This window comes from Lepidochelys kempii, chromosome 27 (assembly GCF_965140265.1).
Source record: "Lepidochelys kempii isolate rLepKem1 chromosome 27, rLepKem1.hap2, whole genome shotgun sequence".
Classification (NCBI taxonomy): domain Eukaryota; kingdom Metazoa; phylum Chordata; order Testudines; family Cheloniidae; genus Lepidochelys; species Lepidochelys kempii.
The window spans coordinates 9,794,426-10,869,112 of record NC_133282.1 but is presented as its reverse complement, the minus strand read 5'-3'; the positions used below and the strand labels follow the sequence as shown (position 1 = coordinate 10,869,112).

Genomic DNA, 1,074,687 nt, shown 5'->3' with positions numbered 1-1,074,687 from the left:
GCAAAGGGGGGAATTGTCTTTGGAGTTGCGGGGCAGGTGATTTCAGATGCTTGGGGCAGGGCCCAGCTGCAGCACGCATCCCCTGGAGACAGGCCTGAGCGTTCTCTACAGGGGCCGTGCCTTGGCCCATGCAGGGGTGTTGAACGACTGCCTTTCGTTGCGCACAGCAGCCCTGTGTGTAATGCTGGCCCCCTGGCTGGGGCAGCAGCACTGATTAAACCTGGGCGCCTCGCCCTGTCTATGCCCAGCCGCCAGCCCTAGCAGGGGCCAGAGTGCCCCATCCAGCAGGCTCCGTTGCACCCCCATTCCTTGGGCTAGGGCCATGCCACACCCAGCCCGCTCTGCCTCAGGGGCCAGAACCTCCCCAAAGCGCCTTCGGTTGGGTTCAACTCTCCACAGAGCTGGGGCAGCTGCAGTATTCTGCTCTGCAGCTGGATGGCCCCGGAGGTCAGTGCAGGGCAGTATTGGCAGGAGGAAGGGAACACAGAACGGGAAAAGCAAATGAGTTGGCCAGAAGCAGGCCTATCCTTGTCATCCACAGCTCTCTGAGCCACAAGAAAGGTGTTTCTCTCGCCTCTCCCTGGAGGGCCCTTTGTGATCACTGTGCCCCCGCCCATGGAACTAGAAGATGATAGTGTAACTGTCAGGCTAGTGGGGGAATGTATGTCATTGTGCTTTAGTGGATGGAATTGGTGCAGTTGAGCTGCGTGTCATAGGTCCTATACTGCCACAGGAGAGTCCCCTTTAGCCCAAGGGGTCATTGACTGCAGCTGGAAATGAAGGCGTACAGCATCTCACAGGACTGGGCTCTGAGTCACGTATAGGAAAGTTGTTTCTTGCCCCTTCTCCACCCCTTTAGTGAGCCCCTTCTTCCCCGTACAACAGGCATGAGAAATTCGACACCAGCTTCTGGGATGGTGCTGCCCAGGGTTTGTGGTATGGGCACACGCTGACCACCCCAGCCTGGGCACAGAACGCCAATCCGGGGAGGGGGAGAGGGGTGGGATGCTGGCATGCACGTTGGCAGGGTGCCCCTTAGCCACTAACCACTTGGTGCAGATGCACCCCCTGGCCCGTGACTGAGAAAACATGGTGGCACTGAGGGGTTGCAGGGTCCATCTTCCCCAGCCCATGAGGCACCTCACAGACAGCTCTTGTTGCCGTGATTAGGATGCTAAGCTGGAGCGTAGGAGGCCCCAGTTCCATTCCCTCTGCCACACCCTGTGTGGGTCACCTTGGTCTTATCGCTGCTGGATCTCAGCGGCCCAGCTGTAAGGTCGGGCTGGTAACCCTGCCCTGCCTCAAAGGGGGGTAATAGAGCTAAGGAAGCGGAGGTGTACGGATACCACAGCGAGAGAGGGTCAGAGCCGTACCACAGGTAGCTTCACCTTTAGCCCACCTCATGAGAGACGTGCAAATCGAACTCAGCGCTCCCGAAGTCTCCAGCAGGGTCAGTCCCTGGCCAGTTGCCTTTCTGACTTTGCGGGCTCATGGGAATGCAGCTGACTCCCAGGAGCGTTCGGGGGCTGACTAAAGTCTTATTTGCGGTGACTTGCAGAGGTGATGGCAGACGAATCACAGCTTCTGGGCTGCCGCTGAGCTACAAAAGGCCCGTTCTGTATGGGAGCTACGCTTTTCTCCTAATTACCTCAGTGTGCTGGGAAGGCGTGGGATGCAGCTGTAAAATATACAAATGGGGGACAACTTCTTGCCAGTGGAAATTAACCGTCAGAGGTCAAGGCTACATGAATCATGTGGCAGTAATGCAGAGATTCAACAGGGAGACAGTGTGGCTCGGGTACGGCCCTGAAAGACCTGTGGCATGGCCCCGCTGGCCCAGGTCAGCTGGCCTTGATGTTCGGGCCAGGGCCCTGAAACTCTGGGAGGAGGGTCTCAGAGCCCAGGCTCCAGCCCAAATGTCTATATTGTAATTTTTAGCCCTGCAGCCAGAGCCTCGCAAGCCTGAACCAATTCACCCTGGCTCAGACTCCGTAGGGTGGGTTTTTTATTGTAATATAGCTGAGCACTGGCCTGAGATAAAACCCAGGGTCTCTTCCTGCATCTGCCACCGATTTGCTGGGTGACTTGGGGTAAATCATGTCCCAGCTCAGCGCTGTTCTTACCTCCCACCCTTTTCAGGCTGGTCTGTTTAGATTGTAAACTCTCCAGGCCGGGGCCTCTCTCTCGCTCTGTGGTTGAGAGCCCCGAGTCAAGTGGGGTCATGGGCTCGTCTGGAACAGATACATGCTACCAGAACCCAACTGCAAATAAACGCTGCCAAAGCTGGGTGGACGAAAGGTTCGTCTCTCATGGAACGTCTGCGTCTAGAAGAAAAATTTTAAAAATGCCCCAGGTGCCCGTGACCCCATTTCAGATGAATAAATAGGGGCGGAGGGAGAGGGGGGATTTTTTAAACGTGTTTTTCACTTTCCATGGAGCTCATTTACCTTTTCTCGGTTTGGATGATGAAAGCAGACGAGATAGTTTCACAAGCCTGTTTCACATCCTCCCATTTGGCACACACAGGGCACTGCTGGTGGGGTTTCTCAACACAGCCAAGGAGGATTTGAGAGAGAGCGAGCGAGCGCGTGTGCACATTTGTTACCATTCTGAAAAACTCCTAGTCATTTTAGATTTTGTAACAGCTCCAGGGGCGGGGCAGGGCAGGGAAGGAAGAAAGCATTGCAGAAATTGGGGCCTAAGTTGACCCCCCCCCCCCAAAAAAAGAATAATAATCAAGAACAGGGATAAAAAGGCCGAGCCCTCGTTCTTAACCACGGCAGTAAACCCCGCTCTCCCTTCATCCTGCCCGCAGTGCGGCGTCTGTCCACTCCCGTTCAGTGTGGGCAGGGAACTCCCATGGGGCACCGGGGGATGAGCAGCGCATGCACATGTCCGGGTGAGAAATAGGAGATTGGACCTACCCCGGCCCTGCTTCCACGAGCACGAGATCCTCAGCTTGTGGTTGGGGTGGGCGCAGCATCCAGCGATCAGCCCCAGACACTAGGACGGACGAAGAGGACAGCTACATGCTGAGTAGAAGCCTTATGCAGAGGAAGAGTTTGAAATCCCCACAGGCCCTGCTGCCCCTCAGGGGCACCGCCTGGGCTGGTGAGGGGAAAACCAAGGCCTTGGGGGTGGGAAGGGGGTAACTTCTGCCCCCCTGCTTGCATCATCTCCCCCACTGCATTTGTAACCTGGGGAGATGCAGAAACAGACTTTCCTTTAGAGGATCAGCAAGAACCAGGGAGCGAGGGATCAGTGGGGCCAGCCCTAAACCTGCCAACATCACCCATCACACCTCAGGATACATCAGGAGGGAATTTTTAAAACAGAGACTTAAAACAATGGTTCCCATTGGCCCAGAGCCAGAATTCGGGCCCCTGCAGGATTGCGTGCACACGGAGGAGAAGACAGCAGTAGGAGTCAGCTCTGGTCTCCCTGTAAATGGGTTTGCGTACGTGGTGTTGTAAATGAAGGCTCGTTTCGCTGAGCAGAGCAGAAACAGAAAGCAGGCCCTTTCCTGGCTCAGAAATCCCCACCTCTGCTACTCCAGCTACCTATGGGCTGGACTCGCCCTCCTCCCCTGGCACACTGGGCCTGCGCCCCAGATCCTAGCCCCTCCCTTGGCCAGCAGGGAAACCCCTCAGTGCCCCTGGCCCAGGAGACCTGCCCTGCGCCCCAGGGGCACGGCTCAGCTGTTTTTACTACCTCCAGGGGATCGATTGCTCCTTCTGCTGAGCCTGAAAGAGGGGCTAGGCCCACCCCATGGTGTCCAGCAATTCAAAAGGCAGAAGGGCCCCTTGTGATGATCGGTGCTGACGTCCTCAAGCACAGGCCCTAGGGTTGCCCTGCATTTCTTCCTGGGCAGCGCATGTAGGAAACACCCCCAGGATGATTTAAACATCTCTAGTGATGGAGAATCCACCCCTCACCCTGGTACATTGTTCCAATGGGTACAGATCCTCACTTTCAAACATTTGCACCTTATTCCTAGTCTGAATTTGTCTAGCTTCAACTTCCAGCCATTGCAGCTTGTTCGACCTTTGGCTGCTCCATGGAAGAACCCTCTGATTTAATTTCAGTACTCTCTATCGGAACTGATAGACAAGGGTCAAGTCACCTCTTAACCTGCTCTTTACTAGGCTAAATCGATTGAGCTCCTAGAGTCTAATCACTCGAAGGCAGGTTTTCCAATCCTTTAATCATTCTCTTGGCTCTTCTCTGAACCCTCTCCAATTTCTCAACCTCCTTCTTGACTTAGGGACCCCAGAACAACCTCCCTGCTCCTACTAGGTAGCTTGAATGAGGTCTGTGAAGGTCTTTAGATCCAAGGCCACCCTCTCTCTCTCATTGTCACCTTGCAACACAGTTACAAAGTGGGGCAGTGGTTAATTTGCCCTCTGATTGTGGAGATGTTAGGTCACCCTTGGGTCACATTTTCAAGTTCTTTTCTTCATGAGGACTAGAAACTTAGTTTATTCTACATTAAATGAAAGGCGACTCCAGGAGCAGGGGCTTTAAAAGAAGCCCTGACTATTACGAGACTTGTGATAATGTTTAGACAGGCCCAGACACAGTTGGCCCCAGTGAGAGCAGGCTCAGACCTCTCATCTGTTATCCCGCCGCTCTGCTCCTCCGGCTAACGGAGCACAAGGAGGCCTGGCCTCCGTCCCTGGCTCCCCCACTGGCACCTCCTTTGGGCTAGTCCCTCAGTCTGTAAAATGGGGACTACACTAATACAGGTGGCCCTATAGCGGGAGTCTTCTCCATGGCCAGATGTGGAAGATACGGCCTAGGCTCCTGCAGGCTTGTAACATAGCGCTAGCTGGCTGCTTAGAATTGGTGCCGGCCAAAGCCTGGAAGCAAAGAGTGTGGTCAGGATTTTGTGGGTCCCCAAATTTGGCCAACGTGTAAATGGCCAAGATCTACCATGAAAAGTGATCCTGCCTCTCAGGAGGGCAGCAGCTTGGCAGGGATTATTGCTGAAGGCTGCAACGCCTAAGCTGGGCTTTTCATTTTAAACTCCATGGCTGAGCTGGAAGCCAGCCAGCATATCCAGGAAGCACAGGAAAAGTGAGTTTTGTGCTCCCCTGGTGGATCTGCAGCCACTCTGCACTAAGGGGAGTCCCACTGCTGGGCTGGGAGAGAAACGCTCATTTCAGATCCACAGCGAGGAAAGCCACTGGCAGTATTTGCCGAGTAGAACAAGAGCTGGGGGAAGAGAAAGGCGGACCTGGCTCCTGACTCATGGTACTTGCAGAGAGTCCAGACCCCAATAGTGCTGCAAAGGTTACTTCAAGGGGAGCATCTGGAGCCAAATTCCAGCCCAACAGTGAAGGGGGGTGCAAGGGCACATACAGGAATGTCCCCAATGCAGCAGTGACGTATGCTACATTTCTGCACAGCCCCCAGTATAGAGGCTTGCCAGGGTGAAAGATGAGGAGCCAGGACACCATGAGCTCCAGCGTTTGGGGCTCCAGAGCAGTAGAGATGGAGCTTGCGTATGGCTGCTGTATGAGCAGCCCTGGGGCTGCTCTATCTTACACCTGGGGCTGTTGCAGCACCTAAAGTGGCCCAGAATCTGAGAGGCAGAAAAGGTGGCATAACACGACCTTGGCCTCCACTGCTCCTGGGCTGCGCCTTCTGTGTCTGTCGTGGGATCCAACTGCGAGCAACACACTAACCCTTTCATGGCAGCTCATTACATGCACAGGGTCTTTCTGTTGCAACTCCGCACAAGCCTCAAGCTTCCCCTCCCCTTTCCATGCCTTGGTTTTTGCCCGGCAGAGGGACTTTGACAGATCCGAAGCCAAGCCAAGCCATGAGACACTCTGGATAGAAACAGGAAAGTGCTCCAGTTCTCAGCCATGTCGAGTTCAGAGGGAAAAAATAATAAGAATCTGCTGAATGTTTATACTGTCAAGAGCTAACCCTGAGTCATGACAAGAGCCAGGCCCCTGGTGAAGATCACAGCCGCATGAGGGAGAACAGCGGTGCAGCTGGCAACAGCGCACGCACAATTCAGTGACTGCCACGGTCACTTCATATATCTGTATCTTAAAAAAATATCTAGCAATAGCCAAGAAAGCAGCTTTGGCTGTGATGTTTTCAGGCAGTTGAGTAGATCACTAGCGATAAGATTGGTCTCTGTCCAAAGATGCAAAGCCCCACATTCAGCACATGCAAACAATGACTTCTCCTCTCGAGATTTTTCCTAGTAATGAAAATGTGGTGTATGTTTTATTTCAACTTCCTCTTCCATAGCAGATGTACTGCATGCGATCCTCCAGATCTTACAAAGAATTAATTTCATATCACGTAGTTGAAGGCTGTTATCAAACCCCCCCCCCCACTCATCTCTTGGGCAGACTAAATAAGCCCGGTTCCCTCAGCCTCGCCTCGCACGTCACGTGCCCCAGTCGCCTAATCATTTTCGTTGCCCTCCGCTGGACTCTCTCCAATTTCATTCCATAATTATTTAATTTAAATGTATAATTCAAAATAACCAATTCTACATCTTATATTTAGGCTCACAATTTGTTTGACACCGGTGCTGTAACTACATCAGGCAACACCACAATTTACGTATAGTGGGTTCTTCTAATGTGTTATCAATAGGATCAAAAGTAGTGTCATAAACCTCAGCCACCCCTTTCCAGGGGGCCCATTGACTGTTCTGCCCTGGGGCCCGGAATTGCTGTCGATGGGCATGCATATATACACAAGCCCTATTAAAGCCAGAAAACAAGGGTTCCCAATTCAGGAGTTATTGTCCCACTAGAAACAATCATTAGGGTTCAGAGTAGCAGCCGTGTTAGTCTGTAGCCGCAAAAAGAACAGCAGGATTTGTGGCACCTTAGAGACTAACACATTTCTTTGCGCATTAGCTTTCGTGAGCTACAGTAGCACTTTAAAGATTTATAATATTTGCCTTAATCTCAGAGCAATTGAATGCTGTATTTAAAGGGAAAGTCACCTTAAAATCACCCACTTGCATAGTTGCATCACTGTTACTCGTACTATTTACCCATTACAAGAAACAAAAGGCAGAGAAGTTATTTCATGTATGAATCTATCAGCACGGTGTCCAGTCCCTTTCACTGTCCCCCCCCGTCAGTGATTTTCCCCTGTATCTTCACTTCCACACGTGGTAGTAGGAAAGGGGCAAATATTTAAGAAATAGGACAATGATGGTAAGGTCACCTACACTTTGGTAGAAGAATCAGATGACTCAGGGACCATAGTTGTGAAGTGTGCTCTAATACCTCAAAAAAGCTACCAGTAATGTTTACTGGACACCAAGTAGAATGAAGCTGCCAGTGTTATGGGAGGGACAGAAAGTGTCTATTGTTCAGACCTAAAATAAGATAAGAGGAAAGAGAAGAGGGTTCCTGATTTTAGTGACATCCCTAGAGGTTCCAGGTTCTTCATTCTGCAAGACCAGGAATTTAAGGATCAAAATTAGCCCCAGAACAGTATTTTGTCCAGAAGACCTGGAGGGGCTGACGAACACTCAGGAATGGGAAGTTCCCAGGGGACTAGCCCATGGTGGAGTGCTACAAAGATGTTATTTGGCCACATTGGAGACAGACACCCTACAATGAGACACACAACAGAGTTAGGAGATGTGGGGTGATTTCTCACACTGCATGAGAGCTCTGGCCTGGGACAGCCTGGAGAAAAGCAATCCTGGACGCATTTGGGTCCTGCTCAGGGAAGCCAAGGGGACTCAAGGGAAGAACCTGGCACCGTTGAAGTAACTAAGACAAGAGCAGAACATGACGAGCAGTTTGAAAAGGCACCAGAAAAAGCCAGTGACAATTTGAGCCGTGAGTTTCCCAGGGGATTAAGGGTTCTGTTTTCTCCTGGGGTACCGTAAATGAAAGTCAAGCCTGAAGACATTTAGACACATTGACAGCAGTGGGAACTGGCATCTAAATCCTGTAGGCAGCTTTAAAAGTCCCATTCCAATGGCTAGCAAGCTCCAACAAGACCGATGGATTCCTCCCTTTCGAGCCCAAAGCCCCTGTTGTACACACTCTCTAGTCTCCTTACTTGCTCCAAGTACAATGGGCTGGCTTCTCAGACTCTGTTTCCTGGAAGGACCAACTAGCAACCTTCAAGGAAAAGGTTTCAGAGTGCTAGCCCTGTTAGTCTGTATCTTGTCAACTGTTGGAAATGGGTGACATCCACCTTGATTGCATTGGCCTAGTTAGCAGTACAAAAGTAATTTTCCTCCTTTGATATTCACCCCTTCTTGTCAACTGTTGAGAATAGGCCACTTCCACCTTAATTGAATTGGCCTCATTAGCCCTGACCCCACACTTGGGAAGGCAACTCCCATCTTTTCATGTTCTCTAATATTTATACTGCTCACTGTATTTTTCACTCCATGCATCTGATGAAGTGGATTTTAGCCCACAAAAGCTTATGCCCAAATAAATTTGTGAGTCTCTAAGGTGCCACAAGGACTCCTCCTTGTTTTTGCTTCACTGGAAAGCAGGTCTGGAGATTGCCATTGTTGCTGGCTATTTAGGTCACGTGCACAGTGGGCAGCAGCATCTGACTTGAGGTGAGAACTGCCCTAGAAGCTCCACAGGCTTCTCTAGGTTACTTCCCCTGAGAGCTCCAGCTGGGACCAAACACAGCAGCCAATTAACCACCACAGGGTGCCATAAGCACATCACCCCAGGTCTCCGCATGGCCTCACCATGGATCAGAGTCCAGCTCAGTGCCTGTTCCGATATTCAGAGTCCTCCATGGGATTGACCTAAGCTCTCCAAGAGACCCCCTCTCCCTTCCCGACTATGACCTCCCCCCACAGCCATAACACTGTTAAATAGTGCAGGAGACAGCTCTCATAGGAGCCAGGCCTAGACTATGGAACTCCCTGTCACAGGGGATGGGAACATGGGGATCACCCCCTTCAGAGCTAAATGCAGAGCCTGTTGTCTGACTCTGCTTTCTCTCAATACACCTTTCAGTTAAAAGCCTGATAAACTAGTCAAGCTGTTCTCCTGCCAGCTGGAGAGGAAGGGAATGGTATTTCTATTTTCGATACTCGGACAGCACTCAAGATACCATTGTGATGGGGACCACAGAAGTACTTAGAGAGAGGTGCAGATACTCTTCTGTCCCATTCTGTCACCTCCCTTGGAGTTGCAGAAACAAGACGACAGGAAGGGCAGATGCTCACCACGCCTTGCAGTGGCAGGGATTTGGCCAGAGGAGACAGACCAACCAGGCTCCATTACTGGATCCTCGTTCAATGCTTCACAGTAAGGATCTCTCTCCCTCTATCCCCCAGGAGAGTCACTGGGGCAAAACACTTCCTCAGACCAAGCTTGGCCTTGTGGATGAAAGTACGTCAGCACGTGGAGCTGTTTGTAGTGTTGTTGTAGCCATGTTAGGCCTAAAATATGAGAGATACAAGGTGGCCGAGGCAATACCTTTCACTGGGACAAGCTCTGTTAATGCAAAGGACAAGCTGAGCTTCAAAGAGCTCTATGAAGCTCGACAGCTTGTCAATTCCATCAGCAGAAGTTGGTCCAGTAAGATATTATGTCACCCACCTTCTCGCTTCCGTTTATAAGAAACGCACATGAGCATTTACATCACCCGAGAAGCCAGCTTTCATATAAATGATAATTTTATTGTAAATAAATGATACATTGGCCTGGCTTTGCACTGCAAGCCCCCGGTCGGTATACATAATCAGATAAACTACTGATTCAAGGTCTTCTGCACAATCCAGGTTAAGACAGTAATATCTCCCTGCTACCCATATGTTGTGTCAAACACGTGGTTACAGACTCCAGAATCCTCTAAACTGCTTCCCAGGCACGTCTCCCTCCCAGCTGGGAAATTCAGACCCATTCAGTGAGATCAGCGCCTAATGGTGCTTGGGATAGACACAGGAGCCTCTGGGAGTTGGTGCCCAAATCCCACTGGGCATTTAGCTCCCTTAGGCCTCTGAAAAAAAACCCAGTCAATTCCCAATTGCAGGGACAGGGCCTGGGTGCTGTACACAGGTTTCAGTTCACATTCAGCCACTTAACTGCCCACAGCAGCTGCAGTGATTAGGCACCAATCACTGGGCATTCGTCCTATCTGCTGTATGGTGCTGGACACCTGGCCTTTGCATACCAGGAAGGAGTTACACAGTGGGGATATACATTTCCTGAGGCATCAACAATTATACAGGCCCTGCTGGCACCTCAGAAATAATGTGCGTCACCAAAGCAGGCACCAATTCCCCTATGGATCAGTTTGTTTTGCTTATTACCAGCAAAATAAAAGGGAACTGCTTTTGTGATCTGCAGCTTCACTGAATCCCTTTGGAATATTTTGTGTCATGCACAGAAGCCAAATTGCTGAAATTTACAGTGACTGGGAGAGAAATCAGATCTACTGGAGAGCAAGTGGATAACCTAGAATGCACAGAATCGTCACACCAAGACCAAAATGCCAATTTTTTGTTTCCTCAGAAGCTCAATGGGTATTAAATCCCCTCCACGCTTGGTTTGTTTCAATGCTAGTTGATTGCATGGAACATGCAGGTGAGGCATTCAGCAATCTCCTTTCTAATGGGGATTTTGCAGATATTTCACCTTAATGATTTGAGGTCTTAACTGTCCCAGGAGCAATGGTTTACTACAGGATTATCCTTCAGCGATTCTAATTCTCTTCATTACTGCAGGACCTTTCACTTGAGGATCCTAGAGCTCATAACAAGCATTGAGTCTCCCTCCCTTCCTGGGAGGAGCAGCTGAAGATGTAAAATGAGATTTGGGATAGTCATAACTGCTTAATTTTAGGCAGCCAAACCCCCTCAAATGGGCTCCACTGTGATTTACACAGCTCTGGCAATGCCAAGAGGCCTTAAAAGAGTGGATATAAATGCAATTGATGCCCACTCTAAGGCCCCTTTATGCTGACCAGGCTTAGTGTAAATGAGAGTCAGTCCTCAAGGTTGCTCCCCTTGGGACAGATTGAGGATCTGAGGTTTCAGTTTGCATGAATGGGGGTGAGTGCTTGACAGGCCCAGTGAGGAACCAAAGGCGGCATTTTGGGTTGGCAGTACTCGTTATAAACCATCAGCAAATTCTCTGCAAAACCAGCTGCTTTTTTTTCCCCTTTTTAAATTCATAAAGGTGTCAAATTTATTTCCCCCTGTAACAGTCGAGTCGATATATATAAAAATCACCAAATATGATCTTTTACGATATAAATAAAAGTATGAGGCATCAATGTTTACATGATGTAAAAAGAGCTAAAAAAGAGCGATATAAACTACATTCATAAAAGTGCATCTCCAAACATACAAGTAATGCTTTGGCTTGTGCCGAACGGGCGGCATTGGGTCAGGTACTGGAATACAAGAAGTCCAAGCTGGCTTACCATGTTCTCAAAGACCGAAGTCCTCTGTCACTGTTCAATTGCAATTTACTCTTCCATTAATAAAAACTGGAATACAAGTGTATACGCAGAGTAGGCACATTTCAGTGTGGGGGGGAGTTCCAGAGCTCTAGATAGGGTCAGAAGCTCTGGCAGGGTAAAGGACTTGGCACGTCAGTCCAGATGCTGTTTGCTCTGCTCCAGAACAGCGTTCCAGGGACACGTATGAGGTAAAAGCCACAACAGATCCTGAGGATTTAGTTGCTTTGAAACATTAAACAAGTTACACCATTTCCTCAGCCCCCTATTCTATTCTCCCAAAGAGTGATGTGCTGGATAATGAGTAAAGACCACCGAAGCAGGCCTTAGTCAGTTCTGTGAGGACAAGCTGGGTAAAGAGGGGCCAAGGCAGACAGGAATGCTGCATTGGTCCTCACAGCTGCTGTACACCTGCAAGTTAAATTCTGAAGCAGGAAAAGGCTCTGATCTTTGGTACATTTCAAAAGGTAAGAGAGCTGGCTGCGAGTGATAAAACCACAGGCTTGAATAATACTGACATTTGCACAATGGAAGGACTACTCAGTCCTACTTCTATTGAGGACATGAGTCCAATTTTTCATTGCCCTGCGCCTTATGTGGTCATTTGCACCAGTGCAAAGCATGTGTAAAATGGTCCCAAAGCAGAGTAGAGTGGAAGTGTTATACCCCCACCCTCCCCCCCACTTTGCACTGGTGCAAGTGATGACAATGCATACGGCAACTAAGAGTGAGGCAGTATGTTTTTAAAAGGGACACTGTCTGGAAAAGTTTGGCTCAAAATCCAGGCTTTTGTAAGGTCAACAGACGTATTTCCATATGAATTAAATAATTTCTGGAAAGACACTTGCAACCCAAACACTGCATCCTTGTGTTAGTGGCTGAGAGCCTGAAAGTGAAACTGACTAGAAACTGATCATAATCACTAGCCTGCTTTCATTGCTTATACATGTCTCTCAGTTGTGTCCATGAAAGACACTTTAGATGACGCCTTTTCAGTTTTATTAACCAGAGGTGTTATTTACTCCTAGGTGAGGAGCCTGTTTAATAAAAACATGACAACCTGCCACAAGTGTGCCTTTAAATGAGGTCTTATTGCCTTCAGTCCTCTATGTCACTAAGACCAGGACTACTAGTGTACCAATCAAAATGCAGCATTTGAGACTAGCAAGCCACCAGTGGCAGAGATATCAGAAGCTTGGTTCATATCCATGGCAAGATACAATCGAGCAGGGGATCTCAAATTTCACTGCACCACGAGCCCCTTCTGACAACAAAAACTACTACACAACCCCAGGAGGGGGCGGGGGCTGAAGCTTGAGCGCACCCAAGCCCCACCACCCCTGGCGGCTGAAGCCAAAGGACTTCAGCCCTGGGTGGGGGCCCTATAACCTGAGCCCCAACACCCAGGGCTGAAGCTGAAGCCTGAGCCATGCTGCCCATGACTCTGGCTTGGGCTTCGGCCACAGGTGGTGGGGCTTGGGCCCCAGCAAGTAGAAAGCCAGCCTGGGTGACCCCATTAAAACAGGGTCCCGACCCATTTTGGGGTCCCGACCCACAGTTTGAGAACCACTGCAATAGAACAAAACAGTCTGTGTATGTTATGCCTCTCTCTTGGGGACCGATCCCATTTTTCCAATCAATTTCAGACAGGCATAACAAATGCTCTTTACCTTTGCCTCACTGACTGACATGTCTCAGTTACAAAAGCTTCTCTACCATGGTTTTTATTTGTTCCGGGTTTTTTTTTTTTTTTTTAAAAAGATGGTGGAAACCTGAAACGAACATTTCCGCATATACCGAAACATGCGGGGAAAGATCACCTTTGGTTTCACCCTAGAACGGCCAGTGAATTAGTGTCCAGCAAACTCCTCCCTATGCAAGAAAGGGCAACTCATTTTCTTCATGTAGCTTTGCCAGTCTGGCCTAATGCAAGTATTTAACCTTTCCCTGAAGTAAGTTCTCTGGTAGCACTGAAATCATCTTTGGTTTAAGGGATTGGTATAAATAGTTTAACCCTTGGAAAGACAGATGCAGCAGAAAGCTGTCCTGCGAACTCTCCCTTCCAGAAGAGTTTTGTTTGGAACAAGAAGTCTTAGGGAGGTACAGTGAGGACACCTTGTCCTGACGCTAGGATAACATTGGCCTTGAAAGTCAAGTATGGACTCCCTACCCTCGCTGGGAGAGCCCTTTAGCATAGGCCCTATAAAGCATGTGTTCTGCTGGAACTTCCTAATTATCCTGACATTTGGATAGCAAAACAACTCCCCCTCCCACCCCGAACCCCAGGGTTCATTATAAAATAATACTATTCACATATTTTCTGAATCAATATTTTCTGAACACCTTCAGATGCTGAATACTTAAGAAGAAAAATATATCATTATATATGGAGCGCATGCTCAATGACACATGGCTTTGCTGGATTCTTGTACTGTAGAAGCCTGGAAAGACCTAGCAGTCTGGAAAACAGAGCGATCCACACTGTAAAGCCCCCTGTGGAGAGCTGGTTTGGGTGGCTGTCGTATGTTTCTACTCTGACCATAGCTCCTCCAGTTCCCACTTTGGTCCAGATTTCTGTTGCCTATGTACATTCAACAAGAAGCTTCCTAGAGCCCTCTGCTTGTGCCTGCAGAAAACATGCAGCCAGCTGCCACCCCACAACAAGATAACAAGGACAAAATGCAGCTCTGTGTTGCACAGCCATTGGCAGAATGAGCATCAGTCCAGCAAAACATACCAGGACCAAGGCCACACCCTGGGTTCCTCAGCATCAGTTGCCAGAGGACTAGGACAGCTGAGACAGCATTTTGAAGACGCAGCTCCACAACTGTCACTTGCATGGTTTCACCAGACAGGGGCATTGAAAGCCCAGAGTGAACGGCTGGCATGGGAGGTAATTCAGTACAGGAGCTGTGCAAAGTGATGTCTGAGCAGCTCTTCGGCTGAAGGTCTCTGCCGGGCTTCCACAAAGATTCGCTTTAGAAAGTCCCGGCAATGTTCCGATATGTGAGAAGGGAGCTGGGGGTTGGTTGGCTGGGTGGCAATTTTGAAAATGGCTGCCATGGCTTCATATTCTGCCCAGGGTGGTTTCTCGGTCAGCATCTCAACGACAGTGCAGCCAAGACTCCTGGAGAAGCAGACAGGAAAAAAATATGAGACAGCTTCATACAATAATGCTTAGCATTTACATAGGAATTCCTGGCAGCAAGTGGTCAGGTACAGCTTTGCTCTGAAAAGGGACTATAAAAATGGCCTCATACTCAGATCTATTCTCTGCATGGATTCCAAACCAGATCTGCTGACAACTGACATCACTACTTTTTACTACTGTGCTGAGAGTCGGCAGCTCTGGGAGAGGGAGCTGGGTTCCATTGTGGCTCACACAGCACCAACAATTTTTTAAGTTACACCTGTGCAGCCTTACGTCCTCAAACTCTGTCCTCAGTTAACACCTGTGCTACCCACTGAAGGCAACAGGTCCACACAGATGCCACTAACAGAATCATTTGACCTTCTGAACTTGTATCACGGGTGCCGGTGCAGAGTAGGATAACACCCAGCTGAACTCTCAGATCCCAGAGGAAGGTTTGCAGGGCTGCAAGATAGAAAAGACCTTTGTATCTGTAAACTGAGTAAATCAGAGATGTGTAATCCCACAAGGCCGTTTTGACAAAATCACTTTTCAGAGTAGAAAGACACTAAGAGCCTTGCTATCCTTGTGTGGAAGGAAAGCTCGTATTACCCCTCATTTTACAGAGAGTCAAATTCAGCAGTGATTTGAAGCATGCGTAGCTCCGGCGACTCCAATGGAAATGTGCTTGTGTATGATGGCAGTGAATTTTGCTCAAGAAGAATTAAGTGACCTGCTCAAGGCCAAGAGGGAATCACCAACAGAGCTGAGCAGTTCCTGGCTTCCAGATCACACTTCCCGCTATTAAATAGGGAAAAATTCCCCATTCATCTTTAAAACTAAACTCTTCTGATCTGTGCTACAAAGAATAAGATGTTTCATCAAAGGCAGATTCCCATCAACCACCAAAGCAGGGGAGGAAAGGAATTAAATCTGATGCATGCACAAGTACCAGTTTCTTGACAAGGTTTAAACCCAACAAAAAAAGTTAACACTGGCTTCCCCGCAGCCTAAGACTTAGTACGAGAGTACAGAAAATGCAAACCATGTGTGCTGATGTGCTGGGGTTTGCTCAAGACCAAGCAGGGATATTTTACTGTTTAGACTGATTTATACCATTTAAGCAGATCCAGTTTCTTTAAGATATTCAGCAAACAGCAGGAATGTTTTTCATGTCAAGTTTTTCCAGCAATAACAAATAACTCACATATTTCGCTATTTAAGAAAAAAACTGGAGAGGCCTGCAGCGATGGCTGACCGCCAAGTGGCTGGATCGGTTACGTTTCTGTGTCTCCTCCATACACATCTACTCAGAGACTAACATGGAACTGGAAAATTCTGACCCCAAAATAACCATCAGGATTGTAAAGCCTGGAGCTCAGCCAACAGCAGCGCCTCTCTGATGGGAATGGACCACTGTCAGCATCAAAAGGAAATTTACAACTGCATCAATCCCGAGAGGATGTACATGTGCTCCATTCTTTCCCAGAGATTCCTAGTTGGGAGAGATCACTGTATACTGGGAAAAATTTTCAGTTACAATTCTGTTAAGTAGTTGTATGAAAAATAATGCAGTCCTCATTTAATTAAGGAGACATAAGCACTGCTTTTACTGGTAACTCTTAAAGCTGCACAACTTAACTATAGCCCTGGCCAGCCCACTGTCTCTAAAAACTTATACTTCAGGGATTTGGGACTGTTAATTCCTCTATTGCGTGAGTACTGTTTCCTGACTTGTGCTAATCCTAATGTGTATACAATTTCCATGTGTCTGTCTGCCAGTTCACCTCAATCCCGACCTACAGCTCCCCTGCTATTCCAGTCTGAGGCATTCCCTCCCCACAGTTCTGTCAATGCACCAAAATCCTAACTTTTGTCTATAACATGCTATGCATGCTTATGGCACTGCAGACAAACTGAAAACAGGACTCTATCCTAAGTTTCTTTCTGTCTAACCTAGATGTGACACAGTTAAGGGATATGGGAAGATGGAAGTACAATAAGAGATAGTCTTGAACACAGACATCTTGATAGCATCTTCCCTCCTGCCTCCACGTGATGATGTAATAGATAGAGGGACCACAGCCTTGCAGAATGGATTTTTGAAGATGAAATTGCACAATACGGTCCACAGCAGCCCTGGGTCTCAAGCTGTGATCAGCTAGCCCAAATTGTGTCAAACTCATTTTCATTTTTGATTCAGGCTAAATTTGAATCCAAATCTACAGAGGCAGGGCTGATTCATTAACAACTGACCACATCACCTAGGTCTCAAGAAAAGCTGTGAATCTCTCTATGGAATATAGATAAAGCTCTGAGCAGTTCCTCACCATACATCCGCTTTCCTTCCATAACCCTCTCCGCTGATCACCTCTGGGCTCATCCAGTATGGCGTGCCGGTGACAGAGCGGATACCTGTTCCAGACATGCAGATGGTCTGCAGCCGTTTGCTGGCCCCAAAGTCCCCAAGCTTCACATTCCCAGCAGAGTCACGGAGAATATTGGCTCCTAGAGGGAAAAGAATTCAGGCAGCTGTTGTACAATCCTGCTGTCGGATTTGCAACCTGTAGAGTTTACATCTGATCCAGAGGTACCTGGGTCCAGGATAGGATCTTTCCCAATTAAGGCTCTGGTGACCTGGTATGCCACCATCTTTGTTCTCCAGGCTGCAATCAAGCCATTTGTCAACAACTGCCACTTCAGGGAAAAACACAAGGAAGTGAAGGGGGTGTGTGTGTGGGGTGTGTGTGTGGAAGTGCTGAGTCAGTGTCCTCATTGTTGCAGGGTCTGCAAACAGGTCTGGCAACCTATAAATGGCCCCTCTGGTGTACATAGGCTGAGGCTGTGCACAGTTCTGCTGAAAGGGTTCTTGTCCGAGTACAGGTTTGGTGTATTCCGCTTGCCAGAAAGCAAAGATTAGCAGATGGAACTAATTAGATAACTGAACTCCTGCAATGAACAAGTTAGCCCACGTTACCTGCTTGGAGGTCCTGTTTACCCTGGCCAAAGGGAACTGGCAGATGGTGGCTTGCTATATAGATGTATGCTAGAGGCTAAGGAGGGCCTTTTTCACTCCCTTCAAGCTCACAGTGGGATCTGGAGCCCCTCACTGTCGCTGTCTGATAAACCTTACATATACCTGCTCTGCCTTATGTCAAGTGCCCTCTGTAGGGCAGCCTTAGGTTTGCAGGGCCCTATGCAGAGTATTATAGGGGTCCACCCAGTTTCCTGGAGGAAAGTGTGTAAGTCTGGCATGGAGGATGGGGATGTACCAATGAGTAACCTGCCAGGGAGCACATGTGAATAGCTTTAAGATATGTACAAGACCCAGCATGAAGATGCTGTTTAGCACCAATGGCACACTCATCTTTATGAGCCTAGTAATGATGTGATGAGGCCTTACAGGCCTGTATAGGGTACTCCACCTTCACCAGGATGCTCCCTCACCAGCCCTCCACTGGATAACAGGAACCTGTGCTGACAACTATTGTTAACCCTTAGGAGACTGGCTGGCTCCTAAGAAGATAATACTCGGAACTGGCAGTTTAAGGATTTCGTGGGTCACACAGGACATTAGTGTAGGAGGCCAGAGAAGATGTTCTGCAAGGGGGAGGTAAGATAGGTCAGGACAGCAGCCTGAAGGAAACCCTGCTGTCAGAAGCTGTTGCTGGATCTAGACGTGGTGTTCTTAAGGCATCCTGCCTGTCCACCAATGAGGCGGTAGCAGTTTGGCTAGGCACAGGCTCATCTAGGAGGTAACCGAAAAAGAAGCAAAGTAGGTGACAGCAGGTGGGGAGAGAGGGGATCAGCCAGGAACAAAACCTTGCTTTGTTGGGATGAGAGAGAAAGGGATCAGCAGTTGCAGACGAGGGATTTTAAAGATTATATCTCCTCACAATACCATCCTTATTAGAACCACCAAATGTCAGCTCTTCCAGAAGCTGAAAAGCGGAGAACAGCGCTGTGACGTTGCACTCTGTATGATTTTATGAAAATATGTTAATGAGTGTGAATATAATGTAACTGCAATATGCTTCATGCAAAAGATCTCTTGTAAGGTATCATTACAAAGCTTATAATTTACTGAGCGTGGTCATCCTATTTGTATAAATGTAACACTCTTGTATCTGAAACTAGAAATATGAACTATAACTCTGAGGTCGTATTGTAATTATGCAAAGTGTGGGCCATTAATGGTGGTTTGGAATCTAGATGGCTCCCATCAGCTAGACAATTGACTGTAGATGGCTCTATTTACTTGTAAGTCTTCCTGTATACATGTGAGCTGACAAGTGTGTAAATTAAGTCTTACAGTGACATGTGACCATGTCATCTGAAATGGAATCCATCTTTAACCTGGTGCTTTTCCATTTAGAAGGAAGGGTGGGAACCCTGAGAAGGACAAAGGATTCCCGCCTTTTGCAAAAGATATATAAGGGGGTGGAACAGAACAAAGGGGGCTGCAGTCATGAGAAATCCCCTACCTACCACCTGAGCTGAAACAAGGACTATACCAGGGAAAGGATTGGGCCCAGACTAGGAAGGTGCCCAGTCTGTGAAAGAAGCTTATTGAAACATTTCTGAGGGTAAGATTTCATCTGTATTCAGCTTCTTACTGGATTGGGCTTAGACTTGCGTGTTTTATTTTATTTTGCTTGGTAATTTACTTTGTTCTGTCTGTTATTACTTGGAACCACTTAAATCCTACTTTTTGGGTTTAATAAAATCACTTTTTATTTATTAATTAACCCCAGAATATGTATTAATACCTTGGGAGAGGTGGGGGGCGGAAACAGCTGTGCATATCTGTCTATCAGTGTTATAGAGGGCGAACTATTTATGAGTTTACCCTGTATAAGCTTTATACAGGGTAAAATGGATTTATTTGGGGTTTGGACCCCCATTGGGAGTTGGGTATCTGAGTGTTGGAGACAGGAGCACTTCTTAAGCTGTTTTCAGTTAAGTCTGCAGCTTGTGGGGGACGTGGTTCAGACTTGGATCGGTGTTTGCAACAGGCAAGTGTGTCTGGCTCAAACCAGGCAAGGGACTGAATTCCTAAACTGGCAGGGAAAACAGGCTCAGAAGTAGTCTAGGCACATCAGGTGGCATTCTTAAGGGGGTTTCTGTGACCCAACCTGTCACAAGTGCGTACAGCTCTCCTCTTTCTATAGGTTGCTGATAAAGGTCCTTAACGTGTACTGCTGACTGATCTGGGCACTGAGAAGGCAATCATAAAGGAGACGTCACACCGACAGCTCAAGCTGGAGGCTTCCAAGAGTGTGTTTAGTTTTTAAACAGATCCCAAACATGACATGCAGTCTCCTATATAAACACTCAGCCCCCATCCGAGACCGGCCTGATGCTCTCACCCTTTATGTCCCTGTGCACGATCATGTTGCTGTGAAGGTAGGAGACGCCCTCAAGAATCTGGCGGGTGTACTTCCGGGTCACGTTTTCCGTCAGCGCACCGTAGGCCTTCAGCTGGTCTTTCACTGAACCCTATACCAAAAAGCAAATGGACAAGATTATCTTGGAAATGACAAGCCACAGGATCCGCAGAATCCATTCATTACCCAAGAGTTTGTGCTCACAGCATGGTCAGCTATTCTGAGCTGCAAACTAGCTAAAAAATATGTTTTTCTACCAAGAAGATCTAATCTCTTCAGCTCCTTGTCCTCTGGGGTAGAGGGATCAGACCATCTTGACTTCTCCTTGGTGGCTGATCACAAATAATGATCCTGGGGTAGGATGGAATGTAAAAATACTCTAATCCCTTCAAGGGGACCCAATATCTGGGGTCTGCTTGGATATTGCACAGATCAATGCAGAACTACCAGCTGACAAACTTTTTTTGCCAACAGGATATGAAAATTAAAAAAACAAGTACAGTAACAACTTTGGAATGAGAGAGACTTCAGTAGGACACAGGTTCCATCTCGCTGCCCCAGGCAGTGATAAGTAGGGCTCTATGTCGGTCACAGAGGTCGCAGAAGTCACGAATTCCATGACTTTCTGCAACCTCTGTGACTTCTGCAGCAGCCAGTGTGGCTGACCCTGGGGCCAGCTGCTTAGGTGGCCCTCAGGACAGCTACACCGGCCACTGCTGGAGCGGCCCCAGGCAGCTGGCCCCGGGGGCCGCCCGAGCAACAGCCAGTGCGCCTGGCCCCGGGGACCGCCCGAGCAACGACCCTGGGGGTGGCCAGAGCAGCTGCTGCTCAGCCACCCCCAGCAGCTGGTGCCTCTGGCACCGACCCCCCGCCACCAGCAGCCCTCCGGTCCCCTGCCCACCTGAGCAATGGCTTCCCCCTCCTGCCTCCCTGACTAAATCTGGGGTATTTTTAGTAAAAAAGTCATGGACAGGTCACGGGCCCATGATCTTTTATTTATTGCTCGTGACCTGTCCATGATTTTTTACTAAAAATGCCCATGACTAAATCATAGCCTTAGTGATAAAGAACTGAGTGGAGGTTGGGGTCACTCCACCCTTTCTGGCCTTGGGAGGAGGAGTATGAACATGCAGAGCACATGCATGATCCCACCAGACAATCACTGGTTAAGTGATCTCAATCTCCTGCGCATGGGGTGTATGCGCACCAAGAACGGGATCCACCTGTATAGAGACTTGAACACTGTGAGAACTCCAATTTCTCAAAACGTTATCTCACAGATAAAGATCAAGGCGGACCCCCAAGTTTCAATGGTCTCTGATCTGATAGCTTCCCAGATCCTCCAAAACAGTCTCCTTTAACCACCACATAATGTGCACGTTTGTTTCTGATGTTAGAGGCTAGAAGCTATTGTTTCAACACTGAAACTACAGGGGCCATCCCATGGCCCTGCATGTTTTCCAACCAGTGAACTTATCTGTATTCTGGAGGCACCCACAACATGGTATGCGCTGTCCAAACACACAGGAAGAAAGAATCTCTGCCCTCTGAAGAGCTTCCAATCAGATGCAGAGAAAGATTTAAAAATTCATGATCACATTTTTGTTGTATAATAAATCCTCAGTTCGCCCCAACTGTTTGTTTATTGGTTGTCTAATTTCTTGAGGGCTTTGTAGGAAGAGGCATTTAAAGGAAGAGAGATGCATGGCCTTAGAGAGGAGTTGAGGGGGAAGTGTTCCATGCACAAAATATAGGAAGAAGGTGTGGGAGAAATGGGCAAGTTGGTGGCTGAGACTGGAAGTAGGGAGGGGCAGAGCTGTGACAGGCCATCAAGGTTGAACTTAAAATGTTCAGGAGGAACCAGCTGAGAAGATTTGAAGCGTGGGGTGACCTGGTCAGAGTAACAGGCCAGGACAACAATTCTAACTGACGTGTTTGCTCTCTTACCCCAGGCATATACTCCATGAAAATGGTCAAGGTCTTCTCCGCTCGGTCCCGGAGGCAGCCATAATACTGAACAATGCGGTCATGCTGGAGATTCTTCAGCAGCTGGATCTCACACTCCAGAGCGCTCACTTCCTACAGATGTTGAGAGAGCAGGTTAGGTACAGTGCCTAAGGACCACCCCATTTCAACAACCCTTGCCCATGACACTGCCACAAAGCCACTAATTTGACCCCTTGTGTCTGTGGGCTCAGTGTAAATCTATCCTCTGGATGGCATTAGTTAAGGCAGACCCTGGAAAAAGCTAATGTTCTAGCCACTATCAGGTTAATGTTTATTGTGTGAAAAGTTTGTAAGTATGATTGCAGGTGCTTCACCTGTAATAAGGTCTAGCAGAGAGGCACTGCTGTCCAGTGGGCTGAGTACCAGGAACGCCTGGTTTCTAGTCTTGACTATCAACGTCTTACTGCATAGCTTTGGCCGAGCCATTCAAAAAATTAACTATTTCGCCAGCTGTAACATGGGACTAGTCCTTCCTCCCACACTGGAGGGCTGAGGTTTTTAGTTTGTTTGTAAAAACAGTAATTGAATATAAAGCCCTGCAGATGTGCTAGGAATGAGTGTGTAGTATCCCCAGCCCTTTAGATACCAAGATATTTCTTAGGCACCCTTAACCTAAGAATTTCAATCACTGGTTTCCTGACCAGATTTATGCTGGTGAGTTTTACTCAAATTCAAGATTAGGAAGGGATACTGATCTTGTAGGATCTAAAGCATCTGCAACCGCACACAAAGATGCTCTCCCTTATCCTCATCACAGATGTAACAGGGTTTCATAGTACAATGGCAGGAGGGCTATCCAGCAATTTCAGGCTGAATCAGAGATCCTGACTGCACAGGAGACACATCAGATTCTCCCAGAGAATGAACATGCTGATCATTAAAGGTATCAGAGCACAACTGGTCTGTAGAACAGCAGCATGTTCCTCCCCCAAAAGCATTCCCACTGATTCAGTCCTCCACACCCTGCAACAGTTTCCTCTGCCATAGGAAGCTGCCAGATTCCTCTCTCCTATTTATGAAGAAGGTGCATCTTTTCAAGAGGGAGGAACTAGGCACTACACATATAAATGGAATCAGGTTTGGGGTGCCAGCACCTCCAAGACACATTCCAGCCTGTTCTCCCTTGGCCCAGCATGACTGTCTGATTTACAGCAGAGATACGGTGTAAATGAGAGCCCACTATGGTCAGGGCCTCACTTAAATTGGGATCATAATCCCCATTGCTCAGTTAGAACAATTACATCTTCATGGATCAATTCTCCTGCCTCGCAGTGAACTCGCTAGATGTTGGGAAGGTGGCATGTTAAACTGGCAAGGAGTCCCCTGATGGCAATGCACACTACAGTCACGGTGCGGGCACCAGCAAGTTACTCCATTACTCCTGCAGGCCACGTACCCAATGGATTCCTGCTCCCATTTCAACAGGAATGCCGGTTAAAACTGGTCAGAGCCAAGTTCTCACCCTGGATGTACAGTCTTCCTTTTGGCCAAGAAGTTAGATATCCAAGTTCAGGTTGTTTAGAGAATAATAAATCTTTAGAAACTTCTTGAAATGGGTCAGCAAACCCAACACAAGATTTACCATTTTACCCTTAAGGGGGCTTTGTATGTCAAATTGTATGTCAAAATTGTATGTCAAACCCCCAAATGTCTCAGTGTTGGTTTTTCTCATGCACTTCTGTCTAACAAGGCCTAATGGCAGTCACTCGGCAACAAGCCAGTAGGGGATGGTGGGGCAAAAGTAGAGTGAGGAAATAGATTTCAGATTCAAGCTTAAGCTGTTCTCAACACTAACAGAAGAGTGATTTTTAAATGACACCTTGAAGCCTGGAACCCTAGCACAGGCCGCGGAAGATGTTAGCTTTCAGAGAGAGACATAGGCACATTACAAAATCTCAGTGTGCATGGTTAGGTTCGGCAGCTTTGAGGAGTTCTTTCAAATACCTTGCTTGTTTCAGGACTGTCTGGGTCAAACTGGACTTGTTTAGCTGCAAGCTCTCTGCCAGTGTCCACATCGTAGCACAAGTACACACGACCAAAGGCACCCTGTCCCAGAAGTTTCCCTCGTCGCCAGTTTATTGGGGCACTTGGAGCTGCAAACACAATAATAATTTGCCCTGTTACAGTGCTAGTTGAGGATCACAAGGTGCTTTACAAACATCAATTCCTACTACGAAGAGATTTCAATGTCCATTTTACAGATGGGAAGTGACTCTCCTGAGGTCAGTGAGTCAGTGGCAGAACTCTGACTAGAATTCAGGGCTCCAACATGCACTCCTAGACCCCCGCTCTAATCACTGAATCACACTCATGCTAAAATGAATACATGGAACGTAACGAAATGCTGTTGTGAAGTTCCACTTGGAGATTATGTCCAAGTTGTTTCACTGAACTTAGTGATGCTTCACTCCATCAGGGGTTCCACTGAGATAAATCCATTGGAATGCAGCAATCATTTCTGGCCAGGTAAGTGGTGTGTTGCTTTGAAATGCAGCAATTCCTCCCCCTCAGCATCCACTCAAGAGAAGTTGCTATTACCTTAGGGGGGAGAGAGGCGAGTATTAAACCCCTAATCTTGCCACAGTTGCTCCCTGTAGGGAATAAAAAGGAGCTGGGTGTCTTGCTAAGATCACTTCTTTCCTGCTGGAAATGACAAGAAGGATGACACCATTTCCAGGGGTCTTGTCAGAATTCTGGCTAGAGGAGTGTTTTGTGAGGGGACAAAGCCTTTGTTCTGTATAAATAGGAAACTCTGTGTCAGATTCTAATAACTGAGCTCAGTTTTCCACTGAACTACGTATTTTGCAGTTATTTACACCAGCACAGAGTGAGAAACAGGAGTAACACTAAATCAGGGAGGTCATGTTTTATCCCCACTTTGCATCTAATTACAAAGAAAAGCCTGTAAACAAAACATTTTCATTATAAAAACAAAAAAAGCAGAAAGCAACCAGCCGGACAATTTGAGGATGCAAAGAGGCATAAATAATTGACTTTGTTATTGGGAGTCAATGTTTTAAAGAGATACATTTGATCAAGTTAAATTTGCTTTAAACAGTTAAGTTTAGTGACTCAAATTTAGGGGTTAATTTTCAAAGTTACTGCACAAGATTATCTTTGATGCTCTCCACATTCTAACACTTTGTCCTTTCATACCTATTTTTATGAGGAAATAACTTGGATATTTTTATTCTTTACAAACTGAAACATTCCCAAACAAGTCTAGGGTTCTATTAACATGGAAATAAATCTTACCACCAGGAATCACAAAAACAAAAATAATTCTTAATTAGTAACATACTGTAGTCTGCAAGCATCATTCTACATTAGATAAACTGTACTAATAAAATAAACAGCTCTTTAAGAACTGCTTTAAAACCCTGGACATCACCTGGATTCAGCTGATTTCAGATTTTACCTTGTGGCAGAATTGCCAATCTCTGTAATAGGAAAGCCCATTCTTTCAGTGTGAGCTTGCAGCAAACAGCCCACTGCTGGTATGGATCATGGTGAGGGACAGTGCTGGCTATTTTAGGGACTGCTGTCAAAGTATTTTTAAATCCACATGTTCTTATTTAGTGACACTAGAGCTATTTCAGGCATAGCCAGCTATTGGAATTTCTCTTACACAGTCAGATCATAATGTACCAAAATGGGAATTGCTGAACAGTGTGACCAGAACACTAACTGGTAAGCAGAAAACAAGCCTGATATTCTAAGTCTGGACATGGTTTCCTAGTTGGACTCTCACTGGCTTCTCCCACCACAGGTGGGACCTAAAGGCTATCCAGCAGAAGGAGCACCAAGCTCTGAGACCATTTGTTTCTAAGCATCAGGACCAGTCTATCAGAGGAGCCAGAGTAGATGGCCATGTGCATGGCTTTGGAGCAGTTTGTCCTAGTGAAGCTCTTGGACAGATGGACACTAACTCCAGGTCCACTAAATTAAGAGCCTTCTCCCCACATCCATGCTGGCTCCCTTCAGCACCTATTGTCCCAGATTGGCTGCTTTGGCACCTGACACTTACATTTGGTTGGGATGTTCCTTTCCTGCACGGTAAGGGCATTCTCACTGTCAGCACTCCGCAGGCGCCCACGGGGGTCCAGGTACTGCAATGCCAGGCCCAGATTCTCCCCATTGGTGCTCAAGGAGCGGCTTGATGGCACTAGTGTGAATAGGTTCCCTTGGTGCCGCCGTATCCGGGGGAATGTCCTCCGGCCTGAAGATATTAACAACGGGGAAGAGGGAGAGAAGGAGAAAGAAAGTTAAGTGTGCCAAATAACCTAGGCACAAATAGGAAAGCATGGCCAGAGCCTGAGTCCTGGGGGGAAGGGGAAACCAGACATGTGAAATCCACCACAGTGCAGGTCACACACTGAAACATGCACATTCAGAGAGCATGCTACTTGAGCGCAGGACAACTTACCCTGGATCATAACCAAGAGAGATGGGAGGGGGAGTCACCTTACTGCCCTCACTCTGAGGCATACCTCCTCAGCAGCCTCACTAAGCTCCAAACAGGAACTTACTCTTAAATTCAAGCAAAGATTGAGGAGCCTTAGTGGGCAAGCTGCCATGCAAGCTCCGAGGCTTGCTAATGGCCACACAGGCTACAGCAAGAGGATTGAGAGACTGGCTTGCCAGATAACACCCCAGGCTTACAAACATAACACAGCACAAGGGGTAGTTAAGTAGGGTACACAGGCTAAGACCAACTTAATCTCTAAAATTACCCAAGCAGCCAGCAGGTCCTCTAACACACTTATTCCTTCAAATCCATTACTGTCTTACTAAAAGGAAGCTTTAAAGACTCTTTAAAGAGAGCACAGTGAGCCAGACGAGGTATAGCTGGTGCCAAGGATCCACGCTGGATAAAAATAGCAGAGGGGATCCCCAAGGTAGAAGCCTCTTTAGGTTATGGTCTCCAGCCTGTGGCCAAGGTGCTTATTCATCATCCCAGGCAAGGCACTGTTCAGCAGGGATGCCCTCAGAGAGGGAGAACAGAGAGGGAGTAAAGGATGGCCAGCCTGCATTGGTAGGGAAACCTGGAATCACACATGGCAGCAATCATCTTGAGCTACCACCATCATGCATGGCACCAACTGTGTACACAAGGAAGCTGTGTGTGGTGAGGCTCTCCAAACAGAGGAGTTACAGTTGTGCCCTAGTTGTTAAGAGTTTCCCACAGCCACCCAAAGGTGCTGGCTTACCTCTAGAGCTGCTGCCTCCTTCCCCTCCAATTTCAATCCAAGAGGCGAAGGGCTGCAACATACTCACCGTCACTGTAATCTTTGTGTTGCATGGAGACATGGTAGCGCCGAGGGTACGTCCCCCCTTTCCCTGCTTTGTCATAGATTTGATTCTCACGATCTGGTACCAGGTAAGAAGAAGCAGAGGAAGACTCCTTATGTAATGTACACAAGTTCTAATGGCAGCACATTCCACTATCAGCAGGCTTCATAGGAAAAGGTAGTAAATTCATAGCTAGATTGAAAAGTTCTCAAATGTACCCAGCAAACAAGGGGGGATAATCACCAAAAAAACAGAAAATATAAGGAGTGAGACTAATATCTGCACATAATAAATTAGCTACACTAAAGTCAGAACCTGTATTAATATCTATAACAGATGCTTTTTATACTGGGTGCTGATATACCTGAGAATTCCTGTCTGTTGTCGGGGAAGCTTTGCGCTCTGGACATCCGAGATTTCCGAAAAGAAGGGCTATTTAAAAAAAGAGCACAAGCCATTTTAGACAGATATTTACAGCAGTGGACACTGCAATGAATTCAAAGGAAGTTAATTCAGCTCCACATGGGTAAGTGCAGTTTTCAAACCTCTGGCCCAGAAGCAACAGAAAGACAAGATGCTACACAGCAATACGATTGCTGCTGCAGTGATTTATTTCCTGCTTTTGTGCTATGGAAGTGAAAAGTTAAAACCCGGCTAAACCCAAGTTAGCTCGGTTTAATCTCCCCTGCCATCACCCCTGGTGGTCCAGCTTGTGTGCCTAGACTGTTTGCTCTCTGAGATAGAAAGTCTGTTACGGGTTTGACACAGTTCCCCTACTATTCAGGTCAACATACACTTCTCTATACATGACCAAAAGCAACCACCTTGCCAAAGTATGAACATGGTTAGCAGCATCTTTTGAAAAAAGAAAAGGAGTACTTGTGGCACCTTAGAGACTAACAAATTTATCTGAGCATTATTGGTTAGTCTCTAAGGTACCACAAGTACTCCTTTTCTTTTTGCGGATACAGACTAACACAGCATCTTTTGAGTCTCTCTCTCCTGTTCCTCCCCAACACATGGAATTCTTTGACCATGCTGAAGAATAGCCCCTTCCTTGGCAGCAGTGGCAGGAGACTTTGACAAAGGTTTCCAAGAGGTTAAGGTGGGTGGTTACACAAATCTAGTTTTCGCCACAAAACGAGGCTTCTCACATCCATTTCTCCTAAATAGGTTTAGATGGAGTGAGACTGACCCACCTTTCAGATTCCCTAATAAGAGGTCTTACTTAGCCTTCCTAGATCCTGGACAACCCCCCCCCCCCAGGGAGCAGCCAAGTCCCCCTATTGCCAGCAGGGGGGAGTTTAACAACATGCAGGAGGAGGGAGAGAAATCCCTCATTTCCCTTTGGAATAAATGCTACATCATTTTATAAAACACATGGATCTAGTGTAATGATATACCCCGTAACATCACAATTTGTGTTGTTTTTTTTTTTAAAAGTAGTTTCTTGTCAAATTCCAGTGCCCTGTAGCCAGAGGTTCTCTGACAGTCTAACCCCACACAATCTGCATACACTGAAAGGCTGTATTTTAAACTAACAAGCTATTTAAGACCCATTTGATTCGTTTATTTTATCTTCTGGCAAAACCATAATCTTAAAATGCAATTAATTCTCTCTAGGAAGTATATTGGGAAATTATGTAGGACTATGATTCTATTGGTCTCTAAGTAAAATGATTTAAAGTGCAAAATAAGCTAACCTTTACATAATCTCATCACAATATAATCACATAAGAGCTCTTATCAGTCTGTCTGTACCTGTCTGCTGATCTGTCCAAGGACTGACAACTTCCTGATATGGAATTTTCAGCACTGCTTAGAGGGTCCAACATCTGTAAAACAAGGTAATAAAACTGCAGTAGTAAGCTGAGTTGATGTTACCACATAAGATGCTGCATAGAAGGACGCAGCAGTCACCATTGCTCATCCAGAGTGAGTGACTGGGATTAGTCCAGAAAGGGAGGGGAACTATTTAGAAAGTACATCCCAGCAAGTCCTCTGGGGGGGTGAAAGATGGGATTATGGTTGCAGCAGTTCGGAGCCACCATGTTATTTTAGATAATGGAGAGCTCTGACATGCATGATATGGTTGGAGTCATACAGTCTGTGTTTGTATATTTAAGGAAGGAAATATACATCATACTGGAGCACAGTTGGCCTCACAACGTAGAGAGCTGTCCCACCGCCCCAGCCTTGCCAATGAGTGTCACGCCCCAGCTCTCATCTGTGGGCCCCATTTGACTCCAGCAGCAGCAGCGATTCCGTTCCCTAACTGACCTCTCCACTCACAAGATGCACTGTGGCCTGGTTCCTGGTGTGTTTGAGTCGCTGCAGCCTCTGCTCAGACAGGGAAAGATCCCAGAGCCAGGGGGTGGTGACCCTGGGCATCTGTGTCAAGGGTACACAGAGCAGCTCATTGATAGGTGGTGAGCCTGCACAGGTTATGCCTGGGGATTGCTCCTGGCAGTACAGCAGAGGGTTTCAAGGGCTGCACTGGAGTGGTACATAAACTATGCACCTATAAATGTTGTGTAACTGAACGAGCAAGCAGCAGCTGTTTGCTGGTGAATATTCTAGGATGAAGGCAGGCACAGGAAAGACTGCCAGCAGTGCTGGTGCTTACTGGATTTATTCCCCACCCCTCACACGTTTATACTCACACACTGTTCACTGGTCTCTGGGATGAACTCGCCTTCACTGTTTATGCTGGTGTAAGACCCCTGGCGAGCAATTCGCTGTTGCCTCTCTGGAACATACCCAGGGGGAGGTGAACTTCGGCCTGTGTTCTGAGAACCTGGACCACAGATACAGAGGGAGGTTTATTATCCAGATGCTTAAGGAAGAGATTGTGTGCATGTACATAAAGACAAAAAAGAAAGTCAGGAACAGCCTGATTTCTGGAGCTCTCAAACATTCATGATGGTGAGAGCAATTCTGGAGCTATCGTAACAGGTATGTGCAGAGACTGAGCTCATAGGTGCTACTCAATACAATGGCTGCATTGCTGGCAAGTGAATAATTAGACAAAAGGACTGCTGTTTAAAATACCATGCAAGAGTCACCTGTGAAGCCCATGAGCCCCAACAGATCACAGCTATCTAACCTGCCCTCTTCTCCTTTTTGAAACCGACCTCATGACATTCCAGGTGCTGTCTCCCATATCTCAGTGCTGGCAGGAGAGTGCAGCATTCAAAGGCAGAGGGCCTCCTTGCTACCCTGACCACATAATGGAGACATTATCCCCTTGCTGCCTGATCAGCTTCTGCCTACACAAAATGCTCCTGTCAGGACTGCCATTATTAATTGCTACATGCAAAACACAGCACCATTTAGTTTGAGCAGCAGCATCACTGACACCTAACTAGCATCACGTGCGCTAGCCATTCCAACATTTAGTGTTTCATTAAATATACATTATGGGAGACCTGCAGCAGTACTGGGTTTCATTAGTAAGCACACCCAGCTATCTCCTCCTTGCCATGTGAGATTTGTACTGCATAAACAGCTTGAAGACTGCACTGCAAAGATTAATGGTTTAGTCTCAACCAGCCTGAATGAGTCAATGACTAGAGGACAGGAGAACAATTTCTATGGAAAAATTAAGAGCACATCACATTTTACTTGAACTTAGGGCACTGTGGTACTTACTGCAAGAGGTTTCTGGTCAAGCATCTGCTTCACTAGAGTGTACGCTATTTATTGAGGGTAGCCTAACCCCTAGCATTCTTCTTTCTGTGCATCTCAGAGTGCTTCATAAAAGGAGGGGATAAGGATACTGACACACTTCACAGAGGGGGAAAACAGGCAAAGCTAGGGTAAGATCCTGATTACCAGAAGGGCTAGGCTAAGCACTTACAGCTCCTCCTGACTCAAGGTGCGAGTGATCAGGACCTTTAGAAAAAAATATTAGGACCAAGGCGACTTGCCCAAGGTGACAGAGTGAGTCAGCAGCAGAACTGGGAAGATAAGACTCCCAGAGTTGTGCACTTATATGATGCTGTCTTTAACCTATGCAATATGCCCAGCTGCTACAGTAGGCACATGAAAACTGGTAAGCGCCTTCCTAATGACAATATTTCATACAGCTCTTCCCCCAGTTTATTATACTTGTGATAATGAACTGAAATCAGATCTACCTACATGCTGTGGGATAACTTGGAATGCGTCGGGCACCCGAGCATGTGCAAAAATTTACATCTGCTTTTAAAAAAATTACTGCCTGATTTTCCAAGCAAGTCTACAGGGGTCACATGACACTGGTAACCAATTAGAACCAAGATAAACAGGAGAGCATGCTGTATTGCTAGGCGGAGTCAAGAGAGCATACTTTCACTTTTTTCTGATACAATGCCATGGCTTGATGAAGGGAGCCCAAGTCCCGCTGGTTCCAGGCCAGCCACTATTGTGGAAAGGTCACCATCACTGGGCAGGAAAAGGAAGTCAGTTCTAAATCAATGTATATCAAAGGAAGTCAGTGAAAAAAAACCACAAGTGCTGCTAGACAGCACTTACCATTTTCAGTTTTGTTTTTTGTTTTTATAAAACTTATCTTTACTCCAGAAACCTCAATTGCAGAGCAGGCTTTAGGCAGACTGCCCGCTTTATATGATGGGTATCTACACAGGTGTATTCTGCACATCTAAACCATCACAACAGAACACTGCTCTGTATTAGTCTCCCATCTACATCTGGCATAAAAGCAGAGCTTGAAATCCTCCAGGAAATTGGGTTACATTCTTCATCCCAAATTAAAGGGGGGGGGGGGGGGAGAAAGAGCAGCCACCTTCCAGAGATCTAGATTGATCTATAGGCTAGAGTACAACCATATCAGTGACAGGAATGGAGGCTTATCAGTATTTATTTTTGGGCTACAAATGAGGTGCCTGCCTGTCACCTAATCTGTCCCCCAGCTTGCCAGGGGCTGAGTAAATCTGCTGTGAAAAGTGATATTTGTATGTCTGTTAATATCACTTTTCACAGCAGCAGACTTGTTAGCTAGCTCCCAGGCAGTGCAAAGTGATATTAACAAACATACAAATATCACTTTTCAGAGGTGAACTTACTAGCTAGCAATTCTATTAAAAAACGAACAAACAAACCAAAAAACCAAAAGGAACAACAACAAAAAAGACAAGAACATGCAAAACACCTTATTTGTATTTCTATTCTGTTTAGGTCCAGTAAATAGAGACAACTGTACATTGTTACTGAGTCTGAAAAAACAAACAAACCCTACATAAACAAATTACAATGACTTGGACAGGTATATGTGCATATTTATTTGTTTTTCCTAAAGCTAATTAAGTTTTTCAGAAAAATTGTCAGACTGGCAGCAAGAGGCCGCACTTCGAGGCCACCAAGAAATTTGTTGCGAAAACCCCTGAAAGGTATACTTGGTCCTGCCTCAGTAATGTGGGACGGACTCAAATGACCTCAAGGTTGCTTCTTGCCCTACATTTTTATGATTCTGTAATTACACATCAAGATTTAACACACAAAAGAAGCTTATTTATAAGTCACATTTGCGGATGGCATTTCTGCCCAAAGAGCTTTCAAGGGGTGTCTCAGAGTCTGTTTTCTCCTTTTTCACATTAAAAGTTTACAGCCTTTAAAAATAGTAACAGCTCTTAGCACTTCTCACCTACAGATCTCAAAAATACTTTACAGTTATGCAAGGGAATATTACAGATAAGCAGCTCAAACTAGTCAAAGCCATTGCAAGCAGGGGTCAAAAGATAAATGTATACATTCATGGTAGCTCTAGGTCAACATATTAAATAGGGTACTACAACTTGCCTTAATGAATGGTGTGCCAGGTCCTTCGCTATACACACAAAAGCTTCCTGGGAAGTACTGAACACCCAGAACTTCAAATGAAATGAAGGGGAGTTGATACTCAGCAGCTCACAAGAATTAGGTTTTCATTATGGAAGCGACCTTCAGTGCTCTGTTGTGGCTGCCCTACTGCTGAACGAAATGCAGCTGCTTTGGAACTCATTACTGAAAAGTGCATGTCTGCTACAGTCAGCAGCCCTGAAAGGATCTTTCAACTGGAACATGAATTAATTAGAATAGCAGCTGTGAATAGCTCAAGAAATGGAAGGAAGGTACATTTATTTACTCTGATTTTCTTATTCTGAATGGGGCAGGCCCCAGCTACCTACCGTATTCACCCTTTGTTTGATCATCTGATACTAGCCACTATCAGAGATATCAGAATATGTGGGTCTCTAGTCTGATCTGCTATGGCAACTCCTATGTTCCTAGTAAAGCTTTAATCAGGGTGGCTGATAGATGCCAGAACCCAAGATTTATTTCATTGTAGTTTTGTGGACTAAAATGCCAGTCTAAATAAAAAAAGCTTAATGGACTAAATATGGCCTTTCCAAACCTCTAACCTCAATGAATTTCTGGGACATCCCACTTAGTAACCCTTTAGCTGTTCAACAGATTACATCAATATTCCTTACTATTATATCACAAACGTATAAAGGGCTTTTGATAAGGAATTATATTGTCCTAGGAAAAAGAAAAGGAGTACTTGTGGCACCTTAGAGACTAACCAATTTATTTAAGCATAAGCTTTCGTGAGCTACAGCTCACTTCATCGGAGCTGTAGCTCACGAAAGCTTATGCTCAAATAAATTGGTTAGTCTCTAAGGTGCCACAAGTCCTCCTTTTCTTTTTGCGAATACAGACTAACACGGCTGTTACTCTGAAATTGTCCTAGGAATATTCCTACAATCCGTCAATAGATTTCTCACAACTGTCTCCTCTGACAGCATGAACACTAATGCCCAATGGATACACATGGCTAAGAATATGAAGATGGTTGGGAAGTGGTGAGAAATACTCACTGACAGACAGGAGCCTACTTCTGGGCTCTGGCGGCTGGTAGGCTGTGTTCACATCCCCCATAGATTGGGAAGTTTTGATCCTGACTTGTTTTGGCAGCCCCGAATGTGGTGAAGAACTAGTCTGGAGAGAAGAGAAAGCAGAAATTGAGCAGCCCGGACACATTTTCAGAAATATGAATTTTACTGCTAACAAGAAGGTGCATGAATGACAGCCCTGAAGACTGAAGTCCTTTTCATGCAGAGAGCAGGAACAATACAGGTAGCAGCAAGGCAAGCTTCCCAATTACAGGATGAAACAGGCGGAGAAGGTTCTGACCACTAGAAAACACTCCTCTTCACAATCTGGAATGGAACCCAAGGCTCACCATTCCTTTGGTGTCAGCAAAAGTCTGAAACCCACTGGCAAAATGTCTGAGGGCTGTAATACATTGATCTAGTTCTGGTTGATGAGCTTGGTGTGGGAGTGGTTGGGCGACCTTTAGTGGGGTGTGATATACAGGTGAGACTGGATGACCTGGAGATCCCTTAAACTAGGTTTTGTCCTCCTCCAGGAGCTACAGAGGATGACAACCTACTACTGTTATCAGTTACTCCATCAACTCAAGTGTCAGAGACTGAGTTATGGATTTAAAGGTCCCAATCACGCTGACAAGCCATTTGAGTGTCAATGTGATTCCACATGATGGAATTTATTTCTTCTGTTTTTTAACAAGCTAGGAAATTACACAATCTACACTAAAATTATATAGTCAAACACACAAATTAGGAAATCACAAAATTAAGATTGCCTGGGCAACCTTAATCCAGCCCCCCTGCACATATGAACTCTGACAGTCTTTAATTACATGATCATATTTCCATACGATCTCTAAGTGAGTCAAGGAATAGATGGAGTAATTCAATATTTTGTTTTATCCTCATTGTTCAGTGGTGTCACTCCAAGCCTTATTATAGCACACTATTCAAATGCTGCTGAGGGCAGAATTTTAATTTCCTTGTGGTCTTTTCTATGGTGCTTATCACACTAGTATCTGAGTGCTTCATAAATATTATCTTATTTTCACATCACCAATGTGAAGTTGGAGGATTATTCATGTTTAATAAATGGGAAACTGAGGCACAGAAAAATTAAGGTCAAAACTGTTCACTAATTTTGGGTGCTCATTTTGACACACCTAGGATCTGATTTTTCAGAGTATTTAGCATTACGTAGTAATTTACATGTCCATTGCCTTCGGTTGCAGCTGAGTGTAATCAGTACTTCTGGTGATTAGATCCCAGGGTCTGAAGTTGGGCATCTACAAAATGAGAACACAATGGAAGTGACCACCTAGGAGACGTTGGGTTAAAATGCCTTGTTTAGCATCATACAGGAATTCTTCTGGAGATGCAGGGATTGAATCCAGTTCTCCAAGGTAACGTTCAGCTTTCTTAAACCTGAGACCATTCTTTCTCTTCTTGCAATCCCCTGCCTCATATAAACCTTCCAGATTCTGCAACAAATGAGGAAGGGGTCCTACGAACAACCTTCTATCCTTTGACTGAGGCGGGGATTCTGTGTAAAAAACTAGTATGTGACCATGTAATTAAAGACTGTTTCGTACTGCATATGCACAAGGGAGCTGAATTACGTTTTCACAGGCAACCTTTTGAGTGCTTCATTTTACATTAGAAGACTATGAATGTTGCAGTGTGTAACTGGTATATAAAATCGGACGATATTACTATACAAAATCAAAGCCCCTGACCCAATGGCTTATTGGGCTGATAGGGTTAAGGCCCGTCCGTTTCACAGCCAATAGTACACAGGGGGTGATGAGGCCAATATCACATCTGACCACCTTAACCCAACAGATCACACACCCATTTTGCATCTGGGTGAATGGGACGTCAGTGAGAGACTGGAACTCACAACCTTCAGAATTGTAGTCAAGTGCCTTAACTACCCAGCCACTGCACCTTATATTACTATACACAGCATGCAAAATATTTAAAAAGTCATGGCTTGATTTTCAGGTGAACAAAAAGAAAGAGGGAACTAAGCTTACCCCCAAATCAGTTTTTTTCAGATCCTAAGGTGGTACAGCTGAACACAGCCTCACAGGGTCTGAAGGACATATGCAGGAGAACTGAGGTGATATAGAGCCCTGCTAGACACCATGAATAGGATTTCCAAAAGCATTCAGTGTTAGCCTAACTCTGCTCCCAGTGAAATAATGGTAAAACACACTATAACAATGGGAGCAGAGTTAGGCCAACCCCACCATGTATCTACCCAGCTATTAAAGGAACATGGAGAGCACTGTCTCTGTGGGCAGAAGGGGCAGCAAGAGTGAAGGGCATGGATGAATCTTCAACAGAAGCAGATAGCCCTACTAAGAATGTCATCAACACACCTGACTGTAGTTACATACAGACACAATGCCAGTTCTCTCAAATCTGGTGAAGGTGTTTTCTATGGAAGGGAAGCTAAGCCAGTAAGCAGATGCTAGTTGTGGCTACCGTTAAACTAACGCGGATTGTGTAATCCACTGTCCTCTGACTGCTTCATAAAGGTGCCTAAGCAACTAGAGATAAATTACCAACATTAATTCTTTCAGTGACAAAGGGACGCTCTATTTTAATGAAGGGTTTGGGATATTGTTTATCTAACCCAGTAGATAAGGACCTAGTCTTCCCTAAGACAGATGTTTACAACAAATTGGGTAGATATCTTTTATTTAAACCCCCCAACAGCTCTCCTCTTCACCCTGCCCCTCCCTGCAGCTGACCAGACACCGCAAATCACTAATCGCTGGCAACATACACATCAAATTCTCTCAGACATTGCCTTCTCACCGACAGCTGCGGCAGCAGCTGAGATTGGTTAGGCCAGCCTTACTAACTGCATGACTGTCTCTGTTGAGAGCCCTCGCCTGTCTGGCTGGACCCCCTGGTGGCACCCCAAAGCCAGAGCTTGCTGAACAGCAGGGTACAATGGAAGACTAGTTACGTTCATTTTTTTCCACCAAGGCAACACTTTTGAGGCAGGGGTTGGAGTGGGGGTAACTATTACAGTGTCTCAAGTTCTCTCTCTCAATTTTTTTATTTGAGATTTTTTTTCTATGGACCAGATCCTCAGCTATTCTATATTGATGTAACTCCACTGAAGTCAATGGTGTTACACCAAAATCCAATGAAGATCTAGCCCTACTACTCAATCTTCTCTACAAGCTCAGTTGATTGGCTATAGCAGTGCCTACCATCAGCATCTGTACTGTTAGAAAGGATCAAAGGCAGAGTTTCTTTTTACAAGGATAAGGTACATAGATGCCCTGGCAAGAGGCACAATATCAAAATTAACGTAAGTACTCTTGTAAACTCAGTCTCTCACCAGTAAAGTCAGGCAGTGCAGTAAAACTAGATTAGTTTTGCACACATATTTGTGCCAAAATCACTGCATTACCTTTCCATCCCCAAAAAAGAAAAAAGAGCCCAACCAAAACAAAATCTGCATCCTGTACTTCAGGAAAAAATGCTTCCCGCTGCCTCACTCGGATGAGATCATGCAGCCAAGAAGCCTCCTTCAGGCTCATGGGCTTTTGCTTTATCACATGCAGGGCTCTCTTGTCAAGCAGCTTGGAGATGAAGAGGAAGTCAGAGGAGAGGGGAAGTAGTGGCACTTGAAGCCCTTGCTGTGCAACAATTTGCTTCTGCTTCCAGCAGAAGAGGAAAAAACAACTAACAGAGGACATCATCACAGCACTGACTAATGGTTGGTGAGGGGAGGAGAATTCATTCTTTACTGCAGGTGGTCAGTGGTGGCTTGTGTAAAGTTTGGATAATCTCTTACACCGAGTAGTAGCCTGAAAACATTCAAGTTAACAGAAGGCAGTAAAAACATGATTGTTTCTTCTCCAATACCAAAAATTTAAGGCTCTCTTTTACAGAATATTTCCTGATCGCACAGTGGTGGTGTTAAACCATATCTGAAGGTCATTGTACTTTTATCTAACATGGATGATGATGTTTGAGAGATGCTGAAGTACCTTTAAGTCCTTAAATCTGACCTCTCCAAGAATTACAGGTGTGCTGAGCACTCATCCTTATGGAGAAGTCCTACAGAATTTAATAGAAATGAACTTTCAGGATTTGATCGCAGCTACATTTAGAGTAACTTTTTGTGCAGCTCCATGTACCATTCTCCGCACGTTATTAGCTATTTGCATTTAACCATAAACTTTAGCTTTAAAAAAGTTGTGTGGATCGAATGCTGATGGAAATAATTCACTAGGGCTGTTGACTCAGTGTGTGTCCTCTGTTTCTCTATAGCAGCAAGCAGCACAAGCCTCCATCCTGCCAGTATGACTTAGCCTTAACATGGAAAGTTCTGGGGGGGGAAACTCTCCTGGTGGAACAAGGGTAGCACAGTTTTCATGGTCTCTCAGTGCAAAGCACAGCAAGTTTCTGATGTGGGAGCTGGAACTGAGACCCTTCCAGCTCATCTCATACAGGCAGAAGTAAACATCCATCACATGGGAGCAGCTTTTGGCTGAATTAGGCTGGATTCAAACTAGCGACCTACAAGCTGAAAGGCTTTGTAGCTCATTAGGCAATATCATGAGGCATCCAGTCCCCCAAGAAGTGCAATATTATACCTTCAAAAATAAGGCTTGCTTTCTGGAATGGTGAGGTAAAATCAAGTTTTGACCTTTAAGGAGTTTACAGGGCAGGGCCTTCTGCTCTCTGGGCACGCAGGCAAAATGTCCCACATGTTGCACTCAGTTTCCTCCAAACACTCTACTAGCAAGTGTCCCACCTTGTTCTTATAGGGACACTGCCTACTCTAATTAAAATACTGTCAAAAACCCAGCCAAACAAATATTAAGTTATAAAATTCACATAGTACGTGCTATCTAATCAAAACCAAAAATCAACTTTCTATGAGCCAAATCCACTAAGATCACCTGGCCTAGTTTACCAGGGGATGCTCCTGATGCTCTATTTATACTAATTTTAACTCTTAAAAGTCTGCTGAACCAGGAAAAAAATTAAGCCAATACTTACTAGTAAAGTCCAAGCAAAGAGGTTATTTGAATGTGGAGCATAGCAGTCTTACTACTTTATATTGCTTCTCTTACTGGAGTACCACTGCAGTGCAAGGCTCTTTAACTAGGGGACATAAGGATCTCAAGGTGAAAAATCTCAAGCATTTCACTTAGTTGCAGTGTCACAAAATTGGTTACTTACATGGTTTCTCTCCTGGGACAGCAGTAATATTCTAAGGCTTTTCACATTTGAGCTTCGGTCCAAGATATCTACTGCTTTATCCAGGTCATCTTGATTTTTTAAGGGAATAGATAACTGCAAAATGTAGAACAAGGAAGAAACTTAATTAACAGAGCCATTAAACTTAACACTGCACATTGTCCAGTCAGATGTTTAAACAAACACTGGAAGATTTAGCGTACGAGATAGGATAACGAAGCATTTAGAGTCTCTCTCTGGACTTTCATGAAAACTGTTCACGATGCCATCTTTTTGCAATGGGACATTCCTCCCACCCCTTTCCCAATACTGGCTGACCTCACAGAAGATTCCCCATGGGAGTGAGCTGCAAAAAGGCTGAGATTTCTACTTGAATTTGCTCTGGGGATCAAAAAACAAACAAACCAAGGTCTGAGCAAGGTCCCTCACTCCACAATGCAGCAGCAGTGTCACAAGGGATACTTGTGAATCCAGAAATAAGGGGGCAGGTGGAAAGTGGACCTCAGGTAATAGACTAATGCAGGGAGGAGGAACACCACTGTTTTTAGCCACATTAGATAGAATTGAGCTCCTGTGGGAGATAATAAAAATGAGAATATGCACCTTGCTACAAAGCTAGGAGTTTAAATCCAGAGGCTCTCTGCAGTTTAGCTCAGGAGTACCTCACTAGGAGGAGAAATGACAGGCAGACAACTGGGGAAGTTCTGGAATGTACCCCACATGCATTTCCTTTATACATAAAGAGCAAAATAGTAACTGCAACCACCTCCTCTCTGGCATCCCCAGTGCCCTCATCAACCCCCTTCCATACATCCCAAAATCCGGCCAATAAATTATCTTCACCTGATAAGATCCACCTCCCTGGATCCTCACTGCTCAAACTTCTTGTCCTTGCCTCCAAGGCCTTACACCGCTCCATCCCAGCCTACATCTGATACCAACTTTTATCAGGTTGCTCTCTAATGCCCCATTTGTCTCCTTCTCTTACTACTGTCTTTTCCCCACAGCACCCCCTTTGTGGCATACTCGCCACCATGCTTCCTGCATTTAACTCCACCTAAAGTGTATGTATGATAAAAGGGAAAGTGAATGGCTCAGAGGAGACATGCAAGAAATGAATCAAGCTAACGAAAAACCCCTTATTCTTTCCTCTCTAGTGCATCTTGTCTACTGTGTCCATCAGACTGTAAACTCTTTGGGGACAGAGACTGTCTTCACTGGGTGTCTTGAACTGCACCAAAACACATTGGTGCTAATAAGCAATCACCATGCCCTGAATATTTACAGACTGTTGCACTTTCATATTTATAAAGAACAGCAACTTTGCCCCAACGAAGGTGCTGGAGAACTATTTGACTTCAAGAATGTCAGTTCATACGCCAGCACTGAGGATCCACTTATTCCTGTTAATTTTTGTGGCATTGTGTTGGTAAGGAACAGATCTAAATTATAAAAAAAATCCCATCCTTTAGGGTGTAGTATGGGAAAGGAAAAAGGGGGAGGGCAGTGACATATTCCAAGAGGTGGGAGACAACGAGGAATTTCAACAGCACCAGCATTTGGAATGGACAGCACAATGGTCACATGACTCCAAATTCCCTCTATTTCCCCTGAAACCCACATCCCCTCCAAAAAACACGTACAGGAGAAAGTAAGATGTCAATTTTTCCAAAGCAAACAGTTAGAAATCAGTGTGATTTTTGCTTATAGTGCCATTTTTCCTCAAGAGCTAACTCGTGCAGTAACTGTTAATTTCAAATGAAATTTGGGAAGTTAAATTCAAACGCAGTCTCTAGAGAAGCCCCTGTGTACTTTTCACACTGCCTGGAAAGTGTCTGTACCTCATTGTTCATGTAGTGGAGATCCAGTGGTTGGCCAAAGGCTGTTTTCACTTTCTGCTGTACATCTTCATATCGCACAGGTCGGACAAATGGAATAATTCTGGAGGGCAAAAAAGACAGTCACTGATTGTCCAAACTAAAACGATTCACTGGCTAACTGATGTGGTCAGAACCAAGTGAACAATTCAAAAACATCAACGCATTAATTCATTCAAATGTTGCACTTTTCTGTCACAAATTATCCTTAACAGGGAGTGATTTTCTCAAATTTATTAGTTGAAATTCATTTAATTGTTTTTGCAAGGGATTCTTGGCTCATAGCTTGCTTGCAAGCGGTTCATTCGGAGTACATATTATAAGTTAGAGCTGTTTGACAGGACACAGTATGTTTCTGTTCCCTGATTAGATAAATATGTAACTTATACTGGTGGAATATCTCCCTCTACAGGCTGCTCCACGTAAGAAGATGAGTCTACTATAGCTGCCAGCTAAATGAGTTATCTCCTTAGCTCAAGTAGAGACTCACATTTGGTTCTGAAGGTCACAAGTTCAAGTCCTGCTGAAGGCCAAGATTGATGCTAAAAGTGAAATGACTCAGTGTCTGGTGCAAATACTCAAGTTTATGAATTTCAGACCTACTTCCTGATATTTTCCAATATTTGCTTATAATTAGCCATTTCCACAAACATTCCCACAAGTAAGCTTGTTCCCTGGAAGTGTTTTCTTGCCTCTAACAGAGAAGGACACAAGCACACTTGATTCAAGTGAAAAACCCAGATTCACAGAAATTGCTTTTCACCCTGCTTTGGCCATCCAGAGCATCCAAGTCCCAAGATCTTGAATTGCAGCACCAGCAACTGCTGTGCAGTCTTTGCTGCCGCTACTCAAATACTTGCAATATTCCAAGTTTCTGTCAATGAATATAGCTGGATTTAACTGAGGCTGGACAACGTTGACCATTATTATTTGTATTGTTGTAGTGCCTAGGAGCCCTCATCATGAGCCAGGAAGCCATTATGCTAGGAGCTGTATAGAAAGAACAAAACATTTTCAGTTTTGTGCTAAACAAGCCTGATACTTCAAAGTTTAAAGGTGGCCAACCACACTGGACAGGAAGGACACCCCTCATTTCACTGTGTCAAATATTACACAACTGGCCAGGTACATGGTGGGGTTTTGTTCAGTTACCTCTGAACTGGCATGGGAAGTTTTATACTCCTATGTTCCAAATAAAATACTGTAAAATATATGACAGACTCATACTCCACGTACTGAAAACATCCTCTCAAATCTCCCAAGAGCCAATATAAATAATAAACATTTAAAAGGAGCACCACCAACACTTTCTTTGTGTACCTATAGGTAACGTGCCTCTGGACAGCTCTGTCAACATGGATATTAGGAGTCCAGTACCAAACTAGCTTTAGCCTGTCAGTAACCTACACAAATGACAAGAATATATATTAATCTGCTTAGTTTTCCCTGAATACAACCCTCTTGCCATACCAAGATCCTAGTTACAACATTCAGCCATTTCGCCCTCAGTCTCATTTGAAAAGGAATTTTAAAACCCAAAACTACGTAAACAGCCAGAAGCAATCCAAACCAGTCAATGGTGTGGCTACTTGTGGGGGACTGTGCATGACCCTGTGGCATAGTCGTGCTTCCAAGGACTGCAATACAGCTTTCCTTGTTGAGTATTATTGTTTCATTTGCTTTGAATAGGAACTAGAAAGGTTTCAGGCAGCAAGGTAACAGGTAACCTCAGTGCTGATTCTATAAAAGTGTTTCTTTTGTTGGAATGTTCTTGCTGTTGAAAGTTGTCAAGTACTCAGCAAGTCATATATCCCAACAACACTACATTAAGGGACTATTTTTCCTCTATCCAGTGGAAGGATCAATGTTGTGAAGCTCTGTGCTACATCAGGACTCTAGCTCTATTTACATCAACACTAAGCAACTGTGCATGTCAAGTGAAGGCCTAAAGAATGGCTCTCTCAACTCCCTTAAAACATTTAACCCCTTCACTGGCATTCTCAGGACATTCATGTGTCAACAGAACATCAACCCATTTTAATGCAATGTCAGGACACATGAGGCAAATGCGTTTCCCAGACATAACTTAGGAGTCATTCAGCACAAGAAGGCATAAAGACATACCTGCGGTGGGGAAGGAAGTGGAGAGTTCAACTGGCAAGAGTACAATTTACCGGCCCTTCTCTCTACCCAACCAGTCCACAGAGGATCCACCAGGGATGCTGGGTCCCCAGCAGCCTGCCCTCTCCATTCCACATGGGCCAGGCTGTATGTTTGCCCCTGTCTCTCCAACTACATCTGCTTCTGGGCCTTGCTACCCCTCCCACCAGATTCCTCTCCAACTTTTCTATTCCCTTTCCTTCCACCCATCACTCTCCACACTCTGTTTCCCCAAACCACTGATTCTCAACCTACTTACCATAGTGGGTCACATCCAATACCATCTGTATGGCCCTGAGGAGGTCAGCTGATCAACCCTCTTGATGGGCTGATGGGCCACAGATTGAGAACCACTACCCGAAACCCACTAGGGTCCTCCTCCATAAACACAGAACTAAACCCATGCCCTTAGCTTACATGTTGTACCCCTTCCCCCCACCCTTTGTTTAGATGATTTGCTCTTAGGTGCAGGGACTCTTGTATGTGTCTGGACAGCACCCAGCACATTCTGAGAGTTAGTCTAATACAAATCTGATGGCTGCTCAGCTTCCTGCTGTTACATGAAGCAAGTTAGTGTAGCTCCTAGAGGATGGAAGTCCACATCACAGCCACCACAACTATTAGCACTAATTGGCAACCCTGCTGTCAGCCTTCAAGGGAAAGTACTGAATAGGCCACTGAGCTCCTGTCCTATCCCTAGAGGCAATACCCTTCAGATGAGGGTAGAGACATGTTGCTTGGGAAGCTCCAGTTTTCACTGCTTGTGCTTACTTGCCCTGTGATACTGGTCTCCAACACTATCAATCCAGCAGATTTCACCACCACTAGATACCCTTTAAGTATATAGAGGTTTTGTTTTAATAATTCCTAACTTCAGTCTGCTTCCTCAGCCCCTTGCTACTAGACCTACAACGTTTAGCTATTTAGAAATAGCCCTTGTTAAAAAAGGCAGCCCACAATAACATTTTCTGCATATTACCAAGAAACCAATCCATGAAATTATAGTACTTTGGCACTGGGCAAATGTAACTTGGCTCCCAGCTGCAGTGAAGCCCCTTATAAAGGCTTCTATTCTACACACACGGCACGAAAAACACACAAGATTTGTGGCACCCGAAAACAGCTCTATTAGAGGAGTGCACAGTTTTTAAACTAACACAAAATCATGGAGTTCAGGGTTTCAGGAGTCCATTCCTGCCTGACCACCTTAAATATTTGTGGTTAGATCTGGCAGCTTCTCTGAAATGAAACACACACACTTACATTTTCAGCGCAAGCCTTCTGTCTGTAACTGCATGCCACTTTGGGAATGGGGAATTAGGGCAAGCGTAACTGCATAATTAGACTAACACACAATCAAGCTTTTCATTTCAAAGTTACTTAAAAAAAACACTTTCTGCTTCCCTGAGCTCTGTGCCACCTTAAATACAAGCGCTTGGGAAGGAGATGTGAAAGACAATAGCACTGTTGATGAGGTTCCACTTCCGAAGTTACCTTGTCACAACAATGTATATCGCAAAATATTGTGGCATGTCGGACAGTGGCTCTGTTGTACTCCACAGCATTCCTGTGTGACACCTGAAATCAACTCATGTCAGCTCTCTATTAGGAATGCAGTAGATCATGACTATGACTACTTTTGGATTTTCTCTTGGTGTACCAAAAAGATTAGTGTGTTGTCTGCAGGAATTCAGGCACACAGTGAATTTTGAGAGTCGTATGATCCAATGGCTTAAAAAAAAAGTTTATGAAATTGTTGACTCTTCTCTGCCATCTTCTCCACTGTGTGCATTGTCAAGGAATTAGATGTAGTGTTATCAATTGGGTGAAATCTTATTCTGAGTTATATTAAACCCCCACTGAGATTGGTAGGTTTAATTTACCCTTCAATTAACATAATTGTAAGCTTAAGCCAAATGTAAGACAACACCCAAAGGCTTTTGGCTGTGTACTGTTTTGGGTAGGGGTTTGGGAGGAACACAGAAACTGAGGTCAGATAGGAAGACAGACAGCCGGAAGGAGCATGGTGGCTGACCCTGGATGAAACCTGAGAAGAGGTTTTTGGGTCACGGGTGCACGCTAAAAGAGTGCTCTTGGTCCTGTGAACAAAAGAAGCTGTTTCTTACTATTTGATTCCTCCTGTGTTCAGAGACACAGGACTTTGCACACTTCTTGTAAATAAACAAGATTGCTCCAAAGAAAACACTAGACTATCAGCAAAAAGAAAAGGAGGACTTGTGGCACCTTAGAGACTCACAAATTTATTTGAGCATAAGCTTTTGTGAGCTCACAAAAGCTTATGCTCAAATAAATTTGTGAGTCTCTAAGGTGCCACAAGTCCTCCTTTTCTTTTTGCGGATACAGGCTAACACGGCTACTACTCTGAAACTAAACTATCAGTTTCTACTTCCAGCAGGAACATCCCCAGGGCCCTGAACTTTGACTAGCTGCTTGGATTGAAAAGGGGCAACAGTATTGTCTCTCCTGTACTCCTAGGACAAGAAAACTGAAACAATTTCAAGATTTACCAACAGCTTAAAAATGTTAGCACAATGTTCTTTAACTGCAATAACACTCCTCTCTCTCTCTCTATGGAATCAGACACATTTTAAAATGCTTAAGTTGTCTGTGTACAAGGTAATTTATCCCAACAAAACATTCTTGTGTCCCAAGAAAGTAGGAACTACAGGACTTCACTAAGTTTTAATTGCTGGAAGTTATACTGTACACATGGAAATGCCTTAAAGTATTAATTCTGGGGTTTTGTAAGTCTTGCAAAATCCAGCATTAGAATAAAAGTTAATGAAAACTTGTCAGTAAAGAGTATTTCCCCTGTGGTGTCTACCACTCACAAATTGCTGTGCAGTGATAATGGACATCAGAAAGTGAAGCACTGGAAAAAATGAAACTGACCAAGCTAGTTTCACTATCCTGAGCTAAGTCAAACAAGTAGTAACACAAACAAATGAAAAACTAGAGACTGCCAACTGGAAGTCACTTCAGGCTAGAATGACTTATTTTTTTCTTGTTACTATAATATGTAAATTGACTAGAACTAAAAGAATAGAGAAAAAAATCTCTATTTTAAGTTTCTTTTGTGCAATGGACAGTACTTTGTGTATAGACAATTTCACTGTTTGCCCTGAATAGTCAGTTTCTTTTTGTAAGAGTATTCATGCAGCAACAGGGAAGAGAAAAAAAAATTAAAAATAGAACTGCACAGCCATAAAATTCGGCAGGGAAACTCCAGGCAGGTATGAAACCTGAAACTACTCTAAACAGCTAGCCAATTGTTAAAAAGAGGTTCAAATATATATTTAAAGGATACATCAAATTAAGTTTTTAGTTTTTACTATAATGCAATAACTTTTAACTTGACATCGTAAGAATGATTTTTCTAGAGAAAGCAAAAGGGTCCAAATATGTGAGTAATGACATCCCCATGAAACCTAACTTTCTTAATCAGAATCCTGATTAAGGAGGTTTGAGAGTTCTCCTCCAAAATACTGCTACATACAAAGAACTCAGTCCTGCAACCTTTACTTAAGTCATCCTTACTTACTCAAAGGTCCCACTGAAGTTAATGAAACCAACCTACTTACACGAATAAAGGTTGCAAGACCATGACTGAAGAAAGTCACTTATGTGGCATTCCTTTGCTTCTTTATTATTTCCAAAGGCAAGCCACTTCATCAAAATAAGAGTGTTGGGGGTTACAGACAGGGGAGATGCATGCAATCTCCATTTTCTTTAACAGTGGTTATATAAATCACAACACATCACACGGGCCCAATTCAGTAAGGTACTTCAAAACATGTGTAACTAAGGGCATAAGTAATCCTATTGGCTTCAGTGGGACTGTGCATGTACTTAAGTACCTTACTGAATCAGAGCCTAGGAGAGGAGAGTTCCTCTCCATTTTTCAAGCTGAGCCACTGTACAACCCGGCTTGTCAGTCCCAAACACAGGGATGCCCAGCAGCACCCCAGTGAGGCATTCGCCTTAAGATTTTATTAACAAGTTTTTAATACAGGTTCACAGATTGAATTAACCTCTAAACATGTTTTCCAATTATGACCAAAACAAACTAGGAGAGGGTGAATCTAGAATATACACAGACAAGTTCCACTGGGGCAACTGGAACTTGGTTTTCACCCATGTCATCTACTGTAGGATTTGCCAATATTGTGCATCCATGGGTCCCTTTTCCCAGCCAATGATGCCGAAATAGAGGCACTGCAACCGTATTACAGCTGCTCTTCCAAAACATGGGACACTTGCAACACTGTATCCTGACTCTGGTTTGCCCAGGCAACCATTAATCAATCTAGTGATATCTAATTTAAGCTTCCCGAGTTACAAGTGTGTGTCGAGGGGCAGAGAGGATATCCATACCTTCTTCCAAAGGAGCCCCTCTGAGCAAGATAAACGCTACTGACAGAACCAGAAGGTACTAGGACTGTGGCTGCAAAAAGAGGACCTCAAGGAGGTGAAAGTGGAAAAAAAACAGGGGGTTGGGGGAGCACTGAGGAGAGAAAGGGAGAACTCAAGAATCCCAGCAGGAACCACCCTTTGCCCCACCCTGGGTAAAGCATTCTCTTTAGGTCAGAGTAAGCCATTTTAGACAGAAACCCATGTAAGATCAGAGTCATAACGGCATGCACCATGTGGAATTCCTGTGAAGTCCACATCCATTTAGTCTGACTAGCGTACTTTATCAGACACACTATATACGAGAACACTGAAGGTAAAAACTTACCGTCTTTCCCCATTATGTTCAAACTTTATCCTTACATCAATCTGCCCAAGAGAGACGAAACAGAAGATTAGTCCATCATCAAATTCTTTGGCTTATTTCATAAGTTATAACAATGTGTACAATGAGGATCTGTGAGACAAAATATGAATTTGTTCTCTGTTCTCACTCGTGTTTAATACGTTATGATTTTCAACCCTCTCCCCACTTTAGTCCCAGAAAAAGCCCTAATTTTCCAGTACTCAGGCCGCTTCTTATACCATAAGTTCTCACCTATTTGACGTCAAATTATGAAGCCTTGCTTCTGGCAGCATTCATCAGAAACCACCAGATTGTCCGTCTATTCTGCCCCACAATAGGTGTGGTCATTGAAGCACTATTTTTGTTGGCCCCTTCCTCCCAACTCATTCCACCCAAGCAGAAGCATTCTTCAGCTAGTGTCTTTCTCCCATTATTACCACCTGCAGACTAGGAAATTATAAGCAGCATTAATCTTGTAACATCTCAAACTTACTATCTGATGGCTTATGTAAAATGAGATGTGTATCTGATGCATACAAGCCAGTTAAGATGGATTTGACGCTGTTTTGTACCACCACAGCAACACAAAGTAGTCAGGAACATATCTGACTCTTAATTTTCAATTGACATAGTAGCTTGGTTTTCTTTTTTAAATATATAGGCAAATTTGCCAAGTAAACTTCTAGGACACAAAACTGATATGTGACTGGCATAGTTATCAGGATATATGTATTCTATTTTTTCCTCTTCTATCAACACTCACAGGAAGACTGGGCAGATAAGAGGAGGACTTCATAGGTGTAATATGAGCAGGTATGTGGGGAGAGCACAGAGGGGGGATGACAGGGGACTTGAGCACCAACAGGAGCTAAGGGAAGTGTGGGGAAGCAGCCACATGCAAAGAGAGCATGAGATGGTGACAAAGGATGTGAAAGGGTGGGGACTGTGGGGAGTGAAGGAGCAGAGAGATGGCCCCATGCACCAGAAGGGAAGAGTGTGTTCATTTTGTCTAGTTACCCACGGATGATGCATGGAGCTAGCATGTGGCCGTGGAACTTTTAAAGAGCAGCAACAGATGTAGGAGGTCACAGTAAATACTATAAGATGGGGGAGGATTTGCCATTTTATTTGTAAATAGACATGAAATCCCTGCTTTAAGATAAACATAGCCTCTATGATGAAGTCACAACCAATACTTTCATAATACAAGTATGTCATCATTTAAAGTGTAGAAGAAAAGGAGGACTTGTGGCACCTTAGAGACTAACCAATTTATTTGAGCATGAGCTTTCGTGAGCTACAGCTCACTTCATCGGATGCAACAGTGTAAAAGGTTTCCCATTCATGTTATCCAAGGTTTTATTAAAGTGCCCACCAATGTGGTAGCTGTGCACTAAGCTGTAAACTCAGAGGATGCTAGACAGCACAGGGAGTGAAAGTACAGCACATTTAACCACTAGAGAACAAAGTTCAAGTTTCAATTTAGATCACAAAGATAAAAACTAAAAAGGAAAAGAAATCTGCTCTCATAAGGTATTATAATTTCTCCTGCACAACCCTAAGTGATTAGAGTGGATGAAGCCAGCTGTGAAAGCCTTAAAGACAATAGGCAATCATATCTAGGAACTGAAAAAAAAAGTGGGTAGGAAATGCTCTTTAAGGTAGAGGAAATATCTGGCAGACCCAGTGGTCAAGAAGGCAGTTCAAAGAGACCCATACATTCACTGCCAGTACACAGTATTCTTGCAGAAGTCCTGTAGGTGCATAACTGTTCATGACAAATGGGCTTCCTGACCAGAGGAACAATGATCTTGCAGCCAAAGTAATTTACATATAACTTTCCTAAAGTCTGCTCAGGCATGGGAGGAGTGCAAGGGGTGTGCTCCCCACACTGGCCCTACAGGAGCTGAATTAGGCCAGGTGGGCCCAATCAGCTAATTAGACTGCAAACCAGGGAGCTTTATGCTGGAGGCAACTAATTAGAGAGAAGCTCACCTGGAAGGGACAGGTGGGGCTTTTACAAGACAGAGGAAACTGGAAGTAGAGCGGATGGCTAGGAAAGGCTGTAGTCACTCCTTGGGAACAGGGAGGAGTGTTTGAAGGTTGCGGGGAGAAGTTGCCTAAAGTTACTCTCTGGAGAAGGGAGTGAAGAGACTGGCAAACCCAGAGGAGTACGGAGGGATATAGGAGAGATGGAAGCAGCTCGGGAAAAAGCAGCAAGGTGCAGGGAACAGACCTTGGCTGCTGTGTAGAAGATCCCTTACCTGGAACCCAGAGTAGAGGGTGGGCCCAGGTTCACCTGCCAGCCATTGCGGGAGTGGCACTGTGAAGCAGAAGACTGCTTGAGACTGTTGGAGAGCAGGAACCTTGACGCACTCCCGCCCCCGAAGAGGACAGCTGTGGCTCCTGAAAGTGGCTACAGAGGAGAAACTGACCGGGTGTAACCACTGGAAGGAGTGTAGGCCTGACTGATCTAATCCCCAGGGCTGCCAGGAGGCGGTGCCATCCAATGGTAAGTAGACCAACCCATGGCTGGGAAGGATGAATTTTATGCACAGGGTCATCAAAAGGGGAACTTTGTGTATTTACTCCAGTTCAGCTGTCTAATCAAGGAAAAGGAGGGCAGAAACTGTGAAGGAATGATGGGTTATTAAAGATGTTTTCCAGCTGACTGGGTAAGAATACATAATATGTATTTTATAAAAGTCTTTTAATGGCATAATGTACAGAGGGATAACAAATAAGAATCCATTACACAACTAAGACATTGGGGTAACAAGAGAATGACAACAAAAAGAGGGTGGGCATGTAACCTCAGCCTTGGGCAGTGTGGCTTGGGCTTCAGACTTCCTGGGGGCAGTGCCAACACCAGCCTTGGTGACCCCATTAAAATGGGGTCCCAACCCACCATTTGAGAACCCCTGCTCTAAAGGATAGGTGTTTAAGAAAGCTAAATGTCCTAGGGTTTGATCCCCACTAATAACCCAGGGCGGGGAAAATTTTATGCTGGTTACTGAAATGTAGCCTCCCTGGGGTGAAAGGATGGTAGCTGTATAGACAGTCAACAGTAATGCTGCACAAAAGTGCATGAAAGTAAAGAACACCTCTAAAGGGCATTTAAGAATTGGATTGCTTTACTGGCTTCCCTTTTAAGTGTTCCTCAGACACACAGGCTGAACTAATCCTTTCTCAGCATGTCAGTATTATCCCTTCAATACCTTCCTGAGCACTGTGGGTTACTTAAGACTTCTCCAGACACACTTGACTCCTCATTAAGGTTGGGATGAAGATCTCAGAATTTATCTGTGTTTCAGTAGAACTACATGGAGCTGAAAGTCTGTTAGAGGCTAAACTTAGGAACTACAGATCCATGGACAATCAGTGACAGTACAGGAAATACTGGAAAAGGGAGCTGGATTCCTGGTAATTACCTACTATCCTTGGCAATATGACCCTAAAAGAGCAGTAGACTTCTGGATACGCAGGCAGAAAATCCATAGACTTATCACTCAAGACAACATTCACTGTGAAATACACATAGCTTGGACAGTAGCTTAGTTAAGAAACTTGTATCTACTGCTCATACAGGCAATGAACAAAGCCAATGTTTCTTCACCCTGTGGGCCTCCACAGAGATACTAGATTAAATTGTGGGAGGGAGGTGTGTGCCACAAGCAGAGGAGAGTCACAAGGTTGAGTGAAGCAGCATGACCCCAAATCTAGTCTGACTCTCTGCAAAAAATACACTGCTATGGGTGAAGCACTGGCTAGTTTCTTGAAATCTATCCTCCCTGTTCTAGTGACTATTCCACAGGGGAACAGGACTACAGGCTCAGGAAGCAACTCACTGGCTCACACCATCTATGCTCTCACAACAAAGAGCTTCCTATAGACTCCCCTATCCTATGCTGCATGTAACATTGTGATGAGTGAGCGAATGGGGGGGGGGAAATGAAAAGACAAAACAAAAATAGGATAATATGCACAGGGAGACAGAACGGAGACAAACGAGTGGAAAAAGGAAGAGACGGACATGGTCACCATTGTGATATGGCAAAGCACAATGGGATTCTGGGAAGGGTCACTCCATCTATCATAACGGAGGCTCAGACAAAAAGCTGAATGCCACTGGACTAAGCACTAGCTTAAGAGAGGCACAGTTCATTAAGACACTTCACAAAAAGTCTTGAGACTTACATCCCCAATCCTAAACCTCTTCTGAGCAGAGCACTAATTGTGCACAATGGGGTGAAGGTTTTGTATGATGGACAAATCAGGTGTAGGTCAAGAAACCACACCATGTTCATTCCCACTTCCTGAATAAGCCAGGATTTGATCCTTGGCCTCCATAGCAGAAATGACCACGAACTAACCCTTACCCACTGAGCATCCCTTGCTTGGGAAATACAATTACATGAAAAACAGACCAATGAATTTGCCAAGTATCAGAGACCCAAGTATGACAGCCAGTCTGACTGGGTCCGCCTAAGAAATAATGGGTGTTGACTACATTTTGGTAACTAGGTGTTGAACTCTGATCCCACACCAGCAGGACAACAGAGTTCAATGCTAATTGGGGAGGCTCACTAGCATTGTTCATCTCTAATTGTAGTAAACCACATCTGATTATACATTTCATCAGGGTCAACCACACTTAGCTATAATGAGTGTTGAACTCTTTTGACCTTCCCCACATTATTGAGGCAATATATCCAATACTGAGAGGTCAGGGGCAGGAAGGAACTTAACTAGATTTAAGTAACAGCCTCAAAGCTTAAACCAGATCCACTCCACTAAAGTCATTTGACCATCTGTCATTAAGCCCAGGTGACTTGAATTAATTCTCTGAAAGTGCTGGACAAATATTTGCACATTAAAAGCCTGGGGGGTATTGTGGAGTTTGCACTGAAATGGCGTTCACCCAAATAGCACACCATACAGGTGGAATTTCTAGGTTAATTTGTTCAAGACTCATGAATTCAACCTTATCAGAGACAGATAAGACCTATTTGGTTATCTTGTCCTCCTCTCCTTCTGCTAAGTCGCCAGTGCAGGATTCTTCCCCACAAAATCTCCAGAGCTTTGTCTAGATTAGTTCTTAAATGATTCAACTAATGGGACTTCCAGCACTCCCCTGGGGAAGGTACATTCTACAGCTACAAGACAAAGGCAATAGAAAAAAAAACTTCACCACCTTCCCATACCTGCTTAAATGAGCTCTGTAAAGGTCACTGAGCATGAACATGCTCTTAATTTATAATTGTTAATACTGAAATGGAAGCCAGTTTTCTTACCGGAATTTTTTTTTCTTCTACTGCACAGGCACACTGGTTTGTTATTGTAGGGTTGCTCAGGAGGGCTGGACTGCTGGCATTATGTTTTTTCTTAAAAGAAAAATTATTAACGTTGGTTTATAAAAAAAGAAATAAAAGATGGACGGTGCAAGCTAAAACAAGAAAGCCACTCGGTAGAATTTTCAGCCAATCTACCCAGATAATGTCTTTCCACATACACTTAAGGGAGGCAGATCATTGAGCTGCTCTGACCAATCATCAAAACATTGCCTGCTTTAGTCCAATAGAAGGAATAAAATAACCCAAAGTGAACCTAAACCAGTAACCTAATCCAAATTAGGAGAGTATAAAGCCCATGAAGTAGGCACATCCCTCTGCAATGCCAGGACTTGCATAAAATACTGGTGCCCTATTGCAGTTGAAGCAAATGGACCCACTTCCACTCTAGTCTAATCCCTTGTGTGAGGTCATAATTGTCAATCTCCATTAAACAATCCTTCACCTGTTTGTTGGAATGAGCAGTGTCTTTATTCTTCATGGTATCAAAGCCAGGCAGCCTGTGACGCCGGCCCATTTGGAGCGCAACCAAGTCCTTCATGATGGAGTGCAATGCCTCCTCCTCCTCATCTGCAATTGACAAGAAGGAAGTTATTTTGGTGAGTATCAGTTAGGGAACTTTCAGGAATTCAAACTAGTGTTCCTCTGGCTGAGAGACCAGATTTTTTTTCCCAAGTGCACAGAGTACATCTTCATTCACAACCACTAACCCCCATGACACCTGTATGAAGTAGACATGCATTAGCCTAACTTCAGAGGCAGGTAAATGGAAGGGTAGAGAGTTGTCTAATGTCATGAAGCAAGTCTGGTCAGAGCTAGAATTAGAATACGGGAGTTCCTGCCTCCCAGGACCATGTCCAGTTCACCCAGCAAAATCTGCTAAAGAGTGCTTTAGGTTACTTAGAAGAATCAGCTGTAGGTGTTTTGTTGCCCAGGAAAACTGGCAAGCATCCATCCCCTTCCAACCTTACATTCTGCTACCCCAGAGAGCCTTCACTGCTTGATGATGGAGCTAGCCCTGCACAACAGCAAGAAAGGAACCAGCCAACCAATTATTCTGAATTATTAGTAGGTCTCAAACATTTGTGCTGATTGTCAAGGGCATATCTCCCTATATCCCCAAAACAAGGTTCACAGAACAAAGGCATCAGAGTAGCAGCCGTGTTAGTCTGTATTTGCAAAAGGAAAAGCAGTACTTGTGGCACCTTAGAGACTAACAAATTTATTAGCGCATAAGTGTTCGTAAGCTATAGCCAAGTGAGCTGTAGCTCACGAAAGCTTATGCTCAAATAAATTGGTTAGTCTCTAAGGTGCCACAAATACTCCTTTTCTTTTTGCGAATACAGACTAACACGGCTGTTACTCTGAAACCTGTCTTTATAAACCATAACACCCTCCACCCAGGTACAGTCAAGCAAACAGTGAGGCTGCTAAACTATATCCGCTATATTCCATTTTCACGTAATTACAACTGTCAGGAAAAAAAATTGACCTTTTGGGTTAAAAGTTCTCATGTAACCAGTAAAATGTAGTCTTCCAGAGCCTGTCTGAATTTAGGACTGAGGTGAAATGGCAGAGCTGTGTGGAAAGCATAGAACTGGAATATAAGGAGGTACTGCAGGAGTTAGCTAGACACCTGCTTAGTCTATGCCAAATCATTCATTGAAATTAGTCCCTTGCTTTCAATATCAACTAAATATTGTAGAGAAAGAGTTGTATATGGCATGTGAACTTTTGCTCAAACTAGTTACTGGCTTATTGACTTCATTTCTGAAGCACTATGTATTCTGAGCAAAAAAGCATCGGATGTTATCAGTTACACAATCCTGTCATTGGCACATGTGTACATACTATATTCTTGGACTGTTGTATGTCTAGCTTATCAAAACTCTATGGTGTTTGTTTCTTTAGACACTGTATCCAGTTAAATCTCCTCTAATAGGAGTGTAACCTCATTATAAAATCTGAGCCAAATATAAACTCTACTTTGAACAAACTGAAAAGAATGTGTTGTCCTCTATGGAGTCTTGCAGAAAATTGGGGAGGGGATAGCGGGAGAGAGAGTTGGATGAAGAGAAACCTACTCATGTAGGTTTCACATTTGGCAGTGTTATAAGAAATACTAAATAAACTGACTAGTCTTTAAGGTGCCACAAGTACTCCTTTTCTTTTAACATAAACAGACAAGGTTATCAAGCTTTTCTATTTAATTTTAGGCTGTACTATTTTAAGATCTGTCATTAAACCTGAGATTAGTTACCTAGATATGCAGACCTTGATATGCAATTTCCCCTCCTTCCCAAAGTACGTAGAGCTATCAGTTTATAACATGGTTAAATTAAAATTTACAGCTCTCTGGGGCTAATTTAACAATTTTAACAAAACCAGAGTTAAAAATAAAAAACCCAGTTAAAGAAAGTCATGGTTTTTTTTGTTTTTTTTTAAATCCCACTCTGGATGCATGTTGTTGCTCTAGGATATTGATTTATATAAGTACAAGCCTAACAGTCTTAGAATCAATGGGAACATGAGACATTTCTGAACATTACAGTATAGATGTTTCTCAGGTATATACAGTTGTAAAAAAAACCAACTTATTTGATGAAGCAAGGGCGCACATTTATTCCTCATTTCATGTTACACACTTGATCACAGATATTTATTCCTGAATTTAGGTTACTTGTTATAAAAAGACAGGTCACTAATTGACTTACTAATAACAAAATGAACAAGTTAGATTATTATGCCCAAAGGAGGTGTATGTGGAGTGAATACATCAGACTTTTCCAAAATTTAATGTAAACCATTATGAGTTCAAAGCAAAAGAGGGAAATTTATGTATTTGTAACAAAGCATCATCCAAAAGCCCCAATCAGGGTCACACAGTTCCTGCCCTGGGATTTCCAACAGCACTCAGCATTGACCTAACTCTGCTCCAATTCATGTTACTGGTAAAGCTTCTACAGACTTCAGCAAGAACAGTTAAGCCAATGTTAGGAACCCCTAGGAAAGAGATAGCTAAGACAGAAAATATCATAATGCCACTATTTAAATTCATGGTACACCCACACCTTGAATAGTGTGTGCAGTTCTGATGGCCCCATCCCAAACAAGATATATTAGAATTGGAAAAAGTATAGAGGGGGCAACAAAAATGATTAGGGGGTATGGAGGACAGATTAAAGAGACTGGGACTGTTCATCTTAGAAGAGACGACTAAGGGGGAGTTATAATAGAGGTCTATAAAATCATAAATGGTATAGAGAAAGTGAACAGGGAAGAGTTTACCCCTTCATATAATATGAGATCTAGAGGTCAACCAATGAAAATAATAGGCAGCAGCAAGTTTAAAATAAACTAAAGGAAGTACTTGACACAAGGCAGTCAACCTATAGAACTCATTGCCAGGGGATGTTGTGAAGGCCAAAAGTATAACTGGGTTCAAAGAGAATTAGACAAGTTCATGGAGGATAAGACTATCAATGGTTATTAACCAAGATAGTCAGGGACAAAATCCCATGCTCTGGGTATCCCTAAACCTCCAACTGCCAGAAACTCAGACTGGACAACAGGTGTTGGATCACTCAAGCTGCTGTTCTATTTACTCCCTCTGAAGCATCTGGCACCAGCCACTGTAGGATGACAGGATACTGGGCTAGATGGACCACTGGTCTGACCCACTATGGCTACTCTTATGTTCTCCCCCACCAGAGTGCATTACTCCAGCCGCCACCATGTAGATTAGCCCATGGTGTATCTCAATATAGTCTAAGACTAAAACCTTACAGTCTATGCAATAATTTAAAATTAATGCACCCTGAAAGTTGAGAATCAAGTATCAAATGTAATGAAATTAAACCATAACTGTTCCCTCCTGCCTAAATGGATCTCCTTTCTTCCATATTGAAAAATAAGGATTTTCTGTAATCAAATTTGCTTACATTTTGCATTTGACAGCACTTTGTGTACAGTTAATTTTACTGCTTCCCTTATACAATCAATCACTTTACCCCTGTTAGCGCAGGTGTTTCACACACCAACAAAGAGGAGAAAGTTTAAAACTAGAAAAATGTGATTGTAAAACCACAAGGAAACCTATGGGACTGGGATACTACCTGAAAGTACAGCCAACTGCACAGAGGTGGCTAGGGCCCACAGGGATACAAACGCTAAGATCTAGTATCAGAGTTTGTGGTGCGTGCCCGCATAGTAATACTGTTATACCAACACTGACTGTGGATATCATGGTATCACCCATAAACACAGCCACATTAAATGATTTATGTTTCAAGTGGTCTCCAACCTGGTGGTCTTTTTAAAGAGTACTAGAGAACTGGGCTGGGAAAGGAAATTTCATGTCTTGGATTTGTCCATTGCCTTTATAACAAAAGTGTTAAATGTGATATAGTCAATATTCTGACACATTCAAGTCCAATCCTGCAAATTTGAAACCAGTCCAGAGCACTCAGCCCCTTTCAAGTTCAGATGCTGTACTGCAGTTTTAACAGTAGACTGTTTATTTTGATATCCTTCACAGACACATAATGACCCCAAAGTCAAATAAGTGAGACTGCTGAAAACATTCAGCCAAGTAGGCAATTTGGTTGGCTGAATGTTCCCTACTGCTATAATACATGATACTGTTTTTGTTTTTTTTAAGTTCATATTGGTGGCATCTGATCTTCATTTTTCACATCAATCTCCATTTTTACAGCAAACTGAATATCAAATATTTGATTTTAACTCATTTTATATCAAAGTGTGGCTTCAGTTAAGGTCTGTATGGCAATGGAAATACAAATTTGAAAGACTGTTTCTTTTATATAGGTCAACAGGTACTTTATGATCAAGATTTTACAGCCTCAGCTTTAAAAAAAAAGTAATATTTGCAGCACTATCAGTTTTATGGCACAATGCAGAAGTTAATACAAATGAAATCTAAGCAACTTTGGAAGAGCACTGAGACACCCTGTTTTGCTAGGTCTCCAGCAGGTCTGGGAAACACAGTTCTGCTTTGTACGGGAAAGATGTTGTCCAGGAAATGCTTTTCATGTTTTAAAAACTACACTCCAGGATGTTATAACATTGATAAAGGGGAATTACTACTTACAAGGAAAGTTATTCCTTGTGTAAAGCATTTATTTCAGTTAAAATTTACTCAGACCTGCGTAATAAACCAAGTCAGCGAATTTGCTATGACAGGGATGGAAATTGTTTAAAACAAAATCACAAAGTTCAACAAACAAAGCATAGAAGCATCTGCACATTGGTTAAAAACAGGAAGCCTGTAAACCCCTATAAACAAGTTTGCATGGTATGAGAACAGGAGGGATGGTGACAGAGTAGTGTCTGCTGTTTATTTGTAAGAAAGAAGCACACTTTTTAACACAGAGACACCTGGTTAGTTTGATCCAATGACTGGGAAACTCATGGCAATCAATGAATTTTACAAATTAGAAATACCAAAATACAGCCTAAAGCTTTTTTTCACTGAAGTGTAATTTGCAGTCCTTCAGTGCACATGGGTCAGTGTACCCTAGGGTATTTTGTAAAAGTAAAGTATTAATGATAAAAATTTCACTGCATGTTCAGGGTCTGTTTTTACAACATGTCTGTACAGCATGTAGCATAAAGGCCTCAATCCCCTGATTCAGACCTCTGGGCACTATTGTAATGCTACTAATAGCACAACACAGCATTAGAGAAGTTCTATGGTAATTCGTTAATCTCACTATCAGAGGCTTATGTCTTCACAGTTGCCAGTGTCTTCAAAATTTGCAACTCACTTGCCTTACAAATGTCAAAAGCCAGAGCTCCTCTATGTGACTGCAAGGCACAGAAAAAACTGGGACTCCCTATTTTAAATTCTAACAAAACGGTTAAGAATTGAAAACTGGTTGTAAATGGCAGACTTATTCCTTCCCCCTCCCCCATAATGCAACAGTGGCTGTCAATGCAGCAAAGCCTAAAAGCTCTGCTTACGGGTAAGTGTGTGAGCCAAGGGAAGGAAATGACACAGGCAGGAAAAAAGCAGATTGAGGGAAAGACTCAACTGCAGCTGGGCCTGCAATGAGTATTTCAGTCTTGGTCTAGCACAAGCCCTTCAATCTCAACACAGCTCTCCCCACTGCTTCTCAAATATATGCACATGTTTCTCTTTAACAAAAGCATTATCAGCTTCTCCCACACTGCTGAAAAGCCCTGTACAGAAATTAAATTTAGTGGTAACCTCCTATAAAGTGCAAAAGAATCAACTTTAATGCACTTCAGTACTGTTAATGGAGTTACCTCAAATTGCAACACTAATATCCCTTTAACTACTCAGTATATTAACTAAGTTTTTTGGGGTAATTTATGAAGAAAAGTAGAAAGCTAAATGAAACAATGTAAAGAATAATACGGTATAACCTAGACTATCCAAACATCTATCCAAAACTGGGTCATTGTCTCCTAAGGTCTATCAGGTTGAAAATTCCCTCCATTATCTAAATAAACTATCCAATCTAATTTTCTATCATCAAAGACCTCTAAATAATCATGGCTATACAATGATTATTTAATTTAAGAGCAATTGTACAAAGCAGGATGGCATTCATTAGTTTAACAGCTAGTGAAATCATCCCTTTTCATTTTGCAACTCATGAGCGCACACACAAATACTAGCTATATGATTGTGATTAGTAAGCATTTTAGTGGAAGGTAGACTTTCATTTTCTCAAGTATTGTGTGTTTAAAGACCTTCAGGTCTGTTGCTACAGAGCAACCATCTGACTATTCTGCCTGTATTTCTAAGCATGACCTAGTCATGAAGCTTAATGCATCAACATCTGAATTTACACTTAAACCAAATTTTATATATATATATTATATATACACACACACATATATTTTTTGTTTTAAGCATTGTTAGCGATGCTGCATGGATTTATATTTTAACATAAGAACTAATTATATGCAGGAGACTAAACAACAAAGCAGAGTTTTAGCAAACCAGGTAACTTCAGAAAAAAAATCAAAGTTTCAACTCCCAAAACAGAGCAACTACACAACTCTGCAGTTAGGTTAATAACAGTACTTACTTTGCCAGCATACAAATATGGCCAAGTGTAAGCTCTATTTTACATAAATTAAACTTTTCTCTTGGTTTATAATAGACTGAATTTTGGACTAAACAAGAAACCAGGTAAACTCAGAAAACCTTGCAAGGCACTTCCCTCTACAGTTCATGTCTTCCGAAAACATTAACTCCAATAGTGCAGATTGAATTATGACAGCCTGTGGTGGCAACTTATAACTTATAACTCTTCAGCTCCATAACTTGTCTAAAAATGCTATTGTCTGAATTTAGTAAAACAAATGAGGATCGAATGGAAGCTTCATACTGGAGACTGAAGATTTTGATAGAATTCCAAGTCACAAATAGTGCTATGGCCAAAATTTTCACATTTGGGGTGCTACAGGGAAGCACCTACATCCATATTTCAAAATACGTGGCCTGAATCTTACAGGTGCTAAACTTCACAATTTCAGTCAAAGTCAGAGGAGATGTGGATGCTCATTCACCTTCCAAAAGTGTCTAACTTTAAACATCAGAGTTTGAAAATGTTGCCCTATATTTTTAGAATTTTACTGAAATACCCTCCAAGCTCCTGATCAAACTTATAGTAAAAGTATTTTACATTACCAATCAAAAATCAATATTGGTTTTAAAAAAATTTACAAAATGTTTACATTCCTCATTTATCACTAATTGTCACATACCATCAGGCAATAACAGAACCACCATAAGTTCTTCAAAATATGAGCCCCCCTGACACTGGAGCAAGAAACTATGTTAGTTCCAGCCATGTTCAAGAATGGTTTTCAAGCAGGATTTAGTTTCAGGGTGAGGTAAAAAGGGCATGTGACAAAGGAATAATAATACATAATACCAGGGGTGCTGGTATTTAGGTTCTCATAATACAAGAATGAAACTGAAAGTCACAAAATATTAAAATGAGCACAGGGAATACTTTTTCACACAACTCCTAATTAACCAATGGAACTCACTGCCACAAGACAAAGAAAGATTATTCCTAGAAGTCTCTAACGATAACATCCACTGTTACAGCAGACAAGAAAAAAAAAAGATTATAAGGGACACAACCTCACATTTAAAGGCGTAAGACAACTACTACCTAGTGGGGGTGGAGAAAGTTACTACATATCTAACCCTGGCAGAGTTTTTACCTCTGCCCTCATTGTTGGATTCAGCACAGCACTTATGCCCTAAACTGATCGGGAGTCAACACCTCCCTAGGGGGGCTCTGCACACCACGGCGGACAGGGCTTTAGCCCAGGCTGCGCCCAGCAGCCCACCAGAGGCCTTCGTGTCAAGGGCTCATGCGAGGAAAGAGAGAAGTCTCCCCGAGGCGCGTGGGGGCAACCCCTGCTCGGACCCCCCTAGGCACACCGCAGGGTAAAGCACGGCCGGCGCCCCTGGCCCGGGCGAGCCCCAGCCGTCGCCGCACCCCGGGGTGCGGGTGGCACCCCAGTGGCAGGAGAGTGGGGGGAGTCCAGCCTGCAATCCCGGGGGCAGGCACGTGGACCTGGGGGGGGGGGGAAGTGCTCTGAGCTGGGCCCCGACTGGGGAGACCAAAAGGCAGCCGAACCCCACAGACCGGGCGGCCCCAGATGCTCCCATGTCCCCCTCACAGGGGGGCCCGGGCGCGCGCAGTTCCCCTCTTCACACTCCCCCCCCCCCCCCCGCCAACGGCCGCAACCGGCCCCTCCCCCCCACCGGAGCCGACAGTCCCACCTCAGACTCGCCCCCCCCAGCCGGACCCCTACCCATCTCGGCGGCGGCCGGGCCCGCGCCCAGGCGGGGCGAGCGGCTTGGCTGCTCTCCGGCGCGCTGTCTCCGGCCCCAGGCTGTCACGGCCGCGGCTCCATGGCGGCCGGGATCCGGGGGGGAGGGCTCAGAGCCGCCGCCGCCGCATTCCCAGGCCCGGGCCACTGCCGCCAACGTCTCCTTGCAGCGGCCCCTCTCCGGCTCCTCCCCGCGGCGGGACCGGGACGGGGCGGGGGGGGCCCGGTCTCTCCCCTTCACCGCCTCCGCGGGGCGCACGGACCGTCAGCAAAACAAACCGCTCAGCAGCCGCCGCGCGCGCACGCACGCACCCACCCGCCGCCGGCGCCGCCGCCTGCCAATCACAGGGGCCGACCCGTCGATGGTCTGCCAATCACACGGGCCGAGCCACCCACCCGACGTTGCCGCCTGCCAATCAGAGGCGGCGAGCCCGCCCCGCCCCTCCCTCCCTCCCAATCACGGGGGTCGACCCCTTCCATGCCAATCACAGGGGAAGAACGGCTGCACCGCCCCCCGTCAATCAGACGTATGGCCCCGCCCCTCTCTCTTCACGGGGCGGTATCCCCTCAGCCCCACCCCTGAACCTGCCAATCACCTTGATGGATGTCTGTCTAGGTGCTGGGACCCGCCCCCCAGAGTCTATTTGCTTAGGTTGCAGAGCCAGCTGCTGAGGTTACAGCTGGGGCTGGATGAGTGGGAGCCTGTACCTTGCCCTGCATTGTGGGTGTGCCCAGGTTTGCCCAGGGAACAATGATGGGCAGGGCTGTTTATTTAAATGTAATTGAAGTAATGGGGCAAAGAGGAGTTCAGATAGTTCCCTCCAGTATCCATTACTTGGCTGCAGTCATCCTTGTGCTTCAGCGGCCCTTCTGCAGCCCATGCACCTATTTGGGTTAGATTCTTTAGCTAACCTCTCTAAATTGTGGGTCATCTGCATTTGCTAGATCATTAAATGCCAGACCTAGGGCACCTCACTGTTACAGGAGTGTCAGGCCCCTGCCTTAGAAAAGTCAGGTTAACTTAAAAAATCTGGAGACAAACTCAGCTTTTTTGCTATGTTTGTTGTTGAGCTCTTAGAATTCACATTTTCTGAACCACCAGGAAGGCCAGAAACACTTCATTTAAAAAAAAATACAATAAACGAAGACTACGATTCTCACATGACTCCAAGATTTGGGACTTCGAGAACCACCCCAAGAGTTGGCAACCTTATAGCTAATTTTTGTGCCATGATAAAAATAGACCATTTATTCCTAATGTGGTTTTAGTCTTAGGTAATGGCACTCCTTTACCACCCACCTCCTGACTGTGTTTCCTTAACAACTTTATGTGAAAGACTCTGAATTTCTTTTGAAAATCCAAAAATACGTGAACCTGTTCTCTTTTATCCGCTACTTTTTTGAGATGCTCAAAAAATTCTAGCAGAGGCATGATTTTCCTTTACACAAGCCAGGTAGCTGTGGATTCCCTTCTCCTCTAGAGCTGATTATCAATAGTTCTGCAGTCTGTGCCACCCCAGGCCTAAACCAAAAGTGAAGGAGACCTAGATAAAATGGATATAAAACTGACTGAATACTGGCAGTAGAACCACATAGGGCAATGATCAATAGCTAAGAATCCAATTGCAGGGCAGTGTCCAGTGTGGCAGGATGGGTGGAGCCTGGCCTCATTCCTACCAAAAGGCACCAGACACTCCTCTGAAGCAAAAGAGAATCACCCCCACACCAACCCACCCTTAGAGATACACTGGGGGCTGCCTCCTTCCCCAGGGAGCCATTAGGACACCTGCCCCCTTCTCTGCTGGTTCCACATGGGGCCAAGCTCTGCTCTGATGGCACCTATCAGCAATGATGTTGGCCAATAACACAAATACCAGAGTTGCTCAATAGGTGAAAGAGGGACCATCTGCAAATGTGATAAGCAGTTCTCTATCAGCCCAGTAGAGGGGACTCTTAGCCAGTTTATTTAAAGAAGTAGGAGCTGTACCCTCCTATTTAGGAAGGCTCAAGTAGGCAAAAGGGATGGCACTGTCAAAAATGGCATTACCTCTTTCAGAGACACTGACAATTCAGAAGCAAATGATCTAGAATGCTTATGGATCAACCCTGATATATATAGTACAAGATGGGGTACTAGTTGGTATCTGCTATAGATGACCAAATCATGCTACAGAACAGGATGAACACTTATCTATGTGTAGAATATAACTGATCACCGAGGACTTCACTCTGGATGCCATATGGTGGAGGTCTCATGCTGACAGTAGGAAAATCTCCTTGGAATTTCTAAAAACGATAGTTGACAATTTCCCAACACAAAGAGCATTTAAATTTATATTCAACATGGAACTCTGGCTCAGGCCTCATCTTGACAGATACAAACTGATCTTTGAACTGAAAATTGGTGGTTGCTTAAACACAAGTGACCATGACTTGATTACGTGTGTTAGACATGAAGAGAACTGAGGCCCCAACCAGTAATATATACTTGGGACCTTAAAAGGGCCAATTTCACAAAGCTGAAAATAAGAGTTAGCTAAATCACCTGGGAGGAAAAATTGAAACAAAAGAAATATGAATGATAATTGGGAACTGTTTAAGGATATTTTACTAGATGCCCAAAACCCACATTGCCACAGTTACAAAAGTCAGCTACTTTGGTTAAAAACAGCAGGACAGATGGGAAGTGAAAGCAGCAATAAAAACCCAGTATATAGCAAATGGAAAAAAAAGGGAAGTTGATAGTTTCTAATTTATATTTATTAGTAGGTATTGTCTCTTTGCTTCCCTTATCAATTTTCTACAAGGAGAAACCTCTGGCCAGGAGAGTTAAGGATGATAAGGAGGTGGTTGTCAATAGTAATGCAGAAAGGCAGAAATGTTCTATAAATATTTGTTTTGTATTTGGGAAAAAGCCGGATTATATATTTCACATCATATGATGAAATGTTTTCCATTCCAATAGTAACTAAGTAGAACGTTAAACAGAAGTTGCCAAGCTCCACACAGAAGACACTGGGAAAAAGAAGGATGATACTCTGTCTCAACTTTTAGCCCCGTGGTTAGGTACTTACCTGGGATGTAGAAGGCCCCGGGGTTCAAGTCCCCCTCTGCTTTAACCACTGGGCTATAGGATACTCTGATACGGGGCTCTCGCAATCTCCTCTTAAAACTATTCTACCTTGGCTAAACAAACAGTCATCAGCACGGGGGGCCAGATCCTGTATCTTCTACCTCCCCGAGTGCCCTATCTCCGAGGCTATAGAGTCCTTCTCACACTCTCTGGTCCAATGACTAATTATTTATCCACAGTTTAAACAGGAGATATTCAGGGCACCCCATATCAGACTATCCCATAGACCAGAAGTTAGGGCACTCATCTGATATGTGGCAGATCCACTTTCAAATCCCTTCTCCTCAGGCAAAGGGGGAACTTCAACTGGGGGGTCTTCCACATCCCAGGTGAGTACCAGAGCCAGTGGGCTACAAGTCTGAGGGGTGTCCTCTTTTCTTCCCTTGCAAGAACTGCCTTAGACACCTGACTCCACCGGGGGGTTCACAGCCGAGAATCCCATGCAGAGAGAGCCCCAAACCCTGGGATGGGACTTCGGACACACTCGTCTCTTCAGCATCTCCCATTGGCTAATTAGGCAGCTCCCGACCCAGGATGCTGGCTTTCAAGAATTCCATTCTCATGTGCTGCTCTCTCCTCATTCATTGGATAGGGAGCCTAAGCACCTGAACACAGACTGTGTGAGGCTCCTAGAATATCACTAGGATTAAGAGTTAGGCACAGTGACTAAGGCTGTGGCTACACTTGAGCTGTAGAGCGCTTTGGGTTAAACCAGCCTTCGTAGATTGCACTAGGGAAAGCGCCAGTCTGTCCACACTGGCCTGGCCACATTTGCAGAGGTGCATGATGGGCAGCTATCCCAGCGTTCAAGTGGCTGCAATGTGCTTTTCAAATGAGGGGGGTGGGGCAGAGTGTGTTGTGTGTATGTAGGGGGGAAGAGAGAGAGAGAGAATGGGGTTTTGGAGTGCTGAGAGCGTTCAGGCACTCCTGCAGCGATTTCACAACAAAGGGAAGAGTGACCACTTGGTTTAAGGGGATTATTGGATGTTTCCAAGGTCAATCAGAGCCCAGTAACTTAACTCCTCATTCACACTGACCCTGGAGTGTCTCAGCCGTTATCCCTCTAGTGGAGTACCAGGAACGCTCCAGCCAGGGAGTCAGAGCGCTCTACGTGCCTTGCCAGTGTGGAGGGGTAGTAAGGTAGACCGCTCTGGGTGGCTTTATTGCAGTATAAAGTGCAAGTGTAGCCAAGGCCTAACACAACCAGCCAGCTCTCCACAGTTGGGATTCAGTGTGCCAGACAACACACCTTCTCCATCATGTTCAAACAACTACTGGCCTAAATAAGAGGAAGGCAGGCAAACCACATGCAAAGTTTCCAATCAATAGATCAATTTGAATTAGAAAAAGGATGAAACATTCCATCTGGATAGATTTCTACAGCACCTCTCACTGGAGTATGTATGTGCCAAGAAGTGAATTCTGCTCATGGAAAGCAAAGGCAGCAGTGGGAGTTGTGTGCTGATGTCAAGTGTGGAAATAGGCCCATAATGAGTGCCCACTGAAACCTAACGTTGGGGCTCACAGGGAACGGGAAAGGCGATCGAGGTGACAAATACTTCTCTCACCAGCTACCTGAATGCACAAGCCAGTCCTCTGAGAACAGCCATTTATCCAGACTTTGCTGGATTTCACATACCCCAGAGCATGAAGCTATACAAGGCAAGTGAGGATGAGTTAAAAATGTCAGACAAGTGTATTTGTCCTAAGCGGAAAATGGCTTACTTGCTATACCCTGGCATACCGACCAATAGGGCACTCCATCAGAGACAGCAGCAAGGAGAAATCAGTAGAGACAGCAATAACTAAGTGGATGGCAATTGGGAAAGGGTTCTTTGGAGAACAGTGAAGATCCTGGAAGCAGCTCCATGGTCATGTAAAAAACCTTTCTAGGGCAAATCACATTTCAGAATGATATTATGACAAATAGACACAAAAGGCCAATGTCACTATTTTCCTCTAAACCTTGATTACTGGAACAAGAAGTCTATGTTTTGCTACGAGTATGCTAAGCGTCTTCAGAGGTAACTCCTTTCTTCAGGGCCAAAATTCTAAGAACGAGAGGCAGACAGAGATCCAGAAACCAGATTATTTTCATGGACAATAGACTGTGATAGTTTATAGAATTGCAACCAATGCATTTAATTTGCATATGAGAGCTAATTATTTCGTGTCAGGTTTCAGAGTAGCAGCCATGTTAATCTGTATCCGCAAAAAGAAAAGGAGAACTTGTGGCACCTTAGAGACTAACCAATTTATTTGAGCATAAGCTTTCGTGAGCTACAGCTCACTTCATCGGATGCATGCAGTGGAAAATACAGTGGGGAGATTTATATACATAGAGAACATGAAACAATGAGTGTTACCATACACACTGTAACGAGAGTGATCAGGCAAGGTGAATGCATCCGATGAAGTGAGCTGTAGCTCACAAAAGCTTATGCTCAAATAAATTGGTTAGTCTCTAAGGTGCCACAAGTCCTCCTGTTCTTTTATTTAATGTCAGTACATAACTTTTACTGAGCTCTTATGAAGTAAAGTGGCACTTCCAATTCAGACATCAACTGACCTCTCCATCAGTATTATAGAAAAATGGTTCAATCTGAGAAGGCAGGATGCCTCTCAGAAGCCAATAAAACTGGAGGAACTGAGTAGTTAATGAACAGAGCTTTCCACAATTAGATTGAAGGATGATTTTGTTCTAAAATTTACAACAGATCAAAACCTCAGGGATCAAGTCACCATTTGAACTAAAAATAATCCAACTGCCACCCTTTATTTTGATCACTATAGACAGGTACTGGTGAATTATTATTGTGCATTGAAAGTGCCATTTAATGAAGGCCAAAATCGTGAATGAAGAGAGAATCCAAAGAAGCAGGGTAATAAGTGTTTGGGTTTTTTTTTTTTTTTAATTTTAAGAATAATTACCTGAAAAAGTATTAAACTTTTATCTATGTTACCTTAACTGATCATTGAAGTGCTTTTCAAATTTAGCTCTGTGAACTGATCTGTTGGTATGTAGTTTTTGTAACGTGTTACTCGCAATCTTTGAGCTGGTAAAGTTCTGTCTGGGACTAGGCACATGAGAACAAAGATGATCATTGAACTTTACTAGCCTAGGAAGCCCATGGAAAATATAAACCTATAACCCCTTTCTCTGCACATCAGTGAACCTGCAACAAGACACAAGACAAAAAAAAAAAATCAACATTTTTAAGCAGTTTTCTTATTCACTCGCAATCCGTTTTAACTCACCACACAGCAAACTGCAGTCAATCTATAAATGTTCCATTTTTATTACAAAGTATGAAAGGCAGAAAATACTGTACCTAATACACAGGAGGCTGAAACTTAAAAAGGTTAAAAAAATTGAATAAAGCTACATAGAAAGCAAGAAATAGCATAAAAGGATGCAACATTCCACTTTCAAGCGGTTTCATAAAAGACTGACTTATTTTACAAAGTTTCAATAATATGGTTCCAAGGTTCGGGTGTTAAAATCCACTGTAACAAAACCTTTTATATTATTTTTCCATAAAAATAATTAAAAAAGGAATACCAGGACACTGCAGTTACTTGTGGCAACAACATGTCCGAGTCTGCCTGATAATGGGATGCTAGGATTCCTTTAGTACAGTATAGTAGCAAAGTTGCAAATCTCAAGCAATACGAAAGAGGGAGGGAAAAAGTGTGCAAACACCTTAAGCTATGCATGACAGCAGTAAAATTGCTATTGCTTTAACATATTTTAGTGAGAACAAGAAATCTGGAATTTCATATGTATGTTTGTACAATCATGCTACAAAGATCACACCTTCAGGAAGTTATCACAATGGGACTTTAAATGGGAACAGCAAAAGGGAATACACATAACAAAATGAACATCTCCTACTTCATTACTAGTAGTAAAAAACCAAAAAACGCTTCGGCTCGACAGATTTAATCATTACATTGTATGCTGCTGGCAACCCAAGTAAAAAAAAAAGTTCCTTTTAAATAGCAGATGCCACAAATTCACATTCACCAGGTTGTCAAAAACAACACACTGCTTCATAGCAGTACTATTTACTGCCGGAGTCTTTTCCGCCTTTGTTTAGCAAGTTCTTTGTGCCTTCATTCGGATTTGCCTGACCAATTACTGTCTCTCACATAGAAGGAAACTTGCATACTTTACAAACAGGAAAACTGAAATTCTAAGAGCTGCTGACTAGTGTGTATGAACGAGAGATGGAACCAGGGCCTGTAGTTTGTTGCGGCTGCAGAACCTTGCAAGAATCAAAAAAAAAAAAAACCCCTCAGCATTGTCCTTTATTAGCTTATCTGAAAAGGAAGCCAAGCAGGTCATTTTCCTCACTAGCAAGGAAATTCTAGATTGATGCTTGATATCTGTGAGCCAGAAGAGGCGTTTATCGGGCAGACTAACGGCTGTCCAGAATTCTAACACAGCAGTGTCTAACTTCCTCTTAGAACTGCTCTTGCCTCTATGCTCGGTCTCCAATTGCCAGACAAGCACCCTGGTGGCTGGTGTCTAGTCACATTTGTTACGATTTCACTGCTGGTGAAAGGTTCTGGATCAAAACCAGAGAAAGTGAGATCCTCCGGGCAGTGCAAGTTTCTTCACTCACCGTACCTTTGCCAATGTACCTCAGCTATGAGCTAGAGGGACCGTCTCTAGAGAAATTTGGTTGCCAAGCAAGCATGGAAGTGTGCTGTTTAAGTGCCACCTACTATTAGGTCCGCGGGCTTCCCTGCAGACATTAATAAGGGGGCCCATCTAGAGCCAAATGTACTCCTGCCCATTAGGAATCAGATCTGGAAACAACCTCATTTCATACTGGCCACGGATCAAAGCAATCTCTAGATTGGGATTTGAACCAGTGGCCTTGGAGTGAAAGGCAACTGAAGTAATTCAGAGCTACCTTAACTGTCCCCTGATTGGATAATACTCCCCTTGGGTTTGAAGTGGCAGAACCATTTTGTCTGGCAGTAGTGGGATGACTAACTCTTTCAATACGCTGAGGGAGGTATAAACAATTGTACAGCGCAACTGTGCACCGAGCTGCACCTTGTGATTGATCCATTTCTGCCTGTGCTGCATATACTGAAAGGGTTAAGATAGTCCACACCCAGGAATTTTGACAAGTCAAAGATCTTTGAATTCTGCATCTTAAGTCGCAGAAAGCTGCATCCATTTTCCTGAGTTTATGGAATTGACAAAGCAGACTGCAGAATTCACCTACATCCCATGATTACCATCTACCCAAACCACCTATCATTTCTGCCATATGTTTGAAAGGGCACCTAATTCCAGGCCCCCCCCCCCCCACAACTAGGCAATAATAAAAGTACCCAAATGAAGCAAAAAAAAAAAAGTTCTGTTTGGGCAAGAGGCAAAGTCAAGTGCTTGAGAGGCCCCTACTGGATCATACTGTCATCTGAATATAAAGCCTCACAGTTTGCAGAGTTAACAGCATTTTCAAGTGCTCGCATTTTTCATGTTGCTTTTCAGGTGGTTCTGGCGTGAGAGAGGTCACCATGTGCTGCCAGCCAGAGCCACTTTGGAACTGTAACAGTCAGGAAACTCTCATGCTGTATTTAACATTTTATTAATCAGACACAGGGTTCAGAGTCAAACACCAGCCCTAAAGGATTGAGGTAGGAAGGTTATTCCATTCCTAACCCTAACAAAAATATACCTGCTAAAGTTCCATCTAAAGCATGAAAACTAGCGTGCTCAGCTTCCTGAACTTATATTTTAAAACAAAAGTCCAAAAAATGTATGTATATGCCAATACATTAGCATAGACAGTTTCTTAACTGGGATTCGGTTGGAGAAGTGTAGCTTCAGATCAAGCAGATGTGGATTTATCTCATGAATGAATCTATTCTGGTTGCTGACCTTTATTATCCAGTGTTCAAAAAAAGTAATTAGAAGCAATGCAGATGTGTGATCACAACTAAATTTTGAAGGGATCATGAATTTTGACTCTTATGGGAAGCAAGGCTTTAGATAGATACACAAGGCTTTGCTTCCCATAAGTACCCAGGGGGGCTTAAAGTAAGAAACAACCTGCAGTGTCAACCTCTTCTCTTTCTGTACTTTTAGACCACTGAATTTCTTACTCAGATTGTCAAAAAAACCTTGCCTATTAAATCCTAGCACATGGGAAGGACACGTTTAGTTGCAGCAACCTACCACAGTGATTTAATTCAGCAATATACAGATTTAACATACTAAATGCACTGGCTCATCCTCCAGCTAGCTTTTAGAGTCTTGCCTCATCTTTGGGCTGGGAGCAAAAACATGTTACCAACTATCACATGGGCAGCTATCCAGGGCAGTTGAGTTTTTAAAATGCAGCCCAAAGGCTGGAATTAGTTAGCCAGAGAAAGGATACAAAACTAGTGAAGTTGGAGGAGAACCATTGCATTCAAGGAAATTTAGATCAGGAGCTTAATCGCTATAGACAAAGCCACAAATGTTCTGCAAGAAATCTTATAGAGGAAGGCCCCAAGATGAGGTCTCCTCAGTGTACATAACAGAACCACTTCTGCTGGTAACGGAAGCTATGAAGTTGTGTACTCATTTAGTCTCATTTTCACATGCTCTTAATGCTCAATTCTCATTGGTCTAAACTCTGTTCTTAGTCTAGGTGGGATTATATTTTTGGAAAGTTTGAGGAAAATCCCTTTGGCTGTTTCAACTGGATGTTTATTCCCTTTCCTTAACGCAAAAGAACTCTTACTATATCAACTAAAACTTCTCCAAGTGAACTGTCCTCCATGACCATCACTCAGCTGGGTGGGAGGAAGAGTGTGATTTAAAGGTGTTCAGATACCACAGTAATGAGCATAGTATAAGAATCTACAGAGAAGAGTCAATGAGCATGTTCAATACCATTCTGCCTAATACAGCCTATAATGGGGCAGAGAAACCACATAAGCTCAGTGTCTGGCCTGACCATAAACAGTTTGCAGGAAACTATGTTTCTCATTGAAACATGAGCCTGTCAAGATCAGAGAGACCAGAGAAAATGGTGGACAAGAAACAATTAAGATCATGGGATCCACCGTTTTTGATACATTCTTTGTAGTTCTGCAAATACTAAGCTTTCAGCTTGAACATTACGTTGCTATCATTTTTTCCTTCTGAAGACCACAGCTAGAAACAGATATACAGCTACACTGTTAACTCAGCCTTGCAGAAATCGGTCAGCAGCAACTCAACCTTTACCCACGCAATTTACATCAACAGAATAAAACTTCAAAAGCCTAACTGGGACTATTTAAATACTAACATTCTGAAAGTAGTCCCCCCCCGCCCATCTCCCTCAAAACCCTACTTTCCCAAAACATGAAACACAAAACTTATTGCAACGTTATGTGAACACATTTAGTTTGCAGAGTCAGGAAGCAAAAGGTTTACGCTTCTCTCACTGACATTAGCTTGTTTACACTGTGCCTAGTACTTGTATTTAGATACACATGCAAGACTTTCATGTAATATTGTTACAAGTATATCTAAACAAAAGCAATTTACACAATATAAATAAACGTTGCTATGAGAAATGCAACTTTCATTTTCTAACATGCTTGCATATTTAAGTTTAACTTTAAAGGCGCAGCTCTACTTTGAAGAGTGATCAAGTTTAATGTAAAAAGAAAAGGAGTACTTGTGGCACCTTAGAGACTAACAAATTTATTTGAGAAATTTGTTAGTCTCTAAGGTGCCACAAGTACTCCTTTTCTTTTTGTGGATACAGACTAACACGGCTGCTACTCTGAAACAAGTTTAATGTGTAGTTCCACACTTGTGTATCAATGATTTCTGGAGCAAATTCGCTTAAAATACCAGAGATGCATGTGTAAGCTACCTGGCAACCATGCCAGAATCTGAACACCAGTCAGTTCTTTATGGCTCACCCATGAATAAAAATTTTGCAATTTGAACGTAATGAATTTTATTGACAATGCGTGAGACTGAACAGAACGCACCTCATTCTCCCAGAGACACGTTGGCTCTGCTCTGTTAACTGGAGTAAATATCCGTCACTAATGAAAGGTAATCAGATGAATAAGATGTTTTTGTATACTCTGTTTTCTATTTTTTTTTTTTTTTTAAAAAGTCACCTGTAGGATAATTTTTGCCTGTTACCACAAACAGGTAAGATTATAATTGAAAAAGGAGACATCTCCATTTTTCAATTTTAATCTGCATTTGACAGCAAGCTGAACATTTAGTTTCATTGACTCCATGTAGCCAGTCTTCCCTGTTTGTCTGGGTCTCAGAACAAGAGGGACAGAGCATTTAAAATAGAAACCTATGGTTGCAAGGACTCTGGAGAGAAGGTGTATGTAACTGAAGCTACTTTAAATTGAAAGCCTAATATTTTTAAAAAAAATAATTTTTGTCTTTTTATGTATGCCGCCGCCTTTGGTTTTCACTCAATATCAAGATTGTCTCTCAAGGTAATGAGTCAGGGTCAGCTGATCTGGATCTTGACCTCATCAGCTCAGTCTGTTACCGTACAAGGTGATGGTTAGACCTCACCACAGTGCTGTGTTCAGTTAGTCACCTTCTCATTTGAAGGGTATTGCAGATAGCTGATCAAAACAAGAAAATGACAATATTCAAACTACCCGCCATGTTAAGACAACAAAAGAATTTTGCTAACCCTCCGCAGCTCTAATCATAAAGCATCATGGTGACAGAGGGCTCGCAGCGCCCACTCTTACCTTTCCACTTCAGAAAGGGAACTTGGATGAAAATAGAAGGCTCCCCCCTCACCATACCTATCCTGGTCCTCTTACAAGAGTTGCAGTACCCAAGAATGACAATTGGAGACCTTGTTTTGGCTCTATTTGAGACACTGGGCAACTTCTTTTAATTTAGACCCAACCCTGTATGTTACTTTAGGACACTTTCCCTTACGGGACATGATTTGCCTTTGGACAGCAGACCAGCTGTTCTAACTGTTTCTATCACATTCATCCAACAAGATCTGACAGTACAATGCTAATGCTTCTCTCCTTGCTCTTAGGAACAAAAAGCGAGCTCTTCACTTGTTCACTTTGTAGAACTCCCAGGAAGAGGAGCCAAATGCAAAAGAAACTCTAAGGTATAGGTTAGATACAGAATTTTGCTTAGAATTACAGTTGCCCATCAAGTAAGCTAGAAAGTGTGAAACCATTTTATTTGGGTTCAGACAGGAAGCTTTCTAGAGGAATCATTTGACTGGACGTGTCTATCCAAATGCATTACAAGTGACATTTTTTACTAAATGTTTTCAAAAATAGCTCTAGTCATGCTCATAGCATCTTCTCTCTGTGAATCGTATCACCAGTTAAATAATACACCTGTGGGAGACTCAATAATTCACTTACGATCTAACATAAGGCCCACCACAGTAACAACTGCCTCTAGCATCGGTTAAAATGGAAGTACTGTGCGACAAGTAGTGGTACTTCACAGCACCAGGCGATTCTGACCAAATGGTCAGGGGCACATAGCCAAGGCAATAGCTACAGCAACAGGTTTACTGCTAGGAAATCTACAATGATGCTTATGACCCATCATTATCAACAGATCCTGCTTGGGGCTCATGGAAGTGGATCACATCAAAAATAAGAACTGGGGTGAAGAGCCGACTTAATAGAAAACTTAGTCCAATATATAAAAACATACAAATGTTCAAACAGTTTAGGGACAGTAACAGGAATGATTAAAAATTCCTGCAAAGGTGGTGGTTAATATTAATGTCTTTTCTTTCCACCTAGTTTTGCACTTACATCTATCAAACTAATTGGATGTGCTGCCTCTGCTGACTGACAAACACATGGACATATGCAGCAACTTAAAACAGTCATTTAAAGCCTGTAATGCTCATTAACACAGTCAACAAACAGATATACAGAACTTTTTAATTGAGAAAAATATTAAAATCAAAACCCAGAAGGTCCAAGAGGCTGGGTGCATCCCTTTGTTTTCTGAGTCTTGCAGGGACAGCCGACACCTGCCATTAACTCCTGTAACAGTTTCTTGGAACAGTAGATGCAAAGCAACAAAAGATACTGGCCACTTGAAACATGTTTGTTCTTACTTTAGAGGAGAGGGGAAGTTATAAAGCCCTGCCTCAGTTTGGCACAGACCAATAGTGTTACACTCTCAAGATCTCCAGACAGTTGTTGTAGCAGATAGCTATCCAGTCCGGCTGAGTCGATGCCCACTGTACATTGTTGATTTCCCCTTCTGCTGTGTAGGCCAAGATTGGGTCCTCAATGGCACGAGGCATTTGCTGGATATCCCAGATGAGAGCCTGATGGTCATCCGCTACAAACAGGTAAGAAAGAATTAGACTCAATCATCTCGGAAATAGGTACAGGCATATTTACATGGCTAGTTGGAGGGATATAGTCTCAAAAGCAAGCTAAAATACAGAGTGAGAAGTCCAAATGAAAAAAAAAAAAAAAACCCAATAAAGCTGGGCAATTCCCAAATATGGAGGAAACAAAGATCACATAAAATGAAACAACTCCACTCCACCATAACCCTGCTCATATATATCTTTAGATCACTACACACCTGTGATACAGTCTCAAGGGAAATGGTGGAAGCACCATCAATAGGCACATTTAAGAACCAGCACTTGGAGAAAGCATTGAATATACAATGGCGGGAACAATCTTGTATTGGCCAAGGGGATGGACTAGATGGAATCTAAGAGACCTTTCCTATCTTTAACTTACATGGTTTTAAGCTTTGTGTCCAAGGAGATCTGCCCAATTTTCTCAGAAAATTAATACCTTTTCTGACCACAGACATAGGTGCCCAGCTCCCACTGACTTAAATGGGAGCCCACACACAGCCAAAACCAAAAGTATGGTCTAATGGATGTTAAGAAGCCATATATTGAACCTCTCTACTGTGGGTACAAATATATTACTCCTTCAGCCAAAAAAGGGCCTGCCACAAAATATTCAGCCAGTAGCAATGCTTAATTCATCAAACGAAAAATGCAGAACTTGAGCACTGTAAGCAACTCTAGCTTTATTACAAGGAGAGAAAACAGCCCTTTGAATAAAGCGGTTAGCTGTTAGCTTTACGTGCATTCCCTAGTGAATTACTCCAACATTCATGACTTAAGACAGGCGTTGCCCACTTCACAGTTCAGACATTGGGACACAGTCCCTCGTTTTCAAGGTGAGACAGCCCAATGCCCAAACTGCTTAAGAGGCAGCAGCTTCTCCGTTTCCCTGGAGAATTTTGGGAAATGGTGGGGGCAATAAAATGAGCACCTATGACACCAGATATATCTAGGACCCGAGCCTTATTTTTTTGCTCCAAGAGCTGGAGAGATTTGAGGTAGTGGAAATGATTGCAGGAGTCCCAGGATAGACATTCATACATTTAGAAAGCTCCTGGGGAACAGGACCAAACAGGGAGGAGCGGAGAAGGAGAACAGATCTCTCCCCATGCTCACCTGCCGTACAGATATGGCAGGAAGAGTGAGGCGCCCAAGCAATGCCATTCACACATGCTCTGTGGTTGTTTAACCTGGCAACAGGTGTGCAGGGAACTCTGACGTCTAAAATCACCACCTTCAGAAGGAAAAGTAAAAATGTTTATTCATTTGTTTCCTGAAGAAAAAAAAAAACCAAAGACATTTTGGCAGAATGTTATAGACACACTGTCTCTAAAGACACACACGACTGACCAAAAGCGGTTTTACAATATCTGCTTGCCAAGGAATTTTGAAAGCAGCTAGAGAATCACTCTGTACATCTTGTGTAACATGTAACACAGGCAGAGGGAATCATGAAGTTACAATTTCATGGAGAAGTACTGGTGATGTTGAACTAAAGAAAAATCTACAGTGCCTTTTGAAGTCACTGGAGCAAGATGGAACTTAAGAGTATCCTCTTAGAGGCATAAGGACCAGTCTCAAAATCAGCTACAGGTTAAAAGGAGCCTTTCAAGACCTACAGCTGCATATTACAGATGCAAATAAGTATGCAGACATATGAAATCAAGTCAGCTTTTATAAAAGTGTTAATATTGAAATTCAGCAAGTATGAACTTCAATACATTTGGAAAATGAACAGTGTACAATGCAGTGAACAACTCCATAGAATAACTCATTACAATATTTTTCTCAGAAACTGGGCTTCTTGCAATCCATATCTATAGCCCTCTCCCAGATACCAAATATTAAGCACTTATGTAGTGCTCTTCTCCTTCAAAGTGCTTTACAAGCACTGACTAATCAGTAAGCTCATCTAAAAAGTCCAACTGCTGAAGCTTATAGGGCAAACGGTCAGTGCCTCACCTCCATACCATCCATGGCCATTGTTGCAAGATAGTTGGGATCCTGCTTGTTCCAGCAGAGACGCAGCAATGGATGGTGCTGTGGATCCTCATAGATAATGGTGCTGTGCTCCAGATGACGAAGGTCAAACATCCGCACCGAGCCATCTGCGCCAACTGACGCAAACATGTCTCTCCCGCCACCCGCGCGGCTAAATGCAATGTCATACACCTGCTCAGTGATAGGGGAGATAAGAACATGGCATTATTTTAACATTCATTTTGGCTCCCATTTCTTCACTTTCAAGGAATGTGCCCTATTCATTCCTCCTCCTCCTCCTCCCAGTTAGTGTTTGCAAACACAAGAACAGCACACATCCATGTCAAACTAGTGACAGCACTGCTCTCTAGGCAGTTTGGGATGGGAGCATGCTAGGAGTGCTCATCACACAGCTACAGCAGCTGTGCCAGCTTCTTCAGTATCTACATCTGGGCCTTTCCCTCTCCAATAAAAATATCACCATTACATGGCTGGACTGCACGTGCTATATATACTTATTCACGGAGAAACATACAAAAAGTCTTAAGATTCAGTGTGGCACCAGTTTATTACCAGATATGTTCTCTGTCTGGGGAATGCACTAAGAGGGCTTTTCCATCTAAATAGTGTGTCATCACTAACTATTTAGTCTGTCAGGCATTTGATTTTACTAGGGAATTGCAATGATTATATAGCAAATACCACAGATATCTTGGTGTAGAATATAAAATTGCGCCTACTGGCCAATGATGCAGTTAGAGATGGAAGCGATATAGCCTCTTCCCTAGCTCAGAATATAGTCCCCCTGAGAAATGACAATTTAGATGTACATACATTTTTAAAGACCTCTAAAAAAAAAATGATCAGTTCTAATTTCTATCCTCCAAGGCCTCTGCAGTAGGAGTCTAGATACTAATGCAACTTAACTTTAATAGTGGAGAGAAGAGAAAGCTTTACTACTAAAATCAGCTTTTTTGGGAAGTGTCGCAGAAACAAAGGTGTATTATGGGACAAAGGGTCGTACAGGTTTTGTCTAGAGTCTAGAAAGACCTTCATCCCAAATACATGCCAAGATGACTTTGGAACATGCATATTTTAAATAAAAAACCAAACATTTTTTACGGTATGACATGTCATTCAGTTTTTGGGAACGCTTGGGGAAGAAAGTTGTGGGGGTGGGGAAAAGAGGTTGGTAGGAACTTTGTTGGGGAACATAGGCTTCAAGTCTAAATAAAACTACTACAGACTCTAGTAATGCTCCCTGAAGTAAAGGGGCAGAAAGTCCCAGGGGATGCAGAAGCCTTTCCTTTCTCCTGCACCCTACCAAAATGCTCATAGAGGCTTTCTCAGAAAGGGATAGGTAGTAAAGAATCCCTGCTCCACTCCCTCATAAATGGAGCCAGGGAGCAAAATTTATTTTATTTAAACTAGGCAGTTATAAACATTTTTCTAAGAGTAACAGCCGTGTTAGTCTGTATTCGCAAAAAGAAAAGGAGTACTTGTGGCACCTTAGAGACTAACCAATTTATTTGAGCATGAGCTTTCGTGAGCTACAGCTCACTTCATCGTACTGAAGTGAGCTGTAGCTCACGAAAGCTCATGCTCAAATAAATTGGTTAGTCTCTAAGGTGCCACAAGTACTCCTTTTCATTTTTCTAAGACTTATTCTATTATACAGGCCTGATCCTACAAACCCTTAATTGAATGAGAAAGAGTCTGATATGACTGTCCTAAGTATAAAAGGAACAAAGAAGGAAAGTCTAGAGGCTGCTGTCACTACAGGGTGATTTGGGTGCCTTAACTGTATGTTTCCATGTTTTGCTATCTTTAGATTTCTGAAAGACAGAAAGACAGACAGAAAGAAAGAAATTATTAAAAAAGTTTTCCCACCCGTCAATTACTAATTAGCCTCTCAACTTTAAACTGGAGTTAAATTTATAAAATATTGCCAGACAAAACTTAATACAAATTAGAACAAAACAGCAAGCATATGCTGCAGGTCCACCGTCTAAAATGAGTAAAAGCGAGTATGTAGAATTTTCAGACTACAAGCAACTTAATTTTAGACATATGTAATATAGAATCCAGGTCTTTTCTAAATCCTCAGATTTTTCTGGAGAAAATGGGAGTTATGTTCATTCTATAGGCCTTTAACAGGTGTAATGCAGACAACCGTATGAATTAGAAAAAGAAAGAGCAATATCATCACCTCTTTGTCATGTGCAATAAGCTGGGTCTTGACATGGCCCGATACCAGATTTACTCTTCCCAATACCTGCCCAGTCTCCAGACCCCAGATGGTACAGGTTGTGTCAATGCTAGAGGTACCTGAAACAAAGAGTGTCTGTTAATGGTGGTATTAACATAGATCTGCAGAAATGTCATCTTATCACTTATGAGACTAGTCTCAGATGTGCTTTGAGATCTCTGGGTGAAGAGAACTCTGCATGAGCAAAGTATTAGGATTAAAATGTTTGACATGCCTGAATTAAACTATGGATCACAGGCTGGATCTGGCCAACACAATGTGTGTGTGGCCCACATGACTCAGGTTGTGCAGAAATTTTTAAGCCAAGTCTCTAGCCCTCATAGCTGTAGAGAAAGCCTTCCAAAGATGAACCAAGCATAAAGTGATAACATGTCTGCCTGAGTGTCCAGACAGCCTGACTCAGTGGGGTGAACTCCCCTGCCCTATACAAAACTAACTGGAACATCAGCTCTAAAACCCAACAAGGGTGGTAGTGAGGCCCTTCATGGGTAGGAATTCCTGCAAAAGAGGAAACACAGGAATAAATGTTACACTACTGAAAGGATGTATTGCCCCCTTGATCTCTGTTCAAACTTCACCCTGATGTTAGTGGAGGTCTTGACTATGGATCAAGGGGAGTACATACCATTCTGGATTCATACCACACCCGACAGATTATAATTAAACAATGCTCCAAATGAGAGTGACGCCTGGTTTAACTCCTGCGGCTGCAGAGGTATTTCACTGTAACAAACGTGGTGCAATGGTACCTGTGGGGCAATGTTCTGTCCAACATCTTCAGCTACAGTCAAATGGCTGAACTCAGCCAGAAGAGTCTGTGTATAAATTTAACACTAACAAAACGTGTCAATCCGACAGACCTGAAGACTGAAACCCTCTATTCAACATATAGGCCGAGCACAAGCAGGAGCAGGGGAACATCACCAACCCACGTGCACAACCCTGACCTGAAGACACCTCCTCCAAGAGGAGAGAAAGAGTTCAGTCTCCACGGGCTACGCTTTTGTGACATTTACGGCTGCAGGTTTTTTGTGATGTAGAAATCTGGCCTCTGAACACCCATGAGCTGGTAGTAAGTTCTAGTCACTACTCACCTGGGCTAGATTCAAAATGGTCAATTTTATATTGAGTATTTAATGTGTCAGCAGTCTTACCAAGAAGATAAGGATCCACTTCATTCCAATCAAACGACGTTAACGGGGCACAAAAATCAGAATTCTTATTATTGTTCAACAAGCACTCCAGTCGGGTCTCAGTTTCACCCACCTTCAGGAAGAAATTAAATACACAATAACTGCCTTATTGAATGGCCTGGCTGCAAAATCCAAGATGTGTCCCATAGAGCATAGGCTTTCAGAACTTCAAGTCTTAACTGCGTTTGACATTGGTTTCTTCCATAAATATCTTATCTATTGTGAAGAGCTTTCAAACTGTTTGAACTACAACTGAGAAAGCTACATATGCTCTCCCCTAACAAGTTTCTGTAACAACAGCAACTACTGAGCCTTGCCATCACATTTAATAAGCTACTTTCATAATTCTGACACTCCTAGAATTCTCAAGATACCTCACAGCCATTGTATTGTTATTCAGAGAGGGTTCTACGTTACTTTGAGAATGTAGGTAAAAGAACAAATTACTGCATTGGCTTTTAATTATGGGTCCTCCCCCTGGACAATATTGGTGAGCATAATGCTAGAGATAAATGTGCCTCAAAAGAAATGGGACTGGGAGAGAAGGGGATCAAAATGCAATGCAGTTAACGGCACATACGTAGCCCTTTTCGAGAGGCTATTTACTTACTCTCCACACACGCAGGTAATCACCGCTGGTTGCCAACAGGTCTGGATATACTCCCTTGGTGTCAGGAATCCACATGAGCTTTGTAGTAGGATATGGGTGATCAAAGGTGTTTCTGCAAATGAACTCTGAGCTCTCCTCATCTAAACCAACAAGCTGGACCTGTAAGAAAATGTCTATCCATTAAAAACGAGCTTTTCTGCTTAGCAAAATAACCATGTATATAACAGTATTAAGAAAACATGTACAGAGTGTTGCATTTTAAATGCTATATTAGCAGTTAAGAGTCTATTAATGATATACCAAAACAAACTCCAGTGTTCATCCTGACAAGCTGCAAGATACCTCCCTCTTTCACCTTCTCAAAATTTTAAGGAATACAATCTGTGGTAGGACATGAAAGATCTACTGTTAAACACTACAAAAAGAAAAGGAGGACTTGTGGCACCTTAGAGACTAACAAATTTATTGGTCTCTAAGGTGCCACAAGTCCTCCTTTTCTTTTTGCGGATACAGACTAACACGGCTGCTATTCTGAAACCTGCTAAATACTAGTCATTGATCTACACCACCACTATATTTTGCACTTCTCTAGTACTTGCCAACCAAGTATCTCAAAAATGCTTTTAGAGGAGTTAAAACCAAACCACTCAGCTCCTTCCGAGGTACAAAAGTATTAACTAATTTCATTTTATAGAAGGAGAAATTGGGGCACAGACGTGAAGTGAGTTACAAAGTCATAACCAGAACACAGATCTGTCCCCCAAAAGATGGAAGCTATTTCTTCTCTTCCACCTATGCTGCTTTCAGATATACATTTTTTAGTCTGTTAACTTAAAAAAAAAAAAAGGAAACATGCCCAGTTTTCCCACATATAAACCTCGCAGACTGCTTCATGGTTTCAGTAGATGCATATGCATTACAGAAGCCTCTTTTCTAAGCATATGGTTTTAGCAAGATAAGTGAATGAAAGTGGCATGCTAGGGTGCCATATTTCTTCTCTTTAAATGACTTTAAATCAGTTTCCAATTCAAAAGATCCACCCCAGGTCTCCAACAGCAAAGTGCTTAAAAATCATAGCAGACGGTGCAACACAAGTGACAAAGTAAGAGTGACAGTTTTACAAATGGGTTAAGACCTGGAAGAAGTAGTCAAACTCTGATTTTTCTGCTCCTTTATATCAAAGATTTGTAGCATGGTGGCATATGAAATTTAGTATTAACAAGCACAAAATAAGGCACAAAGTGTGGAATAATTTGAACTTCTCAAACACTTCACTGCATTCTAAATTAGACTCTGTCTACACTGCACACCTTGCAGCCGCACTGTTGTAAGGTGCACAGTGTAGCCGTTCTATCGCCGGGAAAGCTCTCTCCTGGCAACAAAATAAAACCACCTCCAACAAGGGGCAGTAGCTTCGTCGCCAGGAGGTGGCTCCCGCTGACAAAGCCCTGTCCACACCAGCTCTTTTTGTTGTTCAAACTTATGTCCTTCAGGGGGGTGTTTTTTCACACCCCGAGCCACAAAAGCTTTAACAATGGAAGTCCCAGGGTAGACAAAGACTTAGATATAACACGGGGGGAAATCCTGGGTATTTTTGTGGCCTGCTCAATTAAAGTCTCTGCTCGGGCCTCATCCTCCATGGGCCAGAGGGGAATGCCACAGCTAATCAGGGCCCTGCTGGCTTAGATGAAAGGAGCTGCCTGGCCTTAGCCATTCAGCTCCTGGCTGGGACCAGAGGGGGCAAGAAAGGGTGCTGCTCTCTGGAAAAAGGAGCTTGAGGGTATATCCAGAGTTTGTTTTCTGGCTGCACTTTGCACAGCTCATTTTGCAGAGAGAATCTAAGAACCTTAACCCTGAGATTAGGGTGAACCTAAAGGGGCCAGGTAGCAAGAGGCCCAAGGAAGAGACAGCAATGAATTGAAAAAAGCCATATATTGCTGTTTATAGGGTCCATCAGCTGGAACCTGGAGTAGTGAGTGGGCCAGAGTTCCCCTACCAGCCACAGGTAAAGTATAAACCCCAAGAAGTGATGGGGCTTATTTGGGAGCCTGAACAAAGGGCCGAATTAAAGGCCGCAGAGCCAGGACTGAAGACCCTACTGAGGGCAAATAGACTGTTTATTGGACTCTAATACCCCAGAAGGGGTTTGTGACGGGGTGTTTGCCCTACAACTAGCCCATAACCCTAGGGAGGCTGTGCAACAGGCAGCCAAGTGGAGAAGGGCTGCGAGGAGCAGCCAATCAAGGCCAGGCAGGCCCAAATAAGAAGGGCCACAGGGCAGAGCAGGTCAGTCACTCCCTGGAGCTGGGAGGACTGGCTGCCTTGCAGGCAGAGGGCAGCTAGCACCTTGGACAGAGCAGTGCTGGGCAGGATTAGGGGAGCAAGAGTGAGCTCCCAGCTGACTGCTGGCATGCTGAGACCCCGAGACAAGGGCGGAGAAGGTGCTGGGGCTGCGTGAAAGTGGCCCAGAGAAGTAGACTGTGAGGTTAGAGGGGATGCAGCATGCAGATGCCATCTACAGAGTCCCTGGGCTGAGAACTGGAGTAGTGGGTGGGCCTGGGTCCCCTTCTTACCCCAATTGCCACTGAGGAAGTGGCTAGACAGTGGACTGCTGTTCCCTGGAAGGGGAGAGAACCGAGTGAGACACAGACAGAGGGCTGTGTCCTGAAGAGGACACCACAGTCGTTGTGGTGACATGGGTCCAGGAGCAGAGGTGACAGTGGGTGAGACACCACCAGAAGAGGAGGCACTGGCTAGCAGAGCTGATCCCCTGGACATCCAGCAGGAGGCACTGCAGTGATGAGTTGCACCCTGTTGCAGGGTTTATTTGGACTTTGTGCCTTGGCTGGAGTGTCAAGCCACAGAAGGCCCATCAAGGTCAGTCAGCAATCTGCTGGAGGCATCCGGGTGAGAGGACTGTAACACCATGCTCAGCCACAAATAGGCACTCAAACAGGAGCGTCCCCCTTCAGTTCCTCTCAGTTCTTTCCCATTTCCTTCCAGCTCTCAGGCAGCGAGAAGGCTTACTACAATAACTTTTCTCCGGAGAGCATTCTGTGCCAAAAAAGTAAAAATTCTGCAAATTTTATTTGTCAAATAAATGTGGAGGCTCCAGCATAGCATTGGGGAGCAGAGGCCACTGGCTGCACAGAGGTGGGAGATCACTCTACAGTTTCCCCCGGGACATGGACTCAGTGAAAAGGCTGCATCCAACTCTGATACAGCACAAGCACCCTCCGTGTCAGGTGCACCAGGTGTGGGCAGGCAGGCTCAGCCCAGCAGGATCCAAGCATGGAGAGGCTTAGTGAGGGGGATCCAGGTGTGGGTTGAGAGGGTTCTGTGTGGGACCATCTGGGTGTGGGCTGCTCAGCAGGATACGGGTGCAGAGGAGATCTGGATGTAAAGGGGCTTGTTAGGGGGTTCTGGATGCAACAGTAATTGGACGTTGCAGGGGGTTCCAGGTGAAGATGGTTAGGGCTCAGCAGAGGGTGGGGGTCCTGGGAGTGAGGAGGGAGGGATAGAGCTCGGCAGTGGTGTCTGCGTGTGTGTGTGTGTGGGGGAGGGGGGGTGGTAGGATGCTGGAGGAGTAGGACTCAGTGGGGTGGTGATCCAGGTGCAGCTGGTTGGGGCACAGCAGGGTGGGGATCTGGGTGTGGGTGACTCATTGGGGTGGTCTGGGGGAGTGGGGCTTGTCAGGGGTTCTGTGTGTGGGGTGGGGGGTGAGGCTCTGCAGGAGGGTCTGGATGGATAGTGGATTGGGGAACAGCTCCCTATACAGTGATCCCTCCCCTTGCAGCTGAGTGATGGGTGCAGGAAGTGGGGGGCAAGGGAGAGTTTGCAGAGCTTCCTGCAGCTGGGGGAGAAATACGCGGGTGGGTCTGACCTACCCCTGGATGCCATGCAGGGGAAGAGGAAGTCCTGTCCTCCCCAGCCCAGCCAGGACTAGTGCTGAGCCCAGTACAGCGTAGGAGCCACCAGCCAGGTCTTCCCCAGTCCCGCCCCCTGCCCTTCAGTTATTTACCTTTCTGCGGCTGCCCTGGGCACCCAAAACATACTGCTGGGGAAGGCTGCATGACTGCTCTTGTGGCTTCCCTTTGCTTCCCCGTCAGTCATTTTTCTTCGGGGAAGCAAAGAAATCTATGTGGGACGTAAATTCTGCACATGCACAGTGGTGCAGAATTCCCCCAGGAGTAATAGTTGTATATTTGCCATGGCAGCCTATGCTCTCAAACACAGTTACTGAACACAAAAACTTTCTTAATGCAACATTAAGCTTGCACTGCTAAAAATGAAGTAATCACGAAATAAGAGCTAAGATTCTTACAGCACAGCTAGCTTGGCCACACTGCACCTATTCGCTATAACACCACTGACTTAGACTCTGAATACGTTCTACGGATGGCATACCAGAGATCACTTATTCACTGACGCTTCAAAAACTCCCACACCCCAATCTGGGTCTATGCTGGTTATGTGCTATGTATGCATCTTGTGAACCTTGTAACTGATACTTGTAACTTCTCATAACTTAAGTCTGACCCCAGATGTAAAATACCTTCCTCCTTAATTTGTATAAATTTGATTTTAAACATTAGCTTTAATAAAAATTGTATGTGAAATATATTAAAGTTTCACATGCTATGGACAAGTTCCTGTTCAAATCTAAAATTAGCTTCAGAAATGAAACTGACTTAACATGTAAAGAAGAAGAAAATTTTATTTTTCTCCATCCCAGGAGTAAGTGTCCCCCCTCTAAGCTGGTTTAAGACCTTCAAGTGCTTGAACTACTTAGATCAGTGAGCACTTTAGATGCAATGCATGGATATACAGTGCAAAGTTTTTTATTGCATATAAGCAAAAAGCCAACTTCTATTTGTAACTTAATATCCACTTTTTTCAAACTTGATTATAGACAGTTCTCAATCAATACTATTTACCTGCCAAAGGTAACTATTCAGCTATTTGAGTTGTGAGAGAGAGTGTCATTACTTTTGTTTTACCATTGTTTAATTGAGCAACTGTAGGGATTTTGCCCAAGCTCCCACATCTTAACCCTCCCAACCCCCAGATGTCACACACTGAAAAACTTCTGCCTCAAAATATGAATTTTCCAAAGAAAGTTATGAGTAAAGGAAGATAAAATGGCAAGACAACTTGTCCCTAACTGAATGAATCATTGCCAAATTAATTCAAAGGGATTTACACAGACATATGACAAAGTTATTTCTGGCTTAGAACTAATCTGAAACAGACAAACATTGTTACAATAAAAAGAGCATCTTGCTACTCCAGAAGGCAGACTCCTATCGAAGTATTCAGACCCTCCCTCTTCTGAATGCTTCCAGGTCTCTCACCTGATTAGTTATACCAAGGTCTTGTTTGCCAGACACGCACAATGGTCTTAACAGAATAGAAAGATACTTTTTTAATCTTTTAAAGTATAAACACAGTAGAACCTCAGAGTTATGAAGACCTTGGGAATGGAGGTTGTATATAACTCTGAAATGTTCGTAACTCTGAACAAAACATTATGGTTCTTTCAAAAGTTTACAACTGAACATTGACTTAATACAGGTTTGAAACTTTACTATGAAGAAAAATGCTGCTTTACTTTTTTTAATAGTTTACATTTAACAGAGAACTGTACTTGCTTTTTTGGGGGGTCTGCTGCCTGATTGTGTACTTCTGGTTCCAAATGACATGTGGGGTGAACTGGTAAGTTCGTAACTGTGGTGATCATAACTCTGAGGTTCTACTGTACATGCTGCAGGGAGAGTATGAATTGATGCGGACAATCTGGCTTAGGTTACTGACCAGTATTTCAGTTTTAGCCTTTGGTTTAGATTTCAAAGAAGATTGTGATAAGACAACTCAGCAGATCTATTGCTTCAAATCAGCATTTCCTAGACTTGAAAACTGAGCTTCCCCTTCAAGAAAATGTAAACAATCCATCCCTCTTCAACCCTGCCAAGTGCTGTTAAAGGCTTAGCCCCAGATGACTGGAGACAGATTGTGCCATTTTCACAGCAGTGCTTCCTTTCTTATAAGCAGTGCTGCCTAGTGGCTAGAGCACTAGACTAACTCAGGAGACTGGAGTTCTATTCCTGGCTCAGCCACTGGGCTTGCCCAAGGTCACCCAGCAGGCATTTCACCTATGCCTCAGTTTCCCCATCTGTAAAATGGGGATGATATTAACTGCTTTGAGATCTGATGAAAAGTGTTCTAAAATGTAGGTATTATATGCTTTGAGTAATAAGAGTTTACAGTGGGGACATTTGCATCTGAGTCTGTACCCACTGAAACAAATGGGGCAATTCACAACTTGATTATTGTATCAAACCCCCTGCAAACTCAGATGGCTAGGACTACAGTTAACCTTGAAAGTGTGACTGAAATGTCTCTTTACAACTTTGACAGCTAAAAATCTTGTTTTTAAAAAAAGTGAAAGCTGAGACTGTGGAGAAAAATTAAGAGTCCTATCTGCCCCCCTGGTTAATCATTCATGCCTCTCATTTGTAAACAGTGCCTTAAACGAATCCAGAAATATATTGGGTTAAGAATGTGGCAGTCTACCAGAGTGGAGGAACACCACTAAGTAACCAAGTGACAGCTCACACCACTGCTTCCTACTGGTTTCCAGTCTGAACCTGAATTGTTCACCTACAAAGCCCTAAATGATTTGGGACATTGCAATAAGCTAAGCTCCCTGGGTCCAAAATAGCTCATGTCTGTTGGCCTTCACAGCCTGCTACAAGAAGTGCACCTATTCCTGTGAACTGCTACAGATGGTGGGGCTTGAACCGCCTCAGGTAGGGACATTATGAATTAGGTTTTATAGGGGGTTATATTATGTTGTCTGTCAAGGTTGGGGGGAAAACTGCAGTTGTATTATTGGTTTTGTATCTTGCATCAGGAATGCCCTTTTGGAAGAAATCCAAACCAATACATATCAGATAAGAATCTGTCCTGCTTTCATCCACTGCACTACCCTCACAGTAGGCAGTTCTGCTGTAATGAATGTGAGGAGCATTGAATCTTTTTAAAAGCACGACTTATTTTTCTTGGAAATAAGGAAGAGACAGGAATACCAGCGTGATTTTAGGAAATCTACCTTCCTAAAAATAGTAACAAAATGGATGATATTCATTACAATGTTGATTTGTAATGCATTAGAAACACAGGGGAAGCAGAGACGTCAATGTTCTCCAAAACAAGGGGAATACAATTGAGAAAAATATTGTTTTGAAACTTCTAAGAAGCTTTAAAGTTTATGTATATGAAATGTCACATTAGTTTTAATTTTTTCTTTAAATGCTGCTGACTGTACCTCTTTTTTTTTTTTTAAAGTTATTAGGCTCCCTTATGTGATTGACATGTAAGTTTGCCAGCTGAGATAAGGCACATGTAGGATGACAGTTTTCATACCTGCCCTATAAAGCTATCCTCCTCCTGTCCCTGAAACTAATCAGTTATCAAACCAAGAGCTGTCATGTACTTTACAGCTTTACTTTACTTTATTAGAAAGCTCCATTTAATACACTTAAATAAGTTCTCTCATAATACCCATAAATAGATATGGACTAGATCTGAAAGAGCCACTTTTCAACTAGCATGGCCCCAATATAGTTAGCTAGCATCTGCATCACTGGAGGACAAACGTCCCTCCATTTTCCTAAATGTTTCCTTGCCACATTCAGCAAACTGGATTATATCATCATCACAAGAGTCTCAGTGGGGTAGCAACCACCACATCCCAGTGCTGGTAGGTTTTGTTTGCAATCAAGAGTGCAGAGGTGCGTATCTTTGCTGTGCATGGTCTCCAAGTACAGCAGACACTACCAACACTCTAATCAATAGAGCCACCAATACGCTTAGCAATAGCTACAATTTTATTTAATGAAATCTACAATCTCCCTGCCTCCATTAGGTATCTTTTTACATGGGTGACTATCGATATTCGTTAGCACCATGCGACTGAAAACCTATACGTGATGTAAACAAGTCTGGCAGTGTTTGATCAAGATCCCTTTTGAGGAACAGCCAAATGTGAAATCTGAAGGTCTTGTTTCAATTTTTACAAGACTGAAGAAAATATATATTTTATTTCTACAGCAATATCGGGCAAACAAATTTGCACCCCACTCATCATGCCTATTTTCAGTTCTACAGGTAAGTCTCGCACTCTCCAGTACTCAGAGGGAATGGAAAACAATGGGACAGATCCGGGGCCACAATAGCCCACTTGGGAATATCCCCAGGACAAAGGTAAGGCTACCAAATGTTAGAGCTGCTTTAGAAGTGGCCCAGACAGCAAAAGCCTGGGCTGCACTGGGGGTGGGGTGGGGTGTGTTCAACGAAGATACACAATTTCAGCTACGCTGTTCGCGTAGCTGAAGTTGAAGTATCTTAGTTCAACTTACCTGGCCGTCCTCACGGCGGCGAGTTGACCGCGGCGGCTCCCCTGTCAGCTCCGCTTACTCCTCTTGCCAGTGGAGTACAGGCATCGATTCAGGGATCGATTTATCACGTCTCGACGAGACACGATAAATCAATCTCTGATAGATAGATCACTATCCGGTGGGTAGTGAATATGTACCCAAAGACAACTTCGTATCCCCCCAACCCCCAGTCACAGCACAGAACCTTGCCCATGGTCTTTGAACTCATCCTACCACTTCTAGTCCAATCCCTGTTTCAGTTTCTTATTTTAGGTCCTTTGCATATGTAGTGCTAGAACATCATATTTACAATAGATTGTTACCTTACATCATGCATACAGCTAGAGGGTGCAGCTGCCTTTTTTAATCAAATGCTTTGGATTTAATTAGGAGACCATTGTTCTTTTAGCCGATCTCAGATTTTGGTCAGTTTGATGGTATTGAGAGGGTTGTGTCCGATCACTGACGGAGTATCAGAAGATAAGCATATTGAGACAGTTCTGGTAAAGCAGAAGCCATTGAAAACTCACCCTTTGCCAACCACAAATACAAAATTACCTTAGAATCATACTAAAGTACTGGGTTAACACTGGTATCTCAGATACCTCACCATGGAAAATTGTTGGCAAATGCTGACAATGGCTGTCGTATTTTTCAGGGAGTGTTTTCCCCTTTGTCATATAAAGCTTTAACTTTCAGATGTTTCTGAATTAGCCACCATAAGGGGCTTCCAAAGAGTGTTAGTGTTTCCCTTCACCCCCCCACCCCCCACCCAAAGAACTCAAACCAGATAACTGGAGCTGTAGCTCACGAAAGCTCATGCTCAAATAAAGTGGTTAGTCTCTAAGGTGCCACAAGTACTCCTTTTCTTTTTGGATTTAAATAGTCTTTCAAAAAAAAAAAAATCTTTGGGTTGAAACCAAGCTGGAAAGTTTCAGGCCAAGAGAATTTTTGGAGGAAATTGCAATTGTCATTACATTCATTCATTCTCTGCCACTATGACAAACAGCAAGTCTCTCTCGACCCAAAAATGAGCATTAACCCAACACAACTTAGTTTGTTTTCCCTACTACCACCCCACAAGAGATGCAAGTTTCTCTTATCACCTGCTATTACAACACCTATTATTGTAACTGAAACACACTTTTCAGTCCATTCAACAGCACTCCGTATAGTCAGTTTTCTCCCATTTGTATGGGTCTTTCACACAGAAATGGGAGATTTAAATGGGAAAATACAATTGTAAAATGACAAAAGTTGGCATGGGAATGCACGGGAGAGCATAGTGCCATAAGATATTTTTAACAAATGAATGATTTTCAAGTTGACAGTCCCAGTGCCATTTGCGCTCCCATGGCCCCCACATAACTCACCAACTGTGAGTGAGACACACATACAGCCTGCTGGTTAAAACGACTACACATCACAATGGGATAGCACTTTAGATGACCAGAGCACTACGGAGGCAAGAATTTAGCCACAGCAGACAACGCCAGCCCAGCCCCAAAATTGCCCACACCTTGTTACATTTCTCCACAAAGTTGTAAGCCATCCCACTCCCTCCACCAACTCTGTTGTAGTCTTCCCTGCTTGGAGGCTTCCCATTATACAGCTCCACAAAAGGACTATGCACCCTGACCCCCCAGGCTGGCTTATCTAAGAGGGATATTCATACAAAACAGCGGAAGTTATAGCACTTATAAGCTTGTTGCCTAGTAATAAAACACAGTGCCGGTAAGAGTGATTACATGGGCTGCTCCTGGAAGTGAGGTCTCTTATTTAAATCTGGAGAGGGCATACAGCAGCTATAGCACACCTTATGAGGAAGAGAGAAAGGAGATTCCTCTCCTAAAGGTCCACCAGAGAAGAGTCGGAGAAAGAGATTGCAGGGGGGAAACCTTCATGCATCCTGCAAAACCCTTCCCACAGCAATGAAACCTTCAGAAGCAAGGCCCCACCAGGCATTTTTAACATGAAGCCATCAGTGTTTCATACCACTGAAAGCTGACCCCAGCCCAAACATCCCAGTGCTGGGGAAAGAGGAGGGGTTTCCACCTACTACCCTAGGAAATGCCTCACAAAAAACTCTGTGACCAGAGTGTGACGGCCGCCCTTAACCCTGCCCCCCCCGGGGCCTCCCCGCCATCCCCTTGCCCTGCCCTTAACCCTGCCCCCCGGGGCCTCCCCGCCATCCCCTTGCCCTGCCCTTAACCCTGCCCCCCGGGGCCTCCCCGCCATCCCCTTGCCCTGCCCTTAACCCTGCCCCCCGGGGCCTCCCCGCCATCCCCTTGCCCTGCCCTTAACCCTGCCCCCCGGGGCCTCCCCGCCATCCCCTTGCCCTGCCCTTAACCCTGCCCCCCGGGGCCTCCCCGCCATCCCCTTGCCCTGCCCTACCCTTAACTCTGCCTCTAGGGCCTCCCCGCCATCCCCTTGCCCTGCCCTGCCCTACCCTTAACTCTGCCCCTAGGGCCTCCCCGCCATCCCCTTGCCCTGCCCTGCCCTACCCTTAACTCTGCCCTCGGGGCCTCCCCGCCATCCCCTTGCCCTACCCTACCCTACCCTCTGCTCCCCGGGCCTCCCCGCCATCCCCTTGCCCTACCCTACCCTACCCTCTGCTCCCCGGGCCTCCCCGCCATCCCCTTGCCCTACCCTACCCTACCCTACACTCTGCCCCCAGGGCCTCCCCGCCATCCCCTTGCCCTACCCTACCCTACACTCTGCCCCCAGGGCCTCCCCGCCATCCCCTTGCCCTACCCTACCCTACACTCTGCCCCCAGGGCCTCCCCGCCATCCCCTTGCCCTACCCTACCCTACACTCTGCCCCCAGGGCCTCCCCGCCATCCCCTTGCCCTACCCTACCCTTAACTCTGCCCTCGGGGCCTCCCCGCCACCCCCCGCCCTACCCTTAACTCTGCCCCCGGGGCCCCGCGATCCCCCCACCCTTCTGCGTCCCGTCCCCGGCGGCGAGCCCGCCCCCCACGCACCTTGTTGTTGTACTCCTCCACGAAGCTGCCGAGCGCCAGGCGGAAGCGCTTGTCGGGCCGGACGCTCCAGTTCATGGCGTACACGGTCCAGGGCGCCTCGTACTTGTAGATCTCCTTCCGCTTCCCGTGCAGCGACATGGCGGGGCCGGGGGGCGCGCGCCGGGGCCGCGGGGGGCAAGGGCCCAGCCGAGGCGGCGCGCGGGCGGCGGGGGGGGGGGTGTCTCGGTCCGAGCGAGGCCTACGGAAACCGGGGGCTGCGGGCACAGAGGGGCCGGGCGGGGGAAGCGGGTGGAGGGCGCAGCCGGCTCCCGGCCCCGAGTCCCGGCTCCCAAACCCGGAGACGCTGCGCGCCGCGGCGGAGGCCGTTTGGGATTCGGCCCCTCACACAACAGGAGCGGAAACCACGCGGGCCGGCCCGCCCGCTGCGCGTCCGTTGGCTGAGTCGACTGCCACTCAGGGCGTCCCGGACCGCCGTTGGGTGGGAAACCTGCCAGTCAGAAGCGTTCCGGTCTCTTATTGGTCACTGTACCGCTCATTCTAAGCAGTCGCGTCCCGCATTAGTAGAGTCACCTGCCACTCCGTTCAATCCCGCCCGCGAAGGATGGGATGCTCTTTCTCAACATCTCATTGGCTGCGATGGGTCGCAGTGGCTTCGCCCCTTCATGAGGCGGGACCATCTATCTTTCTCTCATCCTAGTGGCTGGAAAAAGTGTCAGTCAGGGGTGAGATGTTGGGCGGCAGGTGGGACTTGGAGCCGAATAGGGGTTCGCGGAGCAATTTGAGCCTTCGATTTAGACGTATCCTTCACGGAGAGGGGTTCGAATCCCAGCTCTGACAACTAGCTGTGCTGTAAAAACCCTGGGTCAGAGCAGGCGCCTTTAAGGAGATCAGCTCCCATTTAAGCAGTAATATAGGGGCCAGATTTTTAGCTGTGCCAAGCAGTCCATATGCTGAGCAGTTTTAAAAACCGTGCCCCAGGTCAACCCTTGTAGGTTAATTCAAAGGGCAGGAGAGGCAGAATGTCACTGCTGGGCTGTGCCAGGAAAGAGTCCGTGCTGCTTCGAGTCAAGGAGTGTATCCCATACACGGCTGGAAACACATAAAGGCCTTGTCTTACGCTAGGAACATTTTTCGAAAGCTTTGCACTACTGCTGACAGTTCTCCTGCAGACAAGGCATTGGAGGAGGAGCAGAGAAAAGTCTAATTTTTATGGGCCCAGATTCTCAAAAGATGGCAGCACCTGTTTAGGCAGGTACCCAGGGCTGGCCTTACCATGAGGCGAGCCTCAGCTGCCCGACTTGGGGGGCACCACTAGGACCCAGAGTGTAGAGAATTGTGTCTGCTGCTGGTGCATCTGGATTCTCTCTGCTTGAGATGCACAGAGAGGGGGGAGCGCTGGGCTGGAGGAAGGAGGGCACAAGAGACAGAACAGGCAGGCAGGAGAAAAGGGGAGAGGGAATAACAGAAAGCAGCAGGAACTGCAGGGAGAGAGAGGAGAAGGAGCCTCTTATGAACCTCTCAGCACCCCCAGGAGCCTGGACTGATTTACACCAGCTTCTCAGGGAGCTTCCTGTTTCCTGCTGCTTCCCTGAACCCACTTGAGGAGAACAGACCGTCAACTGAAGTAGCAGGAGCCAGTTAGGCCCTTAAGATGTTGATATCTTCCCTCACTCAGGCCCTGCTTATTTGTCCCCTTCAACTGAGTGTTGAGAGCCACTATAGCTGACACAGAACAGCAGCCATGAGTGAAAGAAGAAAACGCCCATCTGGGGCAGCATTCAGAAAAAGAAAGAAAGCAAAGGAAGCTTTTCTATGTAAGCAGGAAGGAGCTCTCCTGAGATACATAGACACAAATGTTCATGGTGAGCCTTCCAGCCCCAGGGAGGATGTGAGTGGTGAGGAGATGCCTGATCTCCCAGTTAGTCAAAGTGCAGGTGACTTTCCAGCTACTGCAGCATCCATATCTCCATTTCAAATGGATGCAACCGTGTACATTCCTGAAGAAAAGTGTAGATCAGAGAAGGGTGGGGTGGAGGCGCAAGAAACAGCTGCTGCTGAGTTTAGTTCCTTAAGTCTAGAGGATCCGGGACTGTGGACCCACTTAAGCAATAGCCTGAGGGACTTCCTTGTACTGCATAGGCCACAGCAAGTGAAAAACTTCATGTTCCCCAAAGACAATGAATATAGAAGTTTCCATCCAACACATTACTGGTGTGAAATCCCCAAATGGTGACAAAGTGGAGAGGCCATGGCTTATGTACTCAAAAACCCAGAATGCTGCATACTGGTTTTGTTGCAAACTCTTCCAGTCTAATGTTCCAGCCACACTGGGTACTACAGGAACAAAGGACTGTAAAAATCTGGCATGCCATGAGAAGGCAGCAAATCACCAGAGAGCATTCCATAGGTGGAAAGAGTTTGAGATGAGACTAAGGTTAAAGGCCACCATAGATAATCAGCATCAAGAGAAGATTGCATCAGAGTCTCTTTACTGGCAAAATGTTCTGAAAAGGCTCATTGCCATTGTGAGAATGCTCATGACCCAAAACCTAGCACTGCGTGGCACTTCAGATCAACTGTATGTGTCGAACAATGGAAACCTCCTTAAAATTGTGGAGCTGATGGCTGAGTTTGATGCTGGACTCCAGGAGTATCTAAGAAGAGTCACCACCCAAGAAATGTACACACATCACTACCTTGGAAAAACAATTCCAAATGAGATCATACAGTTATTGGCAACAAAAGTCAAACAGAAGATTGTGGCAGATCTGAAGTCAGCAAGATATTACTCTGTTATTCTGGACTGCACACCTCACATCAGCCATACGGAACAAATGACTTTAATGGTGCGTTTTGTAACAACAACAGAACCTAGTGAAAATGTCCCTGCAGTGGTGACTGTCAGAGCATTTTCTAGACTTTATTGACATTGATGATACTACAGGAGCTGGTATGACAAATGTGCTTCTTAAAAAGCTGGAAGATGCGGGAATTGCGATAGCTGACATGAGAGGTCAGGGCTACGATAATGGTGCCAACATGAGAGGCAAGAACAGAGCAGAGCAGACACGGATCCGAGAGTTAAACCCTGGAGCTTTTTTTGTCCCATGCAGTTCTCATTCATTGAACTTGGTGGCCAGTGATGCAGCATCAGCGTCTAGTGAGGCTGCTGAATTTTTGAATGTAATTCAAAGCATCGATGTATTTTTCTCTGCATCAACTCATCGATGGCAAATTTTGAAGCAACATCTGGGAACATCCTCTCTGACACTGAAACCACTGAGTGCCACACAATGGGAAAGTCAAGTGGAGGCGATAAAGCCTATCAAACACCAGCTTGGGAAGATAGATGATGCCATAGTTGCCATTACGGAGGATAATGCTATGACAGGAACTGTTCATGGGAGAACAGTGGCAGAGGGAAATGGAATCACCAGAAACATACATAACTTCAAATTTCTGTGTGGCTTAGTGTTGTGGCAGGACATACTGTTTGAAATAAATGTTGTAAGCAAGAGACTCTTGTTATATCTGGAGCAATGGAACAACTGGACAAAGCAAAGTCATACCTACAGTCTTACCTGTCAGATGAGGGATTTCAGAACGTTCTGAGGAGTGCACAGAAGTTGGCAGAGGAACTTCACACTGAAGCTATTTTCCCACCCATTCAAGAATACAAAAGTCACCGAAGAAGACGACGTTTTGATTACGAGGCACGGGATAATCCCGTAAGAGACCCCAAACAACAATTCAAAGTTGAATTCTTTAACCGGGTGCTAGATTGTGCAATACAGTCAGCTGAAGAACGTTTCATGCAGCTCAAGGAACACAGCAGTACATTTGGGATGTTGTAGGATATTCCAAAACTCCTCACTATACCTGAAGAAGACCTACACCAGCAATGCAGGGCACTAGAGACAGCGCTGATGTGACATGATGACATGCGCGATATTGATGCCAGTGATTTAGGTGATGAACTGAGAGCCCTTTCAAAATACATTTCAGCAGGATCAATTTCAAAGGCTGTTCTGGAATATATGTGCACAAATAAGATGACCACCCTCTTTCCAAATGCTTTTGTTGCTCTGCGCATACTTCTAACACTTCCTGTAACAGTTGCCAGTGAAGAACGCAGCTTGTCCAAGCTGAAGTTAATAAAAACACATCTACGCTCCACAATGACACAGGAGAGGCTGGTCGGCCTTGCAATCATCTCAATAAAGCATGAGCTGGCCCAGACTGTGGGCCTTCAGCAGGAAGCAGTTCAGATCTTTGCAGCCAAGAAGGCAAAGAACAGTTTTCAGAGTAGCAGCCGTGTTAGTCTTTATTTGCAAAAAGAAAAGGAGGACTTGTGGCACCTTAGAGACTAACAAATTTATTTGAGCATAAGCTTTCGTGAGCTACAGCTCACTTCATAAACCTGTCTTTATTGGGGTAGGTAGCAGAGCAGTACCATGAGAGGAGTAGAACAGGAAGAAGAAGGCAGAATTGAGACCTTTCAAGGTTTTGGCCCACGCAAGAGGGCATGGGGGTGTCATTTGAGCCCCCTGCCTCAGGTGCCAAAATGTTGTGGGCCGGCCCTGCAGGTACCAATGTCCTAGTGGCCAGATTTTTGCATTGGAAATAACCTCAGTGCCTTGGCCAAAATTTCTCATTCTCCCACTGTTGTAGTGTGGAAGGTAGCTACTGCTCTCCACGTCACAAAGGCCCAGAGAGAGGTCTGAACAGTTGTCATAGGCCAGCTGGTGAGGGGCCAGTTCAACATCAGTAGTGAGATTTGTTGCGATCTTTGTTAGCCAAAAAGGAGCAATTTGGATGATAGAGGGAGAATGGTGCTGCTGATAAGCAGGGCCAGGATACAGAAGCCTGTTTCAAAGTTCTTCTGAAAAGTGGCTAAAATGGCCCATCATGTTCTGATCAAGCTCGTTCACTCTTGTTACATCCAAGAAAAGGGACTCGGGCTTCTGCAGCTGCCTTCATTCAAGTGCTGGGTTAGCCTTTATTCTCATTACTTTTCTAAACAATAGGACTGGGAGTTGGCACACCTGTGCTCTGTTCCCAGCTTTGCTATGGGATCCCTGTGTGACCCTGGGAAAGTCACTTCCCCATTCTGTGCCTCAGTTTCCCATCTGTAAAATGGGGATAAGCTAGCATGGAATAAGATAGTGGTGTCCTGTCTGTCATGTAGATCCTCTGGGGCAGGGAACATCTTTGTTTCTTGTCTGTACAGTGCTAAGAACAAAGCAGCCATAAGTCTTGACTGGGATTCCTAGGTGCATAATATAAATAATAATAATAATTAAAGTATTTGCAACTTACATAAGGCTTTTCCTGTTCTAAGTGCTTTACAAACTGCTCATTACTGTAGTCCTCATAACTGCCCATGAGAAGGGGGTAGCACCATTTTCCTTATCTTGCAGATAAGGAAACCGAGGCACAGATTGAGGTAAGTGACTGGGACAGGATCTTGCAGCAGGCCTGGGACAGAGCTGGCATTTCCAATTCCACCTAAGTGACTTCCCTGTGGGTTTCTGAAGTGGCACATGGAGGAAGGATTTGGGCATGTCACTTGACAAGAGTCTGGAGCCATTTACGGGCACTATGAATCCACAGAAGTGAGGCTCTGGGACCCACTGTCTGTATCTAGTAGCCTGCATCTCATCACCATCCATGGAGTAGGTGCCCCAAGCAGGCAGAGCTCTTCCTCAGGCTTTGGTCACTTTTCTTGGCCTGGGACTAAAATTCACTTCAGTTCTGCGAGATCTACTGCTGACAGGTGCTGAATGGACAAAGCAGGATTTTCTTTGTGTACCTCAGAGTCATTGAAATACAAGCATCCCCGTTGTAGGCATTTCTCATCCCTTCAAAGAGACACTGAGGAAGAGAGGAATTGTCAAGTCCATCTCGTCCAGCATCCTGTCCCTGACGGTGCCCAGAACCAGCTGCTTCAGAGGAAGGCGCAAGGAACTCTGAAGTGGCTCATTATGGGATAACCTGCCCATAGGGGCAGTTTCTTCCCAAACTCATGGGGGGTTGGTTATCTTGCTGTCTGTGGGGAGGACGGGTCAGATGTTAACACTGCTGTGCGGTTTAAAGACCCGGCCACGTGCCAGCCCCCAGAGATCCTATGGGAGCTCAGTTGCCTTTTGCCCCTCCAGGAAGAGGCAGGAGCCTTGTGGGAGAAAAATGCCTTTGGCTGCAATGTCCCTGCTGCAGAAAGATGAAACCAAAGTTGTCCTGAAATAGAAATAGCTGCATGGTTGGAGCGTGCGTGCAGCCGGGGCCAGGGACACGGGGCTGGGGTGAGAGACACAACAGCGACAGGTGCTGCAGCATGGTGGAGAAGCTGGCTCAGCGAGCGCTGCCCAGGGTTGGCAGGTGGAAGGGTATGTTCACACTGCAAAGGAAGGTGGGATTGCAGCGGGGGCAGGCGTCCCGCCACTGGCTTTAATCTGGCTGGTGCGGGTGGCAGGGGAAGCGAGGAAGTGGCAGATGGGGGCTCCTGTGCAGGCTAGCCACCCCAGCACATGCCTGCCCCACTCAGGGTGCTGCCCTGCGCCAGGATCCATGCCACAGCATCTGCAAACACCCCTAGGCCATAGATCCCCTCTGTCCTGCCGTGGCCCTCCCCTGTACACACACCTCGACCACAGAACCTCCCATGTACACTCCCCCCGGCACATGCCCCCTGCCCAGCCCCTTCTCCCCACAGTGTTTTATGGCCCTGAGTTGGCACCATTCCCTTCACAGCCCAAGCCCCACTCAAGCAGCAACAGTGTGAGCTTCCCAGACCCATACACCTTCCTTCAGAAGGGCTCTCCCCACCCTCCTTCGAGCGGCTGTGGAGAAACCAGATCTGGGGCAGGGGATGGTGCACAAACTCCCCTTCCCTTTCGCGCGGCTCTGCAGCTGCCCTCTGCCTTCTCCTGCTACGGGAGAGCCCCGGGTACCTGCTGAGACCTCCGGTGCAGTTTCCATAGCGACGTTGCTCAGGTAAGCAAGGACATCAGTCATGGGGGTGCTGGCTGTGAGGGCACAGGCCAGATGTCTCCTGGCTGCAGCTTAGCTAATTCTCTTCTCCGATCCCCACCACGTCCTTTAATGAAAGAGCTGCCTTTGCTCCAGCTAGCAGTTCACGGGCATACTCTGTCGGGCCCGAGTGCCGGGGTAGGCTAGTGACTGTGGTGGCTCTGATTGAATAGCCCTGAGTCAGCGTTGAGCCAGTGCCCAGCATGGGGCTGCTGGAGGAGCTGCAGAACCCAAAGTGTTGCCATGGGTAAGAGGAGGGCCGATTGGCTCGAGTTTCTGGCCAAATCCCCATCTCCGCAGCTGTCTCTCCCCTGCCCTGCGCCTGCGCTGGTCATTGGTGCCTGCACGAGCAGGTGCGGGCAGCCGTGCAGAACCAGACGGGTGCCACGGACACCCACGCAGCACATGTGTGGATGCCAACAAATGGCCCAAGGAAGGGCGAATCAGAGCGTGTTTTCACACCACATTCCTCCCCATGGTAGCTGACCCACCAGGGTGCCAATTCCGGTGATATCCTGCCCCACTGCTGTTCAACCTGCCATTTCAGTTGGAGATGAGGGTTTTCACTTCCTGTCCTAAACTCTTGAAGGGTGTTAAACAGCGGCCATGTTCCGCCCAAGTGGTGGCTGCATTTCATTGGTGGGGGAAATAATTCTGGTGCATATATGCAGTTTGTAAAGTCCTTTGGGATGAAAGGCAGTATATCTCATTGCCCAGTCCCACAGGGTAGCCCATCGACTGTACCATGTTATTGTACATACATTTTCCCCTACTTACTGATACCTACGGCTGGCTCATCCACGGGGTTTGAACCGGGGAACCTTTAGATCTAGAAGCATGAGTCTCTATCGCATGAACTAAAGGAGAAAACGTCTTGGTACGAAGGCCACAGCAAATTCACTCTCCTCATAGAATCATAGAATCATAGAATATCAGGGTTGGAAGGGACCTCAGGAGGTCATCTAGTCCAACCCCCTGCTCGAAAGCAGGACCAATCCCCAATTAAATCATCCCAGCCAGGGCTTTGTCAAGCCTGACCTTAAAAACTTCTAAGGAAGGAGATTCCACCACCTCCCTAGGCAACACATTCCAGTGTTTCACCACCCTCCTAGTGAAAAAGTTTTTCCTAATATCCAACCTAAACCTCCCCCACTGCAACTTGAGACCATTACTCCTTGTCCTGTCCTCTTCCACCACTGAGAATAGTCTAGAACCATCCTCTCTGGAACCACCTCTCAGGTAGTTGAAAGCAGCTATCAAATCCCCCCTCATTCTTCTCCTCTGTGTGTTATCCAGCCTCTATGGAGTGACAAAGTCCCAACTACCTGTGCTGGGCTGCGTCACCGCTTCTCACACACACACTCAGATTAGGATTAGCATTGTGCCGGTTTTACATCATTTTGTTGTGCATTGCGAGTGCAGCTATTACAGGCATTTGCTTTGGAAATGTCCTGCCTTTATACCCCATTACTGAAAGAGATGAAAACCATCTTTCACTGCTTACGCCTGTGGGTTGTTTTGCCCTCTCTGGAAATTGCCATTGTGCATTTGAAAGTCTCCCTGCCACCTCTGCTTCCAATGCAGGTGTTTTTCAGCCCCGGAAATTCAGTAGGACGCTTAATGTTTATAACCCGTTAAACGCTGCAGCCTCTGGAGCCGTGAGCTCCGAAGCCTTGAAGAGTCAGCAGAGTTCAGGCAGCTGCACGTCTAATCAGAGGCCGCGGGGTCCTAGACGAAAGCCTCCAACTCATTGCTTTACCCGGAGCTGTCCTTCCTGAGGGTGTCGCCATCCTTGGAATGGCTGTTGAGACCATCTGTGTTAAGGTCAGCCAGGTAAATGGCCCAAATTAGGACATTCATCCGAAAGTGCAAAGAAGACCAATTAAAGGCATGGAGCATTGAAGCTGGGAATTTTCAAAGGGAGGTGTTGGGTGCGTAATCCCCTTAGGCCCGCTGGGAGATCGAGCTCTGAAGCCGGCTCGAATATGGAGCCAACATCTCCTGAGCCCACTGCTACACAGAGGTGGGGAAAGCCTGCCATGTGCATGCCTAAGGGAAGCGCTGTGCCCTGGGGCCTCACGCATTTCCGAGGGTTTACAGCACAGCTTCCATGTGGCTGCTCCCCGGTGGTGGCAGGGTGGGAAGACTGAGGCACAAGGCAGGAGAAAGCAGGGGGGTCCCCCCATCAGGACTTTGTTATCTGAGTGCCCCCAAAGCTCATTTTCTCTCTGGACAAAGGGGAGAACAAGCAGATCAGGTGCCTCTGTCATGGTCTCTGGGCACCAAACCATTGGCTTGGAGTCAGACTTGTTCCCTGCGGTGGCTGTTCTAATCTCCGCCCTCTCAGATGTCTGCCCGGCTGTGAGCGTGGAGCACGTGTTGGATTGTTCCAGGGGCTGGGCCCTAGGCAGGCCAGGCTGTCCTTGCAGAACGGCCTTTGCAAAGAGCGGGGTCAGATGAAGGGCTGAAATCCAGCTGTGTTCTCATTTCTGCAGAAGGGGAATTCCACAGACGAAGGCCCTGTCCGGCATCTGCGAGAGCTGCGCTCTGAGCGCCACTGGCCCTGGAGTCCCTGACAAGGGCAGCTGAGAGAGAGCGTCCCAGAGATCTGTGTAGATCAGGACCCGGGCTCTGAAGCAGCTCCAGTATCGGACGGGGTCAGGGTAGCGCTCAGAGCTCAACCGCCATGAGCTCGCTCCAGCCACTCTCCCGGCCCCTCGACAAAACACAGCCTCGAGCCACGTTAGGTGCCAAAACCATTTATTAGCAAAGTGGACACTAAGAAACGCTCACAGTCTCGCTACTCTCCCAGGGAGCTCAACACTGCATGAGCCGGCACCCAAGACTACCTCTACAGCATCTAAGCAACTGGCAAGGCAGCAACGCTAGGCGGGTTTTCTCCTGCAGGGGAGCAATGGGGTCCCTCGGTTGGGTGGGAGGGAGCATCTATGAAACCATTATCAAAAGAGACAATCTCCAGTGAGGGCTGAAAAGAACATGTCTGGGGGTTGGTTTTGCTTTTCTGCTTTCCAGGATTGTGCTTATGAGTTTTGTGCTTTCCACTCACAGTTGAGTTTGTCTGGGAAGCTACTGGGGCTTTGCAAGAGTCGGATGTGGGCTGGAGGAAAGATTCTCGGGCCTGGCTGAAGCTTACAGTCAGCCTTGCTCTGGGCTGCCGGCCAGGGACCTGTGCTGAAGCATGATAGAGTGGTGGAAACTACCACCCTCGTTGTTTCTTAATGACAGCCAGGTAGGACAGGGATGACTTCTCTCCTCTGCCCGTCCCCTGGATGTTAGACCTCCAGCTCCTTCATTCTCCCACTATCCGATGCCTCCTTCCCGCTCCTCCTCCAGACAACATCGTCTCCAGGATGAACAGCCCCAGTACGGTAGTGCGCAAAGGTCCCGTGGTGCTAGGCGCGGTACAAACATAGATGGCGAGGTGATCCCCGCCCCAGAGAACTGCCAGCAAGGTGGCCTCACAGCCGTGCACTCACTCTCCTCCTGCAGTAGTGGCCCATTTTGGTGGCACCAACACAGAAGGAAGCCTTGGCGAGGAAGAGGAGGCTGGTGCCATCTGGCTCCTCTGGCTCGTTGGCTTCTTGGTGGCCATCAAAAAGCGCCGTGTTGGGTGCACTCTGTAATGTGCAACTTGAATCTACTCTACATAAGCCTTTGGAGAACAATGATCTCTGAACTCCCTCCACTCTCCACTCCCCTCCTCCGGGACAGACGACAGCTACAGAGTGTACCCCTGAGCCCATAACCTTGTCCTCCCCCTCTCGCCCCCACAGTCAAAACTGAAATCAACGAAACCAGTTCTCAGTTGCGGTTCCTCTTGGCTTGGTTTGAAGTGTGCGCGTCTCTAACTGCCAGGAAGCACCGGGTCGGAGAGATGTCTCTGAATGTCTAGGTGCTCGGAAGAGGCTTCAAGATGCTCGGGGAGGGAAGGGAAACGAGCGCCGCAGAAGCGTCCCCGTGTGTTTGTTGCCCTCTGGTGGGGCTCTGGGTTGGGGAAGGTCTGGGAATGACACTCCGGCTGGGAGTAGACGGTCATGGTTTTCTCCGAGGCCGTCATCAGGTGTACCCCGCTGGACAAGGAGTCCCTGGATTTCAGCTGGAACTTTTCTATCTCTGTGTATCTTGGGCTCTGGCGGAGAAGGGGAAGAGAAGGAGAAATGAGGGTGTGTTGTTATGAGATTAAACTCAGCAATAAGGGGCTTCTGGCCAAGAGGCCATAGCGTCCCATAGAGAGAGAGAAGCCCATTGAGCAGGTGATGCCAGCCCATACAGTGGGGGAGCTTCTTGCTTTTTCTTGGGGACACCTTGGAGCAGAGACACCCCTGCCCCGTTATTGGGGAACCCCTTACAGCTCACACGCACTCCCATTGGTCAAATCCTGCTGCCCAAGTGACGGTGCAACCCCCTGTGTTGGAGCCACGTCTTGAGGGATTCAGAGGCCTGGTCTACACCTGAACATTAAGTTGGCTGGAGAAGTGCAGTTAAGCTGACCTGAGTCCCTGGGTAGACAGCGTTAGCTACCATCGACCCGGCTACCGCCTCGCGGGGAGGTGGATTACCTGGGCCGACGGGAGAATCCTTCCCATCAGTGCAGGTCGTGGCTACACTGAAGCGCTGCAGAGGGGCAGCTCTCAAGTGTAGACAAGCCCCTGAGCTCTCAAAGCAGCAGCAGCTCCCCCAGCAACAGTGGTGGCTTCAGGCTAGCTAGGACAGATCAGCTGATTCATGCCGGAAAGGGGACTCTACTCTGTTTTCCTCTAGCACCCTAAAAGAATGGCGTTGGGTGCGTGGAGTTCTCATTCCAGGCCTCTGCTGGGCTTCATCCCCTCTCCAGCCCCAAGGGCTTAGCCCAGAGGGGATGACCTGGGGTATGACGGGTTTCAAAATGGCCCTGGTTTAGTCGGGGCCCCCACTGCCAAAGAGAGGAGAAGCAGGAGCAGGGGGACCTCCCCCAGAGAGAAGCAGTGGGTGAGCTGGCAACATCTCCGGGGTCTCTCCATCCCCCACATTGGTGAGAGGAAGCTGCGTCCCTCATGGCCAGACCCTTCTCCACACTGTGAGGAGAAGAGGGAGGGGAGCAGCCCCTAGCCTGGACCCTCAGCCGAGCCCTCTCTGCACCTGGAAGGCAGGGGCAGCCTTGGAGAGCCAAGTCTCCTTCCTTCACCCCAGGGTAACTCGTGCTATGACCTGCCAGGGGACCCCCTTGGCCTGCTCCTCTAGAGGAGGAAGCTGCTCTCCGTTGTGAGGAGACGGAGACGTCTCCCCTAGAGCCCCCTCAGTCTCGGTTTGGGCTCAGCACTTGTACTGGTCTTTGCTGTGAAGCGGGATGAGGTCAGGAAATTCTGGAACTAGATCTGCTGGGCTGCTCGAGGCGGAAGGACACTGCTCCCAGACAAAGCGCTCAGTCTCAGTGATTAGCCAGCACAGGAGTCTGTGAGTTACCTGCCCAGGAGGAGTCAGGTCCTTCTCCTGCAGCGGCATGCATGGTGGAGCGGGCTCCGTGCCCCTCAGGCCCATGCTGTACATGGCCAGGCTGTGGGAGGACGGCGAGATGGGGCTGTACGCGGGCGGCACTTGGGACACCTGGCGTTGCAGGAGCTGGAGGATTATATTAATGTCTGAAGACATCCTGGACTCCAGCCTGTGGGACAGATCAGCCAGCGTTAGCACGGTGCATCCCACGGCCACCCTCTTTCATCGGGGGCTTTGCCTGGGCAGTGGGCTTTGTTTGGGCCGCACTGAGCAGGCAAAGTGTCTGGGACCCCAGTGTTAGGATGGCTAATGCTAACCAAGAGTCTCGGAAGAGAGACAAACTCAGATCTTAAACCAATCACTATTGGGATCACGCTGGGCAGATGAGCTGGCTATTTCTTCCACATTCCTCTGAAGTGTCTGCTGCTGGCCACTGTCTGAGCCAGGATGCTGGGCTAGACTCTAGATGGAGCCCTCAGCTGATTGGATCCGGTCTGGCAATTCCCACGTTTTGTGGATTTACGTTGTTATTTATGCATAAGGTTTCGTGAGCGACAGCTCACTTCATCGAATGAAGTGAGCTGTCGCTCACGAAAGCTTATGCTCAAATCAATTGGTTAGTCTCTAAGGTGCCACAAGTCCTCCTGTTCTTTTTTGCAGATACAGACTAACACGGCTGCTACTCTGAAACCTGTAATTTATATTACAGTAGCAATTAGAGGCAACTAGAGTGGCGATCAGGCCCCATTGTGCAGCCACAGAGTCAGAGACTGTCCCTGCCCCAAAAAGCATACAGTCTAAATAGACATAACAAAAGGAGGGAGGAGGAAACAGAGGCCCGAGGGAGGTCAAGTAATGGCCTCAAGGAAGAGAACCCAGGTGTCCTGATCCTAATCCACAATGCCTCTTCAAGAGCCAGGCCCAAACCAAGAAGCCAAACTCCCAGGAGGGCTGGGGAAGGCTGGCTGCAGATTTAGCTCTGGACTTTGGGGCTCTCCCTATCTCCACGTGGGTCTGGCAGGGTGGAGTTCTGGGACCCCTCTCTGGATAAGAATGTCTGAGAATATTCCTACGTTCATATCACAACTCAAAGGGACCATTTTTTTAGAGAAGTAAATGAAAATGAAAAGACAAGCTAGGCCCTTTTTCCGATCTCAACGGAGCCTGGTGCTATCACTGCGTGGCCAGCAGGGGGTGTATCAGACTTCCTTGGCATAGCACTGGGTCGTTTTTATTAAGTCAGTGAAAAAACGGCTGAGTGACACAGGGCACATACTCCTTGGACCCAAAGTGAGACACCTAAATCTACACTTAGGCACCTAGATAAAAGTGGCCTGATTCCTAGAGGCTCTGAGCACACACAACTCCCACTGCACCGAATGGGGGCTGCAGGCAGCCGCTGAAAATCACGTCTTTATCGAGTTGCTTTCACATGGGTGTAACTTTCGGTTCCCAGCGGTGGAAATTCCAGCTTCACTATTGAAGCAGCAGATCTCACCGATCTGGGCTCCTTTCCCTTTTCATTCGAACGCTGGCCCCTTCCTTACATTTACATGGCAACTGTCTGTCGCCAGTGACTGACTTCGCGAACACTTCACCTGCCCAGGATGGTCGAGCAGGGGGAAGGCGGCAGCTTTTCATGTAAGCAAACGGCGGCAAATGTTCATGCAAAGCCTTCAGTTCCTGACCCTGTGACTGAAATCGGTGGGAGCCGCTGTAACTAAATCCAGTCTGGGCCCTGCTGGGGAAATACTTTAGCCGCTGCTCCCAGATGTCACCATTAATCACAGTAGGGCAGGAGCTCTAAGGTTGAGACTTGCTTGCTGTTTAATGGCAGGGTGCCCCATGGCCACGCAATACCCAAAGTAGCCAGCAGGGAGAGCCCATGTCACATCACAGAGCTTTGTTAAAGGGCCCTGGTCCATGTGGGTCTTTCAAAGGGGGCGGGGTGGGGGCAGATGCCACTCACATGGGAGCTGGCCCAGAAGGGGCAGCACCCTGAGAAACTCAAGTGCTGCAGGAACCCAGGCTCCGGCCTCGGAGGAGCTGCACCCACCTGCTGAGCTGAGCCTGCAGGAGCTCCAGTCGGGATTCGATCTGACCCTGCCCGTAGTCCAAGCGCAGAGGGTTGGCCTGGGAGTTGTGGACCAGGGACGCGTGTGGCAGGGGCTCTGGGTGGAGATTTGGCTGTCTGTCCTCCCAGAAGGCGAACATGTTTGGAATGTCCCTGGGGGAGGCTGCAAAGAGGCGAGTTCAGAGCTGCTGTCGGAGCAGACCCGATACAACCCCCCGACCCCGGCATCAGGAATTCCCAGTCAGCAGCCCCCACCCTGCAGTCCCAAACAAGCTCTCCATGCTGCAGCACCTCTCCCGCCCTCCATCACACACCAGCCCGGCAGGGCCTGGCAGCAGAAGGGCTGCATCAGCACCGTACCCGTGGGGGCAGCTGGGGAGGGCCCAGGTACTCCCTGCAGCCCGAATGGGACACAGAATCCAGCCCCAGAGGCTGCCTGCGCTCTGCAGGGGGGCCGGGGCAGGCATGCTACGGGGAGAGAGAGCGAGGGGCAATGGCAAAGCCCTGTGTGTAGGAGGGGCAGAGCAGCTGCGGGCGCTGCCGGGCTGGGGTATGAATTACCCCAAGGTAAGGGGGAAGCAGGCTCCGTGACCCCTCCCGCTCCAAAGAACCGGAGCTCGGCTCCTGACCCAGCCCCGAAGCAGGGTTAGACGGACAGTGGCAGGCTTACCAGGGCAGGTGCAGATTAACTCCACCAGGACGTGGCCGGGGGAGCCAGGGCCAGCGCCAACCTGGTCCTGCAGGAGGCCCTAGGAGCCGCCAGGCTGGGGTCAGCTTAGGCTGAGGTTGGTGATGTGATACCATCATGCTCTGGATTCCCCACAGCGCTAGACCCTAGGCAGGGCCATGTGGCCTCACACAGAGAATGCAGGTTTTGTCTGGAGCGGGGTTGCTCCTCCCAAGGGTCCTGACTTGCCTCCATCTCCCGAAGACCAGACACTCTCCCTTCTCCCTCCCACGGCGCCCCCCAGGGGTCACACTCGAACCCTGGATGCTGGTCAGCCCCCGAGGGGATGAGGGTTAATGGGGCCCAAGAGGATCTCAGCCATCTCCCCTTGCTGATAGCCAGCACTGGGGCCCCCCCGGCTCCCGGCAGTGCCCCAAGACACAATCACCGCTACCCGCGTAGGACAGGCTGTCGTCCGCCCCCTGCTTGCCGACACCGGTGCCACTGGCATTGGGGGTGACCTGGCTGAGCACGGCTGGAGCAAAGTCGTCCTTGTCGGAGTCAGGGGAGGGCTCGGCCTGGGTGGGGCTGGGGGCCTTGGCCTCCTCGTCGCTGGTCTGCGAGCAAGGCGTGGGGCTGCTGCACAGGTCGTCCCACTGGTCCTTGCTGAGGGGGCCCTGCAGGTTGGTGAGCTCCGAGTAGGTGTGGTACTGATCCGCGTCCGAGATGCCCGTGTCCAGCCCGTCCAGGTCTGTGGGGCGGGAGTGGGAGGGGGGCGCAGACAGGTTAGTTCAGACACACCGGGGCAGCCCCTTCAGACCCCATCCCCACTGTGATGCCAAGGGCCTTCAGGAGCCCACGAGAGAACCATGGGGAGCTTTGCCCAGCTTCATGGGGATGAGGGGGAGGAAAGGGCTGGCGGGCCCCTGCCTTGTGGGGGCTGGATGGTGCCTAGCACCGGTGAACAGGAGAGGCCGGCTGGTGCCCATGGCTGCCTCACGGAGGCGGCCAGGCCAGCCAACACCATGTCTCAGGGCGGGCATGACGTGATCCAGTCAGTGCCCTGCTCTGCCTCATGGGCAGCGGCCCGGGCCCTGCTGTGCCAGCAGCAGAGAAGCTGGTAAAAGCCCCCTGCGAGGCACCGCTCAACCCCCCGCCCTCCCACTGGTGCTCCTGCTGCAGCACTGCCCGGGGTGGAGAGCGGGCTCCCCCGGGCGCTCAGCTGTCAGGACCCTGCCCTGGCAGGGCGCAGGCCAGCTACCTCCCCTCGCCACAGCCCTCCACAGGCGCCAGACACCCAGACCCACCCTGGCAGACCCACCCCAGGCCCTGGCAGGGGAGTCTGGGCGGGGGAGAGACCATCGCTCTCTGAGTCAGGGGCCCAGATTGGCTTGAACCAGCTCTGGCGTAGCTGCGACCAGTCCCTCCCGTAGTGCCAGGACCAAGGGACAGGGGGCGCTGCGGAGAGGGGGCCCGGGAGAGAAGCAGATGGCAGGAGAAGGCGCTGGGGGCAGAGACGGCTGTTCACACCCTCCCCGTCCTGCCCAGCAGCTGGCACAGAGTGGGCACAGCGCGAAGGGGAACGCGGAGACCGAGCCTGGCCGGCTACGACTCACCGGTCTTGGGGGGCCTGCCGAGGGAATGCTTATGCCGGCGCACGCGGCGGTAGGTGCAGTCGTACTCCTCGCTGAGCGGCGAGCGGGGGATGCTGTCTGCCTGAGAGAGAAGAGGGCACCGAGTGCGGGAGGGGACTGTTAGTGCAACTCAAAGAAACCTTGGTCGTATGGTGAGCCCCTGGGGTGCCTCTCTGCAGGCCTTGCTCCCAGTCCCCTCTCCCCAAGCCCACCGGCGGGAGATATGGGACTGGACCCTCCTGAGCCCGGTTCAGTCTGAGGCTCTGTGCCCTGGGAGGATGGTACAGTGTGAAGGAGGGCAGATGCGAGTGCCCCGGGACATTAGTGGAGCTAGGGGGCTCTCTCATACACTCATCAGCTAATGTCTCTGAAAAAAAACAAACAAACGGTGGCAGCCAATCAGATCGCTGAGCAGGATTTAACGATAAAATACTCCAGAGCCTTCAGCCAATCACAACTCTGATTGTTCATAAAAGCAAGGACTTCTCTGAATAAGCTCGTTTGAGATTGGCTGAAGGCTTTGGAATCCCTTTTTTTTTCTTAGCAATCTGACCCACCGTCTGATACCCAAAGTCAATTGGACGTAAGCATGTGGTTAAAAGTTCACAGTACTCTTCTGGATTGGTGCCAAAGTCATGACGTTTACATGGTGACATCATCACATGACATAATCAGCATGCAATGGCATCACCATGGCAATGCCATCTATATGGGACAGTGCCCTTAGTCACAGTGTTGTAACAATGTGACCCAAATCACATTATGTCAAGACGAGAGAATCACGTCATGACAAGACCATCACTGCACATTGCAATAATGTGACGTGACAATGAAATCATGTCCTCACTCAAACCATTGTGTCACATCACAGTGTAACACTGTGACACGACATGGTGTCATGTTGAAACAATGCCCTCACGTTACATCACAATGTGAAACAATACCCTCACATTGTGAGAGCAGCATCATATCAAAACACGGGACAGCGGCACCACGTCATGAGGCAACATGTCATAGCAAAACATCATCATGTGACACATCATGATGCCACCATGTTGACATGTGGCCACATTGCACCAAGTCATCACGACACCACTCTGTCATGACACAACGCTGTCTTGTCACAACAAAATGGCATAGTTTTATGACTCTGAATGTCTCCCATACTCCTTCTCCATGCTCCATACTCATCACAACCCAACATCAACACATCTTGCTGTCATAGTATTGCAACATGATGACCTTGCATCAGCCTGAAATAACCTTTGAGATATTTTAATAGTGCTGTGGTCCTGCAAAACTGTGGTCGACGGGGGTTAGCTGCAGGACTCATGGATCCAAATTTCCAAAAGAGCTCAGGGCCAGATTTCCAAGCTCTCAGCCCCTACAACCAAGGCCAGATTTTCAGGAGGTCTCAGCACCCAACATGCTCTCATGGGCTGGGCTCTTGTGAAAATTTAGGGCCAAAATCATGATGTTCACAATCCCCATAGGGAGTGCTGAGCTTTTCTCAAAATCTGGCTCTTATTGACTCGAAAGCAATTAAAAACTCAGACAAGGCTTTGAAAATGCAGCCCTTGGTGCCTAGCAAACTTGTGAATGACCTGAGCTAGGAGCACAGAGCGCTTGTCAATCTATGCTCCCCAACACCATTCCCTCTGGCGGCCCTCGGCCCCTTTCCTCCCCAGCGATTTGGATGGGGACAATTTGCAGCAGCTGTCTCTGTTCTCCTAACTCTCCACACTTACACCTGAGACTCACATCTCTCAGGTTGAAGGTTATCTCTAAGTTGCTCCAGAAGTTGTCGGAAAAGGCCGGGTACATATCCAAGACCTCCAGGAGGTCCTCCCGCTGGATCTTATGCAAATCGCAGTAGGTCAGTGCCCGGACATCCGCATTGGATTTCCCAGGCCGGGCGTAAAGGCTGATGGGCTCCCCAAAGATGTCGTTCTTCCCTGTGCAATGGAGAGAGGCTCATGAGGGCACTGGTGGTGGAGTCGTCCCCAGCGGCTCTAAGGCTTTTAGACAGATTGCTCTGCTGGTGTCCTGATTCACTAGGCAGTCTACATCTGTGTCCTCCTCTCCTCCCGCTTCCCACCTTTCTCTGTGTCCTCTCCCCTGACCAACTCACTAGACACCTCTTGCTCGCTGCTTTGCACCTCCTGCCATGCCTCCCTTCTTCAGATCCACCCCACCCCAAGCTTCCTGTGCCAATCCCTTTGCTACTTGCGCTGTGGCTGATCTTTGTAAGCTCCGTAGGGCAGGGGCCTTGTCCATTTAGCTGCTCTGTGACATGCCTTGCATGGGCCTCTCAAGGGCTCTAACACTGAATTAGAAGACTGTCCCCCATTAGGCCAGGAGTGCTGAAATTCACCAGCACTCGCTGAGGTCACAACATGCGAACCTCACGAAACTGATAGTCAAGTCAGCTTTGTAGCATAGTCCTCAGTGCTCCTTTCCGCGGCGGCTGAGTCCAGGCCAGGACGTTGGGTAGACCCTATGTTAAGACATGGGGCAGCATGGACTGGGAGCTAGAGAGAACCCAAAGGGTCTGTCTGTGTCCAGCAGCCTTAAGAAAAACCCCCTTGGAATTTGTGCCAGCTGAGTCTTGGCTTTCCTCAGCCCACAAGGACAGGACAGGATGAAACCTCGGCAGATGTGAGTGCTCCTCCCAACTCCCAGAGCCTTTTGGGTTTGGAGGGCCGGGAGAACAGGCCTCCTCTTTCACGATCTCTGATGCTTCCTGCTTTAGGCTGCGCCAGAGGTGCCACAAGATCAGCTGTCTTGTGCGGGATTGCTGTGCTTCTGGCCCTTGCCTGCAGGGGGTAGCCTTCTGGGAAAGAACAGGGTAGGGGGTGGAGGAGTTGGGACCCGCCAGTTTCTTCCCAAACCTAGAAAGAGGCGGAGTCCAGGGGTCTGAGCTGGGTTCGCTTCGATTCCGATTTGATCTGAGCTGGTTCCTCCACTGCTTGTCACAGCCAGGGGTGGACTGAGACTAAACCGGGCACGGATCCACCCGGCTGCTGGCATCTTCCAGACACACCCTCCCAGCCTCCTGCCTTCTCCCAGCCCTGGTGGATGCTTCTTCCCAGCCCCTCTGCAGCAGAGAGAGGATCTGGTCTTTCCTCCCTGGCCTTGGCTCATTCTCCCAAGTGAGGCAACATTGGATGCTAGTGGAAGCCTAGAGTTGGGGAATGGGAACCAGCTCCCTCCTCTTTGTCCCCAGACCTTGTTGGGGAGAGTCTCACACCACCAGCTGAGACTCATTGCCCGAAGCAGGGAGTTATCAGGGGAGTGGGATGGTTCTCTGCTTTCTTCTGGCAGAGCCCCTTCCCTCTCCCCACCTCCCCCCGCCCCCTCCCTGCCCCTGGCCCCTGGAAGGAAGGACTCTTCCACCTAGGATGGCCACCACAATGTCCTCCCGGAGAATCTCGATGGAGCCGCGGGAGATGAAGTAGAGGGTGGTGAGGACATCCCCATAATGCACCAGGGTGTCTCCGGGAGGCGCGTGGGTCGTCTTGAACTTCATGGCCAGGGCTCTGAGGCAGCCCTTGCTGGCCCCCCGGAAGGCCTTGCAGTTCTGGAGGAGGGTGCGGTTCAGGTGGAGGCAGATGTCAGCCTGCAGGCATTCGGGGAAGCCTTTCAGCACCTGCACGGGGAGGAAGGAGCAGCCAGTCACACAGCAGGCCCAGAGGGAGAACCCCACATCCCCCACCCCCTGCTGTCCTATAGGCAAGCACAGACTGGGCTTCCCGTATTGCAGTTACATCAAGAAAGGGATCCAAGCCACAGCCTCTGCGCTGGACACGGCCAATGACTATGGACTCTGTCTGTAATGGGACAATCCAACCCGTCGCTCGCGGCACAACCCCCAGGCATGGGCAGGAGACTTCAGCTCTCTCCAGCTCTCTGGGACGCAGGCTCTAATGGGATGTGCGGAGAGGCGGTGGGGCTGGGAGTCACGACAATTAGGTTTTGTTCCCAGCTGTGGAAGGTGGCGAGTGTGTGGGTGGGTGGGTCAGGAGAACTCTGAATGGCCTGTGGCAGCCCCAGGATAAGGGGACCAGAAGCCCTCTCCCCCTTCAGTCCCCATGCTGGGCCCTGCACTGCGAATCCAGCCCTCTGGGAGCGAGTGAGTCTGGTACCTTCCGTAGAAACAATACAAAGGGAACTGGCCTGATTTTAGGTGAGGTCACTTTATAATAATCTAGTGACTCACCCAGCTGGTGCCTTCATGATTTTAGAAGCTGCCTCCTCACTGACTCCCAAAAAACAAATAAAGACACTTGGGAAATTCCAAGCCCCAACATGTTGTTTAAAAAAATAGTAAAAGTGACAGTCGCTTGCAGTTACCCTCCCTTCCTTTACAGACCCCACGCCCTGAAAAGAAAGGACATGAATAGCGAGGAGCATCCAAAATCTCACCAACCACACGACAGACACCTTATCGTGGATAACTGATCACCAACCGAGTATGAGTCAACACTGTGATGCAGGTGCGAAAAAGACTAATATCGTTCTGGGCTGTAGTAACAGGAGGGTCGTATGTAAGACATGGGAGGTCATTGTCCCCATCTACAGAACAAGGAGTAATGGTCTCAAGTGGCAGTGGGGGAGGTCTAGGTTGGATATTAGGAAACACTATTTCACTAGGAGGGTGGTGAAGCACTGGAATGGCTTACCTAGGGAGGTGGTGGAATCTCCATCCTTAGGGGTTTTTAAGATCAGGCTTGACAAAGCCCTGGCTGGGATGATTTAGTTGTGGTTGGTCCGGCTTTGAGCAGGGGGTTGGACTAGATGACCTCCTGAGGTCTCTTCCCACCCTGATATTCTAAGATTCTATGATACTCGGCACTGGTGAGGCCTCAGCTGGAGCACTGCGTTCCAGTTCTGGGCACCGCTCTTTAGGAAAGATGTGGACAAACTGGAGAGAGTCCAGAGCAGAGGAACAAAAATGATCAAAGGTTTAGAAAACCTGACCTCTGAGAAAAGGGTAAAAAAACAGGGCATGTTCAGACTGTAAAAAAGAAGCAGATAACAGTCTGCAAATATGTTTAGGGCTGTCAGAAAGAGGACGGTGATCAATTGTTCTCCATGTCCACAGAAGTTAGGACAAGAAGTGATGGGCTTGATCTGCTGCAAGGGAGATTTAGGTTAGACATTAGGGAAAGTTTTCAAACTGGTCGGTAAGCTCTGGAATAGGCTTCCAAGGGAGGTTGGGGAATCCCCATCTCTGGAGGTTTGTTGGACAAACGCCTGTCAGGGATGGTCTAGGTTTACTTGATCCTGCCTCAGTGCAGGGGTCTGGACTTGATGACTTCTCAAGATCCCTTTGAGCCACAGGCCGACTCCATGGGTGCTTCGGGGCTCAGGCACCCATGGAAAAAAAAACCCAGGGGTTGCTCAGCACCCACCAGCCACTGCTGTTCGGCGGCACCGACAATCAGCTGTTGGGGAGGCACCTCGATCAGCTGTTTGGTGGCAGGGGGAGGTGCCTCGATCAGCTGTTTGGTGGCAGGGGGAGGCGCGTGGGGGAGGGCAGAGAGCAGCAAGCGGTGGGAGGGCGCCTTGGGGGAGGGATTAGAGTGAGGGCAGGGCCTTGGGGGAGGGCTGGAGTAGGGGCGGGTCCTTGGGGAGAGCAAGGGTGGAGCAAATCCAGGGAAAAATAAAAGTCATTTTAAATTCTCCTTTGCCAGGATGCCGGCCAACAAACTTGACAACAATGAGGTAGCTGGCATGGTGAGACCAGTGCCAGTCATGCCAACCAGTATGGCCTCACAAATTCCCTTGTGTTCCCGTCTGGCTGTATCCACCAGTTGTCTCTTGTCCTGTGCTTTGATTGGAAGCTTTTGGGGGAGAGCACCATCCTTTTGTTCTGTGTTTCTACAGCACCTAGGGCCACGGGGTTCTGGCTCACGACGGGGGCTGCAGGCGGCTGCAGTTTGGAGCAGTAAGGTGCACATTAGTGACAACATTCATCACGCCAAAAGCCAGCCCCCAGATCTATACCGAATTATGCCATCCGTTGGTAAGGAGACACGCCATCCTAATTAAACTCTACAGTGTTATTCTCAAGAAGCCAAATGACAAGTGGGTTGCCATTATGATCAGACTGCCAACTGATCAGTAGAGAAGATAATATTTCCCATGTAATGGTATTTTCTTAAAGGTAAATATAGAGGAACTGGACTCTGGATAACAAAGAGCAGTAACACAAAACGCTCCTCCAGCGATTGCTGGGTCAGAGTTAGACCCACATTTATGGAACTGTGCAGCTGCGTCTACGCCGCCCGTGGCAGCAACCTAGGGAGAGGTGGGCTTCAGAGCCCGGCTTTGTTAGTGCTGTAGCATGAGCCCTGCTAGCCCAAGTCTCTCTGCCATGGGCCGCCGCTGGCCATGTAGCTGTGGCCCATAAGAGCCATGGGGTTTTGTGCTATGTGGGCAGTGGGAGAGTTAGCACGGCCTTAACTTGTCTTGTCTTTGCTCTTGAACGAGTGGGTTGTGTGCGCCAGGTGGAAGGTGAGCACGTTGCTGTCCTGTAGCAGGCTCCGAAGCGCTTTCCGGGCCCGGTGTAGGGGTACAGCTCCATGGGGACTGGGTTAGAGGTGGGAGGCGGGGCTGGGGGAAAACAGGGCTTCCCTCCCATGGCTCCAGCTAGTCCTAGCGATTGTGGGACTCTGACCTTTCTTCTCAGCCAGTGGGCGTGGTGCAACCCAGGGCGTTCCCCCTAGTAACTGGCCCAAGAGTCCCCTGGTCTTGGGCTAATGACTGAACAGCAGGCTAGGAGTCAGGAACTCCTGGGTTCTATTCTTGGCTTTGACACTAACTCACTGTGTGGCCTTGGGCTGGTCACCCACCCCCTGGCTCTGTGCCTCAGTTTCCCCATATTGAAAATGGGGGTAGGGATACTGACCTCTCTCACAGAGCAGCAGGGTGAACAATTAGTTAATATTTGTATAGCACCTTGAAAATATAAAGCACTCAGGATGAGAAACAGATCCCAGCTACAAAGTTTGGTGTGCTCGGACTTGGGGTTTGGTTTGGCTCATTATAATGCAGATGGACCAGAAGCAAATTTTGAATCAGGATCTGAATTCTTCCAAAGCTGGGGTGTGTCCGTACCTAGCATTCTGACTTGGGCCCATCCCTAATTATTAGTATCAATGTCTAATCTAAACTATTTTCTTCAGTAATATCATGTGGCTGTGAGTTCCTCTGGTTAATTACATATTGTGTTGCTTAGCTTCCATTTTGCCTTGACCTGGTGCTTGTCAGGGTGAAATTCTGCAAGCTGACCCGATGATGTCCCCAGCGAGGGGAATACATTCCTCTCCCGAGAGGCGGGATGGACTCTTTTTTATTAATTGACTGTCCTCTCTTCTCCTCAGGTTCACAGCACCACGTTCTGGGTGCCTAGTGTCTAAGGTGGACGGCTTCTCCTGATGGCCAAGGCTCATTCTTCCTCAAAGGCGTCTGAGTGAAGGCCCTTCTCTCATAATGCTGCTCTCCCATTGATCCCCTTCGCTCCCTCATCGCGACCTTTCCAGATGCTAATTAAACTGGACTGAAGTTTATTTAAATGCCGTCCTTTCCCTGTCACCCAAAGCACAGCCTGCTTTGCTTAGCAACCAGCGGTGCAGAGAGGAGGCTGGATCGATATGAGCTCCAGAGCCTACCCCCAGCACCCAACGGAAACTGACGCTGGAGCCCCCGGCGCATAGCCGTGGCCTTTCAGTTCAGCTCCAAACCACAGGCTGCTCGGCACGCAGCCTGCCATCCAGCCAGGGAAAGCCTAGGATAGCACACCCTACCCTCCTCCCTTCTCCTGACCTCCCCAGCCACCAAGCTAAGTAGTAGGTATCTAGCTAGCTAGCTAAATAATGGGTCTGCCTGGAGACAGATGGACCCAGTGCTCATTCACACATGGCTTCAATCCCAAACCCAAGCGATACTGATGCGATCTCATCTTGCCCTGCTTTCTTCCAGCCCGAACTGAAAGCACTGGTCCTGGGACAGAGGGAAGTGGAGATGGGCTCGGGATTCTTCAGGGGGCCCACCACGGAGCTGGGAGCCATCCCAAGGCAAGGAGTACCATAAGTTGCCTTCCCGTTTCCCCCCCATGGATGCCTCAGGGTTATTGGCAGGACCCGGGACCCAGATCCCTGCCTGGCTGCAGCTCAGCCCCGTGGGGGAGGCAGTTCCCCTCTCATTAGCCAAGCACTCACCGCGTTCATGTCGATACCGTTGGTGTAGGACCAGGCGTGCTGGAAGTATTCCTCCAGGCGCTGACGCAGGGGGTTGGGGATCTGGTGGAAGCGGATGAACTCCTTCACCCTCAGCATCTGGGTGTGGTAGCGGGCCGTGCCCGAGTACAGGCGCTGGATGATGGCAGAGACATTGCCGAAGATGCTGGCGTACATCAGAGCTGCAAGGAGAGGGCCAGGGTCAGGGATCCCGCAGAAGGGATCGAACTTTGGGGAAGCCAGGGTTGGAGCTGCTCCTGGGTGCCGTGGAGGAGATTCCCTCGCTCATCCCTCACCCCACTGGCAGCAGCTCCAACCCCCTCCCGGCTGCCTTCTCACCAAGACGCCTGATCCCCTCCCGCGGCCCCTACGCGTCGTGGCTGCTTCCCTTGCTGAGCCAGGTGGATTTGTGCTACTGCAGGTTCCCAGCCGCAGGGGGTCATGGATGGCGAGGGGGACTCACGCTGGGGATCGGGGGCATGTCTGGCAGCGGGATGGGGGGGCTGGAGGGCCAAAGCCCACCGGGGATTGGAGGTGTCTCTTGCAGGGGGTCAGGCTGGGGCGGGGGGGTCAATCCACGCAAAAGTCCCTTACCCTGTTTCTTAGCTGCCAGAAACCGTCTCTCTCTCAGGTCTAGTGCCCCTGCCTGACCCCTCCAAATGCTTAGTACTGGCAGTCTCTGGTTGTCATGGATCTGGGAGCGTCCACAGGATGCGTCCGATGAAGGGAGCTTTAGCTCACGAAAGCTCATGCTCAAATAAATTGGTTAGTCTCTAAGGTGCCCCAAGTCCTCCTGTTCTTTTTCCTACACTTGACTCTCGGGAGCCTCCCCCAGCAAAGCTGGGTTCTCAGGGCAGAGAATACCTGCTCCAGGCAGCTTTCTGTACCCAGGTGCTAAGCCGGGCAAGCTCTCCTCACCCTTCTCAATGTGAGCTAACCCATTCCTCTCCCCAGGGCAGCCCCTGTGGCCTCCGGCCACCGCTGCACCCCAGGAGGGCGAGTGGGAACAGGCAGGAGTGGGGAGGTCCCACAGCTGAGGGTCATGTGGCCCAGGAGGACGAGTGGGGACCAGGCTGGGAGGCCCGGCCAGGCACTCACAGCCAATCAGCATGACGCAGATGGAGAAGATCTTCTCGGAGTTGGTGTTGGGGGAGACGTTGCCAAAGCCCACGCTGGTCAGGCTGCTGAAGGTGAAGTAGAGCGCCGTGACGTACTTGTCCTTGATGGAGGGGCCGGACGAGAGGTCGCTGTCATTGTAGCGCTTGCCGATCTGGTCGCCCAGGTTGTCTAGCCAGCCGATCTTGTGCTCCATGTAGGGCCGCTCCACGTTGCCGATGGCGTACCAGATGCAGGCCAGCCAGTGGGCGATGAGGGCAAAGGTGCACATGAGAAGGAAGAGCACGGCCGCCCCGTACTCGGAGTAGCGGTCCAGCTTGCGGGCCACACGCACCAGGCGGAGCAGCCGGGCCGTCTTCAGCAGCCCAATCAGCGTGGTGGTCTGCAGGCAGGGGAAGGGGGGAAGGGAAATCCTCAGTGGAGGTGACAATTAGAACTGGGGACGAGGAGCCAGGACTCCTGGGTTCCGTTCATGCCTCTGGGATACGGTGTGGTCTAGTGGTTAGAACAGAGGACTGGAAGTCAGGATTCCTGGGTCCTCGTCCTAGTTCTGGACAGGAAGGGCCATTTGGTGGTTAAAGCAGAAGCCAAGACTCTTTGGTTGTAGTCCTGGCTCTGAGAAGGGAGGTCTCTATTAGTGCGAGCAGACGATTGGGCATCAGGACTCCTGGGTCCTTTCCCAGCCTTGCCACTCATTTGGCCAAGTCCCTAATCTCTCTGTACTCAGTTAAAGGGGGATAATAACCCTTATGGAGGGAAACATAACTGAGCGTTTGTAACTTGCTTTTGAGATCCTTGGGGCTAACGGTGCGCGAAATACCAGTACCAGTGGTCCTGATTAAAAAAAGCAATCCCCCAGCGATGAACTGAAATGCCCATCAATTCCTGCTGAGCTTCTCCCTTGCTGATGGGGCCTGCGACAGGCCAGAGCAACAAGGCTCCTGGCCCCAGAGGCTACCACAACTAACAAGCTACAAAATTCCAGTCGGAATCACAGAGGCACAACCATGTGGCCCGCACCATCCTCAGCACCTTTCACCCAAGCTTACATGGGGGGAAATGGAGGCAGAGGGGGCAGGAACTTGGCTGAGGCAACACCAGGATTTGGCGGCACAGTCAGGGGACTATGCCAGCCCATCGAGAGGCTTAGAGAACCCCCTAAACACCTGAGACTAGAGACTGAGTTATCAGGCCCCACATGCAGTAAGCCATCCTGGCCCTCAGGAGCTGCTATTTCTGGCACAATCTCTGGCCTAGAGCAGCATTTCTCAAACTGGGGTCCACGAACACCTGGGGGTCCGAGAGGGTACTCCAGGGGGTCCGCCAGTCCCATTAATCAACTCCTCCCCCTCCCTCCCAAGGGCTCCTGCACGCCACAGAACAGCTGTTCCCCGGCATGCAGGAGGCACTGGGAGGGGGGGGGGAGGAGTTAAGGGAGGGAGAGGAGGGAGAGGCTGGCGGACCCCCTGGAGTACCCTCGGTTCCCTGGTGTGCAGGACGTGCTGGGGGAGGGGAGAAGAAAATCCCCTTTAAAATCAAAATGGGGGTCCTTGGGTTGCTAAAGTTTGAGAACTGCTGACTTAGAGCAAGTCACTTCCCCTCCTGCCCGTTGTCTGTTGAGACCGGGACAGGGACTGTCTCTTGCTATGTGTCTGTGCAGCGCTGAACCCTGATCTCTGTTAGTGCCTCTGGGTGCTACCAAAACACGAGTAAATAACAGTAAAATCATCCCCCATGTTCCCCAAAACATCTTCCTAGGCTTAGAACGGCCCGACCAGATCCAGCTAGTCCAGCGGCCTCCTTGATGTCTGGGGCAGATCACTGGACTAACCCAGGACCCTGCCGTACTAAATCACAATCTCTGGTTGATCTACTCCAGTCTCCCTTCTCCTCCAGGGAGCAGGGGAGCCACTCCTCGATGTGGAAGCCCCCACAGTCGAACAATGCTGTGTGGACAGTGGCTTGTTACTGGGGGTGGTCAGTCAGAATCCGCACCCCCTGGCTAATCTGAAGTGCAGCTCTATTGTCATTGGGTTATTAGCCAACAGCAACCTCAGATCAGAGCTGCTTGGTGTATACCAGGAAAAAGATGTTTCTTCTGCTGCCCTCTTATCAATCTGCCCCCCCTTCTTTATCTCTTCCCCCCTCTATCCCATCTCTCTCCTTATCCATCTCTTCCTATATACACCCCTTCTCTCTATCTAGGACAGCCCGCTCAGAGCAAGGCGACTCCTGCAGTGTCTCCATGCCAGTCCGTTAGCGGCTGCTTACGGCTGGACTCAGACTTTGGCTATCTGCTATTTTAAAGTCGCAGATAAACCCAAACCAAAGTAACCTCTTGGCCACATCACCTCCTTAACCCAGCTCCTGGGTTAGGCCTGAAGTGCTCCTCTCCTATCCCAGCTTCACCCAACACTCCCCAGGAGAGGGCACAGCAAGCCTTCTTAACTTGCCTGCTGGCTGCTGATTGGTTAGTGTCTCTTCCCAGCCCTTCTAGGCCCTTGGAAGACTAAGTCTTGTTGGTACCTTGTCCTGAGTGGGTTTCTCCTACGTAGGAGATTGTCAGGGTGTCAATGTCTCAGGCAGGGGGCAGAGCAGGCTAGATAGATCTATCTAGATGGATCTATCCATCCATCCACCCACCCCTCTATCCATCTATCCATGTCTCTCTCTCCCCCATCTGTAATTCCATCGTCAACATGGTGTTTGGGCACCAGAAACCCCAGGCAGACTGGTCTCTACTCTACCCTCTAAGGGCTCAGTCCAGGTCTCCGGGTTCTGTGTCGTACCACTGCTCACCTCATCGGAGCCGGAGCGGAAGATGAGCAGGTCGAAGGGAATGGCAGCCACCATGTCGATAAGGAACCAGCCCTTGAAGTAATGGATGGCGATCTTGCCAGGGTGGCTCACCACTTCGTCGTTGATGTTGACGTAGGTGGTGCGGAAGTTGATGATGATGTCCACAATGAACATGATGTCCACGATGAGGTCGATGATGTTGAGCGGGTTGCAGGAGTAGCCGCAGTTCCAGCGCTTCTCCTCCTGCTCCTCGTTGAGCAAGAAGGCGGCTGAGTAGGGCGTGAAGACGGCCGTGTAGATGACCAGCAGCAGGATCAGCCAGTCCCACACTGCCTTGAAGGGGCTGTAGTGCAGGATGGTCCATCGGTGGATCCGCGGCGCCTGCAGCTTGTACTCCGGGAGGACGTCTGCGCCCAGCGACAGGACCTGCCAGGGAGATGGGCATGGGAGAGGCAGAGGGGATACAAGAACCAGGCGGGAGGTGGGCTTAGAAGGTCCTGGAGCCCGACTTTGCCTGATGGCACCAAGTGTCCTCAACAACTCTTTGCTCTGCCCTTCCCCAATCAGCCCTCCCACCTGCTGATCCCTCCCCCTGGCACCCACTCAGGAAAATGGCCTGAGCTCGCCTGGGCAGCTCAAAGCTAACCACAGCTCAGCGCACAGCAGCCGGCAACATGTTAGGAATGGAATGAAGAATCCTGAACGGCTACCCCAGCCCCGGGCTCCCCACACCCAGTTCTGCCGGTGCCCCTCACTCCCGACCCGCAGCCCCCCGTTACCCCAGCCCCGGGCTCCCCACACCCAGCTCTGCCGCTGCCCCTCACTCCCGACCCGCAGCCCCCTGCTACCCCAGCCCCGGGCTCCCCACACCCAGCTCTGCCGCTGCCCCTCACTCCCGACCCGCAGCCTCCTGCTACTCCAGCCCCGGGCTCCCCACACCCAGCTCTGCCGCTGCCCCTCACTCCCGACCCGCAGCCCCCTGCTACCCCAGCCCCAGGCTCCCCACACCGAGCTCTGCTGGTGCCCCTCACTCCCGACCCGCAGCCCCCTGCTACCCCAGCCCCGGGCTCCCCACACCCAGCTCTGCCGCTGCCCCTCACTCCCGACCCGCAGCCCCCTGCTACTCCAGCCCCGGGCTCCCCACACCCATCTCTGCCAGTGCCCCTCACTCCCGACCCGCAGCCCCCTGCTAGCCCAGCCCCGGGCTCCCCACACCCAGCTCTGCCGGTGCCCCTCACTCCCGACCCGCAGCCCCCTGCTACTCCAGCCCCGGGCTCCCCACACCCAGCTCTGCCGCTGCCCCTCACTCCCGACCCGCAGCCCCCTGCTACCCCAGCCCCGGGCTCCCCACACCCAGCTCTGCTGGTGCCCCTCACTCCCGACCCGCAGCCCCCTGCTACTCCAGCCCCGGGCTCCCCACACCCAGCTCTGCCGCTGCCCCTCACTCCCGACCCGCAGCCCCCCGTTACCCCAGCCCCGGGCTCCCCACACCCAGCTCTGCCGGTGCCCCTCACTCCCGACCCGCAGCCCCCCGTTACCCCAGCCCCGGGCTCCCCACACCCAGCTCTGCCGGTGCCCCTCACTCCCGACCCGCAGCCCCCTGCTACTCCAGCCCCGGGCTCCCCACACCCAGCTCTGCCGCTGCCCCTCACTCCCGACCCGCAGCCCCCCGTTACCCCAGCCCCGGGCTCCCCACACCCAGCTCTGCTGGTGCCCCTCAGTTCTGCCCCTTTGAGCTGAAGGCCAGTAGCCGCCAAACTGTGATACTCATGACACTTGTGAGATCTGAAGCAGATTTGAACCCAGATCTGCAGCATGAGCCTTCTCCAGCCCCCATCCTGCAAACCTCCCTGCTCCTCTCCTCACGCTCCCTGGTGACTGCAGCATTCCCTCATCTTCCTTCCTCGCTAATGACTCTTGGGCTAATCTGCTCATGGGCTATTTTCCGTACACAGCTCCCAGGCACTGGCCCATAGGGGCTGTCGGCTCATCTCCCCTGAGACTCCTGGATTCGAGCCAGGATTAGGCAGTGCCGTGTTCCTTCCCAGAAGGGAAGGATTCCTGCAGACGTGCCTGCAGGAAAGTTAAAGTGCCCGGGAACTGGGAGTGAGGGCAGGAGCTGGTATGGGCTGCAGCCAACAGAACCGTGCTGGGGTCCGCTACAGAGCAGGATCCTTAGCACTACACAGAGGGGGTGAAGGAGACATGAACAGGGCATGGCGTAGGGCACCAGGGCTAGTGGGGTGCCCGGCAGCTTCACACAGGGCAATAGTTTAGGGGAACCAGAGTTTGGAGGTCAGAGATGGGACTCTTATCTAATGGCCTGTGCGTCTGGGATCCCATCTGCTCATCTATCTATATCTCCAGTTGTCTATCGTATGCCCCTATCAATCCAGCGATCTCTCCAGAACCCTCTCAGTCTGGGGCCCTCAGTAGCTCTTCAGCCTTGCTACACAGCTGCCATTGGCCTGGGTCCCTGGACCCTGGGCAGTGGAGAGAAAGGCTGGAAGCATCTGGAGCTGTAGGAATCGACAAGGACAGCCAAGGCCAAGCCGGCCCTGCTCAGACTGAGTGGGAGAGCACACGCTGTTCTCGCTGTTCCCCAGCAATCCCCACTGTGTACAGGGTCACCCCAGCCATGGCCTGCCCACCACACATCCTCACGCACCTGGCAATCTTTGCCCAGGCGAGGCACAAGGCTGCAGTAGCAGGGGGAGCAGGGAGCTGGCATGGAGATCCACTGGCCAAGCTGGGACGGGGAGGGGGCAGGACCGGACTAGCAGGGGCTGCAGGTCAGGCAGGAGGTGAGTTAACAGGGCGCGAGGGTGAGTTCACAGGCCCCGCACATGCTTTGCCTGACTCATAGAAATGCCCCTGATTTTAGGTCTGCTTTCCTGGAGCTCACTTTATTTTGGAGATGCTAGCGCAGCCCAGCCAGTGACTCACAGGCTGCTGTAGAGGAGGTTAGAGAGCGTTTGGTTTTCTTTGTCTATTTAGCGGACAAGGTTTCTTTCTGTGTTTATCTGCTGAGATGACTTTGGAAGAAACCCCCAGCTGCTCTGCTGCCCACATTGCCAGCCGGGCCTGGCAGCCCATTGGCTGCCCACTGTTGTCACTCGCGCCCACAGAAGGCAGCGGGGAAGCCCCTCCTCTATCCACTCTGTCCAAACTCTACAAGAAGGATTCCCCTTCCGGTAAACGCCCCCTGACAACGTGCATACGATGAACAGTCTAGCATCCTCCGCTGCTCCCAGCTGTGTGTCACAAGCCCTCTACTGCTAACAGATAATGGAGATTCCCTGTTAGAGTATCTGGCAGGGATGTTGGGGATCCAGGATCTGTAGCTGCTGCCACTGCAGGAGGGAATGCCGTGACCGCCATGAGATTCCAGAGAGGCCTAGCTTGGTAACACCTAGATGCTGGACATTGTTTGCACCCCGGGGGAACGTTTCCCTCAACATATTCCGGTCTCACACCACGGCAGCCACGCTCAGATCGGTGGGGTGGCACAAGCGTAATCGGGGGCAATGGCACTAGCTAAAACAATCAAGGAAGGACATCAAACCTCATGCTTCAGGGCACCAGCTGGAGGTGTGATCAGGAACAAATTTCCTCTCTACCCACTGTTGTACACAGGCCTGTTCTGTTAAGCTGTCCAAGGTAACAAACGTCCAACTTGGCCTGTTACATCAAATTGCTTGTAGAAGCCAGCAAAAGTTAAAGACAGAAAGCCTGAATCAGCCCAAGTAAAGGTTTGCTGATACCACCCAAGGACTGGGTTAAGATCCTGACGGGTAAACCAAGGAGAATGGAATCAGATTAGGCCCTGCCCCTTCCCTCAGCCTCATGCTTCTCACCACATTTGGTCGTCTGCCCATCAGCTTTCAGCGCAAGGGGGAGACCGCAGGGCTCAGCTCCTGGTGGCCCTGGCTGCAGCTTGCCCAGGTATGTTTCTGCACGTGGTGTCTGGCTGCAGTCAAGCTTTCCCACCGCTGGATGCCTGGAGCGACCATTCCCCACTCCAGGACCCATCACACAGAGACAATGGGGACAAAATGACCACGGCAAGACACTGTGTGACAAGAGGGGTGTGATGAGGCAGTCGCAGCAGTAGGGCCCTGGCATGGTGATGGGGAGGGAAGGAAACATCAAGGAAGGACCAAGGGGACATATGGTGGTATATCGTGCACCGGAGCCCTGCCTCGCTCTGGAGCCCAGGAGAAACAACTTCATCAACTTTAAGGTCAGAAGGGACCATTATGATGGTCTAGTCTGACCTCCTGCAGAATTCAGGCCACGGAATCTCACCCACCCACTCCTGTAACAAACCCCTAACTTATGTCTGAGCTACTGAAGTCCTCAACTCGTGGTTTAAAGATGTCAAGGTGCAGAGAATCCTCCAGCAAGTGACCTGTGCTCCACGCTGCAGAGGAAGGCGAAAAACCCCCAGGGCCGCTGCCAGTCTGCCCTGGGGGAAAAGTCTTTCCTGACCCCAAATATGGCAATCAGCTAAACCCTGAGCATGTGGGCAAGACTCACCAGCCAGACGCCCAGGAAATAATTCTCTGTAGTAACTCAGATCCCACCTCATCTAACATCCCATCACAGGCCATTGGGCATATCCACTGCTAATAGTCAAAGATCAATTAATTGCCAAAATTAGGCTATCCCATCATATCATCTCCTTCATAAACTTATCAAGCTTAGTCTTGAAGCCAGTTATGTCTTTTGCCCCTTTCTCTCCCTTGCTGTAGTTTCAGTGAGTTTCAGGCCAGACGGGACCATTAGCTCATCTCGTCTGACCTCCTAACACAGGCCAGTGCTCGTCACCCCCCTATGGTGAGCTTACTAGCTCCAGACCCCCTAGGGTCCATCTGACCAGGACACTGCGGGGAGATGCCAGGGGAGGTCTCAGACTCCCCAGTGACCTGACAGAGGAGGGAGTTCATCGGCATGAAACAGAGGGACAGTTCAGGGTCTTTCCAAATCTGAGGGGAGCCGGAACCCATCTGGTCGGCCCCTGCTGCCGAGGGTGGGGGGAGGGATGTCCAGTCCTCAGGGTCCCAAACACTCGGTGAGCCAGCAGCTCTAGGCTTCCTGGGCCCCGAAGGGAGAGGCCAGATGCCTGCTCTGCTCCAGTAGACCCTGCACCGTGCCCCAGCAGGACGGAGGAGGGAGCCACCCAAAGGTGCCGTGGAGAAAAGCCAGCCCAGCAGGGTGGCTCTTGCTCACACGCAGAGCCGGGCCGCGCTGCACAGCGAGAGCCCTGGCCTGGCATCCCCCATTTCCCCTTTCATGAATAACACGGGGCGTCGATTTGGCTACACCCGCGGCTGAGCCAGGAGGTTGCCCACCAGCCAGGGTTGAGTGTAAGGCCCCAGCCTGGTTGGTGCCCTGGCTCGTTGGCTGGAGGGTAAAGGTCCCATAGCCCAGCGAGGCGTCTGAGGGGGGCCTCCTTTCCCTCCCCCCTCTCACTAGGCTCCCCTGCCATTGCTCTGTGTTTGGGGTTCTCTGCCCTCTGAGCCGCCAACCCATAATGCTTAGCTACCATGGTGATGGCTGCTACGGAAACTCCCACACTGGACCAGCAGGGCCCAATTCTCCTCCCACTGACACCCGGTTTACACCACTGGTGTCCACGGAGTTACTGCTGATTTGTGCCAGTGAGCGAAGAGGACAAGGCTCTTAATCCCTCCAGCCCGAGGCTCCATTGCCAAGACGGATAGCGCGCCCCCAGGGCAGGATGGGCGTGTTTCACCCTCGCTTGGCACCGGGGTACCTGACGACGTGAGGGCAGCAGGCGGCCTGGTCCCATGGGCGTGGCAGGAACCGAGCCACCCCAGCTGTGCCTTTGCCTCTAGATCCTCCTCCTCCCCCCGGCGAACTTCTGGGGCTGAGCTTTGCCGGAGCCTCCAATGGGCTCCCTGGGCTTCCTCCTACCTCGCTGGCCGCTCCATGCCCCACTGCCCCTAGTGTGGGTGTCCCTCCAGATACTGTCCACAGTCCCCTCTGTGCGCTCTCCCCTCATCCGCCCCAGCATTAACAAACCCAGCTGTCTAGGGGGAGTCCCGATCAGTGAGACTCCATTCAGATTGACCCCCCCCAACCACCATACGTGCGTCTCAGCCCCACAATCCCCACTAGCCAGCCCTGCAAACCAGGGACTCTCCCCCGGCCAATGCCTCTCGAGCGCCAGCCCCTTGCCCACTGCCCCACCCTTAGGGTCACTCCTGCCTGTCCACGTCCCGCCCTGAAACTTAACAGCTGCTGGACCATGGCGTGGTTCGGATTCCCCACACCCAGGTAGCGAGATGGCGTCTCACACACACGCGTACACGCATGCACAGACCCACACGCACACGCGCCGGCAAAGGACATTCAGGAGCCTGCCGCAGATTAATCAAAATCAATCAATGGCCAGGCCCCGGGTGGGGAGGAAGCCACCAATCAAGAGCCAGGAAGGCCAAAGACGTGGCTGGCAAGGGAGGGAGAGGGAGTGGAAAAAGTGACCGAAATCCAATCGTTCCGAAGGGGGATGTGCGGAAGCAGCGTTGGCGGGGTCAGGGCACCGACCTCATCATCCCAACAGGAGCAAGTCGGGGCAAGGGGAGGGGAACTGGGACACCCCCCGCCCCTGAGCAATGCAAAGGAGGTAGGGGGCAGGATCAAGCTACCTTTAAGCCTGGCAGCAATGCCAAGGCATGATCCAAAGTCCTTTGGAGCCAGCAGGAAGAACTCCCGTGGATTGTAATAGGCTTTGGATCAGACCCGAGTAACAATCACAGCAGAGCAGGAAAGCCCATATGATACATCCCAACAGGGGCCTGATCCTGAGCGAGTCCTCACGGCCCACCCATGGCAGTAGGAGTCAGTGGTTTCAGCCCCTCCGTGGGTCTAGCCTTTGGGGGGTGGCTAACACTAGCTCCCCTGCCCTGCTCTCTGAGCCGCCCATACGCTGCTCATGTGCCAAGGTCCGCGTTATCTTTCTCTGCCGGCTTTTGGCAAACACCGCCGGCCCCAGCTTCGGCCTTTTGGTGTCAAGGCTAAAACGAGCCATTTCAACATTAGCCGTGGGAGCCGGGGAAGGAGAAAGGGAGGTTGGCTTGTGGAATTAAAAAGGCTTCTCACTTGGCCAACCCTTCCAAAGGGGATGAATTTGGGGACCCTTCGAACGGAGAACAAAACGTGAGAGAGAAAAACAATCCCCGGACTTACAGCCCAGAGCCAAGCGCCAAGTCCCAGCTAGACTGTGTATCCGTCCAGCCCCTCCAGCTATCCTACCCAGCCAATGCATCTGTCTAGGGAAGGAATCCGGATCATTTACCATCCAGTCATCTGTGGAGCCGATGCACCCATTCACCCTTGCCATTGCTCTATGGGATTTCGAAGGCATCTGCTGCCTTCGTATCCAAGAACCACTGGGTGTGACTCATAAATCTGGAGTAACTTCTCTGACCTTAGTGGGTTGGAGTAACCAAGAGAAGGATGCAGCCAGTGTCTCCTGTTCGCCGGGGGGCCTTGTTTGCTTTTAGCAGCTGTGAGACCCAGACTCCCAGAACCCACAGAACGTCTGGCTGCAGTGTCCCAGAACAGGAGGGGAGAACAATCATGTCTTTCCCCTTCGCCCCTTCAGTCCTGCCTCACTGTATCAAACCAAACCCAGCTCACTCTCCCCGCAGCAGGTCTCTGACTAGCCTGATGCACCCCATGCAGGAGGGGATGCTGAGGCTGCAGTAAGGGGCCCCAGGCAGGGCCAGGAGCTCAAGGCTCGTTCCCAGTTAGAGATTGGTACATTCATCGCAGAAGTGTGTGACTGAACCCTCTGTGGGTTTAAAAGTCCAGGGCACAAGGGAGGCTGGGCTGCTCCATGCCAGCTCCTCACCCTCCCACCTCTGGCCCCGCTTGCAGAGAAAGTTTCTGCCTCTCCAGAGAGCAGGGCTGGCTAGGTCAAGAGGGAGTTGTTTCCAGGGGAAAGGACGGCTCCCCCCCATGCAAAGAAAAGAGCCAGCTGCAAGGAGGCAGCCCCATCCCACCAATGTATCCTGGCTCCCCCCTGGGGGTTTAATTCACTCTAGGGACAAACATCCCCTGGATCCGCTCTCCCCATGGCAATAGCAGGGACTCACTTAACAACCCCCCCATCTCAGCCATCCCCCATCCCGTCCGTTTGTCTCAGTGCTTACCGGCTTCAGCTTCAGTTTCAGACTCATGGTGTGTTGGAAGTAAGGCGGTGTGCGAGCAGGGAGCGAGGCCCAGGCGGGGAGGGAGCTGGGGGGAGAGGAGCCGTGTTCCCCAGCACAGACCTCTGGTGCTTACATCACTCCCCAGGGCAGAGCTGTGATCACACGCGACCCAGCCTCCTCCCCACCCCGGCCCTACTACCAGTGTCTGCTGCCTGCCAGACAGCGCGGCTTCAACCTGCTAGACAGGGCACTTACCACCCCTGCCTGGCGCCTCTGTGAGGGAATCAGACCCTCCCCTGCACACACGGCGGCTGCCTGGGAACCACCCTGCCCACGGTCAACGCTGCCCTGGTCTCCCTCCGTCCCCATCAGGGCGCGGAAAGGGAGTGGGTGGAACTGACGTGCTGAGGTGCCACTCAGAGCCCCCCCAGTTTAGCTGATGGTCCTCAGGCCTGGCTGGCAGCCCCCCCTTGCTAGCTCAGGATTGGGGAGCAGGCAGTGTGGATCCCAACACCTGACGATGCACCTCAATCCTGACTTCCAGGGTCCCCACACCCAGCTCTGCCAGGGCCTCTCAATCTCGACCTGCAGCCCCCTGCTACCCCAGCCCTGGGCTCCCCACACCCAGCTCTGCAGGTGCCCCTCATTCCCGACCCGCAGCCCCCTGCTACCCCAGCCCTGGGCTCCCCACACCCAGCTCTGCCAGGGCCTCTCAATCTCGACCCGCAGCCCCCTGCTATCCCAGCCCTGGGCTCCCCACACCCATCTCTGCCGGTGCCCCTCATTCCCGACCCACAGCCCCCTGCTACCCCAGCCCTGGGCTCCCCACACCCATCTCTGCAGGTGCCCCTCATTCCCGACCCACAGCCCCCTGCTACCCCAGCCCCGGGCTCCCCATACCCAGCTCTGCCAGTGCCCCTCAATCCCGACCCACAGCCCCATTGTCCCAGTCCTGGGCTCCCCACACCCAGCTCTGCCGCTGCCCCTCAACCCCGACCCGCAGCCCCCTGATATTCCAGTCCCGGGCTCCCCACACCCAGCTCTGCCAGTGCCCCTCAATCCCGACCCACAGCCCCGTTGTCCCAGTCCTGGGCTCCTCACACCCAGCTCTGCCACTGCACCTCAGCCCTGATTTGGTGGTGGCTTGGTGATGGGATCAGAGTCTGCTGAAAGCTAGGACGAGAGTACCCAGAATTCCTGTCTCCCTGTTCAATGAGCCAGTATTTGGACCCAGGTCTCCTGTGGTGAAGGCCAGACCAGGGCACCAATAACCCCTTGGCACCTTGTGCTAGGAAGAGGCATTTGGGGCACAGAACAGGCCCCAGGGGACTGAGGATGCTGGAATGCTCTCAGTCTGCTCACGAGCTGGTGCTGGCCAGACCTCGGTGGAGCTGCTGGTGTCCGTGCCTGGAGAAACACCATAGCTGGGGCCCTGGTCTGAGCTCTGTCCCTCTGCACCCCAAGACCCACAATACCCAGGAGTTAAGAGCCTAAATGCCTTTGAGGATCTGGCCCCGAGCCACTGCATCCTCTCCCTGCTGCAGAGGGCAGCCCCCCTGTACCTGCCTCTTCTCCAGGCTGTGCCCCGGCCCCTGCTCACACTGCTGCAGGGCAGTGCCCCGGCGTGGTGGTATACGCGTCGGGGACGGGGTCCTCGGAGACCTGGAGGGAGGCCCACAAGCCACCACAGCTCACAAGAACATGAGAACGGCCACACTGGGCCAAATCAACGGTCCACGGAGCCCAGTATCCTGTCTTCCGACAGTGGCCGGTGACAGATGCTTCAGCTCACAGACCTGGAGCCTGGCCCCTGGGTACTTGGCTCTCCTGAGACTGAGCTCTGCGGGACGGGGGCTTTTCTTACCCCATGTGTCTGTACAGCCTCCAGCAGGATGGGCCCTGATCCTGACCGGGGCCTCCAGTATACACAGGGCCTGATGAGGACCAGCTCCTCCAATGCCTACAACTCCGCCTCCCTGCCTGCCTTGGCCAGGGGGCTTTGTGGCTTCATCTCAGCCAACGGCTCCCAGGAGGAACCCCCTCCAGCGCAGCTCCTACGTCCACCTCCCCCTTCTGCACTCCCATCACCACCTCTGCAACATCATCCTGCCACTCCCCCGCCTTCACCTCTCCTGGCATCCTCTCGCCTTGACTCCTGAAGCTCCCTTCCCTGGGGCCACTCATTGCCACCCTGCCAGTCTCCTGCTGCTGCCAGGCAGGGTCCGGGGAGGGGGGTCTGGTTTGGTCGGGGACAGTCAGGGGGATCAGCTGTGTAAGGACCCCAGTACTGGCATTGGATCACTAGCGCATTTCACACACACCGCCCAACAGCCATCAGAGGGAGACAACTCTTGGCAGGTGCCCTGGAGGCGAAAGACTCTGTCCGATCCCCAGTTCCCTGTGCACACCCACCCTGGCTCCCCATTTCATGCACAGATTAGTGGCTCCTGCTGTCCCGGGCTCAGGCCACAGGAGCGACCACGGGATGAGGCCAATGTGCTCAGTGCACTTGTAGCCGAAGCAAGCAGTGAGCCCAGATGGGATGAGGTCACGGCTGTCAGGCTGGCCCCTCGCCCGCAATCACATGCTCTGCAGGAGTTGGCCTCTGGCTCACGCAGCTGCTGAGCTGTTACTTACACAGAGGACTAATGGGATTTCACCACCGGCTTTGCCTTGCCCGTGAATTATTTATCGGCCGTAAGTCATGAGCGGGGACTCGGCCAGGGGCATCTCTCCTGGTCCTGAGCGGATGCCCAGGCTGGCCCATGGGAGGCACACGGGGCCCGATTCTCTCTTCCCTTGCACGTGCAGCAGTGCCATGGGGGGGGCAGGGGGGACGTCGCCACCGTTGGGGTTTAGCAGCACTTCGTGCTCCCTTTGCACGGGGGGTGGGGGACGAGGCAGCGTGCCGGGCAGCAGGGATGTCCTCAGCACGCTTGCTCGTGAGCAGCTGCTGCGAGCATTTGCGGGTCTGGGCCTGGGTCTAGGGGACACCCTGGGACCCGAGCCAATGGCAGAGCCCCTGGAGCTGGCCAGCGGCAGGCATTAGAGCAGGGCTCGTCGGAGCAGGGTCCGGCGGCTCTGAGGGGGCCCACGGGACCCCGCACGCGTGTTCCCTGTGCTGGGAGGCATGGCCGCCACAGCACCAAAGGAGCCACCAGAACAATTCCCCCGGGAGCCCAGCCCAGCTGGGGAAGGGGCTTAGCCCTGGACTGCTCAGCTCTGCTTCCTTTGGATCGCTCCGAGCTTCTTTTCCTGCCTGACCGCTGCCTTCTCTTCCCCATCTCCCACTTTCCGTCTCGTGGCCTGTCAATCTCATGGCCCTCCCCCTGGAATCCACCCCCAGGTCTTTCTCTCCCCTCCGTCCCCTGGCAGGCAGGATCCGGGCACCCCGAATCCCCTATGACCGAGTCACCCTTCGCGCTGACCCAGCCCAGGCTGCAGGAGCTGGGCTGACATTTCAGTGCCTGCCAGCCAAAGGGGTGTGAAAAGCAGCTCCAGAGAAAACAGGAGCTGGTAACCAGGCCTCCCGCAGCCTCTCGCCTGGGCCAGGGGCCTGCAGTGCCAGGTGGACATGGGGAGTGACCGCCACTGGTCTACCTGGGCCTGGCCCCTGTGAAATGGGACAGAGAAAGGGCTGCACCTCAGTGGGCACAAGGCCCCCCAAGCTCTGCTGAACCCCCTCAGTGCTGACCTGCTGCTCCCCTGAGCTCCCCCCAGCCAACTTTGCCAATGTCCCTCTATCCTGGTCTGCCACCCCCCATTATTCCAGCCCCAGGAAGCCCCCATGTGCATCTTGCCACTTGTGCCTAATTAGACAACGGCTCCTATGTGCGAATATGCGTCCCGGGGGGACCCAGACTGAGAGGAGGAGGAGGCTCATCTCACCTGGGATCCAGGCTCACACTAGGAAGTGGGGGGCTCTGCAGAGAAGCAGGCCAAAGCCACGGTCCAGCGCTGCCATTACCCCCATGGACGCTGGGTGTGTGGGGCTGGGGCTAGCCTGAGCGCGCACAGCCAAACCAGGCCCCAAGTCCGGGCCAGTGGTTAGAACAGGAGGCTGGAAGTCAGGACTTCTGGGTTCTTTTCTCCCTTCTGAGAGGAAAGTAGGATTTTGAGGTTGCAGCAGGCGGGCTGGGGGCTAGGATTCCTGGGTTCCTTGCCCAGCTCTGGGGGGTGGAACGGTGTCTAGTGGTTAAATACGGTGCTCAGGGGGGTCGAGATCCACCCAGAACCCAGCCAGCATGGAGATTTAAGGGGAGGGGGGAACGGACGTGGATCCATGCCAGGGACTGGGGGGAGTGCACAGGCTCGATGCTGGCCATCCCGCCTGCAGCAGGGACCTGTCAGCTTCAATCCCATCACCTCCCGCTGCCTAATGACCCAGTATCGACAGGCAGCGGGTCCTGTGCGCACACAGCTTCCAAAGTCAATGCACTGCTTGGGGTGGAGGCTTTTAGGGGAAGCAGGAAAGGGGAGAACTGTGCCCCTTGAGACATTCCTAGAGGCTTGGTGGGGGAAGGGGGTGCCAGGAGAGGCTCCTCTCCCAAATGCCAGCATTTGTCAGCTAGTTTAAGGGCACATTACCAACCCCTCTGGGGCCTAGTGGATTGAACACCCGGCTGGGAATCAGCATGGTGGGTTTTTTTTAAACCAACTCCAGGAGGGGAGTGGGGTCTAGTGGTTACAACATGGGACTAGAAGGAAGGAGGCCTGGGCTCCGTTCCTGCTTCTGAGAGTGGGAATGGGATTGGGTGGTTAAAGCTGGAGTCTGCAAGTCAGGATTCCTTTCCCAGCTCAGAGAGAGAACGTTGTCTAGTGGTTAAAGCAGGCGACCTGGGGGCCTTGGCTGCTGGTGTCCTTTTCTAGGTTTGTGAGGCAGGTTTGCATAGTAGATGGAGCCTGGGCCCATGGAGTCAGGATTCCTGGATGTTGTTCCTGGCTCTGCCAGAGACTTCCTGCATTACTTTTGGACAAGGCACTTGTGCTCCCTGTGCCTCAGTTTCCCCATCTGTAAAAGGGTGATAATGAGACTGACCCTTTGGGAGCACCTTCCAGACACTCAAGAAGAGACAGGCCCTAACCCAAGGAGCTCACAGGCTAAGGAGCCTTGCAAGATCCTTGGATGCAATGTGCTCTCTAGGTGCAAAGTATAACAAACAGTAATGCTGCTATACAGTTATTAATAATAATTATTACTCCCACACTACCCCCTGGGTAATATCTGCTTTCACTCCCACTGTCCCGTCTGCACTCCACATCAGAGCAATTCTTAGCGACTTTTAGTTCATTCAGTTAAACTCAAATAACATCCTGTGTGATTCTTTAAAACCATTGTCTTTTATTTGCTTAGGAGGCAGACCCTAGCCTGGCAGCCAGTCCTGCACTCGTCCCCCGGTTCCCTGTCTCTCTTACGGTGGGTCCTGAATCCTGGGGATTGACAGCCCTTGTATAATTTGCACCCTAGTTAGTGATTCTGCGATGGTTATTCTCAGTGTCTAATCCCTTCTTGGCACCTACTGAGCTATTAGCCTCAATCACATCCTGCAGCAGAGAGTTCCACAGGTGACCCAAAGACCTTCCAGAATAAAAAATGTGGGGCAAAATCCTACCTTGCTTTGCACAGGTGATCTGGGGGGCAGGGAAAGGCTGCAGGGAGCCCCTCTGCATGAGCAGGGCACAAGTGGGACCTACAGCAACATTCAGGGGCTCTGGCTGACACCCACCAGTTCCACACCCCCAGAGATGCGGCTTGTTTTGTGTGTTCTGCCATGAGGTGGCATTGCCCCTGAGCCCATCCCTCCCAAGCCATCCAGGAACATAAGAACGGCCAGACTGGGTCAGACCAAAGGTCCATCGAGCCCAGTGTCCTGTCTTCCGACAGTGGCCAGTGCCAGGTGCCCCAGAGGGAATGAACAGAACAGGTCATCATCAAGTGATCCATCCCCTATCGCTCATTCCCAGCTTCTGGCAAACAGAGGCTAGGGACACTATCCCTGTCCATCCTGGCTAATAGCCATTGATGGACCTACATTCCATGAATTTACCTAGTTCCTTTTTGAACCCTGTTATAGTCTTGGCCTTCACAACATCCTCTGGCAAAGAGTTCCACAGGTTGACTGTGTGTAGTGTGAAGAAATACTTCCTTTTGGTTTGTTTTAAACCTGCTGTCTATTAATTTCATTTGGTGACTCCTAGTTCGTGTGTTATGAGGAGGAGTAAATAACACTTCCTTATCTACTTTCTCCACCCAGTCATGATTTTATAGACCTCTATCATATCCCCCCCTCAGTCGTCTCTTTTCCAAGCTGAAAAGCCCCAGTTGTATTAAACTCTCCTCATAAAGGCAGCCATTCCAGACCCCTAATCATTTTTGTTGCCCTTTTCCGAAACTTTTCCAATTCCAATAGATCTTTTTTGAGATAAGGCGACCACATCTGCACGCGGTATTCAAGATGGGAGTGTACCATGGATTTATACAGAGGCAACATGATATTTTCTGGCCTATTATCTATCCCTTTCTTGATGATGCCCAACATTCTGTTCGCCTTTTTGATGGCCGCTGCACATTGAGTGGATGTTTTCAGAGAACTGTCCACAATGACTCCAAGATCTCTCTCTTGAGTGGTCACAGCTAATTTAGACCCCATCGTTTTATACGTATGGTTGGGATTATGTTTTCCAATGTCCATTACTTTGCATTTATCAACATTGAATTTCATCTGCCATTTTGTTGCCCAGTCCCCCAGTTTTGAGAGATGCGTTTGTAGCTCTTCCCAGTCTGCCTGGGACTTAACTATCTTGAGTAGTTTTGTATCATCTGCAAATTTTGCCACCTCACTGTTCACCAGTTTTTCCAGATCGTTTATGAAAATGTTGAATAGGTCTGGGCCCAGTACAGACCCCTGGGGGACACCACTATTTACCTCTCTCCATTCTGAAGACCTTCTGCTCTTCCACTAGTGCCTTTCTGCAGGTCTCATTCCCTGAGCCATTTACTTCTGCGGGTGGAAGCGGGAATCCCTGCAGTTCGGCATCTTAAGGCCACGGCGGATACCAGGGATGTGCGATCTCAGTCTATGCATTAGAGGCTCCCTGGAGCCAGGCTCTCTGCTGTCTGACAGATCTACCCCTAGGCGGGAAGGAGGCAGCTGGGTATTTCCCAGTTAATGTAACCCCCCCACCCCTCTGCGCCCCCTTCCCTTCCAAGGAGCCTGGAAGATGGAAACACCATCACCTTGCGCAGCGTCCCATGTGGTGAAGGGACACTGCCACCTGGTGACTGCCGGAGCAACCACCAGCCCCTGTGCTTGCAGGTGTCCCCTCCACCAATTCCTGCAGTCAGCGCGCAGAAAGGAGACCTCCACAGCCCACGCAAAGACGTCGGCTGGGGCGGATCTCCCGAAGAGTGGGGGTAAGGGACAGCCTTGCCGAAGGCAGGTACATCCCTTTCCCCCTGCAGCTGGGTAGAAAAACCTGCCAGACCTTGGGCCTATTCCACAGGAAGAAAAAAGAAAGTTAATCTGACTTATTTCAGGGGTGCACGAATGACGATGCAGACTTCACTCACACACGCACCATGTGGGTCTGCCCCCCCCCCCCCCGCACTCCCATTGCTGCTGAGACACAAAGAATTTTCACCCAGGAAAAACGACACTCTTGTCGGGGAGGTTTGCTACCGAGACGAACAGCTTTTTGGCTCCAGGGAAGAACGATGGTGTCGTGCCAGCCAACAGCAAGGGAGAGCCCCGCAGCTGGCATCAATCCACAAAGGGTTCCCCGGAGCGACGCTGCTTTATGCCAGCTAGGATCTGGCCCACTCCCTTCGCCAAAGCTCTGCTGATTTCCACCAGTGGAGGGCCGGGCCCACAGGCTCGGGCTGAGCTGTTCTGTACCTAGCCTGAGCCCAAACACCTCCCAGCCAGCCACCGAGCAGAAGGAAGAGAGGGAGGGTGGGGGAGGTGGTGATTACTATGGGCTAGATCATAACTGCCAACTGCCCCAGCGAGTCCCCATTGCATCCCTGCTTCCCCCTTGCTCTGGGGGAGGAGGAATTACTTCAACCCTTTGGTCAAGCAGCTCCCGCCTTTCATATGCCCACCAGCTATGGGCCAGGGCTCCTCCTAGTCCCTGCCCCTCTCTGCCCTACGGCCCCACGCCTCAGATGCTTGTAGCGGAGGGTGAAAGGCAAGTAGTAGCCACAATCCGAGCAGAGGAGTAAGGGAGAATCGACCACCCTGTGATTCCCCTGCATGGCGGAGGAGGGCAATGACAATCTAGCCCTGTGTGAACCCTAGTGACTATGCCCCCAAACAGTGACAGCAACCCCACAGCACAACCTCCCCTGCACGGTGGCTCCTAGTCACGATGGGGATTGCCCTACAGCAGCCCCTCTAGGCTGGACAGACAGACAGTGTCATGGCCAGCATCCTGCAGACGCTGGTTTTCTGGGGTTAAAAACACGTCAGAATGTGTTTGGAGCCCATCTGGGCCACAATCTCTTGTTCTCTGCCATGAGCGAGGGAAGCCCTCTGGAGAGCCACACGCATGCACTGGGAACAGCTTTCAGTGGGGCTGCCCTGGGGGAGCCCAGGTGCAAAGAGAGAAGCATGGACAAACAGAGTGAAATGCTGCCAGCTGGGTGTGTCCGTCCCCAGCCCCGGCTGTGCCGGAGGGGAGATGAGGAACTGAATACCAAGCATGCAGGGACCCTGCCCTGTCCCCACTCAGCTGCTCCTTCAAATGCGTGAATCTCCCCCTACCCCGCGGCTGTTCCACAAACGATCGCGAGTGTCCCCACTACACTATGGACAATGGGGAACGGCCTCCAGGATCCCGACTTCTCCCCACAGGAGACGTAGTCTGGCCAGGGAGGCCAGCCCACAAGGGAGAAAGGGGACCTGAGACACAGCTCCCAGGAGGCAATGTGGCCCTGCAGAGAAATGCAGTTTAACATTGAATTGACCCCAAGGCGACACATTTTGCCATTTCCAACTCGAAACTTTTCGTTCAGTGAAAAATCTCAAGATTTCAACATTTGGACCCGCAAAAGAAAAAAAAAGTCATCAAAACATTGCAATTTGTTGTGGGACAGAAATTCCCATTTTCGCTCTGCTCTGCAAAGTAATCTGCCCCTCCCCTCCAAATCTGCTCCAGAAACTAGTGGGATCTGCCCCTCCCCTCCAAATCTGCTCCACGAATTAGCATGCACACCCACCCTCACCCCATGCCTGCTCCACGAATTAGCACAATCATTCCCTCCACCTCCCAGGAGTGCCCCTGGCTTGGGGAGAATGCCCCTCTGCCCCCTGTACCTGTGTGACTTTCTCGGTGACGTTCTGCGTGCGCTCTGTCACCTTGTGGGGTGCGATGATCTCGATCTCAGTGGTGGAGCCCGAGCGGTGCTTCTCCAGGTTGAACTCCACAAAGTTGAGGGTGAACTGCGGGATCTGGCTGATGGTGCGGTACCTCATGAGGTCGGAGTCCGAGGTGGAGTTCTGGGGGTTGGGCTTGGCTTGGGAGGCCTCTGGAACAAATTCAGGAAGGAGAGAAACGCTCAGGAGAGCGACAAAAACAACAATTAACCATCAGCGTTCTAGTCTCTGTGGACAAGGGAGCCCAGGATAAGCCATCTGAGAGAACCTGTCTGGAGAGACAACGCTATTGCAAAGGGCCCATTTTGCCTTGGTACCCAAACACAAAGGTCAAAATTCTCCAAAGCCACTCGTGATCTCGGGTGCCCAACTTGAGGCACCTGAAAGGGGCTTGCTTTTCAGAAAGAGCTGAGAACCCACCCCCTAAAAACAAAGCCCCTTTCAGGTGTCTCAAGCTTGGTGCCGAAAAATGGTGGATCCCTAGTCACTGCTAAGGCCCAGGCCAATTGGCCTGGATTCTGATAGCCATTGGTGGGGGCCGACGCTGCAGTGGCAGGATACGAATGTAAACAGAATCCAGAAAACTGTCAAAGCCTAAAATTACAGATGGGGCCCATCAGGCCGCGGGCCTCCACCGGCAAGACTCTTGAGGCTTTTACCTCAGCTTCTCCTGCCCTCTGAGCTGGGTTGGCTGTTCGTCCTGGCTCCTCAAACTAACATCTCCTTGAGGGACGCGGAATTGAGTGCTGCTTTGGCAGGGCAAAGAGAGCACAGATGGAGTCCTACGATCTGCCCCCAAAGCCGTACCACATCCCATCCAATCCATCCCCATGGGCCAGGGCAGGATTGTTCCCTGTGGGGTATTTTCCTAGCATTCTTCCAGTCTAGTTTAATGTTCTAGGCATTAAGGCTTCTACCCCTTTCCCTGGGACATGATTCTCCAGCCCAGTGGATCTCACCAGCAGGTCATTTTTCCTAAAACACCCTCAATTTTTCAAATACAAACAGCTTACGTGTCAACCTTCCTTCATTCCATCCCCTGTTCTCCCCAGCCTTATTTGTCTCCTTCGGGTTTACAACCTTTCAGTATTTGTGGACTCTCATGTTCCCTTCCCTGACCGTGGCTTAGCCAAGCGGCACATATTCAGCTCATTCCAGTTTTCCTCCTCAATAGATCCCTCCAGCCTGCTGACCGTTTTAGTTTCTCTTCTCTGGTCCCCAACCTATTGGCCAGTATCTTTCTTATGAGAACGAGGAGCCCAGAAACGAACACAAAACTGCAGCTGCATTTGTCCCAGAGCCTTACAGAGAAGGACTAATTCTTCCCTGCCTCAATGCCTGATATCTCTGCACCCGCAGCCCCAAAGTGCACTGGCCTTCTTTGAGACATAGCAAACTCCTGTCTATTTTATTGTCCACTCTCACCTCAAGGGGCCAGAGGGTCGAAAGAACAAAACAAGGGTGGGACTGCCCTACCCTTAGTCCCAGTGAAGTCAATGGGAAAGCTCCCACTGACATCAATGGGAACAGAGGTAGGCCAATGCTGACAGCTTAGAAAAATCCCACCTGAAGTGGGGAAGATTTTCACACATGCTCAGCACACTGAGCACCTGTTGGGTGTTGAGCTCTTCTGAAAGTCTAGATACAGGGATCACACTGGGGGCTGTTGAGCAAATCTGGCCTCATTTAGGAGGCTAAAGCTCTTCAGAAAATCCAGCTCCGATTGTGGGTGCTGGGCACTTAAAAATGTGTCTCTGAGCTATTGAAAACCTAGGCCTGAGGCCTGTCTCAGCTTTACTTCTCCCCAGCTCTCTATCTCCCATCACGTGACTATATGATGAATTCTTTCTGCCCCAGTGTATCCACTTTGCTTTTTTTCTTTAATTCAGGCTCTTTCAGCCACCTTTCTAGGTCTCTCCGGATTATTGCTCTGTCCTCTCTGCATGTCTCCAGTAGAGCCGGTTGGACATTTTTCGTGAAACGTCTTTTTGTTTTTTAAAGTCAGAAAATGCCGATTTGCCAAACCCAAAACTCACTGCAGAGAAGTGCCAGCTTCGAGGACGTTTTGGTCCAGGCTGGCATTTCTGGTACGATGGAGAGGGACCCATACCAGTGGTCAGGGCACACGCCTGGCATGCGGGGGATCCAGTGTCAAGGCCCTGCTCCGAATCAGCTGCCCGCTGAGTGCCCGAACCATGGAGCTCTTGGCTCTGCCGGCATGGCTCTCTCTCATGTTTGGTTCCAATGCCGAGCGAAACACATTTCAAAACCTTGATATTTTTCATGAAATCTGCAATGCCTCCCGATTCAGTATCCTCTGCAAAGGTCAATGACACGCCGTGACCATGGTGATGGGATTTCCGGATTAAATACTTGGGCCCTCATCCTCAGAACATGAAGATTATATGTATTACATCTACCGTATTCACTCATCTAAACTCACTCCTCCCCCTTTGGGAGCAGTGGGACCGGAGTCAGGAAAGAGCCTGGAAGGGTTTGGACATGGCGGATTTACAGTGCAGATCGGTTCACTCAGAGACTGTCACACACAGACCTAGATCATCAAAGGTATACAGGCGCCTAACTCCCATTGGTTTCAATGATTTCAACTCCCATTGGTGTCAGTGGGACTTAGGTGCCTAAATCCATTTCGGGAATGGCTGTAGACACACAGCCAGATCTACAGGCCAAGACACATCCAGAGATCCCCGCACTTGGAAACATACTGGAGTCAGTTTATGCTCTGGGAGACACCCCCCTTACCGCTGCTTCTTTAAGGCAACGTAGGGAAAAACTCCCCCAGGGACCCTCAGAGCAGATGAGAGGAAGGCCCGTCTGCTGGAAGAGTTTTGCACCACCTCCCCATTGGTAGCGACACATCTGCTTGTGCTTTTCCCCTACCTGAGTTTGCCCTCCTCTCCCTGAATTTTCTCTGGAACTCAGACCTGGTGACCTCAAAGTTGTCCAAGGAGGAGACCCTGCGGAGGCTGCCCCCAGGGTGAAGCCGAACCAAGCCCCAAGCAGCTTCGGACCCCAGTGGGCCCAGGAAGGGAGGCTCTCGTTTCGGGGACGAGTGATGCACGGTGGGGATGGCCTCCAGGCTCGGCCTGCTCTCCTTTTCCAGGAGGGACTCGGTCTCTGACTGGACACAGTTCTCCTTGGGAGGAGTCTTCAAGTCCCTCAGAATCAGGGAGTCGCCCCTGGGCTTGAAGACAGCCAGGAGAGAGCGTTTGGTTAGGAGGAGCCCTGGAATGCTGAGGCGGGAGGGGAGTAGGGTCAGGAAAGAGGAAAGACAGAGGGCTGGGTAGCGCTGCCGTGTCGTGGGTTAAGCTCCCACTGGGACCGGAACTGAGCACACCTTGTTACATGACTAATGGAATCCCACTAGCCTTAAGAGCCTACGAGCCCCGACTCCATGTACGACTGCGGGACCCACCAACAACATCCTGTTCCGTTAAGCCTGGCTGAGCATGGAGTAGCTTGCAAGGTATTGCTGAGCCACTAGCAGATAGGAAACAGGCTGGAGCAAGAGAAAAAGAGGAAACCCCAGAAGTGGATTTACCTGGCATTCGGTGGCTTCGATTCACAGTGTTTCTAGGACCTAAGGCATGAGAGTGAAAAGCTAAACACGCCCTTTTCTCTCCCCACTGCCTGCTGAGGGAGTTTAAAGAACCAAGGGTGGTTCAATGTACAAAGTCCTTCACCTGTGGTTGACAGCGGCTGCCTAATCCACACCAGAGACAAGATCCTGCCACTGGGGAAACTGCTGGACATGCAGATTCAGTTATTCGCAGGCTTTCCTGTCCCACCCTCTCCTCGGTGCCTGCTAAACTCCGTTTTTTGGACACTGAGGCAAGGTCTCCTGACTTAAGAGACGCCTATAATGACAAGCCTGAAAAACAACCAACCCCCAGCTCGGAACGCACGTGGCATGAAATCTCAGCACCCCAGAAGTGTCGCGTTTCTGTCAATGTGCCCAACAGAGACCAGGTCCCAAGGATTTAAGGACTTTCCCGCAGTCAGCCAGGGTAAAAAGCCCAAATTGCACATTTCAGGCTCTCGCAGGGCTTGGCTACCAGGAATGCGGTGATGTCCGTGACTCTTCTGAGGGAAACCAACCTAACCCCACCTCACCCCAAACACCCTGCCAAAGTACTGGCAGTAGCTCAACCCTGCTTTGTCCGCAGAGATTCTGCACAGGCCCCGCCAGGCCCTTCGCCAGGCTGCTGGCCTCTCTCACCACGCTGGTCCTCAAAAACCTTCACTGAGCTTCTGATTGAGCTGCACGTTTATTCTGAAGCTCACAGCCTGTTCTGGCTTAGCAAAATGGATCACAGCGATCTGAATTTTATTACCTCCAACTCTTTTGCTGATGGCCCCTTTGCTCTTGCTCGGCAACTGTCACTCAGGGAAGGCTCCACTCAAGGCAACAGAAAGTCAACTTGTCCCAGGGGCACTTGGCAACACTCCAGATGTCTTCTACGTGGACATACTTAGAGCTTTTGACAGCCCAGCAGGAATTGTCTACCTGTATGTACCTACGACCTTTGACAGCCCACCAGGTGCATTTTACCCAAAACGTACCTACAACAACAACTAATAGAGCCGCTGTATTCTCTCTTGACAGACCAAGTACACTTGACAGCACACCGAGCACCTTGTACCAGGAGATACGTAAAGCATTTGGCAGCCCAGCAGGTGCCTTCTACCTAGACGTATCTAGAACGTTTGGCTGCACATGTGCTTGCTACTTGTACATACCTGGAACATTTGCAGCAGTCAAGAGGATAATGAGAATGGCAATCTCTTAAAAAGTTCTAATACTAACAGACCAAGAACTTTTTCCCTACCCCATTAAGTCGATGCAGTCATGATTGTTGCTGTCCCTAATGCATAGGGACAACATAATCTTTGCTGGTACAATAGTGGGGAAGAGCTGGACAAGATGACTCGATAGAATGTATTTGAAACTCCGGGCTCATGATAATGCATGGGGGTGACACAAGGATTGGCAGGAAAATTTTACGAGATGTGTAATTTCAAGGAATATTTGCACCAAAATTCTGGAGTTTTGCCCATTGATTTCTACCAGATCCATGCAGGTCCCAGTGCCACCATCTCAAGCCAGTGCTATGTCCTATCTTAAGAGCAGTGTATCTGTGCAATCTTTCCGGGCTTTCTTTCCTACCCAAAGGGTTCTAGAATCTGTTAACACTTCGACAAAGAAAGTCCTAACGAGCTAGCCCCTACCCCTAATCCAAACGCTGGGGGTTCCAAAAGCCATTCCTCACTGCTGCACTAAACTCTGTTGCCAGCTGAGGGCAGTGGTATGAAGGCGTGGGTGTGAATGCACAACATGTGCGGTTGTACGTATGTACGTACCGCTTCTTTCTCCTGGCTGGAAACAGAGCTGTTCAACTGTGCATCACAGGCTACATACTGCCAGCAGCTAATGGAGATTCTCCTTTAGTTCTAGTGGTCAGGGCTGGAGCTCTGAACGCAGAAGGTTCTCGGGTCTGTCCCCACTGAAGTTCCGAGCCTCAAAGGCAACAACCACAAAGTCCCTTTGGCTCTGCGTTTAACCATTAAGAGACAGAGCCACTAAATTCAGATACTGCACCAGCCACAGCAGCTACTGATGGGGGCAGGGTGGGGAGAGCCAAGGAAGAGCGCTGGGTCCTGTCCTAATGTATCAGCTTATATCGTACAAAGTCTATGGTTACCTTTCCATAGTCAATGGCTACTCCATCAAACTCACTGGTGGGCAGAGATTTCCGCTGGATTTTGAGTCGCCGCAGGGACGGGAGACTAAACTTCAACCTCTTACCTTGACCTTGTTAAAAAGAAAAACACAAACAAAACACAAGAGACACAGATGTAACCTAGCTGCACATGAAGCCAGGTGCCCTGAGCAAAGCAGGTGGGGGCCTGGGGGGCCAGGGCCAGGGATACAGCCGAGCTGTGCTCAGCCACAGGGAGGCGCCCATGTGGTTGGCCTGATAGGACTGCTGCCTATGGCTGTGATGAACACTCAACTGCTCTGGATTCAGCTGTCCATTCTAGTGTCTGGCTAGCAGGGGCAGAATCGACAGGCGGCGAGGCTGGGCCATCCCCGTGCCTGCCAATGGTAACATTAGGTCGCTACCAGTCCAGGATTGCCTTGGATGGGTGTCCTAGAGAGGAACGGTTCTGTAGCCCAGCCCCCCGGCTGCCTGGACCCAGCCGTCACCCAGTCCAGTGCTTAATTTGTGCCAGGGCTTAGCCCCGGCACCTCTGTGGCAGTTCTTAGCCCCGGCACCTCTGGGCTTGCTGCATCAGTTCTGAAAGTAAATAATTGCTTGAGCCTCTACACCTCTTTCATTACAAATTAAGCACGGACCCAGTCCCTACACTATGCCACAGAGACCAACTCCTGGACATTCACCATGATCAGCTGGGATCCCACAGTGAAATCCAAGTTTCTTAGTGCCATGCAAGGCCACACGGAGAATTTCACTGGTGACAGGACCCAGAGCTCTGAGCACTGGCTCCATCCCACCTCTGTGTCCAGCTTATAAACCCAAATGCCTCTCCTTAGCAGGGTGGGCACATCAGGTCACCCTTTCTCCTGGTGCAGTCAGACCTCATGGGACCTTCTCCCAACCCCTGCCAGTTAGAGGAGAATCCTAGTGTGGATTCTCTCCCCCAGGGAAGTGCTAACACTTGCCCTGATTTATTTGTTCTATGTTTGACTACTGTGTCCCGCCCAAGCTGGGAAATATACAGCTGAGATTTCCAATACCATCTAAGGGATTTGGACAGAATGGGAGTGGAGCGTCTAAATCTCCCAGGTGGGCTTTGGAAATCAGCCTCTAAAGTTACCACACCCCAAAACGACATTAGAAGAACATCAGTCAGATTGCAAAGCCAAGCGTGCCAAAGCTGGGGATTGCTAGAGTTAAGGTTGCCCGGACCCATGCCTGAGCTCCCTGCTATTAATGCCCAGGCAATGAGGAGGAGGAAGCTGCTGGATCGGAGTGCGGAGGGGATACAAGCCGTCTCTGGGAAAGGAGCAGGGGGGAGTAGATTGGGGCAAGGGGTGTGGGAAGGCAGGAGGACTGGCAGTGGAGGCTGGCAGTAGGGAGAGGCAAACTGGGAGTAGGAGTTGGGATGGGTGTAAACTGGGATTGGCTGGGCAAAGAGATTGGGGAAAGGACCTGGGGGGACCCTGAGATTGGAGGAGCTCAGGGAGGGCAACTGGGAGGCAGTAGGCCTGGGGGATGTGGGTACGGGCAGGAAAAGGTGACTAGAGGCCAGCGGGGAAAGAGAGAAATAGCTTAGATTAGGAGCTGGGAGAGGGAAAATGGGACTGGCTCAGCCAGGAGACTGGGTTGGGAAGCAGAGGGGAAGAGGGGGACTGGGAATCTGGAGCAGGAGACTAGGCCTAGCTAGGTAAGAAGAATGGGGCTGGGATAAAGATCCCAGGGTGGGGAAGAGACTGGACTGGGATAGGTTCGGGGTGGAGGGGAAGAGGCAGAAGGCTGAAGCCAGTAGAGCCCACTCCCCTCCAGAGCCTGGAACGGAACCCAATATTTCTGAGGGGGGGAGTGATAGCTCAGTGGTTTGAGCATTGGTCTGCTAAACCCAGGGTTGTGAGTTCAATCCTTGAGGGGGCCATTTAGGGATCTGGGGCAAAAATTGGGGATTGGTCCTGCTTTGAGCAGGGGGTTGGACTAGATGACCTCCTGAGGTCCCTTCCAGCCCTGATCTTCTATGAGTCTCACCATTGCTCCACTGTCAGCAAATATCTGTGATACCCCCTGGCAAAGTGTCCCATCCTCCCTCTAGTGCTGGCCCGAACAGGAGGACTTGTGGCACTTTAGAGACTAACCAATTTATTTGAGCATAAGCTTTCGTGAGCTACAGCTCACTTCATTGGATGCATTCAGTGAAAAATACAGTGAGGAGATTTATATACACACAGAACATGAAAAAATGGGTGTTTATCATGCACTGTGTAAGGAGAGTGATCACTTAAGATGAGCTCTTACCAGCAGGAGGGCGGGGGTGGGGTGGGGAAGAAAACCTTTTGTAGTGATAATCAAGGTGGGCCATTTCCAGCAGTTAACAGGAACGTCTGAGGAACAGTGGGGGATGGGGATGGGGGGAAATAAACATGGGGAAATAGTTTTACTTTGTGTAATGGCACATCCACTCCCAGTCTCTATTCAAGCCTAAATTAATTGTATCCAGTTTGCAAATTATGCTTATGCTCAAATAAATTGGTTAGTCTCTAAGGTGCCACAAGTCCTCCTGTTCTTTTTGCGAATACAGACTAACACAGCTGCTACTCTGAGGCCCACACAGAGGAGAACAAGCTACTATTGTCTGAATGCATCCGATGAAGTGAGCTGTAGCTCATGAAAGCTTATGCTCAAATAAATTTGTTAGCCTCTAAGGTGCCACAAGTCCTCCTTTTCTTATTGTTATCAGTTACTCCCTAAACTCCTATGACAGAGGTCTGTGCAGAAAATCTAGAGGTTCCAACCCTGCTGATGACCCATGTGGGTGCCAGGATGATGTCACAGGATGGAATTTCTGTTTTTTCAGTTTGCTCTTTTAAAAACATAGGAAATTACACACAAAAATTATGTTAATAGAGCTTGATTATGGTTGCAAAGCCCTCGAAAGTTAAGAAATGCCAGAGTTAAGGTTGTCTGTGTAACCTTAATTCAGCCCCATTATGCAAATGCATTACGATACAGCCTCTAATTACATGATCACATACACTATTTCTTCCAGTGGACCCCTGCCTCATTCAACACGCAGTATGGACCTGCTCAGGGGATGAATCAGGGTTGTGTAATAAAGAAGGCAGTTGTCTGTAGGACCTTTGCTGCTGAAGTTGGAAGGTGTGGTGGATACGATAGGTGATTGCAGGCACAGAAAGGATGGCTTCATGGTTAAGTCAATTTAAGGGTGTTCTGGAGACCTGGAGTCTACCTCTGCCCACATCACAAAGTTCCTGTATGATGCTAGGCAAGTCATGTAAACCAAACTTTTCACAGGTGGTCACTAAAGGCATGTTCCTCATTTCCTGGCTATCTGACTTGAGACTCTGGATTTGCAGAAGTGCTGAGCACTCTGAGATGCAAGTGAAGGCAAGGGGAGCTGTGCTTTGAATATAAGGTGCTGTATAATGTTAAGTACCTAAATAAGGACCACATTCTCAAAAGAGCCCAGCATCCAATGTGGAGGGGTGTGTGTGTGACAGGGCTAAGTACTGCTATGCAGAAAGGTGCTAATGACTCCCAGGGATGGTCTTGAATCCAAAGACTACCACAGACCTCCTTAAGCCAATGGGGGTGCCAAGTACCCTTTTTTTAGGCTCAACAGAAGTAATCAAGTCCCTTTATGTAGTAAAGACAACTGCACACAATGGGGGCTACTACTCAAGGACTAGGCTGCAAGACAGTCAAGGAATTATGATGTGATTGGAATAACAGAGACTTGGTGGGATAACTCACATGACTGGAGTACTGTCATGGATGGATATAAGCTGTTCAGGAAGGACAGGCAGGGCGGAAAAGGTGGGGGAGTTGCACTGTATGTAAGACAGCAGTCGGACTGCTCAGAGCTCCGGTATGAAACTGCAGAAAAACCTGAGAGTCTCTGGATTAAGTTTAGAAGTGTGAGTAACAAGGGTGATGTCGTGGTGGGAGTCTGCTATAGACCACCGGAGGAGGGGGATGAGGTGGACGAGGCTTTCTTCCGGCAACTCACGTTAGTTACTAGATCGCAGGCCCTGGTTCTCATGGGAGACTTCAATCACCCTGATATCTGCTGGGAGAGCAATACAGCAGTGCACAGACAATCCAGGAAGCTTTTGGAAAGCATAGGGGACAATTTCCTGGTGCAAGTGCTGGAGGAACCAACTAGGGGCAGAGCTCTTCTTGACCTGCTGCTCACAAACCGGGAAGAATTAGTAGAGGAAGCAAAAGTGGATGGGAACCTGAGAGGCAGTGACCATGAGATGGTCGAGTTCAGGATCCTGACACAGGGAAGAAAGGAGAGCAGCAGAATACAGACCCTGGACTTCAGAAAAGCAGACTTTGACTCCCTCAGGAAACTGATGGGCAGGATCCCCTGGGAGAATAACATGAGGGGGAAAGGAGTCCAGGAGATCTGGCTGTATTTTAAAGAATCCTAATTGAGGTTACAGGGACAAATCATCCTGATGTGTAGAAAGAATAGTAAATATGGCAGGCAACCAGCTTGGCTTCACAGTGAAATCCTTGCTGATCTTAAACACAAAAACGAAGCTTACAAGAAGTGGAAGATTGGACAAATGACCAGGGAAGAATATAAAAATATTACTCGGGCATGAAGGAGTGAAATCAGGAAGGCCAAATCACACCTGGAGTTGCAGCTAGCAAGAGATGTTAAGAGTAACAAGAAGGGTTTCTTCAGGCATGTTAGCAACAAGAAGAAAGTCAAGGAAAGTGTGGGCCCCTTCCTGAATGAGAGAGGCAACCTAGTGACAGAGGATGTGGAAAAAGCTAATGTACTCAATGCTTTTTTTGCCTCTGTCTTCACGAACAAGGTCAGCTCCCAGACTACTGAACTGGGCAGCTCAGCATGGGGAGGAGGTGACCAGCCCGCTGTGGAGAAAGAAGTGGTTCAGGACTATTTAGAAAAGCTGGATGAGCACAAGTCCATGGGGCCGGATGCGCTGCATCCGAGAGTGCTAAAGGAGTTAGCGGATGGGATTGCAGAGCCATTGGCCATTATCTTTGAAAACCTATGGTGATCGGGGGAAGTCCTGGACAACTGGAAAAAGGCTAATGTAGTGCCCATCTTTAAAAAAGGGAAGAAGGAGGATCCTGGGAACTACAGGCCAGTCAGCCTCACCTCAGTCCCTGGAAAAATCATGGAGCAGGTATTCAAGGAATCAATTCTGAAGCACTTAGAGGAGAGAAAAGTGATCAGGAACAGTCAGCATGGATTCACCAAGGGCAAGTCATGCCTGACTAATCTAATTGCCTTCTATGACGAGATAACTGGCTCTGTGGATGAGGGGAAAGCAGTGGACGTGTTGTTCCTTGACTTTAGCAAAGCTTTTGACAAGGTCTCCCACAGTATTCTTGCCAGCAAGTTAAAGAAGTATGGGCTGGATGAATGGACTATAAGGTGGATAGAAAGCTGGCTAGATTGTCGGGCTCAACGGGTAGTGATCAATGGCTCCATGTCTAGTTGGCAGCCGGCATCAAGTGGAGTGCCCCAAGGGTCGGTCCTTGGGCTGGTTTTGTTCAATATCTTCATAAATGATCTGGAGGATGGTGTGGATTGCACCCTCAGCAAGTTTGCAGATGACACTAAACTGGGAGGAGAGGTAGATACGCTGGAGGGTAGGGATAGGATACAGAGGGCCCTAAACAAATTAGAGGATTGGGCCAAAAGAAATCTGATGAGGTTCAACAAGGACAAGGGCAGAGTCCTGCACTTAGGATGGAAGAATCCCATGCACTGCTACAGACTAGGGACTGAATGACTCGGCAGCAGTTCTGCAGAAAAGGACCTAGGGGTTACAGTGGACGAGAAGCTGGATATGAGTCAACAGTGTGGCCTTGTTGCCAAGAAGGCCAATGGCATTTTGGGCTGTATAAGTAGGGGCGTTGCCAGCAGATCGAGGGACGTGATCATTCCCCTCTATTCGACATTGGTGAGGTCTCATCTGGAGTACTGTGTCCAGTTTTGGGCCCCACACTACAAGAAGGATGTGGAAAAATTGGAAAGAGTCCAGTGGAGGGCAACAAAAATGATTAGGGGACTGGAACACATGACTTATGAGGAGAGGCTGAGGGAAATGGGATTGTTTAGTCTGCAGAAGAGAAGAATGAGGGAGAATTTGAACTTTCAACTACCTGAAAGGGGGGTCCAAAGACGATGGAGCTCGGCTGTTCTCAGTGGTAGCAGATGACAGAACAAGGAGTAATGGTCTCAAGTTGCAGTGGGGGAGGTTTAGGTTGGATATTAGGAAAAACTTTTTCACTAGGAGGGTGGTGAAACACTGGAATGCGTTACCTAGGGAGGTGGTAGAATCTCCTTCCTTAGAGGTTTTTAAGGTCAGGCTTGACAAAGCCCTGGCTGGGATGATTTAGTTGGGGATTGGTCCTGCTTTGAGCAGGGTGTTGGACTGGATGGCCTCCTGGGCTCCCTTCCAGCCCTGATATTCTATGACAGGTCAGAGCTAAGCCAGGTAGATTAACAGGGTTTTCCCTTGTTGCAAACACAGTGGCTAAGATATCAATTGCACGGTGGTGTTTGAGAGGAACTAAGCCAGCAGAAAAAACAGTTGTGAGCATAACCCTGAAAAGAAGCAGAGAGACAGAGCTCCTTGGGCACAGAGTAGACAGCTGGAGTGGCAGACATGGGAATTTCTGAGCACGGAAACTGCATGCTGTTCTTTGTTTCCACTGTGTTCAGGGGAACAGGACTTTGTGGACATTTCTTTGCGAACAAACAAGTTTACCCCAGGAATAGACCTGACTCACCTCTCAGATTTTTCATCCAAATGTAAACAACCATGCAAGGCCCTGAATTTTGGCTAACTGCTCAGGCCAAAAGGGACAACAGTCCTGGGCTAACCAAACCGTGTTAACTGACCTGGGCTAACCATTGATCAACCACAATGAACTAGTTACGGTAGCAAAGCAGTTTCAGTTATAACCTCTTCCTCACCGTGCTCTGTAACTTTGACACATTCATTTTTAGGGGCCAAACTTTCCATGCTTGGCCTGAGCAGAAAGGGTGAATCTGCAATGCAAACTTGGAGGAGAATCTGATTGGTCAAAATCTGACACCCAAAACCAAAATTTTCTGTCTGTAAAAAATAGTATTTCCCCACACCACACACAACTCCAACACAGGAGGAGTCTGAATCTTGCAGTGCAGAAAATGATCATGCTGGAGAATGTCTGAGACCAGGCTGATAATAGTCAGATGAGATTGAAAAATTCCTTCTGATTATGTGCATCTTGAACTCGGTTACTCTGTCACCTCTGTGGTATGTCCAGGGTGGACGATGGTATTTGTGATGACCTGCAAAACTCGTGACTTCACCGCTCCTAAAAAGTCAAGCTGAGACGTGTCGATACTGTCATGTGACAATGGTAAAGAATCTTGGAAAGAGTCACTTTCTTCCAACACTGAACAAGGAACTTTACTGGAATCAGGAAAGTGCTCTCGCAACTTCACTGGAAAGCTTCTGTCAAGATAAGTGGCTCTGCACTTTTTCAGATTACTGTACCTCTCTCAGGAGTCTGATTTGTCTTGAGTACCCCCAAGTTTCACCTCACTTAAAAACTACTTGCTTATAAAATCAGACATAGAAATACGAATGTCACTGTGCGCTGTTACTGAATAATTGCTGACTTTCTTGTTTTTACCATATAATTATAAAATAAACCAATTGGAATATAACTATTGTCTTTACATTTCAGTGTATAGTCTATAGAGCAGTATCAACAAGTCATTGTCTGGATGAAATTTTAGTTTGTACTGACTTCGCTCGTGCTTTTTACGTAGCCTGTTGCAAAGCTAGGCAAATATCTAGCTGAGTTAATGTACCCCCTGAAAGACCTCTGCGTACCCCCAGGGGTACACATACCGTTGGTTGAGAATCACTGGTCTAGAAGCTTTCTCTACCCCCTCTTGCCTGGCTTCCAGCTACCCATTTAAAGAAACTGGGCACATATCCTTCCCCAAAACGCTGTACAGCATCAAGAATATCGAGGAGACACCGGGCTGGATTCTCCACTGTCCTGCATGGGGTCTTGCCATTTGCACCAGTGAGAAGTGCGTGCAAATGTTTCCACTCTGGCATGGTAGCGTTGTACACCCATTTTGCACTGGGGTAAATAACTACCCAAGGTGCAGGGCCGTGGAGAAGCAGGCCCTCAAAGGACAGCACCCAGCCTTTCCCAGCATGTCACAATCTAAATCCCCTTCCTGATGGGACTCCAATGACCCCAATGGAGTGGCTCCTGCTCACATCAGCGGGAATCCTGGCCCGTTGTCATCGGCTCACGCTGCGGGTACTCCCCTGGCTCCTGGGTAGCTGCTGTAACTCGGCACACAGGCACAGGTGTTGTCCCTGCTCCCCACAGCTCACATGCCAAAGGCCAAGAGCAGAAACCGCAAGCACGGCATATTTTACGTATGTATATGCCCTGCCACAGATGCTTTGCTTGCTGGCCGGATCTACCCTGCCTGCCCCATAAACATCTGCAGTTATGCGGCCACAAGCTTCCATGTGCCTGGTTTTTTTAACTCATAATTGCTTCAGTGACCTTAAGTCTGAGGCACTCACTGTAGGCAAGGGCTCACAGCAGCCACTCACTGAAATGCAGCCCCCTCTGGGGTGGAACACAGCTCACAGCATCCTCGACCAACCTCTTAAGGCAGGAAATGGAGAAGAATCCCATCTCCCAGAGAGGCTAGTGGAAGGAGTGCAATTACCCAGGCTGGAATCTTTGCAGGATGCCAGCCTCACGTGGAAAGCACCATAGGATCTTGAACAACTGTAGCAGGCCAGGTGTATTTCTCGGCTGGAAAAGAAGCCCCTTGGTGGCTCCTAACCCCCTGCTGGAAGCGTTTGTGCTGGCTCCGTGGGCAGGTACGTATAAAGCAGCCCCGTGGCACTCCCGGGGTGTCTCCCATCCTAGCACTGAACGTGTTTAGTTGGTAAGACGGGCGTGACTGCAGCAAAGAGCAGCAGGGCTGCACTGGAAAGAGAGACAGACCGTTGTTGGGCTGTCAGTTTCTTAGGAAACTAACATGCTCTGAAAACCAATCCCTGATCTTGGCCTTCCAAAGGGCAGCTGTGACACATGAGTTCTGGAGTACAGCGGACGATGGCTGGGCCTAGGAGAGCAGCGTGAGAGTGTCTAGCCAGGAGCCAGCCAAAAGGAGTTTGTGACGTGGCCCCGGTGTCTCCCGCTGTGGGTCCAAGGACACTGGGGCTAACGTACAGCTGGGGGAAGCAGGTGAGTACAACTTTTCAGGAGGCTGCAGCAGGCAGGCAGATCCTGTGTTCTCTCTGGCTCTCAGACTAGCACAGACCCTGCTACCTAGCATCAATGCACCTGCTCTTCCTAAAGCCGCCCTGGAATCAGCCCTCCTGGAAGGGATCGGCTGGCTACCTTACACTGTCCCCTCTGAATGACAGGATCTGTGCATACTATCTCCACCTGCTGGGGTGGCCCCGTATTACATTTGTATTGGACAAAAATGTTTCTCGCTCCCACCTTCTGAGGATATGTTTCAGAGACTCACTTAAGCTGATCCTATTGAGATGAAAACAAATCCAGAACCCGCTCACCATGTGCTGCCATACGAATTCACACTGATTCCACATACATGTGAGCATCTGCAACAATCCAGCAAACATGCCTGCAGAACTGGCTGGATGTTTAACACACATGGCTGGGACACACGATATAGTGAAATACCTCCAATCCAAACATATGTAAAGGGCAGCATCCCGCCTCCTAATCCCAGGGGAACTTGACCAGCTCTGCTGGATTTGACATATATATTCTCTCCAAGGGGTGACGGAATTCACAGAGATGCACAAGCCACCAGATTGGAAACAGTTTAGACTAGAGAGAAGATGGAAACTACTTTGGAGATCTGGGTTCTGTTCCCGGCGCTGCCAGTGGGCTGCTGTGTAACCACCAGCAAATCACTTCATCTCTCCAGGCCCTTACTGACCGTCCCACTCTTTGGGACAAGAGCGGGCTGTTATTCTGTGTCTGTACAGCACCAAGCCCTGTGGGGCTCTGCTGTCAGATGGGACAGCTAAGAGCTGCTGTAAGAATAAAATATCAGCCACAGAATTCAGCCCCCTGGGGTCTGGCTCCCAGAGAACTTCACCTCCTACCGCCCCTGAAGGGTGGAGAGAAGGAAAACACCCCTACAATGTGAAACGCACAGCTGTGCTGTCCCAGCATCTCAAAGGGCTCTTGCTTCCAGACTCCCAGCCCCAGCCTGGAAGCAATGGGGATGCAGTGACTCACGAGACAACATCAGACCTCACACATCAGCGCCAAGGGAAACAGGGCAAGAAAGGGACATTATCCACTGTTGCTCCAGCCAAGCAAGGGGTGAGCTGGGGAAACAGGACTCAGCCTCCAAAATCTTCCTTGCCCCTAACAATGAGGTCTCAGATCAGCATGATACTCCGAGTTCACGAACACCCCTAGATCCCAGTGATGGAACAGACTGCCCTTCGCCCCAGTCCACTGGGGTGGCCACTGCCTGACACTTCAAACCCCCTTTCCCCAGCTCCCCATGGCTCACTGGGGCCATGCTGCAGCATGTGGGGAAGGGAATCCTTCATGAGCCCTCAGGAGACCAGCTGATAGTCTGAAGCATGAGAGCTGCTTCCCTCCCCGGCGCCCCCTCCCCCCCATAGCATCAAGACGAGTGTCATCACAGGTCATTGACAGTAGTGTCTGTTTCCTGAGACTGAGGCTGGCATGCCAGGGTGCATATCTCTAAACCAGACAACATTAAACCCGAGAGCGCGTTAGGACGATGGCCGAGCCAGTTGGGGGTGGGGCACTGACTCAGCTTTCGTTGGGAATCCTCACCTCGGTGGGATCTCCCTCCAAGCTTCCCAGCGACATGTATGAACACAAGCCGGCAGCAGGCTCCGCACGAGGGCGCTGCAAAGGGACCTGATGGGGCAGGCAGCAGATGTGCAAATGGGTGGAAGAGCAATAGCGAGCCCGGTCAGGAGGCTGTCTCCAGGCAGCGTGCCGGAAGGAAAGGGCTGAGACGGGTCCTGAGCACCAGGCAATCCATGGAAGGCAAGAGGACAGGGGGGTTGGTGGTACAGGTAAAGCGTAGATACTGTACTTTCATAGCGGTACCTTGCTAGAAGCAGAGTATGTACAGAGTGTATATAGGGCACGGGGTAGCTGGGGGTATGTACAGAGGTAGAGGACGGTGAGGTGTAGATATAGGAAAATACAGCTATAAGCAATGTATGGGCAAGCTACACAGAAAGCTAGCTTGAGAGGAGGTGCGGCTGTATGCGAGGCATAAGGCAGTTACAGATGTGCGTGCAGTAAGGTCACAGGCAACGGATGGGAGGGACGGGGGTGCAGGAGAGGCATGGGCATGCTAGCAGTACATGGTTAGGTGGGAGGGGTGGGGGTGGGCGACAGGCAAGGGGGGGTACAGGTACTATGTGGGAAGGTACAGTTCCCTCCGAGGGGAGCTGGGGCATTCGGACACATCTAGGCGAGGTGTAACCGTGTGTGTGCGGGCAGAGGTGGATGCAAAGGGACAGGGAGGTCCGAGGGGAGGGCTTCCCCCGGAGGATGGGTTCTGCTTCAGGATCCCCAGGACTCAGCTTCCTCTCGGCCAGGGAGATTAGGTTCCATCCGCCTCCCTTTGCAGAGCTGCCTCCTTGTCTCGCTGTATCACTGCTGGGGAGTCGCTCTCCATGGCTCCAGGCTCAGCGGCAGGACAGTCTTCAAGATCTTCCTTTGGCAACACGCTGCCTCCCAGAGCCAATTGGCAACGAGGCCACTGCTTGGTCAGGAGCTCGGGCCCCGAACCAGGCCACCGGGCCACCAGCCCCCTGGCGAAGGCACCTCTGAGTTCCAGAGAAAATTCCAGGGTCGGATTCACCAAGCGGAACCTACCCAATCCCCCGCCCTCCTCCCCAATCCCTGCCTGGGGACCCCGGCTCTCGCTCACCTTGGCGCCAGCCCTGGGACAGTCGCTGGTGGAGACTCCGGCTGGCGCTCTTAGCAATGAGCTTGGCCAGGTCCTCGAAGTTCAGGATGAACATGATGACAGCTGCTTCCTCGTTCTTCACCGGGACCACGTCCACCAGGCACCGGAGGCATGACACTGCCATGGGAAAGGGAGCAGGGGTCAGATCATAGCTGGGGGAGGGGGGCCTAGAGCATCCACCACCACTGCAAACTCCCCCCCCCCCGCCCCCCAGGTACAGCTCATGCCCTAAAACTTGGGACTTCCAAGGAGGAGAGAACACCAGAGCAGGGTCCTCTCTGGTATTAACAGGGCCATCCCATGTTACAGCAGGCCAGTCCCATTCGACAGCTAAGCCCAACCAGCTGACCTCTGAAATATTCCCAGAGCCCCAGGCAGGCAACGGGCTCCCAGCCGGCCACAAGCCAAACCCACCTCCCAGGAGGCTGCTGCAAGTGTCAGCCTGCTGCTGACCCACGGCGCCGTCCCAACAGCCGGAAGGGGCAGCAGATTCTCTGGGGGTGCAGCAGGAAGCTCCGTGGCACAGCAATGGCTGGGTCAGATAAATGGCAGGACGGGCCGGTGGGGGCTGCTCGAGGCATTTGCCAGTGCAGCAGCTGTGCTCGTGACGGCCACCATGTCGGCCGACAGTGGGGCAGGTACCGGGGACCTCCGGAGCTACGACGCCCGGCTCCCCGGCCAAAGCTTTAACAGCCTGTGGAATGGACGTGGAGGGGGACCAGCAATGCACAATCCCCCGTGGGTCACCTGCTCCCCTGGACAGTGATGTCTTTTGGTATCAACGTCCCGCCCCTCCTGCTCTAAGGACACAACGTGAGCAGCTGCCGTGTGCAGCACTGGCTGGCTGTGGCTGGGTGAGCCGCTCGGTGGCGGCATCACGTCCCCAGGGGCGGTGGATTCTTCCCAAGGCCCTAGGAGATCAGGCTCTTCATCCCCGAGGCTTGTTCCTTTGTGTGATTAAACCTGCCCAGATGGGAATAGACTCAGGACAGGTGGGATTGAGGTGGGACTGCCTCCAAGGAGACCAGGCTCTCCACCCATGGGCTCTCCCCTCCTCACAGGGCTCCCACAGAGAACAACAGCGCCCAAGCCAACTGGAGCCCAACGCAGCTGACCGTGAAGGGTGAGGGGACGTGCATGCAGGATGCAGGGTGATGCACTGGGGGGGCAGCACATGTTAATTAGGATCAGCTGCCACCTGTAGCTTCCTCCCACCCATGCATTCCACAACATCCCCTCCTTCCCTCTCAGTGGGCTCCCCAGCTCCATCCATAGACCACCCTCAGACGCACCCTGCCTTCTCTCCCCATCCCATATCACCCGCCACTTCCCCAAAGTTCCCCCAGCACCTTCCCCTCTTCCCAATCATTATCTGTCCCCTTTGCTGCCCTCCAGCCAATGAAAACCAGGAATCAAGATAATCTGAGACCAAGCCCCTTCTTCCCCAGCCAGGCCCTCACCACTCCCACTCCACAGCAGCCTCCAGGCCTCCCCCGCCCCGTCTAGAGCCCCTTCACCCCTGCCATGGCTGGCCCAGCCCATGTAAGGGGCTAGCCACCTGATGTTTATTGCTAGAGGCCAAGCAGTTAGAAGCACTGATGTCCAGAAATGGCACTGATGTCCAGTGGGAGCAGAGGGAAAAACACACCCTATCAGCAGACCAAGAGACACCAGCTACCTCGGTGGGGGGGGAGTGTTTTCTAAGGAGCTCAAAGTGCTGCATGCTCACCGGGAACTGAGCTCTTGAGTATCTGGCTCCAGCTGTTGGTGCGGAGGACTTGGGACTCTGGCCCTGAGTTCTTGAAAACCGTGGGCCCACAGGGAGTGTCTTAGCCAGTCCAGATTTGACGTATGTGTTTCATTTCCAGGACAGTTATTTATGTTCATTAGTTTTTAATTAGCACTTAAAGCATTGGTAACTAAAAATTCAGAACAAAATATGAAGCTTATCTGTAATCATTTAGCCTCCTGAGATCTGCTGTTCATAATCAATAAATAGCTAATTGCCATGCAATACCGATGGCAACTCTAAATATTGATTTAATTTAAACAGCTCAATTAAAAACAACCCATTTCTAAGCCTTGTGCATCATTTATCTACTTGTTCACTCCTCTCCAAGGGCTCAGTCGGGAGCTGCCTCTCACACCTGTGCAGGGCAGCAAGGTGGGGCGGGGCGGTTAGAAATGTCCTGCCCAGTCTGGGCTACCCGCATCGCCAGTCTGGGGGTGTGGGGAGGGGAAGAACACCAGCGGTGTGCAGATGGAGGAGGAGTGGACAGAGCCTGGCTCCACCCCCTCTAATGCAGTGGCCATGCAGCTGAGCCAGAGCAGAAGGGGAAGTAAGGCGTGCCAGGTATAGGGCTGGCTGGTGCAGCCTTTTTCCTGCCTGGAGCAAGCGGGGACCAAACAGTGGCTCTCAAGGCTCAGTTGGGGTCCCCGTCTGCTACGGGGGAAGTGCAACCACACAATGTCCCCCCTCCTGAGGAACGTCAGCCCGGAAGCGGGGATAGTTTAGAACTCGGATCCTCCTGCCCCTGAAGCCCAGGTCCTTGCCTGCTGTCCAGTTGTCAGCCTGTGAGCTGTTCAGATTCCACCCAGGAGCGGGGCACACACATGTTTGCCAGTTCATTACACTACCACATTACAAAGAGTGGCACAGAGCCCTGATTTACTCAGCGTCTCAAGAGACTCTGGGTCAGAGCCTGGCTTGAGCCACTAGATAAGACTAAAAGAAAAGGAGGACTTGTGCCACCTTAGAGACTAACCAATTGATTTGAGCATAAGCTTTCGTGAGCTACAGCTCCCTTCATCGGATGCATGCAGTGGAAAATACAGCGGGGAGATTTTATATACACAGAGAACATGAAACAATGGGTGTTACCATATACACTGTAACCAGAGTGATCACTTACGGTGAGCTATTACCGGGGGGAGGGGGGGGGGATAATATCAACCTTGATTATCACTACAAAAGGTTCCCCCCCTCCCACCTCTGCTCTCCTGCTGGTAACAGCTCACCTTAAGTGATCACTCTGGTTACAGTGTGTATGGTAACACCCATTGTTTCATGTTCTCTATGTACATAAATCTCCCCACTGTATTTTCCACTGAATGCATCCGATGAAGTGAGCCGTAGCTCACGAAAGCTTATGCTCAAATAAATTGGTTAGTCTCTAAGGTGCCACAAGTCGCCCTTTTCTTTTTGCGAATACAGACTAACACGGCTGCTACTCTGAAACCTAGATAAGACTAATAACTGTTCTACTGCATCTGAGTTTAATGAGCATTTAAACACTTTTATCCTGAAGGCTCACAAATATTTGAATCTGTAACTCCGCAGGCAGCTTTTCAAACACAGGCTAATAAAGATCTGTGTGGTGCCCATGGCTCCCTCTTTATCTAACCAAGCGGGGGCTGCCTTGTCAGCATGAATAAGCCAGTGACTCTGGGGAGAGAAGTTTCCTTCAGTGAGGCAAGATGTACAGCTTTAATAACAATGGCATTTGACGAGCTGTATTCATCTGGCACGGAGATTGGATAACTACATCTTGGGAGAGCAGAACACAGACAAATGGGATGCTGGAGTCAGACATCATCCATGTAACGAGGTGACCCAGATCTGTATGATTTCAACGTCCCATTCTTCACGGTCTGCTATTTAGCCAACCACCCCTGATCAGAGATGGAAGCAGGGCCTGGAGTCGGGTCATGTCATTAACTCTGCTTCTAAGCGGCAGGCAGCCTCACAAAAATGCACTGGAAAGGATTTTCATATCACAGCTTGCAAATGCAGGTATGCCATGCCGTGATCTAGAGAGCCAGTCAGAGAATGATGAGCTAGGATAGCCATACACACCGAGAATCATGTTTGGTACCTTTCTAGTTACTTCCTACTTTCCCATTAAAATACATACTAATCCCATGCTAAGCCCCATTAAGTGGCATGGTCATTGCTTGTCAATCCCTTACATGCTAAACACCCTTGTAATAACATGCCAAGACATCATAAAGCTGCGTTGTATATACCTGCTAACCATCATTGCAGTAACATGCTAAGACACCATGAAACTACGTTGTGATTCCATGCCGTGGCATCATGAATGCCCATTGCAATTCCATACTAGGCCTCTATGAAATGGCACCGTTCTCCTGCCAATTATACCAGATGCATTTAAAGCAACTACAAAGCTAATTGCAATTGACCTAGACTAGAGTATACAGTTAAAATCTTATGGTAGCCCTTTCCTAAAGCAGTATGTGATCATCCCTGGTACTGGGTGACCTTTGACAGATTTCAAGTTTAGTAGGTTTCATCTGGCAATGGGCAAGAACAGGCTTTCTCGGAAGATTCCCAGCCTGGAAGGAAGTGTTGGGAGAAGGGACTCAGTTTGTAATCAGTGTCAGAGCTAAATCAGTGCCCCATAATGGTTCTAGGAGGCGCTGTGCTGCTAGAAGGGCAGTTTTTTGGATAAGCGACAACCACCAGGGCCTGTGCACTAGTCGTTATTAAAAATCCCACAGCACTTTCCACAAGATCTGGGGTGTTAAACGTGACATCCTGGCCAAATTCCACTCTGAGGAATTACATTCGGCTTCCCTAAACTCTGTTGGATGCAGGAGTCTTCTTCACTTCCTGGGTGTCCTATAGCTGCTGCGTTAAACCGCTGCCCTGCCCTAGAAGCAGCTGCATTTCTACTTGTGCGCTGTGGGCGTGCAATCCATAAAATGCCTCGGGATCCTTTGGGATGAAAGCTGCTGTGTTTGCACACGCTATTATTATCCTGAGAGGGGGGTGTACCCACACAATGCGGCACCGCACGGGCATTTTCCATCCTCACGTGCCTAGGCGCATTTGGGCATCAGGAAACCCCACTGGCACGCTCGCCCCGATGGGACGGCTTTCCTCCTTGGATCACTTGGGGGTCTTAAGCTCTTGCACTTGCTAGCGGAGTCTGAGAAAATCTGCAGCCATCTCTTCCCATGCTTGAGATAGGACGGTGGCGGTGGGCAATGTGGGAAAGTGAGAGAGAAAGAATATACTCCTGTTCTTCAAACCCTTGCCTCGGCAGGGTTCTGCAGAAAGCAGCACAGCCCAGTGGCAATTAGTTTCTGTTTCGTACAGTGCTGATTCCTTATCTCCCTCATTCTGCTCTGTGATTAACAGGCAAGAGTTGACAAGCAAGGGGGATTAGCACATCAACAGGCACCGTGTTGCGCTGATGTTCCTATCGGGAGCTTCATTCCCCCGCATAGCCAGCATTCCCCAAGCCCTTTCTCTCAGCCATTGCGGGGAAGGAGAGGGAACAATCTCCTCTGTGCATGCAATTTTACAGAGCTCAGGCTTCTATAATCAGGAGCAGATGGCTGGCTTCTCGGAACTTTAAAATCTGCCCTGACATCAGTTACGCACATACACAAAAGAACGGGAAAGCAAAGGACAGAGTTAAATCCCTTTAAAGGGCCAGACAGCCAGGATTATTTTTTCAATCGATATCGGATAAATCCATTTAGAGAGTGAGGTGGGCAGGGAGACAGGGCTGGTATTGTCAAGAGCAAAATCCATTTCAAAGGATGGGCTGGTCATGTAAGAATCAGAGCTGATGAAATAGTAAATAAAAAATCCCAAACCATCCACCCTAATTTGCAAATATTTGTATGAATGAAAAAGTGGTGCTGGGTTTGCTGGGCTGTTAAATCTACACTCAAAAGTTAAGTTGACTCAGCTGCAATGTGAAATGGGTGAAAAATCCACACTCCTGAGCAACATAGTTAAGCCGACTTAACCCCAGTGTAGACAGTGCTAGGCTGATGGAAGAATTCTTCCATCCACTCAGGGTATGTCTACAATGCTACGGCTGTGACGCTGTAGCACTTCAGTGTAGACGCTACTGCTCCGATGAGAGGGGCTCTCCCGTCAGCAAAGGTAATCCACCTCCCTGAGAGGCAGGACCTACATCAGCGGAGGAATTCTCCGGTCGATCTAGCGCTGTCTACAGTCGGTATAGTGATGCCTGGCTGTTTCACACCCTTGAGGGAGGTAGATATGCTGATGTAAGTTCCCAATATAGACCAGCCCTTAGTTACCACCTCTTGGGGAAGTGGATTAAATACAGGGACGGGAGAACCCCCCTTCTGTCACTGTAGTGAGCGTCTTTGCTGAAGCACAGTGCTGAAGTGGTTTACGTGCAGTCATAGCCAGAATCCAGGAGTACAGCTGCCGGGTATGCATGGCAATGTCTGCGAAATCCCAACCGTTTCCCAAAGATTTGCCTGAATGCAGATGCATGGGAAGATTCCAACCCGCAAGGGATCATATTCAGTAGCCACCTTTCTTCTTTTAAAATGTTTCTAGCCATCCAATGAGAACAAAAGCCACCTGACAGAGCCACTGATCACACGCCATGAGAAACAAACCAACACTGTTCACTAGTACCCCGTACATGAAAATGACCAGCCCGTGGTGAATGCTAACGAATAACAAGCACCGATGAAGAGAATTGGGATCAGGTCCCTGTGTAAAGAAAGGGATCACCCATAATGAAGATTATTCCTCCCAAAAACGTCAACCAGCAGTGACAACAATACTTTGCAATCAAACAGCATCTTTTGCCCAGGGGGCTTGAGGCACTTTACAAAGTGAGGGAAATATTATTATCCCCATCAGGAGTGAGAGCGAGAGAGAGACAGGGTCTGTGGTCACAAGAGAATTAGGGGCAGAGTCAGGGACAGAACCCAGGAGCCCTGACTCCATCTCCTCCCTCCACTCCACTGAGCTGAGTCAAGAGGGAGGGCGCCTGTCATTTCAGACCGAGGTGGACCAGCTCTTTGCTGGGGGTCCAGCGAGGAGTCGGATGCCACCCCTGGAAGTGTCTCTGGGATCTCAGGAGAAGACCGGGACTAGTGAGAGGAAAGCTGCTTTCAGGGGGAACAACTGCTGAGCAGGGACAGAGGCCGGGTCCCTTTGTTTCTCCTCCTCTCTTTTTCTCCCTCTTTTTCTTCCCCCCCTCCCCATGACAAGCCATTTTGATTAGGGCGGCACTTTCCAAAAGCACCTAGATCTGCCCCTTCATTAATCCAAGGCCCATATCCCCAGCGGTATTGAGGCACCTAACTCCCTGCGCCGGATTTTCTTTGGCAGTTTGGAAGTCCCAGCTTGGACACTAACCCTGATGGCCTTTGCTCCTCCAGCATTGACCTTGGTGAAGCAGGCCAGAGCCTGGGCCCTGACCCCCATGGGCTGGACAGACTAGACCGCAGGGGGCTGCGCTTTCGGCAAACACTCCAGCCTCTGTCCTCGCCCGGGACCCACAGCTGATCTGACCACCCTTGCCCAGGGGCACCCCGTTCTCTGCTGAATTGCCCGATTGTCCGCCTCCCTCTGCCTCTGGCTCTGGGTGCTCACTGGTTCAGAGCCACGCGGACGAGACAGATGATACAGCTGCGCATGGCAGGAGCTGGCTGCTCCTCACAGGTTCTCCCTGGCAGCTGCACCATCTGGGCCCCAGGCTGGCAGGGACTGCCGGAGAAAGTCTCTCCTGGCTTCCAGCAGCAAGGGGGAAGGGAAATGGCCGAGGAGATGAGAAAGTGGGGGGAGGGCAGCACCCAGCCCCTGGAGCCAGGGCTCGCCTTCTCTCCCCAGCACAGAGGGCTGGTTGGGGGTGGGGGGTGCTGCAAGCCACCTTTGTGCGGCCCAGATTCTACCTGTACTAGGGGCCAGGGTAAGTTAGGTCAGACTCCCGCCAGCTACCTCTGGGCTGCAGCACCAGCTGGAATTCCTGGGGAGCCAAGTGCCACCCCCCCTTTTTGACACCACATGCCCCGGCTCTCCCCCCATGCCAGGGCCTGTGAGGACGGCAGCACAGAGCCGCTTACGCCAGAGCAACAGAGCTTCCATGCTGGGGAAATCCTCCCCCAGGCTGCTGTAGCCCATTACGGCCCCTATACGCAGCTGGTGCCGCCTAGGTGATCCAGGGGAGAATTCTGAATCCATCCAGTCCCCCATCTTCGGTGCCTGTCCCTACCCCAATCCTCCCGCCTGGGCCGAGATTGCTGGGCACAGGTTGGACCAGGCCACCCAGGCTAGGCCAGACGTTGCCCCCGGTTACCCCGCTGCACATCTGGAGGGGCTCCGGCAGAATCTCATTATACGAGGAGGATGGCGTTGAAACAACCCAGTCTGTGTGACACGCAGCAGGGCAGACACAGCTGCTACCAGCTGCATCGTCTCGGGGGCCCAGAGCTTTTAACGAAGCAGGAAGACAACCAGAGAGTCAACAGAAAAGGACCCTCCAGCGTGTGATCCCCCCAATCCTAGGGCCCTGGGTGTGACACACAGCCTTCCCCATGGCATCTTTCCCCTCTGCCACCTTTCAGGCCCTCTGCTTAGCACATGGAAGAAGAGAGCAAGACCCCTTGCTCCTCGGGGGGCTGCCCCCATCACAGTGAGTTTGAGGGCTCACATGGACCATTCCCAAGGAACAAGTCTCCTGGTTTGCGGGCTAGATGGAGCTGCCTGGGCAGCAGATGATTTCAACCCCTCCTGCTGCTCTAGCCCAGATCAAAGATTAGAGGCGGTTGTTTGGGGACAGGATGTGTCGCGCTGGGTCAGAGGGTAGCTGCAATGTCCCCCTGGTTACAGGCCTCAGCTAGTCCTTGCAAAATGCTGAGACCCTTCAAGTAAAAGCCAGCCCTGCTGTAAAGCAGTGGGAGTTGCATCTGCTCACATCAAGCCTGAATTTGGCGTAACAGCTCAGATCCGGGCATTGGGCTAAAATCCATCCCTGCCGTCCCACCACTGACTTCAGCAGCCTTTGGCCCCGTGTCCCCTTTCACGGGCAGGGCGCAGAGCAGTGCCAGGGCGTAGGTGTGTCCCGGGATGCTCTCAATCTCACAGGCAGGCCGCTGGAGGGGGACCACCTGTGAGAGCAGAGCTGCTGAACGTTCTCTAAGACACAGAGCAATCCCTGAGCAGGACCCTCCCCTCCCGGGGTCCCAGCTTCACTTCGGCTGAGAAGCAGCTGGACCCGTCTCAGGCCTCCCCCCCCCCGTCCCCATCGCCACTGTTCCAGAGCCAGGAATGTAGCACTCTCTGCAGGGGAGGTGGGGATGGCAGGGCTGCTGGGCTCTCTTCTCAGCACTTACCCGTTTGCCAAAGAGCTCAGGGCTGGATTTACATGGGCTCAGCAGCTGCATCCAGGGGCCAGGTTTTTGCAAAGCCCCTAATATTGCACGCCCCATTCTGGGTTCTAGGGAAAAGCCGGTCACTTGGGGGCTGAGCACTTGGAAAGTTCGCCTTAGTGCCCCAGCGGGGCTGAGCGGACAGACCTCCTTGATGTCAGTGAGACACTGACCACTGAAAACCAGGCTTTTAACCTCTGCCTGTGCCTCAATTTCCCTGCCTGTAAAACAGATGATTCTTCCCCCCACCCCCATGAGCCTCATGGATATTTATAAAGAGCTTGGAGATCCGTGAATCAGAGGTGCAGGCAAACTGCAGATCTGCAGAAGGGGCGGGGAGAAGGGCTTTACAGTGCCGCAGGAAGCCAAGGAAGCCTGTAACAGAATAATCAATACAGGCTTTCAAAGGTCACACTCACATCTGGGCCCATTTTAATGAGCAGATTCCTTTGCTGAAGACCCATGTTTGCTGTATGCTCTTTTTTCTGCATTACCAGAGTTGGGATCAGGGATCAGGGCCTTAGGGCCAAACGCCTACCAGTGAAACCCCCCCAAAGAAATCCCCCCATCCTAAGCAGCATTTTGACCCTTGAAAAGGGGCCAAAGATTCCAAGAGACGCATTCGGGACTTGTGTTTTTGCTAGTGATTTGATGTGGAGGGTGCTAGATACCACGGCGATGGACGGCAGGAGAAAACCCGAAGACGGCCAGCCATTTTTCATGCCACCAGAACGTCGCCTCTGTGGCCAATCTCACAAAAATGGAAGCTGGCTGCAAACATTGAGTCACATTGTGCCTCGCCCCCACTGCCGGGAGGGTGCTGGCCTAATTGGGGGTGGTTCTGAATTTCCCAGCCGGCAGGGGTCCCGCTCAGCGTGTGGCATGAGGCCAGCCTTTTGCTGCCCCTCATGCCCGACAGCAACAAGGGGAGGGGAAAGGCAAACGGGAGTTTCCAAAAAGCTTTGCCTGAAATATCATTAGCCAGCTTTGACAGCGACTGAGGCTCTAAGTCACACAGCGCAAGATGATACTAATGGGCTTTGGCAGAGAACTGCAGACGGATGCTTGAACGTGCCCGGTTCCTCTCTGCCTGCGGGGGAGTTACAGCTTGGAGGGATCTGGCCCATGCCAGACCCTGTGCTGCTATCCCCAGGCATGAGCAGACTGCACTATGAGCGCTATGAAATACTTCAAGCCACGTTATTCCAGGTCCCAGGGGCCCCTGGGAAACGCACCGCCCCAGCATGGGTGGATGTGTGTGCTCCCCCCAGCAATCCCAGGGTCTGAAGCAGCTGCCCCAGGCTGAGCAGGACACACCTGCTTGGGCACCACTGGGTGTGCCGGAGGGGTCACGGGGCGACCCGAGCTCTCAAACCTGGCAATGTACTAACAGTCCCGGATCTCGCTCTCACGCGTCTCTATCCCAAATCAGCAGCAAGCTCGCCCAGCCATTACCCGCCCTAGATGGGCTTGCGGGGAGATGGCAAGGGGCCCCCGCTCCCAGAATGCACGGTGCTGGAAAGGGATGCCTTGTGCTTCTGCTGGCCTTCCCTCCATCAGTGGTGGGGGGGCCGATTATACTTTGCCCTGCGTTCGGTCAGGGACCGCAAAGCCCCTCGCAGGTATGAGCTCATGCTGTCCCTCAGCTCTGGCAGACAGGTGAGCATCAGCCACACTTTACAGATGGAGAAACGGAGGCACCCAGAGGATATATGAGAATAGAACCTAGGAGTCCCGGGCTCCAGCTCAAAGCACCAAACACCACAGCCGCCCAGAGCTAGAATCAGAACCCAGGCGTCCGGACCCCCAGTAACTAGATCACATTCCTTTCCCTAAAGACAGGCAAGAAGAATCTCCCTCACCTGAGCTCTGGAGCCAACCCCACCAGGCCACAGTTCGATCCGTTAATAACTAGCTGGCTGCTTGCTGCTTTCCTCCTGGCTACGTCTTGGCCAGGGTGGCCCTGCCACTTGGTGGTGGCAGCTGGGGTGGGAGCTTCCCCTCCGTCAAGTCCCAGCCCAGGATTTAGGCCTAGGGAGGTGTGGCATTGTCAGAGGGGAGGCTAGCTAAGGCCAGCTCCCTTCGCTCGGCCCCTGGGGCCTTGTTTCCCCCAAGGGGTGCTCGGGCTGCGAGAATCCTCAGGCCAGCTGATGTAAATCAGCCTCGCTCCCTCTAATGTCCTTCTGAGAATCTGCCCTCTGGTCTTGGCGGCTGAGTTGGTTGCTCCGTTTTTAAGTTGTGCCCAGCCCAAACGCTGGCTCTGCACCCACCAGGTGGAGAGGCCAGTGGGCAGAGCTGCCGTTGGGATGCTGCTGGCTGAGATCGCTCAGAATAGGGGCATGCAGCACTGTGTAACCCGCTGGCGAGTGGGTGCTACAGGCCCCCATACCCGCTCTGCAGAGGATTAGAGTCTGTTACAGCCCCAGCAAGCATGAGCCGTGACTCTTGCTTTTAGCTCTTTTAGCCGTGACTCTTGCTTTTAGCTGCGATCTTGGCGGACACAGCAGGGCCCCAAGTCACGCCCTGCTGTGTCCGCCAAGATCGCAGCTGTCACAATAGCACCCCCAGTATTGCAGCAAGTAAGGGCGTACATGGAGACCCCGGAGCACCTCTCCAAAGCTAGCATGGGGGCAGGCGGCATGGGGAGCGGGCGCTGAGCTGCTGTGGGAATAAGCTGAATGGAAAAATCCACTGTCACGTCTACAGAATGTCAATGACTCTGTGTCTGGGCCCGGATCGGCGCGACTCAAGGTAGAGCGGCATAATCAGTGCAAGATGGGGGTGCCCGCAGGTGATTTATGGTGGTACAGGCAGATGTCCCAGAGATTAATCTGTGCATTTAAGAATTCAGCTCTCGGAGACTTAATGGAGCAGGGCACAGAGTGAGCTGAGCTCCCTGAGGGAGGGAGATTTCCAGTCAGTTAAGTCTGAGCAGGGACTTCCTGAGCCGGGGGTGGCGCAAGGATGGAGAAGGAAATGAGGAGGGCAGAGACAGGGCGCAGGGGAATGAAACAGAAAGGGGGAATGGAGGAGAGATGTGGGGATGGGCTGGAGGGGGAAAATAAATCAGGAAGTGAGGAGAGGGGGAAGCACAGGGCTGTCCTTTGAAGAGTAGGAAGGAGCAGTGGGAAAAGGGGCAACACCCCCATGTTTGCAAATTCATTCAAGTCTGATCCAAAGGTGCTATCGTAGGGGTCTGTGACTCCGGGGACCTGGGTATTCAGGCAGCCACAGAATCTCTGACTCCCCCTGCTTTCCCCTGGGCTTGAAATAACACAGGGGAAGACTCCCCTGAGGTACTTGGCATCTGCCCTGCCAGCTGGAGCCTGGAGCTTGTTCCCTCTGAACCAACACTTGCATCCCTGTCTCCCAAAGGCCCAGCCAGGGATGCTGCCACAGAGGAGACCACAGGGTTCTGCTTCTTTCCTGTGGAGATAGTTTCCTATAACTTTAGCATCACCCTCTCTGGAAAGTGAGCTGATGCCAAGCTAGTGGTTATGGGGACAGGGGCCTTCGGCCTTGAGATCACTGGCTTAAATCCAGCCCAGGCTGGAGTGAACCAAGAGTCATTCCTATACGATGGCTCTTCCAGGCAGTGGGTCCAAGTTCAATTCCTAGGTGGACTTCCAGGAGGTGGGTCCAAGTCCAATTACAAACCACCGTGCATGAACGGCAGCATTGCTGGCAGGCTCAGTGGAGCAGCCAAGGACTGACTGGGCATGGGGGCTGAATTTCCTTCTCATCCCTAGCCTTGCTTCTCTTCTTGGCCAAGTTGGTGGAGCAGCATGTGCAAGGAAACCTAGCCCAGCACTGCTCCTTCTCTACCTGTTCTGGGGACAGAGGGCTACAGCCACTACTGGTTTGTGTGGGATGGAAAGAGAACAAGGAAGCGGTGGTCTCTTCCCCCTTAGAGAGAGAGGCTCCTCTATAGTCATGTCCTGAGGCTGCACTCCTGGCTTCACATACAGTTTCCTCCCCACTCTTAGAATAAGTTGCTCCGCCCTTATTTGAACTTTCATTCTCCACCAAGTCTGACTGTTCCCCTGCTCTGCCTGCCCATTCCCTGCCGGGCTCCGTCTGCTCTATGTAATGTCTCATGAGCACTTCAGAGCAATCGCCACCAGCTGCAGTTAGCGTCCCCTTACCTCCGGGGGGGCCTGTGTTTGGGGACCTGCTGGGGTGCTCTGGGTGACAATGAGAACTGACTAATGAAGGGAACCATCAGCAAGATCTGTCTTCTCTATCCGCCAACCAGCGCTCTCCTTTCACCTACCCATTTATTGTCTGCCTATCCAGCTATATATCTTTGCTACCCTATTCATCTAACTTCTCTAGCCACCCAATCTCTGTCCATCCAATCTACTCAAGCTAAGCATTTATGAGCTGGTGGATACCTGATCCTTATTTAGGTGCCTAACTGGGATCAGAGCTCCTTTGAAAATTTGGTCCCAAGAGTGGGTGCTGAGCCCTTGAATATCTGGGCCTAAAAAGAGTTGCTTGATGCAGGGCCCTGTTCTTAAGTCGTGAGCGGAGAAACTGGACATCAGGCCCTTGCTGCTGAGGCTAATAGCACTCTGGGGTGTTATGAGGTGCTCAGACGGGGGAGGTGTGGCAAGAGCTATATGTAACAGAGAGAGGCCATTGTATTTTCTACATAATGCAGCTTTAAACCATAGAGGTGGCTCTTTGCTTGGTTCAGGACAGCTGCCAGTTTGGGTTTCAGTTCAGATGCAGAATATTAGCCTCAGACACTGGACTCTCATCTCTCTCATGGACCCTTTACGTTTTGTCTTTCCTTGGCAACCAATTTCCTGGCCCTCAGCCCCAGTTCAGTTTTGGCAGCTTTCTTGGTGTGGACATATTATTTGGACAGAAGAGCACTGAATTATGAAGCATGTTTACCAGGGAGCGCTGCTACCTGGTCAGCGATCATGTGGACCGCAAAAAGCTTCAGTGGCATGATAAGATTCCAATGATGCATATAGACTGAACATCCCGCCAGATTCTCTTAAGGACCTGGAGAGAGATCAACCCAGGTAGCGTTCAATCTGCAAGGAGGCCACAGCCCCTTAGGATGTGCTCAGAACTGGGTGACTGGGCCACAAAATAGATGAAATGCAAAGTAATGCACATTGGGAAAACATTCCAATTATACATATAAAATGATGGGGTCTAAATTAGCTGTCACCACTCAAGAAAGATCTTGGAGTCATTGTGGACAGTTCTTTGAAAACACCCACTCAATGTGCAGCGGCAGTCAAAAAAGCGAACAGAATGTTGGGCATCATTAAGAAAGGGATAGATAAGACAGAAAATATCATGTTGCCTCTATATAAATCCGTGGTACGCCCACATCTTGAATACTGCATGCAGATGTGGTCTCTCCATCTCAAAAAGATCTATTGGATTTGGAAAAGGTTCAGAAAAGGGCAACAAAAATGATTAGGGGTATGGAACAGCTGCCGTATGAGGAGAGATTAATAAGACTAGGACTTTTCAGCTTGGAAGAGAGATGACTAAGGGGGATATAAAATCACAACTGGTGTGGAGAAAGTAAATAAGGAAGTGTTATTTACTTCTCCTCATAACACAAGGACTAGGGGCCACCAAATGAAATTAATAGGCAGCAGGTTTAAAACCAAGCAAAAGGAAATATTTCTTCACACAACACACAGCCAACCTGTGGAACTCCTTGCCGGAGGATGTTGTGAAGGCCAAGACTATAACAGGGTTCAAAAAAGAACTAGATAAATTCATGGAGGATAGGTCCATCAATGGCTATTAGCCAGGATGGGCAGGGATGGTATCCCTAGCCTTTGTTTGCCAGAAGGTGGTAATGGGCAACAGGGGATGGATCACTTGATTATCTGTTCTGTTCATTCCCCCCGGGGTAACCAACAGTGGCCACTGTCAGAAGACAGGACACTGGGCTAGATGGACCTTTTGTCTGACCGAGTATGGTCATTCTTATGTTAGGATTTGCTGTAATGATGATGTCAGTTGATTCATTTCAGATGAAGGCAGTCACCTAGAGTAAAGGGTGCCTGGATGTGAAGTGAGCTGCACCTTCATACATACATGGTGGCCAGCGGGGGATTGAACTGATGACATTTAGCACCAAAGGCCTTGCTCCCTGCCACTTGAGCAAACGAGAGGCTCTGCTAGGTCTGTAGGGGTAGTAGACTGTTACAGTAACTAGGGTGGCCACTGAGGGGTGGGGGCGACAAGATGACATGCTGTAAGAGCTTGTTGTAATTGCCCTTCATGAATGAGCAGAAGGCACAGAAAGGAAAAGGATATGAACCAGAAGCAAATTAGGGAAAGGATGAGTAGCAGAGAGAGGTGCAACGTTTCTGTTCCACTGGGTTAAAGCAGCTGATAGTTCCCTTAAGCTTAGCCCCATGATTTAGAAACCAGGCTGCAAACATGCCATCCTCAGGAAGCCCCAAGTGCTTCCTGATTCAGGTCATGTTAGAAACACCACAGTGCTTCAGTTCTTCCATTTCCCATCCCAATGGAAAGCAGGATGTACAGGGGCAGTGGGAATATGGAACACACATGAATAATTATATCCATGGCAGCCTGACATCGATCCAGGCAAGATAATGAAGCAGCTGATATGGGATTCAATTAAAAACAAGAATGAAAGGAGGGTAATGTAATTAATGCAAATCAACATAGGTTCATGGAAAATAGATCCGGTCAAACTAACTTGATTTTTTTTTAAACGAGATTACGTTTGGTTGATCTGATATACTTAGCGTTCTCTAAGATGTTTGAGTTGGTACCACACAACATCTTGATTAAAACACTACAATGATCTAAAATTAACATGGCACACATTAAATGGATTAAAAACTGGCTAACTGATAGGTCTCAAAAATGTAACTGTATATGGAGAATCATCCTCCAGTGGGTATGTTTCCAGTGGGGTCCTTTAGGGATTGGTACTTGGCCATATGCTATTAACATTTTTATCAATGACCTGGAAGAAAACAAAATCACTGAAAGTTTGCAGATGACAAAAATCAGGGGCGTGGTAAATAATGAAGAGGACAGATCATTAATTCAGAGCGATCTGGATTGCTTAGTAAACTGTGGGCATGCAAAAAAAATAGGCATTTTAATAGGCTAAATGTAAATGCATACATCTAGGAGCAAAGAATGTAGGCCATACTTTTACACTGGGGGCGCTCTATCGTGGGAAGCAGTGGCTCTGAAAGAGATTTGAGGGTCCTGGTGGATAATATCAGCTGAACATGAAATCCCAGTGCGACACGGTGGCCAAGAGCGAATGCAATCCTGGGATGCGTGAACAGCGAAATCTTGAGTAGGAGTAGTGTGGTTATTTTACTTCTGTATTGACTCTGGTATGACCAATGCTAGAAAACTGTCCAGGTCTGTGACCACAATTCAAAAAGGATGTTGATAAATTAGAGAGGGCTCAAAAAAGAGCCACAAAAATGGATTAAAGGATTAGAAAACCTGCCTTATAGTGACAGACTGAAGGAGCTCCATCTATTTAGCTTAACAAAGAGAAGGTTAAGGGGTAACTTGATTACAGTCTAAGTATCTACATGGGGAACAAATATTTAATAATGGGCTCAATCTAGCAGACAAAGGTAGAACGTAATCCAATGGCTGGAAGTTGAAGCTAGACAAATTCAGCCTGGAAATAAGGTGTAAATATTTAATGATGATTGTAATTAACCACTGGAACAATTTACCAAGGGTTGTGGTAGATTCTCCATCACTGACACTTTTTAAATCAAGATTGGCTGTTTTGCTGAAAGATAGAACTTCCCCCAAATAATTCCTAGAGTCTATGATCTAGTCTGACTTCCTGAATAACACAGATGATCACAGTGGTCCTTTCAGGCCTTTGAATCTATGAATCCACCCAGCTTCTCCTCAGAGATGAAAGGATGCAAGTTCTAGGAGGTGGTTTGGATCAGTCCTTATTTTTATCCCAAACAAGTTGGCTCAGTCCTAGGACAAAACCCAGCAGAAAGCAGATTTGCTCCTACTTGCGCATGTTGTAAATGCATTTCCACAGCTTTTCTAACAGTAGTGTAATCACAGCTTTCCATGCGACACCCACCCCGCTGTCTAACACATGTGGTGTGTATAAAGGTGTTAAATTTCTCCTTGATTGTGAATTTTCCTTCCTGTTTTGATCATTGAGAAGCGTGAGCAGCTACAATGTAGAATTATAATGTCGGCCTGATAGACACGTGGGAAACTGCAAAACAAAGGCCGATTCTGCTCTCGCACTTTGGAGGGGGTTACGCCAATTTTACCGGGGTGAGTCAGAATCAGCTCCAGAGGCTTTGGTGTTGGGAGCAAACAATTCACCATGTTTTATCATTCCCTCTCCACATAGATCCAGAGTCCCACTCCTGCTTCAGGCATAACACAACCTCCACCAGCAACATCCTCTGTAAGCTGGTTACACCACAGTTGTCCATTACTTGGATTCTTGCACCTTCCTCTAAAACTTCTGGACTTTTTCCAGTGTGGAAATCCCTCTGGGCAGTATAGTCCAACGGGCATTTCCACTAAGAAATACTATAATTTTAATGACCACTAGAGGGCATCCTATACACTGAGCCTTTACCAAACCGATCGGAAGTGCTCTGCTGACTCATGGACTGGGTTGGATTGTGCCAACCCTACAGGAAGACCCGTCCCTCTCCCAGGAGCGTTTCGTCCATAGCAAACACACAAGACATTTGATTAGATCCCAGCATCTGGCTCTTGGAAACACACAGCACCACAATCCACATGGCAGTGCAGGGAGCGCTCACCCTCCTGCCGTTCGGGGCGGACAGGTGCAAAGGCCTCTCTCAGTTGAAGAGAAGCCAACCTGCTTCTGTGCAGCCAGCGGCAGGGGAGTGCTCCGGCAGCTCCGTGGGAACAAGCTGGGCTGTCAGGAGGGGCGTGAGAAGTGGGTGAAAGCTGGCAGGAGTGCGGCCCACCTGCCGCTCCCAAAGAGAGCACAGCCCATGGGAGCAGAAGGAAAGCTGCACAGAGTGGGCTCGGCCACCTCAACTCCATTGTCAAACCACCCCATGGACCTTCCCGCTCCTCAGGCCGGGCCACGGAGACCAGAGCCCTGATTTTATCCACAGGGTGGGCACGGGAGCAGCACAAGCTCCCCCACATGCAGGGTCCCTTCCTAACCCGCCTCAGTCCCAACCTGATGGGGCCACACCAGGAGTTCAGTCCCCACGGCTCACTGAGTCTCTGGCCAATGTCAGGGGCCCCACTGCAGCGGGAAGGGCTTGGATGTGGTCTCCTGTCCATTAGGGACTGCATAGAGATCCACTAGCTCCTTTCAGAGGCCACCAAATGGCTGAGAGAGAAGAGCCCCTTTCAGTTGCGATTGACCTGGGCAGGCTTTGAACCACTGACCAAGGGCCAAAGGCACCTGGATCACAGTTAACCCCCGCCCTGCCCCGTCCCTGCCAGCTAGAAGCCTGTCCTGGGCCTTGTTACTATAGATAAATAGGGGGCTTGAGTTTCCCAGCCCCTCCTGTCCCTTGACCTTGATAATGGCAAACATTTAATAACATAAAAATATTATCGTAATAGGAGCTGTCCTCCTTCCCCTCCGCCAGCTTATCCCCTGCAGCAGCGAGAGTGGTTAATGTATTTGGCCGTATCATCAGTATTAAACTAATCAACAGGACATGGGGTTTTCCTGGAGCTGGAGACAAAAGCAGCATTATTATGAATATTAAAAAAAAAAGCAAGCTATTAATCTTCCCCCGGGAGTTATCACTGAGTCCCCCCTCCCCGGCCTGGCCTGGTTTTAATCCGCAGGGTCTCATGGCAGAGTAGCTAAGTCTACATCTGGGTTATATAACAGAGCCCAGGAGCTGGCAAGGGCATGGAGGTGAAAGGGATCCCAACCTGCGCTGTGGGACCAAACGGGCAGAAGGATTCAGGGCCAGTCAGCACCCACCAGCAGGGCTAGGGTTTCCCAGCCGCTCAGCGCCTGCCATGCAGACAGCTTCTGAAAATCTGACCTCCCATTTCAGTGCCCTCGAGTCCCACTGCAGCGGGCCCACCCCAAGATCTCTCCCAACAAGAGAGCATTTGCAGATGGTGAAGGCTAGATTGATGGATTGAGTCTTTCACTGATCCCTCTTGCCGCCTCGATTTTCCATCTCATCGTGGCAACTAATGGACATTCACAATGTTAAATGCCAGATGAGCTCCCTGTCTGACGATCAGGTATCTTCTGTGTAAGCGTGTTCAGACTGAGAAATGAGCAAGACCGACAAGCGGAGTTTAGCTTAGTACCTAAATAGCATTCTAGCAATTTTACTGAAATGATGGTTCATGTGCTTACTCCCCAGTGGAGATAAATAACCATTAGTGGCCACCAATCACTCACAGAATAAGCATAAACAGCCACTGCGGTCATAAATCAGGTCCATGCTATTAATGCACCACATAATATATAATAATTATATATTCTGCACATATGGATCCATATTATCACCTTGGTACAGATGTGGAAAGAAAGGCACAGAGAAGTTAAGTGAAATAGCCACGCTCACCTAGCCAGTCACTATCAGAGCCAGGAATCAAGGTTCTCAGGTGGGCCCCTGTTCACTCAATCCATACATTTGAATGGCCTAGGGAGGAATCTTTGACTCCTAATCGTCTAGGAGGCGTTCAGTGCCAACCATTCGAGAGCACACATCAAAGGCCAGGAGGTCAAAGCTGAGACCTGAATGTGACTCTAGGGGCAATGACCTTTCTGCTGACACATGGCACAACCTCTAAGTCCTAACTGGCTCGGAGGAATTTGGGTGGGACTGTTTGTACATTCAAACTCCCTCCATTAGACCATAGAGATGAAGAGACTTATTTCTTGCAAAGCAAGTGGGATTCATCTAATCAATGGGCAGACTGCACAGACTGGCCAACAACCCTATACAAATTGCCCCTGGTATGGGCTGGGGCAGGACCAGGACGAGAGGAATTCGGATTCTCAACCCCCCACCCCAGCCCCGTTCTCTTCCCTCGGCATGAGCGGTTCTCCAGGGTTCACCTGAGTCTGAGGTTCCTGAGGCAACACAAGCCTCTCTCCCCCAAAGTTGCCCCCTCCCTGTGATCGCACCCAGCTCGCTTGCCGGGGGTCTGATGGAGTGAGATGAGGAGAGAAAGGGCCGGGGGGCAGAGACTGAGTGACCCCTAGTTTGGCAACACGAGGGAGGGGCTCAGAAAGGGTGAAGGTAGAAACAGCCTCCCTTCAGTGGCCGTGTACACACACACACACACACACACAGAGACAGACAGTTTCCCCGACACAAAGGCTTAAAGTGGTTTGAAAAAAGCAGCGGGGAAGGGGGCGGTCTCACCACCCCCACATCTGCCCATCCCCCTGCCCAGTAATTAATTCTGCCTCCCACCCCCCACCAAATCAGTCGTCCCTTCCCCCCCCCGCCCCAAATCAATTCTGCCCCTGCCCTCAGCCATCCTGCCTCCACATCTGTTCTGCCACTCCAGCCCCCTCTGCAGCTCTCCGGGCTCTTCACCCCCGTCCCCCGGCCCAGGCCAGGCCTTGCAGGGAGGGGAGGAGCAGAGCAACCTCCTGTCCTGGCTGCTCACATTAGGGGAGAGGCAGGATGGAGCGGAGCCGCCCTGAGCTGCTGGGGTCTTCCTCCTCCCCACCCTCCTGTGAAAATAGCTTCAGGTGCATGGGTGGAGGGGGTGGGGGGGTCTGCCTGCAGCCTGTAGCAGCTTTGATTTGTTGCTCTGCCCCAGGAGGCGGGCGCATGGGGTGGGCAGCCAATCAAGGGCTCAGATTCACTAGGGAGCTGGAGCTTCTTCATCGTGATGAAACTGGCTCCAGCCCAGCCAAAGTAGCAAGAGGTGGCAAGGCTGACTCCCCACTTCCTCCTCCCTCATCGTCCTTTCCCCTTCCTCCCCTCCACGGTCAGCTACTCTGTGCTTGAGGGCGCCGACAGGCCGGCTAATGAGCCCAGCCGGGCTGCAGCAGAACCGTCCAAACGGCTGCAAGGAGCCAACAGGGCTGCAGTTAAGCTCAGCAACAGGTCACTGGCTGCTCTGTGTCTACACAGGTTTCTCCTGTCCTGGCCTTGTTCCTAGCCCTGCTCCTATCCTACTCCGGTCTGCTCCAGCTCTGCTCCCATGCCCTGCTTCCGTCTCCAGCTCTGACTCTTCGCTTGCCTTCTGGGCCCTGCAGTAACTCCTGGGTCAGACTGCCCAATCCCTGACATCTATCCCCCCCCCTAATATCATGTGTCTGGTAAGAGGGTGAATAAATTTGCCTAACAAATTTGCCTAGATCCAGGCTAGGCTTCGTCTCCCTACTGCATCTGCTTATGAACTCTGACCCAGACTAACAGCTCCCCCTACTAGAAATGAGGGGTGGGGCACAAGTCCCCATCCAGGACCAAGCTATAGGTGGGAGGGATAGCTCAGTGGTTTGAGCATTGGCCTGCTAAACCCAGGGTTGTGAGTTCAATCCTTGAAGGGGCCATTTAGGGATCTGGGGCAAAAATTGGGGATTGGTCCTGCTTCAAGCAGGGGGTTGGACTAGATGACCTCCTGAGGTCCCTTCCAACCCTAACCTTCTATGACTGAATTTCCATTCCATGGGATCATCTGACATTTTAATAACTTCCTTTCACATCCCGAACTGGAGCAAAAAGTCAAAATTTTGACATTTACTCCCACACCAAAATTCGGAACGGTTTGTTTCAGAAACATCAAAAGGTTTCGTTTCAACTTGATTGCTTCATTCGGGTACTTTCCCACTGAAATTTTGACGAAATCGATACGTTCCCATGAAACATTTCAATTTCAATCATTTTTCAATGGGAAAAACTCTTCAGTCACAAAATGTTTGACCAGCCTGAGACCAGGTCATGGGTACCAGCACCACCCATGCCCACCGGAGCATCTGCCAGCAGTTAAAGCCGGGAACCATTTGAAACACTTGCAAGTCTCCTCTTGCCTTTCTCTCCTGAGACAGCAGTGCAGTCAGCTGGCTTTGGATGTGAGAGGCTGGTGGTTTTATGCAGCTCTGTGTCTTCTGGAGCCCAGGTGCAATTGCAGCTTCACACCATTTAAAAATATCCCAGTAACATGAAACCAGAGACAAAGCCGGAACTGTTCTCCCCCTACTCAGCGCCGACACCCCATCAAATCCCACGCCCACTGCTCACCAAGAGCCCAGCCATAACAGAAAGCTGTGCTCCAGCCCAGGATTTCATCGCAGTGAGATGGACGTCACGTGGACGCGGGGAGGTGGGGGGGGGACCTTAAAGGGTGAGGAGGAAGCTTGCTCACACGCGTGTGCGCACGCATGCACGCACACTGGGTGCAATATTCCTATGGAAACGTGTGTGCGACACCTTCCCACTGGATGTCTTGCCTAGAGTGGCTCAAACGAGCACGGGCCATGGGATGAAATTAAGCAGAGGAGAATGGACCCAATCAAGGAAACATCGGATAGCGGTGGCTGGAATCTGGAAGTGCCAGAGATCTATTGGGAGCGGACATCATTGACGATTAGGCTGTCCGGACTCTTGAGGAATCCCTAGGGGACAGGTCTGTGTTGGCCAGGGAGCTGGAGCAGAAGGACGAGGGCCTGGATGCACAAAAGGAGTAAGGTGCCTAAGTCCCTGTTTTAGGCTCCACTGCAAGGCACAAAACTCCCACTGAGTCTGGTAGTTGCTTAAAAACTCACTTGACACCTAAGTTTTTGCAGTAAAAATTCCCTAGGTGCCTATTTTTCTGCCTCTGTGCATGTGCACGGCTGCCCCCCACTCTAGGCCCCCCCTACACTCACCTCCCAACTAAGCCCCAGCACAAGTCACAAACCAGGGAGGATAGGTGCAGAGCTGCCTAAATCACATAGAGGGCTTGATCCAGTAGGGGTGCTCAGAGGCCACCTACCAGATCAGACCACACAAACCAGCCAGGGGAGGGGGAGAAGGAGAAGGAGGAGAAAATCCCTCAACTTTTAGCCCAGTGGTTATGGTACTGACCTGGGATGGGAAACCCCCGGTTCAAGTCCCCCAGTTCAGCCCCCTCCCCCTAAGGAGGAGAAGGGATTTGAGCAGTTAGTTAAGTCATAGAAGAATAGGGGGAGGGACAGCTCAGTAGTTCGAGCATTGGCCTGCTTAAACTCAGGGTTGTGAGTTCAATCCTTGAGGGGGCCATTTAGGGATCTGGGGCAAAAATTGAGGACTGGTTCTGCTTTGAGCAGGGGTTGGACTAGATGAGGTCCCTTCCAACTCTGATATTCTATGATTAAGTCCAAGGCAGACTGCAAAGAGTTACAAATGGATTCCACAGAGCTGCGTGACTGGGCAACAAAGTGGCAGATGAAATTCAGTGTTGACAAATGCAAAGTAATGCACCTTGGGAAAACAATCCCAGCTATACGTATAAAATGATGGAATCTAAATTAGCTGGTACCACTCCAGACAGATCTTGGAGTCATTATTTATAGTTCTCTGAAAACATCAGCTCAATGTGGAGTGACAGTCCAAAAAACAAAGACAATGTTAGGAACCACTAGGAAAGAGATCAATAAGAAGACAGAAAAATATTATAATGACACTCTATAAATCCAAGGTACGCCCACACCTTGAATACTGCATGAAGTTCTGCTCACCCCATCTCGAAAAAGATCAATTAGAATTGGAAAAGGTACTGAGGACTGCAAAAATGATTAAGAGTCTGGAACAGCTTCCGTATGAGGAGAGATTAATAGGACTGGGAATGTTCAGCTTGGAGAAGAGAAGACTCATATCCCCTCTTAGAGAGGTCTACACAGTCATTACTGGGGTGGAGACAGTGAATTGGGAAGTGTTATTTACTCCTTCACATAACACTAGAACCAGAGGTCACCCAATGAAATTAATAGGCAGCAGCTTTAAAACAAACAGTACTTCCTCACACAATGCACAGTCAACCTGTGGAACTCACTGCCAAGGGAAGTTGTGAAGGCCAAAAGTATAACGGGGTTCAAAAAAGAATTAGATAAGTTCCTGGAGGATAGGTCCATCAATGGCTATTAGCCAAGATAGTCAGAGATGCAACCTCATGCTCTGGGTGTCCATAGCCAATGATTGCCAGAAGCTGGGAGTGGATGATGGGATGGATCACTTGATGATTCCCTGTTCTGTTCATTCCCCCTGGGGCACCTGGCATTGGCCACTGTCGGAAGACAGGACATTGGGCTAGATGGACCATTGGTCTGACCCAGTGTGGCTGTTCTTGTGTTCTGATAGGGATCTGCCACCTCTCAGGTCAGTCCTCTAACTGTTGCACACTGGGGGATTCTGACCTGGGGTTCCCCCACAATCTCTCCTCTCGAAGCTGTTGCACTCCGGCTCACTAATTAAAGAGTCATTAGAGGACTGGTTAATGTGGACTCCTGGGTTTCCCACATTAGGGGCAAGAGCTGTAACCACCAGGCTGTAGGGCAGAGGTGGGCAAACTATGGCCCGCGGGCCACATCCAGCCCACGGACCATCCTGCCCGGTCCCTGAGCTCCCGGCCGGGGAGGCTAGTCCCCGGATGCCTCCCGCGCTGTACCCCCTCCCCTGCAGCCATGCCGCCGAGCCGCCAGCACTCTGGGCAGCAGCGTGTCTAGCTCTGGCAGGGCGGCGCGGCTGCCAGACATGCTGCTTTGAGCAGCAATGGTAAGGGGGCCGGAGGTCCTGGGGGACAGTCAGGGGACAGGGAGCAGTGGGCGGGTGGATGGGGCGGAGGTTCGGGGGGAGGGCGGTCAGGGGATGGGGAACAGGGGCAGTTGGATAGGGCAGAGGTTCTGTGGGGTGGGGGCAGGGGACGGGAGGGTTAGATAGGGGGTGGTGTCCCGGGGGGCGGTTTGGGGTGGGGGGTCCCAGGAGGGGGCAGTCAGGGGACAAGGAGCAGGGGGGTTGGATGGGTCGGGAGTTCTGAGGGGGGCAGTCAGGGGGCGGGAAGTGGGAGGGGGAGGATAGGGGGCAGGGGTCAGGCTGTTTGGGGAGGCACAACCTTCCCTACCCGGCCCTCCGTACAGTTTTGCACCCCGATGTGGCCCTCAGGCCAAAAAGTTTGCCCACCCCTGCTGTAGGGTCATTCTCCTGCTTCTCTGACCCAGATGACTCAGAGGGAGAAGAATTGGGGCTGGGGAAGACAGAGAGCCCAAGCATGACAATGACGATTACGTGGTGGTTAGAGCCCTTACCCAGGATCCAGTCCCCTGCTCCAAAGACTTGCACCCTGCTAACAGGAGTCTGCCCACCTGCTCAGGTAGGCGTGTTTCCAGCTACAGTGCAGACACACCCAACGGCACCCCTCTCTCCACATTCATGGGAGAGGAGCATCAGCACCTAACAGGCTTTGGGAATCTCAGTGATTTCCAAGGCGCTTAACCATCCGGCATGGTGCTGGTCGGCATCACAACACCTGCCTGCTTTTGAGTACCCAGGCCTTGGTAATCTAGTCTGGGAGTCTTCCTCATCCCTCAGCGGCTTCCCATTGACCTCACGCTTCAGCCCTGAGGGCAGAGCCTCCCTCAGCCTGGCAGTCGTATGTCTCCGAGGCTGCCCATGTCCCTTCGATGCTGTGTATTGCCGATGGGGCGGTCGGGTGGCTTTGGCCGCAGGAGAAGGGCGAGAGAACCGATCCCCCATCAACCCTAGGGAGGTGGTAAAATCTCCTTCCTTAGAAGTTTTTAAGGTCAGGCTTGACAAAGCCCTGGCTGGGATGATTTAATTGGGGATTGGTCCTGCTTTGAGCAGGGGGTTGGACTAGATGACCTCCTGAGGTCCCTTCCAACCCTGATATTCTATGATTCTAACCCCTGGGATCCCAGCCAACTTCCAGCCAGACCCAAGGGTGCGGCTCCAAGACAGGGAATGACGCTGGATAACACGGGGCCTTGTGGCCTTCGCGCTAAACCCCTGCAGCCTCAGGCATTAGTGCGGCTTAGCTGAAAGCAGTTAAACTGAAATCGGCAGCAATTAAACTGAGTGTCGTGACGCTGCGACACTCCCGAAAGCCCAGCCAATGCACCTCTTTCCCATGCCTCAAAGGGGACCGGGGGGGGGGGTCACTTCATCGGAAAGAGCCTTAGCCCGCACACCACACAGCCAGCTTCACACGCCCCTGCACAGAGCTTGGGGGCCCAAGCCAGGAATTCCCAGGGCCAAGCGCCACCGAGAAGCCTTGAGTCAGCGAGTGATTTGGGGAGGAGCCGGGGTGCTGAGCTGGTTTCATGAAACAGAGGCTCTTAGGATCCCTGGATTTGGCCCTCTCAGCCAAATCTCCCACTGATCTTTGCAAGCATTTGGGGGCGCTCTGCCCCGGTCAGGATCAGGGGAAACCGAGTGAGGCCCTGAGGATGCATCTTGCAGAGGCTAGAAATGGGAAAAGACTGCACCCTCTTCCAGCGCTTTCCACCCCTAGGTCCCAAAGGAGGCGAGTACCACAATCCCCATGTTACAGCAGCAAACTGAGATGGAGTGAAAATGACTCGCCCAAGGTCACCCAGCAAAGCAGATTTAAGGCTGAAATGCTGCTGCCAAAAGTCCGAGGCAGATTAGTACTGTAATGAACCAGCTAGTGTATATGTGCAGTGCCCTCTGCAGGACTATATTGGAACAGCTCACCTGTGGGTCAGACACCCTACACTGCTAACAGCGAAGGGATATTCTCCATTCAAGTGATAGGCGCCAGGGCTGTTTGAACTAGCAGGATCAGAGTTCTGTCCCAGTGAAGTTCCTAGTGGCCACTGTATGTAGCCCAGCAACAAACATCACAGCTAGATAGCCTTAGAATAGTTTTGGTAAGCTAATCCTTGTTTCACAAAAGGGAAACTGAGGCACAGAGCGGGACATGGTGCCATGCCAAGGTGAGAGGCAGTGACAGAGCCAAGAGCAGAACCCTGCTCTCCCAACACAGCTAGACCTGATTCATATATCACAGCACGCCTGCCTCTCCTGTTATTAAGGAAAGAGGAACTTCACTGCATTTATATTGCATTAATCTAGCCCCATATGGCTGGAACTGAGGGGCTTTGTTACTCAGCAGGTCACTGTCAGCTGCACCTGATGGGCAGATTCTGCTCCCAGCAGCAGGAACGTGTCATTCTTTGAGTCCTGTTTTGCGTCGGATGCTGGAGTCAGACACTGTCTCAGTAACAGCGTACGTGCAGCATGGGAAGAGAGATGAAGGCAGCTGCAGCCCTGAGTGAAGTCACTTCAGGTGGGGACCAGCCCCAGGGACATAAGTGGGTGTCTCTCCGTGACAGAATCTGCCTGTGGAAGCGTTAATAGGATAAAGATGCTGAGTTATAGAATTCATCCCACGTTGATGGATGGGTCAACGCGAGGACTGCTCCCATGGGCTGCCGCCCCTTGAAGCTCAGAGCCGTCTCTCTGCTTAATGACTATCCTGCCAGGCAGGGAAAGAGAAATAGCAAGGGGCCCCCTTTACACAGGCCTCTGGCAATGCTGGGGCCTCCCAAATTTTGCTCAACAAAGGGCCCCAAAGGCAATGCACCAGCTGCACTCAGCATACAAGCAGAGTGCAGCCTCCCTCGACCTTCCCATGGGAGGAGCAATTCTCAGATGCCAAGCTTCAGCGTGCATCATGGCCTGATCGCTGACTGAGCTGCAGAGCTTCATACTGGGAGCTGTCGTGTCTCCGGGGTTTATATACTGGAGAAGGGGCTGCCTCGGAGCTAGCAATGTAGTAGCTACAATTGACACCGCGCCTGTTCCCCCCTAGCGTGGTCATGAGCGATGTGATCGATTGGCTACAATTATTTATATTGCAGTGGCCCCTTGGGGACCCGGTCACAAACCAGGACCCCGCTGTGCATGGTGCTGTACAAGACCTGCCTTCCCCAGAATGCTCGCAGCCTACAATATTCCCATGCCTTAAAAGAGCATGAGTGAGACCACCCCAAAACAACAAGATTGGCTTAACAATCCTGAGATTACAAATAAAAAAAACTGCACAGTAAATGCTGGGTTCTTTTTATTTGCCTTCTGGCTTTTGAGGTTGGGCTCAGGCCAAGTTTTCCCGTTTTTCTCTGCAGCTAGAAACCTTATTTTTTAAAATGAAAGCTGAGCTGCTCTTATATTCACATGACTCCAGGCACTGGGGCTTTAAGGAAAGCACCGAATATCACAAGACTTGTAATAAAATTGAGAGAGTTCAGCTGGCAACACTGAGATGGCCGAGCTCTGTGGACACAGCAGCTCGCCCCTATGCCAGCGACCACTGCAAAGCTTGTAGAAGAGACACCTGAATTGGTCTGGCCTTGGGCTCTGTGCTGTCACTTACAGTGTGCCAGGTGGGCGTGAAGTGCTCCCCAGCGGTGTGAGCGGCCTGGGAAGGCAGAATTTTAACTCACTTTGCATGGTGTCAATGACAACACATGGTGCCAGGCAGAGGAGACGCAGGCCCCGGGGAAGAGTTAGAGACGGAAGCATTCGGGCTGGGGACTTAGGTACAGCTGCTTCCAGGAGCCCTGGGAGCGGTTGGACGTGCCCAGCTTTAACGGCCTAACGCCCCAATTCAAAGACATGTAAACACCGTGGATCAAGCATCACTTCGGTCTCCCTTCACTGATCCTGCCTGGATCTCCACTGCCTGTCATATGGACATTTACACCTGTGCTGGCCAGCTGTAAAATGCTACCAAACCAGAGTCACCTGGTGCGGACAAAACCAGCTGCAATGGAGAGTCAGGTCTATTTTCTCTCCCAGAGTAAATTCAACCCCCCTGCTGGAATCCAACGTCCCCTGGCTGCTCAGGGGCTCTAGCAACATGTTGGAAAAGGTATCATCTATTCAACAGGGAAACCACCAGCACAGCTCCACCTGGAGACAGCAGGGCCAGCAGGAAGGATTTCTCTTCCGTCTACATCAGATCTCTGGGCTCAGTGCAAGCAACCTAGGCAGGAGAGCTCCTTGCTTTGGTCTTGTGCCATGGGATACCCCAGCGCAAAGTGGGTGTGCAATACTGCCACCTGCTGGCTGCGCTGGTTAGGTGGGATTTTGCATTGGGGCAAGTTACAACACCAGGGTGCAGGGCAACCTTCCGGCCCCTACCGCAGCAGTGTGGCACGGTAGCATTTTGCACGTGCTTTGCACCAATGCAGATGATTGCACAAGGTGCAAGACAATGGAGAATCAGGCCCTAGGGCCCAGTGCATCAAAAGCAGTTAGGTGCCTAACTCAGCGGGACACAAATGAAGTGAGTTTGCTGGGCTGATTGCAATCCCTAATTCACAGCCCCATTTGGCCACACCACTGATTGTCTCTGGCCAGTGAAGACTAGACCTGGGATAGCAGAAGGTGCTGCAGGTCAAGGCTGAGAAACATCCATAGAGCTGGGGTAGGGTGAAGGGCCAGGACTGGGATAGCTGGCTGTGCCGCAAATTATAACCGCTTTAAAAAATGGCACAAAGGAGGCTGACACACCAGCTGCCAGTGGCTCACCAGTTTCATGTTCATACGCATGCAGATTAAAAAGAAAACCACTCCACGCTAATAGAGGCTGCCAGCTGCTGCTGCTCCCTGGGCTATGGCAATATTTCATCAGTGCCCTGCATCCCCCACCAACAAAGGGAAAATATTCCTGTTCACGGGCCTCCCCATTCCCTGCCTTTGGGCCTGATTCTCCATTGGCCCAGCCCTTGTGCAGCATTTGCGTCAGTGCAAACTGAGCGTGAGCTGGGTGCCAAATGCGGATTTCTACCCACTTTGCACTGCTGCAAGAGACAATGCAATGTTCAGGGCAATGGAAAACTAGGTCCGGTTTCTTCGATGCAGAGCTGGCCCCACATAGCCTAGAGGTGCATCTGAATTAGGAAGTGCCCCTCAGCAGACATCACCACCAGGGTCTGGGGGATTCCACTCTCATGACTGATTTTTGGGACCCCAGATTCCCTCCCTCCAGCTTGCGGACCAAAGCCAGCAGTGCAGCATCTCCGCTCAGCATGGACCCATGATCCGTTTCTGTAAGCCCAGCGTGAGGGCTGCCTCAATAGAGGGGAGATGACTGGGAAGTGGCAGAGTTTGGGCCCCACCAAGGTTCAGAAGGGAAAGCAAGTGCCAGTCTGCATCCTAGAGCACGAATTGTAGCAACAGCTGCTTCTATTTGCACTAAAGCAAGGTCTCAGGCTGCCTTCATCATCTCCTTGGACTCTCCTGGTGGGGCCCATTAGAGCGGGGCTACTCCCCACGGCCCAGGAAGGGAAGAGCCCCAGGAAACAACACGGTGTGCGCAGGGATGGATGAGACTGTCGCCCTTGGCAGCTCCCTCCCTGCCGTGGGAGCTGGTTAAAGCAAATGATCTTGTAATTAACCTCCTGGCTCTCCTGCTCCGTCACTGTCAGGCATCTTGTAAGGAAATTAACTTTTGACTGATCGCTTGGATTTGAACAGGGTGGATTAGGGATGCTGAATCAGCCACGTCCAGGCTTCAGCTGCTTTCCACAGTGTTTCCCCCCGCACCCCCAGGACCCGCTGCGGGGCAGAGAGGGAAGGACCCACTCCCCATATACACACACTTCTCTTTTTACCCCACCATGTGCTGCCTGATAAGGGACTTAGACGGTAGCACTGAGCAGCTCACTCCTCTGGCTGCAGCATCCCCCCTCCACCCGCTGGCTACTAGCACTGCTCAACAGGTCTACACTAGCTCGCTGGCTCCTGGGGGGCCGAGATCCCTTTTAAAGCACCATGCACAAATGAAACTCACGGGTCTGAGGAAACCAATTCAAGCCACTCTAGTGAGTTTGCAGATGGAACTAAACAGCCTCAAGAGCAGTGTATACTCCCACACCCCCACGCGGCCCAGGAGGGTGTCGACTCCAAAGCCCAATGACAATGGACTTGTCAACACCACTCATTTATTTCACTGCTGACCCATTCAGCTACCCTCTGCCATTCCATCTAGAGATTCTAGAGGAGCATCTCCATTAACAGACACTAGGATCAGTATTGTAGTACCATCCTAAAGGCCCCCGTTCCAGGCCCCATGGTGGTGAACAGTCACAGTGAGAGAGAGTCCTTGCCCCAAAGGATTTGCACTCTAAATAGACAAGCAGAGGGAAAGATGCAGCATCTTGTCCAGAGGCAGCTGCAGGGTGGGGAAATAGAACACAGATCCTGGACCAATGCCTTTACCCACTGGACCACACTGCCTCTCGAGCAGCAAAGCTTGTATCTTGTAGGCCTCTAGGTACCAGTAGTCAGGGATGCACGTAACCGCTAGGATTCCACAAGGCTTTGACCGTGGACGGGCAGACCCGTTACAAGAGGCGAAGTGACAGATGCTAAAGTCAGCAGAGCCAAGTCCTCCCAAAGCGAGAATGCAGAGGGAAGAGGTTATAAGCACTGTCTCTTCACATTGTCCCCTTGCCCTCCAAAAGCGCCTTTCATCTGAGGACATCAAAATGATTTTCCCAGCAACCAATCCTGAAGCAACCCCCCGTGATGCGATGACGGGCAGGAGAGGAGGAAACTGTGACACAGCATGTCAGTGGTGAAGCTGGGAATAGAACACTGTAGTCCAAAGGCTTGTCTACACAGGGACACTCAGGAAAATTAATCCAAATTAAGTAAAGATGTGAATTTAATTCCAAATGTGAGCATCCACACAGGGGTTTAATGTAGTTTAACTAATCCACTTTAAATTCATACCTTTAGTTAATTCAGATTAAACGTTCCATGTAGACAAGCCCCTAGTCTAGCCAACATGCCCTTCCACATGTTCTCTGCCTCACTCAATGATGTTGAAAGTGATGGAAAATGACTGAAAAAGTATCCCCTTATCCACTGACTTTAGGGACTGAAATAAGGGTCTTGTGCTTTTTACTCCCATTAGCCCTATGGAGCCAGCATAGCGAGAGAACGGGAGTTGGGGTTTATTCTTTCTTGTGCATCTACACAATTGCTTATTAAGTCCCAATCAGTTACACCACTGCAAATTCCTTGGAATCCATTGAGGGCAGCGCTGAAGACAGCAGAGTCGGCACTGCTGTGACTGCAGGAAGGGAAGACCCTCGCTTGACTCTCAGATCCCAGGCAGATTTGGCAGGGCTGGCAGCTAGAAAAAACGTTTTAACTTTAAGTGGGCAGGTTTGATCTGGCCAAAAGGCAGGCAAGTATGAGACCCTGCTATTTTTGCTGTGCAGAGCAGACCCGCACCTTTAAGAACTCATGATCCACCAACTTACAAAGAGATGGCGCCACCCCGGAGAACTCAGTAAACACGGTTGAGAAGGGTGTTGACAGTTAGAGGTCCCAGTGGAATGGGAACAGGAGCAGCTTGGCCAGCAGTTCCTGCAATAGCTGCCATTAGCCGTCAGCATCCTGCCCGGAATAGGAGTCATGGGAAGGATCCAGAGGTGAGATGAATTCTGCGGTCCTGCCCTCCCATGTTCATGGCAGGGGAAGCCCTCGAACTCTTAGCCAGGGAACAGCTCCAGGAGGAAGAGCCCTGCCTTTCAGAGCACCGGGGAGCAGGTGAGGTGGCTTTTCTTGCCACACCCATCCTAATCAGCTCCCCTCTTGCAGCAGACCATGGGTCTGGAGCCAGCTGTAAGGAGTGCAAGTGGGAGGAAGCAGAGCTTGTGAAGAGGGATCATGCGTGTCTGCATAAAGGATGCAATGCAAGACTACTGAGGGTCTGAGATAGAAGCAACAGGCTTGGATGAGAAGTTCTGAGACCAAGCAGCCACCCATCACAAAGCCCATGTGTGGATCTCAATTCGCCAACCCAGGGCTGATGGGACTCAGGGGGTCAGTTTGGACCTGCAGCTGCTTTCCTCTGATGCAGCCTGTGTTAGGAGGGGGATCTCTCACCCTTTCAGGAAGTTGCACCGATGGAGCTGGGAAAGACCTATTAGATTACATGTCCCCGAGATGACTAAGCAACCAGCCTCCTGTCCACGGCATCCTTCCTCTGCTGGGCCATTACCCTCTACTGAGCCACCTCGTCCAAAGGACATGTGAGTCACACACACGTATATGTCAATGAGCACATACAGAAACACACAAATATTTATTGCTTCTGGACCCAGTGCAAATCCCACACCCCTCCCTCGCAGTTCCGACGCTCACTGTGGTTTCCTCGGTGGGTAAATGCCAGCAAGCACCATAGCACCTAGCAGCGGCTTCTTTCTAGTCAAAGGAGCGGACATCTCTCCACCAGGCATAACTGTGTCTCTGGCAGGCCGCAAAAGCCAGACAAGAAGCCTGCGACCTGCCGGGCTGGCTGCACTGCAGTCAGAAACGGCAGAGCCTGGAGATTGGTGGCGACGTTATAAAAGAGGATTATCGGGTTTGGAGCCTCCGCTGTGTCATTAAGCGGCAGGTCCCTTGAACGCAGGCCCTTTCCTTCCCGATAAGCCCCATCTATAATGGTCTGAACACTCACAGGCGGAGCGCTGCGGGGAGACAATGCTCCCCTTGAAAAGCCTCGTGCCAGTGGGGCAGGGTTTTAAAAATAGACGTGAATGGCTCTCTTCACGGCATGAGAAAAGCAGCAGCAGCTCTCCCAGGTTAAGTGCTGAACTTATTAAGCTTCTCCGGTGGCCAGCAGAACACTGCACAGAGGAGAGGGAGGAGGTTATGGGTGGCTCAGGGCACCCCAGGGTGGGGGGAAACCCCTGGGGAGAATTTTCAACATTCTTGTTGCACGGTGGGAACACCGGGGAGCCCTGCTCATGGACCGCAGCCCCCTGGTATCAGGTGCTGTAAAAACACTGCACAAAAAGGCTAAGCTCTTTGGGGAACAAACTAAATGCTCCCATTTAGGCCCGAAATAAGGGCCAGATTTCCCCCTCCCCAAGAGTTCTGCATGTTGGGTGCTGAGCTCCTGGGAGAACCTGGCCCCCGATGGTGGGTGCTGGGCACTTGAAAATCTGGCCCTCTTCTCTTCTAGCTCGCAGGGGCCAACACAGGTGGCTGCTGAACACCCATCGCTGCTGAGAGAGGTTTGGTGGTGCCTCTCTGAGGCAAGTCAGCATAGCGGGTTCCCAGCCACTTCCTAGTGGACAGGGGTCCCTGTTGCCCAGAACCTGTGGGACTGACCCAAGCCAAGGGGCCAGTTAGTGCAACTCAGCAGATGCCGCAAGGACTGAACAGCCTCTGGAGGCTGAGCTCAGGATCAGCCTGGCAACAAGGTGCGGAATAGGGGGAGTTTCTGTCTGGATAAACAGAGGGCACTATTCAGCAGGGCTGCCAATCTGTCACCTTCCCCTAGGAAGGGGCACGCTGGGACCCATGGAACATCAGGGGCCAGAGTTTCAGGGCTGGACTCTTTCCGAGCCGCCTTCCCCCCTCCCCCCAAACTTAACTGGGAATGCAAATCTGACTGCCTAGACATCCGAGCACGCAGCTGTGCCTACAGAAACAGGGTCAAGGCTCCATTAAAACTCAAGCCCTGTGGCCCAGCCAATGCAGTGGCTCGGCTGGGCATTTTGCACCAGTCTGGCCTCGCCCGTGTATCTGGGCTGCCTGCAGCTGGAATGTCCCTGTAGCCCTAATTCAGCCGTGGCTTGTCAGTTTAATAGGCACACCAGGATGCTCGCTCCCCCGATGGTTACAACAATCAGTCTCTGAGCAGGGCTGGTGGAGGCGACTGTCCCTCTTTAAGGAGCCCTGGCGAACACTGAAGGCAGGAGGAAAATCACGATCTGCAGCCCCTGAGCAACCCCCAGCCACCCCCCTGTAATGTCAGTGCCCTGGCTCTCCTCCTGATCACACCGCGCGTACACAGGCTGTCTCCCCAGGGGGGCACATTGCCTGTCTAGACAAGATGCTGAAGGAGCCCAGCACTTGGCAGGATCAGGCCCTTAAGACACACCCATTCTTGGCTCCTCATAGCCAGTAGGCACTGTCTCTTTAATGTGAAGACCCCCCCCACACACACACACACACCAGCACAGAAGGACACAGTAGATCCTTCTGAGAAGGCAAGTCCGCTGTGCCCCAGTTCCCTGGCTCTTAAAGGGAAAATGCAGGGTGATACAGATGCTACCCGGGTCCCTACAGCTGCTTAGCGAGAGGGGCAAGTCACCAAACCCCAGATTTTAAAGTCGCTTAACTAGAATAAGAGCAATTTACAACCCTGCCGCAAGAGAGACTCTGATGGGGTCTTTGTTACTGATGCGTGCGGCAAGTCATTAGAAATGGGAGGACTCCAGGAATGCAGAGGGAGCAGAATCCAAAGCTGCGGGAGGGTAAGTCTTATTTTCCCCTCAGTAGGAGAGTTGTGAAAGTCACCTGCATTCAAATGGGGACAGCATTCGCCGAGTCCTAATCTGGGCCATCAGCCTCCTGGTGCACAGCAGCTCTCGTTGCCTGCAGTGCTGTGCCGAGTCACCCAGGCAACGAAACAGGGGCAGGTGAGATGAGAGGTGCTGTTGCTAATAGGTAGGGCACTGGGATGGCAGGCAGGACCCCTGGGCCCTAGTCTAGATATCTAAAGCACTTATACCTGCCCCCCTCACTTCAGTCTTTAAGGCATTTATCCTCACACACGCCGGCGAGGCAGGGCAGTGCTATTATCCTCATTTTACAGATGGGAAACTGAGGCACAGAGGCTGACTGTCTTGCCCAATGTCACACAGACCAATGCCCTTCCTGTCCATTCTGAGCCTCTCCTGCTGCATGACCTTGAGCAAGTCACTCAAGGTTGGCTTTCCTCTCCCCCCTCCTCCACACCCTTCCTCTGTCCAGCCTTCAGTTGTAAGGCCTTCAGGGCAGAAACTGTATGTGGCCTGGTGTTTGTACCGAGAACAATACTCCCCACCCCCACACCTCCATTGGGGTTTCAAGGATAAAACACAACTAATAAGGTGCCTCAGGCTGTTTACAAAACAATATTTGCATATCTAGCGAGTACCTGGTGTTCTAAGCTCTCTCCCAGCGGAGCACCTGTTGGCTGGGGCTCTGTATGCTGCCTGTTTGCGGCATCGAGCCCTCACTGTTTAACTAACTCCCTGCAGCTTTAGAATTAATCACCGGCATTTCCCAGCAAAGCTTCATTTTCATCTTAACGTAATTCCATCTGCGCCCGCCCAAGCCACCTTCTGCTGGATGGAGGCAGAGCTTGGATCCCGCCGGCAGAATGCCACGTGGGTATGGCGGGACCGCGGGGAAGCAGAGCCTTGAATTAATAGTGGAGTTTCTGCTCAGTCGCACTGCTTGGGTTTGTTAAGGAGGAAGCCGTGTTTGCCACAGCTGGCATCAGAAGACTGGCAGTGCAGCAAACCCGAGCCCCATCTTCCCCACCAGAGGCAGCGGTCTCAAAGAGTCAGCAGGACACAGTCAGAGCCCTCCCTGACCCCAAGGAGCCCAGCTTTGGACACTGCACCCATGGGCGTATTCTAAAGGAGGGAGGGGGATGCAGTGGTTAGGGTGCGAGCCTATGACCCAGCTTCTACTCCCACCTCTTCCCCAGACCTCCAGTGGGTAACCTCGGTATCTCTGTGCCTGTGGAATAGCGGATTCCCCCTAAGTGCACACCCTCAAGGCGGGGCGTGGTGTAGCAGACTCCCCTCGTCTAGGGCTGACAACCGTTCTGGCCCTGTAGTGGTCTCCTTCTTGGGACTCGGCCATCTGGCCAGGTCGCTTTTAGCCCCAGCCTTTCTGGAATAACAAAGTCTGACCCACAAGAGTCCAGTATCCTCTTCCTCAGGTTTCAGCCCCTGGCGCTGGGCCTCATGGGCCTTCAAAAGTTTTTATCCCCTTATGTTAGGGAACTTTGCACCACCTTCCCCATGGGCTGGTGGGGTAACCCCGACCCTCCCTCTCCTCTGGGTTCCAGCCCAGAGACCCTGTAGTGAGCAGGCAAGGTCTGTCTGGTTAGAGCCACCCCTACAACCTCCCTGGGCTTCTTCCTCCCTCAGCCTGTCAGCTGGCCTTTCCCATAGCCCCTTCCTAGGCCCACCGTGTATTTGCATTCTCCTCAGGTGCTAGGATGTCTCTGTCTTCTCAGGCTCCATAACCCCTCTAGGTTCTTTCAGAGCTAGGTTTGCAGGACTCTCCCCTGGAGTCCTCCAACAAGTCCCCAATGAAATACAGACTTCAGCCACTTTAGGCTCAAGCTTTTATCCCTGTCAGGCTCCCCTTTGTGTTGCTCCTCACCCAAACATCTCCCTGGAGGTCTAAGTGCTGCCAGAATGAGCCACTAGCCTAGCAGCTTCTCCCCATTTCCTGCCCCCTCGAGAGAAAGTTCTCTACTCTAGATTCCCCCCAGCATCCTCCTCACCTCTCTGCTACCCAGAGAGGAACTGCTATATTCCCTACTTCAGCCTGGGCCTCCTCTTTTTGTACGAACCACTGGGCTCCTCCTCCAGCTAGGACTCATCTTTAATTGGGCCTGGCCCACCCATCAGGTGCCACCACTAATTAAGCTCCCCAGCTCCCCTTAACCCTTCCAGAGCCAGTGTGAGGCATACACCCCTTCACAGTGCCTCAGGTCCCATCCCACCCCGCCCTCCCCCCCCAGGAACATGGCAGTAATTGCATTTCACTACCTCCCGGAGGGTTATGAGTATAAAGGCAGCCGTGACCGTGAGCTGCTCAGATACTATGGGACGGGGTCCAGACAAGTACCTAAGGGAGATAAGTTGGGAGGTTCGAGGGCTGGACTCTGAGGTTTGAATCATTGGCAAAAGGGTCTGGGTCTGAACCTGGGATCCCAACACCCCCAAACACAAGGGGAGTTGAATGCAGAAGACTTCTCAAGACCTTCTATCACTTTAGAAATAGACAACGCTTCAGGGGACCTTTCCCCAGCCCAGACTCACGTGGGACAGCCAGACTAAGGATCCCGTCCACAAACTCACTTGGGGAGGCCTCTTTAAAATGGGCCCATCAGGTCTGATCCTGCCACTTGTGCAGTATGAGACTGATCCTGCCAGAGGGGGAAATGCTACAAATTGGAAAGGTGGCACGCGCTTTGCGTGGGCGTAAATAACACCACAAGGCGCAGGGCGATGGAGGACCAGGCCCATTGGATTTGCTTGTGTTTGCTGGATGCTCAGAATGGGTGTAACCTGCTCACAGAAATCCCCCTCCCCAACCCTTCCCTCCAAGCTTGGGCTGCTCTCAGATCTGTGCATCCGCACTGAAACCCAAGCTGCCATGAAGGCAGAACTGGGGCTAGCTGGTTACAAGGTGTCACTTTTGGAAAAAGAAGGAGACAGGGCCCTTATCGCAATGAACGGGAAAAATCAAGGGTGAGCAAAGGAGCCCCATAAAGACGTTCTCTGTGCTCCCCATGGCAGTGGCCCCTTTCAGGGCATATTGCTGTCACCTCCCCCGCCCATACGGCTCCCCTTCGCCACCCCCAGTCCTGGGATCTGTAATCATTTCTGTCATGTTTTCAGTCCAGTTCAAGGCCAGATCCTGTGCAGCTTGCTCCCCTCGACACCCCACTGGTGAGGGCAAAAGGTAGCCCTCCACATTTTAAGCCTCTCAAGGCAGGGTCCTGGGGGCTGATTCTGCTCTCATTCACCCTAGTGTAAATCAGGAGTAGCTATGGGGAAATCAGGAGAAGTACATTAGTGGGAGAGGAGAATCAGGCCCAACTGTACAGACGGAGGCCAGTCCACGGTGCTGTACACATAGAAATCATCTCCCACTAGCAAACAACTCTTAGAAGGGCTACCCCATGCGCATCCCCCACCTATCTACACACAAGGCCCAGCAATCCAGGGATCGCCCACGTGGCTATTTCAATGAGGGGCTCTTACTGTCTTTCCTGTAGTAGAGGATCTCTAGCTTGCACTCCTCGGACCCCAGCAAGGCTTGAGTCAGCTGCGCGATGGAGTTTTTGGTGGTCTCAGGCCCGGTGAGGAAGTCACAGGTGCAGGGGCGCTGCATGACCTCCACCCGGGAGTAGCCGAACATCTCACAGAAGCCATCATTGCAGTAGATGATGGCGCAATTCTCCATCTGGGCGTTGGCGATGAGGAACTTGCGGTCTGCAAAGATGTATGGGAAGCAAAGGGTTAAAATAAAGGTGACTGTCTCCAAGTGAACTTCTTAGTGGAGGACGTGCGGGTGGGAGTGACAGGAGCTTCTCCACTGGCAGAGTTGAGCACAAAGATTTGCCAGGGCACCGTCCTTGTCACCTTCATGCAAATAGGGTGTCTGAGGGCAAGGTACTGAGAGAGGCAGCCTGGGGCAGTAGCCAAATCACAGGCTTGTTACTCAGAAAAGCTGGGGTCTGTTCCTGCCTCCACCAGCGACCTCTGATGAGTCAGTTCCTTCTCTTGCCTCGCCTGTTTAGATAGTAAGCTCCTTGGGGCAGAGACCGTCTCTCCCTACTTGTTTGTATAGTGCCTAGCACAGTGGGGTCCTGATCTCAGTTGGATGCTACTGGAATATACACCATTGGATTTCCCCAGCACCACATGGGATGTCTCCTTAGCTGGAACAGGACTCAGCCAGGGTGTCAAGGGGCTTTAATAACCATCTCCCATCTGGGGGATGTCAAAGTGCTTGACAGATATTAAACATTGCAGAATCCCTATGTATATAATCTCCATTTTACAGAAGGGGAAACTGAGGCACAGACAGGCCTGGTGACTTGCCCAATGTAGCAGCAGCAGGACTAGGAATAGAAGCCAAAGCAGCCTGACTCCCAGTCTGCTGTGCCACTGGCAGCCCTAAAGCAATTCCCCAAACTGCCTCCTGCTTTCTCTGTATTTCCCTTCCCATGATTGCGGATGAGTGAGACAGCTGTGAAGAAAGGGGGGCTGTGACGGGATGCGCCAGCCCTGTGACAGGAGCTTTCTCCTTTCCTTGCAGGTGGAGACAGTGAGACGCAATTCATTGCCATCGTCATTCCGGAGCGAGGGAGCCTGGTCCACGACCGGTGTCCCTGCCAAGGATCAGCCTGGCAACAAGGTGCGGAATAGGTTAGCTATTCATTAACATAGTATTTAATAGTGCCGAGAGGACCCAGCCAGGACCAGGGCCCCAGTGCGAGGTGCTGAACAAATATACAGCAAGAGATTGTCCCAGCTTTTACAGTCCAAATGGACAAGACAAAGTACGGGAGGGGAAACAGGTGCCTGAAAGGGTGAAATAATTTGCTCAAGGTCATGGGCGCGGACTGCCAGCTAAGGGCCCTCAACACTAGACGACGCTGTCTCCTGGGATTGTTGCCAACAGCCCATTGTTTGATATTTTGCCCACTTTACGCATCCTACATGATGTGGGTTCCAGCCCTTCCCCTTGGGAGACTTTTCCACCGTCTAAGAGCTGTCGGTGTCAGTGAGCTTCTCCCGATGTTCAGCCTAATAGGAGGGAACTAGGAAAGAGGAGATTTCGGTGGAAAAGCATCAGGTGCTTCCTGGCTGTGAGATCAGCTCCCCGTGGGATTGTTTCCCAAGGGGAGCAGCAGCTGTGACCTTTGAAGCTAGACAGGACCAAATACAAGCACACGTGCAACAGGGAATAATCTGGCATTTGCCAGGGGAAGGACTAAATGAGCTGATGGGTCTTTACCATCCCCAGTCTCTGATTCTCCCGATGCTGGTGTAAATCAGGAGTGTCTCTTTGAAGCCAATGTGTACAAAGGGCATAAGTGAGTCAATAATTCATTGATACCTTTCCCTTTTCTCAGTTTCATCCCTTTGCTCTTTTTTCCCTCCCATGACCTTCATAGCTCCCTCTGTAATTCCTCCTCCTCGGGGTTCTACCCTGCACACACCAGTGGGCGGCTAGTTTGTGGGCCAGATTATCCAGCTGCAGGGGTCCAGCCGGGCCAGGATGACTCACACACTGAGGTTGCTGCAGGCTCGGTGAAGGTGACCGTACTGTGTGCGCCTGTTAACTTCCCTCTGCACCGCCGCAGGTGCAGACAGATGTGGGCAGGGGAAGCATATGCCTGTGCTGAGCAGCTGGAGCAGGGAACTGAGAGACAGAAGCCTAGAAGTGTAGGACTGGGAGGGACCTCGACAGGCCACCGAGCCCAGGCCCTTGCACTGAGGCAGGACTCAGTATGAGCTAGACCAGTGGTTTTCAAACTTTTTTCCCGGCGACCCAGTTGAAGAAAACTGTTGATGCCCGTGACCCAATGGAGCTGGGGATGAGGGGTTTGGGGTATGGAAGGGGCTCAGGCTGGGGCAGAGGGTTGGGGTGCAGGGGTGAGGGCAGTGGGGTGGGGCTGGGAATGAGGGGTTCAGGGTGTAGAAGGGGGCTCTGGGCTGGGGTGCAGGAGGGGGTCAGGACTCTGGGCTGGGGATGCAGGCTCTGGGGTGAGGCTGGGGAGGATGGGTTTGGAGTGCAGGAAGGGGCTCTGGGTTTGGGGGGCTCAGGGCTGGGGCAGGGGATTGGGGCATGGGGTTGGGGCACGGGTTTACTTCGGGCAGCTCCCAGGCAGCGGTGCAGTGGGGGTGCAGAGGCAGGTTTCCTGCCTGTCCTGGCACCGTGAACTGCACTGCGCCCTGGAAGCAGCCTGCAGCAGGTCCGGCTCCTAGGCAGAGGCACGCAAGTGACTCCAAGCGGCTTTTGCCTGCTCCCACTGGCCAGGAACTGGCCAATGGGAGTGCGGAGCCAGTGCTCAGGGTGGGGGCAGTGTGCGCAGCCCCATGGCCCCCAGTCTAGGAGCCGGACCTGCTGCTGGCTGCTTCCGGGGTGCAGCGCGGCGTCAGAACAGGTAGGGACTAGCCTCCCTGAGCTGGGCAGCACCGCCAGCGGGACTTGTAACGTCCTGGTCGGCAGTGCTGATCAGAGCCGCCCCCACCCAGTGCCTTACCTTCTGCGACCCAGTACTGGGTCGCGACCCACAGTTTGAAAACCACTGAGCTAGACTGCCCCGACAAGTGTTTGTCTAACCTGTTCTTAAAAACCTCCAACAACGGAGATTCCACAGCCTCCCTCGGCAATTTGTTCCAGAGCTCAACTTCCCTGACATCCGGACAACAGACATGGACGTCGTGGGCTCGGGGAAGCATTTGGCTGATTCCACAGAAGGCAGCAGGGAAGGGAAGGGGTTGGCCTGCTCCATCCATGAAGGTTCCTCTGTCTGTTGCCGTTGCTGTAGCTCTCCTGGGAGGCTGCCCTGTAAAGCTCAGGCCGATGGTACGAGCGGATTAGAGCGCGCATCTCATCTCCTGTCCTTAATGTAATCCAGCAACGCAGAGGCCACGGGGTGTGGCTGCCGTGAAGCGCAGCTGCTCAGACCTGCGGCGAGTGGGCAGTTCATGGCCAAATTCAGCTCCTGATTCCGCCCCACTGAAATCAGTGGGGATCTAGGGGCCGGGGTGTACTCAGGTGGGACGTGCCCTTCGCAGACATGTGAGAACATGGCTCTCCCGAGCATTGGCATCTCTTTTGGCTGGAGCTGGAGCCAGTTCTTAAATTCAGAGGGTGCATTTGGGGGATAGCTATTAGTGCACTCCCTAATTAATCGCGCTGATTACACAGGAGTGGCATCTGCAGCGTGTTTATTCCAGTTCTGCTGTTTGCCTCCTTTCCCACCTGCCCCGGGGAAAGTGCATTGGCAAAGGATCTGTAGAAGCCTCCTGCTATCCTCAATGGACCCACAAGCAACTCCCGGGCCCCTACTTGCAGTCCTGCGGTGGCAGAGAGCTGGGGATGAGCCGTTCTCACTTCCCTTTCAGCAGAGGATGAGAAAGCACTTGGCAAACATTCCCAAATGGCGCTCCAGCACTGTCACTGAGCTGGTGAAGTGTTTCTATTGTTACCCATTTTAAAGCTGGCTAAACTGAGGAGAAGGGGCATGAATAAGTGAGTGAGACTCAGAACCCAGGATCCCAGTGGAGTTTCCTGCTCTACTCACTAAATGACTCTGACCCCACTGGCAAATCCAGATGCTTGCTTGGTGGATGCCATCACTCCGTATCGCCCAGGGCACCGGCCTGCCACTCTCTCTGAAGCTGCCAGTTAGAAACAGCGCCGAGGAGTGGCGGCCAGCTCGACAGAAGCCCTGGGAGAGGATTAGTTTCAGTGAGTCAAGGCTTAGAGCCGAGCTCCGGAGGGGAGTGGGCAGCTGGGAGGGTGGGCCAAGGGAAAAGAGGCTGTTGATTTTAACTAGGCAGTGCAACTCTGCTTACAGGGAAATGAAATTAAACTCCCGGGTGGTTTCATTGAGTCACAACAGGCTGTCGGGCAAATACAAGCCAGGTCAGAGTGACGCGCGACTGGCCTTCACTAAAGGAGAATCTGGTACAGTGTGTGTGTAGAGGGTGGCAGAATCCCTGGAGGAGACCTCAGCTAGGGAGAAGAGGCGGGATGTGATTAGCTCATAGCTTTCAGGCCTGGGCCTCCTCCCACCCCCCCAGCAGTTATCAGAGGCAGCTGGCATCAAACTGGGACGAGGGAGAAGTAATCCATGCCCACAGGTTAAACTACATGCCCACGGCACCGCAGAGCTGAGCCATTAGCACCCAGGAGCTCCTGGCACTCAGCCCCTTGCTCTGCTCAATCCACCACACTGTGCTACCGCGGGGGGATCCTGGTTAGAATGAGATGAAAGCCTGCCTCCGAAATGGGGATCAGGGTGGGCTCCTGCAGCTGGAAGGACCCGTGTGTGGGGGGGGGGGGGTGTGAAAGAGAGAGGCAGAGAGAGCAGGCCTTTATTTTTTGTGCACCCGTCCCTTTAAGAGGTAGACACAAGGAAAGGCTATGGGGCACTGTTTCAAGAGTGGCAGCAGGCAGATTTGTCTCAGCAGCAAGTTATCAAGTTCAGTCCCGCCTGGCCAGGGGCGAGGGAGGCTTGTCTGTTTGTTGACGAGCTAGTTCCCCAGTGCCCCCCTCCCCCGCCCCACTCAGCTGGCACGAGGGATGCCGCTTGCCAATTTAGATGGATAGACAAGGCAAGTTACATGAACTCCCCATTCACAGGATCACGTTCCTCACCGCAGGGGCCCTTCTCTTCTTTTGGCAACTACAGATCAGCTGGGTAGGGAGGAAAGCCAGCAAGTTTGTCCTCCCAGCAAATGCTGCAATGGGAGACAGGCTGAATTAGGCTGCTGGAGGGACCCAGAGGTCCTGATTCTCTGGGGCCTTGCAGCCGGCGAGCAAAGTGATCTCTGTATATTCTGCTCTGGTAGCATTGGGCGCCCACTGTGCACTCACTTGGCATTGTGGTAAGTTACCCCACAGGGAGAATCAGACCCCACAAGTCTAAGAAAGATAACGCCCCTTGAATCAGTTACCTCCAGAGAATGGCCCTCCCCCAAACCATGACAAATGCCTTAGAAGCAGAAATCTCCACAGTCCAGTCATTGTGTTAGAGGTGAAAAAATAAACCCCAGCTAAAATTCATTTAAAGGGATTATTTCTAGCAACAGCAAATGGCAGCATTTCGTCAGGGGAGGTGGCCTGGGAGCATCCTATAATTTAAGGCAAATGGCCAGACAGCCCATTTTGCACTAAAATAAGCACTTCTACCTGGCCATTTTCTAGCTGAACATTCTGCCCCCCAAAATAAAAAAGGTTTTATCCTCTCTCCTCTCCTCCCCCACCAGTAGTTACATTTTAATCAGCTCCTGATCTTGGCTATGTTAGTAAATCCAAGGCTGACTTCAGTGGAATCACTCCAGAGTTATGCTGGTGTAACTAAGATCAGAGTCCACCCCATTTTTAGTCTTGATTGATGGCATCTGGCCAGCAATATCTATCCATCCCCATACACACCCAGCTAGCTAATCAATCAACCTGTCCCCATATTCTATCCCCATACACTCCATCTACCTACCTACCTATCTATCCCCATACACCCCCAAGATCTATCTAGCCCCATACACACCCACCTAGCTAATCAATCTATCTATCCACATACTCTATCCCCATACACTCTATCAACCTACCTACCTATCTATCCCCATACACCCCCAGATCTATCTAGCCCCATACACACCCAGCTATCTAATCAATCAACCTGTCCCCATAGTCTATCCCCATACACTCCATCTACCTACCTACCTACCTATCCCCATACACCCCCAAGATCTATCTAGCCCCATACACACCCACCTAGCTAATCAATCTATCTATCCACATACTCTATCCCCATACACTCTATCTATCTACCTACCTACCTATCCCCATACACACCCACCTATCTAATCAATCTCTCTCTATCCCCATACACTCTACCTATCTATCGATCCCCAAACACACCCCTCTATCTATCCATCCCCATACACCCCCACCTATCTCATCTATTTATCTATCCCCATACACTCTACCTACCTATCCATCCCCATACACCCCCAATATCTATCCCCCTGCACACTCACCCCGAGCTAACCAAGCCACCTCTATCCCCACACACTCCACCCGGCTATCTCGCACCCTACTATCTCCCCCACCTACACTGACTGTCCCTCCATCTATCTGCCCATCTCTGGTACTGGCGCACAGTTGCCTCGCTGCCCCCAGCCTGGCCATGGCCGGGTCTCAGCAAGTCTTTAACGCGGCTGACGCCTAGGCAGGAAGTTTTGCCGGTCCCCCGGAGATCCCCCGCTGGGGAGGAGAGCCCGCCTCTCCCGGCCGGCGCGGCTGCGGGCAGGGAGCGAGGGAGCGGCCCTGGCCCGGGCCGGGGAGCGCGGCTGCCCGCCAGGGAAGGGACCGGCCCGCGGTACTCACTCTGCCCCTCGAACTTGCGGATGATGGTGTCCAGGTAGGTGTTTTGCGGGGCCACGTGGCCCCTCCGCACGGGCATGCTGGAGTCCCGCCGAGGCGTCCCACCGCCGGGAAGTGGCTCCTCGCTCTCCGGGGGCGCTGCCGGGCTCTCCCCCGGGCCGCCCCGAGCGCTCGCTCCGGCTTCCCGGGGGGGCCCCGGCGCCGCTAGCCTGCCGCGGGGAAGCCCCTTCCCCGGCTGGGGGGGCAATGCGGTCCCGTGCAGGGGGCCGGGTTGCTTTGGGGGCTGGAGGGCGGAGGAAAAGGGAGGGGGCGGGGAGGGGAAGGCCCCGGTGGAAATAAATAAACGCCCCAGGGATTCTCGATGTGCTTCGTCACCGCCGCCCGGCCAGGGGCTCGGGAACAGACTTGTCAACAGCAACAGCTGGTGAGCCTGAGGCTCTCCAGCCGCCTCCCGCCCAGCCCTGCTCCCGGAGCCCGCCCGAGCCCGAGCCCCGCCCGGAGCGGCTCTGCGGGGAGGCTGCGGCCGCGGAAGGCTGCTGGGGGGAGCTGCGGGCGGGGAGGGGATCCGAGGGGCGGTCTCTCCCCCACCCCACCTTCCCCCGCCTGCTGCGGCGCCCTGGCCCCGGGGAGGTGCCCGGGATGGCTGGGGCGCTGTCCCCCGGCCGCGGTGCTGAAGCGCCGCCCGCCTGGGAGAGCCGCCGGGGGCCCGCCGCTAACCTGGGGGGGGGAGGGGCGGAAGAAGCCAGGGGGCTCTGGACCGGGATGGGAGGAGGGAGCCCCTGACCATCCAAGCTGGGGGCTCCTGCCCTGTCCCCCCTACTTTTCCCTGCGCCCGCGGGGACACCTTGGCTCAGGCGCGCCGGGAGCGGGGCTGCAGCTCCAAGCACCTAAGCCCTGTGCAGCGCCGGATCCCCCAGCTCGCGCCCCCGCCGCCCCACTGTCCGCTCCCCCCAGTGCCGTGGGACTGAGGGTCCCTTCTGAGCTCGCCACCCAGCCCCCCCTCCTCCCATTTCTCTCCCCCCCCCCCAGCACCTCTGCACGGTGCCCTGCTGCTGGGGGGCAGTGTCCCTCCCGCTCGGCGCCTCCTCCCCCACAGACAGTCATTGGGGGCGAGAGTTTATTTCTATGGCACCGATCAAGGAGCCCTGGTGCCAGGCCGTGGCTGCTTAAGCTGGAGGTTACAGGGAGAAAGGTCAAGGGGTGGGTGGTGACCACTGCGCCCTTCCCCTATTGCTAAATGGAGGGGGGGGTTAGATGGGTCCCTGGAGGGCGGGGTGGGTTCTGGTGTGGGAAAGGGGGCCCTGTATGGGAAAGGTGAAGAACCACTGCACTAGGCACCATCCAGCTGTGACCCGCTTTACCTGCCCTACCCCATCATCACAGTCCCCGCTCCCCATCAGTGTTTTTCTAGGAGGGGGGAAGGGGCGGCTGGCTGGGCATGGCACAGGGATGCTTTCACTGCCGATCAGCCAGTCTCAGCAGAGAAATACCCCCCCCCGCCCCCAGGTTTTCCAAGTAACTCCAGGGCTCAGGGCTCCCCAGAGCAGCCCCCGGTACTTAATCACTGATCTCCTTCCCGGAGAAACCCCCCATGACTATGATCATCCCCCCCCCATGATCGGAGGACCATGGCCGCTGAGGGCATTTTGATGTGATTATGCACGACTGTCCATGCATTAAATTGGTGGCAGAGGATTACAGGCTGGGGTTTGGCAGGGGGATGCCAACGAATATTCCAGCAGCACCTCACCCACGCCGTCCGAGGGAGAGACACAAAGCACGTCCCTCGCCAGCCCCGGCTGACAGCTCGTGATACAAAGCAGTGCCCGGGGAGCTGGGCCTGCTCATTGTCCCGTGGGAACCTGAGCCAGAGGAAAGGAAGGAGGTTTCAAAGCCCCTTGCAGAATGTGGCTGCTGCTTTCATCTATGGCGCTCATGAAATCCGACCTTCCCCCCGCAGAGAAAACTCATTCCATTGTTGAAAACTCATTTTCTCCAGTCCAATTTCCACAGCGGTCTGGGTCATAATTCGCTGTGATTTGTTGAGGAGGCATTGTTCTGTATCGCAGGGCTGCAGCTTCATAGTCTGGGAAGAATGGGGGGGTGGGGGGAGGTCAGGGCTTCCGGGGTCTGTTTTCTCACTGATGGGCTGGGAGACTTTAGGGGAAATCTCACCGTGCCTCGGTTTCCCCATCTGTAAAATAGGGATAATACTCACCACGGTTCACAAAGGCACTTTGAGATTCTTGGATGAAAGGTGCTGTATGAGAAGGCAAAGTATTATTATGTATTAATAGGGTCACTAGACAATAGAATGAAGTTTGTTGTCTCCCAGATTTTTCTTTTAGGGCTTTCTTCTTTTTTTGCAAGCCAATACTGGATGTTTAAAAAATGAACCCAATTAACACATGTATTAATATTAATACAATTATTATGTTAGCAGCTAGTGGGCACAGTCAAACATCAGGGCCCCATTAGATTCTTAGATTCCAAGACCAGAAGGGACCATTGTGATCCCCTAGTCTAATCACCTGTATAACACAGGCCAGAGGATTTCCCTTAGTTAATTCCTGCATCAAGTCAAATAGTTGGTGGATGAACAAGAATGGATCTTTTAGAAAACCTTCCAGCCACAATTTAAAGATTTCCAGGGATGGAGAATCCACCACAACCCTGGTAAATTGTTCCATGGTTAATGACCCTTCATACTGAGAATGCATGCCTTATTTCTAGTCTGAATTTGTCTACCTTCAACTTGTGGCCATTGGCTCTTGTTCTGCCTCTGCTAGACTAAAAGCCCTCTTTCAAATTTATGTTCCCCATGTAGGTACTTTCAGACAGATCAACTCACCCCTTAACTTTCTCGGTGATAAGCTAAATGGATTGAGTTCCTTGAGCCTCTCATGGTAAGGCAGGCTTTTCAATCCTTTCAACATTCTTGTGGCTCTTCTCTGAGCCTGCTCTAATTCTCCAACATCCTTCTTAAGGTGTGAACACCAGAACTGGACAGCTGCAAACACTAGGAAATGTACACACTTTATAAACAGTCCCTGTCCCAAAGGGACTAAGGCTCTGATTCAATCAAACCCATGTTTAATTCCATCCCTAGTCAGGACAGCTCTTAAACACATGCTTAAATAAGTTCCATGGACTCAGTGGGACTTAAACATGTACGTAAAGTTAAACTCACTCTTAAGAGCTGTCCAAAATAGGGATGCTTACTCAAATTGGGGCTAAAGGACTTGGTCCTGCTCCCATTCAGGTCAATGGAAAAAAATCCCATTAACTTTGATTGTGCAGGATCAGACTGTAAGTAACCTCCTTTCCCTACCGTCTGTTCTCTTTCCCTTCTCTCTCTCTGACGTCTTTCTTCTCTTCCTGTCTTCTCCTCATCTTTCTGGAGAGGGAAAGCATAAGTAGAAACCAGTCTGATTTCCTGTGTAAACAAAATCCTCCAGCTTATCAGTGATCTCTTCCTCTCACTAAAGTAAATAAATAAAAAGCCATGAGTGGGGCTGTGAAAGCCAGTGAAGCCAAGCACTGTTTAGTTTGGGTGGGAAGAGAACAAAGAGGGTCTCAGGATTCCAAATAATACAGGCAGGGTGTAAAATATTTGCCTATTGCAGGGAGTTATAGTCCACGCTGAATATGGAATACGCGTTGCCATATTTACGGTAGCTGAGATAGTCACGGAACAAGGAAACATGGGGGAGGCATATTTAGCTGTGATTACACGTATTTAAATAATAAGACCTAGATTTTTAAAGGCACTTAGGTGTTGCTCTGCTCAGCCTTGCAACTGCTGACTGATTTAGGAGCCTAAGGCCCATTTTCAAAGGTGACATGACAATGTATTTGCTATCGCCCAGATCCTCAAAGGTATTTAGGCACCCAACTCCCCTCGATTTCGATAGATGTTAGGAGCCTGAATATCTTTGAGGATCTGAGCCTATGCCCCTTTTAACCCTTGGCCACTAAGGCCAGGATAACTATGCCGATTGGGGTGTGATTTTTTACTGACATAGTTGTGAAGGTCCAATCCCAAGGGTGGGTGTAGTTATACTGGTATAAAGGTGCCTTGAACTAATACAGCCTATTGCCCTTCCTGTACTGGAATGGCTTCCCAGGATAACCAAGTCCACACTGAGCAGATTGTACCCCGTTAACTGTATGGGGCTAGTTAATGCCGTACAGCTTTTAGAAGCCCTAAGGGTGTCCCCCAGATTCTCAGTCATTGCACACCGGGGTGCTGCTTTGAGATGTGCCCACTTGTCCAACAGGAACTAGATTTTCCCCTCCCCCAAATGCTCTCCAGGATCTGGGATGCGCTGTTTCCATGATCGCTCAGCACACATGTGGGGGAATCAGCCAAGTGCTTGATGCCAACTCTCTGAGCTCCGATTTCACACCCTCACCTTCCCCAGTCTCAGAGCTGACAAGTTTCGAGTGCGGGCTTCGCTCCAGTGGGCTGGGGCCTTTGAGATGAACGCAGCTCCACAGAGGCAGTCAGCAGGAAAACAACATCCCCTAGTAGTCTTTTTTTAACAAATCAGCTGTCTCTCCATTAGAGTGGAGTTTGGATGCTTGCCTGGCTCACAGACCCAGCTGGCTAACATGGTTTTTCCAGCCTTTTCCCGCCACCCGCTGTATTTTGTAAACCACGTGCCCATGAATTCAGCTGTGGATTGACGGCCCTAAGGGCTGCAGGCCCCGCACCCCCACAAAATGCACTCAGCCCGTGTAGTTTCCCGTCACAATTCCCAGCCAACAGACCTCACTCCTGTGCTGGAGAAGCGAGTTCAGGTTCCACGGCCCATCCAGTCACTGGCCTCTCTGCTGAGGCTTCTCGTGAGGGCACCCATCAGTAACACACATGGGGTTACTTGGGCTGTGGACCTACGCGACAGCCACAAGCAGCTAATGGAGGAAGGCAACCAACTCCCATCGAAAGTCAGTGGGAACTGGACACTTAGTTAAGTGCTTTTGAATGTTCAGCCCCTTCCTCAGTCTAGAGGGGTAGTCAGGGCCTGCTTGCCCTCTGACAGTCCTCTGCTCCAACCCCGGGTAAATAGACTCCCAGCCCTCACTAGTGAATCATCAGCCCCCATCACTGGATGCTGATCAGCTGCAGCCAGTGATCTCCAGGACCCATCTGCCAGGCTGTTCCTCTGAACAGGGCTGCATGCGGCTCAGCCTTGCTCGGCCTTGAAAGGCCAGACTGCCCTATGACATTCTCCAGTGCTTTTGAAGTCTACTCAGAGTCAGGCTGAGACCTACCCACCCATTTCACATTAGCCACCAACCAGCTGCCAGAAGCCTGTAGCTTTTGGTCACCACTCACCGAGCTCTAGTTTTGAAATGGCATTTTCTGTTCTTCACACTGTTAAGGAAATTCAGCTTTCTCAGACCAAAGCTGATTTTGCCTTCAAAGGACTTTTTTAAAATTGGGTCCTTGGCCCTTTTAAAAAAATCTCCTTTATGACAAAGTCGTGCCAGTCGATGTGTTATTGTTTTAAAGAGGGATTTTTTTTCTTAGCTTTAAAACACCAGGTATATTAACCCTGGTCTCCCCTGGCTTTGCTGGAGCACTGGTGGGAGGTCTCACAGATGTTTATGATAGGCACTTGCTCTCAGCTGGTGCTGAGCTTTCAACAAAGATACCCTTTCTCCAAACCGTTCAAGAATGTAGTGGTTAAATAGGGACGGTTGGATTTTTCTGTCACAGGCTTTTTGGGATGAAACATTGGTTTTTTTTAACCATATAAAAATTTTCATAGGAAATTTTCATATTTTCTATCAAAGTGAAATGAGAGAAAACATTCATTTCAATTGTGTATGAAACAAAAATACCTTTTATTACTTTGTCCCCTTTTCTCCTCTTTTTTCACTGCCAAAAAAACAATAATGAACTCCTAGCTCTCATACAGATCTTTTTATTAGTAGATCTCAAATCACTTTACAAAGAGGCCAGTATAATTATCCTCATTTTACAGATGGGGAAACTGAGGCACAGAGAGGCCAAATGACTTGTCTAAGGTCATCGAGCAGGCCTATGGCAGAGCCTGGAGTCGAATCAAGTGCAGCCAGCCACAAGGTTAACAAATAAACAAACAAAAGCCACCCCCCTTCTCCTCCTCCTCCTCTCAATTGCTCATCTTTCACTCTCTTGCCTCTTACGAGATCGTTGTTTCATTAGGTCTCCAGTCACTATAGAATTTTCGAGGGCAGACGAAACCTGAAATTTCTAATGTAAAAAATAAGCAGGAACAAAAACCTTTAAAAACAAACAAACAAACAAACCACCCCCTTCTCAGGGCTTCTGTCTCCATCCTAGAGATGTGAAAAAAGTCACAAGCTTCTTTCTTTCTTTCTTTCTTTCTTTCTTTCTTTCTTTCTTTCTTTCTTTCTTTCTTTCTTTCTTTCTTTCTTTCTCTTTCCGAGCTGCCTTTAAAGGAACCCTCTAATTGCCCTGGGGTGCTTTTAGTGCATTGTATGGAGGTAAATGACTCAGGAGACTAAACCCAGTGGATCGCACTCTCAGCCTGATTCTCCTGTCACCTACACCTGTGCCAGGCAGGAGTAACTCCGTCAAAGTCAGGAGAGTCAATCTGGTAGAACAGGGGCATGGGGGATTAAGAAGCCAGCGATTTAGGCAAGCCCCTCACTTGTTTGTGTCTATTTCTGCTGGAATCTGTGGCCTGTCAGGCTGCATGATTGAGGATGTCATCTCCCTGGAATAGTCTCCCAGCAGATTAACTCATCCTTCCAAGACAGGAGCCCATTCATCAGAGGGAAGTTGTGCTGGAGGGGATGACATTGGACTGGAGTGCTGAAGATGAGAGCAAGAAAAGAGCATCATTAACCCTACTGGATACCGTCCCATAAAGAATCCTGGCTGGTACATTATGTAAGGGGGAAGCATGGACCCATTGCTAGAGCAGGAGACTTGGACCAGGACTCCTGGGTTCTCCTCCCATCGCTAGGAGCAGAATATAGTCCAATAGTGCAGTGCCAACTGGGAGTCAGGACTCCTGGCTTCTAGTCTCTGCTCTGGGAAGTATGATCTAGTGGTTAGAGGACAGGACTGGGAGGCAGAAGTCCTGGGTTCACTTTCTACCTCTCAAGGGAATGAGGCCTATGGGTTAGAGCAGAGGGGGCCCCAGCACTCAAGACTCCTGGGTTCTCTGCCATGGGCTTCTTTTTAGCCTGCTGCTGCAACACTTCCTCAGCGGAATGACCACACTGCACTGAATGATGCGAGCCACGAAGGGCCATGCACAAGAGCTGTAGCACCAGACCCCAGGCACGTCCGTTCACCTCTCTGCTTCCCCATCTGTACCGGGGGATGAGGCTAGAGACCCGCCTTTGTAAAGCACATGGCTATCGGTAGCTGGACAGCTCCACAGCTGGAACCCTGCAAAGTCTCACGTGGATCTGGAGTTATTACCTAGGGGATGGGGGAGGCTGGTTTCTAGCCCAAACACATGAACCCTTTATATCAGTCACCGCTCCTAGAAAGCTATTGAATGTGAAGGGGGGAAATAACTAGCTCGAGTCAATAACAAACCTGCTAGGGCCGGGTTCAAGGGGGCAGTGGCATGTCTGGCACCATCGCTCCCCATAGGTCTCTCTTGCCGTCTGGCGCTGGCTTGGCCCACCTAACCCTTGGGTGCTGCTGTTGCTCAGTCCATGCAGAGGAGAATGTCGGCCTCTCCCTCCAGGGTCACTAGAGCAGCTGCTTGTGGGTGTGTGTGGGCGGGGGGGGACAGCCCCACCCAACCAGGCCCACCCATCCCCTCTCTCTCCAGCTGTGCCATCCCAGATTGCACCCCCTTGTGGCACAGCTTGGTGCTGCACTGGGCCCCGCTTCTGCTCCCTCAGGCTTCTCAAAATCACTTGCTCACACTCCAGGTTGCGTAAGTCAAACGCCCTTGTGGTGCCTTAGTTATTAACTCCTTGCCCCGCTCTGTCTCAAACCCTTCCTCTCCTTGGGTCAGGGCCCCCCCCCCAGCCTCCTTCTTGGGGCCAGGGCTGCAGGTGGGGAACAGCTTCCCCCACCCCAGCAGTCATTTTCCAGTCCTGTTTCCCAGGGCGCCTCTTCCTCGGTTCAGGAGACCCACCATCCCCCTTCAGCAGGCCAGCTCTCTGAGGGGCCCAGGCCCGTGCCCGGGCCCACCCCTCTTGTCTCCTCCCCAGCCCAGGGGGAAGCTTCTCTTTTATCTCCCCCCGCCCCGGCATTATTGAGCCACATGACCTGCATGTGAGCTGCTCATTCTCCCCACCTGGGGAAGAGAGTGGAGTGCCTCACAGGTGGGGCTGGAGCCGTTACCCCTCAAAGGATCCAACTACCCTGTGACCCCCCTCCATCCTTGGGGGCCATGGAAGGCAGCCCCCCCTTTCCTGGAGCTGTCTCTTGCTGCCTACAAGGAAGGCCACAGCCCTCACATAAGTCCCCTGTAGTCTGATCCGGAATCACAGGTTCCAATGCTTTGTGTGGGTTAGGCCAGATGCTTTGGCCCTCAGCACTGGGTCCTCAAGCCCTTCGTAGGCTAGTACCCACGTCTCAGGGAGATCAGCTGCCTCTTAGGCCACGTTTCTGACCTGGGGCCATGCCCATCTGGCTTCTGCTCCTGTCGCTCAGGCAGGACCTGGCCCGAGGCAGGTATTTCCTGGGCACAGGACCTCAGCTGTGGCCCTCCCTGGTGGAGTCTTGTTCAGATCAGCTGGCCTGTCTGGGGCCCTTTCCCCCTATGGAATGCTGTCCCTACAGGGCAGTTTGGCTTGTGCCGTGTGGGGCGAAACAACTGAGAGATCCCAGCTGGGGGTAGATGGCTTTTAACCTATGCCATGCCGGTATTTTCCAGCCCAATCAGTGCCAAGGAGGAGGTTTCGCCGATCTTTTCATTTTACATGAGTGAGAGACCCCCCTCTTAAACCCCATCACCTGGCCCAGTTCTCCACGGCGCGGGTCACAAATATCTCGTTCTCTGCACACCCAGGAAAAGCTTGGTGGAGAAGGGAATCCATAGAGCCCAGTCTGAGACCTGCTGCTGCCCATCTTGTCAGCCTCCTGGTGGCTAACACGGACCAGTCGAGTGGCAAGAAGATCCGCTGGAGGGTGTGACTTCCGGATCCAGGTCAGGTCCTGGCTCTCTGAGGGGGAGGAGCACACGCCCAGCCTTGCAGGGAGGGAGAGTCATTTGAAGTGGTCCCTTCCAGATGGTCCCAGGCCTAATGGTCTCCAGTAGCTTCCACGTGAAGCCTTCCATGGTTGGACAGATAGGCTAGTAACAAGCAGATTCTCTGAAGGGGAAATATGCCTGAAGAGTAGGATGTAACCCTGAACATAACTCTACTTTGAACCCTCTGGCTCCTTCCATCAGAGGCTCTCAGGCTTCAAAGCACTTTACAATCACCCATGAATTAAGTGCTCAACATCCCTGCGAAGCATAATTATCCCCATTTTGCTGGTGGAGAAACTGAAGCACGGATAAGTTCTATGGCATCCCAAGGTCACACAGCGAGTCTGTGTCAGGGCTGGGAAGAGAGGCCACAAGTCCTGCCTCCTGCTCTAACCATCTTCCTGCAAAATCCCATGAAATGATCCATTCTGTTGAATGAAACACAAGCATCATTATTGTCTTTAATTAGTGGTGGTGTTGTTACTTCCCATCAATACTGCAGTAATGCCTAGAGGCCAAGCAGGTCGTTGTCAAAGAATGCAGCCTCCAAAGGGAGGGGCCTTTCCAGGTGACAGCAGAGGTGTGTGGGGGTTTGTATATTGGGGGGGCATCCCATCTCATTCCACAAATTAATCCCAAGCAGACTCCAGCATCTTCAATGTCCCCAGATGTTGTGTTTGTAACAAGGACAATAGCCCAGATTCTGATCCCATGTTGTGTCAGTGTGAATTCATGTTGTTAATAATGATGGTCCTCTGGATTTTCTGGATTTACAATGGTGGAGCTGAGATCAGAATCTGCCTGTTTACACTCTCTCTCTCTCCTGGTTGTTCAGTCAAATGTCTGCTAATAAGCACCATTATCCCTCGAATAGCGAGCGCAGATCCTGGGAGTACCTTGCAAGCGATACTTCCTTGTTCTCCGCTTTTCCACCCAAGCTCCACTCTGCGCAGGAATGATAGCGTGGGAAGCACATGGCTCATTGGGCCCCTTGTATCCCAAGGCTGGTGGGGGGGAGGGGGCTTAATGCAGCACATTGACATTGGAGGGTTGCACTACTGCAAATGTCCTAATGTAGAACAGACCTAAGATCTTCCCACCCCACCTCTTCTCCACAACCCCACAATGTCCACATGCCAACCCCAGCATTTGGTCACATGACAGAGACAGTGACAAGGAGCCGGCTTGAAAGCAATGCACTAGGGACCTTTGCTACCTGGCCTGTTTAGCTCCTCTTGCCCGGTGCAGGATTTGAAAGTCATTAGGATCAAACCTGCCCCCATTGCTCTGAGCTCTCCGGTTCGCTTTGCTTCTGGCCTCCCATGTTTGCTGTCCACCAGGAGATCAGTGTCAATCAGGAATTTGATCACAAATGAACTCACACCAGGGAAAGGGCTGATGAGAAAGGACATGAAGCAGCCACTCAGGGCAGCTAAGGAGTTGCCTGGAGAAGCTGCAGGGCATGCAGCGTGGCATTTCTCCATGCGCTGTGCGGTTGCATTTCATGCTGCCTTGTGTTGCATGGTTGCTCTGCACTATATTGCACTACACAGTTGCAGCATTGCATGTACCTTTGCGCTGGAATACTGCCCTGTGATGCCTGGTTTAGACCCCAGCTTCCCTTCTGTTCCTCTGCTAAGTGAAATCAGGGGGTCCTCCTGGAGCCATCAAGCATTCCAGGCAACCTCAGCCCAGGCAGCTGGAAGAGATGAGTGGGGACATCTGCTGGCCATGCGGAGAGTTACAGCCCATAGCTCACCTGACTACTCCCAAACAGCTGGGAGCCCTGCACCCGCTCCCCTGTCTCCACATACCTGAGCTTTCCCTGTGGGGCAAGGCACTTTGCACAGAGCCATGGGGGTGGATCCTGCCCCTGACACAACACATGGCCCCAGCACTGGCGCCTGAATCTCCTCTCGCTCCTAGCGGTTGGCCAGGAGCGTAGTTCCCCTGGGGCAGGTCCCACCCCTCTGTGGGGGTCTGAGACAGAAAGGGACCTTGCAAGGGGTTGAAACAGCCCCCAGAGAATAGCCCAGCCCAGGGCCCTAAGCCTCTCAGCATGGGGTGATCCCTGGGGTGCCAGGCGACCCGCGCTGGGGCTGTACAGCAGCCTCCCCCTCCTCTGTTGAGAGCCGCTGGGCTCCTCCCATGAGGCAGTCGCCCCTCCTGGCTCCCTGTGTGAGCAACCCGGAAAAGTGACTCTTTCTGCCCATGCCAGCAGTAGTTTTCCATGAGCTCCTTGTCCCTGTGGGTGAGAGAATGTGAGGAATGTGGCACCACTCATCCCTGTGCCCCCTCCCATTCCTGCCTTAGCCGGGGAGGGGGGCCCTGAGCCAGTGACTCACCACAGCCTAATAATAGAACATCCAAACTGGGCAAATAGGCCAGGCCCTGGTGGCCCCCGGTCTGGGAAGGCAATGGACTCAGCAGGACCGTTGCTCTCCGCCACACGTGGAGGGCAGATGGGCCTGGATTAGGGGTAGCAGGTCTGGGGCTGGGATTTCTGTAGCCCTCCCCCAGCCTAAACCGTCTCCTCAGTAGCCAGTGGCTGCACCATGGTGGCCAGTGGCCATCGCCAGCTCCAGGAACACAGGAGAAGGGGGAATCTCGCCTGCAGCGTTCGAACTTGTGCACCACATTCTCCTCTGGGTCCAGAGGCCAAAAGTAATAGAAATCAGAGAAGTGTCAGGCTCGAAGGGACCTCAAGGAGTCATCCTAGTCCAGGCCCCTGCGCTGAGGCAGGACCAAGTAAACCTAGACCATCGCTGACAGGGCATTTGTCCGACCAGTTCTTAAAATCTTCCAGGGCTGGGGACTCTACCACCTGCCTGGGAAGCCTGTTCCAGAGCTCAGCTACCCTGAGAGTTAGAAAGCTTTTCCTAACATCTAACTGAAATCTCCCTTGCTGGAGATTAAGCCCATTGCTTTCAGAGGACATGGAGATTAATCGATCAGTCCTTTTTCTAACAGCCCTTAACAGATTTGCAGACTTATCAGCCCCCCTCATTCTTCTTTTCTCCAGAGATCAGGTTCTCTAAAACTTTGATCATTTTTGTTGCTCTCCTCTGGCTTCTGTCCAATTTGTCCACATCTTCCCGAATGTTCAGTGCCCAGAACTGGACGCAATGCTCCAGCTGAGGCCTCACCAGTGCCGAGCAGAGCGGGACAACGACCTCCCGTGTCTTACATCACCACTCCTGCCCAGGCCAGAACGATATTCGCCTTTTTTGCACCTGCACCAGTGTTGACTCATGCTCAATTTGTGATCCATGATAACCCCCGGATCCTTTTCAGCAGCGCGCCCGCCTCGCTGGTCAGTCCCCAGTTTGGAGCTGCTCCTCTGACTTTTCCTTCCTAAGTGAAGGACTTTGCACTTGTCTGTATTGATTTTCCTCTTGGGCTTTCTGAAGGAGCCGTCACCCTGGGGTCGAGTAGGACAAATCCCGCCCCAGCCACATGGAGCCAGGCCGGGAGGTGCCTGTGAAGCAGCTCTGCAGCCTGAGGGTTTGGAGTAGTGGCTTTTCTCACTGAAACCTCCCCAGAACCTGGCCACGCTCCGGTCACTGCCTGTGTGAACAGGGCTGTGCTCAGTGGAACCCTGCAGATCCTCTGAAGGCTCTTTGCGGCCAGCTGGAATCTGCCCTAAGCCAGACATAACAACAGGCCCATGGGTGCTACTTGATGGGCCCTGCTCTTGGGAGGCAACATCAGGATGCCCCGGAAATACCCAGCCTTTCCTACCCCTTCTTCCTTTAACCCTGCCTGCGCATTCCTCCCCCCGAGAGACAACACCCCAGAGGATACTGGGGGGAGGAGAAATCACTCCCCCCCGCCCACCAACAGAGAAGGAGAAGTGAGCCACGCCCATGATCCCTTAGGGGCATCATTTCAGCCTGTCCCCGAGCCAGCACCCCCTTGATCCAGGCCGTGATCCAAGCAACCACTGTTCCCAGCTCAGCTAGATCCGGGACCTTCTGCATCAAAGCCCTTTTCCGAGCTGAGTGCTCTGCAGGTTTAATCCTAGAATCCTAGGGTTGGAAGGGACCTCAGGAGGTCATCTAGTCCAACCCCCTGCTCAAAGCAGGGCCAACCTCAACTAAATCATCCCAGCCAGGGCTTTGTCAAGCCTGACCTTAAAAACTTCTAAGGAAGGAGATTCCACCACCTCCCTAGGTAACGCATTCCAGTGTTTCACCACCCTCCTAGTGAAAATGTTTTTCCTAATATCCAACCTAAACCTCCCCCACTGCAACTTGAGACCATTACTCCTTGTCCTGTCATCTGCCACCACTGAGAACAGCCGAGTTCCAACCTCTTTGGAACCCCCTTTCAGGTAGTTGAAAGCAGCTATCAAATCCCCCCTCATTCTTCTCTTCCGCAGACTAAACAATCCCAGTTCCCTCAGCCTCTCCTCATAAGTCATGTGTTCCAGTCCCCTAATCATTTTTGTTGCCCTCCGCTGGATGTTTTCCAATATTTCCACATCCTTCTTGTAGTGTGGGGCCCAAAACTGGACACAGTACTCCAGATGAGGCCTCACCAATGTCGAATAGAAGGGAATGATCACGTCCCTTGATCTGCTGGCAATGCCCCTACTTATACATCCCCAAATGCCATTGGCCTTCTTGGCAACAAGGGCACACTGTTGACTCATATCCAGCTTCTCGTCCACTGTAACCCCTAGGTCCTTTTCTGCCGAACTGCTGCTGAGCCATTCGGTCCCTAGTCTGTAGCAGTGCATGGGATTCTTCCGTCCGAAGTGCAGGACTCTGCGCTTGTCCTTGTTGAACGTCATCAGATTTCTTTTGGCCCAATCCTCTAATTTGTCTAGGGCCCTCTGTATCCTATCCCTACCCTCCAGCGTATCTACCTCTGCTCCCAGTTTAGTGTCATCTGCAAACTTGCTGAGGGTGCAATCCACACCAGCCTCCAGATCATTAATGAAGATATTGAACAAAACCGGCTCCAGGACCGACCCTTGGGGCACTCCGCTAGATACCAGCTGCCAGCTAGACATGGAGCCATTAATCACTACCCGTTGAGCTCGACAATCTAGCCAACTTTCTATCCACCTTATAGTCCATTCATCCACTATAACCCACGGTGAACACCGCGGTTTTCCCGCTCCCTCTGTGGGGATTCAGGCTGTTAGCTGTATCCTCTTTATCCAGGGAGCTGACCTTGTCCTCCCAGGGATTGTGAATTTCATGGGGGAACGTAGCTGCGGTACAGAGCAGAGCGAGGCTGCAAGTTTCCCAGACACCGTTCCTCCACTGGCCCCCTCTCACTCATGATCTGCCACCTCCACCCCTGAACCTGCATCAATACCAGACCTCCCAGGTATACGTGTGAAGTGCACAAGGTGGACACCTGGCTCAGGCCACGAGATCCATCCTCGCAGAGATGGACTCTGCCGGTTTTGTTCAATATCTTCATAAATGATCTGGAGGATGGTGTGGATTGCACTCTCAGCAAATTTGCGGATGATACTAAACTGGGAGGAGTGGTAGATACGCTGGAGGGGAGGGATAGGATACAGAAGGACCTAGACAAATTGGAGGATTGGGCCAAAAGAAATCTGATGAGGTTCAATAAGGATAAGTGCAGGGTCCTGCACTTAGGACGGAAGAACCCAATGCACAGCTACAGACTAGGGACCAAATGGCTAGGCAGCAGTTCTGCGGAAAAGGACCTAGGGGTGACAGTGGACGAGAAGCTGGATATGAGTCAACAGTGTGCCCTTGTTGCCAAGAAGGCCAATGGCATTTTGGGATGTATAAGTAGGGGCATAGCGAGCAGATCGAGGGACGTGATCGTTCCCCTCTATTCGACATTGGTGAGGCCTCATCTGGAGTACTGTGTCCAGTTTTGGGCCCCACACTACAAGAAGGATGTGGATAAATTGGAGAGAGTCCAGCGAAGGGCAACAAAAATGATTAGGGGTCTGGAACACATGAGTTATGAGGAGAGGCTGAGGGAGCTGGGATTGTTTAGCCTGCAGAAGAGAAGAATGAGGGGGGATTTGATAGCTGCTTTCAACTACCTGAAAGGGGGTTCCAAAGAGGATGGCTCTAGACTGTTCTCAATGGTAGCAGATGACAGAACGAGGAGTAATGGTCTCAAGTTGCAGTGGGGGAGGTTTAGATTGGATATTAGGAAAAACTTTTTCACTAAGAGGGTGGTGAAACACTGGAATGCGTTACCTAGGGAGGTGGTAGAATCTCCTTCCTTAGAGGTTTTTAAGGTCAGGCTTGACAAAGCCCTGGCTGGGATGATTTAACTGGGAATTGGTCCTGCTTCGAGCAGGGGGTTGGACTAGATGACCTTCTGGGGTCCCTTCCAACCCTGATATTCTATGATTCTATGATTCTCCCCTGGTGAGAGGTGGATTTAACTAACTGTGGAGAGTCACCCTCCTTCCCAATAATTCTGCTTCGGCCCCACAGGCGCCTCCCCCGCCTGCCAGAAAGGAAACCCGCCACAGCCCAGCTGCGGTTCAGCTGGAAATAAAACGAGAACTGTGGCTCTGGGCAGCCGGCATTGCACTGCGATTGTAAAGGGACATGCTGGAGAGCTGGCTGCAGCGTGGCATTGCTCCGTGCACTGGGCTGTCGCAGTGTGTTGCACGGTGGTGTCGCACCACACCGTTGTACTTTTGCACGGGGTGCCTGGCTGCATTGCATGGCATGTGACTTTGCCCGGGAATGCTGTCCTGTGATGTAACACTGAGGGCATCGCGGTGCTGCAGTCATCAGTCTGGCATTAAAATGGCCATATGGTGGCACCCCTGTGGCACTGTTAATCAGCAGACTCCTGAAAATAATTAATCCCCAGGCTTCCCAGACATTTCAGCAGCATTTCATCAGACTCACTTTCTTACAAGAGACACGACACAGAGGCTGGAGGGCTGTGGCGTGTCCCCATCAGAAAAGGGCTTGGAGTTGTTGGGGTGCAGTAAGCTGGGGGTGGGATGTAGGTAATTTCCTGCCTTGCTGTTGTCAGATTCTCTGCTTCCATTTCCCCTCTGAGATTGTGGACCACAGCCTGTCTCCTGACCTAGATCAGGCAGAGGGCTGACATTTCCAAGAGCAATGTCTTCAATCGAGCTGTGAGATTAACAATTGCTTTTTGGTTCACTGGCACTTGGAGAAAAAAAATTGGTTTGGGTTGAACCAAAAACTAAATTTTTAGCAAATCAAACAATCATTTTAGGTCAAACAAAACGGGTTGCTTTGATTTCAAGCTAACCACACCTTTTGGGGTTTTATTTTTTAATACAAAAAAAATGGAAGGAAATTTTTAAACAAAATGTCATTTTGGAAAAACAGACAAACACACCCCAAACTATTTAGACTTACAGATTTGGGGGGGGGGCACATGGGGGAAGAAGCAGAGGGTTTCACTGAATTGTTCGTGTCAAACCAAACACAAATTCACAACACTTTTTTTGCCCCCCCTCCCCAAAATCCACCTGTCCCAGTTGCCAACTCTTGTGATTTCATTGTGAATCTTGCTGTATTTGGTGTTTTCCATAAAGCTGCAGTTCCCGGAGTCCCATGATTTTATGAGAATCTCAGCAGAAAAGAGGAAGATTCTAGCCCATGTGGTTGCTAAGAAAAAGCTCACAAATGTGACCCAAGTGCTTAACGGCCAGAAAGCAAATAAAAAGAACCCACAATTTATTGTTAAATTCATGATTTTTAAGCCAATCTTGTAACACTGGGGGTTGGCCATTCAGCAAGAAACCTGTTCACAAGCTAAATACAGTGGAAGGACAGAACAAGACCACACAGCCCACTCTGCAACCGTGCCAGCTCTCATGATTTTATTACAAGTCGTGTGGTATTTCGTGGTCCTCTTAAAGTCCCAGCTCCTGGAGTCCTGTGATTATGGCAGAAACTGAGCTTTCCTTTAAAAAAAAAATTAAACCTTCAGCATGTGACTGGTGTGTAACTGTTGCAGTGACATCTGCTCAAGGCTGCAGCTGTGAGCAGTGCCAGCTGCCCTGGCTGGTTTCATCAGTGTGATGGGTTCTATTCCTTCATTTTTTAAAGCTCCCCCCCTTTCAACTTTTATCTACTTAAATTTTCACAGTAGCTGGAAATTATGGGGGGGGAGGGCACAAGGCATTAACAATATAATGACAGCAAAGGTTGAGAGTCAAAGAGTTAAAGCTTTATAGCTGTTAAAATACAAGTTGCCAACATCACGTTAAAATACAGAGTAAACATCCTTAGCTCAAACTAACGGATTCTCAAGCAGCAGTTCTCTTACTTGCCTTGCTGTGAATTTTGACGGTCAGTGGAAATATTTTTCCACTGTTTGTGCCTGTACAGTGAGATTGATGTTTCCCCAACACTAACCAATAAAAGCAAACACTTATAAGCCTCATCCCGCTTCTCTAGTGCCTCCTTGTGGCAAGGATAGGCAGGTCTCTCATCCCAGTCCTCCTCCTCTGGACAGCAGCATTACCTTAGATGGGTTTCAGAGCCCAGGGCACAGCCTTCCAGCTGTGTCTCTTAGGGAGTTTGCCCCCTTCCAGGCATTCACAGTAGTCCCAATGAATAATAATAATAAAAAAAAAAGAGCAAAATACTTTTACAGCCCACAAGAGGCAGGGTTCCTGCAGGCCCACCGAGTGTGAGGAAGAAGCAGCCCCTGGGAGCAGAGCCAGACGCCTACCCCCAAGCATCCAAATAACTGGGCTTCCAGGGCTCCAAAGCCAGCCACTCCCCTTACTGACAGGGCTTCTGAGGCCAAAGCGCTCTCCCCAGTAAGTAGGAGAATGGGGAAGCCCTGTGTTCCAATCCTGCTTGCCACCTCTCACTGAGCTGGGATCCTCCCTTTTAAAGGGCCGCCCTCCCCAGGCTTGATAAGCCTCACAGGTGCGGCAGGCTGGGTCTAAATGTAATCAGAGGCACTCTTTAACCCCTTCTTGGCCAATGCAGGGAACTGCCCCAACACAATTTGGGTTGTTAACTCTGAACCCTAATGATGACCAATCCTTTTATACCCAGCTACAGTCACCCAGCAAGCTGTTTAGAGCTGTAGATCCCACTGTGACATCCCCTTGTAACAGTTTTTCCTTTGGTTTTCCTATTTTTGTAAGAAAGAAATCCTCCTAGAAGGAGAGCAAGGGGCACTTATTCATGTTTTGATTTCCATACAATTGGTTGCTCTTTGCTTTGGCTAATGCCACATGTTTTACCAAAACCTATCAGAGACAGCTAAGCGTTTGCAGCCCTCTGCCGGAAAAGCCAGACTGTCTGGGTGCCAGGATTCCAACTGCTCAGGCCTCAGAAGGGGGAAAATAATAAATCCAACTTGAACATCTGGAAAATAAATTATCAAAACTCAGTTCCCTTTAAATCCGCGTTTAAGAGCTGAGATCTCACGAACTACCCAGGCTACCAACAAGTGCTGCACCTGTTGGGATGGGGAAATTCCAAAGTCCACAACAGGAGGAAGCAAACACGTCTAGCACTTGAGGGTTCCAGCCCTTAAACTTGTCCCCTGCCTAAGGTGAAATGACGTCCATCCTGCACTTCGCCTGGGGGGCTGGGGGAGGAACATTTCTGGTGGCAGCGTGGTTGGGATGTCGGAAGTCGTTTCAGTGGAGTGCATCAGTGGGCAGAGTGCCGTGCAGTGTATGATAAAAGCCCCTTGTCAGACAGTCCGCCCACATCCTATCACTGTTACATAAAGTATGTGGTGTATAGCGCTGTGTCTGGCAGAGAGGCAGGATTCCTCAGTTCTATTCTCGACTCTGCCACAGACTTGCTGTGGGTGAGTTACTGCATATCTGTGCCTCAGTTTCCCCATCTGGAAGGTGTTGGAGATCCTGGGAAGGAAGATGGGGTGGGAACTCAGCTCTCCATCCTCTGGCACTGGGGGCTGTTTGAGGTCTTGGCTGTTTAAGGCTGCAATAAATCCCTGGCCTGGGATTAGTCTTGTACCTAATCACCACAGAGTAAATACTGGTCTTGTTTACAGATGCAGGAGAAAAAAGGTGGGGGGGGGGGAAGGAAGCGGAGGGGGGAGAGGAGATCAGGAGGCATGCGACTCCAGTGCCCTCCCTGCTCTTACATAAACACATGGCCGAGCACAGGGCACTGAGCAGCCAACCGGGGTACCGCTCCCCCCAGTCTGCCCCTGGCAAGCGGAATTTTCCACTGTCTTCACCTGACTAATGAGCCCAAGGCCCTCACTGCAGCCCATCCCCCCATAATTAGAGCTGATCAGATCATTTCCGACAGACCAGACTTCTATCGGCCAGCACCGGTGAGTTGATGTTGAACCATCTTGCAAGAATGTAGCAATTTCTCTGACATTTTCTTCAGAAAAGTGTCCGAATGGATCGTGGTGATTTTCTTGTCTTGATAAGGAAATATGTTTCCTTGCTTTATTTGGTTTTGACTTGTATATAGTCTATCTGGATGATTCAAAACCAAATAAAGCAAGGAAACATGTTTCCTCATCAAGACAAGAAAATCACCACGATCCATTCGGACACTTTTCTGAAGAAAACGTCAGTGAAATCAACATTATATTATTACAGTGGTCTTCAGCCTGTGGTCCCTGGGGGTCTGCAGATTATGTCTAAGGGGGCCCCAAAAGGTGGTTGTTACCACAGAACAGCAGCTTTCAATCTGTGCTCCACAAGGCCCTTGGGGGTCTGCAGAATATGTCTAAGATTTCCCAGGACACCTCCATTGGAAATGTTTAAAGAGTCTGCAAATGAAAAACGTTGAAAACCACTGGATTATTATATTACGCATTGAATATTATATATACTTAGGGCTTCTGATATTAGGTTTTAACCAATAAACACCAATAAAACACTCCTGATACAACTAAAATAAAATAAAAAGAAATCAGTGTTTCTTGGGGGGGAGGGACAGCTCAGTGGTTTGAGCACTGGCCTGCTAAACCCAGGGTTGTGAGTTCAATCCTTGAGGGGGCCCTTTAGGGATCTGGGGCAAAAATTGGGGGGTTGGTCCTGCTTTGAGCAGGGGGTGGGACTAGACTCCTGAGGTCCCTTCCAACCCTGAGATTCTGTGATTCTAAGCACCAGAAATGGTTACTTATATCTAAGGCAGGGGTGGCCCACATGCGGCTCCTGGTACAGGCACCCTCTCCAGGGCTGGAGATACAGGCGCCAACTTTCCCATGTGCCAGGGGGTGCTCACTGCTCCACCCCTGGCTCTGCCACAGGCCCTGCCCCCACTCCACCCCTTCCCACCCCCTCCCCTGAGCCTGCCCTCCTCCCCCTCCCTCTCTGAGCCTCCTGCACACCACAAAACAGGTGGGAGGTGCTGGGAGCGGGGTGGAGGAGCGGATGGGGGGCTGCTGACCTGACGTATCACTGTGGCTCTTTGGCAACGTACACTGGTAAATTCTGGCTCCTTCTCCGGCTCAGGTTGGCCACCCCGATCTAAGGGCTTGTCTGCACTGAGCAGCGGTGCGCACTACGGGGTTGTGATTTCTAAAGCGCACTCAGGTGCTTTCATTGGTCTGTGTAGACCCTGTTGGTGCACACTGAAGTTTCCTTACTGAGCTTTAACGCAGCACTGTGTGACACAGAATTACATTAATGCACTCTAGGGAACAGTACAAAGAGATTAATGATTACCACAGAAAGCGAGAAATTCCCAACACACCCCTCCATTCTTGGAAATCTACATACAACTCAAAAATTGCTAAAAATAACCCCTACAAAATAACCCCCCCCCAAACAGAAGCCCTCCATAGAGTCAACGCTTTATACTATATTGTAATGTTCCAACATTATTAAAATGAAACGCTGCAGTGGTTCCAAATGGACTTCTTTTGGCATTTCTAGTCTGCGGGAAATACCGACAGTCTGACCTTTGTTTTTGTGCCAAATCAAAACAAAGCGTCAAAATTGCCCACAGACTGGAAAGTCCAAAACAAGTCGGAAATTTCTACCTCTCATTCAAATTCAGAATAAAACCAATTCAAACGGTCAGAATTTCCCACAGACTGGAAATCCCATTTCCTGATCAGCTTGTACCTAATAGCAGTGGAGGTGCTAAGTCCCCCCTGCGGGAGCAAGTCCACACCTATCTAGCCAGTGTCTCAGAGGTGACGGAAGTCAAACGGACTCCTTGAAACATCACTGCTAGGTTGATCATGCTGGATTGGCCTAGGATTGGCCTCTTCTGGGCAGGTTCAACAGGCCTGATACACAGCTGCCTAATAACTTGTGGGGTCACTGACATCAGCACAGAATGGGTGTAAGGACTCCTGTGACTGCTAGAGTTGGCCACCCGTTCTTGCCCTGGAGTAAATGACTGCCCAGGGCCACGGGAACGGGGCCCTATTCATGCTGTGTAAGCAGAACACTAGCAAAGAAGAAATTTTCCCTCATTTAAATTTGATGGAAGCCTTCTGCACTCACTCCCAAGGGGCAACGCTGTGGGGAGGAATCAGGCCCAGGTCTTTTCTAGGCCCTGTAAGGCGCCATGGGAAATTGACAATGGTTTATAAATTCCCAATAAGCAGCGTGAAGCAGATTCTGGGGCCATATGCCCAGGTTATGCTGCTGTTCATCAAGCCAGCCCTTCTCACACCACTTAGCAACCAAAACACGCTTTTCAAACAAAGGTTTTTGTTTTGTTTCTGGAATTTCCCAGGTGTTGCTCTCAGACAACGGAATTGGGCGTATGCCGGTGTAGTCCCCAGGGGTTTCTGTGCACAGTCGGACACACGTGTATGCTTGGGAGGAGCTACACAGTCTGAAGGCACAGCTCTAGATCACAAGCAAGCAAGAATCCAAGGCTCCAATTCAGCAAAGCACAAAGGCGCATGCTTCTCTTTACACACACGGCGTCCCACTGACTTCAGCGGGAACTACTCCTGTAAAATTAAGCACATGCTCAAGCATGCTGCTGAATCCATCCATGCTGAAATCTTTAATTTCTGAGGCAGTGTGGCAGCAAAAAAAAAATCATCACAGGGAAGGTTTGATGTGGCATCTCCCAGAGGTGAGCTTGGTCCTCAGGGTAAAGGGGATTGTTTGGTGGGGAAGGGGAGGTTGACTTTGTTTCCTCATTCCTCACTTTTCTAACCATCTTTTTGGCCCTGGAGCATCTAGAGATAGAGGGTGTTGTGTATGGAAAACTATTAAAATTCTAAGCTATCACTTGCTTACAGTGCTCAAGGGTTTCCTGGTCCCGCTCACAGGCTAGGGGGCTCTGTAGGGAAGCATGTGATTAGAAGCAGCTTGCAGCAAGCCAGTCCAGAGTAAAGTAGGGTAAATTGTGCCTCTCTGCTTTAGGGAGCAGCCTGCTTTGTCTCACTCTGGTTTTGGTTGTTGCGTGTTAGGGTTCTGGATTCTAAGAAATAAAGCTGTATTACTTTGCAACCTTCCAGGAAGAGGATTTATGTTATTATCTATATCTGCACATGCTGTGAGTGTAACAGAAGGCTGCTCCTTGCCGCTTCCTGAAGAAACAGAAACACATTTTACTGGGGGAAAACATGACACTTTATTTTTCATCCATGCATGTAAACAGCCTGGTGGGTGGGCACGCCCGAGGGAGGGACCCTGTTGGGAACCAAACAGCCCCTTTCCCGCAAAACGCTTCCCACTGCTAACATGAGCCCTTTTGGTGTTCCCAACCGCACAGCGGAGCTGCAAAAATGACTTCCAGGCACTCTGGATGGGATTCAAACCTAACCCCCTGCTTAATTAATAAAACCATTTCCAATCACTAAGGAATTCATCAATGCAACTTTGATTCCAACTGGCCAATGAGCCCCAGGGTGTATAAGAAACAAACCACATGATCCCACTCCTCGTCTTGGGATTCTTTTTTCCGGGAATCCAAACATTGACAAATAAATTATCTTCTGCTTTGGCTCTTGCATAGTCAAAAAGTTTTGACCTGATTGGAAGGAAGAGTCCTATGCATCTGATTGCACTCCTGCCTCAGCGCCACATGAGGCTGACACACACAGGCCGTATGTGTACACACACACACACACACACACACACAAGGCTCATGTGCATACATTCATAGGTTTGTGTGTGCACACACCTTGCACGCACCACACAGCCCATCCATGCACACACACCTTGCACGCACACACACTAGGCCCATGTGGGCACACATGGCAAAGGAAAGGAGTGAGGTTCGACCTTATTTCAGTTCCATTTCCGAGCTGGATTTGTGGGCCCTTCTCCTTGAGGAGCAGAATTTGACTCCCAGGACAACAGTGGCAATCAAGAGGAGCAGTCCGAGGACAAGCAGGACCCACTGTCCTGCGGCGGCTTGATTCCTATCCAGTGACATCCCCAGGAAACTGACTCTGGCACTAGACTGTGCTTGACCTGATTGAGAAGCAAGAAGAAAACGGGGGGTTGCAGCGATTTGCTGGGCGGGTGCGCGCCAAACGGGCAGATCTGCCGAAGGCCCCATTCCTCTGCGCAAGTGGAGCCATGTAGCCCCAGGGGATCTTGGCAGATAAGGACCCACCCGCGACTCGGGGGCATTTAACCAAGCTTGCCCAGTGCAGGCAGCGAGTGTTTGAAAACAAGCCCCGGCTCGTGGGGAAGCATCTGTTGCTGCCGGTTTGCCAGGGCTGGGTCTACCAGCAAAGGAGCCTAAGCACCAAGCTGTCTTGGCAGCGACAGAGCTAAGCACCTTGTGATGCATCGTGCAGGGTGTGACTGACAGCAAGCTGCATGCACTCCCCCACTCCAGTCTAACAGACATTTCTAGGCAGAGGTGAAAGTAAGACGGTACAGCGTACTGGCAAGAGCTGGTACACAGCCGACCATACCGGCAGGGGGCAGCTTCCCCAGGCCAGCGATTTAAAGGGCCTGGGGCTCCCAGCTCCTGCTACTGCAGCCGGAGCCCCAGGCCCTTTAAATCTCAAAGGCCCCACCCCATTCCAGTTGAGGCCCCGCCCCCTGCTCAGGACTCCGGCGTACCGGTATGTCCTTTAAATTACTTTCACCCCTGTTTCCAGGCCCCCCTCTTCCCAAACAGAGCAGCCTCATTTAGATCCCTTCCAGCCCCACCCACAAATGGACCTGGTCCTCGGGTGTGAACATCATGCCAGCGACGACTGACAGCCCTGGGGACTGAATTGCACAGAGCAGCAGGACAAGCTCCTCCCCCAGCCCTGCAGCCCCTCCCCCTTGCACGTGGGGGGAGAGAAGAGGGGGAGAAATGCCGTCTCAGTGACGTGTTCACTTCGTGGTCTCTCCCCAGAGCCTGCCAGCAAGTGGGGCCAGCTGGGAACAATGGTGCTGGTGGGAGTCAGAGCACCAAGCCAAGCTTCCCACATCATGCGCCGCGTTTCCAGCGGGGCAGAACTCTCTCACACCCTCTGCTGGAAGTACCTGCATACGGCGTCCAGTTGTACTCGGGCCAGCCCAGGGTCTCCCCGTTCTTGGTGTTCTCCTGGATCAGCCAGTCCGTCAGCGGCTTGAAGTAGGTCATCAGGGCATCAGCCGACATGGTGGGCTGCCCCGTGATGAGCTGCATGGCCTCCGGCCAGGGCTTGCTGTAGCCCAGCTTCATGGCGTTCCTGCCGACGAGAGCGAGCTGCTCCAGGCACTGCTGCGGCAGACGCGGGTGCCAAAGCTGCACTTGCAAACAGCCCCAGCCTCCCGCCCCGTCCCCGTCCCCCTGAGGGGCTGGCGACGCGGCGGTCAGGGGGGTGACTGCAGCACATGGAGGCATGCCCCGGCTAGCTCTGAGCTAGCTCGCACGGGTGGCTTTGCTGCTTTTGGTGCCCGAGTACGTCCCCTGGGACCTGTGCTGTCCGCCTCCAAGCTAGCTCAGGGGCGTCACCACACAGCTGTGCGGCCAGACCCTTAGGCAGCCCCTGGGGGTTGTGCCAAAGGCCTCCTCTAGGGGGCAACAATCGCACGCAGGCAAGGCCAAGCCGTTACTAACGCCGAGAGCTGAGGCTCAGCCGGGGGCTTTAATGGGGCGCGAGCCAGGAGGCAGATGCACTGGAGAGGGAGGCCATTTAACCGGCCGGACTGGGCTGGGCAGACACAGGGCACCGTCGCTCAGATGAAGACCCGCTGCTCCGGCATACAGCAGTCTCGCTGCAGATCTATACAGCAGTGAAAGGGTTATGTCTGCTTTTCCTGGGGGATGGGGCGGGGCGGGGGCTCTTCCTTAAAACCAGACTTCATCCTTGCAGAAATCAAGGTGCCACCTAGTAGTGGCCTCTGATATTGCACCATATCTCCCTTGTGTAGTGGTCCCCAAACTTTTTCTGTCAGGCGCCCTCTTACCAGTAATGGAATCTATCCACGCCCCCCCACCCCCACCCCCCGGGAGCTGCAGTTGGGAGCCAGGCCAGGGCTGGGAGTGGAGCTGCAGTCGGAAGCCGGGCTGGGAGCCGGGGGCTGGGAGTTGGGGGCCAAGCTGCAGCCAGGTGCCAAGCCGCAGCCAGGTGCCAAGCCATGGTCGGGACCCCAGGCTGGAAACGGAGCTGCGGTCAAGGCCGGAAGCTGGGGGCCGAGCGGAACTGGGGACAGAGTGGGGCTGAGTGGCGCTCCCTCCCTGCCCTCCCCATGGGGGCTGGCCCAGGCTCTACCGCACCCCCTGGAAGATTTCTCAACCCCCACCCTCACTGGAGGGCGTGCCCCACAGTTTGGCGACCTCTGCCCTAGCGGAAGATGAGTCCGTTCCCACAAGTGCGGCCAACGCCGTTCAAATAGTGGCTGCTCCTGACTGGCTCAGATGCATCCATGGAGATAACTGGGGGGATTCAGCTGCTCCTCCTGACTTCACCACCTTGCCGGGAAGGGCACAGACCCCAGCATTTGTACCTGGAGCCAGCCAGGACTCCACAGGGGCCTTAGAGCCAACCACGTCACCGGCAGGGTGGGGCGGAGGAGAACGCAGAGGTACTGGAGACCAGCATGTCCACCGCTTGGCTGTAAGCCTTTGTCCTCGTGCGGCACAAGGATCTCAAAGCACCTGGCAAACAGTCACTACTGCAGTGCTCTGGGAAGCTGCTGGGGCTGCAGATGGAGAACAGGAGGCTTAAGTGACTTTCCTGTCGAGTCAGCTGGGGAGCTGGGAATAGAACCCAGGAGTCCTGGCCCTCAGTCACTTGCCCTACACATTCTCTCCCATCACACAGGCGAACGTCCCCAGTGTTAAAGGAGAGATTTAAAACTGGGGCTCGGGAACCAGAAAAGGCCATCAGGAGACATCCAAGAGGGCAGGCTCTGTGCTGGCCTCCTGGCATTCTTACTCCTGGCACGCAGGCTCTGGAGGACCCCCTGGGTCTCTCCCGGCTGCTATACTCACGCCAGCAGGGTTCCAGCTTCCTTGGACTGGTAGATGTCACACTTGTGCAGGGGCCCTGTGTCACCGGCGGCTTTGCAGAGGGCTTGGTGGAACTGGAACTGGATCACAAAACTGACAAAGTACCTGGATTGGGGGATTGGAGGGAACGTGAGCAGGGCTGGCCAACAACTCTGGGGCCTCGTCAGGCCACATCAAATATTTCCAGGCCAGGTGGAACCTGGACACGCAAGTGCTTTGTCTGAGAGTCCGTGGAGCAGCAGGCCTCAGAGCCAGCCCTGCACTGTGCTATACAGCATGCTATACAGATTCAAAATGCAAAAACAGGACACATGCAGGATCCCCGCCCCACTCCATGGCCCTGCCCCATGCTCCTCCTCTTCTCCCAGAGGCTCCATGCCCTGGCCAGGCTGGAAGCCGGAGCTGGGTAGTGGCAAGAGGTGTCCAGGGAAGCCGGGTTGCTGTGGGGAGCCCCGGACCCTCCACCAGCCCTGGGTGTGGGGCCAAGGTGCCTGAGAGCAGCCCCTGCCCCTTGTCCCCACTTCCCAGGGCATGCCTCCCAGGGCAGATGGAGAGTCTGGGGCTCCTCACAGCAGCCCAGGCTCCCTGGGTGGCTCTTCCTACTGCCCAGCTCCGGCTTCCAGCCTGGCCAGGGCCAGGGCTTCGGGGGGATGGGGGGGAGAGGAGAAGCAGGGGGTGCCTCACAGCAAGGGGGGGGACTTAAGCCCACCTCAGCCCCCCCCATCCCACCAGAAAGAGACTGGCACCACCTGAGCCTCGGGCAGGCACAGAGCAGTGCCCCGGGGAATCCGGGACAAATGCTGTCCTGGAGTCATCCAGCCTAGAACCGGGACTTGAAATGTGCATTCGGGACGGTCCTGCCCAGTCAGGGACGGGCGGTCACCCACATGGGGCTATATTCAAGTGCTTGTTTGGACATACAGATGTCAATAGTCCTAGGTGCCGCTGTATTCCCAATCGACCTCAGGGGGAGTTTAGGGCCCAGGAGTGTAATGGCTACAGTTGGGAGTGGCCCAGAACATTGGGGTTAGCCTCCCCAGGCTGACAAAAAGCCCTTGAATCATTCAAAGACCTCAAGACGGCAGTTTAGCTCCAACATGAATGACAGAACGGCTAGCATCACCACTGCTGCCCACAACACCCCAGCCTTTCCGGAGGGCTCGCCCCCAAGCCGTGACCACGTCCGGCCCTGCTCCCGAGGGCACCCTGGCTCCTTGTGCACATGGCTGACAGACAGGTGACCCCCAGGCTGCAGTTCTTGTCATTGCTGGACGGGTCTGGTATCGACAGACCGGATCATCCACGCCCACCCACTGCCCACCCCGTCATCCCCCCTCTCGCTGCGGCCCTTCCGCCCAGGTCAGATGAGTGGCTACGGGCTGAGTCGGGCTCGTTGCCAAGCAAAGGCGAAGGGAGTCAGTAGGAGAGGCATGCCTGTGTACCTGACATAGGGAACGTTGGCCGGGATGTGAAACTTCGCGCCAGGATCAAAGTCATCCTCCGACCTGGGCACAGGCGGGCACAACCCCTGGTACTTCAACCTGCACGGTGGGGTGAGGAGAAAGCAGCGGTTAGAGACCTCCAGCCAGCACAGCTCCACAAGACGGGAGGGAGACTGCGTGTGAGCAGGGGAGGGGGCACACAGCAAGAGAGGGACTGGTGAGAGCAGAGACCTCGTCAAGGTCGGGGAGGGGAGAAGCTGTGGAACCTGACAGGACTGCCAGGTGAGCATCCTACATTGCAATGAGATGGGTAGATGCCCCAGACCGGACCTCACGCGGCAGAGAACTGCTCGGAGCCCTTTGCTGCCCAGGGGTGCAGTTGGATGTGTCCCCAGTGCCAGGCCGGCACCTCCGACTGACCTGAGGTTCCACCACTGCTGGTTATATTCGTCCTCCTGAATGCGCCCGTCAAACACCTTCCAGCGCCACTGGTCCATCAGGTACCCGAAGGGCAGGAAGGCGATCTTATCCAGGGCAATGCTCATCAGGTAGTTAATGTCACTCTCTGCAAAGGATGGGGAGCGGATGGGAGGTCAGCGAGGCAGCGCGTCCAGCAGATCCCTCGCCACCCCCACTGGCCAGCAGCCCATCGACATCAGCAGCCTCTGATGGGCCTTGGAAAGTTCTAAGCCGAGAGCTGGATAAGCAGCCAACAGCCCTCAGTACCAACAGCTGACAGCCTGCCCCCAGCCCCCTCCCAGGCTCGCTGACTTCTGGGGAGCGAGCCCCGGGCCCTGGCCAGCTCACCGTTGTTGTCCTCTACTCGATCCAGTAGATTGATGCTGTGCAGGTGCTTGGGCGTGGAGACCGACAGGGCCATGACGTCGCCGATGGCCTCGTGGAAGCCGGGGTTGGCCCCGTCGCGGAAGGAGATGGGTTGGTCCTTGTACTGCAGGAAGTATTGGACGTGCCCCATCTCGTGGTGGACGGTGATCAGGTCGTCCATGTTCACCACCGTGCACTGCTTAATCCTGGAACGTGGGGCGAGAGAGAGAGAGCGCGCACACGAGTTAATGTGGGGACGGGGGCGGGAGAGAAAGGGAGAAAGCAAGCAAGAAACTACTATGATGGAAGCTACAGAAATACCCGATGTGCCCAGACAGATAGCACAGACAGATAGCACAGACAGCGAGCTGCAGCTCTCCTTAGCTACATCTGCAGCAAACAAGCCCCATGGCAGCGAGTCTCAGAGCCCTGGTCAACTGACTTTGGCTCACACCGCCAGGCTAAAAATAGCCATGTAGACACTGGGGCTTGGGCTGGAGCCTGGGCTCTGAAACCCAGCAAGGCTGGAGGGTCTTGGAGCCTCAACGGCTATTTTCAGCCCCACAGCGCTAGTCCCTGGACCTGGGCTCCGAGACTCCCTGCCGTGGGCTGTTTTAGCTGGGTGGACGTACCCACCAACAAGCAGTTCCCAGGGCTGGAGCAGGCTTCCTGCAGGGATGCAGGCCTGAAGTGGGGCTGGACTGCCACCCCGGTGCAGAGTGTGGCTCCGTGTTGCTGTCCCCAGCCACTGACAGAGTCAATCTGCCTGCGGCCCTAGGCCAGGGCTCAAAATCCTGCTCCAACTAGGGGCAGGAACAGCCTGCCCTGCCGCGAGGATTGGCAAACAGACAAGACATCAAAGCAGGGGGCAGGGAGCTGCCAGGATTGGCGATCGCTCTGCTAAGACCCCTCTGCTCTGTTCAAGTGCCAGCCTGGGGCACTGCCCAGCCCCGTCCCTGGAGGCACCTGAAGTCCTTGCGGTTGTAGAAGTCCCAAGCAGAGGCGTGGCACACCACTTCCCGGCCAGCTGGCTTCTCAATCATGGACTTGGCCCAGAACTCTGGCGGCATGGGGATCAGGCCCAGGGAAGTAAAGAACTTATCCGACTCTTGAAACATCCTCTCCGGGGTCCAGCCCTGTGCAGCCAGCAGAGAGAGCACATGGGAGCCAGAAGCAGGAACGGTCCAGGGCAGACAGGCAGGAAGCCAGGGCCAGTAACACGGCAGCACTTCTCGCCTCCGAATCTCAGGCCATCAGGAAGGAGGGACTCAGGGCGGTTCCACACTGGGAACTGGCAGAGCTACATTGCTCAGAGGGGTGAAAATCCACCCCTGTGCGATGTAGTTTAGCTGACCAAACCCCCAGCGTAGACAGCGCTAGGTCAAAGTTTCAGGGATTATCTCTTGGGGCAGGGGACTGCAGTCTAGGACGTGCTCAGTAACAGGAGGCTCTGGGACAGCTCTAAGGAGTGGCTCCAGTTTGTACCTAACACAGCACTGACTTCCTGGCCCATACAGCCCCCCCTTGCCATTAGCAACACGAAATATAAACCTCAGTCTGTTTATTCCTGAGCTTAGCAGGTCCCTGTAGGACCCTCTGTGCCTATACCTACCTCCATCTGCCTCACAGACAGCAAGAGCCTGCTTATGTTGCTTTGCACCTTATATAGTTATTTTACACCGGTGCATGGGTGGGGGGTGCTGACATACTGAGCTGGGAGCGATTTTCACCCACTTAGCACAGCTGGGAATGCTGGAACAAGGTGCAAGGCAAAGGAGATTCAGCCCCTTTTCAACCCAGGGTGGAGCTAATAGGACCCACCTGGTCTGGTTACCAGGTGGAGCCAGCAGAAGAACTCTGAATTTCTCTGCAAGGTGCTATCTTGATTCTCTCCAATTTTACAACAGAGTATCCTACTGGTTCCTGAGCTGCATAAGTGTGAGGAGAATCAGGCCCAGTTATTCAGGCTGGTTATTCTGAGACCTGAACTGTTTCCCGGGGGAAGGGAAGTCAGCATCACCTAGACAGAAGAAGGGGTTCCCAAGAGCAGAGTCTCAAAGAGTTTGAACGCACTGACCTGTTTTTGCATGGCCGGGGTGGCATCCACTTTCGTGGCACTAGGGTAGGGCATCACCAAGTCAAAAATGTTGGACCACGACTGGGCCCACATATTCCCTAGAGACCCGCAAGCGGATTTGGGGGCAGGAAGCAGGGGAGAAAGGGAGAAAAGAACAAAGCAAAGTTACTCCCAGCCCCGGAGCCAGAAGGGACGTCACTCCCTTAGGCTATTTTCAAAGATGCCTAAGGGCTTTGGATGCCTGTAAAGGGAATCCCAGGGGTGGCTCTGAAAGCCTCAGCCCTGGCTTGCAAAGAGGGGAAGGGAGCTGGTCAGCCTCCCTGCTCTTCCCGTCCTCCTCCCAGCCAGAAATCCTCCTCCTGTTCTCAAATGCAACCCTGTTCTCGGGGTAACACATGACTCCATGAGTCCCTTTTCTGTACTAAAAGGTCCTGGCTGAGAGACCTGGCGAAAGCCAATGTAACTCCACTGCCATCAGTGAAAGGAAGGACAGTTCAGTGGTTAGCGTGCAAGCCTAGGATTTAGCAGACCTGGCTTCAATTCTCTGTTCTGCCACAGACTTCCTGGGTCACCTTGGACAAGTGTCTTAGGCTCAGGTCCTCACAGGTACTTAGGCTCCTGCCTTCTCTTGAGTTCTATGGACATTAGGAATTTGCATACCTTTGAGGATCTGGGCCTTAGCCACTCTGGGGATCATGCCCTGCCCTCCCTCACATATAAGCTTGTGAGATGCTCTGATAGTGCAGTGATGGGGCCAGAGAGACAGAAATGGAGCTGGCCTGGCTTTGATACCCAGTTTCAGCTTGGGGCCAAGAGCCCAGAGAGGCGGGAAAACATCACCCAGTATGTAGCGCAGCGGACTGCAAAGCAGGACTCCTGCCTTGGCAGCCGGCTCGCTGGGACTCGCGGTAGATCAGACAGTTCCCACGGTTAGATGCCCCGAGTTTGATACCCGGGGCCAGACTTCGCAGAGAGCTCTGGGCGATTTTGTCAGGTGCAGCACTCTGTGTGCTGGGCTCTTTGCAAAGCCGGGCCCCACCGGTGAGCACCGGGCCTGTGGGGAAGTCTGGGCCCTAACAATGGGCCCTGATTTCCAGAGGATGGGGGCCCTTTCGTTCCAATGGGCCCTTACCCACTAGCACCATCACCCCCACATTAACAGGGTGATTCACTGCCCCACGGAAAACTGGCCACTGGAGCCAGCTGGGAGGATGGGGTGTTAGGTCTCCGGGGTGGGGGCAAAGGAGAAGGAGGTCCATCTCAGACGTCAGTGGCCCCTGGCCATCCCAGCGCCCAGACAATAATGTCCCAAGAGATGCAACGGCCCCGGGCGTGCCCCGGGGGGGGTCTTACCAAGCAGGTGAGCTGGGATGGGGCCCTTCAGGTTGATGTGCTCCTGCCCGTATTTGTTGAGGAGGGCGCGGCGCACGTAGGCATGCAGGTTGAGGTACAGGGGTTGCAGCTGCTGGTACAGCTGCTCCAGGTCCGCTTCGAAGGTGGGCGTCTCGTAGAGGGATCTCCAGAAGGCCCCATTGTCCGTGTGACCTGCCCGGATGCAGAAGGAGAGCGGAGATCGTGAGCACCCTGCCATGTCCGCATTGGTGCCCTGCTGCTGATCTCCACAGGCTGCACCAGCCCTGGCCCGGGGACAGCCCTGCCCCCTCGCTCCGGGGCTGGAAGTGTGGGCGGAGGGCAGCTGACTGAGCCATTGTAGTTGGCTCCAAGTGGCCTTCCTCATCTCCCTCATCTAGCTCCCATCACGCTGGGCTTTCAGAGACCCCAGGCCACACCCAGGACCTTGCTGGGGGCTGCTGCTTTTTAGTCCACTTCCCTTCAGCCAAGCCCGTGAAGCCCTGCGAGGCGTTCGCCTGGGGCCATAGTGAGATTGTCCAGGGGGCCTAAGGAAAGTTGAGGCCCGGTTCCCATTGAATCCCAGTGGAACTGGGCACTGAGGAAAAGGATTGTGTCTGAGTAAGGAGCTCAGGGTTGGGCGCAGGGAGCTGGAGGCCTCTGATAAATCTTCTGCGGTGGGGTGGGGATGGGAGCGCAGTGGGGCGGCTATAGAGGGGCGGGGACGGGAGCGAATTGGGGTAGGCATGGGAGCAGAGTGGGGCAGGGAGGGGGGTGTGGTGGGACAGGCACAGGGGATGGGGACGGGAGTGCAGTGGGGCGGCTATAGAGGGGATGGAAGTGTAGTGGGACGGAGATAGGGGATGGGTCAGGAGCACAGTGCAGTGGGGATGGGAGCTGAGTGGTGCAGGGATGGGGATGCATTGGGGCAGGGATGGGGAGTGTGGTGGGATGGGCACAGGGGGTGGGGACGGAAGTGCAGTGGGGCAGGGATAGGGGAGGGGATGGGAGTGCAGTGGGGTAGACATGGGAGCGCAGAGAGGAGGCTATAGAGGGGCGGGATGGGAGCGCAGTGGGACAGAGATAGGAGTGGGGACAGGAGCACAGTGGGGCAGGGATGGGAGTGCACTGGGGGCAGGGATAGGAGTGTGGTGGGACGGGCACAGGGGGTGGGGATTGGAGTGCAGTGGGGCGGCTATAGAGGGGTGGGGATGGAAGTGTAGTGGGGCGGAGATAGGGGATGGGTCAGGAGCACAGTGCAGTGGGGATGGGAGCTGAGTGGGGCAGGGATGGGGATACATTGGGGCAGGGACAGGAGTGTGGTGGGACGGGCACAAGGGGTGGGGATGGGAGTGCAGTGGGGCAGGGATAGGGGAGGGGATGGGAGTGCAGTGGGGTAGACATGGGAGTGCAGAGAGGAGGCTATAGAGGGGCGGGATGGGAGCGCAGTGGGGCAGAGATAGGAGTGGGGACAGGAGCACAGTGGGGCAGGGATGGGAGTGCACTGGGGGCAGGGACAGGAGTGTGGTGGGACGGGCACAGGGGGTGGGGACGGGAGTGCAGTGGGGCAGGGATAGGGGAGGGGATGGGAGTGCAGTGGGGTAGACATGGGAGCGCAGAGAGGAGGCTATAGAGGGGCGGGATGGGAGCGCAGTGGGGGCAGGGACAGGAGTGGGGACAGGAGCACAGTGGGGCAGGGATGGGAGTGCACTGGGGGCAGGGATAGGAGTGGGGACAGGAGCACAGTGGGGCAGGGATGGGAGTGCACTGGGGGCAGGGACAGGAGTGTGGTGGGACGGGCACAGGGGGTGGGGACGGGAGTGCAGTGGGGCAGGGATAGGGGAGGGGATGGGAGTGCAGTGGGGTAGACATGGGAGCACAGAGAGGCTATAGAGGGGCGGGATGGGAGCGCAGTGGGGCAGAGATAGGAGTGGGGACAGGAGCACAGTGGGGCAGGGATGGGAGTGCACTGGGGGCAGGGATAGGAGTGTGGTGGGACGGGCACAGGGGGTGGGGACAGGAGCGCAGTGGGGTGGGGACGGGAGCAGGCTGTGTCGTTAGGGAGTGGTGGACCCTCTCCCTTTGGGAAGGCACCTCCACAGCAGGAAGCTGACCATTAAGCCTGGCTGCCTTGTTGCTCAGCTCCACATATCTCTTGTATTTGCTTTTGATCTCCTTCCCGGAGGCATCCCGCCAGCCCTTCCAGGAGAAGAGGAGCTCGTCATAATCCCGCGACTTGGCTAGGATGTCGGTGAGGTCTACAAAGAGAGGAAATGACCATGGTGTGCCTCGTAACATCGCAGAACCTGGGCACCGCTGGAGTTCCCGGCTGACCCCACATCCCCAGCCACAGCCTCTTCTACCCGTAGACCAGCCACCACAGAACGGTTCCCATTGCCCAGTCCTCCTTCACCTTCCCAGGCTCCCCTCCTCGACTCTACTGCAAACGTCCCCATGAGCTCACCTGGCGGGATCGTCTCCCACTCCCCGCTAGACTCACCCCACGGGACCGCTGCTCCCTGCCATCATTCGAACTCTGCTTTTCCCTCTAAGTCACCCTCTCCCAAAGCCCTCCTGAGAGAACCCTTGCTGGTCACAGTTTTCTCTGTTGTCCATATGAATGTAACCAGTCCTCTATATTTCACATGCTCTGTAGTGGAAACTCATCCAGAGCAATCAAGTAGGGTTTGCTAACACACTGATACTAGACCAGATTTGATACTGGGCTCCGTTGGGTTGTAGCCATCGCAGCTGAGATCAGACACGATTGGAATTCCCCGGGCATTTGGGAACCGTCACACACTTTCCTCCCAGTTTGCTGCACACACATATGGAGATCCTAGCTTTAATTTCTGGAGCACCTTCAAAGAACTTCAGGTGCTGGGCGGTGATAGTGGGCGCCTCCCATTCCCTGGAGTCCTTGCTACCTCTTACCAGGATCCAATGGATAGCACTTGTCCTGTCCCTTGCAGACCTTGGCTATGCTGTATGTGGTCTCCATGTCCGAGAGGATGTTGTTGTACTGAAAAAGAAATTGTATCCACTTAGATGCCTGTTTATTGCTCTTCACTCAGAGACAATCCAACAGCATTCCCTGTCTCCAGCCACCCTTCTCTGGCCCTTCCATCCAGAGATCTCAAAACACTTTACAGAGATGAATGAATTCAGCCTCACCACTGCCGGGAAGGTAGGGAATGAACATCCACGTTTCACAGGGCACGTGTATGGCGGGGGGAAATGGAGGCACAGAGAGACGAGACTTCCCCAAGCTCAATCTATGAGCCAGTGGAAGTCCCAGGGGCCTGAATCTTCAACCCACAGGATGCAAATCTCCCTCATTTACCTCAGTGGGAGTTTTGTCTCTCCTGTGACAAGGAGGGAGGCTGGAGCCTGGGAATCCTGAGTCCCGCTACCGTGCTCTGGGCACTAGCTGATACTCCTCCCTGCCCTCACACACAAACACTCTCTGTCTCTTTCAACGAGAGAGAGAACATGGGAAGCCAAGTGGTTTAATGGTGGCAGTCCACGCCTGGCATAACTGTACTAATAGAACCGTTGAAAAATGAGCCATAGGTCAGTCGCCTCATGCCCTCATTCTCTGTATAGGCTGAGCTCCTGTGTCAGACTACATCTCCCATGATGCACCAGGGTCTGGGGATGGGAGGCAGTGCATCATGGGAAATTGAGTCCAATTGCGGAATCCAAACAATAAACAAGAACGGGGGCGCGAGGCAACCAAACTCCAACTCCAACAAGGGTCCATGGCAGCATGTCCACATTGAAATATTTTGACTCTCACACATTCAGTTTTTGAACAAAATAAATCATTTTTTTCCCATGGAAAGCAGATCCTTTCTGCAAAGCAATTAAGTTGAAAAAACACTTTTCTGTCAAAAAAACAGTTTTGATTGAAAAATGTTGATCAGACCTAATTACTAATCAGCTGGCCAGCTCAGACACTGTACCAAATCCATGGCCTCAGACCTTCCCGGCTGGGCTTCATGACAAGGGTCAGAACTCAGCCTCCCCCTAGGACACAGACCCCACCACATGGAACTAAAGGAGAATCTCCAAGAGTTGTTAGGAGGAGCAGGGCCCATGACTAGCGCTTCTGCTTTGGGGGATTTATTAATTTCATTGGGGGAGGTATTTTTAGCAATTTTTGAGTTTTATGCAGCTGTCCAAAAATCAGGGGAGTTTCAGGACTTTCTCTTTGTATAGACTGGAATGATTCATGAGCTACATGACTCATTCCAGCCTATACTTCCGTAAGGGTAATCGCTTTGTCATGGTCCCTTGTGTACTTGAACATAGTATTTTTTCAAACAGCATTGTGTTGAAGTGCACTCAGGAACCTTCATGGCGCACTAGCAGGGTATACATCAGTGTTCTCCAACCTTTTTACACCCAAGATCAATTTTTGAATTTAAGGGTAACCCAGGATCTACCCTGCCCCTTCCCCGAGGCCCCACTCCACTCACTCCATCCCCCCGCTTGCTCTCCCCCACCCTCACCCTGGGGCCAAGGGGTTCGCAGTGTGGGAGGGGGCTCCAGGCTGAGGTGCAGGAGGGCATGTGGGGTGTTGGCAGGGGCTTGGGGTGCAGGAGGGGATTTGGGGTGCAGGAGGGGGCATGAGGTGCTGGCTCTGGGAGGGAGGTCAGGGCTGGGGCAGGGGGTTGGGGTACATGAGGGGGCTCACGGTGCTGGCTTGGGAGGACGGTCAGGGCTGGGGCTTGGGGTGCAGGAGGGGGTATGGGGAGCTGGCTCTGGGAGGGGGGTCAGGGCTGGGTCAGGGGGTTGGGGTGCAGCCTCCTGCCTGGCGGCACTTACCGCAGGCAGCCCCTGGTTGGCAGCATAGTGAGGCTAAGGCAGGCTTCCTGCCTGCCCTGGCCCTACACCGCTCCTGGAAGGGGCCAACATGCTGCCCCTCTCTGCTGGCACCGAGACCCCTTCCCCCACCACGGGGCCGCACTGGCCACTTCTGGGAGTGGCGTGGGGCCGTGGCAGGCAAGGACCCTGCCTTAGCGGCAGCCCCGCTACACCACCAGAGATGGCAATCGACTGGGAGAGTCGCCAGGTTCGACCAGTCGATCACGATCGGTGACCACTCGTCTACATGGACCAATTAACGTACAACACATTACTGCACTTTAGAATTCACCCCCCTCCCCCCAGTGTGCATTACAACTCCGTGTAGACAAGCCCTTAGATACAAGTAACTCTTTCCAATAAACACCGATTTCATTTGTTGTGTATCGGGGGTGAGGGTGGAGGGGGGGGTTAATCAGTGTACTGATTCCATCCAGGAGAGGGCAGTGGTGTACACACACCCCCACACCCACCCCTGCCCCTTGGTCTGCCCCAATAGCACAGAACACAAAGGGTCTCTTTTAAAATGGGCTTGTCACACTGGAGTATCTGGGAGTCGGGCGGACGCATTTCTGACCTGCTCAGTAAACTCTCTTTATTGTGGTTGGGAATAATCCGTGTTTTAAAGGGGGCGTCGGGCCTCCTGCCCAAGCCTGCTGGGAACCCACCATCCCATCCTCATGTGATGTTGTGGCAACGGCGGGGGCTGCGCTTGGACTGTGCTGCCGGATGAGACAGGAGGAGGCGGATGGGCAGGGAAGGAGGGCGCATGAAGGCACACTTTGGGGTACTCTGGCCAGATCATGAAAAACACAGGAGTTCGGCTCCCCTTTTGGGTGGAATTTCGGGCCTGTTACTTTTATCTAACTGGATCTCCCAGACCTACTCGTAACTCACCCACCAGGAACCTGGGATCAGCCCTGTACTGCATCTCGTCCTTCTCCATTTCCAGGATCAGTGCCGGCCCAGGTGCAGCCCTCCAGCTAAGGGCAACACAGAGTTATGCAAAGCAGCCCACAGCTGCCCTCGCCTTTCATAGGAGATTACAGACCCCAGCATGCAATACTCCCGCTGCATCTGAAGAGCCAAGCCGCGCTGCATGCTGGGACACGAAGTCTTTGCTTGGTGAACCCCGTGGGGCAGGGATTGGGCCTTCTCTGCTTGGGAAGCGCCCAGCATGCTGTCTCAGCTCCGCATGGAAGACGTGGGAGGCCGCAATCCACTCCATGTTAAGCGGGGCCTTCTGGGTGCTGCCACAGAACACCCTGCCTCCCCCTCCTCTCACCTCCTTCAGCTCCAGGTCAGGCAGGGCGGCCCTCTCAATGTCGCTCAGTTTCTTCAGGATGCGCTTGACGCTCTGGTCCTGGAAGTCAGAGTAGTCGAACTGCCGGGCCTGCATGCCGTGCTTCAGGGTGTGGGCTGACATCTCCAGGTTCTTCTCCAGCTGCAGGACCAAGGGGGGACAGGAAAGGAATCATCTGATTGGGGTGATGAGACGCAGCCCCCGCTAAGAATACTGGCAGCTATGGCATGCTCTCACTGCGGGCTGGCCAGAGACCTAGGTCTAGGTCTAATCTACAAATGAGGCCCAACTCATTTAGGGATGACGGGAGAAAGGCACCTCCCAGCGTATGAATGCTACTCTTTGGCTACCCCCTGGCAGCAGCAGGAGCTGCCCCGGTTTTCTGTGCTTGTCTGCAATGGACTTTGGGGACAACCTGCCTGCCTCTGCTCAGCGTCACACTCTGTGGCCTGCAGCCCGGTCTCATACCATGACCTGCTTGTTGTAGTCCGTGATGTTGGTGTTGTAAGCCCAGGACGCCTCGCTGTAGGCGTTCCACACCACTTCGGCCGTGCTGTTGTACTCCCCCAAGAAGTCTTTGGCTTGTGCTTCGTCCGCTACTTTATCTAGAAGTGGGGAAAATCCAATGGATAAAGTAGGAAAATGAGCTCTTCCCCTTGTGTGAGCAGAACCTCCTTGGAGAAACCATGAATCCAGTGCCACAGGCTCTCCACGCATCTGAGCGGGCACCACTTCCTGCCCCCTTAGAGGGACGTGACAGGAGAAGCCAACAGAAGAGTAGCAGGTCGACGCTAGTGAGGCATCTGCCTTTGTTCATTTGGACAGGAGTAGCCAGGCTGAGCCCAGCAGTCTAGACCGTACCGGTCAGCCAATCAGAATGCAGCCCAGAATGCTACCTCATGGATGATCTGTTACATCGGGAGAGCAGGAATTACTCTAACAGAAGAGACCCTTGGCCCATCTCGTTGTGGATCAGGTGTCCAGCCAATGGCGCATGTTTCAAAGGAAGGTGCAGTGCCCCACGAAGCACATGACTGTGTGATGCTATCCGGAGCCCAGCCGGAGCACGGTGCTATTTCGGACTAGCCCATCTCACCACGCTCTAGCAGAGACATTGCCCACCTCCCACGTGTATTCTGAGTAGCAATGCCATGCTCTGTCCATCTGGGGACACCTCCCAACACCCCTGGACCCAGCGCTGAGGATTTACCGATGCCATCAGGGTAGCCCTCAGGGACAGGCGGGCGCCACTCGAAGTCCGGCCAGCCCAGTGTTTCGTTCCTTTTGTTGTTCTGATTCTGAAGCCACGCTGTCACAGGGCTGAAGTACTCCAGGAGGGCCCCAGCGTCCATCTTCTCCATGCCAGTCATATTGAAGAGGATCTCTTGCCAGGGCTTGGAAGAGCCAGCTTTCAACACCTCACTGCAGAGAACCGGGAAAGCAAATGCCAGCAAGAGACAATGAGATGGACATGTCAAGCAAAGCATGTATAGTTTTGCACATCAAGAGACGGGTGTGATGCTGGGAGAGCAGGTGCCAGCTCATGCCAAAGTCCCCATGTCTCAATTGAACGCTGACACACACAGAGCTGGAATAAGTCTGCCTCACCTGTGTGTTAGTGTTATTAAAATAGGTATTAGAATGATAAAAATGTGTCTAGAATGCTTGTGAGTTGCTGCATGCATTAATCTCACTGATAGCATTTGTACCCCCTAGTGTAATATTTGAGCAGTTGTATTGTGAGCCTCTGTGACTGTGTAACTCTCCAGACAGGAGAGAGACATTAATTACTGTGAAGTGCTGATCATCAACACAATGTGTTACGTCCTCCCCAACAGGAAAAGTCCATTGACACCAGACAAACTATTGTGGGACATTAAAGAGGACAAAATACTTCATTGTTCTGTCCTCCTTCCCATGAAGATGAGTCCTGTAAGTGGATTCCTCTGATCAGCTGAGTTCGCAGCTCAGAGCACATGGCAGGAAGGGGATAAAAACCCAAAACAAAAGGAACCTGGTATCTCTATGCTGCTTGGATGCTGGGGCGCAAGGGTTTTCTAGACATAAGCAAGAGTTTCCCAGCTGCTTACCCTGGGTTAGCTCTAAAGGACATATACAGCTTGCTGATTATAGAACTTCTATTACCTTTTGAAACTTGATTGTAACTGATTTGTTTATATATATTTACCTGCTTTAACCTTGTAAATAACTCTCTAATTTCCTTTTCCAACTTAATAAATCTTTATATAGTTTATTATAATATTGGCTACAAGTGTTGTCTTTAGTGTGAGAGCTAAGGTGCAATTGACCTGGGGTAAGTGACTGGTCCTTTGAGACTGAGACTAACCTGAATATTGCTGTGATTCTTGGCATAAGGGACCATCTGTCACAAAAGTATCTTCACCTGGGTGGTGAGGTGGGTGGGGGTGTCGAAGGGGACTGTCTGTGACTCCATGCATATGTTGTTATTAGTGCCTGAGGAGTTCACACTTGGTAATTGGTTGATGAGCTTTAAGTGTAGAACTCACAGTCAGTTTGGGGTTTGTGCCCGGCTTCCTAACAGTCTGTCCTGAGTCACTGCAGCCAGTGTTATGGGCAATCGATTCTCAGGCTTCAGGGGATCAACTGGCCACCCCAGGCTCAGAGGAGCATCTCTTCTCACCATGTGCTTAAGTCACTTTGGAAAATGACACCCAGGCCCCTAAATCACTTAGGTGTCTTTAAAAATTGGACAGCTGGACCTTCTGTTTTTGGGCTTCGTTCAGGCCTGGAGTTGCATCAACTTACATTAGTGCTGGCTTTGCAGAAAGTAAAGTCTTTACACACATCCCTGCCACTTTCACAGAGGGCACCCATCCCTGTATGGAGAACGTGCCCTTAGCTGGGACTTGAACAGGGATTCAGGCGTTTAAAACAGCCACACTACCACTTGAGCTAAAGGCTAATCTCCAGCTAGTCCTAGTGTAGGGACTGACAGCCTCCTGGACCTCCAGCCTGTAGGGAGCAAGGCCATCATATATCCCCCAGATGAACCGATGCACTGATCCCATAAGAACAGCCATTCTGGCTCAGACCAACGGTCCCTCTAGCCCAATCTCATGTCTTCTGACAGTGGCCAGTGCCAGATGCTTCAGAGGGAACCAATGAGAGAGGCTAGTGGAGAATGAAGACACCCCGCCCGCCATGCCTTTTGTGACCTCTTGTGGTCCTTTCTAACCACCCTGCTAGGGTTGGGGCTCCGGGCTGAGCAGCTCACCCCCTTCTTTCCCAAAACCTCCCTCGGCTCTCACCCGAGTTTCGCTCCTGCCTCTTTAGATGTGTAGATGTCACAGGTGTGCAAGGGGCCGGTGTGATTGGCAGCTTGGCACAGGGCCTTGTGAAACTGGAACTGCAGAATAAAGCTCACAAAATACCTGTGAAGAAAGCAAGTGCCATAATAACATAAGAACGGCCATACTGGGTCAGACCAAAGGTCCATCTAGCCCAGTATCCTGTCTTCCAACAGTGGCCAGTGCCAGGTGCCCCAGAGGGAATGAACAGAACAGGTCATCATCGAGTGATCCATCCACTGTTGCCCATTCCCAGCTTCTGGCAAACAGAGGCTAGGGCCACCATTCCTGTCCATCCTGGCTAATAGCCATTGATGGACCTATCCCCCATGAATTTATCTAGTTCTTTTTTGAACCCTGTTATAGTCTTGGCCTTCACAACATCCTCTGGCAAGGAGTTCCACAGGTTGACTGCGTTGTGTGAAGAAATACTTCCTTTCGTTTGTTTTAAACTGGCTGCATGGGAATGGGGGAGAGAGACCAGCCCCAGTACTTTTGCCTCCTGCCATTTACATTCTTCACATCTTTGGAATCATTCTAGGCCCTGAACAATAAAGGGCCCCGATGGTGACTGGTGCGATTAGGCTGTTTCAGAGTCCGACCAGGGGTTTTTGTGCTGACAAAGGGGAGGAGACGAGAGACAGCACTGGGATCAGACAGAAGCACTGTGTACATTTCACCGTCACTGCCCTGTACTCTGGTCTCCTGACGCTGCAGAGCTGGGTTCCCCACACTGTGCTGTACCCCAGTCCTGACCCACAGCACCCCCTGTCATTGCAAACCTGGGCTCCCCACACTGCTCTGCCGATGGTGATTCTATGTGTTGTGCCATTACAAACATTGTGAGTATCAGGGGCAATAGCATCGAATAACTTTAGGTTACCCAGGCTGTATATGAGAGTCTCCAGGAACTGTCACTAATTTTAAGGCTCACTGGGGCCCTGCCACGCATCAGCTTAGCTAGTACATGGCATAGTTCACCCCTTATTATTCCAGTGCAGGGTCCCACGCAGCTTTGCCAGTGGGCCACTATCCTGGCCTACAGAACTCCCAGCCGGAGAGACAGATAGGTATGACCTGTAGGTGCCCCTCGCTGCGGGTCTGGAGGACGCTGCCTGATCCACACAGCAAGCTGCAGCCACTTCCTGTGGCTTTTGTGATACAGATAAACGTGCCACAAAGGACTAGAGTGCAGCCTCGTCAAATTCAGGCTGGTGGATTGGCCCAGCGCACCCGCACATGCCAGTGGTCCGAGAAGCAAGTCACGAAGTACCTGATGTAGGGGGTGTTGCCAGGGATGTGATACTTTGCACCAGGGTCAAAGTTGGTTTCGTTCCTTGCAATGGGAGGACAGATGCCCTGATATTTAGTTCTGTAAAACAAAGGGGTTGGGGGACAAAATGAACGGCATTAGCAGGGGCCTGAAAGAATCGGACACATGAGCCCCTCCCCCCCCCCCGGTGTGTGCATAGTAAAGAGGAAACAAGAAGAAGGAAGAGGGGAAGCTATAGTGATGAACAGCCCTGAACGTGTCTGGGGCTTAATTTCAGATATTTCTATCCATCCACCCCCCAAACATCCGTCCCTCTGTCCACATATACACCCATGCACCACTCACATATTCATCTATCCATCCATCCACATATATACCCATCCATCCATCCATCCATCCATCCATCCACCCACCCACATACCCATCCATCTATCCACATATACACCCCCCCATCCATCCAGACACCCACTCACCCACATATCCATCCATGAATCTATCTTCGCACAAACATACCCATACATCTATCCACATATCCACCCATCCACCCGTCCATCTATCCACATATACACCTGTCCATCCATCCACATACTCTTCCATCCATCCACCCACCCACCCACATGCCCATCCATCTATCCACATATACACTCCCCCACCCATCCACCCACCCACATACCCATCCATCCACTCACCAACACACCCATCCATCTTCGCACAAACATACCCATCCATCTATCCACATATACACGTATCCATCCACCCGCCCACATACCCATCTATCTATCCACATATACACCCACCCACCTACTCATCCATCCATCCACCCACCCACCCACATGCCCATCCATCTATCCACATATACACTCCCCCACCTATCCACCCACCCACATACCCATCCATCCACTCACCAACACACCCATCCATCTTCGCACAAACATACCCATCCATCTATCCACATATACACGTATCCATCCACCCACCCACATACCCATCTATCTATCCACCTACTCACCCACATACATACCTATCCATTCACCCACCTACCCACATATACACCCACCCATCCACCCACCCACATACATACCTATCCATCCATCCATTCATTTACCAGAGTATTGGCCTGGTCCCAAAGCTAAGAACATGTTCTCTTGTTAGATTTCTGGTATTCCCCGTTGGTCACAAGGTTCCTCCCCTTCCGATCCCAACCAGGATGCACGAGTGCAAAGGTGGCCACAATGGCTGCCCAAAGGCACCTGACCTAGCCACATCAATGAAAGGTTCGGGACTGACATTTGGGTCAGTTTCTTCTTTTCTCCAGCCACATTTGTCCCAGCCCATTCTCAAGGGTAAAATTGCAACTACACTGTCTCTATTCATTTCAGCCCATGCTGGGGCCGAGGGTGAACTAATCCGGTCAACTCACAAGCAATCACCATCTGTTTGCACGGTGCATCTTTCAAACCAGAAACAGCACAAAACTATTCACGCTTCACACATGCATGTTCACTTATGCTCACACCCATGGGCGCACAGGTGCACACCCACACACACCTGTGTGGGAAGAAACACGCATGCACACACATGTTCATCAACCACATGTGTGTGTGCATTCACACCAGCGTGCCCTTTACCTCAGATACCACCAGTCATAGTTGTAGCGGCTAGGGGGGGTGCGGCCACTGAAGACATTCCAGCGCCACTGGTCGATGAGGTAACCGAAGGGGAGAAAGGCAATCTTCTCCAAGGCCATTTTCAGCAAGTAGTTGATGTCACTCTCTGCAAGAAACAGAGCCGGAGTGAAGCAGGGAAGGGACCTGGGGGGATGCAGACATTAGTCCAGGCTTCCTGGAAAGAGCCCCCGGACCCCTGCAGTGGGAATTGTGCCCAGGCAGCTTCCTTAGTTGGCCAGAGGAGCAGGAAGGTCTGCGGGGGCAAGCTAAAATGGCATTGTGACACAATGTGCCCCTTTCCTTCAGCAGTCACCTCACTAGACGCTCCTCCCCGGCTCTCCTGACTAGAATGGGGTGATATTTTTTTGACAAAACTTTTATTTTTTCCCCAACGAAAACACCCAACGCATTGTCGGGTCCCCCAAAGCATTGTGGCAATTCACGCCAAATCTGCCAAATTGTTTCAGCCGGAAAAAGAGAAAACCGAAAAACGCTGCTTTTTCCAGTCAAAACGACTTTTGGTTTCAAATTTTACGTCCATTTTATTTGATTTTTTCCCCAACCCCTTCAAAATAAAAGTTTGTTCGACCCGAAACGATTTTTGTCCCGACGTTTCAGGCCAGGATGGAGGTGCGCTGACAGGGCTCCAGACCGGATTCATAATCATCAGCATAAATACGATCCCAAGAACACTTTGTCCCCTGCGAAGCAGCCGCTGGCTTGCAGCAGCAGTTTCCAAAATGCGTTTGGCTCAACCTGGTGCCATCTGGCTCAACACGTGGGCCGGTTAAAGCCCAGCTCCAGGACAGAGCCTTTCCAGCCTTGCCTTTCTCCAGCAGAAACTAGTCACTTTCACTCAGACAGCTGGCCCGGGCCTAAGAGGAATTCACTGAGCATGAAACCCAGCCCAGAGAGCTGACTTCTCCTTGGAAATAGGCTTGCTTGGCTGCAAGATCCAGATTCCAGAAAGAAACCAGGAACAGCTCTGCAAGGGGAGCTCTGTTCTGTTGGCAGGGAGAAGGGTTTGCTTCAAAGCAAACGAGGCACAGAGCCCCGGTTCCCAAGCCAGCCTGCGATTCAGCACCCAGGGGTGTTGCCGTGGGAGTCCTTCAGGGGTGAAGACAATGGCATCTCGGTGTCTGGGCACCAGCCTGCTCCTGCAATCGGATCCATGCAATTACACTCCAAAGCTGGAGGCTAGTTTGAGGCCCCTTTCAAAACCTCTGCACTTGCACTGGTTTGAAACTCCCAAGGCTCTTCCGGCCGCGTGATGACTCTTGCTTTGCATCCGAATAAGCGAGATCAGACTCGGACCCGTGGTCATTCAAATCTTAAGGACAAATAATCCACAAGTCCCTATTCTGTTTTTGCTCAGGCAAAATGTCCATTGACGTTCATGGGCCTGAACCCGAGAAGTGCTGAGCACCCACAACCCCCAGGGAGCCAGCGGGCTCAGGCCCAGGGTCAGTTTTCCCTGAGTAAGAGCTTCCTGGGTCCCAGCGTTTGACGCCTTGCTCCCCTTGCTGACCCAGTGCACAGGGTGGGTGCTAGCCTCGGAGATCCCAGCCTAGCAATAGGATCAGCCGCAGCAGCCACCCGTGTAGCCCCGGCTACCCTCCCCCTGAGTGGCAAATCGTCCGCTCTCATCAGAAGAAGCTAATTGCAGGTGACCTTTGCTGCGGCTTCCCGTCATCACATTAGCTCACGCACTTCTCCTCCGCCCCACAAAGACGCTCGCCTCACCGAAAAGCCTGGACCTGCCGGTGCAGCCTTTGGCTGGGTTATTTAAAGGAGCCTGCCCCTCAGCGAGCAGTTCCCAGGGCTGCAGGGTGGGCAAGTGCCCATGGCTTCAGAACCAGGCGAGCCCCAAATCTCAGCCCAAACAGGTCTTTGGCTGGAGCAGGATTGCGGGACGGGGGAAGGTTCATTCTTTGGAAGGGGAAGTGAACAACTGCCCTGCTGTTGGTCAGGAGGATGCTGGCTGGGTTCCTTAGACTCATGGCCCCTCTCCGCTGCCCGCGTCTCTGGACACCTGGGTCCAGAGCCTCATCTGGTGTAAGCTGGTATAGCTCCACTGAAGTCAATGGAGTTAGGCCAATTTTACAGCAGCTGAGGACCTAGGGCCATTACTTTCAGGTGCTGCCATGGGAGGTTAGCACGAAGGGCCTGTAAGCCACAGCTGCCAGGGTCTTGTCCAAGCTCTGCCACAGACGTGCCATATAACCCTGATCACGTCACTTAACCTCGCTGTTCCTTAGTTTCTCCATTCGTCAAACAGTGATAATGATACTCACGCCCTTTGGGAAGTGCTCTGAGATCTCTCGATTTAAGAATGCCCCACAAGTGCTAGGTGTGAGTAAAAATAAATGCACCAGTCTGGGATGTATGAGCTGCACCAGCACGGAGAGCAGCCCCCAGGCAAGGAGTGACGATGGCTAGAAGCACTCAGAAAATCCCCTCAGAGCTAACTCTGGACTCAGATGCTCTCCTGGACCAGCCAACGTGCAACACAAGAGCTGGAGGGACTGGGCAGCTGGGGGTGTGATGACAGTGGGGAGCCCAAACCACTCCAGCCTAAAGACACACTTGGGCATGAATGGCAGAGTTAGCAACTTGCATGCCGGAGGCAGGGGAGAGTGTGTGGAAGGTGCCCTGGTTCAGAGCAGCCATACCAGGGCCCTGGCGCTTTCCTCCCTGCAGATCTCAGCTCATGCTGCAGCCCCCTACCCACCCCACCCCCTGTCCAGAGGAGGTATCTGGTTCCCGGTGCCTTGGGGGCATGTCCCCGCTGGTACCTGCATCCTGGGTGACTTGGCTGAGGAGCCCAAGCTTCTGGAGATGCCCGGGGGTGGAGACCGACAGGCTCATGACGTCGCCGATGGCCTCGTGGAAGCCAGGGTTGGCCCCGCTGCGGAAGGTGACCGGCTGGTCCTTGTACTGCAGGTAATACTCGACGTGCCCCATCTCGTGGTGCACCGTGAAGAGCTGCTCCATGGTGACTGTGGTGCACTGCTTGATCCTGCAGGGCGAGGGGCAGAGTCCTGTCCACACGCGCCCTTTGCACTGAGGAGGGCTTGACCTGCCTGCTCCCCCTGCTGGGATACACACAGCCCCGGGAGGGAGGGAGGGAGCCTGCTAGCCCCTGGCAGGTGGGAAGCAACATACTCCGTGGGGCAGGGACAGTCAGCAGCCCGCACAACCCCCCACCCCTGCTGGGAACACTGGGGGGATGGAGAACACCCTCCTATTGCTCCCTCCTTGCTCCCCCCAGTAACGGATGCTCACAGCAGCACAGAAGAGACCCTAGGGTGCTGGCGAGGGTCAGTGCAAAGGGGGACTCCGGCAGGTGGTGTCGGTGGAGAGGGGAGAACATGGGCTGCTAAGCTGGATGGGAGAAGGAGTTCTGCCGGGATGGGAACACGTTAGCTATGCAGAGAGAACCCCCCCCACCCCACATTGCTGCATCTCTACTGAGGGCGGGGGGAGGGTTGCTGGCATGGTTACATGGCTAGGAGGCGTGGGGGGGATGTGTCACCCTCGGGGGCTTGCCAGCATGGTTATGTGGCTAGGAGATGTGGGGGGGGTGGGTGGGTGGCGGTTTCTGCTGGCATGGTTACATGGCTAGGAGGTGTGGGGGGGATGTGTCACCCTCGGGAGCTTGCCGGCATGGTTCTGTGGCTAGGAGATGTGGGGGGGGTGGGTGGCGGTTTCTGCTGGCATGGTTACATGGCTAGGAGGCGTGGGGGGGATGTGTCACCCTCGGGGGCTTGCCAGCATGGTTATGTGGCTAGGAGATGTGGGGGGGGGGCAGTTTCTGCTGGCATGGTTACATGGCTAGGAGGCGTGGGGGGGATGTGTCACCCTCGGGGGCTTGCTGGCATGGTTCTGTGGCTAGGAGATGGGGGGGCAGTTTCTGCTGGCATGGTTACATGGCTAGGAGGCGTGGGGGGGATGTGTCACCCTCGGGGGCTTGCCGGCATGGTTATGTGGCTAGGAGATGTGGGGGGGCAGTTTCTGCTGGCATGGTTCTGTGGCTAGGAGATGTGGGGGGGGCAGTTTCTGCTGGCATGGTTCTGTGGCTAAGAGGTGCAGGAGGGGGTCACACTGGGGGGTTTCTGGCATGGTTACGTGGCTAGGAGGTGCAGGGAGGTCACCTTTGGGGGGCTGCCGGCATAGTTACATGGCTAAAAGGTGCGGGCGGGGGGGCTCATGCTCCTGACCGACATAGCTATGCCAGTATGTGTTGACCAGGCCTAACTCCTATCTCAGGAGCTGCTAGGAAGAAAGCAGAGGTGGGGCTGGGCTGGGAAACTGAGGTAAAGGGACGTGTCCCCTGGCAGGTGGCACACTCAGCTCCCTCCCACCCGCCAGATTCCTTGCAGCGCTCTCGTGGCCCTCGTCCCCAGGCTGTGCGTGGAGTCAAGAGGCTCCCCAGCCTCTCTCTCCAGTGGGGCCTGGCCTCCCGCCCCCACACACCTGAAGTCCTTGCGGTTGTAGAAGTCCCAGGCGGAGGCGTGGCACACCACCTCCCGCCCGTCCGCCGGCTTCTCCAGCATGGACTTCTCCCAGAACTCCGGCGGCATCCCCAGCAGCCCCAGCGAGGTGAAGAACTCCTCGGAGACCCGGAACATGTGCGTAGCGTTCCAGTTCTGGACAAGCAGAGCCGAGGGAAGCCATCGTTACACGAGCCAGGAGGAGGCCGCCTGGGGCCGGGACGCTCCCGGGCCAGTCATGCAGCGCAAGCCTCAGCCGTGGGAGGGTCAGGTCTTCTCCCAAGGAGTGGCGAAGGGGGCCAGGTTCACAGCCCTGGAGAACAGGGCGTTCTGCCGATCCCCAGGAGAGATACAGTGGGGCAGCTCCCCTGCGCTACCCCACCAGTGCCCCCCCCACCATAGGCGCCGACCTCCCCTCTTTCCCGTGGGTGCTCGACCCCCACCCCCACCCCTTCAATGAGGCCATGCCCCTGCCCCGCCCCCATTCCAACTCCTTCCCCAAATCCCCGCCCCAGCCCTGCCTCTTCCCTGCCTCCTCCCCTGAGCGTGCCATGTTCCCGCTCCTCCCCCTCCCTCCCGGAGCTTGCTAATGCTGCCAAACAGCTGTTTGGCAGCGGCCGGGCGGGAAACACTGGAGGGTAGGTGGAGGCGCGCTCAGGGGAGGAGAAGGAGGTGGGGCAGGGGTTGAGGGGAGCTTGGCTGCCAGTGGATGGAGCACCCACAGAGTCTGCGCCTATGCCCCCCGCTCTGAGAGATGGCTCTTAAGGGAGGCGCAATACCTGCGTGAGGCTGCTGAGATACACCAAGGCAGGGCAGCCCGAGAGATGCTGGTAGCTAAGAGGATGCCAGCAGCAGGACACTAAACAAATCAGGCTCCTCTCCCTGCAGCCCGGAGCCTCGGGCAGCCATTTGCATTAGTGCAAACCGGACTGGTGGTTTTTCCCCCCACACTGGTGCAAATGATGACAGGACGTGCAGGGCATTGACAAATCAGGCCCACTGGGTGGATTGTTAACCCTCTACCCCTGGGGTGGCCAATCTGAGCCTGAGAAGGAGCGAGAATTTACCAATCTACATCGCCAAAGAGCCACAGTAATACGTCAGCAGCCCCCCATCAGCTCCCCCCACTCCCAGCACCTCCCACCCACCAGCAGCCCCGCCGATCAGCGCCTCCTCTTCCCTCCCCATCAGCTGTTTCATGGCGTGCAGGAGGCTCTCAGGGGGAGGAGGGAGGAGCGAGGGCATGGCAGGCTCAGGGGATGGGGTGGGAAGGGGTGGGGCAGGGGCAGGGCCTGTGGCAGAGCCAGAGGTTGAGCAGAGCCAGAGGTTCCCCGGGGAGCCGGAGACACAAGCCGTGCAGAAGAATCTCCCATTAACTGCTCCCGACTGGGCTGAGAGCATGTGAGTGGCCCATGGTGATGCAAGCTGGGGACCCTGGAGCTTTCCTTTGGGACACCAGCAAGGCTCAGTGGGTCCAGCTGCCAGGAGTCTCTCTGTCTGCCCAAGAAGAAATCTCTCACTCACACCCTGCTGCTTACCTTCCCCGTCTTCCCTCCCTTTTCCATTTCCTCTCAGCCCTTCCCTCGCTTTTTTCTCTTTCTTGGGTCAAATTCCTCCCGGGGTCCAGTCTCCTGGACTGCAACACAGCTGCTGCACCCAGGAGGAATTGGACCCATTCTGTTCCCTCGCTGTGCGCACCGAGTAACGTTCCTTCACTGGATCTTGCCTAAGAGATTCTGGAAGGGCGGTCAAAGCAGATTTGTCCAAGTTGGCAGCCTTTTTATCAGCCCTTCCCCAGAAAATTAGTTTCGCCCTGGGCTCAGACCTGGAGGCTGTTGCCACTTGAAAATGGTTTGCGGTCGTGAGTTTCCCCTGGGAGCAGTGACCACAGAAGGGAAGCCCCCCCTCTCTTTCTCCCTCTGCTGTTGGCCTTGGGCTGATGGTGCTAAGATCACTCCCATGAGCCCTGCACCCCGCATCACTGGGAATTTGAATATCCAAGCTGGATGTTTTACTAAAAGATCTGCTCTCGTTCAAGCAGGAACCAATGCAGGGAAGTCCCCTGGTCTGTGCTGTGCAGGCAGTCAGATGAGGTGACCACTGTGGTCCCTTCTGGCCTCAGAGTGTCTCCTCCTATGCCTCCGGCCAGGCGGTGAGGGGGATGCAGTTTGGATGAGAGATGTTCTATGGGGTAAAACATGCCAGGCTCAGCACGGCCCCTCCAGGAGCGACGCGGCTCATCGCTACGGGCAGCGCTCTGCAAACCGCCCCATGGGCAGCAGGCAGGCGTCCTCGTCTCTTGCGGGGTGATTTACCTGCCTCTACCCACAATCCCCAGCACTCAAGCCCTATGTTAGGCTTCGAGGCAAGAGGCTAAACACCCGCAGCGAATGGCCACCAGGTTCTTACTTGCTCCACCATGGCGCTGGTGACGTCCAGGTTGGGTTTGCCCGGGAAGGGGACCATCATATCATAGATATTGTTCCACTGCTGGGCCCACATGTTGCCTGGAGAGAGAACAGCACAGCTCAGGGGTTTGCTACAGCAGGCAGCTGTTCCTGTGAACCACCTCTGGCTGCCTCTAGACGTAGCAGAGAGCTCAGGGCCCATCAGCACACTTTCCTCCAAGGAGCAGGACAGATGGCCACCTACAAGCCTACTGGAGCATCCCTGGAGAAAGGGAGCTTTGGAGCACAGCAGGGGCTCGTCTGGGAGAAGGTATGTGACGGCTCCTTGACTTTCCTCCCTCGTTTCAGCACCTTTTGGAGCTGGAGACACGGAGAGGTCTCCTTTCCTTGTCTCTAGCTGCAATAAGAGGAAGCGCTGTCCAACAGTCAGAGCACTCCCAGGCTCCGTTGCCTGCCCCGCCATTGACTCATTGGGTGATCCCCAGGCAAATCACTGCCCGGCTCCGTGACTCCTTTTCACACCTCTGTACAGCAGGGAGGACGCTTGCCTGGCGACGGGGCTGGGAAAAGTGCGGGAAGCTCTTCGGATGATGGGCACTACGGAAGTGCGAGTTACTGATGCCAGCAGGTGAGGGAGGAGATGGGGCCATGGCGGTGGGGTGGGATCAGATGCCCTCTACCAGGATCTTTGCAACTATCTGATTTCCTAACCATTTGCCAGCCCTTGGGAAGGCGCTGTGGTGCCCTGCCATAGCTACTGCATGCAGGGTGGTTCGTGACAGTCTATGCAACCTCGTGCACAGAGCTTGGCTCCAAGCATTTCCCATTCCCTCGTGCTCCCCCCCAACCCCCGCCAATCAATCGCCTGGCATAAATTCAACTTCAAAGCCATGTAATTAGCGCGCACGGGTGCGTGGAGGAATCTGTTGCAGGGATAAATATCTGGGAATTCCTCCCAGCGCTGACTGGTCAGACCTGATCCTGGGGTTTGTTTGGGTTGTTCCCTCTGCTGTTTTCCTCCCTTTGGGGAGATCTGGAACTGCCTTGAGCAGCTGCTCTGGGCTGATAACAGACTGAGAACAATATGCTTCCAGCTCGAGCAGCTGTGCTGCTCACATGGCCTGATTGTCAGGGGCCACCAGCATGAGTGAGCGTCACGCAGTGATGGGCTAATCTGAGAACACGTTACGGCTCAAAGCACTCTGCAAACCCTGGGCAGGCAGCACTGTGGAAATGCAGCCACCGCTGGAGTCGAGGATGGCAGCTCAAGAGCACGCAGAAGTGGCAGGCGCTGGGAAGTCTCCTCTCTTAGAGAAAGTGCCCTGGAGATCTTTAATGCCAAGGCAGAACCTCAGTGTGTAGGATCTGCCACAGCCCCACGTGTGATGGGGGCCCATCAATCCCACAGGAGCCCTTGGGCCTCATTCTGCGTTGATGGGGAGCTCAGTGCAGAGCGGCCCCTGCTACGCCCAGCATCTCCCGAGCTCTGCTGGGGCAGGGAAGGAGCTGGTGTGGACCGTGTGCAGGGCGTGTATGTAACCCCCTCGGCAGGGTGCGCTGTCCTGCTCTGGGGGCAGCTGGGACACAGGCAGAGCTTGATTGTTTAGATCAGGCAGGGGAGGCTTGTGTCTTTAGATTCAGAGGCCCTGGGTTCGATCCCGGCTGCCAACAACTCCCCCCGGAGTACAGCGTTCCTTGCACATGTGGTATCCAGAGCTGGGCACATAGGGCTGCAGCTGCCTGCCCCGAATCCAGCCTCCCACTGCTACCCAAACGCTCCACAATTCCCCCTCCCTGTTGCTGACCTCATGTCCATTCCCCCCACCTCCCTCAATTTCCTTAGCACACGTCAGCTTGCACTGCTGCCAGATCTGCATGGGCACCCCATCCTCCTGAGGCAGCTACTGCCTTCGCACCCAGGAGTGGGAGAGGCGGGCGTCCCTTCCCAGCGGGCACAGGCCCTGCCTTATGCCCACTTACCCAGTAAATGAGCAGGGATGGGGCCCTGGAGGTTGATGTACTTGGGGCCGTAGTGTTCGTACAGCTTCCTCCTGACAAAGGCGTGGAGGTTCAGGTAGAGGGGCTCCAGCTGGTGGTAGAGTTCCTCCAGATCGTCCTCAAAAGTGGGCGAGTCGTACCAGGAGCGCCAGTAAGCGCCAGTATCCTTGAAACCTGGCAACAGAGAGCACAGGGCCAACAGCAGTGAACTCCAGCGTCTTGGCAGGGACAGCAGTTCGGGGACCGCCCCTCCTTGCCTTTCTGCACAAAATCATCCCTGGGGGAGCAAGGATGCCTGCTGGAGGGATGCATGAAAGGCTGAGAGAGGCCCTGTGCCCAGTGGGTAGGGACGCCTGCTCCTCCAGGTGAGCTGCCAGCTGGGGACAGGGGGGAATCCCCAGCTGGTACAGAGCCAGCACGACATCCCCGCTCATTCTCCAGGCCTTACTGATCAGGGGCGTGGCCAGAGGAAAGGGGGTGTGGTCAGAGGAAAGGGGGCATGTCCAGAACTCTGCTAGGCCCAGGCTAGAGCAGCCCCGAGGTTTCCTTTGTTGCACACTCTCAGGCCCTGCTCCGAGCAGAGCTTGGCCAGACCCAGGGACCTTGCGCTGTGGACCAAAGTCTGATCTCACTTACATTTCACTGTGGGAACCCTACTGATGTGTAGCTGAGCAAGAATGCACCAGCAATGAGGAAACTGAGGCCCAGCTACTGCCCCCAGTGCACAGGGGCTGCCATGCTGAAATGGACCCATGGCCGTCAAGGCTGGCATCCTGTCTCCTGCGTTGCCCAGCATCAGATGTGGCACGAGAAGGTGCAGAACTTGCAGGGCTCGACTTTCCTCTCACTTCCACCAGCGGGGTTCCATCGGCTCCTCATTTACACCCGGGCAAGAGGCGACTAACTCCTTGAATGCACTCCTCATGCAATGCTGTGCCGTGGGCGTGGGACAGACATGCCTCCTGACCAAGGTTCCCTCTAATGTTTGACAGGCCGTGTGCGCAAAAAATTTCTTCTGTGCAAATTGTTGTGCGTGCATTGTTTTGTCGTGTGCACGGGGTTTAGGATCTGTGTGCGCACGCAAATGCGCACAGCTTAGAGGGAACAGTGCTCCTGACCCCAGGAGGAGCGATTGTCCTTCATCAGGTGTTTCTGAGCTTGGGGCTGGTTTGTGAGGCTCCCCCGTCCCCCACCCCCTGCTTGGTGACAGAGATGCCTGCAATAGCAGGAGACCGGACTCAATGTCTCACCGTCCATCCTGTAGGCCTCATTGCTCAGCGTCACAAACTCCTCGTACTTGGGCCTCAGGGGGTTTCCAGCTGAGCTGTGCCAGCCCTCCCAGGCATAGAGCAGCTCCTTGTAGCTGCGGGAGTTGGCCATGGTGTTGGTTATCTCTGAGGCATGAAAGAGAAAAACACGACAGAGTCACGCCAGCTTTCGCGGCATGCAGGGGGAGTTTCTTTCCACCCACAATAGGTCTCCCCAATTTCCTAGGGCTGCGCAGATCCCCAGCTGCACGGACACAGGCTGGGGCAGAGGGAGGGGTGTGAACCCCCATCAGGTTCTCTATCGCTCGCGGATCAAGCAGAGACGGGCCTGAGCTTGGAGCCAAACGCTCACAAACATCGGGGTGCCAGACAGTGCCCTGGCTTCACAATGGGCCAAAGCCACGGGAATGGTGGGGTGTCTGCAGCCCCGGTGCCTGTAACATGCTGAACAAACACCCCAGATCCAAACAGCACCCCCCCTTCTCCGGGGCGCTGGACATCTGAAACTGGAGCAGGATTGTGTGGCTCCGGAGGGAGCAGAGGTTGTGATGCAGGAAGGCTTGTCGGCTCTAACGCCCGCCAGGAGCAGCCTAACACCCCTTTTCTCCTGCCCTTGTCCCATCTCCAGTTCAGTGTCGCCTTCCAGTCCCCCCTGAGCTGGAGCTGGCAACCCTGGGTTTGGGGCATGGAGGACTCTCTCGTGTCGGAGCTGCCTGCCACTGGACCCCCTCACCCTGTCACCTGCCTGTGGTGAGTGGTCAGCGCCTGAGACTTCAGAGAAAGTGTCGACAGGCCCATCACATACCCGGCCGTTTGTGCAATATTGCAGGGAAGGGGAGAGGATTCCTCCCTGCCCAGCTGAACCGAGGAGTCTGATTTCCTTCCCCTCAACCACCAACACTGGCTTAGAGCTTCCAAATTCCACTGATGTCAGTGACCAAACTCCCAGGGACTTTAGTGCCACTAGGATCGGGGCTACTGAGCAAGCCAGAGGCTTTGGGCTGCTTTCTTGCCTCCTCGAGAAGGGGCCCAAATCTGGACGGTGCTGATCACGCTCGGCTCCCATTGTCTCCGGCAGAGGCTGAGGGCGCTCAGCACCTTGCAGGCTCAGGCCCACCTCCTGAGCAAGGAGCTTCGAAGTTCAGAAAGCGACGGAGTACGAGTCATTGGGCTCAGGGCTCCCACCCAGCTGGGACGGGAAGGCACCGTACCTGGCTCCAAAGCCCAGCAGTTGGTGGTCTGGTTTGGAGGACACACCTTGGCAGTGGAATAGATATTGTCCATCTCGCTCAGGATGGTGTTGTACTGGGGGAGGAGGCAAAAGCAGATGTTAGGGGTTGAAGAACGTGGAATCAGGGCTTCCTTCAGCACATGGGCACTACAGTCAGAGTTCAGGCACAGGGAGAGAACGGAGGAAACCCTGCCTATGGACTGGCAGCACCTCTGAGGCTCCTGTCACTTTGGTACGTGGTTCTGTGTGCATGTCATTTTGTGTGTGAGCTTGTGAGGGTGAATGGGAATGCAGGTGGGGGTGGCTGTGTGTGCCGTTGGGCTTGTGCAGTTTAATGTGTGTGGAGGAAGAAGGCTGGGCCTGCATATGGTTTGGGGGGGAGTGTATGGGAGCATGTGGCTTGGCAGAAGGGGGGCTGTAAATTCATGAAGGTGGAGGGTGCTTTTCTGTGGGAGTGCATTGTTAGTTGCTCATTAAAATAAGGGGCAAACAGGGGAGCCGATCTGACTGGTTAGACGGAGCCAGGCCATGCATCTCCCAAAGACGGCTCAGCGACCCAAGGTGAGGAATGGTGATGCGGTGTAACGAGCACCGTCAGTGATCCTGGCTTCGTGAGTCAGCCCTCCTGCCACACACAATCTGCAGCCTTAGCGAGACCATGGCAGGCTCATATGGGATCTATCGAAAACAAGGGACGCCCATCCCCAGGGCCAGACAAATAATGTGGCTGGCAGAGGGCCGACAGATGCTGTGCAAAGGCTCCCTTCCCGCCCCACAATCTACCGATACCACTCGATCCTGACCTAGAGCAACCCTGCTATTCATCACTCTGCCAGTACACCCCCAGCTCGACCTGCACCCCCTGCTATTCCAGTCCTGCTCTACACCCCCACCCCTGCGCACAGCTCTTTGCTAAGACACCCGAGTTCTCTGCCAGTTTTCACACCCACTCCCCATCTTTACCAGCCTGATCTGCAGCACCCTGCCGATCCACCCCTGCCATCCACCTACGTCCCAGCGTGGCCACCTCGCCTTATGCCACGTAAAGCTGCCTCACTCACGGTCTAGGTCTCTTTTTGATCAGGGAACCATTTTGTAGGCTGGGAGCTTCCTAACATAGCCCACATAGCCAGGGGCCAGGGACCCACCTACCCTTCCACCCCATAGGACTGACTTCGGCAGCATTCAGATCTCCAGAGAATACAGTTCCTCGGGTTGACCAGGAAGCCCGCAAAGTGCTCCTGGAATTGTATTCAGCCAGCAGGAGGTCCGGCTGGATAGGATGCTGAGTTAGGAGAGTTGGTCTCTATTCCTGGTTCTGCCACTGGCTGGCTGTGTGACCTCCAGCAAGTTGTTTCCCTTCCTGTCTATTTAGGTGGTTGGCTCGTTGCAGCAGGGACTGACTCTCATGATGCGGGTATGCAGTACGCAGCACAAGGATGGGACCCTGATCCTGGCTGAGGCCTCTAGGCTCTGCTGGTGCTCTTTCTGTGAAGCCAGAGGGGCATTCTTGAGGCTGCTGAAAGTGTGGCTTGGATGATGAGATGGGGGCCTGAGGCCCTGACCACTTGTGACCACTAAAGATCCCCCAATGGTTTTCAGATAAGTAGAATTGTTAGCCCCATTGTTCCGGCCAAATTGCAGTTTGGGAAATCACATCCTGCTCCCTAATAGTCCCCTTAAGCTTTCAATGGAATGGTCATTCGCGCTTCTTGTCCTAAATTGCTATGTGGCATCAGCTTTTAAACAGCTGCCACATTGCACCTCAGAAGGGGCTGCATTGCAGTGGTGGGTAAAATGATTCTCACTGATATAGCGCTTTGGGAGGAAAGGCAGGCTCTGGGAGAATACACTCACCGAAAGCCCTTTTAAAAGAAGGAGTAGCTCTTCAGATACCCTCGGGTGCCGCTGCTTATAATGTCCTTTCCCTCTATTGCTGCGGCTGGCTCAGTTTAGTTACGAGGGAAGATCAAAGTTTGGGTCGACAGTTGCACTGGTTACGCTCACTGCCAGCAGCAGGACAATAGCAACAGGGCATTTCCTGCATCCTGAACGCAACAACAATCTCTGGGAGAGGAAACTCCACAGCGTTGTCCCTTCCTCTGGCTGAACTCGCACTGCTGAAGGCGGGAGGGGGCTGGGTGGGAAGCCTTTCTTCTGGAGAAGGAAGGTATTCGCATTCACTCCAAGCCTTACCAGCTGGGAAGGAATAAATACAGCTAATCGTCAGGAAGGAGATTTCAAAACTTGCTGCTTCTGTTCTAGCAGCTAAGAGTGGCAAAGGCTCAGGCTTCTCCCGGCGGGAGGGAGACACTTCCGACACTGCTCGCAGGAAGCCTGGCCTAGTGATGGAGTATGGCTGTGGGTCTAGCACCAGCATGTGGGGTCCCAGTGGCACAGCTTACACTTCTACGTGGTATTTCATCCCGGAGCTTCCCAATGCCCTTCGCAAACCAGACCCAGGTTCCTTGGGAGAGTTCAGCTCCCAGTTAGGCACCTAACCAAGTGGGCAGATTTTCCAAAGAATCCAGCTCACCGGGCACACATTGAGCTCTCCTATTAGCCTGGCACCCATCGTGGGCACGGAGCCCTTGAGAAGCAGGCCCTGAGCTTTTGGGAAAATGTTGCCCCTCTTGCAGAGAAAAACATCTTTGGCCATCACCCAAATGCGACTGTCTCTGGGGAGGAGGCACAGCATGGCGTTACAGCAGCAGCACACTGCAGAGCATTTAAGAAGGGGTCATTTTGCAAGTGTGAAATGCTCACTCACTATGCCCAGAGTGAGTGTGTAATGTTCTCACCAGTCCCAGTGGGTGCAGACTTCGGCTTTGGTAGCACTTTGCACCTGATTAAATGACAACACAAGCTGTTGGACAGAGGCCCTCCCAATTCCTACCTGACAAGCCCCATACGCCACCCCTGTCTGCCTCCTATTCAGCTGCATGGAGCTTTGATGCTCCACGGTGAGGTTTGCTTTGCTGGGAGGAAGGGGTGCTGATGGGCACTGGTTGGCACAGACAGAATGAGTCTGGTTAAACTTGCACAGGGTTAGGTGGAGGTGGTGCCCCGGAGGGTTGGATCAGCAGAGCTCAGGGTCTCTGGAGTCGCCCCTTGCTTTTAAATCAGACTCCACTTGCCCGCCTGGGAGCCAGGCAAAAGGCTTTTATTCCCCACCTTCCTCCTTGGAACCGTTCAGAAGAGCAGCAGTAAATTAACTGCTGCAGGCAGAGTGACAGGATTAGCTGGGTAACTTTGAGCCAGCCCCTCCTATTCAACGCTTTAGCCATCGCTTCCCTTCGCTGCACGGATTTGCGGAGAGCAGCAACTTGCCCGGTCTCCAGCGTTCAGAGTGGGGCCAGCCTGACTCCCCGGAGCAACACGCGGCCCACCTTCCCAGGGTCACACCGGCACCGCTAACCCCGGGGGCTCTGCAGATTTGGGCCGGGTCTGCACACGGATGGGAGACAGCCACGGAGCACCCAGGAGCTGTGGTCAGTCACGAGGCAGTGCTCCTCCCGCTGGCTCATTCCTGACGAATTGCCCCTCCTTCCCTGCAGCATGCTGACTTCTGGAGCAGGTGACAAGCACGACCCGCTTGCTGGTGAGCATCACAGATCCCGTGGGGCTTCTCCTGACCACAGGAGCGGCCTGGAAAAATTCTAGCCTGGACAGTGATTTCCTGCCAAAGCTGCTGCTGTTTTCATTTCCACTCTCTCTCCTTTGGCCTCGGTGCCTTTCCTTTGCTGCCTGTGTGTTTCTTAGCACCCTGTCCTGCTCCATTGTTCATTTTTTTGACAGTCTGTCAACTGGCCTGGCAGCAGCGGCCGCCCTCCCTGTTCCCTTCACACCTCAATGATGTTTCCTCCTCGGTCAAAGAAAAAAATACACTGTCTTTGCTTCTCTGACCCATTGATCTGAGGCCATTACCCCAGCGCTCCCCTGGTGTGCCCCTTGGCATAGTGTAGCAGATGTGATGCCAGTTTGTGCCTCCAGGACTCCTGCCCTTTGTACCCTCACTGCTCCTGAGAGTCTGATTCCCCCGTGCCCCGGGCAGTTGTTTACACCAGTGCAAAGTGCTATCAGATCAGCATCGCAGGCTTTTACAGCTTTGCCCAAGCTGCAGGGCAAATCAGCTCAGGCCGGCATTTTTGCCAGGAAAGAGCAGTAGCCACTGAGGAAACAGGGTGGATGTTGCAGCTGTTCCAGCCGGGGCTCCCACACCTTGCTGGCCGCACACCTGACCAGCAAGTTACAGAAAAAGTTATTTCGATTAAAGCCCTGAGGCTTGGAAACATTGATGCCCTGGTAATCATGCCATCCTAGGAAAGGTGAAAGCCATGGTAGGGGCCCCTTTTGGTTTGGCAGCCAGGGTGTCATTTCAGAAAAAATCTTGGGGGTTGGGGAGAGTTGTGTCAACATCTAGACTAGACCATGAACATTTGATACCCTGCAAAGCTGGGGGCGGGGGCCAAAAGGGGTGCGCATGAAAAGTCTGGGAGAGTGGAACTGCCCTCCTTGTCCCATAGCAAATTACAGCCTGTCCAGTGTCCTGACACAGCGACTTTGTAAGCGAGGCAGGATGGTCCTGACAGCCCCTGCTCTGCCACAGCCCTGGGTGACCTCAGGCAAGTCGCTTAACCTCTCTGGGCCTCAGTTTCCCACCTGTACAATGGGGAGGCTGCACTCACTCACGATTGGGGTTGGCTCAGATGCTGTGGGGATGGGGGGCAGAGAAGTACCTACGTAGACAGTGGGGACCCCAGCCTTCCTTTGCAGGAGGATTTGGGACCGGTTCTCAGGATGGGATAGCATCTCCATGCCTTTCCGCACCATCTGAGCTGATTTTAGAGAGGGGCCCACGCTGACCTCGGTGACAGCCCAGGGTGAGAAGGTGACTGAAAGCCGCCTTTGCCCCCCAGCGCCGTGGGCTGGGAGGTTGGGCCTGCACCTTCTGGGGGCGCAGAATTTCAGACTCTAAATCAAGCTGCTGGGAACCACTCCCCTCCTGCCCCCTCTTTTTACTCCTCAATCTGAAGCCTGGGGCAGAGCCTCTCTACCACTGGGGCTACATATACCAAAGTGACGAGTGATTTTATTTTTGGGGTGCCCAATTTGAGAGGCCTTAAAGGGGCCTGACTCCCAGACTGTGCCAAGCACCTGCCCTCTGCAAACCAGGCCCCTTTAAGACCCATCTTGCCAGGGGCCCCCAGAATCACTAGAGACTTTGAAAATCACTAGAGACTTAGGCCCTGGAGCCTGGCCTCCCTCTGGTCTTCCTACAGCGTCTCACGCCTCCGCGGGCCCATTGGTTTATTTCTGGCTCCCCTGGTTCTTCTCCTTCCCACGGCACCCGCTGGGTTTCAATTCGTTTGCAATGTTTACTTCTTCCAAGATAAGCCCTCTCAAGCTGCTTCCCAGCCACACACCCTCCCAGGGGGTTCCTTAGGCGCTGGACACACTGCCCAATTCAGTCTTGTCTCCCTCCGCTCTCTACCTTTGCTGGTCCGCTCGCGTGTCTCCTGGCCCGAGAGTTGGAGGGTCAGTTCCCATCCATTCAACGTCAGCCTCCCTTCGGCCGCTGTGAAAACTCCCGCCCTCGCTTCTACAAGGCGTCCCCTCTGCCTGCTACCTCACACGCCTCTCTGACGACACTGATTGCTTTCCGATCTTCCCTCCACATCTGCCTTGGCCTTATCCTAACTTGTGGCATCACACGGGACATGAGCACGCACTGACTTACCTTTAAAGGACAACCATGGTAACTAATGGGGGGGGGCTGCTCTTTTAAGGGTCAGGGGCTTGAGCCGGCCAGCCAGCCCTGTTTGATTATCACACCCAGCTGGAATGGGAGCTCCAAGTTGGCTGACTCCTGAGACTGGCCCTGGAGCAGAGAGAAAGAGCTCTGGCCCCTGCAGCCTTTTCTGGCCAGGAGACCAGCTTTGTTCTGGGTCACTTTGCCAGTTCATTCTTGGAATGAACAAACTATATACTGAGGAAAGGGCCTGCCAATGACCTGGGCGTAGAATGTAATCCTTCCTGGTCTGGGGAAACAGTCCTACTGCTGGTTATAAATAGTGACTCTATATTTACTAGATCCACGTAGGCCATGCGCAGAAGTGGATAGCTGGCTAAGAGACCTAGTCGGAACGCTCACACTGCCGTGGTATGACCAGTCAGGCATGGAATCGGAGACCCGGCTCTCCTGCCTGTCTGATCTGTGCCTATGGGGCCATGCGGGACACAGAATCTCTGCAGCACAAGTCCAGCACAGCCACGCCTCCTTCCCCCGCAGCTTTGCCCCGGAACACGCTCAGCTCCGGGGCTCCTGTGCTGACAGTGCAGATCTGGATCTGCGCATGGCAGGGCCCCCTGCTGCACGGAGTTACTATCGGGGGGGAGGGGGAGACAGTGGGAAGCAGGCCCACACTGTCTGGGTTGGTGCTTCCCACCTTTTGCCTGCAGTGGCCCATCATCCCAGTCAGAGGAGCTGCACCCACCCACAGCAGGCCCGCAGTAGGGCCAACAGGGCAGAAAAGCAGCTGGGAAAATCCTAAAGCTCCATATTTTAGCCTGAGCTGGTGACTCCCCATCAACACGGCTCCATTCACAAACCAAAAGATGGATTTTCTGATGGCCTCCTATGTCTCAAGAGCCTACCGGAGACCCAGCTGAGCCCTGAAGACTCCCCCCGCCCCTCCCATGCATGCACACACACCCCTGATCAATCTCTTGCTCTCTTCCCCAACCGCTCAGTGACTTGGGGGTATGTCTACATGCAGTTAGACACCCATGGCCAGCTCATGCCAGCTGACTTGAGCTCGCGAGGCTCAGGCTGAGGGGCTGTTGAACTGCAGTGTAGACTTCAGGCTCAGGCTGCAGCCCAAGCTCTGGGACCCTCTGACCGCGCAGGGTCCTAGAGCCCAGGATCCAGCCCAAACATCTATACTGAAATTAAAAAAGCCCCTTCGCCCGAGCCCATGTCAGCTGGTACAGGCCAGCCACAGGTGTCTAACTGCAGTGTAGACGTGCCCTTAGCTTCCCTGGGTGTCACTTCCCCACCCGCTCTCAGAGCAACCCGGCACGACGCCTACCTGCTGACGCTTGTCCAGGGGCAGGTTGGAAGGCCCCAGGGTCTGGATGGAGCCAATGATACTCTTCAGCTGAGTGTCTGAGAAATTCTTCCAGATGGAGCCATAGAGTTCCTTGGCTTTCTTCCCCCAGGCCTCTGTGAAGTTCTGCTCCTCCAGGGACGCCAAGATCTGGAAGGCAGGAGGAAAAGACTCTTCTGTGACAGATATTCCCCTTTCCTGGGAGAACCATTTAGCCATCGCTCCCAGGGGACCATCTACCCTGCAGCACCTGTGCCCCACTCTGTGTGGGGCTCTAGGGAGCGGGAACCAGCCCCAGCGTGGGCCACAGACTGGCAGACCTACGCATCTCCAACCAGCAGGGACCACAAGACGGCCAGCCCAACCAAGAGGGAGGCACAACATGGTCCCCTGCCTCGCTGCTACACCTGTAAAATGGAGACAACGAGAATCACCTTTGTAACATACGTGGGAGCTGTGGTACAGCAGCATGGTCTAGTGGACAGGGCACCGGGCTGGGACTCAGGAGATACCTGCCACCCACCTGCTGTGTGACCTCCGGGGTGCTACTTCACCTGCCATTGTCTGTTTCCTCTGCTGAGTTTTGTCTGTGGAGACAGTCAGCTCTTTGGGGCAGGGACTGTAACTCACTAGGGGTGTGTCTATACTGTAGCTGGAAGGGTGCTTTCCAGCATGGGTAGACAGATGCTCTAGCTCATAGGCGCCAACTCCATGAGCCCTGGAGCACCCACGGGGAAAAATTAGCGGGTGTGCCACACCCACCGGCAGCCAAGCTCCCCCCTCCTCGCCTCTTTCTCTCTCCCCTGAGCATGCCGCGTCCCCACTCCTCCCCCTCCCTCCCAGTACTTCCTGGCCTCCCCGCCACCGCCTAACAGCTGTTTGGTGGCGCTTAGAACCTTCCAGGAGAGGGGGAGGAGTGGGGAGGTGGCGGGGAAGGGGGTGGGATGGGGGCAGGGCTGGGGTGGGAAAAGGTGGGGTGCTAATAGGAGTCCTAGGTATTCTTATGAGACAATGTGCCCATCTGGTCAAGTATCCCATCTCTGGCACAGGGCAAGAATTGATATTTGACAGAAAGGCAGATCCTTCCTTCCTGCAGTGCTTGGCAATGCTGGATGGGATGATGAATCCCCCAGGTTTGAGGCAGGCTTGGTTGGGGGTGAGGAGGGAGTGCCCACTGGAGCGCGGGCAGGGGGTCTGGGGAGAGATTGTCCCAGCTTTGATGCAGTGGCTCATTTGTCAGTATTTTTGTCATTCCTTTTCCTAAATCTGGTGCAGCCACAAAACAAGGCTGGGTGGGAAGATAGCATGCACAGTACAGGACCCACTTCCCCACTGCCCTGCACTGTGGTCATTCACACTGGCACAAGGGGAAGGCCGGGGGGAAGGGGGGGAATTGTTACCATTCTGATTGGATGGCATTTTATACCCACTTTGCACTCAGGGGGCCTGATTCTCACTTACACTAAGGCCCCTTTACACCATGCTGGCAGCGTGAAGGGGCCTTGAAGTGAGGACTCCCACTTTACAGACTGCTAGAGCTATGTAAAAGGGCCCTAGAATGAGAATCAGGCCCACTTTGCACTGGTGTATATGGGTACGTCTACACTGGAGGGGGCGGGGGAGGCAGCAGCGACTCTCAGAGCTCAGATCAATGAACTCGGGCTGAAATAGCAGTGTAGACATTCTCGCTCAGGCTGCCCCCCAGGCTCTGAAGCCCTCCGCGCTGGCCTGCATGTGGGATGGGCCAGATTTGAATTCCCCAACATTAAGTTTGGGAATGTCTGAATGCAGGATTTTGGTCCGGCCAGTTATATAGACAGATAAAGGGGGAACCATAACATTTGGATCCAGGTTCAGATTCCCGATTCCTATGGTATTAAGATCCAGGGTTTGTTCATACGATGGGTATGAACGTGTAACCATTCGTGCCCAGCAAGGCCATCGGTCCGTTGGGTGGCAGGACTCCTTTCAGTCATGATTGCTTTGATCCCAATCAGCAGCAATTCCCCCATCTGTTGAAATGACCTCCCGCATTATCCTGCACTCCACTGGCTTCTGGCAACTGACATCAAGGGCTCATTGCACAGATCTGCATAGATAACCCTCGCACTGCAGCTGTGCAGATGAAAACCATGTGGCTCAGTGGCTCACGAGGAAGTTGCTGTGTAAGGACCGTGCCTTACAGGAGAATTGGCTAGGAAAGGGGAAATAATCAGAGGAGATGCACAGGGTGGCACTGATCTCTGACATTTATAAGAGGAGACACCGATTTCCAGCCAAAGTGGAAATCGCTCCAAGCCCCACTCCCTGCCTGGAGCTTCTCCAGCGGGCAAACAAGCGCCAGAAAAAGTGTTATGCACGGTCCCGCTTTTGAACTGAACAGAAGCAGCAGGTGGATTCTAGGTGGCTGGCGGGTAAATGTGCGTCTATTGCAGCCCTGCTGGCATCTTCAACAGGCAAGGTTGAATAACCCGCACTGTTTGCAGGGGAAAAAACTACCAGTCATAGAATCATAGAATATCAGGGTTGGAAGGGACCGCAGGAGGTCATCTAGTCCAATCCCCTGCTCAGAGCAGGACCAATCCCCAACTAAATCAACCCAGCCAGGGCTTTGTCAAGCCTGACCTTGCAAGGGTGAGGCTCCATTTCTAAGTGGGCTATAAATGATTAACAGGAAATTATGTGGTGTTTTCACACACGGTTAGAGAATCCAACAAGTCAATCACAGACTATCAGGGTTGGAAGGGACCTCAAGTGGTCATCTGGTCCAACCCCTCAAAGCAGGACCAATCCCCAGTTTTTGCCCCAGATCCCTAAATGGTCCCCTCAGGGATTGAGCTCACAGTATTTGCCAATACTGAGACTTTTGCTTTAAACTACGGAAACAAACCAACCAACAAGTGGCGAGAGTGTAGCGTGTGCATTTCACTCGGGAACAGGCTGCAGTAAATGTCTCTACACACAAGCGGAGTTCTGGGAAGTTGAAAGGCACAGTGGACGGAAAACAGAAAGCAGCAGCCGTTTCATAGTTACATACACATCACTCTATCTATTTGTCTACCTAAAGTATTTCCAGCATGCCCCTCACTCTTCTGTCTAGGCACCAGCAGCATCTAGATGTATCAGACAAAAATCTATGGCATATAAAGAGATACACTGAATTCAGCTATATATTAAGTTTACAGTGTGTGTTGTGAGCACACAATCCAGCCAACTAACTCCCATTTGTATTCAAGAGCCAGCATGGTTTAGTCTAGTGACTAGCAAGGGGGCCTGGGAGACCTAGGTTCTATTCCCATCTCTACCGCTGACCTGCTAGGGGACTTTGGGCAAGTCGCTTTGCCATCTTGTGCCTCAGTTTCCCCAGCTGTAAAATGGGAACAACGACACTGGCCTCCTTGGTAAAGTGTGATGGAAAGTGCTAGCTAAGAGCTACGTATTAATTATAACATTATTAATAAGTGAGTGAGCTGGAGGGTTATTTAGTGATGTGGGCACCAGGCTGCTGGGCAATTGCACTGTCTGATGTCACACAGCCCCTCTCAGGTGGCAATGGCCTCAGGGTAGCTGGCTTCGAATTGGGAAGAGACCCATAGATCTAGCTTTGTGCCCTGCAAGATCTGAATGACCCTAGGAGTAATTAGGGTTCCTGTAAATGCTACTGTTGTGTTCATTTGTTACAGACGCAGGGCTCCCTCCAATGAACAAAACGAGACCCTTTTAACCCTCCTGAGCCTGGCTCCCAGTGCAGATGCTTGGAGCAGGCATCAAACCCAAGCGCCAAGCAAGGCAGCCACCAGCCCCACCCATTGTCACTTAGCTGGCTCCATTCACAGACAGCTGGCACTTGAGTAGCTGTCAGGTGACAATACAGAGCAATGTTAAATACCCAGTTTGCAGCGGTGGGGGACGGAAAGGTGGCTCTGGAATGGGCCCTAAGAGCCCGGGAAAAGGGCTGAGTCGGCTCTTTTGCTTGGGAGCGTCTGGTGGGCAGATATGATGATGAGCCCAGAGACGCTCCATCGTCCGCTGCTCAGCCCGGGGCCCACTCTGCACTCTCTTTAACGCTCCAGGAAGTTCAGAGGCAACTCCACATCCCTTCCGTTTCTCACACTCCACCTGGTGCAGAGGGGTCACACCAGGCTCCCCCTGCCAACCAAGCCCTGCAGTGAGGGGCAGGAAAGGCAGGCACACAGGGAGGTCTCCACACCCCTCCATGCCACAGAGGAGGTCTCCTCACTGGCATGGAGGGAGCCCAGCGGGACGGTGGATGGGACAGAGAATCCAGGCATAGATGGAGCCATTAGTCCACAACCCCCTGTGGCAGGGTCAGCCTCCACGATGCCCCCTTGTGGCCTGCTATGGCACTACTCACCCTACCTCAGTTTCCCTGGAGGTAAAACTCTGTTTCAGGGATCTGCACCTTGTAATAGGGCTTCCTGCCAGACCCTCTCTGCACCTGCTGGCTCCTCCCCACTGCTGGTTGGGCTTGAGACCCAGCTCAGTTCCGGTCCTCAGCCTTTCTTCTCAGAGTGTGTGTTCTCTCACATTAATCCCTGTCCACACCCCGGCCTACCCGCCCCAGGGAAGCTCTTTCAGGCAGTTGCTTCTCTCAGCACCCCCAGGCACAGTGCTGATAACTAGCGTTGCCAATGGGCCGGTTTTTGCCTTGCCCGTTGCAGTGCAAGAGATGTAAGGAGCTGGGGGGGGGGGTGAGGGTTGCCATGCGCACCCGCAGCCGTGCGAGCAGCAATCTTGTAACTACCAGCCATGCACATCACAGCTGGAAGCAACTGGCACCCAGGTCCCACGCTGCATCCTGGGCCCGCCCCTGCCAAAACCATGGCCGCTCCTCCTGGGGCTGGGGACCTGAAAGCAGGACAGACCTGAGGCTCGCCAGCAGAGAGGGGTAAGGAGACCCCTGCCTCCCTCACCCCACTCTTTACCCATCCCTGCTGGTGAGGCTTAGGTCTTTCCCGCTTCCCTGAGCCCTCGTGGGAGCCCTCCCCTGCCAACACCATCATCCCCGCAGGGGGCACCAGGAAGTGAGACAGACCCACTGGTTCACCACCAGGGAGGGGTAAGGACCCTCTTTGTCGGCAGGGGGGTTGGCCCGTGCCCAGTTTTTCTGCATCTCAGAAGTGGCAACCCTACGGATCACAAACCAACAACAGTCCCAAAAGAAAACCTAAAGGGCCCTCCACCCTCCTGGGCTCCCTCTCCATCCTGCTCTCTCGTACACTACTGACCTTCCCACCTCTCTTCCTGGAGATCCAGCTTTTACCTGAGCCACTAACCCTCAGAGTTTCCTCCCCGGCAGGGGTGCTGGAACTAGGGGTGCTGCAGCACCCCCGGCTTGAAGTGGTTTCCATCCTATACAGGCTTTGCAGTTTGATTCAATGGCTCTCAGCGCCCCCACTGTACAAATTGTTCCAACTTCACTGCTCCCTGGAGTCCTTCCCACAGGCTGGGATCCTTGTTTCCAGTCTACCTACAGGCCACAGATTCATAGATTCATAGATAGTAAGGTCAGAAGGGACCATTATGATCATCTAGTCTGACCTCCTGCACAATGCAGGCCACAGAATCTCACCCACCCACTCCTGCAATAAACCTCTCACCTATTTCTGAGCTATTGAAGTCCTCAAATCATGGTTTGAGGTTTGACCTTCCCCCCCAAGCCTGCCCCAGGAGCCTCCTTCTCCCCTCTCAGCCCCTCTCAGGGGACAACTTTCCTTCGGCAGCTCTGCTCCCTCACTGGGCTCTCCCAGGCCTCTATGGAAGCCACCTGTCTCTTTCCTAGCTACAGCTGATAACTGACTGAAGCCACCTGATTCCCAGCCAATCAGGATCAGCTTGGGGGGGGCTCATTTCACCCTCTTCCATCCCTGCACAAAGCCCACCTAGGCAGAGTTTCAGCAGGGAGAGATGAATGCCGTCCTAAAGAACCCAAGCCCTGCAAAGCTCAGAGTAGTTCTGGGCCCCGGGTGCAGGATCCAGAGCCTTTCGCATGGGGGACCGTAGAGCACATCCAGCCAGTGACACTAGCCCTAGTGACAGAGAGTTATTGCCATGTCTCTGGTGAGCCAGGGATGGGCAGCTCGCACTGTTAGTGTACTCACTGCAGGAGAAAGAGAGGACCTCTGACGTCCACGGCTGCCAGCCTGACACCTTGCCCCGGTGCTATGCCCACCTCAACACCTACTGTCCCCGCCCCCGTTTTTTAGCCTGAACTGGGTTTCACGTGCCAGGAACAGCAGATTCACCCTACTTTCGTTTCTGGGGCGCGCCCCTTTCTTAGGCTGTGTTACAAGCAGACTGGACCTGCTCAGCAACACTGGGAACGGATGCAACCTGTAGAGTTCACGGCAAAAAACCAAGATCTCAGAAACAAACTGCAGTGACGCAGGGTCGTTTGTAGGGGCTGAACCTGGCACCCCATGCTCTAAAAATCCTGGCCTGGCTGAGCTAAAGAAGCACGTTTGTTAATGCAAAGCCTGTAACAGACTCATAAAACCTCTCCTGGGGCCCAGCCACTCGAGAGCAAGAAAGAGCAACCAACGGGTTATGGGGAGTTGTTTAAACATGGGTGGAGAATTTTGGATGACTTATTTTTCTTCATAGATTCCAAGCCCAGAAGGGACCACTGCGATCAGCTCGTCTGGCCTCCTGTACGACACAGGCCTAGAACTGCCCCCCACAAACTCATGTTTGAACTAGAGCAGATCTTTTAAACAACATCCAGTGATGGAGAATCCGCTGTGACCCGTGGTCAATTGTTCCAATGGTTATTTGCTAGGAATTCGCCATCACCTCTAGCAGACCTCTCATTACACAGGATCTGGGTGAGGGCCTCAGCGCCTGATCCATTGACTTCTATGAGAGTTTTGTCTGAGTAAGGAGCCCAGGGTTTGGCTCAGTCCAAGCCAGATGAGCTTGACCCCAAATGTAACGGAGTAAAGCGCGCATGGCCGCGGGGACTGGCTGTCAGTCTGCAGGGTCAAAAGGCAAAGCAGCTTCCTGGTAGCTGTTCTTGCTTGTGGCATGTTGTGACGAAGCGGGAGTGTTCTTAATGTTTCCTCTGAATATTGTGGGGGTGCCTCAGTTTCCCCTCTGCAGTTCTTAAGTATCTAGATGGTGGGATAAGGGTGTATGATCATTGCAGAGCCCTAGAGGGCAGGTGTGTGCAGGGGTCTGGACACAGAGAATGGCCGACACCCTGTTTCCTGGCAACTGATGGCCTGGGCCCTTCCCCCCTGCAAGGTGAGAGCTAAAGGGTTGGAGAACAAAGGAATCCGGTGACCTCCTGGCCTGGGAAAGGGACAAAGCCCAGAGGAGGAGGAGCTGGAGAGAGTTTCAGTTTGGGGCTGGCTGGGGACAAGGAGTGAAGTGCAGACGTGGTTGTCTGGCTCGCTGCCCCCCAAAATGGACCCAGCTGAGGGGTCCTGTTCTCTGCACCGACAAGCTCTGTGTTAGACCATGTTCCTGTCATCTAATAAACCTTCTGTTTTACTGGCTGGCTGAGAGTCACATCTGACTGCGGAGTTGGGGGGCAGGACCCTCTGGCTTCCCCAGGAGCCCGCCTGAGCGGACTGGCGGTGGGAAGCGCACGGTGGGGCAGAGGATGCTGAATGCTCCAAGGTCAGACCCAGGAGGGTGGAAGCTATGTGAGCTGGGTGTCCTGAAGACAGTCTGCTCCCAGAAAGGAGACTTCCCCAGAATCCTGCCTGGCTTTGTAGGGAGCAGTTCCAGACCATCGCCCGGGGACTCCGTGACACATGTGTTAATATTTTGTTGGCTGGAAATGCTGACGTTACAAGATGGGCCTGGTCCAGATCTGACAGCCTAGCAGCAGGGGAAGGAAAACATGCGAAGTGCCTGTTCTTGGGGCAGTCTCTGAGAGTTTATTTGGTAGCTCATTAGCTGCCATTTAAGCCTTTTCAGCCAGTCTCCAGCTAGGCTGGGTTGTTTCATTTCATTCTCTTCCTCATTACTCAGGCCTCACTTCCTGGGCAGCGGATGTGGGTGGATACAGCCGAAGGGGGCATGCAGCCGTGCCTGGGCGTAGGGTGACCAGACAGCAAGTGTGAAAAATCGGGACGGGGGATGGGGGTAATAGGTGCCTATATAAGACAAAGCCCTCAATAGCAGGACTGTCCCTATCAAATCAGGACATCTGGTCACCCTAGCTGGGTGTGTGGAACAGCTCATCGCTTCGACCCTCTTTGGAGTCGCACAGATCAGGGTTTGATCACACAGCCATTTGAAGAAACCTTCGCACAGGTACCCAGATTTGCTCTTCTCCTTCCAGACGGCAAATCACCAAGCAGAAAGGAGACCAGGCGGCTCAGGAGAACCCGCCCACATAGCAAGTAGCTGGCGGCCAGCTCCTGAGGCTGAAAACCGGTTGCCCCGAGCTGCTGGGCAGATGCTCAGAGAGGCACGGTGCAGGTGGGAGTTGAGTCAGTGCCCGAGCCATTCACCAGGAGACAGAAGGGCTCCATTCCCCAGAGCCTGCGCTCCCAGAGCTCTGCCTGGCAGCTCAGCATGGCTCCCCTCCCTTTAGAACAGCCACCTTTGAAAATGGACAGTTACTAATCTTTGATCCAGTTCAAAGGTCCACTGTCCCAGCCCCCACACCTCACCGCTCTGCCTGCTGCCTCTCTTATGGCTAATGAAGCAAGGAGGGTAAAGGGGAGAACGCCCCGGTAGGGCACCTAGCTTTGCAGATCAATGAGATCTATTGACGGCCTGCAATTTTCAAAGCTGAGTTTCAGATATGCAGGGTGAGGGGGAATGGTCTCTGCTACCCCCGCTCTGCTCAAAGCACACTTACACTTACACCCCATCAAAATCCCTTCAGCATGTGATTCCCGGGCCTTTTCAGCCTGTCAGTCACACTCCTTTAATCACCAGAGGCCTCGTGCATGAGGCACAGGGTGGTCCCTCTGCTGCTCCCTGCCTTCCTCCCTCCCCCATGCTGACCCCACGGTCTCTCCAGGACTCTCTGCCCAGGAAGTTAACCAGGAGATTACTGCACTGCCTCAAGCCCACTGGGGTGTCCCTTCTGTGGGGTTCTGCGATTGCTGAGGATTGGATTCTACAGCCGTGAGTTTCCAAGAGTCTCTTGCACGGCACCCAAGCAAGTGTAACACTAACGCACGCCTTGCACGGAGGAGCAATGGCAAGATCCCAGTGCAACTCTGAAGATTTTCTGATAGTTGTGTTTCCCGGGGGAATGAGGGGCAAGTGCTGTATCTGAGGAAACACTGGAGAAGAGGCACACAATTTAGATAGACAGATAGATATGTATGGGGATGGAATGATCATCAGATAGATAGATAGATTTTTTGGGGGTCCTGGATCTTGCAAATATACTATATGAAATAAAATGTTTTGTCAGGCTAGATCTTATCAGCCTTCTCACCGCCTTCCCTTTAAACAGCGGATTGTTTCGGTAAATGTCACTGATTGCTAATTACCAGGAAGAAAGCTAGAGAACATTCGAAACTCTCTCTTCCCCAGGCCCAGACAGCTATCGGGAATACCAGTGCAACACAAGGTAGCCACTGGACTCAGATTCTCCGCTGCCCTGTTGTCAGTGAGACCTTTGCAGGGGGGGTGTCAAGTGCTCACAGAGGAGAATGGCAGCGTTCTACACCTGCCAGACAGTCACTTCGCACTGGTGCAAACAAAGACTCCAGGTGCAGACCAACAGGGAATCAGGCCCATGATCCATATATCAAAGCAGAAGGCATCGTCCTCCCCACAGGGCTTTATTTCCATCCTGCTCCATATGGTGAATCACTCCTCTATCATTGCCGCTGGGGTTTCTCTGGTGTCTTAGCTTTCTGCACTGAGAGAGGTGGGCCCCTGGGTCTCAGCATGCTTTGTGAGGGGAGGGACATGAAAAATCCAACCAATATACATTTATGAAGCTCTCTCGGCTCTAGATTAGTATTTCTGTGGCTCTGATTGCTGGTTTGGGACAGCACATAGGTTTTAGGCACCCTCAACTGGGATGACCTGCATAACTCACTCGTGGATTTGGGCTAGAGGATGGGGCACTCGACTGACACCCTGGAAACTTTGCTTCCATTTCCAGCTCTGCCACTGCCTGCTGGGTGACCTTGGGCAAAGCACTTACCCTCCCAGCCTTTGTCTCTGTTAGACTGTAAGCTCTTTGGGGCAGGGGCTGCCTCTTGCTTTTAGCACAGCGCCACGGGGCCCTGGCCTCAGTCATAGCCTGTAGGTGATACTGTAATACCAGTGACGAATAGCCCCCATGGCTAATGTGGCCATCTCACACTCAGGCCGGTAGCTTTCATACCACAGCAGTCTCTCTCAGTCTCATCCTTCCCCACTGGAGAGTCTGCATCCTCCCCCATGGCCCCGTTACACTCCTGTTTGGTGCACACCTCGCTCCCCCTGCCCCATGCCGGCTACAAGCTCCTCCTGCCCGCCCCCGGACTGCATGAGGAGGTCGACCTAGGCTCAGATTCATTCACACAGACCTGAGCCAGCTTCCCTCCCCCCGCCCTGCAGTGGAAGCAGCTTTAAACCCCAAGCAGCTCCATGGCAGCCTCACGGCTAGAAGTGGCTGAAACTGCTGTCCTGGCCAACCCCTTCCCTAGCCACAGCAGCCCACACTTTAGGCTATATTAGGTGTGGCTCCTCCCCCCGCAGCCCCAGGGCCCTTCCAGTCTCAGGGGCTCCCCGCATGCAGGGGTAGACCCGAGGGCAAAATCAGTCTCCTCTGGACCTTTGGAGCATTGGCCTCTGGAGACAGGGAGGGGGTTGGCCAGGACACGCCGCGGGCCCTACACTTCTCTGCTGAAGCATCGACGAGCTAACGTTTACTGGGCCTGATCCCCGGCTGGTGTAAATCAGCAGCTCCACTGAAGTTAATGGCGCTCTGGCAATTTACGCCGCGAAGGATCCGGCCTGTTCTCTTTATTCCTGTTGAGGTGTAGGCATGCGTCAGTCATGCAGAAACCTGCCGGGCTGGTGCAAACGCCACTCGCTGAGGGCTGGGATAATGGAAGAGACGTGTCATTCTGGTGCTTTCTCGTCTGCTAGGCCATTCAGACCCCATGGAAGAGCCTCCGGCTCGGGCAGGCTGGGGAGAGCCCCAGTAGATTCACCCCTCCCTTCTGCCTGGCTTGGCTGATAAGGAAAGTCACCTGTGGAGGCTTGCTAGACTCAGCCTTGCCCAAAAAATAGAGCTTGCTCACAGCTCTATTCCCCAAACGAGGGCTTTGGGGAGGAGCCCCAGCTGCACTATGAGAGAGCTGTCACCCTTTGCCACCGTGCCAACTGCCAATCCCCTGTGCTAACCACTAGCCCCCACTCCCGTCCTAAGCTGAAAGTGGACGAGATAGCACAGTTCCTGTTTTCTGTCCCTGCTCCTGTTCTCCTTTTAAAATGTACGAACCTCCAAAGTCATATGGTGCATGTGTCGTTAAACAGACACTACAAAACACACAGGCTCAGCTCTCACGCAGGGGTGGATCAGCACAGTCCATGCTGCTGAAGTTCTGACCCAAGGAACATGAGATAACACTGAAACCTTGGGCCAGAGCCTTGGCTTTGAGTCTTGTCCCCTTGTGCCATAGACTCAAAAAGGGCCTTGCGTTCCAGGGAGCCTGAGCCAATAGGACAGCCCTAGGGATTGCCGCACCTGGCACAGGTTAAAGCAGCCCTGAGGCAGTTCTAATATATGCTGTGGGGCATAGCAAGTGCTCAGCTGCCCCCAGGAGTGGGGGAGAGATAAAGATAACTTAGGGCCACCGTTGACCTCCCAGCTGGTCCAGGCTGCGCATGATTTGGCTGGACCCAAGGTTTCTGACCTTTTTCCTTTCGTCAGCTTGATTTCTCCACCTTAATTGTGCACGAACATCGGTGTTCATTGGTGAGCAGGACATTTGTCCTGCAGAAGCAGTGATGCCCAGCGGCTAGAGCAGGGGCTTGGGGTTCCCTGCTGCTTGCTCTTGAGTAAGTCACTTTCCCTTTCCTGCGCCATTAAAAGGGGCACGGTGAGATTTAATTCAGGTGGCAGAGGTGTTTGTGAGCCTGGCATTACGGGGGGCTACATAGCTGCCCAGGGCTCTTCTTGTAAGCACTGAAGTGAGATCATTTCACAGCTACCGCTCTCCAGCAATCCAGCAGCAGAATGTTGCCTTGTATTGCCCCCAACCTTGCCAGGCTAGGAGAATGCACACGGGGCGCAGATGCCTCTGAGTGAAGAACTCCCTGTGATTTCTTGATTGCCCTTGCAGGGCTGTAAATGGCCAAGCAACACCCCCTTCAGGGGGCTGCTCTGTTGAATGTGGTGAATCTGGACCATCCCCTCTGAGAAAGAGACAGCTGGCCCTCCAGACATGCATGAGGGGCCATGGTGGAGTCTCCTCCAGGCATGGAGAGGAGACATTGGCTGCTTTGGCGGAGACGCAGCTATCTCCGGGTGAGAAAGGATTGTCTCACGGTACCAGCAACTGAGTGCTGCAGACTGAAGAAGTCCTTCAAGCAGATTATTGGAATGGGAATCCGTCTGCTGGTGCCAAAATGGGTCTGGAAACACCCAGATGCAGGCACACATTGCCATTCGTAAGATGGATGCTTAGCACACACACACTCACGCACATTTGAAATGCACACATCACACACACATTCTTATAAATACAGGCACATATGCATATGCATGTCGTTGTTGGCATCCTTCAGTCTTGAGAGAGCCTGGGTATGCACACCCTTGAGGGGTAAAGAATTTACTCAGTTGGTTTTATGGCAGCTGTGAACCTGGCTGAAGAGACCCACTGGAGAGAGACATTCGCTGCCGCATCTGTCACATTTAAAGGTGATGTTTCCACCCTTTGGGCTCTGTCTTCTGCGAGCTCTTTTCTCCTCTGCTAAACTGGACACCTTCCTCTTGGAACTCGGGAGACCTCTGTTAAGCTCTTGTTTCCAAAGGCTGCGGTCTTGAGGGCGATCTTCCCAGTTGTCCACATCCATGTCCATTTCTTTGAGGTCTCGCTTGCACACATCCTTGAAACGCAATGTTGGGCGTCCTTTGAGTCTTTTTCCAGATGCCAGTTCACCACGGAGGATGAACTTTGGGATGTGCCCATCATCCCTGCAGCACACATGCCCAAGCCAGCGGAGGCGTCTCTGTCGGAGGAGCGTTTGCATGCTGGGTATGCTGGCCCGTTTGAGCACCTCAGTGTTGGTGACTCTGTCCCTCCGGGAGATTCCAGAGATTCGACGAAGGCAACGCATATGAAAGCTGTTGAGCCTCTTTTCCTGGTGAGAGAATAAGGTCCATGTCTTGCTCCCGTACAAAAGTGTGCTGATAACACATGCATGATACACACAGATCTGTGTGTGTTCTCTCGGGCTGTTGTTTTGCCAGACCCTTTTGTTCAGTCTAGACAGTGTTGTGGCAGCTTTTCCAGTGCGGATGTTGAGTTCCGTTTCAAGTGAGAGGTTGATCGCAAGAGTGGATCCCAGGTACATGAACTCGTTCACCACTTCAAGTTCATAGTTGTTGATCTTGATGGACGGTGCTTCCTCAACTCCTTGGCTCATTATGTTAATCTTTTTTAGGCTTATAGTAAGCCTGAAGTCTTGGCAGGCTTTGGAAAAACTGTCCGTTAGGTTTTGAAGATAAGTTTCTGTGTGGGTTGTCACTGCTGCATATTCAGCAAAGAGGAAGTGTTGGATAAGGGCCTCCCGAGTCCTGGCTTTAGATCTGAATCTTGCATGTGCACATATACATAAACGCCCCACCCCTCAATCATAGAATCGTAGGACTGGAAGGGACCTCAAGAGGTATCTAGTCCAGTCCCCTCCACTCGTGGCCAGACTAAGGATTATCTAGACCAGTGGTTCCTAGACTCATTCCGCTGCTTGTGCAGGGAAAGCCCCTGGTGAGCCAGGCCGGTTTGTTTACCTGCCGCGTCCGCAGGTTCGGCTGATCGCGGCTCCCAGTGGCCGCGTTTGGCTGCTGCAGGCCAATGGGAGCTGCTGGAAGCGGCGGCCGGTATGTCCCTCGGCCCGCGCCGAGGCCAGGGATGAGGGGTTTGGGGTGCAGGCTGCCCCAGGGCTGCGGAGGGGAGAGAGGACTCCCCCGAGCCCTTTTTCATCGCAGCAGCCTGGGACCTGGGGAGAGGCACCTCTCCCCGCCGCGGCAGCTCCAGGGCTGGGGAAGAGGCACCTCTCTCCTCTCCAGTCCAAGGCCCTGCATCTGCGCGCCTGCACGGCCCTTGATAGCCTGCTGCACAGCCACGCAGCTTAGAGGGAATTTAGGTCTAGACGGTCCCTAACAGGTGTTTGTCTAACCTGCTTTTTAAAATCTCCGATGATGGAGATTCCACAACCTCCGTAGGCAATTTATTCCAGTGCTTGACCACCCTGATAGTTAGAAAGCTTTTCCTAATGTCCAACTTAAGTTGTAGCAAGGATGGTTTAAGCCCATGGCTTCTTGTCCTACCCTCAGAGGTTAAATAATTTTTCTCCCTCCACCTTGTAACAACCTTTTATGTATTGAAAACTGTTATCATGTCCCCTCTCAGTCTTCTCTTCTCCAGATTAAACAACCCCATTTTTTTCAATCTTCCCTCAGAGGTCATGTTTTCGAGACCTTTAGTCATTTTTGTTGCTTTTCTCTGGACTTTCTCCAATTTGTCCACATCTTTCCTGAAATGTAGCACCCAGAACAGGACACAATACTCCAGTTCAGGGCTAATCAGTGTGGAGTACAGCAGAAGAATTACGTCTTGTGTCTTGGTTACAACACATCTGATATTACAGCCCAGAATAATGTTCGCTTTTTTTGCAACAGCGTTACACTTAAGCTTGTGCTCCACTATGACCCCCAGATTCCTATCTACAATACTCCTTCCTAGGCAGTCATTTGCCTTTTTGTATGTGTGCCACTGATTATTCCTTCCTGAGTGGAGTACTTTGCATTCGTCCTTATTGAATTTCATCCTATTTACTTCAGACCATTTCTCCAGTTTGTCCAGATCATTTTGAATTTTAATCCTATCCTCCAAAACACTCACAACCCTCCCAGCTTGGTACCATCCGCAAACTTTATAAGTGTGCTCTCTATGCCATTATCCAAATCATGGATAAAGATAATGAACAGAACCGGACCCAGAACATCCCTCCAGAACCCCACTCGATATGCCCTTCCGGCTTGACTGTGAACCACTGATAACAACTCTCTGGGAATGTTTTTTCCAACCAGTTATGCACCCACCTTATAGTAGCTCCATCTAGGCTGTATTTCCCTAGTTTGCTCACGAGAAGGTCTTGCAAGACAGTATCAAAAGTCAAGATTTACCATGTCTACCGCTTCCCACATCCACAAGGCTTGTTACCCTGTCAAAGAATATACATATGTATGGCTACGTGTGCACATATGTATATTCTTTGAGAGAGTAACAGAGTAATGTGGGGGGGAGGGATAGCTCAGTGGTTTGAGCTTTGGCCTGCTAAACCCAGGGTTGTGAGTTCAATCCTTGAGGGGGCCATTTAGGGATCTGGGGCAAAAATTGGGGATTGGTCCTGCTTTGAGCAGGGGGTTGGACTAGATGACCTCCTGAGGTCCCTTCCAGCCCTGATATTCTATGATTCTAATGTATATATACAGGTCTAACCACATGCACACACATACACTTAGATACTCCCCTGCGGCCAGACCTATACACTGTACACACACTTCCACGTATACATGTACATTTGCACACACCTATGTATATAGACATTTATTACCCCCACACACACACTTACAGACACATCTAGTGTCACCTCGTCACTGACATGCCAGGTCCAGCCCAATGGAAGTCAGTGGGGTTACCGAAGGTTGGCATCATCGCCTAGACCAAAGTTGTACGCATACAGATAGGTCCCAGCACACAACACACACCCATTCAGCCAGGCCCACGGTGCGCACATAGACACACGCAGACTCTACAAAATCACCAGTGGGCCAGATCCTCAGCTGCCCGACACAACCCTCCCCTGATCCTGGCGCCTCTGGGCAACGGGCCGTCCCCCTGGTGCAGCAAGGGTCTTGGCACACAGGGGAACTGGCACCGAAATGAAACTTTAATTCGTGGCCCGGGGCCAAAGGCAGGTGCCAGGGGCTGTATCCACTCAGTCCCTTGCCTCCGGTTCAAGCTAGAGCAGCCTCCTGTGGCTCCTGTACCCCACAGCTCCCAGGGCTCTTACAGCAACCGGGAATCCCCAGGCCAGGGGACCCCATCCACCCTCCCTCCCCTCCCCAGCACGGGCAGGCAGGGGAAGCAGAGATCCCACTGCAGGAAGGAGACGCCCCGGAGCTAGGACAAGTCTCCAGAGCGGAGCCAGGCAGGGACACGCGTCGCCCCAGCACCTCCAGCCAGCAGCCAGGGCACCGACACGCGGCATCCCAGCGCCGCGGGGACACGGGCAGGGAGCTCCGGGCCCCAGGCTCGCCGCCGCCCCGGGGAAAGGGCCGCACCTGAGCCGCTCTCCAGCATCCCCGCGGCTTCCCGGCCGGGCTCCCTCCAGCCGCTCGCCCCGTCTAGTTCGCAGGGTCCCGAGCGATGGCGCGTCCGTGTCCCGTCCCCCGTCCCCCCGCAGCTCCCAGCCGGTCCGAGTCAGCTCCTCAATCCCCCCCCCCAGCCCCTTCCTCCCCGGCAGCCCCCCGGGCACCTCCCCAGGGGGGGTCCTCCCCGTGCCAGCCCCCAGGCAGGAGCGGCACAGAGTCAGCCCGGGGACCCCGGGGCCAGGCGGAGGGGAGGGGTCCTCTGCTTCCCCCCGTGCTCGATGCCCCTAGGCAGGGGCGGGGGGATGGCACCGACCCTAAATGGCACCTGCTCCCCCCGGGAGGGGCTGGGCGGCCCTGGGGGGGTGCTCTGTGCTGCAGCCCCCCTCCCCACACCAGCCAGCGGCGTGGCCCCAAAGACACCCCCCTTGGAGACCCCGCCCGGGGCTCCTACCTGGCGCTGGGCGTTGGGCTCGGTGAGGTTGGTGTTGTAATCCCAGCTGGCGGACACGCTCCGGAACAGGACCACCTCGGCGGAGCTGTTGTACCCCTGCGCGAAGACGGCAGCCCCCGGCTCGCTGGCGCTGGTGTCGGGGGGCAGGAGCCCGGCTTCCAGGGCCACCGCCCCGCCGAGCCAGAGCAGCAGCAGCCGCAGAGCTGGGGGCATCCTGGCACCCGAGCGCGCCTCCCGTCCAGGGGTCTCCCCGGAGCGCCTGGCCAGGGAGCCTCCCGCAGCGGCCGGCGGTTTATAAGCTCTGCCCAGACCCTGCCCACCGAGCCGGCCTCTCCCAGCAGATAAGAGGGAACATGTTACTCTCCCTTCCGCGGCGCGCAGCGGGAGCCCGAGCAAAGAGCGACTCGCGGTGCCAAAGTCCTTCCATGCAGCGCGGGGAGGGGAGGGGAGAGGGAATTGGGGAGGGGGGGAGAAGGGGAGTGGGGAGGAAGAGGAGGAAGGGCGAAGGGGAGAGAGAGTGGGAAGGGGGAAGGAGGATAGAGAAGGAGGAGGGAGAGAAAAGAGAAATGGGGGGGACAGAGGAAGGGGGAAGATGGAGAAAGAGAGGACCCGGTGGGAAGGAAAAGAGCAGAAGGAGGGAGAAGGGAAGATGGGGGGGGGGGCACTGGGACCTGGCTCCTTAGAGCTCCATGAAAGCAGGATCCCTGCTTCCCTGGGCACTGGGCCCCTTGCCCCCCAATTCCATCTCCAAAGGAATGCCAGGCGCTCCCCCTCTGGGCAGCCAGCTGCCTCCCCATGCAGCCCCCTGTGCCCACCCGGAGCCCAGCTTCTCCCCTGCGCCGTCCGCCAGCTGAGGGTGCACAGAGGTTGGAGGGCAGGGAGCCACACCGGCCTGGGCTGAGCTGGGATAGGCTCATCCTCGCTTTGGGGTTTCTTTCCTGTCCCCCTCCCCCAGTCTCCCAGCTGAGCTCAGGCAGACACTTAGGGTGGCTTTGGCAAGTCCCCAGCGGCAGGCTGCAGGCCAGAGCCTGCTGGTGCTTGGAGAGGTGCAAACTGCAGTCCGTGGAATCCCACTGCTGTGAGCAAGGGGAGCAACAGGCCCCAGGAAGAGCCTTTGCTGAGCCCTTGATCCCACCAGGCCAGGGGTGCATGGATTTGTTCTGCCCTTTTCCTGTGGATAGGATCCTCGAGGGGGTCGCCAGCCCCCTTTTCCTTCTCCTAGTGCTAAATGGGAGGGGGTTCCTGGCTGGATCCCAAAGAGGGATCTGGGGGAATATGGGAAAGGGTGAGAAGCACTGGCCTATTCTGCATCTGGTCAGGTGGAGATCAGGGCTTGCGTGAGTGTCACAAGCCAGGTAAGGCGGGGGTGGTGCTGGAAGGATGGGGCTCACATGCAGGAGAAGGGTAGATTATTCCACCCCCTTGGCTTGGCTGAGCCGCCTTTGACCCAGGCTGCAAGTTCTGCTGGGTTTCTATCAGTGGCTGGCCCATTCCTTTCCCCTGCAGCCTTCGCTTCAGCATAGACAGATCGCGGTGCCGTTCCACCCCGGCAGCTCTTTTGTTCCCGAGCTCCATGAGCTGACAGCTGGCCAAGGTCACCTTGGCCAGGGCTTGCACTGGGCTACTGACCACCAGTCTCATCACACGTCCTGAAGTCGTCACTTTCCTTCCGCCACTGAACTGAGGGTGTAAAGCTTGTACCTACCCACCCAGGAGCAGGCATGTAGCTAGCTCACCCAGTCTTGCTGCAGCGGCAGGGGACATGGCCAGCACCCATCTACACAGCCACCCTGAAATGGGAGATACCTGCACAGGCGGCTGGCCCCTTTAATGGGAGACAGCCCAGCCTCAGACACACACACACACACCGGCCCCCCAACACAATTAGCTCATCTCCCAGAGGGGGGAGATGAAGAGGGTCATCGTGGCACTCAAGGGGTCAGACGTTAGCCTGATGAATAGCTAGGCCAGACCTCCTGGGAGCAGGTTCGGCAAACCCGTGAGAGTCCCTGAGGTAGGGTCCGCAGGGAGATCCCTAGGAGGGGAGACAGCGCTGAGCTAAAAGAGAGTCCAAGAGCAGACCATGAGAAGGATTCGGGGGCAAGCAGCCTGGCCACTACCAGGTTTACAACAGCGCCACACTCGGAAGGGGCCCATAACGACTACATGGGGGCCCACAAAAGGTCAATCCGACCCGGAGCCTGGGAGTCTGCGCCTTATAACAGATCTGGAAAGGACTTAAAGGTAGCCCAGAAGTGGCTGAGAACTGAGCCGGGAGGTGGGCAGAAGACTAGCCCAGGAGGAGCAGAAGCATCTTCGTTAGCTTGGACTTTTGTTGTCATGCAAGGGGTTGAATTTGTTTAGTGACGAGTCCGAGTGGTCACGCTGCATCACCAACACTGCTCCATGTAGAGAAGCTCAGGGGCGGGAGGAGGAAACTGAGGCAGAGACGATTCAGGGCCACCCCATTCCCTGAGGCAGCGCTCAGGAGGCAGTGCCCCTGTACAATGCCATCCTCCCCACCCCCTCAATGGGGTCCAGGATGTAGCTGCCCCATCATTTTCTATTCATTTCGTTTTGCTGGGGTTTCCCCACCCAGCAGCCCTGGCACTGACATCAGCTGTCCCTGCCTCCTAGGGAATGCCTCCCTGCTGGGCCTGGGAGCACTCTCCCAGGACAAGAAAGCCAAATAAAATCACATCTGTGTCTCTGGTTGCCTGTGAAAGGAGGATAAAACTATGCAGCAAGGGGTTCCTGATGAGCTGATGAAAAGAAGAGAGACCACCCCTGTGGGAGCTGGTCGGCAACACACAGGCTCTTTACACAGCCGATCCTCTGCTGTCGGAGCACGGGGCTGGGAGCCAGGAGACATGGGTTTTATTCCTGGCTCTGCCACTGTTTCACTCAGTGACCCTAGGCAGCCCACTTTCCTGCTCCCTGCCTCAGTTTCCCCATCTGGAAAATGAAGGTCATAATGCTGACCCGCCTTTGTAAAGATCTAGGGAAGAAATGCACAAGGACTAAGCATTACTATTGAGGGCTTCTGCAAAGAAAACCTTCTGGATAGAAGGATCTTTGTAAAGAGAATCCCATGTCCCTGGGTCCCCCTGTGAAATAAACCATTGAGAGGACTCCGTAATTGAGCATCTGGTTAAAAGACACCTCTCCCCCGCACCTGAAAGAAATGTCATCTGATTGGAAGATGGCCTGTGAAAACAAGAATCCTTGGATATTTAGGTCGTCAGCTCCTTGCGGCGGGGACTCTCTGTGCTGTTTGTACAGCGCCTTGCACGATGGGGTCCTGCTCCAGGACAGGGGCCGTGAGACACTTCTGCAACCCAAGTAAAAGTCAGACTACTTGTGGGTTAAAGCTGGTTAGTTCTCATCTGCTCTACGTGCAGGAGATCTGTGCTCTCAGCGGTCTTGCTGAGAGCAGCAAAGCCCCACGGCTGTGGGCTGTCGGCCTTCAAAGGGCTGCGCCCAGATGTTCTTGCTGAAATTCTGTGCGGCTCTAGGCACCAGCCTGCAGAGTGCAGGGATCCAAACCCAGCCCATGCCGAGCACTGCAGCTCCCACTGACTTTCATTGGAAGTTCAACATGTGCTTGCCCTAGGGGGCGTAGCTATGGGCGGGGGCGCTGTTGAGCCAAGCTGCTCCAATGGGAGCTTGAGCAGCACACTCCCGAGGGTGCAGGGGGAGAGGGCACAAGATGCACCATGGTGCAGCCTGCTCTCCTCCCTCACTGGGGCGCTGGCCCAGCCCTGGGGTGCCCCTGAGCACAGCGGCTGTGCTCTCCTAGCACCCTGGGAGGCATAAACCACCTCAAAAGGAGGCAGGGCCTTGGCTCACCCCTGCTTGGCCATCCGCGCTGACTAGACACTCAAGGTCAGCAGGAGGTGCCCTCCGAAGGGATGGCACAGCAGACGTGTCCCCCCATACGTGCCTGGGCTCTCAACCCGTGTGCCTCCTGAAACCCAAACCCTTCTGCCACCTGCAACACGGGCTGGCGCCCATCAGGCACAACTGAGCCCTGAGCAGGTATGCTGTGAAACCCCCACCCCTTAGCAACATGAGGATGGTCTAAAGCTTGTAACCAAATTCGACAGGAGACCCTGGCCCCAAACACAGCCCCGAGTCCTTCTCCTGCAAGGACGGCTGTCATAAATCCATTCCCTTCCCTTCGATGTAGTGGTATCGTGCCTGATATCCCTGCACCACTGAGCACCCTCAGCGCCCATTGACAGCAGCTGGAGACGTGGGGTATTGACCCCTCAGAAGATGAGCCCCACAGACCCTTTGATCCAAAGGGAAATGTTTCCCAGCCCCAGGCTGAGATTTAGGGGGCCCAGGACAGAACATGCAGTCTGCTTGGAAGGAGGAGTGGGGCAAACTTGGCTGAGGGAGGGGTTCAAAGGTGAAGCCTCCAGATTCAGAGCTGCTCTAGGGGCAGAACAGCACCTGCTGTAAATCAGAGCAGCCCCAAAGGTGCTCTAATTTACTGCAGCCTCCCAAGTGCTGCCTCTGGGTTGCTCTGCATTCCAGAACATCTGAAGCCGCATACAATGAGGACACAACCCCCCCTGACCCTGACACCCCCCAAATGGCCCCGGGGCCCAGCTTTGCTGTGTAGGGGCACGACTGGTGGCTGTGTGCTGTGCTTACTGAATGATTCTTTCCTAGCCCCCTGCCACACAGCTCCAGCTCCTGTTCCCTGCTGAGCAGCATACAGGGGCCAGGGCTGGAGCCAGAATCAGTCCATAACACAATCGGGGCCCAGTCCTGCCTCCCAGAAACACCCGTCCAGCCCTACAGACTGCAGTGAGGGGCTGCATGGAGAACAGGAGCTAGTTGGAAATGAGTGACGTTTGCACATGAATGAGTTAGTAGAAGAATAAACAATGAAAAGAGCAAATACAAGTCATCACAGGATCCTTTCCTTCCTGCGGAGAACTGGCTCCACGCTGGGATCCCGGTCACTCCTGGCAGGCTAGTAAATACACCGGCCTGTGTTTCACCTACGGGAAGCGTTAGGCATGTGGAATCTGACTCCATGCCTTAGGTCTGAGATCTCAGCTAATGGGGTGGGAGAGAGGATCAGTTCCAGGGGCAGGTTAGCAGCTTATCGCCCTGTACAGAGCATTCACAATGACAAAGAAAAACCACACTGAGCCAACTGTTTGGAACTTGCGACAGCGCGGCTCTAGCTATCTTAGGGGGCCTCTATTGCCAGAGTATCTGAGTGCCTCACAAACTTGAAAATATTTATCCCCTGTAACGAAGGGCAGCGCAGTTATTCCTATTTGACGGATGAAGACTGAGGTACAGAGAGATTAAGTGACTTGCCTAAGGGCACATAAGCAATTAGTGACAGCATGAACAGAACCCAGGTCTCCCAAGTCCTATGCACAGGCCCTAACTATTGGCTGATCATCTGTCTACTGGGCTAACAGAATGATCAGTTCTAGCTTGCTCTCCCAAGCTGGCTATTAAAGGGTTAACTGGACCTGGACTTCCTACTTCCTCTTGATTAAATAGCTTTCCCTGAATAGGGCTCCCAGTTTCCCCTGTGGATCACACCCAGGAAGGCTGCGTCCATGGGTATCCACAGGCTATCCACAGAGCTGTTAAACGACCTTTGGCGGCAGACTGAGCTCTCTGTGTGGGAGAGTCATGCTAGGATGGGATGATGGAAGCTGCTCATAGGCTAATGGCACTCCCTGGTTGATGGGGCACTAAGCAAAGGGGAGGGCAGTGATTTGCTGAGGGAGTTAGGTGCCTACCGCCCACAGATTTTTTCAATGCAAGTTGGAAGCCTTAATCAATCAAATCTGACCAGTTGGCTCAATCTCGGGAAGTCTAAGTGGGCAGCTAGCAGAGCCAACGAGACCTCCTCTGTGATGCGGCAGGCCACCCATGACAAACCTCCTGCTGCTTGCGCCCATGTGACAGAGGTCATCTCCTGCATAGCATCACCCACTGCTTCCTGCACCAAACCCATAACTTCTCTTTAAGCTCTTGGACCTAAAGCCTGCAATCCACCAGGCTCCTCTGTAGTGTCACATCCCTAGAGTTAGGTCTTCAGCTTGCACAGGGACTTGTGCTTACCTTGTCAATAAGCAGGGGGTTATTGGTTATCTGTGGGGCTGTGCGTCATGGCAGAAACCAAGGACTTGGCTTGGGAGAGAGTGTGTCGTTGTAGTTAGAATAGGAAAGAGGGACCTTGGCTGAGATCGGACACTGAACCACGCTGGGCCTCTCTGAAATGGGGACAGTCTTTTCCCTGCCTCATGGGGATTATTTTGAAGCTTCAAGGAATAATGTTGCCTTGAACTCCTCCAATAACTGGTGCTCTAGAAGTTTAGTGCAGCTCCCGCTGCAGTCTCTGGTGGGAACTAGTACTTAGCCATGCTCTTGACATGGCTGGTGCTCCTGGGGAAGGAAGCCGGCAGATCCCTGGGGCAGCTACAAAGTTCTGCTTTGCCTCACATAGCTGGTCCATTCAGTTAAATCGGGGTCAGGGGGAATCTTCCCTGCAAGGCTTTCACATCTGATCAGCTTCTCCTCACTGTCGGTGGCTCCCTTCAGACCTGTGGGTGCTGCTCGTTTGCTGGCTGGAGGAGATGACATAATCATGCAAAGTGCTCCCGTGTTTCGGAGGGGGCTGAAGGTGTTGTCCCAGCCCCAGGATGGTGCTAGAGGAGATGGCAGCAGGAAGCAGAGCCGGCAATTCAGTAGGGGGCGCTCTTCCTTCTGAGTCAGTACAAAACCGGCGTCAATGCTGTGCTTCCAGAGATGCCACTTTTGGCATGAGACTCGCAACTGAAGTCCAGACCATTTGTGGGCAGCAAAGTTCCTGTGAAGCCGTTCCCAAGAGTGAAGGTGTGAATCCTGATGTCCCAGCCAAATTCTACACCAGGCAGTTATACCCTGCCTCCCTAAGCTCTGCAGTTTCAGTGGACGGGGGGCAATATTCGACGCTGCCACTCCTAAACTGTTGTGAAGGGTTGCTGTGCGCTGTTAAAAAGTGGCCAGGTTCTATCCCAGAGGCAGTTACATGGCAGCAGTGGTTGCAACAATATGTGTGGAGATCATGGGACCTGAAATATGCTGAAGAAATGGAGGAGTTTCATTAAGATCTTAAGGAAGGACGTGAAACGCTTTCCTCCAGAGCCACAGGCGTGACTGTGGTGCCAGTGGAAGGAGAAAGCAGAAAGGCAAGGGAGCTTCATGAGTCACTGTCTGGGTCTAAGGAGTTTGTGGATTTGCTGTTAGGAATCAAGCTTGGAGACCCTGCCATGCCCAGCAGATTGCAACACTGAGACCAGGCTCCGAAATCCCAGCTGTGACACTATAAACAACTGGGAAAGCGGAAGCTCTCCGAGAAATTCTGTTCCCAAATGGGTTCAATGGTGGGAGACGTAGGAGACGCCTTTGGAAGCTTTAATTAATGAGGTAGGATTTGGGAGAGCTTGGGAGTGTTATGGAAGGAGAATTCACTTAGGAAACTTGGGGCCTTGAAAGCCGGCTTGAGAAGGGCCAGCTGATTGATGAGTTATACTAATCATTGTTTCCATTCATGTCATGCTGCGGGAAGACGTCAAAAGGACAGGCCTAAATTCAGCTTCCGTTCTCAGCTACACTGGGGTAAATACAGAATAATTCCATGGACCCCAGTGAAGATATTCCAGATGAGTGCGGTCTGAATACATCCATGGATGGTTAAGTATCTTGTAGGCTGATAGCCCAGTGTAGCCCCTGGAGAAATCAATGGGAGTTAGACACCTAAACCCCTGTGAGGGTCTGGGCCCAAAGCTCTCTCTCATTCAATACAACAATAGCTTTCCCACAATGCATTGCCAGTGAATTGACAGAGCCACTTCCAGGGGTGAAAAGACAACCTGAGCCTCAAGGGTCTCTCTGCTAGCAAGGTGCCAGCCAGTGTGGAGATTTCAGGGGTGGGGCCTCTCTGGCCAGGATCATCTTCTGTTGGGGAATAATTCTCCCACCCTAGTCAGAAACAAGGAGCAGGCAAAATCTCTGAAGGAAGCTAGTTCTCGTTAGGTGTCCAGCCCAACGAAAACAGGAGGACAGGTCCATCCGTGACTATTAGCCGGGCAGGGCAGGGAGGCAAAACCAGGCTCTGAAGTTTTCCTAGCCCCTGTTTGCCAGAAGCTGGGAATGGGCGACAGATCACTGGATGATGACCTGTTCTGGTTACTCCCTCTGGGGCACCTGGCATTGGCCACTGTCGGAGGACAGGACACTGGGCTGGATAGACTTTTGGTCTGACCCAGTCTGGCCGTTCTTATGTTCTTAAGCCATCAGAGATACATTTGGAGAAACTTGCAAGGATGGAGATATTTATCCAACCCCCTGAGCAGTCTGAGGTTTGCCTATCGTGGGTTTTAAGGCTCAGACCGATACTGAAGGCCTCTAGGCTTATTTTTATTGCTTGTTGCTCTCTTAAAATGTCTGTTCATGCAGCAGGCAGAGAGCGTGACACACATCGAAGTATAATGAATCCACATGGGGCAGACAACAGAGTAGATACAAATCATTGACACACATGGGATACCAGGGCTTGAAGTGCTGTCTGAAGAGCTCTAAGCCGCACTAGCATGTGAGCTGAAGGGAGCTGCACCTTAGCAGCACTGGTAATGGATCTTCTATACTCTGTCGCCAGCTGGGAAATCAGGAATTACTTATTCATCCACGCAAAGCCAGGAGGTTATAATAGGTTGTCTGGTTCTTATGCTCGTGCTGAATGTATCTCAAGGAGAGAAGAAGGTGAGACTGTTCTGGAATTCCACTGCCACTGCTCCCAAGCCGACCCAGTTGCCAATTTTAGGTTGGATGTATTCCTGGAGGATTCATCACATGATATAATCATTAATTAAATATTAATCTTTAATTCCTGGAGACTCCAGGATAATCCTGGAGAGTTGGCAGCCCAGCTTCCTCTCACCTTCCATCTGAGATTCTCAAAGTGCTTTGCAGACATTAAGGAATTACTCCTCAACAGAAGACGATCCTGGCCTGTGACTGGCCGAAAACAGTCACATGACTGGTCAGGATGTATCTGCTGTTCGGTTCCTCAATAATTCCAAGACCTGGGGCAATGTCATGCAAGAATGTGTGTGTGAAGAGCTGGAGGTATCTGAGCTGTACCGGAGAGGAAAGGATGGTCCAGTGGTTAGGATGTGAAGCAGGGACTTAGGAGAGCCTAGTTCAATTCCCTCTTCTGTTATAGGCTTCCTGGAGGTAAGTCCCCTAAGGCGCATCTACACTGCATTGTAAGCCCAGGCTGTGGGCCCGGTGCTTGTGGACTCGATGGTTCCAAGCCTGTGCTTGAGCTTCCACCCTGCGTCGTAAACCCGGGTTGACAACTGCTAGGCCTGAGTTTCACAGCTGTGCTAACGGGCCTGTAACTGCACCTCACAGACCTTCTGACTCAAGACTGCAACTTGACCTGTGTCCACACTGCAAAATGACAGGGTGGACACGAGCCAGGGTGGGACTCGAGTTCTGACCCACTCCACCAGCAGGGTCCTAGGACCTGGGTCCTGAGTGCTGGCTGATCTGAGTCACACTGATATGCGTGTGGCCGGAAGGGGGCCTTGAGCTCACCCCTGAGTCAGAGCCCGAGCTTCGTGTGCAGTGTCGACAGATCCCCTGGGCATAGCTACACAGCAGCTGGAAGGTTAAGTCCCAGGGTGGGTAGACATATCTACGTTAGCTCTCCTTGCTCCAACACCTAAAAATAGCCATGTGGCCACACCAGCTGGCCGAGTACATATCCGTTGTACTTGGGCAGCTAGCCTGAGCCCCAGCCCTACTGCGACTTCTAGGTGTCGTACACGTATGTCTGCCCGCCCTGGGAATTACACCTCCCCTCTGTGCAGACAAACCCTTCACTTCCCTGCCTCAGTTCTCCACCCACAAAATGGAGACAGTTGGACTTCACTAGCCTGTATCATGAAGGTAAATGCATTAAAGATTGTCAGATGCTGTGATAATAGGGGCCGTATCAGTACCTTTGATCTCTGCTTCCCACTAAGCTAGCCGAGATAAATTGCAGTGTTCTCTGGACTTCTCATTTCATGACCTAAAAAAACCCTGTTTCACTACAGAAACAGCAGGCTCTAATGAAAGAGAATTCCCTGGATGACCGCTAGGCATGTTTGGATGTAACAGTGATTGATTTTGGATGCTGGGGTGAGAGATGGTCCAGATCTGTTGGATCACTGAATTAATCCCTTCCCTGTAAGAGAGGCATTGAACTGCGGCTGCAAAAGGACACAAAGAAGCTGCTTCATATTACAGGGAATGTCAGATCAAGACCCTATTGAGATAAATGCACAGGTGATGTCAGTGCATGGCCAGATTTTTAAGGGTATTTATATCCTCAGTGGACTTTAATACCCTTTAATACTCTCAGTGTCCCCCATTATGTTAAACGAGGAGGTGAGCATAGCAAGGGGAAGGGAGTTGACACAGGTCATGCGGTGAGTCGGTTGCAGAGGCAGAAATAGAACCCAGGTGTCCTGACCCTAGTGCCACACTCTAACCACTAGACACCGCTTCCCCAATATCAAGTTAAAGAACATACATGGGCTCCCCCTAATGGTAGGCTCAGTGGCTTTACAGACAGTTCCTTGCAAGGACCTGTTCAGAGCAGTTTATCCAGAGGGGAGCTATTGACACTGATTCTCCTCTGCTTTACTCTTCACTGCTACCAGAAACCCCAACCAGGAAGCCTCACTCCAGCTGCCTGGCCCCTGAGCCACCAGAGGGGGCTGTGGGTGGGGCAAGCACTCACTCCCCGCCAGGCTAAGCGTGTCATCTCCCCCCGCAGCCGGAGCCGCAGGCCCGAGACGGCCTGTGTTCTGCTTCATTGGAACTCCAGGCAAAGCAGACAAGAGGGTCTGGAGGCAGTAAAGGATGTGGAAAATGTGTTGCCATGGAGACAGATGCGAAGACGCCCCTCGGAGAGAGAGCGTGAGAGAGCCGGCAAGCGAGACAGAGCGAGAGAGCTCCGAGGCCAGTCTGTGCACCCACACACAGGCCTGCTTACGCTCCACGCCGGCGGTCACATGGCACACACACAGCTTCACACACGTGCAAACAGATCCACATGCAGACCCACAGAGGTTTACACAGATGTGCAAGTACCCGTTGTGACAAAGTTCCTCCTCGACCTTGGTGGGTCTTGTGCTTATTGGCGGATTTGCTGGCCTTGGAGCTTCACAGCAGTTCTGAGCTTGGCCGTTTTTCTGAACCCACAGTCCAGGTCGACTCCTCCTGTGTCTGACCAGGAATTGGGAGGATTTGGGGGAAACCCGGGCCTGCCCTCTACTCCGGGTTCCAGCCCAGGGCCCTGTGGAATGCAGCTGTCTAGAGTGCCTCCTGGAACAGCTGTGTGACAGCTACAACTCCCTGGGCTACTTCCCCATGGCCTCCTCCCAACACCTTCTTTAGCCTCACCACAGGACCTTCCTCCTGGCGTCTGATAATGCTTGTACACCTCAGTCCTCCAACAGTTCTCACTCTCAGCTCCTAGTGCCTCTTGCTCCCAGCTCCTCACACGCACACCACAAACTGAAGTGAGCGCCTTTTAAAACCCAGGTGACCTGATTAGCCTGCCTTAATTGATTCTAGCAGCTTCTTGATTGGCTACACGTGTTCTAATCGGCCTGTCTGTCTTAATTGTCTCCAGAAGGTTCCTGATTGTTCTGGACCCTTCCTGGTTACCTTACCCAGGGAAAAGGGACCTACTTAACCTGGGGCTAATATATCTGCCTTCTATTATTCTCCTGTAGCCATCTGGCCTGACCCTGTCACAACTGTTTTCTTTTTGAGTGCAGTTATGTAAACAAATAATAATAATTCTACATTTGTAAGCTGCACTTTCACGATAAAGAGATTGCACTACAGAATTTGTATGAGGTGAATTGAAAAATACTCTTTATTTTATCTTTTTTACAGTTCCACTGTTTGTAATAAAAATGATAATGTAAAGTGTGTACTCAAAAAAAAAAAAAAAAACCTTCCTGGTTACCTTACCCAGGGAAAAGGGACCTACTTAACCTGGGGCTAATATATCTGCCTTCTATTATTCTCCTGTAGCCATCTGGCCCAACCCTGTCACACCGCCCACACACAGGTTCACCTGTATGCAAATAAACACACATCTACATACACAGGTGCGTAACGCATGCAGCTTTACACTCCAACCCCTCCACTGACACATGACCACGCAGACCTAAACTCAGATAGAAGCTCACGCGCACAGATTGCATACACACGCGGCACCGGTCGTGGCACATTTGGTGGCTATGGTAGCTATTTACTGGGCCAAGTGGCATTGTGCAGCTTGCTTCTGTTCTGCAGTGAAGCAGGGACGGAATTCGTTATTTCACTCCATTATCATTCTTATTCTGCTTTTAATTAATATAAAAATGCATCCCTGGTGCAGCCAATTTAGCCTGGCCACCCGGGAAGAGGGATAAGATCTCTCACTCCCAAATATAATGGGAAACTTACAGGAATAACACACACATCCTCACACACCCATATACCCTCCCTCTCTCTCTCTTTTTCACACACACACACACACACACAAACTCATTCCAAGCCCTTCTCTTGAAACACATGAACAGTCTAGAACCAGATCATGCCTGGCCCCTGAGCTGTTCATCATCATCTAGGGTGTCCAGGTGCCCGGTTTTCAACCAGAAAGTCTGGTCGAAAAGGGGACTGGACAGATCTCCTGACCGGACACCTAATGTACAGCTACTGCGGGCGGGGGAGGCATGGAGGCAAGTCCCTCCTGACCCAGATGGGAATAGGGAGTGGGAGGGGAAAAGCAGTGAGCGATGAGGAGAGTGGGGAAGAGGAGTGGATGGGGGCAGGACCTTGGGGGGAAGAGGTGGGGCAGGGGAGGTTCCAGCACTCCTGCTGGAGTGTCCAGTTTTTAAATATTACCCCGTTGATCATCATCATGTTTATTACGATCGTGCCTAAGAGCCAGTTAAGCACAGTGTGGCTCCATTGGACAGGCACAGTACAAACATAGCATACCAGATGGTGCCTGCCCCGAAGGAGGGTGGGCTGACAAATCCACAGCCTCTGTGGGTGGGGAGAGGGGCGAATCCCAGGGCAGGATGACGGGTTTGTGTGCTGGTGTGCCTAGGGTGTACTCCCTCCCTGCTCATAGCCGCGGTTCTGAATGCACGGGACATCAGGTGTGGACGCAAACCACAGGTGGCTGTTGCCATGTTTGAGATGCGCCAAAGCTGGAGTGTGGAGAAGGCTCACGTGCCAGGGGGTCTAGCGAGGAGACTCAGTGGCTCCTAGCCTGTGATCATGGGAACTTGGGTGTTGTTTAGATTAACCTGTGTTTAGATCGCAACAAGCCTCAGTCAAACACCAGGCCCTGGGAAAAAAAGGGGGGGGTGTTGTTCTGCCAGGGAATTACTACGGCAACCGCAGGAAACGTGACGCTCTGCACACCCTGAGGCCCATTGTTTTCCAGAGGGGACTGTTCGTACGGGAGGGGGAGGGATGCTGCCAGCTCTTTTTGAACAGAAGAACATTTCACGCTCTCTCCAACTTGAAATCCTTGGGCCCAGCGAAGTGACGGGGAGTTTGGCCATTAACACCAATAAGGCCAGAATTTCACCCTTGGTATCTGTTCCCTTTGGGGGTCCCTCCCCCAGTTCCCATAACCTGAAGCAACAGTCACTGAGACTGGGAAATCCATTATTGCTTTTTGTGTCTGTGAAGAATCTGGTGACCAGGAGGGGGACTGGAAAACAACCAGACCTGGCACGGGATATGCATCACAGGGCTGAACACATGCCAGGTCACCGAGCTGGGGAAGACAACTTCCAAAGTGCCAGCTGAGTCGTTGAGGGGGCACGTTTTTAGTACTGCCAGGGGGACAACCCTCTCTGATTGGCTGCTTTCCCCACTGGCTTGCCCACCCCCTAGGGAAAAGCTGCCAATCACAGCTGCTGCAGAATTCTCTCCCCTCCCATCAGGAGCTGGCACCGTTTTCCCAGGAGGGGAGATGAGACGAGAGAAGAAAGGGTCCAGCTGCTCAGTGGGGCTCTGCTCCATCCTCCCCTGTGATGTGAACACTGGGGTGGCTTTTATTTGCCCCCCCCTTTTCCTTCCCTCCATGCAACACCTGGCCTGCGAAAAAGGGAAGGGGACCACACTGCAACCCCACCATCCAGGCCTGGAAAAGTGGGAGGAGACCATGCTACATTCCCACCACCCAGGCCTGGGAAGCACCCACGGAGTCAGTGCCTAAGCACCCTGGGGCACAAGGGGGCACTTGGGAAAGTTCTTTATGATGAAGTTTATGGCTATATGCAAATAATTTGCAAATATGCAAATCAGTCCATTAATTAACTGTCATAAAATATCTCACACACAGCTACACAACCTTTACCAGCTACGAACAACAAAGAAAGAACAAATATCAAGTCCATAGGGGAGGAGTGGGTGTGTGCGCGTGAGAGAGAATGTCTCATTCTGTAACATTCTGCACCCCAGTGGAAACACAAATGCAACAGGTGGGGGATATCCCCTGCATTTAAAGGAACACTACACAAAAAAAACAACCAGAAATACCACCCCTGCATCTCTTTTTGGTTACCTATATCACAATTACCCGTATAAATGTCAGCCCTGAAGCCCCAGGGAGCTCACTATTGACACCTGTTGGTGATTAGGAAGAAGAGCAGCCCAGAGCTCCTGGAGAACTCCAGATGGACAGGTTTCAGAGTAGCAGCCGTGTTAGTCTGTATCCGCAAAAAGAAAAGGAGGACTTGTGGCACCTTAGAGACTAACAAATTCATCATGCATCCGATGAAGTGAGCTGTAGCTCACGAAAGCTCATGCTCAAATAAATTTGTTAGTCTCTAAGGTGCCACAAGTCCTCCTGTTCTTTTTCCAGATGGACAGGGGCTGCATGGGGAAGTGACTGAATGGGCCAGGCCTCATTTAGATTTCAGATATGTGACAGTTTGGGTCATTTCGGTTAAAGTACAGTGAGGTTTTGAGTTGTGGGACAGTAAAATGCTATTATCCCTAGTGGGAAATGAAAGGACCAGGGAACTGCACCAGATGTGCCTGGGTAAGGGAGGTCATCCTGACCAAGCTCACAGTCAAGCACAGTTGTGTAAGGGAGCCTGGAGCGAGCTGAAGGAGAGAGAAAAGCGCTCTGTTTTTGTGCTGTGAGTTCCTTTCTGGCAGTGAGGGTTCTGACACGGGTCCCTATCACTGATCCCTTTCTGAAGATGCAGCATTGAATCATAGAATCTCAGGGGTGGAAGGGACCTCAGGAGGTCATCTAGTCCGACCCCCTGCTCCAAGCAGGACCCATCCCCAATTAAATCACCTTTGAGGTAGTAGATGGCTCTGAGGTGTTCGAGGGGTCCGAGAGAGCCGATGGCGCTGAGGTTGGAATAGCCTGGGGTGCTGTAGGTTAGCGGGGAGGTGCGCTGGTAAAGCGGATGGGGAAGAAAGGCAGGCTTGGAAGAGTAGGCAGGCTACAGCTGAGGAGAGAGGTGCAATGCCACAGCAGAAGTTTGCAATATGCATTCTGGGCTCCAGCCAGCAGTTTGCTCCTCTGTGACTGGGGTCCTCGTGGGGAGCCAACCGTGGTCACTCAATTAGGGTGAACGGCAAAGAATGGGGCAGACAGTCCCCATAAAGCTGGGGGATATCCCAATACTTAGATTTACAAAGCCAGCGTAAAACAGCTTCTTTATTACCTCACGGGTTACTCAGAAGTCCAAACACCACAGTTCCCTTAAAGTGATCCAGCCTCAGGCCTCCATCCAGGTACCCACGTCAAATATGGTGAAAATTTCTGTAACTCTCATTTCATCATATAAAGGAAAAGGTTCTCCCAATCCCAAGGGATCGGATACATTATCTCCCGGGTTAACGAATGTTTCAGATCTTACCCAAATACACGCTACAGTCAATGCTTATTAACCAAACTAAAATTTATTAAAAAAACAAGAGAGAGAGAGAGTCTGGTTAAAAGGTCAATACACATACAGACATGAGTTCAATTCATTGAGGTCCAGATTCATAGCAGAGATGGTGAGCTTTGTAGTCACAAAGAATTCTTTTAGAAATATTTCATAGGTTATAGTCCAATGTGCAAATCTCATATTCAGGGCATCCCAGCATAACTGGGACCTCAGTCTTGCGACTCAAACTTCCCATGATGAAGCCTAAGCAGATCTGAGATGACAGAATCAGGACCCAAGGATCTTTTATACAATTTCATGTCTTTTGACAAGTTGGAGTTTCTCAGGGAACAAAAGGTCATTAGGATGACTTGGAAGCAGGTCCGTCACCAGTACTTAGCTATACGAATGAACATAAGGCCGTTTGCTTGTTCCTCCACCATTCACAGGACATTTCAAAGAGAGATGAATCCCATATCCTGTGTTTACAATTCATTTAAAGGATAGGATGTTCTTTTGACTTCTGAATTATCAGAATACAGCATAGACAGAGACTGTTGATTACATCGGTTGACCCTACTCATACATATGTAAATACACAAAACCACAAACATTCTCTCCCCACTTTTCTTATGAGGGTTATTTATTTTGCATGCGTCACATCCTCTCACTTTCCTCTTGCACTTTGTATTCATTGCTTTGCAAGGAACTCCCTGGGCTGGATTCTCCGCTGCCCTGCGCCATGCCTTTGTGTTCACCCAAGCAAAGTGAGTGTAAAACATGAGCAGGCTGACTTGGCACTGGTGTAAGTGACGACACCAGCTGCAGGAGAATGGAGAAGCAGGGGCCCCCCGCGTTTACACCCACCTGCCTCCCTGCTCCAGTTGGGACTCATGGCGCCAACTCTTCCCTGCATCAGAAGCTGGGGCTTTGCTCTCCCTGCCCTGCCCAGGCACCTCATGGAAAAGAGCTAGTATCTGCTGCTCCCTGACATGACATTCATTGGGTGCAACAACCAGAAAACAGAGGACAAGCTGCTCTACGCAAGTCCAGGGGGCAGGAGGCTGCCCAGACTCCTTCCGCAGGGCTAAGCAGAGGAGGCGGCCACGCTGGCTGTGGGTCCATCCCCCTCACCATGGAGAGCCCCTGCAAAACGAGGATTAGAAGAAAGGGGCCGGGGTGGGTGGGAGAGAGCATGTCAGAGGGAACTGAGTTGATGCCTCTTATCGACTCGCCCCTAGCGAGGCAACAGCACCGGAGGCGGGGGGGAGAGAGAGGTTGGGGCTTGGCTGAGCGCTGGGCAAGGAGGTGACTCAAGTGGCAGGATGTGCCGTCACGTGCAGTCTCCGAACTGCACCTCGCAGGGTTGCTCCGGTAGCCTGGTTTGGAATGTTACAGCCCTGGCAACCACAAGAGGTCCAAGGCAATGCCCCCACTGATTGCCCCTCCACTCCTTGGCACACTCAATACAGTGGCTCAAGACCAGATGGGCCACGCAGACTGAACTCCCCTCGTCCTCCGGGGGGGGGGGCACCCCTGCAAGCCAGGCCGGGGGGCAGCATGGGCAAAGCTGGCATTGCCACTACCCCATGCAGTATTTGTGTTGTGGATAGAGAGCATTCAGGATCCAGGGATGCTGCTCCGGGACCCTCCAGCAGCTCCAGGGTCACTAAGCAATTAGACAAGGAGGAGAAAACCTGTTTCTGGAGGGGAATTGCCACCATAGTAGCAAACAGCTGTGTGGGTGGAGAGGTGTGTTTGCAGAAGGGTAGCCTGGTGGTTGGATTGCTAGTGGGGGACTGAGGAGACCCAGGTTCAATTATTTGGTCTGCCACAGGCTGCCTCTGTGACCTTGGGCATGTCACTTCGGGGCAGACCTTTCACGGTATTTAAGTGCCTAGTAGTATTTTCAAAAGTGCCTAAGCCAGTTACCTGCCTAACCCCTGCAATGGGAGTTAGGTGCCCAGGCACCTTGGCAAATCCCACCAGGTGCCTATCTGTATCTCTTGGTGCCTAAATACCTTTAACTATCTACCCCTTAGGCGCTCTGGCCCAGAACCTCAAAGGTCACAAGGCTCCTAACTTCCACTAGTTTTAATGGATGTTGAAATCAGTGGAAGTGAGGGGTCTCAGCCTCAGTAAATGGGGCTAATGGCACTTCCCTGGTCGATGCGGGTGTTGGGAGAGATGGCATTCAGCTACTGTGGGGACAGGGGCCCATATTAGCACCAGCCAGAAGGGGCTGCGTGCAAACCAAAGTGCCCAGCCACAGAAGGGCCCTGCTAGCTGGAACAGCTCATTGAAGCTGGCCCCGAGGATGAGTCACTTCCCCCTCGGTGCCTCCGTTTCCCCCACCTGTGAAATGGGGACGATGATCCAGACCTCCTTTGAAGAGTGCCGTGAGTGGGACAGATGGGAAAACACTAGATCAGAGCTGTGGGCTGTGGTTTTCGCACTGAAATGCCCTTTTCCCATTCATTTTAATAGGAAGCAGGTGTTCAAATCCCCAGCGAGCTGTACACAGTCCACCCTACACACTTCACTGTTTTAGCAACTCACCTGCTAGTAGTGACCCAGGTAAGAGATTGGGTTAAGGACTTTATTTTACCTGGACTTGTTCCCACTGACTCGGATCCTTTCCAGGGACACAAGCTCCGTTGCATGAATCCTCCTGACTGCAGTGGTTTCACTATCCTGTGGTCACAATGCCCCCCTCAGGAACTGGTAAAACCACTGAAGCCAGGAGAATTTTCCTCTCCCCGGACCCTGGTTTTAAATGATCCCGGTTTATTTACTTATGAATGCAATCAATTATCATCCCGCCTAATGCGCTAAGCTGCTTTCCCAGATGCTGGGATGTTGCAGGAAGGGAAAAAAAAAAAAAAAAAAAAAAAAAAGAGTCTCGATTCCTAGTTTTTCATAAAAACAGCCCTTTCGTGAGTCTTTTTAAACAGCCCTGTTTTGCAGTTAGTTTTCGGCCTGGGATCACTAAAATAATTATGGAACATTCGACCGAAGTGCGGTGTCCCAGGCAAGCAGCACCAAGAAATTAATTTAAATTAATCTGAGCATTATGGCCAAAGCTTAGAATGAAAATCCGAATATAAAATCCAGCTACTGCTGTGCTGTCTTCCTAGAGCCACGTGACTGCAAAGTTCAAAGCTCTTCCTTCCTCCGCCTCTCTGCTTTTACAGCTCCAGCATGGCTTCTTGAGAGGTGTGAGTGTAACATGGGGAACAATGACCGCAGGAACTCTGAGCGTGTCTGCATGGGGGTAAGAGCTCCCTGGCCCGGCCACGGCTGGCCTGGGTCAGCTCACTCAAGCTCGTGGGGCTTGGGCTGGGTAGCCATTCAGGCTCAGGCTGGAGCCCGAGCTCTGGGACCCTCCACCTGCAGAGTGTCCCAGAACTTGTGTTTCAGCCCGAGCCCGAACGTCTCCACAGCAATCCTTTAGCCCTGGAGCCCAAGTCCCACAAGCCCAAGTCAGCTGACCCAGGCCAGCTGTGGGTTTTTTATCCCCATGTGGACGTACCCCAAGAGGCCAAAAGGCACCTGACCTGGAATCAGAGCTAGTGCAGTGAAAAGCTTCCTAAGTGCCCAGACTTATCTTCACAGGCACTGGGGGTGAAGCCCATGGAAACCCATTGGATGGCTACCTAGCAGCTTCCTAGCAGGCCCTACGGTACAGGCCACAGCCACTCAGCAGAGCAACAGCTAGAAGAGAACTCTAATCCCACTGCTCCAAAGGCACTGGCCTCAGCACGTGAGCTAGAAGAGAATCTCCCTTAACTTTCAGCAGTACCGGGCTTGTGATGCATAGGTGAACACTTCTGATTCTAGCCAGTAGAGGGCAGTAACATACATAGACACACACGTTCCCTACAATATACTTGCACAAGAACCTTTCCTCTTTAGGTCTTTGGGTGCTACCATAATACAAATAATAACAGTGTCGCCCCCCTGCCCAGTGGTAGCAGATGCTGGGACTCTGTGGGTTGGATTCCCATGGGAGGAAAAATCTGTGACACAGAGCTGCATATATTCTTAGTCCTTCCTGCTCTGGCATGTGGTCCCAGCACCCTACACAATACCCAGGGCCCTGTCCAGAAGCTACCAAACAGCCATGTGATGGGGGCCTATATACAGCCACACCCCGTGATCTGGATCGGAGCGGCAATCCTAGATGAGAAATGCTCTTCCCCAAGCTACGTGACCCCCCTGACACACAAGGTCTGGAACAGTGCAGCTGAGGAGCCCAGACCAAGGTACTGCCATACATCTACACGGCAAGCAACCCCCGCGACAGCAAGTCCCAGAGCCCAGATCAACTGGGGCTTGTGCGGCGGGGCTAAAAATAGCAGTGTAAACGTTCCCGCTTTGAGCCACATGCCTCTCACTAGGCTCCAGCCTGAGCAGGAATGTCTACACTGCTGTTTTTAGTCCCGGCGTGCCAGGCCTGTGAACCTGAATCGGTTGACCAGAGCTCTGAGACTTGCTACCACAGGGGTTTTTTGCTGTGTAGATGTATCCTAAGGGTCCAAGAGCACTCAGAGGGGGTTTGTGGGGGGTGAGACAGGAAATATTTGGGGTCAACAGGTGGCATCCACTCTCATTGAGTGCCAGGCAGCGATGTCAGCTGGCATGGGGCAGGGAGGCCAGTATCATGTATAGCTCATCAGCCATTAGATGATTCTTGACTCTAAGGATGATTCTTGCTGCTGATTGAGCCTGAATGCCGGTAACATTTGTTATTGGCCACCAGCAAATGTCTCCTTTGAGCCACTGGCTGCTAAGCCCAGGCCACAAGGGCGTACCTGGGTCGACACATGCAAAACCAGACCCAGGAGCGAGAGGCAGTGCTGGGGCTGGTTGGCAAGTGAAGCAGAGTCCTGACAGACCGAGTACAGGGATGGGTTTTCCCTCTTCTCACAGCTGCTGAGACCACCGCCACTCTTTGCAGAGCTTACAGGCTTGGCTGCAAACCCACAGGGCCCAATGGCTCCCTGCTATGTCCCCGAGGGGGCAGGGAGTAGCAAGGATCCTGGTAGGGAAGGCACCAGCCCCCGAGGGCCTCTAGGCTGGAGCTTGTGCTGTTACATGGCCCGGGGTCAGGACACTTGTACCAGATCCATGGCCAGCTAGCCCCTTTGGTTGGGTTGCCCCAACTGGAAAGCTGGCAGTGTGTGATATGGACAGCCCTGGGCCAGGAATCTAGTCCCAGTGGCTTTCTAGTTCCTATCCTCCTCACTGCTCTGGTCATCATCTCTTGGTCTATCGTTGGTTTTTCAATAGCCCCTGCCATTGTGCTGGCAAGAGTGCTGCAGAGCAGGGCTGAAAAGTCACTGTCAACACATCCTAACTTTAAACAGTGGGCCATGAAGTTGCAAACCCGTTCCACACACCAGGGTCTCCAGAAGGCCCCAGTTAGTTAAACTGGCTTTATGGGGCTTTCCAAAAATATCTTTGAAGGTAATTTGGTGCCAGCTTCTCTCCACTGGGGGAGAAATAAAGTCTCATTAAAATATAGATTGAATTCCTGCTTTAAAAGCTACAGACCAAACCAGCCAGCTGCTTCCTGTCTGCAGCTTAATGGGACAAGATAGGCTCCAGCCAGGGTGTTAGTGGGCATAGGAGCAGACCTATTTCACTGGTGGCATGAACTCCAGTCTAAAAATGTCTCCTCTTTGGCTGTGAGAGGGCCTGGGCCTTGTGTGAGTAAGGGCTCAGTGCCCAAGAACTGACACATGGTTTGTCTTTGTCAAGGTTCCTTCCCCACTCTGAACTCTAGGGTACAGATGCGGGGACCTGCATGAATCCCCGCCCCCAAGCTTATTTTACCAGCTTAGGTTAAAACTTCCCCAAGGTACAAACTATTTTACCTTTTGCCCTTGGACTTTCGCTGCCACCACCAAACGTCTAACTGGAATATAATTGGGAAAGAGCCCATTTGGAAACATCTTTCCCCCGAGAATCCTCCCAAATCTTATACCCCCTTTCCTGGGGAAGGTTTGATAAAAATCCTCACCAATTTGCATAGGTGAGCACAGACCCAAACCCTTGGATCTTAAGAACAATGAAAAAAGCTTTCAGATTCCTAAAAAGAGTTTTAATAGAAGTAAAAAGAATCACCTCTGTAAAATCAGGATGGTAAATACCTTACAGGGTAATCAGATTCAAAACATAGAGAATCCCTCTAGGCAAAACCTTAAGTTACAAAAAGACACAAAAACAGGAATCTACATTCCGTTCAGCACAGCTTATTTTCTCAGCCATTTAAAGAAATCAGAATCTAACACATATCTAGCTAGATTACTTACTAAGTTCTAAGGCTCCATTCCTGTTCTTTCCCCGGCAAAAGCATCACACAGACAGAGAGAGAGGCTTTGTTTCTCCCTCCCCCCAGCTTTTGAAAGTATCTTGTCTCCTCATTGGTCATTTTGGTCAGGTGCCAGCAAGGTTATCCTAGCTTCTTAACCTTTTACAGGTGAAAGGGTTTTTCCTCTGGCCAGGAGGGATTTTTAAAGGTGTTTACCCTTCCCTTTATATTTATGATAGTCTTGATTCAGTTCTATTCTACTCAGGTTCTTCTGCTACCTGGGCACCCCTCCCCAGTCTCAATCCAGGAAACCTTCTGCCAAGGGGAAGAGGAACGTGAGCTGGGCACAGACCTCCAGCGCAGGTGGGTGGTGTGTCCTTGGTGCTCGGTGTTCATTCTGCAGATGTTCAGGAGCAAGATGATGCATGTGCAAAGTTATTCTTCCGTTTGCTAACCAGCTGGTGGATTATTTGACTAGTACCGGGAAAGGAGCATTCAGCTACGCTGCCCCCTGAAGACCCACTCACTCTAGTCCCACTGAGAATCTCTGCCAGCTTTCCAGGAGCTGGAGAGGCCCCAGCACTCCTGGGTGTGGTGCAGTTTCAGGACTCTGCAGGGGAGCCCTTCACAGTTGTAATGTATAAAGTAAATGGGGCACATGAGGGTGTCCCATTAGAGAGGACACGGGAAAACCAAGACTCTGCTCCTGTCCAAAACACAGTCAGATCAGCTGGGCTCTTCCCACCTTTGGGGCCGTTTTACTTGTGAACGTGAGAGGCCACAGTCCGTGGCAGGGCCGTGCAGACAGCTGGAGTTTGCATGTGTGCAGTGCTGGCTTTGCACCGAGTGAGGAAGGTGAGTCATTCTACCTTCCCTCCTATGGCTTTAGGCAGATTTCCCTGTAACCCCCCGGGTCCATGTGTGTTTTGGGTCTCCCTCGGGGCTCGATCCATGGAGGCTGTGAGACTGGCTCGTTAGCTCATTACTATGGCTCTGGGATCCCTGGTTCAGTCCTCAGGGTCAGTCCCGCTCGAGTGACTGCCAAAGCACCATTCCAGAAAGCTGGTGGCAAAGCCACATGCCGAGCCACTGAAGGCAGGGTCCTTGCCTTTCCGATACCCTCAATCCAGAGGCAGACATGAGTGGGAGGCAGAGCCGCAAATGCTGGTGCATACACATCTGATTGTGCCCTAGCTGCGGAGGAAGGTCGGGGACTTGAAAGGCCTGCCTGGCATCTTGTGTTATTGACACCTGTGCAAAACTGGGGTAAAATACTGCCCTTCTGATGAGCTCAGCAGTGGGGAGTCTGGCCCCCAAGTCAGAGAGAGATGGAATCTGTCTTGGGGACCCTGAAATGGTGATGGATCCAGTCCCATATGGCCTTATTCCACCCACTCCTGGCTGTTTCTGGAGCATGTCAGGTCAGCCTGCATGCAGTGAGGGAGGTGTTGGTAACTGGCTGAGGGGAGGAGCGGGTGTGGGTGGGAAGGGAGGGGGATTTGGGACAGCAAGCGTTGTCAGGCAGGCACAGGGGATAACCTGCTGCATGGAGGTCAGTCTGCCCTATGTAGGCTGTGTATTACCCTTTGCTTTTCCATACACCCTCTTCCGTAGTGCGGTAAATCAATGTAATCCCCAAAGTCCCCTGGGGTCAGTGCCAGAGTAGGAATAGAACCCAGGTGTCCTGACACCCAGTCCCCTGCACTAACCAACCTCCTGCCTGCCAGTCAAGGCAATTTCAATACAATGCTTACTGGTGTCCACAGCCACCTCTGCGTGTGTTACAGTCTCTGGGAAGCCCCAAGGTCTGGCTGACTGCTGGGTTCTCTGCAGGCCCCCAGATCTTCGGGTACGTCTACACTGCAATTAACCACCCATCCCATCCCATCCCTGGTTGGCCCAGGCCAGCTAACTCAGACTGGAGGGACTGTTTAAGTCCGCATGGGGCTGCAGCCCAAGCTCTGGGACCCACCCACCTTGCAGGGTCCTAGAGCCTGGGCTCCAGCTGCAATTGAACAGCCCCTTAGCCCAAGCCCCGGGAGCCCAAGTCAGCTGGCACAGTGGGCCAGCCATGCCTTTTGAATTGCAGTGAGAGGCCAGGGTCATGGACTGTCTCTGTCTCTTTCCTCTAAAGCCCACGCGCTTTCCCAGCGCCGAAAGCGGGAGAGGAGGACGTGCTGCCAAGCAGCGAACTGGCAGAAGGAACCTCTTGCTGGGGGGGGGATGGAGAGAGAGACCTTTCTGCTGAGTCTGCGATTACTAATCTTCTGCTTATTGCTGCCCCTTGCTACTCCCTTCCCGAGGGGAGACCTCGCAGTAATGAGCGTCAGCCACCTCCAGCTGGGGATGTGATTAAAATTCCCCACCTCCACCCATGCCACCAGTGGCTCTGTCTGCGAGGACGCTTCCTCCTCCAGTCTCTCTAGCTGCTTTCCAGCCCAGCCAGCTTGGAGCAGTCTGGAGAAGAGAGAGTCTGCAGCCCACATCTGCTCCGGTGTTCGGCCTCTGCCACAGAGGCTCAGGAGGTATTAGAAGCGGGGGGTTGAGACTCCCTCTTCCCGTTAGCTGGGGCCCTCTTGGCACCTGCGATTTCAAACAGGAAGGTTAGGCCCCCCCCGCTGCAGACTCCAGTCTCCCAGGATCTTCCAGGGAAATGGGCAGTTTAAGGGTTAAGATTCGGTACTGCATGGTGAGCAGAAGGTGCCACCTGGGAGGAAGGGGGTTATGCTGTGAGTTCTCCCTTGGCCTCTTGTGTTAGTTCCAGCCCCTATATCTGAGATACCTGAGCCCAAGAGCAAGGTCAGAGCCCAAGTCTGGAAGGTGGGAATGTGTTTTCCCAGCTCAGCCTTGGTAGCCCCTCTGCTGATGTTGGGTGCGGCTGAACCTAGCTCTGCAATGAGGAGGGGCAAGGCTGAGCTGTGGTCCAAGCAGTTTCAGAATCTGTGGCTCCCACTTGGCTGTGACGAGGGGCCTAGAGAAGAGCTGAGAGTCGTAATATTATGAAACGAAGCCATTCAAATCTGGGGGCCTAGGCCCGTTCTGAGGCTCTGTCCCCCCAGGGCACGTATTCGCACTAGACCGCCCACCGCCAGCCCGCTGAGCATCTACTGCACCTTCTGCCTTAGCTGTTCTTTAGTCAGGATACAACATGCCACGTGTAGGCCACCTGCTCCATGCTCATGTCTTTCCCTACACAGAGAGCAACTTCACGGTCCCAGACAGAGAAACCTTTGTGTTCGATGACGAGAATAGCCACCCAAGAAAGCACCAGAATGGCATCTCCTCTGCAACATGCCCCATGTCTCGGAATGCCATGTAGCAGCTGAGAGGACTCCTCCTTTTAAAGGTACAGTACTCGGAACCCAAGTCCAAACAGATCCAGGCTGCATCACCACTGGACCTAGGGGAACTGCTCCATGCCATGCAGGAGCGATAGTCCAGCTCTTTAATAAGATTCCAGGATTCTTGCTATGTGTGTCACTCTGAAGCATAAAATGTCTGTCAGGGTGATGAGAGGGAAGTAGCTATAAGTGTGGCTGGGAACTCTTTTGGGTTTAGAATACCACCAGGTTGAACCATCATGGGCTCTTGCGGTTTGTTATCAGCCAGTGTGTACATTCGCAGCAATTCTGACTTTATGAATTACACCCGTGTGGTGCACAGCTGTAGTAAGGCATGTATCTAGGCCATGCTATGAATCCTAGGCTATTGTATTATCGAAGAAAACTCCATGGATCGCCACCCTTACTGTACTGCTAATTCGCCTGCAGCAGACTCATTGCTTGTCTGGGTTACTTGGCCCAGATGCCACCCACATAAACCAACACAACTCTCCTAGACTAACACCCTCTCGACACACATCTACACAACACTCAACGCACAAACTAAACCCAAACCCACGTACCCCTCATTCACCACCCGCACGATTCAACACAAATCTCCCTGGACAAAACAGCCCCCACACAAATCAGCGCGACTCTCCCAGCCCTGCACACATGGTCACCCACCTTTGCAAAATCCCAGCAATGACCGAGCCTGGCGATGAGCCAGGGCTAAGGTTTTATGCTGAGTATGAGCAATCGGCTACTCTCCCTTTTCGGCATTTTTACATGACTTTACAAATTTTACCCATGTGCCAGTAGGGGCTTTCAGCTACTACTTGGTTATAACATGAATGGTGGCAAGAAACCCCACCCTGTCCCCCAAATGACCTTATCTTCGGGGGGGGCGGGGGATGTAGTGAAGTGGCTATCAAGGGGTTAACTGGGTTACTCTGAGTATTAGGGTTTGGATCCATGCTCCACTCCTTCTATACTTCCAGGTTTGTCAGTGGGGGTTCCTCCCCCTCCCCATGCTGTGACGCACTTCGAGACAGCAATGAGTTCCCAGCCTGCACTCCTGTGAGTAAATTAATTTTCCCTTGCACTGAGTGGTCCCTTTACACAAGGGAGATTTCCCTGTGACAGGGAAACACTGAACAGTCCCCTGCCTTCTCTGCTCCCCTGGGAATCCTGGTGGGTGGGAGCAGCCGGGGAGGTAGAAGTAGCCGTCTGGCATGGCTGCCAGACAGTGACTGGGCACCTTTCCCTGCGCCGGCTGCTCATTTGGCTGGCTCTGTGAGTGGCAGGCAGCCTGTGGCGGGGTGGTGCTGTGTGTTTTGGCATCTCGTTGTTGTGTTGCGGCAAACTTGCAGATGGCTTTTGCTCTGTCTGTTGGCAACAGAAGGCCCCATTTTTAACAGCGAGGAAGCCGGGGTGGCTTTCCTAGGCTTTCGCAGAGACGGGCGATACAGTGAGTTGTGCCTGGAACTGTGGCCTTAAAAAACACTCATGCACCCCAAGGACACACCGAGACTGATTGACTCTTTCTTTCTGGGAGCCGACCCTGGCCCCTACATGTCACTCTAGTGATGTACAGGGGCAGTCAGGGTCAAATCCCCCCAGAGCAGACGCAGTATAGGATTGACAACCATGGCCCTGCCCTGCCCCTCTCACCGTTCCCGCGTAGCGGGTGTACTGGGGGCATGTGGGGATGAGAGGGGAGTTCCCATAGTGTTGCGCAGGAGAATTTCTGAGCTGTAGCCCAGATGAGAGTTGGTTGATCCAGTAGTGAGAGCACTAGCCATCGGATTCGTGATAGACACTCGGTCTGTGCTTTTCCAGTGCAGGCTGGTTTTATGCACACAGGGATTACAAAAGTGCACGGTATATCATAAACAGTGCCCGGTGAATTCTGCGATCAGGGTCGTGCCTGAGAGAAACAAGCAGCAGATCCGATCTGTGAATTGTCTCATTGCGTGAATAGGCCCCCAATTAATAACAGTAATTGCTGACTTATCATCTGAACTGCACACTCAGCTGTTGCTGTGGGCTGAATGCAGCAGAAATGCTCCTTATCTTAGTAATTGTTTCCTCTCCTGGCAACTCCTTTGTATAAGCACCTGTCAGAAGGCGGCTATTTTCCTAATTCTCATGGGAGGGTCCATTGTCCAGGGGAAGTAGAGGGTGAGTCCAGATCCTGATACCGAGATTGCAGTGCTGTGAAAGGTGCACCTTGCCCTTGCATTCATGACCTGTATTGCACTCTGTAGTGAGACTGCCATGCTTCATACAAAATGTCTCTCTGGGGCCCTTTTTGCTGGCGTTGATGGGCCATGCTGGGTGTCAAAGATGCCACTTTGCATTTCTCCAGCGCCTCATAGTGAACACACCTCCCACGCGGGGGTGAGATAATTAACCCCGTTGGGAGACCCAGGAGCCTGATTCTGATACTAGAGTGTCTTTTTTTTTCTTTCTTTCTTTTCTTTTTTTTTTTGGCGAGTCTGTGGCTGTCTTCTGAAAAGGGCAGTGGGTGATGCAGTGTTCCTAATAAATCCATTCCTCCTCTCCAAGGCTGCATGCACTGATGGCCAAGTGTGGATACATATAAATAGATCCAAATGACACACCATTAGGGAGACAGTGTTTGGGGCCTTAAAAACCCTCCAGATCCATTTTTTGTAGGTGCTGGCCAAGTGTAAGCCACACACAAAAATCTGAATGTCAGACACCTGAATCCAAGCCCAAAGGGCAGCAGCTGAGTGTGATGGTTGCTGAGTTTGCCCGTGGAGTCTCTGAGCTGTCAGTATTAAACTTCTTTTTTCCCTCTTCTTGTGTTTTTCCTGCTGCCCGTCAGTATGGTACCTGAGCACCTGCCCCGGAAAAATCACTAGTAACAGTGAAGTCCCTTTGGGTGTGGTGCAGTTAAATGCCCGTGGCTGGCCCAAGTCAGCTGACTCGGGCTCACAGGGCTTGGGCTACGGGGCTGTTTAATTGTGATGTAGATGCTCGGGCTGGAGCCAGGACTCTAGGGCCATCCCAGGGTCCCAGAACGTGAACATCTACACTACAGATAAACAGCCCTGTAGCTCGAGCCTGAGTCAGCTGACATGGGCCTGCTGTGGGTGTTTAACTGCAGTGTAGACAGATCTGTTGTTTCTTTGCTTCAAGATGCTGGGGTCTGGACGATTTCCTGTGAACCCCATTCTGTTAGGTACCATTGAATTAGAGAGGGAATATGATGCCAGTGCCCTCTGAGGCTTGGGGAAGGCATCCAGACCAAGCCATGGAAAGCCTTCCTACCCGAACTAGTGAGTTGCTGATAATGAGAGGGCTTGAGTTGCAAAATTCAGGGCCCAACTGGTGTACAGTTCAGAAGCGTCAGATCCAGCCAGTGGGATTGACCCCTTAGAAAGCTGGCTCTATTTGCTAAATTTGAATCAGGGTTTGGGGGTTCCTGGCTCTCCCCACCCCACAGCCAAAAGTTGGCGGTCCCTAATTGTGTCTCAGTGCAATGCTGACCTGCCTGTGAGCAGGTGCCGTGCATTCCAAGCAGAGAGGTAGATTCCTTTGATCCAGGGCAATGGTTTTTTTCACCAGTGGGTCACAACCCCTAGGGGAGTCACAGAGGCAATCGGGAGTGGGGTGGAGCGCAAGGCACTGAAAATTTTATTACAATCGAAAGCAAAGAAAACCCCACTCTCTCGCTCCCTGCACACCCTGACGCTTGGAGGTCAAGTCTTCTCTGTCAACCTCTTGAACCACACCTGCAGATCCGTTAATATTGGCTCGGTGCTGTTGGCACTGAGATGTCATTTTACTTGTGTCGTTAATGTGAGGCGGTTGCGAATATTTTTGACTTTGAATAAGGGGGTCACCCATGTAACCCTGGCCGGGGCGATCTAGGTCATCTGGAGTGGGCAGAGTTCCCCCTGATAAGTCCTATGCCAGGGCTTAAGCAGCTCTTGGGCAGAACAGTTGCCCAAGAAGATGTGGATCCCCAGCTGCTACTTAATCCAGGGTGATGTGGCAGCAGATGGGTGCAGCATCAGCAGAGCTCCAAAAGAGTCAGGCTTCACGACAGATAAAGGTGGGAGCCGCGCAATGGAAACAAACTCCATCAGATCGTGTCATGCAGCTGGGTCTGTTTTGCTGCTACCTGGAATCCCAGCTGCGTGGAGCTGGCTGCTGGCCACGCGGGCGGCTGGATTGCATTGGCCTTCTGGCCTGAAACATGCCACGTAGATTTGCAATTTTTCTGCTCACTCCCCCGCGGCCTGCTCCCCCACTGGTTAATTAAAGTCAAGGACCAAGGCAATGGTATGGGAGTCAAGCAGCTGGCATGGGGATTTTGCACTGTGCTGGGAGTTAGGCTGAGCGTTCGTTGACACTGGTCCGTTGGGTGGGGTGATGGTTTAACGCGTAGGGGGTCTGCACGTGGGCGTGGCGAATTCCGGCCGGAGTCTCTGCTAAATACAAAACCATCAGTGGTTGGAGGGAGCTGAAGGGGACTGCTGAGGTTGGAGACACGCAGAGGGCCACATGGAGATCACTATCAGCCTGGAATAAAGAGGAGCAAAACTTGGCCCCCCCAATTCCCCAGTGGGGCAGCAGCGCTAGCGGTGATGGGAGCAGCAGAGGATGGAAAGTGCAGGAGTTTTTACCGCTGTGTCATCACAGGGTGCGTCTACACTGGAGCTGGCAGGTGTCATTCCCAACTGGAGCAGCCGAACCCGCGCTCGCATGCTAAAATTGCAGTGTCACTGTGGCGGTGTGAGCGGCAGATGGGGCCGGCCCCCGAGTATGATCCCGTCTGAGACCCTTGCTACAGACTCGCTGCTCTTTGTAGCACGCAAGCTCCCCCAGAGCTACTCAAGCTGGGACTTAGCCCTCCAGTGCCAGTGGGAACAAACCCCAAGGCACCTCCAGCCTGTCAACATTACAGCTCCCATCAGCGCCTCGGGTGAGCCACGGCTCCCATGGCTGCCAGCAGAGACAAGGCCGCAGCTGCTCTTCCACCACCAGGAATAAAATCCTGGTCAGCGAGTCTCTGGAATCCTTCTCCCGCCACTGACTTCAGCTCAAATCAGGGTGACCAGATGTCCCGATTTTATAGGGACAGTCCTGATATTTGGGGCTTTTTCTTATATAGGCTCCTATTACACCCCCATCCTGTTTTTTCACACTTGCTATCTGGTCACCGTAGCTAAAATGTTAGTTTGTTCTGAGAGGCCCAAAGCACTGAACTTCCCTGCTGGTGCGGCAAGGGAGGGTCATCTCCATGTGCCGTGCCAGCCTCCTCCTTTTAGGGTTTCACCATCTTTTCTCTTTCGCTCAGAGTTAGACGCTAGCATCATCTCCCCAGCCGCTCTCTGGGGCCGTAGCGCTCCAGGGAGGGCAGATCAGGACAGGTGCATTAGAGTGGGGAGCCCTGGACTGGAATAGCAGGGGACAGCGGATCAGGACTGAGGTGCATCAGCAGAGGTCTACAGGAGACATTTGCACCATGCCTGGCTACATTCAAGCTGGGTCTGTTAATCCCTCCATTTTGTGAGCACTGAACTCACTGATGAGGTGGGATTAAAACAACCCGAGTGCCCCCTCTCTCCTCACAAAGTGCTGGAATTGGTGGATTCACCCGGACTGAATTGCCTCATGCCTTCTGGAGCAGGAGAGCAGGGAGCACCCCAGAGCTACTGGAGTGCCCCGCCTTGGGAATGCTCTCCCAGTTGGAAGGCCTGCGGGTGTAAAAGTGACTCCTCAGCTCTGCAGACGTTCTCTAGTCATATCCTGAGTCCCGCACCATGCCATGCTTAGCAGCCTGCAGCCCTGAGATCCCCATACGCCCATCCCAGTCTCTGAAGTCTCCCCGCGCATTCAGGCTTCTTGCACCAACCGACTTCCAGATCTCCGCAATCCGGGCAGGGTCTCTTCTTTCACTACCAGCCCCATCCTTCCTCCCATCCTTTCACATCGCTGTCCAGCTCTGCATCTGCCTCTCGGCCGCTGGCCGCTTGCCAGAAGCAGGCTGTAAAATCTTATCAACTCACTGCTGAGGAGAAACTGCTGAAACTGCATCATCAGGCTGTTGTTGCAAGTAGATTTACGGTGCCCGAGTGGAGGTCAGGGCCATGTTAAGCCAGGCATTGTACAATTCCCAGCTCCTGCCACCAATTGCTAAGGCCCAGACTTTCAAAGGTATTTAGGCACCTAACTCTCTAAATAGAGAATGGGTTGGAAAGGAAGCGGGGTTACAGAGAGGTGAAGTGATTAACCAAAGATTGGTAGCCGGACTCAGACTCCGGATCTCTTGCATCCTAATCTAGTGTTCTACCCACTGCCTCTCTGAGCCCTGCAGTGATGGCGACCTTCTGTGATGACTAAATTGACAGGTTTCAGAGTAGCAGCCGTGGTAGTCTGTATTCGCAGAAAGAACAGGAGGACTTGTGGCACCTTAGAGACGAACCAATTTATTTGAGCATGAGCTTTCGTGAGCTACGGCTCACTTCATAGGATGCATACTGTGGAAAGTGTAGAAGATCTTTTATACACACAAAGCATGAAAAAATACCTCCCCCCCACCCCACTCTCCTGCTGGTAATAGCTTATCTAAAGTGATCACTCTCCTTACAATGTGTATGATCATCAAGGTGGGCCATTTCCAGCACAAATCCAGGTTTTCTCACCCCTCCCCCCCCCCCACACGAACCCACTCTCCTGCTGGTAATAGCTCATCTAAAGTAACCACTAGCTCAGTGGTTTGAGCATTAGCCTACTAAACCCAGGGTTGAGAGTTCAATCCTTGAGGGGGCCATTTAGGGATCTGGGGCAAAAATTGGGGTTTGGTCCTGCTTTGAGCAGGGGGTTGGACTAGATGACCTCCTAAGATCTCTTCCAACCCTATGATTCTATGATCTCTTGGAAGACTGAAACGAGACAGTGCTCTCCTTACAATGTGTATGATAATCAAGGTGGGCCATTTCCAGCACAAATCCAGGGTTTAACAAGAACATCTGGGGGCGGGGGGGGGGGTGTTAGGAAAAAACAAGGGGAAATAGGTTACCTTGCATAGTGACTTAGCCACTCCCAGTCTCTATTCAAGCCTAAGTTAATTGTATCCAATTTGCAAATGAATTCCAATTCAACAGTTTCTCTCTGGAGTCTGGATTTGAAGTTTTTTTGTTGAAGAATTGCAACTTTCATGTCTGTAATCGCGTGACCAGAGAGATTGAAGTGTTCTCCGACTGGTTTATGAATGTTATAATTCTTGACATCTGATTTGTGTCCATTTATTCTTTTATGTAGAGACTGTCCAGTTTGACCAATGTACATGGCAGAGGGGCATTGCTGGCACATGATGGATACTCTCATAAAAAACCAACCTTCCACACAAACTTCCTCGTGGCTGGACTTTACTAAAACTAGACAAGCCATTTACAACACACACTTTGCTTCTCTACAAAAGAAAAAGGACACTAAACTTTCTAAACTACTACATGCCACAAAGGGCCACAGCAATGGTTCCCTCAACCCACCCAGCAATATTGTTAACCTATCCAACTATACTCTCAGCCCAGCAGAAGCAGCTGTCCTATCTTGGGGCCTCTCCTTCTGCCCCTCCACCCCGACGAACATGATACAGTTCTGTGGTGACCTAGAATCCTATTTTCGACGTCTCCAACTCAAGGAATACTTCCAACACACCTCTGAACAACATACTAATCCACAGAGGCCTTCCTACCAACACTACAAAAAGAAGGCTTCTAGGTGGACTCCTCCTGAAGGTCGAAACAGCAGACTAGACTTCCACATAGAGTGCTTCCGCCGACATGCACGGGCTGAAATTGTGGAAAAGCAGCATCACTTGCCCCATAACCTCAGCCGGGCAAAACACAATGCCATCCACAGCCTCAGAAACAACTCTGACATCATAATCAAAAAGGCTGACAAAGGAGGTGCTGTTATTCATATTCTGACCTATTCATGATGACAAGACGCTGCTCGGCAGCTCTCCAACACCACTTTCTACAAGCCATTACCCTCTGAGGGTTACCAAAAGAAACTACAGCATTTGCTCAAGAAACTGCCTGAAAAAGCACAAGAACAAATCCGCACAGACACACCCCTGGAACTCCGATCTGGGGTATTCTATCTGCTACCTAAGATCCATAAACCTGGAAATCCTGGACACCCTATCATCTCAGGCATTGGCACCCTGACAGCAGGATTGTCTGGCTATGTAGACTCCCTCCTCAGGCCCTACGCTACCAGCACTCCCAGCTATCTTCGAGACACCATTGACTTCCTGAGGAAACTACAATCCATCGGTGATCTTCCTGAAAACACCATCCTGGCCGCTATGAATGTGGAAGCCCTCTACACCAACATTCCACACAAAGCTGGACTACAAGCCACCAGGAACACTATCCCCGACAATGTCACGGCAAACCTGGTGGCTGAACTTTGCGACTTTGTCCTCACCCATAACTATTTCACGTTTGGGGACAAGGTATACCTTCAAATCAGCGGTACTGCTGTCGGTACCCGCATGGCCCCACAGTATGCCAACATTTTTATGGCTGACTTAGAACAACACTTCCTCAACTCTCGTCCCCTAACGCCCCTACTTGCGCTATATTGATGACATCTTCATCATCTGGACCCATGGAAAAGAAGCCCTTGAGGAATTCCACCATGATTTCAACAATTTCCATCCCACCATCAACCTCAGCCTGGTCCGGTCCACACAAGAGAGACACTTCCTGGACACTACAGTGCTAATAAGCAGAAGGAGAGAATCCTAGATTTACACAGTTGGAAGGGACCTCAGGAGGTCATCTAGTCCAACCCCCTGCTCAAAAGCAGGACCAATCCCCAATTAAATCATCCCAGCCAGGGCTTTGTCAAGCCTGACCTTAAAAACTTCTAAGGAAGGAGATTCCACCACCTCCCTAGGCAACGCATTCCAGTGTTTCACCACCCTCCTAGTGAAAACGTTTTTCCTAATATCCAATCTAAACCTCCCCCACTGCAACTTGAGACCATTACTCCTTGTCCTGTCATCTTCTACCACTGAGAATAGTCTAGAACCATCCTCTCTGGAACCACCTCTCAGGTAGTTGAAAGCAGCTATCAAATCCCGCCTCATTCCTCTCTTCTGCAGACTAAACAATCCCAGTTCCCTCAGCCTCTCCTCATAACTCATGTGTTCCAGACCCCTAATCATTTTTGTTGCCCTTTGCTGGACTCTTTCCAATTTATCCACATCCTTCTTGTAGTGTGGGGCCCAAAACTGGACACAGTACTCCAGATGAGGCCTCACCAATGTCGAATAGAGGGGGATGATCACATTCCTCGATCTGCTCGCTATGCCCCTACTTATACATCCCAAAATGCCATTGGCCTTCTTGGCAACAAGGGCACACTGCTGACTCATATCCAGCTTCTCGTCCACTGTCACCCCTAGGTCCTTTTCTGCAGAACTGCTGCCTAGCCATTCGGTCCCTAGTCTGTAGCTGTGCATTGGATTCTTCTGTCCTAAGTGCAGGACCCTGCACTTATCCTTATTGAACCTCATCAGATTTCTTTTGGCCCAATCTTCCAATTTGTCTAGGTCCCTCTGTATCCTATCCCTCCCCTCCAGCGTATCTACCACTCCTCCCAGTTTAGTATCATCCGCAAATTTGCTGAGAGTGCAATCCACACCATCCTCCAGATCATTTATGAAGATATTGAACAAAACCGACCCCAGGACCGACCCCTGGGGCACTCCACTTGACACCGGCTGCCAACTAGACATGGAGCCATTGATCACTACCCGTTGAGCCCGACAATCTAGCCAACTTTCTACCCACCTTATAGTGCATTCATCCAGCCCGTACTTCTTTAACTTGCTGACAAGAATACTGTGGGAGACAGTGTCAAAAGCTTTGCTAAAGTCAAGAAACAATACATCCACTGCTTTCCCTTCATCCACAGAACCAGTAATCTCATCATAGAAGGCGATTAGATTAGTCAGGCATGACCTTCCCTTGGTGAATCTATGCTGACTGTTCCTGATCACTTTCCTCTCATGTAAGTACTTCAGGATTGATTCTTTGAGGACCTGCTCCATGATTTTTCCAGGGACTGAGATGAGGCTGACTGGCCTGTAGTTCCCAGGATCCTCCTTCTTCCCTTTTTTAAAGATTGGCACTACATTAGCCTTTTTCCAGTCATCCGGGACTTCCCCCGTTCGCCACGAGTTTTCAAAGATAATGGCCAATGGCTCTGCAATCACAGCCGCCAGTTCCTTTAGCACTCTCGGATGCACCTCGTCCAGCCCCATGGACTTGTGCACGTCCAGCTTTTCTAAATAGTCCCTAACCACCTCTTTCTCCACAGAGGGCTGGCCATCTATTCCCCATGTTGTGATGCCCAGCGCAGCAGTCTGGGAGCTGACCTTGTTCGTGAAGACAGAGGCAAAAAAAGCATTGAGTACATTAGCTTTTTCCACATCCTCTGTCACTAGGTTGCCTCCCTCATTCAGTAAGGGGCCCACACTTTCCTTGGCCCCAAGGAGGCCCCAAGATAGGACAGATTCTTCTGCTGGGTTAAGAGTATAGTTGGATAGATTAACAATATTGCTGGGTGGGTTAAGGGAACCATTGCTGTGGCCCCTTGTGGCATGTAGTAGTTTAGATAATTTAGTGTCCTTTTTCTTTTGTAGAGAAGCAAAGTGTGTGTTGTAAATAGCTTGTGTATATGTATTTTTTCATGGTCTGTGTGTATATAAAATCTCCTCACTGTACTTCCCACTTTATGCATCCGATGAAGTGAGCTGTAGCTCACGAAAGCTTATGCTCAAATAAATGGGTTAGTCTCTAAGGTGCCACAAGTCCTCCTTTTCTTTTTGTGATGACTAAAGAAAGCTTAGCCAGTGGAAAAGTTCAGGCAAAGCTGAGTGGGTGTGGGGGTAGTCAGTGGAGCTCTTCCCAAAGCTATCAGCTTTATGAGCCTATAAAATGTAACAAAGTTCGTTATATTTTATTTTTTTAAAACATAACCAGCCCTGATGCTAGCAAGCACGACTGCTGCTAAAGCAATAATCATCTGCTTGAAACCCAGTGCACACGGATGCGGTTGTTTATCCGCGAAGCGGTTAAAACCTCTGTGAATGGTACTTTGGCCCTGTTTTGAAAAAGATGAAATATGTGCATTAGTTGCATGAATCTTATCTCTGAACCTTCCCATGGAGTTTGTGTTCCTGGCTAAGACAAATGCTGGATAATTGCCAACAATGTTAAAAACCAAATACTTTCTAGTCATTTAAACGTAGCCTCCTGGACAAAGCAGAGAATTTAGTTGGTTTCCCCAGTTCCCTTTACGTGTACGTGAGACTACACAGTGGTTATACAGTAATATTGTCAGGACAGCTGTGTTCTAAATGGGGCGAGTTGCATTCCCCTGTGAAGTTAGAGTTGACAGGTCCCGGTGAAGGGGAGGTTAATTCAACATGTCCCCAAAGGTACCCAGATGATATCTATTGTGAGCCAATCTAACCATGAGAGGGAGCAGGCTCTAGTGATGAAGTCACAGCTTTAGGACTCTTGGTTCCTGGTTCCTATTAATGGCTCTGCCATCTACTCCCTGCATGGCCTTGGTGGAGTCACTTCTCCTCCCTGAGAAATAGGGAGGAAATACCTGCTGGGAGATTTGAGAGGATTCATAAAGCGCTGGCGGATCCTAGCCTGAAAAGCAAGTTATCGCTCACAGAAGGCCCTTCAAGAGAACAGCTGGGCTAGTGTCTAACCTGAGCTCTTTGGCCATATGACTGGCTGCAGCCTCTGGGGTGCTCTACTTGCCAGAAACGGGCAAGGCTTTTTCTACCTTCAGAAGACAGGATACTGGGCTAGATGGGCCTTTAGTCTGGCCCAGTACAGCCATTCCTATGTTATACTGCTCCTAGTCACTGCACCTGTCTTATATTTGCCTGATTGCACCTAGTTCTTACATAAGACTTTCCTTCCATCGATCTCAAAGCACTGTAGTATCAGTATTCCTATTTGACAGATAGAGAAACAGCGGGGGCCAGGGTCACCCCAGCAGCAGAGCTGGGACTAGAATCCAAGTCTCCTGAGCCCTAGCCCAGTATCCTATAACCGGGGCCACCTCCCCTTCCACCAGAACATGGGAGGTACGAATCGTTAACGGGACTGGGCCATGTTGAGTCACCTCAGCGTGGCCTGTTTGCATCGTGACACCGCTGTACAGTCATGGATTTTTAGAAGAATACAGACTTTCAACTTTGCGCTGCCTGAGAGCATGTGGGGGGACCCTCAGTCCCACCGCTGGGCCCACAACCATTGACTGTCCCTCCTGCCCCTCAGTAGAAGAATATAAGCCAGTAGGGCTGACCCACCACAGGGCAAGACTAGTCAGTGCTGGCTGTCTAAGGGCATGGGGCTGACTTATGGGGAGACATGGGTTGCTGTGTTCAGTCTGGATTTCTGACACAGGACTCTGACTTCTGTGGCAAACACCAAATATTCCTGACCTGTCGTGTGAAATCAGGGACACATGGCACTTCTGCACTGCGGCACGTGATGGGGAGAGGGGTCAGTCCTGCACAGGGGTGCATTCGGATGTAGTCCACGCGGCTGGTGGGGATATCTGGAGCCGAGACCGGGCGTCCTACAGGCTCTCATGGCCATGTGTTTTGCATTAGGACTCAGACTCCGAGGCCAAGCTCCTCAAAGGTATTTAGTTTCCTAACTTCCTCAATCCATTTGAGGACCTGGGCCCGCGTGTTTAATGGCATCCGTCCTGTCTTGGCATGTGCTGCTCGGTAGCCATCCAAAGAGCTGATGGGCATCGTGTCGGCTCTGCTGCGTCTGCCGCTCTCGGTGCCTGGCTGACCATCAGCTCTCTGCCTGGCTGGCACACCTGTCTCTGGGTGCTGATGCTGTCACCCTCATTCCCAAGTGAGCAGGAGCAGAGAGTCTGGACGGATGGTTTATAACCTGGCAATAAACATGGGGTTTGATAAGGGATTTTTCTCACGGTTCCAGACTCCACACCTGTTGATTTCAGAGGCAGCTCAGCACCACACAGTTCAGGGCCACAAGCGAGTGTAGTCCACGTCCCCATGCAGTAGGAAGGTGGATAAGCTGCCCCTTGGACTAAGGAACCAGACCACTGGAGAGCACAGTTTTCCAATAATAGCCCAGGACTTGGGAAACTTGTGTTCCATTCCCTGCTCTGCCACAGACTTCCTGCATGACCTTGGGAAAGTCACTTAGCTTCTCTGCACCTCCTTCCTAGAGGACACTGGGAATTTTTCAATGCAAGGATTTTTTCATTGGAAAATGCCAATCGTTTTGTTTTGATAACTGAGAAATGTTTCATTTTGTTCTTCCAACATTTGATAGCTTTTCATATTGTCACAGTAGCAGTTATCCAGCTGCTCGGCCAAGTGACAGGAAACTATCACAGCTTCTGGGAGCAAATCTCTGATGTGATCCAGGTCTGTTCTCATACACTGTGTGAGGTGTGCACCTGGATAAGGCTCAGATCATTTCCACCCGAGTGAATCGCCACAATATCCGGTAGGTCACGACCTCTTAAGTCACTGGTTAGATGCTACAGAGCGGGCAACAGGTGAGGCCAACGCTGGGCACCTCTCTCTACCCAAATCAGCAATCCCCACCTCATGGGGCACTCCTTGCTCTCCCCTGAACTTCTGCAACCTTGTGAGCCAGGAATCGCTTAAAATCCACAAGCTGGCAGCACACATTTTTCTTCCCTCCAGAGTCAAGGAACCTGCGCTGTCAGTTTCACAGTTCCACACTATGTCTTTGGGAATAGAATCATAGAATACCAGGGTTGGAAGGGACCTCAGGAGGTCATCTGGTCCAGCCCCCTGCTCAAAGCGGAACCAATACCCAATTTTTGCCCCAGATCCCTAAATGATCCCTCAAGGATTGAATTTACAACCCTGGGTTTAGCAGGCCAATGCTCAAACCACTGAGCAATCCCTCCCGCCCCCCTAATAATAATAATAATGAATAATTAATAATACCACATTAAACTGCCCCGAGACCAGGAAATAGCCACTGCCCCCGCACTCCAGGGGTTAATAAAATACAGATTTTCTCAAAACAGTCCAAGGCTTGCCTGCCTGCCACCCCTCCCTCTGGCCCCCATCCCCTCCCACCCCAAGTCCTCTGTCTCCTTCCCCCCTGATATATTCTTCTGTATTCACAGTAAACATTTCCACTGAATAAAAACCTGTTCTATTGCAACAGAGGTAATTTGTAGCAAGCCACATGAGCTATTAAATCTTTACTGAACAGGTACAGTACAGGGGATTGGACTAGAAATGTCAGCGGTGGGGTGTTCACTAGGGCAATGGCATTGACACTTTCCCTCAAACTACCCAGACAAGCACCTATCGCAGCATCCTGTTCCAGCTGTGATCAGGGCACTTTCCGGCTGAGGTTGCTGGTTCAGAAATCCAATACTCTGCCAGTTCCATTCAGGGACCGAGGGCCCACCTTTGGCTTCACAATGATTATGAAGCACGCAGCAAGCCACAATAATGCAGATAGCACTGATGATACTGGAATCCAAACAAGTCTGTAGCTAGCACCAGCAGGATTTCAATCTGCCAAACGCACATTCGTCCAGCACTCTACCCCTGCTGAGAGGGTAATTGAACTTTCTTGTGCCAGGCCCGCTGCAAGCAGGATATGGTTTCGTAAGCCAAGGCAAAATTGGGTCCACAGGAATCCCTGGGAACAACAGTGGGGACAGTAACTCCACTTTTCACAATGTCATTTGGTGAGAATTGTGTCCCAGCCTGTCCGTGAATGTAGACTCCCCAACCGTGGAAAATCCTGGCACCATGAACCTTTCCAGTGCAGCCCACACTGGCGTCCATAAATTGCCCTCTGTGGTTCACAGGATCCAGCATAACAATGGAGTAGTACCCTTTGCAGTTCATTTGCTCCCTGAGGAAGGTAAATTATGAGCATGAGAGTCCCATCAAAGTGGTGTTTAGAAACCCCGTTCTCTCAGAACCAGCAGTCACTTCAGGGGTATTGCTTATGCAGCACTGCTGGGTAAACCACACACCTGATAGTCTCAAAAACTTCTGCCACCACTTTACCCACAGTTGACTTTCCAACCCCAAACTGGTCAGTAATGGACCTGTAGCAGTCTGGGGTAGCTAGTTTCAAGATGGTTATAGAAACCCGCTTCTGGATCGATACGGCTGCCCTCAGGTGTGTTGCGATGCTGGAGAGTCAGCGCAAACTGCTCACAGAGCTCCAGAAACGTAGGGGGTTTTTATGTGAAATTCTGGACCCACTGCTGGTCATCCCAGGTCTGCATGACAATGTGGTCCCACCAGCCTATACTTGTGGCCCTGCTCCAGAAGTGCCAGTCTACATGAAAGGCATCAGTGGCTATCCTGAGACTCACAAGCAGCATCAGCCAGTTCAAGTCCTCCATGTCTGTATTCTCCTCTTCCTCCTTCTTCCCTGCCCCACACTGCCTGTTTCCTGAAACAGAAGCCAAAGAGCCAAGCAAGAGAAACTCTTCAAATGGTGACTCCTCCAAGTTGCTGGCTCTGGTTGCTGGGAGTGTGGAGACCCACGAGATAGCTCGGCAGGATCTGCTGGAAACTTGGTGGATAGTGACAACTTCCTCTAATGTGTGGTGTGGACAGTCGAGTTTCCCCATACTGCACCTCAAACAAAGGGCGGGAGCAGCCATGTTTTGGGAACACTCTAAGAAATCTGAGATATGGATGCTTGGACTCAGGTCTGGAGCCATGGTGTGAGGCCTAGGGTCAATGTGCAGTGTGGACGCTCAGGCCCTGGAATTTCAAACCCAGGGTCTGTGGACTCGAGTCCCACTAACCCTGGGCTTATATTGTACTGTAGATATACCTGTAGTCTGTCCACTAGGTATCGAGTCTCTCCTGCAAAATAGACCCTCTGATCCCAAGCGACGGTTACAACCATGGATGGCATTCCCAGAACAAAATAGAATTCATGATTTGACCCAGACTATCCCCTAAATGGCCGCAATTACCCCTATTTCACAAATGGAGGAACAGAGAAATCAAGTGACTTGCCCAAGGTCAATCACTGAGTCAGTGCCAGAGCCAGGAGTAGAACCTAGGGGTATGTCCACACTGCAATAAAAGACCCATGGCATGACCACGGCTGGCCCAGGTCAGATGACTTGGGCTCAAGCTGCGGGGCTTTTAAATTGCAATGTAGACAGTCAGGCTCAGGCTGGAACCTGGGCCCTAGAGTCGGCTGAGATTGGGTGCCATGGGTTTTTTATTGCAGTATAGATGTACCCTAGTCTCCTAAAACCCTCGCCAGAGCTCGGTCTCCTGAACTGCACTGCCTTGGCAAGGTCCTGCTCCAATATACTAGATCTCCTCTGTCTTTTCATCTGACCTTGCTCCTGCTTTTCCCTTCTGAAGGCCTCTAACCAGCTGATGTTCTTGAAGATGGTTTGCCTGGGACAGTGTTGCAGTGAATTGGACTCCCAGCTGTGCTTGAGTTTTCATGAACTTTCTGTCACCGTTTACTGGACCCAGGTCAAGAAGAGGGGTTTTCCTTTTCTTCCTCCACCCAGTTTAAACTTCTCAAACAGGATCAGCCCAGCTACTGCAATAGTACAGCCTAAAGCATCTCCTTCCATGGCGTGAGATGCTCTGAATTGACTCATCACCAGTCGGAGGATGTGCAGGGAGAATTTCATTACTGCTTGGTGGCGATTCATCAAAAGCCAAGGCAGATTTAATAAAATCATTACGCCAACGGCAGCCGCTTTAGTGAAAGAGCTATTTGCAATCACTCTTTATTCCTAGGTCTGAAGAGATTGCTAGACAAGACTCACCGTGCTGCAGGATCTGTTACTAACAAGTAACAATTCTGAGTTAGTTTGAGTCATCAAGGTATAGGTAAGCTATGTATCGTTCTAGGGCTCCAGTCCTGCAAACACTGGTACTACCAAATTCTGCCCTCGGATACAAACACGGCTCCAAGGACCGGCCCTAAAAACACATTGTCGAGAGCATGGAGGGCCACATTGCATTCGATACTTTGTTTACCTTTGAAGCCAGATTTTTAAAAGGCTCAGTTTCCATTTATGTTCCCAAACACAAGCCAGATTTTGAAAAGTGCTCAGTACCCAATGTGCACAAGTCTTTGGAAAGTCCATGGACTTATTTTCATGCCTAAATGGGAACTGCTGTCTTTTGAAAATCTGCAGTGAGAGCCATCCCCTGGGCCAAACAGCTTATCAGCTAAGTACACCAGGAGGTATTAATTTTGCCATTTTGCAGATGGGGAAAACTGAGGCATGGAGGAATGACGTCACTTGTCCAGAAACACACACACAGTGCATGGCAGAGCCAGGAACTAAATCTAGATCTCCAGGTCAAGTGTCTAAACCTCTAGACCCTCCTTCCTCTTCTCCTACCTAACCCTGGCTGCTCAAAGGTGACTTTGTGTTTGTTTCCTATTGTTTTTAAATGTTGCAGAAAATTGTAAGGGTTGTGTCAGAGTTCTTGGCACATGGACAAAATATGTCAAGCTTTGAAATAAAATCTCTCCTGCTGGTGCTTTTCTATGTGGCTAATTCCACTGGTTTTGTGTTCAACCTTGCACCTGCCATGAAACAGACCAGCGAGTGAGGAAATGCTCTTGGTTTCTCAGTTGAGATCTTGTGCCTTGCGTAGTTGGAAGAAGATATGATGAAACAGACATCATCAAATGCTTTCAAATGGCAACGGATGCTGCACAGTGAATTCATTTCCCTCAATGAAATATGGATGCGGCCTGTGTTGTCTGCCAAGTCCAAGCAGATGCCAGGAAACACATCCTTGCACATGCTGAGATAAATTAACTCGTGTCGGTTTCAGTAATTTATATTCACGCGCCTGCATAAAGGCACTTTCTCGCTTTGATTATCTAGCCGCATGGCTGTTCTCTTGCTGCTGTGTGTGTAATTTAGGGTTGTGATGTGTGAAAGGTGGTTATTATTTATATTGCAGTATTGTGTTGAGGGTCCAAACAAATCAGGGCCCCAGTGTGCTGGATGCTGAACAAACATGTGGTAAGAGCTGGTCCCTGCCCCAAAGCACTTAGAATCTAAACGGACAAGACAGATACATGGTCGGAGGGGAAAGAGGCAAAGTGACTTTCCCAAGTTTCAGCAATTGCACAGCTAGAAATAGAAGGGAGGTCTCCAGAGAACCAGTGCAGCCCCTGTCCACTAGACTACCCTGCCTCTCCAAAGCCTCTGGATTGACATCTCTTCACACTCAAGTCCAACCGGTAGGTACACTAGCAATCAGAGCAGCAGCTGTGAAAGGGCCTCAGCCAGGCCCTGGACCCTCCTTCTGCTTGGACTGACACCCAGGGATTGAGGTTTGTCATCACAGTAACACGTCATCTGCATGGGATGAAAACCAGCAGCTCATTCAGCCCAGAACAACCAAACGATGGCTCTAGCTTTCGAAGAACCTGCTCTGAATTTGAGACAAGCACTCCAAGGAGGAGGATTTTGATACAGAGCCAGAATTCATGTTGTGCAATTCTGGCCCATCTCTTATTTGAACCAGCCAAGCTAACCTCTCCTTATCCCATTACCTGAGCCAAAAAGAGCTGGCCCTTCGTACAAAGCTGGATCTGCCACAGGTTTGCCTCGCACTTGAGTTAACTAGTTGCTAATCCATGAGCGTGAGCCTCTTCTGGAATGTTTCCGGTGATCTATCAGCGGCGACAGATGGCAAACGCTGAGGGGCAGAAGCAGCGTCTGAACGTAGCGTTCCTCATGCTGGTATCTTGTGATCAAACATTGCTGGCATAAACAAGGTACAGATGTTTGGTGCTGTCAGGCCTCTTGCATTTGACAATCTGATCTCTCGCAGTGCTATTCAAAATGTGCAGTGACTGAGCCCCCTCCACCATCAGGTGCATGCAGTGCCCCAGAGTGTGGGAGACCATCCTTTCCTCCCCAGTCACTGGTAGAAGTATACTGATCTGCCAGTGTGTAAATACCAAGAAGAGAAGAATTTACTATGGGCAAGGGGGTAGAAGTAGGGGCAAGGGTGTGAAACTCAAAGGGAAATGTAGTGTCCGTATTAGCAAAAGCTTCCAGTCTGTGAGATCTCTTGGGCTGTGGAATAGGGGAAGGGTTGGAAGACTAGACTTAAGCAAAGCACTGGAGGATAGCACTGTAGGGGACAGGCCTGTATGGACCCAAGTGGGGACGCACCTACTAGGTATTTTCTGTTTCTTTGATCATTTTTACTTCATTGCAGACGGTCAATTCAGCAAACAGGTATGGAGCCATCTCTCCAGACATGGTCAGCTGGCCCCATCTAATTGCAAACACTATAGACCAGGCAGGCTGAGGATGACTACTAATGGCGTGTGCCTCTGTGGCTCTCCTGACCCAAGTGCTGGGGGAAGGTGCAAAGTCTGGGAGAGGCTAATGAATAAGAGCTTCCCGTAAGCTAAAAGTACACAATGGAATAAACTCAGAGAGAGAGAGAAATCCATTCATTGTACATGCTGTTATAGTATCCATGCCTGTCCCGTGCAATGAAAAGCCTTGTTGATTAGACATGCTACCACCTGAGTCTACACTCTGATTTAGCCACGGGCAAATCTCTCCAGCCGGCATCATGTGCTAGCGAGTAGGAGGGTAACTATTTTGGGTCATTGCTGACCTGGGCTGATTGACCTAGAGGGCTGGGGGCGGGGGGAACTTTGGGCCCATTTCTGCCCTGACTCTTACACTGAAATCAGTGGGATTGCACAGGACAGAATGCAGTGTCCTCTATCCTGCTGAAGATCCCCTGAGTCATTTCCAGTTCAGAGTGCTGGTGCGATGCCAAGGCCTTGGACAGGTTGCAAATGAAAAGCATTGACGGGTGCTTAAGTCTAAAGGGGCAACTGCCCTGAATGTTGAGCTGCTGTAAAAAGCCCATGGTGCAACTGCTCAGCTGTGTGGCCACCTCAGGGCTGGTGCAGAGAACCTTCTGCTCCAAAAGCCCCGTGAGGAAGGAAGGTTTTGTAGTGAAGGCAGGGGATTGGCCTCAGGAGAGCTGGATCTACTAGACTCCATGTGTGACACTGGACCAGCCTCTAGCGCCCAGATCCTCAAAGCTGGTTAGACACCCAACTCCCTCTGAAATTAAGGGGGGTTGGGCACCTAAATAACTTTGAGGATCTGAGCCTAAGTGTCTCCAGACCTCAGTTCCCCACCCCTAAAATGGGGATTGCATTCTTTCCCACAGCCTTTGTTTGTCATCTATTTAGACCAGGGGTGGGCAAACTTTTTGGCCCGAGGGCCACATCAGGGTTGTGCAACTGTATGGAGGCCCGGGTAGGGAAGGCTAATCTAGGGGAAAAGAGGGATTAGAATGATTTACTGATTGACAGACTTGCTGTTGGTTTAGGGCACTGAAACTCATGATAAAGGAATAAACTCTGGCTCCTGCCTATTGATAAAGTTCAGTTGGGGGCAATTTTCAACCAGGGTTTGTCTGCCTATAGGGTTGGTCCCGCTACAGCTAGATTGGTTTAGCAACAGGTATAGTTAAAGTGATGCAACCCTCTTGTGTGGATGTATTTATATCCGAATAAAGGTGCTTATATCGGTATAGCTTATCGCAATGAATTTAACACTTGGGTAGAACCCTGCAAATCTGCGCATATCTGCTTTATATCCATGGACCATGTTTGCGGATCGGATGCGGATGCATATTTTGTATCCGTGCAGGGCTCTACACTCGGGGGTCTGTATTGCTTAAACTATATAGGTATAATGATACAAAATCTGTATAGAGCAGCGCCCACGCCCCCCCCAAAAAAAACAACAATGAAAACCCCAGAAACGTGCCAGCCATTCGCTTAGTGAAAAAGGAATTTAGTGCCCAGTTTTGTCACGCCATGGGTTAAAGTATCACCAAGTGAACTTTGCTACTATTTGGATCAGCAATTATGGAAAAAAAACATACAGTAATCTTGGGCAGATTATTGTCCTGCACCTTGCCCGTCAGTCATGTGCATAGGGCAAAGTGGCCGTAAAACGCTGCCCTTTCGGTTGGGTAGCATCTTACATCCATGTTGCACTCAGTTTTCCCTAGTGTAAATGACTGTAGACAGTGCAGGGCAGTGGAGAATCGGGTCCTGAACTGGCTTCTGTCTGTAGTTTTGGCTGGCTCTGTGGGAGCCGTCTTTGAAAACTTTGTAACAAGTCTGGAAAAGTGTAAAAACCGAGAGTTGTTTTGAATGTGATTCCAGATTATTTAAAGGGCTCTCATGGGAGGAAGGAGGGTCCAGTGGTCATGGTGCTAGCCAGGTCTGTGCTCTGACACAGCCTCTCTGGAAAACCTTGGGCAAATCACCCGGGCCCAGATTCTCCAAGGAATTTAGGTGCCTAACTCCCATCTGTTTCATGGAGGATTTTGATGTTTCTAAATTTGATTTCATTAAGATTTGGGAGCTCTGGGGTTCCTGATCCAAGGCAGGCTGCCAAGGGTTTAATCCAAGGGTGTGACCCCTGGGAGCCCTGGCTGCCAAGGAGCCAAGCAGGTGAGCTGGAGGAAACAAGGCAGGTTTTTAGCAGTTTCCCACGGAAACCATCCTGCATTTTGTTGGGACTTCACTGAAACGTTCCCGCAACGTTTTGTGGAGGGTGGGGAAAGGGTTTGTTCCTTTAGCCCAGCACTAATCTTAATGCTGGATCTCGGTCTGTTGTGCAGCGGGGGAGAGGGGAGGGTCCTGTTTTGGCAAGTGGTCATTGCACAACAGTTTAGGACAGGAAGTTAAGATTACCCCTGTGTCAGATTGAACTGCTTGGGGAATGCAGGTTGTTGGGCCCTAATCCTGCTTGGTGATCCATGCGAGTGGGCGGCTGCCCCTGTGTGAAGTCCCAGTGAACTCACTGGGGCTCCATGGGGATCAGCCTGCATAGATCACCACAGATGGGAGCGGGGGGACATTGCTTTAGGAGGGGATGGTGGAACACGCAAAAGAGCTTCCTATCCCACCCAAACTACCTAGAAGAGTTATTCCTATGGGGTATGTTTAGATGCAAAGCACTGGAGGAGGTGATCAGCCCTCTGTGGAGAAAGAAGTGGTTCAGGACTATTTAGAAAAGCTGGACGAGCACAAGTCCATGGGGCCGGATGCGCTGCATCCGAGAGTGCTAAAGGACTTGGCAGATGTGATTGCAGAGCCATTGGCCATTATCTTTGAAAACTCATGGCGATCTGGGGAAGTCCCGGACGACTGGAAAAAGGCTAATGTAGTGCCCATCTTTAAAAAAGGGAAGAAGGAGGATCCTGGGAACTACAGGCCAGTCAGCCTCACCTCAGTCCCTGGAAAAATCATGGAGCAGGTCCTGAAGGAATCAATTCTGAAGCACTTAGAGGAGAGGAAAGTGATCAGGAACAGTCAGCATGGATTCACCAAGGGCAAGTCATGCCTGACTAATCTAATTGCCTTCTATGACGAGATAACTGGCTCTGTGGATGAGGGGAAAGCAGTGGACGTGTTGTTCCTTGACTTTAGCAAAGCTTTTGACATGGTCTCCCACAGTATTCTTGCCAGCAAGTTAAAGAAGTATGGGCTGGATGAATGGACTATAAGATGGATAGAAAGTTGGCTAGATTGTCGGGCTCAACGGGTAGTGATCAATGGCTCCATGTCTAGTTGGCAGCCGGTATCAAGTGGAGTGCCCCAAGGGTCGGTTCTCAGGCTGGTTTTGTTCAATATCTTCATAAATGATCCGGAGGATGGTGTGGATTGCACCCTCAGCAAGTTTGCAGATGACACTAAACTGGGAGAAGAGGTAGATACGCTGAAGGGTAGGGATAGGATACAGAGGGCCCTAGACAAATTAGAGGATTGGGCCAAAAGAAATCTGATGAGGTTCAACAAGGACAAGTGCAGAGTTCTGCACTTAGGACGGAAGAACCCCATGCACTGCTACAGACTAGGGACCGAATGGCTCGGCAGCAGTTCTGCAGAAAAGGACCTAGGGGTTACAGTGGACGAGAAACTGGATATTAGTCAACAGTGTGCCCTTGTTGCCAAGAAGTCCAATGGCATTTTAGGATGTATACGTAGGGGCATTGCCAGCAGATCGAGGGACGTGATCGTCCCCCTCTATTCAACATTGGTGAGGCCTCATCTGGAGTACTGTGTCCAGTTTTGGGCCCCACACTACAAGAAGGATGTGGAAAAATTGGAAAATGTCCAGCGGAGGGCAACAAAAATGATTACGGGACTGGAATACATGACTTATGAGGAGAGGCTGAGGGAACTGGGATTATTTAGTCTGTGGAAGAGAAGAATGAGTGGGGATTTGACAGCTGCTTTCAACTACCTGAAAGTTGGTTCCAAAGAGGATGGCTCTAGACTGTTCTCCATGGTAGCTAATGACAGAACAAGGAGTAATGGTCTCAAGTTGCAGTGGGGGAGGTTTAGATTGGATATTAGGAAAAACTTTTTCACTAGGAGAGTGGTGAAACACTGGAATGCGTTACCTAGGGAGGTGGTGGAATCTCCTTCCTTAGATATTTTTAAGGTCAGGCTTGACAAAGCCCTGGCGGGGATGATTCAGTTGGGGATTGGTCCTGCTTTGAGCAGGGGGTTGGACTAGATGACCTCCTGAGGTCCCTTCCAACCCTGATAGTCTATGATTCTATGACATTCTCTCTTGGAACCCATCCCCTGTGTAGTACGTTCCTGGGTGTTGAGGGGGATTTAAATGCCTGTCCATGCAATTTCATTACATAGCACATGAAATTGGCTGGTAGGTTGAGGAGGAGACTGGACATAAAGGCACCTGGGGGGTATTCCTGAGCTTAACGGGACCGTAAATGAAGGCTAGTCATGCTTCATCCTTCCAACAGCCCCTTTAAAGCACTTTACAGATACCCACTGATCAAGCCCCACAGCTTGCTGTGAGTTACGATTCCCATGTTAGAGATGGAGACGCTAATGCACAGAACAGGCTGCCACAAGTAAGAATGGAGGATAGAAGGCAGGTCTCCTTGCCCCGTCGACTGTACCTCTGTTACGCATTACAGACACGGACAGTGCTTCCTACGATGTTAAGTGCTGTGGTTGCCTTGAATGGCAAGGTCTAGAAAGCCAAAGGGAGTCTAGAAAGCCAAAGTTACTGGCACCTCCTCGTGACAGCAGGGGTGAATCTAGCTCTTGCTTTTTATCCCCTTCTCTTCATGGATCCTGGAGTGAATACAGCCTGCTGGTTCAACACAGTGGGGACTGTGGATTTCTGGGTTCTTTCTGCCACCTCGTGGCCTGCAGCCCTAAGGATACCTGAACATGGTATTTTTCATAGAGGAAACGGATAGTAGGCACCAATGTGAGTGGCTGGATTTTTCACAACAACCCAGTATTTTGGGTGCATGTCGGAGGCTGAACTCTTGTGAAAATCTGGCTCCAATTGTGGATGTTAAGGGGTAGATTTCCAGGAGTCCTATCCCAATTCTATACTGCTCCTGTGCTACCGGAGGGTGCTATCTTGGGCCACTGTGTTGCCTCTTCCATTCCCATGCACCAAAACAGAGGTGGAAAGGAGCTGGGAAAGGGGGAGTGTCTCCCCCTGTACCTTCAAAGAGAGGTGAAATTTGGAGTTTGCTTGGCGTGCAGGTGCTTTGTATCCTGGAATTCAGGGAAAGGCCCTTTGCTGTGTATTGTTGCAGAAAGATTTGGAGCTCTGCATGCCTGACCTCCCAGGTTATCTCTGGATACCTGGAGACTTTGGTAAATGTTGCACAGTGAGTCCATTCTAGTTTTCTTGAAGGATAGCGTAGTGGACTAGAATCCAGACCTGGATTTGTTCCTGCCACTGCCTTGCTGCATGAGCGCTCAAAACCACTAATCCAGGCTGACCAATGTCCTTGTTTATCTCCCACTCCTCCAATTTCCTACTTTCTCTCCTTTTTTCCCTGGTTCTTCGTTGCTGTAAGCCCAAATACACACCTACTCTCACAATTCCTCTTCCCCGTGGTACCCGCAGCCAGAGATATTACTGCAACTAAAGACCATTTCAGCCATAAAGCTGCACAGATCCATTTCAAACTACTCCTAGAATAGCCTGAATTTTTGTCACCCTATTTAGGAATCGGGCCCACGTTTGGACGTTTTTGGATTTCAGTACAAAATCACCCACCTCTGTTGTGGGCCCAAGGGATGGCTTATTCAAAGGGAATGTTTAAATTCCAGGCAGCAGGGAGGTCTTCACGACAGTTTTGGCTTTATTAGTTATATTCTGAGGACAGACGAGTGTCAGAATTGAGAGGTGCAGTTGTCCATTTTGGTCACGAGGGGGCACTCGGTTCTCCAGAACCTCCCTCGTGAAATAGCAGCTGGTCCCGCCCTTAGGTCATGAGCCTCAACTTCTAGAAACCACCAAGTGAAGTATCAAAAGTGAGGCTCGCAATTAGCCAGCCCCAGCCCTGGTGTAAATGATTCCACCAGGGCTGGATTGGGCATAGTGACTCTTTCAGCAGAGCTGTTCATTGCACTGTGGTCATTCGTAGAGGCCCCAACAGAGATCAGGGCACAGAGACGGTCCTTTCCCCAAAGCGCTTACAGTCTAAACAGGCAAAGGGTGGGAGGGGAAGAGAGGTGACGGGATTTGAGCAAGGTCACACAGCAGGTCAGTAGCGAAGCAGGAATCTCCTGAGTCATAGCCCAATGCACTATCTGTGGGTGCACACAGCAGTTGACCTATTCCTCAAATACTGGACTCAGGAGTGTGGTTGCCAAGATGAGTAGGTCCTGACTAAGGAAATCAATCCAATAACACTTTCCTGTCCCTTCTCTGTGTTCCTTTGGGGCAGAAGCACCGGCTGTCACTCGCTGGGAGATTTGGAGTTGATTTGGTGGTAGTGAGGTTTTCCAATTCTCTTTGTGCTCTGGTGCAAGCCCACCATGATGCGGCGCCATTCCCCATTGCCTCGGTACCACTCCCTGGCACCGTTAGGGTCCACCCCTCCCTGGTTGGGCTCGGACTATTCCTCTGAGTCAAAGGCGGACTTATTCGTGTCCTGACACAGCCAGTACTGCTCAAGATCCCGGCACCGGTCTTGGCACTGTAGGGTGGAGGACCCCTCTGTACCGATGGAGTCCTGGCAGGGCCCGGTACAACGGCCCTTTTGGACACCTTGGGCCTATCACCAGGCCCAAGGGCATAGTTCCGGGCAGCATCAGTAGTTTCTGTTGCCCATGCCCCACCCCGCGACGTCGGTCACCCCTGACACATCCAGGGCTCCCGAGGACCAACACGGAGTTCAGACCCCGAGCCTCCCAGATCGGGGGCGTTGTCAGAGCCGCCAACGCCTGCGGCTCCCCCACCACCAATTGCAGTGGTGGATGTCCCTGAGCACATCACCAGGGAACCGGAGAGGCAGGAAGACCCTGTTCCACCTCGCGCCTCATCTTCTTCCTCGCCAGACGAGGCAGTAGTGGGCACTGCTACGGCCCTTCTGGCAATGGACATAAAAGCCCACCAGGACCTCCTTAGGAGGGTGGCCCAGAACCTCAATATGCAGGACTCGGACCCGATGCTCGACATACTCGCCCCGGAGGGCACCTCAAACGTGGCTGCTTATAAAAACTATACAAAACACCACGAAGGTGGTCTGACAGACCCCGGCCGCTATACCACTTATGGCCAGGGGTGTAGAGAGGTGTTACTTAGTCCCACAAAAAGGGTATGAGCACCTCTTCACCCACCCCCAACCAGGGACCCTGGTGGTGGATGCAGCAAACCACAGGGCGCATCGGGGCAACTGGGGCCCGCCCCTAAAAATAGGGACGCCAAGAAGCTGGACCTCTTCTGTCGAAAGGTATACTCGACCAGGGGGCTCCAGCTTCGAATTTCCAACTAGCAGGCGATACTTAGCCACTATGCATACAACTCTTGGAACGCCCTCTCCGTGTTTCAGGAACTGCTCCTGTCGGAGTCAGGACAGGAATTTGCTGCAGTCCTAGAGGAGGGCAGAGTGGTGGCTAGAATCTCCCTCCAAGCTGCTTTGGACTCTGCTGACTCAGTGGCCATTACAATGAGGCATAGCTCATGGCTACAGGTCTCGGGACTCCCAGCGGAGGTCCAGAATACAATACAGAGCTGGTGTGGTGATCTGTTCGCTGACAAGACAGACTTAAGACTGCACAGTCTCGAGGACTCACAAGCAACTCTCAAGTCTCTGGGAATTCACATGCCAGCACCCCAGAGAAAGCCCTTCAAGCCCCAGCCCACTTCCTGCTTCTATCCAGGCGCCTAAGTATGGTTGTGGCTCCCACCCTCAGTGCTCCTGGCCTGGCTGAAAGCCAGCAGTGCTTTCAAAGTTCCTCCTTGCTGTCCCTCCCGAGAGCTGCTTAATAGCTGTGAGGGTGGGTGTTCAGCCCCTGGGGGAACCAGGAGGCGGGGGGCACAGTGGAGGGCTGGGGGTACAGTGGGGGCAGACAGGAGGTGGGGGGCACAGTGGGGGTGGGCTGGGGGTACAGTGGGGGCAGACAGGAGGCGGGGGGCACAGTGGGGGGAACTAAGGAGGGGCGGACAGTAGGCAGAGGGCACAGTGGGGGCGGACAGGAGGCAGGGGGCACAGTGGGGGGAGGCTGGGGACAGTGGAGGGCTGGGGGTATAGTGGGGGCGGTCAGGAGGCAGGGGCACAGTGGGGCGGGCTGGGGGCACAGTGGGGGCGGACAGGAGGCAGGGGGCACAGTGGGGGGAACTAAGGAGGGGCGGACAGGAGGCAGGGGCACAGTGGGGGCAGGCTGGGGGTACAGTGGGGGCAGACAGGAGGCGGGGGCACAGTGGGGGCAGGCTGGGGACGGGGGAGCGGACAGGAGGCGGGGGCACAGTGGGGGAGGCTGCGTGCACAGTGGAGGGCTTGGGTACAGTGGGGGCGGGCTGGGGACAGTGGGGGCGGACAGGAGGCGGGGGGCACAGTGGGGGCGGGCTGGGGGTACAGTGGGGGCGGACAGGAGGCGGGGGCACAGTGGGGGCGGGCTGGGGGTACAGTGGGGGCGGACAGGAGCTCAACATAATTTGCATGACATCACAGACGGAGTTGCACAGAACTGGCACCAGCAGGGTCTGGATAGAGGGTTGGGGCACAGGCAGTTGTGTGGGGGTGGGCTAGGAATGCAGTGGGAGGGCTGGAGGCAAAGGGGGAGCTGAGTGAGGGCTGGGGCTGCAGTGGGGGCAGACAGGAGGCTGGGTATAGGGAGGGAGGGAGGCTGGGGGCACAGTGGAGGGCTGGAGCACAGTGGGGGCGGACACGAGGCTGGGGGGTACAGTGGGGGCAGGCAGGAGGCTGGAGATAGGGGAGGGAGGCTGGGGGCACAGTGTGGGGTTGGGGACACAGTGCGGGGAACTAAGGAGTGGCAGACAGGAGGCTGGGGGCAAAGTGGGGGGAACTAAGGAGGGGCGGACAGGAGACAGGGGTCACAGTGGAGGGAGGCTGGGGCACAGTGGAGGACTGGGGGTACAGTGGGGCAGACAGGAGGCGGGGGGCACAGTAGGGCGGGCTGGGGACAGTGGGGGCGGACAGGAGGCAGGGGGCACAGTGGGGGGCTGGGGGCACAGTGGGGGGAACTAAGGAGGGGCAGACAGGAGGCGGGGGGCACTGTGGGGGCGGGCTGGGGGACAGTGGGGGCAGACAGGAGGCAGGGGCACAGTGGAGGGCTGGGGGACAGGGGGACGGACAGGAGGCGGGGGGCACAGTGGGGGCGGGCTGGGGGACGGGGGAGCGGACAGGAGGCGGGGGGCACAGTGGAGGGCTGGGGGTACAGTGGGGGCGGACGGGAGGCGGGGGCACAGTGGGGGCGGGCTGGGGGACGGGAGGGGGGGCACAGTGGGGGGCTAGGGCTGAGGGGGAGCACGGCCGCCTGCTGCAGGCTCCCCGGAGCTGAGGCTGGGGTCCGGGGAGGAGAAGCCGCGACCCCTGCGGGATTGCGGGGGCGCACGGGAGCCCCCCCGTTACACACGCTGCACACTCCAGCCCCTCCCCCTACAGGTGCACACTCACCTGCCCCGCCCCCTCCACGTTTGCACGATTCCCCCCGCCCCGGGCGTCAGGAGCCGCAGCCAGTCAGCGAGCCCGTTGCCGTGGCAACGCCGCGGCCCCGGCCCCTCCCGGGAGCAGGAAGCGGCGGCCCGGTCCAGCGGCGCTGACACCGGCCGCGGCCCGAGCCCGACGCCGCAGGTAGGAGCCGAGGCCCGGAGCCCGGGTCGGGCGGGGGGCGACAAGCGGGAGCCCGCTCTGTGAGAGGACGGCGGGGCCCTTGTTCTGCGCCCACCGCCGTAGCGTCTGGGCGTGCGGGGAGGGGTGCGTGTGCTCCGAAAGCTGAGACGACCCCCCCCCGCCCCGGGGTCGGTGCCTCCGAGCCCCACCGGTGGAGACACCCCCGCTCCCCCCCCCCCCCGCCCCGGGGTCGGTGCCTCCGAGCCCCACCGGTGGAGACACCCCCGCTCCCCCCCCCCCCCGCCCCGGGGTCGGTGCCTCCGAGCCCCACCGGTGGAGACACCCCCGCTCCCCCCCCCCCCCGCCCCGGGGTCGGTGCCTCCGAGCCCCACCGTGGAGACACCCCCGCTCCCCCCCCCCCCCCCCGCCCCGGGGTCGGTGCCTCCGAGCCCCACCGGTGGAGACACCCCCGCTCCCCCCCCCCCCCGCCCCGGGGTCGGTGCCTCCGAGCCCACCGGTGGAGACACCCCCGCTCCCCCCCCCCCGCCCCGGGTCGGTGCCTCCGAGCCCCACCGGTGGAGACACCCCCGCTCCCCCCCCCCCCGCCCCGGGGTCGGTGCCTCCGAGCCCCACCGGTGGAGACACCCCCGCTCCCCCCACCCCCCGCCCCGGGGTCGGTGCCTCCGAGCCCCACCGGTGGAGACACCCCCGCTCCCCCCCCCCCCGCCCCGGGGTCGGTGCCTCCGAGCCCCACCGGTGGAGACACCCCCGCTCCCCCCCCCCCGCCCCGGGGTCGGTGCCTCCGAGCCCCACCGGTGGAGACACCCCCGCTCCCCCCCCCCCCCCCGCCCCGGGGTCGGTGCCTCCGAGCCCCACCGGTGGAGACACCCCCGCTCCCCCCCCCCCCCCGCCCCGGGGTCGGTGCCTCCGAGCCCCACCGGTGGAGACACCCCCGCTCCCCCCCCCCCCCCGCCCCGGGGTCGGTGCCTCCGAGCCCCACCGGTGGAGACACCCCCGCTCCCCCCCCCCCCCCGCCCCGGGGTCGGTGCCTCCGAGCCCCACCGGTGGAGACACCCCCGCTCCCCCCCCCCCCCCCCCCGCCCCGGGTCGGTGCCTCCGAGCCCCACCGGTGGAGACACCCCCGCTCCCCCCCCCCCCCCCGCCCCGGGGTCGGTGCCTCCGAGCCCCACCGGTGGAGACACCCCCGCTCCCCCCCCCCCCCCCGCCCGGGGTCGGTGCCTCCGAGCCCCACCGGTGGAGACACCCCCGCTCCCCCCCCCCCCCCCCGCCCCGGGGTCGGTGCCTCCGAGCCCCACCGGTGGAGACACCCCGCTCCCCCCCCCCCCCCGCCCCGGGGTCGGTGCCTCCGAGCCCCACCGGTGGAGACACCCCCGCTCCCCCCCCCCCCCCGCCCCGGGGTCGGTGCCTCCGAGCCCCACCGGTGGAGACACCCCCGCTCCCCCCCCCCCCCCGCCCCGGGGTCGGTGCCTCCGAGCCCCACCGGTGGAGACACCCCCGCTCCCCCCCCCGCCCCGGGGTCGGTGCCTCCGAGCCCCACCGGTGGAGACACCCCCGCTCCCCCCCCCCCCCCCCCGCCCCGGGGTCGGTGCCTCCGAGCCCCACCGGTGGAGACACCCCCGCTCCCCCCCCCCCCCCCCGCCCCGGGGTCGGTGCCTCCGAGCCCCACCGGTGGAGACACCCCCGCTCCCCCCCCCCCCCCCGCCCCGGGGTCGGTGCCTCCGAGCCCCACCGGTGGAGACACCCCCGCTCCCCCCCCCCTCCCCGCCCCGGGGTCGGTGCCTCCGAGCCCCACCGGTGGAGACACCCCCGCTCCCCCCCCCCCCCCCGCCCCGGGGTCGGTGCCTCCGAGCCCCACCGGTGGAGACACCCCCGCTCCCCCCCCCCCCGCCCCGGGGTCGGTGCCTCCGAGCCCCACCGGTGGAGACACCCCCGCTCCCCCCCCCCCCCGCCCCGGGTCGGTGCCTCCGAGCCCCACAGGTGGAGGCTCCCCCCCCCCCCGCCCCGGGGTCGGTGCCTCCGAGCCCCACAGGTGGAGGCTCCCCCCCCCCCGCCCCGGGGTCGGTGCCTCCGAGCCCCACAGGTGGAGGCTCCCCCCCCCCCCGCCCCGGGGTCGGTGCCTCCGAGCCCCACAGGTGGAGGCTCCCCCCCCCCCCGCCCCGGGGTCGGTGCCTCCGAGCCCCACAGGTGGAGGCTCCCCCCCCCCCGCCCCGGGGTCGGTGCCTCCGAGCCCCACAGGTGGAGACACCCCCGCTCCCCCCCCCACCGCCCCGGGGTCGGTGCCTCCGAGCCCCAAGGGATGAGTTCCTCACTCACTCACACACACACACCCTGGGTCAGTGTCTTTGAGCCCCAGACCCCCTCCTCCAGCCCCATGTCTCTGAGCCCCCCCGCAGAGCTCTCCGGGCGTTCTCTGGTCCCAAGAGCTACGCCCCACACAGGAGTCTGGCTGCCCAGGCCCCTGTCTCCTGGGCCAGGCTGGGGGTGTCTTGGCGCTCAGGGATGGCCTTGCTCTGACGCTGGTCTCCTGGCATGGGGGAGGCTGGCTACACTGGCCGAGGGCTGAGCCAGGCTGGGCGCGTACAGAGCTCACAAGTATCCAGCGGTTCCTGCACTAAACCCTGAGTGACCCACATAAACTCTCCGTGGTGGGCACCATCCCATGCAGGCAGCCAGGGTGAGGGGCAGTTTGGTTCTGGGAAGAGCAAATACCTGGATCATCTGTTTGACCCGTGGGGTTTTTTGAGCTCCTAGCACTAAGCATGGGGGAAAGCGAACGCTTAATAGTGGCAAGACTTTGGGGTAGGGGCTGGAGGCCCCAGCATGCAAGGTGTAATTGGGCACAGGATGGGGGCTACTGTATAGGGGGGTAGCTGGAATGCAAGTGCTTAGGCTTCTAATGGGTCAGGGTTGGTTCCTCAGTTAACTGAGGACAGGCCTTTTCTCTCAGCTGTGTTTCCTGCTCAGCAGGTGGACCCTTTCGTCAGTCAGTGCTGAAGCTGTGTGATATCTGAGAGCTGCATTTAGTGATGGGACAAGAGGGCAGGGGCCTTCAGGCAGGACCATAAGCAGGTGCCACCCACCTGTCCTTTGTATTCTCTTATCTAGCTGCCTTATGCTTCAGTTTGTTGGCAATAATTTCATTGTTACATCACAAGCACTTGAAGAAATTGAAGAGCGGAGAATGTTTCCCCAGGGGGACTGGATTGTTTCTCTCTCTCCTGCAAAGTTTCTACAAGCCTATAACAATTGCCCCAAAACTGTTTATTTAGCAAACTTTAAATAGCCTTCTTTTCTCTTAACCTCCCTTTCCTTCCCTTGGGTTTGGTTGGGGAATTATTGACACTTGGTTCTTGAAAAGATTCACATTCCCATATAGATTTCTTATTTCCCTAAAATATGCTAGGCAGACCTCACTTCCTGGTGGGGGTGCCCAAGTAACTGTACTTTTCCATCAGTCAGCACTCACAGGATTCTATCAGATCAAACCAAATGACTTCAGAAATGATCTGAAACACATGTGTTCAATGTGAGAGAAATATCCAGGCAGCTGTAATGATGAACTAGACCTAGGGGCAAGAGTGGGCAGCAAGTTAGACAGGAGTTTGCAATGGGCTGTGTAATCCTGGATTGCAGAGAGAAAGGATGGCACAGTGGTTAGGGCACTAGCCCAGGACCCTGCTCTGTCACATACTTCTGGTGTGATCTTGGGCATGTCATTTAGTGCCTCTGTGCTTCAGTTCCCCATCTGTAAGCAGAGGGTAAGAGCACTTCCCTACCTCCTAGGGATGTGTGAGGATTAACTGCATTAAAGATCGTAGGCACTCATATGCTGTGGAAATGGGGGGTGCAGATAAATTCCTAAAAAAGACACCATTCACAGAGCAGGGAGGAAAGAGTGCTTCTCTGCAAGGTGAACCCCCACCTAGAATATTGCATTCTGCTTTGGGCACTGAGTTACCAGAACACTATTGACACTGGAGAGTGTTCAGAGAATAACAACTGACCTGACCTGGAGGGTTTGATTTATAAGGAAATTTTAAGCCAAGGGCTAGAATTCCCAGGACTCAGCATCCACAATCAGGACTGAATTTCCAGAAGAGCTAATCCCATATTTGCTTACTTAGTTGTCAGATCTGTAAAAGTGCCCAGCACCCAGCAGCTCCACTGTGCCACATACAGCTAGGTTTTCCCAGCAACTCAGCACCCAACTTGCATCTGATGTATGGGCTCTTGTGAAAATGTAGCTGTAACAATTTTAGCTGGGTGTTGTATAGCTTGGTTAGCGCTGACTAAGGAAGGGTCTAACACTCTGCAAATATTTGCAGACTGTTAAGGCCAAAGAAGGAGGGAATTGCTTTATGTAGTAACCTGAGGTTTAGCTAGAAGTAATAGGATGAAATCAAGGAAAAGTGTAGGCTGAATATTGGGATATAACAAGCTCCAGGGTGTGAGCTGTATTTGAAGGAGGATTGAAAAGGATGAAGCCCCATTATTCGGGACTTTAAAAATCGGATTGGACAAGGGACTAGAAGATGCCCAGAGAGACAGACTGGACAGCCAGATAAGGTTTTTCCACCTCTAACTTTCTGATTCTGTTAAATGACCAGCTGTAAAAACTCTCTTTAGGGTGGTTGCATTCGTTTATTTTTTGTCAGATGCTTTATTTCAAGGCTCCGACAGGACATGTCTCACTTGTTTCCTGTGCCCATGAGGGGATCATGTCAGTGGCTAAATGATTGGGAGCTGAGAATTGGCACTAATGTGTTGTGCTCCTGTTTGTAAGTGTCCACAAGAACACAGACCTCTACCAGCGATGGTCGCTTTACCATTTCATACAACTGCAAAGCAACTGCCTTGTGAAGCGGAATGGGTTAACTGCTTCTGGGTGTCTGTTTCGCAGCATGCAGAGCTTAATTGGGGATCTTGCTTCAGGTGTTACCAGTTTAGCTGAGGCAGATTGTCAGGAGGTGATTAACCTAGCCTGAAACATCCAGCACAGCTGAGAGCATTGGGTAAGCAGCTGTCATTTGGCAGATGATACTGAATCACAGAGGGGCTGTTCTTGCTGTTGTTCGAGACTGAAGTGTGGTGTGGACTGACTGTCTAGGAGTCCATGTGAGTCTTCTTCTGACTAGTTTAGCACTGACTCTGTAGGCTTTAATTTTGGGAGTGTGGGGTGGGGCTCTGACCAGCAGCACTGACCAGCCCCAGTAGCAGGGCTAACTGTGTGGGATCTTGATACTGAGATTTAGTGACTTGAGACTAATCTCTGTATTTTCCAGTAGAAGTGTATTTATTTTTTTTGGGTGGAGTCTATCCACCCATTGGGGAGAGGGGGGGGAGGTAGCAACTCCAGATGCATGTCTTGTTTTTCTTTTAAGTTATGGTCCCCTCCTAGTTTCTGTCATTGGGAGCTGCTTGAGATGTTCAATGGAAGCAAGCAAAGGGATGGGGGAACTGGGGTGAGGGGACTGTGGCTTGGACTGCACAGCTCGCAAAGAGGGGTGAGGCAAGCTGGTGTTTAAGTCCTTAGTGCTGCAGCGGCAGAGGGTCTGTCCTGCACTGGGTGTTTCCATTGCTGGTTAGGTGGGTGGGAATGGAGAGAGACTCTCTTATTGCTTATGGTATCCATTAAGGATAAGATTGTCACAGATTCTGTGACTTTCAGAGACCTCCTTGACATTTTCTGCTTCAGCCCCAAGGTGGCAGGGCCGGTTAGCTGGCAGGGGCCCCGGGGACCTCAGCTGCCTGCAGCGGGGCTCATGCTTCTCCCGCACCCCGCGGGGTTTGGGCTTCAGTCCCTCCCCCCATAATTTTCATAAAAGTCAGACAGGTCACGGGCTTCCATGAATTTTTGTTTATTGCCTGCGACCTGTCCGTGACTTTTACTAAAAATAATGGTGACAAAATCTTAACCTTTGCAATAATATTTGAGAAGGGGTTTTTCCTCCTCAATAGAAAATGTCCCCTGTGGTACCGGTTCGAGGGGACCCTGAAGAGAACACATCTCCATTATCCCCTCATGCTATCAAGTTAATCTTCGTCTGTATTTCGCTCCATTTCAGGGTTACTGCTCTGATGCCCTGGCCCTACAGCATGTTATGTTTCTCCAGGCACAAAGAGTAGTCATGTAGTTAAGTCAGAGTGACCTTTATTTTAGATTTAGAGAACAAAAGCAATGTCTACACCAGAGCAGCTTGATGAGTGTGTTTCCTTCCTTTGTAACGGTCTTTCCTGCTATTGTGTGTTCAGCTGTTCTCTGCAGACCAGGAATCTCTTAGATGGTAAGGGCCAGATTTCCAAGTGCGCAGAACCCACAACAAGGGCCATGTTCTGAAAGGGCTAAGCCCCCATTGACACCGATGGCCTGTTTGCTCCACAGCCAGCATGCTGAGCAATCCCATAAATCTGGACGCTTATAATCATACCTAGATAGGAGCTAAGGCCTTTGGAATATCTGGTTGTTAAGGGGCAGAGCATCAAGTCAAAACACTTATAGCCAGATCCACCTCCAGGCTGACTCATGTAAACAGCATTGCCCTGTGGATAGCTCCTAAGTCAGCCGCACATGAGGCTTCTGAAGGCCATTTTACGATTATAGCAATGCACAGCTAAGTTCTAGTAGAATTAGTTCCCCTTGCACCTGTAAGGGGTTAATATCTCAGGTCCCATGTTGTGTGTGCTTTGCTGTCCGTAATATTTCCTAGTGACTTTTTTTGTCTGCACCCATCTTTTTTACCTGCCATGAACCTTTCTCTGGTTTGGTGCCCAGCCCCTGGGAGAAGGTCTGTTACAGCCACATGCACTGCCAGGGCCATCTAAGTTCTGTCATGGTGGTGGCAATTTCTCCTGCTGCTACCACAACCGTGTTGTGCTCTTTCCCAGCCTGGTAACAACCCTTGCGGTGAACTCCCCCGGTACCTGGGTTGAAAAGTGAGCTCTGCAGGAGGCACCTGGATTCTGTGCCCTAAAAATAGCTGGTGATGCCAGTTCTGGTGTCTGATTGTCTCCAGGACTCCATCCTGGTGCAGCGGACTGCCTTGGATGGTGTGGGGACTGGAGGGAGGAAAATGACAAGTGGTATTTGTACACAGCTTTCCAAGGCTCTTTGATTCCCCTTGTAGGACGGTGGGGGCTGACTAACTCCCAGCCATCTTGTACTGTGGATGGACAAATGGCCATTTGTCCACTGGTGGCTTAATTTAGGGCTAGGAATTTTGGGGCTGCCTCTGAGGTTATGGGGTTAGATAAGGGGGCTGCATCTCTTCCTTCTCCTTCCCCTTCCCTCTTGGCTAGGGGCAGGATTTCCCTTGGCGAAGAGTTCTTGTCCCAACATTGGTGGGTGCCTTGATGTCCCCACTCCATGTTCAGGAGGAAAGTGCTGTTAGCTGGTTTGCAAGTGTGTCGTGTGTCCCCATCCCCGCCCCGGGAGATATGTGGGAATAGAGGTGCCTGCCTTTGGCTGAGAGAGAGGAGCCCTATGACCCAGTTCCTTAATATTCCCAAAGGGACCGTGCCTGCTGCTTGCCTTAAGACTCCTCTGCTTTTTGATTCCTAATGACCCTTCCAGAGCCCCTTCTGCCCGCAGGCTGCAAGTGTCACATGCACACAGCTGGCATTTTCAATGCAATCTAATAGAATAAGCCAGTTGTCTTAATCCACTTATCGGGTATGATCCAATAAAGCCTGCAGCTCTGGCTAGGAGTGAAGTGTGTGTGTGTTCTTAATAAATCTCCCCTGGTTCAACTGGCATCTTTAATCTGCCTCTGTCACTTACACAGAAACTTCAAGGTGGAATTAACGATGCTGCCTGCTGCTCCTGTACCCTTCCAGATTGAGAGGCTTCAAAACCCTGCACCCCGGCGCTGGGAGCTAGCACATAGTTACCTTTTCTCCAAAAGAACGTTTGTGTGACATGAAAAGAGACCACTAATGTTGAGACACCAACACCTTGTCCTGTCCTCCTTCAGTGGTGGGAAACTCTTCCCTAACCTGCGAGGAGAAAATTGCTTAGTGCATCTTTAGCTCTTGCATTGTGCTTGTGAAACCGGCCACACGAAGGAAAGGCAGCTCGGTGTGATCTATCAACCAGTAGCAGCTCCCCTCTCCCCCAACCAGGTCAGTGCTGCTGCTCAGACCACACTGAAGGTCCTGTTGGACTGTGTGAGTAGAGGTCCTGATCTGGAATTGTGGTGGGCACATAGAAAGTAGCTTTTTGTGTCTTGGGGAGGAGTAAGGTACTGTGATGTTCTGTTGGCACCCTTGCTAGGGCAGAGTTAGAGCTGGGTGTGCAGCTGCACTGTAACTGCATGTCCTGCTTTATGTAAGTTTGTGTTGTGGTCTTCCCCCCCCACCCCCCGTAACATTTAATTGTTTTTTTTTCGGGGGTATAGAGTGGGGTTATTATCTGTATTATGGGAGCACCTACGAGCCCCCATCATGGACAGGTCTCCATTGTTCTAGGTGCTGTACAAACGCAGCACGAAAAGATCAATCCTGAAAAGATTCAATCCTGATTCAAAGAATCAATCCTGAAGCACTTGCATGAGAGGAAAGTGATCAGGAACAGCCAGCATGGATTCACCAAGGGAAGGTCATGCCTGACTAATCTAATCGCCTTTTATGATGAGATTACTGGTTCTGTGGATGAAGGGAAAGCAGTGGATGTATTGTTTCTTGACTTTAGCAAAGCTTTTGACACGGTCTCCCATAGTATTCTTGTCAGCAAGTTAAGGAAGTATGGGCTGGATGAATGCACTATAAGGTGGGTAGAAAGCTGGCTAGATTGTCGGGCTCAACGGGTAGTGATCAATGGCTCCATGTCTAGTTGGCAGCCGGTGTCAAGTGGAGTGCCCCAAGGGTCGGTCCTGGGGCCGGTTTTATTCAATATCTTCATAAATGATCTGGAGGATGATGTGGATTGCACTCTCAGCAAATTTGCGGATGATACTAAACTGGGAGGAGTGGTAGATACGCTGGAGGGGAGGGATAGGATACAGAAGGACCTAGACCAATTGGAAGATTGGGCCAAAAGGAATCTGATGAGGTTCAATAAGGATAAGTGCAGGGTCCTGCACTTAGGACGGAAGAACCCAATGCACAGCTACAGACTAGGGACCGAATGGCTAGGCAGCAGTTCTGCGGAAAAGGACCTAGGGGTGACAGTGGACGAGAAGCTGGATATGAGTCAGCAGTGTGCCCTTGTTGCCAAGAAGGCCAATGGCATTTTGGGATGTATAAGTAGGGGCATAGCGAGCAGATCGAGGGACGTGATCGTTCCCCTCTATTCGACATTGGTGAGGCCTCATCTGGAGTACTGTGTCCAGTTTTGGGCCCCACACTTCAAGAAGGATGTGGATAAATTGGAGAGAGTCCAGCGAAGGGCAACAAAAATGATTAGGGGACTGGAACACATGAGTTATGAGGAGAGGCTGAGGGAGCTGGGATTGTTTAGCCTGCAGAAGAGAAGAATGAGGGGGGATTTGATAGCTGCTTTCAACTACCTGAAAGGGGGTTCCAAAGAGGATGGCTCTAGACTGTTCTCAATGGTAGCAGATGACAGAACGAGGAGTAATGGTCTCAAGTTGCAGTGGGGGAGGTTTAGATTGGATATTAGGAAAAACTTTTTCACTAAGAGGGTGGTGAAACACTGGAATGCGTTACCTAGGGAGGTGGTAGAATCTCCTTCCTTAGAGGTTTTTAAGGTCAGGCTTGACAAAGCCCTGGCTGGGATGATTTAACTGGGAATTGGTCCTGCTTTGAGCAGGGGGTTGGACTAGATGACCTTCTGGGGTCCCTTCCAACCCTGATATTCTATGATTCTATGGTTCCTGCCCCAAAGAGTTTACAATCTAGGTATAAGACAAGAGACAACAGATGGATATAGAGAGACAGGGGAGCACAAGGAAACAATGAAACAGTACATAAGGTTTGAAGTCCCACCTCTGGGAAGGCTATGGGGAATGAAGGCCCTGCTGGTGCACGGTGCCTGGTGGAGAGGCAGCATGACAGGCTCACGTTGGTTCTGTTCTTGGCTGTCCCAGATGTGACATATGGAACCTTTGCCAAGCCTCTCCCCTATCAGTCTTATCTGTCTTATCAGCCTTGCTTGATTTTTTTTAAAATGGATTTTAGAGAGGAGACAACAACTAGGTTTTAAACAGACTTCACTGCAGCCTTAGCTGTTCTGGTGGAACAGAAATTCCATTTGTGGAAGCAAAATGCCTCTCCCATGAATCTGCAGCAGGTGTGAATGGGGACCTTCCTGTTTATCTCTTGAATCAAGACACTTTGCAAGTGGTTTGCACAGTCAATAGGATTCCTGGTTTCAGCAAAGAGATGTGGTAAAGCAGCTGTTACAGAGGCAAACATGTAGCCTTCACAGGCTTGTCCATTTGTTTGCATAGCCTTTAGCAATTTGCGTCTGCAATATTGGAGTCTAATTAAAGTGACCTTGTGCAGTCTCCGTTATCTTCTCTGTAACACAGGGAGATTGATAGCTGCCAGTCCCTGAGGCCAGCCTGGGTCAATAAAAACTGGTGTAAAGTGCGCAGAAACATTAATAACAGCTGGGGGAGGACTGAATTCATGATCTCCTCACTCCCAACCCACTGCTCCTTCCCTCAGGGCTCAGGATATGTGGTGGTGGAGTAAGCATCCAACAGAGCCATTCCAGTGGGATAAGGTCCATATGGATACCGCCAGTGGGCTCATCCCCCTATTTCTGTGCCCCTCCAAGTTGAAAATTTAAAATTGGGTTGGGGGGGGGGCGGGAATGCTGCTGTTTCAGGAACCACTTGACTAAATGACTTCCAGTTTGCATGACTTGCTCTGCCTTGGACTCTGAACTGGCATACCAGTTTCCAAGCTGAACTTATTTATGCAACAGAAATGGTGTTGCAACCCTACCTAGCCCTTGCCACTGCCTAACAGAAGTTAATTTGTAGCCCTAATGCGGGTTTAGGGAATAGATAAAGGGCCAGGTGGACAATTCATTGTGTTTGCTCTGGTGCCTGGGCAGAATTGAAAGTCAACATGGCTTTCCAGTTGCTGGATAAACATGGAAGGGAGGGCGTCACCTGGCCTAGGCTTTGCCCGGTCACCTGGCTCTGCCAACCTGCTTCATTCCTTTTGTGCAGCGTCTCTGCTCTGCCTGCCCTGGTCCCCTCTTGAGTACCCACAGCTCATGCCAAATTGTGTGTGGTAGAGGATGAGAGCATCAGAGGGAGTTGGCCTCCTCTCCTGTGGTGGATGCTGGGGACGAGGAAGTCCGATACTAGAGCCTTTGAACGCCCTGCTTCATAAATGAAGGCCCTGTCAATACAGATATGTGCTTACTAGCCTTAGGTTAAAAAATTCCATGTACCAGGAGTATTCACACTCTCCCCGGACCTATTGCTATTCAAGCTTTGGGTTTCTCCACTTTCTCTATCCCTGTTTCTATTACCTCCCAAGAAAGGCTGCGGCATGTCAGACTTTTGTTTCAGTAGGTCTCTATTAGCAATTACTGAGGCTTGGTCTACACTGAAAACCTGTACATCTGCGCAGCACCCTGACCGACACCGACAAACCCCTCAGTGTAGACACAGTTCGGTCGACAGAGGATGCTTCCATCGACCTAGCTGCTACCGTTTGGGGAGATGGTGTTACTACGCTGATGGAAAAACTCCTCCTGTCGGCGTAGGCTGCGTCTACACTAGGGGCTGTGCAGGTGTAGCTATGCTGCTGTCATCTGCACCCATTTTCCCTTCTTTGGTGGAGAGAGAGTGAGAATCTTCCCCTGCAACAGCTCCCAGCACTCCAGATGCCGAGCAGTTGACAGTTCTGTTATGGGGACCAACACCAGACACAAATCCAATCTAGCATTATATTTCATCCCCAGAGCACTTCTATGTCCATCTCATCTCGCTCACTTATTCTAAGTAGGTCTTAAAAATCCTGCCTGCTTGGTTTTCTTGCTTCCCAATTGCGAAGTGTTGCCTCTTTAAGTTTAATGAAGATCTAGGCACTCCATCATGAATACCAGCAGAGACTAGGTGTTGAGGGTTTCACTTAGGAGCCCAGTGCTGGAAAAAGACCATTTGCTCTATGCAGAGAGCAAAACAATCAAGATCTTGGGCTCCTTCTGGGAGCCCTCCCTTCAACAATGCATTGTATGAGCAAAGGTTTTGCCGTTTAATGCTGACTCACTCTGTCCCTGAATCGCCAACTACTAGCGATTCAAAATCATGAGTCCAGCCCCCAAAATCATGCACTTAGCTCAGGGTGGATTGATTTAAATCACCAAATGGAACACCTCGATTTAAATCAGTGACTTTAATCAATTTTTCTGTTTGTTCTTCAGTTATATCCTAAAGAAAAGTGCATTCTCACTGGTTGAGTAACCATTAAAACACATTGATTTTAAAGTTAAATAGAGGCTTTACACTAGAATTGGTGTATCTGTTTGCTACCTAGGAGGGTACACTAGAATTGTGTACTTTTATTTAAGCAATTATATAGCTTAATATTTTCAGATTCTTAGTGACTATACATTTTTAGTATGTTATAAAATAGTAAATCAGTATATCATTTACTATATAATTTACTTTTTGCTCATGATTTGTGTCAAGTTGGGATGGTAACTGGAATTAAACACACACAACATATAACATTTATTTTTATTAAACAAAACAACTTTACATGTGTTAGATGCAAATTTATCTTATCAAAACATGTTTCACATTTACAGTGGAATGACTTATTAAACAGAGGGATTAACTGCAGTCAGTGAATTAATTGATTATTTCAGATCAGCCTGTGAAAATTTTCAGTTTGCCTAAGTGAAAGTGACTGGAAGTTAAGTTTGTATTCACCTATGTTTCTTGAAAATGAGGCAACTGTCCCCGAAGTTACTTAGGGTGTCCTGCAAACTTTTTAAACTGGTAGATCTCATCCCCTCCCTCCTCCATTTTTATTCATAGACTGGAAGAGAGAAGTTTTCTTGCATTTTCAACTCCCAATCGATTTCTCAACTTTGACTGAATTAGTTCAAATGAAGAAAATATTGTTTCTTCTGTAGGCATAGAAGCTACTGCTGTCAGAAGCTGGTTTAGCTCTTCAACAAACTCTGGTTCCAGATGCTTAGCTAGTGACTTCCAGTTTAGTGGTGTTGACTTTCTTTAAAGCAACATCAGCACACATGCACTGCTTGAATGCTCACCTCCAGCTCTGATCTCTGTTATGGTTGGCAACATCTTCAGCAGTTAGGTATCTACTCTGACACTTTGGGTTGAGAATAACGGCAAGAAAATGAGGTGGAGTAAGTGCTTAATCCATTCGCTTGTTTACTGCCTGCATCTTAACTTTGTTCTGGGGCACCTGGCCTTGGCCACTGTCGGAAGACAGGATACTGGGCCAGATGGACCTTTGGTCTGACCAAGTGTGGCCATTCCTATGTTCTTATGTTGCCGGGTCTCTTTCTTTCATGTCTTCTGAAGTTCTCTCCAAATTTCAACAGCATCAGCAATACCTGCAGCAGTCTTTCTGCAGTTTGTCCAAGGCTATGGAAATAGGTTTCAGTACATTCAGCATATCTTCAACATTTCTCCTTAGTCCAATGTTGATTACTTTGGCTGTGATGGTTCCATCATTTTTTGTCATTGTCTTCACAGTGCTATCAGAATAGGCCAATTCTTAATAAATAGCTCAAAACTGTCAACCACTGAATTCCATCATACATCTAGGGGAAGAATTAGTTTGGATCCTTCTGTATTTCTCTTTGATGCTGACGCAGAGTGGCTGTTATGGAAGTATTTTGCCATTTCAGCTGTATTTTCCTTTATTCCTGGAGTTGTACTTAAGTCTTTGACTAAAAGAGGCCTCAAATGAGAATTGCGCCCACATGTTATAAGTTTCAGCTTCCTTTCATTATGTTCTTCTAGATTTCTTCTCATCCTTGCTGCATTTGCAGTATTATGACACAGCTACATACTTGACGCTTGAATTCTTGTTCAGTATGTTATAGCTGTTTCTGTTACTACTTTTAAGGATTCTGCTGTATGGGCATTTCCTGATGTATTGTTCCTGTTAGATAACACAATAGGGGATGTCTGTCACACAAGCACTGTGTACGCTGCTCCACCCATCAAGACTCAGACTAATGAATTTCCTGTCAGTGTTTTTTGCATGCTGTTCAATTTCCTTCTCAGACATTGTATCCAGGATCCTTCCAGCAACCTGTGCTCGGCCTGTAATGATTGAACCATTCAATGAAATGTTTGTTCTGAACAAAACGAAAGGGAGAATATGTTGTATAAGTGAACTGAGCAATCTTTTAATCTCTTGCTGAAATTTTCTGGTCCTGATGACAAACTCAGCCATGGATTTATTGGATGAGAAGATTTTTTTTTTTTTTTAACTAGAAGTAAATTACTGTCCAACATGTAGCTGCAGCACTGATGACTCTGAAGTTGTATGTTTTGCAGATGGCGGCGTATGTTCAGGACCCCCAATGTCTGAGGTGGACGCTGAACAAAATGGAAAAAAAAGTCACTTATTCACTGAGTGTTATTCAGTGCGCTACTTAAATAGAGATTGCAAATTAAATATTCCTCCTATTGCAGCTGTTTGTACCACTGTTTAAATGAATAAAATTATTCTAACCCCATTGTTATAAGGAAAGCAATGGTTACAGTCAGGCCTCGATTTACAGGATGTGTGGGTGTTTTTGTTTGTTTGCACAGTTTGTTATGCATGGTCAATAAATTGTGACCCTTTATTTTTGTACAAAGTATGGATTCACTTTTACACGGTGCCCCATGGTTGCCAAGATGTGCAGATCAGTGGCGTAGCCAGGATGGGACACTTGGGTGGGTCCTGACTTCGGGTGGGTGGGCAATGGCAGAGGAGGGGGGCAGGAGGTGGGGAGGGATAGCTCAGTGGTTTGAGCATTGGCTTGCTAAACCCAGGGTTGTGAGTTCAATGCTTGAGGGGGCCATTTACGATCTGGGGCAAAAATTGGGGATTGGTCCTGCTTTGAGCAGGGGGTTGGACTAGATGACCTCCTCAGGTCCCTTCCAACCCTGGTATTCTATGACCCCCTCTAGTTGGCCTTGCGGGGGGCAATGGACACTCGGCCAGGGCCCCCACCCCACCCCACCCCAGGCGTGGACCCGGGGGCTTGCCCCACTCTGCCAGCCTGCCTGCCCGGCGCTCCAGCTGGGGACCAGGGTCAGGGGCTTGTCCCGCTCTGCCCACCCGGTGTTCCAGCCAGGGAGTGGGGCAAGGGGCTTGCTCCACTCCGCCTGCCTGCCCAGCACTCCAGCTGGCTCATGGGGGCTTGCCCGCTCCCCAGCTGGAATGCCGGGCAGATGGAGCAGGGCGAGCCCCTGTGCCACGACCCTATTCCCTGATGGAGCGCCGGGCGGAGTGGGGCAAGCCACCGCGCCCCGACGCTACTCCTCGGGAGCGTGCCTGGGGCCAGGGGGCCTCTAGTCAGATTATCCGTTGCCCCCTGTAAGGCCTGCTGGAGGGGGAGGGGGAGGTGGCCCTGATTCCTCCTGCCCCATACTTCCTGCCTCCATGCTCCCCGGCCTCCCCAGACAAACCCTCAGAGTTCTGACTTCAACATCAGCAATATCACGTCAAGTTCATTCTCAACATCAGTAAAGGTTAGTAGCAAGTTTAAATTTCATTAATTTTTTAAAATAAAACCTGTACAGTATGGGATAAATTAGGGAGGTCGTCTTGTGAGCCTGGAACCTAAACCCTTATTTTCCATAGACCCTTGGTGTCTTTTTACGTGATTTCTATTTGCACGGTGTTTGTTCAAGAACATAACCACCGTGTAAATGGAGGCCTGACTGTATCTAAATCTATTAAAACCCTTATCTCTAGTAACATTCCAAGCGGCTTGGGGAAAAAAAACACTTTTAAGTGTTAAAATTAATAAATGCCTAATAAAGTTTTACTTTTTTACATAAGAAAACTTCATCTAAGGTGTTTTGATTATATGAGCAACAAAGTCATTTCCGAAATGCAGCGTTAACAGTAAAAATGTAATTGATAAGTACTCCCACAACAAACTAACATACCCTTTATAGTTTGAAATTCATAAGTAAATTTTCCACTCAGAACATACATTTATGACGGTCTCAGTTAGCAAGATACGGGACCAACCTGGCTACAACAACACTGCCCACAATAATCTAAGCTAATGTACTCAATGCTTTTTTTGCCTCTGTGTTCACGAACAAGGTCAGCTCCCAGATTGCTGCCCTGGGCAGCACAGCATGGGGAGGAGGTGACCAGCCCTCTGTGGAGAAAGAAGTGGTTTGGGACTATTTAGAAAAGCTGGATGAGCACAAGCCCATGAGGCCGGATGCGCTGCATCCGAGAGTGCTAAAGGAGTTGGCAGATGGGATTGCAGAGCCATTGGCCATTATCTTTGAAAACTCATGGCTATTGAGGGAGGTCCCCAATTTTTATTTTAAAGTTTGCTTTATCTGCTGTCTGGTTTTTGAGCCTTTAGGATTCACGGTTTCAAGCTTTTCTCTGCAATGATGTGTGCTGCAAACTTGCTTTGTAAAAGAAAGCGGCAATTCTCTCACGCCTGACTCCAAGAGCTGGCCTTTAAGAAAATCACCAAATTGCAAGACTCGTGATAATATCTCAAGAGCTGGCTACCCTGGTCAGACCCATTGATACAATGCTTTACAAACCCAGAGTTATGTTAATATCTTTCACTGCAGTAGTATATAGGAGCCCAGTCACGGACCAGCATCACTTTGTGCCAGCTGCTTTCTAAACAGAACAAAAAGGCTGTTTCCTGCCCCCAAAGAATTTATAATATAAATAAGACCCACATGAGGCATCAGCTGGAGGAGAAGGTGAGAGTGTTCCCAGTGAGGATAAAATGGAGATTTTTTTTTTTTTTTTTTGAGAGGGGAGGCTCTAGGAAGGACCCCTTGGTGGGTAAGGAAAGGGAAGTCTGTTCACCTTATTCATTCTTAGCCGTGAGTGTGGCCACTACCTATGCTAAAAGAACGAGGAGTACAGACAGGACCTCTGAATACTGAACACACACACACACACACACACCCCCGGGGCTGATAATAGCTCACCTGAACTGATCACTCTCATTATAGTGAGTATGGCAACACCCATGTTCTCTGTGTGTGTAAAATAAAAAAAATCTTCCTACTGAATTTTCCACTCCATGCATCCGATGCAGTGAGTTTTAGCCTGTGGAAGTTTATGCTCAAAGCAATTGGTTAGTCTCTAAGGTGCCACAAGTTTCAGAGTAGCAGCCGTGTTAGTCTGTATTCGCAAAAAGAAAAGGAGGATTTGTGGCACCTTAGAGACTAACCAATTGATTTGAGCATGAGCTTTCGTGAGCTACAGCTCATCCCATCGGATGCATACCGTGGAAACTGCAGCAGACTTTATATACACACAGAGAATATGAAACAATACCTCCTCCCACCCCACTGTCCTGCTGGTAATAGCTTATCTAAAGTGATCATCAGGTTGGGCCATTTCCAGCACAAATCCAGGTTCTCACCCTCCACCCCCCCACACAAATTCACTCTCCTGCTGGTGATAGCCCATCCAAAGTGACAACTCTCTACACAATGTGCATGATAATCAAGTTGGGCCATTTCCTGCACAAATCCAGGTTCTCTCACCCCCCTCCCAAAAACCACACACACAAACTCACTATCCTGCTGGTGATAGCTCATCCAAGTGAGCTGTAGCTCACGAAAGCTCATGCTCAAATAAATTGGTTAGTCTCTAAGGTGCCACAAGTACTCCTTTTCTTCTAGTGGCGTTCTGTTATTTTCTTTGTTGGGCCTGTCCTGTAGTAGGTGACTTCTGGGTACTCTTCTGGCTCTGTCAATCTCTTTCTTCACTTCAGCAGGTGGGTATTGTAGTTGTAAGAATGCTTGATAGAGATCTTGTAGGTGTTTGTCTGTGTCTGAGGGGTTGGAGCAAATGCGGTTGTATCGCAGAGCTTGGCTGTAGACGATGGATCGTGTGGTGTGGTCAGGGTGAAAGCTGGAGGCATGTAGGTAGGAATAGCGGTCAGTAGGTTTCTGGTATAGGGTGGTGTTTATGTGACCATCATTTATTAGCACTGTAGTGTCCAGGAAGTGGATCTCTTGTGTGGACTGGACCAAGCTGAGGTTGATGGTGGGATGGAAATTGTTGAAATCATGGTGGAATTCCTCAAGGGCTTCTTTTCCGTGGGTCCAGATGATGAAGATGTCATCAATATAGCGCAAGTAGAGTAGGGGCGTTAGGGGACGAGAGCTGAGGAAGCATTGTTCTAAGTCCGCCTTAAAAATGTTGGCATACTGTGGGGCCATGCGGGTACCCAGAGCAGTGGCACTGATTTGAAGATATACATTGTCCCCAAATGCAAAATAGTTATGGGTGAGGACAAAGTCACAAAGTTCAGCCACCAGGTTAGCCGTGACATTATCGGGGATAGTGTTCCTGACGGCTTGTAGTCCATCTTTGTGTGGAATCTTGGTGTAGAGGGCTTCTACATCCATAGTGGCCAGGATGGTGTTATCAGGAAGATCACCAATGGATTGTAGTTTCCTCAGGAAGTCAGTAGTGTCTCGAAGATAGCTGGGAGTGCTGGTAGCGTAGGGCCTGAGGAGGGAGTCTACATAGCCAGACAATCCTGCTGTCAGGGTGCCAATGCCTGAGATGATAGGGCGCCCAGGATTTCCAGGTTTATGGATCTTGGGTAGTAGATAGAATACCCCAGGCTGGGGTTCCAGGGGTGTGTCTGTGCGGATTTGATCTTGTGCTTTTTCAGGCAGTTTCTTGAGCAAATGCTTTAGTTTCTTTTGGTAACTCTCAGTGGGATCAGAGGGTAATGGCTTGTAGAAAGTGGTGTTGGAGAGCTGCCGAGCAGCCTCTTGTTCATATTCCGACCTAATTCATGATGACAACAGCACCTCCTTTGTCAGCCTTTTTGATTATGATGTCACAGTTGTTTCTGAGGCTGTGGATGGCATTGTGTTCCGCACGGCTGAGGTTATGGGGCAAGTGATGCTGCTTTTCCACAATTTCAGCCCGTGTACGTCGGTGGAAGCACTCTATGTAGAAGTCCAGTCTGCTGTCTCGACCTTCAGGAGGAGTCCACCTAGAATCCTTCTTTTTGTAGTGTTGGTAGGGAGGTCTCTGTGGATTAGTATGTTGTTCAGAGGTATGTTGGAAATATTCCTTGAGTCGGAGACGTCGAAAATAGGATTCTAGGTCACCACAGAACTGTATCATGTTCGTGGGGGTGGAGGGGCAGAAGATGCCACAAATCCTCCTTGTTCTTTCTGCTGATACAGACTCACAGGGCTGCCCCTCTGAAACGTGTCGTTTGTGCTAAGTCGTCCAGCCAAACCTCTTGCAGCAGGTGAGCATTTGAGAGATCGTTATAACACCGCAAGCTAACCCTGTCCCGTGATTGTCCCCTGACTGGCTCTAGGCAAACCAGGAAGCTTCTGTCTGTATGGAGGCAGGTCAGGGCTAGAGCAGTGTTGGCCAATGAGGGGAGACACTGAAAGCTGCCACTAAGCTCAGTGGAAAAAAAACTTGACTGGCCAGTTTGGCAGAACTGTTTCCGGCCCTCTCCCTTCTAGTTCTTTAAAATGAAATCCACCCCCAGGGGAATCCTAGCCCAGGCATGTGTCTACACTGCAATCAAACCCCATGGCCCTGAGTCGCTGAGCCTGGAATAATGGACTCAGGCTTGTGGGGCTGGGGCTGCGGGGCTAAAAATAGCAGTGCAGATGTTCCAGTTTAAGCTCACCTGCTATTTGTAGCCCAGCAGCCCCAGCTCTGTGAGCCGGAGTCCACTGACCTGTGCCGTGGGTTTGTCTCTGTGGCGTAGACACAGTACCCAGCCTGCCTCCCTCTGGGTGCGTCTCCCTCCAGATAAATATTGAATAAGACAATTAAATTCAACAGCCGAGTGCTGCCTGTCTACATGCCAGCAACGCAGTGTCAGAGCTGCACTTCTCTACGTCCAGCACAGTAGTATCTGGGCTGGTTTTACAGAGCAGTGAGTGCGAGGAATGGAGCAAGGTGCTGTGGGCTGGCCAGCTCCATAGGCTCTCTTAGAGCTGGGAGTGGGTGGATTAGGGTTCACAGGTCCTGTCTGAAGCTGAGTAGCAAGCTGCTCTGGGGAGACTTGGTTCTGAGTCAGGATGGGCGGAAAACTAGGGATGGGTCTTGATAGCAGGTTTCTAATCCCTGAGATTGATCTCAGTAGAAGTTGAGCAGAGTTCACAGCCCTGGTGAAGAGGAGTGAGAAATACATCTGGTCCCTATGGGCAGCCCAGTGTCCCCAGCATGCTGTTGGGTTGCCGTGCTGATCACTTTTCTCCTTGTTCTTGCAGTCTGAGATTTTGTCCCAGGAGTGTCCCTGGCCTCGCCTGGCATGGAGGACAGTCTCACAAGGCCTTCGAGCCCAGCAGGACTCTCCTGTTACATGGCAGTCTCTCAGCTGTTAGGTTTGACTGTGATTGCCATGACCGGAGCCTGGATGGGCCAATACCGGGGTGGTATTGCTTGGGAAAGTGCGCTGCAGTTCAACGTCCACCCTCTCTGCATGATCATTGGCATGGTCTTCCTCCAAGGGGATGGTAAGTTGGGATCCTGATGTTGAATTGCTGAAGGGCTAAGAGCATTCAAAACGCTACCTACCTCTCAGCCAGGCTTCTGAGCTCTGCTGGAAATGACCCCTTCACTGCCACAATCACACAGATGCCTCCGGCTGCTTCGCTGGAAAGTCTAGGTGTGTCAGTGCAGCCTTAAAAATGGAGTGACTCCTGATTTCCATGTGAGTAATTGGCTTGGGATCGTGGCCTTCATACCTTTCATTGCATGGCTGCAGTTCAGCAGTATTAGGGCTTTGACACTACGAAGGTAAATCGGTCCAGGTAACCAACCTGGCCAAGGACAAAGCTGCCCCCCCGGTGTTAGCAATGGGGACTGGAGCTGGGGTAATACGTAGGGTGACCAGATGTCCTGATTTTTATAGGGACGGTCCTGATATTTGGGGCTGTCTTACATAGGCGCCTATTACCCCCCCACCTCCTGTCCCGATTTTTCACACCTCCTGTCTGGTCACCCTAGTAATAGGTGCACTGACCCTGTCTGCACTGGGTTACTTCAGTACGAGGCACGTACCTGTTCAGCCTTGGTGCTGAAGTAGGATGTTACCAGATCCCTCATCTGTCTCTGGTGACAGTGCAGTGAAACCCTATGAAAAGCAGCCGCGTGCGGGTAGTGAGATTCCTGCTCTCACTACCCACACAGAACCCGCATCAGGCAGAGCACTTAGCAGGGCTGCCTGGAGGTCGGCGTTGGGCCCTGCTCCGTTTCACACTAATGTGATTCTGGAGAGCTGGAGGCAGTAATCTTCTCCCAGACGGCCACTTAGGCAGAGAACCAGTTGCCGCTGAACAGAGTCGTGATGGGGAAAGTGCATCAGCAGGTGCCCCCCAGACAGTCCCTGGGGCTTAAAAGATTAATTGTAGCAAATTAAATTTGGAAAAGGCAGTTGGGAGAACAAAAGTGCTTTATGCTCCCGTCAGCATGAGTCATCCTCTGCCTCCCTCCAGCGGCTCTGATGCATTCATTTTAGTGCTGATTCTTCCCTCCTCAGGGCCCCGGGACCCCACCGCTCCCAGGCTTCGTTTGCTGCGCTTAGCCCACCTGGCCTGGGGAAGGCTCCCTTTGCTCTGGGCTGCAGAGCTGAGGAGGCTGTTCCCTGCCCACCCCCACTGCCTGTCTCTCACACGTTTCTCTCTCCCAGCTCTTCTGGTTTACCGGGTCTTCAGGAACGAGACCAAACGCTCGGTCAAAATCCTCCATGGGCTCCTCCACGCCTTTGCGCTGGTCATCGCCCTTGTGGGTGAGTCTCGGATGCCACAGTGGAAAGGTGACTGGAAGGACCCACATGGCAACCCCCTGCCCCTAAGGCCACTGTGTTGGCTGGAGGCTTCCAAGAGCAGCGGGTCAGCGGCGCCCTGCTCAGGAGGCTTTTAAATCCACCCTCTTCTGTCACAACAACAAGATCATCCCAGAAAGGTTCCCAGAGCAGAGCCTTTGCTCCCCAGGCTCAGCGCCTGCGGTTTGAGGCTCTTCTCCCCATGCCAGGTTGGGGGGCGGGTCCAGCTGGCCTTGCTGTTTACAGGCTGGACCCCCAAGTGAGGGGGGTGTGCACCTGGGCTAACGAATGGGACTCCAGTGCTGATGAGAGCCCTGCTTTAACCGGCCGCTTCCTGCCGTCCCTGCAGGTGTGATAGCCGTGTTCGATTACCACAGGAAGAAAGGCTTTGCCGACATGTACAGCCTGCATAGCTGGTGTGGAATAACAGCCTTCAGCCTCTACTTCATCCAGGTGAGGAGGAGGAGGGTGCCCTTCAGGAGAGCTATGTATGTGCCCGACAGGCAGAGTTCTCCAGTGGTTAGAGCAGGGGCTGGGGGTCAGGACTGCTGGGTTGTATCCCCAGCTTGTTTTGAATCTCCAGGCTCTGTTCCTTGGCTGCAGGCCGGAGCTTGCGGCTGTGCCAGCATCTAAGCAGGGCTTGGCTGGACTAGCCCACACTCGCCATCCTTGGTTAGCTGGACCAGGACCTAATTTGCTCCAATTTCTGAGGCCTGTTGTAATAACACTAAATTCCAGTGGGAAACCTGGGCTCTGCAGGGAAAGGTCCTTTAAGCCCCTCTGCACTTTCTTCTTCTCCTCCAGTGGCTCATGGGCTTCAGCTTCTTCCTGTTTCCTGGAACGTCCTTCTCACTCCGCAGCAGATACAAACCACAGCACGTCTTCTTCGGTGTCTTCCTCCTCGTTCTCTCCATTGCCACCTGTTTGCTAGGCATCAAGGAGCTGCTCCTCTTCAATATCCAGTAAGTGATTGAAGCATCTGGGTTGCGGCTTCTGCCCTTTGAAATTCACAGCGTCCCCCGTGAGTTTAGAAAAAGACACCCTTGCCACAGGCCGGCACCTCCCCGGGAAATTGAGTGAATGGGTCGTACGGACCCAGATTTCAATCCTATCACTGAACCTCCCTCAGTGTGAGGGCCCTCACATCTCATAAACATGGGGCGTTCAGTTTAATAGATTTTTGTTAGCAATTCTCCACCAAAACTGTGACAGATTTCTGTTCCCAATCTGCCGGAGGCGTCAGGTGATCAGGCTCAGGCCACAGGATCGTCGGAGGGGGAGATGATGGAGCACATCAAGCAACTGAGTTTTAAAGCTTTATTGATAAAATAACAGCGGAGAGTGATGGGTGCTCCCCACGTCACTCAAAGGAAGGACGAAAACGTTGGTGCCCCAAGCCCTAACCCACTTTCATACTCATACCCGCACTACCTGAGGCTGGCCAGGCCTGGGTGTAATGTAAGAAGAAGAGGGGGAGGGGTGGACGGGAGTACTGTCCTGTGTGCACGGGTTGTCCAGGGTCCGCTGCCAATTTGCTTCAGCTCTTGGGAGGGTTTTAAACCTTAGGGTCCTCTGGGGGCATCTTGGTCCGGGACTTTTGCCCCCCTGTGCTCTTTGTACTGGGTCCAAGCCAGCCTTTTGTGGCTTCTTTGGTTTTTCCCAAAACATCCTGGCTTTAGGGATGCGACATCAGTTGTTTTCCCCCTCGTTGGCCCTGCAAAGGAACCTTTCACCCACACTCTCACCTTTAACCCTTCCCAGAATACTTTGCAATGCCTACAACAGCATTAGCAACATAAGTGCTGATCTGCCTTCCCTTGGGGGGTGTGGGGGTGTGACGACAGCCCCTGGCTGGTTCAGGCCCTCAGTGGGCAAATCGGACTTTTCTCAAAGACAATGGCCCCTGTGGCAAAAATATACAGAAGAATCCCTGGCCAGTGCCAGCAAAACTTTCCCTGGTGAGCTGGGGGAACCGCCCCTCCAGGGACGTAGCAGGGTTACCCACGGCCCCCTAATGATTGGAGCTGCTGGAAATCTTTCACCTGAAGAATTTGCCAGTAGAAAACGTAGATTGAAACGTTTTACAGGATTGTTTCTGAGGGGGAGAATTGACGTGGGTTAGTGTAAATTACACTACCAATGGCAAACCCCCTTCTTTGATTGATCCCTCCAGCATGTGCAGGCGGGGCGGTGTCAGCTGTCGGTTAACCCCAGACCCAAAATGGCTGGGAGATGCAATAGCACTTCAAAGCCCTTCTCACTGCAGGCAAGACTCCCAGTCTCCCCTGCCCCCAAACCACCTCGAACACAGCTCTAGGAAACCCTGCTGCAGATTTGGCTCCATATGGCTCTGCAGCTCACTTGCCATGCTGCTGCTGTGATGGGGAGCGTGACACCCCCCCTGTTTTAGAACAGGCAATTGCCTGAGGCAGCAAAGTAGCTGGAGAGCATTTCTTGCAGCTGTAGTGTTTGCCATCTCGAACCAGACCATTAGCATGTGTTCTTGCCTCTGGCCATGGCCACGAACAGGTGCCTCAGAGGAGAGGAAATGCTCCCACTGCAGCCTCAGGAAGGTTGGGTGTGATTTCCTGGGCCGTGGGTGGGAGAAGCTGTTAGAGAGGTCTGGGCTGAACCCCAGGGAGCCACTTGTGTGGCAGGGCAGACGTTTTCCTCCTCTGGGTGTTCCCTGCTGGAGGGAGCTTTGTTCTCAGCACAGCCCCTCTCTGCTCCTGCAGGGCCACCTACAGCTCATTCGTGCCTGAAGGGATCCTGGCCAACGTCCTGGGCCTGCTTCTCATCGTCTTTGGGCTGGTGATCGGCTACATCCTGACGCGGGACGAGTGGAAGCGGCCGCCCCTGGCTGAGGAGCTGGCCCTGTCCATGGATTTTAAAACCCTCACTAAGGGGGAGAGCCCCAGCGGCAGCCAGTGATGGCTCCCTGTGCTGGGGAGCTCCCGCAAAGGCAGGGCTGGGGTGGACTTTGTGGTCGTTGCTCACTCCTGCATGTACCAGGGTCTGTTGCTGGTGTGTTGGTGTTGCTGTTACCTCTCTGCCACCTGCTGGTGGTTACGCGTACAGCTGGTGTGAGGGGGAGCATTTGCTTTAAGCCCCCGTCTGCAGGGGTGCTGTGTGCCAATGTAGCAGCTCTCCCAGCCCCAACCTGGCATCATGGTGCTCTGAGACCCTGGGTTGAGCCACGTTCTCCCACTGAGGCCTTATGCCATCCATGGCCACTCCCCTGCCACCCAAATCACAGGGGATGGGAACTGCTCTTTGTATGTGCCAGGCTCAGGGGCGTTCCCAGCTGGCTGAGCTGCTGGTGGGGGTTTGGTTCCTTCTCCAAACCACTGGGGGCTGGATCCCTTGCCCCTCAAACAGCAGGACTGCAGCATTTCCATTTCCCAGCCTGCCTGGCACAGCAGCTTGAGGACCACTAACTCCAGGGTGGCCGAAGGTCAGGGCCTGGCTCGCTCCTTCAGTTGCCTGCACTGACTTCTTATCCCTTCTTGAGTTCACTGAGAAGGCTGAGTGGTACGGTTAATACCAACCCCAGTTCTCCAGCACCCTGGTGTTAAACCCTCCCTCACTTGCACACAGTGAGCCCCTTTCCCCATGTTGAATGCCAAAGCTTTCTGTGCCTCTCTGGCTGTGGCATTTGTCTAGCCCTGACCGTTCTGCAGCCATGTCCTGAGCGTAGTGCCTCTCCAGGTCCCTGCTGGCAGCAGAACCGGCGGCGGGGACGTGTGCTGTTGTCTGCCCTGAGGAAGATAACACCCCTGGCACTTAAGCCCAGCCCAAACATCAGTGTTTTTAGAAATCCTTGTCCCTGGTACCTCTCGTTCCTGACAGGGCCCCCAGGGCTCTCGCTGGCAGCTCCAGCCAGCTGATGTTGGGCAGAGCAGACGTGCTGGTTGGTGAGGGCTAGTGACTGGGTGGGCAGTGAATTTTTTTAAAAATTATGTTCAAGTAAAGGCCTGGTTTCCCCCAGCTGTCACTGCAGGGAGCACGGCCCCTGTCTGGCAGCTGGCCATGGGTCACTCGTGCAGTGGCTTTTCTTTACATCTAAAATGCAGAACTTTCCCATCTATCCCTTTGTTTGCTCTTCTTGGTAACTAGATGCCGGACTTCAGGCATTGCTGGTGCCTGGTGATACTGCAGCAAAGACCTCGCCTGTCCTGCAGGGTCTTTGTACTGATCACCTGTTAAATATTCCCTTCTTGCACGCCCCACACCAGCTTTGTTAGCAGGATGAGGCAGGGATCTAGGTTTGAAGTATCCCGCAGACTAGAAACAGCCTGTTTAGAGCCTTCTAGTCATCCTAGGGCCTTTCCCCAAAGGGTGGGCGGAGCACCCCCCCCCCCCCCCGGCTTACAGTTAATAGACTCAGCTTTGTGGTGTGTGGCCCCGGGCGCTTGCCAGCCCTGGCTTTTACAGGCAGAGAAGCAGTTGCTGTGGAGTTTTTATCGCCTGTTGAGGGGAGGGGCTCTGGAAGGAACAGGTGGAGAGCCCCTGCGCTGGGAGATAATGGTGGGGCGAGGCGCTTTGACAGCAGGGTCCTGGCTGTTACTTAGCAGATACTGCTCGTAAACCCAGAAAAACTTCACCACGTGGCTGTTGATTTTCTTTGTAAACATTTCCCCAGCCTCTGTTCAGTGCAGGCCCCTAAAGTGTCCTGAGCCCAATAAAGAGCTGTGGGTTTGCCTGCCCATCCTAACCCCGCTCCCACCACAGTCTCCCTTTCAGACCCCCCCTCCCCCCCCGCTGAGCAGGGGCCTCTGGAGTGATGCTGGCTCTGTTTAACTCCACATTCAAGCTGGGCACCCAAAAATCACTAGTCCCCTGTGAAAACCTCAGCTCAGATTTTACTTCCACTGCCAGAGACACACTTAAGTAAAGGTCCGTTTGGAACTTCTGTAGGGAGAGAGATCTGGCTAGAGCGTTTTCTAACAATGGCAGGGGGGCCTGGCTGGTTTTTGAAAGACTTGTTCTATGGCTGTTTTCCCTTATCCTGACTATGGGAAGAGGAGCGAATGAAGGGTGTGCGCAGAAAAATTTGTGCAAAACTATTACAGCCAGTGTCTGAAATCCTCTCTCCCCAGACTTGAGTGGAGCCAGGATTTCACCCACTCTTCAGGCTGATCTTGTCTCTCAGGAGGACCAAGGCAAGTCCCTTTAGCCTGAAAAACAAATGGCCAACTCTGTAAGGTTTGCTCAGAGAAGTAACACCCTGTTAGAGATGAGTGCACTGCTGGGAAGGGGAACACGGCCCTAACTGCCAATAACCAAAAAAAAAAACCCAACAAACTTGTATCAAACAGAGGGTGTAAAGTCCCCTGAGAAAACGCCTGCCAGCAATGTGTATTCGCAGCAGATTCTTGTACTATGCCAAATGCATATTCCTGAACTGACCCCAAATATTGCAGCTAATGTTTACATGGATGACTATTGTATAGGCTTTGTTTTAAAACAAAATATCTTTAAAGCCATGTCGAAGGAGCCGCAATCAGTGCACGGGGCTGGTGGCTCATAACTGCTAGTAAGGAAAAAACCTGTTAATGAAATGCCGAGCTAGACAGTCTGTTTGAACTCTAGTTGTGGCACCTTAGAGACTAACCAATTTATTTGAGCATGAGCTTTCCTGAGCTACAGCTCACTTCATCGGATGCATTCACGAAAGCTCATGCTCAAATAAATTGGTTAGTCTCTAAGGTGCCAAGTCCTCCTGTTCTTGTTGCGAATACAGACTAAGACGGCTGCTACTCTGAAACCTGTTTGAATTCTGTTTGCCTGTACTGTACTGCACCTGAGTCAATCAATAAATCCTGGTAACGAGCATGTGCCACTCTTTGTATTCTTTCTAGCTGGCCAAAGGAAGCACAACTCCTCGGGTAGTCCTGGGGCCAACAGATTGAGCAGCCTGATTACTTCACAGTCATTGCCTGCTTTCAATAAAGGATATATCCATCACCTCTGAGAAGCTGTAGCAAATACGTAAATTAAGGCCCCCATAGCTTGGGTGTGTGAGTTGGGGCCTGGTCCTGAGGGGCTCAGACTTAGTTTAAGGGCCAGATTTGTAAAGGCATCTAGATGCCTAAACATGCATCTAACCCACCCACCTACCTTTCAGTAATCTGGCCCCATACAACTTGTGCCCAGCGTCACAGCATGATGGAGCACTGAGTGCAGTGCTTAAGCGCGGGATTGCCCCTGTGCAGCTACTGCCCTTGTCTTCAAGGGTGCCGCAGCCAGTGTGGCTCAGAGGAGAGTGGGATATAATACCTCTCGTGCCTAGCTAGACAGCGAGCCACTCACATGCTGGGGTGTGTGAGCGGCGTGCTGCCGCATGGCAGTACCAGCAGGGCAAGGCCAGCGTGGCACTGGGCCGTCTCTTTGGGAAGGTGGGTTGCTAAAGTGCAGTCACGCAATGCTTCCCCACGAGCAGCCAGCCCAAGAGACCGCAGGGGCCTTGAGGCAGCCGGTCTCCAACTGGGGTAAGCATCGTGCTCGCCATGCTCAGGTGCTCTGCAGGGCTGCTGGAAGCAGGCTAGTCCAACAAAAATCTGTTCTAACTACGCAGCTGCCAATCACGAGGAGTGGCTAACAGGCTCTTCCGTATTTTAGCTGAGGCTCATAAGGACTGTTGGGTTAGGTGGTCACCTAAATTCCCTTGCAATACCAGCTGTCTATTAGTCCAGGTCATGTTATTTATCAACAGCTCAGGGTGCTGGAATGAACCTTTTCCTCTTGGGGGAATAGTGGAACTGGTACAAGAAGATGGAGGCAGCCTGTGGGATCCACATACAAGCTGCTCTGCTGGGGAGAGGAAGAGACTGGTTCATTCTCCTGCATCCAGCAGGAATGACGAGGGGGCAGACTCTCCCCCACCCCCATACAATAACACAGGCTCCCGCAGTGGAGCATGCCATCCTGTTTCGTTGCATCTCTGTGTGGCTGTGCTAAGACACAACTGAATTCTCTTAATTTCAGGCTGCAGCAATGAGGAAAGCACCAGGCCAGACTCTTTTCAAGTGTTAACCATTTATAAATAAGTACATTTTTTTCATACGTACAGGTCATTGTACAGAGTACAATCTGTATACATGGGGGCAAATGCATTCGTTTGAACTTTTCACATCTATCTCACAGCTCACATGTACAGACAAGAAAACGCTGCTCAAGCAAATACAGCAAAGGAAAAAATAGTTTTTCTTTCCTTGTACGTCAGAGGCTGAGGGCCTCAGTTGAGTGCAGGAGTTGCCTTCCCCCTGCACAATATCACAACTGTGTCGTGTTCAATATATCCGTAGAGAGAACAGAACATGCATTGAGTAATATACTGTACAGAGAAAGTCCTTTACATCAGAATTATAGAAAAGCTAAAGGAAAATTAAGTGTCTTAAAGATCTTCCCAGCAAGTGTCTTGAAGGATGGCAACCAGTACTATTTATTTAGTACAGATCATCCAAGGGTATATCCTGTACATCTTTGTACTAATTCAAATCCTCTTGAAAGTGGAGCGGACGGAACAGAGACAAAAATGCTGTAATACTACGGACAGTAAAATGCTGGACAGACATGACACCGTCACCGCTGGAAGCGACCACATTGGAATCTCTAGGTTATTGATGTATTGGCAAAATGGACCTAAGCACAGAGCGACTCCCCTAGTTTGTCTCTATGTCAGGGCCCACCAAGGCATAGTGCAGCTAGTGACCTACCTCTGAGGCTTTCCCACCAACCCCTAACAAGACTCTGTGTTCTAGCAGTGGCCAAGCCCCATCTCCTTCGTAACTGAGCAGTAAGCGTAAAAGCTCCAGCTCAGGTTGCTAAGTGGCATGAGTGCAGCCGAATGGCTGGTAGAATATAAAGGAAACAGTGTATTGATCTGGTGTCCATTCCCTTTAATAGCGCTGATTGGGTTAGTTTTGTTTTCTCCTGGGTGTCGTGTATACATCAGGAAAAGGTTCCAGTGTGATTCAGCTGTTGTCAGGCGTTGCACACAAATGAATCTTGCTAAATAATTCAGCCCTTAGTGGTTTGTATTAGAAAAAGAGTTTGATTGAATAAAAGTCCATCAATTATTCAAGTAATTCTGAAAAAGCAGATCCACCTTCACCATTGTGCTTGTGTCCACATGCATCCCCACCAAATTTTCCTTTGAGCAACCAGAAGTGAGTAAAGGCATTTTGCTATGGAGGTCTCTGCAACACTGCACAGTAGATACAGTAGCTATTACCCTAAGCCCTTGTTTAAAGATCAGTAATTGTGGTAGATGAATTGTCTGGAATGTCCAAAGGAAAAATAACAACAACCAAAGAGCTTGCAACAGATCAGCAAGGACACACCTTAGCAATTAAGGTTAAAAAACTCGCAGGCGTGCTTGGTGCTCTAAGTAAGGCGTAGCTGGCACTTCGGTTTTAGCTAGACTTCTTCTGGGTAACCCTGAATATACAATAATCTTTGTACTTGGGTACTGAGTTACTGCTACTTAGCAGCCACCCTCGCCAGGACTTACCTAAACCATCATTTGAATTAAGTATGTGCACAAAAACTTCTAAAGAAACAAAATTCTAGGCCCAGTCTTCCACTAAAACGACCCTAAGTTACCATGCATGTGATTCCAACAGGCCAGGTCAGCCAAAACTGGCACAGTCCTCACCTACACAACAGCATTTCTCTGCACCCAGTAATATAAGGAAGAAGGGGGTACAGCTCAGGCTGTCCAACTCTGTTCTCCCTCTGAGATGGGTCCAAGGGCCTCACTCCTTGAACCCTTCCCTCCTCTAACCCTGTCTTCAAAACTCGCCAGTACCATTCCTAAGCTGGCTTGTAGTGATCACCTTGGAGCCACACACAAAGCTGGTGCCCTCTCCCCTGGGGTTGAGTGTAGTCTTTCCAGCTGGGGAATCCCGATCCGCTCAGCTGGGATAGAAATTCTAGCTCAGTCCAATGCCCAGTGCCCTCTCAAGGTGACTCTGTGTGGAGTCACAGTGACATCTAGTGGCTAGTTTGGTTACAACAAGTATTTGTTTAGGAATACCCCTCAGACTACATTCCAAGGAAAACATTCTTGGGGTCCTGACATAGGCATCAAGAAACTGTTTTACCTGGTAAACCTGAAGAATCCCACTTTCGATGGCAGTCTCAAATTACGTAGCTCCTGCTGGGGTGCTGGTTGGGGGGGCCATGGTGGTAGTCTTAATTATGCCAACAGGAGAAATGTACAGGATCTAAGTACAGCCTGTCTGGAAATCCTGACACCAGCCAGGGGTACGGTACAGGATTTTCCTACTTTCCTCAGCAGACAAGCTTACAAGATACACATCTAACCTGAAGGGGGAGGGGAAATCTGAGTGAAATTTCAATCTTGTGCTCTATTGAGTTGCCTTTAGCTAGTGTACTCTACAACCAAGACAAAATATGACAGCAGATACAAACTAACGGCCATGCCAGATACTAATTATGACTTTGAAGATACAAACGGGTGTTTAAATAAATATTGATTTTTCAATTGAGAATTGTGTTCCTTACCGATCCAGTAACTAAAGAAACAAATAGACCTCAGGTGTCCTAAGAAAATTGCTGGGGAAGCGCTTTAAAAATCACTGCAATTAGTTTTGTACTTAAAAATGACTCAATCTTTTGCTGCTTATATACAACAGTTAGTTCTTGTGCTATAAATGTTATGATTCATTGCTTCATTTCTTTTTTCTTTTTGAAAAATACACGGAGACAAGAGGTGTTATGCTATTTTCTAATGAAGACACTACTCACGCTTAAATAGCCAGTATTTATCATCGTAACAAATTCAAACAGTAAAGTGCACCATTTACAGAGAGAACAGATGGTAAACCATTAGTGCAAGAATCCTGTGAAAATGTAACACACGATATTGTGGAAAAAAAACCCTGCACGCTACAGTATTTAAGCGTTGTTTCATTTTTGTATTAGTGTTAAAGTGTGAGCTGTTTTTTTGCTCCTTAAAACATCTTCATAAACCCACAGTTGTACATGTAAGTGCTTTTAGGGGACATTTCTAAAGTACAGTACTGGAATCACATGGCAGTGAATAGCAAAGCAAAGCACAGTCAGAGATATTACAATGGCATTATCTTCGACAAGGATCATTCAGTTTGGATTCTCTTAACAATAAGATTAGAGATGACTGGCTTATGGCAGCAGCATGTCTCACTTAACTGTATATAAAAAAGGGACGGGGTAAAATTTGATTACTTTGTCCTTTCAGAAGAAACTACTGAAGCTAAAAAGCCATTCCATTTGTTCAGGAAAGATAGGGCTTTGAACAAAAACATGATGTTATTAAAAAAAATCAGTGGACACAATCTAGCTAGCTTGGTGCACTGTAGGGAAGATTCAAACAATCAGTTGCTCCTTATACGATAAAACACACTTAAAAAAAGAGAGAAACAATACTGGTCAGTATCCTTTTCAATGACAGAAATAGTGCATGCAGCTTCCTTTCTTCGTGGCCCAGTCTAAGGGTGTTGGGAAGGCGACATAGGTAACTGGGAAGGCTCCCACTTTTATAACCTGCTTAGAGATCCCTGTAATAAAGCAAAGGGAGAAAATTCTTCTTGCCCCTTGGGGAAAAAAATAACCCTCCAATACAAAAGCTGTCTTGGAGAAATATAAATGTGTCCCACAAATATCCGAGTGGAAGAAATGTAATCCCCGAAAGAACACAGAGGCAGAACCAAGAGTACTTTCCATCTGTCAGTGAGAGACATGCCTGGCCTGTCCCCAGGGTGGCGCCTCTCAGTTTGGTCTAAGCAGTGAAATTACAACAAATGGTGCTGAGCCACTTTAATCAAAGCCAGGGGTTACTAAGAGTTTTAGGGCCGGATCCTCAACTGGTTTAAAACATCGTAGCTGTGCTGCAGTCACAACGGAGTGACGCCGATTTACACTAGCTGAGGATCTACCCTTAATTGGGTTCAATGCATGTTTCCTTTTACGACTAGATCCACGTAGCCCTTTGGAAACAAACCACGTGAACTCTTTCCAAGGACCAATTCCCTTCGTAAGAGTTGATATGAGATGCAATACTGGGCAACAGGCACTGGTTTGCTTTAAAACAAGCTACAATATTACTGCTCTTCCCATCCACCTGGCTGTTTGCTCTCAGTTACTGAAAAGGCAGATTAAAAACGTAACCAACAATAAATCAAGCAAAGAAAGCTCCCTCTATGCAAACAAAACTCCAGAAAATTCTTGGAAAGTTCTGTAAAAATGGTTTTTGGAAATGTCCCCTGCTTTTCACACTGACTCAATACTAGTTGCATCTGATTGAAAAGAAAAAGAAAGAAAGAAACCAGAACAAAACAAAAACATTTTCCTGAAATAGAGCACATAAATTAATTATAAATATCTCTCTTAACTACAGGTTCTTAAAGAGCAAAACATCGTCTCTAACATTTACAGGTATGGAACACAGCAACCGCTTTCCAAAATTCCAGGAACAAACCTTGCAGCTCTAAGAAACACACATTTTACTCATTAATCCCTTGGAGGAGTGCAGCCCTGCACTACAGCACACAGCTTCCAAAGAGTAGGTGCAAACACAAAGGAAATGGCAAGGCAAGGCTGTGTGTTCAGAAGGACTTTACTAAAGTGACTCCTTGGACACTTTCTGGCTTGGAAACCTCCATGTCACGTTATGCAGCATGATAAAAAAAAAATCTAAGATTCCTTCCTCCATTGAGGGTTTCCTATTCAAATTTTCCTCGCAAGCAAAACGAAAACCCATTAAACTGTCCTGGTGAAAATGTGGTGATGTGTGTGAGATGCAATCATCTGCTGGAGGTGTGAAGAAAAGGTTGCAGTTAATTCTGCTTACAAAATGCACAAGAGGTTTCTAGCCAATTCCTTTGGCTGATTAAAATTCACAAAAGGGGCAGAGTTTGATTGCTCTCTAAATATTTTTAAAATGCCTCAGAGTAAATCAATACTGTGGCATTTGGAATGTAGCTGTCGAAGTAGCAAAGCATCTTATGGCCCCCACTCATTCCAACAGGCTACGGTATTAAAAACAACAAACAAATCCAATTCAGATTAAAATGCTATAAATCCAGCTCAAGCAGGTTGGTTATTATGCATAGCTACTTGTTATTAAAAGCAAATAAAGCCCCATTCGGTGCAGATAACGAGCTCTTTGTGGGCAAGAGACAAGTGGGAAGATGAAGACCCTGGTTGTCTAGAGGAATACCGGACAATGCAAATTTTGAAAAGGCTGCCAATTTTTAGCCAGCTTCCACTAGGAATTTTCATAAGCATTTTCATGAGAGCTCCTTAAAACCAAAGAAACCAATTAGATTTGAACATGAACTCTTGCAAAGAGCTGGTTACCTCCCACTGTATAGGGGGACTTATCTGGGTTAACCCACTCCATGTACTAACATATCCTTATTGACAGCTGAAACCTGGGAGGGAACTCAGTCTGAATTGGACAAACAATACTGGCTTGTTTGATGTTGGCTTCACCGTCAGCTGGGTACCAAAGGATTCTGAGCACGGGCATGGCTGTCTGATCACCACACAGAAATTACCGGAGAAACTTGCTCATGTAGCTACCAAATAGAAATAATAGTAATAATAAAAATATAGGTGGGAATCAAGCCTGGAAACGTGTGCTGAAAACATAAGGGTCTTACTCCAACAAGTGTCTTTTACACATTAGACTCCACAAACGGTCTCTTTGGTTTGATAGGGGATGTCTGCCCTTGTCTAGAGTCCCTGGAGAGCTGCCTGTACAGGTTGTCCTGGTAGGCCTGTGCAACGGGCAGTGTCCTAGCCACCTTAACATCTGGATATGAGGAGGCTTGGCTGACTCTCTCCAGGAGGTCTCCCCGGGACCCATTGGCTAGCATCCCATGGGGGCTGTAATAGTCTTCCTCTAGCAAATGGCCATTCTGTGCATTGTTGGTTTTGTTATAAAAGGCAATGTTGCTGATTGAAGAAGGTGGGCTAAACGATTCTGGCTGGGGGAGGTTTCCAGGAGATGTCGGACTAATAACAGTATCCACTGAAGACACAGCCCAGGTCCGGGTCTGTTGGTGGAGATGGGGGTACTGCTGAGTCCGAGCGGTTTTATCTATAATTCCCATGAACGGCGTGGTCCTGGAACGGGCTGGTTCACTGGGGTAACTCCCCTGAGGTGGAGAGACTGGAGAAAGTTCATCACATGATCTGTCATAGGCTGGCTTGAGAGGGATCTCCATTTGCTGAATAGAAGCAGAAGGGCGGAAGGTAGGAGTCAGGTTGGAGGTGGATGAGATGCTATTGCTAGAAGGGGAGAATCTGAGGCCAACACTTTGAGAATGAAGCAGCGGTCTTGGAGTTGGTGGGTGAGGTTTTATTTCGTTGGGGTTGATAGTAATGGGCCTTCTGATTAGGTGAGACACATCAGGAGAACCAAGCTGGCTGGAGGGAAGGGAAGAACGTTCCAGATCAAGCTTTGAATGACAGACCGGATAATAGGAAGCGGACTGACTGCGCCCAATCTGCGGGGTCTGACTGTATCTCATTCCACCCCTGTATGCTGAAGAAGGCCTCTGTGGAAGATCTTCTTTAGTTAGCCCTCCATGCTGGCAGATAGCTCCGGCGCTAAGGCTGGCTTGAACATGTTGCACTGGTCTACCATCACCCACTATTCCACTAATTGAACCTTGGTAGACCAACCTACTCTGACCAACTCCCATTTCCCCGGATGCAGACTGGTATTTGCTGGCCATAGAGTGGGCAACTTGGCTGTAAACACCGGTTGGAATCACAGTACTAGAATGCACGGCAGAGCTCGGCTGGTTGCTTCTTACAATCTGTGCCTTGGCTGGCTGTAGCCTGTGCCCTTGCTGTGGGACTGCAACTGGAATCTGGGGAATCTGGAAGGACCTCTGTGTCATTTTGGATAATGGAGACTTTGGTCTACCAGGGAGTTGGTTAACACTAGGTTCTTGCTGGTAACGTACTGGGGAGCCAGACTGGGCCCTATAGACACTTATACTTTCTGCAGGAGGGCTGGCTCGATACTGAGGACCTCTACGGAGGGGTGAAGGTGGTGGACTTTGATATTCTTTCCCTTGACCTCCAACTGGAGGTGGACTGAAGCGGTAAGAGGAACCTTGGTGAGCAGGGGAAGTATGTGGCGGACTAGGTCTGTAATGATTGTTCTGATGTGTTGGAGACAGAGCAGGAGAGGTGGACTGATACCCTTGTCTTGTTGGTGAACCCACAGAACTATTGGATCTGAAGTCAAAAACTTGATGTGACCCAAGAGGTGAGCCCGAAATATAGGCTGAATCCCGGTGAGCGGGGGATGGGGGTGGGCTCTGGATGATGGGAAGCCCTTGACTGGGCCTCGACTCTGTCTGTAAGCCAATGGAAACATTTTCTACATCCTGCTCAAGATACTCCTCTTCAAAGAGATCTTGCACAGAGTACAGTTCTTCATGCTGGGCTTCAGCTTCCGGCTCCGCTGGGGGTTGCTGCTGCTGTTGCATCTGTCTACATTCTTCCTCCACTCTCATCAGCAGCCGCTGGATCTCACGATTGTTCGGACACAGCTTGATGGCCTCGTTCAGATCCTCCAGGGCTGCTGAAAACTGCCTGCTTGACAAGGGGACAGACATGAGAATTGAAGTTACTCTGGATTTGAATGAAGCCTTTTGGGGATTCTACTGAGCTTGAGCAGCTTGTCTTTACTTAGGGAGAGACTGTGATCTCTACAGCGGCTTTCTCGAGCTCTGCCTTATGTGCCTCCATTTGGTTACTTTACACCAACCAAAGAAAAACATTGTTAGTCATTCTGGGGAGGAGGGAGACACATTACTGGGACAGCACAACCCAGCCCAGTAATTATCCTTTCACTTGGAGAGTGCTTTACATATTAATTACCCCTCAAAGCACCCCATAAGCTTTGTCAGCAGATTGTCCCCAGTTTACAGAAGGGGAAAATGAAGCACAAGACGTTGTGCCAAGCTCACCACTGGAGTGAGCAAGAGCAACTCTGTCCACTTCGACGGAGCTGCAGCTGCTCATGCCAGTGGCCCCTTTAGCTTCTTCTGACTTGCCCAAGGCCACATAATGGCAGGGGTGGCTCTAGAACTCCGGGGTTCCTGCAGCCAATGCATAAGACCAGGCTGCCTCTTGGACTTTGCTGGGTACTGGGTTTGTCTCCTCAGGATGAAGGGAACAAGGCAGGGAGAGGTCCCAACAGTCACAAGCTCGCAAGGCCCCCGTGGAAGATGCTCTTTGAGACTGACACTGTGAAGGCTAGTCTATGAGGAGTAAGGGGATGGGGTATTCAGGGGAGGTGGGTTGTCATTTACAGGGACACTGTTAGCTTTTGAACAAAATTGAATCTATTTGAACACGATTGTGATCTGGTGGTGAACAGCCTCCAGATTCAACATGTGACTTTGTATAAAATGCTCCCGTTCACTGCTCCATCATAGAGAAAGAAAAACCACAAATGCCTCCCACCACTTTGGTAAGACCCACTCCAAACCAGGGGAGAGCAGGTAAGGTAACTGCATTCCCCAGACCTACGCTGATCTCAATGGTGATGCTGGCGCACAAACAAGGAAGGAACCAAAAAGAGCCATGCTGAGCCTGTTTCATTAGAGAGATGGGGAAACAATGCTGCCTGTATGTAGGAAAGGACCAAATTATCTGGAAAAGGCATTTGAGGGTTAAACGTCTGTAAATGTTTTGCAGCCAGTAGAGAAGGAAAACATTCAAGGAAAGCTACAAAATGTCAGTCTGGTTCAACTAGCCGGGCTTGTCTCTGGAAGAGAAGGTCATGGGTTTGCTCCCACATAAGACTTGAGCTCCCTGCAGTGATAGCTAGGGTAGACGCACAGTTAAAAGTGTTGTCTTTGGGATGAGAAGTTAAACTGCGGGGTCTTCTCCTCAGCTCTGATGTTTACACAAATGGACATTAAATATCCTCTGACTAATGGTGAGGCTCTGCACTGCCATGCAGGCAAAAGTGGTGTCTCACTCCACTGACTGAGCAGAGATTAGCAGCCATGCAGTGACAGTGTGCTCAGCCCCTGAGGGAGAGACTCAAAAGCAAACCCTCCTGCCAGTCCAGGAATAGCATTGACAGGTTCTGCAGGGATCTCGTCTCCCTGGGCCTTCAGGGAGATTTAATGAGGGAATCCTCCTGGCTGCATCTGAAACGTAGCGAGATCTCACTATCACATTGTCCTAGTGCCCAGTATGATGCATGAGCTATTGCTGAAAGCACACTGGCTGGCATTTGCCCACAAAGTCACTGCACTACTAGTAGCCAAAATTTTGCCTTGAAGAAGAACGCTTTAGAATGGACCGATTCATAGATTCCTAGGCCAGAAGGGACCATTGTGACCATCTCAGTGTCGTATCTCCTGTAGAACACAGGCCATAGCAATTCTATGAATGAATCCTTGCTTCCAGTCCAATAGCTGCGGGTGAACTAGAGTGTGTCTTTTAGAGAAGTCATTCAGTTGTGATTTGAAGCTGCCCAGTGATGTAAGGTGCTGAGAATATTCCAACAAACTCAACTACAACCAGCTTCTCAAAAGTTCACATGAACATGCTCCACAGGGATTACTAAATAAGGGAGGATGTTGGTTTTGGGGTCTTTTACAGCCGCCCTAGTCAATGTTCCTTTGCAATTTGTTCTTACGGGGATACTCATGTAGTTTTGCATGGTCAATTCCTACACCACTGTGCCCATACTTGCAGAGAACAGCCCCTCTCACTTCTCTCTCTCTCTCGCCTCACCTGCTGCTGCGTTTGGCCCTTGCTCTTGCATAGTAAGCTTCATAAGATTTCGGTTTCAGCTCCAGTGCTTTAGTGGCAAATTCCTCCGCCATTCCAAAATCCTGTCATTACAATAGGTGTGTAGATAAGTAATTGAATATATATATATATATATAAATAAAAATATATACAACTTGGGAACAAAACAAAATTATATGGACAAAGTTTTTGCATGTAGAGTTGGAAAACCTGATGGTACTTTTAACATGGATCAGACATCATTGATAGCAAGAGAGCTACAACGGTGTCCAGAAGAGGCAAACCCATTTCATAATGTTAGACACTGTACGGCACCCACACTAACCCAAGGTGAAAATTTCTCTCAGATTTGCTCCTTTCTCTACCTCTTGGATCCCAATAAGGGCATGCAGTCCCTGTACAGTAACCTACATCCTCCAGTGAACATCTGCTCTCACAGAGACTAGAAGGTCATCTCAGGAAGGATTTTCCACTGTTGAAACCATTAGGAAACCCTTCCCCCCACCCCTCCACTCCCCCCGGTGACTGTGTCTGGCACACACACTAACACTAGGGGTCGTGAATAACACTCCTCCGGGAGGAAAGGGATATCGGTGCCTATATAGCTAAGTGCACCAATGAACAGGTACAACTGTAGGACCCGTTCGCAGTGCACTCTCTCTCACTTCCCTCTGTTCCTCCCTTTTAGGGACTACTTAGAAAACACTGACTTGGGGGTGAAGGGGAAGGTGGTGGAACAGAATGCAGATTGGTTAAAATGCTCGTGTGTGGCATTGCCATGAATGGTACATTATCGGCTAAGGTATAACTCTTCCTGATTGCCCGTCCCTTGACCTTGTCTTCCCTAGTGCCCATGTGCCTCGCCACAGAGCTCATGTGAGCACTCAATAGGGTGCCCACTTGCCAGTTGGGTGGCTTTGGTACAGCACCCGCTTGCCCATCATGTCTAGCAATGGCTTTGGGCTGTAACAGTCAGCAGTTCTAGGATACGGTGTTTAATACAATTCCTTTTTGCTTAAAAAATAAGCAAGGCAAACTCCACTGGGCTACAAATGGAGTTTATCAGGCACACTGGCTGCAGTCACTCACGAGTGTAACTTGGAAAAGCTTTTGGCATCTTATATACTGAAAAGGACTTCTGTGAACCACAGCTGTGTGCTACTTTACCAGTTAATACAACGTTCCCAGGCAAGTATGCACTGTCAATATGACTTTGATTTTGACTGTATTTGGCTCATGCAATACTAATCATAATGCACCAACCAGGTCATTTGTATCTTAAGAAAACCATGTCTTCAGAACAGAAACCCACGGAGGAAAGCTCGCTTAGTTTCAGTTCTATTTCCAGACACTTGCCTTTTATTCAAATATCTTTTCTGCTTGGTTTAAAATTGATTAACTGTTTCTTGAACATTTCAAGGCTTCTTATGAAATAAATTTCTGCACCCAAATACACAAAAAATGATAAGAGTGGGTCTACAGGGACTGATTTTAGTTTGCATCTGCAATTCCAGTCACTCAGCTATTGAAATCACTTATCAGAGGATGCAATCTGTGGTTTAGATGTCCATGTGAGCTAAATTATGGGTGCAATGATATGCCCCTGCAATTTTGCACCAAAAAAAAAAAAGAAAAGAAAAGGAAAAAAGAGGAAGTTTTAAGGCTTGGCTGAAAATTTGGCCCTGAAAGTGCAGGCTTAGCAGAAAGTTGGCTTGTTTAAAGGTGAGTTTAACATCTCTGTAGTGTTCTCTGATTGTTGTGTTGTTTGCTAGCCAGCATTAAGATCACTACACATGTCACTTTCATCTATCTCCTTCAACAGCTTAAAAAAATGAAGGCATCACAAAGTCCCCTCCCTTGCAATATAATCCTGGCCAGCACCTGGGTCTGATGAAGACTTTCACTTCTCAAATCTATGGAGACTGGTCAGGTTGTGGAGATGTGATGCTCTCAGAATCCAGAGAAGGGGAGAGGTGGCATGTGTCTCTTTTGGAGGAACAGAGAGACTCCAGAAGATTATCCCTATGTGCAGCTAAATTAGAGCAGGGGGAAGAACAGGGACATGGTGTTCTGGGAGGAGGGAGGGAGAGTGTTTCTGGATGAGTCATTGCCCTGGGGAAGTGAGAGCTCTCTAAGCTCCCTGATTTCAAATTCATTGGTATTCAAATGATCACATCTACTGACTCCACCCCTCACCACTGCCCTCGATATCAGAGAAATACTAACCTCTCCACCCTCAAATTCATATTGTCATCGGAAATGAGTAATAAAAAATTCAGAAAGCTCTAAACATGGAAATGAATTTTTAATCATTTGAAATGAGTATTAAATCACTACTTTACTTCTTCCGAATTGTAAATACCAGTGCTCTGTGAAGGACAACCAGGTTACAAAGAGGAGAGATTTCAGAGGCCATAGCAGAACTGTGGGAGAGACACACTCTGTTATGCGCAGGCAGGAAGCTGGCAGCTTGCTCTAAAGGGACTTGAAGAGTGTGTGGAACTTACGTTCATTTTCCTTCGACATCGGGAGAGGTTGAGGAGGAGTGACACCTTCAGCTCACGGAAGGTTTTCAGGTCTTCTCCAAATCCTTCTCTGGGGAATTTCTTCAACGCATACTGGTAGCGCTGTGCAGCTTCCTTCACTTTACCTTTCTAATAGAAGGGTAAGATGTCAAAATACATCACTTGGTTGACTGAAGAGTGGCAGCAGCTTGTTAATTGCTGAAAAGTAGCCCATTAATCAGCTGCCGTGACTGTATGGGCCAGGTAACACCGCTTAGGTGCTGTTCTCCTTTTCAGAAAGAACAGCCAGAACATTTGATCAAGGGAACGGTTTCTAAACTGGAGATGCATTCTGCAAGAACTGCTCCCCCAGTTCATGCAGAGATCTCAAGCTACAGTAGAAAACAGAGCAGGAACTTCATAGCAACAAGAATATATTTTATAGCTAGATTTGTTTGAGTTTGGCTGCCACTGCCCTGTCTACAGCAACAGTCTTGGGTGCGTTCCTCCAATCCTGCAGCACAATACAGAAACATTAATGACACTGCTTTACAAAAGCATTATGGACAGTTTCTTTAAAGATTCTCCTTCTTCACTGCTAGAAATTGGCTTTAGAGCAAACTTCTCATTGCCCTCCTTGGTCCTATCTTTTAGCTGGATGGCAATTGTATCTATTTCTGGATTTATTGATATAAGCAAACAAATTCCCTCTTTTAAGAACTCCTTGGAACTGCTGGAATTGAGGCATATTTTGTAGGTAAAGTGCTGTGCTCCTTGTGGGAGATGCAGGGCCAGATTAACCCATCATTGGCCTCTAGGCAAACATACACCTCTGGGCTCTTACCTTCTAACACCAATAACAACAAACTGACTACATGACATTAATACCACAGTACGTTGACATAATTCCACTCAAATGGCAGGGGATGCAGAAATAAGTTAAGGTCCCCATAGTAATATTACCTCACCCATACTGCACATAGGGCCAAGTCCTTAGCCCAATGCTCAGTCAGGCACATCTGGCGTACTGGCGTCTGCACCACTCAGGTTTGGGCTGGCCATCCCTCCGTCATGATGAAAGGACAGCTAGGCCAAACCCACGTGGCGCTGTGAACCCACATGTAGAGGAGGTCCATTCTGGTTCTCCCCCCCAAATTGGGCCCTAGGCACATGCCTAGTTCGCTTATGCATTAATCCATCCCTGGGGAAGTGATAAGTGCTTTAGAAATATCACAGAGAGATCAGATAGAATTCCTTCACCCACTACTGAAATGCAGCTACCTCTGGCATGTAACATGGCAGCACTATTACATAACTGTTGGGCAAGGGCACCTGAAGGTGGACACTTTCTAGATGTCATATACTGGTTACTGTAATTTCCAACACTGATGTAACGAACAGTTAATCTAATAACAAGCACCCTGATGAAGCGAAAGATTTTTTAGAGTAAATTCCATACGCTGAAGGGCTACAAGGTTGAAAGTTGTAGAAAATCAGACTGAACGTTGCCCTTTCTTCTCACATGGATGGAAAAGGGCATGGCATGTAAAAACAGTATCATTCTTCAAAAGGATCCGGTAAAATCTGTTCTATACTGGGTATGTTTCCCTCCCCATGTGATGTGCTGCCCTGCAAGCTATGCCAGGCACTCAGGCTGGAGTGAACAATTATGCGTAGTGACCTCTCCCTGGGCAAATGGCAGTATTGAAAGCTGCTCTATGGCTTGACTGTGCAGGGGACATCCGTGTGAGGAGAACCTGGAGACGCTTACTATGTGACCTCATGGAAATGAGGCACAGTCAAAGAGGGTGCCCTTTGAGCGTGTTGGCTCACAGGTGATTCAGGCGCATTTCCTCTTGTTCCAGACAAGACTGTGACATCTGGGCCTTTGCTGTGCATTGGAGGTGGGGCGGAGCTGCTCTGCCTCAGGAGCAGCACTGGAGATGCTGTGTCTCTGGCAGGTCCAATGTCTTCTGGGCTGCTCCGTGTGCAACTGGGGAGCAATTTGTTTCACCCATTAGAAGGGAGCAGCTTGCTCCTATCGGCCAGTGTATGAGGGGGACAAAGCCATGATCCCACCTCTTTCCCAACTGCTTTTAGGCACCCTGACTTTCTTGAGGAGGAACAAGTAGTCTTCACATTCCCTACAGACTGAGCAGCCCAAGGATTGCTACGGTGGGAGGCCCACGAACAGACATGTACGGGAAGAGGGATGCATGCCCCTTTCTTTCACCCTGAGCTAGTCCCTCTGGGCAAGCAGGGACTGTGTGTGGCATAGAAGCAGACATTCAATCCCTATGAATGAGTGTTCTGTGTTGCTCAGCAGAAGCCTAAAGATTAATGAGATCCACTGGCAGACCTCCTCAGCTTGAAGGATGGTAGCTATTGCCTTTGTTCCGGATGGAGGATTTGAGTCTGGTGGAATCCTTAGGGCTTAGACATGGGAGTGAAGGGGAGGCCTCTCTGAGGGGGAGGATAAACCTGGTCGTATTATTGTATCTTAGATATATTTTTTTTTAAATGCACAAATTTGACACATGGGCAGCAATGGGGGAATAAAAAGAGGGAGGGGAAAAACAGGAATTAGGACACATGCAATTCATGATTATCCAGACATTAATTTTGCAGCTGCAAATATTAAGCTTTAAAATCCTTGAGACTCAAGTTCCTCAGTTGTGTCATATATCCCTGGCAGATGAGTTCAGTTATGGTGCCAGCTTTGCATATTTTCTACTTCACTCTCAGACTCACTTTGAATCATCATTGGACTTACAGCTTCTTGTGTGTGTGTGCGAATCTCCAGGCATGGAAGACCAGCTACAAATAAATGCAGAGCAAAGGGCCTCTATTACTGTCATTGTGAAATGTCACCCTAATGGTAATGACAGGCTAAAAAAACCATGTCCTGAGAATTTGCTTTCATTACATGGACATTTTTTCCTGTGACACTCGTATTGTGTTTTCTCCTTGTTGTATAGGAATGACTCTGCTACATAACAATGACACTGCCAAGCTACATCATCAGTGCTATAAAATCCTTGTAAAACGCTTTGGTTCTGGAGTTTTCAAGGAGGAAAACCAGTGAAGTCTCACCTCGCATCCTAACCATGCAGACATACTTTGCTTTGTTTCAGCCCTGTTTAAATTTAGCAATCAGAAGGTAAAACTCCTCTGCACTGCAAGAAACGCAGTAAGTGTTGTTTTACTTATAGAAATGTGGCTCTCTCTTGGCTTGGATTAAGGGGGCAAGTGTCGCCGAGCAAACGGACACCTGGAGAACAAGACATCACACCAAGTAACTCCGTAGCCCTCTCACTGTCATCCCTTGGAAAAATCTCTGCTCTCCCTCTCACCTTATAGAACATGTCCCCCTCCTCCATCAGCTTGCTCAAGAGGATGATCATGATGTCTGGTTTGGAGGTGGCCATCGCCCAGGTTGCTGGACCTGTAGTGTACAGGATGCATGATGGGTAAAAAACTCATACAATGCAAGGGTGGTAGGAAGCTAGGTGGAAAAAATATCCTGGGGTGGGAATTTCTGCTGGAGAGAACAACTTGGCATGGTCAAGGAGCAGACTGCTTCAAATTAAAGAGCTGGCCGTTCATCTTGCATTTCTTAAATGAACACCATCTTCGACACAATGTCTTTCCTTTGTATTCGTTTAAAAAAAGAACCAGGTCTTTCAATGATCACAAGAGGGCAGCACATGTTGTAGAACAAGCTTTGGGGGAAATGGTTTGGTTTAAAAAAAATGTTTAAAGAGGAAATCAAAGTGATTACATAAAAAAGCATGTTACGTAAATATATATAAATTTAACAGAGCTAATCAATAATTCAGCCACCTAGATATTAGGCCTAGGTTTTGATTTGAAACTTCATATGATGTGAAATACTAAAATGGAAAATTCAGTAAGCTGGAGAATATAACAACAAAATCTTTTAGGCAGAGCCCGCGCTGCAGCAGGTTATTCTAAGGTCTTGTTCCCACAATTGACTCCCCACAGGCAGAGATCTGCACCAATGCAGGGTCTCACTGACTTCAGTGAGTGCAGGCATCCACCCATACGGAGTCAACTGAGGTCTAATACAGTGAGGGAGCAGCAGTAAAAATTTTAGCAGAGTTCATTAGTCTGGGTGAAGAATGAGTCAACCATATTTTAAAAGTGGATCCAATGTGTTTTTCAGGGTTAGTTTTTGAGTTCAAGTTATTCTCTGCAACAGTCATAAACAAAATATTTTAAGGTGAGGTAAATTAAAAGATTAGGGGTAGAGGGGAATGCATGCAGGCTAAATCAAACAGAAGAAGGCAAAGCTGACAAAGTCATCAGATCAAGCCTGATGCTGACAGCGATGAAATATACCTCGAGGGCGACTCGGTAACGTCTGACAACCTTCAAAGAAAGGAGAAAACAAAAGTTGTAGGAGGGGGGGGGAAATGGATGAAGGTGAAAAAAAACAAAAACAAAGAAAGGAAAAAGCAGCAGTGAGAGGCAGGCAGCAAAGAAGCCAATGCACCAGCAAAATCCCCTCCAAGGGCAAGGTAACGGGAGTGGCTGTGTGGAGCAGCGCAGTTAACGCTAGGATCTGAAAGCATATACAGAGCATGTGAAAGCAGCAGCTCACAGCAATGCATGAACAGAGTACTGTTGATAGACCGGGACTAGTAAAGGTAGAAAAGCATTACCATAGGAAAGGCCTCGCCAAAGAAACCGCTGCTTATTGGTTACGTTTGCTAAGTAGTACAGCAGCAAAAAATCACAGTTTAACAAACAGAACATGACAGTAAGAACTCTCGTGCTGCACTCTGGGTAGGAAACAGCAGCTCCGCTTTAACATTCACACAAATGTTACATTTACACTGCAGAAAGCAGACCCTCTCCCCAGATGTCTTGCTTTAGTAAACAGCTGAAAGAGGGGTTCCCCCTTAGCCCTACCTATCTTTGCTCCTTTTTTCAGAAGAGTGACCACGACGGAAGTGTTGCGGCACCCCACGGCCCTGTCGAGTGGGCGCATCCCGCTGTAGTCAACATGCTCAATCATGGCACCATGGTCCACCAGAAACTGAACCTGGAATGATGAATGCCAAAGTCACCACTGCCCTATGCAAGACCAACCGGGCATAATTCCATGCCACGTGTATGGAGCTCCTGGGACTTATCCTGGGCCCATCACTACAATATCTGAGATAAAGTTACTCTTGCGTTGCTCTAGTCTGCAGGTCTGGGTGCTACGTGAATGCAGGCAACGTGCTCATGATTAACAATAACATGGGTGAGACATTTGAGCACTAATATTTTATGGTATTTCAGCTGATTGCTTCCTTGTTCTGCAATTATTAACATGGCACTTACCACCTCTGCATCACCATAGAAAGCTGCCAGGTCCAGGGGAGTGCGTCCATTCTTGTCAGCGTGGTCTGTGGCAGCTCCATTCTCCACCAGGGAACGCACCACAGAAAGATGGCCCTTCAGACAGGCCCAGCTAAGGGCAGTCAGTCCTTCTTTGTCCATTAGCGAAATGGACCCACCTGAAAGAGCAAGTGCAAGTCCACGTAGGAGCTCTCTCTTGTACAGGGCTTGGTACTATTCAACAACAACAGTAATCACACTTAGCACTGCTACACAGTAGCACTTTCTATTTGCAGAGCGATGTACAAGTGTTAACTACTTTCCCAGGGTTCCCAGTCTGACTATCCCTGTTTTTCTGATGGAGCCGTTAATTGACTTGCTCAAGGCCACATAAACAGTCAGTTACAGAGTCAGGATAAGGACTCAGGAGAGTTCTTCCTTTAATCACTGGACTATGATGATCAGTCCATCAACCTGCCTTTCTGTTGCTTTATGTTCCGGTAAGTATAATTAAAGGGAAACCTAATGGCATTATTAAAGAAATGAACAACATCAAACTTCTTGAGATCCCAAGTCATTATGGACCAAATCCTGAGCAGCTGGGCTGGGCACTGGGCAGGTGTGTGCATGGAAGAGATGGGAGTGAATCAGCTCCTCGAGGATGCAGAGCAGCTGGAAGCTGCTTCAGCACCACAGTTCCCATAGCCACTGCAGCTCTCATGCCATCTCTGCAGCAGTTCTGCTATCAGGGCCCCGGCTATGTCTCGAAGAGAATGTGGCGCTAACCTCAAAAACCTGCGTATAAACAGCTTCTAAAACAACATACAGGACAATCAGATCCTGTTCTACTGACTTGGCAAGGCCTGAGCTCAGGGGTTTTGCATTTCCACAGCTGCAGGAGGTAACAATACTAATAAGTGACGCAGAATTCAGGGAATGCAGCTACCTGCTCTCTCACCAGGTGCTGCAGGGAGGTAATGAACCCTAAAATCATCACCTAAAGGTGAGCGAAAAGCCAGACTCTAATATGAGACGAACACTACCTGAGCATCAGCAGTGCTGCACACGCAGTGTTGGACAGTCCCTGCCTCAAAGAAGTTCAAAATCTAAATCAGTCAGAGGATTAATGGTACCTTGAGGTTGGATAAACACTTGGGAAACCGCTTTGTTTTTAAAGCGGAAGACTCAGCTCCTGCTCCACTGTAATATTACAGCGATTTGGGGCTAGACTCACCAAGCATTTACAGCGCCTTGAACCCTAGTGGAAGGCCATGGCAACGGAAATCTACCAGAGAGGAGACTGCGACTAACTGGAGTTGGTTCACACCAAAATGCACTTTGTCCCCACTTAGATCTGTAGGCTTTTCTGCCAAACTCCTTATGAATAGCTAGTTGGATTTGAGATCCCTCCCCACAGACATCAAGAAGCCCACTCTTCTCTGTCAGGAACCCTGCCGATATGGACAGAGTCTGGAAAGAGATGCAAAGGCATCCTGGAGTAATCAGTCGTAGTGGCTCTGTCTACACAGGACAAAAAGGTGCTTTTTCAGATGAGTTAGCTTAATTTTATCAACCCCACCTCTCACCCTCCACAGCACTCCTGTAATCACAGTTTAAACATCTTTGAGATCAGTTGAGCTGGTGGTGTTGTAGTTATCAAGTTACATTAACTCAACTGAGCTAACTTGATGGGATCCCTTGTGGGATCAGACACTGTCGACTGAGAGCCAACAGGAGAGGGACCCAAAGTTTTCTTGGACAGTCGGGAGCTACTGAAGGATCATCCAACTTCTGTCTCTCATGATCTAGGTCAGAATCTTTGGCATGAGGGAGGGACATGACAGAACATAAATAACTAGAGTATGTGAACACTGCTCTTCACGGAAAGGGAAGGGTTCTGTTGCTAGAACAATGGCAATGTTTTCATTCCAAAGTGTGATGAAGGGACCTAAATCAGCTGCATCCCTCTGAAGAAAGTGCTTTTCCACCACCCACAATCATGACTCTATTACCAACAGGTTGAAACACTGTGGTATTGAGGTCTTCTTCTCCACTAGGTAAAATGACAATCTCCTGCAAATTCTATCACATCCACTGTGGGTTCTTGACTGGTTCCAAATGCAAAGGGATGACTTACAGCCATCCTCTCAGCAAAAGCAGGGGAGCCAGAAGAATGTATTTTCCAATCCTCTTCATCCATCTAGGTCAATGTGTTCACTGGATAGACCACAAACCCATTTAGATTATCCAGACAACATACCTCGGATATCCACAGCCTTATTCCTTGCATGTTGGCTTCAAATTTCCCTTTGGAGAGGAGCAAGAGCCTAACATGCTGACACAGGCAAGTTCACTTGGGATACAACCAAGAAAGTCTCCACTGAGAGCTCTAAACACATTCATGGCGCCATGCTTGGGCACAACCTCCAAATTGGAGTGTAGAATGCCAAAAGGATGTGTGGCAACCTCACGGGACAACAGAACCAGATGTCTCATTCAGAAACAGATGGTACATTGGTTCACCAAGAGGCATATACCAAACATAGCTTGGATATACACATGTAAGCCCAGTTTTAAGTACCATCAATAGCAGCTCTTCTTAATCTGACAACCTTCTCCTACACTGCCCCTCACTCTGTCCTGAACAGCTTTTAAAGCTGCATGAAAGGGTCAGCTAGCCTGTAGTCAGCCAATCAGAGAGCAGCATGCTCATGAAAGTGGTTACAGAGGCATTCTCTTTTCCTAGCTGCACTCTGGGGATCAAGCAGCCAAAGGTTTCTGCTCTATTTTCTTCCAGAATCTTCCTGCATAGGTAAGTACAAATCCCATGAGAACTGGGAAAGGCTAGAAGCCACAACAACCACCAGCCTTTTTAATCCTTTCCAGAGATCAGGACATGCCCTATTCTAGGGTGACACATGAAGACCCCAGGGTATTGATGCACCAGTGCAGCTTTAAGTGCACAACTCAGACTGCTTCAAGGATGTCAAAATGCTGCTCCTAGGCCTATCATGCCTGACCGCTACACAAGTGCTAAATCCATGAGGCAGTCATTGCTCTCAGTAGGATCTACATTGGACTCTGCTCACCGTGAGGAGTGACTTTCCTTAAGGTCCTTCAGACCCACTTAGCACTGGGGGAAGCCAAACATGACACAAGCCACTAGCCCTCAACTCTGTCAGGTTAGGGTGACACCCTGGAACTGCTCCCCTATGTAGGTGAGTTGTGATTACTGCTGTGGCAGGAAAGGCCCTTTGTGTGAGTGCATCCAGAGCATGTAAAACTGCAGGGCTGCTTCTCCTTGTCCAAAAACGAATCAGGCTAAAAACAAGATTCAAAGTGTGACCCAGTCAACAATCAAACAGTAAAAGATTTACCTGACAAAGAGACACAGACAAGAGAAAAAGGGATTGCATCAAACGCACGAGTGATGCACTGAAGCCTCAACAAACTAGAGAACCTTTTACATTTATATTTGAAAATAAGTCAGTGAATGAGATTGTAAGAGGGGCTCCACTTCAATTCTCAGTCAAAAGGGCCAAGGATCTGCTCTAGGATCACCACGCCTGGCAGAGTGACACACAGCAACAGATGATGGACGGTGCAGATTGTATCTGTACAGAGAAAGGAACCCAAGGGCAGCTACAGATCAAAATGCCCAGGTAGGTGTGTGCCTCCGCTGGGGAAGGAGTGGTGGGTGATTTCAATAGCTTAGGACTCAGTGCTATGAAACAGAGGCACACAATCTAGAGAGGGCGGAACAAATACAACTTGGACCCTTGGAAAAGCAAATATATTTTCAGTTGTTATGAGGGATAGATTTTTGCAAACTGCTTTTAAACTAGTCCCTCCCGATGTGTGGTATAAGAGCTGACTCCGCATTGTCAGACAGAGAGATCATGCCATTGCCTGGTTTACAAGTTAAATTGGAACGCACAACCTCTCCACACTAATCCAAGCTGTCGTTTACCAAGTGAACTCAAAGTCCTTGCCTCTGTAATCTTGGCACCACTGGAACATATGGATCTAAGCCAAGATTTTTCACAACTGGGTCTGCCAGCACTTCAGAACTGAGGGATTGAGGGAGAAAGTTTATTCTGTTGGCTGGAAACTGTCCACACCATCCTGAAACTTCACTGCTCCCCAGAAGAGATGGGAAAGCGAAAGCTGGTCTACAAGCAAAAGATACATTGATGATCCAGTGTCTGGACCAGGAAGACACAATATTTAGAGCTCTCTTGTGCCTGTTGAGTCTGTTTAAACAGCTGTTTTGTATATAAAGAAAGCTTCTTCACTTCCATGCTAAAGGTCCTTCACTTTACTGATGTTGGAAAGCAGAGCTTGCCAGTAGTATAGGAATATTTCGGAAGGATGATGGATATCACCACCTGATTCACTTAAAACAAACATCTGCTGATGTTGTGGTACACCCAAAACCATCCCGAACCACTGACCTCTTCCTTCCCTCCCACTGTCTTTTGCACCAAGTAGTATAAGATTGGTGACTGTATGAGGCAAGATGCGCTGTGTCTGCTGAAAAGCATAATCAATATCCAATGTTTCAGATATAATCCAAAACCGAAGAGATCTCAAAATTCATGTAGAGTTCTCATGCCTCTGTGTACTGCAATTCCAGCTCAACATATGACAGAATTCCATCCAGCTGCAGCCCAAAAATGTCCATGTAATGTCCACATGCCCAGCAATTCTGGATACTACCAAGAACAGCAGGTAATTCTGCAAATGTGAATTTCAAATTGATTGATGACAGTAACTCTGTTAATAAAACGTGTTTACAAATGCTGCCTCTGCTAATCAAGTACAGTTAAATAAGATTTGTGTTGCAACTTACTAATTAACACTGATGGTTATGGTTTCTGATTCACACTTTGATTTTAATGAAACGCCGAACAGGATTTCAAAGCCATTGTAATTAAAATGCATCATCTAGTGCTATATTCTACCTGAGCTTGGTTTAAGTTTTCAGCTGTATGTTTTATGCTAGTGGATGCTAATTAAGCTATTGTATTGCAGAGCATCTCTTATGAAAGGTGATTTTCATATTCTTGACCTCTCTACCCCTCTAGGGTCATGAAGCTCAGAGGGAGATTACACATGAACCGGACTTTTCTGACTTTTTTATATCCAGGACCAGATTAGCTGATTCTGCTCTTTCATGTTTGCTCTGCTACGTAAAGTTTTCCATCCAGTGGAAAGTTTTCCATCCATTCACCCAGGTTTAAAGAGTGCGCATCTCTCTCATGTCTGTTAAATAATACTCATTTTAAGATAGATGGAGAGATGCAAAGGTCAGAATTTTAATAGGGGCAAAAAGAATAAGGATGATTAATGAGAACAATCTCAAGAGCGGGCCCATCTCGCTCTACAAGTCACAGCACTAAACAGTGGGGATCGCTGGGGCATATACTCCCAGAATGGCCAGGGTGAGCAATGGGAATAATATTTTAAATAGCTACGTAAATAATTCTATGTAAGAGTCTTACAATTAATATTTTAGCCAGCAAGAATACTAGATAGACACAGCTACTTATGACAATAAGGAAAATATCCCTCCCCACAGTGGTTTGAGTTTAGGGAGCATATCTGAAAAGAAAAAATATGAGGACAAACTGGAGCAAAATATTAAAAGAAAGAGAAGCTTCTGGGGCCTTTCCCCGCTGCCTCCCCTCTGCCGTGTGTAGCTACACACCACGAGTGGGGACGCAGCCTGCCTTTCACTATGGCATACGGCTATGCCCCCACCCTAGACAGCACCGCAAGGACACGAAAGCGTAGACAAGGTTTAATTACAAGTGTTAAACTGTGTCCCAAACTGTGTTCAATACTGTTTCATAAGCCACGATTGAGTCTTGGGATTTGGTCTTGTTGACGCATGCATTTAAACGGTTTCCATCATGACGCTCGTTATCACCAAGAAGTATGTTTCCTAGTTTTGATGTGGTTTTTGGATTATATCCGAAACATTGGATATAGATTATGCTTTTGATGTGGCACTGCAACAGATATGGCAATTTCTTGCAATATCATTGAAAACCCTTATTGAATTAAGTTTAAGTATCTTTGGGGTCCATTGTATTAAATGCAAAGTTTATGTATTATTGTGGACTGGGGTTGTATGCAACATCTCTAGGCGGGAGATGTGATGTGAGGCCTGGGAGTTCAGAGGACTATATTGCAAATGTGCCAAAAAAGAATGGAATTTTAGGACAACAAGTGCTAAGTGGATTTCTTGGAGAATACCCTAGGGAGAGCCTAATGCAAATTCTCCACCTCTGGTTATGCAAAAACCCTATCTTTTGAAGCTACGCCCTGAGGAAAGGGTATTTGTCTGCTGATAACCTATTCCCAGAGACTAGACATCAAAAGCCCAAACTGTGTAAAGAAACCAGCTGGTGGTTCTGATTCTGAGGTGAGACAGATATGAACTTGTTACCATGGGGAAAACCCAGTTGTGAGTTTTGAAGGACTGATACCTGCGAGAGCTCTAGGCTGGAGCTGGGATGACCTCTGGTAATCTTTTTAGCACACATGTGGTTCTTTTATTGTTTTTAATACATTTTCTCTGTAAAACTTGATGGCAGAAGCTTTCACCATGTGTTATTCAATAAGGCTCTCAAATGAGCACATGGCATTGAGGCGATACACACCCAAGACAGAAAACAAATGAACAGCCAAGACTAAGGCCATGACTATTTCAGTCCTATTTCCCTAAAATTACAAATCATGGCTTCCAACAATGAAGATCCACTGGTGGTAGCAACTCTGGGAGCCTTAGTGTAGACAAAGTGCCAGCAGCCACCAGTGTCACCTAGCCTTGCCTTCAGCAGGGTTAGATGACATGGTGGGTAAAATTCCAGCACCCGATCTGCATTAGCTCTCCAACCATTGCAACCAAAGGGTGTGTGTATGTGAACTGTTGGTAACAACAAGGAAGAATTTTAGGAACAACAGTCCAGTGCAGAAACCCTCCAATTAAATTTGGCAGGACAATATTGTCAAACCCGGAAGCATGCTGTTTGATGTAAGAATAGCGTCACTCTAGAATAGCATGCATCCGACAAAGTGGGGATTCACCCACGAAAGCTCATGCTCCAATATACCTGTTAGTCTATAAGGTTCCACAGGACTCTTTGCCACTTTTACAGATCCCGACTAACATGGGCTACCCTTCTGATTCTAGAATCGCTGCAATAGCTCATGCTTTTTTATTTTTAAATTTGAGTTTCAATGTTTTCAACGTATGCATTCCACAAGGTAGGAGGAGGAAACTGTTCAAGGTGCTGAGGGGCCTTGAGACTACCAAATAGTGTAATGCACTTACATGCGATCTAACCTTCACCACCAGACAACAGACTGTCCGTGTCCCAGTGATTTGATCTTTTGGTTTACCCTGGCCTGTCTCAAACACCAGTAGCCTAGTGCTGGGCTCCAACTAAGATCTAACCTTGTGCAAGTAAGAATTCCACGGTGCCTAGATGTCCCTCAGAAGCAGCCATCATCAAAGGAGTCCGACCCTGCTTATCTGCCATGTTTACATCAGCGCCATGGGTGAGTAAGAGCTCTACAATCTGAAACACATAAAACAAGGATACAATTTATACAAAGAGGTTCTGCTGGGATGAAATGAGAGCTGAGATACAGCATAGGAGTCCACCTGCCTTGAAACCTCACCCAAACCTCAGACACAGAGAAAGAAATTACTTCTTTATCTGTATTTTTTCTCCCTGCTAACTGCAGACTTTGGAGTGCCTGACACCTAACCTGTTGCCCAGGCTTTATCTGCCACTGTGTTTTAAAGTGAGGTGTGGCTGGGGGTTGTAGTGGATTAGTTCACGTAGAAAATATTATTGTTCTTAATCTAAACGAACTAAAGTGTACCAAAATAGCATGGTCCTGGCTGCATTACAAAGGCTGTAATAATAATAACCACAATAATCCTAATGATAATAGCTAAATTTACACCAGCACTTTCTATCTTTTAGATAGTTAATAGAGAATGCACCAGGACAGCCACTGGTTCTTTTAAGACAGCCATTAATTCTAACTCAGGTTACATTTCAAGGCTTAAAGCCTTTTCTATTTAACCACAATAATAAGAGTATCGTATTTAGGAGAAACCACTCACATAGCACTAGAAGTAAAGACCTACATCTTCTAAAATGACTGGTGATTTTGTGATGCCCGAACTAAGACACCTTAAAGGGGCTTCATTTTATACGCCTTCTCCAAATGAAACATTGTGGAACATTTAGGCCAAAGCATTTAGCTGGGCATGTCAGAAGCCTGATGGCTGAACATTTCCTCTGTGAAATACTAGTATAAGGGATTATCTCAATGCATAACTCTATAATTACCAAAGACACGCACACCTGCCACCCTAGTCAAATGAGAAATAACTTTTGGAGGATGCTGCAGTGACCTCATTTACCTGCCAGTGGCCTTGTCTCACTGCACTGAACAACGGCACCACTCCACGTCGATTTGGCTGGGCCACCGCTGCTCCTTGCTCTAGAAGCAGACGACATACTTCCAGCTTGCCCCGTCCTGCAGCAGCTGTCAGAGCTGAAAGGGGGAAGAGGGGAGAGAGAGAGGTCTTTTAGAACTGCGTATTTCCAGCAGTAAGAAAACGGTCTGCTTTTCTACTTTCAGTGATCAGAAAATAAAATGTGCTTTATGTTAAACAGATTTTCTTTCAATTTCACCAAGCAAAAGGAGCGGCTCAGCTGGCTTGTACTTGAGCATTACAGTGAACTAAATAATACTAATAAAAAAATTCCAGTGAAAACAAATAAAAAAAAAACAGTAATAAAAAAGCCTAGTTCACCCCAAAAATTGATACCAGAGAAAGAAAGCCTGTTCTGCTCTTTCATGGCAATTTGTGAGTAGCTTTCACTAGGGCTGTAATTTCTGCAAGTAATTTCAAATCTCTCTTCCCTCCAAACATCTGCATTCCCTCCACCCATTTCCCCCTGCTTTACCAGCCCTTCTTTAAAGTCTCACGACTGGCAGAGCTGAGAACAGTCCTGCCAGGATGACCCTGAAGGTTACAGTTCTTATATTCAGGGCCTAGATACTACCCTCATAGGTAGGATTAAAAAAGACAAAGAATGCATAGATAGAGACTATGATATTTTGCTAGTTGTAATTTTCACTAATCACTTATATTTTATTGTCAAAGGTCAGTCCTTTCTGTAAAGAGACTTCATAAGATCCTGGAAAAAGAGTACTGTATGACAAACACCTTTTTCCTTTCCCCCAAGTTGCAATAGACCAGGAAAACCACCCCCAGCTATGATAATCACCAAATAATCTACTGGTATATTTAACTATGAAGTTCAAGGCAGTGTAATTTGAAACTTTAAACATTTCCCCTTGTGCCTCCTGCAGCTTCTCTGCTGCACAGTACAGCATACAATCCAGGGATTCTACAACCCAGTACATCATTGCTTGGGTATGATTTCAATAGAATACACAAACTTCTGGGTACATGCTTTCTTCACAAACACTTTAAAGCCCTTCCACAAAATGTAAGTTGTATTTGTCTGGTTTCACTAGGGAACCTGACTATGTGGGTTTCTTGAAGGAAGGGAGAGAGAGAGATGGAGTTATTGTAAAATTATTGCCAGCCAGCTGGAAATTAGAGTTTGTGGTTTTCTTTTTCAGAACTAGTGCAGAGCCGTGCTATCCAAATGGAAGATTTTTTTTTTTTTACTATCCCATTTTAGCCTGTAAGATTTTGAAATCCCATCAGGGAAACAATTGGAACACAATGCATATCATCAAGCATTTTTCAATTTAAATGGTAATTCTGCCCTTTGTTTCTGGGCCAGGACAGATCCCACCTGCAAATGCCTTTTCATGCAAAACCAAAATGATCTTTAATTTTCAATATTTCAAGTGCCCTGGTAACATGAAAGTTCCCCTCCCTGGCAAAACGTGCATTGTAAACTCTGACAACATGGCTGGGTTAGAAAAGACACATTGAATCTGAAAATAGATTTAAGTGTAGGACTTGTCTTTTACTTGTCTTCAGTATTAATTTTAGACTTTTCAGCTCCTCCCTCTCCTCCTCAACTTCATGTGTATTTCAGCACAGCTCCTCTGCCTCAGTGTTTTGCTCCTTTTAGTAGGAGTCTGAGCAGAAGGTGGGAGTCTATTTCTAACTGATGGAGCATGTCTCTTCTTCTTTGAAGTTCATTTCTGTGGGATGGCTGATTTAGAGGTGTTGATGGGCTTCCAGCGGCAACCCTGTTAATTGTGGGTGATATATTCAACTTCTCTGTTCCAAATTGTAGTTTATTTTTTTCTCTTGGGTTTGGGGGACATCAAGAGTTAAAAAAGAAAAACCTCTAAATGCTACAAACAGAAGTGACTATGAAACCCATAATCATATCCATGTGGCTTTGAATGTAAGCTACAAAAGTAGAAGACAGGGACCATGTCTAGTGGTCACAGACAAGGGAGGAATCAAGGCTTCTGGGTTCTGATCTTGGGCTTTGCCATTGATTCACTGTGTGATGTCTCTAACACAAAATATTGTCAACTATGTAATGTGCATTTATTTTACATTCCTAGTGGGCTCAATAACAATCTATTTTTAAATGCAATTGCACTGTTTGTAAGGAAAAAGGCAACTTCTCTACTGGGAAAAAGAACCACCTTTTTAATGTGCTTTCAGTCTCCTGTCTTGTACAATCATCTCTTTCATACTCAGAGCAGGACGACACATTTTGATGCATTTATCACTGTTGTATTTGCACCTCCACCTCTGACTGTATTATTACTGGTGACACAGACACTTTCTGCTGGCTTCTGATATTAGTCTTGTATCAGCGCTAAATATTCCATCTGGAACTGACTTTATTGTGCTGTCAGCAGTTCCTCGGTTATCATGTAACTTGGCACTGCAATTCGGTTGACAGTAGGATGATATCATTAAGCCAGGCAGTCAGTTTTACTCCAGACAAGATCAGAGAGACAAGCAACAGGTATCAAAACAGAACAGGAACCAATACGGATTTTCAAAGTTGATTAGCATTTTTAGCTTGAGACATTTCATTGCTGCATTTCTCTTTATTTTTATCAAGAATTGTTAAGTACTTTTTGGAAAATAAAACCAAAACAAAGTAAAATGGAGTCTCGTGAGCCACAGGACGCTCAAATTACCTATGCAATATGTGTAAAAACTAGAGACTGAGATTTTGACAATTTCCAATATTCCTGGCTGCTCATTTTACCATCTTGCACAAGGGCAATTTTAATCAGATATTGGGCATTCCTTAGAGATGACTCTTCTATTTGAGTGCAATTAGCATGTGAATCAATGCCATTACAAGATAACCAGATGGACTCCAAGAGCTCTCCACAAACAGAAAGAAATATCTAATAGTCATGCCACGAAAAAGCTTTTCCTTTAAAGGGAGCTCTTTGCCAGGGGCAGTAACACACAGAGGGAACAAGGCAAATGCTGGAAGTGTCCTTCAGGGAATAGTCAGGCAAGGAAAGTTGCATGGGATGTATGGAAATGGGAGATGTCTGAGCAGAATATGAAGCTGCTGGAACTGGTCAGGCAGAGGTGCATGGATGAGAAGCCTCCAGGCAGACATCTGTACAGAGATGATCATGGATATGGGAGAGCTGTCTGAATGTGAAGGAAGACTGCACTGCAAACGGGGAGAGAGTTAGACACTAGTCCAGAAAATCTGTGTGGCTTAATATCAGACTTTGTCAAGTTTAACTAGAGTCATGGGCTATCTTAACTCATGTCCAATGATATCATAGAATCATAGAAGATTAGGGTTGGAAGAGACCTCCGGAGGTCATCTAGTCCAACCCCCTGCTCAAAGCCAGAGAAACCCCAACTAAATCATCCCAGCCAGGGCTTTGTCAAGCTGGGCCTTAAAAACCTCTAAGGATGGAGATTCCACCACCTCCCTAGGTAACCTATTCCAGTGCATCAGAATCCTCCTAGAGAAATAGTGTTTCCTAATATCCAACCTAGACCTCCCGCACTGCAACTTGAGACCACTGCTCCTTGTTTTGTCATCTGCCACCATGAAGAACAGTTAACTCCATCCTCTTTAGAACTCCCCTTCAGGTAGTTGAAGGCTGCTATCAAATCTCCCCCCCCTCCTTCTTTTCTGGAGACTAAATAAGCGCAGTTCCCTCAGCCTCTCCTTGTAAGTCAGGTGCCCCAGTCCCCTAATCATTTTCGTTGCCCTCCACTGGACTCTCTCCAATTTGTCCACATCCTTTCTGTAGTGGGAGCCACAAAACTGGACGCAATATCCAGATGTGGCCTCACCGGTGCCAAATAGAGGGAGATAATCACTTCCCTCAATCTGCTGTCAATGCTCCCACTAATGCAGCCCAATATGCCATTAGTCTTCTTGGCAATAAGGGCACACTGCTGACTCATATCCAGCATCTCGTCAACTGTAATTCCCAGGTCCTTTTTGCATAACTGCCGCTTAGGCAGTCGGTCCCCAGCCTGTAGCATGGGATTCTTCCATCCTAAGTGCAGGACTCTGCACTTGTCCTTGTTGAACTTCATCAGATTTCTTTTGGCCCAATCCTCCAATTTGTCCAGGTCACTCTGGACCCTATCTCTACCCTCCAGCGTATCTACCTCTCCCCCCAGTTTAGTGTCATCTGCAAACTGGCAAGGGTGCAATCCATCCCATCATCCAGATCATTAATGAAGATGTTGAAGAAAACCGCATCTGCAGTATCTGATGCTGCTAACCAAGGTAAACGCAACAGAGGGATATTTTAGTGGTTTTTTGACCAAACCTTAAAAATATTTTGGATTACCATCCTCAATTTCAGAGTCTGTTTTCCAATTAATAGCATAACTTGATATTTTGGCATTATTTTTAAAGTAAAAGAGAATACATTTTAGATAACAGTACCTCTGCACTGGTCAGCATATTGACAACAACTCATCTGTAAAAACGTTGATATCATTATATGATTGCAATGAATACCTTATCAGTATTCAGGGATCATATCTAGATAACTATACGCTCTATTCCCTTTCCTTCTCCTTCTCTGACTCTCTAAAGTAACATTTATTTGTAAAATAAATTTAGTTAATATTATCATGACATATTTATTCTGTATTTCGGTCTCCTCTGCTGATTCTGGAGGCTTCATCCTTTCACACTTTCTTGCTGTTAGCCCACACCAATCTTGTTATTGTTCAGGCTGCCTGCTGTGCCAATTCTCATCTACACTTTTGTCCTTCACAAGCCCCATTTATCCAGAGGAGGTTCTTCCTGGTAGGCTCAAATTTTGGTGTTGCCATGAACATGAAAACATTCAGAGGTTTGGTTACATGAGTACATTTTCCAAACGACAAAGTCTGAACCAATTCAAGATGTACCCAACTGTGTGTTCTGTTTACCAAAAACAATTTAACCACACAAAAAACTACACGTCACCCAGTGTTTGCACCCTTGGTTCAGGTCATTTCTGACTAAAGCTGGCAGGATCAAAATCATTGTGTGGCTACCCAGACAGGAATATCACTGTGATCATATCAGTGGTTTAAGCTGATTAGTGAGTAGAGCACAAACCCTGTAGCTAACATTTAACTAGCTCATCCAAGTTAAAAGCCAATGGCTCCATATTACAGATCTCTCTTTGGCAGAGCACAAGCTGTACCTGTAAAGGGTGTGGATTGAAATGCTGCCTTTTTTCTAGTAGACACTGGGAAGATGACACTTCAAGATTTGCATCCAGGATTATCAACTGGACTACCCTCCATTAAAGTACATTTGTTTAATTGCCAGGTGTGTTTTCAATGTTACAATAAAGCACTTACAAACTTGCAGAAAACTAAATGCTAATTTAACATTCAGGAGTTTAAGCTGCAGGTTACTTTGGTGTGGGCAAACATTCCTTTCATAGCTGTGCCAAACATCAAAGTAGAAAAAGAGAGTTCTGAGCTCATCTAGCTGAATACAGTGGAACATGTCCCAGAAAAGATTGTTGGCCTGATTTTCAGAGGTCTTGCACACCTGAATCTTCCAGGTACTCAATAACCCCAAAAATCAAGCCATGCACTTTTTGGAAAAATAATAAAGCAGGTTACAGAGCCTATTTTGGCATCTACAGGGACGTTCAAATCGAAGAAACTGATCCCCCTCAGTAAGTCATGACACACGCAGGTCTAAAATGTGTATTTGATATTAGTGGAATCCACAAACACAACCATGAAAGATAGAAACTGCAGCATCTATAGAAATTACCTGTCTCTCCCCACAGGCTGTCAAAGCTGTTGATCTGTGCTCGCTCCACCTCCTCCTCATCTTTTTCTGGAAGATCGAGCAGGTAGGAGACGATCTAAAACAAAGAGACATGTCAGCTCATGAACTTCAGCATGTTATATATAAACTGCTGACATCTTAACGTAAGCTGTTCTGAATAAACAAAAGAAAATGAACAAAGTCTCTGCCTGGCACCTCAGCGTAGGTAAATATTCTTCCCGAGATCAGCAAGTGAGCCTGCTGCCCTGTACAAGGGAAAAAACAAGTCTCTTGAGACAACTGCACATGACGAGCCTTTATAGTGGTGCTACCTAACAACTCAGAGGCTGTGTGTGTTTTGTATACAGATTATACTGTGCATGCAGTGACTGCTCCATAGCTCCTGGGTTACCCAGAGCGACCAGTGAAGAAACAGTGCTTTAGTGACTTTCATCTTTGGATCTTGAAGTGCTTTAGCAAGGTGGGTGAATACTAACATCCCTGTTTTATTGATGGGGAAATTTAGGCACAGACAGGTGATGTGAGTTTCCTAAGGTTAAAAAGTGAGTCAAGTGAGTGTAGACCAGAACTCCAGTCTCCTGACTGTCTTGAGTTTCAGTCACTAGATTGGGCTGCCTTTAGAAAGAATTAGCTCCTTCCTAGCATGAATCAGGTTTCAGAGTAGCAACCGTGTTAGTCTGTATCTGCAAAAAGAACAGGAGTCCTTGTGGCACCTTAGAGACTAACAAATTTATTTGAGCATGAGCTTTCGTGGGCTACAGCCCACTTCATCGGATTCATGCTCAAATAAATTTGTTAGTCTCAAAGGTGCCACAAGGACTCCTGTTCGCCTAGCATGAATGACATTTACGCAGATCGCTTAAAGGTACCAACATAGTTTCCCTGGCCATTGTAGACTGGGTTTCAAAGAAATGAATTAATCTCCTCCAAGGGTAAATTTTTGAAATTGGCTAAAATCTCCCTAGTGCTTGGTAAGATATGAGAAAGCAAGAGATTAAGGAGAGAACAGAGTTTATAGACAGACAAAGGTACATTTTTCTCATCCAAGAAGGGACACACAAGGCAAGAGTGGGGCAACAGTGCCTGTTGTACTCAGCATAGCACCCTGACGGCAGAGAAGGGCAAGAACATCTCTCATGAACACAGTGTGCAAGGGGCTATGAAAAGAAAGGGTTTCAGTTACAACTGCCATTTCTAAGCTGCCTGCCTGGGCTGTCCATTACTGAAAAGCAACGGCACGTACAACACGGGCCCTGGGGAGCCTGAAGTCACAGACTAAACCAGTGGTCAATCAGCTTTAATACATGCTTTACCGCTAGAAGAAAAATGGTCATGCTTGTTATGTCAGCAAACTGCTTAATCAGCTGAAGTAACATTCCACCTTAACTTTATTATAATTATAAATTATATACATTTTAATTATAGTATGATTATTATATTATATAATTACTAATTATAACACTGGCTTTCCAGCTCCCTGGGCTGTCAGCGTTTCAGAACATGGGCTACACATCTTCATTTGTCTGCGAAGTGCCAGGTCCATTTATAGCCCTGCATACACAGTAAACTATTCTGAAACCACTTTTTAAAAAAATTACAAATATCTCCAGTAAAATTCTGGGGAAGTTTCCCATTAAAATAATCCTGCGTGCTGTTAGGAGTCATGTGACCAGGTTGCAGAGAAGCTCTGTTGCTTCAAAGGCACATCTGTTCCTAAGCAATTCAACTTGTGTTCCCTTCGACAGTGTGATTTACCCAGCTCCCTTTGATTAGCTCCTCTCATCTGATCATGTTACTTATGTTTTCATGGATTGAAGTTTCATGATTAATGAAATTAATGAGAGGGGTTTTATTTAAACAGAAACCATTTTTTAGCCAAATAGTACTTCCCAACAGGAAAATAAACAGTATTTTACATATCATCATCTCTGTGCACATAACCAACAACTGCCTCATCTCAGAGTCCCCTACCCTCACTGGGGAAGTGGGGTGAGCAGTACATGGTTTTACCTTTGCCTACTTAAAGGTATATTCAAATAAATTAGGGGCTTTTTACTCTCCCTCTGGATGGAAGCCTGCATAGATTTTGCCCAGGCCACCAAGGTTGCCAAGAAATTAGTGGATCCCACTGACTTGGGAGGAAGTTACTGACTCCACCTCCTAGACCCTCTGTGCTCAGCCTTGTGACCAGGGAACACAGCTAGCCTATTATTTCTGTATGTCACAGAGATCCCGAACAGTGTAGTTACATCTTACCTCAGTGTAGCCCATGCTGGCTGCTGCAATCAGTGCCTGTTGTATGGCATGGCTCTTCTTAAAGACCCCCTGCTGTTGCCCAGCCATTGTCCAGTCACACTGAATCAAGAACTTCACTACCTCCAGGTGACCTCTGAGAGCCGCATGAACCAGGGCACACTGACCGTTTTTGTCCAAGTGATCCACCTTTCAGGGGAACAGAAAGACAAAATAAAATTAAACCAAACTCATGTTTGAAAAACTATGGCTTTCGCAGCGTCTCCAGCCCTGGTTTTGTAATAATGCCACGTGTGCAGGATGCTCATTTTCTGCATTCTTCTAGTTAACCACCCCATCCATAACCAGTCAAAGTTCACTCCCAAAGAATCGCTGCCCTGAGGACAGACATCCTCTTGGCCACAGCTGTTTTCTTGGGGTAGGTCACCGCTTTACAGCTTTGGTTGTCGTCACACTAAAAGCATACTGGCTTCATTCCTGCAAAAGCACGTTTCCGCTGTGTTCTCAAGTATGCCAACTGTAGTTCCTGTTGCACTGAAATTCTACTCATTGACTTTGTCTGCCTCAGGACACAAAGAGCCACTGAGTCAAAAGAGAATGTTCTAAACCCGCCATTTCACAAGTCTTCAAAATGAGCAAAAATACCTCATAATGAGTCCACTGTTAGAATGATTAGCCAGCCTGTTTTATTCAGCTGCACCTTAGTCAGCCTCACTAGAAGGGGGCAGCACAGAAACATTAATTAAAACAGAAATTTCAGGTGGTGATATTATAATCTGATATCCTACTAGGAAGCTGAGGGCTGCTTTCTAGGGGTTTGACCACAATGTGACCTTTGGCTTCTAGATCCTACCATAATACAAAGAGTATTGTATCACAGCAAAGCATTTCAGCTAGATTCTTTCTACTCATTAACCACTTCACTGCTGAACAACTTATCAGTTTGTTCAGGAAATGCACATGACCATTGTTGTTTAATTTATCCACGATACAACCCAACATCTCTGAACCAAAAATACCGGCTACCAGAACACTGTGTATATTCGCTCAGTACCGAAGGGTGATACTCATGAAAGCTAGCTTCTTTTTTTCCATTTGGGATGGGGATTTTTAAAATCACATTCATGCCCTGGGTTTCTCTCCCATTTCCCCCGACTGAGGATACAACGGAACTCCATTGGAAGTTTATTAAAACTGCTTCTTATCAGTGAGTGTTAGGGAGTCACCCAGCTTATTTTTTTTTTAAAGTCTATTTTTTCCTTTACATTGTCCTGACAACTCAGCAAGACCTGACATCCTGACATTCGTATTAAAACCACACAAGCCTTTAGTTTGCTTTCAGAACTAAGGCAAAACATTTACAGAAACCACAAATTGTTTCCAGGAGGCTGCCATTCCAGTTCTGGGCAAAAATTTTCTGTTCAACAAAATGTTTGAAACCTGACTCATTACACACTATTAACCGTTGAAATGCTCACCACAAAGCTAAACAAAGGGTATTCTTACTGGACGAGTTTGACAGAAGTGTTCAGAGAATATTTCCAACTGGTGTGTTGCAGTGGTTCTCAAACTTTTGCATTGCTGACCCATTTCACACAGCAAGCCTCTGAGTGTGACCCCTCCCTTATAAATTAAAAACACATTTTTTATATTAAACCCTATTATAAATGCTGGAGTAGAAGTGGGGTTTGGGGGTGGAGGCTGATGGCTTGCGACCCCCCACATAATAACCTTGTGACCCCCTAAGGGGTCACGACCCCCAGTTTGAGAACCCCTGGTGTATTGGATGTTGCAAAACAATGTTGCTGTTTAACACTGTGGTCAAGGACTTGTAGAGAAATGACTTCAGCGAGCCATTAGCAAGGCAGGATTCCTCAGTTCCAGTATCAGGCCTGCATCCCCGAATGCTAATTACAGACCCTGCAGAACTGCTATGCCTTTTGTGCTAGTGACATGTTTCAAAGTAGCACATTCTCATAGAAAAGCAAACCTAGCCAGCATTGTGGCTTCACCTGTGAGCAACTACAAACAGGATTCTAATCTTTTCTATCACAAGAACAAAAAACTGCAATAATTAAAAAAACCCTCACTCACACATGCACACCAGGAACAATGGAAAATGTAAGACCTGCCAATTAGGGTGCACACAGTGCTATTTTTAGTACAATGCTTGGATACCATGGGAATAGGTGCCTTAGAGAAAAAGAAATGGGACAGAGAGAGATTAAGGCAAGGTCCCAAATCCCATTGAATTCAATGGAATCTGGGCACCTAACTCTCTTACACTCTTGAAAATCTCAGCCTAACTAGACAGGTAAGATAGACATTAGACAGCTAGCAACTGTGTGTGTTGGCTGGGGCGGAATCTTCATGGGCGCAAATGGGAGTTAAGTGCCTTCCTCCCATTGACTTCCAATGGAGCTGACTATCTGACTGCCTTCTTGTGCCTTTGAAATGCTCCCTCTAGACAGAAACACAAGAGGGCAGAGTTGGCATCTCTTCAGATATTTTTTAATTGCTGATGCTGCACTTGGGGCTTATAAGAACACAGGCTTTCCATACCAGATCAGATCACTGAAGCTACCCATGTTCAGGCAGTAACCAGTCCCTCCTGAAGAAGGAGAATCCTCACCATGATCCTCACAACTAATGCCCAATACTATGTGTGGTCCAGCAAACTCACACGAGATGTCCAGCCCCTTGCAGGATTAAGCATTTAATAATGAAGGGTAACTATGGCTTTGTAAGCAAGAAGGTAGGATGCTGAAGCTTCTGAAGATGCCAGCACTTGGTAATTGTAGGAATTTGGTTTAGACTGTATAGAAAATGTTCCAAGAGAGTAGGCAGTCTGTTTTTATCATTTAGCCTGTCTTCATGTGCAAAAACCAGAGGAAAGGGTGCTGTTAAGAAACGTTACTTGGCAAAGGAAAAAGCAAACAGTGGCTCAATTTCTTTCCTGAGGTTTGATATGTACTTCACATGCTACCTGCTTTCTCCTCCATGTAAATATGGAATTCCTGGGAAGTCAGAGTGTCATCAGATAAATACAGTCTCATTACCTGGGCCCGTTTCTTGCACAGTAGCATAACAATGCTCAGATATCCAGCCGCAGCAGCATATCCAAGAGGAGTCAGGCCACTTTCAGAAGAGGCATCTACGTTGGCCCCAAACTCCAGCAACAAAGCCACCATCTCTGTGTAACCAAGGTGAGACTGGACACATAAAATTGGGGCATTGTTTAGAACTTCGGTCCGGTAGTTAACATTTGCACCTCCCAAAATTAACAACCGACTGACCTGAAGGGAAAAAGAGAAACTCATCACCACAAGGTTTCAACAAAAAGACAAGCCCAAAACATGGCTTTATTTTAGGTAGAGGGAGCGCTGTCTAATCTTTAACATTTTCAGAATGAACTTTGTTCTGTAATTTGCGTGGTGTTGGAGCAGGTTGGCCTTAGACAGACTGCCAGACATAGGGCCACAGGGAGCCTCACATGGGGAAAGACAGTGGGTGGTTCTGTAACCGCTTGATCATCCATCCAACAGGGGCCTTGTGATGCTTACTGGTCACCCAATTGCTGCTTCCCCTCCTGCTGCCTTCCTTGCTCTGGGCTGCAGAGCGAAAGAGACAGCTTGTGAAGCTGAGATGAGAGAGGGCCCCTGATAGGGAAGGGATAGACAGGAGGATGAAGGGCCCCCTCTCCTTACGAGGAGGCTCTCTCAGGTTGGCCCCACCCTCATGTAGGGAAAGGGCTGCAAGCCCAGAAGGTTCTCTAAAGCTATGTCTGCACTTGATTTATTTTCCACTCTAGCTAACATATTTGTACATGCTAATCTGGACACTTCACAAATGTTTGCAGAGTGTCCTTGCTAGCATGTACAAATGTGCCAGCTAACTCAACTTAATTGGCAATTAACTCAAGTTAAAGAACTCTGTTTCTACCACAAGTGAACTTAGGATGCAATGGCTTCTTAGACCAATCCACCCTATCCAGCTCATGGGAATGCCATGTCTCATAGCCTGATAGCAATAGGTACCAGGGTTCCACGCTAGCTTGGTCTGCTCAGATTTATAATTAGAGTTTTCCTTCTAAATAGACAGACTTGCCTGAAGAGGCTAAGTGAGCTCTGTCTGTGGGTCTTAAATCAAGAGTTTTCCTTCATCTAGATATACTTGGTTCACGGCAAATGCAACCCTTTTGGGTTTCCCCAAGATGGGCTACCTCCACCCACCACCTGGGGGACACAGCTCTACACTGTTTTATCCCAGCAAATACAAGCAAGGTAAGTCCAACCACCGACTAGATGGTGGGACATCATATGCAGGGACATGACCAGGCTGGGCTTAATGGAGGAACAAGCTATGCACAGGAATGAATGGTGACATTATACTGCTTTCCATAGCTGCAAAAACGCCCTGAGATGAAAAGAAGAAAAGAACTCTAGAACAGACAAACCCCCAAGGCACTGTCAGGTTTACAACACCCAAGGGGGCTTTCTGTATATTTCGGAGAGATCAGTGGCAATGAAGGATGATCATCAGGAACAGATATGACACTGCTCTTTTATGCCACTGGGAGTGGCTGGGTCATTACACAAATTGAATCTATTTCCCCATGTTATGTATCCTCACACCTTCTTGTCAACTGTCTGAAATAGGCCATCTTGATTATCACTAAAAAAGTTCCCCCTCCCTTCCTCCTCCTGGGGGGAGGGATAGCTCAGTGGTTTGAGCATTGGTCTGCTAAGCCCAGGGTTGTAAGTTCACTTCTTGAGGGGACCATTTAGGGATCTGGGGCAAAAATGGGGGATTGGGCCTGCTTTGAGCAGGGGGTTGGACTAGATTACCTCCTAAGGTCCCTTCCAACCCTTATATTCTATGCTAATAGCTCATTTTAATTAATTAGCCTCTTAGAGTTGGTATGGCAACTTCTACCTTTTCATGTTCTCTGTATGTATATATATCTTCTTACTGTATGTTCCATTCTATGCATCTGATGAAGTAGGCTGCAGCCCATGAAAGCTTATGCTCAAATAAATCTGTTAGTCTCTAAGATGCCACAAGTACTCCTGTTCTTTTTGCTCTTTTATAGGAATTAACAGAAAATCCCTGCTAAACGTAGAAGAGTTGGGGAGTCGCTACTCATTGGTATCAAATCTTAACTGGACACTTAAAGACCAAGGTCCTGGTTCAACAAGTTACTTACATACCTGTGTAACTAAGTTTCTGAGGAGTTCCATGGAGTTCAATGAGACTACTCACATGCTTAACATTACACATGTGCTAAGGACCTTGCTAAACTGGAGCCTTGGAGAATCTTTTGTACTTGGACCACTGGAGGCTGAAAGCACTAAACCAGCTCGTCAATTGTCTGTTCTGTACAGTACCTTTATGTTAGGGGTGTAGAGGTTTCGCAGAGATGCCAATGCCATTGAAAGACCTTCTGTGCTGTAGGAGATCCAAAGCCCTTGCAAGATAGACGAGGACACCCCTACTTTTTTACTCAGCCCCTAAAGAGAGAGATTCATCCAGTTAGTTCTAGTACCCAACATATTTGCTTTATGTTATGCAGAAGGAATTACTACATGTAATAGAAAATATTAATTAACAAAAGAATTTCACAGATCTCAGGCTGTAGAATTAGATTCCTGCTAACAACAAAAAGCCAGTTAGCTGAGAATAACTTTAAGCATTTATAATAACCACACTCACTTAAAATTCAACCTTTATCAACAAAGTGCTGGCAATACAAAACCCTTATTTAAAAAAAATACTAGATGCAGTGGGGCAGATCCTCCATTAATATACAATGCCACAGTAATGAGCTGCCGGCGACACAGAAACGTGCAGTTGTGGCTTACTGTTAAAGGCTCGTATTCTCGTCCCAGTGCATCTTTCTTTAATGGAGAATGAGAATGCTAACCAAAATACTCTTCCCCGCCAGTTAAGAATAGTCTCTACAGACTAAGGTTGCCACAGAAGCCATTTATCACATTAGACCCCCTGCTGTGAACAAATAACTTGTAGCCCCAAGAAAGAATCCCCAAGTTAATGCTGAAGTGATATCTTTAAACCAGCCCTGTCACTCTGAGGTTACAGGGTCCCGCTGAGCTCTCTTTCAGAGAGTCCCATTACACTGGGTAATGTGGCACATTCTTTGTTTGTTTATAAAGTACCTAATACCGTGGCAGAAACTGATTCGCAAAATATTCTTCTTATTCACAGAGCTGACTCAACTTGTCCTACATACTCCATCATAGAAAGATAAATTAAGGAACTTTTACCAAAAGAGAGTAGACATTTTCATATCTAATATTAGATTATCTCCAAATATCTTCTTATTTGGTAAACATAGTTATTTTATGCTTACTAGATACCAAGTACTAAAGTCTTTTGGAACAGCACTAAATTATAGGTCATGTAATAGTCAAGGGAACTTGCTTTCCTGCTATAAGAATGATAATTTATTCATAACAAACAGATATTAATCAGTGGCCTGATGACAGGCAAAAGAAAAGGGGAGCCTATTTTTGGATCAGGTTTTAAAAGGATAGCTTTACTTCTATAGTGCTTTAACATTATTTCTACTGTAGTCTCCATGGAATTGTACAGATGTCTTTGGCTACTATTTTGACACGCAAGACCTGATTTCCCACTGCCTTGAACCTTGTGTGGTCATTTACACTTGTGCAAAGAGAGTGTAACTGCTACCAGTTCAAGTTGGTAGTGTTTTACACCCATTTTGCAATAATGTAAACAACCATACTAGGCCTAGGACAATGAAATAATTATGCATAAAATCTCTATAGATTTTTACTGCCATTGTTTGATCATCATCATTTGTTGGCATTAAACAGCAATGACTGTTTTGCCGTTGTAATCTGACATGTTCCTCTATATACTTGCATTAGTAACCTTTTGTCTTAACATCATGATACCACAGACTTGAACATTTTTTTATCTCGAGACCATCATAGAGCATGTCAGTCGAGTGGCTGGACTGTACTACCTAAGTAACAAATAGTAACTACTGTGAATACTTAAAGGCATTTTTTCAGTTAAATATACTTACCATTTAAAACAATTTTATTTAAGAAAAACAATAGAAGGTACTTGTCCTCATGAAGAACTAACAGTTTTCTAAATTTATTATTTTCAAGTCCTGCAGCTTTTAGCTAAACATTTGTCAAATAAAGACCATAAGAACGGCCATACTGGTTCATCAATGGTTCATTTAGCCCAGTATCCTGTCTTCAAACAATGGCCAGGGCTAGCACCTAGCCCTGGCCATTGTTTGAAGACAGGATACTGGCAGTTGGAGATTTAGGGACACCTGGAGCATGGGGTTGCATCCCTGACTATCTTGGCTAATTGCCATTGACGGACCTATCTTCCATGAATTTATCTTATTCTTTTTTTAACCCAGTGATATGTTTGGCCATCGCAACATCCCATGGCAGCAAGCTCCACAGGCTGACTGTGCATTGTGTGAAGAAGTACTTCCTTACGTTTGTTCTAAGCCCTTTTGCCTATTAATCTCATTGTGTGACCCCTAGCTCTTGTGTTATGTGAAGGGGTAACTAAATACTTCCCTATTCACTTTTTCCACACCCTTCATGATTTTATAGACCTCTATCATATCCCCCCTTAGTTGTCTCTTTTCCAAGATGAACAGTCCCAGTCTTATTAATCTCCCCTTGTAAGGAAGCTGTTCCATACCCCTAATCATTTTAACTACCCTTCTCTGCACCTTTTCCAATTCTAACATATCTTTCTTGAGATGGTATTCAAGTGTGTATTCAAGGTGTGGGCGTACTGTGGATTTTTATAGTGGCATTATGATATTTTCTGTTTTATTAACTATCCCTCTCCCAATGGCTCCTAGCATTCTGTTAGTTTTTTTGACTGCCGCTGCACATTGAGCAGATATTTGCAGAGAACTATCCACAATGACTCCAAGATCTCTTTCTTGAGTGGTAACTGCTAATTTTGACCCTACCCTTTGCATGTATAGTTGAGATTATTTTTTCCAATGTGTGTTACTTTGCATTATTATCAAGAGTGAATTTCATCTGCCATTTTGTCACCTTATTGCTCACTTTTGTGAGATATCTTTGTAACTCTTCAGTCAGTTTTGTATTTAACTATTTTAGTAATTTTGTATCATCTGTAAATTTTGCAGCCTGTTTATCCCCTCTTCCAGATTATTTATGAACATGCTGAACAGCATAGGTCCCAGCAGAGATCTTTAGGGGACCCTATTTACCTCTCTCCATTGTGAAAACTGACCATTTATTCTTACCCTGTTTCCTGTCTTCTAACCAGTTACGGATCATGAGATGACCTTTCCTCTTATCCCATGACTGCTTACTTTTCTTAAGAGCTTTTGGTGAGGGACCTTGTCAAAGGGTTTCTGAAAGTCCAAGTTCACTATATCCACTGGTTTCAGAGTAGCAGCCGTGTTAGTCTGTATTTGCAAAAAGAAAAGGAGTACTAGTGGCACCTTAGAGACTAACCAATTTATTTGAGCATGAGCTTTCGTGAGCTACAGCTCACTTCATTGGATGAAGTGAGCTATAGCTCATGAACGCGTATGCTCAAATAAATTGGTTAGTCTCTAAGGTGCCACTAGTACTCCTTTTCTTTTTATATCCACTGGATCACCCTTGTCCACATCCTTGTTGACTCCCTCAAAGAATTCTAATAGATTAGTACTGCATGAGTTCCCTTTCCAAAAGCTATGTTAACTCTTCCTCAAAATATCGTGTTTATATACATGTCTGATAATTTTGTTCTTTACTACAGTTTCAACCAATTTGCCTCATACTGAAGTTAGGATTACCGGCCTGTAATTGGCAGGATCACTTTTGGAGCCTTTTTTAAAAACAGGTATTATATTAACTACCCTCCAGTCATCTGGTACAGAAGCTGATTTAAGCACTAAGTTACCTGCCACGGTGAATAGTTCTTCCATTTCATATTTGAGTTCCTTCAGAACTCTTTAGTGAATACCATCTGGCCCTGGTGACTTATTACTGTTTAATTAGTCAGTTTGTCTCCAAACCTCCTTTATTGACACCTCAGTCTGGAACAGTTCCTCAGACTTCTAACCTAAAAGAATGGCTTGGGTGTGGGGATCTCCCCCATGTCCTCTGCAGTGAAGACTGAAGCAAAGAATTCATTTAGCTTCTCTGCAATTGCTTTGTCTTCGAGTGCTCCTTTAGCACTTTGATTGTGCAGTGGCACTTATAATTGTTTGACAGACTTCCTGCTTTCACATGTACTGAATTTTTTTTTTTGCTGTTATTTTTTTGTTCTTGGCTAGCTGCTCTTCAAATTCTTACTTGGCCTTATTATAGTTTTATAGTTGACTTGCCAGAGTTTATGCTCCTTTCTATCACAATCAGTAAGATCAGACTTCCAATTTTTAAAGGATGCCTTTTTGTTTCTAACTGTCTCGTTTACTCTGCTGTTTAGCTGTGATAGCATTTAATAGAATCATAGAAGATCAGGGTTAGAAGAGACCTCAGGAGGTCATCTAGTCCAACCCCCTGCTCAAAGCTGGATCAATCCCAGCTAAATCATCCCAGCCAGGGCTTTGTCAAGCCAGGCCTTAAAAACCAATAAGAATGGAGATTCCACCACCTCCCTAGGTAACCCATTCCAGTGCTTCACCACCCTCCTAGTGAAATAGTTTTTCCTAATATCCAACCTAGACCTCCCCCACTGCAACTTGAGACTATTATTCCTTGTTCTGTCATCTGCCACCATGGAGAACATGGTGGCTCCATCCTCTTTGGAACCCCCCTTCAGGCAGTTGAAGGCTGCTATCAAATCCCCCCCCCTTCTTTTCTGCAGACTAAATAAGCCCAGTTCCCTCAGCCTCTCCTCATAAATCATGTGCCTCAGCCCCCTAATAATTTTTGTTGCCTTCTGCTGGACTCTCTTCAATTTGTCCACATCCCTTCTATAGTGGGGGGCCCAAAACTGGATGTAATACTCCAGATGTGGCCTCACCAGTGCCGAATAGAGGGGAATAATCACTTCCCTCAATCTGCTGGCAATACTCCTACTAATATGCCATTAGCCTTCTTGGCAACAAGGGCATACCGTTGACTCATATCCAGCTTCTTGTCAACTGTAATCCTCAGGTCCTTTTCTGCAGAAGTGTCGCTTAGCCAGTTGGTCCCCAGCCTGTAGCAGTGCATAGCATTCTTCCATCCTAAGTGCAGGACTCTGCACTTGTCCTTGTTGAACATCATCAGATTTCTTTTGGCCCAATCCTCCAATTTGTCTAGGGCCCTCTGTATCCTATCCCTACCCTCCAGCGTATCTACCTCTCCTCCCAGTTTAGTGTCATCCGTGAACTTGCTGTGGGTGCAATCCATCCCATCATCCAGATCATTAATGAAGATGTTGAACAAAACTGGCCCCAAGACTGACCTCTGGGACACTCCGCTTGATACCGGCTGCCAACTAGACATCGAGCCGTTGATCACTACCTTTTGAGCCTGATAATCTAGCCAGTCCTTAACCTGTTCTTTCATCACTGAGGGCTGCTCACCTCCTCCCCATACTGTGCTGCCCAGTGAAGCAGTCTGGGAGCTGACCTTGCCTGGGAAGACTGAGGCAAAAAAAGCATTGAGTACTTCAGCTAGACATCGAGACTAGACATTGAGACGTTGATCAGTAGCCGTTGAGTCTGAGGATCTAGCCAGCTTTCTATCCATATTATGGTCCATTCATCCAATCCATACTTCTTTAACTTGCTGGCAAGAATACTGTGGGAGACCGTATCAAAAGCTTTGCTGAGGTCAAGGTATATCACGTCCACCGCTTTCCCCATATCCACAGAGCCAGTTATATCATCATAGAAGGCAATCAGGTTGGTCAGGCATGACTTGCCCTTGGTGAATCCATGCTGTCTGTTCCTGACCACTTTCCTCTCCTCCAAGTGCTTCAAAATAGACTTCTTGAGGACCTGCTCCATGCTTTTTTCGGCCCTCTTACTATTTTTTTTATTTGGGGAATATATTTAATTTGAGAATCTATTATGTATTTTTAAATAGTCTCCATGCAGTTTGTAGGCATTTCACCCTTGTGACTGTTTTTTCTAATTTCCATTTAACTAGCTTCATCATTATTGTGTAGTTCCCCTTTTGAAGTTATATCCTACTGTGTTGGGTTTTTTTGGTGCTTTCCCCCCCCCCATAAGGATGTTAAATTTAATTACATTATTGTCACTATTACCAAGCAGTTCGTCTACATTCACTTCCTGGACCAAATGCTGTAACTCCACTTAGGACTAAATCAAGACTTGCCTCTCCCCATGTGGGTTCCAGGACAAGCTGAGGTGACATGTATGAAGTCAATATGGGGATATTTGAAATCCCCCATTATTATTGGGTTTTCTGTTTTTGTAGCCTCTCTAATCTCCCTGAGCGTTTCACAACCACCATCCTGGTCAGGTGATCGGTAGTATATTCCTATTGCTATACTCTTATTATTCAAGCATGGAATTTCTATCCATAGAGATTCTATGGTACAGTTTGATTCATTTAAGATTTTTACTTTATTTGACACTATGCGTGTAGAGGAAAAATTTGTGTGTACTTGGGGGCAGGAAGCAAAGACCTCGGGAATTCTGGCAATTATTACTCCCTGCTTTTTATATCACACACTATAAAACAATGACATAGCAACATTTATTTCAGTTACTTAAGTGAGCGTTGTATAATTTGGACAAATTAGAAGCAGAAATTTAAAAGAAATACTAAACATGATTAGTGTATTATTACATTAATAAATAAGCTTCTATAATCTCTATCAGGTGTGACACGAGAAGGCATATCTGCACCTTTCAAAATAGCCATCTGAAGATAAAATATTGTAGCAAACGGTTAGTAAACTGTACTGAAACAAACAGACTTGGATTATGCAGGACACTCTGATCAACAGAAGAGGGCACTTGTTTTCTAGGAAATAAACACATTCAATACAAAAAGAGTTCAGCAGCAGAAACCAATGTTTATTTCTCCTCAATTCATAGCTAGTGTCTGATTCTTCCCTTTTCTTTTTAAGTCCTGAGTTATAAAGTCAGGCTCTATCTGTCAGCAACAATGAATCCAACTTTAATACAAGATTAAACTGCTGAAATAAGAGGAATGGGTTTAATCTCATTAATATGTTCATACACAGGAACAGTAGACTAGTAAAGACTGTCTTTGTGCAAGTTTCCCCTCAAGCAATGCCAATGAACTGAAATTCTGGTTTATGGACCTCAGCGCTATTTCAGTTCTAAATCCTTCCAAAGCAGTTCTGCCAATGTACCTGAGTCCTCACCTACTATATAACCCTAGCTGTTTCAGTCCAGGATCCTCCCAGTACTTTGTCAAAGCATCTCAGTCCTAACCTCTTACATCCCCAGGGTATTTAAAAACCTTTGTCCAAATCATACTAGATTGTATCATGATTTTGTGATGCAGAAAAATATCCACGAGGGACTAGATGTACACAAAATTAATTTTTGTTTGTGACCCATGAAAAGATTAGAACTGAAATGCAGTAGTGAAGGGCCTCTGGTTTAAGACAATTTGCCAGCTAAACTCAATGTAATGATCTTTTGCAATACTGTTTCAAGGAATATTGGACATCTTTTCATTCCATTAGCCTGTTTTCATTGCCTGTAATTTTAATCAGTCTCTTAATCGAGGGACAAGGGAAGTTCATTTCTGGATCACTAACATTTTAGGCAGGACAGTTATGATTGAAATGAAGGACTTCTCATTGCTTGATGTTTAAAACAATGTTACCTTGAAGTTTAGATTTGCTGGTGTAATTTTTGTAAGTTTCTCTTGATGCCCTTTCATTGCATGCCATTTTTTCCAAGCTGGTTCCCATCTGTTAAGATCCCTTCTTAATCTTTTAAATCAGTTACTGAAGACATTTATACTTTGTTATTTTTAAAAAAATGACATGAGGGTATTTACGCTCATAAAAGTGAGGGGGCTAAAAGACACTTGCTTGAGCCACAATGCAAACAGACAGTGTGCAAGTTTCCCTACACAGATCTGTCAAAACACCTCTTTGTGATTGTTATTCAGTGATTTTGCATATCACTGATTTATCACACATTCAAATTCCACACCTGGGTCTGTCCTTAACAGAGACTCAAATGATACAATCCTTTCGGGATGTGACAGGACAAACACATGTATTAGGACAAATACGGATTTTAAATTGTATTTTATTAGCCAAAATAACATCTGTGTATAACCCACACCTCCACCTAGTCCTACCAAATGTTTTGCACATGGGTAGTGCACAATGGAGGCTAAGCTTCCCCAAACCTCATGTCACCAGGGTGGGGGGGGGGGGAGAGGGGGATGGAGGAGTGGCAGATTACCACAAGAGCCCATGGGGCCCCGGCCAATTTGAGGCCCCCGGAAAAACCTCCCCCAGCCATGTCCCCGGGGCTGCTTTTCTGGTCTCGAGGCTACAGTGGGAAAGGGTAGGGGGAAGGGAGTGAGAAGGGGATGCGATATTGGGGGAAGAGGCAGAGTGGGGGAGGGGCTGTGGGAAAGGGGTAGAATGGGGTGCGGCCATGAGTGTGGCCGGGGGTGGAACAGGGGATGGGCTTCAGGCTCAGGGCTCTGGCAAGGGACAAGAGTTCCGCCATGGTCGGGCCGAGCTCTCAGTCCTCCATGCCGCCCTGGCTGGGGCCATGGGGGAGGCTGAGAGAAGTGAGCGGGGGTGTGGACTCAACCAGAAGAGGGCCAGGCTTCAGCTGGAAGAGGTGAGGCAGGGGCTAGACTCCCCAAGAGGAAGCTTCACCCACCACCCACGGTTTAGCATCTGATTCTCCTTTCACAGCAGTGTAAAAGGTAACTGCAATGGGGTTATGCTGGTGTAAAACCAGTGTAAATTTAGGATCAGGACCTTTGTGTTTAGACAAGGCTGCTCTTCCAACACAATACCGCAGAAAAAAGTTAAGTTGACTTTATGACCTGACATGCATCTCACTTGGCAGAAGGCTCATGTCATAGCTACAAGATAATAATTTTACTAGACGACCAGGCAGAGTGAGATGCTGTGAAGGAGAAATCCCTTCCTCATAAACAAAAAGTATCTGCAATAATAGGAATGGGAATACAGACACAAGATACTTATATTTCTCCTTGAAATGTTCCAGTTTGAAAGTGTCTCTTTCAAGAAACAGGGCTGCTATGGTTCAGTTTGGTACAAAATACAAGCAGATCCTCTTAAACAAACAACTACTATAAATAAAGGAATAAAAATAAATCTGTTTAAGAAACACCAAAGGCCTAATCTTTACAGTGCTTTTCTCATGTAAACCATCTAACCCAAACCCCTTTCAAAACTCTGTAGGACTTCTGTACAACCTGATGTTACACTTATCTGTCACCAAGGCAAATTATTCTCACTAAAAGGATTTTGCCAAGTAATTAGAAACAGAAAGCTATATGGACGTCTTCCGTATGTTCACTTTCCAGGATGGTAAATATTTTTCAATTAAAGTTGGAATCTATTGCCAACTCATTCACTTAATGAAACGTAAGGTTTATTTAGATTTTGAAATACTGCCATTTTCTCCATTATAAAGTGTAAAATGATAAAGACTAGGATCCAAATTCAGCTTTGGCACTGATGTTAATAGGAACTGACCCCATTAATGTCAGGGCTAAATCTGAAGCTACTTATGTATGTTAAAATCTGAAAATTATACGCTGATTGGGATTCCTCACTTTACCTCAAACTTACCTATAATCTCCCAAAATGCTACAGACCTGCCATTACACATGATTATTAATAATAGCGGGCGCAATGAAATAAAGAGATCTAGCAGGATGTTCATAAGGCCTGTTGCTCTAAAAAATATTGGCAAAGTGGGTGCCTAAGTTTAAGCACCTGAATAAGTGCCCTGATTTTCAGAAGTGCTGCGTACCCACAGCTTCCATTAATTTTAAGAAATGATTTATTCCCTCTGTAGTAGTTACAGTGGGCTAATCAATTCATATGCTGATTGGTGAACGTTCTTTGGGCCTGAAGATCCGACGCAAGTTGTGGGTCAAACTTGAATCTTAACTAGTGACCCCTGGGCCACTCTTTGTGTGGAGGGTATAAATGGACCATTAAGGAGCAGTAACCAGACATTATTTTTAATAAGCTCAGCTCTGCAGGAACATGCAGTGTCTCAGCTTTGCCCTCACTGGTAGATCATAAACAAACTATACTTGACTCTTATACATTGAGATGTACAGATTAAGAACAAAGCATTTTACAAAGGAGGGAACTCATCCTTATATTACACACAAGGAGACTGAGTCAGACAGAAGAAGAAATTTGACCAAGGGTAGTGGCAGAGGCAGGAATAAAATAAAATCCAGGTCTCTTGACACCCTGTCTAGTGCCCTATCCACTAATGGTTCTGTCACTTTTAACATTAAGAAAGTTTCAGAAGAGCTGTGGGGGTATGAAATGAAAACCTGGGTAACAAGGACGGCATTGCATACAGTGACCAGAATTCCAACCTTTGTCTCTGGCAACATTTTAAGGCCAGTCAAATTTGTAATGCCATTTATTCATAAGTCGGGTGCAGAAGTACTTGGCAAGGAGCATTTTAAGCAGTGTGCAGTAATTTAACGAAACAAGACATGTTGTCAGATTTTAATCCCCCCCTCCCCCTTAGAATCAAATCAGATCTCCCCAAATTTCTGGCCTTTAGAATTCCTCATGTCCTCACCAGTTCTCAAAAGCTAAACTTCCTTCATGTGTTTTGGAAGCCTGAAGCAATAACACTTCTTAAGGCCATACTGCAACAAGAACAGACCTTATATAGTGGGTACTGCAGCGGGGCTGTAGCCACGTTGGTCCCAGGAAAGTTTGACTCTCTCACCAACAGAAGTTGGGCCAATAAAAGATACCACCTTACCCACCATGTCTCTCTAATAGACAGACTCTGTGCACCAGGGAAGAGGATGGTGTGAACCTTGCCTTGAATTCTTGTTACCTTAAAAATGTGTGCTTTGAGAATGTGATGTCCCAGCTCAATAGTCTGTTGTCGGTTTAGCTTCCCCTCCTGACGAGAAAACCAGAAGGCAAGCAGTGTGTGGCCACTCCTAGGAACAAGAATTTTAAAAAGTTAGTATTTGAAGAATCGCATTTCATTTTTAAATCCCAGGGGTCTTCCTTGGGGGTCGGTGTCATTCAGCATCACCGATCTTACGTGCTGCCTTACAAGGAAGACCTAGGCTATCAGTCTCACTCAAACTACTTCCCCAGAGAATGACTTCTCAGATCCACATGCCTGTAGGGTGCAAGCTGAAGAACTTGCTTTTAATTGGTTGTAAACTATGACCAAACAACTGCTGAAATAGAGCCTGGACATTTGGTTGAGTCCCTCTAATGAGGATGTATCTCTGCATACTTCTTAATGGTACCTCACTATTTTAGACCCAATTGCTTTATGTTTTCTTACTCTAATTCCTTGACATAAGTAGTGTTGGGTCATGAAGTTGAGACTAGAAAAATGTTTTTGTTAAAGAAGAGAAGCGTGGATCTCATTTCAAGTTTCCTCTGTACACACAGCATCTGGTGTTCTCTCTTTCTTTTTGGGTCTCTGTCAACTCATTTTAAATTGTGGGGATGGTTAGAAAAGTGACTACGTATAAATGGTACCTTCTCAGGGCTTGTCTACATTGAGAAATCAACCAGAACTGCTATTCATACCCTACCTAAAATAACTTTCAAGTGTAGACAAGCCCTTATTCTTCAGATCTGCTGTGTGTGTGTGTGTGTTCTGAGTCATATTTGCTGGCTTTATGGACAAAGTAATATTTTACAACAGTACTTTTTTACTCCTGTTAGCCTTGCAGAGCCAACCCAGCTTGGGAGAATGAACTGGACTAATTCTGATTTGAATACCATGACATAAACTAATCACAGGACTTTTATTACTGCTGAGTGTGTATGACTTAAGAACTATGCTTGATTTACAGATTCTGGGGGAATTACCAGTACTGGAAATTAGGAAATACGTAGTTTTACTTGTAATGTAAACAGGTATGAACTGTAATCAGTGCGATACAGCAATCATAGAACCCAGTGTTGCCATTTTAAAATCACTTTACAGAGAAAACCTGTGCTTTGAGGGAACACCATCAGCTTAACTTTTTGAAAGTGAAACATTTTAATAAAATCCAGTTTCAGAAAAAAGAAAAGGAGTACTTGTGGCACCTTAGAGACTAACCAATTTATCTGAGCATAAGTTTTCGTGAGCTACAGCTCACTTCATCGGATGCGTAAAAGTGGAAAATGCAGTGAGGATATTTTTATACACACAGACCATGAAAAAATGGGCATTTATCCCTTCAAAAGGTTTTCTCTTCCCCCACCCCACTCTCCTGCTGGTAATAGCTTATCTAAAGTGATCACTCTCCTTACAATGTGTATGATAATCAAGGTGGGAAAGAAGCCCTTGAGGAATTCCACCATGATTTCAACAATTTCCATCCCACCATCAACCTCAGCCTGGACCAGTCCACACAAGAGATCCACTTCCTGGACACTACGGTGCTAATAAGCGATGGTCACATAAACACCACCCTATACTGGAAACCTACTGACTGCTATTCCTACCTACATGCCTCCAGCTTTCACCCAGACCACACCACACGGTCCATTGTCTACAGCCAAGCTCTACGATACAACCGTATTTGCTCCAACCCCTCAGACAGAGACAAACACCTACAAGATCTCTATCAAGCATTCTTACAACTACAATACCCACCTGCTGAAGTGAAGAAACAGACTGACAGAGCCAGAAGAGTTCCCAGAAGTCACCTAGTACAGGACAGTCCTAACAAAGAAAATAACAGAACGCCACTAGCCATCACCTTCAGCCCCCAACTAAAACCTCTCCAAAGCATTATCAAGGATCTACAACCTATCCTGAAGGATGACCCATCACTCTCACAAGTCTTGGAAGACAGGCCAGTCCTTGCCTACAGACAGCCCCCCAACCTGAAGCAAATACTCACCAGCAACTACATATCACACAACAGAACCACTAACCCAGGAACCTATCCTTGCAACAAAGCCCGTTGCCAACTGTGTCCACATATCTATTCAGGGGACACCATCATAGGACCTAATCACATCAGCCACACTATCAAAGGCTCGTTCACCTGCACATCTACCAATGTGATATATGCCATCATGTGCCAGCGATGCCCCTCTGCCATGTACATTGGTCAAACTGGACAGTCTCTACGTAAAAGAATAAATGGACACAAATCAGATGTCAAGAATTATAACATTCATAAACCAGTCGGAGAACACTTCAATATCTCTGGTCACACAATTACAGACATGAAAGTTGCGATATTACAACAGAAAAACTTCAAAACCAGACTCCAGCGAGAGACTGCTGAATTGGAATTCATTTGCAAATTGGATACAATTAACTTAGGCTTGAATAGAGACTGGGAGTGGCTAAGTCATTATGCAAGGTAACCTATTTCCCCTTCTTTTTTCCTACCCCCCTCCCTGTTCCTCAGACGTTTTTGTTAAACCCTGGATTTATGCTGGAAATGGCCCACCTTGATTATCATACACATTGTAAGGAGAGTGATCACTTTAGATAAGCTATTGCCAGCAGGAGAGTGGGGTGGGGGAAGAGAAAACCTTTTGAAGTAATAAACACCCATTTGTTCATGGTCTGAGTGTATAAAAATATCCTCACTGCATTTTCCACTTTTATGCATCCGATGAAGTGAACTGTAGCTCACGAAAGCTTATGCTCAAATAAATTGGTTAGTCTCTAAGGTGCCACAAGTACTCCTGTTCTTTTTGCGAATACAGACTAAGACGGCTGCTACTCTGAAACCTGTCAGTTTCAGAAAGAAATTTTTATATAATCAGCCAGATGCTTCATTCTGTTATATCTCCCTAACACTGTTGTAATTCCTCTCTGATGTAAAACAATATTACAAGGGTTTCTAAACTTTCCTGTTGATATTTACAAAGATGGTTTCAGCAAGGGAGAAGCTAATTAACTGACAGGAAAGTGAAATTGGACTGTATATATTGAGTGCTGGCAAATGCATAAAGTAAACTGGAAAAAAAGAGAGGAAAATGTATTTCATTAACTTCTTTCAGTTCTAGTGATCTTAGGTGTCCTTTAAAGATTAAGGACCTGATTCTCTTCTGCTTTGGGCCCTCTATAGTCATTTAACACCAGTGAAAAGCAGGTATAAAACATAACCAGATCAGAAATTAATTTAGAATTGTACATCCACTTTGCACTGGTGAAAGTGGCAGCACAAGATGTAAAGCAGAGAAGGATCAGGCCCCAAAGAATGTTCCGTACTTGGACTTGTGTGGCCTGGAAACAGTATCTCCTGGTAAAAAAATCTCTTGTTTTAGTTAGAAGTGCTTCTCCTGACAGCAACACTCCTTTCTCATTTTACATTTAAATATACTGTACTTTGAAAAGGAAAAAAACAAAACAACAAAGAGATTCACGTGAAGGAACACTTTGAGAAGCAGAGTTACAAAAAGCAGTGTCCGGATTAATGTATAAGCAGCCCAGATACAGTGACCTCCCGGTCTTTTTGAGTGCCAGCTCGGCAATCTTCTACATGGTCCACATATATCAGAAACATAAATAAGCACTGTTAGAACTGCCTTCTTTGTTGTACTCCACAGTGAAAAACGTGTGAGAAGAGAGAGAATTGTCTGTAACTTCCCCTTGACACTACAGATAAGGAACAAAGGCATGTGTATTGCATTATTTTGCTTTTCTGAGACCTTGGAAGCCTCAGGGACTTTTTTAACCAATTTCTTTTCTGGAACCAATGTAGCGGTACATTTAAAAAACAACAACCCTCCCCACCCCACAAAGCTAACACGATGTGACTTGTAGCTTTAATAGGGTTTTTAAGGACAGAGCATGCCACTATCCCATTAGTACCTTATCAAATGAAAAAACTAATATACCAGTGCTTAGAATGATCTAAATGCAACTGAGTAATCTAGACTAGAAGATCAACGTTTCCACAATGCTAGGGCTTATCAGCATGTCTAAATCCAAAGAACGATAATCCTTAGAGACAGTACTTTCTAAAAGGGAAACTGTTTTGTTTTAAGCATAGCACGGAAGTGAAGGATTTGTAAACCAGGGCCAGGTGTTCAGCAAGCTTCTCATACGCAGCCCTGCCAATGAATCTTAATTCTGACAGGTAATACAGAGACTGATGATTATTTGCCAGATGGTAGGATGGTTTTAAAATATGGACACTTGACCATTAGCAGAGGGGTGCAGGAACAATTTTTATGGTGGGGGGTTGAGAGCCATTGAACCAAAGTGCAAAGCCTGATGGAAACCACTTCAAGCCAGGGAGTGCGGCAGCACCCCTAGGTCCAGCACCAATGCATTAGCAGAATAGGATGAACAACAAAACACATTTTCAATGGTTTTCCTTAAAAGGCAGGACTTGAACCCTTTTCTTCATGAGTCAAAGGCCAGAGCATTAAACTTATACATAATTCTATTGTACCTCTCCCCAAAATGCAATAAATGTAAAAGTACAACATCAACTTAAATATCAGTCTGCCATCTGAAACTTTTGTACCTACTATTGTTACAAGTAACGCTTAAGATGAGTAGAACTGAAAAGGATTCCAGAGAAAATATATTTATTTCTGTTTATTCAGTTTATGTATTTTGTTTATTTGGCAGCATTTTGCGTATAGTCAGTTTCACCGCTGTCCATGTGCACGTGTGTAGCTTACTTAATCAGTAACTTCCCTGTTTGTGCGAGTCTTTCACACAGCAGTGACGGACAGAAAACCGTGTGCCAGATGGGAACGGGACTGGAAAACCATGGAAATGGCAGGGGGAGTTTGAAGTGGTTGTAGCACCTGAAGCCTCTTTAGGAGTTTTTTTTTTTGTGTGCGTGTGAAATTGACTAGATTTGCAGTCAGTGGTGCCCCTTTACAGAAGATAATCTCGCAAACACCATGTTTACAGTAGCAGCGGTTTTCTGAAATACACTGACCACAACTGCAACGGGTGATCATGACCTAGGATTAGCCTCCAGAAGTGCCCTTAAAGAGGAAAGAAACTGGATGAAAAGGAAACAGACACTGTGATGTACTGCTCGAGTTCTGTGGGATGCAGCTGCAACTCAAGCACTACAGCAAACCTCATTACTACTGTTAGTTTAATACACCAAGTGCATCTAGTGGCTAACCTGACTTATCTGCTGGGCAATGTCCCATACATTTACCTCAGCCAAAAGGATGGCGGTTTGAGCCCACCCAGAGAACTCAGCTCCTGGCCTTCCTTGGGAGAGAAGGCAGTCTTATGCACTGGACTGGAAATCAGGAGCTCTGAACCTTTACTCTGGGCTCTGATACTGTCTCCATACATGGGCCTGTCAGCCTCAGTTTTCTCATCTGTGAAACAAAGCTAATAGCGCTCACACTTGCCTACTGCACAGAGGTGACTGAAGAATAGTCCGAAAAGGTTTGGAAAGAGCTTCGAACACAAAGCTCTCTATGTTAATGGTAGGTATTCATGGCATATCCAGGCACCTCTAATGTGGCTGGGTCCATGTACCAAAAGATAAGGTGCAATTCTCAACCCATGCAGCCCCAGGCAGCAGGTAGTTCCAGTTGTTTCCCAGCTGCGGCTGGTAGAATGCATGTGTATGTATAATATATCTGTATGTATGGTTTGGGCTGTTGTTATGAATAAGGCATGCACCACCTATTTCAGAATAAAGGACAGGATTCATGAGCAGCATGTTACCTCTGCAATACTTCTCCTACCTAAAAGCAGTGGCTTTGGACTTGCTGATAAATACCTGCAGTGACTTGCTCTGTCAATGGTAATTGCACACTGAAACGGATTCTAACAGCAGTGTCTTTTTTAAAAACACAGCAGAGAATGACAGAAGTGATTTCTACATCAAGGAGCCACGTGAAATGATTTGCTTTGAATTTCACCACAGCAGAGGCTTATCCTCAGCAGGTTTCTATTTTTAATGTAAGTTTTTGTGTGTGAAAAATTGTTAGTGCTGCCAGCTCTGTTATCAAAGCTTTTGTTCACTCTCCTAGGTGGCATGTGTCACTGCGTGCTAACGCTGCACAGTACATCACAGACTATTCCCAGACAGACATATACATACTCGAGAGACTATGGTCTTGATCCTGCAAGTTCTGGCACAATATGAGATATGCACAAGACTGTTGTTGCCAGGCCTAATACAAGTGAGGGTTACATGTGGACACTGGAAAAGCTGAGTATGAGGCATAGTCCCCTGGACTGAGTAGGGTAGCCCCTGTGTGCCTGCTCCCCAACCAACCAGAATGCAGGGTATAAAAGGGCTGGAGCACAGGCAGAAAAAGGGAAGTTACTTCCCTTACTGTAACTGGATTTCTTTGAGACATGCAGTCCCCATCTGTATTCCACTGCAGGTATGCATGGGCTCCAAGAGCCTGAGACTGGAGAATTCTTGCAATTGGCGTCTGTCCATCTGTGTCTGCACCCTGCTCTTCTCATGCTCAGCTCTGACGGTATATGCTTTGAACAGGGGGTTGGACTAAATGACCTCCTGAGGTCTCTTCCAACCCTAATCTTCTATGATTCTATAAGGGGTGGTGTGGACCGACCGCCTCTCCCCTTCCTTCTTTACTGTTAATCCAGACATGATCGAAGCAGAGGGGAAAGCATAGCTGAATTCTGATAGGAACCACACATCTGGAAGAACTCAAGGTACAATAAGGTAAGTAACTTCCCTTTCTTCTTTGAGTGCTCGTCCCTATATGTATTCCTCTATGGGTGAGTTACAAGGGCACTGTGACAAGAGGAGGGCGTGAAGATGTAGGTAGTATGGCTGCTTGTAGAACTTGTATCCCAAAAGATATGTCAGCGGAGGAGGCTTGGACCAAGGTGTAAAGTCTTCTGGATGCGTGGATGGAGCTCCACACTGCTCCCTTGCAAATAAGAAGCAGGGATACTTTGTGCAGTGAGGTTACTGAGGCTCCTTGTAGAGTGATCCTGTAGCCTGTGTGGGAGAGCAGATGTGAAATGAAGTAGGATATAGCCAGAGATCCACTTGGAGAGTTTCTGGGAGGAAAAAGCTTGCCCTCAGGCTCATTCAGCTACGGCAACAAACAATCTACATTACTTTCTGATCTGTTTTGTTCTCTTCAGGTAAAATATCAATGCTTATCACACGTTGCGGGCACACTGCTCATCACATGTCGTGGGCATGAGCCTCCACTCCTCGCTGGAAGCAAGGAGCTTTGGGAAGAACGCAGGCAAGTGAATTTCAGGTGCAGTTGTAGAGAGACTCTCTCTTTATGGAATATTGTGTATGGTGGGTATGCCATTAGGGCAGAGGCGGGCAAACTATGGCCCGGGGGCCACATCTGGCCTGCGGGACCATCCTGCCAAGCCCCTGAGCTGTCCCCCATCCCCCACAGCCACGCCGCCAGGCAGGCAGTCTTCTGGCCCACCGCTCCTGTCAGGCAGCACGCCAGCACGCCAGTGCGGCTGGCTCCTGCATGGTAAGGGGGCGGGGAGCACGGGGGGTAGGATAAGGGGCAGGGGGTCCTGAGGGGCAGTCAGGGGACAGGGAGCAGGGGGTGGTTCGATGGGGCGGAGGTTCTGGGGGGGGGCAGTCAGGGAACGGAGAGCAGGGGGAGTTGGACAGGGGGTGGGGTATCAGGGGACCGTTAGGGGCGGGGGTGTGGATGGGGTCGTGGCAGTCAGGGGACAGGGAGCGCGGGGGGGGGGTCCTGGGGAGCGGTTGGGGTGGTAGGTCCTGGTGGGAGGGGGTGTTCAGGGGTCAAGAAGTAGAGGGGGGTTGGATGGGTTGGGAGTTCTGAGGGGGGCGGGAAGTGGGAGGGGGTGGATAGGGGGCAGATAGGGGGCAGGGGCCAGGCTGTGTGGGGAGGCACAGCCTTCCCTACCCAGCCCTCCATACAGCTGCGCAACCCCGATGTGGCCCTCGGGCCAAAAAGTTTGCCCACCCCTGCATTAGGGCCTCAAGTTCACCTACCCTTTTAGTCAAGGAAATGGCGACGAGGAAGGTATCCTTCATTGACATCAAACATCTAGCTAGGATTTGGAAGGACGGCTTAGTGGGTTTTTTGCTCATGCAGTAGAGGCTGATGCACTAAGCTTCAGAGGTCCCAGGTTCGACCTTGCACACTGACGACCGGGGTCTGTCGCTGTTACACTTCCCTTCAGCAAGATAATGTTATCCGGTGGAGTCCTTGCTGCTATCAATAACGGCTTGCACAGTTCCAGGACAGGAATGTTCTAGATGTGACGAGCATTCCAGCAGTGATATGAAGAGCATCCAGGTTGGGATGACTGACCTTGCTGTTCTCCTGAGCCAAGAGATCTGTCAAGGACTGAATGTTGATGGGCAATGGGGTTGACATTCACAAAAGACTCAGGAACCAGAACTGTCTGGGCCATTTGGATGCAATGATGATGGCTTGTGCTCTGTCTTGTCAAATTTTCCAAAGAACCCCAGGATAGCTGCAGGATGGGAGGAAAGGCACAGTTCAAGTGGCCTATCCAAGGGAGTAGGAGAGCATTGATGTCGGAGAGAAGGCTTTGAATTCTTTGACCATAGGATGGTGTTCCAAGAAGGAGGAGTGCTAGGCAGAGATGGGCTCCACCTAACGAAGAGAGGGAAGAGCATCTTCGCATCGCAAGCAGGCTGGCTAACCTAGTGAGGAGGGATTTAAACTAGGTTCACCAGGGAAAGGAGACCAAAGCCCTGAGGTAAATGGGGACGTGGGATACCGGGAGGAAGCACGAGCAGGAGAGCGTGAGAGGGGAGGGCTCCTGCCTCATACTGAGAAAGAGGGACTATCAGTGAATTATCTCAAGTGTCTATACACAAATGCAAGAAGCCTGGGAAACAAGCAGGGAGAACTGGAAGTCCTGGCAAAGTCAAGGAATAATGATGTGATTGGAATAACAGAGACTTGGTGGGATAACTCACATGACTGGAGTACTGTCATGGATGGATATAAACTGTTCAGGAAGGACAGGCAGGGCAGAAAAGGTGGGGGAGTTGCATTGTATGTAAGAGATCAGTATGACTGCTCAGAGCTCCGGTATGAAACTGCAGAAAAACCTGAGTGTCTCTGGATTAAGTTTAGAAGTGTGAGTAACAAGGGTGATGTCGTGGTGGGAGTCTGCTATAGACCACCGGACCAGGGGGATGAGGTGGACGAGGCTTTCTTCTGGCAACTCATGGAAGTTACTAGATTGCAGGCCCTGGTTCTCATGGGAGACTTCAATCACCCTGATACCTGCTGCGAGAGCAATACATCGGTGCACAGACAATCCAGGAAGTTTTTGGAAAGCGTAGGGGACAATTTCCTGGTGCAAGTGCTGGAGGAACCAACTAGGGGCAGAGCTCTTCTTGACCTGCTGCTCACAGACCGGGAAGAATTAGTAGGGGAAGTTAAAGTGGATGGGAACCTGGGAGGCAGTGACCATGAGATGGTTGAGTTCAGGATCCTGACACAGGGAAGAAAGGAGAGCAGCAGAATACGGACCCTGGACTTCAGAAAGGCAGACTTTGACTCCCTCAGGGAACTGATGGGCAGGATCCCCTAGGAGAATAACATGAGGGGGAAAGGAGTCCAGGAGAGCTGGCTGTATTTTAAAGAATCCTTATTGAGGTTACAGGGACAAACCATTCCGATGTGTAGAAAGAATAGTAAATATGGCAGGCAACCAGCTTGGCTTAACAGTGAAATCCTTGCTGATCTTAAACACAAAAAAGAAGCTTACAAGAAGTGGAAGACTGGACAAATGACCAGGGAAGAATATAAAGATATTGCTTAGGCATGAAGGAGTGAAATCAGGAAGGCTAAATCACGCTTGGAGTTGCAGCTAGGAAGAGATGTTAAGAGTAACAAGAAGGGTTTCTTCAGGCATGTTAGCAACAAGAAGAAAGTCAAGGAAAGTGTGGGCCCCTTCCTGAATGAGAGAGGCAACCTAGTGACAGAGGATGTGGAAAAAGCTAATGTACTCAATGCTTTTTTTGCCTCTGTCTTCACGAACAAGGTCAGCTCCCAGACTACTGAACTGGGCAGCACAGCATGGGGAGGAGGTGACCAGCCCTCTGTGCAGAAAGAAGTGGTTTGGGGCTATTTAGAAAAGCTGGACGAGCACAAGTCCATGGGGCCAGATGCGCTGCATCCGAGAGTGCTAAAGGAGTTGGCGGATGGGACTGCAGAGCCACTAGCAATTATCTTTGAAAACTCATGGCGATCGGGGGAGGTCCCGGACGACTGGAAAAAGGCTAATGTAGTGCCCATCTTTAAAAAAGGGAAGAAGGAGGATCCTGGGAACTACAGGCCAGTCAGCCTCACCTCAGTCCCTGGAAAAATCATGGATCAGGTTCTCAAGGAATCAATTCTGAAGCACTTAGAGGAGAGGAAAGTGATCAGGAACAGTCAGCATGGACTCTCCAAGAGCAAGTCATGCCTGACTAATCTAATTGCCTTCTATGACGAGATAACTGGCTCTGTGGATGAGGGGAAAGAAGTGGACGTGTTATTCCTTAACTTTAGCAAAGCTTTTGACATGGTCTCCCACAGTATTCTTGCCAGCAAGTTAAAGAAGTATGGGCTGGATGAATGCACTATAAGGTGGATAGAATGCTGGCTAGATTGTCAGGCTCAACGGGTAGTGATCAATGGCTCCATGTCTAGTTGGCAGCCGGTGTCAAGTGGAGTGCCCCAGGGGTCGGTCCTGGGGCCGGTTTTGTTCAATATCTTCATAAATGATCTGGAGGATGGTGTGGATTGCACTCTCAGCAAATTTGCGGATGATACTAAACTGGGAGGAGTGGTAGATACGCTGGAGGGGAGGGATAGGATACAGAAGGACCTACACAAATTGGAGGATTGGGCCAAAAGAAATCTGATGAGGTTCAATAAGGATAAGTGCAGGGTCCTGCACTTAGGACGGAAGAATCCAATGCACAGCTACAGACTAGGGGCCGAATGGCTAGGCAGCAGTTCTGCGGAAAAGGACCTAGGGGTGACAGTGGATGAGAAGCTGGATATGAGTCAGCAGTGTGCCCTTGTTGCCAAGAAGGCCAATGGCATTTTGGGATGTATAAGTAGGGGCAAAGCAAGCAGATCGAGGGACGTGATCGTTCCCCTCTATTCAACATTAATGAGGCCTCATCTGGAGTACTGTGTCCAGTTTTGGGCCCCACACTACAAGGAGGATGTGGATAAATTGGAGAGAGTCCAGCGAAGGGCAACAAAAATGATTAGGGGTCTAGAACACATGACTTATGAGAAGAGGCTGAGGGAGCTGGGATTGTTTAGCCTGCAGAAGAGAAGAATGAGGGGGGATTTGATAGCTGCTTTCAACTACCTGAAAGGGGGTTCCAAAGAGGATGGCTCTAGACTGTTCTCAATGGTAGCAGATGACAGAACGAGGAGTAATGGTCTCAAGTTGCAGTGGGGGAGGTTTAGATTGGATATTAGGAAAAACTTTTTCACTATGAGGGTGGTAAAACACTGGAACGCGTTACCTAGGGAGGTGGTAGAATCTCCTTCCTTAGAGGTTTTTAAGGTCAGGCTTGACGAAGCCCTGACTGGGATGATTTAACTGGGAATTGGTCCTGCTTCGAGCAGGGGGTTGGACTAGATGACCTTCTGGAGTCCCTTCCAACCCTGATATTCTATGGTTCTATGACTTAGATAGGGATCTGCTCTTGTGTTTATGACAGTGCAGGTGTATCCACAGTGGAATACACATAGAGACCAGGACTTGAAGAACTGGCAAGTCCAAGGATATATGAGGAATGTGCTTGAGCTCATCAGGCCACTAAGGTTCTTAACTACATGCTCCCCACTCAAGCCTCCCTCCTGCCAGAAGGCAGGAGTGACTTGGTGGTTGTGTAGCAGCATTCTTATTAATTCAGGATTGGGTTCCCCCAGGCTTCCCATCCTGCTCATAATTTTTTACCATGTACAACACTCCACACCTGCTCTGGACAGGATCAAATTCTGTATGTGTGAAAAGTGCAAGAGAGCACCCCTTTGCTCGGTTCATTTCAGGTTCCAAGATTATGCCACCAGCAAGCAGCACTGAATGGACACGGTCACATTTAACTCTCTCAGGACACCATGGCTCCATGTGTAATCAGGGGAAGAGTAAACATAGTGCTCCCAGGGTTGGGGGGATGGAAAGTGGCAAAGGAGAAAGAAAAGTAGATCAGAGACAGATAAAACAGATACTGGCAAGGGGCAACTGCAGGGATGAATCATTTGGCCCAAAGAAAGGAAACAAAATTAAATCAAATGAGCGGAATAAGTCTTCCTAATCACTCTGCTTATGGTCCCCTTGATGGCACTCTATCGATGCTCTGATGGTCCACTTCAATCACAACGAAAACTCACCATCTTGTACTGGGAATAATATGTGTGGTGTATTTTGCCCAATGTACTTGGGATATTATTGCTATATATACATTTGAATGCCCATTTATATCTGTCTTTCTGATATGTCTCCTTTGAATTCTTGATATTATATCAATGCTGTATAAGGTATGGCACGACTTCTGTATGGGAATGCTACAACAAACTAATCACATTTTATCCTTTTGTTTCACGTCTCATCTTCTGTTTTCAGCAGTAGGTTAAGCTGGTCCTGAAGAGTTCACAAACACTGGAATTTCTCAAAAAGAAAAGGAGTACTACTGGCATCTTAGAGATTAACAAATTTATTTGAGCATAAGCTTTCGTGAGCTACAGCTCACTTCATCTGCATGCCTTAGAATTCTTGAATCTGTTTAACAGTGACACCTGCTGGCTGAGAAGAAACAATATCAGCAGAAGTGGAAAGGCAAATTATTTCTATGTTATATCGGTCACACAGCTGGAGAGATTACAGAAATTGCCAGGGCAGCATAAAGGGGCCTTACTTTAAATGAGAATGCGGTCCACGGTTTGTATACACAGATCAGAATGTTAATTAAGGGGAAAGAAAAGAATTAGACTCCTCTAGAAATGCTAAAATAAACACATTTACAAATTTAATTAAAAAAATTAATAAGGATCAATCATACAAAAATTACTGGGCCTAAATGAGTAACTGATCTTGTTTGGTGCTTTGAAGAGTTTACAAATCAGTATTAGGATTGCCCAATGCCATGTTGTCGTATTAGTGCCATCAGATAGGGGTGAGCTGTGACGGTGTCAAACTTTTCTCTTCACAGTTCCATTTTAAGAGGAAAAAAACTTGGGCTTCCCATTACAGTATTTCACCATAAGAGAAAACTACATCACCACATAAACAAATCAGCTTGGGGTAGGTTTCTTCTCTGGGCTTTCACCATTGGAGACCAGGGTTCAAATGCAGATCGAGGGCACCAATGAACATGAACTGGGTGGTTCTATCTTAGTCCCTAGTGATCATGGATTCTAATCACAAAAGCATCACATAATTCACCCTGGGTGAGGCCCAAAAGTGAAAAGCAAGGGGCATTGACAGAGAACTGAATATCACTATTCACATGCTGTTAGTAATTTGATATTCAAGCACATCCCTACATTCCATCATTCATTATCCACAGCACATTCAAAAAGCAAACCAAGGTGTTAATTTTAACCTACAAAGCCCTGCATGGGTTGTGCCCTGACTTCTTCACAGAGATCCACTTCTGTTATTCACATTCCCGGCAGTTAAACTTAACTAGCAGATTCCAGTTAACACTCTGAATGCTGCCAGGCTGGTCAGTGTTTTCAGGATGAGGGAGGAACTCACTTAATCTGCTTGTCCAAAAAAGCCTAGGATTTGGGCGTGGGGTTGTTTTTTTTGTTTTTACTCTTTCAAGGCATGCAACAAACCCGGTTTATTCAGCTATTTCCTGAGCACCTTGTCTGGAGAGGATGAGTCTCTCTTGTGGGTTGGGGGAACACCCCCAGTTGATTTGTCAACTTCATTACATCATGTAGCAATACAAAAGAATTACAGGAAGAACATCACTAGATTAAGGAAAGCTGTATTATCCCTAAAACTACTCCTCCATCTCTTCCTTCCTGCTTTAGTAGGTATCTTCTGCCGACTACATTCTTTGCCCACAGACATATCCTCACATTCAGAATTCCAGTTTTGTGATTTGAGAAAAATTCTCAATGTGCCCAAAGATTACAATGGATGATGAAGATAAAGAGCTAACGGGCCTGATTCTCTTTTACACGAAGATAACTTTCTATCACTCCAGCAAAGTAAAGGGGATTTAAAATAGGTGTAAATTACACTAACTCCCAATTTAAGGCACTGTTACACTAAGGCCCCTTTATACGACTCTGGCAGTGTCAGTGAGCATCAGCCACAATAGATTTGCTTTGTGCTCTGTAAATTCCAAGCTCCCTGATTTACATCCAAGTTGCCTTTCTTGAAGCTAATTTGATGAAAACCCTCCGACATACAGACAGTTGACACTGGGCCCAGTGAATTCGCTTTTCCAGGAGACTCATGTTCATATTTTATTCAGAGCTCCACAGTGCACTTCTATTAGAACTGCAGTGCACACAGTACTTCCTATCCCAGCAAAGACAAGTGTCTCCTTTTCTACTAGACATCTCGGAAACGTCTCTCTTAAAAGGAAGCCAGTTTGCAAAAATGTCTCCTGAAAAAACAAAAATGCTCTAAGCCAATGTCCTGCCCAGCACACACACAGAGCACAAAGATTCACCATTCATGGTGGGCATTTTTGAAAGATCATTAGATCACTGAAGTTAACTGATTGAATTTTGCACCAATGATTTATTTCATGTACCAGTCAGGAAATGCAGCTTTGCTGCTCAAGTTTATGGTAAATTTGAGTGAGGGTGGGCAAGTATGCGTCTAGTGCTGGGAGATTTTGTACTGATTTGTGTGTGTGGCGAATGAGGGATGTTTGCTGTGGTGAGGAGCTATCTGTGTTTGGGGTTATTGTGTGTTCTGTTTGTGTTGTTGTGTCTAGGAGGTCGTGCTATCGAGTTGTGTTGGTGATGAACGAAGGGCGGTTGTGTTGACTTGTGTTTGGGGAGGTTGTGCTTTGGGATTTTGTGTTGTATAATTTATAAAGTCAAAATGGCTGAGAACTTAAAAGTCCATGTTCCCCACAGTTTGTACAGAGGGCTGTCCCCCTGGCTGGAGACACAACCGCCTCTTTGTTACCCTGTACAGCTGTTACTCCTACCTTCTGATCAGCTGTCACATTCCAACTACCACAGAACCTTTGGACTCCAACACTCCATCTGGTTCTCGCAGACAGTAAGAAGGAAGGTGGGCAAATGTGTGTGAAGGGCTGGGAGAGTTGTTGATTTGTGTGGGGGTTGTTCTGTGCTGGGAGATTTGTGCTGATTCGTGCAGGTGGCGAATGATGGGTGGATGCTGCAGTGAGGCGCTGTGTGTGTTTGGGGATATTGTGTGTGCTGGTTGTGTTGTTGTGTGGGTGGTTTTGAAGAACTGTGGCAGCTGGGCCAAGTAATCCACCATCTGTGCAGTCTCCCTCATATAACCAATGAAATTGCTGTATGTAAATTAGCTGCAGAATAAGGGTGTGGGTTGACTGAGTTACTCGGACAGCATAATTATGTAGGACTTTTGGCATGGCATGCCTTTCTGCTGCACCACATGGGTGTGATTAAAATGACTGAGAATTTAAAAATTGTACAGCAACAGATCACACAACCCTGTGATGATTCAACCTGGTGATATTAGGAACCAAAAGAGCTTTCAGCCATGCCTGTGGCTGTCTCTATCACTTCACACTGACTCAGCAGACATTCTAGGCTTCAGAACGACAATCCTGGAGTTTTATTATAGAGATTAACTGTGAACGGATATAGAGTTCGTTAAATGCTATGCAAGAAATAACACAGGCAAAATAGGAAATGCACCTATATGTGCAATATCAGACCCTATGGGATAAAACACTGATCAGCTTAGGTTGTAAAGCAGGAGAATTCAAAATCTTTGTAATTTTACAACAGTACAGGTGCTATTCTTATTTGTATGAATATCCCACTCTTTCCAAGCTAGTTGATTCAATAATACCTTGGAGCAGTAAAGTCTGCAGTAAAGAAGAATGGTTTAATTGATTTTGCCATGGAGAGATGAACAACTGTACACTGAACCACAGAAGTCACCTGGAAATCTAAAAGTAATTGAAGATCCAGAAGAAGTGTGACAAGGACAGGTGCATTCCCTAATTCTGGGGCAAGATCCCTACCCTTTGATGTTCTTTGGTTGCTTTCCTCTGCCAACTAAAATCAAATCACCTTATCTCAGGGGTGGGCAAACTTTTTGGCCAGAGGGCCACATCGAGGTTGCAAAACGGTATGGAGGGCCAGGTAGGAAAGGCTGTGCCTCCCCAAACAGCCTGGCCCCAACCCCCATCTGCTCCCTCCCACTTCCCGCCCTCTGACTGCCCCCCTCAGAACCTCCCAGCTCCTTGTCCCCTGACCACCCCCTCTCGGGACCCCACCCCCTACCTAAGCCCCCCTGCTCCTTGTCCCCTGACTGCCCTGCCCCTATCCACACCCCTGCCCCCGACAGACCCCCCGGGACCTCTGATCCCCCCACCCTCCCACACTTCTTGTCCCCTGACCCCCCCTCCTGGGACCCCATCCCTAACTGCCCCCACAGGACCCCACCCACTAGCCAACCCCCCCTGCTCCCTGTCTCCCGACAGCCCCACTCTCCGAACCTCCACCCCATCCGACTGCCCCCTGTCCCTTGACTGCCCCCCAAGAACTCCTTCCCACCTCCGCCCCCTTATTAAGCTGCTCAAATCGGCAAGACAGGCTTGTTGGAAAGCCTGGTAGGTGGGTGGGTGCTGCTTGCGCGGCGGTGTGACTGCGGGGGAGGGAGGACAGTGGGGGAAGGGCCGGGGGCAAGCCTTCCCGGCCGGGAGCTCAGGGGCCAGGCAGGACGGTCCTGTGGGCCGGATATGGCCCGCGGGCCGTAGTTTGCCCACCTCTTCCTTATCTAGACGAAGTCATTCATATTATAATTATTACAATGATTTTGTTATATTACAGTAGAGACTAGGGACTCCAATCATAGACAGGACCACATTGTCCTAGGTACTAAACACACAACCAAAAGTCAGTCCCTGAGACTACGGATACATGGGACCATTATGATCATCTTGTCTGATCATCTGCATAACACAGGCTAGAGAATTTCACACAGTGATTTCTGTATCAAGTTTAATTTGTGGTTTAACTGGAGAATGTCTTTTAGAAAGACGTCCAATCTTAACTGAAAGCCTTAACAAAGACCCTATCTCAGTCAAACAGATATGTGATGCACTTAATTTTTGATGAATATAAGACACAGGATTGTACATAGGATCTGTATATTGGTGCTAGCATAGCCCAGTCTGCTTCACTATCACCCAATGGCTTGACATGTATACTCATCAGGAGAAATGGCAAAACAGAAAACTGTGGAATCCCATAGAAGAGAGCCCAAGGGGTAATTGCCCAGTGCCACACTCTGGGACGTCTTTAAAAGGCAGGCATGGAATCATTCTGATGCAGACTGGTCTACCCTGCAAGGGTCTGCAGTCAAATCAACAAAATCCTGTGACCAAAGTTTTTTGATGGACGTAATAAAATCAGCAAGGTCATTTGACCTTTGTCTCTTGTTAGGAGGTGAACAGCTACCAATAAAACCACCACAGACATATCCACATGGAGGCTAAAATCTAGGTCAAGGACTGAGACAGGATCAAAGAAATCTGACTCTCAAATTTTCTTGGAACCACATTCTCAATCTTCTCCAGAAAGGGCAGGGCAGAAAAAGGATGGTAGCTAGCAAGGTCTTCAGACGTCGAGAGACCGTTTACTGTGCATGTGCCTAACAACCCCCTCATTTGGCGAAAGTTGGCACTCTAACCTCCTTTAACAGGGCATTAACAATCTCTACCAACATTATGATTCATGATAGAAAGTTACCAAGTTTCCTCCCATCTCTTTGATCAGCAGTCATCTCAGTGTTGCAAATCAGCTGAAACTCTGAAATTCTGCTAATGATCCTGATGTAATATTAATATTTCTCAAGGTTTATTTTTTGTTTAATATTCTATTTGCACTGGTGACATTGTGCCTGTATTTTATTATGTACAGGAGAGTACATGCCTCAGACTACAGTAAACACTTGGCTGTCCCAGAGAAGCAAAACGTCTCTAGTTTATCCAGGATTATGTAGATGAATTCTCACCAAGAACTCTTTCAGGGGAACATCTGCACTGAACTGCCTGAAATAATGGCAGATAACAGAAGCAGCCCAGGGAAGCATCATGGATGGAATTGGAAAATCTATGGCCACCCTTTAGATTTAAAGGCAACAAAAGATATTAACTATTTAAAAAAAAAAAGGATTTAAAGCCACTGTTTTAATATGAGTTTGACAAGGTGAATCTCTGTTAGCAAAGAAGAAATCCTTATGTCTTAGATTAGTTTATAAGCATTTCAGCTGACTCACTGGCTGTTACGAATGGATTACTTTGTATTTTAAGTAAACAGGTGTGGCCTTAAGACTGTGACAAGAAATCTCAGGAATACTTAAGAAATATATGTAATAGATAGAGTAACTAAGCCTTCTCTAAATTAAGCACTCCCATGATCCTGGATTTAAAATATATTTAGCACCTTAACCTGCTGGATATGTTGGGCCTGATTCTCCACTGCACCACCTGTTCTTGTTTGATCCTGCTTTTGAAGTTTTTTACACCCCCTTTCCATAAGGGTAAATTACTGCACAAGGTTCAAGGAGAATCAGGCCCTCTATTAAAGATTATTTTGGTCATTGTAGATCTTTAAATTTGAGGCCTGGTCTGTGACGGTGCCCCCCATAAGGCTTTATGGAAATATGCTTATGAATATATATGACATAACTGGAATATGTTCTATGCTACATATGCCATCTAACATATCTATGTAAAGGTTATGATCTACTGAATCTATTAATCCTATTGGTTTGCATGTATCATTTTTGTATTCGAAGTTATAAATATTGGCCACATCCTGGCTTGATTTCTAAATAACCTTAGTAGAGCATTTGGTCAGTTCCAGGAGAAAGGAATTTGCGAAGTTAAGTGCCCAGTCAAGAAGCACTTAGGGAACAGTGCATCTTAGAAGGCTCCAATCCACATAAGATGTCTTCCGGAGACATTCAAGATGCCAGGTGGGCAGTGGCTTCTGCCTGTAAAAACTGTGAGTCTTGCATGGACACGTGACTGGCACAGGTGACTCCAGAACTCCATCTTGGAGCTGGACTTTGCATTGGCGAGAGGAGGGGGTCTCCACCCACAAGAGAAAGTCTATTTAAGCCCGTGGGAGACCCCTCCATTTTGTCTTCAGCTGGCTAAAGAGAGAGCCTCTGCACCCCCAAGAAAGAAACTGGAACAAAGGACAATACCTATAGGGGGTATGAATGATTGCTGGACCCGGACTAGAAGGAGATTAGTCTGTAAAAGGAAGCTTACTGGAACAGGTGAGGTTTTGTCTGTATTCAGTTTTATTAGACGTAGACTTGCGGGTTTTATTTTATTTTGCTTGGTAATTCACTTGTTCGGTCTGTTACTACTTGGAACCACTTAAATCTTACTTTCTGTACTTAATAAAATCACTTTTTACTTATTAATTAAACCAGAGTATGTATTAATAGTTGGGGGGGGTTATAGAGGGTTAACAATTTATCAATTTAATAATCAGTGTTATAGAGGGTGAACAATTTATCAGTTTACCCTGTATAAGCTTTATACAGGGTAAAATAGATTTATTTAGGGTTTGGACCCCATTGGGAGTTGGGCATCTGAGTGTTAATGACAGGCACACGTCTGTAAGCTGCTTTCAGTTAAGCCTTCTGCTGTTAGGTGACATGGTTCAGACGTGGGTCTGGGTTTGCAGCAGGCTAGTGGGTCTGGCTCAAACCAGGCAGGGCACTGAAGTCCTAAGTTGACTGGGCAGGAAAGCAGGGGCAGAAGTAGTCCTGGCACATCAGGTGGGAGCTCCCAGGGGGTTTCTGATCCAACCCATCATATGGTCATAACAAGGATGCTTTAAGAGGCATTTTTAATGTAGCAAACATTCTTGTTTTCTTTGATAAATTTCTGTTCAAGGTGCATCTTTTTCCTGCGGACAGTGATACAGAATGGATTATTTCAATGTGCGTTTTCAGTGTTCAGATATGAAAATTGTACAGCATACAGTGGTTTTTAGTCCAGAGTCTAAAGAATTATTGGATGGTACATCAACTCAAGATAGAGTGACATACAGTTATATTTTTACTTTCAATGGTTTCGGAGAGCAGTCACCTAAAAATTCCTTAGAGTAATCACTATAAAGTGCTACCATTTGGGAGAGGGCAGTGGACTAATTAGATTGGGTTGAGCAGCAGGGTTATTGTAAATGAGTTGGTCTGAGTGCCCTCTTGTTGCCGGGGTGCCCTTTATTCTCCCTCTACAGAGACTCCACACACTTGTTCCTTCAAATGTTGCTTGTCCCTTATTGGGGTAAGGGTTTATTCAGACATATAAACTCAAAAGCAAAACACAAAGTCCCCAAAATCTGTCCTGAGGCCTGGCTCTTACCTCACAGCCTGGGTGTGACAAGGGGTTCATTCATAGTCCTCTTTCTATATTAGTTCTTAGGGTGTACCCACCCTGGTGTTTGGCTTGCAGCTGTCCTGCTCTGAGCTGACTCCCCTCTCAAACAACTGCTTCAGCTTTCTTACAAGGAACCAGTTACTTGAGGTTCCCTACCTGTGCCTGGTGTCTCTGGTTAGCTCATTTAGCAAGTCTGCTCCAGGCTTCAAGTCTTCTGCAAACAGCTCCCTCACTTCCTCTGCTCTTTCACAATCATCCACAGTGCAAGTTGTTTTACTGCAGTCCAATTGTCTGATCAATAAAACTAGCTGGAGTCAAAATACTTTGATGGCAGACCACAATGAAAGGCCATTTGAAAAAAGTGTGGCCCCGAACAGTTTTAGAACCACCAGAACATCTTGCAGATCCACTGGCAGAGAACCTGGGTCAGGATACAGCCAGTTCTAACCACAGTGGAGTGCAAAGGATGTACGAAAGCCCTGGTGCATCAAAGCAGCAAGCAGATGCTTTGATGTCAATGGAACTTCTTGTGTACTTAAAGTTACGCACAGGCTTAAGTATTTTGCTGGACCAGGGCCTGAGGGAGGAGGCTTGGAGGGAAATGAGGGTGGTGGCAAAATGAGAAGCAGCAAACTAGATGTACGTTTTAGCTGATTAAAATGGGACCTTTACCGTATACAAAACACACACACAGCATTGTCTCTGTTAGTGTTTGGGCTATGTCTATCACAAGCTGGTAACCGTGAGCTACTCTATTCATGGTAAAGTCTTTTTTGGGTGGCCACAATTATTTTGGATCTCCATGTCATTAATCACGGTTTAGAATCTGCCTGGGTGGCAAAAAGAATAGGAGGACTTGTGCCACCTTAGAGACTAACAAATTTATTTGAGCATAAGCTTTCGTGGGCCGGGCAGCTTTTCCCATCTTCTGTGCAGACTGACACTGGGACTGCAACCCTGCCCAACTCTTTCAGTTCAAAAATGCATTTCAGCACTTCATTAAAAGAGCAGACCCACCACCTGAGACCAAGTTAAACCATCACTTTTCTTCTTTCACATTTTCCACCAATGCCACAGCTGTATTTAGTCCAATGCTTTCACTCTGATTATTATTACAACGCTAGCTTATACTGCCCTCAACAGTCCCTGCTACATTTCCCACCCTGGTTAGCAGCATGTTTTTTTATCATATCTTGAATCTGTACTTCTGAATGTGACTAAACAGAGTCACTCAAGGAACAGCGGCATTTCTTTATGACGGTCTACAGGGTTACTTACACAAGGTAATGGGTCTCCTATGCTCGTTTCGTCAAGCTGTGATAAATTCCCTCGCTATTTTATAGCGATTACACTGAACGTAGTGGAGTAAGACGGCCCTATTCATTCCAGGCAGGCTTCTGGGATGCCGAACAGTACTATTCCCAATGATGGCAGCACAGCAAACTTACTATGCTTTGGTACAGGCAGCGTTTGCCAGTTTAATTAACTGAAGGACTTATGATGACCCAACGTCTGGAACCCAAGCTTGTTCCCAGTTTATCCTGATAAAGAAATGGGATATTGCAATGAAAATACCCACATCTTATTACATTTATTATACCAGGAGCACAACGGTGCCCCAAACTACCACTCCTGCCCACTTGTACCAACATTTCACCTGTGTGAAGTTTGTGCACAATGCTAGCATTCTGACTGGATAGCATTTTGTACCCACCCTACATTGGCTGCGTGCAGGTGAAAATGACTGCACAGAGTGCAAGCTAGGGGAGAATCTGGCCTCATGTCTTTTTATCTGTGATGTACAGCACCCAGCACCCCTCTGGGCACCGTAAAATAACTAACCACAACACCATATCCCTGGTGTCTGTGTCCCAGTGAGCTGAGTGCCTTGGCGTATATACGTGATTGGGGGCATGCAGAGCACACTAGCGCTGAAAGTGTTGGCGAAAATAAGACAGAACCAAGAGATTTGATTTCTTGAGCTAAATCTGTGATTAATGTATTTGATTTCTTGTGTGAATGTGCCTTAACAAACGAGTCTGCAGCCACTAAAACATAAAAAGAATAATAATGACAGGGAGTGGTACATTTTATCTGTATTGATCAAAAATAATTGGGGTATCAAACAGAATGGGATATTGAGCCTGGAGAGAGGTACTATATGGGAGAACTAATTTTCTTACTAGCAAATAGATAATTGGGGTGTAAAACAGAAATGGGGGTATTGAGCTATGAAGGAAAGAGACAGAGTTTCATTGATGAAAACAGAAAATGGCACAGTACTGGAGTCCAGTAAGGACCAGATTTTCAGAAGCGCTCAGCTCCCATTTCAGCTCCTAAAGAAGTGGGGCTTAGCACCCAGCAGCTCCCTTTGGAAACAATGGCTGCTTCTGAAATATGGCCACTTCATTTCAGTACCTAAATGGGAGCTGCTGGGTGTGAGCGTTTTGAAATTTGGACTTGAGAGAGAGAGAGTGTGTGTATATGTGTATATATGTATAGTATATACACAATGTGTGGTTTTTTATACACACACACACACACACGCATGTGCACAAGGGATTAAAAAAATTCTTGTTAAAACTGTAATTTTTCTTTTCCTCAAACTGAAATGGCAGTTTCACCTCCCTGAATAAAATCCATTAAACACACAAACAAAACCACCCTCAGGTTTGTCCCCATCTTTTCTGAGAACCCTTTACCACACCAGCTACTTATAAAGAAGAATGTATTGCTTAGAGACTTCAGGGAGTCTCAGGTTACTGAAAATAGACGAATGAATGCATTCAACAATTAAACGTATCTCCACAATGACAAACCAAGATATGCAATTTGAAGCGAAATTTAGACTATTAAAAAAAGCCAATGTGTGACACAAGAAAGCAGCAGCGTTTTAAGAAGTTTGCAGTACTGAGGTGTAAATGAATTTTTATACGAGTCATCTACACTATCTCCTGCTTGTTGTCTCCAAACTTTCTACATCCGTTCCTTTTCATTTCGGCATTATTATTTCCCAGAGAGACTAGGCTATATATCAAAAATACAAACGTCATATTTTTGCTAATTTGCACAAACACATAAGTTTGCTGGGTAATATATAGAAATAGTCGCTTCCGGAACTGTGATTAACTAAGAGCTCCATCTGCAGCATGATTTTGTGGAGACGTAGGGAGAGAAAAAAGAATGTAAAATACCTACGCTGGATGATGATATAAGGTAATTCCACTGGAAACCATGGCAACTCAAGATACTGGTTTACAGCTTCATACATTCGGTTTAGATTGCTACTGCACCCTAATTCCTACAAGATGTTATTACCAAGCTACCTTTACTTAAGAGTTTTGAAGACTGATATGAACTGACTTGATTCTGCAAAGGTGAAACAAAGAGGACTAGTAGCTCTCATTAATTTTTATAGAGCTTTCCTGGGGTATTAGCAAGAAGTCTCCTATTAATATTAATAGACAGCGGCTGTATGCCTAATTCTCTGTGTACTGAAAGGAAATTTACTGCAAAAGATTTATTCCTCTGCATTGTGCTCTCAACAAGACTCCAGTGGCCTGATTTTCAAAGATACTGAGTGCCTGCAGCTCCTTTTATCTTCAAGTGCTCAGCACCTCTGAAACTCTTGCTGCAGCTGTCCAAGGCCTCCGCAATAAAGCCGTAAGCCAGGGTCTTAGGAGGATAGAACTGCACCCTCATTTAGTAAAAATGCACAGTGCACAGCAGGCCATTTTTCCTAAGACATTTTTAATGAATGACATTCTGCTCCCTCAGATTAGTACCTCTCTTTTGCATTTCTTATTTAGGAGGGTGAAAAGAGGGTGACTGTCCCCCTAAAAGACACAACCACACATTTAAAAGTTTCAATTTTAAAACAGAAATGTGCCTAGCTAAAATCGACTCCATGCAGAATAAATCCTTCTTGAGACAGCGAGGGAGAAAAAGTGGCATTGCCTCATTTCTGTAGATATAGAGCATTTCTCATTACATGTATTCATAGGCCAAGCTTAATAAATACAAATGCAGCTGAGATTTCCTAGCTCTGCTTTGCCTATACAACCTGGTAGGTACTGGAAGGAGGTAACACTTTTGATCATACAGCAATTCACTCCCTCCTGGGGATCTCACTGTACAGGAGCAAAGCTGTGACCTCTGTAATTTTCATTATTTTAAATCTGAACAGATATACCATGAGAGCATTTTATTATGAGAGGAAAGCAGAGCCAGGCTGATGAATATACAAACTAGGTATGTGCATAGGGTCTAAATATGTGTGGGGGGGGAGTGGATTTTTATTTTATTTTAACCGATTCATGAACTTAAAGAGCTTCACTCACTTGAGTAAGTGGCATTGTGACCCAGCACGTGTCATGACGGAGGGGCGGCTGGGACAAATTTGAGTTCTGTGGCAACCCCATGTGCCAGGTTGCAACACTGCTCGTTCAGGTGAGTGAAGTTTCCTGCATCAGCGGATGAGTGGGCAGAGACAGTCTTCACACACAGCTGAAACTCTCTTTGCTGTTCCCAGCGGGGCCACTGGTTAAAGAAACCACTTCCTTCCCTAACAGCAGCACGTGAACAGGCTGGGATGGGAATTTACTGCCAGGGCATGTATGAGAGGGAACATCACCGAAGTGTATTTTTTCCCCTTCTCTCCATGTATCAGCTGTCTGTCGTTATTCATATTCGAAGGTAGAGGCCCAAACGTATATGTTTGCTTAGGGCCCAGTTATGGGTTAATCCCGCCCTGGTTGAAGGCCCAAATGCTCCCTTACCCTAAACACCTTTTTACACAGTGGTGTAACTGTGTGTGGGAGCGTTCTCTGACCAGCACAGAGGTGTCAGGAGAAGAAGGGAATGTCGCCAGCTATTCTACACTGGAGCAATGGCCCATAGAGAGAGATGACAAGATTGGGAAATTTAGTGCAGCCCCGGGGGCCAGAGCCAGAATTAAGGGGATGCAAAGGAAGCTACCAGCCTACCTTGTCCCTTCCTTACCTTTGCTGAGATCAACACAGGCAAAGAGAAAAGGAGACTCTAGCTGAAAGATTCTGAACATGTTTGATGTGGTTAAGAGGCAGACAAGGAGTAAGGAGACCTGGGATCTACATTTGACTCCCAGTGCTTTGCTTACTTCAACTCTCTGTGCCTCATTTTCCCCCCATCTATAACAGAGATAACAACACCTTCCTTCCTAAGTCTGTGAATCGCTTTGAAATCATTGCATGAAAGGTTCTAAAATAAAAGTCTATGCAAAAAATGCCTTAGCATTATAGCAACATTTAGGTCCAGAAGTGCAGAGTGAACGATAAATGCACAATGATAAGTTTGCCCCCTTATGCATAAACCTTAAAAAATGGTCTCCCAGTATATAGTTTTATATTATATATCACATAATACAACTGGCTAACAGTACTACACTGATGGTCTGCAGAAGTCATTACTGGTTACAATGCTGGTTAAAAAATCAGGCAAGAGCTTTTCTTGTGTCCTATTATTAAACAGTCAGCGCTGAGGGGCTCCCTTGTGGGATAATCTAGAATGATAGTGTTTCCCTTCAATGCCAATTAGCCTTTGCTTTGGTTAGAAAACTCACGCTGAGCATTCAGGGAAGAAGAAAGCTAGAAGCACAACAGGCTAAAAGAAAAATCTGGAGGGCAGGAGGTTTGTTGCTTAATTGTATGTAGCTAGAAGAGCATGTGTTAAATTTGAGTACGATACTTAGCCGTTTTGTTTGTTTGTTTTTCCTTTTCTGTTCTGCTGAGAGGATGGGACAATGGATGTTCCAGTCTTATTAATGGAAGGAAAAAGACCATCCCAGCTGCAGTGCTGCTGACCCAGGTCCCATTATCTCAGTTTCCTCCATAACATCCTCCAAATCTGTTCACTTCTGTCAGGGAAAGTCAATTAAGAGCTGTTTCACATGGTCACACTTCAGTTTCAAAGCTATTCTCATGAGAGAATCAGCCTCAGCAACCACTATCTCTACAGTAGCTCTCTGCAAAGTCAACAAGCCTAGGTTTAGCTGCTTGTTTCTGAAATTCAGCACAAGGGAACTAAACTGTGCTTCACATAGCTACCACACCTTGTCAATTCCCATTTTACTGGGGAAAAAAAATCAAGCTCACCATGAGCAAACAAAATGCAAGCAAGTCTTCACACACTTGTCCTATTATTAGTCAAATCAGTGGCAAGCTGTGCCCCAATTAATGTAGTGAAAATACACAGTGATTTTTCATCTTAATTGTTGATGAGGGCTTACCACGCTCTGAGCTCAACATCAGCTTTACCTTGAGAGTGGGACAAGAAGCCTTACACAACACAATAGCTAACTCTCCGGGGCGCTATCGATGACTGATATGTACCGCATTTTATTTATAAGTACCTTTCTCAGACCTGAAGAAGAGTGCTGTGTAGCTCAAAAGCTTGTCTGTTTCACCAACAGAAGTGGGTCCCATAAAGCATATTACCCCACCCAACTTCTCTCTCTATCAGGATATGATACAATTAGCACACATAACGCATTAGAGGTTTTTAATAGTCCTTCCGTAGGTATGGACGTGCCCTCTGGGCACAGGAAGCAGTACTAGTTATTGTTTCTGTTGCAGTCCATCAGAGTGCTTCATCTTTGCCTCTGGCAAAAATTACTGTGAGTGAGTGAAGCCTGGCTAGCTCTGGTCTAGGATTTCATATTTACAAAAGGTTTTTTCCTCCCCTTTTACAGCGATTTATGGTTTCATCTGGTTAAGATGGTAAATTTGGGACTAAACTGATGCCTGAAAGCCCACAGAAATGACTCTCTCAGTTTTACAGGTTGTCTGAGCTCTGAATGGCAAGTTCTGTGGTGCGGGAACGTTGGAACAACGGAGGAATTGGTTTCCCCTCACTATACTAGTAAGAATGAACTTCATGACACTGCACCTGTCAGGCATGTATACTCAAGGTCAGGGAAAGTTCAATAACTGAGATGATCAGTGACAGAGGATGTGGAAAAAGCTAATGTACTCAATGCTTTTTTTGCCTCTGTTTTCACTAACAAGGTCAGCTCCCAGACTGCTGCGCTGGGCATCACAAAATGGGGAAGAGATGGCCAGCCCTCTGTGGAGATAGAGGTGGTTAGGGACTATTTAGAAAAGCTGGACGTGCACAAGTCCATGGGGCCGGACGAGTTGCATCCGAGAATGCTGAAGGAATTGGCGGCTGTGATTGCAGAGCCATTGGCCATTATCTTTGAAAACTCGTGGCGAACCGGGGAAGTCCCGGATGACTGGAAAAAGGCTATTGTAGTGCCAATCTTTAAAAAAGGGAAGGAGGAGGATCCTGGGAACTACAGGCCAGTCAGCCTCACCTCAGTCCCTGGAAAAATCATGGAGCAGGTCCTCAAAGAATCAATCCTGAAGCACTTGCATGAGAGGAAAGTGATCAGGAACAGCCAGCATGGATTCACCAAGGGAAGGTCATGCCTGACGAATCTAATCGCCTTTTATGATGAGATTACTGGTTCTGTGGATGAAGGGAAAGCAGTGGATGTATTGTTTCTTGACTTTAGCAAAGCTTTTGACACTGTCTCCCACAGTATTCTTGTCAGCAAGTTAAGGAAGTATGGGCTGGATGAATGCACTATAAGGTGGGTAGAAAGCTGGCTAGAGTGTCGGGCTCAACGGGTAGTGATCAATGGCTCCATGTCTAGTTGGCAGCCGGTATCAAGTGGAGTGCCCCAAGGGTCGGTCCTGGGGCCGGTTTGTTCAATATCTTCATAAATGATCTGGAGGATGGTGTGGATTGCACTCTCAGCAAATTTGCGGATGATACTAAACTGGGAGGAGTGGTAGATACGCTGGAGGGGAGGGATAGGATACAGAAGGACCTAGACCAATTGGAAGATTGGGCCAAAAGGAATCTGATGAGGTTCAATAAGGATAAGTGCAGGGTCCTGCACTTAGGACGGAAGAACCCAATGCACAGCTACAGACTAGGGACCGAATGGCTAGGCAGCAGTTCTGCGGAAAAGGACCTAGGGGTGACAGTGGACGAGAAGCTGGATATGAGTCAGCAGTGTGCCCTTGTTGCCAAGAAGGCCAATGGCATTTTGGGATGTATAAGTAGGGGCATAGCGAGCAGATCGAGGGACGTGATTGTTCCCCTCTATTCGACATTGGTGAGGCCTCATCTGGAGTACTGTGTCCAGTTTTGGGCCCCACACTTCAAGAAGGATGTGGATAAATTGGAGAGAGTCCAGCAAAGGGCAACAAAAATGATTAGGGGTCTGGAACACATGAGTTATGAGGAGAGGCTGAGGAAGCTGGGATTGTTTAGCCTGCAGAAGAGAAGAATGAGGGGGGACTTGATAGCTGCTTTCAACTACCTGAAAGGGGGTTCCAAAGAGGATGGCTCTAGACTGTTCTCAGTGGTAGCAGATGACAGAACGAGGAGTAATGGTCTCAAGTTGCAGTGGGGGAGGTTTAGATTGGATATTAGGAAAAACTTTTTCACTAAGAGGGTGGTGAAACACTGGAATGCGTTACCTAGGGAGGTGGTAGAATCTCCTTCCTTAGAGGTTTGTAAGGTCAGGCTTGACAAAGCCCTGGCTGGGATGATTTAACTGGGAATTGGTCCTGCTTCGAGCAGGGGGTTGGACTAGATGACCTTCTGGGGTCCCTTCCAACCCTGATATTCTATGATCAGCATCATTACAGTACAGGGATTCAAAGCTCCAGGTGACGTGTGTTAGTTGGGAAGCCTGTGCAAAACATTCACACTGTGCATAAAGGTTACAAAACTGCATGAAACCTGAAGCTCAGCCCAAACTGTTTGTTACCTTCAGAGTGAACCATGGCTGATTTATGATTTCATGCTAAAACCATGTGAAATTTCTGGCTGTGCATGGTTTCAGTGCAGAGCCTGGTGAAACAGCAGTTTTGCCTGAGTTTTGCTTTGAGTTTGTGAGTTCATTCAAACTTGGAGCTCAAAGGCACATTCAGAAGGCATAAACCCATGTAGACGAAAACTAAGGAGAAGGACATTCTTGGAATCCTGAGAATCAGAACTGTACACATTTGCACAGCTTTACAAATTTGCCTAATTATTACAGCACATACACCGTGTAAAAAAAATTGATGCCTAATCCATCAGATGTGCTCTGGTTAACTTTACTGTATTTGGTAGAGAAGGAAGAAAATGTTTTTTATTTTCATGTAAAATGTATGCCATGACTAATTATCAACAGCAAGTGTCAAAGCTTGCACCTAAACCCACAGTTTTGTCCCATCTGTGATAAAACAGTAAAGTAATTAGTAGCTAGTGCATTAGAGATTCACATCTTAGTTGATGAAATTGTGTACATCCAGTCAAAAATTACTATGGTCAGAAAGCATCTGGGCTAAGCACAAGTGGATATTAGGGAGAATGTTTTCAGTACAATAGGCTCGGATTAAAAATAAATGAGAGACATGCATTTAAATGGCTTTGCAAATAGCAGATAACTCTGGTGAAAGCTCTGGTGGGAAAAGCATTGCATGGTGAGAAGTATCTAATGACTCTGAGGAAAGCTATAACGTAAATAATTAACACTGATATAAAGATAACTGCGGAGAGGTCGAAGACGCATTGCAAGGGTTAAATAACAGGAGAGCTGTGCAGAAATCTACTAAAGCAGCCAGGATTTCCACTGGGAGCAGCTGTATGTTATTTTTTCTACTAAATCCTGTTTACCAAGAAGCTCCATACCGGAGATGGTAAATATATTCTTTACCCTGGCACTGATAACAGCCGCAACTTGCTTTAATGAGGTGAGTGGCTGTCACCTTGGCTGAATGCTCAGTTTCAGCAGATACTATCACTATGTACCGACTACCGGTTCAAGGAGATGCATTGGAGGGGCTCAGAATATGAATGACTTTCCCAATTTTAATATATCTGTTTCAGGGAATGGGCTAATATAAGTGAAACTAGAACTGTTGGGATGTACAACTAAAATGATGAAGACAACACCTGTACCCAATCTGAGGTTGAAAGATAGAAGATACATTTTTAATAGTGTAGTAATATTCTCATGCTATCAGTGCATTTAAACAGACTATAAAGTCTAGTAGTGACTTGATATAACTTATGTTCACAGCTATGCCAGGAACACAATAATAATTTATCAGATGGTCATTGTGTCCTTTAAACATGAATTCACACTCCAAAAACACAATGGGGCCTGATTCTGCATTCAGAAAACATTCAGTGGGAGTTCCATGTACAGAATGGCTTTTGAATCGAGCTCATTGTATATATATGTCCGTATGTTGTTTGATTTTCATCTCTTTATCATCTATCCCAGACCGATTATATGCCTTTGCAGATGTGATGGACTAAGAATCTCCCATTTAGTCTGTACTGTATTTATCCATATTCAAAGATTATTAGGTTTCAGAGTGATAGCTGTGTTAGTCTGTATCAACAAAAAGGAGGAGGAGTACTTGTGGCACCTTTGAGACTAACAAATTTATTTGGGCAAAAGCTTTCATGGGCTAAAACCCACTTCATCAGATGCATGTGTAAGGGGACTGTTGCCCCCTTATTAACAGTCAGTGGGGTGTTTTGGTGGCTAGCTCCCAGTACTAAAAGGGGAAGGGTCGATGGGGAATCAGGACCCTGAGACTGACAGTCCCCAGGAACAATGGGGAGAGGCCAATGCTCCAGGTCAGCCTGAATGACAGGGTGGGCAGGCTAATCAGGGAGTCAGGAGGCCAGGGAGGTCCCGTCTTCGTGTGAGCTGGATTTGCCTGGGTCAGACAGAGTGGGGCCGAGCTAAGGAGAAAGCAGGGGCCCAACCTCAGCTGGGGAGCAGAGCTGGGCCAGATCCAGAGGGACCAGAAAAGCAGCCCAGAGAGAGCAGACCCTGTCCTGGGAGCAGAGCTGCAGCTCCAAAGCCAGAGGCACAGCCCAGATCGAGCAGACTTGCCCTGGGAGGAGAGCTGCAGCGACCAGAGCCAGAGGGGCCAGAAAAGCAGCCCAGGAAGCAGGTCAGTGCTGGGAGCAGAGTCACAGAAGCAGCCTGCAGAGCAGACCTGTCCTGGGAGCAGAGCTGCAGCAACCAGAGCCAGAGGGGCCAGAGAAGCAGCCCAGGGAGCTGGAGGCAGAGCAGCAGCAGCCGTGCAGAGACCGAGTGGTGGAGCTGGGGCTGGAGCAGTCTGGAGCCGGGTATCGCGAGCAGCTGGGGAGACCGAGGGGGACCCTGGGCAGCGGGCCCAGCACAGGGAGATGCCTCAGCCAAGAGGCTCTGCAGGCCAGGCTTGGATCGTAACCCTGACAGGGCGGGGGTGACACAGGGCAGAAGGGTCCTACCACTTAGAGCCTGAGAGCCTGTGGCCACCACCAGAGCAATCCGACCCACAGCATCCCTGCAGCACAGCCAGGGCCTGAGAAGGGGCCTGGGACTTACAAGGAGCAGACTGTGAACTGCCCTGACGTTCCAGAGACACTGTCTGTGATGTTCCCTGCCACCGAGCGGGTTGATGTGTTTCCTTTAACCTTTCCCATTTTCCTTATTCTTTTTAAAATTAATTGTTGATTAAATAACTTGCATTTGCTTTAACTTGTATGTAATTGTCAGTGGGTCAGAGAAGTGCCCGGTGCAGAGAGAGTACCCCAGAATGGGGACACCCTAACCCCTGTCCTAGGTGACCACAGCAGGGTTGGGGGTCGAGCCCCCCAGGAATCCTGGGCCCAGCCTTGTTGGGGTTACAAGGACTCTGCCAGACAGGAGAGTGGAAGGGGAGTCCTCAAGGGCAGGGAGGCCACTGGGTAAAGGAAGTGGGAGCGAGGACTCAGATCCTTTCGCTAGCCCACTTCACCGCGGCAGTGCAGAAGCCAGGAAAGTTCCCCACAAGAGCGGAACTATTCCTCCGCTTACACATGGAGTGGAAAATACAGTAGCAAGATTATTAGGATGAGCGAGAGTGAAATACTGCAGATATTTTTATTGCAATTACTTACCGAGGGTCACAGAGAAACTTGGTCTTTTCTCCTTCCTCTCTCCAGATAAGCCATTCTCGAAAAGACGGATGAACAAACATTCGTGTCATGTCTCTACGCTTGATAAGAAACATGGAGAGGTTCTCCATCCTCTGCTGAAAGTCATCCCATTCCAGTGTGCCCTCAATGCTACCGGCATTAATGGCCTGAAATATATGTTCATCCGTTAATGGATGCAGAGATGCCACGGCCACATTCAAGAGAGGCATAACCCGATCAAAGGAAGACTGTGTTGGGAACTTCATATTGCACTGCAACAGGTAAACCTCAGAGAGAGAGACTGGGACTACTTTATAGCTGGAGCTCTTTAGTACCAGGTAGCCCTTCTCTATGAGATCAAAAGTGAGCTTTAGGTATAGATAGGACCCTTGGCTCAAGGTCTTGAGGTGAGAACTGAGTTTGCCAAATGTAGTGTTGTCCATTTTGCCATTAAGGGAGATGTTGTTCTGGATCTCAGAGCTGCTGTGTATTCGATGAAGGATATATGCCTGGAGGTCCTGATCTATGGCTTCGTTCTCTTCCAGTCTATCCAAAAAAATCCTATGGAAGGGCAACAACTTAATTATTTCCTGGAAGAAAAGAAAAGAAATTATTCATGTTGGAAGGGCTTATTATTAATAAAAATAAACAATCTGTATTCCATCAGCACCTAGAGAGGTGTTGGGCAAATACCTAAGATGACATGGTCCAATCTAAAACGCACTGGAGTGGGTTTCTTTGTGAAACTAGGTAGCTGAAATAAAACTGAGGAAAGTTTTTCCTAACACACTTGCCAAGGAAAGGGGTTGGAGTATTCACAAAGAGCAGTGCCCTTTAAAATTATAGTCCCATCCCAACCAGCTATTGGACCTGCCATCAGCTTTCTTCTGTGTCATGCAGATGCCCAGATTAGGGCATCACCTGTGGGCAGCCAAAGCTGGTGGGGTCCAGGATTCTAGGCCTCTCATTGAAACAGACAGCTTAGTATATCTCAAGGAGTGCTGAGTGCAGTAGTCTTCAGCATCATACAGCAGTTGATTAAATGGAAGGTTATTCGTAGATATTTCCTACTGCACAGTGAATGCCATAAGGAAATACTATATATGCCGTTGATTTGCTCAGAGTCAACAGTGGGTTCTCTTTTCTCAGCCAAAGGGCTGTTTCTGAAAGTGTATAGTGTGGGATTGCACATCTGCTGTATATCACCAAGATATTGTGGGCTGGCATGTCTGATCTGGTAAGTTCAGTTTACACTGCTCATGCCGCACAAAGTCAGTGTAAATCAGATGGAAGTTTCCCCTAGAGAATTTTACTCTCTGCCGATATAAAGCTAGGAGAGGCAATTCTGCTGCCCCTGCTGGAAACCCCACCCCATGCAAGGGGAATGAGGGGATACATTAGGTGTGTTGTGGTGGGGTGGGTAAATGGAGGTGAATTTAGATTAGCATAAGGTCTCAGAGATATTATGCCAGTGTTGTAAGTTAAAGCTGCCCCTTGAAGCTTTGACTTGCACTGGTGCTGGATGACTGAGAATCAGGGAGCTGCAACCAGCTCCCTGAAAGTAAAGTTTGGGCACAGAGGAGAATCAAATCTTACAATTTAAAAAAATTGAGGGCTACAAAAGCTCTGACCAATTAAATAACTGAGAGCTTAAAATACCAGGAATGCAATTTAAAATCTGTCATTGAAACAAACATTACAAAATCCCTTTTTTCCAGAATGAAATATTTAAACTACCTTAAAATAAAGGGGAAGTAAGAAAGAGTGGCACTGAAATAGGAAGACTGTGCAACCTGCCACTGTAACAAATACAAAAATTGCTAGTGAGAATTGCTAGCAAGTCCCTGCAGTTCTTGATTTACAATAATGGTGAATTACTTCTGGGGTCTGGCTGGGAGAATTACAGCTAAATAGATCGATTGGTATTTTCTTGTCTATTGCCACTACACTAGAGGAAAGTACAGTACAGGTTCTGAGCAAAGAGGATGTTCATTAAAGCCTTAGACACTAGCATTATAATGTATGTTAGCAACAGAAATTGAGCGGAAGTTGACATAACCTAAGACAAAAACACTTAGAACAGTGTCAGCTACATTCACTCTAAAACCTCAGAAACTGCCGAAGATCAAGCGTTCTAATAGAGTTAAATAGCTTCTTGGACCCATGTTATGACTCCTTCAGACTGTACCAAATAAACACACAGACCCTGAATCAGTCTATCATGGTTATATTCTCATACTGATGGGCAGGAAGTTATGCATGAAATCCCTTCTCCTAGCTTCTTCTCATTTAAGAGAGAATACACAGCTAAGCTCCCATTTCGTAATAGTCCAGTCTCAGAGACTTTGGGCCTGGTCTTGCAAACAGTCTGATGGTGAGTGGTCCTCTTTCATGTGAATAGTCCTGCTGAAATTAATGGAACTAGTTGCTGAGCAAGGATTATTGACACGGGTAAAGGGTGCAGGACCAGACTCTTGTCCTGTAACAGTATCCAGAGAAAGAGTCTAGGGGATATAAATCAATCTGAATGCATTACAAAAAGACTGGCGCAAAGGAGAGATAAAATGATATAACTTCAAAAAAATTAATAATTAAATCTATATGACACTGGTTAAGATTTTCAATAAGAAAACCCATCATGACAAAAATCCAGTGTTTGTGTGTTTAATAGGAAACATGGTCTTAGTATACCTGTAGACTTGTCCTGACCGTCACTATCAACTTCAGCCAGGATGGGAATTTTCCGATCATTTTGCTCAAGAATGATACTATGGTGTCCCCATAATCTGGCTTGTGAAATTCAGCTTCATTTAAACCATCAATTAATATGATGTAGTCTTCATCTGGGATCTTCCTCTCTGAGATGATATGAAAGAGAAAAAGCTTCAGTCCATCGGCTAGCAGCATGGCTACAATGAGCACTCACCACATTGTTTGAAATCAGACATTGCTATAGACGAAAAGAGATAAAATAACTGTACTTCTCAGGTTGCATAAAATATGTATTTGATTTACAATATCTATACAATTGTGACAACCACTTCATTAAAACGATTAAGGCTATTAAACAAGTCACCTTCTCCCCAAACTCAAATATATTTGAGAAATGTGAATCAGCAACTCTCAGCACATTTTGACAAGAACATTATTACATGTACTTTCACTGGTGACATTAAACATCAACAGCGTCCTGATGTAAACCTGTTGCAACATTTACAATTGCTATGAATACGTATGCATAGAAGTATATGCCACTAGCACCTTTAGATAATCTAGATTGGGATGTTGTGTAGGCACACAGTAGACTTTCTAACCAACTAATGCTCATGCTGGGCTAGATTTTCGAACGTGCATGCAAATACTAATAAACATGTGCAAACCATGGTTCACGGGCAGTGCAGGTGTTTGAGCACAAATCAGTTTGCATGCACAGGAGCTGGTCAGATGAACTTTTCAAAATTCTGCCCTCTGTTCAGTAAAGATGGGTCCAGAACAAACCCCTGCCTCATGAACTTCAGAGAAGTTTGGATCTGAATTCTATGGCTCAGACCATCTCGACGATTACGTTTGCTGACAGTTGTACATGAACATTTTTAAGCGTAGGACCCTGGGCACTTTTCATGCTGCTAACAACATAATTACTGAGGAAAAACGGTGTGGTTTTCATGCAATAAAGTTACATTTCTCAAGCAGATTTTGAAGGCTGAACTTTAAGTTTAGCATTAATTGATGCCAATAAGAGGAACTACGTCTCACTGACACTGCAGTCCATTAAATAAAAATAGCGGTGTCACAAATCTGTCCTTGGCAGAAACCCCCTTTAGGAGTATGTAGGGAGTGCAAGTGTGTGGGTCCAATTGCACCCATCCCAGTCAGTGCTGCAGGGATGTATCCCTCTTGTGGGTTGGTGCTTGATCCTCCGGCCAAGACCTCCTTGCTGTTTCTTCCCCTCTCAGGGTCCCATGTGAAGTAAACCAAACTGTCCACAGTCAGCAAAGAAGGTTAAATAAAAGTATGAAGAAAAAGGAAGAAAGGAAAACCTATCTGGAGCTTCAGTTGGGGCATTGGCCTCTCTTACTTCAGAGGGCCATGGCAGTATCACAGTCCCCTTCAGAGTTCCCTGGGTCTCCAGTACAAACCTCAGTCTCATTCCCCTTCTTAGCTCAAGGGATCCACGTCCTCCTCCTGCACGGGCAGGGGCTCTGTTGGCTGTCAGCCTCTCTCTCTGGGAGCTGAAAAGCACAACAGCCCTTTCCCTTCCCGGGTTGTCCCTAGCTGAGCAGAGTCCCCTCTTTTTAACCCCTCCTCCAGACCTGGTCTGGTCTGGAGGGGAGGGGTCCACTGCAGCCCAGAGCAGCTCCTTAATCTGCTTCTATGCTGGTGCGGCATCACAAGGGGTTTTCTGGGTCAACTGGTTCTCTGTACCAGCCAAGTTGACTTATGGAATCAGAAGTTGGAGACTTAGGCCTTGTCTACACTTAACATTTAGATTGACATAACTATAGCACTCAGGGGTGTGAACTCACAGCCCTGAGCCCCATATCTATGTCAACGTAACCTCTGCTGTAGACATGGCCAGGTCGAGAGAAGAATGCTTCCATTGACCTAGCTACTGCCCATCAGGGTGATGGGCTACCTACAGTGATGGAAAAAATCCTTCCGCTGCTGTACAAAATGTCTACACTACGGCACTACAGTAGTGCCCATAGTGTAGACACGGCCTCATACAGTTATTCTCTCCATCTCTCACCCATGAAGGACTATCCCACTCAGCGCTTTTTAGTGGGGATGTCACATCTATGAATTTCGCAATTTTTGTTTACTCCCACTGTCTGGGATGTTCACAGCGGTCAGAGGAAGTTAGGTGTCCAAATTTCACAGACTTTCAAAATGGGGGCCTTACTATTATCTGGCTTTGACAATCCCACCCATTACAACTCACTCTCTCTGAGAGAGATGCAGCCTTCCTAGCACCAAAGACCTCCTTTTAGAGAAAGGCAACTGTTGGTTTTCCCTTTGGCGGCTGCTTAAGACAAGTTTCGCTGTACAATATTGTCTAGTAATACATTAAAAAATTCTAGCCAGGGACATATTTAGTGCACTATTGTACACGTACAAAAGATAGTTGCATTCTTTCTTCAAAAGTAGACCCTGACTGCAGGACAAGACATTTTCAAACCATCAGCACATCAGATAACAGCAGCAGAATTTTAACTGCTCAGATTGCTTTTTGTACTATGTTGCATTAAAGACAACCAATTTTTGTGGTCATCTTGCCACAGCTGAAATCTGTAGAAAAAAGAAACAGGCAGGCTGTCAAGGTTCCTCCCCCACTCTGAACTCTAGGGTACAGATGTGGGGACCTGCATGAAAAACCTCCTAAGCTTATCTTTACCAGCTTAGGTCAAAACTTCCCCAAGGTACAAAATATTACCCCCGTTATCCTTGGAATGGCCGCTACCACCACCAAACTAATACTGGTTACTGGGGAAGAGCTGTTTGGACGCGTCCTTCCCCCCAAAATACTTCCCAAAACCTTGCACCCCACTTCCTGGACAAGGTTTGGTAAAAAGCCTCACCAATTTGCCTAGGTGACTACAGACCCAGACCCTTGGATCTTAAGAACAATGAACAATCCTCCCAACACTTGTACCCCCCCTTTCCTGGGAAATGTTGGATAAAAAGCCTCACCAATTTGCATAGGTGACCACAAACCCAAACCCTTGGATCTGAGAACAATGAAAAAGCATTCAGTGTTTTACAAGAAGACTTTTAATAAAAAATAGAAGTAAATAGAAATAAAGAAATCCCCCTGTAAAATCAGGATGGTATATATCTTACAGGGTAATTAGATTCAAAAACATAGAGAACCCCTCTAGGCAAAACCTTAAGTTACAAAAAAGATACACAGACAGAAATAGTTATTCTATTCAGCACAATTCTTTTCTCAGCCATTTAAAGAAATCATAATCTAACACATACCTAGCTAGATTACTTACTAAAAGTTCTAAGACTCCATTCCTGTTCTGTCCCTGGCCAAGACGACTACAGACAGACCCACAAACCCTTTGTTTCTCTCCCTCCTCCCAGCTTTTGAAAGTATCTTGTCTCCTCATTGGTCATTTTGGTCAGGTGCCAGCGAGGTTACCTTTAGCTTCTTAACCCTTTACAGGTGAGAGGAGCTTTCCCCTGGCCAGGAGGGATTTCAAAGGGGTTTACCCTTCCCTTTATATTTATGACACGCCCCCCAAATCTCAGCTAGGGTGAAACACTGGCTGGGATTTCTTCCTGGAGCTCTAGGAAAACAGAGTTAATAAGACACATGCATCTCTAAATATACTACCAAGTACATAAAGACTAACAATATTTTCCACATCTCAAGGACGATTTTAACCAGTTGATTCTGGGAAACTTTCACGGGAGAGTGCATCAGCCACTTTGTTAGAAGCTCCTGAGATGTGTTGGATGTCGAAATCAAAATCTTGGAGAGCTAAACTCCACCGAAGAAGTTTTTTGTTAGTTTCTTTGACGGTGTGAAGCCACTTTAGTGCAGCATGGTCGGTTTGCAGGTGGAAACGCCGTCCCCAAACATATGGGCGTAGCTTTTCCAGAGCGTAGACAATGGCATAACATTCTTTTTCAGTGACTGACCAGTTGCTTTCCCTCTCAGACAGTTTTTTGCTGAGAAACACTACAGGGTGGAATTCTTGATCAGGTCCTTTCTGCATTAAAACTGCTCCCACACCACGCTCGGATGCATCTGTGGTTACTAGGAACGGTTTGTCAAAGTCTGGGGCCCTTAGTACAGGGTCAGACATGAGTGTCGCTTTAAGCTTGTTAAAGGCCTTCTGACACTTTCCGGTCCACTGAACAGCATTTGGCTGTTTCTTTTTGGTTAGGTCTGTCAGTGGGGCAGCGATTTGGCTGTAGTGCGGTACAAATCGTCTGTAATAACCGGCCAAGCCTAAGAAGGATTGAACCTGTTTCTTTGACTTTGGGACAGGCCACTTTTGGATAGCATCCACTTTGGCCTGTAGGGGGCTGATAGTTCCTTGACCCACCTGGTGTCCAAGGTAAGTCACTCTGTTTAGGCCTATTTGACACTTCTTAGCCTTAACAGTTAGTCCTGCCTCCCTTATGCGCTCAAGGACTTTTTGTAGATGTTCCAGGTGGTCTGCCCAGGAATCCGAAAATATGGCCACATCGTCAAGGTAGGCGACTGCATATTCTCCTAATCCCGCTAGGAGACCATCTACAAGTCTTTGGAAAGTGGCGGGTGCATTTCGCAGCCCGAAAGGGAGTACATTAAATTCATACAGCCCGAGATGTGTGATGAAGGCTGACCTTTCCTTGGCAGATTCATCTAGCGGTACCTGCCAGTACCCCTTGGTTAAGTCCAAGGTAGAGATGAACTGGGCCCTTCCCAGTTTCTCTAATAGTTCATCTGTGCGTGGCATGGGATAGTTGTCTGGGCGAGTTACAGCATTTAGCTTACGGTAGTCCACGCAAAAACGTATTTCCCCATCTGGTTTGGGAACTAGAACCACTGGAGATGCCCATGCACTTTCAGAGGGGCGGATTACACCCATCTGTAACATATCCTGGATCTCCCGTTCTATAGCAGTTTTAGCTTGAGGAGACACCCGGTAAGGTTGGACCCTAATTGGGTGAGCATTACCTGTGTCAATGGAGTGGTATGCCCGTTCAGTCAGTCCTGGGGTGGCTGAGAACGTTGGCGCGTAGCTAGTGCACAGCTCCTGGATCTGCTGTCGCTGCATACGCCCAAGGGTCATGGAGAGGTTCACCTCTTCCACACCACCAGCACATTTCCCTTCGTAATAGACACCTTCAGGCCACTCAGCGTCGTCTCCTCCCTGGGCTGTAAACTGACAAACCTTTAATTCTCTGGAATAAAAGGGCTTTAGAGAATTAATATGATACACCTTAGGCTTTCGGTTGGAGGTGGGGAATGCTATGAGATAATTAACAGCTCCCAGGCGCTCCTGGACCACGAATGGCCCTTCCCACGATGCTTCCATTTTATGGGCCTGGAGCGCCTTTAAGACCATGACCTGGTCTCCTACTTTGAAGGAACGCTCTCTGGCATGTTTATCATACCAGGCTTTTTGCTCTTTTTGAGCATCCTGTAAGTTTTCTCTAGCAAGGGCTAAAGAGGTTCGGAGGGTGTTTTGTAGGTTGGTTACAAAGTCCAGAATGTTAGTTCCTGGAGAAGGTGTAAATCCCTCCCATTGCTGCTTCACCAACTGCAATGGCCCCTTAACCTCACGGCCATATACAAGTTCAAATGGGGAAAACCCTAAACTGGGATGTGGTACAGCTCTGTAGGCAAAAAGCAACTGCTGCAATACTAGGTCCCAATCATTGGAGTGCTCATTTACGAATTTACGTATCATGGCCCCCAAAGTTCCATTAAACTTCTCCACCATGCCATTTGTTTGATGATGGTAAGGAGTGGTAACCAAGTGATTTACCCCATGAGCTTCCCAAAGGTTTTTCATAGTTCCTGCCAGGAAATTAGTCCCTGCATCTGTGAGGATGTCGGAGGGCCAACCTACCCTGGCAAAAATGTCTGCTAGTGCCTGGCACACACTTTTAGCCCTGGTGTTGCTTAGAGCTACTGCTTCCGGCCATCGGGTGGCAAAATCCATGAAAGTCAGTATGTACTGCTTTCCTCTGGGTGTCTTTTTCGGAAAAGGACCCAGAATATCCACAGCTACTCGCTGAAATGGAACTTCAATGATGGGGAGTGGCTGGAGAGGAGCTTTGACCTGGTCTTGGGGTTTTCCCACTCTTTGGCACACCTCACAAGACTGGACATAGGTAGAAACATCCTTGCCCATTCCCTCCCAGTGGAATGACCCCCCCAAACGGTCTTTGGTCCTGTTCACCCCAGCATGGCCACTAGGGTGATCATGGGCTAAGCTCAAGAGCTTGGCCCGGTATTTAGTTGGAACTACCAACTGTCTCTGAGGATGCCAGTCTTCCTGGTGTCCCCCAGAAAGAGTTTCCTTGTATAAAAGTCCTCTTTCTACAACAAACCTGGATTGATTAGAAGAGCTGAGAGGCGGTGGGTTGCTCCGTGCCGCCGTCCAAGCTCTCTGGAGGCTTTCATCTGCTTCCTGTTCGGTCTGGAACTGTTCCCTTGATGCTGGAGACATCAGTTCCTCATGGGATTGTGGACCTAGGCTTGGTCCCTCTGGAAGCGATATAGGGGATGGAGCTGTTTCTGTTGACTGTGAACCGCTCTCCGCTGGTGTACTATGTTGGGATTCAGGCTCCGGCTGAGCCTCTTTTGTAGGGTTATCGGCTGCTGCCAGTTCAGGTTCGGTGGGGCCCTCTGGTGTTGAGGTTGCAAGTACTGGATTCAGTGCTGACACGGGGTCTGGTGTTGGTTGTTCGGCTGGTTCCGGTTCTGGGACTGGTTCCGTCTGGGTCTCTGGGACTGGATCCACTACTGCTGTTGCAGACATTGGCCTGGGGTCCAGGTCCATCACCTCTGACTGGGTCCTGATAGAAGTTTCCGGAACAGAGCTAGGCCTCACGGCTTGTTTAGCCTGGCTGCGGGTGACCATTCCCACCCTCTTGGCCTGCTTCACATGATTGGCCAAGTCTTCCCCCAACAGCATGGGGATGGGATAATCATCATAGACTGCAAAAGTCCACATTCCTGACCAGCCCTTGTACTGGACAGGCAACTTGGCTGTAGGCAAATTGAAAGAGTTGGACTTGAAGGGTTGAATCATCACTTGGATCTCTGGGTTGATTAAATTGGGGTCCACTAAGGAAGCATGGATAGCTGACACTTGTGCTCCGGTGTCCCTCCACGCGGTGACCTTCTTCCCACCCACACTCACAGTTTCCCTCCGCTCCAAGGGTATCTGGGAGGTATCTGGGCCTGTGGACCTCTGGTGTGATTCCGGTGCAATGAACTGTAATCTGTTGGGGTTCTTGGGGCAGTTGGCCTTTACATGCCCCAGCTCGTTACACTTAAAACATCGTCCAGCTGACGGGTCACTGGGGCGAGGAGGGTTGCTGGAGAACGGGGTGGTGGGACGATAAGGGGTCTGGAGGGTTCTTTGGGAGGTAGGTGGGGCTTTGGGCGGCCCCCGGTAATAGGGTGTGGTCTGGGGTGGTCCCTTCTGGTCTCCGCTCCAACTGCGACCAGTTTTCTTCTTCTCTGCCACCTCCACCCATCTGGCTCCAATCTCTCCTGCCTCAATTACAGTTTTGGGTTTCCCATCTAGGATGTATCTTTCTATTTCCTCAGGAACACCCTCTAAGAATTGTTCCATTTGCATTAGGAAGGGCAAATTTACTGGAGATTCAACACTTGCTCCTGATATCCAGGCATCCCAATGTTTTACAATGTGGTAGGCATGTCGGGTAAATGACATGTCTGGTTTCCACCTTAGGGCTCTGAACCTCCGACGAGACTGCTCGGGTGTTATCCCCATTCTGACTCTCGCCTTGGATTTAAACAGTTCATACTTGTTCATGTGTTCTTTAGGCATTTCAGCTGCCACCTCAGCTAAGGGTCCACTGAGCTGCGGCCTCAGCTCTACCATGTATTGGTCAGTAGAGATGTTGTACCCAAGGCAGGCCCTTTCGAAGTTTTCTAAGAAGGCCTCAGTATCATCACCTGCCTTGTAGGTGGGGAACTTTCTGGGATGGGAAGTGGTACCTGGAGAAGGATTGCTAGGGTTTGTTGGTATATTCTGCTGGGCCTTTATCCTCTCCATCTCCTCCACATGCTTCCTCTCTTTTTCCCTCTCCTCCTCCACATGCTTCCTTGCCTCCATTTCCCTCTTGTGGGCAGCCTCTTGGTGTTGTTCTGCCTCCCTTTCTTGTTCCTTCTTCAGCTGCATGAGTTCTATCTGTCTTTCATGTTCCCTTTGTTTTTCCTCAGCCTGAAATTTGGCTAATTCCAGCTGTAGTCGAGCTGAGGATTTGGCCATTCTAACCTCTCTGTTTTTAACTAACTTTACACCCGAGGTTTAGAAATAAACAAACAAAACTTGTCTGTAAAATTTTGCTGTGCTGGAATAGAATACCTATTCTCTGATAGTGATTGTCAGCCTACAGAAAAAGACAATTCCCTTGTCTCTGCTCTGGGCCCAAATTAAAGCAAAAAACCTCCAACTACTTGGAAACCTGCTTACCCAGCCCAAAGAAGAAAAAAAATTTCTTTTCAAACCTGTGCTCCTTGTAAAACAAAAAAAAAAAAATCAAAATCCTAAAAAAAAACCCCTGCCACTTTTGTCTCCAGGCAAATGGGTAGAGCACACACCCCCTATTTACTTTTAGGAAGAAAAGAAAAAAAAAAAACCTCTGGGTTGGAAGACTGTGAATTTCCCTGCAGGAGTTAAGTACCCTGCCTCCAGGCAAAGAAAATCTGCAATTCACAAGATAATCCCCTTTTGTCTCTGCTTGGCCACAAAGCAGAGAGAAACCAAGCTGCTTTCAGTTTCAAAGCTGCCTTCTGGACTTCCTAAAAATTCCTTTTTAAAATCTGTATTTCTAGTTCAAAAAATCTCAACTGGATCTCAAAATGATTTCAGGTTAATCCCACCGCTGTGCCACCATGTCAAGGTTCCTCCCCCACTCTGAACTCTAGGGTACAGATGTGGGGACCTGCATGAAAAACCTCCTAAGCTTATCTTTACCAGCTTAGGTCAAAACTTCCCCAAGGTACAAAATATTACCCCCGTTATCCTTGGAATGGCCGCTACCACCACCAAACTAATACTGGTTACTGGGGAAGAGCTGTTTGGACGCGTCCTTCCCCCCAAAATACTTCCCAAAACCTTGCACCCCACTTCCTGGACAAGGTTTGGTAAAAAGCCTCACCAATTTGCCTAGGTGACTACAGACCCAGACCCTTGGATCTTAAGAACAATGAACAATCCTCCCAACACTTGTACCCCCCCTTTCCTGGGAAATGTTGGATAAAAAGCCTCACCAATTTGCATAGGTGACCACAAACCCAAACCCTTGGATCTGAGAACAATGAAAAAGCATTCAGTGTTTTACAAGAAGACTTTTAATAAAAAATAGAAGTAAATAGAAATAAAGAAATCCCCCTGTAAAATCAGGATGGTATATATCTTACAGGGTAATTAGATTCAAAAACATAGAGAACCCCTCTAGGCAAAACCTTAAGTTACAAAAAAGATACACAGACAGAAATAGTTATTCTATTCAGCACAATTCTTTTCTCAGCCATTTAAAGAAATCATAATCTAACACATACCTAGCTAGATTACTTACTAAAAGTTCTAAGACTCCATTCCTGTTCTGTCCCTGGCCAAGACGACTACAGACAGACCCACAAACCCTTTGTTTCTCTCCCTCCTCCCAGCTTTTGAAAGTATCTTGTCTCCTCATTGGTCATTTTGGTCAGGTGCCAGCGAGGTTACCTTTAGCTTCTTAACCCTTTACAGGTGAGAGGAGCTTTCCCCTGGCCAGGAGGGATTTCAAAGGGGTTTACCCTTCCCTTTATATTTATGACACAGGCAAAGAAGGTGTAATAGAGGTGGAACACAAGAAACAGGTCTATTTCCTGGCCCCAGTTTTCTAACCTGGTTCAGAGCCACAAAAGTTTAATAATAACCATGTCACAAGACAGTATCCAGTGACTATTACAGGGGCTATAAACGGAAAGTATGGGTCACGAACACGAATCAGTTCTGTATGGGGACCACTTCAGTGAGACATCTCATGTATCAGCTTGGAAAATGGAAAGACACCTTAATTTTCTCTCCTCCCAAAGGGAACGGACCGTTTTGTAGAACACAAAAGAACAGGTGCATTTAATTTCTAATACAGTTGAGATTTTCCTTGCGTCAGCTCCCTATAAATTACCCTCTTTTCTCTTAGCAGTAAATTAAATCGTATTTTATATTTAATGAGCAGTTAAAAAATTATTGCTCCTTTTAATTAGATTATTTGCTATTTTTAACACCTGATCACCCATCTGAAGGTTGTATTATGGCAGTTAAAACTAAATGGCCAAAGACCTGTTTATTTCAGAGGGAACTCCATATATGCTCTGTCATGGCAGCTACAAGGGACTACAATGCTTTTGCTGTGTCCCCCTCAGGGCAAAGAGCAGGGCATTCTCAGTAAAGGGTCCTCACGGGAACGTCTGCAATAAAAGACCCATGGCATGGCCATGGCTGGCCCATGTCAGCTGATTCAGGCTCGGGGGGCTTGAGTTGAGAGGCTATAAAATTGCAGTGTAGACATTCAAGAGGGCTGATGATGGGGGAGGGTCCCAGAACTCAGGCTCCAGTCTGCAACTTTATAGCCCCACAGCCTGAGCCCAAGTCAGCTGACCCCAGCTTTGAGACTTGGTGCTGCAGGTTTTTTATTGTAATGTAGCCATACCCGATATCTTGAATTTGTTTTCTCTGGCAAGTCCATCAGAGCCCTTGTCTAGCCACCTTTAGGGTGTGCTGCAAGCCGCACCTTTCTGGAAGTTAGTGCTGCTTAATGAATGTGGGTTTGGACTGGGAGTTAGGAGACCTGGTTCTATTCCTGAGGAGTGCTGTTGATTTATATTTGCAATACTCTCACGACCCCCATCTATACAGTGTTAACCTTCCTTTGTAAAGCACTACAGATGGACTGTGCTATGAAAGTTAGGCATTACAGTTCGCGGGTTAGCTTTTTCTTTTCCCCTTTAATCACTTAAGGAAATATTTAATTAAATTTAAAATAAACAGTACGGTGGTGAAAAGCATTACCCCTATAATAAATACCTTCAGAATAGCTATACATTAAATCTCATTGTCCGATTATCTCTTCATCCCAAGCTTTTTGTATTTCTCTATTTACTGTTCATATGTGTACAGAAAAGGTGTTTATTTTGCATTAAAATCATTACATACATTTTTTCACGTAACTTTTAAGCAGGATGACAGGGCACACTAGGAAATAGCCCTTACGACTCTCTCACCTTGGAGCAAATACGATGGAAGCCTGATTTTTACATCCACATCTCCTGGTTCTCATAAAGCTTATATGGGGGATGGGGAGGAGAAGGAAATACGGTCATGGTTCCCCTACAAGTTGTTTCTATTACTCAAATATATACATAAATACATTTGAAAAATGTGAATCTCAGTTTGTCAGCAATATTCAGCATTAATAATTGATAATAAATAGATAAATAAATTGATAATAAATTCATAAATAAAATTACTGTTTAAAGCTTCAACAGCACCTTGTAAAGGGTCTGTTGCCATATTAACAAATTCTTGTATATTACATATTTTCTTCAACCAATTTCCATATGATGTTCATTTTGTTACAAAACACTTGGTACAAATTAGTTTGCCAACAATCTTAATCAGCAACACTGAAAGACTGGGGTCTTGATCCCTGGATCCAGCTGAGCAATGCTCAGGGAAAGGCACAAGAGGGAAAACCTAGCTTCACAAGAACAGCTTGATTTTCCCTGATCTTAGGTGCCTGATGGGGATGAGTTTGGCTGCCAGCATAATTTAAAGCATCCTCAGAACTGCTCTAAGTTACGTCATCTGGAATGGCCCCCCAGGTGACATTGTAACAGCTGTAGATTACTTCTCTGCCTGCCAGCCACATCTTCAACAAACCCCTAATGCAAAGTGGTGGTTGCAAAGGGTGGAGAGAATGCTGATCTGATGACACTCAGAGATTTCCCCAAGCCAGGGGAATCCACAGCTGGACAGCTGAGCCAGCTTTATAGTCCCTTTGCACCCGTACTGAAGTCAGTATTTAGAATCTAGACACTCAGCTTCAAAATAGCGACTTTATTTGAACAACAAAGCTGCTAAATATGACTGGAGTGGTGTTTATATCACTTTGATCCATCTATTGCATTGGGATGAAACGTACAATCGTGTTGAACAATTTCCACAGCCAATATTACACATTGCAGTATTTGTATAAACATGGTTTTGAGAGGGACAGAGCTCTGCACTCTACCCACACCTGAATAGTGTCTATGGCTATGAAGGTCAAAGGTTTTACCGTTAGCCACTCTATTAAGAAAAACTAACTGCATCTTTCTTGTATACAAAAGAAAGAGGAGCAGGTACAGCTGACACTGCATGTGGGAAAATGGAAATGTCCTGAAGGGTTTTTGCTATATCTCCGGAGTCAGTAATTAGGATATGGTCTGTTACCCAGTTCCCCAAAGCAGCATTACGTAAGTCATCGACAGACTTGTATATTGTCAGCATTTTTGTTTGGAGGCTGAGAATTCCCAAGAGCTGATTAAATAATGAATTTTGGAGGGGTAACTGAGTGGAGGAAAAAGTTAGTGACCTAACAAATGAATGCAAAGATGCTATTCTAAGAACAGCTGTGCAAGGCAAATGTTGTTAGCATTCATTTTCAGATCTTTTGGTCCAAATTTTGGATGTGAATGAAACCAAATGTGCTCAAAGTCAAGTGTTCACTCCACCACCTTGGAAAACACAACTGAAGGACTGGGTTGGAAGAGGAGTTACAAACCAAACAAGAGTCTGTTTTCTCAGCCTCCCTAAGTCCTACCTTCTCTTCTACAACTCTTGAATTTTCCTGGTGCACTAGGGGCTCACACATGGAATCCATCCGCTCCTTGGTTTGGAGGCTCACACTCAAAGAAAAGCTAAGTTAAAAATTCTCAGGCTGATAAGAGTTAAAAACAGTCTTAACCACAGTACCTTTATGAAGATTTTCCAAGGGCTCTAGGACTCCCCTCCGGAAGGAGGCCATGGGATCCTGAACACAGGATCTCAAGCTGAGCATACTCTGTAAATGTGGTTCCCGCAGTAGCTGCTCCCTGTAGGCGACAAACTGTGGTGAGCGGCAGAGCAGTGCTGCCACGTTGTGTACAAACTCTGGCACAAGACAGGTGTAGGCATTATCGGCCTGGCAGTAATGGTAAGCGACAACCTACCAAAGGGAAAAGAACAAAAATATATCTACATCAGACACCAGTCAGACAGATGTTAAAGCAGCATCTTTTTTGTAAATTTCACTTACTCCGGCAGGCCAAGTCTTTAGAGGGACCCCTGTTAACTGCCTTTGACATTGATCCAGATGAATCAGCTGGTAAAAACAGGTACTGATCCTTAAAAATTATTAGATGTGCCACTTGTGGAACAAGTGAATTAAAGTGCAGCCATTCACAAAAGTAGACAGTGACAACAACAAATTGATCTGTCTGAAGTACTGCATGATAGACTTGTGCTCCACTGTTTCAGATCTCCCCTGTCAGTCATAAGCTGCGATTGGTTTTTAAACTTACATTTTATTTGGTGTTTTTAAAATATCAAGCTAAGCATGGAAACGGATGTACGGTATACAGCAATATGTTAAAAAGAGGACCTTTCAGCACTGCAAAACCTGCAAATTACAGATTCTCCTGAACAAAGGGGCTGCCAGATTTACTCTACATTCCATACCCTCTCTCACAAAGGTTCTCCTGCAGAGAACTAACTAAAGAAAAATCTCCCCTTCCCCATCGCATCCCTAAGTCCCAGCTCTTTGGTCTCACTGCTGCCAACCTTCTCAAATAAACAGAAGTGCAACCAGATCCTCCTTCCCCTTTCCATTTTTCCACTGGTTCCAGGATCAGATTAAAAACTCCTCCCTCCATGGACTGTGTTATGCTGTATAGAATTGTGAGACACTTTATATTATTATTAATACCAATATTATAAAATTGCAATGGATTGTGCCAGATATGCCGTGTAAGGTGTCAGTGAAAATGTTATGATTTGCCAAGTATGGTAATCTTGTTTATATGTTGGTATCACCTTTGTATTGTAAGTTATATATGGTATATCTGTATTTCCAAACTTGTGCTGTTTTTATGGGTGACACCCCCAAACAGATTGGCATCAGCACTGCCTAGCCTGTTCGATGGCCCATCAGCTGTACAATGAACCCACTGAAAGGAGCCAAGGGATACACCTTACGAGTCAGCAAGGCATGTAGGGACAGGCTGGTGGACAGAGAACTCTAAGGTTTCTCCACGCCATGTGCTGTGAAGCTTGTGTTTGGGACACAGAAAGTACAAACCACATGGCAAAAGGAATATAAAGGGCAGCTGCATCATCTCCATTTACCTTCAATCCTGCTTCTTACCTCTGGTTTTCTACAAACTGAAGCTCTGAACAAATGACTGAATGGCCCATCCAAGCTTTGGGTGTGTTCCGGAGGGACTTTCAAGCCAACAAACTCACCAATACTGCTAAGAATCTGATATATGGACACTGAAGTCTCTGTATGTATCTGATTGCTTTATCATTTAACAACTCTCTTCTTGTTCTTTTCTTTTATAATAAACCTTTAGTTTTAGATGCAATAGGATTGTCTGGCAGTGTGGTATTTTGGGTGAGATCCAGACTGATGCTGACCTGGTAAGGTGGCTGGCCCTTTGGGGTCAGAAGAACATTTTGTATAAGTGAGCAGAGTTTTTAAGTAACTTCTCACTTTACTGGACCTCTGTGCTAACTGGGAGGCTGAGAACTGGAATGGGGGCTGTGTGATTTTTTTTTCCAGCTTCTTGGTAACCAGGGAGGGGGGTCAGGAGCACAGTTTGCGACTGGTTGGTGAGTCTAACTTCAGTGTTAGCCACCAGTTTTGGGAGAATCTGCGCTCCTTTTTTTCAGCCTGCCCTGATCTTGGCATTTTCAGTGAGAGCTGCCCTAGGCACTTGAGGTCACAAACTGCTTCAGTCTGTAGAGGACAACTCTCCCTGTTCCCTCTGCTGTTCTCTCTTTCTCCACCACACCTGGCCACTTGGAGGCAAGTGTCCTCTTCCTTTCAGTTTCGGTCATCTTGGTCAGCCTTTCCATAGCACGCTTCCCCATCCACTTTCCACCTCTTTTAAAATCTCATTGACAATATCATTCTTCTATAGTTCTTCATTTTAACTCTATTTATTTTATTCTGCAATGCATTTGGGGGTCCATTTTGTATGAAAGACATGATATAGTGAGGTGAAATCCCACTGAAATTCAGAAAACAATATATAGTGTTTGAACATGGGGGTGAGGAGAGAGAAGCAGATAGAGATTTAAAAAGCTAATTTTTCCCCTATTCATAATGTAATGACATTGGCCCCAATTATGGGCCGTGCTTCTGCACTAGTGCAAAGTGTTCTTAATCCCAAAGGATCTAGTCCTTTGAGGAGCCACAGATGGATCCTTGGTGATATAAGCCGCTACTCAACATTGCTCATGGCTGCTGGTATAGGGTGGCATGCCTTGGGCTTTAATGCCTCTGAACTGCCATAACGAACCCTTGGTTGGCAACAGCCTCTAGAACATCCAAAGATGTGCTCGTTCTGAGATGCTGTCAGGAGTGAACATTTATTTTTATCTGAACCAAGCAGATATGACTTTGTAAGGCATCATTTTTCTCATCCTAACTGCATTTTAAGCCTTGGCATCAAAAAGTGCAAAGGAGGTTATAAATAATAAAAGAGACTTTTCACTTTACTCCCATTTTTGGTTTTTGGTAAATGTCACCACCGAAGCTGAAGGCAGCACTGAGAGTTCTTTGCTGAAGTATTTGGTAAAGTTCAATTTAGCCAGTCTCAAATGCTTTCTATCCAACACCTTTTACACATTGTGCTAATTCTCTAAATATAGATTACACTGAAAAGAAGAAAACAATACGCATGCAATGGAAGTGAACTGAGAATAAAAGATTACATTTAAAATGTATATTTCCATTATTTTCCTGATGATTGAGCAAGTAATTTCCATGTGATCTTTTGTAAGTGCAAGTCAAGCCATTCCAGGTAAAATATTAAGGAGTCAAGACATTATATTCTTTACATTAAACAGCAAATATCAGTGGTCACACTTGTGTATTTTCTTTTTAAAGACAGCTTCAAAGGAATTTATTCTTGTTTTATGCATATTTTCCCTCAAGTGATTCCCCATGCTGGTGCATGGGATCATGAAACCAATCAACCATGGCAAACCATCTGCACAGTTTCTGCATACAGTGGAGTTAGTGCTCTTAAGCAATTTACACGTTTCTGTTTTGAAACTTGAAAAAACAGAAAATACTTCCAAGTGACTCAGTTCAAAATGTTGTGGGTCCTGAAGGCAGAGAATTCTCTCTCTCTCTCAGCAGAAGTATGAACTCAGATCTTTTGCTTCTACCTCGGATAGTGCTAAAACAATTCCTTGGCAACTTAGCTTGCGCACCCCTTGAAAAGAGATAAAATAATGCAGAGCAGTACATTTTGGAAAGGTTAATTTCCTAGAACCACCTGGATCTCCAACTTTCTTGTATAACAAAGTGTCATAAATATAAAGGGAAGGGTAACCACCTTTCTGTATACAGTTTTATAAAATCCCTCCTGGCCAGAGGCAATACCCTTTCACCTGTAAAGAGTTAAGAAGCTAAGGTAACCTAGCTGGCACCTGACTCAAAATGACCAATGAGGGGACAAGATACTTTCAAATCTGGGGGGGAGGGAGGGGGACACAAAGGGTTTGTCTGTCTGTGTGACGCTTCTGCTGGGAACAGATCAGGAATGCAGCCTTCCAACTCCTGTTAAGTTAGTAAGTAATCTAGCTAGAAAATCCGTGAGATTTTCTTTTGTTTAATGGCTGGTAAAATAAGCTGTGCTGGAGGGAATGTATGTTCCTGTTTTTGTGTCTTTTTGTAACTTAAGGCTTTGCCTAGAGGGATTCTTTATGTTTTGAATCTGATTACCTTGTGAGGTATTTACCATCCTGATTTTACAGAGGTGATTCTTTTACCTTTCCTTTAATTAAAATTCTTCTTTTAAGAACCTGATTGATATTTCATTGTTCTTAAGATCCAAGGGTTTGGGTCTGTGTTCACCTGTACCAATTGGTGAGGATTATTATCAAGCCTTCCCCAGGAAAGGGGGTGTAGGGCTTGGGGGGATATTTTGGGAGAAGACATCTCCAAGTGGGCTCTTTCCCTGTTCTTTGTTTAAAATGCTTAGTGGTGGCAGCATTCTGTTCAAGGACAAGGCAAAGTTTGTACCTTGGGGAAGTTTTTAACCTAAGCTGGTAAAAATAAGCTTAGGGGGTCTTTCATGCAGGTCTCCACATCTGTACTCTAGAGTTCAGAGTGCGGAAGGAATCTTGACACAAAGAAATATGATTATCACAATTTTTGTAGCCTTTTTTGTTTTTAACACATTACAGGGCTTAAAAAAATACCCGATAAGTAGAAACTAGAATACTGACTCTAGTAGCCAAATGCCAATAGGAAAGGTGCTGCCACTCCTGAAGTGAGGTGAAGGAGCAATTAATTTCTCCATTAGTGAGAAATGCTTTGTGCATCACCCTCCTGGCTACCAAGAGTGCGTGTTTTGGGGCTCCTACTATGATACTGACATTAAATCTTACCCAGACTAGTCACATTGCTCTTGGCTAGTAAGTGTCACAAAAACTGAGATCTTCCTTTGCTCATTTTTTCTATTCTTGCCTCTCCAATCTCTCTGCTTCCCTCCCTCCCCCTCCGCAACCTCTCTCTCCATTGTGGCCCAACCTTTACCAGTCACTTTTTCCATTCAGCCTCAAACAACCGTCACCACTCACTCTTTCTCTCCTTCACCACTCCATTCTGTTCCCTCTTCAGTCACCCTTTTCTGGATGTGGGGATCAGCAGGAACATTCAATCCTGATCGTTAGAGAAAACACACAGATCTGCATTTCTCCCAGCGAAGAATGGGTTTTCCACACTCTGTGTATGTGTGTTATATGCACTATACCTTCAAGGTCAAGCCACTGATTTGATCTGACCTGTACAGCACAGTACAATAATTAAATTTTACTTGACTTGAATTGGGTTTTGGTTCAGATTAAAAATGGTGGCGGGATTACAGAAGATTAGAGGGAGGAAGGAAGATTTCCTGGTATAGGTGGGATTTAAGGAGGCATCTGAAGAAGGAAAGAGACAGTGGTTGGTAGATAAAAACAGGAAGATATTTCCAAGAATATGGAGCAACCTCAGTAAAGGAACAAAGCTGAGAGAGGAAGGAGAGGAATGCAGCAGTAAGGAGAGAAAGGTTTGGAAGGTGAATACGGAGCAGGAAAAATGAGATCAGTGATGTATGTAAGGGAAGATTATGTAGCACATGGGAGGTGAAGACAAATGAAAAAGGAGGATGGGGAGTTAGGAGTGGCAGTAAATAATGGCCAGTAAGAGAAAAAGAAGAAAGAAAGGCTAGACAGAATGAACCTCAAAGGAGAAGGAGTACGAAGGGGAGAAAGGAAGGGTTAGGAAATGTCACTTTTGAAAGATATTTTATTTAATAGGATGGGCCATTTTAAGCAGTTCTCGGGCACTTCATGTGACATGTAACATCTTCCACTCAAGACAGCATTCCTTTGACATCATGCCTATAGACATGATTTGTCTGTTCAATTTTGTAACGTGCCATCATTGACATGAGGAGTCTGTTCTGTCTTAGGTCTTCTTATACAGCCAAAGTATCTCAATATTGAGGGCCTGTCACCTCTGACACACTTAGAAAAATGTTCAAATCCCTACAGTGCATCCCTGCTTTTAGTACAAGGCTACCAACTTGTGTTTTAATCAAATTTTAGTATCTAACAGGATTTATCTCTTTTTCAATCACACAAAATGGTTTGGAAGTAAATACAGCATAATCCATTTACCTGCCAAAAGGCCATTCGCCAAGTAATATTTTAGTTTTAATAATGGAAATGGAAATCAGCATCACTGTATTTTATTATTTCGTGACTGTGTATATATGTGGGGACCCTGTTTATAGGGAAGGTTCTTTCATTATTTCTACGTAGCTGAGGATGTTAGTACACGCCTGCTGAAACACATTAGTGTTACAAGGCATCAGGTCTCAGCTGCAGTGGATTTTATTTCTTCTTCTACCTCTCCATCAGAGGAGAGTATTCCCATTCTTTTCAGGTGCCCCAGCAATCATAAATGATTCTTCCTTTTGGCTAGGAGAGCGTGGGGAAGGACCTCCCAAGTCAGCAGCAATGCTGTGGGTCACGTGTATTAACACTATGGGGAACGGAGCTACTGAGTTACAGTTATGTATGGTGCCCCCTTGGGACCATGTGAAGGGCTAGCATGTGGGGGGGCAGAAGATGTATAAATAAGATGGGTTGGCCTTTGCAAGGGGGACATGATTGGTTTCATTTTCCTGAGCTAGGGGATCAACTTTCAAAAACTACGGTAACAGCTGGCTGTATTTCAAGGAATCCCTGTTGAGGTTACAGGGACAAACCATCCCGATGAGTCGAAAGAATAGTAAATATGGCAGGCGACCAGCTTGGCTTAATAGTGAAATCCTAGCGGATCTTAAACATAAAAAAGAAGCTTACAAGAAGTGGAAGGTTGGACATATGACCAGGGAAGAGTATAAAAATATTGCTCGGGCATGTAGGAATGAAATCAGGAGGGCCAAATCTCACCTGGAGCTGCAGCTAGCGAGAGATGTCAAGAGTAACAAGAAGAGTTTCTTCAGGTATGTTGGCAACAAGAAGAAAGCCAAGGAAAGTGTGGGCCCCTTACTGAATGAGGGAGGCAACCTAGTGACAGAGGATGTGGAAAAAGCTAATGTACTCAATGCTTTTTTTGCCTCTGTCTTCACTAACAAGATCAGCTCCCAGACTGCTGCGCTGGGCATCACAAAATGGGGAAGAGATGGCCAGCCCTCTGTGGAGATAGAGGTGGTTAGGGACTATTTAGAAAAGCTGGACGTGCACAAGTCCATGGGGCCGGACGAGTTGCATCCGAGAGTGCTGAAGGAATTGGCGGCAGTGATTGCAGAGCCATTGGCCATTATCTTTGAAAACTCGTGGCGAACCGGGGAAGTCCCGGATGACTGGAAAAAGGCTATTGTAGTGCCAATCTTTAAAAAAGGGAAGAAGGAGGATCCTGGGAACTACAGGCCAGTCAGCCTCACCTCAGTCCCCGGAAAAATCATGGAGCAGGTCCTCAAAGAATCAATCTTGAAGCACTTGCATGAGAGGAAAGTGATCAGGAACAGCCAGCATGGATTCACCAAGGGAAGGTCATGCCTGACTAATTTAATTGCCTTTTATGATGAGATTACTGGTTCTGTGGATGAAGGGAAAGCAGTGGATGTATTGTTTCTTGACTTTAGCAAAGCTTTTGGCTCCCACAGTATTCTTGTCAGCAAGTTAAGGAAGTATGGGCTGGATGAATGCACTATAAGGTGGGTAGAAAGCTGGCTAGATTGTCGGGCTCAACGGGTAGTGATCAATGGCTCCATGTCTAGTTGGCAGCCGGTATCAAGTGGAGTGCCCCAAGGGTCGGTCCTGGGGCCGGTTTTGTTCAATATCTTCATAAATGATCTGGAGGATGATGTGGATTGCACTCTCAGCAAATTTGCGGATGATACTAAACTGGGAGGAGTGGTAGATACGCTGGAGGGGAGGGATAGGATACAGAAGGACTTAGACAAATTGGAGGATTGGGCCAAAAGAAATCTGATGAGGTTCACTAAGGATAAGTGCAGGGTCCTGCACTTAGGATGGAAGAATCCAATGCACCGCTACAGACTAGGGACCGAATGGCTAGGCAGCAGTTCTGCGGAAAAGGACCTAGGGGTGACAGTGGACGAGAAGCTGGATATGAGTCAGCAGTGTGCCCTTGTTGCCAAGAAGGCCAATGGCATTTTGGGATATATAAGTAGGGGCATAGCGAGCAGATCGAGGGACGTGATCGTTCCCCTCTATTCGACATTGGTGAGGCCTCATCTGGAGTACTGTGTCCAGTTTTGGGCCCCACACTTCAAGAAGGATGTGGATAAATTGGAGAGAGTCCAGCGAAGGGCAACAAAAATGATTAGGGGTCTAGAACACATGACTTATGAGGAGAGGCTGAGGGAGCTGGGATTGTTTAGCCTGCAGAAGAGAAGAATGAGGGGGGATTTGATAGCTGCTTTCAACTACCTGAAAGCGGGTTCCAAAGAGGATGGCTCTAGACTGTTCTCAATGGTAGCAGATGACAGAACGAGGAGTAATGGTCTCAAGTTGCAGTGGGGGAGGTTTAGATTGGATATTAGGAAAAACTTTTGCACTAAGAGGGTGGTGAAACACTGGAATGCGTTACCTAGGGAGGTGGTAGAATCTCCTTCCTTAGAGGTTTTTAAGGTCAGGCTTGACAAAGCCCTGGCTGGGATGATTTGGCTGGGAATTGGTCCTGCTTCGAGCAGGGGGTTGGACTAGATGACCTCCAGGGGTCCCTTCCAACCCTGATATTCTATGATTCTATGATCACTATGGGGCAGTGATTTTCAACCTTTTTTTCCTTTTCGAATGGAGGTGCGGTCTCCTTTGGAAATTCAACCTGTGCTCTGCGGACCCCTCCCATAGAAGTCTTACACAGAAAACTGACTGAACAGAATTCAACTATAAATGTTGCATGTGCTCGGCACTGCATTTGACGCAACGTGAGAAAGGGTGCTCCGGGCTGGCTCCAGGCACCAGCTTTGCAAGCAGGTGCTTGGAGCGGCATTCAGAACGGGCGGCAGTCCGTGTACCACGGCGGCAATTTGGCGGCAGCTCCACGGCTCTTCCCGCCGCAGTGGCTTTTGGGTGGCAGCTCCGCGGCTCTTCCGGGCGCGGCGGCCATTTGGCAGCAGCTCTGCTACTATTGTGGCAGCAGCAATTCGGTGGTGACTGCTTGGGGTGGCAAAATTGGTAGAGCCGCCCCGAGGGCGCTAAACTGCGGACTTCTATGGTAACAACAACCCTTACGGGTTTTGACCTGTACGTGGGGTATTCACGTACTTCTGATTGATCAGAAAAACAGAATGCCTTTTCTGGGATCTGAAACTTTATTTTCATAGTCACCTTTCTCTAGCCGCTTAGACATAGTCTGGGGGAGCCCCAGGGGTCTGCAGACCACATGTTGAAAACCACTGCAGGCATGCAAATCCTATTTATACCTTTACACAGCACCACCTGGTGCTAGGAAAGCAACACTGCAACTTCTCACTGAATTTTGGAAAACAGCTAAATATTAGTGTGATGGTTTGGTTTTTGGGTGATTGTTGGTGGAGGCCCCTCCTGGCTAGAGGAAGTTAGGTAGAAAAGTGTTTCAATGGAGAAAGAAGTACACACACAAAGCAAGGGGGAAAAAAAGAAAAAAATCTGTCTAAGACCAATAGATGGTGCAGACAAAGGATTATAAACCTGGACTCCAAACATAGACAGGATTTAGGGCTGGTTAGACCACAACATGAGGGTGTTAGACAGATGTCTTCATGCCCTAAAAAGTAGATGTTATGGTCACTATTTCATCTAACTGTTAAAACTGGAACTTCATAAAGAAATTCATGCTAAACATAAGTCATATTAGTGTGCTTTTTATGGGATCTTAGATTTTATTTTTATAATGGACTCCAGGCCTTTCTGCCCTTCCTCTCTACTCTTTTTCCATGAGTTCACAACCCCTATCTCCCATGCTGTAACTGTAGTGTGACACCTAGGGCTCAACTATACAGCGCGACATTGCACACTACATAGGTGTGATTGCTAAAGCGCATCCATATGTTGTGCATTAATTGGTCCACGTAGACCCTGTAGGTGTGCACTAAAAGTTCCCTAGTGCACATTAAACGTTTGAAACACACTAGTCAAAGCACACTAGGGAACAATTAGTGTGCAGCATGTCAGTGCAGTTTAGAAGTCCCATCGCTGCAATGAGCGTTGCTACACCACGTAGACAAGACCTTAGATAGTGGGGGGGGGGGTATTATCCAGCAGACAGATTCAGCAGGTACGTGCCCCTCGATTTTCACATATAGTGGGCTAGCTTCTCAGCTGGCGTAACCTGCTGTAGCTCCACTGCTGTCAACTTCCACCAACTGAAGATCTGGCCCACTACATGTAGCCTCAACACTGTGGACCTGCCAGCAGATGCTCATCCTTACTAGGCAGAACCTTAAATAACTCGGAAATTCGCTTTGTTACAAACCTATTTTCATATTAAATATGTATTATAAAAACCCAAACCCACATAATTTACCAGGGAAGGGGGAGCCCTCCCCGCCGTCAGAAGGCAGCACTGGGGTGTGTGTTCAGGGTGGAGACTGAGGAGGAAGCGGACAGATGGAAGGAAGAACGTGAAGAGAAAGGGATTGGGGAGGTGGAGGACACGTGGAAGACAAGACGCTATGGAGGAGCCCAAAGGGGAACAGGACTGACCCAGAAGACAGGGTGGGGAAGCAAGGCCCAGAAAGGAGAAAGACAGTGAGAGGGGCAGGGGGTGGAGAGGGATAGAGTTCCTTTGTCCTCCAGGGGCTTGGGGCAAGTGAGTGGAATCTTTCACCTGGCAGCCACTGGGGCAGCTCCCATTTTTGTTCGTGCATACAAGGTTGAGTTCTGAGCCCGAAACAATCGTGTACAAATTGGGAGTGGGTAGCATCCACCCAAAAGCTCAAAAATCAGAAGGCAGATGAAGACATGTGTCTTTTTGAAAGGTTAAGATTTTTCCAAGCCAGTCTCATGATTCTGAGCAGTCTGTTCCAGGGTTTTTGAATGCCTGTATTTGTCAATACAGCTTCCCTTGCTCTCTTTCTCTGCAATCTTCACCTGTCTCTTCTCCCCATATCTCAACACTTAAAAACTGCGGGGTATCGGGGAGGGGGGGTGGAGGAATGAGGCAGGCAATCTCCCCTGACAAGCAGTGCTCTGAGCTTCATTACTGAGCCAGGCCTTGGGGTCTGACAAACTTCTCATGGTTCATCTCGGGAAAGCCCCTCTGCAAAGAATCATGGGAAGTTCACTGGCCTGAGACTGCTAATGCCATTGGCTGTTATTCCCAGGCTAGGGAAGCCGGGGGAGGGGAGGCGGAAGAGAAGTAGGGATTGTTCTGATTTCCATGTAGGTGAGCCATTTAATGCTACATTTAAAGAAAACTAGGAAATTAATTCACAAAAATCTTTGTTGGGAAAATTAAGGTTGCTATACACATAACAAGCTTCAGTAAACCACAAAAAGCAAGGTAATGAATAGTTAAGCCATTTAACCCTCTACTTGTTCAGCGGCAGGGAGATGCCTTACCACTTCCAAAATTACTAACACCACAGACCAAACACCCCAATCTTAACCATTGTGCAAGGGATGTCAGCCTTCCAGCACTCTCTTTACTACAATATCACCTTCCAAACACAAACGTCTATAACTGATGCTGTTTGGAGGGTAACATAATGCAATACTCCTAGTGAGGGTGTAACACTGATACACAGTGGCATTACATTTTCAATATTTCTGTTCGTGAATCTTACAGAGTGGTAATCTCAGTGTTTCCTCTTGCAAAGGCGTAGATGGATTCAGTGAGCCTGTTTCAGAGAAAAATTCCAAAAAAGATCACAGCAATTCAGGGTTTTTAGAGCCAAACAAATACCTTGATAGTTTGATATTTCTAACACACTTTACATTTGGTGTAAGATATCGGTTTTCCTTAATTACTTCAGGGAATCACTGAAATCCCCAAAAAGAAGCAACCTTTCCTTCCATGGTAGTTATTCCTGTGCCAAAGTTTCAATTTTATGATCAAAGTACGGGATTGATGAATCAGAGACCCCAGTGGGAGTCTTGCCAGAGCTCAATGGGAACAGGACAATGCCCATTGTTTCTGATAATTTTTGCTTTTGATAACAGCTTTGTTATGGGGGGGGGTTAATTTCAGGTAACTTCTGTGCAGTGCTGAGGGGAAGGAAGTGCTTTCAGAACGCAATAACTCATTTTCTTCGGTAGTTTTCCATGGGAAATAGATCTGCTTGCTAGTTGTCTAAATTGGCTTATTTCTAAGGATATTTCTTCTCCCTGATGGCTAAGGGACTATAAATCATGAAAGACTTCAAACTGCTCCCTCAGAGAACAGTGAAAAGCTTCTCCCTAATAGTATGGCAAAGAAACTTAAAATAAATGATAGGCTCACATGGAGCTCTCTCTGATACTTTTTATTAGTAATTTAACGCTACCAATGTGATCAAAATTGGTACAAAGCCAAAGATAAAGGCTGCTCCTGCCGCCAAGAGCTCACAGTCTGAAAACAGCCATAGAGAAGACAGTACACACTGGAAAATCCAGAGGAGGGAATCACAGGCCTTTTGCCTCTATTATTATAAACTCAAAACCTATGAGCTCCAGGGGAGAAGTCAATTTGAAGGAGAGATTTGGAAGAGTTGATGCTGATGGCATGTTTTCACCCCTGATTTCTGTAGCCTATGTCAACAAGGCTCTTTACTCTTTTATTCATGGACTTCCATAATGGGCAGGTTATTTTTCTTTATTGTTTTGTACACTGTATACTGACAACGTCCTTCACACCTGCCACCGGCAAAGAGCTGGAATATCAGTACTTAGGGCTATTTAATGTCTCAGCTCTTTTCTGTATTTCTTTAAAAATTACTCAGGATAGTGACATGCACACAGGATATCTTGATGCTGGTTGCCCTGCTACTCCAAATAAGCAGCTCTTAATAACTGCTATCTAACATGAGATCTTGTTTTTGATAAGGCCTGCAGATGATCATACCTCTGATGTCTGTGACATTCTCCACGACCGGCTGTGGAAGTTATTGTAATGTACCAAAAAGAGGATTTTTCTGAATTAGGGCCTAATGGAAGAAAGAAATTAAATCTTTGATATGTCACCAGAATTGTTTCATAAAAGACTTTTTCAAAGTTTTCCATGAAGTATCAGCTGTTTTTTTTTTTTTTAATGGATGCTGCCAAAGACGTAAAGGTCAACTAATCAACTTAAGCACTGGTCACCTCTGAGAGGACACAGTATGCTCTGGAACCCAGTTAGTTAGTTAGTTTTGGAATCAGTCCATGTTTACAATAGGCAAGATAAGATTTACTGTCAGATTAACAACTGAACAAACTAACAGATGCAAAGCTGATACAATAGGAGGTCACGTAGGTCCCTTGCCTTTTAGTTAGTCTGATGGTACATAGCACATCAGCTTTTCCATTTTTCTTTTTTTTGTGGGGGTTAAATTTTCAGCGGAGGATGGATTCGGTGTTAAAAGTCCTTCCAAATGGGGCCATAGCCAAGGTACAGCAGGTCAGATTTTTTGGCCTAAAAACCGTGACTTGTTTCTCTTTTCTCCCTAATTGATCTAAAATGCCAAAAGTAAAGCCACAGTCTTTGGATGTGAAGTGGAATGTGCCACACTAGTTGAAACAAAGGGGTTGTCTACTCTGGCACTTTACAGCGCTGCAACTTTCTCGCTCAGGGGTGTGAAACCCCTCCCCGCCCCGAGCACTGCAAGTTTCAGTGTAGACAGTGCACCAGCGCTGGTAGCTACACCCCTCGTGGAGGTGGTTTAACGTTGCCAGTGTAGACTAGCCCCAACTCGCACACTTTGGCTTTGTAAAGTTATCTTCTTTTTAAGGAAAGGAGCAGATTGGAGCTAAAAATATATCCATTTGTCAGATACCTACCCAGCAGGATTATTTGAGAACTCAGTGAAAAAAGTCTTTCGATAAATGAGATATTTTAGGGAGAGATAACACTCTCTTACTGGCCGTTCTGACAGTGTGCGACGTGTACAACATACAAGGAACATAATGACTAATGTATGCTGAACAATGCAGAGCTGGCAGTTGCATTCCCTTCCAAGAGCCATATGTGGAAGAGGAGAACACTTGTGAAAGTTCTAATATTTATTTATATAGACATTCATCACACACTCTTTGCCTTGCCATCTGGGTGCTATGTGAAACAAATATCGGGCAACAATATACCTGGTACAAAAGCCAAGCAAAGTAAGTGCTGGCAATCATTTAGCACTAAGAGTTTGCTGGACATTTTCCTCCCCAGCGCAGGAGCAGGGAATTGGAAAGCACAAACTACATGCACCCTTTATAAAAGTTCCCCAGCAAAGCTCCCCAGAGTTCTTAGCAATATTTTGCCACTTTCACACCATCAGCAAAGCAGGGCTGTATCTTAAAGGTACCATATAACCCAGGATGTAAATGTCAGCCTATGGTAACATGATATATAATCCTTTCCAGTCAATACAGCAACTGATTTGCAAATCACTTTTTAAAGCGTTCTGATCTATGTATGTGGACGTTACCCAAAAAGGTGCAAGTATCCCACAAAGCACAACAATTCACATTCTACAGCTTCGTCCAAGAAGTCATGCAACCCAAGCAATTATCTCTTACAAAAGCGAGCTCTGGACACTTACTCAGCAATTTCATCTGGAATTCACTCCATTCTTCAAGAAAGAGGAATAATTACTATGGTAACCCTGTTCTACAGACTTTAATATGCCGTCTGGTGGCTGTGAAAGATTAACCCTCAGAGTACGAGATGAACTCTTGATGTTTTGAGAATTTCATTGTAAAGAGAAATAGCTTTTCTCAGGTAATAAAACTGCTCTGGAAGGTCTTCCCCATACTCTCTCTTGTAAGCATTTGCATACTCACTGTCCTCTGTCAATATCCACATTTTTGTGTGATGTATACAAAGACAACTTCAGTGATTAAACAGTACACATTCCCAGAAAAGGTCGTCAAGAAACTCTTTCAATACCTGTGCAGCAAGTCTCCGCATGGCCTCTTCTTGGCGTCTGCGCATTTCAGGCGTTCCAGGGCAGCTTCCACTCGTGATTGACGAGTGAGCAGAAGGTGGCTGTGTAAGGGGTAGCTCTCTATTTGCATCCACATCTGTACCAAACAAAGAGGGTAACAGATTTCTACAGGCCAACCATGACTGAGACAATTACAAAGCACACGATAAGGTATTTTCTAACAATCCATTAAAGCGGTTAATATATTTTCTGTAAGCAGTCTAAGACTCTGAGCAGTATAGGGGTGCACTCAGGGGAAACTCTCCTGAACAAATTTCTGCCAGAACTAACAGGGGAAGGACAGCAGAGATAAAGGATTAACCTCATCTTACTCATTTTCTTCATGTTAATCTTAGTCATTAAATACATACAATATTTAGTGAATTTAATACTCATGATAATGTGGCCCCTCTCCATAGAGTCAAATATATTGTTGGGCAATGCTCTACTACTTCTGCCCATAGGCCTCCCATCTAAATGCTTCTTCTAATTTAGTCCTGAGCCTTTCTTGAGCACATGTATAAATGGGGACCGTTTAACCCGGTAACTAACATCCCAATTCACAACCAAGTAAAGTAACCAGAAAGAGAGAAGTACGAGATGATACCCAGAGGAGCATTAGGATGTTGGGATGGATCTGCATGAAAGTAATGATTTGTGGGGGGAGGGATAACTCAGTGGTTTGAGCATTGGCCTGCTAAACCCAGGGTTGAGAGTTCAATCTTTGAGGGGGCCATTTAGGGATCTGGGACAAAAACTGGGGCTTGGTCCTGCTTTGAGCAGGGGGTTGGACTAGATGACCTCCTGAGGTCCCTTCCAACTATGATATTCTTTGATATTGGAATCATCTCTAAAGCATAACTGATTCTAAATCTCATTTAATCCGATTTGCTTGTCTGGGTAGAGTGATGTGGCACAAACTAGAGGCCCTCTGTAAATGTCAAGATATATGGCATGTTTTTACTGTTAACTCTTTCAAACTACATTATTTTGCAACCAGAAGTTATTGATTTCAAATTTTTTTGATTAAAAAAATTGTACTTTAAGAGTATTCTAATAGCAACAGGTTTCAGAGTAGCAGCCGTGTTAGTCTGTATTCGCAAAAAGAAAAGGAGGACTTGTGGCATCTTAGAGACTAACAAATTTATTTGAGCATAAGCTTTTGTGAGCTACAGATGAAGTGAGTTGTAGCTCACGAAAGCTCATGCTCAAATAAATTTGTTAGTCTCTAAGGTGCCACAAGTCCTCCTGTTCTTTTTGCTAATAGCAACAGTCTCTTCAAACACAGACCCTACTAGCACAGAATTTTCCTGAATGCTATAATGTACCCTTGACTTTGACTTGAAATAATAATTTAAACTATGATCCATTTATCTGCTGGTAGAAACAATAAGGGTGGCGTCCACTGTCTAAATACTTAATTCGTATGTTTAATTAACAAATTCATGTTTTGCACATGTGAACATATCAGCAGCTCTATCTGCCTGTCTGAGTTATGAAGAAACTGTAGTGGGATTTTGCTTATTTCTAGCTCACTAACACCAATAATATACTTCTTATAGGACTTTTGGGTCACCTGATCAATACTTAAGTTATTAAACATATTAACAGAGTTTGTTTTTGAATGTGTATAAATGAAGATAGATACATCTGCTGGGAGAGCAAAACAGCAGTGCACAGACAATCCAGGAAGTTTCTAGAGAGCGTTGGGGACAACTTCCTGTGCAAGTGCTGGAGGAACCAACTAGGGGCCGTGCTCCCAAACAGGGAAGAATTGGTAGGGGAAACAGAAGTGGGTGGCAACTTGGGCAGCAGTGACCATGAGATGGTCGAGTTCAGCATCCTGACAAAAGGAGGAAAGGAGAGCACCAGAATATGGATGCTGGATTTCAGAAAAGCAGACTTTGACTCCCTCAGGGAACTGATGGACAGCATCCCCGGGAGGCTAATATGTGGGGGAAAGGAGTCCAGGAGAGCTGGCTGTATTTTAAAGAAGCCTTATTGAGAGATCAGGAACAAACCATCCCGATGTGCAGAAAGAATAGCAAATATGGCAGGCGACCAGCTTGACTTAACAGCGAAATCTTCAGTGAGCTTAAACACAAAAACTAAGCTTACAAGAAGTGGAAACTTGGACAGATGAATAGGGAGCAGTATAAAAATATTGCTAGAGCACGCAGGGATGTAAGGCCAAAGCACAATTGGAGCTGCAGCTAGCAAGGGATGTGAAGAGTAATGAGAAGGGTTTCTACAGGTATGTTAGCAACAAGAAGAAGGTCAGGGAAAGTGTGGGACCCTTACTGAATGGGGGACGCAACCTAGTGACAGATGATGTGGAAAAAGCTGAAGTACTCAATGCTTTTTTTGCCACAGTCTTCCCAGGCAAGGTCAGCTCCCAGACTGCTTCACTGGGCAGCACAGTATGGGGAGGAGGTAAGCAGCCCTCAGCGATGAAAGAACAGGTTAAGGACTGGCTAGATTGTCAGGCTCAAAGGGTAATGATCAACGGCTCGATGTCTAGTTGGCAGCCGGTATCAAGCGGAGTGTCCCACAGGTCAGTCCTGGGGCCAGTTTTGTTCAACATCTTCATCAATGATCTGGATGATGGGATGGATTGCACCCACAGCAAGTTCACGGATGACACTAAACTGGGAGGAGAGGTAGATATGGTGGAGGGTAGGGATAGGATACAGAGGGCCCTAGACAAAGGAGGATTGGGCCAAAAGAAATCTGATGAGGTTCAACAAGGACAAGTGCAGAGTCCTGCACTTAGGATGGAAGAATCCCATGCACCGCTACAGGCTGGGGACCGACTGGGTAAGCGGCAGTTCTGCAGAAAAGGACCTGGGGATTACAGTTGACGAGAAGCTGGATATGAGTCAGCAGTGTGCCCTTGTTGCCAAGAAGGCTAACGGCATACTGGACTGCATTAGTAGGAGCATTGCCAGCAGATTGAGGGAAGTGATTATTCCCCTCCATTCGGCACCAGTGAGGCCACATCTGGAGTACTGCGTCCAGTTTTGTGGCCCCCCACTACAGAAAGGATGTGGACAAATTAGAGAGAGTTCAGTGGAGGGCAACAAAAATTATTAGGGGACTGAGGCACATGACTTATGAGGAGAGGCTAAGGGAACTGGGTTTATTTAGTCTGCAGAAAAGAAGAGGGGGGATTTGATAGCAGCCTTCAACTACCTGAAGGGGGGTTCCAAAGAAGATGGAGCTAGGCTGTTCTCAGTGGTGGCAGATGACAGAACAAGGAACAAAAATCTCAAGTTGCAGTGCAGGAAGTCTAGGTTGGATATTAGGAAACACTATTTCACTAGGAGGGTGGTGACGCACTGGAATGGGTTACCTAGGGAGGCAGTGGAATCTCCATCCTTAGAGGTTTTTAAGGCCTGGCTTGACAAAGCCCTGGCTGGGATGATTTAGTTGGGGTTCGTCCTCCTTTGAGCAAGGGGCTGGACTAGATGACCTTCTGAGGTCTCTTCCAGCCCTAATCTTCTATGATTCTATATATGGCTTTTTCCAGAATAAATGTGTTATTTCTCATTCTGAGGAGCTCAGAGCTCCTTATTAAACAAATAACCCCAGCCACAATTTGTGATTCACTTATTTCCCAGAATTTAGAGCTGGGGCTCTATCCAATTTACTGCTACTTCAAGGAAGTGCTGGAGTAAGAACTGAAAGCCTGTATGTGTTTGGTTTGTACAAGGATCTCTTTTCTGTGCTTTGCATGTGAGGACTGTAGAACATTTTCCTATTCAAAGCCTCCAGGTCTCAACTGTGTGTGTGGTTTTTAGTTTGAAAACATTTAAACTATAGCCTCTGTAATCTCCCTCACAATCTCTCTAAATAGACTGAGAGAATCATCCAGCAGGTGCATTGCAGGCTTTAGTTAAAATACATAAACAAACCCTGCCTTTCATTACACATTGTCCATTTTGCTCTAGAAGGTGACATTCAATATTTCAGAAAACCAACAATTTGTCTCATTTCAGATGCTTATATATGGATGAGAATATTTCATTCTAGCAAACAGCATTTGTCCAACAAGGGATTTAACTATAATTTCAGTAGGATAGAGTATTCCTTCATTCCTGTTTTACCCTTATAATTGTCCTGTGTGTGGTATTAAGCTATTGTTGCTTTCTACCTGCAAGGTGGCTGCATTTCAGTGGAGGGCTAAGTGATTTATGCTGGTGTGAAGGAGGAAAAGCAGTTGCCAGGCTCAAGATGCGGTGTGTGACCCACCCCAAGCTGCTCTACCAGAATGGAGGGGGATAGACCAATTGTACAGGAAGGAATAGGTGATGTATCCAACATAAATGTGTGTTGCAGTAACAAGTTAGGAAATAACAGATGGAGGTTTCCCATTAAGCATGCCAGTGGGAGAACCCATGATGTGCCCAAGCCAGTGGCCAACAGCAGAAAAGGCAGCCTGATTCCTCAGGGAGCCTCAGCTGGCAGGAACCAGGTCATGCTCCACATTGTCCAGGTCTGGCACATGAACAGTAAACCATGACAGGTGGCCCCAAGATGGCAGGTTTGGCAACAATCTCTGAACTGGTCTATTGGGGGAGGGGAAGAAGTGGTAATGGGATCCTTGTGGGTGAAAAGTGCTAAACACATAAACGTATGAGATTCATGCATTTCAGAGCTCTTTCTATATAGCAGTACTTACGTTTTGGGGAGGCATGTGGGCTATCAGAGGCAATCTGTCTCATTCGTGTGCCATGGCAGCTGAGAGCAACCAGTCTGGAGATAATGGCAGTTTTACCAAAGCCAATGTTCCCAACAATCACCACACCTCTGTTCACACTGGCATTGGCACTCTGCAACTGTGCATCTATCTCATGGAACACCCAGTCCCGTCCGACAAACACAGACTCTGTGGTGATGCTTGGCACCTCAAAGAGCAGTGGTTTCAGGGAGATGTCTGGAGGTCTATAAGGTGCAAAGCGTACTGTAAAGAAGAAACACAGGGAAAGAACATACAATTTAGGGCTAGATGGCAATACAACTATGGTTATGACATCACTTATAATGAATTCGAAGGCTAGAGTGCTCACACAGAAAAAAGAGAGTTTATATGACCATTGGGCTTGCATTTATATCTCAGAGACTTATTACAAATAAAGGCCGTGTCAACAAGAGCAAAAAGGTGTGTTTTTCAACTGTTAGCTCAGCTCCACTGAACTCCATTGAAAACCCCCTTAACCACCATGTAGACATAGCCAGATAATCTGAGCTTGTCCTCTTGTACAATGCAACCAAAACAAAACTATCTTAAAGCTGTTAAACTTTGTTCACACTGATAGCAAAAGGGGGTTTTAACTGAGCTAAACTAAATAGTTTGAGCCATTTCAAATGGCCAAACCAAACCAAAATGTTTTGTTCTTCATGAAGGAAAATTCTGCTGAAATCTGTCTTTTCATGCAGAAAATGTTAATTCAACTAACTGCATTTTCCCCTGTGAAAATGTTTTGATCAGCTCTAGTATAAACGGGAGGAGCAACAGCTCAGTTGTTTGAGCATTGGCCTGTTAAACCCAGGGTTGTGAGTTCAATCCTTGAGGGGGCCATTTGGGATCTGGGGCAAAAATTGGGGCTTGGTCCTGCTTTGAGCAGGGGGTTGGACTAGATGACCTCCTGAGGTCCCTTCCAACCCTGATATTCTATGAAAGGTGTTATCAGCAGGCATTTGGAATGGCTGTAATACTTCTTACTGGTGAAGCCAAAAGTGAGTAAAGCAATTCATTGCTAGTGAAGGCCAACAAAGCCATTCTACCTCAACACTCTTCATGTATTTTGCATGTGGCACATCTTACTGCAGAAGAAGCATTTTTAACTAGTACTGTTTTTTGGATCCATCCTCCTCTACAGCTAGGCAATCTTTACAACAATTTTTGGAGAAAAATTATAACCAAGAAACCACAAACTAATGTTTTTATGTCTAAGAAAGTTGCTATTTTAGTATCAAATAATCCATGAAGTAAGAGGCATAAATCCTCGTGTCTTACATTAACAGAAAAGAGTAAACCTTCTACCCCATTGTATCAATCAACAGATCAGCACATCTGACTGTCACACATGCCCTGAATTTGGGAAATTAATCCGCTCTAACATTGCCAAGGTTGCTGTGAAGGTTTTATTTGAGAGGATAGGTTTGATGAAGTTGGGATACATATTACTTTTTCAATGTCTTGGAGATGGAAGTGAAAGTCTTATGGAATAGTGGAGCATGTCACCAACACTGTTGGATGCAATATAAAGCGGCAAGGAATGCCGGAGACATTTCCCTTAACTTCTGATTTAAGTAGACAAGGTTGGTTGTGATGCAATCTTCTCTGTCATGAAACCTAGTATGTGCTTGTGTTAATTTCCTAGTTTTTATCCAGGGTTGGTGTTCCTCAGCACAGGTACCCACGGTCAGGGAGGGGGAGACAGGGAGAAGTGGAAGTGCACCTGCCTGACAATCAGAGGGAGAAACAGTGCAGCTGAAGCCACTCCTGACTGTGTCGACTTTACTAAAGAGAATGAGAGGCTGCAACTTCATTAAGTTTTTTAGTCTACAACATTTCATCTCCATGTAAAGGTTACTGAAAGTAAGTAGTCAAACAGCAAACCACCATATTTTGCATTAACCACAAAACCTGTCAGCTGGAGATAACCTCCAAGAAGGACTCTGTGTAGTCACTCATTTCCTGAAACACACAACAGCTTCTCAGGGGCTTCTGAAAATGGAGACAGCAAGGAGCAGCAGCAGGTCTGTTTACCATACTCTCCTTTCCTCTGGATCCCCTGTCCCTGCCTGTGTGAAACCTACCTCTTCACCTTCAAACCTACCAATATGTAACATCAGCAAAGCAAAACAAGTGACACATTGATATTTCATTCAATACCAGTTATCTGGTGATTCATACTATGATTTACAGATTGTCATAGTTTTTAAAGTACAAAACCAGTTTTAAAGATATCTTCTTACTGTGAAAACTACATAAAACATGATGTCCCCCTACCTAGGTCATCAGCAACAGGGTTTTAACCTAGGTCTTCTCAGTGCTGGTTCAGAACACTCCCACCTGTGCTACAGGATCAATTGCTGGCCTCTATGTAGAGAAGCCATTGCAGAAGGGCTTGATGCATACTTTCTAATTTTTTAAAAACAAACTACCCCTCCTCCATTCAGATAGATGCCAAGGAATGTTTGCTCATTCATTTAATTCTGAGCATTTAAATGTTTGCTTGACGGCAATATTTCATAAAGGCTTATGGGGGAAGGAGCAGCATAAACCATTATCTGCAGATTTACTGTATAACTCCCTTGCAGCAGTCCAATGTTATAGCAGGATTCTGAAAGCCGATTTTTTTTTCACAAAGGGAATAATTTATCACAGGTTGCTTTTAAATGCACAAGATGCTCAATTCAGCTCTCCAGGGGAAAAAATTAAAGCACTTTAGCGCAGACATAGGGCCAAGGGTGTTTTTCTTCATTCTAAAGGGCTAACATCAAAATCATTAGGCTTTACAATTAACCTGCCTTGACAATTTTCCCATTTACTGTCTATTACCCTAATGATCTCAGAGAGATCCTCCTTTCAAACAAGCCCTGCTGACCTTGAAAATACATGATCTATACTGCAAATCTTGCTGCTGGAGTGAAAGGCGTGGAATGTACCTTAACTGATGCAAAGCGCACAATGACAGGTTTCAGAGTAGCAGCCGTGTTAGCCTGTATTCGCAAAAAGAAAAGGAGTACTTGTGGCATCTTAGAGACTAACCAATTTATTTGAGCATAAGCTTTCGTGAGCTACAGCTCACTTTGCTCATGAAAGCTTATGCTCAAATAAATTTGTTAGTCTCTAAGGTGCCTCAAGTACTCCTTTTCAAAGAGCATAATGCAGCTTTAAGCCCCCTCTCCAAGGGGCTCTTTCTGCACTTCTGTGGAGAGCATTCTTGGCCAAGGGTGGAGAGAGGGCAACCAATCCTCAAACACCAAGAATCTGTCGGCCATTGTTTTTGTTTTGTTGCTTCACATCAGTGCAAGCAATGAATACAGAAATGTGAATATCCACAATACAGTGTAAATATATGGCTTTAATAAATTGGTACAATAAAACATAAAATGCTGTTCCTTGTCTATTATGTCATTTCTATTAATAGAAAAGATGTTATAATAGAGATGGTTTTTTTCCATTCTTGCCAAAAAATCTTTAAAAATCAGAATTGTAAAAGATTTAACTCATCTCTCTGATTCCCCTGCCTGACACTCAGCAAAAAAATCCTAAACTTTATGTGCTTTGTACCTCTAACATTTTAGATCATATTTTTGCAACCATGGAATAGTCTAAGCCTGGTGTATGATTAGATTTAGAATAATACAGTTGAAAGGCAGAAGATTAAAAAATAAACACTGCCTTTTCAAAGAGCACACAACACACAGAATAAAACTGAATCCAGCCAGTCAATAAGATTTATGTTTCGCGTTTACACAAACCTTAGCAGACTGTAAATAGCAAACTGATGGGACTAAATGTAAGTAGCTCACTGCTGAGCTACTACAGGTAGGAGAAAAAGGAATGCAATGTCTGATCTAATTAATTCAAGAAATGAAGTTTACTCTCCTGTAATTGGGGTTCTTCAAAATGACCTCCGCACACACATTACACCCACCTTCCTCTGAGCCCTTTTTTCAATTATAGACTCGGGGAGGCAATGAAAGGTAAATAGGGGGTTAGCAAGTCATGCCATACCTCCACTGTATTGCCCCACCCCTGAACATTCAGAGTCTGGAGGGGAGGGGCAGGGGGCGCAAAAGTGCTCCAATGGACGCTGCTACCAAGCAGATTCCACTAGTCTAAGCAGCAGCCAGTGCACCCCAAAAGTGGGACTATGCAGAGGCAATTCAAAGAAGAAAATCCACTTATAATATGCAGAAACATAACCTTTCTAAATAGATCCCCCCCCCCCTCATTTACACTCAGAATTCCTCAGAATATTTAGGACCTTTGCTTTAAGACAAACAACAAGATTTATAATTTTACGCAGTGAAATGTAACAATAGTTAAATTGCCATTGTCTCCACAAGTTACTGTTGAAACCTCTGCAGTGTGCAGAGGTATGGAGACCGACATCTGCTAGATCCCCTCCTATAGGCTGCTCTGCATGGTGACCAGCATTTGCTGTGCACTTTGCTCTGCACTGCTCAGTGCCTGGGAGGTCCTGGCTTTGTCTAGAATCACTCCCCTCTCAGACATTACCTTCCATGTCTGGATTCAGCTCATATTTACATATTATTCAAATCTGTAAATCAAGATATAAACCATTCCTGATACTTGTTTCCAGAATGCTTAGAGGCATAATCCAAATTTGGCCTTATTTGTATGTAGGAAGCACAGACCTAGAATGCACAATAATTGTGTTCAGACTTTATTTTAAAAAAATTCAACCAGTGTAGTTAATACCATGTATACCAGATCTGTAGTTTGGAATGCTTCAGATAATCCTGCAAACATTTAGATCGAAGCATACCCTGGCATGCACCTCAGCTGCATCTTCACAGTTTATTGCTAAAATGATCTTTTAATTAAAACATTTCATAATGTGGCCAAAAAAGGCAGCAGGTGATTCCCACACACAGAGAGGTTAATCATACAGCGTGACTCACGCTGCTGTAATCTTCATCTTCACACTACAGAATTATATCTACAATGGGGGAGGTTTTTAAAGATATATATGGAAAGCCTCTAACTCCCATTGAAAGTGAATGGGAGTTAGATGCCTAACCACCAGTTGTGTCTTTGAAAATATCCCCATGTGTGTTAAAATAAAGCAGCATAAAAACTTTGTAATTATTTAAGATTACGCAAATTAAATTCCAGAGTTGAGACTGCCTCTATTATATCATGGACAGTATATTTATTAACACATATTTAAAACTGATTTAACTTTGCTTTTTAAATTTTGGTATCAATTTAAAACAAACATTTAAATCTTCCCTTGATGCTGTAATGCAGTGGTTCCCAACCTAGGGGCGCTGCTTGTTCAGGGAAAGCCCCTAGTGGGCCGGGCCCGTTTGTTTACTGGCCGTGTCCACAGGTTCAGCCGATCACAGCTCCCAGTGGCCGCGCTTCGCCGTTCTCAGCCAATGGGGGCTCCAGGAAGCATTGTGGGCAGAAGAACCTTCCCGCAGCCCCCATTGGCCTGGAGCGGCGAACCACGGCCAGTGGGAGCCGTGATCGGCTGAACCTGCGGACGCAGCAGGTAAACAAACCGGCCCGGCCCGCCAGGGACTTTCCCTGAACAAGCGGCACCCCTAGTTTGAGAATCACTGCTGTAATGCCACTCACAGGACACTTAACGCTGCCAAAATTAGCAAATTAGACCCTCCCACTAAAAATTTCCCCAGTGACATTGTATTAGGTTAATGACACCTTGATCCCCAACAATACCTCTTTAAACCACCACTACATAGGAACGGCCATACTGGGTCAGATCAAAGGTCCATCTAGCCCAGTATCCTGTTTTCTGACAGCGGCCAATGCCAGGTGTCCCAGAGGGAATGAACAGAACAGGCAATCATCAAGTGATACATTCCCTGTCGCCCATTCCCAGCTTCTGGCAAATAGAGGCTAGGGACACCATCCCTGTCCATCCTGGCTAATAGCCATTGATGGTCCTATCTTCCATGAATTCAACTAGTTCTTTTTTGAAACTTGTTATTGTCTTGGCCTTCACAACATCCTCTGGCAAGGAGTTCCACAGGTTGACTGTGCGTTGCATGAAAAAATACTTCCTTTTGTTTGTTCTAAACCTGCTGCCTATTAATTTCATTTGGTGGCCCCTAGTTCTTGTGTTATGAGAAGGAGTAAATAACACTTCCTTATTTACTTTCTCCATACCTGTCATGATTTTATAGACCTCTATCATATCCCCCCTTAGTCGTCTCTTTTCCAAGCTGAAAAGTCCCAGTCTTATTAATCTCTCCTCATATGGCAGCTGTTCCATACCCCAATCATTTTTATTGCTCTTTTCTGAACCTTTTCCAATTCCAGTATATCTTTTTTTTAAGATGGGGTGACCACATCTGCAAGCAGTATTCAAGATGTGGGCGTATCATCAATTTATATAGAGGCAATATGATATTTTCAGTCTTATTATCTACCCCTTTTTTAATGATTCCTAACATTCTGTTTGCTTTTTTGACTGTCGCTGTACATTGAGTGGATGTTTTCAGAGAACTATCCACAATGACTCCAAGATCTTTCTTGAGTGGTAACAGCTAATTTAGACCCTATCATTTCATATGTATAGTTGGGATTATGTTTTCCAATGTGCATTACTTTGCATTTATCTACATTTGTATTGAATTTGAGTAGATTGGTGAGGTATGATTTCCCTTTACAAAAACCATGTTGACTATTTCCCAACAAATTATGTTAATGTATGTGTCTGACAATTTTATTCTTTCCTATAGTTTCAACCACTTTGCCCAGTACTGAAGTCAGGGTTACAGGCCTGTAATTGCCGGGGTCTCCTCTGGAGCCCTTTTTAAAAACTGACGTCATGTTAGCTATCCTCCAGTCATTTGGTACAGAAGCTGATTTAAATGACAGGTTAGAGACGACAGTCAGTAGTCCTGCAATTTCACATCTGAGTTTCTTCAGAACTCTTGGGTGAATACCATCTGGTCCTGGTGACTTATTACTGCTTAGTTTATCTATTTGTTCCAAAATACTCCTCTAATGACACTTCAATTTGGGACAAGTATCGGGGGTAGCCATGTTAGTCTGTATCCACAAAAACAACAAGGAGTCCGGTGGCACCTTTAAGACTAACAGATTTATTTGGGCATAAGCTTTCATGGGTAAAAAACCCACTTCTTCAGATGCACGGAGTGAAAATTACAGATGCAGGCATTATATACTGACACATGAAGAGAAGGGAGTTACCTGACAAGTGGAGAACCAGTGTTGACAGGGCCAGTTCGATCAGGGTGGATGTAGTCCACTCCCAATAACTGATTAGGAGGTGTCAGTTCCAGGTGAGGCAAAGCAGTTTTTGTAATGAGCCAGCCACTCCCAGTCCCTATCTGGGACTTGAATAGGGACTGGAAGTGGCTGGCTCATTACAGAAGCAGCTTTGCCTCGCCTGAAATTGACACCCTCTCATCAATTATTGGGAGTGGACTACATCCACCCTGATCTAATTGGCCCAGTCAACACTGGCTCTCCACTTGTCAGGTAACTCCCTTCTCTTCATGTGTCAATATATAATGCCTGCATCTGTAATTTTCACTCCATACATCTGAAGAAGGGGGGTTTTTACCCACGAAAGCTTATGCCCAAATAAATCTGTTAGTCTTTAAAGTGTCACTGACTCCTTGTTCAATCTGGGACAGTTCCTCAGATTTGTCACCAAAAAAGAATGCATCAGGTTTGGGAATCTCCCTCACATCCTCAGCCGTGAAGACCGATGCAAAGAGTTCATTTAGTTTCTCCACAATGGCCTTATCGTCCTTGAGTGCTCCTTTAGCATCTCGATTGTCCAGTGGCCCCACTGGTTGTTTAGCAGGCTTCCTGATTCTGATGTATTGTACTTAAAATTTTCTTTGCTATTACTTTTTGAGTTTTTGGCTAGCTGTTCTTCAAATTCTTTTTTGGCCTTTGTAATGATATTTTACACTTCATTTGCCAGAGTTTATGTTCCTTTCTATTTTCCTCATTAGGATTTAATTTCCACTTTTTAAAGGATGCCTTTTTGCTGCTCACTGATTCTTTTACTTCGTTGTTTATCCATGGTGGCTCTTTTTTGGTTCTCTTACTATGTTTTTTTAATTTGGGGTATACATTTAAGTTGAGCCTCTATTAGGATGTCTTTAAAAAGTTTCCATGCAGCTTGCAGGGATTTTACTTTTGGTGCTGAACCTTTTAACTTCTGTTTAACTAACTTCCTCATTTTTGTGTCGTTCCCATTTCTGAAATTAAATGCTGCAGTGTTGGGCTGCGGTGGTGTTTTCCCCGCCACAGGGATGTTAAATTTAATTATACTATGACAGGTTTCAGAGTAGCAGCCGTGTTAGTCTGTATTCACAAAAAGAAAAGGAGTACTAGTGGCACCTTAGATTAGAAAAAATTGGTACAATGTCCATCTGTTTGCATTTGGAAAGGAAGATGATGTCTGTCTGTATCTGTAAGAGTTTTTTCATGAAGTTGATAGATTTCCACTAAGGTGCCAGTAGTACTCCTTTTCTTTTCAATTATATTATGGTCACTATTACCAAGCGGTCCAGCTATAGTCACCTCTTGGACCTGATCCTGTGCTCCATTTAGGAATAAATCAAGATTTGCCTCTCCTCTTGTGGGTTCCAAGATTAGCTGCTCCAAGAAGCAGTAATTTAAGGTGTCAAGAAACTTTATCTCTGCATCCCTTCCTGAGGTGATATGAACCCAGTCAATATGGGGATAATTGAAATCCCCCTTTATTATTGAGTTTTTTTATTTTAATAGCTTCTCTAATCTCCCTGAGCATTTCACAGTCACTATCACCATCCTGGTCAGGTGGCCTATAATATATCCCTACTGCTATATTCTTATCATTCAAGCAAGGAATTACAATCCATAGAGATTCTGTGGTACAGTTTGATTCATTTAAGGTTTTTACTTTATTTGATTCTATGCTTTCTTTCACATATAGTGCCACTTCCCCACCAGCACAACCAGTTCTGTCCTTCCGATATATTTTGTACCCTGGTATTACTGTGTCCCATTGATTATCCTCATTCCACCAAGTTTCTGTGATGTCTATTATATCAATATCCTCATTTAATACGAGGCTCTCTAGTTCACCCATCTTATTATTTGGACTTCTAGCACTGGTATATAAGCACTTTAAAAACTTGTCACTTTTTAGCTGTCTGCCATTATATGATGTAATTGAATGGGGCTTTTTTTTTTTTTTTTTTGACTTTCTCATCATTTCCTACAATATACAACATAATGATGCAAATGGACTCTGTGGTCCAATCAGAACAGGGGAACGGGCCCCATATTCAGTGTGCCTACAGTAAAACAAGTAGTGTAACATCAGTTTTCTGGACGTTGCTGGAAACTTCATCTGTCAGACACAAAATCTTGCTTCCTTGGAAAATGCTTTTCTGACCTTTAGGGGAGGGATATTATCACTTTATTATTATCATCACTTAGTAATGAATAATATTATTAGCCAAAGGGAATTATATTATTACTTAATTAAGCATGTATTATTATAGGAGTAATAGCAAGGCCCCTCTGCTTTCTTCTGCAATAATCTGAATAGTTCCATCAGAGGCTAATCCTGGACAGGGATATCACTACTTAATTACTCTATCAAACATTTACATTCTCTTTCCAAGTTCAATTACAGTATTTTAAAATTTACAGTGGAACCTGATTACATGGCAACCACGTTGCACTAAAATTGTATAAAAAATCATGACTATGATTTAAGCAGGTCTGTATTCCAAAGGACTGTACTATTTTATGGAACACTGCAAGGCCAAATTCTCCCTTTGTGTACACCCACCTAACTCCCATGTTAGCATTTATGCTATAAATGATGGGATAATTTGTCTTTTATTTATTACTCTTTACAGTATATACAAAGAAAAAGCCCTGAAAAACCTTGATTTTTTTGACTTCTACATGAAACTTAAAAATTGCTAAAATAAATCCTGAAAAAAATGAAATTAATAAACCCTGACAAATAGAAGCCTTATGTATAATTAAGTCAAACAGAAAGCTGTAAAAGATTTGAGCCATGGCTTAGGAATTTCAAATTGCACTCAGTTTGATAATTTGTATGTCCTAGGACCTAGGGGTGACAGTGGACGAGAAGCTGGATATGAGTCAGCAGTGTGCCCTTGTTGCCAAGAAGGCCAATGGCATTTTGGGATGTATAAGTAGGGGCATAGCGAGCAGATCGAGGAACGTGATCGTCCCCCTCTATTCAACATTGGTGAGGCCTCATCTGGAGTACTGTGTCCAGTTTTGGGCCCCACACTACAAGAAGGATGTGGATAAATTGGAAAGAGTCCAGCGAAGGGCAACAAAAATGATTAGGGGTCTAGAACACATGACTGATGAGGAGAGGCTGAGGGAACTGGGATTGTTTAATCTGCAGAAGAGAAGAATGAGGGGGGATTTGATAGCTGCTTTCAACTACCTGAGAGGTGGTTCCAGAGAGGATGGTTCTAGAGTATTCTCAATGGTGGAAGAGGACAGGACAAGGAGTAATGGTCTGAAGTTGCAGTGGGGGAGGTTTAGATTGGATATTAGGAAAATTTTTTTCACTAGGAGGGTGGTGAAACACTGGAATGCGTTGCCTAGGGAGGTGGTGGAATCTCCTTCCTTAGAAGTTTTTAAGGTCAGGCTTGACAAAGCCCTGGCTGGGATGATTTAATTGGGGATTGGTCCTGCTTTTGAGCAGGGGGTTGGACTAGATGACCTCCTGAGGTCCCTTCCAACCCTGATATTCTATGATAGGTTTATAACATATATAAAAAAGGTACACATTAATGTTACGTTCCTCTTCCCCATCTTTCACATGCTGTTGGTCATAGAATCATAGAAGTGTAGGACTGGAAGGGATCTCAAGAGGTCAAATAGTCTAATCCTCTGCATTGAAGGCAGGACGACATAACAATTAGACCATTCCTGACACGGGTCTGTCTAACCTGTTCTTAAAAATCGCCAATGACAGGGATTCCACAACCTTCCTAGGCAATTTATTCCAGTGCTTAACTACCCTGACACTTACAAAGTTTTTCCTAATGTCCAGCCTAAACCTCCCTTACTGCAATTTAAGCCCATTGCTTCTTGTCCTATCCTCAGAGATTAATAAGAACAATTTTTCACCCTCCTCCTTGTAACAACCTTTTGTGTACTTGAAAGCTGTTATCAGGTCCACTCTCAGTCTTCTCCAGACTAAACAAACCCCATTTTTTCAATCTTTCCTCATAGATCATGTTTTCTAGACCTTGAATCATTTTTTGTTGCTCTTCTCTGAATTTTCTCCAATTTGTCCATATCTTTCCAGAAATGTGGCACCCAGAACTGGACATAATACTCCAATTGAGGCCTAATTAGCGCGGAGTAGAGCAGAATTACTTCTCATGTCTTGCTTACATCACCCCTGCTAATACATCACAGAATGATGTTTGCTTTTTTTGCATCAGTGTTACGGTGTTGACTGATATTTAACTGGTGGTCAACTATAACCCTCAGATCCCTTTCCACAGTACTCCTTCCTAGGCAGTCATTTTCCATTTTATATGAGCGCAACTGATTGTTCTTCCTAAGTGGAGTATGGTGCATTTATCCTTATTGAATTTTATCCTATTTATTTCAGAGCATTTCTCCAGTTTGTCCAGATCATTTTGAATTATAATCTTATCCTCCAAAGCACTTGCAACCCCTTCCACCTTGCTGTCATCCACAAACTTTATAAGTGTACTCTCTAATGCCATTATCTAATTAATTTATGAAGATATTGAACAGAACTGGGAAGGTGCAGACTCTATGGGTGCTCTAGGGCTTGAGCACCCCTGGAGAAAAATTAGCAGGTGCTTAGCACCCACCGGCAGTGAAGCTTCCCTCCCTCCCACCCCACTCACGCCTACCAGCAGCCCCTACAGATCAACTCCTCCCCCTCCCTCTCAGTGCCTTCTGCATGCTCCAGAACAGCTGTTCCGCAGCATGTAGGAGGTGCTGGGAGGGAGGGGGAGGAGTGGGGATGGGGTGCACTCAGGGGAGGGGGAAGGAAGAAGCAGGGTGGGGGTAGAGTGGGGTGGGAAGGAGTCTTGGGGGAAGGGGTGGAGTCGGGGTGGGGCTGGGGGTGGAGTGGGGGTGGGGCCTGGGCTGAGCAGGGGTTGAGCACCCTCAGGGAAAATTAGAAGTCAGCGCCTGTGCTGGGGACCCCACTCACTATGCCCTTCCAGCTTGACTGTGAACCACTGATAACTATTCACTGGGAATGGTTTTCCAACCAGTTATGCACCCACCTTATAGTAGCTCCATCTAAGTTGTATTTCCCTAGTTTGTTTATGTGACGGTCATGCGAGACAATATCAAAAGCCCCACTAAAGTCAAGATTTACCACATCTACCGCTTCGCCCCATCCACAAGACTCGTTACCCTGCCAAAGAAAGCTATTAGGTTGGTTTGCCATGATTTATTCTTGACAAATCCATGCTAACTGTTGCTTATCACCTTATCTTCAAGGTGTTTGTAAATTAATTGCTTGATTATTTGCTCCATTATCTTTCTTGGTACTGAAGTTAAGCTGACTGGTCTGTTATTCACTGGGTTGTACTTATTCCCTTTTGTGTAGATTGGCACTATATCTGCCCTCTTCCAGTCCTCTGGAATCTCTCCCATCTTCCATTAGTCTTTGAAGATAATTGCTAATAGCACTGATACCGCCTCAATCAGCTCCTTGAGTACTTTAGGATGTATTTCATCAGACTTTGGCAACTTGAAGACATCTAACTTGTTTATGTAATTTTTTAACTTGTTTTTTCTCTGTTTGAGCCTCAGATCCTACCTCATTTTCAGTGGTGTTCACTATGTTACACATCCAATCACTACTAACCTTTTTGGTGAAAACCGAAACAAAAACGTCAGCACATCTCCCATTTCTACATTTACTGTTATTCTCTTTCCCCGCTCATTGAGTAATGGGCCCACCCTGTCCTAGGTCTTCCTCTTGCTTCTAATGTATTTGTAGAACATTTTCTTGTTACCCTTTATGTCTCTAGCTAGTTTAATCTCATTTTGTGCCTTGGCCTTTCTAATTTTGTCCCTACATACTTATGTTATTTGTTTATATTCATCATTTGTAACTTGACCTAGTTTCCAATTTTTGTAGGACCCTTTTTTGAGTTTCAGATTATTGAAGATCTCCTGGTTAACCCAAGGTAGTCTCTTGCTTAACTTCCTATCTTTCCTATGCAGTGCAATAGTTTGCTCTTGTGCCCTAATAAAAATTTCTCTGAAAAACTGCCAACTCTGTTTTTCCCCTTAGACTTGCTTCCCATGGAATCTTACCTACCACCTCTCTAAGTCTGCTGAAATCTGCCTTCTTGAAATCCATTATCTTCATTGTGCTGTTTTCCCTCCTACTATTCCTTAGAATCATGAACTCTCTCATTTCATGATCACTTTCACCCAAGCTGCCTTACACTTTCAAATTTTCAACCAGTTCCTCCCTATTTGTCAAAATCAAATCTAGAACAATCTTCTTACATTGGGAACAAGTTATGAGCATGAACAGTGCCTACCACAGTTATGGGTGCTAGTATTAGGATAGCACCCATAACTGTGGTAGGCACTGTTCATGCTCATAACTTGTTCCCAATGTAAGAAGATTGTTCTAGATTTATAGTCTTTAGTATAGATTTAGTCTAGATTTAGATTTAGTCTAGATTGTTCTAGATTTATAATCTATAGTAAAACATATTTCTATATTAAATTAATGTTAAAGAGCAAAACTTCCTTCTAGAGGTTGATCCTGAAACAGGAATTTTCAACAGAGCATGCAGCAATAGGCTTCTGGGAGCTCTCTGAACTGCTCACTTCCTTAGAAGAAAACTTTCACTTAAACTGCTTCAGGAATATGACACTTTTTAACCCCCTTCATGCCTTTGAAGAATCTCTTGTCACAGTGGGAACACTGGTATGCCACTAAATATGGACTTTGTGTCCACCAGTTCTCTTGAAAACGATGAACATATCTTTTCAAGATTACAACCATAAACACATATGGAGGTTTGTTATATTAGGGGTTAAGTGGCAGATAAAGTTGCTGAGTAACACTGCAGGCCTTTGACTGAGTTAACTGGCTGAGCTGGTAAGACTGACAAATGCAAAGTCAATATATATAAATAAAATATTCTAGAGAAATATCTGATGAGACAAATTTTCTTTGCATTCAGGCAGCAATACTGTTATAAAATAAAAGTTTACATTTGGAAAATATTAGGCCAAGAGCTAAACTTTGCCAAGTTGCAGAGATTTACTTTTGCCCTGTATACACACAGAGAGAAAGACAGAGAAACACGCATGCACGCAATGTTAAGGAATAAAAACACACTGTAACGCTCTTTCCAAAGGCTGCAATGGGGCCCTTCCAAGTAGCAAACCAGAAATCTAACAGAGACAGTGAATGGTCACAAGTGTCTAGTGTAATAAAGACAAAGAATGACTAAATATAGACATTCTGTTGATTTACGAAGTGGTCCATTAAGCTACTGCAATAACTTTAGCCTTCAGGGACCTAGGCTCAAATTCTGACTTCCTATCACAAGTAGGCAGGTGATCTCAGGGTGAGTAGCGATGAGCATTTGTCTTCATCACCAAGCAACCCTGCATGTCAGCACAGGACTGGACAGGTGTAGCAAGGCGGATCCCTCTGGACTGGAGAGCAAGGGATCACTACGCTCCCCCTGGTGGGCGAAGCAAAGCCTGCCCTGCCCCCCTCACCAGAAGTACCGGGGCTGGACAGGAAGTATAAAGGGAGGGCTCTGCAGCTCAGTTGAGCAAGAGCTTGGGAAGGAGACGGATGCCTCCGTACTGTGCAGCACCCAGGAGCTGAATCTGCACCCTGCAGCACCCTGCCTCTGGAGGAGATGGACCCAGATGGGGAGTTGCTGGGACTACCGTCCACAGTGTACCCAGAGGAGCCAGAGGACCTGTGGATTCCAGAGGTACCAAACCCCAGGGAGGTAGGAAGTAGCTCAGGAGCAGCCAACGCTAGTCTGGCTATGTGGCTGACTGCTTCTAGGTCAGCGTGTTGTGGCTGAATCCCCGTTGACTCAGTGGCAGATCACTCCAGCACTGTTAGGGCCCTGGGCTGAGAGGCGGTGAAGTTGGGTAGGCCCGCGACCCCCTACCCCTGCCAACCCACCCCCGGGGTGGTTGACTCCCCGCCATAGGCCGGGAGGTGCTGTCGTCATCATGAATAAGTTGGAATATGAACAACAGGCTGCTAGGCAGCTCTCTAACTCCACATTTTAGAGGCCATTATCCTCTGATCCCACTGAGGATTACCAAAAGAAACTACACCATCTGCTCAAGAAACTCCCGGAAAAAGCACAGGAACAGATCTGTGCAGTCACATGCCTAGAACCCCGACCAGGGTATTCTATTTGCTACCCAAGATCCATAAACCTGGAAATCCTGGGCGTCCCATCATCTCAGGCATTGGTACCCTAACAGCAGGACTGTCTAGCTATGTGGACTCTCTCCTCAGGCCCTACGCTACCAGCACTCCCAGCTACCTTCGAGACACCATTGACTTCCTGAGGAAACTACAATCCATTGGTGATCTTCCAGAAAACACCATCCTGGCCACTATGGATGTAGAAAGCCTCTACACCAACATTCCACCCAAAGATGGACTACAAGCTATCAGGAACAGTATCCCCGATAATGTCACGTCAAACCTGGTGGCTGACCTTTGTGACTTTATCCTCACCCATAAATATTTCACATTTGGGGACAATATATACCTTCAAATCAACGGCACGGGCTATGGGTACCTGCATGGCCCCACAGTATGCCAACATTTTTATGGCTGACTTAGAACAATGCTTCCTTAGCTTTCGTCCCCTAACGCCCCTACTCTACTTGTGCTACATTGATGACATCATCATCATCTGGACCCATGGAAAAGAAGCCCTCAAGGAATTCCACCATGATTTCAACAATTTCCATCCCACCATCAACCTCAGCCTGGACTAATCCACACAAGCAGTCCATTTCCTGGACACGACTGTGCTAATAAGCGATGGTCACATAAACACCACCCTATACTGGAAACCTACTGACCGCTATACTTTCCTACATGCCTCCAGCTTCCATCCAGGACACCCCACACAATCCATTGTCTACAGTCAAGCTCTAAGATACAACCACATTTGCTCCAATCCCTCAGACAGAGACTAACACCTACAAGATCTCTATCAAGCATTCTTAAAACTATAATACCCACCTGCTGAAGTGAAAAAACGGATTGACAGAGCCAGAAGAGTACCCAGAAGTCACCTACTACAGGACAGGCCCAACAAAGAAAATAACAGAATGCCACTAGCTGTCACCTTCAGCCCCCAACTAAAACCTCTCCAGCACATCATCAAAGAACTACAACCTATCCTGAAGGATGACCCATCACTCTCACAAACCTTGGGACACAGACCAGTCCTCACTTACAGACAGCCCCCCAACTTGAAGCAAGTACTCTCCAGCAACACACACCAAAAACACTAACCCAGGAACCTATTCTTGCAACAAAGCCTGATGCCAACTCTGTCCACATATTTATTCAAGTGACACAATCAAAGGACCTAATCACATTAGTCACGCCATCAGGGGCTCGTTCACCTGCACATCTACCAATGTGATATATACCAGTATGATATCATATGCCAGCAATGCTACTCTGCCATGTACATTAGGCAAACCGGACAGTCTCTACGCAAAAGAATAAATGGACACAAATCTGACATCAGGAATCATAACATTCAAAAACCAGTACGAGAACACTTCAACCTCTCTGGCCACTCAGTAAAAGACTTAAGGGTGGCAATTCTGCAACAGAAAAGCTTCAGAAACAGACTCCACCGAGAAACTGCAGAGCTTGAATTAATATGCAAACTAGATACCATTAACTTGGGTTTGAATAGAGACTGGGAGTGGCTGGGTCATTACACATATTGAATCTATTTCCCCATGTTAAGTATCCTCACACCTTCTTGTCAACTGTCTAAATGGGCCATCTTGAGTATCACTACAAAAGTTTTTTTTTCCTGCTGATAACAGCTCATCTTAATTAATTAGCCTCTTACAGTTTGTATGGAAACTTCCACCTTCTCTGTACATATATATATATATATATATATATATATATCTTCTTACTATATTTTCCATTCTATGCATCCAATGAAGTGGGCTGTAGCCCACGAAAGCTTATGCTCTAATAAATTTGTTAGTCTCTAAGGTGCCACAAGTACTCCTGTTCTTTTTGTGGATCTACTGTCCATCACGCTAGGAAGCTAGACTCAGTGGGGGCTTCCCCCTTCCGGAGCCCTTAGACTGTGTATGTGCTCACACCTTCTGGAGCCCCTAGACTGTGTCTGCTCATTCCTGCTCATCCCTGCCTGAACCCCGAGACTGTGTGTTTGCTGGCTGCCTTGCCAGGAGGCTTAGGCTACAGCCTGCTCCCAGCTCGGCCCCGCCCAAAGGACTAGAGCTCCAGACTGTTAATTACTGTCAGCCCCAGCTGCGGGGCTGTACTCTTAAGACTACTCAGTGCACTGCCCTGCTCAAGGGTGGGAACAAGAGCAGCAGACTAATTAGATGGGCCCAGAACTATAGACTACTTATGGCTTGGCCTCGCCAGTGTGACCCGAACCCAATGGTTACTGCCCAATACAATGAGGAAGAGGGGCCCCACTCCCCACAGGAGAGAGAGGGATCACTGCAACAGGAAATGGAATAATAGAGAGCACTGTAAATCATCACTGAGGTTTACTGGGAAGCTCCTGGAGGTAGGAATCGAATGCATTTCTTTCTTGACCTCTTCCCATAAAAGTAAAACATCCCAGATTATTTGAAAAGATGGTTCCAAAACTAAGGGCCCCTCATGTTTAATTCTCTACCACGAGCCTCATGTCTTTCAAATCAAGGAGACACTAATTTGAGCATCTCCAATGATCACAGCTACAATGACATGTCATGAGGAGAGGTGGGCTCTCATGCAGGCAGATGCCAAAGCATTAAGGCTTCATAGGTGAAAACCAACATCCTCAATTCTACTTGGAAGAAACCAATCGGCAGCCAGTTCAGCTCCTGGAGTACTGAGAACCACTACTTGTTCAGAAGGTGTTTTAAACTAGCATCAGTTTTCATATTGACTTGAGGTGTAGCCCCATGGAACAGAACTCACTGCGGTAAAATCCAATCCTGTGGTGACAAAGTCATCAGTCAAAACAAATGCTACAACCTCCTAATATTGTGGATGGTCAAATGTGTTTCTGGCCTCTGCTGTCTATATGACTGTGTAACAGCAGCTAGGATACAACTCAACCACCAGATTTGCAAACACAAATCACAAATGAGAGCTACTATTGTTCTCCCCAGCCTTCCAACATCACCTCAAGTTTTATATGTTCTAGCTCTCATGCATGACCCAATCTCTTCCAAACACTGCTGTGTTCAACAACAGTGGCGGGATCAGGTGAGATAGAGGTGAATAGAAGATTAGGGTTGGAAGAGACCTCAGAAGGTCATCTAGTCCAACCCCTTGCTCAAAGGAGGACGAACCCCAACTAAACCATCCCAGCCAGGGCTTTGTCAAGCCGGGCCTTAAAAACCTCTAAGGATGGAGATTCCACTGCCTCCCTAAGAAGCCATTCCAGTGCTTCACCACTCTCCTAGTGAAATAGTGTTTCCTAATATCCAACCTAGACCTCCCGCACTGCAACTTGAGATCATTGTTCCTTGTTCTGTCATCTGCCACCACTGAGAACAGCCTAGCTCCATCTTCTTTGGAACGCCCCTTCAGGTAGTTGAAGGCTGCTATCAAATCCCCCTTCACTCTTCTCTTCAGCAAACTAAATAAGCCCAGTTCCCTCAGCCAGGAATCATCAGCATGCTGAAAAACTGAAACCTATACCGCCTCACAACCTCATATATATGTTGAACAGAAGGGAAAACAAGATGGGACCACACAGAAGGAGATAATTTTCCAGCTTTACCAGTGAGATTTGCGTCTCATATCCACATCTGTACTCAGATGGCTAAGGGTCAAGAAGATCTGAAACATCTAAGTACTCAAACAGTTGTCTCTCCATAACTTTGTCTATTATCTTCATGTCACAGTGATGCCAAATAAATATATCATTTAGTCCTGAGCAATCATAATGCGAAAGGTATTTTACATCTAATTATACTTGTTCACGAGAGCACTAGATTCAAGCTCAACCTTGAAACAGCCAAAGCTCAAAGACAAAACCAACACATCCAAAAGGATACAACAATTTCCATGGGATAAAATACCACTGGACTGACTAGCATAATGTCATTAGTAACAGGCACTGCAATCTGTAGCTAGGTTTCTATCATCTCAGACAAATTTAGGTACTACAATACAACCCAGCTAGTGAAAGGAGGTTGGAGAAATGATGTCAAAGTGGCCAAAGATAAAAGAGATGGGCATATGGGCAGCGGGTATTTGCCGGACCCCCGGTTGCGTGGTTTGGCGGGGGAAGTTTTTGTTTTATTATGCCCCATGCAGGTTCCGGGGTGGCTGAGGAGGTGGTATGTGCTTTCAGCTTCCTGAGTTCATCAGTAATCTCCCTGGACTCCAGATAGAATACTGATGGACCCAGGAAGCTGAGTAGAAAATACTGCCTCCTCAGCCACCCCAGAACCTACATGGGATTAGCTAAGGCCCTGCCAATTTCACAGCTGTGAAAAACATGTCATGGACTGTGAAATCTGCCCTTCCCCATGAAATCTGGTCTCCCCATGCTGCTGGGAGCCTGGGGCTCCTAGCTGCTAGTCTGGCCAGGCTGGGGAAGGACAGGAGTTGTCCTTCCCCTGCACGGCCACTCTTGGTAGGGAGATCAGACCCACCTCAAGAGGCACTACAGAAATGAAGGTGGTACACACTCACTTCTGCGCTGGAGCAGCCCAGGAGCTGGGCTCCCGGCTTCTTCCCTCCACAGCTCTTCCCCCGGCAGCTCCTGTTGGAGCTGGGGGCTTTTGCTCTTGGCAGCTGCAGCTGGGGAAGCCCGGGCTCCGGGCTTCTGCCCCCCGCCGCTCCAGCTGAGGCTTGGGGCAGCCTGGGCTCAAGGTTTCCACCCCCTGTGTCTCCAGCCAGGGCTCAGGGCTTCAGCCCCTGCAGCTGGGCTCAGTGCACCCGGGATTGGGGCTTCTTCCCCCACAGCTCCTGCTGGGACTCAGGGTGACCGGGTAGGGGCTACCGCCCCTAAGGTTTCTTCTGGGGATGGGGCACCCATTTTTCTAAGGGGACCACAAATTAGCTGGAGGTCTCTGCTTTAATTTTCCACTGGCCTGGACTAGCAGCTAAGAACCCCTAGCACCTACCCACCTTAGTCTCCAGGAACCTTCTTTAGCCCAGCCCTGAAGGCAGCACAGAAGTGAGGGTGGCAATCTTGGGACCCCCTCTCTACAACAACTTTGCAAACCTCCCCCTCCCCCATGATCCCATTTTGGATCTGGACCCCCACGCTTAGAACATCCTGAAATTTCAGATGTAAACATCTGAAATCATTAAATTGACCAATTTAAAAAAAAACATTGGCTATTAAATTGACCAGAATGGACCATGAATTTGGTAGAGCCCAAGGCCAGTGTTTCTTAAATGCGGCCACCATGCAGCTATCAGTGGCTTTTCTTGTGGCCACAGCCTCCTGGGCTGTGACTGGGGGCAGGGGGGACAAAGCAGTGGTCCCTCCCCCTCCCTGTTACTCCTGGATGCACCGCCTAGGTATTGTCTGCTAGGACTGCAAGCAGTGGTTGGGCCCTGCCCACCTCTGGAGACAGCTGGGGCACAACGCTAGAGGAGCCAGCAGCTGGTGAGTTCCCCACCTTCCCAGGGGTGGTGGGGCTCAGGCTTTGGGCTTTCAGGCTTTGGGCTTCACCCACTCACTGTCTCCCCCAGCCCTCGCAACTCCATCGCACCTGGCCCCTACTGCCTATCCCGACCCCCCATCCAGGGCTTAATTTGTCCACAGGCTTGCCAGGGCTGAGTAAGTCTTCTGTGAAAAGTGATACTTTACAGTTTGTTAATATCACTTTTCACAATGGACTTACTAGCGAACAATACATAAATTACAATTTGGACGTGTATATGTGCATATTTATTTGTTTTTCCTAAAGCTGATTAAGTATTAGTTCGACCATTAAAATGCATGCAGCTTACTGTTACTTGTTTGTTGATGTAAATAGGAATGCTCAGATGCCCCCTAGGGAATTTAACGGTCCAAATACAGCTAATTAAAGCAGCAACATCTGGTCAAAAGGAGACAACTTTCCTGCACTCACATACTAAATCTAAAAATAAAGACTTTTTTCTGTGAAGTGATGATAAATTTACACACAATGGCTAATCCTGACACATGCCCCAAACTCTCTTGTCTGCATTACTATACACACAGCTATACTATATACTATACACAATATGGTAGTGCTCACAGACTACATTTGTAAGCCACATGAAAGCTGTGGTCTTTGGGAAAGAGATAGATGGACACATTTATGTCTCAACAGAATACAGAATAAAGGTCTTTCTACATAGGTAAATACATTTTCACTTTGAGCATGCAACTATTACATTATTGTTTTAGAGTAGCAGCCATGTTAGTCTGTATCCGCAAAAAGAAAAGGAGTACTGAATTGGAATTAATTTGCAAACTGGACACCATTACATTAGGCTTGAATAAAGACTGGGAGTGGATGTGTCATTACACAAAGTAAAACTATTTCCTCATGTTTATTCCCTCCCTCCCCCCATACTGTTCCTCACACGTTCTTGTCAACTGCTGGACATGGCCCACCTTGATTATCACTACAAAAGGTTTTTTTTCTCTCCAGCTGGTAATAGCTCACCTTACCTGATCACTCTGGTTACAGTGTGTATGGTAACACCCATTGTTTCATGTTCTCTGTGTATATAAAATCTCCCTGCTGTATTTTCCACTGCATGCATCCGATGAAGTGAGCTGTAGCTCACAAAAGCTTATGGTCAAATAAATTTGTTAGTCTCTAAGGTGCCACAAGTCCTCCTTTTCTTATTATTGTTTTAATTAATCTCATGCATTACCTTGTTTGGAAGGGAAACTAGCAGCTCCTTAAAGTGCTAGTGCATTTTTTATATTTATATCTGATTATTCCCCATATCCAAATGGTTGTCAAATTCCAAATTCCAAACAGTTTGGATTTGAGGTTCCAGTTTTGGCCCATCTCTAATTATTATTATTAAATACAACTGGCAGCATTAATGTAATATTAAGGTTGAAATATCCAGTACTCAATGTCAAGAAATTCTAAAAATTAAAGATGGAGTTACAACATTAACTTAGTATGTAATTTTCAAAGGAGTTAGGGGAATTGGACACCTTATGGGAATAGACTATGCTGTATAAGGTACAATGTGTCCAAATTAACATTGTGGGAAGAACCTTAATCTTTTAAATTTCCTAACTATTGACTGTTTGACATTTGAAATAAATGCTGCATTGACACAAAGTTGTTTTTTTCTTTCATTTAAAAATATTAGGTATAATGACAATAGTAGTTTATTGGTCTTCTGTGGCCACAAAAATGAAAGTCATGGAAAGGAATTAGGGGACATCTTTTCCACCAAATATCTTTCAGTGAGCTAGGCAGCTTCACTGCTCTGTGTCTGAGGCTATTTCTACACTACTGCAGTAAGTCGACATACGCTACGCATCTCCAGCTATATTAATAACGTACCTTAGGTCAAGTTACCGCAGGGTCTACACTGCGGGGGGTTGACCCGTCAACTTACCTTACTTTTCCCATCGGCGTAGAGTACAGGGATAGATATTGGAGAGCAATCTGCTGTCGATTTGGCGGGTCTTCACTAGACTCGCTAAATCGACCGCCAGTGGATCGATCTCAGAGTGTCAATCCGGGCTGTAGTGTAGACCTGCCCTTCAATGCCTAATTCTGATGGATAAGCCAGAATTGCATTAATGACATATATTGCCTTCCATTCAAGACTATACTCTCACTTTCCAATAGTCAGAAATAATACATAGTCAATGCTGATAACCACAGATGATCTCTACTGAGAATTCCTCGGTTCACCCCAGGGACTAATAAGGAGTGGGGCTCATACCTAGGCATTATGGATTTCAAAAAATAACATTAAAAAAGCAAGGAAGGAGAAATCTGATTAAAGGAGCTGACAATTGACAACCATCCACGAGACTACAAATTATCTGCTTCTGATTTTTAGTTGATTTTTTAAATTAAAACGGTTTTTGATTTAGAGTTTTATTTTCTTAACAGAACAGGTTGCTATTTGCTCCCCCCCGCATTTTGGGAAGTTTTTCTTTCCTTCCCCTTCCAGCTTTTTTACTAATCAGACCCGAATTCCAAAGTTTTGCCCCAAATCCCTCCTCAGTACCTAGTAGGAAGCTTGTACCTGAGACCTCTCTATGAACCCGATGCCTGTCAGACACGTATGAAGAGAAGAACAAACTACATGAAACTTTCCCCCTGTAATTGGCTGTAGTCTCAGCACTCCATTTAAAGTATGCAACGTTGGTAAGTACCTTGCCAGAAAGAAAATGTTTAGTGCCACAACCATTTGGACATCAGTGCTGAGGATATGTTCCGTATTTCACTAGCCACCAAAGTTATATTTGTACCAAATGCTAGAATATTAATTCCACATGGTCCATAGGAAAAGTATTTCGTTTTATTATGCTGACTAAATTGAATCCTGCAGTGTACTCACACCATTCCTAATCACTGGTTTGTCCATTCTGTTAAACTGATGCCTGGCCAATACCTATTTTAAACTACACCATCAAGCCAAGACTGCATATTTTTAGAGAAGAAAAGAGCACAGAGATGTTGCTAACTGGGTTTTCTAAAACATTTAAAAATAATTTTCAAGTGTCACTGATTAGTCAAATGATACATGCCAGATACTTATTTAACCTCCTCAATTCCTGATCTTGTCTGATGAACATCTTAAGAATCCCTGTTAACATTTATTTGATAATCCTCAGCAGACAGCACTCCCCAGGCATAGCCAAGCAAGTCACAGAACTATGGGAGCTACCAAGAGTCAGACCCATAATAAGGCCCCATTCAGCTGGGTCTCTATCAACGTCATAGAAGATAATTAACTATGGGGCCCTAATGAATTCCCAACCCACAACCTTTGCATTCTAACTTTTGCAATAGGGCAATGATCCTTCATCTTCAAAGCCTACTTAGTAACAAAGGAGAAGAATGGAGAATGAGAAAGTAGGTAAAACCAAATTAGGGCAAGAGAAGAAATAGAGATCAGGGAGACTGTAACACGGCCCTTACATGTTACAGACTAATTCATTGCAGGACAGATGATTGGAAAGAGCTCAGATGGAGAGGGACAAAAATGTGAATAATTAGCAGGCCAGAGTATGTAGGACTGGAGGATCCTGGTTAATTGCTTGGCTTTAGTATTTGTTACAAATAACAACAAAATAACCACAAAATAAATTAACAATTGCATTTTTATATCTGACAATTTGTCAATCCCTCACTGGATTTACTATTCGCTTTTAATGAAGAATTTTACAGAATTGAGGCTGGAGTCCCATGGTAATATCCTGAACTTGAGATAACCTGTTGAAGTAAATTAAATCTATATTTCTTTGGAAAGAATTAGGGGGGCAGGTAGAGAGTGAATTTTTAGTGCTAAATGAGAGACTGACAACGTATAAGCTTTGCAAACCTCTTCAGTAGAGCCCTAAAAACACATTTCAATCCTGATATGAAACATGCCTGCTATTCCAGTCCTGCGTCCCTCCATAGCAGAAAATGCCAATCATACCAAAGTAAGGCTGATTGAATAATATGAAAAAATGCACAAAATCCGCACAGCTGAGATCCAATAATTTATTTCACTTCTGATCCTAACCTTCAGATTTAAACAGAGGCCTTCAGGAGACACGCTTCTGTACCATCTAGATCAGTCTCCCCTATACAAACTGAATTCTTAGCTGTAATTTGATTTTGTTAAAGTGCCTGTTAGGAAATTAGTTGGCTTGCAGACTCCTTTCTCTTCCTTCTGAGCTATGCTGGCAGTAAGCATCCACAGTTCATTATTAGTATTAAGCTGTGTGGTGTACTTGCCAGTTTCCATTTTAGGACCAGCAGCTGGAACACACAGATATCTTGCTGTCCAATACAAAGCCCATACAGTACTAAGCCACATAGCAAGAGTATTGCAACTATCTAGAGAGCAACGCCCGGACACGAGTGACTTTAAACTTATTAGAATTGAAACGTAGATCTGAGGAACCCAGTACTGTCAACTGTCTTCTCCTTCTATCCTATGTTAAACAGCAGCATGCAAACGTGGGTATATTAAATGCTTGAGAATCTTGATCCTATCTTCCTTTTATTCCATTTAGATTGCAAGCTTTTCAGAGAATCCTACTATTTTTCTGTAAAGAGCCTAGCATACATTTAGCAGGATATAAATATCTATTTTTTATTGAGCACCTCCTTGGAGATGGCTGAACTATTTTTATCAAGTTTTCAGAAAACTCAGTGAAGTATGGAAAACTTCAGCCCACAAGGTTAACGTGTAGAACAGCTACAAGCAAGTGGAAACAGGGGATTATAACGGAAAGTGTTAGGCACTACTGCACTGCCTATATTAATAACAGCAGCAGTGCTTTAGCACTCTAATGCAAGAGTTGTAGCACTCAGGAATTCGCCATCCAATCCACTGTCCCCAAAATATTTCCTATTGAGGACAAGAAGAATGTTTTACATAGTAAATTACCACTGACTTCCCCTTTTCTGGGAAGGGAACAGGATGAAAACACTGGAGAATGTTTTAATATCCAGTACTTAGTTCTACAATAGACTTCTACTTTAGGGTACCTTGCAACTATTATCTTGCAGGTTAAGCTATATTAACCTAAACTAGCCTTAAATTCCCCTGGCTCACAGCAGAAAAATGAAAAGTGCACTCAGTATTCTGTTTAAAACCTGCCACTTGTACAAAATATTTTCCCTGCTCTGAGCCTTTAGTATTAAGCTGGGGAAGGAATGCAATTCCCGTTTTCAAACAGGTGGGTTTAACATGGGAAGTGTCCCTTGTTTAATGTCTACCCACTGAACCTCTCCATGAAAAATTAAATTTTGGGCATGAGGGGGATTGGTGGGTTAAACAATAGTCCTAATTCTTGGCCCTCAGATTGGAAGCCACTACTTGCTCCACTAAAGACTGGGAACCATCTCTGCAAATCTCCAAGACGTGATGTACTGAGCCTGAGCCCAAGTGTAGGGTTTCCAATTGGCACAACAGCTCAAAGACCTGGTCACTACAACAGGCCAGTTCTATGCAGTTTCAGGGAAACATTTGGAACTTTTTAACACTCAGAAAATATCACATATCCTGTGAAAAGAAGAGACTTCCAAATAGTGGTATTATCTATAGTTCTTTCCCTCCCTCCCCTTTGTTAAGATAGTGTGTCACTACAACAAGAACCAGAACCAGACATAAAATATGAAACACTGCTGCTATTCCCATGCAGGCTTAACCAAAAAAGAAAAACTATATGGTGCTGCATGTTTTTTTTAAAGTGTGTCTGGAAAACAATTTGATTCTGTTCCTACAATAAAGTTTAATGTTTTGGATGCAATCACTGCAAATTATGAAGGCTTGGAAAGCTGCTCAGTTAGAACATATGGAAATTCTGTCTGTCAAAGTTTGCTTTCTTCGCTTACTGCCTGCCAATACATTTTTATAACTGTATCACCAGCCAATATGATTTCATTACAAACCGTGATCCAAGACGACACAAAATCACTTTTCTCTTTCAGTCAAGGGTTGTGTATTTTGTACAAATCCCCATCAGAATTAAAACCGGCCAAGCTTGCAGTGCCATTGGATTGCTACATTAGAAATCAGTCTAGCATGGACTGATGGACACATTCCAGACTGCCTTACTTGGTCAGCTCCTCAAGGTAAAAATAAGCACATCACCCAGAGAAGAGGAGAGCCTTACGGACTCTTAACAAGCACTTGCAGACACGCAAACCAACAGCAGGAAGCTGTCCCACAGAACTGGAACACAACTCAAGACTCAAGCATCTTTTCAGTGTATGCTCAGTCAGATACTGTAGTTACCAAAAAACCCCAAACAAACAAACCCCCAAACCCAAACCTTTAACCATGATGCATCTTTTGCAAGCAGTAACTGCTGAAATACAAACAAACCAAAGTCCAATAAAAGGAAAAATTAGGGTGCAACAGGCTGTAATGTTGAACACGTACGTAAAACCTGCCAGCACACAATTCTGTATACAGCAAACTAAACAGACATCAAAGTTTGACACATTTGCTTTCTAAGCAAACATCACAGCAAGAGCAACCCAGAAAGAGTACTTTAACAACACTCCATGTAGCTCCCTTTGCAGTGTTCCTCACAGAAACATGGCTCAGACACTGGCTAACTACCACCATCTAATGCGATCAGTACTTGAGTCGATTGCTACACCTTCTCAAGTTTTCTTTCCCTTCTTATTTGACAATGCTAGGAAGAAACACACTGCAAGACAAGAGGCTACCTCATCTTTCAGTAGCGAGGCAGCACTTCACGTATATAATATGGGAAACTTTACATGAATCAGATGTTTCCACCAAAATAATAGATAACTGCAGGAAGCACCATATAAAGTCATATCCTTGTGGCCACTACCTATGGCATGTGGCCGCACAAAAGTCCTTCAGCTGGTCCTTACCTCTTAGGTCTTGTTGTATGCGGGCACCTGCCAGGCTCTGCCGAGGCATTCGGAGGGATGTACGTAGGGGAGTATGTCTCTGCTCATCCAGGTAAGCTAGATCCTCTAAGTGGGCTGAGCTGGTGGCTGCCAAGGGAAAGCAAACAACTGTCAGACCTGTCTCCAAGTCCTGGTATTTTTATTCATCTAGTATTCTTTTTCACACGAAACACTCATACATTTATAACTATATTAAATCAACACAACTGAGATGAAGTAAGTCTGCATGTGATATGATAGATTATGACTTTCGACCTTGAAGGGTCATAAATCCTATGGTGGACAAAAATGCAAATGTAAAGTATTATTTGAGAAGCTGTATTCATATTGCTAAGGCCTATAAGAACAATGTATGTTTCCTTCCAGCTCTTTGGTTTCTTAAAGGTAGAAATTACTAGAAATTTGCATAGATCATGCATGAAATGAAAGTTTTGAAAACATAGGGCACAGTAATTTCACACAACTAGGAATAATGCGGTGTTTTGGTAACACTTCTCTCATGCCCCCAAGACATTTGTACTGGTTTGGTTTCCTGCTGATGCTCAGAAACGACAAGACAAATAGAAATGGAGGTGCTTATAGCTGCCCAGACTTTCCTATTGAAAGGATTATTTAATTGCTTGTGCAAAAAGTTTAACAGATAAAGTCAAAGACTCCAGCTATATAACTGGGAATTTAACAATGCATTTTAAGTGAATGTCAACAAATCTCTTTTTCAATTATTTTAGACTTGCCTAATTTGGACATTAACATCCATCTATTCAGACTGTTAGAACTGCTGATAGAAAATTTAAACCTCCAGGCGAAAAGGGACTTGCACAGATGATAAAGAGAAGTACATCTCAGTTCTAAAGAAGACAGCTTTACTATACCAACATTATTTGTTCATGGTAGAACTTCATTTGCCTTATAACAATAGATTAAATACGAGTAATTTATTGCACTCACTTGAAGGCAACTCCACTGTGTGTATATATGTGGGTGCAATGACAGCTGCTAGAAAATGTATCCCTTACCTTGTGGAAAGTGACATATAATGCAGCACAGATCATTTTATTTTTCCAATCTCAAATTAAGAACTAAAATAGACTGACACACCACCAGCTGGGAATACACCTCCAGGTGGTTGGGCTACTTCTGCAAGTACTCAGATATAAGCGAAACTTCCATGATGCATCATATTAAATACACTGAAGCAATAAACTGTTTAAAGAGTACTTTCGTCCTGATATGAAAATATTTATTTTTAGATAAGATGGCCTCCTGCACTATCATGCTTACAGCTGGCATTTTTTATCAAAATTGTGACATGTACAATGGTTATTTCAATGGTCAGTTCTTTAAGTGACCTTCTTCTTCTTCTTCTTCTTTTTTTTTTTTTTTAATTAAGACACCCATTGGTTGAAAAGATTTATAGAAAGGAGTTTTGTTATCAGAGAAGAAGGGAAGCAGGCTTCCACTCCAACTGGACTGTAAATGAGCAACACACTGCAATTTTTTCAAAGAGAGACAAGAGATTCGGTTAGCCAAGAGTTTAGAGCAGATCAGGAAGGAAAGAGAGCAACCAACATACTTTTAAAAATATAAACTTCACTGAGATTTTGTATTCATAATGAACAGGGCACCCAAGAATGGAGTTGGGGGAAGGACAGAAAACCAGAGAGGCAGGGGGAGAACCAGTAGACAGTCCCATCAGTAAACATTCACACATATAAATCTGGAATAAACAACTCCCAGTTTTCACTGAAGGGAAACAACCAGACTTCTTATTCTCAGCAAGACTGCATAAATCAGTACATGAAAGAGTATTTGTGTGTACAAGGAAAGCTGACAATGGGAAGACTGGGGTAAAAGAGAGGTTGTTAAAAATTATAACATCTTAAGAAAAGGATGAATGAGAACTGGCTTATCAGTCATCAGGTATTCAGATCACATTTTAATATGCCTTTGCCTTTTTATAACACCTTTCATCCAAGTAGCTCAAAGCACACTACAAACAATAATTTAAAAAGCCTCACCACTGCTCTGAACCAGTATCCCCCTTTTAGGGATAGAAAGCTCAGGTACAGATCAGTTATGTGATTCACTCAGGGTCACACACCGAATTAGTCATTTGTGCTAGTCCTGACTCCCATTGCCCTGCTCTAACTACTGCAGATAATGTCTCTCTAGGCACTGCAACCAAGTGTACTCAGCCGTGAATCCAAGATCTCACGTGACGCTAGAATCCAAGTACGAGCCATTAAGGGATTTACTTATTTTTCTTTTCTTGTCTTCTAATTTAGAGTAAATAAATGGTGCCCACACACAGGCTCTGAATGGCCCTGTCAATTGTCTCAACTTACAAAACCAAAATGCCTTGTGGGTTGGTAGGAATTGACCACGCTTGCCTGGCCTTCCCCCTTTTCACCTGATTGACCATTCTGAATGCCACAGGGCCTCCCACTGGCCAATGTCCCTGATCCATTGTGGGTATGGCCTTCAAAGATTCCTCTCAGGCATGAGGCCACGCAGACATTTCCTTCCTGCACACATCACCCATTCTTCCCTTGCCTCTCCTGGTTTGTTTGTTTTTTAGTTAATTGCCACAATTTGTTGTTTGCTGCAGGACTGCCTGTTTTGCTGGAGGTTCCACCAGCAATCTTTTCAGGACTAGGAAAGATTTTCCCCTCATCACAAAATTGGCACTAAGTAAATATCGGGTTTTCACTTTCTTCAGAGCACACAGGTGGTCTGGTTTAAGGAAGGAATCTGTTTATACTTGTTCAATTGTCACACGTTGCTGTAGATGAATACAGCAGGATAACTGAGGTAAGGGTGCCGGAATGCCTTCACAGTCACTTGCACGACAAGGAGGCTTCTCAGTGGCTTCTGGCTGCAGTCACTGCTCTGCATTGCACGACAAGGAGCAGGCTTCAGTATCTCACCCAAAAAGTGGAAGCTGTCATCTAGACCCACATCCCTCACCCGAGGAAAAGTCTGGGGATTCTGGGGGCTACCTCAGTCCTAATGTCTGCTTGATTTGACAAAAGTGGGTTAGCCTCCTCCTTAGGATTAGACCCTGTTTCCATGGCAATTTGATAATGTAACATGCTGGGCTTGCCCTTCTGGCAGAATGGGGACTATGCTGTAGCTCTGTTCTGGTTATGTTAGAATGAATATAATTTTTAATCATATACACACATGGTGTCTTCTTTCCTGCATTGGGAAGAGCAATGTATCTATGGTAACTTTAAAGCACATTGGCTTTTCCATTGTACTGTGAGCACCATTCTTTCAAATGCAGTATTTATCAGTGTTTCGGTTCCATTTTTTAACGTAATTTACTCATTATTGTTTAATATGAAGCACTTTCTGCAGAGATGGTTACCTGCAAACCAACTGAAAAGTAGGACAAATAGAAAAATGTATGCAATAAACAATGAGACTGGATCACACTGCTATGAAGAAATTAGCACATTTTGCCCGGCAACCAGTTAAGCAGGGCCATTAAAAGCTTGATGTGATTACAAGACACTGAAAACACATACAGTACATTTCATCTGGCCATTGAATAAATGGAGTACCACTGCATTTTCCTGGAAAATACCAGACCCCAAAATGATTCTGTTCTGGTGACATCGGAAACCATAGCACTCTTAGTTTTATGATTACCAAGAAAAGTACTGGAATGGATTATATTTACAAATAATCCTGTTTGTTGCAGATTTCATTTGTTTCTCATTGTTAACCAATGTGTATGATTTGAAACTCATTTTTATATACACAAAAACAAGAGCTGACGTTTTACATAGTTAAAAGCTGTTTGAAACAAGACTTCTGAGAAAAACAATTGTGGGATGACATCCAGGAAAAAGAGCTCTCATTTTTGATTATCGTGTGCCCAGTACAGCATCCAAACACTCAACATGTTTTTTTCCCTAGAGTCATTTCCTGGCTTTTCACACAGAGATGCTATATTAGGGGAAGAAGAGTGATACTGGAATTGATGCCTTTTGCTGAAGGTTTACTTGAAGAAAATACTGCAGACCAATCGAAAGGGTTACGGACTCTCACTTAAATGGTATTATTGGGCAGTTGCTTGATATCATCGCACACTTTAAGACTGCTGAAGCACATGGGTGGCATTTCAGCAAGAGGAGGAGCTGTGTGAGATCATCCATTGTGTGGATTCCAAACTAGAGAGTCAGTTTTGAATAGGGTTGCCAATTTTGGTTGGACATATTCCTAGAGGTTTCATCACATGACATAATCTTTAATTAAAGATGAGTCTTTAATTCCTGGAGACTCCAGGACAACCCTGTAGGGTTGGCAACCCTAGTTTTGAACCATTTAGGACTAGCCTGCACTACAAAGGCTTTGGTGGTAAAGCTATATCAGCAGAGCCCGCTACCAGAGATGCAGTACAAATCAGGAATAAGAGTTCTTTTGCTGGTATAGTTAAAACACCTCCCTGATCATCATCACCTATACTGACAAAAGGGTCTTTTGCTGGTATAAGCTACATCTACACAAGGGGTTTACACCCCTAACCAGCATGCCTATATGAGCAAAACTTTGTAGTGCAGATCTGGCCTCAGTTGTGGTGGCATATCCTCCCAAGCACAGCACTAAGGTGGTTCTCTAGCCCCAAAAGGTTTTCATGCCACTGCTTTATACAGGGACAAAATCCTTTCTCACCTGAACCACAATCATCCTACTGACTCTACTCTTGTTCAGATAATCATTTCCATACTTCCTATTAATTACACAGGAATGGAAATCACACTGCTTGCTATTCAGAATTTTGAATATTTTGTTTGACTTATTTAATGTGTTCATTATTATTGTAATTGTTTAGCATCATGATGGTCTCAGCTGGAGAAGTTTCAGAGTAGCAGCCATGTTAAGACTAGCACGGCTGCTACTCTGAAACCTGCCATTATGCAAGGCACTGCATTTAGCTGTATGGAGTGGAAATCTATCAACTTCATGAAAAAACTCATACAGATACAGACAGACATCATCAGTTGGAGAAGTAGACGATAAACAAAATTATTACAGTTGAGAATATTTTATTCAATTACTTAATATTAAGTAAATAAAATTACTATTTTAAATTTAATTAAGTAAGTAAATGTCTCCTCCAGAGTTCCTGTATGGGCTTGAGCAAGTTATTTCTGTGAAATGGGGAAGTACTTGCACCCAGCTCTCTCAAGTCCAAGTCCAGTGCCTTGAACACAGGAGAACATGCTTTTTCCTCATCTCAGAACACAAAAAAAGGGACATTCAATTAAATTGAAAGGTGGCAAATTCCAAATTGAGAAAGAAATACTTTTTCATACAATGCATAGTTAGAATGTGGACCTCATTACCAAAGGCTGTCATTGTGATCAAGAATTTAGCAGAGTTCAAAGACTGGATGCTATAGCTAATGATGACAAAAATGTTGGACGGGACGTCAAACCTCATGCTTCGGGGCTTAAACTCATGTCTAACTATTAGGCATAAGGGTGAGACTTTCATGGGGGGCAGATTATTCCATATCTGCCTACTGTGGTGTTTCTTGCATTTTTCCCCTGAGGCATTTGGTGATGGCCAATGTCAGAGACAGGAACTTGGTTAGATGGACCATGCTAGAGATGCTTCTATTCTATGGCTGTTCTTCAAATAAACAATTGGCGAGGGGGAAATGAACACTAACAAACTTACCTATTTTTCTTTAACCTCATTCTTGCAAGTGGCTGAATCATTTTCACTGACACTTTCCAAAACATTTCAGCTTGAGGCAGAGAGCTAGCATGTAAATTTTCAGTCTGAATGATTAGAATTTGACAAAGTTATAAGCAACTCAAAAAAGGGACTTTCTAATGGAAAGTGTTAGACAACATTAACTATAGTTTTCACAACCAATGCAAAATTTAGACAACAGATAAAGTGGGGTGAGAAAAGAGATGAAACAATAAGAAAATGTGGTTTTGAAAAAGTTTTTCTTATATTCTGAAATATGCTCTTCACCCTTCATGCTCCTCTCCTCTTACAGAGTTGACCAAAACCAAACTTCTATTGCAATGAAAGAGAGTAACAGTTGTTGAGATACTGTGATTAGAAAGAACTGGATTTACAATGGCTGAAAGTTATTAATTCCTCATATTAAAAACCAATGCAAACTTAAAGACTTGGGGTCTGATTCTCATTTACCCCACGGCCACTTTACACCACAGTGCCAGTGCAAAGTGGCCTTTATATGTGAGTATATATGTAATTTATGCTCACTTTATGGCCATGTAAATGAGCCTGAGTACTAAAAAGGGGCCTCAGTACAAATGAGAACAGGCCCTTAATTTGCAAATAAAATATTTTTTCAATTTGTTTGTTCTGCAAGAGAAAAAACAGACAAAACTTACTAGAATTTACTAGTCTTTAAAATATGCTATATGACCAAACCAGAAACTCTTCCTTCAGCGCTCTTTAGAAAGTTTAATAAAGAAATTTTCAAGCAAAGGAGACTGGTTATTTCAAAGTTTGAACACTTCCTCCTTTCAAGATTTGTAAATTACACTTCAGTACTGTAGTTTATGCAGATCGCAAAATTAGGATAAGGATGATCTTCCTTTCCAGGCATATCTTTTACTTGAAAGGGAGCTATTAATATATTACACACACACAGCTCAGCAGTTCTGCTGCACTGAAGGCTTCAAAAAATACAGTACACAAACTTATTAGCTAAAAGAACTACTGTTTTTGTGACATCATCATAGCAGATTTCTTGCTGAATTCTGTTAAATCCTTTAGCACACTCATCTTTTTGTTACCTGGTTTAAGCAGCTCCTGTTTCTTAAGAAAATGGGCAGCCCTGAACATTATACAAGCAGAAGTGGAGACCCATATTATAGTAGAGTTGTAGCAATGTGCTTCATTGCTAGAACTCTTATACTCTCACGTATCTGACTGACAACAGCTGCTGCATAGCAAACATTTCCTTCATCCAATCTCCCAGTCTAACTCTGCACAAATCTCATTTTAATTCTTCCAAGCACACACGTAGCCATCAAGGATGACCACAAACATTATTCTCCTTGGCAATTTAATTTGTTTATATAACCCTTTCACTGCTACTGCAAATTGAATGAAGTTTCTTTTCAGTTTTATATACTCTCAGTTAAAAAACAAAACTGAACAAGTTTCTTTAGATTACTCGTCAACCAAAACCAATGGGAAAAAAATTGTTATGAAAACTCACATTAGTGCTCAAATAGACATCAGTAAAATCTTTTTATCCTGCAGTCTAAGGGAAAACATGCTTATACAAGCCAAATTTGCAATCTACACACTAGGGGATAATGAATTACTGCAGTGTAAATTTGTTGTATGCCTGGCTGTTTGGCCACACAATCCCTGAGGATTAACAATTTTATTTTTTAAGGTTTTATTTTATTAAGTATATTGATATCAATTATGTGGGATTTTAGGTGTTAAATTGGTATTATTAAGAGGCTCATCTTTCACATGCCATGCACAACTTGTATCCCTCAGGCCCTGTTCACAATTTCTGCCAGATCTCAAAACAGTTTTCTCGATTTGTTTTTGTCAGCCGTTCAGGTAAAATGGTTTTGCCAGTGAGTCGCAGTCAGCGTGAAAGGGTAGAAACATTTCTTTAAAATGGTGGCTGAAAACACTTCTTCGTTAATTGTGTCTTAATATTTAGAACTGTTTCCCTTTTTCTTCTAAAGAGAAGAATAATTTTGTTCATCTACAATAATCTTTTTTGGATTAATTTCAATGGACTGGAGTGATGCTTTATGTGATCTCTTATACAAGGGCCATAGTTACCAGATAAAGGAGAATGTCTCAGCCACTTCACACCCACCTCTTAACCAAAACCCATAAATTACAATGAATGGGAAGGATTTTGAGGAGGAAGCTAAATTCACAGGCCCAAGTAAAAAACTTCTTGTTTGTCACTCAGGTAAGTGCAATGCATAATTCTGACAGGACATCTTGCATAATGGCCTTTAGGCTCTGTCCACACTACAATGGTTACTAGCTGCTGAGATGTTTTCCAAGATGGATTCTTGTAAACTATTACATGTCAACTAATTTTGCCAGTTCATGCTGACCTGTGTTATGGGAAGAAACTTTTTAAATGTAGCTATTGAAAACCTTTAAAATAGCCCTAATCCTGAAGGATGAACTGTAATTTGTGGGTTTCGCTTACATGACATGTACGAAGTCTGAGAGACACTATTCACACTCTTTCAGTACTGGTGGCTCTTATAAAAGGGATAATATAAGGCATCATATTTAGTAATTTACTATGAAAATAGAAAAATGCATCAATTCAATCTATTCCAAAAGAGTGACTGAAAAGGGACAAAGAAGATCTGATTGTGATGATGTCACTGAGAGCATGTCTACATTGCAACTAGACACCTGTGGCCAGCCCATGCCAGCTGACTCGGGCTTGGGCTAAGGTACTGCTTAATTGCAGTATGGATGCAGGGTCCTAGAGCCCAGGCCTGAACATCTGTAGCGCAATTAAACAGTCCCTTAGCCTGAGCCCCACAAGTCTCAGTCAGCTGGTATGGGCCATCCAGGGTTTTTAGCTGCAGTATACCATACCCTTAGTGTGCTGACAACAGGGACTGAACAGAGTTTATGAAGCAAAACACACAGGTATTCTGCTGGTCACTGCCGTGGACAGCTGGGTTCCTCATGTGGCAATCATCATTGTGCTGGCAGATTGCTTTAAGAATCAGTATTTTATATTGTATCATGCTTCTGTGATGGCTATTGACAGACCAATGTTACAACCAAGCCTGCTGCAGATCTGGGTTTCTGAGTGGGGACAGGCCCTGAACGCTGCCCAGAAAGCAGCACTATGCTGGTCAACTGGGGGCTACTTTGATTCAGACACTGAAGTTAGTCACCCTTACCCGATATCTGCCTACGCATAGCTACCAGAAAGGGTGGGCATGCCTTACCTGCTTAAAGCAGGCTCTATTCCATCTGCACTTCCCTCTAAAGCCCTCTCTACGTGGATTTAGCACACAGTTACACTGGCGATACACTGAACCCAGCACGCAAATGACATACCTATCTCACATGCCCCAGGGGATTATTTTGCCAATGTCAATAAAATTACACTTTCCCCCATTATACACCAATGAACTGAGCCAATTATTCTTCATTTCTAAATCAGAAAGATAAAACATATCTAAGAACAAAGAAACTAAGGCGTTTGACACTGGAAATGTGTTCCAGTTCTTAAGAAACTATTCAAAATCAGTTTAACTTATACAGTATTAAACTGTAGAAAGCATCCCTTTCAACTGCAAACCTTATTCCACCCAACAGGACACAGTGACTGTGCAATAAAACACTAACACTACAAGATCCCTTCCCGATAATAGTAATATCTGTATATGGCAAACGTTATCCTTGCTCTGAAATTGCAGATAAAAGATGGAAGGCACTTCAGTTTCAATATGGTGTTTGAACAGCCACCATCACCAACCCTCCATAGCCTACATTTTCCTTTCCATCCAAATCAACAAAGAGCAGGAAATAAAAGAGGGGCATTAAAATTGCATAAGATATGGGGGGAAAGCAGGACACCCAAGCGTATAAGTCCCTCAAATTCTTTTCAACTGAGTACGCTTATGTATACATATTTCATTAAAGTACAACTGAACTCAAATAATATATGCAACTGCTTTCATTCTAGCATACCGCCTGTACAAACAAGTTCAGTCCTTTTAAACTGACGTACAATCCAAAACCTTTTTTTCAAAATGGATCACAAACATCGTATTTTTGTTTGAATTTAATCCAATTTTGCACAAAACAGAAATGTAAATTTAAATCAAGCACATGATTATTTCACATAAAACACATTTATGTTAAAGCAAAACATGCCACTTACATGGCCAAGAGTCTGTTATGCATAAATCCAAGGTAGTACGGTATTACTATTAATAAGATGCTGGTTGACATTGGAAAATAACTGGAAGAGCTGGCTAAAAGACAGAGAGATGTCAATGTTCATTCCATTGAGGGGATCCATCCGTTGTTTATCACAAACATCTGCACACTTAGGGTCCTTTAGGATCCCTTGCTGTTCCGGGATTCTCAGACATCTGTAGTGACACACAGTGCCTTTTTTTCTTCTATGATTTTTTCTCTTTCCAATGTTAGGTCTCTTTTTGTTATTAATCTAAACTGCCCATTCATGGATGAAAAATAGCCAAGAGTCTATGTATGACAGGTAAAAAAATATTCTAAAAATGGAGACTAGTGTAAACAACTGCACCTCCGAAAACAAATTGTTTTCTATGGGAGATCAATTTAATACTCACATGAACTTCACTGTGGGGTGATGAGTTAATATGTAACTGTGACACAAATGGATTACTAAATTACTACTGTTTGATGCACAGTGTATCCACTTAAAACATCTCTCTATAGGTAGTTTGGGAAGAAGGTGGTATCAGGGGAAGGCTGAAGAGAAAGTTTTTACAATGTATAACTGGATATTAACATGCTTGAGATTTAAAACAGAACCCAGTTCCTAGCTGTGTTACTCCTTTACTTCCAAAGTTCTCTTCAGCATACAGTGCTTAAAAACAAGCCTTTGGAAATGTTCTTGCTTCATTGTTTTGTCATTCCTAAATGATCCAAGTGGCTGATTAATTTTGTTTATTGGTCCATTGTAATATAAGCCAGAACACCAACATAAATTGCCAATCTGTCTCAAAGAAGTAACACATGAAACGTGTCTTCTTTGTTACTTGTCAAATCTGCGAATGCAGTGTTCACTAATCAAAACAATTATACTATAACCGTATCTGTTTCCAGTGATGGTAACAAGAGTGAATCCCTCCTCTAGCAACCTCATTCCCAAACTGTGCTGAATGCTATTCTGTTGTATGGGTTTCATCTTTGAGCATACTACTCTGGCTTGTTCCATAAACTCATTTTTCTGTTAACTACCACAATAATGCTGTTCATAATTATTCACAGTATGTTTTGGACACCAATGTATCATAAAATATGCAGATTAAGTGACCACTGAATGCTGTAGATATGATGGGAAGATATTTAGGCACTTATTCTCAGGTCATCTTCTAGAATGAGAGATTGGGAGAGGGTAATAGGGAATACTGTCAAAATATTGGCTTTTAAAATGCCACACAGGTTGATGAGCCAAGCTGGGTGAATAGTAAAGCAAAATTATTTGTGAACTTGTTTGGCTAATCCAGATCTTATTTCAGTCCATGTCTGCAAACTTTATTATTATTACTATAATTATTATTATTTTGCCACTGGGAGGGGGTGTTAGGTGTTACGCAAGTGTATATGGGAGGCAAGGCCAGGGTTGGTACAGTCTGTACTCTTGTCTTTAGCCTCCTGAGGGCAGTAATACCTTGCTGATTTCAGTTGTTGGGTTTAGTGTGCAGGTAACTGGGTGGTGCTGGTGACTTACAACATATGTGAGGTCAGACTAGATGACCTGGTGGTCCATTCTGACTTTACATTCTATGACTCTTCCCAGCACCAAGGAGTTTGAACTGCACCCTAGTCAGGGTAGTGTCTAGATGGCAAAACTTAGCCCTTAGATTTCAAATTGCCAAAGGAAAAGGAAAAGGCTGCTTTTTCAAACTGCATCTGCACTCACTGTGCCCACAAGAAAGCCATGTGTATGTGTTTATGCAACCCCGGCCTCACCTTTGAAAATGCGTCTTTTCCTGTTTAAGGAATTCAGCATGAACACTTGCTGCAGATTTTCATTTGTGCTTATTTTATCCTTTACAAAGGAGGAGAATGGATGAGGTCTAGTATTTGTATGAGTGTTTTTATTTTTATTATGTATTTATGATGTGGCCAAAATAATGTAAGATCTGGTATTTCATCTCATGCATGGCAGAGAAAAGCTCAGTTGTCAGATTGTTTTCAAACGCCAATGCAAGGTACCTGAGGCAACTAGAATGGAAAATATTATAGAATATAAAATAACATGGATTATGTGCATAACTGGATGGGATGTAATTAGAAGAAAACATACTTGAATGCACAGTTTTCAATTCTTTGGAACAATAAAACAGCAAACCAAATGGATTTATATGGTTCTGAATTGTAAATCTAAGTGCAAAGTATTTTTCAGAGGCTGAGGGATCATTTTAATAGTGGTTGCTCTTGGATCATAACCTTTTCTTTGGTCAAAAATTGTAAGCCCTTTCATTTAGTACAATACAATACATAATCTTTCCAAACAGCTGAAATGGTCTGCATGGTGAGGGAAGAAAGGTGGCATATTTTTAATAGTCAGCCCAAATTGTAATTTGATTGCCTGGGGACAGGTAAGTAGAAGAAAAATGGAAACTACAGTAAGCCACCTTAATATAGGAAGTGCCATAGTCCAATAGGACTCCTGGATTAGCTTTGTGACCTCCTCAAACATCTTGGTCATCAGGGCCCTTTATACTATATCAGAGGATTAGGTCTAGTCCACACACAGATTTTGCACCAGTATAAATAGGGGTGTGATTTTTTTTCTTTTACCCATCCAGAGTGCCTCAGTCAGCCAGCGCCCTCTCCCGGCTATGCATGATGTCAGGATGACTCTGCCTCAATTTCTCTCACTCTGCTAACAATCATTTGGCCTGTACCAGATCTTCCTCTTCTGACTCCAATTGGGTCATTTATCATGTCTCCCCTTTCAGGCCAATAAAAAGTCTGACAGAGCAGGAGTCCAGTGACCCTAGAGAAGGATCAATAACCCCAGGCCCCCCCAGAGTCCTGACCCCTTTGCGCCAAGGGGTTTTACTATTCCTTTTCCTGGGGATGGCAGGGGAACCAAGGCCCACCCACTCTCTTGGATTCCAGCCCAGTGACCCTGTGTTAAGCAGCTCCTCACAGTCCCTTGCTGCTTCCTACCTCACCTCTCTTGTGGGCCTTTTCCAGATTGAAGTTCTCTGATTCTCCCTCACTGGAAGTCTGATGTCCTGGGCAGCTTCCTGCCAGCCTGCTGCTGCAGGAGTATCTTCTGGGCAATCCCTCAGTCTGTCTGGCAGTCACCCCTCTCCTTTGATCTGCAATTGCTTATCCCCCAGGTTTTGCTGACCCAGCAGTTAGCCCCTGAGGATGCAGATGGCCCACCTGTTTGTGCCTTGGTGGCCATGGTAGGATGGGGTCTGTACACCCTATGGCATTATCAATATAGTTATACTTGTACATCCCTAGTGAGGACACAGTTATACCAGTATAGCTTATTCCCCTTCCCACATGGAAACAAGCTCTACCGGTATAAACATATTTATAGCAGTATAATTGCATCCACACTAGGGGGGTTGTATTGTTCTAACATAGTTGCAGCTAGGGTTGCTTTCTAATCACACAAAACGAACACCCTTGCCCCACCCCCTGCCCCATCCCTTCCCTGAGGCCCTGCTCCGCCCTTTCTCTGAGGCCTCACCCCTCCCCTCCCTCCTCCCTCCCTCTGTCGCTTGCTCTCCCCCATCCTCACTCACTTTCAGTGGGCTGGAGCAGGGGCTTGGGGTGCAGGAGGGGGTGAGGGCTCCAGGGTGGGACCAGAAATGAGGAGTTCAGGGTGCAGGAGGGGGCTCCTGTCTGGGGCTTGGAATGCAGAAGTGGGTGAGGGCTCCAGCTAGGGGTGTAGGCTCTGGGTGGGTCTGGAGACGAGTGGTTTGGAGTGCAGGAAGGGACTCCTGGCTGGAGCCAAGGGGTTCGGACAGTGGGAGTGGGCTCAGGACTGGGGCAGGGGGCTGAGGTATGGGAGGGGGTGTGGGCTCCAGCTGGAAGTGTGGGCTCGGGGTGGGGATGAGGGGTTTGGGGTGCTGGAGGAGGCTCAGGGATGGGGCAGATGGTTGGCATGTAGGAGGGGTTGCGGGCTCCAGGAGGGAGTTTGGGGGTGGGACAGGGCTCAGGTGCGGGACACGGTGTGGGCTCCAGGAGGGAATTCCGACCAAGGGCATGGGGTTGGGGTGCGGGCTCCAGCTGGACGGTGCTTACCTCAAACGGCTCCCAGTCCGCAGCCCAGCGGGGCTAAGGAAGGCTCTTTGCCTGCCCTGGCTCCATGCGGCTCCTGGAAGCAGTCGGCATGTCTGGCTCCTAGACTCAGGGGTGGCCAGGCAGCTCAGCCCAATGCATGCTGTCCACGCCCACAGGTGCCGCCCCCGCAGCTCCCATTGGCCATAGTTCCCAGCCAATGGGAGCTGCGGAGCCAGCACTCAGGGTGGAGGCATCGTGTGGAGCTTTGGAGAGTTGCAGGGAGCCTGCCTCAGCCCCGCTGTGCCGCCGACCAGACTTTTAATGGCCTGGTCAGTGGCGCTGATCGGAGCTGCCAGGGTCCCTTTTCAACCGGGCATTCCGGTCAAAAGCTGGACACCTGGCAACCCTAGTTACAACAGTATAATTTATGTGCAGGCAAGGCCTTATGTTGTTTAACAGAGGTGGGATCCTTTGAAAATAAAGAGAGGCACACAGTAAGGAGCATGAAAACAGCTGCTCTTTGTGGATGTGGAATGTTTTTGGCAGGATGCTGAGTTCACAGCTCTGGTTGGTTACTTTCTGGATGCGGGGAGGCTGTTTGCTTATATCCCTGTATTTTTAAAATTATATCAAAATCAACAAAAGGCCAGGATATAATTTTTTCCCTTTTGATATAAATCTAAATAAATACATAAAAAGAGTATCCTTTCTGATTAGCATATTGATAATTCACATACTGTATTCACTCATTTCCCAAACAGCTGATTGTTGTTATACACAGATGTAACTGATAACAGGCTGCTCTGACATTTTCTTTTCTTTTTCTGTAATGTGGATAGTATTTCACTGACCACAAAGAGTATGGTTCTATACACTAACTGTCCCATTCCACTTTCTTCTTTTTTTCCCCTGGCTTGTTTATTTAAATAAAAGGACTTTTCTCTGCAATCAAGCAATGTGCACTATGGAGGTGTGATTTCTAATGCGCTCTGTCTACGTAGACCCTGTTGGTGCACACTAAAAGTTCCCTAGTGTGTTATAACATAATGCTGTTTGAAACAATATTATGTTAGCAAAAAATGCTGTAGGGAATTTTTAGTGTGCACCAGCAGGGTCTACATGGACCATTTACTGTACAGTACATTAGTGGGCTGGAGAAATCACTTCCCTGTAGTGCACATTGCCAAACCATCCAGGTAAGCCCTAAAGATTCCAGGTTGTGGATTCTGATTAGAAGTAGAGATTGCGGAATGCCTTTCTGTGAAGACTGCACAGTGAGAAAGACTGCTATTAATTTTAAAAAATTTAAAATTTAGATATTTCCTCGTGCAGTAAAGACCAGATCCCTGAGAGTTGATGTATACCTGCTAATACTCCTTACTTGATTGAGTGGGTTATCTCTATGATTATCTACATGGGAGGGATACTTCTTGATTAAAAGTGGGAGAACTCGGTTTTCTTGTTTAAATTAATTCAGTTTACACAATACAAACATATCACACAGCATTAGATAAACAGAAGAAAAAACAACTTTTAACATGCTATTTTATTACTATCCAGGATGTGAGAAGTCTGTTTGTACAAAAAATGGCCACCTCCCAATCTCCACATACAAGCAATTTAAAACTTTACTATCTGGAGTACTAATCAGAGTCAATCTATAACCAATATTGGCCCTCATAGGATCATCTTTTACATTTTACACAACTACATCTTGAACCTGCAGTCATGGAGCAGACAAACGTCCCACTGAATGAAATGGAAGTTTTACACGAATAAGGATAGCAGGGTTGAAGCTAGACGGATTCAGACATGAAATAAGGCACACATTTTTAACAGTGAGGGTTATCAATCAGGGAAACAATTTACCAATGGTTGTAGTGAATTCTCCATCACTGGCAATTTTTTGTATCAAGACTGAATTTTTTTGCTAAAAGATATGCTCTGGGAATTATTTTGGGGACATTCTATGACCTGTGATATACCAGAGGTCAGATTACATGATCACAATGGTCCCTTCTGGCCTTGGAAACTATGAATTGATCAGTCTTGACTTCCACAAGACTTGACTTAATAAGATGCCTAGGATATAGATAATATTGCCTCAGATCACTACAGTCAGTGTGAGTTGGTGGCACTGTATCATAATGTATACCCATGGGGACACCAAGGTGACTCCCCAGGCAAATTTTAAGTCCCTTCTCCAAGCATGGAGACACTGAAATTCCTTCATAAAATGGCTATAAGAATTAAACAGAGGCAAAATGATGCCTTTTCCCTAATTTTATTCTCAGGAATGCATGAACCAATTCTACTGACGCCTTCAAAAAAATTCATCCTGAGGCAGGCATCTAGCATGGAAAAATTTAATTAAAACAATTAAAGTATGGCAAAGTTATAAGCAATTTGCCATCACCAGCTTTACCTGTACTTATTAGGGCTGTCAATTAATCACAGTTAACTCATGCGATTAAATAAAAAAAATTAACTGTGATTAAAAAAATTAATCGTGATTAATCACACTGTTAAACAACAGAATACCAATTGAAATTTATTAAATATTTTTTGGTGTTTTTCTACATTTTCAAATATATTGATTTCTGCTACAACACAGAATACAAAGTGTATAGTGCTCACTTTATATTATTTATTATTACAAATATTTGCACTGTAAAAATGATAAACAAAATAAATAGTATTTTTCAATTCATCTCATACAAGAACTGTAGTGCAATCTCTATTGTGAAAGTGTAACTTACAAATGTAGCTTTCAGAGTAGCAGCCCAATGTAGATTTTTTTTGTTACATAACTGCACTCAAAAACAAAACAATGTAAAACTTTAGAGCCTACAAGTCCACTCAGTCCTACTTCTTGTTCAGCCAATTGCTAAGACAAACAAGTTTGTTTACATTTACGGGAGATACTGCCGTCTGCTTCTTATTTACAAAATGTCACCTGATAGTGAGAACAGGTGTTCACATGGCACTTTTGTAGCTGGCGTTGCAAGGTATTTAATTGCCACATATGCTAAATATTCGTATGCCCCTTCATGCTTCAGCCACCGTTCCGGAGGACATATTTCCATGCTGATGATGTTTGTTAAAAAAACAGTGTGTTAATTAAATTTGTGACTGATCTCCCTGGGGGAGAACTGTATGTCCCCTGCTATTTTACCCACATTCTGCCATGTATTTCATGTTATAGCAGTCTCGGATGATGACCCAGAACACTTTGTTTGATTTACTAATACTGTCACTGCAGATTTGACAAAACACAAAGAAGGTACCAATGTGAGATGTCTAAAGATAGCTACAGCACTTGACCCAAAGTTTAAGAATCTGCAGTGCTGTCCAAAATCTGAGAGGGATGAGGTGTGGAGCATGCTTCCAGAATTCTTAAAACAGCAATACTCAGATGCAGAAACTACAGATCCCGAACCACCAAAAAAGAAAATCAACCTTCTGCTGGTGGCATCAGACTCAGATGATGCAAATGAACATGCATCGGTCTGCTCTGCTTTGGATCGTTATCGAGCAGAAACCATTATTAGCACGGATGCATATCCTCTGGAATGGTGGTTGAAGCATGAAGGGACATATGAATCTTTAGTGCCTCTGACATGTAAATATATTGCGATGCCAGTTACAACAGTGCCATGCGAACGCCTGTTCTCACATTCAGGTGACATTGTAAACAAGAAGCGGGCAGTATAATCTCCTGCAAATGTAACCAAACTTGTTTGTCTGAGCAATTGGCTGAAGTAGGACTGAGTGCACTTGTAGGCTCTAAAATTTTACATTGTTTTATTTTTGAATGCAGTTTTTTTTTGTACGTAACTCGACATTTGTAAGTCATAGAATATAGAATATCAGGGTTGGAAGGGACCTCAGGAGGTCATCTAGTCCAACCCCCTGCTCAAAGCAGGACCAATCCCCAATTTTTGTCCCAGATCCCTAAATGGCCCCTCAAGGATTGAACTCACAACTCTAGGTTGAGCAGGCCAATGCTCAAACCACTGAGCTATCCCAGCCCCCACAAAAGTCCAACTTTCATGATAAAGAGATTGCACTACAGTACTTATATTAGGTGAATTGAAAATACTATTTCTTTTGTTTTTTAGAGTGCAAATATCTGTAATAAAATAAATATAAAGTGAGCACTGTACACTTTGTATTCTGTGTTGTAATTGAAATCACTATATTTGTAAAAACATCCAAAATATTTAAATAAATGGTATTCTATTATTAACAGTGTGATTAATAGCGATTAATTTTTTTAATCACTTGACAACCCTAGTACTTATTAATAAAAACAACTATAATGAGATAGACAAACAAATGTTCCATGGACACTAAAATCCATTCTTAGAATAGACATCTGTAGCGCATCTGTTTATCCCAAGGGGAGCTACTGGGCCAGTTTCATTCCAAGTCCTGTTTAGGGAGTAAGAGGAACTGAAAAGATTATCCAAGGAGGCCCACTGTTCTTTATCTGCCAAAATATGATTGGGTTTATGATCTCGTCTAAACTTAGCTCTCTATTTATAAAGTAGCTTAGCTGATGAAATACTGGATTTCTCATAATTTATTATACATTTAAACATTCTCTCAGAAGATAAAAGAAATACATCTAGAGATCTACTGATATTTTTGAAGCAACAGAAGTACCCCAAATCAGCCACCACATCAGAGGAAACCTGCTAGAAAAACACTGTAAGGGCCTTTTAGAGTTTTTTTTAAGTACAACAGCAGGATTGGGAAAATTGAAAAATATCCAGAAGGCTTCAGAAAACTATAAAGAGACTGGGAGTTCTGCAGAGGGAAGAGGAGCCTGTCATCATGAGTCAAAAAGGGTGAAAGGATGTTTAGCTCCACCAACTTGGAAGAAAGAAATTGGATGAGGAGACAAAGGCTAATAACTTAATAAGGACATCTCAAAAAGCTTCCCGAAGAAGTTTGACGATTAGAAATATCTTCTCCCATATCAAAAAGAGAAAGACAATACTGAGACATTAGTTACACGAATAGGCTGGGTTTCTTTCTGCATTTATAAAGGCAGCTTGAGAATGGTCTTGTGAACTAATTTCAGGCACGAAATTGGATTTTTTGCAGACTTGATGAAATTCTGAGCTGGAATGGTTTGACTGGCTAGCATGATGAATTGCTCTAATTCACCTCAAAGGACGTTAGATCTGAAGCATAATCTGTCATTATAAATGTTCAATGCTGTTTTTAAGAAGAAAAATTCAGCTAATCTGGTGGCAAAATTTGGATATTTTACGTTTTTTAAAGCTAAGTGTTAATATACAAATACTACATTCACCTTTTGCATTGTTTTTTCAAACTCAGAAAAACTATCCTAAGGAAGGGAAGACAGTGGCACATATCAGTCACTGGAATAGCACCGAAGGATCACAGCTCAACAATAATAAATCAATACCAAAATTGTCCCATAGGACATTCCAGGGTATCTCAATACTGGGGAAAAAAAAAAAGAAGAACAATCCCCCCAAAAGCCCCACAGCAACAAGTCTCAGAGCCCAGGTCTCCAGACACAGATTCATGCTACGGTGCTAAAAATAGTGCTGGTATTCCACTCAGGCTGAAGCCCGGGCTCTGAGACCCACCTCCTTTGCCAGGTTTCACAGCCCAAGCTCCAGCTGGAGCAGGAATGTCTACACTGCTATTTTTAGTGCCGTAGCATGAGCTCCATATACCCAAGCCTCTAGACCCAGCTCTGATACTTGCTGCCGCGCGGGTTCTTTTGCAGTGTAGACATATCCCCAGATGCTTTCCAATGCATTCTGGTTTCAGTTATTTCTTGTTTACCTTTCCTTATTTTTTATTTGCTTATCATTTTCCCTTGTGAAGTAAACATTGTCCCTTAGGTTTAAAGCTATTTCCATTTGGATTGGAGATGTTATTTTTATTAGTAGTATTTTAACCAACAGCAGATGAAGTAACAATTTTTGTCCATAAATTAAATCAAACCCCAAGAGCTTTAGGCTCCTTGGCCCAGTGAGATGACAAACATTTCTTCCTTTCCTTTCGCTGCGCAATCTCTCTTGTTCTGACTGTTAATTATTTCTTAATGGTTACTGCATAGCAAAGCAGCAGTGCCCTTCACAGCTGGTTCTGCCTTAGTACCATAAAATTGCTTATCAATTTTTATACTCCATGCAGTGAGTCACCAATAATTGGTCACCATATGTGCTCCTTGTGAGCTCCTGTGAAAGAAGCCATCTAAGTATTCCCACAACTAGACCTTTGAAAAAAATGTGTATCACATGTACAGTAACCCATTAATTTGAGTGATCTGCTAAAACACTGAATGTACAGCTCCACTGAATATAACATTTTGTGCTGTAAATTATCATACACATGTCCCTTCAGTGGTCCAGGAGACCATTTTTAATTAAAGTTTCCCTTCAATAATATTTGTGAATAAGTAGCATTTCTGACCAAGAACAAAGATGCAGCACACAAAGTACTGAAATACTAGGATGATGTTTTACTACAAGAATTACTTCGCTTTACTGAGTTATTCCTCTTCATCTTGTGCTTTTCTGATAGTGTGAAGGGATTCATTACATAGTAATAAACACTGCTTGTAGATGAGTGAGATTAGAGAATGCTTTCATGCAGATTTTTGTAGACATGCAAAGGGAACTTTTTGAAAAGATATTGTAAAACCTTCTGGCACAAGCTGTCATAAATATAAAGGGAAGGGTAAACACCTTTAAAATCCCTCCTGGCCAGAGGAAAAAGCCTTTCACCTGTAAAGGGTTAAGAAGCTAGGATAACCTTGCAGGCACCTGACCAAAATGACCAATGAGGAGACAAGATACCAAAAGCTGGAGGGGGGGGACGGGGACAAAGGTTCTCTCTGTCTGGGTGATGCTTTTGCCGTGAACAGAAAAGGAATGGAGTCTTAGAACTTAGTAAGTAATCTAGCTAGATATGCGTTAGATTCTGTTTTCTTTAAATGGCTGAGAAAATACGCTGTGCTGAATGGAATGGATATTCCTGTTTTTGTGTCTTTTTGTAACTTAAGGTTTTGCCTAGAGGGATTCTCTATGTTTTCAATCTGATTACCCTGTAAGGTATTTACCATCCTGATTTTACAGAGGTGATTCTTTTACTTTTTCTTCTATTAAAATTCTTCTTTTAAGAACCTGATGGCTTTTTCATTGTTCTTAAGATCCAAGGGTTTGGGTCTGTGTTCACCTATGCAAATTGGTGAGGATTTTTATCAAGCCTTCCCCAGGAAAGGGGGTGTAGGGTTTGGGAGGATTTTGGGGGGAAAGACGTTTCCAAGCAGGCTCTTTCCCTGTTATATATTTGTTAGATGCTTGGTGGTGGCAGCAATAAAGTCCAAGGGCAAAAAGTAAAATAGTTTGTACCTTGGGGAAGTTTTAACCTAAGCTGGTAAAAATAAGCTTAGGGGGTTTTCATGCAGGTCCCCACATCTGTACCCTAGAGTTCAGAGTGGGGAAGGAACCTTGACAGCATCTCTCTTTTTGAAGAATAAGAAGGCAGCATTGATGAGGTGTCAGAGCGGTGGGATTAACTTGAAATCATTTTGAGATCAATTTGAGATTTTTTGAAGAAGAAGCACAGATTTTAAAAAGGGAAATTTTTTTTTCCTTTGGGCTGCTGGAAAGCAGGTTTTCAGCTGAAAGCAGTTAAGGGGTTTTTTGGTCTCTGCTTGGGGGCCAAAGCAGAGACAAAAGGGAATTGTCTTTTGTGAGCTGGAGTTTTCTCTACCTAAAGGCAGGGTAGTTAACCTCCTGCAGGGAAATTCACAAGTCTTCACAGACCTGAAGAAGTTTTTTTTTTTTTACCTAAGAGCAACTAGAGGGGTTTTCTGCCTATTTGCCTGGAGAAAAAGGTGTTAGGGGGTTTTTTAAAGGATTTTTCTGTAGGCTGACAATCACTATCAGAGAACATAGGTATCCGGTTACAGCACAGCAAAATTTTACAAGCCAAGTTTTTTTGTTTGTTTTATTTCTAACTCTCGGGTGTAAAGTTAATTAAAAACAGAGAGGCAAACATGACAGAGCCCAAAACAGAAACAGCCCAAGAGGCTGCCCACAGGAGAGCTATGGAGACAAGGGAAAAAGAATGGAAGCATGCTGAGGAGGAAAGGGAGGCTGCCCACAGGAGAGCTATGGAGGCAAGGGAAAAAGAAATTAAGCATACACTGGAGATGGAGAAGGCAAAGGCTCAGCAGAATAGCAATCCTTCTCCAGGTACCGCTTCGCATCTCAGGAACTTCCCCACCTACAAGGCAGGCGATGATACCGAGGCCTTCTTAGAAAACTTCGAAAGGGCCTGCCTTGGGTACAGCATCTCTACAGACCAATACGTGGTAGAGCTGAGGCCGCAGCTCAGTGGACCCTGAACTGAGGTGGCGGTTGAAATGCCTAAGGAACACATGAACAAATATGAATTGTTTAAAACCAAGGTGAGAGTCAGAATGGGGCTAACACCCGAGCATTCCCATCGGCGGTTAAGAACCCTTAGGTGGAAACCAGACGTGTCATTTACCCGACATGCCTACCACATTGTGAAACATTGGGATGCCTGGATATCAGGAGCAAGTGTTAAATCTCCGGAAGATTTGCCCTTCCTAGTGCAAATGGAGCAGTTCTTAGAGGGTGTTCCTGAGGAAATAGAAAGATACATCCTAGATGGGAAGCCCAAAACTGTAATCGAGGCGGGGGAGGTTGGAGCCAAATGAGTGGAGGTGGCAGAAAAGAAAAAAACTGGTTGCAGTTGGAGCGAATACCAGAAGGGACAACCTCAGACCACACCCTACTATCGGGGGCAGCCCAAAACCCCAACTACACACCAAGGAACCCTCCAGACACCTTATTGTCCCGCCACCCCGTTCTCCAGCAACCCACCTCGCCCCAGTGATCAACGGATAGCTGGATGATGTTTTAAATGTAATGAGCTGGGGCATGTGAAGGCCAACTGCCCCAAGAACCCCAACAGATTACAGTTCATTGCACTGGAATCACCCCAGAGGTCCTCAGGCCCAGATACCTCCCAGATACCCTTGGAGCGGAGGGAAACTGTGAGTGTGGGCGGGAAGAAGGTCACCGCGTGGAGGGACACTGGAGCACAAGTGTCAGCTATCCATGCTTCCTTAGTGGACCCAGATTTAATCGACCCAGAGAGCCAAGTGACAATTCAACCCTTCAAGTTCAACTCTTTCAATTTGCCTACAGCCAAGTTGCCTGTCCAGTACAAGGGCTGGTCAGGATCGTGGACTTTTGCAGTGTATGATGATTATCCCATCCCAATGCTGTTGGGGGAAGACTTGGCCAATCATGTGAAGCTAGCCAAGAGGGTGGGAATGGTCACCCGCAGACAGGCTAAACAAGCCGTCACGCCTAGCTCTGTTCCGGAAACTTCTACCAGGACCCAGTCAGAGGTGATGGACCCGGACCCCAGGCCAATGTCTGCAACAGCAGTAGTGGATCCAGTCCCAGAGACCCAGACAGAGCCAGTCCCAGAACCGGGATCGGCGGAACAACCAGCACCAGACCCATTGCCAACACTGAATCCAGTACTTGCAACCCCAACACCAGAGGGCCCCACCAAACCTGAACCGGCAGCAGCCAATAACCCTATACAAGAGGCTCAGCCGGAGCCTGAACTCCAACATAGTGCACCAGTGGAGAGCGGTTCACAGTCAACAGAAACAGCCCCATCCCCTACATCGCTTCCAGAGAGACCAAGCATAGGTCCACAATCCAATGAGGAACTGATGTCTCCAGCATCAATGGAACAGTTCCAGACCAAACAGGAAGCAGATGAAAGCCTCCAGAGAGCTTGGACGGCAGCACAGAGCAACCCACCGCCTCTCAGCTCTTCTAATCGATCCAGGTTTGTTGTGGAACGAGGACTTTTATACAAGGAAACTCTTTCTGGGGGACACCAGGAAGACTGGCATCCTCAGAGACAGTTGGTAGTTCCAACTAAGTACCGGGTCAAGCTCTCGAGCTTAGCCCATGGTCATCCTAGTGGTCATGCTGGGGTGAACAGGACCAAAGACCATTTGGGGAGGTCATTCCACTGGGAGGGAATGGGCAAGGATGTTTCTGCCTATGTCCAGTCTTGTGAGTTATGCCAAAGAGTGGGAAAACCCCAAGACCAGGTCAAAGCCCCTCTCCATCATTGAAGTTCCATTTCAGCGAGTAACTGTGGATATTCTGGGTCCTTTTCCGAAAAAGACACCCAGAGGGAAGTAGTACATACTGACTTTCATGGATTTTGCCACCCGATGGCCGGAAGCAGTAGCTCTAAGCAACACCAGGGCTAAAAGTGTGTGCAGGCATGAGCAGACATTTTTGCCAGGGTACGTTGGCCCTCCGACATCCTTACAGATGCAAGAACTAATTTCCTGGCAGGAACTATGTAAAACCTTTGGGAAGCTCATGGGGTAAATAACTTGGTTGCCACCCCTTACCACCATCAAACAAATGGCATGGTGGAGAAATTTAATGGAACTTTGAGGGCCATGATATGTAAATTCGTAAATAAGCACTCCAATGATTGGGACCTAGTGTTGCAGCAGTTGCTCTTTGCCTACAGAGCTGTACCACATCCCAGCTTAGAGTTTTCACCATTTAAACTTGTATATGGCCGCGACGTTAAGGGGCCATTACAGTTGGTGAAGCAGCAATGGGAGGGGTTTATACCTTCTCCAGGAACTAACATTCTGGACTTTGTAACCAACCTAAAAAACACCCTCCGAACCTCTCTAGCCCTTCCTGAAGAAAACCTACAGGATGCTCAAAAAGAGCAAAAAGCCTGGTATGATAAAGCGAGCGTTCCTTCAAAGTAGGGGACCAGGTCATGGTCTTAAAGGCGCTCCAGGCCCATAAAATGGAAGCGTCGTGGGAAGGGCCATTCATGGTCCAGGAGCGCCTGGGAGCTGTTAATTATATCATAGCATTCCCCATCTCCAACCGAAAGCCTAAGGTGTACCATATTAATTCTCTAAAGCCCTTTTATTCCAGAGAATTAAAGGTTTGTCAGTTTACAGCCCCGGGAGGAGATGATGCTGAGTGGCCTGAAGGTGTCTACTACGAAGGAAAAGTGCTGGTGGTGTGGAAGAGGTGAACCTCTCCATGACCCTTGGGCGTATGCAGCAACAGCAGATCAAGGAGCTGTGCACTAGCTACGTGCCGATGTTCTCAGCCACCCCAGGACTGACTGAACGGGCATACCACTCCACTGACACAGGTAATGCTCACCCAATTAGAGCCCAACCTTACCGGGTATCTCCTCAAGCTAAAGCTGCTATAGAACGGGAGATCCAGGATATGCTACAGATGGGTATAATCCACCCGTCTGGCAGTGCATGGGCATCTCCAGTGGTTCTAGTTCCCAAACCAGATGGGGGGATACGTTTTTGCATGGACTACCGTAAGCTAAATGCTGTAACTCGCCCAGACAACTATCCAATGCCATGCACAGATGAACTATTAGAGAAACTGGGACGGGCCCAGTTCATCTCTACCTTGGACTTAACCAAGGGGTACTGGCAGGTACCGCTAGATGAATCCGCCAGGGAAAGGTCAGCCTTCACCACACAGGTCAGGCTGTATGAATTTAATGTACTCCCTTTCGGGCTGCTGAATGCACCCGCCACCTTCCAAAGATTTGTAGATGGTCTCCTAGCGGGATTAGGAGAATATGCAGTCACCTACCTTGATGATGTGGCCATATTTTCGGATTCCTGGGCAGAACATCTGGAACATCTACAAAAAGTCTTTGAGCGCATAAGGGAGGCAGGACTAACTGTTAAGGCTAAGAAGTGTCAAATAGGCCTAAACAGAGTGACTTACCTTGGACACCAGGTGGGTCAAGGAACTATCAACCCCCTACAGGCCAAAGTGGATGCTATCCAAAAGTGGCCTGTCCCAAAGTCAAAGAAACAGGTCCAATCCTTCTTAGGCTTGGCCAGTTATTACAGGTGATTTGTACCGCAATACAGCCAAATCGCCGCCGCACAGACAGACCTAACCAAAAAGAAACAGCCAAATGCCGTTCAGTGGACCGAAGACTGTCAGAAGGCCTTTAACCCTCTTAAAGTGACAATCATGTCTGACCCAGTGTTAAGGGCTGAAGACTTTGACAAACCTTTCCTACTAACCACAGATGCGTCCGAGTGTGGTGTGGGAGCACTTTTAATGAAGGAAGGACCGGATCAAGAATTCCACCCTGTAGTTTCTCTCAGCAAGAAGCTGTCTGAGAGGGAAAGCAACTGGTCAGTCAGTGAAAAAGAATGTTATGCCATTGTCTACGCTCTCGAAAAGCTACGCCCATATGTTTGGGGATGGCGTTTCCACCTGCAAACCGACCGTGCTGTGCTACAGTGGCTTCATACCACCACGGGAAATAACGAAAAACGTATTCGGTGGAGTTCAGCTCTCCAAGATTTTGATTTCGACATCCAACACATCTCAGGAGCTTCTAACAAAGTGGCTGAGGCACTCTCCTGTGAAAGCTTCCCAGAATCAACTGGTTAAAACTGTCCTTGAGATGTGGAAAATAGTGTTAGTCTTTACATACTTGGTAGTATATTTAGAGGTGCATGTGTCTTATTAACTTTGTTTTCTCCTAGAGCTCCAGGAAGAAATCACAGCCAGCGTTTCACCCTATCTGTGATTTGGGGGGCGTATCATAAATATAAAGGGAAGGATAAACACCTTTAAAATCCCTCCTGGCCAGAGGAAAAAGCCTTTCACCTGTAAAGGGTTAAGAACCTAGGATAATCTCGCTGGCATCTGACCAAAATGACCAATGAGGAGACAAGATACTAAAAGCTGGAGTGGGGGAGAAACAAAGGTTCTTTCTGTCTGGGTGATGCTTTTGCCGGGAACAGAAAAGGAATGGAGTCTCAGAACTTAGTAAGTAATCTAGCTAGATATGCGTTAGATTCTGTTTTCTTTAAATGGCTGAGAAAATAAGCTGTGGTGAATGGAATGGATATTCCTGTTTTTGTGTCTTTTTGTAACTTAAGGTTTTGCCTAGAGGGATTCTCTGTGTTTTCATAGAATCATAGAATATCAGGGTTGGAAGGGACCTCAGGAGGTCATCTAGTCCAACCCCCTGCTCAAAGAAGGACCAATCCCCAACTAAATCATCCCAGCCAGGGCTTTGTCAAGCCTGACCTTAAAAACTTCTAAGGAAGGAGATTCCACCACCTCTCTCAGTAACTCATTCCAGTGTTTCACCACCCTCCTAGTGAAAAAGTTTTTCCTAATATCCAACCTAAACCTCCCCCACTGCAACTTGAGACCATTACTCCTTGTTCTGTCATCCACTACCACTGAGAACAGCCTAGATCCATCCTCTTTGGAGCCCCCTTTCAGGTAGTTGAAAGCAGTTATCAAATCCCCCCTCACTCTTCTCTTCCGCAGACTAAACAATCCCAGTTCCCTCAGCCTCTCCTCATAAGTCATGTGTTCCAGTCCCCTAATAATTTTCGTTGCCCTCTGCTGGACTCTTTCCAATTTTTCCACATCCTTCTTGTAGTGTGGGGCCCAAAACTGGACACAGTACTCCAGATGAGGCCTCACCAATATTGAATAGAGGGGAACGATCATGTCCTTCGATCTGCTGGCAATGCCCCTACATATACATCCCAAAATGCCATTGGCGTTCTTGGCAACAAGGGCACACTTTTGACTCATATCCAGCTTCTCGTCCACTGTCACCCCTAGGTCCTTTTCTGCAGAACTGCTGCCTAGCCATTCGGTCCCTAGTTTGTAGCGGTGCATGGGATTCTTCCGTCCTAAGTGCAGGACTCTGCACTTGTCCTTGTTCAACCTCATCCAATTTCTTTTGGCCCAATCCTCTAATTTGTCTAATTTGTTTTGAATCTGATTACCCTGTAAGGTATTTACCATCCTGATTTTACAGAGGTGATTCTTTTACTTTTTCTTCTATTAAAATTCTTCTTTTAAGAACCTGATGGCTTTTTCATTGTTCTTAAGATCTAAAGGTTTGGGTCTGTGTTCACCTATGCAAATTGGTGAGGATTTTTATCAAGCCTTCCCCAGGAAAGGGGGTGTAGGGTTTGGGAGGATTTTGGTGGAAAGACGTTTCCAAGAGGGCTCTTTCCCTGTTATATATTTGTTAGATGCTTGGTGGTGGCAGCAATAAAGTCCAAGGGCAAAAAGTAAAATAGTTTGTACCTTGGGGAAGTTTTAACCTAAGCTGGTAAAAATAAGCTTAGGGGGTTTTCATGCAGGTCCCCACATCTGTACCCTAGAGTTCAGAGTGGGGAAGGAACCTCGACACGAGTACTGCCACACATTAGTTCCTAGAACTATAGTAAAATGCTTCCTTACAAAGTAAATCCAAAGCTTGTTTAAAGAAGACAAAACTTGTCTGCTTTATTTAGGAAGATTAGCACTGAAACTGTGTATTAGACCCAGCCTGGCTAACCTCTGGTACCACCCAAATACACACAAATAAGCAGGTCGGTCAACCTGGAAAAAATATTTGGTCAGATTTGTTGCCTGAAAACTTTATTATAATTTTACAGTAAATTATTTATAATAATTACATCTAGTACTGGATCATCAGCATTCTGCGCAACTATTAGTTGTAGTACTGTGGAACCAATCATGGATCAAGGACCCATTTTGCGAGGCACTGTATGTACAAACAATGACAGCATGGTGGAGGAGCTCAAGGAAGCAACGGGAGAAGAACAAAGGTGAGGTTTCACATGGAAGAGTTTAAACTTCTCCATAACAAACTTAGTTGTTCAACCAGTCTCTAGTCATATTCTTGCCACCCTGACTTACTCTGATTCCCAACTCTTATTCCCAACTGGGTGGCAGGCTCTTTTAGTTGTAAGTAAATGGTGCGAGGTGGTTCCACAATAGTCAGTGCCTCCAGGTGTTAGCAGCTATAAATTCTTATCTCTACAGCTGCTTTTAGTCGATAGCATCCATTGAATTCCCCTATGAAGGAGCGTTAGGCCATAAATATTATTCAGTTGTACAGTACAGCCTACATTGGCAAGACACACTGTTCTGATGCACAGTATCCCAGGTTCTTTGCACTACGTGAATCCGTCACTGATATTTTGTAAGCCAGTTAAAGAATCCTGCAGGGACCAGGATTGACAAAATGTATATGTTTGCCAGTGCAACACAAAATTTAACCTGTATTTATTGCATTGCAGATGGGCTTCCAACTCCAACATTATGGATGATGGCGGATACTCACCCATCATCCTTACACTATAATATGGTACAAAATCCAGAAGAAAGGGCAGAGGAGAACAGCAAGTGAGGAGGAATACTTATAAAAAGCCTTTAAATTAGGTTAATATATTTTAAATATTATCTTTCTTTCCTCCATGTTTGCCAGTGAAGAGAATTCTAAGGAAGGGGCTGAGAGATTGTTAAATGCCATTACAAGATATTGCAACATCATATAGAAATCTTTCAAACACCAGACCTTCAAGGAAATAGAGATGACTTTGGCCTCTAATTTTCAAAATTAAAGGCTCAGACATGCTTCAGTAGCACCTACAGGAAACATTAACAGGCAAAATAAATATCTGTGTATTGTTTAATAGTGTTTCATAGATTTTAAGGCTAAAGAGGCCACCATCTTCACCTAATCTGACCTCTCCTGCAGAACACAGTTCATAGCATTTCGCCCAGTAATTATTTTTTATATATATAAAATATATTCAGGGAAAAATCCCACCAGGAAAGCTCGGATGCCAAGTATAGCTATTTGTAGATGGAAAGTCTTATGAAAAGATGCTTGTTTCCCAAAATAGGACTATAATTCACACGTTTAGTAAATGCATAAAGTTATGAAAGTTGAAATTAGAAAAATAATACACAACTTTTTGTTGTTTTTAATGAGGGAATTAACCACTAAGGCAGCTTGATAAGTAATGTGGTAAATTCACCCTCACTTGGAGACGTCAAGCTGCAGTTGGATGTTTTCTCAAAAGTTATGTTCTGTTCAACCAGAAGTTATTGGACTTGATGGAATTCACTTATGTAGTAGGGGAAAATCACTACGGACTGTGTTGTACAGGAGAGGTCAGACTAGATGACAATGGTTGTCCCTTTAGCTTTGAAGTCTACAGAAAACTGTTAATACATGCAATCATCGTCATAATTCTAATTTCTACTGGATTCTTACGTATCTTGTTTAACTGAAATCTGCGAGAGAAACTTTACTGGATGCTCTCTCCCACGACAGCCAATATGGAAGAGAGACTAACGTTTTCTAAAATGTATTCTTATATTGTGATGCTTTGCTTTTAAAGTGCCAGCACATATCTTTCCCCATCCTCCTAAGTTTTAATTATTAATTGCAGAAAAGGCTCTTGATATTATTACTGATGATTAATTTGGAGTTGAAAATTTTATGCCTGGAAATTATGCATTATTTTAGAACTAAGGCTGCGGTTAATATTGGGATGGCATTTAATCAAAAAATAATAACTAGACTTTTTTTAAAGCAGATTTTTTTTAAACACTCTCAAATGATCTGAAGGCCACAAACTTTTAAAAAGTCCAGATTTTGGGAGCCTAGATAATTGAGCTAACTGGGTGGAAAATGTACTCCTCCTTCAGTGGTTTTCACTTTATAAATGATATTTCAGACGGAAATGGAACGTTATCACACCCAATGGCAGTTTCCTGAGGAGATGAGAACTTCTCTTTGCATAAAGACACTGTATGAAAACAGTAAATGAGAAGTCTGTATTGATGGCTTGTTTTGGTCTGATCTAACAGCAAATAAATTATTTCTTACCTGCTACTGAATTTGGCCGTGGCATAAGGTAAAGTGGAATAGACTGCACAGACTGGGATAAAACCGTCTCTAGGTTCCTTTCTGGGATCTTGTTTAAACTGTAGGTGGAGGCGGTCATATTTTCATCTACACGATATAAACAGGAGTCCATGCTGGATTTCTGAGACTGCCAAGGTTTCAGGTTTCCTCCAGATCCTAGTTCTTTGCTGCTCTCCCCTCCATATTTAGTGCGCTCCATGTTTTCAGAATAGCTTGTCAAAGTAGCTTGAAGGAACAAATAAAAAAGATATGAATAATAAAGAAAGAAGTAGCTGCGTACATAACAATATAAGATATGGGCAATGAAAATAACAAAAATAAAGCTGATCATATTTTCCAGCATTCTCACATAAATCAGAGATTATAGAACCTAGTGAAGCTGTCCTACTTACTGCTTTGAAAAGTTTTGCTTGACATTACTAAAAGGCATTTGCAGTTATCACGAGTATTAAAATGCTACATATAACTGTAATTGTTCAAACACACAAACTCACAGACTTATAATAAAGGCGATTAAGAACAAATACAAAGTCTGTTTTGCTCAATGTCTCAATTTTCTTCTAATATGCAGTGAGTCATAAACCATATCAGTTTAAAGTTTATAAACATGCTTGTGATAATCAACTACAGAGTATAATAAATGACAGTAGTATATTCGTTTTAGAAAAATCAACTTGGTATAAATGTTAACCCATAAGGTCACATCTGATTTCTAACAGAGCTTATGAAGCTTCAAAGGGAATCCATAAATTCACCTTTTTACTGTGTGATTACATTGTTGGTGCTACATTGTTGGGGTTTGTTTCATGGTCTCCTCCTTCTTCTTCTTTTTGACTTCAACTTGAGGTATTACTTCCACCACGATAACATTGCCAAAGCAAAAGCCTTTCAATTTTTTTTAACTTGCTCAATATCTTTCAAGTGAATGGGACAAATTCAGATCTGCTGTAAGTGCATGCTACTCCACTTAAACCAATGGGGAGGGAGGCATCTGCTTATACCAGTCTAAACTGGCCCCAGGTATCCAAATTTCTATCCTACTAATTGATAGGCAGAGAATTCTCAGCCCAAACTCATCACCCTGTTCAACTCACCCTCCACCCCTCCTGTGCTGTCAGGAAACCAAATGTCCAACTTGATCTTGAACTTTCCTATGCCTCAAATGTCTATAAATATAACTTTCTAAACCATTCCTCCATTGAAACTGTAACACTTTTATTTCCATTTAACCACTGTAATTACCTCTCCAAACCAAAGTTCTATGTTAATGTGTTTAAAATGCAACAAACGATTGCCACATGCCCCTGGACAACACAACATGATTTAAGCACTTTCTATTTACAGTACAAAAATCACATTTCTGTTTTACAAAATATTCTATTATAATGCTCTGTATTCTGAAAGAGGCTTTTCTCCTTGCATTCACACAAAAGATCATTTCTGAAGGAAGAGATATGTAAAGCCATAATGGCTTGTATCTGTGTGGGCTCATTAACAACAGCCAGAGTGGTTTAATTTCTTTTATATTGGTAAAATCAAATACAAAATTACTCCAAAGAAGCATATGCTTAAGCTCTTTCTATGCCAAATTTCAAATTAAAGCAAAATTCGTAAAGAGAACAGTTCCATCTCGCGAAATAGGATTTTAATGGATTTTCTTAGACAATTTGAACCACAGCATCCCAAATAATAGCATTTTGAATATCCATTAGCTTCAGTGGAAGTACTCAGGGATTAATTTGTCCCATTGTGTCTGATAATGACATTTAATATTTGTAGTGAGATAATATAATGAGAATCAGGGCTAAATATTTATAAATAAAGTCACAAGCATCACAACAAGGGGGAAAAAGATAACTGAAGGAATTAATAGTGAAGCTATTGTATTCTGAACAAGACAAAAGAGATGCCATCCCAGAAGTTACTGTGCTTGTTAGTGTCACAAGAGCTGTCACTTGATTTTAGATATTTCTCTGACTTTTGAGAGTTTCAAGTGTTTAAAAACAAAAAGGATACTTGCAAGGAGATCTAATACTCCTACAAGTGCAAAGGGCAATTCAGTGCACCATGACATAGTGAAACGTCACCATTCTGCAGATCCCACTTGTCTTTGAACTGTTCAGAAAAAGGACAGAAGGGCTGATCTTACCTTTAACAAGAACAGATTGAAGTCCTTTTAGAAAAGTAAACACTGTAAAATGAGTGTAAAATACTCAAGAAAAATGCCTGGCTGGATTAAAGATCCACCAGATTATTTCAAAAAGAAGGTGGAACCTCTAACAAGGTGTGGCCAAGTGGTTTAAGCACAGGACAGAGTCAGAAACAGTTGAGTTCTAATCACAGGTCTGGCTCTAACTTAATTGGGGACCTTGGACAAATGACTTTACCACTCTGTACCTTAGTTTTTCCCTCTGTAAAATGGGGTCAATACTTCCTTATTTCAGAGGTGCTGCAAGGATTAGTTAATGTTTGTAAAGCATTTTTACATTCAAAACAACTACAGGAGTGCTAAATATTTTATATATTCTTGCTGGCATTTAAATATAAATTTTCTGTCAGGAAAACAATTTTATATGTTAAAATGGGAAAATGAGATACAACAAGAAACAGATGTTGTTAGCAGATCCCCACCTCCAGTCACTGTTTAATTATTGGATAATATGTTTTCAGATGCCTTTTCTAGAATCTGTCTTTCATAGTCTCAGTTTGTGTTGCTGTACCATGTATTTATGTAAAAATTAATTTGTGCCAAAGGTATATATCCACATATTTCCAATCATCTTTGCAGAAACATATCATCAACTGAAGGAAATAATCTCCAAATAGCGCAAACTGTGGAAAACAAAATATCTTTACAGATAGGAACTTTAGCAATAATCTTGCTTTAAATGAACCAGCAACAGAAAATGGAAGAATAAACCCTGACGGTCGCCTTCCTAACTGCTAATTTGTGTTTACCTGAAATGTAGTTTTCACTGGTTTAAAATCAAGCTGTTTTTATGTGCAAATTCTTCACTGACTCAGGTATTTGAGATTGTTCCCTGTGGGTTAATTTACCTTCTGAATGGTCTTGGATGATCTAAGTACTACTATGGAGGCTAGAATCAGTTGCTCTATGGCTTTAATCTGTTCTGTGAGCTATTTTAAACCAAAACTGTTTTCATTTTATTAAAAAGGACAAAAAAAAAAAGACTGCTAAAACTCAGCATCCTGAATTAGTATGCAGTGCATGTCGCTGAGGAGAACTAAAACATAAGTAATGGTGCAGCAAACAGGCTGTGCCTACCATAGGCAATCAGAGCTATGAAATTACCACTTCTCAATCACTGTTTTAGAGAACACAGTTCTATTTCAGACAAGTCACACTGTCTACGTCAAATGAGTCTGTCTCAATGTAATACTACATGGAGAAAAGTTAATAAGACTTGTATATACAGGAAGCTATTTAGGCTTCAGGATGTGTTTAGCCAGTAGTGGAATACCTGCAACCAAAAAGAGAAGCATATGAGGCAATTCTTCCCCTAAAACTGCCGAATTCACAGTCTAAAGTCTCCTATGGAGAGGGCTGCAACAAGGGCGCTCCAGGACAGGTTCTTGATTCAGATGATGAGTGTGTTTAAGCACGTATCCCCATGATCTCTTACACTCACCCCTGCTGTGGATTAATTATGCTTTGCAGGAGTAATCTCCATATGCAGTTGCATGGGGACTGGGTATGCACTCTTGGAACAGATATAATGCAGATCCACAACAGGACTGCCTTTGCATCATTAAAGTGCAAACATATCCGTGCCTAAAAACACTGGGCCTGAATTTGGCCCAAGGTATTTGTTTTCCTGTTTTGGGGAGAAGATACCTCTGGAAACAGTTTGAAGAGGAACTGTTTTACAGCAAACACGAATGACATAATGACATCATTGTAGATAACTATCTGTCTGCCAGATATTTTATATATAATTATACATGCAGAGAGACAGACAAATCCTATAATCAAAGCATCAGATTATAGTTAAAATGACCCTCCAAATTATGCAAACAATTTCCCCTGATAACACAACTTTGTTAGATTAAAGAAATCATAAACAAAGTATTTAGTTTCAGAGTAGCAGCCGTGTTAGTCTGTATTCGCAAAAAGAAAAGGAGTACTTGTGGCACCTTAGAGACTAACAAATTTATTTGAGCATAAGTTTTTGTGAGCTACAGCTCATATTTAGGGTAAATCCCCAGAGATTTATTTGCTGTGTAACTCTGAACTGTGATTCTATAACTTTCACAGCTGCTATAGCCAATGAATAGGAAGTCCTAATAATGAGGAATCTGCTTCCGAGAGGGACAGATTTTTATATTAAATTGCTTAACTGTGTTAATCATGTGATGGCTGCAGGAACAGGCATGTGTTCTAGGACCATTTCCCCTACAGCGCATTAGTTTAAACAAATTGTGCAAGAGGCAACCATGGAGCAGTGAATTTCACAAATATAACCAGATTATTTACACTGTAAACTCCTTAGGACAGGAATCTCATATTCAGAAATGTCTGTAAAGTGTCAAGCAAACTGTTGCTTTCTGCAAAATGATGTGCTTTGCTATACTACCTGTAACCACTGCTCTAGTCACTAGATGACACTTCCCTTCAAGAGCCAGGAATAGAACTCAGGATTCCTCAGTTCTAGCATTCTACTGCTGGGATTAGCAAGGGGATTAGCGCTTAAAATGGCCTTGTCGGGTCGAATTTGGGTTACTGTGGACGCAATTAGACGGTATTGGCCTCCGGGAGCTATCCCAGAGTGCTCTATTGTGACCGCTCTGGACAGCACTCTCAACTCAGATGCACTGGCCAGGTAGACAGGAAAAGGCCGCAAACTTTTGAATGTCAATTTCTTGTTTGGCCAGCGTGGCAAGCTGCACGTGACCATGCAGAGCTCATTAGCAGAGGTGACCATGATGGAGTCCCAGAATTGCAAAAGAGCTCCAGCATGGACCGAACGGGAGGTACGGGATCTGATCGCTGTATGGGGAGAGGAATCCGTGCTATCAGAACTCCGTTCCAGTTTTCGAAATGCCAAAACATTTGTCAAAATCTCCCAGGGCATGAAGGACAGAGGCCATAACAGGGACCCGGAGCAGTGCCGCGTGAAACTTAAGGAGCTGAGGCAAACCTACCAGAAAACCAGAGAGGCAAACGGCCGCTTCGGGTCAGAGCCCAAAACATGCCGCTTCTATGATGAGCTGCATGCCATTTTAGGGGATTCAGCCACCACTACCCCAGCCGTGTTGTTTGACTCCTTCAATGGAGATGGAGGCAACACGGAAGCAGGTTTTGGGGATGAGGAAGATAATGATGATGAGGTTGTAGATAGCTCACAGTAAGTAAGTGGAGAAACCGGTTTTCCCGACAGCCAGGAACTGTTTCTCACCCTGGACCTGGAGCTAGTACTCCCCGAACCCATCCAAGGCTGCCTCCCGGACCCGCCAGGCAGAGAAGGGACCTCTGGTGAGTGTACCTTTTAAAATACTATACATGGTTTAAAAGCAGCATGTTTAATGATTAATTTGCCCTGGCATTTGCGGCTCTCCTGGACGTACTCCCAAAGCCTTTGCAAAAGGTTTCTGGGGAGGGCAGCCTTATTCCATCCACCATGGTAGGACACTTTACCACTCCAGGCCAGTAGCACGTACTCAGGAATCATTGTAGAACAAAGCATTGCAGTGTATGTTTGCTGGCGTTCAAACAACATCCGTTCTTTATCTCTCTGTGTTATCCTCAGGAGAGTGATATCATTCATGGTCACCTGGTTGAAATAGGGTGCTTTTCTTAAGGGGACATTCAGAGGTGCCTGGTCCTGCTGGGCTGTTTGCCTGTGGCTGACCAGAAATGTTCCCACTGTTAGCCATGGGGAGGGTGGAGGGGTTATTCACGTGCTGCGGGGAGGCAAAATGCGACCTTGGAACAAAAGCACATGTGCTATGTATGTAATGTTAACAGCAAGGTTTACCGTGAAAGAGTGTACCCATTGTTCTATAAAATGTGCCTTTTTAAGTACCACTGTCCCTTTATTTTCTCCACCAGCTGCATGTGTTTCAAGGATCACAGGATCTTCTCCTTCCCAGAGGCTAGCGAAGATCAGAAGGCGAAAAAAACACACTCACGATGAAATGTTCTCTGAGCTCATGCTGTCCTTCCACACTGACAGAGCACAGACGAATGCGTGGAGGCAGACAATGTCAGAGTGCAGGAAAGCACAAAACGACCGGGAGGAAAGGTGGCGGGCTGAAGAGAGTAAGTGGTGGCCTGAAGAGAGGGCTGAAGCTGAAAGGTAGCAGCAGCGTGATGAGAGGAGGCAGGACTCAATGCTGAGGCTGCTGGAGGATCAAACTAATGCGCTCCAGCGTATGGTTGAGCTCCAGGAAAGGCAGCAGGAGCACAGACTGCCGCTACAGCCCCTGTGTGACCAACTGTTCCCCTCCCCAAGTTCCATAGCCTCCTCACCCAGACGCCCAAGAATGCGGTGAGGGGGCCTCTGGCCACCCAGCCACTCCACCCCAGAGGATTGCCCAAGCAACAGAAGGCTGGCATTCAATAAGTTTTAAAGTTTTAAACTTTTAAAGTGCTGAGTGGCCTTGTCCTTCCCTCCTCCACCACCCCTCCTGGTGCTTCTCTCCTCCACCACCCCTCCTGGGCTACCTTGGCAGTTATCCCCCTATTTTTGTGATGCCTTAATAAAGAATGAATGAATGTGAAGCAACAATGACTTTACTGCCTCTGCAAGCGGTGATTGAAGGGAGGAGGGGAGGGTGGTTAGCTTACAGGGAAGTAGAGTGAACCCAGGGAAGATGGGGGGGGGGTTCATCAAGGAGAAACAAACAGAACTTTCACACCGTAGCCTGGCCAGTCATGAAACTGGTTTTCAAAGCTTCTCTGATGCGCACCTCACCCTCCTGTGCTCTTCTAACTGCCCTGGTGTCTGGCTGTGTGTTCCAGCAGCCAGGCGACTGACTGGTAGCTGTCTGGCGTTGCAAGCTTTCACAGGGCTATTGAAACTCGCTTCTCAACTGTGAGGGCTGCTCTCATCTTGATATTCATGTGCTTCAGGGCAGGGGAAAGCAAGTCACAAAGTTCCAGGAAAGTGCCCTTACGCATGCGAAAGTTTCGCAGCCACTGGGAATCTTCTCAGACCTGCAACACTATGCCGTCCCACCAGTCTGTGCTTGTTTCCCGAGCCCAGAATCGGCGTTCCATCGCATGAACCTGCCCCATTAGCACCATGATGCCCACATTGCCAGGGCCCCTGCTTTGAGAGAAATCTGTGTCCATGTCCTCATCACTCTCATCACCGTGCTGACGTCGCCTACTCGCCCGGTTTCACTTTGTCAGGTTCTGGTGCTGCATATATTGCTGGATAATGCGTGTGGTGTTTAATGTGCTCCTAATTGCCAAAGTGATCTGAGCGGGCTCCATGCTTGCCGTGGTATGGCGTCTGCACAGAAAAAAGGCGCGGAACGATTGTCGGCCGTTGCTCTGGCGGAGGGAGGGGCGACTGATGACATGGCTTACAGGGTTGGCTTAAAGGGAATTAAAATCAACAAAGGGGGTGGCTTTGCGAGAAACTGAATGGCCCCCTCAAGGATAGAACTCAAAACCTCAAGAAGAGAACTCAAAACTGTGTTTAGCAGGCCGATGATTTCACGGAGGGAGGGAGGAGAAAATGAATACAACACAAATCTGGTCTATTTCTTGTTTTGAGCCACTTCATCTATCTTTATATATCTTGCTGGCAGCAGACTGTGCAGCACGACCGCTAGCCATCGTCATCTCCTGGGTGCTCGGCAGAAGACGGTGCCGTATGACGGCTGGCCATCATCTTCTGCTGGCTGCTGATTAAAAGACAGTGCACTGCTGGTAGGACTCAATAGCCATGAGATGAAACTTAAAAGGGAAATGACCTGGCTGAGTCACTCCCATGTTTGCCAGGGTGCCCCTTACCTCATCGAGGTTGGTTAAAAGAGCACCCAGGACTATGTCGACGACGGCTACCAGTCATACTGCACTGTCTGCTGCCAAAAGGCAATTAACTGCTGCTGTGTAGCAATGCAGTACCACGTCTGCCAGCACCCAGGAGACATACGGTGACAGTTAACTGAGCGGGCTCCATCCTTGCCGTGGTATGGCGTCTGCACAGGTAACTCAAGAAAAAAAGGCACAAAACGATTGTCTGCCCTTGCTTTCATGGAAGGAGAGAGGGAAGGGGGGCCTTACGATATGTACCCAGAACCACCCGTGACAATGTTTTAGCCCCATCAGGCACTGGGATTTCTACCCAGAATTCCAATGGGCGGTGGAGACTGCGGGAACTGTGGGATAGCTACCCACAGTGCAACGCTCTGGAAGTCGACGGTTGCCTCGGTACTGTGGACACACTCCTCCGACTACGTGCACTTAGCGCATTTGTGTGGGGGGACACACAATAGAATGTATGAAAACACTTTCTACAAAACTGACTTCTATAAATTCGACCTAATTTCGTAGCATAGACATACCCAAAAATCAGCCCAAATCTGATAAAGAGGAAGGAAGTGGCAGGGGTAGGAGGGAACAGGGTTCTTGAGTCCATTCACACAAAGGCCTCAGAGAAGGGAGACCTCTGTTTCCCTCAGGTCCTGATTAGAAGGCCAAAAGCACAGAAGATACTGTAAACAGACTGTTGCAAGGGACTGTGGTGGTATTGGTGGAGGGAACTCAAAATAAAAGGCACTGTGAATGCACAACTAGTGGAGTCTGCACGATTTCTGCAGGGCAAGAAGACAGCAGTGAAGATGCGCCCTCTTACAGGCTCAATCAAGAAAAGTTAAATATCCTATAAAATATTATTTAAACATGTCCTTAATAAAAAAAAATCGAATCCAAGGGCTGTTTCAGAGTTAAAATCTTCAGTACAGTGATTCACCATCAGATTATCCAGGACACAGAGTTTGTTGCCTTTGCAGAGGTGCGTAAGGGCCATGTGCTATTTTTCTACTCTCTCTACCTGACTCCACACCCTATGTTTATTACAGAGAATTTGGGGTTTTAGAAGGATGACCACAGCTACTGGGGTCATTTAGACAAATATCGTTTTCTCTCTGTGACTTAACCACACCACTCTCCTGATTTATTCCCTTCATAAAAGGCCCATCAATAGTTCTGCTAACTTCTTCCCCCTTCAGAAATGTCAAACCCAAAATCATGAGTCATGTCCACTAAAATAATGAGATTGTCTAAAAAACCCACAAGATTTTAAAAAATAAATGTGACTGATTTTTAGTTGCCTGTTGGTTTTATGGTTTTTAGAATGGGTCATGATATCATGTGTTTCTCTGCAACCAGGAAGGCTAGAAATTGACCTTTTTAAAATGAAAGCTGAGATTCTCATCTAATCACATCCCCAACAGCTGGGATTTTAAGGAAAACATCAAACATTGCAACATTCAGGATAAAATCACGTGCTGGCATCACCGCTTCTCCCTCTTGCAATGTTCTGCCCAGTCCACTCAATTTACTGCTTCGTTCAGTTTCTTTTCCCACTCATCTTTGCTCCTTCTCTCATGCTGTACACCTGGAATAATCTCCCCATCCTCATATGCCACATGCCCTTCCCCTCTTCCTTCAACCCTGCTCTTCAAGAGTTCCTTCTTCCCTTCTCCATATTAATAATCCCCTCACTCAATTTCTCTATTCTGATCTGTTGACCTATTTGTTTTATTAAGGACCAGATATTGCCACCCTTACTCATGTTGAGTAATATCTCCCTCCATAAGCAGTCCCATTACATGTGGAGTAGGGCATTACTCAAAGTTAGGAAGAGACAGAAACTGGCCCGTGGACTAACAAACTCTTCGTGGGAGGAATGGTGTCTTAATCTATGTTTGGAAAGCCTTTTGTAACTGTACAGTACTATACACATATTTTATGAATAATCATTTTTGTTTTAGGGTAGATTAATTGTTTAGACCTCTCAATCCTGACAGTTCCCACAAATGATGCCATAAATACACACAAATTAAATTCAGTTTTCTTTCCACTCAATTTGTACTTTTTACTTTAGTACCACAAGAAATGAGTCAGAATCCTCAAGTGATATGTGTTGTATTTAACTTGACAGCAAATCCATGACCCACTGATTTTTTCCCCTCATGCCTGATTATACCTGATAGATATTGACCTTTCTTATCTAACTACCAACACTGCCATCACTTTCAACATTCAGCTGCAGTAATGTACGAAAGCCCAGCATTCTTCAAAATTAGATCCTTCACATTTACCTGTTTCCTTTATTGAGGTGCTTTATCGATGTCCTTTATCGAGGTGCTCAAAAGGATTTAGATCAGAGGCTCTCAACCTTTTACCGGTGACCCCTTTCACACAGCAAGTCTCTGAGTGCGACCCCCCCTTACAAATTAAAAACACTTTTTTATATATTTAACACCATTATAAATGCTGGAGGCAAAGCGGGGTTTGGGGTGGAGGTTGACAGCTCGCGACCCCCCCATGTAATAACCTTGCGACCCCCTGAGGGGTCCCGACCCCCATTTTGAGAACCCCTGATTTAGATTCTGCAGTTCTAGGAAATTTATTGACCATTAACAAACACTGATCATAAAGCTAAAATTATTCAAGTTTTTTTTTAGTTCTAAAACAACAAAAATATTTAATCTGGCTTTATGCTGAAGTGTCATTTTAGTGTCTCTTTAGTCCTTAAGGTATTTAGTTATTTCCAAACAGACCCAGCTTGTTATATTGTCAGCATCATCTATCCTCTTTAGCACACACTCTTGATGAATTTATTATCAAAGCTATTTTTATCTGTAGCAACATGCAACTAGATATAAAGGAGTCTAGAGGACAAAACGGAGAACATCAAGCATGAAAGCTGCTGCAACAGAGTAACTTTTGGAATGAGGGCCCTTTGCTTCGTGTTCGAGCTCTTCATTTAAAATCTTGCAAAATTTAAGAGAAGACAACTGCCTATGTGGTATTAGACAGATCCACCCTATTGAGGCCGCATTGCAAAAGGATGTGCATAGTTCATGGGTTTTTGTTCAAGCTATTTTAGTGTCATATGCTTTTCTTCTACTTGATTTACCAAAAATCTCACTCAAGAAAACTGAATAACTAAACTGGGAATAAACTGTACATCACCACAGAGCCGTACACTAAGGAAGAAACACACACACAACAGCTGATTGTTTAGACAGCACAGCCACAAATGTCACTTTTCCCAGAAAGAGACAAAACACAAAAGGGTAGTTTTAAAAAATATTTAGGGAAACACTGACTTGAACAATGCTGTGTCCCTAGCAGACTGCTACCAATTTGATACGCTTTGTATTCCATTAGAGAAGATTTATATTTTATTTTGTAGTCTTGCATAAGAGAGTTGGGAAATCTTTCTGTGTTTTATCGTAGTTAAGGTGTTAGTAGCTGAGCCTTAAAAGTCTGTTTCTTGTTGGACTGTGATGTACAAGATTTCAAAAGCACACGATTCTGTTACCACATTTTTTTCAGTAGCAGTCTTTGAACATTAACATTTGGCTGCTTTTATATTGTGAGAGCCAAAAAACCCTGGAAACTAGTCAGGGGTTAAAATTAGGTTAACATTTTCACCAGCTACTCTGTCGCTTCACGAAAAGGGTTTAGTGGCTCACAGGAGAAAAAGATTACCTGCTCCTCTGTCTTGTTTTGGCATCCCCTCTCTCCCTCCTGCCCCTAATCCCCCCTTTCCTTTACAACTTCATTTTTGTGTTTACTGGGGTTTTGGTGCGACTATAAGAAAAGCAATTGAAATAAAATTGGGCATCCTATGATAGCAGAAAAAATAAATCTTTCTCCAGCATTTTTCCTACAACTGCAGGACACAGTTCCTTCTCTCAATTGTGGCTGCACTTCACGATGCTGAAAGATACAAGCTTTTTTGTGCTCGATCACCAACGGAAGTTGGTCCAATAACACGTCACCTTGCCCACTTCGTCTCTCTAATATCCTAGGACCACCACACCTACAACAACACTGCTGTACTTAACTGTCCATCATAGAACACACTCAAGGTATTTTTAAATAAAAATTCTGAAAGTCGTTAACATACAATATAGACCAGTGACACTGAGGCTTTTAGAAGAAAAGAATCAAGTTGCTATTTAGAAAAAATGGCTACATCATAGGTTGTACTTCTGTAGTAAAATGATGAGAAAGTTTAGTACACAGGCTTAACAGCTATGAAAGACCGATGCATAATTGTTATGGTCTATCAGCGTCTAAATCTGTTGCGGTTTTTTAAGAGACTCCAAACGTCCATTCATATAAGAAACTATAACAACTCAGAAAGAAAGGAAAAACAGCTCTGGAAAATAACTATGTACAAACATTAATGAGCTAATTTAAACTGACAAAAGCCAGGAAAATTCAAAATTCAAATTGAAATTTTGTCCATACCCAGATACGCTCAATATTTTAGCTAATTAAAAGTTGTTTATGCCATCATCCTAATTAAGAGTTGTGGTAAAAATCTAAGCTGGGATACAGCAATAAAGGACATAATACAATTTTGAGGTACAGTAGAACCTCAGAGTTACGAAAACCAGAGTTATGAACTGACTATTCAACCACACGCCTCCTTTGGAACTGGAAATACTAAATCAGGCAGCAACAGAGACCAAAAACAAAAAGAAAACCCACACAAATACAGTACTGTGTTAAATGTAAACTACTAAAAAAATGAAGGGAAAGTTACAAAAAAGATTTGGAAAGGTAAGGAAACTGTTTCTGTGCTGGTTTCATTTAAATTAAGATCAGCATTTTTCTTCTGCACAGTAAAGTTTCAAAGGTGTATCAAGTCAATGTTCAGTTGTAAACTTTTGAAAGAACCGTAACATTTTGTTCGGCGTTACGAACATTTCAGAGTTACGAACAACCTCCATTCCCGAGGTCTTCGTAACTCTGAGGTTCTACTGTGTGAACCTACATCTCTTACTTAGATAAACTGCCCACTGAACGGGAGGAGGTAGGTTGAAAATCAATAGGCTGTTTCCCTTCATATGAAGTGCGGGACTGGACCCTTTCCCAGTAACTGTGATATTATTACCACACAAGGCTGGTCACCAATACTCATCTACATGAAAAGATTAGGGATTTCCATTTTCGAAACAGATATTTAGAGGAACAGATGGACAGATATGTCCTGAAAAAGGTGCAGAGGGCTGGAACTGGGAGGATTCTGAGTTTAAAGAACATTGAGTGATGTACTGGTGGGAGTCTGCTATAGATCACGGACCGGGGGATGAGGTAGATGAGGCTTTCTTCCGGCAGCTCGCGGAAGCTACTAGATCGCACGCCCTGGTTCTCATGGGTGACTTTAATTTTCCTGATATCTGCTGGGAGAGCAATACAGCGGTGCATAGACAATACAGGAAGTTTCTGGAAAGCATAGGGGACAATTTCCTGGTGCAAGTACTAGAGGAGCCAACTAGGGGGGGGAGCTCTTCTTGACCTGCTGCTCGCAAACCGGGAAGAATTAGTAGGGGAAGCAAAAGTGGATGGGAATCTGGGAGGCAGTGACCATGAGTTGGTTGAGTTCAGGATCCTGACACAGGGAAGAAAGGTAAGCAGCAGGATATGGACCCTGGACTTCAGGAAAGCAGACTTCGACTCCCTCAGGGAACGGATGGGTAGGATCCCCTGGGGGACTAACATGAAGGGGAAAGGAGTCCAGGAGAGCTGGCTATATTTCAAGGAATCCCTGTTGAGGTTACAGGGACAAACCATCCCAATGTGTCGAAAGAATAGTAAATATGGCAGGCGACCAGCTTGGCTTAACGGTGAAATCCTAGCGGATCTTAAGCATAAAAAAGAAGCTTACAAGAAGTGGAAGGTTGGACATATGACCAGGGAGGAGTATAAAAATATTGCTCGGGCATGTAGGAATGAAATTAGGAGGGCCAAATCGCACCTGGAGCTGCAGCTAGCGAGAGATGTTAAGAGTAACAAGAAGGGTTTCTTCAGGTATGTTGGCAACAAGAAGAAAGCCAAGGAAAGCGTGGGCCCCTTAATGAATGAGGGAGGCAACCTAGTGACAGAGGATGTGGAAAAAGCTAATGTACTCAATGCTTTTTTTGCCTCTGTCTTCACGAACAAGGTCAGCTCCCAGACTGCTGCGCTGGGCATCACAACATGGGGAATAGATGGCCAGCCCTCTGTGGAGAAAGAGGTGGTTAGGGACTATTTAGAAAAGCTGGACGTGCACAAGTCCATGCCTGACTAATCTAATCGCCTTCTATGATGAGATTACTGGTTCTGTGGATGAAGGGAAAGCAGTGGATGTATTGTATCTTGACTTTAGCAAAGCTTTTGACACTGTCTCCCACAGTATTCTTGTCAGCAAGTTAAAGAAGTATGGGCTGGATGAATGCACTATAAGGTGGGTAGAAAGTTGGCTAGATTGTCGGGCTCAACGGGTAGTGATCAATGGCTCCATGTCTAGTTGGCAGCCGGTGTCAAGTGGAGTGCCCCAGGGGTTGGTCCTGGGGCCAGTTTTGTTCAATATCTTCATAAATGATCTGGAGGATGGTGTGGATTGCACTCTCAGCAAATTTGCGGATGATACTAAACTGGGAGGAGTGGTAGATACGCTGGAGGGCAGGGATAGGATACAGAGGGACCTAGACAAATTGGAGGATTGGGCCAAAAGAAATCTGATGAGGTTCAATAAGGATAAGTGCAGGGTCCTGCACTTAGGACGGAAGAACCCAATGCACAGCTACAGACTAGGGACCGAATGGCTAGGCAGCAGTTCTGCGGAAAAGGACCTAGGGGTGACAGTGGACGAGAAGCTGGATATGAGTCAGCAGTGTGCCCTTGTTGCCAAGAAGGCCAATGGCATTTTGGGATGTATAAGTAGGGGCATAGTGAGCAGATCGAGGGACGTAATCGTCCCCCTCTATTCGACATTGGTGAGGCCTCATCTGGAGTACTGTGTCCAGTTTTGGACCCCACACTACAAGAAGGATATGGATAAATTGGAAAGAGTCCAGCGAAGGGCAACAAAAATGATTAGGGGTCTGGAACACATGACTTATGAGGAGAGGCTGAGGGAACTGGGATTGTTTAGTCTGCAGAAGAGAAGAATGAGGGGGGATTTGATAGCTGCTTTCAACTATCTGAGAGGTGGTTCCAGAGAGATTGGTTCTAGACTATTCTCAGTGGTGGAAGAGGACAGGACAAGGAGTAATGGTCTCAAGTTGCAGTAGAGGAGGTTTAGGTTGGATATTAGGAAAATCTTTTTCACTAGGAGGGTGGTGAAACACTGGAATGCGTTGCCTAGGGAGGTGGTGGAATCTCCTTCCTTAGAAGTTTTTAAGGTCAGGCTTGACAAAGCCCTGGCTGGGATGATTTAATTGGGGATGGGTCCTGCTTTTGAGCAGGGGGTTGGACTAGATGACCTCCTGAGGTCCCTTCCAACCCTGATATTCTATGATTCTATGATTCTATGAAATTAAACTCAGGTTTCCTGACCAGTCGTGCAAAACACCAATGACTAGGAAAACTAACTTTCTTAAATTATGAACCTGTTTTTTAATACACAGATGGTTGAAGGGGAAAAGAATTCCCTTAGCAGAAAGAATATACAATATTTGAAACCTGACAAAAGAGCTACTGAGCTAGAAACATCATATCTGATTTTACATAGAAATTCTTTTTCCTCCAACTGCGTCTTTGCAGGTATTGAGTTGAAATAAAATATACACATTTGTATTCTAAGTTCTCCCACCTAAACATGTATTGTAACATGTAGAGGGCACTGATGAAATAGGCACTAAAAATCTGCTAGACAGATACACGCAAGTGACGCAACCTTGCAATTCTGTGTTAAATTCGTCCTGGTTCTTCATTGAAGCAAGTCTTCTATAGACTATCAGGGCTGGAAGGGACCTCAGGAAATCATCTAGTCCAACCCCCTGCTCAAAGCAGGACCAATCCCCAATTTTTGCCCCAGATCCCTAAAAGGCCCCCTTAAGGATTGAACTCACAACCCTGGGTTTAGCAGGCCAATGCTCAAACCACTGAGCTATCCCTCCTCCCAAATGGTCTTGCCAATGGTTGAGCTGAAGAAAACTAGACAGACTTTTGGGAGCACAACTGGAAGCTTGCTCTCTTAAAGGTTCAGAAAAGTCAGAGGTATACACTACAGAGAATCAGCCATGGGGCATGCAAACTCTGCAGTCCAAGGTACTGTCCCCTTGCTAATACTGTCCTTGCAGTGGCCAAACACTGGGGCTGGACGCACTGAATATAAACTATTTCCTTTTAAAACAGAAAGAGGATTTAAGGTGAGAGAAGCAGTTGTCGCATAGGAAGGCTCAGACTGTTGTTGGGAGGAAAAGAGGTGGGCTTATGAAACCAGAACACCTCTGCCCCAAGGCAATTCTCATAATTCCTCTAAAATATGAGACACAACACTGCTAGGCTAGGAAGGTTAATGCAACTATGATGATTTGAGGAAGCTCTGTACAACTTATGAATTCTGGTTGATAAATGAAGTTATTATGCAGTTATTACTATGGCAGTTGCTGAATCACAAATGTCTGTCTCTGTATTCACTGTTGCTGAGAAGTCTTTAAGCATTTAGTACCAGGGACAGTGGTCGGTTGTTAGAACTCAACCACTGTCTATTAAGGTGGAAACACCTGAATGACAATGGATAGGTTACTGTCTAGGAGAAGATACTTCCTCCTCCTCCAGGTAGGAGGAAGTAGAGAGTGGAAAGTTACCAATAGGACAAAGAGACAAACGTAATGGTGGTGGGAGATATAAACTAGAGAGGCTCACAGATAGTTTACTTTCATAGTGGAGACAGAGGTGAGTATCCTGTTTAACTGCAGACAGGTCACAACCAGAGAAGGCAAGCTGGGGGAGAAGGTACCATGTTTCAGAACATAAGCGATACGCTACAGCAGGACTCAGGACAGTCCCAGATAACTCTGACCCCAGCCCAAAGAGTGCTCTGGAGTGATGAGGAAATGGAGGCAAGGAAATGCATGTAGGGTTTATTATTTTTGTGTTGGTCTGTGTCTTTCTTCTGCAACTAAGTAAATAGCAGTGGTTTCAGAATCCTGTGCAAAGTCTGTGTGTTATCTGTATTACACTATTCATTGTGCCCCTTGAGGAGACAAACTGTGGGTTCAAAAACCACAAAGCTGGAGTTCTGGGAGATGGTGTGCTTAAGCTATTGGGCAGACAGGGGGCAGGTGTCTGAGGAGTCAGCACTAGTTCTAAGGAATGGGCAGGTGGCTGCACCTCTGAGGAGGGGATGCCAAATAGAAAAACTGCACCTTGGAAATGTGCCCGGGGTCCTAAGACAGTGACAGGGCGCTTGTAATGATGGCCATAGATCAACTGCCAGAGAGAGAAGAAAGGGGCAGAAAAACAGGATTTGTTTTTTGTTCACTTATCTAAACTTACTCATGTTAACTAGGAGGACCTGGACCTGCCTCCTAAGTGGGAGGCTACTGTCTGGCACCAAGACCTACCATCTTTACCTTATTCACATCCTTATTGGACCACCAAACCTACTATGCAACCAAATTAGCACAATGACTCACATGCTCTGTGTGTACCAGAGACTGGAAAAATCTTACAAGTAGTGTTCGCTTATCTACGCCTGCTCCCTGGATCTTGTGTTCAGCACTGAGAGTATACGGGAGGTCCTGGACTGTCTTCCAGTTGCTTCTCTACAGTGAATCCAGTCTTGATCTGAAGCTGAGGGAAAGGACGGCACGTAGTGGAATAAATGTAGGGACCACACATCTTAAAGAACTTCCAGTTACAGGTAAGCAATCTCCATTTCTTCTTCAAGGGCTTATCTCAGTGTGTATTACACATATGGATGACAGGCAAGCAGTACTGAAATCGGAGCTAGGTACGAGAATGCAGATGGTATGGATGTCTGTAATACTACAATTCCAAGGGCTGTGCCACCAGAAGAGGCTTGGACCAAAGCAAAATGCTTCAGGACGGTGTGGATGGAATTCTAGGTTGCTGCCTTACAAATGTCCAGCATAGGTACAACCCAAAGAGATGCTTCTGAGCTCACCTGTGCTCTAGTGGAATAGGTCTTCACCCCATTTGGGGGAGAGAAATTCCCCAACTGATTGGAAAGGAGGATACAGCTAGAAATCCACTTAGAGAGTCTCTGAGAAGATGTCACTTGTCCCCCTGCTCACTCTGCTATAGCAACTTTTTCTTTATGAAACGTAGTGTGTGATGGAACAGCCAAGAGGGCCAAAAGATCATCCACACTCCTGGCTGACATAATGGCAGCCAGGATGGCCACCTTCATAGACAGGTGGAACATCGAGTAAGTGGCCAACATTTGTTACTGGGGAAGAAAAAATAGAATAGCCATCTATTGAGAATGGAATGCACTAATTGCTGCTAGGCAGACCCACAGCAAGCCAAGAGAAAGACCCAACGTCTTGAGAATGAGGCGGTAGTCTGTATCAGCAAAAATACCTACTGGTCCTGATTTCTACATTCATAAATTCCAAGGGCAGAATGGACCATTGTGATCATAACACAGGCCATAGAACTTCCTCAAAATAATTCCAAGAACAGATCTTTTAGCAAAATATTCAATTTTGATTTAAAAATGGTCAGTGACGGAGAACCCATGACAATCCTTGGTAAAGTGTTCCAATGGTTAATTACCCTCACTGTCAAAAATGTACGTTTTATTTCCAGTCTCAATTTGTCTAGCTTCTATTTCCAACCATTGAAATGTGTTATATCTTTCTCTGCTACACTGAAGAACGCACTATTAAATATTTGTTCCCCATGTAGATATAGATTATAATCAAGTCACCCCTTATCCTTCTTTTTGTTAAATTAAATCGATTGAGCTCTTTGAGTCTCTCTCTACAACTACCAACACGCTTCTTGATGACACTGGTTCTGTTGTGCCCAGGTAGAGAACTGCCTCTATTTGGCTAGATAACGGTTTTAGAGCCCTCCAAATCTGTGGATATCCACGGACCATGTTTGCAGATAGTGGAGCGGATGCAGATACAACTGCACAGGACTGTACTCACCAGTGGTGGCAGCCCAGGGGGCACAAGCACTTGGAGCTGGTGGCCAGCAGCCAGTGGCTGGGGGTGGCGGGGGTAGGTCGGACTCAGGACTGTCCTGCACCCCCTTGCCGTGCCACTCCCTGTTCAGCGGCTCGGGCCCCTCAGGCAGTGCCAGCACTCCCACCAAGGCCCGGCTCAGCAGCACTGTCCATGCTCTCAGCCTGCCGGCTCCTGGGCAGCAGGTCCCGGCCACGGGGATTGGAGCAGGCGGGGCACCAGCACCCCACCCCTCTGCCCCACTGTGATGCATCACGCACTGCTGATGCCGTGTGCCATTGCTCGTGAGCCTCCAGGAGCAGCACGTGATGTGATATACCTTTCCCCTACTCCCTCGAGAACCCGCCCCCACACTGCCCCTTACCCCCAGTCCCCACCCTCATGCTGCCTCTTCCCTGCAAGACCTCGCTCCCCACTCACTCCCTTCCCTCCCATCCCCATTGCTAGCCCTTGTGAGACGACTTGCTGCTATGGGTGCGGATACAGGTAAAAGATGGCTAGCGGATCACAAGTTGGATCATGGGTTGATTCTGGCAGATGAGGATCCACATTTTTGTATCCGTGCCAGGCTCTAAACATTTTCTGGTAGACTCTTTCCTGCTGTGATTATGAGTAGTTTGAACTATTAAGTCTCCAAACATGAACACTCTAGGTCTGATGCCCATCCAAATGCCAAGCCATGAGATGAAGAGAGTCCAGGTTGGGATTTCTGATCCTGCAGTTCTCGTGAGCCAACAAATCTGGGAAGGACTGAGTGCTGATGGATTGACATTCATAGGTGGTCTGGAAACCAGAAATCTCTGGGCCAACTGGGTGCGATGAGAATGACTCATGCTTTGTTGTGACAAATGTTCCGTAGAACCTGGGGTAGTAGAGGGATGGGAGGGAACCCATACCTTAAGTTGCCTGTCCAGGACAGTTGCACCAACTTCCCTGGAGTACAAACCTTAAGCTGCTTTGAATCAATATACCTTGAACTCCTTATCCATCTGGGAGGCAAACAGGTCCCAAGATGCATTCCCCACTGCATGAAGATGTTCATCACTGAACTGTGTAATTTCTGCTCATGATCAGTGGCAAAATGCCTACTGAGGTTGTCTGCCAATGAGTTCTGAGGCCCCGGAAAGTACTTCTCAGAAACTGTGATGTGGTTCCTGACACACCAGTTCTGTAAGTCAACTTCCTCTATGCACAGTGTAAGGGATTTTGCCCCTCATTTGTTTCTGCAGAAGATGGGCCAGACCAGTGCTGTCAGAGACAGTGTCCCATCTAGAGCTTGTTTGATATTGGCCATTTGCCTTGCTAGAGGCCACGGTTGGCACGAATGTCGGTACCAGAGCTCGTACTGTTGGAGCTTTGCTCCTGTGTGCTTTCCATTGCTGGTTGGGAGTCTTGAGCAGACCTAAGTCCTTCAGACCTGCATGTGAAGACTCACCTGACTTGGAAGGAATTGGGGAGGGATCCCTTTTCCTGGAAGCAAGCTTAGACGATTGTATATCTCTGAGAGTGTCCCTTACACTCACGGGGAAGCCTGAAACAACGGGTCTTTAAAGTCATCTGCTCTAGCCTCTGCTCCACAGCTCTTGCTGCTTGAGAACTGAAACCAGTGCATGGGGGATCTCTGCAGCCTGGATCTGATTGGGGTCTCAAGGCTTTCTCTGTGAGGTGCTTCCTTGGTCAGAGCTTTCATCCCTCTCAGGTCCAGGTTGGGAAAGAGTGACACATACAGCACTTGGTGGAGATATGCGCCTTGCCAAGGCAGTAAAGGAGGTGCTGGTGATGTTGCTGATTGAGAAGGAGTGAGGATAACAGATACAGTTTTTAAATCCTGGAATTCTAGACACAGTCCTATTCCCGAAAGGGGGGGATGAGTCCCCAGGGTGGGGAAAACTAAGCTACACTAATTGAATAAATATTATAAAACACTATTAACACCAATAAGCTATATACACTTATACTGACAGAGATGAAGACAATGCAAGGCTAGCTTCTGAGAATTCTGACTCAGGCCATTTAGTAGTAAGAAGGAACTGGAGAGCACATCCCCAGATACCAGTGGTGCTGAACATAAGGAGGCATAGCTCAGTGGTTTGAGCATTGGCCTGCTAAACCCAGGGTTGTGAGCTCAATCCTTGAGGGGGCCATTTAGGGATCTGGGACAAAAAAATTGCAGATTGGTCCTGCGTTGAGCAGGGGTTGGACTAGATGACCTCCTGAGGTCCCTTCCAACCCTGATACTCTATGATTCTATCCAGGGCACGGGCACAGAACAATGGACACTACTTGCAAGATTTTCTATTCTTAGGTGCATGCATAGCTACGTGTGGAATACAAAGAGGGACCAGCACTCGAAAAAGAAACAATCCTTCCCACCCACTTAAATGGCATAAATCTGAATAATGCTAACATGGCCTGTTTCATAGCATAAAGACAGACCCAAAAACTTACTCTCAAGCAGCACCTGCTAAACAAATAAACAGAATCATTGCATTTGGGAGTGGGCGGGGGAATAGAGAAGAGGGGAAATAGAGAGAGAGAGAGAGAACACTACTCACCTATGATACCACTATCTCTGCTTTCCAGAGTAGATGTAGGGCTGGTAACAGCCCCATAGTTGCAATCCTTGGCTGTAACATTTGTACTGACTGGAGGGAGGGTGGAGCAAGGACTGCTGGCTGGTGGTGAGGCAGTGCTGCTGGTCAGCGTGGAGCAGGGACTTATCCGCTGTGTTACTGCTGAGGTCTGAAAAATTGAAACCAGGAACACATCACTCATCACGATCAATCACTGTGAAAAAATTTATCTATAGCTCACACTAGAGAATTTACCCTGTAGAATAAAGAACAACATATGTTTTACTGCTAAAAACGAGAATACCACAATGCTCAGCCTCTGTGAAGAATGTAAAAATATTGATAATTTGGTTTTAATTTCTTTTACGGCCTGTAAAAATGAAAGATCCTCAGTTCTGAATTCAACAGGAAACCTGGTGAAGTTATGTCAAAGTCTGTCAGGAAATTTTAGCATTTTGTTCCCTATTAGTATAAAGCTGTGATAAAAACAAAACAAAATAATATTACCTGGCTAGAATGATGAGGTAAAACTTTTACTTTCCATACAAGCAAAGAAAACTCCTGGTGACAATTAAACTGCACGATCGGACCTTTACTTAATGCTTATGGCATGAAATAACACAAACAGGAAATCTGTGCCATTTCCATCTGGTCAGAAATCTCAGTTGGCTTGCAAGTTTTGTTTTGTGAATGTTTCTTCCATTCAAGAAAAATAACAATGCTTTTACACTGAAAGAGGAAGTGCCAAGTCCCACATCTAAATGAAAGAAATTCTTTCCCCCAGAAGAAATCCTTTCCACACCAGAGGCAGACTTTTCAGAATTTACAGTAGTGAAATATCGACTTTGCAAGGCAAAACAAGGCGAAAATGTGGCAGCATGAAAAAGATTGTGTTTTAAAAGTTATTTCTGAAAGAATCTATAAGAAATTGTTCAAATGAATCCCACCAGAAACAAACCTGATAGTCTCTAAGGTGCCACAAGTCCTCCTTTTCTTTTTGCTGATATACTTAGTATCCCTAAAGGAAGGCTTCATATTTCAAGTGCTAGTGGTGCTCATGGGCATTGCAGTAGTTATGGGGAGGCTAGAATTTCTGTAAAAGGAGCTAATTCTGCCCTCAGACTCACATATCTCCCATCAACCTCGCTGTGAATTGTGTGTGTACCAATGGGTAGATTTTCATCCATAAACTTCTATTTACTGTCTCTATAAAATTTGCCTGTTCAAATTTGTTGGTCACCGGGGACGACAGCAGCAAACCCCTGTCATGTGGGTTGTAGATTAGCCTTCAATCACAGTACTCAAGGTAAAGTTCCTGTATTTTATCCACTAAGTCCCTGAGCTCTCGATTAGCTTTTAGACACAAAAGAACATTTAGTTCCAGCTCAGAATATGCCAGTTGCACTCAGTAGTTCAGCGCCATTGATAGCCTCTGAACAGACTGATTCTCTCAAACCATGTCATTACAATAAGGGAAAGTGACTTCATTTCCTAACAGCTTACTAAGCACTGCAGTAAATGGTTACTTCTCTTTGCAATTGTCCCCGCTTTCCGATTGAAACATTTAGTCCCCTTGTACAGTAATGTCTTGCTTTTAGTAAAATGCTATTGGTGTGGAGGAAATCTCAATAGGAATTAACTTTAATGAACACTTGCTTATTTTACAAGGGATATTTTTATAATAGTTATAGAAAACTGTACCTAACTTTTTAAAAATATCATTTGATCCTGGAATCACAGGGAAAAACTAAACACTGAAGCACAGTGCTTGCAAACTACAGAAGGCCTTTGAAGTCTAACTTTTTCTTTTCAAGCATTATATACTTGATGCTTGAAAAATGATTGAGACTGACTTTTATAAGTAGGACATGTGAAAGATTCATTGTCTTCTAAATTAGAAGGCAGATCCCATGTGTAGCTAGAGGGGAGCTATCCAATTTGTCACAGAAATCCCACTGTGGCTTGTGAAAATGCTCGCTTACTCAGACGGCAATCACCAGACATTTGAGGGAAAATGGAGCATCAAGCACAATAGGTGGGATTGCATAACTCTAAAAAACATGAGGACTGATTCACCACTGTATTACTCGAATTCTATGCTAGTGTAACTCTAATGATTGTATCATAACCATATACCATCACAGAATTGGAGTAACACGGTGGTGAATCAGGTATATGGTGTTCACCCGGACAGACCACCATGAACATGCTTTTATAATAATTCCTAGAGATTGTGGAAAGGAGGCCTATCCAGGCACTTCCAACCAGCTTATATTTAGAGCTGATGGGGAGGCTTTTTGTTAGAAAATGTTCTTTCAGCAAAACAGAAACTTTTTGTGGGAACATACCAGTTTTGATGAAACTTTCATCACAAAAAGTTTCTCAGGTCCAGAATGGAATTTCTGATCAAAACCACAGAGACCCCCAACCCTAGAAAAGCCAACAGCCTGCCCAGGATGACACTCATCTGGGAGATGGGAGACTGGCAGAGCACAGATATGAACTTGGATCCCCCCACATCAGAGGTGACTTCCCCAACCACCAGGCTATTGGATATTCTGGTGTCTTTCTTGCTAGATTTTCATGAAAAACTTCAAAAGGGCTTGGTTTCATCCCAATGTGAAACCGGAACATTTTTGAAATCTTGAAAAGTTTTGCAGAATGGGAAAGCCATCTCCCATACAGCTCTAGTTAAAATTCCCCTTATGATCTGATTCCTTATAAAAGTAGTTGTCACGTATGAACATTTGCTAAATTTTTGCATTCTCTTTATTCCTTTATCTTTTTAGGTGGCTACCATCAGATCATGTTTTGAAGCATTAGGAACAAACCAACATGGTTCCCCTACTCTCCCTGCAAAAGGAACACACAGCAATACGAGTAATGGATAAATATAACACTACAAATGTTGCAAACTGAATACTTCACACTCTAGAAATAACAGTACTTGACTAATGTGTCAATTTTCCCTACATCTAAGAGCACTGGTCTTGAAATATTTCGTCTCCTAGAAACTACAGATTTAAATCTCAGCAAGGTTGACCTAGCTCTTAATAAGCACATACACTTCATACCATAGTTTCCTGTTTTGGTTCCTTCTGGATTACATTTTAAAAAATGAAGTCTATTTATTTTATGTGGCTATAAGAAGACAGGCATTGCCAGTAGTCCATTTAAACAAACAGCCAATCTCTGACAGTGATAAATAAAAGATGCTTCTAAGGAAGGTGTAAAATCACCTTAATGGACAATTATGTAACAACATGCTCACACAGAGAAATTTTTTTTCTAACCAATACAGCTAGTGGCTGAGCACAAAGACTTTTATTCCTTTTATAAAAATCCTAGTAAGTTTAATGTAAATATTCTTATTATTCATATAAATGTTAACTCTTCTTTGAGATCTATGGATTTCTTTGCCTTAATAATATCTTGTGATAATGAGTGTCACATGTTAAATTATACATTGTGAAGAAACATATTTTCTTGTACTATCTTTTATTGGACCAACTTCTGTTGTTGAAAAAACAAGCTTTCAAGCTTACACAGAGCTCTTCTTCAGGTCTGGAAAACATATTCAGTGTCACAGCTAAATATAAGGTGGAACAGATTGTTTAGCACAAGTAGTTAACACATATTTCAAGGGACCATTCAACGTGAAGTGGCTGGTTAGCACCCCTCCAATCTTAGGGGGACAGGAAGGGAGAGGAAGGGAGCTGGGAGGGTGTGTTATTGGGTTATAGATTGCTGTAATAAACCATAAATCCAGTGTCTCTATTCAGTCCATGATTATTAGTGTCTAGAAAAGTTATGAATTTAAGCTCCCAGGTTCATCTTTTGAAAGCGCTCTATACATTTCCTTTGAGCATGAGGACTGATAGGTCAGATATAGAGTGATCACTTTGTGTTCACCAACAGGTGATACGGTGTTTTTGTCTTTTATCATTTTCCTGTATGAGTTCATTCAAGACCATAGTGATTGTCTGGTTTCACCCACATATTTGTTATTAGGGCATTTAGAGCACTAGGTGAGGTACTGTTTCTCACCTCTTATTTGTCTCCCCTCTAAAATTTACATTTCTATCTTTTTAACCTTTTCCCAAAAGGAAATATTTCCCGCCTCAAAATATTTTCATTGCTCTTTTCAGGATCTTTTTTGTTTCTGTCAAATCCTTTTTGAGCTGAATGAACAGAACCAAATAATTTAATTTACTTAGATACTTCTATTGCCCCTAGCAACACGGTACCTATATGCCAGTATTCAAGGTCAGGGTATACCATGATTTTATATAGTAACACTATAACATTTCTATTCCTTTCCTAGTGCAACCTAACATCTGGCTCACTTTTTGGATCACTGTTGCATGTCATACAGATATTTTCTTTGAGCTGTCCTGGATGCCAAAGGTCTTTTTCCTGAGTTGCTATAATTACTTAGAATCCATCAATACATATGAGCACTATAAATGGTTCCTTCCAATGTGCAATACCTTGCACTTACCTACAGTACATGAATTGCATTTGACACCATGTTTCTCAAGTGCACAGTTCTGTTAGGGCCTTTCAGAGTTCCAAATGGTTTTCTCTGTCCCTAACTAGCCTAAATAATACTGTGTCATCCATAAATTTTATGTCATCTTTGGGATCTTGCAGAGTGAAAGGAGATATACAAATGTAAAGTGTGTGACGGGGCAAGGCCAGATGGCTATAGAAAAGTAGTGGGAGATAGATATATTAGCTCCAGGCTAAACTAATCCCTGGTACCAGGATAAGTGAAATGGCAGCTGCTCCAGATCAGTTAAGACACCTGGGTCCAATTAAGAACTTTCCAGAAGACAGGGAGAACGCTAGATTGATTGGGGTACCTGAAGACAATCAGGGGCTGGCTGAAACTAGTTAAAAGCCTCCCAGTTAGTCAGGTGGGGATGGATGTCAGGAGCTGTGGGAGGAAGTTGTGCTGTTGGAGAGACTGAGCAGTACACACCATATCAGGTACAAGGAAGGAGGTCCCTGAGGAAGGGTGAAGTGGAGCTTGAGGAAGTGGGGGGCTGCTGTGGGGAAGTAGCCCAGGGAATTGTACATGTCCTGTTTCTAAAAGGTCAGTTGCCATAGCTGATACTATTAGGGTCCCTGGGCTGGAGCCTGGAGTAGAGGGTGGGCCTGGGCTCCCCCGTTTGCCCCCTCCCCCCTGATTAATCACTGAGACTGGGAGGCAAAGAGACTGTGCAAGGGAGGATAGCTTCTGCTCACCTCCCTTGCTGGCTTATGATGAAAATGGCTCAGTAGACCGTGACCCTTGTCTCTAGAGAGAGAAGGGTTACGTGGAGGGCCACAGTGAGCCTCTGAGGCTAGCGAAATCCGCCAGGAAATGCGGGACCCATGGAGACAAGGACAGAGCTTTGTCACAAGTGTTGTTATTAATCTGGTGTTGTGTTTTCTCCAAAGCAGAGGGTTTCCATGCCACTTTTAAAACTGTTATTTCAAGCAAATATTTGCTGCAATTCTAACACTATGACTAATAAAATCCTACTCAAACACCTTGATATATAGGACCTCAGTTATATTTAAAAACAAATTAAAATGCAGCAAAACAATGGTACATCCAGCTTTCCCCATCTGATTACCACACCAACTTCCATGAAGTGCCATAGCTATTACCAAATGATATTCTTATCACCTCTTTGATTTGTAATGTTACTATTGCAGCCAGTTAGCAACAAGATGCTAATGGAAATATTCAAACTTATATTACTCTGCACGGACATATATGAGATTTTTGTACTGATACAGAAATATACTCATCATATATTCCTCTATGCCAAATTTAAATATACATTTCCATTTATAAGACAATTCTGTATTTTCAACATTGTTGCTACATTTATTGTTATATTTCTACTAAAGCGTTTGAAAAAGTACACTTTACTATACTGCTCTCATATTCCTTTGCTTTACTAGTAGCCAATAAAGCAAAAGAAAGTTTGTGAAGAGGAGAAAAATATTTTACTCTTTGACATATGTGATCTCTCATTAAGGAAAACGTGCTCAAGTAAGAAATAGTATATAAAAAGTTGTAACTTCTAAGCAATTTGGATAAGAAAATGTCCCCCCTGCTATAATCAAAATAAAGCACTTGAGTGGAAATACAAAGTGTTGGATTTATAGATTGGGACAGTTTTAGTTAAAAAACAGCTCTATTCCTTATCTTCATTTCACCTCAACATTGGAGAGATTGCAAATAATTATATTCTCACTTCAGAGGGCAGAGCATGGTCAGAATAGCAAGCAGTCCTCTAATTCTAGCTTTTTACACAGAGACTGCTTTCACAGCTCAAGCCACATAAACTAATGAATTAAAATCTAGAAAGAGCTTTTCTTTTTTAAAGTTCAAGTGCATAATGGCAGCCAAAGTTGCAATCAGATGTCAGCATCTTTGCAAACCTCCCTCACCAACACCCCTGCATCATGATTTATGCTGAAGAATTAACTCTTGGAGGGCTAGTTTAGTAGGATTGCAGCAGAGCTGTGACATGTGCTGCAGTACAGAAGGGTCTTTACTTTGGGAAATACTTAGGAGGACTCCCACTCTTCAGCCAGGTCTATACTACAGACTTGTATAAACCCATACTCCTGCACAACACAGTTATACCAACTAAGCCCCAGTGTAGACAGCGCTATGTCAGTGGGAGAACTTCTCCCAGTGACATAGCTATTGGGGGAGGTGGATTAACTATGCCAATGGGAGCTCTCCCATCGGCGTAGGAGCGTCTTCTCTGAAACACGAGAGAGGCGCAGCTGCATCAATGCAGTGTTTTAAGTGTAGACCTGCCTTCAGAGGGATGTGGTTAGGAGTAAGAGAATCACAAATGCCAGTGGATTCATACAGTAAGACTGACATCAAACTTGGCCAAGGCTGTTTGACAGTTCTCCTGTCCGGAAGAGGATTGCTGCAATCACACCTTCAGAACAGAGGGGAGAGAAATTAAAAGGGCTGAATTAAATTCCCCAGGACTCCATTTAGACTGGCCATCAGCAGCTTAGATGTGGACTTTAGGGAAATATGCAGCACTGACAGAGGAGGCACTGCTCACAAAAAACAACCCCCACAACAAATTTAACTTGGTAAATTAAGAACTTGGCTCTTCTCTATCTTCACTAAGCACATGAATGGTGTTCAAAGGGCCTCTAAAACTTTTTCATGCAAAAATTGGTGCAGAGCCCAAGATATCAATCTACTTCAGAGTGCAACTGTCACTGCTGTCTCTGTAAAGATATTTTCTTTTACTTACTCTTAAAAGGAATATTTTCAGAAAAGATGGTTTTTTTAATTAAAAAAAAGCCAACAAAAGGAACCATTTATAGTAGAAATTTCTATTCTGCTTTGAAGTATTCAGTTCAAATAAGTGCCTGTTAAAAATACACTTTCTAACACAATGTACTCTACAGTGCATTTCAAAGATAGCCAACAAAACTTACACAAAAAACTATGTGAAATCATGAAAAACTTAATAAATGTGTTAAAGAATAAACATTTCACAAAAATCCATTTTCTTTGCTCCAAAGAGAAAAGCATGTTAACTCTTCGTCCCACTTGTGCCATGGACTGCTCAAAACCACTCATGGAAATCTATGTCACCACAGAGCCAGCCCTCTCCTCCCACACCAAATTCTCCAGTCTCCCTGCGGGACAACCTCTTCACTCCTGCTGCTGAAGGAATACAGCTTCCTTCCTCTCTAGGTTAGCTGATCTACAGCTGCCACTCTGCTTTGGACATCCATAACTCCAGCTACCAACTCTACCCCATCTACTTGCCTCCTCCCATTGCTCCAGCTTTTGCACTCACCTGATCCAGCTTACCTCTCTTGCTCTGGCACCTGTGCTACTCACCTATCTGCAAGTAATAGCTTCCTTTTACTCCTTAAAACAATTCAGGAGGGGTTAAATTCAATAGTGATTTGCACTGCTAAAAACGATAGAATTTATTTTGAAAAATTCTGTTCAGTGGCAGTGTAAAATCAAAGAGCAAAGGGTGCTGAAAACTTCAGCCTGAAGAAGAGGAGCTTTCCCGAATCACCAGAAAAATATAAAATGGCCAATCACACTTCAGAGATGCAGACAAATTTATTATTCCAGTATCAAGTCAAGTCCAGAGAGGAACCAAAAACTACATGAGAACTTTTATTTTATCACAAAGACAAGCTAGACAGTCATTGCTTTGTCAGCCTACCAAAGCAGATGTAATAAAGGGAACTTCAGACAATGGGTAAGAAAAATAAGCCTGTTAACAACAATACACACTTCCATCTATGGTACTAATATGGCCTTCGTTATCATCGTATCTGAGCACCTCACAATCTTTATTTATTTTTCACAATAGCCCCAATTTTCACAAAAGGAGCCAAGGCACATAGAGACTAAGTGACTTGTCCAAGGTCACACAGTACGTCTTTGTCAGAGAGCAGGAAATTAACCTTGGATCTCCCAAGTCCCGGGCTAGAATCCTAACCCTTGGACCATCCTTCTTCAATTAACAGACTCTCTCTTTTTGGTTTTCACTCTCACCCCATCACTTCTCAGTTTGGTAGAAATAAGTCCTTAGCTTATTCACTACCATGTGTGGGGAGTGAGTCTACTGTCCAGAGCAGAAGACTGGGAGTGATTACTACAGAACTAGGATCCAAAGTCCTTACTCAGGCAAAACTCCTATCAAATTTAGTGTTCAACCGGTGCTTGGCTGCCACTCTGTTCTTGAGACATCCAGAAAGATGAGTTAAGTTCAATGAGAATTTGACAAGAATAAGTTGGTATTTGTATATATTTTCAGTTTTGAGCCATCTCAATATGTGTATATGAGCAAGTCATATAAGCAGCTGTAAAATTAGGATAATAATACTTACCTACCATTCCAGGGGATTTATGAAGCTTATTTAATGTTTCTAAAGTACTTTAAAGGCCTCACAGGAAAGGTGCATAGAATACAAATTATTTTGATCACTATTATCTAATACGGTAAGAGAGGCTATTGTCCCTGACGAAGCTTGCAGCTCAAACAGGAAAATGACAGAAACTACCACAAATGGTATCAGCTGATCCCATAAACATATATTGCTACTGTGTAATTATGACCCACAGTTTTATAATGTGGTATTATTACCTTTGTCCTTTTGTGAAAATCATTCCACCTCTATCACACACACAACCATGAGATAATTACAAAAACTCATGTGCTACATCACAACCAACCAATTATTGCTGTACATTTGTAATGCCGAAGGAGATCTCATACCTGATTCTCATCCTGCACCTCCATGCTGTACTGGGGCCCCGGCTGTACCTCTGTGACTTTCTCTCCAAGGAGGAAGCCCAGGCGAGTCATGAGTGTGTTTGCTGCCTCATCTACGGATGGAGGGGGTCCCAGCTCCTGCTCAGCTTCACCTGAACAACAAGAAAAACATAATTTATGATGGAAACTGTTTAACTTTACTATTGTTCACCCACTGTTTTAACGGACTAAGTATAGCCAACTTTTCACACAGCAACTCCACTATAGAGGTTTTCAGCTCAAACACATCTTCTCTGTCTCACTCAACACTATTTGCTGGACATTCATTGATTTAAATTGTCACTTTACATTTCTTTTAATAGTACCCTTTATTCCTTCTCTCTCTGTTTATTAGCTGCTGTTCTCAACACCTCATTTTAGGCAAGATGCAGACTGTCATCCCTTTCCCCCTGAAGTTCATGACAAAGCCCTCTAGGCTCAACCAAGAGATGGGACTTTGCTAAAAGGCAATGCTGAAGCCAAGGAAGCTCCTCTCTCATGTACACAACCAAATGAGTCACCTCTGTGTCACTTGCAAAGAACTCATGACTGTATGTGAATCGTTTGATCTTCTGTTAGCAATGCACTCAAGTGGCATCCATACCAGTAGGCCCACAGTTTTAAGCAGCTGAAATTCATTATTTCATAATATGAAAGGACATGTTTAAAGACTGTTCTATTGTTCATTAGGAAAGGTAGAGTAAGATAATAGTCCCATTTTCAGCCTGTCCCAGGGCCAGATAAGTCAGTTCAATTCACATATGTTCGTAGTCCAAAACTCACAATTTGAGTGCACACCTACAGCCCGTTGGTAAATTAACCAAAGTCTTTCATACTCTCAAAAAGTTTTAAAAGCAGAGGGTTTTTTCTTAAATCTACTGAGAGATCCAACTTCTTTCGTGCAGCCATTCTACAAAAAAAATAAATTGAGAAGGATTTTTATCACACCTGCTGTCTCTGGGAAAATATTGCACAAGAAGCTGTAATAGTTCCTAGGATGATATTATGATCTATCAAGTCAAATACTCACTTTTTGTTTTTTCAGAATTTCCAATTATGAATTTACTCATGAATGCAAAATCTTGGAATGCGTGCTGTCTGCTAGGTAAAATACATTTAAACTCTCAATACCTATTTGCAACGTAGACTATAGTGATTTTGAAGGAGGCTACTGGGTACAGGAAAAGTAGACAAAAATGTGGATGCTTTGGACTATTTTATCAATTCCCATTTACTTCCCACAAGAGCCCTTCTTTTTAACTGCCCTAAAAAGCTCCACAGACATTACTGCTAAGGGTCTCTCAAACTGATAAAAACCTAAGATTCAGAAAGTTGAAACGTCACTCAACACATTCTGTTGTGCCAAGGAATATACTGTATATGGCACATAGAATCCCCTAATATTTCAAAGCAGCATGAACACTTGTACCCAACCGTGTTGATTAAGCTAGCAGTTCAGACTTTAATCTGAATCTACGGATTTTTATCAGTTTCATTCAGACCCTTATTGTAATTCTGACATAGCAGGTTGTGTGCTTCAGGTCAGACATTAGAGCCTTGCTCGTCAGTCCAGCATGAGGAGAAAAAGGAATACTGTCCAGTGATTCCTCTGAAACAGGGATCAAGCCAGTCAAAACTGGAAAGAACAATATATGCAACCATCATCTGCCAGCCTTCATCTGCTGTTGATACTGTATACCATGTCAGAGGGAATGCACTCTAATCCACAAGACCATGCCCTTTTGTACAGTTGTTGCATGGACAGCGAAGTCCACATCCCAGAGCAAGTGCTGGTGTACACAGGCATGACATGGCAGTAAGACACTCAGCCACTGGCACCTTAGCTGCACTAGGGCTCCCACCATTATTACTACCATCAGTAGAATTGAACTGGAGTTAATGTAGGTGGAAAACTGTTCCTAGGAAATGCTAGAGTAATCAAAGCCATAATGAGAAGAGAATAAGTGCTGGAAAGGAAAATGTTTAGCGTCTTGACTGTAAATAATCAAAAGCTATAGGTGTGTCTATATATTTTTATGCACATTTTTAAAAACCTAATATCCAACTAACCGTACTGTGTTTCTAACAATACTGAGCACCTGTCTCTTTTTAGGACAGAAATATGGTGCAAAATAACAGGCATATTTCAATTTCAGGCTGAGACTTGAAAACCGCAAAGTATCATCTTAATTAGAAAAAAAACCTTCAAAGAATCAAAGAAACATCAGGAAATGCAAAGATATATGGGAGACAGGAGAAAGGACATAGTGCTGGGGTAAACGTAGGCTCCATTGAAATGCTGAACATTGAAAACAGACACTGTGAATTATCCTGACCATGGGGCTGTTCTATAGAGAGGAGCAGACAGAAAGCTGAGAGAGAGAGAATCATAGAATCATAGAATATTAGGGTTGGAAGGGACCTCAGAAGGTCATCTAGTCCAACCCCCTGCTCAAAGCAGGACCGATCCCCAATTAAATCATCCCAGCCAGGGCTTTGTCAAGCCTGACCTTAAAAACTTCTAAGGAAGGAGATTCTACCACCTCCCTAGGTAACGCATTCCAGTGTTTCACCACCCTCCTAGTGAAAAAGTTTTTCCTAATATCCAACCTAAATCTCTCTCACTGCAGCTTGAGACCATTACTCCTTGTCCTGTCATCCGCTACCACTGAGAATAGTCTAGATCCATCCTCTTTGGAACCACCTTTCAGGTAGCTGAAAGCAGCTATCAAATCTCCCCTCATTCTTCTCTTCTGTAGACTAAACAATCCCAGTTCCCTCAGCCTCTCCTCATAAGTCATGTGTTCCAGTCCCCTAATCATTTTTGTTGCCCTCTGCCCTCTTTCTCTCTTTGAGAGAAAGAAACTACTCAAAAAGTAAGAGTTAAAAGAGGAGCAAGAACTCTGGATCCTGGGTCTAACTTGAGTTAAGATCACTGCATGGCCAGGTTATTAATTAGTTTTAATTAGTTAGCATATTTACAATATGTTGGTTGATAATGTGTATTAGGTTAGTACTGCATTTATAGTGAGAATTACAATGTGCTTTTACTCTGAAAAGTGAGTAAAGGGGGTTGGACTAGATGACCTCCTGAGGTCCCTTCCAACCCTGATCTTCTATTCTATAATAAAAAAGCATCATTGGTTTCTGAGTTTATTGCCTCTCCATGTCTACAGATACAGGACTCTCAGTGCAGACTAAAAATGGTTTTATTTTTCTGATCACCAGTGTCCTAAAGGTAATCCAGGACCTGAAAATTAAGTTCTTTCCTGTTCAGATCAGCATCAGTAACAAAGATCCTGTAGGCCAAGTTCTACACCTGTGCAACTGGAGTTCCAAGGAGTTGCAGAGAAGGAACTAAGGGCAGGATGTGGGCCTGCAATTAGAATGTAGGTAATTATTTTTGTCATAACGTTCAATCCAGAATAAAAGCCAACTCTGTTTCCCAAGGCTGGTCTAGTGCTGCAGTGCCAGAGGCAGTAAAACCTTATCCTAGTCAGAACAGTCAGCAGATATGACTGATTCACAGCAAAAAGATTTGTTGAATAAGACGATGGCATTTTTATATAGTCACTTTTCTCAGTAGAACCCCATTTTAAAGAGTCCTTTAATGAAATGTATCTTACTCTATATCTTATCTTTCCCTTCTTGAATATAAATTAGTCAACATTCTCAGAAGGTGCTGAAGAACTTAGTCTACAGCTAGGGTAGAGGGAGGGTTTTTTTTACATGTCACTCATAACTATTGCTGAAAGGTACAAGTCAGTTGAAGCTATAACCTTGCATGAAAGCTCAATACATAGATTAGTCTGCTGCTCCTAGGGAGCCCAGTTCAAGGTCATAATTTCAATGTACAGAAGCATAATCCAACTTTTCATTGTCTCAATCATATTAATGCAGACTAAAAAAGCTTTTAAAAGGATATAGACAATGTTGATTAATGAGGATGATTAAACAAATACTTAATGGGGGGTGCACCTTAGTTCACAGCTGCAGCATCTCATACAAAACAAAGACTCCACATTCATAACAACCATCAACATTGTGAAATACACACCCTGAATTGTCTTACACGGAGGCTTCACTGCTATGAAAATGAATGAATTCTTCACCCAGAGACCTCCCTTCCAGTAATCAAGGTGCAAATACTATCACATCCTTCATGAGAATGGAGGGCTGTGTCTGAAGCAGAACCAGTGTGATTCTGCTCCATGGGTGACTGCTTGCAGAGTGTGTGAACCCAGCTCCCTGTGTGGGTAGAGGCTCTCGTTACCTCCTTTTACCATCATCACCTTCTGAAACCTTCTGTCCAACCCCAACCTTCCCAAGGCTCCTGGTGTCCACCCCCCACCCCTAAACAAAGTTGTAGCCTAGATGCTTGTCAAACTGGACTCCAGTGGTGAGCTATTGGTCCATCACCATTCTGTTGTTTATGTGATATTGTATTCTAGAGGTATATCCCTGATTCTGTGGGAGGAATGCAGGATGGTGAGATGACTCAAGGAAGACAAAAAGAAAAGGAGGACTTGTGGCACCTTAGAGACTAACCGATTTATTAGAGCATAAGCTTTCGTGAGCTACAGCTCACTTCCTCAGATGCATATCGTGGAAGGAAAGCCTGCTGCAGTTTCCACGATATGCATCTGAGGAAGTGAGCTGTAGCTCACGAAAGCTTATGCTCTAATAAATCGGTTAGTCTCTAAGGTGCCACAAGTCCTCCTTTTCTTTTTGCGAATACAGACTAACACAGCTGCTACTCTGAAACCTGTCAAGGAAGACAGGAAGTCCATCTTTTCCCTTGAGCGCTATGGATGAAATTCTTGGATTCACAACAACACAAAACTCACAGCCTTGGGAGATGCAGAGCTATGGTGACTGTAAGCCACTTTTGCAGCCCCTCAAATCTTGGGCTATCCCAGGAGTGAGAGAGACCCATGAAATGACTGAGGTAGAGCCCTGAGAATTACTTCCATTTTGACAGCCTATCACCAGCTGCCTAGGAGCAGCCTTTCTGCCCAGAATTTCTACAGTACTGTATGGTAGTCCCACCCCGACATACCTGATCTGTTAGAGTCTTTTGTATAAATAATTCCTTTTGCATAGGGTACACACTCCAAACGCATACTGTATCTGTTGCAAAAACCCTTATGAAATTTCTCTGAAAAGTAAATTACAGTGCAGCAGCAAACCACAATGTTAAGTTAAATACCATGTAAATTATTTACAAATGAGGTACATATTTTCGGGAGGGGGGGGCTGTATGCAGAACATCAATCTCAGAGTAAATATTCAGGGCAGAGTTTGCAAATATATTGGTTAGTGTGCATCATAAATGCCATTAAAGATGGATTTTTATAATGATACAGTATTTACCTTTTCCAAGATATCTACAAGATTTCCTACATTCAAAGACTGCAGAGCTCATGGTAGAGTTAACTTCAGTTAATGATAAACATCCAGTTTTTAATGGCGATCACTGTTTGATCACCACTGCTCTGAATAGAATGTTAGACCTGCTCTGGTGTTTGTGACAATGACCCCGATTCAGCAAAAACTTCAGCACGTGCATAACATTCAGCAAGTGTGTAGTCCCATTGACCTAGCAGGACTCAAATTACACATGTGCTTAAGTGCTCTGCTGGATCAGGGCTGATGTCATTCTCTGGTTACTTGGAGGCAAGAGTATACAACTTGTCATTCTACTACAGCTAACAGAAACAATGAGGAGTCTGGTGGCACCTTATAAGACTAATAGATTTATTTGGGCATAAGCTTTCGTGGGTAAAAAACCCCACTTCTTTGCATCTGAAAAAGTGGGGGGGTTTTACCCACAAAAGCTTATGCCCAAATAAATCTGTTAGTCTTTAAGGTGCCACTGGACTCCTCGTTGTTTTTGTGGATACAGACTAACATGGCTACCCCTCTGATACTTTACAGCTAACAGAGATTTATTTCCTTAGTTTAAGTGACAGGGCCTGGTTTTTGGAATAGGAGGCCCTTAGTTATAATTCCTGAATTGAAGTAGTCAGGAATCAATACGAGATAGAACTCCGTGAAAATGTGATTTACTATTTATACGCCAGTAATGTGCTTGGTGCTGTACAAGTTACAAATGCAATTACAGTTCCTGCCCCAAGGATCTTATTTATATGCAGCATTAACTTGAATGGTTGATCAACTTAACAATACATATTAAAGTGACACATTCTCTTGCCAGTGACACATCACTGCCCACAGTAATAATGGGGTGCTGAGGTCTATCACAGTGGTTCTCAACCTTTTTCTTTCTCAGGCCCCCTCAACGTGCTATAAACATTCCAGGGACCAGTGTGTAAGGGGGTGTGGGGGGCGCGGATAAGGGCTCCCGGCTTCAGCAGCTGGGGAGTGGGAGGGTCACAACCATGGGACTTTAGTCTGTGGAGCACCAGGGTGAGGCACCAGGGCTCCACCCGTTGGCTGGGGGGAGTGAGGGAGAGATGTGCCTGGGGCATAGGCACAGTTTAACTTCTATTTTTGGGAGGCGGGAGCTGGCAGGGCCCAGAAAGGCTTGGGCAAACTCTGCACACCAGGGCCCGGAGAGGGATTGCCACATCCACCCCGACTCACCTCAGCAGGCAACTCAGCCGTCTGGTTGGGGTGGGGGGCACAATCAAAAATTATAACTCAAAGGGGGAGACTCAACTCACGTTTGAAAACCGCTTAGGGTGCAGACAAGGCGGGGGATAGCTAGGGGCTGTGTGCAGGCAGGGTGTAGCTCAAGGTGCAAGGAGGGGGTAGCTAGGGACAGTGTGCAGATAGGGGAGTAGCTCAGGGTGCAGGGAGAGATGCAGTTAGGGGCTGTGTGTGGGCTGGGGGTAGCTCAGGGTGCAGAGCGAGGGATAGCTAGGGACTGTGTGCCAGGAGGGTTGTGGTTGCTGCTCCCCGAGGGCTCTGCCAGCCCCGGAACTGGGTCCACCCACCAGGGCGGCTCTTACTGGTTACATGAGCAGTCAAAAGGGACTGGGAGTTGAGGAGCAGCCACAGTCCCAGGCACCAGCAGCAGGAGGAGACAGGGGAGCGCCGTGACTGCCTGCTCCATGGCACCACACCAGCCAGAGAAGCAGTCACCCCACACTGCGCGGCTCCAGCTTCCTGCCTCTGATCTGGCCAGGGGGGTGGAGCCTTGGGGCGGGTGGGGGAGGTGGTGTGGAGCTGCCCCTGGGACTGTCCTGCGCTGGCACTGCAGTTTGGGGAGACCACCCCCTTGTGCCCGACCATCTCTGCCAATGGGCTCAAAAGAACAGCCATACGGGGTCAGACCAAAGGTCCATCTTGCCCAGTATCCTGTCTTCTGACAGTAGCCAATGCCAGGTGTGCCAGAGGGACTGAATAAAACAGGTAATCATTAAGTGATCCATCCCCTGTTGCCCATTCCCAGCTTCCTTGCCAATATCCATTCATGGACCTATCCTCCATGAAGTTATCTAGTTCTTTTTTGAACCTTCTGATAGTCTTGGCCTTCACAACATCCCTTGGCATCCAGGTTGACTGTGCGTTGTGTGAAAAAATATTTCCTTTTGTTTGTTTTAAACCTGCTGCCACGGACCCCCAGTTGAGAACCGCTTCTCTATCAAATCACATAACAAGAAAAGATAAATTACCTTTGTTATAGTTGTCCACATTCTTAACTGCGGTGCAGCTATAAGAAATATATGTATTGATTTCACAAAACCTTTCTAGTGTAATGATAAAAATAACTGAATTTATTGTTTCCCTCACCCAAAGAAAAAAGGCAAAACTGGGTTGTGATAGCGTTATGATTCAATAATTCAAAAATAACTAAGATTTTTTGTGCTCAATTGCCAATTCTGAGGAAAGCAGTTACTATTTAATATATAAAAATATAACCAAAAAATTATCTTTCAGGCATAAAGTGCATTTATCTCAAAACAATGGGAAAATTATATATAGTACAAGCATAAAAATAAATACACACACACACACACACATACATATATACTCTCCAGCTTTAGAATGGTAGCTCTTCATAAAGTGACGAAAAATGCCGTCTGCCATTACTTTTTTAAAAAGCAAGATTAGCTAATCATTTAGTACAGTACTGTGATTAACAATGATCTATCCAGCTTTAGAAGAATTTGAGCTTCTGAAGAATGTCTCCAAACACCACCACTGGTACGTATACCGTAGTGTTCCTGTATGGTGGAAGTAGAGCTCAGTAGGTTGTGGTTCAGCTCAAGGGTTGCGCATCTGACTGCAGATCAAGAGGCCACTGTTTCAAATCTGGGTGCTTACTTCCTTGTTTTTATATTTTGACTTTAGTAAAGCTTTTGATACTGTCTCGCGTGACCATCTCATAAACAAACTAGGGAAATGCAACCTAGATGGAGCTATGATAAGGTGGGTGCAAAACTGGTTGGATAACCGTTCCCAGAGAGTAGTTATCAGTGGTTCACAGTCATGCTGGAAGGACATAATGAGTGGAGTCCCTCAGGGATCAGTTCTGGGTCCGGTTCTGTTCAGTATCTTCATCAATGATTTAGATAATAGCATAGAGAGTACACTTATAAAGTCTGCAGATGATACCAAGCTGGAAGGGGTTGCAAGTGCTTTGGAGGATAGGATTAAAATTCAAAATGATCTGGACAAACTGGAGAACTGGTCTGAAGTAGATAGGATGAAATTCAATAAGGACAAATGCAAAGTACTCCATTTAGGGAGGAACAATCAGTTGCACACATACAAAAAAAGGAAACGACTGCCTAAGAAGGAGTACTGAGGAAAGGGATCTGGGGGTCATAGTGGACCAAAAGCTAAATATGAGTCAACAGTGTTGCAAAAAAAGCAAACATCATTCTGGATGTATTAGCAGGAGTGTTGTAAGAAAGACACGAAGTAATTCTTCTGCTCTACTCTGCACTGATTAGGCCTCAGCTGGAGTATTGTGTCCAGTTCTGGGTGCCATATTTCAGGAAGGATGTGGACAAATTTGAGAGAGTCCAGAGAAGAGCAACATAAATGATTAAAGGTCTCGAAAACATGATCTCTGAGGGAAGACTGAAAAAATTGGGTTTCTTTAGTCTGGAGAAGAGAAGACTGAGAGGGGACATGATACCAGTTTTCAAGTATGTAAAAGATTGTTACAAGGAAGACGGAGAAAAATTGTTCTTCTTAACTTCTGAGGATAGGACAAGAAGCAATGGGCTTAAATTGCAGCACAGGAGGTTTAGGTTTGGACATTAGGAAAAACTTCCTGTCAGGGTGGTGAAGCACTGGAATAAATTGCCTAGGGAGGTTGTGGAATCTCCATCACTGGAGATTTTTAAGAGCAGGTTAGAAAAACACCTGTCAGGAATGGTCTAGATAATACTTAGTCCTGCCATGAGTGCAGGGGACTGGACTAGATGACCTCTCAAGGAAGCACTGGAATGGGTTACCTAGGGAGGTGGTGGAATCTCCTTCCTTAGAGGTTTTTAAGGCCCGGCTTGACAAAGCCCTGGCTGGGATGATTAGTTGGGGTTGGTCCTGCTTTGAGCAGGGTTGGACTAGATGATCTTCTGTGATTCTATGTATACTACAGTGTCCACATAGTGAATTTGAAGCTACTTTTCTACTATGGAAGAAGATTTTACCCTGAAACATGATAGGTATGACAAATGGCAGGTTTACTGAGTGGTTAGGGTTCAACCACTGGACCCAGAGACGTAGCCTGAAATCTTCTTGTGTGGAATTGGGCAAATCAGTTAGCTTCTCTGTGCCTCAATTCCCCATATAAGTTTTTAAATAGAAAGTTTCTGCATCTCTATAGAAGTAGGAGAACATTTTTTTTTCCCCCTTAAAAAGTCACAGACTGACGCAAAAGTAAAAAGGCTGGGGTTTGAGCAACAGCATAAGAGCTTAGGAATTCCCATGCCCAAAGAGACAAAAGATTCATCTAGTCTACTACCCCATCTCTGACAAGAGCCAACTGTAGATGCTTCAAAGAAAGGAGTAACAACATCCACATGTACATAAAGTCTCTTACTGTGCAATGCTTATTAAACTCTGGGATGACTTTTCTTATTTCAGCTAGTTATTAGTTTACGCTCTGAAGTAGGGGGGGCTGATATCCTGCTAGTGTTGTCCTAGCTTACATTGCTGCAGTTTCTATTCTTATTCACACTAAAACTATTCTTTTTAAAAATATTACTAAATTATTTGTCTTCAAAATATCTTGTAGTAATGACTTGCATAGATTAACTAAAAATGGCATAAACACCTTTCCTTTTATCCATTTTGAATTTTTTTTCCTTTTAATTTCAAAAATGAAAATGACTCAGACTTGGAGTTTTCCAGCTAGTGGATATGGGGTCAGAACGGAGAGACCAACATTCATGTTTGCTGTCAGCCCAAAGGCTTTGTTATAGATGTGGGTGGGAGACTAACCATATGAAGCCTGCGCTGCTGAGAGCCCTATCTCTCACTGACATCAGTCAGAGTCATTAAGAGTCCTCACCAACTTGCAATCCGTCCCTCAAAGGGGAGGGCTGGGGTTAGACAGAGAAGAAAATTGTGCTAACAAGTATTGCCCCCCCACACACTTTTTTTTTTTTTTAGAACAAAAATGAAAAGTAGTATCCCTGCTTTTGCACTGTAAGAACTTGACAACCTTTGGGATTCTTTGATACTGAACATTCCATTGTTACTGCAATATTTTAGTAAATTAGATGAGACCAACAGTATTCAAGAAGTTACAAAAGAAACTTAATCCAACTCTTACACAATTGATGAACAGGAACACTAATAGTTTCTGGCTTTTGTCCTTAATCTCCAGAAGTGACAGGTAGCTGTGCTCTGTATGACTCACACTGCTTTATGTAAGAGAAATAAATAACAGCTTTTACACAGATGTGAAACAGGTTGTCCCTCTGTAGATACCACTCATGTTTAGACTATCTGGTGTTTTACTGGACAAGTCAGAAGAATCTTGGAAGGACTAAATCAGAGCACTGAAGTCTTAACTTTGCTGAATCCACAGACGGAATTCAGGAGCAGAAAAAATAAAGTAATTTCAGAAAACAGCATGGTACCAACATCCAGTGTTTTAGCACGGAAATTTTAAAAGTGAGGGCCTGAGTGAGAGCCAGGGGAAAGCACAGCCAAGCAGTACTAGCTACTCAGACCTCTGTAGTCACAAGTGTCAAATTCTACCTTGCGGCTACTCTTCCACAAACCCAATGAAGTCTTTGGGGATGCACAGCTGCAACTGAGGGTGCAACAGCACCCAAGAAACCTCTTGAATTAAAAAGAGACCAGCCTCCCTAAGCCTCTGCAGCTGGTTGCTCTCCCTACCTTGTTGCAGCAACATAGCAGTACCCCTGCTAGCCACCTGACAAACAAGATCCACAACCCAGGGTTGTGGATAAAGAGGAGAGTGCAATACTCTGGCTGATCCTCTCTGGCTGGTTCTGAAAGCTTCAGAGAGCCTATGTGTTGCCAACCCCCATAGCAGGGGTGGCCAACCTGAGCCTGAGAAGGAGCCAGAATTTACCAATATACATTGCCAAAGAGCCACAATAATACGTCAGTACCCCCCATCAGCTCCCCGCCTGCTCCCAGCGCTCCCACCCACCAGCAGCCCTGCCAATCAGCGCCTCCCCTTCCCTCCCCATCAGCTGTTTCATGGCGTGCAGGAGGCTCGGGGGAGGAGCAAGGGCATGGCAGGCTCAGGCTCAGGCAGGGGTGGAGTGGAGGCAGGGCCTGTGGCAGAGCCAAGGGTTCAGCAGCTAGCACCCCCCGGCACACTGGAAAGCTGGTGCCTGTAACTCCAGCCCCGGAGTCGGTGCCTAGACAAGGAGCCGCATAGTAACTTCTGAAGAGCCGTAAGTGGCTCTAGAGCCACAGGTTGGCCACCCCTGCTCTAGATTTTACAGAGAGTCTCATGATATTTGAGGCATTTCTTAAAGCCCCTGATCCTGAAGTCAAGTAATTATGTGGGAACCTCAGCTTTCATTTAAAAAAAAAAAAAGTAAGATTCTAGCCTTCATAGTGTTGGAGAAAAGCTTGAAAAGGTGACCCAGTCACCTCCCCATCTGGCCATTAATCTGGGAGGAAAAGGAAAGGAACTGCTGGAAACTTGGCAAAAAGTCTTCTAAGAAGTAAGAAGGCTGCTGGGGTAGGAGTGAAGGCAGAGGACAAGAAGTAGATCAATTGTCCAGGGAGTAAGAGAAGGTTAATTGGCTCAGGCATCTGGAAAACCTGAAAGTCAATTAGTTGGGGAGGGTCTGGGTTGCCTGTGTAAGGAAAAGGTCAATTGGATGGGATGGATGTTGCAGCAGAGGATGAACTGCTGGGTTTAGAGAAGCAATTTATTGATTGGGGGTACCTACGGGGCAGATGGATTGAATAGCAATTGGGCAGCAAGGTCACTCTGCGGGAGGCAGGCCAGGAGGAGGAGAGGAGAAGGGAGCAGAAGAAGAATGGGGGAGGGAGGCAAAGAGTTTATTTATTTAGGGCAGACATTTCAAAAGTAGCTAAGAAATTTAGGAAACCAAGTCCCATTTACTTAGAAGCCTAAGTCATTCCTGAAAATGGGTTAGGCTCCTTAGAAATGTAAGTGCTTTTGAAGATTTTACCCTTTGAATTTATACAAATACTAAAAAGGGTACCTATCCTTACACACTCACCAACTTTCCCAACTTTTAAAATACAGAAGAAACACCACACACTAAAGTGCAGCAGTACAATCCAGTATAACTCACCATCAGCAAGCCAAGCAACTTGAAAGCTCAGATCCCCCTCTCCCTCCCCTTCCAGCAATTCATCCTACTTAAAGTGTCTGGGGAAAAAAGATGAGCTTAGCAGAGTGTCCTGAAGGTCACCAGATTCAGGCTCTTTTAAAGTGAATTTCACAGCCACATGGAAAATGTCATGCCTGCAGTACTTATGTGTTTGTAATGGCATGACTTCAGATTAAGTGCCTTTGCTGATTTCAACCGTGGTAGTATGACACAGGTAGAGAGGCGGTCTCTCAGATAGGCAGGTTAAGACACTTCAAAACCACAATCTTTATCCAGAAACCCACAGGTCAGTGGGGATCATGGAATACTGACTGATTATGAATGTGGCAAGATACCCTACTTTACTCAGCAGGGGATGCTACTTTCTGCAAAGGGGTCAGTTGCTGGATAGCTGCAAAGTCAGAATTTTGAAAATGCCAGAAATAAGGATGCCTGTGAAAACTTACATCAGCCTTCTTGTGCATATGTATTATGACAGTGCCTTTAATTACGTGATCACATACTACTTTTATTTAAGATACACTAGGATCCAACAAGCAGAAAGCCCTGTGGAGCACCTCAGCGAGATTCTTAGTCAACTTTCCCTATTCCAGTGGTTTTCAAACTTGTGGGTCAGGACTCCAAAGTGGATCTCGACCCCATTTTAATGGGGTCGCCAGGGCCAGCATTAGACTTGCTGGGACCCCTAGCAGAAGCTGAAGCCTGAGCTCCACCCCCACCCGGGGCGGTGGGACTCAGGCTCTGGTCCCCTCTCCACCCACCTGGGGCATGAAGGCTTGGGCTCCACCCAATCCGGGGTCATGCAGTAACTGTTATCAGAAGGGGGTCGTGGCGCAATGAAATTTGAGAACCCCTTCAATTCCATATCTTGATTTCTGTTCCTATCAGCTTTGTCTCAATACAGATCTTTAAAGTCCACAAGACTTGCTGTCAACCGTAGCAGGTCAGGAGATACAGAGTCAACACAGGGATTTTAGTGACTTATCAAGGTCCACAAAAGCTCATGCAGACTTTAGAAAGTCTGGCAAACCTTGGATAGGGAGCAGAAGTCAAGGTACCATCAGTAAAATGGGGAAGCAGAGGAGACTGGAGAATAAGTGGAAATGAGTTGGAGAAACCAGTTTTGCAGGCCCTCTTGTTATTGGATGCGGACCTTGCCAAGCCAATTTGCAGCAGCCTCATCAGCGAAGTGCAGAGCCCTCAGACAACCATCAAATCTGGTCAAAGGGCAGTCGTTAAGTGATGTGTGACCTTGTCTGTCTTTGGCCACAGCTGCAGGTAGGGTGACCAGATGTCCCAATTTTATAGGGACAGTCCGGATATTTGGGGCTTTGTCTTATATAGGTGCCTATTATCCCCCACCCACGTCCCGATTTTTCACACTTGCTGTCTGGCCACCCTAGCTGCATGTAGCTGCATACATATGGGTTGTTTAGCCTGCAGAAGAGAAGAATGAGGGGGGATTTGATAGCTGCTTTCAACTACCTGAAAGGGGGTTCCAAAGAGGATGGCTCTAGACTGTTCTCAATGGTAGCAGATGACAGAACGAGGAGTAATGGTCTCAAGTTGCAGTGGGGGAGGTTTAGATTGGATATTAGGAAAAACTTTTTCACTAAGAGGGTGGTGAAACACTGGAATGCGTTACCTAGGGAGGTGGTAGAATCTCCTTCCTTAGAGGTTTTTAAGGTCAGGCTTGACAAAGCCCTGGCTGGGATGATTTAACTGGGAATTGGTCCTGCTTCGAGCAGGGGGTTGGACTAGATGACCTTCTGGGGTCCCTTCCAACCCTGATATTCTATGATTCTATGTGGGATCCTCCCATTGGCCTCAGGTGTGAAGGCTGTCTGCATATGGACCCTGGCCCATTCAAAATCAATTCACAAAGGCCCCCTCACCAGCCGGCCCGGGTGGGGAGTGGAAGGGGTGGGGCCAGAGCCGGAGTCGAAGGGGCGAGGCCAGAACCTCTTCCGACCATGCTGGGATGCTGCCCAGTGCAATGCAGCAGCCGCCTGACAGAGCGCCTGGCAGCAGAGGGGACCTGCCTCCCGCCCAGGCTTGGCTTCTGGGGACAGCGGCCAAGTGAGCCAAAGCCCTCCCTCCTCCCAGGCATTTTTGGCCTCTGCCCCTCTCCAGCCAGGCTCTCTCCCAGGCAGCTGGCTACACTGCACAGAGCTGCGACTGGGAGTGGCTCTGTCCCACTCCCTGCCCGGGCCTGGCGACCAGGGAGAACAGCCCAATATGCCAGGGGGAAGCAGCCACAGCAGGATGACAGAGTCCTTACCACCTGCAGGTAATGTAGAGCGGGGAGAGTGCAGGGGCCCTAGCCTGGGGTCAGGGAGGAGACACATGGGGAGGTCATGTGTCCTCCCCTTTAGTTGGTGCCATCCCAGTAAGGGGAGGCACCATTTGTCTATGCAAGGGCCATTGAGTGGTGTGGCAAGTGAAAGCCAGGTACACACGTGGTCGGATCAGTTATAAGAGACTGGTTTCTGACATCATCTCTGCAGACCATTCTTCAGGCCCTCTAAGCTGGGGTCAAAGGGAAGCCCCAGAGAGCTCAGTTGCTCTGTAGATGATGCCAAGGGATGCTGAATTTCAGGTGTGGTGAGCTCTACTGATGGTGCTTGCCCACCATTCACTTTTATACACTAGCACATTATAAGTCCCAGATCACCCTACAAATGCCAAGAAGAAAGTAACACCGCCACTTAAACTAGGAACGGCTGACACTCACCAAGTTTAGGCATTTACTGATGTTACACAGGGGTGGGTATAAACGGTGTTGGGTCTTCGTTACATTAAAAACAAAATAGATTTTTATTTGTAACTTACACTTTGTACAACAGATTCTTTCAAAAGAAGTCACCATTAATGGAACTTTATCCAACATAACTAGTGGCATTTAGGTGGCATTGCAGCTCATCCTTCAACAGCATATAAACCGAAATGATGGAATGGAATAGTCAACCAGAAGCAGCATGGCTCCAAAAGCACAAAAACAGGGCATCCGCTCTACCAAATGGAAAAATGTCAGAAGAGAATTACTAACAGAAAAAGGGATCTAATTTCCCAAAGCCCTCCATTTACCGTTTGCTGCAAGAGGGAGGGACAACTGCAGAGAGAAAATAAAAGGATCCTGACTCACTCAAGGTAAGAGAGAAAGGAGAAGTTTGATCAGAGCACTGCAGTCCCTGAGGGGAGGGAGCCAGCTAACATATCCTGTCCCAAGAGGCGATTGCTAGGCTGCGTCAGAGAATTAAAAATTTTATTGAAGCTAATGTTAAAATTATATAATACACAGGTTAAGGAAGGAGTGTCTGTACATCTGGATTTAGTACATAAATTATCCCAAAGTACAAAGTTTGGTTTAAAAGTCACACAATACATATAGTACATGATCAGCAATAACCCAAATTTAGAATAATAAATTTAATGATACAGTTTAGATATTAGCATCCAAGTATTCAGGTGCATCACTCATGAAAAGTTATACAGAGAGTCGGTTGTCAAAAGCAAATATGGCAATGAGTGTATATTGTCCATTGATAATTGGCCATTTAGAATAGGTTGTCTGTATCCTATTATAATCCATCAGAGAAGCATTCCAATTACTTTCCCAACTTTGCTTCTCAGCAGCACTCCAGCTCATCTCTCCTAGTATTGCCTATGTCTGGTGATGTTTTCTAGATAGATGTCCCTTGATACCTGCTGGCATCCGATACCATGAGTTACCGCATCAGCCAAGTGTAGCGCTGACCGATTCGGCATTCCCGCAACACTCGCTCATTACTGGTCGCATGTGCCCAGGGCTCAGATGATCAGCATGTGTGTTTGAACCTTGTAACCCCTAGCTCTCAAGGCGTTGGCTAGAGGGGATATTTCTCCATCTTTCGAGCTTGGGCGCCGTGGAAGGCACTTCTCAAAGGGCACAGTGACGTCCACCATGATGATCTTTTTCTGTTCCTCGTTGTTGATGACAATGTTTGGTCTCAGTTGGCTGTCCATTCTGGGGATGGCAGAGTTCACAGCAACCTTCCCCACAGGTGACGGGATGGCTCTGATTAGGCAATCTTGGATGGCACTGTGGCAGAGCTGTCAGGCTCTGGAATGGGGCTTGCAGCTACACAAGACATGGGGTAGCATCTTGTTGGCATAGCTGCACCTTCTGCATCACTTGTCCCAATTTTCATGGTGAATGGCTCCAATCAGTGGGACGCAGTTGAGCCTGGCCCTGTGGATGAACCTCCAGTCAGCAAATCAGGTGAAACTACCCCTTGGGGAGGAAGTAGTTGATAGCATCCCCCTTGCACATCACCTTGAAGGCCTTGCCTTGGTCCAGTTTCTGTCTCAGGTTTTCCACGTACTGCTAGCGGATAGCATCCTTCAGGGTTCTCACCAGCATGGTTTTAGCTCTTGGAGTGATGACTGCGTGCTCTGTATTCTTCACCTGTGGCACCAGGACTCCCAGCTCCCAACATTCCTCACACCACATCCAGTGGCAAGCGATGCGCTTCTCTAGCTGTCGTGAAGCATTGCAGGCACAAGTCCAGAGTGAAGCAGTCTCCCCATCTCTTGCAAATTTGTCTTCCAGAAAGCCGCTCAGGTAAGTGGGTCACATCTTGGTTGGAGGGGGTCCTGGCGATTCGCTTCCTGATGACATTATGCATAGCACTTTCCACAATGTTCCTCACCATGGTGTCCAGGCACGTCAGAAGATGGAATGCTCGAGTGATCACTACAACTTTGCACGGATCACACATTTGAGGGATGTTGGCGCCGCCCAGCCTGTATGAAATGTACAGCAGTTCATTGCTGGCCCTCTGGGGAAGAAATATCCACTTCTTCACTAGCTGCCTTACGGTGCTGTCCACCTTGTTAAGAGGTACCTTCGCCATGGCAGATCCCCTCAGGACAAATGAAATATGGGGATCAGGAAGGTGTTCAAGGTGTTGATCTTCTGCCACGGTGCCAGTACGGAGGAGTCAATCTTGGCCACGTCTTGTAGGAGCTCTGCAATGGTATCCTCAGACATCTGCTGGACGTGGAAACCTGTGGGCATGCCGAGATGTTGGTCTGCTTGCCCATCCTCAAGGAAGATCATGGGATAGAACCCTTATTTTAAAAACCGCAGAAAGAAAATCTTTTGCCTGTGTCATACTCGTAGCTGTTACAGGCTCTCAGTTTACAGTGGATAGGTGGCTTTATCTCTTGGGTTTACTCCTGTCATTCCTTCCACAGACTGGACCTCATCCTGTGACTCTTGACCTCATCCTGTGAGGACTCTTCTGTGGGTTGCAGTAAACTTTATTAGCTTCTGTTTAACCTCCTTAGAGCTACTAGTGGAATGGAAAGTTTGTTATAATCATATGATGAGACTATATCATCTGTTTCCCGCCCCAAAAGAGAACCAAAATACTCACTGAACACTCTTGCCTTTTTTGCATTACTATTGATAGTACTACCATTTCTATTTGGTAATGGACCAGTATCACTGTCAGAATTATTTTTGTTCCTAACATACAGTATTTTAAAAACTCCTTATTATCCTTAACTCTGCTGGCCACAGAGTTGTCTTTGTGTTCCTTTGCTTCCCTTTTCGATTTTCTACAACTCCTATCATCTGATTTATGTTCATTACTAACAATTTCCCTTTTTGCCCTGGGTACTCACGGGGGAGCGGCTAACTGGCACTCTGGGCAGGAGCTACAATAGTTCCTCACCTCCTGGTGAACACCGGGCCAGAAGAACCACGTCAAAATCCGGGCGAGGTTCTTTTCATGGCCTAAGTGCCCGGCAGTGGGGATGTTGTGCACAATCTTAATCACAGCCCATTGGTGACACCGCGGTACCAGCAGCTGCGTTTGTGGTTCCTTTGTGCAGGGGTCGTGGTCGATCCGGTAAAGACGGTCCCGGTGTAGCTCCAAGCGGGGCCACTGGATTGCGGACTGGGGGTCGACCATAGTCCCATCAACCGCTGTTAGATGTTCATAGGCCCGGCTCAGGGTGGGGTCAGCTTTTTGGTCTTGGCAAAAATCAGTATGGAGTTGGGGTTCGGCAGAGGGCCCCGGCAGGGGGCCGTCTGTTTTCTCGGTCCCTCCTCCGGGTTCTGGGGTCCCATCCTCCTCCTCCAGTAGGGCCTCAGGACACTCTCCTTCCAGCGCCGGGGTCGAGTGGAGGATCTCCTCGAAGGCAAGCCAATCCCGCCCCAGGATCACTGGGTATGCAAGTCGAGGGGCCAGGCCGACAATGATTCATCAGGTGACCCTGGCCACTGTCAACAGGATCCAGGCCCTGGGGTAGGGCCGCACATCGGTGTGGATGCATTGCAGACAAATTGTTCCCAAGTGGGGGTCCACCCGGGGTCCCAAGCCTGGCGAATCAGTGTCTGCCCGCAGCTGGAGTCTATCAGGACCTGGGTGGGATGGTCCCTGACAACTACCGGAACCGTGATCTTGGGAGCCTGTAGTAGCCGGGCCCTGGTTTCCCCTGCACAGACATGGCCAAAGCTGCAGTCCATTTCCATGCAGTCCCTCTGCAAATGTCCATACTTCCCATATAGAAAGCAGGGCCAGAGTTCAGGGTGACCGCCTCAGGTGGGGGCTCCCGGCGGGCTCCTGGGTGCACTCCGACTGGTTCCCAGAACATTCAGCACGGTGGTTGCAGACCCTTGTCGAGGTGGGAGCTCAGGGTGTCTGGCCTAAGGTCCTGAGCAAGCCTCTTGCCCACGGGGGAGGTTCCATCACTCGGTCGGGGTGCCCCCTTTTCTTTTGGTGTTAGTGCATTCTGGCCCGGGGTGTTGGGCTCGGATGGCGGGTCCCATCAGTGTTTTGGCCGCGAGGAAGTCTTCCATCAGCATGATGGCAGCTGCTAACATCACTGGCCGATGGCAGAGCACCCAGGCCCGTCCTCGGGCCAGGAGGATGTGCACAAACTGTTCTAGAATGACTTGTTTCGTGACCTCCTCTGCCATCCTCCTCTCTGACTGTAGTTACTGCTTGCACGTTTCCTTCAGGGCTTGGGCCACCAGCCGGGGTTGGGTGCCTGTGGGGTATGTCTGAGTTCAGAACCTCTGCGAAAGGTGTCTGGGCTGACATCCAAGGCATCCAGGATCGCTGCTTTTAACTGGTTATAATCCCTTGCCTCATCCGTAGCCAGCCCCCGGTATGCCGTTTGGGCAGTCTCGGTCAAGTATGGGGCCAAAAGAGTGGCCCATTGGTCAGGGGCCCACCCAGCAACCAGCGCCACCCATTCAAACGTCACCAAGAAAGCCTCGGGGTCATCGTCAGGTCTCATCTTGGTTAGCTGGACCGGCTCGGTGGTGTATGATGACCTGGCCGCATCTCCCGGTAAAGCCGTCACTAACTGCTGCAGCCGGGCTCCTAGCTGCTGAATGAGCTGCTGCTGGAGCTGAGCCGTTTGCTGCTGCTGGAGCTGGGCAGCCTGCTGTCGCTCCTCGGTCTCCGTCAGGAGCTTAAATATTCGATCCATCTCCATGGCTCTCTCGGGGTGGCTCTCCCCCTCAGACCCCTTCTCACAGGGGCCGAGGGATCATGCCCACATTCTCCACCATGTGTAAAGGGGCTAGGACAGGACTCAACGCTCTCCGGGGCAGCGGGGAGCCACATCGGCTCGCTACACACAGTTGACTCTGGGGGAATTTGTCCGGCCACCGGAGTCTCCCTTGGCAGCCCTTGCGGTAACTGGAACGAGCACTGGAGGCCTGGGCCCTGAGTCAGGGTGGGGCACCAAATAGTCAGTAGCTCAGGCCCTCAGGCAGGGGCTGAGCAAATAGCCCAATGTTAGCAGGCCAGGCCCTGGGTCAGGGCGGGGCACCAAATAGTCAGTAGCTCAGGAATTTCCCCTTTCTTCCACTAATTATACATTATTTTGATAACTGCCTTCACTTCCCCTTTAAACCAGGTCAGCCTTTTTCCTTGATTGTGACTTTTTAGGCAGCTAGTAATGCCTCCTTAAATGATTCCCAATTATCAGAGATTCCCACAGACAACTGCAGCAGCACAGGAGCCAGCAAACAGAGCTGTAAACAGGGGAGTTTGAGTGGGAGTTTGTAAGGGGAGTTTGGGGGGAAGACTAAGAGCCAGGCAAAGGAACAGACAGGCTAGTGAAGGGAGTGTGTGGTGGTCTGGCAGTGTTTTGGTGCTGGTTGGGAGTTTGTTTTGCTGTGGGTGGTGATGTTTCAGTTACTACAAGGGCTGCCGAGGGAGACTCCGGTGGCCAGACAAATTCCCCCAAAGTCAATTGTGCGTAGTGAGCCGGCGTGGCCCCAGCCTAGCCCCTTTACAGGGAAGAAACCTACTAGAGCAGTGGTTCTCAAACTAGGGCCACCGCTTTTCAGGGAAAGCCCCTGGCGGGCCAGGCCGGTTTGTTTACCTGCTGCGTCAGGAGATTTGGCCGATCGCGGCTCCCACTGGCCACGGTTCGCCGCTCCAGGCCAATGGGGGCTGCAGGAAGGGCGGCCAGCACATCCCCGGCCAGTGGGAGTCATAATTGGCCGAACCTGTGGACGCGGCAGGTAAACAAACGAGCCCGGCCCACCAGGGGCTTTCCCTGAACAAGCGGCGGCCCTAGTTTGAGAACCACTGTACTAGAGCCTCCCCTGGGATAGTGCTTGGGATGTGATATAGATTGCCGGGATCCGATCTGGATATGGATAGAGACCTCTTTAATGTTTTTAATGAAGTAAATACTAATGGGAATTGTGTGATCATGGAAGACTTTAACTTCCCAGATATAGACTGGGGGAGAAGTGCTAGTTATAATAATAGAGCTCAGATTTTCCTGGATGCGATAGCTGATGGATTCCTTCACCAAGTAGTTGCTGAACCAACAAGAGGGGATGCCATTTTAAATTTGGCTTTGGTGACTAGTGAAGACCTCATAGAAGAAATGGTTGTAGGGGACTACATTGGTTTGAGCGATCATGAGCTAATTCAGTTCAAACTAAATGGAAGGATAAACAAAAACAGATCTGTGACTAGGGTTTCTGATTTCAAAAGAGCTAACTTTAAAAAATTAAGGAAATTAGTTACGGAAGTGGATTGGACTGAAGAACTTGTGGATCTAAAGGTGGAGGAGGCCTGGAATTACTTCAAGTCAAAGTTGCAGAAACTATCAGAAGCCTGCATCCCAAGAAAGGGGGAAAAATTAATAGGCAGGAGTTGTAGACCAAGCTGGATTAGCAAGTACCTTAGAGAGGTGATTAAGAAAAAGCAGAAAGCCTACAAGGAGTGGAAGATGGGAGGGATTAGCAAGGAAAGCTACCTTATTGAGGTCAGAACATGTAGGAATAAAGTGAGAAAGGCCAAAAGCCATGTGGATTTGGACCTTGCAAAGGGAATTAAAACCAATAGTAAAAGATTCTATAGCCACTTAAATAAGAAGAAAACAAAGAAAGAAGTGGGACTGCTAAAATAGAGTGGAGGTTAAGGATAATCCAGGCATGGCCCAATATCTAAACAAAGACTTTGCCTCAGTGTTTAATGAAGCTATTGAGGAGCTTAGGGACAATGGTAGGATGACAAATGGGAAGGAGGATATGGAGGTAGATATTACCACATCCGAGGTAGAAACCAAACTTGAATAGCTTAATGGGACTAAATCGGGGAGCCCAGATAATCTTCATCCAAGAATACTAAAGGAACTGGTACATGAAAGTACAAGCCCATTAGCAAAAATGTTTAATGAATTTGTAAACTCAGGGGTTGTACCGTATGACTGGAGAATTGCTATCATAGTTCCTATTTTTAAGAAAGGAAAAAAAAGTGATCCGGGTAACTACAGGCCTGTTAGTTTGACATCTGTAGTATGCAAGGTCTTGGGAAAATTTTTGAAGGAGAAAGTAGTTAAGGACATTGAGGTCAATGGTAATTGGGACAAAATACAACATGGTTTTACAAAAGGTAGATCGTGTCAAACCAACCTGATCTCCTTCTTTGAGAAGGTAACAGATTTTTTAGACAAAGGAAATGCAGTGGATCTAATTTACCTCAATTTCAGTAAGGCATTTGATACGGTTCCACATGGGGAATTATTAGCTAAATTGGAAAAGATGGGGATCAATATGAAAATTGAAAGGTGGATAAGGAATTGGTTAAAGGGGAGACTACAACGGGTCACACTGAAATGTGAACTGTCAGGCTGGAAGGAGATTACTAGTGGAGTTCCTTAGGGATTGGTTTTGGGACCAATCTTATTTAATCTTTTTATTACTTTTTATTTTTATGTCCTTGGCACAAAAAGCAGGAATGTGCTTATAAAGTTTGCGGATGACACGAAGCTGGGAGGTATTGCCAATACAGAGAAGGACTGGGATATCATACAGGAAGATCTGGATGACCTTGTAAACTGGAGTAATAGTAATAGGATGAAATTTAAAAGTGAAAAGTGCAAGGTCATGCATTTAGGGATTAATATGAATTTTCGTTATACACTGGGGACGCTTCACTTGGAAGTAACAGAGGAGGAGAAGGACCTCGGAGTATTGGTTGATCACAGGATGACTTTGAGCCGCCAATGGGATATGGCCGTGAAAAAAGCTAATGCAGTCTTGGGATGCATCAGGCAAGGTATTTCCAGTAGATATAAGGAGATGTTAGTACCGTTATACAAGGCACTGGTGAGACCTCATCTGGAATAGTGTGTGCAGTTCTGGTCTCCCATGTTTAAGAAAGATGAATTCAAACTGGAACAGGTACAGAGAAGGGCTACTAGGATGATCCGAGGAATGGAAAACTTGTCTTATGAAAGGAGACTCAAAGAGCTTGGCTTATTTAGCCTAACCAAAAGAAGGCTGAAGGGAGATATGATTGCTCTCTATAAATATATCAGAGGGATAAATACCACAGAGGGAGAAGAATTATTTAAGCTCAGTACCAATATGGACACAAGAACAAATGGATATAAACTGGCCATCAGGAAGTTTAGACTTGAAATTAGACGAAGGTTTCTAACCATCAGAGGAGTGAAGTTCTGGAACAGCCTTCCAAGGGAAGCAGTGGGGGCAAAAGACATATCTGGCTTCAAGACTAAACTTGATAAATTTATGGAAGGGATAATTTGATGAGACAGCCTAATTTTGGCAATTAATTGATCTTCAACTATTAGCGGTAGATATGCCCAGTGGCCTCTGATGGGATGTTAGATGGGGTGGGATCTGAGTTACTACAGAGAATTCTTTCCTGGGTGGCTGGCTGGCGAGTCTTGCCCACATGCTCAGGGTTTAGCTGATCGCCATATTTGGGGTCGGGAAGGAATTTTCCTCGAGGGCACATTGGCAGAGGCCCTGGGGGGGTTTCACCTTCCTCCGCAGCGTGGGGCACGGATCACTTGCTGGAGGATTCTCTGCACCTCAAACTCTTTAAACCACGATTTGAGGACTTCAATAGCTCAGACATGGGTTGGAGGTTTGTTACAGGGTGGATGGGTGAGATTCTGTGGCCTGTGTTGTGCAGGAGGTCAGACTAGACTATCATAATGGTCCCTTCTGACTTTAAAGTCTATGATTCTATCACTCACATTTTTCTCAATAAATTCTTCCTCCTAGCTGATTTGGCTTCATAGCCAGCCTGAACGTGAGAAGACTGGTTCACCTTCTACTGAGGTGGATGGCCTCCAAACTATACAACTCTCTCTCCCTATAGAAGATGGACCGATGTTCCACAAAACCAAAACCCTCCATCCTACACCACTTACCTAGCTAGCGGTTCACTTGCAGAATCTTCTACCTTCTGTTGCTCATGGGACAGGAAGGATCTCAGAGAAGATTACTTAGACATTCTTCTTCTTCAGCATTCTCCTGGGTTCCTTTAAGTCATCTATTATCTATGCAATATCCTGCAATGCAGCATCATTAGTGCTGATATGAACCATTACCAGTGGATCCTTGCCCGTTGACTTCAGAAGCCTATCCAATCTTAATGTCTCATGTCCTGGCTCCAGGAAGGCAGCATACCATCTTTTTGTCTGCCTGTCCCTCGCATAATGTTCTTTCTATTCTTATCTCCAACAACAATCTTCTGTCTTCCTTGGATGGTTGAGAACTCTTTGTGGGCAAGCTTGATTTTCTTACAGGTTGGGCCAAGCTGCCATCTCTCCATTCCCTGGGATCTGCTGGATCTTGAGAAGTATCTTCCAAGTTTTCATGTTGAGAACCTGGTATTAATTTGAAAGTTCTAACTGTGTGGACTTCCTCCTTTTTCTCTTCTTTCTGGTGACTACTACCTGCCTAGCCTCATCTGTCTCAAGTGGCCATGTAGAATCCCACCTGGACCTCTTGGCTCTGGTGGTTACAAAGCTGCAGGACTCCTTTCTGAATTCCTCTCTCTCTCTGATTCCTTGGTGCCAAGCTCCATTCTTCCTTGAATCTGAGGTACTGGTATTTCCTGAATCTTGCTGTCTAGGAACTCCTCAGCTTCTCTGATTCTTATAGCGGTTATTCAAATTCAAGGAGGCAGCATTTAAGTGTCTGCTATCCTACATTTGTGACCCATGCAGAATGCAGATTCTACTAATATTTCCCGAGAAACTCTTAGAATATGAAAATAAATACAAACACTAGTATTTAGAAAAAATCTTTTCTTCCAATAGAGACTGTGGCCCCAGTCCTATAAACCTCATGCACATGCCCTGACTTTATGACAATGAATAGTCTCATTGACTTTCATCAGGGCCAATTCTAGGACAATTAGAGGAAACAGTCTTGACAACTATTTTTTTTTCTTTCTTTCAAGATGAAATACCCTATTTATCCCATTTCATAATTTAATGTATGTTACATACAGCTCTGGCAAATTCATTATTTCAACACAACCATTTCCTCATGAAATTGTATCCAACCCAATACTGTCACTGCAAACTAATCATAGAATATCAAAGTTGGAAGGGACCTCAGGAGGTCATCTAGTCCAACCCCCTGCTCAAAGCAGGACCATTCCCCAATTTTTGCCCCAGATCCCTAAATGGCCCCCTCAGGGATTGAACTCACAACCCTGGGTTTAGCAGGCTAATGCTCAAACCACTGAGCTATCCCTCCCCCCAACTAATCTAATGATTAGTTAGAGCTGGTTGAAATTTTTGTTATGAAAAGTTTTTGGTTTTGGGTGGAAAATGGCTTATGGCTTTTTACAAATAACATTTTTTCTGTAAAAAATTTCATATTTTTGAAATTGTTTGTTTTTCATAAAAAAGGCAAGTCTTTTTTAATACTTTTATTGAAAACATTATTGATTTTTTTCTTTGTTTATCAGGACATAGCTTTTTAGTAAGTGAAAAAAAATTAAAATGATTAAAAAATATCATAGAATGCATGTTCTTTAAAAAGTGCATGTTTTTTAAAAAGTAAAATAGGGTTTCATTTTTCAGCCAGCTCTGCTAATCCCATAGGAGGAATACCCCACTAACTGAAGATACATTTTAACAACATTAAGAAGAACCACAAACCAGGAAAAGGGCTTTAATAGACAAATATTTGGGGATGGGAGGGACGGAGTTAGTATACCTGCCATCCAAATATTTTCATTTAGGGTTTGTCTACACCAGGGGTCTCAAACTCAATTTACCTTAGGGCTAGTGCCAGTCCTCATATCCTCCCAGCGGGCCAATAATGTCACCTCGCTCCCTTGGCATCATGCCACCCTGGCTGACTCTGTCCGGCGACTAGTGATGCTCCCTCCATGGCTGACTCTGCCCGGTGACTAGTGATGGTATCTCTGTCCCCGGAGCGATGCCTGCAGCAGACAGAGCCAGCAGCATGGGTCTCTCCTCCGGGGGAGGAGCATGTGAATCTCTCCCTCCCACTCCCCTCCCGCCCCCCGTCCTTGGCCGGCAGCCATGAGGGCCGGATGAAATAACGTTTTTAAAAGTTTCCATGGGCCGCAGTGGGGAGGTTCTCGGGCTGCAGATGGCTCACGGGCCAGGACTTTGAGACCCCTGGTCTACACTGTAAATGAAAGTGTGATTGCAGCATGGGTAGGCATAGCAGTACTATCTTTAATCTAGTTACCACAGGTTGTAACAGAAGTATGACACAGCAACACCGACCCTGACACAGGCAGCAACCAGAATATATACCAAGAGTTTCTGTGGTGCTTGTACCGGCTAAGCTAGCCCACATTGCCATGTTCTCACTACCACAGTTACCAACATCAGGTAGTTTAAAGCCAGCATGGGTATGCCATGCTGCAAGCATACCTTCATTTGTGATGACTGAGTACCTTTACAGATGAAGGAGATTCTATTTTGGGAAGATGGGAGAATTCACATCAGAACTAATGAATATTCTACGTAAACCACATATATTAGGAGTATCTTTCACGAAAACTAACCTCACTTGAAATGGCTTACACTTTATAGCATTGCACAAAAGTACCTCACACTTAGGAAGAATTGAGCCATCAACAGAACCCTCCCAAGAAATGTCTAACACTCAGCAAATGTTCAAAATCCAAAACATTCACTAAGTAAAATGCTACAAGCAACATGCAGAATGTTGAGATTGCATCTCATGCGCTGCTCTGAAGTAAACACAGAATCGTTGTTTCAGCCTCAACACACCTTCAGATAAAAAGTTCCTTAAAGCCATTTACATTATTGACTGGCTTAATAATGAACTACCTGTTTTCATCTATTTTAAGACTTTCTAGTCTGGTACCATATATGAAATCAAATAAACCAATCCTGATTCCCACAAATGACATGAATAACCCCATACTATTCCCTAAATAACACGCATGTATTAAGTTTCTCTTTACAAAAAAAGCACATAAAATGTTCAGTGTTTCTAACCCATAGTACAGTCTAAAAAAAAAAAAAATTTCTCTTAGCCTTGTGAATTCCTATATTGACATTTGCCTTACATATTACAGCAGTATTTGCTTTAAAACCAAATGAAGATAATGATTTCTTATTGAGTTTTATGACTTTGTAGCCTTCGCACTATCAGTGTATCATTTTTAGATGCATAATAATGGCTAAAAAAAAAAGTAATGGTTACAGTGCAACCTTATACCAGAGAGCAATTATCATTCCTTTAATGGTCAGTCTTTTTCCTTCTGAAGAATGACTCCTAATATTACTTAAGTTAAATTTAAAATCTGAATCAATTAAGGTCTAACCTTGATGAATCAAGATATTGGTTCATGTAGTGAAACTCATCATACACTTTACTTTTAAAACACCGAACATTTAATTGAGTTATTATCTTGAATGGAAAAATTCTGGTTATGTTGGAAAAGCCAGAATAGCTATTTCCTAAGAGTGAACACACAAAATGACAGAAATAAATCTGAAAATTACATTGTCAGTAGTTTTGATTTCAGATTATGTTATTTGCTGGATTGCTCCCCCAAGAATTTTCTCCCACTAGGTGGCATGAACCTGCGGCTACGTCTACATTTGCCAAGTTTTTGCGCTGTCAGTTTCAATGGTGATAGTGAACCGTTAAAGAAATGTGCTGGTTTGTGTACTCACTTACTTCCACAGGCATCAGAGAGTGTTTACATTGGCAGCACTTCCATCGTGGATGAGAGCAGTGCACTGAGGGCAGCTATCCCACAGTGCAGCTCTCTACATTTTGACTATAGGTCTTGTGGGAAAGGGTGGGGTCAGTGCAGGATTCAAGCACAAGATCACTTGCTCCGTGGAGCAGCCATGGTCACTGGGCCAGATGAGCACTTGCAAACAAAACAGGAAGGGGAGTTTCAAAGTTCCCGAGGCTTTACAGGGGGAGGGGCGGACATCTGTTTACCTGGCATCAGAGCAGCAGAGCTCCTGGCCAGATTGGTCACCCTAGCGACTGTGGGACATCGTCTGGAGGCTAAAAGCTGTTTATATAGGAAGAACGTGTCTCCACTTGCAGAAGGATCAGTGGTAAGAACTGTACGCCTCTCGTGGAAGTGGTTTTCTGTTTGCAGTGAAACTTCTGAGTTTCACCGCAAAAAGTCACTGGCAAGTGTAGATGCTCCCGTGGTTTTTGCGCAAAAAAGGGACTTTTTGTGCTTTAAATGGCAAGTGTAGACATGCCCTGCATTGTTAATACATAAATCTGCTTTGCACTATTCTGTATGCATTTGAGATATTACATCAAACAACATCCAATTCTGTTTCCAGTCCTGCTCTCTGGAATATGTTCTTTGGTTGTTTATTATTCCCTATAAAAACAATATATCAACCTCATACTAGTGTAAATTGTGTGTAAAATGCTTTAAGTGTCTACACATGATACAGGGCAATGGAGAATCACACCCATGAACCTAAATTTTACATAATTTTACACAAACAGACCAGAAAAACAACAAGGAGTCTGGTGGCACTTTAAAGACTAACAGATTAAAGACTAATCTATTAGTCTTTAAGGTGCCACCGGACTCCTTGTTGTTTTTGTGGATACAGACTAACATGGCTACCCCCTGATACTTGTCACAAACAGATCAGGTACATTTCTAGAGCATACCAATATCAATGCTCTGAAGATAAGACAAACATTTATCTGATTTTTGGTATGGGTTATGGGAGAGTTCTAAAACTGGCAAGAGGACCTAATAGCCGTCTGCAACTTCAGTAAATGATTTAAAAGCATAAAGGCACAAATCCTGATTCCAGCACTTAGTTCAAGAAGCAAAGTATCTGTAGGGAGTTCTATAGAGCAGAAGGGAAGGAATTCTGCCTGACAGAACATGGAACTACTTTGCTACCCATGACTCATAGACATGCCTATCTCAAAGGGAGAATAGCCAATGGATTCACCGGCCCGACCCTCTCTGCCCTCACCTAAATCCCCTCTATGGCAGTGCTGAAGGGGTCCTGGCACCCTGCCCTACTTTCTAACCCCAAATCCCATACAGTATACATACCAATTCCACTGCAATCAGCGCTGTTTCTGGTTGTGTGCTCTTATGCCCTACAAGACCATATAGAAGTTAGTCTAATAATAGATATTACCTCACACTCCTTTTCTCTCTCATAGCCTCGTATCAACATAGCTACAGCAACGCTGCAAAAAAACCCAAAAGCGCACACAGAGCAGACAGATGACCTAAATCTTAACTGGAATAGGCAACCCTCTGTAATGATAAATAAATTTCTGTGCTGTGTTTTGACTATGAGCTTCACTAAGTTATATAGCTAGCTAATTTAAACATAAAAGTGACTAACCTTTCAACTCTCAGTCCTCATATTCTATGTATTGCTGCTTGCTGGAACGAAACTCTGGTCTCAAAAGTGACAAGACTGTCTACTAAACCACTCAACCATTTCCCCAACAAACTGGCTTCTCTTCCTTGCAGTGAGCCTCATCATTAATTCCAAATCATTAAGACATTCTCTTACATGAATTCCACAGACACTCATTATAAAATAAAATTAAGGACTATGCCCACCACCACATATAAAATCATATCAATACCACTTCTTCCAGATGCCACTAGGCTGATGTTCCCCTCTAGTGTTCTTTCACACATACCTCCAGAAAGACAGTGAAGAAGTTTTTAAAAGATGCTGAATTTAAATGGAAAACAGATTAACATAATTTTGATGCTATCACAAAAATCAATATCCACTGTGCTTTATACTCTGTATTCAAATTTTTTAAAAGCTCTGGACTCACATTTGGGCCTAGATTATCAAGAAAAATCAGCTACCAATTAGGCACCAACTATCACAAATGGGAGCTGCTGGGGGCTGTGCACTTTTGAAAAAACAGTCCTTTATTTAGGTTCCTAAAACGGTAGCTGAACTCTTTGGAAAATCGTCTCCATTTTGGTGGAAGGCAGATGTGGAGGAAGCAAAAGGACCTATTGGGATAGACTTTTAGCTGATGTAAATCAGAGCTACAGTAATTAATACCAACTAAAATTGTGGGGCCTATATTGTTTTCAAATTATCACACTGAAGATTCAATTTGGGTCTCTTCACCCATCTTTGAATACACAACCTCCCATCAATGTTAATCAGAGTTACACACTCACATGGATGGAAAAACTGACCATACATCATTTGAGACAGGTTGGAGGATGTTATATCAAATTGCTTTCAATGCTGAGTGCTTTATAAGACTCCCAATCAAAGAAAGAACCCTTCTTTTAAAATTAATCTGTTTGCTAAAAACCAAGCAGTAAGATTATCTTAAACAGTGTTTCATATATTCATTGTGCTATATTAGGCTTGTCTCACGTAATCCACTCCAAACATTTTTTTAAATTTCAACAATTGTTCTGCAAAATCTCTCCCACTCCCTCCTCTTTAAAGTTTCTCACATGTCAGGAATCTGATGTAAGTCTCACGAATGCATATTTTATAGCTCAGTTATGCATCACTATTACTGAGAACTGGGAACAAAATAAACCCAGTAATACCTGATTTATCTCAGTGCTCTCGCAGCTCTAGTGGGAAGTTACAGCTGCTGACCAAATTTAACTTTTATAGTGCATTCTGCCACATGAAATAGAAATAAAGATAGAGAAAAGTCAGCAGGATGTAGAATTGGGAGGGGAATAACTGCTCACCGGATCACTATGCTAAGTATCCTGAAAATATGTACAACACATTATTAGACCTACATTCTCAACTAAAACATTTGAGGATAATAGATCCTTCACTTTGTTTACTTCTTAATATGTCATTTAGGGCTTAGCAAAACTAGCTTAACAGAACCCAGGTCAATAAAAGAGTGTAAAAGCGTATCTTAAACAGTTGGGGTTATATAGCTATATATAAGTAATGTTGTCTGGGGGATAGGAAACTGAGCCAAACCTGGGTTCTACTTTCAGCTCTGCAACTGACTTACTGTGTGAGACTATGGACAAATAACTACCATTGTACTTCATTTTTTCCACATATATAATGATTCTTTGTAAAGAACTTTGAGATCTATGCTTTGGCTAGTTGAGCTTGACGGTGACCTTGGCTAGCTTCTCTATGAACTTGTATCGGGGTATGGAAGGTTTGAGAGCAGGTGATAATTAGGTTTGATGCCTCTAGGACGAGTTCACTTTCATACTGGCTGGACTGCTGCATGTTAAAAAGGGAAAGGGAAGATTTCTTCACAAGATAGGCACCAGTTGCTCGTTACTCTCTTTTACTAACCAGAAAGGGCAGGGATCAGAATCACAAATTTTGCATTGAGTTTTGTTAAGGATGTATAAATATTTCCTTTGGTGTGAATGGGCTAAACTCAAGGAATGATGGCAGGCTGATGGTTTGCTGGCATGAGATCAGATTTATACAGCCTGAGTATCCTTCCTAAATGCAGATGATCTTTTCATTGAAGGAAGAGGATCGTTCATTGCATCTGTTGCTGGGTTCTGTTGTGGACTGCAGGCAGTCAGGGTTGATGAAGTAGATTACCACACAGAACAGTTCCTTTGGGCATGATTCAATGGCTTCTATGGAGACAGAGAGGAAAGTTATCTTGATCTGTAATACAACTTCAGTATTGGCTTGGAGAAATTCTTTATGTTTCACCCTAAGTCTTGGGTAACTTAGCCAGATTTCCACCTGCAACTTTGGGGGACCTCAAATTGCAGCAGGAATTTTGCATTCCTTTTGCCAGATACAAAATGTACTCCCTACTGGGGACAAGGTGTGCATAGGATCAGAAGAGTGGGCTAGTCATGATCCTCCCTGCCTTCATTTTATTCCCAATGGGAAACCAAACTCTCTTCATTAGGTTACCCTATCAGAATATCTGCACTTCCCAGCCACACTCTGTGGCCCTACACAGGTGAACAAAGGTTGGTGCAGGCTTCTGTTCATGAGCCTTCTTTGATCACTGGCAACACAAATCCATGAATGAATCTGGCTTGTATTCAGTTCAGACCATCTACTAGTATGTATAATATACACTTTTACACTAGTAACAGTTAAAGGCCAGATTTTGCACAGCCCTGAGTTGGTGAAAGAGGTGGCAGAGATGCTACAGGGAATCCTTCCTCCTTGTACATCTGTGTTGCAGTCAGCCAGAATCCCAGTGTGTGAACTCTCTAAGCGAAAGATGCAGCAAATGATTGGGCAGCCAAAGGTGACAGACACCCCTAAGGGAGAATGACCAAGTGGAAGCAAGGGCAGACATGTTGGGCCAGATCCTCAGCTAGTGAACAACAGGCATAACTCCTGTGATAAAAATGGAACTGTGTCACTTTACACCAGCTGTGGGTATGGCCCATACAGTTATGTGAGTTAATTATGAAAGGCATTGAATTGCATAGAGAAGACAAATAGGCTGAATTTTTTACTCCACCTGATAATATGTAGACAAGCCTACAGATCTAGTGAAATTACAAATCAACAAACTGAATAGATTCCTAATACAGAAATATTTACACCTTGGATAATCAACCCTTAAAACTTGCTGCTATTGAAATGTTTCAGAGTAGCAGCCGTGATAATCTGTATTCGCAAAAAGAAAAGGAGTACTAGTGGTACCTTAGAGACTAACCAATTTATTTGAGCATAAGCTTTCGTGAGCTGTAGCTGTAGCTCACGAAAGCTTATGCTCAAATAAATTGGTTAGTCTCTAAGGTGCCACTAGTACTCCTTTTCTTTTTGCTATTGAAATACACACCTTAGTACGAGACAAAACCATTTATATACATATATGCATATCATCCCCATCTATAGTTACACTTGCTAGACTATTATAAGAGTCATTATTCTTCATGTTTCAGATCATAAGATTGGAGTTGAGAAAAAAAAATCTTCCATGGAATAGTTCACAATTGTTCAGGTGCATGGTGGGTTATTTTGCCTTCCGTTAAAACAGTGGCTCTCAAACTTCTGTACTGGTGACCCCTTTCATAAAATATCAGGATTGGAAGGGACCTCAGGAGGTCATCTAGTCCAACCCCCTGCTCAAAGCAGGGCCAATCCCCAATTTTTTTTGCCCCAGATCTCTAAATGGCCCCCTCAAGGATTGAACTCACAACCCTGGGTTTAGCAGGCCAATGCTCAAACCACTGAGCTATCCCTCCACCCCAACACATAGCAAGCCTCTGAGTGTGGACTCCCCTTATCAATTAAACACTTTAATATATTTAACACCATTATAAATGCTGGAGGCAAAGCGGTGTTTGGGGTGGAGGCTGAACCTCGCGACCCCCTGAGGGGTCCCGACCCCCAGTTTGAGAATCCCTGCTTTAAAGCATCTAGCCTAGGTCACTGTCAAAAACTGTCTATTGGTCTAGATGAACTATAACAAAATTTCATTTTAAAACACTAAAGCATCTGATGTACAAGAATGTAACAAAGTAAAGCTCCTGAAACCAGCAAATCTCTATTTTTAATCTCGAAAATATGGTCTATACACAGCCTGAAGTGTAATGATGCAAGCAGTGCCTCTGTTGTAAAGTCGTTCAGATTTTTATTCAATAACGCCAGATTCGTTTAATCACAAGCATCATACTTCAAGAAGTGGAACACTGCAGACATATTGTAATTGCTCAATATGGTACTCTCTACAGTCTCTCCTTTTTTTCTAATATTGCCTATGTCTCCCAAACACTTTCTTCCTACCACTTCAGCAAACATGAATGAATAAATTCACAGCCATACACTTCATGGTATGCATATACATTACAGCATTCATTGGGACTTTATCTGAACTTTAAGTACAAGCTGAAGCATACCCTTCCTGAACAGAGATGCTTTCCTTAACTGGGGCAATAGACTGCGTGTCTAACTGCAGTAAATATGTGACTTACCATGTACTTACAATGGTTTTCCCTGGAGCTGCTGTGTAATTATTACACAGTTGCTACAGAATACTGCAATATTTTACCATAACTATGTGAATAACTCATGCTTTTATAGCATTTCATTTACTTATCAGAGGTAATTTTAAGAGTTACTGAAGGCTGTCATTTATTAACCATTTAGATTACTACAACTTTAAGGATATAGCTGTAGATTGACAAAAGGTGCCCATCATGTAGTATCTGACCATGTATTCAATAACTTTAAAATGTATAATTCAGTGAACAATGCCAACATTAACGAGCTCCCATGACAGGATTAAGCTGTACTGGCCACCAACCATCACCCTTCTCAGGTGAAAGCCTCAGTAGACAGACGGACCCTACCACATATCCTGAAGGTCAACAGACTCTGAGATCTGTGTGAGAAGCAAATTCCTGTGCAAAGAAAGCCTGCAACTATGCTCCAGATACTGAAATATTTAAGACTTCTGTAAGAACACCCCAGAAAATTTTAATTGTCAAAGTATTGAAAATATTTCATCTCAACCACCCTGATTTTTAATCAGACCCAACATTTGAGGCTATAGCTAAGTAGTGTCCCTTAAATATTTCAAGGGAGTGTTTTTACCAATAATCACAGAAGTAAGGATTGCACATGTATGATGTGCTGTCCACTCTGACAAAAGAGAATTACATAATTCATGTATTTTTTTTCAAAATGCAAACCCGATTCACAAGAACTTAACATCATTCAAATAAAACCAATCTGACTCCAGAATATTTTTCTTAAGGTCCAAGGGTGCACAGCATATGATCTGCAGTCTCAAGAGTATACTTAAGGTAGAAGTATAGTAGCATGAAGTCCACTAATATTCCTTTGATAGGGTCAAGTCTACCACTGTAAAGCCCACTTTGAATGCAGTATATTATGATGCTTTCTTTTGACCAGAGACACAATGTAATGATATGAGACTTTTCATAGCGTAGCATTGATGTTTCCTGAGCTCAATGAAAATCTTTTTCCTGGTTTTCCACCTTTTTTCACTTCCACTGTTACTTGTACCTCCCCTTTGTCTTAGACATCTACTTCTCTTTCACCTTTCTCTTCCTGTCACAAAGTCAGCCAAGCAGCTTCCTTTGAGATGAATGTTAACTTTGTATGTTACCCACAAGATCCTGGTAGCTAATGCTGAGCATTTGTGATGACCTCAGTCTTCTCCAGCTCAGAATCTGATATGGTAAAATAATCAGATTAAATCACCTGAGGTTAATTTGAAATTTTATTGTACTGTCTGGTGATTGCAGATTACACAAATTTAATACTTATTATATAGGTCCACAGATACTTTTAAAAGGAATATAAATGGAAAAAATGGGAATTAAGATGGAAAAAATACTAACAATCCCTGAAACTTAGTCTTGTTAAAAAACTTAAATTGTATTGCTGGGAAAGAATCTTGCTTTCAAGTAAGATTTAGTCTAAAAAGCTCTAGATTTGGCAAAGGCCAACCACATAGCAGACATAATGTACTATACTTAGTATTTGGAAGAGAGAGACAGCTGCTTGAAAACTCCATGCTGACTTGTCAGGGAAGTGCACAGGTGATGGCTATGTAGGTAACCATACACATTGTCACTTCTCCTCATCAGGGAGCAAAATGTTTGCCAAGAACAGAAAAGAATACAATGGGAACACACACAAAAATATACAATACATGTCTTCAGACTGGATCTGCAAAGATGGACAGTCAACAAAATAGAGAGAGATACAGGAAAGCTGTTTCAGACACCAACAGCTGCAGAAGAGAGAACTGTTGTATTACCAGGATGGGACTGTGAAGATGGATAAAAGGTCAGAGGCCAAATGAGTGAAGACAGTAAAGAAAAAAGCAGAGAGAGAGACAGGGAAGAATTTGTGTGGTAATTTGTTGCAAGCCCATTGAGTGTTTTAAGAACAAGAGGACAATTTTGAAACTGAACCCTGAAACTAATAAGGGGGCAATGGAGGGTTTTGAAGATGGGGTGATATAGTCATGCTTCCTAGCAGGCTGCAACAAAATTCAGCTTCAAACAGGTATTCAGCCAAAATTCTGGTATTTGGCCTCAGAGGAATTATTTTTCAAATGGCTATTCTTCAAAGCTGACTTGGTAGGAGGACACATGCCTCCTTTCCCCTGGAACATGGCTAAGCTTGGCTGCTTCATCGCCTCCATTCTGATGGTCAATTCTGATAGTAGCTCAGTGTGGTTTAAAGGAAGAGGGAGTGATTATGCTGAAGCTCTGTTCTCTTCCCAACCCTCTTCTGATACTGGCCACCTCTGCCTTGTAGCTAAGTCCAATCTTTCTTCTCCTAAGAAAGCTGCTGGCCTCATTCCTCACTCACTTCTGCAGTGTTTTTAAACTAGTATTTTGTCATTAACAACAAGGTTTGCTTAAGAGAGGCAGTGATGAATCTATCCATCTAGACTTAATTATAGCCATAACCTTCTAGCTCAATAGTTCTGCAAAAGATCATTAAGAGCAAAGGTCTTTATGATTTCCAGAGTGCTAAGTCTGCATCATACTTTAAGACACACATCATCTTTTTCAGAAGAGATTTAATTGCCAATACGTCTTTATAGAAAATGGGAGAATAACCTTTAATTATTAGTAGGATCTTGTTACAGAAATTTCAGGACAGCTGCTTAATAAAAAGTAGTTGGTCTCTCCGCAGGAATCTGCCACCATGTATTATGATGACATAAGTAAGATATTAACAAAACAAAATAGGGAAGGTGGCATCTAATTAATCATATGCTTTGTGAGGTTATGAGTCTAACTTGTTTATGATTACTAATATATTCTTGCAATAAATGATCAGATATGTTACGTGTAACTTTGACTAATTTCTATTTAACTTTTCTGATATTTCACCATCCCAGAAATTAGATATTCAGTACACCCCACTTGTTTAATGCATGTAAGAATGTGTGGGCTGCTGTATTTTGAAGTTTGGAGACTTGGACTTTGGACTAAATGAGGAATGAGATGCACGTTTAAAAGCAGGAGAAGAGGAAGACATGGATGAGTGTGAAGGGGTGTACGAGGTCCATTGAGGCCCCCTGCTGGAGGCCTCAAAGTCCTACTACACCCCTCCCCAGAAAGGGAGCAGTGAAGGTGGGTCCTCCAGGCCTCCCTAGAGAGGCTGCAGGGAAGTAGCCAATCAGAGCACAGTAGGCCAAGTTAAAAGGAGTTGCAGGACCTGAGCAAATCAGTTCCTGGCTGGGACCAAAGGGTGAGGAAGACTTGAAAGGCTGTGAAATGCTCCAGGGGAGGAGGCCTGGGAGAGACCCTCTTCAAACAGGGAACAGACTGAGAACTTCAGCCCTGAGGTAAGGGTGAAGTGGAAGGGGCTACATAGGAAGTGGCCCAGGAACACCAGTAACTATTATAGAAAGCAGCAAGTGACTGCTATTTATAAGGTTGCTTGGTCAGGACCTAGAATATAGTGGGCAGGTCAGGGTCCCCTTACTGCACATTGGCTTAGTGGCCACAGCGCTGAGAAGGGGACAAGTTTCATTTAGAAGTCCAAGTGAAGGGAAGGACTTAGGGAGGAAGTCCTGGGGGCACTGCTGTATAACAAGGCAGGGACGGACTTAAAGCTAGCCCAGGAAGTGCTGAGAACTGAGCCCAGAGACAGGGCTGCAGACATTACCAAGGGCATAGGGACAAGCCCTGTTGGACCCTTTACCCCAGAAGGGGTTTGTTCGTACATGTGTTGGACTGTGCGACTTAGTCAGAGGTCGGAGACACTGAAGATCTGCCTGACAAGGACAACAGCCAACAGGGGGCACCGCAAGCAAAGAGAGTACATTTGCATCAGGCTGACAGAAGATGCTCACGAGAGGTGAGTGCACACCGTCACAATAAGGATACTAGACGTATATTGTGTTGATCCAGTGGGCACATGGATAATATTCTGAAAGTGGTGACAGGTTTACAGACAGGTATGTGGGAGAATGAAAATTTAAGAGTGACACTCACCTGATGTTCAGAATAAGCAAATAGGAGACCTGAACTAAAGAGAAAGTTGCACCAGAGTAGTCTCCTCTTGCCCAAGAGCAGTCTTTTAGACCTAAGAATGAATAGTGCTATAATAAGAGCTAAATATTTATTATTATTATTTATTATTAGGAAAGCAGTGTGACTAGATGACTAAGGCACGAGACTGGAAGTCAAGAGACTTCAGTTCAATTCCTCGGCTCCTAACCTATTGTATGCTGTTGAGCCAAGTTACATCCCCTATCTGTTCCTTGGTTTTCCCACCTGTAAAATGGGGATTATTACACAGTGTGGGTGAAGCACGTTGAGATCTCTCTATGAAAAGTACTATGTAACAGCTATTCTATTTATATTCGAGACATTTAGCTGAAGAAATTTAGATAGTGTCAAATTCATTTGGATAGAACAGGCACTAAGAGAAATCAAGAAGAAGTAGTGGAGTAATTAAAAAGTGTCAAAAGACGTATCAATTATCACTGTTTTTTCTTCTTCAAGTGCTTGCTCATGTCAATTCCATTCTAGGTGACTCACAAGCAGTATCAATGGAGGTGGGCTCAGAGTTCACGGTATTGCAGCTTGCAGCACTGCTCCGCCAAAGCCAGCTTGTCTCGAGCTTCCTGGGTAAGTGTATAATGAGACGCGAATATGTGGACAGATGACCAGGCCTTATAGATCTCTTGGATTTGTACCTGTGCCAAGAAGGCCGCTGAAAACGCTTGTGCCCTAGTCGAGTGTGCTGTCACAACTGCTGGTGGAGGCCTTCACCAGCTCATAGCAGTAGCAGATGCAGGCCGTGATCCTGGACGAAATCCTCTGAGCAGACACTGGGCCACCTTTCATTCTGTCTGCCACCACAACGAAGAACTGTGTTGACTTACAGAACGGCTTTGTTCTATCTACGTAGAAGGCCAACGTCCTCCTGACGTCCAGGGTGTGTAGCCTGTGCTCCTCATATGTCACATGAGGCTTTGGAAAGAAGACGGGTAAGCATGAACTGAAGTATGAAACTGGGAAACGACCTTGGGCAGAAACGCGGGGTGCGGTCGCAGCTGGACCTTATCCTGGTAGAAGACTGTATAGGGCAGCTCCGAAGTAAGCGCCCTGTTCTCGGATACCCAGTGGACCAACTTCGCAACCAGGAACGAAACCTTCCAGGAGAGAAGCAGGAGAGAGCAGGAAGCCAGAGCCTCAAACGGAGGCCCCATGAGCCTCGACAGCACGAGATTCAGGTCCCAGGTTGGGGGACGGGATCCCAGAAGTGCGGGTAGAGATGCTCCAGACCTTTCAAAAACCATGCCCCGTCCAGATTGAGGTGGCAATTTAAGGTGCTGACTTTGATCTACAAAGACCTAAATTAGCTGGGACCTTGCTGCTTTAGAGGCCACTTCTCTCCCTCAGGCCATATTGGCAGAGGCATTCAAGTTGGCTCCCCTCAATTTAAGAGAGGGGGCTTGAATTAGAGCATTCTGTGTAAGGAGCCCTCGCTCTGGAACAAGCTTTCACCCTTTGAATGAAATAGCCACGGTCCCTTGAGAGCACACTGCACCGGATATCAAATTACAAAGGCTGCTGTGAAGATAGGTCTTTGAGAGAAACCAGGTGTTGAGGGACAGGGAAATTTTGTTGTTCTGAAGCTGATCTAATTCTGTTTTTATAAGTTACACTAAAGGCATTTAGATGCCCCATTTTTATTTTTTTTTTAATAAATCTACAAATAATAGAAGATCCTGGAGATCTGTATACCAGCATTGCCTGGCCCAACGTGGAGTGATCAGAAAGATTGGACAAGGCAAGGCCAGAGTCATTCTTATCACCAATGAAAAGAAGAGTGAAAAGAGATACAGATGTCCGCTCCAAACCAACAAAATCAGATTTGTTACTGAGTTCCCTATTCAACTCTGCTGTGAAGCAAAAACAAGGTGAGTTTCCACTGCTGCTTGTGGCAGAGAAGACAGGTCTACCATGGACAGCTTCAAAAACCACTAGCGCTGTAACAATTTGTCTGTCTACATACATGTTTAGTGGCAAGTTAGAAGGCCACAGGAAATATCCAGTCAGCCAAACACCAGTCTCAGAAGACTGCCACTTTCCAAGACAGGTACTGGGAACAAACATCCCTACTTGTTGAAGCAGAACACTGTTGCTGAGTTGTCTGGAATCTATCCAGAATGGCAGGTAAGGGTGTAATGTTGCAGGAAATTCTGTTGCTAAAAGAGCTTACACATATCATTCCGGTGTAGGCTTCTAAGAACGTCTAAGCCATGATACATTTTTAGTTATTTAAAATGGTTCTGAATCTGTATGTATAAAGAAAATAGCTTCTTTAGAGTTATGTTGGTGACACCGAGTCCCAAGTTACACAGAGCATTGGCTATTATTAGATCATAAGATGAAGCTGGAAGAACACTAGAATTATTTGAAGCTGTTTAAGAATCCATTTAATAAGTACACTGTGTAACAGCAGGGTATAAAAGTTATAGAGCTAAAGATAGCACATGAACAATAAACTGCACATACAATGTTATTTCCAGAAATCCTTGTCCAGAGCCTTTTCCCTTTAGATAAGAAGGCTCAACAGACTAGTCTGAGTTGTTTATCCACTTCAGGTACTCATAAATGCAGCTTTCTAAGTCCTCTCTCTGCTCAAGTTGTATCAGGTTAGAGGCTAAGTTTACAAAATGGCAGCTCGTCTATGGATCAGTCTAAACTGAGACACAATTTTGAAACTCATAATATATGGTAATAGTCCTATCACATTCAATTATTTCAGCTTTCTACACTAGCTTTCAGGATTTATTTCTATTATTACCTACAATTGTTGATCTAGCTATTATTACCTCAAGATACAATGAAAGAAAACAGCATTGTCCTCCCAATGGAATCCTCAAAAGTGGCAAAGGTTTCCAGGGGAACCAACACACTACATTGCCGTAACTTCTTTTTGCAATTAGGGCAGATCTCTCTGATGTCACATTCCCTCCAAGTCAGTAAATTAGGTAACACGGGGACAACCAAAAGGTCAAACAGTCAAATCCTTTGGCAGCACTAAATTTTGTCTTTTCCCATTTTCTACTATTCTTGAGTAAGTTTAGTTCTCCAGTTGCAGGTAGTGGCAGAGATTCCATCATTAAGGCACAAGACAAAACCACAATAATTTTGAAATGTTTAAAGTATTTTTCTTTTCACTCCCTGTTTATACCACTACTTCACAAAGGCAGGCCAGAAACCTATTTCTTCACTAAAGTTATTTTCTTTCATCACATGATGCACATATTGGTCTATTGTAGGGTTTCTTGAGAGAGCTGCGTTGCTTGCATTTATTTTATTTTTAAAGAAAAAGAGCAGAGTTTCTTTTGAAAACCTAAACCATGATCCAGATATGAAGAATTATATGGACTTTATATATTGAAAATTAAGAGGTAGAGCATGCAGAAATCTCAGTCCTCATGTTTCTTTAAATCAAAGAGAAGAAAAATGCATGGTTAAACATAAACAAAACGGAGGTGGTGAACTGCCTTTCACTGTTAATGGAAGAGATACCCATATGATATCTAATTCAGTTATTAATCGGAACAGATTACTTTGATCTTACTGTGAGGCAAGCAAAACATCCACTGACCAAGCATTTAAGATTTGTGTCCCAAAATTTCTGAAGGAGAATTGAATCAAATTAAAAGATAATGCTGTAACATGGTTAGCCTTTGAAATGCAATGACAAGGTAATAAATCAGGCAAAATGCAACTGAAAACACTGATCTAACACAAAAGGCAATTACTTGAAAGCACTATCCATCTCAGACATGTCTAATAGGTTTCCTGAGCATTTATAAATAAAAATGTGGGCATGTTTTAGATGCAAAGTTGAAAACAAAAAGTAATCTAGAGTCTAAAGTCCTTAGAGTAAAACACCAGGTGGAACAAAGTGAATAGTACACCACACATCATATAAACAAAGCTACTTCTAAATGTCAGCATTAGGGAGACACTATTGGCTATCATTAGATATTAAATCACAAATGCCAAAGTCAATACCAAAATAATTAACAGTTGAACAACAGAGGCCTAAAGATAAAATCTTGCTCTTCCATGCGATGGCCATGCAAGGCGGGGAAGAGGAAAAATGCTGGCTGTGCACTTCGTGATCCTGCCAGTGCAACTCAGGATGGCTTAGGAAGGTTGAGGCAACACACTTTCTGGTTCACTGCTGCTTTGACCGAGATTAGAACATAAACCCATCTATCAAATGGCGAGTGCACCATATAGAATCCAGGGAGGTGGAGGACTGGTTACACTCCTTCATGACAGCACTAAGTGTATCCTGCCCATGGAGGTACTGGCAAGAAGGTAAAGTTGAATCCTCTTTTTCCAAAAAATGCACTCCAAAACAAAACAGGGCAAGATAGAGCTCAAAATTAATAGCTATCACAATTACAAAATGAAATCTGGCACTACAGCTCGGAGGAATATTTGCTGTCCAAAAATTCTAAACAACTTATTCATTGTCATCTCTGATTGGATCATTTTGAAATATTGTGATAACACTTTATACAACTGGACCAAATTCTGCTCTCACTTTTGTTTGCTACTTCTTAAAGAATTTAATTCATATTCTTCATTTTGCAGAAGAACGTAAGCATATTGGACAGAATGCTCAGATTATAAAAAATATTTAAATAGAGAGTGAACATTTTTGCTTCAATAGCCCCAATTCCTCCCCTACTAACAGAAATATACCTTCTCTCAGGAATCCCTTTCTCTCCCCTTGCTCCTCCCTAAAATGTAACATTCTACAATGATCCATAATGTAACATATCAAAAGAAATACTGCATGATACAAGCACAAAAGGCAAACCACAGGACAACAGTTACTCAGGAAACCACCTCCTAGTAGTGTGCTGAAACATGCCTGACATTTAAAAATAAACATTTTAGCACTGAGCAAAATTCCATCCCGAGGCACCACAAACCAAGATGACTATTTCTACATGCAGAGTAGGTAATGTTCTCCTCTCATCACTATTTACTGTATTAAATGGCCTTTAAGTGTATTACTAATTAGACTACCCATCACAGATGGCATTACAAATTATTGCTACCCCTACTCAAATGTATCTTTATCCTTGTATTTTTTTCTTCTTTTCTTTAACTTTACACTTCAAGGATACCTATGTTTTGACAGTACTTGATAAAGTCCTTCAGAGAACACAGGCATTTTAGAAGAGGGTTTAAACAGGTCAAATATTAAAGAAATTATTTCAAATTCCTTTGAAAATATTTTGTGCATAAAAACTGCTTGTATTCTTATGGGGACCGATCTCTCTCTTTAATGTACCTTTCTGTACCACCCCGTATAAGTCAGGCTAGGATCAATCATTTTCTCTATATATTCTAACCATCCTCGAGATGATGCACCAAGTTTGGTCTTTTTAGGCATATTAATACAAAACTGTTTTATTTTGTTTAAACTGCATTCAGATTGCAAAGTTCAGATCTCAAAAGTGAGGACATGCCAAAATTAAGGTTGCCACGGCAACCTTAATTTGGTATTCTTGTGTATATGCACTATGATAGAAAAGTCCCATATGATGTTGGGCAAGACTCACAACAGTCTCCAAACTGCCTATGGACTTCTGCTGCCCAGAGTACACTCCAACCCCTCTCATGCTTGTATGTCAGGGTCAGGTCTCTCTATGACCAGCTCCCAGCCCTGTCTGTCTTTGTGTAGACTTCCACCTCTCCAGAGCTCCTTACCCTTCCTCTTATGAGTTTTAGAAAGCTCTTTCTCCAGCCATCAACTCCTTCCCAAGGTTTTTCTCCTGGACCCTCTACCCTAGCCAAGCCTTTTCCAGAATCAATGAAGGTCCTGCCCCCTTCCTGATCTGTCTCTGTTATGAGTAGTGACCTCATCTGCCTTCTTTCCCAGTATTCCTTGCTACAGCCTTTAATCTCAGCTTCCCCAGAAATGCAAGCCCAGAATGCCTTGCTGCTTCAACAGAGTCAGAGTTGAACTGAGCCATAAGCTAGCCTTAAAGGGCCCAAAACACTGACTTACAGGTCCAAGGATCCTCTTGTGGTTTTGTGAGGGGCAGAACTAATAAGGAGGAATAAAATACCCAACACTAACCTTACCCTGTGTCTGCCTGGGATGGGGGCAGGATGAGGTTTAGCTAGTTGAAGCTCAGTCCACAGAAGAACTGAGGTGATCCTGGTTGACAAAGGCATGTGGATAACACCTGTCCCTTAACTTGAGGTGTGTGTCCATCTCTTGTTGTACAGGTTTGAACTATATGGAACCTAGTTGGAAGATCAGGTTTCAGCCATATTCAGGATGTTTTTTTATCATTTATGCACCATCAGGAGGCTGTGACTGTTTCTTATAACTGCAGATATTGTAACAGTCTTCCATACCTTTGTCAGCTCAAGATTACATTGCTTGATGTACAGCAACATCTTATAACCAACTGAAACTGAACTTGGTGCAGGGTTCAGGTGTCTGTTTCTCATATGGGAGTATCATGCAGTGAGTCTATTATACCGGTATTCCAGGATCTGCACTAGTTGCAGACTATTAGTTTTCAGGTGAAATTTAAAAAGGTGTTTTTGATTTCTAAATCTCTACATGCCTGTTGACCTTCATACCTGTGGGACAACCACTCTGCGCTGACAAAGCTTGAGCTGAAGCACTTGTAGTATAATAGAGGGTGAGCTGCTGGCAAGGTGTTCTCTGTGAGGACATTTCAGCTTTTGGTGTTTCTCAGCCCTATTTAAAGAAGTCCAAATTTTATGATCTTTAGGGCCTGTTTCAAAGCTCAACTTTTCCCCCTAGCATTTGTGAAGGTGGAGAATTTTGAGATGGTTAGTGGCAGAAAAGGGGGGGTGTTTCAATATTTCATTTGCCTGTCAATTGCCAAAGTTAAGTCATAGTGATTAGATTTTAGATATTTTAAGTTCTATCAAGGGCACCGAGAATGAAGAAATTGGTGCTCTTTTTCCTTTGTATAAATCTAACAGACAAAATAAAACACACCAATCCACCCTGTTATCACATATGCATACCTAGATGGCAATACGAGTTCTGTGCATTTTATGTTCCTAACTGCAAACTAATATCTACTTTAATACAGATATTTTCTAACAGTCTGTACTTGAGATTTTCTACCATGAATTCCTGCACTCCCAGCAATTTCACTAGAGCACGGGACAGAACAGAATCAGAACGTTTACAGTCAAATGCTTTAGAAGCCTTTTCAGTGCCCCCAACAGTATTTATTAGGCATTTAATAAAGTGGGCTAGTTACAACACCTCCATGTAAGCAAGGGTTATATGCTATCAAGCAGAAACTCACAGAGGAATAAGGGTTTTTAAAAATTTATTAGTAGAAAGCAAGAGCTCCAGCCTTCAGGTTACCACTGTTTTCACAGCAGGGACTCTGGATCCAGATAGTTAAAGCATAACCCAATTCTACCACAAAAGAAAAGAGTAAATACCCACGAAGTATTGATTGCATGTACATACCTCATTTTAATGTTCCAAGGCATGAGGGGGGAAGGAGGAAGAAAACAGCGAATCGCACACTATACAAATTCCCTTTTCTGTGCAAATGGCTGCCTCAGTTTCAGAAGTTCTTCCTCAATAGATTGTTCTAGTCCTATTCAGTAGAACTTCTCATATTGATTGCAAACAAATAAATAACTACACATTTCAAGTCTGCATAGCCATTCAGACTCTGCAGTCTCTGGGATCCAATAAACTGCAGTTCTCCTGCTAAAAGAGCTGCTGGATGCCAAATGTGCAACCAGGCAGCAGGGGGTCAGGCGCCCCCGACAGATATCTTGACATGTGGATCTACACACAAAAAATGTCCTCTGGGCCTCCCATAATCTACTGGCTCTGTCTTTACTTCAATCCAGTGCTTCTCATTGACATCCACAGAGGCATGCCTTTTTTGTTTTGTTTTTTTTGTTAAGTACACTTTACGGTTGTTGAGGTGCTGAGAGTCCTCACACATTTTTAACATGTTCATCCGCACTATCAACAAGCTATAGAAGCAAAACAGAGGGCAAAATTCAAGACTCCTCTGTCAAAGCAGCGCTTCTTGACTGTCTCCTGCTAGGCCTTTAAGCGTCTGCATCCTCCAAAAGTTGTGTCATATTAAATTTGAGAGAGTAGTTCTTAATTCCTTTTAAGCAAACTATGCAGTTCAATTACAGTTCTTTATAAATACACAGCCATGATAGTATTTTTTTCCAATTGTGATCATCACAGTAGAAGGTTTTTAATTACATAGAAAGGGCAAAAGTTATATCAGTAAAATTCTGTTTGTAATACTGACTGATACATTTAGAAAGAATGATCACTTTTCACAGTAAATATGGTCTCAAAGAAAGCACTCTCTGAGCATAGTGATCCAGTATCAACAACTTTCCCGTAAGAATTTTATTCTGTTTCAAACATATTGCATTAAAGAAAGCTGTTCTCTCTGAATATCTGTGCAATATAGCTTTTCTCCAAATCATTCATTTTCTTTAAACACATCTCTGACAAAAGTGATATTGTCCTTTGACACTGACTCAAGTACTGGCACATTCTCTACCTGGACATGATTCTAAAGGCAAGATTCCACATGGCCACAGAATATTTGGAAGCAATTGGTACCATTTTACTCTGTCATAGGAATATGCTGATCATGTGATCCTGTAGCTCATCATCCAGAAGAGGAAATTACAGAATTCAGCAAAGATCTGAAAACGAACATTTCCTGCTCCTTTAAGCCCTGATCTGCAGCCGACTGTAACTGTAACATCTCTGACACAGCTCCATAAACTATCTTCTCAACCTTAATGAGGTTGCCAAGCAACTAGTCCAAGTTCAGAAGAATCTGGGAAAAGATACTGAGTTCTCAGCAAGATGCAGCTATATAAAAATGTAATGGCATTCACACATCTGTGTGCAGCCTGTGAGTGCTTGAAAATATTTACCAAATAAACTGACCAAAAAGTCGGAAAAATATAAGGTTAATTCAGGGAAATAAAATACTTCAGTTCCAACTATGTTTTTAACCAGATTACGACAGAGGCCTCTAACAAGATGCATACATTTTGAGAGTTCCTAAATTCTGCAGGGTACATAAATTAATGGCTTCCTCTGAAATAAATGTGATGTTCTTAATAGCAAATATACAAGAATTTATGCTTATGTATGAAATGATTTAATGATGGAATACACCAGAAGTATGTGTTTTATTCCAGTATTTCTGAAGATATGTCAGTAACAAAAATCAGCCTTAAGAGAGTATGCCTGTTTGATCAGCTTTTATTCACTTAAAATCAACTCTGTAGTAACTTCTTCATACTTTAGGGGGGAATGTGTCGCATGAACACACAACCACAAGTGACAAATAAAGTACAGATATCAATTAGAGACTGCCACCCAGCCAAGTGGGTCAGTCCATAAACCTAGGTTGGGGGAAGGGCCAAACAAATATTTAGAAAAAGGGGGCACAATGCATATGAAACTGTGCTGTGCTGGAAGGGCCCGTCCTAAACGCTTTGCATGCATGCTTACCAGGGCAGTATGCATCAACGTCCAGTTTCTGTGCTGAAGTGAGCGTTGGTGAGCCAAGCTCAGACTCTGGGATTCGAGGGCTCTCAACAAACTTTGCCTTCCTCAGGGGGGCTAAGGAGAAGGAGGGGGAAGAAAGAAAGAGAGGTCAAGAGTAAGGGAAACAGCAGGCAACAGATGGAAGCACTTAACTAAATGACACACTGTGTCGGACTCATATTAAGTTACCCTTTATTTTGTGCATGCCAGAAAAAAAATGATCTGCATTCTTCACAAAGGAGATGGGCTTGTTCAAAAGCTACAACAAACTGCAAAGTCTTACTTTAAAGTGTGCAAGCACTGAAGCACAGTTCTTGGTTGTCTAAACACTGGCTTTTTTCCCAGCCCCTCTCTAAAATTAATCTTTTATGAGGAACAAATGAACCTGGATTCAACAACTATAGAAAGGCTAAGATCATAGAGAGGAAAACAGAGCCTGCTAAGTTTTAAGGCATTTTGAATTGTTAAATAATTAAAATGATTCCTTTGAACAGAAACTTCAACTTCAAAATATCAGTGGCACTCAGTATCTTCTGCTCTAGGAAATTCAGTTTTAAATATGAGTTATCTGACTACACAGCTTAAGAAGGAAATTGATCATGTCGCTTCTTAGCCTTGCAAGCGCTAAGTATAAGAGAGTTAAAAGAAAGAAGCAAAAATGTATTTTTTTCTTTGGCCAAGATATTGCCTGAGCTGATACTGTAAGGAAACATTGACTTTTACAGCAACGTGATTTTAGCAACAAATTTGAGCTGCGAGCACTGTGAAAGGCATTAGGCTTTAGGATGTTTGTGTGTAATGAAATACAATTTATAAAAACACTTTCAATGCTGAGGTTTTAAACAAAAATTCTTGCTAGCCACTAGAAACAAATCTAGGAAAATAGTTAATATATGCAGAAATTATTGGATAAAGTTATACAATATTCAAAGTGGAATTATTATGAAAATTACAACTGAATGGAACTCTCACAAATCCACTGACGTCCGAGTGTAATCTGAAAAGTTACTTGGTCACCAGGTTTAATGTCTCAGCAACTCAAATATCCTCAATTTACAATTAAAAAGATTCTTTTATACCTGCCAGTCCTGCAAGTTTTAAATCTGGGAATTGAAAGTCAAGCTGGGTTCTTTCCTTCTCATGTACTATCACGTGTAATAAAGGCTCTACAGGTCAAATAATACCCGTAATGGCAGCTATGAATCTCATTGTTGCTACTGCATGTAACTGCAGGGTTAACTGACCTCCTGCGTGACTGGAAATTAAGTAATGGTTCTGCGGATGCAAAAGAAGGAATACAATCCAGCTCACTTTCTCTAACTGCATTGTTTCTACAGTACTAACAGAAAGAAAAAGAGGAAAAAATTACATTAAGCACAAAAGCAGAGAGAGCTATGAGACAGAATACATGCAGGGGACCAAATTCTGCTCTCTGTTACATTGCTATAAATGCTGAGCAACTCCAATGACTTCAGTACAATTACTCAGAATTTACACTGGTGTAACTGAGAACAGAATGTGTTCCAGGGGAGTTGAGCTGATGACTAAGAAGGTGCCATTTCTATACTGTCACTTTTCTGAATACAACCACACATTGGGTGATACTGAATATATGTACTACAATCACTCTGGGCTCCTAGCATATGCTGTGCAACACAGCCCACACCATGCAATATGATAAGTTTAAAATTCCAAGTCATCAGTATGGAAATGATAAAAATTCCATCAGTTAGCTGAGAGTTTGTAAAAACAGCCAGCAACACAAAAATGGTTCCCAGAATTCTACTATGGTGATAGAAGAGGAGACTTTGATGAAAACAGGTAACTTTGAGGAGAATACTATTGTAACATTTAGAACCAACCCAGATAATCATCCCACACAGATCATTTTACTAATATTGCAGCTGTAATTGTTCTTTCACAAACGCATGCACTGAAATTTAGGTTTCATTCCACTGAGGAGAGTCCAGTAACATTATTCTTCCTATTTACTAAGATTTTGTATGGCATACAACACATCCTTAGATGAAATAAAGAATACAAGCATCATTTTGACACTGTTTAAGTAAACACTGGAAGGATTTTAATACAGCTTATAAAGAAGTAAAGCTTGTCTTTCTCTCCATAATAGTTTCTGGCTAACCAATTTTAGAGCCAGGAGTTATGTAAAGCTACATTTACCTGACACTAAATAAAAAGGAGTTATTGCAGCACAGCACATATAGCAACCTCACATAAAAAGAAATGATGTGCCCCAACTGCACATTCATCAAGGAATTCAGGTAGCATCATAAATCATAAGATTGAGGCTTACGTGGTTACTTTGTGTCATGAGGACCGCAAGACGGAATCACTGATTTAATTCTTGTACATTTGTGGGGAGAGGAAGTAAAATACACAAATCAAAGCATTCTTTTCCATCATTCATTGTGTGTCCCTTACCCTACTTACATCTGCTTTCTAGATCTCAGAGGTCTCTTTCTTTTATTAATATATTTATTTAGAGTTCAATCTTATATAAATTCCATAAAAACAGATGCACATGTAAAGTGTGTTATGACCATGACATGCATTTAAAAATGTTTTTTAAAATTTTGCCCTTCTTCACAACTCTGACACTCTGCGTCTTGTCAAATTTTCATCTTCCCCTCTTCCTCATTTAGGGCCAACTCAGGAAAATATATAAGTACATGTATTAGTCCATTCCTGTTCTGAACATTTATGCATAGGATTATGTCCCATTGACTTCAACGGGATTTAAGCATGTACTTAAGTGGTGTCATGAACAGGGATGCTTTCCTGAATCAGGGCCCAAGGAAGTACATTTTAAAATATGTTCCATACAACATATAAAACAGGTTTCAGAGTAGCAGCCGTGTTAGTCTGTATTCGCAAAAAGAAAAGGAGGACTTGTGGCACCTTAGAGACTAACCAATTTATTTGAATATAAGCTTTCGTGAGCTACAGCTCACTTCATCGAATGCATCCGATGAAGTGAGCTGTAGCTCACAAAAGCTTATGCTCAAATAAATTGGTTAGTCTCTAAGGTGCCACAAGTCTTCCTGTTCTTTTAACATATAGAACAGTTAGTATTACATCCTTTTCTTGATGTCATATCTTTATTTCACAGAGTACAACTCCCTACATTGCTAACAGCAGCGGTGTGCCTATCCTGGATTAAATATAAATCAAATCTTGTTAACCCAACAAAGGGGTAAAAGTGAATCATCAAAATGACTAAATCTCTCCTGCTTATATTGAAATGAACTTGGTGAAAAGTGCTGGACTGAAAACAAGGCAGCCTGCAGTCCTCTATTCATCTGAACAAAAAAAAAAGAAAAAGAAAAAAAAAAAGCAGTACAACAGCACTGCATGCTACTCCCCATCCCGACTCAGGAGCACGCTGCCACTGTACCTCAGCCTTGGCCTGGAGATACGACTAACTAACGGAGGCCGGAGGGTAATACTGTCTCTATGGCCCATTCAATGCTGATTTTACTGAAGTGGATCTCAGTCTGGAAATAGACTGGGAACATGAAGTGCTGTCAGATTACTTAGGTCACTGCTACCCTGGATTGGATTGGATTCAGTGAAAAGAAATGAAAGGCTTTGTACCCCATTCCCAGTTCCCTGAGCCATCTGGTTTCTGTGATTCACTTTTTGTGGGGAAAAAAATATTAGTCATAACTATTGCATAATGTCCACATCAAATATCATTCTGAGACAGAGAAACTGTACCATGTACGAACGGGGCAGCCATAGTCAGCCAGATAAATATGAAAGTCCTGGAGCCATTTTAAATTCAATTTCTTCAACTAAAAATCTTGAAACTTTCTTGATTGTAAAACCACATGTAACTGCTCATCCCTGCCTATCCCTCAGTGTACTGAACTCGCCCTTCTTTACATTGAACAGAGGAAAAGAAAAAGAAAAGGGAAAAGAAGGGGACCTGGGAGGATGAAAGGTTGTCACAGATGGGAGACTAACTGAATTTTACTCTTTCACTACAAAACTATAAAATTCCTTAACAGACCAAACTTGAACAAGGTATCCCCAGAGGGGTTGCAGTAAAATTCTCTCTGACATTCAGACAACATAACTTGAACCAGGACAGAAGAGTTTGGTCAAGCACCTGTGCCATGTCTTACGTGCCTTTCTATTATTCATAGTGTAGTTTCGACATCTGCTAAGTTGAGGCTTTGGTCACAAGTATGTTGCTTCATGTACAATTTAACAGAGATGTGTTTGCACCCTTTATTGGAAAAGTTAGTGCCCTTTATGTAGATATAGCTATAGCTGTAAAGACACTGATAGATGTTTTTAAAACCACTGCCCAAAATGAAGTAGCCAATTGTAAAGCGATTTCTTTAATAACTTTCAGTGACTTAACCAAGTTTGAAAAATTGCTTCTGAAAGATATGTCCTCGTCTAGAAAATCCTTGCTAAATTCATTCAGCTCTAAGGAACATTACAAGGGATTCTTTTCTCTAAAACAGTCACATGGTCTTCAATCTACATGTCTTCCTCTTTTCCTCCTCCTTTCTTAACTAATTTTACAAACTTGTGATATTGATTTCTGTTCTTTTCCATTTCATATTGTATCTATGATTTGATATGTTATTGGTATGTATTGTAATGTTGGGCAAAAGAAAAATGCAATATCGCTAATTAAAATAATATCTATTGTTTATTCTATTGTTAATATAGCATGAATAAAAAGTCACACTTATGTCAGTGATCACATACAATTGCTGAAAGGCTATATATCATATAATTAAAAGCAATTCTTTGATGCCTGCCTATGATTTTAGATTAAGAAATAGAATGTGTACAAAGGGTAAAAAATAAAAGATTTCAAATACTTAAAGAGAACATCAAATCTTCAGTGAAATCTGAACTGAGCACTTCTGCTTAAAAAGTGTCAATAAAAGCCTGAAGTACATATTCATAATTGCTTTAGAAAGCATACAAATATTTCAGATTAAAAATTAAATCCGGTAAGAAAAACAGAACACAACAAAAGAACAATTTGTTCACAAAGAGAAGGAACCATTTGCTATTGTAAATTCCTACCAGAGAACAATCCTAACACAGTTGCAAATGTGAGCCACCAAACACAAAATTAATTCTTTTAAGAACCAGTTATTAGAGTGGATACAGTACAGCCAGTGTTTTTATGACAGTTCCCAAAAATTTCATTTTAAAACCTGATATCAATTATAGCCTGTGACACCTACTAAAATGAGTAAGCTGAAGTAACCAGTTCTAAGCAAAATCCTACAATCAAGTACTAGTAGTTGTTACTGGGTTTTGTTTGTTTTGTCTCTATTGTTAGTTTTTATGTATAGCCATAAATATTAACTTTTGAGACTCATCCACAATATTGCTACGTATAAAGTCATAGCAGAAGTATGTCAATACCCTTAAATGAACTCCATGCGGTTCTGATGATTGACCAGCTGAACCAAACCACAAAAGTACTGTTTTTTAAAAAAAATCTACCGAAGAACCATGTATTGAGGACAACATGAAAACAGCAATCCCTAGACTTCTGATGGGGTTTTTCAGTGAACCTTATCATTACTTAAACTCTATTAAAACAATATAATTTGTTTATTTGAAAGATGTACTCTGCATAACTACTCCATCAAACACTGAATGTTGTTTTTAAATCATGTCTATTGATAGTATTACTTGCTGCCATGTTAGTTACTGTCAGTTTTTGACACCTTTGGTCAGGAATCAGAGTGATACAGTGATTTAATTCCGACATTACAAAGGTGAAATATCCTGCTTTCTTATAAATTTACAGAACCTTATAAGGCATGTTTTATATTTTTTTGTTCAGAATCTCTGGGATCATCCCATTAACACTATCAGGAATAGCAGGAGAGCAGAAATAATTCTAGGACTGTTTCTGGTATCAGTACAGATAAAAAACCTTTTGTACAAACAAACAGCAATGAGGTAGTTTCAGATTCACAATTCTGTTGTTATTACAAAGGAGTTGAATAAATCAACAGTTCTATTACGCACCTTTAGTTGGTGAAAATCCAGTGTTTAAATGAAGCGCTATGAGGAAAGGGGCTTCATATAAAATGTTCAGTGTGAAGAAAAGGAAATACAAACTTAGTGACCTCTTGAAACAACTTGTCTCTAAACGCTTTAACAGTCCAGACAATAGCTTTGCAAAGCTTAACATTTTCCCAGTACACGTGTATCCAAATTGGAAGATCTACATGAAAGAGAAGAATTGGATTTGAAGACCTAAAACTCTCATTTCCTTTAGTACTAACTTGGAAATCAAAACATTTTTAACAACTTGTTGCTTCAAGGATTTAGTTTGGATACTCAAAAAATCTTTTACCCACAATGTTCCTCTTCTATACTTTGTTTATTACTAACCATTGTTCAATAAGATGTAATCTAAATTTCTGAGTGCATCTCTTATGGCCAACTCCTGCTTCCCCAGAAGTGAATGGAAGTTTTTGCCAATAACTTCAATACGAGCAGCCAGCAGCTTACAAAAGGTATTCAGTGAAATAACATTTTAATACGTTTTAGCACTTCTAGCTCTCTGATGTTTCAGTAGATGGTGCTTCACACTTTGAAATTATTTCCATAACAATGGGTTGTTCCACTGCAATTATACATCAAAGAAAGATTTCTGCTCTGGTGTTTTAATTTGAAATCATATGACTGGACAAATGACCAGGGAACAGTATAAAAATATTGCTCGGGGATGCAGGAGTGAAATCAGGAAGGCCAAATCACACCTGGAGTTGCAGCTAGCAAGAGATGTTAAGAGTAACAAGAAGGGTTTCTTCAGGTATGTTAGCAACGAGAAGAAAGTCAAGGAAAGTGTGGGCCCCTTCCTGAATGAGGAAGGCAACCTAGTGACAGAGGATGTGGAAAAAGCTAATGTACTCAATGCTTTTTTTGCCTCTGTCTTCATGAACAAGGTCAGCTCCCAGACTACTGCACTGGGCAGCACAGCATGCGGAGGAGGTGACCAGCCCTCTGTGCAGAAAGAAGTGGTTCGGGACTATTTAGAAAAGCTGGACGAGCACAAGTCCATGGGGCCGGATGCGCTGCATCCGAGAGTGCTAAAGGAGTTGGCGGATGTGATTGCAGAGCCATTGGCCATTATCTTTGAAAACTCATGGCGATCTGGGGAAGTCCCGGATGACTGGAAAAAGGCTAATGTAGTGCCCATCTTTAAAAAAGGGAAGAAGGAGGATCCTGGGAACTACAGGCCAGTCAGCCTCACCTCAGTCCCTGGAAAAATCATGGATCAGGTCCTCAAGGAATTAATTCTGAAGCACTTAGAGGAGAGGAAAGTGATCAGGAACAGTCAGCATGGATTCACCAAGGGCAAATCATGCCTGACTAAGCTAATTGCCTTCTATGACGAGATAATTGGCTCTGTGGATGAGGGGAAAGCGGTGGATGTGTTATTCCTTGACTTTAGCAAAGCTTTTGACACAGTCTCCTACAGTATTCTTGCCAGCAAGTTAAAGAAATATGGGCTGGATGAATGGACTATAAGGTGGGTAGAAAGTTGGCTAGATTGTCGGGCTCAACAAGTAGTGATCAATGGCTCCATGTCCAGTTGGCAGCCGGTATCAAGTGGAGTGCCCCAAGGGTCGGTCCTCGGGCCGGTTTTGTTCAATATCTTCATAAATGATCTGGAGGATGGGATGGATTGCACTCTCAGCAAGTTTGCAGATGACACTAAACTGGGAGGAGAGGTAGATACGCTGGAGGGTAGGGATAGGATACAGAGGGACCTAGACAAATTGGAGGATTGGGCCAAAAGAAATCTGATGAGGTTTAACAAGGACAAGGACAGAGTCTTGCAATTAGGATGGAAGAATCCCATGCACCGCTACAGACTAGGGACCGAATGGCTCGGCAGCAGTTCTGCAGAAAAGGACCTAGGGGTGACAGTGGATGAGAAGCTGGATATGAGTCAACAGTGTGCCCTTGTTGCCAAGAAGGCCAATGGCATTTTGGGATGTATAAGTAGGGGCATAGCCAGCAGATCGAGGGACGTGATCGTTCCCCTCTTTTCGACATTGGTGAGGCCTCATCTGGAGTACTGTGTGCAGTTTTGGGCCCCACACTAGAAGAAGGATGTGGAAAAATTGGAGAGAGTCCAGCGAAGGGCAACAAAAATGATTAGGGGTCTGGAACACATGACTTATGAGGAGAGGCTGAGGGAACTGGGATTGTTTAGTCTGCAGAAGAGAAGAATGAGGGGGGATTTGATAGCTGCTTTCAACTACCTGAGAGGTGGTTCCAAAGAGAATGGTTCTAGACTATTCTCAGTGGTAGAAGAGGACAGGACAAGGAGTAATGGTCTCAAGTTGCAGTGGCGGAGGTTTAGGTTGGATATTAGGAAAAACTTTTTCACTAGGAGGGTGGTGAAACACTGGAATGCGTTACCTAGGGAGGTGGTGGAATCTCCCTCCCTAGAAGTTTTTAAGGTCAGGCTTGACAAAGCCCTGGCTGGGGTGATTTAATTGGGGATTGGTCCTGCTTTGAGCAGGGGGTTGGACTAGATGACCTCCTGAGGTCCCTTCCAACCCTTGACTTTAGCAAAGCTTTTGACATGGTCTCCCACAGTATTCTTGCCAGCAAGTTAAAGAAGTATGGGCTGGATGAATGGACTATAAGGTGGATAGAAAGCTGGTAGATTGTCGGGCTCAATGGGTAGTGATCAATGGCTTCATGTCTAGTTGGCAGCCGGTATCAAGCGGAGTGCCCCAAGAGTCAGTCCTTGGGCCGGTTTTGTTCAATATCTTCATAAATGATCTGGAGGATGGTGTGGATTGCACCCTCTGCAAGTTTGCAGATGACACTAAACTGGGAGGAGAGGTAGATACGCTGGAGGGTAGGGATGCGATACACAGGGCCCTGGAGAAATTAGAGGATTGGGCCAAAAGAAATCTAATGAGGTTCAACAAGGACAAGTGCAGAGTCCTGCACTTAGGATGGAAGAATCCCATGCTCCGCTACAGACTAGGGACCAAATGGCTAGGCAGGAGTTCTGCAGAAAAGGACCTAGGGGTTACAATGGACGAGAAGCTGGATATGAGTCAACAGTGTGCCCTTGTTGCCAAGAAGGCCAATGGCATTTTGGGATGTATAAGTAGGGGCACTGCCAGCAAATTGAGGGACGTGATCATTCCCCTCTATTCGACATTGGTGAGGCCTCATCTGGAGTACTGTGTCCAGTTTTGGACCCCACACTACAAGAAGGATGTGGAAAAATTGGAAAACGTCCAGCGGAGGGCAACAAAAATTATTAGGGGACTGGAACACATGACTTATGAGGAGAGGCTGAGGGAACTGGGATTGTTTAGTCTGCTTGAAAGGGGGTTCCAAAGAGGTTGGATCTAGACTGTTCTCAGTGGTAGCTGATGACAGAACGAGGAGTAATGGTCTCAAGTTGTAGTGGGGGAGGTTTAGGTTGGATATTAGGAAAAACTTTTTCACTAGGAGGGTGGTGAAACACTGGAATGCGTTACCTAGGGAGGTGGTGGAATCTCCTTCCTTAGAAGTTTTTAAGGTCAGGCTTGACAAAGCCCTGGCTGGAATGATTTAATTGGGGATTGGTCCTGCTTTGAGCAGGGGGTTGGACTAGATGACCTCCTGAGGTCCCTTCCTACCCTGATATTCTATGATTCTACTGAAGATAGTTAAGTCCCAGGCAGACTGCGAAGAGCTACAAAAAGGATCTCTCAAAATTGGGTGACTGGGCAATAAATTGGAAGATGAAATTCAATATTGATAAATGCAAAGTAACACACTGGAAAACATAATCCCAACTGATAATATATCTCAAATGATGGGGGTCTAGAGCTCTATAAAATCATGACTGGTGTGGGGAAGTAAATAAGGAAGTGTTTACTCCTTCTCATAACAAAAGAACTAGGGGTCACCAAATGAAATTAATAGGCAGTAGGTTTAAAACAAACAAAAGGAAGTATTTTTTCACACAATGCACAGTCAACCTGTGGAACTCCTTGCCAGAGGATGTTGTGAAGGCCAAGACTATAACAGGGTTCAAAAAAGAACTAGATAAACTCATGGAGGATAGGTCCACCAATGGCTATTAGCCAGGATGGGCAGAGATGGTGTCCCTAGTGTCTGCTTGCCAGAAGCTGGGAATTGGCAACAGGGGATGGATCACTTGATGATTATCTGTTCTGTTCATTCCCTTTGGGGCACCTGGCATTCACCACTGTCAAAAGACAGGATTCTGAGCTAGAAGGACCTTTGGTCTGACCCAATATGGCCATTCGTATGTTCTTAGCACTGGCCTAAAAATTATAAGGTGGGCAACACCTCCTCTTCAAATGGGCCTGATTCGGTAGGCAGCCTCTGAGCATGCCTACCAGATTGGGCCTTGCACGCAGGATAGGTGGGCGAATGCCTATCTTCTCCCAGTTCATGGCTCACTCTGGGTCTTAGGTGGGAGATAGGCATCCAGACGCCTACAATGAGGCAGCAGGGCATATGCCCAGAGGCAGAAACTTAGGCACCCAGGGAACTTTTACCCTGAAAATTTAGGTGCTGGGTGAGTTTAGGCAGCTACAGAGTTCAGTGGGAGTTTTGTGGTTTGCAGTGGAGCCAAAAATTGCAACTTAAGTGCCTTGTGAATCTGGGCCTTAGCCTCTCTGGAGTCAAGATGACTCCCAAGGTCAATGGTGTTAAATGCTCAGTATCTGACTCAGCTGACTGGTCCTGAAGAGTCCCTTTCCACCCCAGATCAGTAAGTTTGAGATATCCCTCCCAATTTTCAAATGTTCAATTTGAGAGAGAAAGCAGACTGAACACCTAGGTTGTAACCATCTCCTAGGCACCAAACTTGGACACTTGTAAGACACATCATGACCATGCAGAAAAGACCGGATTTAAAGCCTGATTTTTTAGCTGTTTTAGCCCTTCTATCTGTGAGATCAACAGACAAATCCCTACAAGGAAATATCAGCCAAACAGTTCAGTAGAAATGAAGCAGTCCACAATGACTGCAATGGGTGTCACAAAAAAGTTGTTGGGAATGTTTCTGGATAAATAAAATTGACTGACTGACCAGTTTACCAATTATATGCTGGGTTTCAGAGTAGCAGCCGTGTTAGTCTGTATTCACAAAAAGAAAAGGAGTACTTGTGGCACCTTAGAGACTAACAAATTTATTTGAGCATAAGCTTTCGTGAGCTACAGATTCCCCCCCCCCACCCCCCCCCGCTCTCCTGCTGGTAATAGCTCACCTTAAGTGATCACTCTGGTTACTTGAATTCCCTTGACCTACTAACCCCATTAACAGCTCCCAAGGAAGCTTAGCTCAAAGTGCCCTTGAGTGGTCTGTCCACTTTCTGCCTGCATCCTGTATAAAAGAACTGCTGAATTTCCACTGAGTTTTGGCCCTTCCACAGTTACAAGAGGGAGAACTGGACCATAAAATCTGTAACTTTCTGAATGATGTAAAGGTATTGTTATTTTCCATCAGAGTGAAATACCACCACTGTACATGCTGGAAATATCCCTCAAAAGCTGTTTTGAATTGCCCACTAACTTTTTATATAAATCTCTCAGATGTGCTTGAGCTGTACTGCAAAACTGCTAACAATTAGCCTGAAATGGGAAAAGCCAGAGTACGAGTTTAAAAGGGAAACTTGGTAAATCCACTTTTTAAAGATAGCAACAGCGGCAATTCTGCGTTGGCTTTTTGCATATCATATATTCCCCATCTTTTGTTAACAATAGAACTGGCCCTGCTAGAGGCTCATTCCTGTGTTGGAAACTGCCCAATGACTATATAATGCGCTCCCTGATGGTAAAATGTTTTAAGTGCTGCAGTGTTATTGATCCACAGAAGACCTGAAACAAATAACTATCAGTTTCCAAGTAGTTGGACCACACCCACTAAATCTATGGCTATAGCCTTCAGTCCTCTCTGAAGTCCCAAATGAGTCTTGGCTCTGCTGAAGCCAGAGCCATATAAATACTAGAATATAGAACACATGGTTGTGTCTTCCATGGCACTAATATGTGAAATATTTATAGAAAGGATATTTTTGTATGAGATTAAAACCAAAATTAAAATGGACAAAAATATTTGTAAATGTGAATAAATATTAATAAATACTAGAATACTAGGATTTTTTTATTAGATCACCTATTATAACAAAGAGACATGTCAATGCTTCTTTTTTAAGAAAGACTGTCTTGTGCAATGGCAATGGATTGTTACTAGTGAACATGAAAGCTTTCTTCAGTTATGTTTGTAAATGCAAAATGTCAATGGGTACCTAAAGATTTATAAAGTGAACCTGCCTCCTTTCATAACACAGGTATCACAATGTCATCACATTCTCAATCCTGACAAGACAAAAATCTTTGCATGTCATTCTGACCTCAACCAAAATGATACGTCTTAAAGTACAGATATCAATATACAGAAGAAATTAATACTTCCAACGTTGCTCATTCTAGTATCATACTAGTTCAATACACAAAGAACTATAATATTATGTGTGTGTCTCTGGCTGTAACTCACTCCCTTCAACCACTGTACCTCTAAGATATCCCCTACAAAACACTGCAGAGGGAGGCAAAAAATATAACCATAAGCCACAACAGTGACATGTTATATAAAGATGTTGAATGACAGAGAAAAGAAAAAGCAATGTGTCTCCTAGAAAAACATTTTATTCAATCAAATTATAATTATCCCACTTAGAGACATGATTACAATCTCCTTCAAATCATAACAAACAAACTGATCAAAATCTCTTCTTGTATAAAAAGGCAGCACTAATTAATTTCCAAAGCAGAAAATGAGTCAGTCAAGTTGAACAGGTTTACATGAATAAGAACAGATAACTAAACAAGAAAAAAGTTAACTAAGTACCCCAAAACCTATACAGAACACGTGTAAAACAAGTGTTTAATAATGACTATTTCAACCTTTTTCAAAAGTTATTTACATTAAATGTGTGTTCAGGAAGAAAAGAACTCTTCCTAAAATAACAAGTCTGTATCTTCCTGTACTTCCAATAGGAATAATAGCTCAATTCCAATTTTGTTTACAACTATAAGGCTATTTACAGTTAATTATAGCGAATTTAATAACGAGTTTGATGCACAATTACTACTATTGGAAACAACAGGCAAAAAAACGATCTTCCTCTTGGTCAAGATAACTGCCTTTAATATAGATTATACCAGCTGTTTTCAAGAATACTTCTGGCAAACCTTTGAGAAGAAAGGTGCTCTAACAAGGGCTCCAGGAAAAACTCCTGGTTTCTCTGCACACAAGTTCATTTTTCATGTGGGCTGCCAGAAAGTCTCCAGTATACCTGCTTGATGAAACAGATTTTGGGAGGTGAAGCTAATTAAAATAAATGCATGCAGGTGAAGATACGCTGCTTTGATCTTCCCTTCAAAAATATTACATTTCTTTTAACTCTTGACGGCCAATAAGTATGTATGGTGAAAAGTCTTCAGAATAAGAAGTCACAGCAGTAGAGATTTCCAAGACCTTCCATTCTAAAATCCATGTTTTCGGCTTCTAATAAAACTTTTCAAAAATCACCTTTTTTGGCAGACATTTCTCATATTTGGTTTCATCCCAGAAGGAATTGTGTGTGGGGAGGACAGAGGGCAGGAAGAGAGAAAAGTCGTCAATAAAAATATCTTTTCAGCTGTTTGAGTGATCTAATTTTGAAATTAAGTAATTCATCGGTTGATATTTTTCAGAAAGTTATGCCCTTGTCAGATTGCGTTTAAAGCTTCAGAGTTGGCAGATACTATAGGCTCTGCTGAATGAGGACCTGTGTCACACAGGGCATACGGTACCATCAAATATTAAGCAAAACTCTCTTAAAATGAAAGAGCACCCTCCTAACACCAAAGGCCAGTGCTGAGGTGGGGAGCACTTCCACTTCCCTTCCCCCAACAGTTTTACTGGCATTACTTCATTTGATGTTAAATTTAAATTGGATGAGAGGGAGATGTCACATGATATGAGTGCTGAGCATCTTGCTCCAGCTCCATTTCCCACTATCCAAAAAGCCCTTTTTTCAGCAGTTCAAGGAGTTACAAATGCTGCATGGACACTGAACATGAGCAGAAACCTGCATGGAAGATTAGGACATACTTTAAATTATATTTATTCTAAAAAGGAGAAGCAGGGTGCTTTGGCCACCTTAAGTAAATTTAAGTAAACCTGCAAACACACCATTTTTTGAAATTGAACCAGCCCATCATTTTGAGACCTGAGTCTAAAGAGAACAAACCTGAGCAACCCTTAATCATCAAATGCTAAACCAAGGTATCAACATAAAACATAAAGCAACCACATTTTCTTCTACCCTGATCTATATGTGGAAACTCTCAGAAGACAACCATAGAGTTTAAGATCCCCTTGCCAAAAGGAATATTCATTCAGTCATTGTTACCTGGCAAAGTTCATCTTTCTTTCTGAAGGAAAATGTTGCTTCTCTAAAAACCCACAGGATCTTAAGGAATTTCTTGAAGTGTACCACAGTCGCAGCTCCAACCTTCCCTTTCCAAAGCTCACTCAAAAAAAATCTTGAAAAATTCTGGAAGCAAAGTTTATTTTTGTATTTGTTATATTCAGTTATAGAATTCGGTTCACTGTCCCTTCTTAAATGTTAATGTATGAGAGTACTCCTTGGTTTTTTGATTTGATAAAGTAAGAAAAAAATGCTCTATGATTTTATGATAGTTGGGAATTGATAATGGGATTATTTTAGGAATTTGCCCCATTATGTTATGCTTACTAGTTTAGCTTTTAAAACATATCCTATATAATTGAAAAATTATATTCTATTTTTATTATATTTAATTATTAATTATATTATTAGTGTTATATCATTTTATTTATGCTTTAGTAACACCCAGTTGGTTGTATATTTATCTGTAATGTTTTCATTTCTACCTCTGTTAAAGGTGGCAGGCACTTACTGATCTCAGGACAAATAGATGGGGTGAACATTACAACTATGAAAGCCCATGCTTGATATTAATATTTTTGTGCTTTCTTCAATAACATTTTTAATAATATTTCTTTTTGCTCTCAGGATTTACTCTACTTATTGTGGGTGATTTCAATTGTGTTCTCAAACTACATGATAAGACATGCATGCCAAAACCAATATGCTTCCTCGTCTAAAACATAAATAAACATTAATTTGACTGACTCTTGGGAGTTACTTCAAACAAACAAACAAACAAAACAAAAAGAATGATACTTTTTTATCCCTCATTCTACTTATTCTCCAACTGTTTAAATTTTACTGATAAAACCCTTATAACAACTCCTTACAGTTACTGGACATTGGTCCAATTTCTTTATCTGATCATGGTCATTTAGACCCTGAGTCTGCAATAAGTTCCATGCAGGCAGACTTGTGACAATTCTAGTCTTGCAGGAATTGAGGACAGTCTACACTTACAATGCTGCACTGGCGCTGCTATATGCTTCAGTGAAGATGCTTCTACGCTGATGGGAGAGCTTCTCCCATTGGTGAAGTTAATCCACCTCCCCAAAAGGCAGTAGCTATGTCGACAGGAGAAGCTCTCCCCTTGACATAGAGCTGTCTACAGTGTGGGAGGCGGGGGGTAGGGGAGGGGAAGAGGTCGGTAGAACTGCGTGGCTCATGGGGTCTGGATTTTTCACACCCTGAGCGACATAGTTATACCGATCTAAAGTTTATAGTGTAGACTTGGCCAGAGAGAAGAAACAGAAGTATCCAAATTTAAGTATATCATGCTGTTACTGTGTGTACTAATTAAACATACCACAGCAAACCACAACTCCTAGGATTCCTCCTTTGGATTCCATGGCTGAATCCACAGGAAGAGAAAGAACTAACTGTGGGAGTGCCAAATAGAACCCTAATCTATTTTCAGTATAGTTCCTAAATTCCATACCTAAAAAATGTAACAATTTAAAAAGCCCAAACTAAGCAGTAAAATACATCCAAAGTCCAAACTAAACCAGGCAGATGAAGTATATGTACACACACAGACATACGCACACACAGAGAAAGAACAGATTCTATCCACCCTAGCTTTAAATGGCTGATTGTCTCAAAGTAAGGCCAAGTCATTTCACAGAGGAAGATGTTAGTTGTATAGGACTGCTAGGGAAAAATATAGTTTAGGCTACTGAATTTGTTTACCTAGCTACTTCCATCTTATATCATCAGTGAAATAAATGATATTGTCTGTTTAGGGTATCTTACAAAGCTCCAGGATTGGTTATAACTCTCAGAGGGTGAATAGCATTAGAATACTCAGTGGTACCCTCTTGCATATACAGCCCACTGGAACACTAGTTTTAAATAGTTAAAAAAACAGAATCCAGAGGACTTTTCAATCTAAGAATGTACTAGAATGCAAATAATTGGGTGGCGAGCCAAAAAGTACAAAGGGTTTGAAAGCACAGAGGGAAGAGAACAAAGGAACATAACTAGGTGAAGAGAACATGCCACATATATTTTAAATATAAATTATGTCTCTGAGATTAAACAGAGGAGAAATTAGCATAAATAGTTGATGAGGAGAGATTACTCTGTCCACAGGTCAGGGCTAGCCTTCATATCCCTAGTCTTCAGCTATGCATTAGCTTTAATGCCAAAGTGAGAAGAGTTCCCTATGTTTCATATTAGAAGTGCAGCCAGATACTAGCCAAAAAGGGAGACTGCATATACCATTATCCTCTAAATCCTATAGCACATGGACTTTCTCAAGTGAAACATTTATTATTTGAAGAGGTAGTAGCACAAACACATATATCCCTTCTCATCATCTTCCAGAATTAAAAACAAGCAAGATAAAACAAAACACCCCAAACACTTCAACAGTGAGTGTCCAGTTTACAGTGTTCATTACTAGTTAAAAGGGCTCTTGCTCTAATAGTGCTTCATTGGTTTGTTTGCACTGAAGAAAACCTAAAATCTGTTAGTCTCTTAGCTATGATTAGGGGACTGGAACACATGACTTATGAGGAGAGGCTGAGGGAACTGGGGATGTTTAGTCTGCGGAAGAGAAGAATGAGGGGGGATTTGATAGCTGCTTTCAACTACCTGAAAGGGGGTTCCAAAGAGGATGGCTCTAGACTGTTCTCAGTGGTAGCAGATGACAGAACGAGGAGTAATGGTCTCAAGTTGCAGTGGGGGAGATTTAGGTTGGATATTAGGAAAAACTTTTTCACTACGAGGGTGGGGACACACTGGAATGCGTTACCTAGGGAGGTGGTGGAATCTCCCTCCCTAGAAGTTTTTAAGGTCAGGCTTGACAAAGCCCTGGCTGGGATGATTTAGTTGGGGATCGGTCCTGCTTTGAGCAGGGGGTTGGACTAGATGACCTCCTGAGGTCCCTTCCAACCCTGATATTCTATGATTCTATGAATGTCTCTCATAAGGCATGGTATGCCTTTGAGGTGACAGGTTCATCAACATTAGCCTACTAAGTGCTATTAAGTAAGTAGAAACTTTAAACATTAAACCACACTCGTTTTAGTAGCCTAGACAAGTGGTTCTCAACCAGGGGTCCAGGGCCCCCTGGGGAACCACGAGGTTTCAGGGGGGTCCACCAAGCATGGCCAGTGTTAGACTCACTGGGGCCCATGGCAGAAAGCCGAAGCCCCACTGCATGGGGCTGAAGCCTAGGGCCCTGATCCCTGTCATCCGGGGCTGAAGCCGAAGCTGAGCAACTTAGCTTCACAGGGGCCCTTGTGCATGGGGCCTCAGTTTATTGCCCTGCTTGTTACCCCCTAACGCTGGCCCTGGCTTTTATATGCAGAAAACCAGTTGTTGTGACACAGGTGGGCCGTGGAGTTTTTACAGCGTGTTTGGGGGGCCTCAGAAAGAAAAACGTTGAGAACCCCTGGCCTAGACATCTCCACAAAGTATTTATTTACGGTCAAATGATGATAAAAATTCAGGAACAATAATTAACTATTGATAGGGACAGCAAAAAATGCAGTGAGACAGAAGTGAGCAAAACCAGTGGTGGTATCATGCTCTCTCTCTCTCTCTTATCAGGAACAAAATGGCCAGGAAGAGCATTGTCAAGTGAAAAAATGGTGGAGCATATTATTTCCAATAATGAAGAGGTACCCCAAATATACTTAGCTTGGATTGTGCAGAGCAGCTACCCAGCAAACTGAGAAGTGAAAACAATGAATAATGAGGTTAGCAACCAACCTTGACCTTTGTCTATCTCCTACACAGACTGGATAATGTCTCTACAACCAGAACCTACATTTCTATTCAGTCTGTATTTCTGAAATACAAGTCTCCATTATGATGATTAATTCAGCCTGCACTCTGATGCAGCACTAATTGCATTTCGGTTGCTATTAGGCTGTCTCACAGTTACAGGGAAATATATTAATCAGTATGGTGGCAACTGACCAAGTAAACTGTCCTGCAGACTGAAAGCAAAATTTATACCAGCAAAAAGATTAAGATAGGACTCACTCCGCATAATTATGTGGCAAAATAAATGTCACAGGACTGTTCAGTCGGCCATGAAGAAACGATAGGTTGTACCTGTGTGAATTCTTTTTATGGTAATTTCCCTTCCTAGCTCTGTAAATCTGCTCCCACTGAAGTGAATGGGAATTTAACCCCTGACTTCAGCAGAAGCAGAGTTAGGCCAATGTGGAATGCTTTAGAAAATCCTACCGAGAATGTACAATATACAAGTTTATATGTATTTATTCCCAGACAAAACCTAAGTGAAAGTGGAGTTATAGTGAGACTACATATAAGTAATTTAGGATAAAAAATATTATGGGGATGTCATTATCTCAAAAACGAGCATTACAAAGCCAGGAACGATATAGTGATGCTATCCAATAAAGACAAACTCTTTGGGGCATGGATTATTTTGTTAAGTGTGCATAATACCTAGCACAATTAATTTGTTGACAATTTACAAGAAAATCTAAGAGCGCTGCGATTGGAAGAACTCGTTACATTAAGCCTCATATTATTTGTAACAGGAAAAATGGCCACTCTCAGAACATGGAGCATGTGAGCATTTTAAAGCAATCAATCAGAGAAGTGTTGCACCTTTTTTAGTCACAAGAAACTGACAACTCCTCAAATGAGAAAGAAAGAGAAGTTAGAACTGATTGGAAAGCTAAGGATTTCTGTCACTGTTGAATATTTGGTTAAAATGTTTTAAGAGCCTACAGGAATCGTGAAACCCCAGAAAAATTAGAATAGCTTTAAAATGATTAATCTGCATAGTACGTATGGGGTTTATGGTGTGATGATATAACATGTGTAAAGGGGAAAAAAAGCTTGTCTAGGAATTTCACCTATATATATACATTTTTGTGTAAGCAGTCGGTTAGTAAATATGACTGAAATAATTTCAAAAGTTGTTTTTTCTTTTTAATGCTGGTTGTTTGTAAGTGACAGATTAGCAGTCAGATTGAAAGTGAGGTGGTCAAAGGTGTTCGGTAAATACAGTCTATCACATGGCTCTGCAATAGATAATTAATAATATATATCCATGTATTCTCCTGCTTTTTAAAAAACTGATTTTATTTTTACAATAAATTAAATATTATATTACTTAAATATGCACAGTATACATATGGTACTTCACAACATTATTTCCAAGCAGTATCAAAATATTTTTGTTTTTCTTGTAAAAGAGGACATTAACACTTTGTTACTAATTAGACAAACACTTGAGCAATTTCTACTAAGCAGGAGTTCTCTGCTCTGGAAAATTCACTCTTGTAGCAAAATCACTGGTATTTCTCAGGTGAGAAAAGCCATCATCTATTGTGGCATTAATGGCAGACACTGGGGAAACTCATTCTTCTACAGAAAGAAACTAGCCAGTCTGGCCTCTTTCCTTAGGCTATGTCTATACTACAGCCTATGTCAGCAAAACGTACGTCGTTCAGGGGTGTGAATATTCCACCCCTTTGAGTGACATAAGTGCTCATGTGCCCAGTGCTATGTCGGTAGGAGAGCTTCTTTTGCCAACATAGCTTCTGCTGATCGTGGGGGTTGTTTTTTTTTATGTCAGCGCCGCTCTCTCCTGTTGGCATTGAGCATCTTCACCAGATGTGCTGCAGCAGCGCAGCTGTATGGGCTGACCCGTTGCAGCGCTGTACATACAGATATACCCTTAAAGAAATGTACACTCCTGCTGTATAGCAATTAGCAATCATGAGGATGGGGGGGGGGGGAAGAGGGAGGAAAGGAGGGAGGATTTAAAATAAAAAGTGGGGGGAAAACAGCTTCTTCCTAAACCTAAACTTTCCAAAAGATAATTCTGCTGCAAACCCTGTTAAATTTCATAAAATCTTTCATGCAACATTTCAGTTTTCCACACTCTGCAAAAGCAGGAAGCTTAGCGCCCCAATTTTGATCTCAGATATACAGGGACTATCTCTTTCTGTGCTAGATAATCAGTTACTGTGTTTAAAGATGCAAGCAGGACGGCTGGTTTTACAAAACACACAGCCATATGTGCCACTTATGTGCCTGAAATAAGTATCAAGCTCCATTAAGCCAAACAGTTTTTCAAAGGGGGAGGGCAGTTACTGGATGAGCCATTCATTGCATAGTTTTGACAACTGAGGGGCAACTGACTGTAATGGCGAAGAGTTCATGCTCCTTCTTCCTCTGCAAACCAACTTTCCTACTGTGCTGCAAATGCTCTCTGCCTTAGCTATAGTTGCCAACCCTCCAGGATTCTCCTAGAGTCTCCAAGAAATAAAGATTAATCTTTAATTAAAGATTATGTTCATGTGATGAAACCTCCAGGAATACATCCAAGCAAAACTGGCCACCCTTAGTCCACAAGCTGTGGCCGCCCGCTCAGAACAGAGTGGCTTGTGCTGTGAGCTTGGTTTCAGTCTCTAAACAGTTAACCAAAGATAACAAAACCCAAAATCTGGCTGTCTGTGCCTTTGAACAAATGAACAAAACTCAAATCCAGCAATTGAGGGAAAGGCCCTGACCTGGCCCTGGGGTTCTTGGTTAGCACTGAGAAGTTCTTCTTCTTTCCCAGTCTGCCCTGGGCTCTGAGAAGAAACAGGCAAGCCTTCTTAACTAGCCTCTCTGGCTCCCAATTGGTAAATGTCATCTCCTTGCCCTTCTAGGCATCTAGAAGATTATGTAGGTAGCCTGGTCTGAATGGGATTTGCTGAATCGGGGGGTGTGAGGGCGTTGGCACTTGCAGCTTGGGGCAGACAAGACCTCATAGACTCCATCACTACTATCCATCAGAGAAATTTAAAAATGGGACCTTGCCATACAAGGGCAAGAGAAAGTTATAACTGATGTGTATGTTTAAAATTACCAAGAATTTTAGCTGCAGAAATGCTTGGCTCACTAAACCAGAGACACTCATCAACAGAAGTTTGTTCAATAAAAGATATTACCTCACTCACTTTGTTGCTCTGAAACGGAGAGACATACTAGTTCATTCTCTCTCTCTCACACACACACACACTATAGGACCCTAGCATTAAAAAAATTGATTCAGCTAAAAAAAGGGGCAGAATTCTGTGTAAAACAACATCTACTGATTTTGTTTGACAATAATCACAAAAGAAATAAAAAAGGCAAAAGATGTAAAAGAACAAACATTCCAGATCTTTCACCACTGTCCAAACTAACGTGATACTTGTAAATATATGCAACCAAAAATGGGCAGTACATAAATAAGTCTCGGTTTTCTTGAGAGGTGAAAGGTTGACATACAGGAAAACAATAAGGTTAAGTTTAAATTACTATCTACGAACCCAGCTCAGCAAAAGAATACATTTCCCCAGATTAATTTAATGAGATGTGATGGTTTAAAACAAAATAAATGGCAAAATAAAAAAATAACCCACAGGTAAAACAACGACGTTATAAAGAGTCATTAACATCATCTGATGAAATAAAGACTTATAGTGCAGAAACACTTAAATTGGGACATACTAAGAGTCAAACTGTAATGTTTTAAATAAACATTATTTTAATCTAAGGAGTATGAAAGGGGAATGTTAATCTATAGTTTACCAATGCATTATAGGGACACTATTCACATGATTCTCACTTCAAAGAAGTGTTGCATATTTGATAATCAGAAAGATGATCTTGGTGCAATAATGAATGCAATGAAACCTAAACTTCTGTCAAGTGGTGGTATAAGGTAAGATTGGGGCTACTTGTACCCCATGGCAAAACAGGACCAAATTTCAGAGCAACAACTCCTTAACTCCATGACCATGTTAATTTAGTCTATTACTATGAAATACCCTTAACTCCCATGCCCTTAAGCAACTTCTTAGTTATTATATCTGTTAAGTGGGGAGAATGAAACTTTCTTGCCTCCTAAAATAGGGGCCTGTGGTTTCCCTCAAAAATCAGGGGTATGAAGTGCACAAATTTATTAACACTTGTCAGCTAAAGAGTTGAGAATACAACTCATGGTCTCCTTTACACTCCTAGCCCACCATGCCTTCCCCAAGACCAAAGTTGGGGGCTGCTGTTGCACCTGCAATCTCTGTTCTATCTGGAGTTTAAGCTCTCTGGAGCTTGTGTGTTTGCTCAATGCAGATAGGATGTTTAGAGATTTCCTCAGCAAGGCTTTAACAAACTCTACTGTGCATATGCAAATGACAATTTCCAAAGGATTAAAACACAGCCAAATGTGGGATTTTCAAGGGGAGACAAAGAACCTCTCTAACCCAAATGCTATTCTTCCGTTAAAAGTCAAATCCCTACACCGTACCAGAGACATCAGAGCTCATAAAAATAAAAGTAACAATAGCAAAATTACCTATTTTTCACCTAATCCCATTTTCAGAAATGGATGAACTATTCAAAATATTTTAGCCTCAGACAGCAACCACGTATGGAAATTTTCAGACCAAAACTAGTAAAAATTTGGCAAAGTTAAAAACAACTGAAAACAGGGGGCTTCTAATGGAAAGTGACAGGCAACCTTAATTATAAGTATCACTACTAGCTCTAGCTAAAACAATACATGATGGTATAATAGAAAGATTTTGAAGCCATTGGGGTGACCTCATTACTCCTGAATGGTGAAAACATGAGTGACTCATGCAGGTAATCCTAAACAAGAGCAAGTAAAACCTATGTTCCACACCACTCTCTTCCACCATGTATTACAGAAAAACTAATTTAGAAACGTTCTAGAGTTTGACAAAACATTGTTGATACAAATTGTCACACTTTTCTGCCCACACAACTAGACTGACTTCGTAACATGAATCCAATTGTACAGGCTGTAGAAAGTGTGTGAGAATTTAAAATTAATACATTTTAGAAACCTCTAAAATTACTCAGTCAACAATAATTATAATTTAATCAATAACTGCAACTAATTTAGAAAACCTTGAAAATGAGTGAATTTTTTTCAGTAAATCATAAGGTCATCATGCTAGTATACTGTGGCCCACCGGAGATAAAAACAAATGCTGTGTTTAATTTGAAAGGGAGATGATTCCCCACTGCTCAGTGGAATAAAGCACGTGTTTTTTACTTGGATTGTTCATCAATTTACTGGACCCCAAAACTGTCAGAAGTAAGATTAAGTACTGTCCATCTTATACTTCCAACCAGTGTAATTTTGGTGGGGAAATTCCACATTTGATGAGGAAAAGTGAAAAACCTGAAACATTCAAGTTTTTTTTTTCTTTTTAATGATGGTTGTTTGTAAGTGACAGATTAGTAGTCAGATTGAAAGTGAGGTGTTCAGAGGTGTTTGGTAAATAGAGTGTATCACATGGCTCTGCAATAGATAATTAATAAAATGTTTTGCCACAAGAACTATCCCAGACTCACACCTATAAAACCTTTATACTTTATTTATGGTAGCTCCCACAATGTGGGGTACTTACCAGACAGCTAAAAAGGCACAGTCCCTGCCACCAGGAGTTCACAACTTCAGACAAACAGGGGTTAGGGAAATGGGTTCAACATATACACAGAGCAGCAAAGTAAGTTTTCAGCTTGGTTTTTTTTTACAATATATATGTCCACAAGATGTTCCACAGGGAGCATGGCAGAAGTAAAATATGCAGTGATCTTGTACTGTATATCATTTATTATATTTAGATGTGTCTGGTCAGTTACTGTAAGCTCAGAGGACAATGCTCCCAATTAAATTAATAAAAGGCAATTTTTTTCCATGTGTACATCCCCTATTTGGAAGATGCTGCATTTCATAGTAACAATAATTCTACCATAGTAATGATCAATCTTTTAAATGATATAATACTTTAATGGTGTGTTTCTAGTTTATCAAGTACAACACAAAGAAAAATAGATGTATGTTAGTGGTGGTGAGACAACAGACCACCACAACAAAGGGCATTTCTACACTGTAATTAAAAACCCACAGCTGGCCCATGCCAGCTGACTCAGAATTGTGGGGCTGTTTTATTGCAGTGTAGACTTCTGGGCTCACACTGAAGCTCAAGCTCTCAGACTCTCCCACCTTGCAGGGTCGGAGAGCCTGGGCTTCAGCCCAAGCCCGAGAGTCTATGCTGCAATGAAACAGCCCCATAACCCGAGCCCTACAAGCCCAATTCACGGGTCAGCGAGGGGTCTACAGTATACAGTGTAGACATACCCGAAGTGTCTAATCTGCTACATGATGATCAAACTCATGCACAAAAATGGAATAAAAAAGAGAGAACAAAGCAGTAGTGGTCCTTTGCAGAGAACTTTGTGCAACCTGCAACAGCTGCTAGAGACAGGTACAAACTGTTAGGAAACTGACTGTCCACTTCAAAATGCCTGGTGAAATTAGGAAGTCATTAGAAAGACATTCATTTGACAATGCTGAGCTAGATTGCTGTCCACTTCTAATCGGATGTTTCAGTTTCTGTAAGGCACAACATGCTAGATATAATATGTGAAATGGCACTCAGGCAGACATCACAAGCTTCTGCCAATCTCACACAGCGATTGACGGGAACCACTGTCCACAAATCACATCAGAAGCAATGAAGGAGCTCAAAGGAGAACATCAGCATATTGTTATAAGGGGCATTCCTTATGCTGTGTCACATTTCATCTTTCTGAAATTAGCTGCTTTTTTTAACAACAAATTACTTCACGAAATAAGATGTAAAGTGGCAAATATTGTGTTACACTGGATACAGGACACAATGCTGGTGTTGGGGGAATACTGGTGTTAATATTATTTAGCTGGGATTACATACTTCTTATTACTCAGTAAAATATCTTTACTTGGAGACAGGAAAGGTTTCGCTCTTTACTCTCTCATTTCATCCAGTTGTGTGATGTCTACCCTATGCTAACTCACAGAAATGCAAAATGCAGTATATGTGGATATAAATATTTTAAGACAATAAGAAATAACAGAATTTCCACAATAATGCACCACTAAATATCCAGTTTATTAAACCATTAATGTTAATGCTGAAATAAGGAAGCATCTGGTAAAGAAACATGTGCGTGTACAGGGATTGCCATGAAAAATTCAGCATTTACCACATCTTGGTACCAGATAATGCAGGGGTGGCCAACCTGAGCCTGGGAAGGAGCCAGAATTTACCAATGGACATTGCCAAAGAGCCACAGTGATATGTCAGCAGCCCCCATCGGTTCCCCCACCTCCCCGCGCCTCCCACCCACCAGCAGCCCCACTGATCAGCGCCTCCCCTTCCCTCCCCACACCTCCCAATCAGCTGTTTTGTGACATGCAGGAGGCTGGGGGGGGGAGGAGCGAGAGCACGGCAGGCTCAGGGGAGGGGGTGGGAAGGGGTGGAGTGGGGGCAGGGCCTGTGGCAGAGCCAGGGGTGGAGCAGTGAGCACCCCCTGGCACATGGGAAAGTTGGCGCCTGTATCTCCAGCCCTGGAGTAGGTGCCTGTACCAGGAGCCGCATACTAACTTCTGAAGAGCTACATGTGGCTCCGGAGCCCCAGGTTGGCCACCTCTGAGGTAATGTATTATTTTCTTAGACCATATATAGAATATGAATTAAATGTGGTATCTCAGATTCTATGGTGTGAGGACTACTGGCAAATTTCAGTGTTATGACAACATGTGTGTGCATACATGCAAACAAGTCATATCCTGGGCCAAATATATCTTTGATATAATTCCATTCACATTAGTGAGATTATATCAGGGTTAAATCTGACCCACTGTATGTATTACACACCAAAAAAAAAAAAAAAAAAAAAGATGTTCAGAGAAAGTTATGTAGCTTGCAAAGTCAAGCACTCAAAAGACAGGAGACAGCAGAATAATGGTTGCCAGAATAAGCTTTATTCTACCCCCTTGTGTGTTCATCCTATGCACTGAATGAGGCAGTAGTCCTATAAAAACAACATGTGATCATGTAATTTAAAACTGAATCATGATAGATTAGCACAAAGGGCAAAAGTTGCACAAGAAACAGTAAACCTGACATTTCCTAACTTCTGAGTGCTTGTCTTTGAAACTGTAACATTCTTTTAATGAAATTTTTTAAATTTAATTTTCCAAGGGATATTTTTTTTAAAGGAAAAACAAATTCTATTGTGTGAGACTAACTCCCCCCACCTCCAAAATCATGCATCTTCATCCGAGTTTTAAATTCTGAATATTCAGCACAGTAGTACAGACTTCTACCATTTGAGCTACAGGACCATCTACATTAGCTAGTAGCAGGAGAACGCTATCCCAGAAGAAGTGTGCTGAGTCCACGGGATGTGTTTTGTGGGAAGCCTGTCTTGGCTGCATTCTCCCCACATGGGAAGTGCGGTGTTCTTCCCCCATGCAGTTTTCCTGAGGGGCTGGGAGAGGGGAGTGGAATGCTGGGGCCATGTAGTTGGGGGAAGCCCAGCCTGACTCTCGCCTCACTCTCTGACTCTATAGCTGGCCCTGGCAGCTCCAAGACATTGCCAATACAGTGTGTGTTGCAGCTATGGCAGTAGTGGTATAAACCGTACTCTTTAGAATGTTTGCATTCAGTTATTTTGGCATGCTGCCAACATTTTCCTGAAGAATACAAACTACAAGAGGAAAATGACCAGTTCTAGCAGTTTATCACTCAGCTAAACCTGAGCAGACTTACATGGGACAAAGGAAAGGCACTTCTGTAGCCCTAAGAAAGGGATAGTCAATTATTTTTTGGCAAAGTCCCAATTTCTTAGTCAAGATATAGTCAAGGTCCAAACTGCAAAATTTTTTAAAAAAACAACAAAAATGATAAGTAAATAAAAAGATTTCAGGGTCAGTTCAAAAGCATCTGGCAGTCTGGATTTGGCCCGCGGTCCACCTATGGACTACCCCTACCCTAGGACTTTCGCCCCCCAAATTTCAAAGCCCTATTCCAAACAACAGAGGTATTACAGCTTCTCAGAAAAAGGCACAAAAATCTTTTATAATGGAAAGTGCTAGGCAACCTTTAAATAATACAAAAATCAAATGCACAACTACAAAACGGGGAATAATTGTCTAGGTGGCAGCACTGCTGAAAAGGATCTGGGGGTTATAGTTGATCACAAACTGAATATGAGTCATCAGTGCAATGCAGCTGGAAATAGGCCAATATGATTCTGGGGTGTATTAATAGGAGTGTTGTATGTAAGATACAGAAGGTAATTGTCCCACTCTGTTCAGCACTAGTGAGGTCCCAGAAGGAGTATTGTGTCCAGTTCTGGGCACCACAATTCAGGAAAGATGTGGACAGATGTGGACAATTCAGGAAAGATGTGGACAAACTGGAAAGAGTCGCAACAGTTCTCTGTGCTGTAGCTCTGTGCTGACTGGAGTACAAGCGCCCCACGGGCCACAGACCGAGAACTACTGGTCCAGAGGATAGCAGCAAAAATGATGAAAGAATTAGAAAACCTGACCTGTGAAAAAAGATTGAAAAAACTGAGCACGTTTTGCCTTGAAAAAAGAAGACCGAGGAAGGACCTGATAACAATCTTCCAACATTATTTACTCCTGAGGGAATTGTGTGCCAAAAAAATAAAAATTCTGCACAAAGCATTTTAAAATTCTACACATTTTCTTTGTCAATAAATACACGTGGAGGCTCCAGCATGGCAGTCGGGAACACAGGCCACTGGCTGCACGGAGGTGGGAGATCACACTTCCGGGACAGGGACTTGGCAGTGAGGCTGCACCTGACCCTGACACAGTGCTAGGTCCGGGCCTGCTCAGAAACACCCCGGCGCCCTGCCCCTCCAGGCCAGGTGCACCAGGAGTGGGCAGGCAGGCTCAGCCCAGCAGGATCCAAGTGTGGAAGGGCTTAGTGTGGGGGGATCTGGGTGTGGGGTGAGAGGGTTCTGTGTGGGCAACTCAGTGGGGGGTCCAAGTGCAGGGGAGATCTGGATGGATAGGGGCTCATTGGGGGGTTCTGGGTGCAGGGACAATGGGACTCTGTGGGGGGTCCAGGTGAAGGTGGCGGGCTCACTGAGGGGGGCTGGGTTTGGGGGACTTAGTAGGGAGGTCTGGGTGCTGGGGGAGTAGGGCTTGGTGGGGTGGGGGGCTGTGTGCAGCTGGTTGGGACTCAGTGGGGTTTGGGTGTGGGGTGGTTGTCAAGGTGGACGTTTGACTTGTGGAGCAGGGGTGATCTCGGTGCAGGGGTGGGGGGGTCAGCAGGGACATCCAGAAGTAGGAGGATGGGACTTGGGGGAGGGAGGGAGTCAGGTGCAGGGGTAGGTGTGGCTCAGCGGAGGTGAGGTCTGGAAGCAGGTGGGGTGGGGCTCAGCAGGGAGGGTCAGGTGCAGGGCTCAGCGGGGTGGGGGTTTGGCTGTGGGAGGCTTGGTGGGGGGATTCTGGCTATGGAGGGATCTGGATGTACATAGGCTGAGCAGCCAGGGGAGCAGCTCCTTGTACAGTGACCCCCTTCCCCTGTGGCTGAGGAACTATGGGGGAAGAAAGCTGGGAAGGGAGGGTGCGGCGCCGGGGGAGGTTTCTGGGGGTGGGTCTCACCTGGCCCCAGCTGCTCCATGTAGGGAAAATGTGCTCCTTCCCCAGCCCAGCTTGGACTAGCAGCTGAGCCTAGCACAGGGTAGGAGCCACCAGGCAGGGCGTCCCCAGCCCCAAGTGGGGTTGGGGAGAGCTGGGTGCCCGGGGTTGGGGTTCTGGGTGACACTTGGCAGGGTGGGGGTTCAGGTGTGTGTGGGGGGTCTGGGCATGGGGGGAGTCTGGGGATGGATGCACAAAGACTGGACTGACCCGACACCAGCTGAGGTGGCCCCAGCCCCGGTCCCTCACAGTGATTTACCTCTCTGCCGGCTGCTCTGGGTGCTCGAAACAACGCGCCCATACTGCTGGGGAGGTTCATGTGGCCGTTCTTGCAGCTTCCCTTTGCTTCCCCATCAGAAAGTCATTTTTCTGTGGGGAAGCAAAGAAATCTGCGGGGCACATGAATTCTGCATGTGTGCAATGGCACACAATTTCTTCAGGAGTACAATATGTTAAGGGCTGTTATAAAGAGGATGGTGATCAACTGTTCTCCATGTCCACTGAAGGTAGGACAAGAAATAATGGCTTAACCTGCAGCCAGGGAGATTTAGGTTAGATATTAGGGAAAATTTTCAACTATAAGGGTTAGTTAAGCTCTGGAATAGGCTTCCAAGGGAGATCATAGAGTCCCCATCATTGGAAGCATTTAAAAACAAGTTGAACAAACACTTGTCATGATGGTCTAGGTTTACTTGGTCCTGCCACAGCATGGGGGCTTGACTTGATGGATTCTTGAGGTCCCTACCAGCCCTACATTTTTATGATTCTAAGTTGCTACCATTTCCCACTATAATTTATATTATTGAACAGGAAAAGGGTGAACACATCCCTGAAAATGTTAAGTCTCTAGCCCCAAAAAGGAAAGTGGCGGGAGGGAGGAAATGTCTGTTAACATTTTGTATGAAGCAGACACAAACCAAGGTATATTATCCCTTTTAGTGTCTTTGGGCCTACAATACCACCCAAGGCCTACATCATACAAGGCCTACATCATACATCTGTAGAAAAAGTGATTATAATCCTATGGGTGCCTGGTTTCAGAGTAACAGCCGTGTTAGTTTGTATTCGCAAAAAGAAAAGGAGTACTTCTGGCACCTTAGAGACTAACCAATTTATTTGAGCATAAGCTTTCGTGAGCTACAGCTCACTTCATCGGATGCATACTGTGGAAAGTGTAGAAGATCTTTTTATACACATAAAGCATGAAAAAATACCTCCTCCCACCCTACTCTCCTGCTGGTAATAGCTTATCTAAAGTGATCACTCTCCTTACAATGACAGGTTTCAGAGTAACAGCCGTGTTAGTCTATATTCGCAAAAAGAAAAGGAGTACTTGTGGCACCCTAGAGACCAACCAATCTACTTGAGCACAAGCCTTCGTGAGCCACAGCTCATCCCATCGGATGCATCCGATGAAGTGAGCTGTAGCCCACGAAAGTCCATGCCCAAATAAATTGGCTAGTCTCCAAGGTGCCACAAGTACTCCTTCTCTTTTTTCTATGGGTGCCTGCTGCACATAAGGATATAGTTAGACACTTCTAGGAACCTCAACAATGTGTGTCCTTGAAGGAAATGCATTGATATGCCTCTGAAACACAAGCATATGTAATAAGGTGTGGAAAACCACATCAGGGTTATACTGTAAGCTAGAGAAAAAAGGCTGTACACTACAAGAACATTTAGCACATTGCATATTCAAAAAATGGTGGCAACACCATGAGTTTTAATATGTGTGACCGAAGTTTCCTAAGTGACTTGAGGCAAATGGATATTAATCATAGTGGAAATTAAACACATAGTTGCAATGGTAATTGTCATGTCATGGGGAAAATATAACTCCCAGTATTTGGGTATAGGTTTCAGAGTAGCAGCCGTGCTAGTCTGTATCCGCCAAAAGAGAAGGAGTACTTGTGGCGCCTTAGAGACTAACCAATTTATTTGAGTATAAGCTTTCGTGCGCTACAGCTCACTTCATCGGATGCATTCAGTGGAAAATACAGTGGGGAGATTTATATACACAGAGAACATGAAACAATGGGTGTTACCATACACACTGTAAGGAGAGTGATCAGGTAAGGTGACCTGTTACCAGCAGGAGAGCGGGGGGTGGGCGGGGGTAGAAAAACCTTTTGTAATGATAATCGAGGTGGGCCATTTCCAGCAGTTGACAAGAACGTCTGAGGAACAGTTGGGGGGGGGGGAGAATAAACATGGGGAAATAGTTTTACTTTGTGTAATGACCCATCCACTCCCAGTCTTTATTCAAGTCTAAGTTAATTGTATCCAGTTTGCAATTAATTCCAATTCAGCAGTCTCTCGTTGGAGTCTATTTTTGAAGTTTTTTGTTGAAGAATTGCCACTTTTAGACCTGATACATTCGTTAGTCTCGAAGGTGCCACAAGTTCTCCTGTTCTTATTTGGGTATAGACAGACAAGAAAAATCAGGAGCAAAGGACTAAAATCAGGGATAGTCTCTAATATGGAGGAAGAGGAGATGAAGAAAACAACTGAAGTAGTCTGAATTGAAACAAGCATTTAAAAACACATAGCTGTTTTATGAAATCCTCCTCCCCTGACTAAGGAATAGAGCAGGGGTTCTCAAACTGGGGGTCGGGACTCCACAGGGAGTCGCAAGGTTATTACATGGGGAGTCGTGAGCTGTCAGCCTCCACCCCAAACCCCGCTTTGCCTCCAGCATTTATAATGGTGTTAAATATATTAAAAATGTGTTTTTAATTTATAAGGGGGGTCACACTCAGAGGCTTGCTATGTGAAAGGGGTCACCAGTACAAAAGTTTGAGAACCACTGGAATAGAGCAATGAAGTATTTTTCAGGGGTCACTCCAGGAGAACGAGGAGGAGTAATGTATCAGAGGAGAGAACTGATGGCTTGGTACAACAACATTCCATGTTAAGGCTCCCACCTCAACTTTCTTATATTTGAGAAATTACTTCAATTGTGTCTCGGAATTATAATAGTCTCACAACACAAGTGGTAATCTACACAATATTCCATATTATGCATCAATACCTTGGTACAACAGAGTAAATAAAGACACATTTTCAGTCTTAAACCACTGAAAACTAAGGAAGTCAAATATATACTTGTTACCTGAATTACAGATTTAGTATCTTTGGGATTTTTCCTCCTCTTAATACTATTTAAAAAAAAGAGAGAGAGAGAACTGAAAAGAAAATCTGGTATCAACTTTTTCCAGGGATTTGCAGGTAGTGACATGTTATTGCATTTGCTGGGATTTTGAACGCTACACAGTATATAAGCAAAATCCTGGCAAAGAGTTGATTCTGTGAAGGCTGTAAAGGGCCTGACAGGCAGTTAATCTTATGATGCAAACGCCCATAGAAATCATGAGGGATTTTGTACTAATCTCTATTATGGGGCCCTATTCTGTCAATATGCTGGGTAGCTATGAGTCAAAAATGATGCCCACATATTGAGAGAAGAGTCTTTAGATTGTAAACAGCACTTTGGAATAACATGTATTAAAAATTGTTAAATATTTCAAATCACTAATTTGCCATTTCCATTTTTCCTTTTTTTTTAAAATTCATAAAGCTTCATTCACATTATGGTTTACTGGCTTGCTGTATAAAACAGCACTTCTAAAATAATCTGAAATGTTATGGGTTTGGTACGTCTTTAATTAAAGAAAAACTGAGTTGACTTAAGTAATTCGTTCCAAAAATGTATATATAACATTTAGTTTTAGAAATGGTGTGGCCAATTTCAGAATGCCGAAAATTTAGACAAGTAATTTATGAACCCCTTCAAAATGGAGAAGAATGCAAGCATGCATGTGTGTATACACGCACACTTACATCTGCTGTATTTTTAAAAACTCTCGAAGTCTATCTGTCGATTTACACATTTGGCAAATCAAATCAGGAGATACACAAAAATGAATGAAACATCAGAAATCACCCAGTAAAAAATTGCACAATACAAAAAAATTCCAATAGAATTATGTAAATGAACGATCATGCTACATCTCAGCAGCCTAATTTCATATTGTTTCCAAGAATGCAAACAACAGCAGTTCAAGTCAGGAATAGAGGCTACTGGTAAAGTGCTGATGCCAAAGCCCAGACAAAATGATTTTTTTTTTAAAGGGAGATCATAGCTCAAGTCTCAAGTTTGTCACATGGCTTACAACCTAACAGAAAAATTAAATGGAAAATATGTATTTTTAGAAAATTCAATCTGAGATACTTTTCAGAAAATTCAATCCTTGTAATTGCTGTGTAGTTTAGAAATGTAAGAGAGGGTGGGCTTCTAATCCTACCTCTACTCCCACATAAAAATTAAAATTTTAAGTCAATGTCACTGGCAAAAATGGGAATATTTAAATAATAATTTAAAAAAGAAAAATAATTCAAAATGTTGAGTGGGACAAATGTCTAAAATGACATTACATATTTTAATCAAGACCCCCTCATAAATTGTATGTCACATGGATACCATGTCCCAGAATGACACTTCTTTGTATTTTTATCTTTTAAACATATTATGTAAATGCTCCTATTTTTGCCAGTGGCACTGACTTAAAATTCCCATTTTATTTGTCAGGATCATATATATTGTCTTTTTACTCAAATATATGTGGTTGAAGGTTCCCTAATCCACTCATAAATAACATCTGGTTTCAAAGGGTTTTGCATACATAGCAAAAACACTATTTTGGTATCACAGTCTGACTACGATAACTGCTATGACCTTCAATGGTCGTACTATTTAAACAAAAAAAAAACAAAAACGGTTACTTGTAACACCTCTACATAATAAAGATACATAATAAAACACTGGATTTTTTCCATTGCAATACATATTATGTAAGAAATACTGCAATTTTTTGCAAGGGAAGAGAACACATTATGTAAGTTTTGTAACAGGTAGCCAAAGGAATAATAATTAAAACACATCTGATTCATGTGAGAGCAGTCTCCTAAAGGCTTCCTTGTATACTACAAGTGTCAGAAACCCTTACTGTGCATTGATTTTTCTACAGAGTTTAAATTAGGCCTAAAAAGGCTTATATCATTTTAAATCAGAGTCCATGCAAGACACAAAATTGTCCACTGCACATACTCACAAGGTTTTGTTTTTCCTCCCCATCAGTCGGTAGCATGAATTCTTTTCACCATTAAGTCGAAATGCCTGTTAGTTCATAGGTAATGTTGTCATGAGAGCAGTACTTCAGTAAAAATCCTCCTCTGGTCCACACCTCACACTGTCCCTAGAGCTAGCTCCACATTGCTACTCAGAGCGTCAGTGTGATGTTACAGGTGACATCTCCTGCAGCTGATGTCAAAGCTTGGTCGCAAAAGCACAACAGCAATCTCCCTAAGGCACTTGCTGTCCCTAATGAGCATCACTTTTGCATCTTCTGGGTCCCCAAAGGAGCAGATTCAAGGATGATTTCAGGAAAGCTTACACAGACACTAAGCTCTCTCTTCATTAAGTCTCTCTCAGCATTAAACAGCTTTTCTTTCCAGAATGCCGCAGCATATGTAGACCGTATGCCTCCTTTGGGGAAAAATGAAGTATTTTTACACACTCTCTCTCTATGGCGCAGTTAAATTTGCCTTTTTGTTATAGCACATTGCTGAAGGAACAGGTAAATAATGGCGCAGTATATCAGAGTGAATGATTCACTGATGTTCTCCTTAACATTCAGGAGTAACACGAAAGGCTAGCAATGCAGCCCAGGTCCGGAGCTGATGAATGGTGCAGTGCTGCTGTTGTCATGGCGACTAAGAGGAAAAAAGCAGCACCATATAAGGAGTTGTGACATGGATTCCGGGAACAATTTCTACTAAAACACTGTAAGCCTTCAATGCTTTAAAGCTGTAGCATCCTCTCTCATAGGCTTGTGTACAGTTTTCATTGTTTAGATTTGAGCAGTCATAACAAATAGTCACATACACAATCACATCAACTGAGGAAACATTTGTATTGGGAATACTGCACCAAAACACAATGTAAGTGAATGTGCTTTTGTTCTTATTTCAAAGATTCCGCTTGGAATGGTTAAGCAAAAAGAGTGACAACATGTTTGGCTATAACCTGGGGAACCTGTCAATCAAGAACTGCAGAAAAGAACAAGACCTCAGATGCTATGTAGCTTCGTGCAGGTAGCCTTTATGAAAGTAGGCACTGGATTAACCAAACTGCAGCACCATCAGCTGGCTGACTGACAGAGCAACAGTGGCAATGGTTAGAGATACAGCCACTCCTTCCACAGGCAGAAAAGGTCCTCAGGACAACCTGTAAATCAGCCACTGTTGTGCAATGAAGGCTGGCAGCACTGTAAAGCATCCAGGTTCCAATAAGACACAGACACTGCAGCAAAAACCAACCATATGTATAGTTACATAATAAACTGTACACCAGAAAAAGGGTTACATTCCATACTGTCACAATCAGGGGGAAATTTCTAAAAAACTGTTAATGTATGAAATTTCTTTCACACTTGTACATGTCTCCAAATACGTAAATACCATAACCACAAAGAAAATAACAATTATTAAAACTGTACATCTTTAAGCACTATTCTGTTTGTGTGTGGGTGGGGAGAGTGGGTGGAACAGTGCCTCTATCATTAAAAAATCTTCAAGTGTTTCTATTATTAACCCTATTGTACCTTATTGGCCACTAATTTGTGAGCTCACATTTTCTCAAAGTATGGCTTGAGATGAGAGACTAGCCTATTAGGAATCAGCATTATTGATTGTCTTTATTAAGTAGTTTAGGCCTACATCCCAAATTAAAAAAAAAAAGCAGCTTAAAATTCTTCTAGCATGTTAGGGGAATTTCTGCTTCCTTGTTCCACACACAAAAGACCCTCTCATTACACCCTTCTCCCCTGCCCCCGAGGAATTATCAGGGTTTTTTTTCCAAACAACACACTCAAGAGTGTTTATGGTCCCAGTTTAGATTAAACTGATTTTTAAAATCATTATTTTTTTTTAAAGTTTTCTCCTTCATGGTGTCACTACAAAGCAAAGTTAATGCTTGGTTTTGGAACAATAAGAACATAAGAACGGCCATACTGGGTCAGACCAAAGGTCCATCAAGCCCAGTATCCTGTCCTCTGACAGTGGCCAATGGCAGGTGCCCCAAAGAGAATGAACAGACAGGTAATCATCAAGTGATCCAGGCCCTGTCACTCAATCCCAGTTTCTGGCAAACAGAGGCTAGGGATACCATCCCTGTCCATCTTGGCTAATAGCCATTGATGGACCTATCTTTCATGAATCTATCTAGCTCCCTTTTGAACCCAGTTATAGTATTGGCCTTCACAACACCCTCTGACAAGGAGTTCCAAAAGTTGACCGTGCGTTGTGTGAAAAAATACTTTCTTGTGTTTGTTTTAAACCTGCTACCTATTAATTTCACTTGGTGGCCCCTTGTTCTTGTATTATGAGGAGTAAATAACACTTCCTTATTTACTTTCTCTATACCATTCATGATTTTATAGACCTCTATCATATCCCCCTCCCCCCCGTCCCCGTCATCTCTTTTCGAAGCTGAATAGTCCCAGTCTTATTAATCTCTCCTCATACGGAAGCCATTCTATACCCCTAATCATTTTTGTTGCCCTTTTCTGAACCTTTTCCAATTCCAATATATAATTTTTGAGATGGGGCATCACATCTGCGTGCAGTATTCAAGGTGTGGGCGTACCATGGATTTATGTAGAGACAATATGATATTTTGCCTCTATATAATATTATATTATAATATAATATTATAATCATAATATATCTCTTAAGCACTTTACTCAAAATATGATACACACTCATTGTTAACTCCATCTTAATGTTGTTTGTACCTGAGAATTCTTTGTCTTTCTTTCTTTAATTAGAAACATTCCACAAATGAACACTAAACAAGAAACTCATAGAATTCTACTGTATAATATTTCTAATGATTTTAAGAGAGAAAATTTTAAAAATTACTTAAGATGGATATTATAACTCAGACGGCCAGATTCACTAGTACGCTTTGGCTACTTTGTTCTTCTCCAGAGTGGTATAATACAAAACATACTGAACAGTTAAACGGAGTTTAGATTAATGGTCATTTTTTCAGTTATTTTTCACAACTGAACATTTACCTGTTAGTAGTGGCTGGTGCATAAAATCTTCATCAGAGAAATAAAGAGTTCTGCCCTCTTTCAAAATGGCCACCATCTGCTATTGTTCTCAAAGACACTGAGGCTACACATAGTCCTTAGTTAAGGTGCCCTCTTTCAAAATGGCCTATTGTGCCCAGAGAGACTAGGGTTGCCTACCCTCTAGGATTGCCCTGGAGTCTCCAGGAATTCAAGATTAATCTTTAATTAGAGATTATGTCATGTGATGAAACCTCCAGGAATTCATCCAACCAAAACTGGCAACCCTAAGAGGAACTAAAGTCAAACTGTCCTCAGGAAAGATGCCTATAGTGCCAGGAAGTGAAGAGGAATACTGCAAGGAACAGCTAAGGGCAGCCCATGGCCTCACTCCCATTGGGAGATATCAGCCATTTTGAAAGAGGGTAGGTCTTCATGAAATTCTGTATACAAGAACATTATTTATCTGCTGGGATACCATCTCTGAAATGCAAAAAAACTGGCATCCACCCCCCACACAAGGCAAGCCCACTGCAAACCCAACCTCCAACCACAAGGCAACTCCACAAACCCTCCCCATTCAACAGCCGCTTTAAGATTGTGGGAAATTCTTGGTCAGGATTTGAGAGAATTCATATAGAGCTATTTCATTCAAAGTGGTGAATATATGGAATTATTTGTGTGTTGAATTCCTCCATAAATGAAATTTAGTTCCTTATCTGTAAATATGTGGCTACCTGGAAGATTTACAACCCTGAAGGTGATCCTATCTCAGCCAAGAAATTGCCAAGCCTAAGGGTAACTGAGCTCTGGTCCCTAAAGGACACAGAAACCCTGCAGCAAGATATGCCTCTTTACTACACGCATAGATCCACTTAGCCAGGTTACCTGCAAAAATATGTCACTGGCAACAGCAACAACTACCATTATAAGAACTCTGAAGATGACTCAAAGCACCAAAAAAAGACATCAGGGCAAAGATGAATAATGGTCATAATTTGGTTCCAGTAAAGAGTTCAGGTATGTTTTCTTTAAAGGTGTTTAGAGAGAGCCATCTCATCTTTAACATCAGCCACTCACAAGAAAGCCATCTGCTTCCCCCCCTGCTATGATGCTTCTTATGATTTCCCACTTGAATTCCGTGCAGGCTATGAAAGCCTTCAGTCATTTGGGCATTCTCCTAATCTTTACGAGACAGAAGACTGGTATTTTGGTGTTTTTCTGTATCAGGGAGTGGCTTCATTGTTGGAATATATCACAGGTGCTACAGAGCTGCCATTAACTCCTTGTTTTTTCTTGGGTCTGATATGATGAAGAAAGGGAAGAAATACTTTCTGGACAGAGGTAGTTTGAATTTTTTGTGATACTTGCTTTAGTAAACAGTCAGCACCTATTGATGGTTTGTGATTTCCTTGGCTAAACTGTTTAATTCTGTCCCCATTTGAGCAGAGGGCTCATTTGTCTCTCAACAGCTCTAATAACCAGAACTAGGTGAAACAGATCTGAACTTGGACCAGGTGCTAGAAAAATGACATCTATCACATGAAAAGCCACAGACCCGCTATTTCTGCAGCTTCTCCTATTATAGTGAAGTATGAAGGGAGAAGTATCCCTGACCAACGCCCAATCTCACCAGGCATCTTAGTAAAGGACCTCTCCGCAAATAATCCAAAAATCCCACACTGGCAAAAATTCCCATTGTTCCTTGTTTGACGGTCGAGAACCTGGAGAAGAAAGGACAAAATATTCCAGACTGGGAAAGATCAGCACCATTTTGTCAGCACAATGTTCCTGCTTTCCTATGCTCTGAGGAGGACCTGTGATCCTCAGGCAGCACAGAAGGAATATCTGGCCTACTAGTATGGAGAAAATTTGGAGCTCTAAGAGACAGTGAGCTCTGAGGGTGGTTCCAGGTAGTAAAATCATCATCTCTAGAAGAATATCTGCAATTACCCATGCAGGAGAGGACAAGGGAGAGAGCAATAATTCTGATCAGGGAAGTGTAAAGCAAATGCAGAATTCATGTCCCCTGTAGATTTCTTTGGTTGCCCACAGAAAAATGACTTTCTGATGGGGAAGCAAGGGACAGCTGTAAGAGCACGTCATTTTGGGAGCCCAGAACTGCTGGAGGAGAAATAAATGACTGTACAATGCCCCAGGCAGTGGCTTCTACCCTGAGCCAGGCTCAGCTACTAGTAGAGGACTTTTTTTGTTTCACTGGGTCATTTTGAAGTGTTCTCTACTGAAAAACAAAATTTTTCATTTTTGTTCTTCAAACATATAGTAAACAAATATTAAAACGTGGAAATATTCTAATAGACTGTCACAGGATGAGCTTGGCTTTTATGGGGAGTCAGTTCCCAGGTTTGGCCTGTGACTGGTTTTCTATCAGATCAATGGAATTGTGGAACCTGTCGTTCAGGCACCCTTGGTGTTACAGAAGTGAGAACAAGGCCTTCTGGGAAACAAAGTTGTATAAAGGCAAGCTACTTTTTTCAGTAAGCGGAGAGAAAAGCTACTACCGATGGGCCTCTGCTGTCACCAAAGTTTGGGCATGATCTTTGGGAAGTTTCCAACCCAGAAACAGCTGGAGAAGGAGACTGAAAGGGGCTGTGCTGAAGAAGGGCTGGAGTGGAAGGCTTAGGGGTAAGCCAATCTGGGAAGCAGCACTGAGGAAATGGTGAAGAGAATGTGTGAGACCGGAGTGGGTAGCTGCTTCACACTCAAGGGCCCAAAATCCGGGCTGAAGCGGCTGGGCAAGTGAGAGCACAGACTTCACTATGTCTCCGCAGTGCCACCTTGAGGTGGTGTGCTGCAACTCCTTCAACCAAGGGGCAAAGAGCTATTTGTGGATGGACCCCTGAAAGCAAGAAGAGTAAGAGTATCTTTAACACAAGGAGAAAAGTTCATGGTCACACAGAGTAACTGGAGAGAGGGCTGTGCCCAAAGAAGGGCAAAAGACTTTGTGGAGCTCCCAGTACCAAGAGATGAAGATTTGGATTTGTGTTCTTTGAAGATCCCTTTATTCTATTAAATCAGTATTTCTTTTTTTGCTGATCTAATTATCCTTTCAATTTGCCTGTTTGTATTATAATCTTCCAAATATTCCTTTGTACCAGACTGGTTATATAAATGTAAGCAGAGTCAGGATGAGCTCTACCCTGACATCTGGTGGCAAGCCATGGTGGGCTGTGGAAAAGAACTTCAGGGGCTGATCTCATTTGCATAGGCATACCCACCCACCTAGATGGTCACTTTGGCTGCTGTAGGAGCCCCAGTTTCTCTGTTATCGGGGCAGGAATAAACTGTTATTATCCTGATTATGTGAATCAAGGACAATGGAACTGTACTTGGCCTTTTGTTATGATATAGGGACTCACCACCAATTAAGCAGCACTCGCTAGGCAAGGGTCATGGGTTCCAAAATCCAGTGAATGGAGAGAGGCTGAGGACAGGTATTAATACTGGTGGCATGGGCCCCCTGGTGAGGGCCTTACATGCTAATTACACTTCCGCCTCTCTCCACTGTGGAATATCAGAGCTAATTTTGATTCCATTAGGAGTCTAGTTACAGGCTGCTGAGGTGAATTCACTTTGGGCTAATGGTGCACCAGCATTGAGGCTCCCCTACTACAAACTGAAATCACAAGAGAGCTAAAATCACTGAGTGTTGTGTTAAATAGTGGGGGAGCCTGAAGATATATGGTGGATCAGTTTGCAGGATGGCTAGTGGAACAGAGTGGCTGGTGGAGCAGAGCAGTTTGCGGGACGGCTGGAGCAGCTCATGGAGGTGGCTGGTGGAGCAGAGCCCCATGGAGAGGTGGGGCAATCAGCTTTGGAGCACATAAGGTGCCCCTCATAGAATCATAGAATCATAGAATATCAGGGTTGGAAGGGACCCCAGAGGGTCATCTAGTCCAACCCCCTGCTCGAAGCAGGACCAATTCCCAGTTAAATCATCCCAGCCAGGGCTTTGTCAAGCCTGACCTTAAAAACCTCCAAGGAAGGAGATTCTACCACCTCCCTAGGTAACGCATTCCAGTGTTTCACCACCCTCTTAGTGAAAAAGTTTTTCCGAATATCCAATCTAAACCTCCCCCACTGCAACTTGAGACTATTACTCCTCGTTCTGTCATCTGCTACCATTGAGAACAGTCTAGAGCCATCCTCTTTGGAACCCCCTTTCAGGTAGTTGAAAGCAGCTATCAAATCCCCCCTCATTCTTCTCTTCTGCAGGCTAAACAATCCCAGCTCCCTCAGCCTCTCCTCATAACTCATGTGTTCCAGACCCCTAATCATTTTTGTTGCCCTTCGCTGGACTCTCTCCAATTTATCCACATCCTTCTTGAAGTGTGGGGCCCAAAACTGGACACAGTACTCCAGATGAGGCCTCACTAGTGTCAAATAGAGGGGAACGATCACGTCCCTCGATCTGCTCGCTATGCCCCTACTTATACATCCCAAAATGCCATTGGCCTTCTTGGCAACAAGGGCACACTGCTGACTCATATCCAGCTTCTCGTCCACTGTCACCCCTAGGTCCTTTTCCGCAGAACTGCTGCCTAGCCATTCGGTCCCTAGTCTGTAGCTGTGCATTGGGTTCTTCCGTCCTAAGTGCAGGACCCTGCACTTATCCTTATTGAACCTCATCAGATTTCTTTTGGCCCAATCCTCCAATTTGTCTAGGTCCTTCTGTATCCTATCCCTCCCCTCCAGCGTATCTACCACTCCTCCCAGTTTAGTATCATCCGCAAATTTGCTGAGAGTGCAATCCACACCATCCTCCAGATCATTTATGAAGATATTGAACAAAACCGGCCCCAGGACCGACCCTTGGGGCACTCCACTTGATACTGGCTGCCAACTAGACATGGAGCCATTGATCACTACCCGTTGAGCCCGACAATCTAGCCAGCTTTCTACCCACCTTATAGTGCATTCATCCAGCCCATACTTCCTTAACTTGCTGACAAGAATACTGTGGGAGACCATGTCAAAAGCTTTGCTAAAGTCAAGAAACAATACATCCACCGCTTTCCCTTCATCCACAGAACCAGTAATCTCATCATAGAAGGCGATTAGATTAGTCAGGCATGACCTTCCCTTGGTGAATCCATGCTGGCTGTTCCTGATCACTTTCCTCTCATGCAAGTGCTTCAGGATTGATTCTTTGAGGACCTGCTCCATGATTTTTCCAGGGACTGAGGTGAGGCTGACTGGCCTGTAGTTCCCAGGATCCTCCTTCTTCCCTTTTTTAAAGATTGGCACTACATTAGCCTTTTTCCAGTCATCCGGGACTTCCCCCGTTCGCCACGAGTTTTCAAAGATAATGGCCAATGGCTCTGCAATCACAGCCGCCAATTCCTTCAGCACTCTCGGATGCAACTCGTCCGGCCCCATGGACTTGTGCACATCCAGCTTTTCTAAATAGTCCCTAACCACCTCTATCTCCACAGAGGGCTGGCCATCTCTTCCCCATTTTGTGATGCCCAGCGCAGCAGTCTGGGAGCTGACCTTGTTAGTGAAGACAGAGGCAAAAAAAGCATTGAGTACATTAGCTTTTTCCACATCCTCTGTCACTAGGTTGCCTCCCTCATTCAGTAAGGGGCCCACACATTCCTTGGCTTTCTTCTTGTTGCCAACATACCTGAAGAAACCCTTCTTGTTACTCTTAACATCTCTGGCTAGCTGCAGCTCCAGGTGCGATTTGGCCCTCCTGATATCATTCCTACATGCCCGAGCAATATTTTTATACTCTTCCCTGGTCATAAGTCCAACCTTCCACTTCTTGTAAGCTTCTTTTTTATGTTTAAGATCCGCTAGGATTTCACCATTAAGCCAAGCTGGTCGCCTGCCATATTTACTATTCTTTCGACTTATCGGGATGGTTTGTCCCTGTAACCCCTTAACCCTCCCCCCCCCCACATCTCCACCCAGGTTGGGAGGTAAAACTCTGCAGATAAACTTTTGAACTCTGGGGCTGCCCTGACCAAGGAGAGAGACTTTTGGGTCATGGGACTTTGGGTTGCTGGACTCAAGAACCAAAGGGAAAGGACACACCCCAATTTGCTTGGGGTGGGTTTTTTGCTCATTGTGTTATGAATCCTGTTGGTGGTGTTTCCCCAACATAATGCCACATTGTTTCTCTCTGTTATTAAAAGGCTTTTTGCTACACTCAGACTCTGTGCTTGCGAGAGGGGAAGTATTGCCTCTTGGAGGCATTCAGCGGGGGTGGTATATATTTGTCCCAGGTCACTGGGTGTGGGCTTGAGCCGGTTTTGCATTGTGTTATTGGAATGGAACCCCTAGATACTGAACGCGGCCCTTGTTGCTGCCAACTCTCACGGGCAGAAGGGTTACATAAATATTTAAGTCTTTTTTGATTATTATTATTATATTAGTCTTTACATCCTGACATTAGTCACATTTGTTTCTCTTATGGTTTTCTCTGAATTTTTATGGTAGCATAGTCAGTAATTTCTAAGATATCTTTGGTTTTCCTATACTAATTTCCTCCATACATAATAATATTCAAATTACTTAAGGTATTTTTCATTTCCTCAGTTTTGTATTGTTTCCTCAATAACTGTACGTTTAAATACTTTCTATGGGGTACCTCAAATACAGTGTATAATGACTACATCTTGTCAGACTATATTCTTAGCAGTTTCAATCTTACTTAATGCATCTATCTTGACTCTCCCTAGGATTAAATACAAAATAATTTCTGAAAGGGCACATATTCTAAAAAATGCATAAGAAAATAGTGTGCAATTGCATACTACTATTTAGACCCAGCACTACTCTTTAGAAATATGTTCCCCTCCTTATTTTTGGTATATATGTTATTCCCAATCAACAAAGTATCTTCAAGGATCAAACTCCAGATGTCTGGCTCTGTTATAGTTCATATATATTAACAGCAACAAGCGGGATTCATCTGACCACCTCTCTTGCCCTTAACATCTATTCAAACTGCTCCTGCCACATCAAGGAGAATATTTGTATCACTGTTATTACATGCTGAGTGCCATCAATATTGTTGCTGTTGAACAAAACATGGAGCAAGAAATGGCCTCTTCCACAAGTAGCTTATAATTTAAAATTAACTATCAATAAAAATGGGACACAAAATGCACTACGGGCCGAGGACTAACTACAGAATCATGCCAATTATTTTAAAAAAATAAAAATATGGCAATCCTTCTCTGTCTGCAGTATTTTATATAATCTGTCTCTGTCAAGTATCATTATTCACCAATATTTGCCCATTATCCAATATACTTTTTTCAAATACTTTCAACTAATTAAGTACCCAGGTCAAGTATTTTAAAGTTCCTGACTTTTTTTGTGGTCCCATCATAACTATGTCAGTTTAACTATTTTTATCCAAGCTATTTTTAAACCAAACTCAGTTATATTATTATATGGTACCCTCCTTCATTTTGTGACAGGCAGTTTTTCGCTTGTTAGCCTCACCTTTCTTTACAACAGCTTCCAAAAGATTCTAAGGCCTTGTCTGAACTACACAGTTTTGTCAGCAAAAAGGAGCTTTTGCCAACAAAACAGTGGAGATGTACACACTACAGTGCTACTTTTGTTGGGAAAACTCTCCTGTTTTGCTGACAAAATAAAACCATCTTGACAAGAGGCATAAAGCTTTTTGCGGAAAAGTTAAAGCAACAAAGCGTCAGTGTAGAATTAGATGTTGCCGTTCGTTATGTCACCATAACTGGCCTCCCCCAGTATCCCACAATGCCTACCATCACCGCTCTGCTCACTGTTTTGAACTCAGCTGCACTGCATACAGCTACGCAGGCATGCACCCCTCCCCTTTCAAAGCTCGGGGAAGTTCTGACAGCTGAGCATGCCGCTCTGTTCCAGCAGCAAATCGTTAACTCAGAATCCTACTCTTCCCCCACACTAGGAACACAGTGGCAGGCAGGCTGCTGCTGTGTGGAGTGGGGGTAGGAGGAAGAACTGCTGTACTGTGCAGAGCCAGGGATGGAGGCGGTGGCTGATGGGGGAGGGGATCCCCCACCCCCAGGACTGGTTGCTTCCAGCCACTGTCTTAACTTAAAGAGACAGCATGCCAACACACTCTCTCTCCCCCAACACACACACTGTCTTTCTCACTTACACACTCCCCCCCACTCTCTCATACACTCCCCCAACACATACTAGTCTTTGTCTCTCCCCCCTACACACACACACTCCCTGTCACACACTCTCCCCCCTTCCCTTCCCATTTCAGCTGAAAAACATCTGATAATCTAGTAGGATGCTCATGGAAAGATGGGATTAAGAAACTTGCATCATGTGATGCTCTACCTGTCTCATGAGTAAGGCCCTACCAAATTCACAGCTGTGAAAAACATGGCCCAGGCTATGAAATCTGGTCTCTCCCGTGAAATGTGGTCTGCCCTGTGAAAAGTGGCTATTGTAGGAGGGTCGCGATATTGCCACCCTTACTTCTGTGCTGCCTTCAGAGCTGAAGGTCTTGGGGCTCTTACTGTGCACCAGGCTCCAGCTGCTACTCCTGGCTGGGCTGGGGAGGAATGGGACTTCCTCTTCCCAGTATAGGCTGCTCCTGGGACCAGGTCAGACCCATCTCAGTGAACCTCTCCCAGCTGCAGGAAGCTCTGCGGCTGCTTGCTGGGACACCAGCTCTGAAGGGAGCATCGCCACCAGCAGCAGCGCAGAAGTAAGGGTGGCAATATTGCAACCCCCCTACAATAGCCTTACAGCCCTCCCACAGCTCTCTTTTGGGTCAGGACCCCCACAATTACAATACCATGATTTAAATATCTGAAACCGTGAAATTTAAGATTTTAAAAATCCTATGACCAAGGAATTTACCAAAATGTACTGTGCATTTGGTAGGGTCCTACCCATAAGTCACTGCAAACCTTTCCCAAAGCACCCTGCAGCCAGTTGCACAGTGGGATAGCTGCCCACAGTGCACTGCTCTCTGTGTCATTGCAAGAGCTGCTAGTGTGGATGCACTCTGCTGACACAAGGAGCATAGTGTGGACATGCAACAGCAGTTTAATTAAAGCGGTTTAGTTAAAGCAGCATCACTTTAGTCGATAAAACACTGTAGTGTATACATACCCTAAGTTTTTGCAGGTTTTAGCACCACACAAAAGTTTAAGGTCAGGACAGTTAAAACATGTAATGATATACTGTATGTATGTGTATACATATATGTAAACACATGCAAACTACAAAAAAGCCTATTAAAACATGAGTAAGGCTGTAAAGTGAACCAATCTCAAATTAGGAAACTCAAGAATTAAGCTAGCCCCTGTGTAAGCTCAGTTCTATCTCCTGGTGCACATACATTATCAGTCTTTAATTATACAATTGCATACTATTTTTTCCAAAAGACCCCAGCCTTACTATAAGGCAAAGATCAAATGTTAACAATTCTAGCCTGAAGGGCTACATTTTAGCAAAGTTATAAGCAAATGGCAATAGAGTTTAATGAAAAGTGTTAGCAACCTTAACACATATTGCTAATATATTGTAGCTGGTGTATATTAGACTAGGGAAACTTCACTGAAATCAAGGAATTTACATAATTGTAACTGAGATCACAATCCAGCCAATTAGCCCTTTTTAAAAAAGATTTTCTTTTTCATTGTTGACAGTATGGCTGAACAGGGCAAATCACATCATAGCAATGTCTATATAAAAATAAATAAATGTAAACAGCTTTGTGTCACACACTGCTAGATAAGAATAGCTACACAAACCATCATTCAAAAAACAAGAGAATGGAATACTGAATTCTATAGAAGAAGGCACTAATATCTTCTGTAATAAAAGAATGAATGGGCAATGTACAAACAAAAGAAGTAAACTGCAATTGGCTTCAGTGACATGTGACACTAGATAGGTCAAACCAACCAACTTCATGTTTCAAGCCTTGTTCTTACAATTATGATTTCTTTATCCTCCCATATTCTGCATCACCCATACAGGAAAATGTATAATTACCCTATGGAAAAAGCCCTTTTCAGAACACAACTGATATTCCCATCAGTACTATCTCAGTTTCATAGGACAGCCTCCTGTCATTTATTTTAGTAGTTATATCTATGTCTGATTAGAAAATATAACATTCTTTAGAAAAAGGGGTGCATTACTAATTGCCTATATATTCATGCTTCTTATGACACACAAAAATGCCAGAAACTTGAAAGTGTCAATATAAATGGTTGTGTTTTTTATGAGTCCTTGTGAAATGCATCTATAGAGACAATGCATATATTCCCAGAACACAGAGTAAAAATTTCAAAAGCACATTGACTTGCAGTCAGACTTAGTATTCTAAGTGCTTACATCACTTTTGAAAAAGGGACTTAGCTCCTAAGTCACTTGGATATTTCTGAAAATTTTACCTATATACTTTCAACAAACTGATTTATAAGTTTGTAGTCTCTGAATTGAATTAAAACATTAAAATAACAAAAATTTAACAGCTGCCCTATATTTGTTATGCAGATTCTAGCAGCTAATGTTCAGCCACATTCACCAGGCTATTTGTCTCATGTGTTTTCTCAAGGAAGTCAAAGAACTTTAGAAATCAGAGTTGGAAAAGACCTACTAAGCCACTTAAGTTATTCACTCTGCCAGTGTAGGTACTGTCCCTACATTACATTTAGTAGCACCGTCTCCAGTCTCATATTTATTCATTGAAGCACACATTTCAAAATACAGAGTAGAGACAGTTAAGACTAAAACTGATCTACCTTAAGAGAGGTCCCATCTCGAAAATCTGACTAATCTTTCAGAGTCCAAAGATGTTCTTTTCCCCCATCTAATCTACTCTCACCTATACATTTAATTTTTTTTTGGGAGGGGGGGAATATGGGGGGATGAACTAACAATATACAGTCGAGCATGGCTACAAGGAGTCAAAATTCCCTGACCTAACTCCATTCTTACTCATTCTTTTACCCAGGCAAATGTTCTTTGAATTCCTCAGTAATTTGCATGAGTAACTAACTAATAAGTAAAATCCTAGAATCACAGACTCTCAGGGTTGAAAGGGACCTCAGGAGGTCATCTAGTCCAACCCCTGCTCAAAGCAGGACCCATCCCCAACTAAATCATCCCACCCAGGGCTTTATCAAGCCTGACCTTAAAAACTTCTAAGGAAGGAGATTCCACCACCGCCCTAGGTAACGCATTCCAGTGCTTCACCACCCTCCTAGTGAAAAAGTTTTTCCTAATATCCAACCTAAACCTCTCCCACTGCAACTTGAGACCATTACTCCTCATTCTGTCATCAGCTATCACTGAGAACAGTCTAGATCCATCCTCTTTGGAACCCCCTTTCAGGAAGTTGAAAGCAGTTTCAACCCCCCTCCCCCCACCACCTTCTTCTGTTCTGCAGACTAAACCCTACTTACACATCCCAAAATGCCATCGGCCTTCTTGGCAACAAGGGCACACTGTTGACTCATATTCAGCTTCTCATCCACTGTAACCCCTAGATCCTTTTCTGCAGAACTGCTGCCAACCTATTCGGTCCCTAGTCTGTAGTGGTGCATGGGATTCTTCCATCCTAAGTGCAGGACTCTGCACTTGTCCTTTTTGAACCTCATCAGATTTCTTTTGGCCCAATCCTCTAATTTGTCTAGGTCCCTCTATATCCTATCCCTACCCTCAAGCATACCTACCATTCCTCCCAGTTTAGCGCCATCTGCAAACTTACTGAGGGTGAAATCCACACCATCCTCCAGATCATTTATGAAGATATTGAACAAAACTGGCCCTACGACCAACCCTTGGGGCACTCCACTTGATACCGGCTGCCAACTAGACATGGAGCCATTGATCACTACCCGTTGAGCCCAACGATTTAGCCAGCTTTCTATCCACCTTATAGTCCATTCATCCAGCGCATACTTCTTTAACTTGCTGGCAAGAATACTGTGGGAGACCATATCAAAAGCTTTGCTAAAGTCAAGGAATAACACGTCCACTGCTTTTCCCTCATCCACAGAGCTGGTTGTCTCATCATAGAAGGCAATTAGATTAGTCAGGCATGACTTGCCCTTGGTGAATCCATGCTGACTGTTCCTGATCACTTTCCTCTCCTCTAAGTGCTTCAGAATTGATTCCTTGAGAACCTGCTCCATGATTTTTCCAGGGAATGAGGTGAGGCTGACTAGCCTGTAGTTCCCCGGATACTCCTCCTTCCCTTTTTTAAAGATGGGCACTACATTAGCCTTTTTCCAGTCGTCCGGGACCTCCCCCTAAGCAATCACATCAGCCAACTCCTTTAGCACTCTTGGATGCAGCGCTTCCGGCCCCATGGACTTGTGCTCATCCAGCTTTTCTAAATAGTCCCGAACCATTTCTTTCTCCACAGAGGGCTGGTCACCTCCTCCCCATGCTGTGCTGCCCAGTGCAGTAGTCTGGGAGCTGACCTTGTTCATGAAGTCAGAGGCAAAAAAAGCATTGAGTACACTAGCTTTTTCCATATCCTCTGTCACTAGGTTGCCTCCCTCATTCAGGAAGGGGCCCAAGCTTTCCTTGACTTTCTTCTCGTTGCTAACATACCTGAAGAAACCCTTCTTCTTACTCTTAACATCTCTTGCCTGCTGCAACTCCAAATGTGATTTGGCCTTCCTGATTTCACTCCTGCATACCTGAGCAATATTTTTATACTCCTCCCTGGTCATTTGTCCAATCTTCCACTTCTTGTAAGCTTCTTTTTTGTATTTAAGATCAGCAAGGATTTCACTGTTAAGCCAAGCTGGTCGCCTGCCATATTTACTATTCTTTCTACACATCGGGATGGTTTGTCTCTATAACCTCAATAAGGATTCTTTAAAATACAGCCAGCTCTCCTGGACTCCTTTCCCCCTCATGTTATTCTCCCAGGGGATCTTGCCCATTAGTTCCCTGAGGGAATCAAAGTCTGCTTTTCTGAAGTCCAGGGTCCGTATTCTGCTGCTCTCCTTTCTTCCTTGTGTCAGGATCCTGAACTCGACCATCTCATGGTCACTGCCTCTCAGGTTCCCATCCACTTTTGCTTCCCCTACTAATTCTTCCCGGTTTGTGAGCAGCAGGTCAAGAAGAGCTCTGCTCCTAGTTGGTTATTCCAGCACTTGCACCAGGAAATTGTCCCCTACACTTTCCAAAAACTTCTTGGATTGTCTGCACATCACTGTATTGCTCTCCCAGGGGATATCAGGGTGACTGAAGTCTTCCATGAGAACCAGCGTCTGCGATCTAGTAACCCTGATCTATCTAGTAACCCTGGTCCGGTGGTCTATAGCAGACTCCCACCATGACACCACCCTTGTTGCTCACACTTCTAAACTTAATCCAGAGACGCTCAGGTTTTTCTGTAATTTCATACCGGAGCTCTGAGCAGTCATACTGCTCCCTTACATACGATGCAACTCCCCCACCTTTTCTGCTCTGCCTGTCCTTCCGGAACAGTTTATATCCATCCATGACAGTACTCCAGTCATGTGAGTTATCCCACCAAGTTATCTCTGTTATTCCAGTCACATCATAATTCCTTGACTGTATGGACCTCACAGTTTAGCCTCATGGTAAAAGAGAGAGCATACTGGGTTGTTTATTGTTAAGCTGAGAGTCATGCATTGGATTTTTGTTTAAAATTATAGATAGGGCAAAATAGATTAGAAATAAAAGTGCATCTTTAGACTCCAGACTATAAGACCTTCTAAATAGGTATATAATGAAAGCATGTGTGTTTACCGGGGGTTAGGGCAGAGGATCAGGAGTCAGAACTCTTAGGCTCTATTTCTGGCTATGGTTTGCTACAACAACTTGGGCAAGGCACAAATTCTGACTCAGTTTACCTGTCTCTAAAATAGGAACATCATCAACTTCACACAGTGGCTGTAAGTCTTAGTAAAATCATTCAGGTAAAACTATTTGAGATACTTGTATGGAAGATCTCTGACCCACCATTTTTGGAATCACAAATTCTTCTTTTTAAAAACAAATCATTTCTAATTATTTTTCCATATAGAGTCCCAAAAAGATGTAAAATTGCATGACAGTAATGGATGCTTAAAAATTCAACTACCATTTTGTAAACCCATTTTTATAAAATGGTCAGGCCTTCTGCACAGGTTTATTTTAGACATGCAATTCTGAAGGACTTCTTGGAAATTAACTAAACATTCTCAATACTGTACTGTTGTAAGCAAAACATAATAAAGTCATTGTTTTCTTTTCAACACAGACACACTTCAACTTTTTTAGCAATTTCAGGATTCACTTGCACATTGACTGCAATAACTTATGTATTCAAAACACAGCTATACAGCATACATAATAAAAACAACAGCAATTGTATTTCCTGAAGATGTCTCAAGCTCTTTCCTAAATAAAAGCCATTTCATGTACATTCTTATACAACCATTAGTCTGCATAATCAAAGCTCAGAAAAACCACACTGATGAGTGCAGTATAAGAATCTAGACCGATTAGTTAGATTAGATTTTGGAGGGCAAACAATCCCTGTTGAATTTTGCCATGAAAAGAATGAAACAAGGGGAAAACCCTACACAGATGAATTTGGGATGGGAGGAATTACTGTTGAGCCCGAGAGCCATCACATCACCTCCTCTCTCCAACTCCTAGGAAGCTCCCCAGCATAAGCTCTGAATGTTTTCTACATATCCTTGCTTGGTAATCCTAAAGGGAAAGACATACAAAAATTCATATGGATTCTGCCGCTGTCCCACATCCGCGAAATCCCTGGAGATTCTGTCATCTGACCCACAAACAGGCACAGAGACCATAGTCATGAGGGTTTAGATGGATGGATTGGAAACTGTCGACATTAATACTGTTACTTAATTTTAATCGCTAACATAATACATACAAAGAATTTACCCTTTTCCAAGGCTTAGCTTGAGTCTTTCACTTTGACTTCAGTGGGGTTTGTATCAGGCCCTAATGGAGACTTTTTGAGAACAGACTGACTAAAACAGGTAACTCCTGAGGTCTCATCCTGCACTAATTACCATGAAGTGAACTGAAAAGGAGTACTTGTGGCACCTTAGAGACTAACCAATTTATTTGAGCATAAGCTTTCGTGAACTACAGCTCACGAAAGCTTATGCTCAAATAAATTGGTTAGTCTCTAAGGTGCCACAAGTACTCCTTTTCTTTTTGCGAATATAGACTAACACGGCTGTTACTCTGAAACCTGTCATGAAGTGAACTGTAGCTCACGAAAGCTCATGCTCAAATAAATTGGTTTGTCTCTAAGGTGCCACAAGTCCTCCTTTTCTTCATGCAACCTATGTAGCTTCTACATTATAACTGAATGTATTCCTATTAAAACAGTAACTTAAATACTGTTAAATTGGAAAGCTCTATGGTTCCATGATGGGAAACAGTGTTTCAGATTCCAGAGACACAACTTAAATAATTTGCAATACAACAACTAAGAAGTTAATACATATAGCCCAGTAACTGCCTAAAAATTACAACCTACTTTTTAACTACACAATACTTAGTGTACTTACCAACATCTAACATAAAATTTTTTCCTAGAATTTAAAATGTCAAACAACTTTCTAACAGTACTTAAAAATACAGTACATAGATAAAAAGACTGATTTTTTTGTGTCTCCTAACTGTTCGGAATTACATAATCTTGTTTTCATCTACATGTAGCTAATGGTTAGTATAATGAATCAAGATTCGTATCAGACTTTACCAAGCTTCTTATAAAATATTTTCCCCAACACTGATATCCCTCTCTATACTTAGACCAGTTGTGTTATTCCTAACCTCACATTCCTGCGGCACTTTCTGGTGCCTGTCCATTCAACTTGTAGAGTCCCTTAGCATATATGCACTAACCCTTTATGCTAAACTCTCAGTTTGATCTTGCATTTAGTGGTGACACACTTAGGGCATGTCTTCACTGGCAATGTTGCGGAGCTTTAATGTGGCACGTGTAGTTGTGGCATAGCGCTGGGACAGCTCTCTCAGTACTCTAAAACAACCACCTCCACGAGGGGCGCAGCCCCCAATGCTGGTACACTGTCTACAGTGGCACTTTACAGCGCTGAAACTTGCAGCAGTTGGGGAGGCGGTGTTTTTTCACACCCCGAGCGAGAAAGTTGCAGCTCAGTCAAGTGCCAGTGTAGACAAGCCCTTATTACCTTTCTCAGACCTGAAGAAGAGCTCTTTGTAGCTCAAATTGTCTCTCACCAACAGAAGTTGGTCCAATAAAAGATATTACCTCACCCATTTTGTCTCTCTAATATCCTGGGACAGACACGGCTACAACAACATTGCATGTATGTTTCTATGGCAGTTGTTCTCTGTCTGCTAAATGTATTTTCATATATTTCCTTTATAGATATGGGAAAAGAATTTCAGGTACAGTCAAGGTGTATGTAGAGAAGTAAGCATTAACAATTATTCCTGTATATTCAACCCATGTTATAGCCTTTTTCTCACAACCCCCTTCATAAAACATTGTCCTTATATGGATACTGCTCACCTATCCGTACTCCACCCACAGCAGACTATTTTTGTGATTTACGTCTTCCTCTTCTCCCACCCTCACCAATCTTCTGCAACTCTGAGTTACTTGGCGAAGGAATTGGCTACAATCCATTATTTTACAGAAACAGCAAAAACACCCCGAAGTGTTTTTCTTAAGGACAGTTTTGAACTTTGAGGACTCTTCTTTACCAATAAGAAAGTCTCCAGTCCATCTCCAGTGTAAATATGAGTATTAGACCTCCTAGTGTTAATCTGCTAACCTTCTAATCTACCCATCACAAAATATGTAACTATAAAATGTAAAGCAATCTAAGGGCTAGATGGGATATTGGACTAAAACATTGCTTTTTCAATTTGAGTAACATGGGTTATAAATCCTGTTTTAGAAGTGAAAATAAATTTGGTGGTCTCATTCCTAACCACACTAGGCATTAATCTATATCACACTAAACACACGTTTTTTCACAGACACCATTCTATTTAGTCAGGGCCCAAACCTGGAATCACAACAGGGTGATCCCAGTCAGAATTGCAGTCCAATGGTTAGGTTGTTTGATGAAGCCTGGAAAATATATATTAGCACAAATACTGTACTTTGTTGTAGCATTAGGAATGCTCCACTTTCATCACTCCCAAATTCACATAATTAAAACACAGAAAAGAGCAAGAAGTTGCCTGCTATAGTAACTAAAACCCATACTATATATATATTTTGTGTTTTAATTATACATACACACACACATACATATATATATGTGCTTATACAAAGCTCCGTGTGTGTACGTTGGGTGGTTGTGTTTGTGGTGTTTGCTACTGTCATTCCCCTTCCCCCTAATCTCCATCTACTTGTCTCTGTCCTTAGGTTTGCTTTGTCTACATCAGAAAGTTTTACTGGTTATATCAGTATATCAATATATTTATACCACTGTAACCTGTGTGATGATTCTCGAGGTACCCAGGACTGTGAGTCACCTTGTCAACCCCTGCCTCCAGCGTGAGGGAGTCTTGCTTGTGGTAACTGGGTGTTACCCCAGCCTTTTAGCCACTCAAGCACTGTCCTTCGGTCTATGGCAGCCCTGTCTTTGCCTTGCAGGTAACATTATAGATGCATCCCAGTCACTGAGTCCATTTGAATCGTTCCTGTGTGATATCCAACCCCTGTCACTGGCTACTCACAGAAACTCAGCTGATCTGCTCCCTGTGGAGCAGTGTATTCCAGTTTACCAGTTTTACCTTAAATCTCCTCTCCTGTAAAATAGCATAGCACTTGTAAGCACCTATAATAAAATTAAGGTAAGTTTATTTAAGACAGAATGGAGAGTTAACTAGCAACAAGAGAGTGTGGCAGAAACAAATGGTTACAATAAAGAACAAAATCATAAAATGTGAACTTGGATCTATACGTATTAACAGTTACCCTTTCCTATACAATAAAATAGGTTTCCCCCCAAAGTTCAGTCTGTTACAGAGCTGGCTGGCTTCACAGGAACAAGGATCCAATTTTTTATGAGAACATCTCTGCTCCCCAAGATGTCTTCTCAATGAAAGGATGCAGAGAGTCTTTCTCCCCCCTCTCATATACTGAATCAGTTTTTTGTCTTTACTCACAGACAAGGTGAACATCTGTCTTTTGTAATGTTTCTTTTTTACCTCCAAGTGGTTTAGAATGTTTGCAGTTGTCTTTGATGGTTTTCTATTAATAGTCTTGGGATGGAGGAAGGATAGACAATTGAGCCTTGCATTACATCACCAGTTAACCTGGACAAGGTGAAATCCCCTCATGCTTGAATTGGGAATCATCAAAAGATATTGTCCCTTGGTGACTAACTTTTACTTCAAGTCCATAAAGCATACTTACAATATAAATACATTATTCTTAAAATATTACTGGTACATACATCTTGATATGATTATGAATCTTAACAAGTTACAACCTTTTTGTAGATACCTTACAGTATGCTGTTTATGGGTAAATATTGTACAAGACGTGCTTGATGTAATAAGTTTGTCTGGTCAGAGATGAGAGTTGTTTGCAAAGAACAGGGCCTTTGCCAAGGATCTTTTTCACAACCTGCCATGTGGACACTTAGTCTGGAATAGGAATAGTTTTAGTTTAGTTTAAAACCCTTCCCAAGTGACATAAACTACATTTAAAAATGCCCTGAGACCTGGCAATCATCATAATAAGGTCGAGAAGCAGTAAGTGGGTATTAATGCTTATTTATTTTTTCCAGCTTGAGAGCTACAGATGGGGTAATGGAATTAAGACCCCTCGATTCTTTCCCCTCAGCCTCCCAACCTCTCTGGCATCAAGCATGTTAATAACTCCTGGGTCATGTCCCCTGGGATTTGCTAGCACAGGCAGAAGTTTGTGGGGAAACTGGCAGGATCAACATTAATTCCCATGAATATTTCCCCACAGTTTGAAGGAGGATGACTCCCCAAATACACACACACAACAAACAAACAAAAACAATCCCAAAGAGCCTCATCATATAGAGTTCATGCCAAGGGATTTTTGCAGGGTCAGAGGAAACAAGGGTGGTGCCACTTAAACTCAATTCCCATCCCCTACTCAGATTTTGAGCCCTTTCAATAAGAATTGTTCTGCTACTTTCTTTCCCTTCATGGCACAAATAGGAGGAGATGCTCTTGCCCCAGACTCACACTGTACTTGTAGGCTAACACACACTCCATTTAATAAATTGTTTAAACACCATTATATTTACCATAGGCGAGCTCCTCCTCCCACTCCCCCCAGTATCTCCCACTGGTGGCAGGCCCTGCCGTTCAGCTCCTCCCCCTCCCATCCAGCACCTCCCGCCCACCATGATCAGCTATTTGGCGACATGCAGGAGGCACTGGGGGGAGAGGGAGGAGCGAGCGAGGGAAGGAAGAGGCAGGGAGGGGGCAGGGCCGGGAGAGGGCAGGGCTGGGCAATGCAGGCCCTAGATGCCAGGGAGTAGAAGGGATGGGCCAGGGAGGCTGGAGCGGAAAGGGTGGGAGTAGCCCCTTCCGGTCACTGGGACGCTGCTCTGCAGCATGGCGGGCCGGTGGCTGACTGAGAGAGCCTGGCTGGGAAGGCGGCTTCCGTTCCCTGCCTGGGCTTGGGTGCCAGGGATTGGAGGCGAGTGAGCCAGAGCTCCCCTCCCTCCCGACATGTTTCCGGCTCACTCAGCCACGGTGCCCAGAAGCCGCCTCCTCAGCCAGTCTCTCTCAGGCAGCTGCCGGGCTGTAGAACAGCAACTGGGAGGGGCCGGTGTTAGAAGCGGCTCCCTCCCACTCCCCACCTGGGCTCCCTCCTGCCAGGAACATGCCAGGGGAGGGGCAGGCGCAGAGGGAGGACAGAATGCCCCCCCTTGCACGTAACATGGGTCATGGAGAGCGTGGGCCATTTCCAGCGCAACTTGATTATCATACACATTGTAAGGAGAGTGATCACTTTAGATAAGCTATTACCAGCAGGAGAGTGGGGTGGGAGGAGGTAATTTTTCATGCTTTGTGTGTATATAAAAAGATCTTCCACACTTTCCACAGTATGCATCCGATGAAGTGAGCTGTAGCTCACGAAAGCTTATGCTCAAATAAATTGGTTAGTCTCTAAGGTGCCACAAATACTCCTTTTCTTTTTGCGAATACAGACTAACACGGCTGTTACTCTGAAACCTGTCATAATTGGGCAGGTGAGTCCTACTAGTACATAGCATGACCATCATCTGATTGTGGCTATTTCAGCACCCCACCACCCTGGCAGTGATAGTTTTAATGTGAACAGACTGCTAAACAGCTCCAGTATCCCTTCATTCTCTTAATGCAATTCCCAAAGTTTTGAGTTTTGTTTTGTATTTTGTTTTCTGAAACAGCTGAGTTTATGGTATGCAAAGACATGTGTTCCACATATAAGGCTGATTTCCCAGATTTGCTCACACAATCTCCGTAGGAAGACAGATGTCTGAGGACTGCTCCCAATTATCTGGGTCAGCCATATCAATGAGGCTGAAATTAACTGACTACCCCTGGTATTGTATGTATTTTGGATGCTTTCCATTGCTGTCCTTGCACTGTGGTTTGTTTTGCTTAATACACTCATCACTAATTTTATATGGGTGGGGAAAGAGACAACTAAAACTACTGCATAAATCTCTTTCACATGGTGGACTCTCTTTGCGGGCTACAAGGGCGTACTATCAATATTGCCCACATTAAGGTGATACTTGCTTGGAAATTGGGTTTTACATCCAGTCATTGGGAAGAAATGGAATGTGGTTTGCTAGGTGTGGAAAATGTCTTACAACTTTTATGGACCAACATGCATAAACGTGCATCACACTTTGCTTGAACAGCAGGAGTGACATGTGCCTCACAGGGAATGGCATGTGCCAAATTGGATGTAATTTATCCCCCTTTACCCTCATGTGATCTAAGACTCACTTTCCCCTGCTAAATTAGATGGTTTCAAAAAGAGAATGGAGTTTAATTAATTGGAATACTTCAAAGGGGGTTGTTTTTGCAATGGAAATAAATTTCTTACAGAGCTTAGACACAAATTGAACATGTTAGACTTTCCTTTCTTTCTGTATTTTCAGACAAGGTGTGTTCTTATTCATCTTGAGGTAAAAGCTTCCAGCACTAAAGAGCTTTTTCTTTTTTGAGCAAGCCACGTTTTTAAGTTTGGAAGCTCAGATTATTATGGGGAACACTGTGCACAGCAATTCTGAGACTTCCTTGCCTCTTAAAGAAAAGTTAAATGGGGAAGGGAGCTGCCACAGACTCTTGAGCCAAAAGTTCCTTATCTTTCATATGTGTTTGTGCTGTTTTAACAAATTAGTTAGCATTTCAATGTAAAATCATAACACAATGGAGCTGGACACCAGCCAAAATGAACAAGATGACAATTCCTTTTTCTAGCAGATATTGGAAACACTGCAACCAACTGGGTTTCTCTGGTCTTGCCCCAAATCATCTCCTTATTAATCACTTATTTTGTATCAAACTTTTAAAAAATCACTGGCTTTTGTGCACCCAAAACTCCAGAATCTTGTAACTTAGTATATATGAACTTTGAAGTGTGTGACAGGGGAAACTGGATCCTAATTCAACTTTTGGGGATGGCTGTTCAGTCAGTTATTTATAAGAGAGGTGGAATGGGTTCAACAGGCATTGAATCTTATGATTCTTATATACAGTTATATTCTAAGAAAGCATACAAGTTTGAAAAGATCTGTATACTACAAGAATTGACATTCACAACACTGACACCCCCTTTCACTCCTAAACCCCTACTCCTCCACAAAATTGGATTTTTTATTAAAATCTAAAAAGCTGAAAAGCAAAAAAAAAAAAAAAAAAAAACCCACCCTCAAGCAGACATTTTACTTCAAAAAGAGAGAAGTGCCAGAGACTCTAAGAAGTCCATTAATGACTTTGGTACTGTTATTGATTTTATGTGGAAGGCACTTAGATACTGTGGTGATTGCCAGCAGTACAAAATCCTGAGAAAGATAGAGAAGTTTATGAATTTATGGTATTCTTCTGCAAATGATTTTCCCACCCAAAAATATTAAATTCCATGTTAATTGGATAGTTCACCTAAGAGAAAGCATTTGGAAATGCGGGTGAACTTACCCTTCTCTTTTATTGTCTCCTTATTTATTTATTTCCCTCCCTCATTTCCTTCTCCATCTGCCTAAACATTGTTACCATTGTATGTGATGGTTTTATCCATGAAGCTTCGGATTATTTTACAGCAATATATATATATATATATATATATATATATATATATATTAGAATCCAACCCTTCCTTTCTGTCTTAATGGCTGAAATTCTTGGCCATTCACTGGTTATCCTCTGGCTTGAGTATTAAAATCTTCTCCTCCGACACTGATGGACTAGAGATGAGAGGCTCTTTGTAACTATGCTTGGAAGGATTTTTATTTTATTTTATTTTTTGTTAACTGCAGTGAATATCTGTGTTTTTCCACATAATTTTTCTTTTTTAGCAACTTGAATTTTTTCACAAGCAGAAAATCTAAAAAACATACAGGTATTCCTTATTATACAAATTGTTCTGACTGTGGAAGTCAATATTCACAACAGATTCAGAAATAAAATAATATTTGAGAGTATTAATTTATTATTAATTCAGGGGTGGATAGAACTGATGACAAAAATGCAATAGTTGTCTAGAAGTGCAACATATATATTATTAATTTTGCTCCAAATTGTGATTAGCAAACAGATTTTCTTTTCATTAGCTTTTGTGCAGAAGGAGAAATATATGATTGCTGACTTTCACAGACTAAAATTGAATACTTCCAAACCTATCTTGCTAAAGGAATTGGCGGCTGTGATTGCAGAGCCATTGGCCATTATCTTTGAAAACTTGTGGCGAACGGGGGAAGTCCCAGATGACTGGAAAAAGGCAGAAGGAGGATCCTGGGAACTACAGGCCAGTAAGCCTCACCTCAGTCCCCGGAAAAACCATGGAGCAGATCCTCAAGGAATCAATCCTGAAGCACTTACATGAGAGGAAAGTGATCAGGAACAGTCAGCATGGATTCACCAAGGGAAGGTCATGCCTGACTAATCTAATCGCCTTCTATGATGAGATTACTGGTTCTGTGGATGAAGGGAAAGCAGTGGATGTATATTTTCTTGACTTTAGCAAAGCTTTTGACACGGTCTCCCACAGTATTCTTGTCAGCAAGTTAAAGAAGTATGGGCTGGATGAATGCACTATAAGGTGGGTAGAAAGCTGGCTAGATTGTCGGGCTCAACGGGTAGTGATCAATGGCTCCATGTCTAGTTGGCAGCCAGTATCAAGTGGAGTGCCCCAGGGGTCGGTCCTGGGGCCAGTTTTGTTCAATATCTTCATAAATGATCTGGAGGATGGTGTGGATTGCACTCTCAGCAAATTTGCGGATGATACTAAACTGGGAGGAGTGGTAGATACGCTGGAGGCAGGGATAGGATACAGAGGGACCTAGACAAATTGGAGGATTGGGCCAAAAGAAATCTGATGAGGTTCAATAAGGATAAGTGCAGAGTCCTGCACTTAGGACGGAAGAACCCAATGCACAGCTACAGACTAGGGACCGAATGGCTAGGCAGCAGTTCTGCAGAAAAGGACCTAGGGGTGACAGTGGATGAGAAGCTGGATATGAGTCAGCAGTGTGCCCTTGTTGCCAAGAAGGCCAATGGCATTTTGGGATGTATAAGTAGGGGCATAGCGAGCAGATCGAGGGACGTGATCGTTCCCCTCTATTCGACATTGGTGAGGCCTCATCTGGAGTACTGTGACCAGTTTTGGGCCCCGCACTACAAGAAGGATGTGGATAAATTGGAGAGAGTCCAGCGAAGGGCAACAAAAATGATTAGGGGTCTGGAACACATGACTTATGAGGAGAGGCTGAGGGAACTGGGCTTGTTTAATCTGCAGAAGAGAAGAATGAGGGGGGATTTGATAGCTGCTTTCAACTATCTGAGAGGTGGTTCCAGAGAGGATGGTTCTAGACTATTCTCAGTGGCAGAAGAGGACAGGACAAGGAGTAATGGTCTCAAGTTGCAGTGGGGGAGGTTTAGGTTGGATATTAGGAACAACTTTTTCACTAGGAGGGTGGTGAAACACTGGAATGCATTACCTAGGGAGGTGGTAGAATCTCCTTTCTTAGAAGTTTTTAAGGTCAGGCTTGACAAAGCCCTGGCTGGGATGATTTAATTGGGGATTGGTCCTGCTTTGAGCAGGGGGTTAGACTAGATGACCTCCTGAAGTTCCTTCCAACCCTGATATTCTATGATTCTATCTATAGCTCATTACCAATTCCACAATCAATCCAGTACAACCTTTAGGTTAAAAATTATTTAGTTACTATACATGAAAATGTCCTGATATTTATAACATCACCAGAGGAATCTATATTGTTCCAAGTAAGTAAATAAGGGTTTTATAATTCAAACTAATCATGTTTCTTAGTTCATACCACAATATCCATGCATGCAAAATTTAATGAAAACACGATTAATTTACTTGTTTTACTTCATCAGAATGCTTTCCTTATAAAAACAGGGCTTCTATTAAAATTATGTTTGAAAGTGATCTTGCAAAGAGTCAATAATGAAAAAAATCTGTATAAAAGCAGGAAGTTCTATATTTCCCCAGTCACAACCAGCACGAGGCCCTACCCATAAATTAAACCCTGTAAACCCTCAACACTTGGTAAATTTCACCCCAAGAAAATAAAGTTTCAGTGGCTGACACTGGCTGGACAGTATCTCATATTTCTAGTTTAGTCTTGCCCTGTTACTGTCTATGGCCTGGACTCTGGAAAGCACTGAAGTACGTGCACAAATCTATCTCCTTAAATGCTGTCCAGAATAGTGCCGCTGTCCTGAATCTGGGCCAACAAATTTTTTTTGTCACTAATAAGACACTTTAGGCATACAATGCAAATTTTAACCAAATGTACTTGGCAAATAACTACTGTGTATGTGCAGCAACTATTGTCACTTTTTAATTATAATGTTTACTCCAAGCAGCAACCAAAATGTCCGGATATCTTCCAACCAATCCCTGTTGTATCTCTATGGATATTTATCCTACTTTTTTACATTACATTTCTTAACACAAGCACTGTTTTATCACACAACCTCATCAACTGTACCACACATTGTGATTAGGTATGTTAATCTAAAATTCATTCCCAGCAACTACGGAAACTCTAAATTAGTTTAAAAGTAAACCATGGGAGAAGAAGCCCATTACCAATGAATTTTAATTTTCCATAGAAAGAATGACCTTAGTTTTCTTAATCCCTCATATTATTCATCAGAATGAAAACTGTGACTCTTTCGATTATTTATGGGCTTTCCTGAGTTTGACAAAGTTTCAGTCTGCACAAGACAGAAAAATCAAAATGTTAAAGTCTTTTCTTCCCAGAGGAACTGAGGACAACTACTAACATGTTATCTGATGTGATCCTATGGACCTAAACCACAGATGAGTGGGGAATTATTCACTGCACCACTGATGTAGAACTGACTTTTGTCAATAAAGATGATTCAGACAAGTTAATTATTTTAAAACTTCAGTTTTTGAAAACAAGAACATTATACATTTAATCCTTTCCTCTACTGGGGAAGCGTCTTTGTGCTGATGTTTCTCTTCATTTCTTTAATGAGTGTTTAGCTTTACTCCTAAAATTACTTTGCTAAATTAGAAATGAGCTATACTGATATAAACCCCTTTACATCATTGTAACTGCATCCACACTAGGGGCTTGTAGTGATTCAACTATATGTGTTTCTTAACCAATATAGTTAAATAGGTACAAATAGTGTAAATAAGGTTAAATAGGTGCAAAATATAGTTAAATAGGTACAAAATGTCTGCAGACAAGCCCTAATTAGGTTAAAAAGAAGGGAAACTTTTCTTCCTGGGGTGGTGTTCTGAGATAGAAAGAGACCGATTATGAATTGTAGCCCTCTCTTTTTTGGGAGGAGGTAGACGCCACTGCCTCTTTAGCTACCTCCCTTGTAGCTCCAGAAGCAGCTCTGATGTGAACCAGGAGTTGTCTCAGAGTCTGCTGGTCTTCCCTGCTGTAGCTGCTAGGCAGCAGCCCTGTTCACCACCTGGTTTACTGCACAAGAGCGAGAAAAAAGTACAGCTGACTTTTTCATTGCCCTCTTCCGTGCTGGGTATGGGAGCCCCTGGGAGAACTGCGCAGGAGCTCTACAAGCTCTGTGTGAGCCTTGAGAGTACTTAAATGATGGATCCCCTTTCCTCCACACAGACAAGAGAGAGGAAAGAGGGGAGAAGCTGCAAACCAACAACCAGAGGCCAGCTAGGAATAACTGGAGAGCAGTATGTTCCAGTCACTCTCCTTCCTCGCCAAAACACAGTCCATGTTTCAAGTGCAGTGAAGAAAGCAGTGTAGGAGTTGGCTATGCCAGCTTTGCACTTGTTTGGGGCTTCCTTTCATCAAGGGAATCCTCAACACAAGGTTTGCAGGTGGGTTCTGCTGCCTTGGCACTGGAGCAAAGTTCCAGTTCAAAGTATTGCTAGACACTACTGTATTAGACGTACTAATACAGCCATGCAGGAGGAACCAGTTTTGCAGCTAAAGAGTTGCCAGAATGCTTCGAAAGTCTAAGAGATTGTATTCAGAGCTGAAGTTTTAATCCCCAAAGGGGCTACTAATTGACTGTAGACTTAGTCTCACCTTATTTCATCCCCTAGTTCTTCACTATTGCAGGAATCTTATCTCAAAACAGAAGATAATCTTCTGGTGCTCGATTCCCAAAAGGATTGACACAGGTTCAGCCATGCCCCTTTCTAGGACTGGAGCCACTGAAATCAGTGGTGCCACTTTGGCATAAGACTGAAATAATGGTAGTGAATGAGGTACCTTATGGGCTACAAAGTAACCTTAGCAGGCCAAAGAATCCAGTTCAAGATGTTATGTATATGTGAAATGTGCACACACATACATATTATATAAATGTGCACAACAACACACACTGACAATCTAAAATGCCTAGAAATTCCCATTTTTGTTCAGTTTACCACAACCATTTTGAAAATGGGATTTTTCATCCAGATTTTATCTACATTAAACAGACAAGATTCTCCCTCATTAAACCAAAAATATCCAAAGATATCTCCAATCCTACATTACTAACTACATTGTTATTCACCTATACAATTTCCAGAACATTCCAAGTTATTTAAGTAAAGCATTGCTTGTAACATAAGGATAATTATGTCATTAAGAGACTGAAAGTCCTTTCATACTTCAATTTTCCTCACTGAAGAATCCTTTCAAATATAAATCTTCTGTTGGATACACTTATATTTTGCTGACAGCAGTCTTAAGAAACTAAATCTTTAGGTAAAAAGCCTCTTCAAAGGCACCAAGGCAATTATGTAAGTAAGTGGTACCACTACCGCTATTCGGTCACTGCACAGATATGGAAATCACTGCATGAATGGGCTAGCCTCATACAAACGTACGCAGGAATCAGGAAGCATGAAATAGCACCTACAACTGGATAATTTCTTAACAATTTTCTCTGCTGTCAAGGTCACATTGAAAAATCCATGTGGCAACTATCAGCTGGACAAGAGCCTCTCTTTGTAATACTTGGTTTTCCAGAAATAACCCCCCATGCCCTTTTCCAAAAGGATCAAGCTTTTATTGTGTGGTACTAACAACTGGAAGTCAAAATTAGACAAAAGCAAAAGGACAAACTGAGAATCACAGCTAGGAAGGCTTGGTGGGAAAAAATTATTGGGATTCTGGTAACCACAAAATGTCCCCCTGAATTTACTGTCCAATTATTGGCATCAAGCTGCAAGCTTGCCAACCACTGGGAGATTTTGAAACGTGTTATTTATCAGTACTGCTATACGTGCACTACTATGCAACTGCATTTAAAAGACATCTGTAAAACTGGAATAAATTTGCATTTATACACAGTATGTTAAGAAAAGAAAATATGCAACACTGTGAACTCTTCCTCCTGAATATAAGGCTAGTCCAACAAGTAATAAATAACATTTATCGTTTCTTTAACGAGACAACACATTTCACAGAATAATGAGCAAGAAGGATGAGGATCTACACACATGACCACGCATAATGCACCCCACAGGACAATCCCTTTATTTATTAATATAATAAATGGCTTGTCATTCAACAGCCACCTCTTCTCTCAGCTGAGGGCTTCTTTTGCTCTGTGAACTCTATGCACCATCTCACAGTATGGTGGTGGATAAAGGAGACTGACATTACTGTTCTAGGGAGTGTCTGATGTAGAAGTCACCTAGATCTGGCAAAATTCACAAGAACTTTTAACAGATGCTACAAAACTGAATTTCTGTATAGAAACAAACGGAGGTAAAAATGATGGGCCAGACGCTTAGCTAGTGTAAGCTGATGCAGTTTCACTGAAGTAATGACCTGGTTAGTCAAACCCATTGCTAGCTAATGGAGCTATGCCTATTAACACCAGCTGAGGATTTAGGATAGGAATTTCAAAAGCACAAGGGATTTAGAAGCACAACTTGGATTTATGCTCCTTAATCCCTTGTGTGCTTGTGAAAATCACCCTCCTGGCACTCTATAGGTCAATTTCTTTAAATTACCATCTGACATCCTATATGTAACAGTATCCTCCTGCTATCTTTGTTTATAATTCCTCATTGTCAAACTCTACTAAAAATGTAATCTAGAAACCAATGGCAAGATTTAAGATCAAGAGCAAAGTTAGGATCTGACAAACCATAAAGAGGTAGTTCTCTCCCTCTTCAGAGGAGGAATAAAGATCTAGCCATCCCAACACAATCTCACAATGTGGCATCATGATGTCTAACTGAAAGGCCAGCCCCACATGAGAGCCTCTCTGAAGAAGGTGCTTGGCCATAGAGCTAGTTCTTGACCATACCTAAGTTTAGATCCCCAGGGAGGCCCTTTGCACTTGAGAATACAAACCTTATGGACACGTCTATCTAGTCATAGAGCATCCATGCAGTTAAGTGGAGGGACTGAAGGTTCAGGTAGAGTAGGCAATCTTGATCTTGGGAGATCAGGTCTAAGTCCAGTGGAAGTGTGATTGGACATTTCACTGACAGAACCAGGAGAGTGGAGAAACAATGTTGATGGATCCATGTAGAGGCTATGAGTCTGGTTTTGGCCTGATCCTGTCTTATCTTTAGTAATACCCTGTGAATAAGCAGAATTGGTGGAAAAGCTTAGAGGAGAAGGTCTCACCATGGCAATAAAAATGCACCTGTCAGGGAAGCCGGGCTCTGACCCCATAGGGAATAGAACTGCTGACACTTTCCATTGTTCCTTGTCGCAAATAGGTATACTAGGGGAAACTCTCATTTCTGAAAGATGTATCTGGCTACGTCTGGACAAAGAGACCTCTTGTGGTTACTCACACAATCTGCTCAAGTTGTTTGCTAGGTCATTTTGGACCCCCAGCAGGTAAAAGCCTTCCAGATCTATTGAACTGGCAACACAGAGCTCCCAGAGCAGAGTCCCCTCTTGAAAGACTGGAGAAGAACATTACCACTGTGAGGCATTAATATGCTGCTTCACCTGTTCTGCTATGGAAATACTTGGCATGCCAGTCTGACACTGATGTGTAAAGCTAAGTCTTTTGAGGACCACAGACTGTGAGTCGGTAGAGAACCCAATTGGACCTCCGTCCCAGAGCAGACATGTCTGTCACTAGCATAAATGCTGGCTGTGGGAAGGCAAATGGAATGCTTACATATACATTGGCTGGATTTGCCCACCAATCTAGGGAGGTGAGGACATAAGAGTGCACCCTCGTCACTGAGTCCAGCTGCCGATGGCGGTTCAGCAAATGAACTAATGCCAGCCAGGCCTGCAGAAGTCTGAGGCGTAGTCTGGCATATTAAACCACCTAGGTGCAGGTCATATGTCCCAGAAACCTTAAACTGTGTTGTGTTGTTGTCATAGGGTGAGCCTTCATATTTATAACAACAGATTCAATTACCAGGAATGTAAAATCTAGACGAAAAGCCCTGGTTTGAGACAAGTCCAGTAAAGCTATAAACTCTATCCTCTGCACTGGGAAGAGGAGAGACTTTTCAGCATTGATTATCAGTCCCATGTCATTGAACGCTGACTGGATCAGGGGCACACTGCTCTGTACTTGCAATCTGGATCAGCTCTTGACAAGCCAGTTGTCCAGGTAGGGGTAAACTTGAAATCCCGATTTTCGGAGGAATACAGTTATTACTGTCATAACTTTTGTAAAGACACTGGGGGCTGCTGACAAGCCAAATGGTAGTACCGTGAACCGGTAATGATTTTGATATACCAGAAATCAGAGGTTCCCCCTGTGAAAAGGTATCTTGTTAAGCTGCCAATTACGTTGACAGCACCAGGCTTGACAGAACCTTTTGCTGTACCGGAGCCAACTATACCAACTTAGACATTGATTTGCAGGAGGAAAAGTGCTTAGATTTAAGATGCACTCTATCTGATTCCTTCTTGCCTGTTGTCATAAACATACAGCTAAGGGTAGCCTAGAATTCCTCCTTACCTGTAAGGGGTAAAGAAGCTCAAATAGCCTACTTGGCACCTGACCAACAGGACCAATGGGGAAAGAAGATACTTTCAAATCTTGGGAGGGGGGGAAGGTTTTTTCTGTGCTCTTTGTTTTGTATGGGGGTTCTCTCTTGGGACTGAGAGGGGCCAGACAGAAATCCATGTTCTCCAACCCATCCCAATCCAAGTCTCCAATATTGCAACCAGTATAGGTAAGCCAGGCAAGGCGGATTAGTTTATCTTTTGTTTTCTTGTGAATCATAGAATATCAGGGTTGGAAGGGACCTCAGGAGGTCATCTAGTCCAACCCCCTGCTCAGAGCAGGACCAATCCCCAACTAAATCATCCCACCTAGGGCTTTATCAAGCCTTACCTTAAAAAACTCTAAGGAAGGAGATTCCACCACCTTCCTCGGTAACGCATTCCAGCGTTTCACCACCCTCCTAGTGAAAAAGTTTTTCCTAATAAACAACCTAAACCTCCGCCACTGCAACTTGAGACCATTACTCCTTGTTCTGTCATCTGCTACCACTGAGAACAGTCTAGATCCATCCTCTTTGGAACCCCTTTTCAAGTAGTTGAAAGCAGCTATCAAATCCCCCTCATTCTTCTCTTCCAAAGACTAAACAATCCCAGTTCCCTCAGCCTCTCCTCATAAGTCATGTGTTCCAGTCCCCTAATCATTTTTGTTGCCCTACACTGGACGTTTTCCAATATTTTCATATCCTTTTTGTAGTGTGAGGCCCAAAACTGGTCACAGTACTCCAGATGAGGCCTCACCAATGTCGAATAGAGGGGAACGATCACATCCCTCGATCTGCTGGCAATGCCCCTACTTTACATCCCAAAATGCCATTGACCTTCTTGGCAACAAGGGCACACTGTTGACTCATATCCAGCTTCTCATCCACTGTAACCCCTAGGTCCTTTTCTGCAGAACTGTTGCCTAGCCATTCGGTCCCTAGTCTGTAGCAGTGCATGGGATTCTTCCATCCTAAGTGCAGGACTCTGCACTTGTCCTTGTTGAACCTAATCAGATTTCTTTTGGCCCAATCCTCTAATTTATCTAGGTCCCTCTGTATCCTATCCCTACCCTCCAGCGTATCTACCTCTCCTCCCAGTTTAGTGTCATCTGCAAACTTGCTGAGGGTGCAATCCACACCATCCTCCAGATCATTTATGAAGATATTGAACAAAAACGGCCCCAGAACTGACCCTTTGGGCACTCCACTTGTTACCAGCTGCCAATGAGACATGGAGCCATTGATCACTACCCATTGAGCCCGACAATCTAGCCAGCTTTCTATCCACCTTATAGTCCATTCATCCAGCCCATACTTTTTCAACTTCCTGGCAAGAATACTGTGGGAGACCATGTCAAAAGCTTTGCTAAAGTCAAGGAAAAACATGTCCACTGCTTTCCCCTCATCCAGAGTCAGTTATCTCGTCATAGAAGGCAATTAGATTAGTCAGGCACGACTTGCCCTTGGTGAATCCATGCTGACTGTTCCTGATCACTTTCCTCTCCTCTAAGTGCTTCAGAATTGATTCCTTCAGGACCTGCTCCATGATTTTTCCAGGGACTGAGGTGAGGCTGACTGGCCTGTAGTTCCCAGGATCCTCCTCCTTCCCGTCTTTAAAGATGGGCACTACATTAGCCTTTTTCCAGTCATCCGGGACTTCCCCGGATTGCCATGAGTTTTCAAAGATAATGGCCAATGGCTCTACAATCACATCCGCCAACTTCTTTAGCACTCTAAGATGCAGCGCATCCGGCACCATGGACTTGTGCTCATCTATCTTTTCTAAATAGTCCCAAACCACTTCTTTCTCCACAGAGGGCTGGTCACCTCCTCCCCATGCTGTGCTGCCCAGTGCAGTAGTCCGGGAGCTGACCTTATTTGTGAAGACAGAGGGGAAAAAGAAGCACTGAGTACATTAGCTTTTTCCACATCCTCTGTCACTAGGTTGCCTCCCTCATTCAGGAAGGGGCCCACACTTTCCTTGACTTTCTTCTTGTTGCTAACATACCTGAAGAAACACTTCTTGTTACTCTTAAAATCTCTTGATAGCTACAACTCCAGGTGTGATTTGGCCTTCCTGATTTCACTCCTGCATACCTGAGCAATATTTTTGTACTTCTCCCTGGTCATTTGTCCAATCTTCCATTTCTTGTAAGCTTCTTTTTTGTGTTTAAGATCAGCAAGCCAAGGTTAAGCCAAGCTGGTCGCCTGCCATATTTACTATTCTTTCTACACATCGGAATGGTTTGTCCCTGTAACCTCAATGAGGATTCTTTAAAATATAGCCAGCTCTCCTGGACTCCTTTCCCGCTCCTGTTATTCTCCCAGGGGATCCTGCCCATCAGTTCCATGAGGGAGTCAAAGTCTGCTTTTCTGAAGTCCAGGGTCCATATTCTGCTGCTCTCCTTTCTTCCTTGTGTCAGGATCCTGAACTCGACCATCTCATGGTCACTGCCTCCCAGGTTCCCATCCACTTTATCTTCCCGTACTAATTCTTCCCGGTTTGTGAGCAGCAGGTCAAGAGCAGCTCCCCCCCTAGTTGGTTCCTCCAGCACTTGCACCAGGAAATTGTCCCCTGCACTTTCCAAAAACTTCCTGGATTGTCTGTGCACCACTGTATTGCTCTCCCAGGATATATCAGGGTGATTGAAGTCTCCCATGAGAACCAGGGCCTGCGATCTAGTAACTTCTGTGAGTTGCCAGAAGAAAGCCTCGTACACCTCATCCCCCTGCTCCGGTGATTTATAGCAGACTCCCACCATGACATCACCCTTGTTGCTCACACTTCTAAACTTAATACAGAGACTCTCAGGTTTTTCTGCAGTTTCATACTTGAGCTCTGAGCAGTCATACTGCTCCCTTACATGCAGTGCAACTCCCTCACCTTTTCTGCCCTGCCTCTCCTTTCTGAACAGTTTATATCCATCCATGACAGTACTCCAGTTATGTGAGTTATCCCACCAAGTCTCTGTTATTCCAGTCACATCATTATTCCTTGACTGTGCCAGGACTTCTAGTTCTCCCTGCTTGTTTCCCAGGCTTCTTGCATTTGTGCATAGGCACTTGAGATAACTTTCTGATCGTCCCTCTTTCTCAGTATGAGGCAGGAGCCCTGCCCTCTCACGCGGTCCTGCTTGTGCTTCCTCCCAGTATCCCACTTCCCCACTTACCTCAGGGTTTTGGTCTCCTTCCCCCGGTGAAAACTAGTTTAAAGCCCTCCTCACTAGGTTAGCCAGCCTGCTTGCGAAGATGCTCTTCACTCTCTTCGTTAGGTGGAGCCCGTCTCTGCCTAGCACTCCTCCTTCTTGGAACACCATTCCTTGGTCAAAGAATCCAAAGCCTTCTCTCTGACACCACCTGCGTAGCCATTTGTTGACTTCCACGTTTCAACGGTCTCTATTTTCCCTGTTTTCTGTAACTTTAAGGTTTTGCCGAGAGGGGAATCCTCTGTGTTTTGAATCTGAATACCCTGTGAAGTATTTTCCATCCTGATTTTATCGAGATGATTTTTACCTTTCTTTCTTTCTTTTTTTTTTTTAAATAAAATCCTTTTTTAAAGAACCTGACTGATTTTTCCATTGTTCCAAGACCCAGGGGTTTGGGTCTTTGATCATTTTGTAACCAATTGGTTAGGGTATTATTCTCAAGCCTCCCCAGGAAAGAGGGTGTAAGAGCTTGGGGGGATTGCTGGGGGAAGAGGAACTCCAAGTGGTCCTTTTCCCTGGTTCTTTGTTAAATCACTTGGTGGTGGCAGCCTTACTTAAACCCAAGGTACAAGGGAGAATTTGTACCAGGGGAGTTTTTAACCTAATCTGGTAGAAATAAGCTTAGGGGGTCTTTCATGTGGGTCCCCATGTCTGTACCCTAGAGTTCAGAGTGGGGAGGGAACCCTGACACCCGTCTTACCAGACTTGGAGGCTGGAGCTCTTCCCTCGGCTGAGGCCTCTTTGCAAGTCTTACATATCTTTCTCAGCCCAGGTGAGGGAGCTCAGTGCTGGGATTCTGATAATGCTGGAAGTGTACTTCTCACTGGAGCTGCAGCATTCAGCACCGAGTCAGACTAGGATGGCTCCAACAGTGGCCTGAGTATTGCCTCCACCAGCAGAAATTTCAGCCTACCCTCCCTGTCCTTCTTTCTTCCAGGTTTGAATTCCCTGCAAATCTGGCACCAGTCTTTCCTGTGTGCTTCTCCTAGGCACTTCAGGCAACCTTTGTGCAGTGCCATAGGCCTCAAGCAAAAAGCACGCTGCTTGAAGCCCAGCAATTGGGGCATATCTTAGTGCCAACAGCAGCAACCCTGAAACGAGGAGAAACAAGTCCAAAAACTTTGTTGGTATTTTTTACACAACTAAAACTTACTAACTATACTAACTACTGGACCAACTATATTATATACAATATTACACACAAAGCTGAGAGAGAACTGTTCTGGTATTGAACAGGGGTTCCAATGACCGTCAAGGTCAGTAAGAAGAAACAGAGGGGCTAGGGGCAGCTCTTCATGACAGCAGCATGTGGCACTAGGAGGAGCTTGAGCCGCCCAACAGGTCTGAGGGGAAAAAAATTCTGACAGCTGTGCGCTGAGTGTGCAGACGTCAAGAGTGGAATGCACATGTGAAATCACTCCAAGAAAAGCATTACCAGGTTGCTTGCGGTGTTTTTGCTCGTTACCCCTATCTCTTCTTTCTTATTTTGTATCCCTGACCGGGAGAGAGGGTGAGGCAAAGCCTCCATGCTTCCAAGATGAGAAGAAAATAAAACCATAAGGAGAACGCTAAATGAAGTTTATATAAACTGGGGCAGTGTTTCAGCACTCTGCCTTTTTTTCCCCTGCTGGTGGCACAACATGACCTTCTGTCCTTTCATCCTCTGCTGTAGTATGGGAAAAGAGAAAGATATGGGCCATATGTCCTTGAAGTCAGGAAATGTAAAAACTAGATGTTATGGATTCAAACTGACTACAGCAGAAAAAGAACAGAAGGATAAAACAAAGTTGAAACTCCAGAGAAATGCAATGAAGTAGCAGAAAGGGAGGCTTCTTTAACTTAATCTTAACCCCTAGTTTCACAGCAGGATGAAAAGTGGTCAACAGTTTTAATAAGCTGTCAAAATACAGGTTCATCCTGACAGCAGATGACAGAACAAGGAGTAATGGTCTCAAGTTGCAGTGGGGGAGGTTTAGGTTGGATATTAGGAAAAACTTTTTCACTAGGAGGGTGGTGAAGCACTGGAATGTGTTACCTAGAGAGGTGGTGGAATCTCCTTCCTTTGAGGTTTTTAAGGTCAGGATTGACAAAGCCCTGGCTGGGATGGTTTAGTTGGGGATTGGTCCTGCTTTGAGGAGAGGGTTGGACTAGATGACCTCCTGAGGTCCCTTCCAACCCTGATATTCTATGATATTTAAATAAGTCCCCTCATAGGTTCTTGGAAAAATATTGATGAATTTGCAGGTCAGGCCTACAGCACCTAAACAGTCCATTTCAGAAAGGAAGGCCTTTGGAGAAAGTATGTGAAGATTTGGAAGTCTGTAAAAGCCTGGAGATTGGAGGTCCAAGAACTGTGGTAAAGTCATCAAAGGATTAACCATTATACTTGTTCAGCTTGCAGCTCCTTTACATTGACAGGCATGGGTAACCCACTAAACGTCATTCAAGAAAGGAATGGGGAATTGTACTTAATCCACAAATAAGAAAATAAAGAATAAATAAATAAATAAACAGATTGATAGAGCCAGAAGAGTTCCCAGAAGTTACCTACTACAGGACAGGCCTAACAAAGAAAATAACAGAACGCCACTAGCCATCACCTTCAGCCCCCAACTAAAACCCCTCCAACGCATTATTAAGGATCTACAACCTATCCTAAAGGATGACCCAAATCTTGGGAGACAGGCCAGTCCTTGCCTACAGACAGCCCCGCAACCTGAAGCAAATACTCACCAACAACCACATACCACACAACAGAACCACTAACCCAGGAACTTTATCCTTGCAACATAGCCCGTTGCCAACTGTGCCCACATATCTATTCAGGGGACACCATCACAGGGCCTAATAACATCAGCCACACTATCAGAGGCTCGTTCACCTGCACATCCACCAATGTGACATATGCCATCATGTGCCAGCAATGCCCCTCTGCCATTTACATTGGTCAAACTGGACAGTATCTACGTAAAAGAATAAATGGACACAAATCAGATGTCAAGAATTATAACATTCATAAACCAGTCAGAGAACACTTCAATCTCTCTGGTCACGCAATCACAGACATGAAGGTTGCTATCTTAAAACAAAAAAACTTCAAATCCAGACTCCAGCGAGAAACTGCTGAATTGGAATTCATTTGCAAATTGGATACTATTAATTTAGGCTTGAATAGAGACTGGGAGTGGCTAAGTCATTATGCAAGGTAGCCTATTTCCCCTTGTTTTTTCCTAACCCCCCCCCACCAGATGTTCTGGTTTAACTTGGATTTAAACTTGGAGAGTGGTGAGTTTGGATGAGCTATTACCAGCAGGAGAGTGAGTTTGTGTGTGTATGGGGGTGGGGGGGTGAGAAAACCTGAATTTGTGCTGGAAATGGCCCACCTTGATTATCATGCACATTGTAGGGAGAGTGGTCACTTTGGATGAGCTATTACCAGCAGGATAGTGAGTTTGTGTGTGTGGTTTTTGGAGGGGGGTGAGGGGGTGAGAGAACCTGGATTTGTGCAGGAAATGGCCCAACTTGATTATCATGCACATTGTGTAGAGAGTTGTCACTTTGGATGGGCTATCACCAGCAGGAGAGTGAATTTGTGTGTGGGGGTGGAGGGTGAGAAAACCTGGATTTGTGCTGGAAATGGCCCAACTTGATGATCACTTTAGATAAGCTATTACCAGCAGGACAGTAGGGTGGGAGGAGGTATTGTTTCATATTCTCTGTGTGTATATAAAGTCTGCTGCTGTTTCCACGGTATGCATCCGATGAAGTGAGCTGTAGCTCACGAAAGCTCATGCTCAAATAAATTGGTTAGTCTCTAAGGTGCCACAAGTACTCCTTTTCTTTTTAAGAAAATCTCAGTAAGTGCAGGCCTTGATTAAGTTCTGAGCCATAACAAGACTGTGACGTCTCAAATGTCATAGGGGTACCAAGCATGCTATTCGGATCTGCATGGCAGGATTGGCAAGGCCAGTCACGGACAACCAGACTGATCTACACTTGTCCTTCATGAAGTCCCACAGAACTGTGTGGATCAGGGGAACTCTGAAGGGTCCATGAGAAGTTTCTCCAGAGGATAGCATGAACATGCCTGTGGATCTGGGTAACTACTGCGCTCTGCACAGATCAGGCATATGGAGCCTACCACCTCTGAACACTGGGGAATCACTGACACATATGACAAGAATGGAAAGTACCTGGCAAAATCAAAAAGGCAGAAACAATTTAAAAAGCTTCTCTTAAATAAAAGTAAAAATGCATGTGGGCGTTCAAAAAAACCCCTTGGCCTTACTGTGGTATTTTTCAGAGGAACATTGTACTTAATTTTTAAGATTTTTCATATTCTAAGCTCTTTGGGGCAGGGACCTTGCCTTCATACCTGTCAGCAGAGTGTCTCGCGCTATATAAATAATTACTAATTCATTATGAACACGTTACCAGATCATTTAGGGTAGTAATGAGCATATCATTTATTTACAAAAAAGGAAAACACTGATAACTAGAAACGAATTATAATAAACCATTAAAACAGACTAAGCTAATATGAAACTGGATACGATTCTAAGACTGTTTTTTATATTTTCTAGGACATTTCTTGGCTCTAAAATCAATAACTAATATTTTAAAATAAGCTTATTTTTACTATCAGAGGGGTAGCCGTGTTTGTCTGGATCTGTAAAAGCGACAGAGTCCTGTGGCACCTTACAGACTAACAGACATAGTGGAGCATAAGCTTTTGTGGGTGAATACCCACTTCATCAGATGCATGTAGTGGAAATTTCCAGAGGCAGGTATAAACATGCAAGCAAGAATCAGGCTAGGGATAACAAGGTTAGTTCAATCAGGCAGGATGAGGCCCTCTTCTAGCAGTTGAAATGTGAATACCAAGGGAGGAGAAACTGCTTTTATAGTTGGCTAGCCATTCATAGTCTTTGTTTAATCCTGAGATGATGGTGTCAAATTTGCAAATGAACTGAAGCTCAGCAGTTTCTCTTTGAAGTCTGGTCCTGAAGTTTTTTTGCTGCAGGATGGCTACCTTTAGATCTGCTATTGTGAGTCCAGGGAGGTTGAAGTGTTATTTTTATTATGGTTTCAGAGTAACAGCCGTGTTAGTCTGTATTCGCAAAAAGAAAAGGAGTACTTGTGGCACCTTAGAGACTAACCAATTTATTAGAGCATAAGCTTTCGTGAGCTACAGCTCACTTCATCTAGCTCACGAAAGCTTATGCTCTAATAAATTGGTTAGTCTCTAAGGTGCCACAAGTACTCCTTTTATTTTTATTATGTCACTCTTCTGAAGAAAAACATATCTGCATTCTTAGACTTTTCATTATAGAAAAGGAAACCCCACAGAACCACAGCATAAAGTAAAAATAGTTCTAAGCATCCCAGCAGATTCTGGGGTTTTGGACTACAGTGCAGGATATTTTAAAAAATAAAACAGTATTTCCAGGAGGAATGGGAAACAATTCCTGTTAGGTAAAGCCTGAGCTTCACATAATCTGTTTTCCAGAAGAACACATATGACAGTTAACTCTTCTTAACATGAGGCAGCTTGATTCTTCCAAAAGGTTGCATTTGTCAGTGCTCCAATGCTTTCTTTTTCAGAAAGAATTATACCTTTCGTTTCCTGCTTCTTTGTTGCTAAGCTGAAAGTTGCTTTTCAGAGCCCAAAATATTTCACATATTTAATGCGAACTTTTGGTCCAGTCCTATAGTCTTTATTCATGCAGAATTCACATTAAAGACAGTAGGATAATAAAGCTAGACTACACTCCTTTCCATCCACTAAAATCTTGCCATTGCTTGTCGGTCTCTTCAACTACCCTTCTCCCCTTCCTCACCTCAAAACTGACTACTAGAATCAATGGTTATCAGTGTCAACGCTCTCTGCTCCACAGAAACTGCTCTTGCCAAAGTCTTGAATGACCTCTTCCTGGCTAAATCTCAGAACCATGCTTCTTTATGAGTGTAATTTTCACACTGAACGTAGTCACCAAGCCACCTCCCTCACCAAATCCCTTTGCGAAAGTCACTTCTGCCACAAAAAGCTAAAGCTGTGAACCAGAGGATACATTTGGGGAGCGAGAAAGGGAGAAGGAGCCTCAAGCTATATTTCTGGGGATCTTATCATCCTAGTCCATTTCTCTCTCCATACTTGTTTGATGACCACTTGAAATGGAAATCTGTTCCTAAACTAAATTTCCTTTATGAAGTGTCCAACGTAACTTTATGATTTTAGGGTTTCTCATAAGTGGCTGGCCCTTGTGATATTTTCTGCAAGAGGAACAAAAAACATGGAGGCATTTGTTCTGAGGAAACCCTCCTCCCCACACCATGCCCTCCCTACCCCTCCCCCCCAAAATTAGATGGATTTAATAATTGGGAATGGAAGGGTGGACAGCAGGTCAAATTTTGCCAAAAGTGTTCTGTTACATATATATTTTGGTTAATGAGAAAACCCATGAACTCAAAACTACTTCCAAGATATCTGCTTCCTTAACTTACCTCACTAGGCCCATATATTCTTCTACACAAGTCATTAGCAAAAGCTTATTACTTGGTTAAGACCATTTTATAGAAGACCATGAACCAAATTCTGCTCTTAGTTACACTAGCGAAAATATGAAGTTACTCTGAATGTATGTCAGTGTAACTGACAAGAGAATTTGGACCTATGTGTGTTATAATATCCTCACAGCATTCTATAAGTATGAATTAAAGATTTGGGATGGCCTGAACTCAGAATTTTCATGTTTTAATTACTGTTGCTCTTTCTATACTTTCAATTAAGAAATCAAATACAAATCAACTTTTCTAATGAAGGTCATTCTTTTGCCTGTAACGTCATAGCATGATCTAAATATGACCTACACCTACATCATGGTCTCAAACTGTGGTTCAAGCATTTAACTCCGTTACTCTGAGTTCAAAATCTATTCCACACTAAGAAGCAATTCCCTGGAACTTTTCTATGCCTCTTGGCAACTACGTAGCCAGAAAAAAAAATGTATGTGAAGCCAGGTACAAGCCGGATTTCTTCATACGTTGTAAGTGAAGAGATGCCTATTAAAATATATATTTTGGTAATTAAAAACAAATCTTTGCATCTGGGGTTTACAGCTTGTATATCAATTTTCAGGTTGTTTCATTTCCAAAGCACAGAGATAGTAAACACTGGAAACCAGAATTTTCAATGGAAATTCTAACACAACTTTAGCTAGTTCAATATTCATAGAATCATAGAAGATTAGGGTTGGAAGAGACCTCAGGAGATCATCCAGTCCAACCCCCTGCTCAAAGCAGGACCAACCCCAACTGATTCTCATCAATATTACTGATTCTCATCTATTAGAGATCAGAAAACAGCATACATACATCTGAAGAATCATATATACCAAGTATTATCACCTATAACATTAAGGGAAAGGTAGTAATTCATTTAATCCAAACTTTTCCTTATTTCAGCAGACATGTCAGATCACAAAAATGCTTAAATTCACAACCTTCTGTTGGCCTATATGATTTACAAAGCAACTACTATGCGAAACTGTACATGTTTCAGGACTTTGCTTTTAAAAGAAAATGGAAATATGTGAAAAACTCCTTTTAAACTTTTATCAAGGCCCAATAAAAAGAGCTTGGGAATCATATGCTAACTCCTGTTTGCAACCTAAAAAGCGTATTTGTCTTTATAATCTCATTCTCCAAAGATGACTAGAAAGACTAATAATTCCATTACCATCACTCCTTGACACATTCAAAATGCTCATTTGGGAGTATTCTATATTCATTCTCCTGAAAACAATGCAGGTAGATTAGCTTTCAGGTACAGAATTACAAGGCTTCCTTATTATAATTATATACCTCTTTGTAATATGATTTTTCTTAACTTGAGGCCACTTGTAATCTGATTCTCAGTTCTAATGTGGATCATAATAAATTCCCTATTTATCACATGGATGATGTTATATACGACATGTAAAATTCAGGTCTCCTAAGAGTAGCCTTAAATAAAGTAAAAACATTGTACATTGAAAATAATAATAATTAGCTATGAAAAATGAACATTTGGTACCTTTTGAATTTTTTTTTTGGGGGGGGGAACAGAATTATATGCAACATAACCTTATAAACTTTACATTTGATCATGTGAGGTGCTGAGCACTCTTCACTCCTTTCAGTGGAAGTGGAAGGCAATCAATGCGGATCAGAAATTGACTCAAGTTTTCTTTATTATATATCAGATATTACTTCTCATAAATTCTAAAGCCATTCATGTGTGGTGGCTCAGTAATTCCTAACTAACAGCAAGAATTGAAAGAGATCAGTGAATTCCCGCACTGTGTAGTTACCGATTTATCAGTACTTTCCTATAAATAAAATATTAAGTTTGAAACCAACAGTGGCATAGTATCAATACTTAGACACTGAAAATACTGTAGCCATTACAGTATTTGTCTTTCACAAAATATTTGTCAATATGGTGGTAAGTTCTAGTGTTTAGTACAAAGTCCACTATAGGAATTTGTCCTTTCCTTTCCCCTGTGACAAAATCTGGATTTAATGCAAATCTTAAAAGAGTGTTTTGGGGAACACTACCAAGAAAAGTTTTGAATAAGCTACAGTGTCTGTTTTTAAAAGGGTTAATTTTTTACTGTATACTTCTGAAAATGACCTAGTGCAAAGCAAGCTTCATCATTATCTAAAGAAAAATGTTACTGACTGTAACCTTCTTATTTCAGCTAATGTCCCTGGATTTGGCTGCCCAAAATCTCAAATTTAGATAAAACTGAAGTTTATCTATATACTGAGAAATTGTCTTGGTAACCAGAGTATACTCACCTTAAGAAGCAGAGGATAAATGTTTGTGAGAACAATTATATTTATCTATCAAGGTATTACAATGTGCTTTACTAAAAAACTAAGTGAATATACACAGATTAGCAAATAGACAGACTAAGAACTACATGGAGTCTACCAAAAAGACATCATATGCTCCTCATCATATCCTTCTTATAAATTCAAAACCCTCTGGGTGAAATCCACCCTCAAGTATGGAGGTCCTATGCCGAATCCCACTTGCATTTTCCATGGGGAAGGGTGGCAGGCAGTGCAGCCACTAAGGGGCAACTTCACAGTTTTGTTACAGAGGGAGGAGACTTTTAGCTGACCTCAATTAAATCACTGTAGGAGGGACTACTACATACATCTTATTTAAAGGACTTGGAAAGGCAGTCTCCAATTACTTCAGCCCACAGGCAAGAACAGAGGCCATGCACCCTAAAGGCCTGTTGTGATTTGTGATGGTGAATTCTGTCCTCCCATCTCCATGGAGCTGTACACAAACACCAGTGAATTATTCCTGCTTTGTGAACAGTGGAACCTGTTTCACCCAGAGTGAATTGATCAACCGTGCAGCACACTCTGAGGTCAACAGCCTTGGGCCACGTCTAGATTAGAAAAATAGAAGTTGTTTAAAAATGTTAACACACACATATTAACTAACCTCTTTTTTAAAAACACTAATGTAGATCGGATTTAACTCACATAAAAAGGTGTCAACTGGTCAACCTTTAACTTCCCTGTGGTTGACCATGACCAGCTAGCATGTTTTAAAAACATTAAAGTGTGTATGAGGTGGGTGAGAGCAGGGCTGGGTGGGGTGTGTGGAGTAGGTGACTGGGGTTAATGAGTGGAAGAGTGCAAGAGAATTCTAGGAGGGGGGCCAGGTGGGTAAGCAGGTATGTGGTGAGGGCAGGGAAATGTTGGGAAGCCATAGATGTACATGGTATCTGGGAGAGAAGAGGGCCACGTGTGGGGAGTTCCTGGGATGGTGGAACCAGAGTAGTAGACTGGCCATGGGGAGTTCATTCTCTATACGCCAAGGCATTAATGCCTGAAAGGCTCCTTGTGGCACTGCTGTCTCAGCTCCCCTGTGCATCAAGGCAGTGCCCTGGAGGAAGCTGAGGTGAGGAGCAGGAGTCCACACACATAAAACAGATACATCAACACTTGGGGATTGATCTCCTCTCCCGCATTCTCACGCCCAGAGCCCCTTTTGCATACCACGTCTCCCTAACACAATCCCCCTTCCCTACACACAGTTCTCCTCAGCCCATGTCTATCTACCTCCCCACTAGCCATCCCCAGTTCCCCCAACACCAGCAAGCACCACTGGGGGGAGCAGGGAAGTGGCTGTGTGAGAAGGGTATGGTGGTGAGCAGGGTATGTGAGGGGGTTAGGGCAGAGAGAGCACCCTTAGTTTGGCCCTTAATTTGCTCTCTGTTTTGGGACCACCATCTTACACTCCTTGAATTCATTCCACCACAGAAAATACTGCTGGGTGGTAAAAAGACGGTTATTACCCTAGGGTGTGGGAGGTTTGCTAGGGACAAAGTTCTTTAACATGGCAGATAAATCTCTCATCCCATTTTCCTTTTGTTTATTCTTCAAAGCAGAGAGGTAGGGAAGCTCAGAGAACAATGACCAAGTATCAGTGCACAAGAACAAAGAGCTAAGGGAGAAGCATAGGAGTATATGCCCATCTAGAATTCAAAGAACTATAAAGCACCAGAAGAGCAACACCACTGAGTGAGAGAAAAAAAGTTAGAAAAGAATGCAGTGATCCATGATGTATGCTTTCAGGGTAACTTGATTCGTTATAATAAGAGTATCTTTAAAATGCATCGGGCATTGAAAGTATATGATGGTGTGTTAAAATCAAAAGAAAGTGATCTGTTAACAATGAACTGCAAAAGCCCAAGTTTCGGATAATTAGATATTGAAATCTAATTCTTGTTGCTCTCTTATTTTATTATTTTACTCATTACATGCTTTTCTACTTTCAACTAGACCAGCACTATTATTACTACTAAAGTAATTTATGTAGGGCTGCAAATTTACACAGAGATTTCAGAGTAAGACATATTACCTGTCCCAAAAAAGCTTATTATACAGGCATACAGATTGATTTGAAAATTGAAAGAAACAGCTTATTCATCTGTACCCACCCAATATTCTAACTTAGTGTCTCTGTGCTTCCATAAATGAGACCTAGTTTAACCGCAGTTTATCTCTGCTTGTGTCAGTAATGTTGAAAATACTATGGAGGTGTTGCTTGCAGTCCCATGAAGAACCTCTTAAAAGCAACATGAATGGGCTATAATAAGACATCTAACCCCTCCAGTCCACCTTAAATTTGGCATCTCTAAGTTGGTCTGTAACTCTGCATCTGTCTTGTTTCAAAATGGTCATATGAAGAGGAAACTATTGTTCAAGATTGCCATAATTATTTGGGATATAAAAGAGAAAGCATATTTTATACTGATGATGTGAGATTTTGAGTCCTTTTCAATGTTTTAATTGTTCAATGACCTAAAAACCTTGAACCCTATTTAAAACAGTTAATATGGAGGCTCCTACTGAATCCTCTAGCTTTAAGGTGAATAATTGATTGAAGGAAGAGAAATTCAGGCCAACCTGAGTCAAGAGAAGTTTTGTCACTGACATTAATGCAGCCATGATTTCATCCAAAGGAGACACTTTCCCTTTGTAGAGCTTCTGGTCCAAGTATCTTCGTCAAGATTTGACATGTGAAATAGGAAAAAGCCACATTTTCTAAAAAGAAATCTAAAAATATTTTTTCCCAGCTCTAAATTGGCAAATACTACAAGCATTTTCTCTGAAGCATTCATTTTAAAATTTAAGTTAAATGAAACTTATTTCTTCAAATGTATAAGTGCCTAGTAAAAATGTTCTGTCCTCAATTTCAAAGCAACGAGTGAACAGCAAAAAAGCCTTTTTGCATGGAAATATGATGTACTACTCAGAAATGAATTTTAAACTAGTATTTCAGAGGAAAATCTCACCTTCCCTGCTTCTGATTGGGAGAATTCACAAACTTCTAACAAAATCAAAGATGTAGCTACGTATAGCTAATATTAGAAACTAAATGGAAATCTAGCAAAGGACTGGCATGTAACCAATATACCAGCCTTTAATTCTCTAGAAATGTCCAGATGCAACATGACCATCCCACCAATACCACCATTTGGGGGATCACATGTATCCATTCCGTACGAAAACCATTTAAAAATTATCTCTGAGCTATTCATTTATAACAGCAATAATGTCTTCATTGCAGGGCATTCCATGGAGATTAACGATCTCCTGGGACTAATGGCCTATATGTGGATCATTAGTCCGAGGAAGAGCATTTCCTTTATTGTAATAATTTAAATATTCACCAGCAACAACAAAAATCATTATTTTAAGCAATTATCTGTTTTCACTCTTGTGCAAGAAATGATGTAACTATTATTAACAAAAGAGGCACTTCCATTCTTAGACATGTAAAGTTACTGACAGAAACACAGCATGTTCGAAACAACTCTCCAGCCCTTCCATATGGTTAAACATTTTGTAGGGGAAGTCCAAAAAATATGTAATTCTCACAACACATTTTTTATATTTTGTAGGAGTTTTCTAACAATTGTTAACTAAAGAAATACAATCACATGGAAAAATATTTTGTTTTTACTCTCAGCCCTACTCCATGGGTTTGTTTGTGTTAGTTGATCTGTACTGTCAATCACTGATGCAGAAAGGAAAGTTACGTTACTCATCCGTAGATGGAGTTCTCAAAGTCTATTGCCTGGGAAGACCCAGACTCACTCATCCTAGTTCCCTGCTTCTTTGGAGTCCTCATTTGATATTCTCAATTGTTGCAAAAGAACTAAGGGCAGTGGGGAGATGGTCCCTTATATAACTTCACACTAAATGTTTTGATTCATGGAGCTCTGATGGCACATATGCAACTCTGCAAAGGCAATATACCTGTTACTGGAGCACTGAGAGTAAGTAAACTTTCCTTTTTCTTGCATGTGTCTATCATTGTGGCAGCGAGGATTTTTAAAGAATCCTGTAGTATAATGTAAATGGGGGGCTGGAACCTAAACTGAAGAATGGGATGAGTTCTAATTTGCTTCATTTTTCTGTTGACCGCAAGGGGCAGAGCTATCAGTGGGAAAGCACACAAAGCCTAACTTAAGAGAAGCAGTCTCCAGTTTTGCACTCACAATTAATTAAGCATACTTGCTGTGTCACAACACAAAGATACCTATCCACCATGAAGATAATGGAGCACTGAATGCTGCTTACCAGAGCTTACAACTAAACTGAACCCACAGTTCCAGGGGATCAAGTCAATACTGATATTACAGAAACATACACTACATCTACCATTGCATTATTATTATTTTTTATTTATATTACAATAGTGCTTAAAGACCCCAACCAGGATTAGAATGTCATTGTAATAGACATTATGCAACCATATAGTAAGAGTCAATCTTTGCCCTGTAGAATTTACAATCTAAATAGACAAGATAAAAGTTGGAAGATTTCATAGATTCCAAAGCCGGAAAGGATCATTGTGATCATCTAGCCACACTAAGGCCATTGAATTCCCCTAAAATAATTCCTAGACCAGATCTTTTAGAAAAACACCTACTCTTGATTTAAAAAGTGTCTCCACAAACCTTGGTAAGTTGTTCCAATGGATAATTATTCTAATTGTTAAACATTTATACCTCACTTCCAATTTGAATTTGTCTAGCTTCAACTTCCAGCCATTGGACCATGTTCTCTGTGAGACTGACAAGTCCATTAGTAAATATTTGTTCTCCATGTAAGTACTTATAGACCAGTGTTCTTCAATTAGCAGCCTACAAGCCAGATCCGGCCTAAAAAGGCCTGCTGTTTGGCCTGCCAGGCATCAGTGGCTCCGTCCTGCTCCCTTCCTGCTACTTTGCCCCAGGCTCCCGATGGCTTCAGCGCTTCCCCTGCTAATCCCAGCTGCAGTGTCCCTATGATGACCAGCCTCTGAGCACTTAGTGTAGGAGTTGAGTCCTTAGGTGCTTTTCAAACTCCCATTAGGTGCCTATCTGCATCTTTAAGCACCTAAATACCTTTACAAATCTGGTCCACAGAAACCAAATAAATTACTTAAAATAAACTTATTTAAAAACATACATGAAAAGTCACTATGTGCTGCATCAAATAATGTACAGTTTGCTGAAGTCTCTTTCTCTCAGCATGCAAAAATTTAACATAACGGTATTTAGACTGCTGAAATGTCTCCATCAGTTGGCCTGACTTGAGCAAACTGATTCATGAGGAGACTGGAATTACGGTATATTCTGGTACTACTTAGAACATCCCTGCAAAACTAAAATGTGTGAAAACCAGATGATTATTTAAAGACTAGACAGATCATGCTATTAAATTGAGATCCAACCCATTTTCCTACAGTAATTTAATATTGTAAACATGGGTGTATATTCCAATTACAAAATATTGTGACTCCAGCAGGCCATGTAGTTAACTAATGAAGATTTGTGCAAAGAAACTTGTTTGGTGAGTTTTATCTAAAATTTTGCACTGACCGATTTTAAAAGCCCCACTGAACTTATTTAAAGTCCTTACCAGTTAATTTCTTCACAGGTTGGAGCCGAACACTGATAGACTGATGTGTGAGTAAGGGGGAGGATGGAAGAGAGCGAGACATGCCCTCCATAATCCGAATGTGCTGCATACCTTCGGTCACTGGGAGTGGTGGAATAGCGTAGTCTGGTTCAAAAGCACAGTCGTTCTCTGTGGAGGTGCCTGACAGGAACGTAAAAATAAAACAGAACAGTTTGTAATAAAAGGCAGCCTACTGTTTTTATCATTTCCTAGACTCAGGAATTTGCTGGCTTAGGCTGGCTAGACGCTTTAATATTTCCATACTATTTCTCAAAAAATCACACAAACTTTTTAGGATTGGACTGCTCCTTCTCATGCTCATCTTACAAAATGTTTATGCTTCCCATGAAGAAATTACATTTATACAATAGCAAACAGGTGAATGTCTGATATAGAGTAATGAACAACATAACTAGTTAGATTTTAAGTTTAACCATTTTGCTTTGTTAAGCATTCTGTAGCGATCAGTTTTCATGTAATTACTACCCTGGGCAAATAACTGATTTTTTTCAGCCAACAAACCAAAAAATCAGAACAAATCTTCATGTTGGTTCCGAAAATTTTTGGAATTTGTCAGCAAATTGGAAAAGTCCACTCAGCTTCAAAAAAAGTGTGTGTGCGCGTGTGTACGCATGTCCCTCTTATTACCTTTAGCCCAGTAGTTAGTAGGCCACTTGCCTTGGAGACGGGAGGGTTTGAGTCCCTACTGTGGAGCAAGGACTTGAACTCAGATATATCTCCTGTCAGGTAAGCATCCTAATCACCAGGTTTACAGGCTATTCAGGGGTTGGTTGCTCTCAGTGTCTCCTTTTGAAGCTGTTCCACATTGCACAAACATTTAAATACTCTTTGGAGCAGGGACTTGAATTCAGGTCTCCCTTCTACCAAAGAAGTACCCTTACCACCAAGCTATACGTTATCCCGCAGTCAATCTTTCCTGTTGAAGCGGTTCGACTTTCTATAAATACTTAAATATTAACTGGGCAAAAGAGCAAGAGAGTGTGTGAGAATGACTCTTTGGCCTGGGAGACAGAAGATATAGACTCGGATCTGCTCTGTGCCTGGATTACACAGTGCATCAATATTTACCTTCTTCATTTTACCTGCTTCCTCACTTTGTAATATGATTTATTTATTAATTTGAATTTTTAATACTCTGCAATAAAAGAGCACCACCTAGTGCTCTTGCTAATCTTTCAAAAATACAATAATAAATGATGATTAACAGGTTTGTGCTCACTAGTATCAGTTTTTGTACTCTGTCATGGTAGCTATAAATGTATATTGTATTCTATTTTTCAATTTCATTGCTGCTTTAAATAATTAAATACATTATTTTATTTAAAATAAATATATTTATAAATGTATAAAAGACATTTACATTCCTAAATACAAATATTCCTAAAATGAAAATAAAAAATTTGTTTCTTAGAGACTAACCAATTTATTTGGAAACCACAGTATGCATCCGATGAAGTGAGCTGTAGCTCACGAAAGCTTATGCTCAAATAAATTGGTTAGTCTCTAAGGTGCCACAAGTACTCCTTTTCTTTTTGCGAATACAGACTAACACGGCTGTTACTCTGAAAAATTTGTTTGACATAGTTTAGAGTTTGGTTTTGTTTATAGAAGGATATTTGTCAATAGATATACAGAAATTCTTACATTATATGATATAAAATAGATCTGTTTTAAAATAAAGTGTAAGGAGTCTGTTCATAAAGGTTTTCAAATGTATTGTTTCTTATGACTTACAATCCCAAATAGATTTCCTCCAACCCCATCCAAAAGATTCCTGTCTGGTGCACACATCCAAAATTCTGGAATCTTAGACTAGTCAGAAATCTTTAGGCTCTAAAAACTACAGAATTAACAGACCTTAATGTGTATTTCATGCAATTCTATGGGACCACACAGAAACAGATCCCTTAGATTTCTGTTTGTCCAGTGATGCTATCTATTGCTCTTTTCACTTCTCCCCTCTCATTTATTAGAATGATAGAGGAGCTGCGAAAGATGGAGTCTGTTACCTTATTATTTCTTTAACGTTCTTGTAGAACAGGAAATCTGAGCTAAATTGCTGGCTTACAGATGAGAAGTCATTCTTTACAAGGTTACCTGCTAATGGACAGACTAGATTTACTCAGAGCAGATACTGGGTCAGAGTCTCAACTGGTATAAATCAGCAGAGTGGAGCTATGCAAATTTACACCATCTGAGAATTTGGCTCACGTTTCTCTGATTCTTAAACACTTTATGTAGATAGAAAGCTCTACATTTTCTGCAGTCTTATCACTAGGCAATAAAGAGTCTTTGGGCTAAGTAAAATACCTTTACCGAATTGAATTGTTGGCTTTGTTTGAACTCAGGTGATAATTTTAGAATCTAATTGAAGCTCCTCAAAGAACAGTACAGTCAAATGGTTCATTTTATTTGTCCTTGTTCTTTTTTCAAGTTCAAAGTCTATTCTGTATCTCACTGCCACTCATTTCTGCAATTGCTCTGGAACCCCCTTCTACCCAAAGCCCAGCCAAACAAAAAACAAACGAACAAAAGAAAAGGAAATTAATAAAAGCTTTAAAAGAAGCTCACAACTCTACCTCAAGGAGAGGCTTAACCCTAAAAAGGGAGAAGTGTGAGAGAAGTCCACTGAAGCTCTCTGCTGACTTTGCTATTGATTTTCTGTGGAAGGTTCTCAGATATGATGCCATGGGGCGACAGTATCCCAGTTACTACAATATAAGCAAACTGAAGACTGATGGGAATTATTATTATTTTAATGTAGAGAGCATTTGGAGGCAGAATTAATTTCTCCCTGCAATGTACGGAATGAGCAGATCTTTGCTTGTGATCAAAGTTATTTTATGCTCCTCCTCCAGTTACTAATTTTACCAGAATTTTTAAGCAAATATTTTGAATATTCAGTACATTGGGACAAATTGTTAACAATTGCACAGAGACATTTGAATTATAGTACAGATATGTATATTTGCCATATTGTATACAGAGAGCAAAAAAAAAATTTGGACACTGAGTAAGTAATATGGAAAATTATGATTTATTCATTAAGCCTCCCTCAGTTTTGCTAACTGATGGTCAAGTTCTTAGTTAAATAGAAGAGGGAAAATTAGAAATGATGCATGAGATTGTCACCCCTTTCTTGTCCCTTTATGCCTGTTACAAGTGCTGGAGAGGTACAAAGGGTCTTGAGAAGCCCTGAATCCAGCCTGGGGAAAATTTCCCCATGTATAGGAACTGAGGAAAATTACTGCAGGACTCCCTCACAAACCCCAGCACAGGGAGCATGCTTGGGGCAGGAGGAGCATAGTACCAGCCCAGAACACTGCAGAGATTCTGAGAAGCACAGCCACGCACAGGGCAGCCTGCTGTGACTTCGACTGGGGCTATTAAAATTACACCACTGGCTACTCTGGCTCCCAGAGCAGCCCAGAATTGGGAAGGCATGAAGGTGACTTTGCTAGAATCATAGAAGATCAGGGTTGGAAGGGAATTGAAGCCACCTTAGCTCTTGTTCGTCTTGGGCTATGAGTTCTGTGCTGCTCCTCTTAATTATTAGTATTTGGGGCCACAAAAAGAAATTTGTCAAAATCTGTGCTAGCCTCTGCTACGCAAAAGTTGCAAAAGGAATGATCTGCATCAATCTTTAATTTTATAGCGATAAACTGCCGCATATTAAATGCCATATTCTCTCTCTCCCAAGTAATGACGACATCTCAGAACTGTTCTTAAGCCAATTGTTTGGAAGCACGTGCTCTGAGGTCCAGAATGGTACTTTGGGGCTTCATATCATTCAGTTTCTTAAACTACTGGCTTGGAAAGGAAGCTCAACTTGCCTGGGTGGAAAATTAAATATTTGACAAAAAGTACCGTTCACTGAGTTGCTGTTCTTTTACAAAAGAGTGGGGTTGCAAACGCGTAATTTAGGGCATAATCTGGATCATTATCTTCACATTTTTAACTAGTTTCTCGAGGTCAGTTTTGTGATCAGGAATGGATTAACTGATTCATTAAAAATAAAAACTGATCCAAATTTTCACACATCACTTGCAACAAATCAGTTCTAATATTTGAAAAGAATTACTTAAGGACCTTCCGTTTCCAGAGGCATCTCGCTAATACACTGGAGTACTGTGGAGTTCTGGGATAACTTGCCTCCATATTTACAACTGTTATCCTTTATATTTTACTGCAAATATACATGACTTGATACCTGATGCATAAACTATACTTACTGAGCAGAGAATTATGAGAGGTGCATCTAAATTTCTCCCATATCATCTCATTTCTTTGATTTTGCAAAAGATCAGATAGATTATAGCCATGGGCTCTGATCACCTTTGTTCCTGTGTTATAATTTTCCTCTCTGAAAGTAATTATTTGATTTCCATTGGATAGCTTTGTGTGACTTTCAGTAGTTTGTGTGAATAAAATGTAGGTTTATAAAAACTAATTCACAGAGGATGGATAACAGAGCTGAATTGTCACATGTGGATGAAGCAGAAAAGATAAATGCCTTCAATACATTATAATTCAGAAGAGACAACAGCCTGAGTTTATTGTAGCTGTCCAAAAAAGGCTATATCAACAGTGTAAAATAGTCAAGGGAATACATTATTCATTCACATAGCAGGAAACAGATTTAAATAATGCTGAAGTTCTCAGACAACTCCTTATCAGAAAACTGATAAAAAGTTATACATTTTACAGCTAAAATGGACCCATAACCAATCTCAAAGTCATGGAATACTTCACAACATAGCTGTATCCTTCTACAGTGAAAAACAAAACAAAAATTAACTATTATTGCATATGTATGCTCAAGTGCAGTACTGGATGCCTCCATGTAGGACTCTTAACATTCATGTGACAACTGATGAGCATTCATTACAATCCACGTTATTTTACTTTGCCCATGTATTGAAGATATAATCCTTAACTGATTTTTTTTTTTTTGCTTTTAAGATTTTAATAACCTCAAGGTCATTACACTGCAGTTTCTTTGATATGCAGATTTCCAATTAATTCAGAATGGATAACAATTTTTGCCATGATTGCTAAAAATACTTTCAGCTGGATGCTTTCGTCTGCTCTTTTCACTTCATACTGTTAAATGTTAAGCACATGCCAAAATGCTTTGCTGGACGGGGCCAGAGTGCTCAGCAGTTTGCAGGATGATGCCCCTGAGGGGCGCTATGCACAGGTTTAAAATTCCCTGAAGATACAGGTTCAAATTCCAGCATTCTGAGACAGCTTTAGTAAGCACCACACACTTTACTGCATGTGGTTCTTTGAAGAGATGTGTAAGGCTTGCATGCTCTGCATTTGCTCCATTATAGTATAGGTCTGCAAAAGAATTTGTGGCCATAATATCTGGTACTTGTCTAAAGCTGAGGGGAAACTGAGAGTCCCGTGTATTTCTATATAAAATGAACAATAAATAAAGCAATAATGTGAACAAATAGCCATACAAATTGATAGCACCTGCCATCTAAATTCTCAAAATGCTTTGCAAACATTAATGTACTAACCCTCATAAAATCCTTGTCAGGGGATATTATCTTAATTTTACAGATACAGAAGTTGGGGCACAAAAAATTAATTGACTTACTTAAAGTCACACAGAGCAAGTAATTGGCAGAGCTGGAAAGAGAATCCAGAATCACTGGATTTCAGTCTCTTGCTCAAAACACTGGACCTTTCTCTCTCTCTCTCTCTCTTTTTTAATCATTAATAAAACTTAAATTAAAAATGTTTTATTTATGGATTACCTACCAGATTTTAATTTTAACAAAAAAATGATTCTGAATTCAGTAAAAGCAAAGGAATATCTTTGGGATGGGAAAAAGGGAGAAATCAAAATTCTCATTTTTTCACAATTGCAAAATTCAAAAGGATTTGAACAGATTATTCTGAAATTTGCTTCAGTCAAACAGAATATCTTTCTACTGATTTATAAATCACTGAAACAAAGGATTTACAGTGACTGACCCACAACTTTAGCAGTATTGCTACAACATATACGTACACAAGACATTTCCTATACAGTGCATATACTAAATAGTAAATTGTCTTCTGGATTATTTCAATATGACAAAATGTCATAGACTTAATAGATAAACTTTTTTGTGATATTCCAAATTGTGTTTTGATTTATATTGCAAGAGTCTGATCGCCTCACTTAAATTCTATGCATAACAAAATCTCTAAGCCCCTGTGGTATAGTATGTATAACATGTTAGCATATGGAATAAACATAGGTTACAGTTAATAATAATCACATGAAGCTTAAACACCCTTCATTTTTCCCCATGCACAAGTCAGACTGTCTCTTCTCCTGGACAGCTCTGAACCAATCTGTTTTCATCTTCAGAACTCAATGCCAACATGATGACGCTTCTCCTGTCTGTACTAGCCCACATATTTGGCCTGCAGCCATATCTTAGGTTGTGCTCATGCAAGCTAAAAGTTAGGGTAAGTGGTATTTTGTTACTTTTTTCCTTTGTTTTCTTTCCCTTTCCTGTTAACTGTGACTATTCCAAGGGACACACTCATTCAGAGCTCATTTCAAGTGTATACAGAGAGAAAAAAAATCCCAATTTTTGAATGTTTACATACAGAAACTGAACTGGTACTGGCTCCATGCTGTGTTTTTCAGCTACCGCTAGGCTGAGTCAGAAGGTGGGTTACAAAGGGATAGGAACCTAGGGAAAGAGAGGAGGGGCATGAGTCTTGGAGGGTATAAATGGGTGGCATGGAATAAGACGAGGGATGTGGAGCAGTAGCATGCCTCCAGTATTGCCAACTCTCAGAATTTTTTTGTTAGTGATGGGGTTTCCGACAGGGCTGGAGCTTGTCTTGTGATGACATGAGAGCTCCAGCCCTGTCATGAAGTTCAACCCTGCAGGATGCAGGTAGATTCTCTCCCCCTCTGCTCACTGTTTTCATGGGAGGGGAGGGTGAAAGAGGAATCAAAGTGCCCATCAGCTCAGTAGGTCTCTGCTCTTTCCTCCTCTCCAATAAGCAATGGAAATCGCGCCTCGCTCTTCCCCTCTATGCAACAACCAATATGGGAATAGGCGAGAGGGATAAGGCACCACTGCAGCCCCCTGAGACCAGGCTGGGCTGGAGTGAAGAGCCCCAGGAGTAATAGGAGGACTAGTGGTGAGGTTGGGAGAGCAGAACTGATGGAAAGATTAGGATGGTGGGCAGATGAGAGGCTGAGGGCAGCACTGATATGGGGGATAAAGATTGGAACTGGCACTGATATGGGGGCAGACTGCAGCACTCGTGTGGGGACAGAACAGATGTGGGGGCTGTGGGAGAGGCAGAATTGATGAGATAGGCAGATGTGGTATCAACATTGATGTGGGAACTGTGTCATGGTCAGGTCATGGGTGGCCAGACCTAGTAATAAAAGCCAGAGTCTACAGTCCTGAGACAGGAGTCCAGAGTCAGCTGGGTCAGGATACCGGGAAGTCAGAAGCAAGAGGCAAACTGGAGATCAGAACCATGTCAGGAACTAGAGTCAAGCTGGGTCAGAGGCAGGAGATAAACTGGAGATCAGAACTATGAGTCAGATGCCAGGAAATCAAGCTGCATAAGCATGAGCAGTAGCACGAGTAGGGTGACCAGATAGCAACTATGAAAAAATGGGACAGGGGGTGGGGGCTAATAGGCGCCTATATAAGAAAAAGTCCCAAAAAACAGGACTGTCCCTATAAAAATGGGACATCTGGTCACCCTAAGCATAAGGCACACATTCCATAGCAGGGTGGGGCCCAGTTGTTCACACAGCTTCCTGTTCCTACTGCAGGCTTAAGTAGGAACTGTGCCTTGACTTCATGGGTCACAGATCAGCTGGAGGGTTGGAGCGTGGCCATTCCCATCAACTCTGTGGACCTGGGCTCGAGACCAGCGAGTCATGACAAACTAGGATGACAGGACTGCTTTGGGTGTTCAGGGTCTCAGCTCCTGCCTGGGGTTTAAATCCACCTTTTCAATAAATGTGAAAGAGTGGGCAACACTCATGGTCACCACACACATTGGGAATGGTCAGAAGAGCTCAAAAATCAAGAGTCAGACCAAAAACACAATGTATTATTTCTTAAAAAATAAATCTCATTCTTTTGGAGCCATATTTCACTTTTATTGGGGATCTGATTCATGATTTTTGATCTCTTGAGGTTGGCAATTCTATATGTCTCAATTGTTCCTCATTTCAAAGGACATCACTTCTTTTAGTCTCAAAGTTATCTTAGTTTCCACAGAAATTTGGTGTCCCCTTCATATGTGTGGTTTCAAAATTATTTACTTCAGAAACAGAATCATGAAACTGCGGCTAGATAAGTAAGAGCCATTTACACTAATGGCATCTTAAGTTTACAACATAAAATAATTTGTGTGCATCTTTCATTTTGGGTCTTTGTCACACACTGAATTGCACTATGGGCCTCAGCAGGCTGAAAAATATTAAAAGGTGGAATGAGAAGATACTACCTGGATTTGAAATGAGGGAACCTCTTATAGAGGCAGCTCATGAGAGGAAGGGGAATAGAGAGGCTGGGTCCCATAGAGGAGGGGTGTGAAAGTGAGGCAAGAAACATTGGAATCATGAAAGTGAAGTGAGGAAGGAAGGGATTCCAGTTTATAAACTAGGTTTGTCTCCTCCAGCCACAACCTTTGAGTGGTTTCAGGTGAATGGAGGAGAGACAGGGAATATGCCCTTAAATAATTGGATATTTTTAAAATTTTCATCTAATTTCTGATCCATTCATGGGACTTCATGGGCTTCCTCTGATGGTTAGACTTACACAACAATCACTGTGCAGAGTTCAGGAAATAAAGGCCTACGTTTTCAAAATGTGCTCACATTTTTGCACACACATGCCATACTTGTGTGCAGCAAACAATGAGCATACAAAACAGGGTTTTCCATCAATACAATTGTTTTATAAATAACAAATAGATGTCTAATGACTCAATATAGGTTTGTGAAAGACCAGATACATTTACATAGATACATGATTAACATAGTTCAACAGGAAACGATTAACAATAATTTTAAAAATTAACGTATTAAAGTATGTATAAATGGTACCAAATAAGAAACAGGTCAGTCACTTTAATCATCAGGTTAACAAGATGCTATTTGGACAAAACTGGCCTTCTCCAGAACTCCTAAATGAAAATTTATGAATAATGTATCTGTCCATGTGTTGGAGGGAAAGAAAGAGATAAAGCCAAAATTTTATCTTGTTTAACTTGACCATTTCACAAAAAGAAAAGGAGTACTTGTGGCACCTTAGAGACTAACCAATTTATTTAGTCTCTAAGGTGCCACAAGTACTCCTTTTCTTTTTGCGAATACAGACTAACACAGCTGTTACTCTGAAACTTGACCATTTCAATTACTAAACCATTTCTACATACATATTTTTATATATGCTGTCATCTACCTTTATATGAGTCACCTTTTTTTTTCCCCCTCGCCATTTTATTATAGACAGGGCTCACAGCATTGCCTACTATTAAAATTGTATAATTATATGATCTTGTTTTCAATAGCTTATAACTTTGCCAAACTTTAACCATCTGGGCTGAAATCTTCTATACTAAGGGTCTGCCTCAGGCTGAAGTTTAGTGGAAAACTTCAGCCCAAAGAGTTCATTTGTTTCCAAGAATGAGGCTGGTAAAAAATACATTGTTTTGCTCATGTAAACTCAAGCACCTTAGTTCTGGCATTTCCTAATGTTTGAGTGCTTGACTTTGCAACCTTAATAATGACCTTTTAATATGATTTTGTGTGTGTATATAATGTTCTTCATCAAGTACACACTAGCAAACAACATACCTGCAGCCCACAGATTAGCATTTTTCCCACAGCATGAAAAGATCTTTTCCAGTGAATCACAGGTACGTCTAGCAAGTATTCAGCAATGTGCTTTGGAAGAATATAGTACCTCAGACCATCAAAGTACCTGATTGTTATGTCCAATCAGAACATTCTGAAATCTGCATTTCAGCTAAACCTATGTATATGTATGTCTGTATATATTTTAAATCTAAGCCAATTAAACTACATCAGAGAGCACAATCAGAGAAAATGGGCTAGATACTCCTTTTACAATTAATATTACCAATAATAGCTTTTGTATAATAAATAGAGAGCAGACTGAAAAGAACAGGTTATCATTTATTATTATTAATCTTCTATTCCCTAACAAAAGTCCAGGAAAGCAACCTGGTTCTGAATGCAATGTGGCTGTCGGAGTTTGTAGACGCATTAGAATTCATTGTTTCTTTCTAATCTAGCCTCAATTCTTATTATTTAAGATATAAAATTCCAAATTAAAAAAACTATTACAGACAACAAACCTCTATCAACAGTTGCCATTTCACAGGGTTCAATAGTTTTAGTTCCAAATACCCATACCCCTAAATTTGTCTGCAGACTTCAATCATCCAGAATACTTTTGCCAATACAATATTCTGCTGGCAACACTGGAACACAGCCAAAGAACAGAACTATTGCTCTGAAGACAACATCACTTCAATAAACTATTCGGACTCTACAGCAACAACAGATTTGGGGAAGGAAAAGGAAAGTGAAACAGAATTACTCTTGGAATCTGGTGCAGAAAACCACAAAGTGAATGAGCAAACATACTACCAGTGAGAAGCATGTTTCTATCGAATGTCGCCTTAGTAGGCTGGTGAGCTGCATTTAAGGCTCCAAACAGCAGGACTTTCACAGCCCCAGAGAATGACCTAAAACATTATTTAACAGATCCAAATTCTCTTTTCTACTCTTACTCTATTGCTGCTCTCCATAAATACAACATGGACCTCCCACCTCAGCATTGGAGGATGGAGAAACTTGCCAGAAGGAAATGGTGTTCTGCTGCTGCATTGCAGTGAAGGACAGGATTTCCAGAGCCCACACTAGATGCTACTACCCAGGCACTCCTCTCCAGAAGTGGGTGCAGAAGATAGGTGCCTGCTGAGTACCTCTGCCACTGCTCTGTGGAATAGTAGGAAGAACACCTTCACCCCCAGCCCCCAAGAAGATCCCCAGTCCACAGCCTGAGGAACTGAGGATGTGACGCCCAGATATGTAAATTAATAGATACTACAGTATTTGTTTGAAAGGGTCCCACTAGAATATTGTGCACCATACATGATTCCAGCTTCATTTCAACCCTTAAAATTGATCATTTTGTACCTTTCTGATGGTTATTAAATTTGTGTATATCTAAATTACAATAAAAGCTACAATAAATCAGAAGAGCTGGATATCTTATCAAAACAGAAAAACTGCACAAAGTGCTAACGTAAGAGAAGTAAGCTCTTGAAGGAAAATGATACAAACATTACCTTGCCCAGATCGGCTCTGGCGGGATTCTACACTTGCCTGTCTTCGGTCTGGTGGTTCCTCGCTCCCTCCATCTGCATGAGAACCAAAACAGCATAAGTATATCAACATAGCAGATAGGTCAGGTAGATGCAACTTTTCCTCAAATACCATCACTTATCTTCTAGGAACAGCAGAAAAGCAGGTCAATCTTGTTGTGTGAGTGACAGAATTAAAAAGGAGGAAAAAACAATTGACTATATCTTGTATGGTATTTTTTTTATATCTGTATTGCCCACTGTAGTCACACTGCATGAGGTCCTTGCAGATGCATAGACTAAAAAAAAATAGATCTGTGTTTAATTTTCTTCTGCTGATCCCAGACTTCTTAATAAAATCAGAATCATACTTGCTCTTTTTCCATGAGTCAATTAATTCCTTTGTCTTGAACAGTTTTGTAAAAATACAAAATTTTTAACGTATGTGAAACAAGTCCACAGTCAGCAGCAAATTGGAATACTGTGTTAAATATTGCTTTCCTTTGAAAATAACTGTTTAAACAAACCAGCAAAAAAAAAATGTTTCTTGTTATCGCCTCCTGAAACTGTATAGTAAAGCTGCAGCAGTAAACAGTAACAAGTAAATCTTTCCAGACAGATACTGAAAGGAACATGTAAATATTTTACAATTAATTACATGCCAGTCTTCATTGATCAGCTGACCAGATTAGTAACAACAGATGAGCAGCTCAATAGAGATGTTTCAGTACATGTAGCAAACACAAGCTGAAAGCAGAAACAAGCAACTAGTAATTAAATGCATCATACTCTGAGAGTTACTTTAGCCTAGCTGTACACAATGTTAAAGACCATAACAACATATACAAATATAGCAAGTACATGGTACAATCCAAAAGCCATTAGTCCTTACCCAGGCAAAACTTCTAATGTCTTTAAGAAGAGTTTTAAAGTGTTAAAACTTCTTAAATAGGAGGTTTACATCAGTAAGAACTTCAGGGATGGGCCAATAGCTTTGAGTGTACAGAAAGGTAAAACTTATGAGTGAAATAAAAGTATAGTATTATATTAAAATATATAAAAGATTTTTATAGATAAATCAACTGAACTTTGTGACAACCTGCTCAGTGATTGTATGCAAAAATGCTTCTTTCTTTTGAATGATCCTGCTGGTTCTGGTTTGAGAGAGACCCTACACTTCAATTGGGGTATAACAATACAATTAGTATGAGAATGTCTAAAACCCAAAGCTTTGTTTCTTGGCTAGGAAGAGCAATGATCTTAGGACAGCTGTCCACAAATGCCAGTTTCCCAAAGCAAGTTACAGCAGCTTGGCAGCCCTTGTAACTCATGTCATCTGCTTCTGGCCCCAGGGCCATTATAGCAGCTGGGTGGCACCAGGGTGCAGGGGAACTCCAGCCATGTCACTTTCTCTGGTCATGTTTCTATTCTGGGTGTGATGTCAAGGAAAAGGTGTCATAGGAACTATTCTAGCAGCTCTACAACGTTCAAGAATCCCACTACACGGGGTTATCCTCCTGGGGTTCACTACGCGGAGTTTAGAGCTGCTTCACGCCATTGGAGTGGCACACAGCAGCACTAATACAACTGAGGATGGGGTGGCTATACCTACATTTTTAGTTCATAGTATAAAATTCTTATTGGAAAATTCCTTCCCTTGATTTTTGAAAATTATTGTGCATGAAGACAGAATGAAAATCACCAACAGCCCCCTAGCTACAAGCCCAGATTGACAACCTCTAAATCATGGAAGTTTCAAATGAGTGCTTTCATTCAGAGTATGAAAACACAGTTCAAGATAATGATTTGGTTAACTGAATTTTTTATAAAGGGCTCTACAGAAATATCACAGTAGATGGAAAAAAACAGAGAAAATCTGTATTTGTGAAAAAGGGCATGCATTATTAAAATATCAAAAGGTACACACTTACTCTTTTTACTTTTATGATCTATACTCTATCACGTAGAGCATTCAAATAAAACTTAAAAATCTTATTAAAATTATTTTAAAAACTAGGTTAAAAGGATAGGTAAAATATTTGGTGCCATGAAATTGGTTTTTAAGTAGTAAAGTTATTTGGAATATCAGATAGTACCTCTTTATGCACTGCCTCTCCACAACCATTTAGCAAAAAGAAAAGGAGTACTTGTGGCACCTTAGAGACTAACCAATTTATTTGAGCATAAGCTTGCGTGAGCTACAGCTCACTTCAGCTTATGCTCAAATAAATTGGTTAGTCTCTAAGGTGCCACAAGTACTCCTTTTCTTTTTGCGAATACAGACTAACACGGCTGTTACTCCACAACCATTTAGGTAACAGTGATACTAGTCAGTTTGATTATACTTGAATTAAACACTTTTGAACAACAGAGTAAGCTAATATGAGCTGTGTTAAGCATACATTTTCACTGGCTAGCATAGAAAAACATCATAAATTATCTTTAAAATGCCTTTCACAATAATTTAGAAGCTTAAAGAGCTCCATGTTCCCCAAATACCCCAGTGTATGCCTGAAAAACATAGCAGTTTCAAAGATACTGAAAATCTAATTAATCTAAAATCTAATCTAATTCCACATATAAGGGCTACATTGTTCTTAAAGGCCACTCACTGTCCTGAGGGAGGGCTGTCCTGCAGAAACAGCACACACATGCAGTGTGCACTCTGGTGTGAAGTTTAGTAGTGAATGAAGGGAGATAGCTGGTGTACCATGATCCCATGCTCACCTCAACCCTTCCTTTTTTGCACATTTGAGCAGGGCCAGCCACAATTTATTAATGCCCTTTATAAAAACAATGTAATTAGAATTTAGGAGACAGAGATGCTTAAACTACCAGATAAGTACCCAATGAAATTACTATCAATAAAGCTACCAGTTACCAATACTGGTTTCACAATTATCTGGCCTTCCAATTTCCCTTTAAGCAGTGTCTTCACAAACCAACGGAAACCTCCACTAACATAGGATTTATTTAATGTATACCAAGACAAATCACATCCTGTGCATCTTTACCTTATTAAAGCAAACAACAGAAGATGACAGAGAGGAAAAGATAAAGAGGCTCAAAGTTTAAAACTTTACACATCATGTACTGTTATCTAGGATGGATTCCTACCAAAGTTGTGCAGTGCTACAATTCTGAGAACTCACTTACCTCATTTGTTCTATTTTATTGTCTTGAGACCTTTAACATGTTTCCTGCACCTTCTTATGTGTCCCTGACTGTACTTTTTGAAAAAGTTCTTGTTTTCCTTTGGACATAATTTTGTACTGTACAGCGGTAGTCACGAGTATCAGTTAAGTCCCAGTTTGTTGTATTTAACACGGTATCCCCCAGAGCTCTCAAAGGGTTAATAAAACTAACATGCCATTGTTGTAGACCCATCATTGCTGCAGTTGCTCTGTATGTAGTGATGTGTCTCTATGGACAGGAAGGAACTCTATTGGTTTCCTTCCTCCCACTCTTGAAGTCTAACAGCCAATCTGCATCTAATTACAATGGGATCATATTAATCCCAAACTGCTGTTTCCATTTTGACAAAGGCAAAAATAATTTTCCATCAAACAAAATGAAGCAGTAATAGTAGAGCTCACTATCTCGCCTTTAGTCAGGCAGTAAACAACCTGCTGGTGGGAAGTCTGAAGCCTTTTGCCTTAATCAATCAGTATCCTTTTCTGGCTACCACATTTTCATCCACTTTTCAACATCACACCCAAACTGTAGAACTGAGATGGTTTTCATATTCTTTTTCTTTTAAAATAAATATATTGTCGCCCTTTGCCCAGGGGAGGAATTTTTGAGGCCTGGAGGAGATTTATGCAACACAGAGTCAGGTATCAACTTTGTCTGTTTTGTTTATTTACGAAATGTACCATTTCCTCAAACAAAGGTAGCAACTAACTGCACACAGGCAACCTTTCCTCTTGAAGAAACCTCAGGTAAGGGCTGCTGCCCCATCTTAGAACGGGTCTGTGTGTCTCACTCTCCAGGACTCTCTCATACCCAAATGCTTGAAACACTCTATAAGAAGCCCCCATGTTATACTCCTGAGAAACCCCTAGTCCAAGGCTCCTCTCCAACCCTATGGTCTGGAAAAGGCAGGACCCTCCTTTTGTGCAATTACTCTGCAATACAAAAAAAGCACAGAAAGGTCTAATTGCCCAGACAACGAAGAATGCTTGAACACACTTAATAACCCTAACAATGCTCTCAGGACATTTACTGCAATATTTTAAAGTATCCACTTGTGACACAACAGTTCAAAATGATATGTACAGAACTCCAGGTTGCAGCCCTGCAAATATCAGTAACAGGGCAAGCAGGCAAGCAAAAGATCCTGCCACAACTCTGCGGGAAAGCAATTGTACAGGAATTTCTGCTAACGTGTAACATTCAGAAATAAATTGTTGAATCCATCTACAAATAGTTTGGGAAGATGCAATATGACCCATGCGATTTTTAGCATAAAACTTGAATAATACATATGGATTTATGAAAACTTTTAGCTCCATTTCAATAATATGGAAGAGCTCTTCCTGAACCCAAAGTATGTAAAACAGATGCCCGCTTATTAGTAAATGGTCTTGGAAAAACTACTGTTAAATTAATTATCTGATTGATGAGAAATTCAGAAATCACTTTTGGCAAAAACCTGGGATCATGTCTAAGAACAATGTTATCTTTATGAAAAACCATAAATGGTGGATCGACCATCAAGGTATTTAATTCACTCACACTTCTGGTTGATGTTATGGCAATAACAAATGCCGCCGTAAGACATAAATAACACAAAGAACCCTCAGCCACGGGTTCACAAGGTGGTTTTGTGAGTGTAGATAATGCATCTGAAGTTATCATAACTGATGGTGAAGGTGGCTTGAACTGGATGCCTCTGAGGATATTTTCAATGACTGAGCACAATGTCAACAAGTTCAGAATGTCTCAAGGTAGGGCAACATTTGAATACTGTCCCGATTTATCCTGCAGACTTGAGAAATCCAATACTGCACTGGCCTCTTTTTCAGACTCAAAATGGACTCTCATAAGTAATAATTGCCATGAGACCCAAAAGAAATTAACTTTATGAATGACATATTTGAATGTTTAAAATATATTGCACCATTTTTAAAAATCTGCCCTCAGGTAGTAAGGCTTTCCCTGCTACTGAGTCCAGTTGGACAGAGAGTAGACTTTTTGACATTCAGAAGTAGCGCTAGGGCTGAAAAAAAAGGTGGTTATATAAGAGATGTGACTTAATAGGTCTTCATGAACAGCATCCTTCAACAACCAATCGTCCAAAAATGATGAACTAAAATACTCTGCTTTCTCAAATGAGCTGCTACCACAGAGAGGCACTTTGTAAATACTCTTGTTGCTGTGGACAGGTCAATGTAATACGCTTCTATTTGCTGATAAAATGGGCTAATGTGTCTCCAAATAGAGAAAGGGAAGGATCCTTGTTAATTGGCTCTCAATATGTGATCCTCACATCAAATCTAAGGACTGCTGGTCAACAAAGATGACATGGAAGGAATATCTTGTTTAGATTTAGGCTTGATCTGAAAGATCTCTTCTTGTGTTGGTTCTGGAAAGATATAGGGTGCTGGTGTTGTAGCTCATGCCTTTGACTTGATTAGAAATAAAATGAGGAAGACTGTGGATAATAATATGTCTGATAATGGAAAGGAGTAGAAGATCCTCTCCTAGTAGAAGAAATCAAACTAAAAAAATGGGGGTCTTTGAGCTTGTCTCTTTGATCTTTCCCAGTAACTCATCCATCTTTTCACTGAAAAGCCCACGACCTTCACCTTAATACTAGTATCCAAAGCCAGAGAAAAAGAGCAAAGCCAAGCATGTTTCCTCAGAGTAACTGAAGAAGCCAATCCTTTAGCAGAAGAGTCTCAGGCATCAAACAAAGCTCTGAGAGCATGCATTGCCACATTCTGACCTTCCATTAGGATCGCATTTGCTAATCTCCTGTTATCATCCAGCAAATCCTGCACAAACAATATTGTCTTTTCCCAGAGGCGGAATTCACAGCGAGCAATAATTGCTTAACAATTTGCTACCCTAATACTTAGGGAAAAGAAAGTTACATTTTCCGTAACTGGTGTTCTTTGAGATGTGTTGCTCATGTCTATTCCACAATAGGTGTCCGTGCTCGCCACGTGCACCGGTGCCAGAAGTTTTTCCCCTAGCAGTACCTGTAGGGGGGAGCAGCCCCCACCCTCGCGGCGCCTGCCTGGCGCGGTATAAGGGGGAGCTGCATTCCCCCCACCCTCAGTTCCTTCTTGCCAGACAACTCCGACAGAGGGGAAGGAGGGTGGGATGTGGAACAGACATGAGCAATGTATCTCAAAGAACACCAGTTACGGAAAAGGTAACTGTCTCTTCTTCGAGTGATTGCTCACGTGTATTCCACAATAGGTGATTCCAAGCTACATCTCTTGGAGGTGGGTAGGAGTTCACAAGTTCTTGGGACGTAGTACCGCCCTGCCGAACCCGGCATCATCCCTGGCCTGGGAGACGATCGCATACTGTGAGGTGAATGTGTGAACCAAAGGCCACGTGGCGACCCTACAAACGTCCTGGATGGGGACATGGGCCACAAAGGCAGCCGATGAGGCCTGCGTCCGAGTCGAGTGCGCCCTCACAATGGGCGGCGGGAGAACCCCCGCCAGCTCATAACAGGAATGGATGCACGAAGTGATCCACTTAGAAAGCCGCTGAGTGGAAATCAGCTGACTCTTCGTGTGCTCAGTCGAGACGACGAACAGTTGCGAAGACTTTCGGAATGGCTTGGTCCGCTCAAGGTAGAAAGCCAGAGCTCACCTCACGTCAAGCGTGTGGAGCCAACGTTCCGCACTGGTCATGTGAGGCTTGGGGCAGAGGACTGGCAGAAAAATGTCCTGTCCCACGTGGTAGGCGGAGACCACCTTCGGGATGAATGCGAGATGTGGGCAGAGCTGGACCTTGTCCTTATGAAAAACCATATACGGCGGTTCAGAGGTTAGAGCCCTGAGCTCCGAGACCTGCCTGGCCGACGTGATAGCTACCAGGAAGGCCACATTCCATGAGAGGTGAGACCAGGAACACGTGGCCAGTGGTTCAAACGGGGCCCCCATGAGATGAGCCAGCACCAGATTTAGGTCCCACTGAGGAACCAGGGACTTGGAATATGGGTAGAGACGGTCCAAACCCTTAAGGAACCGCCAGTCCCTGGGCCCTCAGGTGGAGGAGGTAATCAAGGATAAGCTGGATTGGGGCGGCCATCGGGGAAACACCCTGGACTGCCGCTCACCTCGAAAACCGAGACCACTTTGCCACATAGAAGCAGCGACTGGAGGGCGACTGGAGTTAGAGGAGGATGCGCTGAACCTGTTCCGAGTGCGTCCTTTCCTCGCCACCTAGCCACTGAGCAGCCACGCCGTGAGGTGAAGCGTTGCTAGGTTAGGATAGAGGAGGTGGCCCTGGTCCTGGGAGAGCAGGTCCAGGCGGAGCAGCAACTGCCATGGCAGAGCTACTGCCAGCCTCGAGAGGGTCCAGTACCAATGCTGCCAGGGCCCTGCCAGGGCAACGAGGAGGACCCTGGCTTTGTCCGTCTTTATTTTCTCCAGGGCCCTACTGATCAGAGGGAATGGGGGAAAGGCATAGCAGAGCTGGCTTAACAAGGACAGGGTAAAGGCATCAGAGATAGCACCCCTCCCTAGGCCACCCCTGGAGCAGAGCCGGGGGCATCATCGGTTCTGCCGGGTTGCTAATAGGTCCACCTGGGGAGTATCCCACCTTTGGAAGAGTTGGTAAGCCACTTCCTGGTGTAGAGACCACTCGTGCTGAGAAGAAAATCCCTGCTCAAGCAATCCGCATCTCTGGGTGCCTGGCAGGTGGAAGGCTTTTAGGTAGATGCCGTGGGCTATACAGAAGTCCCACAGACTGAGGGCTTTGTGGCAGAGGGCAGAGGATAGGGCCCCGCCTTGCCTGTTCATATAGAACATCGAGGTCGTGTTGTCCATGAGGACCCTGACTACCTTGCCTTCCAGGTGCGAGCAGAAGGCCATATACGCCAGTTGCACCGCCCTGAGTTCCTTGACGTTTATATGAAGGGGTAGGTCTTGTAGAGACCACAGGCCTTGGGTCTGAAAGTTCCCCACGTGGGCCCTCCAACCCAAGTCCGACGCATTGGACACCAGCTACAGCGATGGGGCCCTGTCCCTGAACAGGACCCCTTGGAGCATGCTGTTTGGGACAGACAACTACCGCAGAGAGGTGATCACCGAGTTCGGCATGGTGAGGACTTTGCCCATTCTGTCCGCAGCCTGGGAGAACTGCGAGCTGGAGGGGCCTCATTCTCAGTCTGGCGTGACGGACCACATATGTGCATGCAGACATGTGACCCAGCAGTTGCAGGCAACCCCTGGCTGTTGTCACCAGGAACCTTCTGACGGAGTCTATGAGCCCTTTCAGGGTCTCGAACCTATCTGGTGGGAGAGAGACCCTGGCCAATGTTGCGTCCAGTAATGCCCCGATAAACTCTATGCGTTGGACAGGGATTAACGTGGACTTGGTATTGTTTATCAACAGGCCCAGGGTAGTACATGTGGACAGAAGGAGCGCGACATGATCCCTCATCTGCGACTGGGAGATGCCTTTGACTAGCCAGTCGTCCAGATATAGGAATATTTGGACCCCTGCCACCTGAGGTAGGCTGCTACCATGGCCATACACTTTGTAAAGACCCTGGGGGCAGTGGACAGACCAAACGGTAGGATCGTGAATTGTTAGTGACTCTGTCCCACCACGAAACGGAGGAAGCGTCTGTACCCCTTGAATATGTGGATGTGGAAGTACACATCTTGTAGATCAAGGGCAGCGTACTAGTCCCCGGGATCCACGGAGGGGATGATGGAGACCAGGGAAATCACGCAGAACTTAAGTTTCACCATGTAGTGGTTCAGGCCTTGCAGGTCCATGATGGGCCTGAGCCCCCCTTTCCATGGTGAGCCGCGACCATTCCAGGAGCAAAGCACACAACCAACTGGAGAAAAGGAGCTTTATTGGGGGTAGGTCCCTGCTGAGAACTGGCAGGGTACCCCCGAGCATCCCATCAAAAGCGCCTTTTGCCTTCCTGCTTGCCCTTAGAAGACCCAGGCTGGGGGGCAGGCCGGGATTGCCGTTGTGGGCACTTTCTATAGTCCCGCTGCTTTTTGTGGGCGGCCTCGTACTTCGGGAGGTAGGCCTGGGAGGGAGCCTGCTGCGGCTTGGACTTGGGTTTTGTCAGAGGAGGGACATAGAGGCCCAAGATCTGGAGGGTCGTGCAGGAGTCTTTCATGCCATGCAGCCGTGTGTGTTTCCGCAGCAAACAGAGCCTTCCCGTAGAAAGGGAGATCCTGCATTGACAACTGTGCTTCGCTGGAGAGCCCAGAGAGCAGAAGCCATGATGCCCGTCTCATGGACACCGCCAAGGCCATGGACCATGTGGCCGTGTCCACTGCATCCAAAGCGGCCTGCAGGGATGCCCTTGCAGCCACTGTCCCTTCCTCTACGAGTGCCTTAAACTCCTTATCACTATCCCGGAGGGAGTCCTCAAACCTGGGGAGGGACTCCCAGAAGTTAAACTCGTAGTGACCCAGAAGAGCCTGATGGTTTACTACTCATAGCTTGACGATGAATAAACTTTTCTCCCGAAAGTATCCAGCCTTTGTTCTTGGGGGTCGGGGCTGGTTGCGCCTGCCGCTCCCTGTGGTTGATGAACTCAAGCACCAAGGAATTGGGCGCCAGGTGGGTATACAGATACTTGTGTCCCTTCATGGGTACAAAGTACTTGCGTGCAGCCTTTTTAGAGATGGGAGCCAACGAGGCTTGTGTTTGCCACAGGGCATTTGCAGTTCTTGCCACTCCTTCATGGAGCGGCAAGGCCACCCTGCCCAGTGCTGAAGGGGACAGCACATTGAACAGGGAGTCTGAGGGCCCTTCCATCCCCTCAGCCTGGAGGTGGAGGCTCGCTGCCACCCTTTTTAGGAAGTCTTGGTGAGCTTGGTAGTCCTCCTGCTGGACGGAGGGGGGCGGGGCCGCAATCAGCTCCTCCGGATGGGGCGAAACCAGTGCGGTGCTTTGGGTGTCGTCCAGCACTGGAGGATCCACCACTCGGTCAGACTCTGAGCACAGTACTGAGGACACAGGTCCCACCAACCTTTTTTCTGGCAGTCTGAAGATGGACGCCGACGGTGCTTCCGAGGCCCTGGCCACCGAGCGAGCCCGCACCGGGAGCTGTGCTGGAGGCCACGGTGCCCACTGGTACCACCAGGCCAGCCACGATGCTTGGTGCCACTGTGCTTGCTGCGGCACTGGCAGGGCCGGCTTTTCGAGCTGGCTAGGTTGGCCTGTAAATGGGCGGCTGCGAGGGGAGGCCGGGCTGGCATATAATCCACTGCTGCCTCTGGACTGGGAGTATCAGCGGTGCTGAGACCTACATCGGCCACAGGATTGCGATCTCAAAGCGGAGGAGTGGCACCGACGGTAGTAGCTGCTCCGCGAATGGCCTCATCGGGCGGACCTGCGTCGGTGAGACGCCAGCGATTGACGCCCAGGGCTACCGTGTCGCGGCGGAGACTTGGAACAGGAGTCCGAGCGGGAACAGCGTCGACGATCGTGCCGCGACCGACTGCGGCATGTCCTGCAAGACGAGATGGTTAGCGACGTCTGCCATGGTCCTGTCAATATTGACTTCGCGAAGACAAGTGGTGCCAGGAGTCCCAGTCAGATGGCACTCATACGAACAGTCTGGCCAGCGTTGAGGGCGATCCCACCTGGACTAAGCCCTGAACGGTTGCTGGGCAGTGAGCGGTGCCAGCAACATTCCCTCAACCAAGACCGAGACCGGGCCAGTGGCGACTGCGGTGATCCCAGCGGCGGCTTGCCTCTGGAGCGTGAGGCCAACATGGGCGGAACTCTGAGCACCGGCATGGACATGATGTCCCTGGCTGCCTGGAGGGCTTCGGGCGTAGATGACATCTGGAGAGGCTTGCTCCAAAGGGGCCGGGCTACTCCGCTCCACATGAGCTAGAGGCCTAGGGCCTGATGGGGATTGAGGACTACCTGACATGGGCCTAGCCTCTGTCTCAGACTTCCCTCAGTGCCATTGCGAAGAGGGAGTCTTTCCGGTCCTCTTGGCGTGCCCCGTGGACAGGGAGCGATGTCGACTGCACGATGGTACCGGAGGGTCTCCGTGTACCGACGCCACAGTGCTGGGTACCAGTTCGGAGCAGCATGTCGGGGTCGGGGCCAGCACCGACTCCATCAGGATGGCCCGGAGCCTAATGTCCCTTTCTTTTTTAGTCCAGGGCTTGAAAGACTTACAGATCTTGCACCTTTCGCTGATATGGGTTTCTCCCAAGCAACGCAGACAATCTGCATGCGGGTCGCTCCTTGGCATAGAGCGCCACAAGAGCAGCACAACTTAAAGCCTGGGGCGCAGAGCATGCCCCGGCCCGGGCTCAATGACTAATTAAACTAACTGAATTAGCTAACTGACTTCAGGTACTACTGAACAAACGAAGAGTTCTGGGGACAAGCTGCAGCAAAGCTGGAGCTGAGCAGTTCCGATGCACCTTCACTGGCGGCAAGAAGGAACTGAGGGTGGGGGGAGCACAGCCCCCCTTATACCGTGCAAGGCAGGCACCGCGGGGGGGGGGGCGCTCCCCCCTACGGGTACTGCTAGGGGAAAAACCTCCGGCACCAGTGTACGTGGCGAGCACACACACCTATTGTGGAATACACATGAGCAATCACTCGAAGAAGAATCAATATTCTTTCCCTTCCCTATCAGCAGGATTGCAATGTGCTTGTTCAGACCTCAATCTGCTACTGGCAGTACCCACCAGTAGTGGACTAGGTACACAGCCTGTGTGAAAATATGAAAACTGCTCCAAGGGTATCTGATGTAATTTGTTTGCCTTCTTGGAAACAGGCTGGCCAGTGGCAGGCATGGACCAAACAGTCTTAGGATCCAGCAGACCACTGAGAATTAGTTATGATACCCTACTATTGGAGATAGCCCCAACAATGTTGAACACTGGATGGAAGGATTCCTCCACGGCTACTGAAGATAAGTGCAATATGGACGCCATGCGATCCACCAGGTCATGGAACTGCAGATCATCCTCACAGCAACCTCTGTACCAGATGACTGGAGGATAACTATGTAACACAGATTTTTTTTAAAAGACTCCAGAAGTGATCCTGGCAATTACAGGCCGGTAAGCCTAATTTCAGTACCAGACAAACAGGTTGAAACTGTAGTGAAGAACAGAATTATCAGACACAGATGAACACAATATACCAAGGAAGAGTCAACATGGGTTTTTTAAATGGAAATCATGGCTCACCAATCTATCAGAATTCTTTGAGGATGTCAACAAGCATGTGGACAAGGGTGATCCAGTTGAGACAGTGTGATTGGACTTTCAGAAAGCCTTTGATAAGGACCCTCACCAAAGACTCTTCAGCAAACTAAGCAGTCATAGAATAAGAGGGAAGTCCTCTCATGGATCAATAACTGGGTTAAAAGTGAAGAGACAACGGGTAAGAATAAATGTTCAGTTTCCATATTAGAGAGAAGTAAATAGCAGGATCCCCCAAGGATTTGTATTGGAACCAGTTGTGTTTAATTTATTCATAAATAATCTGGAAAAATGGGGTAAACAGTGAGGTGGCAAAGTTTGCAGACAATACAAAATTACTCAAGAGAGTTAAGTCCACAGCTGTCTGAAAAGAGTTACAAAGGGATCTCACTAAACTGGGTGCCTCGGTGACAAAATGGCTGATGAATTTCAATCTTGACTGAAATGCCTCATAGGGCCAGCTGAGTAGTTTAGAATGTGGTCTATAACAGACAGACGATTACTGTTAAATTCCTTTTGCCAGTTACACAGAGAATAAGAAACCAGAAATTATGTACAGTAACATTCAGCACAGGTTATAAATGGGTCTGTGCTACTTGTGTCTTCTGTTTCTAGTTCCTTCTTTTTCTTCTTCTACCAATTATCCCTTTAAAAACCATGGCACAACAAATCCCCTACAAGCAGAAAACAAGTGCATTTTTTGAAGTGACTACCCCCAGGGAAAGGGGAAATGCACAAGAGGTTTCAGCAACCCTAAAAAAATAATCCAGTGAACAAACCACTGCATAGTAATTACCCGACCAGCCTTTGAATACAAGCTAGATCCATCTGCAGCCAATTTGATCTCATGGAAGCAATAATACGCTGCCTCCAGCTCACCTCATCCCAAGGTATTCATGTTTATGTTAAAGGCAAAGAGACCAGGTAATAAAAACAGCAATAAAGTGCCATCAGCCTGACACTGCTACTCCTTTACTTAACTGCAACTGTCCTTAAAGCATAGAGAGTACCTATTTCTTTCTTTAAAGTTCTTTACCTCCTTTTTATCTGACAAAGCAATCATTAGCAGCAGGCAAGCACAAGGGTGGGTCATGTTTCTCAATGCATACTGGGAAATCTGCTGCAAGAACAGACTGCATTAGATATGCCAGGGCTCTATGAAGCTGTTAATAAAGAGCACTCCAACATAATAGCTTGAGTCAATATTTGTAAAAGTCTGAACTATACAGTGATCCTACACTCTATAAAGACTGTTTGGAAAACACAGGACACCCACAATAAACCAGGCCAGTAGTTAGAAACTGATACGATTCCAGCTCAGTCAGTCATCCCTGCCAAAAGGAAGGAGTACTTCATGCACACTATATCTAATACAATGTGGCTCAAAAGGCTCACAAAGGCTCAGGATTCTGAAATACACAAATGTAAAGTCAAATTACCAAATTTGATCAAAGCATGCTGATTACAACACGGCACTGTGGCAAGATCAATCCCATGGCCTTAGGGCACTGTTACTATGTGAATGACCAGCTCAGTTCCCTTTCCAGACTGTGTATGTGTCTCTGTCTTATCAGGGGTTCAGAATCCCAGTGGATTCAGGTCAGGCTAAGTAATGGCATGCTCTAAATGCAGCTATTTAGTATTTGTCTACAGGAGATTTATCCCTAAAAAGGGGTAAAATATTACCTCAGCTGGACACTAAAACAGAGGTTAGGAAAGAGGAAACCAGAATAGCACAAATGCATTACTAAAAAGAGACAGTATAATGTAGCCAACATTTCTTCCTAATAACAAGGTTTACATACAATTTAACAACACTTCTTCTCTTAAAAAAACATGCTCATTACAAAATAACTATATTTTTTAACAAATGAACATTGCTATTGAAATCACTCAAAAAAGGGATTTAATAAAAAAGGAGACAATATCATAGGGATGGGCAAACTACAGCCCGTGGGCAGCATCCGACCCGCCAACTGTTGTAATCCAGCCCCCAAGCTCCCGCTGGGGAGCAGGATCTGGGGCTTGCCTGGCTCTGGCGCTCCAGACGGGGAACAGAGTCAGGGGCCGCTCTGTGCGGCTCCCAGAAGCAGCGATATGTCCCCTCTCCAGCTCCTATGTGTAGGGGCAGCCAGGGGGCTCCACTCTGCACACTGCCTCCGCAGCTCCCATTGGCCAGAAACCCATTGGCTCTGATCCCCCGCCCACCTTCCAAACCTCTCGGTCCCAGCCTGGAGCACCCTCCTACACACCAAACCCCTCATCCCCAGCCCCACTCCAGAGCCTGCACCCCCAGCAGGAGCCCTCCCCGCCCTGCACCCCCGTCCCAGTCCAGAGCCCCCTCCCATACCCTGACCTCCACATTTCTGGCCCCACCCCGGAGCCCACACCCCCAGCCAGAGCCCTCACCCTCTTCGACACCCCAAACCCAATTCTGTGAGCATTCATTGTCCACAGTAATTTCTATACCCAGATGTGTCCCTCAGGCCAAAAAGTTTGCCCACCCCTGCAATATCATCTAACACAATTCAATCCCTCTATGCAGGGGTTGCTGCACTAAAACTCTGTGTGTGTGACAGAATCCAACTTATAAAGGGCCAGCTCATATACACAGAACTTCAATCTTTAATACTGCCAGTATCCTGATTCCTTCGTGAATATTACTTTCACTATTTAAACAGAAAATATTTTTCCTTAATGGCTTTCTTATTTCCATGCACCTATGAATGTAATTTTAGAAAGTATTTTTATTTTGTTTTAGATGTATTAATTTATACTTTTGTTCTGCTCTTTATATTAGAATAACAGCTGGATGACTAGACTTACAACTAAAACACAAAGCAGCAACAAACTTTACAGTAGTCAGTCAATGGAGTGCGAAAGCTCAGAATGCAAAAGAAGAATATCAACAACCCAACTATAATATCATTGCCTTAACGTGAAAAGCAAACCAGTAATAGCTTTCCAACTGTGGCAAGTTTATTATGCAAAGTAATGGGGAGTTATAAATCATAGCAATGTTTTCATAGACATGCTATTACATTAGGTAATTGCTAATATATTGGTCTCCAACAGTCAGAGAGTCAAGGCATATTTGCAACACAAAGACGCTAATAATTAAGAAAATATAATCTATATAGGTATGCTTGATCTCAAGTTTGAAATGAGTTTAGAAAAGCAGAGAGTTCATACTCAGTTAATATGGATAGTGTTTTCCCCTTATTATAGTTTTAAATATAGACACACTGGATGTATGAGCAGCGAGAGAGATGAAGATAATTTCATTGAAGTATGGTACTTATTGTACCCATGTTCTGGGAATAACTTTCTATATCATAAAAGCCACAGCATCACAAACAAGAAATTTTTGCTGGAATCATGGTTATAATGAGAAAAGATGCAGTCCAATATGATGTATTATTAACACTGATTAATATATACCTATAGACTCAGAGTGGCTAACTCTGTTAAGTATCTCTATTTATATTACATACTTTAATTTTATATAGAGACACATACATGTGTTTCATATTTTGGTGCACATCAAAGTAAGCATTCACTTTACAGTTATGTAAAGTTTAGCATAGTAAGAGAGGTTGAGTGACTTGCTCTTCATTTGTTGAGCACATGACTAACACCTGTAGAGTCACTATTCATTTTCATTTCAGAAGTGGAATCTGATTCCATGTTCAGCAAAGTTAATGATATTTATCTCCTTTGTAAAGCGCTTCAAGATCAATTGTTGAAAAGTGCTATATAAGAGCTAAGTATTATTATTACTGTATACTTTCAACTTTAAACCTATATTAATGAAAGTACTATTTCCAAAGTTTCTAAACAAAGGCCACATCTCATCTTGACTATCAGTACTGTTTCACTGCTGGGGAGTTAGCTGGTGTAGAGAATACAATATGCAGTCAAAAGTATCATGCACTGATTAGTGCAAGTAGAAACATATTACATGGAAGGCTAATCCAGAGATAAAACAGAGACTAAGAATATGACTCAGAGACGAAGATGCCTCCAGAAGACAGTCAATCCCAGCTCACGAAAGTTTATCCTCAAATAAACTGGTTAGTCTCTAAGGTGCCACAAGTCCTCCTTTTCTTTTTGCGAATACAGACTAACACGGCTGCTACTCTGAATCCCTATTCAGACTTTAGTCTCAAGACTCTGTGTGCTTGATTGTGAATGCTAAGAGACTGGAAATAACAATGGAAATCCAGTTATATTTTCATGTTGAAGGGTATCACTGGGTTATATACATATGTATTCGGAACCTTTTGTTTAGTTAATGAATGTGCCCTTATTGACAAGCCGAAGATGAGATAACTTACCTGTAACTGGAGGGTCTTCAAGATGTGTGGTCCTATTTAGATTCCAAATGTCAGGGTGTATGCACGCCATGTGTCAGAAGGTTTTCTTAGCAGTGTCATTGAGATGCATGTGCATCATGCATCCCCTCATGCTCACAGCCGAGGGAATAATAGGCTGTGTGGGTCGACACCTCTCCAGTGTCTCTCTTATCGCTAAGTAAATGAGTCCACAACAAAGGGGATGGACGACGGGTACTAGAATCCAAACAGGAACCACACATCTCAAAGAGCCTCCAGTTACAGGTAAGTAACTTCCTATTCTTCTTCGAGTGATGGTCTCTATATGGATTCCAAACATGGTTGAACAGTGAGCAGCGTGGAAGTGCAGTCTCTAGTACAGTGCGGCCTACACCTGCATCTGCAGCCGCCATTTGGGTGACGGCATAGCGGGACAGGAAGGTGTGGAGTGCCACACTGCTGTGTGACAGATGTTCTGCCATGGGACATCTGTTAGGCAAGTCAATGTGGCTGTGTGCACTCACATAGAATGCGATTTCATCCAGCTGGTGATGGTACATTAGTGCACATGAAACATTCATGGATGCACCCGGAGACCCATTTAGACATGCGTTGTAAGAAGAGGGCTTGTCCCTTGTATCAGTCGGCAATAGCTATAGTCTTGGTAAAGCACAAAAGGTACTGATTTGGAGGAAGCAGAACACTAGGGCACAGTGGAGATTTGGGGTGAGATTTGGGACAAAAGACAGGAAGATGGATGCACTGATTTAGGTGGAACTCTGATACTACCCTAGGGAGGAATTTCAGATGTAGCCACAAGGAAATCTTATCTTTGTGGAAAATGGTGTAAGAGGGGTCAGCCATCACGGATGCCAGATCACTGACCTGTCTAGCCAAGTTAATGGCTTCTAAGAAGATCACTTTCACAGAGAGATGGGTGAGGGAGCACGTTGCCAGTGTCTCAAAGGGTGTTTTCATGAGAGCGGAGAGAATGAGAATAAGGTCCCATGAGGGTCTGGGCTTGAGGACTGGCAGGAAGTTATTGAGCAGGTCCTTTGGGAATTAATGATGATAGGGTATGTGTCAAGGTTCCTCCCCCACTCTGAACTCTAGGGTACAGATGTGGGGACCTGCATGAAAAACCTCCTAAGCTTATCTTTACCAGCTTAGGTCAAAACTTCCCCAAGGTACAAAATATTCCATCCGTTGTCCTTGGACTGGCCGCTACCACCACCAAACTAATACTGGTTACTGGGGAAGAGCTGTTTGGACGCGTCCTTCCCCCCAAAATACTTCCCAAAACCTTGCACCCCACTTCCTGGACAAGGTTTGGTAAAAAGCCTCACCAATTTGCCTAGGTGACTACAGACCCAGACCCTTGGATCTTAAGAACAATGAACAATCCTCCCAACACTTGCACACCTCCTTTCCTGGGAAATGTTGGATAAAAAGCCTCACCAATTTGCATAGGTGACCACAGACCCAAACCCTTGGATCTAAGAACAATGAAAAAGCATTCAGTTTCTTACAAGAAGACTTTTAATAAAAATAGAAGTAAATAGAAATGAAGAAATCCCCCCTGTAAAATCAGGATGGTAGATATCTTACAGGGTAATTAGCTTCAAAAACATAGAGAACCCCTCTAGGCAAAACCTTAAGTTACAAAAAAGATACACAGACAGAAATAGTTATTCTATTCAGCACAATTCTTTTCTCAGCCATTTAAAGAAATCATAATCTAACACATACCTAGCTAGATTACTTACTAAAAATTCTAAGACTCCATTCCTGGTCTATCCCCGACAAAGACCAGCATATAGACAGACACACAGACCCTTTGTTTCTCTCCCTCCTCCCAGCTTTTGAAAGTATCTTGTCTCCTCATTGGTCATTTTGGTCAGGTGCCAGCGAGGTTACCTTTAGCTTCTTAACCCTTTACAGGTGAGAGGAGCTTTCCCCTGGCCAGGAGGGATTTCAAAGGGGTTTACCCTTCCCTTTATATTTATGACAGTATGTGAACAGTGAGGCACCATCCACTGGGGAAAGAAAGGCAGTGAGTGCTGGCCAGTGGACCTGTACAGAGCTAAGGGTAAAGCCTGATGTTTTGAGCTCAAGAAGATCGTCTAGGATGACAGGTATGGATATCACAGTCAGGGGTTGCTGATGGCAGTTAGCTCATGAGGTGAAGTGCTTCCATTTAGCTTGGTAGCAGATCCTGGTGGATGCTCTCTTGCTTTGAGAAAGGATGTGTTGCACTAGACTGGAGCATGCTCTGTCTATCCTCGAGCCCCACCCAAAAACCAAGCTGTGAAGTGAAGAGGCCGCAAATGAGAGTATGCCCCGATTGTGTGTGAGGAGATCCAGGAGTGTTTGGAGGTGGTGTGGTGTGCAGGCAGAGAATCTGAGGAGGTCCATGAACCAAAATTAACAGAGCCAGATTGGGGCTACAAATATTATTTGATCCCGGCAAATCTTGCATAGCACTTGTGGGAGGAGGGGAATGGGGGAAAGGTGTAGCAGAGACCACTCGTCCCAGGGAGGAGAAAAGCATCACCCTGCAAGTCCTCCCCATAGCTTTTCTGGAACAATAAAGGGTCAGGTTGCAGTTCTCGTGAGTGGCGAAGAGATCCCAGGGCAGTGTGGCCCATTTGAGGGACATGATCGTTCCCCTCTATTTGACATTGGTGAGGCCTCACCTGGAGTACCGTGTCCAGTTTTGGACCCCACACCACAAGAAGGATGTGGAAATACTGGAAAACGTCCAGTGGAGGGCAACAAAAATTATTAGGGGACTGGAACACATGACTTATGAGGAGAGGATGAGGGAACTGGGATTGTTTAGTCTGCGGAAGAGAAGAATGAGGGGGGATTTGATAGCTGCTTTCAACTACCTGAAAGGGGGTTCCAAAGAGGATGGCTCTAGGCTGTTCTCAGTGGTAGCAGATGACAGGACAAGGAGTAATGGTCTCAAGTTGCAGTGGGGGAGATTTAGGTTGGATATTAGGAAAAACTTTTTCATTAGGAGGGTGGTGCAACACTGGAATGCGTTACCTAGGGAGGTGGTGGAATCTCCTTCCTTAGAAGGTTTTAAGGTCAGGCTTGACAAAGCCCTGGCTGGGATGACTTAATTGGGGATCGGTCCTTAATTGTGGGAAGTAATCAGCTGAAAATAATGTTTACTGTCACTAAATTAGAAAGGTACTAATTTGCTGTAATCCAAGTGCATCAACTTACAATTATTTATATGAGTTTAGATTTCAAGCTGTTTTGAGGAAATACAGGATGATCTAATACAAGCAACTGAAGATCTAGAAACTGAAGATCTTCCACAGAGGAGGAAAACTAAAAACAAAACCCGCATCTTCAGTACATATAACAGGACCCAATTTGCCAAGAAAGTGGGAACTAGAATTTTTATCTACCATTGTTCAAGGATGAGTAATCACTGCTCATGGTTGCAAACCATTCTCTCAACCCACCAGATTCAGAAATAACTTTCCTGAAAGTGGGGGGCAAAAAACCCACATTTATTTTAGATTATTGTAGTGCTAGAACTCAAATCCTGGACAAATTTAATTAATTGGAAACTGCATCAGTTTTGGGGTGGGAGGCAATGTCTTTCACAAGTATTCAGTGACAAGTAAATTCCAAAATTGTTAGGTGTTGCTCAAGGCACTTGGAACACAAACATGCTTAATTTACACTCTTGGTTTAAAGTCTGCAGTGGAAGATGGAAATATTTTCTCTAGCACAATGAGAAACCTGCTATGCCATCAAAATTGCAAGAAACCAGAAAATAAATAGTTTACAGATTACAATTGTTTTTACCCAGAGCCATCTCTATTATAACCATTGAGGTTCTAAACAATAATGGAAATTTGCCAACAGATTTATATGCCTATTCTTTATGAGATTTTCAGTGGCCTTTGACTGTCAAAATGTGTCAAACTGTTAAAAGCAATTATGCAGTAAAAATTAAAAACAGGTTCAGTATAACTGGGAAAAATGAATAAATAACTCTGAAGATTCAATTACTACGTACTACTCCGCCACTCAAAAATTAATGGTCAATAAAGACCCTTACAAACAGAAATCAAACCAGGATTTAAAAACAAGAATTAAGCATATAAGAAATTCTCTCCAATAGAATGATATGTCAAAGGAAAAGTGATACATACATATAAATACTGTGCATTTTTATCATCTTGAGTGCCAGCTGTATGTATGCCCAAGCTAACTTTAATGATATACCTGCCTTTATTTACTTCTTGCTATAATATGTGACTTCAGACTAGCAGGGTATACTATATATAGAATTAAAAATCAATAGAGGTGACAATTCCGAGGACATGGATTGTATAGTTAAAGTTAATAACACGGTACAATACTGTGCCATCTAAGAGTATGTATTGTTTCAGAGTAACAGCCGTGTTAGTCTGTATCCGCAAAAAGAAAAGGAATACTTGTGGTACCTTAGACTGACAAATTTATTTGAGCATAAGCTTTCATCATGCATCCAATGAAGTGAGCTGTAGCTCACGAAAGCTTATGCTCAAATAAATTGGTTAGTCTCCAAGGTGCCACAAGTACTCCTTTTCTTTTTAAGAGTATGTAGTTATCATTGTGCCTGATACATAGTTAAACAAGTTTTTTACATCAGGCATTTGGATATGGGCCTAAAGCCACTTACGTAAAATAATGTAATAACAGACCATACCCATTCTACAATAATAAGTTTACAATATAGCACAGTAGGTAGAATATATATGTATACATGAAACTGCAGCTAGCAATGCATTATATATCAGTAAAAAGATGAAGATGCTCGCTTTTAGCCAGTGAAATACAATTAAATTTTGTAAATGATAACTGTCTCCATACAGGTTTTAGAGTAGCAGCCGTGTTAGTCTGCATCGACAAAAAGAAAAGGAGTACTTGTGGCACCTTAGAGACTAACAAATTTATTTGAGCATAAGCTTTCATGAGCTACAGCTCATTTCATCGGATGCATACAAATTTCCTATTCAGTTTAGGCCTGGTTTTCAGAAGTGCTGAGCACTCATCTTCCATTAACATGTATAGCGAGGGGAGTGCTCAGCAGCTAACAAATTAACTCCCTTGTGCTTTAATACAGGAAGACATTACCAGTAAGAATACATCAATACAAAAAAAAACAGTAAAAGTTATGCATTTATACAGATATAGAAAAGTGCAAGCAATGTGGTATAAATATACATCTTCTTAGATGTTAGAATAATCAGACATGCCTTTACACCAGATTAACTACATGATTGGGATAAATATTCTCATTGTGCAAGATTCAACATCTCCTGTTCCTTTAATTGAAAGCTAAGAAAGCCCCATCACCAGATCTTTAGTCCTTTGAGGAGACTTCCAACAAAAACAGGGAAGACAAACCTCATTATTCCTGATGTTACTGTGATAAGAAACAATTGTTTTTTGTTTTTTTTAAATAAGACTTTCAGGCCTTCTTAATAAATCACAGGGCAACATAAACGGGGTTTCTTTCCTTTGTCGGTCAACTTTAAAATAATTGTAGATCTGTATTTTTGGAAAGTGATTATTTTGAAGACGTTGACCAATTCAAAAACTGTTTCCATGGAAACAGGAGCAGGGGGAAAAAGCTAAAAGCAGAGATGTTTGAACTAATCAGCTATTAAAATATCTCCTGAACAGTTCACCTGTGTTGACTTTTATCTGTCTGTCTTGTCTTATTCATAGATTCTTCAGGGCACAGGATATGTCTTATTTAAATTAATAGTATTATATACTTTTTAGAACACCGCAAGTCCCCCTTTTTAAACAGTTCTAGATGACTAAGATCTAACAGTCTCCTAAAGTCTGTAGTACAGTACACCATCTCTGTAAAAACTAAAATTGAACAGTAAAAGATTTTCCTGCTATTACAGTGGCATTATTTGAAACAGCACAAATCAACCAGAAGCGGCAAAAATGTTGTCAACCAATCAGTTGCCTCTTTTAACCATTACCCATTTTATAAAGCTGAAGAACACCTGAATACCATGCAATAACTGCCTTTAGACCAGTGGCTCTCAACCTTTCCAGACTTCTGTACCCCTTTCAAGGAGTCTGATTTGTCTTGCATACCCTCAATTCAAGGAATTATGATGTGATTGGAATAACAGAGACTTGGTGGGATAACTCACATGACTGGAGTACTGTCATGGACGGATATAAGCTGTTCAGGAAGGACAGGCAGGGCAGAAAAGGTGAGGGAGTTGCACTGTATATAAGAGAGCAGTACGACTGCTCAGAGCTCCAGAATGAAACTGCAGAAAAACCTGAAGGTCTCTGGATTAAGTTTAGAAGTGTGAGCAACAAGGGTGATGTCGTGGTGGGAGTCTGCTATGGACCACCGGAGCAGGGGGATGAGGTGGACGAGGCTTTCTTCCGGCAACTCGCAGAAGCTACTAGATCGCAGGCCCTGGTTCTCATGGGAGACTTCAATCACCCTGATATCTGCTGGGAGAGCAATACAGCAGTGCACAGACAATCCAGGAAGTTTTTGGAAAATGTAGGCGACAATTTCCTGGTGCAAGTGCTGAAGGAACCAACTAGGGGCAGAGCTCTTCTTGACCTGCTACTCACAAACCGGGAAGAATTAGTAGGGGAAGCAAAGTGGATGGGAACCTGGGAGGCAGTGACCATGAGATGGTCGAGTTCAGGATACTAACACAAGGAGGAAAGGAAAGCAGCAGAATACGGACCCTGGACTTCAGAAAAGCAGACTTTGACTGCTGGAGGGTAGGGATAGGATACAGAGGGACCTAGACAAATTAGAGGAGTGGGCCAAAAGAAATCTGATGAGGTTCAACAAGGACAAGTGCAGAGTCCTGCACTTAGGACAGAAGAACCCAATGCACTGCTACAGACTAGGGACCGAATGGCTCGGCAGCAGTTCGGCAGAAAAGGACCTAGGGGTTACAGTGGACGAGAAGCTGGATATGAGTCAACAGTGTGCCCTTGTTGCCAAGAAGGCCAATGGCATTTTGGGACATATAGGTAGGGGCATTGCCAGCAGATCGAGGGACGTGATCGTTCCCCTCTATTTGACATTGGTGAGGCCTCATCTGGAGTACTGTGTCCAGTTTTGGGCCCCATACTACAAGAAGGATGTGGAAAAATTGGAGAGAGTCCAGTGGAGGGCAACAGAAATTATTAGGGGACTGGAACACATGACTTATGAGGAGAGGCTGAGGGAACTGGGATTGTTTAGTCTACGGAAGAGAAGAATGAGGGGAGATTTGATAGCTGCTTTCAACTACCTGAAAGTTGGTTCCAAAGAGGATGGATCTAGACTATTCTCAGTGGTAGCGGATGACAGGACAAGGAGTAATGGTCTCAAGTTGCAGTGGGGGAGATTTAGGTTGGATATTAGGAAAAACTTTTTCATTAGGAGGGTGGTGCAACACTGGAATGCGTTACCTAGGGAGGTGGTGGAATCTCCTTCCTTAGAAGGTTTTAAGGTCAGGCTTGACAAAGCCCTGGCTGGGATGACTTAATTGGGGATCGATCCTTTTTTGAGCAGGGGAATGGACTAGATGACCTCCTGAGGTCCCTTCCAACCCTGATATTCTATGATTCTATGAAGTTTCACCTCACTTAAAAACAACTTGCTTACAAAATCAGACATAAAAATACAAAAGTCTCACAGCATGCTATTACTGAAAAATGGCTTACTTTCTCATTTTTACCATATAATTATAAAACAAATCAATTGTATAAGCAAGTCATTGTATGAAATTTTAGTTTTTATTGACTTCGCTAGTGCTTTTTATGTACCCTGTTGTAAAACTAGGCAAATATCTACATGAGTTGATGTACCCCTTGTGGAACTCTGTGTACCCCCAAAGATACATGTACCCTGGTTGAGAACCACTCCTTTAGACAGTATTATAGTGGTCACCAGTTGAACTTAAAGAAGGGATATTTGAAAGAGAGGGCAGAGAAAAACATAAGCACATGAGGAATATGTGACAGAATGAAGAATACTGATTCATTAGTTTTTAGTCAAACGTTTCTGGGAAAACTCACCTTGGTGCAACTTTATTTTACGGAGACTTGAAAATCAAGTTAAGTCTGGGGATTCCACTATGCATATATTACTTACTATGTATAAGCTTGTACAAGAAATTCCAGTTTGCATTATATTTCAGTTTGTATTATATTATGGTAGAATCTCCAGAATTAAGATTTCAGAGTAGCAGCCGTGTTAGTCTGTATTTGCAAAAAGAAAAGGTGTACTTGTGGCATCTTAGAGACTAACAAATTTATTTGAGCATAAGCTTTTGTGAGCTACAGCTCACTTCATCGGATGCATTCAGTGGAAAATACAGTGGGGAGATTTATATACATAGAGAACATGAAACAATGGGTGTTACCATACACACTGTAACGAGAATGATCACTTAAGATGAGCTATTACCAGCAGGAGAGCGGGGGCGGGGGGGGGAGCAACCTTTTGTAGTGATAATCAAGGTGGGCTATTTCCAGCAGTTGACAAGAACGTCTGAGGAACAGTGAGGGGTGGGGAGGTGGGGAAATAAACATGGGGAAATAGTTTTATTTTGTGTAATGACCCATCCACTCCCAATCTCTATTCAAGCCTAAGTTAATTGTATCCAGTTTGCAAATTAATTCCAATTCAGCAGTCTCTCGTTGCAGTCTGTTTTTGAAGTTTTTTTTGTAACTTTTAGGTCTTAATCGAGTGACCAAAGAGATTGAAGTGTTCTCTGTCTGGTTTTTGAATGTTATAATTCTTAACATCTGATTTGTGTCCATTTATTCTTTTACGTAGAGACTGTCCAGTTTGACCAATGTACATGGCAGAGGGGCATTGCTGGCACATGATGGCATATATCACATTGGTAGATCTGCAGGTGAACGAGCCTCTGATAGCGTGGCTGATGTGATTAGGCCCTATGGTGAATACATATGTGGACACAGTTGGCAACGGGCTTTGTTGCAAGGATAGGTTCCTGGGTTAGTTGTTCTGTTCGGTTGCTGGTGAGTATTTGCTTCAGGTTGGGGAGCTGTCTGTAGGCAAGGACTGGCCTGTCTCCCAAAATCTGTGAGAGTGATGGGTCGCCCTTCAGGATAGGTTGTAGATCCTTGATGATGCGTTGGAGAGGTTTTAGTTGGGAGCTGAAGGTGACAGCTAGTGGCGTTCTGTTATTTTCTTTGTTGGGCCTGTCCTGTAGTAGGTGACTTCTGGGTACTCTTCTGGCTCTGTCAATCTCTTTCTTCACTTCAGCAGGTGGGTATTGTAGTTGTAAGAATGCTTGATAGAGATCTTATAGGTGTTTGTCTCTGTCTGAGGGGTTGGAGCAAATGTGGTTGTATCTTAGAGCTTGGCTGTAGACAATGGATCATGTGGTGTGTCCTGGATGAAAGCTGGAGGCATGTAGGTAGGACTAGCAGTCAGTAGGTTTCCGGTTTAGGGTGGTGTTTATGTGACCATCGCTTATTAGCACTGTAGTGTCCAGGAAGTGGATCTCTAGTGTGGACTGGTCCAGGCTGAGGTTGATGGTGGGATGGAGATTGCTGAAATCATGGTGGAATTCCTCAAGGGCTTCTTTTCCAGGGGTCCAGATGATGAAGATGTCATCAATGTAGCGCAAGCAGAGTAGGGGCATTAGGGGACGAGAGCTGAGGAAGCGTTGTTCTAAGTCGGCCATAAAAATGTTGGCACATACTGTGGGGCCATGCGGGTACCCATAGCAGTGCCACTGATTTGAAGGTTTCAGAGTAACAGCCGTGTTAGTCTGTATTCGCAAAAAGAAAAGGAGTACTTGTGGCACCTTAGAGACTAACCAATTTATTTGAGCATGAGCTTTCGTGAGCTACAGCTCACTTCATCGGATGCATGCCGTGGAAACTGCAGCAGGCCTTATTTATACACTGATTTGAAGGTATACATTGTCCCCAAATGTGAAATAGTAATGGGTGAGGACAAAGTCACAAAGTTCAGCCACCAGGTTTGCCCTGACATTATCGGGGATAGCGTTCCTGACGGCTTGTAGTCCATCTTTGTGTGGAATGTTGGTGTAGAGGGCTTCTACATCCATAGTGGCCAGGATGGTGTTTTCTGTAAGATCACCGATGGACTGTAGTTTCCTCAGGAAGTCAGTGGTGTCTCAAAGATAGCTGGGAGTGTTGGTAGTGTAGGGCCTGAGGAGGGAGTCTACATAGCCAGACAATCCTGCTGTCAGGGTGCCAATGCCTGAGATGATGGGGCATCCAGGATTTCCAGGTTTATGGATCTTGGGTAGCAGATAGAATACCCCAGGTCAGGGTTCCAGGGGTGTGTCTGTGCGGATTTGTTCTTGTGCTTTTTCAGGGAGTTTCTTGAGCAGATGGTGTAGCTTCTTTTGGTAACCCTCAGTGGGATCAGAGGGTAATGGCTTGTCAAAAGTGGTGTTGGTGAGCTGCCTAGCAGCCTCTTGTTCATATTCCGACCTATTCATGATGACGACAGCACCCCCTTTGTCAGCCTTTTTGATTATGATGTCAGAGTTGTTTCTGAGGCTGTGGATGACATTGTGTTCTGCCCGGCTGAGGTTATGGGGCAAGTGATGCCGCTTTTCCACAATTTCAGCCCATGCACGTCACCGGAAGCACTCTATGTAGAAGTCCAGTCTGTTGTTTCGACCTTCAGGAGGAGTCCACCCAGAATCCTTCTTTTTGTAGTCTTGGTAGGAAGGTCTCTGTGGGTTAGTATGTTGTTCAGATGTGTGTTGGAAATATTCCTTGAGTCAGAGACATCGAAAATAGGATTCTAGGTCACCACAGATTGTGTTGCAATTTCCATTTAAAGCAGAATTCCATCTCCAAATTTGGCAGAATCACCCTCCAAAAGGGCATTAATTTTCTAGGATTCTTTTTTGATTTAAAAGTTTAGGTAATTTCTGCAGTGAACAGCTTTAGAAATATTTCCTTTTTGAAATTTAGACCAGCTTTCAGATTTTTGGGACCCCTGTTAACTTAAAATCAGAATGTTCTACACTGTTCAAATTTCACCCACTAATCATCTTCACAATGTCTCATATATAGACTAAATGGAAGCCAACATCAATAGAATCAATTTGAATATATTCAGTGGTGAAAATATGTCAGAAAGAGGTAACTTATGCCAGTGGAGGACACAAGTCCCAAACTGATTTATTTTTAATAAGAAGAGAGAGATCACAAATAATTAATTGCAAGGTAATAGCCAGCAAGTTTACTGTGAGACAGCAAAGACTTCTCCTTCTGGACTTCAGAATGCAGAGTCCTTGGAAGCCTCTGATTTTTGGGCCAATCATCATGATTTTTGATCTCGAGTTTGGCAATACTGATAGGTCCCACGGTAAACCACTGAGAACTGTTCTTTGAAGTTATCTGGAAGATTTTAATTTGGTATTACTTAAATCATGAACTGAAATTTTGTGTCCCTCTCTCAAACAAAAACATAATGCAAACATCTTGGGAAATCTATACAAGCTACAATGTAAAAACGTGATTATTTTTAATTCACCTATAACCAGTGATGAGCTGCCAAAATCTTAACAACGGGTTCCCTCCTCACCCCACGAGGGGGTCATTGCCCACCCCCTCCCCCCGGGACTCCTGTCCCATCCAATCCCCCACGTTCCTTGACGTCCCCCCCAGGACCCCTGCCCCATCCACCCCCCTCCCTTGTCCCCTGATTACCCCCAGAACCGGGCAGGAGGGTCTCGTGGGCCACCATAGTGGGTGCCCATCCCACCCCTAAGAGCCAGAGGGACCTGCTGAGGGGCGAGGTGGGGAGTCCTGAAGGTGCTTACCTGGGGAAGCTCCCAGGAAGCATCCGGCAGGTCCCTCTAGCTCCTAGGGGCAGGGGAGCGTAGCTAGGTGCGGAGCAGGGGGAGTGGCCGCTCCCGCACTGATCACATCAAAAGTGGCACCTTAGGCGCCAACTCCCTGGTTGCTCCGGGGCTGGAGCACCCACGGGGAAAATTTGGTGGGTGCACCCACTGGCAGCTCCCCGCGCCCGGCCCCAGCTCACCTCCGCTCCGCCTCCTCCCCTGAACGCGCCGCCCCGCTCTGCTTCCCACCCCCCCACACATGGCTTCCCGCGAATCAGCTGTTTGGCGGGAAGCCGGGGAGGGCTGAGAAGCAAGTGGCAGCTTCCCACTCAGGGCGAGGATGGCGCCTCACCCCATGCTTCTCAGCCTGCCCCAGCTTCCGGCGTGAACAGCTGATTCATGGGAAGCCTGGGGGGGCAGAGAAGCAGAGCGGGGCAGCGCATTCAGGGGAGGAGGCGGAGGTGGACTGGAGATGAGCTGGGGCTGGGGAGCTGCCGGTGGGTGCTCTGCACCCACCAAATTTTCCCATTGGGTGCTCCAGGGCTCCATGGAGTCGGCGCCTAAGGTGCCACTTTTGGCTGGTTAAATTTAGAAGCCCTTTTAGAACCAGTTGACCCTCGCGGAACAACCGGTTCTAAAAGGGCTTCTAAATTTAACAACCGGTTCTAGCGAACCGGCTCCAGCTCACCACTGCCTATAGCAAATCTTATCACAGAGATTATCCTCCTGCTAGCAAAGCAAGGATTCTTTAAGATTAGTTTAATGAACGTGTGTACTGAAGAGATGACATAATAAAATCATAGGGTTTTCACTCCCCAGTATCTTTAAAAGTTTTAAGCCAGCTTTCTTGACAGAAAAAGGCATTTAAATGAAATGGTAACTGAAACTTGGCCATGACTGTTTCAGAGACACAGGCACAAAAATATTCCCCCTCTGCCTCCTGGTTCCTTGAGTCAGTGGTCATATGAGAAAAGTTCCATTTTTATTAAAAGGAAAGGAGTTCTTGTGGCACCTTAGACACTAACAAATTTATTTGAGCATAAACTTTCGTGAGCTACAGCTCACTTCATCGGATGCATTGAGCGTATGCTCAAATAAATTTGTTAGTCTCTAAGGTGCCACAAGTACTCCTTTTCTTTTTGCGAATACAGACTAACACGGCTGCTACTCTGAAACTTTTTTTAGTAAAGTAACTCATTACCACTATGAGAAGTAAGTATCCTACTCACTGGTTAAAAGAATACTTATATTTCAAACAAAATAATGATGACCCTGTGAAGGGACATGCCCTCACCTTGGTGCGTAGGAGACTAAGGAGCTCTTCTGGGCCTGATCAGCACTAACAAGGTGCAGTGACAGTGCTTGTTCAGCCTGGAGGAGGAGAACCTTAAAAAGGGAAACCTGCCACAGGAAGGGGTGGTAAGCAGGAATAAAACTGCTCTACCTCAGACATTACTGACAACAGACAGGTCAGCTCCTGAAGCTGAACTGACTGATGGCAAAGCAGTACACCCCCAGAGGAGGGGCACAAGGTAGGCCCTACTAAGGGACAATAGATTCTGATAGGCCAAGCTCATAAATCTGAATCCCAAAAGACTGCATGAGAGACAGGCCACCTTTGCTTAATTTATTTTCACCCAGATTCTCCTCTCTTACAAGGGTGGAGAAGGGAGAAGACCTTTCTTTTGCCTGGGTGTTTGAGACTCATAGAACCCGCTACGAACTGTGGAGGGAAAGCGAGTTGAACTGATGGACTGTGGGTCTTGGTGGTGGTGGTGGGGGGGGGGGTCAAAGGAGCTCCTGCTCCCCACAATCCAATTAAACATGTTGGCCTATTGGCTTACTTCAGGGCACTGAAAACTGCTGCACAACAAAACCAACTTAAGTACAAGTTTTGGGATGGTGCTGACAGTCCATGGCATTACTAGGACTTCTGCAGTTCTGATAGCATATTATAACTAGTAGTGTGTGTGTGTGTGTGTGTGTGTGTGTGTGTGTGTATAATAGTATATAATTTTTCAAATGTAACTTTAAAATGCACTAAGTAAATAAACTTAATAAACAGACAAAAATATTTCCCCCACTAATTTCAATCAGTTATGTAAGATATTATTTGGAAGTATAGATGCATTTTTTTCAAATCGACAGTGTTCTTTTAACTCATACATTGCATATATCAAGAGATCCAAATAAATCATATTTTTTGCAAATAGCTTACATTTGTCACCAAGATGTTTTTCATTTTACATTGTTCTATTAATTTCTCTAGTGACCATTCCCAAAATCAGTCTTTAATTATAAAATTTTAAAATTGCGAACTTAAACAGATATCCAAGCAAGGAACAAAACAAAAATGAAATCATTATTAAGCAAACAATATGCATAATAAATAAGCTTTACTGTATGCCTTAAAAGCCATAAAACTCAGGCTACAGCAGACCATGAAGAGGAGAGAAAAAATAATATCCTGTTTAGTCCTAGAGACTTCAACACCAGCAACCATCCCAATTGATACCTACTGTGACAAGGCCTAGTAAGAGGTGGTTTCTCAGAAAACCAGGCTCCAGAACATTCAAGGATTTATTTTTAAATGTCTGATGTGACAAGTTGCATGGTATTCAGGCATTATATTTTGCAGATACTTCTAACAAATGCTCATGGCTGCTATTTAGTATATATTATAATGTGCTGGAGTTACAGAGTTAACAGAAGAAGAGTTTCCATGCCAGGGTCCTCTAATTAATAATAATTAATATCCAACTCTTACATAGTGCTTTTCAACCACAGATCTCAAACTACTTTACAAAAAAAAGAGGTCATTATCATCATTTTGCAGATGGGGAAACTGAGGCACAGAGAGCTGAAGTGATTTGCCCAAGGGCAACCAGCAGGTCAATGGCAGAGCTAGGAATAAAGCCAGGTCTCCTGAGCGTCAGTCTAGTGCTTTAGCCACTAGACCACACTGGCTCTAGCTTCTCCCTCACTAACATCTTCTCCCTGGCATTGATGACATACCCTAGCTGACATCTAATTTTCATAATGCTCTCTAATTTTCAAAAATGATCTCTTAACTGAACTTCCATTGCTCTTCATGATTACGATGATGCATGGATAATGCTTTTTTACATTTGTTTATGAATTTATATGTTTTCACTATACTTACTCTCTAGAAGCCTGAAAAATATTACATTACCAATGTCAGCAAAAGGTTCCCACACCTCAAAATAAATGTAATCCCACACTTACTCCCTCAAGTAAAAGTCTGAGCTAACCGTATCCTGTTCCCTGACAGTTAATGATTAGGCTTTGTTGGACCACTGAAGGACAGCAAATTCCACAGTAGAGGGACCTCCACTAACAATCCTGTGCTGTGGATTTGTGGAGGGAAGAGAGATCTCAAGCGATGGGCACTCTGCCCAAGCCATTCCTCCCCTGAAAAATAAATTAATTTTGTTCCCCATAAATCAGTCTCTGAAGCTCCTTCTAAAACCCTGCAAGGTCCCTGCATTGCTCTTCCCATTGTTTATCTCCCCTGGGCACAAGACCCCATTTGCCTCCCATTTCCTCCTGCATACTGGTTGGCTGCTTTGTTCTTTACCCGTGTTGATAACTTTCAGAAATTTATCATAAGCAATGCAATTTTGGCCATTATTACAGGAGCTCTAGCAAAAACGTGACAAGCTCCTGCTTTCAAGTGAGTTGTGAGAGAGCAAGGCCCATCCAAACAATAGCCTCTACCTTAAGGGATAATGCATGTCAGTCTCAGCACTTTCATTCACTGCTACTGTTTGGGTGTCCTTCACAATACTTATTATTAACCAAGCCAGACCTAACTGCTACCTTATGGGAGATGACTCTCATTCCAATCACATATAGAGGTTTATGAGTGTTCTACTGTCTCCCTGCAGAGAGATCTGGTTCTTTAGCTCAAGTGGTAAAGCTTCATACTTCTAAATCCAGATGTCTCATGTTCAATCCCAACAGATGACCTAAATGGGGCACAGTTACACTTGGCTATGCCATAAAGCAGCGTTTCTCAAACTTGGGTCTGCAGAGCCCTGGAGGTCTACAAAGGTACTCCAGGAGGTTCCCACTCCCTCTATCTCCTGGAGGCTACTGAAGCCAAACCGGGAGAGTTTAGGAGCTAAAAGTCTGGTGGCGCATTGAGGCTAACGCAGGCTCCCTGGCTTCGCGCCGCTCCCGGAAGTGGACAGCATGTCCCTACTGCCCCGGGGGGGGGGGGGGGAGACAGGGAATCTCCATGCACTGCTCCTGTCCCGTGCACTGACTCCGCACTTCCCATTGGCTGGGAACTGTGGCCAATGGGAGCTGCAGGGGCAGCACACAGAGACCTCCTCTCACCCCACCTAGAAGCCGCTGCCAGAGAGATGTGCTGGTCACTTTCGGGAGCTGCCTGTGGTAAGCGCCGCCCCTCCCACACCCCAGCCCGCACCTGCACCCAAACTCCCTCCCAGAGCCCACACCCCCTCCTGCACCCCAACCCCCTGCCCCAGCCTGGTGAAAGTGAGTGAGGGTAAGGGAGAGAGAGCAGTGGAGTGAGGGGGGACAGAGTGAGTGGGTGGCGGGAAGAGGTGGGCTGGGGGGGGCAGTTTGGGAGAAGGGTTGGAGTGGGGGCAGGGCCTAGGGCTGAGCAGGAGGTTGGGGGTTCCCAAAAAGTTTTAAATCAAAATGGGGGTCCTCGGATTTCTAAAGTTTGAGAACTGCTGCCATAAAGATAAATGAAATAACTACTAGACCATACTCTGCTCCCAGAGCGAAGAATAGAAAGCAGGGATCTCAATACCCAAACATTCCCTACTCACTCACAAATAGATGGAAACAACTACTGGACTTTTGGCAGCCCCTATATGAGATGAGTTTGGCAGGTCCCAGTTCCAGTTTCCATGTTGCAAACTCACCACTGTGCTTTGCAGTGGACTGTAAACTCTTTAGTGAAGAGGATGTCTATTATGTGTTTTTACAATACCCCCCTCCCCACCACCTCTGTAGGGTAAAAAAAAGGGGTCTGAATGTGAAACATTAGAGCGGGATAGTATTATATTAATTGGTCATTACTCTCTTCACTATGAGAAGAAGAGCTCCAATGCCTCAGAAGAGTGCAGCAGGTGAGGCCACTCAACACCTGGGCAACAGAGCAATCCAATGATTTGTCACTGCGTAACCCAACCGATTTAGTTTACCTTTAGTTTTCATATGATATCACAAAGCACTAGATACAGACCGTACATAAATCTTTTCAATGTATACGATTACTGAGGCACTATTCTGTACAGTTGCTCACTGTATCGGCAAGGAGATGCCGTTAATCTAGTATTACTGTATTACACATGATAGCTTAAAACATTTTTGCCACTTAAGATGGGACTATGAATCAAATCATTGGCAAGGGAAGGTAAAAGCAGATGTCCCTCTCCATTATGATTGTGAGGAAAGAGAAACATGCACCAAAAGAAACCCAACCAAGAAAAAAAAAAAACAAAGATAAGAAAAGCTGCTGGAATTAATTATTTTTTACCTAAACTTTTTTTCTAAAATTTGTTAAAAAGCAGAACACAACATTACTTTTCAGTAATCATCACTCTAATAGATTCTACTACATAAAGCTAGCCATGCAAAAAAAAAGCTTTGTATAGTAAAGACACTCAGTGGAAAACCTCCTAATATGCCTGATCCAAAATATCTTAAATAAGATGTTTCTTCATTAAATTTTATTCAAATAGTGAAAAGTCATTACACTAAAGCAAATAAGTGACAGAGCATGGATCAACATAACCACTCTGGCATCTAAAGAAAACACAGGTTTCCCTGTGACCAGCCAACGGTATTAATATATACAGCAATGTAAGTTATATGTCCCCATTATTCTGCAGACAATGTAAAAACTACCTTTCCAGAGGGTAGATAATTTAATAATTTCTGAAACATTTCAAAAGACCATGTGTTTTATATTTGGCTCATCTTCCACCAAACATGCAGTCAAATCAAGATCAGAAAATTAGCATGTTGGATTACTGCACAATATTGAAGCAGCAGCAGTATCATGCAGACAAGGTTGCTCAAAAGTACACACCCATATTCCTTTCTTTATAAAAATCTAATAGAAAATGATTTTTAATGAAGGAAAATACAACAGTTTGCACTGTTAAAAATCCTGCAAATATTTTTTTCTTTAAAAAGCAGCAAAACAGATCTAATGCCTTGTTTTATCTCTCAATTCCTTATGATTACCTTGAATGTACGGTTACAGAGGCATGAGCTTGAAGGCTAACAGGAGGAAGATGGTGCAAAATTTAAAACAAAAAATAATGTAGCAAGGTCAGATGAAACCTTACCATGTCAGAAAGCTTCACAAGGAATAGACAGTAGAAGAGATCATGTGGTTTGAATACTACAGAGGCAGGTAAAAGGGTTAATGAACCATAAACAAACTCTGTGTTCTATAAAAAGTGTTAAGAAAAATTATCTGACAAATACAAGCAACAAGAGAAAAAATACATTAACTTCCCATGTTTGAAGCAAGAGTTAGAATTAAGAGATGCACTCAGACAATGCAGGGCTATCAGTCACTTGAAATACTTGCCATATTTGTTTCCACTCCAGACAAACAACCTTATCTCTTCAAAATGACCAAACTCAGGGTACGTCTAGACTACAGAGACTGTACCGGCATAGCTAGGTTCCGTCAGCACAGCCCTATAGCCTGAGACACAGAACTCTTCTGTCAACACAGCTGCATCTACTCTGCGGGTTTTCTCAGCATATAGCTATGTCAGTAAGAGGTGTGGTATTTTAACATCCTTGACCAATGTAGCTATGGGGATACAATATTTCAGGCCCAATTCTAACAACATTTTTGAAGAGATCATTATCTTCTGGAAGAGCGTGGACATGGCTCAGATGCTTGAGCACCTGAACAGTTTCTACATAAGCGTTTTTGAGAAGTTACCCAATTTTTGCAGTTCCACAAATGCAACCTCATAGTGATCTAGCGCAGACAAGATACATGCATTTCATAGAATCATAGAATATCAGGGTTGGAAGGGACTTCAGGAGGTCATCTAGTCCAACCCCCTGCTCAAAGCAGGACCAATCCCAACTAAACCATCCCAGCCAGGGCTTTGTCAAACCTGACCTTAAAAACTTCTAAGGAAGGAGATTCCACCACCTCCCTAGGTAACGCATTCCAGTGTTGCACCACCCTCCTAGTGACAAAGATTTTCCTAATATCCAACCTAAACCTCCCCCACCGCAACCTGAGACCATTACTCCTTGTTCTGTCATCTGCTACCACTGAGAACAGCCTAGATCCATCCTCTTTGAAACCCCCCTTTCAGGTAGTTGAAAGCAGCTATCAAATCCCCTCCTCATTCTTCTCTTCCGCACACTAAACAATCCCAGTTCCCTCAGCCTCTCCTCATAAGTCATGTGTTCCAGTCTCCTAATAATTTTTGTTGCCCTCCGCTGGACTCTTTCCAATATTTCCACATCCTTCTTGTGGTGTGGGGCCCAAATCTGGACACGGTACTCCAGATGAGGCCTCACCAATGTCAAATAGAGGGGAACAATCACGTTCCTCAATCTGCTGGCAATGCCCCAACTTATGCATCCCAAAATGCCATTGGCGTTCTTGGCAACAAGGGCACACTGTTGACTCATATCCAGCTTCTCGTCCACTGTAACCCCTAGGTCCTTTTCTGCAGAACTGCTGCCGAGCCATTCGGTCCCTAGTCTGTAGTGGTGCACTTGTCCTTGTTGAACCTCATCAGATTTCTTTTGGCCCAATCCTCTAATTTGTCTAGGTCCCTCTGTATCCTATCCCTACCCTCCACAGTATCTACCTCTCCTCCCAGTTTAGTGTTATCTGCAAACTTGCTGAGGGTGCAACCCATCCCATCCTCCAGATCATTTATGAAGATAATGAACAAAAACGGCCCAAGGACCGACCCTTGGGGCACTCCACTTGATACCAGCTGCCAACTAGACATGGAGCCATTGATCACTACCCATTGAGCCCGACAATCTAGCTAGCTTTCTATCCACCTCATAGTCTATTCATCCAGCCCACACTTCTTTAACTTGCTGGCAAGAATACTGTGGGAGACCATGTCAAAAGCTTTGCTAAAGTCAAGGAACAACATGTCCACTGTTTTCCCCTCATCCACAGAGCCAGTTATCTCGTCACAGAAGGCAATTAGATTAGTCAGGCATGACTTGCCCTTGGTGAATCCATGCTGATTGTTCCTGATCACTTTCTCTCCTCTAAGTGCTTCAGCATTGATTCCTTCAGGACCTACTCCATGATTTTTCCAGGGACTGAGGTGAGGTTGATTGGCCTGTAGTTCCCAGGATCCTCCTTCTTCCCTTTTTTAAAGATGGGCACTACATTAGCCTTTTTCCAGTCATCCGGGACTTCCCCCGATCGCCATGAGTTTTCAAAGATAATGGCCAATGGCTCTGCAATGACATCCGCCAACTTCTTTAGCACTCTAAGATGCAGCGCATCCGGCCCCATGGACTTGTGCTCGTCCAGCTTTTCTAAATAGTCCCGAACCACTTCTTTCTCCACAGAGGGCTGGTCACCTCCTCCCCATGCTGTGCTGCCCAGTGTAGTAGTCTGGGAGCTGACCTTGTTCGTGAAGACTGAGGCAAAAAAAGCATTGAGTACATTAGCTTTTTCCACATCCTCTGTCATTAGGTTGCCTCCCTCTTTCAGGAAGGGGCCCACACTTTTCTTGACTTTCTTCTTGTTGCTAACATACCTGAAGAAACCCTTCTTGTTACTCTTAACATCTCTTGCCTGCTGCAACTCCAAATGTGATTTGGCCTTCCTGATTTCACTCCTGCATACCTGAGCAATATTTTTATACTCTTCCCTGGTCATTTGTCCAATCTTCCACTTCTTGTAAGCTTCTTTTTTGTGTTTAAGATCAGCAAGGATTTCACTGTTAAGCCAAGCTGGTCACCTGCCATATTTTCTATTCTTTCTACACATCGGGATGGTTTGTCTCTATAACCTCAATAAGGATTCTTTAAAATACAGCCAGCTCTCCTGGACTCCTTTCCCCCTCATGTTATTCTCCCAGGGGATCCTGCCCATCGGTTCCAGAGGGAGTCAAAGTCTGCTTTTCTGAAGTCCAGGGTCCGTATTTTGCTGCTCTCCTTTCTTCCCTGTGTCAGGATCCTGAACTTGACCATCTCATGGCCACTGCCTCCCAGGCTCCCATCCACTTTTCCTTCCCCTACTAATTCTTCCCGGTTTGTGAGCAGCAGGTCAAGAAGAGCTCCCCCCCAGTTGGTTCCTTCAGCACTTGCACCAGGAAATTGTCCCCTACACTTTCCAAAAACTTCCTGGATTTTCTGTGCACAGCTATATTGCTCTTCCAGCAGATATCAGGGTGATTGAAGTCTCCCATGAGAACCAGGGCCTGCGATCTAGTAACTTCTGTGAGTTGCCGGAAGAAAGCCTCGTCCACCTCATCCCCCTGCTCCGGTGGTCTATAGCAGACTCCCACCACGACATCACCCTTGTTGCTCACACTTCTAAACTTAATCCAGAGACTCAGGTTTTTCTGCAGTTTCATACTTGAGCTCTGAGCAGTCATACTGCTCCTTTACATACAATGCAACTCCCCCACCTTTTCTGCCCTGCCTGACCTTCCTGAACAGTTTATATCCATCCATGACAGTACTCCAGTCATGTGAGTTATATTTTTACTACTGTGTCTCCAAGACCTGCTTTGAGCAAGGCCAGGAAAGGAATCACACAAATGTCCTGATTCCTGACGGATGGATCCTTTGTCCCACAACAGAGATGCTGATGGTGAAGTTTTCTAAGTGAAAGGAGTCCTAGGCAATATCAGAATGAATATTTATGGCAACAGAACAGACAAAAGAGTTGTGGATAACCAATTTGAAAACGTTTTACATACTGCCTTACCAGCCTGAATCTCAGAAAAACGTTTGGATGTGTGGCTTGAAAATGTAGCAGGCAAAGCTTGCTATGGCTTCCACCTTGCATTTCAGGGGATCCCACAGAGAGACATGAATGTCAAATGGGAGGTCCAAGGGTTCTGACTGAGAAGCCACTGCAGAGTCAAACTTAGATCAACATGTCCAGAGATTCTAGAATTTGAAGTCTAGCTTGTAACATTTTTAGGAGAATTTTCACTGTGAAATTAGAAGGCTGCCTCTGGAGCAGCACATCTCCACATAACCTTTAAAAGGGAGTGACTTGTCCAAAGGCCTAACTCCTCACCCTTAAGAAAATGGGTATCCCCATCTCATCTTCCTCCACCTGAGACTCCACAAGGAAAATCTTCAGAGTCTGGGTCATAGCAGACATACATCCACTCTTGGAGGGGGGGGACAGGGGAATCACATATGGGCGCTTTTGAAGATAGAGTAGCAGGGTGCAACATGCTCTATCTCAGAATCATATTCCCTCACCTAAAAGGGGGTCTGCTTACAGGAGGAAGGATAGGAAGGAAATGACTTTTTGAAACCTCCTAGCAAAAGAGCCCTGCCAATCGCAGAGAGGGAAGTAGGACCCACAAATGATTTGCTTAAGCAGATTCTTGGTGCAGTAGTGGCTTGGGCCTTCAAAGATGACAGCAGGGAGGCCTTCTAGGTTCTGTTGATGCAAGCAATCCTGGGTTAAAAGTTTTTACTTCTCCCTCAGAAAAAAGAAGAACTTTATGGGGTAGACAGTAAGTATTGGAAGGAAGCGCTCTACTTTCTGTTCCTCTCCATAAGTCTGGACATTCTACTCAGATCGAGACCTACCAGGTGGGATCGGAATCAAAGTTAGGTCACAGAGTTTGTGTCTGCTTCCCTTTGGCAAGCAGCTGGGCAAAGAAGTGTCGACATGGCTGGTCCTTTCAAGTACACTGGTTCTCCAAAGGAAGACTAGAGGAATCTTCTTCAGTGAGGGCACTTTTTCCACTAATTTTATAATAAAAGAATACATAAAAAAAAAGTACCTACTTTGCCTGTGTTGTCTTCCATGACTTCTGTGGCAGAGGCCTAAAGATGGGATCTCAGCTTAAGGCACTTGTTGCCTTCTTTACCAAGACACAGTAAGAAACTGGAGAGCTTGGACAAAGAAGACTTTAAATAGAAGAAAACTTGGTCTTAAGTTTCTTGTTCTGAATTGTTCATTTGTTTCCTGACACCAGAGGAGAGAAACAAACGAAGTATAGAAAAAGCATCAAATAGTCTGAATACATGTCACTCCTCTCACAGTTAACCAGGTTTCACTTGTCTTCTTTTACACTATAAACCTACTAGTTTTTCTGTTAATCAGACTCTGCCAGAGCAGATGAGTCCTGCATTTGTAAGGTGACAACCAAGAAAAATACCATCTCCCACCCTCCCACCCCCACCAAAAAAAAAACCAACCTATAACTCAGGCCTTCTTTGTCCCTTACAAAGAAGCAAAAAAGAACAGCAACCTAATTTTATTTTTCTTTGCAAATCACCTTTAAAATTTTACTCCTCCTTGAAGAATGGTCATAAAAGGGCAAAACCACTGCGCTGTGAGCACAGTTTAGAGCAATTCAGTCAGTGAGGCCTAGTCTGCACTACAAAGTTAGGTCAACATAAGCTGACTTTCATCGACCTAGTTGTGCATATGTGTACACTAAATCTGTCTCCTGTAGACGAAAGCACCCTGTTTACAACAATGCAATAACATCACCTCCCCAAGCAATGCAGAGTATTGTCGACTTACTTAGGGTGATGCAGTGCGAGTGTAGACACTGCATTACCTGTGTCAACCCTGACAGTCCACCAGCAGCTTTCCCACAATGCCCCTGTCCCCATGATAATGGCCTCTGTAGTCATAATTTTGAACTCCATTGGAAGCCCTCCCCCCGCCTTTTAATATTCCCTGCATGTTTTTGAAATGCCTTTTCCTGATTGCCCACCTTGGTGAGCATACCCAATAGCTCACTTTTGTTGTGTGCATCTGACCATGCCGGCTCCACACACATAGAGAGCTATTATATGTGGTCCTGCTTCGAGCAGGCAAGGAGTCTTGGATCTACTTGTCTGGTGAGGAAAAGAGGCTTTGCAAGCACAGCTATGAAACAGCCAAAGAAATATCAACATCTAAATGCAGATTGCACAAGGAATGCTGAAACAGGGCCAGGACAAGGATAAGCAGCAGTGCTGCATGAAAGTGAGGGAACATCACTGGGGCTGCCAGAAGGTGAGAGGGCAATGAGAAATCTGAAACTGCCCGGCAGTCCTGCTGCTTTTACAATTAATTGCATGCCATACTTGGCTGTAACCCCACCAGCAACTCTGATAACTGTACACTTCACAGGAGCAAGAGGCAGAGCCCCTTCCTGTGAACAGCAAGGAGAGGAGCTGGGGGGCAGGAGAAGAGATACAACTAGGAATTCAAACCATGCAAGGAACCAGGAGCTGTTTGAAACTCCACCAGAGTCAAGCCAGTCCTGCCAGGCAAGCACAGATGAGCCCACGAATGAAGGAAAACAGAGTTCAGGTAAGCATATACACGCATTTTTTCCTTACTTTTTTTCTTTTCGCTGCCTGAAACCTTATTTCCCTTCCTCCTTCCCTCCCCTCAGCCTCATTTAAAAATGGCGCTCATCTCATCTGCAGTTTTACATAACAAAGGCATGGACCTTTGATTGTTAATTTACTAGTAAAATGTTAGAAAATTAAATGTGAGGAAATACATTAAAAAAAAACGGTGTGGCAGTTTGATTACACAATCCACATCCAGATCAATATCCTGTGCTCAGGTAGAGACAGAACAGAGGCGGACTTGGCATCCCTGTTGGGCTAGGTAGGAGGGGCCACAAGGAATCCTTTGTTTATCTGAACAGGAATGTAACTTTTATACTCTTGAGAGATCTCGATGAAACTTTGATGGAAATACTCTACCATCGTCTGGAAGATTTTTAGGAATGGAAGCCACTGCAATAGGAGACTCTCCCATGCTACTCTGTGATGGGTTTGGCAGGCACCACTGAAGTAAGCAGTATAAGGGCCCAAGAGGCTTCAGGACACCAGTAGCACCTAGGTTCTCTGCAATTTTTTTCACCCTCAGGAGTGAGATATCAGGCAAAATCACCACTGCCTGTGAAAATAGTGCCAATATTATACCCAGGGAGAGGCACCCCATGAGGCTAGGCTAAATGCTCCAAATTTAAAGTGATAATCAGTATTTCTTATTGAAAATATTTATGCAAATAACATGGGGGGGGGCGGAGTTGGGACTTATTTTTCCCTTTCCTTGTGACTGTAAATCTAATAGTGTACCAGCAGCATCTAACACTATTAATCAGCAGCCTCTGGCCTGGTGGCCTTGAGAGATGCTCCCGCCACACCTGCTGAACGTCTGACCCTGATCAGAAGGAGAAAGAAGAGGACTAGGGAGGATATGTTCTCTGAGATCCTCCAATCCTCTACAGCCTAAGACCATGAATGCAGAGCTCGGAGGGGTCACAGAGAAGGTCCAAATGTGGAGAAAGTGGCTGCTGTAGGGAAAGGAAAAGGACCTGAAAGGCATGGGAAATGAACCAAGACATCATGGGTTTGCTCAGGTAACAAACTCAGATGTTGCAGACCATTACTGACCCACATGTTCAAAGACCCTGGAGTCAGCAGCCTTTCCAAACGTTGGCAAACTCTGTGGTTTGCATTGCCTGTAACCTCCAACGTACCCAGCAGCAGCATGGTGTAGATACTTACCCCTACCACTCCATGCTGGGAGACAACAAAAAGAATTACAGCTACACATTCACCAAACTGTGAAAACCACAAGTTGGAGCACGTATAGCCAAAACCTACTACATTGCCGTAAGCTTTACATACATACTGTGACAGGGTCAGGCCAGATGGCTACAAAAGAGTGGTCGAAGGTAGATACATTAGTTCCAAGTTAAGCAGGATCCTTTTCCCTGGGTAAAATAACAGGGACTATTCCAGAACACTCAGGAACTTTCTAGAACTAATTAAGGCAGGGAGACTAATTAGGACACCTGTAGCCAATTGGGAAGCTGCTAGAATTAATTAAGGCTAATCAGGACATCTGGTTTAAAAAGGCTCTCACTCCAGTTACTGAGGTACATGCAAGGAGCTGAAAGTGAGAGGGTATGCTGCTGGAGGATTGAGGAGTACAAACGCTATCTGGCATCAGGAGAAAGGTCCTGTGGTGAGGATACAGAAGGTGTTGGGAGGAGGCCATGGGGAAGTAGCCCAAGGAGTTGTAGCTGTCACACAGGTGTTACACAAAACACTATAGACAGCTGTGATCCACAGGGCCCTGGGCTGGAACCTAGAGTAGAGGGTGGGCCTGGGTTCCCCCCATCCCCCAACTCCCTACTGGATACAGGAGGAGTTGACTTGGACTGTGGCTTCCACCAGAGGAGAAGGTTCCTGGCCTGTCCCCTGACCCACTAGGTGGACCAGCAGAGACTGTGGGAAGTGTTCTCCTTCCTTTTCCCCATGCTGGCCAGTGATGAGGTTATCTGAGTGAATGGCAGATTTGAGGCATGAAAGTGGCCAAACTGAGGGTTACTATGAATCTCTGAGGCGAGCAAAATCCGCCAGTAAGCGCACGACCCACCAAGGTAGAGGAGGAACTTTGTCACAATACATGAACATAAATGTTCACTGTTGACTTCCGTTTTTACTTGGGATTTTAAAGTATGATTCACCCTGTTACAGTGTTGATGAAAGGTTTTTAAACTTGCGTCTACACTTTAATTTTGTTGCTGTTTTCTTTGCACACAATAAAGTTCTATTTTTGATAACTCAGAGTATCTTTATTAGTTTACACCAAGCACTGCAGAATTCACAGTGGGAAGCAATAACCCACCCATATTTAATCTATGTACATATGAGACACTATTTCATAAACGCATCAGACAGCACTACTATGGCTGACTGTTAAAATGGTCTTGTAAGGCCTCCCTCAGCCATATAACTCCACGGTTGCCTCTTCTAATAGCCCTTGTATCTGGCTGTTCAGCAGACAGCCTGTCCACCTTGCCCCTCTACTCTGGCGGTAGCTTTTCCCCTTTTGCCTCTCAGATATTATTCAGTACACAACTTGCAGCTACAGTCAATGGGATGTTTGCCTCACTGACATCCAATCTAGTGAGTAAATACTGCCGTTGTCCCGTCAATCTACCAAAAGCACATTTCAACAACCAATTCTGCATCTTCTGAACTGGTAAGTGAATTTTTCTTTGGTGCTGTCCACATTTTTCTTTGGTGGCTGGTATACAATGTCAGGAGCCAGGGGAGCAAAGGGTAAATGGTATCCCCCAGAATCACTATTGGCATTTCTACATTGCCAATGATAATCCAGTAGTTGCACTTGCAGCTTTTTGTCATTCACCTTTCCTGACCAGCCCACATTAGTATCAGGGAAGCACCCCGCATGATTCATTAGCGCTTACATAACTACGGAAAAGTATCCCTTTCTGTTGATGTACTCAGTGGCAAGGTGGGCTAGTGGCAGAATAGGGATATAGGCGCCGTCAATTGCACCACCACCATTCACGAATTCCACTACTGCAAATCCATCTACTATTTCACGTACATTACCCAGACTAACAGCCCTGTGTAGCAGGAACTGTTTAAAGACGTTACACACTTGGGTGATAACAGTACATGCTGTCAAATTTCCAACTGCAAATGGATTACCCTCTGACTAAAAGCAATCCAATTTGCAAGCTTCTAGTGTGCGATCACCATTCATTTCTCCAGTGTCAATGCACCTCTCATTTTGCTATTCCTGCGCTAGAGGTCTGGAGCAAGTTCAGCATGCAGATCCAGGAACCTGGGCCTTTCATATCCGAAAGTCTTGCAGTCACTCACTGCTTGTCATCCCAAATATGCATTATATTGCAATCCCACCAATCAGTCCTTCTTTCTGGGGCCCAGAAGTGATGATCCACCGTGTGGAGCTGCTCCGTGATCCTACTTGTAAGTGCACCATATTTTACATTGACACAAGCACTCATGGTGAGTAAGTGCAGCGCCAACACAAGCACTCAAATACGCATGCGATATATAAAAGTTGGCAGGCATATGCTGACATAACTTGTGTCAACTGAACTTTTCAGTGTATATGTGGCCTGAGATTGTATCTTCACTGCACAGCTAATCTGGGTGATCAGCACCTAGATTAGCCTATTACAGGTTAGTACAGAAGAGTACCCACACTGTGCCATAGCCAGAAAGTCATACACTCATTACTGTATCCTCACTGTTTCTGCACTCACCTGGTATGTGTCTGGAGGCACGATCCATGTTTTTTTGTGCTGAGATGCTCTAGGATTCTTACCCAGTCAATTGGGAAAGAACTTGTCTGTCTTTTGGGGGGAACTGTGGGAAGGGCAGTGCAGGACTATGAGAACTTGAGCGATTTTGCCTGTGTCCTCACTGCAAAGTGTGTGGATTCCAGGCAGAGTGAAAACAGAGCTCAGATTCAACCCAACCCCTCAGTTGACTAAGATAGCCCAGGCATCCAAACCTAGGTCAAAGGTTTTTCTGTGTGGATGAGAGAGAGAGAGAGACAGGCTAAAACCCAGGTTCACTGGCAGAGAAGACATACCCTGTGGGCTAAAGAAGCACAACCTCGCTCAGGACAATCCCCTGTCGACATGCCACCATCTCCTCTCTGGACTCCACCGATGATACTCCATGTCCTTCAAGATTTTAGAATTCTCCAATAGGACATCAGGGGCAAAGCCTCAAACTGGGGCTGGGTTTCACAGGTCCTGGGTTAGTAGTTGTCAGCAGGCTGCCAAGTGGAGGGTTGAAGCATGGCTGCTCTGGTGAACCCAGGTTTGAGGCCTGTGGATCATGACATTTTGAACTGGTAAAACTATTTCAGTTATGGGTATGATTTTTATTATGCCAAAACATAGACATAGTTATACCGGATTAAAGGTGCCTTATACCAGAATAGTCCCTACGTGAAGCTCAAAACCGTGTATCTTTCACTAATAGAAGTTGGTCCAATAAAAGATATTGCCTTACCCACCTTGTCTCTCTAATATCCTGGGACCAACATGGCTACAACAACACTGCAAACATAAAACTATCAGTTTATCTTGCACCTGTAAATTTACCAACACTAGCAAAACCAATGGAAACTACTTTTAAATTACTTCTGTATTTGACACTGATGCAGCCGCTACTGGAATACTGTTTCTTGTTCTGGTGCCCACAATTCAAAATGATGTTGGTAAATTGGAGAGGGTGTAGAGAAGAGCCACAAAAAGTATTAAAGGATTAGAAAACGTGATTTATACTGAGAAATTCAAGAGGATCAATCTATTAAATTGAATAGAAGGTTTTGGGGTGACTTTCATAAGGGGTGCTACAATCTAGCAGATAAAAGTATAACAAGATCCAATGGTTGGAAGTTGAAACTGGACAAATTCAGACAGGGAAATAAGCACAATTTTTTAACAGTAAGGGTAATTAATCACTGGAACTATTTACCAAGTTTTGTGGTGGATTCTCTATCACTGGAAATTTTTAAACCAAGATTGTATTTAAAAAAAAAAAAGGATATGCTCTAGTTCAAACATCAATTATTTCGGAGAAATTCTATGGGCTGTGTTATATAAGAGGTCAGATTAGATCATCACAGTGCTCCCTTCTGCCCTTGGAATCTATTAAATCAACTTAAATTAAGAGTGTCCACACAGAAAGCTTCAGCAGTTTAACTAAACTGGTTTTAAATCACATCTTTAGTTAAACTAGTGGAACCTTTAATTAAACTGGTAAAATTCTGAGCATGGACCAGACATCACAGGAACTTTTCATCTCTTTCTTCTGCCTTTGTCAAGGTACTTCATAACTGACCATTACATTTCCTCTCATGCTTGCCCTCCAACTTAAATCGGTCTGAGCTATGTGCTGAAATTTTTGTTTAAGCTTATCTTTATTTTATTTGGCAGTTTAATATGTAGACTGTTCAGCATTTAACTTAATGAGGCCAAATTTTGCATAAGATTATATAAAGCAGTTACCCTTTAATAATTATTGCTACACTGAACATTACGAGAAACCTAACAGTTTTTAAATAATTTTATTTATAAAGACTTGCACTTAGTAGTTTGGTAATGGAAGTCTACAGTGAAACACCTGTTGTGTTGATTTAATGCATTATGACTAAGTTCTCACTTTAGTTCTCTTGCAGAGACAGCTATTGAAAAGCATAGAGAGACACAGATACTAATTACATAAACCAACAAAAGAGATGAGATTCCTGCATAGATGAACTATGCTTTCCTGCATAGTAACATGCAATGCTATCTACCCACCCATCAGGCAGGCCATCCTGTGTAATCCCTCATCAGATTGAAACAAGAGCAAACAATGTTCAGAGTAAATAAAGACAGACAACAAAGACCCAATAGAAAAACTGTCAGTTGGCTAGTTAACAGCAACAGAAAAAAAGAGCTGGTTACTGTGTTGCTGAGGTAGTATTATTTCTAATGTATTGGCATATGCTTTACTTTTAGAATATTCACTCTTCAAAGTACCTGGTATCTCTCTACTGTTTTGTCACTGAAAAATCTTTGTATTGCTTTTCTTTTACATAAAAAAAAGTTCACACAAAACCCCCAATTCTGCCTGTACCCTACTGAATTAGAGTAAAAGTTGAGAAATCAAAACTAAAATACCTCATATAGTAAAATACAGTACTTAAACACATCACCTTTCTTGCCCTTAAAATGTAAAACTTACCTGTTTTGTCATCTTTGCAGACATTCATAACAAGAAATTGGGCAAAACCTCCAGTAAATAGAGTAATAGTAGTATAAGCAAATAATGAAAGTTGCTGCTATCCTAAAAAGTGAGAGAAAACTCAACTCTCTTTAATGGAGTTAAACTGCTTATAAAGTGTACGTGTTCGGTAATCCAATTGCATTACTGTAGTGATGTGGTCTAACTGCTTGCCTGAGAGACTATTCAGTTCTGTACAGATAAGACCTCCCACACTTAATCCCTACATCTACATTTATGGACAAAACAGAAGATGTTCTGTTGTCAGGCAAGTTAAGCTATTTGCATAAGAGTGATTACCTCATTCACTTTAGGGTGTAGAATGTATACCTAGACTGTATTCATTATTGTTTGTCCTTTAGGAAACTGCAGCTAGAGGAGTACATCCAAAATGGTCTCTAGCCTTTAGTTGTTGTGGGGGTTTTTTTTAAACCATTACATTAAAATATAACTTTATTGATGAAAGCAAGTGATATGGCAGGTATGAGAATCAAAGAGAGAGAGAGGTGACCTTGGCCTCTCTCCTCAATTGCCACTTGTCAGTATGTGAATGAACTACTTCCTGCCAGAACTTGAGATTCCAGGATTTAAATGTAGCACACAAGTCATAGCATAACACCTTTAATTAGAACCATGCCAAGTTACAACTGGCCTCATTATCCTTATACCACTGTACAATGCATAAATGAACAGAAATATATGGAAGTCTCCCTCACATACAGTACTTGACTCCTTTTTGAAACAACACACAGCACAATAGAAGTTTGAGCAATCAATTAATACACAGAGAGAAAAATAAAACCAAGTAAACATTAAGTCCCGGATTTCATATTCAATAGAAATGAATTAGACTTTTCTCTGGCTATTTAAAATCTGTTCTATTTTTTTGTAGAAATTTGTTTTTCTACTTTCCTTAAAAATATGTAATTACCTGCAGTAATTGTTCTCTGAAGGTGCACACAGTTGCAACAAGAAATCACTAGTTTTAGGACTGCTCTTGATTACGAGACACTAGAAAGGAAATTTTAGAAATTCTTCACAGTTTGCTTTGGTCTTAACTATCTTGAACAGTTTAGTCTCATCTGCAAACTTTGCCACCTCACTGTTTACCCCTTTCTCCAGATCGTTTATGAATAAGTTGAATAGGATTGGTCCTAGGACTGACCGTTGGGGAACACCACTAGTATCCCCTCTCCATTCTGAAAATTTACCATTTATTCCTATCCTTTGTTCCCTGTCTTTTAACCAGTTCTCAATCCATGAAAGGATCTTCCCTTTTATCCCATGACAACTTAATTGACGTAAGAGCCTTTGGTGAGGGACCTTGTCAAAAGCTTTCTGGAAGTCTAAGTACACTACGTCCACTGGATCCCCCTTGTCCACATGTTTGTTGACCCCTTCAAAGAACTCTAATAGATTAGTAAGACATGATTTCCCTTTACAGAAACCATGTTGACTTTTGCCCAACAATTTATGTTCTTCTATGTGTCTGACAATTTTATTCTTTACTATTGTTTCAACTAATTTGCCCGGTACTGACGTTACACTTACCGGTCTGTAATTGCCAAGATCACCTCTAGAGCCCTTCTTAAATATTGGCATTACATAAGCTATTTTCCAGCCATTGGGTTCAGAAGCTACTTTAAAGGACAGGTTACAAACCATAGTTAATAGTTCCGCAATTTCACATTTGAGTTCTTTCAGAACTCGTGGGTGAATGCCATCTGGTCCCGGTGACTTGTTACTGTTAAGTTTCTCAATTAATTCCAAAACCTCCTCTAGTGACACTTCAATCTGTGACAATTCCTCAGATTTGTCACCTACAATGACGGCTCAGGTTTGGGAATCTAGGTCCCTCTGTATCCTATCCCTGCCCTCCAGCGTATCTATCACTCCTCCCAGTTTAGTATCACCGCAAATTTGCTGAGAGTGCAATCCACACCATCCTCCAGATCATTTATGAAGGTACTGAACAAAACCGGCCCCAGGACCGACCCTTGGGGCACTTCACTTGATACCGGCTGCCAACTAGACATGGAGGCATTGATCACTACCCGTTGAGCCCGACAATCTAGCCAACTTTCTACCCACCTTATAGTGCATTCATCCAGCCTGTACTTCTTTAACTTGCTGACAAGAATACTGTGGGAGACCGTGTCAAAAGCTTTGCTAAAGTCAAGAAACAATACATCCACTGCTTTCCCTTCATCCACAGAACCAGTAATCTCATCATAGAAGGCAATTAGATTAGTCAGGCATGACCTTCCCTTGGTGAATCCATGCTGACTGTTCCTGATCACTTTCCTCTCGTGTAAGTGCTTCAGGATTGATTCCTTGAGGACCTGCTCCATGGTTCCCCTTTCTGATATTAAATGCCACAGTGCTGGGCTGTTGAGGTGTTCTTCCCATCACAGGAATGTTACATGTTATTATATTATGGTCACTATTTCCAAGCAGTCCTGTTATAGTTACCTCTTGGACCAGATCCTGCGCTCCACTCAGGACTAAACTGAGAGTTGCCTCTTCCCTTGGGGTTCCTGTACCAGCTGCTCCAAGAAGCAGTCATTTAAAATATTGAGAAATGTTGTCTCTGCATTTCGTCCTGAGGTGACATGTACCCAGTCAATATGGGGATATTATTGAGTTCTTTTTTTTGATAGCCTCTCTAATCTCCCTTAGCATTTCATCGTCACTATCACTGTCCTGGTCAGGTGGTCAATAATAGTTCCCTACTGTTGTAATCTTATTAGAGCATGGAATTACTATCCATAGAGATTCTATGGAACATGTGGATTCATTTAAGATTTTTATTTCATTTGATTGTACATTTTCTTTCACATATAGTGCCACTCCCACCGCATGACCTGTTCTGTCCTTCCGATACATTTTGTACCACAGAATGATTGTGTCCCATTGATTGTCCTCACTCCATCAGGTTTCTGTGTTGCCTATTATATCAATATCCTCCTTAACACGAGGCACTCTAGTTCACCGTTATTATTTAGACTTCTAGCATTTGTGTACAAGCACTTTAAAAACTTGTCACTGTTTATTTGTCTGCCCTTTTCTGATGTGTCAGATTCTTTTTTATGTGAATGTTTTTTGTCTGATCTGGCCCATACTTTATCCTCTTCCATCCTCTCCTCCTGACTAAAACCTAGAGAATCTCTATCAATAGACTCTTCTCTAAGAGAAGTGTCTGTCCGATCCACGTGCTTCTCTGCAGCAATCGGCTGTCATCCATCTCTTAGTTTAAAAACTGTTCTGCAACCTTCAACAACTCGTTATGTGTCTTAAAATCATCAAGAGCAGTGTTTCCTCTAATTTTTCCCACGCATGTGTGGAATGAATTTTGTTATGTGCACCAATGTGGAGGTGATGTGTCACACATCACTCCACATTGGTGCACATAACAAAATTCATGTGGTGAGGGTGGAGCCGAGGGGTTGGAGTGTGGGAGGGGGCTCAGAGCTGGGACAGAGGGTTGGGATGGGGGGTGTGAGGGCTCCAGGTGGGGGTGCGGGCTCTGGGGTGAGGTTGAGGATGAGGGACTCAGGACTGGGACAGGGGATTGGGGTGCAGGGGGGAGGGCTCCAGCTGGGGGTGTGGGCCAGGGATGAGGGGCTTGGGGTGCAGGCTGCCCCGGAGCTACAGGGGGGAGAAAGAAGACTCCCTAAAGCTCTCTCTCTCTCCCCACAGCAGCACCTGGGCTGGGGGAGAGAGGTGCCTTACACGTCCGCAGCAGCTCCAGGGCTAGGACCATGGGTTAGGCACCTCTCCCCTGGCTGTGGCAGGGCTGGGGCTGGGCTGAGGGAGAGGCATCTCTCCCCGCCGCAGGGTGAGTGCCTGTGCAGTGCTCAATAGGCTGCTGCGCAGCCACACAGCTTAGAGGGAACTTAGATCAGAAGGTGGAGAAATACACTTACCAGTATAGTACAGGGTTATCTTCACTCTAGGAACTTAAGGAAAAAAGCTTTGCACTTATTATAATCTTAACACTGAACTGTCTTGATAAAAAGTATAAAAAGATCATTTTCCTTTGAGCTGTCAAATGGAAATCCTTCCATTGGAAAACACACTCCAAGGTCCAGTGTCCCTACTGGGAGCCCATTTCTCCTTCTTATTAAGATTAAGTTTGCAACCACAAATTGCAAAACCACCACAACAATGTATTCGATTTCTTCAAAATCTACCACTCCCTCTTATCTCTTTTAGAATCAAGCCAATAAAGAAATGTCTTACAAAGGTAAAACTGTATAGCAGATAGAAATCTGCAGGTTTTCACAAAACCAGACGTATATAAAACAGAAACAGGAAAATAAACTGTCATATGGTGAGGTTATAATCTGCATTAGCCTTAGGCAACCAAAATTCATTCCATAGATACACAGACAAATTTATCTATATCCTAACAAAACCTTTGCTTCACAAGAAATATTTTGGTTCCCATGATGTAAGTATGTGTCACTGCTAATGACGAATGGCAGGAATACAGGCAAGTTACTTGTTAATTGCACATGTAGCAAGCATCAATAGTCAGGCCTAAATTAAAAAGGTGATAATGCAGCTTTCAAAAAGGGATAAGTGAAGTGTCAAACCCCGCACTGAATCAGATCAACACATTGTACCTCTGTAAAAGAGAAGATTGTACAATTTGTTTTTAACTGATCACATTTAATGGTTAAATTTTACATCCATTTCCAAAAGACAAAAACCTTTTCAACATTTTAAAGAGAAATATATAAAGAAAAATCTACAAACCTTTTTTTTCAAGTATAAGAATATAATAATCTGAATGATAAGTGAATTAATTCCGTTTCCTTAGTAATGAGGCCTTAACCCTGCAAGGAGATGCCTTAGTGGTCTGACTTAAAAAAACCCAAAACAGGAGTAAACAGGACTCTGAATGGGTGAAGTGGTGTGCCTATATGCAAATTAACTGTAGAATCAAGGCATTTATAGCAAAAAAAACCTGCCAGCATGGAGTTAAGCTTCTGAACTGGTTTAAACTGCAACTTTCTTCAACTGAAACCATTGCTGATAACCCTTGTCAGCAATCAGTAGTTCTTCTTGCTTCATTCAGTCTTTGAGAAAGAACACTAGCTCCAAACTGAGGCAGGTTTTGAGTGAAATTTCTTGCTTTTTGGAAAATGGATTTTGAATTCCTATTTCTAAATATAAGAGTGTTTTGACAAATATTTTATATATAAGGGAAGTGATTTCAAAAGCATGTAAACATTCTGTCTGTTAAATATACTAATTTCCTTATAAACAATTCTCCAGTGTAGTAGTTTCTGTATTTTATATACATTGTTATCAAATGAAACGTTTAACGATGTTTACGGAAATGGACACGATGATAGTTTATTTTTGTCCATTCTTGCAACTGAACTGTGTCCCGTAGACAGAACCAAAACTTTAAAATCACTTAATCTTCCATACATAATATGTCAATAAATACATTCACAGGTAATTAAAGAAACAGAGTTCTGCCAGACCAAGTTACATTTCACTTTTATTTGTCTATTATTATAGGTAGAGCTTGTAGTTCAGCCCATAGTTAAAGTTGCCTGATATTTCCCCATTATAAGATCCTGTTTTCAGTTGCTTACAACTTTGCCATATTTAAGCTGGTTGGGCTGAAATTTTACCTGCCAGGTGTCTGCCTCAGGCTGAATATTTCTGGACAGTTTCAGCAAAAGTGGTTCAGCAGAGGTTTTTTTAGGAACAAGTTTCATGCAAAATAGGTTGGCTTACCTCTGTTAAATTCTCACAAACTTTTAGTTGAGAAGCTCTAGTGCCTCCACGCTTTGGAGCTGGGAAGTGAAATTTGGCAATGGGGTTACTTTGCGTCAGGGACTTGTCTTTTTCACCTCCTATGAAAACCTACCCAAATTTGGTCATATTTATAAGTCTTTGAAAAATCTGTTGGCATATGCTCAGTAGAGACACCTGTTCGAACTACACAACTGAAAACTCAGCAGATTTTGTTCTCATTCAAATTGTTCTAGCCTCTCACAACTCTGACATGTGACTGGATTACGCATGTGCCATCCCCATAGAATAACTATGCATACTCTAGCTCAGGGCTACCGAAGCTCTGCCAGACCATCTCTGCAATTGCTGGAGGCTAACATAGTACTTCTATCAGTTCCCGCAGCTCCCAATGACCAGGAACGGCGAACCACAGCCACTGGGAGCTGTGGTTGGCCATGCAAATGTAAACAAATGGTCTGGCGGCCTGCCAGCGGATTACCCTGACGGGCCACGTGCGGCCCTCAGGTTGCCCACCACTGATCTAAAGGATTCAATCCTGATGATGAACCATGTGGGTGTCAATATGATGTCACAAGATTAAATTTCAGTTTTTTTCAATTTGCTTTTCTAAAAATTAGGAAATTATACACAAAAAAAACTGTTAAAATATTGCAGTTGCATAGTCAAGCAATCAAACATTAGGAAATGCCAGTATCTAAGGTTTCCTGTGCAACCTTCATTCGACCCTCTTGTGCATATAAGTCATGATACTGTGTTTAATTAACCTCTACCAAAAAGTTTCTATTTTGGCTAGGCAAGTCACTTAAGCAACATTTTTCAAGGTGGTCACTAACAATATGTTCCTCAATTTCTGGATGCCCAACTTGAGACCCTGGAGTCTAATTTACAGGAGTGCTAAGCACTCACAACTGCAACTGAAGTCAACAGGAGATTTCTTTGAATATATAATGTTAATACTCTGAAAAATCGGGTCCGAGGCATCTCGAATTGGACACCCAAAATTAGTGGACACTTTTGTCCTAATTCTTTGTATCCTCAGCTGTAAAATGGGGATCATACTACCTTACCTTACAGGTGGGTTCTGAAAAGTGTTTGTGAAGCATTCAGATACTATAATGATGAGCGCCACAGTAAAGCCTATTAGGAAATTAAGTGCAGCATTTGAATAACGTAAAGTTAATACAGCCTGGGGCCACATATTGCACAAGGAGCAGAAAACAGATTTGTTAAATAGCTACTTATTCAGTGAGCACTGTCCATCCTTGCACTGAATGAGACAAGGATCCTGTGGAAAAAATAGTATGTGATCACGTAATTAAAGACTGTATCATAATTCATATGCACAAGGGGAGGTATATTAAGAAGGGACAAACTCCTCTAATTTTGGAATTTCCTAACTTTTGAACACTTGACTTTGCAACCTTAATGTTCCTTTAATATACATTTGAATGGGCAACTATAAAAGGGATGTTCATTCTTATGGACAATGTATAGCACACAAGTATAGCCTGCATTTCTCTATACTGCAGAAAGCAAATTTAAAAAGTAATTTGATAACAGCACATGCACAGTAAGAAATTATTAAATATATTTAGCAATTGAACAGTTAAATGTTCAATCCATTAATATTAAAATATAAGCTTCTGGTTATCAATTTCTAGTGTGTAATCATTGTGACGTTTTAAACAAAGAACGAATACAGAAAATATCTCGATAACACATTTATTCAAAAACATTATTATTCACACTGGTTGGCTATGATGCACTCTAAACTGTCTAGAAATAATTTTATAACGTCCAATGGTTCTTAAATTTTCTTACTGAGATGTTTAAATATTGAAATGCATCAAATATTGATGTCTGACAGTCTTAGTAAACCCTTAACCCCAATTACTGTAGTACTCTAACCAGTACCCTTTTTAATTTGCAGATAAAAACTGTGTTAAAATTGAGTTAAGCTTGAGAGTATCAGTAATTTAGGGTAAAACACATTACAGAGATGTTGTATTTATCCCAAAACCAAAAATTAAGTTGAAATTACACTTTTGAAAGAAATCAAAACATGTTGAGGTAAGAAATGCACAGTTCAGGCATCTAAAACAACTTAACTCTCCTGTAGTAGTGCAGTAACAACATAATTATGATTAAGGCATTTCAGTGTCTGTAATGCCAAATCAGGTTAATTTGATTTTAAAGGCATATTAGGTTGGCTGGATTTTTTGTATTTCCTCCTTTGTGATGTCATTACAGGGCAGAGTTAAGGTTATTTGAGTGCCTTAACTGTGCATTTCTTACGTAATGTATTTGTTTTTTTTAGTTTGACCTTAACTCTGAATTTCCAGGGTTAATAATGGTTCTGGGATAATTATAATATCCCCTTTTTTCCCCTTACCCTTAAATCACTGACAACCACATTCAACCTTAGTCACTTTCTCTTAATATAATTTTTGCCTGGGAATTTCCATAGTATTAAAGAATTTCATTAAGGCTATAAAATAATCTCAGTTAACGCCTGCGATTAACTGAAAACAAAATTAACGTGCATGTGGAGTGCCTAAGGTAAAATCCACCCTCCCTTGCAAAAAAGGACTCACTCAGCTGAAGGGAGCCCACCTAGCTTAGTAAAAGGAGTTTAAAAGGAATTTAATCACTCTGTTTAACAGTGTGATTAAAACTGCAATTAATTGTGATTAATTTTTTTAATCTCGTGCTTAACCATGATTAGTTTTTATCTCATGATTAATCACAATTAATTTTTATTTGCTTGACAGCCCTAAATTTCATACATGAACACTAAACAAGAAATGCAAAGAGAATAATACCATGTGATATTTCTAATGATTTGAAGATACGTACTACCAATCTTAAATCATATTTTAAAAAACAAAAAAACTTTTAAGGGCAGATTCACCAATACACCAAAGCAGCCAAAGACACCAGCCATTTAAGCTGGGTTAACAGATGTTTTGCTTTGCCGAAACAGCACAAAGCAACCAAAGCATATTGGCAAATCTAATCTGCAACTGATTTGTTGTTTTAGAGGAGTATATTAACATGCTGGATTGGAGGGAGTCAGGGAGAGTCCAGTCCCTGAGTCCTAATTTCTCTGTGCTTTAAATGCTCCCCACCACTCCAGCCACAGTTCCCCTGCCAGTGTTGCCTAAATGTACAGGGGAGTAAAGACAGCAGCGCCATAGGTAGCCTTTCATACACTGATACCCAAAGCTAGCATGCAGCCACAGACTCTGTAAAGTGACACATGGGCCAAGTAGTTTACAAATAAGAACTCTTGACACATGTGCCCAATCTCCCTCATACCACTAAGTCATTACCACCAGAAGAATTGTTGCACACAAATTAGTTACGGAAGAAGGATGATGAATGGTAAAATTATCTGTGGTGTCCCAATGGCCTCACTTTACAGCAGGGATCTCAAACTCAAATCACCACGAGGGCCACATGAGGACTAGTGCATTAGCCCGAGGGCTGCATCACTGACACCTTTTTATGCAAAGATACAAAAGCCCCCCACTCTGCCCCCAGCCCCATCCCCACTCCACCCCTTCCATGAGGCCCCGCCCCTGCCCTGCTTCTTCCCACCCCTTCCCCACATCCCCACCCCAGCCCCGCCTCTTTTCCACCTCCTCCCCTGAACGCGCCGCGTCCCCTCTCCTCCGCCCTCCCTCCTGGAAAGTCCTAAGTGCTGGGAGGTAGGCAGAGGAGCAGGGATGCGGCACGCTCAGGGTGGGCAGAGGCGGGGGGCAGTGGGTGAAGAGAGTTATGGCAGGCCACAGGAAAGTAGGCATCTTGGAGGTCGAGGGTTGAAAACCAGTCCCCCTGTTCCAGCACTGGTATGACAGATGATCATCCAAAACCTTTGCTTCCTTTCAAACTTGTTTAGTTGCCTGAGGTCAAGAATTGGTCACCACCCCACACTTTTTTTCCTGCGTTAAAAAGTAGTGGGAGTAAAACCCCTTTCCCCCATGTTGCTCAGGGACCAACTCCACTGCCCCCAACTGGAGGGGATGGTCTACTTCTTGATGCAAAAATAGCTCATGAGAGGGGTCTCTGAAGAGGGACTGGTTGGGAGGGTTGGTGAGGGGTATGGTAAGGAAAGGGATGGTATAGCCCGAGTGGATGACTTCTAGGGCCCATTTGTCGGTGGTAATAGCTGCCCACTTGGTGTAAAAGGGGCGTAAACAGTCTGCAAAGAGCTGGATGATAGTACCATGTGTTGGAACCGGCGAGAGTTCTTCTAGGCCCCTCAACCAAAGCTTCAAATTTGTTTATTGGAAGGAGGAGGCTGAGATGCCATTGCTGGTGGTGGGCGACAGTGTTGTGGCCTTTGTCTTTGCCTCTGTTGTTGTTGCTGCTCGTATGGTCTCTGCTGAGTGTAGGAAGGATATCTGGGGCATTGGTATAGTTGATACCTGTACTGTCTTCTCCTCATGGCAGGTGTATGGATACCAAGAGACTGGAGTGTGGCACGCGAGTCCTTCATAGTGTGAAGAACCTCATTCGTCTTAGCTGCAAACAGCTTCTCTCCGAGCGGGAGTTCCGCCACGGGAATGTGGAAGATGTGAACCACGACACCCTCCACATGACTACAGCTGTGGCAGTGGATCTGGCTGCAGTGTCGGCAGCATCTAGTTAAGACTTCAGCGTCATGCAGGCAATAGTTTGGCCTTTGGAGACTAATACTTTGAACTGTTATCTCTTTGCTTCCAGAATGTCATCAATAAAATTAGGTTTCAGAGTAACAGCCGTGTTAATCTGTATTTGCAAAAAGAAAAGGAGTACTTGTGGCACCTTAGAGACTAACCAATTTATTTGAGCATAAGCTTTCGTGAGCTACAGCTCACTTCATCGGATGCATACTGTGGAAAGTGTAGAAGATCTTATTATATACACACAAAAAGCATGAAAAAATACCTCCTTCCACCCCAATCTCCTGCTGGTAATAGCTTATCTAAAGTGATCACTCTCCTTACAATGTGTATGATAATCAAGTTGGGCCATTTCCAGCACAAATCCAGGTTTTCTCACCCTCCCCCCCCCCACACACACACACACAAACTCACTCTCCTGCTGGTAATAGCTGGTAATAGCAGGGGAGTGAGTTTGTGGGGGGGCGGGGGGCGGAGGGTGAGAAAATCTGGATTTGTGCTGGAAATGGCCCAACTTGATTATCATACACATTGTAAGGAGAGTGATCACTTTAGATAAGCTATTACCAGCAGGAGAGTGGGGTGGGAGGAGGTATTTTTTCATGCTTTTTGTGTGTATATAATAAGATCTTCTACACTTTCCACAGTATGCATCCGATGAAGTGAGCTGTAGCTCACGAAAGCTTATGCTCAAATAAATTGGTTAGTCTCTAAGGTGCCACAAGTACTCCTTTTCTTTTATCAATAAAATTGTTAAACTTAGTGTAGTTTTTGTGGTCATGCTTGACCAGTAGGACCAAATAATTGGACACGTTGATTTGGAGTGTAGAGGAAGCATAGACTTTTCGTCCAGAGAGGTCTAGCCTCTTACTTTCCTTGTCCGAAGGGGTGGATCTGAAATGTTGTTGCTTGCCCTTTTGGTTGGCCACTGCTACCACCAGCGAATTAGAAGCTGGATGTGTAAATAAGAATTCAGATCCCTTTGATGGGACATAGTATTTTCAATCAGCCCTTTTACTGGTAGGCGGAATTGTGGCTGGTGTTTGCCAAACTGTTTTTGCTGGGTCCATGATAGCAGCATTGATGGGCAATGCTATCTTAGAGGAGGAAGAAATATGCAAGATGTCAGTTAATTCATTCGGAGTTTCGGACACCTCCTCAAGGGCAATCTTAAGTTCATCGGCCACTCTTTTAAACAGGTCCTGAAACTGGGAAAAACAATCTGCTATTGTCGGTGGTGGAGGCATTATAGCCTCATCAGGAGAAGAGGAATTGTGGGTGGTGAGGTGTCTGAGGCACTATCTACTGCCTGCTCTGCCACGGGGTCTTCCTCTATGTCCTCCTCCAAGCTGTGTGAGGGTGGAGGTGCGGATTTTGATGCTTCCCTATGAGGACTAGGGCGTCTGCTGTGATATCTTCTACATGACCCCCAAGGGCTCCAATAAGGCCACTGGCCTGGGTAGGGCATTGGATGTCCCAGCCATGGGTGTCCATATCAGGGAGGGATGTTACGGTCATAGGATGATCGGGACCTGGGTGGTGCAGCGGTCATGGGTGTTCTGACAGGGAAAGAATGGTGAAGGGAGAATACCCCTTCAACCTTATCAGCCTCATCACTGGAGAATCGCGATGGAATTGGAAATAGATGCTGATGTGGAGCTGATGGTCTTGGGGAAACATCGGTACCAAAGAGAGGAGACTGTGGAGTGGATGAGACAAATAGATCCCTATAGTGCAGGAAAAAATGCGGCACCGATGGTGTGGGTGCCATGAGAAGCAGTGTTACCTGTGCCATCAATGCAGAGGGCTGCGTAGGTGCTGATGTCATTGGTGTTGGCACTGTAGTTCCAGAGTGGTGCTGAGGCAGTGGTTTAGAACTAGTGCCTTTAGAAGTGGTGCCGAGGCAGGAGCAATCACCAGCGCCGTCTCCTTCAGAGGTGCCGGCAGTGCCGTGGTAGAGGCCAGCAACTTGGAGCTGTTCGCCTCAGTACCGGGGCAGTGGGTGCCAGCAGCAGCCAACTTGTGGACGGTGCTGGAAGTGCCCATGGTATCATAAGTGCTGAGGCACGGTGCACTTGGCTCCAATGAGAGAGATCTCACTGGTGACCGTTTTTTATTGGTCTGCGCTCTCTGAGACGATGTAGAAGGTCGGTTTTTTTGGTGGTCCTGTCGATTTTGATGACCTAGGTGGCGAAGGATCCGGTCACCCACAGGGCTGTTGTTCCAAGTTGGAGGCCCATCTTAGGGACTTCTCCATGAGAATGAGTTTGAGCCTCAGGGCCCTGTCTCTTCATGCCCTCGTTTTTTGTTTGCTGAAATGGGCACATTTTCGGGGACATGGGATTCACCCAGACAGCGGACACATTGTGAGTATCCCTCTGACACCAGCATCGCCTCTCTACATGAGATGCACCGTTTGAAACCCGGTGAGCCCAGCATAAGAGGGCTAGTATCTAATTATGGGTTGAAAGAGAAAAAAAAAATTTAAGAAATGAAACTTGGTACTGAAAAAATATGTAACTGTCTAAACTTGCTAACGCTAAATAACTTAACTAATCTGACTGAAAAACTAGGTATGAACGGGACTACGGAGCTCCGTCTCAGGCCAGGGACAGTTGAGAAGTAACTGAGGGGTCCGGGTCACACACACGACACTTCAACAGTCAACATCGCATGAGGCAGGCACTATGTGTGCGTGATCCATACGGGCACTGCTGTAAAACTCCCCAAGTGAAGGCGCAGGGGCACACCAACACCTGGAGCGGAGCATCCACAGGGACATCTCTCGAAGAAGTAGTAATTCTTCCACTCTACTCCATGCTGATTAGGCCACAACTGGAGTATCATGTATAATTCTGGGCGCTACATTTCAGTAAAAATGTGGACACATTGGAGAAAGTCCAGAGAAGAGTGATCAAAAATGATTAAAGGTCTAGAAAACATGACCTATTAGGGAAGATTGAAAAAATTGGGTTTGTTTAGTCTGGAGAAGAGAAGACTGAGAGGGGACATGATAACAGTTTTCAAGTACATAAAAGGTTGTTACAAGGACGATGGAGAAAAATTATTCTCCTTAATCTCTGAGACTAGGGCAAGTAGCAATGGGTTTAAATTGCAGCAAGGTAGGTTTAGGTTGGACATTAGGAAAAACGTCCTGTCAGGCTGGTTAAGCACTAGAATAAATTGCCTATGGAGATTACGGAATCTCCATCAGTGGAGATTTTTAAGAGCAGGTTAGAAAACACCTGTCAGGGATGGACTAGATAATACTTAGCCCTGCCTTGAGTGCAGGGGACTGGACTAAATGACCTCTCAAGGTTCCCTCCAGTCTTATGAGTCTATGATTTTTAAATGTATTAAAATTGTAGAAGCACTTCAAGTTTAGAGGGAAGAGAGCTGTTTTACCACTTTTCAAGCTTTAGAAAAAAATTACATTTGAACTGATGCAGAAAATGCTGGGCTGGAGGGTTGATAAAATATACATAGATCTCTGAGTGCCTGGGAAAAGTTTTTTCATTATTTCACTGCTTTCTTATTAATCTAAAGAAGAATCTTAAAGCCATGCATAAAACTGTACTTCTGCTTGGATCTCTGTGCTTATTTCCTCCTACTATCCCTCCCACTCCCTACAGTATGCACCTCCTTCCCAACCAGCCACTTTACATCCTTCTCCCAGCAATCTTCACACCAACTTCCATGCTTTTCCTTACACCTGGAACAGCCTCTTGTTCCCTGACCATCAAATGACCTCCCTTTCCTCCTGCTAATCCTTCCTCAAATCGCACTTTAACTGCAAGACATGGCAGAACTCAAACAACCTTAAAACTGAACTGTAATGTAATGTCGAGTTGTTTGGTGGCATGGACAATGCCTTTTCTTGTGTCTGTACAGTTCCAAACACACTATTCACAATCAACTTTAAAAAAAAGGAAATAAACATATCAAGGCAAAATGGACAATGGCAGCGCATGACATAAAATAAACTATATTCACTGCAGTAGCATATTCTGATCATGTAACAGCTCTGTTGTGTACACATGCTGAGTCACTGCTCATCTTGCAGATGCTCTTGAGAAAACTATACAAATCAACACATTTTAAATAACCCAGTTTAGCAATGCAGATATTTAGGTCATTAAACACCAATTGAGACAACGAAAAAGCAGTATTTTATGGACCACTAAAGCATTTTTATAATAGGAATATTTTGAGTGATCCTTCCCTTTCCTTCCCCCCCCATCCTAAAAGAAAAAGTTATAATAGCTATGTGCAACATTTCTATTCTGAAAATGTGCAGTTTGTTCACATTCCTTACCCTGCCATCCCTAAGCACTCTTTGTACTCATGATAAACTGATAACACTGCCTTACAACTATGCTGGATAGTTTAGTTGCTTCTCCCACAACTAAGTGAAATGATAAGAAAGGAAGATAATCAATCACTTATACTTGACTTTTCCAATTGTATTTTCCCCATTACCTTCACATTCTTTTGAGTACAATTCTTAGTGCCATCAGTCTGGTAACAGACTAGAAAGCAATGATATCTGGAGCTACCATAACATAACATGACTCTCAAGATTATCCAGAGGTGCTGCCCAGGTCAGGTGTGCAACATCCATTCCTACCACTGCAGACAGAGACTGGAAAATATGACTCCCTGGAGGACACTGGAAAATACAATCCATCAGAAGAGGGATTCTTGAACTTAGTGATGCATAATCATGTATGTATTTTAATTGCTATTTACCAAGACTGCAGATATGTTAAATGCAATATATATATGCAGGAGGCCATGAGCCCCAGAAGCCTTGAAGGGAGACATGGATTTAAAAGCCAACCAGATGAACCTCTGATTCCAGTACAAATGGCACAAAGGCTGACTCTGGATACTCTTAAATCTGAGTTTGTGGACTGGAGACAGGACAGTTTAGAGGTAATCCTATTCTCCTAGAACCTTAAGATACTAAGAAAGAACTCAGGGTAAAGATCACTTTACCCTAAAGAGTAAAGCACTGGTCACTGTTTCCCAAACTGGAATCGAGGCAATGTATGGGATCCAAGGAAACATACATTTCCACTAACATCTATGATTAGATCAGTAGAATCCAAAACACAATCACCCCTTCTTCCAATACTCTAGTCCATGTGATACAACAGGCACCCTTCTCCTAACTACTTAAAGCTTCTGGTGCGTTCATCCACTGGGGACATTTTATTGCTACAAAGCACACATTATTTGAATCTTGATTTTTTTGTTAAATGCAGGACTACAATGAGGAAAATTGGTTTTATAACAGAGAATGGAATGGACAAGGAACAGCTTGGAATCAGGCAGTGGCACAGACTACAACTAGCATCGAATCATTCAATGGCACAGACCTACCTATTCTAAAAATTAACTATTGATATTAAATTACTTATTTGTCCCCTGAAACCACATATAATCTACAAACTATAAAAACAGAAAAGGGTAATAAATGCACAAGTGATGGTTCAGCAAAATGCAACCTTTGGTAGCAGAAATGGAAGTGAAGGTGGCAGCGGGACAATCCTTTATATAAAATATGGTTGCACCAAGTGTTGGTTCACGTGAACAAATGTGCACAGTATCAGAGGACACTGCTTTGTCGATGCTTTTGGGGATGTGGCACATCCCAAACCCATCTGAAAAGGGGGGAGGAACTACAGCGCAATTCTCAGTAGTAAAACCTGCATTAGGAAGGTGTAATTCATAGAGGGTCAACCTGTAATTTATCTGCATCAAAGAAAAAAAGTGATAACATTGCTCACATAAAAAGTTAACTATTTAATGACATTTTAATACATTATATTGACATTGTCCAACTAATTTTTTCATTTCATAGAGATAGTACTACATGCTGTCACCATCATATCACACACTAAGTAAGTATTAGAGAAGCCACTAAACAGAGTACTGTTATCAAGCTTCAAGACCAAACTGATTTCATTATTTTTGAAATGGTTCCACAGCTTTCTGTGTTAATCTGAGCTAATCTTTGCATCTCTGCAGTAAGATTATATATATTTGGTCTTTAATGCAGAAAGCATTGACAGATGTAAATCTTCCCATCAATAAATTCTTTCAGAATAATATCAAGTATAATTTGAAAATGCAGGGTGCCTACTGTTCAAGTCCCCTGTCCTGATATTTTCTGATCAATTATTGCATAACCACCTGCATCATAACCAAAGCAGCAATAAACTTGCAAGATCTCTTGCTTGGTTTTACCCTGCAATTATTTTAAAGATGATTTATGCTTGATTTACTCTTACACAGCATGTGAGATCATTATAACCTTAGAATCTACTTATCTGACCTAACAGCACTTGGATCAAGAGGCACCCTATTTTAGCAATAACTCTCTGATAAAATAACCTTTTATAATTAAACTTATTATTTGACTGTAAAAGGCATCTGCCAAGAGCCTGGATGAATATATGTCGTCATATGGAAACAAAGTTAATCTAAAGTAACAACTTCATAAATATTAATGAATTTTTAAACCATAAATCAGTATCCTTTAGATTGTTAATCTAGATGTTAGAAGTTTTCATAGTATGTTTCAAGTTAAAAATGTCTAGTTAATATTTAAATAAAGTTTGAGGAATGTTGCATTTACCAACAAGGAACAATGATTTTTGATCAGTGCAAATAAGGAAATCAACAGGTTTAAGTGACTCTAAGATCATAATTACTGTTCTAGTAGTACTCTGTCTAAAAAAATATGATCTGTAACTTTTATTTCCCCAAACAAAACCACAACTCTCATAAACAAATTGAAATTAAGTCCACTGAATCCTTGAGCATCAACAAATTTACCATACCCCATTGTTGACAGTGGAATAACTATGATGAAATCAGGCCCCCAGCTTCGTGAAGTAAAACACAAGACAACTGACTTTATCCTCCTTCCTTTTAAATACCAGGTTCCTCAAACCTTGCTCATGCAAGTAATCCTTACTCATGCAAATAGTCGCACTGAGGTCAGAGGAACTGATAATGTCAGTAAGGATTACTCTCATGAATACTGTTTTGCAGGGTTAGAGCTTTGGCACGCTCAGTGTACAGCCTACGATAGGCAGTGATTTGGCTCAATTGGTACATCTTGTTGCTCCATTAAAACTAACGGGCCCACTTTCAGAAGTCTTGGCTCAAGCTCTGCCTCTTGTTTAACACACATGCCCCTTATTTTATCCTAATTAAATTAATATTTACAAATGAGGAATTTGTATATGTGCATACACAATTTTGATGTAAATATGTTTTCTGCCAAATAAACAGGACTAATGTCTGTAGCATCACCCAAACATGTCACATTATGTGCAGTAGAACTCAAGCTATGAAATGGTGTAACATTTACCTGAACAGACCACCACCTACTTTATAACATCAAAGATGCTATAGCTTGACAAAATAAATTTAAATGAAAATATTTCACCTCAGTTTATGTTCTGAAAGCAATGAAACAGACGACCACGTCAGCCTTAAAGTTACAATTCCATGGCTGGTAAAGATTTAAGAGTGGGATATCAGACCTTTTGCAAACTCATTTATGATTCTCTGCCTATCTTGTTTTTTATTAGGGAACACTATACTTATTTTTCTTGAAATTGAAGGGGGACAAGAAAATGTAAGATGTGCAAATACCGTAGCACTTAAATCCTTTTGTAGTGAATTTAACATTTGTGAATACAAAAGAGTAATAGACATCAAGACTAACATCTTTTACATATTCATAGAACAGCCACTATATACCACTGGCAATTTGCAGTGCTGCTACCTCACAACCTTCCTTAACTTGACATAGAAGGAACACTTCTACCAATAAGACAGAGGTTCAATCTCTTGACCATTTAATATTGGCTTCTCTACTGAGACTGCCAAGAAAGGGGCCAGTTAGTACCAACTGCAGTGGTATTTTTGTGAGGCTGAAATTCTCTATTAGAATCCAGACAAAGATTATCAATTCAATTCCAATACAGCAGGCCATTAAATAGCTATCAGATGGAAATCATTTTTGGTCACAGTCAAACTTGGTTAGACTCATAATGGTACCTAAACACGAAAGGATTCACATCCAGTAACTAATCTACCAAGCCAACTTGTCCTCCCAATACTGCAAAACATTTTTATTATCCGGTTCACAAGGGCAGACAGGTCAATTCTCCAAAGTGAAAACAGATATTCCAAATGGCACAGAAACTTTCCCCTCATTGGAGCACTGCAGGAGGAAGACAAACCAATGTGTGCAAACCCATATTCATAATCTGACCTATAACTTTAAAAATACACTATCTATTTCATAGAGTCCTCCCTTCCTCCTTCATGAATAAAATCATTGGGAAGCTTGAAACTGAAATCTATTTCCTGATCTAAACAGCTTTTCTTGCAACACATACAACAACACTTTTTGATTGAAAGGGCTCTTACGTGTGTTAACTTAAAAAAAAAAAAAAAGCACTGAAGTATTTCCTTTAAAGAATTACATACAGCATGCTGTACATTTGCAAAGAGAGCAGTACTGCTAAAGTCTGGGTCAACTATTCTTAACAAAATTCCTTCAAAGAACACTAATAGCAGTCTCTAGCTGCATAGCTGAAAATATATCTAGCATTTAATTCTTAATAAAAAAAAACTTTGTTTTTAAGGAGCAATTGAATATTTGTTTGTAAATTTTCTTTAATAAAAATTGTTTTCTTTTCTGCCATCTCAATAACATCTGGCCCAACAGCTAGTCAAATAATTGTATTTAGTTTAATTCCCTTTCAATTAAAAAAAATCTTAATTGCAGCCAGCTCCTCATCTGCAATTTGCAGCACTAATATCCACCAGCCATTTTGTTTTCAGCACGTAACACTAGCAACCAGCCGTCTCCTCCCTGCCTCTCTATTAGCATATCAGATAATTTACAAAAATCAACTCAGAAGCAGATTGTACCAGTAATGGCTGATTTTTATCATGGGGAATACATGTGTACATATGCTGCGGTTACCTGATTTTTCCATTTTTTTTCTGGTTCTGCTCTACCAGCCTTGACTCAGCAAGATTTCTTATCTTTCCTTTTTAAATCTTCACTACTAATATACCTACAACATTTTCACATATTCACTGTAGCCTCTCAACTGCAATAAAACAAAGATTGAACTACTGTGGTTTCAAACAGAAGAATGCTCTTACTACATAGTTTCAGAGTATAGCTAACCTTTTAAATATTTTAAATTAAAGGGAAGAAGGCATACATTTGGTTAAGTAATTATAACTGTATTTCACTAGAGCAGCTACCCATGAATAATAAATATGTAAAGACTAGGATGCGTTATTCTCCTTTCTCGAGGGTGTCCCTAATAAGCATCAGACAGAAAACAATTCTCCACCTGTTTTGACTGCAACACCCTGCTGTTTGAATGCCAATTACGTTTTCTCATGGAAAGTGTCCCTGAAGACCAACTTGACACATTTCTACAGCTAAATTGAGATACTTTTGAGGCTGGTGGCCAATGCTTTTTTCAAGTAATCTTCTGTCCTCAATATAAAACTCTTCACCATGTCATATTTCCAAAATCTGAAGAAGCTGTGATTCTCTTTATTCTCCTTAGACAAAATGTAAACTTTTCCTCTTAAGGGAGATTTTAAAACCTTTACCTTTGTTTTAAACATACCTATAAGGGGAAATCATTTATCTAGTATAATCAGCTACTGTACAGTACGTTAGAATCAGTGCTTAATTTGTAATGAAAGAGGTGCCGGGGCTCAAGCACTTATTTTTAAATTCATAGCTGACGCAGCAAGCCCAGAGGTGCGCCTGGGCTATGAACTGCCAAGCCTAGAGATGCCGGGGCTCAGCCCTGGCACAAAGTAAGCACCGGTCAGAATGTTGTGGTATGTTACAGTTAAGCATTAACAAGCAAATTTACAGATCACTTATTGATTACAGAATAACCATTGGCTGGAAGATCTAACAATCCAAAGGAAATATCTAACAGCCACCATTCATGTAATTAAAATATTCACTTCAGAATGTTTCTGCTCTTATAATTTCTCCACACGGATGTGGAAGCACATAGGTTGAATGGTTCTCATGAGTGCTGTACCTTGTAAAAAAGCCAATCAGATTCCTTTGTTTCCTCTGCAAAGCTCCGTCAGAGTTATGTAACATTCTAGAGACATGAAGAGGTAGAAGAATATGGTATAGTAGATCCCTTGTAACTACTAGAGTACATACTGAAGCATACTGTTACTCTTTTTGGCATCTATAGGTCTCATACATTGTTCTGAATTTCATGTCAGTTATGAGAGAGTGACATCTGTGAAGAACAATACGGGCGATTTAGTCATAAGAGGAAAATGGATGTTCCTCCTTCCCAGAAAATGTTCCAAAACAGACAAAGTATGAAATACACAGTACTATTACATCAAGACTGATGTTCCTTGTGCAGTGACTTTGGTTCTTCTGATATCATAAAGAGGGGGTGGAGATTGTACACGTACAATAAAAGCACAAAACAGAAGAGTGCATTAACAAACAAATGAAACAAACAGAAAAACTGAAGTAAAATGTTAAAATGTCCATGCTTAACCCTTAAAATAAATAAATATCAAGGTATCCCTTAAAATACAGTATTTCCGCTGCCTGGTTAGATACTATTTTCTCACCCAACAAAAACAGGATTTTCATTACAAAGTCATATCATAACTGAATTTCGAAAAACATGCAAGCACACACATGCCCAAAGAGCTAAGCAATAACAGCACAAGTGGCTGTGTACTTCATTTACATGCTTAGCTATTTGTTGCAGTGTTTATATGCATGGTATTCTCCCTTAATTTGAAGACAAGGGGCTCCCTAATTTTAAACACTAACATGCCCTCTTGCCCTCTCTTCTCCCCCGGCTCTGCCCCATGATAATGCATCACTGCTGAAAATGTTGCTCTGTGAATGATTTTTTTGAGGGGAAAGGGAGGGGGAACAACACTATTAACACATTTCAGCCCAAACTGTCAAGTGCACACCCAGCTGTGGCTGGTGAATCCAGCCCCTTCTCTACACTCTAAAATCCCATGAACAAAGCTTGAGAATCAGTAGTATGTTAACACAGGTATTTCAGACATCAAAAGCTAAATAGAAATCTAGATATATTTTTAAAAACTGAAAAGTTATAAATCGCCAGCCACGTAACAATGATGAGATTATAATGTATAATTAGATCTATTCTGATCAGACTGTATTGAAACTACAATTTTTGTTGACATTATGTTTTTCACATGAACATTATTCTGATTGACTTAACTGTCTACGCTTTTATACAGGCTTAAAAATAAGAAAGATATAAATGAAGATCATAAAGTAAGAGACAGGTTTTTTCAAACATTCGCATTTGTGTCCTTGGTTTCTTAATGACTCTTGTCCCAATTCCTTATCCTCTCCCTCACTGTGTGCAATATGGCTGATTTTTACAAACATTTGACTTTTTAAAAAAGGTAATAATTTAAAGTCTAGTTATTTGCAATGTGAACTTAACAGTGTTTTACAGTCATCAATAAAAGATGAAGTGTCAACTCTAGTGTTCATTCCCCTGATTTTCTAAGTCAGCTCAGAATCCTCTACTAATGCTCTATAATATAATAAAACAATAACAAAAAGAGAGAAACTGGCAGAAGTTGTGACAATTAAAAAAAGAAAAAGCATATATTTGCTTAAAAACAAATTATTCAGATGACACATCCATAGTATTAAAATGAAAATAAATGTTTCTTTAAAAATGCTATAAATATTTTAACATACACATGGAGGCACATGGACACACACACATATATTTTAAAATCTCAACACACAATCCGTGTGTATCCATATACTATTACATATCACTATACAAATGCCCACAAATGCATTCTGAAACAGACAGGAAAACATAATACATCCTGATTTCTATCCACTCCCTTAATCTTCTAACAATCTCCTCTCCCACTCAATGTTACAAACCCACCTCTGGATCATGTTGCAGATTATTTTTTTCTAAACCCAGAACACACTGCACCATTTTGTCTGTCTTCTGGACAGCAAGAAACAGGCAGAACAGCAGTGAAGGAGTGTACTGGAGTCAGCAGAGTCAGTGCCTGCCTCATACTGCAGTCTGTATATTGAACGCAATGAAACCCACAGGTGCCTACGTAAAACACTTCAGCTGCAGAGAGCAACTTAATGCTTCCTCAGCAGCATGTCTGTGCTCTACTTTCACTTTTCATTAACCCATGGCCTGCTCAGAATACCAATTCTTAAAATGTTCATGCAAGAATCTTGACTTAGAGACAAGATTTCATATTAAGCAGCTTAATATAAACTGAAATTTCTTAAATCAAAGTACATTAAGAAGGCTAGACTCAAACGGAAAATGAGGATTTCGAACAGAATAAATCCTACCATGCAAATAATTCTATGGCATATTAACACTATTCTTTCTCACTTTGCTGGTCTTAATTACTAGCATTTAAAAAATAGAATTGTAAACAGTTTTTCATATTTTATATATATGATATCTATATACACACACATAGACACACACACACACGTGCAGTATTAGTAATAATCTGAATCAGGTGACTGAACAGTTATTTGGTACTTTTGCATGTTCTCTATGCTAAAGTTCCCAATAGAGCAAGCCATCTGCCTAGGGGAGAACCCACCACTGTTTGCAATATGCAGCCACTCTAATTAGTGAAGGAAAAAATAGAAATTTGCCATACAGGACAGCAGCAAATTATAAACAAAACTAACTCCACCCATTTATCATACGAATTCTTCTTTAGAAAAGAAAGGTCACTCAAGCTGTAACCAGAGAATCAATTAGGTTCTTCTGCTGTTTTTTTGAAAATTGCAGGAGAAAGTTAACTTGCAAATTAATCTAAATATTGTCAGCTCAGTAACTGCCACCCTTAGTGCCTGCCACCTTTTAAAAAGTCCCATATTGTTTCTCTTCCGCTTGACTTGTTCTTCTTCTCATCTATTCCCTAAAATATACTCATTAGTAACTTACCGTAATTAACTTGTCTTAGGGATATATTTCAACAATTAAAGTCCTATTAGGAAAAGAAATTAAGTAGAATTCTGAATTTTTTTTAAAAAAAGTTCTAATGTGGCTCGGATAAAGGTATCAATTCATTTTACATGCAGATGTATGTACAGGACCACATTACATCTCAAAAGATAAAAATCTGACTCCTGCTATCGCTGTGAAAAATAGTATTCATATCTTATGGACTTACCCCCAAATTTAATTTGACTTGGGCTGAATAGAGGAAATCCTGGATAAGACAATATTATTGTTTATGATCATTTACAATACTCAAAAGTATGCATGTAGGTGGCTTAGCGTTCAGATCAAAAGAATAAGTTCTCGGTCCCTAAAAGTTTATAATTCCGACAAGACACAATGAATGAAAAAGCAAACAGTGGCAAATGAATGAATGCAGGGAGAATAAACATTACAAAAAAAAAGTCATTTGTCCCCACTTAGGTATATTTGTGATTATTTATTACTTCTATTATGGCTGCCCCTAAAAGTCTCAACTGAGATCAGAGCCTCTTTGTTCTTGGCATTGTACATAGTAAGAAAATGTACTTTATCCAAAGAGATCATAGTCTAGGCCCCAATCCTTCAAGAAAAAATACCATTGGTACATGTTACATATACAAGTGTTTTGTGTGCACGTGTGTGTTTAAGTGGTTTATGTATGTGCATACACAATTTTTTTCCCAAACATAATTACATGCTTTATTTATAAAATAAGGCTTATTGGGATGCTTTGTTTTTTTGTGGAGGGATAAGATAGAATGAGATGAAGAATGGAGGATCTAGAGTGAACAATTTTATTATTAACATGTATATACCACTTTTTATTCATGAATCTGAAAGCATTTTACAAATGTGTTATCCCCAAAACACACACAGACACACTCTAACAGATGAGGAAACTAAGGCAGGCAGAAGCTAATTTTTCAAACAAGCACCTTTGTGCTTTCTCCGATGCTGCCTCACATTCTTGGGAGGCTCTCCTCATAAACATTAGTAAAGCTGCCTCATGGTCCTCCTCTAAATCCAGTCTCAAAATTCTCCTGTGCTGTGATGCCTACAAAAAACTTGACAATCATTAGGCTGGCGTATGCACAGACCACTGCCTGTCATGCTCACCAGTGCTGTCCCATTGTTTATTTGTACTCCCCAACCTGTCTCTCTCCATCTGCTGTCTCTTGTCCTACAATTAGAATGTAAACTCCTTGGGGGCAGGGACTGTACTTTTTGTTCTGTTTGTACTGTGCCAACTAGGGCTCATAAGCACTATGGTAATACAAATAATAATAAATAATAAATGACTTCTAACATCAGACAGGGGAAAAGCCACAGAAATGAGAACAGACGTTAGGTCCCTTCACGCCCAACCCAGTATTCAATCCATTAGATTGCAATTTACCTTGATACAAGAGATTAACCTGCAATAGAAGATTTAGTTATTTATTTCACATGATAGCTCCCTTACAAAAAGAATAATAAAAAAAAAATTAAGAATCAAATTAGTGCCGATGCTGGGTCACTGCTATATTGGGATGACACAAATAGATAACTCACACATAAAATACAAGACTGCCACAATTTAAAACTCTATCAAATAACTTTGGGGGGATTACAAATTCACAAGATGGTATTAGGTAGTGGCCACAGGGAAGGAGACAGCTCAGATAAAAATAGTTTGCACTCATGTAGCAATATTAAACTTCAAAGCATCTCACAAATGTTAATTAATTAATCCTCAAAACATCTCTGTGATTATAGCCATCTGTCTTGGGTGGTTTATATACAACAAATCCTGCGTCCTGGCAGGGGTTAGACACTAGATGACTCTTGTGGTCCCTTCTAAACCTCTGATTCTGTGTTTCTATGATGGGAAGTATTATCCTAATTTCACAACACAGGAAACTGAGGCAGGGAGAGATTAAGTGACTTGCCCAAAACCACAGGAGGAGTCAGTGTCAGATTCTTCCACTTTGGTCCACAATATTTTTATGAAATTTCTCACAGGAACTGACCACATCTTTTCAAAGTCATTGATATTTGACTCATTTTTTGTTATTTTAACAGAAATTATGCAAACACTGGCTAACAGAGAGGAAGGAATGCATTTGAAAGGGCTTCAACATTTCATTTTCACTTCAAGGAGAAATAAGGTATCAATTATCTTTTAAAATGTTCTTTTGGAGATTGTTAACCAACAGGGAGAGAGTGTAAGAGGAGAAACAATTAAAAATATTTGCAAACCCTTTACAGAAACAAATTTCATATTGTGGTTGAAGGTGAAGGATCAGAGAAGAAGGGGCAGAAGTCTGTGGATATGGCTCACTATCGTATGGTGGAGTAGAAAAGTTTAAGGTAAAACATTTTGGGATTACTTTACCAATTAGGCACAGGGACAAACAACATACCTACTTGCTTAGAGATGAAATGTGGCCGGAGATCACAGGAGTGTGGCTATATCTCCATATCATCAATTAATACTTGTCCCTAAGGTCAGCACCCAGGTGCCCAGGTTCCATTAACAGGTCTCTCTCATGGAAAGGTCCTTGCTCTTTATAATGTGAGGCTCAGACAAAAAACTGAATTAGTTCCCTGAAAATAATAAAACTTGCAGAATTCCAGAAGGTAGATTACTAGCTTAAGGCAGTGCAAGCTTCTGCCAGAAATACAGACCTATTGATTTTCTAATAAAGCAACAGTCAAATATAGTATGGGGAGAAATATCCAATAATAGTACAATTTCTACAAACTGGGACAATGATAAGAACATAAAATGTACTAAACCACTGCCTGCCAGAATCTGACAGACTCAGTTGATGAAGGTTGATTTATTTGTATTCGTAGTTAATAGGACACTGGGAGAGTAGAAAACATACTAAATGCAATCTATGCTTCTAGAGAAACTGAGTCACATAACTTTGTTCTAACATTTCTGAGCACAGGGGATGAGACTCAGCCAGAGAACCAAAAATAATATCATGTAATTACCATTCACTAACCCAATACAAAACTTGAAATAATTCTAACATCCAATTGGTGCAAGAAACCTTGTCCAATGTTGAAACAAGTTTCATAGACACAAAGTTCTTGCTAACAAAACAGTGCACCTATTATTCCTGGAGGAATTCTGTGCCAAAATTTTATGCACAATATTTTAAAATTCTGCAAAATTCTGCATTTGTCAAAATAACATAGTATAATCACGCTGGTTTCAATTATTTTGGTAATTCATTTAAACCATAATGCAATGGATGGAGAATGGGAGTGGAGAGCATTAGAGGAAATCCCCAAACCTCCTTTGTCTAATAGTAATGTAGCTAGGTTTGACCCTTTATTTCTAGTTATTAGTCAACAAATATATCCAGCCTTATGCTCAGTGTTACATAATAGGCAACTGAAGAGCAATTGAAGGTTGGTAAATCAAACTGACAATTTATATTGGCCACTGACCATCTCCAGAAAGGTCAGTAGCAAACAGTTCATGGAGCATATTTTGATAGGAAACGTTTTCAGTTCAAAAAGTTAGACCAGTTCTAATCACTAAAGCACCATAAGCATTTATAAGTCAGACTGTCCTTACAATAAGGCTCCTTTACACCACTCTGGCAATATAAAGGAGCCTTAAAACTTTTACACCTGTTTTATACTCCTGGGGGATTCACAAAGACAATGGTAACAATTCACTAAGAACAATTCACTAAGGAGGCAGGCTACTACATTCTGCTCTGCCTGAAGGGACAGAGCTTGCCCCACGCCTATCTGCTCAGAAACACCCCAAAGCCCTACCCCTCCATTCAGAGCCTGCCGCAACAACATGAGAGAGGGATAGAATGTCTTTCTCTCACACACACACGACCGCGCAGCCCCCCTGCAGTGATTTATGTCTCTACTGGCTGTTCCGGGTGCCCAAAACAACCTGCCTGAGCTGCCGGGGAGGAGCGTGTGACCACTCTTGAGGTTTCCCTTTGCTTCCCCATCAGAAGTAATTTTCCTGCGGGGAAGCAAAGAAAACTGCAGGGGACATGAATTCTGTGCATGCGCAGTGATGCATAATTCTCCCAGGAGTAAACTATGCTTTGATCTACAAGATTTGAACAAGACAACTGAGAAAGCATTAGCTGATTCTTACATTTATTCATATTAATTTATTAATTTTTACAATTTATAAAAACTGTTGTTCCATTAACAGGCACCTATTATGTGTTTTAAGCACATTCAGGATAATAACCTCATAATTATCCAATATAATAGATTGCTCATGACTGCTACAGTAACAATAGACTAGTTGATAATTTAGCAAGCAAATCAGCTGATGACCAAGTTTTCAGTGGACAGGTTGCCAGACTGAAAACGGGCAGATCAAATTAGACAAAGAAAGTTCACAAAAAGAAAAGGAGTACTTGTGGCACCTTAGAGACTAACCAATTTATTTGAGCATGAGCTTTCGTGAGCTACAGCTCACAGTGAGCTGTAGCTCACGAAAGCTCATGCTCAAATAAATTGGTTAGTCTCTAAGGTGCCACAAGTACTCCTTTTCTTTTTGCGAATACAGACTAACACGGCTGTTACTCTGAAAAAAGTTCACAAAGTTCACTGCTAGCCATGTTTAATACCACAGAGATTCACATGTTTATCCTTTGGTACTCATTCACACCAATAAGTGTTTGAAAAGAAAGTAAACAAATCTTTTGCCAGGCTTTAAGGCATTGTACAGCCATTGTAAATGACACACTGATGTCTGGATCTACAACATAAGAACATGCCAACCTATGTTCCATGCTCCAGAAATCTAGGTAAAAGGAGCTCAAAAATTAAATCCAAAAATACATCATCAGAGTAACTGATGCTCTAATAAACTTGTTAGTCTCTAAGATGCCACAAGTACTCCTTTTCTTTTTGCGGATACAGACTAACACGGCTGCTACTCTGAAACCTGAATTGTGGTCACATTCTCTCAATTGAGGGTGTCAAGTTGAACTCTACAAAAGTGACCTCAATTACTGATTTTCACCCATCAGAGAATCCTGGTGAGCTAGAAAAAATATTAAAAATGTTAGTTTACTTTGTTAAATTTGTACTGCTAAAAGATCTCTTACAGCAACAAAATAATCAGAGTACTCAATTACTTCATCACTATGCATATGGTAGCCAAGCCACACTGCTGTATGTCTTTTGGAGGCAAGCATAGGGAAAATCAACACCACCAAAGCTAATATGAATGATATTGCACCCGCAAGAATTACAAAACAGTGTTTAAACCCAAGTCAGGGAAGAGTGTAGTAACTGCTGACATCTCAAACACATCATGTCCTGAGGGGAAGCGAAGACATATGAAGTAAAAGTTCATTTATTCATGTCCTGTTTACCTGTGACAGACAAGAAAATGACAGAAATAATGGATTCATCTAAGATCCTTAGCAATTCACATTGACGGAAATTATCATTGATGGTTTAGGGAAAAACTGCATCTGCTATATGGCACAGAATATTGGTCATTCCCACATGCAAATACCAATTATGGATGATCTGATTAGAATGCGAGAACCCTGTGACAACATGATCACCAATCCCTGAAATAACACAGAGTATTAATTCAGGATTCATGGGAACACAGAAATGTAAGTGTAGAGGCAGAGATTTGCTGCTGTCTTGAAGAAAAGGCTCTGTAAAATCCAGTTTCCTCACAGCATCTTATGTCAAACTGTAAGCTCATGATCCTTCATGTCTCACCCAGATCAGAATGCTGGATAATTAAAATTATGTACATATAGCGGATTATTTCACTTGCTGGGGCTGATTCTTTCCCTTCATCTCACCCCTATACGGTGAGTTGTATAAGACCTTAAAAAAAAAAAAAGGCACAATGGGCTGGGCTAAGGGGAAAAATTCCACTGACACAGAAGCAGCACTGGACAAATGTAAGGCCTTGTCTACACTACCATGGTAAGTCGACCTAAGTTACGCTACTCCAGCTATGTGAATAACGTTACTGGAGTCAACGTAGCTTAGATCGACTTACTGCGGTGAATACACTGTGATGCATCAAAGGGAAATACTCTTCCATCGACTTACCTTACTCTTCTCGTTCCGATGGAGTACCAGAGTCAACTGGAGAGCGCTCTGCCATCAATTTAGCAGATCTTCACCAGACCGACTAAATCGACCCCCGCTGCATTGATCAGAGCAGCTTCGATCTCCGATAAGCGTAGACATGGCCTAAGTGTACCTATGCTCCCCCCTCTTTGCAGGTCGCAACATACTGCACATGTCACGGGCAGGAGTGGAAGGGGGAATACTCAGAGTGTTCAGTGCCACAGTGATTCTGGGTTCCAATGCAGCCCATAGGCAGCCAGGGGGAAGCTATGAGCCCCTCCCAGGGTTACTTTAATTTATGCCGGGGAGATGTCTTGGCCCCTGCAACAGAATCCAGGCAAAAGAAAGATGGCCATCTTTACCTCCGACCCTGTCCTGCATCTGCTGTGCAGGGCCATTCAGGAGGCACAGCTTAGAACTTTTTCCACTATTTTGAGCTACAAAGACTGAGAAACACAAACTCTGAAACCTACTGCTAAGCATAAAGGACTCTGCCCAACACAGAATACCTGAGGAGACGGTGTCAGGCAACAGTCCCCAGTAAAATTTGCACAGAGTTATGATTTTGTTTCATGACATCAAGTCCTGTAATCTTAAAATCAAATGGGCAAAAAGAAAAAAAAAGAGTATAGACTTAAAATGCCTATTAGTAAAATCCAAGCAGATTGCAGAGAGACTGACATTCATAACCTGCCACTTGGGAGTATAGTATTATAGCAAATGATAGCATAGGATCACCTCCACTACTGAATAATGGCAGTTTTTCATTTTGCCTTTCAAAAATCAGCAGTTGAACCCAAAAATCAATGTAGGAAAAGCTTAAGGCTAAACCAGTCCACTAATCCAGACATTACATAAACACTGTACCTTTTCTCTAGGAAAAGGGAGTGGATATGCAAAATCATGATGGTCAGTGGTAGTCTAATCTTATTTAAAGCCAAGTTACAACACACTGAATTATTATCTCGTACAGATGGAACAGAAGAATATTTACATGTAATCATAGAAATCTGCTAAAATTGCAGGAGGTAAATTTTAATTCATATGGTCGTGCTTACAACTCAAGAAGTTCTGTTTACCAGGAAAGCTCACATCACCTGGTCAGACCAAAAGAATCCAAAGAGAAACCAGCATGCACAAACACGGACATGTTACTCATGCTGGCCATAGCATAAAGCCATTGAGACTACATGTATAAAATATTGTTATTAAGTTCAAATTTTAATGTGGTTTGAAATTAAATTAGAATTTTCTGAAATACGTAGTTAGGAAATTTCTAGTCCATAGTAATTGTAAAATTTACATTTATTTTTTCTTCTATAAATTTGTTGTTGGCACCAGATGGCACTCTCACAGATTGTTTAAACAGAACTTGTAAAACTAACATACATAGTTATACCCTGAAAAATACTGTTAGTAGTGATGACATTTTTCTTTTTCTGCATATCTCCAGTTAAATCTGCTTAATGCTTAAGTCTCTATAACTGGAAAAATTTCTTAGTTAGAGATATTGCCTACAGCAAATACCCATCCAAACAAAAATTGTACATAGTGTCAAAAAATTACAATTGACAATATCCCTAGAAGCATTTAGTACCTTGCACACAAACATTTATTTGTTGAAAAATACCCAACCAGAAAAACCATACCCAGACATTAAACCAATTTATATTAATCAATTTTATGCCACCTTACATAGTTTTTATAATAAAAAGACATTCATTATTATTAAAACATACAGAATGATATGTATAAAAGGGAAGTGGTGACAGCCAAGTGGAATGGGTAACAAATGAAACCTTCTAAAAGTACAAGCATTCAATACACATGCAAACCCCATGAAAAATAGGTTGCATCTGATTCAGTCTTTTCTAACCTCTGATAAGTCTTTTTTAGAAGAGAATAGAGGGCATGACAAGGCATATCTGGCCACAAGATTTGAAACACATATAATGTACTTGACATACCATACACATAAATACCTCTTTTCTGGTTATGTATAACTTGACTCCTAAGCTCTAGAGGATATTCTGACTACTTAAATTAAAGAGTTACAGTTGAAGGCTATGGCATGTCCTGATTGGGCTACCTTCCTCATTCATCTGTGAATTTTTCTGATACGCTCTTGAACTCAGTTTTTTTTTTAATCACTTAGAATTCTTCAAATCTTAAATTCAGAAAAACCTTGACCACCAGGAAATGTACTGACCTCTGTGTTTAATTAAAACTGGCATTATGCCTTTACAACTGCAGCGGCCATCAAGTTTAAAACAGGTTTTAGAGGGGTAGCCGTGTTAGTCTGTATCAGTAAAAACAATGAGGAGTCCTTGTGGCACCTTAGAGACTAACAAATTTATTTGGGCATAAGCTTTCATGGGCTATAACCCACTTCATCAGAGGCATGGAGTGGAAAATACAGTAAGCAGGTACAAATATACAGCACTTGAAAAGATGGGAGTTGCCTTACCAAGGGGGGGGGGGGTCAGTGCTAACGAGGCCAATTCAATTAGCTTATGCCCAAATAAATTTGTTCCTTCGTCTCTAAGGTGCCACAAGGACTCCTCGTTTTTAAGTTTAAAACAGTGATTTATGCTAATAGAATTATAGGAGCCCATTGTAAGAGATTAAACTAATTTCCATCCTTTTTCACACTGGTTTTATAATAAATTGAAACACCATGAATCCACGTTTTGTATCTAAAAATCCCTTCAGACAGACAGATTTGACCTCCACTAGGAAAACTGAAAGATGGTAAAATTATCAAGCATTAAATCCAATTAAAGGTATTACTTCATCCACCTTGTCTCTCCAGCATTAAGAAAGTAGACTGATTACCTTCAACATACAGTATTTGTAATTTTTAAGGTCAGTTGGAAGGGGAATGGAAAGGGATCTAAGAGATATCCCTGTAGTTGAATTTATCACATTCTAGTTTTGATTAAAAGACCCTAAAACTAAAAGTGAGAGAGAAAGTGAAGCTGAAATGCAGGAAACCATTCTAGGAGCTAGTGAAAGGGAAAGATGGCCAGAAGCAGAAGCAGAAGCAGAAGAGAAGAGAAGATGCCAGCTGCAGAGCAGGGGATAAGAGTGGTGTGGGGAAAACTGGACAGGACCTGGGTGACAAGGCAGTAAGGTTGGTAACCACGAGCTCACATGCCTCTTCATATTTTGGAATAGAACCCAGAATTTCCAAGCCTTAATACTCCTCTGCTGCCTAGCAAATACCTACAAAGCCCACTGACAAAGTGTGTGTCTCGTCCCTTTCTAGTGTCTGGTCCACACAAGGCTTAGCAGCCTACTATAGCTAGCAGTTACTCAACTCAAGTGGAAGAGGTCTGTGCTGTGCATCTCAAGATCCTAATCCGTTAATGAACCACGTGAGGGTCAACACTGTTCCGCATAATGGAACCGTTTTTTCAATTTGCTTATTTTAAAAACCCCAAGAAAATTCCATTTAAAAAAAACTATGTGAAAAGGTTACAAAGTGAGTCAATCAAAAGTTAGGAATCACCAGGACTCATTCAGTCCCTTTGTGAGTATGCATTTTTTGAGTCTTTAATTACATTATCACATTCTATGTATATGCAAGCCATTTTCTGATTATATGACCTTTTGAAGCATATTATGTTATTTTATAGAAAGTTTCAGACTTGTAGAGTTCTAGCTGATTTTAAAAAAATAGTTGCGCTAAAGGCATATTAGAAAGCCTTAGTAAAATCTTTCAGATGAAAGGAAGATAGAGATGCCATGGTCTTTAATTAATTGTAACCCTTGCAGCTCATCCAGCCAGCAAATAATTAACTTGGAAGAAAGATGATCAACTCCATTTTTCGCACTTACAGATCGTTTAAGCTGATGTTAGAATCCACAGGTTTCAGAGTAGCAGCCATGTTAGTCTGTATTCGCAAAAAGAAAAGGAAGACTTGTGGCACCTTAGAGACTAACCAATTTATTGGAGCATAAGCTTTCGTGAGCTACAGCTCACTTCATCGGATGCATTCAGTGGAAAATACAGTGAGGAGATTTATATACACACAGAACATGAAAAAATGGGTGTTTATCATGCACACTGTAAGGACAGTGATCACTTAAGATGAGCTATTACCAGCAGAAGAGTGGAAGGCGGGGGAGAAAACCTTTTGTAGTGATAATCTTCTTGAAAACACCATCCGGGCCACTATGGATGTAGAAGCCCTCTACACCAACATTCCACACAAAGATGGACTACAAGCTAACAGGAACACTATCCCCGATAATGTCAGGGCAAACCTGGTGGCTGAACTTTGTGACTTTGTCCTCACCCATAACTATTTCATATTTGGGGACAATGTATACCTTCAAATCAGCGGCACTGCTATGGGTACCCACATGGCCCCACAGTATGCCAACATTTTTATGGCCGACTTAGAACAACACTTCCTCAGCTCTCGTCCCCTAACGCCCCTACTCTACTTGCGCTATACTGATGACATCTTCATCATCTGGACCCATGGAAAAAAAGCCCTTGAGGAATTTCACCATGATTTCAACAATTTCCATCCCACCATCAACCTCAGCCTGGACCAGTCCACACAAGAGATCCACTTCCTGGACACTACGGTGCTAATAAGCGATGGTCACATAAACACCACCCTATACCGGAAACCTACTGACCACTAGTCCTACCTACATGCCTCCAGCTTTCATCCAGGACACACCACACGATCCATTGTCTACAGCCAAGCTCTAAGATACAAGCGCATTTGCTCCAACCCCTCAGACAGAGACAAACGCCTACAAGATCTCTATCAAGCATTCTTAAAACTACAATACCCACCTGCTGAAGTGAAGAAAGAGATTGACAGAGCCAGAAGAGTACCCAGAAGTCACCTACTACAGGACAGGCCCAACAAAGAAAATAACAGAACGCCACTAGCTGTCACCTTCAGCCCCCAACTAAAACCTCTCCAACGCATCATCAAGGAACTACAACCTATCCTGAAGGGCGACCCATCGCTCTCACAAATCTTGGGAGACAGGCCAGCCCTTGCCTACAGACAGCCCCCAACCCGAAGCAAATACTCACCAGCAACCACACACCACACAACAGAACCACTAACCCAGGAACCTATCCTTGCAACAAAGACCGTTGCCAACTGTGTCCACATATCTATTCAGGGGACACCATCATAGGGCCTAATCACATCAGCCAGACTATCAGAGGCTCATTCACCTGCAGATCTACCAATGTGATATATGCCATCATGTGCCAGCAATGCTCCCCTGCCATATACATTGGTCAAACTGGACAGTCTCTACGTAAAAGAATAAATGGACACAAATCAGATGTCAAGAATTATAACAGTCATAAACCAGTCGGAGAACACTTCTATCTCTCTGGTCACTCGATTTCTGACCTAAAAGTGGCAATTCTTCAACAAAAAGACTTCAAAAACAGACTCCAACGAGAGACTGCTGAATTGGAATTAATTTGCAAATTGGATACGATTAACTTAGCCTTGAATAGAGACTGGGAGTGGTTGAGTCATTACACAAAGTAAAACTATTTCCCCTTGTTTATTCCCCCTCCCCACTGTTCCTCAGACGTTCTTGTTGACTGCTGGAAATGGCCCACCTTTATTATCACTACAAAAGGTTTTCTCCCCCCCTCCACTCTCCTGCTGCTAATAGCTCATCTTAAGTGATCACTCTCCTTACAATGTGTATGATAAACACCCATTTTTTCATGTTCTGTGTGTATATAAATCTCCTCACTGTATTTTCCACTGAATGCATCCGATGAAGTGAGTTGTAGCTCACGAAAGCTTACTGGTTAGTCTCTAAGGTGCCACAAGTACTCCTCCTCTTTTTTAGAATCCATAATAATGCTTGTCTCTTTTGAGGAAGCCGTAACCATGAAATCCACTCCAGGGGAGAAGAATCACTTGCTCCTAAAATCCTGTGGGAGCATATATTGTCCTTGAGCAGATTTAGGGAAAAACAAACGTAAGGGGACTGTTGCCCCCTTACTAACATTCAGTAGGGGTGTTTTAGTGGCTAGCTCCCAGTACTCAAAGGGGAAGGGTCGATGGGGAATCAGGACCCTGAGACTGACAGTCCCCAGGAACAATGGGGAGAGGCCAATGCTTCAGGTCAGCCTGAATGAGAGGACGGGCAGGCTAATCAGGGAGTCAGGAGGCCAGGGAGGTCCCATCCTCCATGTGAGCTGGATTTGCCTGGGTCAGACAGAGTGGGGCCGAGCTAAGGAGAAAACAGGGGTCCAAGCTAAGCTGGGGAGCAGAGCTGGGTCAGATCCAGAGGGACCAGAAAAGCAGCCCAGAGAGAGCAGACCCTGTCCTGGGAGCAGAGCTGTGGCCCCAAAGCCAGAGGCACAGCCCAGAGAGAGCAGACTTGCCCTGGGAGCAGAGCTATAGCAACCAGAGCCAGAGGGGTCAGAAAAGTAGCCCAGGAAGCAGGTCAGTGCTGGGAGCAGAGTCACAGAAGCAGCCTGCAGAGCAGACCTGTCCTGGGAGCAGAGCTGCAGCAACCAGAGCCAGAGGGGCCAGAGAAGCAGCCGTGCAGAGACGGAGTGGAGCTGGAGCTGGGGCTGGAGCCGGGGCTGCAGCCGTCCAGAGCCGGGTATCGCGAGCAGCTGGGGAGAGAGAGGGGGGACCCTGGGCAGTGGGCCCAGCACAGGGAGACGCCTCAGCCAGGAGGCTCTGCAGGTCAGACTCAAAGGGGGACTGGTAACCCCAACAGGGCAGGGGCAACACTGGGAAGAAGGGCCCTGCCACCTAGAGCCTCTGCCCACCACCAGAGCAAGTGTCCAACCCACAGCAACCCTGCAGCACAGCCAGAGCCTGAGAAGAAGGCCTGGGACTTACAAGGAACAGACTGTGAACTGCCCTGACGTTCCAGAGACACTGTTTGTGATGTTGCCTGCCACAGAGCGGGTTGATGTGTTTCCTTTAACCTTTCCCATTTCCCCTTATTCTTTTTTAAATTCATTGTTGATTAAATAACTTGCATTTGCTTCAAATTGTATGTCATAATCAGTGGGTCAGAGAAGTGCCTAGTGCAGAGAGAGTACCCCTGAGTCGGGACACCTTAGCCCGTGTCCTAGGTGACCGCAGCAGGGTTGGGGGTCGAGCCCCCCAGGAATCCTGGGCCCAGCCTTGTTGGGGTTACGAGGACTCTGCCAGACAGGAGAGTGGAAGGGGAGTCCTCAAGGGCAGGGAGGCCACTGGGTAAAGGAAGTGGGAGCGAGAACTCAGATCCTTTCACTAGCCCTCTTCACCGGGGTAGTGCAGAAGCCAGGAAAGTTCCCCACACTAGCAGGACTATTCCCTCGCTTACATAAAGACAAAAAACAACACACAAAAATGACCTCAGGAGAGATGGTATCTCTGATTGTTACAAGGTGGGATGCACATGGAGGGAATACCACAAAAAAAAACCCTTACCCCAGCAAGTATTCCTAATTCACTTGAGACACCCTGCCGGGTGTGTATAGGGTGCCTCTCAGATTCACAGTTACGGGACACATCTCCCTCTTCTGAACTGTAGACCATCAGACATGTCACAAAAACTCAAGAGGGCAAGGGTAGAAGCAGATCTTTTTACTAAGAGGAAGATTTGTATTCACTCCAAATAAATGTCTGGAAACAGAGGAAGGAGCCTCAGAGGTTAAGTCTCCTGGTAAGAGGTTTATTTTTTTTCTTTTGTTTTTTGGTTGTTTTTTTTAGCAGGCAGGAAGAACTTACTATCCACTGAAGCACCATGAGGAAAGGGTATGGGTTTGATAGTTAAGAGTCTTTACCTCATGGAATTCTTGAAGTATCTCTTCCTCTGAGAGCCAGGCCTTTTTGTGGAGAACCTCCTTTCATATCGGAGAGCTTTGCTTTCCTTTGGGTAGGCGAAAAATGCTGTTTTTGTCTTTTGCACCCCCAGCAATAATCACCTCAGTCTTGAATGCCTCACTAAGGAGGCATTCAAAGGAGATGCAGTGTTTCGCCGCAGCTTCAGAAAAGACTCTACCCTTGCAGGAGGGCTCCCACTTAAAGGTTTTGTATGTCACAGATTCTGAAAGAGCTTCAGCTATTGCCTTGGTACACGGAGTTAGTGGAGGTTTCTGTCAGTGAGAACAGAAGAAAACCCTATAGGCCCCATGGAAAAGTATCACTGTGCAAAGTACAGTTCAGGTGGTGTTTTTTGTTTTTTTCTCTTTTTTCTTTTTCATTAGCCTCCTCTGGTCAAGAGACAAATGGTACCAGCTAGAGCCACAAGGGCCATTCTCCTGCATGTTGTTGAGCGAGGCAGGAATCTAAAGGCAGGAATAAAGGAGACAGAAAACCTTCATACTTATTGCTCTTCATCTTGCCTGTCAGAGCAGTAATGAGGATGGCCCTGTTGCAAAACCAAGACCCAGAATACTCATAACCTAAGTAATATCAAGTTTCGAAGCTCAGCAGCAACTATGTACATTATGCCTCAGTCCCAGTGCCAAGAAATCCTGCCAAAAGTCAGCCAAAACCAAAGGGAATCCAAAAAACATGCCTAAATCTCAGTTATCCAGTTCTTCCCCTTTTCCACCAGACTGCAGAACTCTCAAAGTGACTACATAGGAAAACAAAAGGACTTCAGATAAAAATGTCTAATTTGGAAGGTACACTTGAGACTATCTACACAAAAATAAATTCCCTGAATGGTCATGAAACCAAAGTGTAGCAGAAACCTAAAGGAGTAGCAAAGCATTTGCAGTGAGTAGAAGGGATTTCAATCAGTATTTGCTAAATATAGTGCAGGATCAAACAAGTAGATAGAAATGATAGAAAACACAAATCTATACCAATAACCATGGGATGGTTACTGCAATGAAAAATTCTTTAACTTTCTTAAAGTAACAGAGTCCCTCCATATAAGATTTTGAAATTCAAGATGAGATGTTAAATATTACAGGTAACATTTTCAAAAATGCCCAAGTGACTTAGAAACCTAAATCCCATTTAAAGTCAACAGGACTTATGAGCCTAATCCACTTAGGTGCTTTTGAAAATTTTACCCCTCAAACTCCTGCCAATGAAAGGATAGGAAATACAAAATAGGAAATATAATTATTGCTACAACAGCAGATAGGAGAAACAGAAATTTAGCAGGAGGTAGGGAAAGAGAAACAAAATTTAAGGGAAATGTCCTGGATTTTAGCCAAAGCTAACACTCCCTCAGCAGACACTTGCTGGATAGGAGAAGAGCATTCAGAGATCAAACTACAGTTGCAGTTCTGAACCCTCCAAAATTCAGAATGTTATAAAAGTAAAGCTCACATTTTTGGGAACTCAAAATTGGCTAGATAACATTAACCACACTTATTCAAAAGCTTCCAAGGAATAACATTTGCAGGTGTAAAAACTGAAGTTCAGTTAAAGTTCCATTGCTATGTTCTTATAATGCACCCATTAGCTTGATGTGTTAGTGCCTCACAAATTTAATAAGCTGAACGCAACACTGTCTCTGACTCTCTCTCTACCCTTCCTCTATTAAGTAGGTACTAAGGTTTATTTGCCTCTTTTAAAATATGTGATGTATTTGTATTAAATGTTGATGAAGTGACTGAAGGTAGATTATGTCAAAGAAATGGGCTTATTTATATAGTGCCCTTGGTAGACAATGTTAGCCCCAAGTTCTATTTGCACGTCTTGGCGCTTAGCTGTTTAGTCCCATGGAGCTTTTAGACACCTGGAATAAACCTTACAATGACACTGGTATTGTTATGACATTACTCAAAGTGGGGCAGTTCAATCATTTTATCCTTTCGAAGATCTTGAATAACTGGTGATAACATTAGCTCTAGTTAATACATTTATTTGACCAACTAACCACTTTACCGGGAAGTGCTTTCTCCTCTCACCTCCTCTCACACACGTTTTCCCTCTCCTCCTGCCCCCAATGCTTCATTAAAGCCTGGTTCAACCTTCCATTACAAAGATTTGTCTGATATAAACATGCTTATAACCTATTCCAAATGCCCCTTCAAAGGTAGATATCCCAATATACTCTTAAAGCATCCTCAATTATTTTTCTCCTAAGTTCCATGTACTGTGTGCTATTTTTCACCCAATTAGAAATTTAGAGCTAAAACTCAATGTGGTTCTGTTTCATCATTTTCACCTAACAAGTATAGTGTGATTTCCAACTCTGAAGGCATTTGCAAAAATGCTGGTTCTAATGCTAATGAAAGTGTGCAAAATCTTTGATGTTAAACCTCCATTAAAAATAATTTAATAACATGGGGCTTCTCTTTTTACTGACCACAGAAAATACTGACCTTGACTTTGTTTCTCACCAAACCTGAGGATGAGTTTTATTATACATAATATTTCATTTCACTTGTGCAGAACTATGGGCCTGATCCAAAGCCTATTGAAGTCAATTGGAACATTTCCATTTATTTCAGAGGGCTTTGGATCAAGCTCTGTGGGCTTGACCCTGCAAAGAACTAAGCACTCTGGTCCTAATCAAGTAAAGCATTTAAGCATGTACTTAACTTAAAGAACATGAGTAGTCACACACACTTAGGCCACGACCAACAAATAATCATCCAAAATTTTACCCTCGCCTCCGAGTTTCTTAATCTCCTACCTCGAAAGCTTTCCCTGTGGCCCTCTCACATGATTCTTGCCACAACCCCTCTAAGGATCCTTCCCTGCCTTCTCCTCTGATGGGATGGCATTACAATTCTCTTACTAACACATGGGGTCACTGGTAAGACTGCCAAAGAAGAAGATTCAGAAGCTCCTCACCCAGGTCCCTCTCCACACTGGGGAAGAGGACGTTCTTTAAATATCCTGTTTTCTGCTTGCCAGCAGGTCCCTGTTATCATCTATAATCACATGATTCCTGGGACCTGTGAGCCCCAGAACATCTATTTGCTTGACTAAGGTTCTGCCAAGCCATAAGCCTGCCTCTAAAGGTCCAACACGTTCTGTAACAGCAGTTAATCTTTAAGCTTTATAATATTACCTGTTCACAGTATTTACATAATTAGACAGAAAGAAGAAAAAAACTAACATACTATGCAGGAACAAATAATCCACAATACTCCTGTAGAGAACATTTTTGGTTTAACCATTCTAGACAGTGTCCATTTAACAGAAAGTCAAAAGGAACTAAACAATAGGAGCAACCTACTTGAAACTTGGCATGCAAAATCCTTTGCAGCACTATTCAGAATCACATGCAAAAGTTTAAAAACTCATGGTAGGAGGCCACTAAGCAAAAAGTTTGGAAAAATAAATATTAGGCTTCATAGCACATTTTGTTTCTCCCATGAAAATATATGTGATTTCTTCCATCTTGTCCCCTTTTCATGGAACATCCTTTCCAAACTAATTCACAAAGCACTACCCATCTACTCAAGACTCCTTTTTAGTGTGTTGCTTCCATGAAAGTCAGCCAATATGAGCATAAGAATGCCGTACTAGGTCAGACCAATGGTCCAGCTAGCCCAGTATCCTGCCTTCCAACAGTGGCAAGTGCCAGATTTTACAGAGAGAATGAATAAAACAGGGCTTCTAGCAGTCAGAGATTTAGGGACACCCACAGCATGGGGTTGAGGCCCTGACCATCTTGGATAATAGCCACTGATGGGCCTATCCTCCATGAACTTATCCAATTCTTTTTTTGAACCCAGTTATAATTTTGACCTTCACAATGTCTCCTGGCAACAAGTTCCACAGGTTGATTGTGCATTGTGTGAAATAGTACTCCTTATGTTTGTTTTAAACGTGCTGCCTATTAATTTCATTGGGTGACGCCTAGTTCTTGTGTTATGTGGAGGGGTAAATAACACTTCCTAATTCACTTTTTCCGTATCATAGACCCTCTTTGTCGTCTCTTTCCTACGATGCACAGTCCCAGCCTTTTGAATCTCTCCTCACATGAAAGCTGTTCCAGATCCCTCATCATTTTTATTGCCTTCTCTGCAATTTTTTCAATTCAAACATATCTTTTTTTGAGACGAGGCAACCAGAATGCCATGCAATATTCAAGGTGGGAGCATACTGTGGATTTATACAGTGGCATTATATTTTCTCTCTTGTTTTCCATCCGTTTCCGAATGGTTTCTAACATTCTGTTAAGTTTATTGACTGCTACTGCACACTAAGCAGATGTTTTCAGAGAACTGTCCAGGAGGTCTCAAAAATCTCTTTTTTGAGCGGTTACAGTTAATTTAGTCACTATCATTTTGTATGTATACTAGTGACTAGTGCACAGACAATCCAGGAAGTTTTTGGAAAGTGTAGGGGACAATTTCCTGGTGCAAGTGCTGGAGGAACCAACTAGGGACAGAGCTCTTCTTGACCTGCTGCTCACAAACCGGGAAGAATTAGTAGGGGAAGCAAAAGTGGATGGGAACCTGAGAGGCAGTGACCATGAGATGGTCGAGTTCAGGATCCTGACACAAGGAAGAAAGGAGAGCAGCAGAATACAGACCCTGGACTTCAGAAAAGCAGACTTTGACTCTCTCCGGGAACTGATGGGCAGGATCCCCTGGGAGAATAACAGGAGCGGGAAAGGAGTCCAGGAGAGCTGGCTATATTTTAAAGAATCCTCATTGAGGTTACAGGGACAAACCATTCCGATGTGTAGAAAGAATAGTAAATATGGCAGGCGACCAGCTTGGCTTAACCTTGGCTTGCTGATCTTAAACACAAAAAAGAAGCTTACAAGAAATGGAAGATTGGACAAATGACCAGGGAGAAGTACAAAAATATTGCTCAGGTATGCAGGAGTGAAATCAGGAAGGCCAAATCACACCTGGAGTTGTAGCTATCAAGAGATTTTAAGAGTAACAAGAAGTGTTTCTTCAGGTATGTTAGCAACAAGAAGTCAGTCAAGGAAAGTGTGGGCCCCTTACTGAATGAGGGAGGCAACCTAGTGACAGAGGATGTGGAAAAAGCTAATGTACTCATTGCTTTGTTTTCCTCTGTCTTCACAAACAAGGTCGGCTCCCAGACTACTGCACTGGGCAGCACAGCATGGGGAAGAGGTAACCAGCCCTCTGTGGAGAAAGAAGTGGTTTGGGACTATTTAGAAAAGCTGGATGAGCACAAGTCCATGGGGCCGGATGCGCTGCATCCGAGAGTGCTAAAGGAGTTGGCGGATGGGATTGCAGAGCAATTGGCCATTATCTTTGAAAACTCATGGAGGTCGGTCGGCAGAGATCCCGGACAACTGGAAAAAGGCTAATGTAGTGCCCATCTTTAAAAAAGGGAAGGAGGATGATCCAGGGAACTACAGGCCAGTCAGCCTCACCTCAGTCCCTGGAAAAATCATGGAGCAGGTCCTCAAGGAATCAATTCTGAAGCACTTAGAGGAGAGGAAAGTGATCAGGAACAGTCAGCATGGATTCACCAAGGGCAAGTCATGCCTGACTAATCTAATTACCTTTGATGATGAGTTAACTGGCTCTGTGGATGAGGGGAAAGCAGTGGACGAGTTATTCCTTGACTTTAGCAAAGCTTTTGACACGGTCTCCCACAGTATTCTTGCCAGCAAGTTGAAGAAGTATGGGCTGGATGAATGGACTATAAGGTGGCTAGAAAGCTGGCTAGATTGTCGGGCTCAATGGGTAGTGATCAGTGGCTCCATGTCTAGTTGGCAGCCGGTATCAAGCGGAGTGCCCCTAGGGTCGGTCGTGGGGCCAGTTTTGTTCAATATCTTCATTAACGATCTGGGGAATGGCGTGGATTGCACCCTCAGCAAGTTTGCAGATGACACTAAACTGGGAGAAGAGGTAGATACGCTGGAGGATAGGGATAGGATACAGAGGGACCTAGACAAATTGGAGGACTGGGCCAAAAGAAATCTGATGAGGTTCAACAAGGACAAGTGCAGAGTCCTGCACTTAGGAAGGAAGAATCCCATGCTCCGCTACAGACTAGGGACCGAATGGCTAGGCAGCAGTTCTGCAGAAAAGGACCTAGGGGTTACAGTGGATGAGAAGCTGGATATGAGTCAACAGTGTGCCCTTCTTGCCAAGAAGGCCAATGGCATTTTGGGATGTAGAAGTAAGGGCACTGCCAGCAGACTGAGGGACGTGATCGTTCCCCTTTATTTGAGATTGGTAAGGCCTCATCTGGAGTACTGTGTCCAGTTTTGGGCCCCACACTACAAGAAGGATGTGAAAAAATTGGAAAAAGTCCAGCGGAGGGCAACAAAAATTATAAGGGGACTGGAACACATGACTTATGAGGAGAGGCTGAGGGAACTGGGATTGTTTAGTCTGCAGAAAAGAAAAATGAGGGGGAGATTTGATAGCTGCTTTCAACTACCTGAAAGGGGGTTCCAAAGAGGATAGATCTCAACTGTTCTCAGTCGTGGCAGATAACAGAACTAGGAGCAGTGGTCTCAAGTTGCAGTGGGAGGTCTAGGTTGGATATTAGGAAACATTATTTAACGAGGAGGGTGGTGAAGCACTGGAATGCGTTACCCAGGGACGTGGTGGAATCTCCATCCTTAGAGGTTTTTAAGGCCCAGCTTGACAAAGCCCTGGCTGGGATGATTTAGTTGGTGTTGGTCCTGCTTTGAGCAGGGGTTTGGACTAGATGACTTCTGAGGTCTCTTCCAACCCAAATATTCTATTATTCTATGACTATATTTTCCCATGTGTATTATTCTGCATTTATCAATACAGAATCTCATCCGCCATTTTCTTGCCCAGTCACCCAGATTAGTGAGATCCCTTTTTAACTCTTCCTAGTCAATTTTATGCTTAACTATCTTGAGTAATTTTGTATCATCCGCCAACTTTGCCACCTCACTGTTTACCCCCTTTTCCAGATTATTTATGAGTATGTTGAAGAGAACTGGTCTCACTAGGAGATCCTTGGAGGACCCCACTATTTACCTCTCTCCACCGTGAAAACTATTTATTCATATCCTTTGTTTCCTATCTTTTAACCAGAAGATTAATGACCTATGAGAAGAGCTTCCCTTTTATCTGATGACTGCTTCATTTCCTTAAAAGCCTTTGATGAAAGACCCTGTCAAAGACTTTCTGAAAGTCCAAGTACACTGTATCAAATGGATCATCCTTGTCCACTCCTTTTTGACATCCCCTAAAGAATTCTAGTAGATTGGTGAGGCATGATTTCCATTTACAAAAGCCATGCTGACTCTTCCCTAACATATCGTGTTCATCTATGTACCTTATAATTCTGTTCTTCACTATTCTGTTTTTTACAACCAGTTTGTCTGGTTCTGAAGTTAGGCTTTCAGGATCATCTCTGGAGCCTTTTTTAAAAAATCAGCATTACATTTACTATCCTCCAGTCATCTGATACAGAGGCTGACGTAAGTGATGGGTTACATACCACAGTTCTGCAATTTCTTATTTGAATTCCTTCAGTACTCTTGGGTGAAACAATCTGGTCCTAGTGACTTGTTATGTATAATTTATCAATGCTTTCCAAAACCTCCTCTATTGACACCACAATCTGGGACAGTGCCTCAGATTTGTCACCTAAAAAGATGGGAATCTCCCTCACATCCTCTGCAGTGAAGACTGATGCAAAGAATTCATTTAGCTTCTCCACAAAGGCCTTGTCTCCCTTGTGTGCTTCTTTAGCACCTCAATTGTCCAGTGGCCCCGCTTCCTGCCTCTGATGTACTTTAAAAAAAAATTGCTGGGCATCACAAAATGGGGAAGAGATGGCCAGCTCTCTGTGGAGATAGAGGTGGTTAGGGACTATTTAGAAAAGCTGGACGTGCACAAGTCCATGGGGCCGGACGAGTTGCATCCGAGAGTGCTGAAGGAATTGGCGGCTGTGATTGCAGAGCCATTGGCCATTATCTTTGAAAACTCGTGGCGAACCGGGGAAGTCCCGGATGACTGGAAAAAGGCGAATGTAGTGCCCATCTTTAAAAAAGGGAAGAAGGAGGATCCTGGGAACTACAGGCCAGTCAGCCTCACTTCAGTCCCTGGAAAAATCATGGAGCAGGTCCTCAAAGAATCAATCCTGAAGCACTTGCATGAGAGGAAAGTGATCAGGAACAGCCAGCATGGATTCACCAAGGGAAGGTCATGCCTGACTAATCTAATCGCCTTTTATGATGAGATTACTGGTTCTGTGGATGAAGGGAAAGCAGTGGATGTATTGTTTCTTGACTTTAGCAAAGCTTTTGACACTGTCTCCCACAGTATTCTTGTCAGCAAGTTAAGGAAGTATGGGCTGGATGAATGCACTATAAGGTGGGTAGAAAGCTGGCTAGATTGTCAGGCTCAAAGGGTAGTGATCAATGGCTCCATGTCTAGTTGGCAGCCGGTATCAAGTGGAGTACCCCAAGGGTCGGTCCTGGGGCCGGTTTTGTTCAATATCTTCATAAATGATCTGGAGGATGGTGTGGATTGCACTCTCAGCAAATTTGCGGATAATACTAAACTGGGAGGAGTGGTAGATACACTGGAGGGGAGGGATAGGATACAGAAGGACCTAGACAAATTGGAGGATTGGGCCAAAAGAAATCTGATGAGGTTCAATAAGGATAAGTGCAGGGTCCTGCACTTAGGACGGAAGAACCCAATGCACAGCTACAGACTAGGGACCGAATGGCTAGGCAGCCGTTCTGCGGAAAAGGACCTAGGGGTGACAGTGGACGAGAAGCTGGATATGAGTCAGCAGTGTGCCCTTCTTGCCAAGAAGGCCAATGGCATTTTGGGATGTATAAGTAGGGGCATAGCGAGCAGATCGAGGGACGTGATCATTCCCCTCTATTCGACATTGGTGAGGCCTCATCTGGAGTACTGTGTCCAGTTTTGGGCCCCACACTTCAAGAAGGATGTGGATAAATTGGAGAGAGTCCAGCGAAGGGCAACAAAAATGATTAGGGGACTGGAACACATGAGTTATGAGGAGAGGCTGAGGGAGCTGGGATTGTTTAGCCTGCAGAAGAGAAGAATGAGGGGGGATTTGATAGCTGCTTTCAACTACCTGAAAGGGGGTTCCAAAGAGGATGGCTCTAGACTGTTCTCAATGGTAGCAGATGACAGAACGAGGACTAATGGTCTCAAGTTGCAGTGGGGGAGGTTTAGATTGGATATTAGGAAAAACTTTTTCACTAAGAGGGTGGTGAAACACTGGAATGTGTTACCTAGGGAGGTGGTAGAATCTCCTTCCTTAGAGGTTTTTAAGGTCAGGCTTGACAAAGCCCTGGCTGGGATGATTTAACTGGGAATTGGTCCTGCTTCGAGCAGGGGGTTGGACTAGATGACCTTCTGGGGTCCCTTCCAACCCTGATATTCTATGATTCTATGCTTTTCATTTTTGTATCTTTTGCTAGTTGCTCTTCAGATTCTTTCTTTGGCCTGCCTCATTATATTTTTACACTGTCACAGTTTATGCTCCTTTCTATTTTCCTCAGTAGGATTTTGACTGCCAGTTTCTAAAGGATGCTGTTTAATTTCCATTTAACTAGCCTCCTCATTTTTGTGTGGCTCCCCTTTTTGAAGTTTAATGTTACCGTGGTGGGCTTCTTTGGTATGTTCCCCCATAAGGATGTTAAACTTAATTACATTATGGTTGCTGTAACTGAGGGGTTCAGCTATATTCACCTCTTGGGCCAGGACCAAGTCAAGAATTGGCTCTCCACTTGGTAGTTCCAGGACAAGCTGCTCCAAGAAGCAGTCATTAATGGGGTCCACAAATTTTCTTTCTGAATCCCATCCTGAGGTGGCATGTGCCCAGTCAATATGGGGATAGCTGAAATCCCCCATTATCACTGTGTTTTCTGTTTTTGTAACCTCGCTTATCTCCCTATGTATTAAATAGTCATGGCCACCATCCTGGTCATCCCATTTCAAATTAGATTATAAAGTCTTTGGGTCCATTCTTACCGCACTGAATGCCTAACGTTCAAACCTGGGAGCTGGCCTCTTTCTGCTGAAACTCACTGTGCCTGTTATCACAGAGATTGGGGAGATGTAAGAGGATTCAAAGTGCATGCATTTTCTATGTATTCCCCTGTTAAGCCTACGTACATGTCAGATGTTGAAATATACCAGATCTAACTATTTTTTATGTGATATCCTTTGCCCGAAGTGGTTTACTGATAGTGTAGGGGATTTACAGAGTTGTTTTCTTTCTCCTTTAGATCTGAGACAATTATTTTCACACTTTTTCAGTGGTGAAGGTGATCTTCATCTCCTCTTTCAGAGTCAGCACAGAAGACTTCAGAGCTCATTTATTTCTACCACCGGAGTATGATCCTTTCTTTAAAAATTTAAGAATTGATATTTTTCTTATATCACAGAGATTTAGTTTGTTCATTGTATTGAAAGCTTGGGTTCAGTCTGAGGCAAAAGATGCATCCAGCACTATAGAGTTTGACACAGCAGCTACTCACACTTCACTTCTAGATGACCTTGGAACACTGTATTCAACCATGATCATAAGAGAACTACATGCCCCTCAGTATCCACCAGCGCCATTCCTTGTTTCGTACATATCGCTGTTGCTGCTTACAGAATGATCCACAAACCCTCCTCTACTACACACATTCTTGATCAGTTCAGAGACCAAGAATTAGCTTTATTTTCTGACCTTAAACACTGAGAAGATTCTTTCTGTAGCTCTTTACACATTTTTAACTTTTAATAGTACATTTTCAAAATTCAATAGAAAAATGTCCTAGTGGATTATGGGTTTCCTGATGAAGACAAGGAACATTCATTACTATTTTAAAATAATCTTAACTTTTTGTTTCCTCATATTTTTAATCACATAATATTTCACATTACAGTATTAAGTAACATTTCATATCATTTGTGTGCTATTAATCTGTGCTTCCCCTTTTCATTAAATTACACAGTCACTTTGACTAGCAGTTCTCCAACTGTGGCCTATGGACCACTATCAGGCTGTGGAACTCTTAGTGGTGGTCTGTGAAGCGCAGGGCTGTCACATGATGTTTGTTCTACTCTATGCTCCCAACCATCCAATTGGATTAAAAGGCACACAACACATATTAAATATACCTTCCTAATATTACTTATCCATGTCACCAATTGCTGCAGTTTCCATAGGAATATTATGGTATATCAAATCGGAGGAGGTCTTTGAATGGGAGGAAGCTGGCAGCAGAACATTTTTGACAAGAGGTATTTGGCTTTGGAATTCACTTCCCTCTTTGGTCCTTCAGGGCTGAAATTTGGGGACCTTGAGGCCACCATGTAAAATTCATCTGTTCTCCCAAGTTTTTTCTGAAGAGGATGGGTTATCTGGAAGTTGTGTGGGATGATAGGGTTGAGTTTATTTTCAGTGGGCTTTGGTGGAATTTGGCTGTCTGGGTTGGGAATACTTTTTTAGTGTACTGGATGTTTCATGTGCTTTCACATGTTTGCAATTGTTTTACATTTAAACTGCATTACCTTCTAGAAGCTCCTATCAAAATCAGGGGCTCATAGTGCAAAGAGCTTTACAAATACAGGCTGAGAGACAGTGCCTTCCCAAGGAACTTCATTTGTGATTTTTAAGATTTAGACTACACATATAGAGAACATGCATGCAAGAATGGAAATAAATGTGACTAAATCAAACATGACTTTCTTCTAGTATTGCTAAATAACATCTAAAAATTTAGAATGGGACTTACTTTAAATCAAAATGTTGTACTATTATTTCCAAAATCAAATCACCTCATTAACAAGTGACTTGTTCCGAAACCATCACTAGCTCTTGCTCAATGCTGTGCTCTAACATATGCTATGCTGGTGTAGTTGCCTGGGTTTGTAATATACAGATAATACAGTGTCACAGCTCAGGACAACTGCACCTGTATTCCCCCTCTATGGTCAAGCAAAGCTTCCGACTCCTCAATCATTGTCTCTCTTGGGTGGAAACACATGTTTCTCTCTCTCTCCTGACTGCGGTATTTCCAGACTGCACAGTCCCTTGACTATACTGTGACATCCCAAGCAAAAGATAGACAGCCTAAACAGGTCTGCTTCACTTCTCTACTCAGAGATGGTAGACAGTTTAATCGCATGCAGTTATAATTAACCACAATTCTTCCTAAGCCAGCACTTTTATTCTTAAGGTAAGAAGAGTATTATACAGAAAATGTATTAAAAACAGTGAAAGAACTTGCATGCATGCTAATAAGCTTACCGGAGATCACCCCCAACTCCAGCAAGGGCTATAGTTGGTGATAAGTCCTTCAGACCTTGCATAGGGGTTTTCCCTATGGTCACAAGCTCAACAGAGCTTCAGCTCAGCAGATTCATGGCTCTGTGAGCGTCACTTTTTTAACCCATCTCACCCTTTGAAGCCACCATGAATAGGAAATAACCATACAGTGGGTTTCTGCCCAAGCCATACCTTCAAAGGGATGGATCCAGAAGTGGGTCATTTGCATTCTGTTCCTTCTAAGTATTTCTTGGGAATCTCCCTACTTTGTTTATCTAGCACATTGATTCAATGAGTTTTTTGAAGTGCATAACACGTCATAGGATTTATATTAGCCATGCCTTCTCCTTACAGAAGTTATATACAATCCCACAATAAAACAAAACATTTTCACTTTTAATACAATGAACTCCTAAAATTCTTAAACTTAATTCAATATATTAAACTTAATTCACCAAGGTTTAACTAAGATATTACAGGATATTGTCGTATCTGTCACAGATGGGACTTTCATTTTTTCTTTGTATTTAAAATACATTATATTGATTTCTAAAAACTTTAAGAAATGTTTTGTATCCCAGGCACATTATCTATGAGAATTTATTTGAAAACAAACTTTGGAAAACTGTACAATATTAACAACAAAGAACCCCAGGTTGATTGTGACCACATCAAGATCGCAAAAATATTAGGAGCCAGTGAGCCATGTCAGTTGTGTATATTGTATTATTAAAAAAGAAAAAGTGGTAAATCTTAAGCTAATAATGTACTGAGCACCCCATGCCTCCCCTGGTTATTTGGTGCATTCAATAATCATTAGATCCACATGCTTACTCCTAGCGGGAGTGACTCATGCACATTAGTGGTGGACTAGATTCACATATTTCCATAGAGTTGTCTTGGGTGGGGAGGGATAGGCTCAGTGGTTAGAGCATTGGCCTGCTAAACCCAGGGTTGTGAGTTCAATCCTTGAGGGGGCCATTTAGGGATCACGGGCAAAAATTGGGGATTGGTCCTGCTTTGAGCAGGGGGTTGGGCTAGATGACCTCCTGAGGTCCCTTCCAACCCTGATATTCTATGATTCTATGATTCTCAGTTATAGCTCATATGACATAAAAGCTAAAAGTCATTATTAAACTTACCTGCAAACACATGTGAATTAAAGTATAAATACAAAGAAGCTGAGTTTGGTAATCAAATCCTTAAACAAGTCCTTGATGAAACATACGTCCATGTTTTACAGAAATCTCTTGAGAGAATACAATACTTTACCTCTTGCACATGGAAGCCTATTCGTATTCATCCATAACGTTTTTTATCACCAAACAGGTAAAATGCAGGAGCACTTTCTTGATCTTCTTGTTATTTTTGTGACTAACAGTGCTGATCAGGCCTCCCTTTCTGTTGTCAACATAATGTTATCCACAGCACATGCCAATACAAATGCAACAGCATCAGCAGTAGCATGAGCCAGAAAGATAGCTAGTACCTAGCCAAACGGAGTCCTTAAACTAGTCCCCTTCCCCTTTCTGGCTTCTCCTCTCCAAACCTCTAAAGAGCTTCCATTCACAGGAGATTAATAGGGCTCTCTGGCCCTGAGCTATTACGTTATTCATCCTCTCTGTTGTAGAAGTTGGATAAAGTCCAGCAGCTTGGATTTCTATCATGCACAGTATCCAATAAAGAGACATTTGGAATAAAAACTGCGATAAATCATTACTGTTGCCAACTGTAGCTACAAAATATTAACAGACACAGTTTCTTTTTTAAAAAACTCAAAACTCATATTAACCTTTTCTAAACTGCTATTATTTGCAAAACTTTCTGTCAAAAAATAACCGTGAAACATTTTGTAGAATAGATATGGGTGTATTCATCTATGAGTGCATCAAAAGGCGTCATTCTTCATCTAGAAAAGAAAGATGCCCCTTCTCTTTTCTATAAATAGATATGCCTTCTCTTATTAGGACCTGATCCAACTCTCAAAGTCAACAGAAAGACAGCCACTGACTTTAACGTGAGCTGGAATGAGGACCAGATTTTCAAAGACATTTAGGCATCTAAAGATGCAGATAAGCGCTCAGTGGGATTTTAAAAAGCGCCTAAGCAGGTTAGATGTCTGACGCTTTTGGAAATTTCACTAGGCACTTATCTGCATCTTTAAGTGCCTAAACACCTTTCCAGATCTGGCCCTAAGTCCTCAATGTTTATTTGTCACAACTGATTGTGCCCATTTGATTAATAAATAACATGAAAAGTTACTTTTTTACAAAAAGTTACAGTTTTACCTTTTAACTGTGATTATTACGATACTTCATAAATTTGGTAAATTGTGACATTCTAATCATAGAATAGAATAATAGAATATTAGGGTTGGAAGAGACCTCAGAAGTCATCTAGTCCAACTCCCTGCTCAAAGCAGGACCAACACCAACTAAATCATCCCAGCCAGGGCTTTGTCAAGCCGGGCCTTAAAAACCTCTAAGGATGGAGATTCCACCGCCTCCCTAGGTAACCCTTTCCAGTGCTTCACCACCCTCCTAGTGAAATAGTGTTTCCTAATATCCAACCGAGACCTCCCCCACTGCAACTTGATACTATTGCTCCTTGTTCTGTCATTTGCCATCACTGAGGACAGCCGAGCTCCATCCTTTTTGGAACCCCCCTTCAGGAAGTTGAAGGTTGCTATCAAATCCCCCCTCACTCTTCTCTTCCGCAGACTAAATAAGCCCAGTTCCCTCAGCCTCTCCTCATAAGTCATGTGCCCCAGCCCCCTAATCATTTTTGTTGCCCTCCACTGGAATCTCTCCAATTTGTCCACATCCCTTCTATAGTGGGGGGACCAAAACTGGACACAATACTCCAGGTGCGGCCTCACCAATGCTGAATTAGAGTGGAATAATCACTTCCCTTGATCTGCTCGATCCAGCCTGTAGCGATGCATTTCAACTGCTTTTTAAAAAAAATCATAATTAGACTTTATTTTCCTCTTCGACTGCTTTAGGAAAGAAGTAACCACTTCTGCCATTTTCCAGAAAGCTGTAGATATTCATAAGTTAATATGCAATACCTTTTTTGCTAATTGGAACAATGACAGCACTGGAAGTGCTGTAACATGGGAAAAATACTGTTACTAAAATGACTGAAAGAAAAAATAAAAGAGTGATTCCAATTAACAAGTGAACTACTGGAGAATGGTCTGTTTCTCTGCAATCATCTACCTGTAAAATAACCTTTATTTCCTTCTTATGCTTTGATTTTTGTCATGTTGTGCCACAATTTTAATATTGTCCTTACAGGTGTAGCTATCTATCTGTAACCTGCTCCCCCTTTCCTATTATAATACTGAATGCATAGGGACAGATTGTACTTTCCCTCCATCAGCTGCATTACAAAACTGAAATCTCCCGTTGTGTAATGGATTGAGACAGTATGGCTTTTTATTTTTTATTTTAAAATGATAATCATTCTTTCAGGTTCCATCAGGGAAAGGGGCAAGCTCAGGCACATAATGCAAGGATTTATGGAGAATTGTGAGCTGTACAGTATATATACACATACTGGGTGAACTGTCTGGCATCCCAAGCTGCCCAACCCCTTGGTGTTGAGCAGCGGGGAGGGATATGTGATAGACGCATGCAAGTTGGTACAGCAGAGTAGCAGAAGGCAGAAATACTGGCCACTGGGTTAACAGTTTTCTGTTCCCTGACTTACCAGAGCAGGGGCTGCTCCAGGCTAATGAGAACACCTGATTCCAATTAACCTGCAAAGAGTCAGGTGAGGCCATTAAGCTAATGTGACCACCTGACTCTAATTAAGGCCCCCCCAATCCGGGGAATGGATTGGGGCTCTCTGTCAGATGCCTTTGTCATGCTATGGTCAGGGTCACTGATGTATGCCAGCTACTGAAAGGCCCCTCTGATAATATAAAAGGGCTCATTCTACAGGCACAGAGGAGCCAGGGAACCAGAGGAGAGGAAGTGCGGCTGAAGGGCTAGTTAATGAAGACACCCTCAAGTCATTAGTAAGGGAGCCCTAAGGTAAGGGTGAAGAAGGGAGAAGCAGGAGAGCTGTGGGGAACTGGCCCAGGGAAATGTAGCAACTCTGGCAGTAAAAGGTCAGCTGCCAACAGCTGCTATCATTAGGGTTCCTGGGCCGGAACCCAGAGTAGAGGGCGGGCCCAGGTTCCCCCCAACCCACCATTACAGAAACACCTCCTGGGAGGGGAAAAACAGGCCCTTATCCAGACAGGAAGCTAAACTATTTTGGCATGAGGCCGTAGGAGCAACAGAGACTGTGGAAATTCTCTCACCAACCTCCATTGCTGGCTTATGATGAAAAGGGCTCAGTAGACTGTATCCCTGGCCCTAGAGAGAGAAGGGCTATGTGGAGGGTTGCAGTGAGCCTCTGAAGTTAGCATAAACCACCTGGAAGCGTGGGACCCACGGGGACAAGGTCGGAGCTCTGCCACACTATGTAGAAGGCCAGCACCCTCCTGACATCCAGGGTGTGTACCCTGCACTACTCAACTGACACATGAGGCTTTGGAAAGAAGATGGGTAAGTATATCTCCTGGCCAGTATGAAACTTTGAAATGACCTTGGGCAGAAATGCTGGGTGGGGTCGCAGCTGGACCTTATCCTGGTAGAAGACTGTATAGGGCGCCTCCAAAGTAAGCACACTGATTTTGGACACCCAGAGGGCCAACATTATCGCAACCAGGAATGAAACCTTCCAGGAGAGAGCAGGAAGCCAGAGACTCAGAGAAGCCCCTATGAGCCCCGACAGCACAAGATTCAGGTCACAGGAGGTGGTGGGTAGAGACACTCCAGACCTTTCAAAAACCATGCTGTCACGTTGTGAGTGAAGATCAACCTGCCTTGAATGGAGGATGGAAAGCTGAGATAGCAGCCAGGTGAACCTTGATCAATGACAGGGACAAACCTTGGAGTTTGAGGTGCAGCAGATAATCCAGGATCCCCTGCAGCGGGGCCTGCTCAGCCCGAATACGCCATTTCGAGACCCAGCACGTGAACCTTTTCCATTTGGCCAGGTAAGTTGCTCTGGTGGAGGGTTTTCTGCTACCCAGCAAGACCTGCGGAACATGGGCTGAGCATGCCCATTCATATGGACTTAGCCATGCAGTAGCCAAGCCATCAAGTGCAACGCCACCAGGTTTCGGCACAAAAGGCTGCTGTGGTTCTGGGACAACAGATCCAGCCAGAGGGGCAGCTGTAGCTGGGCAGCTACTGAAAGGCTGTGTTGGCAAGGCCACACGGGGCTATTAGGATAATTCTCGCCCTGTCTTGCTTGATCTTCACAAGAACCCTGTGAATCAATGGCACTGGTGGGAAGGCATACATCAGCGACCCTGACCATAGCATGACAAATGCATCTGACAGAGAGCCCCAATCCATTCCCCGGATTGAAGAGAACACAGGGCATTTTCTGTTCTGCCTGGACGTGAACAGGTCCATCTGGGGAGTCTTATATGAATAAAGTTAAGCGCATATGCGTTTGTAAGATCAGAGACTTTACATCTATATGTTGAGATAGTTTGTTTATAAATATTGAAACAATTCTTGTGTAATAAAACACACAAGCTAGCTTCCTATCAAATGAAATGAAATGAGGGAACTGGGATTGTTTAGTCTGCGGAAGAGAAGAATGAGGGGGGAATTTGATAGCTGCTTTCAACTACCTGAAAGGGGGTTCCAAAGAGGATAGATCTAGACTGTTCTCAGTGGGAGCTGATGACAGAACAAGGAGTAATGGTCTCAAGTTGCAGTGGGGGAGGTTTAGGTTGGATATTAGGAAAAACTTTTTCAATAGGAGCGTGGTGAAACACTGGAATGCGTTACCTAGGGAGGTGGTGGAACCTCCTTCCTTAGATATTTTTAAGGTCAGGCTTGAAGAAGCCCTGGCTGGGATGATTTAGTTGGGGATTGGTCCTGCTTTGAGCAGGGGGTTGGAGTAGATGACCTCCTGAGGTCCGAAAATTGCAGGGTATAGCCCCAAGATACTATGTCCAGCACCCAGCAGCCCGAGGTGACCCGCAACCACACCAAACAGTAGGGCAAAGATGGTTGAGGAAAGAACAAGGTGGATCCAGGAAATTGACTGGAGAATCACTCTTGAGCACACCTTCAAAATGCACGCTTCTGGCCCCCAGGATACTTCATTGGGCCAGGCTGCGCAGGAGGAGGAAGGGCGGCAATGACTTAAGCTTGTGTCTCTATCTCTTCTCCTTGCAGACCCTTGACAAGACTACAAAGTTCCCTGATTAGAGAAATATGTTTGAACTATGAGACCATCTTTTATCTTTATTTCAGCTAAGCTTAAAATAGAAAAGGAGCTATAAAATATACATTATAGAATCCATAAAAAATATACAAACTGTCAAAGCAGATCAGACCAAACAGTCCACCTGATTTACCTTGTTTCCAGAAACAGTCAATATACGGTACTTCAGAGGAAAATGACTGCCCCTTTCCCCTTTTTGCAATAACTTGTCTACAGCAGAAATTTCTTCCTAATCCTAGACTCAGTTAGTGGTTGGCTTCTGTCCTGAATAATAAGAAGGGATCTTGTGCACAATTTGATCCTCTTATTTTATTTTACTTATAAAGTGTCTGAGCTTCTCTCTCAAAGGGAGGTTCCCCAAATTAGAAATATACTTCTCTTATCTTCCTAAGTGACACACAGCATCATCTTAGTTGTTAAGGTTTTGGCACCAGTACGGAATCTGCCTCAGCTCTCCAGCTAACAACTCCTTAGCATCTAATACAAACATGGCAAAACTGGAAATAAGCTTCATAGCACAAATAGAATTCAACCTCTGATATGTTTCCAGATTGGTGGCCCTCCCACACACACAGACAATTATAAGGTAAAATCGAAGTGTCCCCTTAAAATGTTATTCAATGCTCTTTCACTAAAATCTTGTGGCAGCAAGCTCCTTAGGTTTGGTTTCCAAAATGTATGTTGTATGAATGTTTAAGTGCTAGGCAAAAGTATCTTTGACCAACTCTAAAAACATTTCCCAAATTATAAGAAAAGGAGAGTTTAGTTTGGCTGTAATCGTTCATATGGAGAGAATATTCTTAAGAGCAAAAACTTCTAAAGAAGCCTGGGACCCCTGCAATGAGCGTATGCTGTGGATCTGTGGGATCGGTCGACGCTACGCGTGGCTCATGCGGCACCTCATGCTCTCGGACACCATCCGATGGTCCAGGGACATCTACGTCAAACACACCACCAGCCACCAACAATACCAGGAGGTGTGAGCCGAAACGACATGCATCAACTATGAGAAAGGGACCAAGAGACTTTTTCCATTGGACCATATGAACTGGAACCATAAACTCACTGAACATTAAATCTCACCAAATGAGGGTAAATCCATTCTCATCATCGTATCCACTCATTATACTCCACACCTAAACATAGCCATTATATGAACAACATACCCTCATATCTCAATGTCTGTACTTTGACCCATTAACCTTTTACCCCCAATTAGGGATATTGCAAATTATGTATTCCTTATGCCGTCCGATCCTAAACCGAACTTCACACCCCTTGATAATCTGTACGTTATTCCCTGATAAGCAGAAACTTCTATGCTTAAACTCTGTACCGTTTTCTTTTTATTTTATCATCTTAACACAATTTTTAAATCTTTTGTGGGACCAACTCACCAACAGAAGTTGGTCCCATAAAAGATATTACTTCACCCACCATGTGTCTTGAATATCCTGGGACCAACATGGCCACAACACTTCATATGTAAAGTGGTTTGATTTTCTACAAAATGTTATAATCTCGCAAAGATCTGGCCTTCCTTCACTCACTCATTATATTCAAAAGTGATGTTGCATGCTCTTTGGCCATGTTGCCAGGATGGAACACCCCAGCTCTCAAACTCTTTGCCTTTGACTTTGCCGACCACAGTAAGTCCCTCTTTAAATCTTTCAAGCTTTCCTCTATCTTCTATGTTAAATTTAAGCATCTTGTTTTCTGCAAAGCTTTATAACCACCTGGATGCTCTTATCTTCCCCATCCATTTGGCCTGAGACATGCTTTTCTGTCCGTTTACGGCTTGTCTAAAATGGTGTGGTTTTGGTTTTTTTAACATATAGTTAATCAGATTATTTGAGGTAGTTAACATATTTGTAAAGGTTAGTCTGGACACCCTCTAAACCTTTGTTCCAAGATTCAAACATCTGTAGCTAGCTCTAGTCTAGCAGTATGTCTACACTGTCATCAGGATGCATGATTGCAACACATGTATGCATCTCCAAGCTAGCCAACTTTCTGAAAATAGCAGTGAGGCTATGCAGGCACAAGCTTTTAAGAATGTGTGCCCCTCTCTATTTTCTCCCCCCCCCAACCCCCCTACACACACACTCTTTAGGTTAAGTTATTTAGGTTTATAAGTAAATTGCTTGTAGACTAAAATGCCACTTTCTTTTATAAGTCTTTAATGTCCACTTATGCTAGTCTGTGAGCCACTTCATCTGCAGCTCCTTATTCCTAAACACCTCCCCTTTCTTAAGTCAGCCTGCCATGCATGCCTTCTCTCTCCCCTTCCAAGTCCCTCCTTAAAATACACTTTTGAAAAAGGTCTTTTGACCTTCAACTCATTAAAGTTGTACTAACAAAGTAGGTGACTAAAAATCTTTACAAAAAGGATGAAAAAATAAATCTCAGAACCAGTGGCACTTTGGAACTTTTGTTCTGAGTCATGCTGTTTTCCATTCCGTTTTCCATTTAATCATTCTGTTCCCAACCCCTCTTTCTACATTTGTACACTTTTTTTTTTTAGTAAGGCCTGATTTACACATAATTTTTATACCAATGTAATTATTTCAGTTAGAGGGTATTGTTAATAGTTATACTGGTAACCCTTGAGTGGATGCAGTTGTATTAATATAAAGGGGGGAGGGATAGATCAGTGGTTTGAGCATTGGCCTGCTAAACCCAGGGTTGTGAGTTCACTCTTTGAGGGGGCCATTTAGGGCTCTGGGGCAAAAATTGGGGATTGGTCCTGCTTTGAGCAGGGGGTTGGACTAGATGACCTCCTGAGGTCCCTTCCAACCCTGATATTCTATGCCGGATTCATTTGAGATGAATGCCCTTACACAGAAAAGATATTAACTTCTCCAATGGAAGAATTAACTCCCAAACATTTACTTTCTATATGGGAGAAGTTTATGGAAAAGCATGAGAAAAATACAAGCTTGGCCACAACTCCCTTAATAATAGATTTATAGACCATATTCTTTGATCCAGAAACACTTGTGCAAGTGCTTAACTTTATGCATATGATTCATCCCATTAATGTCAAGGGACTACTTACATGAATAAAGTTAAGCACATATGCGTTTGTAAGATCAGAGACTTCACATCTATATGTTGAGATACAGTTTGTTTATAAATATTGAAACAATTCTTGTGTAATAAAATACACAAGCTAGCTTCCTATCAAATGAAATTTAAAATTGATATAGCTGAAAAAATTATTAAATATTTATATAGTACCATAACTTTTCATTGTGTATGCTAGAAATTTAAATAACTACATAGTCCCTGCCTTAAAGCATTTGCAAGCTAACTCTGACGCACTCTAGTGCATTACAGGAGGCAAAGCAAATAGAGAAAAAAATAAATAAAAATAAACAATATAAAAAATAATCTAAGTCATATTACACAGCAAGCAAATCTTAAGTCCTGGTACTTATTAAATAAATGGAGGTAGATCAAGAGGGGAGGAGTAAATGGTAGAGAAGTAAACATTTGTGGTGGAAAGCAAGGCAAAAAGAAGGTTGCCAGTACAGTTCAGAAGGAAGTGAGTGAGGATACTCTGCTCACAAGAAGAGGGATATCATTCCAGGTGTAGGGAGCAGCATGAAAAAAAGTACAGAAGGCAAATGCAGGAGAAGGTGATAAATGGAGTTACAAGCGAAGAAGAATGGGCAGTGTTCAGGGATCCAGGTGAGAAATAATGGGAGAGGACAGAGGTTGTGTAGTCACTGCAGAGCATGAGAGGTAAGTGTGGGGAGTGACAGGAGAAGAGATGCTTCAGAAAATGTTACCCAATACATCCATCTCTGCTGTTTGCTCTTTGTTATTAAGTGCTTTGCCTTTCCCCAACTCTGATCGGTCACTAAATAACTGTTTTCAAGGAACATTGTATATTGTACAAGAAAAATTAATTTTAAAATTTGTTTGGGGCAAATAACATTGAAGTTATCAATTTTAAAAAGCTGCTTTAATTCTCATACTAAATAATGCAAAGGTCTCTAGAGACACTGTCAGTTTTATTTGGGCAGTTAACCAGTCAGTTACTGGATAAAACACTACTAAGTTTCAGTTTAATATTAATTGGAAATTCTAGTAGAAATTAATCTAAGTGTTATTTCTCTTCTTATTTCAACAGTTATTCAGATTTTTTTTTAAGCTAGGTGAAGTGACAGCTGTCCATCTCTTTTGGTTCAATAAGGTTCAATAAGGATAAGTGCAGGGTCCTGCACTTAGGATGGAAGAATCCAATGCACCGCTACAGACTAGGGACCGAATGGCTAGGCAGCAGTTCTGCGGAAAAGGACCTAGGGGTGACAGTGGACGAGAAGCTGGATATGAGTCAGCAGTGTGCCCTTGTTGCCAAGAAGGCCAATGGCATTTTGGGATGTATAAGTAGGGGCATAGCGAGCAGATCGAGGGACGTGATCGTTCCCCTCTATTCAACATTGGTGAGGCCTCATCTGGAGTACTGTGTCCAGTTTTGGGCCCCACACTACAAGAAGGATGTGGATAAATTGGAGAGAGTCCAGCGAAGGGCAACAAAAATGATTAGGGGTCTAGAACACATGACTTATGAGGAGAGGCTGAGGGAGCTGGGATTGTTTAGCCTGCAGAAGAGAAGAATGAGGGGGGATTTGATAGCTGCTTTCAACTACCTGAAAGGGGGTTCCAAAGAGGATGGCTCTAGACTGTTCTCAATGGTAGCAGATGACAGAACGAGGACTAATGGTCTCAAGTTGCAGTGGGGGAGGTTTAGATTGGATATTAGGAAAAACTTTTTCACTAAGAGGGTGATGAAACACTGGAATGCATTACCTAGGGAGGTGGTAGAATCTCCTTCCTTAGAGGTTTTTAAGGTCAGGCTTGACAAAGCCCTGGCTGGGATGATTTAACTGGGAATTGGTCCTGCTTCGAGCAGGGGGTTGGACTAGATGACCTTCAGGGGTCCCTTCCAACCCTGATATTCTATGATTCTATGACAGTTTGAAAATTAGCCAATATATTTTTCTCTGCATTTCTATTTATTTTGTTGCTCAAATCAGTTTACTGTCTCTCTCTCTCTCACACACACACACAATTACTCACAAACGCAAAAAATGAGTTGAGGAAAAAGACAGACAAGGGTTACAATAGTAAGATTGGTTTCAGAGTAACAGCCGTGTTAGTCTGTATTTGCAAAAAGAAAAGGAGTACTTGTGGCACCTTAGAGACTAACCAATTTATTTGAGCATGAGCTTTCGTGAGCTATAGCTCACTTCATCGGATGCATACTGTGGAAACTGCAGCATGCATTATATACACACAGAGATCATGAAACAATACCTCCTCCCACCCCACTGTCCTGCTGGTAATAGCTTATCTAAAGTGATCATCAAGTTGGGCCATTTCCAGCACAAATCCAGGTTTTCTCACCCTCCACCCCCCCACACACAAACTCACTCTCCTGCTGGTAATAGCCCATCCAAAGTGACAACTCTCTTCACAATGTGTATGATAATCAAGGTGGGCCATTTCCTGCACAAATCCAGGTTCTCTCACCCCCTCACCCCCCTCCAAAAACCACACACACAAACTCACTCTCCTGCTGGTAATAGCTTATCCAAAGTGACCATTCTCCCTACAATGTGCATGATAATCAAGGTGGGCCATTTCCAGCACAAATCCAGGTTTTCTCACCCCCCTCCAAAAACCTGCTATTACCAGCAGGACAGTGGGGTGGGAGGAGGTATTGTTTCATGATCTCTGTGCGTATATAATGTCTGCTGCAGTTTCCATGGTATGCATCCGATGAAGTGAGCTGTAGCTCACGAAAGCTCATGCTCAAATAAATTGGTTAGTCTCTAAGGTGCCACAAGTACTTCTTTTCTTTTTGCGAATAGTAAGATTCAGACAAGAGAGCCTGATAATGAGCCATTCTCATTTGAAGAGTAGCAGTGGCCATATAAATCCCGTCTCTTGAGTTCCTTGTCTTTGGGACTCGCTTTAGGATGGAATGACAGACGCACTCATTAGCTGCCATGACCACCATGAAATAGGGAACTGAGTGAGTAAAAAAATAATCAAAATTGTGTTGAGGGAGTTGATATCTTCCCACGTGTTTCGCCGTATATGGTATAGAAGCCAGAATCCACCAGAAGGTTTTCCCCAGCTCCAGTTAGGCTTCACTGATAGGAAGGGCAACCCAAGACAGGAATCTGTAAAATATCAATAAAGCTGTTTGTTTTTTCTTGCATAAGTTCCGCCTGCATTCCTAGAGAAGCAATACCTTCCTCATGAGGTCCTGGAAGACCTTGAAGTCCTTTGGGAGGGGGAAGCCAACGTCTTCAGAGTGACAGCTTCACTTGGAGATGATGATGATGATGAAATATGGATGGGAACATTCAGGGGTTCCTGTCATTATTTCACCTCTCTCCATAGGCCCCAGTCCAGTGGGTATAAGGATGGTTGCAGGAACCTTGATAGAGGTTTCTTGCAATGGGGGAAAAGACGACTTCCTCCTAGAGTGTGACTGTGATGGAGATCTAGAATGCCTTGGAGCACCCCAAGACCAGTAAAGCCATGGACAATATTGCACTGTTTGAAGTTATCCACGGTGTGGGATACCACGTTGGAGCCTCTTTATAAGAAAACCAGTCCTGGCCCCTAACCCTGGTAAGAGGTCTATAAGGCAATTTAAAAGACTTCAAAAGTGATACAGGTTACTCCCTTTCACAGTCCAAAGAAGAAAAGTAGGTTTCTTCAGCCGATAACATTAGAATTGCCTTAAGCAGAGCTGGCTGTAGCGAAGGAGAGTCTGGTAGGGGAAGAGATGGAAGACCCCTTGCTGACATGCAGGCCTGCGGAGTAGAGGGCACCAAAATAAGTAAGCGTTCAGTCCATTGCTGCTGAGACAGACCCAATTGGCTGGAATGATGAGGAGGGACACGGTAAGGGTGAAGACACTGGTCTTGATGTGACAGAGCAGCCTCAGAGAGGGTGACATTTCTCACCAGACTTAAAAAGGCAGCCAGAAGGGTGATCCTTATGGTCTATGAATATGCTACCTCATGTCTGAGGCTCGGTTCCGACATGGAACACGTTGGCTCTTTCATAAGGTGAACTTTGAAGTGGAAATCTCTGGGGCTTTTTTTGGTCCTGGCAGGGAAGAGGTACAAATAGGGAATTTGTCCCTCACATAGCTCCCCTCCCTCTGCCTTCACCAAGGCAAATCAAGCAGCTCTTTTGCCTACCCATAACAGAGAAAATCGCCCTGCACATTGCACACTGCTTGAATCCTGGGGATTTTTTTGAAATAAAAACACCAGAAGCCTATACTAAATACTATAACTACATTAACTATACTACACTAAACACACTACGTACAGTATAGGAATTCTGAAACACTGGCTACCGGAGCAAATGCTACCGGGAGCTCCAACTCTTGCACGGGCAGTGAGAAGGTACTAAAAAGGGAGGTGACAGACACACCCCTTTTATGCCATCAACTGAGAGTATGAGGAGATATGGGGCATATGCGCCACCTAGTGGTACTGCTGGCAAAAGTCTCTGATTGGAGTGTATTGAGCATACATAGAACAGCAGTGGAAGCTATATGTGCATAATCACTTGAAGGAGAACCATGTGTCTCAGCCTTAGATACTGATGAGTAATGCTTCTCCTGTAACGTATTTATTAGGGCTGTCCATTAATCACAGTTAATTCACGTGATTAACTCAAAAAAATCACGATTAAAAAAATTAATTGTGATTAATTGCACTTATAACAATAGAATACCAACTGAAATTTATTAACTATTTTTGGATGTTTTTCTACATTTTCAATATTGTTTTCAATTACAACACAGAATAAAAAGTGCACAGTTCTCACTTTATATTATTATTTTTATTACAAATATTTGCACTGAAAAATGATAAAAGAAATTGTATTTTTCAGTTCACGTCATACAAGTACTTAAGTGCAATCTCTTTATCGTGAAAGTGTAACTTACAAATGCAGATTTTTTTTTTGGTTACATAACTGCACTCAAAAACAAAACAGTGTAAAACTTTAGAACCTACAAGTCTACTCAGTCCTACATCTTATTCTGCCAATTGCTAAGACAAACAAGTTTGTTTACATTTATGGGAGATACTGCTGCCTGCTTCTTATTTACAGAGTGAGAAGAGGCATGAAAATGGCACTTTTGTAGCCAGTGTTGCAAGATAGTTATATGCCAAATATACTAAACGTTCGTATCTCTCTTCCATGCTTCGGCCACCATAGCTTCCATGCTCATGATGCTCATTAAAAAAAAACTAATCAATTAAATTTGTGACTGTACTCCTTGGGAGGAGAATTGTATGTCTCCTGCTCTGTTTTAGCGCATTCTGCATATATTTCATGCTATAGTAGTCTAGGATGATGACCCAGCACATGTTCGTTTTAAGAACACTTTCACAGCAGATCTGACAAAACACAAAGAAGGTACCGATGTGAGATTTCTAAAAATAGCTACAGCACTTGACCCAAGGTTTAAGAATCTGAAGTGCTGTCCAAAATCTGAGAGGGACGAGTTGTGGAGCATGCTTTTAGAAGTCTTAAAAGAGCAACACTCTGATGCGGAAACTACAGATCCCAAACCACCAAAAAAGAAAATGAACCTTCTGCTGGTGGCATCTGACTCAGATGATGAAAATGAACATGCATCGGTCCGCACTGCTTTGGCTCGTTATCAAGCAGAACCCATCATCATCATGGAAGCATGCATCCGAGAGTGCTGAAGGAATTGGCGGCTGTGATTGCAGAGCCATTGGCCATTATCTTTGAAAACTCGTGGCGAACGGGGGAAGTCCCGGATGACTGGAAAAAGGCTAATGTAGTGCCAATCTTTAAAAAAGGGAAGAAGGAGGATCTTGGGAACTACAGGCCAGTCAGCCTCACCTCAGTCCCTGAAAAATCATGGAGCAGGTCCTCAAAGAATCAATCCTGAAGTACTTGCATGAGAGGAAAGTGATCAGGAACAGCCAGCATGGATTCACCAAGGGAAGGTCATGCCTGACTAATCTAATCGCCTTCTATGATGAGATTACTGGTTCTGTGGATGAAGGGAAAGCAGTGGATGTATTGTTTCTTGACTTTAGCAAAGCTTTTGACACGGTCTCCCACAGTATTCTTGTCAGCAAGTTAAGGAAGTATGGGCTGGATGAATGCACTATAAGGTGGGTAGAAAGTTGGCTAGATTGTCGGGCTCAACGGGTAGTGATCAATGGCTCCATGTCTAGTTGGCAGCCGGTATCAAGTGGAGTGCCCCAAGGGTTGGTCCTGGGGCCGGTTTTGTTCAATATCTTCATAAATGATCTGGAGGATGGTGTGGATTGCACTCTCAGCAAATTTGCGGATGATACTAAACTGGGAGGAGTGGTAGATACGCTGGAGGGGAGGGATAGGATACCGAAAGACCTAGACAAATTGGAGGATTGGGCCAAAAGAAATCTGATGAGGTTCAATAAGGATAAGTGCAGGGTCCTGCACTTGGGACGGAAGAACCCAATGCACAGCTACAGACTAGGGACCGAATGGCTAGGCAGCAGTTCTGCGGAAAAGGACCTAGGGGTGACAGTGGACGAGAAGCTGGATATGAGTCAGCAGTGTGCCCTTGTTGCCAAGAAGGCCAATGGCATTTTGGGATGTATAAGTAGGGGCATAGTGAGCAGATCGAGGGACGTGATCGTTCCCCTCTATTCAACATTGGTGAGGCCTCATCTGGAGTACTGTGTCCAGTTTTGGGCCCCACACTACAAGAAGGATGTGGATAAATTGGAGAGAGTCCAGCGAAGGGCAACAAAAATGATTAGGGGTCTAGAACACATGACTTATGAGGAGAGGCTGAGGGAGCTGGGATTGTTTAGCCTGCAGAAGAGAAGAATGAGGGGGGATTTGATAGCTGCTTTCAACTACCTGAAAGGGGGTTCCAAAGAGGATGGCTCTAGACTGTTCTCAATGGTAGCAGATGACAGAACGAGGACTAATGGTCTCAAGTTGCAGTGGGGGAGGTTTAGATTGGATATTAGGAAAAACTTTTTCACTAAGAGGGTGGTGAAACACTGGAATGCGTTACCTAGGGAGGTGGTGGAATCTCCTTCCTTAGAGGTTTTTAAGGTCAGGCTTGACAAAGCCCTGGCTGGGATGATTTAACTGGGAATTGGTCCTGCTTCGAGCAGGGGGTTGGACTAGATGACCTTCTGGGGTCCCTTCCAACCCTGATATTCTATGATTCTATGATTCCTCTGGAATGGAGGTTAAAGCATGAAGGGACATATAAATTTTTAGCACATCTGGCATGTAAATATCTTGCAATGCCAGCTACAACAGTGCCATGCGAACACCTATTCTCACTTTCAGGTGACACTGAAACAAGAAGCAGGCAGCATTGTCTCCTGCAAATTGTAACCAACCTTGTTTGTCTGAGTGATTGGCTGATCAAGAAGTAGGACTGAGTGGACTTGTAGGCTCTAAAGGTTTCCACTGTTTTATTTTTGAATGCAGTTATTTTTTGTACATAATTCTATATTTGTAAGTTCAACTTTCAGGATAAAGAGATTGCACTAGAGTACCTGTATGAGGTGAATTGAAAAATACAGTATTTTTGTTTTTTTTACACTGCAAATATTTGTAATAAAAATAAATATAAAGTAAGCACTGTACACTTTGTATTCTGTGTTGTAACTGAAATTACTATATTTGAAAATGTAGTAAACATCCAAAAATATTTAAAATAAGTGGTATTCTATCGTTAACAGCATGATTAATTTTTTTTAATCGCTTGAGAGCCCTAGTATTTATTTCTATCAAATGCAAAGATAGAAACAGAATTAATTAAGAGATTGCAGGATACAGACAAAGTAACAGAGAACCAAAATTACAGGGTCCTCAATATTTCTGTGTTTGCAGTTCTCTATTCCCGATGCTAAAGCAACTTTTTCTTAGATTTTTCCTGTATGTGTTTCAGAGACATTTATAATCAGTAATGTCACCGGTAAAACTGAGTAAATGCTAAAAATCTCAGTAAATGCCACTAAGCACACTCAGAAATGATTTTTAACTGCTTCAAAATTTTTAACTTCCCTCCTAAACCCAGCAAAACTATGAATCCTTAATGAAGACTATGTCCATTCCAAGGCTTAATTATAGAGCGTGGTACAGGAATCTGCTTTAGTAATTGTCTTATTTTAGTTAATTTATCTAAATTTTAATAGAATTTGCCTTGGTTCAGATTCATCATAACTTGTGTATACTAGTTCGGTAGGGGTAGGGAAAGCACATGCCATTCAAAAGTGCAGCTTTCAGAACTTCTTGAAGCAACTACTAAATGAAATGCACATTTGTTCTATATTATTCTTTATAAAACTCCAGAATATAGTAATTATAAAAATAGGTCTACAGACATCTGCCAAAATCATCTACAACAAACTGGAAAACTGCGTAGCAAAGTCACTACCACTGACTCTCCCCCCACCATTTATTTAACTACCTTCTCATGTAACCACAATCAGGTGTTGTAAAGACAGACTGTGATTAGCATAATACATCTGAGGATGGAGCTGGACATGCTGAGAGCGCAGGGAAGCTAAATTTGGTATGATTGTGTTGTCTGAAGTCAGTTTTTCATATTCTACCTTATATCTGCAAACAATATTATAACAAATATTATGCCCTAATATAAATCAATGGCATGCCCTCCTCTTGAATAATATGTTCAGTTCTAGTCACCCCTTAAAGACTACTGAAGAAATATACAAAGGTCTAGAGATGGACAGTGAAAATGAAGTGACTGGAAAATGAAGTGACTGGAAAGTTAAAAAGTCAAACATATTGAAAATGAATTTAATAAAGTCACAATCTACTCAACTTCTCTCCCATCCAGCTACAGCTCTGGCAGGTGTCATCTAAGCATTTTACCACTAAGTTTAAAAACTTAAATATGAAAACAAGATGAAATAATAAGATGACAGGACTTATGTTGCATTTTTAAGGCCTAACAATAGAACTGGGAGTAAAGAATAACTTTGCAGTACTTTTATCATATCCTAACCAATAATTACAAAAAGAAAAGGAGTACTTGTGGCACCTTAGAGACTAACCAATTTATTTGAGCATAAGCTTTCGTGAGCTACAGCTCACTTCACTGGTGACATTACTGATTAGAAATGTCTCTAAGGTGCCACAAGTACTCCTTTTCTTTTTGCAAATACAGACTAACATGGCTGTTACTCTGTAACCAGTAATTAGTGATTCTTCCATCTGCCCAATTTTATGACATTCAGAGGTACATAGAAAGGGAAAAACATTCTCATCTGATATGGCCAAAGAGGAAGTTGTGACCTTTGTTTTGTTTTGTTTATTAAAGGTCTATAAAAATGAAAACTGTGGGCATGAGCCAGGGAGATCTTGAGAACGTGTAATTCAGTTAAATGAAAACTGCAGGTGCTCAGCACCTCTCAGGATCAGGCCACATGTTTGAAGGGATGAAAAAGGACACATTTTGACAGCACACCAATCTGAAAGTTCACATGACTAGAAGCACTTCTCACCAGGCATAAACTGTAAAACGTATTTACAAATATACAACTCTGAGGTATATAAACTTTGAGGCAAGTAGGTCAGCAGTAACAACTTGTTAGAAAACTAAAAGGGCAGCATCTAATCGCCATGTTAGTTTGCATAACTTTTATAATGAAAATTATTTAAAAAAAACAAAAATGTTCTAGATAAAACTACTTTCATTTCACTGCAAGATTTAATACGTGTTTAGCTATGGACTGCTTTTGTCTTACGTTCTTCGTGTTATCTTTGTTACGTAAGATATTGAGTACCGCTGCAAATAAAGACATTTTGAGAACATACAGTCCATGTTTCGAATACCAGCAAACAGAGTGGTCTCAGTTCCTGGAGATCTCCTAGATACATCAAAGCACTTTTTGATGCACCAACGTTCCAGTACCACTAAATGCAGGCCCAGAAGTTCCTGACAATGCTGAAGCTATTTGAAGAAGTGCTTGTGGGACGCGCCTACTGAGCTACTAGGCAGCCCGCTATCAGATCCTCTTTCTTTGGTGCTCATGAGGCTTCTAAAGTCATCGACAGAAACATCTACTGTTGCTGGTACTACAGGTTGGGAATCTGCTACTACTAAGCATGGAAACTCTGAACTTTGAACTAATGCCCATCCCTTTATGAAGAGAAAAACATGTAAGTCTCCATTTAGACAGGAGAGCTGTGCACTTCCTTTTTTTAGCTCTCTTCTTAGCGGGCCTACTGGCCTGTAACAGGGTTGGCTTCTTCAGCACCTCCTTGTGCCTCATCATTTCTCGGCACCCCCAGGCAGAGTGTTGATAAACTTAATATTCCAAAGGAAACATAACAGAAGATCCATCCACCCTCTCCTAGGCCACCCTTCCACCCTACTCTATCACAGAGTGCTGACCCTCCAAACTCTTCCCGGAGGACCAGCTTCTACCCGAGCCACTGACCCATGTCTGGTTCTCTACAGATTGGATCTTTATTCTCAGTTTACCTTCAGGCAGCCTGCCTGGGGTTTGTCCTTCTCCTAGGCCTGTCACAGGTGACTCCTCCTTCCTGCCACCTTTTCCATTCAGCGCCAGTCTCCTGCTAAAGGGCCAGCCCACCTGTAACATTGCCATTTTGGGGTTTAGGGCAGACTGAGCCCTAACCCCGAGCCCCTAGGAGTACATAACCCTCCCAGACTTGAGTGAAAAAGAAAAAAAAATTCCCAATGGCCAAGAGAAAATAGGCTACTCGTCTGGGTAAAGCGAACTCCATTTTATGGTAAATAGAAGCAGCAATTGTAAAACTGGCAGCTTGTCAAGAAAGCCCATAATTGGGCTAAGTATGGCTAAGTATTCCCCTTATTAGTTCACAAATGGAACAGCAATACTATTTAATTCTACCAGACAAGATAAGTTTCTATCCACAGGGAAGAAAAAGGAGAAGGGGTAGTGCAGGAATATAGGGGAAGGTAGTTGTGGATGTACCTGAAGCCCATGCTCGGCAATGAGCAGTAAAAGCATTCTTAAGTCATAGGAAAGAGACAAAACTGACTTTAATGGGAAAAATAGTTTTTCATTAGAAGGATTTGGGGGGAGAGGGTTGTTGTGTTTTTATTTACAGAGCCTAGATTTTAAACTCAGATGATAGGAAAAAGTAAAACATGATCTACCAAGATGGATATCTGAATTACAGGGCTAGCTGCATCTCTGTCCCCTCTTCTGGTCTCAGTGAATGCACCACTGGACCTCTTGTCTTCACCTGTACTGGGGTGGAATCCCATGATTTTCTCACTCTTAAACCAGGCCCTGGGGTACAGTATTCTATCTACTAACTGTAACTACTCAGCAGGCCTAGCTAGCTGCTCAGCACCTGCAAACGACCCTCCAGAAGCTTGTGACCAGTGGATAATACAGGTGACCAGACAGCTTTCTCAAACCTTCCTACTGTTTGATCTTACCAGCAGGAACACCACATACCATAAGAGAAAAAGGGTTTTAAAACTATAAAAGGTCTATACACATTTCTACTTACCCTAAGCCTTACCACCCTAAGTTAGTGGGCCAGCTGAGTTTTGCTTCTTCAGACCCTTTAGTGGAGCCTGTCGCTTGGTCAGTCTCAGTACGCTGATAACAACCTCCCCACGGTCTAAAGAGCAACTTTTTAAACGCTACGGGCAGGTCTACACTACAGCGGGAATCTACTTTTCTCTCCAGTCAATCCCTGTACTCTACCACCGATGAGAAGATTAAGTAAGTCGACGGGAGATTTTCTCCCATTGACCCCCCGCAGCGTAGATCCTGTGGTAACTCGACCGAAGGTACGTCGACTTCAGCTACACACAGAGTAGGTCGATTTACCGTGGTAGTGTAGACATAGCCTCAGTGTTCTTTTGCTCATTTGGCTCCCAGCCTTGGATGAACAAGTCTTGAAACTTTGGCTGGAACCTGGAACAAGCATCACCCCAGCTAATAGCCCAGGCATTGCCTCTTAATGATGCTCACCCATGTTTACCAGGAGGTTACTTATCTGAAGCTATTCTAGAGCCTTCTTTCTTCTTTCCTAAAAGCCCTGTTATTAAACTAAATCAACACAGACATACAGTGAACATTCCAATAATCCAATAAAGCCATACAGTAACTATCCCAAAAAGCAGGTCACATACAGCACTCACATTACAGATTAGACCCGCAGCCTTCACAATGCACTAAATGATTTACGGTCTCTAATTACTCCCCTGGCTATTTCTTCAAGAAAATAATAACATACTAAAAGCATATATTTTTTAGTTAGTATGAAAGTATCTATGATAAGCTACTGCAATATAGTTTGTGTAACAACATTTAATGGGATCTCTCCTAATTATTGGTTCTGGAAGGACATATTTAATGCATGTGAAAGCTAGAGAGGCCAAAGCCTTGAATTACAAGAAAAAATTAATTTTTTTTTCACATATGCAATTGACAGGCTTTTTCAGAATAAGGCTCTGAACTATAAACTTTCTTTGTGAGTCTCTTCTGGTACTATAGATTTCTTTATACTATCATATACTCAGTAAGAAAGCTGGAAACACCACCGAGACTTGTGAAAAAGAGCAAATTTAAGGAACATTCCCCCCCCACCCCAAAAGGGGTGAGTTCATAAATCCTTCTCCTCAAGTACACAGTAGTGTTGTACTCCCACATAACAGAAATAAGGTGAGAAGAAAATTTAGATGTACATTTGTTAATTCTACAACCACTTCATATCTGTCAATGTAATTCACGGTTTGGAAAACCTAACTGAAATGATGCCAAGCCATGTGATATGAAAGTTCACAAGTTAACTAATTACTAAGGGAAATTACCCCAGGCTTTCTGTGATTGGCATCTATTAATGTCAGGTTTCAGAGTAGTTACTATTGTGTGTTCCTTGTAGGCAGAAGTTGGATGCAGCCTAACAGTTTCAGCATTCAAAACTCGCAAAAATACAAAGCCTAATGCAGTATTTGAATTCATCTACAGATATTTTAAAGCAAGGCTTGCTTTTGCTGCATATCAAGATCTGCTCACAAGAAAATGCCTTGTATTACACATTAAGCAAATTCAGTTAAAAAACCTGAAAAAGGCACTATAGTTATACTTTAATTTAAAAATAGGATAACAATCCTATTTATATATTTACACACACATGGTCATTTAGTTTTACTGCTTAATTACAAGTTCTACAGTTATAAAAAACAATGTTTACTCAAAAAGAAAAGGAGTACTTGTGGCACAATAGCTCTTACAAAAGAATGATGAACCATTTTTACAGCATGGATTATGAGAGACTTCATTTTCTTGAAAACATGGTTTCAGATTAAAGAATCAAAGTTTGTTTATTACACAAGAATAAAAGCCAAGATTATACCAAAAAATAAAGCTAAACATCAAGTCATTGTGTATATTTGTGCTTTTATTGATTGTGATTTTACAGATGAAACAGGTAAATACAGACTAAACCTCTCTCGACTGACTAATTTTCACTTTTAAAAATAAATATTTTATGGGTGGGTTAAAAGAAGCACTAAGTCCTCTTGATATGATCTGAAAGGGAGACAGTTTCTCTTATTAAATCCCCTCAATTGTTTGTAATAGCCTGTTTTCAAGGAAACGTATTTATTTTCCTCTGCATTTCTTCTGTCACATCAGAATATTAACACATTTTAGGAATAAGAAGCTATCATACAAGGCAAAAATGTCAGTTTACCTTGCATACCAGCTCGAGCGTGGACAGTTACACTGAGATTTTATAGTCCCATAGCCTATGACCCATGAGCCTGAGTCAGGTGACATGGGCTAGCCGTGAGTGTTTTATTCCAGTGTAGACATACCTTGTAACACTTTATATGAAAAAATGTTATACTACAGCCACAGAAAGAAAATGATTGGAACTGTGGTTTGACTGTTCAGAGATAACAGTGCATACCGAGGGATCTTCAAGCCAACCTGAAACATTAAAACTCAGAACAGTTTCATAAAAATATCCCCCTAAAAGTAAAGGTTTATGAGCCAAGACGACCATTTTCAATGAGGCAAAGCCTTTGGATAATAAGCAACTATTCTGAAGATGCAGAATATTAAATACAACCTGTTGTTCAATGGAGACAATCTTTATGGAGTGTTTCTATAATATATGAGCACTCTATAGATACAATTACAATAATACTGGGGAGTTAAAATACTTGGAATTCCATATTGACCTTTGATATTTGAGACAAATTTCACATACATACACAATTAGATCCTCTTACTAAGTCTGTTATAAAATACAGTAACCACAGGGTGACGATTAAGGTGTTCCGGCGCGAGACTGGATTTAACTGACTGTTAAAATCATATTAGATTTTTCTGTCCCTTCTGCCTCTTTCTATTCCTTTTCTCATATACACACAGACAAACACAATTCCACCAATCCAAGCTCTAGCCCCTGCATTTGAAACCCTTTGTTCTAAAGGGTATATGGTTTTTACTCAAGCTTTTTCACATGCTTGGGTTTTGGTGCTACAGACACATTTCTTTGCAATGTCTTCTTTATATTTATCCTTGATGTAAGGTGGCAGTTATTTCCAACCCCTAACAGTATTCTCTCTGGTAGAACATTATTCTCCCACCTCTGCTGAAGAAACTTTCCGTTTAGATTAAAGGCAAAAAATGACTATTAATTCTAAAATAAATAAATACACACAGAGAGACAGAGAAACTTACCCTTTGCACAAGACTTCTCTGCACTCTAACTAGATGTAGTTATGTAATGGATGTAGAAACCCTCTACACCAACATTCCACACAAAGATGGACTACAAACTATCTGGAACAGTATCCCTGATAATATCCCGACAAACCTGGTGGCGAACCTTTGTGACTTTGTCCTCACCCACAACTATTTCACATTTGCAGACAATATATACCTTCAAGTCAGCGGCACGGCTATGGATACCCGCATGGCCCCACAGTATGCCAACATTTTTATGGCTGACTTAGAACAACGTTTCCTCAGCTCTCTTTCCCTAACATCCCTACTCTACTTGCGCTATATTGATGACATCTTCATCATCTGGACCCATGGAAAAGAAGCCCTTGAGGAATTCCACCATGATTTCAACAATTTCTGTCCCACCATCAACCTTTGCCTAGACCAATCCACACAAGCGGTCCATTTCCTGGATACGACTGTGCTAATAAGCGATGGTCACATAAACACCACCCTATACCGGAAACCTACTGACCGCTATACTTACCTACATGCCTCCAGCTTCCATCCAGGACACGCCACACGATCCATTGTCTACAGCCAAGCTCTAAGATACAACCGCATTTGCTCCAATCCCTCAGACAGAGACAAACACCTACAAGATCTCTATCAAGCATTCTTAAAACTACAATACCCACCTGCTGAATCGAAAAAACAGATTGACAGAGCCAGAAGAGTACCCAGAAGTCACCTAGTACAGGACAGGCCCAACAAAGAAAATAACAGAACGCCACTAGCTGTCACCTTCAGCCCCCAACTAAAACCTCTCCAACACATCATCAAGAATCTACAACCTATCCTGAAGGGCGACCCATCACTCTCACAAATCTTGGGAGACAGGCCAGCCCTTGCCTACAGACAGCCCCCAACCTGAAGCAAATACTCACCAGCAACCACACACCACACAACAGAACCACTAACCCAGCAACCTATCCTTGCAACAAAGCCCGATGCCAACTCTGTACACACATTTATTCAAGTGACACCATCATAGGACCTAATCACATTAGCCATGCCATCAGGGGCTCTTTCACCTGCACGTCTACCAATGTGATATATGCCATCATATGCCAGTGTCAAGGTTCCTCCCCCACTCTGAACTCTAGGGTACAGATGTGGGGACCTGCATGAAAAACCTCCTAAGCTTATCTTTACCAGCTTAGGTCAAAACTTCCCCAAGGTACAAAATATTCCACCCGTTGTCCTTGGATTGGCCGCTACCACCACCAAACTAATACTGGTTACTGGGGAAGAGCTGTTTGGATGCGTCTTTCCCCCCAAAATACTTCCCAAAACCTTGCACCCCACTTCCTGGACAAGGTTTGGTAAAAAGCCTCACCAATTTGCCTAGGTGACTACAGACCCAGACCCCTGGATCTTAAGAACAATGAACAATCCTCCCAACACTTGCACCCCCCTTTTCCTGGGAAATGTTGGATAAAAAGCCTCACCAATTTGCATAGGTGACCACAGACCCAAACCCTTGGATCTGAGAACAATGAAAAAGCATTCAGTTTCTTACAAGAAGACTTTTAATAAAAATAGAAGTAAATAGAAATAAACAAATCCTCCCTGTAAAATCAGGATGGTAGATATCTTACAGGGTAATTAGATTCAAAAACATAGAGAACCCCTCTAGGCAAAACCTTAAGTTACAAAAAAGATACACAGACAGAAATAGTTATTCTATTCAGCACAATTCTTTTCTCAGCCATTTAAAGAAATCATAATCTAACACATACCTAGCTAGATTACTTACTAAAAGTTCTAAGACTCCATTCCTGGTCTATCCCTGGCAGAAACCAGCATATAGACAGACACACAGACCCTTTGTTTCTCTCCCTCCTCCCAGCTTTTGAAAGTATCTTGTCTCCTCATTGGTCATTTTGGTCAGGTGCCAGCGAGGTTACCTTTAGCTTCTTAACCCTTTACAGGTGAGAGGAGCTTTCCCCTGGCCAGGAGGGATTTCAAAGGGGTTTACCCTTCCCTTTATATTTATGACAGCCAGCAATGCCCCTCTGCCATGTACACTGGCCAAACTGGACAGTCTCTACGCAAAAGAATAAATGGACACAAATCTGACATCAGGAATCATAACATTCAAAAACCGGTAGGAGAACACTTCAACCTCTCCGGCAACTCAGTAAAAGACTTTAAGTGGCAATTTTGCAACAGAAAAGCTTCAAAAACAGACTCCAGTGAGAAACTGCTGAGCTTGAATTAATATGCAAACTAGATACCATTAACTTGGGTTTGAATAGAGAATGGGAATGGCTGAGTAATTACACATATCCGATGAAGTGAGCTGTAGCGCACGAAAGCTCATGCTCAAATAAATTGGTTAGTCTCTAAGGTGCCACAAGTACTCCTTTTCTTTTTACACATATTGAATCTATTTCCCTAAGTTCAGTATCCTCACACCTTCTTGTCAACTGTCTAAATGGGCCATCTTGATTATCACTACAAAAGTTTTTTTTCTGCTGCTGCTAATAGATCATCTTAACTAATTAGCCTCTCATAGTTTGAATGGCAACTTCCAACATATCTGTATTTATATATCTTCTTATTATATGTTCCATACTATGCATCCGATGAAGTGGGCTGTAGCCCATGAAAGCTTATGCTCTAAAAAATGTATTAGTCTCTAAGGTGCCAAAAGTACTCTTGTTCTTCTAACTAGACGGTAAGTTTGAAAAGTCTTTTATTAAGATCATCAGGGACCAAAACAGTTCTGATGCCAGATGTGATATTTCTTGAAGGACCCATTATAAAATCAATGTTAATTAATAAGCTAATTAATAGATTTACTTGTAAATTCCCAGAAAAAAATGTTCTACGTACAAAGAGTAAATGCTGTAAGTGTCCAGGAAGACACACTTTTATACTCAATAAAGATCATCACTCTGCAGAACAGTCAGATAAGGAAACAGTATAAGGGCACTTAAGAGTACAAATCATCATGGGACTGGAAATGGGAGTAGAATAGGGACCTGGCAAAAGGCCTGAGACAGAAAGAGAGAGAAGTGGCATGCACTGCTGCAGCAGCAAAGCTGTAGAAGTAGTGAACTGGAAGTGAGCTGAGGTGTTCCCTGCCTCTATAGGCTAGAAATTTGACTGTTCAGGATCCAAGTATTTATTGACCTGCCTCTGTCATAACAGCCGTAGACTGGCATTCCCAGCAGTACCAGGACTGGTGAATTGTATAGGGTAAAAACAATGGCTGTACATCAAAACTACAGACTGTGTCCAAAATTCTGCTGCATATAGTACTTCTTCTCTTAACAAAAGATATTGTGACACACTTGTATCACTATCACGATGCTACTTGTGTAGTTGCTTAAGCAGAAATGTAGATTCTTTGAGATTTGATTTACTGTGGCTGTTTAATCCATAATTATTTGAATTACACATCTGGTTTTAATTTTATCTCCAAAGAAGAGAAAAGGGAGAATAAAAATATGCTTTAAAACTGCTCACAAAGTTGTATATCCAACACATTAAAATAAAAGCAGAAAGTACTGCCAGGTTTCAAAGAGGGTATAGTCACATATAGATATGAATCTGACATAAAATGGAACCAAATATGAGGAGTTTACATTAACATTCCTTAGAATGTCTCAGAAATAACTTTGTAACTCATTTTTTCTTGTGTTTTTTTAAAATAAAAAGAATACCTTGTTCTTTACCATCTGCTTACAGCTCTAACAATACTCAAAGCCAATAACAGAGTCACATTCCATATTTAAAGATTGGAGGATTGTTAATTGTAGTGGAAGAACAGTTTAGTGCAGAAAAAACACGTCCGAACTAAAATATTATGTAAGCTATGAAATCTTACCAGGTATTGCTATAAAAGATTTTGACAGCATTGTTTCTACTGCACAAAAACTTCTGTGACCCACAAGACAGGAAAAGAAAGATTAAACACCAACAGACACACAGAGAGAGAATTTTATTGTATACAAACCACTGCTAAAATCTCACAACACTGTTTTGAAAACACCAATCAAAAGATAACCACAGGAACCAGCAAAATCCAATGTTCAATGCTGCAATAGTGCTTCACTTTTTAAGCAGCGGCATTGTATATAGCTATAAATATATACTTATGCAACTGATGCTCCTTTTTTAGCAATATTCTGAATTATATGTGTTGTGAACCACAGTACCATAAAAAATAACAGAAAAAAACAACAAAAACTGAGTCAAAACAAATTGAAACCATATTTCTTTAAAATTATTGCTCAGCCTTTTTTGGAAGAGAGGAATAATGAGAAGGCATTATAATGCTACAACTACTAGTGTATTTCTAATCAGCCAGAATTACCAAGACCACATCACAACACACAGACATCTTTAGCTTGACTTTACTGACCTAGTTTGCTAACTATAGTTACTTCATATAAGCAAGACTGCAAAGAATTACCATTTCAAAGGCCAGTGTGTTCACTGAGATCCCACATGAAAAAAGCCTTTTAACCATGTTTGAAATACTTACTCTTGAACTTACATACAGAAGGGTTTGTATTCAAGAAATCCAAAATCCATTATGCAACTTTGTCAAAAATATTATGGGCTGTTGTTGCAGGGCGCCATCTCAGAAAATGCCTTCTTGTGGCGTGGCATGGCATTGCCCTGCAGGTACCTTGCCCTCAGTTCCCTCCTTATTCTCCCAATAACTAAGTCACAGTCTAAAGTACTTAAAAAAACATTCCCCCTTCTTGGCATCTGATCAATGGAGTATTTATGAAGCAATCTTCTTTGGCCATTCAGGACCAAACCTGTCCCTCTTGGGGCTTCCAATTCACCCATGTTCCAAGGGTCCAGGTTTCCACTTCCCCCTGACTCAAGGTGCTCTGCCAATCACACTGCAGCCACTGGCCTCTCTGGTGAGTCTTTCCCACAGATCTCCTCCTGCCCTGGTCCCTAGAATTACAAATTTCAGAGTAGCAGCCCTGTTAGTCTGTATCAGCAAACAGAACAGGAGTATTTGGGGCATCTTAGTGACTAACAAATTTATTTGAGCATAAGCTTTCGCAGGCTACAGCCCACTTCATCGGATGCATAGAGTAGAACATATAGTAAGAAGATTATATATATATATATATATATACACACACACACACACACACACACACAGAATATGAAAAGGTGGAGTAAGATGCTAATTAATTAAGATGAGCTATTAACAGCAGGAGAAAAAAACTTTTGTAGTGATAATCAAGATGGCCCATTTAGACAGTTGACAAGAAGGCATGAGGATACTTAACATGGGGAAATAGATTCAATATGTGTAATGACCCAGCCACTCCCAGTCTCTATTCAAACCCAAGTTAATGGTATCTAGTTTGCATAATAATTCAAGCTCAGAAGTTTCTCCTTGGAGTCTGTTTTCCCTCTTCCTTAAGGGATTCTACAGCCATCATGGGACTGTGCAGCACTTCAGGCTGGTGTCCTTGGCCCACCAATATCTGGGTTTCATCCCCACTCCACAAAGCCTCCCTAAATCCTAGGACTTGCGCCCTTCTTCCCCTTAGTTCAGGGCCCAAAACCCCTCCTTCTTGGTGCTACACTTGGTTCAGGCAGGCTTCCCCATGCCATTTTCCTCCTCAGGCTGTCTGCCCTCTTTCTCCCTTTGCACATCAATCAAGAGCTGGGCTTTAACTCTTCAGTACCATGTTACTACATGGTCCCGATTCCAGAGCTTGTCTGCCACCCCCCTGAACCCTTGTTTCCTTAAAGGCCCACCCCAATAGAAGCCTGCCAGGAACACTAGGTATGTAGTTGAGTTGCTAGCTCACACCAGGGTCCATGATATCCCATCTTCATTGCTATTGTTATTCATGCTAGCCTATTATACCTTTATTTGTAGATATACCCTAAGAAGTTTGTTTTGGGAGGCATAATACCTATGCAACTGCCAATGGTATTTATTTTGAAAATGTTCTGTAATTTAAATGCAATATGTGAACAACACTGATGAAGCACAGATAAGTGCTTTGCTGATAAAATTCATAGCCCTTACCAGGTTTTCAGAAAGCAAGATTCCTACTTAGGCTTCACTCAAGTGTACAAAGTGGTGTAATATAAAAGCTTGAGGATACAGGAGACCATAAAATTTCTACTTAATAACAGTGAAGGCCGTTGTGAAGTGAGAGCCCTAAATCCAGATGGGGGGTGGCGGAGCTGTTCTATTTTTTTCTTATTTTTGCTCTCTATTATTTTGCTCTCTCTGTTATTTTGTTATAACAAAAACACTCAAAAACACAAAAATTAAATAAGAGTAGAAAAACTTGCTGATTGAAGGACTGTTCTTTCATTGCTAAAATATCAGATGCTCAATACCAGCTTCAAGTCCTGTAACACAGGCCAATTCTTCCTAGTATATTTCTCCAATTTTTAACATTCTCTTTAAACTATCATAAAATTCCAGTGGATTAACAGCTGGAATGAAATTAACAGCAAAATAATATTTGGGGAGACACAGTACTCCCTTAAACACTTTATTTTTATATTCCAAATATTGTCCCTCCAAAACTCTCATTAGTTTTAGCATTCAGGCAAATGAGGGCTTGATTACACCAGCAGGAGTCAGGCCTAGCGAGGACAAACCCTATTCAAGTTTCACACCTACACAATTATGTTAAATTCCTTTTTCTTCATTTTCAACTAATGTGCCATTGTAGAGTTCTGGATTTCTTGAACAGAAATCCACAGTAATGTCAAATTATTACTTCATTTTTTAATTAAGAAATAATATTAATGGAAATGAGTTTATGCCCAGATTGAGAGTGGTATAATAAATGTTGAAATGAAGCTGAGAAGTTTGTTTTAGAAGTGACAGACAAATATTACAATACAAGTAAGAAGTTAATAATCATATTCCTGTTAAATTTTAAAATGTTGAGCTAAATTAGTAAAGAAATACTCTTACAATTAGCATACAGCTGTGATGTCTAAATAATGAAGCATCATAGTTTATTAGTTGTAATAACTACATATTTAACAATCAATTTAAGATAATTTTCGATGAGAATTTAAATAAGAATCTGTTGTTTTTTATAATAGATGTTTGTGCAGGCAAATAACCACATCTCTGCAGAATTCTGTAACGAATGAATCTTGGTTGAGTCAGACAACAGATTTTGTTTTTCTGGACAGTATACCTCCACCAAAACAGAAACAAGCAATATGACAACGTCATGAAAGTAACATTATTTGAATATTTAATGTGCTTCTGGAAAAAATACTTTGTGTCTGGTTATTTTTTTGGATTTTTATTTTCTATTTTTATCTCCAAGGGATTATGTTTAACTATCTAGTAATCTGACAGGGTGACAAATTCCTTTCTATATTACATTAGACTGAAACCAAACTACTTTCTTTATTGACTTAGCCCATTATATTTAATTTCACCAGAAATTAAAAGCTAGTAGATAACCCAATACCAAGTTCCTAAAATTATTCTTTACAAAGAAAACAGCTTGAAAGATGTATTGATTTTTTTCTTGCTTGCATGGCAAAGAACCAGAATTCAATATACTTATTAAGATACAGAATCAGGAATGAATTCATACATCATGTTACAGTTTGATAGGCTGACATTCATCATTTGAAATATATTATTTTCCAGTGTAGTTACACTTTACATTAGGACACTGTTCCTCCTTACAGTCTCTTTTTTTCATCCTTCTCCAAGCAGCCAATCAGTACTTTCCAATGAAACAACTTATTTAATCAGAGGCAGATTTGAAACATGTGGTATTAAATCAGTATAGTACAGATGATGTGTACTATTACAAATTACACCTATTCATAAATCTGGTCATATATTTAATCAGCAAAACATTTTCCTTCTCTTGTCAGTCCTCATCTGCCCGGAAAAAGCAAGCCAAATAAAAAATGTTTACTTCAGAACTGTAACCTCTCATTCATATTTTGTAAAATTAAAAAATGTCCATATTTGGAAGGTTATACATCCACACTACAAGACTGAAAAGATGAATGAAAGGGAATATTTGAACATAAGAGATCAATATCAAATCATTAGGACCTGGTCTTGATGTGGAAAGCTCAGTACATGTTTACTTGTCTACTATTCAATTTTCAGGAAGATCAGGAACATGAATGCAATAGTTCCATGGGCCTCTAAAAATACATTTAATACTCCACATTACTTCATTTTATGAAACTGACTCAAAGTCTACACATCTATTAATATGGACAGGTGCCCATATAATCCCTTCCTGCAACAAGAGACTGCAAGTTTCTTGACAAAGAACTTATATGTCATAAAACTGTGAACGACAATCAACCTCTCAGGTTCCAGCTACAGTGGATACCATTAAGCAAGAGCCATTCACCACAGTAGTACAGTATAAATACCTCACTGCAGTATACATATGAAATTTAAGAATTAATACAGTAATGTCAACAACATCGCAACCACTTTGGAAACTACCAAAGCAAATTGCTACATTGGCCATAAACAAGGTTCTAAATGAATTGCTGATGTCTAAAAATTGATATGGAAGAAACTTTGCCCGACAGTGCAGTCAACTGTCTTAAGGATGTAGTAAGCCGTCATCATTAAAAAACAAACAGCATAAACAAAGACTATAAGAGGGGGGAAAGCTAATTTTTTATCTCTTTATCTGAGAAACACAGCCAAATATTGCTTTGACTAAAAAAATAAATAGAGAGAGAGAGAGAGAGATCCATTCTACTCTATATGGATTCATATACCATGCTCATCACAGTAGTATCAGAACAACTTCCAGTAGTGCATTAAACAATATGACTAATATCTGTCACATTTGTTCTCTTATCCCCTACCCAGGGAAAGGAGTGTGTGCAATAATACCTTATATTGTTCCAAAGCTTCTGTAGGAAGTGTAATGTTCCTCTTCCATTCTGGAGTATTTATACAACTTGCAACACTCTTTTCCTTCACACAAATAGGAAATGGAACAGTATTGTTCAGCATATTTTCTCTTTGGTTTCTTTAGGTCTCATATCCTTATATACAAACTAACTATTTCAAGAGTTTGCAGTGTTGTAGCCTTTGGTTCCAGGATATGAGAGAGACAAGGTGGCTGAGGTGATATCTTTTATTGGACCAAATTCTGTTGGTGAAAGAGACCAGCTTTCAAGCTCCACAGAATTTCTCCTCAGGTCTGGGAAAGATAATCAGAGCGTCATAGCTAAATACAAGATTGTTAAGCATTAGTAGAGTGACCATATGTCCCATTTTGGCCGGACAGTCCCTTTTTAAGCCCTGTCCTGGCCAACCCAACTTTTTTTGCAAAAGTGGGCATCTGTCCCATTTATCACACTTGCTCTTGCCAACTGATCAAGTTGGCAGGAGCAAACGGGACAAATGCCCACTTTTGCCAAAAAGTGGGGTGTGGAAGAATGTGCAGGATAGGGGGTGTTTGGTGAAACCAGCTCTGTGCAGGTGGAAGAGGCAGAGCTCGGGCAGGGCTCGAGGGAACAGCGACACCAGCCCCATGTGGGGTGGGGGGCTTGGGCCAGCCAGGCAGTGGGGGGGCTCAGACTAGCCCCACATGGTGTGCCATTTTCCATTTGGGAAATATTGTCAGCCTAAACATAAGGAATTAAAATATACTGCAAGACACCATTCAAAATGAAGTAGGGCATTAACAGCCCTGCAGTCGTTGGACAAAGGAAAGATAGTAGGTTACAGATTATTGCAGGGGTGGCCAACCTGAGCCTGACAAGGAGCCAGAATTTACCAATGTACATTGCCAAAGAGCCAAACTAATACGTCAGCAGCCCCCCATTAGCTCCCTCTCCAGCTGCCAGCGCCTCCTGCCCACCTGCAGCCCTACCAATCAGCTGTTTCATGGTGTGCAGGAGGCTCGGGGAGGGGGGAAAGAAGAGGAGCAAGAGCACGGCAGGCTCAGGGGAGGGGGCAGGAAGGGGTGGAGTGGGGGCAGGGCCTGTGGCAGAGCCAGAGGTTGAGCAGTGAGCACCCCCAGACACATTGGAAAGTTGGCGCCTGTAGCTCCAGCCCCAGAGTCTGTGCCTATACAAGGAGCCGCATATTAACTTCTGAAGAGCTGCATGTGGCTCGGGAGCCACAGGCTGGCCACCCCTGGTTTACTGTATTGAGACACAAAACCAGCATCATTACTGAGACCATGATTTTTGGTGTCTAGCAGAGTTATGAATTTAAAGATCCCAGGCTCATCTTTTTGAAGATGTTGTGCAGGCTTCCTTTGACGATGAGGACTGAGAGGGCAGATATGGAGTGATTGTTTTGAACAAATATGTGGAAACAAATATCCTCTCAAATGAAGTCACATAGAAAAATGATAAAAGACTAAAACATCCTATCACTTCTGGGCAAAAACTTTTCACAATATGACCACTCCATATCTGATCTCTCAGTCCTTGGCCTCAAAGGACACTGCACAACATTTTCAAAAGACAAGCCTGGGAGCTTAAACTCACAACAATGCTAGACAATAATAATAACTTAAAAAAAAAGATATTACCTCACCCACTTTGTCTCTTTTATTTCAGGAGTATCAAACATGTGGCCCATATTACATACTCAGATTGTGTTTCGTTTTTTTAAAGTACATTTCTAGCCCTCATAGTTGGAAGTGAATAGAGCATAAACTGTGCTGTCTTCCTGAGTCAGCAGTCTGATGACTCTGAGGGTACGTCTACACTACATATCTCTGACGACAGTCACACTGTCGTGTGTTGCTATACTTGTCAATGAAAGGCTCCGGTGTGTGTGTGGGTAGGGCAGCAGGAAAAGGCTTCAGCACCTCCCTGCTGAGGAGGAAGGGCCCCAGCAGCAGGGCTGGCAAAGCCTTTCCCTGCACCCAGAGCCGTTCAATGCAGTAGGAGAAGTACTCCAGCTGCAGAGAGCTTTCAAAGCCTTTTCCTGCTGCCTCCTCCCGACCAGAGCCCTTCCCTGCTGCCAAGGTCTTCTGGCGGTGGAGAAAAGCTCCAGCAGCAAGGAGGTAGTGGGACACTACACTGCTAAAAATAGCACCATAGAGAGGTAAGCACGGCTTCGGTGAGTAGAGAGACATTTTCAAACATATCTTTGCTCTACTCACCTAAGCCGTGCCTCACTGTCTACACTTTTCAGAGTAGCAGCCATGTTAGTCTGTATTTGCAAAAAAAAAAAAAAAAGGAGTACTTATGGCACCTTAGAGACTAACCAATTTATTTGAGCATAGGCTTTCGTGAGCTACAGCTCACTTCATCAGATGCATAAAGTGGAAAATACAGTGAGGAGATTTATATAAACACCCATTTTTTCATGGTCTGTGTGTATCATACACATTGTAAGGAGAGTGATCACTTAAGATGAGCTATTATCAGCAGGAGAGTGGGATGGGGGAGAGAAAACCTTTTGAAGTGATAATCAAGGTGGGCCATTTCCAGCACATTTCCAGGAGTTAACAAGAACATCTGAGGAACGGTGCGGGGGTCTGGGGGGGAGAAATAAAAGGGGAAATAGTTTTACTTTGTATAATGACTCAACCACTCCCAGTCTCTATTCAAGCCTAAGTTAATTGTACCCAATTTGCAAATTAATTCCAATTCAGCAGTGTCTAGTTGGAGTCTGTTTTCGGAGTTCTTTTGTTGAAGAATAGTCACTTTTAGATCAGAAATCGAGAGACCAGAGAGACTGAAGTGTTCTCCGACTGGTTTATGAATGTTATAATTCTTGACATCTGATTTCTGTCCATTTATTCTTTTACATAGAGAGTGTCCAGTTTGACCAATGTACATGGCAGAGGGGCATTGCTGGCACATGATGGCATATATCACATTGGTAGATCTGCAGGTGAACGAGCCTCTGATAGTGTGGCTGATGTGATTAGACCCGATGATGGTGTCCCCGAATAGATATGTGGGCACAGTTGGCATCGGGCTTTGTTGCAAGGATAGGTTCCTGGGTTAGTGGTTCTGTTGTGTGGTGTGTGGTTGCTGGGGAGTATTCGCTTCAGGTTGGGGGCTGTCTGTAGGCAAGGGCTGGCCTGTCTCCCAAGATTTGTGAGAGCGATGGGTTGTCCTTCAGGATAGGTTGTAGATCCTTGATGATGAGCTGGAGAGGTTTTAGTTGGGGGCTGAAGGTGACAGCTAGTGGCGTTCTGTTATTTTCTTTGTTGGGCCTGTCCTGTAGTAGGTGACTTCTGGGTACTCTTCTGGCTCTGTCAATCTGTTTCTTCACTTCAGCAGGTGGGTATTGTAGTTGTAAGAATGCTTGATAGAGATCTTGTAGGTGTTTGTCTCTGTCTGAGGGGTTGGAGCAAATGCGGTTGTATCTTAGAGCTTGGCTGTAGACAATGGACCGTGTGGTGTGGTCTGGATGAAAGCTGGAGGCATGTAGGTAGGAATAGCAGTCAGTAGGTTTCCGGTACAGAGTGGTGTTTATGTGACCATCGTTTATTAGCACTGTAGTGTCCAGGAAGTGGATCTCTTGTGTGGACTGGACCAGGCTGAGGTTGATGGTGAGATGGAAATTGTTGAAATCATGGTGGAATTCCTCAAGGGCTTCTTTTCCATGGGTCCAGATGATGAAGATGTCATCAATGTAGCGCAAGTAGAGTAGGGGCGTTAGGGGACGAGAGCTGAGGAAGCGTTGTTCTAAGTCAGCCATAAAAATGTTGGCATATTATGGGGCCATGCAAGTACCCATAGCAGTGCCGCTGATTTGAAGGTATACATTGTCCCCAAATGTAAAATAGTTATGGGTGAGGACAAAGTCACAAAGTTCAGCCACCAGGTTTGCCATGACATTATCGGGGATAGTGTTCCTGACGGCTTGTAGTCCATCTTCGTGTGGAATGTTGGTGTAGAGGGCTTCTACATCCATAGTGGCCAGGATGGCGTTTTCAGGAAGATCACCGATGGATTGTAGTTTCCTCAGGAAGTCAGTGGTGTCTCGAAGATAGCTGGGAGTGCTGGTAGCGTAGGGCCTGAGGAGGGAGTCTACATAGCCAGACAATCCTGCTGTCAGGGTGCCAATGCCTGAGATGATGGGGCGTCCAGGATTTCCAGGTTTATGGATCTTGGGTAGTAGACAGAATATCCCAGGTCGGGGTTCCAGGGGTGTGTCTGTGCGGATTTGTTCTTGTGCTTTTTCAGAGAGTTTCTTGAGCAAATGCTGTAGTTTCTTTTGGTAACTCTCAGTGGGATCAGAGGGTAATGGCTTGTAGAAAGTGGTGCTGGAGAGCTGCCGAGCAGCCTCTTGTTCATATTCCGACCTATTCATGATGACAACAGCACATCCTTTGTCAGCCTTTTTGATTATGATGTCACAGTTATTTCTGAGGCTGTGGATGGCATTCTGTTCTGCACGGCTGAGGTTATGGGGCAAGTGATGCTGCTTTTCCGCAATTTCAGCCCGTGCATGTCAGCAGAAGCACTCTATGTAGAAGTCCAGTCTGCTTCAGGAGGAGTCCACCTAGAATCCTTCTTTTTGTAGTTTTGGTAGGAAGGTCTCTGTGGATTACTACATTGTTCAGAGGTGTGTTGTTATTTCCAACAAGTGATATTAAATGGAAAAATAAGGCACTGAATTAATAACTAAAAGTTTAGATATTATACAGGCATATTCTATTCTTTGTGCAGACCTCCATGAGAAATTATTGGGAGTTTGGCTATGGACTGAGGGAGGTATGTCTGGCAGACTAAAGTTCAAAACAGAATAAAGCCCTTTCCACTGAATGAGCTTGAGATGCCTGGGCTATCAGATCTTCTGAATGTGTTAATCATTATATGAAATTCAAAGCATTTCTGACAATTAATATGTTTCTTTTCTGTAGATGAGGATAATGAACAGTAAATGCTAAAAAGAAGTCCTGACCGCAATCAAAATCAGAATTTAATGTTGATTAAGTAACACTGGAACTCAAGTCTGCTCTGTCTGTCTAGAAGTGCATAAAGAGTTCCTTCATAATGGTTTAACAGCTCCACAATCCATCTATTCAAAGTTACAGCAACAAAAAATACCAGAAAGAAATATACAAGAAAGTTGCTGAAAGTAGCTATGAAAGAGGTTTCAACAAAGACTTGTAAGATACGGGTCATGTTCGAGCCCACCAGATTTGGTATCATGTACTGTCTCAGATGCTGATTTCAGAAATATGGGTAAGGCACTGTTAGGATATAGATATTCAGGCCTGTCTGCAAAGGCCTGTACTCTAAGAATTTAGGTGTATTCTTATCACTTGGCTAGTGATAGAGGTATAAAAAAAAGAATCAAAATCACTGTCTGCTGGTGTAAGGGCCTTCTCTTACTGTGACAGTCTGAGGCCCTGTTCTTAGGCTAAGGCCTTTGGCTAAGCAGCAGAGGCAGCCATAAGCTGGGAAGCAAACAGATAGATAAGCTATTACCAGCAGGACAGTGGGGTGGGAGGAGGTATTTTTTCATATTCTCTGTGTATAAATAAAGTCTGCTGCAGTTTCCACGGCATGCATCCGATGAAGTGAGCTGTAGCTCACGAAAGCTCATGCTCAAATAAATTGGTTAGTCTCTAAGGTGCCACAAGTACTCCTTTTCTTTTTGAGTCACATCCTCACATTCCAAACTAGTCACACTGAAATAAGGTGCTATTCGGCTGTTAGGAATACAATCCTTTCCTGATAGTTCCTATCACCTCCAGAGAAAGGGAAGTGCCTAGAAAATGTAAAAGGAAACTTAGTTTGATAGCATCCTGTTTGGCAAGAACTCACTTATCAATAGCTGGGATGTGAAACCCTCACTTCTGTATTGTCTTGTCATTATAGTTTCCACTTTGCTATTGTTTGTCTGTATAATCTCTGTCTGGTCCTGTGATTGTTCCTGTCTGCTGTATAATTAATTTTGCTGGGTGTAAACTAATTAAGGTGGTGGGATATAATTGGTTACATAATCATGTTACAATATGTTAGGATTGGTTAGTTAAATTTCAGGAAAATGATTGGTTAAGGTATAGCTAAGCAGAACTCAAGTTTTACTATATAATCTGAAGTCAATGAGGAAGTGACTGGGTGGGGGTGGGGGTGGGCATGGGCATGGGGGTAAGGGAGATGGGAACAGGGAATGGGGGTAAGAAAATTGGAATCATGTTTTGCTAAAGGGGGAAATGGGAACAGGGAATAGGAGTAAGGAAGTTGGAATCATGTTTGGCTAAGGGTAGGAATGGGAACAGGGACACAGGTGTAAGGCTCTGTGGTGTCAGAGCTGGGAAGGAGGATACTAAGGAAGGAAACTGGAATCATGCTTGCTGGAAGTTCACCCCAATAAACATCGAATTGTTTGCACCTTTGGACTTCGGGTATTGTTGCTCTCTGTTCATGCAAGAAGGACCAGGGAAGTAAGTGGGTGAAGGAATAAGCCCCCTAACAGGCACCATGGATTCTACAATTTAAGAGCCATAGAATTTCAATTACACTGTTCTCTACTGGAGCTGAATACACGTCAAACTAAGGATTAATGGTAATTTCACCCAACAAACATATTGTAAACCAAGATTTAGTATCTGGGGCATCCCGCCTTTCTTTCTGAAGATTATAAATATTAACCACATATAGAGCGCAATGCAAACAGGAAACATTTATATTTTTCTCCATTTAATTACTGAATACCTCCAGATATCAATTCCATTTCTCACATTGCTACACAGAGACAAATAAACAAATGAATGTGCTGCAGTACAGTACATAAGATACCAATATTTCTCAAGATAATATTATTTGAAGTAGTTATTAACACAAGCACAAACTTTGTTTAATGACAGTTAAGGTGACCGCAGGCTTCATCCACCAAAAACCTTAAACACACAGAAATAAAAAGTTAATTAAAAAAAATCCTTAAAGCCTTGCCATATTCCTGTTGTCTACAACACTGTCGATAACGTACTTCAAAATTCTGTAAGACTTTCATTTCCATCTCCAACAGATATTGAAGAGCTACACATACCCTAACTGCATCAAACTCACATTTTAATGCAAAACTTTAACAGCAACCTCAGCAATGTTATGACTGAATAACTTCCCAAATTCAAAGAGACTGACAGATGTGCTGATCAGTAGATTAAATAGAATGAGACAGCTGTTAAGGTTTTCGTGAATGTGAATTTGATAAAGTTGTACAATGTAGTGCTCTTCGATATTGGTTGGAGATGGAAATGAAAGTTTTACTGAGTGTGCTATCAACAGCACTGTAGAAAATACAGTGTTCTGTGTGTATGAACCAAATATGCATCAACCCAACATGAAAAATTCATATACACAGTCTGAATTTTTTTTTTTAATTTTCACCACTTTCACAATGCTTCTGAGAAATAAAGGGAGCTCCTGTCCAAATTAAAATTCTGTTGCAGCCTCAAGTATGATGTCACTATCATTCCACCATAACATAATCTTTATAGGCCTGATCTTCTCTAATTTTAAAAACAAAGCAGGTTTGGAACTGTTTAGAACAAACTGTTGACTATCTGAAACTAGGTGGTGTTCAAGATTTTATGCTTTTCTGAGATGTGATTATATATATATATATTACCATTTTTTAATATATCTTGTCAGATGTAGAAGTAAGGTTCTGCTATGTTGTACAATGAGACCCGAGTTTGACTTCTGCTACTATCATCTCATTTCCTGAAGATTCAATCACCACTCATTATCATGCAGACAGACTGACATGAGCAGATATCTAATTAGATTTCAAAAGCCAACTCTGGTTAACACTTGAATAGAAGTCCCTCCCAAAAGAGGACTTTGTAGAATACATATCTCCTGTGTGCTTCAGAATGAATTGGCAATTTCTTACAGAACCTCATCTTGCAGTTCTAGCTGCACTTCTGCAACACTGCCTTTCATTACACAATCACACTCCAGTTTTTTCCATACACATGAGTAGCATTATATATTATTGCACATGTTTTATGTAAGCACGTTCATACAAAAAGATCTCATTGTAAAGCAGTGTCACAAATTCATTTTTCTTGGGAAAAACTTAACTCAAAATATACTTCATTTACATGATTAAAACCTGAACCTTAATGTTAGATTAGCATAGGAGTCTGGATTCTTTTTACACCTATAATGGCTTGCTTTTCTCAGTGTCTTATTTTCCAATTTAATAACTATTTTTGTAGTCCATATAGTGCTTATGCCTTTTTCTAAAATGAATAATAGTCTTGCTCACAAAAAGTAAGAAAAAGAAGCACTTTAATAATCTATAATGATGTTCTGAGTCTAGAAGACCATACAGGGTCATACTTCAATTAAACACACATACAGTACACATATGGCAGTAAAAATAATCATTAAGAGCAAAACTGAATATGACTTAAAATTCAGTGTAACTTTTAATCAAAGATATAGATAAAATGATATGAGGAGGATTCTTCATTTACTTACCACTGGACCTGTTTTTGCGGTTTGATTTCCCACCTGTAAGAAGCATCTTGAGACTGTTTCGAAACATGGCTGCACTATTCTGCTCTGTGCACCCCAAAATCTGTGTAAAACAAAACAAAGGTATAGTTTGGCATAGGAATATAAGCTTTGATTTGTCAACATGGAAACATTTTGGAAAAACAGTAAGAGGACCTAAAAATAAAAGCTTCAAATCACTACACTGACAGCAAAAACCGGAACATAAAACATTAAGACTTTCTATATTCCCTAAAAATATAAATTGCCACTCTCAAAATCTAACATTTCAAATATCTTTATTCATCCAGATTGACTATTTTCAGTACAATACAGAATTTCTTCATCATCATTCACTGCCGGTGTCCATGTTGAACAGTTAAGACAGATTATTATCCAGCTTGGTTTCTATGGGTTGGGAAGGGCATGACAGTCAGCCAAGTCAGTCTCTAACTGACACTACTACCAAGGCTGAACCTGCCAGGGCCTATGGCATTGCTCAGAAGATCTGTCAGTCTTGTTGACACTGACCTACAGACTACAAGGTAGTGTCTTTAGCTTCAGGGGCAGTTAAACATACAGTTAAACAGTATTTTGGTTAGTTGACAAGGAAAAACAGAAGACTCCAAACTCAGAAAACATTAATTTGACTGATGTTAATACAGTAATCAGTATCTTTTTCTCAGTCTATGTCAAAGGCCCACAACCATGGCTCCACTCCCAGCTCAGGCCCAGCCCCACTGCCACCTCCCAGCTGCAGCTCCGCTTCCGGGCCCAGCCATGTGCCCAGCCTCAGCCCCCAATCTTCAGCTCCTTTTCTGTCCTGGCCCCCAGCCCCAAACCTGCCCCCAGGTGCGGCCCAACCTTGGTCCTCTTACCCATGTCCGCCCCCCTCCCCGGACCCATGGCCCCGCTCCCAGCTCCAGCTACCAGGAGGGGGCGCAGACAGGGGTAAGGGTGTGTGTGAGACAGTGAAATGTTTGGGGACCACTGATCTGTGTGTGTCTTGTACGGATAAACCACACAGCTTCCAAAGTATTCTGGACAGGAGCTCCCTTTTCCAGACTTCCTAAGATGCATGAGACAGGGAGTGCCAGTGGAAATCCCTTTTTTCAGAGTACGCAATTGACACGGTTCCTCCCCCACTCTGAACTCTAGGGTACAGATGTGGGGACCTGCATGAAAAACCTCCTAAGCTTATCTTTACCAGCTTAGGTCAAAACTTCCCCAAGGTACAAAATATTACACCTTGGACTGGCCGCTACCACCACCAAACTAATACTGGTTACTGGGGAAGAGCTGTTTGGACGCGTCCTTCCCCCCAAAATACTTCCCAAAACCTTGCACCCCACTTCCTGGACAAGGTTTGGTAAAAAGCCTCACCAATTTGCCTAGGTGACTACAGACCCAGACCCTTGGATCTTAAGAATAATGAACAATCCTCCCAACACTTGCACCCCCCCTTTCCTGGGAAATGTTGGATAAAAAGCCTCACCAATTTGCATAGGTGACCACAGACCCAAACCCTTGGATCTGAGAACAATGAAAAAGCATTCAGTGTTTTACAAGAAGACTTTTAATAAAAAATAGAAGTAAATAGAAATAAAGAAATCCCCCCTGTAAAATCAGGATGGTAGATATCTTACAGGGTAATTAGATTCAAAAACATAGAGAACCCCTCTAGGCAAAACCTTAAGTTACAAAAAAGATACACAGACAGAAGTAGTTATTCTATTCAGCACAATTCTTTTCTCAGCCATTTAAAGAAATCATAATCTAACACATACCTAGCTAGATTACTTACTAAAAGTTCTAAGACTCCATTCCTGTTCTGTCCCTGGCCAAGACGACTACAGACAGACACAGACCCTTTGTTTCTCTCCCTCCTCCCAGCTTTTGAAAGTATCTTGTCTCCTCATTGGTCATTTTGGTCAGGTGCCAGCGAGGTTACCTTTAGCTTCTTAACCCTTTACAGGTGAGAGGAGCTTTCCCCTGGCCAGGAGGGATTTCAAAGGGGTTTACCCTTCCCTTTATATTTATGACAGCAATTCATTTTAAAAACTAGATTAAAACAACAGTAAACAGCTCAAAGGTCAGGAAATATCAAAATTAAGGATATACTTGCAAACTTAACTCTGATCCATTCTGGGTGTATACATTAGTATAGTCTTCAGTTACATGATCACATATTAGTGCTCAATTAATAGAATATAATACATTTTTTTACAACCCTGTGATATACTTCTTGTAGGGTGTGTAATGAATGAGAGATTGTATACAAGTGATTTTAATTAACGTTTTTTCAAATACACTCAGAGCAGTATACAGAATTCAAAATGCTATATATGTGTATCTAAGGTTGTCAAAAGTCATTGTAATATGCTCTATTCAATTACTGGAGAAATATTATAATTTAATTAGAGACAGCAATAAAAATACATACTCACAAGGGAAAGAGTTAAACCTGTGTGGGTGACCTTAACTTTAGCATTTCCTGATTTTTAAGTACCTTCCCCATGTGACCATAAGAATATTGGAATATTTTTTTATTTTGCTTTTAAAAGGAATACAGCGTATGCACTCGCTATGTGTTTGAGGGTCATTAACGTCATACTACATTATTTCTGATGTCCTATATAACGATATTAGAACTGAAAAAAACCTGTGTTTAGGCTTCTCCTCTAAACCCGAAATAAATAATACACCATTTAAGAGCAAGTTTTCAGACAATCAGCCATTATTCAAAGCTTCCTATTTGGCAAGCAAATTGAAGATCTTGAACGTATCAGCCTGGCCACATACACAACAGTCCTAAGTAAGAGTTCCGTTGTTATTTTCTGTAGACTGTTATCATGCTCTAGTTCAGTGGCTCTCAGCCAGGGGCCTGGGGCCTCCTGGGGGGCTACGACCAGGTTTCAGGGGGTCCGCCAAGCAGGGTCGGCATTAGACTTGCAGGGGCTCAATGCACCGCATGGGGCTGAAGCCTGGGACCCTGAGCCCTGCCACCCAGGGCTGAAGCTGGAGCCTGAGCAATGTAGATTCATGGGGCCCCGGGCAGTCTCCAGGTTGTTACCCCCTAATGCTGGTCCTGACTTTTATATGCAGAAAAACCAGTGGAGGGACAGGGGGGCAGGTCTGGGGCCGGGAATAGGGCCGAGGCTGTATTGTTGTGGCACAGGTGGGCTGAGGAGTTTTTATAGCATGTTGGGGGGCCTCAGAAAGAAAAAAGTTGAAAACCCCTGCTCTAGTTTCCTATACAGAAAACGAAGCTCTAGGCTTTGCACAATCTTCTTCTGATTTCAATATAGTATCAATAAGACTGTTCCTTTTAATAAATAATACATTTCATTACAAGATAATCACGTACATGATAATCTGTGAAATATCAGGAAGAGTAAAAACTAATTTACAAGTCTAAACTACAGGTAAACAGAAGACAGAAGACAGAAGAAATCAAGGTGATACTTGTGCATATTATAGGAATAATAATCCCAAATAGATTAATCACACAGAAATGAAGTATTAGTCAGAAGATTTAGGCTGATAAAACATACATTGCTGAATCATTATGCATACAGTGGAGCTGAAAAAGTGGTCACTAGCAAAAAGGTTTCTTGGTCCACTAATCCAAATATACTTATCTGGGCTTTGAGCCAGAAAACTAGAAGGCAGTAAATTTCTCCGTCCACTGCCTGTATGTTTACACCACCAACTGAGACTTCATCGTATCTGAAATTAATATTAACTCTTCAAGTGCTTTTGTACAGATTTGCAGCTAAAGAGGCCAAACTGCTATATAAATCCTCACCTGCTGAAAAAAGGTGTTGTAAAAAGCGATGTGTTATAGGAAGAGTTAACAGATTATTCCATCAAGCAGCTACAATGGTATTTTTTGAGACAGGATTATTCATCAATTTTGATATTACTGTTTTTTCTTAACCTCTGATACCAGAAGAACATCTTTTAAATAAAACATCTATGAGTTAATATGTTTGACTGCACGAATGCTACCAGGAACCCGATTATTTTATGGCTCCAAAAATATAAAATTTCTTAGACATCTCCTTGCCTCCCTCTAAGGGTACCACTGGCAGATTAGTGAGAGGTTCACACAGTCATCCTACCCAGAGTGGCATCTTTCTGCAGTGTGATTGCAAATCAAGTAACTAACGTATTCGAGGGCAGACAGATCCCAGTTGGACCTCTCTACCTTTTGAGAAGGAGGCAGCAGTGGGCAATGTACCAGTTATACTGGAGATGATTATTGTGTGTAATTTATTTATCGAGGAATGATCATATACATCACCTTTTTCTCAGCAAAGTCCTTTTCTTTCCCATTTTCAAGCTGGTTTTAGATGAGGCAGAATGAAGTCAAGTGAGATCATCAAGGTCAGAGTAAATAAATAGGTAAACTGCATTAAGAACCTAGTATATCATAGAATCATAGAATAACAGTTGGAAGGGACCACTAGAGGCCATCTAGTCCAACCCCCTGCCCAGAACAGGACCAATCCCAACTAAATCATCCCAGCCAGGGCTTTGTCAAGCCTGACCTTAAAAACTTCTAAGAAAGGGGATTCCACCACCTCCCTAGGCAACGCATTCCAGTGTTTCACCACCCTCCTAGTGACAAAGATTTTCCTAATATCCAACCTAAACCTCCCCCACTGCAACTTGAGACCATTACTCCTTGTCCTCTCATCTGCTATCACTGAGAATAGTCTAGATCCATCCTCTTTGGATCCACCTTTCAGGTAGTTAAAAGCAGCTATCAAATCTCCTCCTCATTCTTATCTTCCTTATACTAAACAATCCCATTTCTCTCAGCCTCTCCTCATAACTCATGTGTTCCAGTCCCCTAATCATTTTTGTTGCCCTTCGCTGGACTCTCTCCAATTTCTCCACATCCTTCTTGTAGTGTGGGGCTCAAAACTGGACACAGTACTCCAGATGAGGCCTCACCAATGTCGAATAGAGGGGATCGATCACGTCCCTCGATCTGCTCGCTATGCCCCTACTTATACACCCCAAAATGCCATTGGGCTTCTTGGCAACAAGGGCACGCTGTTGACTCATATCCAGCTTCTCGTCCACTGTCACCCCTAGGTCCTTCTCTGCAGAACTGCTATCTAGCCATTCGGTCCCTTGTCTGTAGCGGTGCATTGGATTCTTCCGTCCTAAGTGCAGGACTCTGCACTTGTCCTTGTTGAACCTCATCAGATTTCTTTTGGCCCAATCCTCCAATTTGTCTAGGTCCCTCTGTATCCTATCCCTACCCTCCAACATATTTACCACTCCTCCCAGTTTAGTGTCATCCGCAAACTTGCTGAGGGTGCAATCCACACCATCCTCCAGATCATTAATGAAGACATTGAACAAAACCGGCCCCAGGACCGACCCTTGGGGCACTCCGCTAGATACCGGCTGCCAACTAGACATAGGGCCATTGATCACTACCCGTTGAGCCCGACAATCTAGTCAACTTTCTACCCACCTTGTCGTGCATCCATCCAGCCCATACTTCTTTAACTTGCTGACAAGAATCCTCAAGACTCTCAATCTTTTACTCTAACTACTAAACCACAAAGCTTGATCACCAATTACTAACTAAAATGGAAAAAGTTCAAGATGTAAAAGGAGCCCATCAGAGCACTTCACTAAAGTTAAATATTTTATATCCCATGAGAATAGTTGAGACTATGCCAATCTAGACAGAAAAGCAAGAAGAGAAACAAGACACTGTAATGGGATTAGGTGTTGAGGGAGTTCTCATCTAAGTTTTTTTAAAAATCTAAACAAAACAAGAAAACTCCCACATACCCCAAGATAAAACCATCCCCTGGATCTGCCAGTGCATTTTGTGTTTTCTATCAATTTAGATTACTAAATCTTTAAGGTAGTCTGTTTCTTCCTTTCAGTCTTGTACAGCACTGACCACACTGTTTGCACACAAAAAGTTCATTTTAATCAGTTCAGCTGTAGAATGATGTTTCAAGTTTGTTCTCATTTTAATCAAACCAATTTGCTCAGCCCTAATGCAGTTAATTTTTGTTAGATCACCCCACCTCCCCCACCTGTTTGCAAAGAATGTCAAAGCCTACAATGATTCAGCATCACTTTATCACAAGGAAGAAATCAGTGAGAAGCCGATATAAATAAAAGTTGATAATGTCACAGAGTACAGAAAGATTAATCTAGAATGAAGAAGAGAAAGAATCAGTTATGCCAGTCATCAGAGTTAATAACATGCCACAATGGATGCTAGATAGTCTGCTATGAATACGTCACGTGGGACAAGAATACTAAGGTATTCCCATATATGTTACAGTAGAACCTCAGAGTTATGAACCCCTCGGGAATGGAGGATGTTTGTAACGCTGAACAAAACATTATGGCTGTTCTTTCAAAAGTTTGCAACTGAACAAAATGCCTTTTTTTTTTTTTAGTACTGTAGTTTAACACAGTTCTGTACTGTACTTGCTTTTTTCTTTTTTTCGGGTCTCTGCTGCTGCCTGATTGCATACTTCCAGTTCCAAATGAGGTGCATGGTTGACTGGTCAGTTCGTAACTCTGGTTTTCGTAACTCTGAGGTTCTACTGTATCTTCAAAGTTTGTAATTCCAAGTGAGTCGGGCAATGAGATATCCATTTGCAATCTCTGTGCATATGATTCGCCTTTCATTTATACTAATGTAAATCAGGAGCATCTTCTCTGCAGTCAGTGGAGCGATACTAGAATCAGGCTCTATTTTTAATATTTACCTATGCTGCATTTGATTGTTTCTTTTTTGTAACCAGTTCCAGCTTACTTGGCTCAACCATATCACTGGTTTCATTTTTAAATATATAAAAGTATTACCCAAAATTACATTTAGATTCTCTTTTTGCAAAGCAGTGGCCTGGTAGTCATACCTCAACTGAAATAAGTATGAAGTACAAAGATCACAACAAGTTCTACAGCAGACAGAAGCTCAAAAAATTCAGCAAATACATCAAGGCAACTTCAAAGTAAATGGCAAGGAGCTAAAACAAACGTAAGAACAACTTTATGCACCAAAGACATCCAAGTTAATGTTTAGTGTTATTAGACACTTCATATGTAAAACCAAACAGGTAGCTCAGCACATAGCAATGGGCACCTCTAACTACCTTCTAATAACGAAAGAGCCATGCTTTCTGAAATACATATTTAGACCATTACTGTTTTTTTTTATCATTGGAATCCACTGCAATATCAGGCTTAGAAAAGGCTTTTCTCAAGCTTCTGAGGCAGGAAAGAGACTCCTCTTTTTTAACTAGTGCAGTCTCTCTGTCAGCAGACTCTACAGACACCTTGCGAACTCTACTAACATTGCTCTAGTCTTCTGCCTTTATGCTCAGAGGCAAAGGTTTTCTCAGTAGCTCCCTCTGGGCTTGTCTACATTACAAAAAGTTATTGTTTTTAAATATGATTATGAAGAGTTGAATTACCTGACACTATGCTACCCCGACACTCCAATCAGTGCAGACCAAGAAATGTCACGTTGAACACTGTGTGTGCTAATGGTGAGAAAAAACCTGCTGGGACCAAGGTTTAATCACAGTTATCTGATGTGATGCTGCACTTGATTTGCCCTGCTTTACACTGAGCACTCAGTCATCATTAGCATGATGTCAGTTAAGATGACTTCACAACTATGTTTGAACACAACATTTTATAAAGGAGACAAGCCTGCTGAGGGCTTTTTCCCTCGGTAGTTGCTGCAATCTCCCTGACCCAGCAGCTTAATCTCCATCTGGCAGAGAGTGAATCTTCAGGAGAGTATGTGGAGGAAGAATGGAGTCTCATCCAGCCAAGCAGTTGCTAGGCCCACTCTAGCAGCTCCAGTGCTTCACCAGGATCCAACAAGATTTTGTTCCAATTGCTGGGGCAGGTTATTCATAAAATTGTGGACTAGAAGAGACTTAAATATTTTCACTGTTTTATGTGCTGCCTTTGCCTAATAGTATTGGCTTGAACAGCTCTGTCCACTAGCCAATTTCTTCTTCCATCAGAAAAACAGATCTAATTTTATGAATAAGTTAATACAGAAGACTACTGTCAAGGTTCCTTCCCCACTCTGAACTCTAGGGTACAGATGTGGGGACCTGCATGAAAACCTCCTAAGCTTACTTTTACCAGCTTCGGTTAAAACTTCCCCAAGGTACAAATTAATTTTACCCTTTGCCCTTGGAATTTCCACTGCTACCACCAAACTTTAACTGGGTTTACTGGGAAATGTAGTTTGGACACGTCTTTCCCCCCAAAATCCTCCCAACCCTTGCACCCCACTTCCTGGGGAAGGTTTGGTAAAAATCCTCACCAATTTGCATAGGTGACCACAGACCCACACACTTGGATCTTAGAACAATGAAAAAGCATTCAGTTTTCTTACAAGAAGACTTTTAATAGAAGTAAAGGAATCACCTCTGTAAAATCAGGATGATAAATACCTTACAGGGTAATTAGATTCAAAACACAGAGAATCCCTCTAGGCAAAACCTTAAGTTACAAAAAAGACACACAGACAAGAATAGTCATTCTATTCAGCACAACTCTTCTCAGTCATTTAAAGAAATCATAATCTAACACATACTAGCTAGATTACTTACTAAAAGTTCTAAGACTCCATTCCTGTTCTGTCCCCAGCACAAGCAGCATACAGACAGACACAGACCCTTTGTTTTTTCTCCCTCCTCCCAGTTTTTGAAAGTATCTTGTCTCCTCATAGGTCATTTTGGTCAGGTGCCAACGAGGTTACCTTTAGCTTCTTAACCTTTTACAGGTGAGAGGATTTTTCCTTTGGCCAGGAGGGATTTTAAAGGGGTTTACCCTTCCCTTTATATTTATGACAACTACAAACACAAGCAAGACGTAAACAATATTTCTTTTCATTATGTTGTACAACAAAAGAAAGCAAGATATTCAGCTTAACACAGATCCATAGACACAGCTATAAACATAGAAATATATCAATAAACAATTTTGCCAACAAGCTGCATAACTAAACACAGAATAGTGTTTGTCATTGTGCTTTTATATTCAACCTTGATGGGAGAAAAAAGTTCTCTTTCCTTTTCCTCCGTTGGCTGAATAGTAAAAGCACCATCCATGAGACCCTATTTTGGATTATGCATTGAGATAAAACGTTACTTTCCTTTCATAACTGTTGTTCTTCAAGATGTGTTGCTCACATCCATTCCATGCTAGGTGTGTGCGCCCCCACATGCAGGGCTGCCTGACATTTTTTCCCCTAGTGGTATCAGTAGGGCAGACTCTGACATCCTTTGGAACCCAGGCTCATGAGCCAATATATGGTGTGCCACTGGCCCTCGCACTCTCTGGGTTCCTTCTTGCCATGAACTCTGGCAGCAGGGAAGGAGGACAGGTCATGGAATGGACATGAGCAACACATATCAAACAACAACAGTTAAGAACGATAAGTAACTGCTTTTTCTTCTTCGAGTGCTTGCTCACAGAATCATAGAATATTAGGGTTGGAAGAGACCTCAGAAGGCCATTTAGTCCAATCCCCTGCTCAAAGCAGGACCAACACTAACTAAATCATCCCAGCCAAGGCTTTGTCAAATCCAGCCTTAAAAACCTCTAAGGATGGAGGTTCCACCACCTCCCTAGGTTAGCCATTATAGTGCTTTACCACCCTCCTAGTGAAATAATGTTTCCTAATATCCAAATTAGACCTCCCCCACCGCAACTTGAGACCATCGCTTCATGTCGATTCCATGTTAGGTGACTCACAAGCAATAGGGGTGAGCTCAGAGTTCACGGTCGTACTGCTTGCAATACTGCTTTGCCAAAAGAAAAGGAGTACTTGTGGCACCTTAGAGACTAACCAATTTATTTGAGCATGAGCTTTCGTGAGCTACAGCTCACTTCATCGGATGCATGCAGTGGAAACTGCAGCAGACTTTATTTTATTTGAGCATGAGCTTTCGTGAGCTACAGCTCACTTATTTGAGCATGAGCTTTCGTGAGCTACTCCTTTTCTTTTTGCGAATACAGACTAACACGGCTGTTACTCTGAAACCTGCTTTGCCAAAGTGGCATCATCCTGGGCCTGCTGGGTGATGACATAGTGGGACGCAAAGATATGAATAGAAGACCAGGTGCAGATATCTTGAATCAGTACTTATGCGAGAAAGGCTGCTGAAGAAGCCTACGCTCTAGTGGAATGGGCATTCATGATAGTAAGAGGTGACACTCCTACTTCCTCATAGCTGAACTTGATGCAGGCCGATATCCATGAGGAGATCCTCTGCGAGAAAACCAGCAGGCCCTCCATCCTGTCTGCTACCACAATGAAGAGCTGAGTCGACTTACGGAAGGGTTTAGTCCTCTCGATGTAGAAGGCTAAGGCCTGTCTAACGTCTGAAGAGTACAGCCGTGCGCCTCATTAGACCTGTGGGGCTTCGGAAGGAAGACCAGGAGGAAGATGTCCTGATTATAGTGGAATTGTGATGCTACCTTTGGTAAGAAGGCCAGATGGGGGCACTTATCCTTACAGAAAACCGGGTAAGGGCATTCTGACATCAGTATTCTGATCTTGGAGATCCGTTGGGCTGAAGTCATCACTACAGGAAGGTCACCTTCCATGAGAGGAGAAGCAGGGAGCAGGATGCCAATGGCTCAAAGCGGGGACCCATGAGCCAAGAGAGAACCAGATTAAAGGAGGGACTGGGTCGCGGACCTGAGGGTAGAGCTTCTCCAAGCCTTTCAGGAACCTGAGTGTCATTTCCTGAGAGAAGACCTATCTGCCCTGGATCAGAGGATGAAGAGCCAAGATAGCAGCCAAGTGCACCTTAACTGATGAAAGGGCCAAGCCTTGGAGTTTGAGGTGAAGCAGGTAGTCCAAGATGGATTGAAGCGAGGACCTGGAGGAGGAAACCCCCTGATCGAAGGCCCAACAGGTAAAGCGTTTCCACTTGGCCAGGTAGGTGGCCCTGATAGAGGGTTTCCTGTTACCTAGCAGGATGTGCTAGACTTGTACCAAGCAGGGATGTTCCTCAGCATTCAGCCACGCAGAAGCCATGCTGTCAGATGAAGGAACGCTAGGTTCGGGGGAAGCAGACATCCCTGATTCCGCGAGAGGAACATAAGGACGGTCCTACTGGGTCAGACCAAGAGTCCATCTAGCCCAGTACCCTATCTTCCGACAGTGGCTAATACCAGTTGCTCCAGAGGGAATGAACAGAACAGGAAATCATCAAGTGATCAGTACGCTGTCGTTCATTCCCAGCTTCTGGCAAACAGAGGCTAGGAATACCATTCCTGCCCATCCTGGCTAATAGCCATTGATGGACCTATCCTCCATGAATTTATCTAGTTCTTTTTTGAACCTTGTTATGGTCTTGGCCTTCAGAACATCCTCTGGCTTAGAGTTCCACAGGTTGACTGTGCATTGTGTGAAAAAATTCTTTAATTTGGTGACCCCTAGTTCTTGTGTTATGGGAAGAAGTAAACAACACTTCCTTATCTACTTTCTCTACACCAGTCATGATTTTATAGACCTCAATCATATCTCCCCTTAGCCGTCTCTTTTCCACACTGAAAAGTCCCAGTCTTATTCATCTCTCCTCATACGGAAGCTGTTCCATACATTTTTGCTGCCCTTTTCTGAACCTTTTCCAATTCCAATAGATCTTTTTTGAGATGGGGTGACCACATCTGCACACAGTATTCAAGATATGGGCATACCATGGATTTATATAGAGGCAACATGATATTTTCTGCCCTATTATCTATCCCTTTCTTAATTATTCCCAGCGTTCTGTTTGCTTTTTTGACTGCCACTGCATATTGACAGGTTTCAGAGTAACAGCCGTGTTAGTCTGTATTCGCAAAAAGAAAAGGAGTACTTGTGGCACCTTAGAGACTAACCAATTTATTTGAGCATGAGCTTTCGTGAACTACAGCTCACTTCATCGGATGCATACCGTGGAAACTGCAGCAGACTTTATATATACACAGAGAATATGAAACAATACCTCCTCCCACCCCACTGTCCTGCTGGTACCATCTGCATCTTTTCTTACTGCATATGAGTGGATGTTTTCAGAGAACTAACCACAATGACTCCAAGATTTCTTTCGTGAGGGGTAACAGCTAATTTAGACCCCATCATTTTATATGTATAGTTGGGATTATGCTTTCCAATGTGCACTACTTTGCATTCATCAACATTAAATTTCATCTGCCATTTTGTTGCCCAGTCACCCAGTTTTGAGAGATCCTTTTGTAGCTCTTCGCAGTCTGCCTGGGACTTAACTTTCTTGAGTAGTTTTGCATCATCTGCACATTTTGCCACCTTACTGTTTACCCCTTTTTCCAGATCATTTATGAATATGTTAAATAGTACTGGTCCCAGAACAGATCCCTGGGGGATACTATTTACCTCTCTCCATTCTGAAAACTGACCATTTATACCTACCCTTTGTTTCCTATCTTTTAACCAGTTACCAATCCATGAGGGCACCTTCCCTCTTATCCCATGGCAGCTTACTTTGCGTAAGAGCCTTTAGTGAGGGACCTGGTCAAAGGCTTTCTGAAAATCTGTTTTCAGAAAAACTTGACACCACCAGCTCAGGATTAAACAAAGACTGTGAATGGCTAGCCAACTACAAAAGCAGTTTCTCCTCCCTTGGTGTCCACACCTCAACTGCTAGAAGAGGGCCTCATCCTCCCTGATTGAGCTAACCTTGTTATCCCTAGCCTGATTCTTACTTGCATATTTATACCTGCCTCTGGAAATTTACATTACATTCATCCAACAAAGTGGGTATTCACCCATGAAAGCTTATGTTCCAATACGTCTGTTAGTCTATAAGGTGTCACTAGTCTTTGCCACTTTTACAGATCCAGACTAACACGGCTACCCTTCTGATACTTGACACCATACAAGGCACTGCATTGAGCCGTATGGAGTGGAAATCCATCAACCTCATGAAGAAACTTACACAAGTACAGACAAATATAATCTTCCTTTCCAAATGCAAATGGCTGGACATCATACCAAATGGACCAAAGGTGAAAAATCCATTGCTATCTACATACTGCACAGACCATAGTGAGAGATTATGCCACACACTATCAAATAAACTGAGGAACCACCTGATCAGCATCCTATACAGTAAACAGGAAAACATCAATGGTAGCAGATGACAGAACGAGGAGTAATGGTCTCAAGTTGCAGTGGGGGAGGTTTAGATTGGATATTAGGAAAAACTTTTTCACTAAGAGGTGGTGAAACACTGGAATGCGTTACCTAGGGAGGTGGTAGAATCTCCTTCCTTGGAGGTTTTTAAGGTCAGGCTTGACAAAGCCCTGGCTGGGATGATTTAACTGGGAATTGGTCCTGCTTCGAGCAGGGGGTTGGACTAGATGACCTTCAGGGGTCCCTTCCAACCCTGATATTCTATGATTCTATGATTCTATGATCAAAAAAGAGCTCTCCAACCTGGAAACTGTCATAAATAACCAACCTTCCATACAAACGGACTTTACTAAAATAAGACAGGAGATCTACATTACACACTTCACCTCTCTACAAAGGAAAAAGGACTGTTAGCTGTCTAAAATCCTACTTGCCACATGGGGCCACAACAATGGTACCCCTAACTCACCCAGCAATATCGTCAATCTATCTAGCTACACACTCAGCCCGGCAGAAGAGTCTGTCCTATCTCGGGGACTCTCTTTCTGCCCCGCCACCCCCACAAACATGATACAGTTCTGCGGTGATCTGGAAGCCTACTTTCGCCGTCTCTGACTCAAAGAACACTTTCAAGATAACACTGAACAGCACCCTGATACACAGATACCCTCCCACCAACAGCACAAGAAGAAGAACTCCACATGGACTCCTCCTGAGGGTCGAAATGACAGTCTGGACCTATACATAGGATGCTTCCGCCGATGTGCACAGGCAGAAATTGTGGAAAAACAACATTGTTTGCCTCATGACCTAAATTGTGCAGAACGCAATGCCATCCACAGCCTCAGAAACAACCCTGATATTATAATCAAAGAGGCTGATAAAGGAGGTGCTGTTGTCATCATGAACAGGTCTGACTACCAAAAGGAGGCTGCCAGACAACTCTACAATACCAAATTCTACTGGCCACTTTCCTCAGATCCCACTGAGGAATACACTAAGACACTGCACCATCTACTCAGGACACTCCCTACACTAACACAGGAACAAATCAACATACCCTTAGAGCCCCGACCGGGGTTATTCTATCTACTACCCAAGATCCACAAACCCGGAAATCCCGGACGCCCCATCATCTCGGACATTAGCACTCTCACTGACGGACTGTCCGGATATGTGGACTCTTTGCTCAGACCCTACACCACCAGCACTCCCAGCTATCTCCGTGACTCCACTGATTTCCTAAGGAAACTACAATGCATTGGTGATCTTCCAGAAAACACCATCCTAGCCATCATGGATGTAAAGGCTCTCTACACAAACATCCCACACACAGATGGAATACAAGCTGTCAGGAACAGTATCCCTGATGATGCCACAGCACAACTGGCTGCTGAGCTCTGTGACTTTATCCTCAAGCACAATTATTTCAAATTATATACCTCCAGACATTTTTATGGCTGACCTGGAACAATGCTTCCTCAGCTCACGTCCATTCACGCCCCTTCTCTACCTACACTACATTGATGACTTCATCATCTGGACCCATGGGAAGAAAACCCTGGAAGAATTCCACCACGATTTCAATAGCTTCCACCCCACCATCAACCTCAGCCTGGACCAATCTACATGGGAGGTCCACTTCCTAGACACCATGGTGCAAATAAGTGATGGTCACATTAACACTACCTTATACCGAAAACCCACCAACCGCTATGCCTACCTTCGTCCCTCCAGCTTCCATCCTGGACACACCACCCAATCCATTGTCTACAGCCAAGCGCTGAGGTACAACCCCATTTGCTCCAACCCCTCAGACAGAGACCAACACCTACAAGATCTTCACCAAGCATTCTCAAAACTACGATACCCAAACGAGGAAATAAGGAAACAGATCAACAGAGCCAGACATGTACCCAGAAGCCTCCTGCTGCAAGACAAGCCCAAGAAAGAAACCAACAGAACTCCACTGGCCATCACGTACAGTCTTCAGCTAAAACCTCTCCAACGCATCATCAGTGATCTACAACCCATCCTGGACAACGATCCCTCACTTTCACAGGCCTTGGAAGGCAGGCCAGTCCCCGCCCACAGACAACCCGCCAACCTGAAGCATATTCTCACCAGCAACTACACACCGCACCATAGTAACTCCAACTCAGGAACCAATCCATGCAACAAACCTCGATGCCAACTCTGCCCACATATCTACACCAGCGACACCATCACAGGACCTAACCAGATCAGCCACACCATCACTGGTTCATTCATCTGCATGTCCACCAATGTAATATACGCCATCATGTGCCAGCAATGCCCCTCTGCTATGTACATCGGCCAAACTGGCCAGTCCCTACATAAAAGGATAAATGGACACAAATCAGATATTAGGAACGGCAATATACAAAAACCTGTAGGAGAACACTTCAACCTCCCTGGACACACAATAGCAGATCTAAAGGTAGCCATCCTGCAGCAAAAAAAACTTCAGGACCAGACTTCAAAGAGAAACTGCTGAGCTTCAGTTCATTTGCAAATTTGACACCATCAACTCAGAATTAAACATAGACTGTGAATGGCTAGCCAACTACAAAAGCAGTTTCTCCTCCCTTGGTGTTCACACCTCAACTGCTAGAAGAGGGTCTCATCCTCCTTGATTGAACGAACCTCGTTATCCCTAGCCTGATTCTTGCTTGCATATTTATACTTGCCTCTGGAAATTTCCACTACATGCATCCGATGAAGTGGGTATTCACCCATGAAGGCTTATGCTCCAATACGTCTGTTAGTCTATAAGGTGCCACAGGACTCTTTGCCGCTTTTACAGATCCAGACTAACACGGCTACCCTTCTGATACTTGAAAATCTAAGTACGCTATATCCACTGGACCCCCTTAGTCCACATGCTTGTTGACCCCTCAAAGGAACTCTCTAGGGGGGGAAATCATAGAATATCAGGGTTGGAAGGGACCTCAGGAGGTCATCTAGTCCAACCCCCTGCTCAAAAGCAGGACCAATCCCCAATTAAATCATCCCAGCCAGGGCTTTGTCAAGCCTGACCTTAAAAACTTCTAAGGAAGGAGATTCTACCACCTCCCTAGGCAATGCATTCCAGTGTTTCACCACCCTCCTAGTGAAAAAGTTTTTCCTAATATCCAACCTAAACCTCCCCCACTGCAACTTGAGACCATTACTCCTTGTCCTGTCCTCTTCCACCACTGAGAATAGTCTAGAACCATCTCTCAGGTAGTTGAAAGCAGCTATCAAATCCCCCCTCATTCTTCTCTTCTGCAGACTAAACAATCCCAGTTCCCTCAGCCTCTCCTCATAACTCATGTGTTCCACACCCCTCATCATTTTTGTTGCCCTTCGCTGGACTCTCTCCAATTTATCCACATCCTTCTTGTAGTGTGCGGCCCAAAACTGGACACAGTACTCCAGATGAGGCCTCACCAATGTCGAATAGAGGGGGATGATCACGTCCCTCCATCTGCTCGCTATGCCCCTACTTATACACCCCAAAATGCCATTGGCCTTCTTGGCAACAAGGGCACACTGCTGACTCATATCCAGCTTCTCGTCCGCTGTCACCCCTAGGTCCTTTTCCGCAGAACTGCTGCCTAGCCATTCAGTCCCTAGTCTGTAGCTGTGCATTGGGTTCTTCCGTCCTAAGTGCAGGACCCTGCACTCATCCTTATTGAACCTCATCAGATTTCTTTTGGCCCAATCCTCCAATTTGTCTAGGTCCCTCTGTATCCTATCCCTGCCCTCCAGCGTATCTACCACTCCTCCTAGTTTAGTATCATCCGCAAATTTGCTGAGAGTGCAATCCACACCACCCTCCAGATCATTTATGAAGATATTGAACAAAACTGGCCCCAGGACCGACCCCTGGGGCACTCCACTTGACACCGGCTGCCAACTAGACATGGAGCCATTGATCACTACCCGTTGAGCCCGACAATCTAGCCAACTTTCTACCCACCTTATAGCGCATTCATCCAGCCCATACTTATTTAACTTGCTGACAAGAATACTGTGGGAGACCATGTCAAAAGCTTTGCTAAAGTCAAGAAAATATACATCCACTGCTGTCCCTTCATCCACAGAACCAGTAATCTCATCATAGAAGGTGATTAGATTAGTCAGGCATGACCTTCCCTTGGTGAATCCACGCTGACTGTTCCTGATCACTTTCCTCTCATGTAAGTGCTTCAGGATTGATTCTTTGAGGACGTGTTCCATGATTTTTCCAGGGACTGAGGTGAGGCTGATTGGCCTGTAGTTCCCAGGATCCTCCTTCTTCCCTTTCTTAAAGATGGGCACTACATTAGCCTTTTTCCAGTCATCCGGGACTTCCCCCGTTCGCCACGAGTTTTCAAACATAATGGCCAATGGCTCTGCAATCACAGCCGCCAGTTCCTTTAGCACTCTCGGATGCAACTCGTCCGGCCCCATGGACTTGTGCACGTCCACCTTTTCTAAATAGTCCCGAACCACCTCTTTCTCCATAGAGAGCTGGCCATCTATTCCCCATGTTGTGATGCCCAGCACAGCAGTCTGGGAGCTGACCTTGTTAGTGAAGACAGAGGCAAAAAAAGCATTGAGTACATTAGCTTTTTCCACATCCTCTGTCACTAGGTTGCCTCCCTCATTCATTAAGGGGCCCACACTTTCCTTGGCTTTCTTCTTGTTGCCAACATACCTGAAGAAACTCTTCTTGTTACTCTTAACATCTCTCGCTAGCTGCAGCTCCAGGTGCGATTTGGCCCTCCTGATTTCATTCCTACATGCCCGAGCAATATCTTTATACTCTTCCCTGTTCATATGTCCAACATTCCACTTCTTGTAAGCTTCTTTTTTATGTTTAAGATCCGCTAGGATTTCACCGTTAAGCCAAGCTGGTCGCCTGCCATATTTACTATTCTTTCGACACATCGGGATGGTTTGTCCCTGTAACCTCAACAGGGATTCCTTGAAATACAGCCAGCTCTCCTGGACTCCTTTCCTCTTCATGTTAGTCCCCCAGCAGCTGTGCATATGCGTGCGTACACAGCAAACATGGAATTGACATGAACAAGCACTTGAAGAATAAATAAATAATTTGGTTCTAGCATACCCCAAAATACCAGAATCAGAGAGAAAAATGTGCAATTTTCAGATTCTCCAATTCCAAAATACTTTTTTTAAAAAAATTCTGCATTATAAAAGATGATTTACACATTTTTATTAAGCATCATGACATCCCAGAGAAGTAGGGAAGTGTTATTCCCTTTGTACAGATTGGTAAACTGAGGCATAAGTTTGACATTGAACAAACTGCTTAGAATGACTAACTACACAGCCATGAATAAAACCCAAGTTATTACTCCCAGACCCTTGCTGTACCACTGTACCATTATACCACTTTGCCTCTTCAGTTTTAGATTCTACATGTACTAGAGCATTGGACGTCTCTTCCTAAAAACTCGGGGCCCCATTTACAGAGATACTGAACATTAGGAAGTGAATGAGAACTGCAGGTGCTGAACACCTCTGAAAATCAAGTTCCGCAGTCTTCCACATACCACAAAAAGAGGACTCCATGTTAGACAAATTTCCTCTCCACCTCATCTTTATTTTTGTTATGATGAGAGCACACAAACGTGTGTACGATAATTCACAGTGGGGCAGTATATTTACAGAATTTCTATACACAGTGAAATCAGCAGGTTTTTTTCTCTAACAGTTACCGCAATAAAACCATTACAATGTTCATTAAACTACTATATATCTTCAGTGGCGTTTTAACCTTGGCTAGTTAAATATTTGTAAAATATAATTATGCATCACCACCTCACAACATATTGCAGACTAAGTTCATTGGTCCACTGTTCAGAGTGTCTGCAGCCACATAAACTGACACCCAGAAACAAAGGCGGAAGATTTTCATCTTTCCATTTCTGCATTCATGCACTTTCAAGGCTTTTATCTTGGAGGAGGGAATGCCTTGTCTGTGTCTTCGAACAGCACTATGGAACCAGGGGGTAGAAATAGAGAGTAAGAATCCTTCAGAGTATTCAATTAATATACTAATTAGAAGCAGAAGCAGTTTAATTTCTTCCAAGTATTTAATTAATGTAGTAATTAGAAGCAGAAACAGTTTAAGCCAAGTACTGCAGCACTGGGGGGTGGGGGGAGCCAAGGCTATCCCTTCCCCACCAGGTCCCCTTGGACTCAGAACCATGCATGGGAGATGCAGAAATCCCTTTGGGGACACTAAGATCCTTGTGACACCCGCCTAGGTGGCCAAGGAGAAAGAAACGGAAGGGTGAAGACAGTCAGAGAATGAAGCCAGCAGATCAGCTGCACATAAGCAGGGACGATCAGATGCTGACTATTTCTCAAGGCTGTTTTCTATAGTTTCCAGTCTGCCCTCTCCCTCAATCTCTTCACCTCAGCCTCACTCCTTCCTTTCCTTCTTCTCACCAGCATATTCCTTCTGTGTCCTCTCACCCTTCCTTATTTTTTCCATCTAGCTAATCAACTCCTCACTAAACCACATTCAGAACATTTAAACATTTTAAAAAGAAATAGTAGCACTAACATTGTATTTTAAAACAATTCCCCTTTTTGTACGTTACAGCCTTTCCCCCTTATCCTTTATCTACTTTGTCTATTTAGAGGGTAAGCACTTTGGGGTAGGACTCTCTCATTCTACATTTGTACAGTACCTAGTACAATGGGACCCCATTCTTGATTGGCACTACTGTAATAATTTTTTAAAATTTAAAAAATTTAAAATTTAAAAAAAATTTTAAAAAATTGTTCCAGAGAAGCAATTTGTGAAATTTACTTTTACAAATGATGACACATACCGAGTACAAGGACACTGCATCAAAGCCTCTATTATTTTTTCAATACAATGTTTAGAAAATGTTATTCCTACCCAGCTCTTCAGATGAAGTTAATCAATGACTTATGGGTTTCACCTTCAGTTAACATCAGTTACACGTAGAAAACTTCAATTCCTCTAAAGATAAATATTCTTATATGTGGAGTAGAGATTAGAGTGCTGGAGAGATGTCTTAATAAAAGAAATAGAATGCTTAAACTTAGATAAGAAATGTGTACATGTTGCAACCCTATATCAAAAAACGTTTATAGTAACAAAGTATATTACTGATAATAGCAATAACACATCAACAATTAGAGACAGTGGCACCCTTGATAAAAGATAGAAAAGACAAAAAACTTTTCACAACTCTTTTTTCATACTACAACGTGAAGGCAGAAATATGTTTTGTACATGTATTGAATGGATTTTTAGTGGCTGTTTCACTAATCTCAACAGGTAGAAATGACTTGAGGCTGGCCAGTGTTTGCTGCTACAAGTCAAATTGCTTAAACTCTAATTTGACTCTCAAATTACAATGAAACTAGAAAATGTAAGAAGAAAACAATTTTGACATACCATTTATTTTGGATACAAGCAGACCTCCTGTTTGATGTCAAATTAAACAACATTCTGGACAGTTTTTATAAAGATTCTGTCTGTGGCAGGAAAAAAAGGGCAAAGAACACACCTTTTTAGATTCAGCTTTCCAAGAAAGACTTCCTAAGAGCTACACTGTGGCTGTGAGTAAAACAATTGTATTGACATGGAATTCATGACTGAACTTTCTTAGGTAATACACATATTTGAAGTCATTTAGGATAAGCATGGAGCAGCACTTCTAGTTCTAATAAAGTTGAAGTGTCACAGAGCAGTTAAGCAGCATAGGAGTCAAATTTTATTTTTTTCTGCCGGAAGGTGGGAAAATCAATCTCTTCAACGCAAATTTTCATCAAAAGGCAGGAACAGGAATATTTATCCATGTGTTCCTGAACATTTCTTTTCTTTGAGTAACAAAGTCCACAGACCCATTACAGTGTTACTTCAGTTGCCTTACAGTTTGGGGGCAGAACTAAACCTGTCAATAATGGACAGCAGGTGAATGGTCCACCACATCAAGTTCTCTCAAGTTCAGACAACTTCTACAACAAGGATAATTCTATCCTACTCTCCTAAATTAGAGTTTCTGTTAACTATACTTTGAAGAAAAAGCACACAATTCCTACTACTGCAGAGCAATGAGAATTCCCCCTTCATGAAATAATTCCAAATCTTTAGATATCAATTTCCATCATTATTCTGGATGATCCATTTGTCCCCAGGGAGGGAGAGATCTGTGGGTCTTATTACTCAAAGAATGGAAATGTTCAGGAAAGATTGGATACGTTTTCCTTTTTTTTTTTTTTTTTTGGCGCTAGATCTGATACAATGGGATTTTCATAGCAGTGTGCCTTCAGGAAGGAAAGCAAGATCATCTTTTAATTATGGATAAGGTTGCGAGTTTGTCAACTGAAAACGACTTCTGCGACTGGTGCGCCTGGCTCAAGGGCAAATCAGGCAGCCCCTGCACAAGGCTCACTGGCTGCTGCTGGGGCAGTCTCGGGCCCCCGCATTCTCATGCTCCTCCCCCCAAGAAGAACCAGAGTTTGGGTGTGGGAGGGGCAGGGGGTTGGGGCTCGGGATGGGGTGAGGTGGGCTCTGGGCAGTGCTTACCTGGGGGACTCCCCGGAAGCGGCGACATCCCCCTCGTTCAGCTGCTACGCAGAGGCGTGGCCAGGCAGCTCTGTGGGCTCCCTCCTCCCAGAGCGCTGGCTTCACAGTTCCCATTGGACAGGAACTGCATGGGGTGTGTGTGCCTGCAGGAATAACTAGCTAGGCAGTAGTACTTTAGAAAAGGATCTGGGGATAAATTTTTTTCTTAAACACTCTTATACACCCAATTAAGTCCCTACTGGAGAAACTCAAGACCATGTTTTACCTTTTTAACATAGTAGTTTAACTATGGACTTTAAATCAGACAGTAAAATAAATTGTATTTGTTGCCTTCTTTCTAGAGTCCATGAGAGTGATAAGCAAATCATCCAAATATCTATTCTGAACCTCTCTAGTCTTGGATGGAGGAATGTTTTTTGCAATTGCTGTCATTCTGTATCAGGAAGGGATATTGGAGGGTCCAGTGCTAGGTTAATCAGGCCTTAGAACCATAGTCTCCTCAGCCACAATGGCATAAACAGTATCACTAACATTATTCTATTATTATTAGTTATTTGTATTACCATAGTGCTTAGGAGCCCTTCTTATGTACTGCTCTTTTTTTCCTATTATTGCTTGGTCTTGTGTAGAAGTGGAAACTCATACAACAGAAATCTAGCCCAGCTCTTCAACAAACCATACTCATCACCTTGCATCCAAGATCCAGATACATGGAGAGACCCCAATGTTCTTTACTGCTTTTTCCAGATCACCAGTCCAGCAAACTGGCTTACAATGAATGAGGACACTTTTGGATGTAGGTTCCGTTCTGTTTAATCCAACTTCTGCCATGTAAACACCTTGGTGTTCATCTCTCCCTTGATGGCCAATTCATATAGGAAACTTTGATCTACCCAAGACTAGAGAAGTTGATTTTCTCTGAAGTAGGGCTGTCTGTTTTCTTCCTAATTTATTTATGAAAACCTCATCAGATATGTCTGCCAGAAACAGAACAAGTCTGTTATACATGAAAGAAACGGTGCTCTGAGACCTCAATGAATCATAGTATTCCAGCCAGTGGATGCTTTGCTCTCCCCCCTCTTTCCCGCCAGCTCCCCTTGTACCCAGAACTGTGCAATTTGGATCCTGTCTTTGACAAGAGCCTTTCCTAGTCACTTCAAGCACCTGGAGTGCAGGTCATTAACTGGCAGTGGTTTCTTGCGGGCATTCCAGGGCTTGAAGCCTGGGGACCAAGGCATGCCCCGGCACTGGGTACTGGAACCCAAATGGCAGGAACAGCAGAGCACAAAAAAGCCCCCTAATAAAGGAAACCCACTGGTAAACTATCCAGACTATACTAAGTGTATATTAAGTGTATACTAAGTGTCCATGTGGAACCTATAGACACACATTAACAGTTTATTAATGTGCTTTGATCTAGTCATCTTTGCCCTGGTCTACACTATGAGTTGAGGTCGAATTTAGCAGCGTTAAATCGATTTAACCCTGCACCCGTCCACACGACGAAGCCCTTTTTTTCGACTTAAAAGGCTCTTAAAATCCATTTCTTTACTCCACCCCTGACAAGGGGATTAGGCCTTGCCTGGTCGAATTTGGGGTAGTGTGGATGTAATTCGACGGTATTGGCCTCCGGGAGCTATCCCAGAGTGATCCATTGTGACCACTCTGGACAGCACTCTCAACTCAGATGCACTGGCCAGGTAGACAGGAAAAGGCCGTGAACTTTTGAATCTCATTTCCTGTTTGGCCAGCATGGCAAGCTGCAGGTGAGTGCAGAGCTCATCAGCAGAGGTGACCATAATGGAGTCCCAGAATCACAGAAGAATTCCAGCATGGACCGAACAGGAGGTATGGGATCTGATCGCTGTATGGGGAGAGGAATCCGTGCTATCAGAACTCCTTTCCAGTTTTCGAAATGCCAAAACATTTGTCAAAATCTCCCAGGGCATGAAGGACAGAGGCCATAACAGGGACCCGAAGCAGTGCCACGTGAAACTTAAGGAGCTGAGGCAAGCCTACCAGAAAACCAGAGAGGCAAACAGCAACTCCGGGTCAGAGTCCCAAACATGCCGCTTCTATGATGAGCGGCATGCCATTTTAGGGGGTTCAGCCACCACTATCCCAACCTTGTGCTTTGACTCTATCAATGGAGAGGGAGGCAACAAGGAAGCAGGTTTTCGGGACGAGGAAGATGATGATGATGAGGTTGTAGATAGATCACAGCAAGCAAGCGGAGAAACTGGTTTTCCCGACAGCCAGGAACTGTTTCTCACCCTGGACCTGGAGCCAGTACCCCCCAAACCCACCCAAGGCTGCTTCCCAGACCCACCAGGCAGAGAAGGGACCTCTGGTGAGTGTACCTTTTTAAATCATAGAATATCAGGGTTGGAAGGGACCTCAGGAGGTCATCTAGTCCAACCCCCTGCTCAAAGCAGGACCAATCCCCAACTAAATCATCCCAGACACGGCTTTGTCAAGCCTGACCTTAAAAACTTCTAAGGAAGGAGATTCCATCACCTCCCTAGGTAAAGCATTCCAGTGTTTCACCACCCTCCTAGTGAAAAAGTTTTTCCTAATATCCAACCTAAACCTCCCCCACTGCAACTTGAGACCATTACTCCTTGTTCTGTCATCCGCCACCACTGAGAACAGTCTAGAGCCATCCTCTCTGAAACCACCTCTCAGGTAGTTGAAAGCAGCTATCAAATCCCCCCTCATTCTTCTCTTCCGCAGACTAAACAATCCCAGGTCCCTCAGCCTCTCCTCATAAATCATGTGTTCCAGTCCCCTAATATTTTTTGTTGCCCTCCACTGGACTCTTTCCAATTTTTCCACATCCTTCTTGTAGTGTGCGGCCCAAAACTGGACACAGTACTCCAAATGAGGCCTCACCAATGTCGAATAGAGGGGAACGATCACGTCCCTCGATCTGCTGGCAATGCCCCTACTTATACATCCCAAAATGCCATTGGCCTTCTTGGCAACAAGGGCACACTGTTGATTCATATCCAGCTTCTCGTCCACTGTAACCTCTAGGTCCTTTTCCGCAGAACTGCTGCCTAGCCATTCGGTCCCTAGTCTGTAGCTGTGCATTGGGTTCTTCCGTCCTAAGTGCAGGACCCTGCACTTATCCTTATTGAACCTCATCAGATTTCTTTTGGCCCAATCCTCCAATTTGTCTAGGTCCCTCTGTATTCTATCCCTACCTTCCAGCGTATCTACCACTCCTCCCAGTTTAGTGTCATCAGCAAACTTGCTGAGGGAGCCATCCACACCACCCTCCAGATCATTTATGAAGATATTGAACAAAACCAGCCCGAGGACCGACCCTTGGGGCACTTCACTTGATACCGGCTGCCAACTAGACATGGAGCCATTGATCACTACCCGTTGAGCCCGACAATCTAGCCAACTTTCTACCCACCTTATAGTCCATTCATCCAGCCCATACTGCTTTAACTTGCTGGCAAGAATAGTCTACATGGTTTAAAAGCAAGCGTGTTTAATGATTAATTTGCTCTGGCATTCGCGGCCAGTACAGCTACTGGAAAAGTCTTAACGTGTCTGGGGATGGAGTGGAAATCCTCCAGGGACATCTCCATAAAGCTCTCCTAGATGTACTCCCAAAGCCTTTGCAAAAGGTTTCTGGGGAGGGCAGCCTTATTCCGTCCACCTTGGTAGGACACTTTACCACGCCAGGCCAGTAGCACGTAGTCGGGAATCATTGCAGAACAAATCATTGCAGCGGATGTTTGGTGGCATTCAAACAATGCCCGTTCTTTATCTCTCTGTGTTACCCTCAGGAGAGTGATATCATTCATGGTCACCTGGTTGAAATAGGGTGCTTTTCTTAAGGGGACATTCAGAGGTGCCTGTTCCTGCTGGGCTGTTTGCCTGTGGCTGACCAGAAATGTTCCCCACTCTTAGCCACATGGTGGGGGGAGAGGGGAGGGGTTAGCCACACGGTGCGGGGAGGAAAAATACGACCTTGGAACAAAAGCACATGTGCTATGTATGTAATGTTAACAGCAAGGTTTACCGTGAAAGAGTGTACCCATTGTTCTATAAAATGTGTCTTTTTAAATATCACTGTCCCTTTTTTTTTCTCCACCAGCTGCATGTGTTTCAAGGATCACAGGATCTTCTCCTTCCCAGAGGCTAGCAAAGATTAGAAGGCGAAAAAAACGCACTCGCAATGAAATGTTCTCTGACCTAATGCTGTCCTCCCACACTGACAGAGCACAGACGAATGGCTGGAGGCAGCCAATGTCAGAGTGCAGGAAAGCACAAAATGAATGCAAGTGGCGGCGAGCTGAAGAGAGTAAGAGGCGGACTGAAGATGATAGGTGGCAGCAGCATGATGAGAGGAGCCAATGCTGTGGCTGCTGGAGGATCAAACTAATATGCTCCAGCGTATGGCTGAGCTGCAGGAAAGGCGGTGGAGCACAGACTGCCGCTACAGCCCCTGTATAACCAACCGCCCTCCTCCCCAAGTTCCATAGCCTCCTCACCCAGACGCCCAAGAACGTGGTGGGGGGGGCCTCCGACCACCCAGCCACTCCACCCCAGAGGATTCCCCAAGCAACAGAAGGTTGGCATTCAGTAAGTTTTAAAGTGCTGTGGGGCCTTGTCCTTCCCTCCTCCACCACCCCACCCGGTGCTTCCCTCCTCCACCACCCCTCCCTGGCTACCTTGGCAGTTATCCCCCTATTTGTGTGATGAATGAATAAAGAATGCATGAATGTGAAGCAACAATGACTTTATTGCCTCTGCAAGCAGTGATCGAAGGGGGGAGGAGAGGGTGGTTACCTTACAGGGAAGTAGAGTGAACCAAGGAGGGGTGGGCGGGTTTCATCAAGGAGAAACAAACAGAACTTTCACACCGTAGCCTGGCCATTCCTGAAACTGGTTTTCAAAGCTTCTCTGATGCGCACCGCACCCTCCTGTGCTCTTCTAACCGCCCTGGTGTCTGGCTGTGCGTTCCAGCAGCTAGGCGATTTGCCTCAACCTCCCACCTCGCCATAAATGTCTCCCCCTTACTCTCACAGATATTGTGGAGTGCACAGCAAGCAGTAATAACAATGGGTTTCGCTGACGTCTAAGCGAGTCAGTAAACTGCGCAAGCACGCTTTTAAACATCCAAATGCACATTCTACCACCATTCTGCACTTGCTCAGCCTGTAGCTGAACAGCTCCAGACTACTGTCCAGGCTGCCTGTGTATGGCTTCATGAGCCATGGCATTAAGGGGTAGGCTGGGTCCCCAAGGATAACTACAGGCATTTCAACATCCCCAACAGTTATTTTCTGCTCTGGAAATAAAGTCCCTTCCTGAAGCTTTTGAAACAGAACAGAGTTCCTGAAGACACAAGCGTCATGTGCCTTTCCCGGCCATCCCATGTTGATGTTGGAGAAACGTCCCTTATGATCCACCAGTGCTTGTAGCACTATTGAAAAGTACCCCTTGTGGTTTATGTACTCGCCGGCTTGGTGCTTCAGTGCCAAGATAGGGATATGTGTTCCGTCTATGGCCCCACCACAGTTAGGAAATCCCATTGCAGCAAAGCTATCCACTATGATCTGCACATTTCCCAGAGTCACTACCCTTGACAGCAGCAGATCTTTGATTGCGTTGGCTACTTGCATCACAGCAGCCCCCACAGTAGATTTACCCACTCCAAATTGATTCCCAACTGACCGGTAGCTGTCTGGCGTTGCAAGCTTCCACAGGGCTATTGCCACTCGCTTCTCAACTGTGAGGGCTGCTCTCATCTTGGTATTCTTGCGCCTCAGGGCAGGGGAAAGCAAGTCACAAAGTTCCATGAAAGTGCCCTTACGCATGCGAAAGTTTTGCAGCTACTGTGAATCATCCCTGACCTGCAATACTATGCGGTCCTACATGTCTGTTCTTGTTTCCCGGGCCCAGAATCAGCGTTCCACCACATGAACCTGCCCCATTAGCACCATGATGCCCACATTGCCAGGGCCGTGCTTTGAGAGAAGTCTGTGTCCATGTCCTCATCACTCTCATCACCGTGCTGACGTCGCCTACTCGCCCGGTTTCGCTTTGCCAGGTTCTGGTGCTGCATATACTGCTGGATAATGCGCGTGGTGTTTAATGTGCTCCTAATTGCCAAAGTGATCTGAGCGGGCTCCATGCTTGCCATGGTATGGCGTCTGCACAGAAAAAGGGTGTGGAACGATTGTCTGCCATTGCTCTGACGGAGGGAGGGGCGACAGACAACATGGCTTACAGGGAATTAAAATCAACAAAGGGGGTGGCTTTACATCAAGGAGAAACAAAAACAACTGTCACACAGAATGGACCCCTCAAGGATTGAACTCAAAACCCTGCGTTTAGCCGGCCAATGCTCATCCCACTGAGCTATCCCTCCCACCGGTATTTCAGGCAGGACTGAATCTCCATCAAACTTTTCGAGGTGCTCCTGACAGACCTCACCAAAACGATTGTCGGCCATTGGTTTCATGGAGGGAGGGAGGGAAGGAGCGGGGAGCAAATGAATACAAAACAAATCTGGTCTATTTCTTATTTTGATCCACTCCATCTATCTTTTACATCTTTGGCTGCAGCAGATGGTGTAGTAGGACTGCCAGCCATCCTCATCTCCTGGTTGCTCACCATAAGACGGTGCAATACAACTGCCAGCAGGACTAAAGGGAATGACCTGGTCGAGTCACTCCTATTTCAGTCCCTGTGCCCATGTCTGCCTATGCACTCCTGACCAACCTTACCGAGGCGGCCAAGAGTACCTAGGACATGATGACAATGGTTATCATGCCTATTGCACCATCTGCTGCCACAAGACAATGAACTGCTGCTGTGTAGCAATGCAATACCGCATCTGCCAGCACCCAGGAGACGTACGGTGACAGTGAGCTGAGCGGGCTCCATGCTTGCCATGGTATGGTGTCTGCACAGGTAACCCAGGAAAAAAGATGTGAAATGACTGTCTGCCGTTGCTTTCATGAAGGGAGGGAGGGAGGGAGGGAGAGAGGGCCTGACGACATGTACCCAGAACCACCCGCGACAATGTTTTTGCCCCCTTGGGCATTGGGATCTCAACCCAGAATTCCAATGGGTGGTGGAGACTGCGGGAACTGTGGGATAGCTAATCAAAGTGCAACGCTCTGGAAGTTGACACTAGCATTGGTACTGTGGAAGCACTCCGCCAAGTTAATGCACTTAATGCACTTAGAGCATTTTGTGTGGGGACACACACAATTGACTATAAAAATGATTTCTAAAAAAACGACTTCTATAAATTCGATCTAATTTCATAGTGTAGACATACCCTTTGAACTGGGAGCAGATCAAAGGGCATTAAAGAACTGTTAATGTGCATCAGCAGGCTCCATACAGGCAGTTAGTCTGCAGCAAACTAGTGAGCAGTAGAGTCAAACCCAACTTTACTGTGTACTATATGTTCATGTAGACAAGCCCTAAGTCTTTATTTCACAGCCACTGCTGAAATTTTATGAGTTGTTGCACAAATACAATTTTTCCTTGATAGAAGAGAGCTGCCAACTTAGCTCTGCAGGACTTATCTGCAGACACTGTTTCAGACACACAGACCCTCGAATTATCTATCTCAGCATTTATATCATACTGAACTCTGGAGTGTCTGGAGTGTCTGAGTAGCCAATCCATTATCGAGGTATTTATCACCATAGTATTTAAAAACCTGACAGTCATGAACTGATTTTATTCTCAATACCCTGTCACGCAGGGAAGCGTTATTCCTATTTTACAAAAAGGGAACTGAGACATGGGACACACTAAGTGACTTGTCCATGGTTATACAAGAAACCTACAGTAAAGCTAGGAATTGAATCCAGGTTTCTTGAGTCCGTTGTCCTAACCTATATACATACTCTCTCTCTTGTAGTGGAGACTGATGAAGCCATAGAAGAAGCCACCCTGAACTTAGTGATTCAAACTGTGTGTGTCTTCACTGAGGAAAGATGAGACTGAACCAAAGTAAAGGAAAGTACTGGCTCAGTCTAACTGCTCATCTCACAGATTCATTGATATTATAGTCTACCCCAAGCTCCTGCATAACACAAGCCATACAACAATCCCTGCATCACGCTCATAAATTATGGTTGAGCTAAAGCATAACTTTTAGAAAGAAATTCAGTCTTGATTAAAAGACTAAGTGATGGAAAATTCAGCACATCACTTGTTAAGTTGTTCCAATAGCTAATTAGCACTATCATTAAAAATATGTGCCTTATTTCCAGTTTGACTTTTCCTTGTTTCAGCTTCCAGCCATTGGATCTTGTTATGCATTATCCCTGGTATTAGATATCAAGACAATAGTGCATCATGATCAAGTCAACCTCTTGCCCTTCCCTCTGATAAGCTAGATAGATTGAGCTACTTTACTTTTTTACTGCAATGCAGATTTTCCTTGATTCATTCATGTTGTTTCTTCCTGCACTGTTTCCAATTTTTCAAACATCCCTTTAAAAAGATGGATTCACACTGGAATATTGTGTCCACCAAAACTGGACATAGCATTCCAGTAATGGTCACAACATACTGTGTGCAGATATACCACCACTTCCCTACCCCTATTCAGTATTTCTCTGCATATACATGCAAGGATCATTTGCCTTCTTAGTTCTAGCACCGCACTGGGAATTCATGTTCAGCTGGTTATCCATCATGGCCCTTAAGTCCTTTTCAGAGTTACTGCTTTCTGGTACAGTCTCCATCCTAATGTTTCTTGTTCTTTGCTCCTAGTTGTACTTCATTTGGATGTATTAAAACTGATGTTTTGTCCAAAGACACCCCAGCCTATCAACCAATCTAGATCAGTCTGTAGAGTTCATGTGACCTTGTCATTATCTACCAGTTTAATTTTTGTGTCACAAGCTGTGATAATTTGAGGGTTCTGTCTATACAACTTATGAATTCTGATTGATACTGCAAAGTTATTCTGAAGTTACCATAAAAATGCTACATCATGGTAAGCCTATGTATCTGTATCCACCATCGTGGACGGGACCTACAGCAGGTACACTCCAGAAGGTGTACAATGGGGAACACTTAAGGTTAATGACGGTGCTTTGACCACACAAAAGTTATGCAAAAGAGTAACTTTTCTCAAAGGAAAAGATACTTCCTTCTCCATCTGAAAAGAGTAGGTTTTGTGAAGCAGTGGAAAGCAATGGACCACGAGCAAAATATGAGTCAATAGTGTAATGCTGTTGCAAAAAAAGGTAACATAATTCTGGGACGTATTAGCAGGAGTGTTCTAAGCAAGACACAAGAAGTAATACTTCTGCTCTACTCTGCGCTGATTAGGCCTCAACTGGAGTATAGTGTCCAGTTCTGGGGGCCACATTTCAGTAAAGATGTGGACAAATTGGAGAGAGTCCAGAGAATAGCAACAAAAATAATTAAAGGTCAAGAAAACATGACCTATGAGGGAAGATTGAAAAAAAATTGGGTTTGTTTAAACTGGAAAAGAGGAGACTGAGAGAAGACATGACAATAGTTTTCAAGTACATAAAAGGTTGTTACAAGGAGGAGGGAGAAAAATTGTCGTTCTAAACTTCTGAGGATAGGAGAAGAAGCAATGGGCTTAAATTGCAGCACAGGAGGTTTAGGTTTGGACATTAGGAAAAACTTCCTAACTGTCAGGGTGGTTAAGCACTGAAATAAATTGCCTACGAAGGTTGTGGAATCTCCATCACTGGAGATTTTTAAGAGCAGGTTAGACAAACACCTGTCAGGAACGGTCTAGGTAATACTTAGTCCTGCCACGAGACAGGGAACTGGACTAGATGACCTCTCAAGTCCTCCGATTCTATGTGTTCAAGCAATTAGGGTACCTTGGGGGACAGTGCTGGTGGGTTTAGGAGCTCTATTTCCATAAAGGGGTAGCAGACAGAGTAAGTGTCCAGGAAATATGCCAGAGAGGAAAAGGGAAGAAACAGTGCTGCAGCCTGCTGAAACCGAGGGAGGCTTAAACACTGTGGAAACCCAGACATCCAGAGGCTTAGATCCCCTTCGCAGTAATCTGATGTGTGGGCAGCAGGGAGTGCCCGACTGGATCTGAGACACCTGCAAACTTTACTAATAAAGATTTTGCATTTATCTTAGTTTCTACAGGCATCTGGATGGCTGCTAATGAATCTTCAGCAACGTGAACTGAAGTCTGAGGAGATGCCTTGAAGCCTGTTCCTGCTTAGTTGCTGGTGCTATCCCCCACTGAATGGCTAGAAATACACTTCTGTAAGCAAAAACTTTTAATTCACATGCCTGACCCTGACGCATGGAGAAAGAACCCAATGAATCACAAACTTCTGCCACATCTCTTCCCAAATCTGAGGTGTTGTAGTAACATAGATGAACAATCCTCTTATGAAAAAACTGAAGTTCATGTTGCTCCTAAAATAGAGACAGTGCTTTTGAACTTTAACTATAATGTTGGCTCATATGCAGTTGAGAAGCAAAGCCTGAAATGCTTCTGTGGAGGAAAGAAACACTCCCTGCACAGAGTAGAAAAGACTGGAGGACATCTAAGTTGCAGGGACTCAAAAATCCATGAATTAGGACTAATCAGTAAGCGTGAAAGCTAGAGAAGAGCTTCAGAAAACATATCAGTATGAGACACAGCAGAAATTTTCACTCAGTTAAATGCTGCCTCATGGCTTAATTTCCAATCTCGTTATGATACACAGTGGTAATTTTAAAGAAATGCAATTATGATACGCTAAAAGAAGAATTATTATGAGGAGACAGAGGATGGTCTTTTTGTTAGCTCAGATAGACTTATCTGCCAGTAAGTTAGCTAATCTTTCTAACAATACAGATACAAGACAATCTCTGGACAGCTGGATAACAAATGAATGCAATGACATCATCACACTGATAGTCTCAGTAGACTAAAAGCTCCCTCTTCCAAGTGAAAAAAACAAGCTAATTTATTTCAAGACAACATTGCATGTTTCTTCCCAAGCTAGGCTGAATTTTTATTTTACTTGAACATTAAATATTAATATTACACATAATAAGAATCCATGTAGCTTTCTCTTTTGATCTATCCTTCATCAACACAAATATCCTGGGCACACACTATTATATTAGAAAAACAAAGTAAACAAAGTTTTGAAAATGGGTAAGGAAGTATGATGCTGAGATTTGTCCTTTTGTTTATAATTATCTCTTGCACTGGTGGATGGAGTTTTTCAGCCTAAATTTTTCATAGTACACGTATGTTTAACAGAGTAGACTGTTTTCTCTTCCCTTTTTCAAAAAAACCATACACTTTACCAAGAATCTCAACTGAAGTGAAATCTCAACTTTAATATAAAGATAAAAGTTTTGTCTCTAAAAGGTACATTTGAACATCTGAACCCAGACACTTATCTAGTGTAAATCAGTATATTTCCATTTAACTCAATGAATGATGCCAATTTACACCAAGTGAAAATTGGGCCCATAAACACTATAATTAACAATCCTTTTAAAAGGTCAGTTGAGTAAATTCATTTTATAATTTTCACACAACTCTCCAGAGCAAAATATTGTACTAGAATGAAAATAAGAACATGATGCTGAAAAAAGAACATATGGTATTCCACATATGCTTTCTCTACACTGCTAATCTTTTCTATATGAAGCTTGTTTAAAAAAAACTTAAATGTATTATTTTTCCAAGTTTTCATATGAGATATTTTTATCAGTACCTGAATTCAAATGACAGTCTACTAAAACATAGGTGTTTCTTTTAATGACAGATAGCACTTAGACAACCCCTAAATTGCCTAAAAGGACTACTCGAATCTGCAAAGATCACTTTCAGAAGCTGAGAGTTCACCAAATTTTTATAACAGTTTTAGAATGGTAATTTCAAAAAGGTTTCACTTATTAATTCTGGTTAGAATCCAACAACTATCCCATGGGTAAAAACCTTTAGCTATTGAATAAGGTTTCCAATCACTCTACACTAGGTGTTGTTATAAATGTCACAAATCCATAGCAAAAATATATGAAAGCTTGAATATGTCAACTTGCTAAGCATGCCTATAAATAAAGGATGGCTGATGCCAAAATAACCCTCTACTGCAATTTATCTATATTAGCAGTTTAGAAAAATAATTATTTGTTAATGATAAACCTTTGACTTTTCCATTTTAAACAGACTTTAAATAAAGTCTAGTTTCGTACCACTAACAAGATTAGCATATATTTAGGTGCTTGACTACTATGGTGTTAGGCATGGTATAAAATAAATTAGACTTATTAGACCTTGGTTTGCCAAACTTTCACAGTTGGTGACTGGTTTTCAGACTAAGAATTGCCTCATGGCTCATTCCCACAGGACCTCAAAGTTTAACCACAAGTAGGTGAAATTTTGTAAATATAATTATATCAGAAATAACATCTGATTATGAAGGTCCTAAAAGCAAACCAATTAACAGGACGTACCTGATTTTAAACACACTCACAGTTTACTGTGAAGGATGATCTTGTCTTGCTGATGAGACATTCCACATTAATTTAAATTGGGGAAATACAGTCAAACCATTTTTGAGGAACAAATGGCAATGTTACTTTGTTGTTCTTGACACCATCAGATTGAAATCTGACACACAGCTTACAACCACTAAAATTGGTAATTGGAATGAATACTCTGCCTTCGGAGGCAATCAACATCTGCTGAATTCCTGGACAGAGAAATAAAAAAATTCAATTGCAAGGTTTTTCCTATAGGAGAGATTTTTTAAAATTTATTGATATTTTCATTTCTTGCACATGTGCATATGTATATACTTTATATATGCATACATTATACACTATTCCAAGAGTTGTGCTAGTTGTACAACCCGGTTATAATGCTAGAAAACAAACTGAAATGAATAGAAAGTAGACACATTGCAGAAGGTAGTTTTTCAACTCTTTATAATTTGTACAAACCTCACTATGTTTAAATGGAAGAAAAAGAAACCATGTTGACTTTGCCACAAAAAACAATAGGGGTAAAATTTTCAAAAGATGTATAAATAACCTACGACCTAAGTCCCAGTTTCAAAAGTCACTCCGAAGAGTAAATTCCATTGAGTTTCAATGGCACTTAGGGGTTTTTGAAAATTTTACCCACAGTGTCTCTCAAAATAGAAGACAAAACTAATTATTAAAGGACATACTAAGAAAAAGATTTTATTTTCAAGCTTCTATGGTGGCAGAATAAGGACAATATATTAAAAACAAAAGTTATAAAGAGGACACAACAGAAAAATGAAAACAGATGCTATGCTTCCAGTTTGATTAACTCGCTTTTATCTTTCGAGGATTAATCTCCTCCAGTGTTTGCTCTGCACATCTCTTCTAAAGTATCATATCACCACTTTCACTTTATTGGTGACTCTTGTTGAGGCTCAGTCCACTAAAGGTTGTGTTTATTACATCCTTCAAATTTTTAGTATTGCAAAGCTTAAAACGTTGTGTTAGCAAACAAAATATTTGTGTTTAAGTTAAATTGATATTTATTCTTTAAAAAGGAAGGAAGGAAATAAATGTTCACCCAGGGTAGGTCATAAAAAAAAAAAGTGTGCAAAGCTTTTTATGTGATATCACTTGTTTTCTTAATTTTCTCTTAATTTCCATGGCTTTCTGAGATTGCGTGTGACAGAGCTGTTCCTGAAATTCTTGCATAACTCCACCCATGGCCTCCATTATCCAGTAACCTGGTTAGATCAAAGCTCCAGGTAGGCCTCTTGCTTCCAAACTCAGACAGCCTGACACCAATTCAGAGTCTAACACCAAATAAGGCCTGTTGGGAGATTTACAGATAGCTCTGAGGCAACAGAAGACAGCTACAGACCCTGTACTTGATTTAGCTACCACTTGCAAACAGGAATTTTTTTCTTGTAGCATTTCACAGACTGCTTCAACTTGTCATATGACCTCTCTTCCTTTCTAATCAATGGGACACAGTAATTAATACCAGGGTACAAAATATATCGGAAGGACAGAATAGGTCGTGCTGGTGGGGGAGTGGCACTATATGTGAAAAAGTGTAGAATCAAAAGAAATAAAATTCTTAAATGAACCAAACTGTCCAATAGAATCTCCATGCATAGTAATTTCATGCTTGAATAATAAGAATGCAGGGAGTCCTTGGTCTTACGACGCCCAACTTACGTCAGATGCCAGTTACAACGCTTTTCAATTGACTGCCCGTTTTGCCCCTATGACACTTGTTTCGCCCTTACAACGAAAGCCAGCAGGGAGAACAGCACATATCACATGCTGAGCCTCAGCCAATCACTGATTTCACTGTTCAAGTTTTCTAATTGGCTGAGCCTGGGGCCAGGAGCCAATCAAAAAAAAAGCTCACCTTTCCTGATCACTCTTGTTACAGTGTGTATGGTAACACCCATTGTTTCATGTTCTCTGTGTATATAAAATCTCCCCACTACATTTTCCACTGTATGCATCCGATGAAGTGAGCTGTAGCTCACAAAAGCTTATGCTCTAATAAATTTCTTAGTCTCTAAGGTGCCACAAGTACTCCTATTCATTATAACGTGACCGCAAAGTTATTTACAAACAACTTTGTAAAAAGCATGCCCAATTCTGCTTAGTATGTTGCCGGCATTCTAAGCAGCCACCAACCTTGCTGCATGCCTCCCTGGCTGTCTTGCCCAGCCTGTGTTGCTGGCATTCTGAGACTACTCCAGAGAAACTAGCAGCCCAGATTTCAGAGACGCCCCCAGCCAAGAGCCCTTCAGAAAGTTCTGGAAAGTCAAAGCATATGTGATTTTATATGTTTATTTGAATGCTGTTTACCAAATAAATACATTGATTCCTATGGAAAAAGCAGTTTCGACTTACAATGCAATTCTGAGGAACTAATTGTGTCGTAAGTCCAAGGACTCCCTGTATAACAGTAGGGATATATTACAGACCACCTCTCCAGGATGGTGATAGTGACTGTCAAATGCTCAGGGAGATTAGAGAGGCTATTAAACTAAAAAAAAAAAATCAATAATGATGGGGGATTTCAACTATCCCCATATTGATTGGGTACATATCACCTCAGAAAGGGATGCAGAGATAAAGTTTCTTGACATCTTAAATGACTGCTTCTTGGAGCAGTTAGTCCTTGAACAAACAAGAGGAGAGGCAATTCCTGATTTAGTCCAAAGTGGAGCACAGGATCAGGTCTAAGAGGTGAATATGGCTGGACCTGCTTGGTAATAGTGTAGACCGTAATGTAATTAAATTTAACATCCCTGTGGCGGGAAAAACGCCACAGCGACCCAACACTGTAGCGTTTAATTTCAGAAAGGAGAACTACACAAAAATGAGGTGGTTAGTTAAACTTTAAAAGGTACAGCACCAAAAGTAAAATCCCTGCAAGCTGCATGGAAACTTTTTAAAGACACCATAATAGAGGCTCAACTTAAATGTATACCCCAAATTAAAAAACATAATAAGAGAACCAAAAAAGAGCCACCATGGCTAAACAACAAAGTAAAAGAAGCAGTGAGAGGCAAAAAGGCATCCTTTCAAAAGTGGAAATTAAATCCTGATGAGGAAAATGGAAAGGAGCATAAACTCTGGCAAACGAAGTGTAAAAATATAATTAGAAAGCCCAAAAAAGAATTTGAAGAACAGCTAGCCAAAGCCTCAAAAAGTAATAGCAAAAGAAAATGTAAGTACATCAGAAGCAGGAAGCCTGCTAAACAACCAGTGGGACCACTGGACTATCGAGATGATAAAGGAGCACTCAAGGACGATAAGGACATTGCGGAGAAACTAAATGAATTCTTTGCATCGATCTTCATGCTTGAGGATGTAAGGGAGATTCCTAAACCTGAGCCACTCTTTTTCGGTGACAAATTTGACTAACTGTCCCAGATTGAGGTGTCATTAGAGGAGGTTTGGGAACAAATTGATAAACAGTAATAAGTCACCAGGACCAAATGGTATTCACCCAAGAGTTCTGAAGGAACTCAAATGTGAAATTGCAGTACTACTAACTGTAGTCTGTAACCTATCATTTAAATCAGCTTCTGAATGACTGGAGGATCCAGTGGATATAGTGTATTTAGATTTTCAGAAAGCCTTTGACAGGGTCCCTCACCAAAGGCTCTTAAGCAAAAGGACGCAGTCATGGGATAAGAGGGAAGTCATGGATTGGTAACTGATTAAAAGATAGGAAACAAAGGATAGGAATAAATGGTCAGTTTTCAGAATGGAGAGAGGTAAATAGTGGTGTCAGAAATGATCTGGAAAAGGGGGTGTCATAAATATAAAGGGAAAGGTAAAAACCTTCCTGTATACAGTACTATAAAATCCCTCCTGGCCAGAGGCACAAAATCCTTTTACCTATAAAGGGTTAAGAAGCTCAGGTAACCTAGCTGGCACCTGACCAAAAGGACCAATAAGGGGACAAGATACTTTCAAATCGGGGGAGGGGGGCAGGGGGAAGGTTTTGGTCTGTCTGTTCTGTGTGCTTGCCGGACACAGATCAAGGAAGCAAGCAATCCAACTCCATTAGAATTAGTAAGTACTAGCAAGGGAATGCGTTAGCTTGTTTTTATTTTGGCTTGTGATTTTCTCTGTGCTGAGAGGAATGTGTATTCCTCGTTTTCTTTTTGTAACTTTAAAGTTTGGCCCAGAGGGAAATCCTCTGTGTTTTTGAATCTGATTGCCCTGTAAGATTATCTTCCTTTCTAATTTTACAGAGGTGCTTCTTTTACCTTTTTTCTTTCTAATAAAGTTCTGTTTCTTTTATAATCTGATTGGGGTTTTTTTTGTGTGTCCTAAAAAACCAAGGTTGGTCTGTGCTCATCTTGTTTATTCTCAAGTCTCCCCAGGAAACGGGGTGCAGGGCCTTGGGGGGATATTAGGGAGGAGTAGGAACTCCAAGTGGTCCTTTCCCTGAGTTTGTCTAAATCACTTGGTGGTGGCAGCGTTACCTAATCCAAGGTACTAGGGAGAATTTGTGCCTTGGGGAGTTTTTAACCTAAGCTGGTAGAAATAAGCTTAGGGGGTCTTTCATGCGGGTCCCCACTTCTGTACCCTAGAGTTCAGAGTGGGGAGGGAACCCTGACAAGGGGTAAACAGTGAGGTGGCAAAATTTGCAGATGATACAAAACTACTCAAGATTGTTAAGTCCCAGGTAGACTGCAAAGAGCTACAAAAGGATCTCTCAAAACTGGGTGACTGGGCAACAAAATGGCACATGAAATTCAATATTGCTGTATGCAAAGTAATGAACATTGGAAAACATAATCCCAACTATACATATAAAATGATGGGGTCTAAATTAGCTGTGACCACTCAAGAAAGAGATCTTGGAGTCGTGGATAGTTCTCTGAAAACTTAATATGCAACGGCAGTCAAAAAAGTGAACAGAATGTGGCAAATAATTAAGAAAGGGATAGATAATAGGACAGAAAATATCATATTGCCTCTATATAAATCCATGGTACACCGACACCTTGAATACTGCATGCAGATGTGGTCGCCCCATCTCAAAAAAAGATATATTGGAATTGGAAAAGGTTCAGAAAAGGGTAACAAAAATGATTAGGGGTATGGAACGGCTGCCGTATGAGGAGAAATTAATAAGACTGGGACTTTTCAGTTTACAAAAGAGACTATTAAGGGGGGATATGATAGAGATCTATACAATCATGACTGGTATGGAGAAAGTAAATAAGGAAGTCTTATTTACTCCTCATAACACAAGAACTAGGGGCCACCAAATTAAATTAATAGGCAGCAGGTTTAAAACAAAAGGAAGTATTTCTTCACACAACACACAGTCAAACTCTGGAACTCCTTGCCAGAAGATGTTGTGAAGGTCAAGACTATAACAGGGTTCAAAAAAGAACTAGATAAATTCATGGTCCATCAATGGCTATAAGCCAGGATGGGCAGGGATGGTGTCCCTAGTCTCTGTTTGCCAGAAGCTGGGAATGAGCGACAGGGGATGGATCACTTGATGATTACCTGTTCTGTTCATTCCCTCTCGGGCACCTGGCATTGCCCACTGTTAGAAGACAGGATACTGGGCTAGGTGGACCTTTGGTCTGACTCAGTATGACCGTTCTTATGTTCTATAATGTCAGGCAGAAATGAGACTTGTAAGTCAACTTTTCTGATGACTCTGAATAGCCTTAAGTTTTCCATAAAGTTTTCCATGATATTATGTTAAATGGGAACTGAGCTGTCTGAGCATCTGATCCCAAGAAGCAAAAGCCTACCTGCAAAAACCATTTTTGAATCCCTTTTCCATCCCACACCCTTTCCAGGGAGATGCCCTTAAAGACTGTACAATTTTAAGGGACCATACTTGCAATACTGTCCCATGTTAGCAGTGTTTGTGAAAGGATATGAGACAACTTAGAACATCAAATGACATGTTTGTTTATCTTTGTTGGCCTGATGCCACTTGAGAGTTTTCATGCAGGAAGGAGGGGACTGAGGCAGTACCTTCCTAGACTTGTCTTCCTGTAAAGAACCTGTATAGTAAGGATTTTTCAGACAAAAATCTCGCCCACCCAGTTAGAATGCCAAGTCCCTGACCACCAGGGGAAATAGTCACATTTATCTTCAGTAGTTGTATCAGGTTAAATTTTGACTTATGAACACTGAGCAGCATTCTGGCCTTATAAAATAAAGGCTGGAGTAGAAAGAGTTAAATGGTGGGCCAAGAGGCTCCTTATTGCCTGCCATTTCTTCCATGTTTGGGCTGCTGCTATATAGCCAGCTCCTGGGGGAAAGTGGTTGTGGCATGGCAAACTGCAACCAAGGCTGGTAACAATAACCTGGACATCAGCAGCACCTGAGAATGACAGCCCAATAATTAGGGCTTGCTGACCTCAGAGGCAGTTAGGGAGAACAGTCTGATATTTTCCCAAACTTTTAGGTGAGTCAGAATAAACTGGAGGGAACTTTGGGAAGTGGGGTTTTCACCCGCTGCCAATGACTGGCTCTGCTCCTAAACTGCAAGGAGACTGACGTAACAGATCTGTGGACCTCACCACAAAGAAAAAACAAGTTTCTCTTAGATCATTATTTTCTATGATGAGGCACAACAAAGAAATACTGAGCCCTTGTCATCTATTATTTAAAGATCTGGTAGTCAATACAGATCACAGAATCATAAAAATGCAGGACTGACTGAAAAGGATAGGTCATCTAGTCCAGTCCCCTGCACTGACGAAAAACTAAGTATTATCTAGACCACCCCTGACAGGTGTTTGTCTAACCTTTTCTTAAAAACCTTCAATGACTGGAGACTCTTCAACCTCCCTAGGTAATTTGTCCCAGTCCTTAACTACCCTTACAGTTAGGGAGCTTTACCTAATGTATAACCTAAATCTCCCTTGTCGCAATTTAAGTTGTTTACTTCTTGTCCTGTCCCCTGACTAAACAAACCCAAGTTTTTCAATCTTTCCTCATAAGTCATGTTTTCTAGGCTTTTATTCATTTTTGTTGCTCTCCTCTGGACTTTCTCCAATTTTCCCACATCTTTCCTGAAGTGTGGTGCCCAGAACTGGATACAATACTCCAGTTGAAGCCTTATCAGTACTGAGCAGAGTGGAAGGACTATGTCAAAACTAGATGCTGGATTTTCACAAGTAGTTCCTCTTCTGGAAATAGAGAAAAATTGAGAGTGGCCCAAGCTAAGTGACTGCCTTAAGGAACTTGGTTACAAGGAAATTTTATGACCAGAGCTCGGAAAGAACTAGTGAGAAAAAACACCACTTAATATTTTCCCAGATTCAAGGAGCCACACCCAAGGGGATCAACAGAAACCATATGAATAAGGTTCATTTAAAGTCAGTTTAAAATGCAAAAGTCAAAGGAGCTCAGAGAGCATGCACAATCATATTTGGATTATCTGCACAATCTACTGTGAGCAGCATCCCATACTGGTGACTCAGATGGGCAGAGCATACTTTGTGACAGAGCTTTGAACAACACCACCACCTTTTTTATTCCTTCCAAATTTCACTTTCCTTAGAATTTTGGAGGGTAGAGGCTAGCAGGTAACTTTTCTTAAACCATCTCTGAAGACCAAAAAAAGGGAAGGAATAGTGGATTCCCTGGCCACATCCTGTAACAGATGCACCAAAAAGAAAATGTAAACCACAGCTTAAAGTGGCAGTGAGACAGAGAAAAAACAAAGTAGTGATGCTCTTCAAAGTCCCCCTTATAAAATTATCTCCATGCACATGAGATGCCACTCACAACTGATAGTGCAAATGTTCAAAATATGATCACTTATGATCTCTGGGACTGGCTCGTCCATTCCCAGGCATCAATACACTCCGTAAGTGCTGCTGGGCTACTTGTGCTTCGCTTCTGGTCGGTTAGGCTCGTATGCCCCACTGAGCCCCTTGAGTGGGCTCAAATGCCCTGCGGGGCTCCATTAAGTTCTTAGAGTTTGGCTTCTACTTGACTAGTTGGTGTAGAGGGAAAGTGGTAGTACTCTCCCAAATCTACTCATTCACGGTGTCAAAATGAGCTGTTGCTCACAGCAGATTGTTCAGATCTTCAGAACATGATCCTCCCTCGCTTATCTTGCATAGTTTGACAAGTAGTGAAATAGGTAATAATGTTAACATTTACATTATCATTACTGAGCATCTGAGTTATCATCCTTTGAGCTGAATGGGACAGTTCACACTTCTCTGAGTTACTGTTTCAGGTTCTGTGAACATAGGCAGACCTCAGTTCATTAGTTAACCTCAAAAAAGTGAACTAAATCCATCTCAGCAACTATAACAGCTAGAGAAGTCCCTTCCTCCTCACTCCACCTTTTTAAATAAAAGCTCAGTTTCTGGAGAACGAGAAGGCAGCATGAAAAATGTACTGGCACACTGTACTGGCTCAACCCAAGGCTCACCATATAGGAAGTATAAAGTCCTCTTCTTTCAGGAGATCCCCAGTTTTGAGAGCAGGAGGTTTCATGAACCAGGGTCTGCGTTTCAGGTGCACGGAGTCAGCCTGTACAGTGATCCTTTCTTTCTTCTAAGTAGAAGCTGTGACTTTGTGACAACCAGTGCAGTACCTCTCAGGTCAAATGATCACTTTAAATAGCCATTCCAACCTGTCCAGGATATTGTGAAGGGACACACTGGCTTCAAGAAGCAGGTCCAAAGACTTAGAATAGAAAGCTGTTGCTGGTGGAAGTGGGTGTGCCAGAAGCTGAAAAGAGGTAGGGGGAGAAGAAGGAAGAACAGAACTGTTACTGAGCACAGATATGGCATTTTTAGCCCTTCTCTCTCAGCTTTTTTCTGGGAAGAAGTTTCATTTGTCTTCCCTTTTTCCCATGTAGTTTCATAGCTACGCTGATGCCTGGATGAAAAATGGACCTCAGCAGACAGGCACATGTATAGATTCTTCATGCAAGGCACGAGAACGGAGGAAGTTTGTCTGCACGCCAGGAGAAGAGAGATTGTTTACAAAAATTCTGCTTCCACATTGGCTACCACATCAAAGGGTTTCTTCAGGTATGTTGGCAACAAGAAGAAAGCCAAGGAAAGTGTAGGCCCCTTAATGAATGAGGGAGGCAACCTAGTGACAGAGGATGTGGAAAAAGCTAATGTACTCAATGCTTTTTTTGCCTCTGTCTTCACTAACAAGGTCAGCTCCCAGACTGCTGTGCTGGGCATCACAACATGGGGAATAGATGGCCAGCCCTCTGTGGAGAAAGAGGTGGTTAGGGGCTATTTAGAAAAGCTGGACGTGCACAAGTCCATGGGGCCGGATGCATTGCATCCGAGAGCACTAAAGGAATGTGCGGATGTGATTGCAGAGCCATTGGCCATTATCTTTGAAAACTCGTGGCGAACGGGGGAAGTCCCGGATGACTGGAAAAAGGCTAATGTAGTGCCAATCTTTAAAAAAGGGAAGAAGGAGGATCCTGAGAACTACAGGCCAGTCAGCCTCACCTCAGTCCCCGGAAAAATCATGGAGCAGGTCCTCAAAGAATCAATCCTGAAGCATTTAGAGGAGAGGAAAGTGATCAGGAACAGTCAGCACGGATTCACCAAGGGAAGGTCATGCCTGACTAATCTAATCGCCTTCTATGATGAGATTACTGGTTCTGTGGATGAAGGGAAAGCAGTGGATGTATTGTTTCTTGACTTTAGCAAAGCTTTTCACACGGTCTCCAACAGTATTCTTGTCAGCAAGTTAAAGAAGTATGGGCTGGATGAATGCGCTATAAGGTGGGTAGAAAGTTGGCTAGATTGTCGGGCTCAACGGGTAGTGATCAATGGCTCCATGTCTAGTTGGCAGCCGGTGTCAAGTGGAGTGCCCCAGGGGTCGGTCCTGGGGCCGGTTTTGTTCAGTATCTTCATAAATGATCTGGAGGATGGTGTGGATTGCACTCTCAGCAAATTTGCGGATGATACTAAACTGGGAGGAGTGGTAGATACGCTGGAGGGGAGGGATAGGATACAGAGGGACCTAGACAAATTGGAGGATTGGGCCAAAAGAAATCTGACGAAGTTCAAGAAGGATGAGTGCTGGGTCCTGCACTTAGGACGGAAGAACCCAATGCACAGCTACAGACTAGGGACCGAATGGCTAGGCAGCAGTTCTGCGGAAAAGGACCTAGGGGTGACAGTGGACGAGAAGCTGGATATGAGTCAGCAGTGTGCCCTTGTTGCCAAGAAGGCCAAAGGCATTTTGGGATGTATAAGTAGGGGCATAGTGAGCAGATCGAGGGATGTGATCGTCCCCCTCTATTCGACATTGGTGAGGCCTCATCTGGAGTACTGTGTCCAGTTTTGGGCCGCACACTACAAGAAGGATGTGGATAAATTGGAAAGAGTCCAGCAAAGGGCAACAAAAATTATTAGGGGTCTGGAACACATGACGTATGAGGAGAGGATGAGGGAACTGGGATTGTTTAGTCTGCAGAAGAGAAGAATGAGGGGGGATTTGATAGCTGCTTTCAACTACCTGAGAGGTGGTTCCAGAGAGGATGGTTCTAGACTATTCTCAGTGGTGGAAGAGGACAGGACAAGGAGTAATGGTCTCAAGTTGCAGTGGGGGAGGTTTAGGTTGGATATTAGGAAAAAACATTTTCACTAGGAGGGTGGTGAAACACTGGAATGCGTTACCGAGGGAGGTGGTAGAATCTCCTTCCTTAGAAGTTTTTAAGGTCAGGCTTGACAAAGCCCTGGCTGGGATGATTTAATTGGGGATTGGTCCTGCTTTGAGCAGGGGGTTGGACTAGATGACCTCCTGAGGTCCCTTCCAACCCTGATATTCTATGATTCTATAATTGATTGACAGATGAGTACTTACTAGTTTGTCCATACTATTGGCAGCAACAACACAAGGAGCAGTACACTGGGGGACTTCAGATCATCAGAATTATAGGGATAATATGTAACAGACCTGAACCTTCAAAAAGACATTTTTCTAGACTTTAAATGGCTGCTTTTTAAATGTTCTTTTATATATTATCTTGTCTTACATTTCTAAGTCTGCAGACAATATCTTTATGCATTATTTATAAGGTATACCTTTTCTCACATTTTCAGAAAAGCAGGGGGGAATCATTTGACAAAATGACTGTTTGGGTAAATTAACAAACTTAACTGAAAGAAAAAGTTACACAGTAGTTTTGTGTTTAATTTTTAATCATTTAATTTTTAATCATAGAATATCAGGGTTGGAAGGGACCCCTGAAGGTCATCTAGTCCAACCCCCTGCTCGAAGCAGGACCAATTCCCAGTTAAATCATCCCAGCCAGGGCTTTGTCAAGCCTGACCTTAAAAACCTCCAAGGAAGGAGATTCTACCACCTCCCTAGGTAACGCATTCCAGTGTTTCACCACCCTCTTAGTGAAAAAGTTTTTCCTAATATCCAATCTAAACCTCCCCCACTGCAACTTGAGACCATTAGTCCTCGTTCTGTCATCTGCTACCATTGAGAACAGTCTAGAGCCATCCTCTTTGGAACCCCCTTTCAGGTAGTTGAAAGCAGCTATCAAATCCCCCCTCATTCTTCTCTTCTGCAGGCTAAACAATCCCAGCTCCCTCAGCCTCTCCTCATAACTCATGTGTTCTAGACCCCTAATCATTTTTGTTGCCCTTCGCTGGACTCTCTCCAATTTATCCACATCCTTCTTGTAGTGTGGGGCCCAAAACTGGACACAGTACTCCAGATGAGGCCTCACCAATGTTGAATAGAGGGGAACGATCACGTCCCTCGATCTGCTCACTATGCCCCTACTTATACAAAGACTTATACAGTCTTTCAGACATAGCTCGTTTATACCAGAGTAACATCTTACTGCAATTTTCAAGTCTCGACTGCTCAATTGAACCAAGGAAAAAGACAAACAGGAGATAGGTAACAAAACAAAACAAAAAAAAAAGCAGAGAACTTCTAAGTAAACCTCTGCCCTCTGTGATCTCTACAGATGGAAGAACCATGTGTAGGTGCTTATTTTGAATGTAAATAAAAGCCTAGCAACATAGCACTGGAATTCTTGCAGGAGCAATCTATGTTGTACTCTTGATTAACTGAATGCAAGCTCAACAGCTAGCTGCACTTCCATGATGCTGGTGAAGCAGTTGAAGGATAGGTTACTAACCTGTACAGTAACTGGAGTTCTTCAAGAAACTTTGTCCCTGTGATGGGGAACTGCATACACCCGTGCACTTTTGATCAGAGATTTTTGTCAGCAGTGCAAGTGGGTCTGCACCTGTGCCCTCCATGTCCTCGTGGTCCAGTTCAAGGAAATATAGGGAGAATGGGACGCATCACTGGTCCAGTTCTTTCTCAACCATGAACCCCAGAGGCAATAACTGTGGAGCAGAGGAGAAGGAGGGCAGGTAGTGGAGCACCCAGAGGTACAAAACATCTCAAAAACTCCAGTTACTGTACATGTAAGTAACTTCTCCTTCTTCAAGTTATTTTCCCTATGGGTGATCCATGTCAGGAAATTTCTAAGCAGTACCTCAATTACAGAGGAGAGGAGTTCTGTTCAGATCAGATAACAGCTTTACGAAGGGCCATATCTACTCTGGAAGCATGCAATATAGCATAATGCTGGGAAAATGTTTGCACAGATGACTGGGGGGTGGCCTTGCAAATGTCTGTGATGGATATGTTTTTAAGTAGGGCAATAGAGGTGAACGGCTATAAAAGTGGACTGAGCTCTCATGGAACAGGCAATCACCCTAGGTGGCAGATGCACCCCAGAAGCTTTACAGACATGCCAAAATGCATCCTGAAACTCACTTCAACAAGCTTTGAGTGGAAATTGGGGTGTCCCTTAATTCTCTCCATGAAAGAGACAAGGAGTCTGGAAGAAACCGTGAAGGGTTTGGTCCTACTGAGGTAGGAGGCAAGAGCTTTCTTCCAACTAGAGTATGAAGACTGACTTCCTCTCTCATAAGAGCGAGGCCTGTGGTAAAACACTGTCAACTAGATGTTCTCATTTATATGAAAATCCAATAACACCTTAGGCAGGAATTGTGGATTGGGATGTAAAGTCACCTTACTGCAATAGAGCACCATGTCTGATGGATCAGTCATTGGTGCTCCTGGTTCCCCTACTCAAGTGACGTGATGGCTATGATGAACAAGGTTTTGAGGGATAAATGAAGTAACAAACAGCCACCCTGGATGAGAATGGGGGTTTTCTCAAGGCACGGAGAACCAAATTAAAGTCCCAAGGCAGAGCAGGCTCTCTTCCATGAGGAAAAAGATTAGACAAACCCTTAATGAATCACACAGCTGTAGGGTGGATGAAACTGAAAATCCTTCGAGTGGTGGGTAAAAGGTTGTAATGGCAGCTAAGTGAACTTTAACAGAGCTCAGAGACAAACTCAGGTTTTTAAATTTAATAAGTATTCAACTATGTGTGAACAAACTTAGAAGGTGATATCGACCACTGAGCACACCAGGCTTGGAAACAATTCCACTTTTCCACTTTTGGAGAGATTCCTACTATTCAGAAGCACTTTCTGAACAAAAAGAAAAGGAGTACTTGTGGCACCTTAGAGACTAACCAATTTATTTGAGCATAAGCTTTCGTGAGCTACAGCTCACTTCATCGGATGCCCAATGACCCATCGAGGACCCAGGCCTTGAGGTGCAGTGATGAGCAGTTGGAGGTTAGACTATGATGCCCAATACCAAAGAAGTAGGGCTGTCAGAGGAAGGCTAAGAGGCAGATGAAGAGAAGGGAGAATCAGGTCTGGGAACAATATCTGCCTTGGTCATGATGGCACTCTAAAATGGTCACAGTTCTATCTTATTTCAGCTTGTACAGATCCTTGAGGAGCAACGGTGTAGGAAGATAACTGAATTGCAGGACACAAGGCCAAGGAGTAAGGAGGATGTTTCCCAATCAGTTACTTCTACTTGAGGAGAGGACACAGTCTCACCCATACTTTCTGCTGGAAAGCACCGCAAAACAGATCTATCTCCAGTGAACCCCAGGTGAAACAGATCTCCTGAAAGACTGAACCACACAGCTCACATTCCTAGTCCTGATGGAAATGCCTGCTCAGGGAGTCTGCTATGGCATTTTGCAGCCATGGCAGACAATGTCTATGTGATGGGATATGCATCAATTCCATAGTTTTACCAACTCTCTGCCTAACGGTTGGGATCTTGATCCTCCTTTGGGATAAACAGAGTACATTGTTGCTCTGCTGATGATTACTCTGACTGAGAGACCCCTGATGTTGGGTAGGAAGTGATGGCAAGCACACTGAATTGCATTAAGTTTTAAGAATGATGACATGGAGTGACGACTCTTGGGGAGTCCATTTGCCTTAAATTGTGAAGCCCTGGGGATAGGTCACTTAACCTACTAGGGAGGTGCCTGTGATGATGACATCGGCAGGGAAAGCGGAGACAAGAATGCAACTCCCACACAAAACCTTTTCAGGCTCCTTCCACCAGTTGAGGGAGTCAAGGACAATTTGAGGTATAGCTGCAAGCCTTTGCTGTGGTTTGTGTGCTCTACTGTAGTATGGAAATGAGGCTGGAAATTGTGGTGAACCGCTCTGCAGACAGGTATGCACTGGCAGTTGTGGAGTCTAGAGTGGCTCCAATGAAGTCTATGTATTCCACAGGTTTTAAAGTATATTTTTCTGCATTGAGATGAAGGCCTAAAGAATGGAAGAGATTAGGACCTTAGTTACCAACTGGACCTTGAGGAAGAAAAGACCAGTCCAGGCAGGAAAAGATTATTCCATCTGATGAAAATGGGATGGGATGACAGAGAGGACCTTTGTGAAGACTCTCGGGTCAGTTAAGAGACCAAAGAGTAGAAAACCATACTGGCAGCGTTCCTTGCCCACGATGAATCATAGAAAGCACCTGTAAGATGAGTGCATGGCTATATGAAAGTATGCATTCTGGAGGTCAAGGGCAACAAAGCAGTCCCTAGGATCTCCGGATGGAATTACCACTGTTTATTCTTACACAGTGATTCAGATTACCATCCTGAAACACCGTGTAAGAATAAAATTGTTCAGAGTCCTGAGATTCAGAATTGGTCTCCATCATCCTTTTTTTCTTGGGAACCACAAAAGACTTGGAATAGAACCCTTTCCCGATGAGATCCAGGGGGATGGCTTTGATCATCCCCAGGAGCAGGAGAGATTGTACCTCCTGCCTTAGGAACCCCTCATGAGAAGGCTCGTTGGATAGGGATGGGGAAGGGGGATGGAGCTGAACTGGATGGGATGGCCCATCAAGACAACTTGTAAGATCCATTGGTCTGAGGTGATGAACTCCAAGTGGTCTCTATAGGGCAGATGGAGGGTGGACTGATGCGGCATAAGATCCATAATAAGGGGTGATTTGTGACCTTCAACAAACATGTCAAAATAGTCACTTGGAAGAGGTCACCAACTGAGAGGTCACTGTATATGATGGTGCCTTTTTGTGGAATCTGGACCCCTTTCTAGGTGGTTCTGTTAATCTGAGGGAGCTTTGGTACTCAATTGGGTGAGACAGTTGTGCTGTCTGCAGTTTGCTGTATTTTCTTTTTGTCATAGGCATGTATATATTGAGACATCGCAGAATCATCCTATAGTCATTGAGTGAGTAGAGGGATCCTCCTTCATCACTGAAGAGCTTAGGCCCTTCAAAGAGAATTTGTACCTCCCTGGGAAGGCCAGAGGATTCAGCCATGAGATTCAATGCATGACTTTAGCACTAGCTGCCACAGAACACCAAGCTGTATCCACCTCATCGAGGAAAGCCTGAAGGGAAGCCTTTGCAACCATATGGCCTTCTGTAATGACAGTTTGAAACTACTTCTTGTCATGAGGCAAATGATCGATAAAATGTAAAAAATTGCTGTAATTTGTAAAGTCATTTTTGCCATCAAGGACGGATAATTGCAACCCTGAATTGTAAAGAATAGCAAAGAATAGCTCTTGCAGCCAAAGAGGTCCAGGTGCTTATTGCAGAGGGCAGGAGGTCAATTTGGACTGATACTGCCTATTTCTTTTGTTGACGACCAAAGAGTTAGGGGAGATGGGAGAAAAGGTATGTTGACCCCTTGGCTGGTGTACTTTTTTTTTTAAAAATCAGTTCTTTTGCATTTGGGTGGGATGGTCACTGATGTTGGACATATACAGGCTGGTGACAGTAAAACATTATTAATGGACAAGGAAATCTTGTAGTGAGGAGTGGTATGTAAAACATTCACTAGGGAGCCAAGATGTTCTTGTTTTCTGACAAAGGGATTTGCAAGGCCTCTCCTATTCTTTTCATTAGGTCTTGAAAGGCCTTAAAGTCATCCACGTGGGATGATGGAGGGGCATAGCTACCTTGTCTGGTGAGGAGGATTTGTTAGATGGTAGAGCTTCCACCTCTACTCTTAACATCTGTTTCTCTGGAGGGTCCTTCTGGGGAAGGATGTCTCAAGGTGCTGGTGGATGTTGATCTTGGCAGATCCTCTTTCTGTGAGGGCATCCACTAGATTCATCACCACAAGGGACTCAAGGGTTCCAAAAAGCCCACTGTGATGGGACATAAAGGAGAGGGACACCAGGGATGTTCCTGCCAAGGCTGACAGGGCAATTGCCAACTAGTTCCTGAGGTTTCATCTTTGGGAAATACCTCAAGGGAAGAAGGCTGGAATGGGAAGATGGTGGAATCCTGGACAGAGACTTGCGCATTCAAGAAAGTAATCTTCCATATCCAGGGGAGGAGTGCCAGATATCAGTACCAGAGGCTGTGTCAGTACTGAAGGTCTAGCCTGTGCATGCAGATGTAGTTGTACCAAAGGATATGCCAGCTTCAGAGGATATGTCAGTACCAGCAGGAAATCCCTCTCGGTACCCCTCAGCAAAAGGAATTCAGGCTCTTCCATGACTTGGAGATCTTCGTGAACCTGGGCACTGTTCCTCAGTATGAAGTACATTGACCCATACCAGAGATGACACAGATGGACACACTGTACACTCTTTGTGGCCATGATCTGAGAAAGATGGTACAGTAGTAGGGGCCCAGGACAATTTCTTCAAGGAGCCCTTGTGTTTGGAGGGCTGCAATCCAGGTACCGACTTATTGTGCTAGACACGGCTGGTTGCAGAGAGACTTCTCAGTACACAATGTACTGGGAGTCTTTTTTGGTGCTACCAGCAACTCGGTACCAAAAGAGGTAGAAGCAGGAGCAGTACCAATAAGAAGATGTGAGATCTCATTACTCCCTGGTGTTAAGAGTGACATTCACCTTCTTCTGGGCTTTCTCAGAGGAATGAAGTCTTTTTGTCTTAGAAGACCTTGAAGAATCCAAAGGTGACCCAGGTTCTTCACTTACTGGAGCAATGGTGGATGGTGATTTTCTTTGATAGGAAGGCACAAATCACAAAATAGTTATTTCCATTCCCACACAATGTATAATTTAATAGCTATTAAAAGCTTACCTTACTTATAAGGAAGATGCAACGGGCAGACCAGAAAGCTGGAGCTTGCACACACACGGGGCCTGCCCCAGGGGTGAGGGAATTGGGGGAGAGGGCATAGAGGCCCCATCCCTGCCCCCTGAAAGCCTCCTGCTTCCCAGGTTCAACTGCTACAATCCTGCCATGGCCTCACCAAACAGTGTTTACCACAGGAACACCCTTATATTGTGAATCCTGGGTGTGGTAAGTTTGAGACTCATGCAACACTACATTTTTAGAACTTTCTGGCATTGCATTTCACTACTGGAGAGAGAGAGAGAGTTATGACATTTAAATAAAATCACAATTTGTGTCTTTAAATGTGTATATATTTATCAGTTAAATAAAAAATAATATGCAAAACATATTTTGTAGCTTTTGGAATTCTTGGTTAGGCTGTGCCTCACTTGCCTGGGTCACTCCAGAGCTAAAGAAGCCACTGGAGCATTCTGAGCAACTGAGGCCAATGCACAAGGAAGAGAATTGGACCCTGCAGTTCCTCAAGGAGAGATCCATATGGAACAGTTTCAGCCTATCTTCTTCTTAGTTTCTTGGATCTGCTCTTGAAGCCAGAGCAAATATTACAAGGCAACAGGAGTGTCCACCACTGATGGGAAAGGACCCCGGCATGTCTGGCAGGGTTTGAAGCCTAGGGTTTTTGTCCTAACCTGAGTAGGAAAGGCTGAAAACAGACAGGGGCCCAGGGTGACAGAGGTCCTGACTGCAAAATGTGGGAGGGGGACCCCCTGAAGGCACAAGCCTGTGTTATAAAGAATAAAACACCAAACAAAAATAAATACTTAATACGATAAAATAAAGAGTAAAATCATTAAAAAGCTACTTAGCTAGCTAACAGACACCACAACACTCTGTCTCAAGCCACAGGCAGTTGAGAAGGAACTGGAGCAGCGGCAGGCCCTCCCCATACGCTCTTGTACAGGTGCATGAGGGGTTGTAGGACACAGACATAGACCCAAGGGCACTGATGACAAAAACCTATGTTCAAAAATGCACAGGCATGCACACATCCCTGGCATGGTGCATCCATAGGGACAATTACTTGTAGTACACTAGATCAACCTACAATAGGACATCAAAAAGCCAAGGCAATAATATGCATAGAACTTGAAAGAAATAGCATAATTTACATACGCAGCCTAAAGAGAAATGAATATTTTTCATTTACAGATCTTTGGAGGCAGGCAACAGACCCATTCCCTTTCTGGTACATTCAGGGGTTCCTCACTCTCTTCTGAAGGCTGACCCTCTCCTAATTCTTCCCTTCTGCTCCCATCTCTGAGACCCCATGAACATATTTACCTTCCAGCTATTACACCCCCAGAGTCATCCCTCTATTACCCCATTGTAACCTCTTCCCCTCCAGCTCCACTCTCTAGGCTTGCACTAGGGCTGCTAAGTGCCCTAATATGTTCTTCCTCTTGCGTTTGTTTCCTTACCTCCTAATTCCAGCTGCTACTATGTCAACTTTCCCTTCCTCCTGCTATTACTCCTTCCATGTTCCCAATCATCCTTCTTACTACGCTTGTTCCCATTCCCATTTCTTGACTTCTTGCAGCAACCACTACCACACCCCTACCCCAAATCCCTTCTCCAGGCCCCCTTCTCCTCCTAAGGGGAAAAAAAAATGTATATGACATATTCAAACATCTGTCAATGTCCCTGCCCAGCATATTTCCCTCACCAGTCCAGGAACATATTGTCACAGATCTGGTCGAGCACCCCCAGCTGGCCACTCACCATATTACCATGAGGGGAATTCAGCCTCTGGATCCCCATGTTTTAAGACTCAGGAGTTTGACTAGAACCCAAACACTGTTCCAGTCGTGGGGTGCCTACGCACACTTTTAGAGTGTGAATTCCCTGTCCAGCACCTAGTCCTGAGAGCTGCGACCAAGTGGCCCAGCTGCCTAGCACCTGGAACCAATGCTGACTCTTCAGATTCCACAATAATGTAAACACATCATCCTCTCTAACTCCACCCAAAGGTATGAGCCTTCTGGTTTATGCAATGTGGTAGATGTAGCATATAACACAGAGATACTTTGACCAGAAGTCTAACACATGTTACACATATACACAGAGATAATTTAGAAAACCACAAACATGCTGAATCCCTTCCCCCCCCCCTCCCACCCCATGTCTATCCTTTGGGAGTCCTTAGGGAACCATCTATATTCAGGTAAGCATTCCCTACCCACCCACTCCTCATCTGGTTCGTGCAACTGCTTCCCTCATTTTAAACTGGTAAACAATGGCCAGAGACACCCAAGTAAAGCCATTCCTATCCCTTATAACCTTCCGCTTTCCTCTGTCAGGTGACTCACTGGTCAGCCTCAACACAGACCTACCAAGTGACTTCACTGGCAGGTGACTTTTCTGACAAACCAGTTCTCCAAAGTAGAAGCCAGCCTTTTATATAGGGTGCTTCCTTTTTGAATGGAGGACCATCAAGATTTAACAACCCTCTGTTAGGTCTTTGCCACTGTTTGAAATCTGATCCAACATGGTGGTGAAAAAACAATACACAAAAGGCTGCATGTTCAAAATGGAATTTGCAGCTTGGTACAGATACAGAGAGCTCATAACGTCACACAGAATTCATAAACTGTACAAACATTCCCCAAATTGTCACAACTCACCCTGCATACATGAACTATGTAGCCGCCTTCCCAATTCAGCTTTTCTTCCTTCCCCACACCCAGACCCTGAAACCTCTTCTCCCTCCTTAGTCTGTCACCAAGCATGCTACTGCTGCTGAAGCAATTGCTGCAATTTCCCTTTCTTCCACTGCCAGTTATTCAGTTCCTTCCCCTCACTCCCTGAATGAAGAGCAGCTGAGGAGAGGGAAGGTGCTGATTGGTTGGCAGGAAGTTTCAGGCATCAGCTCAGTGCATAATGGCAGCTGTCCAGACAAGGTTAGAGAAACCAAGGCAGCCGATTAGGTACCAAAAATCACACCAAATGCTGAACGTTAGGTACCTCTGCTGCACAATGCTGAGTGTTTAACAATCCTCCTGTATCTCTCAGGCCTATTTCATTGTTCCTTCTGCACTGACAGAGAGTTTGCAGACTGTCATTGCAATCTGTCGTGCTGCAAAGGCTAGTGCATATTATGTGGGGCTAGAAATCACTATAGACCACTGAGGACCTACTATAATTTTCTCCTTGTTCAGGTCTCTCTCCTCAGGCATTTACAGATGTTGCATCTGCTAAAGGCATAAACTAAGGTCAAAGAGTCACTCATATGCAAGGGATGACATCATCAAGAAAGCTCAATAGATTATCTCCATCTGCTGTCAGGAGAAACTATACTGAGGCATCCAGAATGGCCTCTAATACCAAAGAAAGGAAAATACTTTTTTCTAACTGCTTGCCCTGCAAATTCAGAAAGGGATCTAAAAAGTCAACTAGAGTTCTTTTTGCCTCAGATACCACAAAGAATAAGATATCGCAAGCCAAATTCTGTCCTCATTTATAGAAGTACCACTCTAAAGATTTCAATAGGATTACATTGGTGTAAATGAGGAAAGAATCTGGCCCTTCATTTCAAAGCTACTTAAGAATTCTCTTGCAGATGTGCAACAGCTCCCTTTCCCAAAACTGTGTTGGCTGTGCACAGTTTATAGCAGTAAGTAGTAGTAAAATATATATTTTGGTCACTACAGTAAGTAGATTTGACCCCCACTAAACACAGGCGGTGGATGTTGAGTAAGAAGGTGTTGTTTTACATTGTACTTTTTCAGAGTAGAACAGCACTTTAATGTATCCTTTTCAGGGCCGGCTCCAGCTTTTTTGCCGCCTCAAGCGGCGAAGAAAAAAGGGGGAAAAAAAAAAAAAGAAAAGAAAAACCCGACTGAACTGCTGCCGAATTGCCACCGAAGAGGAAGAGAAGGAATGAAGGGCTCGCCACTGAATTGCTGCCCCAATAACACACAGAGTGCCGCCCCTTTCTATTGGCCGCCCCAGGCATTTGCTTTCTTCACTGGTGCCTGGAGCCAGCCCTGGTTCTTTTGAGTCAAATATTTTAGTCTTCAGTGTGTAGACATAAGAAAACAGAACTATAGATATGAAAAAGTTCTTAAGCAAAATGTTTTCATTCTATGTATTATATACATGTAAGAAACAATTTGAAGAGTTTTATTAACCCAATGTCTTTTTAGGCAGAAGTAGTTTCTATTGTACCTTACAACCAAGACAAAATTTATTCCCAGAATCTGTCTCATTTATCCAGTCAATTTCAATCAAGCTGGAAGGGCATATTGAGTGGTGTCCTGCAGGGATCGGTTGTGGGTCCGGTTCAGTTCAATACCTTCATCAATTATTTAGATAATGGCATAGAGAGTACACTTATAAAATATGTAGACAATACCAAGCTGGGAGGGGTGGCAAGTGCTTTGGAAGACAGGATTAAAATTCAAAATGATCTGGACAAACTGGAGAAATGGTCTGAAGTAAACAGGATGAAATTCAATAAGGACAAACGCAAAGTACTCCATTTAGGAAGGAGCAATCAGTTGCGCACATACAAAATGGGAAATGACTGCCTAGGAAGGAGTACTGCAGAAAGAGACCTGGAGGTCATAGTGGATCACAAGCTAAATATGAGTCAACAGTGTAACACGGTTCCAAAAAAAAAAAGCGAACATCATTCTGGGATGTATTAGCAGGAATGTTGTAAGCAAGACACGAGAAGTAATACTTCCGCTCTACTCTGCGCTGATTAGGCCTCAACTGGAGTATTGTGTCCAGTTCCGGCTGTCATGTTTCAGGAAAGATGTGGACAAACTGGAGAAAGTTCAGAGAAATACAACAAAAATAATTAAAGATCTAGAAAACATTGATCTATGAGGGAAGATTGAAAAAATTGGGTTTGTTTAGTGTGGAGAAGAGAAGACTGAGAGGGGACATGATAAATGTTTTCAAGTACATAAAAGGTTGTTACAAGGAGGAGGGAGAAAAATTGTTCTTAACTTCTGAGGATATGACAACAGACAATGGGCTTAAGTTGCAGCCAGAACGGTTTAGGTGGATTAGGAAAAATGTCCTGTCAGGGTGGTCAAGTACTGCCTAGGGAGATTGTGGAAACTCCATCACTGGAGATTTTTAAGAGCAGGTTAGATAAACACCTGTCAGGGATGGTCTAGATCAGTGGTTCTCAAACTTTTGTACTGGTGACTCCTTTCACATAGCAGCCCCTGAGTGAGTCCCCCCCGCCTATAAATTAAAAACATTTTTTAATATATTTAACACCATCATAAATGCTGGAGGAAAAGCAGGCTGTGGGGTGGAGGCTGACACTTCACGACCCCCTGAGAGGTCCTGGTCCTGAGGGTTTGAGATAATACTTAGTCCTGCCATGAGTGCAGGGGACTGACTAGATGACCTCTTTAGGTCTGTTCCAGTTCTATGATTCTTCAGCATCTGCAGGCAAATAAACTTTCAGTCATGAAGAAAATAGCAAAAGTTACCATTAATCCTAAATATTTATTTACAAAAATTATCCTCAGCACCAAATCTACACATCAGTGAAGGTGAAATGAAGGTTACAACCTTCCAGCAAGATCTTTGAGATTACTCTACATATTCACACCTCCGGGTAATGTGCTGACCAGTGCAGCCTAAGATGGACCATTTTCCAAGCAGTGTCTGTTGGGCCACATATGTACCCCCTCATATCTCTCTGCTCAGCATTCATGAATGCTCTAGGAGCAAGGTTGTATAAAGTGGGATGCTGTACCTCAGTTCCTTTCATTGCTGACCCAGAGAAATGAAGATAGGACACTGAGAAAGAGGGGAAGGTAGGTGGGAAGCTTGACAAGCTACCCATAAAAGAGAATATGCAGGGTCATCTCAAAGAACTCCGGTATAAGTAAGTAAACTTGATTTTTATTTTGAGTATCTCTGAACAGTCCCTCTTATGGGTAAGTTTGTTAAGCAGTGCTGGAAACACAAAAGGTAGGAAGAGTGCTAATTAAATAATGATTGAACTGCAGCTCGACCAAAAGGAGCATGTACTCTAGAAGTCAAATCCAAAGCATAAATGTAGCCACTAACTTCCAAGTAGCCTTACAGATTTCCCCAACAGAAACATGTTTAAGACAAGCAAAATATGCTGCCATTCTTCTAGCAGAAAGAGCGGTAGGTAGAGGATGCAACACTCAAGAATTCATTGTTTTATGCATCTGGAAATAGTTTGAGAAGATACATCATAACCCATTGGATTCTTAGAATAAGAAACAAATAACCTAGAAGACATCCTAAAATCTGCAGTTCTATTTCAATAATAAGCTAAAACCCTTATGGCATCTAAAGAATATGAATTAGATTTCCCTTTGTTAGTATATGGCTTTGGAAAAAACCGTGCCAAATTTACTGTGGGATTGATGTGTAACCCACATATTCTTTTCTGTAAAAACCTGAGATTAGGTCTAACAACCACCTTATCTTTATGAAAGATAGTAAATGGTGGGTGTACCATCATAGAATCATAGAATATCAAGGTTGGAAGGGACCTCAGGAGGTCATCTAGTCCAACCCCCTGCTCAAAGCAGGGCCGATCCCCGACTAAATCATCAATGCATGCAATTTACTCACTCTTCTGGCTGATGTTATAGCAATAATAAACATAGTCATAATAGATAAATAAAATAACGGAAACTCTGCTAAGGGTTCAAAAGGCAGCTTCATAAGCACAGATAAAACCAAATTAAGATCCCATGGTGAAAACAAGTCTTTTACGGCAGGATAAATGCTAGATAAACCCTTCAGAAACCTTTAACTGTATCATGCACAAGTAACAATCTACCGTCAATCATGACATAAACAAACAGAGCTTTTAAATTAACTCTTGGAGCGAAATTACATAACCCCATCAGACTTGGGATACATTGTCAGACTCCAATAGCCCAGACCGTCAGATGGAGAAACTGGAGATCCAGATGAAGAATTCTGCCATGCCTCTGTGACCACAGGTCAAGAGCAATGTTCCCTCTAATTTTTTCCATCCATGTGCGGAATAAATTTTGTTATGTGCACCAAGGTATGTGCAGATGTGTGCCACCACTAGAAACAAAAAACCTTATAATATATATTTTTTAAAAGATACTATACACAGATTATGTGTGTGAGTCTAGAACCACACACAAACTGTGTGTGTGTGAGAGAGAGAAAGAGATTGATTGATTGATTGATTGGTTGATTGTGTGTGTGTGCGCTGGGGAAGTCTCTTTAAGGTAGTGAAAGATGTCTGACTACTAGGAAACTGGGATGAGTAGTATATAACATCAGGTTACCACAGGCTGTAGCTAGAAAATCAGACTTAACTTGACAGCTAAGTTACCACACCTCATACAACTAAAATTGGTACCAATATTAGCCCAATCGCAGCTGTGCAGATACACCTTTTTAAAAAATGTTTTTTTCCCTTTTGCTAAAGTTATTTTCCCCCACTATTTGTTTAATTTTAGATCTTCTGAAAAATAATAGAGTATGGGTCAAGGGTAATTCCATCATTAAATACCAATTTAGAAAGCTACAACTTGTGGTTCTCCCAACAAATTCCTGTAGCTCAAAACCCACCAACAAACAGCAACACTAGAATAACTTCTGCAGAACTTATCTGCTGTGCCTGTGTTGTATCTGATGCTGAAGTGGAGTGGGGAGAGGGAGGAGACATTCACATAGATGAAAAATACATTACATAAAAAATACATTTGGTGCTTTGCTTATTCTTTCCTATAACTTAAAAATAAATATTAAATTAATGAATCGTCAGAACATATGACACACATTATAGCAATACTGCATAAATTATGAAGCTTTCGCAGAGACACATTGACAGAAAATAAGAAGTGTGGCTTATAGCCTGCAAAGATTAAAGACCACTGCTCCAACAATTACATTTTTTACATGTATCTTAAATGAAAGCTTTTTAAAATTTTCATAATATATAAATTAAACTCCTTCTTCAATTAAGTCATTGGGCAGCTAAATTAGCCTGATGACAGAGCTTTGTTCAACAACTGTTATGTCCTCTCCTCCCCTTAAATAAGAAAAGTAATTATCACTTCTGAAACCTTCAAGGTAGCTAGTTAGTGCTTTTCATTATTTTTGTATGCGTCCACTAAAATCTGTGCTATACTAATTAATCAACTAATTGTACCAATCATTTCCAGCTACAATAGAGCCATTTGCCAATTAATCTCACTTTCGGAGAGAGTAATTCTGTAGTCAGGATTAGAGTTTTTGTTTTGAATTATTTTAATTGGCTCAAATATTTCATTTTTATTTTAAAGAACCCAATAGATACTTTGAATTCTCAGAAATTGCTCATTTAAATTATAATTTATACTGAACTAGAAGCATTTTTCTATGAAGCAGCTTTATCCCTATGTCTGTGACACAAGAAGTTTCTGAAAAGAAAATTATTCATCTCAGTGGGCATGTTCAAAATTCCCATATGAACTATGATGCAGGATATGAGTGGTTCCACTTTATTCAAATACATTCAAATTCTATCACAGTGTTCTTTCTACTCACTTCTCACCCTTCCAAACAAAGATTTAAAGTTAGAAGGCTACCAAAACATTAAAAAATTACATTATAAAACCGTTGTGTAAGATCACATAAAACTATGGCTAACCTGTTAGATTTTTGTTCCTATGTATGAATCTTGCTTCTAACCTACACTATTGCTTGACTCAGCATTTTTCACGGTATAAGCAGTAAAAGCTGTCATTTTACTCTGCCCATTCCTTTATCCCCAATGTCCTTCATATCCTTAAAGCTGTCAGCAGTTCACTGTCATTTTCTTTGTTTTACTGCCTTCAGTGATTGTGACCCCATGTCACAATAGTTCTTCCAGGCACAAGAGAAGTCTTCTTCAGAACTATTCAGTTCAGGCCACCACTGAGCAAAGACAGGCATCCTTTTAACAGTCATAACATTTACAGTTTATCTTTGGCAAGAGGATGAAATCTGGAAATGAGAAGTAACACCCTAATTATAATTATATAATCGTTTTCCCTAGATTAAGTTCAGGGCCAACCCTCATTCTGGTTCAGATGAAAGACCTGTCCACAGTGTTGGAAACTTATTAACCTGACTTGATTCAAGATGGCTTAAGGATTATGCTGCTTTTGCTACTGAACCATTCAGCCAATGACTTAGAAGAGTATTATGACAATTTGTAATACAAAAACACTGAGACTGGCATCAACCTCATAGCAGCAGCATCGTGTGCTTTAAAAAGGGGTAGCAACTGATGAAATGACAAAGAAGGCTGCTGGAATGCTGATGGCAGAAAGTTCATGCTAAATCATATCAATTATACTATTGAGAATTTTTATGTTCCTGTATGTGGCAGAGAACGTATACTTTTCCTGTTTAGTAGAATCAGAAAAGTGTTGTCCAGCAGAATTTCTTACAGTGGCGGAGAATTCATTGACTTGACATACATTAATAAGAGTGACAAGGAGAGTGAAAGTAATGTATTTTATTGGACCAACGTCAGGTTGTGAAAGAAACATGTTTTTAAATTACATGGAGCTCTTCTTCAGATCTGGGAAAGGTACTCAAGAGTGTCACAGCTAAATATAAGGTGTAACAGATTGTTTTGCATAAGTAGTTAATACACTCAAGGTGGAGTGGCCTGTTCACACCTCTGTAGTCATAGGACAAAAAGGGGAGTTAGTGGGATACATATTGTTGTAATAAGCCATAAATCCAGAGCTCCCAGGTTTGTCTTTTGAAAGTGTTGTGCGGGCTTCCTTTGATGACTTAGGACTGAGAGGTCAGATATGGAGTCATTGTTTTGTGACAAAAGTGTTCGCCCACAGGTGATACAGGGTTTTGTCTTTTATCATTTTTCTGTGTGAGTGCATTTCTGAGCAGAGTCATTGTCTGGTTTCACCCACATAATTGTTACTGGGGCATTCAATGTACCAGATGAGGTACACCACATGTTATGATAGGCATATATAGGACCCATGGATCTTAAAAGGTATGTTTTGGGAGATATTGATCATTGTAGCAATCAGGGGTCAGAAATGTGTCAATGGTAAACATTTTGAGGTCCGTCATCGTTTTTCAAAAAATTGAATGACTGAATGACATAAAGCCCCCAATGTCCATCACTAAGTATGGTAATTTTGTCAAGTGTCCATCAGGCAACATGGTGGTGCCAATCCCTGGTAGCACTGGAGATATGTCTGCAGGTTTTGCATCTGTTGTTATGGCAAGGTCTAGTGCTGCTTTCAGTTGGTACGTCCTGGTCTGTGGGGACATTGCTTCTCATGATGAGCTTAGTGAGGTTGAGGGGTTGTTTGAAGGCCAAAAGTGGGTGTTTGGGAAAGATTTATTATAGAATATGGTCCCTGTCAAGGTTCCTTCCCCACTCTGAACTCTAGGGTACAGATGTGGGGACCTGCATGAAAACCTCCTAAGCTTACTTTTACCAGCTTAGGTTAAAACTTCCCCAAGGTACAAACTATTTTACCCTTTGCCCTTGGACTTCCACTGCCACCACCAAACGTTTATCTGGGTTTATTTATTTGTTTGGAAATGTCTTTCCCCCCAAAATCCTCCCAACCCTTGCACCCCACTTCCTGGGGAAGGTTTGGTAAAAATCCTCACCAATTTGCATAGGTGACCACAGACCCAAACCCTTGGATCTTAAGAACAATGAAAAAGCATTCAGTTTCTGAAAAGAAGGATTTTAATAGAAGAAATAAAAAGTAAAAAAGAATCACTTCTGTAAAATCAGGATGGTAAATACCTTACAGGGTGTGCAGTTGGAGGATTTTTCCCCCACATTGAAGCAAGTTCTCCTGGAGTATTTGGGAAGCCCATTCCATGATGCGAAGCTCGAGTGTCCTTGTTTGGTGCACGCAGTTTTAAATGTGTTAATGTGGGTATCCCAGACTTTCTCCTCAGAGCATGTTCTGTGGTATGTGAATGCCTGATTGTAGATAACAGATTTCTTGGTGTATTTAGGGTGGTCACTGAATCTGTGAAGGTAAGGGTGATGATCTGGGAGTTTCTTGTATATAGTTGCCTGTAGGGCTCTGTTGCTGAAGCGGACTGTGGTGTTCACGAAGTTAATGCTGGTGTGGGAGTGTTCTAGAAAAAGTTTGATGGGTGGGTGGTGGACGTTGAAGTTATGGTGGAAGCCTATGATTGTCTGTCCAGAGGATGAAAATATCATTGATGTTTCTCATTTATATCATTGGTTTTGTGGTGCATTTGTCCCAAAGTACTTCCTCAAGGTAGCCCAGGAAGAGGCAGGTATACTGGGAAACCATCCTAAAACCCATGGCCATTCCCATGCTTTGGGCAAAGTGTTTATTGTTTAAAAGTATAATTGTTATGGGGGAGGATGAAATGGATGAGTTTGGCGATGTATCTGGGGTGGATATCTGAGTGTTGTCCATTGTCTTAGATATTTGAGGCAGGCAGAGATGTTGCCACTGTGAGGAATGTTGATGTATAGGGAGGTGACATCCATGGGGGCAAGGATGAGTAACGTTAATAAGAGTAACATTTCTCTCACTGTAAATAATTTTCTGTCTACTCTGAAGATAAACTAAAGCAACATATTTATATTAATAGCTAGCCATGGAAAAAAGAGCAGGAAACTGGCCAATGGCTTAAGATTCCCACCCATCTGCCAACACTTAAGAGACCGTGCAAAAGCCATTCACTTTGATGTTCTACCTCTGACCCAACGTGGAGCTCACCCAAGTGGTTTTGCACAGCAGGGTCCAAGTTTATGAATACAGGGAACAAACACCCAACTGACTTAAAAGGGCACTCTGTCAAGTAGGGGAAAGACACAGTAGAGAGAGACAATACAACTACTTTGGGGTGACTAAATAAGGGAGGCTTGCCTGGGGATGATAAACTTCTGTATAAAACAGACATCTGTGTAGACTTTTGTTGTTTGAAAATATTTTTTCTCTTCTGTTATGCTTTAATCCTACTGTTAAGATTAAACAATACTTTGGCTTAAGAAGGCTGTCTGGTTACTGTATTCACCACTGGGTACAGATGATACAAAGCACCCTGTCTAATAGTGAAAGTGTAACATTATGTCACCCCAGCAAAGGTAGAGGCATGAAGCCTGAGATTTAAGGGATTATACTCACAGAAACCAGAAAGAGTTCAGAGATGCAGCTTGCCCTATAACTGGGACAACAATATGAAGTATAGGGTGATATTTTGGCCTGCAGCATCACTTGTACATGGACAGATGGCGCTCAGGTCTACATCTCTCTTTAATCTATCCCAGGTTTTGTGTTCTCAGCGCTCTTCAATACCTGAGACACATAGGGAAGCAAATGTGTAAAAAGTTGCTTAGGCTCAATCCTGATAAGATGCAAAGCACGATGGCAGATTAAAGGAAGCATCTAGAGGTATGGCTAGATATTTGAAAAAGCATCTTCTATATGAGATCTATGTCTAATGTCACTGATTTCAAATTGTGATCCTTGATAGAACTGTACAGTCTGATGGAAGCATTTCAGTTTTCTTGACTTGTGGAAGTTCAATGTATCAGAAGGTTGTGCTAGCTGTAAATATAGCACAAGCTATTTGCTTACCAATTTTGTGTTCGAGTTTGTGCTCATTCCCTCTCTCATCATAAATTATATTCCCTCTTTGTAATTCTTGCTGCTCATTCCTGGGGTTATACTCTCCCTAGGTTGTGGCAGGGTGGGGTTTTTTGTTGTTGTTGTTCTTAATAGAACTCCAAACCTTTGGAGACTGCTGCCTCTTGTGAATCACCTGAATTTGGTGTGCTTTATCACACAATGTAAGACAAACCTAATTGTTTGGTCAAGCTTTTTACTGGGCCTATACATTTAATTAAAAACAATTAATAGATTTTTTGTTTTGTTCTTTAAAGAGCTGGTAGGAAACTTATTGATCCTTTAAATTGAAAAGTTTAAATTTTTAATTGAATATTTTGATCACTGAGACCTTCCCTGGAGTGACTCAGCAATATGCAAAGTAAATTGCTCCCACGAAATGACCCTGCCTGAATTAAACTTGGTTCTCCCACGAATTAGTGCAGAACTCTAATTTTGTTCCAGGCTTAACTCAGACACCATCAGTTAGCAGTTGTGCATTATGTTTCCAAAATAAAAAGGACACACTTATTTTAGACCTCCTGGCCTTACAATCACGAGCAGCTTGTTGGTTATATTCAGCAATAAAATTGCTTACAAGTGTCCATTTTGTCTCTCCCAACATCAGTAATCAGTATTTTTGAAATAGTAAAACAGTAACATTTTTGATTACACGTATGATGACATATGACTTATTTTAAGTCTAGAATGTACTGAGATACGGTTACAGATGGCTCAGTTATGCAGTTTACACTAGTGAAACCACAGGACAACTCGCTGAACTGAATGCTGTAAGAAGACACAGTCAAATTATTACCCAGCTTCATTGGGTAAGTAGCCTGGCTACCACAAGCTGTTCATAAACAACCAAAAGTAGAGTTTTGGAAGGCTACTAGTTTAACATGATTTTTTTCACCATAGATAACCCTTAAAAACCACCTTTAGTTCAGATTTTTAATCAAACTTCCTCCTTTATTATATTTATTCTGATTAATTCATGGTGACACTGTCTGAGTGCACATATTCTCATTTTGTAAAGGAGACACTATTTATTAGTAAACAGGAAACATAACATTTCCAGGAGGGGAAAGAAAACATAGCAGACATTTGAATTTCAAAACAAATCAGCCTGAAAGTTAAAAAAATACAATTACTAGAGCAGATGCTATCTTATTTTGCAGGAAATAACATTTTCCACCTCAGCCAAAATCATCAGAATTTTTACTGTATACTCTAGTACGGCATGTATTTCTCTGCTAGTTTTGAGGTAGTATTCAGATATAAATATTTAACTCAATTTTGTAATTAACAGACAATCCAGCCAAACACAATTAGCGGACTGTTTTAAAAGAGCACAGCAATGGCAATGATAAACAAGTAACAAAACCTTTTTAAATAAATTATGGATTTATAATTCTAATTATTCCAAAACATAACATACAAACCAAACAGTGAAAGAAAAGGAAAAATACAACCCATGAATAGTTTAAACCAAGTGTATTCAAGCATTTATGAATCCCATCTATAATGTATACCAGTATATAGAACTTGCTTTCAACAGCTGCCAGACTGAAACTTTCCATGTTCATATAAATTATTCAAAATTTTAGCCTACTCTCTTTTTTGTTTAAAACGATGTCCAAAACCAAGCAAATGTTAAGGGAGACTACCTAATTACATGAGACCTAGCAGCTTATCTCTACAAAATATTTTTGAGCACTCTTCCTATACTTGATCCTTTGAACAAGGCAATAAATTTAAACAATAGCAGAGTAACCACAGTGAGGTTGGTTTACCATACTGGCAGTATTAGCTTAGAATGTACATCTCTGAAGCTTCATAAACTTTATAGTAACAGCAGCCTCTTGGAATTAAACATTTTGTCTTGCGTACTGTAACCTCTTTCACCTACAACATGAGATTGGAACAACTTGGAAGTCTAAAGCATACATTAGAAACTCTCACTAGTCCACGCAGTTCAACAAAATAAAATACAATTTAGAGGTGAAATATTCAGGAACTCTGAGAATGGAAAAAGCAAGTTGTGTTGATTGTGTGCAATGCAGGGCATGGAGGGAGTCAAGAACCTTTTATTATAGCTTTAAAAAAAGAAAATACAGGAGGATTAAAGATCTAAAAGTAGGAATCACATCTTTAAAATAGAAACAAAGTACATAATGTTTTAAGAAGCTTATTGTCCAACAAGTCATATCTTGTAGCCCTCGTATAATCTAGAAACTCCCTAAAGTGCATTAGAAAATGGCTTTGGACACTTAGACATAAAAAGGACAAGCCAAGAGCTGGACCTGAGCAAAAATGCACATTCTTCTTCCTCTCTGTGGTCAAAGAGAAAATTACCTGGACTATGGTACTGCGAGGTGTTACAATGAAACACACAAAAAGCTCAAAACAAAAATGGAATTATGTGAGTATGGTATCTTAAGAGTACTTATCTGCTTGAAAGGAATCTTGTGAGGCTTAATTCATTAACGCTTGTAAGTACTTTTTTAAAATTTTAATAATTACTTACCTTGCAGTAGCACCTATAGCCTCCAAATGAAATCAGGGATCCATTATTTTAGGAAATGTACAAATATATAGTAAGAAATAGTTCTTCCCAGAAGACCTTACAATCCAAGACCCTGATCCTGCAATCTCTTATGTGCAGCTGGAGGCCCACTGAAATAACAGGTACAGAGATCCACCTATGCACAAGGCATTGCAAGATTGAGAACTTAATGTATATAACAGATACAAGGTGGGAGGAAAGGGAGTATTAACCCAATTTTACGTATGAGAGCTGAGGCAGAAAGTTTAGATGATTTGCCCAAGGTCAGAAAGAAAACTGTGGAAGAAGCAGGTTTTCTGAATCCCAGTCTAGTGTCTTAACCACAAGATCATTCTTCCACTCAAGGCTTCCAGATTCTTTGATGAGAGGTGTAACAAGTGTGTATAATCTTAATGAATAGGCTAACCAGTGTGACACAAACTATTTCCATTGCCTTCAGAGCACTTCAAGTTGCCTAGCACCTCAGCTGGATTTGAAAAGTATGAAGCTGTTTCACTGGAGTAAGCTGGCAACCTATCTGCTGGGTCCTATGGGTTGCAAATTTTTAATGTTCTTTAGATGGACTTTATTTTTAATAAGTGAAATTCCATGCAAAACTTTACATTAATTCAATGTTAGCATTGACATTTTAAATATGTCAACAACCAGAAAATTTAGTTATGATTCTCACAATAGTCTTAATATCTCAAATATATATACACAGCCGTACACTGAACAGGACAGTAAAAGAAACTACTACAGATGTACAAAAGGGGTGATAATTGCTGTAGAAGGTCTAAACCAGATTCTAATTTCAGTTACTGTTCACTGGTGTAAATCCAGTGGAGTTACCCCGAATTTAGAACAGTGCACATTAACTGAGACTGAAATCAGGTTCCATGTTTTGGGATTTACAGACTATTGTAATGTTTACTTTCTCACTTTAAGTCATTACAATACAGCCTATGCCAACTGAACTACTAAAAAATCATTCACTCAGTTTTAAAATACTCAAGAAAAAAAAGGTAGCAAGACCATGAGTACATACTGTCATCCAACCCATAATGAAACAATGGGTCAGATCCTCAGCTGGCATAAACTGGTATAACCACACTGTCTTCAATGGAGATACACTGATTTACACCAGCTGGGGATTTGGCCCATATCTTTAAACCAAAGGTGAAAAGTACACAGGAAAATTATGTATTTTAATCAGTCTGAAATCAACATATACTATTTACATATATCTCTTTGCAAAACAAATTTTCTGAGACTTCTGATATTAAGAAAATAAACACATTATGAAATTTAAGTACTTTACCAAATTACATAAACACATTTATATATTGGGGGGCAGGTTTAAAGCACCACTGTAGCTTTCTGTATTTAAAACATTTGTTGTAAATCTAATTTCTAGAGAAATAAAATCTACCAGGTAAAAGACAGCAAAAAGTACTCACGAAGGTGATCAGCCAGATCAGTGGTTATTACACTGACTGAACATCCCTATCCAATACATTTTGCATAATGCTGCGTAACTGCTGTTAACTGCTCTTAGCATGATCCATTCTAGGCACATGAATCATAGAATATCAGGGTTGGAAGGGACCTCAGAAGGTCATCTAGTCCAACCTCCTGCTCAAAGCAGGACCAATCCCCAATTAAATCATCCCAGCCAGGGCTTTGTCAAGCCTGACCTTAAAAACTTCTAAGGAAGGAGATTCTACCACCTCCCTAGGTAACGCATTCCAGTGTTTCACCACCCTCCTAGTGAAAAAGGTTTTCCGAATATCCAATCTAAACCTCCGCCACTGCAACTTGAGACCATTACTCCTTGTCCTGTCCTCTTCTACCACTGAGAATAGTCTAGAACCATCCTCTCTGGAACCACCTCTCAGGTAGTTGAAAGCAGCTATCAAATCCCCCCTCATTCTTCTCTTCTGCAGACTAAACTATCCCAGTTCCCTCAGCCTCTCCTCATAAGTCATGTGTTCCAGACCCCTAATCATTTTTGTTGCCCTTCGCTGGACTCTCTCCAATTTATCCACATCCTTCTTGTAGTGTGGGGCCCAAAACTGGACACAGTACTCCAGATGAGGCCTCACCAATGTTGAATAGAGGGGGACGATCACGTCCCTCGATCTGCTCGCTATGCCCCTACTTATACATCCCAAAATGCCATTGGCCTTCTTGGCAACAAGGGCACACCGCTGACTCATATCCAGCTTCTCGTCCACTGTAACCCCTAGGTCCTTTTCCGCAGAACTGCTGCCTAGCCATTCGGTCCCTAGTCTGTAGCTGTGCATTGGGTTCTTCCGTCCTAAGTGCAGGACCCTGCACTTATCCTTATTGAACCTCATCAGATTTATTTTGGCCCAATCCTCCAATTTGTCTAGGTCCCTCTGTATCCTATCCCTCCCCTCCAGCATATCTACCACTCCTCCCAGTTTAGTATCATCCGCAAATTTGCTGAGAGTGCAATCCACACCATCCTCCAGATCATTTATGAAGATATTGAACAAAACCGGCCCCAGGACCAACCCCTGGGGCACTCCACTTGACACCGGCTGCCAACTAGACATGGAGCCATTGATCACTACCCATTGAGCCCGACAATCTAGCCAACTTTCTACCCACCTTAACATGAGTGTTAAGAAAATATTTTTAGCTTTAACAAAATGAAGTGACAAAGTAATCCTCTTCTGAGAATAAAAGATAGCTCTCGGGGTGAGCAACTGAAGAAGATGGAAAATGCTGACTGGCTAAAACCAAAGGATAGCCAACTGGTCTTAGTCCTTCCTTCCCCTCCCCTCCCCTCATCTCTTCAACCTACAGTTCCAACTCTAATTACAGTAACTCCTCACTTAAAGTCATCCTGGTTAACATTGTTTCATTGTTACAATGCTGATCAATTAGAGCAGTGCTACTCAAAGTGGTGGTCCACGGACTGGTGCCGGTCCGCGAGCCATCGGCTGCCGGTCTCCGCGCACGTTGGGAAAAAAAATTGCAAGTCCTCCACACCAGATAGCTTGAGAAGCGCTGAATTAGAGAACATGCTCATTTAAAGTTGCGCAATGCTCCCTTATAACATTGTTTGGCAGCCGCCTTCTTTGTCCACTGCTTGCAGGAAGAGCAGCCTGTTGGAGCTAACTGGTGGGGGCTTGGAACCAGGGTGGACCGGCAGCCCACATATCAGCTCCCCGCTCCCCTAAGTTCCCTGTGCAGCAGCCACCCAGCAGGCTATCAGTTGCCGGCAGTTGAGCTGTCCCTTCCCCCACTGCCGTGTGCTGCTCCTGCCTTCTACCTTGGAGCTGCTCCTGAGAGCCTCCTGCTTGCTGTGCTGAGGGGAGAGGGGGAGAAAAGAGGAGTGCTAATGTCAGGGTGTCCCCCACCCCCCTGCTCCTGCCCCCTGCTTACCCCATCTCCATAGAGCAGTGGGGGACACAACAGGGCTCAGGACAGAGGGAGCTTGCTGCCAGCAGCTGCTGTCTCAACTTGCTGCTCTGCTTAAAAAGGCAATGTATTTAGAATGGGTTCAGCGTACTTAAAGGGGCGATGCGCATCTCTCTCTCACACACGGGTATGTGTCTCTGTCTGCCATGCTGTCTCCCCTCCCTCCATTTGTGCTGCCTTGTAGAGTGTGAGGCTACATTAACAACGTGTTAACCCTTGAGGACTTAGCCGAGTGCTAGTTCATCATTTAGCAGCAAGGCATTCCCAGGGAAATATATAAATAATATAGTCTTTTGTCTGGTGAAAAAATTTTTCCTGGAACCTAACCCCTGCTATTTACATTAATTCTTATGGGGAAATTGGATTCGCTTAATATGGTTTCGCTTAAAGTCACATACATAACTACAACGTTAAGTGAGGAGTTACTGTGACACATTTCAGTACTTGAACAAACAATTTATGTTCCCTTCAAGATAGCTGATAATAAGAGGTATCTCATTCAGTGTGTACAGCCTCATCTTACTTTGGAGTATTACATCCTAAACTGAAATGTTCATGAGATAGCCTATGATAAGTACCCTATCTAATGGCACCATATACATATTTTTTAAAACATGACACACAGCTTGATCACAACAAAAAGCCAAATGGTCCACCAAAGCTTATCACTTAAATTTTCTCAGCTTTTCTCTTTGCTTTGTCTCTGCAGCCTTAAAACTCCTCTCTTTTTCCAAAAAAGCATCAAGCTGTCTCTTAAAATCTTTTATATTTAGTGCCAGTGGCTTTCTTCCAGATGTTCACTACTCTGCAATACAGATTTCCTGACATTCCTGTTTACTTTTTAAAAGACCACTCTCTCAAATTCTTACTCTTAAAGTTCAGTATAGCCCACAGTTACCTCCATGGATGCCCTTCTACAGAAACTCCCCAAGCCTTATAGGTGAGTGGCAGACAGCACCAATTTGGTCGACTTGATATACCCTCTACACACACACACACAATTTGAAAGCTTATGATGGTTTTTTTTTTAAATGAGGTGTGATATGGAGCTGTCAAGTGGCCATTAGAAATGGGGATAAACAATGACACCATCATAGAATCATAGAATATCAGGGTTGGAAGGGACCCCAGAAGATCATCTAGTCCAACCCCCTGCTCGAAGTAGGACCAATTCCCAGTTAAATCATCCCAGCCAGGGCTTTGTCAAGCCTGACCTTAAAAACCTCTAAGGAAGGAGATTCTACCACCTCCCTAGGTAACGCATTCCAGTGTTTCACCACCCTCTTAGTGAAAAAGTTTTTCCTAATATCCAATCTAAACCTCCCCCACTGCAACTTGAGACCATTACTCCTCGTTCTGTCATCTGCTACCATTGAGAACAGTCTAGAGCCATCCTCTTTGGAACCCCCTTTCAGGTAGTTGAAAGCAGCTATCAAATCCCCCATCATCAACACATTAAATCCCCCCTCATCAACACATTAAAATGACCACCTTGAAATAGCTGCATTCATATAGTCTAATGACTCTCTGTATTATTTCAAGACCTAACATTGGATTTCTTTGTGACCTCAAAAGGCATTACATCAACAATCTAAAGGATAAAACAAAATTTAGTAATACATTTATACAGGTATCACTGAAATGTAATAGTACTGATGACCTTTCTAATCAACATCACCTTGTTAATCATTATGATCTCTATCCAGAGCGTCAGCATAGCAGCCGTGTTAGTCTGTATCCACAGAAAGAAAAGGAGTACTTGTGGCACCTTAGAGACTAACAAATGTATTTGAGCGTAAGCTTTCATGAGCTACAGCTCACTTCATTGGATGCATTCGATGAAGTGAGCTGTAGCTCACAAAAGCTTATGCTCAAATACAATTGTTAGTCTCTAAGGTACCACAAGTACTCCTTTCCCTTTGTCTACAGTGTGTGGGTTACCACAGTCTTCATGGTCTTGGCGTGTACACACTTTGTGCAAGAGAGATGGTGTTGTCCACATAATAGTTGATTGTGCAGTGACCTCTACTGGTGCAGGCACAAATAAGATCTTGTAGAGGTTCAGATGTCATTGGGCCCTTGAATAATACAGGAAGTAGTTCATCATCCACATTTTTCCATCCATGATGCAATGGTGATCCAACAGGTTTACCTATGTGTGAAGACATCCAAATCTTTGCTTGCCAAGATGCTCTTTTGATATGTTTTTCAAAACTGTCCTCACAAGGTTGCAGTTTGGGAGGTGACTTGTCCTTTTGGGTGGTTAGATTGTCATGCAAGCAGTTCAAATCTGTGGGTCTCCTTTTCTTTCTCATTATGATTATACAGCACTGCTACCAACTTCCTTGCTACAGAAATTGCAGTTTGTCCATCACTCTCTCCCAGTTTCTCGAGATCACAAGCAGTAAACTCCATTTGTTTTGCAACATTAAACAGAGATATTGTTCCCAATACCAGTTAGGGATGACAGAGTCAAATCCTGTTAATGCACATACAGCAGAAAGCATGTTGCAGAAGTCAGGAGTAAATGCGGCACAAATTGCATGTCCATGTATGAAGCTATGTTTGTCAGTTGTGCTGGTAATGCTTCCTGTTTCAGTCCACGTTATGTGCTCCATTTTTGGCCAGGAGTGAATAGCAGGGACCATATCATCTGTATCAGGTGACCTAATTACTATGGTTCCTTTGACATCAAGCCATACTGCCACACACAGGATCCAGAAGCATCCTTATATCTGCTTCCTCTTGAGTATTGTACAAATCATGGGCTTCTTCAATTTTCTTTAATATTTTTGTGACCCCTTACATGGGTCTCAGTTTCCCCTCTGTGTTGCATTGTTACTGGGGGAGGGGAGAAAGACTTGTTTGCTCTCAGGGCAGGCTAAGAGACCCAGGTATGAATGATGCCTAGCTGTCTGAGCCTGAATGAGTCATTAAAAAGGAATGATCAAGGCCGACCCTATATCAATGGAAAATCTGAGAAGACAATGGAAAACACAATCACCAACAATACTTACAACCAACAACTCAGAGGGAGATAGATTTCCCCACCTCTCAGCAGGGAAGTTGAGCAAAGACCCCATCTCGAGAACAAAAGATTGGGAAGCTGAAAGGTGGGGGGATCAGAGTTGGCTGCTGGAAGGAGTTTGGTGCGCTCATCTGGCAAGTGACCAAGGAGGTCAGACAGAGAGGCACACAGAGCCAGAACAACTGTGTTCACTACAGGTTCACTAGGCTCTGGGCTAACGAGAATGGTCTATGTTTTAACGAGAGTTTCTCAAATGCAGCCACCGTGGCCACATGTGACCACCAGGGCCTTTTCATAGAGCCACAGCCTCCTTGGTGGTGATTGGGGGACGCAAAGCAGTGTTAAATATACAAATATCACTTTTCACAGAAACAGACTTACTAGCTAGCAAGTGTTTAAAAAAAGCAACCAAAAAGTAAAAGAAATAATAACAAAAAAGACAAGAACATGCAAAACACATTATTTGTTTCTATTCTAGTTAGCTCCAGTAAAGAATAGAGACAAATGCACATTATTTTTATTTTTGAGTCTGCAATAAAAAGCTACATAAATAAATTACAATGATTTGGACATGTATATGTGCATATGTATTTGTTTTTCCTAAAGTTAATTGTTTTAGGAAAAATTGTCAGAGCAGCCACCAGCAAGAGTTGGTGGCCACACTGTAAGGCCATCAAAAAATTCCTTCCATCGTCTACAGCCAAGCTCTGCGATACAACCGCATTTGCTCCAACCCCTCAGACAGAGACAAACACCTACAAGATCTCTGTCAAGCTTTCTTAAAACTACAATACCCACCTGCAGAAGTAAAGAAACAGATTGATAGAGCCAGAAGAGTTCCCAGAAGTTACCTACTACAGGACAGGCCTAACAAAGAAAATAACAGAACGCCACTAGCCATCACCTTCAGCCCCCAACTAAAACCCCTCCAACGCATTATTAAGGATCTACAACCTATCCTAAAGGATGACCCAGCACTCTCACAAATCTTGGGAGACAGGCCAGTCCTTGCCTACAGACAGCCCCGCAACCTGAAGCAAATACTCACCAACAACCACATACCATACAACAGAACCACTAACCCAGGAACTTATCCTTGCAACAAAGCCCGTTGCCAACTGCGTCCACATATCTATTCAGGAGACACCATCACAGGGCCTAATAACATCAGCCACACTATCAGAGGCTCGTTCACCTGCACATCCACCAATGTGATATATGCCATCATGTGCCAGCAATGCCCCTCTGCCATGTACATTGGTCAAACTGGACAGTCTCTACGTAAAAGAATAAATGGACACAAATCAGATGTCAAGAATTATAACATGCATAAACCAGTCGGAGAACACTTCAATCTCTCTGGTCACGCAATCACAGACATGAAGGTCGCTATCTTAAAACAAAAAAACTTCAAATCCAGACTCCAGCGAGAAACTGCTGAATTGGAATTCATTTGCAAATTGGATACTATTAATTTAGGCTTGAATAGAGACTGGGAGTGGCTAAGTCATTATGCAAGGTAGCCTATTTCCCCTTGTTTTTTCCTACCCCCTCCCCCCAGATGTTCTGGTTAAACTTGGATTTATGCTGGAAATGACCCACCTTGATTATCATACACATTGTAAGGAGAGTGGTCAGTTTGGATGAGCTAATACCAGCAGGAGAGTGAGTCTGTGTGGGGGGGGGGGGGTGAGAAAACCTGGATTTGTGCTGGAAATGGCCCACCTTGATTTTTATACACATTGTGAGGAGAGTGGTCACTTTGGATAAGCTATTACCAGCAGGAGAGTGAGTTTGTGTGTGTGGTTTTTGGAAAAAGGGGGGGGGTGAGAAAACCTGGATTTGTGCTGGAAATGGCCCACCTGATGATCACTTTAGATAAGCTATTACCAGCAGGACAGTGGGGTGGGAGGAGGTATTGTTTCATATTCTCTGTGTATATATAAAGTCTGCTGCAGTTTCCAGGGTATGCATCCGATGAAGTGAGCTGTAGCTCACGAAAGCTTATGCTCAAATAAATTGGTTAGTCTCTAAGGTGCCACAAGTACTCCTTTTTTTAAAAAAATTTCTTGAGACCCCTCATTCATTTCTTTATACTAACCTAAGGATTTCCTGGATCTTACAATTACTCACCAATACCTATAGTTTTTCATGACTATTGGCCATTTAGATTCACAGCTTGTATGCACCCTTGGTGTTAAGTCTGAACCCTATTAAGCACCTGGATGCCTCTTACCTCCATGACCCCTGTCAATCTGGTACAGAAGCGGATATAGGACACAATGCACTAGTGGCTTTGGCAGGGAATCTCATAGTATGCTTTTAATGTTAGATCTAAGAGCTTCCTTCAATCCCACTGATCATGAGGTGTTGACTAACGTGCAGACTACAGCAAGAGTGGATGGTAGCTCTGCTCTCTCCTTGTTGAGTGTTCCTAGAGCGTGGTGTAGAGCAGTTGCTCTCTTCACTAAGGGCACTGTCGTGGAATCCCACGGAGTTCACACCTTGTCTCTCCTAACGTTCAAAAAAGATAACGTGCCTTTAAGATGTTTAGTAAGGAGGTGTGCGCTGCAGCTATTTCAATATGGTGTAAGCCCTCTATTTTGCCTAATGCAGTGAATGCTGCTGAATACCTGGAACCTGTTTTGGGGAGAGATTAGGGCACAGATGAGAGTCGGATAGCTGAAGCTCAATCCAGTTAAAACTAAAATGATGATGGTAGATTGGGGAATTGCAACTAGACAATATGGGGAGGATAATTTAATTGCAGGTGTATACCCTCCATTGTGTTCATATTCATAATCTGTGGATTCTGCTGGATCCCCCAGCTATTATTAAATGATTAAACAGCAGCCATTCACTAGAATACTTTTTTGTCTCTGGCAAAGAAACTGCTCCAGTTTTTTTTTTTTTCAGATGTGGGCCTTGCTATTTTGAGTCATGTCTTCATCGACTCAAGACTGGATTATTATACTGTGCTCTATATGGAGCTTCTAGGTGTTCTAAAGTTTCTTTAAAATTAATTCAATTTGTCATCCAAGTTGCTGTGAGGGATTGTGGGTCCCAAACACAGGACTGTGGGATCCCAGGCAGTCCTCAGACTGCAGCCACTACTCAGCAACTTGCTGGTACCTAGAGGGAGTGGCTGGTGGAACTTAGCTCAGTATAGGCACTGCTCACGAAGCTCCCAATTGGAGGGGATGTCCAGCCTCTCCGACGGGCTCAGACTCACTATTTAAACCAGAATGTAGCACACAAATTTCTCTGAGTAACTAGGTGCATCACTGGCTGGCTGCTACACTGGACCCTACCTTCTTGTCGGACTCTGGAGCCCTGCTTTGTTCCTGATTCCTGCCTTCCTATTCTGTTCCTGCCCTCCTGGCCTTGCTACAGATCTCTTCTATGCCCCATGCTTGGCTACTGACTCAGCTCTGACTGTTGGCTTGATTCCTGACTCTGTCTCCATCTCTGTCTCCAGTTCACAGCTCCTGATTCCCACTTTGACCACTAGGTCTGACCACATACATCCCAGTCTACAACAGTAGCCATCCAAGGACTTAAGGGAAATTTAACGTCTTTTGACTCTATTACTAATAAGATAACCCAGTTAAAAAAAAAACAACAACAAGATAAATAAGATCTTATAGTGTCCTATAGATTGAAACGTAAGGCTCAAATTTGGAATGTGAAGAAAACAATATTAAGTTGCACATTAATGTCTTAATTAAAGACAATTCTATAATACACAGAAAAATTCAAATCTTGAAAAACATTACTAAGGCAGCTGATTGTTGTCTTTTTGTTGACTATTGTGTCACCCCTTGAATATATCGAAACTTTTTAGGGTCAATGTTAAATCTTACTATAAATCAGATTCTATTTCTGGCACTGTGATTGTAAGCAGATGTGAAAAGCAATGATAAGGAAAGGTTAACGTGAATGATATTCAGTAAAGGATAAAAATGCTGTTTGGTAATTAAATAAAGCTCTTATAATCCCAGATAACAGAAAGGCCACTTATGGTATACATATTAAGCTACTTCTGCTTCAGGCTGAGTTTTCTGTCGCAGATGTTTTGGCCTCTACCTTGTTCCCTACTGATCTTCCTGACAATCCAGGAAGTTTTTGGAAACTGTAGGGGACAATTTCCTGGTGCAAGTGCTGGAGGAACCAACTAGGGGCAGAGCTCTTCTTGACCTGCTGCTCACAAACCGGGAAGAATTAGTAGGGGAAGCAAAAGTGGATGGGAACCTGGGAGGCAGTGACCATGAGATGGTTGAGTTCAGGATCCTGACACAAGGAAGAAAGGAAAGCAGCAGAATACGGACCCTGGACTTCAGAAAAGCAGACGTTGACTCCCTCAGGGAAGTGATGGGCAGGATCCCCTGGGAGAATAACATGAGGGGGAAAGGAGTCCAGGAGAGTTGGCTGTATTTTAAAGAATCCTTATTGTGGTTACAGGGACAAACCATCCCAATATGTAGAAAGAACAGTAAATATGGCAGGCGACCAGCTTGGCTTAACAGTGAAATCCTTGCTGATCTTAACCACAAAAAAGAGGCTTTCAAAAAGTGGAAAAACTGGAAAAAGGCTAACGTAGTGCCCATCTTTTAAAAAAGGGAAGGAGGAGGATCCTGGGAACTACAGGCCAGTCAGCCTCACCTCAGTCCCTGGAAAAATCATGCAGCAGGTCCTCAAGGAATCAATTCTGAAGCACTTAGAGGAGAGGAAAGTGATCAGGAACAGTCAGCATGGATTCACCAAGGGCAAGTCATGCCTGACTAATCTAATTGCCTTCTATGATGAGATAACTGGTTCTATGGATGAAGGGAAAGCAGTGGACGTGTTATTCCTTGACTTTAGCAAAGTTTTTGACACAGTCTCCCACAGTATGCTTGTCAGCAAGTTAAAGAAGTATGGGCTGGATGGATGCACTACAAGGTGGGTAGAAAGTTGGCTAGATTGTTGGGCTCAACGGGTAGTGATCAATGGCTCCATTTCTAGTTGACAGCCGGTATCTAGTGGAGTGCCCCAAGGGTCGGTCCTGGGGCTGGTTTTGTTCAATATCTTCATTAATGATCTGGAGGATGGTGTGGATTGCACCCTCAGCAAGTTTGCGGATGACACTAAACTGGGAGGAGAGGTGGATACGCTGGAGGGTAGGGATAGGATACAGAGGGACCTAGACAAATTGGAGGATTGGGCCAAAAGAAATCTGATAAGGTTCAACAAGGACAAGTGCAGAATCCTGCACTTAGGACGGAAGAATCCAATGCACCGCTACAGACGAGGGACCAAATGGCTAGGCAGCACTTCTGCAGAGAAAGACCTAGGGGTTACAGTGGATGAGAAGCTGGATATGAGTCAACAGCGTGCCCTTGTTGCCAAGAAGGCCAATGGCATTTTGGGGTGTATAAGTAGGGGCATTGCCAGCAGATCGAGGGACGTGATCATTCCCCTCTATTCAACATTGGTGAGGCCTCATCTGGAGTACTGTGTCCAGTTTTGGGCCCCACACTACAAGAAGGATGTGGAAAAATTGCAGAGTCCAGTGGAGGGCAACAAAAATGATTAGGGGGCTGGAACACATGACTTATGAGAAGAAGCTGAGGGAACTGGGATTGTTTATTCTGCGGAAGAGAAGAATCAGGGGGGATTTGATAGCTGCTTTCAACTACCTGAAGGGTGGATCCAAAGAGGATGGATCTAGACTATTCTCAGTGATAGCAGATGACAGGACAAGGAGTAATGGTCTCAAGTTGCAGTGGGGGAGATTTAGGTTGGATATTAGGAAAAACTTTTTCACTAGGAGCATGGTGAAACACTGGAATGCATTACCTAGGGAGGTGGTGGAATCCCCTTCCTTAGAAGTTTTTAAGGTCAGGCTTGACAAAGCCCTGGCTGGGATGATTTAGTTGGGGATTGGTCCTGCTTTGAGCAGGGGGTTGGACTAGATGACCTTCAGGGGTCCCTTCCAACCCTGATATTCTATGATTCTATGAATTAAAGTCCATTTTACCTTAGCAAACCAATGAATCTGAGTATTTACTCCACATTTTAGCTATCTCCCTATGGGATGAATGGGCAAAGGGTATGCAGTTTCTTTTACCGCTTAACTTCTGTTAAAAAAAAAAAAAGTATGACATCATAACTTGGACAGCAATTGGTCTGTTCAAGTGTTCAATTGACAACAACGTATGCATGAAAAATAGCAGGTATTGGTACTGGAATGAAGCCAGCACTCCAAGGCAGGGATACCTCCACTTGGATATAGTCTCCCTAACTGATAAATTATTAAATTGCACTTTGTCCAATTACGGATGAAGAAAAACTATACAATGAAAATGAAATAATTATTTTATCAATTGAACCTGAACTGTACATTTACATTTAGACCCATACTACACATTACACTATGAATGGTTAAATGTTTTTTTCTAAAAATTTCATACTAAAATCAATGTAGCCTGCATTAAAATACTCTCCCCTTAACACAACCTACTTCAGAAACACAAACTTTCTTGTGAAGCAACTAGGGTTGCTAGAAACATAACATACCTGACTCAAGCTCAAGAGGAAGCAAATGAAAAGTTAAGCAACTTTTTCTCCTTACCCACAGACATATACCTTACCATTAACACAATTACTATACACCACAGATCATTTACTTCAACTTTAACTCTACCCCTGCAACCTTCTCTTCTCCACATACCCCTTTACCAAACTACCTTCTCCTAACATTATTATTTGTGGACTTTTGGTATAATAGTATGTTGTGCTGAGAAAAGTTTGGTAAAGGGGTTGATGGAAGACTGATCTTCTTAGAGCATATTTAATTTTCTTATTTTTCTGGGTTTAAGACAGGTATGTTATGTTTGCAGTGACTCTGCTTCACAACAAAAACTTCTGTATATTAATTTCTTAAATTATTTTAAATAGGGGCATGGTGCTGATTGAAGAATGGGATGGACTTGTGGGGTATGTTTAATTCCAGATACTGACAGGGAAAACTTCATGCACCAGCAATTGGTACACATGAATAAGGCAAAGGTTTTTTCACAGATATTTTTTAGTAAAAGTCATGAATAGGTCACAGGCAATAAACAAAAAATCACAGAGCCTGTGACTTGTCCGTTACTTTACTAAAAATAACTGGGGCAGGTCTAGGTAGGGGGAGAAATGGAGTCCCATGGGGGTGCAGGGGACACAGCCCCGACTCCGGTGGCCGCAGTGAGGATCGCAGCCACAGGGGACACAGCCCTTGCTACAGAGCTGGCCCAGCTTCAGGACAGGGGTGCATGACCCGACTGTAGCCCCGGCCAAACCCCGGCCGCAGCAGGGTGTGGGGGTTGCAGACAGCCCTGGGAAGCGCAAGGAGGGCATGCAGCCCCAGCTGCAGCCTCCAGTGAAGCTGCGGGGCTGGGGCGCACAGCCCCTGCCAAGCCCGGGATGCCACAGGGCTGTGGTGCACGGCCTCTGCCAAGTCCAGGACGCCGCAGAGCTGGGGCACATGGCCCTGGCTGCAGTCCCCAGGACACCATGGCCAAGCCACCCCATAATCTTCTTCTGTGATAAGCTTAAAAGATTGAGCTCCTTGAGTCTACCACTATAAGGCACGTTTCCCAAACCTTTAATTGTCTTGTTGCTTTTCTCTGAAACCTCTCCAGTTCATCAACATCCTCCGTGAAACAAGGACACCAGAACTGGACACAATATTCCAGTAGCAGTCATACCAGTGCCAAATATAGCCTCTCTCCTCCAACTCAATATTCCCCTATTTATACATCTGAGGATAGCATTAGCCTGTTTAGCTACGGCATTGCTTTGGAAATTTGTGTTCAGCAGATTATTCACCAGGTCCAAGTCTTTTTCAGACTCACTGCTTCCCAGGATAGAGTCTCCCATCCTTTAAATATAGCCTTTTTTCTTTGTTCCTCGATTTATACATTTACATTGGACCATACTGAAACATTGCTGGACAATGCCCAGCTCACTAAGCAATCCAGATTGCCCTATCCATTACCTGTACTCTTCATTATTTATCACTCCCCCAATCTTTGTGTCACCTGCAAACTTCAGCAATAATGATTTGTGTTTTCTTCCAGGCCATGGATAAAAATATTAAATAGCATAAGGAACAGATCCTTGTGGGACACCATGAGAAACATACCCACTCAATGGGTATTCCCAATTAAATTACATTTTAAGACTTATTAGTTAGCCATTTTTAAACCACTTAATATGTGCCAAGTTAATTTTGTATCATTCTAGTTATTTAATCAAAATGTCGTGAAGAGCTAAGTCAACTGCCTTACAGAATTTTACGTATATTACACTAACACTCTTACCTTCTCATCTAAACCCATAGTCTCATCCAAATGATACCAAGTTATTTTGACAAGACCTATTTTCCAAAACCCATGTTCATTAGTATTAATTATATCACCCTCCTTTAATTCTTTATTAATTGAGTCTTGTATCAGCTGTTCCATTATTCTGCCCAGGATCAATGTCAGGCTGAATAGGGCTATCAGTACTTGGATCATCTCATTTAGCCTTTTCAAATACTGGCACATCATTAGCTTTTTTCCAGTACTCTGGAACTTCCAGCACTCTGGAACAGAGGTATTAAAAATCAACATCAACAATCCAGAGAGCTCTTTGACCATATCTTTTAAAACTTCTGAATGCAAATTATCCAGACCTTCTGATTTAAGAATGTCTAACTTTAATAGCTGCTATCTAATATATGTCACTGTTTGAAAAGTGGGAAGTATTTCATCATCATCATCATCATCATCACATGATTTGAATATATTGTCTGGCTTTTTTACAAATACTGAACACAAATATTTATTGAACACTTCTGCCTCTTCTGAATTATCATGAAAGATTCTACCATTTCCACCTACTAATGGACCAATAACATTGTCAGGGTTCCTTTTGATCCCGATATACTTCGGTCTCGGCCTGGGATGTAAGTACAGATCCTGGGGGGTGAGCAGGCCTTTTATAGAGGTGGCAACAGGGGAAAGGAGCTATATCTGAAGGCCCCTTACTTACTGCCAAAGCTGTTTCTTGCACTGTCAAGATGGACTCTCCAATCCTGAGTGGCTGTTTACCTACCCTGGGAAGGGGGGGGTTGATGTAATCCCACCTGGATTGGGTTGTGAAAGAGTCCTTTTCCCACCTACACAGCCGGCTGAGATCCCCACTGAACCCAGATCTTCCCTTTTGCCTCTGACTTTTCTCATCCTATGTCTCTCTGAAGCCTGCAGGGGCACCAGTCACTGCAAACACGTCAGAAAAGAAAGCAGAACTGAGAGGATAATCTCTCCAAAACATCAAATGCCCTGAGACATGGCTGGGAATTAAATAAACCAACTATTAAGCCAAACTGTTAGTCTAATATTCTGTAATAAAGTTTGGAATTTTCCTCAGAAAAGCTCTGCAACAGGGAGATGTGACTGGGCTGCCTGCTGCTATGGACACAGCACAAACTGGAGGAAGCTTTCAGTATAGGTAGTAAGGTATTATACTACTTTTGTGTAAATTTTATTATAAAATTAATCTTAAATTATATTAATCAGTAACTAAAAACAAGCATGTTGATATTTACAACCAGAGGAAGAGTTTAGAACTCTGCATGATTCAATTTTTATTTAACTCAATTTTTATGCCACTTATCTCTAATAAATAAGACAAATGAAACTCAGACATTAATAAGGAAGACAGATTTGGAAAAGTGGCATGAAACAATCAGGTCAAAAGAATTATAAAACTGATAAAGGAAGACTGTATCACCTACTGTATTACATCTCTCAACTAATAAAAGAATAGCATAGATATGAACATGAAAAATTACAGAATTTCCATTCTACTTGAAGGAACCGTCTCACTGATTTAATAAAGAAGATGGGGGAAGCAGGAGCCCTCCTACCTTGAAATCTGGAATTGAGTTAAATTTCTAAGTGATGTTCGCCTTCCTCCATGTGCCAAAAATCCTGCAAGACACAAAAAATCAACAAAACTTAGTACTAAGACCCCTCAAAACATTCCATTTAACTATCAGGAAAACTACATCTCACATTTTTAAAAAGAAAAGGAGTACTTGTGGCACCTTAGAGACTAACCAATTTATTTGAGCATGAGCATCCGATGAAGTGAGCTGTAGCTCACGAAAGCTCATGCTCAAATAAATTGGTTAGTCTCTAAGGTGCCACAAGTACTCCTTTTCTTTTTGCGAATACAGACTAACACGGCTGTTACTCTGAAATCTCACATTTTTGGAATTCAAAATTAAACCCCACTGAAGAAAGGGTACATAAAGTCACAATATCATCATCACATGAACAGCTCACAGCTTTCTATGGGGTATTAATGTATCAGCTACAACCTATTAGTTCTCCTCACCATTAAAATTCCATACGTGTAAATCTTTAACTGATCAAAATTAATTTTGATCACCTGGAGCACTTCCCTCCCCTCCCCCCCAATGATTTTCATGTGAGGAACTGAGAAAAAGTATAATGTAGTGTTTCTTTCAATATATACACTACAGTGTAATATCTAAAAAGAGCGCACTTTATACCATTTTTTTGTGACTACCCATGAGTATTTCTTTTCTGTGCACTACTAAGCTTTTTCATTTAACTCCTGAAGGCTTTACTTAGTTTTTATTCTGCTCTTATTCAAGCACAACTCTCACTGAAGGGGAGTTAAAACTGAGTCAAAATTTCAGGATTTAGTTTTGTTCTTGTATCAAGTATGCACAGTAGCTGTTTAATGAGTTCATCAGTTCGCATCACCTGGTATCTTTGAAAAGGTCACTTATAAATACTGTACTGTATTTTGAAACATAGTGTAAAGTCTATGGAAAGATGTTCTATCACATATATTAGTATTGTGATGTGTGCAGAATCCTGCTTGTTGGCATCTACTGGCATATTATCACAGAAGGCTTCATTGATATACCTGTTGCTGTTTAGAACAAAAAAGTTGAAAGGAAGAAGAGAAGTATAAACAAACAAAAATTAATTGACAGTTAGAGTTGTATCAGGACACATTCACCAACTCAAAAACTGAAAAGCACGGAAATAAGTTAAGGGACAAGTCTCCTACATTCCTTGCCACTGTCACATTGCCTACAACACTGACAATAACACATTCCAACACTACATAAGGCTTTCATTTCCACCTCCAACAGATATTGAGAAGCAGCTTCATCAAATTCACACTTTAGTGCAAAACCTTAACAGGAACCTGCCAGATGCTCTTGCACCAACATTTTGGCACATCTGACAGTCACACATTCCATACATTCGGGAAGTTATTCTACCTTAACATTTCTGAAGTTACGAACTACCGTCCCATCTCCAACCTCCTATTCCTGGGCAAAAAAACTGAGCAAGTCATAACCACTAAACACCAACATGTGACATCAGCCAACTTCCTGGATACCTCACAGTCAGAGTTCAAATCAGGGCACAGAACAGAGAGAGCTATAGCTGCACTAAAAGATGACCCGTTCTTACAGCCATGGGCAGTGACAGGATCTCCATGATTATGCTGCTGGACCTCTCTGCAGCTTTTGATACATTAGACCACTAGATACTGCTAACCTACCTACATGACAGACCAGAACTGATGGCCCATCACTGAAGCTGTTCCTACCATTCCTCTCCAGCAAAGCCCATAGTGCAGATGGGTAACTGTTCCTCCTCTATAAAGACCCTTGCCTGTGGTACCCCATAGTGCTCTATACTATCCCCTCTTCTCCTCAGTATCTACCTGAGACCACTAGGAGAGACAAAGAGCTACCATGGGCTCACCTGCCAACAATATACCAGTGACTCTCAACTATATACAGGGAGTCCTCGGACGCCACTTACGACACTTTTCAACTGACTACCTGTTTCACCCCTACAACACTTGTTTTGCCCTTATGACACTCGATGTGCATAAGTTTGCTTGAAATCACTTCCTCGTTGCGTTATACTGGTATGGAGATGGAAGGGGTCACTTCTGATTGGCTCTGAGGCAGCAGAGTAGTTTGTTGCCAGGTAGGGTTGCTGCTTGTTTTTGATTGACTCCCAGCCCCAGGCGCAGCCAATCAGAAAGCATGAACAGTGATTGGCTGAGGCTCAGCATATGTGCCATTCTCCCTGGCTTTCTGAGCCTGTGTGGCTGGCATTCTGCACAGCATATGTGAGTTTATATTTTTATTTGAATGCTGTTTACAAAATACAGTGTACAGTAAATACATTGATGTTGCAACATTAGTCATCTATAATTCATTTAGTAAAAAAATCTGGGTTATTGTAGTGAAAATAGTTGTATCAAGCCTTGGTTCAGGAAACAATCTCCCCTTTATACCATTCGTTCCTATGGGAAAAGCAGTTTCAACTTACAACCTTTCGACTTACAATGCAATTCTGAGGAACGAATTGTGTCCGAAGTCCGAGGACTCCATGTATCTCATTCACAACTAATGCAACCACCACCATTACAAGATGTCAGAGTGCCTATCAGAAATCAAAGAGTTTTGGACATAAAGCAGGGATGCAACCTCTTTGCTATGTACTATAACAAGCCTGAGCCCTGGCGAATAGAGACTAAGTCTGCAGGAAGTCATCTAGCTTGTACATAGAAAGGCCCACAACAGACATAGCGAATGGCAGATTTAATGGCAGTCAGAGTCGGAGATGTTTCCACCTCCATGGGCCTTGGCCTTGATTGGCCAAATTAAAAGGTTTTTGAATTGCTAGCACTATGGGGTCAGAAGGGTGGAAAGGCAGCTATCAGAGTAACAGCCGTGTTAGTCTGTATTCGCAAAAAGAACAGGAGTACTTGTGGCACCTTAGAGACTAACCAATTTATTTGAGCATAAGCTTTCGTGAGCTACAGCTCACTTCATCGGATGCACACTGTGGAAAATACAGAAGATGTTTTTATAGACACAAACCATGAAAAAATGGGTGCTTATCACTACAAAAGGTTTTCTCTCCCCCCACCCCACTCTCCTGCTGGTAATAGCTTATCTAAAGTGATCACTCTCCTTACAATGTGTATGATAATCAAGATGGGCCATTTCCAGCACAAATCCAGGTTTTCTCCCCACCCCCACGCCCCAAACCCACTCTCCTGTTGGTAATAGCTTATCTAAAGTGATCACTCTGCTTACAATCTGTATGATAATCAAGATGGGCCATTTCCAGCACAAATCCAGGGTTTAACAAGAACGTCTGAGGAACGGGGGGGAGGGGCAGGAGGAAACACGGGGAAATAGGTTGCCTTGCATAATGACTTAGCCACTCCCAGTCTCTATTCAAGCCTAAGTAAATTGTATCCAATTTGCAAATGAATTCCAATTCAGCAGTCTCTCGCTGAAGTCTGGTTTTGAAGTTTTTCTTTTCTAATATCGCAACTTTCATGTCTGTAATTGCGTGACCAGAGAGATTGAAGTGTTCTCCGACTGGTTTATGAATGATATAATTCTTGACATCTGATTTGTGTCCATTTATTCTTTTACGTAGAGACTGTCCAGTTTGACCAATGTACATGGCAGAGGGGCATTGCTGGCACATGATGGCATGCACCACATTGGTAGATGTGCAGGTGAACGAGCCTCTGATAGTGTGGCTGATGTTATTAGGCCTGTGATGGTGTCTCCTCAATAGATATGTGGGCACAGTTGGCAACGGGCTTTGTTGCAAGGATAGGTTCCTGGGTTAGTGGTTCTGTTGTATGGTATGTGGTTGCTGGCGAGTATTCGCTTCAGGTTGGAGGGCTGTCTGTAGGCAAGGACTGGCCTGTCTCCCAAGATTTGTGAGTGTGTTGGGTCATTCTTCAGGATAGGTTGTAGATCCTTGATAATGCATTGGAGGGGTTTTAGTTGGGGGCTGAAGGTGACAGCTAGTGGCGTTCTGTTATTTTCTTTGTTAGGCCTGTCCTGTAGTAGGTGACTTCTGGGAACTCTTCTGGCTCTATCAATCTGTTTCTTCACTTCAGCAGGTGGGTATTGTAGTTGTAAGAATGCTTGATAGAGATCTTGTAGGTGTTTGTCTCTGTCTGAGGGGTTGGAGCAAATGCGGTTGTATCGTAGAGCTTGGCTGTAGACAATGGATCATGTGGTGTGGTCAGGGTGAAAGCTGGAGGCATGTAGGTAGGAATAGCGGTCAGTAGGTTTCCGGTATAGGTGGTGTTTATGTGACCATCGTTTAGCACTGTAGTGTCCAGGAAGTGGATCTCTTGTGTGGACTGGACCAGGCTGAGGTTGATGGTGGAATGGAAATTGTTGAAATCATGGTGGAATTCCTCAAGGGCTTCTTTTCCATGGGTCCAGATGATGAAGATGTCATCAATACAGCGCAAGTAGAGTAGTGGTGTTAGGGGACGAGAGCTGAGGAAGCGTTGTTCTAAGTCAGCCATAAAAATGTTGGCATACTGTGGGGCCATGCAAGTACCCATAGCAGTGCCGCTGATTTGAAGGTATACATTGTCCCCAAATGTAAAATAGTTATGGGTGAGGACAAAGTCACAAAGTTCAGCCACTAGGTTTGCCGTGACATTATCGGGGATAGTGTTCCTGACAGCTTGTAGTCCATCTTTGTGTGGAATGTTGGTGTAGAGGGCTTCTACATCCATAGTGGCCAGGATGGTGTTATCAGGAAGATCACCGATGGATTGTAGTTTCCTCAGGAAGTCAGTGGTGTCTCGAAGGTAGCTGGGAGTGCTGGTAGCGTAGGGCCTGAGGAGGGAGTCTACATAGCCAGACAATCCTGCTGTCAGGGTGCCAATGCCTGAGATGATGGGGCATCCAGGGTTTCCAGGTTTATGGATCTTGGGTAGTAGACAAAATATCCCAGGTCGGGGTTCCAGGGGTGTATCTGTGCGGATTTGATCTTGTGCTTTTTCAGGGAGTTTCTTGAGCAAATGCTGTAGTTTCTTTTGGTAACTCTCAGTGGGATCAGAGGGTAATGGCTTGTAGAAAGTGGTGCTGGAGAGCTGCCGAGCAGCCTCTTGTTCATATTCCGACCTATTCATGATGACAACAGCACCTCCTTTGTCAGCCTTATTGATTCTGATGTCAGAGTTGTTTCTGAGGCTGTGGATGGCATTGTGTTCTGCACGGCTGAGGTTGTGGGGCAAGCGATGCTGCTTGTCCACAATTTCAGCCCGTGCACGTCGGCGGAAGCACTCTATGTAGAAGTCCAGTCTGCTGTCTCGACCTTCAGGAGGAGTCCACCTAGAATCCTCCTTTTTGTAGTGTTGGTAGGGAGGTCTCTGTGGATTAGTATGTTGTTCAGAGGTGTGTTGGAAATATTCCTTGAGTCGGAGACGTCGAAAATAGGATTCTAGGTCACCACAGAACTGTATCATGTTTGTGGGGGTGGAGGGACAGAAGGAGAGGCCCCGAAATAGGACAGCTGCTTCTGCTGGGCTAAGAGTATAGTTGGATAGGTTAACAATATTGCTGGGTGGGTTGAGGGAACCATTGCTGTGGCCCCTTGTGGCATGTAGTAGTTTAGAAAGTTTAGTGGAACCATGAAGAAAAGGCTGCAGGATAGCAAGCTCTTGGAGAGGATGATTACAGTTTGGTGGAGTAAGATGGCAGCTGTAATTGTGGGTGAGTAGTCCCTTTCCTTTTGTTTTGAAGCTAGTTCCAGGACTCGGTCAGCGGCACAAGGTAGCTGCAATCATTAAAAGCTAATTTGTTCTTCATCCTATAAGTGATCAGCTTGTGCCTGATTTCTCCAACTCCATTTCCAGCCATCAAACCCAGAACTTTCTTTCGTCTGCATCCACCACGCCACTCAGCGTCCCTAGCCTTTCCCCAAGGGAAGAGGGGAGTAAAACTATGAAAAATACATCACATCCTCCCCTAATTAACAGCACTTATCTCAGAGTACAGAACACATTTTCTGATGCTTTACAAGTAAATCCTTTGATCAATTTATGCATTAAAACTAAATAAAAACTATGCCCTTTAAGGAATTAGCCTTCTGTGTCCATCTTTTATTGGTCCTGAATTATCTTAATAATGGAATAATGCAGACACTTCAAACTTTCAATGAAAATAAAGTTAACTGAAATCTTGTGCAAATGCCATATTTGAAGAAATGAAGTTATAATTAAGCTAAGTTATCAAAACTGTATCTAATTTATGCTTATATCAGGAACAGTCAGGCTTAGGTCCACAGTAAAGGTAAATTAAATTAAGTGGGGCCTATTGTGACATCAGAGTTACTCAACCAATCACCTTCCTTTCTCTACAGCTAATTTTCATGCAATAATTCTATTGGTTGGAATTACTCAGCAGTTTGAAGGAGACTAGACATGTGTCAAACATTCTCATTGATAGATTAGTTGTCTCAATTGTCATTATTCATTAAAGAGTCTCTGGCTAAATGCCAGCTTGTGCATCAGCACTTGAAAGGCTTGCCAAGTCACTGCTGCCCTGGTTCACTGTGTATTGAGGCGACAATACCGGGGAAACTGAGGCAGTAGTGCTGGGGGAGCTCTTAAAGCACAGACACACTGGGACTCAGAGGCTGAGCTCTCCCTGCCCCCTTCACATTAACACCAGCCTTGTTAACACTGTCCTCTAAACCAATAAGACTGCATCTTTGCTGACAAAAAAGCTGCATATTTACTGCTCATTAGCTCTGTCTCTGCAAAAACAGTGGAGACAGGGCACTTTATATTTACAGCGAGATAGCTAAGTGGGGTCAGTCATGGACAGAAGATAGAATGCTGACCTCACCTCACTACCTTCATGGTAAAACCTACAAGTGTCTTCTCTCCATTTAGGATTTCCAAGTGAGAAATCACTTGTTAATTATCTCACTGTAAAAAACCCACCCTTTTGTCAGTGATGACAAACCCTAAGGCAGAGGTTCTCAAACTGTGGTCCATGGACCCCACCAGTGGTCCGCGAGCTCCATTCAGGTGGTCCACGGATAGTTCCCTCTAAGATGCTCACCTAGGCAGCTGCACACAAGAGAATGAAGGACCATCCACCTAATTAATGGAGCTGCGCAGGCATGGCTCCACTACTTAGGTGCCTGGACCCTTAAGAAGACGCACATGTAAGGTGAGGTGGTGGCCTGGGGGGAAATAGGAGGGTAGGTGGGAGAAGGTAGTGGGGTGAGAAAAGGGGGTGGGCGGAATTTGGGATGTGCAGGGCTGCGGCGGCCAGAGAAAGAGGCAACTTTCCACAGCTCCAGGGCTGCGGCTGCTGGGGAGAGACGGGTCCTCCTTCCAAGCCTCAACTCTGTGGCTGCTTTGGCAGGGGACACACCGCCCCCCCCTTCCCAGCCCCAGATCAGGGGCTGCCATGGCGGGGGAGAGAGGGCACATCCATTGCATTAGAAAGGTAAGACTACAGATATTAAAATATGAGTTGTGTGCCTTTATTTGTAGAACAAAAAAAAGTTAATTATTACTAAGGTTTTTTATATATAGCGCTTTTACCCAAAGCGCTTTACAATAGTTAACTAATGTTACAAACAAAATTTGGAAAGATCATTAAGTGGTCCACCGAGACCCACAGCAATTTTCAAGTGGTCTGCAGAAAAAAAAAGTTTGAGAACCACTGCCCTAAGGTGTTTTCTACACTTACAGTGCTGCAGCACTAAGTGAAGACACTACCTTTTCTGATGGGAGACCTTCTTCTCTCTACATAGGTACTCCACCTCCCTGAGAGGCGGTGGCTACGTCAGCAGGAGAAGCCCTCGCATCAACATAGTGCCGTTCATACTGGAAGTTGGGTTGGGATAAATGCATTGCTCAGAGGTGTGGATTTTCCACATCCCTGAATGACTAGTTATAGTGGCATAAACTGATAGAGTAAACCAAGCCTAAGACTACTGCAAATTCATGGCCAGATTGACCAGTACATCTCATTGGCTTTGATTTTCTTTGTGATGCAAAGCAGCTCTAAGGCGAGCGCAATTAGCTGATATACTCTGGCTTTGATGTAACCATGATTCTTCCCTGACATTTTTAAAAAATATCTAAGGTTGATAATATATATTCAAATCTTTAGAAATATCACATAACAGCAATCTCTTTTACTATCTTGTTTAGTGTCCTGCTTTGAGCAGGGGGTTGGACTAGATGACCTCCTGAGGTCCCTTCCAACCCTGATATACTATGATTCATATATATATTTTTTTATCTTTTTTAAAGACTATGTTAAAATGGAATTAAGGATGACAATACATTTCAGTAACTTCTTGGGGAATATACATTACAGCAATGTTGTAGTTATCCCAAAACCTAGCACCTGAAAATCCAGGAAATTCAGAGTTAATGTTACACTATTTTGTACATGCCTCCAGCTTTCACCCTGACCACACCACACGATCCATCGTCAACAGCCAAGCTCTGCGATACAACCGCATTTGCTCCAACCCCTCAGACACAGACAAACACCTACAAGATCTCTATCAAGCATTCTTACAACTACAATACCCACCTGCTGAAGTGAAGAAACAGATTGATAGAGCCAGAAGAGTTCCCAGAAGTCACCTACTACAGGACAGGCCTAACAAAGAAAATAACAGAACACCACTAGCCGTCACCTTCAGCCCCCAACTAAAACCCCTCCAACGCATTATTAAGGATCTACAACCTATCCTGAAGGATGACCCAACACTCTCACAAATCTTGGGAGACAGGCCAGTCCTTGCCTACACACAGCCACCCAACCTGAAGCAAATACTCACCAACAACCACATACCACACAACAGAACCACTAACCCAGGAACCTATCCTTGCAACAAAGCCCGTTGCCAACTGTGCCCACATATCTATTCAGGGGACACCATCACAGGGCCTAATAACATCAGCCACACTATCAGAGGCTCGCTCACCTGCACATCCACCAATGTGATATATGCCATCATGTGCCAGCAATGCCCCTCTGCCATGTACATTGGTCAAACTGGACAGTCTCTACGTAAAAGAATAAATGGACACAAATCAGATGTCAAGAATTATAACATTCATAAACCAGTCGGAGAACACTTCAATCTCTCTGGTCACGCAATTACAGACATGAAGGTCGCTATCTTAAAACAAAAGAACTTCAAATCCAGACTCCAGCGAGAAAATGCTGAATTGGAATTCATTTGCAAATTGGATACTATTAATTTAGGCTTAAATAGAGACTGGGAGTGGCTAAGTCATTATGCAAGGTAGCCTATTTCCCCTTGTTTTTTCCTACCCCCTCCCCCCAGATGTTCTGGTTAAACTTGGATTTATGCTGGAAATGACCCACCTTGATTATCATACACATTGTAAGGAGAGTGGTCACTTTGGATGGGCTATTACCAGCAGGAGAGTGAGTTTGTTGAGGGGGGGGGTGGCGGAGGGTGAGAAAACCTGGATTTGTGCTGGAAATGGCCCAACTTGATTATCATACACATTGTAAGGAGAGTGATCACTTTACATAAGCTACTACCAGCAGGAGAGTGGGGTGGGAGGAGGTATTGTTTCATGGTCTCTGTGTATATAATGTCTTCTGCAGTTTCCACAGCATGCATCCGATGAAGTGAGCTGTAGCTCACGAAAGCTTATGCTCAAATAAATTGGTTAGTCTCTAAGGTGCCACAAGTACTCCTTTTCTTTTTGCGAATACAGACTACCACGGCTGTTACTCTGAAAACTATTTTGGGATATATCTAAATACACACAGCAGCCAGATCTTTCCAATCTAAAACCTTTCTCCAGAAATAATTTTAAAAAAAAATATTTGGTAATACTTCGAAAAGAAAACCCACACACAATGCTATGCTCAGTCTTCTTAGACACTGCTATGTATTACTGAATGTCATAAAAAGTAGCAATATCTGTAATAATTTTAATGTAAAATTCATGTTGTAATGATCCAGGGATCTCTTAACTCAGGGAAACAGAAACAGTATGTGGGTTTTCGTTCTCTGGGCACACTTAGTCTGACCTAAAACTTTAGATGTAGAATCAATTTAATATTAACAGTCCTCTCTAATTTTCTGGAAAATAAGAGAAGAGGTTCTCAAACCAGCTTTTCATAAAGAAAAACTGACTACATTTGGTTGTTTATTTTACAGCAAGCCCCTTGAGTGACCTATTTTATTTTATTAAGGGGTTGATTTAAAACAAAAACAAAAACCAAAAAAACCATGTGCAACATATATTCATAACTGGGAAGAATACAGAAAATCAACAAGATCTAATTTTTTCTTGAACCTTATTTGGCTGGAAGGTTTGAGTAACTTCAAGGCAGTATAGAGAAAGCTGCACTTCATGAAAAATATATTGATGACCGGCAGCAAATAACAGATAATCTGAGTTTGATAGTGTCACCTTATTTTCTTAGTTTAATCTGCATCTCAAAATCACTGTACAGTTTCATAGAATCATAGAATATCAGGGTTGGAAGGGACCTCAGGAGGTCATCTAGTCCAACCCCCTGCTCAAAGCAGGACCAATCCCCAACTAAATCATCCCAGCCACGGCTTTGTCAAGCCTGACCTTAAAAACTTCTAAGGAAGGAGATTCCACCACTTCCCTAGGTAATGCATTCCAGTGTTTCACCAGCCTCCTAGTGAAAAAGTTTTTCCTAATATCCAACCTAAACCTCCCCTGCTGCAACTTGAGACCATTACTCCTTGTTCTGTCATCTGCTACCACTGAGAACAGTCTAGATCCATCCTCTTTGGAACCCCCTTTCAGGTAGTTGAAAGCAGTTATCAAATACCCCCTCATTCTTCTCTTCCACAGACTAAACAATCCCAGTTCCCTCAGCCTCTCCTCATAAGTCATGTGTTCCAGTCCCCTAATCATTTTTGTTGCCCTCCGCTGGACGTTTTCCAATTTTTCCACATCCTTCTTGTAGTGTGGTGCACAAAACTGGACACAGTACTCCAGATGAGGCCTCACCAATGTCGAATAAAGGGGAATGATCATGTCCCTCGATCTGCTGGCAACACCCCTACTTATACATCCCAAAATGCCAAATTGGCCTTCTTGGCAACAAGGGCACACTGTTGACTCACATCCAGCTTCTCATCCACTGTAACCCCTAGGTCCTTCTCTGCAGAACTGCTGCCTAGCCATTCAGTCCCCTAATCTGTAACGGTGCATATGGGATTCTTCCGTCCTAAGTGCAGGACTCTGCACTTGTCCTTGTTCAACCTCATCAGATTTCTTTTGGCCCAATCCTCCAATTTACGGAAGGCCCTCTGTATCCTATCCCTACCCTCCAGCATATCTACCTCTCCTCCCAGTTTAGTGTCATCTGCAAACTTGCTGAGGGTGCAATCCACACCATCCTCCAGATCATTAAGGAAGATATTGAAAAAAAACCAGCCCGAGGGCCGACCCTTGGGGCACTCCACTTGATACTGGCTACCAACTTGACATGGAGCCATTGATCACTACCCGTTGAGCCCAACAATCTAGCCAGCTTTCTAGCCACCTTATCGTCCATTCATCCAGCCCATACTTCTTTAACTTGCTGGCAAGGACACTGTGGGAGGCCGTGTCAAAAGCTTTGCTAAAGTCAAGGAACTTTCCACTGCTTTCCCCTCATCCACAGAGCCAGTTATCTTGTCATAGAAGGCAAATAGATTAGTCAGGCATGACTTGCCCTTGGTGAATCCATGCTGACTGTTCCTGATCACTTTCCTCTCCTCTAAGTGCTTCAGAATTGATTCCTTGAGGACCTGCTCCATGATTTTTCCAGGGACTGAGGTGAGGCTGACTGGCCTGTACTTCCCAGGATCCTCCTTCTTCCCTTTTTTAAAAATGGGCACTACATTAGCCTTTTTCCAGTCGTCCGGGACCTCCCCCAATCGCCATGAGTTTTCAAAGATAATGGCCAATGGCTCTGCAATCACATCCGCCAACTCCTTTAGCACTCTAAGATGTAGCGCATCCAGCCCCAGGGACTTGTGCTCTTCCAGCTTTTCTAAATAGTCCCAAACCACTTCTTTCTCCACAGAGGGCTGGTCACCTCCTCCCCATGCTGTGCTGCCCAGTGCAGTAGTCTGGGAGCTGACCTTGTTTGTGAAGACAGAGGCAAAAAAAGTATTGAGTACATTCGCTTTTTCCACATCCTCTGTCACTAGGTTGCCTCCCTCATTCAGGAAGGGGCCCACACTTTCCTTGACTTTCTTCTTGTTGCTAACATACCTGAAGAAACCCTTCTTGTTACTCTTAACATCTCTTGCTAGTTGCAACTCCATGTGTGATTTGGCCTTCCTGATTTCACTCCTGCATGCCTGAGCAATATTTTTATACTCTTCCCTGGTCATTTGTCCAATCTTCCACTTCTTGTAAGCTTCTTTTTTGTGGTTAAGATCAGCAAGGATTTCACTGTTAAGCCAAGCTGGTCGCCTGCCATATTTACTGTTCTTTCTACACATCAGGATGGTTTGTCTCTATAACCTCAATAAGGATTCTTTAAAATACAGCCAGCTCTCCTGGACTCCTTTCCCCCTCATGTTATTCTCCCAGGGGATCCTGCCCATCACTTCCCTGAGGGAGTCAACGTCTGCTTTTCTGAAGTCCAGGGTCCGTATTCTGCTGCTCTCCTTTCTTCCCTGTGTCAGGATCCTGAACTCAACCATCTCATGGTCACTGCCTCCCAGGTTCCCATCCACTTTTGCTTCACCTACTAATTCTTCCCAGCTTGTGAACTGCAGGTCAAGAAGAGCTCTGCCCCTAGTTGGTTCCTCAGCACTTGCACCAGGAAATTGTCCCCTACGCTTTCCAAAAATTTCCTGGATTGTCTGTGCACTGCTGTATTGCTCTCCCAGCAGATATCGGGGTGATTGAAGTCTCCCATGAGAACCAGGGCCTGTTATCTAGTAACTTCTGTTAGTTGCCAGAAGAAAGCCTCGTCCACCTCATTCCACTGCTCCGGTGGTCTATAGCAGACTTCCATCACGACATCACCCTTGTTGCTCACACTTCTAAACTTAATCCAGAGACACTCAGGTTTTTCTGCAGTTTCATACCGGAGCTCTGGGCAGTCAGACTGCTCTCTTACATACAATGCAACTCCCCCACCTTTTCTGCCCTGCCTGTCCTTCCTGAACAGTTTATATCCATCCATGACAGTACTCCAGTCTTGGGAGTTATCCCACCAAGTCTCTGTTATTCCAATCACATCATAATTCCTTGACTGTGCCAGGACTTCCAGTTCTCCCTGCTTGTTTCCCAGGCTTCGTGCATTTGTGTATAGACATTTGAGATAACTTGCTGTTTGTCCTACTTTCTTAGTATGAGGCAGGTGCCCTCCCCTCTTGCACTCTCCTGCTCATGCTTCCTCCCGGTATCCCACGTCTTCACTTTCCTCAGGGCTTTGGTCTCCTTCCCCCAGTAAACCTAGTTTAAAACCCTCCTCACTAGGTTAGCCAGCCTGCTTGCGAAGATGCTCTTCCCTCTCTTCGTTAGGTGGAGCCCGTCCCTGCCTAGCACTCCTCCTTCTTGGAACACCAACCCATGGTCAAAGAATCCAAAGCCTTTTCTCCGACACCTCCTGTGTAGCCATTCGTTGACTTCCATGATTTGACGGTCTCTACCCCAGCCTTTTCCTTCCACGGGGAGGATGGATGAGAACATCACTTGCGCCTCAAACTCCTTTATCCTTCTTCCCAGAGCCACGTAGTCTGCAGTGATCCGCTTGAGGTCATTCTTGGCAGTATCATTGGTGCCCATGTGGAAAAGCAGAAAGGGGTAGTGATCCGAGGGCTTGATGAGTCTCGGTAGTCTCTCCGTCACATCGTGAATCCTAGCTCCTGGCAAGCAGCAGACTTCCCGGTCAGGGCGGCAGATAGATGACTCAGTCCCTGATCTGTAGCACTTACTATTATTATACCCCTCTGTTTAACACTACCAAACTGGCAGTGTTAAACAGAGGGGTATAATAATAGTAAGTGCTACAGATCAGTATGCAGGCAGGTTCATAAGTAGAGCTATCGGGGGAAATTTTCATAATTTCAAACAATACTCTGCTTGTCTCCAGCCAGTGCTTCTAGTTCCTGACCTTTATGACAGATTCCATAACTTAAAAATAAATGATCACCAATAATACTGGGGGGAAATGTCTGTATATAAATTATATGAAAGTGTCAGTTTGGCCATTTTAAAATACAGTATTTTGTTACTGTAGTTAAATGTTAAAGAAACAAACTTATATTTCCAAAACAATTTAAGAGAATGTATGTACTATAGCTAAAATAGCAATATACAATAGTATTTTTCTTGAAATATCTCCAGATTTGTCTGGTCATTCATGACCCTCCAAGACATTTGCTCTCCACAGGAATGATACAACTGGAGAAATCCAGGTTAAGACTTTCCAATGCTGTGGTCAAAGCATTTGAAACAAATACTTGTTATTGAAGGAGACCAGACTGCACTCAAATCTAACCAGGTTCAGACTAAGAAAGGCTTTCCTTATCAATCACCTCCATAAAAAAATCCACACAGTCCCATGAAGAAAGCACTTTTTAAGCCTCTTTAGGTCTTCTTCATAACTGTTCGCCACCACTTAGACAGTAAGGTAATAGGAGGTACCTTAAAAATAGCTATATTAAGATAGAGGGAAGACAGACTTCTTCTTTAAGGTGGTTGATCCTTCACAATTTGATAACTGAAAAGCTTAACAATTTGTACCATTTTTTGGATAACTAAAGATATTTCTTTAAAAATATCTCAGCAACTTACTGCCATTGGTCTGCTTAACATCTCATAATGCAATAACACATTTTCTGTTTTGTATTTTACAGTACTAGTTTGTCTACAGTTTATACTTCATACATAATGAGTGTTGACTACCCATAATTTGTTTGATATTTCATCTGTATTCAGAGTATAGTTCATGAATGTTCTCTGCAATGAGTCTCTAAACAGTGAACTTCCATCTACTCATAATTACATTACAAATCTTTATGTGAGTGCAGCAGCTCTCAGTGAGCTGTCAATAAAATCTGCACATTGCTAAAATGCTTTTATTCCTTAAATGTCTATAATCCTCTTTCTAATTATACTTGTAGATACTGCACTTTAATTAATGGTATGAGAATTCTAAATTCTGAAATATTATATCTCAACATGTTTGCTTACAGAATATTAAATAAACAATTATGAACAACTCCCTCTCTACCCCTTCTTCTCTATTTTTCAAAAAAATCAGTCACATTGTTTTACAATCTGAACCATGCTACCAAGTTACAAGGCATGGTTCAGATATATGCTAATATCCTAAAGCCTTACATTTTTTCCAATTCACAGCATATCAAAACATTTTCTGGTCACTGCACAAAAGCCAGGCAGGCCCCATTTTTGGTTCAGTTTTTCCCAGAAAATCCTCTTAGTCCAAGAAGGTAGAAGATAGCAGCCCAAATTCTTTGACTGCTTCAATGGCTTCCTGTAAGTCTCCAAATCCAATTTAAAAAAAAATAACCACCTCTTGTTTTCAGAGCTCTATATAAGTTTACTCTGCCCCCTTTCATTGATCTTTTACCTTCTCACTCTGCTCCTTCAGCCTTGGCGTTTCTTATCTCAGTTAGGAGTCACTCATAAAGGCACATCTGTGCCAAGTTTCTACTTTTTCTTTTGAGATACCATGCCACTTTTCAATCTCATCTTAAATTCTCTGTTCACTTTAGCCTAACATGAACACTAAAACCCTGCCCATCTCCCTCTTCATTCCATTACTGCGCATCTCCAATTTTATCTGCAAGGATATTTCTATGGATTAAATTTTAGCTCTTCTCTTTACTTGCTATCATCTGACATGTTGTTCCCCTTTCTGCCAGTTTTTGACTTCTTCTACATAAATCTGTAATACAGTTCTTGTTATATTTACAATGCCTATTCATCAGAAGGGAAACATGTATTCATACTTACTCAACACCATCCATTAAATATGGTTAAAGCACTTTCAGACTGCATCTCATAACCACCTTAATACAGTAATGTAGTATTACAAATTAAAACCTTTACATTAAGCTATCACTGAAAAAAACTGCATAACCATATGAGTTTTGTTTAGGAAAAACAAATAAATATGCACAGAAACATGTCCAAATCACTGTAATTTATTTATGTAGGGTTTTTTGCAATAATAAAAATAATGTAATTGTTTCTATTCTTTACTGGTCCTAAACAGACTAGAAACACAAATAAGGTGCTTTGCACATTCTTGTCTTTTTTGTTGTTTTTTCTTTTGCTTTTTTGGTTGCCCCCCCCCTTTTTTTTTTTCAAAAAGACTTGCTGGCTAGTAAGTCTGCTGCTGTTAAAGTGATATTTGCATGTTAATATGACTTTTCAAAACCTCCCAGGTAGCTACTAAGGCTATGTCCACACAACAGACCTTACAGCGACAGAGTTGTACCGCTGCAGCTGTACCGCTGTAAGGTCTCCTGTGTAGCTGCTCTACACTGGTGGGAGAAGCTCTCCCGCTGGCATAATTAAACCACCCCCAATGAGCGGCGGTAGCTATGTTGGCAGGAGACCGTCTCCCGCCAACATACTGCTGTCCACACCAGTGCTTCTGTCTGTGAAACTTCTGTCGGTCAGCGGTGTTTTGTTCACTCCCCGTTCGACAAAAGTGCTGGTGTAGACATAGTCTTAGTCTGCTGTGAAAAGTGATATTAACAAACATACAAATATCACTTTTCACAGCAAACTTACTCAGCCTTGGCATGCCAGGATACTAATTAAGCCCTGAATGGTGAGGTGGGTAGAGAGGCAGCAGGGCCAGTGGTGATGGGGGGAATGAATTGCGGGTCTGGGGGAGGCAGCAGGGGCCGGGGCGATGGGGGGGTGAGCTCGGGGCCAGAGCCCACTGCCACATGGACAGGGGCTGGAGCCCACCGCTGTGCAGCTGGGGGACAGAGCCTGAAGCCTTGAGCCAGACCCCAGAGCCTGGAGGTGGTGCCTGAAGCCCTACAACTACAGCCTGCCGCCCACCATCACAGGGCTGCAGCCTGACTCCACCACTCCCGGGAAGGTGGGGAACTCACTGGCTGCTTGCTCCTCCAGTGTTTGTGTCTCCAGAGGGGACAAGCCTCAAACCCTGCTGAAGGCCCCAAGGGAGGGACTGCTACTGTCTCCCCCATGCCCCGCAATCACCACACAGGAAGCTGTGGCTGCAAGAAAAGCCCCTGGAGGCAGCATGTGGCCCAGGTGGCCACATTTGAGAAACATTGCCTTAGCTTATCAAATAAACAAAAAAAATTCCAGTGCAGGCAAGGCCTTGAGCCCCAGCGATCTGCACGGAAAAAAGTGTCTGACCACATGGAGAAAATTTCAGGAGTGGGGCCTTAGTTTGGAACCAACTGTGCTATCAGATGGATATACACACACAGGCACCTTTGGTAGTGGAAGCCAGAGCTCACTTGGAATAGTCTAAGCATAGCCACAGTCCAGCACTGTAATTCAAGTATCTACTTGGTATTATTTTCTTTGAAGAATCAAATATATTCTTCTTCTTCCCATACTGTACTATGCTGAGTAGAGGGGAAAAAAGAAATCAGACGCACACTTCCCCAAAGCACTACTACTAAATAAAAACACCAAAAAAAAAACCCTCCCCAAATTAAGGAAAGAACTTTAAAATTATAAATTAAAATCAGACCCTGCAGCTCTAGTTCCTTTTCATCACAAACTATTATATTAATTTTAAGTAGACTTGCAAGTAAAAGTAATTACTGAACCTCCTCACTAGCAAAAAATGTTAAGATGAGTGGTTCCTCCAAGGGCCCATAGAATTTTCTTAATTATAAAGAAGTTATAAAAGAAGTATTATAAAAGTTATAAAGAACTATTTCCAATGAAAAGAGGGGAACATGAACTTCAATGGTTCATTCAAATGTACAATTTCAGAGAAATGCACTTTCCTCTCTGTATAAATATACACACACAGAGAGAGTTTTTATCTTAAATGAAAAATTATGGCTCATGAAAAATGGTGTAGCCCTAGAGACAAGAGTTCACCATCTAGAAAATAGATCACTGGCTCACCCATGTGCATCAACCATGACCTTGAGAGATCATCTCTAGGAGAAGAGAGTAGTGTCAGTGTCCATGCTCATTCTCACTTTGGCCATCAATACAGAAGCCAATTCATGTCAATCTAAATTTTTGAGATTTGAATATGTGAGGTGCTAATGATAATCCAAAAGGAAGTACTGTGTACTAATAATGATGGCCTCCTCCCACAAATCTGAGAAACTCCCTGTGGTTTGGGAGCACCCTGACATGAAGGTAAGTGTCCTGAAGATTAAGGGCAACAAGCCTGTTGTCATGATCCTGGGACAGAAGGATTGATGCAAGGAAACCATACAGAATCTCACATACTTGATGAACTTGTTGAAATTCTGAGATGTCCAAAGTGTGTCTTTGGGGATTAGAAAATACCTCATGTAAAAACCCCTTCCTTGAAACTGCACAGGAACTCCCTATACAGCTCCTAAGGAGAGAAGAGTCCAAATTTCTTGAACAAGCAGAGACTCACGAGATAGGTCCCTGAAAATGGTGAAGGCAGGAAAGTGGGAAAATGGGGAGTGGAGAAGAATTGAATATTTCCATCTCACGGTACATAGGACTTACCTTTCATTTATGGCCTCCCAAGCACCTAAAGAGTGGGATAGTCTGTTTCCAAACGGGGGAAATATCCACCAAATTGCAAGTGACTGAACTGTTAACCTCATGGGAACAGCCAAAAGGGAGGTATCCCCACAGATAGCTGGGTACGAGCCTGCTGATTGGAGCCAGAGCTAGAGGACCTCCTTCTCTGAGGTCTATGCTTCTTTTTCCAAAAATCAAATTGCCTGGGTGGATAGACAGGCTTTCTACAGCACTGTCGGGAGTACTGAGGATTTGGAGGTCTATGCTGTCATCTCTTAGGATACAGAGACCGCTAAGGAACAGCCACCCAGGTTCTCTGAAGAAATGTAATGTCTCATCAGTTTTATCTGATAATAGAAAAGAACCATCAAAGGGAAGGTCCTCTATAGCCTGTTGTATATTGGGCACGATACCAGAATTATGCAGCCACGGGACTATTCTCATGATTATTACAGAGTCAATAATTCTAGAGGAAACTTCTACAACATCCAACACCAACCGATGAGATGTTTTTGCTACCAGACAGCCCTCTGCCAAAAAAGCCTTGAACTATTACCTTGCGTCTCAAAGAAGCATATCTGTAAATTTTGACAAATACTCCCAATTAAAAAAATTATATTTAGCAAATAGCACTTGCTGATTAGCTATACACATTTGAACAGATGAAGTGGAATAAATCATTCTATCCAACATGTCCTGTCTTGGTCCCTCTTTATCAGGTGGCTGAGTTGAATATCCCCTGCCTCGCTCTCTCATTCGCAGTCGTAACTACCAGAGAATTCATGGTTGCATAAGAATGAGAACACTCAAATCCCTGGTCAGAAACACAGTAGTGCTTGTCTGTGCACACACAGCTGTGGGAGCCAACAAAGTTGGAGTATTCTACAGGGCCTTCACTAGTTCCAAAAAGGCCTCATTAATTGAAAGGACCACTTTCCCAGGGTTAGAGATAGAACTCATTGCTACAGAATATTTTGCAGGGCAAGAATTTAACAGGTTCAAAGAAGGATTGGATATTTATATGGATAACAAGACTATCCAGAGTTATAACCGCTAATGCTAACAAATGCTAACAAAAGCATTTTGAAAGGGATCTAAAACCTCCATGCTTTAGGGTTTAAACCAATCTCTACTTGTTATGGATTACAATGAGATTTTACGGGGAGCAAATTATCCCTAAATCTCCTACTGCATGTTTTGTTGAACATTCCTCTGAAGCATCTCATGCTGGCCACTTTTGGAGTAAGATACAGACCTAAAGGGACCACAAAGTCAGATCCAATATGTCAGTTCCTTTGTTCTATATATATATTTTGATGATTTGTAAGATTTTTACTGTATGTGAGACCTTTTGGACAGAACAATATCCAGAAAACAAATCCTTTTATTTCAGAGATAAAATTTCAGTGAGTACTCACATCACAGAGCAGCATGGTCTGTCAAACGAACTAATGGGAACACACACTTGTTTCATTATTTTAACAAGGGGAACAGTGTATGGTATCAAACTTTGAAATTATAAAACATTGCTCTATGACCTATACTGGCAGCCAGCAGGTTTCTAGATAGAACTCTAGGTGTTTTTAACCCTATAAAAACCATTAACGATTAGGTCCCAGTTACTAGAGATATCACCTTCCTCCATAAACCATTGTGCCATAGTTCAGATGAGCAGAGGCCCTTGAACTGGAGCTCCCTTGATGTAAAAGACAGGAAGCTATGTGTATTCTCTGGGATTGGTCTTTGACTTTGGAACTCATTCCCCATCTATCACTTTTCTGACATTCCAGGCCACCAGAGTTTAAATATATTTAACGTCTCAGACCATTGCAAATCCCTTTTTTTTTTTTTAATCCCAGGCTTTTAGAGATAAACTGGATTCAGGGTTGGAGAGATTTATTGTGTGTGTTATTGACTTCTTATTGTATTTGCTAAGAGCTATTTTATTTATGTTTTAAGGTTGGATGACCAGGCCTTAATATTATATTGTACTGTATGATTATTTTATTCTATATAAAATCATAAAAACGTAGGTCTGGAAGGGAACTCTAGTCATCTAGTGAAGCCGCGCCTCCTCCTCCCTCTCCCCACCCCCCACCCCACCCCCCGGGCACTAAGGCTGTCTAGCCTGTTTTTAAAAGCCTCCAATGATGGGGATTTCACAACCTTCCCTAGATACCTATTGTAATGATTAACAGTCCTTGCCATTAGAAAGTTTTCCCTGCTATCTAACCTAAATCTCCCTTGTTGCAGATTTAGCCTATTACTTCTTGTCCTATCTTCAGTGGTCATGGAGAACAACTGATCACTGACCTCTTTTTAATACTCTATGTTAATTTATACAATAGGAACCCAGATCACTAACCATTTCATTAAATTAAGATAAATAAGTACATATTTCATCTTGCTAAATGTCAGATTTTAGGGGTCTTCGTTGCTTATGAGTTGGCTGCCCAATCTTTCTCTCTCTCAGATTAACTTCAGATTTTTGGCTATTTACTTCATTTTTTATTATGTTTTTTTAATTATTTTAGCTTCCTGGGCTAAGAACAAGCTCTAATGTTGCCTTTGGAATTTTCTTAAATTTATGTAACATGATGGCAGAGGCTTGTGCTAAGTTGCTCCACAGCGAATATTATAAGTTGCTTACTCCTTGACCATCATCAGATGAACCATTTTGTTGAGTTACTACATTGACTGAGGAGAAACAACATAAACCAGATTTTCAGAGGTGCTGAAAACACTTGCGGAACCCAGTGGCTTTTGGATTCACCACAGCTGAAAAATCAAGCTGCTGATTCATAAAGTTCCATCTATGCTATTTTTCTAGGTATATGCTCAGCAATATAGTGCAAGACACAAGGTGGATGAGGAAATATCTTTTATTAGACCAACTTCTGTAGGTGAAAGAGACAAGCTTTTGAGCTTAGAGACAAGTTTTTGAAGAAGAACTCCCTGTAAGCTCAAAAGCTTGTCTCTTTCACCTACAGATGTTGGTCCAGTAAAAGATATTACCTAACCCACCTTGTCTCTGTCATATCCTGGGACCAACACGACTACAACAACATAGCAGACATCAATACTGTGCAGGATTTAAAGTCAACAGGATGCCAGATAAGGTTAAATTAATAAGAACGCCATAATCCTACTCCCCTTGAGGTGATGTCTTATGATGGTAAAGCTAACCAAATAGATTTTGTATTTAAGTAGAAATTTCACAGCACTATTGCAAGACTAATTTAATTTGCTTAGTTTGAAATCTCCAACACAAATTTAGTATAGATTATATATGGTACAATGATCTTAACAGTCTGACCACATTTCCTCAGAGGGATCAACAACTTATTCATTCTTCTATCAAGAGAATAAAGTACAAAGGCATTAATTATGATGACCATCTATCTCTGAAAGCCATGCCACTTCATCACTGAACTAAACAGGCTGCTCAGCCAGTTGCCCTGGTGAGAAATGTCTGACCTGGCTTCATGTATAGGGAATTTCATTGTACAATGAGATTCTTCTTCTAATTTTGTCTGTCACTTGCAGCAGCTGGTACTCATCTGACAAACTGCTTAAGTTTGGATGGCATTCTGAAATCAGATTAAAATCACAGCTATAACTTCTGTGCAAATCTATGTAAGAAACAAGCCAGTATTAAAGACCTAATTCCAACTCTAAATTTCATGAGTTCCCTTTTAAATAGGATGTACTATTTAGTGATTGTTGTATAAAAAACTGGTTACTGACCTTCCGTAACTCTTGTTCTTCGAGATGTGTTGCTCATGTCTATTCCCCATTAGGTGTGTGCATGCTGCATGGCCTGTTGCCGGAGATTTTTCCCTCAGTGGTATCTGTTGGGACAGCTCTAGCACCCTTCTCTAGTGCCATGCACTTATGCATCGTATAAAGGGTGCCGCTGGCCACATAACCCCTCAGTTCCTTCTTGCCGATCAAGTTCGACAGAAAGGTAGGAGAGTGGGTCATGGAATTGGCAGGAGCAACACATCTCAAACAACAGTAACGGAAGGTCAGTAACCATTTTATCTTCGAGTGCTACCTCAGGAGGTGGGCTCAGAGTTCATGGATATACTGCTCTTCCGAACCCGGCATCATATCGAGCCTGTTGGGTGATGTCACAGTGGGATGCAAAGATATGCACCGAAGACAAGGTTGTTGCCTGGAAGATGTTTTGGATCGGGACTTCTGCAAGCAGTGCCACTGAAGAGGCTTGGGCTCTTGCAGAGTGTAGGTTAGAATGGCCAGAGGTGTGACATTCGCCTGCCCACAACAAGCCTGAATACAAGCCGTTATCCAGGACGAGATCCAAAGGGTTGATACCAGAAGCCCTTTCATCTTTTCCACTACTGCTACAAAGAGCTGTGTTGATTTGCGGAAGTGTTTAGTCCTCTCTATAAAGAAAGCAAGGGCACGCCTAACATCCAGTGAGTGCATTCACTGCTCCTCAGAGTTCTAGTAAGCCTTCAGGAAGAAGACTGGCAGGAAAACAGCATGGCTGCTATGGAATTGTGAAACCACCTTTGGCAGGAAAGCTGGATGAGAGTGCAGTTGGACCTTCTCCTTGAAGAACACTATGTATGGTGGTTCTGAGGTAAGGGCCCTGATTTCAGAAACCTTTCTGACTGAGGTGATCTCCACCAGGAAGGGGACTTTCCAAGAGAGGAGAAATAGGGGGCATGATGTTAGCAGTCTGAAGGGAGGGCCCGTGAGCCTTGGCAGAACCAGGTTTAAGACCCTAGAGGGATCGGCTCACGGACCTGAAGATAGGTCTCTCCTCTGTCCTTTGAGGAACCAGACCATCATCTTGTGAGAGAACACAGACCTGCCTTTCACTGGCAGGTGGAAGGGCAAGACTGCTGCCAAATGCACCTTGATAGACACAAGGGCCAGACCTTGATGCTTCAGATGGAGCAAGTAGTCCAAAGTAGTGTGAAGAGAAGACTGGGCTGAAGACAGACCTCAGTATGACATCAATATTGAGAAGCGCTTCCATTTGGCCAGGTACATAGCCCTAGTGGACAGCTTCCTACTACCTAGCAAGACCTGTTGAACTTGCTCCCAACAGGCCTGTTCCTCTGGGTTCAGCCATGTAATTTCCTTGCAGTAAAGTGAAGGGAGGCAAGGTTCGGGTATAGCAACCAGCATTGGTTTTGTGAGATCAGGCCCAGATAGAGTGGAAGCGGGAATGGGATTGCTACTGAAAGATCCAGCAGCATGCCAAACCAGTCTCAACGAGGCCATGCCGGGGCTATAAGAATAACTCTCTCCAGAACAAGGAGTAACGGTCTCAAGTTCCAGTGGGGAAGATTTAGGTTGAATATTAGGGGGAAAATTGTCACTAGGAGGGTAGTGAAACACTGGAATGGGTTATCTAGGGAGGTGATGAAATCTCCTTCCTAATCTCCTTCCTTAGAGGTTTTTAAGGTCAGGCTTGACAAAGCCCTGGCTGAGATGATTTAGTTGGGGATTGGTCCTGCTTTGAGCAGGGGGTTGGACTAGATGACCTCCTGAGGCCCCTTCCAACCCTGATATTCTATGATTCTTGTCCCACATGATTTTCAGGAGGATCTTGTGAACCGGAGGGATGACGGAGAAAGCGTAGAGCAGGAATCCTGTCCATGGGAGCAGGAAAGCACTGGAATCATAGAATCATAGAATATCAGGGTTGGAAGGGACCCCTGAAGGTCATCTAGTCCAACCCCCTGCTCGAAGCAGGACCAATTCCCAGTTAAATCATCCCAGCCAGGGCTTTGTCAAGCCTGACCTTAAAAACCTCTAAGGAAGGAGATTCTACCACCTCCCTAGGTAACACATTCCAGTGTTTCATCACCCTCTTAGTGAAAAAGTTTTTCCTAATATCCAATCTAAACCTCCCCCACTGCAACTTGAGACCATTACTCCTCGTTCTGTCATCTGCTACCATTGAGAACAGTCTAGAGCCATCCTCTTTGGAACCCCCTTTCAGGTAGTTGAAAGCAGCTATCAAATCCCCCCTCATTCTTCTCTTCTGCAGACTAAACAATCCCAGCTCCCTCAGCCTCTCCTCATAAGTCATGTGTTCTAGACCACTAATCATTTTTGTTGCCCTTCGCTGGACTCTCTCCAATTTATCCACATCCTTCTTGTAGTGTGCGGCCCAAAACTGGACACAGTACTCCAGATGAGGCCTCACCAATGTCGAATAGAGGGGGACGATCATGTCCCTCGATCTGCTCGCTATGCCCCTACTTATACATCCCAAAATGCCATTGGCCTTCTTGGCAACAAGGGCACACTGTTGACTCATATCCAGCTTCTCGTCCACTGTCACCCCTAGGTCCTTTTCCGCAGAACTGCTGACTAGCCATTCGGTCCCTAGTCTGTAGCGGTGCATTGGATTCTTCCATCCTAAGTGCAGGACCCTGCACTTATCCTTAGTGAACCTCATCAGAGAGGGAGAGGGAGAGGGAGCCCAGGCTGTGCCCGCACAACAAGCAAACCTGGTGGCACTTCCTGTTTGGTTTGGTCACAGACAGGTCTACCAGGGGAGTAAGAACTCTCATATAAAAGGAATAAGTCATAAAAAAAGTAGAATGCTTCCTGGGAACAAATATTATTTTGCCCACTGGATACAGTATAGGAGAACTTGCTAAGTTCCCTACATTTTGACTAAGAAGGCTTTAGAACTATACATATAATGCTTAACAATAGCATTCTAAAAACGTTATCCCCCCAATATATAAAGCTTCCAATGATAACATTTGTAAATCAAGAGTTTTCAGAAGTAGAGGCCTAACATGAGGCACTTAAGTTCATATTTAAGCACTTAAACAAGCCAATTTTCAAAAGTACTAAGCACCTAGCAGCTCCACTGTATTTTGAGTTTAAACATTCACTTTTTAAAGGATGATCATTATAAACAAGTATTGCATAGTTTCCATGTTCCAAATTAATTAAATACGGAGAATTTCAGAAACTTTACCGTTTGATCTTTTCTGGACTTTCTCCACATCTTACCTGAAATGTGACAGCCAGAACTGGACACAATACTCCCGTTGATGTCTACTCAGTGCAGAGCAGATGGGAAGAATTACTTTGCTTACAACACCCCTGCTAATACATGCCTGAATAATGTTTGCTTTTTTTTGAAACAGTGTTAGACTGTTGACTCATATTTAGCTTGTGATCCACTATGACCCCCAGATTCCTTTCCATAGTACTCCTTTCTTGGCAGTTATTTCCCATTTTGTATGTGTGCAACTAATTGTTCCTTCCAAAGTGGAGTACTTTGCATTTGTCCTTATTGAATTTCATCCTGTTTACTTCAGACCATTTCTCCAGTTTGTCCAGGTCATTTTGAATTTTAATCCTATCCTCCAGCGCACTTGTAACCCCTCTCACTTTGGTATCATCTGCAAATTTTGTAAATGTACTCTCTATGCCATTATCTAAATTAGTGGTTCCCAACCAGGGGCTCGTGTACCCCTGGGAGTACTCAGAGGTCTTCCAAGGGGTACGTCCGCTCATCTAGATATTTCCCTACTTTTACAACAGGCTAAATAAAAAGCACTAGCAAAGTCAGTGCAAACTAAAATTTCATAGACAATGATTTGTTTATGCTGCTCTGTATACTATATACTGAAATGTAAGTGCAATGTTTATATTCCAACTGAATTATTTTATAATTATATGGTAAAAATTAGAGTGTAAGCAATTTTTCAGTAATAGTGGGCTGTGAAACTCTTGTATTTTTATGTCTCATTTTTTATATTTTTAAGTGTGCCATTGTTGCCAAGAAGGCCAATGGCATTTTGGGATGTATAAGTACAGGCATTGCCAGCAGATCGAGGGACATGATCGTTCCCCTCTATTCGACATTGGTGAGGCCTCATCTGGAGTATTGTGTCCAGTTTTGGGCCCCACGCTACAAGAAGGATGAGGAAAAATTGGAAAACATCCAGCGGAGGGCAACAAAAATGATTAGGGGACTGGAACACATGACTTATGAGGAGAGGCTGAGGGAGCTGGGATTGTTTAGTCTGCAGAAGAGAAGAATGAGGGGGGATTTGATAGCTGCTTTCAGCTACCTGAAAGGGGGTTCCAAAGAGGATGGATCGAGACTGTTCTCAGTGGTAGCCCATGACAGAACGAGGAGTAATGGTCTCTACTTGCAGTGGGGGAGCTTTAGGTTGGATATTAGGAAAAACTTTTTCACTAGGAGGGGGATGAAACACTGGAATGCATTTCCTAGGGAGGTGGTGGAATCTCCTTCCTTAGAAGTTTTTAAGGTCAGGCTTGACAAAGCCGTGGCTGGGATGATTTAGTTGGGGATCGGTCCTGCTTTGAGCAAGGGGTTGGACTAGATGACCTCCTGAGGTCCCTTCCAACCCTGATATTCTATGATTCTATGATTCTAAGTGATGTGAAACACAAGACAAATCAGACGCTTGAAAGGGTAAGTAGTCTGAAAAGGTTGAGAGCCACTGACCTAAATCATTGATGAAGATACTGAGCAGAACCAGACCAAGAACTGATCCCTGCAGGACGCCACTCAATATACCCTTCCAGCTTCACTGAACCACTGATAACTCTCTTGGAACAGTTTTCCAACCAAATATTCACTCACCTTATAGTAGCTCCATGTAGGTTGTATTTCCCTAGTTTGTTTATGAGAGGTTCATGTGAAACAGTATCAAACGCCTTATTAAAGTCAAGATATACCACATCTACTGCTTTCCCCTTATCTACAAGGCTTGTACTCTGTCATACAGTTGGTTATTAGGTTGGTTTGACAGGATATGTTCTTGACAAATCCATGCTGTTATTCATCAGCTTATCATCATCTAGGTGTCTGCAAACTGATTGCTGAATTATTTACTCCATTATCTTTCCAGGTACTGAAATTAAAGCTGACTGGTCTGTAATTCCCCGGTTGTCCTTTTATATAAGCCAGTGAGGAGTCCTTTTCCCTACAACAATGAGGAAAACTGGTCCGTATTCTGGAGTAGGCAGAGCCTAGAGACTTTCCTCTTTATAATAAAGTGTTAAGTCCTACAAACAACCCATTTCTAAAAAAAGTCTCCTTTCAAAATCTAGGCAGCCAAATTTAGATTTGTTGGATCTTGGTGACAGATTGCTCCCTGGGTCAGAAGATCATGATTTTGTGGCAACAATAGGAAACCTATGGTGGACAAATATATTAGTTCTGAAAACCATGGTCTTCATTGGTTAAGCTGCTCATACAATCACTAATGCCTTTTACTCTCTGATATGTTGGACTATCCTTGTCATCAAGGAATCAGGTGAAAGACAAAGAGAAGGGATGAGGCCAATTAGTTAGGACAGGGCATCAACTGCTATTGGATTCATTCTTTTCGGCTGAGAAATCTGAGGAATTGTCCCAAATTGAGGTGTAAATAGAGGACTTTTTGAAACAAACTGATAAATTAAAAGTAATCAGTCACCAGAACCAGATGGTACTCATCCAAGAGTTCTGAAGGAACTCAATATGAAACTTAAATCAGCCTCTGTACCAGATGACTGCAGGGTAGGGATATAAATATCGGTTAAAAAGTTAACTGTCTTGGGCAACTTTTGTACAAAATGGGGAAAGATATGACCAGACCTTCTCCACCAGAGGCAGGGTCTTCTTCCATCACAACAGGCATGGTATTTGGCATCAGACGAGGTCACAGTAGTGAGATACATATCTCACTACTGTGACCTCGTCTGATGCCAAATACCATGCCTGTTATGGTGGACAAAGACACTGCCTCTCATGGAGAAGGTCTGGGGCTTTTATATATAATAAATAAATAATTTTTTTTTAAAAAAAACACCTTCCAGTACAGATAATATAGAGCAGGTGCCAATATACAATCTACCAGGAAGGCTGATAACCATAGGCGCTAGAGCTCTTTTAACTCATAAGCCAGTTCATGGAAGAGCAGGAGTTTAGGCAGAAACACAACAAAGAGAAAGTTCCTTTGGCAAACACAGTAAAGAAGGAATTGATTGAAGTGTGCAGAAGGAACTATTTATACCTTCAAGGAGACAGAGTTAAAATACCTGTAGGGAGCCTCACTCAATACAGCTACCCTCAAGATTCAAATTTCTTTAAGAGCTGAGGGATGTCAACCAGTCTTGTTCTAAAGAGCTAACACCTAGGAGTGAGAATCCTGGCAGATGATATATTTATATAAGTTTATATTTATATATAAATAAATAATATATATACACACATATTTATATAAGTTTTCAAATAAAGTTCAATTAATAACAAAACCTTCTATATATATAAACAAACTATATTACTACAATTTCACTGCCCCTTAAAAAATTCAACTTCAAAAAGTTCATAAAAGTTCTATTTAAACAATGGAAAATCACAGTTTAAAGAACAAATGAAAAACTCCATTCAATGCATAAGTTTAAAGTTAACAGATTCACACAAAATAGTGTAACTTTCAAGAAAAAAGAATTAAACCTAAGCCTGTACTGCTAAATATATTATTTTTAAATGGTTTGTTTTAAATTACTTAGCATAACAGTATGGTGAAATAGAATCACTTGTTTTTACCTGAGGATAACTTGAAGATTTATTATTCTAGTGAAATAAAGGAAAGAACTGTATAATACTGCAATCAAGTGGACTCCTGGATACTACAGAATTCAGTATTATCACATCTCTGTTGGGATTACAGACAGTCAGCAGTTTTTAAAATAGACCTAAATACCTTTGAGGTGGCATTTTCATTTAAATTCAGTCAGTAGGAGGAATCTCAATGTGACCAAGTCTAGCACTAAGAATTTTACAAATCTAACCATCCTTCAATAATTACATTTGTCTGCAAAAAAACAGCATATTCAAAGATCATTTAAATCAGCTTCTGTACCAAATGACTGGAGGATAGCTAATGTGACGCCAATTTTTTAAAAGGTTCCAGAGATGATCCCGGCAATTAAAGGCCGGTGAGCCTGACTTCAGTACCAGGCAAACTGGTTGAAATTATAGTAATGAACAAAATTGTGAGACACACAGATTTGTTGGAGAATAGTCAACATGGTTTTTGTAAAGGACAATCATTCCTCACCAACCTACTAGAATTCTTTGAGGGTGTCAACAAGCATGCGGACAAGGGGGATCCAGTTGATATAGTGTACTTAGTTTTTCAGAAAGCCTTTAACAAGGTTCCTCACCAAAGGCTACAAAGCAAAGTAAGCTGTCATGGTATAACATGGAAGGTCCTCTTATGGACTAGTAACTGCTTAAAAGATAGAAAACAAAGGGTAGGTATAAATGGTCAGTTTTCAGAATGGAGAGAGGTAAATAGTGGTGTCCCCCAGGAGTCTGTACTGAGCCCAGTCCCATTCAACATATTCATAAATGGCCTGGAAAAGGGGTAAACAGTGAGGTGGCAAAATTTGCAGATGATACAAAACTACTCAAGATAGTTAATTCCCATGCAGACTGCGAAGAACCACAAAAGGATCTCTCAAAACTGGGTGACTGGGCAACAAAATGGCAGATGAAATTCAATGTTGATGAATGCAAAGTCATGCACATTCGAAAATATAATCCCAACTATCCATATAAAATGATGGGGTCTAAATTACCTGTTACCACTCAAGAAAGAGATCTTGGAGTCATTGTGGATAGTTCTCTGAAAACATCCACTCAATGGGCAGCTGCGGTCAAAAAAGTGAACAGAATATTGGGAATCAATAAGAAAGGGATAGATAATAAAACAGAAAATATCATATTGCCTCTATATAAATCCATGGTACGCCCACATCTTGAATACTGCATGCAGATGTGCTTGCCCCATCTCAGAAAAGATATTAGATTGGAAAAGGTTCAGAAAAGGGCAACAAAAATTATTAGGGCTATGGAACAGCTTCCGTACAATGAGAAATTAATAAGATTGGGACTTTTCAGCTTGGATAAGAGATGACTAAGGGGAGATAGGATAAAGGTCTATAAAATCATGACTGGTGTGGAGAAAGTAAATAAGGACACGTTATTTACTCCTCCTCATAACACACAAACTAGGGGTCACCAAATGAAATTAATAGGCAACAAATTTAAAACAAACAAAAGGAAGTATTTTTTCACACAACGCACAATCTGTGGAACATTGCCAGAGAATGCTGTGAAGGCCAAGACTATAACAGAGTTCAAAAAAGAACTAGATAAGTTCATGGAGGATAGGTCCATCAATGGCTATTAGCAAGGATGGACAGGGATGGTGTCCCTAGCCTATTCAGCTTATTCAGCTTTTCTAAATAGTCCTAAACCACTTCTTTCTCCACAGAGGGCTGGTCACCTCCTCCCCATGCTGTGCTGCCCAGTGCAGAAGTCTTGTTCGTGAAGGAAGAGGCAAAAAAAGCATTGAGTACATTAGCTTTTTCCACATCGTCTGTCACTAGGTTGCCTCCCTCATTCAGGAAGGGGTCCAAGCTTTCCTTGACTTTCTTCTTGTTGCTAACATACCTGAAACACTCCAGTGTTTCAGGTATGTTAGCAACAAGAAGAAAGTCAACTCTGGAATGCGTTACCTAGGGAGGTGGTAGAATCTCCTTCCTTAGAAGTTTTTAAAGTCAGGCTTGACAAAGCCCTGGCTGGGATTATTTAATTGGGGGTTGGTCCTGCTTTGAGCAGGGGGTTGGACTAGATGACCTCCTGAGGTCCCTTCCAACCCTGATATTCTATGATTCTATGAAGAAACCCTTCTTGTTACTCTTAACATCTCTTGCTAGCTGCAACTCCAGGTGTGATTTGGCTTTTCTGATTTCACTCCTGCATGCCCGAGCAATATTTTTATACTCATCCCTGGTCATTTGTCCAATCTTCCACTTCTTATAAGCTTCTTTTTTGTGTGTTTAAGATCAGCAAGGATTTCACTGTGAAGCCAACCTGGTTGCCTGCCATATTTACTATTCTTTCTACACATCGGGATGGTTTGTCCCTGTAACCTCAACAAGGTTCTTTAAAATACAGCCAGCTCTCCTGGACTCCTTTCCCCCTCACGTTATTCTCCCAGGGGATCCTGCCCATCACTTCCCTGAGGGAGTCAACATCTGCTTTTCTGAAGTCCAGGGTCCGTATTCTGCTGCTCTGTTATTCCAATCACATCATAATTCCTTGACTGTGCCAGGACTTCCAGTTCTCCCTGCTTGTTTTCCAGGCTTCTTGCATTTGTTTATAGGCACTTGAGATAACTTGCTGATCATCCCTCTTTCTCAGTATGAGGCAGGAGCCCTCCCCGCTCGCACTCTCCTGCTCGTGCTTCCTCCCAGTATCCCACGTCCCCACTTACTTCAGGGCTTTGGTCTTCTTCCCCCGGTGAACCTAGTTTAAAGCCTAATATGGACTTTTGGTCTGACCCAATATGGCTGTTCTTATGACAGTCTTCCCTTGGAAAAGGGAATTCATTGTGTCTGCCTGGCTATTTTTTTATTTTCACATAAATATTGCATAATAATATCTTTACCTAAAAACCCTGCAGGCACTTGTAGGTTTTAATTTCTGTTTACAAACAGGTGTTCAATAACTTCTTGCTTTGTCTGTCTTTACCCTTAACATGTTACGACCACCTGTGGAGAATAAACTAACCACACATACACACACACGCATGCTTTTGGCAATGTTATGCATTTGGGTGTTCTCAGAAAAAACAACTTAATTATTGTTTTAGGGCAATTCCAGCACTTAACCCATCTGTTAAGCTTCTCATCTCTACTAACTACAGCAGTAAGAATTGGCTCATTACAGCCCATTAAAATTTGCAGACATACTACTCCAAAGCTTATTATTCAAAAATATCCATAAACAGCTAAATAAAATAATCTTTGCAGTTTATTACTTCATAAGAAGATAGCAGAGAATAGATTAAAGTAGGGCTGTCGATTAATTTCAGTTAACTCACGTGATTAACTCAAAAATATTAATCGCGATTAATCACGGTTTTAATCACACTGTTAAATAGAATACCAACTAAAATTTATTAAATATTTGGATGTTTTTCTACATTTTCATATATATTGTATTCTGTGTTGTAACTGAAATCAAAGTATATATCAGAGCTGGTGGCTCCTACCCTGCGCCAGGCTCAGCCGCTAGTCACAGCTGGGCTGGGGAGGACAGGACTTCCTCTTCCCTTGCATTGCACCCGGGCCTGGGTCAGACCCACCCCCAGATTTCTCCCCGGCCTCAGGAAGCTCTGCAAACTCCCCCTGCCCCCACTTCCTGAACCCGTCATTCCTCAGCTGCAGGGGTAGGGATCCCTATACAGGGAGCTGCTCTCCTATCCACCCAACCCCCATGCATCCAGACCCTCTCATATCCAGACCGCAACACTGAACCTCACCCCCCGACTCAGAACCCCCCACTGATGAGCTCCACTCCCCCTGCACCTGGACCACCCTGATGAGAAACCCGCATTTGGATTCCCACCCAACTAAGCCCCACTCCCCCAGCATCTGGACCCCCACTGAGCTCCCCATACAAAGCCCCCCCCCCGCTGAACTTTATACCCCCCAAACCCAGACCCCACCTGCTGAACCCCAACCACCTTCACCTGGATCCCCTGCAGAGTCTCATTACCACTGCACCCAGAACCCCCCAACAAGCCCCTTTGCAACCAGACCCCACCCCCGCACCAGGATCCCCCACTGAGCCACCTGCACCAGCACTGTACACTTTGTATTCTGTGTTGTAATTGAAATCAATATATTTGAAAATATAGAAAACATCCAAAAATATTTAAATAAATGGTATTCTATTATTGTTTAACAGTGCAATTAATCGAGATTAATTTTTTTAATCGCTTGACAGCCCTAAATTAGAGATAATAAATGAGAACCACCACCATCATGTGCAACTTTTTTTTTTTTTTTAATTTAGGGTCAAATCACCTCCCTATTCTTTACTCCCTTTGAGAAACTTGCTGGATGTATTAACTTTTCTGCACATAACCAATGGGGACTCCCCATCTGTAGATCCAAAAGTCCAGGAGAAAACAGGAATGGTGCTTTGTTGGTAGCTAACCCACAAGTAAAGTGGAAGGTCTATACATTTCTATGGCGGAGGTCTTAGTCCAAAATAATATAAAAAATTTATATGGTATCTTCCATCTCAAAAGTTCCCAAAATACTTTAGAAAATACAAGTATATGAATCACTTCACAGACTGCTAAGAATCCTGAGAGAGAATATTTTTGGAGGAATCTAGCAGACATGTAGTGCGCAGTAACTATACATTTAACACAGGAAATGATCAATCTTGTAACTGTATTCAAATGAAACTACAGTTGGAATTTAAGTAAATGAATATAATTGCCCATCTTGGAATCTAGTCAGGACACTGAGTTAACACTCCCATCTTCTGCACAAAGTGTCACAAGATCTTTAATAAGCAGAAGAGTTCAGGAATTCACATATACATTTCAACAAAAAATATTTCCATTTGGCTAGGTAACATTTTCTGGTAGAGTCCTTTCTGCTATTAGCAAGAGTGATTTGTGTGACTTAAGAGCAGAAACAGTCTAGGCTTGGTGCCTATTCAAAAAACAATCTGTAAGATAAAGCGCATTCATGCTGGGATGTCTGACTCTACCATTCTCCTGGGTCAAGAGACCTGGGACTGAATGCTGATAGGTGTACAGGGTGATATATGTAGGAGATACAGATACCAGAACTGTCTGGACCATTGGGGGCAATGTTGAATCTTCCATAGAACCTGAGGTAGTAGTGGGGTGACAGGGAGGGAATAGCTGAAATTATCTGTCCAAGACAGTGGAAGAGCATCACCTCTGGAGTGCTTCCTTTGAGCTCCCCTGGAGTAGTGCATACTGTAATTCCTGTCTGCTTCCCAAGTGGGGGTTCCCCACTCAGTGAAAATGCTGTTCACCACCGAATCATGCAACTCCCACTTGTGATCAATACTGAATACCTGCTGAGTGGTCAGCAGGGATACTTATGGGATTTCCTCTTCGAGCCAGGTGTAGATAGATCCAGGGTGCAGAAGGTTTCCTCAGAGCGCAGACACTCATCTGTCTTTTCATTAAAAAGGTTGGTCTTGTCAAAGGACAAGTCCTCCACAGTGTTCTGGACCTCCATGAGAAACCCCAAACAGTGTAGCCATGATTCCCGGTGCATTAAAATGGCAGTTGCCATTGATCTCAGCGTAGAGGTAGCTGCATCAACTGCAGATTGCAGTGAAGTTCTGGCCACCAGCTTGCCTTCACCAATAAGGCCATGAAATTGAGCCCTGATTTGCTTAGGTAATTTGTCCCTGAATTACTGGAAATTTAATAATGTAGAAAAATCACACTTAGCCAACAGAGCTTGACAGTTCAATATTCTAAACAGGAGGCTAGTTGATATGAACAGCTTCCTTCCCAGTTGGTCCATACACTTGGCCATTGGAGGGGGTGGCTCTTGGGTGTTGCTACCTAGACCTTTCTGTGGAAGCCTGAATAACTAAGGAGTTTGGTGGGGAGTGGGTAAATAGAAACTCCGCTCCCTTAGCCAGGACAAAGCAATGCTTCTCAGCCCCTTGGGGTAGGGACACATGTTGCCATTGTATGTCATATGGCTGCTGCCAGTTCCAGTATGGCTTCATTCACTGGGAGTGCTATATGGCTGGATCCGGTGGGTTGCAGGCTGTCTATGAGGTTTGAGTTGCATGTCCTGGAACACCGCTAAAGAGATTTGGAATTCCTGTGCCACCCTGTGTAGCAGCTCCTGGAATTGCTTGTGGTCATCTGGAGGGGACGGTGAAGCTGGAGCAACCGCCTCACTGAGAGATGAGGAAGGTCTACTGGCATTGACAAAGGTAACCTGTTCATAGTCTTACTCTTCTGTAGGGTACGGAGGAAGGTCTGGTTGCTCTCTTGGAGGGGCAGGGTGGTATGACTCCCTATTAGATCACTCACAGACCATGGGCATTGTGCATATGGGTCCCATGGGCCCCAGTAGGAAGGGTGAAAGGTGGATTGCAGAGATCCCCAAGGCATAGGGTATCAGCAGTTCTTGGCGTGGGCATGCCTGGTTCTAGAAAGCTCCTGATCTCCTGTCTGGAATGATCTCCCTTAGAGGAAGCAATAATAGTTCCTCTGGTAGATCTGATTCCCTCAGTGATGAGAAGGTTAGATCCAGCTCAGCTGACAATGCCATAAGTTCCATCAAAGGAAATTAACAGTTAATATATAGGATAGACTTCTCCCACAGCCTGTTTCTCTTGGTGAGTCAAAATCTCCCTGTTGAGGGATAATCCAGACAACAGGGGATACTGGGGATGCAGGAGAACAAAAATGTCCCCTGAAGCAGTGTATCTCTCCGCTCTGCCTGGAGTCCGTGGGTTTCTATCTGCCTGTACCAAGAGAGACAATGTAGGAAGGTTCTGACTTTGCATACAGGGTTATGGTGGCATCGCCAATGGCTGAGGATTCCGACTGGTACTCTTCATCCATACTGGCTGTTCTTGATCTATTGACCTGGACAATAACACTGGGGGAGTTGTTGCCAACGCACAGGCCAGTACTGCTAGAGCATTGGTCCTATGTTCTATGTTGGTCCTATCATGGCACTCGCACTTAGGACATCCTAAATCTTTAGGGCCTGGGCATGAAGACTTCCCCAACTTGGATGAAGTCAGAGAAGGATCCATCCTCTTTGGAGTGGATTTAGAGGGGGATCTGCTCTTGTGCTTCGTGCATTCCCTGCTGTCCTGACAACACCCTGACAGATGACACATAGGTATAAGCTCCCTCACTCCTGAATCAGGCCTCATGCTAGGAGATGCACTCTTGATAACTCTGACCGATGTACAAGAGAGTTCCTCCAGCCTGGTTTTGACTGGAGTCTCATAGCCTTTTCCATTAGGTGGGTTTTGAGTCAAAATTCCCACACCTGACAGGTCTGGCTAGGGAAGGAGTAATAGATACTGCACGTGGCAGAAATACATGCTTACCTAAGGAAATATAGGCAGTGCTGGTGGTTGTCTCTGACAGAGAAGGAGTGGGGACAGGAGACGCAGTTTTTAAAGCCCAGTACTCTGGGCATAATCTCATTTCTGTACTGGAAGCCAAAAGGGTTTCCCTGGTCTAATTAACATCTAACTATACTAATAAAAGTATAAACACTAACTGCACTAAGAGTAAAAACTGACAGATTCTGAAATATTTACAGGTTTGAAGACAAGGAAGCTAAATAGAAAGGAGAAGCTCCAGATCCTGGGGGTTCCAACTCAGGCTATGTGCTGGTAAGAAGTAACTGAAGAGGTAGTCAGTCCACCCTGCCCCTTATCCCCTCCATGCAAAGCATGAAGAGAGTCGGGGTACAGAAGCAGACCAACAGAGAGGGAGACAAAAATTCTCTAGTCTCAGGCACATGGAGCACATGTGTACCCACAGAGGAATACACTGCACTCAAAGAAGAAAAGAACCTTCTTACCAAGGCAATTAATTTAGTTAAAAAAGAGTTTAAAAAACTATTCAAAGATACATTTTGCTGAGCGGCACAAAAACCTGTCTAAAACAGTGATGATATACTCAGAGCTTCTAATTTATAATTGATAAAAACATTAAAATTCCTTTTGGAGTCTATGGTGTGTCATGCTGAACTACACCAGATCCAACTTCTTTAATCTTTGATCAAACAATGTAGGCAATAGTAAATGTTTATTGTGACAAAGCAAAAACAAACTATAACTATCTCAGAAACATGAAACATCAATTGAAATTTAATTTAAACATTTTTTAAATAGTTTCAGGTACTATAACTGCCCCTCGGTCCTCAAGGATTTTACAACTATGCGTACCCCTCCCCATCCTGTTACTATGTAAAAGACAGACACTGAATTTGACTATGTAGGAGAAACAGCAAAAGTGATTATAGAAACTACTGTCAAACATAAAATAAACTGATTTCAGAGTAGCAGCCATGTTAGTCTGTATCCGCAAAAAGAACAGGAGTACTTGTGGCACCTTAGAGACTAACAAATATATTAGAGCATAAGATTTCGTGGGCTACAGCTCACTTCATCGGATGCATATAATGGAACATATAGTAAGAAGATATATATATACATACAGAGCCATCAGGGGCTTGTTCACCTGCACATCTACCAATGTGATATATGCCATCATGTGCCAGCAGTGTCCCTCTGCCATGTACATTAGCCATACCAAACAGTTTCTACGCAAAAGCATAAATGGACACAAATCTGACATCAGGAATCATAACATTCAAAAACTGGTAGGAGAACACTTCAACCTCTCTGGCCACTCAGTAAAAGACTTAAGGGTGGCAATTCTGCAACAGAAAAGCTTCAAAAACAGACTCCAACGAGAAACTGCTGAGCTTGAATTAATATGCAAACTGGCTACCATTAACTTGGGTTTGAATAGAGACTGGGAGTGGCTGGGTCATTACACATATTGAATCTATTTCCCCGTGTTAAGAATCCTCACACTTTCTTGTCAACTGTCTAAATGGGCCATCTTGAGTATCACTACAAAAGTTTTTTTTCCTCCTGCTGATAATAGCTCATCATAATTAATTAGCCTCTTACAGTTTGCATGGCAACTTCCACTTTCTCTGTATGTATATATATATATCTTCTTACGATATGTTCCAGTCTATGCATACGATGAAGTGGGCTGTAGCCCACGAAAGCTTATGCTCTAATAAATTTGTTAGTCTCTAAGGTGCCACAGGTCCTGTTCTTTTTGTAAAATAAACTGAAAATATTGGAGAAAATTTTTTTTCTCTATCTTGTGTAAAAATAAAATTCAGACAGAAGTTGGATATTTTTAAGTTGTCAATATGACTAATATAAAAAACAGGAGAAAATCAGATCATGAAAATAAAGTTAGGATTCTATAGTTTCAAGTGTTCTCTATGATTCTGGGGCTTAACTCAACATACCACAAAGTCTAAGCTTTACATTTTAAAAATTAAGTTTCTTCTTTTTCTTCCTATGTAAATATATAGAAATCACAACGTAAGCAGTTGTTCTGCTACGTACTTAACCTAGTGGTGCAGAGAAAGTCTTCCAGTCAACAAATGGCCAAATCCTGAAGTCATTAGCAAAACTCTCATCAATTCTAATGGGAATCTTGTCTGAATAATGGCTGCAGGACTGGTTATAACAATAGCAACGAAGTTGTGAATTCACCCCAACCCCATCACATTCCCCTCAATGAGCTGTGAACTTGAAGGGCTAACTGGGACTACTAAACACAGAATTTACACCCACTCACCCCAATTCTTTAAAAAAAAAAATTAATGCAAAGTTAAGGTTCCACACAGTTAAATAACGTCAGGAAATACAAAAAACTTAAGTTTCCAACAGAAATGTTAACTCAACTGCACTGTATGTATGTAGTATCTTCAATCCAACTTCATGTGGAGCGATAGCTCAGTGGTTTGAGCATTGGCCTGCTAAACCCAGGGTTGTGAGCTCAATCCTTGAGGGGGCCCATTTAGGGATCTGGGGCAAAAATTGGGGATTGGTCCTGCTTTGAGCAGGGGGTTGGACTAGATGACCTTTTGAGGTCCCTTCCAACCCTGATATTCTATGATTCTAATTCCTCTTTTATCGCTAACCATATAATTTGAAATATTGTTTGTTGTTTTAGATACACACAGACAGACACACACACACCTTAAAATTATAAGGATGGGCAATGCAGTCAGATTAAATTGCAGTTGGCATGTAAATGCAGTTGTACTTCTTTGATTTTGCGATTTTGTCTGTAAAACCTTTATGTTGACATTATGAAATTAGAAGAAAATCCTAGGAACTGACTAGCTAGGGAGAGAAAACTTAAACTAAGCTTTAGGTCATTAAAAAAAAAAAGGAGTACTTGTGGCACCTTACAGACTAACCAATTTATTTGAGCATAAGCTTTCGTGAGCTACAGCTCACTTCATTGGATGTGATGAACAACCACAGGAATAAGGGCGATGGATGACACTACCTCAGAAAGTATGTGTTCCACGATTGAGTGAAGCAAGTACTCTGCCTGCTTAGAAGGATAGCACTATATAAAAGTCATAACAGTAATATAATATAATATTCTACAATCATTTTATGCCCACTCCTCTGTATCTACTTTTTTAAAATGTAGGAAAGAACATTTTCTTTGGGGGAAAGAAAACCAAAGTGACATTATTTTGGATTTCTGCAGGAATGCATATGAAACTCTCAGACCACATACTGAGTCATGAAACTATTATGATTACAACAAACATGTTACAGAATAAGTAAATGAAATACCATGAAATCTGAGATTCTCAACTTGGGGTGCAGTGGAGATTACCAGCCTCAACACCACCTGTTCTAAAGTACTGGTGGTGGAAAAAACTAATAGAACCAAAGAACTGTCTCAGATTGAACATCTGGACAAAGGTGGGCAAAGCAGAATGAAAGGCTGGCAAAAGAGAAAGGAGACGAGCACGGGAGGGGGGGGGACATTCATTTACCCCTTAGTGCAGAAATGCTTCCAAACCAGGTACTGAGCTGGGGGGCAGAGACTGACTGCTTCTAAACCACGCTCCCAGTTTCTTTTCATGCTTTCTTCACTATTCTTCTGGAGTCTCTCTTCTCTGCTCCCTCAGGAACACAAAGGCTGCACAGAGGTGCCAATGGATCCTCCCAGCATGGGACATTTGGTAAATATTCATGCATTCAGGGTGGGAAATGTAAAAAAGGCAGTTACCAGAAGAAAAGAGGAAAGAAAGAGCAAACCAAGGGAAAAAACTGACAGGGAAGGGAGAAAGAACACAGGAAAGAAGAGAAGGGAGGAATCCCAATAAAGGAAGGAGGATCTGTGAGGAAGAAAGTTAAGTGGAAGGCAAGGAATTATGAGAATCATAGAATATCAGGGTTGGAAGGGACCTCAGGAGGTCATCTAGTCCAACCCCTTCCTCAAAGCAGGACCAACCCCAACTAAATCATCCCAGCCACGGCTTTCTCAAGCCTGACCTTAAAAACTTCTAAGGAAGGAGATTCCATCACCTCCCCAGGTAACGCATTCCAGTGTTTCACCAGCCTCCTAGTGAAAAAGTTTTTCCTAATATCCAATGTAAATCTCCCCCACTGCAACTTGAGACCATTACTCCTTGTTCTGTCATCAGCTACCACTGAGAACAGTCTAGAGCCATCCTCTTTGGAACCCCCTTTCAGGTAGTTGAAAGCAGTTATCAAATACCCCCTCATTCTTCTCTTCCACAGACTAAACATCCCCAGGTCCCTCAGCCTCTCCTCATAAGTCATGTGTTCCAGTCCCCTAATCATTTTTGTTGCCCTCCGCTGGACTCTTTCAAATTTTTCCACATCCTTCTTGTAGTGTGGGGCCAAAAACTGGACACAGTACTCCAGATAAGGCCTCACCAATGTCGAATAGAGGGGAACGATCACGTCCCTCGATCTGCTTGCAATGCCCCTATGTATACATCCCAAAATGCCATTGGCCTTCTTGGCAACAAGGGCACACTGTTGACTCATATCCAGCTTCTCGTCCACTGTAAACCTAGGTTCTTTTCTGCAGAACTGCTGCCTAGCCATTTGGTCCCTAGTCTGTAGCGGTGCATTGGATTCTTCAACCTGGTTGAATCTCATCAGATTTCTTTTGGCCCCAATCCTCCAATTTGTCTAGGTCCCTCTGTATCCTATCCCTACCCTCCAGCGTATCTACCTCTCCTCCCAGTTTAGTGTCATCTGCAAACTTGCTGAGGGTACAATCCACACCATCCACCAGATCATTAATGAAGACATTGAACAAAACCGGCCCCAGGACCGACCCTTGGGGCACTCCACTTGATACTGGCAGCCAACTAGACATGGAGCCATTGATCACTACCCGTTGAGCCTGATAATCTAGCCAGCTTTCTAGCCACCTTATAGTCCATTTATCCAGCCCATAATTCTTTAACTTGCTGGCAAGAATACTATGGGAGACAGTGTCAAAAGCTTTGCTAAAGTCAAGGAACAACACGTCCACGGCTTTCCCTTCATCCACAGAGCCAGTTATCTCATCACAGAAGGCAATTAGATTAGTCAGGCATGACTTGCCCTTGGTGAATCCATGCTGACTGTTCCTGATCACTTTCCTCTCTTCTAAGTGCTTCAGAATTGATTCCAGAATTGCTCAGAAGGGACAAGGGAGGGTGTGGGAAAGACCAGATAATAAAAAAACAAAAAGTGGAGAACAAATCCTGCAAGAATACAGAGAAAAAGGCGAGAGAAAAAAGGAGCAAGTGATATGCAGGAATAGGATGAGGGGAAAAGAGCTAGGGAGAAACCTGCAACAGAAGGACTCTGTATTAAAACAGAAGTATTTATACTGGTTGTAGCACGTTATTTTTTCAAATCCTATTTCTATTGCATTATACCTAACAGACTCCTTCCTAGTGTCTCCAGATGACCTAGTTACAGCACTGCAATTCAGTACTCAAGGCTATAGAAAAAAGGAACATTATGATTGCTTTCACTATATTTTATGAACATGACTGCACTAACAAAATGTCTGTAACCTAATGTGTGGTAAGCATAGAAACAAGTGACATGAGACCCAAGAGTCCAGCAACACAGATGTTGAAAAAACAGTGATAAAAAAGAGGAATGATTTTTTTAAATCACATAGAAGTAACATATTTAAACAATTCTCTTGAATTGATTTGATTACAGAGGACAGACACTTATCTGTATTTGCATGGAACCACAGCAACATCCAATGGAAAAGTTGGCTATAGATACCCAAACCCTCAGATGTGTTCTGTATTCACACAGGATTTCAAGCAACTTTTGTCCCCAGCATATGAACAATTTTAAGATTTTAATGTGCCAAAGAATAGGTTCTTTCAGTAAACTAGAGGAGAAAAAAGGAAGAGTTAGAATGAACAAACATTATCCAGACTTCAAAGGAATTATCAACTCTCCACTTCACTAGACTATGGTTTTCATTAGCAAAGCTAATGACAACACAGATCATCTTTTAGGGACTGAACTCATAGTATTACTGAAGAAAGGGATTTAAGTGACATTTGTGCCACTTTCCTTCGTTTTTGATCTGCTAGGCTGGCTACCAACCACCATGGCAAGAAAAATATATGCTTTAGTAGTAGAGGAAATTTGTTTTGCAGCAACTTCCCTGTAAAAGGGTGGCAGCTGGAGGGCCTGGGACTAATCAACCCTGATTAGTAAAGACACACACCTGAGTTAAATGATGTGCTTCCCTATAAAGGGCAGCAGGAAGCTCAGGAAACTGCCATGAGTGAGAAAGACTCCTGTAGAACAGACTCAGAGCTGAGGAGTTTGGAAGCCAGATCCAGAAAGCTGAGTTCTCCAGCCAGTAAAGCCTGGGAGTGGTAGTTGAATTAGAAGAGAGACCCCTCGGAAAGGAGGGCCTAAGCTGGGCCTAGTTTAATACAAGTTTAAAGATTTTGTGTTTGTTTCAGACAACCAGAGAGAGAAACCACTGAGTTTGGTCTGTGAGAGAGTTTGTTGCAAGCCTGAGAGGTACGGGCAAAGGGCAAATCAAAGAGATAAGGGAGAACAGCAGCCCAAACACCAGGAGGGCATGTCTACACTTACTTACACTGCTGCAGTGATCACGATTTAGAAAAGTTGGACGAGCACAAGTCCATGCAGCCGGATGTGCTGCAACCGAGAGTGCTAAAGGAGTTGGCGGATGTGATTACAGAGCCATTGGCCACTATCTTTGAAAACTCATGGCGATCCGTGGAAGTCCCAGATATGAGTCAACAGTATGCCCTTGTTGCCAAGAAGGCCAATGGCATTTTGGGATGTATAAGTAGGGGCATTGCCAGCAGATCGAGGGACTTGATCGTTCCCCTCTATTCGACATTGGTGAGGCCTCATCTGGAGTACTGTGTCCAGTTTTTGGCCCCACACTACAAGAAGGATGTGGAAAAATTGGAAAGAATCCAGCGGAGGGCAACAAAAATGATTAGAGGACTGGAACACATGAGTTATGAGGAGAGGCTGAGGGAACTGGGATTGTTTACTCTACGGAAGAGAAGAATGAGGGGGGATTTGATAGCTGCTTTCAACTACCTGAAAGGGGGTTCCAAAGAGGATGGATCTAGACTGTTCTCAGTGGTAGCTGATGACAGAACAAGGAGTAATGGTCTCAAGTTGCAGTGGGGGAGATTTAGGTTGGACATTAGGAAAAACTTTTTCACTAGAAGGGTGGTGAAACACTGGAATGCGTTACCTAGGGAGGTGGTGGAATCTTCTTCCTTAGAAGTTTTTAAGGTCAGGCTTGAGAAAGCCGTGGCTGGGATGATTTAGTTGGGGATTGGTCCTGCTTTGAGCAGGGGGTTGGACTAGATGACCTCCTGAGGTCCCTTCCAACCCTGATATTCTATGATTCTATGATTATTTGCACTGTGTAACTAACAGTGCATGTCAAATGAATTCACTTTTCTTACACATCCTTACTTTTTCACTCCTCCTTGACCACCCTCTCCATGTTTACATTGTAACAGCATTTCTTTACATGTAAGGCAAATGTACATCATCATAGTGGCAGTGACCTAATGAATGAGCTTAAATACAGAGAGATATTTCTGCTGATAGAGTTCTTGTTTGGAATAAACCTTTAACAAAAACATTCCTACTCCAGCACAGATTTTTGCCTTGTGGAAAAAGCAAAGGCCTTTCTCTTAAAGGTTTATTCCAAACAAGAACTCTATCAGCAGGAACATCTCTCCATATTTAAGCCCATTCATTAGGTCACCCCTAGTTAAGTGTCTAAATGATGCTCAGAAATACGTTAAACATATGGCCTTCAATGACCAAACAAACTGCAAGGAGTTATGAACTAAGTCACTCTTACGTGCACAATCAAAACTGTAGTGTATGACTTCATAAACTGACTTCATAGAGCCCTGAAAAGAGAAGAGGCTTAGGCAAAACAGCACAACTGCATTGGAGTGAGGGACAATTTTACATTAAACTTTCCCTTAAATCCCCTCCTACAAGATTTCATTTAAGGCATATTCTGTTGCCAGCAAATGTAATATATGACCAGAGTGCTATAAAAAAATTGTTCAATTTAGAATTCATTTTATATATGAAAGTACTCAAATGATTACATATATTGGTAGGAAGTTTAGTACTTGGCCCATGCTTTCTCATCTTAAAAATTAATAGATGTTAATCATAGAACCACAGGACTGGAAGGAAAATTGAGAGAGAATCTAGTCCAGCCCCTGCACTCATGGCAGGACTCAGGCTATGTCTACACTACGCAGCTTTTAACGACATCGCTGTGTCACTACAGCCATGTTGCTAAAAGGCATGCAGTGTAGCCGCTGTTTGTTGGCTCTCCTGCTGTCAAAGCACTGTTCACACCAAAAGGAGTGTATTTTTTGACACCTCTGAAAGACCGAAGTTTTGTCATTCAGTGCACACATAGCCTAAGTATTATCTAGACCATCCCTGACACGTGTTTGTCTAACCTGCTCTTCAAAATCTCCAATGATGGAGATTCCACTACCACCCTAGGTAATTTATTCTAGTGATAACTACCACGACACTAAAAGTTTTTCCTAATGTCCAACCTAAATTGCTCTTGGTGCAATTTAAGCCCATTGCTTCTTGTCTTATCCTCACAGGTTAAGGAGAACAATTTTTCTCCTTCCTCCTTGTAACAACCTTTTATATGCTTGAAAACTGTTATGTCCCCTCTCAGCCCTGGTCTAGACTAGGAGTTGAGGTCGAATTTAGCAGCGTTAAATCGATTTAACCCTGCATCCATCCACACGATGAAGCCCTTTTTTTCGACTTAAAGGGCTCTTAAAATCAACTTCTTTACTCCACCCCGACAAGCGGATTAATGCTGAAATCGGCCTAGCCAGGTCAAAATTTGGGATACTGTGGACGCAATTAGACGGTATTGGCCTCCGGGAGCTACCCCAGAGTGCTCCATTGTGACCACTCTGGACAGCACTCTCAACTCAGATGCACTGGCCAGGTAGACAGGAAAAGACCCGCGAACTTTTGAATCTCATTTCCTGTTTGGCCAGCGTTGCAAGCTGCAGGTGAGTGCGGAGCTCATCAGCAGAGGTGACCATGATGGAGTCCCAGAATCACAAAAGAGCTCCAGCATGGACCAAACGGGATGTATGGGATCTGAACGCTGTATGGGGACAGGAATCCATGCTATCAGAACTCCGTTCCAGTTTTCGAAATGCCAAAACATTTGTCAAAATCTCCCAGGGCATGAAGGACAGAGGCCATAACAGGGACTCGAAGCAGTGCCATGTGAAACTTAAGGAGCTGAGGCAAGCCTACCAGAAAACCAGAGAGGCAAATGGCCGCTCCGGGTCAGAGCCCCAAACATGCCGCTTCTATGATGAGCTGCATGCCATTTTAGGGGGTTCAGTCACCACTACCTCAACCCTGTGCTTTCACTCCTTCAATGGAGAGGGAAGCAACGCGAAAGCAGGTTTCGGGAACAAGGAAGATGATGATGATGAGGTTGTAGATAGCTCACAGAAAGCAAGCAGAGAAACCAGTTTTCCTGACAGCCAGGAACTGTTTCTCACCCTGGAACTGGAGCCAGTACCCCCCAAACCCACCCAAGGCCGCATCCCGGACCCGCCAGGCGGAGAAGGGACCTCTGCTGAGAGTACCTTTTTAAATAGTACACATGGTTTAAAAGCAAGCATGTTTAATGATTAATTTGCCCTGGCATTCGCGGCCAGTACAGCTACTGGAAAAGTCTGTTAACGTGTCTGGGGATGGAGCGGAAATCCTCCAGGGACATCTCCATAAAGCTCTCCTGGATGTACACCCAAAGCCTTTTCAAAAGGTTTCTGGGGAGGGCAGCCTTATTCCATCCACCATGATAGGACACTTTACCACGCCAGGCCAATAGCACATAGTCGCGAATCATTGCAGAACAAAGCACTGCAGCGTATGTTTGCTGGCATTCAAACAACATCCGTTCTTTATCTCTCTGTGTTACCCTCAGGAGAGTGATAACAATCAGAGGTGCCCGTTCCTGCTGGGCTGTTTGCCTGTGACTGACCAGAAGTGTTCCCCACTCTTAGCCATGCGGTGGGGGGAGGCGGGAGGGGTTAGCCACACAGTGTGGGGAGGCAAAATGCAACCTTGGAACAAAAGCACATGTGCTATGTATGTAATGTTAACAGCAAGGTTTACCGTGAAAGAGCGTACCCATTCTTCTATAAAATGTGTCTTTAAATACCACTGTCCCTTTTTTTTTGCTCCACCAGCTGTATGTGTTTCAAGGATCACAGGATCGTCTCCTTCGCAGAGGCTAGCGAAGATTAAAAGGCAAAAAAAACGCACTCGCGATGAAATGTTCTCTGACCTCATGCTGTCCTCCCACACTGACAGAGCAAAGATGAATGCGTGGAGGCAGACAATGTCAGAGTGCAGGAAAGCACAAAGTGACCGGGCGGAGAGGTGGCAGGCTAAAGAGAGTAAGAGGCGGGATAAAGAGAGGGCTGAAGCTGACAGGTGGTGGCAGCGTGAGGAGAGGAGGCAGGATTCAATGCTGAGGCTGCTGGAAGATCAAACTCATGTGCTCTAGTGCATGGTTGACCTGCAGGAAAAGCAGCAGGACCACAGACCGCCGCTATAGCCCCTGTATAACCAACCGCTCTCCTCCCCAGGTTCCATAGCATCCTCACCCAGACACCCAAGCTACTCCACCCCAGAGGATTGCCCAAGCAACAGAAGGCTGGCATTCAATAAAGTTTTAAACTTTTAAAGTGCTGTGTGGCCTTGTCCTTCCCTCCTCCACCACCCTACCCAGTGCTTCCCTCCTCCACCACCCCTCCCGGGCTACCTTGGCAGTTATCCCCCATTTGTGTGATGGATTAATAAAGAATGCATGAATGTGAAGCAACAGTGACTTTATTGTCTCTGCAAGCGGTGACTGAAGGGGGGAGGGGAGGGTGGTTAGCTTACAGGGAAGTAGAGTGAACCAAGGGGGAGATGGGGGGTTCATCAAGGAGAAACAAACAGAACTTTCACACCATAGCCTGGCCATTCATGAAACTGGTTTTCAAAGCTTCTCTGATGCGCACCACACCCTCCTGTGCTCTTCTAAATGCCCTGGTATCGAGCTGCATGTAACCAGCGGACAGGCGATTTGCTTCAACCTCCCACCCCATCATAAACGTCTCCCCCTTACTCTCACAGATATTGTGGAGCGCACAGCAAGCAGTAATAACAATGAGAATATTGGTTTCACTGAGGTCTAACCGAGTCAGTAAACTGTGCCAGCGCGCTTTTAAACGTCCAAATGCACATTCTACCACCATTCTGCACTTGCTCAGCCTGTAGTTGAACAGCTCCTCACTACTGTCCACGCTGCCTGTGTATGGCTTCATGAGCCATGGCATTAAGGGGTAGGCTGAGTCTCCAAGGATAACTATAGAAATTTCAACATCCCCAACAGTTATTTTCTGGTCTGGGAATAAAGTCCGTTCCTGCAGCTTTTGAAACAGACCGGAGTTCCTGAAGATGCGAGCGTCATGTACCTTTCCCGGCCATCCCACGTTGATGTTGGTGAAACATCCCTTGTGATCCACCAGTGCTTGCAGCACTATTGAAAAGTACCCCTTGCGGTTTATGTACTCGCCGGCTTATTGCTCCGGTGCCAAGATAAGGATATGGGTTCCGTCTATGGCCCCACCACAGTTAGGGAATCCCATTGCAGCAAAGCCATCCACTATGACCTGCACATTTCCCAGGGTCACTACCCTTGATATCAGCAGATCTTTGATTGCGTGGGCTACTTGCATCACAGCAGCCCCCACAGTAGATTTGCCGACTCCAAATTGATTCCCGACTGACCGGTAGCTGTCTGGCGTTGCAAGCTTCCACAGGGCTATTACCACTCGCTTCTCAACTGTGAGGGCTGCTCTCATCTTGGTATTCTTGCGCCTTAGGGCAGGGGAAAGCAAGTCACAAAGTTCCATGAAAGTGCCTTTACGCATGTGAAAGTTTCGCAGCCACTGGGAATCATCCCAGACCTGCAACACTATGCGGTCCCACCAGTCTGTGTTTGTTTTCCGGGCCCAGAATCGGCATTCCACGGCATGAACCTGCCCCATTAGCACCATGATGCCCACATTGCCAGGGCCCGTGCTTTGAGAGAAGAGAGTGATGAGGACATGGACACAGACGTCACTGCACTAATGTCGCCTACTTGCCCGGTTTCGCTTTGCCAGGTTCTGGTGCTGCATATACTGCTAGATAATGCGCGTGGTGTTTAATGTGCTCCTAACTGCCAAAGTCATCTGAGCAGGCTCCATGCTTGCCGTGGTACAGCATCTACACAGGTAACTCAGGAAAAAAGGTGCGAAATGATTGTCTGCCCTTGCTTTCACGGAGGGAGGGAGGGAAGGGGGACCTGACGATATGTACCCAGAACCACCCGCGACAATGTTTTAGCCCCATCAGGCATTGGGATCTCAACCCAGAATTCCAATGGGCAGCAGAGACTGCAGAAACTGTGGGATAGCTACCCACAGTGCAGCACTACAGAAGGCGACTCTAGCCTCGGTACTGTGGAAGCATTCCGCCGAGTTAATGCTCTTACAGCATTTTGTGTGGGGACACACACAATCGACTATATAAAAACCATTTCTAAAAAAACGACTACACTATGAAATTAGGTCGAATTTATAGAAGACATACCCTCAGTCTTCTCTTCTCCAGACTAAACATACCCAATTTTTTAAATCTTCCCTCATAGGTCATATTTTCTAGACCATTAATTCGTTTTGGTGCTCTTCTCTGGACTTTCTTCAATTTGTCCACATCTTTCCAGAAATGTGATGCCCGAATTGCACACAATACTCCAGTTAAGACCTAACCAGTATGGAGTAGAGCAGAAGAATTACTTCTCATGTCTTGCTTACAACATTCCTGCTAATACACCCCAGAAAGATGTTTGCTTTTTTTCCAAGTGCATTACACTGTTGACTCATACTTTGCTTGTGATCCTCTATGACCTCCAGATCCCTTTCTACAGTACAGTAGAACCTCAGAGTTACGAACACCAGAGTTGTGAAATGACCAGTCCGCCACACACCTCGTTTGGAACCAGAAATACCCTATCAGGCAGCAGGGACGACAAAAAAAAGAAAGCAAATACTACACAACACAGTACTGTAGAAATGTAAACTACTAAAAAAAAGAGAAAGTTTTAAAAAATGATTTGACAAGGCAAGGAAACTGTTTCTGTGCTTGTTTCATTTAACTTAAGATGGTTACAAGCAGCATTTTTCTCTGCATAGTAAAGTTTCAAAGCTGTATTAAGTCAATGTTCAGTTGTAAACTTTTGAAAGAATCAAATATCAGGGTTGGAAGGGACCTCAGGAGGTCATCTAGTCCAACCCCTGCTCAAAGCAGGACCAATCCCTAACTAAATCATCCCAGCCAGGGCTTCGTCAAGCCTGACCTTGAAAATCTCTGAGGAAGGAGATTCCACCACCTACCTCCCTAGGTAACCCATTCCAGTGCTTCACCACCCTCCTAGTGAAAACTCTATGTAGTTTTTCCTAACATACAACCGAAACCTCCCCCACTGCAACTTGAGACCATTACTCCTTGTTCTGTCATCAGCTACCACTGAGAACAGTCTAGATCCATCCTCTTTGAAACCCCCCTTCAGGTAGTTGAAAGCAGCTATCAAATCCCCGCCCCCCCCCCCCCACATTCTTCTCTTCCGCAGACTAAACAATCCCAGTTCCCTCTCCTCATAAGTCATGTGTTCCAGTCCCCTAATCATTTCTGTTACCCTCCGCTAGACATTTTCCAAATTTTTCCACATCCTTCTTGTAGTGTGGGACCCAAAACTGGACGCAGTACTCCAGATGAGGCCTCACCAATGTCCAATAGAGGGGAATGATCATGTCCCTTGACCTGCTGGCAATGCCCCTACTTATACAGCCTAAAATGCCGTTAGCCTTCTTGGCAACAAGGGCACACTGCTGACTCATACCCAGCTTCTCGTCCACTCTCACACCTAGGTCCTTTTCTGCAGAACTGCCGCTTAGCCAGTCGGTCCCCACCCTATAGCAGTGCATGGGATTTTTCAGTCCTAAGTGAAGGACTTTGCCCTTGTTGAACCTCATCAGATTTCTTTTGGCCCAAACCTCTACTTTGTCTAGGTCCCTCTGCATCCTATCCCTACCCTCCAGCATATCTACCACTCCTCCCAGTTTAGTGTCATCTGCAAACTTGCTGAAGGTGCAGTCCATGCCATCCTCCAGATCATAGACAACCATACTATTTAACCAATGTTAAAGAACAACCATAACATTTTGTTCAGAGCTATGAACATTTCAGAGTTATGAACAACTTCCATTCCCGGGGTGTTCATAACTCTGAGGTACTACTGTCTCCTTCCTAGGCAGTCATTTCCCACTTCGTATTTGTGCAACTGATTGTTCCTTCCTAAGTGAAGTACTTTCCATTTGTCCTTATTGAATTTTATCCTATTTACTTCAGGCCATTTCTCCAAATCATTTTGAATTTTAATCCTATCCTCCAAAGCACTGGCAACCCCTCCCAGCTTGGTATCGTCCGCAAACTTTATAAATGTACTCTCTATAGCCATTATCTAAATCATTGATGAAGATAGTGAACAGAACCGGACCCAGAACTGAGCCCTGCAGGACCCCACTTAATATGCCCTTCCAGCTTGATATTTAATATTCCAGCTTGATATTTAATATTTAATTGTTTCATACTAACAGGTTTCAGAGTAGCAGCCGTGTTAGTCTGTATTCACAAAATGAAAAGGAGTACTTGTGGCACCTTAGAGGCTAACAAATTTCTTTGAGCATAAGCTTTCGTGAGCTACAGCTCACTTCATCGGATGCATTCAGTGGAAAATACAGTGGGGAGATTTGTATTCATGTTCTCTATGTATATAAATCTCCCCACTGTATTTTCCACTGAATGCATCCGATTAAGTGAGCTGTAGTTCACGAAAGCTTATGCTCAAATAAATTTGTTAGTCTCTAAGGTGCCACGAGTACTCCTTATCTTTTTGTTTCATACTAGTTACTGCCACACACAAATCTTTCAGATTTAACTTTAAAGAATTGTTTAGGGAGCATTAGCTACCTTTTAGTTAAAGCTGGACACATAAAAGGATAGATCTATATAGAGCAAGTTATCATAATGCTTTACAAGTAATTAGGAGACAACACAATAACAGTTTCAAAAGACTGGCAAAATTCATCAATGAAATATCACTGAATTCAGCTAGAAGCAAAGCACAGAACAGTGTCACTTTTTTGGAAACAGTTCCCTATATGCAACTAGAAGGGATATTATTAAAGAGCATTGGCTACACGGAGAAGGCAAGGACTTTCTCACAAACACTACAAGTCACAGAAAAAACTGGTACAATATTACACATTATTATAGGCCCAGATAACATAACGTGGTGCATCAATGGAAATAAACTTAAGTGACAAATTATATTTTAATAAGGAACAGCCAATGGAAAAGGAATAAAATATATAAGGTGTCATCACTGAAGTTGGCAGACTGTCAAACGTACCAAGAGTCAGAACAAGGTTGTTTTACAGTCCACCAGAAGAACATACTGCCTGTCTGAAGCTAACACACAATACTGAAAGCCCAGCAATTTGCTGAACTTGATTAGAAAGATTTTAGTTGCCTGTTTAGCTATTAAAAACCATTTAAACAAATGAAGATGGCCGTTCAACACATTTAGCCATGGATTAAGAATTCAGTTTCCAGTTGGAATTTTTTGAATGTCAGCATGAAAACAAAAACCACAAATATACAAATGCAAGTTTGATAGTCACATTTTTTCACATGAAGACTTATTTCTTTTCCCCTTTTAAAGGCACATTTTCAAGGAGAAGAGCTTTCATTCAAAATTCAATATACATCATCTACATTTTTAGTGTCAAAGATCCTTTTCAGTGCATTGGTGGAGACCAAATCAGAAGCACTGGTCAACTTCAAATACTGTGATTAATCTTTTGTGGGACAGTGGCCCCACCCCTGCTTGGCCTCGTCTCCCCAAAACACAACTCAGCCTCTTCCCCCTGAGGCCCCACGCCCATTCAGCCTCTTCCTGAGGCCCCTCCCGCCATTCGCACGGGAAGGAGGGGGCTGAGAGGAGCAAGCAAGGGGAGGGGCTTCAGGAGGAAGAGAGCAAATGGGTTCAGGGCCTTGGGGCGGGGCATCCCAGGTGTCGGGGCCTCTTCTGAGTGTCAGCACAGCGACAGTGGCTTCATTGTAAACCCAGTACTGGTGACCAACCCCACTGATGGGAATCACGCTGATTGCTGTGGACAGCTTCTAGACAGCCTAGCAGTCTGATGGATGCACAAGTGCACAAGAAGGAGCTCCAAGCACTAGATTATTCTGGCTCTAGTCCTTCCTGAGTTACCACAAACACTCACTGTGATGAATAACAAAGGAAAGCTTTACTAGAGCTGCCTAAAACACACACTGCAGTTACCCTAAGCACTACTGTTTTAAGTTAGGTTTCAGAGTAACAGCTGTGTTAGTCTGTATTCGCAAAAAGAAAAAGGAGTACTTGTGGCACCTTAAAGACGAACCAATTTATTTGAGCATAAGCTTTCATGAGCTACAGCTGGAAATGGCCCACCTTGATTATCATACACATTGTAAGGAGAGTGATCACTTTAGATAAACTATTACCAGCAGGAGAGTGGGGTGGGGGGAGAGAAAACCTTTTGTAGTGATAAATACGCATTTTTTCATGGTCTGTGTGTATAAAAACATCTTCTGTATTTTCCACAGTATGCGTCCGATGAAGTGAGCTGTAGCTCACGAAAGCTTATGCTCAAATAAATTGGTTAGTCTCTAAGGTGCCACAAGTACTCCTTTTCTTTTTGTTTTAAGTTAGAAACAAAAGAGGAACCAAAAGTTCCTAACTCAGCTCCTAAGGACAGTCTAGTACATAGGGGATTTGGGGCCAAATCCTCAACTGGTGTCCATTAGCCTAATATCAATTGAGCTGATTTACACCATTTGAGGGTCTTTCCCATTAAGCTGGATCCTGATATTCTGACTTGTAACCCACTTTCCATGATCAGGTACAAAGCTGTACAACGATGGAAAATTAAAAGCTGAGTTTCCTCCTCCTTTTACAAATGAAGAGTCAGTGCGAAGTAGTTAGTGAGCAGAAAATTAACACACTTGCTTGTGGCATATTAACATCCCCACATAGACCAGCCCTTGGATGACTCACAGAACTAGTCAGACAAGGTTCCGTTCCTCAAAGAATTTACAATCTAGAACTTAGACATGACAGAAGTGAGGGAGTGAACAAACAAGGTAAATTACATAAATATGATCATGCAGTGGTTTATTCAACTTTTTGTCAACAGTCTAAAAACTACATGTTGTTTGCACTGTTGGTCCAAATAAAAGGTATTTCCTCACCCACCTTGTCTCTTTAAAGAACTATATGTAATCAAGTGTCTATATAGTTACCTATCTCTAATCCTAACTTTTTTTTCCCACAGTTATAACTGGGGTATTAGCAATGCTAACAGTTTATAAAAAACCAAGTAATATTAAAATTGCATTTTATATTGGCAAAATGATATCAAATGGTATTTTCCTGATTACTAATATGAACAAATCTGTTCACCTCTTAGCTGAACATAAATACATATACTAAACCCACTCATATTTTCTATGCCTTTTACTGGTGAGTGAATCGCCTTCTCATTTATTTGTTTATAGGACAAAGGAAGAAAGTGCTTCATAAAGTAAAAAAAAAAAAAATTGCTGTCACCAAATAAGTTTAACCCAGTCCTCTGCAAAGCATGACATGAGAGTAGGGGCTGTAAAATGGAAAAATCAGGGGATCTCCATGGGAGCTTGGCCAGGGACAGGAGTAATATTTTTTCTAGGTGGAAACTTGGTAGATATGACCTCTGAAAAATAAAAATGTGTGTTTTAACACATCAAACAAAACTCTATTTGGTCAATTTAATACTAGTATTCTAATTCTTCTTTCCACATACTTTGGCAGCAATAGACTTGAAGATAAAAATACATGGAGGGAAATATGCAAAACTGTGTGTTTTCGTAAGCTTCTATAAACAGACTTGATTTTTAAAAACTAAATATTGGTTATAGACCTAGTATGTAATGTTTTAAAATCAAAATGTAAAATAAAACTAACAGACAGTAACAATTAGGTTATCACACAAGTACACTACAAGGGAATTAATATAACAGACCAGAACATCATGAAGAGTTAAAAATGAGTAAATAGCAAGCATACAAAGTACATCTGTTTGTATACTTAGCCACATAAGTAATAAACCTTGAAAACGCTCTGCAGATAAATTTAGTCCTATGTAATGTTTCCTCAAAAGAACAGAAAAGCCCTAAGCAGACAAATAATTCACATTTTACAACTGTCAGTAAATATGGTTTTGGGATCTATATAAGGTAATAAAAATCACTATGGAAAGAACACCTTATACTCAGAAGTTTATTTTCCATCAGTAACTTTCTAAATTATTATGCTTATTTGACCTACAGAATCAAGATTTTTTTGGACTGCCAGTACTGCATGCTCAATCTCATATCTAAAAACCCAAGCTGTATCCTTCTTCATACAACTTCACCAACAATACTAATTCAGAAACTAATATCAATGTTATCGATCATGCAATAGGAAGGTGAAGTTCTGCACAGTGGTATATAGGGGAAAATACATGAACAAAACAAACTGCTATTTTTATTTAGTCCCTTCCTAGACTGTAACTACTTTATGCAGCTTCCCAAATGATTATGTTTCTCTACTGAATCATATACACCCACGTCCCAGTTGCTTGCAGTTCTTGGTATGTTCAACAATTAACTGATGCAGCTGAATCATGGACATGAAAAAAATTATTTGCAACTGTGATGCTATTCATAAAAAATGACATCATAGTTCCAGGCTTCTTCTTCAATCACCCTAGAACACATTTTCAAAGTTTACAAGTTCAAATGATGTTTTTTTCATATTGCCAGTTCTGCAAACACTACCTGGGTTTTTAAAGCCAAGGTGGATTCTCTCTGCTACACACATCACTAATAAAGGTTCTGCAAACTGAACATATCTAATAATTCTGTTAAGGTGTAAAGTAGAACAGAATCTAGCTTGCTGTCCCACAGCTCTGTTAGCTTTTCAGTGTTGGCAAGACCTAAAACTTGGTTTTGTCAGTATTATAAACCAGATAGGACTCAAAGGCAAACAAAGAAAAGATTTCCTGAATAAGGTTTTGACTGATTAGTTAGTGCTGTTTTTAAATCTCTCTTCTGCAAACTTTGCAGTTTATCAGTGTAAACTTATATTCCTTTATTGTTACCTCCTTTTCCCCTGCCTCAGCCTCTTCACCATCTGCTACACCCACATGTTGGATCTTGTCTTAACCTAGTTTGTAAAGTTCTTCATACAGCACTCGGGGGGGGGGGGAGGTGGAGAGGGGCTCGCCTTGACAGAGGCCTCTGGGTATTAGCTCCCATAGTACAAAGAATAAATATGATGACCTGCTGACTGTACTAACTAAAGTAAGTTCTTACTACTCTTTATTCTTGAGACAAGGTGGATGCGGTAATATATCTTCTATGGAACCAACTTCTGTTACTGAGCTGACAGAGTTTTTCTGAAGAGCTCTGGATAAGCTCAAAAGCTTGTCTCTCTCAGTAACAGAAGTTGGTCCAATACAAGATATTACCTCACCCACTTTGTCTCTCTCATATCCTGGGACCAACTGGGCTACAACAACACTGCACAGAGCTATTTATTCTTGTTATTCCTGCAAAGGCAACATAAGTAAGAGTGTAAAAGCTGGGCTCAAATCAACGTAACTGTTTAATACTTTCTAATATCGAGACAAACCAGTTACACCTGTGAAATGTCATGGAAGGCAATGAGGTTGTACAGATGTAAGCCAAGGACATAATCTGTCCTGCAGAACCTTCATTCTTGGTGATGTGCAAGAAGGAACAGACCTCACTTTACTTCCAGTTACAAGGTTGTTTCCAGATCTAGCAATTAGACAAGCTAAAAAAGAATCGCACAATCCCAAATCTTCAGAATTGCCCTTCAGAGCAGACCAATGTTTTGAGGATTCTAAGCCACTGTTATCTCAACCATGTTGCATATCCTGTACATTTTGTGGTTTACAATTAAATCAATAAAAATATATTAAGCTGCAGCTACATTTAGAAATTTAGGGCAGTTGGTGCTGTAGAAATCCAGCTATGATTTAATTCCAGTTTTGTATCTTATTTCTTTAGTTGCCTACAACTGCAGTATTTAAGTCTTTATTCTGTGAGGGGTGGGCATTAGTCTCCTTTTGAAACAGGAATATTGTGAACACCAGACAAAAATATTCTTATAGGTGCTAAAATCTTACACCTATGTAATGAGAGTATAATATGTTCTGCAAGTAACAGATGCTGGTAGCTAATGAAACTTTAAATTAAATCCATCTTTGACAGTCTGAATTGGGGAAGAAAGTGACCAAAGCTGAAAATACTCTTAGAGACGTATTGTAAAAGATTTTTTTCCCCACTGTCTACAGAATATGCGATTAGATCTCTGTCTTGTATGTGAAGTGCAGCAAACATTCAAAATGATAAGTCTCTGTATTCACTAATAGACAAACCCACCCTGATAAGTAACAGCTTTACACCAAATTATTTTGAAAACAGATGTTTTAGGACTCCAACTGTTGATGGTATCTTAAAACATAATCATTTATTTTCATAGTTGCCACTTTTGCTAAACCTCTCAAAACCAAAAGGTATTTTTAAATCCCCAGAGGGCTCTATAATGTTTTATTAGCTGCCTGGATAACTGGAACTAAGTGATGAGGATGTGCGCTGGGAGAAGGTGAGGTTGCAAAAACAGTTACCCAAAATTATTAATCATTTATATTTTGTAAGCTCCCAAATATCACAATCAGAGCTGGGGCCACATTGTGCTGGGTGCCATTCAAACACAGTCTTCCCCCTGTAGGGCTAATAATCTAAACAAGATGAAATCATTTTTTTCTACTACTATGATCCATAGTTGGTTGAGTTAATATATTATATCTTCCTATATATATTATAAGCTTCCTAGTGAAATAGTTTTTCCTAATCTCCAACCTAGACCACCCCCACTGGAATTTGAGACCATTGCTCCTTATTCTGCCATCTGCTACCAGTGAGAACAACCTAGCTCCATCCTCTTTCGAACCCCCCTTCAGGAGTTGAACGCTGCTATCAAATCCCACCTCTCTCTTCTTTTCTGCCGACTAAATAAGCCCAGTTCCCTCAGCCTCATAAGTCCTGTGCCCCAGTCCCCTAATCATTTTTGTTGCCCTCCACTGGACTCTCTCCAATTTGTACACATCCTTTCTGTAGTGGGGGGCCCAAAACTGGACACAATACTCCAGGTGTGGCCTCACCAGTACCAAATAGAGGAGAATAATCACTTCCCTCGATCTGCTGGCAATGCTCCTACTAAGGCAGCCCAATATGACATTAGCCTTCTTGGGAACAAGGGCACACTGTTCACTCATATCCAGCTTCTCGTCCACTGTAATGCCCAGGTCCTTTTCTGGAGAACTGCCACTTAGCCAGTCAGTCCCCAGCCTGTAGCAGTGCACAGGACTCTGCACTTATCCTTGCTGAACCTCATCAGATTTCTTTTGGCCCAATCTTCCAGTTTGTCTAGGTCACTCTGGACCCTATACCTACCCTCCAGCGTATCTACCTCTCCCCACAGCTTAGTGTCATGCATGAACTTGCTGAGGGTGCAATCCATCTCATCATCCAGATCATTAATGAAGATGTTGAACAAAACCGGGCCCAGGACTGACCCCTGGGGCATTCCGATTGATACCAGCTACCAATTAGATATGAAGCCGTTGAGCACTATCCGTTGAGCCCAACGATCTAGCCAGCTTTCTAGCCACCTTGTAGTACATCCATCCAATCCATCCTCCTTTAACTTGTTGGCAAGAATACTGTGGGAGACCGTATCAAAAGCCTTGCTAAAGACAAGGTGTATCATGTCCACCACTTTTCCCATATCCACACTGCCTTCTATGATGGCTATCAGGTTGGTGAGGCATGACTTGCCCTTGGTGAATCCATGTTGACTGTTCCTGATCACCTTCCTCTCCTCCAAGTGTTTCAAAGTGGATTCCTTGAGGACTTGGCTCCATGATTTTTCCAGGGACTGAGGTGAGACTGATTGGTCTGTAGTTCCCCAGATTCTCCTTCTTCCCTTTTTTAAAGATGGGCATTATATTTCCCTTTTTCCAATCGTCCGGGACTAGCCACAAGTTTTCAAAGATAATGGTCAATGGCTCTGCAATCACATCAGCCAACTCCCTCAGCACCCTCAGATGCATTGCATCCAGCCCCATGGACTTGTGCATGTCCAGCTTTTCTAAATAGTCCTTCACCTGGTTCTTGCACCACTGAAGGCTGCTCACCTCCTCCCCATACTGTGCTATCCAGTGCAGCACTGTGGGAGCTGACCTTGGCTATGAAAACTAAGGCAAAAAAAGCACTGAGTACTTCAGCTTTTTCCACATCATCTGTCACTAAGTTGCATCCTCCGTTCAGTAAGGATCCCACACTTTCTCTGACATTCTTCTTGTTGCTAACATATTTGTAGTATTGGAGATCAAGTGTAATACCCCTTCTTGTTACCCTTCAGATCCCTTGCTAGCTGCAATTCCAATTGTGCTTTGGCCTTCCTGATTACACCCCTGCATGCCCAAGCAATATTTTTATACTCCTCCCTAGTCATCTGTCCAAGTTTCCACTTCTTGTGAGCTTCCTTTTTGTGTTTAAGCTCACCAAAGATTTCTCTGTTAAGCCAGGTTAGTTGCCTGCCATATTTACTATTCTTTCTGCACATCGGGATGGTTTGTTCCTGTGCCCTCAATAAGTCTCCTCCTCTTGGGAGTGGTGATCATGGAACCCCCATCCCTAGGACAATGCCACCAGTGCCTTCTGGTTGATGGTATCTCCTTCTCATCCATTCCCTCAGATGACTCTTCCAAACCATTCTCTGCCGTAGTACCTGTGCACAGAGCCTGAAAATGGTTGCTGGTTTTCCTCTACATGGAACCCTTTTGAGAGATGTGCTAACTATAGCTGCCACTGGAACTAAACAGTGCATCAGGGCTGGAGCCAGAACTACGTACACTATACCCCAGTACCGGGAGTCCTGAATAGCTGGAGAAACTGGTACCGACAGGCTTAACAATTCCTGAACTGCCTCATAAGTTTTAGGCATAGATTGCACTGAACAAGTCTCTTGCCTCTGTGGTACCAAAAGTTGTGTCAGTTCTTCAAGTATCGGTCTCAACGGGCTCATCCTAAACTCCAGAGACAGTGATCCCTCTTAATTTAAGGATTGTGCCTGAGAGTGCCTTTTTGAGAGCTCCTCCATGTCCTTGCTTCCACTCTGTGTTCTCACAGAAGATTTCAAAGATCGGTACTGAGTCCTTAGAAGACATATGTTGCCTTTTCTTCAGTACAGGCAAGGAAGATCTGCCTCTCAGTCAGATTAGGGGGAGTCCTTCTAACAGATATGGGTCTCCTTGGTACCTATGCCAAGCAGCAAGGCTCCAATGATGGGAAAAGGACATACTCCATGTACAGATTCTTGAGTCTGGCTGCACTGTCTACTCCTGGGGGAATTTTGCACCACTGCACACATGTAGAATTCATGTCCCATGCAGAATTTTTTTTCTCCACAGAAGATGCATTCTGCCAGTGAAGTGCTGCAGTTATGCCTTGCACCCCTCAGGGGCTGCTGTGGCACTAGAACACAGAGCAGCCGCTCCTTGGCGGGAGCGGACCCAGTTATAGATAGGGAAGAGAAGAGGCTGTGTTCCTCACTGTGCCCTACCCATGGGGATAGGTTAGGAGGCACAGGATATAGGGGGGTGGACAGCATAGGACAAATGGAATTGCTGGGGGAGTCACAGACTGGGGTTCAGAAGAGCCAGTGGGAGGAGACAGACTGGCGCACGGGTTGAATGGGAGTGGGGGTGCAGGGACACATGGGGGGAGGAGAGGTGGCTGAGTAGAAGTGCAGGGACACGTGAAGATGGGGGAGGGGGTGCAGGGCCACATGGAAGAGGGGAGGAGTGTGGCTGAGTGGAGGTACAGGGCCCCATGGGGACGGGGGGCACAAGAACACATTGGGACAGAAACAGTTGTGCCTGACTGAATGAGAGAAGCTAGAGGTCAGCCAGGGTCTGCATGGGGGAGGCTCCCTAACTATCCCTCCCCACCCCAAAAAAAACACACCTGTTGCATACTTCTCCCACCCACCCCCAACAACCCTCCAAGTTCACGCCCAGGTTCCTTCACAGCATTACTTCCCTTAGCTCTCCCAAGCCTTTTCACTGCTTCTGAGGGGTGTGGAAAATACGTTTCTGTATTGTAGTCAAATGAATTATTACTCAAAGTTACAGGTTTCAGAGTAACAGCCGTGTTAGTCTGTATTCGCAAAAAGAAAAGGAGTACTTGTGGCACCTTAGAGACTAACCAATTTATTTGAGCATGAGCTTTCGTGAGCTCACGAAAGCTCATGCTCAAATAAATTGGTTAGTCTCTAAGGTGCCACAAGTACTCCTTTTCTTTTTACTCAAAGTTAGTATTAATATGCCTTGTAAGGAATCTATTTGTCAAAACACATTTCTTGAATCTTTTTTGTTGTATTTATTGATACAGACATACTTGCTGACAGGTATTTTGACATAAACTACCAAAATAATATAAAGTGGCATGATTTTATAGTGTTATTTTGACAAATAAAATATGCAGAATTGTAAAATATTGTGAAGATAATTTTTAATTTTTAGGCACAGAATTCCCCCAGGAGTAACTGTCTTTCTTTGAGTGGAGTTTTTGATCCCTCTACAACATAGCGTTTGTCACTCACATGAGTTTCCCCCGACACCTAAGGTACAGGTCACTCACTGGCACAGATTTGTTACATGAATGATAGGACTTGAAGCCAGGAGAATGAGGCATGAGTCTGGTACTGGTACCCAAACAGGAACTGGCAATTCCACACACCTAAACACTTATCTAAACTTACTTTTATAGTTAAACTATGTACAAAAACTCTAAACTAGCCTAAAACTAACAGAACAAGTAATATTACACAAAAAAGGGTAGGACTTGCAAATGCAAGGATAGCAGCTCCCACAGCCATCATGATAAGGAGGAACTGAGAGGATTTGGTGACAGTTCTACTGTTTATACCTATGCGCATTTGGCACCAGGGAGAAGAGGGCACTCATGCCTCCGCGACGGGTACTGCTGCAGGAAAAAAATCTCTGACAATTGTACACAAGGCACATGAGCACAGCTACCGGGAATGGGCAATTGCAACCACTTGAAGAACCACACTTCCTGGAGGTGGGGAGTGAAAATCAAGGCCAGATAGGAATTTTCTTGAAGAGTCTAGATAAACCCTTTAATAGAAAAAAGCAAGCAATGCAATACCTTAGTGAGGAACTAGGTCTCAAATGCAAGCTCCTGGGTCCTCTTGTTACTCAGCTACAAAAGCAGTATTAAAACTCCTAATTGGTTATATGATGCAGTTAGTTGATGTGTTACCCTCTAACATCTGGGGACCTGTGATCAAATTTCTTAACCCACTAGCAAAATAAGTTTGTTGGACCAAGTGCACTTCTAAGCGATTGTCATTTTAAAAAAGACACACAAAGCAATTCAGAATAACTAACAGAACAGTTTGAAAATTCTCAATTCTGGATAGCGAGGCCTGTTGCAAATGAGGACTGAAGGGTATATGCAGTACTGTTTGGGAAACTTATATAGCACCTACCCATACTTCATCTGGCTCTAGTGTTCACATTTAAATTATTCTCCAAAAATTTAAAAGATCAAGGTAGAAGGGAGGAAGTAGAGAGACAGTACCTTTTTTCTTCTAACTTTGCATCTTGGTGTACTGATTAACAGTTTGCTTGAAGGCACAGAAAGACTCACTGTATTCCCCATACTGTTGCCAGAAATTTAATAATATAAAATACACACTATTCTATTAGTGGTTCTAAACAGCAACTCAATAAACTTCCCAATTTGCCATGAATACACTGTAAATCAAATGACTGTCTAACTGCAGCATATCCAATTAGAAAGTGATAAAATAAGCTTTATGATTTAATCATATATAGGAATAAACTCTCTGACATTTACGTGTTATGATTAAGAAAGCCCAAATTTTGTTTGTATGGAAGCCAATTAAAATATCTTAAGTATATTTTAAAACAAATGTTTCCATCAAAACAATATCAAAAATTCTAAAATTAGTCAGTCAACTGTTTTTTCAAAATATTTATGTACTCACTCATTACAGAATCAAAAAAAAATCTATAGTAAATAAATCTATAAATTCTACCTCAAATTCTTAATTACTCTGGGGTTGTTGGCTCTCCACATTTCCCATTTACAGTAGATATTTAGCTGTCAAACAAAACAAAAACATCCTTAAAATGTTTAGTGGAACCCAATATTTTATCTCCAGTTAACTTCTATCATGCCAGATTTAGGATTAAAAAGGTGTTAAACCTCAGCATGTTCCATCTGTCACTGCTAGTTATCATGTCAAACATTTTGAGAACTTTATTTATTTTGAGACTGCCAGAGAAAGTAAGAAATCTTGTAATCTACAGAATCTCCACAAGTAATCTTAGCTTAATATCAATAACGTTGTACACAGATATGAAATTAAATGCAATAAATAAAATGACATTAACATCAATATAACAACATAGTTGTATGCCTCTTCTCTGTATAGCCATGTTGCCCTCTACTCTGTGGAATGTCAGGCCTACTCAAGCTTATGAAATCACATCACCCTCTCGTGGTTGCAGTCTAGAAAATATAAGGCCATATAGTACTATACACGTGACATTTCACAGGTTACCACCCATAAAGTATGACAGTTAATATGTTTTTGAAGATAACAGTAAAATATTAACCCAGATCATAAAACAATGTCTCCAAGTATTTTGTTCTCCTAAACCAATTACTTTATGTTCCAGTTTAAGGGCAGATTAAAATACTCACCATTACTTTTAGTGCATATTTCTGTATTTATTTTTAATATACAAGTAAGTAATGTATAATATAGGGGTGTGTCAACTGACTGGGGAAAAAACAGTAACAAGCCACATTAGATTTTGACAAACCAAAGCCAAGCTTCTTGGTTTCAAGTTCATCATGCTTAAACATGATGGCCTCAAGAAAGCCATACTCTAGTTGCCCTTTCCTGAGGAACATAAAACATGGCTGCAGTGTTTCAAGTAGCCTGTAGAAGAGAAAAGGGAATAAACAGGAGGCTGGAAATGAGTTGATGGTGGGTAATGAAGAAGAGAGTCAAGTCTAGCAGAACCTGATTTGTTACATGAGAAGAAATATATTTCTTAGAGCCACCCTAGTTCGGATTCCTTGGCTGCGCTGGGAAGCCAGATCTACATTACAAAGGTAAGTCAATTTTATATAAGTCGACATCGAGCCTCCAATTTCAGCAAGTCAATCTTGCGTGTCTCTACTATGCTCATTGTGTCGGCGGAGTGCATCCTCACTAGCAGGGCTTGCATTGACGCAGAGCACTGCACTGTAGGTAGCTATCCCACAGTGCTTGTAGCCCAGTGGAATTTTGGGTTGGGCTTGCAATGCCTCATGGGACCAAAACATTTGCGCAGGTGGTTATGGGAACATGATGTTAGCCTCCCATGATGAACTTACCTCCCTCCCTCCCTGAAATCAATGGCAAAGAAACCAAGCCTTTTTTGAGCCTAATCGCCTTTTTTCCTAAGCCTGGGTTACCCGTGCAGACGCCATAGCACAGCAAGCATGGACCCCGCTGAGCTGTACACTGTTATGAGCATTACAAACACCTCATGTCTTATCCTGCAGTATTTACTCAGCCGAATCAGGAGCTGCTGCATGGAACTATGTGATGCCACACAAGCAGCCCTGCTGGAAGCCATGGACTGGAGCAATTCACAGATGCTGGCAACAGTTGCACATCACCTTGACATGGTGGAATCCGCTTCTGGGCCCGGGAAACAAGCAGTGACTGGTGGGACGGCATAGTTATGTGACTATGGGATGACAAGCAGTGGCTTCAGAACTTGCAGATGCATAAGGCCACTTTCATGAAACTGTTTGAAGAGCTTTCCCCAACCTTGAAGAGCAGCAATTGTAAAATGAGAGCTGCTCTGGCAGTTGAGAAACAAGTGGCTATAGCTCTGTGGAAGCTTACAACGACTGCTACCAGACAGTGGGGAATCAATTCGGAGTGGGTAAATCTACCATGGGATCTGTTGTGATCCAAGTTGCCAAGGCAATCATTAGACTTCTGCTAAGAAGGGTAGTGACTCAGGCAACGTGCAGGACACAGTGGATGGTTTTGCCGCAATGGGGTTCCCTAACTGCAGTGGGGCTATAGGCGGAACGCATATCCCTATCTTGGAACCAGACCACCTTGCCAAAGTGTACATAAACTGAAAAGGGTATTTCCCAATGGTGTTGCAAGTGCTGGTGGATCACAGGGGCCGTTTCACCAATATCAACATGGGATGGGCGGGAAAGGTGCATGACGTGTGCATCTTTAGGAACTCCGGTCTGTTCAGAAAGCTGCAAGCAGGGGCTTTCTTTCCAGACTGCAAAAAATCACTGGTGATGTTGAAATGCCAGTTGTGATCGTGGGAGACTCAGCCAAACCCTGCTCCCCTGGCTCATGAAGCCATACAAAGGCAGCCAGGACAGCAGTTCAACCATAGGCTGAGCAAGTGCACAATGGTGGTGGTGCCTTTGGATGTTTAAAAGGCTGCTGGCGTTGTTTGCTTACTAGGTTAGACCTCAGTGAAAGCAATATCCCCATTGTTGTTGCTGCCTGCTGTGTGCTCCATAATATCTGTGAAACAAAAGGAGAAAAGTTTCCGGCGGGGTGGGGGGGTTGAGGCAGACCACCTGGCAGCCAATGTTGAGCAGCCAGACACCAAGGCAACAAGAAGAGCACATCAAGGGGCTCTGCGTCTCCATGAGGCTTTGAAAACTAGTTTCAGAAATGACCAACAGTAATGTTACACTTATGTGTGTTGTTCCTTACCAAGCTATCCCCTTCATTGCATTTTCTCCCCTGTAAACTCCACCCCCACTAACCACAGTGTGCTGAATGAATAAAGAGCCTTTTCTACTCAATCCATTAAGTTTTATTATGCTCACAAACACACAGAGACAGCAAACAAAAGTAAGATATCAACCCTTTTGCCCCAGGTTAACATTGGGGGGGTGGGGGAGGAGAAACCAGGACAGCATGCTTACAATTGCACTGCAATAATTATCAAAAGTGTGGGAATGGGCACCTTCAGGTCCTTGTACCCGTCCCTTGCGTTGAGTGCAAGAGATACGGACACCCCCATCTCCACCCCGCCCACATCCTAAGATATCTGGGAGAGGACGACGATGTGGAACTTGGCAACAATGACAGCAGGTTCAGCATAGGCTGCAGAGGTATTCTAGCATTCAGATGCCTTTTTTGAACTTCAACCAGATGCCTCAACATGTCTCTTTGCTCCCTCATAATCCACACCATCTCGTCCTCCATGTCACACTCATCTTCCCTGCATGGTCTGCTGTCCTCGCTGTCCTTGTTCAGGTTGTTGGACAGTGCAATCCTCCATGCGCTGAGCTCTGTCCTGTCACTCTTGGAGGCACATACTAACTCATTGAACATGTCCTCCCAAGTCTTCTTTTTCCGCCGTCTAATCTGGGAAAGTGTCTGTTCTGGCATGGAGGATTGTCACAGTGTGGAGGATGTGCCAGCTGCAAAGAATACAAAGCACAAGTGTAGCACTGACAGTGCATACATTGTTTCTGGTGCAAGGTTAATTCTTTTTATAAAAGAACCACCCCTCACTTGCACTTGTCTGCAAGCCACAACGTAATCACAACCGCTAGCTACTGCAAGAGTCAGTTTGCTGCTCCAGCCATGGTGAGTAAGGCCACGAGGTATGGGCGAAAGGTCTTCTGCTGCAGCTTTTGTGACGACATCCTTGTGATCATTGGTTCCAACCTCAGAAAAGCTCCATTCCCCCAAGCAACCTGGATAGTGCTTGAGGACAGGCATCAGTGTAAAACCTTGCAAATTGTCTCATTGTTACAAAAGCAGCACCAAGTTGGGGGGAAAGGGAGACAAACAGAAAGCACTCCCCCCGCAATTTTTTAAATGCTGGTTGCAATACGCAGTGATCCCTTCCAACCACAATCAGAGCACGCTTGGGAAAGTGTGGTGGTGTGACCCAGAATTCACCAAATAGGGGCGGATTACTTGTCAAATTGCTTGTGGTTTAAGGGTTAGTATTTAAAAGTTCCCCCATTTCCCCGAGGTCATGATATGCAATATTACTCTCCTGAGGTGGAAAGGGAACAGATGTTGCAAGCGTCTGGGAGCAGACCTGGTCCTTATGCTACAATGCTTCATGCTGTAATGATGCCAGAAGAGTTAATACTGGAGTAGCACAGAAAAATGTCCTACTGTGGTGGACGAAATAAGGCAGCCCTTCCCAGAAATCTTCTGCAAAGTATTGCCAAGTACCTCCATGAAAGCTTCCTTGAGATCTCCATGGAGGATTCCAGGGCCATCCCCATGCACATAAACAGTCTTTTTTGGAGAGCACCCTCTGCATAGCTGGAGTGGCCACCAATAACCACTATATTTATTTTTTTGTTCAGATTCAACATTAAAAACAACAACATGTAACCCCTACAATTTGATTAGAAATGTGTATTCACCATAGGTACTTTCCCCGGCATCAAACTCCGCCAACAATTGGTCTGTGAGAGGATGGGCTCCAGAGTTAAAAAAAGTCCTTGGCTATTGGGGAGAATGGATCTTCCACTTGCCTGCCTCGCATTCTCCTCCTCCTCGTCAACAATGTCCTCCTCCTTGTTGCTCGAAGTCAACTGGAGCTCCTGGGAGCTATCCACAAAGCATTTTGGGGTAGTGGTGGGGTCGCCGCTAAGAACTGCATACAGGTCCTCATAGAAGCAGGATATGTATGGCTCAGAACCAGAGCAACTGTTTGCCTCCCTCATCTTCTGGTATGCTTGCCAAAGCTCCTTTATTTTCACATGGCACTGCTGCGTGTCCCTGGTGTAGCCCTTCTCCCCCATGCGATTTTGGCATAGATGTTAGCATTTCTTCTGTTGGATTGGAGCTCTGCCTGCACAGACTCTTCTCCCCAGAAAACAATAAGATCCAGCACCTCCTGTGTACTCCTCGCTGGAGCGTATTTGCAGCCTTGAGCATCCATGATCAGCTGTGCTGATGAGCTCTCCACGCTGATCAGAACAGGAAATAAAAATTCAAAAATTCCCGGAGCTTTAACAGGGGACCAGCTGTTTCCTGTGTACCTGGCTGACACGCTTTGGAGTTGAAAGTGCTCTCCAGAGCGGTCACAGCAGAGCACCATGGGACACCTCCTGGAAGCCAATTCATTCGAATTACACAACACAGCGTCTACACTATCCCCATGTCAACCCATGGTTGTTGAATCAAGTGTACACTTCTCGCGGAGGTGCAGTACAGAAGTAAACTTTACAGACCCTTTAGGTCAGTGGAAGGGACGCGGTAGTGTAGACATATACATTATTAAATCCACCTAACACGGCTTATGTTGACCTAACTTTGTAGTGTAGACCAGGCCTAAGAGTCTTCATTGTAACAATCCTGACTTAAATTGTTTCAGGGCGTGAAGTAGTCAAGTAAAGGTTGTAATGCTGAGCTTGTAATAAGTACCTGTCCCTGCTTTTCTGCTATATCGGGAAAGTAATAAATAAATAGCAAATTCTCTTTCTCTTAAAACACAGTATGTGCACTTTGATTACTCAAGAAATTAGATTTATCATCTTTTGCTGAGTTATTTTAACAGTACTGCTCTGTAAAATAATTTTTTGTTGAATAGTATGGCATTTTTTCCCAGTCTTGTGATCACAAAACACAAAAATCTCATCATAACACATACGTACAAGATGGAAGAATTAAAGTTGCCATGGGAACTTTAAACCAAATTACCTGGCTTTAATAGATTTCAGACCTCAAATTCTGTTTTATTAATGTAATTTTAAAACTTATTATGCTTTACATTCTCCTTTTTTGTTCTCATGACTTGAAATAATATCTTTTAATGTGCTCTACTTCCTATTAAATATTGGGTATTTAGTTTAGAAAAGTAGGCTGAAAACTACAACATAGGTGTTCCATGCTTTAAAATAGTAAATAAATGGCCAGCACAGCATGCATCTCCTGGTTTAGATAATTCTCGAAGAAGGACAGATACTAGGAATGTACAAACCTGAAGAAATTCAAATTTTAGCCATAAAGTTTTGTGAAGCTAAATTCATCAGTGATGCACTGCTTTTGGATGCTACCCCAGTAGAGTGCTATGGATAGCATGGGAGGCTTCAGTTAGGGACTGGCTGACTGCCTTTAATCCCACACTGTTCCTCCATCTGTTTTTGCTTAAGGCCAGCCATGTTTTGTGTTCCTTAGGAAAAGGTAACTGGAGTATGTCTTTCTTGGGGTGGTGTCCCTCACATTTAAGCATGATGAACTTGAAACCGGGAAGCTTGGCTTTGGTTTGTCAAAAATCCCCTACACAAGCTGTAGTCTCTGGGTTGGTGGATGAGTTGAGGTAACACTCCATCCACGAGACATACAAATTTGTCCAGGTGGTAAAAGCACAGGTAATACACTTATCTGAGAGATGACTGCAGGTGCCACCTGGCATAAGTGTCACACATTAAAGCCATCCTGTACCAAAGATGACGCTTCTGGCACCAGGCCTCATCAGATGATGAGGAAGATGCAAGAAGGGAAGGCAAGGAAGAAAGCTCCCAAGGCCAGTCCTGCAGAAGCTGCAGTTCTGGAGCAGGTTGAGAGGTAAGTCCTATAACTGAGGTAAGTCCTGTAATTTTGAATGTGTAGTTTGATTGGTACTGACCAGCACATGCCTCTTGGTACTGGCATGAAAAAGTTTTCTCCTATAGGGACCCATTCTCTTGAGGCAGTGGCAATGCTGATCTGGATGCTGGGGACAACCCCCAGACCATCCAATATGGCCAACAAGGAGCCTGATAAGGTACCAGGCCCCAGCTGTGTCTGGTCCAAGTGTCCCAATCTCCGACTCTACTCTTCTCAGATTCACATCAACAAATACAAAAACAGGACCAGGAGGAAGTTCCAGGCTCTTGGTAGCGTAAGACTCGAAAGCCCACTTCTGAGTCTGACAAACCATCAGAGTACTCCACGAACAAAGGTGGTGAAGTACCTGGAGTGACCCACTTTCTCCCTGATGTCCAGAAAAAAGGCCTTGAGAAGCCAGATGAACTTAGTTCAAGGTGTCTACAGACCCTGTATAATCAAGTGACAGATGTTCTGCTCAACCTGGTTTTGAGTCTTTCTTGTGGTCAGAGAAAACAACCTGTATTTTGTACCTGTGACTTGGTTAATGAGATGGTACAATTTATCTTTAAATATCTACCCTTTGGGAAATATGCTCTACTCCTTATGGAACGGATGATGGCGCCTATGAAAGTACAGTAGAACCTCAGAATTAAGAAGGTTAAAAGCAGCATTTTTCTTCTGCATAGTAAAGTTTCAAAGCTGTATTAAGTCAATGTTCAGTTGTAAACTTTTGAAAGAACAACCATAACATTTTGTTCAGCATTACAAACATTTCAGAGTTACGAACAACCTCCATTCCCAAGGCACTCGTAACTCTGAGGTTCTCCTGTAATCACCTGGGTAAACAAATTTTTTTTTATCCTTATGTCCAATTGTAAAACAGAGTAGACAATCTGCAGAGCTGGGTGACAGAGATCTTATTACCCAGGTGAACTGCCACAACTACAAAGTATTTCTAAAAAACTTGTGGTGCAATGGATAGGTCAAAATAAATATATATTGGAATGATCTTTGTGCAAAAACTCTACTATTTCCTGTGAGGTGGCCTGATAGATATTTGAAAATACACTTCCTTTAATTCACAAGTCCTGAATTAACTGTCTGACTTTAAAGAAAGTATTGTGCAAACTAGTGTCACCATACAAAACTTGAACCTGCACTGTACTTGCCAAGTGATTTCAAATTCAAAATGGTACTAGCTTCTTCTGTTATCTTGTAATGAAGAAATATCTGGCATAGAACTCGATACTGGTGAGGCACTTCCTCCATTGCTCCCAGATGAATTTGACAAACAGTCATGCAATTACAAGTCAATCTAGCATCTGATTACACAAATTCAAAAACAATTTTGCTTTCATATCCCAATTGGTGGATCAGATGATTGAACCACATTTCAAACTACTACTAACCATTTGATTGCAAAACAGAACAATTCAAGTCAATGTAATGCAAACAATGTCAAGAATTAAGTGTGAACTAATCGTAATTGCAGCACCTCCTAACGTTAGGTGGCATAACAGTCTCCATGGTAAGCTCCACTTAAAAATTTAGAAAATTTGTTTCATTGAGGGTCATTCTGATATTCGTCTTCTCTTCTTTTGATTCATATTATCATCAGTTCAATAAGATTCTTCTCCCTTTGAGATTTGTGCAATATTTTTTCTTGAAGTCAAAAGGACTTCTGATACAGTGGATGTCTGTTAAAACTTGAGGAATGTTGGGATGTTAGTGAAGGGTAGAATTGTATTACTATTCGCTTTGTCTCTTGCACTGCATTAACATTGACAAAAAAAACAATTATTTCTGCTTATTATTAACATAACAAATCAATGTTTTATGTATCAGAAGACACCTCTCATTTGTTTTGCTTGCCAGTATGTGTAAGCAAAGAAACTCAATATCCAACATAAAGATATTATTCTGTGAGCTGATACATGTAAAAAGTATATTATCAAGAACAATAGTTTGAGATTAAGTTTTGGTTTGTTTAAAACAGTTTTAAACATCACAGGGATGTGTCTCCAGTTTCTAACACTGTAATTTTTCTAAAAATCCACAAATCTCTTTATTTAAAAAAAGTTCAAGAGTAGTTGGTTTTGAAATACAAAATGAAAGCCAATATGTATGGATAGATAACTGATTTTTTTTTTTAAGATTTCTTTAAAGCAAATTTGAATTTACAACCGCCTTTCTCAAAAATTAAGCTTACTAGAAATTACATCTCATCTAAATTAATTTAAAAATTAGTTTACTGTGTTGAAATGGATTGACGAGATAGACATGTAATGCATTTCTGTGCATTATTTATCTCAGTAGGATTCATGAGACAGCCGTATAGTCTACAACTATATTAGACTTCCAAAAAGATGCTGGAATCCCTGAAATTAGGCTACATGTGTATGAACACTAAAAAGAAGCAAGTGTGCAAAAACTATCAGATCAAACTCCTTAAGTTTTAAAACAGATCTAAACTTCACTTATGTAGATTCAATTATGGGTATTCCATGACTATACCAGGACAAATCAGGGAAAAAGTTAAGAACAGTGTTTGGTCTAGTCTACAGTCCACTCTTCCATCAGAGTTTAAGTTTGAAACCAATAGGACTTGTATTCCTAAAATACTTATTCACTTTTGAAAATCCCACTCCCCTTAAGTGCCTAAATATGGACTCAGAAGTCCAAATTTTGGCTCCTATTTTTGAAAATGTTGCCCCTTGTTTATAAAAAAAATCTAAAATAACTTTGTTAATATAGTAAGACAAGAGATTACCTAACAGAAACTGTACTTCAAGAGTCACCCACGTCCAGTCAGACTTGCAGAATAGAACCTCCTTCCTACCACAACATGTCAAACCCTCTTTCAAAGTCATGTCAATAGGCAGAGTGCATAAATACCCTCAAACTGTGTGTTATATCAGACAGCCTAGTCCAGCATTTCTGAAATGCGGTCACTGTGGCCGCATGCGGACATCAGGGGCTTTTCTTGTGGTCACAGACTGTGATGGAGGGGAGGACAAAGTAGTGCCTCCTCCTCCTCCCCCTCCCTGTTGCTCCTGGATGCACTGCTTTGGTTCCTGGGGCTATCAGCAAGGATTGGGCCCTGACGCCCTCTGGAGTCACCTAGGGCACAACACTGTAGGAACAGGCAGCCAGTGAGCACCCCGCCTTCCCAGGGGCAGTGGGGCTCAGGCTTTGGGCTTCAGCCCTGGGTGGCAGGGCAGCAGGCTCTGGAAATGGGGCTTCGGGATCCAGGCTCAGGCTCTGGCTGTACGACAGCAGGACCTAGGCTCCAGCCACATGGTTTTGGGCTCCGTCCCTGGACCTCGTCCTCCAGCTGTGAAGCTTCAGGCTCCAGCAGCAGGGCTTCAGGCTCCAGCCCCCCACAACCCCCATCTCCCCTGGTCCCCACTGCCTCCCCCGTCCCTCCATCCAGGGCTTAATTTGTCCCCAGGCTTGCCAAACTGAGTAAGTCTGCTGTGAAAAGTGATACTTGTATGTTTGTTAATATCGCTTTTCACAACAGACTTTCTAGCTATCAATAAATAAATTACAATGACTTGGACATGTATATATGCATATTTATTTGGTTTTCCTAAAGCTAATTAAGTATTTTAGGAAGAAGCGTGAGAGCGGCCACCAACTCTTGCTAGTGGCCACATTCTGAGGCCACCAAAAAATTTGTCCCAAGAACCCCTGGCCTAATCTATATAAAGGGTGTGCATTTAACCAATTGCCTCCGCTTATTTTTCTGAACCTGTTGAGGAGGACATATAGGACTCCAAAGTGGACAGGAAGCTGCAAGTGAAGAATGAGTGCACGGAGGCAACTCTCAAAGAACCTCTGTTTCTTCTTAGAGGGTCTGTATATATTCCTACTTGTTAGCAAATACAGTAGTAAGAAATGCACCCCCACAAATGGACAGCGGACGAAGAGTTCTTAGCAAAACATGGACTGTACCACCGCTCCCCCAAATTAGGCAATGGAGAGTGACACTAAATCCAAAGAAGAATACTTGGTGAAGGTATGCATCGAACTTCAAGTTGCTACACTACTGATCTCGACTACTGGGTTGTGCCTAAAACAAGCCATGGAGACACCACTGGCTCTAGTGGATTAGGATCTTAACCCTGCAAGCACTGCCACTAACTACTTTGTAACAGTTTTATGCAGTTCTTAATCCACTGTGACAAAGCTCTGTCCTTGTCTCCGTGAGTCCCGCATTTCCTGGCGGATTTCACTAGCCTCAGAGGCTCACTGTGACCCTCCACGTAACCCTTCTCTCTCTAGAGAAAAGGGTCACAGACTACTTTCATCATAAGCCAGCGAGGGAGGTGAGGAGAAGCTATCCTCCCTTGCACAGTCTCTGTTGTCTCCCAGTATCAGTGATTAATCAGGGGAGGACAAAGAGGGGAGCCCAGGCCCGCCCTCTACTCCAGGCTCCAGCCCAGGGACCCTAATAGTATCAGCTATGGTAGCTGACCTTTTAGAAACATGACACGTACAATTCCCTGGGCTACTTCCCCACAGCAGCCCCCCACTTCCTCAAGCTCCATTTCACCCTTACCTCAGGGCCTCCTTCCTTGTGCCTGATATGGTGTGTACTGCTCAGTCTCTCCAACAGTGCAACTTCCTCCCACTGCTCCTGACATCCACACCCACCTGACTAACTGGGAGGCTTTTAACTAGTTTTAGCCAGCCCCTGACTGGCTTCAGGTGTCCCAATTGACCTGGAGCAGCTGCCATTTAACTTATCCTGGTACCAGGGATTTGTTCAGCCTGGAGCTAATATATCTATCTCCCACTACTTTTCTATAGCCATCTGGCCTTGCCCCATCACACCGCTAAGAAAGTCTCTGTCTTGAGATTCTCCCTAGCATCTTTCTCCATAAACTAGACTGTTTGATTTTTCTAAAAGGTTTCCTTTTCTAGATTAAAAGCACAGAGCTCTCTTAAAGTGCAGGATGAGAACAGAGTCAAGAACATAAGGAGAGAAATTCTCTCTGAAAGGTGAAAGTCAAATGCTACATTTTGGAACAAATCTAGGGTGGGTTCTGATCACCAGTTTAGGTTCGAGGACCATTGTCTTTAGTGGACTGACCATCAGAACTTCCAGCTCACTAACCCTCTTTGCTGAGGAAATTGCAATAAGAAATGTTGTCTTTAAGGAAAGATGTTGAAAAGACTACTCCCTAATGGTTTTGAAGGGAAATCCTATCAGTCTTGTTAGAAATAGTTTCAAGCTCCAGGAAGAGGGAAATCCCTTTGTATAAGGGAAGGCATTGACAAATCCTTTATAAGAGTCTGGCAACTGTAGGGTGCAAGAAAATTGGACTCTCTTTAAAAGGCTTGTGGCATGCCAATATAAATGCTAAGTAGACTTCCAACAAAAAGACAGAGTCCTTGAGGCTCTAAACCAAGGGTGGGCAAACTACGGCCCAGTAGTGGCATCCAGCCCTTCAGATGTTTTAATCTGGTGCTCGAGCTCCCGCCAGGGAGTGGGATCCAGGACTTGCCCCGCTCCACACGGCTCCCGGAAGCACCAGCATGTCCCCCATCCGGGAGGCAGCTGGGGGCTCCACATGCTGCCCCCGCCCCATGTGCCAGCACCGCCCCCCCAGCTCCCTTTAGCTGGAAACCATGGCCAATGGGCACTGCAGGGGTGGTGCCTGCGGATGGGGACAGAGGGGGGACATGCCGCTGCTTCTGGGAGCTGCTTGAGGTAAGCGCCGCCCAGAACCTGCCCCCCTCCACGCCCCAAACATCTGCCCCAGCCCTGATCCCCCTCCTGCCCTCCAAATCCCTCGGTCCGATCCCAGAGCACCCTCCTGCACCCCAAATCCCTCATCCTCACCCCAGAGTCCGCATCCCCAGCTGGAGCTCTCACACACACACACACACACACACACACAACCTCCTGCCCCAGCCCGGAGCCCCTTCCTGCACCCTGAACTCCTCATTTCTGGCCCCACCCCAGAGCCCACACCCCCAGCCATAGCCCTCACTACCTTCTGCACCCCAACCCCAAATTTCATGAGCATTCATGGTCCCCCATACAATTTCCATATCCAGATGTGGCCCTTGGGCCAAATAGTTTGCCCACCCCTGATCTAAACACAATATAGAATTGCAGACATTACAGTTTGCAATGGGATCAATTGCTTGCTAAAAGATCAAGAGGAGAAACTCTGAGCATAACATCTCCTAGGAGAGGATTTCCTGGATTGAAAGTGACTGAACGTGAAGTTCCACAGATTATTCTCCATGCTGCCAGATGGAGAAAGTCTGCATTAAGAGGGAGTACGTGTCTGTTCCTCCGAAACAGGCATCTGGAGACGGTGGCCAAAAGAGAGGTGGTTCTCTGGACAGCTCTAACATGTCCTCATACCAATGTTGTCTTGCCCAAGCTGGGGCCACCAGAATAACATTTGCTCTGTCCTTGATCTTTTGCAGCATTCTGGGAATGAGAAGGTCTCTGGGACTAATCTACCAGAGAGGTACCTGTTAGATACCTTTTGTGTCTATCTGGTCTATGCAGTTGGTGATGTACTGAATGACAACATGTCCACATCCTCACTTCCTGAATACTAAGACAGAACAGTTGCTTTCAAGAACCAACGGTACACTAGTTCTAAGCCTTTCTGCTGACAGAATTCACTTGCACACTGGTTTTTCCTCCTAGATGCTGAGCTGAATGTCACAGTTTTCTTGCCTCTGGGCCAAGGGTGGAGTGTACGGTACTCCTTGTTTATTTATGTAGTACCTGACTGTCGTGTTGTCTGACAGGACTTGTTCTACTTGATGCTGCAATGATAGGATGAAAGCCTCAAAGGTCCAGCAAATGCCCTGAGCGCCAACATGTTTATGTTCAGCTGTGACTCCCAGGAGTTCCAGTGTTGTATGATTGTACGTAGATTTTTTTAAGATATTGGTCAATGAAAGTAGGACGGCCAAGGAAATATTTCATCTAGAACCCAAATTCAAAAAGACTTTCTATTAAAAAAATTAAGACAAAAAGAACAATAACTACATGGAAAAATTAAAAGCGCACAAAAACTAACTGAAATTTCACGCTGATTGGTCACCTACTTTTAGAGAAAAATCATGAATTCATGTGCATTTTAAGCTTATTTTAGAACATAATACTAACTATGGAGCTGCTAACCAACCATCTATTTGAGGCAAACTCTAGGGACAACAAGGTGGAATACAGAGACACTTAAAAATCACATATTTAAAATGTCTTTACCTATCATTACTATGGGTGAGGTAATATCTTTTATTGGACCAACTTCTGTTGGTGAAAGAGACAAGCTTTTGAGCCACGCAGAGCTCTTCTTCAGGTCTGGGAAAGGAACTTCCAGAGTCACAGCAAAATGCAAGGTGGAACTAATTGTTTATCATAAGTAGGTAGCACATATGGTAAGGGACGATTCAAGGTAGAACGCCCATTAACACCTCTGCAGTCCTAGGACAAAAAGAGGGGGGTTAGTAGGTTACTGATTGTTATAAGCAGCCATAAATCCAGTCTCTGTTCAGTCCCTGATTTTTAGTATCTAGCAGAGTAATGCATTTAAGCTCCCAGGCCTCTTTTAAAGGCCATGTCTACGCTACCAATTTGTGTTGACAAAAGTGATGTTGACACCCAAAATTCGACATTTTAAAAATCGCAGTTTCGTGTTCACACTTGCTCCCTCTGTTGGCAGTTCACATCCACAGTGGAGGCACCATCATCAACAGTGTGAGAAATGCATTGTGGGTACCTATCCCACAGTGCTTCTGTTGCTAGGTGTTGTGGGATGACAGAGCGGATCGCGGAGCATCTTGGGACTGTGCTAAATGTCCCATGATGCATTGCTTTCTGTCCCAGCACTCCATGGGCTTCCAGCTTTCTTTTGCGGCATTTTTTCAATGGCCTTTCTTTGCTGTGCATCCCGGCATCTTTGTAAGAAGGGATGGATCCCGCACTGCTCTCCTATGCTCTGTTAACTGTCATGAAGACATCGCGGATGGCAGTGCAATTAATCATGAAGTTCCAAACTGAAGAAGACTTGCAGGTGTCCGACATTCTGCATGATATGGATAGGAGCAACTTTAGATGGCTTTTGGCATTCACAGAGCAAGTGCATTGGGTAAATAGTCACTTTTGGGCTTGTGAAACAAGTACTGAATAATCGGATCTTAGCATTATGCAGGTGTGGAAGAACAAGCAGTGGCTACAGAGCTTTCAGATGCGGAAAGCCACCTCCCTTGAACTGTGCGCGGAGCTCGCCTCAGACCCGTGGCGCTAGGCCATCAGAATGAGAGCTCCTATCTCAGTGGAGAAGCATGTGGCAATTGCTGTGTGGAAACTGGCAATTCCAGACTGCTACCTGTCAGTCACGAATCAATTTGGAGTGGGGAAGTCGACTGTTGGGGCTGCGTTAATGCAAGTGTGCAGGGCAATAAATCGCGTCCTCCTACGAAGGACCATGATTCTGGGAAATGTGTGTGAAATAGAGGATGGTTTTGCAGAAATGGGTTTCCCTAACTGTGGAGGGGCAACAGATGGCACACGTATTCCAATTTTGGCACCAGACCACCTTGCAATGGAGTAAATCAATAGGAAGGGGTACTTCTCCATGGTGTTGCAGGCACTTGTGGATCACAGTGAGCGTTTCACTGACATCAACACAGGGTGATCTGGGAAGGTGCATGACACACACATCTTCAGGAACAGCAGCTTGTACAGAAAGCTGCAAGTCGTGACTCCCTTTCCTAACCAGAAGATTACAGTGGGGGGCGTTGAAATGCCAACAGTGAACCTGAGGGACCCTGCATACCATTTACAGCCATGGCTCATGAAACCTTACACGGGACACCTGGACAGCAGTAAGGAGCAGTTCAACAACAGGCTCAGTAGGTGCCAAATGACAGTTGAATGTGCCTTTGGCAGATTAAAGGCACGCTGGCGATGCCTTTAAGGCAGGTTGGACTGCACTGAGGATATAGCCGTGTGCTGTACATTGCATAATCTCTGTGAAGCTAAGGGTGAAAGGTTTGCTCAGGGGTGGAGTGCTGAGGCAGACTGCTTGGCCGCTGATTTTGAGTAGCCAGATACCAGGGCTGCCAGAGAAGCCCAGAGGGGAGCTATTCACATAAGGGAGGCTTTGACGCAGCACTTAGACAATGACCACCAGTAACATATATCTCTGTCTGAGTTGCTTCAATGTAACATTACATGTAGTTTTCCTATGGGGCAATGGTGACATTTGTGGCCTTATATTTCTGTATTAAAGTGATTAAAATGCCTGTGCATGTATTGGCAGTGCCTGCAATCTCACCTTGTAGAAGAAAATTAAAGATGATTTACTGTTATAAAAGTTTGCTTTTATTGCACAAGAAACAACAAACACAAGGATGCTTGACGGGAAAGGAGGAACGAGGGAAGGGCAGACTTTCATAGCTGTGTGTAGATCCAGCTATCATTGTGAAAGTTGTCCGAGTGAAGCGGAAACCAAGAAGTCCTGGAAGGTGGAAAGGAATGTGTGGGCAGAATTTGCGGGGGGCATGGAAAAGAGTTCTGAATGTACTGCAGTGGAGGTCAAGCACTGATCTGCTCAGTCTGCAGCATTATTAAGACTTCAGCATCTGAGTTTGCTCCTCCATTACTTTAAGCATCTGCTCAGTAGCATACTTAACAAACGCGTCATTCTCTTTTCTGTCCCGCTGTTTGGCTTCCCAGCATGCCTTTCACTCCCTTTTTTCTGCACTGAAGCATTGCAGGACCTCCCAAAACATGTCTTCTTTGCTGCGTCTTGGGTGCTTTCTGATCTGGCGGAGACGCTCGGCCAGGGTGCGTGGGGTGTTCCTGAAGGCCACATCTGGTGAAGCACAGGGGACAATGCACAGAAGCAGGATTGTTAAATTCAGGCACAGCATTGTAACATTTCTGTTAAATACACCTTTTGCAACATTGCCATCACTTTCTCACTGACCCTAGCCAGGCACACATCTCTGCAAACACCCAAAGCATAGTGAGTGTTGGCACAGGGGAGAGGGAGGAGCTCTACATGAGGAAAAAGAGCACACTCTTTGCAAGGGTCATGGTGCAGCACTCTAGAGAACAAATATCTAAAATTCTCCCACACTTTTCCACAGGTGGGGGTAATTCTAGCAGACATCTCACTCCTAAGGGTAAGCAGAGAAACGAGGGTACATCTACTCCACGATTGTGGCTTCCTCCCTGCTCCCTATGCTGCTCACCTATGTGCTGCTTTGGTCCCTGCACAAGTGATTGCCAATGGTGCGGGAAAGTTTCCTACAATGGGGGAAGGAACAAAGATGCTCTGCCATGGAACCTTCAGCAGAGAATTACCAAGTACCTCCAGGAAACTTTCCTGGAGATCTCTGGAGGATTCCCGTGAGATCTCAGCATGCATCAACACCCTGTTCTGCCATACTGGTTAGCTACACAGGGAAATGTCCAGCTCACAGAAACACAGCCAGCCTCCCACATTTCTATGCTCTGAACCCACCTCCACGCTAAACAAACCACAGCCACTTATCAGGAGTCTCAGTTCCTGCTGCTTGCTCGCCAGAGCGCAACTGCTGAGACTGGCTAGACACCTCTGGAGTGGAGAACAGTTCCTGGCTGCCTGCCCCACCGGGCAACCCCACTAGGAGCTGAACATCCTGATCTAATTCCACCTCTTCATCAATAACTTCATCCTCTGCTTAGGTCCCCTTTCCTCCACCTCCATGCCCTCCAAAGAATCCACGGGGCTCTTGGCGATGGAGGTGGGGTCATCACTGAGAATAGCATCCAGCTCTTTATAGAACCAGCAGGTCTTAGGTGAAGCACCTGAGCGATGATTTGCCTCCCTCACCTTATGGTATGCCTGCCTCAGCTCCTTTATCTTCACTCTGCACCGCAGTATGTCCCGATCATAGCCCTTTTTGCATAAGCCTCGAGAAATCTGCCCATAGGTATCCCAATTCCTACGGCTCAAGGGCACCTGGGATTGCACAGCCTCCTCTCCCCATATACTGAGCAGATCCAAAACCTCTGCAGTGGTCCAAGCAGGAAAGCGTTTGCTGCGATAACCCGCCATGGTCACCTGGGAAGATGCGATGAGAGCTCTTCAGGCCAAGCAAACAGGAAATGGAATTTCAAAAATTCCCAGGGCTTCTAAGGGGGAGAGGCGGATGGTTGTTTACCTGGCTGCAGGGCAGTCGAGTTCAAACTGCTGAGCAGAGCAGTCAGGACAGGTATTGTGGGACACCTCCTGGAGGCCAATTAAAGCGATGAAATGAAGTGTGGTACCTACACTTGAACTTGTCGACCAAAATGTAGAGGAAAAAGACAAAATCTCTCATGAAGGCAGATGTATTTTATTGCCAAAACCAGGCATTTTCCCCAACAAAAGTCGCCTCGCAGTGTGTTCGCACTCACTGTTTGGGTCAACAAATGGCAATTTTGGCAACAAATGTTGGTAGTGTAGACAAGGCCAAAGTGTTGTGCAGGTTTACTTTAAGGAGGAGGACTGATATAGAGGGATCGCTTTGTGAAAAGTGTTCCCTCCACAGGTGACAGGGTTACACAGCTACAACTACACTGCATACCATTATTATGACATTCAAGATTGCAATAAATTAAAGCTCAAAGAAAAATCTCTCAATCCTTCCAGTTTGCTTACTTTATCTCTCTGACAGTATTTTGTAATTAACTCCATTATTTTCCCTGTGTAGTCTGTTACCTATGTTGTTTTAGCAGTCAGCTAGAAGAGGTTTTCAAATAGCAGCAGCAGAGAGAAAAATATTTTAAACTGTCAAACCACATTTGGCAGCAAGATTGAGAGAAAGGTGCAGCACCTAAAACTATTTTTACATGTTTTTCAACTGACTAGGTTTCAAGTTGACTGTGTCACTTTAAAGATGAAGTAATCATTTAAAAACATTCACTTTAATTACTTCTAATATCCTAAGTATAGGCAGAAATATTGGTTTCATGATAGCCATTTATACACAGCTTTTTTATATGGAGAACTCTTCTATTCCTTTCACTCACGCCAAAAAAGAGGCTGACTTACCTGACTGCAATACATTTGACCAGCGTGTCATTCCAATCTACAAGATAAACTGTTAGGATTGAACTAGTACAAGTACTCAGTCTAACAAGTCACTGAAGCACACGGACAAATCATAATTCTGAACTATTAAAGTCTAACTCATAGTTCAAAAACTACCAATCCTCATTAAAATTACTGCCTTTGTTAACAGTCTATAGTGTTTCACTTTACAATTCCTTTACAACAAAGATGCCATTTACACGCTAAATCAAAAATTTCAGACTACCACACAAATTCTTATTAGCAAAGGAAAAAAAGGACATATCCATTAAAAATCCTAAATATAACAAACCTATTTAAAATAAAGGAAGATTAACAATACTTACACCAGCATCTGATACTGCAACCACTTAATTCACTACATCTTGCTAGGTTTCAGAGTAACAGCCGTGTTAGTCTGTATTCACAAAAAGAAAAGGAGTACGTGTGGCACCTTAGAGACTAACCAATTTATTTGAGCATAAGCTTTCGTGAGCTACAGCTCACTTCATCCTGAGCTGTAGCTCACGAAAGCTTATGCTCAAATAAATTGGTTAGTCTCTAAGGTGCCACAAGTACTCCTTTTCTTTTTACATCTTGCTAAACATTCATCTGGCTATAATGTGTGGTTATTTGATAACCTTTTTATAAAAACTTGATATTTCTGAACATATGCTTGGTGGTAGCCAACCTGTTTGAAAGCAATGGTAAAAATACACACACATTTTAATTTTGTTTAATTTTTGAGTGACAGGGTTTTTTTTGCTGTAATTAAGGTATCTTGCTGGCAAAGTTACCAATACTTTTAAAAATATAATTTACAAAACACCACAAATTATATGGGAGGCTAACTGGACTAACCAATAGTATGGGAACTCAATTTACAGCAATTGCTTCCAATCTATGTGAAAGTTATGTTGATTAAATAAAGTCGGTGCAGGGGGAAAGGAGGCCAAAGAGCGCTTACATTTCAACAAAGGAAGAAATTACAAATGTGGGTGTGTTGAGCTATTTTTGATACAGTAACTGATTTTATTTCTAAACTCTATCTTTAAAACTTCTTTAGAAAGAGCTTAAAAATATTGGGCCATTTATTACTGGAAAATTTACAAATACTTTCACTACACAATATACTGATGATCAAAAAATTAAACCAAAATTTTAGAGGTCCACAAACACATAAAAATATCCTTTGGAAAAATGTATCTGCTCAGTCTATATTAAAACTAAAGCTTCATGACACTTGAGAAAAGAAAAGCAGGTTTTAATATAATCATTTCCTAAGATCTAACAATTTTCATCACAAAGCAGCAAACATACACAGTAGATTATGCTCTTTAATCACACTTCACTTTCAAAAGACAGTTATCCAGGTTCTCTCTCTTGCTTCATCCCTGGGGGAAGGGGTAAAGGTTAAAAATAAGACAAATTTCCCCAAGGAATTTGCTTCACCAAGAAGAGTGATTTCACTGAGTTTTCACCTTTTCTGTTTTAATTATGATAGCTATTTTATGATTCTCCAATTACTTCCCTCTTTTTACCTGCTGCTTTAATCCCACAGCAAAGGGGGAAACAGCTGCCTTTGGAGTCTGTGTCAAAGCTATTCCTACCAGGCAGACTGGATGTTTTAAGAATACCTTGGGCCTCAATGATTCATTAAAGGCTCTACTGATCTAAGGAGCAGATGTCCTGCTCCTAAAGAGAGGCCTGCATATTATATTGCAATGTGCTTTCAATGATACCACAGCAACAATTTAGAATATAGATTATATACAATTAATAATTCTACACAAGTGGGTAGAAAGGAAAAGAATTCTAAGTTAGACGCATTTTACACATGGCTATTTCTTGCTTTTTTTGTTTGTTTGTTTCTTTGTTAAGGCAGTACGTTATCTTCTTGAATGACCTCTCCCTGTCTACCATCATAAGATATGAGGAGCCCAAGCCTTCACAGTCACTACCCAGACAGGCCACCCATATTGCCACCATATAGTAGCACTGTTCATATTTCTTGGCCACCTAATAGCTCAGAAACATCCCTAGGCAGGCAACAAAGTTCTTCATTACCACTCACCATACACACACCCTATATAATTCATATCCAATTGTCCTCATCCATACAACCCACTCTCTCATGGGACTCTTGCCCCCCACAGACCACTAATCTTAAATATGGTAGAGGGAGATATCCCAAGGGTGATACTCTTGATGAACTCTGGGTCAGACCCCAATGATAGGAAAAGACAGTTACTCACCTTTGTAACTGTTGTTCTTCGAGATGTGTTGCTCATATCCATTCCAATTAGGTGTGTGCGCGCCGCGTGCACGATCATCAGAAGATTTTTACCCTAGCAACACTTGGTGGGTCGGCTGAGGCGCCCCCTGGAGTGGCGCCTTCATGGCGCCAGATATATGCCCCAGCCGACCCAGCGCCCCCTCAGTTCCTTCTTGCTGGCTACTCCAACAGAGGGGAAGGATGGTGGGTTTGGAATGGATATGAGCAACATATCTCGAAGAACAACAGTTACAAAGGTGAGTAACCGTCTTTTCTTCTTCGAGTGCTTGCTCATATCGATTCCAATTAGGTGACTCTCAAACCTTACCTAGGCAGTGGGATCGGAGCGAGATGTCGCGGAGTGAAGGACCGCTGAACCAAATGCAACATCACCCCTGGACTGCTGAACTATCGCATAGTGGGCAACGAAGGTATGCACCAATGACGAAGTCGCTGCCCTACATATCTCCTGTGTGGGTACGTGTGCCAGGAAAGCAGAGGATGAAGCCTGAGCCTGCGTGGAGTGGGCAGTAAGGTGAATAGTTGGGACACCAGCCAAGTCATAGCACACACAGATGCATGATGTGATCCAGGACGAGATGCGCTGGGAGGAGACCGGAAGGCCCTTCATCCTGTTTGCCACAGCAACAAACAGCTGCGACGTTTTCCTGAAAGGTTTTGTTCACTCGACTTCGAAGGCAAGGGCCCTGCAAACGTCCAGGGAGTGCAGCTGTTGTTCCCATCAAGAGGCATGCAGCTTCGGGTAGAAGACAGGGAGGAAGATGTCCTGGTTGACATGGAAGGCAGACACCACCTTATGGAGGAAGGCTAGATGGAGTTGCAGCTGTACCTTGTCCTTGTGGAACACTGTATGCGGTGGTTCCAATGTGAGTGCCCTGAGCTCAGACACATGCCCCACAGAGGTGATAGCTACGATGAAGGCTGTCTTCCAGGAAAGGTACAGGAGCAAGCAGGTGGCCATCGGCTCTAACAGGGCACCCATGAGTTTGGAGAGGACCAGGTTAAGATCCCACGTAGGGACCAGGTGTCGAATTCGTGGGAACAGGCGCTCCAACCCCTTGAGAAATCTGCTGACCGTGGGATTGGAGAACACCAAACGCCCATTTTCACCCAGGTGGAAAGCCGTAATAGCTGCCAGGTGCACTCTGATGGATGATATTGCCAAGTCCTATTGTTTTAAGGACAGGAGGCAGTCCAAGATTATAGGTACTGACGCCTGTAGCAGGGCTGTATGACTCTGAGCGCACCAGCAAGAAAAACGCTTCCACTTGGCTAAGTATGTGGACCTGGTAGAGGGTTTCCTGCTACCCAAAAGGACCAGCTGTACCAAGCGAGAGCAGCACAGCTCAGATTGAGTTAGCCATGCAGGATCCACGCTGTGAGGTGGAGAGATTGCAGGTCAGGATGACAGAGTTGTCCGTGGTCCTGAGTGATCAGGTCTGGCCACAGCGGGAGTGAAATTGGAGTGTCCACCGACAGCTCTAGGAGAGTGGTATACCAGTGCTGTCTGGGCCACGCCGGGGCGACCAAAATCAGATGAGCTCGGTCCCTGAGCAGCTTGAGCACGACTCTGTGGACTAGCGGGAATGGAGGAAAGGTGTAGCACAGGTGATCCTTCCACTGTATGAGGAAGGCGTCTGATAGGGAACCCAGAGAGCGTCCTTGGAAAGACCAGAACTGGCATTTCCGATTCTCGCAAGCAGCGAATAGGTCTATCAGGGGAAAGCCCCACTTCAGGAAGACAGAGTGGATGACATCCGGGCAAACCAACCATTTGTGAGCCTGGAATGATCTGCTGAGACGGTCCACTAAGGTATTCTGGACTCCTGGGAGAAACGACGCCACCAGATGGATCAAGTTGGCTATGCAGAATTCCCACAGACGAGTGGCCTCCTGACAGAGGGGGGACGACTTGGCTCCCCCTTGCTTGTTCATGTAAAACATAGCCGTTGTCTGTGAGGACTGCAACACAACGGCCTTGAATGCGCTCTCAGAATGCTTGACACGCCAGGCACACTGCTTTGAGTTCCCGTACGTTGATGTGCAGGGATAACTCTCCTGCTGACCATAGCCCCTGTGTATGGAGGTTCCCAAGGTAGGCTCCCCATTCCAGGGATGATGTATCCGTGACTAGGGACACGGAGGGCTGCGGGGCATGAAATGGCACCCCTTTGCACACTGATTTGGGGTACAGCCACCAGCCTAGAGAGGCCAATATCCCTGGCGGGATGGTAACCACTGTGCTCAAGCTGTCCCGACCTGGGCGGTATACTGTTGATAGCCAGGCTTGGAGTGGACATAGTCACAGCCTGTCATGCATGGTCACATACGTACAAGAGGCCATGTGTCCCAGGAGGCATAGGCATGTTTTCACGGTCGAGGTCGGGAAGCTTTGCAGGCTGTGGACGATGTTCACCAGGGATTGGGTTGATACCAGAGGGGATTTCGCAACACTGAGCAGGAGGCTCAGTTGATTGAACATGTTCATGGTGAGCTGAACATGAGACTGCACCTGATCCCTGGAGCGACCCCGAATAAGCCAGTCGTCAAGATATGGGAACACTTGGATCCGTTGTCAACAAGGGAGGCAGCCACTACAGCCATGCACACTTGGTAAACACCCTGGGGGCCGTGGACAGGCCGAAAGGAGGGATGGTGAGTTGAAAGTGTTGTTGATTGACCACAAAGTGAAGGAAGTGTCTGTGCGCTGTGTATATCGCAATGTGGAAGTATGCGTCCTTCATGTCGAGGGCGGCATACAAGTCTCCAGGAAAGGAATAATGGTCCCTAGTGAGACCATGCGGAACTTCAACTTTACCATGAATTTGCTGAATCCGCATACGTCCAAGATGGGCCGAAGCCCGCGCTTGGCCTTGGCGATTAGGAAGTAGTGGGAGTAGAAACCCCTGCCCCTTGACTCTCTTGGAACCTCCTTTATCGCTTCCACAGCTAGGGGTGATTGAACCTCCTATAGAAGGAGGTGCTTGTGAGAAGGGTCCCTGAAGAGGGACGGGGAAGGAGAGTGGGTGGGGGGGAGGAGAAAGCAAACTGGAGGGAGTATCTTCTTTCCACCGTGCGTAGGAGCCAACAGTCTGATGTTATGTGAGACCACGCATGGAGAAAATGGGAGAGACGATTTTGGAAAGGCGGGGAAGGATCCTGAATGGAGACTGGTGCTCTGTCCTCGGGCACACCTTCAAAAAGTTCTGCTTAGGCCCTGCCAATGGCTTGGGAGGGCCCTGGCCTTGGCCGGCTAAGTGCCCAGATTGTTTTCTTTTACCACCTCGGCTGCGTCTTCTAAAGAAGTCCTGTCTTGGCCAAGGGGGAGGGTAGGATCTCTGAGGCTGCAGTCTGAAGGGCCTTCTCTGAGTTACTGGGGTATGCATTCCCAGAGAGCGCATGATAATTCTCAAGTCCTTCAGACTCTGCAGCCTTGAGTCTGTCTTTTCGGAGAATAGGCCCTGGCCATCAAAGGGCAGGTCCTGGAGGGTCTGCTGCAACTCTGGTGGTAAGCCAGAGATCTGCAGCCACGAGATACAGAGCATGGCTATGCCCAAGGCCAGGGTCCTAGCCGCCGAATTTGCCACATCCAGAGAGGCTTGTAGGGAGGTTCTGGCCACCTTCTGGCACTCCTGTGGAACCAACTCTTTGAATTTTTCCATAGAGTGCCATGAATTATAGTCATATCGGCTCAGGAGTGCCTAATGGTTGGCCACCCTGAGCTGCAAGCCTCCAGCAGAGTACACCTTGTGCCCACGCAAGTCTAGGCGTCTGGCGTCCTTTGATTTAGGCGCCAGGGCCTGCTGACTGTGCCGTTCCTTCTCGTTGATCGAAGCCACAGCAAGGGAGCACAGTTTGGGGATGCGTATAGAAGTACTCGTATTCTTTTGAGGGGACAAAGTACTTCCTTTCCACCCCCTTGGCCATAGGTGAAATGGAGGCTGGCAATTGCCAGATTGTCTTGGCATTGGTCTGTATAGTCCGTATGACGGGGAGGGCCACCCTGGAAGGTGCCTTTACTGACAGAATGTCAATCCTCTACCTCCACCACCTCCTCTACCTCGAGGTTCATATTGCACACCATCCTGCGGAGCAGTTCCTGGTGGGCGTGGAGGTCATAGAATCACAGAATATCAGGGTTGGAAGGGACCCCAGAAGGTCATCTAGTCCAACCCCTGCTCAAAGCAGGACCAATTCCCAGTTAAATCATCCCAGCCAGGGCTTTGTCAAGCCTGACCTTAAAAACCTCTAAGGAAGGAGATTCTACCACCTCCCTAGGTAACGCATTCCAGTGTTTCACCACCCTCTTAGTGAAAAAGTTTTTCCTAATATCCAATCTAAACCTCCCCCACTGCAACTTGAGACCATTACTCCTCGTTCTGTCATCTGCTACCATTGAGAACAGTCTAGAGCCATCCTCTTTGGAACCCACTTTCAGGTAGTTGAAACCAGCTATCAAATCCCCCCTCATTCTTCTCTTCTGCAGGCTAAACAATCCCAGCTCCCTCAGCCTCTCCTCATAACTCATGTGTTCTAGTCCCCTAATCATTTTTGTTGCCCTTCGCTGGACTCTCTCCAATTTATCCACATCCTTCTTGTAGTGTGGGGCCCAAAACTGGACACAGTACTCCAGATGAGGCCTCACCAATGTCGAATAGAGGGGAACGATCACATCCCTCGATCTGCTCGCTATGCCCCTACTTATACATCCCAAAATGCCATTGGCCTTCTTGGCAACAAGGGCACACTGCTGACTCATATCCAGCTTCTCGTCCACTGTCACCCCTAGGTCCATAGGAGGAGGGCCCGAAACTGCAGTCCTCGCCACTGCCTTATCAGGTGAGGAGGAGGAAGATACCCCCAGGACTAAGGGATCCTGCGTGAGGTCCTCTTGTGGAGGATCTTGTTGCCCAAGGTCCACCATGCTAGGGGTGTGGGCCTGTATTGGCGTTGGAGCAGTCACCTCAGAACCCCCCGGGGGGGCGGGACGACATAGTGGCCTCCAGTACTCAGGGCTCCGAAGGGACGGAACGGAAAGCCCCCGAAGGAACCCCTTGGGCCTGATGGTATGCCCAGGGGTCCAAAAAGACCACCGTGGAGGTTCTTGGCCCAGGTCCTGGCCTTCGTCCAGGCACTGGCCTGCACCGCCCTCGCCCTGGTCCTGGTAGCCACCTTGTGAGCATGACGACGCAGAGGCGGAGCGAGACAGCCAAGGCGGTGCTGTACGTGTCAGCACCAAGTCCCCCTGTGCTGTACGGGGACCGGTGGCGTGATGCAGAATGGTACTGAGACTTCGATCAGTGCCTGCGGTCATATCGGTACCGGAAGCCTGATCTAGATCTCGATGGCAACCTCCGGCAAGATCAGCGCTGGCCATACCATGATTCAGATCTCCGCGAGCCGGAGCAGGATCCAGAGTACAACTGGCACCGAGAACGAATCGGTGCCAGCACTGCAAGCAACGCCGTGATGGGTGAAAGGACCAAAAACTTGCCTGGGACTGGTGCTGTCCTGCTTCGCTCGGCGACGGCAGTCATCTCAGGGACGGTTTTCCCTTCGATGGCACCACCCGCACCAGAGGGGCTCTGTGAGCGTGATCAAGTCCTGCACTGTTGAAAAGGTCTCCAGTATGGAGGGCAGCCTCAGCTCAACTGCGGTGTGCACCAGGGAGCTTACATGCATCGGACTCGATGGTGCAGGAGCCGTTACATGTCCTGTGCACTCCAGCAATGGAAGCGTCAGTGGCTGTCGAACAGACAAACAAGAAGCAGTTGGCACCTGCTTGGGCTGCTTCTTCTTCTGGCCCGGAGATGGGGACTGGCACCATGGTGGTGGAGGTGCTGGGGAGATCTGGCACCGTGAGTCTTTAGCAGAGTCCAAACGCGGTGCTGGACCAGTCGGTGCCACAGAGGCAGTCCACACCGAAGACAACAGCGCCGAGTCCTGGTGTGCGGAGGAAGGGACCAGGCTAAGTGCCGCCTCCATAAGGAGCTACTTCAGTCTAAAATCCTGCTCCTTTTTGATCCTCAGCTTGAAGGCTTTACAAATGCGGCACTTGTCTGCTTGGTGGGATTCCCCCAGACACTTTAGGCAAGAGTCATGGGGGTCTCTCGTTGGCATCGGCTTCAGGCAAGCCGAGCAGGGTTTGAAGCCTGGAGACCCAGGCATGGGCCTGGGTACCGGGACAGGGGAGAAGACCCCATTTCACCCCACTAAGTAAACTAAATCTAACTATACTAAGTAACTATTAACAACTACTAACAACTAATCAATCACAAACTATTAACAGGTACTCAAGCAAATGCTAGGTAGAGTGGAGATCAGCTAAGCTGCGTTCCACAGTTCCAACGACCGTCACGGGCAGTAAGAAGGAACTGAGGGGGTGCTGGGTCGGCTGGGGCATATATCCAGCACCATGAAGGCGCCACTCCAGGGTGCGCCTCAGCCAACCCACCGAGTGTTGCTAGGGTAAAAATCTTCCAACGATCGTGCACGCAGCGCGCGCACACCTAATTGGAATCGATATGAGCAAGCACTCAAAGAAGAACAACCCTGGTTACAGAACCTAACAATTCCACAACCTCAGGACAGACCAACCACCACCACTTCAAATCACCAATCCCTCAAACCCATCTGCAAAATAACCTTCTCCCAATTCCCCACCAGATCCCCAAATTGCCCTCCCTGTCCTCTCAGCACTAAATCTTTGATTTTCATCCTCCTTCTTTTACCAATCCATTCCCTCTCCAACTTACCTACCTCCACATAATCCAGTCCAACCACATTCTCAAAAACTGTACAGACTTCAAATAAGCAACTCTTAATAGTTCCTCACATTCCTGATGGATTGGGGTAGGGCTGAATCCAGAGGCCTTTTATACCATCCTGTTCTTCCACTCATGCTATCTATTTGTAAGATTTCCCTCTTAAAACATGATGAAATACCACCAATAAAAACAGTGGTATTTTCCTGAATTTTTGCAATTTTAGATTAAAATGGCAATTGTTTTTGTAATATCCAATTTTTGTTATATCTTCTCTTTTCCATGATGAGGATTAGGACTAAAGCATGGAAAAATTATCTCCCAATACCTATAATAGGCAGAACTGATTTTTGCTAAAAACTCTGAGGAAGGTTTCTTAGCACTTTATCTGTGTAAACAAAGTAGTACAAAACAGTTCTGTCCACTATAAGAATTCCCCCTTAATAATTTTTTCCTCAGACACTATGAACAACAGAAAAGTAACATTCTTAGTGACAAAAATATGATGTACTCTTTAAAAGTTCAAATGGAAGTTTGTCAGATCTCAAAATAGAAGACTTACTTTCCATGATGAGCATTTCATAGCATCATAGAAGATTAGGGTTGGAAGAGATCCCATATACCTTAGATTCAACAGGTTTGCTACTTTCAGAAAGCTTATTACACAAGGAGAAATTATTTTAATACGCTATTTTTATAATAGAATTAAATGCTGCCACTCTTCATGCACACTGATACACTATGAAATGCCATCTCGCAAAACTATTCAAAATATAAGTCGTTTTTAGCTGTCTGCACTGTATGAATCCTGGCCAAATCCTAGAATAAACTTTTTTATGCTTTAAAAGATGCACTTGCCAGTTACACCTGCAAATAGCATTAATCAATTCAATCTACCCCTGTGTGATTAGGAAATGCTGTAAAGATAAATTTCATTAGCAGGAAAGCACAGTATTTTACTGGGGGGAAATAAATCTTTATAAAAGTGCATCGGCTGTCTCTGGCAAGATCCAAACGTATTTTTGACATGGACTGTAACCTGAAATCCTCAAACTGTTAGAAAAGTCAGTATTTAAAGTTGAGATTGACTTCCAGGATCAGCAAAATTGGTGGGAAAGCATACAAATGGTCCCTATTTTAACAGGGAGGCATTGGTCAGTGTGCTGAGACTGAGGCCGGCACAACAGCAAAATTGACAACTCTTCTTGTTGTCTTTTGTATCAAACAGGTCAATTGATGCGATGACCCATACCTGGAAAACAGATTTCACCACCCTGTTTTTGATTTGTAACTGAAAGAAAACTTCCTGCTGAGAAAGTCCACCAGCTAGTTTTGGGAACCAGATAAGAGAGCTGCTGTGACTGTGATCATCTGCTTGACGCAAAAGTGTCAGGCAAACCCGCAGCCAAGCCAGGGCTGCTCACTCGGATGCCCCTCCAAGAGTACTACAGTGAGTCACCACTCAGGCATGCAGCAACAACTCAGCTGCACTAATTTACCCTTCCCACAGAGCCTGCAGGCATGCAGCAGCAGCCTGTCTCTGAGCAGAGCCTGGGTCAGATGGCCTCCAGGCTCAGGTACTTCCCCAACCCCGCCAGAGCTGCAAATTAATCGGTGCAACAGCACTACCCAGCGAGGAGCTCTCCTGATGCCTCACACTGTAACAAGTTCTCTAGACTCCCAGCCCGCTCCTGCTCCAGTTCCTGCCACAGCCTTGTCCAACCCCTGTTCCAGTCTTGTTCTTGCCCAGCTCTGATCTGCACCAGCCTGGGTACTGACCCATTACCTCCACCTCCTGACCATTCAGCTTCAACCTCTGGCCTGTATCTGGACACCAGAGTCCATGAAAAAGCCATATTATTACTGTTGCTGATCACCTGAATTTGACTTCCAGACTTCAGCTACAGGACTGATTTTGGCGTGTCAACGGACTCTGATCTCAGTTCTGACCCTTGTATGTCTCCAGATCTCAGTTCCAGTGCTACCCTCAGCCCAGTCTCAACCATATATCCAACTTCAATGTCTGCTCCAACCACTAGGCCTAACTATTGGGAGGCAGCACCTGACAAAAAGTTCCAGAGGCTTATCGCTTCCTGACAGTTGTACGGACTGGATTCCCTCCCTGTCTGTTTAGATGGTGGCTGTATTGTCAGTCAGTATCTGGACTGATGAGTCCTTGATGAGGAGGAAGGACTGGTGAGCTTTGTAAATTGCCCATAGTTCTTAGGACATTGGTATGAAACCTCATTTCTTGGAGTATCCGTATCCCTTGGACCCTGAGCCATCCAGGTGAGCACCCCATCCTACTGTAGATGCGTCAGTTACCACTGTTACACTTGAAGGGGAAAGGAAAAGGGGTCCCTGCACGTACATTGTCCTGGTCCATCCACCACTCCAGAGAATGTAAGATTGCAGGAGAAACTCAAACTAGCTTATCCAGATGATGTCTGTTTGGTTGGTATGCCAACATTAGCCATACTTGTAGAAGACAAAGAAGCAGTCTTGCATGTATGGTCACATACCTACACGCAGTCATGTAACCTAGCAACCCCAGGCTATAATGGATGGGTGAAACCTGCGGGATGGACAGACACACATACACATAAATGGTCCAAAACTTCTCAAGGAAGAAAAGCCTTTGCTATTGTAGAGTCAAGCAAAGCTCCAATCAATTCCAGGCTCTGCATGGGCAATAATGTCAACATCTCTATGTTTAGCATGATTCCTGGCAGGTCAAAGAGACAGAGAATGAACTGGAGCTGATTGAGGACCTCACAATCATCTAGGTAAGGGAAGATATGTATCCTTTTCCTCCTCAAGAAGACACAAGGGGTTGACAATAGTCAACGGGAAGAATGGTTTACTGATAGTGTTTGACCGATACCATGAATTGGAGAAACTTCCTGTGACTTGGTATCACCGTGATATGGAAGTAAGCATTACAAGGATCCAGGGCAGCAAACCTATTGTTTTGACCCAGAAACAGAAGGATAGATACCAGGGAAAAAACATGCAGAATCTCACATATTTGAGGAACTTGTTCAGATTGTGAAGGTCCAAAATGCGTCTTAGACCACCGTTGGAGTTGGGCATTAGAAAAATCTCTCAAATAAAACCCCTTTCCTTGAAATTGTAAAGGACCTTCCTCCACATCCTCTAGGGAGTATAGCATCAGGATCTCTTGAACTAGCAGAAGCTCCAGAGATGGGTTCCTGAAAAGCAACAGGGAAGGAGAAATGGAGAGGAATACTGAGGATCCACTTGTCCATCATTAGGGACTCCCAAGTACCCAGAAAGTGAGATAGTGCATGTATCATGAATACCAGGTTTCTGTCCTCGCAGATTTTCCTGCGGATTTCTGAAAACACGCTTGCTAATTAGAGTCCAAGCTAGAGGACTGTCTTCTCTGAGGTCTATACCTCCTTTTTGACATATCAACTTGTCTGAGTGGGTAGAAAGGATGTCTACAGTACTTCTCAGACTACCGGGTATGCAGTCTTCTTTTGGACACAAATTTCTAATGAGCAGAGGGCAGCTCAGGAGTCTTTAAGCTAATGCAATGTTTCATCAGTTTTATCCAAAATTAGAAAATGCACATCAAAGAAAAATCTTCTATAGTCTTTTGTATGCATGGGGCCATTCCAGAATTATGTAGCCATGATTCTTTTCTTATTATGACTACAGAAGCCATAGTCCTAGCGGAACCATCTGCAACACCCATGCAGACTGAACAGATATCTTCAGACAGCCCTTCACCAGACCAGACCAGACAGCCCTTCACCAAAAAGGCTCTGAATTCTTCCCCAGAGTCCTTAAGGAGTTTATTTGTAAATTTTGACAAAGCCGAACAGTGAAAAAAATCAAACCTAGCTAACTGTGCCTGCTGATTAGCTATTTGTTTGGAGAAATGAGATAGAATAAATCTTTCCACCCACGAGTCCAGTCTTTTCCATTGTTTCTTTGGGGGCTGACTTAAAATTTCTTTGCCTTGACCTCTCATTGGTAGCCATTGCTATCAGGGAATTTGGCGCCAGATGAAAGTAAAAACACTCGAATCCCTGAGAAGGCACATTGCAGAGCTTTTCAGTGCATTTGGCATTGACAGCCAACAAAGCCAGTGTATTCCATAAAGTTTTCACTGGCAGTAAAAGTGCCTCATTTGGGAGGGCTACCTTTCCCAAGGTTGCACCTTGAAGAATGTCCAAAAGCTTGTAAGGTGAGTGAGGTAAGATCTTCGATTGGATTAACTTCTGTTAGTGAGAGACACAAGCGTGTCTCTCTCACCAACAGAAGTTAGTCCAATATGACTACAACAACACTGCATACAAAAGCTTGTGGGTATTCTTCTATAAAAACTCTGCTTGTATAGCGACCACAGAGACCATTCTTCTAAGCAAATCCTGATAGGATATAAAATCTTCCTGGGACTGGAGAGGATAAGCCTGGGACCACTGAGTCTTCTGGAGAGGAGGATAAAATGACTGGCAATGAAGTAGTCTCCTGAGACAGAGCTCATTCCTCCAACAATGGCTCATCACAGGCTGCTTGTTCAGTAAGGAAAGCTTTCTGTTTGCTCGTCCAGTACACAAGGCTTTGATGTGGACAGCACCTTCTCCTATGAACCATCCCTCCCCCCGCCACGGGTTCCATAAAGGTCATTAGGGCATCGGAGGCCAAAATGTCTCAGGCCACCCTGACTTCTCCTTGCTATGTGACCAGTACCAAAGGTCCCCTTTCTCAAGGCGGCCTGAATGATTTACTGGACTTTGTGAAACTCAGTAGGGATGGAGACGAGCTAAACAAGCCTGACCGAGACCCAGAGGGGCCCCCCGAATTATCAGTTGGCATAGGAGGCGACCAGCCAGGTGGCGTTACTGGACATCCCAGTCTGTCCATCTCCTAGCAGGAGAGAGGTAAGGTGGGTACCAGTGGTGGTACTGTAAATATCTCTTGAGAAAGAGAAGGTCTCACCTCTAAATCCAGTATCAAAGTAGGCTCCTCATGAGGGAATGCATAGCCCAGTATCAACACCCAGAATGACAAAGTCCCAGGTACCAGAGCCAAAGTAGAAGGTGCAGTTGGAACCAATGTCGAAGAACATCTAAGCACTGATGAAAAGTGTACCCCAGCACTGAACAGTGCAGATAAGGCAGTCAGACTCTCCCTTATCTGGTATTGATGGCAGTGCTGGCAACAATCTCTCCCCTAGAGCTGAAGAGATTGAAGGCCCTGAAAGAGCTGAAGCCATTAACAACCCTATGTGCTCCTACGTCAATGGTGAACTAGGGACAGATAGGTAGTGAAAGACCTGCTCTTATAGGTCTGTTGTGACAAAGTCAGACTGGACAACTGTAAGAGTGGTGGAAAGCAGGTACAAACAGCGTCCTTTGGTACTGAACTCGAAAGCTGCCACCAGATCAGATTCGGAGTCAACAGTACTATACAAGGGGCCTCTTGCTTCAGTATCAGGAGACCCAGGCCAACAGCCCAGCTCTACCCTGGGTACCTAGTGAACCTCGGTATTGCTCCGACCTCTCTGAGGTGGAAGACAAGCCTCTCTTGAAGTTCAAGTGGATCCTAACAGTTTTACAGCTCCTTGTGCAAGGAACAGCAGGCAATGAAGATCAACCTCTCCTTCAAGAAGTTGGAGTCCAAGGGCCTGCCCAAAGTCTCCAGTATAATAGCAGTTGACAGAGCGTGGACGATCTGGCACTAGTGCCAATGCCAAAGTAGGCCTCATGGTCTGTTCCAGAAGATATTGCTTTGTCTCCTTTATTTAAAATTAGGGCTTTCAATTAAATTGCCGTTAACTCACGCAATTAACTCAAAAAATTATTAGTGATTAAAAGAAGTAATCACACTTTTAATTGCACTGTTAAACAACAGAATACCAACTGAAATTTATTAAATATTTTGGATGTTTTTCTACATTTTCATGTACATGCATTATTTTCAAATATATTGATTTCAATTACAACACAGAATACAAAGTGTACAGTGCTCGCTTTATATTATTTTTTATTACAAATATTTGCATTGTAAAAATGATAAAGAAATAGTATTTTTCAATTCACCTCATACAAGTACTGCAGTGCAATCTCTATCATGGAAGTGCAATTTACAAATACAGATTTTTTTTTTGTTATATAACTACACTCCAAAACAAAACAATATAAAACTTTAGACCCTGTAAGTCCACTCAATGCTAATTCTTACTCAACCAATCGCTAAAGACAAAAGAGTTTGTTTACATTTACAGGAGATAATGCTGCCTGCTTATTTACAATGTCACCTGAAAGTGAGAACAGGCATTCGCGTGGCAATTTTGTAGCCAGCATTGCAAGGTATTTATATGCCAGATATGCTAAACATTCATATACCCCTTCATAATTCAGCCACTATTCCACAGGACATGCTTCCATGCTGTTGACCCCCATTAAAAAAATAATGCATTAATTAAATTTCTGACTAAACTCCTTGAAGGAGAACTGTATGTCTATTGCTCTGTTTTACCCGCATTTTGCCATATACTTCACTGTATAGCAGTGGTTCCCAAACTGGGGTTCATGAACCCTTGGGGGTTTGCAAAATTTATCAGGGGGTTCTCAGAAAAAGTTCTGTAATGGCGGACAGAACCGTCCCCAGGGACCCCAAGCTTGGGGGCCGGCAGCCCGAACCCCATGACCATGACTTCCTGGCAGAACATAAACTTCGGTTGGATCAGTACACTAAAACCAATATAACTGCACACCTAAAAGGACTTTGTACAACATTCAGGCAATACTTTCCAGCTATTCGCAACCCCTTTGATGATACCACCTTCTCAATGCAGATATTGAGCACTGAGGAAAAAGAGAAATTGATTGAGATCTCCTGTGATTACGAACTGAAAAGGAGTTTCAGAAGTCTATCACTGATCAACTTTTGGCTGAGTTTAAGAAACGAGTACCCCCTGCTGGCAGAAAAAGCTACTATAGTTTTGTTACCATTTTCACCATACTTATGTGAGAAAGTATTTTCCTCATATGCATATCTGAAAACCAAATACAGAAGCAGACTCAATGCTGAACCAGACCTAAGATTTTATCTTTCTCCAATGGTTCCAGACTTCCAAGAGCTATGCAGATCAAAGAAAGTGCATCCATCACACTCAGGAGGTTTAAACTTGAAGACTCCTTATGAGAAATGGAAAGGGAGGTGGATATTTTTTGCTTTCTAAAATTAAATAGGCTGCTAGTGTTGTTTTTAAAATTATAATGAAGAACAAGTTTAAGCTTTGTTGTAGTCGTGTGTTGTTTGCCTGGACTGCTCAAGACCCGAATGCTTGTGAGAGGAATTCTTTATTTGAGTTGGCTTCTTAAATATCTTCATGCTGTTTCACGTCTGGTACTCCTTGATGAAACATATAGGAGGCTTAATCGAAGTGATATGAGCTACAAAAGTGAAATCTTGGAAGATTATTGCCGTTTTCATAATGTAATAAAATTAATAATGTATTGCTAAATAGCGTGTAATAAGCGTGTCATAAAAAAACCAAATTATTTCCAAGATCACTGCTTCTATAATTTATGCTCAGGTAAGGGAGAAAATCCCTGGATTTATTTATTTTTAGGACGGGGTTCGCAAGATTTGATATTTTCATGAAAGGGGTTTGCAGGTTGTTAAAGTTTGAGAATCACTGCATTATAGCAGTTTTAGATGATGATCCAGCACATGTTGTTCATTTTAAGAACACCTTCACCGCAGATTTGACAAACGCAAAGAAGATACCAATGTGAGATTTCTAAAGCCAGCTACAGCACTCGACCCAAGGTTTAAGAATCTGAAGTGCCTTCCAAAATCTGAGAGGGATGAGGTGTGGAGCACGCTTTCAGAAGTCTTAAAAGAGCAACACTGCAATGCGGAAACTACAGAACCCGAACCACCAAAAAGGAAAATAAGCCTTCTGCTGGTGGCATCTGACTCAGATGATGAAAATGAACATATGTCGGTCCGCACTGCTTTGGATTGTTATCGAGCAAAACCCATCATCAGCATGGACACGTCCTCAGGAATGGTGACTGAAGCATGAAGGGACATATCAATCTTTAGCATATCTGGGACATAAATATCTTGTGACGCCGGTTACAACAGTGCCACGCGAACGCCTGTTCTCACTTTCAGGTGACACTGTAAACAAGAAGCAGGCGGAATCCATCTCCTGCAAATGTAAATAAACTTGTTTGTCCATCTGAGCAATTGGCTGAATCAGAAATAGGACTGAGTGGACACATACGTTCTAAAGTTTTCCATTGTTTTATTTTTGAAAGCAGTTATTTTTTGTACATAACTCTACATTTGTAAGTTCAACTTTCATGATAAAGAGAATGCACTACAGTATTTGTATTAGGTGATTAAAAATACTATTTCTTTTGTTTATTACAGTGCAAATGTTTGTAATAAAACTAAATATAAAGTGAACACTGTATACTTTGTATGGTGTTGTAATTAAAATCAATATATCTGAAAATGTAGAAAACATCCAAAAATATTTAAATAAATGGTATTCTATTATTGTTTAACAGCATGATTAATTGCAATTATTCTTTTTTTAATTGCTTGACAGCCTTAAAATTCAACCAAGTGAAAATACCAAATCTTTAGTTCAGGAAAATAGATCAAATACATAAATTAGAGATTACTACTTTAAATCATTTCTTATTTGAGAGAAGAGGATAGTAAATATAATTTTACAAAATATTTATCCTTATTTCCCATTTGGGTTTTAACAGAAATTAAATAATTGTCTATTAGTAGAAGGGTTTCAGATGCAAGAAGTCCAATATCAGATGTCAACAGGCACATGACGTTGAAGAGTAAACTCAGACTTTATTACTTGGAGAAAACAGTTGTACAAAGCAACTGGGGGAGGGATAGCTCAGTGGTTTGAGCATTGGCCTACTAAACCCAGGGTTGTGAGTTCAATCCTTGAGGGGACCATTTAGAGATCTGGAGCAAAAATTGGGGATTGGTCCTGCTTTGAGCAGGGGGTTGGACTAGATGACCTCCTGAGGTCCCTTCCAACCCTGATATTCTATGAAAGCACATATCAAACATGTGGGATTTCAACTGCATAATATTGGCAGTCGTAGAGGATCTTCAAATCAGAACGTCAAAAGAACCAAACCCTATCCATAACACAGAATCACAGAATATCAGGGTTGGAAGGGACCTCAGGAGGTCATCTAGTCCAACCCCCTGCTCAAAGCAGGACCAATCCCCAACTAAATCATCCCAGCTAGGGCTTTGTCAAGCCTGACCTTAAAAACCTCAAAGGAAGGAGATTCCACCACCTCCCTAGGTAACGCATTCCAGTGCTTCACCTAATCAAAAAGTTTTTCCTAATATCCAACCTAAACCTCCCCCTCTGCAACCTGAGACCATTACTCCTTGTTCTGTCATCTGCTACCACTGAGAACAGTCTAGAGCCATCCTCTTTGGAACCCCCTTTCAGGTAGTTGAAAGCAGCTATTAAATCCCCCCTCATTCTTCTCTTCTGCAGACTAAACAATCCCAGCTCCCTCAGCCTCTCCTCATAAGTCATGTGTTCCAGTACCCTAATCATTTTTGTTGCCCTCCGCTGGACGCTTTCCAATTTTTTCACATCCTTCTTGTAGTTTGGGGCCCAAAACTGGACACAGTACTCTAGATGAGGCCTCACCAATGTCGAATAGAGGGGAACGATCAAGTCCCTCGATCTGCTGGCAATGCCCCTATTTATACAGCCCAAAATGCCGTTAGCCTTTTTGGCAACAAGGGCAGACAGTTGACTCATATCCAGCTTCTCGTCCTCTGTAACCCCTAGGTCCTTTTTTGCAGAACTGCTGCCAAGCCATTCGGTCCCTAGTCTGTAGCAGTGCATGGGATTCTTCCATCCTAATTGCAGGACTCTGCACTTGTCCTTGTTGATCTTCATCAGATTTTTTTTTGGCCCAACCCTCCAATTTGTCTAGGGCTCTCTGTATCCTATCCCTACCCTCCAGCGTATCTACCTCTCCTCCCATCTGCAAACTTGCTGACGGTGCAATCCATGCCATCCTCCAGATCATTAATGAAGATATTGAACAAAATCAGCCCCAGAACCGACCCTTGGGGCACTCCGCTTGATACCGGCTGCCAACTAGACACGGAGTCATTGAGCCCAACGATCTAGCCTTATAGTTCACCGGCTTTTGCCATGGACAAAAGTGTGGTGTCACAGAGTTGCCATTGTGACTAAGAAGCAAGGTTTAGTCAGAGGGGCAGCTAGGCTTGGACAGCTGTTTGAATTATTTGAAACAAGTCCAGATGGTCATAACTGTTGTGTGGTTATGTTACAGACATCAAACTATGGCCGTATAACAGAGAAATGTAAAAGAATTTTATCTGCTCAAGTTTAGATGACTGGCTAACTGAAATACAAAATGGAGTTATTTTGCCCTGAACAAGGCTTTATGAAAGGCTATTTTAAATACAGCATTACTTTCACATACTGAGGGCCATCTCAGTCTGAAAGCCAGTGCTGGGTCTACTTCATCCATACCTGTCATCCCACATACCAAGTATCATAGAATCATAGAATATCAGGGTTGGAAGGGACCTCAGGAGGTCATCTAGTCCAACCCCCTGCTCAAAGCAGGACCAATCCCCAGTTGAATCATCCCAGCCAGGGCTTTGTCAAGCCTGACCTTAAAAACTTCTAAGGAAGGAGATTCTACCACCTCCCTAGTAGATTTGGTCTTGCATTTATTCATCCTAGTGTATTTAAGAAGTCAGGTATAGCTCCACAATTTGATTTCCTTTGGTATTTTTTATTAATAAAATATGTGAAGTCCCTTTGGATTACTAAAGTTAATAATTTAATCACTATTAAATCTTATCAACTCAGCACTTATATAGCATTTTTCATAAGTAAATGTTCCTACATTAAGTTGTAAAATATTAGACCAAAGAGAAAAGTCAAAAGTGAATTAATCTTTTAGTTTATAGTTGTAAATTGTTTCATACTCAAATTCTGGTGTCAGAATATAAAGAAACATTCAGAAAACTGAAGCCATTTAGAAAGGTTAACAACTGTAATTATGCATTATGTAATTGCATTATGATGCAGTATCTTAAAGCAATAGTCACAATGCAAATATTTTGTCGCAACAATGTTTTTGAATTTTCTCCATTGCAATTAAAATGAAGTCTTCCATATTAAATCATGAATTTTATGCCCAGAGCATAATATATATCAGGCTGATTAAGATCTATACTCTCATATCTGGCATTGTGGCTGGAAAATATCAAAGCCCTATACTGCCAAATAGGAGGAGAGGCATGGAAAGGAGGAGTACCATGTCCACAGTATTACTCTCTGCCCTAATATGTATTTGGCTTCACAGCGTGAAAAAGGGTAGAAAACAGGGTAGAAGGGTATAACTGTCAATGGCATTGTATTCCTCCTCATTCCAAGCTTACAAGACTTCCCCAGGTAAAGTAATGCAGATTTTGTCAACTGTCACTTCCCCTCCATATTATAAACCCTACCACTACTACCATAGTGATCCCCAATTTAGGACTCAAGAGGGCAATCAACTGGTTCTGCAATAGCTTTATGCAACCCTCTGGTCATCAAATTCTTCAAGTTCCAGAACACATGAAAAGGTATACACAAGCTACGTTGTCTATTAGACCTAGAAAGCCACTTGGCAAGACAAATTAGATCAAAGAAAAAGTACAGTAATTCGTTAGGGGACAAAACAGTTTTCATCCAGCAGTGGAAAACAAGAGATTAACAAAAGCAGTCACCAACAAGTGGGTGAACATGCTTAAAATTTAGGAATTCACTATAAAAAAAAAAAAAAAAAAACTAGTGTGCTCCAAGGAAAAAAGATCATTTGACCACAGCTTTCCGTAACTCCTAAGAAAGGAGCTAACAGTTTCTCAAAGCACAGTTGACTGTGTAACCTGTAGAATCACACAGTCCATAGAAATGTACAGCTGAAAGGGACCTCAAAGGGTCGTCTAATCCGTCCCCCCTGCAATGAAGCATGACCAAGTATACTTAACACCATCGTGACAGATGTGTGTCTAACCTGTTCTTAAAAACTGCCGATGACAGGGATTCCATAACCACCCTTGGTAACCTGTTCCAGTACTTAGCTATCTTTATATCTTTTCCTAATATTTAACCTAATCTCCTTTGCTGCAGATTAAGAAAATTACTTCTCATTTTACCTTCAGTGGACATGGAGAACAACTGATCATCATCCTCTTCATAATAGCCCTTAACATTCATTATCTTACAGCTTCAATGATATAAAATATGCATAATTTGCCATCACATGAAAATTTACAGGAAAGATAGGATCTGTGTACAATGATGAACTAGGAACCATTTTAAATGGCAAGTTAAGCGAACATGAACTTGAGGTAGGAATTACTCAGTGAAATTCCATGGCCTGTGTAATGCAGGAAGTCAGACAAGATGATTGTTAAAAACAAAAAAGGATTTTGTGTCGTGGCAATTAAGGTTGCATCAAAACACCCTCCCCTCCCTTCCAAAAACCCCTTAAACTTTAAAAAACACAAAACAAGAAGGAAAATTTCCTGTATTCCTTGTCATTTTCACATTGCCTATAAACGTAATCGATACACTCAAACACTCCATAAGGATTTCACTTACACCTCTAACAGATGTGAAAAAGTAATTTGCACCCCAACTTCAAACACACTCGAGCAAAACTTTAACAGTAATCTTAGCAATGTTAAGGAAGAATAACTTTCCAAATTCATAGACATTAAGAGAGTCAGATGTGCCGATCTGCTGATGCAACAGGGTCTGAAGTCACCATTAAGTTTTTGTAAGGGAAAGGATGGGAGAAGCCACAGGGCAAGCTGTGAGTGAGGAGATGGGGTGGGGAAGGGAAGCAGTCTGAAGAAACGAATCTGGAGAGCATATACTGTGGAGAGTTGTGGTCACAGAAGGGCTGAGCAGTGAGGGCAAGGGAATGTGTTGAGGAGCAGGAGCTCTGAGGAACTGGGTGCTTAGAGGGCTAACGGCAGTGGGAGGAACAGTGAGTCTGGGATAGGGGTTCCTTGGAACACAGCAAGACTGGGGGCAATGGAAGGGAGGGAAGATGAGTTGTCAGAAAGAAAAATGAAGTATAATACTACAGCAATTTAAAACATTAAATATAATCAGACATAAATCAATCCATCATCTTGAAAATGGTACACATAATTGCAGTTGAGCTAAAAGTAAGTTTTTATCAAACTTATGTCGAAGACTTACTTTAAAAGGGTATTCCTGGAAACTCAGTTTCATTAGTAATATATCTAGGAATATCAACTATCTGCATCATTTCTTCTCTGCTAGAGATATTTCAAAAAAGTGAAACTAGAAAAAAAAATCTTGAAAGCAACAACTTTTAGATATTCTATTAACAATTTTGCAACTTTCGAATCAGACCATCTTCATCTACTTTTGTTCAGGTCACTTCTAGCACTCCCTCCATAGTCGTCATCTTCTCCCCCTAGTTTCTACTCCTAGGGAAAAAGAAAGGATAAAACTTACCCTCAAATTCACACCTACAAAGTCCCATAGAAACTCTGCTGTTAGTTGCTATCTGTTAAGCAAGTGCATAAGCATTTCCAGGATCAGGTCTTTAGTTTACAGCAGAAGTGAGAACGGGCATGGAGTCCTTAGAGCTTTTCATTCTAATTATGGTCGCAAAAGAGCAGAACACTAAATCTGACTGACTATCTTAATGCACCTTGAGTGTCATACATATAAATTTTCTCAACGAGTCCTGGAGGAGCATCCAAGTGTGTATGCAGCAAAATCATACAACTGTTACAATTGTTCCCCTCTGTTCACAATAATCTTTACAGTAAATAATTAGTAGATGCTTATATTTCAACACAAGACCCCCATCTTCTTTCAAATGTTCATTATGAACAATATTTTAAAGTTAGCTATTCAAAAGCATTCATTCTCTAAACAAAACATTCATCATATATACAGAAATACTTTCTAGTCCCTGCTTGCTGTCAAATTCTTACAATACACCATCTATGTACTTTCAGTTCTACAGCTACATTCTCTTTTTAAATGTTACTAATGAGAAAACAAAACAGTGTTCTCAAGAAATTCAGGAAAGTAAAGGCTATTTTAATTAAACAAGATTATTGCCAATGCCAACCTAGGAAGTCAACATTTACTTTTTTTGTTGTTGTTAATTTTTTGTGTGTTTTTGAAGTAACTGAAAGAGATGGTCAGTCTGGTAATCTACTGATTGCATATACACTGCCAAAGAAAGATCAAGCTCGGTACTTTGCACCTGGAGTCTCAAATTATACAAGATCAGACATCCTTACTGGGAAGGATCAAAAAAGATGAAAGTTCTCTCTGAAGGACACCAGCACTAAAAAATTGATAAAAGTTTTTAAAAGGGCACTGTCAATTTAATTAAATAATGAAACTTTTGTCTGAAATTCTGTTTACCTCCTTTTGTTACAAGTAACACCTAATATTCCTGTGACTGAAAAGTTGGAGAAACAAAACCAGTTCTCTGTTTTTTTTTTTCAGTTTGTTTGCTTTGTGCATTTAACAGCACTTTGGAGACGGTTCCATTTTATAGTTCCTTCACATAGAAACAGTGGAGGGAAAATATTATTTAAACTGTAAAAGATGATTACATAATGCAAAGATTGGTAAACGGCAGCAAGAGGCAGAAGTTCATACTTCCCACCTGTTATTTTTAACCTATTTAAATAAAAACAGAAAATGTGACTGCAACAAAAAAAAATAAAATTGGCAAGGGGGACTACAGGGCAGGTATAGTGCTGACATTATTTTTAACTCATTTTTAAAACTGTCCACATTTCAAGTAATGTCAAGCTCTATAATTGCCCTGGAGTTCCTCTTGCCCATTTGTGAATTTTTTAACATCCAATTTTCCATTTTTACTTTGAGTTTAAGTTGATAGTATAATTTTAATAATCCTTATTTAGGGACATATTGTGGCCCATCCTGCACAATGTACAAGTATACAGTGGATGTGGAGGAAGACGCTTCCAGGCTTCACAGGGCTACTATGTTCCTCCTCACATTCAGGTAGATAGGTGGGGAGTGAAGGATCCTTGGCTATGCCAATGCATTGGTAAGTGTACCCTGAACTGAGGTATAAACCTATTACAGCATATGCCCTTTCTGGAGTCATGGGAAACCATGAAGGAGACTGTAACTTGTAATAGTGAGCTGCCCCTTGCTTGGATTTAAATTATAGTGTCACAACTGAGCCCTTAATAAACAAACTTCTTGTTAACTAAGATAGAATCGTCTCTAGAATTTATGACAGTTATATATATTTAAATATCTTTCCAAATGTAAGTAGAAATAACCACTTTTGTTTTCCTTGAAATACTTCCTCAATTTCGATGTTGTAAATAAAGTAGCTGAGATTTGTATCAGAAAGCTATTGCTAAAGTTCATAAAATAGTCTAGAAACAATTCCAGCAGGCATCCTGGATAAGTGAAAACTGGCTTCATTTATCCTCCAGTCTTTCACTCACATTCACTTTAAAATGTCATTTATTTTACAGATTATTAACCATATGTCCTGGTGTTTCTAAAAATATTCAAGAGTTGAGAAAACTACTTACCTGGGTTATTGTTCTCTGAAATTGTATACTGTAACAGATCCTCATTGTTTGGCCTGTGATCCCACCATACAACTGATAAGAATTCCTACATCATTAGAGTTTTGGAGGCAGTTACTACCCACACATGGGCAGATGGTATATTCTACCTCCGCTAACTGCTGTCAGCATGGCATGTTCTTTTTCCTCCCAACCACAAGATACATCGCATTAACAAATGCAAACATTTATCCCCATCTCTGCAGAGGAGGTGGCTGGGCAAGTGTGACTCTATAAAAACTTAAACCTTCAAAGAACAAAAATTACAGCCATATAATTTTTCCTACTCTAAGGGCACCACTTCTAATAAATTCCCACTCCTGAAGACAAAAAAGCTCCAGAGATGCCGCAACGAAAGACAAAAGATTAGCTAAATGTTGTTACCAAGGAGAAACTGCTTATGCAGATTTCAACCACTCTCTAGTACTCCAACTGTGAGACTACATATCTCAGAGCTGGTCTACAGCACAAAGTTATGTCATCTTAACTACATTGCTCAGGGCTGAGAAAAATTTCACACCCTATGCAACGTAATTAAGCCAACCTAAACCCCACTGTGGACACTGCTAGGTTGACAGAAGAATTCTTCTAATATCTAACCCCTCTTGCAGAGGTGGATTAACTACAGCAATGGAGGAATACCTACTAAATGTCTACACTATAGCGCTGTGGCAGTAGCATTTTTAATGTAGACATACCCTTAGACTACTAACTATTTGAAGCTGGGTTTCTCAAACCAGATCGTGTTTTGAAAGCTAAGATGGTAGATTCTGACATCTTAATGAAACACTTACAATAGGAGGGGGCATGTCTGCCTCATTGAACAGGAGAAAAAAATAAAATAAATGTATACCCTATTAAATCAGAACTATGGAGAGAGGGCCTCCCAATTTTCTAATATCAATATTCCCCTCTAATCATAAGAATATTCTAAATGAAAGATATTAACAAAAATTAATAAAAAGTAGACCTAATTTGATAAATTAGAAATATGAACATTAGACTATACTGCTCTTTGAAAAATGCACTACAAATTCTTAAGCAGAATTACACAGTTGTAAAAACATGCATAGCATAACTGCATGTGCCATACGATTCCGTACATTACACAACATCCTCTGACAAGAAGTTCCACAGGCAGACGAGGCATTGTGTGAAGTAGTACTTCTTTTTGTTCATTTTAAATGTGCTGCTTATTAATTTCAAGAGGTGACCCCGATTCTTGGGTTATGTGAAGGGGTAAATAACACATCCTTATTCACTTTCTCCACACCTGTCATGATTTTATAGACCTCTATCATATCCCCCTATCATACCCCCTTAGTCGTCTCTTTTCCAAGTTGAAGAGTCCCAGTCTTTTGAATCTCTCCTCATATGGCAGCTGTTCATTTTTCACAGAATCATAAGGTTAGAAGGAACCACAAGGGTCACCCAGTCTAACCCATGCCAAGATGCAGGATCTGTTGTGTCTAAACCATCGAAGATAGATAGCTATCCAGCCTCCTTTTGAAAACCTCCAATGAAGAAACTTCCACAACTACCTATGTTCCACTGTCCTACTGTTCTTACAGTTAGGAAGTTTTCCCTGAGATTTATTCTAAATCAGCTATGCTGTAGTTTGAACTCACTGCTTCTTGTCCTGCCCCCTGTGGCAAAAGAGAACATCTTTTCTCCATCTTTTCTATGGCAGCCTTTCAAGTATCTGGAAACCGCTATCATATCCCACCTTACTTTCCTCTTTTCCAAACTAAACATTCCCATTTCCTTCAGCCTTTGCTCATATGGCTTGTATTCCATCCCTTTGATCATCTTTGTTCTTGCCTCTGGATCCTTTCCAGTTTTTCTACATCCTTTCTATACATTGGTAATCAAACTAGGACACAGTACTCCAGCTGAGGCCTAACTAGCGCCAAGTAGAGCAGTACTGTCACCTCCCATGACTTGCATGATATGCCTATGTTAATGCAACCTAAAACTGCATTTGCTTTTTTTTTTGCAACAGCATCGCATTGCTGACTCATATTAAGGTTGTGATCTACCACAACTCTCAGATCCTTCTCAGCAGTGCTCCTTCCAAGCCAGTTTTCCCCCATTCTGCATTGTACATTTGGTTTTTCTTCCCTAAGTGTGGCACCTTACTGTTGTCTTTGCTGAATTTCATTTAGTTGTCTGTAGCCCAGTTCTATAATTTATCAAGATCCCTCTGAATTTTAGCTCTACCCTCCAAAGTATTGGCAACACCTCCCCCCTCTCCCCCCAGCTTTGTGTCATCTGCAAACTTGATAAGCATGCTCTCTATATCTACATCCAGGTCATTTAATCAATTCCTGGAGGTGAATGCCTGGCTGAGACGATGGTATTGCCAGGAGGGCTTCAGCTTCATTGACCACAGGATGCTGTTCCAGGAAGAAGGACTGCTAAGCAGAGATGGCGTCCACCTATCAAGGAAGGGGAAGAGCATATTTGGACAAAGACTGGCTAACCTAGTGAGGAGGGCTTTAAACTAGGTTCATAGGGGGGAGGTGACCAAACTTGGACAAGTTACATGTTTTCAAGTCACCAGGGCCTGATGAAATGCATCCTAGAATACTCAAGGAGCTGACTGAGCCATTAGCAACTATCTTTGAGAAATCATGGAAGACGGGAGAGATTCGAGAAGACTGGAAGGGGGCAAATATAGTGTCCATATATAAAAAGGGAAATAAAGACAACCCAGGGAATTACAGACCAGTCAGCTTAACTTCTGTACCTGGAAAGATAATGGCACAAATAATTAAGCAGTCAATTTTCAAACATATAGAAGATAATAAGGTGATAAGTAAGTCAGCATGGATTTGTAAAAAACAAATCTTGTCAAATGAAGCAGATAGCTTTCTTTGACACAGTAACAAGACTGTGGATGGGGGGAAGTGGTAGATGTGGTATATCTTGACTTTAGTAACGCTTTTGATACTGTCTCACATGACGTTCACATAAACAAACTAGGGAAATTCAACCTAGATGGAGCTACTATAAGGTGGATGCAAAACTGGTTGGAAAACCGTTCCCAGAGTAGTTATCGGTGGTTCACAGTCATGGTGGAAGGGCATAACGAGTGGGTCCCGCAGGGATCAGTTCTGGGTCCAGTTCTGTTCAATATCTTCATCAATGATTTAGATAACAGCACACTTATAAAGTTTGCAGACGAAACCAAGCTGGAAGGGGTTGCAAGTGCTTTGGAGCATAGGATTAAAATTCAAAATGATCTGAAGTAAATAGGATGAAATTCAATAAGGGCAAATGCAAAGTACTCCACTTAGGAAGGATTAATCAGCTGCACACATACAAAATGGGAAATGACTGCCTAGGAAGGAGTACTGCAAAAAGGGATCTGGGGGTCATAATGGACCACGAGCAAAATATGAGTCAATAGTATAATGCTGTTGCAAAAAAAGCTAATATTCTGGGATGTATTAGCAGGAGTGTTGTAAGCAAGCACAAGAAGTAATTCTTCTGCTCTACTCTGCACTGATTAGGCCTCAACTGGAGTACTGTATCCAGTTCTGGGTGCCACATTTCAGGAAGGATGTGGACAAATTGGAGAGAGTCCAGAAAAGAGCAACAAAAATGATTAAAGATCTAGAAAACATGATCTATGAGGGAAGACTGAAAAAAATTGAGTTTGTTTAGTCTGTAAACAAGAAGACTGAGAGGGGACATGATAACAGTTTTCAAGTATGTAAAAGGTTGTTACAAGGAGGAGGAAGAAAATTTGTTTTTCTTAACCTCTGAGGATAGGACAAGAAGCAATGGGTTTAAATTGCAGCAAGGGAGGTTTAGGTTGGACATTAGGAAAAACCAGGGTGGTTAAGCACTGGAATAAATTGCCTACAGAGGTTGTTGAATCTCCATCACTGGAGACTTTTAAGAGCAGATTAAACAAACACCTGTCAGGAATAGTCTAGATAATTAGTCCTGACAAAAATGCAGGGGAGTGGGCTAGATGACCTCTCAAGGTCCCTTCCAGTTCTATGATTCTATGTTAAACACCACCACACTGAGAACAGATCCTTGTGGAACCCCTTGAGAACTCCCTCTAACAATTAATGGAATGATGTTGGATTGCTCTTTGTTTGCAGTTGTTTAACCAACTGTGTATTCACTTAATGGTAGTTCTGTCGAGCCCGCATTTCTCTAGAATGTCATGTGGGACTGTGTCAAAAGCATAGGTGAAGTTCAGACATATTATGTCCACCGCATTCCCCCATCCACCAGATCAGTTACCCTGTCAAAGAAGGAAATCAAGCTGGTTTGGCATGATGATGATTCTATGACTCTGGTTGCAGAGAAGGTTTTGCTGCAGGAGCAATTGCAGCATGTCCTGAGGCTGTACTCAGAGGAGCTTTTGGATGCCACCCCTGAGGAATGGCTCACTGTGGAAATAGCAGCAGAAACAGAAAAGGCTGAAGCTGCCCCAGAGTCTGGTAAGTTTCTGGCTCCAATTTAATGTTTATTAATATAGGAGTGGAAAGGACTTCTATTCTATGAACCAGTGCAAAAGTTATTACAAGCCCTGGGTAGCAGCATGTATCCACCAATGGCAGATATATACCAACACCTTTGTGTCCCTGCATCCACCCCCCATGTGGACTTGAAAATAGAGACTGGGAAATGCAAACAGTAAAAAAAGAATTTAAAAGTGAATGTTTCCTGGAAAGGTACACATTTTTGCTCAGGCATTCTTGTTTGTTAAAAATAAGAACGTTATAATGCCAGCCCTGTAACTACAACACTCTGAAATCACTCAATAGTGTAAAAAGCTGCCTGAAAACATTGAACTGGCAGCCCAAGCTCAAGTTGTTCCACAATTTGAAGGTGGGGGGGGGGACCAGCTGTGATTTTTAACTTACCATTGTCTCTGCGCTTCTTTCACTGCGATTAACCCGGCTCTGTACAAGCAGTTTCTGCGGTCTGAAGCATCCCTCTCACAATATACCGAAGTTCAGTTTTTAAAAACAACGTTTTTTGTCCTTGAAATTCCACAAGGATTTTTTCTGTGATCCTGCACTGAGCTATTGGAGAAAACAACTCCTTTTGTCTTGGCTTGTCTTATTCCAGGTCCCTAAACCTCTCCAGGCTGCAGTATCTATGCAGCTCACCCACACTGCAGCAGAAGCCTGGGCCTCTCTTCTTCTGTGGATAAATATGGCAGATTCTTTTGACCAACCATTCACCGGAATGCTTTGAGTAAGCTATATACCTCAACATAAAAACTTCACAGCAATGCTGAAGTTGCAGAAGCGCTACAACAGAAACTCACTAATTTTCACTAATGACTGAGGACCATACTGCCCCCTTTCACAGAAATCTGGGAGGAAGAAATACTCCATTAAGTTCACTTCATAGAGTTTTCATAAATTTGTCTTCCATTGGGGGGGGGCGGAGAGAACACAGATTTAGGATGTCACTACTATTCCTCCTTTCAGCCCTACAGAACTTGAAGATGAAGTAGGAAGGAAGTTTGCCTCCACCCTTCCACTCGCTTGGAGGACAATTCAAAGAGAAGATACACATTATTTGCTCTTACAGTTATAAACTGGCATCAACAGAAAGAGCTAATGTAGTAGCTCTAATATGGCACAACATAGTGTAATCAAAAATCCTAATCAAATGGTTCTTTGATAGTTGATGTGAAATTAGTTTACAAGAATGGGACTACTTGTGGTGCAAAATAAAGATTATTCACATAAACCAGAGCTTCCAGGATTGGACCCTAGTTTCGGATTTATGCCATTTTATCTAATTATTCCTTATTAAATATGAACAGAATAGCAGTGTGTAACAAATTACTCCCAATCTTAGAAATTATGAATAAAGGATTGTACTATAAAACACCCTTTCAATTCAACATTGACTGTCAATTTTAACTTCAGCCCTGACACCACAATACCACTAGTCTACTCTAAACCACAGTTTTTCAGCCAAAAATGTGTCCTTCCCATAAACAGTGAATAAGTGACAACTACTGGATAGTAATAACTGGAACGTCAACAAGCATGATTCATCTTATATTTTTTCATTACTTTTATCAATTTGAGAACATATACTACTCTATTACATAATTCCCCAGCCATTAGCTCACACAATATCATTCCTATTCAGAACTAAGGTCCCAAGATGTATGTATGTACATAACTATATGCACATGAGCAGTCCCACTGAACTCAACAGGATTACTCATGTGCATAAAAGTTAAGTAGGGGCGTACATCTAGGCAAGATCAGGACCTACAGGTCACTGCTTGTGGTTGCTATTCATTTGGTAAAACGATGCTTCTGAATTTTCAGAGCCTTGCCAACAAGTAGCAGGGAAAAAGAGGGAGGAGGGGAGACACTGTCAAATATTTAAGGGCCAAAATATAGCCTCTCTCTTCAAGAGCCAAAATATCCTTTTTAATATCAAATGTCTTACTGTGGTGGTGGATTTTAAACAAAGGCTTGCTTTATGTAGAACATACACAAAACCAGTACATTCTGCTGAATCTATAGTAGTCGACTATATTCCTAGGAGTGGAATATTCATTCCACTGAAATTATGCACTCTCTCAAATGTGGCACAAAAACCAAGTGGCTTCTAAGTTAGAGGTATTTATTTTATTTTTATACCATTATTGAGGAGAGTGCAAGACTATAAAGTCTGTTTTCTTAAAGATTTATAAATTAAAATTTGATTTTAAAAATGCACTATACTCAGTGTTTGTTTGTCTACCAGCATAAAAAGAAACATGTTTATTTCAAGCTGCATTAGAAACATGCAATAATAAATGCTGGCCAAATAGAAAGCCAAAGTAGCTAGTGAAGTATTTTAAACTATAAGTCTTCTAAAAAGGTATTGCAAACAAGAGGTTTTAAAAATTAAAGATTTCTTTATTTTAAAAAAAAACAACTTCATAGTATCGCTTGAACACACAGAAATTTGTCACAAGACCCAGTAAAACCAGCATTGTTCTTCCATTAGAATTATATGTCTAATATAGCTCTAGAAGAGCAAATTGGATTCTCCTCTGGCTTATAAGCCAATTACGCCTGGGTGAATTCTGTACTACAGCACATGCGCAGAGTTCATGTCCCACACAGAAAAAAAATTTTCTCCGCAGAAAATACATTCATCCAGAAAAGTGCTGCAGTTATGTCTTTCACCCACCAGCAGCTGCTGTGGCACCAGAACAGAGAGCAGCCATTCCTGGTTGGAAGCAGCCCCAGCTGTGGATATGGAAGAGAAGAGGCTGCGTTCCTCACAGCACTCTGCCCAGGAGGCCAGGGGATGTGGCATGGCATATAGATGGACGGACAATGTAGGGCACATGAGGCTGCTGAGGGTCATAGACTGTGGTTCAAAAGAGCTAGTGTGGAGGGGACAGTCTGGGGCAGGAGCTGAATGGGATTGAGGGTGCAGGGACACAAGGGAATAGGGGCAGATGTGCCTGACTGAATGTGAGAGTCTAGGGGTCAGTCAAAAAAAAAACAACTGTTCCATACTTCTCCAACCCACATGCAATAACTCTCCAAGTTCACACCCATGCTCCTTCACCACAATTACTTCCCTTTTCCTCAGCTCCTCCATTATGCCTGATTCCCCCAAGCCTTTGAACTGCTTCTGAGGAGTGCAGGAAATACATTTCTGTATTGTAGTTTAAATTAATTATTACTCAAAGTTCTGCAGTAATATGACTAGTAAGGAATCTATTTGTCAAAAAACATTTCCTAATTTTTTTGTCGTCCATATTGTTACAGACATACTTGCTGACAGGTATTTTGAAATACATTACCAAAATAATTGAATCTTGCATGAGTATCTTGTATTATTTTGACAAATAAAATATGCAGAATTTTAAAATATTGTGCGCAAAATTTTTAATTTTTTGGTGGAGAAGACCCCCCAGGAGTAATCAACAAAATTGAGACATCTGATCCTGAAATCAGATCATTGTGTAAGAATGCACACACATGGAGTCCCACTGTATTCAATGGGGTTCTGCATGGGCACCTGAGTCCTCTCATTTCTCCCTCTTCCTTCATATGAATCCAATGTAGATTTCATATTTAAAGTGGTTGATTTTGGGGGGGGGGTTTTAACCAAAATTTTATTTTATTTTAAAACAAATTTTATTAAAAGATCACAAAAGGAAAAAGACTAGGACAGCTCCATATGATGTGATTATTTTATAAACTTTTTAAACAAGCTCTAACAAGTTCATAATATGCTACAGCTTCACAACCTATTTTATAAGGCCCCAATCCTGCAAACATTTACATAAGTAGTTAATTTTACATATTGACTTCCGTGAGTCTACACACATATCTGAAGCATTTCCGTGTTTGCAAGATGAAAGCCTAATCATTTGCAAAAGACAGAACCTAGCTCTGTGGGCTCAATCTTGCTCCCACTGACTTCAGTGATTGAACACCTGGCCTGGCATGACTATGTTGCTCTTAGGCCTTTAAATAGCACTTTTAAAGAAGTTTTTATACATTCCTTTTTTTCAAATAAAAACAAACATCAAAAGATGGGACACAATCTCGGGAAAAATGATAAATTTTATCATAATGGTTATAAACCATAGTATCAGTAACACTGTGGAGTTTGAGTATTCTGGATACCACACTGAGCATAAGCAATACACACTGTTATGGAAAGGCAGTTACCGCACACATTAAGGTGATACTTAAGGACACATTTTCAAAGCTTTAGGAATGGATTGTTAGTCTCTAAGGTGCCACAAGTACTCCTTTTCTTTTTGGGAATGGATTTAGCCACGCAGCTCTCTTTGATGCTAATAAAAGTCACACAGTTAACTCCTCCTGTATTACTCTGAAAATCTAAACCCAAAACCTGTTTTGCAAAAGAAAAAACAACACTTACACCCTTTGAGGAATTTAAAAGCAACTTTTTTCATTTTCAGACCCCTAAAAAATTTCAAATGCACATGCAGACCCCTTTGGAAATCTTATGCATAGTCTGCGGACCCCCAGGGGTCCACGAACCACAGGTGGAAAACTACTGCTTTTAAACACACAAGTAGTCGCGTTGACTTCAATGGACGTATTTGCACACACAACGTTAAATATGTTTGTAAGTTTTTGCAGAATAGAGACCTTACTTTAGAAAAACTTCATTGACTATAGTGGACATATTGATGGACCTTTAGCCACAGTAATGTGTATGGCTCATTATTCAAAAGCTATACACACTTATTTCCTAGTAATCTGAAACTTTAAAAGGCTCTAATTGGGTGTATTTAATACTCATTTACAGAAATATGAGATCCATTGTAACCTGGTTCACAGTACATCAATCACTTAAAAAGACAATGTCATGAGTTCTAGTGGTAGCAAATGCAAAATATGGAAGGCAAAGAGGCAGATAGGAATGGCTATAGAGGGAAAGCCAAGCAGTCACTAAAGGTATTGAGTTTATTTTCTAAGCACTGTATTAACTCAACTTCACTATCATATATAGAACATTGTACAGGAAAGTAGTAATAATAAATCTAAATTTTTACATGCAAAATTCTAACCTTCCTTGCACCCTGAAGAGCAGGCTACAGCACTCCTCTGAGCGCTACGTGGAGTGTGGATGACAAGTTTTGGGAGTGTGTATAGCTTCTTGTGTATATGTTGCCTTTGGTGTCTGGTAGTAAGGGAAGCAAACGCAGTATTATTTACTGAGGCTCTTTTAGGAGCAGCAATAAAGAGTAGAGTACTGCATAGTGTGCTTGTCACCAGCCCCCAAGACACCCTATCTACAGCAAATAAGATAGCTCAAGGACCCTTTACTCAGGCATTACCACTCCACTCTTTCCAGAAACTCTCATTCACAAGCCCACAACAGCCAATATAAAACAGCTTTATAATTGACTTGCCTATAAATCTTACATTTCATTTTATATACACACACACACACAGTGGTGTGGTGTCTTTTGTCACTCTAGTAAGAAATTCTAGTGTGAATATAACTGGCAATTCTCTTAAAAACAGATGTTTTTAAGTGCAAAATGCACTCACTTTATTCGCTTGTCTTTACATTTTCACTTCAGGAGATTTTTTTTTTTGAAGGTTTATGGTTTTCCTTTCATTTTTCATCCGAACGCTAGTGCTTCAGATCCATCGTTCCAGGCTCCACTTGGGAAATGCTGCAAGCAGGATTCCATGGACATCTTTCCATGTTGTTGTTCTCCCCCTCACTCAATTTCATCCTTGCTACAATACACTGAACAGACACATATCTATGTTCCACTTCCCAAAGAGTATTAACTAACCATTTCAGCTCCTATTACTGAACTCCACCAGATCAAAAATATTTGATCAGCATATTTTGTTTCATTTTCCTTATACTAGTTATTTTTATCTGTGTAAAAAGACACAAACATACAGTTCCCTCACAGCTGGATTACCATATTACATTTCTTCCTGAACTTCCACTCAGAAATGGGTGTTAGACCCTCTTTTTCCCTGGTAAAACAAACATGTAATAGAAACTCTCTCATATCTCATTTCTTTTTACATTTTAGCCTCCAACAATCAACCCAAGAACATCAGTAATAAAAAAAAATTCTGCTGTATTTCTCAATTTGCTCCATACTTTTTATCTTTATTCACACTGTCGGAAGGGTAGGAAAGGAAGATATTTAACCTTTGTTTTCCTTGCATAGCACACAAGTAACAGCTTTTTTGTGTATGTTGTTTTAATGTGAATTCTCTCTGCAGCAGCAAAGTCTCTGGAAATAAAATACACCATCTTCTGACAGCCACTTTTTTTCCCTTTGTCTTTATTTTTCCTCCTTGCTTAAGGGGAGGTTTCTCTCATTGTATCATTATGGTTAAACCTATCAGCCTTTAAAATAAATGTATATCATTAAAGACCAACCTTATACCCATTCAATGTTGTTTTAAGGACATTTAGTTGATATTTTAATTGAAAAAAAATGTTCTTATTGATACCATTTTAGTAAATTAATCTTATTAGCCTAACACTTACTACACTACTTAAATATATAAATAACCACGAATTATTAATGTAAGCTTCAAATTATTGATTACAAATTGATATCACTGATCCAGTAGCCATCTATTTGTCAGAACTGGTACTACTGGTCCTCATAACATATTGAGCCAGTCTCCATACAAGAGGTGCAGTATCTGTGGAATTGACAGTCCCTCTTTATTTTGGTAGAAGGGATCCAGCCCCCATGTGATCAATTCCCTGTCAGCACCACACTATAGAGGTATTTTTGAACCAGTCCCTATTAATACAAATCTGTGTGCGTGTACCATTTACCACCCCCATGGGCTCCCTGATGGATCTGGTCGCCAGTAGCGTCACTCCCATAGGTGCGAACAATGCGGTCCTTGTCAATACCATTTCAACCCAGTTATCAACGCACCCCCAGCGTGACTGACCCAGGCTCAGTCATATCAGCCCGTGCCTTTGCCATTGCCCCGCTCTCTGCGCTGCTAAGCCGGTCCCCCTCAAAAACGCCGGGAGCACCGCCAACCTCCTCCCCCACCCATGTGCTGCACAGTCTCCCCCCCGCCCCAGCCGGTGGGGGGGAGGGGGTGATTGACGCTTTTTCCAGTCACACATCAATAACAATGTCGCCACACAGAGCCCGATATGTCACAGAGTATCGCGACACACACACACCCCAATGGCTACGCCGCCAAGTCCCCGCACCCCTCCCGCCTCCGACGATGCCCACGCACCTCTTTCCCCCCCCCCACTCCCATCGACACACACCGCCTAACCCCCCCCCCCCCACACACACACACACACACACAGAGACCCCCCTCCTCCCCGCCTGGCCCCGGCGCCTCCCCCTCAGGATTCGCTGCCCTTACCTGGGGCGGCGGAGCGCGGGCTCCGACGTGAGGCTGCTCTCCGAGTCCGGGCACCTCCCTCTCACCACATCCCCTACGGCCCCCGGGAGCCTTCCCTACTGGGGCGGCGGGCCGGGGACAGGGTGGCTGTTCTTACCCCTCACCGGCTCTCGCGCTCCACCGCAGCGGTTACCTCAGCCCCCCCTCCCCAATTATAAAACACCCCAAGGCTCACCCTCCCTCCTCCGGATCCCCTCCCCGCAGAGCGCGGGCGGGCGAGCGCGCGCGCGCGCGCGCGGTGTCCCAAAGGAGGGAGCAGCAGCCCCTTTGCGCCTCGCGACTCTGGCCTCGCGCCCGCCCGGCGCGCGTCCGCGCAGCCAACTCGCCCCCGAGTCGCGCGCGAGAGAGCGAGCGCCGGCTCCCTTCTGGGCTCGCGCGCTCGGCTTGGGGAGGGGTCGGGGGGAGTGAGGAAGGAAGCTCAAGCTACGCCTCCCTCCCTCTCTCTCTCTCTCTCTCGCCCTTGCGCGAGCAAGGGCGCACGCGCTCTCCCAACCCCTGTGTGTGTGTGTAATGCACGGGAGGTGAGCCGCGCGCGGACCAGGAGGGGTCTGGTTAATTATTCACGAGGGGCGTTACTATGCAAATCGGCGCTCCTCCCTGGCCCCGGCACCCTGCATAGCGTGCAGGAGGGACCAGTAATTCTTCAGGAAGGGCGGAGTTATGCAAAACAGGTTGTCCTTCACCTCCCTTCCATGCGTTGCTTTTGCACCTGGTTTCCATCTCTGTTCTGTATTCATAACTAGGGGGAAGGAGTTAATTTTTAATTAATTATATATTAAGTACCGCTATGATTATTGCATGTATTAGACCAAGGTCTCTATCTATGAGTGAGTTGGGGGCTGGGCTGAAGAAGCACAGAAGGCATAAGCAGGGAGCGTGCAATATTAAGCAAGAGGGGAGCTCGCAGCCTGCTCTGTGCACGCCTCTCATCTGAAGTGGGTGTAGCGTTGCACGATGTTCATGTCAAGTCAGCAGGATAACTTTTCCAGCAAGGAGGGGGTAGGTCTTTGAAGACAGGTCCACTTTCGGGATTTTCTTTTACGAAGAATTTGGGATTCTAGAATACTCTATCATGAAACCCACCTTTTTCCTCTGTGTTACTATAGTGCATTCTTACTCCTTTCTCTCTGCAAAGGATTTATCTGTGCAAATGTGTGCGTGCAATGCATTACGCACAAAATACATACTTTCTGCAAGGTGGTTGGTTGTGCAGGGTTTGTTTTGTGGAATGCATTTGGGATGTATCTGGTGCATTTTTCCTACAATGCATTGGTCAGAGCTGCAACTGATACTGTCAAAAATTAGCTGCTACTGAACCAACAAAAGAAAAGGATATGCCTCAGGGGAAAGATTCTGGCTCCAGCAGAGGAGAGGGATTTTATAGAAGCAGGACCTGCACACAGTTTTTGGGTGAATTCTGTTTTAGGGGATAGAGCTTCAACAGCTTATATGTCCTTCAGCTCCTCCAAGAGGACAGAATGGGTTAAAGCTTTTTTCGTTTTAAACCCTGATTTTTGGAAAGAACGAGGGATGAATGGAGGAATTTTTCAGTGATGGCACTATTAGGCAGTGGAAATACAATAATTTCAACAGCTAAAAAATTATGTACAGCCAGAGGTGAAAGTAAGCCGGTACGGCGTACCAGCAAGAGCCGGTGCGCCATAGTGGAACCAGCTTTCCCAGACGGCAATTTAAAGGCCTAGGGTAGTGGCGGCAGCGGGGCTCTGAAGGGGATTTAAAGGGCTGGGGCAATAGTGGCTGCCTGAGCCCTTTAAATGCCCGCTGGAGCTTTGCTGCCCTTAGCCCTGGGGTAGAGGTGGCAGGGCTCTGGCAGGGATTTAAAGGGCCGCAGGGCTCCAGCCACCGCTACCGCCCCGGGCCTTTAAATTCCCTCTGGAGCCCTGCTGCCAAAGCCCTAGGGTAGCAGTAGCGGCAGGGCTCTGGAAGCAATTTAAAGGGCCAGGGCAGTAGCAGTGGCTGGAGCCCCGGGGCCCTTTAACTCCCCGGCTGAGCCCTGCTGCCCAAGCCCTGGGGTAGTGGCGGTTTGGCTCCGTTGGGGATTTAAAGGGCTTGGGGCTCCAGCAGCCGCTACCACAGCAGAGCCCCAAGCCCTTTAAAGCTCTGCCAGAACCCCGGGGTATCAGTGGCAGCCAGGAGTCCCCAGGGCTCCTCAGTGATTTAAAGGGCCTAGGGATTTAACGCCCTGCCCCTGCCAGTTGAGGCCACGCCCCCTGCTCAGGACTCTGGCATACCAGTAAGTCCTTTAACTTACTTTCACCCCTGTGTTACTTTTAGATAAGCTATTACCAGCAGGACAGTGGGGTGGGAATAGGTATTGTTTCATATTCTCTGTGTATATATAAAGCCTGCTGCAGTCTCCACGATATGCATCTGAGGAAGTGAGCTGTAGCTCACGAAAGCTTATGCTCTAATAAATTGGTTAGTCTCTAAGGTGCCACAAGTCCTCCTTTTCTTTTTGCGAATACAGACTAACACGGCTGCTACTCTGAAACCTTTCACCCCTGTGTACAGCTAGCTCACTGTAAGTAGAGCCTTCCTTCTACCATATATAGGATGCTACTGGTTTATGTAAGACAACTATCCTACTGTGAAAACATCACATTTTATTTGGTGCCTGTTATTGTGTAAAGTCTTTAATAAAAATAACTTACATTCTTTAAAATATAACAGGGACGCTCACTGGTCATATCTGTCCCTACATTTAGGTTTTGTAAAACAAGCTATAGCAAACCTAATACAAACATTATCACATTATTTTCAAGGTCCAATTAAAACATTTAGCAAAATATTGCAACCAAAATGCTGCAAAGCATAGGCTATATGATGAAATCTGAAGAGTTAATTTGCATTATTTTATTGGCCAAGCTGAGTGAAATGCAAATACTAAAGTAGCAGCATAACTAGTGAAAAGTAAACTAGATTTTTAAAAATTCTCTAGGGTATAATACTAATATATTAACTGAAGAAAGGACAGAGTTTTAGTGGATTTTTCATCTGACCATGACTCTCTAAAATAATCAATCACAAAAAGTTTAATCTTATTCATCAGGAAAACATTCTTTCTAGTCCCAGCATAAAACATGTTCCCCTTAATTAAATTAATTGTAAGTGTTCTACACTCTCCTGGGATGTCTTGTCAAAGCTTCTAGGTGCAGATTACTTGCCTCCATCTGACTGCAGAAAGGTTAAGAGCTTTACATCACCTCTGTCCCTTGTGCCAAAGTTAATGACCAAATAAATTAAGCAACAGGGTGAACTGCAGTTATGAGCTGAGTGAATTATTTGCACAAAAGAGAAGTAATTATAGCTGAAACAATCCCAGTTAGTTTGAAACTGTTAAAAACAAAATATACATACATCAGTTTTTGTTATCAGTATATGAGAACTTCTGGCTGGTAGCATTAGAGCCTACCTCCTCATATTTCTGGAATTAAGGAGCTATCAGATTGGGTGCACATGCATTCAAGTCCCTGGATTTTGCCTCCTGACTGGGTGATTTCCTTTCACTGACTAATAATATAATTTAAAACAGCACCAAATCAACACCTTTTAAAAACATTAGGGAAATCTTCCAAAAATCCTTCTGTCTAATTCTACAGCAAAAAAGTGTGTTCTTTAATTGTTTCTATATAATTGTGTCATGTCACATTATAGTCTTTGGAGTCCACATGTATTAAAAGCAAATAACTAGCCAGAATTATTCCTTTTTCCCTTATAAGGTGTACTTGCATGGCAAATACACACTTTGCATACTGTTGCAGTTATAGTGTTTAGGAGTAATAATACTTCCACCTACAAGAAAATATTCTCAGATGTGGTGTTAATTGCTTGATATCACTATCCATATTTTTTTCTGAAAAAAGTAAACCATGTTTCAAGACAGACACATTGCATAAGAAAGGGAGGCCCTGTCGCTTCAGGCTAGCTCCTGCTCCCACTGCAGAGCTGGAACTTGGGACGAGGGTGACAGTAAGGGCATTGAGTGGGATCCAGAGAGAGACTGGCAGGTTTGCACTCAACCTAGCCGTGCTGCTCAGAGCAATGAAAAACTGTGCATCCTGGGCACCGTAGTTAGACTGACCCAAGCATTCCAGTTCCACTTCACTACTATGTGCCCCCCCCCCCAGCATCGGGGACAAGGTTAGAGGGACAGGCTGACAGGGAGAGGCTGCAGTTTAGGACTACACCAGTGCCTTCTGTAGACACAGCGAGGTCAACGGAAGAATTCTTCCATGAATGTAACTACGGTATCTCAGAGAAGTGGATTACCTTCAGGACAGGAAAACCCCTTCTGCTGGTACTGCCGTAGTTAGGCTGCTGTACCGTAGACATCTCTATAGGCTCTAAATTCCAGATCTAGGTACATAACCCAACAGTTCTGCATCTAAGTCCCAATTTTGGCTCCACTGCAATCCACAAAACTCCTACCGAATTCTAAAGCCTAAATTCACTCAATGCCTAACTTTTCAAAGTAAAATGTCCCTAGGCACCTGTGTTTCAGCCTCTGGGCATGCACACTGCTGCCTCCCTCTATGCGTCCAAATGCCTGTCTACTGCCTGAGCCTCAGAGTGACCCACAAACGAGGGGAAAATAGACACTCAGCCACCTAAGACATACGCAGGGCCTACGTATTGGCTCGGGTCCCCCATTCAAAATGTAGCTGGAGGAGGTGGTGTCGTCCACCTTGTAACTTTGGAGACTCAGGTTCAATTCCCCTATCGCTGCAAGTGTGGAGGAGGGAGAAGGGAGACCCTTGTTCAAGTCCTACCTCTCCAAAGAGTACTCTAACCACTGAGATGGACCTGTGCCTGCCAATAGTGCGGGGAGGGAGCAGAGCGAGGGCAGCTGGCTTCAGCAGTGTTATTGAGGAGGCTCAGTCTGTGTGAGCATGCTCAGTACAAGCCAAGCAGCAAATGGGGGAGGGATGTGAATGCCCCCCAATGTGTCCCCTCTTCACTGAGCTAGGGGATGTTCTGATGTGGGGTTCAGTCAGCCTCTGCTGTTGAAGCTATTCCATTCTGGATAAAGAGTGACAGGACCAGGGGGACTGGACTGGGGGTCTACAGCATCATTCTGTCTCATTCTGGTCCGAGAGGGAGAAGGATATTGCTTCTTAGATATCTGAAACCCCTACATCAAGAGACAGACTTTTTTTTTTTTTTAAATAAAAACACAAGTATGCCAAAGGAGCATCTCTCCATATTTGACTCTAGGAAATGTGAGTAATTAAAACATGTAAGAAAATATAGGCTTTACCTCCCATGTCTACCCACTTATGAAAGATACAATCCAGTCATAGTAAACATTTAAGGAAGAAAATTTCAGATCAATTCTATTATTATTTAACAATGTATTCTTAAATACCAAGATATGAACTTCCCTCCCACATCCACCAGTTCAAAATGGTCCAGGTTTGGTGACCTGCAAGGTGCATCTATTTGTGGAGCCTGCTACGGAAGTGGGTTTTTAGAGAAATTATTCTTCATAGTATAGCACCCAAAAGTCTCAATCACAGACCAGGACCCCATTGTGCCAGGAAAAGATGACAGTCCCTGTCCCAAAGCTTACAGTCTGAAGTATAGAAAAAGGACAACAGCTGGAATTATATTTTTAAGAGAAAAGGAGTACTTGTGGCACCTTAGAGACTAACCAATTTATTAGAGCATAAGCTTTCGTGAGCTACAGCTCCCTTCCTCAGATGCATATCGTGGAAACTGCAGCAGGCTTTATATATACACAGAGAATATGAAACAATACCTCCTCCCACCCCACTGTCCTGCTGGTAATAGCTTATCTAAAGTGATCATCAGGTGGGCCATTTCCAGCACAAATCCAGGTTTTCTCACCCTCCACCCCCCCACACAAATTCACTCAAGAGAGGAGGAGATTTTTATTCAGCAAGCTGTTTAATTAGCCTGGTGCCTTGGATAGGTGCCTCTTTATTTTTGTATCTATCTAAATAAATAATGCAAATAATTTCAAGATTAATTATGCAAATAAATTGGCATATTATGTCCCTTCTTCCACCAGTGTTCTCTTCTGACAGGATTGCCCCTCTGCTGAGTGGTAGCAGATGCTGGGGCCTTGCACGTTATCTTTCCACTGGAGGAGAAATCAGCGACATGGAAGCTGGGTATATATTCTCACTGTAACTAGATTTAACACATTCACCAGTTCTGGAACAAGATGATCAAATAGCATACAGAGCTATTCTCAGCCCAGTACTAACATTTGGTAATCTGGTTCCCAGATTAGCAACTCTGCTTCAAGGATTGACTCTACTCAGAGACCATTGCGAAGAGCAAACTTCTGTTTTCACAGCTCCATCTCCCCAAATCTTTGTATAACCGAAGACTAAAAACTTACTTGCATGCTAAGAAAAATAATTGGGGAGATTACGTGCAACAGCGCTACGTGGTGACGCCTACCATAATCAATATATAAAACATGCAACACCAAGCAATCATGTTCACAATATAAAGCAAATAATAGCTACTCCCAATTCCATCACACAGTAGATGGAGAGGGGAAAAAAAACAAAACAAAACAGTTTTAACCCAAGTTAAAGCAAATATTTGGCCAAAAGATTATTCTTGCACTGCACTCTGGAGGTCAGTAATCTGAGGCTCTGGGCATCCTCCACAGAGGTTTGAATTCCACAGCAAGAGATCCTCCAGAGAAAAGGCCCTGCTTTTGGTTCTCAAAGGATTGCCAACAAGAATAATAGTGCAATGAATGACTGGGTGTGATAAAGGGTGTCATGTAATGTAATCTAATGTTTGTTTTGGTAGCAGCAGACGAAGATTATATTTTATGTAGGATAATTATATCCTACAGCTATTTAACCCTTCCTCCCCACCCCAAAGTGCTACATAACTCTCTCTGATGTTCTTTCTTTATAGATAGATTACATAGAAAACCAGAAATATGTATCAGCCCCAGGGTGAAATTTCGTAGTCCGTTAACAAAGCTCCCATTATTAAATAAGTAAAAAAGGAAGAAGAAGAAGAAAAGTGTATCCAATTAAACGGCAGAGGGAATTTAGAGCGATAGAATGTACTTATGCAGATCAAAATTTGGCAGGACCACCAGGCTTAATACCCTTACTCTTATAAAAGGTACCATGGGAGTTTAATGATTACAAGTGATCAAGATAACATCTCATCTGAAATAAGGCACCTCCAGCATCACACTGGGGTATTCTTTCAGCACCAACAGAGATGGAAGAGAATTACATAAAGGGATCACAAACAACATCTTTATAATTGTACCTTTTGCTTTATTGATGTTACAGAACTATTCACAATATTCTTTATACTTGGTATAGATACTGTGTTTAATTACTGCAAATGGCCACTATAGAGATTTTACTGGTAATCACTGCATCTGATGAGTTACCAACATCACTTTCTACAGCACCTGGATTCTTCTCGAATCTAGTGATTAAGTTGCAAAGGATAAAGTTGTCAATTTAATGAATACAAATATGCAGCTTTGTGGTAGTCTCAGTAAACCTTTATGTTTATTCAGAAACAAAGTAATCATTTCTAAACCAGAAATTGGTAAGGTCACTCTTGAACATGTCATCTAAATAGCTATATCTGAAGAACACTATGTAAAGCCAGGCTCTTCCCTCCCCAAATAAACACAAATCTTTTCACCATCTGCAACCAAATCTCTTGGGTTGTGATCTGATGTCCTCTCAGAAGCTAAGCCAGGAAGGGCCTGGCTAGTAGTTGAATAGGAGACCACCACAGAATACAAAATTCTGAAATATCAAAGACACAATGGGCCTGATTCTCCAGTTCTCCAGTGCTTGTGTAATAACTTAACCCTGTACAAAATGGGTGTAAGAGACTACTGAATCAGAATCTACCCTGGGCACAAGTTATAAAACAAGGTGCAAGGTTTTTACAATATTACAATATTTACAATACTAGTTTTACAATCTAGTAATATCTAACTATAATAAATGTTTTATGATCATCCTGTACCATGAATTCTTAAGACTACAGATTCCAAGACTATACACATTTTACAAATCAATGAAATAAAGATGGTGAATAATTAAATAAGTGTTCTAGGGTGTTAGCCATAGACTCAAATACCCACGTTTAACTCCCTGCTCCATCACAGACTTCCCATGTGACCTTGGGCAAGTCACTTTAATCTTTGTTCCTCAGTTCCAGACCTGTAAAATGGGGATAATAGCATTTCCCTACCTTACAAAAATGTTGTGAGGCTAAATACATTAAAGCTTGTGAGGCATCAGATACCACAGTAATGAGGACCATTTCAATACCTAATAAAGGGAAGACAAGACATTTAAAGTTCACTGTTCAGAAGTTTAATAAGACCCAAGTCTGTCTTATAAAAACTGTATTTTAGAAGCATGGCTGGTTCAAGCCATTTTCACAAAAAGAAAATGCTTTGGTTCATTCAATTTCATCATCATCATCATCACCACCACCACCCCCCCTCCTATAACTGCATTGGTCGTTGGGGCACCATCATTGATGATCAACCAACCAATTGTCTCAACCCCTGACAATTGTGTGTCAGTGCTCGAGTCTCCGCAAAGTCCATTCCTGTCCACTTTATGTTGTCAATCCATCTCTTCTTCTGTCTACCTCTTCTTCTCTTCCCCTGTACTGTCCCTTGGAGGATGATCTTGGATAGGCCAGATGATCTTGTTACATGGCCGTACCACTTCAGCTTCCGCTTCTTCACGGTCATCAGGAGGTCTTCATATGACCCAGCGCATTGAGTGATGATGTTGCAGACCTCTTCATTAGTGACGTGGTCGAAGTAGGAGATGCCCAGAATTTTACGGAAGCATCTCGCCTGTATTACCTGTATTTTCCGTTCAAGTTCTGCCGTAAGGGTCCATGTCTCGCATGCATACAGAAAAATGAAGATGACCAATGTGTGCAGCAGTTTCAGCTTGGATTCCTGGGAGATGTCCTTATTCCTCCAAATTGGCTTTAGCTTTGCCACTGCTATTTAAGCAGTTCTTGCCCAAATTTCTGCCTTGGATCCTTCATCAGTGATGACTGCCCCCAAATACTTGAACTGTTTCACTGTCTCCAGCTCTTGTCCACCTACAGTGATATGTGAGCTGATCCCATCACGTTTGTTTGTCATCAGCTTGGTTTTCTCTGCACTGATTTCCATGTCATATTTTGCAGAGGTGTCATCCAATCGTTTCACAAGGTTGGCAAGTTCATCTTCGCGGCCTGCCAGGCCATCAATGTCATCAGCGAACCCAAGAGTTGAGATTGTTCGTCCCCCCGTGCTGACTGTGCAAATGTGATCTTCTAGGGCATCAGTCATTATGCGCTCCAAGTAGATGTTGAACAGTGTGGGTGAAAGAAGGCAGCCTTGCCGGACTCCAAAAGTGGTGTGAAACCACTCCCCTATTGTGCCGTTGACGAGAAGTGCACTGCTGGCCTTGGCACACAGTTGTTTAATGGTCAGAATAAGCTTACGACCAACATTGTACTACTACTTCTTCATTAAACTTATTTCTGCCAAATACAGTATAATTCTTAGCTATGATGGAATAAATGGTATTTAGTGCAACTGGTGAAAGAGCCCCACACATTCCATTAACCTATAACAGTGTGAAGAGAACATGTCAAACTCTTTACCAGCAGAGTATGCCTCCCCTTCAAATCCTATATTAAATCAATACAGATTTTCTTTATTTCTTGCCTGAATCAAAATCCAAAGCACGAGACAAGGACAGTAGTCTGAATAATTATCTTCATTAACTCAACAGCAGCACTCCCCTGGCAAACTGTGGAGTCTTGTCGGAAGCAGAAACAGCACACTCATTCTTACTGGAAATAACAGTACTGAAAGGCTATTTTCCCTGTATCCATATTTTGTAGACTAATTTTGAACCCACTGAAGTCAATGGGAATTTTGCCACGGGTCTGGCCTTTAGAGAACAATTTAAATAAGCAAGGCTTACAGTAATAAAACATATTAAGTACCCACGCTCACAAAGCGCTGAGCACCACCTGCAAGGTCTTGTAATCCCCCAATTCCCATTGAAATCAATGGGAATGAGACACACTTGGTTCCTGGCAGAACTGGACCTTGCAGCAGGATAGAAGGAAGTACACTGTTTTTGGAAACCACTGTTCAGAGTAAAATTTCATAGAAGAATCCACAATAATTTTTCCATGTGATTAGATGCATCCTTCAATCCAGACTTTAAATCTGTTACCCAGTTTTGTGTGAGAACATTTCAAAGGCACTGTTCCTCTCTCCCACAGATCTCCTGGCTCAGATATACTGTGCCAGGAAGACATCATCATCATCAAGCCACAGGAAAGCTCCCAATCCACATTTCATGGCATTCCTAAACTATGCACTCCACCCTGATTCATTTTAGGAAACTGATAAGACAGCTGTAAATACACCATGTAAAACTCTCTCTCATATTACAGACCAGCTGGCAGGATCTGCACTTTATTTTTTCCCCCCCATGGGAATAAAGAATGTTGTTTATTCCATTTTTAAAAAGGCATTGAACTAAAATGTATCTTTTTCCTAATTAACCCAACTGGTATTGTTAAAATAGGTGTGTACTTGTACTCATCTAACACTTGTGGCACCTTAGAGACTAAAATTTATTTGAGCATAAGCTTTCGTGAGCTACAGCTCACTTCATCGGATGCATCCGATGAAGTAAGCTGTAGCTCACGAAAGCTTGTGCTCAAATAAATGTGTTAGTCTCTAAGGTGCCACAAGTCCTCCTTTTCTTTTTGCGAATACAGACTAACACGGCTGCTACTCTGAAACTGTCATCTAACACTATGGCCTACAAAATCAGCTATATGCAAAGGACGTTCTTATTATGAAAGGAGTGGTCTTTTCCTATTATTAAATTGTCTGAATTTAAATTGTATTTCCCAGTTCTATCAAAAGGCAGTGCCATAAATACTGTTCTTATTCAGCGCTTACTGTCGCCATTAATACAGTTCTCATTTGACAGCACCACACCATAGGGTGGTTTGGCTCTGAATCTACAAAATGCACACATTACTAGCCAGTACAGTCATTGAATGTTAACTACCATGCTTGTACACATACAGGTCTGCAGCCATTCCGCCTGTGCTATGATCCCAAGAGCTCTCACAAGCTAAATAGGGTCAGGCTAGACTAGTACTTGATCAATTGATTGGTCCTGCTTTGAGCAGGGGCTTGGACTAGATGACCTCCTGAGGTCCCTTCCAACCCTGATATTCTATGATTCAATCATTGGGAGCTTTCCAGGGAAAGTTTTGGGGCTGGAGGAAATATGGATAATTCACTGGATAGCAGTCTTCCTTTTGAGTCAGAGGGGGAAAAAAAAAAAAAAAAAAAGCCTCCACCTGGCTTCAGATAATATTGTCCTTATGCAGTTGAAGGTGCAACATTTTTGTGGAAGCTGAGAACTACCAAAATTGGTCTTGACTAGTTAGGGTTACTAAAAAAAAATTTCATGGCAATTTTTGCAAGATTAGGGATGTCTTGACCAAAAACCTCACTTTGGCCAATACATTCTGTTCTTTTACATTCCTCCTGAAGTTTTAACTGGATCTGGTGATTCTTCTACAATCCTATCTTAGATTCTTGTATATTGCTACCGTGCACTGTTAAACAGTTCCTATGTTTCACCTAAATATGACTGCATTTCAGTGATCGATCCCTTTGCTAGGCCATACCGTTTATCACTTTGTAAAGCAGTTTGGAAATGAAAACCTTCAGGGTGAACAGTGCTATAGACATATCAGATTATATTAAGCAAACCTGAGTTACATTTGCAAAGTTAAAGGTTATGCCATTGATGCTAAATTTGTAATTTTCTTTTAATTGTGTTACTCTGATTGATCCTAAATGACTGTTAGTAGTTATCTCAGCTCTTGTACCCTTCCTTTGTATTATTCTTTTCACTGACATTTTACAGGGGCACATACATGAAACAGCAGTTTCCTCATCCAAATCCAGATGTAATGCCTGTAGCCTTTATTCAGCCTGCAACTGAAAAAGTTTGATGGTAGGTTCACCACCTACAAAAGGACAGCTTTGAACAGCAACATTGCATCTGGTGCTACCGGGCTAGTTGTGTGCACATTAAAGGATTATTTAAGTCTGTAAGAAACCCAGAGATCTCTCTGCACTATTTGCATTTAAACATTTATGGGGATGGATGGGGTGGGAAGAAGCTTATGTCACAGTTTTGGTCCCTTTTAAGTTATTACAAATCTCAGCCAAAAGCACTGTCACTAAGCCAAAACATTTCTGCTACTACCTGCCTCTAACATGAGCCTAACTCTTGAGGTACAGAAGTGAGGAGTGTTGAATATGCAGCACCACCTTATGAAGGAGCTCCACAGATTTGGGTGGGGTCAGGTCTGGGGTAGAAGAGGGCAGAGCAAGACACTAGAGGTTCTCCACAGCTCTGTCACCTACTCAGATCAGGGATTTCCAAGGTCAATCCCATTGGGAGCATCCTTACTTCCTGCAGAGTCCCCTCCATAGCTGCTTTAGAGCAACTACAGCGGTCCTCAACCAATGGCAGCGTAGCTCTTCCATCATGCGTATGCTGTCCTGTATCAGAGAGAGGCCCCTGTCCTTGCACAACAGCTACTCACGCCAGTGATCCCTATATCTGAGAAACCTCATCTCCTGCAAACTCCATGGCCCTCCCACACCTCTTACCTGAGGGGATGCTTCCAAGCAAAGCTTTACTTGTGGAGTTTTGCCAAGTTATCTTGGCCTTTGGTCTTTCCTCTGGGAGTCGGTAATCCAGTGCAGATTTTTCCACTGTTTTGTTCACAGTTTATTTACTCACTGCCTCCATGTTCCATAGTAGATTGAGCCCAGGATAGTTCAGGACTTTATCACATCACTTGAGCCTGATGGCTCATGCAAATACCTTTGTCCATCCTAGTTTTTCCTTCTGGGACTATTTTTTTCCATAATATACATCTTTTAACGTTAAAGCTTGTTAAGGAAAAACATATCTGAACAGAATAAAAAAATAAGCAAGTGCTAAAATATCTGCAGTGCTGGGGAGATGCAAAAACTCCCAAATATACTGTACCCAGTATTCAAATTGTTTTCAAGCAGCTCCACACATCTTTATTCTAGACACTTTTATGCCCAGAGAAATGTCCTGATGAGTCAAGTAAATTACAGCAATCAAAGCAGTTCAAAATAGTGCAAATGTTAGAATTAAGATGAGACTATCAGCTTCAGAAGCCTGCTTTAAGAATGTGGTGTGCTGCTGCTACTGCTCTGATCTTGCTTAAAGACTGTATTATAGTCGTTATGGGAATGACATGAGTCCGGAAAAAGAACTTTGGAACAATTTACAGCATAATTATAAACCACAAGGCGTCAAATTGTGGGAGGTCAGGTAACTGCTTGTTCAGTTAACTGAGAGAAGTTTGTATGCTGGTTAATAA

The 1,074,687-nt window shown here is 45.3% G+C and overlaps 6 protein-coding genes and 1 long non-coding RNA gene across 29 annotated transcripts; 2 read left to right on the top strand and 5 right to left on the bottom strand.

Moving 5' to 3' along the window:
* Window positions 1-12,544: 12,544 nt before the first annotated feature.
* On the bottom strand, window positions 12,545-62,708 carry MAP3K3 (mitogen-activated protein kinase kinase kinase 3). Of its 2 annotated transcripts, XM_073326161.1 has the most exons (17): window positions 62,357-62,708; window positions 53,973-54,097; window positions 53,471-53,560; window positions 48,159-48,199; window positions 41,204-41,303; window positions 39,345-39,458; window positions 34,116-34,236; window positions 29,919-30,052; window positions 29,017-29,090; window positions 27,620-27,687; window positions 27,241-27,333; window positions 25,991-26,182; window positions 23,908-24,056; window positions 21,904-22,035; window positions 19,939-20,068; window positions 16,900-17,077; window positions 12,545-14,566 (listed from the first exon to the last, which is right to left on the bottom strand). In XM_073326161.1, exons 1-17 carry the CDS (start codon window positions 62,358-62,360, stop codon window positions 14,338-14,340), a joined length of 1,974 nt encoding a protein of 657 aa, XP_073182262.1. In that variant the 5' UTR covers window positions 62,361-62,708; the 3' UTR covers window positions 12,545-14,337. The 2 variants fall into 2 exon arrangements, with proteins under 2 accessions (XP_073182262.1, XP_073182263.1); XM_073326162.1 differs by lacking the exons at window positions 48,159-48,199; window positions 53,471-53,560; window positions 53,973-54,097; window positions 62,357-62,708 and adding an exon at window positions 42,560-45,622.
* Window positions 62,709-68,462: 5,754 nt separating this feature from the next.
* DCAF7 (DDB1 and CUL4 associated factor 7) lies at window positions 68,463-93,762 on the bottom strand. Of its 3 annotated transcripts, none has more exons than XR_012156435.1 (8): window positions 93,349-93,762; window positions 81,927-82,085; window positions 81,278-81,389; window positions 80,064-80,182; window positions 77,837-78,046; window positions 76,991-77,108; window positions 75,611-75,840; window positions 68,463-68,683 (listed from the first exon to the last, which is right to left on the bottom strand). XR_012156435.1 is itself a non-coding variant. In XM_073326362.1 (7 exons), the coding sequence occupies exons 1-7, from the start codon at window positions 93,484-93,486 to the stop codon at window positions 75,668-75,670; spliced, it is 1,029 nt and encodes a 342-aa protein (XP_073182463.1). In that variant the 5' UTR covers window positions 93,487-93,762; the 3' UTR covers window positions 69,788-75,667. The 3 variants fall into 3 exon arrangements, 1 of the variants encoding a protein (XP_073182463.1); XR_012156434.1 differs by lacking the exon at window positions 68,463-68,683 and adding an exon at window positions 68,783-74,114; XM_073326362.1 differs by lacking the exon at window positions 68,463-68,683 and having other exon boundaries at window positions 69,788-75,840.
* A 9,370-nt stretch (window positions 93,763-103,132) lies between these two features.
* Window positions 103,133-204,181, bottom strand: KCNH6 (potassium voltage-gated channel subfamily H member 6). Of its 2 annotated transcripts, XM_073326208.1 has the most exons (15): window positions 203,572-204,181; window positions 196,698-196,928; window positions 157,712-157,867; window positions 145,719-145,793; window positions 139,901-140,112; window positions 122,404-122,829; window positions 119,587-119,986; window positions 118,471-118,670; window positions 113,642-113,894; window positions 112,007-112,200; window positions 110,228-110,327; window positions 109,066-109,362; window positions 107,927-108,107; window positions 105,841-106,039; window positions 103,133-104,527 (listed from the first exon to the last, which is right to left on the bottom strand). In XM_073326208.1, exons 1-15 carry the CDS (start codon window positions 203,645-203,647, stop codon window positions 104,243-104,245), a joined length of 3,285 nt encoding a protein of 1,094 aa, XP_073182309.1. In that variant the 5' UTR covers window positions 203,648-204,181; the 3' UTR covers window positions 103,133-104,242. The 2 variants fall into 2 exon arrangements, with proteins under 2 accessions (XP_073182309.1, XP_073182310.1); XM_073326209.1 differs by lacking the exon at window positions 145,719-145,793.
* LOC140904031 (uncharacterized) lies at window positions 203,461-226,757 on the top strand. The gene is made up of 3 exons (XR_012156418.1): window positions 203,461-203,605; window positions 206,396-206,474; window positions 225,407-226,757. It is a non-coding gene; the product is annotated as an uncharacterized lncRNA (long non-coding RNA).
* ACE (angiotensin I converting enzyme) lies at window positions 226,237-284,048 on the bottom strand. The gene is made up of 25 exons (XM_073326207.1): window positions 283,708-284,048; window positions 266,702-266,869; window positions 259,591-259,684; window positions 258,362-258,505; window positions 257,094-257,285; window positions 255,115-255,212; window positions 252,689-252,861; window positions 251,008-251,231; window positions 248,174-248,318; window positions 246,546-246,644; window positions 245,234-245,356; window positions 243,154-243,365; window positions 242,412-242,548; window positions 241,926-242,084; window positions 238,706-238,793; window positions 237,886-238,029; window positions 235,775-235,966; window positions 234,422-234,519; window positions 233,311-233,480; window positions 232,327-232,550; window positions 231,940-232,084; window positions 231,520-231,618; window positions 230,060-230,182; window positions 228,124-228,311; window positions 226,237-227,106 (listed from the first exon to the last, which is right to left on the bottom strand). Exons 1-25 carry the CDS (start codon window positions 283,918-283,920, stop codon window positions 226,916-226,918), a joined length of 3,843 nt encoding a protein of 1,280 aa, XP_073182308.1. The 5' UTR covers window positions 283,921-284,048; the 3' UTR covers window positions 226,237-226,915.
* A 54,446-nt stretch (window positions 284,049-338,494) lies between these two features.
* CYB561 (cytochrome b561) lies at window positions 338,495-364,956 on the top strand. Of its 2 annotated transcripts, XM_073326005.1 has the most exons (7): window positions 338,495-338,601; window positions 357,936-358,003; window positions 358,989-359,234; window positions 360,410-360,508; window positions 360,894-360,997; window positions 361,349-361,506; window positions 363,280-364,956. In XM_073326005.1, exons 3-7 carry the CDS (start codon window positions 359,030-359,032, stop codon window positions 363,473-363,475), a joined length of 762 nt encoding a protein of 253 aa, XP_073182106.1. In that variant the 5' UTR covers window positions 338,495-338,601; window positions 357,936-358,003; window positions 358,989-359,029; the 3' UTR covers window positions 363,476-364,956. The 2 variants fall into 2 exon arrangements, with proteins under 2 accessions (XP_073182106.1, XP_073182105.1); XM_073326004.1 differs by lacking the exon at window positions 357,936-358,003.
* Window positions 364,957-367,565: 2,609 nt separating this feature from the next.
* TANC2 (tetratricopeptide repeat, ankyrin repeat and coiled-coil containing 2) lies at window positions 367,566-1,061,559 on the bottom strand. Of its 18 annotated transcripts, XM_073325985.1 has the most exons (31): window positions 1,061,164-1,061,559; window positions 942,674-942,737; window positions 879,982-880,061; window positions 879,457-879,594; window positions 859,325-859,424; window positions 720,591-720,662; window positions 709,158-709,337; window positions 623,629-623,739; window positions 575,507-575,655; window positions 566,202-566,388; window positions 544,459-544,722; window positions 513,610-513,735; window positions 485,731-486,012; window positions 481,013-481,146; window positions 466,153-466,384; window positions 453,134-453,300; window positions 450,425-451,032; window positions 417,775-417,883; window positions 407,132-407,254; window positions 404,804-405,040; window positions 401,748-401,933; window positions 399,474-399,567; window positions 393,650-393,783; window positions 392,666-392,789; window positions 385,204-385,379; window positions 384,787-384,919; window positions 384,214-384,243; window positions 383,205-383,296; window positions 379,855-380,001; window positions 377,330-377,430; window positions 367,566-375,169 (listed from the first exon to the last, which is right to left on the bottom strand). In XM_073325985.1, exons 5-31 carry the CDS (start codon window positions 859,389-859,391, stop codon window positions 373,231-373,233), a joined length of 6,204 nt encoding a protein of 2,067 aa, XP_073182086.1. In that variant the 5' UTR covers window positions 859,392-859,424; window positions 879,457-879,594; window positions 879,982-880,061; window positions 942,674-942,737; window positions 1,061,164-1,061,559; the 3' UTR covers window positions 367,566-373,230. The 18 variants fall into 18 exon arrangements, with proteins under 18 accessions (XP_073182086.1, XP_073182080.1, XP_073182081.1 ...); XM_073325979.1 differs by lacking the exon at window positions 879,457-879,594; XM_073325980.1 differs by lacking the exons at window positions 879,457-879,594; window positions 1,061,164-1,061,559 and adding an exon at window positions 951,612-951,629.
* Between the last annotated feature and the right edge of the window lie 13,128 nt (window positions 1,061,560-1,074,687).

Excerpts from the sequence above, each read along its gene's own strand:
- MAP3K3 (XM_073326161.1), bottom strand. Across the intron at positions 24,057-25,990 it reads AAGGAACATCCCAACCAAAT|CTCCAAGTGCCCCAATAAAC; the intron begins GTAAGTGTCAGG and ends TTGTGTTTGCAG. Across the intron at positions 17,078-19,938 it reads CGTGCACAGGGACATAAAGG|GAGCCAATATTCTCCGTGAC; the intron begins GTGAGAGCATCA and ends TTTTCCCTCTAG.
- DCAF7 (XM_073326362.1), bottom strand. The coding sequence starts at position 93,486 with ATGTCGCTGCACGGGAAGCGGAAGGAGATCTACAAGTACGAGGCGCCC. Across the intron at positions 78,047-80,063 it reads TTATTGCACATGACAAAGAG|GTGTATGACATTGCATTTAG; the intron begins GTGATGATATTG and ends ATCACTGAGCAG. Across the intron at positions 75,841-76,990 it reads CTGCCATATCTGTACGGCAG|CGGATGACCATCAGGCTCTC; the intron begins GTGAGCATGGGG and ends ACCTGTTTGTAG.
- KCNH6 (XM_073326208.1), bottom strand. The coding sequence starts at position 203,647 with ATGCCCGTGCGGAGGGGCCACGTGGCCCCGCAAAACACCTACCTGGAC. Across the intron at positions 157,868-196,697 it reads CCTCTACTACAGGAAAGACA|TGTCATGCCTCCGGTGCCTG; the intron begins GTAAGAGCCCCT and ends TTCCCATGGCAG. Across the intron at positions 122,830-139,900 it reads TCACCGAGAAAGTCACACAG|GTCCTGTCGCTGGGCGCAGA; the intron begins GTACAGGGGGCA and ends TCTCCCTGGCAG.
- ACE (XM_073326207.1), bottom strand. The coding sequence starts at position 283,920 with ATGCCCCCAGCTCTGCGGCTGCTGCTGCTCTGGCTCGGCGGGGCGGTG. Across the intron at positions 252,862-255,114 it reads CCAGCGCCATGGTGGAGCAA|AACTGGAACGCTACGCACAT; the intron begins GTAAGAACCTGG and ends CTGCTTGTCCAG. Across the intron at positions 234,520-235,774 it reads CATCCCAGCTCACCTGCTTG|GGAATATGTGGGCCCAGTCG; the intron begins GTAAGACCCCCC and ends GCGGGTCTCTAG.
- CYB561 (XM_073326004.1), top strand. The coding sequence starts at position 359,030 with ATGGAGGACAGTCTCACAAGGCCTTCGAGCCCAGCAGGACTCTCCTGT. Across the intron at positions 359,235-360,409 it reads GGTCTTCCTCCAAGGGGATG|CTCTTCTGGTTTACCGGGTC; the intron begins GTAAGTTGGGAT and ends TCTCTCTCCCAG. Across the intron at positions 360,998-361,348 it reads TCAGCCTCTACTTCATCCAG|TGGCTCATGGGCTTCAGCTT; the intron begins GTGAGGAGGAGG and ends CTTCTCCTCCAG.
- TANC2 (XM_073325992.1), bottom strand. Across the intron at positions 453,301-466,152 it reads CTTGGAAAATCTTCATAAAG|AGAGGAAGATCCCAGATGAA; the intron begins GTACTGTGGTTA and ends ATATCATCTCAG. Across the intron at positions 451,033-453,133 it reads CGGTCAGGACAAGTCTACAG|GAAATAATTAAGTTGTTGCC; the intron begins GTATACTAAGAC and ends CTTTTCTTCCAG.